Source organism: Carcharhinus amblyrhynchos, chromosome 10 (genome assembly GCF_965287045.1).
Source record: "Carcharhinus amblyrhynchos chromosome 10, sCarAmb.v2.hapA, whole genome shotgun sequence".
NCBI lineage: Eukaryota > Metazoa > Chordata > Chondrichthyes > Carcharhiniformes > Carcharhinidae > Carcharhinus > Carcharhinus amblyrhynchos.
In genome coordinates, this window is record NC_137333.1 from 5,514,156 (window position 1) to 6,667,588 (window position 1,153,433).

The 1,153,433-nt window shown below is 43.8% G+C and overlaps 1 protein-coding gene across 4 annotated transcripts; it reads right to left on the reverse strand.

Annotated features, from left to right (window-relative positions):
• Nucleotides 1-145,783: 145,783 nt before the first annotated feature.
• Nucleotides 145,784-874,152, reverse strand: pcdh9 (protocadherin 9). 4 transcript variants are annotated; one of them, XM_080198088.1, is made up of 3 exons: nt 870,002-874,152; nt 412,240-412,441; nt 145,784-146,617 (listed from the first exon to the last, which is right to left on the reverse strand). In XM_080198088.1, the coding sequence occupies exons 1-3, from the start codon at nt 873,029-873,031 to the stop codon at nt 146,241-146,243; spliced, it is 3,609 nt and encodes a 1,202-aa protein (XP_080054214.1). In that variant the 5' UTR covers nt 873,032-874,152; the 3' UTR covers nt 145,784-146,240. The 4 variants fall into 4 exon arrangements, with proteins under 4 accessions (XP_080054214.1, XP_080054213.1, XP_080054216.1 ...); XM_080198087.1 differs by having other exon boundaries at nt 412,240-412,315; nt 870,002-873,781; XM_080198090.1 differs by lacking the exons at nt 145,784-146,617; nt 412,240-412,441 and adding an exon at nt 865,241-866,206 and having other exon boundaries at nt 870,002-873,781.
• Nucleotides 874,153-1,153,433: the final 279,281 nt, after the last annotated feature.

Below are 1,153,433 nucleotides of genomic sequence, written 5' to 3' on the forward strand. Positions count from 1 at the left end.
AAATGGAAACATGCCCAAATGCATGAAATACAAACCCCCTTAGCAAGAGTGACCATCACGGCTGTACTTGAGCATTAAACGAAAGCTGAATGTGAAACATCAGTTATGATGATGCCAACTGAGTAAAGATGAGATTACTGCCTCTCTTACAGCTATGTATTAGTAAACCTGTCTAGTGTAAGCAAAACAGTTAACTGTGTCCTGTTCAATGTTTGCAGATCAAATATATGATTTATTTCTCATCTGTTAATGTTTTTGAATGAAACAGTCTGTTGAAATAATAGGACTATATCGTTAAGCTGAAGAACTATGTTCTGTTTGGCATCTTCCTGGCTGGAATTTTATCACATTCAAATTGGGAGGTTTGCCAACTTGCTATGTTAGATGAATTGTTCGTTTTAGAAGATGCCTAATGTAACTGGAAATGGTCAATAGCTTCAAGTTTCTAGGTGTTCAGATCAACAACCTGCCCCGGCCCCTCTCTGTTGACGTTATAATTAAGAAAGCCCACCAACATCTCTACTTCCTCAGAAAGCTAAGGAAATTCGGCAAGTCCACTGCGACTTTCACTAATTTTTTCAGATACACCATAGAAAGCATATTTTCTCGTTGTATCACAGCTTGGTATGGCACCAACATCGAGGGCCGAAGGGCCTGTACTGTGCTGTACTGTTCTATGTTCTAACTCTGTCCAAGACCGCAAGAAACTATAAAGGGTCATGAACGAAGCCAAATCCATTGCACAAACCAGCCTCCCATCCATTGACTCTGTCTATACTTCCTCAGAAAAGCAGCCAGCATAATCAAGGACCTCACACACCCCAGGGATATTCTATTCCATCTCCTTCCATCAGGTAAAAGATACAAAAGCTTGAGGTCATACCTACTCAAGAATAGTTCCTTCTCTTCTGCCATCAGACTTTTGAATGGGCCTACTTTATATTGAGCTGATCTTTTTCTGCCCTCAATCTGTAACTGCATCACTATATTCTGCATCCTCTCCTTTCCTTCTCTCCATGTATTCTATGGATGATATGTTTTGTCTGAATAGCGCACAAGAAACAATACTTTTCACTCTATACACGTGACAATAATAAATCAAATCAAATAAAACAAAGTGCAGTATAATACTGAGAGACTGTTGCAGTGTTAGAAGTGCCACCTTTCGAGGGAGGTGAGGTCATATCTACCTGTTTGCATTTATAGCATCATAGAAATCCTGAGGTGCAGAAGCAGGCCATTCAACCCATTGAATCTTTGATAGAACATCTGACTCAGGCCCTAGCTTTCCCCAGTAACCTCACATATTTAGCCCACTAATCTCCCTAACTTACAGATCTTAAGGCAAAAGGGGAAAATTTACAATGGCAAAATCAACTTAACCTGTACATCTTTGAAGGGTGGCAGGAAACCGGAGCACCCAGAGGAAACCCACGCAGACACAGAGAGAATGTGCAAGCTCCACACAGACAGGCACCTGAGGCCGGAATTGAACCCGGGTCCCTGGCACTGTGAGGCAGCAGTGCTAATCACTGTGCCACAGTATGTAAAAGGTCTCTCCTTCAAAGAAAAGAGAGGAGCTCTCTCTGGTATGCTGGCTAATATGTATCTGTCAATTTAGGTCAAACAACAGAGGGCCAGATTTTTTTGGGAGTTGTGAAGTTTCCACTGACTTTGAAAAACAAAAGGGGTGGAGAATAATTCACACTGTAATTCACAATTCACAGGGCAATTTGAACTCAGCATCATGAATTGATGAAGTAGACATTAATGCTCTTGAAGGACAGACAAGTCTCTAAGTGTCATGACCTGAATTTTCTTTAAAAGCCCTGCTCTTTGACCTGGAAAAAAAGGCTGCTGCTGTTATTGACAGCTGAAAAAAAAAACCTCTGCTGGACTACTCTCATTGATAGGCCACCTGCTGTAAATTAGGAAAAATAGTATGTAGTTGTGTCGTTTCAACAGGACACTTTGTTTACATTTCTTATAAATAACTATTATTTTGTTATTTGAATGCTTAGCTGAGACTAAAAGATGACAATTATTTCACCAGGTGACTTGAGTTCACAGTTTTATTGACAGTTCGCAGAGTCTATTCAAGGATTAGCAGTCTTTAATGTGCGGGTTTGAATAGAAGCTTGTTTTTATAAGAGATTAGCCGCTTGAGGAGATTTAAAAGCTTTGAACAGGTTTTACAAGTAGATGTTTTCTTTTTCACTGTAAAACGTGTAAAAATGATCTCTGTTAGATTGTTAGTGGTTGTTTTTTTTATCTCCTCATGGACTCCTGTGGTGTATCCATGGTTGATGCTAGGTGAATGACTATGGAGGTGGCATGAAGAACATGGAGGGCTATGGGGGTGTGGAGGAGCATGAGCTGATATCATGCGTATGAAGGTCCATGGGGGAGTGGGGGCATGTGTTGGCATTAGGGACATGGGTACATAGGAATAGGAGTAGGCCATTTAGCTCATCGAACCTATTCAATTAGATCATGGCTTATCTATCTCAATGCCACTTTCCCGCACTATCTCCTTATCTCTCCATTCACTGGTCTCCAGAAATCAAATGATTTCTGTCTTGAACATGTTCAACGTTTGAGTCTCTGCCACTCTCTGGGGCAGGGAATTCACCACCTCCTGTGTGAAGAAATCCCAGCCCAATGTGACATGCAACAGGGAGGGAGATGTTGAAGGCAAGAACGAGAGTAGACTCAGTTATCAGAAGGCCATCCTATTGAGGAGTTTTTGAAAGGCCTCTTTAATATGGGACAACAGAGAAAAAAAACGTTTTGAGCACTTTAAAAGGAGACACTTTGGTTCTGAGGGAGAAAAGCAAGTTCCAGTTATGAGCGGAAAAGTTGATCATTTCTGCAAAATATTTTGGGAGAAATAGCTGCAAACCTGGGAAGGACACTGGTAATTAAATTTTCATATTGCAAAGAGTCAGCAAGGTTTAGGATCCCATGGAGTTGTTCAGTTTGAATGCTTACTTTTAATATCTTTCATCTGCAGAAACTATGAGTAATTTCATATATGAGATGTCCGAGCACAGCTGTGTCAAAGAAAAAACTGAAATTTCACTGTGGAGGTAGCTCCTCGAGCGGTGGCTGTTTTTAGTCTGCCTCTCCGATGCACGTTACTGAAAACTAGCCGGGAACCGGGCAGACTGGTGATCCACGTGTTAGGAACTACAGGAAAGAGCTTGCGGCTATGCTAACATCTGCCAACTGCCAAGAGCACAAATACAAAATGTGGGTCACCGTTCACAAGCTGAGGTCTAACAGTGACTAGAAGTAAAGGAGGCTGGAATGCTGCCGTGAGGCAACTTTGCAAAAAAAGGAATTTTGCGCAAGTCTTCACCCTGTGACAAAGGGTGAACAATGTGCTTACTGTTAGCTCTAGCAACTGCACTCCTTCCGAAGATTGAATAATATTTACTTTTAATTTTAGTTAGGGCTTCGTCAAACTATTAGTTGTTGCTTACTATAAAGTAATGCCTAAAGAGTGCGGTATCTCAGTGACAATTTTCCTTTGATATAGTACACAAGGTGTTATTTTCCCTTCTGCATGAAAAAGATGACGTTCCATTACACTTTCTATTAAGCTACCAGATGCTAAGTAATTTGTAGCACATTTTTGAAGAGACAAAACACCTTTCTCCCAGCAGCTGGAAGTTTTTAATTAGATATAACCTTCATTTTAATTCTTCAAATGCTTGACAATTAAACTATTTTTCTCAAGAGAAAATGCCCCAAGTCAAAGTCCTTTTACATCTTATTTAATATTATTTCATCAGTTGCTCTACCGTTTCATGGTGGCACAGTGGTTAGCCAGGGATCCGGCCTCAGGCGACTATCTGTGTGGAGTTTGCACATTCTCCCCGTGTCTGCATGGGTTTCCTCTGGGTGCTCCAGTTTCCTCCCACAGCCCAAAGAAGTATAGGTTAGGTTGATTAACCAAGACATCATGGGACCACAAGGGGCAATTTAGCATGGCCAAAGGGATTGGCTATGCTAAATTGCCCCTTAGTGCCCAAAAATGAGCAGGTTAGGGGGATTAGCCAGGTAAACATGTGGGCTTATGGGGAAAAGATCTGAGTAAGATGCTCTTTTGAATGGCTTGCTTCTGAAGTGTTGAGATTCTAACAGACTATCAAGCAAGTTGGCAGTCATCAGCATTGGCTAAGAAAAGGCACTGGGGGATTATGTGACTTTGAGCCAGCTTTGTACATAATAAACGGGGACATTATAAAGAATTTGGTTTAATTATTTGAATGTAGTGTCTTGCTTCCTTGAACACAACTTGTTTTAGTTGTTTGTTTCTGGAGCATTGACTTGTTTGAGACAGTGCGCGCGCTACAGCTCTGAGTGTTTAAAAGAGATTGCAAAACTTGACTTGCGTTGATTCAAGAAAGGTAGGTTCAAAGGAGAATTTATATATATTATATGTATCTGTATTAAATAATGAGATAGTACAAGTGCAAATAAGCTAGTTAATTTGCAATGTGAGCACGTAAGACAGAAAATAATACAAATTAGTATAAATTAACAAGCCTCAACTAAAATTCGAGATTCAACATTTCTCGCTGGATAAAAGCAAATTACTGCGGATGCTGGAATCTGAAACCAAAAGAGAAAACGCTGAAATATCTCAGTAGGTCTGGCAGCATTTGTAAGGAGAGAAAAGAGCTGATGTTTTGAGTCCAGGTCTCAAAGGTAAAAGACATAGAAAGTGAGAGATATTTATGCTGCAGGGTGAGGGAATGAAAGAGGATAGCCACAAAACCAAGGGAAAAGGCTGCTATTGGAGGCCATAGAGGGAATAGAAGGTGTGAATGGGCAAATGGTGGAGGAGTTGAAACCAGGACTAAAGGGCACAGCCTCAAAATAAGGGGTGGAGGGGAAGCAGTTTAGAACAGAGTTGAGGAGGAACTTCCTCTCTCAGAGGGTGGTGAATTCTCTGCCCATTGAAGTGGTGGAGGCTACCTCGTTGAATATATTTAAGCCACGGGTAGATAGATTTCTGATCGATAAGGGAATTAAGGGTTATGGGGACCAGGCGGGTCAGTGGAACTGATCCACTTCAGATTAGCTATGATCTTATTGAATGGTGGGGCAGGCTCGAAGGGCTAGATGGCCCACTCCTGCTCCTATTTCTGATGTTCTTATGAAATCAAAGGGCAAACTGCGACAGATGGAGTTTTGGGGTGGAGAGGGGAGGTGGGTGGGAGAGAGGTAAAATTAAGAAAAAAAAGGGAGAAAGGGGAAACAAAGGGGGAGAAAAGGTAAGAAAGGAGGGATAAAATTAAATGTTTCTCCCTCTGCCTGCAACATTGCAAATGAAAAATAAACTTCCAACAAATTGTCATCTATTGTGAATGAACAGGAATATTCCACATTAGTGATTCACTATTTCGAACCGATTCACATGCTGAAGAGCATGATGCAGATATCATAAAGCTGTACCACCTTCAAGGGCAGTTATTATTTGCTCATTCTAAAATCAAAAGCACTGCAGTTACTGAAGTCCATATTGCACTAAATCTGTTACAAAAAAAAGACTATTCAGCGATGACAATCTTAGAGTCCAAGTAATAAGGCACCTACTGTCCCACCAGATGGCTGTGGGTTTAAGTCCCAGGGCTGTCTGTCATTCAGGTTGTCAGCCAATGTTTCATCTGTGCTCAGCTGGCTTGTTAAGCGGTGAGCCACCGCACTTATTATTGGAAAGTGCAAGGCTTTTAACCAGGGTTATTCAATGCGATTGGACATCTTATTACACTAAGGCTCAAGGGGAAATCTGGAGGTGGGTTTCATGGAGTTACATTGACCGGCTAGTTTATTTTCACTACTGAGTATGTACAACTTGCGACACAGTCCGTAAATCCAGCACACAGACATTTTTGTTCCATGTTAAAATCTCAAATACTTTTTAAAGCAGCATTTACTTACAGGCATGGAATTCCAAAATTATAAAATTCTTCCATAAGTCTGGATTGTTGAACAAATTTTTTACAGATGCACCATGGAAAGCATCCTTTGTAACACAGCTTGGAATGGCTGCTACTCTAACCAAGACTGCAAGAAACGACAAAGGATAGCCCAGTCCATCACACAAACCAGCCTCCCATCCATTGATTCTGTCTTCACTTCCCGCTGCCTCATAAAAACAATCAGCATAATCAAGGACCACGTGTCCCAGACATACTTTCCACCTTCTTCCATTAGGAAAAAGATAGAAAAGTCTGAGATCACATACCAACTGACTCAAGAACATCTTCTTCCCTGTTGCCATAGACTTTTGAATGGTTCTACCTTAAATTGAGCTAATATTTCACTACACCCAGTTCGGAAAAAAGATACAAAGTCTCAAAACTACCCACAAACTCAACAGCAACTTCTTCCCTGCTGTCCTCAGACATTTGATTGGTCTTGTTATATATCAAGCTAATCTTTCACTTCACCCTATCAGTAACTGCAACACCATATTCTATATCCTTTCCTTTTCTTCTTCCCTGTGTACTCTACGAACGGTATGTTTTGTCTGCGTAGGACACAAGAAACAATATTTTTCACTATATCCCACTATATGCGGCAATAAATTAAATCAAATCCAATCACTTCAATAGGGAGCTTTTACATCATGTCATCTCACACTAAACTAATCAAAACACTTTCAAGGCATTTACATTCATTAAACAAATCCTGAAACCCTTCACAGCTTTAAATTAGGCGTATCATTTTCCACCTGCAAAAACATACTTTAAAATTTGCAGACTGAAAGTGATTTAAAAGAATTGTAAAAACTAGGGTGGCATATTTGCAATGTAAAGGTCAGGTTAAGCAATCATCGGAAAGATTCTCACAAATCTTTGACTGAAATGAAGAGTTGCTTTGACCATTCAAGAAGACTTTGGGATGAGGTGTATGCTTGGCTGGAGAGATTGCATCGGGGACGTTTACAGTCAGCTTCCTAGTGGATATAAAGTCATCTCTTGAAAGATTCATCCAAAGCCAGTCTCTTCGATTCAACATGAAGCTTGTGATCCCCCTCCTTTCTGAGGCAGCACAAGCTCTCGTTAATAACATTGACATTATTGCTTATACTTTTTCACTACAAATCACAAATGGGATTCTGCCATGAAACAGCACAACTGAAACATAAATATTTTTTAACTTTGCCTTCAACACTGCTTTACAGTGTTACTGTGACTGGTAATCTAGTCTTTCAAACTGTAAATTGGCTCGACTCAAGGCTGCCTCTTCTGCTAATCTTCATCATAGGAATGTTATTTGTACTCAAAGCCATTTCACATCAATAGCATTTAAAGCATTTTCCAGCCACATAACATTATGTTACAAACATGTCTGGACTGTCTGATCCTTCTAATCCATCGTATTATCATAAAGTACAAGACAAACTACATCGTAAAGATATTTTATCTTTTATCATTGGGATGCTTTGGACTGCATGTAAAACGTTTAAAAATTAAACCCCCCTTCGCCACTAATGGAAGCATGGAATTTATAGATCCCAGTTTTCAGCTGTCGAGAAAGGATCTGTGCTAACCGGAATGTTTTAACAATGTAGGGGTAATGTCCCTGCTTTACCAGTCTGTGAAACTGAACACGTCAATAACAAACGTGCATGGGGGGGGAAGATTTGAGGTGCCCTGCCCAGTGCAAATAGCATGGTGGCACCTTTAAAATCACAGGTAAGACCTCAATTACTGTTGCAACCATCATTCTGACCATCACCATTTGTCCAGGATTCAACATAAAATTTTATTTACATGGTGCCTTTTATGTACTAAAATGTTCCAAGGCACATTGCAGAGTCTATATAAAACAAAATAGCACCAAGCCATGCACAGAAAAAGACATTGGGTAAGATTTTCCAGCCACACTTGCCCTGAAACTGGAACGTTCTGCCCAAGATCAACAGTCTTTTCCACGTCTGCCCCTTGCCCGCTTGGATTCCCGGGAAAATTCACCCCATTAAGTCAGAAGACCAAAAGAGGTAGATTTTACAGAGTTTCTGAAACAAGGAAAGAGAAGTAGAGAAGCAGCGAAATTCAAGGAAAGAATTATAGCGCTTAGAGCCTACACAACAAAATACAGACTCATCAGTGGTAGAGTGATCAAAATCTGGGATGATCAAGCAGTCAGAGTTGGAGGAGCAGAGATATCCAGTATCTTGGGGGGGGGGTCGTTGGAGCTCGAGGTGATTACATGGAAGAGTGAAGCCATGAAGTGTTTTGAAAAGTACAATGGGAATTTTACAATTGAGGCATAGATTAACGGGGAGTCAATAAAGGTTAGCAAGCGCATGGGTGATGGCTGAACAGGACCTGGTGTGGGTTAGAGCACTGATAGCAGAGATTTTCATGACTTCAGGTTTATGGAGGGGAGAATATGGGAGGCCAGCCATGATTGCATTTGAGTAGTCAAGTCAAGAAGTAAGAAAGGCAAGGAAAAGGGTATTCAACTTTTGCAGGAGTGGAAATAAGTGATGATATGGAGGTCATGATGTGGAATTGCTGGCATTGGTCTGAGGTAGGCACAATAAATAGTTTCACAACACTGGGTTAAAGTCCAACAGGTTTATTTGATAGTACAGGCTTTCGGAGCGCTGCTCCTTCATCAGGTGAGTGAAGAGTTAGGTTCACAAATAGGGTATATATAGACACAAATTCAATTACAAGACAATGGTTGCAATGCGAGTCTCAACAGGTAATCAAGTCTTTACAGGTGCAGACAATGTGAGTGAAGAGACGGTTGAGCACAGGTTGATGAAGTGTAAATTGCCTCCAGCCAGGACAGTCAGTGAGATTTTACAAGCCCAGGCAAGTCATGGGGGCTACAGATAGTGTGACATAAACCCAAGATCCCGGTTGAGGCCATCCACATGTGTGCGGAATTTGGCTATCAGTCTGTGCTCAGAGATTCTGCGTTGTGTGTTGTGAAGGACGCCTTAGAGAATGCTCACTTGAAGATTAGAGGCTAACTGCCCTTGACTGCTGAAGGGAAGACTCCTGCCTAGTGATTGTTGAGCAGTATCCATTCATCCATTGCCATAGCGTCTGCATGGTCTCCCCATGTACCATGCCTCAGGATATCCTTTCTGTGGACATCCATGGACGTGTAAACAGGTGGTCTTAGTGATGGCATGGGTATGTGGTCAAACGCTCATCTCAGGATCTGAGAAAACATTATGTTTGTGGTCAATCCGATTCAGCCTCTAACTGTTGCGACGAGAATGATGGAGTCAGTTGCGAGGGAGCAGAGATTCTGATGGGGATTGAAGACAGCAGCAAGTACCCCCCAACATTACAACAGTACCCCAGATATGTCATTTTGGCTTCTCCAGTACTGGATGTTAGACAAAAGAATATTGACAATTTAGAGACAAGTGGAAGGGTTGAGAGAGCTGTTGATGATGTAAATCCGGTAATGCGATCTTCATTCCTGAGACAGGGGTATCACTAGATAAGCCAGCATTTATTGACAATCCCTGGTTGCCAATTGAGAAGGGGCGGATGAGCTACCTTCTCGATCCATTGCAGTCTGTGCGGTGTAGGTACACCCACAGTGCAGTCAGGAAGAGTGTTAGAGTATGGTGACTCAGCAACAAGTGAAGGAAGACAATTGCCAAAATTTTCCTTGCATTTTACCAGATTTCCTGATGGTAAGAGTTGCATTCAATGGGAACCTCCACTGACAATTGGGCAGCACGGTGGCATAGTGGTTAGCACTGCTGCCTCACAGCGCCAGAGACTCAAATTCAATTACCAATTTGGGTCACTGTCTGTGTGGAGTCTGCACATTCTCCCCGTGTGTGCGTGGGTTTCCTCTGTGTGCTCCAGTTTCCTCCCACTGCCCGAGAGATGTGCCAGTTAGGCGGATTGGCCATGCTAAATTGCCCCTTAGTGTCAGGGAGACTAGCTAGGGTAAATGAATGGGGTTATGGGGATAGGGCCTGGGTCAGATTATGGTTGGTGCTAACCCAATTGGCCGAATGGCCTTCTCCTGCACTGTACGATTCTATGACGATGGCTGGACCATAAGACCCCGCCACCAGTGAGCAGCACACTGCTTCCCCGATTAAAATTCGAGCCCAAATAGAATAGGAGATCTCAATTACTCAGACCTTCCTGAGAATGGATGACCCAAGCAGTGGAACTAAATGAAAAAATAACATCAAAGGAAAAGATCATTTGCATCCAGGGAACCCAAGTTAATTGAAGGGTTAGAGGTGCAATAACAATCATGTTACAGTTGGCTTATTCAAAATCAACTATATGCAAAATGCGAAAGACCATAGTGATTTCATTGAATCCATTTCCAACCTTTGATCTTGATTAATTTTGAGCCATTGCGGTTTCCTCATCCATTTCATTCGCATCTATCCTCTCGATTTAACTTTCTGTAAAGCTGTGATTATTGAAGGGTGTTTAGCACACCGACGTCTCTCATTTCAAAAAGAGAGTCACATTGAAAGCAGCAAAGACGAAGGTCACATCTCTCTCGAGATGCTGGATGCAGCACCCATTAAGAGGTGCAGAGGTAATTTTAAAGCTTTTGCTCAGTAGATTAACTGGTTTAGACTGTTGTCTGGCCAGCCATCGGTAAAAATGCAAACGCTTTCCGCACTGGCGAATAATTATTATCTACCATCTGGGGATAGTAACTCAGTGCAATCAGATGTACCTATTACTGGGGTTGACCACCTTTGGATACAGGAGGAATGGGTCTATGTTTTGACCCTCACAGACCATATTTTGCATTAAAAAATTTTGTTATTTCAGTTCTGAAACTCAGAGGTGAAAAATGTCTTGAATTCAAATATGCCGTAGTATCTACAGGGAAGACCTTCAATTTCTCAAGAATTGGAGTTCAGCTTTTTTTTCACCCTCGTACAACACAACGAACTGCACTTGAAATAAAATTCATCAAGATTTTCTGTCCTACCTGTATGGCATCCCAGAAATGGGGTTTCCTGACCGAGGATTCCATTATTCCTGAACAACTGACAACCATGTCATCAGAGGGGGACAGTACAATTTGGCCTGTTGCAAAACAGTTAAAAATGAGAACCAGCATCTCGAAAATCACCTCCATTGCAATATTAAAGTGTATTCCTTAATAGGGATTCATGCCCAGACTACTGCCCGTGACTAATCCCTTTCTGCAGAAAGAATTTCCAGATACCAGGTACATCTTGGATCAATGATGCTTCGTCAGAAAGATAAAATGTTAGGGATTGTTCCGTTTTACATTTCTGCTTTCCAGCAGTGATGCTGTTTTTCCAGTAACTATATGAAAACTTCCTGACCATGTGAACACTGCAGACAACCTTCCCCTATTCTCACTGGGCCCTTACATACGTTTTGGGCAGTAGTTATTCAGTTGGGGCCCTGTTGATTTGTCTCCCCTTGCCCGAGTTGGAATTTCTTAGCTGGCAATGAGACCAGTGAGCCATTGAAATCCCCACTGACATGACCTGACAGAATATAAGACAATGATATTATTCCATCTCCTATCTAGAATCATAGAATCTATGGTGCAGAAGGAGACCATTTGGCCCATTGAGCCTGCACCAATAACAATCCCACCCAGGTCCCATCTCTGTAGCCTCACATATTTACTCTCCTAATTCCCCTTACACTATGGGACAATTTAGCATGGCCTATTTACCTAACCTGCACATCTTTGGAGTATGGGAGGAAACTGGAGCACCTGGAGGAAACCCACTTAGGTACAGGGAGAATGTGCAAACTCCACACAGACAGTCACCTGAGGCCAGAATTGAACCCAGGACCCTGGTGCTATGAAGCAGCGATGCTAATCACTGTGACACCATGCCACCCTGAAAGAGTTAATAGTGGCACAGATCTAAAAATCTCAGTCATGTAGGGAAAGCTATGTGAAAACCAAAGGGCTTGTTTAAATCAGACCCCGATAAGAGTCAAAGACCATTTAATTGAATGATGTGCAGCTGCAGCCCACATTTGCTCATTAGATCAAGAAACAATGGAAAGGGAGGTTGATATACGATTGGTCAGAGAGAGAGCTGTCATTGCTTGGTGAGATAGCATGCTCAAGTTAATTGGACACTATACCCTTACGTATGCATGATGTAACCTTAATCATTAATTGTGAGTGGATAAAGATAACTCCTATACTTATATTGGTATATGCTAATGACTTGTAATTAAATTTGAAACTATAATTGCTCATGTATTTCTGAATTCTGCACTCTGATTGGTCTGAATGGCTTAGTCAGATTCCTATAGCACTACAGTTGTCAATACGTCATCTTGAAACCACTCCACAACTTTGTCTGGCTACTTGAGGGGAATGATAGTTTTAAATACTGCAAAAAAAAACATGTCCCTGCCAAACTAAGGTGGTGCTCTCCATGGTTAAGCTACATACTTGATAAAGTATGTACATACTTTACTACATACCACTGAGGTACAAGGAAACAGATTTAGGGAAGGAGATTATAAATCTATATATGTATATATAGAAACAACTTTGCAATATGTCATTACTACAGATCTATTGTTCGCTGCTCCAAATATTAGTCTTGTGTTGGCAGTTCTGTAACATATTTACAAATGATATGAATTCAGTAGGTGAATGGAACACAAAGATCAATAAAGTCCAAAGCTTAAGCGATTTCAAAATGGGTTAATGTCAGCAATGAAGTATCACAGAGCAAAATTTATACAAATACATAATGCAGAGAGGGAGCCAATCTCTCTTTTGAGAATTATGGCCCCTGATTGAATTTGCTGATTGTTAGGGTACAGTTTTCACATTGGTTGCAGAGTAAGAGCTGATGATTGTGGATTACCCCAGCTCATTTTTCTATCCTTCAACTCCCATTATGAACCATGTCCATAGTGTAAAAAGCTTCCTTAGTATTCATTAAGACAACTGATTAAAAGTTACTAGTGCAAGATATTGGTGGCAATCCAAATCCTTCAATCTACACTCCAACTATATGTGTTTATCCCTCTCTTGGAGGATAAAGGCAGGCAACAAAATGTGGCAAAAGTATTGGATTTTGAGAACATTTTGATTTGATTTATTATTATTCCATATATTGGGATACAGTGAAAAGTATTGTTTCTTGCACACTATACAGGAAAAGCATACTGTTCATAGAGTAAATAAAGGAGAAGGAAAGGAGAAGGAAAGGAGAGGGTGCAGAATATAGTTTTGCAGTTACAGGTAGGGTGAAGAGGTAGATCAGCTTAATATATGACAGGACCATTTAGCAGTCTGATGACAGCAAGGAAGAAGTTGTTCTCAAGTCCGTTGATAATTTTGAGACTTTTGTAATGTTTTCCCATTGGAAAAAGGTGGAAAAGAGTATGTCAGGGTTGCATGGATTCTTTGATTATGCTGGCTGCTTTCTGGAGTCAATGGATGGGAGGCTGGATTGTGTGATGGACTGGGCTATGTTCACCACCCTTTGTAGTTTTTTTGCAGCCTTGATCAGAACAGCAGCCAGAGCAAGCTGAGATACATCTGGACAGAATGTTTTCTATCATGTATCTGTAAAAATTGGTAAGTCATAGTGAACATGTGGGACTTCCTTAGCCTTCTGAGAAAGTAGAGGCATTGGTGAGTTTTCTTAACAATAGCGTCAATGTGGAGATTCCAAGACAGACAGCTGGTGATCGGAACACCTAGAAATTTGTAGCTCATGACCATCTCCACTTCATCACTGTTGATGTAGACAGGGGCATGTCCTCTATTACTTTTCCTGAAATCAATGACATTGAGTAAGAGATTAACTTCACAAATTTGATTGAATTCTTTGAGGTAACTAAGTGCGTAGATGAAGGTAGAGCAGTTGATGTTGTATACGTGGATTTTAGTAAGGCGTTTGATAAGGTTCCCCATGGTCGGCTCATGAAGAAAGTAAGGAGGTGTGAGATAGAGGGAAATTTGGCCAATTGGATAAGTAACTGGCTATCTCACAGAAGACAGAGAGTGGCGGTGGATGAAAAATTTTCAGACTGGAGACCAGTTACCAGGGATCGGTGCTGGATCCTCTACTATTTGTAATTTTTATCAATGACTTGGAGGAGGGGACTGAAGGGTGGTTCAGTAAATTTGCTGATGACATCAAGATTGGTGGAGTAGTTGTTGAGGTGGATGGCTGTTGTAGGCTGCAAAGAGACATTGATAGGAATGCAGAGCTGGGCCAAAAAATGGCAGATAGAGTTTAACACTGATAAGTGCAAGGTCATTTATTTTGGTAGGACAAATTTGAATGCAGATTACAAGGTCAACGGCAGGGTTCTGAGGAATGTGGAGGAACAGAGAGATCTTGGGGTTCATATCCAAAAATCTCTGAAGGTTGCTACTCAAATGGATTGAGCCGTGAAGAAGGCCTATGACTGTGTTAGCGTTTATCAACGGGGGGTTAGAGTTTAAGAGCCATGGGGTTATGCTGCGACTATGCAGGACATTGGTGAGACCACATTTGGAATGTTGTGCGGAGCTTTGGTCACCTCATTATAAGAAGGATGTGGAAGCATTGGAGAGAGTGCAGAGGAGATTTACCAGGATGCTGCCTGGTTTGGTGGCCTTATGAGGAAAGGTTGAGGAAGCTAGGTCTTTTCTCTTTGGAGTGGAGGAAGACGAGAGGCAACTTAATAGAGGTTTATAAGATGATGAGGGGGATAGATAAGAGTGGATGTTCAGAGACTATTTCCTCTGGTAGATGTAACTGTTATTAGGGGGCATAACTATAAAGTTCATAGTGGGAGATATAAGAGGGATGTCCGAGGTAGGTTCTTTACTCAGAGGGTGGTTTGAGTGTGGAATGGACTGCCTGCTATGATAGTGGATTCGGACACTTTAGGAACTTTCAAGTGGTTATTGGAAAGGCACATGGAGCACACCAGAATGACAGAGAGTGGGATAGCTTGATCTTGGGATTGGACAAAGCTCAGCACAACATTGAGGGCCAAAAGACCTGTACTATGCTGTACTGTTCTATTGTTGCCATTACACCAATTCACCAGATTCTCTAACTCTTTTCTTGTCTCAGGTTCTGATAGATTGGATTGGAAGACTGCTTCTGCTGACAAGAGGTTGATAACCAGAGGATACAGATTTGAAATAGTTGGCTCCCACACCCGGGGAGAGTTGAGTCAATCCCCACTTAGCAAATTGTTCATATCCAGATGTCATTTCCTGCTAGAAAGTGATTTAATTGTGGTGCTCAGAAGGGAGCTGGATACATAATTGAGAAAGGATACTTAGCTCAGGCAACAGGGAGCGCACAGAGTATGGGATTAATTGGCTAGTTCTTTCCAAAAGCTGTCACAGGTCCAATAGGTAGCATTATTCTATGGTTCTAATGACACATTCATGAGCAAATATATCTAGAAGGCATTCCTCTATCTGTTTCATTGAGATATCAACCAGAAACAGGTCAGATGAATGAGTTAGACATTTGACTTAATAGCGGCCACATCATTTCCATGCTTTTAAACAAATGCCCAAGTGATAAAACATTCATAAGGTTTGGAAATGACTTCTACTCTCGAGTTTTTAAGAGTGCCTGTTCACAAGGCCACCATGTTTCAAGAGCACTCAGTCTGTCCCTTTAGTTTTCCATTATGCTGCTTTTACTCATTCTATTGTCCCCAAACCGTATGAAACGTCTGCTCGGCTCATTATGCATGCCTACCTTTTGTCTTCAGATTGGGTTTTTTGGAGTTAAGTGGGTGACCTGATGTTGCACTGTCATCCCTAAACCTATTACAAGATGTAGGATGACATCTCTGTTTCACTGTATGATTTGGTCGCCTTAATTTTAAGCTTTTTTTCTGAAAATTAAGCAATATCCAAGACGTGAGAGAATTGCATGTATATTTGAAATGATTTTATTATTGAATGATGCATAGATAGAAGTGGTAAATTGCCAGGATTTACTCTTGGTACAGTACCTCAAATCCAACAGCTAGAAAACTGGGGATGACTGAAAACACAACATTTTTCTCTTTGGTGACCCTGGTACTGCACTAATAACGGGATGGGAATGAGGGGGCCGCCCTCGGACAGACCCGAGAGGGCAGAATCAATGCAAGTGAAGCACAAACAAGACTTAAGACCTTTGCAGCATTTTAAGATCTGCCTTCCCGCCTCAGTTTTCCCTATTCTCTGGGCGCAAAGCTGCCCTAGGCCTAGATCCTCCAAACTCGCCCTTGCAGCTGAGATTCTCCAGTCCACACGCAGTGAACGGAGATTCAGCTGAGCGCCATACGTTCCGTTCTCGGAGACAGTGACAGCGGGACATGAACGGCTGGAGGATTCTGGCCCTGTTCTACTGACGGGATGGAGTCAGCCATTCTGTTCTTTAAGGGTTTGCAGCTCTGGGGAACTGGTGGTTAGAGTCAGAAAGACAGAACTGCTTTACGTGTCCTGCATACAGCTGCAGGCCTATTAATTAATTCCTTCCAACCAGAAGTGGGGAGCGACATACTTTTCCTAAATATCATTAATGGATCAGGGTGAGATGTTACCTCACAGCCACACGCCTCTGGTAATGAGGCTTCATAAATTCCAAATCAAAGTTCAGTCCTGCACATTGTGACAGCAGAATGCATATGTTTACCCCTCCAATCCAATTGTGGTTAATCCAAAAATTCATTAAGTTCAAAATCCACCACAAAATCACCTCGACGGTGCTGGATTATGAGTATCTGACCTATATTCACTCTTTCTGATTTGATTTATTATTGTCACATGTATTAGTATCCAATGAAAAATATTGATTCTTGCTCACTATACAGACAAAGCATACTGTTCACAGAGAAGGAAAGGAGAGAGTGCAGAATGTAGTGTTACAGTCATTGCTAGGGTGTACAGGAAGGCCAACTTAATGCGAGGTAAGTCCATTCAAAAGTCAGATGCAGCAGGGAAAACGTTGTTTTTGAGTTGGTTTGTTCACGCCTTCAGATTTTTGTATCTTTTTCCTGATGGAAGAAGGCACAAGAGAGTATGTCCGGGATGCATGGGGTCTTTAATTATGCTGGTTGCTTTTCCAAGACAGCGGAAAGTGTGGATAGTATCAATGGGTGGAAGTTTGGTTTGCATGGTGGACAGGGCTTTGTTCATGACTCTTTGTAGTTCCTTGCGATCTTGGGCAGAGCAGGAATCATACCAAGCTGTGATACAACCAGAAAGAATGCTTTCTATGATGCATCTGTAAAAGGTGGTGAGAGTTATAGTGGATGTATGAAATTTCCTTCGTCTTCTGAGAAAGTGGAAGCGTTGATGGACTTTCTTAACTATAGTGGCGGCATGGGGAGACCAGGAAGGTTGGTAGTGAACTAGACACCTAAGAACTTGAAAAACTCATATTACTAATTAAGAAACACTAATAGTTATGAACAGAATATTAGCACAAAACCATAGGAGTGAAATCAATCTCTAATGTTACATTTTGCTGACTAACTTCAGAGAATCTTTCAACAGATTTTCTTCTGTATCTTCACGGTGACTCTTAATACCTCCAGTGGTCTAAATTATTAATACAGCAGAATAGTGGATATCATGAACACTTGGTTTTATTACATTGATGTTTGTGGATCAAGTTGTTTGCAAACTGACTGCTGCATTTACCACATAACAAAGCTTCCAAACCCCTGGTCTCCCCAGAGCTCTGAAGAGTCCACACAGGTGCAAAACATAAATGCTCTTTTCTCTCTTCACAGATGCTGCTGAGTTTTTCCACACAGTGATTAGCACTGCTGCCTTACAGAGCCAGGGACCCGGATTCAATTCCAGCCTAGGGTAACTATCTGTGTGGAGTTTGCACGTTCTCCCCGTGTCTGCGTGAATTTCCTCCGGGTGCTCCGGTTTCTTCCCACAGTTCAAAGATGTACGGGTTAAGTTAATTGGCCAAGCTAAATGGCCAAGCTAAATTGCCTCTTAGTGTCAGTGGGATTCATAGGGTGCATAGGTGAGGTTACAGTGATAAGGGCCTGGCTGGAATGGTTGTCAGTGCAGGCTCAATGGGCCAAATGGTTCCCTTCTGCACTGTAGGGATTCTATGATTTTCTGCTTTGATTCAGATTCCAGCACCTGCAGTATTTTGTTTTTATTCCAAAGTAGTTCATTGGATGTAAAACGCTTTGAGACACCCTGAGGTAACAAATAACAATCTTTCAGCTAGTGCTGTGCTCATACATTCACTGTGCCTGGATTGAGTTGTAGGAAGGATTGATGCATTGGTGAAGACTTTTTTTTTGCCTCTTGGGAATTTGCCAAGTGGGATCGTTTTCATAGTGAAGTGGATGCTATAATAGATTTTCAGGCACACTGGAAGCCTTTGTAACCACTTTCTCAGTTTGTAAGTTGTTATTTAAGCTTAATCACATGGTATCCAAAGGCACTTTCTGAAGAAAGCAAGGGTGAACTATTTCAGACACCCACTCAATTTCTGTCAGACAATAGTGTAATAATTCTATTGCAGCTCATTGGAAGCGTCCTTTTGTGATACAAAATCACAAAGTTTATTATTTAGTCTCAAGTAAGGCTTACATTAACACTACAGTGAAGTTACTGTGATGGTTGCACAGTGATTAGCCTCACAGCGCCAGGGACTGAGGTTTGATTCCTGGCTTGGGTCCCTGTCCGTGTTGAGTTTACACATTTTCCCCGTATCTACATGGCTTTCCTCTGGTTTCCTCCTACAGTCTGAAAGATGTGCGGGTTAAGTGCATTGACCCAAACAGGTACTGGAGTGTGGCGACTAGGGGAATTTCACAGTAACTTCACTGCAATGTTCACCCAAGTCTTACTTGTGACTAATAAATGTACTTTACTTTACATGGTAAATCTTAATAGATGCAATTGTGGCATTACTTTACCAATACAAAATGCAAATTCTAGTTAAATTAGGAAAGTTCTCTAACAAAAATATATGCATCTTAATAAATATTAATTGGTTATCATATCTTGTCCTGATGACTTATGCCCCTTCAGTATTGTTCGTGGCATTTATCAGTTTTCCTCACCTATTAATTGTTTCAACACACTCCTAATAATCTATTAGGAGAGATATAAAATGCAGTGTTTCAATTAAAATTCTATCATATCTTCCTAATAAATCTTTCTGGTTACACATTATTGTGTTGAAAATACTCATTCACAAAAGCTGGTGACCAGAATAGCGTTTTGTGTGTGTAAAGTTAGGTGATTGCCTGCTATGCGTTTGTTAAAAAACACACTTAAACACAAGGAGAACAGGCTATGAGTTGATAACTCTAAGATACTGAAAAAATGGAAGATTCAGTAGTCAAAAGTTTATTTATCAGTCACGAGTAAGGCTTACATTAGCACTGCAATGAAGTCACTGTGAAATTGCCCTAGTCACCATACTCCGGCAGCTGTTCAGGTACACTGGGAGAATTTGGTATGGCCGATATACATAACCAGCACATCTTTCAGACTGTGGGAGGAAATTGGAGCACCTGGAAGACTCCCATGTAGACATGGGAGAATGTGCAAACTCCACATCGAATGTAGGTCCCTGGTGCAGTGTGGTAGCAGTGTTAATCACAGTTCCACTCTGGGACAGAAAAAATATCAGTACAGGGTTGATAACTGGCTAAACTTTACCATTAAGGGTTATGTTGTTATCCAAACTCATTGAAAGCATTAGTACAGATTGAATCACATCACAAAGCAGTAACACACTGAAGGAGAGAAAATCCCATTCGTTAATATGGGAATGAACCTAGAATGTTTTAAGCAATTCATTTTGACCCAAAGACATGTTATATGTTAGAAGGGACCCCATCTGTGGGCAGCATGGTCGCAGAGTTGTCGGCACTACTGCCTCACTGCACCAGGGACCCAGGTTTGATCCCTGGCTTGGGTCATTGTGCAGGCTCCGCACAGACAGACATTCTCCCCGTGTCTGACTGCGTTTCCTCTGGATGCTCTAGTTTCCTCCCATGGTCCGAAAAATGTGCCAGTTAGATGCATTGGCCATGCTAAATTCTCCCTCAGTGTATCCAAACAAGCGCCGGAGTGTGGTGACGAGGGGATTTTCACAGTAACTTCATTGCAGCGTTAATGTAAAGCTACTTGTGATACTAATGAAAAAGAATTGCTGAAATAGTACATACAACTGGCTAATTTGATTTGAACTGAGATGATGTTTTTTAATCTCATTGCATTTGACAACGGCATACCACTTCCTTTTTATATAAACCTTTAACCCTGAGTCTTTAAGTATCATCAAGGTAATGTGTGTCAGCTCTACAGGAAATGGCAAATGGAATTTAATGTTGGCAAGTGCGAGGTGGTCCACTTTGGTAGGAATAATGGTAGGAAGGATTATCACTTACGTGGCGAAAAACTACAGCAGGCGACGGTGCAGAGGGACCTCGGGGTCCTCGTGCATGAGTCGCAAAAACCCAGCTTGCAGGTGCAGCAGGTGGTCAGGAAGGCGAATGGGATGCTGGCCTTCATAGCGAGGGGGATTGAATATAAAAGTAGGGAGGTCTTGCTGCGGCTGTATAGGGCACTGGTGAGGCCACAGCTGGAGTACTGTGTGCAGTTTTGGGCGCCGTACTTACGCAAGGATATTTTGGCCTTGGAGGGAGTGCAGAGGAGGTTTACTAGGCTGATACCGGAGTTGAGGGGGTTGAGCTATGAGGAGAGGCTGAAGAAACTAGGCTTGAACTCGTTAGAGTTTAGAAGAATGAGGGGAGATCTCATTGAGACGTATATGATGATGAATGGGATGGATAGGATAGAGGTGGAGAGACTCTTCCTGCTCAGAAAGGATAATAGGACTAGGGGGCACAGCCTCAAGATAAAGGGGGGGCGGTTTAGAACGGAGTTGAGGAGGAACTTCTTCACTCAAAGGGTGGTGAATCTTTGGAATTCTCTGCCCGTTGAAGTGGTGGAGGCTGCCTCGTTAAATATTTTTAAGACGCGGGTTGATGGGTTTTTGATAAGAAAGGGGATTAAGGGTTATGGGGAGAGGGCGGGAATGTGGAACTGAGCCACGACAGATCAGCCATGATCTTATTGAATGGCGGGGCAGGCTCGAAGGGCTAGATGGCCTACTCCTGCTCCTATTTCTTATGTTCTTATGTTCTTATATTCTTTTTATTTTAAATGGAGAAATTCATTTACAGCATTTTGCATTCATGCCTTCCTAATACCAGTGACTTTAAAGTAACTTAATCCTTGCCCGTGCATAATTTTACATGATGAAGAATTTTGCAGCACCGTAGCAAACTATTTGGCCCATTAGGACTTTTGTGGGGAGCTGGGATGGCAGGGGAAAGTGATGCTGGTGTAGATACTCCACACACAATTAATCTCACTATCAAAACTTTCCTCTCTCCCTAGTGTTTATCTATCTCCTTAAATCTATGCCATCATCATTGGATTTATTAATGACACTGTTATAACCACTGAATTCTGGAGTACCCTCCCTACTTCCAAAACACACACATGTACACACACACACACACACAAAAACAAACAACTTTTCAAAGACATTATCAGGAATATATTTGATTGTTACTTTGTAATCTCAGTTCAGATTAATACTGTAAGTAATATTGGAAGACAGAGTGACCTGCACATATATATACACACATTTTAAAATCCCTTTAACTTCTAGAATCTGATCCTAAATCATAGCAAAGTGAGGCAACGCTCCCCTCAATTTGCTTGTTCTGAGTGACAAGACATTGGACAGTCTAAATCCTGATTTAAAGTGAGAGACAGCAAGCAGGGTATAACATTCAGCATCAGGCACGACATTTAGCAAAGACAGAAAATGGGCAAGGTATGAAGTATTGTACTAACACACCAAAGCAATTCCTCACTGTAAAACGGGCAGGGTGCATTATTGTACTCATGCAGAAGGACCCTGATGTTTCACTCCTGCTAATTTTAACTGTATATGTTAGCTCGTAACGAAGAAAACCTTCCATTGCTGGCATTCTGTACTTGAAAATATTAAAATATACTTTTAATAAACTATTTAATATCATGTAAAAAGGGAGTGTACCTCACAAGCACATTGTTCAAATATTAATATATGTAACATCAGAAATATCCTGCAATTTATAAGCATATTATTTTCTATATGCTGGGTTTAGATCCTAATCATTGCAAGTTGTCAGGATCATTGTTATCAGCACTTACTAGTTTGTAGTAGAGAACGCTATTCCTTGAATAGTGCTAGTCACTGCAGCTTTAAATATATCATCATTTGCATATCTCTGGCTTTGAGCATTGGGATAAGACAGTCATTAAAAAATACTAAACCATCCACTCTAATCATTTATGGCTTATTGCTCATTCCGACACTTTGTATTTTTTCTCCCCCATCCCCAACACCCCAATTCAATTTCAGCCTGATTGCGGGGTTGAGACTTGAGGCTGTAATGGAGATGAAAGCTTTGATGGACTTCCTTATTGTTCGGCTGTTTCGCAGGTCCATGAGAAAGGAATGAGCTACAACGTTGATCATTCAGTGCACGCTCATGCAATTTTTCCAAAGGTTTTTAATTAAGTTTGTAACTTCTTGAAGAGGGCTAGCTGATTCATGTTGGCCTGAAAACAGAATTTATGTGCAGGGTTGAGGGGGGGCTCCTCAGATCTCATGAGAATGTGGCAGTAGTTGGAAGTAGGGAGTATGGACGGATTGAAGATGAAACAAGACAATTTTGTTAGAGAGAAGGGAACAGAGACTAATTCATTGTCATAGAAGGCTGTGGAGGCCAGGTCATTGAATATATTTAAGACAGAGATAGATAGGTTCTTAATTAAACAAAGAACAAAGAAGTACAGCACAGGAACAGTCCCTTCGGCCTTCCAAGCCTGCGTCAATCATGACGCCCTAACTAAACTAAAAAAAATACTTTCTATACTTACTCGGTTTGTATCCCTCTATTCATGTACCCATCCAGATGCCCCTTAAATGTTGCCAATAAACATTATTGAGGGAATCAAAGATTAAAATGTAGGAGAATGGGGTTGAGAAACATCTTTTGATTTATTATTGTCATATTTATTATTATATAGTGAAAAATGTTGTTCCTTGTGCACTATACAGCCAAAACATACCGTACATAGAGAATGAAAGAAGAGGGTGCAGAATGTAGTGTTACAGTCACAGCTAGGGTGTAGAGAAAGATCAACTTAATATGAAGTAGGTCCATTCAAAAGTTTGACAGCAGCAGAAAAAGAAACTGTTTTTGAGTCAGTTGATATGCATCCTCAGACTTTTTTTTTTGAGGGAAGAAGGTGGAAGAGAGTATCTCTGAAATATGTGGGGTCCTTAATAATGCTGGCTGCTTTTCCATGGCAGTGGGTAGTGTAGACAGCATCAAATTTCCTTAGCCTTCTGAGAAAATAGAGACTTGGTGGACTTTCTTAACTATAGTGTTAGCATGAAGTGACCAGGATGTTTGTAATCTGGACAGAATGAAGATTTGACTGAGCACCAAATTCTCCATTCCCACTGGCAGTGGGGTGTGACTGGCCAGAGAATTCTTTGAACCTAAAACACCGTGCTGATTTTTAAGGAATCTTACTCAAGAGGTTTGGTAGGAATAAAATCTCTGTTGCTTGATGGGTTTCAACAGCCAGGTTTCCTCTATTTCTGGCCAATGTTTCTGATGCTAAATTGTGTTTTTGAAAGTCATTCCGAATTATAGAAACCCTATAATGGAGAAGGAGGCCATTTGGCCCATCAAGTCTATACTAACCACAATCCCACCCAGAGCATATTCCCATAAACTCACATTTACCCAGCTGATCCCCTGGCAATAAGGGTCAATTTAGCATTGCCAATTAACCAAACCCACAAACCTGGAGAAAACCCACACAGATATGGGGAAAATATGTAAACTCCACATAGACAGTGACCCAAGGCTAGAATTGAACCTGGGTCCCTGGCACTATGAGGCAGCAGTGCTAACCACTGTCACCACCATATTGTCCTAACACAATCAGCGTTCTAGTTGATTTGCAATTGTGTTCAGAGATGGTAAAATGAAAAAAAAAAGTTTTCACTTGATTACTTGTTTAAGCTATGCCAGTGCACTGGCAAAGTCAACATTTGCTGTCTACCCCAGTAGCACAATAGGGATTGTTACTCACCTGCTTTGTGGTTTGCTAGACCATGCTTTCCTAAACCATCTTACAAAGCAGTAGAATCAACTATTGGATAGGGATCTGTAGTCACACAGAGACCAGAATAAGATTTTCCTCCTTCCAATTTTGTTTTTCACATTTTGCACTCTTTAGATCCAGATTTATTTAATTAAGAAAGCTAATTCATCAACTTGGTGATGTTTGAACACCCACACAGATGATGATCGTTGTTAGCATTCATTAACAATGACAAAGGCCAAACATCTTCTCATTAAACTATACAAGACAGTTGGAAAGAGAAGGAAGTCACAACCAGTTACACTCTCACACCTCCTAGTGTTCAATTAAAGAACAGAGTTGATGGGGCAGATTGAAAGTTAAAAAAAATTGTAACTGAACTGTTATTTGCCTTCATGCATGACATTTGGTACAAATTTAGCACAATTTTATGAACTTCTCTCATAAGTGACAAATCACAATCAAACCATGACATGACAACAAATGCATAGGTTTTCTCCGGTGCTCTGGTTTTTTCCCATAGTCCAAAGATGTGCAGGTGTGGTGGATTGTCCCTGACAAATTGCCCTTTAGTGTTCCAAGATGGGCAACGTTCATCTGTGTTGAACCTTACCCCCCTAACCTTGAACTTGTGACCCTTTGTGCTCATCACCTCCAACCTGGGAAAAAGCTTCCCACTGTTCATCCCTATTTATACCCTTCATAATTTTAAGCATGCCTATTAGGTCACCCCTCATCCTCTTTCTTTCCAGGGAGGACAACCCCACTTTACCCAATCTCTCCTCATAGCTGAGGCATCCTGGTAAACTTTTTCTATACTGTCTCCAAAGCCTCCACATCATTCTGGTAGTGTGGTGACCAGAACTGGATACAGTATTCCAAATGTGGCCTAACCAACATTCTATATAGCTGCAACATCATATGCTAACTTTTATACTCTATGCCCCATCCAATAAAGCTAAGCATACCATATGCTTTCTTCTCCACCTGTGCCACCACCTTTAAGAATCTGTGGACTTGTACACCCAAGTCCTTCTGTGTGTCTATACTCCTGCTGGTTCTGCTATTTATTGTATAGCTCCCCCCACAGTATTAACTACTGTGTCAGGATTGGATACATGCAGGGACTGTGGAGGGCCAGAGGAGGTTACAAAGATTGTGATTGGACAGGCAATGGAGACTAATGGAGTTCATGTACAACCAGATTCTTCACACTCCTGAGAGATTTTATTTGTCAAAACCAGAAGAATTTTATGCTCCTGTTGACAGTTTCTTGCAGCTAACTGTTGATCAATCAGAATTGATAATGATTGCTGAGTATGTCCCCTGTTACTGTTCTGCCTCTCTTGTCTTCAATGGTTAGTTTGATAGGTATCAAAACTGTTGAAAAAGTGACCAGAATTAACTCTGGATATAAAACTGAATACAGTGATCTGCCTTCAACTCCATATGGAGCTGTAATATAATACCTTTCATCGTGCACCACATCATAGACCTCATCCTGTGCAGTTGTTGACAGCTAGTTGGAAAGACTTCCCCATCTTTTACTGTGTGGCTGCCTATGTGTGATCTTTCTCTTGCTTTATTGTCACATTCCAGTGACACTTGCTTATCTGTTTGCCAAGTTTACAGTTCCCAACAGTAACTATTCCCTGCCTCGCCTTCTTCCCTTCACTTAATATAATCAGGAATGCTCTTGTCCTGTGTGTCATTTGTCCTTCAAAACTGTACCAGCCACAATGCATTGCTCTTCTCAAACACATGCCTGACAAAACAAAACAACTTTCATTTAGAGGGAACTCTTAATGACCTTGGGATGTCCCAAGTGGTTTTCATAAGACCATAAGACATAGAAGCAAAATTAGGCTGCTCGGCCCCTCGAGTCTGCTCCGTCATTCAATCGTGGCTGATATTTTTCTCATTCCCATTCTCCTGCCTTTTCCCTATTACCCCTAATCCCCTTATTAATCAAGAACCTATCTATCTCTGTCTTAAAGACACTCAATGACCTGGCCTCCACAGCCTTCTGCAGCAAAGAGTTCCACAGATTCACCACTCTCTGGTTGAAGAAATTTCTCCTCATCTCTGCATTGAAGGATCGTCCCTTTAGCCTGAGGCTGTGCCCTCTGGTTCTAGTTTTTCCTACGAGTGGAAACACCCTCTCCACCTCATCCAGGCCTCGCAGTGTCCTGGAAGTTTCAATAAGATCCCCTCTCATCCTTCTAAACTCCAACGAGTACAGACCCAGAGTACTCAGAAGTTCCTCATATGACAAGCTCTTCATTCCAGAGATCATTCTTGTAAACTTTCTCTGGACCTTTTCTAAGGCCAGCACATCCCTCCTTCGATCTGGGGCCCAAAACTGCTCACAATACTCCAAGTTCTACCTCTCTTGTCTTCAATGGTTAGTTTGATAGGTATCAAAACTGTTGAAATCAGAAGGAAGTGGATGCTTTGGACAGGGTACAAAAGAAGTTTATCAGGCGTTGCCTGGCATTAGCAATGAGGAGAGGTTAGATAAACCCAGTTTGCTCTCACTAGAACAACAGAGGTTGAGGGGTGACCTGCTAGGGATTTACAAGATTATGAGTGGCGTGGGCAGAGTGGATAGCCAGATGCTCTTTTCTCAGATAAAGAAATCAAGTACTCGGGGATATAAGTTTAAGGTGCGTGGGGAGAAGTTTAGCGGAGATGTACGAGCCCCTTTTTTTACACAGAGGGTGGAGAATATCTGGAACGCGTTGCCCAGGGAAGTGGTGGGAGCAGGTACAATAGCGACATTTAAGGGGCAACTAGACAAATACATGAACAGGATGGAAATGAAAGGATAGAGACTCAGTAAGTGGATACGGACCCCTTAACTGGATACAGTTTTAGTTTAGGCAGGCATCATGATTGGTGTAGGCTTGGAGGGCCGAAGGGCCTCTTCCTGTGCTATACTGTTCTTTGTTCTTTGTATCCTGGACCTACATGGGGTCAAAATTCCAAATGTTAGAAATGGTTACTTTCACCCTTGTTAGATTTGAACAGTGGATAAAAATTAGATGCTTTTGTCCATAAAATCCTTGACTCTAGGTTAACTGCAATCTCTGATCTCCTCTTTCCAAATGCTCGTAGCCTCACTGCCACCAGATAAGATGAATGAAGATTTAGATGGATGATGGAAACCGAAGCTTACGTTGATAACAATGAAAAGTCAGCAATCACACTGAAAAAGATGGTTCCATCCGGAATTAAGAAATGACCTAAATGTTGCTGCTATTATGGTCAGCTGTATTAGACCAGTCCCCTGAGGATGTGTCAATGAGATCACAGTATGTCTCCAGAGAATCCAATATAGTCCTTACATCTAACGAGGTTAAGTATAATTTATAACTAACTCCATAAAACAATGGGGATTAAAATAAGAAAGGTAAATTTAGACATGCCTTGCACTGATAAATGGCTGTCTGTGTTGCTTCCACTGAATTGGAAATCTATTCAATTGTTACAAATGACACGGGCCCTCACCTGGGATTTCCTTGGAGTTAAACTCTGCAAGATACAAGAGTAGAAGAATTTGATGAAGAATAATTCTGTTCCAGTGCTCAAAGCCCAATGTGTTTAGCCGGAGTCCAAACTCAAAGACACATTAGTAGCAAAGGTAATCATCAATATAGACTCAGCTGCATGAATATAGTCAGTAACACTTACATGACCTCAGGTTCTTTTCTTATTCTTTCATGGGATATCAGTATCATTGACAAGACCATCACTTTATTGTCCATTCTTGATTGCCCATGAGCAGCACAGTGGCACAGTGATTAACACTACAATCTCACAGTGCCAGGGGGCTTGGATTTAATTCCAGCCTTGGGTCACTGTCTGTGTGGAGCCTGCCCATTCTCCCTGTGTCTGCATGGTTTCCCCCAGGTGCTCTGGTTTTCTCCCACAGTCCAAAGGTGTGCAGGTTAGGTTGATTGGTCATGCTAAATTGCCCCATACTGTCAGGGGGAGGAGCAGACAAATACCTGGGGTTACAGACATAAGGCCTGGGTGGGAAAAAAGTAAAGATTTTTTTTAAAGTTTATTTATTAGTTACAAGTAAGGCTTACATTAACTCTGCAATGAAGTTATGTGAAATTCCCCGAGTTGCCACAGTCTGGCGCCTGTTCGGTTCAATGCAGCTAACCAGCGTGTCTTTTAGAACGTGGGAGGGAACCAGAGCAAACCCACGCAGACACGGGGAGAATGTGCAAACTCCACACAAACAGTGACCCAAGCCAGGAATCGAACCCAGGTGCCTGGCGCTGTGAAGCAGCAGTACTAACCACTGTGCTACCATGCCACCCTTGTTGTCGGTGCAGGCCTGATGGGTCGAATGGCCTCCTTTTGCACTGTAGGATCCTATGGTTCCATGAGAAGGCAGTGGTCAGGCGCAACCGCCATTGCTGCCCATGTGGTGAAGATACACCCCAGTTATGAGGTGGGAAGGTTCAGGCTGTTGATCTGGTGACGATGAAGGAAAGACTATATAGTTGCGAGTCAGGGTGGCGAGTGACTTGAAGAGGAACATACAGGTGATGGTGTCCTCATGCGACAGCTGCCCTTGTTCCTCTAAGTGGTAGAAAGCATGGGTTTGGAAGGTGCTGTCGAAGAAAGCTTGCCGAGTTGCTGCAGTGTATCTTATAGATGGTATGCACAACTGCCACTGTGTGTTGGTGTTGGAGGGATGAGACAGTGAATAGGGCGCCAATCAGGCTGGTTTTTAAAAAATCTTGAATGGTGTTGATCCTCTCATGTGTTTTTGGAGCTGCAATCATCCAGGCAAATGATGAGTATTTCACTGAACTCCAGGCTTGCGAATTGCAGGCTTCAATGGGTCAGGCGGTGACTTGCTCACAGTAAAATACCCAGACTCTGACCTGTGCTTGTAGCATGGTATTTATATGACTGGTTTCATTCAGCTTCTGGGTAACCTTCAAAATGTTGCTAACATGAGGATTCAGTAGTGGGAATGTCTTTGAATGCCAAAGGAAGGTGGTTAGTTGTCCGTTGGTAATAGTTGTTAGTTACATTTCTCAACCCAAGCCCGAATCTTATCCACATCTTGCTGCATGCCAACACGGAGATCTGATAAAAGGTCATTGACCTGAAATGTTTACAGTGCTTTTCTCTCTCTCTCTATCCACAGGTGCTGTCTGGCCTGCTTATATTTCCAGCATTTATGGCACAGAGCTTACTGTATTTAGATCTATATTAGTGAAAATGATACTACTGTGTGCCTCGTACTTTAGTTCTGACGTAGTACGAATTCTAAGTGGGCTTTTGTCTTGGGCATACATGCGGTGGGTCTTGCGAGGGCTGCTCTTGGATGTTGCTTCGAGAGTTGCCAAGTGCTTCACGTCGTTAGTGTACGCTTAAACTGGACCAACTGACGGGCAACATGACAGCTCAGTGCCTATCACTGTTTGCTGTGCAGATACATGGATTTGGGCCAGTGTCTGTGGGAGTTTGCACATTCTCCCCATGATTGTGTGGGTTTTCTCCGGGTGCTCCAGTTTCCTCCCACATCCCAAAAATGTGCTGTTAGGCTGATTGTCCCTAAATTAGTCTTCCCTCAATCTTCCCCAATAGGTGTAGACAAAGGTCATGGGTAGAGGAGGGCATTCATAATGTTAGAATGGTGGCACGGGCTCGTTGGGCCGAAGGGCCTGTTTCCCGTGCTGTGTTGTTCTTTGTTTTTTATTTCCACTGTCAGGTGTAGTCTTGGAAAGTAAATGCCCAGAAGATTTGCTGAACTCTTTTTTAGGATTGAGGGAGGGTGCAATGCTTGATTTCCCTTCACAGTTCTATTGGGCCGTAGTCAGTTGTTGGAGGCACCATAGAGGTCAGCAGGCAATGAAGCCGATTAATGATCCATAGAGGTTCCAATTTCCCTCAGGGCTGCAGCTTCCCTGGTTAGCATGGCCCTCCCGCTATATTGCTGTGAAATTCCTTCACTCAGGAATTTGTAAATCCTCAGGCTACTCTATCCCCAGAGGGTTGTGGGTGCCCTGTCATTGAGTATATTCAACACAGAGTTCAATCTAATTGAAAGGTGGAGGAGGTTAATACAATGGTTTACGCACAGGAAGAGGTTATTTGGCCCAACAAGCCCAATGCATGCTTTGCACGAGAGCAGTTTAACTAGCCCCACTCCCCTGCTCTTTCCAGTAATAACTGCACTTATTTTCTCTTTCAACTGTTTATGTCATTCTCAGCTGAGACTGACTGTGTGAGCAAATATCAACGATAACCTATTACCATCGGACTGGCCAAACTATGATTGAATCTGCCTTCAATTCTTTCCCTGTTCTCCTCTTCAACATTGGCACTCTCTCACTTTGAAGGCTTTCTGTCACAGGTCTCCATGTGACCAAACAAGACAATTAGCAATGGTTAGCGCTGCTGCCTTGGCGCCAGGGATCCGGGTTCAACTCTGGCCACGGGTGTGTGTGTGGAGTTTGCAAGTTCCCCCTGTGTGGGTTCCCTCCAGATGCTCCGGTTTCCTCCCACAGTCCAAAGATGTGTGGGTTAGGTTGATTGGCCATGATAAATTGTCCCTTAGTGTCAAGGGTTACAGGAATAGGGCTATGGTGGGATTGTTTTTGGAGCAGGCTCGAGGGGCTGAATGGCCTCCTTCTGCACTATAGAGATTCTATGATTCTCAACCTACAAATATTGAGGAGGGGACATTCAGTGGGATCCAGAGTGCAGGATATACCTCCTTTCCTTTTCTTCTTTGCTACCTCTCTAGCTCATCATTAAGACTTGAGGACACAATGCATAATGGACAGCTCAATGAATAGGGTATCACCATTCTAAACGATTGCTAGCAAACTCCTCCTAGTCATTAATAGCAATGCTACTGTGCTTCAAGGAAAGCTTCACAGTGCCTTTGAAGTGCTTTCTGCTCTTATAGAGGGCCTTCAATGTTCTAAGGCACTCCAATATTTCAGCAATTCAATATTAGCTTTCTGTACATATGACATGTGTGCCTCATTCTCCAAATTATATTCAGCAAGAATAATGAGGGACAGATGCAGAAAGAATTCTAGTGATAAAATAAATCTGGGACACCACCATGCTTAACTGAAACCATTCCACATAATGCTGATTAAATCTGAACCATTAAAATCGTAGAATCACTGGAAAAAGGGAATGGAAATGCAACTTATGTTTTCAACCTTGCAGGGTTAACTTCATCGCAACTGTTTCTCTCACGGAGTGATATCAGGAAACAACTGAATACTGTTTGCTTGATTCTGTTTGCTTAGTTTATTTCACTGAAGCTCTATCTGGGTGTGATAGATCAGTTCATATTTTCTTGCGCAATGTTCTCTTTTTTACTTCTTGCTGATGTGAAATTTCCCCACTGGGGATTATTAAAATACTAATGACTCTGGAATAAATCAGTTACTGGCACACATTCTTAAATGTATAAGATAGGTTTTAATTGCTTTACAAGAGCAGAGAATTTTAAAATAGGATGTAGATACCTTTCAACGTTACACACTAATTGACCCAGCACAGCGCTGTAAATGAACATATACAAACAAGGAGCAAGAGATTCAGCCCAATAAGCTTGGTCTACCATTTGGGGTGGCACATTGGCACAGTGGTTAGCACTGCTGCCTCTCAGTGCCAGGGACCCGGGTTTGATTCCAGCCTTGGGTGACTGTGCGGAGTTTGCATAGCTGCGTGGGTTTCTTCACAGTTTCCTTCCACAGTCCAAAGATGTGTGTGTTAGGCTGATTGGCCATGCTAAATTGCCCCTTAGAGTTAGAGGGATTAGCAGGATGGGATTGCTGTCGGTGTAGGCCTGACAGACCAAATGACCTCCTTCTGCACTGTAGGGATTCTATGACCCCCAGATATCCAGCCTTGGGTCGCTGTCTGTGTGGAGTTTGCACGTTCTCCCCCCCATATCTGCGTGGGTTTCTCCAGGTGCTCCGGTTTCCTCCAAAGATGTGCAGGTTAGGTGGGTTGGTAATGCTAAACTGCCCCTTTGTGTGTTAGGTTAGTTGGGTTAGCTATGATGAACATGCTGGATTGTGGGAATGGGCAGGGGGGTTGAGCCTGGGCAGGCTGCTCTTCAGAGGGTCTATGCAGCCTCGGTGGGCCAAATGACCCCCTTCTGCACTGTAGGGATTCTATGATTCTTCTATGATTCAATAAGATCACAACCAAAAGTAACTTCTACAATCTCAGGGTGTTCCAAGCTGCTTTGCGAACAGATAAGTACTTTTGAGATGCTGTTGCAATTTGGGAAGCACAGTAACCAATTTATGCATAGCAAGGTCACATATCAGTAGGTAGGCAATGAACTATTGTCCCTGAGGAACTGTAGGTATCTCTCTATTGGAGAGAGAGAATTGGTTTTATTCTATAGGGGCATCACTCCACAGTAAGTGTGAAGGAAGAAAAGGAGGCAAATCCCAATTGTACTTGAGCTGAAAGAGGAATTGGACCCACCCGGCTGGCATTGTAAAAGGAAATATGAACTGATCTGTCACACCTAGATACAGTTCACTGAAATAAGCCAAGCAAATATAGTCAGTGTTCAGTTGTTTCCTGGGCAGAATGGTGGCACAGTGGTTAGCATTGCTGCCTCACAGAGCCAGGGACCCGGGTTCAATTCTGGCTCCAGGTCACTGTGCAGAGTTTGCACATTCTCCCCGCGTCTGTGTGGGTTTCCTCCAGGTGCCCCGGTTTCCTCCCGCAGTCCAAAGATATATGAATTAATTGGATTGACCGTGCTAAATTGACCTTAGTGTCAGGGATTAGCTAGGGTAAATGCATGGGGTTATGGGGGTATAGCCTGGGTGGGATTGTGGTTGGTGCAGACTCGATGGTCCAAATGGCCTCCTTCTGCACTGTAGGATTCTATGATCCTTACAGAATTAGATCAGCTTTAAAACAACAAAAATCAGACCTTAGTTATCTGCAAATGAATCAAATGGATCGTGGCAATCTGGTTTATTAAGCTTAGTTCTGCTGTTAACTCCTTGCCAGTTGGGTTATTCTTTCTTGTGCTGTGACAGTCTACAGCTATGAGTGATTCACAGAACCATAGAAACCCTACACTGTAGAAGTGGGCCATTCAATCCATCGAGTCTGCACCAACTGTCCGACCCTATCCCTGTAACCCGACAGAGTTACCCCGCTAATCCCAACCTAACCTACACATCTTGTGTCACTACGGGTCAATTTAGCATGGCCAATCAACCTAACATACGCATCCTTGGACAGTGATAGGACATCACAGCGCCCGGACGAAATCTACGCAGATACGGGGAGAACTCCGTAATTATCCAAGGCCAAAATTGGACCTGCGTCACTGCGCTGTGAGGCAGCCATGATAACTGCTGTGCCACTGTGACACCCTTTGAACTAACTTCTTCCATGAGGAAGATTCACCAAGTGCTAGCAAAGCACAAATTACACTTATGTTCATTGACCAAGCAGCCTCAGTCTCATTTGAATTGTGTGTTTTCTCCTTCAGATCGAGGTTCAGTAACACTTCCAGGTCAAACCTCCACTGGGGTCATCACCCTTTAGCTGTTTAAGCATACGCTAAAATCAAAATGGAAAATTAATTTACTTTAATCCTTAGTCTTTGCTATTTGGCCTTTTCCAAAAGGGGTGATGAGGTTTGCACAGGCTGTTCAGAATACAGAATCACAAATGCGAGATGGGCTATTATTTTCTTGCCACTGTATAACAGTAATAACTAATTCAGAGAAAATAGTATCTATAACAGTCGAGGCTTTAAGACAGACAATTAACTATTGCTATGTTATCACCTTAGCAACAAGAGAGAGCTATTGTGAAATAATTAGTTGAACGTAAAAGGAACAATCGATTATGACAAAACTTATATTAGAAACCATTTTATCTCCATGTTACATTATGGGAAAAGCAAAACAGAAGACTGTGAATGTTGGGTCACTAGCAAGTACAATCTATCTCCCTTATCTCAGCAAATGTCCCCTACAGTCTCTATGATGTCTGCAAGTTTCAGATTAATAGAATTTATCTGAGTGCTTTATATGGGAAGAAAAGGGAACAGACAGCAAAACATTGTTATTTTTTCAGGAACAAGATTAGGCCAACAAACCTATCCTTTCCAGTGAGCCCTCATCTATCCTCTCTCATAAAAAAAAGTCGCTTGAATTTACTTATACTTTTTAACTTCAAAAGGTAAGTTCCATTGTAACCTACTTGCTTCTTCTAATTAGTTCCTTCTCCTCTCACAACACAACCAAGAAATTGTTTGCCTTCAAAAACAATGCAGTTAGGTATAGTGCTGAGGGTTAATGAATTTATTACTACAGCATTAGGTGGCATGGTGGTTAGCACTGCTGCCTCACAAGCCAGGGACTAGGCTTCAATTCTGGCTGCGTGGAGTTTGCACATTCTTCCCATGTCTGTGTGGGTTTCCCCCACGTGCTCTGGTTTCCTCCCACAGTCCAAAGACATGCAGATTAGATGGATTGGCCATGCTAACTTGTCCCTTAGTGTCCCAAGGTGTGTGGGTTAGTTGGATTAACCATGGTAAATAAGTGGGGTAAACACAGTAAGAAGTCTCACAACACCAGGTTAAAGTCCAACAAGTTTATTTGATAGTAAACCCACTAGCTTTCAGGGTCTGCCCCAGTCCAACGCCAGCATCTCCACATCACAAGTATGTGGAGTGACAGGGACCGGGCAGGGGTGAGGACCTGGGTAAGATACTCTGTCAGAGAGCGGGCGCATACATGATGGGTCCTTCTGCACTATAGGGTTTCTATGATTCTATGAACATTAGGATCAGTAGTTTGTGTCAATGTTGGATTTAACACATGAGGATTAAGTTTCTACTGATGTCCTTCCAAACTTTGGGAAACTGCAACCACAAGGTCCAGTCCCAAATATGGAAAGTTAACGAAATAGCTGAAGATTACAGTCTAGACTTTAGTGATGTTCAAGGACTATTGGAATTCTTCAAACCATTTGAATAAATGCCGTAATTCTCCCATCCCGATCCACAACTTTTCTGTCAGGTTGGACTGGGAGAAGCGCATTGTTGGGCTTGTTCCGGGATTTGCACATGTGCCGGGAATGCACGCGCATCTCCCAGAGCCGGAGAACAGTTGGAGTCCTGACCATGCTGGAAACCAGTGGGAAAACAGGAAGTCCTCTGAATCTTTTTTAATGTGTTTTAAAAATGTTTTCAATGTCATTGTCAGGAACTTGCTGGTGCCGGTCAAATCTCCCATCCCACCAGGAGTACGTCATTCCAATGTCATTTACTGTTGCACCCCATGTCTGGGAAATGAGTGGGAGACCTTGCCGAAATAAAGGGGGAGGAGGCATTCGGGGCCCACCAGGGGGCCAGGTGGCGGTGGGTGGGCCAAGGGGACAGGGCCTATTGTAGGTGTGGACTAGGGGCAATCAGTGGTGATGGGGGGGAGTTCACACTGCCACTCTGCATGGGGATCGGACTGGGCTAGAGGGAGGCCATCAATAGGGATTGGGCGGAGAGGTGGCGGTTTGCCTCCCGGGGGTGGGGGGTGGGGGGAGGTGGGGGGGTGCTGCCTACCAGAGGGGGGCTGACCCCAGGGGGAGTCAGCAGGAGGGAGTGTGCCAAGGTGAGGTGAGGGGGGTGTGTGAGGGGATTGCCACTGCTGGGTGCAGGGGGCTGGACATTGGGGAACCCTGGGATGGAATGGGGGGGGCGGGATTTGTCAGTGCTGGCCTGGGAATTGTTGTGGGGGCCTCGATTGGGCTGTGGGGGTAGGGCTGGAGGGGCAGCACAGCGGGGGTCCCAGGCTGGCCAGAGATCGAGCTGGTCAGCAAACAGGCAGACTGACAGATTGGGGACACTGCGCATGCACAGATTTCCAGAACTGTCAGACTCCAGTGCAACCGCTCCCCTGGGTTTTTAATGAGATTCACAACTGGGACCTCTGCATTGCACAGAGTGCGGAGATTTGAGTTGTGAAGTTGCACTGAGACAGTCTCGATCCAGAATGGTTTTCCCACCAATTCAGCACTTTTGGGACAATTCCTCCAAAATGTCCACCTCCAAAACTCAATAATAATGAACGTCTAACTGCAGGATAGCAAATAGGAACACTTTCAGATGATTCAGGTTTTAATCCTTGATATTAAGTGAGTTTGATATCTTTGCAACATTAAAGATTTGCAACATGTTGATGTCATGGGAACAGTGTGGATATTGTGTCTCGGGTGAATGCAGGAACGTGTGGAGATGCAGACCAGGTTAGGACTGACAGGCATTCCTCTTGAGAAACAAGGTTGAGGAATGATCTAATAGATATCTTTAAAATTCTGGAAGGTTTTAATAGAGTGGGTACAGAGAGAATGGCCAATATTTTATGACCTCATTCGGGGAGGCTCTTAAAATCCCACCTGAGACCAACGGAGAATTCTGTTCTTCTCCCTTCCCACCCCTCGCCTATTCTGGAGCAGGCGTGCCGGTAAAATTCCATTGAATGTTTCCTCTTGTGGGGATACCATTTAAAATAGTCACCAAGAAATCCAATAGGGAATTCAAAACAGACATTTTACCCAAAAAGAGAACAATTGAAGTACTGATATAAGTAAGGGGAAAATTAGACAAGGGATAAGAGAATAGGTTGTTATCCTTTGCAATCCTACAAATAATCTAGGAAAAACCTTGAAGAAATGGCACCATTTCTCCAGAACCGTCTACAGATCTTGGACAAAATTACAAAGACTGGAAGAACTCCTACCGGAAGTCAAGCTTGTCTTTGTTCTCTTACTCATTATTTTACATTAACCTGCATCTAATGCTAATTGACTCAGATAGCAGCAAGTCTCTCTGAATTTGATATCGTCAGCAGTTATGGAAAACATGCTTCAGATATCTTGTTTTGAGTAATTAATCTGCATTAAATAGAGAAAGAGCACTCTATCAGCCACTTCCAATTCAGGAATCGCAACCAAATTTCAAACATCGACAAAATGCTTCACTGACTTCAGACCCCATCATATTCCACATGCATGATTCCATGCACATTCTTATGACAAGCTCAGTCTTTTTTATAACCAGATATATCCATCCATGCTCGCATGTTATTTATTCCTCTGCCCTTCTTTAAAATCGGATTTGGGTAAATTTCTCAGGGGCGGGAATGTGACTCGATCTTATTTTTTTATTAGTCACAAGTAAGGCATACATTAACACTGCAATGAAGTTACTGTGAAAACCCCCTAGTCGCCATTCTTCGGCACTTGTTTGGGTCAATGCACCTAACCACCACCTCTTTTGGGAGAAAACAGGAACACCCGGAGGAAACCTACGCAGGCATGGGGAGAACGTGCAAACTCCACGCAGACAGTGACCCAAGCCCAGAATCAAACCCAGATTCCTGAATCTGTGAGGCAGCAGTGCTAACCCTGTACCACCATGTTACCCCTTATAATTATTAAAGTTCTTTTCACCTGAACGCTAGTTTCCCACTGTCTCTTTAAGGCTGTTACACTCTTTAAATAAAATCTTTACAAATGCCTTGATCAATACTCAACAATCTTACATTCACTGCTCATTGGATTCCCTCACTTCCCGCTTTGATTTGGTTGCATCATTCATCTAATCCTGTTGTGTATAATACATCCTTAATTTCTGCATGAAAGCCTTCTGCTTTTCCCCAGTACTGTCGTCGAGGTGTCGACACAAGTACATTAATTTCAATTGCCTCTCTCCTCTTCAAAACCAATCTCCATTTGCCTTGATAGCTCCTTTATATGGCTTAGTTTTTTTTCAAAATACTTCTTTGAAACTTCTTTGTGGATATTAAGGTGGAGGATGTGTTAGAACTTTTGAATTCTATCAAGATAGATAAGTCGCCGGGACCAGATGGGATGTACTCCAGGATACTGTGGGAGGCGAGGGAAGCGATTGCAGAGCCCCTGGCGATGATCTTTGCGTCGTCAATGGAGACGGGAGAGGTTCCGGAAGATTGGAGGATTGCGGATGTAGTCCCTATTTTCAAGAAAGGGAACAGAGATAGCCCGGGAAATTACCGACCGGTGAGTCTGACCTCAGTGGTTGGTAAGCTGATGGAGAGGCTTCTGAGGGACAAGATTTACGAGCATCTGGAGAGGTTTGACATGATCAGGAATAGTCAGCATGGATTTGTCAAGGGCAGGTCGTGCCTTACGAGCCTAGTTGAGTTCTTCGATAATGTGACTGAACACATTGACGAAGGAAGTGCCGTGGACGTGGTGTACATGGACTTCAGCAAGGCGTTTGATAAGGTCCCCCATGCAAGACTTCTTGAGAAGGTGAGAGGGCATGGGATCCAAGGGCCTTTGGCCTTGTGGATCCAGAACTGGCTTGCCTGCAGAAGGCAGAGAGTGGTTGTGGATGGGTCTTTTTCTGAATGGAGGTCAGTCACCAGTGGAGTGCCCCAGGGATCTGTTCTAGGACCCTTGCTGTTTGTCATTTTCATAAATGACCTGGATGAGGAAGTGGAGGGATGGATAAGTAAGTTCGCTGATGACACGAAGGTCGGTGGTGTTGTGGATGGTCTGGAAAGATGTCAAAAGTTGCAGCAGGACATAAATAGGATGCAGGACTGGGCGGAGAAGTGGCAGATGGACTTCAACGCGGATAAATGTGTAGTCGTCCATTTTGGCAGAACGAATGGGATGAACGAGTACACTATCAAGGGCAGGAGTCTTAGTAGTGTTGAAGAGCAGAAGGATCTTGGGGTCCGGGTCCACAGGACTCTTAAATCAGCCTCGCAGGTGGAGGAGGTGGTCAAGAAGGCGTGTGGTGTACTGGCCTTCATTAATCAAGGGATTGAGTTTAGGAGTCGGGAGGTAATGCTGCAACTTTATAAGACCCTCGTCAGGCCTCATTTGGAGTACTGTGCGCAGTTCTGGTCGCCTCACTATAGGAAGGACGTAGAAGCTATTGAAAGGGTACAGAGGAGATTTACAAGGATGTTGCCTGGACTGGGAGGCATGCCTTATGAAGTTAGGTTGAGGGAGCTGGGTCTCTTTTCCCTGGAGAGACGAAGGTTGAGAGGCAACCTGATAGAAGTTTATAAAATGTTGAAAGGAATAGATAGGGTGGATTCTCAGAGGCTATTTCCCCGGGTTGAAATGGTCGCTACGAGAGGACATAGATTTAAGGTGTGGGGAGGAAAGTACAGAAGTGATGTTAGAGGTAAGTTTTTCACTCAGAGGGTGGTGAGTGAATGGAATCGGCTGCCGTCAGTGGTGGTGGAGGCGAACTCGCTGGGGTCTTTTAAAAGACTTCTGGATGAGTATATGGGGTTTTATGGGATTGGGGGTTATAGATAGGTCTATAGATTGGTAGGTATTGATGTGATCGGCGAACCCGTGAGCCGAAGGACCTGTTTGTGCTGTAGTGTTCTATGTTCTATGTTCTATGAAACAACGCAGGACAAGTTATTACATTAACAACACGACACAAATACAAATTCTTATTTTATTTGTATTTAGCCACAGTGAATTCTATTGGAGCATAAACAGAGATTCCATGATACTTTGCATTTTTCTTTATAATCCTCTGTTGACATTTCCTGCTGCCTCGGAAAAGCAGCCAGCATAAGGACCCCACACGCCCTGGACATTCTCTCTTCCACCTTCTTCCATCAGGGAAAAGATACAAAAGTCTGAGGTCACGTACCAACCGACTCACGAACAGCTTCTTCCCTGCAGCCATCAGACTTTTGAATGGACCTACCTTTCGTTGCACCCTAGTTATGACTGTAACATTACATTCTGCACTCTCTCGTTTCCTTTTCTATGAATGCTATGCCTTGAAACCAAAAGAGAAAATGCTGCCAGACCTGCTGAGATTTTCCAGCATTTTCTCTTTTGGTTTCAGATTCCAGCATCTGCAGTAATCTGCTTTAACTGTATGCTTTGTCTGTCTACTGTACAAGAAACAATGCTTTTCAATGTATATTAATACATGTGACAATAATAAATCAAATCAAATTAAAATCAAATCCAAAATCTTATTTTATTAAATCCTAGAAAATTTTCCAGCCCCTTGAAGTTTACATTTTCAAATCTATTATTTTTATGGCACTATCATTCTTCCGAGTCTTCTTGAACACTCCAGTTTTAGTATTATGCAATGTTCCCTTTATTTTTTTAGTATGAGAAGGTGATTTATTTAAGTGCAAGGCTTTGTTAAGTTATTTTGCCTGGTCACACGCACACAGTAACTTAGAAAGGTTGACTTATGCATGGTCTACTTGGGGACATTAAGGCTTCTGCACAATGTACAGGGACTGTCATGGTTTCATGTCCAAAGGTAGTGTAACAGTTAATAAGTTGGCGTCAACTTAGAACGCAGAAAAAGTCAAAGCGATCATTAACCATGTTTAAAATAAATGGGATAGAGATTGCATCAGAATGGTACAAAGTAGAAACCTATGCAAATTTAGCAAACACAGCACTATTGCATCAAATTAAACCTCATTATGATCACAGAAAACTAAATGATCTCCTACTGCTACCTTACATACCATAACGGTCATTATGAAAGATTAGGTTCAGTGGGCTGCTTAACAAGCAACACTGCAGCAAAACTGTGAACCTGTTTTGCTTTACAGTCCACAGTTGATGAATTGAAATCCACACTAATTAACAAACAGGCCTCGTTACAGGCATTCAAGATCAACAGAAGATATTCTCCTGTCTGTCCTCCCTTCAGTCCCCAAGAACTGTAACAAAGATCCATAACTCTCGTCTTTCCTCTTGTTGTCCTTGACCTCAATCAGATATTGTTCTGTATCAGCCAAGACAATTGAATCACTCACTCATATTGTTCCTGATCTGTTGTGTTCTGCATGAACCCATTATGGACTCCAGATCCCAGTATTTTAACCTACTGATCGCTGTCCAGTTTTGACTAGGTCCTTGATGTTGTTATCACACAAACATTTCAAATTCTGCAAGCCTTTTGTAAGCTGCAAGCATTAATATTAAAATAATTGCCTGCCATTCCTTCTTGTCAGCATGTTTGATGTCTTCAGCCAACACTTATTTGTAAATATGCGTTTTTCCCTCATAGTCCTTTAGGATTATTGTACTCAACATCTTGTAAGTACAACATAACAAACTGGTTAGGTAATTTTCTATCTTGTGAGCTAAGCAACTCACTGCTTTGAGCCAAAATAATTTCACATCTTGCTTGAGTAGAAAGTAGCCTGTACTTCATATAAAACAAAAGAGGGATAAAAACGAAGCGATCTCTGTTTTAACCTTGCCTCAAGTTTGGGTTCAATCTTGAAATGTTCCTTGCTGCCAGATGTTCTGCAGCAAATGTAATGAACAATCTCATGCATTTTAGGAACAACCTCATGCATACAGCTGGCCTTATTTTCACTAAAATGAGGGGCGATCTTGAGCCTGCACTCTCCGCCCACAGGCGTGCCGGCAGTGACTCAAGATCCAGTGAAACTGAAAGTTGCGAATCTCATTTCAGTAAATTTACATGTTAAAGATGAACTTATTATGAATGCTTGAATCATAGGATCATAGAATCCTACAGTCTGATCTTCAGGTAAGCGTTCTCCTTGGCCAAACTCCAATATTCACTAATGCATTAGCTCCGTGGGAAAGGTGTTTTACAGGTAGAACTGGAGTGTTTGCTTGGATTGACTTTTTTCTACCAACCCCCAGCTTGTGAGTGCAAATCCCAACTATAGAAATTTGCAAACCCTTGCTCAATGGAGCTAGTTGCTTTGTGGGCTGGCACCAGAAATAACTGAATAAAAAGTTAGATCTCTATCTCTGCCCAATCCAGCCAGAATTGATTCCAACAATAAAAGCATGGAAAAGGTGAACATATGAATTAGGAGCAGGAATAGGCTCAACCAACCAGACAACCCTGCTCCACCGCTCAGTAAGATTATTACTGAATCGGTTATAACCTCAACTCTACAATCCCACAGCAGGTGCTAATTGCTGAGCGTATCAAATCCCAGAAGGTAACTTGTTCCACATTTTCTTTATTATTTCTGAAAATGATAAGGAAGGTATTAATATCAGCAACAAGAGATCAAAATTTAGCAGGGATTTAGCAGGGTAAATATGTGGAGTTATGGGGATAAGGCCTGGGTGAGATTGTTGTCAGTGCAGACATGGTGGGCTGAATGACCTCCTTCTGCACTGTAGGATTTCGATAATTTCTCCAGTCCAAAGATGTTACTAGGAGATCTTCCTCACACAGCTAACCCCAAGCTCAGGGATTTAAAAATTAGCAGGTGGATTTTAAAATGGAGATGTAATACAGGTCAGCTGATGGATAATTGGGATTTGCTGTGAATTAGTTCATGGGGGACTGATTTTTGGAACACCTCAAGTTCACACAGAGTAGAATACAAGGAGATGACCCTGAGAGAGGTAGAATATTCAAGCTTTTTTAAAATGTATTCATTCATAGAACATGAGCATGGATGGCAGGCCAACATTTATTGCCCATTCCTAGTTGTGCTTGGGGGCTAGTTGAGAGTCAATCATATTGATGTGACTCTGGAGTCACATGCAGGCCAAACCGGGTAAAGATGATAGATTTCCTTCCCTAAAGGATATCAGTGAACCAGATGGGTTTCTCCAATAATCGACATGGTCATTACTAGATTCTCAGTCATGGGCATTCGGCCTCTGATCTTCGGGTAAGCATTCTCCAAGGCGGTCTTCACGACACACAACGCAGAGTTGCTGAGCAGAGGCTGAAAGCCAAGTTCTGCACACATGAAGAGAGCCTCAACCAGGATCTTGGATTCGTGTCACACTATCTGTAACCCCCACGACTTGCCTGGGTTTGCAAAATCTCACAAACTGTTCTGTCTGGAGACAACACACATCTCTTTAACCTGGGCTTAACACTCTCTCCATTCACATTGTCTGCACCTTCAAGACTTGATTACCTATAAAGATTCGTATTCTAAGCATTATTTTGTAAATTGAGTTTGTGTCTTTATATGTCCTGATTGTGAACAGAACTCCCACTTCCCTGACGAAGGAGCAGTACTCCGAAAGCTCGTGGATTTTGCTACCAAATAAACCTGTTTGACTTTAACCTGGTGTTGTGAGACTTCTTGCTGTGTTTACCCCAGTCCAACGCCGGCATCTCCACATTATGGTGTCTCAGGGCAGCCAGGGATGGGCAATAAATCTTGCATTTCTCCACAACACACACATTCCCAAGAGAAATAAAATGTAATAAACAATCATTTGTGTTTGGATATAATATATTCAGATTCTTATTTCATTGTAACCAAATGCCAATTATAATTAGAGAAGCCTTGTGATTGAATTCAAATTGCAAACAACTGGAGGTAAAAACTATACATCAGCTCCATTTTGCACAATGGTCATTAAAAATGAGTTCCACCAAAAGTAAATTAAAACCCCCACAAACTGTGTAATATTCAGGGAGAAAACCAGTCAAGAGGGAATTTGAGACTGTAATCACATTTTAATAGTCAGGCAACATTTCCAGGCTATGCAGGGTATTATCTAAACTCTTTGATCAGAATACTGCATACTGTTCAATTCACAGTGGCACAGTGGTTAGCAATGCTGCCTCACAGTGCCAGGGACCCGTGTTCGATTCCTGGTTTGAGTCATTGTCAGTGCAGAGTCTGCGTTTTCTCGCCAGGTCAGCATGGGGTTCCTCTGGGTGTTCGAGATTCCTCCCACAGTCCGAAAGACTTGCTGGTTAAATGCACTGGGCCATGCTAAACTCTCCCTCAGTGTACCCCAACAGGTGCCAGACTGTGGCGACTCGGGGAATTTCACAGTAGCTTCATTGCAGTGTTAATGTAAGGCCCTCTTGTGATACTAATAAATAAACTTTAAACTTTTCACAACAATTACCCAAAGTGTAAGGCTGGAATTTTACCACCGTTCACGCCAGCAGGATTTTCCAATCCCGCTGCAGCGGCTGGGCGCCAAATTCTCCAACATTGTTGCAACAAAAGGGTAGTGTTAATGGCCGGTAAGATCTTGCCGCAGATCATTGAATGCTTATTTGCTGCAAAGGTATAAGCAAAATTGCAAGCAGCGTGTGACCCCATCTCAAAGTGGGCCAGGCCCACAACACGGCAGGCACACGAAAAGCTGCTTAGGTTTAATTATTTAATTTCTATTTCTGCTCAGGTTCCATCTGTTCGAAAGTTCTGGTTAGGGGGACAAGGCATCCTTGGAAAAACATTAGCCCCATTTACCAACTGGCTGAAAACTGAAACAAACAAAGCTCAATGTTTATATGTGTAAAAGTGCAAAGGAAACCTAAATAACACACTTTGAATACCTGCAGGAAGTACTGCTTGCAATGGCGTACAAATGATGCAAAAAGATTAAATTGACTATGGATTTTCTTCATAATGATGACATTACTCGCAATTGCATCAGTTGGTCTGGAGTGAAAAGGTTGTACATTCAACTATAATTCTGAAGATTTGTTCGCACAATCCAGGCTTAGCGCTTCAGTGCAGTGCTGAGGGAGTGCTGCATTGCCAGCGAGGGTGAGGTGTTCAACTGAGGGTCCTGTCTGCGTGCTCAGGTGTAGAATTAAAAAAAAATCCTTGGCACTGTTTTGAAGAAGGACAAGGGAATTCGGTCTGGTGCCTGGATAAATAACTATCCCTCAAGCAACATCACTAGGACAGATTATCTGATCAATTATCTAATTGCCATTTGCAGCCTTCATGATGTTATGCCCATGTGTCAACAATACTTGGAGTGCGAAGAGATTCCAAAAATCACGCCTAAATTTTCCTTTGATTAGATTGAATCCGTGGTTCTCTTGTCACTCCTCAGTTTCATTCTAAATTTAAGAGTTGACACAGGTGTGTCAGGCCGAATAGAATCATAGAATCTCTACTGTGCGGAAGAAGGCCACCCAGCCCATCGAGTCTGCACCGACAACAACCCCACCCAGGCCCACATATTTACCCCACTAATCCCTCTAACCTATGCATCCCAGGACAAATTAGCATGGCCAATGCACCCAACCCCCACAGTTTTGGAGTGTGGGAGAAAACTGGAGCGCGCGATGAGAAGCTACGCAGACATGGTGAAAACTTGCAAACTGCATACAGACCGTGACCCAAGCCAGGAATCGAACCCAGGTCACTGGAGGTGTGAGGCAGCAATGCTAAACACTGTGCCACCATGCCGCGTCCTGCGGTGACTCTGTGGGCAGAATTTTCTCATCCTGCCCGCCAGGGGAATCGTAGCGAGGAGGGGCGGACCATGCATAGGTCTGTTATGTTGAGCGGTATTTTCCGGTTTTGGGGTGAGTGTGGCCAGAAAATGATGCCCTATGACTTACCTTTTCGATACGGGTTAATATTTTATATATACGCCCTACTCACTCATCTCATTTCATGGTTGAAGTCTTAATATATGAATGTTCAGCTCTGGCCATTTTCGGGCATAGAATCATAGAATAGAATCCTAGAATCCCTACATTGCAGAAGGAGGCCATTCACCTCATCAGCTTTGCACCGACCACTATTCTATTCAAGCCTGATCCTCATAACCCCATTCATTTACCCAAGTTAGACCCCCTGACAATAAGGGGCAATTGAGCATGGTCAATCCACCTAACCCACACTGATGTGAGGACACATGGAGGGCCCGATTTTACCATTGTGTCGTGCCTGTTTTCCAGCTCAAAAACTTGGTAAAGTCGGGCGTGAGGCCATTAATGCAATCCACGCCCGCGTCCACGCAGATGCCCACTTTGCCAAGGTCCGGAAATGGCCGCGATCCAACCCACGCCCAAAAGGGGCGCAACAGCGATCTAAATGCATTTGCATTGAAGTGATAAGTTCAGAGCTTCCAACGGCTCTCTGGCTCAGATCAGTGGTGGAGGGGGATGGAGGGAGCTGGGTCAGGTCATTCTTTAGTGTGGCTGTGAATGAGAACGGAGAATTTGGCACTCCAGCTAAAACTCCACTCACTTCCAGCGGCGCTGGAGAACCCCAGCGCAGAGGAGGTTTTCAAAACTGACTTCATGTTGCTTTTTGTATGCGATCCTGAGGCATGCTTTCCCCAAGTACAGCCAGTTGGCTGCCTCAAGTCAAGCCAGGCAAATGGCTCCAAACAGGAGTAAGGCTCTGAATTGTATTTATTAAACCCATGAGGTGAAGATGCCGGCGTTGGACTGGGATGAGCACAGTAAGAAGTTTCACAACACCTGGTTAAAGTCATAGAAGCATAGAACCCTACAGTGCAGAAAGAGGCCCTTCGGCCCATCAAGTCTGCACCGACCACAATCCCACCCAAGCCCTACCCCCACATGCCTACATATTTTACCAACTAATCCCTCTAACCTAAGCATCTCAGGGCACTGAGGGGCAATTTTTAGCATAGCCAATCAACCTAACCTGCGCATCTTTGGATATCTTTGGACAGCGCAGCTTTTAGAGCACTGCTCCTTCATTAGGTGAGTCATCGGATGAAGGGTTCTGAAAGCTCATGATCCCAAATTGCTGGACATTCACTGTGAGACTTATGACTGCATTTATTAAAGGATCAGTGCCATCTTTTAAAGTTTAGTAAAGTTTATTTATTTGTGTCACAACTAAGGCTTAGATTAACACTGCAATGAAGTTGCTGTGAAATTTCCCTAGCTGCCACATTCCAGCACCTGTTTGAGTCAATGCACCTAACCAGGTGTGAGTAATGGATTTCTCTTGTTTGTCCATTCCCAATAATGCGGTCAACACACTATCTTTGGGCCCATTGCAAACTAAAATCTTTATGGTCCCACCTAATCAATTAGTTCTCTATGTCTAGGGATTAGCATTGAAGCTCCTGCTCTACATTACTACCAAGTTTGAATGCTAGTATTGTACTTCAGCGACTGGGGCCAGGTACAGTTCTTAAAATGCAGTGTCAATTCTGATTTAAGCATTAAGTTTGTTGACTAGAATCTGCTACAAGGGGCGTGATCTTACTTGTGGTTCACCCCATGCTCCCACCACAGTCAGGTCGGGGTATTTGGCAGCCAAACAAATCTCAGTTCACTGCAGCAGGATGTGAAAATTCCGTAGGTTTGAACAGTGATAAGATTCCGGCCCGTTTCTTTACAGCTCAGTATTTTATTTGCTGCTCTACAGTACAAAGGGTATGTTGCGTGCCAAGTCTAGATCATGTACGGTTGGGGAAATCATGCCAAAAGTATGTAAGAATGAATCTTACCCCATGACTGATGAACTAATCACAGGCAATTCTGAGCCAAAAGTGTACAAGTGAAAGAGAACCAACAGCTCTTTTCAACAGCTCTGAAACGTCAGCTCTTTTCTCTCCTTACAGATGCTGCCAGACCTGCTGAGATTTTCCAGCATTCTGTCTTTTGGAAAGAGAATCAACAGTTGGTTTTCGAACTCTTACGATTGTGAAAATAAACATTTTCAAGAGATGTAAAACAGATTCTTGAGTGACTGTCTCCCATTCACGGCACCTCTACAGAGCCAGAATTAGACTCACTCTTTTTCTCATGCTTGCTTTCAAATAAGACACTTGCTCACAAATCATGTTCTCTTTGTTAACTGGAGAAGGAAAAAGCAAATGCTTTTGCACAGCTGTCACCTACATTCTTGCCAGCTAGGTTATAGTAGAAGCATGATAACCGATGTAAATGTTGTTAGTCGTGTTGACACCTAAGCTTTTTAATTGTTTCTCCATACTCAATTTAATTTGCTTTCAAACCAAGAAGAAACTTCCCTGTTAAATCATAGCATCGGCCCCAACCCTTTCTGTGCTTCAATGGTCAGCTCAGTTTTATTTCTGACCCAAATTCACATTCATTTGCTGTACTCAATCACTCAGGTTGACAGACTGCACAGCGTCAGAGATAAATGTTACCTGGCTCACTTTTAAATACTATTCAAACATAACCAAAGAAAGGGATTATCAGAACATTTGAATATTTAAGAGAGCGAAAATTCCAAGCTTATGTCTTACTATTGCAGTACCAGTCCAAGAGGTAAGTGTCATACATGTAAGCACTGGGGGAACTGGAATCACATTTTAATTTACATTTCTGATGTGACTCTTGGAATTTTCTTAACATATGCCAAGAAAGCTCTACATATTTAAGCTAAACTGTTACATTATTAAAATTACTGCAAAGTAAATGTTCTTTTCATTTTTGTTTCATACATTCAGGGCTATCTTTTTAAATTACAACTCAGATCACAAGGATGATGCCCAGTTGTACCAAAATGCATTCCTACATCCCCGAGAAGTGAATGCCTTGCAAACACTATTTTAATAAAATGTTGGTCATTATTTTTTTTTATCAGTCCCTGCTAATTCAGTAGACACCTCTGATTGAAGTGAATGTGCCAGCCTCTCAGTCCCTTTGCAAAACTCCTTTCTAGGATTGCAGTCTTTTCTGTTTGCTTGTTCTATGATTAAATTGGGCATCATTTTACCACTTGTGACTTTGTGTCGCTTTTTGTTGACAGCCTTTGATAATGGGGACAGACTCGTGTCCTTGTGGCAGGGTCGAATCCATTGATTGGCTGGCTGGGTATTATAATTCAGTCTCTTGGATTGACGAACAGAAGGCAGCAAACATCTTACTGAACACAAGTTACAAACTTCAAATTCTCTGACAAAGTCACTTCATCTCACTGAAAGAATAGTAAAGAAGAAAATATGTTTAGGCTGTCATCTATTCTACTCTGGTGATGTTACTGAAGTAACTTATAAAGAGGTGTTGACTTTAATCTCAACTGAGAATCTTAGCATGGATTTTGAAGACATCTGATATGTCCACCAACCAATTAGCAAGTCAGTAAGCTATGGGTTGGCAGCAATTGTTAAGAACTGGAACAAGTCCAAGGTATCTTCACTGTTATTGAAAGGCCTGGATGTTACTCTAGTGCCTTTAAGTTTCTTCAAGCCAGTTGACTTTGTAAAAAGGGGCTCTAGAATAACAGAGCAACTTACCATAAGCAACTGTCACATGAGTCATTGACAGCAAATGGGATGTAAAGCAACTTATCCATCCTTTGGCCTTCTCAGCTTGTGCTGACCATGATGCTCTAACTAAATAAAGAAAAAGTCTTCTGCCCTTACTTGAACCATATCCTTCTATTCCCTCCCTATTCATGTACACATCCAGATGCCTCTTAAATGTTACTAATTTGCTTGCTTCCACCACCTCCTTTTACAGAATGTTCCAGGCACTCACCACGCTCTGCATGAAAAACTTCCCCCACACGTCTCAAACTTTCCCACTTTCACCTTGAACCCATGCCCCTTTGTAAATGAGACTTCCACCCTGGGAAAAAGCCTCTGACGATCGAAGCTATCTGTGCCTTTCATAATTTTGTAGCCCTCTATTATGTCTTTCCTCAGCCTCCGTCTTTCTAGTGAAAACAATCCTAGTTTATTCAACCTATCCTCATAGCCAACACCCTTAAAACCAGGCAACGTTCTGGGGAACCTTCTTTGGACTCTCCGAAATGCTTCCACATCCTTCTGATAATATGGTGATCAGAACTGCAGGCAATACTCCAAATGCAGCCGAAGTTGCAACATGATTCACCAACTTTTATACTTAATGCCCTGGCCAATGAAGGCAAGCATGTCGTATGTCTTCTCAATCATATTGGTCACTTGTCTTGTCACTCTTAGGGAAATGTGGACATTTGCACCCAGATCCCCCTTTATGTTAATGTTCCAAAATGTTCTGTCACTTACAGTACAGTTCAGACTTAAATTTGACCTTCCAAAATGCAAAACCGCTCACTTGTCTGGATTAAACTCCATCTGCCATTTCTGTGCCCAAGACTCCAATCTACGTATATCCTGTTGCATTCTCTGACAATCCCCAGCAGTATCAGCAACTCCACCGATCTTCATGTCATCTGCAAACTTACGAATCAAACCACCCACGTAATTTTCCTCCAGATCATTCATATATACTGCAAACAACAGAGATCCCAGCACTGATCCCTACGGGACACAATTAGCTACAGATCTCCATTCTGAAAACGCCCCTTCCATTGCTACTCTCTGTCTTCTATAACCCAGCCAGTTCTGGGCCACCCCTGAATCTACTCTTTCCACGAGAAAAGGGCCCTTTTCAGCAGTTATAACCTCAGTTCTGGGATCATCTGAGAAGGCAGTGGTGTAGTGGTATTGTCACTCGATTAATAATCCAGAGACCTGGATGCGCTGTGGACCTAGGTTTGAATCCCACTACGGCAGATGGTGAATCCTGAATTCAATAAAAACCCAGAATTAAAAGTCATACGATGACCATGAAACCATTGTCCATTGTTATTAAAAAAAATCTGGTTCATTAATGTCCTTTAGGGAAGGAAATCTGCTGTCCTTACCTGGTCTGGCTGACTTGTGACCCCAGACCCACAGCAATGTGGTTAACTGACCTTGGGGTGGGCATAAATACTGGTTCAGCCAGCAACGCCCACATCCCATGAATGAATAAAGACTCTCTGAACATTATTTTTGCACCTTTTCCAATGCCTTTATAGATTATATGCAATACAAAGTATACAAAGGTACTTTAAATTCAGTCTAATCAATCTTTTAATACTTTTAACATAATTGTGTGAATGTTGGCAGTGCAATAGCACTATTCGCAGTGTATTTACATATTTCAAGATCTCACATATGTTTGCAATTACTAAATAATCATCATAACTGCTTCTTTTCAAGAAATGGCTCACAATAATTTTGACAAACCAAAGGAAAAAAAAAACACCTTTTCCGTGCTGTCTTCAGGAATGACTGCGTCCTACAGAAGGTTCATTTATCAAAAATTTAAAGTTGCAAAGTTGTAAATCACGAGTGATCCATCATCGCTGCTCTCTGCAGGTGCACTGCGGCAAGTTGTCAAAGCCTCACTCAGCAGCACCTTCTCAACCTTATGCCTTTACCATCCAGAAGGGCGAGGACTGCAGCTGTGAGGGAACATGCTCACCTGTACGTTGCCCTCCAAATCATGCACCATTCTGATCTGAAGCCATATTGCTGTCCCTTTACTCCAGATGGGTCAAAAACTCAGAACCCCTTCACAACAGTACTGTGGATGCAGCTACACTATACTATAGACAGAGTCAGCAGTCACACAATACCAGGTTGAAGTCCAACAGGTTTATTTCGGAGAGGTGCTCCGAAAGCTCTTGCTACCAAATAAACCTGTTGGACTTTAACCTGGTGTTGTGAAACTACTATCCATCCCAGCCCAACGCCAGCAACTCCACATCATCACTCTATCATAGAATTATAGATTCTACGGGTAGTCCATGGAATCAATAGACTCTAATTGATAGAAATATGGATGCAGCAGGTCAAGAAGAGTCACCGTCACTTTCTCAAGAGTGTAACTGGAAGAGCAACAAGCACTGGCCTTGCCAGTTCACATACCATGAAAGAATTTAAAAACAAACATGAAAACTAACATCTCCGTCGGGAAAATGATACAAAAGCCTGTCGTCACGTACCAACCAACTCAAGAGCAACTTTATCCCTGCTGCCATCAGACTTTTGAATGGACCGACCTCATGTTAATCTTTTCTCTACATCCTAGCTATGACTGTGACACTATATTCTGCACTCTCTCTTTCCCTCCTCCATGAGGTTAGCACTGCTGCCTCACAGTGCCAGGGACCTGGTTTGATTCCCGGCTTGGGTCACTGTCTATGCAGAGTCTGCACGTTCTCCCTGTGTCTGCGTGGGTTTCCACTGGGTCCAATGATGTGCGGGTTAGGTGGATTGGTCATGCTAAATTACCCCTTAGTATCAGGGGAATTAACTAGGGTAAATGCATTGGGCTATGGGGATAGGGCCTTGGTGGGATTGTGGTCAGTGCAGAGTTGATGGGCTGAATGGCCTCCTTCTGTACAGTAGGAATCTATGATTCTATGTATGGTATGCTTTGTCATATCGGTCACAAGAAATAATACTTTTCATTGTATCCCAACACATGTGACAGTAATAAATCAAATCAAATATTTTTCACGTTTTTATTTTTTCAGGATATTCTTAACTCTTCGAATGCCTCATTTCACATCCACGCAAGAATAGAAAATACAGGGATTGTCCATGGGTATAAAAACTATTCTGAGGATTTGATTGGGGAGCTGTGCAAGGAACAGAATCACAGGACAGAATGTTCCCACATTTTTTTTTCAGAGAGCCAAGCTCTGACTGAAAACTGGCATACATCTCTCCAGCTCTCCAGCCTTGTTTTCCAGCCAGATTTTCCAGCGCTCTGAAAAAAAAATGAGCGGGCGTGGTTTACAGCATCATTCTGGCTGGGCGGGGCCTGATAGAGGTGGGAAGGCTCGCTTCGCGGAGATCGGAATGCCATCTATAAAGACCGTCTGGATCAACACTGAAAGTAAATACCTCCAGCACTCCCCCTGCCCCACCTCCATGCCTGACAGACAAAGAGGGCCCGTTTCCCTCCCACGCACACACCTCCCCCAAGAAGCATTGGGCCAATCTCCATCACCACAGCACAAGCTACATTGGCTCATATCCTCCCCATCACAATGCCAACATGGCCTCCCCAGCCAATGCCAACCAGCAACCCCAACACCACCTCCTCCACCCAACCCACACAGGTATTGAGGCTTTCTCCTCTGCCCCTGCCTATTCACAGACATCAGGGTTCTCCTGCACCCTCCCTCCCCACCCCATCAAAGACACTGGGGCTCTCCCTTCTCCCTGTCCCCTTCACAGGCATTGGGGCTCTTGCCTCTCCCCGCCTTCTTCATGGGCACTGGGCCTCTCCCTTCTGCCCCATTCTTTCTGGGCAGGAACCTCGTTCTGTCAGTGGCGAATGGTGGAGAGTGGTGGGTGGGAGGACAAGGAAAATTGGAAAACGTGATCTCACTGGTGAGAACCAGGTTTCCCGATTCTCGTAATACTTTACGCTTACTCGCCACTGTCACTGACGGCACAGAATCCGCACCCCACCCACCATCAGTAGTTACAGTATCCATTTTTTCTGTATTCAATGATTATCTATCAAATACCTTATTAATGTGGAGATCAATAAAGTTTAAAGTTTAAAAGACTTATTTATTCGTCACAAGTAGTCTTGCATTAACACTGCAATCAAGTTACTGTGAAATTCCCAGAGTTGCCACGTGCCTGTTTGGGTACACTGAGGGTCAATTTAGCTTGGCCGATCCACCTAAACTGCACATCTTTAGACTGTGGGAGGAAACCAGAGAACCTGGAGGAAGCCCATGCAGACACAGGGAGAGTGTGCACAGACAGAGAGCCCAGCCGGGAATCGAACCCGATCCCCTGGCACCGTGAGGCGGCAGTGCTGACAACTGTGCCACCGTGCTGCCCCAAGATCAGAGCGGAGAATGTGGGCATTCTCCACTTTAATTCTGGAGTGGCATGGACTTGTATAATTTCTTTTAGACAATCAGCATTCTATAAAGGGAAGTAGATATGAAACTGAAGAGTTCCAATCTATCTTCAGGCATCGCGTCGCACTACACCTTATCATATTTCGTGAACATCATTTCAGAGATCCCTTTTTACGCAGTGGGCATGTACAATTTAAAATCAAAATTGTTGCTACATTATGTCATAAAATCACAACAATAGCTGAGACATACCTCTTAGAATTCAGTGATGTACTGCTTTTCCAGTCATATCATTCACCAATAAGATCATGTTTCACTTCAGAAGCAAATTGATTCTGTCAAGGTTCTGACACTCAACTCCTTGAGTGCAACCCTCAGGAGGAAATAACACTTCACTGTGGAAGGAATCTTACTCATTCCAGAAGGTGCATGAACTGGTGACATTTAAGTGCTTGCATAACAATGGTAAATATATGTTTATTGTTGTAAATGCATCTTTTTTGCACTTATACAATCCAATGTTGTGACAGAAGCGATTCATGGCAATGCACTCAGCTCTTCCTCGCTATGATGGAGCTTTCTGGATTTCCGACAATATGTACCAATGTGAACATTTATGGTTCTGTGTGACTGTTAAAGAACAGCATCGTGTAACATCCCCAATGATATATCGGCCAAGACCTCTCTCTGAATAATAAATCACACTCATTTTCGTGTATTCATTTGAAATAATGTCAGTGTGTATGAATTTACAACAGAAGGATAACATTACATTTCAAACTGTTGTCATCCATGCAGCCCATATCAGATCAACTTTGAGGAATACCTGAGCCAAACGATCATTATAATTGTACAAATGACGACAATTTATATTTATTTATATGATGAAGAGTCATCCAGACTTGAAATGTTGGCTCTATTCTTTCTCCACAGATGCTATCAGACTTGTTGCAATTTTCCAGCATTTTCTGATTTTGTATCATTATAGTTAAATGTAATGATCAAAAATTATTGATAGGGCCCTCCATCCATTTAAGAACATTTTGCTCTAAAGTTTATTTATTCTTGTCACAAATTTGGAATGTCCGCTACAACTCTGACCAACTTCTACAGTTGCACCATAGGCAGCACCCTTTCTGGTTGTACCACAGCTTGGTATGGCTCCTGTTCTGTCCAAGATGCAAGAAACTATAAAGGGTTGTGAATGTAGCCCATTCTAAAACACAAACTAGCCTCACATCCATTGATTCTGTCTATATTACCCACTGCCTTGAAAAAGCATAGAGCATAATCAAGGACCCTTCGCACCCTAGACATTTTCTCTTCCACCTTCTCCTGTTGAAAAAAGAACAACAAAAGTCTGTGATCACGTACCAACTGACTCAGGAACAGCTTCTTCCCTGCTGCAGTCAGACTTTTGAATGGACCTCGTATTGAGTTGACCTTTCTCTACACCCTAGGTATGACTGTAACACTATATTCTGCACTTTCTTGTTCCCTTCTCTATGAATATTATGCTTTGTCTGTGTAGCATGCAAGAAACAATACTTTTCACAGTACCCAATACACATGACAATAATAAATGAAATCAAAGACTGAAATCACTAGTGTTCTAAAATGTGCAATGTATCAGAGTCATTAAGCTGAAGCTTTTCCTTCCCATTCATTTCAATCCCTTTGTGCCTATAACTCAGCAACGCAGCTTCAAGAAATCAGCCCTATAATGTACAGAAATTGATTGTTGATGGAAGATTAACATATTAACTCTCCTCCTTTCTCCGCAGATGCTGAAATCCCGCTGAGCATTTCCAGCATTTGCAGTTTTTCATTCTGGTCTTCCAGCCTGAAGTAATACTTTCTTTCTATGTTTAGTTCTGTTCTTTTATTTGATCTGCAGATTTGCCTGATGGTGATGTTGTGGTACACTACAGCTGAGGCCAAGAGTTAGAACATAGAACATAGAAAAACTACAGCACAAACAGGCCCTTCGGCCCACAAGTTTCACCAATCATATCGCTACCTACTAGGCTTACCTATAACCCTCAATCCTATTAAGTCCCTTGTACTCATCCAGAAGTCTCTTAAAAGACCCAATCGAATTTGCCTCCACCACCACCGACGGCAGCTGATTCCACTCACCCACCACCTTCTGAGTGAAAAAAGTACCCCTGACATCTCCTCTGTACCTACTCCCCAGCACCTTAAACCTGTGTCCTCTCGTAGCAACTATTTCAGCCCTGGGAAAAAGCCTCTGAGAATCCACCTGATCAATACTTCTCAACATCTTATATACCTCTATCAGGTCACCTCTCATCCTTCGTCTCTCCAAGGAGAAAAGACCGAGTTCCCTCAATCTATCCTCATAAGGCATGCCACCCAATCCTTGCAACATCCTTGTAAATCTCCTCTGCATCCTTTCAATAACTTCCACATCCTTCCTGTAATGAGATGACCAGAACTGAGCACAGTACTCGAAGTGGGGTCTGACCAGGTAAGGATGGCAGATTTCCTTCCCTAAAGGACATTAGTGAACCAGATGGGTTTTTCTGACAGTCGGCAATGGCTTCATGGTCATCAATAGATTCTTTATTTTTATTGAATTCAAAATCCACTACCTGCCTTGGTGGGATTTGAACACGGGTCCCCAGAACATTTGCTGAGTTTCTAGATGAATAGTCCAGCGATAATACGATTAGGTCATCACCACCCCTGCTCATGGAATGCCTCAATGTCTTACGCCTGCACGTCCCACCCACGAGCAAGATCTTCTGGCAACCCCTTTGTGGGATTCTCCATGGCAGGATGGGTGAGCCATGCAAAACGCAGGAGACATTGGTGGGACTGAACTATCCCATCAACAGTCATTGGCGAGTTGCTGGAAAGCACGCAGGTCTTATCCAGCTTTCATGCCAGGCTCCTGCTGCAGCGAGGCTGAAGAATTTGGCACTCAGCCAAATCTCCACTCACTGCAGCGGGATTGGAAAATTCCAAAGGGGTGAAAGGAGGCAAGATTCCGGGCTGGATTGACAGGAAATCCCACCTTCTGTCTTCTCCCCTCCTTTCACTTTTCTCTAAAATCAAAGGAAAGTCCATCCAAAGAAGGGGAAGGTCATTTTCAAGGGAGTTGGAAGGAGCATGCGAGTGCTGGCATTGAGGAAGGTGGGATAATGATTGAGGTGAGCAATTCAGAGTCATTCGCCCCAATTGTAAAGATCAGACCAGACTCAGGAATGTGAAAGCACCCAGTAATATCCTCATGAGTGTAATAATAAGGAGTGATGTATTCCTGCAACAACAACTTCACAACTGGCACCAAAAACTCAGCCTATGTTCCAGGGACCCACATTCGAACCCCGCCACAGGATATGGCGTAATTTGAATCCGATGAAAAGTAATGGCCAGGGTTCTCCCAAAATTCTCTGCCCGTTGAAGTTGTGGAGGCTGCCTCGCTAAATATTTTTAAGACGCGGGTTGATGGGTTTTTGATAGGAGAGGGGATTAAGGGTTATGGGGAGAGGGCGGGAAAGTGGAACTGAGCAGCGACAGATCAGCCATGATCTTATTGAATGGCGGGGCAGGCTCGAAGGGCTGGATGGCCTACTCCTGCTCCTATTTCTTATGTTCTTATGTTCTTAAAAGCACTGAATTGGCAGGAGAACTGTTCTAGCTCCCGACTCTGTACTTCAGAGGTCCCAATCATGAATCTCATTAAAAACCCACAGGGGGATGGTTGGGGGGGAGATGTGGGGGGCAGAGGGGAGGAGGGGGGCGGGGGGGCGGGCGGAGAATCGCGGCCAACATTTGGAATTAAGAATCTACTGATGGCTATGAAACCAAGTGTCCTTTAGGGAAGGAAAACTGCTGTCCTTACCCAGTCTGACCTACATGTGGCTCCAGAGCCACAGCAATGTGGTTGACTCTCAGCTACCCTGTGAACAAGGCTAACTAGGAATGGGCAGTAAATACTGGCCAGCCATTGATGCCCATGTCCCACGAGTGAATTAAAAATAATCAACTGAGCTTCTCTGCTAGCCCAGTTCATATCAGTTTTGTGGCTTGTCCCTTTACAGTCACTCAAGGCCTATTGCAATAAAAACAGAAGCAGTGAGCAAGAGTAGGGCAAAGAGGAAGAAAACATTTTTTAGAAATAAATAAATAATAAATAAATAACTTTTACACATCTCCTGCTCTTCACCTCTACAAAAATGTGGGATGATGGGATTTCTATAATTTGTTTTCTGCGTGGGAAGGGTTCAAGTAACAAGACCTCCGGAGCGTGTTGAAATTACTCAGAAATATGACTGGTATAGTTTGATTTTGAATGTAATTAAAGAATAGGAAGAAAAATGCAGCTCGTAAGTACCTGAGATGTTTAATCTTCTGGCAATTTAACAAAGGAAAAAGTGTGACCTCCTGGAAGAAAGCAATAATATGTTAAATTTCCAGATCTTGATGGAAAGACACACCAGAAGGCATCAGGCTCATTACTTGCGTCACTTTGCTCTCACGGGGTTGTGTGTGGATAAAAATATTTGATTTTTCAGCGAAGAGGTTTAACTTTTGATGAGAAAAAAGTACAGGTGCCGTTACTGATAGTTTAATCAAGACTCGTAGGCTGACAGATGGCACATGACATTGGCGTATCTAGGCTTCAGTGTCTGGTACAGTGAAATCACGTCATATCCCAGGGCCACTAAGATCCTCCCAAGGAGAGTAGGATAACCTTACACAAAAGGTTAGAGGTATAACTAAATCACGCAAGTATAAAATCTTTTGCTGTGTCTTCCCCAACATTGTTCGTTGACATCTTTAATAATGAGCTTTCAGGAATAAAATTACAGAAACTGACATGATTTTGTGTTGACCTTATTTCTAAATCAGCTGATTTCTCAAAGAATGAAGATCATAAATTTTGCCACAGTTTTGCCTAATCAACCAGAAATGCTTTCTTTTAAGTTGAAAGGGAAAGCAAAACTTTTCAACTATCGCATATAATTTCATGAAGACGAGACCAAAAAATGCGACGATACAAAGGAGAAGGTGGGTTGGATTTTCCGGTCTCACCAAAGATGACAGCCCCACCTCTCCCTAGTGGTGGTTTCCGGGGTGTCTTGGCTGATGCACAACGCAAATGGTCCTGGACTTCAGCAGGGCCAGAAGATCCCACCAGTGGCCAATTTGTGCAAAACAAGCTCCCAGGAAGAACAGTGAACTAGGACAGGGTATTCTGTTTCAATGGCACGGCATGGTGGCACAAAGGTTAGCACGACTGCCTCACAGCACCAGGGACCCGGGTTCGATCCCTAGCTTGGGTCACTGTCTGTGTGGAGTCTGCATGTTCTCCCCGTGTCTGTGTTGGTTTCGTCAGGGTGCTCCGGTCTCCTCCCACAGTCTGAAAGACGTGCTGGTTAGGTGCATTGGCTGTGCTAAATTCTCCCTCAGTGTATCCAAACAGATGCCGGAGTACGGCGACTGGGGAATTTTCACAGTACCTTCATTGCAGTGTTAATGTAAGCCTTATAAATAAACTTAAAACTTTTAAAATAATTAACACACGCTGAAAAATCTTAGCAGGTCGGACAGCACATGCGGAGAGAGAACAGAATCCATCCAGGCTCGAAAAGTTGGCTCTATTCTCTCTCCACAGATGCTGCCAGACCTGCTGAGATTTTCCAAAGTTATCTGTTTTCGTTTCAGCTTCCAGCATCCAACTGACAGGATAGACCCAGCACACGTGGTGGCACAGTTGTACACAGCTAGGAGGGAGCTGCCCTGAGAGTCCTTAACATCGACGGCAGACCCCATGAAGTCCCATGGCTTTAGGCTAAACAAGGAAACCTCTTACTGGTTACCACGTACCGTCCTCCGTCAGCTGATGAATCAGTATTCCTCCCTGTTGAACAACACTTGGAGGAAGCACTGAGGGTGGCAAGGGCACAAAATGTACTCTGGGTGGGGGATTTCAATGTCCACTACCAAGATTGGCTTGGCAGCAGCACTACTGAACGAGCTGGTCAGGTCCTAAAGGGCATAACTGCTAAACTGGGGCTGTAGCAGGTAGTGAAGGAATCAACAAGAGGAAATAACATACTTGACCTCATCCTTACCAAACTGTTGGCTGCAGATGCATCTGTCCATGATTTTATCGGTTAGAGTGACAACTGCACAGCCCTTGTGGAGACAAAGTTCCACCTTCACATTGAGAATAACCTCCATCGTGTTGCGTGACGCTATCACTGTGCTAAATGGACAGACTTCGAAGTGATCTAGCAGCTCAAGAATGGGCATCCACGAGGCGCTGTGGGCCATCAACAGCAGTGGAATTGTACTCCAGGACCATCTGCAATTTTGTGGCCCAACATATCCCCCACTCAACCATTACCATCAAGCCAAGGGGTCAACCCTGGTTCAATGGAAAGTGCAGGAGACCATGCCAGGAACAGCACCAGGCATACCAAAAAATGAGGTATCAATCTGGTGAAGCTACCAAACAGGACTACTTACATGCCAAATGACAAAACCAGCAAGTGATGGGCAGAGCTAGGTGAGCCCACAACCTACGAATCAGATCCAAGCTCTGCAGTCCTGCCACATCCAGTCGTGAATGGTGGTGGACAATTAAACAACTCACTGGAAGAGGAGGCTCCACAAATATCCCCATCCTCCATGATGGAGAAGCCCAGCGCATCACTGCAAAAGATAAGGCTGAAGTATTCGCAGCAATCTTCAGCCGGAGGTGCCAAGTGGATGATAGATCTCAGCCTCCTCTGGTGGTCCTCAGCATCTCAGATTCCAGTTTCCAGCCAATTCGATTCATTCCACGTGATATCAAGAAACAATTGGAGGCACTGGGTGTTGCAAAGGCAATAGGGCCTGGTAACTTTCTGGCAATAGTACTGGAGACTTGTGCTCCAGAACTTGCTGCTTCCCTAGCCAAGGTCTTCCAGTACAGTTACAAAACTGGCATCTAACCAACAATGTAGAAAATTGTCCAGGTATGTCCTGTACACAAAAAGCAGGACAAATCCAACCCAGCCAATTACTGCCCAATCAGTCTACTCTCGATCATCAGTAAAGTGATGGAAGGGGTCATCAACAGTGCTATCAAGCAGCGCCTGCTCAGCAATAACCTGCTCAGTGACATCCAGTTTGTGTTTTGTCAGAGTCACTCAGCTCCTGACCTCTTTACAGACTTGGTTCAAACATGGACAAAAGAGCTGAATTCGAGGGGTGCTGTGAGAGTGACTGCCCTTGACATCAAGGCTGCATTCGACCGAGTGTGGCATCAAGGAGCCCCAGCAAAACTGAATTCAACGAGTATTGGGGGCAAACTCGCCACTGGTTGGAGTCATACCTGGTCCATAGAAAGATGGTTGTGGTTGTGGTGGGCCAGTTATCTCAGCTCCAGAACATCTCTGCAGCAGTCCCTCAGGGGAGTGTCTTGGCCCAACAATCTTCAGCTGCTTCATCAATGACATTCCCTCCATCATAAGGTCAGATGTGAGAATGTTCGCTGATGATTGCGTTCAGCACCATTCGCAACTCCTCAGATACTGAAGCTGTCCATGTTCAAATACAACAACATCTGGACAATATCCAGGCTTGGGCTGACAAGTGGCAAATAATGTTCACGCAACGCAAATGCCAGGCAATGACCATCACCAATAAGAAACACTCTGACCACCACCCCTTAACATTCAATGATGTAACCATCAGTGAATCCCCAACTGTCAACATCCTTGGAGTTACCATTGACCAGAAACTCAACTGGACACATTACATAAACACAGTGGCTACAAGAGCAGATCAGAAGCAAGGAAATCTGTGGGAGTAACTCACCTCTTCACACCCCACTGTCCACTATCTACAAGGTACAAGTGAGGAAAGTGATGGAATACCCTCCACTTGCCTGGATGGGTGCAACCCCAACAACACTCAAGAAGCTTGACACCATTCTGGACAAAGCAGCATGCTTGATTGGCACCGCATCTACAAACATTCAATCCCTCCAGCACCGACACTCAGTAGCAGCAGGACTACCTACAAGATGCACTGCAGCAATTCAACAAAGATCCATTGACAGCACCTTCCAAACCCACGACCACTTCCATCCAGAAGGACAAGGGCAAAGATAAATGGGAACACCAACATATGCAAGCTCCCCTCCAAGCCACTCACAACATATCACCATTCCTTCACAGTCACTGGATCAAAATCCTGGAATTTTCTCCCTAACGGCATTGTGGGTCAACCCCACAGGAAATGGACTACATCGATTCAAGAAGACCACCATCACCTTCTCAAGGGCAATTAAGGATGGGCAATAAATGCTGGCCAAGCCGGCAATACCCTTGTCCCACGAATGAATAAAAAGAAATCCGTGGTATTTTGCCTTTATGAAATAAACCAATTAGTTTGGAGAAGTTAGGGGAAAAGGCACCTAAACTTTCCTTCATTCCTGGGACAGCATTCCTGCTCCTTTTAGTCCCAAGATGACTATTAAATAAAAGGAGAATGTGAGCAAAGATCTGGGCAGCTTCAGAGAATAGCAAAGTGGCAATGTCTTAATTAGTGCTGAGGATCGCAAACTGGACATCAATTTCAGGATTAACGATCACGCTAACTCTCTTTTGGAGGCTATCTCTAAAAGAAGCAGAGAGGGAATTGGTGACTTTCAGAGATTTTCTCTTTAATTCATTCGTGGGACTTGGGCAACATCTATTGTCCATCCTTCATTACCCTTGGAGGGCAGTTGAGAGTCAACCACATTGCTGTGGACCTGGAATCACATAGTGGCCAGACAGGTAAGGACAGCAGATTTCCTTCCCTAAAGGATATTAGTGAATCAGATGAGTTTTTCCAACAATCAGCAATGGTTTCATGGTCATCAGTGGAATTTTAATTCCAGATTTTTTTATTGCAATCAAATTCCACCATCTTCCTTGTTGGGACTTGAACCTGGGTCCCTAGAGCATTAGCCACTGTGTCACCCTTTCACCCTTTTCATTTGTGGGGGTCATTCATGGCATTTTACCAGTTAATTCTGCTTCAGCATTGGTTTTAGCCAAGAATCCATCAGTCAACAGATAGATGAGAAGCACAGAAACATGAAAATAGGAGTAGGCCATTCAGCCCCCTGAGCCTATTCCACGATTCCGTCAAATCACAACTTGGAGCTTTCAGGGTGCACATTGGTTGCTGCTTATTCGACTTACAACACTTCAAAAAATACTTCAGTGGCTGAGAAATACTTTCAGATGTCCTGAGCTTGTGGAAAAGGCCATACAAGTGCAAGTCTTCTGATGTTTCCTCATCTTTTAAACTTCATATGGATGTTAAAATGGAGCTGTTTACCCAAGAGAGGGGTGAGAGCTGGAAGGGACAGCATCAGAGATGGTGATAGTGCTATACAGGCAGCCCAGCTGAAAAGATGCTCTCACAGGTAAAAGGTGAGCCTGGGCCTCCAATGTTTGTTGAGCCGCAGCTGGAGTACGGTGTGCAGTTCTGATCACCTCACTAAAGGAAGGATGTGTATGCACGAGGTTGGTATAGAGGAGATACACTAGAATATTGCCTGGGATGGATCATTTAAGCTACAAGGAGAGACTGGGTAGACTTGGATCATTTTCTCCAGAGCAGAGAAGGCTGAGGGGGGACATGATTGAGGTATATAAAATTATGATGGGGATGGACAGGGTAAATAGGAAGGAGCTGTTCCATTGGTTGAGGGGGTCAAATCGCAAGGTGGCATTGATCTAGGGGGAGAGCAATAAGGAGAATAAGTGATTTGAGAAAACATTTTTATTCTGAGAGCCTTGGGAACCTGGAATGCACCGCCTGGGTAGGCAGTGAAGGTTGGAAACCTTACAACCTTTAGAAGGTGTTTGGATGAGCATTTAGGGATATGGCATAACTGCAGGAAAATGGGATCAGCAGCAGGGTGGCACAGTGGTTAGCACTGCTGCCTCACAGTGCCCAGAGACCCAGTTCGATTCCCAGCTTGGGTCACTGTCTGTGCGGAGTGTGCAGGTTATCCCTATGTCCGCATGGATTCGCTCCGGCTTGCTCTCACAGTCCGAAAGACCTGCTGGTTATGTGCATTGGCCATGCTAAATTGATCCTCAGTGTACCTGAACAGGCACTGGAGTGTGGTGACTAGGGGATTTTCACAGCAACTTCATTGCAGTGTTAATGTAAGCCTACTTGTGACAATGACAAATAAGCTTTAACTTTAAACTTCAGTTGCCTTTAATGGTGCATATTGTCGGTGCAGACTCGATGGGCTGAAGGGCCTTTTCTGCGCTGTATGACTCTGTGGCACCAATTTGCGGCCTCATTCGGGCAAGACTGGAAATTCCTGTCCGAGGTCAACAGAGATTTCTCCTGTCAGACCCTAGCCTGCACCGATTCGGTGACGGGGCGAGATGGTGGAATTCCGGTCCATGTCTGTTCACGAAGGTGGTAGTTAAGAGGCTGGGAGCTGGAAAGAAAAGCAATCGGAGATCTGGGAGCTTGACAATTTCTTCAGGGTACAGGATCTCTGAGTCGCTGGAAAACATGCAAAGGCGTGCAAAAATAACAGCTCATTGATTTTTGGGAAATGCACACACAAAGAAATAACATCTCTCCCATGATGGAAAGAAGCGAAATGGGACGAATACAGAGAGGCATTCATAAAATAGATGTGAAGACTGTATTCAGAATATGAAGACAATTGAAGATGACAAGGATGGTAGACAGAATCAAGGCTTGAGAATTCATTTTAAGCTTTCATTCCCATCAAAATTACTTGACATAAACTTCAAGTGTTGATTGTTGCTCAACTCTCACTGTGCATAAATGTGCTCCTGGGGAATAGCGTTTTAACAATGTATTCTGCTGGCCTTAAAGGGATGGGTTCACGCTTTTAAAATACTGAAATGAGTGGCAACGCCAAGAAGATTGCAGCTGTTAAATTGTTGTGAGTAAGCTTCTAAATTTGTGTGCGCTGGACGGCTCGGAGTGAGCTGGGTGACTCCTGGCATGTGTAGTGCGTGACCTGTTTCTCTTCACCTTTAACTTCAAAAGATTGGGCTGCAAAAGATTTGAGAAGCTGGCTGATTATCTGGGATCTTGGCAAAAGACTGAATGTTAAAAGCTAAAGAAAGAAACAGAAAGATCACAATGGAAATAAAACCAAACCTGGTGCAGAGAACAAACCGTGATTGAAAAGCTTAAATGACTTTTATTTTCAGAGAAACACAGCGTGTTGTGATCAGGAATACATTGGTGGAAACAGATCCAGCATTCCAAAGGAATTTTGATAACTAGAACGACGGAAACCCTTCAGCGCAGAAGCAAATCATTTGGCTCATCAAGTCTGCACCGAACACAAACCCACCCAGGTGCTATCTCCACAACCCCATGCATTTACCCTAGTTAGTCCCCCTGACACTAAGGGGCAATTTAGCATGGCCTATTCCCCGAAACCCCATATCTTTGAACTCTGGGAGGAAACCAGATCAACTGGAGGAAACCCACTCAGACACGGAGAGAATTTTCAAACTCCACACAGACAGTGACCCAAGCTGGGAATTGAACCCGGGTCACTGGTGCTGCGAGGCAGCAGTGCTAACCATTGTGCCACTCGAAGGAACGTGAGGGAGAAATAAATACAAAGACCAGGATTGGGACTAGGTGGATAGATAGAAACATAGATAGTTCTAAAAAAGTGCTGTCGCAGGCTGATGGGCCAAATGGCCTCTTCCTCTACTATATCATTCTTTAGATTTGATTAAGAGAGCAAATAGGGAAAAGAAAATGAAAAATAATAAAACATTATAGTTTGCAAATTTCTGGGAACAACTTAGCACCTGCAGGATTGAGACTCTACACTCATTTGTCCCATTTTTTTGGCCAGAGCAGGAACACAAATCTCATCACCATTTGAATCCTTGGGGGTGACTTTGAGCCTGTAGAGTGAGTAGGCACAATTCGCACCGGCGATTTCCGAGTTCCAACTTTCCTGGCAGCTCGCTCGTGGAGTGCTCTGAAACGTGCCACGGGAGTGCAGGAAGCTCATTTTAATACATTAGCTTGTCAATAGCGAGCACTCTTTTTGGGTATGAAGCCCACACAGAATTTTCAGCAGGCGCCAGAGTAACGTCACACCATTGACCATTTCACAACAGGTCCACAGAAACGTGAACCCGGTGCCTTCACCTCCGAGGAGAGGGTAGTTTCAGAGGTGAGCGCTCAGGCAGCCAGCATCCTCCGCAGCGTGCACGGCTCAGGGGTCACCAGAGAGGACTCGGGGGAATTATGAATAGGCTCAATTCAAGACAGGGGGTGTAGGACCCAGAGGGCGGAATTTTACCAGCACGCCCGCCCGAAGGTCGTACAATACAGCCCGAGGCCCACAGAGGATGCTGTTCTGCGAGCCTCACCTGCCCCCGGAATTGGGGCGGGCGTGCCAGCAAAACTCCAGCCAGAATCGCCATTTCAGAGTTGGGTCGGGAGGGGGCATTTGCCAAGTTTCTCTACCCTTCGTGTCGGAGTGCCTCCGGCTTTAAAGGGGTTGAGAGGGCTGGTATACAGGCAATGTATCCTGTATCCTCCTTCCTGGGTCCCTATCCATATCGCAGCTGGCAGAGTGCCTTTCCTTAGTGGGGGCTAGCAGGAGGGTGGGAGGGATCGAGCACTGCCATTCTCACACTCCACAGGGATGAGGCACTGGGTGAGCACAGTGGTTCCCCCATGCTTGGTTCATGAACAGATAGGGTGGAAGCTCCGTTGGTGAAGAAAGCGAAGATTGTTGACAAATTCAGAAACAAGTAGTGACCTTACTGCAATAGAGTTTATATTCAGCCACTGAGTGCATACAGTTTCTTAATCTTCCTCAAACTCCCACTACATCTTGGTGTCTCCCCAGGATCCTCAGCTGGAGCTGACTTCCACGCCCTGTTGGCTGAGATGACTTTGGCTGCCATCCCCTGCAGTCATTGTGGAACAAGTGCTGAGTGTGCTGGGGAGCTGTTTATATGGGGATCCCCGGTGCCTGTAGCAGCTAAGCCATTATGCGGCAGGCGAATCAGGAGGAATGTGCTGCTAGAGTGATGTGAGTCTGTGGAGATAGAAACAAACAAGCTGTAAGATTCAGCTCGAATACATGCAAGCAAAGTCGACAGGAACACTCAGAGCAGGACAGCACTCGCCCAAGGCCGGAAAATCCCACCCGAGGTCAGGGACCTTTGCATGACCTGTGTTCTGCCTGCTACATTTCCCGTGTCAGGGAGAAGCAGAAAATTCCGCCTTCCATGTTCTGTGCTGGAACCATCACTCTACCATTATTTGGTAAGATTTCACCCAGTAAGTACCAGCCCTAACTAACCGTGGTGCAGTTTATTGGGTAATTAGTTTGCAAATGCAGCAATTTCTCATTCTTGTGATGCCAATGGTGAAGAGGCACAAACAATGTCGCAACTTTGCAGTAATGTGCAACTCAATGTCACCTGTATCACCAGGTTTATCCAACTCTGTTAGCAGACGGCACCATTGAACTTGCCATTATTTTCCCAGCAGGATTTGTGTTGATGTATTGTCCCTTGGGTTGGGGACCTGACAATGGGCTCAAAGTGGGGTCATGACCGTATACTGCGTGGAACAGTCACGCTGCAGTGACGTTCCCTAAATTGGTCCATTAGGGATGGTCAAGCTGGGTGGACTTGGCTTCCAGTTAAGGATGGGAGGCAGGCTCTTGATTTGGAATGCAAATAGAAGAAAGAAGACACATTCTACAATTTAGATAAAAGACAAAGCAAATGCTTCCATTTTGAAGTGCCCTCTCTCCAACTCCTTAAAATCTTAAATTTAAAAATAAGATCAGCAGCCAGGCTTTTGACAAGAGGCCTGAAGTAGCCAGTTAATGCTCAGAATTGGCTACCTTGTTGGTGGGTAACCCTGTCAATCACCATCTCACAACTGGGAAAAGGGGATGGTGCGGACAGATTGGCATGCCAGCTGGCTACGCGAATGTGCATGCTTACCCGCCTCTTTGCTTGCCCCCATAGAGGGTTCAAAACCTAGCCCTGCCTTGGAAAGAAGAAAGCAACAACTTTTCCCCTTTGTTCTCAGGACTGGATCAATGCTGAATTTTGCCCATCTTTAGTCAATCTCAGGAAGTGCCAGTGGATCCCCTTCGGAGCAGAGGACATTGGGACTCAGCTATATAGCGCGGCACTAGAATTGCATGCAAGTCAGAGCAAGCACGAACCAAAGGTTCCCTTCACATGAGTGAAGTAGTTCAACAATACAATCAGGTTCCAGATGCACAAATTGATTTTAAGTTTATTTATTAGTGTCACAAGTAGGCTTACATTAACACCGCAATGAAGTTACAGTGAAAATCCCCTAGTTGCCACACTCTGGTGCCTGTTCGGGTACACTGAGACAGAATTTAGCACGGCCAATACACCTAACCAACACGTCTTTCAGACTGTGGGAGAAAAGCAAACCACGTGGAGGAAATCCATGCAGACATGGGCAGAACGTGCAGGCTCCGCAAAGACAGTGACCCCAGCCGGGAATCAAACTCGGGTCCCGGGAGCTGTCAGGCAGCAGAGCTAACCACTGTGTCACCATGTTGCCCACAAATTAACAGAAGTACTGAATTTAATTTCACAATGATCCTCGCTAGGATTCCAATTCATGACTTCAGTGCACCATCATTTGATAAACATTATTTCATTTATTTAAATTTAATAAGCATAAGAGAAAGATTTGTGAAATGTTGCTCTGTTTCTTATCTTCAACTTGGGTAGCAATTAATCAGGATACTGTGTGATAAACAAATGTCATTTCTACATATATGTAACCCAGTGAATATCACAGCTCTTAAGGGTTGAACTGCAGAAGATGACTTCTAAGTACAACACATTACAATATTAATCAAAAACTGCACAGTTTAATCTCAGGACAAGATTATACATTTATCACAGAAACAAGGTATAATAACGTTACACATCTAAATACTTATTTATAGTCCTCATGCCCTCAGGTTTTGCCTTACTCTGACGCCATTTCAGATTTTGTTTAATTAAGCAAGTGAATTATTTTCAGCTGGGCGGCACGGTGGCACAGTGGTTAGCACTGCAACCTCACAGCGCCAAGGTTCAATTCCTGACTTGGATCACTATCTATGCAGAGTTTGCAAGTTTTCCCCGAGTCTGCATGACTTTCTTCTAGGTGGTCTGGTTTCCTCCCACAGTCCAAAGATGTGTGGGTCAGGTGCATTGGCCATATTCCCCCTCACAAAGCAGGATCATAAAAGATCTTAGAGTAAAAAAATTAACAAAACCCCATTTAAGCCATTAAAGTAGCAATAAAAGGACTTCCACCGGATGGCCCAACAATGAGAAAAAAAAATTGAAAAACCCTGCTTTTAACTGCAGAGAACATGATTTCAAAAAAATCTTAAAAATTTACTAACATCACAAACATTGTAATATGGAATAGGTATCCTGTGTATTTACTATCAGGAGAATCACAGTTTAAGGCCAGTCCTTGCTGAAGTTTGAATTTCAGAAACTAGGTTTTGATTGTTGCATACTTTCCACAACAAGAATGTAATGAATGAAACATTTATTAGTATCTACAATCAGTGAGCCAACATCAAGGACATACCAGTTTTCTGATCTTCATAAGGCAGCTATTATTTACAAAGTGCTCTATCCTTTAAATCAAATCTGATGAGTTGCAGACAAAAGTAAATTTTCAAGTAGAGTTCCATGTCAGCGTTCTTACATGGAAACATAAACATAGAAACTAAGAGCTGGAGTAGGCTATTTGGCTCTTTGAATCTGCTCCATCATTCATTTTGATCATGGCTGATCACCAAATTCAAGATCCTGACTTGCCCTCCTTCCCCCTCCTCCCCACCCCCACCCCCCATATCCCTTCCTCCCTTTAGCCCCTAGAGCTATATCTAATTTCTTCTTGAAATCACACAACATTTTGGCTTCAACTGCTTTCTGTGGCAGTGAATTCCAAACATTCACCATTCTCTGGATGAAGAAATTTCTCTTCATCTTAGCTCTAAAAGGTTTACTCCTTATCCTCAAACTATGACCCTTTGTTCTGGACTCTCCTAGCATTGGGAACATTCTTTCTGAATTGACCCTGTCTAATTGTGTTAGAGTTCTATAAGTTTCTATGAGATGTTCTCTCACTCTAAACTCCAGTGAATATAACCCTAACTGACGTGGTCGCTCTTTGTATGACAGACCTGCCATCGCAGGAAACAGCCTGGTTAACCTTTGCTGCACTGCCTTTTTAGATTGGTAATGCAGGAAGTTTGAATTGCTCTTTCAGTGTGTGACTTTGGTGAGGGCACAATGCATTCATCTTTGGAACCTGAGGTTGAATCCTTGCCTCTCCCTCTGTGTGTACAAGATCTCATGATCTGTCCCTCTCTCTTTCTCACTAGATTGCACCTAATTGGTGATACCTTGTCAGTCTGTCTCAGTAAAGCCTGGAGGAAGCCTAATATATGAAATGAAAATCATAGAATTCCTACAGTGCAGAAGGAGGCCATTTGGCTCATCCAGTCTGCACTGACCACAAACCAATGCCCTATCCCCATAACCTTATTTATTTACCCTACTAACTCCCTGACACTAAGGAGCAATTTAATATGGCCAATCAACCAAACCCACACATCTTTGGAGCGTGGGAGGAAACCCATACAGGCACGGGGGCAGGAGCTGCAAACTCTGCACAGTCACCCAAGCCGGGAATCAAACTTGGGTCCCTGGCGCTGCGAGGCAGCAGTGCTAACCACTGTGCCACGGTGCTGCCCATAAAATGTCAGAGTGATGTGGTGTACGATGCTTTCATATGGTTGGATGCTGTGAGAGCAGAGTACAATTACCTTTACTCTGCACCTGATCTGTACAAAACCCAGCGCAGGAATGTTTGGTGCCTATAATGGTTACTAAAAGTGGGGAAATGTTCAGTTCTTCATTCCTTGGTGCTAACAATAGCCCGCCTTGATTTGCTCAAAAATCACATTTGCTCTCGTTGAAAAATTGTTCCTTTTACCTGAGATCAAAAGCAGCCCAGCATGAAGAATTAGAACATAGAACACTACAGCACAAACAGGCCCTTCGGCCCACGAGTTGCGCCGATCACATCAACACCTACCAATCTATAGACCTATCTATAACCCCCAATCCCATTAAATCCCATATACTCATCCAGAAGTCTTTTAAAAGACCCCAGCGAGTTCGCCTCCACCACCACTGACGGCAGCCGATTCCATTCACTCACCACCCTCTGAGTGAAAAACTTACCCCTAACATCACTTCTGTACTTGCCTCCCTGCACCTTAAATCTGTGTCCTCTTGTAGCGACCATTTCAACCCGGGGAAATAGCCTCTGAGAATCCACCCTATCTATTCCTCTCAACATTTTATAAACTTCTATCAGGTCGCCTCTCAACCTACGTCTCTCCAGGGAAAAGAGTCCCAGCTCCCTCAACCTAACTTCATAAGGCATGCCTCCCAGTCCAGGCAACATCCTTGTAAATCTCCTCTGTACCCTTTCAATAGCTTCTACGTCCTTCCTATAGTGAGGCGACCAGAACTGCGCACAGTACTCCAAATGACGCCTGACAAGGGTCTTATAAAGTTGCAGCATTACCTCCCGATTCCTAAACTCAATCCCTTGATTAATGAAGGCCAGTACACCGTACGCCTTCTTGACCACATCCTCCACCTGCGAGGCTGATTTAAGAGTCCTGTGGACCCGGACCCCGAGATCCTTCTGCTCTTCAACACTACTAAGACTCCTGCCCTTGATAGTGTACTCGTTCATCCCGTTGGTTCTGCCAAAATGGACGACTACACATTTATCCGCGTTGAAGTCCATCTGCCACTTCTCCGCCCAGTCCTGCATCCTATTTATGTCCTGCTGCAACTTTTGACATCCTTCCAGACCATCCACAACACCACCGACCTTCGTGTCATCAGCGAACTTACTAACCCAGGAGCCTGGGTTTGGAGCCTCCTTATCAAGAGCTACGGACATCTGGCCTGAATGGAGTATGGACGCCCTTTTGTTAATGATTGAAAACTGTTTGTAATTCAACAGTAACTGAGACTAAATTGATGGTGTCGTTGTGAGAAATGATGGGATAATTGGCATAGTCAGTGAACAGATTCATATTGGCGTGAAACAAGTTTTCTGTTTTAGTTCTTTAGTATGGTGCTTTATTCTGCTTTCAATCCATGATTTGCCTTGACATGAAACAATTCTGCCTTCAGCGTGTGGGACATCTTGACCTGAAATATTTAATGCTACACACGCTCAATGACTGGGAGGCATGGACGAGAAAGCATCACACTAGATACTTGCCATGTAAGTGTGACTGTCCTTGGCCTGCTGCGATGATCCAATGTATCCTGGTGCAAGCTAGAGGGGCAGTATCTCATCTTCCAATTGGACACACTGCAACCCTTGGGATTCAACCCTAACTTCAGGCAACTTCAGATTGTGACCTTTCTCCTCCATCTTAAACCCCTTTTTAAAAATATCCCATTCATGTATTTTTTTTTAACACAAACCATCTCCCCTCCCCCTCTCCCATGTCATGCGATCTGTTTTTTGTTCTTAAAGTTGCTACTTATTGTCGCAATCCCTCACAACTCAGGCACATTCTCCCTCCCATCAGTACCAAAGACGCAAAACATCTTGCTGTGCTTTCTCTCTCTATAGATGCTGTCGGACCTACTGAGGTTTCCAGCGTCCTCTATTCTTGTTTCAGAGACCAGCATCCGCAGTATTGCAGATATTTTACATATGTTCCATACTCACCGCTTATGATTTATCTGCAACATTAAATGGTGGGACAAACTCTCTCACACGTAAGTTCTTGGAAGACCTCACATGCCTGGCATTGAGTACTTATTCAATAGAGCTCAGCTTCATTGGGTCAGTCAGATGGTGAATGGTCAGATTGTCCATTCTTCTTATGGGGGGCATGGTGGCACAGTGGTTAGCACTGCTGCCTTATAGCGCCAGGGACCCAGCCTTAGGTAACTGTCTGTGTGGAGTTTACATATTGTCCCCGTGTCTGCATGGGTTTCTTCCGGGTGCCCTGGTTTCCTCCCACAGTCCAAAGATGTGTGGGTTAAGTTGCTTTGAAAGCAAAGTGTCAGGGGGATGAGCTAGGTTGGCGTTACAGGGATAAGGACTGGGTGGGATAGTTGTCTGTGCAGGCTCAATGGGCCAAATAACCTCCTTCTGCACTATACGGATTCTATGATTCTATGAAGTTGCTATCGTCAAACAATGTAACTTGAGTAGAAGAAAGTTACAAGTAGACAGACTGCAAAGCCAATGCCTCAACCCACCCCTCTAGCAGTTACTTCATATGTGGTATTTGTGATCAGATTTTCAAGTCAAGATGACATTGAACATCACAAATGAGATGGCAGCAATGCAGACGATGAACACTCATCTGCCAGAATGACTAGAGAATCTATTGCATCACGATTGCACGTAAACAATACACTTGTCGCTGACAATCTTCACTCTCAATGGGTATTGAAATTATCTTCAAAAAGTCTGTCCTTGCCATTTTCTATTGAATGTATGATACATAAAGAGTTTCCAAGGCTTCTCTGTTGTCCATTCTTTGATTTGATATATTATTGTCACATGTATTGGAATGCAATGAAAAGTATTCTTTCTTGTGCTATACATAAAAATCATACTATTCATAGAGTACATAGGGGAGAAGAAAAGGAGAGGCTGCAGAATGTAATGTTGCAGTGAGAGCTAGGGTGTAGAGCAAGATTAACTTAATATAAGGTAGGTCCCTTCAAAAGCCTGATGGTAGCAGGGAGGAAATGGGCAGCAAGGCAGCACAGTGGTGAGCACTATTGCTTCACAGTGCCAGGGACCCGGGTTCAGTTCCCAACTTTTGTCACTGTCTTTGTGGAGTTTGCACATTCTCCCCATGTCTGCATGGGTTCCCTCCAGGCGCTCCGGTTTTCTCTCACATTCTGAGAGATGTACTCATTCGATACATTGACCCAAACAGGCACCAGACTGTGACATCTGGGGAATTTCACAGTAACTTCATTGCATTGCTAATGTAAGCCTTACTTTTGACTAATAAATTAACTTTAACTTTACAAACTGTTCTTGAGTTGGTTGGTACGTGATCATAGACTTTTGTATCTTTTTCCCAATGGAAGAAAGTGGAAAAGAGTATGTCCAGCACGCACGGGCTCCTTGGTTATGCTGGCTGCTTTTCCGAGGCAGCGGGATGTGAGATGGAGTCAATGGATGGGGGGCTGGTTTATTTGATGGGCCGGGCTACATTCACAATCCTTTGTATCTTCCATCTCACCAACAACGTCAAGCAGCATGAGGTCAGACTTGATTACACACCCAAACTGTAGTATTGAGTAACACAGTCCTGAAAAGGGGTTTCTAAGCTTTTAGCTGAAACCCTATCTGAAGAGCCCCTTGTATCAGTTTTAGTGGGAAAAATTACAAAGATGGCTACCTTGCACATTAGAAAAGTTACCTGGGAGTGAGACATTAAGTAGGCACCGGCTTTTAGCGCAGATAGCTACTTGAAACTAAAAACATGCAGGACAGACAGTTATTTAAAGTTAAACTTGCAGGAATCAGATACTGCAGAAAGCCAGTAGAAAGGTTGAGGCACTTTTAAGATACAGACGGACCTAGGGCAGTAAGAAGATTAGCCATAAATGGGAACAGGAATACATAAATGCAGGAAAACCAATTACTGTATGTATAGACCAAAGCTAACTGATTGATAGTCACTGATAGAGGAAATGTATCCATTCTATGAAACAATGCAATGTTCAATGCCAATGTCTGTACATGCCTGGCTGTAATGATGTGTTAAACTATTGATCCTACTCAGCTATAACGATGTGTTAAATTGCTAATGTCCAGACTATCCATTGTAGGAAAGGTATAAAAATAAACCACTCCTATTAGATTATTGAGAGAAGGTAGTTGCCCAGTACTGTGGAGTGTGAGTGCCTTTTCTCCACAAGGCTTTGTTAAATAAAACTTATGGTTGCACCCCTAGTCTGACTCTGAAGTGGTAATTTCCCACAACACAGTGGACAACAAACAGAAAAATATTGGATCAGATCAGGCCTGCAATGTGTCAATATGGATAACCTCTAGGTAACACACATTTCAGCTTGTAAATTAATAATGCCTTTCAGCACATAAAACTGCTTTGTATAGGCAATTTACATTAAACAATTTCTCACCGTATTGGTGTAGGGTTCAATTATTGTCTTCAAACGGACATAGTGCAACTATAAATAGCTCCCCACACAATCAATAAATTGTTTTTTTTTCAGATTCCTTTATAAGCAAGAACATGATAAATTGCCCCTAATTCAAAATTTGCATGTTAATGTAATTTTATTGGAATACCACATGCTCACACCACTGCGCTCCAGTTTTGGGTTGCAGGGAAGTCAAATCTCCAATGTGCCTGAAAATGGAAAGATTAGTGAGTTCTGACAAATACAGTTCTTTAATTCAGATGTAGGGAATCTCTAAAGAGTCAGGGGCTGGCAGTGGTTTTGCAGTAACACTTGCAACTTTCTGTTTCTTTATTTGCGCAGTGGCACAGTGGTTAGCACTGCTGCCTCACAGTGTTCGATTTCCGACCTCGAGTCACTGTCAGTGTGGAGGTTACACATTCTCCCCATGTCTGCATAGGTTTCCTCCAGGTTCTCCGGTTTCCTCCCACAGTCCAAAGATGTGCTGATTAGGTTGATAGATTGTGGTAAACTGCCCCTTGGTGTCAGGGGGATTAGCAGGGTAAATATGTGAGGTTACAGGTATGGGGATTGGGTGGAATTGTTGTCGGTGCAGGCCTGACAGACTAAATGGCCTCTTTCTGCCCTGTAGGATTCTAATTCCAGATTTTTACTAAATTCAGATTTCACCATCTGGTATGGTATTATTCTATCCCAGGTCCCCAGAGCATTACCTTGACTCTAGTCTAGTGACAATACCATGACCCCACTGCATCCCCGTGTGATACTATCAGCTGATCACTTTCATGTAGAACTATGCCAACTTCGGTGGGAACCAGTGGAAGCTAGATAGCTGGACTGGAAAGAAATTTGGCAGCTTTACACTTTGATCTTGTTTTAGCACATCTGTCTTGTGATACACGTAAGTTTGCCAGCAAACTGGCACAATATAGAAGACATGTTTGATTTGATTTTGAGTTGATTGATTATTCTCACATGTATTAACATGCAGTGAAAAGTATTGTTTGTTGTGCGCTATACAGACAAAACATACCGTTCATAGAGGATAGGAGAAAGTGCGGAATGTAGTGTTACAGTCATAGCTAAGGTGTAGAGAGAGATCAGCTTAATGCCAGGTAGGTCCATTCCCTGATGGCGCAGGGAAGAAGCTGTTCTTGAGTCGGTTGGTACATGACCTCACACCCTTTCCCGAAGAAAGAAGATGGAAGAGACAATGTCGGGGTGGGTGGGGTCCTTAATTATGCTGGCTGCTTTGCCAAGGCAGCAGGAAGTGTAATCAGAGTCAATGGATGGGTTTGCGTGATGGATTGGGCTACATTCACAATCTTTTGTAGTTCCTTGCGGTGTTGGGCAGACCAGGAGCCATACCAAGTTGCGATACAACCAGAAAGAAAGCTTTCTATGGTGCATCTGTAAAAGTTATTGAGAGTCATAGCTGGAATGCCAAATTTCATCAGCGTGTCAAATAGCGCAACAGTCAATCTTTCCTCGTGTCACTGTGATGTGCAAATGGTTTAAATTCCTTGAATTTGGCTAATGTGTAATTATTAGGAAAAACAGATTTCATAATTAACTCTGTTCAAAATCATAAAAATGACAGCTTGTATTATGTTTCACATAATTAACTCTAATAGTATCAAGAAACATCAATTTAAAATTCTTGAAATCAAGCTAATATTTTTAAATACAAGTTATTTTCTAATGGAAAAATATTGCTCCAAAGCAAAGGTAATTAACATAACTAACTGAGAAATTATCTTTAATTGGAGAATAATTAAATTCCTCATGTTCAAACAGATAGTACTTGCAATTTTTTGAGTTCTGGAGAAATCTCTTCTGACTAATCCAATTTATATACTCAAATCAAGTCTAATTGGGTGTTAATAGTATCTCCAACTATAAAAAGTTTACATTCCTTATATCTGCTAAAGGAAAAATTTTGCTTTCTTTAATCCCTTAGGAGGAATTTTAAAAATCTCTCACAATTTGGGGTGGTACGGTAGCATAGCACTGCTGTCTTATAGCGCCAGGGACCCGGATTCAATTCTGGTCTCCAGTCACTGTTGGTGTGGAGTTTGCACGTTCTCCCCATGTCTGCGTGGGTTTCCTCCAGGTGCTCGGTTTCCTCCCACAGTCCAAAGATGTGTAGGTTAGGTTGATTGGTCATGCTAAATTGACCATAGTATCAGGGGATTAACAGGGTAAATATATGAGGTTATGGGAATAGGGTCAGTGGGGGAGGGGGGGTGAGATGTGATTAGTGCAGACTCGATGGGCCGAATGGCCTCCATCTGCACTGTAGAGATTCTAGGAATGGCTCCTAGCAAATCACAAAGTCAACTATTCCAATATGCATATGTAAATTAAAATAAGCATAGAGTCATAGAGGTTTACAGCATGGAAACAGGCCCTTTGGCCCAATTTGTCCATGCTACCCTTTTTTCAAAACTCCTAAACTAATGCCAACTGCCCACATTTGGCCCATATCCCTCTTTTCCCATTGTACCCAGGCAACTATCTAAACGCTTTTTAAAAGATAAAATTGTACCCGCCTCTACTATTACCTCTGGCAGCTTGTTCCAGACACTCACCACCCTCTGTGTGAAGAAATTGCCCCTCTGGATACTTTTGTATCTCCTCCCCTCTCACCTTAAACCTACGTCTTCTAGTTTTAGACTCCCCTACCTTTGGGAAAAGATATTGACTATCTATCTTTTCTATGTCCCTCATTATTTTATGAACCTCTATAAGGTCACCCCTCAGCTCTTACGCTCCAGAGAAAAAAGTTCCAGTCTGTTCAGCCTCTCCTTATAACACAATCCATCAAATCCTGGTAACATCCTAATAAATCTTTTCCGCACTCTTTCTGGTTTAATAATATCCCTTCTATAATAGGTGACCAGAATTGCACACAGTATTCCAAGTGTGGTCTTACCAACGTCTTGTATAAAATGTCTTGTATTCAACAAGACATCCCAAATCCTGTATTCAATGTTCTGACCGATGAAACCAAGCATGCCGAATGCCTTCTTCACCACACTGTCCACCTGTGACTTCACTTTCAAGGACCTATGAACATGTACCCCTAGATCTCTTTGTAACTCTTCCCAACACCCTACCATTAACTGAGTAAGCCCTGCCGTGGTTCAATCTACCAAAATGTATCATCGCGCATTTATCTAAATTAAACTCCTTCTGCTATTCATCAGCTCATTAGCCCAATTGATCAATATCCCGTTGCAATTGAAGATAACTTTCTTCACTGTCCACGATGCCACCAATCTTGGTGTCATCTGCAAACTTACTAACCATGCCCCCTACATTCGCATCCAAAGCATTAATATAAATGACAAATAACAGTGGGCCCAGCACAGATCACTGAGGCACACCGCTGGTCGCAGGCTTCCAGTTTGAAAAACAATTCTCCACAAGCACTCTCTGGCTTCTATCAAGAAGTACTAATGGTTTAGTTCCTGGTTATGTTAACAGTACTTATACAGAACGTAACTTTTTTTGGTTATTACGAACATAGGAGCAGGAGAAGGCTTTTTAGCCCTTCAATTAATAGTATTGATTAGATCATGGCTGATTTATATCATATAGCAGCCTGGTTTTCAGAACCCACAATTGCTGAAAAAAATTGTTTTGATTTTAGCTTTGGAATTTTCAATTATCCCAGCTCATCATTGTGTTTTTTTAGGTAGAGTGGGTGTTGAGGAGTGGGGGGGAGTTTAAGATTTCTGCTACCCTTTATGTGAATGAGATGAAGATTGAAACTGTTGACAACAAGGCTGCCTAACTTTTTATGCATTCCCCGACACCCAATTATTACTGTAGCAGACGCACCTGGAAAATAAACAGCAAGTTATCAAAGTTCCGTGTTTGCAACACCAATATATCATTTTCTTTTGGGAAACCGATTCCTGAAGGACGCAAACAACACCAGCACTTTATAGCGAAGGCAGATCTTAGAGGGAACTGTACAAGACTGCCCTATTATAGACAGAACCACACTTCATTCAATGAGACAAGATCCTCAACATAAGATTTGACAATGTATATTATGTGAGCAGGCAGTTGCTGACAGCAGGACCAGCCTCATGCAACAATTATTTTTCCATTAAATGAACTCTAGCTGATTGTGATGGATTAATCAATTATAATTTTTTTTTGAATGATTGCGCTTGTAACATTTGAGACTAGAATTGCTGTAGATATCCCAGACCATATAGTGGATTTAGATCCCAATCAATTAAGTAATTTTGTAAATGTGGTTGAGTCTTCTCACTGCTGGCGTTGGAGGGTCATTTAGAGCTTTCACAGTAGCAATCAACGCGCGCTTAATCAATTCAAGTGTTATGTCAGTGACTCACCTGTGACTTTCTATTGGATTTACCTGACTTAGAGTGAAAGGAATAAAAGTGGTGCACAACTTTCTACTCAGCCACCTAATCAATTCAGAAAGCTGTCACATACCATCTTATTGTTTGATACTTTAGTAAGTGCAGTCGTGGCAAAACAAAATGTGTGGCGGTAAATCTTTTCTGTTGCCCATTCAAATAGAGGTTATTTTTTGCATGAAACATTGTATTTGCGAACCAGCTTTGCCGTGTCAAAGTCGATTCGGCTGATATGAGTTCAATCAATAGTGCCACTGTCTAGCTGATCAGTGACCCTGTCCCCCTGGTGCATCAGGTTCTCAGTATCCAGCCATCAAATGACCTTGGACTACACAAAAAAAATATGAAAAGCAGACAAGATAGTTGATTGCATGAAGTTGTCTCATCTTCTACTTTGAGAGAATTGAACAAAAAAAGGCAATAAAGTTTTTTTTTTCCAGATGTATTTATGAAAGGCATTCAGATATAAACTTATGATTGGGTGATAAATTTAGACAATGCAGTTGTTTAGATTGACTGGAAATTGCAAGCTGTTGCTTTACTCACACATGCACCTGCAAGGTCTTGAAGTTTTCTATTAACTGGTTTTCATTTTTCTGCATTTTCTGATTACTTTTCTTTCTGCAGCATCATAGTCTTAAATAATCATGGTGAAACTACAGTTGAATTATCTAGAGTGCATCCACTCTTTGACTGTTGACAGTGTTGTACAACACTGCAAAGTCAAACTCATTATAGCAAAGATATCTATATCACCAAAGTGTATATTCCGGTTAAAATTTTAGTTGGTTTTGAGGGGGGGAGGGGGGACGTAATTATGCCAGATCCTTACCTATCACGCCTATGTTAACATTTGAACATCTTAATTTCATTGCAATTGAGCATAATGGACCATCTGAGCCCAACACAGGGAAAGGAATGGGGCTGGAAGGATTGTGTACTGGAGCCGATGTTATCTAAATGAATAGGTGGCAAAAATCATGTGCACTTCATTACATGCGTGCTATCCTTCACACATGAGATACCAATGTGTGTTCTGCCCTGCCTGTGATTGAAGCATGGAGGGATATCTTAATTTGTCCACGCTGGGGTTCACGTTATCACTGATCATGTTCCAAGCTGATCATATAAATCTTTGGCACGCTCAAGTAAAATGAGCTTTGTTGTATATCACCCTGCTAAAGTCCAACAGTGCATTGATTTAATTAACAGTTTTACTGAGATATGTCAAAGGGAGTGCTGATAATGAAAATAAAATTATTGACTGAAAATTAGAATCCATGGTAACTTCCAAAAGATAGTTGGACATGTACTTGTAGAGGACTCATTTCTAGAGATCTGGGGAGAAAACTTGGTTGTGAGACTAAAGTGGGCAGCTCTAACAAAGATGTTTTGGGTCAAATGCCCTCTTCAGCATCATACAGTGTGAGGCAATGTCCTACTTCTGTACTTATTACCGTAGTACATTGCAAAAAATTGTGCTCGATCACTAAAATGACTGACTGTCATCATTGTTTTTGTCTTCTTGAAGTCGTCGTCAAATCTTTGTGCTCCAAGTTGAGAAACCTTCAGTTTCTTCCTCACTTTTAGTGCCTCACAGCACCACAAATCTTGATTCGATTCTAACTTTGGGTGACTATCTGTGTGGAGTCCAAAGATGCGTAGGGTGGTACAGTGATTGGCACTGCTGCGTCATGGTGTCAGGGACCTGGGTTCAATTCCTGACTTGGGCCACTGTCTGTGTGGAGTTTGCACGTTCTCTCCATGTCTGCATGGGTTTCCTCTGGGTGCTCCTGTTTCCTCCCACAGTTCAAAGATGTGCAGGTTAAGTGCATTGGCCATGCTAAATTACCCCTTAGTGCCCCAGGATGCGTGGGTTAGAGGAATTAGCAGGGTAAATATGTAAGGTTACAGCGATAGGGCCTAGGTGGGATTGAGTTGGACACTTTAGGAACTTTCAAGCGGTTATTGGGTAGGCACATGGTAATAGGGAGTGGGATAGCTTGATCTTGGGTTCGGACATAGCTTGACACAATATCAAGGGCCTGTAGTGTGCTGTACTGTTCTATGTTCTATGATCTATGTTGGTGTAGACTTAATGGGCTGAATGAGCTTCTTCTGCACCATAGAGGTTCTATGATTGACCATGCTAAATTGCCCCTTAATATCCAAAGATATTAAGTTAGCTGGATAATTATGGGAGATTACTAGGATAGGGCAGGGAGGTTGGGCCTGGTAAAAATGCTCTGTTGGAGTTTTGCTGCAGGTGGAATGGGCCAAATGACCTCCTTCTGCAGAGTAGGGATTCTATGACTCTAGAATTCTATGATTCCTCAGTAATGATCTCCGTGTATGTTCTCTCCAGGCACTTTGGTGCAAAAACCTTTGAAATCCAGAGTTTGACTTGGAAATGGATTCCTATTTACATTCCATAAACTGACCAAGTGTGTCATTTTTCAGTTTGCACTTTTCTATCTGTGTTCCACCACGCATAGTAATCCGCAGAGTGTCATGATTGCAGCTAAATTCAATAACATATTTCAGACAGATCAAACTGTTCTTATTTTTGCAAAGAAGTTGTGCACTCCCAGTAAATCTGTTTGATACGACAGTTTACTTACTCTATTAAGATGGGAAAACATAATGCTTGTGCAGTGATTTTGTTTTTAGACTTGTCAAAGTGATGGATGATAATGCAGGGGCAAAGAAAGAAATTGCTTCAATGTTAGACTCTAAAGGAGCAAATTTAACCCAATTCAGTAGGTAGGAAACCCAGGGGATTGAGTGGAACGCTGACTTTTCACCTGCCCAATATTACTCCTTGTCTTCGATAGATGATAAAATTGAATGAAGTCCAAATGCAAAATTTCACCCAGTGATTCATTGAATAAGTTAAAATTGACCCAGTTGGGCGGGGTGTAGATTATTAGCATTCCATCTGATCCTGTGGGTTTTCTGGGTTAAAATCATCTCCTAAGTATCCATCTCAAGCATTGCCAGGCCATGAACTGACAGCAAAGTCAAATTCTTTCTTAAATATTGCACAAAAGAGAGAGACATATTGCTCAATCTTTTCAGCTCGTGCTCGTCAAGAAAAAACATAAGGGCCTGTGACCTTTGATCGCCGGCTTAAGTGTATGGGAGCAGCCAGAAATAGAAGAAACTTTCTCATGCTTACCACTCGTGAGAAATTCTGCTGGAACTCTCGATGGGCGCAGCAGACTTTGACTTTCTGCACAAACATCTCCCCAGGCCTCAGTGCGACATAAGTAAATCCTAACGATGCCTCAAAGTGTCAGGGACCTGGGTTCAATTCCTGGCTTGGGTCACTGTGCCACCCGAGAATATTCTCAACCTGAGTCTCTTATTATAAAAGTTATATAAGTTTTGTGTGTTTTAATTTAGATGATGGAAACTGAAAATTTGACAGGAAAATGTGAGGTCAGAATTTCTTGAATGATGATTTGGATACTTGCATGAGATTGAGCAAAGGGGAGTTTACTTTTTGAGCCTTGGAAAATCTAGATCTGTTTATCATTAATATTCTTCTGTCTTATTTACTTCATTTATAAATCTCATATTTAACTGCTCTGTATGTTTCAAAAAAGCATTTGTATAACTTCATATTTACGTGTTAGTTTTGCTTCAATAAAGCGTTAGATTTTTGTAGTTTAATGGAGCATAAATATTTCACAAAAATAATGCTATTAATAACAAAACTTTGAAAACATGTTCACAGCTAACTAAATATTTTACTTTAGCAGCTGCAGTAACATGTTTAATTGCCTCTTCTTTTCAAGTTTCTCACAAATTATGTACTTGTCTAACAACAATCAATAAAATATCTGTACATTAACGCAACAAATCTGTTGTCTTTCAACTCGGAGGTGAGGGAGGGTTATGAGAAACGGTAAGGAGGCGAAGGGTGAAAAGAGTGGGAGAGGAAGGGAGAGGGAGAGTAGGGGAGGGGAAAGGATGGGGGGAGGAGGGAGAGGGGAGGAGGAAAAGAACAAAGAACAAAGAACAGCACAGGAAACAGGCCCTTTGGTCCTACAAGCCCGCACCGCCCATTTTAACACACTCAGTGAGTGCCCCACTCAAGTCCCTCATCGCTCGTCGACACTCCCATCCACCTCCAGTGGAACTCCAGGATAAAAAGGGTGGAAATTTAGGGAATTGTATGTACACCAGATTAAGGGAGATCCAATTAAGGGACAACTTATTGATGCCGATCAGCCTAAAAAGCACGTTTTTGGGATGTGGGAGGAAACCGGAGCACCCGGAGAAAACCCATGCAAGCACGGGGAGAATGTGCAAACTCCCACAGACATTGTTCCAAGCTGGAGATCCGATCCGGGTCCCTGTAACTGTACAGCAGACAGCGATAGTTACTGAGCTGACGTGTTGCCCGTCAATTGGTCCAGTTTAAATGGCATGTACAAAAGGGGGAAGGGAAGGGAGAAAAAAGGGAGAGGGGGAAAGGGGAGAGGGAAGGGTTTGGATTTTACATGTAGCCTGACTCTTCCAAAGCATTTGAACTAACCAAGTTACACAAGGATCAAAGTTGCATCAGGGAGACTCTTAAAATAGAGTTAAAAGCTGCTTAAAATATGTTGCAAAATGCCAATTCTGAAATTTGATTGGACAGCACTTGCAGAACAATCCTGAGTGTGCTAATAGCTCATTAACAGCAGGTTTAAGGTAATTAGTTGAGCTGATAATGTGGCTCATTTGCAGTTGTTAGAAGTGACGTACACAATTTTATTTCAGACAATAAATTGCTTTGTTATATATGAATTAACTGTTTTACTGGAATTAGTTGTCATGACAAAGTTATAAAGAAATCATTCTTTCACTTTCTGTTCTTTGCATAAAATCCTACATTGCAGAAGGAGGCCATTCAGCCAATCAAGTCTGTATTGACCATAATCCCACCCATGCTCTATTCCCATAACTCCACATATTTACCCTAGCTAGTCCCCCTTGACACTAAGGGGCAATTTAGCATGGCCAATCCACCTAAACTCTACATCTCTGGATTGTGGGAGGAAACCAGAGCACCCGAAGGAAACCCAAGCAGACATGGGGAGAATGTGCAAACTCCACACAGACAGTGACCCCCACTGGGTATCAAGTCTGGGTCCCTGGCACTGTGAGGCAGCAGTGCGAACCACTGTGCCAAGCATATGTAAAATATATATTATAATAATGTATGTTAAACAACTTTTTAAGACATGTACAAAAACAAACCCTGCCAAAGAATGTCTACTGCAGCTAGAACAAACAAAAAGCGCAAATAAATAAGGGCAAAACTCACCTAACAACAGCACGGTTTCGGTAACATTGCAGTTTAACGTTACAGTAGCGACCTCTTTCAGAACCTTGATCGGAGGTTCAAAATTGGGGCTCTTTCAGCACACATGTGCATGCGCCAGGACTTTCAGGATGTCCCACGCACATGTGCGACACATAATCAACTTAACCCGGGATTTTGGCCGGAAGTTAGTCCCTTTTTGCTTTCTCCAAGGCAATGCCTGGGCCAATCAGAGTTGATTTCCCAATTGGCTCCCTTTTCTCCTGCAATGTAAATTTAACATTACATAAGAACATAAATAGGAGCAGGAGTAGGCCATCCAGCCCTTCGAGCCTGCCCCGCCATTCAATAAGATCATGGCTGATCTGTCGTGGCTTAGTTCCACATTCCCGCCCTCTCCCCATAACCCTTAATCCCCTCTCTTATGAAAAACCCATCAACCTGCGTCTTAAATTTGTGTGATCATTTGAAATTTGGCATTCTTGCCTTTGTCCTGATGAATGCAAGATAAGAAACTTTGGCAACCCCATCAGTAAGAATACGCCACTAGTCCAGTGCAAAATGCAAAAAATAATTTGACAGGATTGCCCTTGAAAATTGAAAATTTCAACGAATAGCGCGTCACATTTTGGAGTGAAATTTATTCAAAATTTCCAAATTATCCAGTTATACTCATCTGTACTGTGGCAGAAGGTTTTACAAAAAGAATGGGATTGTATGGAGCAAAATAATCCAAGCAACAGCTAAAAAACACAAATTCTGCATTTAAGAATTGAAATTCACAGTGACTATGGCTTAAGACTCAACTTATCTGAAGTTGAGATGTTATGAGTGCAATCCTTCTCTTATAAAGTGTTGGATTTGACTACTCTCTTACCTGGAATGACACTGCCTGCTGAAGCATTATTGGCATGTCATAAATAACCAAGAGGTGTTTGCAACTCTTAATTTTGCCTGTCCGTATAGTCCAGCAGTTACATATTGTAGCAAAGGTTTAATCAAATCGCTAGTGAACAAAATTACGGTAAAGAGGACCACGGAAGAAATTTAATTTTAGAAAAAGGAATCAAGGTCCTGAAATTGCCTTGGGGAGTCGACAAGGTTTTCAAAAACAGGCCCTTGAGAGTTCAAGGTTTCTGCTAAAAAAAAATCAATAAGCGTTGCCTGAAAGAGAGGGAGGTAAAGTTTAATGAAAATGGCTTTGTGGACTTGGAGAGTGGCAAACATTTAATGAAAAGTTGCCCATTTCACCAGAAGCATTGAGAAGATTAATAACCTCTAACATTGAGCATAATCATTTATTATTACATTTGGCCTGAAGTACAACGATGGATCTGTGGCAGATACTACGCTACAATCACTTTATTTTCTTTGGGGGGAGTTATGAATTATTCCCCATTTATATACGTCACATGCAGTAGAATAATAGAGCTCCCAGTAAGTAATAGGACATAACTGCTTGTGTAGAATCTCTACAGTGCAGGGGAGAGCTTTCAGCCCATTGAGTCTGTACCGACTCTCCCACAGCGCATCCCATCCAGGTCCATACCCGTCACCCCATGTATTTAATTTCATTTCTTATTATTGTCATATGTATTAGGATACAGTGAAAAGTATTGTTTCTTGCGTGCTATACAGACAAAATATATCGTTCACAGCACACATAGGGAAGGAGGGAAGGAGACGTTGCAGAATATGGTGCTGTAATCATATTTAGGGTCCTGAGAAAGATCATCTTTATATATGGTAGTTCCATTCAAAACTCTGACGGCAGCAGGGAAGAAACTGTTCTTGAGTCGGTTGGTACATCCTCTCAGCGATTTGTATCTTTTCCTTGAAGGAAGAGGGTGGAAGAGAGAATGTCTCGGGTGCGTTGGATCCTTGATTATGCTGGCTGCTTTTCTGAGGCAGCAGGAAGTGTAGACAAAGTAGATGGGTGGGAGGCTGGTTTGCATGATGGACTAGGCTACATTCACAATCATTTATAGTTTCTTTATCCCACTAATCCCCCAAACCCACATATCCTGTGACACTGAGTGGCGATTTAGAATGGCCAATCCACATTAGTTGGCGGACTTAAAATTATGAACATCTAAAGATAGCGTAAATTAATACTGAAAAACTTTGACACTTAAAGAAGCATATAACTTTCCTCCAACTAAATGCTGGAAAGTTGAAAGCCATTGAACAGGATTCTCTGGGTTCCTGGTGGTGTGTTTCTCGTGGCAGGAGGCAGCATGTTCTTAGCCAGTGACAGGATCTTCTGGTCCCACGATTATTAATGGGATTTCCCATTGACTCCATCCCTCGCTGCCAGGAAACCTGTGGCGGGGCGTGCCTTCGGCGGGATGAGAAGATCCCGCCAGCCTGAACATCCGGAAATTCTGGCCATTGCCGGTGGTTGCTGCAGCAGGCTGTGTTTCCAAGCCATTAACTTCATTCTTCTTTATTCATTGCCTGAGGTTGAATGAGATTATTCACACCGTCAGCATTCTACCTGAATCTAAGATGAGCTTCAGACTACAAAACCTCTCCATTGCCAAAACAATCTGTTTCCTTTCCCTTTTCCAAATATGATTTTTCACACAACGAGTAATGGGGATCTGGAGTGCACTGTCTGGAAGTGTGTTGGAGACAGGTTCAATTGAAGTATTCAGGAGGGCATGAGACAATTATTTGAATAGAAGAAATGCGCAGGGGCATATTTTAATGTTTAGAGCTTATTTATTAGTGTCACAAGTAGGCTTGCATAAACGCTGCAATGAAGTTACAGTGAAAATCCCCCAGTCGCCACGTTCGATGCCTCTTTGGGTACACTGAGGGAGAATTTAGCAGGGACAATGTGTGGGAGAGGAAACTAAGCTTAGCACAGGGTTGGCCAGGGGACCAGGAAAATTAATATATCAGCAATGGCACCCTGACTATAGACTGCCTGTCTATGCATATACATGAAATAGACACCACAGACAAAGGTGGATGTTTTACCATATCTATCAACAGGACACAACTGAATGTCCTTGCTAACAACACTGAAACTGTAATAATGATATGATGAAGCGACCATTGTCTGAATAAGAACATAAGAACATAAGAAATAGGAGCAGGAGTAGGCCATCTAGCCCTTCGAGCCTGCCCCGCCATTCAATAAGATCATGGCTGATCTGTCGTGGCTCAGTTCCACATTCCCGCCCTCTCCCCATAACCCTTAATCCCCTCTCTTATCAAAAACCCATCAACTCGCGTCTTAAAAATATTTAGCGAGGTAGCCTCCACCACTTCAACGGGCAGAGAATTCCAGAGATTCACCACCCTCTGAGTGAAGAAGTTCCTCCTCAACTCCGTTCTAAACCGCCCCCCCTTTATCCTGAGGCTGTGCCCCCTAGTTGTAGATGGATGGAATGGACATTCCATCCATCTACAACTAAAGATGATGACATAACCAATGAGACACGATTAAACAGTTATTGTCTCAGGCCTTTCTCTTTAGAACATGTGTAAATAATTTACCATTGTGCATGACTAGAGACAATTATCTTTACTAGACGTTTTAAGAAATGCCCTATAAAAAAGCTGACTATACACAACTGAACAGAGCAGATTGAAGAAGCTTCAGGAATTCTCCAGTTCTCTCCTCGATAAGAAGGCGATAAAGGATTGATCAGTCGTGAACATTGTGTCCAAATATCTTTTCAGCATCAACAAATACACCTGACCAGCATGTCTTTCAGACTGCGGAAAAGGGAGCAGAATGGCACCAAGTAATGATGCTCATTAGGTGAGTTGATGCAGAAGACAGGATGGGCCAAATGGCTTCTTTCCACACTGTTGGGACTCTACGGTATATGCAGGGACTAAGTTTGATGGCATAGCAGCTTTGAATACGAATATGGAAGCAGTGCAGTGGCCACATTTTCTCTGTCACATAAAATATTGAATAGAGGATATATACATAGAGAGAGAATGATGCTGAGAGGTAGTGAAAGAGAGGAAGGGTGAGAGAGAGGAAATTCCAGAGATTTGGCCATAAGCAACTGATGGCATGGCTGCCAATGATAGACCAATTAATATCAAGGAAATTCAAGAGCTCAGAATTAAATTTAGAGTCCATGTGCGTCTTTGGCAATTAAAAGTCTGAGCACAAAAGAACCTCTTTTATCACTTAATTGAAATGGGGGGATGGGACACGGTGAAAAATTTAGCTGCCAAGTGGAATCATTTCTTGCAAAGCTGCGGGGCTGGCATAACAAATCAAGACAATGTCACCACTCACCATATTCCTGTTGATTTTATTGTTCCCACTGTCACACTGGGGATGACAGCAGTCCCTGGGTGGCATTTCTTTAATTCCAATAGTGGACATCTCATGCTGGTTAAGGTTATTTATATAAAATTCTGCTGCAGTGCAAAAAAAAAATTGATAGAAGCAGTCAAGCCAGCACCTAGTGAGAAATTAATTGGCAGAGCGGAGGTGTTGAGAGAAGATTGATCAAGCTGTGCTTCAGACTGAATATTATTACAGGGGTCAGTTTGACCTCTGGGCAAATTTGATGACACACGCAACACTGATCCACTTTTGCCTAGCTATGAAGTGCTAAACAATCATATTTTTATGAAAAATGAAATTCACTTATGGATTTTATCATTAACCGCGTACGTTTCCGAGCGCCTTTTCAGAATTGAATTCATTTAATCAGGACAAAGGCACCATTCTTTTCCCCCCCGATCGCTGCATCGCCGGCAATGACAGTTTCCACTTCATCCTTGCTCTTGTGTCGAGGATAAAAAAGTGATTAACCATTAAGTCTGACCTTCGTGGGAGGGTTTTTCTTGACAGCAAGTTCAGAATTGTTCAAGATGCATTTCATAACCCTTCTGAGACTGGGCAATATTTAGATATGATAGTGACTTTTGAGGACCGTCTTGACAAATACATGAATAGGATTGGAATAGAGGGATATGGTCCCTGGAAGGTTAGGGAGGCTTTAGTTCAGTCGGGCAAAGAGCCTGTTCCTGTGCTGTGATTTTCTTTGTTCTTTGGACCATTTTTGGGACCTTAGTCGTGTTCCCTGCAGTTTTATTTTTCGAAGAAAATTTCATCTAATTTTCTTCATTTTTGAATAAATCCTGGTTGGGAAAATTTACCTGAGAATAGAGAGTTGTGCTGACAGACCATCAAATACAGTATAAGTGATATTTTGCCCAGTTAGTTGGCTTTAGAATCAACAATCCAATGAGGTTTGACAATGAATTCTGAATTTGGTACATTTTGGAATATCGAATGGATGCAGGTAAGAGAAAGTAGGAAAAGAGAGATGGCATGGATTGGCAATCTAGTCTCTGGAATTTAGAAGAATCGCTTTGAAACATATAAGATTCCCCAGTCTGGGAGTTGAAAACTGGGGATTGAAGACCAGAATCCTTTGGCTGTTCACGCTCTGCCTCTGCTGCCAATGAGGATAGAGAATTTGGCACACAGCCAAATTTCCATTCACTGCAGCAGGACTGGAGAATTCCAGCTGCTGAACAGGTTGGAAAATCCAACCCAAAGTTTTGACCATTTTTTCCTCTAAGGGTTGGGAATCTTCGGAATTCTCTGCCTCAGAAGACAGGGCATCCTCAGTCAGTGAACATTTCCAAGATAGAGGATGACAGATGGTTGGACACTAAGGAAATTAAAGGATTTAGGAATGTTGCGGAGAGATGGGATTGAGATGGATAATTGGCTAAGATCTTGTTGAATGGCAGAACAAACTCAATATACCAAGTGCTATTTTCCTTCTCATATTTCTTATCATCTTGGAAAGAACAAACCTTCATTCCGTCCACCAATGACACTCAGTAGCAGCAATGTGTACTATCTACAAGATGCACTGCAGCAATTCATCAAATATCCTTAGACTGCACCTTCCAAACCCACAACCACTTCCAAGCAGGACAAGGGCAGCAGATACATGGAAACAACACCACTTGCAAGTTCCCTTTCAAGCTGCTCACCATCCTGACTTGGAAATATATCGCCGATCCATCGCAGTCGCTGGGTCAAAATCCTGGAATTCTCTCCCTAATGGCATTGTGGGTAAACCCACAGCACTTGGACTACAGCGATTCAAGAAGGCAGCTCATCACCACCTTCACAAGGGCAACTAGGGATGGGCAATAAATGCTGACCAGCCAGCAGCACCCATGTCTCATGAATGAATAAAAGAAAAGAATCTTCCTAACTTAATTGTACTCACAAATATTAGTTATTTGGGGTGGCACAGTGGCACAGTGGTGAGCATTGCTGCCTCACAACACCAGGGACCTGCATTCGATATCTGGTTTGGGTTTGGGAATTTGCCTGGGTTTCCTCTGGGTGCTCTGATTTCCTCCTGCAGTCCAAAGAAGTGCTGGTTAGGTGAATTGGCCATGCTGCCACAAGAGGACACAGGTTTAAGGTGCTGGGGAATAGGTACAGAGGAGATGTCAGGGGTAAGTTTTTCACTCAGAGGGTGGTGAGTGAGTGGAATCGGCTGCCGTCGGTGGTGGTGGAGGTGAATTCGACAGGGTCTTTTAAGAGACTTTTGGATGAGCACATGGGATTTAGTAGAATTGAGGGTTATAGGTAAGCCTAGTAGGTAGAGATATGTTTGGCGCAAATTGTGGGCCGAAGGGCCTGTTTGTGCTATAGTTTTTCCATGTTCTATGTTCTAAATTCTCCCCCAGTGTGCCCAAACAGGCACCGGATTGTGGCGAACAGGGGATTTTCACTGTAAATTCATTTCAGTGTTAATGTAGGCCTACTTGCGACTAATACATAAATAAACTAATTATTCAACAGACGGTACTAAGATTAACTCCTACTTGTTGTTAGAAGTATTCAAGTACTGGGGAAAATGTGAAATAATTGTCTTTGTCTCCTGGTAACACATCTATCCTGTGGCAAAGGTAGATTAGCAAATTGCAGCTCACTGTGGGCCAGGTACCTTGCTTTTGATGAGGAATGGACATTTGCCATGAATATCATTAAAAATGTTTAGCATTGGCTCCACACAGATGTACACATCACATAAATGGGGCAAAGTAATATTCAGTGCACAAAATCACATTAACTCTTACCGTCTCTGGTACCCTGCAAAATACTTGTTCTACAGGAATGACAAATAGAACATAGAACATAGAACATTACAGCGCAGAACAGGCCCTTCAGCCCACGATGTTGCGCCAACCAGTTAAAAAACAATGACCCTCTAACCTAAACCAATCCCTTTTCATCCATAAACCTATCCACGGATCTCTTAAACGCCCCCAAACTAGGCGCATTTACAACTGCAGCAGGCAGGGCATTCCAATCCCTCACCACCCTCTGGGTAAAGAACCTACCCCTGACATCCGTCCTATAACTACCACCCCTTAACTTAAAGCCATGCACCCTCGTGCTAGCTTTCTCCGTCTGAGGAAAAAGGCTATCACTATCCACCCTATCTAAACCTCTAATCATCTTATATGTTTCAATAAGATCCCCTCTTAGCCGCCTTCTTTCTAGCGAAAACAACCCCAAATCCCTCAGTCTCTCCTCATAGAACCTCTCCTCCATACCAGGCAACATCCTGGTAAACCTCCTCTGCACCCTCTCCAAAGCCTCCACATCCTTCCTATAATGTTTCCTAAATAGGAAACATGCCCTCAGCATGTGAGAAGTTGAAGAGTTGAGACCAAGGTCAGAATTTTAGGTTTCTCAGGGGGGTGCACTGCCCAAGTTGGGTTCAGGTAAAATGTAAAATTCAGGCCTATGATTAAGATTGTTTTTAGACTATAGGACATACCATGTTGTATCTATTCAAAACTCTCTTTTAAGTATGAATCTTTGCTAATCAATATAAACTGGAGGGTATAATTCCAAAGGGAGTGTAGGAACAGGATGACCTTGGGGTGTAAGTGCACACACCTTTGAGGAAATGATTAAAGAGGACAGAGAATCCTGGGCGTTATAAATAGAGGCCTTGGGTGGGATATTCTGGCCGTGCTCGCCCCAAAACCGAAAAATCCCACCCAAGGTCAATGGATCTATCCATGGTTCACCCTTTGCTGGCTTTGATTCCCATGGCAGGTGGAATGGGAAAATTCACCCCCAAGGAGTACAAAACAGGGAAGTTATGATGTATCGGTATAAAATACTAGTTCAGCATCAACTGGATCCGTGTGCCCTGTTCTGGGCACTGAACTTTAGGGAGGATGTGGAGGCTTTAATGAGGTGAAGGAAACGTTTACAAAAATGGTTCCAGGGCCTTCTGATATATGGGTAGATTGGAGAACTTAGGATTGTCCTCATTACGGAAGAGAAGATTGAAAGTAGAGACTTAATAGAGGTTTTCAAAATCATGGAGGAGTCTAGAGAAAGAGTAAAGCTCTTTCCAGTGGTAGCAATGTTGAGAATGAGAGGAACCAAATCTTAATTATTGGCAAAAGAACCAAAGGCGACATAAGGAGAACTTCTTTATGCAGTGAGTTGATATCGGCAGCATGGTGGCACAGTGGTTAGCACTGCTGCCTTGTAGTGCCAGAGACCTGGGTTTGATTCCTGGCTTGGGTCACTGTCTGTGTGGAGTTTGCACATTCTCCCTGTATCTGCGTGAGTTTCCTCTGGGTGCTCCTGTTTCCTCCCGCAGTCCAAAGATGTTGTGGTTAGGCGCATTGACCCGAACAGGTGCCAGAATGCGATGACAAGGGGAATTTCACAGTAACGTCATTACAATGTTAATGCAAGCCTTGCTTGTGATGAATAAATCAACTTTTACTTTAACTGCAACAGCCTCTGCGGCCCAGAAGCAGTAAGGGTAAGAAAAATGTGTAGTTACATGAGAATGTTTGCGGGTGTCTGTGATTGGTTATGAAAGGACTGTTTGGACCTGGAAGTTGTACTAACAGGAAGTTAAAATACAGAGGCTGTGTGGCAGAGGGAAATGAGGAAAGGGAGGAGTTGGAGGTCATCAGCAATTCAAGTCAAAAAGCTGGGTACCGGAACACATCTTTCAGGCTGTTGCTGTTTCATTGACTCCTGAGTGATGGAATGCTTTGAATTGGCTTGCTGGTGGTGTGGGACAACACAGTAAGAAGTCTCACAACACCAGGTTAAAGTCCAACAGGTTTGTTTGGTATAAAACCCACAAGCTTTCAGAACGTTGCCCCTTCATCAGGTGAGTGGAGAGTGCTGCTCACAAACAGGGCATATGAAGGCACACACAGTTTACAGAAACTGTGGGACAACTTCAGTGGGAAATCCCACTGACAGCAGTGTGACCAGAGAATACCATCGCCAGAGAATGACACGCAGCCTCCCACTGCCAAAAGGCATGCAGCTGGGAAGCCGATGGATCCCGCCCAAGGTGTCTCCGATTTAAGCCGGAGTTGAGAGGGAATTCTTCCATTAAAGGATCATTAGTATTCAGAATTTTCCATCCCAAACAGCTATGGAGGTGAAGTCACTAAATATATTCATGGCTGATATAGACTGACTTTGTACTATCTGGGGGGTCAGGGTTCCTGGGGGACAAGCATGAAAGTGGAGTTAAAGGCCAAAATCAGATCAACATTATCTTAATGAATGGGAAAGCATGAGTGAGGGGCCAAATGGCCTGCTCCAGCTCCAGTATCGAATGCTTTTATGTTCGAGAGAATGACACGAATGCTGCAGTGGGTTCAAATGAGATGCTATTCTTTTATCTCTGAGACCTGGGTAGAATCCAATCCGCACTGACGCGAGTTGTGGCCACTCAGCAGAGTGCTCTCCAATTCATAAGTAATTGGCAATTTCAATACAGGTTGGCGAGTACGCAAAATTGACATTTGACAATGACGTTTTCTAAAGTATTATTGCCTTACTCAGGCCAGGTACTTTGTTTCTGGTGGAGATCTCCTCTTCACAAACATACACAGTGCTGATTTTTTTTTCCTGACATTATGTTGTTGTTAAGCTTTTTAATCACTCATTCCTTCCCATGAAAAATAACTTTAAAAGTAGACACAGACAAGGACTAATTCTTCAGTTTTGTCAACAGCATGATATAATTTTTGGCAAAAGTCAAAACCTTATCAAGCCAATTGGTATCAAATTTAATTGTCCTTTATTTCTCTTGCAATCAACTACAGGTTCAATTTAGTAACCAAATTGCATTATGCATTTATGAAGTTTATTTATTATTGATCACAAGTAAATGCAATGAATTTACTGTGAAAATCTCCCATTTGCCACACTCTGGCGCCTGTTCAGTTGCACTGAGGGAGAATTTAGCAAGGCCAATGCACCTAACCTACACATCGTTGGACTATGGGAGGAAACTGGAGCACTCCGGAGGAAACCCACGCAGACACGGGGAGAATGTGCAAACTCCACACAGACAGCAACCCAAGCCGGGAATCAAATCAGCATCCCTGCTGCTTGTGAGGCAGCAGTGCTAACCACTGTTGTTATGTTTGCCCTAAATGATCAATCTGTGAGCTGAGCTTTAATTGTAGCATTTGAATCGGATTGAATTGATTTGTAATTGCCACATGTATTGGAATACAGTGAAAAGTATATGGAAAAAGCTACACGGATAAAACATACCATTCACAGAGTACATAGGGGAGAAGGAAAGGAGAGAGTGTGGAATGTAGTGTTATGGTCATAGCTAGAGAAAGGTCAACTGAATGTAAGGTAGGTCCATTCAAAGAGAAGAAGCTGTTTTTGAGTCAGTTACATGACCTCAGATTTAATATCATTTTCCCAATGGAAAAAGGTGGGAGAAAGAATGTCTGGGGTACGTCGAGTCCTTGATTATGTCTGGTATAGCAAGTCTGACACTATGACACAATATGAAAAGAAAGTAAAAAGTTAAAGTTTATTTATTAGTCACAAATATGATTACATTCATACTGCAATGAGGTTATTGTGAAAATCCCCTGATCACCACATTCCAGCACTTATTGGGGTGCACAGAAGGGGAATTTAGCATGGCGAATTCACCCAACCAGCACACTTTTGGATTATGAGAGGAAACCAGAGCGCTAGAGGAAACCCACACAGACATGGGGAGTGCTTGCACACAGTCACTAACACAAGCCGTGAATCGAACCCAGCTCCCTGTGAGGCAGCAGTGCTAATTACTGTGCTGCCCCTTGAGTTACCTTGTTTCCTGCAACAGAGCCCCTGGAAAACTTGCAATAGCTGCATTCCATGAAATATTTTTAAGTGAGGTGGCAAGGTTGCACAATGGTTCGCACTGCTGCCTCACAGTATCAGGGACCTGGGTTCAATTCTGGCCACAGGTGACTGTCTATGTGGAGTTTGCACATTCTTCCTGTATCTGTGCGGGTTTCCTCCAGGTGCTCCGGCTTCTTCCTACAGTTGAAAGTTGTGCGAGTTAGGTTAATTGGCCATGCTAAATTGATTCTAGTTTCAGGGGATTGGCAGGGTAAATATGTGAGGTTACAGGAGTAGGGCCTGGGTGGAATTTTGGCCAGTGCAGACTCAATGGACTGAATGGCCTCCTTCTGCACTGTAGGGATTTTATGATTCTATAAAGTGTAATTTAAGAAATACCAAAAGAGCCTCAAAAAGCACCATTTCGATCTGTGAAGCTTTAAAAGTTGCCAAAATGCTTCCACTTCCATAAAGATGACAGACAGCTTTTCACCCATGAACAGCTCTTTTGATGTTATTTATTGTATTGTAGCATTTTGAAATTGCAATGTACATGTTGTTCATTTGAAACATGCATGCAGAATGGTACCAGCAGAAAGAGTCTGCAAATAGAAGTAGAAAGTACGGAGAAGCTATCTTAATAAAGGAGTTATGTTTGAATTCTGAACTCTCTCGGCTGCTTCAAAGACCAAGAACCTCGTTGTATTAGTATTAAAGTGGTGGAACTAGGTACTGATGTAAATATTTTAATGTATAAAATAGATGTGGTGCCAGTAATGATTGAAGACAGTTCAACCCATTGTTACGTTCAACCAGTCGAAGTTATAAAAGGGGTGGAATTTTCTAGCCGCTCCCACGCCAAGATTGGAAATTCCTACTCGAGGTCAATGGACTTTTAAACGGTCCATCAAATTGTCTGTCTCGTCCCGATGATTCCCACAGTGGGTGGGACTGGAAATTGTTCTTCGAGGATTGCACCCAAAATAAACATTTCTTGCACGAGGCAGAAATAAAAGTTTGGACCTCGTAGTACAAACATAAGGCAAGTTTCCATCTGATGGTAGAGTTGTGAATGAGGTTGGGAGGGAAAAGAAGTTTGAAGTTTTAGCAACAATGTCAAATCTACAATCCCTACCGAACGTCACAATACTTTTGCGCAACCTTTTTGAGGATCTGTAAGGACTTTGTGACCCCTTTCTGAGGTCAGCTTCACCATTGTTAACTCTGTGACAGATTTGAAATTCCTCCCATCCCCACTATTTTTTGTGTGTTTATTCCGGAAGCCTGGGAAAGTCTGCTTGATTGGATAGTTCATGACTAGAAGAGGAAGTCCGCTGAAGAATTGGGAATATTTGATGGGCAGCTGCTCAATACTTTGGCAACAACTAACGTCATTGTTAGTTGCTGTGTCGTAAAGTAGATGGGATGGATTCTCCCAGCCTGCAGCAATGTCCTAGCAGTACAGTGCACTGGGAGACATAAGCAGAGGCTGTTTGGCAGGCTTCCCACTGGACACCACGGCCTCCGCAAGTCTCTGGCTGCTGGTTTTCCAGCGTCATCAGCTCTGCACCAGAAATCAGTATGGAGCTGCTTAAAATACTGAAGTCTTCAGGCCCGCTAGCCTCCTCCCCCATCGGGACTGTTTCACTCCAGCAGGGTTTACAACAGCTCCCCACTAATGAGGAGCTGGTGGCCAGATCCCGCTGAAGTGAAGGGGGCAATGGAAGCCCCCCAGGTGGTCAGGGTAAGGGCTGGTGCCCATTGTCAGCTTGGCTGCGCCAGCCTGGCTCTCTGGCACTGCCCAGGGGCCAAATTGGAAATGCCTCAGCATTGGGCAGTGCCAAGGGGGTGGGGCCAGATGGGGCGTGGGGCCTTTAGGGCAGATCAGTGGAGGTGATCTATGTTATAGTCGCTTGTTATATGTTACAATATGTAATATTTTGTTTTACATAAATATTGTTTATATATTGTATATGTTATATATATTATATATACAATAAATATTTGAATTTTATTTTAATTTGTTTGAATAAACCTGCCATTTGTTTGTTCATGTCAGTAATAAAGTTCAGGCTAAAATAACTTTTTTGTTTTAACATGCTGCTTTTGGCCAGTTGACTGGTGGCAAAAGAGGAGTTCTTTTCTGCTATAGCATAAAGTGTTGTGATATTTTGAAATTTGGTATTCTTGCGCTAAACGTGCATTAAAGCACTTTTTCCCATTGAATACATGCCAGAATGCATTCACAACTGTAGAGAAAATATTGCGTAAACTCATGTCATGGTTTGGATTTTAATCAGACACCAGAAGTTAATAAGCTTAGAAAAAATGTTCTGCTGTTAAAAGTTTTAAAAAACATCTAATCTTCCACTCCACTCCATTAGTAGATAGGAAAATTGCTTTGAAATTGAACCAGAATACCGTCTCTGATCTGTATTTATAGTTTTGATAGCTGTGGCTATTATGAGCATTTGAATGCTTTACAAAAGCTATAGAACACTTATCTCAGCAGGGCACTGTGTCACATTTTAATTAAAAATTGTAAGATGCATTTATTAAATGTGCTTTGTTGTTTTTATAACAGGTTTATTTCTTGAAGGGATTCACATTATTAAATGTCTTTTATGAACAGTAAGAAATTCTTAAGATGTTCGAATGGCAGTTATTATGACCATCACAGATATTAATTGTTGAATGAAACAAATCTCAGTGGGAGATAATGGATAATAACTTTTATTTGTATTCTGAAGATGATAATAAAATGCGCCAATCTCAGCAGCAAGAAGTCAAATAATACTTTTGGGATTTTAAAAATTAAAATGACTAAATTAACATACAAGTGCAGAATCCAACATGCAGTATCACAGTGAAAGTTTGCGCTTTGAACCTGATGACTTTTACTGAACTTGACTGGCCACTGTTCAGAACCTAAAGGCTAGGAAGGTGAAAATTAATCTTACTTCTTGCTCTTGATCACTGTCTAAACACCATTGCTTGCTTGGCTATCAGGTGATGATTAAATATCTCAGGGATAAGAACATAAGTAAGAGTATAAGAAATAGGAGCAGGAGTAGGCCATCTAGTCCTTTGAGCCTGCCCCGCCATTCAATAAGATCATGGCTGATCTGAAGTGGATCAGTTCCACTTTCCCGTTTTCTCCCCATAACCCTTAATTCCCCTGTCTATCAAAAACCTATCTACCAGATTCTCACAATCCAAGCTTTGTGTAAAGTATTGACCTATGGGTAATGTTATCAGAACATCAACGATTCGGAAAGAAAAGTAGAGGGAGGTGGACAGGGAATTCAGGGAGTACACCAACAAGCTATATTGTATAACAGCTTTAACAGAACAAAATATCCTAAAGTGGGTGACAGAAGCATAATAAAACAATATATGATGCCAAGTCACAGAAGGAGTTATTAAATCAGATGACCAAAATCTTGGTCAAAGAGGTATGGACGTAATATAGACTCATGAAATTTAAACTCAATGTAGACACTTTACTTCGAATCAAAATGCGCAGGAGGGGATGCAATGGATATTTACCAGGATGCTGCCTGGATTTGAACAGTTTAGTTATGAAGAGAGATTGGATAGGCTTGTTATCTCTGGAGCAGAGAAGACTGAGGGATAACCTGATTGAAGCGTTCAAGATTATGAGGGGCATAGACAGGGTGGATCGGGAGCAGGTGTTCCCCTTAGTTGAAGGGTCAGTTACAAGGGGACACAAGTTAAAAGTGAAGGGTGGGAGGTTTAGGGGGGATTTGAAGAAAAACGTTTTTACTCTGGGGATGGTAATGGTCTGGAATGCACTATCTGGGAGGGTGGTGGAGGCAGAATGCCTCACATCCTTTAAAAAGTGCCTGGATGAGCACTTGGCAAGCCATAATAAGGCTCTGGGCCAAGTGCTGGCAAGTGGAATTAGGTGGGCAAGTCAGGGCATTTCATACAATGGTGCAGACGTGATGGCCCGAAGTGTCTCTTTTGCACTATACTATTTTGTGATTGTGTGATTCTAAATGAGAGGTCAGGTGACCATATCTTTCTTGCCAGTACAAACGGAATTGTGGGAACTCCTGAGCTGATCTTTATGTCTGGACAAGTCATCACAAAGTAATTAAAATGCAGAGAACCTTTCTGTGAGAAGTGATTAAAGGCCCTTTCTGTGATCAATGTCTGTGACTCTCCGAATAATTCAAGAAACTGGTTTCGAAATATTGTTTGCAGACTTTTTGAGTTGAAATCCAGAGAATAGGTGTGAAAATTTTTATTTTCTCACAATGACACTCAAGCTCCATATTTTTCTTAAACGTATGATTTGATGGGGATCTTAGGATTCTAACATGTTAGTTCTGAATTAGCACTGTAAGAATGACAAATTGATATTGGCAGCTTGACAAAAAAATGGCTGCGAACGTGAAATGTTGCCAAAATGTATAAACAAGACGTCCTTTAGACTTTGTAATTTGGGGAACAGCCAGATAAGCCACCTGCTTTACAGAGGCTGAAACAGATTAATTAATTTAATTCTCAGACAGCAGTAATGATTTTCAGGAATACAATTCACAATCAAAGTTGGTTCAAAATTCTGCTGAGATGTTTTCTTTTAAAAAACCCTATTAGCCAAAATAGGCCAGTCAACTACCTGTGGACACAAGGGGTTGAGTTCCTTCACTGAATTCCTCTTCCCCGGGTTCAACTCACCTGACGAAGGGGCGGCGCTCCGAAAGCTTGTGCTACCAAATAAACCTGTTGGAATTTAACCTGGTATTGTGAGACTTCTTACTCTGTCTTCCATGGGTTTAGGAAAGAGATACCTGGGATGGGGGATATGCAAGCATAGTTTTCATTCATCAATATTTGTTTGAAAATCCAAGATTTGCTGTTAAGGTAGTTTTAAAAATTGTATGTATTTTCACCATATTATTGGCATGTTTCTGGTTAGCTTTAGTTACTGACCATAATTTTGTACATAATTTGTAGCCTATAATTGACTTCAATATTAGACATGATTATAGAAGTATGCAAGAGGTAGCCTGTCTCAAATGTACGTTCTCTCAAGAATTCACATAAACACATTATTCTTGGTGGTCTGACTTAGACTCCTAAGAGCTCCTAAGAGTTGGCATTGGTAAACATTTGGTAAAGAGTTAATAGACGTGTTCATAGGCCAGGGCTATTCATTTGTTAATTGAATACATAGCAACTTGCAACTGGGGAAAGTGTGAATTGTTTTTAGAATATTCTCATGTTACATTTTGTCATATCTGACACATGGTTACTAATCTTCTCTGGCCTCCACTCAAGGTGTGGCATAACGTAAGTAAGGAATCTCACAACCCCAGGTTAAAGTCCAACAGGTTCATTTAGAATCACGAGCTTTCGGAGAGCTGCTTCTTTGTCAAGCTCCTTCATCACTCACCTGATGAAGGAGCAGTGTTCGAAAGCTCATGATCCCATATAAACCTGTTAGACTTTAACCTAGTGTCGTGAGACTTCTTACTATTCCCGGCTCAGTCCACCGCCAGCATCTCCCCATCGCAAAATAAGACATATCATCTCATTTGTGATACCAGAGGCAGCTCAGTTGTTGCCTCACTTTGTTACTATAAACATCCTGAACTCTTCGCACGAGCTTCAGCACTGCAGGAGTGCAACCACAAAAGGAATCACTCCATTATCAACACTATACTGAGAATGTGCGGTCAATTTTGAGAAAGAGCCAGTTGTGCACAGTGCATGCTTTTTACAGTTAAAGTTTATTTACTAGTCACAAATGAGGCTTACATTAGCACTGCAATGAAGTTACTGTGAATTTCCCCAAGTTGCCACAGTCTGGCACCTGTTCAGGTCAATGCACCTAACCAGCACGTCTTTCAGACTGTGGGAGAAAACCGGAGCACCCAGAGGAAACCCACACAGACACGGAGAGAACATGCTGACTCTGCACAGGCAATGACCTAAACCAGGAATCGAACCCTGGTCCCTGGCACTGTGAAGCAGCACTGCACCACCGAGCCACGTCACACTTTTGATAAGTGCTTTGGAGAAAGCAACAATTCTACCAAATCCCAATGTCATGAAGTGGACTGGAGCAACAATCCCTGGAAAATCTAAAAACATCACTGTCCTGTATGAAAGTGTAAAGAACATAAGAAATAGGAGCAGGAGTAGGCCACCTAGCCCTTCAAGCCTGCCCCGCCATTCACTGAGATCATGGCTGATCTGAAGTGGATCAGTTCCACTTTCCCGCTTTCTCCCCATAACCCTAAATTCCCTTGTCTGTCAAAAACCTATCTACCCGTGACTTAAATATATTTAGCGAGGTAGCCTCCACCACTTCAACGGGCAGAGAATTCTAGAGATTCACCACCCTTTGAGTGAAGAAGTTCCTCCTCAACTCCATTCTAAACTGCCCTCCCCCCTTATCTTGAGGCAGTGCCCCCTAGTCCTGCTATCCTTTTTAAGCGGGAAGAATCTCTCTACCTCTACCCTATCCATCCCTTTGGATGTAAAACAGCTTTGAGTTGTATTACAATGAGGGAGGACATTCACTGAGATTGTTTAAAGAATAATTATCACATTCTTGCTTGTGGGAGCTTATTGTGCATACGTTGGCTGCCATAATTTTTATCTTTATGCAGCAAAGAGATGTGGGTGTCTCTGGCTTGGCTGGCATTTATTGCCCATCCCTAATTGCCCTTGAGAAAGTAGTGCTGAGCTTCTCAACCTCCCTGTGGCGTAGGTGCACCCCCAGTGAGTGAGCTACAGGATTTTAACGCAGTGACATTGAAGGTATATTTCCAAGTCAGTGCTGTCGACATTGCATCAGTGACCATGTTTCAGAAGGAATCTATTAGCTGCAACACACTTTGGGAGGCCAAGATGTTTTGGAAGGTGTTCTACAAGTAGATTTCTTATTCTTATCGTTCTACATGTGAATAAAACCCCACACTCACAGGGCTAATCTTTAATTTTATCTGAAATGGCCTAACCAAAGCTATCATAAGAATAGGGCCCACTGGAGCAGATACACTTGAACAAAAAATGCAGCCTTGTCAAAAATTGCTACCTTGGGATGAAATTAAAGGATCAGCTGAACTTAGGGCAGAATTCATGCTTTTATCTGTATCTACCCGCTTCATCCAACTGTGCTAAATGCTAATAAAACTCCAGCAATTCTTTGTACCTTTGTTACAGTGAGACTTAATTCCATTCAGATCACATCAGTTCCCACACATTTCTAAATGCTTCTGTTGGTCAGTTCCAAATGACACTCTCTGGTGCTCTGGTCCTAAAGAAGAGTTGCGATTCTATTCAGTTAGTAAACTATTCCCAGTTAGAAGTCAAGCCAGTGAGGAAGGTGCCGTTAGTCTAACTTGAACCTAAGTGTCATGCCTCACCCACAAAAATGAGTTTCAAACGGGAACAGAATAAGGTAGTATCAAACCATGAGAAAAAACGCTGGAAAATCTCAGCAGGTCTGGCAACATCTGTAAGGAGAGGAAAGAGCTGCCTTTCGAGTCCAGATGACCCTTTGTCAAAGCTGAAGGCATAAGAAGAAACTGTAAGCTTTGTCAAAGCTTAAGATAATATAAAACTCACTTACAACGAATACATTTATTAATTTTGTTCTACATTGCCCCAGAGAGGCAATGGGCTCGGTTTTTCCATTGCATCGCACCAGTTTTCGGGCGCGAAGATGTGGTAAAGTCGGGTGTGAAGCCATTAATGTGATCCATGCCCACGTCATTGCAGATGGCCACTTTACTGAGGCCCGGGAATGGCTGCAATCCGATTCCTGCCCAAAATGCATTTGCGTGCATTTAAATTGATTGAATGAACTGCCCGCCCAACTTTATCAGCATTTCCCCCTTTGCCATCGCGTTCGTCTGTCCAGATTCAACGCAAAACAGACACGCTCGGCAAAAAGTTTGCTTTGGGTGCTCCAGCTGCTGAAGAGGTAAGTTCAGCGCTTCCAGCGGCTCTCTGGCTCAGATTGGTGGTGGAGGGGGAGGGAGGCAGGTCAGATCATCGTCTGGTGGGGCAGGGAGGAGGAGGTGGGGGTTCGGATGTATCTCTGGTGGACGGGGGTGGAGGGAGGAGGGCAGATCGTTGTCCGGTTGTGTTGGGGGGAGGCGGGCCAGATCATTCTCTGGGGAGGGAGGCAGTACGATGTATTTCTGGTGGGGTGGGGTTGGGGGGGGTGAGGCCACATGGATCTTTGGGAGGGGAGAGGAAGAGGGGCGGGGGAATCCGTTGACATTCTGTGGACGATTGGTGGGAAAGAAAGGGGGCAGAGGGTCACAATCAGTCTGGGTAGTGGGGGTGGGTGGATAAGGGGGGAAGTTATGTTGTCAGGGTGGGGGGTGATGTCTGTGGGGATCATCAATCCCGGGCCGCTTTATCTGCGACTGTGACGGCAGTGCGATTTTCAATTTTTTTTTCTATCTGTGCATGCGCAGTTCAGAGTTCCAATCATTTTGGGTGTGATAAGCCCCGCCCACAGCATGATTCAGATTCCCGATTTTTTTTTCAGGCTGAGTGTGTATGGGGGTGTCTGAAAGCAGATTTCCAAGTCAGATCTGAATTGTGCCCAGATTCAACACTTAGAATGAAAATGGTAAAATCAGGCCCAATGTCTTCATTCAGAGGATGGTGAGCGTCTAGAAAGAGCTGTCAGAGGCAGGAGCAGAGGTGGGTACAATTTTGCCTTTTAAAGCTCACTTATTTATTTATTAGTCACAAGTAAGCTTACATTAATACTGCAATGAAGTCACTGTGAAAATCCCCTGTTTGTCACACTCCGGCACCTATTCGGGGAGGGGGGATTACACTGAGGGAAAATTTATCATAGCCAATCCACCTATCTGCATGTGGGAGGAAACCGGAGCATGCGGACATGGGGAGAACACAGGGAGAACATGCAGACTCCGCACAGTGATCCAAGCCGGGAATCGAACCTGGGTCACCAGTCCTGTGAGGCAGCAATGCTAACCACAGGGCCACTGTGCTTTAAAAAGCAGATAGACGGTTACACTGATAAGATGGGTATAGAGGGTCGTGGGCCAAATGTGAGCAATTGGGGCGAGCTTAGGGGTAAAAACTGGGCAGCATGAACAAGTTGGGCCGAAGGGTCTGTTTCCATGCTGTAAATCTTAGTGATTCTATTCCATTGTTAGTAAAGTAGAAATCTTATTTTCCCATACCCTGGTCCCCTCACATTATAATTGGTTTTCCGGGTTGGCTCGATGTATGATGTATGAAGTACAGAGATGGATTAGATATTTAGACACGTCAAATAACAAACGTCAGGGGAAACATCTGAAATAGTTTATTACTGAGTCCCTTCTTACCAGGATCTGTAACATGTTGCATAGAGCTATCTAGTGATTACAGGCGGGATTGATGTATAAACATCATGTGCTGAGCTGGAGCTAAACATTACTAATAAAAATACAGACATGTTGGCCAGAATTTACCCACTCTTCACACCAGTGGATTTTTCCCATCCCGTTTCAGTGAACGGAGATTTGCCTTGTTGCCAGACTTGTCTTGAGTTTGCATGTTCTCCCCGTACCTGGATGGGTTTCCTCTGAGTGTCCTGGTTTCCTCCCACAGTCCAAAAGTTGTATAGGTTGGGTGGATTGGCCGTGCTAAATTGCCCCTTACTGTCCTACAGTGTTTGGAGGATTAGTAAAGTTTGAAGTTTATTTATTAGTATTGCAAGTCGGCTTACATTAACAGTGCAATGAAGTTACTGTGAAAATCCTCTGGTTGACACAGTCCAGAGCCTGTTGGGATTTTATGAGTGGGATTTTACAACCTCACTCATCCCGAAACTGGAAAATCGCACCCAAGGTCAACAGACCTGCCCATTGTCCTCCCGTAGCCTCTTCCGATTCCCGTGACAGGCGGGGTGGTAAAATTCTGGTGTATGTCTTTGTTGCAGTGGGAGCGCAGTGTGAAGAGGCGGTAAGATTGTGACCATTTTCTTCTCTTTCAAACATTCTGCTATTAAAATAGGTTACGAGTTTTTACCTGGTGTGAGACATGTCAGGCTTACGGCTCCCAAATCAAATGAAATTGAGGATGGAAGAACTGGAAACAACACCTTGATGTGTGTGTGACAGCAATGGTCCTCAAAGCCAGAACAATTCAGGTCAGTACTTAACTGCCTTTGATAGAGGTGAACAATATGCTTATACATTTTTATACTGTTCTCTACCTTTTATTTCTTTATTGTCTTTATTTTTCTCCCCTCCCCCTTCCCCCCACCACTCTTTCCAAGGGAGAAAAGATAAGGAAGGGGGAAAAGCGGGGATGAGAGGTAGTGTTGGGCAAGAGGTAGTGTTGGGCAACTTAATGGGACTAAAGGTAGACAAACCTCCTGGTCCTGATCCCAGGGTACTAAAAGACATGGCGGGAGAAATAGCAAATGCACTAATGGTAATTTATCAAAATTCGCTGGACTCTGGGGTGGTTCCCGTAGATTGGAAAACAACAAACGTGACGCCACTGTTTAAAAAAGGAGGTAGACAAAAGGTGTCTTTGAGGACGCTCACATGTAGGGCAGAAGAAACATTACAAAGACACACTCAAGACCTCCTTGAAGTTGTTTGACATTGACACGACCACCTGGGAAACGCTGGCACAAAACGACCATACCTGGCGCTGCCTCATCCACAAGGACAGTCAAGCTTATGAAGCAAGGTGCAATGCTGAAGCAAAACTTAAGCGCGAGCTGCGCAAATCCAGAGCCACAGTGCAGTAACTACTGTGCCTACACAAGTCTGCCCAATATGTGCCGGGACATTCCATGCCCGAATTGGCCTGATAAGTCATCTTCGGACACATCGCACCCAGTCTCAAAATGACGAGTGATGTCGAGGTCTTCATCGATGACAATGGACAAACAACAATCGTTTCTCCCTCTTTGCTTCCCCTTTCTTCCTTTTTATCAATTTTACCTCTCTCCCACCCATCTTCCCCCTCTCCCCCATCTTCATTTTACCCTCTGAAGTCAGTTTCTGTGCCAATTGGCCTTTCACACATTCTATTCTTTCTATGGACTACCATTAGCAGCCTTTCCCCTTCTTTTTGTGGCTTTGACTCATCTTTCATTCCATCCCCCTACAGTATAAATACCTCCCACTTTCTATGCCTTTTAGCTTTGACAAAGGGTCAGCTGGACTCGAAACGTCAGCTCTTTTCTCCCCTCACAGATGCTGCCAGTCCTGCTGAGATTTTCCAGCATTTTCTCTTTTGTTTATACACATCTCTGATTTTCCCCACTCCAATATTTTGCCCTGACCATTAGGTCTGTCATTTGATCAAATTCTTTGAGGACCTGGTCATGTGTTTCGATGAGGATTGTGCAGTTGATGTAGTTCATATGGATTTCAACAAAACCTTTGATAAGGTCCCACATGGGAGACTGATAAAGAAGGTAAAGTCACATGGGATCCGGGGTGATTTGGAAATGGATCCAAAATTGGCTTAGTGGTAGGAGGCAAGAGGGTAGTAGGAGAAGGTTGAATGTGTGATTGAAGGCCTGTGTCCAGTAGCATACCACAGGGCTTAGTGCTGGGTCCCTTATTGTTCAAGATGTATAGAAACAATATAGATGAGAATATGGACATGGTTGGGGGGGGGAATGTTAATTAAGTTTGCAGGTGACACAAGATTGGTAATGTGGTTAACAGTGAGAATGAAAGTCTTTAAGATGCAGGAAGATACAGATGGGTGAATCAGATAGATAGATCAATGGCAATTGGAATTTAACCCTAAAAAGTGTGAGGTGATGCACTTTAGAAGCAATAACAATGGCAGGACACTAGGAACTTCAGAAGAACCGAATGATCCTGTGGTGATTGTCAAGAGATCCCAGGAAAGGTTAATAGAGGGCTTTTTAAAATTAATTTATGGGATATATGGGAGTCGCTGGCTGGGCCAGCATTTATTGCCCGTCCCTAACTGTTCTCCATTTCAGAGGGTGTTTGAAGAGTCAATCACATTTCTGTGGGTCTGGAGTCACGTACAATAGAATCATAAAATCCCGACAGTGCAGAAAGAGGCCATTCAGCCCATCAAGTCTGCACCAGCCAAAGTCAAACATAGGCCCTATTCTGGTAAACCCACATTTTTACCCTGCTAGTCCCCTGACACTAGGGTCAATTTAGCCAATCAATCTAATATGCACATCTTTGGAGTGTGGAAGCCAGAGCACGTGGAAGAAACCCATGCAGACACAGGGAGAATGTGCAAACTCCACACAGACAGTGATTTGAGGCCAGAATTAAACCCGGGTCCCTGTTGCTGTAAGGCAGCAGCACCAACCACTGTGCCACAGTACCGCCCATGTAGACCAGACCTGATACAAACAGCAGATTTCCTTCCCTAAAGGGCGTTGGTGAATCAGATGGGTATTTATGACAATTGACAATGATTTCATAGTCATTGTTAAACCTTTAATTCCAGATTTTTATATTGAATTCAGATTTCACCATCTGTCATGGTGGGATGTGAACCCGGGTCCCCAGATCTTGTCCTGGGTTTCTGGATTACTAGTCCAATGACAATACAACTACGCCACTGCCTAATGATAAGCAGGCGAGGGTGCAAAACTCTAGTCCAGGAGAAAGCATGATAAATCTGTGATGGTTTGTCAGAAGGTCTTGCTGAAAACCTCATTCAGGACAGAATTGTAGATTCTGTATAATAGATGATCAGGATAAAGCTTGGAGTCCAGGCATCATTCTGATAAACCTACCCTGAGCACTTGCCAAGTCCAATATATCCATCCGAATATGTATGGCCCAGAACTGTGCAGCATTCCAGCTGTGGTTTGACCAGGGTTGTATCCAGTTGATATATGACTCCTACCCCTTAGAATTCTAGCCCTCTGGACAAAAAAGGACACAAGTCAAAATAAAAGCTAAGGAAAGCAGCGTGGGAGAGAGGTCATAAAAATGGAGAGATCAAAAGCAAATCGAGATAAAATGCTATTCGGTATCAAATCCTGAACCTCCACTGCTCTTGTAATCATCTTGCAGGAGCAAACAATTGGCTTCTGGAGTTTTTTTACAGTTCTGTTCAGTAGAAACACACATACGGAAGGGGAAATGCGTATTTACTGTCATCAATCAATTCACAATCAAGTAACAATTAATCTACCAGATGCACATATATTTCCTACATGTTCCTGTGAAGATTGCAAATACATATTCCCAGCCTAATGAGACTTGATGCTGCTTATATTATTATTTTGGTTTTTGTTCCAAGTTTTAATGGAGGATAACTTTTATGAAGCACGTCTCAGTTTCCTGAGATGGCACTGAGATTTTAACAGGTGTTGCAAAGGTAATGGAATATGGATTTATTATAATAGAGTATGGATTTATTGGAAAGGGCAATTTTTTAATAAATATAAAGGATGAAAGGTAAGGCTGTGAATTGAGAGGCAAAAATAGAAAATACCGCAAGAACATAAAGGGCGGTCAGTATTGAAAAGAGAAAGATGGATTGGTGTTTTATTTGCAGTTCTTTGCATGTTTTGATGGAGGCGAACATACAAAACATTAAGCTAACTTTCTCTCTTAGATGCTAAATGCATTTACAGCATTACTGTTTTAAATAGGAGTGTGTCTTGACTGCAATATTAAGGCAGGAAAAGGTTTACTTGACGGTGTATCAAATAGGCAATGATGGGATTTGATGTTATTAACAATGGAACTTTCCTCTATGATGTGGGGTGGGTGGGGGAGACTGTTTGACAACTGACTGGGATCTCACACACACACCCTGTAGCTTGGCCCAGGATTATACAGCCCATTTTGAACTTGCTAAGCACTTTCTGAAATTGGTTCTACAGGTCCTATTCGATAGGGACCACACTCTCTTTTGCTCAATCAAATTGACGTTTACCAATGACTCACTTCCTCAAAAAAAGGTGTCTCTAGGTTTCTTCTGAGCTTAGTTAAACTGCTCCCTTTTAGGATTGTGCACTTGTTAAAAAGACGGGAATCGATTTCTAAAGCTTCTCGTCAGCACATCTGAACTGCCTTTTCAACTGGTTTTAACCCTTGTTTAATGAGAATATTTTCACTGCTGTGCTTACTCCACTCTGAGAATTGGAATAAATCACTTTTGAATGCTTGCGGAAATTATCATCGAGCAAACTTAGCTATGAAATGTGTTGATCCACATTTGTATGCTTGACTCACAACTGTATACTTTACCAGGCGCACAGATGCATCTGTTGGCAAAACAAATTGATGCAAGGTTTTTCTGATAGATTAGTGCAAACGGTAACCCATTTGGATTTGGTTTTGGAGACTGAATGGAGGCCACAGCAGAAGTAATCAGTTAATTGATCTTGCAATTTACATTTATTACAGGCGATGCTGATCTAATCATGGGTTGTCCCCACTTCCAAACAACTTCAGACTCTGTGCGGTGTTGCAGGAGTACAATATCATGCAGGAGTACAATATCAAGGGTAGGAGACTTAGCTGTGTTGAAGAGCAGAAGGATCTTGGGGCCCCGGTCCATAGGACTCTTAAATCGGCCTTGCAGGTGGAGGATGTTGTCAAGAAGGCATATGGTGTACTGGCCCTCATTAATCGAGGGATTGAGTTTAGGAGTCAGGAGGTAACGCCGCAACTTTATAAGACCCTTGTCAGACCCCACTTGGAGTACTGTGTGCAGTTCTGGTTAGAGGTTTATAAAATGTTGAGGGGAATAGATAGGGTGGATTCTCGGAGGCTATTTCCCAGGGCTAAAATGGTCACTACGAGAGGACGCAGGTTTAAGGTGCTGGGAAGCAAGTACAGAGGAGATGTTAGGGGTAAGTTTTTCACTCAGAGGGTGGTGAGTGAGTGGAATCGGCTGCCGTCGGTGGTGGTAGAGGTGAACTCGCTGGGGTCTTTTAAAAGACTTCTGGATGAGTATATGGGATCTAATGGGATTGGGAGTGACAGATTGTTCTATGGCTTAGTAGGTATAGATGTGATCAGCGCAACTTGTGGGCTGAAGGGCCTGTTTGTGCTGTAGTTTTCTGTGTACTATGTTAATGTTAATACCTTTAGACAAATTCCAGTCTGCGAGCACATTCAGTGAGATAGCAATCATCTGATATCTTAAATGATGGCTGCTCTTCTAAATGGAAGAACTATGCACACTCCCAAGGCATCACCTCAAAGGTTGAAGCTTCATTAACTAGTCTGCAGTTCTGCCACAGTGAGTGTGATTTTCCCAATCGGGCTGTAAGTCCACCCACCAGTGGGAAAACAGAAGTGTCCCTCGTTTGCATCAGCAGTGTCTCCAAGATGGGATTCTCCTAGCTGATGCTCCTCAGCAAATTTATGCATCGCAAGAGACACACAGGCCAGACCAGCTGTTCAAAGATCAAGGTGCCCTTTTTCATAGAATCATAGAATCCCTACAGTGCAGAAGGAGGCCATTTGGCCCATCGAGCCTGCACTGACCACAATCCCACCCAGGCCCTATTCCCATAAACCTGTGCATTTACCCTGCCAACTCCCCTGACACTAGGGTCAATTTAGCATGGCCAATCCACCTGACCCACAGGTCTTCGGACTGTGGGAGGGAACTGGAGCACCCAGAAGAAGCCTGCCCTAGTACGGAGGGGACGTGCAAACTCCACACAGACAGTGACCCAAGGCCGGAATTGAACCTGGGTCCTTGGCGCTGTGAGACAGCAGTGCTAACCACTGTGCCACCCCTAAAGGGCTTGTTCAAGATTTGAACCCTGGACCTCTCATATATCCACCAGCTTAAAAACACTAAACGAGAATCAGACAAATGAGCCTGCTCATTTTAAAGGGTTCCCCAATCTCTGTGGTCACAGAGAGGCCCCCTTCTCCCACAACAGAAATGATGACCCCCACTTGTGGTCAGAGTTAAAGTTTATTTATTTATTAATCACAAGTAAGGCTTACATTAACACAGCAATGAAGTTACTGTGAAATTCCCCTAGTCGCCACACTCCGGTGCCTGTTCGACTCAATGCAGACTGTGGGAGGAAACCAGAGCACCAGGAGGAGCTATGAGGAGAGGTTGGATAAACTCAGTTTGTTCTCACTGGAATAACGGAGGTTGAGGAGTGACCTGATGAAGGTCTGTAAGATTATGAGTGGCATGGACAGAGTGGATAGTCAGATGCTCTTTCCTAGGGTAGAAAAATCAAGTGCTTGGGGGGCATAGGTTTAAGGCGCATGGGGAAACTTCTAGAGGAGACCTGCAAGGCAAGTTTTTTTTACACAAAGGGTGTTAATGCCTGGGACGTGCTGCCCGGGAGGCAGTGGGAGAGGTAGGTTAGTGGCATTTAAGTGGCAACTAGACAAATACATGAATAGGATGTGAATGGAAAGATACGGGTTCCGTAAATACATACGGTTTTAATTTAGGCAGGCATCAGAATCAGCGCAGGTTTGGAGGGCCGAATGGCCTGTCCCTGTGTTGTACTATTCTTTGTTCTTTTCTCCGCACTGACAGTGACCGGAATTGAACCTGAGTCCCTGGTGCTGTGAGGCAACAGTACTAACCATTGTGCCACCGTGCTGCCCTACCTTCCATTCACAGCTTGTGCGATGAGAATGGCTCTACTCTGCACATTCCAGCACAATGCTTTTTATTTTTCTTACACTGCAGACATAGTTGGCCCCACAGTGGGCATTTGTTCGCCTTGAAACGATTTACCGCAGTCATTTCAATCCATAATGAGCTGTTGGCAGCTCTGTGATTGTATTTCCCCATAGAAAGAAATGATTTCTCTTTTCCGTTCACAGTATCTCGAGCACCGCTGGCGTTCCGGTGGCGTTTTGTCAGTTTCTGTTTCTCCAAATATTTCCATCATTTTCCGCAGCTTAAAGCTCCTTTCTCTTCATAATGTGGCATAGGGCTGTCAACTGTGGGTACATATGTTCCTGGAGGGTTCAATATAGGACCTTTAACCTCCAACTACCCTGTTCATTCTCGTAGAACTCCCCCTCCCAGGCCCAGTCATTATGAAAGCTCATCAATTAACTCGGCCAAAGAAAAATTAATGGAACAAAATATTTCAACAGCCTTACGATGTTTCGTCCAGGCTTTTCGCAGGAATAACCTACAGATTAATGCTCAACTATGATAAATGCCAGAGCAATGCTGGACGGTTGGTAACTCATGATTTGATTTGATTTATTATTGTCACATATATTAGTATACTGTGAAAAAGTATTGTTTCATGCACGCTACACAGACAAAGTATACCGTTCATAGAGAGGGAAAGGAGAGAGTGTAGAATGCAGTGTTACAGTCATAGCTAGGGTGCAGAGAAAGATCAACCTAATGCGACGTAAGTCCATTCAAAAGTCTGATGGCAGCAGGGAAGAAGCTGTTCTTGAGTTGGTTGGTACGTGATCTCAGACTTTTGTTTCTTTTTCCGGTGGGAAGAAGGTGGAAGAGAGAATGTCCGGGATGCTTGGGACTGCTTTTCCAAGGCAGTGGGAAGTATAGGCAGAGTCAGTGAATGGGAGGCTGGTTTGCGTGATGGACTGGGTTAGATTCACAACCCTTTGTAGTCTCTTGTGGTCTTGGGCAGAGCAGAAGCCATACAACCAGAGAGAATACATCCATAAAAGTTGGTGAGAGCCATAGGTGACATGCAAATTTCCTTCACCTTCTGGAAATCTGGCATGTCAGTGATAAACTGTCACCAACTTTTACATGAGTCCTGTCTAAAACATGGAATCCTAGAAACCCTACAGTGCAGTAGGAGGCTATTCGGCCCATCGAGCCTGCACCGACAACAATCCCACCTGGGCCCTTTATATCCTCGTAACCTCGTACGTTTACTCTGTTAATCCTCCTGATACTAAGGGGCAATTTAGCAAGGCCAATCAACCAAACTCGCACATCTTTGGACTGTAGGAGCAAACCAGAGCACTTGGAGGAAACCCATGCAGACATGAGGTGAACGTGCAAATGTCACAAGGATTGTAACTCAAGGCCAGAATTGAACCCGGGTCCTTCTTGTTGTGAGGCAGCAGTGCTAACCACTGTGCCACTTTGCCACCTACTATGCTTCCAAAATTCTCTCCTAATGAGGCCATCACAAAGCTAATTGTTTTTGATGAAGAATCATACATTGTTCATTGTTTTCTCCTAGTGTGGATTCAAACACATTCTCATTGGATGTTGGATAAAATATTCCTCAAAGCTGCCCATTAATATCTTCCTGGCTCCCTTCACTTCTCCTCACCCCACTGCAACAACAACTTCTACCTACATAGTTCCTTTAACATCCACTTCTCAGGCACGTTACTCAGCTGAACCAGAGAGTGAAACAGATGAGGAGATATTAGAGCAGGTGGCTAAAAGCTTGCTCAAGGAATTAGGATTTGAGTGGCATCTTAGAGAAGGAGAAAGAGAGATGGAGAGGCTTAGGGAGCAGTTTCACAACACCAGCTTAAAGTCCAACAGGTTTATATGGAATCACAAACATTCAAAGCACTGCTCCTTCCTCAGGCGACTGACTCACCTGAAATACTCCAAAACTTGTAGTTAGCCTTTAACCTGGTGTTGTGAGACTTCATACTGTGCCCACCCCAGTCCAGTGCCAGCATCTCCACATCAAGACTTAGGGAGGTCTGAGTCACACGGTACAGAACAGACCCTTCGCCAATTCAGTTTACCCCGACAAAAACTACACTGCTGCCTCACAGCGCCAGGGACCCGGGTTCGATGCTCTGCTTGGGTAACTGTCTGAGCGGAGTCTGCTTTTCTCCTCGTGTCGACATGGATTCCCTCCGGGTGCTCTGGTTTCCTCCCACGGTCCAGAAGCCGTCTGGTTAAGCGCTAAGTTCTCCCTCAGTGTGCCCGAACAGGTGCCGGAGTGTGGCGACTAGGGGAATTTCACAGTAACTTCATTGCAGTGTTAATGTAAGCTCATTTGTGGCACTAATCAAAAAACTTTAACTTTAACCTTACTTTCCAGCACTAGGGCCACAGCCTTGAATGTTATGGCATTTCAAGTGCTCGACCACATCATTTTAAAAGGTTTAATTTAGTTTAATTTTTAAACATTCGATCACCTCCTTGAAAAGTCCGATCAAATGACAGAGCCAAGGCACAATACTGGAGTGGGGGAAATCATGGGAGTGTATAGCATATTTTTCACCACTATCAAAGGCATTTAAATACTGACCTGCACCACCCCCCTTCTACAGCCTGACCCCTGCGGGGCCCCAATTGCCCCACCTCTTCACTCTGGCAGGGTCTCCCACTAGCTCCCAGAACGTGAGGAGCTACTTTAAACCCTGTCGGAATGAAATGCTCCTGGCGAGATGGGAGATGCTATTGGGCTTGGCAAGTTCCATTCCGGGCCTGACAATCACATTTAAAATAGATTTAAAATACATTTAAAAAAGATTTATATTAATTTACCTCTCTCCACACCGGTTTCCTGCACGGTCCTGACCGATTGTTCTCTGGCTCTGAAACACGTGCATGTGTCAGGAATGCATGCACGAATCCTGCGAAATGGCCCACACACACATCTCCCGTCCCGACCCGCCAAAAACCTTGCAGGTCGCGATGGGAGAATCGCCCTCGATATCTCCGATTTAAGGTGCAAAGTCTTTGTTTTCACATGTCAAGGGCATTCTTCAGCTGCTAACTGATTGGGGTCCATGTCAACTTTTGCTGCTTTTCCAGGCTGGCCTCAATGTATCACTCAGAGGGTGGTGAGTGAGTGGAATCGGCTCCCGTCAGTGGTGGTGGAGGTGAACTCGCTGGGGTCTTTTAAGAGGCTTCTGGGTGAGTACATGGGATTTAATGGGATTGAGGGTTATAGATAGGCCTGGCAGGTAGGGATATGACCGGTGCAACTTGTGGGCCGAATGGCCTGTTTGTGCTGTAGTGTTCTATGTATAATGTGCAAAACACAGAACTGAATTAGATGTGTCGACTCGTCAACCGACACACGCCTCTGAGGAAACATGTATGAACGGTACACTTTGTTTGTGTAGTTGCACAGAGAAAACAGTCATGATCTAGAACAGTTTTCTCAACAATTCAGCACTTTTGGGAGAACCGCCCCCATATTTAGCACTGCTTCACTTGTACTGGAGGGAAAAAAAACATGAATACACAAAAACTTTACGAGGAAATCTAAAGTTGAGGGGACAACATGAATATTTATTTCAAAATGAAGCATTCTGTTTCATTTGTATGATTATTACTCTTGGCAGTGAACCAATTTGAGAGTAGAGGGGAATGTGGACTTCCAAACACAGATTAGCCACGATCTTATTGAATGGTGGAGCAGGCTCAGTGGGCCAAATGGCCTATTTCTGCTCCTGTGTAATTAGTGATACCCAAACCCCAAGGATTACTTTAGGACTGGAGATTAAATTAATTGGATTGGAATGCAATTTGCTATATTAAGATATGATTGAAGTATTGGTTTCAAGATATTGATAGGCGCTGTTTGTGTAGATAGGGAGACACTTCTTTCTGCTGGTTTTGGAATGTGGGATGCAGGGCGAGTTAAATAAAAAATGGAGCTTGACTTTCAGAAATGAAACTTGGAAACACAGAAACACTTTGAATACAAAGGGTGTGCAGAAATAGGAAATCTCTCCTCTGATGCGAGAGGAGTTGCAATTTTTAAAACTGAGATTGATAAATTTTTGTTAACCAAAGGTGAATACAGGTGACTAGAGTTAGCTCACAATTCAGCCATGAACAAAGGAACTGGTTTGTGGGGCTGAATGGTCAACTCCTACTCCAAGTTATCCTTTTTTTTAAAAATAGAGACAGGGTGATGTTTCATTGGATCCACCGGGCCATCACCTTTCCAAAGATCATCTCAATAGCCATCTACTCAAATGTAATCACTGCCACTTCAGTTTACACCCTTCAGTTTACACGTGCTGTGTTCTTGGACCTGCTAACCATCTCGGTGTGACCCTTACTTTTTTAAAAAAGTGACTCCTAATTTTAAATTCTCTCACAGGAAGAAGTATCCTCTCCACCTTCACCCTGTCAAGACACCTCAGGATCATAAATGTTTTGGTCGAGTTGCCTCTTACTCTTCTAAATTCTAGTGGATACAAACCTAAACTCTCAAATCTTTCCTCATAAGATAACAGACACATTTCTGGTATTAGTCTGGTAAACCTCCTCAGAACTGGTTCTAATGCATTTATACATTTCCTCAAATAAAGAGACCAATGTTATACACAATACTCCAAATCTGATTTCACCAAGCCCTGTAAAACTAAAGCTTCATTATTGTCATCAATATTGTCATCAATTCCCTCTCACAATAAACTATAATATTCCATTAACTTTCCCAAATTATTCACTGAACCTGCATACCAACCTTTTGTGATTCATGCACCAGGACACCCAGATCCCTCTGCATCTCAGAACTCCCATCATTTAGATAGTGTGCCTCTTTGTTTACTCTTCCTAACAAAATTGAAAATTTCACCTTTGCCCACATTATAATCAATTTACCAGATTGATGCCTACTCACTTAACAGATCTGTACCCTTTCATAGCCCCCTTATATCCTCTTTACAATTTACTTTCCTACCTCCCTTTATGTCATTATAACATTTAGCAACTATACCATCAATCCCTTCATTCAAGTCATTCATTAAAAAGTTGAGGCCTCAGCACTGATCCCTGTGGCACACCATTCACCACATCCTTCCAACTAGAAAAAGACCCATTTATGCCAACTTTCTGTTTCCTGTTCGGTAGCTGATCTTCAATCCATGCCAATATATTGCCACCTGCACAGTGAGCTTTAATTTCATACAATAACCTTTGATTTGGCATCTTATCAAAAATCTTCTGGAAATCTAAATACAGTGCATCCATCGATTCCCCTCTATCCACAGCACATGTGACTCTTTCAAGTAATGGATAAAGGAGACAGGATAGTTTGAGGAGTCATCATGTGACAAGGCCTCTGTGAATGCATCCAATCAGAGTTGACAATCCTCTTGCAAATGTTGTTAAGGAGCCAATCCCATTACTTGATTGAGAGAAACGAGAGTGAACGTGCTTTGAAGCTTTTTTCTATACTTGCAATGAAACTATCTGGCAACAATGTAAGTAGAAGCCTAGAAAGAGATTGCCAATCCCTCGGAACTGGAGGGATAAAAAGAAACTGATACGTCATTAAACAACTAAAAACATCCGCCATACGTACAAAGGTAATCCTGTTTATTTGTATTTGCCTTCTGTGTATGCTTTCTTGAATTACAAAACATAACATGTTCATCTTCACACACCAAAGTCAAACAAGTGATGCATTCCATGTAAAAAGTAAAGTCACCATTGTGCCAGGTAACCATCGGCACTGACTGCTGGTGATTTAACCTGAGGATCAACACAACTTAGGCAATGTTGAGAAGCAGGGCCTTCATGAATAACTTCAGCCTGTATGGGAATTGAACCCGTGCTGTTGGTGTAACTCTTTGATTTGATTTATTATTGCCAAATATATTGGTATACAGTGAAAAGCATTGTTTCTTCCACAACATACATCCAAAACATAAAGTTCATAGAGTACATAGGGAGAAGGAAAAGAAAGGATGCACAATATATTGGTACAGTCATAGCGCATACAGAAAGATGAACTTCAGATAAGCTAAGTCCATTCAAATGTCTGGTGACAGCAGGAAAGAAATTGTTCTTGTGTCAGTGACCTCAGATTTTTGTATCTTTTTCCTCTGCATCACTAACCAGCTGTCCAGCCAACAGCATTAATATAAATTGAATTGAAGGGTTCAGAAAGGATTTCAACAGGAAATTCTCCTTGCCTCCATATAGGACATTACGCTCACTCTGAAATGTGCAACACTATTACCGTGTTCTGACTGTATGAATGGCAATATATTGTGGGAAATATCTCATGAGTGACCAAAAGTTTCAAGTTTATTTATTTGTGCCACAATTAGGCTTACATTAACATTGTAATGAAGTTACTGCGAAAATCCCCTAGTTGCCACACTCTGGCGCCTGTTTGGGTACACTGAGGGAGAATTTAACATGGCCAGCGCACCTAACCAGCACATCTTTCGGACCAAAGCTGAGCACGGCTGCATGTGACAGCAGCTGATGTTTGTATCATTTCTTTCAGAAATTGTGTTGATTAACTTTCTATGGGATTAGTTTTAGTAATGTGGTCTCAGTGTAAAGAAGGAAGGAGACAATACAGGAATTAAAAAGTAATTTGTTGTGCCGACAACATTATTTCTTCAGTTGTATGCTGCACAGCCATTGAAATTGATGACAAAATGAATTCAGATGACAATTTCTATAACTGCTCATTGTCTACAGCAACTGGAACTAAAATTGGGGTTTCTGCCAAGTAGCTATTAAATGCCTGACAACATTCCTCCCTTCTTGTGCTGTGTTATGGTAAATTAATTTTTTGTGTCGTGCCAGATAAAGAAGAGAAACCAAAGTAATTAAATTTGTTCAAACGATTCTAATATTTCATTAACTTTAATGAAATAGATTTATAGTCTGAGACATTTACTTTTGGTAAGGCTGTTTTTTCATTAAATTATAGTTATAAGGAAACCACATTTGTATTTGAACAGGTGTTAAAGCTCATGGGTGCAATCTTCTCAAACAAAGATCATGCAATGGGAAGGGAAAACATCTCATTTAGCTATGATTGCATTTAAAGGCAAACTATATGCTACTTAAGAAGCACAGATCTCAGGAAGGCAAATGGAGAAGTTGGACTGGATCTGACATGGGGCAGGCGATGGCCTTGTGGCATAATCGCTAGACTATCAATCCAGAAATTCAGCTAATGTTCTGCGGACCTGGATTCGAATCCCACCATGGCAGATGGTAGATTTTGAATTCAAAAAATGATATCTGGAATTAAGAATCTACTGATGACTACTGTCGATTGTTGGAAAAACCCATCTGGTTCATTGGAAGGAAATGGGCCGTCCTTACTCAGTCTGGCCTATAAGTATCTCCAGAGCCAAAGTAATGTGGTTGACTCTCAACTGCCCTCCAAGGGCAACTAGGGATGGGCAATAAATGCTAGCCAGTCAGCGATTCCCATGTCCCATGAATGAATAAAACAAAGTGTATTGCTGAGATTTATAAGCTGAAAACCCAAATTGATCAGACACATGAATGTAATACGAAAATGTTGAAGACAAAACAAGCTGTAAACCATTTTCTACATCCAGCCTGTCCAGTCCAGTCAGGATTTTTCCCAAACCCCAGTTGACACAGGCCAGATCAACCCAATCTCTCTTCATGAAATAATGCTGCCATCCCAAGAATCAGTCGGGTAAACTTTCATTGCACACTCTCTCTGGTAAATATGGTGGGAAACAGAGTGTCAACAAGATTGGTTGACTCACATTGTTTACTAAGATTTGGGTGAGTTGCTGAGGAATCCATGGGATCTGTCTTGGTCACATTTGTTAGTTACAGTACAGAGTGATATGTTTGACCACCATTTCCCTGTTAATTCGCATGTACTTCATATTAACTCTGAATATAAGGTGTATACTATAAATTGTTTTATTTTTCTGACCATGTGTAATCAAGTTTATTTTGTTTGTAAAAAACCCAGGGAACCTTGTGGCTTTATTCTCTTAGCATGTGTTTTGAATGTCAAATTTTATTTAGTTTAAACAGAATGTTATTTGTTCATGACTGGATCTTACCAAAAACTTGGGATCTGGTCTAGGCTTGTTTTGGGAAATTCACCACTTCAGACTCAGGTTTGGAGGTTCAACAAAACAGTTTTATTCAGACAAAGCTTTGGGAGGAGTGCTGGCACTCCACAGTACTGGCAGCCACCTTCTCAACTATACAGTGGTAATTGAGCAGCTACTTTTTAGATAATAGACAGTACGAACATCAACAGTTAACACACATCGTTACAAGTTGAGTAGACAGATATGGACATTTAGATACTAAGCTTTTGAAGTTAACTTGACCACATTATAACTCAGCAGGCATGCTGGGATTAGATAGAAAAATTGATTTCTTTCTTTGATATTTGTTATTTGCCCATCGTCGTCGATGAGGACCTCAACACCATCAGCCATTTTGAGGCTGGATGCGATGTGTCCGAAGATGACTGATCAGGCCAATTCGGGTATAGAATGTCCTGGCACATATTGGGCAGACTTGTGTAGGCATTGTAGTTGTTGCGCTGGTGGCTCTGGACTTGTGCAGCTTGCACTTAAGTTGTTCTTCAGCAATGCACCTACAAAGGCAGAAACAAGCCTTTTCTTAAGCCAAAACAAAGCTTTTCATGAACAACATCTGCCGAGACCACGAGATAAGGTTGGATATACTTTGGAACTGTTAGTTCAGTCCGCAGTCTGTTTTTGAGACCTGTTCAATATGTTTTAAGTTTGTTGACAAATACTGGATTGATTTTTGCCAATATCTCTATCTCTCTCTGTCTCTTCCAGTTTTTTTTCACTTTCTGCAATGTTAATTTTAAATTCTGCTCAATAAAAGACATTCAATGTGTCAGTGCTGTCTTCTGAGGGACGAATGGACCTTACATCACCTCATCAAAAGAAGGAGCCATGCCGCTTACCTTGTTCTTCCCTCGGAACATTTATTCCTTTAAAATAATATGAAGGACTGGTTGTGATAAAGTTTTCAATGTTGCCATCAATGTGATATTTTCCCACCTCTTTCCATTGATGTACTTCTGAACTCAAGACAAAAGATTTGCGTCAAGGGCGGCATTCTCTGACTCCCAACTGTGGCTGGGACCCTTCAGTCCCACTGCTGTGAATAGAGATTTGGCTGCGTACTAAATTTTCTATTCTCACTGGCAGCAATTGTGGGGAGAACAAGCTTGGAGAATTCCATGCCAAGTCTTTCTTTCTGACATTCATTTTCCATGTAAATATGAAATGGCTCAAAAGCTTTTGGCACAGTGGTCAGCACTGTTGCCACACAGCGCCAGGGACCCGGGTTCGATTCCCAGCTCGGGTCAGTGTCTGTACGTTCTCCCCGTGTCTGCGAGGGTTTCCTCCGGGTGCTTCGGTTTCCTCCCGCAGTCCAAAGATGTACAGGTTAGGTGGATTAGGCATGCTAAATTGCCCCTTGGTGCCAGGGGAACTAGCTAGGGTAAATGCATGGGGTTCTGGGGATAGGGCCTGGGTGGGATTGTGAACAGCGCAGACTCGCTGAGCTAAATGGCCTTTTTCAGCCCTGTTGGGATTCTATTCTATTCTATTCTTCAGTCACTCTATGAAATTAAACATTTTCACTAAATAAGAAATAGAAAAAGCAAATTGTGGATTCCATCTGTGAATAACAATTTGCATTGAGTACCTTCAGTGTTGAAAAATGTCTTAAGGCAGAGCGATGCATTGGACTCCTAACCCAAGCCAAACTCAGTATGTTTTCACAGTGCTCAGCAAATATTGTAACATATTAAAATTGTGGAATAAAAGGGCACCTGTTGGGAGGAAAACAATTCACATTGGCCTAGTACTTCGTGTCGGTGTGTGTGCTTGATCCTGGACCGGTAGACAGGCGCCGCAACAGCTCGGTGACTAGCACTGCTAGCTGTGCAGATACATGGATTTGGGCCTGTGTCTGTTGGAGTTTGCGCATTCTCCCTGTGGTTGCGTGGGTTTCCTCCGGGCGCTCCGGTTTCCTCCCACACCCCAAAGATGTGCTCTTAGGCTGATTGGTTTTACCGAATTGACACTATTCTCCCCTGAATCTGGCTAAGTCAGGGGTTCTATTTGTAGATACGCAGGGTAGAATAGGTGTAGGGTGATGCGGTGGTGCGGGCTTGTTGGGCCGAAGGGCCTGTTTCCCGTGCTGGGTTGTTCTTTGTTCTTTGTTCTTTGTTTATTAATACTTGTTTAGAGCTGTGTTATTTGCATTATTGAGAACATGAAGAAAAAGAGCAGGAAATTACATGCCTTTTTTGCCAAAGGCTAAAGGGATATTTATTGCTTAAGTTCTCTGCTCAACCAGATTCTGAGGCAGATGAGGAGCACAAAATTGCATGGCTTGAGGTTCTTCTAATCTAGGGTGGCATGGTGACACAGCAGTTAGCGCTGCTGCCTCACGGCGCCAGGGACCCGGGTGCGATCCCTGGCTTGGGTCACTGCCTGTATGGAGTTTGCACATTCTCCCCATGTAGGCATGGGTTTCCTCCGGGTGCTCCGGTTTCCTCCCACAAGTCCAAAGACGTGCGGGTTATGTGGATTGGCCATGCTAAATTGCCCCTTTGTTTCAGGAGGACTGGCTAGGGCAAACCTATGGGGATAGGTCAGCCTGGATGGAGTGTTCCTCTGGCCTTGCTACCCCGGTAAACTGCAGCTCACACAAAACTGTGTGAATCAGTCCCTCGGCAAGCTGCTGACAGTAAATACAGTAATGTGCCTAAATACCTGACAAGAGAAAATAATGTAAACCCATCGTAACAAATGGGTTCCAATCCAGGTTTCATTTTAATCCTTGCGCGTACATCACATTGCTGCTGATAAGATGCGCCTGGACCCACTGAATCTATTAAATTGACACAATTTTGCACAGGCACCACACTCTGACTAGAATGTATAAGTGGCGTGAAACATGGCATTCAAGAAGAAGCTTAAGAAAACTGTTTGCAAGCAATTTTAAAATGGGAAAAAATAGCCATTCAAAAGTAATAACCAACTCACTTCAGTTTTCCCCATCAAATAAGGAAGATTCATGCTCTTGGAAAGCATGCTACAGGACCTGAACCATTTTATTTTGCCTGTGAATGCTATTTTTTTTTCCCCCTGAAGTAACTGTATTATTTGTCTTGACGTTAAACCAATAGAAACCTAGACAGATGCCTCTTTCAATCTCAGATCTTGCTGAATTGGCTGATCTTAGCCGGGCAGAGATAAGGCACTAAATTTCAGGTTCGGACAAGGGAAAGAAAAGATCGCAGCACTCCTGATTGCTATCCAATATTTTCTGAAAGAAAGTTCACGAATACTAATTTTGGGTTGAGATGGGTTTGAGAGCGTGCAGGACTGATGCTCCATGCTCACCTGAATTTCTGTTAAATGACCCCACCCCACCCCACCCACCCACATGTCCTCCTGGCACACCCTGCCAGCAGTCACAACACATTGGCTGGAATTTTACAGGTATGCCAGCCCTGATTCAGGGAGCGGGCGAGGCTCTGAGAATGGCATTCTCTGTTGCCCTCGGGGAGGTTGTACGAAACTTGGGCGGAAGTGCCAGTAAAACTCCGCCCATTGTTTGCTACCTCCTCAAATGCTTTCCGCTCAACGGCCTCCTTTCCCACAATGGGCAGCACATGATAGCCCAATAGCACAGCGGTTAGCACTGCTGCCCAACAGCGCCAGGGACCCGGGTTCAAATCCCGGCTTGGGTTACTGTCTGTGTGGGATCTGCACGTTCTCCCCGGGTTTGCGTGGGTTCCCTCCGGGTACTCCAGTTTCCTCCCCCCACAGTCCGAAAGCTGGCTAGGTGCAATGACCATGCTGAGTTCTCCCTCAGGGTATCCAAACCGGGGCCGGAGTGTGGCGATTTTCACAGTAACTTCGCTTCAGTGATAACGTAAGCCTACTTGTGACACTTTAAACTTAAACAGCCCGAGAGATCTCAAATTTCATCGGACATTCTTCCTATTAGAGACTGCTGTGTCCTGGATGAGCCCGGTAAGATGCTCTTTCGGAAAGTCAATGCAGACTCGTTGGGCCAAATAGCCTCCTTCTGCACTGTCAGGTTTCTATGATTGACCTCAGGATGTGAAGTATTTTTTGAAGTGCAGACAATGTTGAAATGCAGAAAACCAGGCAGCCCAATTCTGTGGCCGCAGTAATGTCCAGTTTTACGACAAGGTTATAGTGCCAAACCTTCTATCCCACAGCAATAAACCTTTCTAGGCCAAGTGTCGTATCCTAACTATGTTAAGGGTTGTGGCTTTTAAAGAAAAAGAAAAATATGTGGTTTGCCCAAGTAATAGAAGGTTCATCCAGAATTGAAATATTGACTCTATTCTGTAATGACTCCAATGAGGCTATTGAGATTGGCCTATTGGAGTATGAACTCCCTGATTAAAGATCAATGAGCTTCAATATTTATTTTTTTTAGTGTGATAGTTAATTGCTATACTGTGATAAAATGATTTGTTGGTTATAATTTAAGGGTTGTGTTTAGAAGGCTATGCCCTGGAAAAGATAACATATTATGAACCCTTTCTTAATGAAGTGTAATACTTGTCTGCTCTTGGTTAATGGATGGCGTTAGCCATCAGTAATGTTTGTACAGGTGTTTGCTGGCTTATATGCTGTTCAGTTGTCTGCAGCTTTGAAGATGGGCTGTGGAGAACTCATAAATACATGCCAGCTGTCTGTCATGGTGTTTTGTTTGTACCACTGTAGTTAAATGTAATCAACATAATTTTTTTTTGATTGTTAAATGTAATCTTTATAACTTGTAATGTTATAACTTGTTATCTTGATAACTTGCATCTGTATTTTGTACTGTTCTGTAACAAAAAAGAGTTCCCTGTTTAAGGATCCAATTGATGGACCAATCATAGAATCTTTGCCTTGTACTTAACCCAGAGTATCACTTCCTCTGATATTCCCCGGAGGTAGAAGGCTAACTGATAACACTATGTTAGAGGTTGTAAATAAAGGGATTTTGGTGAAGAGTTATTCTATCTGCTCTCTCCAGAGATGTTGTCAGACCTGTTGAGATTTTCCAGCACTTTCTGTTTTTGTTTCAGATTCCAGTATCTTCAGTATTTTCCCTTTTATCCTAAGTTTTAGAATTCACTCCATAAACTTTTTTGCCTCCCTAAGCTTCTTCCCTTCAATAAGATGCTAATGAAATACTGCTGACTAAACATTTGGCCAGCTGTCCTGATATCTCCCTTTGTCCCCCGCTTGGTGTGAGTTTGTTTGCAGGTAGCGCTCTTATTAAGCAAGTCATTGGCGTGGTTTCAATATTGTGATTTTCACAACAACATGTACCATTTGTTACTTCTCTCTGTCTCTCTCCCTTCTCTAGAGGTTTTTGTAACGGTTTTGTGCAGGCACATGGGGTTTTACCTGTTTGGCTCCAAGTCCCATTAGTCATGAGCATGTGCCTGAACAATGTAAAAAATCAAAACTGTGCCTGTGATGCCCTTACCCTGTCAACACACAGACTGCAGGTCCAAGATTTATCGCATCTTGGAGATGTTGACCATAGAATTGAAGACCAGGGTTAGATTTTGTTTAATTCCATGAATTTTGAATCGTTTTAAGTCTGGGCGGCATGATAGCAAATTGTTCACACTGCTGCCTCAAATGGGCCCAGGTTCAATTCCAGTCTCGGATCACTGTCTGTGTGGAGTCTGCACATCCTCAACCTGTCTGAGTGGGTTCCCTCCAGGTTCTCCGGTTTCCTCCCACACTCCAAAGATGTGCAAGTTAAGTGGATTGGCAATGTTAAATTGACCCTAGTGTCAACAGGATTAGCAGGGTAAGTGTATGGAGTTACAGGAATAGGGCCTGGGTGGGATTGTGGTCAGTACAAACTCGATGGGCCAAATGGCTTCCTTCTGTATTGTAGGGATTTTATGATTGTCTCGTGGTACACTTGGTGAGATTCTTCGCGGCCTACTGGTTGGGAAGCACTGGAGTGGAGCATTGGGCTGAATGCGCCTGTGTCCATTATTGTTCATATGGTCACTGTTCATACTTGTCCACTGTTGTTGGTAATATTTTAAGGGTGAGTTGAAGTGCAGCCTGATGCTTAGCATTGACAAACAAGCTGGGAGTCAGCTTTCACAATTGATATGGTCAGAGAAAGGGCAGAGGGTTGATTTTGAGATGCAATGTTGCCAACGGTTGCGAGATGAACAGTTACTGACAAGACAACATCCAATGCAATGACCACAGCAACTATCTTACTGCCTTTTGGTTATGATGAAGGTCAATCAAGCTCAGGAGGGCGTGCAATCTCATCTTGTCTGCTTGGATCTTGTTTGATCGAACCCAAGGTGGAGTGCAATGTCTTGTCTTGTCAGCTTGGATCTGCTTTGACCCCCATGTGGGTACCATGAATTGGATTCAACTTGAATTGTGAGGGAGCCTGTGTATGCATAGCCCTGCTTGCTTCAGTCTATGCAAAGACATAACTTTAAGATATTTAAATGCTAGACTGTAGGGGTTAACTGACTCTATTAAGCTGACCAATTGTTGCTAACTTGACTATATGCAGAATCAGAAGACAAAAATTGACTGCATTCCTGACAGGTACACAATGCAGGCAAACAACAGTTTCCCGTAACAGCATCTGCGAGGATTGTTTTTTCTGGACAGAGACAGCATGCAAAAAATATTTCCAATAATGAGATAAGGGCTGAAATATATTTTTGATTTTAGGTTTTGCTGTGTTCAGTTCAAGTTCAGGTCAGTTCTAAGATTAGAGGGCCTGGCTGAGACACCAGTCTCCAAGTTCACTACTTTGCTTCTATCCTGTTAATTCTTTAAGTTCTTTTCAATAAAAGAAAACCAAAACCAAAAACAGTGGTTAACTCTGTTACCTCACAGTGCACAGTGCCAGGTTCGATTCCTGGCTTGGGTCACTAGTCATTGTGGAGTTTGTACATTCTCCTTGTGTCTGTGTGGGTTTCCTCCCAGAGTCCAAAGATGTGCAGGTTAGGTGAATTGGTCATGCTAAATTGCCCTTTAGTGTCAGGGGGATTAGCTTGGGTAAATGCATGCAGTGAAGCGGATAGGACCTGGGTAGAATTGTGGTCGGTACAGACTTGATGGGCCAAATGGCCTCTTTCTGCACTGTGAGGTTCTATGATTTTAATACTTGTACCAATGCTGTCCTCTCTTCAAACGAATGAATGGACCCGACAAATTGGCTTCTTTTGACTTGAAATAAAGCACCACCTATCCAGCCAGAAAGAGGGTGTCAGGAAGCCATACAATTCACAGACTGGACAACAACAGGGATTCGAATGAGTCCTGGGGAAATTAATTCTTCTTGAACCAGACCATAAGGACAACCAACCACTTTGCACGATGTGAACAAATTGCAGCCGATAAAATTGTATCACCTCCCCGAGATCAGATTAAAGCATTTGTCAAGTATTTATTTTTTTTAGAAATGGAAGTGGGGCAGCTGTAAATAAAAAAGGAGGGTGTTTGGCAGAGTTCAGCTGGAGCTCAGACTCTCTGAATAATTTAACAGTACTCAATCAAATAAAAATTGATTGTAGCTGACAATTGACTGAACACAATTATCCATAATTATTGCACTCTTAATTAAGGTGCACCTGCATTGCGATGATCTCATAATGCATTTCTTTTTTTCTGTATTTTTTAAACAGTCAGATCTCATCCTTATTAATGGGGGGTTATCTGTACAGTATTTCTGGATCCCAGCTGTATGGAAAAAAACTGAAAACAAAAATCTGTAAAACTCTGTCAACTGTCTCCCTCATATTACCAGGCAACTAGGGGTGACAACGTGGCACGATAGTTAGCACTACTGCCTCACAGCACCAGGGACCTGGGTTCAATTCCCGGCTCGGGTGGCTGTCTGTGTGGGGTTTGCATGTTCTCCCCGTGCCTGCGTGGGTTTCTTCCCAGGACCTGATTTTACCATTGCATTGGGCCATTTTTGGGTGCAAAAACGTGGTGAAGTCGGGCGTGAGGCCATTAATGCGGTCCGCGCAGATGGCCACTTTACCTCGATCCGATTCGCGCCCCCAAAACTGGTGCAATGGCGATTTAAATGCATTTAATTTAATTAATGAACTGCCTGCCCAACTTCATCAGTATTTCCCCCTTTACCACCACGTTCGCCAATCCAGAATCGCGCCGAAATTGACGTGCTGAATAAAAGTCTGTTCCGGGCGCTTCAGCTGCTGGAGAGGTGAGTTCAGAGCTTCCAACGGCTCTCTGACTCAGATCGGTGGTGAGGGAGGGAGGGTGGTGGGCTAGATCATTCTCTGCTGAGGAGGGTGAGGAGGGGGGAGTAGGAGAAGGTGGGTCAGATATACCTCTGGGGGAGGGGAGGAGGGTGGGGGAGGGGAGGGGAGAAGTTATGGGGGGAGGGGGGAGAGGGGAGGGAGGCCAGATCGTTCTCTAGGTGTGGAGGGGGCGGGCAGGAGGCCAGATCATTCTCTGGAGGGTGGGGGTGAGGGGCAGGAGGCCAGATCGTTCTCTGGAGGGGAGGGGAGGGGAGGGGAGGGAAGCCTGATCGTTCTCTGGTGGGGTTAGGGTGAAGCCAGACGTTCTCTGGTGAGGTGGGGTGGGGGTGTGAGGCCAGATTATTCTCCGATTTGGAGGGGGGGGTAGGAGGGAGGCAGATAAAATGTATCTCAGGTGGAGGGACAGGGAGTACCACTGCCACTCTGCGGGCGATCGGTTGGGGGGGGTGGGGGGGGGGGCGGTGCAGGGGGTTGCGATCGGTCTGGGTAGCGAGGGGTTGGGTGGATAAGGGGGACGGTGGTGTCTGTGGGGTCCATCGCTCCCGCTTTTCGCTCCTGGGCCACTTTCTCCGCTTTCTGCGACCTGGGAGCGGTGTGACACAGGCGCGCTTTTTCAAATTTGTTTGTCAGGCCCATGATTTATTTTTCAGGCTGAGTGCACGTGGGGGCACCTGAAAGCAGATTTCCAAGTCGGATCTGAATTGCACCCAGATTCAGCACTTAGAATGAAAATGGTAAAATCAGGCCCCCACATTCTGAAAGAACGCTGGTTAGGCGCATTGGTCCAAACAGGTGCCAGGCTGTGACGACTGAGGGAATTTCACAGTAACTTCATTGCAGTGTTCATGTAAGACTTACTAAATGTAAGACTGATAAATAAACTTTAAAATTTTCTGCCTCATCCACTTTCTGCCTCATCCATGTAGTGCAGGACACTACAGAGAGGGAAAAAAATGCATTTACGTTTAAAATTCAATAATCATCTATTGGAAGAGATGGATTTGAAATAAATGAGGCACAATTTGCAGGACTGTCTTCCAACTAATGACCAATTTCAGAGCTAAATATATTATTGAGAGGTCCACTGAGATTTCTCTAACTCTGGGAGATCCTTAAGATAGCAAGTGGGAAGAAAAAGATAAATATATTTCAATTGCTGTTCTCTTTTGGAAGAGGATGGTTCCTGTGTTATTGTGTGGTCACAGCCAGCATGATAGCACAGTGGTTAGCATTGCTGCCTTACAGTACCAGGGTCCCAGGTTCAATTCTGGCCGTGGGGAGCACTATCTGTGTGGAGTTTGCCCTATGCTGGCATGGGCATCTTCCAGGTGCTCTGGTTTCTTCCGCCAGTCCAAAGATGTGTGGGTTAGGTTGATTGGCCATGCTAAATTGACTCTAGTGTCAGGGGGATTAGTGGGGTAAATGTGGGTTAGTGGAATAGGATCTGGGTGGGATTGTGGTCAGTATAGACTCCATGGCCACTTCTGTACTATAGGGATTCTATGATCTCCCCCTTATTCCTGTGCGTAACTTCATAAATCACCATTCTGTTGTATCTGTAAGGAGGTGGGTGTGGTTGTCTTCATGAATGGACTGAAAACAACAGCATTTGCATTTACATAGCACCTTTAACATATCAAATCTTCACAACGTATTTTTGAATAAAATCTGACCTTGAGCCCCATACGCAGAGATATTGGGTTCTGTGAACGCATGGTCTCAGAAGTAAGTTTTTAAAGAGAGAAGCCTTCATTTATGGAGCACTCCCATGACCTCAGGTACACTGAAAACACTTTTGAGGCAATTAAGTATTTTTGAAGTCAACGTGGAACAGAATTTTCCCGTCCCGGGAATCATAACCGGCAGGGGCGGACCAGGCATGGCATGATGGCACAGTGGTTAGCACAGCTGCCTCACTGCGCCAGAGACCCAGGTTCAATTCCAACCTCCAGTGACTGTGTGGAGTTTGCACGTTCTCCCCCCGTGTCTGCATGGGTTTCCTCCGGGTGCTCCAGTTTCCTCCTACAGTCCAAAGATGTGTGGGTTAGGTGGATGGACCACGATAAATTGTCCCGTAGTGTCCAATGTTGTGTTGGGTGGATGGTGATGGGGTTGTGGGAATGGCTAAGTTGCACTTTCAGAGAATTGGTGCAGACTCAATGGGCCGAATGGCCTCCTTCTGCACTGTGGAGATTCCATGGAATGTTTAATCTTATATTTCACCAAAATTGAAACTTAATAAAATGATATTGACAATCATATCTTAGGACATTAATGCATTATGAACAAGGATAGAGGCTAAAATAAGTTCAACTAATTCATATTACAATCAATTTCCTTTGTTGGGAACAGCAACAAAACATTATTGATTTTGCTTGATGTCCAAATTTGTGTAAATGTCACAATGTCTCATCAAATTGCTGAGATTTAATTGTCTCTTTTCCTAACCATACTAGAATAATAATGTCATAATATGAAAAGTGAGAAGCCTCAATGTTTCCTTAGAATAAATATTCATCACTGTAATTAATATTTATACATATTCCAGATATTCAATTTTAGCAAAAAAATTGAAAGTATATTTCTCATTGTCGAGGGTAATTATATTGGAAATGGTTTCGAATGCCTAACTTGTTACTTAAAATCAAACGATCCCAGTGAACTCTTCCACAACCTCCTGATGTATACTTCCAGTTATTCTTTGAACAATCTTATTAGTAAACTTTTTTAAGAAATAGAATTCTCCTTTGTGCAGTGTGAAAAGTTGACATTTATGTGAGGTGCTGTCATCAATGAGGCATTGCAATTAACTAGTATTTGTTCTTTAAGCAGTTGAGGAAAGTGGGAAAGACTGCAGGGTGAGAAAGAGAAAAAGGGGATCTATTTGGTGGGGGTTGCAAGACCACGACCAGGATGAGTGTGGGGTGAAGTTGTTAATCAGCGGGTGAGCTCCAGAAGGGGTCAATTGGATAGCCACTGAGGGAGCAAGAAGGGTGTCAATCAATGGACTTAGGAGAGGAGATGGCCTCTTGGTTAAAATGGTCTAATCACTAGACCATTAATCTAGAAACTCAGCTAATATTCTGGGGTCCTGGGTTCGAATCTCACCATGGCAGATGGTGGAATTTCAATTCAATAAAAAATATCTGGAATTAAAAATCTACTGATGACCATGAAACCATTGTCGATTGTCAGAAAAACCCACCTGGTTCACTAATGTCCTTTAGGGGAGGGAATCTGCCGTCCTTACCTGGTCTGGACTACATGTGATTCCAGAGTCACAGCAATGCGGTTGACTCTCAATTCCCCTCGGGCAATTAGGAATGGACAATAAAGGCTGGCTAGACGGTGACTACAGTAAAAAGTCTGACAACACCAGGTTTTAGTCCAACCGATTTATTTGATAGTAAACGCACAAGCTTTCGGGTTAGCCCCTTCGTCAGGTGAATGGAGAGTTCTGGCCTCAGACAGAGCATATAAAGCACAGACAGTTTACAGATTACTGATTAGAATGCGAATCTTTACACCTAACCTGCTGTTCAAGTCTTGAAGTGGCCGACAATGTGAGTGGAAGGAGCACTGATCACAGGTTAAGGAGATGTGTATTGTCTCCAGACAGCACAGTGAGTGAGGTTTTGCAAACCCAGGCAAGTGTTGGGGGTTACAGATAGTGCGACATGAACCCAAGATCCTTGTTGAGACCTTGTTGAGACGGTGACTGCCATGAATGAGTTAAAAAAAAGCTTTTAAAATTCCAATGTGGAGGAGATAAAATGAACACGGGGTGGAGGGGTTGGGGAGGGGGGGCGTGGTTTGCAATTGTGTCATGGGATCAATTGGCAAAGGCCAAGAAAGTGTATCTCTAGAGGGGGGGAAGGGTTTTGCTCAAGTGGGCAGTTGTTCTTTGGCAGTGAGGTCAGTGGCCTGGTAGTGAGTGAAGATCGTTGAGTCCGGTGGGTGAGGAAACATCGGGGGCTTCAACACGGAGATCTGGGACCTTTGGGAGATTGTTGGGGAGAGAATCAGAGGCTTCATGGTGGGATTGGAGATGTGGGGGGAGGTGGACTGGGCTGGAGGTTTTCTTGTTGGGGGTTTAATCACTTGGTTCTTCCAGCAGGCACTTACTTTCAAGAGGTAGCTGCAAAGTCCCCAGAATTTTCCAAGTCCTCACCTCAGTTGGGTTTCCTAATTCTCAGGGAATCTCCTTCAGACATGAAACAAAGTGCAAAAGCTGAATGAGGCCTGCAGCTTCATTATCACATGTAAATTTGAATTCCCACATCCTTGGAGCAGACTGGCTGCCCACCAGTCTAAGTCAAAGCCAGAAGTGTGCAGTTTGTGTTGGCAAACTAATTATTCATACTTCAACTCATCAGATCCAAGCCCCATCCATTTTTGTCGCCCTTTAGAGTTCCAGTTCATAGAATCATAGAATCCCTCCAGTGTAGAAGGAGGCCATTCGGCCCATCAAGTCTGCACCAACCACAATCCCAGCCAGGCTCTACCCCTTTAACTGCACGTATATACCCGGCTAGCCCCCCTGAAACTATTGGACAATCAACCTAACTTGCAAACGTTTGGACTGCGGGAGGAAACTGGAGCACTCAGAGAAAACCTACCCAGACACGAGGAGAACATGCAAACTCCACACAGACAGACTCGAGGCTGGACTTGAAGCCTGGCCCCTGACGCTGTGAAGAAGCAGTGCTAACCACTGTGCCACTGTGCTGAAGTATAATTTATAATGAAATTCAGTTAATAAATATAGAAATAGAAACTAGTCTCAGTAATGGTGACCATGAAGACATTGTCATAAAAACCCATCTGGTTCACTGATATCCTTTAAGGAAGGAAATCTGCCATCCAGGCCTGGTCTGGATTCCAGGAGGCTCCTGATCCAAGCAATGTGTTTGCCTCCTTGAAATAGCCTAGAAAGGCACTCAGTTCAAATGCACTTAGAAATGGCGAACAGATGTGTGGCAATATATTATTAATCACAAGTGTGCGGCTGTTAACTTGTTAAGGGAATTACTAGTTAAACATGTGACATTGGATGTAATATAAATAAAGACAGCTGGAACACTGTGGAGAGAGTTCCTTGGAGAGTCGTCGGACTGTGGAAGTGTCTGATATTAAACTGGCTTTACCATTTGTTGTGAGTAACTATCACCTACCCACACATCTTTGAACTGTGGGAGGAAACCGGAGCACTCGGAGAAAACCCACATTGACACAGGGAGAATGTGCAAACACAGACAATGACCCAAGCTGGGAATTGAAGCCAAGTCATTGACACTGAGAGGCAGCAGTGCTAACCATTGTGTCACCGTGCAGGCTTTAGCCCCTCCACGACTACTATCAAATGTCAGTTTATCAGAGTTATATATAATTATATGAGCTATATATGTGTACGTGGGTGCATTGAGAAGCTTACATCAGTATCCAACTTTCTTTTCATTTAATCATGGGAATTATTGCCCTAATTGCTCTTCAGAAGTCGGGGCTATATTTTTGTGATGTAGCTTTCACCCTGGATTTCATTCAGGAAGAAATCTGTGGTTCGTAATCTTCAGCAGAATGTTTGTTTCCTTGCTGTTGTTCAATGGTGTGATAGTGTATACTCATCAATAGGGTATGGGATAAGTGCTGCAAAATGGGATTAGCGCTATTTTAGTGGTAGTGATTTTTGGTGTAGACTCGATGGGCCGAATGGCCTCATTCTTCAGTGTAGGGTTTCTGTGGCCAGAGAGCACAGAGAAGGCCATTCGGCCCTGTGCTGGCTTGTTGAAAGACCTATCCAATTAGTCGCACTCTCCTTGCTCTTTCCTGCAATTATAGAGTCACAGAGTCGTATCGTGCAGAAAAAGGCCCCTTAGCCCATCAAGTCTGCACCAAAGATAACTCCCACTAAAGTTGCACTAATCCTATTTTCCTGCACTTGCCCCATATCCTTGAATGCTATATTTCAAGTGCTCATCCAAATATTCTTTAAAGGTTGTTAGGTTTCCAGACTCCACTACTTTACCAGGCAATGCTTTCCAGATTCCCACTACCCTCTGAACGAAAAAGTATTATCTCAAATCCCGTCTGAATCCCTTACCCTAAAACAATGCCCCCTCTAGATTGATCCCTCAACCAAGGGGAACAGCTTTTTTCTATTCACCCTATCCACCCCCCTCATAATCTTAAAACATCTCAAACATGTCCTTCTCTGCTCTAAAGTAAACAACCCAAATCTTTCCAGTCTCCCCTGAGAATTCAAATGCTCCATCCCGGGCAACACCCTGGTGAATTTCCTCTGTACCCCATCTCGTGCAATCACATCCTTCCTACGCTGGGATGACCAGAACTGCACACAGTACTCCAGCTGTGGCCTAACCAATGTTCTGTACAGATCCAACAGAGAAACATAGAAGATAGGAGCTGGAGGAGGCCATTTGGCCCTTTGAGATTGCTCGGCCATTCATCACGATCATGGCTGATCGTCCAACTCAAGAGCCCAATCCTACTTTTTCCCCATAACCTCTGAACCCATTCGCGCCAAGTACAATATCCAGCCGCCTTTTCAATACATTCAATATTTTGGCATCAACTGTTTTCTGTGGTAATGAATTCCACAAGCTCAGAACTCCTTGGGTGAAGAAATGCCTCCTCATCTTCTTTCTAAATGGTCTACCCTGCATCCTCAGACTGTGACCCCTGGCTCTGGACACCCCAGACATATAACCTCCTCGTTCTTACACTCTATGCTATAGCTAATAAAAACAGGGGTCCATATGCCTTTTTAACTATTCCATTCATCTGCTCTGCCACCTTCTGGGATTTGTGAATAAGCACCCAAAATCCATCTTCCCAGTGTCCTGCCATTCATTAAATATTTACTTGTCTTGTTACTTCTTCCAAAGTGCATCATCTCGCACTTGGGGTTAAATACCATCCTCCACTGCTCGGCTCATCTGACCAACCCAGCTATATCTTCCTGTAATCTATGGCCTTTTTCTTCGCTGTAAACTTTCTCTCCATCAAGTATATATCGAATTGGAAGTCACAAGTGAGTCTACTTTCACTAAGCTGTGCGTTCCAGGTCACAGCAGCTCACTGATTCCAAAAAAGAATTCTCCTCCTTTTTCCTCTGGCTCTTTTGCCAATTACAGACATGTCAGAAATTCTTTTCCACAGTGTTTGCTGAAAGCACAGAATGTGGAGGAAAGATTCCCTTGATGATACTTACGGGGCTGAAGTGTTGCATTGGGCTAATGCGTACTGCAATAAGTCACATCTATCAGACGATGGTTAAGCAAGATTTTAACCTGCTAATTACATGCGATTCATTTTTTTAGAGGCAATATTCCTGGGAAGAAGTCCCACGGCCTGAGGAAATGGCAAATGGAGTTCTCTTTTTTTACAGTTAACCCATAAAGGGTGCTTTGGAATTGTAGAAAATTTTGAAGTTCAGACAGCACGGTGGCACAATGGTTAACACTGCTGACTCACAGCGCCAGGGACCCGGGTTCAATTCAGGCCTTGGGTCATTGTCTGTGTGCGGAGTCTCCACGTTCTACGTGGGTTTTCACTGGCTGCTCCGGTTCCCTCCCACAATCTGAAAGACGTGCTGGTTCAGTGCATTCCCCCTCAGTGTACCCGGACAGGTGCCAGATCGTGGCAGCCAGGAGATGTTCACAGTCACTTAAGCAACATTGGAGAAAGTGGCTAGAATCATAGAATCTACAGAACAGTGGGAGGCCATTTGGGCCAATCGAGCCTGCAACAACAAAAACAATCCCGCTCGTATCTCATCCTCGTAACCCCTTATATTTACAGTCCTAATCCTCCTGACATTAATGTGGCAATCCATCAAGCTAACCTGCCCATTTTTGGATCATGGGAGGAAACCAGAGCATCCAGAGGAAACCTGCACTGACATGGGGAGAATGTGCAGACTCCACACAGTCACCTGAGGCTGGAATTGAACCCGGGTCCCTGGCGCTGTGGGGCAGCAGTGCTAACCACTATGCCACTTCATTGCATGTTAATGTATGCCTGAAAGCTTTAACTATAAAAACAACTGCTTTCAGAATGACTCGCAACTTTCTGACTCAGTGTCTAAATCCAGAAGGTCTGGAACAAAATATTTTCTCCCAAACCCCTCTGTCCCGCCAAACCTCCTGGGATTTTTGTTGCAGTCTTAAGTGAACACTCAGTGTAAGAAAATCATTCCTCTGTCTCTATGAAATATAAAGCAGGCATCTTAGTTCAGTTCCTTCCATTGCCCAACTAATTGGTGAAGTAAATTGTGAATTACACGGTACATATGAGAATTTATTCTGAAGGATAATGGTAGATTAACTGACGCACCTGTACTCTATGCGTTCAGCCTCTGTTAAAAGATGTTATCCCTCCACTGGGACCTTTCAGAAATCAATTATGAAGAATTGCCGTTAATATGAACATCTGTCTTGTTTTTGTTAAACCTACATCTATCGTTTTGTTTCAAATACTTTTGATTAAATAATGACTGCTAATATCATCATGATTGGAGGTATTAGATTAAGTTCAGACAGGCACGGGATGTCTTGGCATCATTATTTTTAATGGGTACATGTGATGCTAAAATAAATGGTACTCTTGAAGAGACATAGATACTAATAGCCAGAAATATATTTATTGTAGTAATATTAACTCTAAATGACTAGAACACTACAACAAAATTCTTGTTTACCTTGTTATTGTTTGACAATGTTTTCTTCATCATTATCCCAATATAATTTTTTTCTCTTTTTAACCCATTCCACCATTTGCTTTAAGTCTCCTGGACCTCATTATCCACCAGAAATATTAGCCTCTGACTGGCTAAAACTCACCCATCACCCCTGTGCTCATTGATCCATATTGTTTCCCAGCTAAACATCTTAAAATTATCTTCTCTATTTTCATATTCACCAGTGGCCTCAACTATTCCTGTCTCTGTAATGTCCTTCCAGCCCCTGAACCTCCTATGATATCTACACTCTTCCAACTCTGGTGTTCTGAGTTTCCCCGAGTTCATTTGCTCTACTATTGGCGGTAATGCATTCAGTTGCCCAGCCCCTAACCTCTGAAGTTCACTCCCTCGAACTCTCCACCAGTATTTTCCCCTATAAGATGTTCCATGAATCCTCAATGATTAAGCTTTTGGTTACGTACGTTCATTTCTCCTTATTGCACCTCAGTGCCCAATTTTCTTTGATATTGTTCATGTGAAGCATCACAGAATCCTACAGTGCAGAAAGAGGCCCTTCAGCCCATCGAGTCTGCACCAAACACAATCCCACCCAGGCCCTACCCCCATATCCCTACATATTTTCCCCACTAATCCCTCTAACCTACGCATTCCTGGACACTAAGGGACAATTTCTTAGCGTGGCCAATCAACCTAACCCGCACATCTTTGGACTGTGGAAGGAAACCGGAGTACCCAGAGGAAACCCACGCAGACACGAGGAGAATATGTAAACTCCATACAGGCAGTGACCCAAGCCGGGAATCGAACCCAGGACCCTGGAGCTGTGAAGCAGCAGTGTTAACCACTGTGCTACCGTGCCGCCCATGGTAATTGAAAGATTACCATGCCAATGAATAGGAATTTTTATCATGGAATCTACAGCATGGAGATAGCTGGTCTATGTCAACCAAAAAGCTCATCTAAGCTAACCCCATTTACCTGAATTTGGCCCCTATCCCTCTAAGCCTTTCTTATCTACATATCTGTCCAATTGCCTTTTAAATGTTATCAATATCCCTGCCTCAACCACCTCCTCCAGCAGCTCACGTACCACCCCGTATGTGAAGAAAGTTGTTCCTCGGGTTCCCATTAATTCTTTCCCCTCTTAACTTAAACCTATGCCCTCTAGTTCTCGACCCTGGGAAAATCTTTTGGACTTCTGAATGGCAGTTGCTGCAAGCATCAAGATTATTTCATAGACGTTATCCAGTCATCTGCTGTGATTTAAAAGTTTAGCCACGTAATACCGTTGCAGCAAGGTTTACTTTATCTATGGTGCCAGAAACCTCGTCATACCCATGTAATGTTGCTATAATCCGTCGCTTCAATCGTCACAGGGCCATGGTGCTGGCAGCCGTCCTCCGCAAACAAGAAACACAAAATGAACAGAACAGTGAGAACAACAACGCTGATGATAATTCCCGTTGACCTAGATGCTGCAAAGATAAAAGATTCATTCGACTCAAATCAGTGAGGGTGAGTTGCCATCGGGATAATGTGATTGGCCTGTTGAGCAAACAACATCGGCTCAATTAGACAGATCTTATGATAGAGAGAGACAACTTTTACTCTTACACGGCCACCAGCTGGAAATTCCCCTCCAAGTCACTCACCACACTGACTTGGAAACGTGTCGCTGTTCCCTCACTGTCGCTGGGTCAAAATCCTGGAACTGTCTCCTCTAGCAGCACTGTAGGTGTACTCACCCCTCAGCAACTACAGTGATTCAAGGTGGCAGCCACCTTCTCAAGGACAACCAAGGCTGGACAATGAATGCTGGCCTAGCCCATGAATGAATAAAAAACTCTTCTGAAAATATCTTAAAGGAATTCCTTGGAATCGTTAGTGGGCCATTACATTTTCGACAGTATCCTCAGCCTATGGTGTAGCCCCTTAGTGACCAATAATTTTGCAATGAGATTTGAACTTCTATCTATCAACAGCAAAAATGACAACGACACAACAATATTTCACATTTTAAGAAGTTTATTGTAACAAAGAGGAAAAGTACTATTGACTAAACATTATTTTTGTAGGCAACTTACACTTTAAACTACAGAACAGAACTTCTATCACAACCAAAAACCCCTTATCATGTATATGTTACAGTATCCATTACATAGACATTCAAATCTGCCAGAATCAATCCAAAATAATTCTTAGCTCTTAAGGGTTCACTGCTCATATTTTTCCTTCCCCTACCTGGAAACTTTTAACTCCAGAAATGTATTTCATGGTACAAGTTCTCAAGGAGCCTTCTCTCTCTGGTCTAAGTGAGGCGAATCTTCCAGCCTTGTTTTAAGTTCTCCAAATCTGATCTTTCTAATCTGAACACGAGCTTCCATCCACACTTCGATGTGTTCAACTATGTGGTCTCTTGCTCCTGTGTCCCTGATCCTGGCAGATGAAACTGTCTGTGATATTCAATGATATTGTAAGAAAGCCTGTAACCTGATATTACTATTGTACCCGCTAGTACCCTTCCCATCTCAAAGCCGTGGTAATTTGAATCACATGGGCTTTCTATCCTGATGGAGTTTCTGATTAACTATCCTTGAGAGCCCAGTCTTTCACCTTGGATGCAGGTGGACAGTTTAAACGTAGCACCTTCAGGAGGTGGAAACCGGCTGTCTGGTGCCAGCAGCAAAGGTAGATGGCAGCCATATTGGAGCCTGAAGCTGAGGCTTGCCGAATAGAGTGATAGCTGCCCACAGGGCTAGCAGCATTAACATAGGGAAAAGTGGCCATGCAGGTGAAATAAAGGTACAGTGACTTAACCTGGAGCAAACCGACTAATGAAACAAGTTTTCGACTGTCCTCACAACTAGATATTACCATCCATCAGACTGTTTAGGTTCGCCAATTTGTACTTTGAAAAACTTGTTCTCACATTTAACAGCCCATTTACAAGCTCCTAAAGGAGCTTGATGGGCCACAGTAACACGACCATATACAAGTTGCCCTTCAAGGCGTATGTCATCCTGACTTGGAACTCTATCGCGGTTCCTTCAGTGTTGCTGGGTCTCCCTCCCTCCCCAACAGATCTGTGGACTGCATCATGCAGCAGGTTCAAGAAGGCAGCTCACCACCACCTTCTCAAGGGCGAGAAGTGATGGACAATCAATGCTGGTTTTACCAGCTACGCCCACATCCTGTGCATGAATAAAAAGCAAAACCCAAAATAAATAAAATTTGAGGCAGATGCGTTCCCCGTTTCCTCCCCAAGGCCAGCATTCCAACAGTCGGAGACATCTCCCAGTAGGAGTCTTTTTTTTAAATGACTTGTGCACCAGATCCCAATCCTGCAGTCATTTGAAAATCCAGCCCAGGGTGTTGGAACAATGCAATGGGGATGGGGAGGTGTCAAATTTAGCTGAGCAGAAAATAACCCATGAGGCGGGAGGCCATAGATGGAGATGAGTAATAGCTGGAGGAATTGAAACTTGAAGAAGAGCAAGATTTAGAGTGAACCACTATATTTGATTCAAGTGGCGAATTCGTAGAATAATACAACACATTCAAAATGCCAAGCATTATTGCAGAACAGAATTACTGTAAGTTACGTTGAACCAACAACGCGGTCACAAGGCTAACTGTTTGCCACCTTCATCAAAGCACGTCTTGCAAACTGACAGAATTTACTGTGACTAAGCAGATCATCTGTACCCCACAACTTAACAAAAAGCAAAGAGACATGAGCTTACGGAAGATATAGCATCTTGTTCACCAAAACTTGAAGCATGGACTTCAATTTCTCTGTGCTATGCAAAAAGCACAAATGAGTGAATCTTGTATTTTTCCCAGTGCCCTGCATGTAAGTAAATGTGTATTTAAATTATATTTCTATATTTTATATATTTTTATATATATATATATATATATATATGTGTGTGTTTATATATATATATTTCTGGGATTCACTATCCCTGTCCTTTTAGATTTTTTTTGATTGCATACAGAGGACAAAAGGGACGCAATACCCAAATATAAGGGACGGAATCCTTTGACCTTGCCCACGACTGGGATTATCCAGTCCTGCAGCAGTGAATAGAGACCTGGTTGAGTGCCAAATTCTCCATTCTCCTGGCAGCTGTGGTGGGGCTTGAACAGCCAGAGAATTGCGGCCCGGGTAGATCTTTATTTTTCTCCCCCTCACAGGAGAGCTTTTTGGTTACTTCTTTTAAATTATTCACTTATTTTCTGTGACATATTCCCCATCTGTTGGACCGTCAAGGTTAGCCGACGCAGGCATGAGCTTCTGACATCTTGCTGAGTTGTGTAAGGTATCAAACTGCTCTCCACCTGCTTTCACACAACATGGGGTGGAATTCTCCCAAAAAAAAACGACTAAGGGCGAGATCTTATGAAAAACTCGAAGTGCCAAACCAGAAAGGAAATGGGAGAGAATGGCGCCTGTTTGTTTGGCTGGCCGCAAGTCGCAAACTTAAGCTACTCAGTGCTCACTCGTGAAGCCGGTTGCAGAGCACTTGGAGCGCTATTGCACATGCGCCCCATTCGCTCATTGATCGTACTTTGTGCCGGACCCTCTATCTCCCCCACTGATTTTCCTCCTCACTCCTTGCTGTTTGCTCTCTGCGCCAATCCCTCTCTCTCACACTCCCACCACTGCCCCACCCCGCCGATCACTCCCTGTGCTGGTGCCTCCCCGCTCCTGCTGATCACCCCCCAACTGCAGAGTTCATCCCCCTCCCACCCGCACCATTCTTCCCCACTCCTCCCCAAGCCGTTCACTCCACCATCCGCAGCGCTCCCACCTGCCGATCACTCCCCATCTGCATACTACAGTCCTCCGCCAATCACCCTCCCATCTGGAGTTTTCCCTCCCTTCTGATCACCTTCCTTGCAGAGATTCCACCTCTGCTCAGCGATCACTATCCCTGCAGAGTGCCCCCCTTTGCTTCCCCTTCTTGCAGAGCTCCTTCCCCCCTGCAGAGCTCATAATCTTGCCTCTCTCCCTGTCTTCGCCCCACTCCAGTTCCACCCCCATGGAGGTCCAACCCCCTTGGCGTTGCACAGTTATGGTGCTCAGTGGGAAGTGCCAGGGTGCCTGGTGGGCACTGCCAGGTTGGTAGTGCCCCATGGGCACTGTCTGGCTATGCCACCTGGGGGAGCTTCAATGTCCTCCAAGCACACAAGTGCGACCATCTCGCCAGGTCTCTGCCAGTGGAGACCAGTAGTGATTTTTGTTGTTCTTGCGCTGTGCCTGAATGCTGGAGAATGGGCTATGTGACAGTGAGCCCCTCTTCAGAGCACTCGCACGCTGTGCCACACGGGCACCCTGGTCTCACAATGCACTGGGAGACACCCTCCCTTCCCTCATGGATATCGGGACACTACCCTTCCCCACTGGTGGCATGTTGCCCCACCATCTCCTCAGCATGCGTCGCTAGCATCGGGGCCCACCTGACATGTCCCCCCCACCATGAGCCCCCCCATAATGCACCCACCCCCCCCACACAGTCTCCTCATCATAGCCAACCTGCGTTGCACCCTCACCACCTCCACTCAGATCTCACTCCCTTGGCACTGTCCCTGGCACACTGGCAACTCCCAACTGGTATTGCAGTCACATCCAACTGACACTGCTGGGGTGCTGGTGGGCACCACCCAGCCATGCCCCCGAATACCCAGCGGCTTCAATGGCCTCCCTCCCTGCCCACCCCCCACCTCCCAACCCCAGCATGACCATTGGGCCTGGTCTCCGCTAGTGGAAACCAATAGTGATTCTTGTCATCCTTGCGATGCACTGAGAGCTGGAAGATTCCGTATATTGGGAGTCGAACAGGCTATGGGCATTTAAATGCGACTCTGAATAGGTTAATTGGCGTTGCGCCCTCTCTGGGTGCAATCCGGTTTCTGCCATTAGAAAGGGGCTGGGAGGATTGCAAACTGCTTGACGCCTGGTGTGAAACTGATTTTTAAGCCCGCAAGCTATTTTCCTGGATCGGTGCGATCCACACCCAGTGTGGCAAGGTGGGCACGTCACCCTGCCTGCTTCTCTCCTGGCCCATGCCACACCCACTCCTCTGGCTGGGGCCAGAGGGCAAGGGATGTCTGATGTAAAACCTTCTTCTGCTTCAGCCAACAAGGGCCACAGGCCTCAGACAGAGAGACTCCAGCTTTCTGGAGATGAGGGATGTCAAAAGGCTGGGCTCAACACTGTGCACTGCCAGAGACTTCAAACCATAACCCAGGTTGACACGCCCAGCTCTGCACTGTCAGGGGCACTGTCTCTGAGTTGAGAGGCTAAAGCCGAGGGCCCGTTTGCCTCTCAGTTGGTCATGGAGGATCCTGCAGCCACTACTCTGCAAAGGAATTTTCCTCATGGCCTAGTCACCATTTCTCCCTCAAACTACCATCACTTGTGCATCAGCTGGTGTCCATGGGATGGTTCTGTGCACAGTTTGACTGCTGGGATTCCTGCATCAAAACAGTGACTGCACAATTTAAAAAGTGCTTCATTGGCTGTTAAAGCACTTTGGGGATGTCCTGAGCTCATGAAAGGCGCTAGCTAAATGCAAGTCTTTTATACATTAGCACCGGGGTTCAAATCCTTTTCAACATATAACAGTTAAATCTGCTGCTAACCCTTTCACTGACTGCATTTCACTTGAATCTATTGTCGACTTTATACTGATACGCTACCTTTTTTTTCTCAATACCTTCATTTAAGTTACAAGTTACATATAATCTGTGGATATTTTATCAGCACACAGTCTAAGGAAAAAAAAATGTAATTTACCTGACATGTATTCTAAGTTAAAAATATTTTAATGACTCCTCCACTGAATACAGTTATATTAAAGATGTGCATTGAACATCAGTACACGGCATAACTCACTGGAAAATCAGCAATCATAAGATTAAACTAGCAACAAACTGTTTAGTACATTAGGGGGAATGTTATTCAATTGTAATATATACAGCGTACTAAATACTCATGTATTTGCAAGCTTCCCTTTCATATTTTGTGGCTTCCCATACCTGAAATATAAGTCACGCCATAATAATCTTTGCAATAATATATGATCACTGCGTTAAGTTCACGCCACAGACCTTTTTGTTTATGCTTTACGTTCCACGACAGTCCTGGCTTCCTCATATAAAAAGTACACTATATGTATCAAAACAAATAACAGAGGATATAAATAACAGATAGAAATGGATCGTCTTACTGAGCAAGTATTTCACCTCTGCTGGATGGACTCTTCAGTTCAAATCCAACCCCCACTCCTTAGTTATGCATGCTGAGCTCTCGAATATTTCGCCTGCAGACTCGAAAGATTTGGAGATGAAATCCCCTTCGAAAAGGGAGGGGAGAGTGGGGAGGGGGGGGAGGTTAGTTAACTCCAGCTTTGCTTGTTTTCCTTTATTTCGTTGCCTGTTTTATTTAATTTTTCACTTTTTTTCGTGTGTGTGTGTGTGCGCGCGCGCGCGTGTTTTTATTCGTTTCATTTTTCTCTTCCCTTCAGTGTCATTATTATTGGAATGTGTTTGAAAAAAAGAAAGATACTCAGCCAATTCTGCAAAAACATGCTATCTACCAGATTGTTAAATTGGCTTCTCATGCCTGAACTGTTGTTTTTTTTTACCTTTTTTTTTCCAAAAAAGAGAGAATCGTCGATTCCCCTTTGCTTAAACATGCTGTTAAAAGCTGTGTTGGACACGTCCTCACGCTCTTTGAACAAATAAACATGATGCTGGTACCGGCCAGGCATAGAACAAATATACAGATAACAAGTAGAGTTTTGCCCAGCTCCCACTATGACCAGTATTATGTTTCTCAGTACATCATGAAGGCACAACACATTAAATATTCCGTGAATATGAATAGCAGTGGTGCTGGACAAATCACAAACACTCATAATCACTTTCACTGGGAGGTCAGCTCGACAAGAAGGAGAAGCAACAAAGGAACCCAAAAAAGTATACCAACAGTAGGTAAGGGTGGGGGTAGAGGGGGAAGGGGAGGTGGGGGGGGGGATGGGGGAGAAGCGACTGTGCAACACTGCCTTTTTTTCTACCATTGGTGAAGGATATAGTTACATAAAAGTAGGTCTCAGTGACTTATTGTATTTACAAACACTTTTGAATGATGGTTGAAGTGTCCACTTGGAGCATTTCTCTCTGCACAAGAGTGTCAGTTGTACTGTCCATTTCGTGGTCATGTTCAATACCACACCCATTTAGATTTTGCTCTTTTTCCGTTTTAAAACGTAAATCAGCAGCACTCGACATCAAGTCAAAGAAGCATTTCTTTCCCCCTCACGCACCTTCTGCTTCCGTTTGGCTTCTTTTGTCTCTTGAAGGCTTAGAGGAAATAAACATGAGACGACACTACCATTTGTTGCTCTGGACATCATGCAGTTCAGGTGGAGTGACATACACATGGTAGTCCGTTAATCAATCACAGTATTTAGCTTTTCTTTTTTTTTGATTTGCACATGAACCGACAGTGAGTTGGACTACAGAATGATCAAACCTCGTGGCTCTAAAACACAGATAACTTCAAGTACTTGCTGTGACATTGGTCTAAAGGCCTACCCGTAACACAGAATTCTGACACACAGGATTAGCACATTCTACCACTATAGCCTATAGTTAGACTTGCATGAGTTAATGGCGGGTAAGGGAGAAACACGCTTCATAGCTGGACATCTTCAAGCGCTTCCATGGATGCTGGTGTATGTCTGTATGCCTTAAGACTAGCCAAGGGAATGTCCGTCATTTGACTCCCACTGGTATAATGTCTCTCATTGCCACTGATCAGTTTCCTGTCATTAAAATGGTTTCTGTTACCATCTTCCTTCCAGGTTCTTGACAGTGGGTGCCCGTTCACTAGCTTATCTCTCTTAACCCACTCTTTCTGAGCTCCAAAGTTGGCGAGAGGCGACTTGAGCTGCTGATAGGTGCCAAGACCTGGAGGCATCCAACAGTTGTCTGAGTGACCCAGTACCAAGCACTCTTGGGTGCACATCTCTGTCGCTTCAGCTAGTCCTCTTGAGCCAAGTGGAACGTCACCTAGAAAAAAGTACAGAAAAAGAAGACTTCATCAGTACCACAATGTACAGCATAACTGTTAGGCTTGAAATCAGCTCTGACAGGCAGTGTGAAAGGCTAGTTAGACAGATTTTAAACAAAATTAATGTGAACAATCTTGATCTAAGCATTCAGAGTGTCTTCACGTACAACTGGCGAAAATACCATAACCCGGTTATCAGTACCGCGATGAGTAAACTTTTGCCTCAACTGTGTCTGACGCAAGATAAAGGATTCAAAATGCCAGGCAAAAAGAAAGTTCAATTGTTTGAATCTGACACTCTTGAACGGAAATGTATTCATGGAACTGTTATGGCGCAGAAGGGCAGCAAGGTGGCACAGTGGTTAGCAACGGTGCTTCACAGCGCCAGGGACCCAGGTTCAATTCCTGTCTTGGGTGACTGTCTGGGTGGTGTTTGCACATTTTCCCCATGCCTGCATGGGTTTCCTCCAGTTTCCTCTCTCACTCTAAAGATGAGTGGGCTAGGCTGATTGGCCATGATAAATTGCCTCTTCGTGTTGGGGAATTAGCAGGGTAAATACCGGATGGGGAGGGCGGGTTACAGGGATATGGGCTGGGTGGGATTGTTGTTAGTGCAGGCTCAATGGGCCAAATGGTCTCCTTCTGCACTGTAGGGATTCTATGATTGGAGTCTATGACCGAAAAAAAAGGAGGCCTTTTGGCCCATCATGTCTGCACCAGCTCTCTGAATGCACATTGCAACTTAGAGTGGGATTTTCCAGCTGCGCTCATCCAAGACTGGAAAATCCCAGCCAATGGTCTTTGCATTGTCCATCTCCTGTCCGCTATAATTCCCCTGGCCCTGGGCCAGGAAAATTCTGTCTTTGGTGCCATTCCCCTGCCTTTTCTCCATACCTTTGCACAGTGTTTCTGTTCAAATAATCATCTAATGCCCTCCTGAATGTCTCAATTGAACTGGCCTCCACCACACAGTGCATTCCAGACCCCAACCACTCGCTGTGTGAACAAGTTTACTTCTCACATTGCATCTGCTTCTCTTGCAAATCACTTTAAATCTGTGCCCTCTCGTTCTCACTCCTTTTCCCAGGGGGAACAGTTCATCCCTATCTACTGAAAAGGTTTGGAGGCATAATGTCACATAGTTGACTTTTATACCTTTATTAAATATATTCAATGAAAATGCTGGAAAGGATAATTTCGGCATGACAATGAAGATTGATTGTGTACAAACAAACAAAGATCAGTTCATTAGCTGAGCAGTTATTTCTTGACTCCCCACTTTCTAAACTGTCAGGCACTTAACACAAGGTGGCTAACATTGACAGGTAATATTGCAGGTCATGTTTTTAATGACACACGTAGAAATGTCTCCACTATGTTTACTGTCAGTCACTCTCCACCCTTGCTGATATTATCAGAAGAGCAGCCAAAGTGTAGCACTGTGGTTAGCACTGCTGCCTCACAGCACCAGGGACCCGGGTTTGATTCCTGGCTTGGGTGACTGTGTGGAGTCTGCATGTTCTCCCCATGTCTGCATGGGTTTCCTCCCAGTACTCTGGTTTCTTCCCACAGTCTGAAATACTTGCTGGTTAGGTGCATTGGCCATGCTAAATTTTCCCTCAGTGTACCCAAACAGTGTGGTGACTAGGGGATTTTCACAGTAATTTCATTGCAGTGTTAATGTAAGTCTACTTGTGACACTAATAAAGAAATAAACTTTTATTGGAATGCAAATTTCAACCCATTCTTTGCTCCAGTCATGAGTTCATGATCCCAACTGTGCTATCAAGGGATAGCTAAAGAGAAATATTCTGCTGCTCTGCATGAAGGGTAAATTCTCAATACACTTCCAGCAGTTGGGGGAGGCTACAGGAATCACAGAGCCGTAGAAATGAAGTACAGCCTGAAAGACGTGCTGGTTAGGTGCATTGGTTGTGCTAAATTCTCTTTCAGCGTAACCAAACAAATGCCGGAGTGTGGCAACTAGGGGATTTTCACACTAACTTCATTGCAGTGTTAAAGTAAACTAATAAATCAACTAAACTAAACTGAACATTGTTTGTTCTCTCCCACTTTGTTTCATGTGATGAAAGAGGAAGGAAAACGGTTCAGCAAGGCAGAGTATGTCAAACTTCATGGTAATGACCAAGATACTGAACGAGCTTTACCACACTGCAGTGTGATTACGTTGGGAGAAAATGGCCGGACACAAATTAATCACATCACGCTCGAATCAATACTATTGAGAGAAACAGATAAGATGCTTCAACATTTCTTATTGGTGAATATTTTCATCACAAAAGCCCGGAGAAGAATTCTCCTGAGCATTCCTTTTAAAGAAACTGCATTGGGAGGTACTATGTAGAGAATGTTTTACATGGTGTTTTAATACAAAAGCAGACAAATGCAGAAGCAAAGAAAGATCCTCCTTGTAGTTTTGGAAAGTAAGAGTGTATTTGCCCCTGCTCCGAGTGCAAAACTTAAATTGGGATCAATCTGGAAAATTTAACCTCACTGTGCAGCAACAGTGGTCTGAATCAACCTCTCGGAGGCCCTTGGGAAAGAGGGAAAGATGTCCCTTCCTGTGGGGGGGGGGGATGGGGAACCCATTGACAAGAATTACGAAGATTGCAGGGACAAGCTTGGGTCAAAAGTGATCTCAATTCCTGATGATTCTCATGATTCTGTTTCCATTTACCATGAGGAAATCAGCCCAGAGTGGAGGTGAAATGAATCATCAGGAAATGGGGACCCATTCCCAAAAACTCACTCTTTTCTGCCCAACAACCCACTGAGCCAAACGATGGTAGATTCAGGACCCTCTCCAGAAACTCCTGCACAAAACCAAGGTTGACTCCCCCATCCCTCCCCACCCCTGCTCCAGTGCAACGCTGAGGGGGTGCTGCACTCTCAGAGGCGCTGGGCAGGATTTTCTGGCCCCCCACTTGCCCTGAAACTGGAAAATCCATCCTGAGATCAACAGGTACTTCCTCGGTTCGCACCTCGCCCACTACGATTCCCGTGGCGGGTAAACCAGGAAAATTCAGCCACTATCTTTCAGGTCAAATGTTGAACCCCAACGCCTTTTACCTTCTCAATGACTTGCATTTGATCCTTTGCACTCATTTAAGAGGTATAAAAGAGCACCCTGGCACAAGTCAGACATTTGTTTGATCATTAAAATATTAAATGGATAAGAATAATAAAAAAAAACAACTTCCATAGTTCCCCGAATCCCTTACTTAACCCCAGCTGAGTATGACAGGGAAGTTTAAGAAACATTCCAGATGTCCCACCATGTTTACCAACATTCTGAGATGTGCTGCCAGAGAAACAGGAGATAGAATCACAGGCCCTGATTTTACTGGCACGCCTGCCCTGATTTTGATGCACCGGTAAAATTCCAGTTATTGGGTTCCTACAGTGTGGAAGAGGCCATTTGGCTCGTTGAGTTGCCCCGACTCTCTGACAAAGTGTGTTACCCAGGTCCCTCTGCCACACCTTATCTCCGTAACCCCACAAATTTACCCAAGGTCAACCCTAACCCGAACATCTTTGGGCTGTGGGAGGAAATCGGAGTACCCGGGGGAAACCCACACAGACACGGGCAGACTCTGCACAGGCAGTGACCCAAGGCCAGAATTGAACATGGGTGCCTGGCGCTGTGAGGCAGCAGTACTAGCTGCCTCGTATAACATCTCTGCCTAACGATGGGGACAGAGGGGGGAAGAGAAACATGGGCAATTGTGTTGGCATCCAAGTCACAGGAATCCATCATCATGTAAACATATATACTTGTGTCCTATCAAGACACTGCTGCGTTGGCCTCAGTGTGCTGAGATTAATGCCAATACGTGAATGCCTTGTGTGTGTTTGGCAGGTGTGTGAACTGTGATGAGTTGTCCCTGGATGACTGATCGAGCCAGTCGAACAATAATACAAGTTATCTGGCAGCCCTGATGCATATGTGATGCTTAATTGTCGTGAAGGCTGATCAATTCAGGTTATCGTCAGACAAATCATCTGAATGTTCCCTTAGTTGTACCTTGAGCTCAAACCGCATGGTATCCTTCGGGAGGAAGTAAAAGTCGAGAGGGTTAGGCTTTTTAATTGCAGGTCCAGGAAATCCTGCCAGTGATAATAGAGGATGAATGATCACTGCATTTAAGCACTGCTCTTCTGCTATTTGAACGGAACAATTTTTCAACAACTGGAGGAAGCCATTCTGCCCATTGTGCTGGTACAAGCCCTTTGAAAGAGCCATCCATTTCACTTCACGACACCGCTCTTCCCCCACGGCCCTGCACTTCCTTTCCTTTTCAGTGATGCCCACTCCAAGTAAACACATTTACCACGCCTCCCCACTTAGAGTCATAGACTAAAGTTTTACTGCCCCACCCGCCATGGGAATTGGAGCGGGCTAGGGGCAGAGAGTGGAAAGGGCGGTTGACATTGGATGGGATTTTACGGTTTTGGGGATGAGTGAGGCTGTAAAATCCTGCCCTTAAAGTCACAGAGCTTTACAGCATGGAAACAAACCCAACTTGTCCATGCCGCCCTTTCTTTTAAACCACTAAGCTACTCCGCATTTGGCCCATATCTCTCTGTGCTCAACCTAACCATGTAACTGTCTAAATGCTTTTTAAAATCAAAGTTGTACTTCTGAATGGACCTACCTTATATTAAGCTGATCTTTCTCTACACCCTAGTTATGACTGTAACACCATATTCTACACTCCTTCTCCACCGTGTACTCCATGAACAGTATGCATTGTCTGTATAGCACGCAAGAAACAATACTTTCCACTGTATACCACATGTGACACTAACAAATCAAATCTAATCTGAGTAAATATAGCAGAGGAATGCCACAGGAGCACAATCACTCACGGATATAGATGGCAATAGTTTCACAGCTTTGAGTTCCACTGACACCGCACCGATGTGTTCGTTGGTGATGTTCTACAGTTTCAAAGGCACTGTTTTGACAGCTCTTTGGCAAGAAGCGGTTAAGTCGTGCACCAGGGCTCCAGCTGCTGCACAGACCCACGCCTCGTGAAATCCAGCTCCGAAAGTAGCCTCCTGATTTCACGCTTGACAGGGAATGAAAGCTGCCCCGGGGTGTGGCGGAACTGTCAGCGCGTACACATTGCTCCTTCAGGTTTAACTCGAGAGGAAGGAATCAAGGGGATCGAGGGTTGCTGGATGAAGGAACCAGCTGAGCTCCGGGGAAGTTTCTTAAAGCCACCTGAGCACATCGTGGGTCACAGAACCGTTCACTCACACAAAACCTCAACCTCCCAGGGAGGCAGCGGAGAGACACGAGGTTGAGCGGACAGAGCCATGCTCACTGATCGCATTGTTTTCAATAAATGCATTAAAGAAGTACAATTTTCACCATTGAACTCTGGAGTATCTGGAAACATTGGAAGTATAAGCATTTGACTCTCCCCCACTAGAAACTTTTTTATCGAGACAGAAAGACCCTGTATTTTTGATAGAGTGATGGGTCATTTTCTCTCTTGTTAAATGTTGCCCCACATTACCCACCCTATACTTCATTCCGATGGCTCTGCTAACCCTGCAGCCACCCCCAATTACTGGAAGTGTATTGAGAATGTACCCTTCATGCACAGCAGCAGAAGATTTCTCTTCAGCTGTCTCTTGACAGTACAGCTGGGAACATGAACTCATGACAGGAGCAAGCAATGGGTTGAAATCTGCATTCCAATAAAAGTTTATTTATTTATTAGCGTCACAAGTAGACGCTGCAATGAAGTTACTTGAAAATCCTCCAGTCTCCACACTCTGGCGCCTGTTTGGATACACTGAGGGAGAATTCAGCATGGCCAATTCACCTAACCAACACTTCTTTCAGACTGTGGGAGGAAATCCATGCAGACAAGGGGAGAACAAAGAAAATTACAGCACAGGAACAGGTCCTTCGGCCCTCCAAGTCAGCACCGACTATGCTGCCCGACTGAAGTAAAACCCCGTATTCTTCCGGGGACCTCTATTCCCATCCTATTCATGTATTTGTCAAGATACCCCTTAAAAGTCATTATCGTAAAAGGACAAAAAACAACAGGCACAATGAGAATGTGCAAACTTGGCACAGATGGTGCCCCAAGCCAGGAATCAAACCCAGGTCCCTGCCACTGAGAGGCAGCATTGCTAACCACTGTGCCACCGTGTCACCCACTTTGCACACGTGCTTCAAGACAGAGCTCGCCTCTGAGATTCTATCCTTTTCAATGCCATGCTATTTGCACTATTCCCATCCTTATTGGAATTCTCCTTGGAATGGGAGAGAGTCCAATTTGGACTCAGACACACAGGTTGTGTGATGCAGACAAAGCACATGCTTATGTCTGTTTTCCGTTGTTGGAAAGATTTAGATTTAATTGGGATTCTTTCACCCGAGGGCTGTCAACATTTGACAATTCCTGGCATTTGTCTTGAATCTGAGATGTAGATTTCTGTCATGAATATCGTGGAAGATTAAATTAGCTGCCTCGATCACTTGGACCACATGGAATGAGCCAGTGGTATTATTGTATCATTAATTTTAATTTCATATTTTTTCCGTTATTTGCTTCTCATTCTTTTACCCATAGACTGGGTGTGGAATTGATGAATATTTTCTGCTGTTTCTTCATTAGGTGAAATGGGAAACTTGAGGATGATCTATCCATCATGCTAATAGAAACCCACTACTATAATTCAGGGTCCTATTATTTGACATCTTCATATAGTAAGGAAGGAGGCCATTCGGCCAATCAAATCAATACCAACTCTTCAACAGAGCATCCCACCCAGGCCCTATCTCCATGCATTTACCCCCCAAATCCCCCTGACCTACATATCTTTGGACATTAAGGGGCCATTGCCATTGAACCATGGCCCCATTCTGCTTGGACCATGTGGTAGTTGATAAGCAAGAATGAGCCCATCACAGTCAGACACCAGCTTCTTTCATATCAAGATGAAGAGTGGGACATGGGACATTAGAGTTGTCATGGACAATCCCATCTTTGACAGACCTGAGCACCATACCGCTACCACAGGAATTCAGGCATCCTGACATCAACATTGCTGCCCCAACACGAAGCAGAAGGCAAAAACCTCATCTTACTGCATGATGATATACAAACAAATATTGCATTGTATGTCATCATGCGGCACGGTAGCACAGTGGTTCGCACTGCTGCTTCACAGCTCTAGGGTCCTGGGTTCGATTCCTGGCTCGGCTCACTGTCTGTGTGGAGTTTGCACGTTCTCCTCGTGTCTGCGGGGGTTTCCTCCGGGTGCTCTGATTTCCTCCCACAGTCCAAAGATGTGCGGGTTAGGTTGATTGGCCATGCCAAGAAATTGCCCCTAGTGACCAGGGAAGCGTAGGTTAGAGGGATTAGTGGGTATAATATATGGGGATAGGGATTGTGTTCAGTGCAGACTTGATGGGCTGAAGGGCCTCTTTCTGCACTGTAGGGTTCTATGATCAAATTATCTGTAGCTGCAGGCCATTTGGCCCTCAAGTCTGCTCTACTATTCAATAAAATCATGGCTGATGTGACTGTGACCTCAACCCCACATTCTGCCCATTCCTGGTAACATTTGACTCCCTTGTTAGTCAAGAATTTTTCTATCATAGAATCCTACAGTACAGAAGGAGGCCATTCAGCCCCTCGATTCTGCACTGACCACAATCCCACCCAGACCCTATCACCATAACCCCATTCATTTACTCGAGGTAGTCCCTCTGACACAAAGGGGTAATTTAGCATGGCTAACCCACCTCACCCACACATCCTTGGACTTGTAAGAGGAAACCAGAGCATCTGAAGTGAACCCACGCAGACATGGGGAGAACATGCAAACTCCCAAGCCGGAAATCAAACCCTGTCCTCGGCACTGTGAGGCAGCAATACTTATCACTACGCCATCCATTATCTTTTGCTTAAAAATATTAATTGAATCTACTTCTACCCTTCTCTAGGGGAGAGAGTTTAAAAAGCTGAAGACTCAGAGGAAAAAATATTCTTCTGCAGCTTAAATGGCAGATCCCTCATTTTCAAAACTTTGTCCCTGAGTTCTGTTCTCTCCCACATCCTTTCATCATGCACCCTATTAAGACACCTTAGGATCTTACAGCAAGATCACTACTCATCCCATCAATCGCCAGTGGATACAAGCCAAGCCTGTCCAAGCATTCCTCATAAAGTAGGCCTTTCATCCTAGAGAGCAACATGGTGGCACAGTGATTAGCACTGCCAGGGACCAGGTTCGATTCCCGGCTTGGATCACTGTCTGTGTGGAGTTTGCACATTCACCCCACATCTACGTGGGTTTCCTCCAGGTGCTCTGGTATCCTCCCACAGTCTGAGAGACTTGCTGGTGGATTGGCCATGTTAATTACCAGGAAGAACATGCAAACTCCACACAGGCAGTGAGGCTGGAATTGAACCCAGGTCCCTGGCAGAAGTACTGACCACTGTGCCGCCTTTTGAGGTGTTAATCACTCAAACCAGATCCAGTGTGGGTGGGACAATTTGTTTGCAAGCCTGACACCAGCCTGTCAAACCAACTGCCCTACACAGAACTCATTCATGACAGGATGTTCCGATGGAAACAAAGGAAATGTCTTCAGGATGTCCTCGAAAACTTCCCTGAAGTGGTCCAATATTCCCACCGACTTATGGAAGTTCCTGATTTGTGACTCATCAAAATGTTGAAGGTTCGTCTGGGGGGCACATCGAGGGGCTTGGTCGAGAATGTCCAGAGGTGAAGTGGAGACAATGGCAAGAGAGTTCAAAGCTCTAAATAACTCACCCCTGTCCCACCTTTCAAACACCACCTGCCCCACATGTGGCAGAATCTGCCAATGGCACACATTGGACCTATCAAAGCCCATCGGTCCAGAGCGCAAATCAATAATCCTCAATCCCAATGGATGGCCTAAAAAGAAGACTGAGGCTCTGATTTTACTGGCACGCCTCCCCCGAAATCAGGAAAGGCGATGCTCGCAGAACGGCATTCTCCATTGGCCTTGGGTGCAATCTTACGAGCCTCAGGCAGGGCATGCTGGTAAAATTCCGGCCTAAGGATGGGAATTTTCAGCTGCGCTCACCCAAATCTGGGAAATCCCCTCAGAGGCCAATGGACATGGTCCTGTGCTGCCCGTTAATATTCCCGTGGCAGGTGGGATGGGAAAATTCTGCCCCAAGTTATTTTCAAACTTTCTTGGTTGCCAGATGTAACTTGTCGTTTCATCCATAACCTTCTCAATTGTTGAGTTGTATAAAGATTGTCATCCTTGAATTGCTACTTTGGTGAAGATTCACACTACAATATCAATGACACGTACTGAACATGTATTGTAATTTTTGACATTTGGAAAAGATCACATTTTCTATTACAGAAAAATGCAAATGTCTGTTTCAAACCAAAGGCATTGATGTATGTCCAAAATGTCTCAATTTATCGATGAACGAGTTAATAATTAATGCAATTGTTTTGTGGGAGCTCCGTTTTTATCTAAAACAGGGCAGAGTTTGTGGCTTTATCACTCTTCAAGCACCCTCCCGTTTTGACCAACAACATCAGTCAATTCGGATACATTTCCCAAACTCTTGGCTTCTCTTTAACACACACGGCTTAAACTAAAAGAGTACTTCTAGACACTCCAAGAGATAGCTTTTTGCAAGTTGTGATTTCCCACCTTGTGGTCTCTGCGGATTGAAAACCCCTTCACCTCGTAAGAAAGAAAACAAAAGGAAACATTACTCGCTCTGCACGAATGCAGACTACGCTCTTTGTATCAAAAGAGCTGAGTATTTTTTCTCACTTATTTTTACAGCCCCTAGCTAAATGGCCACTTCATTGATCTACTCCAAGCAGCAATTAGAAAGTGGCTGCTAGCAAGATGAGTGCCTGCTTTTCAAACTGGGTACATCAATGTCTTATGTACTTAGAAACCTTTAGTCATTGCTGACCTATACAGCTCTTCTTTTCAAATAAAATAGAAATAATAGTTGAAATGTATTTGATACATTTTGACTCTTGTAGGCTCATCTCAAAGCACTACAAAGAACAGCACAGCAACTGTCAATTTGACCTAACAGACATATACCTGTGTTTAAGCTACACCCAATCCTCCTCACAGTCTATTTCATCTCACCCTATCTGATCAATAGCCGTCCATTCATTCCTCCTTCGTGTACTTAGCTGGTGTGACTTGAAGTGCATTGATGTCTCTGTCTCAGATACTGGTAAGAAGTCTCACAACACTAGGTTAAATTCCAACAGGTTTATGTGGTAGTAAACACCACTAGCTTTTGGAACGCTGTTCCTTCATCAGGTGAGTGGTATTTACTACCAAATAAACCTGTTGGACTTTAACCTGGTGTTGTGAAACTTCTTACTGTGTTTACCCCATTCCAACGCCAGTATCTCCACATCATCAGATACTGGCAGCATTCAATGGTTCATGTAGTATAGGGCAAACAAGTAATTCCTTGATTAATGTTGCAGTTACATTTCTGGAAAGTCCTACATTAATTAATGCAACTTTAAGCAAAACAGGTATCCCCTTTACAGCCATGCAGTTAGGTGCAGTTGGAATGTTTGCCACAGGAAACAGGATTGAAGCATTACAGCATGTAAGTTAAAATACTGTACAGTCCTAAATTCCTATGTTAATAAATGAAATAACAATATTTATTTTAAGTTATGTATTTGGGGCAAGCCCCTTCAAGGGAATGGTTCATGTGACTTCGGGTGTGGGGTCAGATGATGGGAACTGCCCTGTGTGGGCAGTCAATATTTGAAGTGTGCAGTGAGTAGACTGAGTAAAGGGCTGTGTTCCCGGCGCCTGACTGCAGAGTAGTTATTGAGGGGAAGCTTCATTACGACAAAATTAACAAATATAAAATTAAAAAATAAATGTGTTAACGTTTTCTACCTATCTCACTCTGACTAGCATCTAACCCTCCTCGACATCCTCTATCTCCCCGAATTTATCTCCTCAATTCTCTCCCTCTCTCTAACTCTCTCCCACTCTGAGACTCACTTCCCCCTCCCTCTCCCTCTCGTCACTTTCCTCCTGACCTCTCCCAGTCACCCTCTCACTCGTTCATTCATTCTCTTCATCCTGCCTCCTCTCTTCCAAGTCCAGACCCCCCCACCACAGTCGGGGAAGGGGCAAGTCAGGAGAAGCAATAATTGGGAGAGATTCAAGGATGGAAGCAGAGAGGGAGAGAGGGTCGGTGAGAGGAGCAGAGAGCGAGGGAGAGTTGGGGAGGGAACAGAGAGGGTCTGGGAGAGAAGCAGCGACTGGGAGAGAGTCACGGAGAGAAGCGGCAAGCGAGAGAGAGAGTCGGTGAGGGAAGTAGAGAATGAGAGAGAGTTGGCAAGGGAAGCAGCAAATAGGAGAAAGTCAGGGAGATAAGCAGAGAGTGAGAGGGGGCCAGGAGAAAAGCAGCAAGTGGGAGAGAGTCAAGAGAAGAGGTGAGTATGAGGGAGTCAGGGAGGAAAGCAGCGAGTGAGAGGAAGTTGAGACAGGAATGCTGTTGGGAAAGAGTCGGGGAGGAAGCAGCCAGTGGGAGAATGTGTCCCGAAGCAAGAAAAGCTGCTCCAATATGTCACTGATCGAGTCGCCCCCGAACAACGCTGAAGCAGATGTCCTGCGATCTGCACACTGACCCGATTGTATCCATGCTGCTAGAGTGGAACAATGCTGAATAAGATGACTTCAAATAGGGACAGACTGTGAATCACATGTTCTGGATCTCTGACACGAGCACTCATTTTCTGTGAAGTCTCAATCAGGAATGTCACACCAACTGAATGTCTATATGACATAGAGACTCTTCATTCATCACCAGGCAGGAGTGCTGGAACAAAATCCAACATAGCTAAAATAACACACCCAACACTTCATGTCCGTGGTCAATATCTTTAATATTCACTGAGTGTAAATGGGAAGAAGGCCTATTTTTTGGGATCACAAGTCCAATCTACAGCTTAGGCAATAAATGAAAGAATGAATAAAACAAACATCAACTATAATTTTCAGAATGAACCAGCTGAAATGTCAAGGGACCTCAGCATTTGGCCATCAAGGTCCGACAGCACTCTGGACCAGCTCTGCTATCGTTGCAGTTATGGTGACATGTACTAAAATAGAAATACATGTATTCATATTGCACTTTTCCTGACCTCAGGATGTCCCAAGAATCTCTACAGCCATAGAACAGAATGAATCCCTATGGTACAGAAGCAGGCCGTTCAGCCCATCGAGTCTGTACCAACCACAATCCCAGCCAGGCCCAATTCCCATAACCCCACACATTTACCCTGTTAATCCCCCGGCACTAGGGTCAATTTAGCATGGCCAATCCACCTAGCTTGCACACCGGGGGACACTAAGGGGTAATTTAGCATGGCCAATCAACTTAACCCACACATCTTTGGACTGTGGGGGGAAACTGGAGCACCCGGAGGGAACCCATGCAGACATGGGGAGAATGTGCAAACTCCACACAGGTAGTCATCCGAGGCTCGAATTGAACCTGGGCACTCTGGCCCTGTGAGGCTACAGCACTAACCACTGTGCCACCCTATGAAGCCAAATGAAGCGTTTTTGATGTGTATTCACTATTAGTAAGGTAGGAAATGCGGCATTTGGCTTATCGTGGCAAGCTTCCATAAATGTCAATGTGATAAAACGACAGATTATCTGCTTTCAGGTGTTGACTGAAAGATTCTGCATGGGGAGGTGATGGCCTAATGGTATTAGTGCTACACTATTAATCCACAAACTCAGCTAATGTTCTGGGTATCCAGTTTCGAACTCTGCCATAGCAGCTGATGGAACTTGAATTCAATAAAAAATATCCGGAATTAAGAATCTAGTGATGACCATGAAACCATTGTCAATAGTCAGGGAAAAACCATCTGGTTCACTAATGTCCTTTAGGGAAGAGAATCTGCCATCCTTATCCAGTCTGGCCCACACGTGACTCCAGAGCCACAGCAATGTGGTTGACCCTCAGTTACCCTCCAAGGGCAATAGGGATGGACAATAAATGCCGGCCAGCCAGCGATGCCCATGACCCATGAATGAATAAACAAAATAAATACATAGAGATTGACCATGGCCCTGGGGAGACAAACCTCCTTGTTTTCTATCAAAATAGTAGAGCCATAGAAAATTTACAGCTCAGAAACAGACCTTTTGGCCCTTGTCTGTGCCGAACCATTTTTTGCCTAGCCCCACTGACCTGCACTTGGACCATATCCCTCCACACCCCTCTCATCCATGTACCTGTCCAAGCTTTTCTTAAATGTTAAAAGTGACCCCGCATTTACCACTTTATCCGGCAGCTCATTCCACACTCCCACCACTCTCTGTGTGAAGAAGCTCCCCCCTAATATTCCCTTTAAACTTTTCTCCTTTCACCCTTAACCCATGCCCTCTGGTTTTTTTCTCCCCTAGGGGAGGACTTGGGGACTTTTTATTCCTGTCGAAGAGGGTGCTCGGGGCCTCAATTTAAACAGCTTATCCAAAAGATGGCATCTCCAAAAGTGCAGTGCGCCACCAGCATTGGCGCTGGAGCACCAAACTAGAATTTGAGCTCAGGTCACCAGAGATGGCATGAAGCCACTATCTGCTGACACAGAAGCGAGGGTGCTGCCAATGGAGCCAGGGCCAACGCAGAATGATTTGCTGGATGACTTCATTCTACTGTTAGTGAAATGCTAACTGTTTTTTGTTAGCAGCAGCTGGAGTGCGACAGTGTGGTAGCAGGAAGGACATAACCACGCAGTGACAGATAAACTGTGGAATGTGTGCCACTTCAAGTTGGCTGCAAACAACTCTTATTTGATTGTGTGCTACCAGTACTTTTTATTCCAGGCTGAGCCATGAATTGGATTTCCCTAGATCATACAATTAAAGGCATTTGCATTCTCATTAGCTGTTGGAGAAAAGTATATTCACTGGCACTAGCCATGTATGGCAATATATCCTTCGCCAGTTTGCTAATGATCAAGCCAATAGTTAACTGTTAGTTTATTTATTGAGTTTAGTTTATTTATTTATTGGTGTCACAGGTAGACTTACATTGGTGGCACGTTGGCACAGTGGTTAGCACTGCTACCTCACAGCGCCAGGGTCCCAGTTTTGATTCCCAGCTTGAGTCATTGTCTGTGTGGAGTCTGCACGTCCTCCCCGTGTCTGCATGGGTTTCCTCTGGTTTCTTCCCACAGTCCGTAAGACGTGCTGATTAGGCGCATTGACCCGAACAGGTGCTAGAGTGTGGAGGCTAGGGGAATTTCACAATGACTTCATTGCAGTGTTAATCCAAGCCTACTTCTGACTACTAAATAAACTTTAACATTTTTTTAACACTGCAATGAAGCTACTGTGAAAATCCCCTAGTTGCCACTGTCCGGCGCCTGTTTGGGTACAGTAAGGGAGAACTTAACATGGCCAATCCACCTAACCAGCACGTCTTTGGGACTGCGAGGGGAAACCAGGGCACCCAAAGGAAACCCACACAGGCACGGGGAGAACATGCAGACTCCGCACAGACAGTGACCCAAGCTGGGAATCAAACCGGGATCCCTGGTGTTGTGAGACAGCAGTGCTAACCACTGTGCCACTGTGGGGAGACAATCACCTTGGAAAATAATTGTTCCTTCGCTCTCAGTTCCAGAGTAGAATCGTGGTTCATTTGGTACCAGTACAACTGTCAGAAGTGCTCGATAGCGTAAGTGTTCAACCAATCACATTATATTTCCTTACTCGAGAGCAGGGCTTAAACACACACAACTCTGATTGTTAGAGTAAAACACCAGGGACACAACCTTACGTTGCCCTGCATGACCCCACCCCCTCACTGGCCGGTTTGTAGGTAGAGGATTGTTGGTAAAATTCCTTGTCTGGCCTTCTCACAGGGCTCCTGCCCACCCTTAACTCTCCACAATTTAACGGTGAGATGGATGAGCCATGGGCTGATCCGCCCCCACCCATCCATGCTCCTGAGGTGGCCTGGTTCCTGCCCAGTTCAATTTTCAGGGAAGCGGGAGGTGTTTTGGAGCATGGGGAAGCCAAGATCAACAGCTGCAGACAGGTGATCTGGTCATAGAATCCCTACAGTGCAGAAGGAGACCATTCAACCCATCGAATCTGCACCGACTGCAATCCCACCCAGCCCCCATACCCATAATCCCACATATTTACCCTGCTAATCCCCTAACACTAGGGTCAATTTGGCATGGCCAATCAACCTAACCCACACGTTTTTGGACAGTGGGGGGAAATTGGAGCACCCGGAGGAAACCCTCGCGGACATGGGGAGAACATGCAGACTCCGCACAGATAATTCACACGAGGCCGGAATCGAACCCGGGTCCCTGGCGCTGTGAGGCAGCAGTGCCAACCACTGTGCCACTTGGTCATTATCACATTGCTGTTTGTGGGAGCTTGCCATGCGCTAGCTGACAGCCCCATTTTCTACATTAAAATAGTGAACACATAGTGAAAATGATACCTCTTTGGCTGCAAAGTATCCTAGGATATCCTGAGGTCACGAAAGCTGCCATATAAATGCAAGTATTTCTGGCTTCGGAAACTTCACCACAGCTGCCTCAGTTAGAGGGTCAGGTGGGAATAGAAGGGGTGTCTCTATCCACAGATTCCTTTCAACGTCATGTCCCTCCAAAACCTGAAAAAGATCAGACCACGCCCTGGTCTCTCCACTAACACCCCCGACACAGTAACAGAAGTTTTTTTTCAGAAAAATAATTCATATTCTGTTCATAGAGCCTCTATAGTGCAGAAGGCCATTCAGCCCATTGAGTCTATACCGTCAACAATTCCACCTAGGCCCTATTCCTGTCACCCCTCACATTCACCCCGCTAATTCCTCTAAACCAACAATCCTGGGACACTCAGGGGCAATTTAGCATGGCCAATCAACTTAACCTGCACATCTTTGGGACTGTGAGAGGAAACCGGAGCACCCGGAGGAAACCCATGCAGACACAGGAAGAATGTGCAAACTCCACACACACAGTGACCCAAGCCAGGAATAGAACCCAGTTCCCTGGAGCTGTGAGACTGCAGTGCTAACCTCTGTGCCACCGTGACGGCCTCTGATTTCTTCAAAGTTGAGAAACCATCACTTGAGTGGCCACCGTGTTCTAAGATCAGATCTCCAGGACTAAGTCACAGCAGAGCTGGTCACAAGGGCCTCGCTCAATGGCCGTGTTTGATTCACATGTCGAGCACCCAAAACTCGGCAAACACAGCCTTTCTGTTACTGGCCAGGACCAATGCACCCAGGACAAGGCCAACAGTGCTCAATGGCTACTTAACAAGCAATGGCAGTTCATGGATGCAACTAACATATTGTAGATAGTTACGTATTAAATGTGAATATAGGCAATGTCAAAGAAATGCAGAAAATAGGAGCAGGAGCAGACCATTTGGCCCTTTGAGCCTGCTCCACCATTGATTACGATCACGGCTGATCATCTAACTCAGTATAACTCAATTCCCTGATCCCACCAACCCCCTCTTCCCACTCCCTTCTCCCATATTCTTTGATCCCCTTCACCAAGTGCTATATCTAACCGCTTCTTGAAAACATACAATGTTTTGGCCTGAACTGCCTTTGTAGCAGTGAATTCCACAGGCTCATCATTGTCTGGTTGAAGAGATTTCTTCTCATTTCTGTCCTACGAGGTCTATCCCGTATCCTCAGACTGTGACTCTTTGCTGTGGAAACTCCCACAATCAGGAACTTGCACCTACCCCATTTAGTCTTGTTAGAATTTTATAGGTTGTGAGATTTCCCCCTCACTTCTCCGAACATGGCTCAAACTCTCTTCAGATGACAGACCTGTGATCCCAGGAGTCAGTCTGGTAAACCTTCTCTGCACTCCCTCCATAGCAAGAATACGCTTCCTCAGATAAAGCTCACTATGGCCCTGTATAACTGCAGCATGACATTCTTGCTCCTGCACCTCAATCCTCTCACTAATGCTCATAAATTGTTTGCTAGTGTTGAAATTATTTCCAAGTGTGCAAAACAAAATCTTGTGTCTTCAAAATCTTGTTCATCAGTATTTACTTCTATTTAATTATTCAAATATCTGGAGCTGGATGAACTAAAGGAATGTGTGAGAAGGCGCTGCATTATCCCCGAGATTCTTGACTAATGATTTCTTAGCCATGAGGCATTTGTCCGCAATGGTGCTGCTCCAAGTATATTATCTCTGGAGGGAGGCAAAAACTGCACCGAGGAACTCATTACAGTTACACTGTGAGGACTAATTTATTGAATGAACGGCACAGTAAATGTCACTCCTTTAACAGAAGCACCGTGATTCAAATTGGCTGGAAGAAAGCAAATTTGTTAGAAAGCCCAATTTAAAAAATTAACTCAGGGTCTAGGAATTGTCCAATTCAATGGTACAAAATAAACAGTCCTCTGTGCATCTAGTAAAAATGACAACACGAGCATTATTTGGCTGGGGAAGGGATACAATTCTATTTCTCCCGTCTTGAAGATGCAATTTTGATTTTGTCTACTCACCATTTATTTGTTGTACAGCATCTTAATCATAGAATCATTACAGTTCAGAAGGAGGCCATTCGGCCCATCGAGCCTGCACCAATCACAATCCTACCCAAGTCCTATTCCCAGAACTCTATACATTTACCCTGCTATTCCCCAGACACTAGGGCAATTTAGCCTGGCCAATCAACCTAACTCGCACATCTTTAGGGTGTGGGAGGAAACCGGAGCACCCAGAGGAAACCCATGCAGACAAAGGGGGAATCTTCACATAGACAGTGACCTGAGGCCAGAATTGAACCTGGGACCTGGCGCTGTGAGGCAGCATTGCTAACCATGTCACCCTAAAGTGGCTGGGAAGGGAAAGTCATGAGGGCTTATTGTCGCAAGGAAAGTGAAAGATCACCCCAGATCCCAGTTTCCTGCTAACTGGTGACATGATTAACTGAACGAACCAAAGACCTCTCCATTATCCACTTACATCCAAAGATATGTGGGTTAGGCTGATTGGCCATGCTAAATTCACCTGATTAGCAGGGTAAATATGTGGGGTTACAGGAATCAGGCCTGGATGGGATTGTGGTTGGTGCAGATTCGATGGGCCAAATGGCCTCCTTCTGCACTGTAGGGATTCTATGAAATCTTCAAAGCTGCGAGATGTTGGCACCAATATTTTTTGTTTGTACATGGCCACGCCGTTTAGAATGGAAGCCAGACTTCTCCCGCTTTTCAATCTCACTGCAGCAGACTCCATCAGCAACGAGTTTTACAAGTACTCTTATTTTAACAGAGACTTCTCTTCAGTCTCTGCTGTGCTAACAGATGATGCTTTCCAGCACATCACCTTTGGTCGTTTCTCAAAAGAAGCATTTTCTTTTAACATTACCACCGGAACAAGCTGTGCTGATTTCATCTTAAAGGGCATCAGTACCCTGTAGAACATTAATGAGGCAATTCTTCAAGACTTACACACTTACTGCCTTTAAGAGCCTGATCAATGTAGGGCCAAAACAACCATTCATGTAAAACTGCTTTAATTCCTTTTAGCTTTCCAATGTTCATCCGGTTGTAAAGATACTTCAGTTGCCAGCAATAAAAGAACTAATTTCACAAAGTAAATCAAAGAGGTTTAATAAAGAAACTTCATTACGCCAATACTAAAGCCACACAAGCGCCCCACAATACCCATCTGCTTTCTATTTATTCTGGGTCAGCTGACCAGCACATCATTTTGGTTACATTGTCTGTAATGTCGGCTGATTCTTACAGCATGTTACATTGGTTACATTATAACACTCACTTCTGGGTGTTTCGAAATAGTTCTGTCCTAACAAGTGATCCTATTAATGCAACGTAATATTCTGTTTGCTTTGGTATGGAGATGCCGGCGTTGGACTGGGGTGGGGACAGTAAGAAATCTCACACCAGGTTAAAGTCCAACAGGGTTATTTAGAATCTTTCTTCAGGTGCTCTGGTTTCCTCCCCAGTCTGAAAGACGTGCTGGTTAGGTGCATTGGCCTGAACAGGCGCTGGATTGTGTGGTGACTAGAGGAATTTCACAGTAACTTCATTGCAGTGTTAACGTAAACCTTATTTGTGACTAATATATTTACGTTACGTTGCAAGCCTTGATTTTGTTCCAAATGGGTGTTAGTTCTGTCTGGTGTTTTGTGTTTTGAAGCCTTGTTCTTACATTCTGTTGTTTTGTCAATTAATTTTCTCTGAAAAGTTTCCTTATCCACTAAGGTGCAAATATTGTGTGCTCGCTCCCCAAGGATAAATACTTTTTCTGCATCAAGTGAGTCACCTGATGAAGGAGCAGCGCTCCAAAAGCTCGTGATTCCAGATAAACCTGTTGGGCTTTAAGCAGGCGTTGTGAGACTTCTTATCGTTGGCTTTAACTCCAATTTCACAACTGTGGTAATGAGTTGTCAGTGATCTGTGACAATTAGGGCCAGGACCTCGGCCAGGATTCTCCAACCCCGCCCGCAGCTGGGATTCTCCAGTCCCGCTTCAGTAAGTGGAGATTTGGCTAAGTGCCAGATTCTCCGTTCTCGCTGGCTGCAGTGGTGAGGCAAACAACATTGGAGAGTTCTAGTCCTATTCTCTCCCAATCTCTTCCAGTTTGTAAAAATAGCTACAGAGAGAAAAAAATACTTACCCACAATAATACAGGAGGGAATCAATGAGCTACTTATAGAAAAGCTCTTTGTGTTAAACTGCAAGAGGATGAAGCAACAGGGTTATAAACAAGAAAGCAGGGAACTAAATATAATTTTAAAAGAAATTACCTTGTATCTATTGGTTATGTTATGAAAGAGGCTGCCATCTAGTGCAGCGAAAGTAGATGTAACGGTTGAGGAAGGCAAAGGTTCGGCAGTGAACAAATTTATACGTATTTGCTGTGAGGGAGAGGTAGAATAAATAAAGCACCTGGCATTAGACCCGTTGCAAAGTACATTCTGAACATCCGGTTTCTTTGAGAAATTGGACAGTGAATGGGATGAAGCATGAAACTTAAACTCAGCTTTGTCACGCACTGAGCAGCCAGCAGAGCGCTGCCCAGCTCAACATGAAATTCAGTGACTGCTGCTCATTACTGCTCACCCTCTCTCTCCCCCTAACTTTCGCTTCCCGAGAGTCTATTCTTGATTTAACGCACTCACCCATCCTCCTGTCCATTCAGTTGATTTGTGCATCCTTCCACTATTACCCACATTTCAAAAGCTGTCATCCTGTCATTCCTCCTCCCACTCCACCCTCACCCCATCACCTCCCCCCCCCCCCCCCCCCACCCCCACCATCCTTTTGGTTCTGATTCCAGCTCATAACATTGGAGGGGGCAGCATGGTGGCACAGCTGTCTCACAGTGCCAGGAACCTGGGTTCAATTCGGGCCTCGGGTCTGCGTGGAGTTTGCACATTCTCCCCGTGTCTGCGTGGGTTTCCTCCGGCTGCTCCAGTTTCCTTTCACAGTCCAAAGATGTGTGGGTTAGGTTGATTGGCCACACAAAATTGACTCTTGGTGTCAGGGAAGTGAGTAGGGTAAATATGTGGGGTTACGGGAGTGGGGCATGGGTGGGATTGTGGTCAGTGTAGACTTAAATGGCCAAGTGGCCTCCTTCTGCACTGTCGGGATTCTATGAAATAGTTAGATGTGCACTTGCAATGCCAAGGCATACAATTTTATGGGCCAAATGCTGGGAAATGGGATTAGAATAACTAGATGGTATGTCTGACTGAAGCAGGCACAATGGGTCGTAGGGCCTTTTTTCTGTGCTGTTTACCTCTATGACTCTGTCACTCCTTCGTTAAGGGATGCCACATTCGTGACAAAGTGATACTGCTATCTGAAATAGATAAGTGTATCACCAAAAGAACTTACTTCAAGTATGAAGCATAGGAACATTGGAACAGGAAGATATCATTTCGTCCTTCCAGCCCGTTCCACCACATCAGTAAGATCATGGCTGATCTGTGATCGAGCTCCATCTATCTCCCTTCATCCAATATCCCCCAGTGCCTTTGCTGAACAAATCTTTCAATCTCAGTTTTAAAATTAACAATTAATCTTGTATCAGTTGTCAATTATAGAAGATCATTCCAAACTCTAACACTCGTTATATGAAGTGTTTCTGGATTTCACTCTTTTAGGTTGTGCCCCACACCAACCCCCCCCCACCACCCGCCCTAGACTTCCAAACACGGGAAAATAGTGGCCGGAATTCACCGACCTCGTTCGTGGCTGGGATTCTCTGTTCCTGCTGCAGTGATCGGAGCACCAAATTCTCCGTTCTGAACAGTAGCGGTGGTGGTGTATCTGAGACCAGAGAATTCCAGCTAGTTTTTCTCTCTCTCTAATCTACCTACTCCCCTTAATAATTTGACCAAATCAATTTTCTACATTCCAGGGAAAACAATCTTGGTTTGTGTATTCGTTCCTTATAATTGGAGGTATAATGCTGGTAAATCTACACTGCACTTAATCAAAGGCCAATAATCCTTTCTTAAGCTGAGGTGACTCAAACCATTCACGTTACTCGGGGAGTGGTCAATTCAGCGATTTGTAAAAGTGAAGACATATAGATGTGGTACATCTGAGGGCAGAGTTGAGTCCCTTTCATTCTCTCCGCATGCTCCACGCAAACCTTAAGAGAACACCAGTGTGATTTTTTTTGGTTTTCTGCGTGAATCAACTGGTTGACATTATTGAGGGTGATTATCAATGCAGTGCGAATTACATAAAACGTTACAGCACAGGAACAGCCCAATGCGACTGTGCCATGTTCGTGCTGTACAGGTGCCACTTCCTACCCTACTTTATCTCATCCCATCAGCACATCCTTCTATTAATTTTCCTCTCCTGTAATGCAGAGTGGTTAGAACTGCTGTCTCATTGCACTAAGGGCCCGGGTTTGATTCCCAGCTTGGGTCACTGTCTGTGCGGGGTCTGCACATTCTCCTCGTGTCTGCGTGGGTTTCCTCCAGATGCTCCGGTTTCCTCCCGCTGTCCAAAGCATGGGCTGGTAAGGTGCGCTGAAGTTAGCAGATAGTCTCTAGAAGCAGCCCCGTATATGGGCTTATTGTCACACTGCTTTGTTTGCAAGCTACACTGCATGTGCCAGAGTTGTCTGCGCTGGAAGGAAAGAGCTGCACTTTGCAAATTGGTGTGTGCTTGTGTGTGTGTGTGTGTCTGCAGATGAAGTCACCTTAAAGCAGGTGGTGTTACTGGAATAGATTGTTAGGTAACTAGTCTGACACTGGTTTGAAAGCAGAGGGAATAGAGGGGGTAATGAGGACACAGTTAATTCCTTATTGGATAAATGTGGTTAGCACTGCTGCCTCACAGTGCCAGGAACCTAGGTTCGATTCCTGGCTTTGCACATTCTTCCCGTGTCTGCCTGGGTTTCTTCTGTGTGCTCCGGTTTCCTCCCACAGTCTGAAAGACGTGCTGGTTAGGCACATTGGCCATGCTAAATTTTCCTTCAGTGTACCCGAACAGGCGCTAGAGTGACTGGAGGATTTTCACAGTAACTTCATTGCAGTGTTGATCTGAAGCTGCTTGTGACACCAATAAATAAACTTTAAACAAGAAGAAAATAGTTTTCCCCTTAAGTACGCCTACACTCTTTGCCCCAACTTTCTCATATGCACATTCTAATCAGTTTAATTAATAAAAATTTCTTCCAAGCTCTGTATTAGATTTGTTGGTGACTTCCCTACAAATCTAGACCTCTAGATTTAGACTACTTTGCATGTGGAAATATAGAAGTACTTTCTGGGTTATAAAATGCTGCAAGATGTTCTGAGGTTGTAAAAGGTGCTATAGAAATGCAAATCAATCTTCTCTTGCTATATGTATCCTGTCAAAACCCACTGGAATTTTAATGGTCTCTATCAGATCACATTTAAGTTTTCTTTTTTCTGGAGAGAAGAGCCGCAGTCCATGCCGTTTTTTTTCTCTCTGAAAGCCGTAACCCCTCAGCTTTGTTATAAATCTTGTTTTCACTTTCTCCAATATTTTCATATTCTGTCTTTGGTGTGACATGGATATCAGAACTGTGATTAGTGTCAGTGCGATCAAAGTGGTTACTGAGGCATCTGAGCCTGCAAGCTATATCGACTAGAATTAAAATTATGTTGCCTTCACTTAATATGTGCAGGACCAGCAATATCCTGCTTACTTGCATTAGATTCAAACTTGCTGAAATTAGGACAGTGTGCTAACAATCTAATTCACCCCTCATTCCTCTCCTATTTCAATTGGTTTGAAATTATTCACGCACGCAGAGGCTGCAGGCTGGCACGGTGGCACAGTGGTTAGCACTGCTGCCTCACAGCTCCAGGGATCCGGGTTTGATTCCCAGCTTGGGTCACTGGCTGAGTGGAGTTTGCACATTCTCCCCGTGTCTGCATGGGTTTTCTTCAGGTGCTCCAGTTTCCTCCCCAGTCTGAAAGGTGCATTGTGCTGAACAGGCACTGGATTGTGTGGTGACTAGAGGAATTTCACAGTAACTTCATTGCAGTGTTAATGCAAACGTTACTTGTGACTAATAAACATACGTTACATTGCAAGCCTTGATTTTGTTCCAAATGAGTGTTAGTTCTGTCTGGTGCTTTGTGTTTTGAAGCCTTGTTCTTATGTTCTGTTGTTTTGTCAATTAGTTTTCTTTGAAAAGTTTCCTTATCCACTAAGGTGCAAATATGGTGTGCTCGCTCCCCAAGGACAAATACTTTTTCCGTATTCAAGTAACATCTTAAGCCTAAACAAGTTATAAATGTGTCACTGAATTACCATTGAGAGAGGATCTCATCGAAACTTATAAAATTCTGAAAGGGTTGGGTGGGATAGATTCAGAAAGAATGTTCCCAATGGTGGGGGAGTCCAGAACTAGGGGCCACAGTTTGAGGATAAGGGATAAACCTTTTTTGGGACCGAGATGAGGAGAAATGTCTTCACCCAGAGAATGGTGAATGTATGGAATTCATGACGGCAGAATGTAGTTGAGGCCAAAACGCTGTCTGATTTCAAGGAGAAATTAGATATATCTCTTGGGGCTAAAGGGATCAAGGGATCGGGGGAGAATGGGGGAATCAGGATATTGAATTTGATGATCAGCCATGATCAAAATGAATAGCAGAGCAGGTTCAAAGGGCCGAATGGCCTATTGATGCTTCTATTTTCTGTGTATCTTTGTATTATGTCGATCTTTCTCTACACCCTAGCTATGACTGTAACACTACATTCTGCACTTTCTCACTTCCTTCTCTAATGACGGTATGCTTTGTCTGTATAGTGAGCAAGAAACAACATTTTTCACTGTATACTAATAGACGTGACAATAATAAATCAAATCAAAATGTTTGCCACACCAAGAGGTATTTCTGAAAACCTTAGCAATTTCTGATATCCACATGCTTGGTTCCCAAATTTGAATCAATCCTTGTTAAAGCTCTGATTGCTGTTACTTAATAATCTAATGTACATCGCCAAATGACTGATCCCTCTCCCAAGGAAAGCACAATTTAGTGCAAATTCCATTACATTTGCCTTCCAATTTTACAACTTAAAAAAAAAATTCAACTCTCTAATCAAATCTAAATGTCACGGATTCAACGTGATTAAGTCTGACCACATTGTGATTTCTGTCGCTGTTTAAGAGTAATGAGTACAGTTTACTGAAGTTAGCAGACAGTCTCTAGAAGTAGCCCCATATGTGGGCTTATCACCACACTGCTCTGATTGCAAGCTGCACTGCACGCGCCAGAGTCTTTCTTGCTGGAAGGGAAGAACAGCATTTTATGAATCTGTGTGTGTGCGTGTGCATGTGCGTGTGTGTGTGTGTGTCTACAGGTGAACTCAGCTCGAAGTAGGGAGCGTTACTGGAATAGATTGTTAGATAATCAGCCTGACACTGGTTTGAAAAGAGAGAGAATAGAGGGAATGATGGGGACACAGTTAATATCTTATTGGATAAATGTGCTGGCCAGGGACAAAACAATGGGGGAGAGGGTGCGATGCGGTAGCACAGTGGTAAGCACTGCTGCTTCACAGTGCCAGGGACCCCGGTTCAATTCCTGGCTTAGGTCGCTGGGCGGAGTTTGCATGTTCTGCCCAAACAGGTACCAGAGTGTGACAGCTAGGGATTTTCACACTAACTTCATTGCACTGTCAATGTAAGCCTACTTGTTACACTAATAAACAAGCTTTAATAAAACCCTTTACTTCAGATAGGGATTAGAGACAGTAATCCCTCGAGACAGGGATCTTGAATGAATTATCAATGTCCTTCTTTTCTTTCTTGGTCTGGGAACAGCATAGGACTCAATCCCAATGTTTTCAGCTGATCAATGATTTCCCCTTCATCCTAATTGGAGCCATTTTCCTATCAATTCGGCAATGTTCCAGCAATGCCCCAACAATGAAACACACCATGCCAACCTGAGCATGAAAGTCCTTTTTGGTTGATACAATCACAGAATCCCTACAGTGCAGAACGAGGCCATTCGGCCCATCGAGTCTGCACCGACAACAATCCCACCCAAGCCCTATCCATATATTTACCCTGTTAATCCCCTTGACATTAAGGGTCAATTTAGCATGGCCAATGCACCTAACCAGCACATTTTTTGGACTGTGGGAGAAAACCGGAGCACCCAGAGGAAACCCATGCAGACATGGGGAGAATGTGCCGACTCTGCACAGACGGTGACCCGAGTTGGGAATTGAGCCTGGGTCCCTGGCACTATGAGGCAGCAGTGATAATCACTGTGCCATGCTGGTTGACGCACACACGTAGCACATGCGAGGCCGTTGTCTTCTTCCCATGGGCATACATCCTACCAACATTCTCTCAGCCCAGACTTCCCACTTTATGAGAAATACCAGAGAGCAGGCAGTTACTGTGAAAACGGTGCTGCACATGAGTTAGAATTGGAGAGAGAGATAAAAAGGAGCAAGGGGAAGGAAGTATGACAATTTTATCGTTTAATGGAAATGAACTACTTTAACAGAGTGAGAGGTAGTCATTTGCACTCGCCCCATTAGGGAAAAGCAGGTATAGCATGTGTGACTTGACAGATGGTGTCAGGGAGAGTGTTTGAGATTTCTACATCATTAGGACAAGTTTCAGGACATGGCTAAAGTCTAGCGATGGAACAGTGTTTCATATGATGCATATGAATATTGGTTATGTTTTCAGTGAAGGAAAATAGAACAATAGTTGGGGGGGTGCACAAGGTGATCTCAAACTACTATGAAAACCAATGGGACAAACGGCGGGTGGGGGGGTGGAATTTACAATAAGCCCTATGTTCTTGTATAAGGTATTGAGGGGAAATAGAAAAAAATCAAGAGTGTAAAGATAACTAACAAACATACATGTAAGCGAGGGTCATAATGTTGATTGATTTGGATCATTAATTTATAAAGTAATAAACTTTGAACAGAAATAGTGTTAATGTGCAAAGACTGAGATTGCCTTGCAGATTTCAAATTTAAGATCCATAAAGCTTAAGCTCTGTGGACAATCAATATGTGCCTTATAAGAAGTATTACCAATTTGGCAATCTGCAAATAAGCTGAATCACAACTCTGAAAAACTATTGGGTTGAGGTGGGGATCCGAGTTTAAAATTCAAAAACTCTGAAACAGGGATACTTCGGATTTTAGCAGAGATGGGATGTGGGCAGCTAACCAATGCACTCGAGAGAAGTGGGTTGCTCGTTTAAAAATGAAAAATGCTGCCTTCATTTCAACATTGATTCGATTTTGAACCGCTGAATCCAGGGCTGGCCCATTAGATGTGCGGAATTACAGCACATCTTGTGGGCCAGTAATCTCAACATGGTACACAGTTCAACACCTCCCCACCTATGATCTGTCTGCTTTACCTCCATACATCCTGAGATATATCTGCTCCTCCTACCGTAGCGAAGACTGGAACCCCATCCACCACCAGAATTTCCCCTGTGGTCGGTCCTTCTACCAGGTGTTGGACACCTCACCTCGCAATTGGGTCATCCCACCCACTTTATTCCACATTATGTCTTCCACCCCATACCTCACCCTTGCCACACCTATGCAATTTCCATGCCTGCAACTTGGGCAGCAAATGTCCCTGCCTAGCAAGGTCTTCAGCCTGATAAATAGATTTTTTTTAGCTTATTTGTGTCATAAGTAGGCTTACATTAACACTACAGTTAACTTACTGTGAAAATCTCCCAGCTGCCACACTCCGGCGCCTGTTCGGGTACACTGAGGGAGAATTTAGCACGGACAACGCACCTAACCAACACGTCTTTCGGACTGTGGAAGGAAAACGGAGCACCCAGAGGAAACCCGTGCAGACATGGGGAGAACATGCAGACTCTGCACAGGAATCGAACCCGGGTCCCTGGCATTGTGAGGTAGCAGTGCCACCATGACAGCAAAATAGTCTGCCTGTGGTGGGAACCCAAAAGCAAAACAAAAATAAGTGAGAACCTAATTTTTTGGGCTTCCTGACAAATAAATAATTTGAATCTTACAATAACTGGTCTCGAATGAATGTCCGAATTAAAATCCAGGCCAACATTTCCTCTAAATTCTCAAAAATTTTGCGTTTTCCTCCAGAGCAGCTTTAAAGCAAACAAAAAGTTATCTATTTCTATTTGATGGCTGATTTGTATTCCTTGGAAGAGATCCCAGGAAATGTGAGATGTGGCTGCCTAATTGTCACATATCAGTTAAAAGAACTGTACACATCACTGGAAATGAATTATGGATCATAATTTTAATATTGGCTGCATGCTGAAGTATGGAGTTACGGTCTTTGATTACCTTACAACCGTGGCTTCAGAAGTTTAATAGAGTGTTTAATCTGCTATGGAATCAGGCCGTGATTATTCTTGTCACAATAAAGCTTAAGTAGGGCAGAAAGGCAAGTGGAAAATATGTTCTGTTCCCTACTTTCCCCCACTTTATTGGCTTAAGCAGATGGTGCTTTCGGCATTTTTGAGAAAATACAAATCCTCTTAGCTTCTCAGGTACATTTGAATTGAGTCTCCTTATCTGCGAGATTGCTTTATCTGTGTCACCGTTAGCAAACAACACAGCATGCAACATCGAGAGACAGACGAGAGAACAAGACACCGGCAAGCACAAAGTGAGGGATGAAGGCTTCCCAACTGAAAGTGTGGTACCCCCCAGTCTCCGGGCCCAGTCTAATAATGTGGGCTGGGCTGCCTTCTCTTCAACGCCTTTCCCAACAGAGGATATGAACATTTTACATGAATTATAGAATCCCTGCAAGTAGAACGAGGCCATTCAGCCTATCGAGTCTGCAACTCCCCAACAGAGCATCTCACCCAGGCGCACCCCCTCCCCATCCCCGTAACCCCACACATTTACCTTGTTAATCCCCCTAGTCTGCACTTCTTTGGACACTAAGGGTCGATTTTGCCACAGCCAATCCACCTAACTTACACATCTTTGGATTGTGGGGTGAAAACAGAGCACACAGAGGAAACCCACGGAGAAAACATGTGAAATCCACACACACAGTGACCCAAGATCGGTACTGAATCCGGGTTCCTGCCACTGTGAGGCAACAGTGCCAACCTCTGCGCCATGATGCCACCAACTTTGGTTCAGCTGTCATTCTGAATCTTAGTAAGAAGTCTCACAACACCAGGTTAAAGTCCAATTAGTTTACAAACTGGTTGGACTTTAACCTGGTGTTGTGAGACTTCTTACTGTGTTTACTCCAGTCCAACGCCAGCATCTCGACATCATTCTGAATCTTAGGCATGCCCTTTGCGCTTCATCACAAGTTATCACAAAAGAGGAAGAAAAGAAGGCTCCTTTGGGCGAGTCTTGTCTAGCTCCTGTGGGCAGACCAAGAACAGACTTGGGTTTACGTGGTGCACCACCCATACTGGCATGTGTCTGGGAATGTAGCATAGCTGAAGGTTGAAATCCACAAATAATGAGGTGCCAAGAATTGACCGTGGGACTGCCTTGCATTGTTAACTGTTACCAGGATGCAACACAGAAAAAGAAATCTGTAATAGGGAAAAATCTCACACAAACTCTTCAGGACTGTATGTGGCTGCATCATTTCCATCAATTTATGTAGCGTGTCTGCATGATGAATGATGTTCTCATTGCATTTTGGTAGGTTAGATACATGCATTTTCTTTCATCCCAGTTTCTGATTCGCAATGTGTCAGTGTTCTTTGTCTTATCCCATTGATAATTTATGTTCCTGTTCTGTCTTCACTTGTCTCACTTTGTAATTCACTGCTTTACCCTATCCCGCTCTTTACATCTCATTTCTGTCCTTCCCTAACTCATTGTGTGATGGATGTTCTGGCTTTCCTTGCACTTTAGCGCAACAAGAGTATATTTGATATTGTTTTATTCATTCATGAGACATGAGTATGGCTGGCTGGCCAGCACCTAATGTCCATTTCCCAGATGCCCTTGAAACTGAGGGCAATTGAGAGTTAACCACATCGGTGTGGCTCTGGAGTCACATGTCAGCCAGACCAAGGAAGGCAGATTTGCTTTTCGAAAGGGCATTAGTGAACCAGATGGACTTTTCTGACAATCGATATTAGTTTTGTGGTCATCAGTAGATACTTAATTCAAGATATATATTGTATTTAATATTGCAATATTTCCTGGCATGGAGAAGCTTTTAATTTTAGAAACCACACCACAACCTTGTAAAGTAACAGGCACATTGCAAAGCTTCTAAATGTAAACACTCAGACGATCCTCCCATTTGGCTGCTCATATTCATTCTTTGAGTCATTAGTGAAATTATTTCTCCTCTTTAACTTGCTACTTTGCACCCTCTCAAATTCATTTAAAATTCACTGGGCAGCCAGTTAGTGATGCAGAGCGACTCCAACGGTTCAATTCCTGTACCACTGAGGATATTCATGAAGGCCCTGCCTTCTCAATCTTGCCCCTCGCTTGAGGCGTAGTGATCTTCAGGTTAAATCACCACCAGTTAATTCTCTCTCACAAAAAGGGAGACAGCAGCCTATGGTCCATCTGGAACTATGGTGACTTCATCTTTAACCCACAGGAACTCTGTGCTCCTGCAACCCAAAGAAAAAAATGCTGGAAAATCTCAGCAGGTCTGGCAGCATCTGTGTAGAGAGAAAAGAGCTGATGTTGTGAATCCCGGTACTTTGACAAAGGGTCATCTGGACTCATAACATAAGAACATAAGAAATAGGAGCAGGAGTAGGCCATCTAGCCCTTCGAGCCTGCCCCGCCATTCAATAAGATCATGGCTGATCTGTCATGGCTCAGTTCCACATTCCCGCCCTCTCCCCATAACCCTTAATCCCCTCGCTTATCAAAAACCCATCAACCCGCGTCTTAAAAATATTTAGCGAGGCAGCCTCCACCACCTCAACAGGCAGAGAATTCCAGAGATTCACCACCCTTTGAGTGAAGAAGTTCCTCCTCAACTCCATTCTAAACCGCCCCCCTTTACCTTGAGGCTGTGCCCCCTAGTCCTACTGTCCTTTCTGAGCGGGAAGAGTCTCTCCACCTCTATCCTATCCATCCCATTCATTATCTTATACGTCTCAATGAGATCTCCCCTCATTCTTCTAAACTCTAACGAGTACAAGCCTAGTTTATTCAGCCTCTCCTCATAGCTCAACCCCCTCAACTCCGGTATCAGCCTAGTAAACCTCCTCTGCACTCCCTCCAAGGCCAAAATATCCTTGCGTAAGTACGGCGCCCAAAACTGCACACAGTACTCCAGCTGCGGCCTCACCAATGACTCGAAACATCAGCTCTTTTCTCTCCTTACAGATGCTGCCAGACCTGCTGAGATTTTCTCACATTTTCTCTTTTGGTTTCAGATTCCAGCATCCGCAGTAATTTGCTTTTACCCTGTGCTCCTGCAATTCTGGCCATTTACTCTTTTTTATTGTTCCACTATTGGTCTTGCACCCTGGAATTTAAAACCTACAATTTCATAGAATGTTTCATTCCTTTCTCAGAATTGCAAAGCCATAACACAGAGTGGACAGATCAGGCCTTCAATCCATCTCATAGAATCCCTACAGTTCAGAAGGAGACCATTCAGCCCATCAAGTCTGCACCGACTACATTCCCACCCAGGCCCTATCCCCAAACCCATTGTATTTACTCTATCTAGTCCCCCCGACACTAAGGGGCAATTAACCACGGCCAATCCACCTAACCCACATATCTTTGAAGTGTGGAAAGAAACCGGAGAACCCGGAGGAAACCCATGCAGACACGAGGAGAACGTGCAAACTCCACACAGACAGCGACCCAAGCCGGCATCAAGCCTGGGTCCCTGGCACTGTGAGACAGCAGTGTTAACCACGGTATGCCACCACACTGTCATTAAGACAGCTTTTTACACAAAAGGTGCTCCATAAAAGCAATTTGTTGTTATATATCAATGTGAAATGCATATAAACCAGGACGTTGGGTTAAAGACCAGCAAAAAAAGAGGCAGAGAGTAATTATTTATGCCGAAATAGTTCTCAACATAACCCAGTACATTCTGAGCAGCAAACAATAAACTTCATTCAGTCAGAAAGGAACTGAATAGAGTCCATTGTGCCTCAATGTCATAAAGCAGATGCTTTGCTTGCCCCAGTAACCAGTAGAATGACAGCGAACTCGTCACAGTCTCTTTTCTTTGTCCTTGTCTTTTCAAGATTGTCGCTAACAAAAGTCGTGTTTTGACGCGCTCTGCTGCCAGATATCTCACTCCCAGCCGCACCTCACTAAACTTTCAAAACAGCAGCAATCTCAATGCGTAAAATTTCGGATGGCAGGCTTTTATTTTTTTTTATATTTTATTGTCCTCTCTTTCCAGTTCTAATTCCTGTCACCTAGCAACCAAAACTGGCAGTCGTTGCATTTTCCGCTGAAGCCTTGCTGTCGGTTCCCAGTTGATGGCTTTGATCAAGGATTCTCGAAGTGTGGATTAGACGTAGGTTACAGTTTAATGAGTACAAGCCATATGGAAGTGAATCAGTCAGTTGTACGCTGCACATCAATGTCCTGGAACTCTTGCTATGCATTCCCCATTCAATGCTGTATTCACTTCTGCTTCTAAAGCAATTATTTTAATTTCACTGATGTAATTAGCTGCCGACCTCATCAAACGAAGACAAAACTCTATCAGCCACACTTCAAAGTTTCGCTCTTTGTCACTGAGGTAAAATAATCCTTGACAAGAAGAGAAATTTTACAAAAAGCTAGTGATTCCCTGCCAATCATTCCAGCCTTGAGGTGGCACAGTGGTTAGCACTGTTGCCTCATAGCATCAGGAACCCGGGTTCGATTCCTGGCTTGGGTTGCCGTCTGTGTGGAGTTTGCACCTTCTCCCCGTGTCTGCGTGGGTTTCCTCCCAAAGTCTGATAAGAAGTGCTGGTTAGGATGCATAGACTCAAACAGGTGCCGGAGCTTGGCAATTAGGGGAATTTCGCCATAATTTCATTGCAATGTTAATGTAAGCCTTACTGTAACTAATAAATAAACTTTAAGTTCATCAGCTTTTCCAATGTGCCAGCCCAGTTTTCAGTCTTCATCCTGTCTCTGGGTCTATGCGATGTACCCCTCTACACAGGATTATCTCCCATTTCAACTGACCTCTTGACCCCAGCTCCCCTGCCACACACACCCCAACCCCTCTCTGAAACCCTAAATGTAGCTGGGCTCCTTGGCATGGTGGGAAAGCCTGCAATCCCAGCAATGACCACCATGACATGGGGGCGATGCGGGGACTATAACTCTGCCAGTTGTCCAATTGACTATCTCTCTTCACAGAGACTGTATATTATCGCTGAAGTGTAGTTGTGCCTCCAGGAAAAGGCTTTAGGCCTTAGATCACAGGAAACCCGAGGGCATCTGATTTTAGAACTTTTCTGCATGTACTTGTGTGGTAAAAAATCTCTCAGTTGCTGCATATTTAGGAAACATTGGCTTGAATCTTACTTCGAGGTTCCAGAACTCCAGCCCAGGGCCAGATGCAGGGCCCTGAACCTGCCGACAGCGGACCTGCCTCAGCAATTTTCCTCCAGGCTACCCTCCCTGGGCCATCAATGGGTCCACCATCCAATTCAGCTCAGGGGATGGATGGGTCTCCTGACACTGCCCGTCCACATGGAAGATTGGTAGCTGTGAGGCCTTAGTAACACAAAAAGGGAGAGGTGGTCACTGCTATGGGAGACAGGAGATGTCAAACCTCTGACAAATCATGAAAGAAATTCAGAATGGGATGGGTCATGGATCTCACCAGAGGAATTGTGATGGTCATAAGAGGCTGCCTTGCTGACCAATTGCCATCTCTTTGGGTCACAAAACCTCCAGTTCTGATACCCCCCGTCCCCTACCCAAACCTTCGCAGGGACTGCCTCTGTTAAGCCGATGGCTTCCCCACACTGTGGCTGGCTGGGGGAGGGGAAGGTGACTTAGCTGTTGGCAAGACTCCGTAAAATAGCTCCATGAAATATTCCATACATGTCCTTTTAGCACGCATTCTTGGAGCGATTATCCGGTCCCCTGGTTGGGAATTGTTCCATCTGCGGAACTACACCATGGAGCCATCTGAGCACGATTGCCTGCTAGTTTAGAAGCCTCCCACAGTTCCAAGCTCACCATCTTGGTAAAATCCTGCCCATCATTTCAGGAGCCGCTTCCCTTGGGAAGTTGGTGACATTCTTGGAAGAATACTCAAACGTCGATGAGAAAGCTCTCCATTTGATAAGAGTTTGTGAACCCAGGCCCTAGAGATTTTGATAAATGATAATAAGAACGTAAGAACATAAGAAATAGGAGCAGGAGTAGGCCATCTAGCCCCTCGAGCCTGCCCCGCCATTCAATAAGATCATGGCTGATCTGAAGTGGCTCAGTTCCACTTTCCCGCTTTCTCCCCATAACCCTTAATCCCTTTGCCTACCAAAAACCTATCTACCCGCGATATTGAGCCGATTTGTAAAACAAAATTGGCTTTTAGCCAGTCCGTTCTGATATATTAACATCATTGGTGCAAACAATATATAGTACATTGTACAATTGTTCAGGAACAATAAAAGAACTAGCAATTTTCCCCAACAATTACTGTGACGAATAGGTGAAATATTATTTCCAAATCACAGTCAGAAATGATGCCCTGAAGCTTAGTCTGACGGTTTCATGAAATAAATACTGATTGCAGTTTTGTCCTTTAAGTTGCTAATTATTCCCACCAGATTTTGGAAGTGAACTTGAATGTGTAACAATGGCAGCAGCCTTTAGCTATGGTCCTGTGTCACACTCTCAACCATCGCTGCGATGTCAGGGTCAATCGTTCATTGTTGCAGACTTCAAAGGCCGCCAGGATAATGTCTTATCCACCCTCGTCAACAGCATATCCTTGAGCAGGCAAGAAAAGTTAACAGTGGAATTCCATAATTTCAAACAAACTGTTTGTGCAGCGAACGGGTAAGTCAATAACTGACACAAAACTGTTGGAAAGAGATGTGTTACTTTCTCTCTCCTCCCCTCTCCAACACATAAAAAAGCTGTTGCGATCCTTCAGTGCCGGTCTATTCAGTGCTGTTTCCAACCACAGCTGGGTCACAATCTACTGAATTGGGTTAATGAATTCTTCCAATTGATCCATCCATTAAATGACAATCATCGCCAAGAACAGGGTCACAATCAATACAAATTTATACAGATGCTGTAAAACAACTCTCCCTAACCAGAGAGGGCAATCCACCTTTTTAAAGATTTGAAGAGCAAATCAATCACGGACAGGAAAAGGTCAAACAGTATTGATTGGCGAATCAGCACAGACCCATCATCCTCCTCCCTGCTGTTTTAATTTCCTTGTAATCAGAGTACGATTTCTTTGCAATACATGTTTTCCAGAGGGTGTATTTTATGCAATGGTGGATGCAGCAACAATGGAGTGATTTATCGACAGTGCAATCAATATTAGTGCCATTTAATATATCCAAACAGCAAATGCTGTAGGGAAGGAGGAGAGATCTGCAAAAAAATAAAAGAACAAATAAAACGTTTTTAAATTCAGCCTGCTGTGCTTGCTGCTGGAAGTTTGGAGAATTAGCATCTCCTTTCTCTCGAGTTCTCAGCTTCTGCACAATAAGAGTGAAAACAATAATTGAGGGAGAGCTGCCCCCCACTCAATTTGGTTAGTGGCAATTCTGACAAGTTGCTCAAGATAATGATGGCTTCTATAATAAGAACTTATATGCAAAGAAAACCTCCCAGCTTCTCAGAAATCAGCAGGGAGATTTTCCTTCTTGCGACAGACCTCCTTATTAAAGTTTATTTATTAGTGTGACAAGTCAGCTGACATTAACACAGCAATACTGTGAAAATCCCCGAGTCGCCACGCTCCGGTGCCTGTTCGGGTACACAGTGAGAATTTAGCACAGCCAATGCACCTAGCCAGCACGTCTTTCGGACTGAGGGAGGAAACTGGAGCACCCGGAGAAAACCCATACGGGAGAACGTGCAGACTCCGCACAGACAGTAACCCAAGCCGAGAATCGAACCCGGGTCCCTGGTGATGAGGCGGCAATGCTAACCACTGTGCCACCGTGAAAAAGAGATGACATGCAACATGAGATTTAGTGGGGAGCAAATGATGATTGGACCAAAGCGTCTTCGCTCTTAAATGGTGCTGCTGCAATTTGGGAACCGATACTGATTGCTCTTTCCTCTATTAACTTTGCCATTTCTGTAATTTATCCAGCCTGAATATTTTGCGCAAAGATCGTGGCATCTCTTATTATCCAGATAAGGCACATTATTTTATTCAGCACTGCCCAAGTGGATTGGATCCAGGTTTATACCTGCTGAGAGTGTAATTCCATTAGCTGAATAAAATCTCAAACTAATATCCTTCGCCAAGCCATCCAATCAGTGCTGCTTCCTGTAATGGATAGAAGAACAGAACAGCATGCACCTATTATGAAGGTGTAATCAGTTGAGGTTGCTGCTCGGCATGAGTGGATGAAGCTGTCAGCTGTGGCCTATTAGGTAACACTTTCTTGAGTTCGAAGGTTATGGGCTCAAGTCCTTCTCCAGAGACTGGAGCACAAGCTAGACACACACTTGAATTCAGTGCTAGCACTGCACCATCATGGGTGCCTTTCGTTTCAGAGGTCTGGTCTGCCTCTGAGAACAGAAATGACATATTTTTAAAAAAAGTAGCAAATTTCTCCCTAATGTCCTGCTCAAAGTTCCCCCCCTATCATTGCTTCCAGACAGGGTATCTCCTCCTTTTTGGTTTATAGAAATTAGCTGCCTAAAATTATCCATTGCATTTCCAACACTTTACTCCATAGATCATAGTTTCATAGATTCCCTACAGTGCAGAGGGAGACCATTCAGCCCATCGAGTCTGCACCAACTCTTACCTCAGGCTTACCCCATAACTCCACATATTTACCCCGCTAATCTCTCTAACCTATGTATATCTTGAGGCACAAAGAGGCAATTTAACGTGGCCAATCCACCTAATCTGCACATCTTTGGACACTAAGGGCATGGCCAGTCCATCTACATGCACATATTTGGAGTGTAGGAGGAAAGTGGAGCACTTGGAGGAAACCCACGTGGACACGGCGAGAATGTGCAAACTCCACACAGTCACCCGAGGCCAGAATTAACCCCAAGTCCCTGGCTCTGTGAGGCAGCAGTGCTAACCACTGTGCCACCTGTGAATCACTGAGGTTTTGAAAGATACTATACAAATGCAAAACTCTCTTTCTTGGCACATGAGATCAACTCCAAGCACTGCCACTATAATATTGATAACAATTGTGTATAGAAATAGAATTTGAATGAATAAATCTTTCTGACACATTCCTGGTTGTGATCTCCTGCTACCAAACTCCCATTCCATCAGTTGGCCAGGTATGGGAGTAGTCTCTGGGGAGACTTTATAATAAAGGAGTCGCTGACATTACTCCATCATGTCTCTGAACAGATTTCTGTCCCCTATCTGCCCTCTCTCTAGAAAACCTAAGGTCAGTAGGGCAAGCGATTTGGCAATTAGAGAATTTTGATTGTTCTAATTTTAATAAATATGCAGTATTTTCACAATCTCTGATAGCGCAGCACTCCCTCTGCACTGGAATATCACCCGTGATTCTGGTGCTCCACTCTCGAGCAGGACATAAAGCATCAACCTCCCGAATCAGAGTGTTACCCACCTGAGCCACAGCTGAAACTTGGGGTGGGGGGTGGGAATTTTGTCGTCCCACCCGCCACGGGAATCGCAACAGGCAGGTGAGATCAAGGTCCATTGACCTCGGGAGGGATTTTCCAGTTTTAAGGTAAGCTCGGCCTGAAAATCTCCTCCTTACTGTGAGTAAAGGGAAACCTTCAGCCCTCTACACCATCCCCTTTGCTTTAATCACTTCAGCACACACACTCGGGAACACAATTAATGCATGTGTTTGATATGCCCTTGCCATGCACAATGAACTGCACCTGAAGTGCTGTGGATAAATGTGTAGTGGTCCATTTTGGCAGGACCAATGGGATGAAGGAGTACAATATCAAGGGTAGGAGTCTTAGCTGTGTTGAGGAGCAGAAGGATCTTGGGATCCGTGTCCATAGGACTCTTAAATCGGCCTCGCAGGTGGAGGATGTGGTCAAGAAGGCGTATGGTGTACTGGCCTTCATTAATCGAGGGATTGAGTTTAGGAGTTGGGAGGTAATGCTGCAACTTTATAAGACCCTTGTCAGACCCCACTTGGAGTACTGTGCGCAGTTCTGGTCGCCTCACTACAGGAAGGATGGGGAAGCTATTGAGAGGGTGCAGAGGAGATTTACAAGGATGTTGCCCGGATTGGGAGGCATGCCTTATGAGGATAGGTTGAGCGAACTAGGTCTCTTCTCCCTGAAGAGATGAAGGTTGAGAGGCGACCTGATAGAGGTTTATAAAATGTTGAGAGGAATAGATAAGGTGGATTCTCGGAGGCTATTTTCCAGGGCTGAAATGGTCACTACGAGAGGACACAGGTTTAAGGTGCGGGGAAGCAAGTACAGAGGAGATGTTAGGGGTAAGTTTTTCACTCAGAGGGTGGTGAGTGAGTGGAATCGGCTGCCGTCGGTGGTGGTAGAGGTGAACTCGCTGGGGTCTTTTAAAAGACTTCTGGATGAGTATATGGGGTCTAATGGGATTGGGAGTTACAAATAATTCTATGGCCTGGTAAGTATGGATATGATGGGTGCAACTTGTGGGCCGAAGGGCCTGTTTGTGCTGTAGTGTTCTATTTTCTGTGTTCTAATATTTAAGCTTCAAATGTTACTGTAATTTCTGCATGCAAACTTTACTTGAGATATTTGTAAAGGAAATCTCAAAAATCTTTAAAGAGACACCAACTTCATACAATAAAAAACTAGCAATCTCGCCTTTATCATCTTTCTAGCCTTTACCATCCGAAACAGCAACTGCTTGCATTTGTATAGCACATTTAATGTTGTGAAATGTCCCAAGGGACTTCATCAGAGCACTATCAGACAAAACTTGACGTAAGGAGGTATAAGGCCAGGAGAAGTAAAATGTGTTCAAAGATGTTGGTGTTGTAAGGAACAACTTAAAGGATAAGAGATGTAGAGAGGCAGAGAGATTTTAACGTACACAAGACCAGTTCAAATCAATATTCCTATTTCCCCATTTTATTGTTTTTTCCTTCTGTCAACAACCTGTTCAGGGGACCATCCAACAGGACCCACAATCTCCTTCTCCATCGGGGCCTTGAGGACGTTATGGGTGGACCACGGCCTGATGCAGTTATGCTTTTCTGCTTAAACTTCTCCACAAGGGAGAAGTCGTACATTAGCTGAATGGTGAGCACCAAGGCAACATGGCCAGACCCATCTTTCACAACACTAAGGCGCCTAAAGTGGGAAAAAGACAATCAAACTTTCCACCATCTCAGGCAGGAAGGGGGCAAGTGCCTCTCTTTGAAGGCCCCCTCAGAGTTATGGTGACCTCCCCAGTGAGATGCTGAAACTCTAGAACCCCTGGCTGATCACTAGCCATCCTTATAATCCTACCTCAAGTATCAGTAATGATGACCAGGTAACTATGGGATTGTTATTTGGTGGGGGGGCAGAATTGAACCCGTGTCCCTGTGAGGCAGCAGTGCTAACCATTGTCCCACCATGCTGCCAAATCTCTGGGTCATTAAACCACTGGTATAACCCACTGTGCTACCAGTTTTCCATTGCTTAAAGCCTGAAAGTCAGCCCTCTGCATTCCTTTTCCTTCCCAACTCAATGCAGCTTACATGGAACCTGTTTAAGTCATTACTGGAGCCCAATTGAATTGTCTTGGTATGGCCCAGATGAGAAACTCCAAAGTGTTCTATGGACTCTGACTGGATCATAAGTATTGTACCTTGAATTTGACTAAGATAAGCATGAGATGTTTCACTTCAGGTATGATTCAAGTGAGGAGCTTTTATCAAACAAAGTTTATTTAAGAATACAGCTAATATGTATAGTGTAGGAAAAGCAAGAGCTTTAATCAATTACAATCATGCCAATGTATAACTATGGGATCCTCTGTATAGTTTGTCCAGTTAAAAGGCTTAATTTTAGGGTATTTCTGCCTAACGTAACTAACTGTGCTACACTTTAAGTTAACGTAAGCTAATTTGACAACATTAACTTGGAATTCTGGGTTTAGCCTAGAAACTTGGCTACATTCTCTGAAAATACAATATAAGGTAATCAGGCTTTCTCATAAAGTAAACAACAGTGTTTCATGGCTGCAGATGCCAATTGTTTCTGCAGCTAGAGGCTGCTTGTGTACAGCTCTTTAAAAGCACAGATAACCAAAAAGCTATATTGTTAATGCCAGCTATTGTATTCAGTTCAGTTGCTGTTTATTTGCTGTTTGAATGCTGTATGAGCTTCAGAGGCAAGATCTCTCTCTTTCTCTTTCTATCTCTCACCAGCAAAATTAATCTCTTGTCCTTGCTGAAAAATGCTAAATATAAAGGATGTTTAATGAAGAAGTTTCCACTTTGAAACAGTTGTGCCCACACCTATTCTAGAGGAATGAACATATCCTGCAATAACCCTGAATCAAGATATCTGCAATGTTCCAATCAAACCAATCCCAAAGACAAAAGACCCTCTCAACAGGTTTAACCCAGCACAGACTAATGCTCGTGCGATACTGAAAATTGAGTCTTCTGGTTGGAGAATTGAAAACTCTCAGTCTTGATTCCCTCAGCACAGGTTGAAATCCGAACAGCTTCCCACAACATCAGAGGTTTTAGGCCAACTCCCAACAACAGCAAACTTTCACCCTTCAGGAAAACAGGATCTTGTTTTCAGCTAACCTACAACATTTTCAAAACAACAGGGAGGGAGGGAAAACATTTTTTTTCAGCTTGCTGCCCCTTCTAAAACTCAAACCTGCAGCTCCAAGCCGAAAGTGAAAATGAAATCTCCGTCTGCTGACCTACCCCACAGCACCTCCTCCCAACAACGACATCACCTAAGGCTGTGAGAATGAATTAAAAAGAACCCTTCAAGGTACACTAACATCACACCTTCTAAAGATTGAGTTGAAAAGGTTAACAAGAAATAAGATGTGAACAGAACGAGAACAACTTTTTCAAATGAAGCGCAGTCCTGTTCTCCTGATTTGATTGGGCTTGTAAAAAAAACTCATTCATTCAGTGAAGCTCATTGCTAAGTAGTTCTCATTCTGAACACTCTCCTGGTTACAACATAAGCACATAAATTCCACTCATGTTTTCTGTCAAATCAAATGCTGCTACAGCATTCATTAATTACCTTTCACCTGTGCAGCCGTTACCCAAGAATTCATTTGTTATGTTCTTCTGGGTGCCCGATAATGATGCCTTCTTCTCTGGGATGTCGCGCAGAAGCCAGAGAATGGAACACAAGTCCGATGCTGCTTTTTTTCCCCCCCCTGCCTATGTCGGCTCCGACACAGAGCATCCTTCTAAAACCATTCCAGTTAATCCGCTCAAAGGTTGACTTTGATGAGATTATCTGTATTATATCACACGCCCATTTTGTGTCCTTCTTGTAAATCGATGTTTTTGTGAATACAGTCACACAGCAGGAACAATGTCATGTATTAGCTAGACTAAAACCATATCAGACTATTGCTGGGTGGTCATATTTCTTTTGCTTGTGTGCATGGAATCATTGAAGGCTACAGCACAATGACAGACCATTTGATCTATCAGTGTGTGTGTGTGTGTGTGTGTATGAGTTACCTGCTTAACTCTAACCTTCTACTTCCTCCCCATATCCTTCATTAATCTTCTTATCTGAACAATTATTTGAAGTATTTATAAACTAAAATGGTTTGGGGGCAGGGACATTCTAACCACCCACAGTGCAAAAAAACTCTCTCTTTTAACTTTTTTTTTCATTATATTGTATTTGTATTCTCTTCTTAACTGTCTCACTGACTTGCCGGGTATCAATGGTTAAAGTGAAGGGGGTCAGTGGAGTAACGGTATTGTCACTGGACTAGTAATGAAGGGACACAGGGTAATGCTCTGAGGCAAAAAGGGAAAACACTGGAAAACCTCAGCAGGTCTGATGGAGTGGCACGGTGGCACAGTGGTTAGCTCTACTGCCTCACAGCGCCAGGGACCCAGGTTCAATTCCAGGCTTGTGTCACTGTCAATGCAAAGTCTGCATATTCTCCCCATGTCTGCGTGGGTTTCCTCCGGGTGCTCCAATATTTTCCCACAGTCCAAAAGGCTGGTTAAGTAAATTGGCCGTGCTAAATTCTCCCTTAGTCTTCTCAAATAGATGCTGGTGAGTAGCGACTCGGGGATTTTATAGCGACTTCACTGCAGTGTTAACGTAAGCCTATTGTGACAATAATAAATAAACTTTAAAAACAGCGTCTGTGGAGAGAGAATAGAGCCAATGTTTCGAGTCAGGGTGACTCTTTGTCAATGTTCTGGGGACCTGGGTTCACATCCCACCATGGCAGATGGTAACGTTTGAATTCAACAGAAATATCTGGAATTAAAAGTTGAATAACGACCATTAAATTAAAAAAGGAATGTCGATTGTTGTAAAAACTCATCTGGTTCACTAATGTTGGGAAGGAAATCTGCCGAATCTTACCCGGTCTGCCTACATGTGACTCCAGAGCCACAGCAATGCGGCTGTTTAAAAACTTATGTCTCTTTAAAAAATTGTTAGTTCAAGGGCAATTAGGTTTGGGCAATAAATGTTGGCCCCTTGCATCTTTGTCGATTGGGTCAGATTACCTGTCGGTGTCGGGAGATGGTTGGAAGGGGCCAGGTGAACACCAGAAACTGGAGCGCCGTGATAAAACAAAAACTGGGGCAACATTGGTAAGAATCTGGTCATCAGGTGTGAGGGCTTCTTTATGTAGCAGCACATAGCACAGCAGCACGGTGGCAGAGTGGTTAGCACTGCCGCCTCGCAGCGCCTGGCACCTGGGTTCGATTCTGGTCTTGGATATGGAGTTTGCACATTCTCCCTGTGTCTGCATGGGTTTCCTCCCCCACTCCAGGGATGTGCAGGTTAGGTGGATTGGCCATGCTAAATTGCCCCTTATGTGTCCCAAAATGTGTAGGTTAGATGGGATTAGCCGTGATGAATGTGCAAGTTTTCAGGGATGGGGCAGGGTAGAGGGCCTGGGTGAGAGACTCTGTCAGAGAGTCAGCATAGTCTTGGTGGGCCGAATGGCTGCTTCTGCACTGTGGGGATTCTGTGATTACTGTGCCTTTTAAGAGCAGGTGGAAGAGGATTTTTCACCTCTGGCGAGCGAAAGCAATCACACCCAAACAGACTTGACTCCTCCATGGAAAGACACCACCTCTCATCTACGTGACATCACTGCCCCAGGACTATCTTCCCCCAATCCACCAGACCAACCTCGCATCAACGCTACTCCATGGATTTTGGCCACACGTCTCCATAACGGCAATCTCAAAAAAGATTGAAGTGCCAAAAGTTTGAATGTGAATAGTATCTTTCCTGGCTCCCAAGCCTCTAACAACCAGAAAACGCACTGACTTATTGACCACTTACCCCGGGAAGCAGGCCATTATCATAGAATCCTACAGTGCAGAAAGAGGCCATTTGGCCCATCAAATCTGCACTGACCACAATCCCACCCAGGCCCTAACCCTATAACCCCATACATTTTACCCTAGCTAGTCCCCCTGACACAAAGGGGCAATTTACATGGAAAATCCAACTAATCCACGCATCTCTGGGATGTGGGAGGAAACCGGGGCACCTGGAGGAAACCCACGCAGACACGGGCAGAATTTGCAGACTCCACAGAGACAGTCACCCAAGCTGGGAATTGAACCCAGGTCCCTGTCACTGTGAGGCAGCAGTGCTAACCACTGTGCCACCATGCCGCCCATTCAACTTGTGCTGGTTCTTTGAAAGGGGTTTCCACTCTTTTTTAAAGTTGAAGTTTATTTATTAGTGTCACAATTAGGCTTACGTTAACACTGTAATTCAGTTAGTGTGAAAATCCCCTAGTCGTTACATTCTGATGCCTGTTTGGGGTACACGGAGGGAGAATTTAGCACGGCCAATCCTCCTAAACAGCTCGTTTTTTGGACTGTGGGAGGGGACCGGAGAACCTGGAGGAAACCCACGCAGACACGGGGAGAAAGTGCAGACTCCACACAGGCAGTCACCCAAGCTGAGAGTCGAACCAGGTTACCGGCACTGTGAGGCAGCAGTACTAAGCACTGTGCCATTGTGTTGTTCATTAGACTCCAGTGCTCCTCCATGGCCCTGCAAGTCTTTTCCCCTTCAAAAATCCACCTAATTCCTTATTGAAAATTATGATTGAATCTACTTCTAACAGCCTTCAGGCAGTGACCTCCAGATCGTAACTACTTACTGCCTAATAAAAATTCCCCTCATTGTTCCTCTGCCACTGTGGCCAATTACCTTACATCTGTGTTTGCCTATGGGACCTGCCACTGCTAATAATTTTCAGATGACCTACAGGTGAAGGGTCGCCATGCACTAATGACGCTAAACAACAACTTCATTGGTGGACACATCCACCAGCTGATTACCGGAACAGGTCAAACTTTCAGTCCAACCATCAACAGAGACGGTCAACGTTTTAAGCTTGTCAGGAAGGAAAAAATGTTTTGTTTCACAGAAAGACACATGGAACCATGTGGATTTTTTTGAAATAACAATCTAATTGTTTCATGATGATTACGAATAAAACCGGCATCATCTTTTGTGGATTTGTTAATTGAAGCTTTGATGAAGGTTTCACCCTAACTCGAAACGCTGGCTCCATTCTCTCTCCACAGATGGGGTGCGATCTTACTGGCTGTTCACGCCACACTCCTGCCACAGCTAAGACAGAGACTTTGGTGACAAGCCAAATTTCTGTTCACTGCAGCGGGATGGGAAAATCCCATTGGCATGAACAGTTGGAAAAGTCCAGTCGTGCTGTCAGGCATGCCAAGATTTTCCAGCACTTTCTGTTTTAGCTTTAAGCTACTCCACACCATTTTCTTGGTGGGATTTCTGGGGCATTAGTCCTTGCATCTGTTGCACAGATGTCCAGTAAGTGACACTGCTACCATCTTTCATGATCAATGCTTCTGGGTTTGATTATGTGAGTCAGGTAGCTGATCTATGCTCACTGTGCTTGATTGGTTAGCCCGAGATTTGACTTAGGAAAATGTCAGCAGACAACTGGAAGCTGGGAACTGAAGCATGTTAAAGCATTTTATAAAACTCTGTAAATAAAGGTCCTGTACACTTAGGAACTAGCTCTGAGAGATATAAAATATACATAAACATCCCCATTAATAATTTGTCTGCAAATAATTCCATCGTAGTAGCTGAAAAATATAGCATTTAAAAACTTATTTGATGTTGCCTAATATGAAGATTTATTTTCTTCAAAATTAATTACAGCTGTTTGTTTGAGATAAGGAAGGTTATGCTGTAAATACAGATGGGTTTCCCTGTGTATTCCTATTTCCACAGCTTATTCTGTAACACTCTCAACTCCCATTCCAGGACTTTGGCACAAAATGTCAACTGACTATCAGGTTTAGATTTATTTGTTATTGCCACCAGTAGGCTTACATTAACACTGCAATGAAGTTACTGTGGAAATCCCCCAGTCACCACATTCGGGTGCACTGATAGAGAATTTAGCATGGCCTAACCAGAACGCCTTTTGAACTGTGGGAAGGAAACTGGAAGATCCAGAGGAAATCCATGCCGAGTAGGGTAGAATGTGCACGGACAGTGACCCAAGCTGGGAATCGAGCCCAGTTCCCTGGGGCTGGGAGTTGGAGATGATCCCAATGGACACTGGGGGTTAGGCCGGGTACACACTGCTAGTCCATCCTAACAGGGTTAAATTAATCACATTAGAACAGGTTCGTATTCATTTGAACAGAGTGATCCGCTTGAGGGCCAGAATTTTCTGGCTGCTTCAGGGATTTTCCCCATTCTGCTGCAGTGAACAGAGCTTTGGCTGGCCACCAAATTCTTTCTCTTCACTGCAGTGCGAGCCTGATGTGAATGGTTGGTAAGATCGTCCCCGGGGTGCTAAGATGACTTCATGGAGTGGATAAACATAATTTTTTCTGGTTGGGGTTGGAGCGCCGTGGTGGTATTTGGGGGGGAGGAGGAGGGGGTAGCTTTCAGAGGTGATGCCAGGAAGCTCTCCCCGCTACTCCTTTCACATCAAGAGGAGTTGAAATCTAGAACTGCTCCAAATGCTGTTGGTGCAGTGGGGTGATGGGGGGGGAGGGAGTTCGATTTTGTTCGCCAAGGGTACGAAGGGTGAGGGAACCAAGGTAGGTAAGGAGACAGGCCAGCTACAATTTATGTTGAAAAGGGCTCAGGGGACTGCAGGGCTGACTAATATGTCTCTAAGTAGTGAACCCCTTCCCGAGAGGTATATAAGTTACTGAAGGGAATAGACAGAGTCAATAGTGAGAGACTGCTCCCTAGATTGGTAACGAATACAAGAGGACATGATTTAAGGGTGAGGGGGGAGAGGTATAATTTGGATATGAGAGGAAGGTTCTTTACGCAGAGAGTAGTGGGGGTATGGAACGCGCTACCGAGTAGGGTGGTGGAGGCGGGAACGTTGGACTCGTTTAAGGTTCAGTTAGATAGGCACATGAGTGAAACGAGGATGGAGGGTTATGGTAGGGGTATTAAATAAGGGTTAGAACCTCGGGAGAGACCGGAAAGGCAGGCTTGTGATTAACGTTTTTGTCTTTTATTCCGCAGGTGGAGGTCCACCTCGTTGTCAAACGAGGGGCATGCACACGGTGGGTCGTGCGTGGGCTGCTCTTGGAGGTTCCGGGAGTGGCCTAGTACTTCGTGTCGGTGTGTGTGCTTGATCCTGGACCGGTAGAAGGGCGCCGCAACAGCTCGGTGACTAGCACTGCTGGCTGTGCAGACACATGGATTTGGGCCTGTGTCTGTGGGAGTTTGTGCATTCTCCCTGTGGTTGCGTGGGTTTCCTCCGGGCACTCCGGTTTCCTCCCACACCCCAAAGATGTGCTCTTAGGCTGATTGGTTTTACCAAATTGACACTATTCTCCCCTGAATCTGGCTAAGTCAGGAGTTCTATTCGTAGACACGCAGGGTAGAATAGGTGTAGGGTGATGCGGCGGTGTGGGCTTGTTGGGCCGAAGGGCCTGTTTCCCGTGCTGGGTTGTTCTTTGTTCTTTGTTTTGTTCTTTTGAGAGGAGGTGAGTGGAGAGTAATAGTTTGCTGAAAAGAAACTTGTTACGTGTCAGAAATAGCAGCTTTGGGGTCGGTAACAAGCTAAGCACGGTTTCACCCACCCATCAATTGTACAACATTTGGTTGCATGAACCTACTTAGTGGGAAAGGACATCTATTTATTGTTCAAGTCTGGTCAATAAATGTGAAATACACAGCAAATTGATTTATCTTTGATTGACAGTTGCATCACGGCTCTGAGCGAGTAAATGTACACATAATGGAACTCTGTGTTTTGACATGTCTGTCAATTCTTAATAAAACATTTCCAATTTAGACCTGTAATGGCCAGAATCTTCATTGCAAATGCGATGGCTGACTAATATAGGACAGCACGTTTCATGAATTTCCAAGACTCATGAGGCGATGAATGAGAAAAAGAAGTCGTAATTTGTGACAGTTTGAATAGATGCAGGAGGCAAAGTAATAATGTCCTTTTGTTGGGTTCCAGTAATTGTTCAGCTGCATACGTCTGTTCAGAAACAGTGATTTTTTTCCTGTTGATTTTTTTTTCCTGTTGATTATAGGCTCCTGCTTCTTATAATTCCCTGTTCTCTGTTTGCAGTTCAGGAGGACGTGTTCAGGTGAACTGCTAAGAGGGTTTGTGGGTGAAACGGACAAAAAAAAGCAGACGTCTAAGTACCTTCCCCGGTCTAATTGAGTTCCTTACCTTGTAAGTGCCTGTAAAACTGAATTGTGCAAGTATCAGGGAACTCTCGATCTCGGAGAGCAAAAGATTAGGTGAGCTTGGTCAGTCTGAGGCTACATTCTAATTCTCTCCAATTCCCTTCCTAAACCTCCCCTTCTCCCTTCGCATAGAATTGCTGAAAGGTTACAGCATAGGAAGAGGCCATTCGGCCTGTCTGAAGTAGCAATTCACCTAATGCCATCCCCCAACTTCTCCCTGTAACCCAAAGCATTATTCCTTTTCTGGTAATGTTCCAATTCCCTCTAAAATGTCTCGAATGATCCAGCCCCCACCACACTCTTGGGCAGTGCATTGCAAACTGTCAAAATTTGGCGAATGCATTCCTATATCGGACCTGTGTAGGGCTTGCATGTTCTTCCCGTTTCTGTGTGGATTTTCTCCCACAGTCCAAAGTGGATTGGCCATAGTAAGTTGTCCCTCAGTGTGTGTGTATGCGAGTCCTGCGACGGACTGGCAGGATGTACCCCCCCCAGTGTCTGTTGGGATCGTCTCCAACTCTCTGTGACCCAGCACCAGGGAGCCAGGCTTGGGTCACCGTCTGTGTGGCGTCTGCATTTTCTCCCCATCGTTCTCCCCGTGTGGGTTTCCTCTGGGCGGCCCTGGCATCCCCCCCCACCACTGACCAAAGATGAGCAACTTAGGTGAATTAGCCATACTAAATTCTCCCTCAAATAAACTTTAAAACTTTATGTTCGCACCAGTCACTGGTCCTTCTACACGGTGATGTTGCTTGTAGATCAGCAAAAGCCCTTACAACTGGTCCTCGATAAAAAGGCGGAGGCTTTGTGGCCTCTACGAGATGGAGCTATCAAGGCAAGTGAACCGTGCAATTTTTAACTTTATGCCGAGGAACCCACCACAACATAAACTTGGTTCTGACTCATGCAAGACTTGTCTCCGCCCCACTTCAGTTCCAACCTCAGAGCTCATTCTCTTGCCTCCTCGCTGAATTTACCAGCATGACATTTCCAAACCTCATAATTTCAGTCCTCAAGCTGTTTGTGGGTCGCCCAGTTAATTACGAAATTCAAAGTCACTCTGGTGAGCTGGATGGGTGCCAACTGGGAAATGTATGAGATTATCTAGATTCTTTCCACTTGTCTCCTTAGTAACATTTATAGCTAGGGAATTTCCTGAGAAAATGCCAGGCTGATCCACTGATAGACAGGATGAATGAAGGCAGAATGTCAGTGGGGTTCACTTTGAAAGTATTTGCATTGTCTGAAAACAAAATGATTGTTTTTTATTGTTGGTGATCCAAGACTTTTGTTTGTCCGTTAAAAATATGGGAAGCAAGAGGTCACTCCCCATAGCTGTGTTGGGTTTCCTTTCTTCTTGCAAAGGTTTCAGTTATATAATTCAGAACTGAGTGTATAGCTTTTGGGAAGTCTGCGTGTTCTCCCTGTGTCTGCGTGGGTTTCCTCCGACTGCTCCAGTTTCCTCCCACAGTCCCAAAGATGTGTTAGTTAGGCGTATTGGCCAGGCTAAATTCTCCCTCAGTGTACCCGAACAGATGCCGGAGTGTGGCGACTAGGGGATTTTCACAGTAACTTCACTGCAGTGTTAATGTAAGCCTACTTGTGATTATGTAATAAATAAACATAAAACAGTACTATGTCCTGCGATACTGAGCTGTAACGATTAGAACAACATCTTAGCTGGACTTGGTCTCATGCAGTGAGGGAATTAAAGAAAGGTCTACTTTGGGATGCTTGGAGTTGCCTGGTTTATTGACCAGCACCAAGACCTGTTGGTCTCTGTGTTCATTGATTTATATTGATTCCCTTTCTGGTAATGCATTGATTTTAACATTCTTTCTTGTTCAAATATTTCTGTGGCCTTGCTGCTCCCTATGACTGTAATCTCCTTTGCCCCTGCAGAGTGGGTGGCAATGCTCTTGCAGTATCCTCGCTAGACTATTAATCCAGAAACCTAGCTAATGATCTGCAGACCTGGCAGGTGGTGGAATTTGAATTCAATAAAATTTATTTAGAATTAAGAAGCTATTGATGACCATGAAACTATTGTCAATTGTTGTAAAAAACCCATCTGGTTCACTAATGTCCTTTAGATAGAGAAATCTGTCTTTACCTGGTCTGGCCAAAATATGACTCCAGATCCACAGCAATGTGGTTGACTCTCAACTGCCTCAGGCAATTAGAGATGGGCAATAAATGCTGGCCAGCCAGTGATGCCCATCTCCCATGAATGAATAAATATCTGTCTTCTTAGTTTCCAGGAAGTCCCCCAGTTCTGACTTTTGGAGCATCCCCAGTTATAATCACTCCACCACGAGCAGGTATGCCATCAACTGCCAAAACCATAAAGCTCTGGAATCTCCTCGCTAAACCACAGCACCTCATGATGTCTCTCTCATCCTTTCAGTTACTCCCTTAAACCTACCCCTTGTATCATGCCCAAAGCCTCTACAAGGTACCAGTCAGGAATGTGATGGAATACTCTTCCCTTTTCTGGAAGAGTATTAAAACTCAAGAAGCTGGACATCATCCCGGTAAAAGCAACCTACTTAGTTGGCACCCCACCCACAAATATTCATCCCTCCACCACAATACACAGTGGCAGCAGTGTGTACTATGTGCAAGATGCACTGCAAGAACTCACCAAAGTTCCACAGAAAACACCTTCAAAACCCATGGGCAATGCCATCTGGAAGAAAAATGGCACCTGATACATGGGGTAGGATTTCAAGCGAGGCTGGAAATACCCGTCTTTAAAAGGTAGTTGGACGAACACTTGGACATCATAACATTCAAGGCTATGAGCCATGTGCTGAGAAATAGCATTGGGTGGGAGCTCAGGTGTTTCTCGCAGACTTGATGGGCTGAAGGGCCTCTTTTGCACAGTATGATTCTACAATAACTGCCAGTTGTTGTGTTCATTATTAGGAATTACACAGTAATCTTGGAATCTTGTTTTATTATGGTGATCTTCATAAACAAACAGGCAAAACACACCACTGACAAAATGGAGAGGATCTCCAAGAAGATCGCGCATATCGACACAGACACCAAGTTTCGACAAAGATTCAAGAAAGCAGACAAGATTCCGAAAGGAGTCCAATCTGTAATTATCTTGCAATTTTGTCTTTGCCTATATATGCCATGTTTGTGAACTAACCTCCATTCACCTGATGAAGGAGCAGTGCTCTAAACGGTCGTGATTCCAAATGAACCGGTTGGTCTTTAACCTGGTGTTGTGAGGCTTCTTATTCATTAAGTTGGATGAAACACCAGCTCTGATTGTCAGAGCCTGTATAACCATGCACTATTGCGGGTTTCACGACAGGAACTTGAGAGAAACTTTTTCCTGTTTATTTATTCATTGCGGGTTCAGCTAATGAGCGCTGGTTTCCCTAATAATTTAGTGATAGAGAAGTGTCTACATTGACTGATTTAGTAATAGCAGTGGTGGGCACTGTATCTCACGCTGGCGTGGGTAAGTTAGTGCAGTTAATTCTTCTCCGAAAGGAGAATGTTTTCTGCAGCAGCTTCACAGAAGAGCACAGAGAGGAAGTTAAGGTTCAGTCATGTTTCTCTGCCTTCTCGGCTGCCAATGTGGCTGATGCTAACTAGCCATGGGACTTTCTGCTCCAAAGGACTACAATTTAGTCAGGGTCGTGAGGGAAGTGTTGCTTTTTAACACTGAACAATGCAAGCCTCTTCTGTAAGGCTTTTGCTGTAAAATTGTACAATCATTTTGCTTTCTTTCGAATGCTGCTGCCACAATATTACAACTACATAGCCAATGGCCCTGAATTTCCCCAATCCCATTTTCTCCCTTAAATTGATGCCAATCACAGTGAGAGGATGATGATGATGCGCGTTGCGCTATCTTGAGGAAATGCAGGGAGTTCTCCCTTATGTCTTAGCCGTTATTTAGCCCTCAACAAATGTCAGAAAAAAGCAGACTTCCTGGTCAATATCCCATCGCCCCCTTGTGGGATCCTGCTGTGCACAGACTGATCGTCACATTGCCTATTTTACAATGGGGATGGGGGGCTACATTTCAAAACTACTTTGATGCCTGTGAAATTCTTTGCGATGCCTTTGAGGTCATGAATGCCCTGCATAAATCCCAATATTTTCATTTCAACTACATGATTTTCTTAAGCAGTCGTTTAAAAAGAAGGATTGGAGCGGATTTTCGGTCTCCCCACGGTGTGTTTTCCGGTAGCACAGGCAGCTTGCTATTGGCTGCTGGTGGGATCTTGCTGCCCATGTTGGCAGCATTTTGCGTGGCATGCCTATATCAGCACCGAGGACCTCACTGAGGGGGTGTGGGAGGAGGTGTGGGGAGGTGGAGGGGCGGGGTGAAGGGAATCATTCTTTAGAAGAATGAGGAGAGATCTTATTGAGACGTATAAGATGATGAATGGGATGGATAGGATAGAGGTGGAGAGACTCTTCCCACTCAGAAAGGACAGTAGGACTAGGGGGCACAGCCTCAAGATAAAGGGGGGGCGGTTTAGAACGGAGTTGAGGAGGAACTTCTTCACTCAAAGGGTGGTGAATCTCTGGAATTCTCTGCCCGTTGAAGTGGTGGAGGCTGCCTCGCTAAATGTTTTTAAGACACGGGTTGATGGGTTTTTGATAAGAGAGGGGATTAAGGGTTATGGGGAGAGGGCGGGAATGTGGAACTGAGCCACGACAGATCAGCCATGATCTTACTGAATGGCGGGGCAGGCTCGAGGGGCTAGATGGCCTACTCCTGCTCCTATTTCTTAGGTTCTTATGTTCTTATGAATCAGGACTGGTAGTTTCTGCCAGTGGGAAGGGCTGGAAAATCCCACCCAACATTTCTAAATCTATCGATGATACCAACAACATCCCTGTGACAGGCTCATAATTGGAGCTAATTGGGCCCAGAGGCAAGTAGAACAGGATTAATTCTCACTGAGGGAGTTGGGGGGAGAGCAAAATTCTCTGGCCTCCCTGCAGCGTGTTTGTCGTGGCAGGAGTTGGCATGCCATTCATTGGCAGTGAAATCTTCTGATCCCACCACTATCAATGAGATCTCCCATTGACTACAACCCATGGCCCTGGCAGATCCATGGTGAGGACGCACCGTTGGGGGCAGAACCGGAAGATGCCGCTGGGAGATGAGCCAGAGAATTCTGGCTTAAATCTCCAAGAGCAATGGAAATACATTAGGATGTAGGACAGAACTTTCCTGTCTCGCCTGCCACGGGAATGGTAGTGGGTGGGACACGGACCTCTGTTGACCTCAGGCAGGATTTTCCAGTCTTGGGGCGAGTGTGGCTGGACAATCCTGCCCTGAATCTTTTTTTCAATAAGTGATACACGCAATACTTCAATTCAAAATTGTCTTTGAACTGTTGTCCAGCTGAGATACTGAACTGAGAATTATTCCCCTTCCTGGGAGTTTATGTCCCTGGTGGGGCCTATTAAAAAGGACCTTGCCATCTTAAATTTAGCAACGTACCATAGGAGCTGCTGCAGTCCTGCCTTTCAATCCAACCCGACTCTGATGGCCTTGATAAACACTTTGCTTCACTGCGCCAACCACGCAATTAGCAAACTAATTCTTGAGGTTATCAGAACAGAGTACGGTGCTGATCAGCCAGCTGTGCAGTTTAAACCGGATAACAACTCCATCAGCAATTCCTCATTAAACACGCTAAACCTTCTAATGAATACAGTATTATCTTTGCAAAACTTCTGCACTAGTTTTGCTCTGTTTCCGACCCGCACTGCAACTGTGAAACAAAAAACAGAAAAAAAGATACAAACAAAATAATTTCTAAGCGACCCCACCACCACCCTTTGATGTGTTTACTGTATGTGCAAAATAAAGGATAACTAATACTTGTGTGTCATAATGCGTTAGTTGGGCAAGTGTTCCAGCAATCATGGGATGTGGGTATCACTGGCAAGGCCAACGCGTCTTTGCCATTTCTGTTTACCCTACCTTGAGTGTGCCATCTTCTTGAATATAACTGAACGTCTTGCTAAACCATTTCAGAAAGTCATTAAGAGTCAAGTATACACAGTCTAAGACTAGGACAGGCTTTGAGACCCCAACATCAGCACCAGGGGATCCTGACCTTGCACTTGTCAGCAGCAAGACAAGCTCAGCAATTTCCCAAGATGTGGCCCTCTGATTGGTTGCCTCCAGGCCTGACTTAGAGCCGGGTCCCAACACCATTAGCCCAATTAAAGATCCACAATCAGCCCCACTCTTCCTGCTGTTACCCTTTACTATTCACAATCCTATAAATACCTCGTGGACTGCCTTTCATGTTAGCTGCCAGTCTCTACTCATACTTTCTCTTTGTCTCCCATTACCTGCTTCACAGCCCATAGGGGTGGTGATGGCCCAGTAGTATGATCGCTGGATCATCAATCCAGAGATTCAGCTAATGTTCTGGGTACCTATGTTCAAATCCCACCACGGCAAATGGTAGAATTTGAATTCAATAAAAACAATCTAAAATTAAGAGTCTACTGACGTCCATGAAACCATTGTCGATTGTTGGAAAAACCCATCTGGTTTACTAATATTCTTTGCTTGGTCTGGCCTACATGCGACTCCAGAGCCATAGCAATATGGTTGACTCTCAACTTCCCTTAGCCAACTAGAGATGGGCAATATATGCTGGTCAGCCAGTGACATCCTAGTCCCATGAATGAATTTTTTTTAAAAACTCTGCGCTTCTTATTATCAGCTTGATTCTCATTTGCATTATCAATGGGTGGCATGGTGGCACAGTAGTTAGCACTATTGCCTCACAGCGCCAGGTACCCAAGTTTGATTTCCAGCTTGGGTCAATTTCTGGGCAAAGTTTGCACATTCTCCCCGTGTCTGGGTGGGTTTCCTTTGGGTGCTCCAGCTTCCTCCTACAGTCCAAAGATGTGCGGGTTAGGTGGATTAGCCATGCTAAAGTTGCCCCTTAGTGTCAGGGGGACTAGCTAGGGTAAATACATGGGCTTATGGGGATAGGGGGTGGGCAGGTTTGTGGCTGGTGCAGACTCGATGGACTGAATGGCCTCCTTCTGCACTGTAGGATTCTATGACCTGCAAAGCTAACTATTGCCACAGCAATGAAGCACTCACTTCATCACTAAGTTTATCACCAGCAAATTATTTTTTTCTTAAATAAATAAATTTGATTTGTTCACTGCAGGTGTCAGTGGAGTCATTTTTTTTTAATAACGTATCACTCTCATTCAGTTTTATATTTGCTTTCCCAATTTAGATGTTTAGTGTCGGGAAATCTCAGCACCATGCCAGGCTCCAGGTCCCTGCTGTGATTTTATTAACAAAATATTAATTTAAAGTGTCTGACAGCTCCAGAAGACAACAACTTTTGCAGCCCCAGGCTTTCATTATGGGTCGCCCTTTACTGCTTGCTCACAATGCAGTCCCAAGAAATTCTCCCAGGTTTTGGTTTTCCCTAATATGGCTGACAAATGGGTCTCTATCAAATCTCCACTGATGTCGCGCTGCTCGGTCACTGTTCAAAGCTGGGTTCATGCAAGAAAGAAGTAGGCAGCAACATGGGGAAGTGGGGGCGGGGGGATTGGGGGGGGGACGGTGGGATGCGCACAGTGGTTAGCATTGCTCCCTCACCAGTGCCAGGGACTCACGTTTGATTCCTGCCTCGGGTCACTGTCTGCGTGGAGTTTGCATGTTCTCCTCATGTCTGCGTGGGTTTCCTCCAGTTTCCTCCCAACGATATGCAGGTGAGGTGGATAGGCCGTGCTAAATTGCCCCTTTGGTCAAGGGGGATTAGGAGGGTAAATATGTGGGTTTACAGAGATGGGACCTGGGCGGGATTATTGTCGGCGCAGGCTCGATGGGCCAAATGGCCTCCTTCTGCACTGTAGGGGTTCCACGATTTTATAACACACACAGAGAGCCCAGTCAAAAATGCAAAAATGACTCATGTACAAAACTGCGACACATCAAAATGCCAAGGCCTTAATGAGAGTGCACAGAAGGTTTATTTTCTCATTTAGGTTTAAAGTAGGCTAATATTAACACTGCAATGAACTTCCTGTGAAAATCCCCTACTCGCTACAGTCTGGGTATACTGAGGGAGAATTTAGTATGGCCACCGGACTTAACCTGCACATCTTTTGGACCGTGGGAGGAAAGCGGAGCACCCGGAGGAAACCCACGCAGACACGGGGAGAATGTACAGACTCCACACAGACAATGACTCAAGCCAGGAACTGAACCCAGGTTCCTGGCACTGCGAGGCAGCAGTGCTAACCACTGTGCCATCATGCCACCCTTGACTGGGTTCATGGGGGATGAGGGAGTTCAACTGGGTGCGCAGACTGGAGAAGTTGGGGTTGTTCTTCTCACAGTAGAAAAGGCTAGGGGGAGAATTTGAGTGAGGTGTGTAAAATTGGGAGCATTTTCTGATAGACCAAAGAAGGACAATCTGTTTCCACTGGTGGACAGGTTCACACTGAAAGGAAGCAAATTTAAGATAACTGGCAAAAGAGGCAGAGGGGAAAGATAAGGGGTGTGAACTTACCTGCCATTCACGCCAGGTTCCCGCTGCAGTGAGGTTGGAGAAGTTGGCAGCCAGCCAAATCTCCATTCGCTGAGGCAGGATGGGAAAATATTGCTGGCGTGATTCGTGGTAAGATTCTGGCCGAGAATTTTCTACATGTTATAATCTGGAGTGCACTGCCTGAAAAGGTAGTGGAAGTAGATTCAATAGGAAATCTCAAAATGAAATTGGATACTTACAAAGGGGATTCATTGTGACAAAGAGTTGGAGAGTGAGCATAATTGCTTAATGCTTTCAAAGAACCAGCACAGCTACGATGGACCAAATGGCCTCCTTCTGTACTGCACACTTATATGATATTTTTCACCATAGCTTTTGATTGAACAATTATTCAGCAATTCTATCACGCAAACCAGCCTCCCATCCATTGACTCTGTCTACACTTCCCGCTGCCTCGGCAAAACAGCCAGCATAATCAAGGGCCCCATACACTCCGGACATCCTCTTTCACCTCCTTCCATTGGGAAAAAGATACCAAAGTCTGAGGATGCGTACAAACCCAGTAAGAAACAGCTTCTTCCCTGCTGCCATCAGACTTTTGAATGGATCTACCATATATTAAGTTGATCTTTCTTTGCACGCGAGCTATGACTGCAACACTACATTTTGTACTGTCCCCTTTCCTTCCCGATCAACAGTATAGATGGAGGATTAATAAGGGGATCAGAGATAGTTAGGCTCTTGATTAATAAGGGGATCAGGAGTTACGGGGAAAAGGCAGGAGAATGGGGATGAGAAAAATATCAGCCATGATTGAATGGCAGGGCAGACACAATGGGTCAGTCTAATTCTACTCCTACGTCTTATGGTATACTCTGTCTGTATAACACACAAGAACAATACCTTTCACTTATCCCGAATATATGTAACAATAATAAATAAAATCATATCAAAGAAGACAGAAAGAAAACATTGTCTGCTTTTATCCTCTGTTAATAGAAACTCTGATTCAACTCTTAATGTTTCTTGGTGAAGTCACTCCATGTTGGTAGGCAGTCGACCAGACATGGAACTAATTGAGATTTGATCCACTGTTGCTGAAGAAAATTCATAGGTTTGCTTCAAGGAAAGGCTAAGACCATAGGTAATTGTGGCCGATGATATATACTTACCTCACGGCCAAATGCATTTTCTTTTAACTTCTGTACTTCTGAAAGAAATAATTATGCTTTCAGTGGTTCAACCCCTCCAGTTATCATCTACTTGGCTGACAGAGCACTATGGTGACGAGGCTAAAGCAGCAACATAGGTCTAGGCTTTCTCATTGACATTTGTGTTATTAAAAATTGATCTTTGCTCACTCAGCTCTGGGTATTTTGGACCATAAAATGTGACGCTGTCTGTTCCTGGCTACGATGCAGATGATTGGGTATAACTGGCAACAAATTACCCAGAGATAACAGCTAAACACCATGGATACCTGAGTAGAGTTTACACGTTGGATGCAATGAGCATCTGGGAACCAAATTGCACTGGTCTAACAGATTAATTCCACGGTTCCACTTTCCACTCAAGTTGATTTGCATCCGTGAACCAATACAATCGGACATCGCTTTAGAATGGAAATTCTGCTTGCATTAAAAATATATTCCTTGACATATTTAAAAGTGGTAGTTTGGAGCAATCTTATGAATGCAGCTGAAAATGGGTTTGCCCACTAACCAACACTTTAGGTTGGATTAGATGGCCTCCCTGCTATGTGTTTCTTGGCAGCAGAAGGTGGCGCATCATTCACTGGTGGTGGAATCTTCTGGTCCCTTCGCTGTCAAAGGAATTTCTACCCCTGATCTCCAGACAAGACTACAGACCTCCCTATCCTCCTACTTGCCAAAAAAAAGACACCCTTCCCTCACTCACTGGCATCACCCTCCCCCCTATAATCACCGCAACCAGCTGCTGCCCCCTCCCCAAGTGTGTGAAACCCCTGCTATGGGGCCCCCCAATTCTTTCCCCCGCTCCCTCCCCCCTTCCTTCTCAGGCATCCTTCTTTCAGACGCCCCCCAATTTCAGGCAGCCCCTTATGCGCCCCCCCCCCGCCCCCCACATTCAGTCCCCACCCCTCCAGGCAGCGTCCCCCAGACATCCTGCCAGTACGAACCGGGCAGGGCCAGGATATCGAGGGAAGAGCCCGGACACAGTCCAGCCAAGTCCCTGAAGACCCGGGGACTCCAATCGCCTCCGAGCCCCGCCGATGTGGCCATTAGTGGAGACCAGTAGTGAGTGATTCCCGCCGGCTTCACGATGCGTTGGTGGGTGGGTGAATACCGGGAGCCGGGGGAATCCAGCTAAAATCCGGGAATGCATACTTAAATATTCTATTGTGGTTCACACCCTCGCTGGGACCCAGAAGCGGTCCTCCCCTGCACAAATCGTACTGGGTCCCTCTTCCGTGATTCTCTGGCCACAGCTGGACGGCAGGTGGTACAGTGGCTAGCACTGCTACCTCGCAGCGCCAGGGACCCGGGTTCGATTCCCAGCTTGGGTCACTGTCTGTGTGAACTTTGCACGTTCTCCCCATGTCTGCGTGTGGGTTTACTCTGGGTGCTCTAGATTCTTCCCACAGTCCAGAGATGTGCGAGTTAGGTGCATTGGCCATGCTAAATTGCCCCTTAGTGTCGGGGGGGGGGGGGCCAGCTAGGGTAAATGCATGGGGTTTTGAGGAGAGGGCCTGGGTAGTCAGTGCAGATTTGATGGGCCGAATGGCTTCCTTTTGCACTGTAGGATTCTGTGAATGCGATTTCAGCCTGGGCGCACGGGGCAGGAGACTTTATGTTCTGATGCAACAACTTACTAAGTGATAAAAAAAGTTTTTTTTCCTCCACTCTGTTGCAGGCACAAATAAAAATCCATCCAGTCAATTGAACAATTATTTAAATGATATTTAGGAGTACTTTTAACATAAAGGAACACCAAGACTGTCATTAAGTGATCTAGGCTGGGCAGAAGCAGCCCACAAACTGTCATATAAAATTAATTGCACATTTACCGCAGTAATTCCGTAATCACTTACATTTTTTAAACACTTAAGTAATCAACAGGATCAACGAAAAAGTTAGAAAATTGAGGGAGCTTTATCACCTCTCAATTAACAAGTTTAATTGAAAAGATTTTTTTTTTGTAACACATTTTACAAACACAGTTTGCCCAATGGATGATACGGAGGGAAATGGCGATGTGTGTGGGAGGGGATTTTAAACCCCACCCTCAATGGCCCTCCCCCGTCCCCTCTAATCGTAGAGATGTGGGAGCAGTCTGCAGTAGCGATAAGGGAGTGAGAACCGATTTAACAAAACCATTGGCCCAACTTTGCAATTTTAATCTTTGCATTCAGGGGGTCTTGCCTGGGCTTCATCCCCCAATAACTCGTGCGTGGTAAGGATGGGGAGTGTCCAACTGTAAATATACCATGCTTGGGAAAATAAAACAAATAGCCTCCGATATGGAATCCCTTTTGACCCGGAAGGGCAAACGGGCACTTCTCTATCCTGCAACTCAGTCAGTTCCGGTCTATTCACCCATCCCTCCATCCGCCAACCCAAATCATCACTGCCCTCAAGACACCCATCAACCCTCCCACGTTCCTTCCTCAATCATCTCACTCAGGACCAGATCCCCGACTCTCCTGTCCTATCCCCACTCCTGATTTTCCATTCTCACCCACCAGCACTGATGTCACTCCCAATCCTCAAACTCTCGGGCCTGATCGCTGGCCAGCCCCACGACCCTGCATGGCTGCCCCTCCAACCGCCCCCCCCACATCCCCCCCAACTCCCCAAATCCGATTGCTGGCCAGCCCCACATCCCTGCAGTGCTGCCCCTCTGAAAACCCCCCCCAAACCCAATCGCTGGCACGCTGCAAGTGTCCAGGCCAGCATTGATTCACCCTTGCCCACCTCCAGCAGGCCTTGATCTCCCCCCCTACCATCAGTCCTGATGTCCCATTCCCCCCTCACCCCCAGTCCCAACCCTTCCCCATGCACAGTCCTGACACCCCCCAGTCCCGACACCCCTTCCCCCGTCTTCAGCCCTGGCACCCCTAGCAGGCCAACCAACCCCCAGTCTCAACAGGCTCACCCCCCCACCACACCCCCAAATCCCACAGCAGGCCAACTCCCCACCCCCCCCCCCCAGCTTCCGCTCCACGAAGGCCAGCCCCAATCGCTGGTCTTCCTCCCTCTGGTCACCATCAAGTGCAGAATGGCAGCGTGACCCCCAGCCCCATCGATTGATCCCACAGAGACTCTACCCTCTCAGGCCTTGACCCACCATAGCACCGCCTAATGCCTGGTGGGCAGTGCCAAGGTGCCTCCTGGTCTTGGGCATTCTCCATGGGCAGTGCCAGGGAGCCAGGCTGGCACTGCCAAGGTGGCAATGCCCAGGGTGCTCCCCAAATCACCTTCAGTCCTCCTGGGGAACCTCAATTGAACCCCTTTACGTCAGTGGGCTCGGGCTGCCAGCTCCTCGTAAGTGGGGAGTTATTGTGAACCACTCCTTGTGGGGGGAGATGCTAGTGGGCCTGGAGACTTCAGTTCCGGGTCCACTAAGGCTATTTAAATTGTATTAAAATTATAATTATAGTAACTTATTGAGCTCCGTCCGCATCAATATTTGACACAGAGCTGACACCGCTGGAAATACGGTGCCCGGAGATTCGCGGAGGTTGTGGTGCCCAGTGGGGTGCCTGCTCAGTGGCTTCCACTTGAGACCTTTTAACAGGCACCAAGACAGCGCAGCGCAGAGGGCTGGGAGAACTGTCCCCAAATAGTGACCCAAGGCCAGAACTGAACACAGATCCCTGGCACTGTGAGGCAGCAGTGCGAACCACTGTGCCACCATGCTGCCCACCACAAAAACAGGTTCAGCAGAGGTTTGTGGATTGGATCACATAGCTCATTGCAGCACTGTTCTTTTATGCCTGGCACCTTGCTGCGAATGTATCTCAACTCTCTGTTGGCCATTACCAAGTAAAACTAGTCTTGCCGGCATACCCACATCATAATTCAAGTTTCCCAGCACAGTGCAAAACTACTGTGAATTTATAATTATAATAATTGACCACAAGAAGCCAAGGGACACACAAAAGTAAGGAGCAGAAATATCATGTCGATGTTATGTAGAAAAGAGGATGCATTGAGATTCAGATGAAGGCACATCTTGAGGTGAAATAGAAGAGCCTCATACAATGCCGCAGGGAAGTTCTAAACTCTCAGTCAAGCACCATGAAAGATGAGTTCTCAATTGGGAATGAAGACAAATCCTATGATTTAAGAAACTTTAATTGTAAAATTCCTTTTCAGCTGATCCAATCAACTACTATATGGCCAGAATTCTCTGACCTTGTCCACGGCTGGGATTCTCCAGTCCCGCTACTGTGAATGGAGATCTGGCTTGAGCGCCAAATTCTCCATTCTCGCTGGCAACAGTAGCAGGGTGCGTGAGACCGGAAAATTCTGATCTTTATCAGAATTTTGGTATTTTGTCAGAACCATATGGAATTTACTCCATTGATAGCCTGTCTTCAGCTGCCTTGGCCCAAAGCCCTGGAATTCCCTCACTAAACCCCTCCATCCTAGTCATACTCCTTTCACACCACCTTGACCAAGCTTTTGATCACCTGCCCTAACATCTCTTCATGTGATTCACTGTCCAAAATGTTTTGGGATATTTTACTACACAAAGAAGACAATAAACGTGCAAGTTTAAAGGGGAGGCGCTGGCCTAGTGATATTATCGCTGGACTATTAATCCAGAAACTCAGCTAATGTTCTGGGGTACCTGGGTTCGAATCCCACCATGGCAGATGGTGGAATGTGAACTCCATAAAAAAAAACTGGAGTTAAGAATCTAATGATGGCCATGAAACCATTGCCGGTTGTTGGAAAAACCCATCTGGTTGACTAATGTCCTTTAGGGAAGGAAATCTGCCATCTTTACCCAGTCTATCCTCCATGTGGTTGACTCTCAATTGCCCTCGGGCAATTAGGGATGGGCAATAAATGCTGGCCAACTAGCGATGACAATGTACCATGATTGAATAAAAAAAGCTTACAATATTTAAATGGTGAAAAGCTGCAGCAAGCTGCAACACTTGAGGGTACTTGTGCACGAAACACAGAAAGCTACCACATGGGTGCAGCAGGTCATCAGGGAGGCTAACAGACTGTTGGCCCTTGTTTCAAGGGAGTTGGAGTACAAGAGCAGGGAAGTTTTGCTGCAACTGTACAAGGTGCTGCTGAGACTACATTGGGGGAATTGTGAGCAGTTTTAGCCCTCTTGTTTAGGGAAAGGTATTATTTCATTGGAGGCAGTCTGGAGAAGGTTGATTGGCATGATGCCCAGTATGATTGGGATTGTCTTTTCAGGAAAGGTTAATCAGATTCCCACTCTACTCATTGGAATTTAGAAGAATGAGCAGTGATCTCATTGAAATGTAGAAGATTCTTAAGGGGCTTGACAGGGTAAATGCTGAAAGAATGTTTCTCCTCATGGGAAAGTCTAACAGCAGAGAGCATAGTCTCAGAATAAAGGGTGCCAATTTAGGAAAGAGATGAGGAAGAACTTCTTTCAGAGGGTTGAGAGTCTTTGGAATTCCTTGCCTTAGAGAGCTGAGGGGGCGGACTCTTTGGGTATATTAAAGGCTGAGATAGATTTTTGATCAGTAAGGGCATCAAGGGTTAGATGTAAAGGGCAGGAAAGTAGACATGAGGAATGTTGGATCAGACATAATCCTCCTGAATGGCAGTACAAGGTTGAAGGGCCAAATAGCCTATTTGCGTTCCTGCTTCTGTCAGTGTTATGCCTTCATAGCGAGGGGGATTGAATATAAAAGTAGGGAGGTCTTGCTGCAGCTGTATAGGGCATTGGTGAGGCCGCAGCTGGAGTACTGTGTGCAGTTTTGGGCGCCGCACCTGCGCAAGGATATTTTGGCCTTGGAGGGAGTGCAGAGGAGGTTTACTAGGCTGATACCGGAGTTGAGGGGGTTGAGCTATGAGGAGAGGCTGAATAAACTAGGCTTGTACTCGTTAGAGTTTAGAAGAATGAGGGGAGATCTCATTGAGACGTATAAGATGATGAATGGGATGGATAGGATAGAGGTGGAAAGACTCTTCCCGCTCAAAAAAGACAGTAGGACTAGGGGGCACAGCCTCAAGATAAAGGGGGGGCAGTTCAGAACGGAGTTGAGGAGGAACTTCTTCACTCAAAGGGTGGTGAATCTCTGGAATTCTCTGCCCGTTGAAGTGGTGGAGGCTGCCCCGCTAAATATTTTTAAGAAGCGGGTTGATGGGTTTTTGATAAGAGAGGGGATTAAGGGTTATGGGGAGAGGGCGGGAAAGTGGAACTGAGCCACGACAGATCAGCCATGATCTTATTGAATGGCGGGGCAGGCTCGAAGGGCCAGATGGCCTACTCCTGCTCCTATTTCTTATGTTCTTATGTTCTTATGGTGTGGGCAGTACTGTATTCAGTCCCACATTATCCATGTTAGACCCTTATATTACAGTCAGGGACTGACAAAGCATCCTCAATTTCTCTTCGGAAGCTAGGAATTGTTCAAACATTTGCAAAAGGGCTGAAAACAAATCAGCCTTTGACTGATTGACATGTTAACCCTGAGCATGTGGTGAAGACCCAAGTCAAAGCAGACCACTGTATGTTTACACAGTGTTTACCTCTCCAGTAGCAGGTTTGCCAGTGATCACGCGGCCTGAAGACATAAATAAAATCCTAACCCACCAAATCATTAGTCAGCAGGAGTCTCTGTGTTGACAAAGTGTCTCATTGTAAGACCACAAGATGTCCATTAGGACCAGCTACAGCTGATGACTGGCTGGCTGCCAACTCCCTGTCACTTGCCTCTTTATAACCCTTTCTTTGTGACCTAAAAGTATTGCAGGCCGTTTACGGATACAAAATAAAAGCCATTTATGTATTAAGGACCAAAATGGAGACATAATCATATTGACCAACCGAACAGTTATCAAGCCATAATACTTCAAAAGAAAATTACATTTGGGTCATTGCTATAAAGAGGAGAGTACTTTGTACTTGTTGGAGATTATCCCATAATGTTTAAGCTTACCTGAATGTACAAAAATAATTGAGATAGGAGTAAAGAAAGCGTAAAGGAGAAAAAAATTGATGTTGAATATAGATATGACACTATGAATTAAATTGTTTTAATAAATGTACCAACAACGACAGCAGCTCAGGGGATATTTCACAGCAAGTTTTCAGTCATATGCCACCATAGATTGAAAAAAAAAAGAAACTTACAGACCGGGAAATAAGGAACCAGCAAAGGCATGTAGGTGAGGCCTTTGACAAAGAAGCAGAACAAAACAAACTACTCTGCAGCAAATGAGAGGCGACCAGCTCTGAAGCAAGTGCACATTTTATCCTGCCACACAGATGCAGTGTTCCAGAACAATCTAAATGAATACTGTAGCATTGTGAAGGGGAAACAGCATGAGCTCGTCACTGACAAAAGGGAGAAAAGCCGAAAGTCACGCTGTAGCAATCTACGGATTTCAATGCACCACCACGCTGGGGAGAGTGGTGGGAGGTTCAACTGCCAACGAGGCAGCAGGGTGACTGTCATAATTGAGGGAGGCAAAGCTTCCCCAGTGACCCACCCAAGTCAGTCAGCTGTGGTGCAGTGGGCAGCACACACACTGTTGCCTCTTGTGTCAGAAGCTTGCAGGTTCAAATCCCACTCCAGATCCGGAATTCTCCGGCCGTTACATGCTGCTGCCGGAGAGAGCGGGGACTGAGAATTTGGTGCTCAACCAAATCTCCGTTGGGATGGGAGAATCCTGGCTGCGAGCGATGTCGGAGAATCCGGCCCCAGGATTTGAGCACAGGATTCAAAGTTCTGGCGCTGCACTGTAGTGCTGTGCACTGCTTGAGGTGCTGTCTTTATGGACGAGATGTTAAGCTGTGCCATCAACTGATGGACGGATGTAAGAGACCCCGTTATATTAATTTGAAGAAAAGTAGGGAACATCCTAGCCAACTGGGGCAACACGGTGGCACAACGGTTAGCACTGCTACCTCAGAGTACCTGGGTTCGATTCCCAGCTTTGGTTCACTGAGCGTGTGGAGTTTGTCTGTTCTCCCTGTGTCGGAGCTTGGAGGGAACCCACGCAGACATGGGTAGAATGTGTAGACTCCGTACAGACAGTGACCGAAGCCGGGAATTGAATCTGGTGCTGTGAAACAGCAGTGCTAACCGTTGTGCCAGCATGCCGTCCAATGCCTCATCCTGTCAGCTTAGACCTTGTTTGATGGGCTGCAACTTCTAGTCTTGCCAGCTTGGATCTGGTTCGTTCCCCCCATGCGGAGGCCATGATTGGACTTAATTTGAATTGATTAGAAATAAAGAGCTGAGAGGTACCAATAAAAAAAAATGTTCTGAGCGAACTGAGAGTACTTGCTTGCTGCAGGCAGTGCAGAAGGCGGCCGCTCCATTTACAAGGCTGAGGTTTGGCAAGCCCACCAGGTGAAAGAAAATGAGACACGTTCGGTTGTTTCACCCACTGACTGCCTCCCCCAGGTTTACAATTCTTGCGCTCAGCGAGAGACCCAGCCCCGATAGTCATCCTCACTCACTCAAACGTGGAAGAAAGTCACTGCTGACTCCCTGATTTTGTAATCACTGGAAAATCACAGGTTATCACCACAAAAGACCATCTGCCGGGATGGGAATCAAGTCTTGTGGTGATGCTTAACATCTCAGCTGCTTTATGCCTCTGTTGATTATCTACGTTTCCTGTGAATACACAGCATCACAGAAATAAGATGTGATTCTGGGTAACCTTGTCGTTAGCAACCTAGTTAAAGGGCTTTGGCGAACTGTATTTTGGATTTGTCGTTCAGTAAAAATAAAGGAAATACATTTTCTGGCAGTGTAATTTGAAGATATTTTCACTCGCAGTTGCGTAAATTGCATGGTCACTCAGCTGTTTCCGTTCAAAGCTGATTATATTCCAGAAATTGACTGTAATGGATCTCTGGGGGAGAATTGGACAGCTGCCAACTGCCACAATTGTCCCAGAAATTTCTCTCATTGTGCAGAACTAGCACCGAGGGGATAGACCATGTGCCAGTCTGAAGATCAGGATTTTGTTGAAATTCTAAAGCATTGCAACAGCCTGAAATTTAAAAGAGTCTGAATAAATATACAGCATGTATTCAGCATTTCCTAGTTTTGCAGCACAGTGGTTCGCACTGCGGCCTCGCAATGCCAAGGGCCTGGGTTCGATTCCGGACTTGGGTGACTGTGTGGAGTTTGCACGTTCTGTGTGGGTTTCCTCCGAGTGGTCCGGTTTCTTCCCACAGTCCAAAAATGTGTAAGTGAGGTTAATTGGCCATGCTAAAGTGCCCCTCAGTATCCCAAAATGTGTAGGTTAGAGGGATTCCTCCCACAGTCCAAAGATTTGTGGGTTAGATGGATTGGCCATGCTAAGTTGCCCCTTAATGTTGGGGGGCTAGCTAGAGTAAGTGCATGGGATAGGGCCTGGGTGGGATTGTATTTGGTGCAGACTCGATGGGCCAAATAACCTCCTTCTGCACTGTAGGGATTCTATGATTATTGGGTTAAACACACAGAGCTATGGGGACAGTCCTGCGTAGGATGCTCTGTTGGAGGATCACTGCATTGTCTGAATTCTGTGATTCTGTTTTCACAGGACAAAAGGGGTATGCTTTTGGGGTAAAATGTAGGAAAGTTCAAAGGGGGCTTGAGGGGAAATCTCCTCATCCAGAGGATGAAGAGGCAAAGGGCGATCAAGTGAATCGTGGTACCTTCGCCAACATTGGGCTGGATTCTGCCTCTTCCTCTGTCTCTATGACTTGATACCGCACCTAGTTACTCTTCTAATGTAATTCACTCATCACTCTCAGATATTAAGAGACTGTTTCTCATGCCTGGAAAATCTAGAACTAGAGATCACAGTCTGAGGAAAGGAGCCTGGCAATTTAGGACTGAAATGGGGAGAAATTTCTTCACTTAAAGAGCTGTAAATCTTTGAAATTCTCTGACCTGAATGGAGGATGGTGGACAGTCAGTTATTTTGAAAATTGAGGCCAATAGGTCTGTGGGATCTGAGAGAAAGGTTCTTAGCGAGATAAGGGTGGAAAACTGGAACGGATTTAGATGTTTAGCCATTGAATATTGGAGCAGGCTCAAGGAACTTTCCTGCTCCTATTTCTTCCGTACCTATGTCTTATGACACACACACAGCAACTATGCTACCATGTTGTAACCATAACTCAAGCTTGTGGTTTTCCTTGGTGGAATAGAATATGTGGAGCATTTCATAATTGCCTTTCTAAGATAATGCAGAATGAATGGTGAACAAATAGGGGTCAGTTGCAAATGGAGCTAATGTCAAGAACATCTGAATGAGGCCTAGATCCTCCATTTCTATCACTATTTAGTGTACATAACCCCATTCCAGGAACTTTAAACACAAAATGAAAGCCAACACTCCACTGTGAAGAGCTAAATTGAGGTGCAAGTTTACAGATGAAACATCAAGCCTTTCTGCTCTTGAAGTGGAGAGAAAAGAAACCATGCTTTCATCTTTAAGATGAACAGGGGAGTTATCCCCGTTGCCCGAGCCATGGTTTACCCCTAATCAACATGACAAAAAGTAGATTGTCTGCCCATTGCTGTTTATGGGAGCTTGCTGTGTACAAACTCAATGCCACATTACAACAGCGACTACACTTCGAAAGTACTTCAAGTCATTTGTGGGACATCCTGAGATTGGGAAAAGTGCTATAGAAATGCAAGTTCTTGGTTTTCAAAGAATATTTCTAACCTTCTTGTTTATCATTTTGGAACCTTGCAAACCTAGGAGCTTGTAAAGGACTGTTTGCCTCGCTGCTCTGTCCAGACCCCAAATTAGAACAGCAAAGTCTTTCAGTGGATGCAACTTAATGGGAACATTGAAATAAATTATGTAGATGATCCATTTGGTTCCACAGGATTTGACTAAGTGCCCCACAAAGACAAATGGCTTGGGGGCATCCTACTATAAAAAGCCCACAATTTCCATGCTTGAAAGAAAGTTCTAGCACAATCATTTGCCGCAGGCTTCCATAGACATAGACAATGCATGAAGCATTTCTTGAAGATTGGATGTAATTCTTTTGAACAAAGATGTCATGCAAGCAAATGAACCATGGTTTGAGAGTAAATAGGATGGATGAAAATCACATAATTTTGCAACCTGGCACGATGGCACAACGGTTAGCACTGTTGCCACACAGCGCCAGGAGTCCTGGGTTTGATTCCCAACTTGGGTCACTGTGTGTGCAGAGTCTGCACGTTCTCCCCATGTCTGCGTGGGTTTCCCCCTGGTATTCTGGTTTCCTCCCACAGACCAAAAGATGTGCTGGTTAGGCACATTGGCCATGTTAAATTCTCCCTCAGTGTACCCGAACAGGTGCCAGAGTGTGGCGACCAGGGGATTTTCACATTAACTTAATTGCAGTGTTAAGAAAAGATGGCTCATGACTAATAATGTTCTTTGTTAATAAATAAACTTTGCACGAGAAAACAGTCGGAGGCCTTGCTGTCCATCATATTTATCCTCTCCTACTCCTTTCCAATAACCCAGGACATCTTTCCTCTTCGAGTACTTATCCAATTGCCTTTTGCAAAAATATTTTTGAATCTGCTTCCGCCACTCCTTGGCGTGATCACAACAATCACAACAATTCCAGATCACAACAATTCACTGCGTAAAAGTTAAATTCCCCTCATCTCTCTTCCGATTCTTTTTTTTTGGCAAGTATCTTCAAAACTGAATCCTCTGGTGACTGACCCTCCTGCCAGTGGAAACAGCAGCCAAAGTTTTCTGGCCCTTCCTGTTATCTGGTCCCGCTATAGTTGAACACTTGCCCCCCCCCCCCCCACTTCCCCCCAACTCCTCCACTACCCACCCCCCTTCCCGTGCCCTCCCCGCCCCCCCCCCCCCCCCTCCAACACATGGGCCACTCAATGGCGGAGGGTGTGAGCCACAGCAAAGCCCGTTGACACTAGTGGGACCGGAAGATCCCACCATCGGCCAGTGATAGGTCTCCTCCGTCACCAGAAAACATATCGTGGGAGGTGGAGGGGTAGGGTGATGGGAAGGGAGGCGGAAAATCTGTCCAATATCTCCTGATTCAACTTCATTGAAAACTTTCAAAATGATTGAGTCAAATTTGATAAGTCGACAGAAGTGAAGAAGGTACTGCAAATACAAAACAAAATGTTTTTTTTTAAGTCATTCATGGAACATGAGCATTGCTGGATGGCCAGCATTTATTACCCATTCCTCATTGCCTAAGGGCAGTTGAGAGTCAACCACATTGCTGTGGCTCTGGAGTCACACGTTGGCCAGCGTAGGTAAGGACCTAAAGATATCTGTGAACCAGATGGGTTTTTCTGACAACCCACAATAGTTTTCATGCTCCTCAGTAGGTTCTTGATTCCAGATATTGTTATTGAATTCAAATCCCACCATCTGCCATGGTGGGATTTGAACCTGGTTCCCCAAAACATTAGCTGAGTTTCTGGATTAATAGTCAAGTGATAATATCACTCGGCTAACTTCTCCCCAAGTACAAATAACCTTGTTTTTTAATGAAACAACAGCCATTAGCATCGCACCATCACCACCACAAAAGAGAAAGATACACAGTTGCCTTCCACTCTTCATTTCAGGTTACAGTAGTAACCAATTATAACACAACACTTGACTTTATTGTTAACCTTTTTTATAGAATAGTGAAATGAGAAAAAAACCTTGACATAGAATGATTTCAGGACAGAAGGATTCTTGGAGTTTATGTCAAGTTGTAAAACAGCTTACTCAGAGAGGAAGGCTGGGACCTTGGAGGCTGTTTGTGGAAAACTACTTGGGTGTGAATGGAATGTGGAGGCCTTTCATTACCCGATAAAGAACTGGAGCATAGAAAAACACTGAGATCGGTGCTCTCTAATGCCACAAGAAAGACACATCCTTTCTCAACAGATCCTTTGGCAATGAAAGGTTTTTGAGCAAAATTGGGATTTGATTTGATTTGATTTATTATTGTCACATGTATTAACATACAGTGAAAAGTGTTGTTTATTGTGCTATATACGCAAAGCATACTGTTCATAGAGAAGGAGCGAGTGTGGAATGTAGTGTTATAGTCAGAGCTAGGGTATAGAGAAAGATCAACTTAGTGCACAAGACTTAGGTAATTTCAAAAATTGTTCTCAGCTTGAGGAGTTAGCATGGCTTTAATACCCTTGATTTTACTTAGATCAGGATATAGGCCAGTACTGGAATAAAGAGAACAGAAGAAATTGATCTACTGCACATTGATGTCACATTTCAGACTGCTGAACACTAATCTTTCATTCTGTGCCACTTGCATCAATAGATGCGGAGTGTGATCATGTTCTTGCTTTGTTCTTTCAACAGCTTTATATACAAATGTAGATAATGTGGACCCATGTGAGCTTGACAAAGATCATGGCAAAAAGATAGCCCAAAAGTCATTGAAAGCAATGTCATCTGAATTGGGTACAAAATGTTAGAAGTTTGTAGGACTCCTCTGTGATATGCGTAGGCCAGCATCCATCCTTGGCATCAAGCTTCAAGAACAATATTACACCTGCAAATATCAGATTTAACTCTTTTCATGTGATGGCGTGGAGATGCTGGCGTTGGACTGGCGTGGGCAGTTCTTCACATTCCAATCCGTAATTATCTTGCAATTGTGTTTTTGCCTATATATGTTGTGTTTATGAACCCACTCACCTGATGAAGGAGCAGTGTTCTGAAAGCTCATGATTCCAAATAAACCTGTTGGAATTTAACCTGTGAGACTTCTTATTCTTTTAATGTGGGCATTTTGTAAGGATAGAATTTCAAATCTGCATTTAAATGTTGTGGATTGAGGCACGCTCTCAATGATCCACCCTTCTTTATGACACATGTGTTTGATCTGTGCCAATCCGTATGCTCTGCACTCTTCCAATGATACTGTTTTCCTCCACTTGGTCCAATTTGACCTTCAGTTTGCCATGTATGCGGATGCTGCACTCATGTGGTGAGTCAATCGATGGACTTGCGATCCTCTCCAGTTGTTGCAGTTCCCCCGAAACTAGCACTCTCGTCAAAACATGGTGGATATTTCAAGGTTGGGTCATGGACTGAGGTTAAAGCAGTAGTTTATGAGATCGATCTGCCTTGTGATGTCTGATTCGTTGCACAGTTTGTTATTACTATCAGGCTATGGCGTACTGGTAGACTTGTGATCACTGGGCCTTTTGTCTCCACAATGTAGAACATCTGAGACACCCAGGAGGATTGATTGTACTTGCACTCCAGGAATATGGAACCTGCAGACTGAATTAGTGAACCGGTCATGCTGAAAGTTTCACCGCAGAAAGAATTCATTCTGACTTTCCACAACTGTGGATACATGTCTTTTAGAATTTGCAAAGATAGTACGCTGGCACATACCCCTCTGCCAATCTTGGCGAATAATAAATAGTTACTAATTTTCTTCGAGTAGCTAATTTAAATTTTGGCAAACATTTTGGGCATCTATGTTTTCCACAAGAGTGACAGTGTGAAAAATATCAGTGCAGGTGCACAGTTCTCTAAAGGTGGAGGTAGGGTAGTGAAGAAGGCTTTTGGCATGCTGGTCGTTGTCAGTCAGGGCACTGAGTATAGCAGTTGGGAAGTTATGTTGCAGTTTTACAGGACGTTGGCAAGGCTACGTCTGGAGTATTGTATTCAGTTCCGGTCGCCTTATAATGTTATTAAAGATGTTATTAAAATGATAAGCGAGCAGAAGAAATTTACAAGGATATTGCCAGGACTCAAAGGACTGAGTTATCAGGAGAGATTGAATAGACTAGGGCTTTTTTCTTTGGAGTAGGAGACTTGAGGGGGTGATCTTATAGAGGTGCATAAGATCATGAAAAGCATGGAAAGACTGAATGCACTCTGTCTTTTTCCCAGAGTTGGGGAATCAAAAACTAGAGAGCATAAATTTAGGTTAAGAGGGGAAAGAATTAATGGGAACCTGAGGAGAAACCTTTTTACTTGGAAAGTGGTACAATATGTGGAATGAGCTGCTAGAGGAGGTGGTTGAGGCAGGGAAATTGACAACATTTAAAAGGCATTTGGTCAGATACACAGATAGGAAAGGTTTAGAGGGATATGGGCCAAATGCAGGCAAATGGGATTTTAGTCAGCATGGACCAGATTGGATGGAAGAGCCTGTCTCCGTGCCATAGATTCTACAATTCTATGTGTTCATTGCTCTTCGTTTCATTGTACACATCATCTTCCTTTTCTGGTTTGCCTGTCTGCTCACAAATCAGATAGTCACTCTTCTTGTTTGACGATACCCAATGTGTACGGTCTGTTTGGGTCAATGCATGAGACTTTACAGCCGCATCAGCTTTCACTCTAGTATATCGCTGCTGCCAAAGGCCCTTTCAGTTGGATGCCCTGTAGAACTGATGAAAAGCTGGGTACTTCCTTGGTAAATGCAGGGGACCACACCTTCTACGTGGCTAAGCTTGGGTGTTTTAGTGCATGCATCAATAATTGTGATTGTACTTAGGGTCTCTAGGCTTTGTTCGAACATCGAGGATTGCTTCTCGACATCCTTAAGTAGCTCTTTGATGCTGTATGCTTTGGGCTTGTCTCGCAGATCCTTCCAGATCGCTCCCATGGGAGTGGATGCACTCACCGACTCAACGATTCTGTCTGCTTACTCTGCATATGAAAAATTACAGTATGTACCTTTATTTCTGAATCTGCTGATGAAGCAGTTTCTGGATTGTGTCGGCTGTTGTTGAAATAACATGAACTCTAGTCAATGAATACATAAGTTTAACCTGATTCTGAACTAGTCTTCCAATGTGATCCATGTCTTTTGAGGATCCCTTAATTCTCCTGGTATTAACCCTGACATGTTCACTCTGCAGAGACCTTCATTCCCAATGGTTAGGTGAAATTCTATGGTTTGTTTGTCTGGTTCAGACAGAGCTGAACCAACAAACCATCGCTCTTTACACTATTTGAGCATTTTGAAATCAGATAGGTGGAAATTGCATCCCAATTCAAATGGGGGGATTTTGTGGACATTCTGACAATATTCTTTTCACCTTCCTTCTTCTACTGTCCCTGAGATGAGAGTCACTGTAGCCACTTCCTGCATTTGTCTGAAGCTCCTGCCCATGGAGACTAATTGTGATGGAGACTATTTGTCTCCATCACTTGTCTTTCTGAACTGTTTGAGCTAACATGGTGCTGGGTCTCTCAACTGCTGTCCTACTCACATACTTTAAAGGCTATCTCTATATGAGATTAAACCTGCTTACCAGCTCCTTTTCTGAGCACTATTTCAGTGCTGCATCCGCAAAGCTTTTATTTGCGGTCAGCACGTGGCATTTCAACACTCTCTGGTGCTACAATCTTGCCGCGTTCGGACTAAAGCGCCGAGGGTCATCCCATGCCATGTTGCATGGTTTAAGGCTGTTCACCATGTTGTGTTCTTATGATATCACACATTGGGCTTATTTACTATATAAGGAACCAATGGCTTACAAAAGATTTGGCAAACATGTTGTGGTGTTCACTTATTAAGATTCGATATATAGGAACAATTATACATCAACATAAAGCTTGAAGGCACCACTGCTGAGTATATGTGTGCCCTACTCAAACTAAAAGTTAAACTAAGACCGGATCACATAACACATTTTCTTTCTAGGGATAACCCTTGGGGTGTATTACAACAATGGTACATGCAACAATTGAATATCAAAAGCAAAACTCGGGTGTTTAATGTGCCTTCCCATGCCTTACTTTTTTAAAAATCTTATATTCAGGCAATTCTTGTCTTACAACCTGCCTTTGCTCTCCAAAAAGCCAGAAGAAGCAAAGCCAGGTTAGTGCCAGGCACACAACTCACAGTGCTTGATTTTTGATTTGATTTGGTTTATTATTGTCACATGTATTAGTATACAGTGAAAAGCATTGTTTCTCCCGTGCTATACTGACATAGAGAAGGAAAGAAGGTGCAGAATGTAGTGTTACAGTCATAACTAGGGCGAAGAGGGAGATCAACTTCATATAAAAAATGTCTGGTGGCAGCAGGGAAGAAGCTGTCCTTGAGATCACAGAAGTCATAGAAATCCTTATAGTGCAAAAGATTCAGACCATCAAACCTGTATCAACAATCCCACCCAGGCCCTATCCCGGTAACCTCACGTATTTATCCTGCTAGTCCCCCTGACGCTAAGGGGGTAATTTAGCATAGTCGGTCCATCTAACCCACATATCCTTGGACTGTGGGAGGAAACCGGAACACCTGAAGGAAACACAAGTGTACACGGGGAGAACATGCAAACTCCACACAGATGGTGACCCGAGGCTGGAATCAAACCTGTGTTCCTGGCGCTGTGAGGCATCAGTGCTAACGTCAGTGCCACCATGCCACTCCTTGGGCATGATAAAATAATTGACCCTGTCCCTGTCCACGCATATACAAATCTATAAGTATCAGAGATTTAACAGAAATGGCCATTAAATGAGCACAATAAAAGTAATGAACAATGAAGCAGTTGAGCTTCAATGTGATTGGATATTTCAGACAATCTGAGAAACAGTTACCATAATTATGCTTCCAAATTTGAATTGTTTATGCTGCAGGTTGAAAATGAACTAACCCAGTTAATTGGTTCATGCCCTGCTTCACATGCCAGCTCTGAATTGTAAGTTTGAAATCTTGAACCGAAGAAATGAGCATAAATATCAGATTTCCCAAAGTTAATTCAAATGTGGGTGTTGATTTACGGTGACTACGTAGCTCGGGGATGGTTTACATTGGGCATTTGCGGGTTTGCATCCAACTCATGCTGATTTAATTGGAACATTTCTTCATCCTTACAGTGGAGAGGAACAGATCTTGACCTTATCTCCGCCGCAGTGCATTCCCCTGCCGGAAAAATTCTGCCCACAGAATCACAGAATCCCTACAGTGCAGAAGAGGCCATTCGGCCCATCGAGTCTGCACCAGTTCTCTGGCAGAGTAACTCACCCTGTCCCCCACCCTATCCCTGTAACCCCAAATATTTACCATCTAACCTACACATCTTGGGACAATAAGGGGTAATTTAGCATGGCCAATCCACCTAACCTGCACATCTTTGGACTATGGGAGGAAACCGGAGCACCCAAAGGAAACTCACACAGACACAGGGAGAACTCTGTCCCTGTGCACATTCTTCCCATGTCTGTGTGGGTTTCCTCCAGGTGCGCCGGTTTCCTCCCACAGTTGGCCGTGCTAAATGGAACCCAGTGTCGGGGGATTAGCAGGGCAAATATGTGGTGTCACAGGAATAAGGCCTGGGTGGGATTATTGTCGGTGCAGACTTGATGGGCCGAATGGTCCCCTTCTGCACTGCGAGGATTCTGTGAACGCGCCAACTCCACACAGACAGTGAACCGAGGGCTGGAATTTACACAGGTCCTTGGAGCTGTGAGGCAGCAGTGCTAACCATTGTGCTACCCCTTCTATCTGGAGGTAATATGAATTCAGGCCCTTTAAGACTTAATGTAAAACAGTGCACGAGTCACAAACTAGTGGATCATAAATATGAGATAGCCACAGATAAATCCAATAAGTAGAAAGAGGAAATGCCTTTGCCTCAAGAATGGTTAGAACGTCAGGCAATGTGAAGTAGCTGAGTTCAGATTTCTTTCAGGGGAAGTGCAGTTAATGTACAAAGCAGGAAGGAATACAAGTTCATGCAGCTTGGAATGATATGAAGTGGCTTCTGTGGAACATAAATATTGAAACAGACCAATTGGGCCAATGGATCTATTTCTGGGCTGCAATGTCAATGTAATCCTGTCTATTGATCTGCAGTGACAAAGACATAGTGGACATTCTGAAGGCACTGTCTAATTAATGTGCATTTGACTGTGGGGATGAAGCAGGAATCTGATAAGTAGAAAATAAAAGCATAGGAAAATGTAGTAAGGATTTCCATAGGGTTGCTGCTGATCCAGTGACAAGAAAAGTGGAAGTTATCTCCTGGGATTTTGTCGCAGTGTGATGAATTAGCCTCAAAGTGGAGGGCATCCCTTGCAGTCTTGGATCAGGAAGATTTTGACGCGCAGTGTATCACTGCAGTTCACTGTCGCAACTGCAGACACACAACACAAGACAGACTTCTAACTAGATATCACTGAAGGGAACAGTTAGGAAAACCTATTCAGTCACTGGATATGAACTCCACTGCCTGAACCATATCCACTAGTAAACAAACTAATACCATCCAAAGTCATTCACCCTGCAAAGGAACATCAGAGTTATCTCTGAACGAGCAAAATGTTCACGTACGGTCTTCATAGAAACTGTACAGTGCAGAAGGTCATTTGGGCCATTAAGTCTGCAGCAACTAGGCGATATCCCCGTAACCCTCTCATAATTACCCCGTTAATCCCACTAACCCACGCGTCCTGCCTTACTAATGGGCAATTTCGTTTGGCCAATGCACTGCATCCACACGTCTGTGGGCGGAAACTGGAACACCCAGAGGAAACCCACAGAGACGCGGAGAGAACGTGCACAGACAGTGGCCCAAGCTGGGAATCGAACCCGGGTCGCCGGAGCTGTGAGGCAGCAGTGCTAACCATTGTGCCACCGTGCCACCCTCAGCTTGACGATATGTGCTCTTGGTGAGTGGCCAAATTAACACAGTGGCATTTTCAATACCCGTGATTGAAAAAAATTCAAAATCTTCACCCAGGTACTAAAAAAAAATTAACATGGAATCCTTTAACAGGGACAACAGAGTGGTACAGTGGTTAGCACTGCTGCCTCACAGAGGCAGGGACATGGGTTTGATTCTGCCCTTGGGTCACTGTCTGTGTGGAATTTGCACATTCTCCCCATGTTTATGTAGGTTTCCTCCCGCTCTCCGAAGATGTGAAGGTTAGGTGGATTGGCCATGCTAAATTGCCGCTTAGTGTCAGAGGGTAAATACATGGGGTTATGGAATTAGAACAAAAAACAAAGAAAATTACAGTACAGTAACAGGCCCTTCGGCCCTGAAAGCCTGCACCAACCATGCTGTCCGCCTGAACTAAAGACTCCTATTCTTTTAGAGACAACATCCCTCTATTCCCATCCTGTTCATGTATTTGCCAAGACACCTTTTAAAAGTCACCACGGTATCTACTTCCATTACCTCCCCCCGGCAGCGAGTTCCAGGCACTCACCACCCCCTGTGTAAAAATCGGTTGGACTTAAACCTGGTGTTGTCAGGCTTCTTACTGTGTTTACCCCAGTCCAACGCCAGCATCTCCACATCATAAAAAAACTTTCCTTCTACATCTCTGTTAAATCTTGTCCTCGCATCTTAAACCTATGCCCCCTCGTAATTGACTTTTCCACCCTGGGGAAAAACTTCTGACGATCCAAAAAAGCTTCTGTCTATTCTAATTCTGGATTGGGGTGGGATTGTTATCAGTGCAGGCTCAGTAGGCCAAATGGCCTCCTTCTGCACTGATTCTCATTGTAAATCTTTGTATAAAAAGCAAAAAATGGCTATTTGTATTCTCATAATGCATTGTGCACATTGAGTTATGTTGCTGGATTATGGAATTATTATGTTGACTACAAAGGGCATGAGGAAGATAAATCTCCCCATGAGCTATGAACTCCCTTATTGAGTATGTGGAGGTTCGTTCAATGGGAAGTGAACAGTAGGGGGTTAAAATCCATTGCTTCAACCCAGACAGGCGTTCAGTACAGCCCCAAGTATTGACTTGCATGCTGCTAGCCAGAGTGTGGCTCTTTCTTCTGTTATCATTAAAGAGTTTTTGGTGATGAAAAACTGGCCTTGGAGGAATTATTACAGTAATCTTATTGGAAAATAATGTAGTGTGGGCTGAGACAAGACTCGGGGTGGGATTTTCCATATCCCAGCCTTCACTCCTCCCCAGTTCGCGGCATGTTTTGTGGTAACGGAGGCGACCTGCCATTTTCCGGTTGTAGGATCTTCCAGTCCCGTCACTGTCAATGGATTTTCCCATTGTCTGCACTCTTTGTCACTGGGGAACCTGAGGCAGGGAGTTGCCATCTGTGGGACTAGAAGATCTGGCCAGCGGGAACCACCGGAAAACTTTGGTCTTAAATTCACATTCAAGACCAAAAGCTGCAGAAAGTTAGCAATGCTCTTTGCCAAGTGCCTGAAGGGAATATGTCAGCAATAAACATCGATCTGGAAAGTTGATTCTCCGCACATGCCTGCCTGGGAAAACTGCAACTCCTAAAATGCTGACAACTCAAAAAAAGCATTCATAACAGGCCTATTCTGCATGAAACTAGGCATGGGTTTTGTACATTCAATTCTATGACTAACACCCCTTCACTTGAAATAAAAACACAAAATGGTGCAAACACTCAATAACTCAGGCAGCATTTGTGGAGAAACAGAGTTAACAGGTTCGTGACCTTTCTCCAGTCCTCATCTGCTTAATTTGCAAGCAAAGAGGGAATCAAAATTGAACTGCTGAAAACAATTATTTCTTAGTTCCTTTTTTTTCAGGAGCATGCCATTCAGGAAAAGTTTGAATTTTTACATGAACACGTAGTTTCTTGAAATCCTTGCAACTGGCCTCACCCTTTGGGAAATCCAGAGCTGTCCATGTGTGAGCTTTCCAACACACAACTGCAGGGCATGATGGCATCTTGCCAGCTAGGGCCAAGAACGTGGCACATCTTCCCTTCAAAGTGGCAAGTCCACGAAAATTTGACCCTTTCACTGCCACTGTCAGTTTGCACGCTCTCCCTGTGTCTGCAATGGGTTTCCTCCGGGTGCTCTGGTTTCCTCCCACAGTCCAAAGATGTGCAGGTTAAGTGGACTGGCCATGATAAATTGTCCATTAGTATTAAGAGGATGCGCAATGTAAATATATGGGATTACAAGGATAGGGTCTGGGTGGGATTGCTGTCGGTGCAGGCTTGATGGGCCGAATGGCCTCCTTCTGCACTGTTGGGGATTCTACGATTTGGCCTCATTAGGATAATATTGAGGAACTGCGGTGGCGTTGGTGGCATCAGGGCCGCTTGCTGTTCCCAGGGATGGGAGACAGAGAAACCTACAACAGCTCGCATCATGGATGAGGAGGCGGGGGTGGGTGGAACAGGAAAAACGAGATCGGCAAACACTTGGAATGTTTAAGCTCAGCACAAATCCAGTGAGGCACAAGTATAAAACAGTAATCAATTTGAAGGCTGCAAAGTTTCTTGAACATGGCACCTTTGTGGGCACACTATATTGACACCAAAAGTGGTGCCTCATTAACAGTGAATGATTAATTAATAATCATTTCCAATACGGAGCTCTCCAGATCACTTCTATACAGTTGGCACGCATTGAAGGGAATGGAGGGGGTTAAGAAAACCGTATACCAGCCAATTATTTTTATTGGCTCCTTTATTTGCATTTGGAAATCTCTGGCAACATAGCGTGAACATTTGCCCTCAATTAATAAGCAGGAAGTTTATTATGAAGTTGGGTTGTGACTGTTGCAGTTATAATTTATACTGCTTTACATCAATCTGTCCTTCCGCTAAACCAAGTAATGCAATCATCACCTAAAGGAAAACAACGTTACGCAATTCACTACTGCCGTATGTTTATAAATCTTTGGTAGATCGTTCTCTCAAACGTTCAGTGTAAGATGAAAATAAATGAGCAAGTCCCAGGAGAAGGTGAACACGTTGAGTATCTTTTCTCTTACAGTCATAGAGAGAAACAACATGGAAACAGGCCCTTTGGCCCAACTAGTCCATGCCAACCAGGTTTCCTAAACTGAACTAGTCCCATTTTCTTGTGTTTGGCCCGTCCCAACAGAGCTTTAATCCCTTTCATGTGATCTATGCAACGACACAAGGGTGAAACAGCCTCTTCTAATGAGTGGCATTGCGGCACAGTGGTTAGCACCGCTGCCCTACAGTGCCAGGGAACTGGGTTTGATTCCTGGCTTGGGTCACTGTCTATGTGGAGTTTGCATGTTCTCTCCGTGTCTGCATGGGTCTCCTCCCACAGTTGAAAGATATGCAGGTTAGGTGCATTGGCCATGATAAATTCTCCCTCAGTGCACACGAACAGGAGTTTGGCGACTAGTGATTTCATTTCAGTGTGAATGTAGGCCTACCTGTGACTAATAAGTAAACTTTTATATCCCTCTAAAGCTTTCCCATCCATGTACCTGTCCAAATATCTCTTGGAAGTAGAAAGTTGAGGGGTGACCAGATAGAGGTTCTTCAAAAAAATGAAAAGTCTTGATAGGATTTACACACAACCCCATCTTCTCCATCTGTGGGGAAGAATTAAACTGTCCACCATCGATATAAGGCAGTCACCAAAAACAAAATCAAATCTTCCAGCCCTTTCCACAGCAGAAACTTTAGGTCCTGCTGAAGACTTCCCCTGCAGTGAGTTCCCTGGTGTAGTGGGACAGCAATGTCATGCAAAACACCATAGACTTTGATAGGATTGGAAGATCCCACCACGTGGCAGGTTACCCAATGAGTAGCGAGAATATGGAGCTCGATACGTGATGCACAAACGAAAAATGAAAATCTCTCCAGTGGGAAACGGGTTATCCAGAACAGAGCATGGATGATATAACTCAATGCCCAATTCACAAATATGAGTGAGACACGTACTCTGTGACTCCTGAGCAAAGTATCTGGTTTAAGCACCTGAATGTACAACTAGCTATTGCTGTACCTTTAAAATAATAATGAGAAAGAGAGTGATTCAAGGGTCCAATAGCAACCCAAATTCTTACAATTAGATCACTGAATTAGTGTTTATTTTCCCAATCAAGATGATGGGCCGGATTCTCCGATCTTGCTCACAGCCAGGATTCTCCTGTCCCGCTGCAGTGATCGGAAATTTGGCTGAGTACCAATTTCTTCGTCCTGACTATCTGAGCGGCGGGGTGTGAACGGCTGGAGAATTCTGGCTCATCATGAGTAGGAGGCGGCTAAAATAAATATTTTGCACAGCAAATTTACAGTGGAATGTAACTTCAAGGAGCACTGGATATTTCTACAATCTCACCCTTTCTTTGAAGACCAGTTTTTGCATCAAGGGTACGCTTGCCAATTCGGTGAGTGTTTACACAGAATTATCGAAACGTAACAGTCCAGAAGGAGGCCATTCAGCCCAATGTGTCTGCACCGACAATAATTCCACCCTATCCATGTAACCCCCCACATATTTACCCTGCTAATCCCCCTGCCAGTAACCAACAATTTAGCATGACCAATCAACCTAACTGCACATCATTGGAGTATGGAAGGAAACCAGAGCACCTGGAGGAAACCCACGCAGACACCATGAGAATATGCAAACTCCACAGAGACAGTGACCCGAGGCCGAATTAAACCTCGGTCTCTGGCTCTGTGAAGCAGCAGTGCTAACCATTGTGCCACCGTGCCACTCTTAACTTAAACCCCAACTGGACGTTGGATCTAAACGCTTAATTTGTGTCTGACTAATTCTGTTACTTTGAATTTGAGTGTATTTTTCAGAATCAGTAGATGTTCTCCATACATTTTGCCATCAAACCACACTTCCACATCTGAACTCTGTGCCCAGGGCAGAGCTCAGATTTTTGTTCACTTTCCTCCTATTGTGCATTGTATAATTTCCAGCAATGTATAAAAGTCTGATCCATCTGTTAAATGTCATTAATCAGTTCCGAGGTGTTGACACCAATTACTGATGAACAGGAAATGAACAGATGCTTCTTTCCTCCTTTAGAGAAATATATTCTACATAAGAAAGCAATGCTACAGGTGATTGGATTTATTGCCAAGATCTAAGCTACAGTTCACATTTTGTGACTGCCTCTGAAACAAAATGATCTCAAAATATTTGCATCGCATGGACAAGCAAATGAATGTGTGGGTTGAAGCTTTTTTCTGATTAATTGCCCCCCCTGCTCTCATCATCTTTCTCCCAATATCTTTGAGAAAATGTGTAAGAACAAAGAAATGGGTCAGCTTCTTAAATCACTTCTACCGTAGAGCAGATTTGCATTGTTTCTTTCGGGTGGCACCGTGGTTAGCACAGCTGCCTCACAGCCCCAGGGAGCCGGGTTTGATTCCCGGCTCAGGTCACTGCCTGTGTGGAGTCTGTACATTCTTCCCATGTCTGCGTGGGTTTCCTTTGGGTGTTCTGGTTTCCTCCCATGCTCCAAAAAAATATGCGAGTTAGGTAGATTGGCCATGCTAAATTGCCCTTTAGTGTCAGGGGATTAGCGGGGTAAAAATGAGGAGTTACGGGGATAAGGCCTGAGTGGGATTGTTGTCAGTACAGGCTTGATGGTCCAAATGGTCTCCTTCTGCACGGCAGGGATTCTATGAAGATGTTTGCTTTTGTTCTCTCCACAGATACACGTTTCCAGCAGGGATATCTAAATAGGAGCCAGGAATGGGATTTCTGCCATTGTTTTCCTCCCCATCTCGCAGGAAAATAGTAAAAGACCTTTGGCTCAGTCCAGGTTAGATTAACTCAGAGCAAAGATCAGGGATTGAAAATGGTTTTGGTGCGTATACTTCAGGTGAATGGATGAAGATTCCATTTGTTAAAATTAAACAAACACACAGCACTACTATTGGATAGGACAGGTTTCTATTTCTGGAACTCATGCGGGCTGTGAAGGGTACGTAGTCAGGTCTGACCCAGGATGGAAGAATACGCAATAAAGGATTGACCATTTCAGACTGAGTTGAGCTTAGAATAGAATAAAATAGAATCCCAACAGTGTAGAAGGAGGCCATTTGGCCCATCAAGTCTACACCAACAACAATCCCATCCAGGCCCTATCCCCATAACCCTATGTATGTGCACTGCTACTCCCCCATTACTAAGAAGCAACTTAACATGGCCAGTCAACCTAACCCGCACATCTTTGGAGTGTGGGAGGAAACCCACCCAGACAATGAGAGAATATGCAAACTCCACACAGACAGTGACCCGAGGCTGGAATTGAACCCAGGTCCCTGTCACTGAAGGTCCGCAATGCTAACCACTGTGCCAAGGAAATTTCTTTACTCAGAAGGTTGTGAATCTTTGGGACTCTCTATTGTAGAGAGCTGTGGATGCTGGGTCAAGTCAGAGGCTGACAGAATTTTGGGTGCTAAGAGAGAAGGGGATAGTATGGATAGTGGAGGGTAGCTAGGTGTAAAGGGCCTAATGGCCTATTCGCGTTATTTCTTCCATACTTATTTTCAAATCACAATGACTCTTGCCGATCTCCTCAATAGTCTCGGGAAAAAGGGCTACAGAAAATGAACAATGATAAAAATAGCCAGTAAGGAGTTACTGAACGCTTGAATAAAAAAAAGTGAATGATGGCATGAAACTTTGAGCTTTCTAAATATCAATTTCTAGCTAAAAACGGCACTAAATAGAGTCGATGCAAAAAATGGGTTAACATTCTTCCTGCATCTATTAAAGATATTACACACATTGAGGTGATTTGCTTGTAAGTAATAATCACCTATGTCTGCATGACAGATGGCTTTATGCATTATTAATTACAATTACTATTAGCTTAAGCTTTATCGGTTCCAACAGGCACATCACACCTTTTGGAATCTGGGGCAGAAGATAGGTGAAAGTTACATTCTCACAGTAAATGCTTTCTGCTGCTGGGGGCTGGGGGACTGTAGAGTTAATGAAAAATGATTATTTTAACGTGAGGGGAGCAAAGGGCAGTGAAGCGAGTGTTACTTGTCTTAAAAACGCCCATGTTAAACTGCGAGGGAGGGAGGGCACTGAGGGGAAGGGCCCACTCAGCAAGAGGGTTTCCTCCATGTAACTTGCAACCCAGAAAGCATGCCCATCACCTGCTCCCTCATACTACAAGGAAGGCAGATAACTGTGAACGTAAGTGAAGAAACATTTATTTACAGCTTCCATAGTTGAGTTTAAAATTCCGTCAGATCTCCAGGGAAATAGTAGGTGAGCCAAATGAAGCTCTTTATTTAAGGCTTGGGTCTCTTTTGGCTTCTGATCAGTTGAATAATTTTCATTGGAATGACGATGTCAGGTAGAGAAATCAAATATAAACCCCACTGATCTGTCATCTTTCCCATTCCCTCTAGTTCTGCAACAGGTAATCTGCCACTTGTCTACTATTATTGGATCGCGGGTTGAAAAACAAGCATTCTCCATCCACAATTTTTGTTTTATAAGCATGCCACCCCTAGTGCTGTTTACCTGCAAGAAACAGCATGAAGACTGCATGGTTGTGATGGTGCTGAGTAGCCCAAAGCTGTCAACTTCACAACTTTACCTGCATAACGCAGTCGTGAGCACAAAATGTCTGGGCAGCTTCTTTGCGCAACAGATTTTCAGCTCACGTTTTCGCCAAGAATGAACTAAGTGTCTGCTCTCTGGCAAGTAGCAATTAGTCATCTCTTAAATAATCATGTTTGGAGTCTGTGAAAAAAAGTGGAGGGGGGGGAGCGGGGGAAACCATTTTAGGGAATTAAACTTATCTTCAGAAAGTGGTGGTGGTCGTTTGAATCCTTGAACCTGCTCCATCACTCATTTATCATAACAGCATAAGACATAGGAGCAGAAATAGGCCACTCGATCCATCGAGTCTGCTCCACCATTCAATCATGGCTGATATTTTTCTCATTCCTGTTCTCCTGCTTTTTCCCCCACAACCCCTGATCACTTTATTAATCAAGAACCTATCTATCTCTGTCTTAAAGACACTCAATGACCTGGCCTCTACAGCCTTCTGCAGCAAAGAGTTCCATAGATTCACCACTCCCTGGCTGAAGAAATTCCTCCTCATCTCTGTATTAAAGGATTATCCCTTTAGCCTGAGGTTGTGCCCTCTGGTTCTAGTTTTTCCCACTAGTGGAAACATCCTTTCCATGTCCACTCTATCCAGGCCTCGCAGTGTCCAGTAAGTTTCAGTAAGATTTCCCCTCATCCTTCTAAACTCCAATGAGTACAGAACCAGAGTCCTCAACCGTTTCTCATACAACAAGCCCTTCATTCCAGGGATCACTCTTGTGGATCTCCTCTGGACCCTTTCCAAGGCCAGCACATCCTTCCTTAGATATGGGACCCAAAATTGCTCACAATACTCCAAATGGGGTCTGACTAGAGCCTTATACAGCCTCAAAAGTACATCCCTGCTCTTGTATTCCAGCCCTTTCAACATGAATGCTAACATTGCACTTGCCTGGCTAACTGCCAACTGAACCTGCACATTAATCTTAAGAGAATTTTGAACAATGACTCCAAGTCCCTTTGTGTTTCTGATTTCCTAAGCATTTTCCCGTTTAGAAAACAGTCTGTGCCTCCACTCCTCCTTCATGGCTGATCTGTACCTTAACGCCAGTTAGCCACCCTGATTCTGTAACCTTTTTAACATCATTGCCTCGCCAATGTCCATCAGTCTACATTTTGATGTATTCAGTCTATCCCCTGGACTTAGTGGAAGAGTGTTCCAGATTTCCACGACTCTGGGTGAAAAAGGGTTTTCTGACATCTATTCTTTGGATGACCATATTTTAAAAAAAATATTCTCAGGCTAATCTCCCACTTAAATAAATCTGCTTTGCTTCTGGGTCACCCTGGCTGGCAAAGGATGGCTCTGCAGCATTCAAATCAGAGTTTAATTCACCCCATCTAATATTTTGATGAATATAACTCCTTGCAACAGCAAAATAAACCATTCCTTTCATCGACACGTAAGTATCATGGATAATTATAGAATCCGTGGAATCCCTACAGTACAGATGAAGCCCTTTGGCCCATCGAACCTGCACTGATAACAATCCCACACTATCCCTGTAGCCCCTCATAGTTACCCTGCTAATGCCCCCCAAACTAGGGTCAATTTGGCATGGCCAATCAACCCTAACTCACACATCTTTCGACTGTGGGAGGAAAATGGAGCACCTGGAGGAAACCCACGCAGACATGGGGAGAATGTGCCAACTCCGCATAGACAGCCAGGGATTGAATCCAAGTCCCTGGTGCTGTGAGGCAGCAGTGCTAACCACTGTGCTACCATAATGCCCACTCGTATATCTTCTTTGGATTTCCTGTACAACCCAAGTTTAAGCTGAGGTTTAGTTATTAGTGTCACAAGTAGGCTTACATTAACACTGCAATGAAGTTACTGTGTGAATCCCCTAATTGCCACATTCTGGCACCTGTTCGGACACACCGAGGGAGAATTTAGCACGGCCAATCCAACAAACCAGCATGTCTTTCGGACTGTGGGAGAAAACTGGAGCACCCAGAGGAAATCCATGCAGTCACTGAGGAGAGAAGGTGCAAACTCTGCACATACAGGGATCCAAGCTGGGAATCGAACCCGGGTCCCTAGTGCTGTGAGGCAGCAGTGCTAACCACCGTGCCACCATGCCATCTATTTGCAGGTTGTGTTTCAGTGTGACCGGATGCTCCTGCACACGTCCAGCGCATGGGTTAATTGCCGTTCTGTTTGATTGGGATGGTGCAGAGCTATGGTCAATGCCACAGTGAATTAGATGCTGTGGAAGTGGCTGCAAAATCCTTTGATCCTTGCTTTCAACCATCAATACAACAAAATGAGCGGGAACTTGAGCCACAGGCTGTGCTTCATCCAAACTGAGGGGGGAACAAGTTGATTGAGTTGACCCCCGACTGAATATTTAGATTCTTTAAAAATATATATAATGTTCTCATTTATTCTTGGCACTGCACACGGTATAATGACAAGATTATTTTTCTCTCTTTCTTTTGTAGTTCTGCCCTAGATAAAAATATATTCAAATTATTCTGTGCGCCACTGATAGTCAAAGAAACATCTAAAAGCTCCCGAAGCTATCATCTTTATTTTCTTAATTTTAGTTGTGAATTTAATAGCAGATTTAAATTGTAATGTCAAATACCAGAAGGCTGTTGGTAATCACATTGTGAAGGAAATATCTACATTTGTTTCATTTTCTCACAAAGTAGGCTTCAGAGTTCTTCCTATTTATTGTCAAAAAAAGAGTTTTTAGCTCTGATTGCTGTATTGTTTCAGTCTCAATCAGCTTCTGACTTTACTTATCGTGCTGTGGAGTGCTATAATGCAAAGGTTTTTATAACCCTCTTAATTTTCTAAAATAGCAAACCCCTATAAGTTGACAATACTTTCAGACAGAATGTGCCAGTGATGGATGAGGTGGCAGGCTCATCAGTCAAGTGGGCAAATCTGTCCTGGATGCTGCCAAGCTTCTTGAATATCTTTGAGATTGCACCCATTTGGGGGACTGGCAAATATTCCTTTGCGTTCCCAATTGTATAAGATGGAGACAGCTATGGGTGATGGAGGTGTTGGGAGAACAAGAGGTGAGCCACTCTTGTGTAGAGTACTCCATTCATACCTTGTTAGTTCAATATGGACGGCACAATGGCACAGTGTTTAGCACTGCTGTCTCACAGCACCAGGGACCCAGGTTCAAATTCCGGCGTGGGTCACTGTCTGTGCAGAGCTTGCACGCTGTCCCTGTGTCTGCATGGGTTTCCTCCGGGTGCTCCGGTTTCCTTCCATAATCCGAAAGGCGTGCTGGTTAGGTGCGTTGGCTGTGCGAAATTCTCTTCTGTGTACCCGAACAGGTGCCGGAGTGTGGTGACCAGGGGATTTTCACAGTAACTTCATTACAGTGTTAAGTAAGCCTATTTTGACACTAATAAATAAACCATTAAATAACAACTATGCGCTCAATGGCAACTACCAAGGATGGATGCAATTCATACAGAGGGGGTGGTGTGTTGGGTGGGGGTGGTGGGGAGGGGTGCGAGTTGTGTAATTGACTGAGATATCATAGTCAAAAAGGCAAAGTGGATGTAAATGGTGCTGATAAAGGCTGAGCATGGTGCGATGCATACATTTTCCATTTTAATTTCTTCCATCATTTTCATCTGTCCACTTCTAAATCTCGCTTTCCATCTTCTTTTCTCCCCCCACCTCACCACCACCCCCAGCTTAGCCCCCCAGCCGCCCCAGCACCCCTACACCACTTAGGCCATCTGCCACACTCCTCAAGTTGTCTTCTGATATGCTGCACCTTTGTTCTGCCACTTTTTTTTTACACATTCCGATCTCTTCATGGCTGCTATTAGCACCATTCTCAGCCTTTATCAGCATCATTTATATTCCCTTTGTTTCTCTGTCTATAAAATCTTGGTCAATTACATGATTACCTCCCCCCATCCATCCAATCACAGAGTCTAAACCTCATCCTATTTTCTTTGTCTTCAGATCTGACAGTGAGTCAGCTGGGATCCAAATGTTGGCTCTATTTTCCCTCCACAGAGGCTGTCAGGCCTGCTGAGATTTTCCAGCACTTTCTGTTTGTGTTTCAGATTCCAGCATCCACTGGTATTCGCTTTTGCAAAGAACTGATGGCAGGGGACTTGGTTCTGTTGGTGCCTTCAAAGATCAGGACCAAGGTGCTTGCATCTAGGAATATAGCGGAGTAAAAGTACAGACAACAATGGATGCAACATTTCAATTCCTCTACAGAAAGCAGGAAAATGGTTTTTCTAATCACTCAATAACATCCAAAGCTTGAAACCTTTTTCTTTGGTAGAAAGTGTGATGACTGTCATTGGGAAATGTTTTGTTTCCCTAATAACATGCTGTTATAGATGCTTTGGTGAATTTCATTGCGAGTGTTGCTGGTCAGAATGTGATTTACTTATTTGGAGGGGCAAATAAAATTAATATCGCAACTAAAATCTGAGTGTCAATTCAAAGCTCAAAATAATTGACCATTCCTCTTGAATACTGGATGGCATGGTGGCACAGCGGCTAGCACTGTTGCCGCAAAGCACTGGGGACCCGGTTCAATCCTGGCCTCGGGTCACTGTCTGTGTGGAGTTTGCATGTTCTCCCCATGTCTGTGTGGGTTTTCTCTGGGTGCTCTGGTTTCCTCCCACAATCCAAAAATGTGCAAGTTAGATTGATTGGCCGCGGTAACTTGCCCCTTAGTGCCAGGGGGATTAGAAGGGTAAATATGTGGGGCTGCAGGGAAAGGACCTGGATGGGATTGTTGTCAGTTCATGCTCGATGGGCCAAATGGCCTCCTTCTGCACTGTAGATTCTATGATTAACAAACATGTTTTATATGTTGGAGCCTGGGAACAGGTAAGTGGCCATTCAGCCCTTCAAGCCTTCCCTGCTCTTCAGTCAAATCCTGGTTAATCTACACATTAATTCAATTTACCCACGCTTGTTCCTCACCTACTGATCGCTTGCCAAGTAATAAAATCCACCAATCTCATTTTTCCCGAAATGCCTGATTGCTCAGAAAATTGCCGCCAGAGTCTTCTCCTATTTGGAATAACTTTGTTCCACCTCTCTCAAAGTCTCACAGAATTGTTCAGTGACCTTGATTGTGTTGTAAGTACTGTGCTGACGCATTTTGTCACACAGCCTGTTTCTGCACAATCCTCCCTTTGGCATGTCAAACAAGGGGTGCTGCTAGATTTGCCCCTTTTCATAAGCATTTATGAATCAGTTCCTCTGGCTACGAGTTTCAATTCAACGGTTGGGCAGCTTCTATGAACTGGAATAACTGCATCATCGTGTTACTGCGTCAGTAGTCCTTTTTATCCCAGTTGGTGGATGACTCTAAGCTGTGCATACCATGAACGTGTCAGAACTTTGCATGGCCCAATGTGGTACCAAAAACACTACACCTCTGTGCAAAACTGTTCTTCCTTTGTGGCTATTTTTACCTCTGCACAGAGAATTTTTCTTTTATTCATTTGTGGGACATGGGCTGGCCAGCATTTATTGCCCATCCTTGGCTGCCATTGAGAAGGTGGTGGTGAACTGCTTTCTTGAATCGCTGCAGTCCGTGTGCTGTGGGTTGACCCACAATGTTGTTAGGGAGGGAATTCCAGAATTTGCAGGAACATTTTATCATCCCTACAGCCGGCGTAAGTGGAGGTGGAGTAGTAGGGGGAGAGAACCTAAAATAGGGCAAGTAATGAGCCCACTACCTTCCTGTCTAATACCCCCCACCCCTCCTCACCACCTACCGAGCTGTGTTCCCATAACAGAATGGGTAGGGAAAGAAGGCATCAGCCAGCCCGACCTTCTGTATTGAGGCCATTAACTAGCTAATTAATGACCACTTAAAGGCTTGTTGCCACCCACTGCCTCCGTTCTAACACATGTGACTGGGGAAGGCAGAATTATTGGTTGGCAGCTCTTGAGGATGGGATTTGACATTGCTGAGGGCTCCCACAATTCCTCTGCAAGTGCTCAGCACATTATCACCGCAGTCAGCCATTTTTAAAGTTAATTGCCTTGCAACTTACATTTCTACTAGATAGGATGGATCCATCCACTGCCCCCACCCTCCACCCCATTGTTGCCCCTCTGGAAGAGCCCAGTATAAAAAGCATTAAATTCATTGTTGGACCACCATTGACAAGTGGAAAACTATTTGCCGTTCCTTGTTACTTTTCACTTGTGGAGTCTAGGTTGCTGTGGCAACATTCACTTTCGCATGCCTGCTGTCGCCTGGAGCTATGGGCGGTGATGGTGGAAGCTCCAATTTTCTTCCCATCACGTGGTTGACCAGGAATCACTTAACCAGTGGCGTACAATGGAAAGATTTGCAGACTGTTTGTCAACCTGTTTGGCCACATTATAAACAGATCTTTCAATGGAAATCTAAATAAATCACATCCGCTGGTTCTCCTTTATCTAACTTCATTGTTACCTCCTCAGAAGAACTCTAACAGATTTGTCAGACATGACCTCCCCTTGACAGAGCTGTGCTGACTCAGTCCTACTTTATCAGGCACTTCCAAGTTAATCATAGAATCCCTACAGCACAGAAGAGGTCATTTGGCCCATCAGGTCTGCACCAATTCTGACACAGTGGGCGGGATTTTCCAGCTGTGCTTGCTTTGAACAAGAAAACCCCACCCGAGATCAATGGGTGGAACAGGAAAATTTGCTCCAGCATCTTACCCAGGTCTTCTTCTCCACCCAATCCCCCTAAACCCCCCACGCATTCACTATGGCTAACCTATCTAGCCAACACATCTTGGGGTACGATGGGGCAACTTAGCATGGCCGATCCATCTAACCTGCATGGGTGGAATTCTCCAGCTGCGGTGGTCTAAAAGCCAGAAATTCCAGCCCGACTGTCAACGGTCTTTCACATTGTCCGCAGCCCGCCCGCTAAAATTCCAGTGGCGGGCGGGATGGGAGAATTTCGACCCATATCTTTGCGGAGGGAAACCAAAGCACCCGGAGGAAGCCCACACTGACATGGGGAGAACGTGTAAACTCCACACAGACAGTCATCCAAGCCAGGAGTCGAATCCAGGTCCCTGGCACTGTGAGGCAGCAATGCTAACCACTGTGCTAACATGCCGCCATTAATCATTGAGTAATTGGTTTCCTAGGCATATTGGATTTAGAAATCGAAAGTAATGTATTTTATCATTTAACACTTTGGTGAGGCTGAATTAAGGGATGGGCTGTCATTTGCAGATCATATTAAAACACCACTTCAAATTACTGATGTTTCCTGTATTTTTCTTCACATCAATTAAGCGCAAAGCCTGTAATACCTTTGAGTTTGTTTTCCTTGGGAAAGCTAGTCTCAAATAATCTAAGCCTAATTACATTCACTTACGTGGCATGGATTTTCTTTCTAGCCACACACATCAGATCACAGATCAGACTCAATTCGAGTCCTGTTGATTTGAGTTAAGTGATGTGGTCGGAGTTCAAACAAAACTATTGGTATAAGTGGATAAGTCACAGCTGTTTACAAACAATGCCAGCACTGCATACGAAGTATCCTCTTTGCTATTCTCTGACCAGCATGGTCCAATCACGTACCACTTTACTAGATTTTAAAATTTTCATCCTCAGACCGCTGCCAGCGAGATTGGAGAATTTGGCAGCACAGTGGTTAGCACTGCTGCCTCACAATACCAGGGACCCGGGTTCAAATCCACCCTTTGGTGACTATGTGGAGTTTGCACATGCTTTTCGCATCTGCGTGGGTCTCCTCCGGGTGCTCTAGTTTTCGCCCACAGTCCGAAAGGCGTGCTGGTTAGGTGCATTGGGCCACGCGAAATTCTCCCTCAGCGTCCCCGAACAGGTGCCGGAGTGTGGCAACTAGGGGATTTTCTGCCCATCCAATCTTTCCTCATGGTTATGAATCTCCATTCCAGTCGATATCCTTCTGAATCTCCCTGCTCCCTATCTAATGCAATGACCTGACTGATACTCTATGAAGTGGTCTCGCTGCAACCTAGTATTTCATACAAGTTTTAGCATAATCTTCTTGCTCTTTTTTTTTATTCCTTCATTGGATATGGGCATCTCTGGCTAGCCAGCACTTATTGCCTGTTCTTTATTGTCCGAGGGCAGTTGAGAGTCAACTACATTGCTCTGGCTTTGGAGCCAGACCAGTTAAAGATAAGAACATAAGAAATAGGAGCAGGAGTAGGCCATCTAGCCCTTCGAGCCTGCCCCGCCATTCAATAAGATCATGGCCGATCTGTCGTGGCTCAGTTCCACATTCCCGCCCTCTCCCCATAACCCTTAATCCCCTCTCTTATCAAAAACCCATCAACCCGCTTCTTAAAAATATTTAGCGAGGCAGCCTCCACCACTTCAATGGGCAGAGAATTCCAGAGATTCACCACCCTTTGAGTGAAGAAATTCTTCCTCAACTCCGTTCTAAACGGCCCCCCCTTTATCTTGAGGCTGTGCCCCCTAGTCCTACTGTCCTTTCTGAGCGGGAAGAGTCTCTCCACCTCTATCCTATCCATCCCATTCATCATCTTATACGTCTCAATGAGATCTCCCCTCATTCTTCTAAACTCTAACGAGTACAAGCCTAGTTTATTCAGCCTCTCCTCGTAGCTCAACCCCCTCAACTCCGGCATCAGCCTAGTAAACCTCCTCTGCACTCCCTCCAAGTCCAAAATATCCTTGCGTAAGTACGGCGACCAAAACTGCACACAGTACTCCAGCTGCGGCCTCACCAATGCCCTATACAGCCGCAGCAAGGCCTCCCTACTTTTATATTCAATCCCCCTCGCTATGAAGGCCAGCATCCCATTCGCCTTCCTGACCACCTGCTGCACCCGCAAGCTGGGTTTTTGCGACTCGTGCACAAGGACCCCGAGGTCCCTCTGCACCGTCGCCTGCTGCAGTTTTTCGCCACATAAGTAATAATCCTTCCTACCAAAGTGGACCACCTCGCACTTGCCAACATTAAATTCCATTTGGCAGATTTCAGATGGCAGATTTCCTTCCCTAAAGGACATGAATGAACCAGATAGGTTTTACTGACAATTAGCAATGGTTTCATGGTCATCAGTAGATTCTTAATTCCAGATATTTTTTATTAAATTCAAATTCCACCATCTGCTGTGGCGGGATTTGAACCTGGGTCACCAGAGCATTGGCTGAGTTTGTGGATTAATAATCTAGAGATAATACCACTAGGCCATCACCACCTCTTGCAGTTGAGTCAATCACATTGCTGTGGCCCTGGAGTCACATGTAGACCAAACCAAGTAAAGACAGCAGATTTCTTTCCCTAAAGGGCATTAATGAGTTTTTCCGACAATGGTTTCATGGTCATCAGTAGATTCCTAACTTCAGATTTTTTTATTGAATTCAAATTCTACCATCTGCTGTAATGGGATTCGAACCCCAGGTTCCTAGAACATTAGTTGAGTTTCTGGATGATTAGTCTAGCAATAATATCACTTCACCATTGCCTTCCCTGGCTTCATACCTCAGCCAATAACAGCCTAAATTCTGCTTTCTCAAGAAAATCCTCCGCTATCTGTAACTTCCCATTGTAAACGTAACACAAGCTAATCAATTAAATATCTTCGAAATATCGCTCAACGAAATGGGTGAATGCAAGTGACATTGATATCTGCCAGTAATTCACAATTCTTCATATTGTAGTAACACTTTTGTGATCTTGATAACGCAATGTTTTCACAACGTATTCACAGTGTTGCTGGGTGCATTACACCATGGCAACAAAAGTCATCATAGTCTTACCATGTGCTGCCAAGAACCTGTTTGAAGAAAAATGGAGAGCGATTTTTTTTTACAAAAATATTCTTTTCACAGGGTGTGGATATTGCTGGCTCAGCCAACATTTATTACCCATCCATAATTTCCCCTCAGGAAGGTGGAGGTGAGCTGACATCTTGAACCACCCACTCATGCACCCACAGTGTTGATAGGATGGGAATTGCAGAGTTTCCATGCAGCGATTGTGAAGAAACAGTGATTTTTTTTTTCCATTTTGGATGCTGAGTGGCTTGGAGGGGAACTTCCAGGTGGTGGTATTCCCATTAATCTGTTGCCCTTCTCCTGGGCATTGGAGGGCACAGGTTTAGAAGGCTCTGTCGAAGATCCTTGGTGAGTCACTGCAGTGTACCTTGTGCGTGGTACACACCCCTGCCACTGTCAAGTTTCTGAGCTGTTATCTCTGCTGAACTCCTCCAGACAAGTGGAGATCTCATTCCTGATTTGTGCCTTGTAGTTATTGAATAAGTCGGGGGGGGCGGGGGGTGGGGGGTGGTGTCAGGAGGTGAGTTACTCATCGCAGAGTTCTGGCCTCTGAGCTGCTCTTGTAGCCACAGTATGGCTTCAAGATATGGCTGATCCAGTTCAGTTTCTGGCCACTGGTAACCCCAGATAAAAGGGGAATCCAACAATGGTGATATATTTGAATAACTAATTTGAGGCACATTTAGCAATCAAATTCCAATTGTCTTTGTAATGAAATAATGGGGTACAATTTCAGCACTGAGAATGAGAACCCTTTCTCTGTTCTTTATTGAACTGTGTTAAGGATAAGGTGTTCCATGCAATCATGGACAATACTCACACACTAAGCAACGAGAACTTGCACTTGTAAAGTTCCTTTAACATAATGATGGGGGAGGGGTGCCGTAGCAGTATTGTCGGTGGACTGGGGACCTGGATTCAAATCTCACCGTGGTAGATGGTGAAATCGGAGTTCAATTTTTTTAAAATCTGGAGTTAAAATTTAGGGAAGGAAATCTAACATCCACACCCAGTCTGGCCTACATGGGACTCCAGATCCACAGTAATGTGGTTGACTTTTAAATGCTCTCTAAAATGGCCTAGTAAGCCCCCAAGGACAATAAAAGGATGGGCAATAAATTCAAGACCAGCCAGCGATGCTCACATCTAGTGAATAAAGAAAAAGCTCCAAGAAACATCACGGATGTGCTGTCAGTTAATCAGCCACACAGAGAGATAGGTCAAAGAAATAAGTTTTCAGGAGTGACTTAAATGCAGGAGAAAGAGGTGGAGAAATAGAAATGTCAGAGTCGGTACAGACTTGATGCACCAAATGGTCTCCTAGTTCTTGTATGGATTCTGTCATACATCACAGTGGCACTGTGGTTAGCACTGCCGCCTCACAGTGTCAGGGACCCGGGTTCGATTCCAGCTTTGGGTCACTGTCTGTATGGAGTTTGCACATTCTTCCCATGTCTGTGCAGGTTTCCTCCGGGTGCTCCTGTTTCCTCTCACAGTCTAAAGATGTGCAGTTTGGGTGAATTGACCATGCTATTGTAGCCCCTTAGTGTCCCAAGATTTGTAGGTTAGATGTATTAATCCTTGGGAAATGTAGAGATGGTGAGTTCTGGGAGGTGGGGTGGAGGACCTGGGTAAGAGAGAGTCAGTGTGGACTTGATGGGTCAAATGGCCTCTTCTGCAATGTAGGGATTCCATGATTGAGCAAGAGATCAGAATTAGAGCAGTGCAGCGATCTTGGAGAGTTGTAAAGCTGGAGAGGGTCACATTTAACAGCTAATATTAAAAGAAGTAAACATTAGGTTGAGTTGCATTAAATCTCATCATTCTGCTAAAGGAAAATAAAGAATTTTCATAGCCATTGGAGCTTAATTTCTCCCCTATGGATCAAATTTCAGGTATATATGGTCTGCTGTCATCTACATGAATATACTGCTGGGTCTATGCTTCTCAATGTATATTGTATTTAGATTAATAAATCTTCAAATTAATTGAAAAGTCAGGTGCTGTGTAGATCAGCTTTACCAGATCCAGTGACTGTAAAACTTGTATCATGAAACTGGTCATTAAATGCTGCTCCTTCAACCACACTTTATTGCTTATTTTGTGACCAAATTGATGTGAGTTTCAGAGAAAAAGAGTCTGCACCTTGAAAATAGCCCACTGAATAGTCCATAAGGCATGGTGGCACAGTTGTTGCACTGCCGACTCATAGCACCAGGGACCCTGGTTCAATTCCGGCCTTGGGTGACTGTCTGTGTGGAGTTTGCATGTTCTCCCCATGTTTGCGTGGGTTTTCTTTGGGTGCTCCGGTTTCCTCCCCCCTAACTCAAAATATGCAGGTTATGTTGACTGCCCATGTTAAAACTGCCCCTTAGTGTCAAAGGTATTGGCAGGGTAAGTCTGATGGGTTGCAGGAATAGAGACTGGGTGGGAGTGCTGCTGCTACAGGCTTGATGAGCCAAATGGCCTCCTTCAGCACTGTAATAATTCTACGATTCTAATACACTGCAATCTAGAATGTGTGGGGAGTTCATATTTTACAAGTGACCTCTTACTCTCTACTTATTGCCTGCCAGAAGAAAAAGTTTGTGAAAAATATTACAACAACCGCATAAGCATTTCTAACTGTCCTCTCAGATTTCATGATGTGGGAATGCCGGCGTTGGACTGGCGTAAACACAGTAAAAAGTCTAACAACACCAGGTTTTAGTCCAACCGATTTATTTGATAATAGACTCACAAGCTTTCGAGGTTTCCCTCTTCACCTGACGAAGAGGGAAACCTCGAAAGCTTGTGAGTCTATTATTCACCTGACGAAGAGGGAAACCTCGAAAGCTTGTGAGTCTATTATCAAATAAATCGGTCGGACTAAAACCTGGTGTTGTCAGACTTTTTACTCTCAGATTTCAACAGCACTGAGCAGTGATATTGAGAAGTGGCCCTCACTCTATCATGTGGAGGCTCCAGATTAATGGGGAAAGGGAGAGGGATAGTGGAAGTAGGGGTTGTGGGTGGGGGAAGGCTTCCCAAAGTTGGAAGGGAGTTTCTGATGGAGACATCCTCCCTCCTTTTGCACCCGAGATCCAGGCTTATTCTTTATCAAGCTTCTCCCCAAGCCACACAAATCTTCCAAATCCCCCTGCGAACCGAAAAATTGAGGCTGGGTGGGAACCGGCTCTTAAGTGGCCAATAATTAACAATTTGAGGGCCTCAACTGGGGCAAGGGTGGGCATCCCAATCAAGGCCTTGCCCATCCCAATGCAAACTTACTGTGTGGTCACAGGGTAGGTGTGACTCCAGGGACAACCCTGTTCCTTCAAATTCAGAAACATGCCAGGGGCAGGAGGACGGATGTAGGGTGAAATTCTGCTCAAGAGCTTCCTACCACACATGCGCACTGTCACCAAGGCCACCCATTTCCACCTCCAGAACTTCAGCTGATCCAAATTTACTCAGGAAATAAAGGAAGAAAAGAGTTTTAAGAAAGCGATTTCTCACACACCTCTCCTTGTTGTGGTGTTTTCGTTCAAACTGACATTTGAACGTCCTTGGAACAGACATTTAATTTTGTAACATCAGCTTTTCTTCTTGTAGCCTTTTCATCTGTGAAGTGCCTGTGTTTATCTCTATTCCCTGGGTGACGCAAGGATCATCCTATAATCTGCTAATATCTGATTTTTCTGAGAGACAGGCTGCTCCACTGGGACTCAGCCATTCTTGCTCCCCAGCACATTAAGAATTAATACTTACCCTCTCTGCACTTTCCAGCCTCCACATAAACTCTAACAAAGCTGCCCAAATCCCCTCAGTCGTGCACTGGGAAGATTAACAATAATCCTTTTGATCAGAATTACTCTCTGTCTGTGAGCAGTTCCCATTGAGTGCTACGAGCTGTTTGGATTGCTACGGTCAACAGAAGGACATTATTAGATTAATCTTCATCCCTAATCAAAACATTGTTGATTGTATCTGTAAAATGGTACATATGCCAAAGGGTTAAGGCCTGTACGCATTCTGATCTGTGCAAAACGAAGCCCAATGAACGGGCGCGATTGAAATGAATACCATGTGAAAGCGGAAGCCTTTCCTTGCCCAAGTTGCCACTTGAGAGCTGGAATCTGCCCAATTCACTAATTCGCATTCAGTAGCAACTAATGGCCTCATGGAGGCAATCCTTTGACATTGTAGGTAATTATCATTGACACATAAAATAACAATGCTTTGACGAGCCAATAATGTTTCAGTGACTCCATTGTAGATTTATGCCATTAGCACTGTGGCAATGAAGGGTACCCCCTGCAAAGTACCATGTGACCACACAAGTATTCTTCCCTATCACACTTTTGCTTTACTGTTCAGTGTTAGCTATGTCCCAGCTGGTCCTCTCCCCATTGATCTGATTTTTTGATTTGATTTGATTCATCGTTGTCACATGTATTGGTATACTGTGAGAAGTACTGTTTCTTGCACACTATACAGGCAAAGCACAGTGTACGTAGAGAAGGAAAGGAGAGGGTGTAGAATGTAGTGCTACAGTCATAGCTAGGGGGTAGAGAAAGATGAACTTAATAGCTGGAATCTTACCGTCCCGCCCGTTATGGGAATCGGAGCGGGCGAGGGACGCACCATAGAAAGGTCCATTAATCTCAGGCAGGATGTCATGGTTCCAGAACGAGCGAGGTTGTAAAATCCGGCCAAAGTAATATCCGGTCCATTCAAAAATCTGATGGCAGCAGGGAAGTAGCTGTTCTTGAGTCAGTTGCTTTGAGACCTCAGAATTTTGTATCTTTTTCCTGATGGAAGAAGGTGGAAGAGAGAATGTCCAGGGAATGTGGAGTCCTTGATTATGCTGGCTGCATTTTCGAGGCAGCAGGAAGTGTAGACAGAGTCGATGGATGGGAGGCTGGTTTGCTTGGTGGTCTGGGCTTTGTTCCCACGACTTTGTAGTTTGTTGCCTGCTGCTTACATACCAAGCTGTGATATAACCAGAAAGGATGCTTTCTACAACGCATCTGTAAAAGTTGGTGGAAGCTGTAGAGGCCATGCCACATTTCCTTAGCCTCCTGAAAAAGTTGGTGGGCTTTCTTAACTATGGCATCGGCGTGGAGGTACCAGGACTGGTTGTTGATGACCTGGACAATTAGAAACTTCAAAAATGGGCCTAGGCCTCAGGCAGAAGGGAAAGGGCAGGGGTGCGGGGTTGGGGTTGGAAGGGTTGGGATATATGTCTTCATATGTACATTTAATTGTGACTTTGAAAGAAGAATTTACTAAATACTTCAGCTAAGTTGTTTGTCAAATCATCATTAGGAGCCATGACTGACTTGGGGGAATCAAAAACATTGTGCGGTGTTGGCTATCGCTGAGGCAAAATTGAACACAAAAAAAAAATGGGTCAAGCAGGAGCCGATGTATGCCGCTCTTTAGGTTTTACATGCCTTCCTGATCCCTCAATAAAAGCGCAATTGTCATCATAATTTGACACTGTCACGCTACATTGATCAAAACAATTTTAGGCAAACAGTGTGAAGCTATGATTTTGTCTCTTTAGTCAGTAAGCATCACTGCATTTTTTTTTACAAACGTGTACTTATAACTCAGTGACTGAGGAGCCCGTGATAATATCACCATTTAGCCCTAACGATTGGATTGCGAAATACTTGATGCAGAAAAAAACAAAATACAGAAATAACCAAGTGACAATCTGGTCTATCAAATAAGCATTTTCTCTGTTCAGTTGCCCTTGAAATGTACTTGTTATTTGTTGGGAAGAGGAGCTTTCTTTGTTCTCCAATACAAATGGCTATTAGTTTGCTGTGGCTGCTTTAACAGAGGTGGATTTTAAGAGTTTAATTGGTGCATTCATTAAATAGATTTAAATTGTGTCGTTGAGATAGATTATAAAATTGCACAAAATTGTGCTGGTTAGATTCCTGCGCGCAATTTACATTTACATTGGTGCATTTGCCACATTTCAGTGTCAAACCTAGCAACTGTGGAAAAGGGAAAAAATGCATTTCATTCTGAAAGATTGTAACAAGACTATTCAATAGCACCATGCAGAAGAAAACCAAAAATCAGAGAAATGTGCCTCATGTTAAGTGTTACTAAGGAGGGGGACTTCAAGAATAAAGTACACAATTTTACTCCATTGACCTGTTCATCGTCACTCATTTGTCGCTATTTAATTCAGGTTCAAGTTACATTTTAGTGCAAAGATCAAGGACGATCACGCCAGTACATCGCTGAGAGAGTACTGCAGCACCAGAAGTGCTGTCTTTCAGATGAGACGTTATACCCAGGCCCCATCTGCCTGCAAGGGTGTGGTTTCAAAGAGATCTCATGGCGCTATTGTGAAGGAGAGATGAGGAGTTACTTCCAGTGTCCTGGCTGAGAACTGTCCTTCACAATAAAACAAGCATTGCTGTCGATAGGAGCTTGCTGTGAGCAAATTGTCTGCCTCGTTTCCCACGTTACAACAGCAATTAAATATCAAAAAGTAGTCAATTTTTAGACCACAGAAAGCATCCTTTTTGAGTGTATTACAGCTTGGTACGGCTCCTGCTCTGACCAAAGCCGCGAGGAACGACGAAGGATTGTTAACGTAGCCTCGTCCATTATGTAAACCAGCGTCTCATCCATTGACTCAGTCTACACTTCCTGTCCGCTGTAGGAATCCTACTCTATGAATGGAAAACTCTGCTCCTACTTCCCTCGCTTACCAAAGGCTGAGCATTTATATTCCCCAGCTCTGCTCTCCCGCTCTGTGATCTGATCTGTTGAATGGACTCTACGACATCATAAGGTCACTCATTCAAGTTGACACGAGACACAGCGTTATATGGGTTTCACAGTTTCCTGCAGAGTAATTTCCAGGGTGACATTCAAACCGAAACAACTTTAAACAGTTCACCGCTGCGTGCCGACTCGGAATGTTAAATCTCTGACCTGAATGGTAGCTGTCGATGAGCATGCTGACTGCAGGATGGATTCTTATTACAGAATAGGTTGGAGTCTTCACATTGACTCATGTCCCTTCATGCCCACGAAATACTAATGACAATTTACAGTCACCAGCACTGGACTATACCAAACATCATTGAGACTTATCTGAACTGATAGAGGTTTACAGCAGAGCCTGGAAACCCATCATCCCTATGCTAGCTTTTTCCTCCTGCAATAGTAAAGTAATCCCGCACTCTCCCAACAGGTCTTTAATTCTTCTATGTCACTGGGACATGACTTTCGACAATTACCAGAACTCAGAATTTAATCAGAGCTCAGGACTGTTCCAGATGCACCATTTCAAAACCAATTTCATTTGACCAACAGTAACGTTAACGTGGTATAAGGCAGCCAGAACGTTTCTTTACCCACCCCACTACATACACCCTGAGACTAAAATTTACAGCACAGCAAATAACAAGGGAAAAAATTGGTTCCTCCAACTCCATCCCTTTCTAATAGTCCTTACAACATCTTGTCAATCTTCTGAATATGCCAGAGTACAAAAGCATGTTCTCCCCAAAAGTTCCTATAGAGCCCCGACCTCTCATTTTATTCATTTGTGGGTCATAGGTGTCGCTGGCAGGCTAACAGTCATTGCCCATCCCTAGTTGCTTGGCAGATCAGAGTCAACAGCATTGCTGTGGCTCTGGAGTCACATGTAGGCCAGACCAGGTAAGGACATTGGAGGTAGGGTGGGGGTTTGGGGTTGGGGGTGGGGCGGCACAGTGGTTAGCACTGCTGCCTCACAGCTCCAGGGACCTGGGTTCAATTCCCGGCTTGGGTCACTACCTGTGTGGAGCCTGCATGTTCTCCTCGTATCTGCATAGGATGTGTATGTTAGAGGGATTAACAGGGTAAACATGTGGGGTTTCGGGGATAAAGTCTGGTGGAACTGTTGTCAGAACAGACTCCTGACCAGATGGGATATTCTGACAATGGTTTCATGGTCGTGAAAAGATTCTTTATTCCAGATTTTTTTTAATATTGAATTCTAATTCCACCTTCTCCCCATAATCCTTCAACTCATTACCAATTAAAAATCTGCCTAACTCCTTCTTAAATTTACTCATTATCCCAGCATTTACTGTACTTTGGGGTAGCAAATTCCACAGACCCTTTGTGTGAATTAGTTTGTCCTCAACTCTGTTTTAAATTGTTACCCCTTATCCTAAGACTGTGATCACTCATCTAGAATGCCCCACAAGAGGAAGCATCCACTCCACATCTACTTTATCCACACCTTTTATCCTCTTGTATACCTCAAATTGATCTCCTCGCATTCTTCTAAATTCAAGAGAGTCGAGGCCTAAACCCACACAGACATGGGGAGAACATGCAAACTCCCCACAAACAGTGACAAGAGGCCAGAATTGAACCCGGTTCCCTGTGCTGTGAGGCAGCAGTGCTATCCACTATGCCAATGCGCCACTCTTGACAAAAACTGCAGTATGAACAGATCTCTTGGGCTATCTACTGCTTTATTGCCACTCATTAGAATGCACTGTCACAATAAGGAAGAAAATGGGTGCAGGAAGACTCTTCTCTAATTCCCATAGTTTAGGCTCCCCAATACCTGCTTTGGTGTTCATGGCTTGCAGACAATTTTCATCAGTAGACAATGCCTTATGAATTGAAACATGCGTTCACATTCACCGCTCTTTAATGAGTAGCATGCTTCGAATCACAATAAATTGGTTTTGCAAAATTATGTGGGATTATCACCACACATTTTCCTTCGACTCAAGAAGTGAAAAATTACATGTCACCTTTTTGATTGATGAATTCAGGCTAAAACTGCTGAGTCAGATTTCTTAGCTGGTAGGTTAATATAAAGAATCGGACAGAAACAATAAGAAAGTACACATTAATATGAACTGATCTGTACAAGGACTCTACAAATTACGGGCAAGTGATGACACGGTAAATTTGGCAATCATTCTTTTGTGTGGAGCTTCACATGCCGGGAATTGTATATCAGGAATTCAGACAGTAGGTCAGGAGGCTCTGTGGGAATTTCTGTCTATTTAAGTCTGAAATCCTCACAGTCTTTTCAGTAAGTTATTAGTAAGAGTCTCTGATGGTAAATCAGGCTAAGGCAATTCCTCACAGAAACCCCATTAGTGTCAGTATTAGTGTAGGAATGCAATGGGGAAGTGAAAAACCACAAGAAAGTCAATAGGTTAAAAGGAATCCTTACCTAACTTTGATCGTGGAAAGAAAATCTCTTCTCAGCTGCCAGCCAGACAATAAAAATGCTAACAGTTGGGTGGACAAGGTGTGAACTGAGGCTTGTCGATTGTCATCAGCCAGGTTTGCAACAATTTTCATTAATATATTGGGGCGGGGGGGGGAGCGGGGAGATTAATCACGCAACCTGTCATGGGAGGCCACCTGCCTTTGGCTGGAGACGGGATCTTCTGGTCCTGCCATTGTCAATGGTGTTTCATACCAGACCCTACTAGAACAATCATAAAGAGGGGTACAAAACAGTAAGGTTTGGGAGGCTTGGGGGCTTGTTGCTATAGGTTTGGGCCTGGTTGCTTGAGGGCCTTTATTCTTCACTAGACATCCGAATGGAAAAGTGTCTCAGCAGTTGCCAGGATTTTGTGATAGGAACTGGTGGGAGAAAATACAACAGTTTACAGGAAAATGAATTATTACCAGGTCTAGAAAAAAGGTCAACAGGTTGCCTGGGAAGAAAGGCAGGGGAAAGCATAAAATAACAAAGGTGTTTCTCACCAAACAGGTCCTTACTGATACATACGCTTTGACTGCCACGTCTGGGGCGGTCATTTGCAAATGTTAGTGGGCGAGCCTTCCTTTGAGATTTGGCAAGGAGAAACACAGAAAGACAAAATTAAAATGTATCACAGTATCATTCATCACTTGCTTTGATGATTCTGCCTGTTCAAGACTCGACATCCTGCCTCCTCCCTCCGTCTTTGCCTCCCACGAAAACTCCAGAAGTACGAAGCAAAAGACAACAGCTTGTATCAACAGATGCAAAATGGTTGCCTTAACTGGGAATCAAAGTTACGAGAGCTCCCACCTGCCCCCCGCACCCCCGATCCCACAGACAGCACTTCTGGGTGATGTTCAAACAATCCTTGTGACCTTCAGTTTGAGGGCAACACAGGGCAAAATAGAACGTCTTTTAATTTTCCCTTGTTACAATTGGGGAGGGGAAGCGATGGCCGAGTGGTACTATTAGACTATTAATCCAGAAACTCAGTTAATGTTCTAGGGATCTGGGTTTGAATCCCACCACGGCAGATGGTGGAATTTAAATTCAATATTAAAAAAAATTGGAATTAAGAATCTACTGATGACCACAAAACCATTGTCGATTGTTGGAAAAACCCCATCTGGTTCACTCGTGGCCTTTAGGGAAGGAAATCTGCTGTCCTTACCTGGTCTGGCCTACATGTGACTCCAGAGCTATAGCAATGTGGTTGACTCTCTGCTGCCCTCCAAGGGCAATTAGGGATGGGCAATAAATGCTGGCCAGCCAGCGATGCCCACATCCCACGAATGAATAAAAAAATTACTAATTTATGAGCTAGCTCATAAAAATCAATTCGAATAATCACCCTGTACAATACGAAACAATACTATTGTACATAACAGCACAATGCAAAGGAGGACTCCAGTAGTGTGCAAGTTATAGGCAATCTCACATCTCAACTTTGGCCATGTGATCAGTTCCAGTTATGCCATATGCTCTGAAACGATGGCTGACATTCTCCCATTGCGACCCACAATTTTTTTGTCTGGGTTGCGGTGGGAGATGTGCATCTCTGGCCTTGAACAGGGAATCGCGCACGCGCTGGAAATGCATGCACATCTCCCAGAGCCGGTGAACAGTCGCCAGTCAGACCACGCTGGAAACTGGCAAGAAGGCAGGTAAGTAATTTAAATCTTTTTTGCATGTATTTTGGATATGTTTATTAGTTAATTATCGGGAATTTCGCAGTAACTTCATTGCAGTCTTGATGTAAATGACTAATAAATAAACTTTAAAAAACCTTTCAGGAACTGATTGAATCTCCCACCCCGACAGGAGTATATTATTCTGGTGGGGTTCAGACTAGCTCCTCAGTTCAGACTAGTGGGAGACCCTAACAGAATGAAGGGGGAGGGGGGGTTAACCAGGGCCCCTCAGGGGGTCAGGCAGCGATGCCCCCTAGGCATGGCCATCCTGGCAGTGCCAGCCTGTGCCCCAGCACTGTCCAAGGGGCAAAGTGCCCATGCGTGGGGGCACCTTGGCACTGCCCATCAGGCACTGAGCAGTGCAAAAGGGGTGGGGGTCTACTGTGGGCAGGGCATGGGGCAGATCGGTGGGGGTGGGAGGTCCTGCTGCCATTGTGAATTGGGATCGGTCCGCGATGGAGAGAGGGCAGCGATTGGGGCGGGCTAAGGAGTGTTGGTGGGGGGGCGGGTGGTGGGGGGGTCTGCCAGGGAGAGGGGTGGGGGGGTGGGGGTCGCCACTGCTGGGGGGTGGCACCTGGACTCAGGATGCCCTGGGATGGAGCGGGGGGGTGGGGTGTCAGGGCTAGCCTGGGAATTGTTGTGGGGGTTGCAATCAGGCCATGGGGAGGGGGAGGGCTGGAAGAACAACACTGTGGGGCCCCTGGGCTGGCCAGCGATCCAGATCTGACAGATCAGGGCCGCTGAGCAGAGTTCCAGAACTGTCAGACTCCAGCGCGAATAGCCCTCGCTCCCGGGGTTTTTTAATGAGATTCACTACTGGGACCTCTGCAGAGTGCAGAGATTCAGGTGAGAAGCTGAACTGCCAAAACAGTCGGGATTTAGAATAGTTTTCCTGCCAGTTCAGCACTTTAGGGAGAATTGCGACCAACATTTCTCTAACCTCGCAAATACTGAGTTCTCAGAGACATTTGTAAAGTTTGCAGATAATACATCTGTCAGAAAATGAGATAATAACAATTTAAAAGCATCTATTCTGCCCAGCCAGCCGTCTGTATGACTGCTACACATGGCAAATTTATTTACTTGAGGCGCTGTTTGAAATCACCTGATTTCTAAGAAGCTTAAGGAAATTGCTGCTGTGAAATGGTTTTTTTCCCCATTTAATTTGTCGCCAGGGTTAGTCAAAGGCACAATGACAATACTCCATGCATCTCTTTTGCATTACCAGGACCAGGAAAATAACTTGCGTTATGAATGTACAAATTGTCTAGCAAGCTCAGGGGATGAAGCGATGTACCCTGCATCATGAATCTCCAGAGTTTCTCGCTCGATTTATGCTGTTTGCTTCACATAGATGGGACTTTGCCCCTCGCCTCCCTGTTACTTTTAGGAACTTGCTGGATTTGCACATTAAATGCGTGTAAATGATGCTGCAGAAGGTTACGGCTGGAACTTAACAGTGTAAGGACTCTTAACGACGTGATAATTATTAATATAACATCAAGCCCATCAATTTGGCTCAGAAAGGAACCAATTTGAACTATTAACGTTTAACGTTTATTTATTACTGTCACAAGTAGGTTCACAGTAACACTGCATTGAAGTAACTGTGAAGGACTCCTAGTCGCCATACTCCGGTATACCGAGGGGGAATTTAGCGTGGTCAATGCACATCCTAACCAGCACATCTTTCGGACTGTGGGAGGAAACCCACGCAGACACGGGGAGAATGTGCAGACTCCACACAGACAGTGACCTAAGCCGGGAATCGAACCCGGGTCCCTGCTGTGATGTAACAGTGCTAACCACTCTGCTACTGTGCTGCCCTCAGTCATATTCCTACGGGCAATAAATGCTTGTTAGAGAGATTTTAAAAATGTCAATTTAAAAAAAGTGCTGTTCCTTCTTTATCTTTCTGTTGTTTATCCCTTGCTCAGTATTTCTTTCCTTCTCTTTATTTCTCTTTCTGTATCTGATTTGACTCTAACTCACCCAGCTCCCTTCACTGTCATTCCTGTCTCCTATCCAGTTCTCAAATTAAATTGGTAAAGGAGATGGACTCCAGGGCCCACCGTTCTCCAAGGTCCCTGTTGCCCCTTTCTTTCACCGTTATCATGTTTACAGAAAATTACAGTGCAAAAAAATTCTTACTGAAAGATGAGAAGAAAAGTATAATTAAGATGTCACAAGATGCACTCTCCCATTCAGTTTTTGGCTATTATCTTGGTTGTCTTTTAATGATTCTCATTTTAATTTACCTTTCTGACACACTATTGGGCCTAGGAAGGCAAAAAGCAAGATGCAAGATGGCTTAGAAAGAGAGGGGCTGATGCAAGCAAGCAAAACATAAATCTTTCAATTTGGACATGCTGTCTACAGCTGCAGTGGTCGGATGAACAAGACGCATTTGAGTCCACATGAGTAAACTGCCCTCTTACTCCACAATTAACATAAAAACATAGAAGATAGGAGCAGAAGGAGCCCATCTGGCCCTTTGAGCCTGCTCCACCATTTATCACGATCATGGCTGATTGTCCAACTCAGTAGCCTAATCTTGCTTTCTCCCCATAACCTTTGATCCCTTTCGCCCCCAAGTGCTATACCTAGCCGTCTCTTGAATGCATTCAATGTTTTGGCATCAACTATTTCCTGTGGTAATGAATTTCACAGGCTCACCACTCTTTGGATGAAGAAGTGTCTCCTCATCTCCATCCTAAATGGTCTACCCTGAATCCTCAGACTGTGACCCCTGGTTCTGGATTCCCCCACCATCAGGAACATCATCTACCCTGTATAGCCCTGTGAGAATTTTATAATTCTCCACAAAATTTCCCCCTCAGTGATAGTTAACAGTGATAATTTGTCATTGCTGCTCAGGAGTTTGGATGGTTGTTTTGAAGAAGAGAAAACATGCAAGGAAGTTTAAGTCTTCTTCAGATGAATCTATGGTCGTTGCTGGACATGACTCAAGACAACCTTTTTGTGTCCAGAGTGACTTATTAGTGACCTATCTTGCAACTGCTCTGAAGAATCACCTAAGCACAACCATTTATTACATTTCTTTATAGAAGCATTCTCCCTTCATTTCTAAAGAGTAGAACGTGTTCTAAAGAAGGACAAGTAAACAGAATATTTATTTACTGATGCACAGATTGCCATCTGTAGAATGCACATTGGAAGTGGCGGGGGCATACTTTTAAACATGTTACGTGATTGAAGATGCCACATGAATGCAAGTGTACTTTTCATGTCCCCTTCTGGGATAAAAAAAATGACATTTTAAAAAGCTTAACTGCATTTTCTATACAGAATAGCACTTTGAAAGCTTAACTTGGGTCTATCATTAGTGAACGTTAATTCCGCCTTTTTAAAAAGTCACTTTGAAGTTCTGGCAATAATTTTGGATATTCCCCATTACTGGTTTCTCCGTGATATACTGAGCCTTTCTAAATGTTTGGAACATTTAATGTCACTGGTCTGCAATAAACTGCTACACATTCACAGATAACATGTTATACATTGATCAGAAACCATTACTCTTCCTCAGGGTTTACAGGCAAAAAACAATTTAAATTGATCTAAGATTGCTTTAAGATGCCTATTGTGAGAAAAACTAATCCTCGAAAGAGTGCAGTTCAAATATTATAGTTGTGTGAGGAACTAAAAACAAGTTAAATAATAGACAATTTTCACTTCTAATAACTACTAGGGCATCATGGTGGCACAGTGGTTAGCACTGCTGCCTCACAGCACCAGGGACCGGGTTTGATTCCCAGCTTGGGTCACAAACAGTGCGGAGTCTACATGTTCTCCCCATGTCTGCGTGGGTTTCTTCCGAGTGCTCCAGCTTCCTTCCACATTCCGAAAGACTTGTTGGTTAGGTGCATTAGCCATGCTAAATTCTCCCTCAGTGTTCCCAAACAGGTGCCAGAGTGTGCCGACTAGGGGATTTTCACAGTAACTTCATTGCGGTATTAGTTTAAGCCTACTTGTGACACTAATGAAGAAACTTTAAACTTAAACTTTTAAAAGATCAGATTGGAAGGTTCAACTGCAATAGAAAGTTTAGCCACTTGAATACATTGTATGGTGTGTCTTTTTCATGTTCATTAAGATGTAGTGCAGCAGTACTTGAGAATATAAAGGTTTTTTTGATCTCAATCTAATGACAGCAGCAAGGATTTTTTTTTAATTAATTCATGGAACATGGGTGTCACAGGCTGGCCAACATTTATTGTCCATCCTTAGTTGCCCTTGAGAAGGTGCCTTCTTGAATTGCCGCAGTCCATGTTTTGTGGGTTGACCCACAATGCCATTAGGGAGAGAATTCCAGGATTTTGACGCAGCGACTGCGAAGGAACAGCGATACATTTCTACGTCAGGATAGTGAGTGGCTTGGAGGGGAACTTGCAGGTGGTAGCGTTCCCATGTATCTGCTGCCCTTCTCTTTCTAGATGGAACTGGTCGTGGACTCAGAAGGTTCTGTCTAAGGATCTTTGGTGAATTGCTGCAGTGCATCTTGTAGATAGTACACATTACACTGCTGCTATTGAACATCAGTGGTGGAAGGATTGAATGTGTGTGGATGTGGTGGTAATCAAGCAGGGCTGCTTTATCCTGACATCAAGCTTCTTGAGTGTTGATGGAGCTGCATCCATCCAGGCATATGGGGAGTATTCCATCACACTCCTGACTTGTGCCTTGTAGACGGTGAATAGGATCTGGGGAGTCAGGAGGTGAGTTAGTCGCCACAGATTTCCTAGCTTCTGACCTGCTCTTATAGCCACTATGGTTACATGGTGAGTCCAGTTCAGTTTCTGGTCATTGGTAACCCCAAGGATGTTGACACATTGGGATTTGGTGATAGTTACATCACTGAGTGTTAAGGGGCGGTGGTTAGAATGTCTCTTATGGTGGTGGTCATCGCCTGGTATTTGTGTGGCATGAACACTACTTGCCACTGGTCAGCCCAAGACTGGATATTGTCCAATTTTGTTGCATTTGAACATGGATTGCTTCAGTATCTGAGGAGTCACAAATGGCGCTGAACATTGTGCAATCATCAGCGAACATCCCCACTCCTGACCTTATGATGGAGGGAAGACCATTGATGAAGCAGCTGAAGAAAGTTGGGCTAGGACAACCCCCCGAGGGACTCCTGCAGTGATGTCCTGGAGCTGAGGTGACTGACCCACCACAACCACAACCATCTTCCTCTGTATCAGGTATGTCTTCAACCAGTGGAGAGTTTGCCCCTGGCACTCATTGATTCCAGCTTTGCTAGAGTTCCTTGATATCACACTCGGTCGAATGCAGCCTTGATATCAAGGGCAGTCACTCTCACCCCAGCCCTCGAACTCAGCTCTTTTGTCCATGTTTGAACCAAGGCTGTAATGAGGTCAGGAGCTGAGTGACCCTGATGAAACCCAAACTGGGTGTTGCTAAGCAGGTTATTGCTGAGCAGGCACTGCTTGATAGCACTGTTGATGACCCCTTCCATCACTTTACTGATGATCGAGAGTAGACTGATTGGGCGGTAATTGGCTGAGTTACATTTGTCCTGCTTTTTGGGTAAGGACATACCTGGACAATTTTCCACATTGCTGGGTAGACACCAGTTTTGTAACTGTACTGGAAGAGCTTGGCTAGGGAAGCGGCAAGTTCTGGAGCACAAGTCTTCAGTACTATTGATGGAATGTTATCAGGGCCGTGAGGCAGCAGTGCTAACCACTACGCCACTGTGCCACCCACTGCTACTGTCACCACCCAGCTTTATTCTTTATTCTCCCAGCTTTTCACTATTCCTTCATCTGGCTCTAACCCTTCCCTGATCAGCTCAGAGGCAAATTGAAATGCTCCATCTCAGCAAATATCATTGTCATCACCCCCCATCCCCAGCCTCCTCACATCTGTTCCGAACCCTTTTAAACACAGCACCTCAAACCAACAGAAGTTCATTTTGTGGAAGCGAAGGCAGGTTCACATTCTCATCACGGCCAATCTCGGCAGATGTATTTTTGCATGGATAAGACTTGAAGAGTCTTGAAGCTGAAAGTCATGTTTAAAACAAGGAATCGGTCCGGACGACACTGATGTGAAGACACAATTTGACAATATTTCCGCCGCAGTTAAATTAACAGGTTGATTTGGAAGCGAGTTGTTTTGATTGATACATGAATGAGTTCAGCCATTCACAAAGCCATTGCATTCAAATAATTTTGGAACTCGATCACTGTCACTTTAATTGAATGAAATCACTCCACATCATTTCAACTGCATCCCTTCAAACTGTGTACCATTTAACACACTTAACAACAAGAGCTAATTTCTTGTAAGGGGATGTTCTGTTGGGCTGACTGTGATTTGTTTCAAAAGCTGTGCTTTGGCTTTGATGAATTTACTGAGAGTGAAGCCACTGATATTATCTACGCCTTCCATTCATCTATTAGTAAATCTGTCAACAGAACCATGGACAGTGGCAAATTGAATGGACGTTGAGGTTGTTGATGGGGAGACTTTTCAAATCCTAATTTGAACTCCTTTGAAACATGTTTAACTCCATCAAATATGTTAATGTAAATGCAATTTATTATTAACAGAAACTAGAAGCAAGAGTAGGCCACTCGGTCCTACGAGCCTGCTCTGTCATTATTCTTGATCATGAATAAACATCAAATTCAATATCCTGATCCCCCTTTCCTCCCATATCCCTTGATCCCTTTAGCCCCGAGAGCTATATCTAATTTCTTCTTGAAATCAGAAAGTGTCTTGGCCTCAACTACATTCAGTGGTAGTGAATTCCACACATTCACCACTCTGGCTGAAGAAATTTCTCCTCATCTCAGTCCTAAAAGGTTTACCCCTTATCCTCAAACGATGTTCTGGACTCCCCCACCATTGGGCACATTCTTAGAGTCTACGCTGCCTAACCCTGTTAGAATTTTATAAGTTCCAATGAGATCCCCTCTCAGTCTCCTAAACTCCAGTGAATGTAATCTTAGCCAACTTAGTTCCTCCTCATATGACAGACCTGCCATCCCAGGAATCAGCTGTACTCCCTCAATAGCAAAAAACCGATTCCTCAGATAAGGACACCAAAACTGCACACAATATTCCAAGTATGGTGTCACCAATGCCCTATACAATTGCAGCAAAACCTCCCTATCCCTATACACAAATTCTCTCGCTACGAAGGCCAACATACCAATTGCCTTCTTTACTGCTGGCTGTACTTGCGCGCTTACTTTCAGCAACTAATGGAGTTTCATAGCATCCCAGGATCAGTATAATCAAAACCACCACTGGGGGATTGCAGAGGGAGCATGAAAGGTGGGTGAGATCAGCTTGCACTAAAGAAGGTGGCCCCGCAGAAACAACAGCAACATCATTTATATAGCGCTTTTAGTACAGATTAGGGATGTCACAGCTTACCTCACAACAAGATTCATTATCTGACAATGTTTGACCCCAAGCCTCGTAAAGAGAGATGATGACAGGAGACCCTAACCTGCTTCAAAGAGCTATGATTGAAAGGTTGAGAGACAGAGACATGGGGAGGTTTAGTGAAGGAATTCCCAAGGTTAAGGACGAGGCAATTACAAGCATGACAGCCAGTGGTGGGAAGGTCGCAACGGTGAACTTGCAAGTGGCCAGAATTGAATGAACATAGAGATCCTGGAGGGTCGATGCGGGTTATAGTGGCATTAGAGACCGGAAAGTAGGTTTGTTGAGGAGATGAAGACAGTCACCCTGGCTGTACTGGTAATAAACTAGCCCGGGAGTAAAAAATGGAATGAAAAAAATGCAGTTTAATAATCCAGGGGGTGGGCAAGATCAATAAAAAAGGCAACTAGATATCATGGTAGAAATAGAAAGTGCAGCAGCGACCAGTCATTTTACTGGCTTAGACAGCCTCAATTCATCTTAACCTCTGTGACTGTGTGAAAATCTTCAAGTTGTGTTCCATTCAGACACAGCTTTCTTGACGAGAAAATGAGGTGACTCGCCAGGCTGATCAGTGCTGTTGCTAATGGTTACTGCTCGGGCTGCGCTGATCATTAGCTGATCATCTGCTGCCACTCCACAATGAACCCACAACGCATATTTAAAGTAAAGTTAGCACAGAACCTACCTGAGAGGCAGTGGCTAATGATGAACTTACATGAGAGAACACTCCGTATGATGCCTGGCTTAAGAGTTAGATGACGGGAGTAATTTATAAGCGATTATCACTTGAATTGGAGATTCTATACACATACACATTGCGAAAGGAAAGTGTTCCTGATAGGCCAGATCACCCCAGAAACATTGCGGTTTCTGATTCCACATCCATCATCATAAAGTTGGCTGAAGTACAGATATAGGATTCAAAATGAATTCTCCTTCTATGAGTTACCCTTCATCCTACAATCTGACAGGGAGGTGACCTTCACTGACATGTTCTTTCTCATTGCGTACTGTCAAGAACATAATCTCCTAACCTTTCTTTATGTCAGATAATGGGATCCGAAAGAGAGCCAGTTCGTTTTACAGTGCTTAACTACAGAGGTTTAAAGTGAGTCATGCAAGAATACCATTGACATTGGGTGACAGTGACGATGGAATTTAAAATGCGACAACGGCAAATCAAACCTTTGGAATCTTTGGATTTGTTTCATTTACAACATGAAAAGAGCCAAATGCGGCATTGCAAAGACAGAGTACATCATTCACTAATTATGAGCTGCACGGTGGCACAGTGGTTAGCACTGCTGCCTCACAGCACCGGGACCCAGGTTCAATTCCCGGCTTGGGTCATTGTCCGTGCTGAGTCTGCATGTTCTCCCCTGGGTTTCCTCCCAGAGTCTAAAAGATGTGCTGATAATGTGGACTGGCTATGCTAAATTCTCCCTCAGTGTACCTGAACAGGTACCGGAGTGTAGTGACTAGGGGATCATAGAATTATAGAATCTTACAGTGCAGAAAGAGGCCATTCAGCCCATCAAGTCTGCACCAACCACAATCCCACTCAGGCCCTACTCCCATAACCCCATACATTTACCCTAGCTAGTCCCCCTGACACTAAGGGGCAATTTAACATGACCAATCAACCTAACCCACACATCTTTGGATTGTCACAGTAACTTCATTGCGATGTTAATGCAAGCCTACTTATGACTCGACTAATAAATATTCACTCCTATTCTTTATTGTCACATTTTACCCTCACCAATCATGGGCCATGCATCAGTCTCTAACCTGAAGGAAAATCAGATAGGCAACATATTTTCAGGCCTCTTGTCAATGTTGTTATTCCATTTGATGTTTTAGATGATGTTAATGAGTATTTGAGTTCTGAGCTTTCTCCTCCTACATTGGGGTCAGATCTTCCAGCACTCCCACTCGTTTTCCCAAAGATGCCCAACCGAGAGCAGAGGACAACCTTTAGGAAATCGAGAGACTCTTGTCTCAGCCATACGCTGACAGCGCACAGCACAAGAGGTGTCATCATCCCATCTGACATTTAATCACTCCTGTCTTCCCAACCTATCACTGGACCTTTGTTCTTAACCCCCACAAGCCACTTCCCCAAACGCCACTTTTCCTTGGCTCTGTATTTGTTTAAATATTGCTAACTCTGTAACACTTTCCAGTGCCAGTAGCAGTTTTTTAAACTGCAATTTGAACTCAGTTCCCCCCCTTCCACAGAGGTTGTTTGAGCTGGTGAGTGTTTCCATATTTACTGTGTTCAGTTTAGCACTGTAGGTATTGTGGAGGTCATACGACACAGTGGATAGTGTCCTTACCAGTAAGCCAGTCACTCTGGGTTTGAGTCCCACTTGCTGGCTAAGGACCACAGCCAACAATTTGAGCGTTGGTCTGCGAATCTATCCATTACACCAGGGTGTAACAGCAGGAGAGGTTCCTGGTCAGCCATGCGGTGGAAAGAAATTGGAGCCTCTACTGTCATTATAGCTCTATAGCTTCAGGCTACTACATGCCTAATTCCACAGCAACTTAGATCTGAGTAATATCTGGAGCAGTGTTGATCTTTTAACATTTGACATGATGCATTTAATAGTTATGTTGCCACAACTTGTAGACATGCATTGATCTTTCAAATGGGGAACTTGATAATTTGCTCTGGTAATGGCCCAATGCCAGCAAAAAAAATCACCATGATGTTCAAATATCAATTATCACAGGAAAGGGGCAATTGTTATACAAAATTTGATGTAGATAATTTACAGCATAGAAACAGAACAGTGAATCAGATTTATGCTCATGTTTATACTCCACACAAACTTTACTTGATCAAATCATATCAACAAACCTTCTATTCCTCTCGCCCTCAATTAAATGCATCTATGCTATTCACTCCACACTGTAGCAAGTTTCACGTTCTCACCGCTGGTTGGATTTATGACTAATAGTGACTATCTTGTATTCACAGCCCTACCAAGACCTCGGTCAAGACGTTGCCCCTCAGCCTTCCCCGGAGAAAAGTGTCCCAGTGTTATTAGCCTTTCAAGAATTAATTGGCCCCTTTCCAGATGAAGGAGATTGGATGAATCAATATTCAGGAACAGCAGGTTGGGACGCTCACTGGATTTGCTTGTGCTTGGGATGGCATGGTAGCACAGTGGTTAGCACTGCTGCTCCACAGCTCCAGGACCTGGGTTCAATTCCCGGCTTGGGTCACTGTCTGTGTGGAATTTGCACATTCTCCTTGTGTCTGCGTGGGTTTCCTCTGGGTATTCCAGTTTCCTCCCACAGTCCAAAGGTGTGCAGGTTAGGTTGATTGGCTGTGCTAATATTGCCCTTTAGTGTCCTGAGACACATAGGTTAGAGGGATTAGCAGGTAAATGTGGAGGGGCATGGAGGGTAGGGCCTGGATGGGATTGTGGTCAGTGCAGACTTGATGGGCCAGATGGCCTCTTTCTGCGCTGTAGGGTTTCTGTTCAATGAAGTGTTCCTGAATCCTGGAACTTCAGAAATTGGTGATAGCAACAGCACATGAATATGACAGAAGCACATGGAAATTTACAAGTATAAATTTAATTAGTGCAGCTAATAAATGCACTGCCACAACATTTAAAATAACAAATTGGTGCATGATTGCAAGAAAATGCTGTTAATACCTTATTAGTGCTCATGTTAATGGCAAATAGCAGATCAAACCCTGTGCTTTACAGCAACAAGAGTAGTCCCAGCTTAATAATAGAATGTGTTAAACTACTTCAAAGTCTTGTTCCATGGCAAAGGCAAAAACTGAAGCCCCATTCCAATGCCAGTGTTTACCAAATGCATACCAGTGGAATAGTGCACCAACAACCTGCACTTCATAGCATTTCTAACACAGAAATAAATATTGTGGTTTGGCAATACAGAATGAGAGTATGGCTGAAAAAAAAAGACACATGCGGCAGAAGTTTTTGTCTTCTACTCATCAGGACAGAATCACAAGAAACGTGAGACCTCAAAGAGAGCGGCACAGTGGTTAGCACTGCTGCTTTGCAATACTATTTCTAGCCTCAGGTGACTATGTGGCGTTTGCACGTTCTCCCTGTGTCTGCGTGGGTTTCCTTCGGGTGCTCCAGTTTCCTCCCACTCTCCAAAGGGTGTGCAGATGAGGTTGACTGGCAATGCTAAATTGCACCTTAGAGCCTCAAGATGTGTAGGATAGTGGGATTAGCAGTGTAAATATACATGGTGTTATGGAGACAGGGCCTATGTAGGGTGCTCTATAGAGAGTCAGTGCTCACTAACTTCTGTACTGTAGGGATTCTATGATTTGAAAAGAAGGGTGAGAATTTTTACAATACTGTAATTACATGATGCATTGTGATTGTGGCTTTATATCCAATCTTTCGTGAATCTTGCAATTTTAAATTGGTGAATCCAGGACACAGTTAAACGCATGATGTTGCAGACAACTTCTTTACTTGCTTCAATGACAACAATAATTATATTACACCTTGAATCCAGCTCAACATCCCAAGGCTCTGCATAAAAATGTTATCACTCAGAATTTGACACTGATATGGAATTATTAGGGTAGGTTACCAAATACTTGCTCAAAGAAGCACATATCAAGGTATGTCCTAACAGAAGGATAAAGAGGCAGCGAGGCACAAATGTTTTGTGAGTAATTCCTGGAGCTTGGAGCTTAGGCAGCTGAAGGGGCACTGACCAATAGTTGAGTAATTAAAATCAGACAGAGAAGTAAGTTGTGGACTACGGAATTTGTGGAAAAAAGACAACAGCTGGAATTCTCCAGCCATTCACACCCAGCTACCAATGAGAATGGAGAATTTTGCATTCAGCCAAATTTCTGATCACTGCAGCGGGACTGGAAAATCCCAGCTGTGGACGAGGCCGGAGAATCCAGCCCAATGACTCTAATCCTCCCAACGTTTAGTTGGAGGACATTTGCTCTCGTCCGATAGTGGATATTGGGTAATCAACGTAACAATTCAAAACAGTGGAGGGTCAATTTAATTGGACTCCAATCAAAGCAATTATACCTTGTGATGTTTAGAATGCTGGAACCAGTTTTGTGCTCATGAGACAACTTTAACTGATCTTGGATTCCTCAAACTTAAGATAAAGTCACCTTACTGATCTATTAAAAGGTAATTTGCCGTAAGTATTGGCTTAGGCCTCAAACCGGCTGACAAGTCTTAGCCGTAACATCCAGCATTGTCACTTTTCATTAAAATAACACACTCCCCATTATGATAAAATGGAATTCGTCAACACATTTTGACTGACGTATCATCATATTAGCTATTTAAATTAACTGCGCAAGCACTCAGTAATCAGAGGTGGATTATTCCTTCCTGCTGACACCTCCTGTGATCCCGCCCCATCAAAATAAAGTGTTTCTTCTTGCGTCTGATGTAACAGCACTGACTGAATACTTTCCCCCACTGGCACTGATAGGACAAACAGCGGAGTCTCCTGATCTGTAGTAAGTTGCACATCTGCATTGGCAGTGACTAAGGTTAAAAATTGGACATTATCCAATGTGGGTGGGAAAAGAGTCCTCACTGTCAATAACTGCACTTGCAAGGAACGTTAGAAACTGCCTTCGAGTGCCAGGTTGAGAGACTGCTGGAGCATAGACCCACGACTGAATTCAGCTGTGACCCTAACAATGCACTCTGAAGAATGAAACTTGACAGGCCTCTACTTTCTCAGGAGATGAAGGAAATTCAGCAAGTCCACTACGACTCTCATCAACTTTTACAGGTGTCCCACAGGAAGCATGCTTTTGGGTTGTGTCACAGCTTGGTATGGCTCCTGCTCTGCCCAAGACTGCAAGAAACTACAAAAGGTTGTGAATGTAGCCCAATCCGTCATGCAAACCAGCCTCCCATCCATTGACTCTGTCTATACTGCCCGCTGCATCGACAAAGAAGTCAGAATAATCAAGGACCCCTCCCCAACACCCCGGAAATTCTCTCTTCCATCTTCTTCCGCTGGGAAAATGATACAGAAGTCTGGGGACACGAACTGACTGACTCAAGAACAGCTTTTTCCCTGCTGCCATCAGACTTTTGAATGGACCTACCCTTCATTAAGTTGATCTTTTTCTACATCCTAGCTATGATTGTAACACTTCATTCTGCACTCTCTCCTTTCCTTCTCTATGAACAGTATGCTTTGTCTGTTTAGTGTGCAAGAAACAGTACTTTTCATTGTATACTAATACGTGGCGATAATAAATCAAATCAAAACAAATCATTGCACCTCTTTATGAATAATGCAGCCATGCATTACTTGTCTCACAACCAGCTTTGTACCAGACAGGCAGTGAAAGGAACCTTTCCGATTGAACTGAACTGAACAGGCTGAATCTTTCAGCAGTATAGTGTCAGTATCCTACATTCGCTAAGCCTGTGAGGCAGAAATTCACAGCCAAGTCTTTCCTGCAAGGCCAGCTGTGGCCCAATTGGCATCATTCGTACCTCTCAATCCAGATCCCCAAACCCAGGGTGGCATTGCCTGTGGAGTGCGGAGACAACGCCTCGCTATCTGGAGGTGCCGCTGTTTGAATCAGATGATAAACCCCTCTGCTCCCCTCGGGTGGATAGAATCATAGAATCCCAGCTGTACAGAAGGAGGCCATTTGGCCCATTGAGCCTGCACTGACAGCAGTTCCACCCAGGTTCTATCTCTGTAACCCCAGGCATTTACCCTGCTAATCCCCCCGATACTCAGGGACAGTTTAGCATGGCCAATCAAACTAACCTGAGCATCTTTGGACAGTGGGAGGAAACCCACGCAGGCACAGGGAGAATGTGTGAACACTACACAGGCAGTCACCCAAGGCTGGAATCGAACCTGGGTCCCTGGTGCTGTGAGGCAGCAGTGCTAACCACTGTGTCACTGTGCCTCCTACATGTTGAAGGCTCCATGGAGTCTTATTTGGGGTTGGCGGGGCAAGCTGGGGGAGGAAGCAGATACAGGGAGGGGGCGGCGATCTCCCCAGTGTTTTAGCCAATATTTATTCTTTAGCTAGAATCCGTTAAAAACAGATTCCTCGTTCATTACCACATTGCTGCTTGTGGGATCTTGCAACAGCCAAACTGGATGCCATGTTTCCCATGTTATAATGCCAACAACACTTTAAATGTTCTTCAGTGGCCCTAGGGCACTTTGGTTGTTTCTGAAGTCTGGAAAGCTGCTATATAAATGCAAGCTCTTTCTTTTATTGTGCGATCAATTGGAACGTTAATGCTAGCACTTAAGAGGTCTTTTTAAGTTTGCTACAAGAAATTCACATCAGGAACTTAAGCTTGGAGATCAATATATCCTGACTGATTTTTTTTGACCATTAATTTTAATGGCACAAATCTCTGTAAGGTGCACTGATTTTCCAATACACGTGCCTGGCGCACAAGGCTGATACTGACAGCCTAAATTCACAAAATCTGTCCTCCAGCATTTGCTAGTTAGAATAGGAAACAATCGTCCATGGTCATCTCGATTTTCTTTTCATTATTCGCTCCAACACCACTTTTCTTTTTACGAGCAAGTTGAGTCTTAACATCCTGGAGTTTGGAGAAGGATAAGGAAGTTGCAACGCTCTGTGGTTTGGAGAGACAGGACCCGAGTGTAAAACCTAAACAAATATGCAGATATTGCTGAAACTTTTTGTTCTCCCACCGATCAGGACAAATCCAAGATCACCAAATTTCAAACCACATCTGGAGTCGTGTGTCTGGTTTTAGTCTCCTTATTCAAGAAAGGACCTGGTGGCAATGGAGGCAATTCAGAGGAGGTTCACCAGATTGATTCCAGGGATCAAAGGATTGATAATGAGAAGCGGTCAAACAGTTTGGACTTATACTTGCTAGAGTCAAGAGGGATGAGAGAGGATCTGATCGAGGTATATAAAGTACTAAAAGGGATTGATAAAGTAAATGTAGACCAAATGTTTCCCCTTTGGGGCACTCGAGAACAAGAGGTCACAGCTACACGTTGAGAGGCAGTAGATTTAAAACTGAGAGGAGGAAGAACTACTTCTCGCAGAGGGGGGGTGAATTTGTGGAACTCGCTGCCCTATAGCTCGGTGGAGTCTGAATCTTAAATGGTTTAAAGAAGGAGATAGTTATATTTCTGATTTTAAAAAATGAGATAAAGAGACATGGGGAACAGATGGGGAGATGAATTTGAGACCAGGGAGAGATCTGCCATGATCTGATTGAATGGTGGAGCTGGCTGGAAGGGCTGTATTGCCTACTTCTGCTCCTAATTCCAAAGTTCCTATACACAATCACAACAATAGGGGATTTCCACATAACTTCACTGCAGTGTTAATGCAAGCCTACTTGTGACACCAGTAAAAAATAAACAACAAATAAACAATTTATATTACAGCGGAAAATAATTGGTTGGCGAGTCAACACCGATTAGTCAATGAATTGCCATGCAGAAAGCAGCAGGAGATTATAAACTCCACAAATTCGCGAGTAATTAACAAAAAGGCATAGGACTTGAACAAGTTCCTTTTCTTTAGAGAAAACAGCTCACTGCATACAAATGTATATCACTTCCAGTAAGTGTATACAAGCCACTTGAACGTGCTTGAATCTTAAATCGGTTGTTAGTGTAGATATTAGCACACTTAAAGTTATTCAAAAAGTGCTGCCCAATCTCACAAGTACAGGTTATCTCTTGGTATAGAAAGTAAAGGGTAGAAATTATGACCTGTTCAATATTATACAAGCCTTCAAAACACTCATATTCGAACATTCAATGTTTGAACAGAAACATCAATAGAGGACATTCAAATCCAATGGTGATAATGTTGGGATTAGGGAGAATACTGGTTTTAAACCCTACAGTCACCTTACGCTCCATTTTGCTAATTCATTCATTGGATGTGGGAAACACTGGCAAGGCAGCACTCATTTTCAATCTTTAAGCAATTGGGTGGTTTGCTTTGTCACATCAAAGAGCACCGTTTTTGCCGGTTTAGAATTGCATATAGACCACACAAGGTAAGGATGGCAGATTTCCTTTATGAAAGACCTTAGTAAACTAAATGTGACAATTTGGTATTTTCACAATCACTAGTTACTGCTACTAGGTTTTCCTGAATTCCAGACTGATTTAATTAGTTGCATTTAAATTCCAAAATGATGGTATTTGAATGTACATCTTTTAATCATTAGTCCAGAGACATTGTATGATTGCTGATATGCAGTACAGCACTTTTCCAATTGTCAAATGTGCCATAATGTATTCAATGTATAAAATGAAATATCCTGTCAACCTCTGCTATCATGATTTGTACTATCATCTACATTCATTGACAGCTCTGGCTGTTAAAAAAAAAAGCTTTTTAAGGTTGAAAAGAGCTCTTCATCTGCACCCCTCCCCCCATTGATTGACAGGCACTCTGCTTTGAAAGGGAAATGGACTGGAACACTATTCTATTCCATTATTTTCAAGCAGTGTGGCTGGAAACCTTTGTTATGACAGCTGAAGCTGTTATGAATGTTTGGCTGGGTTTCAAAAAATTTTTGTTTTTATTATTTGTTGATGGGATGTGGACATTGTTGGCTGAGCCAGCATTAGCACCCATTCTTGAGAGAAGTTAAGAATTGACCCCATTGCAAGGCTAATGGCTTCATTTTTAGCAGGTTGCCCATTAATAAAAGTTTACAAATTTAAGTGGCACTTAAAGGATTTTTTTTGCACTTGGGGAGATTTTCTTTTCAGTCTCAATGACAATGGCTGAAATTTTACCGGCACACCCACCCCGGAATCGGGGCAGGTGTGGCTTGCAGAATGGAATTCTCCACTGGTCTCGGGCGGGATATTACGAGCCTCGCCTGAGCAAGGTTCAAAAATATTGGCCAATGTATCTGAATGAAGGCTTTTATTTGATTTTGAGGTTTTTTGTTCTTTACAATGATTTTAAAATAACTCTCATTGCCATTGCATGACTAGAGAGAACAGTACACAGTGTAAAATGAGTGAGTGACTATGGAGATGGCAAGGGGGGCATGGAGATAGCCTGCTGGATCTGAGAAGGCATGGCTTGGCATGGAGCTGGGTGGGGGTGAGGGCTAAAGTTTTGAGGACCTTTAGACAATGTAGAGAGCTTGGTTGATGCATTGAAGAACGGAGATTAACCTTCTCATTGAAGGTGAACCATCTCCGCACACACATTCCTTACGCACCCTATCGCAAAATGCTCTCAAAATGTTCGCAAACCAGAACCAGAGTGAAAATCCTGGACAAAGTCAAATTTGGGTTGAGTGTGATTTCAGGAAGGATTTTCGGGAATCCTTGGGGAATCTGGTCCCAGAACCAGTCCAGGAGCTTATCAATCACTTCACTGGAGTAAGCCTGGTGAAGTATCTGGTAGGATGTTAAAACAATTATCTCGCCCAGCCCAGTGGGTCAACTACCTAGTAGGCTAACTACCCATTGGGTTAGGTTAAATTATTCTTGTTAACTGATTTAAATGGGGTAATGCCTGCCATAAAATAGCAGAGAAAGGAACTTGATACAAGTACAATAACATCAGTAACACTGACAATAGCATTTATCTTACGTGCTACATATTGTCTGTGACTTAGCAGGAAATTTAAATGGAGGCACAGAGTCACTGAGCCAGCACTTCAGTCACATCTCAGACTTAAGACTCTGTGGCGATACACATTTGATTCCAAAAGGCTTATCTTCCTGTTTTATTTTCTTGTCTTATTCTTTTTTTTCGACGGGGTAGTGTGCGGGAGAGGAGAGGGTTAAAATTTCACTGGAATAATTGTTCAGCAGTGTACGACTGCCAAGAAATGATTAACAAAAGCTAGCAGCAAAACTGAGGGGGTCGCAGCAATCGGGAAAAATTGAACAGACCGGGGTTTTTTTGCTCCACAGATTGAACTGCTAGAGGTTTCTGGATTTATTGAGGGGTTTGATAGCTTTGATGTAGAGAACATGTTTCCAATTGTGGGTGAGACTAAACGCAGGTGCCATAAATCCAAGATCGTCACTAATAAATGCAATCATGAACTCAGAATAATTTTCATTTTATTCAGAGCACAGGGGTAATGTGAAACTCATTATTGCACTGAGTGACTGAAAGGAATGGCATTAATGTGCTTACAGAGTCCTAGAGTCATTATAGCAGAGAATGAGGCCATTAGGCCTGCCAACTCTGTGCTGCCACTCTGTACTCCCCCTCCACTACTTTGTCCATGTAGCCCTACAAGTGTATTTTCTCCACGTGCTCATCTTTCTCCCTTTGAAATAATTGGTCATCGCTCACTCTGTAAAAAAAAGTTCTTCCTCACATCACCCCATCTCTTGCTCAAAATCTTAAACCACTGCCCCCTTGTCCTTGAACAAAAAATGTTTCTTTGTTTTCTTTATCTAAGCCTTGTCATTATCTTGAGCATTTGGTGAGGCCGCACCTGGAGTATCGTGTGCTGTTTTGGTGTCCTTATCTGAGGAAGGGTGTCCTTGCTATAGAGGGAGTACAGCGAAGATTTACCAGGCTGATTCTTGGGATGGCAGGTCTGTCATTTGGAGGAGAGACTAAGTCAGTTGGGGTTGTACACATTGCAGTTTAGAAGAGTGAGAAGGGGATCTCATAGAAACTTACAAAATTCTAACAGGATTAGACAAGGTAGATTCAGAAAGAATGTTCCAGATGGGGAGGAAGTCCAGATTCTACATCTCCCACTGTCTCGGCAAAGCAGTTAGCATAATTAAGGACCCCATGCATCCTGGACATTCTCTCTTCCACCTTCTTCCGTTGGGAAAAAGTTACAAAAGTCTGAGGTCACATACCAACCGACTCAAGAACTGCTTCTTTCCTTCTGCTGTCATATATTTGAATGGACTTCCCTCGCATTAAGTTGATCTTTCTCTACATCCTAGCCATGATTGTAACACTATATTCTGCACTCTCCCATTTCCTTCTCTATGAGCGGTATGCTTTGTCTGTACAACGTGCAAGTAACAATAGTTTCATGTATGTGAATACATTTGACAATGATAAATCAAACCAAATCAAAACTAGGGGTCATAATGTTATGGTTCAGGTCAGAAACTCCAAAGTGTTCTGTGGACCCCACCTGGATCATAAGTTTTGCATCTTGGGTTTGACTAGATTAAGCATGAGCTGTTTCACTTCAGGTATGATTAAGTGACCACTAGGGAGCTTTTATCTAACAAAGTTTATTTAAGAATATAATCAACTTGTATAGTAAGAAAATTAGCAAGAACTTTTATCAATTACAAACAAGAAACAAAACAATCATGATAATAAAAATATCTAATGTTTTCCAATCAAACCAAAACCCTTGCCATCGACAAAACCCTTTAAACAGGTTTAACACAGCAGAGGCTAAATCTCACATGATAATGAAAATTTAGTACTTTAATTGAAGTCTATAGTTTGTTGAATTTGCTCTGAATAGTTTAAAGACAAGACAGCTTCCCAAAACACCAGAGAGGCTCTTGTCCAACTCCCAACAACAGCTGATCTTTATCCTTCAGGAAAACAAGATCTTGTTTTTAGCTAACCAACAGAATTTTCAAAACAACAGGGAGAGAGGGAAAACACATCTTTTTAGTTTGCCGTCCCTTCTAAAACTAAACACTCAAAACTGCAGCTCCAAATTGAAAATGAAAATAAAACTGTCCAAAAGCACATGACCGTTCTCGTTACAATGCAGGATCATAAAACTAAATCCCAGAGTAAACACAAACTACCCCATTTAAGCCACTTAAGTAGCAATAAAAGGACCTTTCCAGTCAAGCTGGCAACAATGATATCACTTCAGGCTGCGAGCTGAGAAACACCAACTATGAAAGCTCTAGAGATCATGATTTAAAAGAAACCTTTCTTAGAGATACACTAATGTCACAATAGTTTGGACGATGAGGGGTAAACCTTTCAGAACTGAAGCGAGAAGAGATTTCTTCACCCGAAGGGTGCTGAATCTGTGGAATTCACTACCACAGGACGTAGTTGATGTTGAAACATTGTGTAATTTTGGGAAGAAATTAGATATAGCTCTTGGGGCTGAAGGGATCAAGAGATATGGGGAGAAGGCGGGATCAGGATATTGAATTTGATGATCAGCCATGATCAAAATGAATGGCGGAGCAGGTCTGAAAGGCCAAATGGTTGACTCCTGCTTCTAGTATCTACGTTTCTGTGTGAATCTCCGCTCACTTTCCCTGCCTCAAGGAGAATGACCTCAGCTTACCCAATCTAACTATAGCAATGGACACATAAATACACATGGAAGGAGTGATTGAAAGGATACACTTATAGGGTGAGGTGATAACAAAGTGGGATAGAAGGCTTATGTGGAGCACAAACTAGTTGGATTCAATGATTTATTTCTGTGCTGTACTTTCTATACCCCAGCTTCTATTAATACATTTCAGGAAAAAATCTCCAGTACTCGACTTTTGGAAATAACAAAAAAAACGCACGGTGCTGTCATTATTCGACATAAACTAAAACAACAGGAACAATGAAGAATTAAGGATTTGCAAAACTTTCATCCAATTTTTCTCCCGGTCCTTCTCAATGAGAAGAGAAACAGCTTTCTTTAAGCTTTTTGTGCTTTCCAGAATCCCTACAGTGCAGAAGGAGGCCATTTGGCCCATCCTGTCTGCACCTACCACAATCTCAACCAGGCCCTATCCCGTAACCCTATGCACTTACCCTAGCTAGTCACCCTGACACTAAGAGCTAATACAGCACGGCGAATCTACCTAACCCGCACATCTTTGGATATCTTTCTCTGATAATTTCCTCCTGCCAGGTCTATGCTGTATGTAACAGGAAGATATTTATATTAAACCACTGACCCTCGACAGACGGAACATTAACAGACCTGGTGCTGCCTAATAAGACAAATTGTTTTATCAGTGGCCAAGCCACACAGAATTACACTCCGTGAGTGGCCGGCACCAGTTCAAGGCATACGAGTAAAATTCTTCACCCGTTGCTAGGGAGATGCAACAATTTGGTCCAATTAAGATCGTCTGTGCTTCGAGTTAAATCGGGAAAAATAAAAGGCCTATGACTTTTATTTTGTTAATTTTCACATTGTACCGCGAAGGGGAGAAAAATAAAGCTTGCAGAAGACAGATGTCTCTAACCATCGGGGAAAAGCAGAAAAAAAACAAATACTTGTCTCCATTTATACGCACATCTCTCCAGATGCCAGAGGAATGAATACCAGGTAAACAACAGGACGAGCTGCTTCTTACTCAAATCAAAATTGAGGCAATCTTTACTGCAACAGTCTTGATTATGTACCGTGTTGTACAATCACCGGTGAATGATAAGGGACTGAATTACTCACCCAGCACACAATAACAATGCATTTGTAGTTTTTTTTTAAACCCAGATTATGATTTGCTCCTTCTAAACAGACAAGCGCGCGGATAGTTCAGATCATGATTGCTGCATCACTTCTCTGAGCTCGGTAAATTCGAAAGGCTATCACATTTCATCGAAGGCTGCATCTAATGCAAAGAGGTAGTGAGTCAAAACTCCCTTCTACGTCACTTTGTGAAATCTTGCTGGTCTCCATTATTTGTGCCATATTGGGTTTTATTTCCGAGACCTGAAGTAAAGCGACCAAAGTTGGAAGTGTTTGGAAACAAATTACACATCGGTCCCGTCATGAGGCTTAGGGTCAAATTTTGCTTTATAAAGACCCCGTACACTGCGCTGTAACATGTTACGGTGTCAAAGATGCTATATATGGGCGGCATGGTAGCACAGTGGTCAGCACTGCTGCTTCACAGCTCCAGCATCTTGGGTTCGATTCCCGGCTCGGGTCACTGTCTGTGTGGAGGTTGCACATTCTCCTCATGTCTGCGTGGGTTTCCTCCAGGTACTCCGGTTTCCTCCCACAGTCCAAAGATGCGTGGGTTAGCCTGATTGTTAAGAAATTGCCCCTTAGTGTCCAGGGATGCGTAGGTTAGAGGGATTAATGGGTATAATATGTAGAGATATTGGGGTGGGGCCTCGGTGGGATTGTGTTTGGTGCAGACTCAATGGGCCAAAGGGCTTCTTTCTGCACTGTAGGGTTCTATAAGCTATTCTATCTATATAAATTCAAACCAGCGCTGTCATCTAGATCATTGGGCCTGGACAGCAAAGGTTTCCAGATGGACTGATTCAAAATGCAATACATGTGTTCCCACAGCACCAGAGCGGAGGCATTAAGGGATAGCAGACCATGGGAGGTTTTTCCAATCCCTTTTCTTTGAACTTGAAAGAAAATGGTTAAGTTGTCAGTAAGAGCATAACAAATATCTACTGGACTGCTTTGATTGACAGGCCATCTGATATAGGTTAAAAAAATTATCTGTTTATGCAATTTCAATACAACTGTTTGTTGACATAAGAATGCTTAGTTGAATTTCAAAAAGCAACAATTATCTCAGCAGGGGTTCTGTGTTGACAGTTTAATTATCAGTTTAAAGAACTTGGTTGCAATTTTCTGATCTCATCCATTCCTGCCCTGCTAAAGTGAGAATGGAGAACTCACTTCAGCAGCACCGGAGAATCCCAGCTGCAAGAGTTTTGAATGTTTATTATATAATTATTCAATTTTCTCTGAGGTTTAAATAAAGATATGGTCACCTCCATCAAAAATCACTGAGGCATTTATGAATGAGATCTGCATCAGACTGTTAACAGTTAATCTTTTTTTCCCCCTCATCATGACATGGTGTCTCAAGTTCAGCCTATACTGAACACAGAGTGAGTAGCTATAAGGTTGCATGGAGGTATCAGGGCTCTGGGAGTGGGCATTGAACTTGGGTTGGCAATGAAGGGCTGTGAGGAGGCAGGAAAGGTTGATGAGGATGACAGGAAGGATGTGTGTGGGCTAGGGAGTCTAATGGCTTGTAAAGGAATGTAAGCAAAGTCCCAGAAAATTGTAGCCTTTCAACTAGCCTCCTTTCATACTTGCCGATTCTTCCAGCTATCTAAGATCTGCTTGCAGGGTTAGCAGGGCTGGTTTGATCACACTGTAGAGATATTGGGGTGGGGCCTCAGTGGGATTGTGTTTGGTGCAGACTCAATGAAAATTTTGTGTGTGTCTCCCAAGTTGAGAAATTCCTTGACTTGAGGAACATACCTTGGCAGTGAAAATCCAGCAGCCAATCTCAGCTGCTTTTTGGGAGAGATAGTTCCAAACATCTATGACACTTACTGTGAAAAGATACTTTGATCCTGACACCATTCCATATTGAACTATGCCCTCTTGTTCTTGATTCCATCACCAGAAGATAGAGGTTTTCTCTATCAAATCCTTCAACCAGTTTAAATCCTTCCCTTGTGTAATAAGTCTTTGGAGGCAACTCCAACAGCAGTATCATAGACCATAGAATTCTACAGTACCGAAGGAGGCCATTTGGCCCATCAAGTCTACACTGAACACAATACCACCCAGGGCCTATCCCTGTAAACCCACCTCTTTACCCTACTAATCCCCCCTCACTCTAAAGGGGCAATTTAGCACACTCAATCCATCTAACCCACACATCTTTGGACTGTGAGAGGAAACCAGAGCACCCTGAGAAAACCCACACAGATATGGGGAGAACATGAAGACTCCACACATACAGTGACCCAAGCCAGGAATTGAACACAGGTGCCTGGCACTGTGAGGCAGCAGTGCTAACTACCATGCTGCCCTGGAAGTCCAGTCACAATTTTCTGGGACTTCACCCACATTATTTTACAAGCCACTAGGCTCACTCGTCCTCACTCATTATTTCCCCTCACCCTAATTCACCTATCATGCCTCCTCACAGTGCACAGAGTACTATCAGTCAGCACTCTATCTGTTGGAGTGCCACAGGAACTGACACTCCTGGTAAAAAAAAATACAAGGAAAAGACTCCCTGATTGGTCCAACAATTGACTTCTTAATCAGGGAGTTCACATTCCAATAGGCCAACTTCAATGGCCTGATTGAAGTCTTGAACCACCCCTTAATCTGTATATTTAATGTAATTGCAGGGAGCAGTGGAACTGAGAAGGTGGGTCTTCAGCCACCAAAGCATCCTCGTCGCCCTCTGGCTGATATTGGCCAGTGCATTAAGAAAAATCATATTTTTTAAAACATGCTGAAAAATTAAGAGGGCTTCACGGGAGTTCAAAGCCAGGAAAGGAGCTTGTCGGCAAAATCCCTTGAAGGGTGAAGCTGCACTTTAATTATGCCTTGCTGCAGGGAGCAAGTACAGATTCATTTAGCCTCTTCAGTTTTGAGTTTCACTCTTAAAATCAATGGGACAGCGAATCTCCATTAGATGCCTGAAAAGAGAGAAGGTAAAGAAACGGTGACCTCCTGTCTTTGGCTGCGAAGACACGGGCTTTTGTGAGCCTTCAAATTCAGAGCATCAGTTTTCGGGTGTAGTGTTACAATACATGCCAGTTTATTTCAAGATGTATGCGAGTTATGGAATGGATATGATAATTCATTCTTGTCCAGTTCAATCCAGTGCTCCAGCTCTATTATGCAGTGAAGATATTTATTTTGCTGTCATGATATTGCTGCACAGATATCTGTATCTTGCAGAGTAAATAAAAAGCTATGCATTCACTGACCATTTCTAACTACCATTTCTTGCACAGATCTCCATATATTGTTTCATACTCAATGTCTGAGGGATGGGGCAAATTGTAATTCTCAATCAATTATTTTGATTCTGCTTCTTTATTTTGTACATTGAAATTGCATTTTTCATGGGGCAAACTCAACTATCTTCAGGTTCCTTGTAGAATCAGAGAATCCTACAGTGCAGAAGGAGACCATTCAGTCCATCGAGTCTGCACCGATTACAAACCCATCCAGGCCCTATCCCCATAACCCCATGCATTTACACGAGCTAGTCCCCCCGACACTAAGGGGCAATTTAGCACGGTCAATCCACCAAACCCGCACTTCTTTGGACTGTGGGAGGAAACCTGATCACCCGGAGGAAACCCACGCAGACATGGGGAGAATGTGCAGATTCCACACAGACAGTATCCCAAGCTGGGAATCGAACCTGAGTCCCTGCCACTGTGCTAACCATTGTGTCATTGTGCCATCGCGTTAAAATATATTACTGATACGAATGAGAGTATTTCTTTTGACATGGGGTCCAGGATTTTTCAAACCCACCAAATTTTGGAATGGAGGTGTGCGGGCCCAAAAATAACGGCCAGCGTGGTGGTTTCATGATCCCATTCCTGGTGCTGGACATCTTAGGGGTGGGTTTGGGACCCACCCAGTTCTCTTAGGCCCCATTAAGGAAGTCAAAGGAGGTCAACTGGGATTTTCCATAAGGTCTCCAGTTCCCCAACTGGGGATAACGTAACTGCCTGGAGGTGGGCACCCAATGGCAGATCACAAGGGTGCCAAGTGCTCAATGTTGACATAGGTCCTTTCTGCATTCGGGGGGTGGGGGGGGGCGGGTGGTGGTAGTGGGGAGAGCATGGAGGGAGGAGGTGGCAGGGAAGTGGTGCAGGAAAGTGGGGATGGTTAGTCAAAGACCACCCTGTAAAGAGATTCACATCCTCTGTACACCCACCACCCTGCACCACCCCCCCACTCTTTCCTTATCCCCTCCACAGACCCATTCTCGAGTCCCATCTGCTCCCCATCTACATCTCCCATCCCTCCCTGAGATCTGTTGACCCCCAGGGCAGCGTGGTGGCACGGTGGTCAGCGCTGCTATCTCACAGCGCGCAAGAAACAATACTTTTCACTGTACAGCAATACCTGCAACAATAATAAAACAATTCAAATCAAAAGATCAGTTACTTAGCACACATTTCAGACTCCTGCTGGAAGGATTGATCTGCAGTTCCCAAGGTCCCCTGTCTTTGCACAGGAAATCTGTCACCCTGCCAATTAAAGGGACAGCCTAGTTAAAATGCCAGAGCAGTGATTTATTTCCTCTTAGCTTCATGTTAAAGATTCAGAAACAGTCCAATTGATGTTTTCCCAACTTCAAAGTGAAAATTAAACTTTCAACCGATCAGCAGAATTGTCATTAAAGAGTAAGCAAAGGCCCCTCTGTAAGAGCAGAAAGTATACTGCATTTGCACAATGGCTTTCCCCAACTTCAGGATCCCTGAAAATTGTTTACAACTCGGGTAATACTTTTTTAAGAGCAGTCGCATTGCATTGGCAGAGGAGGGAGCTAAACATCATCTGGAGAACAATCTTCACTGGTTTGGAAAATCTCACAGGGGCCTTTCACTGCAGTTCAGCATGCAGACAAACCTGAGCTTAACATCACGGTGATCGCAACAATGCAGTTCTTACTCAGTGCTTACTCAGACACAGGGAGAACGTGCAGACTCCGATCAGGCAGTGACCCGAGACCGCAATCGAACCTGTATCCCTGGTGCAGTGGGATAGCAGCGTTAACCACCGCGCCGCCCAGGGAGTCAACAGGTCTCAGGGAGGGATGGGAGATGTGGATGGGGAGCAGATGGGACTCGAGAATGGGTCTGTGGAGGGGATAAGGAAAGAGTGGGTGTTTCGCGACAACAAGAATCAGCCTATCTTTATTCAATGTGGGAGTCAAGAGGACTCCTGCTGCTCTTCGATTCATATTCAAGTAAGAATGGGATGATGGAAGTGCTAGTTAAGTCTGCTTGCAAAATCAGTGCATTGAAAATGAAGTACTGGGGGTGGAAATCGACAGTCTACAATGAGAGCTAGAAATAAGCATGGGATCCTAATTAGAGTCATAGAATCCCTACTGTGGAGGCCAAGCCACTGAACGTATTCATAGATCATAGAATCTTACTGTACAGAAGGAAGCCATTCCGCCCATCGTGTCTGCACTGACAGCAATCCCATCCAGGTTTTATCCCCATAACCCCACACATTTACCCTGCTCATTTCCCTGACACTAATGATCAATTTAGTACGACCAATCAACCCAACTGGCACATTTCTGGACTGTGAGAGGAAACCAGAGCACCCAGAGGAAACCCACACTGACACGGGGAGAAGATGCAAACTCCAGACAGACAGAGACCCAAGGCTGGAATTAAATCCGGGTTCCTGGCACTGTGAGGCAGTAGTGATAATCACCGTGCCTGAATACAATGTTCTTGTTGACAATATGCAATCCGATCTCCAGTGTGTCTGCCTCTCCCAGTATGGCGGGTAGCTTGCTTGCAGGTGGAAACTTCTGAGCTCGTACCGTCACCATATTGGAGGATGGGTGTGATTGCTAGGCCTTTAAACCTGTTGTGGGCCAAACATCACATGACCTAAAGGCTGTGTTATACTGTTAGAGGAATATTCCCAACCGTGAAACCATGAAAAGATCAGCCATGATCTTACTGAATGGCGGAGCAGGCTTGAGGGGCCAAATGGCCTACTCCTGCTCCTAATTCTTAGGTTCTTATGAGCTGACTCATGGTAGAGTAAGGGATGCATCACATTAAAATAATAATTCATTCAATTTTTAATCGAATAACGGTACTCTGGTGATTTTCTTTGTCGTGTTGCATTGCCATGAATTTAAAAATCTTAACACTGAGAAGCCTCAAACTTTTTGCATATGATAAGATTGATATTTTGATGCATTAGAAAGGCTTCCTTGGTTCTTTTATAACAAGTATGGAAGATAGTTAGTCAGCAATATTTTATGGCATAATTTCTAATTAATGAAGTCGGCATTAAGTATCCAGGGCCTGGAATGTCTGATGTCTTCATTCAGGCTTCCCCCAGTGGTTTCATTTTCTCCAAGGACACATGTTGTACACACTTACCTTTGCGGCTTGTTTCCATGGAGACTGAGGGATGGTTCTTTTTTTTTAATTTAGTGCCAGACAAACACAGTTTTGACAAAGGAAAATTATCTTCATACCTTTGTACTGATTCATCACGGCATGCAAGAGTGCGCCCAATTAATATTTAAACTCAAGTATAATTTTTGCACCAATTTGCCTTTACCCTGATATCACTGGGGATTTGCAAGCTTTGCACAGGATACAGATGGTACAAATACACTAATGGGGAGGTGGATGACACTATTTAATCCAACGCTCCAAGTATATGGTTGAATTACTTATTTATTCAGTCTCATTTTCCGCAGCAAGATTTATAATCCAAGTAGATTTGGAAAGTGGCTTCAATTTTTGAGAGGGCCTGTGTCGCAGAGGCAAAAATCGAAGGCTCCTCAAATTAGGAGGACAGAAGGAAAATATAGTGCCCATCAAGCTAGAATAAATGAGGTATGCCTTGTAGAGCAATGTTTTCACACATATGGTAACAGAGGGTGGCACAATGGCACAGTGATCAGCACCGCTGAACTGGCTATTATTTTTGGTACTTCTAAAATACTGATTAGAAGTAATCCAGTGGAGGACATGGGGGTGGCTTGGTAGTACAGTGTTTAGCACTGCTGCCTCACAGCGCCAGGGACCCAGGTTCAATTCCTGGCTTGGGTAACTGTTTGTGTGGAGTCTGCACATTTTCCCCATGTCTGCATGGGTTTCCTCCAGGTACTCTGGCTTCCTCCCACACTACGAAAGATGTGCTGGTTAGGTGCATTGGCCATGCTAAATTCTCCCTCAGTGTATCCGAACAGGCGCCGGAGTGTGGCGACTAGGAAATTTTCATAGTGACTTTGTTGCAGTGTTAATGTAAACCTACGCGAGGGGGATTGAATATAAAAGTAGGGAGGTCTTGCTGCGGCTGTATAGGGCATTGGTGAGGCCGCAGCTGGAGTACTGTGTGCAGTTTTGGGCGCCGTACTTACGCAAGGATATTTTGGCCTTGGAGGGAGTGCAGAGGAGGTTTACTAGGCTGATGCCGGAGTTGAGGGGGTTGAGCTATGAGGAGAGGCTGAATAAATTAGGCTTGTACTCGTGAGAGTTTAGAAGAATGAGGGGAGATCTCATTGAGACGTATAAGATGATGAATGGGATGGATAGGATAGAGGCGGAGAGCCTCTTCCCGCTCAGAAAGGATAGCAGGACTAGGGGACACAGCCTCAAGATAAAGGGGGGGCGGTTTAGAACAGAGTTGAGGAGGAACTTCTTCACTCAAAGGGTGGTGAATCTCTGGAATTCTCTGCCCGTTGAAGTGGTGGAGGCTACCTCGCTAAATATTTTTAAGACGCGGGTTGATGGGTTTTTGATAAGAGAGGGGATTAAGGGTTAAGGGGAGAGGGCGGGAATGTGGAACTGAGCCACGACAGATCAGCCATGATCTTATTGAATGGCGGGGCAGGCTCGAAGGGCTAGTTGGCCTACTCCTGCTCCTATTTCTTACGTTCTTATGTACGATATGATACTAATAAATAAACCTAACAAAAAACATAAGCGGTAATGTTGTGCAAGTAATCCAAAATTCTGGACTAATGCTCTGGTGATAAACATTATAGAATCATAGAACCCTACAGTGCAGAAAGAGGCCCTTCAGCCCATCGAGTCTGCACCAAACACAATCCCACCCAGGCCCTACCCCCATATCCCTACATATTATACCCACTAATCCCTCTAACCTACACATCCCTGGACACTAAGGGGCAATTTCTTAGCACGGCCAATCAACCTAACCCGCACATCTTTGGACTGTGGGAGGAAACCAGAGCACCCGGAGGAAACCCACGCAGACACGAGGAGAGTGTGCAAACTCCACACAGACAGTGACCCGAGCCGGGAATCAAACCCAGGACCCTGGAGCTGTGAAGCAGCAGTGCTAACCCACTGTGCTACTGTGCCGCCCAATGATACTTAAGGAATTTGAAATCAGTTAATTAAAAAAATCTGGAATCAGAAATTGATATCAGTCATGGTGACCTTGGACTTTTTTCATAAAGAAACACATTTGCTTCCCTAATGTTACTTGGGAAGGTAATATTCTGTCCTTGCCTTTTTTTATTCATTCATGGGACATGGGCATCGTTGGCTGGCCAACAATGCCCATCTCTAGTTGCCCGAGGCATTTGAGAGTCAACCACATTGCTGTGGGTCTGGAGTCACAAGTAGGCCAGACCAGGTAAGGATGGCAGATTTCCTTCCCTAAAGGACATTAGTGAACCAGATGGGTTTTTCTGACAATCGACAATGGTTTCACAGTCATCAGTAGACTCTTAGTTCCAGATCTTTTTATTTATTGAATTCAAATTCCACCCCATCTGTCCTGGCAGAATTCGGAAGTGGGTCCTAGAATCCCTACACTGCAGAAGGAAGCTTTTTGGCCCATCGAGTCTGTACCAACCATAACCTTACCCTGGCCCTACTCCCGTAACCCCACGCATTTACCCTACCTGACACTTGGGTCATTTACCCCCGACACTCAGGTCAATTTAGCATGGCCAGTCAACCCAACCCACGCACCTTTGGGTCCCCAAAACATTGGCTGAGGTTCTGGATTTGTAGAACAGTGACAATACCAGAAGGCCATCACCTTCCCTGGTCTGGCCTACATGTGATTTCAGATCCACAGCTGTGTGGTTGACCATCAACTGCCCTCTGAAATAGCCCAGCAGCACAATTAGAGCAGGGTAATAGATACCAGTCTTGCCAACAATCCTGTGAAAGTTTAATGGAACAACTTCTGAGTCATTCTCCTTATACTGAACTGGCCCTGACACACATAAACAGTACACATTGTGCGACTGTTCCTTGCTCTGTGGGTGTTATAATGACTCCGTTTAGATCAGGTCACCCTCCCAATCAAATCCCAATCTTCCTTCATGCCAGAAAAGTATGTTGGCACATGTTCTTTAATAGCTTCAGCCCGTTAACGCTTCTGAAAAAAGCTGCCACCCACAGATGGGACCACACTGCAACATATACCACACAATAAATAAACATTCAGTCACTGTTCATACTGCACTTCTTTTCTTTAATCTCATTAGTGTAGCGGTTACTTCCATCGCAAAGCCATTTATGACAAGAGACTCATTGCTAACACAATCTTTCCTAGGCTTTTAAGTTAATCAGAAATAATATGGAGTCAAAACTCAATATTTGGATTTGGTTTGGTGTTTGGTAATGAGCCAGGACTCTTTTGGGTCTGTCTCACTGCACTGGCAATTTCAATGAAAAAAGGAAAGATTTGTGAACCCTTCGCAGTCTCAGAACATCACAAAATGCTTTGAAGTCAATGAAGTGCACTGAAGTGTAGACACTATTCTAACATAGGGGAGCACAGCAGCCAATTTCCTCACAGCAAGCTCCCATCATCAGTAATGCGGTAATGGCCGAATCATTTGCTCTTCAGTGATGTCGCTTGAGGGAAAAATATCAACCCTAATTGTTTTTTGCATTTATGCAAGTGGCTGTCTAACATTCAAGCAAATGGTGAAGTAACGGCTTGAGTATCTCAGGACATCTGACACTCAATATTGCTGTTCATAATATTAACAAGCAAATGTTTAACATATTCCGAAGGTACTCCCTTGATGACTAATTTAAGATTAAAATAAATCTTTGCCAGCTGATGCCGCTGTTGAAATAATGACAGAGGAACGACGTTTGAGTATTGGTTTGATGTCACAATCAGTAATCACTAGGCAGCGGGGTAAATGGAGCTGCTCACTACTGAGGAAGACTGCACGGTGTGCTTGATTAAAATGAGCAGAGGGTGCAAGATGAGACCGAGGTCTGTTGGTGGGAACAGCAAAGGGAAAACAATTGAGAGAAAGATGTGGAAGCAGGTCAGCTAAAGTTACAATGATAGATCACAGAATCATGGAATCCCTTCAGTGCAGAGGGAGGCCACTCAGCCCATCGAACCTGCACCAACAACAATTCTACCCAGGCCCTATCCCCGTGACCCCATGTATTTACTGTGCTAATCCTCCTGACAGTAAGGGGCAATTTAACACAGCCAACCTACCCAGCACATCTTTCCATTGTGGGAGGAGACTGGAGCACCCGGAGAAAACCCACACAGACACGGGGAGAATGTGCAGACTCTGCACAGACAGTGACCCCAGGCTGGAATTGAACCTGAAACTGTGAGGCAGCAATGCCAATCACTGTACTACAGTCAGTTTTATTGAAGTGCGTTCCTAGCTGTGGGTAACAATGGTCAACTCAATTTATATCCCTCCCTTGTTGGTCACCAGGCATTCGGAGTCAGCTGCACCACATGCAACCGGAATCACAAGCAAGTCAAATCATGTAGGCATTGAAGTTTCTCTTTCCACAAGAACATTCATGAACGGTCACTACGCCCAAGTCTCTGCAAGAGCAATTTAGCAAGTGGGCATTTAGCAAGTCCCACTTCCTCACTATGTGGAGATGCCAGTGTTGGACTGGGTTAAGCACAGTAAGAAGTCTCACAACACCAGTTTAAAGTCCAACAGGTTTATTTGGTAGCAGAAGCCACAAGCTTTCAGAGCGCTGCTCCTTCATCAGGTGAGTGGGAGTTCTGTTCACAAACAGGGCATATAAAGACACAAACTCAATTTACAAAATAATGGTTGGAACGTGAGTCTTTACAGGTAATCAAGTCTTAAAGGTACAGACAATGTGGGTGGGGAGAGGGTTAAGCACAAGAGAGATGTGTATTGTCTCCAGCCAGGACAGTTAGTGTGATTTTGCAAGCCCAGACAAGTCATGGGGGTTACAGATAGTGTGACATGAACCCAAGATCCCGGTTGAGGCCGTCCTCACGTGTGCAGAACTTGGCTGTCAGTTTCTGCTCAGTGATTCTGCACTGTCATGTGTGGTGAAGGCCGCCTTGGAGAACGCTCACCCGAAGATCAGAGGCTGAATGCCTGTGACTGCTGAAGTGTTCCCCAACAGTGATCACCAGGCAGCGGTGTTCTCTTCTTGTTGGGGATTATCAGGGTAAATATGTGGGGTTATGGGGATAGGATGGGATCGTTATTGATGAAGGCTTAACGGGCCTGCTCTTTGGGATTCTATTCTATTTTATGAATGATGGATTTAAAGAAAAGCTAGGTAACTATAGGAGGGAAAAAGGATGATGGGGTGCATAAGTGCTGGCAAAGACCTGTTGACGTGTTATTGCGTTGTAAAATTCAATCTCATTTCAATGCTGCTTTCAGTGCTGTATTCAAAATAGGCCTCGCAGCAGAAGTGCCTGTCCATAAGAAATGCCTTGAATTCAAAGCAACTACTGAAAGACGCAATAAGGAACTATAAAAATGCAAGTCCATTCTTTGTTACGAATGAACGTACACAATCGATTAGTCTGACAGCTGAGATCAAGGAAGGCTCGATTTCACACAATAACAGCCCTTTTCATAATGAGCAAGTTATCTAAAGACAATCTTTGACTTCAAAATTTGAGGCAAGATTCTGGCTTTAATTAATCTATTATACGCACTGTGGGAGATCGGCTACGCTGCCAGATATGTACAAAATGTACTAACACCTTTCTAGACCAATGGAGACTATTGTTATATGACAATGAGCAGCACGGTGGCACAATGGTTAGCACTGCTACCTCACAGTGCTAGGGACCCGATTTAATTCCCAGCTTGGTCACTGTCTGTACAGAATCTGCATGTTCTCCCCATGTCCGCATTGGTTTCCTTCAGATGCTCCAGTTTCCTCCCACTGTCCGAAAGACGTGCTGGTTAGGTGGATTAGCCATGCTAAATTCTCCCTCAGTGTATCCAAACAGGCTCCGTAGTGCGGTGACGAGGGGATTTTCCCAGTAACTTCATTGCAGTGTGAATGCAAGCCTACTTGTGACTAATAAATAAACATTACATTCTCAACATATCCTTCTATTCCTTTACCCCCTCATGTATTCCCCTTAAACTGACTGTAAGATACCTTGCAACATCCTGAGGTTGTGAATATAGAACATAGAACATTACAGCACAGAACAGGCCCTTCAGCCCACGATGTTGCGCCAACCGATTAAAAGCAATGACCCTCTAACCTAAACCAATCCCTTTCCATCCATAAACCTATCCACGGATCTCTTAAACGCCCCCAAACTAGGCGCATTCACAACTGCAGCAGGCAGGGCATTCCAATCCCTCACCACCCTCTGGGTAAAGAACCTACCTCTGACATCTGTCCTATAACTACCACCCCTTAATTTGAAGCTATGCCCCCTCGTGCTAGCGTTCTCCATCCGAGGAAAAAGGCTATCACTGTCCACCCTATCTAAACCTCTAATCATCTTGTACGTTTCAATAAGGTCCCCTCTTATCCGCCTTCTTTCTAACGAAAACAACCTTAAATCCCTCAGTCTCTCCTCATAGGACCTCCCCTCCATACCAGGCAACATCCTGGTAAACCTCCTCTGCACCCTCTCCAATGCCTCCACATCCTTCCTATAATGTGGGGACCAGAACTGCACACAATACTCCAAGTGCGGACGCGCCAGAGTTTTGTACAGTTGCAACATGACGTTGCGGCTCCTAAATTCAATCCCCCTACCAATAAACGCCAAGACACCGTGTGCCTTCCTAACAACCTTATCTACTTGATGCCCAACTTTCAGGGATCTATGTACACATACACCTAGATCCCTCTGTTCATCAACACTACTCAGAGTCCTACCGTTAGCCCTACACTCTACACATCTGTTATTCCTGCCAAAGTGAATTACCTCACACTTTTCCGCATTAAACTCCATCCTCCACCTCTCGGCCCAGCTCTGCAACTTGTCCAAGTCTCTCTGTAAACTATGACACCCCTCCTCACTATCTACCACACCTCCGACTTTGGTGTCATCAGCAAATTTACTAATCCACCCAACTATACCCTCATCCAGATCATTTATAAAAATTACAAACAGCAGTGGCCCCAAAACAGATCCCTGAGGCACACCACTTGTAACCAAACTCCATGACAAATACTTACCATCAACCACCACCCTCTGTCTCCTATCTGCCAGCCAATTCCTGATCCAATTACCTAAATCACCCTCAATCCCATACATCTGCATTTTCTGCAGAAGCCTTCCATGGTGAACCTTATCAAACGCCTTACTAAAGTCCATATATACCACGTCAACTGCCTTACCCCCATCCACCTCTTTGGTCACATTTTCAAAAAACTCAATAAGGTTAGTAAGGCACGACCTACCCTTCACAAAACCATGCTGACTATCTCCAATCAATTCATTACTCTCTAAATAACTATAAATCCTATCCCTAATAATTTTTTCTAAAACCTTGCCCACAACAGAAGTAAGACTCACCGGTCTATAATTCCCGGGGAAGTCTCTATTCCCCTTCTTAAACAATGGGACAACATTCGCTATACTCCAATCTTCTGGCACTATACCTGTGACCAACGACGACCTGAAGATCAGAGCCAGAGGCTCTGCAATCACCTCTCTTGCCTCCCAGAGAATCCTAGGGTAAATCCCGTCCGGCCCAGGGGACTTATCTATTTTCAAACCCTCAAGAATGTCTCGCACATCCTCCGTATCAACTGCAATACCATCCAGTTTACAACCCTGAAACCCAGTGTTCTCTACAGCTACATTTATGTCTCCCTGCGTGAATACCGAAGAGAAATATTGGTTCAATGCCTCTTCAATCTCTTCCGGTTCCACACTCTTCCGGATGCCATGTAGGGTGACACGGTGGCACAGTGGTTAGCACTACTGCCTCACAGCGCCAGTGACCCAGGTTCGATTCTTAGTTTGGGTCACTGTCTGTGTGGAGTTTGCACATCCCCATGTCTGCGTGGGTTTCCTCAGGGTGCGCCGGTTTCTTCCCACAGTCTGAAAGATGTGTAGGCTAGGTGAATTGGCCATATTAAATTCTCCCTCAGTGTACCCAAACAGGTGCCAGAATGTGGTGACTAGGGGATTTTCACAGTAAATCACAGTGTTAATGTAAGCCTGCTTGTGACAGTAATAAATAAACTTAAACTAGACTCCTAAAAACCATCATTTTTATTATAAGTTACCCATCACCATCCTGAAAAACACGGAGAAATTTTGTTTCGAAACCTTTTCTTTCTTTCCCACCATAAATTCTCCTGCTGATTAACTTTAATTCCTTTAAGATCCTTGGAAAATGTTATACCAACTGGTTTCCTTTCAAGGTACAAAATCATGGATTTGCATCCCAATTGACTGCACAAATATGCAGACTGCTAACTTAATTCCATTAATGATTCATTATTATCTTTGGTGTCTGGAAATTGGGTGGCCTGGAAACTGCAACTTGCTAAATGGCGAACTTTCGATCTGTGCCTCCAGGCTGATGCTTTAGAAAAGAACCAAGGAACATGAGGTGGGAATTCGAACAGGATATATGTGTACTTGCCCATGATTAATGCATCTGTATTTCTACATGAATTTCAGGGAAAGGACAACTTTGAAGGCTTCCGCTGCTCTAAGTATGCTTGTGATGGAAGTGTCAATAAATGCCTCTGATCACATTGTCACGTTTGACAGTTCCACTAAACTGCTTCTTGCTGGCACGGGTGCCTTTGTGCAGCGCACAAAAAAAAATGTGGATGCTTCAGCGCGCTGCTGTCAAACTTGATTCAACCACAAGGAGTTAAGCAAGCCAGTCTACGAGGGTGGCAGCCGCAGCTATTTAATAAGTGTGTCGCTCGCTTTTACTCCATGTCACCTGTTTCCCACAATCCTTCAGCTGGGTGCCCAGAATAGTAATGAAGACACGTGCCTTCACAACCGAGGTTGAACATCCTCCGTCCTTCCTTATGGGGAAACGCGGAGCTAAAAGGATTTACTTATGTATTCATCTCTAATCACATTTTCAAGAAAGGGAAATCAGACGATGGAGGATCTCAGTAGGCTGCAAGCCTACAGGCAATTATTATTCATAAGTATTTCTAACAAAGCAAACAAGTTGAGTTCAATTGTAAGTGGAAGCTCTTCGATTATGTGCTTGGCTCTCTGCTGACTATTTCACAACAGGACGTCTGGCTTCCAATTATAGAATCAAATGAAACTCTCTCTCCTGTAGCTCTTTAGGAACCTGGGTGATAGCTTCAAGCCTTTTGGGTAACAGGGCACACGGTTCAACTTTTGGCAGGAGCAGATAATGGGCAGCCAACTTTGTGTTGCGCTCGGTGTGTAGCCAATGAAAAGGAAAGAGTTGCTTTTCTTTATTTATTCGTGTCACAAGTAAGCTTCATTGAATTTACTGTGAAAGTCCCCTCGTCGCCACACACTCCGGCGCCTGTTCGGGTACACTGAGGGAGAACTTAGCATGGCCAATGCCCCTAACCGGCGCATCTTTGGACTGTGGGAGGAAACTGGAGCACCCGGAGGAAACCCAGGCAGACACGGGGAGAACGTGCAGACTCTTCACATGAGCCTTGGCACTGTGAGGTAGCAGTGCTAACCACTGCACCACCATGCTGCCCATTCATATTTATATAGAATCTTACAGCGCAGAAGGAGGCCAATCAGCCCATCGAGTCTGCACCTAACACAATCCTATCCAGGCCCTATCCCCATAAACCCATGCATTTACCCTGGCTAATCCCCCTGACACCAAGGGGCAATTTAGCATGGCCAATCCACTTAACTCGCACATCTTTGGACTGTGGAAGGAAACCGAAGCACCCGGAGAAAACTCAAGCAGACATGGGGAGAACATACAAACTCCACACAGGCAGTGACCCCAGCCAGGAATCGAACGTGGGTCCCTGGCGCTATGAGGCAGCAGTGCTAACCACTGTGTTTTTCATGACCACAGGACATCCCAGTGCACGTTTCAGCCAATTCTTTTTAAATTGTGAACACAGCAACCAATTTACATGGGGAGGCAGTGGCATGATAGTATTGACACTGGATTAGTAATCCAAAGACCTAGGGTCATGCACTGGGGACATGTGTCCAAATCCTCCCATGGCAGATGGTGAAATTTGAAGTCAATAAATAAATGGAATTAATAGTCTAACGATGACATTGAAACCATGGTCGATTGTTGTGAAAAACACATCTATTTCATTAATGTTCTTTAGGGAAGGAAATCTGCCTTCCTTACCTGGTCTGGCCTCCATGTGACTCCAGAGCCACAGCAATGTGGTTGACCCTTTAATGACCAATGAAATGGTCTATCAATCACATTGGCCTACATTTCTCTAGCGCCTGCAGCAACAACGAGGAAAGAAGAAAAGCAAGATGGACATTCAGAGCTAAGGTTCTGACACTAATTGCCCAGGAAAGGGATCCCAGAGAGGGGAGGGTAAGGAAGTGGGTCATGAAGAGGGTGATCCAGGTCTTGGGGAGTGGGAAGGGCCAGGACATTGAGTGCCTTTAAGACAGAGATAGATAATTCTTGCTTACTAAGGGGATCAAGGGTTATGAGGAAAGGCAGGGGAATGGGAATGAGAGAAATATCATCCACGATTGAATGACGGAGCAGACTCGATGGGCCAAATGGCCTAATTCTGCTCCTATGTCTTATGGTCTTACGGGAGAGATGGAAGTCCAGAGGCCACAGGAACTTAATAAGGGAGCACTCGGCCAGAAGGAGGCCACTGAATGAGGCCTAATCCACAGTCTGTACCTTTTTGGGCCTCCCTTATGTATTTGCAATCCTCCAGCCAGCCTAAAAATTGAAACTGGGTGGAGAATATCGGCCATTCAAGAGCCAATACTTGGCAACTAAAGGGCTCCAGCTGGGGCAGGGGTGGATTTTGCTCCTGAGGCCTTGCCCATACCAGCTTAAATCGTGAAATGGAAACCAGGGGGGAAGGATTCTTTCAGTTCCATGTTTCCCACCCCTCCATACCCCTGCCCTTAACCCCCTTTTACATTTATATTGTGCCTTTAATATTGTTAGAGGCATTTCATCTGAGCATTAACAAAAATAACGATACAGAGACACAAAGGAGATATTAGAGTCAGGAACCAAAGAAGCAGGTTTTAAGGAGTGTCTTATTGGAGATGGTAGATGTGAACAGTCGAGGGATTTGGGGACAGAACGCTACAGCTTGGAACTTAAAGTGCTGAAGGCACAGGTACTAGTGGTGAAGCAAAGGAAATCAGTGATGCACAAGAGGCCAGAATCGGAAGAACAACAATACATATAGGAGGATAAAAGGCCATTGAGGGAATTGAACATAAAGCATTGATGAAGCAATAGCCATTGTACGTCAATGAACACAGGAATATTGGAGCTCAAACTACTGAAGGTCTTGGGGAAGTGTTTTTAAAATGCCTACCTGCTGCCTCTGGGCTGCACTGCTGCCTCAGAAAGCCAGGGACCCAGGTTCGATTCTTGGTGCAGGTCACTGTGCAGAGTCTGCACATTCTCCCCTGTGTTTACATGGGTTTCCTCTGGGTGCTCCGGTCTTCTCCCACAGCCCAAAAGACGTGCTGGTTAGGGTGCATTGGCCATGCTAAATTCTCCCTCAGTATACCCGAACAGGTGCCGAAATGTGGTGATTATGGGATTTTCACAGTAACTTCATTGGAGTGTTAATGTCAGCCAACTTGTGACACTAATGAATAAACTGAACTCACAAAATGTAATTCAGAGGCATGCTTATGGCCTCTTCAAAAATGCCAAGATCCATCATGACTTCATCTCTTGTGACAAGCCAGGAAAACGTCACAGCACAATTACATTACACTGAGGGGACGGTTTGGGTGAGGTTGGGGAGAAGAAATACCAAACAAATGTATTAATTAGGAGGAGCAGTAGGACATTCAGCCCCTTTGAGCCTGCTCCACCAACTCCACATTTCCTCCTGATCCTGATAACCATTGACTCCCACGTTCGTCAAGAATTTACCTACATCGGCTTTCAAAAATTTTCACTGACATTGCTTGCACCATTCCCTGGGGAAAGAGAGTTCGAAAGACTCCCGACCCTCTGAAAGAAAAGAATTCTCTTCATATCTGTCTCAAATGGGTGACTCCTTATTTTTAAACCCTGTCCACTAGTTCTAATCCCTCCCACAAGGAATCTCTGCAGTGAAGAAGAAGGCCATTTGGTCCATCGGATCCGCACTGACTGCCCTGACAGTACATCTCACCGAGACCCGATTCCCGTAACGCCACGTAATTAACCCACCAATCCCACCTACTGACACATCCTGGGACACTAAGGCTGGAATTTTACCGGCACACCCACCCCGATTCCGGGCAGTGGACCAGGCTTGGATAATAGCGTTCTCCGTTGGCCTTGGGTGGGATCCTCGGGTGAACGTGGCGGGAAAATTCCGACCTAGGGGACAATTTTGCATCGCCAATCAACCTAACCCGCACATCTTGGAGGAAACCGGAGTGCCCGTGGGAAACCCACGCAGACATGGGGAGAATGTGCAAACTCAACACAGATAGTCACCCAAGGCCAGGATTGAACCTGGGTCCCTGGCACTGTGAGTGAGCAGTGCTGACCTGCTGTGCCACCGTGCTGCCTGCTGGCTTGTATATTTACCAAAGTGAAAATCAAAATTGATAAAAACAAATGATTTACAAAACATTTCTCACAATTCACGCTGTTACTCTATATAGCAGCCGATTTCACAGGAACTATATATGTATAATATAATTATCACAAATTAGTTGTAAATTATTATACACTGTCAACATTTCCTGTGCCTCTGTTTCCTCTTTCATTTAGACAATTAAGAAATTTATTAAGAAAAAACAGAAGCTGGTGAAATTTTGACAGTGTATAATAATTTGGTACTAATTCATGGTAATTATATTAGACATAGTCCCTGCAAATGTCAACATTATACTACTTCAGAAATGTCAGCAGGCAGTTTGTTTACTGCCTCCTTACCATTTTTTCACATTGTGAACAATGTACAAGTTAATTTACGGAAAAGTTAATATTCCAACCTCTGCTGAATTGTAGATGCTCCATATGCTGCTTGGTAAATTCAGATACAATGGAGATTATACTCTCACAGCTGAAGCTATTTGTAAAAGATAGGGCTCTTTAGTTTAAAGAAATCAGTGCTCGCTCTTACTCAAACACTTCCCACTCTGAAATAGGATCATGTTTCAGGCTTCCTGACTAATGCATTATCTAATTCTTTGCATTTAATCCCCATTGTGTGGTTAATCACAACTCAGGCAAAGAGCTCGCAAAGATTCCTTTCCTTTCAATTTGGTGCAATTTGAGGTAAAATTTTACATTCAGTTTATTTATTGTCACAAGTAGGCTTACATTAACACTACAGTGAAGTTACTGTGAAAATCCCCTAGTCGCCACGCTCCAGCGCCTGTTCGGGTACACTGAGGGGGAATTTAGCATGACCAATGCACCTAACCAGCCTGTCTTTCAGACTGTAGGAGGAACATCCAAAGATGTGCGGGTTAGGTGGATTGGCCATGATAAAATTTCCCCTTAGTGTCAGGGGGACTAGCTACGGTAAGTGCATGGGCTTATGGGTGGGACTGTGATTGGTGCAGACCCGATGGGCCAAATGGCCTCCTTCAGCACTGTAGGAACCGATGATAAACTGCAGCACCTAGAGGAAACCCCTCTGGGCACATGGAGAGCATGCAGACTTCACACAGATAATGACCCAGGTCAGGAATCGGACCCAGGTCCTGGCACTGTGAGGCAGAAGTGCTAACCACTGTGCCCCCCCTTTACATCATATTTACAGCACTGAAACAGGCCATTTTGCTCAGCTGCATAATGCCTGCGTTTATGCTTCACACGAGTCACATCCCAGTTTACTTCAGCTAATCTTATCTGCAAATCCTTCTATTCCACTCTCCTTGAAACACAGGAGTTTGCATTCAATCAGATGTAGACTATTTACCTCAACCACTCCACGTGGCTGCAAATTTCACCTTCCTCCCCCTCTCCGGATAAAAGTAAATTATATAATTGTAAATAACATTATATAATACAAAAGTCTCCTGAACTGTTCATTGGATTTAAGTTCCTCTTCCCCAATCCAAACAGCATTTTAAACATATTTAAAGTGTTTCCTCTGTGAAAACGACAGCAGATATTTATGAATCTAAATGGCAGGTGTTGATTTTTTTTAACATTTTGTTTAACTTAGCACTGTGCCTGCAACATTTAAAATGGCAATTCCAATAATATTCAGCTTACAACCAGTGAGAAAGAGGTATAGTTATATAATCAATGAATTGGGGTGCTGTGATTCTTATACCAGCGTGATGTTTGATTTGAAAGATTTATGTGCGCAGATAAATAAAATGATTGCGTCAGAAAAACTACCTTGGCCAACTCTGATGTTATAAAAAAACTAGCGAGCTTATTTTCACAAGAGAAAATACACAAAGCACAGTTCTGAGGAGGTAGAGTGAGCTGAATTATAAATAAAACAATTACAATGAAACAGCAGTGGTACTGTAGTAAGGGGTGGGAGATTTAGGGGGATTTGAAGAAAACCTTTTTTAACTCAGAGGGTGGTGACGGTCTGGAATGCTCTGCCTGGGAAGGTGTTGGAGGCAGGATGCCTCACATCCTTTAAGAAGTACCTGGATGAGTACTTGGCACACCATAACATTTAAGGCTATGGGCCAAGTGCTGGCAAGTGGGATTAGGTGGGCAGGTCAGGGCATTTCATGCGTTGGTGCAGATTCGATGGGCTGAAGGGCCTCTTCTGCACTGTAGTATTCTGTGATTCTTGACTTGGAACATTGAGACAAATTTATTAATGCAGCCAAAATTTCTGCAGCATAGCCCTTCCATGCTTAAGATTTGCAATTTTTCACAAGCTAACTGAAGGATTATTTGATATCACTTGATTTATTATTGTCACGTGCAGTGAAAAGTATTGTTTCTTGCACTCTATGCAGACAACCTTGAAGATGTCTTAAAAAACACCCAGATTCCGAATAAGTCTGGAGCCTATTTACAGATTGCACATACAGGTGCAATTTATATTACTGCCTGTCACGATTAATTCAAATGCTTGAAAGTGTTGACAATGCAGCATTTTCCCCTGCAGTTTTATGCTCGTTTACATGTTAATACCATTGTTTATTTTTGGGTAGATGGCATTCATACGTTGACGGAGTTGGTGCAGTTGCAGGAACGGGTGTGGTGATGGGATACACCCCACGTGTGTTGTTACCCGTGGCTTGCACAGAGTGGGGGGTGCTGCTGCAGGCAGGGAGGATCATCAACAGGCTTGTCTGTCTCACCAGGAATCTTAGAATTATAGAATCCCTACAGCTCAGGAAGAGGCCATTCGGCCCATCGGGTCTGCACCGGCAACAATCCCACCCAGAATCCATCCCCGCAACCTCACATATTTACCCCACTAATCCCTCTAACCTACACATCCTGGGACACCAAGGGACAATTTAGCAAGGCTGACCCGCACACAGCTTTGGAGTGTGGGAGGAAACCGGAGCGCCTGGAGTAAACCCACGCAGACACGAGGAGAACATGCAAACTCCACACAGACAATGACCCAAGCCAGGAATCGAACCCAGGTCCCTGGCACTGTGAGGCAGCAGTCCTATCCACTGTGCCACCATTCCGTCCCCCCACAATTGTTATTGGAATGTCACATTCTTTGTAATGCCTGGATCTTCCGCCTTTCCTTCCAGGTGCCAGGATCAAATTGCACATTTCAACGTCACTGCACAACTTTGTTTGTTTCAAGTTCTGGATCACATTGTTCAAACAATGAACCAACAGAATGCTCGGTATGTTACATGGATTACTGACGGAATAGCAGTCACCCACGGTTATAGCTTACATTTATAAAGCAAAAAATGTCCTCAGATGATCTATCGGGCAAAACTTGACATTGAGACAAGTTATGGAGGACAAGTAACCAAAATCTTGTCCCAAGAGTTGCCTTCTTAAAGCGCCTTCAAGGAGAAGGTGCTTTAGAGGAAACAGGGCAAAATCTTATTGGCAATCTTGAGACCCAGGCTAATACTGTGGGGATGGTTCAAGCCCACCAACCCCCCTGCCCCGCACACCAACCCAGTAGCTGGTAGAATTTAAATTCAATTTATAAGTTTGAAATATAAAGTTAGTCTCAGCAAAGGTGCCCTGATATTCACATTATCACAAAAACCCATTTGATTCACCAAAATCCTTCAGGGATGGAAATCTGCCATTCTTACCTGGTCTGGCCTACATGTGACTCCAGACCCACGGCAATGTGGTTGACTCTTAGCTGCTCCCTGCAATGGCCCAACAAGCCACTCAGTTCAAGGGCTATTAGGGATGGGCACCAAACACCGGGGGATTTTCACAGGAACTTCATTACACAGTTTTAGAAGAAGTCACCCGCTCAATATGGGCTCAACTCTGAGCAATCTTGCCAGAGGCAGGATGAAACTGGCACCAACAGGGCACCCAGCAATGGATGCGAGCCAATTGCTGGCAACTCAATGGCCTGTTGGACTGAATTGGTGATGCCAATGGAATCTTCCTGATTGGTGGGGGGGGTGGGCACTGGCAGTTCGTCCCTGCCACCCCCTCCCAACCGACTCCACTCACCAATGGATGCCAATTGTCTACATCAACAGGGACGAAGTAGAAAGCGTTGACAGCTTCAAGTTTTTCGGTGTCCAAATCACCAAGAACGTGTCCTGGTCCCCCCATGCTGACATTATAATTAAGAAAACCCACCAATGCCTCTACTTTCTCAGAAGACTAAGGAAATTTAGCACCTCAGCTACGACTCTCACCAACTTTTACAGATGCGCCATAGAAAACATTCTTTCTGGTTGTATCATAGCTTGGTATGGCTCCTGCCCTGCCCAAGTCTGGAAGGGACTACAAAAGGTCATGAATGTAGCCCAATCCATCACACAAACCAGCTTCTCAACCATTCTACACTTCCCGTTGCCTCGGCAAAGCAGCCAGCATAATTAAGGACCCAACGCACCCCGGACATTCTCTCTTCCACCTTCTTCCTTCGGGAAAAAGGTACAAAAGTCTGAGATCACGTACCAGCTAACTCAAGAACAGCTTCTTCCCTGCTGCTGTCAGACTTTTGAATGGACCTACCTCGCACTAAGTTGATCTTTCTCTACACCCTATAACACCCTGTAACACTACATTCTGCACCCTCTCCTTTCCTTCTCTATGAACGACATGCTTTGTCGTAATGGTGCGCAAGAAACAACACTTTTCACTGTGTGTTAATACATGTGACAATAATAAATTAAATCAAATCAAATCAAATCGGATGAGCTCTTGGAGGTGGCCTCCTAATTGACCGCCTCTGGTAAGGGTGTTCACGCGCTGAGAATTAAAAAACCGTCAGGGTTGGGACCCAAAAATAGTCCCGTTATTTGTTCAGAAGCCAAGGCAGAAAAACTTCCACCCACCTAGTGCTTTTTGAGTGACAACAGAAGCCAATTGGATTGTGCGGTTTCGCCCACACTGTGCTGGGCTTGCAGCGAAGGCACTGAAAATGTGTATTTGTTGCTATTGCAGTGGCCACAGTGCATAATGCTACATTAGAACAGCGGATCCGGAGTGGGGTAAAGTGAAAGGGCTCGTTAAAGAACTGTGCATTACCAGATTGAAGAAAAAATTGGAACACAAAAGAGAAAAAAATCTGTCTCCTCGTGGCCAAAGTGCACAATCAGCAACTTATCACCGGCTCCTTCAATCAGCTTACCTTTCTTCTCCAGTGATTTGACACAGAAACTGTTAGCTCATGTGCTACAGCTGAGTTCCCGTTTCCAAGCAATTTTAGACCAGCATAAATAACCTCAAGCTTCATTTTTAGTTCGGCATTCCCATTATTTGATTGGTAAAACGCAGCAGAGTAAGAGTGGGGGGGGGCGGGGTAACTCATTTGCTGTTTATTCTCACAACTGGGCCAGCAGGTAATTTGAGAATTTGATCATTCCGGTCTTTTGGGTGTCAATTAATGGGTACATTTGATTTGAAATGGCGTAAAAACAGTCACAATTGGACAATCATGGAATAAGTGAGACCAGCTTGACTGCTGCTGTGCAATCCTCTGCCTCCGAGGGTTTAGCAGCTCTCTCGTTCTCTCGTCACGTGGCATTCTCCTGACAGCCACACCATCTTCACAATTCTCTGCCTCATCTAACAAGAGGGGATTAAACCTTCCCTCCAGTCACGAGTTGTGGTGTCGTGCCACAGTGAGCGGAAAGTAGCCTGCGTTTCCCTTTGGTGGACGAGTGGCGTTCCTCTGCGAGATCCCACAAGAACCCGGCGCCGAGGGATCGCTGTTAATCCGTTTTAACTGCTGCTGACCCACTGCTGTCTGCGCGCTCGGTAATGCGATGAACGAGATGGGGGTTTTTACATGATAAACGTACTAATTAGCTGGCATGTAACACGGCCAATTACACAGAAAGGCTGAGCGTGCATCTGTGCCCGACTGAAAGAGAGCCTTCGAGCATTGACAAGAGTGAGAACACGAGTATGTCGCTGTGGTAAAACAGATTGCTAGCCCTTGTGCTCGGATGCAGTGTTACTGGGAGAGCATTATTACAATATTAGTTCACTGAGAAATCACCATGTCCTTCTTAACCATGAAAAAGGCTATCAGTGCTGGACACAAATCACAAACTGGTCGACTCATATCAAAAATAACAAGGTGGAGACTTAACATTGTTGGATTTTATCTGAAAGGCGTGTAGGTTCGGTGTATTGGCTGTGCTAATTTCTCTCCCAGTGTAACCAAACAGGCGCTAGAGTGTGGTGACTAAGGGATTTTCACATTAACTTCATTGTAGTGTTAATGTCAGCCTACAATAAATAAACTTAAACCTTCTCAGGCAGCATAAATTTTTTTGTTCCCTTTCCTTTTGGTTTATTGGTTTAAAAATAATACCTATTTCAGATGAACAGCCATTAATAAGACAAAGGTACCTACCTCTATAATAGTTTCAGCTACATAGCAATCCACCTGTTACAAAACAATGCGTAAGTGGAATATTCCCTATATTTAGTCCATTCCATATAGAACATTGCAAAACCAGGATTGTATATTGGGATAGTGAGGGTTTGCCAGAAGTTAAGGTTCAGACATGTGATGTTCTGTGCTGACACCACAAGACAGTGACCCAAGACGGGAATTGAACCCAGATCGCAGCGCTAACCAGTATGCCACCCTGCTGCCCAAAGAGTAGGGCAAGAGAAAACAACCATTCAGCCAGAAGACAGCATCTGTTTGAAGGTTCGAACAAAAAGAAATGGGTCTCAGAAGGTTGCAAGCAATGAGGGAGATGCAACAATGAGGTACCCAGACAGTGGGCGGAGATCTGGGAAGCTTGATGGGGAAAAGAGAAGATGGAATTCACAAGATTTCAGAATCGAAAGACAGATGGGAATAGGAGGGAAACAAAGCCTGTGAGTGGCAGAAGTAGAAGGAAGTGAATCATAGAAAAGATGGGAGCTGGCAGTGGATGTTTTATTGAAGACAAGAATGATGATTTTTAATTTAACCCATTGGAAAAACAAAGAATTGGGGCCACAGTGATGACCAAGAGAGATGTGGTTCAGAACAAAAGTGGGCAACCAATTTTGGCTTAGCTGGAGTTTGTGAAGTTCACTGTGGTTTTTCCACAGGTAAATAAGTATACCCATGACTCATTAAAGAGTATTTTTAGAGTTTATTGGAACACACTCATTGGTGAAACCTCAATACTTTCATTGAGGAAACAATCTTCTCCCCTGACCTACAGGTGGCATGGTAGCACAACGGTTAGCACTGCTGCCTCACAGCTCCAGGGACCTGAGTTTAATTCCCGGCTTGGGTGACCATCTGTGTGGAGTCTGCACGTTCTCCCCATGTCCGAGTGGGTTTCCTCCGGGTGCTCCAGTTTCCTTCCTCACTCCAAAGATGTGTGGGTTAGGTGCACTGGCCATGCTAAATTGCCCCTTAGTGTGATGGGATGTGTAAATTTGAGGGATTAACGGGGTAAATATGTGGGGGTAGGGCCTAGGCGGGATTGTTGCCATTGCAGGCTTGTTGGGTCGAATGGCCTCTTTCTGCACTGTAGGGATTCTATGATTCTACATCTATTGAAGCACCAGAACGCTACCACCTCGCCCGCTATGGAATCGGAGTTGGCGAGGGTCCGACAATGGAAATCTTCATTAAACTCGGGCCGGAATTTCCAGTCTCGCCTGAGTGAGGCTGTAAAATCCCACTCACAATCTCGCAAATCTCATATTTCTAATGGCTTGCAATGTTATGAGCGGATGAAGGATTTTTCAAGTTACGCTCAAAGAATGCACAGTGCGCTTTTGACAAATATTGTGAAATTATGTGACGCTTCTTTGCAAACTGATCTATTGTTGAGTATTTTTGTTTGTGAAGCTGTACGCTACTGGTGGATCTCAAGCTGTTATCACTTACTACACAAATTCGATGAAATACAACCTGATAACACAAAGGGTTGAGAATGGATCTTTTGTCATCATGCACTGAATCACGTTGTCATTACAGTCTAGTGGCTTTGCAAAGTAATTTGTGCCATACCTAGCTTGAAGAAAGGTGACATCTGAGTATTGCTGAAAAATGAGACATGCATTCAAAGCTTTTCATCTTGTACTTACCAAGACAGTTTTCCAGATAATCCAGCAGTGGAGGGAACAAAAGTTTATGCTGCATGAGAAGTTTTAAGTTTATTTATTAGTGTCACTAGTAGGCTTACATTAACACCGCAATGAAGTTACTGTGAAAATCCCCTAGTCGCCAGACTCCGGTGCTTGTTGGTTACACTGAGGGAGAATGTAGCACGGCCAATGCACCTAACCAGCATGTCTTTTGGACTGTGGGAGGAAACAAGAGCATCCGGAGGAAACTCACAGGGAAGAATGTGCAAACTCCACACCCACAGGGACCCAAACTGGGAATCGAACCCGTGTCTCTGGTGCTGTGAGGCAGAAGTGCTAACCACTGCGCCATTGTATCGCCAGAAGGGAGATCTGAGTGATGAACAAGTGGACTCTGATTGGTACAAGCGTTGCGATGGAGAATGCAGCAGAGAACAGTGAGCTGCCAAACTTTTCTTTGGATTCAAATCAGGCAGCTGATTCTTATTGGTTCAGGCATTGCCATGGGGAATGAACCAGGGAATGGCTGTCCCCCTCAAGCTTTTGTAAAAACCTCAATGTGTGGACATACTCCTCCAGTCTGCAAATAAGGACAGGGTCCTGGGTAAATTTATGTGGCTACTAGCATGCATAAGTGAGCCACATTGTGAGTCCAGCTGAAAGCTTAAATTGGTTTTCAGTGTAATTCTCAACACAATCAGGATTGTCTTCTAAGTGATGCTCAGTCAGAATTATCTTTAACGCAGAACATGATGCTTTGAGTTTTGCAAGCAAAGGTCGGTTGAGTTTGGTCAATACTTTGCCCGTTGCATTTGCCTGAGTGTTAATCATAGCACCAAATGTCGTAGTGTGACATTTATTTATTAATGGAGAAAATGAAGGAAAGTGTGATCTGTGCAGCAGAATTATCCTTCTGTAAAGCAAAAACTAGCACATCTCATCTCTTAGGGGATACTTCTGGCTCTTAATATCTACTTTGGGTTGACAGAGACTCGCTGGTTCAGGTCTTCAGTTGCCTTGTAAACTGCTCTGGTTTGGGAGAGATGGCTGTGTCTCTGGGTAGTTTCATTGCCTTGAGCAGGAGTTATAACAGTTTGAACTGGCTTGAAACCTGTTCAAGCTTATTAAAATCACCAGCATTGTTTAGAATGCTACTCAGTTAGCAGATACTGTGTTACCATTGTGATGTGTTGACCATTTGCATCATATGATGTATTTATTGGTCATGTAGACCATAAAAAAACAAAGCTTCAAGCCCTAATGATTTTTATGAGATGTACTGGGTCACTGGAGATAGTCTGAAGTTAGCAGACCTGTGAAGAAGGCAAGTCAACCGGTATTATGCTGCTAATTGTATTCATTGCTGAAAAACCCTAGCTATGTGAAAATAAAGTTTATTAGTCACAGTAGGCTTACATTCACACTGTAATGAAGTTACTGTGAAAATCCTCTAGTTGCCACACACTCCGGCGCCTGTTCAGGTTACACTGAGGGAGAATTTAGCATGGCCAATGCACCTAGCCCTATCATCTTTGGATTGTGGGAGGAAACCAGACCACCTGGAGAAAACCCACGCAGACATGGGGAGAACGTGCAAACTCCACACAGGCAGTACCCCAAGCTGGGAATTGAAACCAGTTCCCTAGCGCTGTGAGGCAGCAGTGCTAAGCACTGTGTCACCGTGCTGCCCCTTCAAACAACTTCCAACAAGGTAAAGGATTGACTTTGCTGCAATGAAATACACAATCAAATACCCTTCAGGTATTTACTGTCTACCTCTAATGAGGAAGAGGCTGTTGGCATAAATGAACATGAGCCAACAACACACTCAGGAAAGGGGTGAAAAAAAAGGAGAATTAAATCTACCTGAGTTGCAGCCATTGTTGGAACAATCACAGTTAGATTCCAGAATTTAACCAGAGATGTTGGGAGAACAAGATACGCAAGTTGGAGCTGTAGAGTTCAGTGTTGAAAAGTGAAGGTTGGAAACATTACCTCTGAGCATAATATTGTCAAGCTTAGGTTTGAAATGGAAGGAATGAAAGTCAGCTTTAGTCCCAGCCAAAAAAAACCTCATTACATTCAATAAAATGAAGAGCGATTTTATCATTTACAGCCAGAGAGTGCTTTCCTTGAACTGCGGGGTTGCAGGATAATGAACCGTTTAAGTTCATCAGAGGTAGAAGGTTGCCATTTAAAAAAAAAACTTGAAAAGCTCACTTCAACTTCAATTGAATGTTCTGTAACCGTTTGCTCCCTAGACAATCCCTGAAGTGCAGGATGGTTTTTGTATTGGACAAAATCCATCTGCAAACTTCCCTTCAGCTAAGTTTATATATCGATGCCTCACTTACGATATTCCCCAAACCCGCTGAGATGTCAGAATCGAGTGAGGATCAGACAATTGAGTGTGACATAGGAGCAGAGTTGGAAATTTTGTTGAGAGTGGGCAGACAATGAAGGTTTGACCCTTTTGATAATATCTGCTGACAATACTGATGTCTTACTATTATCTGCAACATTGCTTTGCCTGATCAATACTCAGTCAGATTTCTCTTGTACATACCCTCTGGCTCCATCTGCTTGCTATATCTTTTTCACTGGCGTTCCGCTGTCTGACAGTATTTACTGCCTTCTCATATCCTGTGGAATGCAGATCCTTCAATCATTGGGACCTTATAGATCTATATATTAATTGTACACCAATCACTGTGGTAATTCAGAAGGGCACTGGGTTCAAGTCTCACAGAACACAGGTTGATTTTCCAACGCAGTACTCAGAGCTGCAGCACAGTCAGAAGTGCCATCTTTTGAATAAGGAATCAAAAGAATCTGCCTGCTGCTCTCTAAATGAGAAAAGGTCCTTTTTTGAAGGAGAGCTTGGGAGGTCTCCCCACTCACTTGGACTAATATTGATACCTCCAACCAAAACCACTCTAAACTGTTTCTGGAAATAATCCATACTCCGACCAATCTGCAATTCAGTGTGTTAGTATATAAGCAGAACTCTCATTTCTGAGTCAGGAGGTTATAGACCCCCACATGGGAGACTTTGCCCCATGATCTACACCCATGCTTCAATGTAATTTTACAGAATCCTACAGTACACAAGGAGGAGATTTGGCCCATCGAGTCTGCACCGATCACAGTCCCACCCAGGCCCTTTACCCACAACCCCATGCACTTATCCTAGTTAGACCCCTGACACTAAGAGGCAACTTAGCACAGTCAATCCACCTAACCCGCACATCTTTGGACTTTGGGAGGAAACCAGAGCAAATCCACACAGACACGGGGAGAATGTGCAAACTCCACACTGACAGTGACCCAAGACGGGAATCAAACCCAGGTCCCTGGCACTGTGAGGCAGCAGCACCAACCACGGTGCCACCATGCCGCCCACAATGGAATACTAAAAGGTGTGCTACTGTGTCAGAGGCGCTGACTTTCGGATCTGGTCATGATCACAGAGCTGTCTATGGGAGCTTCTTGTGAGCAAATTGGTTCTACATTACAGTAGTAACTTCACTTCAAAAGCACATAATTGGCTTTAATGCCCGGAGGTCATGAAAGGTGCTATAGAAATGCAAGTCTTCATTCCCATTATGTCTTGGTCAACTAATCTTAAGCTGAAGTTGATTCATTGAGAACGGACATTTTGCCACCTTGCCCACCCCAGAATCAGGATGGGTGAGGCCCGCAGAGTGGCATTCTCCGCCAGTCTCGGGTGGGAACTTATGAGCCTCAGGCGGGCGAGGTGGTAAAATTCCGACATCAATCTCATTCACAGACCCATGTTTGATGACAACTAGACTGGAATCAGCAATGATTTTCATGCGGATGTGACTGGGGTGTATTATTCACACTGAGGTTCATTTTAAACCCAAAGTAAACCCAAGACAATGGCAGTGCAGTGGCAGCGGAGAGCAATTCTTCATTGTCATTCTGTAAAGGTTGGTGAGAGTCATAGTGGACACACCAAATTTCCTTAGCCTGCTGAGAAAGTAGAGAAGTTGGTGGGCTTCCTTAATATAGCATCAGCATGAAGGGACCAGGAAAGGTTGTTGGTGATCTGAACACCTAAAAACTTGAAGCTCTTGACCATTTCTACTTCATCCCCATAGAAGTAGACAGGGACATGTTCTACACAATGCTTCCTGAAGTCAATAACTATCTTCTTTGTTTTGTTTCTTTTGAGGGGGAGATTATTGTCGTAACACCAGTTCAGCAGATTCTCTCCCGTACTCTGCGGTGTTTGACATCCAACCCACTACAGTGGTGCCAGCAGCAAACTTGAAAATCGAGTTGGTGGGGAATTTGGCCACACAATCACAGGAGTATAAGGAGTATAGTAGGGTGCTGAGGACACGGCCTTGTGGGAGACTGGTGTCGAGGATGATCGTGGAGGAGGTGTTGTTGCCTATTCTTTTACGTCTTAGTGTTCACAAGAACCCACAAATATAAAAAGATGTTTGGATTACTAGGGCGACTTGGGACACTTATCCATATCATTGCGGCAGAGGTGATACAATCCAGCTATCAAAATGACAAAGCCAAACCATGGAAGAGCAACAGCAGGAGTACAGGCAAATCTATCAAATATTATTCACCATCTTGCAAACTAATTCATTGTGCAGCACCTGACGTTTGAATGCGATTTGGCGATACAGATACTTTTATTATATAAAACTACATTGTGTGAACTTCATTCCATTCTCTCTGGAGTAATGCATCCTAATGGTTATCAGCAGCCTGTCACAAGTCAGAGCTCACAGGCATCAGCCAGAGGCACAATTTCTATATTTATACCAGAATCACAAGACAAATGCAACCAATTGTTAACACAAACACATTCAGATGCATGCTAGCATGCACACACACCCATATACACACATATGCACGCGCACACACAGGTGCATGCACACATGTATACCCACATGCATTTGGAAATACACACATGCACGCACACACATGCATGCATATACATCCACATTCACACGGACATACTCACGTGTGTGTGCACATTCACACGTGTGCAAATGCGTGTGCACACACATGCACGCACACACACAGATACACGTGCACTCACATGCACACACACACAAAGATCAGCTTTTAGGAAAGTGTTAAGATCTCTTAATCAATCCCTTTTGGTACCCTTTGCAATCCAATGCCATATGTAGTCTGAAAATTGTGTTCTGACAATTATAAAACCGACTTTGTTCAGCTTTTATCTTATTATTAAAGGTAATCAAGTGGAAAATTGCCCACAGTTAAGTTGATGGCACTGTGTTTACTACATAAATAACAATGGTACGGGTTGATGCTCAGTTTTTCAGGGAATAAGATACTCGTATTTGAACCTTCTATCAATTAATGGGAAGTGAAAGTGTCATGACACATTGGATAGGCATCTTGGAAGAAGAAAGAATTTGGTGAGTGTAATGGACAACAAATATCATTTCTGAGATTTGACCATGTGTTTATCTTTGTAGAGCAGCATGAGGGGGTGGATGCAACAACAGAGTAAAAAATTATGAAGCTTCTCATCGTTTCGCTCAACAGTCCAGAATTAAGTGTGTTATTAACATACTGTCTTTGATGCACCCGAATAAGATTCCATCCCTGCCTATTTTAGTTCCAGTTTTAATCCAGAATGCATTACAGTGTGCTGGAACAGAGGTTATGCTGCTGCATTAATAATCCAGAGACTTCTGGCTGAGAATTTAAATTCAGTTAATCAGATAAGTCTTCGGTAAGATGCTAGAACCAGTAATGGTGACCACAAAACTACTGCTTTTTCCTGAAAATCTGAACTCTTTGCCACAGAGGACTGTGGAGGCCAGGTTGCTAAGTGTCTTTAAGACAGAGATAGATAGGTGGTCGATTAATAAGGGGATCAAGGGTTACAGGGAGAAGGCAGGAGAATGGGCATGAGAATCACATCAGCCATGATTGAATGGTCTAATTCTGCTCCTATATCTCATGGTCTTATGGTCTTAAAATCTTTCAGGGCCTTGCTTTTATGTGACTCCAGATCCATGACAATGTAATTGATTCTTAACTGCCCTCTGAAATGGCCAAACACCTCAGTTGTATCATGATCAACTCCAGGGCTTCGGGAAGTTGATCCACCAAGACTTTCTCAAAGAAAATTAAGAATGGGCAAGAAATGCTGGTCTTGTCATTGATGACAACATCCTGTGAACGAATCAAGAGAAAAGAGCTATTGTCTCCCTTGAAGTAAAGAGCAAACAAAGCAATATTGCATTTAGTGCATCCATTAATGTCTCCACGAAGCACCTTTGGGACCTTTTATTATGCTACAGATGCTACATCGATGTAGGTTGTTGTTTATGTTAATTGAAGAGCAATGCCTAACTTCATCACATCTATTCCCACTGGTGGGATCCTCAGATCCTGCTGACGGTGACCCCCTGCTGTGGGCTCCTGAGCAGTGGAGGGCACGAAGAACAGGGAAACCCATTGACAGCAGCGGGACTGGAAGATTGTGTCACCAGTAAATTGGGGGCCCACTTCCGCCACCGCATTAGATGCCGCGGAGGGGGTGGAAAATCCCACCCATATTTCTATCTCCAGCAACAAAACACCAAGCAGTCTATTCACTGAACTTTCCTGTGGGGAACAAATAGGATAGAGCCATGAATGGACATGTACAGAACTTTGAATTTATTTGGAAAATTCAAAAGGTGCTATACTGGCGGAGGAACGGAGCCTGATTAAGATGGGCTGATGTCTAAGATCCTTTGAGAGCAGATGGTAGAATATCCCATTTATGTTCAAGATGAAAATGAAATCTGTAATCTACTCATCTGGAATTTTACCGCCACACCCAGCCCAGCTCGTAGAACGGAATTCTCCCTTGGCCTCGGGTGGGATTTTACGAGCCTCGCCCAAGCGAGGTTGTAAACTATCGGCCATCGCATTGCTGAAGTCTTTAGCAAGTTGTTGTCTATTCGATTCAGTTTGACACTCTGTCGCCTGAAGGATTGTGTAATTTGAATATTCATGGAGAAAATGCTTTGATACTTTTTTTCCAGCAAACAAAGTGAACTGAATCAGTGAACGCTTCCATCACCAAGCTGGGTGACATATCGCTATTCTTAAATAGTCAAAGATCTCAGCTGTCGTGTGCAACATTTCCTTTCCCTGTGCCCAGTGAGGTTTTTTTTCCCTCACTCAGGTCCACCTACAAAATCATCAAGTTCTGCCATTCTTCTTCAATTCTTTTATCTGTCTCCCCAATTTTCAGCCGCTATTTTGGCCCCTACCCCCCAGACATTTCCCACGAATAAAAGTAATCTCACTCGTTAATTGAAGTGCTGATATCGTGATGTAAACAGCACGGTTGAGAGAAACAGCCAAAAACACATGTCCATCACCTTCCACCCACCCCGCCACCAACACACAAAGAACAAAGAAAATTACAGCACAGGAACGTTCCCTTAACTGTTCCTGTGCTGTAATTTTCTTTGTTCTTTGTTCTTGGCACTCTAAGCCTGCACTGACCATGCTGCCCGATTGGACTAAACCCCCTACCCTTCAGGGGGTCATATCCCGCTATTCCCATCCTATTCATGTAATTGTCAAGACGTCCCTTAAAAGTCACTATCACATCTGCTTCCATTACATCTCCCAGCAATGAGTTCCAGGCACCCACCATCCTCTGTGTAAAAAAACTTGCCTTATACATCTCCTCTAAACATTGCCCCTTGTACCTTAAACCTTTGCCCCTCAGCAATTGACTCTTCCACCCTGGGAAAAAGCTTCTGACTAACACTCTGTCCATGCCCCTCATAATCTTGTAGACTTCTATCAGGTCACCCCCTCCACCTTCATCGTTCCAGTGAGAACAAAACAACACCTTGACCAAATAAATGACAAGACATTTCACAATTTTGTTGGACGCTCTTGGTGCCTATTCCCATTTGCTTACAGATTAGTCACACCATCGACCATGGTCACATCACAGAGAAACTATTACAAAACCTGTGAATTTGTTATTCTTCACACTTAGTTACTCAACACACTTTTCAGTTTAACAGTAATTATTTATTTCTCTCATTCCATTCAATTTGGGTTGAAATTTTTTAAATCTGACTCTCAATTTTAGCTGTTCAATTTTATGTACTCATTCTGAGAGTCTCAACTGAATGCAGGATTGAGATCCAAATTCAAAACAATTTTTAAAAAATTTAGATGAAATGTCGTTGAATATTATTGTTCCTATCTTTTTTCTTACCCAGAGTATTTCAGTCTGTTTTGAACCACTAAGGGATAGGTAGTCTTTTGTGAAGTTTCTCTTTCGAAAAGTTTTTTGGGAAAAATAACCATTTCAATGGGAATAGTTCAATTGAATACAAGAATAAAAAGACACTTAAACATTCACTGGGGCTTTAGTGAGTTACACACCACAGGGTAGAAATGACTGTGGACAATGTTTTCATTCATAAGATAGTCATTGCAAATTTATCTCTCTCTCGCTCTCTTCCTACTTGGGTTTGCCTTGTTTATCATCATGAAAGACGTCAAGGCAAGTTATGAATTTCTCGAGCTAGCCAGCCACTTTCATGGAGAATACCTCACCTACATCTCTGACCAAGACTGCAAGGAACTACAAAGGGTTGTGAATGTAGCCCAGTCCATCACACAAGCCAGCCTCCCCATCCAGTGACTCCATCCACACTTCCCGCTGCCTCAGAAAAGCAGCCAGCATAATCAAGGATCCCGCTCATCTTGGCCATTCTCTCTTCCACCTTCTCCCATAGGGAAAAGGACACAAAAGTCTGAGAACAAGATTGAGTGAAAGGTGCTTTAGGTAGTTATTATAGTTTAGGACATCAGCCGTAGCTGTTTTATAACATCAGTAGAAATGTGTCTCAGTAACTCTCTGTCAATATGTATCAGAACTTCTCAAGCCACTTGCTTCTGAGGTGTTCCTTAGGTTTCCACAAAGCCTTCATAGCACAATACTATTCTCTACCAACAGACTCAAGAACAGCTTCTTCCCTGCTGCCATCAGACTTTTATAGAATCCATAAAATTCTTAACAGTGCTGAAGGAGACCATTCAGCCCACTGAGTCTGCACCGACTACAATCCCACCCAGGTCCTATTCCCATAACCCTACATGCGTACTCTGGTAATCCCACTGACACTAGGTTCGACTTATCATGGCCAATCAATCTAACTCACACATGTTTGGACTGTGGGAGGAAACCAGAGCATCAGGAGGAAACCCACACAGACAGTGACCTGAGGTCGGAATTGAACCCGGGTCCCTGGAGCTGTGAGGCAGCAGTGTTAAACACCATGTCACTGTGCCACCCCTTTGAATGGACCTTTGAAGCTGATTTTTCTCTACACCGTAGCTGTGACTGTGACATTATATTCTGCACATTCTCCTTTCCTTCCCCTGCATATACTCTGTGAACGGTATGCTTTGTCTGTATAGCACACAAGAAACAATACTTTCTACCATATGCCAATACATGTGACAATAATAAATCAAATCAATATATATATCATAATTTTATCATAAAGTTTCAAAATAAATTCTGTGCTAAATTGGTTGAGAAAGGAATTTGTTACAATATTTTAAGTGTTTACATTTGAGTACCAGTGACAATAACTTGTCTCCTCATATTGATTAAGTTGAAAGGTGTTTTAGGTAGTTATTTTAGTTTAAGACATAGCCTTGGCTATTTTGCAACATCATCAGAAATGTATATCAGCAATTCTCCATCAATGTGCATCAGGGCCTCTCAAACCACTTGCTTTTGAAGTGCTCCTTTGAATTCCACAAAGCCCTCACAGCGCAACACAAAAAATAATTGTATTATTGAACGTAGGTTTTTGTTCTTATACTTAATGTTGCTTGGCAGCAGATTATATTTTCAAATCGCTATTGGCTGAATTATCCTCAAGAAGGTGTGGTGAGCGTTCTTGATTCACGGCAGTCCATGAGGTGTCGGCTATTCTGTAGTGGTTTGGTATAGCTGTGCGGATTGCTAAACCAGGCCATTTCAGAAGGAGTTAAATGTCAGACACATCGTTGTTGATCACATGTCAGCTAGACCAGGAGTGAAAAGCAAATTTCATTCCGTGAAGGACAACAGTGAACAGATTTTTTACAAGCATCCTGTGTTTCAGCCCAAACCTCTGGATTATTAGCCGACTAAAATTACCGCTATGCTACCATTCCCATGACTGAGGCTGGGGTGAGGGAAATTGACTTTAGATCCAGGCTGGGGATAATCAGTTCCGTGACATGTTGCTGCTATGAATTTTCTTGCACTTGGATGAGCTATCTTATCGAGGTCTATAATGACGGGCGCAGGTCAGCTAGATAGTTAACGTCTTTTCCCAAAGGTAGGGGAGTCTAAAACTAGATGGCATAGGTTTAAGGCGAGAGAGGAGAGAAACAAAAGGGTCCAGAGGGGCAATTTTTTCACACAGAGGGTAGTGAGTGTCTGGAACAAGCTGCCAGTGGTAGTAGTAGAGTTGGGGACAATTTTATCTTTTAAAAAGCATTGAGACAGTTACATGGGTAAGATGAGTGTAGAGGGATATGGGCCAAGTGAGGGCAATTGGGACTAGCTTAGTGGTTATAAAAAGAGATGGCATGGAGAAGTTGGGCCGAAGGGCCTGTTTCCATGCTGTAAACCTCTGTGACTCCGAGTTATTGGACTTTGGTTGAATTGAATGAAAATGCACGTTGTGAAATACATCAGAAAGACAAAGGGCGTGATCTGACCTGTCATTCACACCACACTCCTGCTGCAGCGAGGTCAGAGAATTTGGGGCCCAGCCAAATCTCCATTCACTGCAGCGGGATGGGAAAATCCGGTTGGTGTGAACGGTGATAAGATTCTGGCGAAAGCTGTAGATAGATTGTGCAAGATCTGCGGACTACAAACTCCCTGGTTATTTTTGAGTGTGAGCTACTCATGGATCCTTGGGGTGGCAGCAACCTCTGATTGGGAACCCCTGATGTCATGTGACAGCAGCAAATATTGCTAAAATAAAAATACACATTTGTGTGGTGGAAAACAGCTCTCAGTAATGGTGACCATGAAACTGTCATTGATTGTTGTAAAAACCCTTCTCCTTCACTAATGCCCTTTGGGGAAGGAAATCTGCCATCCTTGATTGGTCTTGCCTACATGTGACCTACAGTAATGGAGTTGACTCTTAACTGCCCTCTGAAGTTAGCAAGGGTAATCTGGATGAGCAACAGATGCTGAACTTGCCAGCGAGGACCACATCCCATGAAATAATTTAAAAAGAGTTTTTTTTTTAACTTGCAAATGACACATCTACTGAATCTAGCACCGTTCAGGAGGAAGGGAGATATTAGCTCCAGTTGCTATTGACAAGCGTTTTTTACAAACCTTATCTGATGCCTTCACATCGCAAGACATGGATGAGATTGGGATAAAACAGTAGATGACTCCTTCCATGACGACATGACGGATAAGGTCAGATATGACAGGCCAACGCAGGAAATTGTGACATTCGCAGTGGGATCAAACAGGGTTGTATTCTGCCACCAACACTCATATTCTTCATTTTGCTACTGGCATACGCCTTGGGGTCATCTGCAGAGGATATCTATTTACATACCAGAACTGACAGAAATATGTTCAGGCTCGCTCGCCTGAGATCTAAGACGATTCCTCGTTGCAGCATTGCTCTGTGCTGACAATGCTGCTGTCACATTCCACACTGAGGAACTTCTACAGCAACAAACGGGCTGACTTTCTCATGCTTGTGAAGAGTTTGGTTTGACTATCAAGACCACAAGAGTCATGGGAACATGGTAAAGTAGAAATAGATCATTCAGCCCCTCGAGCCTGCTCTGACATTCGGATAGATCATGGCTAATCTTCTACCTTAATGCCATTTTTCCACGCCATATCCATATCGCTTGACACCCTTAACATCTAGAAATCACTTGATCTTTGTCTTGAATATACTCAAATGATTGAGCTGCCTCAACCCTCTGGGATAGGGAATTCCAAAGATGTATTACCCTCTTCCTCCTCATCTCAGTTGTAAATGGTCTACTTCTTACTCTGAGACTCTCATCCTGGACACCCTCGAGCCAGGGGAAAGCATTCTTCCTGTATCAACCCTAGCCAAGCCCTGTATGAGTTTTGCCTGTTCCAGTGAGATCACTTATTATCCTTCTAAACACTGGAGAATGTCGGTCCGATCTCCTCAACGTCTCTTCATAGGAGAGGGTTCAGGGATCAGACTGGTGAACCTTTGTTGCACTTCCTTTATGGGAAATACATCCATTCTAGGTACAGAGACCAAAACTATACACAATAGTCCAAGTGCGGCTTTACCAAAGATCTATGCAGCTGCAGCAAAACTTAACTCTTGCACTCACTCAAATTCTCGTGCACTAAAGGCCAAATTACCTTCCTAACTGCTTGCTGCACCTGTACGTATGTTAGTTTCCAGTGACTTCGCCAGAGCGTTTTTGGACATTAGTACTTCCCTATCTCTCTATTTTAACAAATATTCTGCATTTTCTTTTTCCCATCAAAGTGGATAACTTCATGGCCGGAATTCTACTGACTCGCCCATCACGGGAATTGGAGCGGGCAAGGGGCAGACAATGGGAAGGTCCATTGCTCTTGGGCAAAATTTTCGGGTCTCGTGTCAAGCAAGGCCGTGACATCCAGCCCCATATGTTTCCTCATTATATTCCACATTAGGTTCTTGCCTACTTCCTTCAGTCCCATTGAAACCTCGGTAGAGTCATAGAGACATTGAGGTTTACAGCATGGAAATAGGTCCCCTCACCATAACCCTTCATTCCTTTACTGTTCAAAAATGTATCTATCCTTGCCTTAAAAACATCCAAAGAGGTAGCTTCAACTGCTTCACTGGGTAGGGAATTCCACAGATTGGGTGAAGAAGTTCCTCCTCAACTCAGTCCTAAATCTGCCTCCCTCTTATTTTGAGGCCATGTCCCCTATTTCTAGTTTTACCTGCCAGGGCAAACAACTTCCCTGCTTCTGTCCTTCTATTCCCTTCATAATCTTATATGTTTCTATATATTCTGAATTCCAATGAGTATAACCCCAGTCTATTCAGTCCCTCCTCATAAGCCAACCCTCTCAACTCTGGAATCAACCTTGTGAATCTCCTTTGCACTCCCTCCGGTGCCAGTATACCCTTTCTCAAGTAAGGAGACCAAAACTGTACACTAGGTTGGAGAAAAAGCTTACTATTATCCACCTTCGCTCTCTCAACTGCATCCTCTGCATTTTTTGGTAGTACAACTGCCTGAATTTTATTGCTTTGCCCGCCCGAGGCTTGTAAGATCCCACCCCAAGACAACGGGGGCTGCCATTCTATGAGCCTCATCGCCCCAATTCTGGGGCCGTTGTGCCCGTAAAATTCTGGCCAAGGTCTCCAACTCAGAGCCCTGGAGCATGCTAATTCCATCTACATATGTATGCCCATTGCAAAGCCAACAATGTCAATGCTAGCTTGATCCCTTTCACCTGATGAACAATAGTTATATACCCAGGCACCTTCTATATGGTGAACTGACTACTGGATCATGACCTTCTGGATGCAGGTCTTATGAAACAGAAGACTGCCATAACCGCATCACGAGGCAGGCATGACATTGGAATAAACGGTCAACTGTTAATGTTTTTCAAAAGAAATCCTTCTGACATTTGCTCATACTCTGGGGAATTTCTGAACAGTTCACTGAAAGACCGGTCTGTTGGTGGAAATTAGACAAGGTGGTGCGATTCACTTTTGTTTGTGTCTGATCATTCCACTTAGTTGGACAAGTGAGGAGTCACATTGGGCAGCAATCATCCAGTCTGGTAAAGACTCGTCTTGTGTCTTCTGTGTCCTGTGCTTTGTTGAGGAAGCTGTCTTTGCATTGTGAATCGAGTCCAGTGCTGCTGGAACAGGATAAAGCGAGGGGAGGGAAATAAAAGCCCAAATCATTCCTTCCTTACCTTGGTCAGGATCACAATGGACAGAACTTCCTTTGAAAGTGGCTCTGTGTTATGAGTGAAGGGTGAGGTGATCAGGCTGAGGGGACTGTAAATCTGGGATCCTGGATTGCAGGAACCTTGGAATTCTCAACACTTCACTACTAAGAATTATGAATGATCTGAATAAAATTGGAATTGGAACACTTTTTCCCCCCCATCATTCCCTGGAAATTTGAAAGAAGTGTTCAAATTCAATGATAGAATCCCTACAATACAGAAGGAGGCCATTCGGTCCACTGAGTCCGTACTGACCACAATCCCACCCAGGCCCTATTCCTGTAACCCCACACATTTACCCTGCTAATCCCCCTGACACTAGGGTCAATCTAGCATGGCCAATCAACGTAACACACACATCTCTGGACTGTGGGTGGAAACTGGAGTACCTGGAGGAAACCCTCACAGACATGGGGAGAACGTGCAAACTCCATGCAGACAGTGACCTGAAGCCAGAATTGAACCTGGGATCCTGGCGCTGTGAGGCAGCAGTGCTAACCACTGTGCTGCCTATGAATGGTCTGGACAGAGCAGAAAGGGAGAAACTGTTCTGACATGTGAAAGGATTAAGAATGAGAGGGGATAGATTCAAGGCAAACGGCAAAAGAAGCCACAGAGACGTGAGGAGGAACTTTGTCACACAGAGAGGGTTCAAATCTGGAATGTGCTGACTCAGAGTTTGATACAATTGAGGCACTCGAGAGGATTATTATCTGAAAAGGGAGCATGTGCAGGGTTGTTGGGGAGCAGGTATGAGAATGGCACCAGGCGCATTGCTCATTCAGAGAGCCAGTGCAAACACGATGGACTGAATGGCCTCTTTCTGTGCTGTATTAATACTCTGATTCTGTCATACCTTCATTGCTTTAGTGCTGTCCTCATGTGCGTGTGTAATGCGTTCAGCAAACCCACCTCATTAGTCAGGCTAAGGAACAACTGCTTGTATTTAAATACAGTACTTGCAATGTATAAAAGCCAACAGGAGAAACTTTGCAGGGAGTTATGAAACAAAATTTGGGCACAGTAGTTAGCACGGCTGCTCACAGCACCAGAGACTCAGGTTCAATTCTGGCCTCAGGTGACTGTCTGTGTGGAGTTTGCACTTTCTCCCCATGTTTGCGTGGGTTTCCTTTGGAAAGCTCTGATTTCCTCCCACACTCAAAAGATGTGTGGGTTAGGTTGATTGGCCATGGTTAAGTTGCCCAATAGTGTCGGGGGGATTAACAGAGTAAAAGGGTGGAGTTGTGGGGCTAGGGCCTGGATAGGATGGTGGTCAGTGCAGGCTGGGTGGGCCGAATGGCCTCTTTCTGCACTGCAGGGATTCGATGATTTTATTCTATGAAAATTTGTCAATGTGCCAATGAAGCAACGTTAGAGGAATGATCTCCAGCCTTTTCAAAGAGGTGGGTTTTAAGGGTGCCTCAAATCAAGAGAGGTTGAGAATTGAAGATTTAGGTCAAAGCTTAGGATCCAGGCAATTGAAGGCACATTGTGTAACAATTAAAACTGGGATGTTGAAGAAGCATTGGGAGCTGAATGTTCATACAATTTCACGGTGAGAATCACTTCTTCCTTGAATTGTCAGGATTATTATTCAAACACAAGCGTTTGATCATTTCTTCGTGAAAACCAATGATGGCGCAAGTCCAAAGATATGCGGGTTCGGTTGATTGGTTGTGCTAAAATTGCCCCTTAGTGGTCTGAGATGTGTAGGTTAGAGGGACTACTGGGTAAATATGTAGGGATATAGGGGTAGGCCCTGGGTGGGATTGTGGTCGGTGCAGACTCCATGGGCCAGGTGGCCTCTTTCTGCACTGTAGGGTTTCTATGGTTCTAAGTAGATTCTTTTGGGTGGGACTTTCTGGCTGTGCTCGCCCCAAAACTGGAAAATCCTGCCTGAGGTCAATGGACCTTTGCGTGGTCTATGTCCCACCCGCTACAACTCCCACGGCAGGCAGAGTGGGAAAATTCAGCCCTTTATGTCTCCAACTAAGCAACCAAGGAGCCGCAGAGCATAGCCCCATAATGACTTCATGCCATTGTCTTCCAAGGTTGCTGAGCTCTCAGATTTGCCACAGTTCCATCCAGCATCAGCCATGCTATGATTAGATTCGCAACATGCTATATAGACCCCTATATTGAGGGGGAGCGGGGAGCAGGGAGGAAGTGGTGGATATGACCAACCTTGAAAGCAGGCTCGAATTGACAGATTGACATATTGCAGTGCTACTTTCTGCCCAGTAACTGGTCAACATACAGCCTGCTGGGAAGAAGATGGTTCCTGGCACTGGGAATGGAGTTCCAGACACTAACCAAACGAAGAGAGGTTGAGCTCGGTTAGACAGCAGGAGGGTTCATGTCAGGGAGGTGATGCTTGAAATTGGTGTTGGTGCAGGCCAAAGGTTTCCTGAGGGCCTTGGGGATGGGTAGGGGAGGGAGTGAAGGGGGCGGGGGAGACAGGGAGAGGGAGGGAACATCCCTATCACACAATGAGCTTGCAGGCCCATTGCTTAGCTGATGGGAATCCTGCAGCTCAGGTTCACCCCCATCCCCGAGAACTGTTCAATGTCAATCACGGCATTGACGGTGTTATTAGGGCGTGACTTCAGAATGTTGATTAGCACCCACCCCCCCTCGCCTTTTGCAGGAGGCTCATTCATAAACTGATACCCTCCCACACTGAAAGGGGTGGCAACAGATTTGTTTTGGAGTCACGGTAACACAGCGGTCAACACTGCTGCCTCACAGCACCGGGGACCGGGTTCCATTCCCAGCTTGGGTCACTGTCTGTATGGAGTTTGCACATTCTCCCCGTGCCTGCATGGGTTTCCTCCAGATGCTCCGGTTTCCTCCCACAGTCCAAACGATGTGTGGGCTAGGTTGATTGGCCATGCTCAATTGCCCCTTAGTGTCAGCGGGGTAAATGCGTGAGGTTACGGGAATAAGGCCTGGGTGGGATTGTTTTCAGTGCTGGCTTGATGGGCTGAATGGCCTCTTTCTGCACTGTGGGGATTCTCCTGTGGGAATTTTACCGACTTGCCCACCCGAGGCTTGTAAGATCCAGCCTGAGGTCAACGAAGAACGCTGTTCTGCGAGTCTCGCCCACCCCGATCTCAGGCGATAAAATTCCGATCGATATCGGGCCCTAGTATTTTTCTTCCTCAATGGGTGGATGAGGATTGCGAGTTACAACTAAGGCTGTCAATGCTTTCCTTGTCAATTATAGAGGTGTACTAACTAAGGTACGAGTGTGTTTCCGCTGACACTTGAAGAAAAGTCTTGGCTAAAGGAAAAAGAAGCAACAAAATGCTCGGCCTCCCATTAGTCGCGCGTGAGTACATCCCAACCTTTGCTGCAGCAGTCTCTGGAGGATCTACCAGTACTAACACTGCCCGGCAGTAATCTGCCTCCTTACTCTATAATAATGACAAAAAATTGCCCACTTCGTTGCAAAAAACTTCCAGACTTCCTGCGCGATTGGAAGCTATGTATAGATACAAGCTTATTCGTTCTTGGATGTTTAGAAAACGAATTCAAGTAAAGGAAAAGAAAAGCTTAAATCGACGCAAAGGTGGACGTGTGTCCCATTCATCTCAACTGAACTGAAGTGCACCTCGTTTCAGCAAGATTGACTCGAAATCCCTTAAATGGGTCTTCATTCTTTGTTTTCTCAGAGATGTTGGCAATGATATAACGCTGGCAGCTGCCACCAGTGCAGTAGTAGCAGTGATGTTTGTGATGAAACGAACAGCTGGAACTTGAAGTTCTCGTGCCGTCAAAGCAACATATCTCTACATATCTGAAACAGGCTCAGATCTGATATCAGAATCACCGTTCAGAGCTCTTAAAATGTATAAAAGGCAATTTGACATGTTTACTTCCCAAATCATTTCATTACACCTTCTTTGACACTTTGTGAGCGGATAGTTCATTTTTAACTGGGCATTTATGAAATGCACATTCTCACACACGATATATATGTAACCGGGAAACAATGAGTCTGATGCTGATGACTGCAAATCCAGATATTCAAATTATATTTTAATTATAATGGAACAAAATCCCACCTCTGCCCTGTTCAAATAAAGAATATTTACACTTTAAAATCATTAATTAGAAGGCATGTCATGCTTTGAAATTTGCAGAAATTGAAGCAGAGAATGACCTCGCCAACTAAATTGAAAAACAAAGTGCCTTAAAAATGTCAGAACTGAAACAAACGTATATCTTCAGCAATGCAGATACCTTTCAAAAAGATGGTATGTTAATTCATCCCCTTGTAATATGCATGAGTGCTGGAATGTGCATCACGTTCTACAGAACAGGATTACAAGAAAAATCAGCCACTGTATCAATCAAAATGCTCCACGGAAGGCCACAGTTTCTGTGCAGACTGAGCAACAGAGCGGGCGGGGAAGGGGAGCAGACCAAGTTAGGAAAGCAACAAGGAATGGATGTTTGACAGTCAGCTTAACTATGTCTGTGGGCAATTCTTCTCGTACAAAACAGCCATCAGATTTTTGAATGGATCTACCAAATAGGATCACAGAATCCCTACAGTGCATTACTGATTTGATTAGTAAGTTTGCAGATGACACAAAGGTTGATGGATTTGCCTACAGCAATGAGGACCATCCAAGAATACAGCAGGATATAGATCAGCTGGAGACTTGGGCGGAGAGATGGCAGATGGAGTTTAATCCGAGGTAATGTGAGTTAATGCATTTTGGAAGGTCTAATACAGAGAGGATATACACAGTAAATGGCAGAACCCTTAAGAATATTGATAGGCAAAGAGATCTGGGTACACAGGTATACAGGTCACTGAAAGTGGCAATGCAGGTACAGACGGTAGTCAAGAAAGCATATAGCATGCTTGCCTTCATCGGCCGGAGTATTGAATTTAAAAATTGGCAAGGCATGTTGCAGCTTTATAGAATCTTAGCTAGGCCGCACTTGGAATATAGTGTTCAATTCTGGTTGCCACACTACTAAAAGGATGTGTTGGCTTTGGAGAGGGTACAGAAAAGACTTACCAGGATGTTGCCTGGCATGGAGGGCATTAGTTATGACGAGAGCTTGGAGAAACTTGGCTTGTTTTCACTGGAACAATGGAGATTGATGGGCGACCTGATAAAGTCTACAAGCCTTCTTGCAGATTATGAGAGGCACGGACAGAGTGGATAGTCGGAAGCTTTTTCCCAGGATGGATGAGTCAATTACTAGGGGGCATAGGTTTAAGGTGTGAGGAGATTTACGAGGTAGATTTTTTACACAGAGCAGTGGGTGCCTGGAACTCGTTGCCGGGGGAGGTAGTGGAATGTGGTATTGACTTTTAAGGAGCGCCTTGACAATGCATAAATAGGATGGGAATAGAGCGATATGGTCCCCAGAAGGGTAGGGGATTTTAGTTCAGTCAGGCAGCATGGTCAATGCAGGCTTGGAGGGCTGAGGGGCCTGTTCCTGTGCTGTAATTTTTTTTTGTTCTTTGTTCTTTTGCAGAAAGAGGTCATTTGGTTTACCAAATCTGTATTAACATCAATCCCACCCAGGCCCTAACCCCATAGCCCCACATATTTATCTTGCTCCTCACCCTGACACTAAGGGGCAATTTAGCATGGCTTATCAACTTAATCCACACATGTTTGGACTGTGGGAGGAAACTGGAGCACCCTGAGGGAACAAGCGCAAGCACGGGGAGAACGTGCAAACTCCACACGGACAATGACCCGAGACCAGAATCGAACTCCGGTCCCTGGCACTGTGAGACAGCAGTGCGAACAACTGTGCCATCATGCCACCCCATAATTCAGCTGATCTTTCTCTACACCCTAGCTAAGACTGTAACACAACATTCTGCATGCTCTCTTTTCTTTCTCCCCTTTGTACCCTATGAATGGTATGCTTTACCTGTATAGTATGCAAGAAACAATACTTTTCATTGTATACTAATAATGTGACAGTAATAAATCAAATCAAATTGAATAGATAGCAGGGAAGGGTAGCCCTCCAAAGAATAGACTACACATGTTACTTGGAAGGAGAGATAATCTGGGTCATATAGCGTTCTCAATCTCCATGGTTCTCTCCTGTACTTGATGCATTTGCAAACCAGCATTCATTGCAGGTGTCACTTGATCATTAATCAAATTGACGCTCTTCAGGAACTTACTCAGCAACAATTAGCTTAGCACCGATAACACAACAAAACATCCCAAAGCACTTCGGCAACAAATAAAATTTGACTCTGGTTTCTCCAAAGAGATACGAATACAAGTGAGAAAAGGTTGATCAAGGAGTAGGCTCTAAGAAGCACCTTTAAGATGGAAAGAAGTGGAAGGGTTTCAGGAGGAATTTCAGAGTTTATGGACTCACTGCTCAAGGCGGCGCAGTGGTTAACACTACTGCTTCACAGCACTAAGGACCCGGGTTCGATTCCCGGCTTGGGTCACTGTCTGTGCGGAGTCTCCGTGTTCTCTCCGTGTCTGTGTGGGTTTCCTCCGGATGCTCCAGTTTCCTCCCATACTCCAAAGATGTACGGGTTAGGTTGATTGCCCATTCTAAATTCTCCCTTAGTGTCAGGGGAATTAGCAGAGTAAATAGGTAGGGTTACGGGGATAGGGCCTGGGTAGGATTGTGGCCGGTACAGACTCGATGGGCCGAATGGCCTCCTTCTGCACTGTAGGGATCCTAATGGTTCTATGTGCAGGACATCACAGAGTATGGATAATTGGAGCAGTGCAGAGATCTCAGAGCATTGTAGGAGTGGAGGAAGCTTCAAAGCTACTGGTAGAGGAATGAGAATATTATCTTTGAATTGGTGCCAGACACTGTGGTTCAGTGAGAAGAGAAGGCCCCGTGTGTGAGTTAGAATGTGAGCAGCACTGCACTGGATGAGCTTGTGATGGGGAGGGACATCCTGCGGTATAAATACAAAGTTAGATACAAGGTCAACACTTGCATCGCACAGCCCCAACTCCACCAAGGCAGGACAGGAACTTCTTCCAAAGTTGTGTTAAGCTAGGAGAGAGAGAGTCAGTCCATAATCTTGACTCTGAAGCCACAACCCGAAGAGGTTAGCTAACCCCAAACCATCAAAGACCAAACAACCACCACAGCCTTTTCAAACTTGCTGCCATGCACGAACATCACACAATCACAGAATCCCTACAGCGCAGAAGGAGGCCTTTTGCTGTACCGACCACAATCCCACCCAGGCCCTATTCCCCGCAACCCCATGCATTTACCCTAGCTAGTACCCACTGACACTAAGGGACGATTTAGCTTGGCTAAATCAACCTAACCCGCACATCTTTGGACTGTGGGAGGAAACCGGAGCACCCGGAAGAAACGCATGCAGGGGGGGAGGGGGGAGGGGAGGGGGGAGGGGTGGGGGGGGGGGGGGAGGCGTGGTGGGTGGGGAGAGCGTGCAAACTCCACAGAGACAGTGACCCAAACCGGGAATTGAACCCAGGTGCCTGGTGCTGTGAGGCAGCAGTGCTAACTACTGCGTTGCCCCAACTGCCTCAGCTTGCATCTCACAAAGCGACTTTTTAAATTCTCCTCATTACGCATTGCTGCTGACTCCCACCGCATATCTGTCATTCGACCTGACTCTAGTCTGACGAGCCTCTTTCCCATCACAGCCCTGTCAAAAAGTTTAGTCTGTGCAACTCTGATTTCTTCTCCTTTACATTTTCCCTTGACAGTTTGAAAATCCGGGCAGGGGAAGCCAACAAAAATAGATACGCTGATATGCCACACATTCCTGGTATCTGTCTTTAACGAGATACTGGTGATATTAGTTGATGATAGCAGTGAATACTATCAGCTGTCAGTGACTGATTTTTAGATTACTGTCTTTTTTGACACGTTGGAACGCTAATCTCGCTTTTCTTCTCTGTCGTCTTTATTTTGTCGCCTGGGTACGAATGTTCCAATACATGCTGGATAAGGTCATTCAAACAACTGTAATGTTAACTTTGGGCTCCATTAGAGAACTGGCACTTGAATTTCAATATTAAATCACATTTATAACACATGGAGGTTTTCTTCTTCTAACTAGCAAGTGTTACTTTCTTCAAATTACAAATTACTTTTACTCTGATATTTCATCTTGTGTTCCCGGTCTGGTAAAGCCTTGATTTTTTTCTTAAATGCTCATCTTTGCATTCAAATCCCTCTGTGGCTTCACCCTTTCTTGCCTCTGTAGGCTCTGCCAGCTGACATCGTTCTGAGGGCGGCACGGTGGTTGGCACTGCTGCCTCACAGCACCAGCAACCCAGGTTCAGTTCCAGCCAGGGGTGACTGTCTGTGTGGGGTTTGCACGCTCTCCCCGTGTCTGTGTGGGTTTCCTCCGGGTGCTCCGGTTTCCTCCCACAGTGCAAAGATGCGCAGGTTAGGTTGATTGGCCATGCTAAATTGACCTTTGGTGCCAGGAGGGCTAGTTAGGGTAGATGCGTGTGGTTATGGGGGTAGGGCCTGGGTGGTACCTATGCTGCTGACATTCTGGATCACACCACAACAATGGTATCAGAAAAAAAAAAGTACCTCACTGGTTATTGTTAAGTATGTTTTGTCTGGAATTATTAAGAGAGGCTTTAGACATTACTTGGAACAAGGAAGATATCTATTGAATAGAAGAAACTTAGGTGCAGGAGGTTTATGCAACATCAAGGCTGCCCTGGGAAACAGGCCCAATTCTACATGTTTATTGTTTTTATTCATTCATGGGACATGGATGTTGCTGACTGGCCAGCATTTGTTGATCATCCCTAGTTGCCCTTGAACTGAGTGACTTGCTAGGCCATTTCAGAGGGCAGTTGAGAGTCAACCATGTTGCTGTGGCTCTAGAGTCACATGTGGCCCAGACCAGGTAAGGGCGGCAGTGGGCTGCATGGTGGCATAGTGGTTAGCACTGTTGCCTCACAACGCCAGGGACCCAGGTTCAATTCTGGCCTTCGGTCACCGTCTGTGTGGAGTTTGCACATTCTCCCCATGTCTGAGTGGGTTTCCTCCGGGTGCTCCGGTTTCCTCCCACATTCCAAAGATGTGCGGCTTAGGTTGATTGGCCGTGCTAAATTGACCATTAGTGTCAGGGGGATTAGCAGGGTAAGTACATGGGGTTACGGGAATAGGGCTTGGGTGGGACTGTGGTTGGTGCAGACTCAGTGGGCCAAATGGTCTCCTTCTGCACTGTAAGGATTCTGTGAATGCCATCTACGGGGGCCTACTTACTGCATGATATCAAACTCTGAACCACCTTCATCCAAATATCTTTTCTGAGCCACACCACGAGCTGCTTTTCCCGACAAGGCTGTCAGCTCGAGTTCTGACGGTAAAACCTGATGGACAGAGTTTTAAAAAAATGCGCAACCTTGCTCAACAAAAATTAAAACATTTGACTGCTCAGGATCACTTGTTTCCATTTTAAGCTTTATGAACAGTGAAATGATTCTTTAGAGTTGCCGTGAACAATGCAGTCAAAGAGATCTGATAATTAGGGCACAAAAGACCACAGTTGAATGGATATTCAGATGATATGAAGTTAATAATTTGCCATTCAAGCCGAAGAAAAGGTTTCAGTGGAAATGATTGATGGGACGGACAAGTGGATTGTTGTATAGTGAAGCACATGCAGCAGTTTGTGCTGGTGGAATTCAATGAGCACATGTAGACACACAGTCAGTCACTGGGGCAGCACTTCACACAAAAGCGTTCATGTTGCTTCTGGTGTCTTGCCCTTGGCAGTTGAGGGTTTTGGAGAGGTTATCCAACGAGTGACCCTCCATCCTGCAGCTTCCTAGACTTTAGCACTATGGCTAACAAGTCGGTCGAACAGGTTGTGCCAATGATGTGAGAACACAATGGATTTTAAGCTCCAATATGTACTGTCCAGGAAAAGCCCAGCAGGTTTCAATTATCGGACAGATGGGCTGAACCATGCTGGAATGGAATCTTGTACAGGGGTTTCAGTTTAAAGGGCTGGCTTTCTGCTGAATGCACCTAGTCACTTACGCGACTAATCATGGAGAATGGTGCCAGTGGGCTGACTGGAGAACGAGATGGTGAGGAACTGGCTGCTGGTGGCAGGCTTTGTCCAGGAGGGGGAAGTGTTGTGCCAGGGATTGGAGAAGAGTATACCCCAGGGACAACACTGCCAGACTTCCCGGAGGAAGACTCGAGCTCCTCCTGCAATGATTGTGGTGGGCACAGTGGTTAGCACTGCTGCCGCACAGCGAAAGGGTCCCTGATTCGATTCCAACCTTCGGCCACTGTCTGTGTGGAGTTTGCATGTTCTCCCTGTGTCTGTGTGGATTTCCTCCGGGTGCTCTAGTTTCCCCCTCCCCACTGTCAAAAGATGTAAGGGTCAGGGGGACTGACCCTGCTAAATTGCCCCTTAGTGTCTCAAGATGTGTAGATTAGAGAGATTAATGGAATAAATACGTGGGGTTACAGGGTAAGATACTCCGTGAGAGAGTCAGTGCAGACTTGATTGACAAATGGCCTCCTGCTGCAATGTAGAGATTCTATGATTCTAAGCCTCCTCCAATCCTGTTATGTGTATCAGCAATACCTTGAAGAATAGAATCCCTTCAATACAGAAGGAGGTGATTCGGCCCATCGAGTCTGCACTGGCCTCAATCCCACCCAGGCTATATTCCCGTCACCCCACACATTTTACCCTGTTAATCCCCCTGACACTCGAGCTGAGTGTCTGACACTTTACCATGGCCAATCCACATAATCCACACATCTTTGGATATCCTTCTATTCCTTTCTCCCCCAAGCACTGCCCTTTCAATAATATCTATGCTATTCACTTAAATCACTCCACAGGGTATTACTCCCTGGATAAAGGGGTTTCCCCTGACTTTTAAAATCAAATTAGTTTATTATCTTGTACTTATGGCCTTCTGTTTTTTGAATCCACGCCACAGTTGGAGATATTTTCTCTACATCTACCTTATCGAATCTCTTCGTAATTAAAAACAATCCCGATTAGGCCTGTAAGCGTTTTGAGTCGGACCATTCTCAGACTTAAAAATGTGCCCAATGTGGTTAATTTTGAGAATCAGTAGCAGAGTGTAATTGGGGCTTAGCAGAACAGGGGCCAACGCTCTACTGCTGATACGATTAAACTGCACACAACTCATTTAAATTTTAGACAGGGATTTTTTTTTTAACAGATATATGTTCCATACTCTTGAGATTATTATAGCTGCCAGTCCACTTTAAAAGTACAAGCCTTCTTAAAACTAAGCACTCAGAAAATATCAGAAAAGACAATATTGCAGAAGAGTTCATGCACTTGCTCTGATCAGGGGTGTTTGATGAGCTCTGTGCCATCTATACACAATGGAACATTATTCCATTCTCGAGAGTCAGAAATTATTTTTCCTGGTAACTCATTCATAACCAGCGGAGACAGACGCTTTTTTTCCTCCTGATTCCAAAGCCAGTGATTCAGCTAGCAAAGAAGAGTAATGGTTTCCCACCCATTCAGCACCTCCGCGATGGCCACCGCCCCCCCTTCCCACGTCCCCATTCCCCGTGCGTCCCCACCCGCTTTGCCAAGGTTTCATTTCCCTGTGCGGCACGGTGGCACAGCGGGTTGGCACCACTGCCTCTCAGCGCCAGGGACCGGGTTCAATTCCAGCTTCGGGTCGCTGTCTCTGTGGAATCTGCACATTCTCCCTGTGTCTGTGTGGGTTTCCTCTGGGCGCTCCGGTTTCCTCCCACAGTCCAAAGATGTGCGGGTTAGGTTGATTGGCCGTGCTAAATTAACCTTTAATGTCAGTGAATTGGCTGTGCTAAATTCTCCCTCAGTGTACTCAAACAGGGTGCTGGATTGTGACGACTGGGGGATTTCTATAGTAACTTCATTACAGTGTGAATGTAAGTCAACTTGTGATTAATAAACAAATAAACTTTTTACCAGGAGATTGGCTCTCTGGTGAGCTTTAAGTTACAGCACATTAAGAGGAAGAGTCCTTCTCTCATTTTCACAGTTTAGCTATACATTACTTTGACCGTGTAACTGTCTTGTTGCTGGTTCCATGGCTTAGATTATGGTCCTGATAGTATCTGCTTTAGAGCAATTTCTGTTATAATTTTAAAAGCAGATATAGCACATGGCTGCCTTATCCATGTTTCCAGTGACATATCCAAAGTGTTTTTTTCTCAATAAGGTGATGTGTTAGACCAGTAAACATCCAGTGCAGTGGTTTTTCACCCCCTGAGAGTTCAGATGACCAAGAGTTTAGGATAAGGAGCCATCAATGGAAGGGAGATCCATCTCAAATTCACCTCGCAGCCACTAAGTTTCAATGTCTCTGTTGTCATTGGTCCTTTGTGTTGATGGTGCGTTTTTAACAAAGAAATATGTGAATCCCACAAGTGGCTATGATTATTCATCTGTAATGCGATTGCATTTCAGGACTGTCTGGAGCTGAGAACTGTCAAGTAACAAAATATGCCTCAATCATCCTAAATAGCTTTTGGTGACCATTTATAAAAAATATAGCTTTGAAGTTTGTACTGTCTTCATGTCTTTACTGGGCATAACACAAGGCAAAGGTTACATAGAAGGAATACTTTAAGTTTACTTGTCAGACAAGTAGGCTTACATTAAGTCTACAATAAAGCTACTGTGAAAACCCCAATAGTTGCCACACTCCAGTGCCTGTTCGGTACACTGAGGGAGAATTTAGAATGGCCTAACCAGCATGCCTTTTCCACTGTGGGAGGAAACCAGAGGACCTGGAGGAAACCCATGCAGGCATGGGGAGAATGTGCAAACTCCACAATGACAGTGAGCCAAGCCAGGAATCCATCCCAGGTCCCTGGCGCTGTGAGGCAGCAGTGTTAATAATTGTGCCACCGTGCCACCATTAAATTGGATTTGTTGCCATATTGAAGACTTCAGCTCTTGCCAAATAATCTCGCTGCAAGTTTTAATCTCACTCAAAAGTGATAATATTTGCTGGAGTTTTACCGCCTTGCTTCTAAGATCCCACCCCAGAGTCAGAGTGGGTGAAGCTCACAGAACGGCATTCTCCATTGGCCTCAGGTGGGATCTTACGAGCAGGTGAGACAGTAACATTCTGGCAATTGTCTCTGAAGATTAAAAGATTTGCTCGTCACCCCATTTTCAATGGAATATAGTCACTCACCATTGAGTCATTATTTTCTCCAGCACCTTTAACACAACCGCGAATTCTGACATATCCCATCACTGAAGACCCCAGTCAGATCTCCTCCGAGGATTCGCACCATGATGTCAACCCAGCTAACGAGGGACATTTTACATGTGCAGTGGGATTCACCAGGCAGGTGGCAAAGTCTCAGAGGGAAACATTGGAACCAAAGGTGACAACACCTTTCAAACTGTGTTAATAATGACTCAGTGCCCTTCCTCCTCCTGCCCCACTACCTCACCATTAATTCTTGGATTATATCCTCTCAGTTCACACATTCTGTCTGCTCCAAGTTAGCAGGAAAGGATCTTTTTGATGTTTTTGGAATAAGAACTGAACTGGTTGACGGTTTCTCTGTTTTATTTTTCACACGATTAAAAACCACCACAGAAGATCTTCAGAAGCAGTTTGTCAGGCAGGTTTTGAGTTTTCTGGCTGATGTTATCTCTTTTTAAAAAACATCTATGGAATGTATGCTTGGAAGTTCTCCCAATTTCTTTGCAGCAAGGTAGCTCACAAGGTTGGTTCCTGGGGTTTGGTCCTCGTTGTACTCAGTTGAGACCCAGCTAATTTTGACCACATGCCAGAGGCCCAAGGCCTGGTTGAGACATTGCTATTTGAGGCCCAAAAATGGACATAGTGGAACATTCCACCTGAAAGTTTCAACTTGGAAATCATGTTTCACCATTGTGTAGTCACGTACTAGATTTCTGACATCTCCATGGTTCATAATTGCCTTAGAAAGAAATGAGAAATTCATTGAGTTGCTGTACTTTGTGTTGCTTCCTGTTGAGGTATTAAGAAAGGGGATCTGGGATAACATCTGTGTTTGTGATTGTGTGAGTGTAAAGTTGTGTATATGTTTGAAAGAGCGAGTGTGTGTGTGTGTGTGTGTGTGTGTGTGAAAGAGAGGGTGCATGTGTGAAAGATGTGTTTGGGAGAAAGTATGAGAGACAGTCACCCTGATTTTACCAGCACCACCGTGAGGCTTGTAGGATGGCATTCTCTGTTGATCTCGGGTGCGATCTTATGAGCCATGGGCAGGCATGCCAATAAAATTCCATGATGTGGAGATGCCAGCATTGGATTGGGGTAAACACAGTAAGAAGTCTCACAACACCAGGTTAAAGTCCAACAGGTTTATTTGGTAGCAAACACCCCTAGCTTGACAAAGGAACAGTGCTCCGAAAGCTAGTGGCGTTTGCTACCAAATAAACCTGTTGGACTTTACCTGGTACTGTGAGACTTCTTACTGAATAAAATTCCAGCCAGTGGGTGAGATTCTCCAGCCTCCCAGCCATCGCGTATTTCCCACTGTTTATTTATTTATTAGTATCACAAGTAGGCTTACATTAAGCAGTCACTGTGACAATCCCCTAGATGCCACATTCCGACACCTGTTCGGAGGGAGAATTTTGCACCTAACCAGCATGTTCTTCAGACTTTGGGAGGAAACCGGAGCACCCGGAGGAAACCCATGCAGATACAGGGAGAACGTGCAGACTCCACACAGACAGTGACCCAAGCCAGGAATCGAACCCAGGTCTCTGGTACTACGTAGCAGCAGTGCTAACTGTTGAGCCACTATACTGCCCCCACTGGCAGGAGGTGGCATGTTGTTTGTTAGTGGTGGGATTCTCCGGTCCTGCCGCTGTCAGTGGGAATTCCCATTGCTGTCATCCAACGGTGACAGGAAACCCGCGAGCGGGGGTGCGCTGTCAGCCTCACTGGAGAATTGTCATAATTGGGCTTGTGTATTCTGGACAATGGGTGATAGAGTGGGGATGTGAAGAGATAGAGAGAGGGGAATGTGGAGTGGCCAAAAGGTTCAACTGTATATAGGTGAGCCAAAGATGGCCTCACAAACTCACTGGGCCAAGGTGTTTTTTTAGGACTGAGGTAAGCTTTCTAACAAATTGACTTTGGACACAGTCCTTCACTCCCATCTTACAACAGACCAACTGGAAGATCCCACCTGTCAACATTCTCCAGATAGGGGTGAGATCGCAGCAGGAACATTAGTCCCATCTCCCAGTTCCCGCTTCTTGTATGAAAATTCATCCTTGCATGCCTGAGAGATTGTGTCTGTGTGTCAGAGAGGGAGAGAGGGAGAGAGAGTATGAGAGAGGTAAAGTGTATGTGTGATAATGTGTGAGAGAGTTTGTGTGTGAGTGACTGCACAAAATTCAATATTGGTGCAGAGGGTCTCGGGCCATTCGCTGGATACATGGAATGAGTCCAGCATCACCTCTGCCAATGAAGATCCACTGATATGAAATGCCCATCAGGCAGTTAAGTGGCCACCACTGGGCCCCCTCTTAAACTAAGAACACCAGAGGTGTCAAGATGAAACATTTACACTTGATTATCATACTAGGCTACCTTTCCAATAGTGTGAAATATAACCTGCCTTTATATCAATTGGATGAACTTTATCAACTCATTTGAAAAATTTTACACATTCTTAGCTCTGCTGGATTAAGTCCAGGGTGGGAAGGTTTATGGATGGCCTCCTTGCCCACATACTAATAATAGAGGCCCTTAAATGGACAATTAATGCCTGCCCCATCTCTATCTAAAGAATGTTGGCAGGTGGGATCTTCCAGTTGGCCTATTGTAAAATGGGAGTGAAGGGATCCCATCCCACACTCAGTTGCTCAATTGAATGCCACCTGTCTCCAAGCTCACCACTGAGAGGGCATAAGATGCTATCCAATGTGAGTGATCTTTTGTGTGTGCGTGTGCGCATGTGTTTATTTATGTGTGTGCACGCATGAGTGTGTCCATATTCATACTGTTTTGTGTGCGCATGTGCATGCATGTGTGTGCATTTTTTATTTGTGCGTGTGTGTGTGTGTTTGTGTGTATGTGCATTCATGCATGCACACATTGTATGCAAGTGTGTGCATTTTGTGTGAGCCTGTATGTGAGCCTCCGTGTGTCCGTGTGTACGCACATTGTGTTATTTTGTGTGTATGTGTGTGTTTTGTGTGTATGTGTGTGTTTTGTGTGTAGGCATGTGTGTGTGTGTTTGTATATGAGTGTCCTGGCATATGCACATTGTGTTTTTGTGTGTGTGTGTTTTGTATGTGTATGTGTGTTTGTGTTTTGTGTATGTGTGTAACTTGTGTGTGTGCCTCTGTGTGTGAACTTGTGTATGCACATTGTGTTCTTTTGTTTGTATGTTTGTGTTTTGTGTATGTGCCTGTGTGTGTGTTTGTGTATGAGTGCCCTTGTATAAGTACATTGTGCTTGTGTGTGTGTGTATGTATTTTGAGTGTGTGCATGTGTGTGTTTTGTGTGTGTGTATGCCTTAATTCTGCATCATGTTATCCCCATAAAAATGCACCAGATGATTTGGGGTCATGAAAATAAGTTGTTATTCTGCAAACAAGTAGATACACAAAGGAAATTAAGCATTCCAATAACAACTAATTGATGTTGGGTCATGCTAAACAGTAAGCTCAACATAGGTTTAATAATCAAATCTACTTAAGTGCATAGAGGTTGTTTCTTTTTTAAATGAGCTTAAACGAAAGAACATTGTTGCATCACTGAATTAGATTTTTTTAAAGATCTCAATTCTATTAGAGTATTTACTCATATTGCCTAATTCCACTTTGGAAAATGACTGCATTATGATACTCCATGTTGTATCATTTCCATCATTACCCACAGTGATCATTTTACAATATTCTTTTCCAGTCTGTAGTTATGGTTTAGTTCGAATTCTCATTTATACAAGTTTTCAGTTTGAGCAAGGCCACATTTCCTTTTGGAAAGTCAGATGGTTGGGAATAAGTGTGTAGGCCACAGTAATGAAAGGGGGCAAAGGCATTCACAAACCTCTTGGGCTGCAGTGTTGCAGCTTTTGTCATCATTTCAAATGGCATGAATCTTTCTCTACCGATCTCTCTACAGCCAGATGAAAAAATGATTATTCCTGCTATGCTGGTACCCATGAATGCATGACCTCCATATTCTACAATGGACCACAGTGAAAGCACCAAAATCTGACTTCATATTGTGTGTGTGTGTGTGTGTGTGTGTGTGTGTGTGTGTGTGTGTGTGTGTGTGTGTGTGTGTGTGTGTGTGTGTGTCTATGTGTGCATGTGTGTTTGTCCATGCATATGCACATTGTGTGTGTGTGTGTGTGTGTGTGTGTGTGTGTGTGTGTCTATGTGTGCATGTGTGTTTGTCCATGCATATGCACATTGTGTGTGTGTGTGTGTGTGTGTGTGTGTATATCCATGTATTTGGACTGGGGGAGTCAGCAACTCCAAGTCCAATTCTCAGAAGCCGAGGCTGTGTAAAGGCAACACATTTACTTCATTTACCCTTAAACTGACGATCAGATGTCAGATTGTGAGTGGGCTTCTCTGCAAGGGGACAAGGGGCGCGTCTTGTCTCAGGTCGCCAGTGAAAATCGAAGCCGCAATTTGAACCCTCACCCGATGGAAAGGAGAGGATGATGGGATGGAGGGGGGTTAACATCTTGTAAAAAGACAACCCTCCCAGTAACCAATCACGCTCCCAGTTACCTTCATATACTTCTTTCAACTCTCTGCCCAAAGGCAGGTCCAACCCACAGCGCCACAAGAAGTGGGTCAAGGCGGAGGCTGGGAGGGTTCTTCCTGAACTGTGTGCCATTCTGGGAGGCTAGTTTGCACCTGATGTCCGAGTGGCGACACCCAGAGATCATGCTGCGAGCGTTCCCCAACGAGGGCCTCCTCACAGCCACCCTGACTGACTGCATGAGCGACACGGACTTCAGCACCATCCGCCACATGCTGCTGCCAATAGCCAGGCGCACCAGGGTTCCCAGATCTCAGAAACAGCTCAAGGGGCTGGATCTATCTCACTGAGAGAGAGAAATCAGGGCAAAACATCCTGAGGGTGGGAGAGGGGGGATAACACCTGACTCCCCAGTCAGAAGGAGAATTGAACCCTGTGCTGTTGGCACCAATCTGATTCACACCAGCCGTCCCAGCAGCTCCACCAACGTCGCTCCCCCTACGTCCCCCCCACCCCCTGCAACCGCCGTGCCAAAGGAAACGATTGCTGTGGCAACATAAACTTTTACATGCACGCTGTGGCCTGGATTGGAATGGACAGAGATGGAGAGGGACGGAGAGAGATGGAAAGGGATGGAGAGAGATGGAGAGGGACAGAGAGAGATGGAGAGGGACGGAGAGAGATGGAGAGGGATGGGGAGAGATGGAGAGGGACGGAGAGAGATGGAGAGGGATGGAGAGAGATGGAGAGGGACGGAGAGAAATGGAGAGGGACAGAGAGGAATGGAGAGGGACGGAGAGAGATGGAGAGGGACAGAGAGAGATGGAGAGGGACAGAGAGAGATGGAGAGGGACGGAGAGAGATGGAGAGGGACGGAGAGAGATGGAGAGGGACAGAGAGAGATGGAGAGGGACAGAGAGAGATGGAGAGGGACGGAGAGAGATGGGGAGGGACGGAGAGAGATGGAGAGGGACGGAGAGAGATGGAGAGGGACGGAGAGAGATGGAGAGGGACAGAGAGAGATGGAGAGGGACAGAGAGAGATGGAGAGGGATGGAGAGGGACAGAGAGAGATGGAGAGGGACGGAGAGAGATGGAGAGAGATGGACAGGGATGGACAGGGATGGAGAGAGATGGAAAGGGATGGAGAGAGATGGACAGGGATAGACAGGGATGGTCAAGATGGCAGCAGCTTCAACTTTATTTCCATCAGCTGATCGACCAGGGACCTCTCTCAATCTGATCACCAGTATATGTTGGAGGGATTTGCAAGTTGCTAATGGACTTATTCAGCCACATTATGAATGCACCTTCCTTGGCTTTCAAGTCCTGGAGTGGGACTTGAACCCAGAACGTTTGGCTCAGGGACAGGGAGGCTACCCACTCCACCAGAATATCTCGCCATGTTATTAACGGTGATGATTCAGCCCTTGACCCGGCCCCTGTTAAAGCAGGGCTAGGGTCCTGTATAACTATGTGACACTGATGGTAGGATGATATCAGTAGTGCCTCTACGCAATATTAACTCCTAACAGAAGCAGCTTCTGCACTGTCTATCGCCTGGCAACAGAAAATGTGCCAGAAGAGGCTCAAGTGATTTTGAGCATCCTGCTTTTGTTTGAACTTCTTGTGGGTGAGGAGGAACAGATCCTTTGAGGAATCTTTGGCAATTGCAAGACCTGGCTTCATCACGATTGGGCCGGAACCAACATTTCCTCGGATGGCCAATGAATTCTAAATGTGTGTGTGTGTGTGCGTGTGTGTGTGTATGTGTGTGTGTATGCGTGTGTGTGTGCGTGTGTGTTATCTATGGCCACCTGTCACCGCATTCACTGTCCCTCCCACCAACCACGGTAGCCAAACATAGCGGAGAGAAGTTTAGTCGAAATGAAACCAGGCGGTTAAGAATGACATGCCCCAAACCCCCACTCTAGATGCGACCCCACCAACATCAGAAAAATTGAAGCCAGAGAAAAGTACCTCTTAAAAAAATGGCTTGCCTTTATCGAGTGCATCACAGTGTCTTAGCTCCTTCCTAAGTATTTTCAAACTATTTTATGAAGCATCATCACCATTTTAACTTAGGAAATGAGCGTTTCTGTCATTAAAATTAAATTTATTAGTCACATGCAGGCTGACATTAACACTGCAATGAAGTTACTGGGAAGATCACCCAGTCACCACATTCCGGCGCCAGTTCAGTACACTGATGGAGAATTTAACACGGCCAATGCACCTCGCAGCATGTCTTTGGACTTGGGAGAAAACCGGAGTACATGGAGGAAACCCACACAGACATGGGGAGAGTGTGTAGACTCCACGCAGACAGTCACCAAGCCAGGAATCGAACCTGGGTCCCTGGCAGCAATGCTAATCACTGTGCCACCGAGGTGCCCCCCACTAGTGTAGTGGTTATGACCTTTGCCTTACGCGTGGAAGGGCCTTGGTTCAAAATTGGGACTTAGTTTCTCAGGATGAATAGTTAGGGGGATTAGCGGGATAAATGCATGGGGTTACAGGGAGTTTGGGGTTGGTGCAGACCCAATGGGCCAAATGGCCTCCTTCTGCACTGTAGGGATTCTATAATAATTTATGGGCCCAAAATGAATGATTCCCAAATCCAGGCATGATCAAAGCTGAGTTTAAACATTACGGACTAGTACATAAAGGCTCAAGGACTATCTCAAAAGTGTCTGTGGGTCTCACCATCATAATTTTTGTAGTCAGGTTTCTCACTCAGGTTTTATATTTGACCAGCTTAGACAGATGAGCCAAGATAGGGGGTGGGGGATAGTCAGGATGGGAGGGAAGGGGTGATGCATAGTGGTCAGTGTTAATGTGGAGGCAGGACAAATACTGCCCTCCTTAGCTGCATATTAAAAGGTTAATTATTAATGTCACAAGTAGGCTTACATTAACACTGCAATGAAGCTACTGTGAAAATCCCTGAGTTGCCACACACTATGGCACCTGTTTGGATACACTGAGGGAGAATGTAGCACGGTCAATGCATCTAACCAGCACGTCTTTTGGACTGTGGAAGGAAACCGGAGCACCCGGAGGAGGCTCATGCAGACACGGGGGAGAAAGTGAAAACTCCACATAGACAATGACCCCAGCCAAGAATCAAACCCAAGTCCCTGGCACTATGAGGCAACAGTGCTAACCACTGTGCCATCAAATTGTTTGGAAAAATCTACCTGACTGTTTTACACCACCTCCAGCAGGTTGCCAAAGGCCCTCTGATTAGACCATCATCAGGCCTCAAAGAAGTTTATTGACCCAGAAGTACCAAACATTTTACACCAATTTAGCGGACAGGTCCAGAATCACGTGCAAATGGGCAGTCTAAAAGACAGAAAAATCTTGACAAATTTAACTGAAACCTGGGAACCCAGGTATGCCTGGATATTTCCACTACTACACTGTCATTCTTGTACCCATTCTTGTAAAACAAGGCAACAAGGTTGAATTTGGACTTTGGTGCTTTTTTTTTAAATAAGCTGATCATATTAACTTGGCACATTTGACAGTGGAGATTTTTACAACCACAATCTGCTCTTTGTGAAACATACTGAACCAGTCACTTTTGCCTTTGCCCTGGTTTTCATTGTCCAGATGCAATAAAGTAAGTTGTCTTAAATTATACTTTCTTGTCAAACTGATCCTCATGAGTGCATGTTAAATGTACATGAAAAACGATGCTCATTGGGTGGCATGGTGGCACAGTGTTTAGCACTGCTCACAGCGCCAAGGACCCAGGTTCGATTCCGGCCTCGGGTCACTGTCTGTGTGGAGGTTGCACATTCTCCCCATGTCTTTGTGGGTTTACTCCAGTTCCTCCCACACTCCAAAGATGTACAGTTTGGTGGATTGGCCATGCTAAATTGCCCCTTAATGTCAGGGGGAACTAGCTAGGGTAAATGCATGGGGTTATGGGGATAGGGCCCGACTGGGATTGTGGTCAGTGCAGACTTGATGGACCGAATGGTCTCCTTCTGCACTGTAGGGATTCTATGATGATTAGGTGTATAAGGGAAGGCTATATTTTTGACTTAACAGGCATTATTTGGACAATTAAGCATCAGAGGTTAAAAAAAAGTCTGCCAAAATTGGAATTGGAAACCAAACAGAGAATTCGGAAAACATGGAGCCTGTCAGTCAGCCTTTAGAAAATTAGTTGGACACTTCAATAAACTGGAATATGACCAAAACTATCCTTTATGTATCTTCTGCTTTATTTAAAACATTGTCAGGTTTTTATTTTTTGTATGGCAGATATGTCAGCTTGATTTAGAAAGCTAATAGATTAGACAGTTGTGATTTTTGGTGGCTTGCTCACGTCATTACAGTAATGATGGATACAGTAATAAGTTAAATTAGAAAACTGCCTTTCTCCAGAGACAGATCCATTCTTTAACTTTTCTTCAACTGTCTATCCTATAATGATCCCAAACAACAAAGAGGACTTATGAATAGCACTGTGCACGACTCACAACGACCATGGCAACAAGACTGTGCAGAGGGAACAAAGATCATGTAAATACTGCCTCGCGATTCACAATGTTGTTAATGATCCAACATTTGATTTACCAGCCATTGTTCAGTTGCTGTGCTGGGGCATACTGCTCACGGGGTTATATGGCACAATGGGAGAGGAGAATCAGTTGAGTGCATACCTCCGCCATGCTGTGTTAACTCAATATACAGTTCTTCCTTGAAGCTTCTCCCTGCCTGGTTGATGTTGTGCAACTGCAAAAAAAATCTTTTTGTTCAGAGCTTCCATCTCATTGTGAGGGTTTTAAGACAACAACCTGTTACAAAAACTCTGCTCACATGTTGACAACTCTGACAATTTCCACCACAATAGTTAATAATGTAAGCCTACTTGTGACACTAATAAATAAACTATTTAAACAAGACCCAAACCCACAAAGTTCTAAAAAAAATGTTAATTTGACCTATATCCCACTGTTAATGGATGTTAAGAAGCAAAGTTTATTTATGTAGTTGATAAGAGTTTGCTGAGCACATTAATTTACATGCATATTTTGAGCAGCCATTTCATTGTAATGGGCACTCTGATTGTGCACATAAATATTTCTAACTCTGAACATCAGTAACTGTGGGCCTCGCTATCATGTGTTCGAATGTGCTCATTCAAAAAAAAAGTCTCTCTTTAGTCAGGATCCAATTAATCGTTTGACAAAAGAGATGAAACAATTTTGGAAACGAAAGCTGAAATCTTTGGAAATTGTAAATAGTTACTCAGTAGTGCTTAATAAGAGTTTGTATGTGCAATTTTTTTTTACAAAATCAATGAAATCCATTTTTAATCCAATAATTCAGATGTTTGTCTTCTTTCAATACAATTGCTGAACTTTTCTTGATCTGATGCGTGGCTCAGTGGGAAGGTCACCCCTATGTCAGTAGGATGGAGATTTCAGGTTTTACTCAAGTATCTTGAGTATATCATTGAGGTTGGCACTATTTCAATAAAGAGTGGTAAAGAGTGGGGAGGGGGGGGTGGAATCCTATTCAGCATCTTGGCCAGTGTCTATTCTTCAATGAACAGCAATGAAACAAATTACCCTCTCATTATCACATTGCTCTCTGTGGCATTTTGCTGTGTACAAACTAGCTACATTAAAACAGTGATCGGATTTCAAAAGTAATTCTATGTTTCTAAAGTGCGTTGGAATGTCCGGAGACAGCAAAAGGTGTTATATAAATGCACGTTCTTCCTTTCTTTAACATGTCCTTTGCAGAAAAAATATTCAAATACATTGCAGATTAAACATGTTACTTTTCAATATCAGTGGTTTATCAATGCCTACCAAACCCACTATCATTGCCATCTAAAAGGACAAGAGCAGTAGATATATAGGAACGCTTCCACCAGGAGGTACCCCTCCACGCCAACTTGACTTTGAAATAAATCACTGTTCTTTCACTGACACTGAGTCAAAATGGTATATCACCGCCTGGCTTCACTACTCCTTGTCCCCCGCAGCCCCCCAAAAGTACTGTGGGAATACCTACACCACATGGACTGCAGAAGTTCAAAAAGGCAGAATATCACCACTTAAGGGCAATTAGGGATGGGCAATAAATGCTGGTCTGACCGGCAATGCTCACATCTCATGAATGAATAAGAGAAAGAAGGTATTTATTGCTGATCACACTTCAAGCCAATAGACAATATCTCATTTCCTCACCCTCTCTCCCACACTAACAGCCTAAATGCAATTCTCACTCCCTGGGTCAGGAAACACTTCTACAACACAGATGATATTGGAATTAAGTTCCTGATGTTTAAAGTTGCTGAATCATAGAGTGAAGAATTTGCATCTCAGATGTCCAAAAGTATTGCAGTTGCAAGGCTCAAACTCCAGTTATTCAGGAATCAGAACACCTTTAACTTTAAATTTTACCTCTAATGTGTGCCCATATCAGACTCACTCCCCTCAAATTCAATAAATTTCATGCTTTCAGTTAAAAAAAGCTTAATGCTCTCTGACAGCTATATTATTCATCAAATTCACAAAGGAAGGTGGCTGCGGTTGTCACTTGCCAATCATGTCCGTCCTGAGATATCGCTGCAGGAGATCCCCAGGTTAGTGTCCTCGACCCAACCATCTTCAACAATAACCTTCCACCGACTGTAAGGTCAGATGTGGAGATGTTCGCTGATGACTGATTAATGTTCAGTAAGCTGTTTGCAACTCCTCAGATGCTGAAGCAATCAGTGCCATCATGCAGCAAGGCATGGACAACATTAAGGCTCAGGCTGATAAGTGGCAACTAACATTCACAACACACAAGGGCCAGGCAACAACCGTGTCCAAGAAGTGAAAAGTATCTGACCCCCTTCCTTTGACAGTCAATGGCATTAACATCGCTGAATCCCTGACTTCCAATATCTTTTGGGCCACCATTGATCAAAAACTGAACTGAACTAACCAAAAATATACTGTGGACGTAAGAACAGATCAAAGGCTAAGAACTCTGTGGCAATTTACTCAGACCCTGCCCAAAGCCTGTCAACAATTTACAGAGTAGAAACAGGGAGTATGATGGAACATTCTCCACTTGCCAGGATGAGTGTAGCTCTAACAACACTCAAGAAGCTTGATGCTACCCAGGACATTGCAGCCCAATTGATGGGCACCAGATCCACTGTATTAAACATTCATTCCTTCCATTACCAACATACAGTGACAGCAGATTGTTGCCATCATTTAGGTGCACTGCAGCCTACGCTCCTTCAATATTATCTTTCTACACATGACCTCGAGCATCTTGAAGGTCAAGGGCAGCAGACACAAGGGAACATGACAACTGGCAAGTTCCCCTCCAAGCCACACACCAACCTGACTTGGAACGACATTGGCCATTACTTTACTGTCACTGGATCAAATTCCCGGAACTCCCTTCTCTGCAGCACTGGAGATGTCCCTAAACCACAGGGACTGCAACTAGAAGACAACACCACACCAACTTTGCATGGATAATTAGGCATGAGTAACTCATATTGACTTCGCCAGCGATTTTCACATCTCATGAAAGAATAAAAAAAAGTACCGCACTGTTTGCTTTAGTACATAGCCTTTTGGGGGTGAAGAATTTTCCCAAATTCAATAAAAGTGCAGTCTTTAGCTCACTTTCTTAAGTAAAACAGTGATTTTGATTATTGTACATTACCATGTGTAAAACCATTGTTCTACAACTGAGAGAATGATAATGTACACTCTGCACATGTAAGCAGACAGGAAACAATAGTACATAAGAAGTAGAATATCGTGCCCTAAGACAATTCAGATTGAAGAAATGAGAGAATTTCCTTCAGCCTCCGAGACATGATCAATTAGATTATTACTGAGCTGTACCTCAAAGCTACTCAACTTTGATCCCTTCCTTTTTCATCTTCATTCGTGAGACATGGGCATCACTGGCTGGCCAGCATTTTTGCCCATCCCTCCTTATTCTTGAACTGAGTGGCTTGCTAGGCCATTCTAGAGGGCAAATAAGAGTCAACCACGTTGCTGTGGCTCTGGAGTCTCATATCTGTAACGGGGTATGTAAACAGTTCCTCACCTGGCAAAGTTCTCCATGCCAAACAATCATGGGCTAATTAAATGCAAGGCCAGCAAATTGGTAAGTGTTAGAAGAAAACATTTTAGCACGCCATATAAAATATTAACAAAACCTCTGAAGATTATGTAGGCCAAACCAGGTAAGGGTGGCAGGTTTCCTTCCATAAATGACCTTGGAGAATTAGATGTTTTTTTTCCAACAATCAACATGGTTTGCTGGTCATCAGTAGATTCTTAATTCCAGATATTTTTTACTGAATTCAAATTTCACCATCTGCACTCACCACATTAGCTGAGTTTCTGGATGAATAATCTAGTGATAATACCACTAGACCATTGCCTCCTCTAAATACCTCCCTGTCACATTTACTGAGAAAATGTCAATTAAATCAGTCCCGAATCATAGAAACCCCACAGCACTGAAAGAGGCCATTCGGCCCTTCGAGTCTGTACTGACCACAGTCCCACCCAGGCCCCATCCCCACATATTTACCCATTAATCCCTCTAACCAATGCATTTCAGGACACCAAGGGCAATTTTAACATGGTCAATCAACCTAACCCACACATCTTTGGACTGTGGGAGGAAACCGGAGCGACCGAAGGAAACCCACGCAGACACGAGGAGAATGTGCAAACTCCACACAGACAGTGACCTAAGCCAGGAATCGAACCCCGGGTCTCTGGAGTTGTGAAGCAGCAGTGCTAACCACTGTGCTACTGTGCCGCCCGAATACTCCAATTACTCCATCATCTACCAAAATATTAAAGAATATGTTCGATTTCACTTTTATTGATGTTACTGGCCACATTCTTAATAACTTTCAATAAGTCCCTAATGAGATTTTAGAATGACATTGAGCTGGATGAATCCCGACCTTGCTTCCAGCCGGGATTCTCCTGTCCCGCTGCAGCGAATGGGGATTTGGTTGAGCCCCAAATTCTGCGTCTTCGTTGGTGGTGATGGTGAACCGTGAACGCCAGAGAATTCTTACTAATGTTACTACAGTCGTTAACTGGCATTCCTGCCTCCTCGGAAAGAGGAAGCCTTTCCGTGGTATTCCACAACTATCGGGTGAGTTGGATCGCAGCAGAACAATAAGTTAACGGGTTTCAAATCTGAAAACGTGCAATTGTTTAAACGCTGCCGATATCCGTTTCCTCGTGGGCACTTCCTCTGATGACTGCGTTGGACACTTGCATTTCGCTGGAGTTCAGACGAATGGGGGGGTTCTCATAGAGACTCAAAATTCTAACAGGAATAGACAAGGGTAGATGCAGGGAAGATATTCCCGATAGTTGGCGAGTCCAGAACCAGGGGTCACAGTCTGAGGATTCAGGGTAGACCACTTAAGATGGAGAAGACATTTCTTAACCCAAAGAGTGGTGAGCCTGTGGAAGGCATTACCACAGGATGCCAAAACACTGAATGTATTCGAGAGGTGGCTCGATATAGCATGTGGGGTGAATGGGATTAAAGGTTATGGGGGGAAAGCAGGATTAGGCTATAGAGTTGGACAATCAGCTATGATCGTAATGAATGGCGGAGCAGGCTCAAAGGGCCAAATAGCCTCCTCCTGCTCCTATCTTCTACGTTTCTATATTCCAGTGAGATCGAAAAAATAGTGATGAGACAGTGAGAGACTATACTGGTTTCCCCTGCATAATATCAACGCTTCCTCCACAGAGGCCAGGAGGGAAAAAAAACCTCTCTTTAGGTGCATCTTTGAGCATCTGGACGTTTGTTTATTCACGTCCTTCTCTCTGGACATATCAAGCCTCCTGCCAGTGGCAAACTGCAAGGTACAGACCTCACTTCTGTCAGCTCTTATTTTTTTTCCCGACAACCGTTCATACCAACGGACACTTTCATTCTTATTTCCTTATCAGCAGAAGCGCAGGCAGCTCTTTGGAAATGGCCACTGTAATCGGGAACTCTACCAATCTGCAAACTGGCAGTCAATGCAAAACAGGGGCTTGATTTACAGTGACTTGATTAAAAACTACATGGAGTGATTCGAGCTCTCGCCCATTTATTTGGCTGGTAAAAAAAAAATGAGAACCACAAGAGGCCACTTAAGCTGAAAATCCATCACGGAAAACTTGTTACATGTTAAAAATGTGACTCTTTCTGGTTTGCAATAATGAAACAAGTTTCTGGCTTCACCTTGCCACTGGAGAAATATCGTCCACTGGAAGTTCCTTCCAGATGTTGTGGCACAATACATGTCTGCTGTGACCATCTGTCTTTAATATTCTTGCACTTGCTTCCCTCTTTAAGATCCCTCCCTGGATCTTTCAATGCATCCCGCCTACAGCGCTAAGTTTACTGCTTTGCAATGTTCCGGATTCACGACGGGAATCCCACTGGGAGCTTCCCATATGCACTTTATCGGCAGCAAAACAGGAATAATGATTAAGACTGGGGAGATACAGGAAGATGCACAGAGTTCTTTTTGACTGGGGCATGGTCACGTACAGGGGATTATCCCTCCTCTATCTCCTTTCTGGTTCATGCACAAGTTTGGCTCTACTGAGTGAAAACAGCATCACTGGTACCATAGTATGGCTTTGGTTCATTTCTGTGGTCCACTGGTTCTCTTGCTCTTTTAAAATAATTTGCAGGTTCCACTTGCCAAGGAGACTAAAATTATCGGCCAGAAAAACAAAACAGTCCTTGGTAAATCCAGGTTTATAAGTCCAATTGAAAGCTCAGGAGAAATTTCTTCACTGGTGGAGCAGGGAGAGTATGGAACTTGCTACCACAATGAGTAGTCAAGGGGAATTGAATAGAGTTGTTTAAGGGGAAGTTAGGTCAGTGCATAATGAAGAAAGGAACAGCTCGATGAAGATTGATAGGAGGAAGTCCAGAAATGGTCCTATATTTGGGCCGAATGCCTGCTTTTTGTGTGGCAGATGTGATAGAACTGGATGTAACAGATTTTTTAAAGCCCTTAAATTTTCTGTTGTGTAAGTCCTGTCTTCGTGTCCAGCATATATCAAAAACTATACCCCTTCCAATCTATGAACGTCCATCTGTTGAATACTTTATATCTCTCAGAGGAACGCAGAGACAACATTAGTTTTTACGTGATGTATTTTTTTTGCACAGATTTTAAAATATCCCTGTAATCACAAAATGTCTGCATCCGTGCTTACAGCTTAGCTTCTGTGGTGTTTCCTTGCTCGGCTCAGAATCTACACCCAGGCTTAATCAATCAAGCACAGTGAACATAGATCAGTTATCAGACTCACCAAATCAAACACAGAACATTTGCACAAATAAATACTTAATCATCCATTAATTTTAGCACACACAACTCATCACAGGGAAAGAGACATTTTGAATCATGCAAACCCAGTATATAATGGAATTGGAATTTTTTTTTGATGGAAGTCAAATTTTGGAACATACACGACTCATTTCAATTTAACCAAACAGAATAGTTATTCACAAAGCTCTGTTCCAGTTCGAAATTCCATCCCCAGTCTGACATTATTATGTTACACAGCATTTTTAATATGATACCAAATAAAAATTCACTCCATCAAGGCAAAGAGTCAATTTAAGAGCCAAGTTAACCAATAAAGAGGCATATAAACAGTCCTACATCTGGCAGAGTTCTCAATACCAAACAATTATGGGCTAACTAAATGCAAGGCCAGCAAATTGGTAAGTGATAAAAGAAAACATTTTAGTGTGACATATAAAAATTAATAAAACTTCTGAAGGCAATGACCAGTATGTATAAGTCCCTGCCCGCAATATTTATCACCAAATATCATGTTTCCTCATATAAAATGGGCAGCACAGTGGGTTAGCACTGCTGCTTCACAGAGCCAAGACCTGGGTTCAATTCTGGCCTCAGCTCATGCTTGTGTGGAGTTTGCACATTCTCCTCATGTCTGTGTGGGTTTTTTTCCAGGTGCTCCAGTTTCCTCCCACAGTCCAAAGGTGTGCAGGTTATGTGGATTGGCCATTCGAATTGCTCCTTAATGTCAGGGAGATTAACGGGATAAATACCTGGCGTGACAAGGATAGGATTTGGGTGGGATTATTGTTAGTGAAGGCTTAATGGGCCATCTGGCCTTCTTCTGCACTGTAGGGATTCTATGAAAATGTTATTTAAAAAAGACTATCATAAACAGCACATACACATTTCATTGCAATAGCACAAAGTGAATTGATCCAACTGCTGATTTTTCCTGGGATAAAGGAAACTTGCTTTAAAAAAAAAGTTAATTTGTTAATATCTCTTTAACCAGCCAGATTGAGACGTTGCAAGAACATAACAGTGTCTGGTACTTCCATCAGGCTTGTGCAGAGAAATCACACAAAGTGTGTTTAACACATGAATGTGGTAGCTAAATATTTATGCAGTGAGTGGTAAACGGCCATTTGACTGCAGGAACCATCATCAGTCGAATTCTAATCTCTCATCATGCTGCATACATGTAATATTAGATGAAGGCAACCCAGGACCATTGCTGCCAATGAATATTATCATTACTTTCCGACTTGGAATTAACTAAAGAGTGGAGTGGGAACTTGCAAGTTAAAAACGGCTCAGTAGCAACTCACAGAGCTTAGCTATTTATTGCTGCATCAAAAGAGCACTCAACCCGATACGAGAGTTAGCACTGCTGTCTCACAGCGCCAGGCACCAGGGTTCGATTCCAGCCTTGGGTGACAGTCTACATGGGGTTTGCACGTTCTCCCTGTATCTGTGTGGGTTTTCTCCGGGTGCTCTGGTTTCCTTTCGCAGTCCAAGGATGTTTGGGTTAGGTTGATTGGCCAAGCTAAACCGCCTCTCAAGTGCATTGTGACCATAATCTTACTGGGGCCACTGGCATTGCTTTGCTTCTTCTTTGCCTTTCTTCCATCTGTACATACCTCAATGCTGTCCATCCATCCAATGTTTCTACTCCCTCATCTGTGTTCACCCTCAATTCCTCCTTCCATCCTTGCCAGGTTAAGACTGTCAGCTCCTCATTTCCAATGTCCATAATTGGCTATGTTTCTCTCTCTGTACTCAATAATCCTTTTGACACCAAACACATCATAAGATATCAGGACAGATAATTAAAACTACGGTTAAACAGATAGATTTTTAAGAAGTATCTTGAAGGAGGCTAGTGGGGAACAAAGACAGAGAGAGCTAATGAGGCAACCCCAGAGCTCTGGGCTTAGGCAGCCAAGAAACTGAGCAGGGAAAGCTCAGAGACTAGAACTGGAGGGTTCAGAGAATCACAGAACCCCTACAGTGCAGAAGGAGGCCATTTGGCCCATCACATCCGCACTGACTCTCCGAAGAGCATCTTACCCAGACCCTTCCCCCTCCTGCCCTAGCTCCATGATTCCACGCAATTACCTGGCCAATCCACCTACCCAACACATGTTTGGATGTGGGAGGAAAACGGAGCACCCAGAACAAACTCATGCAGACACGGGAAGAATGTGCAGACTCCGCACAGACAGTGACCCAAGGCTGGAATTGAACCCGGGTACCTGGCACTGTGAAGCAGCAGTGCTAACCGCTGTGCCACTGTGTCGCCCATTGGAAGGGGTTTAGATTCAAAATGCTGGAGCTTTATTGAGTGTGCTTTTCCGCTCTGGTGGCTGGCAGACTGATACAGTGGGTGAGATTTCCTGGCCTTCCCCGATTGGAAAATTCCATTCCTCCCCCCATCGCCCAATAGCAGATGCCTCAGTGGTGGGATGGGCGAGCCACGCATAACAGTGTAGACATTGGCGGGACCGGAAGATCTCGCTGACAGCCAGTGGTGAGCTGCCTCTGCCGCTGGTAAATATACCACAGTGGGGGGATCTGGAAAATCCTGCCCACTATTACTCAGCACATGATTGCAGGGCAACAGTGAACATGGTGCCCGATGGGATATATAATCGCATAACCACCAAGGGGCAGCATGTAAATGTGAAATAAACGTACTTACTAGTGTCACAAGTAGGCTTACATTAATACTGCAATGAAGTTACTGTGGAAATCCCCTAGTCGCCACACTCCGGCGCCTGGTTGGGTACACTGAGGAAGAATTTAGCATGGCCAATGCAGCTAACCAGAACGTCTTTCAGAGGAGATCAAGGCTGAACGCTTGAGAGGGAAGCCAGAGACAATACTGAGGATTGTCTAGCCTCCCTGTGGCATGTTTCTCACAACAGAAGGCAACGCATGTTTGCCAGTGGCTGGATCTCCTGGTCCGTCACTGTCAACGGAATTTCCAATTGACTGCGCCCACACTGTTGAGAGACCTGCTGTGGAAGGCACCGTCAACTGGACCAGAAGATCCCACTGGCGTGTGAAATGCTGGAAAATTCTGGCCAATGGTACGCAAGTATAAAGAAAAGTTATTGCAGGTAATTCTCCGACTGTGACTGTCCAGATAGGAATGGAGGCGAGTACAGTCCCACCCAACTGGATGGTGCTGGAGGGGCAGTCGAGGAGGGTGGTGTGGTTAACTATGTCAAAGGCTACATACAAAGCAAGATGGATGAGGAGTAAAGGTTCATCATCGTCAGTCACAGTAGATGTAGCTGCTAAATATACAAAGCTACCTTGCTAGAAGTACAGAGGCTTCAAAATTCATGTCCAGATTATTAATATCAACCTTGTGTATATTGAAATTCAGTTGCCTTGTCCAGTGGGATTTAGAAAAAAATGGAAATGTGATCCTTGAAATTGGCGTATAAAACTGAAAGTACAGTAACCTGGCTGGGATTAACTGGTTTAAATGATTCTTCACGCTGTCAAAAGAATATCACCTCACTGTATCATATGAATAATTACGAAGCTATGTTTAATGTCTTAGGTGGATACACATGAGGAATTTCTCAAACCCCACCCCCGGCAGCATTTGAGAAGCACTGAGCGCCCAGACATTTCACACACGCACACACACACACAGGGAAAATTGATAAAATGCTTCTAAGCATCGGTGTCAAAAAGTGTGCAATTTAACCCTTCGTACAGAAGATTGCCAGTCTGATCTTAAACATCAGGGGTGAGAGTTTTAGCCTAGGACCCCACAGGCAGCGTGGGACAGTTTGGCTGCAGCGGCAGATCTGGAAGTTACCTGGCGCCAGGCTGGTTCAGAGGCCTTCCTGCCTGGTTTGAGTAGATCTATTGGTTGCCTGCTGGAGGACTGCCCAACCCCCGCTGCCCACCTCCACCCCCTCACCTCACAGTGTTATTTAGCTACAGGCCCATTTTTATGACTTTCATGTTGAAAACATTTGCATCGAGGGCAAGTCCATTTTGGGGTTTTCACTTGAGTTCGTCAACAGACCACGCTGTGAGTCCATCACCGGGTTACTAATCTGATTAATTCTGAGGGAAAATCATAGGTGAGTGACTGTTCCCTACACATTGTGGAACCTCAGGACCTCATTTGAGCATCACGCCGGGGTTCTGAAGCCAAGCAGGAACATCCTGCCAATGTTCCCCAACCTAACCCAATCGCAACTCTCCTGAGGAATGGTTTGATGAATAGAAGTACAGATCATGTCAGATAGGCAGCATGTACAGCACGGTGGCACAGTGGTTAGCACTGCTGCCTCACAATGCCAGGGACCCAGATTCGATTCTAGCTCTGGGTGACTGTCTGTATGGAACCTGCACGTTCTCCCCCTGTCTGCGTGGGTTTCCTCTGGGTGCACCAGTTTCCTCCCACAGTCCAAAGATGTGCAAATTAGGTTGATTGGCCAGGCTAAATTGATCCTTAGTGTCAGGTGGATTAGCAGGGTAAATGTGTATGGTTACGGGGATAGTGCCTGGGCAGGAGTGTTGTTGGTGCAGGTTTGATGAGCCAAATGACCTCCTTTTGCACTGTTGGTATCTATGAGTTTCTATGAGATAGTCAGTTGTACTAAACAAAAGTGACCCATCAACACTTGTAAAGAAGGCTGTTATTGCTCTTGAGTGTCCTATAAAACAGCTCTCTTTTCACCAGGCAGTGATCCCAAACCCTATAGGATTTCATAATCGATATTGCCAATTTTACACCCAGGCACAATTTGAAGATTGAGTCATTTCTCAAGAGAAAAATAATTTCCAACAATTGAGAATTGAGTTGTTGGCCCAATATGAGCAACCAACTTATAAAAGGCTTTTAACCCACACCGGTGGATATTTCAATCCAAAGTCTCAGTAAGATTTAGGTTTTCTTTGATTGCCTCTTTTATTGGATTTAGTTAAATTGAAGCTGACTTGTGCCTCACACTACGCATTGCTCGCAGCACTGGGCAGCAACATATCAATCCCAGGCATGGGGTTGGTACAGGAATAGAGGGATGCAGAATGAGAAGCTACAAGTAGGATCCAGCGCTGTTTTCTACTTATTGTACATCACTCAGATCTGAAGGAAAAAAAATAAAAAAAACAGAAATGATCAGAGAATTGAGAGCAAACTTCGGGAGAGGATAATCTTCATTACATTGAGAGATCTTAATGATCTTTCTCTGCACCCTACATAGTGCTACAAATGTAGTGCTACATTCTGCACCCTCTCTTTCTCTCTGAATGGTCTGCTTTGTCTGTATAGCGCGCAGGAAACAATACTTTTCTATGTATGCTAATACATGTGACAATAATAAATCAAATCAAACAAAAAAAGATATTTGATTTGATTTATTAACATCACCCGTATTGGGATGCAGTGAAAAGTATTGTTTTTTTGGGCGCTATACAGACAGAACATGCCGTTCATAGAGTACATAGGGAAGGAGGAAAGGAGAGAGTGTAGAATATAGTGTTACAGTCATAGCTAGGGTGTAGAGAAAGATCAACTTAATGTAAAGGTGGGCCCATTTAAATGTTTGAAGGCAGCAGGAAAAAAGCTGTTCTTGAGTCGCAGTTTTTCGCGGGATGGCACATTTTCTTCACAGCAACCAGTTAAGATACCATTAATATCTTGAACACTGTCCCAAAAATGCGCTCCACTTTAACCCTCCTCTCCATGTTCCACACAACTGTGTATTCTACCCACACACAGGAGTTCTCACACTGTCATTTTGGTATCTCACAGTTGGGAATGCAGCTGCCTGCCAGATTCTCTGTTTGTTATGGAGGGCGAGCGTCCACTCAGGATCTCTCTGGGGTCGGCTAAACTCATTTCACACAACATCCATCCAAGGGCATCCTGAGTGAAAGCTCTCATTGCATCTATTCAGTTTAGACTGGCACTCAGATGACAGCAATGGGTGATATTCCAACCAATTGAACTGCATAGTTACTGGCTATGTAAAGAAATTAGATCGCAAGAACTGAATCGGACACAAAGCACAGTTATTTTAAAAGCACTCTCATAAGAAAATTAGTCCAGTATTTTGCAGTTCAGCCATATAAGAAGCTGTCAGCATTTTGCATTGTTGACAGGAAACTGGTTTGATGGTGAGAATCATTGAATCATAGAATCCCTACGGTGCTAAAGGAGGCTATTCAGCCCATCGAGCCCGCACTGACAACAATCCCATCCAGGCCCCATCCCTGTAACACCACATATTTATCCTGCTATTCCTCTTGATATCAAGGGGCAATTTAGGATGGCCGCCTTTTCACCCAGAGGGCAGTGGGAATCTGGAACTCACTGTCCGAAAAGGTGGTGAAGACAGAAACCCTCATATAATCTAAGAAGTATTCAGATGTGCACTTGCGATGCCAAGACGTACAAGGCTGTGGGCCAACTACTGGATTAGAATGGTTAGATGGTTTGTCTTTGACCAGCATAGATTCAATGGCCTTTTTCTGTGCTGTATACCTCAATGGCTCTCCCACCAAATCCCATTCCCCTATCACTCTTGTGCTTACTGATCTACATTGGCGCCTGGCCAAGCAACACCTTGATTTTTTAGAAGTTCTCAACCTTGTTTCCAAATTTCTTCATTCTCTGTAATCTTCCCCAGCTCCACAACACTTTGAGATATCTGCACTCCTCAAATTTAGGTCTCTTGTGCATTCCCAATCATACTTTCTTCACCATTGGTAGGTGTGCCTTCAGTTGCCTCAGCCAAGCTCAGGAATTCCCTCCCTACAACCCTCCACCTCTCAGTCTAATGTTCCTCCTTTAAGACACTGTTAAAACTTCTTGACCCAGGTTTTGGTCATCTGATCTAATAGCTCCTTATGGCATTCATGTGGCATATTTTGTTTTACAAGGCCTGTCAAGCACCTTGGAATGTTAAAGATGCAATAGAAATATAAATTCATAGCGCATAGAATCCCTGCAGTGCAGTGGAAGCCATTCTGCCCAATGAGCCTGTATCACCAACAATCCCACTCAGGCTCTTTCCCCGTAACCCCATGCATTCACCCTGCACATCCATCGAAGAGTTAACTTAGCATGGCCAATCAACCTAACCCATATATCTTTGGATTATGATAAATTGTTGTCAAAACAAAGTATGCATCTTTGTAAATCCAGTCTGTACATAATTTTAAAAGGCCTAAAATCCAAAAATGAGCTATATTTAGGTTTAATATTTGCATACATTTTGAATATTTCCGGATATTATTTGGGTTTCATGTTCATCTTGTGAAAGGGGAGACGGCAGGATACCTGAGGGGAGAATCTGTTGTTTCGATGAGCAAGACACTAATGCTGATCTTTCTGAATTCCCAGACTAATGTCAGAACAAATATAAGCTACTCATACGCAGGCATTGATTTTCCTCATAACATTTTCCACGGCGAATTGGAATGTGTAAACCTGCTGTAACTTACAGCAGGATCACAGCTCATTTCCCATCGGTTGTGTAAGCGGAGCGTGACTCACTAGCTTTGGTGTAAACACACTTTAATGCGCAGGTAGTTAGATTGACTTCTGTTTGATGAACTCCCCATTCTGACTTGCTCCAGAAGGCCAAGATTGCTTTGACTATTAACTGATCTTGGGTGAAAAGTCAGCAAACACGATTCACATTAAGAATGTTACCTCTACAATGCTACACACATTGAGGCCTGTAAATTAAAGGCATCTGAGGCACTGCCATTGGGGCTGTTCATTTTTTTTTTGTTGGGGGTGTTACTCACAAATTATTTTCCCGACTTTCAAGGAGAACATTCCAGAAGAGAGATGTGTTGCCAAAGCTTCTTTCTCATCAGGACAAACACAAGAACGTCAAATTTCAAACAATTGTGACAATTTATACTATTAATGAAAAGGAAGCTGATTGGTTGGTAAGTCAAGTCTGATTGGCCAAAGAGATTTGATTTGATTTGATTTATTATTGTCACATGTATTAACATACAGTGAAAAGTATTGTTTCTTACGCCCTGTACAGACAAAGCATACCATTCATAGAATACAGAGGTGAGAAGGAAAAGGATTTGATTTATTATTGTCACAGGTATTGGGAGTCAGTGAAAAGCATTGTTTCTTGCGTGCTGTGCAATGCGTACCATTCATAGAGAAGGAAACAAGAGAGTGCAGAATGCAGTGTTATCGTCATATCTAGGGCGCAGAGAAAGATCAATTTAATGCAAAGTAGGTCCATTCAAAAGTTTGATTGACCATGCTAAATAGCATTTTGGTGTCCCAAGATGTGCAGCTTAGATGAATTAGCTATGGTAGGTATGTTAGATATGGTACCATATGTATGGTAGATCCAGGGGATAGGGCAGGGGAGAGGGTCTGTGTAAGGCTGGTGCAGACTCAATGGCCAAATTCTTCATTGAAGGTATTCTATGATTAGCATATCACGTATTCTCATTGAAAGGCCGCCTCATCGGTGTTGGCTTTTCCCTCCCAATTAAAGCTCCCCACCTGTGAGAAAGTAGAAAGTTCATTTTTATGACTGCATATCAGTGGTGTGCAGCTGGAGGAGTGATTAACGATGAGTTATCACCATTTTCTTTGGGGAGCGTCTGCAAATGCCAACCCGTGCTTGAGACTGAATTGTGGCAGCACAGGCTGTGTGGAGGATGACCAAGAAAGGGAGGAAAGACTGCAGAGGGAAGAATGGAGCAGTGGCAAGGGAAAGGTGGAAGGGATAGACTTTCCAGGTACACTTTAAATATGGTGCCCCGACCTTCGACTCTTTGAGCGAAAGATGTGGACAACGATTTGCGAGCTGTACCTCCCCGCACTGCGAAAATCAGTGAGCTCCACGCGGATGCATGTGTAATGAGCTGAACAGCGTGGTCAGCCCTCCCGCTGACCCCCATCGTCCCTGCACTCCCCACAGTATTCCAACTCCAAAAAAGATTCCAACCATATTTTAATTATTTAATTCATTCATGGGACATGGCGTCACAAGCTGGCCAGCATTCAATGCCCATCCCTCATTGCTTGAGGCTAGTTGAGAGTCAACCACATTGCTGTGGTTCTGGAGTCACATGTAGGCCAGATCAAGCAAGGATCAAGCAGGTTTCCTTCCCTAAAGGACATCAGTGAACCAGATGGGTTTTTCCGACAATGGTTTCATGGTCATCAGTAGATTCTAAATTTCAGATTCTTTTTTTACAGAATTCAAATCCCACCATCTGCTGTGGCGGGATTCGAACCCCGGTCCCCAGAACATTTTGCCCTCGTGTGACAGATACAATCCATGGGAATTAAAAGCCCAGCTGTGAATTCTGTCGACATGTAAAGCAAAGTGAGGGGAGAAAAGAAATCAAAATAAAAATAATATTTTCAGTAAGAAATTGGAGAACAGCAGTCTCAACATCAGTCACCTCATGGTTAGTAATTAGGATTCATTCAGCCAGCTTGATTAGATCAGGTAATAGGAGCTCTGCTGAATGAACTCTGCAAATTATACACAGATTCCGTACATACTTTTTAAGAGAAGCAACCTTGGAAAAACAACTTAATAATCAGCAGTCGTTTAATTTAATTTGCTGTGTACAACACAATCAACAAGCAACTCCGATTAGTTTTTGCATTGGAATCAGTGGCAAATTCCACTTGCAGGTTCCTCACTAAGCAGCACGAGTTCCTCGGGCAACCTGGGAGACTAATAGACTCTGACCTTTCTGAGCTATTCTTTTTATTGACATTTCAAGCAATTTTGTATCTATTGAGAGTCAGAACAAGGTAATCTTAGCATGTGCCATTATTGGGTTATTGTAACGATGCATCTTGGCTTTGCATCTCTTTTCACTAAGTATTGCTTTCCTTTAACTATTCAAGTGCTGACAATGAATGTTTGGCTTCATCAAGGTGAATGGGCATTGTGCCCCTGACAAATGGTGGCACAGTGGTTAGCACCGCAGCCTCACAGTACCATGGACTCATTTCGATTCCTGGCTTGGGTCACTGTCTGTGTGGAGTTTGCACATTCTCCCCATGACTGTGTGAGTTTCTAGTGGGTGCTCCGGTTTTCTCCCACAGTCCAAAGATGTGCAGATTAGGTGGATTAGCCACACTAGATTGACCCTGGTTTCAGGGCAATTAGCAGAGTAACTATGTTGGGTTACGGGGATAGGGCCTGGGCGGGATTATGGTTGGTACAGACTTGATGGGCCAAATGGCCTAATTCTGCACTGTAAGGATTCTGAATGGTTTGCAGCCTTGTGATATTCCGAATATTGGTAAAGGATTCACAAAAATGGTTCCTGGGATAAAGAACTTTGGTTCTGAGGATAGAATCCCTACAAGCAGGGGGAGTCCATCAAGTTTGCACTGACTTTCCAGCAGATCATCTTTCCCAGACCTCCCCTATCCCCGTAACCCCACGTACTTTCCCTGCTAATCTCCACTGATCTACACATCTTATAGGCACTGTGGGTTGTGACAGGTGCAGTATAAATGCAAATCTTTCTTTCTTTTAACTGGTATTCTTATTCTGAAGAAACAACTCCAAATATTTCATCAAACACACAACAGGCGATCAGGGAAACCTCTGTAGAAATGACTGGCACCCATGGTGACACCGTGGCACAGTCGTTAGCACAGATGCCGCACAAAGACAGGGACCGGAGTTCCTGTATGGAGTCACTGCATGTATGGAGTTTGCATTTTCTCCCAATGTCTGTGTGGGTTTCCTCCGGGTGCTCTGGTTTCCTCCCACAGCCCAAAGATGTGCGGGTTAGGTTGACTGGCCATGTGAAATTGACCCTTAGTGTCAGGGGCATTAGAAATCATAGAAACCCTACAGTGCAGAAGGAGGCCCTTCAGTCCATCAGGTCTGCACTAACAATAATCTAAGCCCTATCCCTTAACCCCACATATTTACCCTGCTAATCCCACTAACCTACGCATCCCTGGACGCGAAGGGGCAATTTAGCATGGCCAATACCAGGGTAGCTACAGGGCCTGTGGAATTGATGTCGGTGCAGGCTCGATGGGCCGAATGGCCTCCTTCTGCACCGTAAGGGCTTTTTGATTCATAGCTCATTCAACATGACTTATTAATTGGGTTGGGTGTGCCAGGGCGTGATTGAAAGCGACTGTTCCACAATCAAATGGACTAATAGCGCTAAAGACACCCAACGTAACCCAGGTGAAAGGTAAACTTTCCCAACGCTTCAATTCAGAACTCAGAAATTTGTTAAATGGGAAAGTTACCCGCTGTTTGAAAAGTCTGTGCATGGAAACTGTCCTTAAGTGTTTTCAAGGTGAGATTTGCTCGTGGAAGGACCTAACGGCAATTAAGCTGTAAAGGTTGGCTGCCTTGGGGGAATTGTCTTTTCAGAGGACACAGCTGTTGAATTTGACAGCTTCAGTTTCTGTAGCCAGGGTCCCTGAAGGAGTTGAGAAGCAGGGAGGCAGCAAAGGGAATCCAGGACCACTTCTCTGCAGCCCCAGGCTATGTGCCAGAAGCACGAGGATTGCAGGGTCTGGTTGCTGAAAATTAGCCTCCAACAATGCAGCCTTGGTCGACAAGGCTCCACGGGAGGTAAGAGGTAGTTTCAAGTCCTCATCGAGCACTTTGCAGGTTTTGGCCAATGTTACAACTATGAGGTTTATAAGATTAGCGCTGCAGCAGTAATGCCTGAGGACTAGCAATGTCACAAAGGTTAATGTTCTAGGGACGAGGGTTCGAATCCCACCATGGCAGCTTGTGAAATTTGAATTCAGTAAAAATATAAATAAGAATTAAAAGTCTTGGAGCTGGAGTACTTTGTGCAGTTCTGGTCACCATGCTATAGAAAGGATGAGCTTGCCCTGGAAAGGGAGCAGAGGAGATTTACCAAGATGGTAAGTCTATGGAACTTAGTAGGATTGAGAGTTATAGGTAAGCCTAGTAGGTAAGGATATCATCGGCACAACTTGTGGGCCGGAGGGCCTGTTTGTGCTGTAGTTTTTCTATGTTCTATGATGTTGCCTGGGCTGGAGCATTTCAGCTATGGAGACAGGCTGGTTAGGCTGGGGTTGTTTTCCTTAGAGCAGAGAAGGCTGAGGTGGGGGTGCACAAAATTATGAAGGAAGTAGATCGGATAGATAAGAAGCAACTTTTTCCCCCTTGGTAGAGGGGTAGATGATTTAGAGGGAATTTGGTCGCCACAGTCTGGCACCTGTTTGGGTCTTTCAGACTGTGGGAGGAAACCCACACAGGCAAAGGAGAACGTGCAAACTCCACACAGTGAACGGAGCACCAGGAGGAAACCCACGAAGACATGGGGAGAATGTGCAAACTCTACACCGACAGCCATCCAAGCCAGGAATCAAATCCAGGGCCCAGCGCCGTGAGGTAGCTAACCATTCTGTCGCCCTGCCGCCCCAATATTAGGACAGGGCGTTTCATGCCTGAGAGATATGCAGAAATGATACACCAGTTTCTGTGTGTGTAACAAGTGTTGTATTCAATGCTTTAACAAGTCTGTTATCATGCTGAGAGTTGCGTGTCTACAGTTTAATTTTGTGCTCTAAGTGAACAAACGTGGAGTTAATTCATCATACTGAGTCAGCAATCAACTGTCAACAGACAATTAAAGTAAACTGCTCAACTAAGCACCACACAGGGAGCCAAAAGCTTGGTCAAAGTGGTCATTTTAAGGAGCGTCTAAAAGGGGAGAGAGGTAGAGAAGCAAAGGCTTAGGAAAGGAAATATTTTGCTTCGAGCTCAGGTGCTTGAAGGCAGGTTGCCCATGGTGAAGACAAAGAACTTGGTTTCAGAGAGCAGAATTTGAGGAGCGCACATATATTAGAAGGTGGCGGGGCTGGAGGAAGAGATGGGAGAGGCTATCAGGGGATTTGGGAAAAAGGACAAACATTCGGCTGGGAGAAAGTGTGCGACAGTGAGCACAGGGGTAAAGGCTGAACCGGCTGACGAGTCGGGTAGGAAAACTGAAGAGAAACAAAACTGAAAAAAAACTAGGAAAGGAATTTTTGAGACCAAGGGCGAGATTTTCTGGCTGCGCTCGACCCGAAACTGGAAAACCCCACCCGAGGTCAACGGACCTTTCCACAATCCGCCCCCTCGCCCACTCCGATTCCCATGGCGGGTAGAACAGGAAAATTCACTCCCAAATTTCAGACAGCAGGTTCCAAGCTCCAATTTTAACTTCCAATTGATCTCATGCTGTATGTCTTGTGATGGCCATCAACATTATAAGGTCAAGTGGTTTTAACTGAAAAATAATTGCATAAATCCAAATCCCAGTCAACTTAAGTCACTGTTAATTTTGAATTTCCTGAAGTTAAGCCAATTGTCTTGCCTCTGAGACTGGGGTGTGGGAGTGGGTAGCTAAAATTGAACAAATGAGTTCAGAATAATTGATTGGAGTAAAAGGAAATGTCTCCCAATGACAACAAAATACTGAAGATGCTGAAAAAGAAGCAGGAAGTGCTGGAAATGCTCAGCAGTCTAACAGCATCTTTGAGGAGAGAAAGAGTTGATGCTGTTAGACCAAGATGACTCTTCTTCAGAACCTACTCTGGAAAGATTCCGAGGAAGATTCGTATTTTGACTCGAGACATCAAATCTGTTCCTCTCTCCACAGGCGCTGTGAGATCTGCTGAGCTTTTCAAGCACTTGTTATTTTTATTACATATCAGTGGTTACTTGATAAATGTCACTGCTCGCTAAAAATCATCAAAATGTTTCCTTGTCATTTCCTTGTCCTGCGTACGCAGGAGGTTTAGTATTTATTTAAGATGATTTCCAAGAATGCCTGAACACTGACTGAGCCAGACATCTGCCCTTGAGACATAACCTTGATAAATTCAGCCTTTTTGCCTTCTGCTTCACACACTAAACAGGGTTGGGTTTGGATATTTGGGACAACAACGACCAACATCACCTGTTAGATAAAGGATCAAAAAATGGATCTACCAGTGAAAACACGCCTGATCCTTGAACCTAGCAGCTGAGTGTGTCCATAATTCAAATGATTTTCCGCGAGTGAGCAAGTTTAATATAGTGAAGGGGATTGGAGGTGTAGATCCTGATGACTTAGGCCATGCCAATATTGATCTGCTTAATCAGTGTCGGTGGTTAAGCTTCTGGATTCACAGCTTCCGAGTAACTCTAATATTGGTCTTTGTGATCCCGCACCACAGTGAGTTAATGGTAGGACATTCTGGGATTAAAAAACCAGCAAAGAGATCTTACAGTCCTGCTGATGTCTACCGGGTTTTGCTCGCCTCAGCACTGGGGGAACACACTATGGGAGTGTGTGTGTGTGTGTGTGTGTGTGTGTGGGGCGGTGGGATCAATGGTGTCACCAATAGTGGGACCAGAAGATCCGACCAACAGGAAGGGCTCGAAAATTCTGGCCACTTTCACAGCGAATTCTAAGTGTCTATCACAATTTCCTTTCAAACACAAAACTGCAAGAGGGTGATATCGCTTTATATGGATTTCCTTTACAGTTTGGAGGGCTTCAGATGTGCCAGGGAAACTCGGTGCTTTCCAGCTGAAAGCACACGTTTGAAGGAACTTTCTGAGCGTCCCTTCTATTTCCAAGATCTGTGCTCGCAACTTGACAGAAGCTTCTTGAAAACGCAGTGCAAGGCGACATTATCATCTTTTGAGGATATTCAGCAACAAAACCTGCTGTTAAAAGCAGAGAGAGAACAGAAGAAGGGAACTTGGACGCAGTTTAGTCTCTCCTCACATTCCCTGTCACCACTAATTTTTCACATTCAATAAACTCATTCATGCCTTCTGTGTGCCTGTGTTTAAAGGTCTGTAAGGAAATGCTGCAATTGTCTACCCTGGCCACCACTACACTGCGCCAAAGCAATGTCTCTCTAAATGTGTTCTGACTGGCAATTGATACTATCTCATCAGTCTGTGCAACTTTTTCTAACAGCAGAGCGGTCAATAGTGTGGCATCACAATATTCTCCACAACGGTAAATGGAATTTCGACACACCCTTAAGCTGTTGCATACTAAGTATTGTGTCCCAAGCAATAAAAATAAAACTTATTTATATAGGACCTTTCATGGGGGTGGCACAGTAGTTAGCACCGCTGCCTAACAGCGCCAGACATCGGGGTTCAATTTTGGCCTGACAGCGCGGAGTTCTCCCCCTGTTGGTGTGGGTTTCCTCCGGGAGCTCCAGTTTCCTCCCACACTCCAAAGATATGCAGGTTAGGTTGGTGACCAGGCTCAGGTGCTCCTTAGTATCAGGGAGACAGGGGGGATATTCACTGCGCTTCACTGGAATAGCGCAACGCGATCCACTTAAGTGGGCAAATCGAGCCACAATTTAATAAGATACCCAGCTATACAGCACCTCCGACACTGCAGCACCGCCCCCCCTGCCCCCACCTCCCTTCCAATGCACTATTACAGGGGAAATTCTTAGCCTAGGTTTCGTGTTCAAGTCAAAAGGATGGCACAGTGGATAGCACAGGTGCTTCATAGCACCACGGACCTGGGTTCAATTCCAACCTTGGAGTGGAGTGGTCTGTGTGGAGTTTGCATGTTATCCCCGTGTCCACATGGGTTTTCTCCAGGTGCTCTGGTTTCCTCCCACAGCCCAAAGATGTGCAGGTTAGGTTGATTGGCCATGCTAAATTGTCCCTTAGTGTCAGTGGGACGAGCTAGGGTAATTACGTGGAGTTACGGAGATTGTTGTCAGTGCAGGCTCGATGCACTGTCGGGATCCTATGATTCTAAGTCTTGGGCTGGGGCAGGACCTGAGACCCTTCCTTCTCAGGGATGAGAGCGCTGGCAATTGAACCGTGGCTGATTCCAATGCCGCAATGTGTTTGAAACAATTATCAATATAGGGATGAAACAAAAGGAAAATCTAATTTTATGGATTCAGATGAAAATAAATCACTGTAGCTTCATTCTGCTGTTTACGACATGATCTGAACCCACTAATGGGATTATTTTCTTGCAATCACACCCACTCACCCATTTTCCCTGTGTAATCGCTCCCACCCGCCTACCAAACTCCATTTAACTGCCAATAATGCTAAAGCAAATAAATAAACTTATTACAAGAATGCTTTATAAAAAAGGGATAAATATCCTTTCTTAATCTGGTGTCGTCCGAGGGACAAATTTTGTAGAAGTATCAAGTGATCGCAAGAACGAGTATGAATTGGCGTTAATAAAATCCTTTTCTTAGAGCAGAGAAATGGGAGATCATTAATTCATGGTCAGTAAGTGGCAGCAATCTGATAACACACAAATATTACTCTGAAGCTCTGTTTAAATGCTTTACCAGACAGCAATGAAGTCTAAAGCTACAAAAATAACTTCTAAAAGAGCTAAGGTTCGAGCAGTATCATTTTTTAAAGTTTTATTATTGTCACAAGTAGGCATGCATTAACACTGCAATAAAGTTACTGTGAAAATTCCCAATTTGCCACAGTCCCGTGCCTGTTTGGGCACACTGAGGGAGAATTTAGCACGGCCAGTGCACCTAACCAGCACCGTCTTTCCGACCGTGGGAGGAAACCAGAGCACACTGAGGAAACCCACACAGACACTGGGAGGCTAGGAACGTAGAGACTCCATGCAGACAATCATTCCTGCCGGGAATTGAACCCGGGTCAGTGCTGGCCACTGTGACACCCTGCCATGCCAGAGGTGTCAGTTATGAGGATAGATCGGAGAAGCAGGGGTTGTTCTCCTTAAAGAAGAGATGGCTGAAAGGAGGTTTGATGGAAGTGCTCAAAGTAACAAGGGGGCTGGACAGAGAAAACAGAGAGAAACTGTTCCATTGGTAGAAGGATTTTAAACCCAAAGGACACTGACCCAAAGCAATAGCAAAAACACCAGTTGCGACCTGAGGAAATTTTATACTTCGCAGCAAATAGTTAGAATCTGGAATCTACTGACTGAAAGCGTGACGGATACAGATACAATTGGGGATTTTTACAGGGAACTGAATAAACGCTTGAGAAGAAAAAAATTGCAGGGTTACAGGGAAAATGCCTAGCGTTTGAGTTGCTCTTGCAGAGAGGGTGCATGCACATAATGGGCCAAATGGCCTCCATCTGCACTATGGAATCATACAGTTCTATGATTCTACGACGGTCTAAACCATCCTGTGGTGAATTGTCACCAGTCTTCCTGCTGGCCTGTGAGTGAGCCTGAGGCCTAGTCCAAGTTCTTGCCGCTAAGTTATCACATGCGCTCAATGACGCAGAATTGCGCTGAGATACCACACGTTGAAAGGAAAAGGGAGTGTACAGCCAATTAAAATTTAGGGGAACATTGGAAATTACTTCTAATCTTCAAATGACCTAAAACAGCCTAAGTGACATCAAGACAATGATATACCACTCAGACAGAAAAACACAAAAATGCTGGAAATATAGAAACATAAAAGATAAGGGCAGGAGGAAGGCATTTGGCTCTTCGAGCCTGCTCTGCCATTCATTACAATCATGACTGATCATCCAACTCAATAGCCTAATCCTTCTTTCTCCCCCTAGCCTTTGATCCTGTTCGCCCCAGTATCTAGCCACCTCTTGAATGCATTCAGTGTTTTGGCATGATCTACTTCCTGTGGTAAAGAATTCCAGAAACTCACCACTCTTTGGATGAAGAAATGTCTCCTCATCTCCGTCCTAAATGGTCTACCCCGAATCCTCAGGCTAATTCTGAACTCCCTCCATCAGGAACATCCTCCCTGCATCTACCCTGCATTGCCCTGTAAGAATTTTATAAATCTCTGTGAGATCCCCTCCAGAGTTGGGCTCTAATGAAGGGTCATCTGGACTCGAAATGTTGGCTCCACTCTCTCTCCGTAGATGCTGTCTGACCCGCTGAGATTTTCCAGCATCTTTCTGTTTATGTTTCAGATTCCAGCATCCACAGTATTTTGTGTTTATCTCGACGCTTGACTCAGGTTATGTGGGAAGTCTGCAAGCAATTTACACAGCCCTTCCCTTCATCCCTCTTGTAAGGGAGGGAATGATGGGGCTTATCAATCCGTCACATCACACAAACCTGATTTAACAAACAGAAATGCATCTGCCACTCCTCAAAACAGAATCGGAGCCAGAGTCAGAAGTGCAGTTTGTTCACAATGGCTGGCAATGTATTTTTACATTGCAACATCCTTCGACAACAGGAAAGCATTTCTTCAACCAATTTATTTGTGTTACTCGTGATTACAAGGGAACATGGCTATCGATTCACTGATAGATTAGTGGATAATGACACACATCCAGTTTGGTGGGAGTGACTCACACAGGTTAGCACATCTCCCAGTGGAATTGCTGTTCTGAGGAAGGTGGTCTCAATTGGGATGACCGCAGGGCCTAGACAGGAGGTAGTGAACCATCCTCTTGGTGTAGATTGTCACTGCAAAGCATTTGTATGGCTGGCAGGTGAGTTAGTAGGCAATTGGAGGCGTTTCCACCCTGTGAGGAAGCAACCTGCTCTCTCTCTCACCATCTGGCTTCGCGTGGGCACAGCTAGCAAATGTGAACACCTCCCCTTTAGTCAGCACCCTCAGGAGAGTGAGGGAGTAAAGGATCAATGAAATTGGATTAATGAGCAGAAGCTATGGCTCGAGGCAATGTAGCAGTAACACTTGCTCACTCCTGAATATGGAAACAAGAGAGCAAACCCGGCAATGTTTAACCAGATTCTCATTCTGTAAGAATTGCAACCCAGCTTCCTATTACTCTGATGTTCGTTACCTCCAAGAATGCTTATGTCCCTCCAATTCTAGCCTATATCTTCATTCACTTGTGGCACATGGACATCGCTGGCTGGCCAGCATTTATTGCCCATTCCTAAATGCCCGAGATGACATGTTTTATTACATTAAAAGCACTGTGAAAGTACAAATTACTGAACTGCTATTGAACATTACAGGTACGCCGATTCCCTATCCTTCAAACTGAATGACAAAGAGTTTGTTATGAACTGCCAAAAGTCTGTCAGGGATGCACATTAATACGTCAACTGTGTTACCAACAAGCATGTTGTGCATATTGCAAACCTGAAAGACTGATAGTCATTTGGTCTCACAAGAAGGTGAGTATCGCTGAGAAAAGAGACACAACGGAGGGAATTTTCCCATCCCACTCATCACGGGAATCGTTGTGGCTGTTGGGGCAGACCATGCAATGGTCCATTGATCTCGGGTGGAATTTTCCGGTTCTGGGGTGACCGCGGCTGGAAAATCCCACCCATTTTGTTGAAGTTTTTCATCTTGCACTCATCAGAACAGAATCACATGGCCTCAAAGAGAACAATAGTTGATGCTACAGGAGGAGAGGGTGTTGTTTGGCACGCGAATCAACTCTGATTGGCGGAGGTGTTGCCATGGAAAAGCCTTTTGAGTTAGTCTCAAAATCACCAAACTAACCAGCTGTTTGGGAATAACCTATTCCAATCAGGAATTGAAGCCTTTTTCCAGATGCAGAGTCTATATGGCACCAAGCAGCGTAAATTGGGTCTTTTTAGTGGTGAAGGTAGAAGTGGCAGCCAGTCTAGTTGCTATCAGTTGTTAAACTGTTGGGGAAGACGGTGATGTGCATTTGTATTGAAGTATACAGAATTTACTCCATTGAAATAGACTAGTTGGTACATCTAGTCTATATCCTATTTATGCACCAATTACCCTACTTAGACATAGACATAGACATAGAAGATAGGAGCAAGATAAGACCATTTGGCCCTTCGAGCCTGCTCTGTCATTCATTATGATCATGCTAATTGTGCAACTCAATAGCCTAATCCTGTTTTCTCCCCATAACCTTTGATCCCATTCGCCCCAATTGCTACATCCAGCCACCTCTTGAATGCATTCAATGTTTAGGCATCAACTACTTCCTGTGATAATGAATTCCACAGGCTCACCACTCTTTGGGTGAAGAAATTTCTCCTTACCTCAATCTAAAATGGTCCACCCCAAAAGCTCAGACTGTGATTGTTGGTTCTGGACTCCCCACCATGGGGAATATCCTTCCTGCATCTACCCTGTCTAATCCTGTTAGGATTTTGTTTCATCCAATCTGTACATCCTTCCTTATGCACTTTTCCAGCTCCTTTTCCAGAGATCTAGGATACTTACCTCACCCACTTCACTTGGTCAAAAGTGCCGCATTCTCCCCACTCCCAGAAAATTTTTCCTGTGTTCCTTATTTAAGTTTTAAATTTATTTATTAGTGTCGCAAGTAGGCTAACATTAAAACAGCAATGAAGCAGCTATGAAAATCCCCTAGTTGCCACACTCCGGTGCCTGTTCAGGTACACTGAGAGCCAATGCATCTAACCAGCACGTCTTTCAGAGTGTGGGAGGAAACCGGAGCACCCAGAGGAAAATCATGCAGACACAGGGAGAACGTGCAGACACTGCACAGACACCATCCCAAGCCAGGAATCGAACGTAGCTCGCTGGCGTTGTGAGGCAGTGCAGTGCTGATCGCAATGTCACTGTGCCGCCCCCACTGTGCCACCATGCAGTCCTATTATTATGTCACCTCTCAGCCTTCTCATTTTTGGAGGAAAAAGCCTCAATGTATTTGAGCATTTCCTGATTTTCTACGCCACTTTTAGTAACACAATACGCATTTTGTAACACGGAGGCCAAAACTTGCAAAACAAAATGAACTTCGGCAACTCTGTCAACACCTATGAAAACTGCTTGTAAAATTTTTCCTGGAATGGAGAGATAATGTAGATTGCAGAATGAGTTGTTTTCTTTAAGTTTATATATGTAGAATATAAAGCCTACAGTACATTGGAAAGGCAAGGTGGAACAGTGGTAATCATTGCTGCCTCACAGCGCCAGGAACCTGGATTTGATTCCCATCCTGGGTCATTGTGTGGAACTTGAATGTTCTCCCCGTGACTGCGTGGGCTTCCTCCGGATGCTCTGGTTTCCTCTAATAATCCAAAAGATATGCTGGTTGGGTGCATTGGCCGTGCCAAATTCTCCATCAGTGTACCCAAACAGGCGCCGGAGTGTGGCAATTAGGGGATTTTTACAGCGGCAGGGACCTGGGTACGATTCCCGTCTTGGATCACCATCTGTGTGGCGTTTGAATGTTCTCCCTGGTTTCTGTGTGGGCTTCCCCTGGATGCTCTGGTTTCCTCCCGCAGTCCAAAAGACGTGCTGGTTGGGTACATTGGCCACGCTAATTTTTCTCTCAGTGCACCCAAACAGGCACCGGAGTGTGGCTACTAGGAGATTTTCACAGTAACTTCATTGCACTGTTAATGTACTTGTGACACTAATAAATAAACATAAAACTTATTTTCTGGGGATAAACAGTACCAGACACTTGGAACTCCTCACTCCCATGACAAGTCTTGCTTTGGGGGGTACTGAAAAACTGTTCACTCCAATAAAATAACTGGGGCATTAAATCTACAAAGAAGAGATGCAAAATGTATTGCCTACAACCCAGAAGAAAGAAATGGTTTTGCTTATAAATTTTATATGTATTTATCCAGCAAAGCAGTCACTGCATTCCAAAATGTCTTACTTTAAATCATGGTGATTTTCTTTGTTATGCACTGCGCAGAATCATCTCAAAACATGCTTCTGCAAACTAATGGTCATGAAAAATAATGTATCTGTGAAATGGTGAAATCCAAACATCATGCTTCGCTAATAACATGAGGCACGCGACAGCGGGTGAAAGACAACCACAGATAATTCTCTGCCTCTGACTGCTCTGCCAAGTTGAGGATCACGGATAAAACTTGGAGGAAATGGAAAAGCAAGGGAGAGGCACCATGGGTGTGAAAAGCAGACACAGGACAAACAATGACTGATAGAAAATGTTTATTCCACACAACACAGGTAACTATGAAAGATGAAAAGAGAAGTACAAAACATCCAGTCCAAACAACGACAACGCAACACAGATCATGATAGCGGGTGGATAATGTTTTTTTTATTACAAACAACATTCGTAATTATGGAAATGGAAAACATTTACAAAGAACTCCAAACAAGACAGACAGCTGAAAACAAGTGTTTGCATCTGAGATTATACGCATTTTAACTGACATTGCAATAATTACAAAACTGCTAACCCTACATTAATACCCATGGTAAATACTTGCATGCAGGAACTATTTCAAGCTAATCTGCCACTGTATAAATTAGTAGAGCTACCAAAGTCAAATATATAACTTCAAATCTAATTGTAAGAAAGTCAAGTCGTTAAATTCAAAATAGTCAATTCCAGCTACGTTTGCTCTATGTTTTTACTGACTTTACCAATCACTGTCTGAGGAAAGTTGAGATGATTCTTCAATAGACATACTCTCTGCAGAATCACCATCTGCATCAAGTGATACTTCAATCACAGTGTCACTGGGTGCAACCCCTGTGTCACTGGATGCAACTCTGGTGCCACTGGATGTCATTACAGTGTCACTGGAGGTAGGCTGGGTACCATTGAGTATGGTGACATTGTCACTCGGTCTAGTTGTGGTGTTACTGGATGCTGCCCCGACATTCTCCCCCAGTGGCCTTCCAGTCAGCACAATGGAGGTCTGGATAGCCACATCTCTGCGTGGCAAGGTGGAAAAATGATGGAGTCTCACAAGGGTGTGCATTGCACCAACCAGAGACATGACATTCTGGGACAACCGGGCACCACGATACTGTGAAGCGTTCTGCAATGTATTGATGTCCCTATGCATGTGGTTGAACCCACGCTGCACAGTGCTCACAAGCGTATCTAACCTGCGACATATGGGGCAAAGCTCCCCGCCATTAGCGTTATGGGAGTGTGATGGCATAGAGGAATTGACAGCACCAATCGCCTCTGTCTGGTGTGCCCCACTTTGCTCGGATTGCTCTGAGGAGGGCACTTTCATATAAGGTGTTGCTTTCCATTGCCCACCTGTGCAGTCTTCTTTATGTTCCCCACATGAACCTGGTTGTACCTTGTCGCTGTCTGCACCTTCCACAGCCACTGCAGGCCCTTGACATTGAGTTGACACCTTCTCCTCCTCCAAGGTGACAGTGGTGTGCTGTTGTTCGGGTCTCAAGAGTTTTGAAGTGCAACATTCATCTGGGGAGATAAAAAGATAGAGATCTGGCTTAACTGATGATGGATCATGCATAAACCTCAGGTTAGATCGCAATAAGGCTTTGCACAAATTTTGCATACAAGAAAGCTGGCAATTGATGATAGAGCAAGGGCAGTTACATATGCTTTGAAGGAATGGCACACGTAATCATTGCAAATGCATGCTTAATGGTAATAGTTGAGACTGCAATATCTGAGGTAAGCAATGATGGTTTGACAAAACAATGCAACACTCACCAGAATCACTGGAGTCAGAGGACGCATCAGGTCCATGTTCCACAAGGTGGACTATCGGGGCCACTTTTTCTTCCTCCCATGTTAGGACTTTCTCTTTTGCCACAGCTGTGTGTTGGACTGTACCTCTCGTTTTGTTAAAAACGACTTTCTGTCGAGCGCCAAGTCTCAAGCCACTGATGCGCTTTCGACAGTCCTCGGCTGTTCGAGCTACTTTGGACATTTTGTCGACTTTTGCAGCAATGAGGTTCCAGCCACGTCGGTGACCCTCACTAGGGGGCATTTTGGGTTTCATGGCCAGGTATATTCTTTGTAACCTTGTGAACTGTTTCACAAGCGTGTGCATAGCCAAGGTGGAGAATTTAACCTTCCGCAGTTTAACTACTGTGGACACCATTTTCATCTGCTTTCCGCCTGCGCGGAATGGAAAGAAAAATCATTTGCAAAGATCAAGTGGCTTCCTTGCGGAAGTTAAGATGGTAGCTATCAATTATTGTAGCTGAATTTCAAACGCATGATTTATTTTGTTGCTAGCAAAACACTGCTGGCATTTTCTGCACCAGTCACCCTTGTGGCTTATGATTTGCATTGTCAATTTAATGTTGCTTAGCACCAAATTGTGGGAAGTTTTGTTTTATGAACTTCTGGCAACCAGGAACTGTGTCAACATCTCCAAAGCAGCTATGCTTGACGCCCTTGCCAGTGGCACAGCAAAGAAGATGTTCATCCTATCAAACCTCTACTGAGAGACCGCAAGGATCTGATGGGCCAAATGGTCTCCTACTATGTAACTATGACTCTTTGGCATCAATTCAGGCTGAATCCAAACCTAAGGCTCCAGAAGAAACATGATACCCCAATGTCAAACGCAACCCACAATGATGGAACAGTGTTCAATAATAATTGATTTCCCTAATAATTACCTTACCAGGTAAGAACGGCAGATTTCCTTCATTAATACCCTTTAGGGAAGGAAATCTGCCATCCTTACCTGGTCTGGCCTACATGTGACTCCTGTGCCACAGCAATATGGTTGACTCTCAGCTGCCCTCCAAGGGCAACTGGAGGTGAGCAATAAATTCCAGCCTGCCAGTGACGCCCATGTCCCCTGAATGAATACAAAACATTGCACTCCTGCTCAGAAAATATCAGATAAAAAATGAATCATTCACAGAAACAGCAACTTGGATCAATCCATACTATGCCTTTAATTTGGTAAAACATCCCAAGGGGCTTTCCATTCAAAAAAGCTGGCTTCTCATCTTACTCATTTGCGCAGATGTCAGTTGTGACGCTACTAAGAGAATCAGAAGGCAATAATAGACAGATGATGTATTTTTAATCCTTTATTGAGTTTTCAATCACTGCCTTGTTTTCTAACCTTACATCTTGCTTGGGGAAAAGAGCACATGGTATGGATTCCTGAGACGCAAGTTTAATGGACTGCATTGTTACCTTGTTTGTCATTACATCACGGCACTCCATGACGTACATTCAGAACCATTAAGTGCTTGCATTCATGTTGAATGGCTGCATTGACCCATTACCAGCCGCAGTGACATCTGACACAATGACTGTCGTTTTAACCTTTTGACCCAAAGTTTGTGATCAGCGTCACTTGGTGCTGCCCTTCAGGAAAGCTGCCAATCTCTAGGGGCATGGATTTCCCCTTTTCCCAGTCAAAGCAAGGGGCTCTCCAAGCATCTAACAGCAATGAGGTTATCAAGCAGCCTATCACATCAAAGTGTTCAAACACAGCAAATCACAGAGTTAAAGATACAAAATACCAATCACTTTAACTTTTCAGGCAGCAAACTAAACGATTGTGACTGGGTGAACATAGAGGCTAAAATGAAGATCGACAAACCTTTTTTTTGAATAAATAAATAACTTCTTAATGCAGATTTTCTTAACATAATTCTGGAGAATTTTAACATTCCACTTGTTTCTTATTCATTCGTGGGACATGGGTGTCGCTGGCTGGGCCAACATTTCTTGCCTATCCCTGGTTTGCTCTTGGGAAGGTGGCGGTGAGCTGCCTTCTTGAATCTCAGCAGTCCACATGCTTGTGGGTTGCCCTACAGTGCTGTTAGAGAGGGAATTTCAGGATTTTAATCCAGTGACTGCAAAGGAACAGCTGATATATTTCCAAGTCAGGATGGCTAGTGGCTTGGAGGGGAACTTGCAGGAGGTGGTGTTCCCATATATCTTCTACTCTTGTCCTTCTAGATGATAGAGGTCGTGCGTTTTGATATGAAATTTGCTTCTCAGGGCATGTGACAGTGACCAAATGTAATTACAAAATTGGTATGCTTGTTGAAAATCCTCAACCAAGTATTTTTACACTGAGAATAACTGTGTAAGAACGGAGGTTCTCTTCAATCCAGTTGTGGTCCATTGACTTGTGTCTGATTGTTGCTCAACAGTGTAGAAGTGTAGAATTCTTGTCAGAAACTCTGGATTTCCATGTTATTTTGTGCCTGTACAGAGCCCAGAGTTGGCTGTCAAACTTAGTGGTGGAATAGATAAGTCCCCTGGTCTGGATGGGATTTACCCTAGGATTCTCTGGGAGGCAAGAGAAGTGATTGCAGAGCCTCTGGCTCTGATCTTCAGGTCGTCGTTGGCCTCTGGTATAGTACCGGAATATTGGAGGTTAGCGAATGTTGTCCCATTGTTTAAGAAGGGGAACAGAGACTTCCCCGGGAATTATAGACCGGTGAGTCTCACTTCTGTTGTGGGCAAGGTTTTAGAAAAAATTATTAGGGATAGGATTTATAGTTATTTGGAGAGTAATGAATTGATTGGAGATAGTCAGCATGGTTTTGTAGCGGGTAGGTCGTGCCTTACTAACCTTATTGAGTTTTTTGAGAAGGTGACCAAAGAGGTGGATGGGGGTAAGGCAGTTGACGTGGTATATATGGATTTTAGTAAGGCGTTTGATAAGGTTCACCATGGTAGGCTTCTGCAGAAAATGCAGATGTATGGGATTGAGGGTAATCTAGGAAATTGGATCAGGAATTGGCTAGCAGATAGGAGACAGAGGGTGGTGGTTGATGGTAAATATTCGTCATGGAGTTCGGTTACGAGTGCTGTGCCTCAGGGATCTGTTTTGGGGCCACTGCTGTTTGTAATTTTTATTAATGATCTGGATGAAGGTATAGTTGGGTGGATTAGTAAATTTGCTGATGACACCAAAGTCGGGGGTGTGGTAGATTGTGAGGAAGGGTGTCATAGTTTGCAGGAAGACTTGGACAGGTTGCAGCGCTGGGCCGAGAGGTGGCAGATGGAGTTTAATGCGGAAAAGTGTGAGGTAATTCACTTTGGTAGGAATAACAGATGTGTTGAGTATAGGGCTAACGGGAGGACTTTGAATAGAGGGATCTAGGTGTACGTGTACATAGATCCCTGAAAGTTGGGAATCAAGTAGATAGGGTTGTTAAGAAGGCATACGGTGTCTTGGCGTTCATTGGTAGGGGGATTGAATTTAGGAGTCGCAGCGTCATGTTGCAACTGTACACAACTCTGGTGCAGCCGCACTTGGAGTACGGTTCTGGTACTCCACATTACAGGAAGGATGTGGGAGGGTGCAGAGGAGGTTTACCAGGATGTTGCCTGGTATGGAGGGGAGGTCCTATGAGGAGAGACTGAGGGATTTGGGGTTGTTTTCGCTGGAACGAAGGCAGCTAAGAGGGGATCTTATTGAAACATATAAGATGATTAGAGGTTTAGATAGGGTGGACAGTGATAGCCTTTTTCCTCGGATGGAGAAAGCTAGCACGAGGGGGCATGGCTTTAAATTAAGGGGGGGTAGTTATAGGACGGATGTCAGGGGTACGTTCTTTACCCAGAGGGTGGTGAGGGATTGGAATGCCCTGCCTGCTGAGGTTGTAAATGCGCCTAGTTTGGGGGCGTTTAAGAGATCTGTGGATAGGTTTATGGACGAAAAGGGATTGGTTTAGGTTAGTGGGTCATTGTTTTTTAACTGGTTGGCGCAATATCGTGGGCCGAAGGGCGTGTTCTGCGCTGTAATGTTCTATGTTCTATGAATGATGGGAAACATTGACAACTTTCCATCATTACCACAGCAAAATCTGAGCCAACAGGAACCAAAGAAAGTCAATTTAAATTTGGTTCCCCATTCAAATAACTAATTCTATTGCATCAATACAAGTTTACAATATGAGGTGGTGGTATAACGGTACTATCACTTGACTAGTAATCCAGAGAGCCAGAGTAACAGTCCGGGGACCTGGGTTCGAATCCCACCAATGGTGAAATTTGAATTCAATAAAAATCTGCAATTAATAGTCCAGTCTAATCACCCTAGCTATTACTGCAACACTACATTCTGCACTCTCTCATTTCCTTCTCTACGAACAGTATGCTTTGTCTGTACAGTGTGCAAGAAACAATGCTTTTCACTGTATGTTAATACATGTGGCAATAATAAATCAAATCAAGGAAATCCATCTGCTTTAGGGAAGGAAACCTGCTGTCCTTGCCAGGTCTGGCCTTGCGCTTGAATCCAGATCCACAGCAATGTGGTTGACTCTCAAATGCCCTCTGAAATGGTGTGACAAGCCACTCAGTTCAAGATGAGCAATCAACAATAAAATGCTGGCCTAAGTTCCATGAATAATCTTTTTTAAAATTGTACAGCAAATCTACTACAGCAATTCACAGACAGTCATCAAACAATATTTGACACAAAGCCACATAACGAGAAATTAGGGCAAGAGTGGGGTAGGTTTTAAGGTGCATCTTCAAGTTGGATGATAATGCTTAGGGTGGAATTGGAATTCTTGGAGGTTAGGACATTGGCAGCCAAAGACTGATGAAATGTTAAAAAATTAGTGATATACTAGAGGCCAGGATTGGAGTAGCAAAGAGAAACTGCAGCTCTGTAGGAGATTACAGTGATAGCGAGTGGTGAGACCCTGGAAGGATTTGAAAGTAAGAGATTGAGGGAATCATTCATTACATGTCAGTGAACACAGCACTTGGGAATCATACAGTGGCAGATGAAATACAGTGTGGAAAATATGAGGTTATGCACTTTGGAAGGAGGAATGGAGGCATGGACTATTTCCTAAATGGGGAAATTCTTAGAAAACGCAAAGGGACTTGGGAATCATTGTTCAAGATTCTCTTAAGGTTAACGTGCGGGTTCAGTCGGCAGTTAGGAAGGCAAATGCAATCTTAGCATTCATGTCGAGAGGGCTAGAATACAAGAGGAGGGATGTACTTCTGAAGCTGTATAAGGCTCCGGTAGACCACATTTGCAGTATTGTGAGTAGTTTTGGGCCCCATGTCTAAGGAAAGATATGCTGGCCATGGAAGTGGTTCAGAGGAGGTTCACAAGAATGATCTCTGGAATAAGAGCTTGTCATATGAAGAAAGGTTGACGACTCTGGGTCTGTACTTGTTAGAGTTTAAAAGGATGAGGTGAGATCTTATTAAAACTTGCAGGATACTGCGAGGCCTGGATAGAGTGGACATGGAGAGGATGTTTCCACTAATAGGAAAAACTAGAACCAGAGGGCGCAACATCAGGCTAAAGGGATGAACCTTTAAAACAGAGATGAGGAGGAATTTCTTCAGCCAGAGAGTGGTGAATCTGTGGAACTCTTTGCTGCAGAAGGCTGCGGAGGCCAGGTCATTGAGTATCTTTAAGACGGAGATAGATAGGTTCTTGACTAATAAGGGGATCAGGGGTTATGGGGAAAAAACAGAGAATGGGCTTGAGAAAAATATCAGCCATGATTGAATGGTGGAGCAGACTCAATGGGCCAAGAGGCCTAATTCTGCTCCTATGTCTTATGGTCTTACATGATGAAGTGTAAGCACTTCAGGATGACAACCCTATCAGTGATGGTCAACTCACTGAACCAAGGGGGAGGCAGTGCTGTAGTGGTATTATCACTGGACTAACCTAGGGTAATGCTCTGGGATCTCAGGTTTGAATCCCACCATGGCAGATGGTGAAATTTGAACTCAATACAATATCTAGAATTAAAAGTCTAATGATGACCTTGAAATTATTGTCAATTATTGAGAAAAAAAACCCCAACTGGTTCATCAATGTCCTTTGGGGAAGGAAATCCTCTGTACTTGCTTGGCCTGGCCTACCTGTGACTCCAGATCCAAAGCAATGTGGTTGACTCTCAGCTGGCCTTTGAAATGGAGGGCATTTAGAAATGGGCAATAAATGTTGGCCCAAACAGCGATGCCCATATCACATAAGAATGAATTTTTAAAAATTGTTTCTTTCCACTGTCCACAATCCAAACTTTCTAAAGTGACTTCAATTTTAAGAAGACAACCATCATCACTAGGGTCTGAAAAATACCAAATCCTACGGTTTCCAAGGTTAGCTGATTAATGAGGTGAAACAGCAGATCAAGTCAAAAGAAATTAAGGACCGCATTAATCACAGGCTTTCATCATTTGAAGTTACGGATGCCGGTTTGGGCTGTATTATTGGCACAACAGTATCATCATTAATTTCCCTGTTTTGAGAGTATGTCAACATTGCTGTGATGCTGGCAAATCTTTACTGTCCAGCTAAATAATCCACAAGAGACTCCATCACGTCCCTGCAACTCTGGCTCACAGATGGGGATTTTGCACATGTACATACTGACTATATGGCATCCGCTGAAGTGCTCCAACAAACAGCGGACACTGCTGTATTTTTGTTCCCTTTTATATTATTATCTGGCGACAGTGGAACTGCTATGAAAAATTTCAATAAATTGCTTTCAAGCTGCGTTGACGTGGTTGCCAAGTTCGCACATTCTTTTCCTGCACATTACAGAGGCATTATCTGATCTGTGCAGTTATTAAATCATTTGCTCGTGCCAACAAATTGCAAAGAAACTAGTTGGGAATTGTTAAAGGAGCAGGCATCTACTGTGGGGAAATTAATTCTGCGATGACTGTTTCTAAGCACACGACTAAAAACATTTTACATTGTCAACCAATGTCACTGATTCCCCCCCCGCAACCAGTCATGACCCACATCTATCATTAACTACATCACATTACTCCGATAACTTGTCTGAGTTTTCAACTGTAAACACGGTGATCGATTAAGCAGCTTTCGCTGCAGCTTAATTGTACTTTTCTATTGAAGTGTTTTCTTAAAAAGCAACATGTCATAATAAAGCACACAGAGTTTTTTTTATTTTGTCACGCAGCGGACAATTAACACTGTTGTAAGAAAAACATCTAAGATTGAATGAAGGAATGGTTCGAAAGGCAGCAAACAATACAACACCTTGCATTTACATATCACCTTTAATGTAGATGCTCCAGAGTGCTTAGGAAAAGGAAGTGTCACAAAGCTTACACAAGGGGTTGAGTATTATTAAAAAAAATAATAATATTAAAAAATAAATGCCTGGATTTTCACAGTGTCATCGAATCATAGAATCCCTACTGTGCGGAAGGAGGCCATTTGACCCATCGAACCTGAACTAACAATAATCCCATCCAGACCCTATCCCTGTAACCACATGCATTTACCCTGCTCGTCTGTCTGACACTAAGGGGTAATTTACCATGACCGATCAACTTAACTTTGGAATGTGGGAGGAAATCGGAGACACTGATGAAAGAGATCACAGAAAAGTGCCTTCCTACAATCGCAAGAAGTTGTCAATCAAGCAACATCAACAATTCTCTCCAGCCATGAAAACCAGGCTCCCACAGAATTCATCCCTTTTATGAATCTTAGAGGGGCTGTGCGGAGTGGGTAGGGTAAGGAGGTGTCAGAGGTGAAGGCTGGAGAGCCCAGATGCTTTTACAACTGGGACAAAGTCCTTGAGAACAGAGTTGGGTCCTTCTAACCAGCCTACCTCAGCAATTAGCTGCCCTCTGGCCACTTCTGGCCAGCCCAACTCCATATCACACCTGCAAAAAAAAAAATTGCGTACGACCAGGCGTTTTAAACTGAGGCTAGTTTGCCGAGATGGAAATTTCCCAACTCATGTGAACGTTCAAAATTTATTCATTAGTGTCACAGGTAGGAATTATTAAAACTATGAGGGGTATGGATAGGGTGAAGAGTTGGAAGCTTTTTCCCAGGGCAGAAATGATAATTACAAGGGGGCACAGGTTCAAGCTAAGGAGGGAAATGTTCCGTGGAGATGTGCGGGGGAGTTTTTTTTTACACAGAAGGACGTGGGGGCCTGGAACGCATTGCTAAGTAGTTGAGGCAGATACGTTAGCCACATTTAAGACTTATCTGGATAGATACATAAACAGACGGAGAATAGAGAGATATAGTGGTAGGGCTAGATAGGACAATGTGATTGGTGTCAGCTTGGAGGGCCAAAGGGCCTGTTCTTGTGTTGTACTGTTTTTTCTGTTTTGTTTTAAGCTTACATTAACAGTGCAATGAGAGTACTGTGAAAATTCACTATCGAAAATCTGGCCTTGAGTCTTTTATGGTCCCAGTTTTGCTCTCTCTCCTCCTTCCGTATGATTCATAAAACTTAACTCTTTAAACAGGCTATTGATCATGTTTCATAAAATCTTTCTGTGGCTCGGTGTCCAATTTTGTCTGAAAACGTCCCTTTGAAACGTACTGGGGTATTTTACATTAATGGTGCTACCCTGGCTGGTCTTTGTCTCTCCATCAACGTCAAAGAACGTTCGTTACCACGTTGCTGGTTATGGGAGTTCGCTGTGTACAAATTGGTTGTTCCATTTCCTCAAGCAACACTGGCCACATTTCAAAGACATTTCATTGGCTGTAAAAAGAGCTTTGAGATGTCTAGTGGCGATGACAAGTGCTACAGAAATGCAAGCCTTTCTTTCTCTAATTGCAAATCGTTGTTCTTGCGGTTGGGGTGGTGAGCCTGCTCTGACCTGCTTTGTACTTGTACAGCTTCAGGTTCGTTTTGTATCTTTATTTGTAACAGTTTGACTGGTGGTTGAAGGCAGACTCTGTAATTTGCTGTATTTTGTTCTCTGTCCTCAGCTAAATTGCTCTTGTCAGTTTCTATTTGTGGTGGTTTGTTCCCTTTGTAAAGTTGGGTTTCATGTTATTGAGATGCGACAAGCATCTCCTTGAGATTCTACGCTGTCTTCCTTCCTTATGCCACTCTTGGTGCATTTACACGTGTGCAATATTCCATTACTCCGCTTTCTATTTGTCATTTTGCTTGGTTGTTTACCTGCTGTCATAGTGTTGCTCTCAGTAAACATTCGGGAGGTTTGTGTTTTAAAAGAATTTCAAGCTGTTCTGATCACTAAGCACTGTGTTAACAGCGTATTCATGTCTAAAATATTTTGGCCTTACGTAACTATTTTAATACTTAAGCCGTAACAAAATTTTGAAAAGGATTGACTGCCCAATGGTGAGTCCAAACATCCTGCATTCCTTACTACCATCAGACTTTATTTTGGACCTACCTCGCATTAAGTTGATCTTTCCCTAAACCCTAGCTATGATTGTAACATTACATTCTCCACTCTCTCCCTTCCTTCTCTATGAAGAGTTTGCTTTGTCTGTACAGTGCACAAGAAACTATACTTTTCACTGCAGACAATACATGTGACAACAATAAATCAAGTCAAAACAAATCAGAAGCTTAGGTTGGAAATGGGGCTATCAGTAATTAATTGCACTGTCCATTATGATGCCTTGTCAAAGATCAGGAGACTTGGGTGCATGGGATGCTGTATTTTCACGTTAACACCCACTGGCATGTGGCAAAGATTGCAACTTCAATCACTGCTTCAGAGTCCAAAACTGGAGGTCAGAAAGATAAGACATTAATAAATCCAATAGGGAATTTGAAAGAAACTTTCTTAACCAAAGAATGGTGAGAACGTGGAACTCATTGTTATGTGGAGTAGTGCATAGGTCCATTTAAGGCAACTGAGGTAAGTATGACGTAGAGAGGAATTGATGGATATGTTGATAGGATGAACAAAGAACAATACAGCACAGAAACAAGCCATTCAGCCCACCAAGCCTGTGCCGATATATAGTTTCTATCCCTTTGTTCGCCTCCTTTTCATGCGTCTATCAAGATACACCTTTAACATTGCTAACGTTCCTGCTTCCACTACCCTGTTTGTGAAAAACTTTCCCCACGCGTCTCCCCTAAACTTATCATCTGTCATCTTAAATCTGCATCCCTTGTAGTCAATCCTTCCACTCTGGGAAATAGCCTTTAACTATCTGCCCTCTCTATGCCTCTCGTAATTGTGTAGATTTCTATCAGTTTCTGTCTTTCCAGTGAAAGCAATCTGAGTTCATCCAACCTCTCCTCATATCTAAAACCCTCCATGAGATGAAGAACGATGGGAGGAGGCTCATGTAGAACATAAACGGCAACACAGTCCAGTCTGGCCTCTTTATGTGCTGAAATGTCGTACAGGAACGTCAAGTTATTGACTTTATGTTTTGAATTGTTTTCTTTCCAAGATGACTAAATGCTTCAAAAACTAATGTGACTGTGAGAGAGGTGACTCAACACCTGAAACATTGGACTTTTCTTCCTCTCTTTGTATGGCAGTTCTGCCCTATGGATCTCCAGCAGTTGATCTTGTGATTTACATTCGCAGGAAAAAAAAATCAAATTTTCTCTATTCCCTATTTAAAAAATGATATTCATACAGATCTATCATTAGAGTCATGGACGGTGTCAGGGAACAGGCCTGATGAAATGCCACAGTAATAAAACAACCACAGTCGGTTATTTATTGTACACTTCTGTTTAGGTTACTAAGTATACTTTTCAATGAATCCACATGTAGGTGAAACCTTGAGTAGTTAAATCCTAGCATCCTCATCCTTCACGTTAATGAGATTCCAGGATTCTTTCAGTGCTGCTTTTCATTCAGAATTCAATCAGTCATTTGCAATAGGTTGGTCAATAGGCAATTTCTAAAAAGCTTCATTATTTATTTAATGAGGCATCTAAATGCCTTTAATTTTCCATAGGGAAGCAATCAATAAATTTGGCAGTATTGTTTCAACAATTTAAATAAGCAATCCATTTAATGTACCTTTGTGTGGAGATGGTTTACAAAAACAATCAGCAGCAACTCCAGCTACTGCTATAATGGTCTACCCCTCCTACGATGCAATTTACTTCCCTGACGCTTTTGCATTCTGCTTTCAAACACTACAGTACTCCATCACTTTAACATGCTCCAATAGACTGTGACCTCTGATAGAACTCTCATTCTTTACAGCTTTTTCCTTAATAGCGAGGTGGTTCTGAAATGCTTTGCTTTTGTCCTCAATGCAGACGTGCTCTGTGCCATTCACAAACACAATGTTGGAATCGGCTCTGTTCTAAGTGCATTGATTCACCCTGTTACCGCCCAGGTACAGCCCCAAACCTTCCGGCTTTGCGAAAGCTTATTTTTCTCAAGAAGGTGCCGGAGTGGGAGACTTCAAGCAAGCTGTGCGCAGCACATCTTCTAATTCTAAATTTTACTCTCGTGCTATGCTTCTAAGACTTCATTCTAGCTCTTTTAAACTCTCTAATTCAATTTCTTACACCCTAAATATGACTCCATTACTACATTCTGCACTCTCTCTTTTCCTTCTCTATGTGCGGTATGTTTTGTCTGTATAGCTTACAAGAAACAGTACTTTTCACTGTATCCCAATACATGTGACAATAATAAATCAAATCAAATTAAATCAAGCTAGAAGCTTTCAGAAATTCTGAAATTTGTTCGCATGTGACCATGGCATTTTCTTTAATGTAAGAACTCACTGTAAGAATGTGAAAGAGGGCAGCATGGTGACACTGTGTATAGCACCGCTGCCTCACAGCGCCAGGGACTGGAGTTCAATTCCAGCCTCAGGTGACTGTCTTGTGTGGAGTTTGCACCTTCTCCCTATGAGTGCACAGATTTTCTCTGGATGGTCTGGTTCACTCCCACATTCCAACAACGTGCGGGTTAGTTTGATTGACCATGCTAAGTTCGAAACATAGAAACTAGAAGCAGGAGTAAGCCATTTGGCCCTTCAGTCCTACTCCGCCATTCATTATGATCGTGGCTGGTCATCAAATTCAATATCCTGATCCTCTCTTCCCCCATTGATAGAAACAATTGCTCTGTAGTGTCAGGGGGACTAGCAGAGTAGATATGTGGGGTTACAAGGATAGGACCTGGGTGGGATTGTTGTCAATGCCGGTTTGATGGGATGAATGGCCTCCTTCTGAATTCTATTCCTACAGTCAGATGAGAAAAGGCAATTTAGATTAGTTAAATCAGATCAGCCATGATATTACTTACCGGTGGAGCAGGCTTAAGGGACCGAATGGTGTACTTCTGCTCCTATTTCTTACGTTCTTACATTTGGTCACCCTCCCACGATCCCCATCAGAACAAATTCATTTGACTAACATAGACTTTTCTTTCAGGGTGCTCAAATCTCTACATACAAGTGAGCAATCACCAATTAACCTTAAAAGCTTGCATTCTTGTGCTTGAGGTCAGCCACAAGAGTCCAAATTAAATACCCTGGAGACATCTGCTTTATTCATGACTGCCATGATTTCAAAAACTTTAAATCATGCGCCGTTTTAGCATTCTCCTCTTACAAAAACAAGTTTTGTTCTTTGAGATGCTCACGGGTCTTGGAATCTTTCAAGTTAGATCTCACTCTTTGCATCTGTGCCATTATATTGCAGAAGGAGAGAACCAGAGGTTAGCTTTGTACACATTCCTAAGCATTTATTTACAGAATTACACATTATGAATTATTAACTGCTCATCCAGCAACCACAGTTTCAATCTCATGTACATTCACAGGGGTCTATAAAATAATGAGGGGCGTATATCAGCTAGATAGTCAATATCTTTTCCCAAAGGTAGGGGAAGAGGGCAGAAGACTAAGGTGAGAGGTGAGAGATACAAAAGGGTCCACAGGGGCAATTTTTTTCACATAGAGGGTGGTGAGTGTCTGGAACAAGCTGCCAGAGATAGTAGCAGAGGCGGGTACAATTTTGTCTTTTAAAAAGCATTTAGACAGTTACATGGATAAGATGGATATAGGGGGATATGGGCCAAATGCAGGCAGTTGGGACTAGCTTAGGGGTTGAAAGGGCAGCATGAACAAGTTGGGCCAAAGGGCCTGTTTCCATGCTGTAAATCTCTAAGACTCTATGACTCTATGACAAGGTGTGAACCACCGGTTAACTTTCATACAATTAAAAATAACCATTAGACACAAGTGTCTCTTGAAAGTTAGCTGAAAACAAAATGTTTTTCCTCACTCAATGTCTGAGCTAGATTTCAGTTATTCTAGTTACCAACGTATTAAAAAAAAAGAAAAAAGCTTAGGGGGCAAGAAGACAACAAGCCACAAGATAAGGGCAAGACATCATTGGAGGTGAGGCAAACGATAAGAGGCAAAGCAAGTAGAAAAGGGGACATGTCTTCTCTCTGTCCGACTCCAATTACCAATGTATTATCGATTAGATATTTTCAAAGGACGGCATGCTCACTTTCTATCTTTGCTCGTAATTTCCAAGTCCAGTGGGCATTAACATACATTGAGCAGAAAAGAAATCAATTTTCTGTGCCTTGGTCCATACACTTAATTTGCCCAAATCCCTTTTACATGCTATCAATCTCTCTTAAACCAGTCAACTGACAAATCAGCTTAGTGCCGGCAACAAGTATTATACTGCCACTTGAAGCATCCTTCTCCATGCTTCTTCAACATAATATAAACAGCAGGGGGCCCAGAACGGATCCCCTCAGAACTCCATTAGTCACTGCTCCTCAGACGGTACATTTTGTTTTGCATTCATGAACATCTTTTGCTTTTTTAATGGACTTTCCCAGCTGGTTAATTTGTCATTCGGAGCATGAGCCGCAAACTTCTTTCAAGATCTCACGTGTGCAAACTGATCAGATGTTGCCTGAACATTTCAGTAAAATTTTATTTCCCTGATGTGCTAAGTCACTGATTTATTTACCTCTTCAAATAATTCCTGTAGATTTGTGAACTATGACCTATACTTCCAAAATGACTCTGATTACTACAAAGATTACTCCCATAGCCTGTGCACTTTTAAATTAATACTCACAACATGTCATCTTCCACTCGACATGCTTGGCTATAATATTGATGACAGGTTAACAACGCCACTAGGTTTTGCTTAAATATCTCATTGCATTTAACATTTTCCTCTCTTCAGTTACATCTCACATACTTTACTTGCTACATAGGAACGAGTATAAATTGACAAATTTAGCCCTTCGAGCCTGCTCTGTCATTCAATCAGATCATGGCTGGTGTCAAATCTACTTCCCCACCTGTTCCCCATATCCCTCTTTCCCTTTTCTTTTATTAGAAATATATCTATCTCCTACTTGAAACTATTCAACAATTCAGACTCCACGGTGCTATGGTGCAGTGAGCTCCACAAATTTCCCAAAAAAAGAAAAAAACTTAGGGGACAAGAAGACAACAATCCATAAGATAAGGGCCAGAGGCAAGAAGGGTTGGATGTGAGCCAAACAAAAAGAGGCAAAGCAAGTAGAAAAGAGGACATGTCTTCTCTCTGCAAGAAGTAGTTTCTCCTCATCTCAGTTTTAAATCTACCGCCTCTCAACCTATACCTGTGACTTCTTGTTCTAGATTGCCCCATAAGAAGAAACATTTGGTTTATATTTATCTTTCCAATCCCCTTTTAAATTTTATATACCTCGATCAAATTCCCCTGCATCCTTCTAAACTCCAGGAAGGATAAGCCCAAACTGTTTAATCTCTACTCATAAATCAACCCTTTCATCCCTGGAATCAATCTGGTGGACCTACTGTTTTTAAAAAGATTACTAGCAAGTCCTTCCTCTGCTTGAGTTTCTCCATGTTGACTTGGGAATATATTTCAGAGTATTCAGTTTGGTTAAAGAGTAGACATTAGTAAACAGATAAGTAGTGGGTAAGCCACTTATACAAAAATGACCCAGAGTGACACTCCACCACATCTTCCTCATGTCACACAAAGGGATTTTGAAGGGGTTTGAAAGGATTGACTATTGAGACAATCTAGAACTTGACGCCATATTCTCAGGATAAGGGATAATCAGGGCAGCACAGTGGTTAGCATTGCTGCCTCACAGTGCCAGGGACCCAGGTTCAATTCTAGCCTCGGGTGACTGTGGAGTTTGCACGTTCTCCCTGTGTCTGCATGGGTTTCCTCCAGGTTCTCCAGTTTCCTCCCACAGTCGAAAAATGTGCAGGTTAGGAGGATTAGTGAAGTGAATACGTGGGGATACAGGGATAGGGCGTGGATGGGACGCTCTGTCTGAGGGTCGGCACAGACTTGATGGGCCGAATGACCTCCTTCTGCACCACAGGGATTCAATGATTTAGAACTAAGATGAGGAGAAATAGCTTCACGTCAGAGCGCTGTGAACCCTTGGAATTCTCCATTATTGAATAGACTGAGATAGATAGATTTTTGCTTTCCCAGGGAATCAAGGGATATGGGGATCAGGTCAAACAGTTAAGTTGAGACAGGAGGTCAATTGTGACTATATCGAATGATGCAGCAAGCCCGAGGGGCTGTAATTCACCCCCATTTCTTATTTTCTTAAATTTATGTCTAAATATGCGATTCCCTTTCTTGGAGAATGAGGAGCAACGATAATGCTCGATGTTTGTGCGCGCATGAGGGAACTGAAAAGGAAAAGTATGGCTAAGAGACATCAACATTGTTACCCATGACTGGAAATAAGAGCCTCAAAGCCTGATGGATAGATTTGATTAACCGACATGAGAGGTTACAAAGAAAGGAGCTTCTATCAAAGTGCAGATAGATTTTACTGTACTCTGAATTCCAGAAAGCATGATGTAAGCATAGCTTAGATGCCTTTATTGTTTGACACTATTCCACATCCACTGTTTCTCTGTATTCAGCTTGTGAACACCCTAGATCTGTTCCATTAAGGATTGTTTCACACATATTTTAACGATGGATCGAAACACATAACAGAGAGCTTCGATTCGGCAATTTAAATCCTTCTGGATTCAACGCTGATTCCAGAAATGATGGGGATCGTAAACATTGCTCTCAGTTTTTTTTTCAGACGACAATTGTTGGTAATGGTTTTGCTGTCACCATTTACTGCTCCGCTAGGTCCATGTTTTGTTTATTTACTTGTCCTAGCACCCCTTCCTTTTACCTTGCAGCATTACCCTCATCCTCCAGATACCTGGCCCAAGAGTGCTTTGACCACCATGGGCTTCCATTGGAGTGCACCATGACTACACTTGGAATCCTCTCACCAACTTTTACAGATGCTCCATAGAAAGTGTTCCTTCTGGTTGTATCACAGCTTGGTATGGCTCCTGCTCTGCCCAAGAATGCAAGGAACTGCTAAATGCTGTGAACGTAGCCCAATCTATCACGCAAACTAGCCTCCCATCCGTTGACTCTGCCTACACTTCCTGCTGCCTCGGCAAAGCAGCCAGCATAATTAAGGGCCCCACATACCTGGACATTCTCTCTTCCACCTTCAAAAGCCTGAGGTCACGTACCAACTCAATCAAGAACAGCTTCTTCCCTGCTACCATCAGACTTACCTCACATTAAGTTGACCTTTCTCTGCACCCTAGCAATGACTGTAACACTACATTCTGCACTGTCTCCTTTCCTTCTCTATGAATGGTATGCTTTGTCTATATAATGTGCAAGAAACAGCACTTTTCACTGTACACCACTTCCTGGTTTCAGCTCTTCTCATCCCCTTTAAACTGCCAAACTTCCAAAGGTCTATGGTTAAGAATGGCAAGACTGTTGATATGAAGGAACACAGCCTCATCATAATATCTGAATGGCCAACCCATTTTCCTCAAGTGAATTCCTCAGCCATCTCCATTGACACATGATGGGTTTAATTCCTGGTCCAGGTCCATTGCATGTTAAGCTCCCACCTGATCCCCAGCCCACCTCTTGGTTTTGTGGAGTTAAGAGTTAGCCTACTATTGTGCAAACCTGGGTCTATTTTGTCATCAAATCATAATAATGTACAGTACAGAAGGAGGTAATTTGGCCTACTGCATGAGGAGCATTTGAGGACACTGGGCTTGTACTCCTGTACTTGACGGAGTTTAGACGGATGAGGGGGGGATCTCGTTGAAACTTACAGTATACTGAAAGGCCTGGATAGAGTGGACATGGGGGAGATCTTTCCATTCGTAGAAGATCTGAGGGCACAGCTTCAGAATAAAGGAATTACCCTTTAGAATGAAATGAACTTCATTAGCCAGAGGATGATGAATCTGTGGAATTCATTTCCACAGAAGGCTCTGGAGGCCAGGTCATTGAGTGTATTTGAGATACAGATAGATAGGTTCTTGATTGGTAAAGATTACGGGAAAAGAGGGAGAACGGGGTTCTGAAACTTTTCAGCCATGATAGAATGGTGCAGCAGGCCTGATGGGCCAAATGGCCTAATTTTGCTCCTTTATCTTATGGTCTTATGGGCCAGAACCCGCCATGGAATCGGTGCGGGACAATGGAAATCCCCGTTGACTTTGGGCAGGAATATCCGGTCCCACCCAAGCGAGGCTGTAAAATCCCGCCCATGGTCTGTACTCGCTCTCTGAAAGAGTGGTCACGTTCGAGCATTATCAAATGCTCAAAACTTGTCATTTTTGGACAATCTGGCTTGTATCATTTCTCCCGGATACTCTATTACCTCCACACGTGTGTCTCGGACGCTCTCCTCCGTACACTGCAGCCATTAATCCACAAGCTACTCCTGCTTGGCTCTGTAATGAAAGTGAAGCATCAACAGCCACAATAGCTCTTTTCTACTTGCCTGACCTTGAAGTTCCTTCTAATTTTTCTTTCAAGACACAAATCCTTTAAACTCACTGTAACCTGGGGCAAAAATTTTACTCAGTGTCAGCTTTTCAATAACGAAGTAATGACATGTGTTTCTGGCCCCATTTATGAATCAGATTTGCCCATTGGGTTTTACTGTTATTAGTTTCTTCGTGTTCGATATATTGTTAGTTTTTAATATGTTCAAATGGAAAGTGCTGGTATCGCAATTCCTATCGCTTTCTCTTTGAAAGGCTACAATCCTTTAGCTCCGCCATGGTGAGAATAATTAATAAACCACAAGTGTAGGATCTTTAATTTCCTTTCTCCTTGTCTTACAAACCCATGGGCGAATTCAGGCTTTTATTTTTTCCAATCTATGTTGTTACGGCGCAAATAATCACCTGCCTTGCTCAGGACAAAGCTACAGAGTTCAGGAGAAGCCTTTGTCTGAGAATCTATATCATCCGAGCTAACTCCACCTTGCTGAACGGATCCATGTTGTTTTTTTTGTGTTCCAGCAATTCAACCGGCAACTTGCTGGACCAGGGTGTATTGTTAACAAGGCAGCGGCTTCAATGGGCTGGTCGTGTCAGGGCTCCACAGTGTCTAAAGTTGATTGCAATAAATGGATTGAAGTGTGCAGGAGGGATAGATGGTTACAATGGGACAATGTCTGCTAACTACAGCTGTACAGATCTCTGCTTTAATATAGGAGCTTAAAGAGGGCTGGAAGGCATTGTGAGCAGCCCTGTGCCACACAGCTTGTGGCTGTTACATTGACTGCTACCACGGCTAAAGAATGGGAGAGATAGGCCTCCTCTTTTCACTGAATGGTGGAAACATTGTAAGCTCAGCAGGACGGAGGCCCTTTTATCACATTTCCACGACATTCGCAAACCCTTCCTTTCATAAACGCTTTCTCGAAATTTCAATGGAAATAGCAAGATAGCAAATCTTCTGCTGTTATGTTTAGTCAGTCATCAGCACATTGTACCCAAGGGTAAATCTTACTGCAAAGATCTATTAACCCAGGACTATGAATGCCCCAGTCACTTTGTTAAGATCTTGCTGTCACACTGTGTGGTGGGTGGTAGTGGGTGGTGTTGGGGGGGTGGCAGGGAAGAGAGAGAGAGAGACAGACAGACAGACAGATAGGGAGAGAGAGAGAGAGAGAGAGAGAGAAGGGGCTTGGGTAATAATTTTGCTGTCTGTTTCTGGCTGCTTATCTTTTCTCTTTTCCCCGTCTCTGAAAGATAGGCACGCAGATGGAGAACAGCAGAATCACAGAGCTATGTATTTTAACTCTACTTTCTTGTATTCATACTTCACAGATTTCATTTTGAAATTCTCTTCCTCAACAGCAATGTTCGAATAACAGCCTGCGTGAAAGGAACTTACCCTAACTCTCCTTGCAGACAACTACCAAATAAGCATGACTGCGCAATCCATAACTCTCTGCCCATTAAAAATTCAAAGCCCGCACACAAGCAAGGTAAGACTAAGAACCTCTAGTCCTGTAACATTTTCTTTTTTAAGCAGAGTTTTAATATTGGTCACCCTGTACTTTTTCAGTCCAATTCCCACTTTGTGAAGGAAATTATGCTTTGTGCCACCGCTGCCTCTATCCCCGGCTTTCTGGGGTTTCTGAATGCTGCCCACGTGGATCTGCTGACATGTTTACCTTGACTGAATACTGTTTTCAGTGATGGTGATTCCATATCTTCATCAGGCCAGCCTGAGGTCCCACTTTTACCTTCCTCCAAAAACAGATGGTTTTAGCATCGCCACCATTCTTGGATGCTCAAACACAAGCCCTTTTACTTTTGTCACCTAGTGGTCTTAGCCCTTAGAACATAGAACATAGAACATAGAACATTACAGCGCGGAACAGGCCCTTCGGCCCACAATGTTGCGCCGACCAGTCTTATTTTAAAAAAAAAACATTGACCCTCTAATCTAAACCAATCCCTTTTCGTCCATAAACCTATCCACCAATCTCTTAAACACCCCCAAACTAGGCGCATTTACAACGGCAGCAGGCAGGGCATTCCAGTCCCTCACCACCCTCTGGGTAAAGAATCATAGAATCCCAACAGTGCAGAAGGAGGCCGTTCGGCCCATCAAGTCTGCACTGACAACGATCCACCCAGGTATTTATGCTTTGTAAGGGTACTTGAGTTGCAAGCAATAAGAGAACTAACTTTAGAAAATAAATCAAGAAAAAGGTTTAATAAAGAAACTTCAATACTTGGGGCCACAGTCTAGCCATACAACCTCCCCACAATTCCCATATGCTTTCTACTTATACCAGGTCAATAAGTCAGCTGATCACATCATTTTGCCATTGGTTACATTATAATAGATCCAATGTTATCATTAGTTACACTATAACACCAGGCCCGATCCCCGGATTTACCCTGTTCATCTCCCTGGCTCTAAGGGGCAATTTAGCATGACCAATCTTTGGCTTGTGGGAGGAAACCAAAGCATCTGAAGGAAACCCATGCAGACATGGGGAGAATGTGCAAACTCCACACGGACAGTTTCCCGAGGCCGGAATTGAACCGGGGTCTCTGGCGCTGTGAGGCAACAGCGCTAAACCCTGACTGGTGTTCCTTCATGGTGACCAGCATCTCCTTTCAGACTCCCAAATTTGCTTTTCCAACCTCTCTGTTAGCCTCCCTGCTCTCATGTTCATTTACTCAATTTTATGCCTCCATACTGAACATGTACATCGTTTTAAAGCTCATTATTAATAGATGTGTAAATGTTCTTTCGAAATGTGTTTATGATTTTTGTATAAATAGCACAGAGAATATCCTTCCTTCCACAGTATGTTTTTTTTCTCATGAACAAGCTATTTCTGCGCACGAGAACACTTCTTTTGTGAAAGTCGCACATTAAATGTCACCAACAATAATGTGAAGGCTCAGCGCGAACTTGTGCCACCTTCACAGGTGGCACAGTACTTAGCAATGCTGCCTCACAGCACCAGGGTCCCAGATCCAATTTTCGGTCTTGTGTCACTGTCTGTGTGGAGTTTGCACATTCTCCCCATGTCTGCATGGGTTTCCTCCGCTGCTCCAGTTTCCCCCTACAGATCAATGATGTACAGGCTAGGTAGATTGGCCATGCTAAATTGACCCTTAGTGTCAGGGATATCAGCAGGAGAATACATGGGGTTACAAGAATAGGGCCTGGGTGGGATTGTGGTTGGTACAAACTTGATGGACCGAATGGCCTCCTTCTACACAGTAGGGACTCTATGAATGTGGAAGTTGAATGTGATCATGAAAATGTTGACTGGCTCACTCAGTACCTGTCCCAAGCAAAGTGAAAATAAGATAGCTTTAAGAAAAGAAATCTGACATAGTGAGATGGAAGCTCTAATATTTGAAGTGCCACATCACTAGGGGTAGACCTCTCAGGTTCAATCCCTCCAAACAAATCATTTCTCAATCTTTGCAGCTCTCGCTGTGTGTGGAAACCAATGGAACTCCTCTGCATCCTCAAAACAGCAAGGGAAAAGTCTGAGAGTTAACCCTGTGCAACTATTGTAAGCTTCTGGGGGGGATTTTCCCATCCCACCTGCCACAGGAATCGTCGCGGGCCAGGGGAATGGGCCATGCAAAGATCCGCTGACCTCAGGCGTAATTTTCCAGTTTTGGGGTTAAGCGCAGCCAGGAAATCCCACCCTCTGAGTTCAAATCAGTCCCAAAAAAAGCGAAGAGCTTGCTTAGTGAGCTATTTTTTTTTAATCAAATGGTATTCATGGCCTGAGGTGACCAAAAGAGAATAAACAGACACAAACATAAGGCAATCATGAGACTTGTGGAACATAGAAACATAGAAGAAGATGAGTGCAGGAGGAGGCCATTTGGCCCTTCGAGTCTGCTCCACCATTCATCACAATCATGGTTGATCATCCAACTCAATACCCTGATCCTACTTTCTGCCCATAATCTACAGAAAATTGTAGAACTAACCTATAGAACGGCAGCTAGATAATCTGAAGTAAAAGAAAAAAGATGTACATTTTCATAGCACATTTCACAATTTGAGGACATCCCAGAGATTTACAGAGTCATCAAATCATATAGTGCAGAAGAGGCCCTTTGGCATGCACAAAAATACTTTTATTCTATAAAATATCTTTTATTCTAGTCATTTTGGTGTATGCTATTACGATACAAAGGCACCATTCATTCACCAGGGATTATGCAAAATGTTGTGTGGTTCATTTATTAATACTTGGCACTGGTGAACCAATACATATGGACAGGGAGCTTTCAGAGCAGCAGGGTTGTGTGTGTGTGCTCTGCTCCAGGCCAACATACAACTGAGGTTGGATGACATGACATACTTCCCTTAAAACGACAGCATGCTGCTGTCAGTAAAAGGCGTACGACAACAGTCACTGTTGGAATATACTGGGCACAGCAGCCAATTTGTACACAGCAAACTCCCACAAATGGCAATGTGGTAATGACCAGATAATCTGCTTTGGTGACTAAGGAATAAACATTGACCAATACACTGGGCAAATTCACCCATTACTCATTGAATAGTGCCATGGGATATGTTACATCCACCTGAGAAGGAATGTCAGGCTGTCTCTTACAGATGGATTCAAGTTGGCCTTGGAGTGACCAACAACTTACGTTGATTCCATAACAATGTGTCAAAGTTTTCATTTGTCAATAAATTGTTTGTTCTAATGCATCAGTGCAACTCATAGATAAATAATGTTTCATGAGGGCGAGTCTGACAACACCAGGTTTTAGTCCAACCGATTTATTTGATAATAGACTCACAAGCTTTCGGGGTTAGTCCCTTCGTCAGGTGAATGGAGAGTTCTGGCCTCAGACAGAGCATATTAAGCACAGAACGCCGGCATACCCACATCATAAGGGCGACACAGTGGTTAGCACTGCAGCTTCACAGGGCCAGGGGCCCAGTTCAATTCCAGCCTTGGCGGACTGTCTGTGTGAAGTTTGCATGTTCTCCCCATGTCTGCATGGGTTTCCTCCAGGTGCTCTGGTTTCCAAATGTGCAGGTTAGAGTGATTGGCCATGCTAAATCGTCCTTTATTGTTCCAAGATGTTAGGGGAATTAGTGGTAAATGTCTGGAGTTATGGGGATGGGGCGGATTTGGGAGGATCTTCTGTTAAAGAGTCGGTGCAGGCTGAATGGGCTAAATGGCCTCTTTCTGCACTGTTGGGATTCAATGATAAGGCCCCTTGTCAATGATATGATCTGCAATTTCTTTTTAGAAAATTCCAAGCCATTATCTGCACTACTGTTTCATGAGAAATAATACAAATGAACCCACTTCAATGTTTCAAGAAATATCTAAAGAAACTGAAAATAGTTAGCCTGAGGCATCCATTCTCCAAAGGTTTCAAACATGGGGAATGCTTTTTGAAGGGCCACTAGGGGGACAGATAATCCAAGAACAGAAGGCATCAATGAGGCCAGCTTTAGCCAAAGATGGTGCACTGTTGGCTCAGCTCATCTTAGCTGACATGCAGAAGTGAATACCATATCGGAACTGGTCACAACGACTCCTGGTGCTTAATGTCCGATTAGCTGTTACACCGGGAGCACCACTGATTGGTCTATGTCTGCTTCAACTGCGAGGGTTGAACAAATTAGAAGTGAAAGACATTGATCCTGCATTTTCTCATTGTTCTATGCCAGCAAGGGTCCTTGAAAGAGTTTGTTATTTGAGGCACAGAATCCTGACATTATGGAAGGCATTCTGTACAGTAGCACTGAGTTCTGTCATTTTCTTGGGCACAACAAACACTGGGATATGAATTTATGTTGAGCCGTAATGTAAACTGCGTATTGGTTCAGTCTCTACTTTTACAGAATTCACTTAACTAGGGACACTTAGTATCAGCTAGGTGGGGCAATCAATGGCCTAATAATGTGAGACATTACTGAAAGTAAATTTCTATCCAATACCTCCTGATAAAATATCTATATGTGTGTATTCATGTGGTGTATGTGCATGTGTGTTAGGTGCGTGTGTGTGTTTGTGTGAGATGTGCCTGTGTGTGAGTGAGATGTGTGTGTCTGTGAGGTGTGAGTGTGTGAGATGTGTGTGTGTATATGTGTGTGATGTGTATCTGTGTGGGTGAGATGTAAGAGAGATAGATCCGTGTGTGTGTGTGTGTGTGTGTGTGTGCGTGTGTGAGATGTGCATTTGTGTGTGTGAGATGTGTGTCTGTGTGTGTGTGTGAGTGAGAGAGAGAGGGGTCTGTGTGTGTGTGAGATGTGCGGGTGTATGTTTAATTTGTGTACATGTGTGTGTATGTGTGCATCTGTTAGAGAGAGAGAGAGGGGTCTGTGTGTGAGAGAGATGTGCATTTGTATGGGTGAGTTGTGTGTTTGTGTGTGAGAGAGAGGGGTCTGTGCGTGTGTGTGTGTGTGTGTGTGTGTGAGAGATGTGCACTTGTGTGGGTGAGACATTTGTGCGTGTATGTGAGAGGGGGTCTCTGTGTGAGTGAAGGAGAGTTTGAGAGAGGGTTTTGTATATGGCACATCAGTCTTCAAAGGAAACTTCTAATTTAGTGAGATATTCATCTGGCACGTGTGTCATTCTAATTGCTGATGCAAGAGATCTTTTGAAACATTAATTATTAAAGAATAACACCAATTGATGTATTTTTAATTAACCTCTTAAAAGTAAGTAAACATTTCAGCAGGCTACTTTAACAATTGCAGTCCAGCTGGTCATCACTAGTGGGCCTGTACCCCTCTTCCGGAGACCGTTCAGATTCCACTGCCTTTGTTTCTGTCAATCTCATAATTATCCTGTGAATATATCTATTTATTCCCAAATGTATTTATCCTGCTCCATTCAGGCCAAGCACATCTCATGATTTAGTAATCAGAATCATCTTTTCAGCCGGAGCCCTGGTAATGATTCTGATATTATCGTTCACACCTTCTCAATACATCTTCCCTTTGTCCCATTGCCACCCTTTTTGCCTTCCACCTGGTCACAGATTTCCCTACACCCCTCTCCCCGCAACCACCCTTGCTTAAAATTGGTTACATTTGTAATTGAGGGCGCCACAGTGGTTAGCACTGCTACCTCACAGCATCAGGAGCCCGGGTGCAATTCCAGCCTCGGGTCACTGTGCGGAGTCTGCACGTTCTCCCCATATCTGTGTGGGTTTTCTCCAGGTACTCCAGTTTCCTTCCACAGTCCAAAGACGTGCTTGTTAGGTGAACTGACCATGCAAAATTCTCTCCCAGTGTACGCGAACAGGCGCTGGAGTGTGGTGACTAGGGGATTTTCACAGTAACTTCATTTCAGTGTTAATGGAAGCCCACTTGTGACATTATAATTAAATTTAACAATTTTTTCCAGTTCTGATGAAAGGCTGCAGATCAAAGATGTTAACCTTGTTTACCCCTCTCTGAGTGCTGATGCTAAATGCTAACAGCATTTTCTGTTTTTATTTGCTGATAGTTAATGAGACAGTCTCATTGTCATTGTCGCTGTCTCAAAAATAACCTACCTGCCTGTCTGAGATCCCATCACCCCAACTCAAACACACACCCTACAGACTGACGGCATCCCCACCTCTCGATGGCTCACACCTCCTGGCTGACCGCAGTAGCACTGGCCGCAATCCCATAACTGAGTGGTGACATCTGAGAAGGCAACCTTCCACAGAAAACCTGGGCCACCCTCCCAACTGCTCAAGGGGAAGATTGTGGCTCCTTGCCCTCCCACCCACCAGTGTAAAATGAGAGCCTGTGTTCTTACTCACAGCAACTGCAATCCATCTATCATCCCTGTGCTCTCTGAGCGATACATCTGTTCTCAAATACCTCCATGGATTAAATGCAATCTTTTCTGATTCCATGATCCCTTTCCCCCAACGTCATCCCCTGAGATTGCGGCACTTCTCTAACTCAAACCTCTTGAACATCCCCAATAATTAGCACTGCTTCCTCATAGCACCAGAGTCCTAGGTTCGATTCCCAGCTTGTGTCTGTGCGGAATCTGCACATTCTCCTGGTGTCTGCATGCATTTCCTCCACGTACTCCGGTTTCCTCCCACAATTTGAAAGATGTGCCGGTGAGGTGTATTGGCCATGTTACATTCTCCCTCACTGCACCTGAGTGTGACGGCTAGGGAATTTTCACAGTAACTTCATTGTATTGTTAATGTAAGCCTATTTGTGACTAATAAATAAACTTCTAATCTCAATCACTCAACTATAATTGGTCGTGCTTTCAGATACCAAGGATCTAAGCACTAGAATTCTCTCCCTAAACCTCTATCCTCCTTCAATCCCACCTCTCTGACCAAGCGGGTGATGGAAGCAGAGGAAATTAACTGATTTCAAAAAGGGAATTTGACTGATGTTTGGAGGCCATATATTTGCAGTCTACGGGTATAGGACAGGGGAGTGGGATTAACTGGAATGCTCAACAGAAATCTGAGATGAACTCAATGGACCAAATGGCCCTTCAGTCAAGCAAACCAGCCTCCCATCTATTGTCTCTGTGTACACTTCCCTCTGCCTCAGAAAAGCAACCAGCATAATAAAGAACACCACGCACCCTGGACATTCTCACTTCCATCTTCTTCTGTTGGGAAAGAGGTACAAAAGTCTGAGGTCACGCACCAAACGACTCAAGAACAGCTTCTTCCCTGCTGCCATCAGACTTTTGAATGGACCTATCATATATAAGTTGATCTTTCTCTACACCCTAGCTATGGCTGTAACACTACATTGTTCACCCTCTCCTTTCCTTCTCTATGAATTGTATGCTTAAACTGTGTAGCGTGCAAGAAACAATTCTTTTCGCTGTATGTTAATACATGTGAAAATAATAAATTGAATCAAATCAAAATAATAATTTGATGAAAGGTGCTATTTAAATACAGGTTGTTGCAATCCTGTAATGGTCATCATTGGTCAATGCATGATGCCAAAATTTCACTGGAATTTCATATTGTGAGCTGGTATCCATTCAGGAATCTGGCTCAAAAAGCTGGATATGAATATCATGTTTACAGATGCTGTGAGGAGATTGCAGGGGAAAGGAATTCCTGGGGGATATCTGATAGCCTTTTGTGCCTTTAATCTGAGCTCACTGGCTGAATTCCCCACATTGCTGGAGTGAAGCAGACAGCTGTGCATTGGAGCTTCTCAAACAGGGAACCTTTCTGACAGTCACTGTAATCTCTGAGTCGAAACAGGGCATACGTCATGAATTTAAGCACTGCAGTCCATGCGGTTAAGCTGGTAACAGCCCATTTACAATGCCTGCGACTGCTCCTGGCTTATTTCATCATCCCTGTGCTCGCTGACCTAAACTGGCTCCCCGTCAAACAGCGCAGCAAATTTAAAATTCACACCCTTGTGTTCAAATCCATCCATGGCATTTTCCTATCTGTGTAACCTCCTCCACATTGGATAGAATCTCGAGTGTAGGAGGAGGCCACTTGGTCCATCAAGCCTTCACCGACAACAATCCCACCAGGGCTCTATCTCTGTAACCCCACGTATTTACCCTTATAATCCCCCAACACTAAGGAGTAATTTAGCATGGCCAATCCACCTAACCTGCACACCTTTGGACACTAAGGGGTAATTTAGCATGGCCAATCCACCTAATCTGCACATCTTTGGGTACCAAGGGGTAATTTAGCATGGCCAATCCACCTAACCCACACATCTTTGGACACTAAGGGGTAACTTAGCATGGCCAGTGCACCTAACCAGTATGTCTTTCGGACTGTGGGAGGAAACCAGAGCACCTGAAGGAAACCCATGTAGACACGAGGAGAATGTGCAAACAGTGACCCAAGCCAGGAATTAAACCTGGTTGCCCTGGCACTGTGAAGCAAGTGTTAGCCACTGTGCCGTCACAGTCAGTATTTCACTGTATTTACAGACTGGCTCGGTGCATAGAATTGACCACAGTCACTGGTTGCTTGCAGGAGCATTTAGAAGCTTGTAACATCCTTCCTCTCCTCATCAATAGCTTTTTGTTTCTTACTTGACTTTTATGAGTGTTGTCTTTTTTTTGTCTGTTATGGTAAAATAGAGAAACAGAGCATATGATGCTCTGGGGTAACACATGATTCACAGCTTTATACATCAGTGGGTGGTCAAATTAATAATAATCATAGGTAGATGATGTTGATCACTGGGGAAAGAGTAAAAGATAAAGGCAGTTGTGGGGCAAAAATGAGAGATCTCAATGGCCACTGGATTTAAGTATTATTTATTTATGAATCACAAGAAGGCTTACATTAACTATGAAATGAAGTTACTGTGAAAATCCTCTAGTTGCCACACTCTGGCACCTGTTCGGGTACACTGAGGGAGAATTTAGCATGGCTAATGCACTTAAACTGCATGTCTTTCAGACTATGGGAGGAAACTGGAGTACCTGGAGGAAGCCCGCGCAGATGCAGGGAGAACGCGCAGAATCCACACAGTCAATGACACAAGCCGGGAATCGAACCCGTGTCCCTGGCGTTGTGACGCATCAGTGCTAAGCACCATGCCGCCCCTCTTGGGATCTTTTATAAGTCATTACCGCTGAAAAAAGAAACAGGATTTGTGGCCATCTCTCCGTGTAAGGCCATTTTTCATTAACCGTAAGTCCTCACAGATCTGTCAGGTAACTCTTAAGTGGATCGCTAAAAGGTTCTTAGTCCATGAAAATTATTTTCTCTTGAAAGTGGGGAAGAACAGTTCAAGGACCATTGGCAAGATAGCCAACATATCAACATCACTTGACATGGAACTTACAGTGCAAAAACAGGCCATTTGACCCAAGAGGTCTACGCCAGTGTTTATGCTCCAAGTAAACATCCTCTTATTCAGAGGTGGCATTTATGCCATTGCTAGTTTTCAGCAGGATTGAAAAAAATCAGTGCCAGAAATTGCCTGATTTGTACTGACAGGATTTACTTTTCACTTGCATTTTCAGAATTTTGTGCAGAAAATTAGGCCCAGCACCGGCCAATTGGATGGACCTCTCAGCTGCGCAATGAATTCTGGGTTGTCCCCATTTGACATGGGTTCAAGGCATCAAACAAACAGTAAGATGGTTTGGAGACACATGGCTGTGGCACAGCAAACAGACACTAGATGGAAGAAATGGAAAAACAGCTACATTTTGCAGTGCTAATTATAGAGCCACTGTTATTTTAACAATGACATTCATGATGCTGTATGCAAGAGATCAATGTCAGATGACCAACAGCCTTTGACAGAGCAAGACACAGAGCAGTGTACAAAACAGTGTACATACTATGAGATCTTAAGACCATAAGATATAGGAGCGGAATTTGGCCATTCAGCCCATTGAGTCTGCTCCATCATTCACAGATTCATTGAATCCGTGCAGTGCAAAAGGAACATAGAACATAGAACACTACAGCACAAACAGGCCCTTCGGCCTACAAGTTGCGCCGATCATATTCATACCTACCAGGCCTATCTATAACTCTCAATCCCATTAAATCCCAGGAGGGATCAATCCAGGGTAAAATCAATCAATCAATCAATCCCAGGATAAATAAAGGAGTCCATTCAGCCCAAAGAGTTTGAACTGATCACAATCCCACCCACATATGTGACCTGCTGACTTCCGGCACTAGGGTCAATTTAGCATGGCCAATCAACCTAACCTGTACATCTTTGGACTGTGGGAGGAAACTGGAGCACCTGGAGGAAACGCACACAGACACGGGGATAATGTGCAAACTCCACACAGACAGTGATCCGAGGCCGGAATTGAACCCGGGTCCCTGGCACCATGAGACAGCAGTGCAACTGTGCCATGCGGCATAATTCAGTGATGGCGGATATGTTTCTCAACTGCCTTCTCCCCACAGGCTTTGATTGGAAAGGAGATCAAAACCTCTCTATCTCTGTCTTAAATACACTCCTGGATGTAAAGAAAAGTCATATCTCCAATTCACTCATAAATTAAGTGAAACCTCATTAACACACTAATTTCTCTCATCTTGAGGAACAAAACTTTTCATCTAATTTTAGAAATTTGAAGGCTTATGATGAAATTAATAAATTAAGCTAATATTGGGATCACAACGTGATCTGTGCAATACAAAAAGTGTTTGCGATAAATCAACGTGGCTTGAATTAGACTGCTGCCTGCAATTTCATGATCGTCATTTTGTGTTTATGAGTTCATACTTTAAACATCAGCAATTCCCATGAGCATCCCTTGGCGGGCCAACAGGGTGGACAATTTGGGTTCAGCTCAGCTTTTCTGATGCCATTCTCAACAAGATGCCTGGTGAAAGAGCAGCCCCGGGCCACGTCTCCATATGGTCGACTCTGCTCACTGCAAGGAGGTCACTTGGTGTCGCTTGGCACATGAATACAGAGCAGTGTTGATGAAAGCATGACAAAGCATCAGGTTCACCAATTGAACAGGTCATGGCAAAACTATCAGTGGGTATTACTCCCAACGTTGTCCTGATAGCAATGCAATGTGACACAGAACACCGTGTTCTTTTAGATGGTATATTGCACAGAAATTGAGTGATTATTTATAAATATATAGAAAATTGATAGACAAACCCCTGTAAGACTGACCACAATAAATGCAGGGGGTTACAGGGATAAGGTCGGGGGGCGGTGAGCTAGCATAAGATGCTCAATTTGAAGAGTCATTATAAAGCTGATGGGCTGAATGGCCTCCTTCTATGGTTCTACGGTTTCACAGTTTTATGTGCAGTGGGAGCTGGTAGCAAGGACAGAGCCAATGGATAGAGCCTCACTTTGTACATTCCCTTGCAATTAATTTAGGTAGGACATTAGCACTGACTGTCAGAGGGTCACACCGAGGATGCACAAACAGCACAGGTGGGGAACAGCCCTGGACTGGTGTGCAAACAAAGGTTGTTCCCATGTTGTGTAGAGCATCCTGAGATGTATTGGGAACATACAAATCACATTCATTTTTGCGCGGGGGGGGGTGGTGGGGGGGGTGGGGGGAGAAGGAGGATGGGAAGAAGAGACGAAAAGGACTATTTTGATCAGCAGAAATTAGCAAATCCATTCAAGCGACTCATTGAATTTTAAAAGCTGTTCTGGTTCAATAACATATGGGAATAAAGCTGGAGCGGGGTGTAGGGGGGAGATGGGGGGGGGGTTGCCAGAGGATTGGAGGACTAACTGAATAATACATTATTGGGATCGGCATAGTCCAGCAATAACACACTATTCAGAATGTCATTTAATCTTGCAGTTTAAATAAAAGGCACGCGTTCCAAGTAAAACATTTCTTTAACTGGAACAAATTCACCAGTTCACACATTCAAAGCGGCTGAACAAAATAAAAAAAACACACAGAATTTCAAATACTTCCAAGCAGCAGGTCAAAAGAATTCCATTAAGATTATTAATGCAGCTAGCCCTCTGCTCAGCCCACATGAAAGACATTGCCAAGCCAGAATCGCAAATAAATGGAGTTACTCACTCACAGCAATTTTCATAAAGAAATATGAAAGTGATTATCAGACACTAGGGAATAGACTGTAGATGGGATGCCAATACCTGCTGAGCTCCTTACAGGAAGGAACGATAGTGGAAGGGAAATAGCTGTGTCTATTCACATCTTTTCTGCGAGTATTGTGCTTTAACCCCTTGCAGATTAATGCCACATTCTGGCACGTTTTTCAGATCAATGTCACCACATATCTGTTTCTGTTCCCTACCATTGAAAGAGAAAAACAAGATATTCTTTAGAATCCTCACAGTGCAGAAGGATGACATTCAGCCCATCGAGCCTGCACCGTCAACAATCCCAACAGGCTCTATCCCCGTAACCATAAGTATTTACCCTGCTAGTCCCCCTTGTTTGAGCCTCATGGTTGCTGGAGAGTAAAGCAGACATGATTCTGATTCTTCACAAAATAGCTTTATTTCTTTGATCCAACTTTACAAAATAGTACCCCCTGTGACCTCTTCATCAGTGACTTTTATTGAATAATTGACATCAAATTAGGAGTTAATTGGGCAGGTCTATTAACCCATTCCTCACAGCCTTGACAGTAAGGGGCAAATTTCGCATGGCCAATTCACAACCTGCGCATCTTTGGACTGTGGGAGGAAACCGGAGCACCCGGAGGAAACCTACGCAGACACAGGGAGAACGTGCAAACCCCACACAGACAATGACCCGAGGCCAGAACTGAACACGGGTCCCTGGCGCTGTGAGGCAGCCATGCTCATTTCTGTGTCACCGTGCCGCCCTCTTTGGGATGCTTGTTTTTCACTTTTACAGTTTTGACTTCCAAACCGCAAGTTGGGGTTTTACAGATGACTATTGTAACCCACGAGGTATGGGTTGCACGCAGACTGCATATTAAAGGGATAATCCCTTTTTCAAAAATGTACATATAATCAAAGAAAGCTTCAGTGTAGATGCTCTTGATCCATCAAACTGTACAATATATCTCTTCACATCAATTAACTGCTCTAATTCCATTCTGCTGATCAAGGACTCACTCCTTCAGTGGTTCTTTCAGAGCGTTGCGAGGGGAGGGCAACTGAAGGTGTAAAAACTAAGACTTTTTGTCACAACAGGGGGAAGAGTTATGGGTTATAAAACCAAGCTGGCGCACATGGACTTACCATATAGATACGCTATTTTTTATTCATTTGTGGGACATGGGGGCATCGTTGGCAGGCCAGCATTTATTGCCCATCCCTAGTTGCCTGAGAGCAGTTGAGTCAACCACATTGCTGTGGCCCTGTAGGCTAGACCAGGCAAGGACGGCAGATTTCCTTCTCTAAAGGACATTAGTGAACCAGATGGGTTTTTCTGACAATGGTTTCATGGTCACCAGTACATTCTTAATTCCAGATTCAAATTCCACCATCTGCCGTGACGGGACATGAACCCGGGTTTCCAGAACGTTTGCAGAGTTTCTGGATTAATAATCTAGCAATCATACCACTGGGACATCATCTTCCCCATTATTTTAACAAGCACAAGCCACAGATTGCCTCAATTTTAAAATCCTCATTCTTTATTTTCAAATCCTCAGATGGTTGCACTCCTCTCTATTTCTGTAAGAAAATGCAGAATGCCCTCTGAGATATCCAAGCTTAAAGCTTATATCATTTTGGCCAGCATCTCCAAATGTAGTTACTCCAACACTGGTGCCTGCGTCTTCAGTTGCCTGGGCCCAAAGCGAAGGAATCCTGCTTCATTTTCAGCCTTTGAACTAACCTTTTTGATTAATGTTTTGATAACCCTGTCCTTATATCTTCTTAAATGGTTTAGCAGCACATTTTGCACCTTGGGACATTTTATTAAGTCAAATGTGCTGTTTAAACACAAGAGGTGCAATCTCACCGCCCTGTTCACGCCACGCTCCTGCTGCATGAGGTTGGAGAATTTGGCTACCCATCTCTGTACATTCCCTGGGCATAATGTGAGTGAACAAAAGCCTCATGTTTACTGGCATTGCTGATTTTGCATGATGGACATCACAAGGTTAGCTGGAGGAGGCAAGGGCCTGTACCACCATATGTACAGGAAAATCCCATTGGCATGAATGGCAGTGAGATTCTCGAAAAGGTGTTGTTCGATGGCGTATTCCTATCCCTACTGTAGGGTAAGCGCAGTTGGCAAAGTAGGGGTTAATGTGGGAATGAAGAAGAGTCCCAGACACACTATGATGTGGACAGTCACAAGAAAGTTGACTGCCTGTGGAGTAAATTCCGGAAGGAGTCAGCATGAAGACAGCACCCTTGCAGGGCTGCACTGTGGATATGTATTTAGTCATGGACTAGCGATAAACAATTTACGTACAACAATACAAGCCTCCTGACCTTTCTGTGAAAACCAAACAACCCTTACAACATCTTTGTTCCTGTCTGAATTACTAACTGATTACCTTAAAAACCAAGATGTGGAGATGTCGGCGTTGGACTGGGGTGGACACAATAAGAAGTATCACAACACCAGGTTAAAGTCCAACGGGTTTATTTGGTATCACAAGCTGATGAAGGAACAGCGCTCTGAACTTTAACCTGGTGCTCTGAGGCTTCTTACTTAAAAAAAAACATGGACTCAACTTTAAAGACGGCCTGTCCTCTGTTTTGAAACACTTGCCCATTTTCATTTCTTTGTTGATAAACACACAGAATCATGTAAATCGTGCCAAAGCCATTAAGTTACTCGTGAGAGATGTAACTATGCTAAAGCTGAGTGTTGCCTTCCTCCAGAAGATTGCAAAAGTTTGGCAAACGTAGCTGGCACCCCAGTGAGAAAAATAACATTGCAAAAACTTGTCTGTCCTTTGAAGGCACTTCTGCACGACTAACCCTTAACACGGCAACTAGTAACAGGTTCTGAAAACACTGCACGCAAAAGCAAGAAGTGTTCCATGGCTACGCATCTCTGTACGTTCCCTGGGCATAATGTGAGTGAACAAAAGCCTTATGTTTACTGGCACTGCTGATCTTGGATGGTGGTCATCACAAGGATAGCTGGAAGAGGCAAGGGGCTGTCCTACCACATGTACCGGAAATATTTTTCTCTCAAAGGATCAGTGAAATGAAAGCCTGTAGTATTGTACTCTGAGGCAGACAGTTCGATGACATTCCATTTTAAGGCACTAGTGTGCCGCCAGAGATCTACAGTTCTCCACACTTAACCACAGATGTTTTCTTTCTCTAAAAGCAACACACACGCAGCATCACTGTGAAAGTTTAAAATAATTCCTCAGCCAGACAACCAGCAGCTCAATAGTAAGCTAGTGCGCTTTTTAAAATAAATAATTCTTTTAAAGGACTGAGGTTGTACGGTTGTTGCCCATCTCTAATCGCCCTTGAAATGGAATGGCTTTCTCAGTCATTTCAGAGGGCAGTTAAGAGTCAACCGCATTACTGTGGATCTGGAGTCACATGGAGGCCATATCATTGATGATGGCAGATTTCCTTTTCTGAAGATTACATTAGTGAACCAGATGGAGTTTCATGAAGGTTAAAGTGGGTTTCCTCCGGGTGCTCCGGTTTCCTCCCACATTCTGAAAGACATGCTGGTTAGGTGCTGTGATCCGAACAGGTGCTGGACTGTGGCGACTAGGGGAATTTCACAGTAATCTCATTGCATTGTTAATGTAAACCTTACTTGTGACTAATAAATAAACTTTAAGACTTATTTCGTGGTCACCATTATAGAGACTAGCCTTGTTTTTGTTTTATTCGTTCATGAGACACGAGCATCGCTGGCTGGCCAGCATTTATTGCCCATCCCTCGTTGCCCGCGGGCAGTTGAGAGTCAACCACATTGCTGTGGCTCTGGAGTCACATGTAGGATAGACTAGGTTAGGACAACAGATTTCTTTCCCCAAAGGATATCAAAATGAACCAGATGGATTTTTCTGACAGTCGACAGTGATTTCATGGTCATCAGTAGATTCTTAGTTCCAGATGTTTTTATTGAATTCAAATTTCACCAGCTGCCGTGGCAGGATTCGAACCCAGGTCCCCAGAACTGAGTTTCTGGATTAATAGTTCAGTGATAATACCACTCGGCCTCCCCAAAGGATTAAGGATATGAGGGGGAGGGGGATCAGGATATTGGATTTGATGAGCAGCCATGATCATAATGAATGGTGGGACAGGTTTGAAGGGCTGAATGATCTACTGCTGCTTCGAGTTTCTACGTTTCTTATGTTTCAACTCACAATTTTATTAACTGAGTTTAGATTCAACCAGCTGATGTGGTGGAATTTGAACCAGTATCTCTGGAGCCTTGGCCTGGCCCTCTGGATGACTAATCCAGTGACATTACCAAGACAACATGATCAACCTTCCTGGTTCTTTGCTCTGCCAGAGGGAGGTCAGACCCCAAGCATTCTGTCACAGTGTAGGAGCTATGGATTGGTGAAGCCTGATGCGCCAACAAAATGAGGGAACGGGAGTTTCGTATCACTTTGGCGTCAATTTGGACTTTCAAGTCCGAGATACTTTCAAATGTCAGCATTATATCTTTTCTCTAGCATTGGGGAATATTATTGCACAGAGATAGCGCTTGGTTTAGGATTAATTCATTAAAAAAGCAACAGCACTAGGAATAACACATTTTTTCGATCCTTCAAGCTAGGATTGCCAACTTTGGCTGGACGTATCCCTGGAAGTTTCACCATATGGTCTCTTGTCCCCAAACCCTTCCAATCAAACAGTCTTTTATCCATCTCCAATATTACTAAACTAAAGTGTTCAAAGAAGGCTGAAGAAAAAAGGAATCTTTTAATGTCTTGTTGAGTTTGTTGCTCAAAGCAGTGCCCTGGAGATAAATCTTTCATTCCTGGAGACTCCAGGGCTATCCTGGAAGGTTGCCAACCTTTCTCCAGTCCTTTGTGACTTAAACAGAACAAAGCGTGTATAATCTCAAATTGAACCAAGTTGCCTGGGTTTTACAAGCCAGGATTCAAGAGATGCATATGACTGTAGGCATCTGAATCATGACATGGTGGCACAGTGGTTAGCACCACCGATCCAGGTTCATTTCTGGCCTCTGTGTGGAGTTTGCACATTCTCCCTGTGTCTGCGTGGGTTTTCTCTGGGTGCTCCGGTTTCCTCCGACACTCCAAAGATGTGTGCAATCAGTTGATTCGCCAGGCTAAACTGACTCTAGTTTCAGGGTGATAAGCAGGGTAAATATGTGTGGTTACGGGAGTAGGCTCTGGGTGGGATTGTGGTTGGCATAGACTCGATGGGCCAAATGCCCTCCTGCTGCACTGTAGGAATTCTATGATTCTATGTCACAAGGCCCAATATGAATATTATCCTCAATACAATAAACTCTTTGCAACGACCACTCCAACCAATGACTCAAAGGGGGAGTTTTTCCATCGCTCCCGGCCACAGGGATCATAATGAGGGGTGGGCAGGGGGGTTGCGGGTTTGTAACAACAAGTGGCACTTTTTGGCCTTCTCACAGAATTATAGAATCCTTACAGTGCAGAAGGAGGCCATTCGACCCATTACGTCTACACCAACTATCTGACAGTGGGGCAAATTTTCCTGTCCCGTCCGCCATGGGAATTGTAGCGGGCAGGGCACGGACTACGTGAAGATCTGTTGACCTCAGGCGGGATTTTCCGGTTTTGGGGCGAGCGGAGCAGGAAAATCCCACCCAGAGTCTCTTTCCCCTTTGACTCAGATAATGTCATTGTCCTTCCCATTTGATTCCCAACCTGGATCACTGCCCACGTGGTGTTTGCAAAGTCTCCCCGTGTCTGCGTGGGTTTTCTTCAGGTGCTCCGGTTTCCTTCCAGAGTCTGAAAGGCATGCTGTATAGGCGCATTGGTCATGCTAAATTCTCCCTCAGTGTACCCAAACAGGTGCCAGAGTGTGGCGACTAGGGGATTTTCACAGTAATTTCATTGCAGCATTAATGTAAGCGACTTATGATGCTAATAAATAAACTTAAACTTAAAATTTCCCTGAAAAAAAACAAGCAGCCTGCGTAGACATTTGGGTGTGTGAATGAACATTGCCCATCAAATAAAACAATTTGCACAGCCTACACATTAATGCTAGGATTCAACCTGTACGATCTTGATTGAAGCTAAAAGGATAGTCTTGAGTTGAACTTAGTCCAATCCCCATGGAGCTATAAACGAGGCTAGAAAGAGAAGCCCGTACATGTGAATGAAAGTATGGCCACAGCAATCATATGCTGATGTCCTCGGATAATTTAACAACTCTCCCTCGAGGAGCAGTAAATCAATTTTCAATCTGAAAGTAATGTGTTCTGAGGAAGTCAGTCGAAAATTAGTCAATTTGACTGTGGGGAAGGAGCAACCAAAAAAAAATCTAAAACCTTCACCCTGGTTAGCAAACTTCTGCCAGAAAATATATCAGGCATCAGTAAAAATGAGTGTGTTAGACGAGTACCTTTTCACTTGATAGACCTGAGGTGCAACTGAGCCAATACTGATGGCGCAAACAGTTCCTTTCCTTCCCCGCTGCCAGGTTTCTAAGCAAAATAAGCTTTGGCAGTTGTGAAGCTGGTTTATGGACACAGAGCCAACATTTAAATAGTCAATTATAGTTTGTCACTTTTTGACATTAATCAGGTAGGCTCACTCACAGGCCACAAGGACACTTGGTGCAAAAACCCAGAATCATTCAAAGAAGGAAAGGCTAATATTTATATCGTGCCTTTTACGTCTTCAGCACACCCCAAAACACTTCACAAACCAGTGAAATACTTCTTCAAATTCAGGAAACAAGGCAGGAAAATCAGCGGTCAGCATTTTTCCACAAACAGCAAAGTAATAAGAACAAACATTGGCCAAAACGAGAGGGTTCCTCTCTTCTTCAAAACTGGGCCATAAGATCTGTCACGCCCCCAATTAGAGGGCATATGGAGGCCTCAGCTTAATATCTCATTTGAAAGGTGGCCGCTTTAATAGTGGGGCACTCCCTCGTTTACGGGTCAGCCCGGATTCTGGGCTTTAGCGACATGGAGCGGGGTTTAAAAACCACACACTTCTGATACAGCCGTGGCTGCCACCAATCAGAACATATTACTCCTCAGGGTTTACTGCTGAGAATCTTTTACCCGAATAACGTTATGAAACTCTACTCAGCATCTGGTGAAGCCTGGACCTAACCTGTTGACATTCAGTGCCATGTCAGAAAGTCATCCCACAATCTGTCAGTGTTGTCCCTTAAAATTAATTGATCCAAAAATTGGATGAATCTAAATATCGTTATTGCAACTTAATGCATGTTAGCATGCTCGAATGCCTGCTTTTCAACCTCACCTCCACCTTGGCACACAAGAATCTCCATGTCCAGTGAAATTTAACCCCCTCCCCCCCAATAGCCAAAACTTCAGACAATCATACACAGGGGCATGCGGAATGGGCAATAAAGTGCATATCCCATGGACCACTGAGAATAAGGTCAGACAAATCACACTAAACAATCAAAGAAGACATGGGAGAACAGAGTGAGCATTTGTAATGCATGGAGCAGGGTAAGAGGAAGATGGGTTATTACTTAAAAACCAGCATTCAAAAACATTTTCAAACTGGGAAAGTGCTACCTATCCCCAACCCGCACTTAGAGAGGATCTTTCAAAACCTTAGAGGCTTCTTCTGGTGCTCATGAAGTAACACAAATCCTCTGAGATGGGCTCAGTTCATATTTCTCATATCAAAACAAATCATGTTACAAATGTATTACAGGTACCTGTAGAGACTCTGGACAACTTATTAGATGATGAAGACATGTACACTGCAAGACAGAAAACAGTTTCAATACCTTAGGGTTTCACCTCATGCAAGGGTCAAATAAAAAACACCGTTTGAGTCTTCAGTCTAAAAATTACTGACAATGATGTTATCGCATTCTTAACACTGGCAGGAAAGTTGCCTCTTCATTACTTTAATGGACACCTTAAACAATTAATTTTAAATGAGCTAACACCTCCATTAAAATAATAGCAAGGTATGCAAAAGAAGTAATTGAAGTGTTGCTTTTGGTAATGTCAGCGTGTATATAACATCTAACCTGAAATGTTTAATCAATCAGCAACAGTAAAATACCAAACTTTCTTTAAAGAGAATATGATGTGCATTTGATTAACTTCATCCCATTTCCATTCCCCACTTTTCCACCATCATCTAACGGCAACTACAGTTCTCAGGCCTGTTTCTGCTTCCAGCCTGCAACTGATTTCCAGAAATTTGTCCAAGAATTCCAGCATGTCCTCGCATTGTCAGATCATGTGCCAATCGCAAAATGATTGTTTCAGTGGTACATGGGGTGGGGTGTAGTAGGGTCATAGGACTTAGGCTCAGGAGTAGGCCATTCAGCCCTTCCAGCTTGCTCCGCGATTCAATAAGATCAAGGCTGATCTAGCTATGTCTGAACTCCAGTTTCTTTCTGCTCCAGATAACCTTTGATTCTCTTGTCTCTTAGAAATCTATCTAATTCAGCCTCGAATAAAGCGAATGGCCCCGTCTTTACTGCTTTCTGGGGAACAGAACTCCACAGACTAACCACCCGCTGAGAAAAAAAAGAATCTCCTTATCTCTATCTTAGAAGGGAAATCTCTTGTTCTTAAACTTTATCTCCTAGTTCTGGTCTCTCCCCCACAAGTGGAAATGTTCTTTCAGTATATTAGGATCAAGTCCCCTCAGGACCTCATATGTTTCTGTAAGATCACTTCTTATTCTTCTTAACTCCAGTGAGTATAGGCCCAACCTGTTTGACCATTCTTTGTAAGAAAAGCCCCTTCCATCGCAGAAATGAGTCACGTGACCCTTCTCGGAGCTGTTTCTAATGCATTTATCCTCTTTCTCAAATAAGGCGACTGAAATTGTACACGGTATTTCAGGAATGGTCTCACTGAGGTTTGAACAGCTGCAGTAAAGCTTTGCAACATTTTCAGCATCCTATTTACCTTCCCAATCACTTGCTGCATCTGTGGGCTAACCTTTTGTGATTCATGTAAAGGCTAGGACACCCAGATCCCTCTGTGTCACCAGATTTCTCAATTTCTCTCCATTTAAATAATATACTGCTTTTGTAATCTTCCAAAGTGGTCAAGTTTACATTTTCCCACATTATACTCCATCTGCCAATTTTAAAAATGGGAAGTGTTTCTAATACAGCAAGGTGTTGGTATCAAATTCTTCCAGGCTGGATCCATTAGACTTTACTGGATGCAGAGTGGAGTTTTATGACATGGTTTTATTATTATTACAAGTAAACTTTGTCACTTAAAATGGTGCTAAATTGTCTAACACAGGGATAGCATCACAGTGTTATTACCAGCCGTCCATTCTGGCTTTGAATGGGGATAAGGTTTATTGATGCCCCATAGGGCCCTGAGCTCTCACTTTATGCTTCCAAACAGTTGGTATGGCACACCAACGGGCAAACTGACGAAGGTACCATCTGCTTTGTTTAGTGTTGAGAGGGAATAAATTCGTGACATCTGAAACAGTGGAAGAAGCAGGTGACCCAAGCAAGAGGTAAATGTTTTTGATGGTGGCCACCAGCCAGATGTGTGACACATCCATGGCACTCTCCCAAACGATGCAGACTTGTGGCCAGTCACCTCCGAAAATATCCAGATCACACAGTGGCACAGTGGTTAGCACTGTTGCCTCACAACGCCAGAGACCTAGCTTCAATTCCCGGCTTGGGTCACTGTCTGTGTGGAGCCTGCACATCCTCCCCACGTCTGTGTAGGTTTCCTCTGGGTGCTCCAGTTTCCTCCCACAGTCCGAAAGAACTGCTGGTTAGGTGCACTGGCTGTGCTAAATTCTCCCTCAGTGTACCCGAACAGGCATCAGAGTGTGACATCTAGGGGGTGAAACTTCATTGCAGTGTTAATGTAAGCCTACTTGTGACACTAATAAATAAACTGTAAAACCTTCAAACAGATCTTACCAAGTATGACCCCATACTTCGCAATGAAACCTAATCACAGTAAGGCAATTGCTTACAGTACTGTTACTCTATCTGAGGGAAGTTTCCGTAGTTTGGGCCTATTCTCATTGGAGTTCAGAAGAATGAGTAGTGAACTTTTTGAAATATATCAGATTCTGAGGGGCTTGACAGGGTGAGTGCTGAGAGGACGTTTCCCCTTATGCGGGACTCGAGAATTAGAGGGAGACACAGTTTCAAAATAAGAGCTTTCCCATTTCATAGAATCATAGATACCTTACACTGCAGAAGGAGGCCATTCAGCCCATTGGGTCTGCACTGACAACAATCCCACAAGGGACTTATCCCCATAACCCCATATATTTACCCCACTAAATCCCTCTAACCTATGCATCCCGGAACAATAAGGGGCAATGCACCAAACCCGCACATCTTTGGACTGTAGGAGGAAACCAGAGCACCTGGAGGAAACCCATGCAGACATGGGGAGAATATGCAAACTCCACGGAGACAGTGACCGAAGCTGGGAATCGAACTCAGGTCCCAGGAGCTGTGAGGCAGCAGTGCTAACCACTGTGCCACGTGTTTAAGATGATGAGGAGGAATTTCTTCCCTCAAGGGATTGTTAGTGTTTGGAATTCTTCCCATCAACAAGCCTGGGTCACTGAATGTTTGAGGGCGAATTTGATAGATTTTTGATCTATAAGGGAGTCAAGAGTTATGGGCGACAGGCAGAAAAGTGGAGCTATTGACATGGGACGACAAGGTGGCACAGTGCTTAGCACTGCTGCTTTACAGGGTCAGGGACCTGGGTTCAGTTGCGGCCTTGGGTGACTGTCTGTGTGGAGTTTGCATATTCTCCCCATACCTGCGTGGGTTTCCTCTGGGTGCTCTGGTTTCCTCCCACAGTCCAAAGATGTGCAGGCTAGGTCAAATGGCCATGGTAAATTGCCCCTTATTTTCAGGGGGACCAGCAGGGTAAACATGTGGGATAGGGCCTGAGTGGATTGTTATCAGTGCAGACTCGATGGGCCGAACGGCCTTCTTCTGCACTGTAGAAATTCTATAATGCTCTGAGTTTAGCTATGATCTTATTGATCATGCGACTTCCTCTTCCTATACCCTACGTACATATGTGGATGTGACCGGAGCATCACTGCATCCATACTTTGGTTAGAGGAAAGAATCTGAAGAAGACCCTTCCTCATCATTTGATTTACAACCCACACTCTGCTTGGTTGAGTAGTCGGTGCCAGCACTGAAACATACAATCATTACTGCCCTCCAACCTCAAACGTTCCTGATGGGTCCCAACCTCATTTTGTATTGGCGTGGCCTCTGAATATTTAAACACATCTCCACGAAAACCCTCATTTTCTTTAGGAAATTTAAGTAGTGAATTCTCTCCTGGTTTCAAGAATGTCGCCCAGTGTTTCTCAACATCACTGTTCCAATTCTCACAATCCTGTTACTGCTGAAAAAAATGATGAAAGGCTCACTTAAACTGTCAAAAAAAATTGAAACATATTTTATGGACACGACACAAATTGGGGAACAGTGGTTTAAACAAAAATAAATGGCACGTCAAGGTCAATCTTACTCACTCACTCATGCAGCAGAGTCTCTGGCTCTTGGTGGATTGTTATGAACAAACTATTTCTCTCTAAAGTGTACCCTTTATTTCCTTTTGCAGTTACTACAATGTCGCATACGCCACAGTTAACTTTAAGGAAAGATGGCAGATCCCTGGAATTTCCAATCTCACTGAGCCAGTATATTTTAAAATGCTCAGCAGGCGCATTCAAATTCCCTTTTCTAAACAAAGGAAAGAAAAAGAAAACATTTAAAAGCAAAACAAAACCTGTATGGGTATCTTGTTGCCCCTGAAACCTCGTTATGATTTTTACATTTAATATGGGAATGCTGCATCCCTCTGCCCATCTCACCCCTCAGTCCTCATCAAGTGAGGATGCCACATTCCATGCCCATCCCTCTCACACTGACAAACATAAGGACCTGATGACACCTCCCAGACTAATGATATCACTGAAATTAAGATGTCACTGGAACCAGTAACATCACTAGGACACTGACTATATGGAATCATGACATCACTGGGGAACCACTGACATCACTGGGACAAATTGTATCACTTCACCACTGACATCACTGGGGACCACTGACATCACTGGGGAACCCATGATATCATTGATCCCTGTGATATTATTGGTCCAATGACATCACTGGGACAAATTACATCACTGGGGGCCAATGATATCATGGAAACCAATGACATCATTGAGACCTAGTGACTTCATCAAAACTAATGACATGTGGAGTTCCAACAGAAACTGATGGCAGTGGCAAAGAACAGGAAGCTTCAGGCAAATATTTTTATGAAGAAAAGCAAGCTCCTGCTCCCCTAACTGCAATCTGCTAACTTGCCACAGATCAGGAATCAAACCTGACACCTTCAGTGTCATTATGACATGGAGACAGAAACTATACTTTCAGCTCACTGAGAGGGGTGAAACAATGATGCTACCAAGAGGTACAAGGCAGGGGACCATTGGTCAATCCTTTACATTTGCGTAGAACCTGCAAACTATCACACTTTGAAATTTAATCAGCACCAGACAGTTCAGAAGAGCTGAAATCAAGTCTCGATAGGCAACAAGTGGTTCATTTACTGCTAATGACTTAACCACGAATCATGAATACATTAAAAGCAACACCAGAACAAGATTCATAACAGCTTATTCATGTTTAGCCCAGAATGAGTATCCAAAAAGTTAACAGCAAATATCGGGTTGCAAAAGCCAGTTCACCATATATTAAAAAAAATTGCAATGCAAGGAGACCATCCCCAGAGTCAGTGGTGTCAGCATAAAAGAGAAATCACCAATCAGTGGTATCCAAAAGTCAATGTATCTTCCTAAAATATACAAATAGTCAAAATGTTTATGGTACTTTCTTGTTGATCTAATGTAGCACAGTTCCAAAAGGAAAAAAAAACACACCACAACGAGCAAATCTGGAGCACAGTACCCTGTTTAATGATGCGAATATTGGGAGAGACGCAGAAGTGGAGTTAGTTCCTCCTGCAGCAGAGAGTGGAGGTTTGCCTGCGTTACTCCCTGCTTAATGAGCCGCTAATCAAATTCCAGGCACACACAGCTCCAAACCGTACGATTTCTGAGAACGAGATGGTGCGGGGTCATTAACTCGGGAGAAAAGCAGACAGTCTGCAGTTAAAACATTTCTGCTGGAAGAGGCGTCTCACTCCCTTTAAACTTTGGCAATAAAACATCAATTACCATCCACCACCCCCCCCCCCCCCAAGCACCCACCTCACCGTCTTTATGCTTCCGCAGAAACAAAAGTTTAATAATATTGCGTTGCAGCCAATAAAACCTGCAGCAGCAGCTCCACACACATTAGTTTTCTGGGCGCATTCAAAAATCAAAAAAAGAAAAGCGATCGGACTCAAAACTTTGAACTCAGGACCCTTGGGATGGTGGAGGGCGCTGTGGGGGTTAGCTCTGAAAGCCAACGTGGGCAAGGTTAGGCACATTTCCAGTTCACACCCAGAAAGGAGAGAGAGATAGAGAGAGCAAAAAGACGGTGGTCACTTACTAGAATTTGGGTCAGAGTTGCCGTCGGCCTCGGTCCTCTTGTCTGGGGAAGCCTGCTCGTAGAACTCGTCCTGCGGCTGAACCAGAGGGAGAGGGTGTGAGATCAGCGTGCCACCACTTACTGGTTCATGGTCTCCTAAACCACTATCACTGCAGCTTTCCTGGGAGCCGGCGGGCAGGTGAAATGTAACGCGGCGCTGAGACTAGAAAGAAGGGCAAAGAACATGGAAGTTAATGCTCTTCTTTGCTTTATCCCTCACCCATCCACCCCCCCAACTTTGGACAAAATTATCGTGGGGTTTTTCAGACTCCCTCACCCCTTAATCAGGATTACAGAGTCAATTGGTACCCATTCTGTCTACACCGAGCTACCGTCGCAGACAGAAAGGATTGCCCAAAAGCACAATTCTTGATTCAAATGTTTTGCAATGTAAAATGCTCTTATTAGTATTGTTTCATCCATGTGTTTTCTAATAATGCCAGAACAGCAACATGCATTACTATGACACCTCAAATGTAGTAAAGTCTCCCAAGGTACTGAAACACACCAAGTAAAATGGACCCCAGTTTTTGTTAATTCCAGAGGAAACATGTCCCTTCCTCAACAGAGCAGAACTACAGATGTTATAGGATGATACAGATGTAGACCTGATAGTTGTTGCAGGATGCCCAAAGATCACATTTACAGCTTACATTTACATAGTGCCTTTAACACAGCAACAACTCCCAAGGTGCTTCACACGAATATTATCAGGTAAAGTGTTGGAGCAGACATTAGTCAGGACCGCACGGTAGCACAGTGGTTAGCACTGCTGCTTTACAGTCCCGGGTTTGATTCCCGGCTCGGGTCACTGTCTGTGTGGAGTTTGCACATTCTCCCCGTGTCTGCGTGGGTTTCCTCTGGGTGCTCCAGTTTCCTCCCACAGTCCAAAGATGTGCAGGTTAGGTTGATTGGCCATGCTAAATTGCCGCTTAGTGTCCAGGGATGCGTAAATTAGAGGGATTAATGGGTATAATATGTAGGGATATGGGGTTAGGGCATGGGTGGGATTGTGTTTGGTGCAGACTCGATGGGCCGCAGAGCCTCTTTCTGCACGGTAGGGTTCTATGATTCTATGAGACTTTAAAAGCTTAGTCAAAGGGATACATTTCAAAGAGCATCTTAAAGCAGTGGAGAGAGAATGGCAGAGAGGAAATTCAAGATGGGATGTGGCAGGGTTGCATAGCAAATCCATCTCTGAATGATTTTCAGCTTAGGTTAAACCATAAGATGTTGCAGCTGGAGTAGGCCATTTGACCCATTGAGTCTGCTCTGCCACTCAATGAGATCCTGACTGATCTGATATGGTAATCCCCAACTCCACTTCCCTGCCGTATCCCCATAACCTTTGGTTCCCTTACTGATTAAAAATCCGTCTCTCTCATACATTTAATGACTCAGCCTCTGCAATTCTTTGCAGCAACAAATTCCACAGATTTCCTACCCTCTGAGTGAAGAAATTCCTCCTCGTCTGTTTTAAATGGGCAACTCCTTACTCTGAAATGCTGCCCTCTGGTCCTAGGCTCTCCCAGAAGAGGAAATATCCTCTCAGTATCCCCCCCCACCCCTCGTCAAGCCCCTGAGAACCTGATATGTTTCAATAAGATTGCTTCTCATTCTTTTATGTGTTGTTTTCAGGGACATATACCGAGACAAATATCAACTACTGCTGGAGGGTCATCAACTCGGTGAAGGACACTCTTTGGTCCGCTCGAAAGTTGCTGATCTTCCAGTGCAAAGATTTGTCCTTGACCGAGTGTTGCAGACCGGAACATTTTGAGATCCAGGACTATGTGCTGAGGGACGCTCTCAAGCTTGTAGCAGCCACCGCAAAGGCACAATGGGGAAAGGCCACTGTTTAAAGCCTTTCAACCAAAGCAGACGGTTGGGCCAGTAACTGCAAAAGAACCTTCAGACTGTGTAACTGTGAAAATGGCACACAGTGAAATGTGATGTATGCATATAGCTTGTTGAAAAACTGAAATGTAATGTCTGTAACTTCTTGGAACTGAACACTGTCAAATATTGAAGTTAAAGAAATTGTAAATATGACATTTTTGCACTGTTTGTAACGATTGGAAATGTTGTTTCTCTAATGGTTTATTTCAGAGTATTTATAAATAAAGTATATTTTAAAAATAAAAAAAACTCCAATGGTCCAGCCTACTCAACGTCTCCACAAATAAAATTTCTCCGTAGCCAGGATCAACCTAGTAATCTTCTCTGGATTTCTTTCAATGCCAGTCCTTCTTTCCTTACAGAAGGGGACCAAAATTGTTCAGTTTACTCATAGGCAGTTCAATAAACAGAAGCCTATTAAGACAGCAAGGGATTGAAGGCCAGGTTTGAAGCTCTACCATGCAAGTCAATCAACCAAAATGAATGCTTCAATCTAAGAATCATTTGTTGCTTCTGAAATCATGTTGTGTGTGTGTGTGTGTGTGTGTGTGTGTGTGGCGGGGAGGGAGGGAATGAATGATATCAAACACAGTGCTGGAGAATTGTTTATATCACTGATGAAAGGGTAAACTACAACAAATGCCAGGGGACTAATAGTGGGTCATTTCGAGCAACAGTCAGCATTGGCAATGATCAGCAAGTAATTCAGTTTTCCACCGTTGTTTTAATGCATGCAATTTCTCAGGATAGAAGGGAGAGAAGAAAGCAGTAACATCCATTTGAACAGAAGCGCATGAACTGTTAAAAGTATCAACAGAATAATTGTGGGTGTGGACAGTACAGGAATTGTGACAGGGAAGAGGATTCTTTCCTACAATTAACAGATTGGATATCAATAGGTTTTCAAAAGTTTCAGCATCCAAGCCAACACACAGTGAGCAACTTGGTGAAGTGTGATTAGAAAGGTTGAAAGCAAAATTATGATTAAGAACATAAGAAATAGGAGCAGGAGTAGGCCAACTAGCCCTTCAAGCCTGCCCCGCCATTCAATAAGATCATGGCTGATCTGTCGTGGCTCAGTTCCACATTCCCGCCCTCTCCCCATAACGTTTAATCCCCTCTCTTATCAAAAACTCATCAACCCTTAAAAAAAAGCCATTTTAATCAGTGATGGCTGGCAATGTTCCTTATGGAACTATTGATTAATAGAATCATAGACAGATTACTGTACAGATGGAGGCCACTATGCCCATCATCTGTGTATTGGCTCCCTGCAAGAGCAAAGACCAACTTAGCTATTAGAACCATGATTCCCGACAATGCAGAAGGAGGCCATTTGGCCCATTGAGTCTGCACCAACAACAATCCCACCCTGGCCCCATTCCCATAACCCCACACATTTACCCAGTTAATCCCCCTTGACACTAAGGAGCAATTCACCACAGCCAGTCAACCTAACCCACACATCTATGGACAGTGGGAGAAACCAGAGCACCCAAAGGAAACCCACACAGACAAGGAGAGAACGTGCAAACTCCACACTGACAGTGACCCAAAGCCAGAATTGAACCTGGGTCCCTGGTGCTGTGAGGCGGCAGTGCTAACCATCATGCCACCGTGCTGTCTTGCTTTTTACCTGCAGTCATGCATTACCATTTTCTTTAGGTGCTTAATTATCCAATTTCCTCTTGAAAGGCAGAGTTGAATCTGTCCCCATCACAGTGTATTCCAGATCCTAACCTCTTGCTGTTTAAAAATAGCTTCTCCTTGTGTTGCCACTAACTCTTTTGCCCAGTTACCTTAAGTCTGCACCTCTTGTTTTCAATCCTAATTTGTACCTAAATTGCATGGGAACCATAAGGATAGTTGGAGTCACTTATTTCAATTCTGATCAAACTCTACATCCCCCTCTGCTCCCCACACTATCAAAGTATAATTCCTCCCAGTGTGCTGTAGAGCAGGCAATGGTCTACCCTATTATAGATTGAAGTGATGCAAGCAACCTTCATTCAAAATGCAGGTACCACTGCCATGATAATAAGTCAGCGTACGAGAGAAAATTCTCAGAGTGACTCCTAATGTGACCTTGGCTCTCCCCCAAGGCTGAATCTTTTTGTGTGTCTTCTGGCTCTACAAGCACCTGTGTCAATTTCATATTCAGCAGCGCAGCAACAAGCAATTTAGCTGTGGTCTTTGTATCACCTCTTCCACGCTCAATTCAAGAGTCAAATCACATATTGAACCTCCACCTGAATGAAAGGAAATACAGTTTTGTCCTAGTTTGTCCTGGTGCCTTACAAGCTTAAAGCTGCATTGTCAGGGCAATGATGGGTCACTGCTGGCCAACTTAGTTGTTGTATTTCCATCAGTCAGGGAGGAGTTATGTGCCAGAAACTAAAAAGTTAGCTGGCCCCAAAAGCGCTGAGTGCGGAAATGGGTTACAAAATGTCTTTGCAAGTAAAACATGAGGGTTGAACTCTGCATTTTCCTCACGGTTCCATGTTGTAAACTAATCTCACCTTCACCACTATCTGTGTACAGTTCAGGGAAAGTGCTGGTCCTTTGAATAGACTAGCAGAGGTGAATATATTGTTTAGACTGGGAGTTTCTCAGGGATTCCAAGGTCAGAATGGGTAAAGTCAGCCTGGTACAATGCCAAATCCAATTTATTCCACGGAATCGCTGCACCGTTTCAATGTAATTTTCAGCTTTGTGAAGTGAAGGTGCTAGCTTCAATAATGGGACTGATTCATTGGATTCCAGGCACTAACACAGTAATGAATGCTACAATGCATCTCATTGTTTCACACACTGGAAAATGGCTCCAACCTTTAGTTTTAAGGCATGAAAACACAAACCACTGCTTCTCTAAGCATCTTCAATTTTATCCTTTTCAAAGGGAGAGATTCAGAAAACAAAACTCCATTCTTTGAGCCTCCAGACTCTAACCGTTCTGAGCAGCCCAGAAAGGAATGTGCAGTGGATTCGGATAAAAGCAGCCATCCTTTGCTCAATAGCAGTTCGCTTCGCTTTTTTTTCTCCTCTCTGAAGCAGCCAATGTAACCCGAATGGAATTCTTTCAGGCAGCGCACCACTGATAAGCAATTGATTTACTCTGACAGGCTGGAAATGTCTAATTCTCAAAACCCGACGCTGCGCTCTCACACTCTTGAGGGGGAGCGGGATATAAAATATAAGCTTTATGTCCTTTATCGCAAGTGAACACAGAACTGTTTAACCTCTTGAGTACTGCGGCTCTGTGAAGATGCGTGTGTTTTCTGCCTGATAGCAGGCGCTAAGGAGCGCAGCTTTCCAGCAGAGGTTCTCCTATCCACAGGCCGTAGCTCTGGTGGAAGAGCTGTGGAATTCCCAGGAAAAAAAAGATACAACCGACTACTGGGGGAAAGAAAAACCTCCTCGGAAATTTGCCCAGTAGCTGACTGTAAATTTTCTTCCTTTTGTATATTGCTGTTGGGTCTGTGCTGGTATAACTGGGATTTTGCTGTGACCCTTCCATGGTGAAATAGTTTATTTGCCAGTTTTGACCATTGGATAAACTCACACACGCACTTGTCTTTGTTACTAGGGATTAGTGAAACTGGACTTCGACACAATTCACTTGGTTTGGCAGGCAGGTTGGGGGGGTGTGGGGAGGAAGCAGAGAGAGCAATAGCTTTCATTTCTATGGCGCCTTTCCTGACTACAGGACCTCCCAGAATGTGTGACAGTCAATTAACCACATTTAAAATGTAACCACTGGTACAAGGCTGGCCAGGCAGCAAGCCAGCTAATTTGCATTCAGCATTTCTTGCCTTTTGAGATTTTACTGGCCCTGGGATTTCTGGGTGAAAAGCTGACTTTAACATTTAAATTCAAATTTAAATATAATTAGTGAGCTTGGGATGCTATTGGGCAGGGGGAGGACGAGGGGGAAGGGGGGCATTATCCAGAGGGGGAAGATGACTGACAAATCTCCCTGTTCTGTGCAACAGAACAAGGACATCTGCACATGCACAATTGTGCCCTCTAGTGTGAGTAGCCGACTTTCTGGTGAGCTTAGGCCCTACCCCCTCCCCTTACTGGCAGGAATCAGATTGTGCATTATGTTTTGAACTAAGTGGCATAAGATTGCATTTGTGATCTCACCGAAAAAATGAATCTGAAACTCTCCTGCTTTCACGCTCATTCGACACTTAGAGTTCTTTTAGTGTGATCATCCCTGTTAACTCTTTTTCCCTCTCCTCAGATGCTGACTGACCTGCAGTGTGTCTGCCATCATTTCCACTTTCCCTTTTCCCCAATTTTTAGGTTTTGCTTCTGCAAGGACAAAGGTAGCTAAAAGCTATTGTGGGACCAGTCCCACCAAAGTCTCAGGGGATTTGAATGGATCGTCACATCCGTTGCGGGAAAAACTGTTGTGGCAGGGCTAGAATTCCTCAGTGGATCTGTCAATCATTCAGGTTCTCTTTTATTTTAGGTTCAGGCTTTGAATAGTCTTCAATTAACCTTTAAGTAACTCCTTTCAAGGGCAATTTGGGATGGATAACATATGCTGGGCTGGCCAGCGATGTCCACATCCCATAAAAATAGAATAGAATAGAATCCCCCCAGTACAGAAGGAGGCCATTTGGCCCATTGAGTCTGTACCGACCACAATCCCACCCAAGCCCGATTCCTGTAACCCTCGTTCACCTTGTTAATCCTCAAGACACTAAGGTCAATTTAGCATAGCCAATCGACCTAACCTGCACGTCTTTGGACTGTGGGAGGAAACCGGAGCACCTGGAGAAACCTGGGGAGAACTTGCAAATTCCACACGGAGAATGACCCAAGGCCATGATTGAACCAGGGCCACTGGCGCTGTGAGGCAGCTGTGCTGCCCACCACTGTGCCACCATGCCACCCTGTCATTTCCCTGCAGTCATGCATTACTATTTTCTTTATGTGCTTAATCATCCAATTCCCTCTTGAAAGCCAGATTTGAATCTGCCCTCTCCGCACTGCATTCCAGGCCTTAACCACTTACTGTGTAAAAATAGCTTCTCCTTGTATTGCCACCAGCTCTTTTGCCCAATCACCTTCAATCTGCCTCTTCTGTTCTTGATCCTAATTTGTACCTAAATTGCATTGGCCAATCAACCAAACCCGCACATTTTTGACTGTGGGAGGAAACAGGAGCCTCCGGACGAAACCCACGCAGATGCGGGGAGAACGTGCAGACTCCACACAGACAGTGACCCGAGCCGGGATTCGAACCGGAAAAGAACTAACCAAGAATGGAGAAAGGTAACAACGTCCCATTTTCAATATTTTCCAGCTGAATGCCACCTGAGCTGGTGCTGCTAAACATTTCAATCAGTTGGTTCTGAACGATATTGATTGGCGATGTGGCTGAAACTGTAAGCTGCCTCGTAGTACCAGCTAGTTAACTTTCCTCCCCACTCTGCGTAGTAATGGAGCTGTGCATGCTGAGTTTGAGTTTGGCAATGGACACCTTCAGTAAACAAATATGCCAGCATTTTTATTTTTCCTGACAGCAGGGGGATAAAATAAGATTCTATCCTGTGGCTTAATTCAGGACGAGTTACAAATACCTATCGATACAGCAGTGGTATATCACAGTGTTATCTCCGTTACATCAAGCCCCAATCTCATTCTCTTGTTCATGTCACCTTTAATGTGCAGTGCCTTAACACACTTACTTTAAAAAGGGTTAATGCTTCCACTGAAGGAGTGGGCGAAAAGCCTGCTTTGTGTGTTCATTTGTTAATCTTCACAATGATTGATTTCTAAGCTGGTGAACTAAATTGTATTATCCCCTAATGCTCCACCCCTGCTGGATGTGCAATAACTACAAAATTAACCCTTAATGAGTAACATTGCTCATCTCGGTTCATCACCCTCGCCTCCCCGCCCCAGTGGTGTTCAGAGCTGAAAATGCTTAAAGGAAAAACTGAAATGAAAAGGAAACTGTCTGCAGCTGCTTTAGAGTAGTCAGATTATATATAGAAAAATGGATTTTCAGCCAGAAATCTCATGGCTGGTTTCCTGAGCTCTGTAAACTGTTGTGGCTTCGTGTATGATCATTATGAGTCTATCAATAATATTACAGGGTTAAGTTTCTGTGGTAGCTGTCCCAATCAACTCGTCACTTCATTGAACCATCAGTGGATATCCAATTGAAAATCTAAACCCGCTGCTTCATTTTGGCAAATATGTGGTGTACTCTATTTATAACTGTCCTCCTGTCACAGTATCCTGTTAGTCATTGCTGATAACACCCCTGCTGTTGTCGAACCCCTTACAGTCTGATTCATTATAAGCGTTGCCATGGGAGAGCTGCTCACATCGGATACAGAGCAAAAGCAAAAAGGGCATGTGCCCAACATGTCCATGCCAGTACTAACGCGCTGCCTCAAGGTTCCTCCTTCTTCTCTCATCTAAATTGACCATCCTCTATCCCCTTCTCCCTCATATGCTTCACCTGCAATGCAACATTACTCTTCACTTCAACAACTCCATACTGTAACAAGTTCTTTATTTGCTAATTAACTGCCTAGTTTGGAAGTTTACTGACGTTCTCCTGTAATTTGCTGCGGTACTCCTTTGTACAGACAGCCCGCCACCCACCCACCCCACCCTCCACTACCACACCCTCCCCTACCAGTTTGGAGTTGTTTGATAGTCTGTATAATTTTAAACTTTATTGGTGTCATAAGTAGGCTTACGTTAACACTGCAATGAAGTTACTGTGAAATTGTCCCAGTGGTTAGCATGGATAAAGAAGTCTTTTCTTTCTTGATGACTGTCTTACAGTGATGGACCCTAGTTATGTTTTGCTCACAAGAAGGAACGTTGGGCAGAATCTTCCGGCACTTCATGCCGGCAGGATTTTTCAGGTCCCGCTGCAGTGGACGGAGCTTTGGCTGAATGTCAAATTCTCTGTCCTCACTTGCAGTGGGGACAGTAAGATCGCGCCCATTCTCTCGACATCCATTCTACCAAAACCTTTCAGAGTTTGAAAGACGTCTGCTAGATCTCCCTACAGACTTTTTAAAGAGACCAGACCTGTCAATCCTTCCTTGATGTCTACCCACACATTTCTGGTATCATCTGTGAATCTCCTCTGTAACCTTATGACTGCCTCCATTTCTTTTTTTACAAAATGATGATCATAACTGCATGCAGGACTCATTCTAACCAAGGTGTTATACTGGTTTGGCATAACTTTCCAATTCTATCCTTCTGGAAATAAAGCTGAGTGTTTGGTTTTCTTTTATTTTTAAATGACTTTGTTAACCTGTGGGGCAAATTTAGTTGTGTTTGTATTCTGAGCTCCCTGTATTCTTTTACCCCACCCAAACTTGTACTCTACAAACACTTACACCTCGCATCCCAGCTCGGGTTACTGTCTGTGTGGAATTTGCATGTTCTCCCCATGTCTGTGTGGGTTTCCTCCAGGTGCTCTGGTTTCCTCCCACATTTTAAAGATGTGCGGGTTCGGTGGGTCGGCCATGCTAAATTGCCCCTTAGTGTCAGGGGGACTAGCTAGGGTAAATGCTTGGCGTTATCGGGAGAGGGCCTGGGTTGTGATTGGTACAGACTTGGTGGGTCGGCTTCTGCACTGTAGATTTTGTGAATCTGTGTTGATCTTTTTTTGCTAATTATTTGCCGAGTTTGGAAGTTTACTGAGGCTCTCCTGTAATTTGTTACAGTACTCCTTTGTACAGACTGCCCACCATCCCCCACCCCCCCCACCCCCAAACCCCTCCCCCCAACCCCCCACCATGCCCCCACCCCCCCCCGACACCAGTTTGGAGTTGTTTGATAGTATAAAAAATGTTGAAGTTTATTTATTAGTGTCACAAGTAGGCTTACATTAGCATTGCAATGAAGTTACTATGAAAATCCCTTATTTGCCGTACTCCATCACCTGTTCAGGTACAGTGAGGGAGAATTTGACACCACCAATGCACCTAACCAGCAGGCCTTTTGGGCTGTGGGAGGAAACCAGAGCACCTGGAGGAAACTCACGCAGACACGGGGACAATGTGCAAACGCCGCACAGACAGTGACCCGAGCTGGGAATCGAACCTGGGTCCCTGGCACTGTGAGGTTGCAGTGTTAGCGTAACATTTGTTGCTTGCGCGGGAATGATTCCACTGCAGAACACAGACTGTATGTACAGTGTGAACCCACTATCCTGTTCGTGCCCATCAATCACATTTTAATATGGCATGGTTCCTGAAGATGCTTTGATTTATCTGCAACTGGGCAATAGCGTGGAGAATCTGTGATGGAAATGACCAGGCGGACATTATATCACACTCGTCACGGTGACAGCCCTATTCACTCGGCACTGACGGACTTCAAACCGATCAATAATTTTTATACAAGCCAAACGTTGTTTGATAAAGTCCCTGCTTCCAATCCACAGGTACTAAATGCTAACTGGTCATGATTCACATTCAGGTCACATCCACTGGCAGTGCTGAACCCTTGTAATCAACATTGTCATTGAACAGCCAGTCTGTCAGATCCTGGGAATCAGGCCGACTGCTCTGTACAGTAACAGCAAAATCAGAATCATCATCGATACAGCAACTTGTAAAACATACAAAGTAGCCTCAACCTGATTACCAAATTGAATAGATCTCCTTCCCTCTGTTCCTTAATGACGGCCTAAGTATAGCACACAGCTCACAATATTCATAGAAACCCTACAGTGCAGAAGGAGGCCTTTTGGCCCAACAAATCTGCACCAACAACAATCCCACCTATCCCTGAAATCCCACATAATTACCCTGCTATCCCTCCAACATAACATCCTGGAACATTAAGGGGCAATTTAGCATGGCCAATCAACCTAACGCACACATCTTTGGGCAGTGGGAGGGAACCGGAGCACTCAGAGGAAACCCACGCAGACATGTGAAGAACATACAAAAGACAGTGACCCAAGGCCGGAATTGAACTCAGGTCCCTGGAGCTGTGAGACAGCAGTGCTAACCACTGTGCTACCTGTTGAGCCTCCCCCATTAGTAAACGCAGAAAAAACATACTCCCGTATTATATCAATCCAGCTAACATTCTTCAGCTGGAGGATTGATTTTCTTTCCACAATTTTTATTGTGAGTAACATGGCATCAATTGTCTGCTGCAGTACATATGCAACTTTGCTGAAAACAGTGCAGATCAAATCCCTCCTCAAAATGGCGATAAATCATTTAATTAATCAGTGAACTTACAACTCTCCCCCACAAACTGAATGCCTCCAACTACTAGCGTCTACTTTTCATAAAAAAGCATTAACCTCCTCATGTTCTTGTTGGGAATGCTATGGTATGACACACTCTAATCTAGTGCTCAACCATCCCTAATGCCGAAATAATCTTCCACACTCCTCCAGATTGCCCTGAACATCTGATAATTCTTTGCGAAATCAATTTTTTTTCCCCCACATTCGCATTAGCCTCGAGTGCATTCCTTTCACGGGCTCTTGACTGCAGGACATTTCCTTTCGACGGGGGCACCACTAAAACGTTTCGCTGTTTTAATCTCTCATGACTGGGCAGCAATCCAAGGCAAACAGTCACAAGAAAGGTTTGGATGAAGAAGGCCTTTTGACTATTCAATTTTCAAACACATGGACCCATGTATCCAACTTCAGGGCTACGTTTCCATGGCTAGATCAAGGATTTCTTTTCCGCAACGTCCCAACTGATAAAATGCTAAATCAAAGGGAATCCTACCACATTGTTGACTTGAATTTGGCAATGTTAGAAAGAGAGGGAGGTATCAAAAATCAATAATTTGGAGTTTGTTGGAGTGGGGTATTTTTTCCCCATCCACCTCCTCATCTCAAAAGGCTGTTTTCTCTCCAAGTTACTAGAAATAAAGGCAGCAGGATGTCCAGGATCAACCTGAATGATGACACCAACATTCCATCCATTTAACCAATTAATGATTGAAACTGTATGCAAAAAACGTGAATTTCCTCTGTTTATGAACAGTTACAAATGCACCGTAGAAAGCATTCTTTCTGGTTGTATCACAGCTTGGTATGGCTCTTGCTCTGTGCGAGACCCCAACAAATTACAAAAGGTCGTGAATGTAGCTCAATCCATCACGCAAACCAGCCTCCCATCTGTTGACTCTGCACTTCCTGCTGTCTCAGAAAAGCAGCCAGCATAATTAAGGACTCCACGCACCCTGGAAATTCTCACTTCCACCTTCTTCTGCCAGCAGAAAGATACAAAAGTCTGAGGTCACACACCAACCAACTCAAAAATAGTTTCTTCCCTGCTGCCATCAGATTTTTGAATGGACTTAGCTCACACTAAGTTAATCTTTCTCTACACCCTAGCTATGACTGTAATATTTCATTCTGCACTCTCTCATTTCTTCTCTATGAACGGTACGCTTTATCTGTATTGTGCTGAAGAAACAATGCTTTTCACTATATATCAATGCATGCGAGAATAATCAATCAAACCAAATCAAATCAAAACTAAATTAAACTCACCACAGAAAGTGTTACCAATTTCAGACCAAGTAGCCTGTCAGAGTGAAAATTGTTAATTACTGCCAGATAACCACTCTGGCTTTGAAAATTAATGATTAGCATTTTGTCTCAGTGGTAGCACCCACAAGTGATAGTGGGTTCACATCCCAATACAGTAATTTAATAGGGAAATTAACTGTTACGAATGCAGTCTTATTTCTTTAGGTTTTAATTGTTGAAGATTTTATGAGTGTAATTTTGTTAAATTAAAAACATTTCTTTTGATGTCTCCTTTTTAATTGTATCAATTGACATTTAAGTACATACAGGTGGAGGGAATGATTGGATGATTACTTGAGTGCATTTCAAGAGACCCTTACTGACACAGGGATAGAGTGGAGTTGAGAAATACATACCTACAGTGTCTTACTCTGCAGTTAAATCCATTCTAGTAAAGACTGGCGCTAGTGTCTACCTTCACCAACTAGCTATCCAGTGTATAACACTCCATCCTGCCTCTCTCTCTCACAGAATGCAATCCTTTCCTCTATTTCTTTTTCTGTACTCGATTTGACATTGGATTTGTCCACTCAGAATTCTTTCTCAGTTCTGACACTATTAGTTGCACAATCTGTCAATCTGACTGGCTAACGAGACAGTAAGAAGTCTCACAACATCAGGTTAAAGTCCAACAGGTTTATTAGGAATCGTGAGCTTTCAGAGTGTCACTGCTTCGTCAGGTGATTCATCTGGTGAAGGAGCAGCACTCCAAAAGTTGGTGAGTCCTAATAGACCTGCTGGAATTTAACCTGGTTGTGAGACATCTTAATGTACCCACCATGGTCCAACACCAGCATCTCCACATCATGGCTTAGGAGACACAATTGTTTGCTCTGTTTGATCAGATCCCAGCTGCCCATTTTCCACTCTTGGCAACGATGTTAGTTCAAACTTTCAGTAGCAATTTTAAAAGCCTAAATATGTAAGGGCAGAGCTATCTGTTGGGCGGCACAATGGTTTGCATTGCTGCCTCACAGCGCCGGGGATCCAGGTTCAATTCTGACCTTGGTCTGTTTGGAATTTACACATTCTCCCCATTTCTGCGTGGGTTTCCTTTGGGTGCTCCAGTTTCCTCTCACACTCCCAAAAATATCCAGGTTAGGTTGATTGGCCAAGAAAAAATGCCCCTTAGTATCAGGGCAGTGCCAAGTGATTAGCAGGGTAAACACATGGGGTTACGGGGGTAGGGCCGAGGTGGGATTGTACAGGCTTGATGGGCCATATGGCCTCCTTCTGTGATGTAGGATTGTTTTGGAAGATAACACAGTAAATCCAGTTTCTACTCCCATTCTCTTGTTTTAACCGTGCTCTAGTTTTCAAGCTAATTGGCCATTCTTCATATGCGAACCATAATAGTCTTAGCAGACCATTTGACTGTGGAAGAATTTAAATCCAGGGATCATCCTCTCCTCACTCAAAATCCACAGACGTGTACTTCTGAGCAAGGGCTGCTGAATAGGGATCAGAAGCAGGAGCGGGGGAGGGATTATCTTTTCCACGTCCTAATCTAACCCGGGGCCATTAAGAACAATAGCAGCCACTCCCAGGTGAGATCAGCTAACTGAAGACTCTACAGGAATTGTACCTAAAGCCAGCCACCTTAACACTTTAGCACTAAACCATCACATGCATTCTTCTGCAAAACCATCTGGGTATACCCTGCTTACCAAACGTGCTGAAAGTGCATTCGGTTTGCAAATAGTCTTGACTTTCTGCAGCAGGTATTCAATTATAAATATAAACACTGCACTGGTATTTTCCTCTTGTGAATAATGGAGCTATTAGTTATAATTGCATAGAATTTTGCAACTCCAAAGTAGGTCATTTTGATCAACTGGTTTGTGCCAGGATAGACAATATGGGTGGGATTTTACAGCCTCGCTCACCACGAAACCATCAAATCCCGCCCGAGGCCAATGGACCTTTCCATTGTCCACCCCTTGCCCGCTCCATGGTGGGTGGAATGGGAAAATTCCGCCCTATGGGCAAGGTTCTCAGGCCTCCCAGCCGCATGTTTCCCACCGTCGGGAGATGGTGCATTGTTTGCTAGAGCTGAGATTCTCCAGTCCCATCGCTGTGAAAGGGAATTCCCGCTGATATCATCCCAGCGGAAAACTCACAGGCAGGAGTGCACTGCCGGCGGGACCGTCCAGAGAATTCTGGCGTATGTGTCATCATGTGTGTGTGGCACATAAGAACATAAGAACTAGGAGGAGGAGTAGGCCATCTGGCCCCTCGAGCCTGCTCTGCCATTCAATAAGATAATGGCTGATCTTTTTGTGGACTCAGCTCCACTTACCCGCCCGCTCACTGTAACCCTTAACTCCTTTACTGTTCAAAAATTTATCTATCCTTAGTCTCTATCCCATAGGATTGAATTCACAAATTTATATTCCCAGCACATTTTTTTGCAGGAACCACCTGAGGAATTTGGGTGCTGTTGTTGGTGAAGCAAGAATCAATTAATTTTGATGAGCTGGGAGTGTTCACGCATAAAATCTGTGGAACATAAACCTTGTGAATTACAACTGCAACCAGCAAAGTGGAGATTCATATGTAGCCAACTCAGAAACCTTGGCCCAAAGTCAACAGGATTTGAATGCCACTTAATGGTAGCTTGATTGGCTGAGGTGAAATAGGGTAGTAGGGACGCTATGACAACGGATGAATGAACATCGCTCGACAATCACCAGGCAAGACTGTTCCCTTCCTGTTGGCGAACACTTCAGTGGTCACGGGCATTCAGCCTCTGACCTTCGGGTAAGCATTCTCCAAGGCGGCCTTCACGACACACGACAGCGCAGAGTCGCTGAGCAGAGACTGATAGCCAAGTTCCACACACATGAGGACGCTCTCAACAAGGATCTTGGGTTCATGTCGCACTATCTGTAACCCCCGTGACTTGCCTGGGTTTGCAAAACCTCACTCACTGTACTGCCTGGAGACAATACACATCTCTTTAACCTGTGATCAGTGCTCCTTCCACTCACATTGTCGGCCACTTCAAGACTTGAACAGCAGGTTAGGTGTAAAGATTCGCATTCTAATCAGTAATCTGTAAACCGTCTGTGCTTTATATGCTCTGTCTGAGGCCAGAACTCTCCATTCACCTGACGAAGGGACTAACCCGAAAGCTTGTGCGTTTACTATCAAATAAATCGGTTGGACTAAAACCTGGTGTTGTCAGACTTTTTACTGTGAAATAGGGTAGGCAGAGGTTCATTTTGGAGTGAGCAAGTCAGTTGCACAGAGCAGTTAAGGCAAAAGGCCTGTTTCTGTGCTGTAAAACTGTTGGTATTTCCAGCAAGTCATACTCAATACTACCAAAAATTTCAGCGTGTTTCCATAACATATGGATAGACATGCAGTTCTTTTAATGGCCTATTCTTTTAAACAAAATAACCTGCTGGTTACATCCGGAGCACACTTTCAAAGTGAAGCCCAATCCATCATGCAAACCAGCCTCCCATCCATTGACTCCATCTAGACTCCCCGCTGTCTCGGCAAAGCAGCCAGCATAATGAAGGACCCCACACACTGTGGGCAAACTCTCTTCCACCTTCTTCTGTCAGGGAAAAAAAATACAGAAGTCTGAGGTCACGTACCAACCGACTCCAGAGCAGCTTCTTCCTTGCTGCCATCAGATTTTTGAATGGACCCACCTCGCGTTAAGTTGATCTTTCTCTGCACCCTAGCTATGACTATAACACTACATTTGGCACTGTCTCCTTTCCTTCTCTATGAACGGTATGCTTTGTCTGTATGGTGCGTAAGAAACAATATTTTTCGCTGAATACTAATACTTGTGACAATAATAAATCAAATCAAGTGAAGCAGAGAAAACCCCTTTGCATCTGACTTTCATTTCAACACTCCACATTTCTCAAAGCAAACCTCATGTGCAGAGGGACCTCAGGGTCCTTGTGCATGAGTCGCAAAAACCCAGCCTGCAGGTGCAGCAGGTGGTCAGGAAGGCGAATGGGATGCTGGCCTTCATAGTGAGGGGGATTGAATATAAAAGTAGGGAGGTCTTGCTGCAGCTGTATAGGGCATTGGTGAGGCCGCAGCTGGAGTACTGTGTGCAGTTTTGGGCGCCGCACTTACGCAAGGATATTTTGGCCTTGGAGGGAGTGCAGAGGAGGTTGACTAGGCTGATACCGGAGTTGAGGGGGTTGAGCTATGAGGAGAGGCTGAATAAACTAGGCTTGTACTCGTTAGAGTTTAGAAGAATGAGGGGAGATCTCATTGAGACATATAAGATGATGAATGGGATGGATAGGATAGAGGTGGAGAGACTCTTCCCGCTCAAAAAAGACAGTAGGACTAGGGGGCACAGCCTCAAGATAAAGGGGGGGCGATTTAGAACGGAGTTGAGGAGGAACTTCTTCACTCAAAGGGTGGTGAATCTCTGGAATTCTCTGCCCGTTGAAGTGGTGGAGGCTGCCTCGCTCAATATTTTTAAGACGTGGGTTGATGGGTTTTTGATAAGCGAGGGGATTAAGAGTTATGGAGAGAGGGCGGGAATGTGGAGCTGAGCCACGACAGATCAGCCATGATCTTATTGAATGGCGGGGCAGGCTCGAGGGGCTAGATGGCCTACTCCTGCTCCTATTTCTTATGTTCTTATGTGCTATGATGATAAGTCCCAGATTCCTTGAGGTGCACATTTACCTTGTGTCACAACATGTTTGTTCTAAGCTTTTATACTGCTAATCTCAGTGCAACCAGGAAATGGCTATTGTCAGTATTGTTATACAGATGTTTGACAAGATCGTATCAAGTTCCTCTTTGCTCTGGAGACATTAACCCCTTGAAACTAAACAGATTACAAACTTCATTAAAATGGTGCAAATTGGAATCTTTTGCAAGTGCATGACGTGCTTGCACCTTAAAACCGCTCCCAGTAGTTCCCAGCCTTTGGAAACTTTGGAATTGCATTACATCTGGTTAGTGTTAAGTCGACTCTAAATAAACTCTGTGTAAATTACAGACAGTTACGTTAGAATTCTGATAAAACTGCTGCTGTGAGCATCTGCTTTAAGCGCATTTCACTCACAGGAGGTGATACAGGTGCGAAATGTCATTGCCAGAAGCGTCTCGCGTGCCTGATTTTCATATTTGCCAAAAGTGGGTGGTTTACATTAACTTATCGTTTCGGCTCAGTGCTTCCAGCTCCTGTCAGTCTCACTGTCGCACTCGGGATGTTGGATATTGTTGGGGTGAATTGAATGGTCTTGCTCTCCAGTTCTGAGGCTGGCTGAGCTGGTACAACAGTAGGGGTGGGGAGTGGCGCGTCCTATCCATGCCTGCATTTTGGTCCCACTCAAAACTAAAGGAGAAAATCGAGGAGGCGGCGCAGTGGTACAGTGGTTAGCACTGCTGCCTCACAGTGCTAGAGACCTGGGTTCAATTCCCGGCCTTGGGTCACTGTCTGTGAAGTTTGCACAGCCTTCTCGTGTCTGCGTGGGTTTCCACCGGGTGCTCCGGTTTGCTCTCACAGTCTAAAGATGTGCGGGTTAGGTTGACTGGCCATGCTAAATTGAATCTCGTGTCAGGGGGATTAGCAAGGTAAATATGTGGGGTTACGGGAGTAGGGCCCGGATGGGATTGTAGTTGGTGCAGACTCGATGGGCCAAATGGCCTTCTCCTGCATTATAGGGATTCTATGATTCTTTTCGTAAACAAAACAAACTGACGATGATAAAATGTTGTGCCTGTCGTGCATACACAGTGCATTTTGGCCCCGAGCCATTTTTTCTTGTTATCCCTCCCCCACTTATTTTAAAGACATTTATAAAGTGCATTAAAGAGATGCCAGGCAGTGGGAGGAAGGCATCAGCCATGTCACTTGGCAGCTGTGAATTCAGCTGTGGCGCCCGCCAGCATCCACACTAGCAGGAGCTAAATCATCACAAAATAAAACTCAGCGAGCAATGTGAGGTTTATTTAATCTGGTCTTAATGTGCTGTGTTTATAGTAGCTAACAGGAGCTGAATTACTGTGTTTTCCTTTCTAGTGATTTAGATTCTTTGCCACAATAAACATTGTATTAGCAATGAAAAAAAAGAAGCTCGCCAACTTGAGTGTAGGACTTGGCAATACCTAACCAGCTTGCGCACAAAAAAAAACATTTCTATTGATGCCATGCCCTTGGCAGGTGTGTCCATTCCAATCCACAAAACCTAACATTGCACAAAAGATCTGAGTCCTGAAGTTAACTCGCTTGGTTTATGGATTCCCAGACTCCCGGCAACAAGAAAGCAGCGCTATTCCATTTGTTGGATCTCTCGTTGGCAAAATACAAATGCAGTACGCATACGAATAGACACCGGCGTTACCCCTGAACAATCTGCGGTCAGACACAAAGGTGGGATTCTCTGGCCGTGCGCAACCCAAGTCCAGAAATTCTCACCCGAGCTCAACAGACCTTTCAATAATCCGCAAAATTTTCTGTCCTGCCTTCTACAATTCCAGCAACGGGTGAGAGAGGAGAACTTCAGCCAAGGTGTTTAATTTTATCTGCATTTGTGAAGTGTTTCTTTAAGGCTGAGTTTTGTTTTAAAGTTTGTTCATTACTGTCACAGGTAAGGCTTACATTAACACTGCAATGAAGAAGTCACAGTGAAAATCCCCTAGTTGCCACACTCTAGTGCCTGTTTGGGTACACTGAGGGAGAATTTTTTTAGCATGCCCAATGCACCTAACCAGCGTGTCTTTCAGACTGAGGTGCTTGCCCTGGGGAAGTCAGCTGTTGACACTTTGTCTGAATCTGAAGACTGTGCACTCAGTTTTAGAGAGTTCCCAGGGCAGGGTAGATTGCCCAGTGGATGTTTGAACTTGTATGGGATTTCTCAGAGACTTCCCCAGCATATTTTCTGGGGGGCCTCCCAGGTCTGAAGGCCCAGAGATCAGAAGTTCTTGGCCAATCTATCAGTTAGCTGCGCTGATGGTAGCAGGTTGTGGAAAGTTACAGCAAAACCTCTGGAGCAAGGAAGAATCAATCGGTCAGGTTTATTTGGTAGCAAACACCACTAACTTTCAGTGCTTTGCCCCTTTGTCACTCACCTGATTAAAAGGCAAAGCCCCCCTCCCCCTGAAAACTATTGGCATTTGCTACCAAATAAACCTGTTGGACTTTAACCTGGTGTTGTGAGATTGCTTATTGTGTTTACCCCAGTCCAACGCTGGCATCTCCATAGCAAGGAAGAATGACATGCACACGGGTAATATTGTAATTTTTAAAGATCTGACAGTGCCATTGTTGGGAAGAAGTAAGATGACCAGATGTTATCAAGGCAAAGGAAGAAAGATAGATTTGCATTTTCCTTTGTACCTTTCACCATCTCAGATCATCCTGACAGTTAAATGAAGTTCTTTTGAGGCGCAGTCACATCTGTAATGTTGGGAAATTGGCAACCAAGCTGTGAGCCGCAATCTATCACAGGCACTGATGTGTTAATGACCAGATAATCTGTTGATAGGTGTTGATGGATAAACATTGGCCAGGACATCAGGGTGTTGGGGCTGAGGGGGAGGAGGGGAGAGAATGTTCCAGTTTTTTCATCAAAATAATGCTGTAAGATAATGTTTGTGTTAAATTAAGCCCACTTGTGTCTTTGTGTGTGCACTGGGGACTTGCTGGGTGGTTTTGCTGGTCCCAAATGTGGGAGCTATTTATTTTATTCCAAAATGTCACCCTCATCAGATGAAAATGTACTTACTATAATAAGTATTTTTCTTATTTGGAAAAAAACCCTTCAAATTAGAAAGATAATTATTAAGTAGCAGCGAGTTAATTGTGTGGTGTAGGCAGAAGGCCTGTTTGACTCTACCTCTTTAATTCATCTCTTTATTTTCTTATTTATCTCTCACGTTCTTCACTTCGTCACTCTGGGAAAGGGGAGATGGTTATAGAGTCATAGATATTTATAGCATGGAAACAGGCCCTTCGGCCTAACTTGTCCATGCCACCCTTTTACTTTAATACCTAAGGCAGCCCCATTATCCCTCTAGAGCCAATCTACCTATGTAACTGTCTAAATGTTTTTTCAAAAGACAAAATTGTACTTGCCTCTACCTCTCACCACCCCTCTGTGTGAAAAAATTGCCTCTCTGGACCCTTTTGTATCTCTCCCCTATAGTTATGTATTGATAATGTCACTGGAGGAGTAATCTAAAGGCTCAGACTATGACTGAGTCTGAAGACATGGGTTCAAATCCCAACTCAGCAACTGGTGGGGAGTGAATTCAATTAATAAGTCTGGAATTGAAAGCTAATCTCAATAATGGTGACCATGAAACTGTCACCCATTTTAAGAACACATCTGGTTCTCGGTTTTCCCTTCAGGAAGGAAATCTTCGGTCCTCACCTGGTCTGGTTGACGTGATTCCAAACCCACAGTGATGTCATTAACTATATCTATCTCTATATGGGCCAAACGTGGACAACTGGGACTTACTGAGAGGGCACTGTGGTTGGCATGGACTGGTTGGGCTGAAGGGCCTGTTTCCATGCTACATTGCTCTATGATTCTATGCTCCATGATTCTCAATGCCCTCTGTAATGGACCAGTAAACCATTCAGTTCAAGGAAGATTAGGAGGTGGGCAACAAATACTGGCCTTGCGAGCCAGGTCTACATCATATGAAAGGATAAAGCAAATCCAGTCTTTCCATGCCCAACTATTCTTTTCATAGGATCACCCAGTGCAGTGGGAGGCCATTTGGCCCATCCAATCTGCACTGACCACAATCCAACCCAGGCCCTATTCCCATAACCCCACCTATTACCCTGCTAATCCCCCTGACACTAGGCTCAATTCATCAAGGTCAATCAACCTAACCAACACATCTTTGGACTGAGGGAGGAAACCAGAGCACCCAGAGACAGGGGGAGAACATGCAAACTTCACACAGACAGTGACCTGAGGCCGGGAATCGAACCTGGGTCCCCCGAGAGTGTTAGGCGGCAGCGCTAACCACTGTGCCACGGTGGGAGCATCCCAATCTCAAATGGCAGAGAAGCATTATGATACATCTAACATCACTGGCCACTTCATTATACCATGAAGCTTGAGAAGGATTATGTATATTCCTCAGAATTATATTTGAAAATCAGTCGATATATTAAAGAACGCCAGCTTCAGGTTGCATTCCCCGAGGCGTTTGTTGCAAACATTCTGCCTACACCACACAATCCACTCACTGCTACTTAATAATTATCTTTCTAATATGAAGGGGATTTTTTTCCAAATAGGAAAAATACTTATTATAGTGACTACATTTTCATCTGATGTGGGTGACATTTTGGTTGTTTTTTTTACATAGCAATCAATTCTCCCAATGGGCGTGAGTATAATTCGGTACATTAGCAAGCTATAAAAGGTATTGCACTCAAAACACTTCCTCAATTCACCATTTCGAAGCAGCTGTAATATATCAAGCCCTGAGGCCCATTGTCTATACAATATAACGATGACACTCTACCAGCACACTGGGTACGTGGGTCCAGAGAGAATTACAGATCTTCCTTTCAACTAGTTACACGGCATAGAAAATGAGGATGATGGGAAATATTTGGTACGATATTGACATAAGAACGTGAGTAGGCCATTCAAGCCCCTCGAGCCTGCTCCACCACTCAATTAGATCAGGACTGATTTGTATCATAACTCCATCTATCTTTTGTCCTTGTGGCCTTTAGAAACCTTACCTAATAATAACCTATCAGTCTCAGTTTTGAAATGCGGGCTGATTTCATCCAGTAGCTTGTAAATTAATGGAGTAAAATAAAAGCCAACGTGGCCGATGTTGCAACCATCGGAAAAAGTTACAGCGCTGAAGAAGACCATTCAACCCATCTTGTCCATGCCAGCCCGAGGACACGCAGGTGCCCTTTCTAATCCCACCTTCCTGCATCTGGCCTATAACCCTGTAACAGGAGTTAAGGTGAGATCCAGGTATTTTTTTAAAAGGGTTTTGGGTCTCTGCCTCCACCACCAACTCAGGTAATAAATTCCAGACACCCAACACCCTCTGTAGCACTACATTCTGCACTCTCTTGTTTTCTTCTCTATGAACGGTATGCACAAGAAACAACACTTTTATGCTAATACATGTGACAATAATAAATCAAATCAAAAATCAAACCCTCTGCATGAAAAGTTTATTAATCACGTCCCCTCTGCACCTCATAAAATCATAGTGCAGAAGGAGGTCATTCAGCCCCTCGAGTCTGCGCCAACAACAATCCCGCCCTGTCCCCATTCCTATAGCCTCACATATTTACCCTGCTACTCTCCCTGACATGATGTGGAGATGCCGGCGTTGGACTGGGGTAAACACAGTAAAAGGTCTGACAACACCAGGTTTTAGTCCAACCGATTCATCACCTGACGAAGAAGGTAACCTCGAAAGCTAGTGAATTTACTATCAAATAAATCGGTTGGACTTAAACCTGGTGTTGTCAGACTTTTTACTATGATGTGGAGACGCCAGGGTTGGACTGGGGTAAACACAGTAAGAAGTCTGACAACACCAGGTTTAAGTCCAACCAAGACTCCCCCTGACACTCAGGGACAATTTGCCATGGCCAATGTACATCTTTGGACTGTGGGAAGAAACTGGAGCACCAAGAGGAAACCCACGCAGAGATGGGGAGAATGTGCAAACTCCACAGACAGTGATCTGAGGCTGGAATTGAATCTGGGTCTCTGGCACTGTGAGGCAGTAGTGCTAGCCACTGAGCCGCTATGCCGCCCCAATTTATTTTATCTTATGTATCTTGAGCCTACTTATTTTACCTATTTACCTATTTATCTGGAATCTATGTCCCCTGGTTCTAGAATTCTCTACCAATTTTATCCTGTCCTCTCTATCTGTGTCCCCTCATAATTTTATACACCTCTATCAAGTCAACCCTCAGCCTTCTTTGTTCCAGGGAAAATAACCCCAATTTCTCCTCATAACTGCACTTTTCTAGGCCTGGCCACATTCTTGTGAATCTCCTCTGTCGTCTCTCTAGAGCAATTACGTCCTTCCTGTGATGTGGTGACCAGAACTGCACACGGCTGGATATACTTGGGGTGAATGGGATCAAATGTTATGGGGAGAAAGCAGGATTAGGCTGTTGAATTGGACATCCAGCCATGATTGTAATGAATATGAACATAAGAAATAGGAGCAGGAGTAGGCCATCTGGCCCTTCGAGCCCGCCCCGCCATTCAATAAGATCATGGCTGACCTGAAGTGGATCAGTTCCACTTTCCCGCTTTCTCCCCATAACCCTTAATTCCCCTGTCTGTCAAAAACCTATCTACCCCTGACTTAAAAATATTTAGCGAGGTAGCCTCCACCACTTCAACGGGCAGAGAATTCCAGACATTCACTACCCTTTGAGTGAAGAAGTTCCTCCGTTCTAAACTGCCCCCCAATTGTCTTGAGGCTGTGTCCTCTAGTCCTGCTATCCTTTCTGTGCGGGAAAAATCTCTCTACCTCTACCCTATCCATCCCTTTCATTATCTTATACGTCTCTATAAGATCCCCCCTCATCCTTCTAAACTCCAACTAGTACAGGCTATTTAGTCTCTCTTCATAGTCCAACCCCCTCATCTCCGGTATCAGCCTCGTGAACCTCCACTGCACTCCCTCCAAGGCCAAAATATCCTTGCGCAAGTGCGGCAACCAAAACTGCACACAATACTCCAGCTGCGGCCTCACCAGTGCCCTGTACAGTTGCAGCAAGACCTCCCTACTTTTATATTCTATCCCCCTCACTATGAAGGCCAGCATCCCATTCGCCTTCTTGATCACTTGCTGCACCTGCAGACTGGGTTTTTGTGACTCATGCACAAGGACCCCCAGGTCCCTCTGCACCGTAGCATGCTGCAGCTTTTCGCCCTTTAAATAGTAATCCCTCCTACTACTATTTCTGCCAAAGTGGATAACCTCACACTTGCAGAGTGGCAGAGCAGGTTCGACGGGCCAAATGGCCTCCTCCTGTTCCTATCTTCAATGTTTCTATGTTATGTAAGAGACTAAGCCAAACCCTTTTGCTTATCCAGCTTCAGCTGGGGAGACCGTGCTTACAAACTGAAAACACAACAAGATATTAAATGCCAGTCACCTCAGGTGACAAATCCCCCCATAGCTCGTATATTTTCACAAGATTTGCCATCCCTTTCACTCTTCTCCATCATAAAACTCACCATTAATATTAAATCTCATGTTGGCAGCTCTGTCCCACTGCTAGCCTGATGGAGATTAGCAGCGGGGTGTGGACCGGAGATTTTCCTGGTGTTACACCAGGCAAATACATTAACTGCTGAGGTGTGGTTGCAGTCCTAAAGCACTTACTTCTCTAATGGATTGAAATTGTGCCGGGAGACCTGAGTGACAAACGCCTTGTGCTTCTGTAAAATTCCTCTCGCTCAATCAAGGCTTTCAAACGTTTTTTAACAGCACACGGTTTCTATCTCTGAAAAGATTTCCGACATATATATATACTTCCAAAAAAAAATTAAGCTTCAGAGGACAGGACTTCATGCGATGACAATAGTATTCAAAGTCTCAAGCTGTGCAGATCAGGTCAACTAACAAAGAACTAACAAAGAACAGTACAGCACAGGAACAGGCCCTTCGGCCCACCAAGCCTGCACCGATTACATTGTCCTATGCAGACCAACTGCTTACATCCCTCTATTCCCAGTCTATTCATGTGTCTATCCAGATCAGTCTTAAATGTCACTAACGTATCTGCCTCAACCACTTCACTTGGCAGTGCATTCCAGGCCCTCACCACCCCCTGTGTAAAAACCTTCCCTGGGCATCTCCAGTGAACCTTCCCCCCCTTATCTTGAACTTGTGCCCCCTTGTAATGGTCATGTCTGCCCTGGGAAAAAGCATCCAACTGTTCACCCTATCAATACCCCTCATAATTTTATAAATTTCTATCAGGCCACCCTTCTGCCTCTATCTTTCCAGGAAGAACAATCCTAGTTGATTCAATCTCTCTCTCTCTTCAAACTAATTTTTAACTTGTGGACAACCCAAAAAAACTAACAGCTAAATCAAAACTGTGTCCAGAATTCCAAACTCCCAGCGTGAGCCAGATTGCAAGGAAATTTCAATTCCAGTTTTCACCAATAGAACAAATCTCATTTCAGGAGAAGGGAGATCGAAGCCTGAATCAATTTCTTGGTTGTAGCAACAGAACACATTTGGATTCTGAGCCGTAGCTGACACAGCAGAACTGCCAAATGGTAACTGCGGGCAACACTGTAATTTTGAGCCAACCTGTTCCTTTCTCTGATACCATGTGGTAGCTCACTGCTGCCAGAGCCCAGAGACGCGAGGACATCGGAGAGCTAATATAGTGGAAAATTACATTGCTGCCCGCAGTTACCACTTGGCAGCTCTGCTGCGTTTTTCTGCAGCACGTAATCCAAATTTGTTCCATCACCAAGTGTTTTATAACCAAGGAATTGATTCAGCCTTTGATATCAGGCTTCCAAAGTTCTGCAAATGTGACTTTCCCTGTTGGTGGAAAAGTAAGCACGTTGCTCGCACTTGAATTATCCTTGAGAATCATCTCATTACCAGTAATGTGTCCTGGTTGGCAACACGCCATTGCTCCCTAACTTGTAACATCGCTTGTCACATTTTTAATCACGTCTGATGCCTCCACCAGGAAAGGGGAAATAAAAGGTCGATGGGGCATTGGCGACATTCCTAATTTGGCAAAAGTAATGAAATGCCTCCCTCTCCACCTTTCCTCTTGCTTCCCCTGCACTGCAGTCAATCAATGGTCCACAGTTCCTGCAGAAGTTACCACTTGGTTTAAAGATTTTTTATTAGTGTCACAAGAAGGCTTATATTAACATTGCAATGAAGTTAATGTGAAAATCCCTTCGTTGCCACACTCCGGCACACTGAAGATGAACTTAACACGGTCAATGCACCTAACCAGCATATTTTTCAGACTGCGTGACGAAACCGGAGCACGTGGACAAAACCCATGCAGACACGGGGAGAATGTGCTGACTCCACACAGACAGTGACCCAAGATGGGAATCGAAGCTGGATTCCTGGCATTGTGAGGCAGCACCGAATCATAGCATCCCGCCAAAGCAGAAGGAGACCATTTGGCCCATCAAGTCTGCACTGACTACAATCCCACTCAGGCCCGATTCCCGTAACCCCTCACATTTACCCTGCTAATCCCCCTCACGCTAGGGTCAATTTAGCATGGCCAATCCACCTAACTCTCATACCTTTGGACTGTGGGAAGAATGATGTGGAGATGCCGGCGTTGGACTGGAGTAAAACAGAAAGAAATCCCACAACACCAGTTTGGACTTTAAACTGGGATTGTGGGATTTCTTTCTATGGGAAGAAACCAGAGTATCTGGAGAAAACCCATGCAGACAGGAGGATAATGTATAAACTCCACACAGTGACCCGAGACCGGAATTAAACCACCATGCTGCCCTGTCCCTGGTCTTAACCTTCATATTTAGTGGAGCTTCTTCAATTTTTAAAAATCTGAACAAACTCAGGCAGGGTGACAAGCAGCCATAACATTTCTTTCTGTTGCCTGTTTTCCAATGTATGTGAGATTGATGAGGGAAAATAATTGTGCGGGTCAATCGTTGTGCCTTCTCTTTAATTTTCATTTTGCTAAACAGAAAGGTAAAAAAACACCACCACCACCCGCCCAACCCCAAATCTTTGTTCTTACAACAAGGAAAGGAAAGAACCACGATGGTTTTGTCCCCCAGGATCTGCTCAGAGCAACACCCAGTAGATTAACCTTTAATGTAAGGGGACTCCAGGGTAATCCTGAGGTAGGTGGTAACTCTGGTGATATATAGGGGAGGGTTAATCATGTAACACTATCTCTGGGGTCAGGGGAGAAAGCAGATTATAAAATTCTTGCACACTGCTGTCATAAGGATATAGAATCAATAACCATATTTTCTATTGCTTTGCTATTTGCAGTCCAATAATCGGAGAGTGACATTCTTGTAATTTGATTCTCTGGGAAGTGTCATTTTGCAGAGCAGAGATATTTAGTTTTTTTTATGTATTCTAGATGGGAAAATCCTATTAAGTGGCAAATACAGTGAGGCGTTATTTGTAGATGATGTCCGCAGGGCACCCCCCCCTCAACCCGTCCAATCCTCTACATTAAAACTTTCAGGCAAGTACTATCGAAAATCTAAACACTTGGGTAATAATTACACCAGCAACAATTCGGATTGGGTCAGCACCTTTAGGGAAATATCCCTTGGCACTTCACGGGAGAGCTACCGGACAAACTTTGACATCGAAGCATGTTTGGAAATATCCGGCGCGATCTTACCGGCCGTTCACACCACGCTCCCGCTGCAGTGAAGACGGAGATTTCCACGCCCAGCCAAATCTCCGTTCGCCGCAACGGGACGTGAAAATCCCACTGGCATGATGGGTCGGACAATTTTGGCCATCAGGATTGACGATCAAAAACACAGTCAAAAATATAGGGAATAGTGTAGTTCAGGGAGGGAATTCCAGGGATTATAACCGTAGGATCATGGAATAGAATCTCTTTAATTACAATGCTTCAAAGGTTCCTGAATAATCAGAAGCACTTTGCTGTGAAGGTAAATGAAGAGGATTATTCAGAGTGTACACACATGCAGTGTTTAATAGAAATCCTACAGCACAGAAAGAGGCCATTTGGCCCATTGAGTCTGCACCGACCACAATCGCACCCAGGCTCTAGCCCAATATCCATACATATTTTACCCAGTAATCCTCTAACTTGCACATCTACGGTCAATTTAGCACGGCCAATCAACCTAACCCACACATCTTTGGACTGTGGGAGGAAACCGGAGCACCCGCAGGAAACCCACGCAGACATGAGGAGAATGTACAAACTCCACACAGACAGTGGCCCAAGCCGGGAATCGAACCCAGGTCCCTGGAGCTGTGAAGTAGCAGCGCTAACCACTGTGCTGCTGCCGTGCCGCCCTAATCTTGCTTTTCAAAAACACACTGATTATGGACAGTAAGAGAAGGGGAAAAGGGTTTCCATTTCTTTTTCTACCTGTCCAGTATAAAGGTCATATCATTGAGCAGAAACATTCAGACTGACCAGTTGTCAGTGACATCAGATGGCACTCCAATTCAACTCCAGTACCTGAGCAAGAGGTCTTTGAAAGCAAATTGGTGAGATTCAGAAAAATGAGGGGGGAAATCTGATCGAGCATATACAACGCGAAAGGGGATTGATAAGGCAGACGTTGAACAGATGTTCCCTCTTTTGTGGGACAGTCAAGAACAAGAGGTCATAGGTTTAGAGGGGAATTTTCCCATCCCTCCTGCCACGGAAATAGTAGCAGGCATGGGGCAGACCATGCAAAGATCCATTGACCTCAGGCAGGATTTTCTGGTTTTTGGGGTGAGATTGACCAGAACGTCCCAGCCATAGAGAGAGAGGAGACATGTTCAGAACTGAAATGAGGAGAAACTACTTCTCTCAGGGAGTTGTGAATCTGTGGAACTCTCTGCCCCAGAGGAAGAATCAATCAACAGATCCGAGAAAGAAATGTTTCTGATAAAAAGCAGGATAAAGGACGACAGGGAGCAGGCAAGAAAGTGGGTCAGTGATTAGCACTGTTACCTCACAGTGCCAGGGACCCAGGTTCGATTGTCAGCTTGGATGACTGTGCGGAGTTTGCAAATTCTCCCCATGTCTGTGTGGGTTTCCACAATCTGAAAGATGTGCTGGTTAGATGCATTGGCCATGCTAAATTCTCTCACAGTGTATCCGAACAGGCACCAGACTGTGGCGACGAGGAGACTTTCACAATAACTTCTTTGCTATGCTAATGTAAGCCTACTTAGAATCCCTATAGTGCAGAAGGAGGCCATTTCGCCCATCAAGTCTGCATCGACCGCAATCCCACTCAGGCCCTATTCCTGTAACTCCACATATTTACCCTGCTAATCCCCCTAAAACTAAGGTCAATTTAGCATGGCCAATCAATCTAACCTGCAAATCTTTGGACTGCGGGAGGAGACCAGAGCACCTGGAGGAAACCCATGCAGACACGGGGAGAATGGACTTGTGACACTAATAAATAAACTTAAACTTACATTGCAGAAAGAGAGCATTCAGCCCATTGCGTCAGCTCAGATTCTCTAGGCACACACACCAATAGTGGCCTCAGAAGCAAACTGGTGACATGCAGAAAGTGGGAATTAGGGGTTGTAGGGCTGGAGAAGATTACAGAGAGAGGGAGGATTGAGGCTACCAAACACAAGGATGAGAATTTGAAAGCTGAGGAGATGGCTGGATGAGGAGTCGATTCTCAGTCAGTGAGCACAGTTGTGAGGGATAGATGGGACTTGATGCGTGCAGGGTATAGGTGGCAGGGTAAGTTATTCAATCAAATAAATATATCTGGATTCTGTTTATAATAACCCTTCAACCACAGTCCTGCACATTGCTATTCTGCATTGCTAGAGCAGCACAGTGGCACAGTGGTTAGCACCGCTGCCTCACAGCACCAGGGGCTGGGTTTGATTCCTGGCTTGGGTCACTATCTGTGCGGAGTTTGCACATTCTCCCTGTGTCTGTGTGGGTTTCCTCCCGATGCTCCGGTTTCTCCCCACAATCCAAAGATGTGCGGCTTAGGTGAGTTGGCCATGCTAAATTGCCCCTTAGTGCCAGGGGGACTAGCTAGGGTAAATACCTGGTGTTATGCAGATAGGTCCTGGGCAGGATTGTGGTCAGTGCAGACTTAATGGGCCAAATGGCCTCCTTCTGCACTGTAGGGATTCAGGCGCGAGCACCCAGTGTCATCTTTTGACTCAGCTCATAGCTCCTGCACTTTACATGAATGCTATTAAACTGGAGAAATATATTGCACAAACATGGTAGAAATGGAACAGCCATACAGGGCTCTGAATCGACAGACACGGGCTCAATCTTCCACATAAATCTTGCCCCGTATCTGCTGCGGAACGACGGCACGCAGGAATGAGGCTGCATATTTTTGAAAAAAAACTTGATATATCAATCTCCGCAATATAAAAAACATTCCCACGAAGTGAAAATGCAATTTGCTGTGTGCTTGTTTAAACAGCTGACTGAAGTGTTTATCATGCTTGATTGCTGCCCTTCAGTAACACTTAATACCTTTTTTCAATGAGCTGTCATCTCCAAAGCTTGCGGATGAGTAAATTCAGATCATATAAAATCTGACAACGCCAAAATCTTAATTGCAAAACAATTTCATGTAGTGTCAGAACTCACATTTAATTTGGAAAGACAACTGTGTAACACATACAGCAAGCGCGTATGCACTGGCTCCTGCAACCCTCACAGTCTCTCCCTAGACTGCAGATGGAGCTGTTGGTGCAAGTTTAACAGCAGCTCCGAGCAGAGAGAAAAATTCTAAACTTCACGGCAGCCACCAAGCTGCGACCCCTCCACTCTTGTTCTGGTTCCCCACAAGAGAGTCGGGTGGGACGGTGACACAGTGGTCAGCACTGCCGCCTCCCAACTCCAGGGAGCTGCGTTCGATTCCTGGCCTTGGGTCACTGTCTTGTGGGAGTTTGCACGTTCTCCCCGTGTCTGTGTGGGTTTCCTTTGGGTGCTTCGGTCCCTTCCTACAATCCAAAGATGTGCGGGTTAGGTACGATTGACCAGGCTAAATTGCCCCTTAATGTCCTGGGATGTATAGGTCAGAGGGCAAATATGTGGGGATAAAGTCTATTTATTCGTCACAAGTAAGGCTTACATTAACACTGCAATGAAGTTACTGGGACCTGGGTGGGATTGATGTTGGTGCAGACTCAATGGGCCCAATGGCCTCCTTTTGCACTGTAGATTTTCTATGACTACCTATGATTCTATGGACCAGGGTGGGGGGTGAAAGCAGATCTTTGCACGCATCCAAAGCAATAAAACAAAAATTGCTGTTTAACATACTACAATTGAACAGTGCCCAAACTGGTCGGATAAATATAAACGACAGGCGGGGGAATAAGAGGATATCAGTTACTGTTTGTTCGTCGACAAGCAAGGTCGTTAAAAAGTCGTTACATCAAGCATAATTTAATTGTTAGGGTAAAGCTAGGCGATAATTAGGATCCCCTTTGAAAAACAAGTGAATATTGCATGTTGTGTTAATATATTTTATTAGCCACAAAGGGCCCACAAAAATTATTAACTTCTTCGTATAAGGCTCCGAAGAGGAGCAGAGGAGATATCAAACATCTGGCAGTAAGCAGAAAGTTCTGCTTTGTTCCAAGCACGGCAGTCAAAACATTGATTCTCAGCTCACCGCATCCTGCTGTTAAGAACCACCCTGAGGTCTGGTCAAGTTCTGATTTTCACAGGAATTAGGAGCAGGAGTAGGCAACTCAGCACTTTGAGCTTGCTTCGCCATTTAACATTAATCTGGCCCATCTTACCCTTGTCTCAACTCGACTTTCCTGCCTGCTCCCCATAGCTCTTTATCTTACTTTTCATCAGGAACATGGCTGGAATTTTACCTCCCCAGCGTAAAACATTGGCCATCTATTTCTTTCTCCGACTTGTTGATTGATTCTTCCTCCACTGCACTCGGGGGCAGCGAGTTTCACAGATTCACAACTCCCTGAGAAAAATAGTTTCACCTCATTTTAGTTCTGAACCTGCCACCTCTCTCTCTATGGCTGGGATTTCCCGGCTGCGCTAGTCCCAAAACCAGAAAATCCTGCCTGAGATCAATGGATTTTTGCATGGTCCGCCCGGAGCCCGCTACAATTTCAGTGACGGACGGGATGGGGAAATTCCCCTCTATATCTATAACCGCTTGTTCTCGACTGCCCCACAAGGGGGAACATCTGTTCAACGTCCACCTTATCAATCCCCTTTAGCGTTGTATATACTCGATCAGATTTCACCCCTCATTTTTTCTGAATCTCACCAATTTGCTTTCAAGGGTTTCTTGCGGAGGTACTGGAGTTGAAGTGTCATTCGATGTCACTCACACCTGGTCAGTTCAAATATTTCTGTTGAATGATATGACGTTTATTCTGGACAGGCAGAGGAAGAAATGAAAATCCTACGCCTTTTTTCTTACTGAGACACTATTCTGTGCAGAGTCTGCACGTTCTCCCTGTGTCTGCATGAGTTTCCTCTGGGTACTCCAGTTTCCTCCCACAGTCCGATAAGATGTATTGGCCATGCTAAATTCTCCCTCTCTGTACCTGAACAGGCGCTGGAGTGTGGTGACTCGGGGATTTTCACAGTAACTTTATTGTGGTGTTAATGTAAGCCTACTTGTGACACTAATAAATGAAAACTTTAAACTTTAAAACTCATGGAACTTCAACCCATGGATATCTGATTAATTTGCAAGAGTATTATGAGCTGAGCCACATATTGACACCTGAAGTCTCACTGATCTTACCATTTAAATAAATATTATTTTTCTATTCATTTGTGGGACATGGGTATCACTGGCTGGCCAGCATTTTATTGCCCATCCCTAGTTGCCCTTGGAGGGCAGTTGGGAGTCAACCACATTGCTGTGGTTCTGGAGTCACATGTAGGCCAGACCGGGCAAGCACAGCAGACTTCCTTCCCTAAAGCACATCAGTGAACCAGATGGGTTTTTCTAACAATCGACAATGGTTTCATGGTCATCAAGTAGATTCTTAATTCCAGATTTTTTTTATTGAATTCAAATTCCACCATCTGCTGTGGCGGGATTTGCACCCGGGTCACCGGAACATTAGCCAAGTTTCTGGATTAATAATCTTGTAATAATACCACTAGGTCATTGCCTCCCCGTAACTAGTGGGGAAGTTTTCAAGTAGCTTTGCATGATGGAACAGCCCACAACGCTGTATTTGCTGAACTCCACTACATAACCGTCAGTTTAGCCACCATGAGCGATTGCAAATACCCTTGACACTTGCGCTAATTGAATGATCCCAAGCTCCCAGTTAAAGGGCAGTGATCACTGTGCCCCAAAGCAGTAAAGTAGACCATTAACCTCCTTGAGCATTTTCTGCCGTTTAATTAGATGACGGTTGACCTGTGCCTGAACTTCACTTGACCAATTAGATTTCATAATCTGAGCAAAAATCTTCACAAAGGTCAGGTTTGAAATTTTCAGTTGACCTCCAACCTCAGTAGGCTTTTGGAGATTTATGAGTAGGTGTTGATGGACGTCACGCTGAATAGCCTAACTCTAATGTTAGTACAAACGAAAGAGAATTGGGGCTTTTCTGTTGCATCCCTATCTCAGATAGAGCACTCCTTGAGTACAATTCTTGATTTGATTTGATTTGTTATTGTCACATTTATACAGTGAAAAGTATTATTTCTGGCGTGCTATACAGACAAAGCATACCGTTCATAGAGAAGAAAATGAGAGAATGAAGAATGTAGCATTACACTTATCGCTAGGGTGTCAAGAAAGGTCAACTTAATTCAGGGTAGGTCCATTCAACAGTCTGATGGCAGCAGAGAAGAAGCTGTTCTTGAGTCGGTTGGTACATGAACTCAGACTTTTGTATCTTTTTCCTGACTGAAGAAGGTGGAAGAGAGAATGTCTGGGTTGTGTGAGGCCCTTAATTATGTTGGCTACTTTGTTGTTGCCGAGGCAACATGTATTGGAGACAGAGTCAATGGATGGGAGGGATGGGCAATAAAATGCTGGCCAGCCAGTGATACCCATGTCCCACAAATGAATAGAAAAATAACATTTATTTAAATGGTAAGATCAGTGAGCCCTTCAGGTGTCAATATGTGGCTCAGCTCACAATACTCTTGCAAATTAATCAGATGTCCGTGGGTTGAAGTTCCATGAGTTTTAAAGTTTAAAGTTTTCATTTATTAGTGTCACAAGTAGGCTTACATTAACACCACAATAAAGTTACTGTGAAAATCCCCGAGCCACCACACTCCAGCGCCCGTTCAGGTACAGTGAGGGAGAATTTAGCATGGCCAATGCATCTAACCAATACATCTTATGGGACTGTGGGAGGAAACCGGAGTACCCAGAGAAAACTCATGCAGACACGGGGAGAACATGCAGACTCTGTATGATGTTTGTATGATGAATTGGGCAACATTCACAACTTTTTGTCGCTTCTTGCGGTATTAGGCAGAGCAGGAGCCATATACCAAGCTGTACAAGCAGAAAGAATGCTTTCTACAGTGCAGCTGTAAAAGTTGGTGAGAGTCGTAGCTGACATGCCAAATTTCCTTTGTCTCCTGAGAAATTAGAGGTATTGGTGGGTTTTCTTAACTATAGCGTTGACATGGGGCATAATTCCCTGACTGGGACCATAAAATTCCCACTGCAACATCTTCAACCTGCAATGTTAACTCCCTTCTTTCACTCCACAGGTGGCACCTGAGTATTTCTGGAATTTTCTATTGATCTTTCAGATTTTCAGCATTTTGTACTTGACTTTGACCACCCTGCCATTCCGTGCCTTCAGCTTGTAGACCCTTAGCTTTGGAATTCTCTCCCTAAATCTCTGCATCTCTCTACTTCTCTCTTTTCCCTTGAGATGAGCCTCGTAACTTCCCTGTTCGACAAAGTTATTGGTCACCTGGCTTAACATCTTCTTAGATGGTTTAAATGTCAAATTTAATTTGACAATGCCCATGGGAAGCCACAAGGGATGTGTTAAAGTTGCTACACAAATACAAGTTTTTGTAGTTTTCCTCTTACAAAAGACAGACGTGATTTTACCATCTTTTCAATACTCATTAAATAGAATCATAGAATCCCAACAGTGCAGAAGCCATTTGGCCCATTGAGTCTGCACCGACCACAATCCCACCCAGGCCCTATCCCCATAATCCCATGCATTTACCCTACTAACCCTCTGACAGTAAGGGGCAATGTAGTATGGCCAATCAATCTAACCAGCACTGTGGGGGGAAACCGGAGCACCCGGAGGAAACCCATGCAGACCTGGGGGGAACGTACAAACTCCACACAGATAGTGACCCAAGTTAGGAATTGAACCTGGGTCTTTTGTGCTGTGTGGCACTGTGAAGACTTGTGTCTCCTTTATCCACAAGACACTTTTTTCCACAGCACCCTTTCTATCAGATGGCTGAATCCTTTGCTGGCAAAATGGGCTTTATTACAGTGCGCAGTCAAAATTTGGAATTCATGGGTTTGAAATTTTTCCTAGAACTAGATGCATTCTAGTGAGCGCTGGTGAGTGCAGAGGTGTCAAAGATTTTTCAAACACCACTTCCCTTCCACTGGAAGCAATTTGCTTTTGCACTTTTGACATTTCAACCCAATTTTAGTAAATTTGATACTTGGCACTTTAAAGTTGCTGAGAGAACGGGCTACTTACTGCAAAAATCCAACTCATGTGACCAGCATATTCACAGAGAAGGCTGACACCGGAGTGTTAACGTGATTTTTTTTTTGAAAGAGTCAGTTTGGACCCTTAGCTTGATAAATGTCAAAACTTTCTAGTTTAACAGCACAGTGGTTAACACTGCTGCCTCTCAGCACCAGGGTCCCGGGTTTGATTCCTGGCTTTGCCTATGTGGAGTTTGCACATTCTCCCTGTGTCTGTGTGTGTTTCCTTTGAGTGCTCCAGTTTCCTCTCAAAGTCCAAAGATATGCAGGTTAGGTTGATTGGCTTTGCTAAATTAACCCGACTCCCAGAGGGTTTGGCAGGGTAAATATGAGAGGCTGCAGGAATAGGGCCTGGGTGGGATTGTGATCAGTGCAGACACCACAGCCTTAAAGACCTCCTTCTGGACTGTAGGGGTTCTATGATCAGTATAAAACCCGATAAACAAGTGAACTATCCTTCTGATATTTTCACTTCTGAGGAAAGTGAAATCGATGAGAACAAATGCTGGCCGGTGTCTGCTTTAAGGGACTGCAGCATGACATCACCATTAGGGAGGTGTGTCATGCAATTCAGTTTGGTTTCAAATAGAGCACAGTATCTATCGCTCTGATGCCGGTGTCTTCAAGTTTTGCATCTATGTATCTGTTCTTGTGTACCTGATAGCAAGAAATCCATCATGTGTTTGCCCAAACTCTTATAAATGATTGGTGTTTTTAAATCACTATATTAAAAAAAACACAATATGGTGTCAGTGGTGGAATGTTTCAGACAGAATGGACCGGGAGCCATTTTGCCAATCACTTGTAAAAATGTTGCTATAAATCTTTTCTATCATACTCCCATCTGCATCACTTCTTTCTCACTGGAATGGGATTGAGGGTGAAATTGTGGTCAACATTGCATTGGATAGGTAATTCATGTTTCTGCCATAATTCATTTGCACAAGCATTTATATGAAATGTTCCATGAACCTTTGCAATTAAGCAGCACAACGAAACACCATTGCTAATTTATATCTCGTCATTAAGAAGAATTCTTGGAAAAAAAAACTTAAGAGCAGTAACCTGGCATATGTACAGAAGAAATAGGAGGAGCAGGCCATATGGCCTCTTGAACCCTCTCCCTCATTCAATATGATCACGGTTGATCTGGTACATTTTTATTAATAAATCCCAAAATGGGTTTTTCGCCAAAAATAAGCATTTTTAATCAGTGTGTCTTGCCCTCCATCTGTTACCAACCTGATTGAAAAATCACTGAAAATGGTTCTGAAAAAACTATCCTGAACCCATTTAATAGATTCATTGGTGTACGCTGGCCAGTTTCTCCGTAAATCAAATACTTTGATATGTAAAAGCGTTCACGAGGTGCCAACTGCTGCCTGTGCATCTAAGAAAATAAATGCAATCCTCAAGCAGTGTAATCAGCAGAATTTTGTAATGTCCTGAGGGGGGATGGTAGTTAATTTAGGGACATGGACCACTTGTTTGGGTGGGGCCTGATCGTGAGGAACTGGATCTTGAACCAATGTAAAATAAATCATGGAAAACATGAAGGCAAGTGGTTTGGGGCGTAACTAACATTTAAAGTCCTTTGATGCGTTTTTTGTTAATTCCAGTTGGTTTGCTCTGGTCCAACAAGGGGAAACAAGCATCCACTTTGATTTAACCTCTGATGTGGATTATTTCACCTGGAAAATCATCACATATCTACAGAGTAGCAGAGGCCATTTGGCTCATCAAGTCTGCACTGACTTTTTGACAGAGTAACTCACCCAGGCCCTCTACCCATCCTATCCCTACACAGTTCCCATGGCTAATCCGTCTAACCTAGACTTCTTGGGATACTAAGGGGTAACTCAGCTTAGCCAATCCACCTAACCGGCACATCTTGGGGCACTAAAGGGCAGTTTAGCATGACCATAGAATCATATAATCCTACAGTGCAGAAGGAGGCCATTCAGCCCACTAAATCTGCACCAACCACAATCCCATAACCCTATGTATTTACTCTAGCTAGTCCCCCTGACAGTCAGGGATAATTTAGCAAGGCTAATCTAGCTAATGTACACATTTTTGGAATGTGGGAGGAAATCGGTGCACCCGGAGGAAACCCACACAGACATGGGGAGAATGTGCAAGCTCTGCACAGACAGTGACCCAAGGCTGGAATCGAACCCGTGTCCCTGATGCTTTGAGGCAGCAGTGCTAACCACTGTGCGTTGTTGTACTTTAGCAAAATGTAATTTTGCTGCTGGAAAAAAGTAGCCCAAATAATGCAAGAGTGAAAAGGGAGAAACGACACACTCAGCCAACACGAGGCCTGTTGACCTTTGCTGCACTAAAGAGGACGCAATTAGTTTGCACTGGGCTGATTTATAGCTGGATCTGATACCAAACCTTAGCTTGTTTTTAAATGGGGAGTAGACAAATGATTTGCCCTGTGGATTGCTGAATAAAGCGTCATTGTGGACAGCTGAGGAGGAGTTGTGTGTTTGATCTTTGCCAGCACTGGCAGTGCCAGTCAGTCCTATCACAAACTCGTGCATCAGTGATGCTAAATATCATCATTCAGACACGTTGCCTATTCAGAGTCGCAATTTCATTCCTGAGAAGCTCATTGACAGTCCTTGTGCAAAATCCCAACGCCTCCGATCAAAATAACAGTGAAACGGGGCACTAAGTGTCAGTTTTAGCATAAATCACCGGATGAAATCGGACGGCAGGGGTTATCACTGCTACTTCACGGCACCAGGGGCCCAGGTTCAATTCCTGGCTAAGGTCACTGTCTGTGCGGCATAGACACGTTCTTGCCGTGTCCGCGTGAGTTTCCTCCGGGCGCTCCAGTTTCCTCCCACAGTCCGAAAGATGTGATGGTTAGATGCATTGGCCACGCTAAATTCTACCTTAGTGTTGATTTGAATTATTATTGTCACGTGTATTAGTACACAATGAAAAGTACTGTTTCTTGCACTATACAGACAAAGCATACTGTTCATAGAGAAGGAAATGAGAGAGTGCAGAATGTATTGTTACAGTCATAGCTGGGGTGTAGAGAAAGATCAACTTAATGCGAGGTAGTTTCTGAGTGTACCTGAACAGGTGATGGAGTGTGGCAACTAGGGGATTTTCATTGCAGTTTTAATGTAAGCCTACTTGTGACACTAATAAATAAACTTTAGAAAGCAAAATAATGGAGAACTGATCAATAGACCATATTATAGATTCCCTACTATACAGAAGGAGGCCATTCGACCCGTCGAGCCTACACCGACCACAATCCCACCCAGACCCTACCCCCATATCCCTACATATTTACCCACTAATCCTTGTAACCTACGCATCTCAGGACACTGAGGGGCAATTTTTAGCATGGCCAATCAACCTAACCTGCACATCTTTAGACTGTGGGAGGAAACCAGTGCACCCGGCGGAAACCCACGCAGACACAAGGAGAATGTGCCAACTCCACACAGACAGTGACTCGAGCCAGGAGAGAACCCAGGTCCCTGGAGCTGTGAAGCAGCAGTGCTAACCTCTGTACTACCGTGCTACATCATTATGGACATCATAGCCGCTATTCTAGGCCAACGCAAACACCATGATGTAGTGGCACCTTTCTTCAACTCAATAGATAGCCCGATAAGGACAATGCCAACTCTCTCCTCCATCTTTTCATATCACTCGGATGGCGGAGGAGGGGGAAATGATGGTAAAATATCTCTTGCTCTTCGACATGGATGCAAAATGACAGGCTTCAGTTTGAGGCTTCCTGAAGCTGTCTTCAGCAGCCATTGCTGCTCCAGAACAAAGGACACTTTGCCACCCTCACAAACGATGCTAATCATTCAGGACATGTCTTTTGACAAAAGGAAAGATGAAATCACCATCGCAGTCCAGCATTGTTCACCCTCCACGGAGGAAATGACCTCATAATGTGAATCTTATCATGACAAATAGATCCTTTGTGCATTCAGTGTTACATTTAAAGCACAATTAAGGCAATTTGAGGTCTTGCTCGATAGTGCAGAGCTCAGTGCTGTTGTTCCCATGCTGTGTGAGTGGTTGAAAAATACTGAAAGGTGGATAGACTAATAGCACGGAGAGTGCAAATGGGTTCTTGCAACTGTTCCATCGTTCTCAGTCGCTGAACCAATCTACCTGTCAGAACAGTGCTCTGCACACAAGGATCCTAACACTTAGTGAAAGCATGCCTCTCCTTTGGTCCCGTCGAGGCAAGAGTCAGTGTGTTATCAAGCCTCTCCGTGTGTTAACCACCACCACTGACATTAGTTGCACAGGCTGCCCACCCTTCATTCCCTACCCCATATCGATATGATATGAGGTTCATTATCCCCAGCACAATTCACGGCTCAAAACACAAAACTATTAATCTCCGTTTTATGTAATTCTGATCTGCTGAGTATTAAATGCAAAATGCCTTCACAGTAAGTGCAGCTAATCATGCAACATTCTGAGGAGCACAGGCAAACATGATTAAGGAGTACATAAGGGAATTGTTTGAGTATAAGATAAGCTTTCTAACACTATGGGAGCCAAACCCAAAATGATACTCTTCTGGCTATGACCTATTTGGCAGATCTTCTGAATCCCATCCCAGCTTTATATCACGTGTACCCAACTGACGATTTAGCGGAATAGTGCGAGATACTGCATGGAGAGGGAGAGTCCAGATCAAAGTCTTCATGGGCCTTACAGAATACTGAGAGGCCTAGATAGCAGACATAGAGAGGATGTACCCAATGGTGGGACACACCAGAACTGAAGGGCACCACCTCAGAGTGAAGGGCCGCTCCTTTAAAACCGCGATGAGGACGAATTTCTTCAGCCAGAGGGTGCTGAATCTGTGGATCTCATTGCCACAGAGGGCAGGTCACTGAGTGTCTTTAAAACAGAGGTAGATAGGTTCTTGATTAACAAAAGGATCAAGGGTCACAGGGAGAAGACAGAAGAAAAGGGTTGAGAATCATATCAGCCATGATTGAAAGGTTGAGCAGGTTAAATGGCCTAATTCTGAAGCTAAATCTTTTGGTCTTATGTCCATAAGCTTAATACGTACATTGAATTATTCTGCTGCAATGTCTAAACGGTCAAACAAGTCATTTATTGGGGATGGTCTATTTCATTGGAGACCTTTACCACCATAAAGTGGCATATTATCTGCTCAATGTATGATGGAATACTCCCCATTTCTCTGGTACTGTGCAGATCAATATAAATGATCAAGCACAAAGCAGCTTGCTGGATTGTCACCCCATTCACCACTTTAAACACTGACTTCCTCCACCCCCAGCGCAAGTGGCTGCAGTGTGTACCATCTACTTGGCAAGGTTCCTTTGTAGCACCCTCCAAGCCCACGAAATCTACCCCTTCGAAGAACAAAGTGGGGTGGTCACCCCATTACCCCCCCAAGGCATGCACCATTCCGATTTGGAAATGTGTGACCATTCCTTCATTGCTGATCAATCTCTGCGTAACAGCATTGTGGGTGTAGTTTCACCACACGGCTCTGATTTTGCTACTTTGTAAGTGCACAGCTTCATTATGTAGCTATAGGAGACACGAGCCTAAGTGTTCATTTTGTTAATTGTACACCAACAACAACACGCATTTGTATAGCGTCTTTAACAGGATGTGTTGTCAGACAAACCTTGACACCAAGCCACGGAATGAGATATTCAGGCAGGTAGCCAAAAGCAAGCTTAAATAGTCAGATTGTAAAAGGTGTCATAACGGAGGAGAGAGAGGTAGAGAATTTATTATTATCTTCACGGCAGAAAGTTATCAAGTCCGCACGCTGCAGATGATTATGAATCATTGTGTAACAAAATACTACATGTCTTTGGTCTCTGCTAAATAAGTAACCGCATGAGTAACAGCCAGAAGGTCGATTATTTATGGTAACCTCTCAAGCATTGCCCTTTGGTAGACATTTTCTGAATATCTGCACATCCACATCAGTTCAGGATCCTGTCCCTTAACACGTGAATACCAAGAACCAGAAACATTTGATAATTAAGGGGGGTGGAGGGGGGGTGGTGTTCAGAAATCCCTTGGAGGAAGAATGTGTGAGGATCACAGGACGACAGAGAAAAAGCATACTCTGCTGGTACATTCCTTTTAAAGAAGTCTCAAGACTCCTTTTTGCCCAAGATTGATGACGGGTTTTTTTTTGCATGCATGAAAGAAGATCTGTAATTCACCAACAATGTTCCATTTATGAGAGAAACCCATTCTGCTTCAAAGCACACTTAGGGAATGTATCACATGAAACAGCTTTTTAAGTGATAACTGATATCATTTTCCGTCTTTGGTACAGTAATTTATTTACCCAATCGACAGCAAAAATAACTAGCATCGCTTTTACACATGCCATTTTATTATATAATGCATGGTATTCATTCCAATGTACAGACTTGATAACTTTCTGCTGTGAAAATATAAATAATGTCCATGTATAGTTAGCTATCATTTAATAGCTTGCAACAAATAATGATTTGCAAATTCTAAATATACAGCTTTGTGTCTACATTTCATTCTCTCTAGTTTACGCTTTCATGAAATATTTATTGCAATACTTTTTTTTTACTAGACTAAGCAGAATGAAATCATTCCACGGATTTTCAGAATATCTCCAAGTGTCTTGGCTGGATTCAGTTGCTGGCATTCTTAGAGAGAGCGCAGAAGAATGGTTCCAGAAATGGGAAATTTCATTTACGAGGATAGATTGGAGATATTGGGGCTGTTCTTCTTGGAGAGAAGAAGGATTTGATGGAGCTGTTCAAAATCACACGGGGGCTGGACTGGGTAGACAGAGAGAAACTGGCCCCCGCAGGTAGAAGCATGAAAGCGCGCAGATTTAAAATGATTTGCAAAAGAAGCAGATGCGATGTGAAAAATAACAGCAAGCGGTTAGAGTCTGGAACACACTGTCTGAAAGTGTGGTGGAGGCAAGTTTAAGGGAGGCATTCAAGAAGGCGTTAGATGATTACTTGAATAGAAACAATGTGCAGGGGTGCGGGAAAAAGAAGGGGGAATGCCACAATGTGTCAGAATGCTCGTTCGGGGAGCAGACGTGATAGGTCGAATAGCCTCCTTCTGCACCGTAACAACTCTGTGATCCAGTCAGAAATACAAGGGTTTACACCTGATGCTGGTGAATTAGCTACATTAACTATATTAGCTTGGCTGACACGAGTGCAGGACTAAGTGAGTGCTGCGCTATTGAAGGTTCTGCCTCTCAAATCAGAGATGAAGCTCAGGTGGATGTATATCTTAGTGCTGGTGATACCATCCCATCTACAAATGAGGTGATGTCAGCTGACAATGCTAAGGGCAACACAGCCTTCATCAGAGCTCTGAAAAGCTCCTCCAGTGTGCAGCCACTCATTTGGGTCAGATTGTTACCTCAAAGATAAAGCACAGAATCAAGTCAATCAACCCAAGCAGTTGATGTCTGAGCAGCGTGTCCATTCTCCCCGTGTCTATATGAGTTTCTTGCTCCAGTTTCCTCCCACACTCCAAAGATGTGCCAGTTAGGTGGACTGGCCACACTAAAATTGCCCCTGAGAATCCCAAGATGTGTAGGTTAGGAGGATTAGTGTGGTAGATATGCAGTGTTAAAGGGATAGTACCTGTGTGGGATGCCCTGTTGGAGAGTCAGCGCAGACTCGATGGGCTGAATGGCCTTCTTTTGCACTGTATGGATTCTGTAATTCCATAATAAACTTGTACTTCAGAATTTCATTGGACTTGTCTTGAGACATATTTCAGACTAATTAATATATTACAGCAGGTGTCAACCTTGGAGGCTTGTTGAGCCAAAAGATTGTGAGCTCAAATTCTACTCCAGAAACTTAAATCAGTATCCTAGGTTGACATTCAAGGAAGTGCTTGCTGCATGGTTAAAAGTGCTGCATTTTGGATGAGACTGGTGAATGTGACAGCGCTATTTCAAGGAAGGGCAGAGAAGTTCTCTCCATGTGTTCTGGTCAATATTTATCCCACAACCATCATCACAGAGAGATGCCAGACATTTATATAATTGCTGCTTTTTGTACAAATTGCTGCTGTGTTTCCTCCATTACATCCGTTCCACCTTTACGCTTTAAAAGTACTTCATTGACACTGAAGCACTTTGAGCTATCCATTTAGTCATGAAAGGAGCAACATAAAATGCACACCTTTCTTTCTATCCTTCCCGCCCAGATTACCCACTTTCTGACTGCATTAATACTTCCCGCCTGGTTACCAACAGCATTTAGGATTGCCCAAGAATCACAGGTTCCATCAAATCCTACAGTGCAAAAGGAGGCCATTTGGCCCATCGAGTCTGCACCAACCACAATCCCACCCTATCCCCATAACTCCATGCATTTACCCTATCTAGTCCCCCTGACACTAAGTGGAAATTTAGTATGGCCAGTCCAGCTAACCCTTTGGATTGGCTTCCTCCCAGGTCTTTGGATTGTGGGCGGAAACCGGAACGCCCAGAGGAAACCCACACAGGCGCGGGGAGAATGTGCAAACTCCACACAGACTGTGACCTAAACCAGGACTCAAATTCAAATCCCTGGTGCTGTGAGGCAGCAGAGTTAACCACCGTGCTATCATGCCGCCCCAAAGAAGCACTAGACATGTGGGAAATTGACCAATGTCAGTTCAGTTATTCCATTCCTCTTTGTGGGAACTTGTGGCACACAAATTATGATATTGACAACATTCCAAAAGTATTTCATTGGCTCTGAGGTGTTCTGAGAAAATCTGAGGTCATGAAATGTGCAATATTAATGTCAATCCTTTTTTTCTTCTTCCTATGTTATGTTCTTATCTTTACCCGTTATTCATACTGTTTAGTCCTGCTTACCTCAGGTCATAGATCATGTAATCCCTAGAGTGCAGAGGGAGGCCATTAGGCCCAATGAGTCTGCACCCGCTCAACATCAGGTCCTATATCCATAACCCTGCATATTTACCCCACTAAAGGGGCAATATTACCAATGGCCAATCCACCTAACCTGCACATCTTTGGAGTATGGGAAGAAACTGAAACACCCGGAGGAACCCACGCAGACATGGGGAAAATGCGCAAACGCCACACAGACAGCGACCCAAGGCCGGAATCAAACCTGGATCCATGGCACTGTGAGGGAGCAGTGCTAACCACTGCGCCACCATGCCACTCATATGTATTCCCCCCCTATTTTTTTTTAAATCTCTCTTGTTGATCCACCTCTAATGTTCACCCTGGTGAACAGGGTGAGCAGATGACTTCATTATATGTGGTTAGGAGGTGCAAACAAGGAGCCCAAATGGGGCAGCACAGTGGCACAGTGGTTAGCACTGCTGCCTCACAACGCCAGGGACCCAGGTTCAATTTCGGCCTCGGGTCACAGTCTGTATGGAGCTTGCATGTTCTCCTCTTGTCTGTGTGGGTTCTCTCCTGGTGCTTCAGTTTCATCCCACAGTCCAAAGCTGAACAGGTTAGGTTGATTGCCCATGCTAAATTGAGCCTAGCGTCAGGGAGATTAGCAGGGTAAATGTGTCGGGAAAACTGTGATCAGTACCGACTCGATGGGCTGAATAGCCTCTTCCTGTACTGTAGGGATTCTGCGGTGAGAATTAATTCCACTCACAGGTAATAAAGAAAAACAAATTTTGAAATTAGTCACTCGCCACATGAAGAGGACTAGAATAAGCCTGGGGTTCACAACTCCCTGGCACCACTGATTAATGCTCCCACACCTTTTGTCCTGCCATTTCTAGGGGTGAAAGTGGCTAAGTGATGGGTGAGGGCTCCAAACAAAATAAAAACGGCACTAAACAACAGATTGACTTCCTGACTGTAAAAAAAACCCAGCGTGACTGATGCTGAGAGAATGGTAACAGATACCTAGACAAAGACATTAAAAAAAAATCTACGTATCAATCTCACTGCTACACACTATAGGCACAGCATGAAACTGCAAGAACTCATTCCTCTCACTCTCCAAACGTAAATTATAACACAAGCTGCTATTAATTACATGACTCCAGTTCTACACACTAGTGGTATGGAGGTTGTTATATCACTGCAGGAGATCAACTTAGATGAGCTCAGATGTTCAACATTAACGAAGATTCCCCACACATCTCGCCATTTACTGAGAAACTAGCCTTATTTTTTTGCTATGTGACCTGCTGTTTTCAGTCCAGTGAAAACTGCTGACTTCTGCTTCTCAGCACATGGCAGAAGTGAAATCTATTATTTTGCATTGCAAAAGGTAAAAAAAAATGCAAAATGTCAAAACTGGTTTTGTGTGATTGGCTTTGCTCTCATGCATTTTTTTCTTCCCCTCCGCTCCATCAGACATTTGTTTGATATGTACAAAAGCCACGGGGGGGGGGGTTCTTTCTTGAAGCAATGGCCACGATTCTCCCAAAAGCGCTGAATCGGTGAGAAAACCGTCCTAAATCCCAACCGTTTTGTCAGTTCTCACCTGAATGTCTGCACTCTGTGCAATGCAGAGGTCCCAGTTGTGAATCTCATTAAAGACTGTGCCAGTGAAGCTTTCTTTACTTCAGATCCTGGTGGAACATAAGATCAGGGGCAGCATGGTGGCACGGTGGTTAGCATTGCTGCCTCACAGTGCCAGGGACCAGCGTTCGATTCTTGCCTTGGGTGACTGTGTGGAGTTTGCATGTTCTCCCTGTGTCTGTGTGGGTTTCCTCCGAATGCTCCAGTTTCCTCCACAGTCCGAAGATGTGTGGGTTAGGTGGATTGGTTATGCTAACTTGCCCCTTAGTGTCCCAAGATATGTAGGTTAGGTGGATTAGCCATGAGGAATGTGTGGGGATACAGGGGTTGGGCAGGGGAGAGGGCCTGTGTAAGATATTCTGTCAGAGAGTTGGTGTAGACTCGATGGACTGAATGGCTCCTTCTATACTGTTGGGATTCTATAAGGTAAAGCAAAGTGTGTACTTCTCACCTTTACCCCCAGAAAGCCCTTCTCCCAGTCTCTTCTCTGGGCTGGGCCCTTCCCAACCCTGTTGCTTGCATCCACATCCCCCAACCATGTGTATCCACCACCCCTCCGACCTCCCCAATCCCCAACACCATTCACTGAATCATGGATGGTTCAGAGCAACAGCACAAGGACGGCAGATACATGGAAACACCACCACCACATCCAAACCACTCATTATCCTGATTTGGAAATATACCGCCATTCCTTCACTATCACTGGGTTACAGTCCTGGGACTCCCTCCCTAACAGCATTGCATGGTGTACCTACATCACATGGACTGTAGCAGTTCAAGAAGGCAGCTCACCACCATTACTTACGTGGCGAAAAACTGCAGCAGGCGACGGTGCAGAGGGACCTCGGGGTCCTTGTGCATGAGTCGCAAAAACCCAGCCTGCAGGTGCAGCAGGTGGTCAGGAAGGCGAATGGGATGCTGGCCTTCATAGCGAGGGGGATTGAATATAAAAGTAGGGAGGTCTTGCTGCAGCTGTATAGGGCATTGGTGAGGCTGCAGCTGGAGTACTGTGTGCAGTTTTGGGCGCCGCACCTGCGCAAGGATATTTTGGCCTTGGAGGGAGTGCAGAGGAGGTTTACTAGGCTGATACCGGAGTTGAGGGGGTTGAGCTATGAGGAGAGGCTGAATAAACTAGGCTTGTACTCGTTAGAGTTTAGAAGAATGAGGGGAGATCTCATTGAGACGTATAAGATGATGAATGGGATGGATAGGATAGAGGTGGAGAGACTCTTCCCGCTCAAAAAAGACAGTAGGACTAGGGGGCACAGCCTCAAGATAAAGGGGGGGCGGTTTAGAACGGAGTTGAGGAGGAACTTCTTCACTCAAAGGGTGGTGAATCTCTGGAATTCTCTGCCCGTTGAAGTGGTGGAGGCTGCCTCGCTAAATATTTTTAAGAAGCGGGTTGATGGGTTTTTGATAAGAGAGGGGATTAAGGGTTATGGGGAGAGGGCGGGAAAGTGGAACTGAGCCACGACAGATCAGCCATGATCTTATTGAATGGTGGGGCAGGCTCGAAGGGCCAGATGGCCTACTCCTGCTCCTATTTCTTATGTTCTTATGTTCTAACCCGGGAGACTATTCGCACCAGAGTCTGACAGCTCTGGAACTGTGTGCGTGCGCAGTGGTTTCGATCTCTTGGACTCCCCGATCGTCGGCCAGCTCCATTGCTTGCCAGCCCAGGACCCCCGCAGTGTTGCCCCTCCAGCCCCCTCACCTCAATCGCGGTCCTCATAGTAATTCCAGGGTGGCACTTCAAGGGTGCCCATGCCCAGGGGGGCACCATCACCTGACCACCTGGGGTCCACGATTACCCCCTTTCATTTTGACGGGGTCTCCCACTAGTTCACCAAACGTGGGTAACTAGTCTGAACCATGCCAGAATGAAGTGATCCTGGCAGGGTGGGAGATTTAATCGGCACTGGAAAGTTCCCAATAATTAGATTTAAAATATACTTAAAACGTATTATAGAAAGATTCAAAAACCTTACCTGCCTTCCCGCTGATTTCCAGTGGCCTAACCAATAACTGTTCATCAGCTCAGGGAGATGAGCATGCATTCCCGGCGCATACTCAAATCCCAAAACAAGACTGGTGACCCGTATCTCACACCACAACCTGCCAGAAAAGTTCTGGTTGTGATGGGAGAATCGCGGCCAATAAGTGTGATTGAAACATTTGAAAGAGGAGTTTTTTTTTATTGGTGGGACATGGGTGTTGCTGGGACATGGGTTGGTCCAGCATTTATTGCCCACCCCTCGTTGCCCTTGGAGGGCAACTGAGAGTCAACCACATCGCTGTGGCTCTGGAGTCACATATAGTAAGAAGTCTCACAACAGCAGGTTAAAGTCCAACAGGTTTATTTGGTAGCACAAGCCACGAGCTTTCGGAGCGCTGCTCCTTCATCAGCTGAGTGGGATTTCAGTTCACAAACAGGGCATATAGAGACACAAGTTCAATTTACAAAATAATGGTTGGAATGCGTAATCAAGTCTTAAAGGTACAGATAATGTGACTGGTGAGAGGGTTAACCTGTGCTAAACTCTCTCCACTTACATTGTCTATACCTTTAAGACTTGATTACCTCTAATGACTCACGTTCCACCCATTATTTTGTAAATTGAGTTGTGTCTCTATATGCCCTGTTTGTGACCTGAAATCCCACTCCCCTGATGAAGGAGCAGCATTCCGAAAGCTTGTGGCTTGTGCTACCAAATAAACCTGTTGGACTTTAACCTGGTGTTGTGAGACTTCTGACTGTGTTTACCCCTGTCCAATGCTGGCATTTTCACATCATGGTCACATGCAGGCCAGACCAAGTAAGGGCACAGATTTCCTTCCCTTAGGGCAGAATGGTGGCTAAATGGCTAGCACTGCTGCCTCAGAGCGCCAGGGACCCGGGTTCAATTCCAGCCTTGGATGACTGTCGGTGTACAGTCTGCGCATTCTCCCCGTATCTGCTTGGGTTTCCTCCGGGTACTCCAGTTTCATCCCACAGTCCAAAAATGTGTAGGTTAAGTTGCTTGGCCATGCTCAATTAGTGCCCCTTAGTGTCAGGGAGATTAGCAGGGTAAATACAAAATGGGGTTATGGGGATAGGGCCTGGTTGGGATTGTTGACGGTGCAGGCCCACTGCGTCAAATGGCTATACTACCTTTGATTTGATGATTCTAAAGGACATTAGTGAGCCAACAACGGTTCTTAATTACAGATGTTTTTACTAAATTCCAATTCCATCATCTGCTGTGGCAGGATTCGAACCTGAGTCCTCAGGACATTAGCTGAGTTTTTGGATTAATAGTCTAGCGATAATACCATCAAGCAATCGCCTTGTCTGAGAGGGACAATTTCCTCTGGTGCTCAGAACAAGGGGGCATAACCTTAAAATGAGACACAGGCTGTTCAAATCTACATGTTTTTCACACAAAGAATGGTGAACATCTGGAATCTTCACTCCAAAACGTTGATGAGGCTGCGAGTCAATTAAACACTTCAAAACATGCAAACACGGTATTAAGACTATGGGGCAGCACGGTGGCACAGCGGTTAGCACTACTGCCTCACGGCGCCAGGGACCCGGGTTCGATTCCGGCCTTGGGTCACTCTCCATGTGGAGTTTAATGTTGTCACTGTGTCCACATGGGTTTCTTCTTGATGCTCCGGTTTCCTCCAAGGATGTGCAAGTTAGATAGATTGGCCATGACAAATTGTCCCTTAGTGTCCGAAGTTGCATCATTTAGACAGATTAGCTGTGGGAAATGTGTGGGGCTATGGGGATAGGGTGGGGGAACAGGACGTGGGTAAAATACTCTGTCAGAGAGGGAAATTGTCCCTCTCGGATGAGACGATTGCCTGATGGTATTATCGCTAGACAATTAATCCAAAAACTCAGCTAATGTCCTGAGGACTAGGGTTCGAATCCTGCCACGGCAGATGATGGAATTGGAATTTAATTTTAAAAATCTGAAATTAAGAACCATTGTGACCGTCGTTTCTCTAATGTCCTTTAAAATCATCGAATCAAAGATAGTAAAGCCACTTGGCGCAGCCTCGATGGGCCAAATGGTCTCTTCTGTATTGTAGGGATTCTATGCTCCTACGTAATAAGGTGGGTGGAGGCAGTAAAGCCATTTCAGCCAGGATCTTATCAAATGATGGAAGAGGCTTGAGGGGCTGAATGGCCTCTTCCTGTTCCTGTATTTCTAAATGCAATGGGAAACATAGCAATCAGAGCGTTGAACAGAAAAAAAAACTGTTACCTTAACCTCCTGTCGCTTGGTTTTTACACATTTCGATAATGGTCTGACTGATGCTCACATTGCCAAAGATGAAGCCCTCCATGCTTTGTCAACACAGTCAGTGTTGCATGACTGCAATGTCTAACACAAGTGTGTTTGATAGACTTAGCCTTTGGTGAGATGAAATTATCTATCGTCAGTATTCAAGTCACTACATTAGCTTTGCCATGTTCTGTCCAAGCTGCCGGAAATCCAGCCAACGCTGATCACTGTGAGTTGCTCATGGAACATAGATTTCTTTTAATTCCTATTCAAGTCAATTACCAGTCAAGGAGGCCTCAGCTTTTCATCTCAACATAAAGCTGCAAGCCATTAAAAAAAAATCTTGGCATTGAGAGACAGAAAGGGATCTGACAGTTCAAATTTTAGTTAGCAGTTGCCAATCCTCTTTTTCTTTTCTTTTAAAAATAGACTGTCTTTAACAAACAACTTGGCTTTTGTGCATGCAATGAAAGCAGGTCTGTAATAAATAGAACCTAGCTAGGAATCTTCATAACTAACTATCAATGCTCATATGTCCCATGGGTTATATGGAGCAACTCGTCTACCTTGAAGCGAATCTGTTGGGGGGGGGGGGGGGCAAAAATAGTGACTGGATGATCCATTAGGTTTGATACTTACACTCAAAATGGGATTCACATCAGTCAGCTGCAAGACTTTCTTGTGAGATTGGTTTCATCAGATCTCTCTGTGAGCAGAGGACTTCTTCGAATTCAAACAACTTTTTTTTAATTAGATAGCGCCAGAGCATGGCGACTTCTTGTGAACTGCCCCCAACATACCCCCATACCCTCCAATACTATCTTATACTGTCATCCCCAGTCCATCGCTCCCATCCATTGATTCTGTCTACACCTCCCACTGCCCCAGCCAGCATAATCAAGGACCTCATGAATCCCGGACATTCCCTCTTCTGCCTTCTTCCATTGGGAATAAGATACAAAATTCTGAAAATACGTACCAACAGACTGGAGAACAGATTCTTCCCTGCAGCAATCCGATTTTTGGGTGGTCCTATCACACATTTTGATCTTCCTCCACACCCTACCTGTAACTGTAACATTACATTCTGCACCATCTCCTTTCCTTCTCCCATCTGTACTCTATGAACAGTATGCTTTGTCTGAATAGCAGGCAAAAAAGACAATGCTTTTCACTGTATTCCAATACATGTGACAATAATAAATTAAATCAATTCAATTCAATTCAATCATTCAACTGCATTCAGGAAGGGGACTTGAAATGAACCTCTGTATCTCTGGCTCAGTCACATTTCTCTTCTGAATTAAAGGATCAAGGGTTCAAGTCCTATTCCGGAGGTTTCAGCACAACAATCCATAGGTCGACACTGCCAGCATGGTACTGAGGGAGTGCTGCACTATCAGTGATGCTGTCTTTTGGATGAAGTATTAAACATCCCAGGGAGCTATCTCAAAGAAAAAACAGTGAGAGTCCTCGGCAATATTTGGGGCGACACTGTGACACTGCTGCCTCACAGCACCAGGGTCCCAGGTTCGAATCCCGGCTTGGGTTACTGTCTGTGTGGAGTTTGCACATTCTCCCCGTGTCTGCGTGGGTTTCCTCCGGGTGCTCCGGTTTCCTCCCACAGACCAAAGATGTGCGAATTAGGTGGATTGGCCATGCTAAATTGCCCCTTAGCGTCAGGGGGACTAGCTAGGGTAAATGCATGGGGGTTATGGAGATAGGGCTTGGCTGGGATTGTGGTTGGTGCAGACTCGATGGGCCAAATGGCCTCCTTCTACACTGTAGGAATTCTATGATTGGATGATTTATCCCTCAATCAACATGACTAAAACACTCGGGCCAAAATTCTCCCGTGTCGTCCGCCACGGGAATCGTAGTGAGCCAGAGAGGAAATTCAGCAAACCATTTGAAGTTCCGTTGAGCTACGGCAATAATTTCCGGTCTCGGGGCATATGCAGCCACTATCTTTCCTTCATCACTTTGCTACCTGTGGAACCCTGCTGCGTACAATCTCTCTGCACTGCTTCCTGCATCACCAACAATCGGCGTACTTGAAAAGCTGGTTGTGAATTGTTTTGGAAAATCCTGTGATCATCAAAGGCGCTATATGAATGCAAGTCTTTCTTCTTTCAGCAGACCTGCCTGCCTCAGCCTTTAGGATGCTGCCAATGTCAGTAACGGCTGTGTTTCGATATTTAAAGCTCGTGAAGTGTATTTAAACAATACTAGTTTTACTGGCAGGTTTGCGGGCATCATAACATCAACACTACTGCAGAATTAAAATCCATGACACAACCTTAAGTGTAGAGGAACGTCAGCAGTAACATTTCACTTCCGACTGAACACTGATGTGTTTGCAATATTGTTTAATAAGGTTTAATGCAAGCAGCTGAGCCACTGAGACTGCTGCTATAATTAACAAATACAGTGGCCAACATTATAACCCCAGCTCCCACATCTACACGTCTGCTCTCCCTCCCACCATCACAAATAAATGAGGCCCTCCCCCTCCCCCATGAGGTTCTCACTGGACACCACCCCTGGTAGAGGTTGGCATTGCCACGTTGGCATATGCATGATGCCAACCTGGCACCAGCAACCTGTTCAAAGGGGCAGCAGTTACAGTGGGCATTTTCAAGCCATTGTCTGGCCTTGCTCCTCTCCGTTGGGGCTATATTCACCTTTACGCCTCGGGTGAATTCCCTACTGCAGTTGTAAACCATGCTGATGTGCGTACAGTGGGCATTGCCAGTACACGGAGCGGTTGATTAACGACATGCAAATACATTGAAATATGGAAATTATTTTCACGCCATTGTGGGCATGAACCTGACTACAACACGAGCGAGGGGTGACAAAAATCGGAAGTCACATTCATGCCGACAAATCCACATCTTCTGAGGTTTGCCAAATCTTGAGCCCCCACTATCGTTCCCATGGACAACGTGAGTTGGCTCAAAACCGCCCTCTATGTACCTATTGAACTTGTCTTTCCAGATGGTAGAGCTCACGGGCTTGAAAAGTAGAATAGAAATAATAGAACGAAATAACTTACATTTATATTTCACTGGGGGGTGGCACGGTGGCACAGTGGTTAGCACTGCTGCCTCACAGCGCCAGGGACACGGGTTCAATTCCCGCCTTTGGGTCACTGTCTGCGGGGAGTCTGCACATTCTCCCCGTAGCTGCATGGGTTTCCTCCGGGTGCTCCGGTTTCCTCCCACAATCTGAAAGCCATGCTGGTTAGATGCATTGGCCATGCTAAATTGTGCCTCAGTGTACCTAAACAGGTGCCAGAGTGTGGCGACTAGGGCATTTTCATGGCAACTTCATCGCAGTGTTAATTAAGCCTACTTGTGACACTAATAAATAAACTTTAAACTTTTCATGACTTCAGAACATTCCAAAAGGCTCCACTACCAATGGAGCATTTCTTGAGGTATGGCTACTGTTTTAACGTGTAGGAACACAGCAGTACAGTGCATGCAGGGCAAAACATTGTTTTTCTGCAAAATGTTTCACGGGATCCTTCACATCCGCCTGACATGGCAAATGGGATCTCGGTTTCTCATCTTGAAGGACAGGAGTTCTTTAGCACTGTCCTGAAATGTGCAGACTCCCCGCAGACAGTGACCCAAAGGCGGGAATTGAACCCGTGTCCCTGGCGCTGTGAGGCAGCAGTGCTAATCACTGTGCCACCGTGCCGCCCCCCAGTGAAATATAAATGTAAGTTATTTCGTTCTATTATTTCTATTCTAGTTTTCAAGCCCATGAGCTCTACCATCTGGAAATACAAGGTCAATAGGTACATAGGGGGCAGTCTTGAGCAAACTCACGTTGTCCATGGGAATGAAGGTGGGGGCTCAAGATTTGGCAAAACCTCAGAAGACGTGGATTTGTCGGCGTGAATGTGACTTCCGATTTTCGTCACCCCTCGCTCGTGTTGTAGTCAGGTTCATGCCCATTGTGTGCTCAACTCTCTTGAGTGGAGTTTGAACCCGAAGCCTTCATGTTCTGAGGAAGATGGTTGCCATTGAGCCTGAGGGAGTATGGGAGTATGAGCAACTGTAAGGTCAAACTATGATAAGATAACCCCTTGTTGTTCTCTGTACCAACATTGTCAATGTGTTTGCAAAGATTTGTCTTATTTAGCATCCCTGCTGAAATTGCAAGTGTGCCAAGTTATATTTTTACAACAAGGGAAACCTCCATGAATACATTTATGATGTTATTCTGAAAAATGGCCAGAGTAATCCTATACCTGGAAGGGATGATCCCAGCACTATCATGACAAGAATTTGATTCCATGCAAAGTCTGGGCTGACAGCAACTTTATTTGGGCATCACACCCTGCAGTGCACACTACTGATTCAAAGTTTGAACTGCTTTGTCCTGGGGTTGAGAGAATTATATGTCAACACTGAAGCCACATACGTTGCACTTGTGTTCCTTGGTCAGTTGCCACTGGATAGAGCATCTTAATGCATGTAATATCAAAGATGCAGAGCACTCACAGCAAGGTTGGGTTATCCTAAAAATCAACCTCCTGTTCCATTCATTCCAAAGTTAATTCTGCAACAAACTCATTTACCAGGATTGTAAACAGCTCCCCCGTGTTGTCTGTCCACCTGCTAAAGGAATCATAGAATCCCTATTAGTGCAGAAGGAGGTCATTCGGCCCATCAAGTCTGCACTGACCACAACCCCACCCAGGCTCTATTGCTGTAACCCCATGTATTTACTCTGCAAATCCCCCTGACAATAGGATCAATTTAGCATGGCCAATCAACCTAACCCACACATCTTTGAGCCGTGGGAAGAAACCAGAAAACCTGGAGAAACCTACGCTGACATGGTGAGAATGTGCAAATTCCACAGAAACAGTGACCCAAGGCTGGAATTGAACTCAGGTCTCTGGCGCTGTGAGGCAGCAGTGCTAACCACTGTGCCACCGTGCTGCCCCAAGCAGGTTTTGGATTTGTGCAGTCTGACTTCAAAGCTTTTGTTTGTGACTGACTTCATTGTACCACATTCAGTTCTGGGCACTACACCCGAGAAAGTTGGGGGCGGCACGGTGGCACAGTGGTTAGCACTGCTGCCTCGCAGTGCCAGGGACCCAAGTTCAATTCCTGCCTTGGATGACTGTCTGTGTGGAGTTTGCACGTTCTCCCCATGTCTGCGTGGGTTTCCTTTGGGTGCTCTGGTTGCCTCCCACAATCCAAAGATGTGCGGGTTAGGCCATGCTAAATTGCCTCTTAATATCTCAAGATATATAGGTTAGGGGGATTAGTGGGGCAAATACATGGGATTACAGGGATAGGACCTGGGTAAGAGTCAATGCAGACTCAATGGGCTGAAAGGCCTCCTTCTGCACTGTAGCGATTCGATGAATAGGTGCGGCGTAGATTCACTAGAATGATATTATGGCTAAAAGGGTTAAATTATAAGGACAATTTGTACAGGCAAGGCTTGTATTACATTGTGTATCAAAGATTAAGGGGTGATCTAATTGAGGGGCTTAAGATGATCAAAAGAGTTGATAGAGAGAAACAATTCCCTTTGATGGGGAATCCTGGAACAAGGGATTAGAGCTCGGATATTCAGTAATGTTAGTGAACATTCCTTCACACAATGATTAGTGGTAATTGAGAACTCCCTCTCCATAAAACTGTTCAAGCCAAGGGGTCAACTGAAAAATTCAAAATCAGGGTTGATAGATCAAGGAAATTTAGGGTTTTGGAACCAAGGCAGATAGATGAAGTCAAGATACCATTATCAAATTGAATGCTGGAACTGACTCAAGGGATAGAATGAGCCATTCCTCCTTTTAAAGTTAAAAATGTATTTATCAGTCACAGGTAGGCTTACATTCACACTTTTATGAAGCTACTGTGACAATCTCCTGGTTGCCACATTCTGGTGCCTGTTTGGGTACACTGAGGGAGAATTTAGCACAGCCAACGCACCTAACCAGCACATCTTTGGGGTGTGGGAGAAAACCGGAGTACCCGAAGGAAACCCACACAGACATGGGGAGAAGGTGCAAACTCCACACAGACAGTGACCCAAGCCAGGGTTTGAACCCGGGTCCCTGGCGCTGTGAAGCAGCAGTGCTAACCTCTGTGCCACGTGTCACCCCTTTGTGTGTCAGCGCAAGTTACCAATATCATTGGAGTGGATACACACTCTTGCTTCAGGAACCAATTTATTAGGGCTCATTGCAATCCAATGGCTCGATACTTGTGAGACTGCAGTCCAGTCCGTAGCAATAAACCTCAGATGGGGAGATTTCCTTGAGCTCGATGTTCATTCTCTTTCAGTGGGATACACCAGTATAAGGTGGCTCAATATTGATTAGAACTGAAGCCTGATCTACAGAAAGCCGCAAACAAAACCACTTCTCATCGCCAGATCCAAGAGGTGGTGCCTGCCTGCTGCACAACATCATCGTCACCCTCCTGCAAGTAAGGTTATTAGAAGATCGCTTGTGTAGAATTACACAAAAACAGACCACTGGGCCCAAATGATTTGCGTCAGCGCTTTAGCTCCACACAAGCTTTCTCTTATTCTGCTACAGGGGGACGATGGCCTTGTGGTATCATAAAAAAAGAAAAAGAACAAAGAAAAGCACAGTGCAGGAACAGGCCCTTTGGCCCTCCAAGATTGTCTCTACCATGATGCCCTAACTTAAAAAAAGTAAATTACACCACACATTAATCCAGAAACTCAACTAATGTTCTGGCAACCCAGGTTCGAATCCTGCCACAGCAGATGATGGAATTTGAATTCAATAAAACAACATCTGGAATTAAGAATCTACTTATCAAACCATTGTCGATTGTCAGAAAAACCCATCTGGTTCACTAATATCCTTCAGAGAAGGAAATCTGCCACCCTTATCTGGTCTGGCCTACATGTGACTCCAGAGTCACAGCAATGTGGTTGAGTTTCAACTGCCTTCCAAGAGCAAATACGGATGGACAATAAATGCTGGCCAGTCAGCAACACCCATGTACCACGAATGAATATCAGCATATCCTTCCCCTCTTTCCTCTCTTGTGCTTATCTTATGCTATTTGCTTCTAATTTGGTAGCATGTTCCACATTCTAAGCACTCTCTGGGTAAAGAAGGTTCTTCTGAATTCACTATTAGATTTATTCATTCCTCCATGATATTGCCCTCTGTGACATCCTCTAGCCCCACAACTCTCTGAGATATCTACGCTCCTTTAATTCTGGTCTGTATCCAACTGTAGCTGTGAGTTCAGCTGCTGAAGTCTTAAGCTCGGAATTTTCTTCGTACACCTTTCCACCTTTTTTTATTCCTTTACACTCATTATACTTACCTCTCTGACCAAGCATTTGGCTATCTGCCCTAATATCTGCTTTGACGTGTTATTGTAGTGATACAATAGCTTGGGCTGATTGGGTACACTGAGGGAGAATTTAGCATGGCCAATGCACCTAACCAGCACATCTTTGGAGTGTGGGAGGAAACTGGAGCACCTGGAGGAAACCCACAAAGACATGGGGAGAAGGTGCAGACTCCACACAGACAGTGACCCGAGGTAGGGTTTGAACCCAGAGCTGCAGGGTTTCGTGTGCGTTAAGCCCCACCCACAGGCTTCTTCAGCATGATCCGGAATCGCTGATATTTTTTCAGACAGAGTACATATGGGGGCACCTCAGAACGGGTCTAAAAATCGGATCTGAAACACGCCCAGTTTCAAGCCCGCCCAACACTTAGAATCAAAATGGTAAAATAGAGCCCAATGTACTCAAGCTGGGAGTCAGAGTCAGGTCTCTGGAGCTGTGAGGCAGCAGTGCTAACCACCATGCCGCCATGCCGGTACATGGTGAACCATAAGAAAAGATGGGCTGTCACCTAATCTTTGAGATATATAATCTTAAAACTACTGTCTACCTGCTCATTGACACATCCAGTAAAACGTGCTAAAGTTTTTAATCTGTACTAAATCCAGTTTCCCCATTAACCAATAACTGGACAGAATCACTTGCTAAGAGAGTGATTAATGACAGGGTTTGTTTTTTGTTTGATTGTTTTCCAGTAATTATTAAATAACAGAGTCATGCAGCATTATTAGGGAAAAGCAATATAGAGCAAATTGACTGTTAAAATCTAAAAGCAGTGAAATGGGCAGCACAGTGGCACAGTGGTTAGCACCGCTGCCTCACAGCGCCAGGGACCTGGGTTCAATTCTGGCCTTGGATCACTGTCTGTGTGGAATCTGCACGTTATCGCCATGTCTGTGTGGGTTTCCTCCGGGTGCTCTGGTTTCCTCCCACAGTCCAAAGATGTGGGCGTTAGGTTGATTAGCCATGGCAAATTAACCCGAGTGGCAGGGGAAATTAGCAGGGTAAATATCTGTGGTTACAGGAATAGGGCCTGGTTGGGACTGTGACCAGTGCAGACTTGATGGGCCAAATGGCCTCCTTCTGCATTGTAGGGATTCTATGAAAATAAACTGTAGGTTAACCGGCATCTAGAAAAGATAGGGTTGACGGGCTGGCTGTGAACCTTCAGTCAGACCTGGAAGATAAGCGAATCCCCAAGTGGAAAGGAAATCAAAGGATAACTAGTGTGAGAGGAAAGGAAGAGCAACAGAAATTCAGAGTCAAGTACGAGGCAGCCTTATCGCAAAGAGTCCAACTGATTCATTGAAAATTGGAAAGAAGTATAAACCGCCAGACACCATGGAAAAAAAAAAGCTGAGTGACTCAGACAGTGGAAGAGCCTGAAAATATAAATCAACTCAGAAGTGAAGCTGAACAAAGGGAAAAGTGGACCAGTAGGCAAGAAACAGGGAGGCAAAAAAGACCCGATCTTTTAAAATTCATTCACAAGCCATGGCTGTCACTGGAAAGGTCAACATTTACTGCCCACTCCAAACAGCCCATCAGAAACAAACATCTGAGTGGTCTGCTAATCTATTTCGGAGGGCAGTTAAGGGTCAACCACATCGCTGTGAGTCTGGAGTCAAATATATGCCAGTTAAGGATGGAAGGTTTCCTTCCCCAAAGGGTATTTGTGAACCAAATGGCTTTTTACAAGAATTGAACGGTTTCATAGTCATGACTACTAATTTTACCTTTTTATCCCAAATTTATCTAATTAATTTAATTTAAATGTCCCCGGTGCTACGGTGGGATTTGAACACTTGTCTTCAGATCATCACTCTAGGCCTTTCAATTATTAGTCCAGTAATACAATCACTAGGCTACCCACCCTTTAAGCTTGAAGTTACTCTTGAGACCAGATACTGGCAGGTGGCATAGAGGGAGAATTAGATGTGAGGGACAGACAGTTTTGCCATCCTATGTTGTCACTGTGTACATTGAAATTCTAATACGCACTTGGTATTTTCCTCGTGGTAGGATAGCTATTAAATTGCACATAACTGCATTTAGGATTGTAGATCCTCATGGGTGGAATTTTGCTATTTATATTAGCAAAGTGTCAACTCGGGTGAGAAAAGTGGAGTGTAGTTTGCTGGCTGCACTATTGGCTTTTCCCGCCATCACTTGGGGCAAATCCCACACATGTTATGCTGGTTGGATGTGAAAATATATATAGAAAAAAAATCCCCCCCCCCCCCGTGTTAAGACCACAGCAATATGGTCAGGATTTTATCTTGGTGGGGAGGGGAGGGGGGTGGTCAGGCACATAAATTCCTGACCACAGTTTTGGACCCACTCCCCTTTTCCTCAAACTGAATGCACAATGCACCATATTATGATCACTGTTACCCGTAAGTGCTTCGCTCAGAGGCTACCAATTAATCCTATCTCATTGCACAACGTGATGGCACAGTGGTTAGCGCAGCTGCGTCACCACTCCAGGGACCCAGGTTCAACTCCAACCTTAGGTGACTCTCAGTGTGGAGTCTGCACATTCTCCCCATGTCTGTGTGGGTTTCCTCCGGGTGCTCCGATTTCCTCCCACAGTCCAAAGATTTAAAGTTTAAAATTTATTTGTTGGTCACAAGTAGGCTTATATTAACACTACAATGAAGTTACTATGAAAATCTCTGAGGTATGCAGATTAGATGGATTAGCCAGGCTAAATTGCTCCTTATTGTAGATGTGTAGGTTAGATGAATTTAGCCATAGTAAATGTATGGAGTTATGGAGATCAGGCTGGGTAAGATATAGTGTGGAATTGCTGGGCCAAATGACCTCTTCTGAACTGATTCTATGAATATCAGATCTCATTTTGCCTGCTCTCTGGTGGCTTTAGAATATGCTGCTCCGGGAAACTATCTCAAAAGCATTTGCTAAATTCCTCATCTAGGCGATCTTTGCCCATCTGATTTTTCCAGTTCATCTGCAGATTTAAATCCCTCATGATTATAGCCATACCTTTCTCACAAGCTCTCATTGTCTCATCCGTTATACTCTGCCCTACACCTGTGGTTACAATGGGGGCCTAATTACCGCTCCCACAAGTGACTTCTTGCCTTTGCCATTTCTCATCTCAATCCAAACTATTTCTTCATCCTGGTTTCCCAAACTTAGGGCATCCCTAATGTGCGAACAATGTCATTAATTAACAGAGCCACCTTCCCTAACTTCCTGTCCTTCCCGAACGCCTTGAATATTCAGGTCCCACTCTCTGTCGTCCTGCAGCCATGTCCCTGTAAAGAGTATCACATTGTATTGACGTATTTCTATTTGTGTTATCAGTTCATCTACGCTGTTTTGAATGTGAAGCGTGTTCTGATACAGAGCCAATGTCACACACTTCCCGAGAACAAGTTAAAAAAAAATAGAACAGCTTCATGTTTCAGGGTGATAAAAGGAAGCAGCCCTTCTCTGGCATTCAATGAGATATCTGTTAATAAAGTAACATTCTCAATGAAGCATGGAGTAGCACAGGAACTGGAAGCTGATAGAGAAGAAGTGCCATTGGAAGTCATATTGGGGCTTTCTCAAACATTCTGTAAAGTGTGGAGATTGATTCTGCACACCATTTCAGGAAAAAGCAATCAGCAGCTGATAAGTAAGTGAGGGGGACTGCATCAGCCCTTCCCAGTTCCATTATTTTCAACACACTCTGTTATTGATCAGGCCACAATGAATGCCAAGAGAAAAGTCCTGCTTAAGAATTACTGTGACATCTCACATTGTACAAATAAAGTGATGGAGATAAGCTGATTCTTTAAACGAAACCACAGTTCTCAGCTTCTATTTACAAGATAAGGCAGTGCAGGGAGTGCTGAACTGGTTTCCACAGGGCTGTAAGAAAAGAGTTCTTTATCATATGTATCTCTGCTTAATCCCCCTTAATTAAGAAAAACAAGAATAAAGAGCAATACAGCACAGGAAAAGGCCCTTCGGTCCACCAAGCCTGTGCCAGTACGCAGTTTTTATCCCTCTGTTCGCCTTCCGTTCATGTTCTATCAAGATACACCTTGAACGTTACTAATGTGCCTCTTCTACCACCTCCACTTGTAGTGCTTTCTAGGCACCCAACACCCTCTGTGTGAAAAACTTTACCTGCACCTCTCCCCTAAATTTATCACCTCTCACCTTAAACCTATGCCCTCTCGTAATCGACCCTTCCACCCTGGGAAAAAGCCTCTGACTATCCACCCTCTCTATGCCTCTCAAACTTTTGTAGACTTCTATGAGGTCACTCCTCAGCCTCCATCTTTCCAGCGAAAACAATCTTGAGTTGATCCAACCTCTCCTCATACCTCTCCTCCAGAGCAGACAACATCCTGATAAACCTGCATTGCACCCTCTCCAAAGCATCCACATTCTTCTGGTAATGTGGCAACCAGAACTGCATGCAATACTCCAAATGTGGCTTAACTGGAGTTTTACACAACTGGAACATAACTTGCCCTGGCCAATAAAGGCACGCGTGCTATATGCCTTCTTGACCACCTTATCCAGCTATGTTGCCACTTTCAGGGATCCATGGGCCTGTACATCCAGATCCCTCTGTATGCCAATGCCCCTCAGGGTTCTGCCATTTACCGTATAAATTAGCTTTTGGTTTCTAACAAACTCAGCAGAGAAAATATATTTTTCTGAGCATATGTTTTGTTAACTTATTAGTCATAACTTAATTAATTACTGCTGAGAACATAATTCCCAGGCTACTTTGTTACAGTAATTGGATCTGCTGATTTTTACGTACACCTTCCCTCTTGCTTTGAAAGCACCTTATATTTAGACAGAACCTTTGGTCTCAGAGTGGGCAACTAAGGAATGGAATTAGTCACAGGGCAGTAGAAGTTGTGGAGACTAAATGCATTGGCACAAACTGACACAACACAAAACTAACAAACATTTGTCAATGTTTCCTCTGACTAACACTTTTGAAATATTCGCACTCATTTGCAGGAAATGATATCCCAATCCACATACCCATTATAGAACATTCAAAGTTTTTTTTATTAGTATCACAAGTCAGCTTACATTCACACTGCAATGAAGTTACTGTGAAAATCACCCACTTGCCACACTCTGGCGCCTGTTTGGGTACATTGAGGGAGAATTCAGCATGGCCAACGCACCTATCCAACACATCTTTCAGACTGTGGGAGGAAACCGGCGCACCCGGAGCAAACCCACGCAGATACAGGGAGAATGTGTAAACTCTACACAGACAGTGACCCAAGCTGGGAATCGAACCAGGGTCCCTGGCGCCGTGAGGCAGCCATGCTAACCACTGTGCCGCCATGTTTCACCATAATCAATGGTTATCTTTTTTTTCCAGAACAGTCACTTTGCAATTCATTCATAAGCATACCCATTGCAAAATGGGATTTATCACCTGACTGGCTACATCTGCCATTAACTGGGGTGTTTCTCAATATTTGGACACCCAAAGGAAAATATCTCAATCTGGACATCTGAGTGAATTCAGGCAAGGCTGAATATCAAATACAAAACCTCTTGGACTGGGCTTGAACTATCATGGGCACATCAGTGGTCAATGCAAGATAATAAATAGTCAAATGTCACTTATAAAGTTATAATCTAGCCAATGACTTCATGTGTGTTTTCTGGTGGCAGGGCAGTTTCTTAATAATACAACTAAATGGAGTTCCAGGGATGGACAGTCTTGCCTGTGTTTACCACATTTTATGTGAAAAAGGTCCATGTATTAGTGTAGTTTAAGATCAGCAGCTATTGTACACACAGTGAGATATCTGATGAAGTGTTTTGATAAGCACTTTGAAATGTCTCCCTATATTAATGAAGTGGCGTTGGACTTGGGTGGGCACAGTAAGATCACTCACCTGATGAAGGATCGGTGCTCCAAAAGCTTGTGATTCCAAATAAATCTGTTGGACGTTAAGCTAGTGTTGTGAGAATTCCTACAACATTAATGGTATTATATAAATGTACTTCCTTGCTCAAGAGGTATGCTAGGTTTACCAGACTGATTCCTGGGATGGCTGGACCGACATATGGGGAGCAATTATGTTGGTTACGATTGTACTCACAGGATTTCAGAAGACTGAGGGTGGGGGAGGAATCTCATAGAAACTATAATATTCCAACAGGATAGATGAAGGAAGGATGTTCTTAATGGAGGGGGTATCTAGAACCAGGGGTCACAGAGTAGACTGTTTTAAGAACATAAGAACATAAGAAGTAGGAGCAGGAGTAGGCCATCTAGCCCTTCGAGTCTGCCCCGCCATTCAATAAGATCATGGCTGATCTGAAGTGAATCAGTTCCACTTTCCCGCTTTCTCCCCATAACCCTTAATTCTCTTGTCTGTCAAAAACCTATCTACCCGTGACTTAAATATATTTAGCGAGGTAGCCTCCACCACTTCAACGGGCAGAGAATTCCAGAGATTCACCACCCTTTGAGTGAAGAAGTTCCTCCTCAACTCCGTTCTAAACCGCCCCCCTTTTATCTTGAGGCTGTGCCCCCTAGTCCTGCTGTCCTTGCTATCCTAGCGTGGATAGAGGTTTTGGACAGAGATGAGGGGAAATATCTTCACCCAGAGAGTGGTCAGCCTGTGAAATTCGTTACCACAGAAAGTAGTTGAAACCAAAACATCGTGGGTGGGATTTTATGGCTTTGTTTGCCCTGAAACCAGAAAATCCTGCCCGAGGTAAACGGATCTTTCCATGGTCCACCCCTCACCCGCTCCAATTCAGCAGTAGCAGACTCGCCAGCTTTAAGGGCATTCAAATGGTCATTGGATAGACAATATGGATAATATTGGAATAGGTTAGGTTAGAGGGTCATTAGATTGGTTCCACTGGTCGGCGCAACATTGAGGGCCGAAGGGCCTGTACTGCGCTGTAATGTTCTATGTTCAATGCTTCCTGTGGAGGGTGGGATGGTAAAATTTTCTACCGCGTGTTTTCAAGGAGCACATTGATATAGCACTTGTGGGGGGGGAGCGAAGTGGATCAAAGGACATGGAGGGAAGGCGGGATCAGGCTATTGAAATGGATATTCAGCCATGATCATAATGAATGGCGAAGCAGACGCTAAGGGCTGAATGGCCTCCTCCTGCTCCTATTATCTACGTTACCATGTTGCTGTACAATAAGAGGAGCTTTTCAGTTGAATCTATTTCTTCCAATGCCGTTCAGATTTAATTGTTGTGGCTCCTTCTGTGGGATTGAAAATTTGAGGTCATAGAATAGCAGGTTCCTCTGTGCAACAACACAAAGATTTACCATTCCAGCAATAATAATGTCTGGCTAGTCATAACATTGTTAAAACTGTGCACAGATAATACTGCAGCTGCTTGGGGATATCACTGCAAACTGTAAATGGCATTTAACACTCCCCCATTCTCTGTATGTATTCTGTGCGCAAATAGTACTGTGTGGATTTGTAAACAGTATCGGCATTTTCAATCCACAGCGAAAGGGTTGAGACCACCACCACCAATTGTGCCATAATTCTCTGCATATGCAACTTCCTGGGAGTGGGAGATGTTCATCCTGAAGCCAGCTACGGCTCAGTTGATGGCACTCTGGAGTCGGATGGTTGAGGGTTCAAATCCCAATTCAGGTGTCGAGGAAATAAAATTTAGATTGATGTTATGGTATTGAGGGAGTACTGCACTGTCAAGGGTGTTGACATTTGGATGAGATGTTAAAATGAGGACCTGTCTGTCCGCTGAGGTAAAAAGTTTTAAAGTTTATTTATTAATGTCATATGTGGGCTTACATTAACACGGCAAAGAAGCTACTGTGAAAATCCCCTAGTCGCCACACTCTAGCACCTATTTGGGTACACTGAGGGAGAATTTGGCATGATCAGTGCACCAAACCAGCACGTCTTTTGGACTGTGGGAGGAAACCAGAGCACCCAGATGAAACCCACGCAGACACGGGGATAATGTACAGAGTCCACACAGACAGCGAGCCAAGCCGGGAATCAAACCCGGGTCCCTGGCACTGTGAGGCAGCAATGCTAACCACTGTGCCACAATGCCACCAAAAGTCCCTGATGCAAAAGAACCTGCAGCATTGCTTCAAAGATAGGCTTGGATGTCCTAGCCAATATTTATCCCTTCCATCAACCTCACAATGTAGATCTATCATACTGTCGTGTGGAGGCGAGTGGGGTGAAGCTTGCTGTGTGCCAAATGACTGCTGTGTTTCCTGCATTTCAACGGTCACTACCCTTCAAAAGACTAAAAACTGCTTTGTGACATCCTGGGAGGAATTTTCCCATTCCACCTGCCATGGGAATCGTAGTGGGTAAGAAAAGTCAGTTGACCTCGGCAGGATTTTTCCATCTTGGGGTAAGCATGGCCAGAACATTCTGCCCTCTCTGTCCCTGAAAGGTGTTGCTGAAATTCAAGTTTTTCTGATTCTTGGACTTGTTTCTCCGCCTTTCATTATGTGGACGATATTTTGTGGCCTGAATAATTTCCAACATCAAGTTGGTTTCTCTCACTTAGTTTGTGTTTGGATGGGTCTCCTGAACTTTCCCTCCATTATTAAGTCCAACTATACATTTAATCATGACTTGGGGCTGTGACCACTATGGAGATGCATCCCCACATAGTCTGGCTAAGTTCAGGCAGACACAGAGTATGTGTTACTATACATTAGCGAACAGCGAGGGAGATGATCTTGGGGCAGCACCAGCTCTCAGAATGGATCAGAAAATGTTTTTCTGATCATCATCCCATTAATAATCAATGGCAGTGAGCAAAATAATGAACCTAAAGTTTACTTATCAGTCACATGTACTGTGAAATTCCTTGAGTCGCTACACACTGGTCGGGTCAATGTATCCAACCAGCACGTCTTTCAGACTGTGGGAGGAAATCAGAGCACCCGGAGAAAACCCACGCAGACACGGGGAGAACGAGCAAACTCCATGCAGACAGTGACCCAAGCTGGGAATCGAACCCGGGTCCCTGGCGCTGTGAGGCAGCAGTGCTAACTACTGCGCCACTCATCCAGAGTGGAATTGGAGCCTTGCCAGGTTGTTGGGCTGTCACTTTTGATAGATACGCTGACAAAATGCAATGACAACCATTCGGGGCTGAGATATATTTTTAGACTTCAGTTGATGATATGGAACTTTCCACAAGCATTGTTTGAAATTGGTACCTGAACATGTCGAGGCTTGTTTGCCGCGATCTCATCTCATTTTAATGGAAAACGGGGCAACAGCCCAGAATTAAAGTAACACTTTTAAGGTGAAATCTCTTCATTTTCCTGATCAATACAATTTTGGCGCTGATGTGAAGATAAGCAGTTGTCAGAGGCACATTCTTTTAAAAGTCTTTCAGACATAAGGTGATTCTGCTCGTACTTTTCATTTAAAGTAAGGATTCCTTTAGCTCCTTTGCACTAATGTAATTACTCAACACAATGCAGCTTCAAGCTCCACGGAAGATTATCGCTGCTCAGTAAGACTAATTATAGAGGCTGAACAGCTGTGCTGAACTTAAGAGAAAGGTGCCACCCATCTACAACTGGAGTGGATGATGTGATGTTCTGCTAACGTTCAAGAGGTACAACGTGGCATTAAGTACTTGATCTGCTTCAGAAAGTTTTCAATGGCAAGGTTCAATTCAGCTCTCCCCAAAGTGCACTCCTGTTGGCAGAATTAGCAGTGCTTTGACACGCAGGAACGAGGTAGTAAACCATTCTTGAAGTTTGCAAAACATATTTGTGTAGGGTTATTTCCTTCCTCTCCCCCCCCCTTCCCTCCCCTATTCCTTCCTCCAGCTGTGCGCCATTCTGCAAAGTTTATTGCTTCACTGCAGTTAATTGTATCTCCCTAATTACTTATCTAACATTAGCCTAAATTAGTCAGTCACAGATTAGCCATGACTGCAATAAGTAAGTCGGTTTGTGTGTAAACAGTCAGTTGGTAGTACAGGACTTGAATATTATTGAATCGGGAGACGCGTTGCCAAAGCTTTTCGCCTTGCATTTGTTGTGACAAACACCAGAATGTCAAGTTTCACTCAAACACAATTTGGACAGCACGGGAGAAAGAGTACTGACTAGTTGGCAAGTGGACAGTGGTCATACAATCATAGAATCCCTCCAGTGCAAAAGGAGGCCATTCAACCTGTCCATCCTGCCTTCTCCATGGCCAATGAGGAACTGGACATGACATAGCCGATCAAAGTCACATGGCTATACTGAGCTCTTGATCAATGAGGGATTAAAGGGTTTCAGGGAGAAGGCAGGATAATGGGAATGAGAATCACATCAGCCACGATTGAATGGCGCAGCAGATCCAATGGCCTGATTTTGCTCCTATATCTTATGGTCTAAGATAAAGGCAAAATGCTGCGGATGCTGGAATCTAAAACAAAAACGGAAAGTGCTGGAGAAACTCAGCAGGTCTGACAGCTTCTGCAAAGAGAGAACAGAGCCAGTGTTTTGAGCCTGGATGACCAGAGCTGCTCTGACAAAGGGTCATCCAAACTCAAAACAAATACCGATATCGTAACTGTTTGAAAACTTCTCCTATATCGAATTGTTGAGGTTCATATTGCAAGAGGTGTAATTATTGGGAATGAGTTATCAGCAAGTCTGCCAAACCTATCTCACACTCAAGAATTACAAAGCATTCCTGGCCAAACAATTCTTTACTCTCCCCTCTCCCACTCCTGACATACGGACCCTTCTTACTGCAGCAATAGAAAAGAGGAGAAGCAAAAACAGTTGGACAATAAGGGAGAAAAACAATATTTTCACTATTTATCTGAAAGTCACTTGGTTGCATCTATACTACGCCATCGACGGTTGTCGACTTCAGAAAGTCGAGAGGAGAACATGCCACTGTCTAAATCAACAGTAATGAAGTGGAAATGGTTAAGAGTTTCAAGTTTCTAGGTGTCCAGATCACCAACAACTTACCCTGATCCTTCCACACTGCTGCTATAGTTAAGAGAGCTCACCAATGCCTCTACTTTCTCAGGTGGCTAAGGAAATTGGGCATGTCCACCACGACGCCCCAATTTTTACAAATGCACCACAGAAAGCATCCTTTCCAGATGTATCACAGTTTGGTATGGCTCCTGCTCTGACCAAGACCACAAGAAACGACAAAGAGTTGCGAACGTAGCCCAGTCCATCATGCAAATAAGCCTCCCATCCACTGACACATCCCATACACTTCCTGTTGCATTTGAAAAGCAACCAACATAATTAAGGACCCCACGCATCCTGGATATACTTTCTTCCACATCCTTCCGTCAGGAAAAAGATACACAAGTCTGAAATCACATATCAAATGATTCAACAACAACATCTTCCCTGCTGTCATCAGACTTCTGAATGGACCTACCATATATTAAGCTGATCTTTCTCTATTTCCGAGCTGTGACTGTAACACTACATTCTGCACCCTCTGCTTTCCTTCCCCCCATGTACTCTATGAAAAGTATACTTTGTGTAGTGTACAAAAAACAATACTTTTCATTGTATCCCAATATATGTAACAATAATAAATCAAATCAAATCAAATCACCTGCATAGTATTAACTACTAGTTGAAATGGAATTTGTGGGTTAGACTATGTTGGGTTGCAATAACATCATGACCATCTGGGTACGCGCAAAGTCATTTGTAACGTACCTCAAAAAGGGCCAATTAGAGAAACAAATAACAATGTCTTGATCGCAGGGAGAAAGTTTTCTGACAAGAACCAATACTAATTGGCAAAGAAAAGGGATAATAGTAAAGCTTCAAAGATCACAGAAAACCATAAACACACAAGTGAGAGCAGAGAGTCAGGTTGTTGGGTGAGATGTGGGGAGATCATTTCTCCAGCCCTGTGTAAATGCGTTTAGTGAATTCAGATTCCTGAACTCATCCATCATATTTTATGGTTGACTGTTGCCAACTTTCAGATTGACCCAAAGTTTTATCTTTTCAAACTCAATAAAATGATCTTTTCTACTGCCCGAAGCTTGACATTTCCAAGTGAGATTTCACTCATGCTTGGAAAGTAAGCAAGTTAGTGGCTATCCTAGGGCAATCGCACAAGGTACAACTGTAGACTGGATAATTTAGCTTCTAACGGGAGAAAAGATTCACAGGATCATAGGGTTGTTAACGGGAGGCCATTTGACCCATTGTGTCTGTACTGTCTCTCCAAAAGAGGATTATTGATTCATTTCTTTTATTCATTTGTGGATGCGGGCATCGCTGGGCGGCCAGCATTTATTGCCTATCCCTACTTGCCCTTGAACTGAGTAGATTGCTCAGCCATTTCAGACAGCAGTTGAGAGTCAACCGCATTGCTGTGGCTCTGGAGTCACATGTGGACCAGACCAGCTAAGGATGGAAGATTTCCTTCCCTAAAGCGAACCAGGTGGGTTTTTCCGACAATCGACGGTGGTTTCACGGTCATCAGTAGATTCTTCTTTCCAGATATTTTTCAATGAATTCAAATGTCACCACCTGCTGCGGTGGGATTTGAACCCAGGTCCCCAGGACATTAGCTGAGTTTCTGGAGTAATAATCTAGCGATAATACCACTAGACCATTGCTTCCCCTTAGTGCCATTTTCCTGCCTTTTTCCCGTACTTCTGCGCATTGTTTCTGTTCAAGTGATAAACTTTAATTTTAACTTTAATCATCTAATACCCTCTTGAATGCCTCAATTGAACCTGCCTCCATCACCCTTCCAGCCAGTGCATTCCAGACTCGAACCACTCATTGTGAGAAAAAGATTTTTCTCACTTTTCTCTTACTTCTCTTGCAAATCACATTAAATCTCTGCGTCCTCTTGATCCTTTTTATGAGCGGGTACAGTTTCTCATTATTTGCTCCATCCAGCCCCTCACGATTTTGACCATCACTATCAAATCTCCCTTCGTTTCTCGAAGGAGCAATATAGAGTGAGGACTGCACTGTCGAATGCATCATCTTTTAGATGAGATGTTAAACTGAGGCAGCAAACTGTCTCCTCAGAAAATATTGCATGGAATTATTTTAATGATGCGCAAAGGATCTATTCCCGTTGTCCTAGCCAATATTTATCCATCAATTCACATCACGAACATCAGATTATCTATGTGTTATAATATTGTTGGCTGCGGGAGCTTACTGTGCACTAATTGGAAACTGCATTTCCAACATTAACACTTCATTGGGTTTTCGACTGATTGAAACATCTGATGATCCTGTAATACATTATAAAAAGCAAAAACTATATGAGAAGAGAGAACAGTTTCATACAGTGAATGGTTAGGGCAGTGAGTCCCAGCCAGCATGTTGGAGTACACTGGTGGGCCATAGAAACTCCTCAATTGCAGAACGAAGAAAGATTCAAAATGATTCAAAGCTCACGTAATGAAACTAAAACTAACCTTCGTCTTCAGCACTGCGGTTGACATCACAGGAACCGTGGGACATTGGTGAGTGGGGTTGGATCGGAGGGCTGGGGAAGGGGAGATCGGAACTGTTGGGGCGGAGGAGGGGGAGATCGAGGTGGGACACATCCAGGAGGCCAGCTATCGGGGAGGGGGAGTGGGTGACACAGCGCAGTGATGTGGAGTCGATCAAACTGGCCGGCATTCGGGAGGCTGGCAGTGTGGGCCTACTGTGCATGCGTTGATCTTGGTGCTGACCGATCAGCGCATGCGTAGCATCCCGCTCAGTGCTAAGCTGCTGGCCTCGCCAATGGGAATAGGGCTTTTCCATTCCTTTTTAATGAAATTCACGCTAGAGCACTCTGCAATGCACAGAATGTGAGAGATTAGTTTTGAAAATCTCACTGAAAACACCAGTGGGATTTACTCCAGTTTTTATGCAAATTCGACATTAGAATTCTTTCGGGAGAATCCCACTCTTGATGTTGGTCAGGCCCAGAAGCAGAATCAATAGCTCTTGGAGCTGAAGACAAAGTTCCCACTCACACCCGCACGAAAAGCAGAAATTCAGAAAGGGGTGCAAAAACCATGGGAGAAAGAGAGACAGAGAGAAGTTTTAAAAAAGGGGCGAGAGGACAGAAAAAATTTAAAAATGATGTTCCCAGTGAAGGAAAAAGACACAGAAAATAAGAGGTTGGCTCAATTATTTTATAATATAGAGGAGTGGCACAGTAGTTAGCACTGCTGCCTCACAGCATCAGGGACCCAGGTTCAGTTCCTCGGGTCACTGCCTGGGTGGAGTTTACACATTCTCCCTGTGTCTACGTGGGTTTCCTCCGCGTGCTCTGGTTTCCTCCCACAGTCGAAAGATGTGCAGATTAGGTTGATTGGCCACACTAAATTGACCCTAGTGTCAGGGGGATTAGCAGGATAAATACACGAATTACAGGAATAAGGCCTGGGTGAGATTGTGGTCGGTGCAGACCCGATGGGCCAAATGGCCTCCTTCTGTACTGTCGAGATTCTATGCAATGACATGTAATAGGTTGAGAATCCACTGGATTAGGATCTGGATTGCACTGCCTCGGAGTGTATTGAAGGCAGTTTCACTCGAAACATCCAAGAGTGAATTTGATGATTATTTGAAAAGAAACTATCTGCAGGGAGAAGGCAGGAGAATGCCACTCATTGAACTGTTCACTTGGACAGCCAGTATATAGACACGATGGACCAAATGACTGTGACTGCATTCCGATTCTATGATACAAGTGCGAATGTTCTTCTAATTTCCTTTCTTTATAAGAACATAAGAAATAGGAGCAGGAGTAGGCCATCTAGCCCTTCGAGCCTGCCCTGCCATTCAATAAGATCATGGCTGATCTGAAGTGGATCAGTTCCACTTTCCCGCTTTCTCCCCATAACCCTTAATTCCCCTGTCTATCAGAAACCTATCTACCCGTGACTTAAATATATTTAACGAGGTAGCCTCCACCACTTCAACGGGCAGAGAATTTTAGAGATTCACCACCCTTTGAGTGAAGAAGTTCCTCCTCAACTCTGATCTAAACTGCACCCCCCCCACCCCCCCTTATCTTGAGGCTGTGTCCTCTAGTCCTGCTATCCTTTCTAAGCGGGAAGAATCTCTCTACCTCTACCCTATCCATCCCCTTCATATCTGATACGTCTCTTTAAGATCCCCCCTCAGCCTTCTAAACTCCAATGAGTATTATTCTTTGTGAAGCACTCCCTCACTTAAAGGCAATGGGTTGCCTCACAGAGCCAGGGACCTGGGTTCACTTCTGGCATCGGATGACTGCCTGTGTGGAGGTAACATCTGTTTCCTCCGGGAACTCCAGTTCCCTCCCATGGTCTGGAAGGCGTGCAGGTCAGGTTGATTGGCTATGCTAAATTGAGCCTTAGTATCATGGCGCTTAGTAAGGCAAGTACTTGTGGGTCACAGGGATAAGGCCTGGGTGGGATTGTTGTTGGTACAGACTCAAAGGGCCGAACTGCCTCCTTCTGCACTGTAGGGATTCTATAATTCTATGAAATCGGTAATCCCCTCTGAAACTGCAATTGGTGGTCTGGTACGGAAATTATAGTCGAGGTTACAGACTCAAGGCAGCTAGATGCAGTTAAGATACAGATCAATTAATTGAATGGAGGAAGAGGCTGGAGGAGTTAAATTGGCTCCTCCTGTTCCTATGGTCATACCAAGCCCTGCTCGTGTGAGGGAACTGGGCCAATATCTATACACCCAGTCATTAATTTACGCTGTTTTAGCAATCTGATAATCTCAATTGTGCACATTAATTCACTTGCGCCCCACTGTTAGACTCATAAAACATCTCCTGATGAAACGCAAATCATAGATTAAAGGACGAGCAATTCAAAAGCCTCTGAAGTCAACCATAATTGTTTTCTGCAAGTTTGGATCTTATTAAATATATCCTGATGATGTGCATTCTGCACATTCTAAAACTAATTCAATTTGATCCCAAAGGAAAACCCCCTACCACAGGCCCATTGGAAAGTCTAATCATAACAATTTGCTCTCTGGAAAATAAGCAATCAGAGACGTTGAAAAAGAAATAAATAATTAAACAACACAGTCAGCAAAGGACTGACAAGATATATGGAAATATTTTCCAAAAATATTCTCCTGGGTTTGCAATGTGAAAGGTGATAAGGGAACCTGGAACTTTCAAAATAACATTGGCTCATCTAGATGTATTCACTGCCTAGTGAAACCTGTCCCTTTGTGAGATTTTCTCATCAATTCGATAAATACAACTTTTAATGACAAAAACATAGCCACTTCAGTAAAAATGTACCTTGCTATGATCCACCATTCAGCATCTACCAGAAACACATTAGATAATCCAACAAAATGGACTATTATTTAAATGGTAACAAAATGCAGCATGCTGCTGTGCAGAGGGACCTGGGTGTCCTTGTGCATGAATCACAAGGAGTTGGTTTGCAGGTGCAGCAGGTAATTAAGAAGGCAAATGGAATTTTGTCCTTCATTGCTAGAGGGATGGCGTTTAAAAACTGCGAGGTTAAGTTCCAGCTGTACAAGGTACTGGTGAGGCCACACCTGGAGTACTGTGTACAGATTTGGTCTTTTTATTTGACAAACAATTTACTGGCACTGGAGGGAGTGCACAGGTGATTCACTAGGTCGATTCCAGAGTTGAGAGGGTTGGCTTATGAGGAGGGACTGGGGCTATACTCACTGGAATTCAGAAGAATGAGGGGAGATCTGATGGAAAAATGTAAGGTTATGAAGGAAATAGATAAGATAGAAGCAGGGAAGTTGCTTCCACTGGCAGGTGAAACTAGAACTAGGGGGAATGGCCTCAAAATAAGGGGGAGCAGATTTAGGACTGAGTTGAGGAGGAACTTCTTCACACAAAGGATTGTGAATCTGTGGAATTCTTTGCCCAGTGAAGCAGTCAAGGCTGCCTCATTGAATGTTTTTAAGGCAGGGATAGATAAATTTTTGAACAGTAACGGAATTATGGGTTATGGTGAGTGGACGGTTAAGTGGAGCTGAGTCCACAAAATGATCTTATTGAATGGTGGAGCAGGCTTGAGGGGCCAGATGGCCTACTCCTGCTCCTAGTTTTTATGTTTTTATTACGAGATGTCCTCTCTAATACTGTAGCATAGCCACTCACACAGTGCCAACCTCTTGAATCTTGGCCCGAAAACTTTGTAAATCTCAAATGTTTTGTTCATCTTCCCAAGCGCCTCCCTTTGTTGTCTACTTCACAGATACCTTTGGTCACTGGAGCTCACCTATCAGGCATTATAGGGCAACAGATACTTCAGACCTCAGCAATGTAGCAAGAAACAATCAGCTAATTTAACTTCCCCAGTTATCCAAAGCTAATTTTACTTTGTTATGGCCTGGACTTCACTGGCTTGGACTTGGAGGGTCGAAGAGCCTGTTCCTGTGCAGTGCTTTTCTTTGTTCTTCTTTTCTTTGTTCTACAATGCAATGAACTTGCCCAATTCTGCAGCCCATCCTGTATTAACTGTTGGCCGGAAGTCATGGGATGGATTTTCATCCTGAAGGCATTGAGCGGGAATTGGGAAAATTCCTGGTCTAGTCCTACTCACCGTGGGAGAAAGTGTCAGGGCTTTTGAAATCTTAATGGCTGGTTGGGCTTTCAGCCAACAATATATAATCCAGTTTTGCAAGAGGCCATAAATCCATTAGCCTCTTGAAACACCTGATCCCCAGGGAAAACACTGCTTGATTGATAGCTCTGGCTCTGTGATCTATGCTGACAATTGCACAATGTTTTTTTTGCACATTATAAAGAAGTTTCAAGTGCTTCCAGATGCTGCAAAAGTCTATTTTTTTTTCAATGAAGTGGAAAGTTATCTATGAATAACTGTTTCAAAATGTTTTTTTACATGTCCTAATTTTAAATTGGTTCTGTAGTGTTGATTGGGTGGATATGGAAGTGCCATTGGAAAAAAGCAAATTACTGCGGATGCTGAAACCTGAAACCAAAAGAGAAAATGCTAGAAACTCTCAGCAGGTCTGGCAGCATCTGTAAGGAGAGAAAAGAGCTGATGTTTCAAGTCCAGATGACCCTTTGTCAAAACTCAGCTCAGCTTTGATAAAAGGTCACCTGGACTCGAAACATCAGATCTTTTCTCTTCTTACAGATGCTGCCTGACCTACTGCGTTTTTCCAACGTTTTCTCTTTTGGATGGCAGCACCATTTTGTGACATGGAGGGTGGGGGAATGTGGCATGAGGGGCCGTGGGTTTGGTAGGAGAGGGAGTTTAGTGTGAAGGCCAGGAAGAGGATCTTTTTGACTTTCTCAACAAAAGGTTCCCTCGTGCATAATGTACTTTGTGACACCTCTTGAGGTACTGTGAACCATGATCCATAGAAAAGTTGACTTGACTCCATAAAAGAATTGAGAGGTCTAGGACATGCCTATCCACCCAGTGGAGCCAGCTAGGTCGGGAACGCAGCCTGCGTCCTCAACAGAACCTTCTGAAAATCAGAAATCCTAGGATGGCGGTCGGGAATCAAGTTGTGACCAACATTTTTATAGGTCTGTGGAACCTTCCCAGCTCTGCATAAATCCAGCTCAATCAACTTTCATCTCGATTTGCTTTATCACTCATACTTTCATTCCAAAGAGTGAAGACAGGTTGCAACTCAGACAAAATCATACCACTGCACCGCATATACTTAGCTCCCTGGTAAAAGAGGGAATATTTTCCGATGGAAATAACTGTGGAGTCCTTTTAAGTATATTGTGTGCATTGCTACTTTTACAATCTAGAAGTTTTACAAATTAACAAATGAAACAAAATACAAACACATGGGATAGGATTCTTCCACCCAGCAGGAGGCAGTGTGTCAGTCACTGGTGGCAGGATTCTCTGGTCACCTGCAGTCAATGGGATTTCCCATTGGAGCCACCCACGCCACCAGGGAACCCATGGGCGGGGATGCCCTGCTGGTGGGACCTGAGAGTTCCGCTAACACCAACAGCTGATGAATTTCGCTCATTGAATTTGACCTGTTAGAGAGAAGGTCAATGATCCAAATCAGTTTCTCTCACGCGGAAGACTCCTGATCGGCCAAGTTTTTATTTTGTTTTGTTTGGTGGGACGTGGGCATCACTGGCGAGGCTGGCATTTATTTCTCATCCCTAAAGAGAAGGTTGTGGTGAGCCACCGTTTTGTAGCTCTTGTGTTGCAGGCACATCCCTTGTGTTGTTAAGTTGGGATTTGAGGGTTTTGACCCAACAACAGTGAATCATTCCAAGTCAGGATGGTTTGTGATTTTGGAATGGCGACAGGGCTGGGTGTGCCTTTGTCACGTTTTTTGCCAAGGTCAAAGCCATGTGATCTATTCCATTTATACTTTTTTGGAATCTTTGAGTACTTTATTCAATTCAAATTAAGTCCAATTGTGGTCACCATATAAGGGACAAACGAAATCCAAGCTGACAAGAAAAGACATCGCACCCCATCTTGGACTTGGCCAAACAAGATCCAAGCTGACAGGATGAGGCATTGCACCCCCTCCTGGGCTTTATCTAACACTTCATTTCAGTCAAAATGCCAAGGTGGCTTTGAAAAATTGTAACAGATAAAGCCTCGGTTTAACCTCATCGGCTACCCTGATGCTTTACTCTACCCTAGCTTAGGCAAACCATGATTGCAGGACTCAGCACACCCCCAGTGCAGTGGGCTAGCCTTGTTCCCTGTCTGATTGTGGTTTTACCCCTCCCAGGTATTCCTTCTCATCCTTCTTAAACTTTTCCATAACAGTTAGCTACAACTGAGTGGTTTGCAAGATGATTGCACGGGACATTTAACAGCCAACCACGTTTCTGTGGGTCTGCAGTCACGTCACCAGTAATCACAAGTCAGGTCAGCAGATTTCTTGCATAGTATCATAGAATCCCTACAGTGCAGGAAGAGGCCATTCAGCCCATGCAGTCTGCACTGACCACAATCCCACCCAGGCCCTATACCCACAACCCCACGTATTTACCCCGTTAATCCCCTGACAATTTATCATGGCCAATCAACCTACCCCACACATCCTTGTACTGTGGGAGGACACAGGAGCACCCGGAGGAAACCCATGCAGACACGGGGAGAATGTGCAAACTCTACACAGATAGGAAAACACCAGTGAACCTGGGCTTTTACAACAATCCATCTTACATCCCCATCATTACTGACACTAGATTTTTTATTCTAGATTTATTTAATTAACTGAATTTAAATCTCACAGCTACTGTGGTGAGATTTGAATTCGTTTCTCCTGCTCATTAGACTCGGTTTCTGGATTTTGAGTCCAATACTATAGCCATTACACGCTTGCTTCCTCTTTTCCTTATGTCCTGTTTACATTTCAGATTTTAGTTTGAATTAGCCTGTTGGCTGACTCGTGCTTCAAGACGCGTTAAACTGTTTGCTTACCTTACCTCTATCCTCCGCTAAATTTGAAATTTGATCTAATTCCCCTTTACTTGTTTCATCTGAACCGCCGTTCATTACACTAGGTGGCAGCCTGTTCCACAATTCACCTACTCTCGTGCACAGAGAGGATGGTGGATCTTTTCAGCTTCTCCTTTGGTTCTTCATTTCATTTTGATTTGCTTATTAGGTGCTGCACAAGGTACTTCTCAATGGCAACCTTCCTGACCTCTTTCGCAAAAACATTAAATGTGTACTCAGTGGATATTTATTTCCTTTCCCACTCCAATCAGAATAGATATAATCCCTGCTTCAGTGTTCAGTGATCCAGTCTAAAATTATCCTTTTCTTAAAATGATTCTTACATCTCCTTGTGTGGCCATTCAGATTTGGACAGAGTATCTGAGGGGGTGGGGGTGAATTTTGACTTGAGTGGGTCTGCAAACTGGACACCAGTAACAGTCACCTCCAACTATAAACTCTGCCTGATATTCAATTCCATTGAACGCTGTGAAACTAAATGCTAGATGGAGTGGCACGGTGGCACAATGATTAGCACAGTTGCTTCAAAGTGCCTAAGATTCATGTTCCATTCCTGGCTTGGGTCACTCACTGTCGGTACGGAGTCTGCATGTTCTCCCCGTGTCTGTGTGGGTTTCCTCCACAATCCCAGAGAAAGTTGGTCCCCAGATTGATAAGGTTGTTAAGAAGGCGTATGGTATGTTAGCTTTTATTGGTAGAGGGATTGAATTTCGGAGCTGTGAGATCACGTTGCAACTGTACAAAACTCTGGTGCAGCCGCACTTGGAGTATTGCGTACAGTTCTGGTCGTCGCATTATAAGAAAGATGTGGAAGCACTGGAAAGGATGCAGAGGAGGTTTACCAGGATGTTGCCTGGTATGTTGGGAAGGTCTTATGAGAAAAGGCTGAGGGACTTGAGGTTATTTTCGTTAAAGAGCAGAAGGTTAAGAGGTGACCTAATCGAGGCATACAAGATGTTCAGAGGGTTAGGTAGGGTGGACAGTGAGAGTCTTTTTCCTCGGATGGTGATGGCTAACATGAGGGGACATAGCTTTAATTTGAGGGGTGATAATTACAGGACGGATGTCAGAGGTAGGTTCTTTACTCAGAGGGTAGTAAGGGCGTGGAAAGCCCTGCATGCAGCAGTTGTGGACTCGCCAACTTTAAGGGCGTTCAAATGGTCAGTGGATAAGCATATGGATAACATTAGAATAGTTTAGGTTAGAGGGTCATTAGATTGGTTCCACTGGTCGGCGCAACATCGAGGGCCGAAGGGCCTGTACTGCGTTGTAATGTTCTATGTTCTATGTGCTGGTTGAGTGCATTGGCCATGCCAAATTCTCCCTCAGTGTACCCGAACAGGTACTTGATCTAGGGGATTTTTGCAGTGTTAATGTAAGTCTACTTGTGACACTAATAAATAAACTTAGAGTGTGTAACAGGTAGAAGATTGGATGCAACTTGTTTTGTACTCTTGCCCAAGACTAATTCCAACCCCATTACATCCCCTCGCCAAATCTTTCTGAATCATCAGTGTTACTTGATTGGATTTACATTTTGTGGACTTTTCTTTATGTCGCAATTTTTGTTTGCCTTCTTAACAGCCACTATGAATTGTGATGTTGTTTTCAATATCTCGTTCATGGGTATATTTTTACATGAGGTTTATTTAGTGATGTCGTTCCATTTTGTAATTGTGTCTGTAGGTGTAGAAAAATCATAAACATACCAATAAAAAATGAGTTATAAATTTAATTACATCCAGTGTACAGAAGCAAGTCCCTTTCCTATCTTGTTAGTTTCCATGTGTCCATTATCCCACAGCCTGCAATGTTAAATTCCATTATGGACTAAGATGCCCAGCATCCACATCTCCTTAAAATTTTAACCTTCACTTAACAGAGTAAGCTACTTCCCCACACAAAAAATTGCATTATTTACAAACTTTGCGGCATTCCATTTTCAACATCTTCATCCCAGATTATTTATTAATATTGTGAACAGCAGAGGTCTGAGGACAGGGAATTCAGCTTTCCGCTGCTCTTCCTGCATCATTATTGAGTTACATCGCAACTAGAAGCAGGAGCAGGCCATTCGGCCCTTCAAATCTGCTCCGCTTGATCACGGCTGATCATCAAATTCAATATCCTCCCCTTTCTCCCCACCCCAGCCCACCCCCCCCCCCCCATCCCTCCTTTGGAATCCCTGGATTCCTTTAGCCCCAAGAGCTATATCCAATTTCTTCTTGAAATCAGACATCTTTTCCTGAACTACACTCTGTGTGATACTGAATTCCATACATTCATCACCCTCTGGGTGAAGAGATTTCTCCTCACCTCAGTGAGTTCATTTATTATCCAACTTGCTACTTCCTGCTTCCTGCCTTGAGAGTTTTCTAACTTCAGCTCTTGATTGATACCTTATGAACCATTTGCTTGAAGTCAACCTACATAATATCCACCTTGACACCTGTCACTAATTATTTTATATCTTCAAAGATTTCATATCCAGACACTCTTTCCCCATAATCTTCCTATTCCTCTCCCCAAGTAAATGGCAGTAACATATTTCCCTGAATATTAGCAGTAGCGCTTTTCCCCAAGTATTCCAGTACCTGTTGAAGTGGCCATTAATCACTCAAGGGTTATGGAGAGGAGGGTTGGAAAGCAGAGTTGCGGTTGTAGATTATCCACAATCTTTAATAGCAAGCCAGTTCAGTCCATATGTTCCATTCCCCTTCATATTTCTTACATTCCCATATAGCTAAGACTGATGGAGAATGGCAGCAGATATTACTGGGTAGCACAACCTGATCTAAACCCTCTCCCCAGTCAGGATTGAAACATGCGAGCTCTCCATCAATCTTCACCAGATAGTGGACAGGGCAGGAAATGATATATCCTTTCCTTCCTTCAGCTATTTTACAGCCAGCACCCAAACTCTGCTGCTATCTCACATGAGATCTGTCACAAAGCACAGACATGACTTGGAACCTTACTATCCCTCACCAATGAAAAGTATACATTTTTAAATTTTCATTAGAATCATGGAATCCTAGAGTGCAGAAGGAGGCCATTCGGTCCATCGAGTCTGCACTAATCACAATCCGACCCAGGCCCTGACCCCAAGCATTTACCCTAGCTGGTCCCCTATGGGGCAATTTAGCATGGCCAATCCACCTAAGCTGCACATCTTTGGAGTGTGGGAGGAAACCAGAACACCCAGAGGAAACCCACGCAGACACGGGGAGAATGTCCAAACTTCACACAGACAGTGACCCAAGCTGGGAATTGAACCCGCGTCCCTGGTGCTGTGGGGCAGCAGTGTTAACCATTGTGCCACCATGCCACCCTAAACATTGTGTTAAGGTTGATAGCGCACCATTCTAAAGTATCTGAATGAATCATAGCATTTCATCGAATTGTAGAATCCCTACAGTACACAAGGAGGCCATTCAACCCATTGAGTCTGCACTGACTCACTGAACACTTAGACTTACTCCTCACAGCCAAACATTCTGTGATATTTCAATGTCCATAAACAATAGATATGAAGAAATCAATTGCAACAACTGGATTGGCAATCCATTGTGCCATAGATCTCACCATTTTGCACATGTCCAATGGAAAGTGAGGAATCAGGAGCGTTGAACCAGTGTGCGTGTACCTACACCACATGGACTGCAACAGTTCCAGGTGGCAGCTTCTCACCAAATACTCAAGGATAACTGGGAATGGGGAATAAATGCTGGCCCAGCCAGCAGTGTCTACATCCCATAAAAGAGTACAAAAAACAAGAAGTGAGACAACCTGGGGCCAGAATTCTCCGACCGTTCACGCCGTTCTCTGATCCTGCCAGCTCCGTACCCCCGCCTGCAGGTTTCCTGCCGGCATGGGGTGATGCCAATGGGAATTTTCATTGACAGTGGCGGGACTAGAGAATTCCGCCAGTGGCGAACAACTCGTCGGGAAGAAACACCTGTCTGAGAGGCCGGAGAATCTCACCCTCAGTCTCCCGTTCTGGGACCAGGCATTCTTTCCCCATAATCTTCCCATTCCTCTTCCCAAGGAGATGGCAGTAGCATATTTCCCTGAATATTGGCAGTAGCGCTTTTCCCCAAGAATTCCAGTGCTTGTTCAAGTGGCCATTCATCACTCAAGGATTATGAAGAGCAGGACTCTCACTTTGATTCCTGGTGCATAACACAACTTTGTGTATTTGTGTCTATGTGTTAACCACAGAGATTTGATTTTGGAAGCTTCTGTTGCCTTCACTGGTCTCCAATAGTGTTGGCCTTTAAACTACAAAGTACATAATAACCATGGTAAATCAGGATGGGGTGTTAATTTATAGCAAACCTCCCAAGGAGTTTCTTTGACAGTGGGAATTTTAACTTCTAATAATTAAGAATTTGAACAGTTCCAAGGGCTCGGATCAAAACTCACAATGAAAGTTTCAATCTCTGTAAAATAAAGAACATGACTTAAATTTCTCAAATATCTTGCTTGCTTCACTCTTTCTGTATTTATTGCCACCCTCTTCATATTTACCTGAATCCAACTTGTCACAATAAAGCCTTTGAAACAGCATGAGATGAGTAAGACATTCAATTAACATAGAATTTACAGCACAGTAACAGGCCATTCAGTCCATCTGACCTGGGCTGGCATTTTGCTCATCCGTTGGGTAGGATTTGTCATGCAATCCGCCATGTGTTTCACAATGGCAGCAGGCAGTCCTGTACTGACCAGGGACAGGATCCTCTGGACCTGCCATTGTCAATGGGATTCTGCATTGAATGCCCCCTCTCGCTGCTGTGAAATTCGCAGCAGGGTGGGGGTAGGGGGCCTGGTGTATCACTGGCGGGACTGGAATATCCCACTGGCAGGAAAGGCTGGAAAGTTCCGGCCTACGACTCTCTCCCTCATCTGTTTATCCAGCTTATCCTTCGCTGCTTTGAGGCAGCGTGATGTGAACGGCAAAATAAAGTCATAATTGTTGATGGTTATTGCACTAAACGTCTCCTGACCATTGTGCCCGAAGGAAGCTCGCACAAGTCAAGGAAGTTCACCCTCAGCAACCGTTGTGAATGCGGGAGATGGTTGAAGAAAGGTCAATTAACTATCAGTTACGTTGATGGGGGTTTCAATGAAGAAATCAAAACTTCCTGGCATATGATGACACAACACAACAATAATGGAGTAATTTGTTCAAATCTTTGTGCTTTAAACAAGCCCTCAGGTACAATGGTGCAGAAATCCTAGGCCAATTGCAAAGCTTTAAAACATGTTTCTGTGACATTTGTTTTAGCTAATGTTACCAAAGATAAACATCTGATTAAGCTAAAAGTTAGAGAATTTGTCACATGGAATTTCAATCCAGACCACTGAATGTTTTGCCTGGGTTAGCTAAAAGCTGTTCCTTTGCCTTAATAATAATAATAGGCAAAGACAGTGCAAAAAGAAAAATCTGAAGCAGCAGATTAAAGCACAACCTTACTGGAATGAGCATATGCTTCGGATCCTGACTAGGCAAACCTACCACCACTTCTGCAATCATCCAATATACGACTTGACACATCACCCACAAACATCTGAGGCCCATTCGCACAACTACTCCCACAGGCCCTCGGGATCTATGAGACCACAGCTAACAAGCTTTGCCACTACATGATGTAAGGCAGCGAGAGGTGTATTCAGAGCTGGCATTGTAAGGACCAATCTGAAGACACACCCGACACTGGAAAGATATACGATCTCCACGAGAAACAGTACACTAAAAGAAAATATAAGCTGTAACATTCCAATCGGAGAACGAAATGAAACAAGTACTAAATAATTAAATGCATTAATTGGGAACCAACAGTGATAATTAGGTCTATAGGGTAAGATTACACCCATCATAAACCACTTACTGCAATTAGTGGATTAGCACTTAATTGGACACAGCCACTGTGGCATTAGTTAGGGCAATAATTATAGAAAGAGCCTTTCATTAAACTGGGAATGGTTTCTTTATTCTGCTTACTGTATACAATTAGAAGGCTTATCATGATCTATATGCTGATGTTGACAAGTCACAAAAGAATCTCGGCCGTTTTGGGATGAACAATCAATATTTGTTGCTGTTATGAGTGTAATTCCTTCCAAAATGATTTAGTGATAACTGATGGTTGCTTTGTCATGAGCGATTTTAATGAATAGTAACTAAAGGTAAATCATTTTCATTGGCAGCAATAAGCAGCATTTCAGTGATATTTGCTGTGTGCCCGTCAATAGCACTCACTATTAATCAATCAATGGTCAGGTACAGTAATGTCTTTGACAGACTGGAGGATATTCAAAGCACTTCAAATGGTAGACCCAATAATTACTGGAAGCAAAGGAACGGTGGCACAGTGGTTAACACTGGTGCCTCCAGGTGCCAGGGACCCAGGTTTGATTCCCAGCTTAGAATCATAGAATCCTACAGTGCAGAAGGAGGCCATTTGGCCTATTGAGTCTGCACCGACCACAACCCCATGCAGGCCCTATCCCCATAACCCCATGCATTTACCCTAGCTAGTCCCCTTGACATTAAGGGGCAGTTTAGCATGGCCAAACCTACAAACCCGCACATCTTTGGACTGTGGGAGGAAACTGGAGCACCCAGAGGAAACCCATGCAGATACACGGGGAGAATGTGCAGGCTCTACTCAGACAGTCACCCAGGCTGGGAATCAAACGTAAGTCCTCGACGCTGTGAGAACCATTGTGCCACCATGCCGCCCATGGCTCGGGTCACTGTCTGTGTGGAATTTGTACATCCTCCCTGTGTCTGTGCGGTGCTCCGGCATTGGAAAAGACTCAAAAGATTAACAAGTCGGTGATTAATCACCTATCACCAACTTTTCTCGGGATAACGAAAGACTTTGTGAGGGGGAGTTCTCATTGAAATTTACAGAATACTGATAGGCCTGGATAGACTTGATGTGGGGAAGATATTTTCATTAGTGGGAGAAACTAGGATCCAAAGGCACAGCCTCAAAGCAAAGGAACGACCTTTTAGAACCGGGATGAGCAGGAATTCCTTAGCCGGGGGTGGTGAATCTGTGGAATCCAATGTGTGGAATTCATTGCCACAGACGGCTGTGGAGGCCAGGTCATTGACTGTATTTAAGACAGAGATAGATAGGTTCTTGATTGGTAAGGGGATCAAAGATTACAAGGAAAAGTTGGGAGAAACGTTGAGAAACTTATCAGCCATGATTGAATGGTGGAGCAGACTCGATGGGCCAAATGGCCTAAATCTGCTCCTATATCTTATGGTCTTATGACTTGAATTTCTGTTGGACTTTTCACAATGACCAAACATGTCAAAAGTGGTTTTGAGATAATTATATACTCCTGAAGTGTAGTCACTGCACTACTGTTGGAAACGCGGCAGCTAATTTTGCACTCATCAAGACCTCACAAAAAGCAGTTTGATAATGACCAGATAATCTGTTTCTGTGATTGTGAGAAATAAAGATTGGCCATGATACTGAGGAAAATTCCACTGAGTTCCTTCAAAATATTATCATGGAACCTTTCATGCTGGGTGGAGTTTGCGTGTTCTCCTGTGTCTGCATGGGTTTCCTCTAGATGCTCTGGTTTCCACCCACAGTCCAAAGATCTAGCATTAGGTGACGCGGCCATGCTAAATTACCCCTAAGTTTCAGGGGAACTAACAGGGTAAATATGTGGGGTTACGGGGAATAGGACCTAGTTGGGGCTACGTTTGTTGATGACTCAATGGGCCGAATGGCTTCCTTCTACACAGTAGGGATTCTATGTATCTGAATAGGCAGGAGGGCCTCAGTTAAAGTCTCATCCAAAAGTCTCCCCCTCGGTACTGGACTCGAGTTCTTGAAAATTGATACAAGTTGTACCGAGGGAGTGCTGCACTATCACAGTTGCACTCTTCCACAGTAAAGTAGAGCCCCTTTCATCTCTCCCAGGTTGGCATAAAGATTCCCAGCGCATTATTGAATCAACATCACACAGTAAAATATAGGTTAATTTGTCCACATTGCCGTCCATTGGGCCTTGCTGTGCACAATTTGGTTGCCACATCTCTGATATTACAATAGTATCTACATTTCAATTAGACTTGATTTGATTTGATTTTTTATTGTCACATGTATTGGTATACAGTGAAAAGTATTGTTTCTTGTGTGCTATACTGACAAACTGTACCATTCATAGAGTACATCGGGGAAAAGGAAAGGAGAGGGTACAGAATGGAGTGCTACAGTCATAGCTAGAGTGTGGAGAAAGATCAGCTTAATATGTGATAGGTCTGTTCAAAAGTTTGATGGTAGCAGGGAAGGAGCTCTTCTTGAGTCCGTTGGTACGTAATCTCAGATGTTTGTGGAAAGATTTGATTTGTTATTGTTACATGTACCAGTATACTTTGACAAATATTGTTTCTTGCATGTTATAGAAATAAAGCATACCATTCATAGAAAAGGAAATGAGAGAGTGCAGAATGGAGTGTTACAGTCATAGCTAGATTGTACAGAAAGATCAACTTAATGCGAAGTAGGGCCATTCAAAATTCTGATGGCAGCAGAGAAGAAGCAGTTCTTGAGTCAGTTGACATATGACTACAGACTTTTGTATCTTTTTCTCCGGCATATAGTTGTTACCCAAATTTCCCAAAATATAATTCATTGGCCGTAAAGGACATTGGGGTGTCCTGAGGTCAGGAAAGTTGCTATATGAATCCAAATTACTTCCTCCTAGTGTGTTCAATAGGCTTCACCAGTATCGAAAGAAATTCTTGTGTTTGCACCTTCACAACCACTGGATGTACAGATAATGAAGTATTTTTGAAGTTTAGTCGCTGCTATATTGTAGGAAACGCCACAAGCTGCAACAAACAGTGGTGTGATAATCATGCTTTTTATGTTAATTGAAGGGTATATATTGACAATACCGCTTCCCTCAACAAGAGTATCACTCGGTCTTTTCCAACCAAGCAGCCATCAGAGGGCTCAGCTTAATGCTGCATCCAACAACTCCATCAGTGCAACACTCCCTCAGTACTACACTGGTGTACCTGCCTTGATTTTCGTGCTTACATCCCGTTCTGAGGCTTGAACCCACAATCTTGCAATTCAGAGTGTATTGAACCACAGTTGGCTCTTTCCTTGGCCTCCTTCTGCGCCTCTTCAATCTATGGTTTGTCTCAGCAAGACTGTTTTCAGATGCAACTTGCTCTTGACCAGTCCTATTTGAATCATAGAATCCCCACAATGCAGAAGGAGGTCATTAGGCCCATTGAGCCTGCACCCAACAACAATCCCACCCAGACCCTACACCCATAACCCCATGTATTTACTTGCTAATTTCCCTGACACGAAGGGTCAATTTAGCACGGCCAGTCCACCTAACCCGCATATCTTTGGACTGTGAGAGTAAACCGGAGCACTCGGCGGAAACCCATGCAGACACGGGGAGAACGTGCAGATTCCACACAGACAGTCACCCGAGGCTAGAATTGAGTCCGGGACCTGGCACTATGAGGCAGCAATGGTATCCACTGTGTCACCGTGCTGCTCTATTTGTTGGCCCAATTTAAGCAAAGGCTCCAGAGAATGATTAATCTGCCGGTTTATTAATTGTATTACCGGCTTTCCTGAGAGCCCAGCTTGTACAAGTTGTACTGAAATTGTACAGCACGGTTGGAGGTGCTGTCATCTGGATGAGACATTAGAATGCGAGCCTGTCTACCACTTGGCAGATGCAACAAAAAAATCCCACAGTCTTGGTTGAAGAAAGCAGGATAGATGTCCCCATTAGCTTGTATTTTATTCCCTCAACCAACATGATGGAGAACAAATGATCTGATCTTATCACTGAGGGGAATACGGTGGCACAGTGGTTAGCACTGCTGCGTCACAGTGCCAGGAACATGGGTACAATTCCAGTTTGGGTCACTGACTGTGCTGTCTGCACGTTCTCCTTGTGTCTGCGTGCGTTTCCTCCGGTTTCCTCCTGAAAGCCGTACTGGATAGATACACTGGCCATGTTAAGTTCCCCCTCAGTGTACCCGAACAGGCGCCAGAGTGTGGCGACGAGGGATTTTCACGTTAAGTTCATTGCTCTGTTACTGTAAACCTTGTGACACTAATAAATAAATGTAAACTTAGAAAGATCAGTGTAGTTCTCACCATTATCCTTAGGATATATTCTATCCCTCAACCAACATCATGAAGGACAAATGATCTGGTCTCATCACCGTTTGTGGGATCTTGCTGTGCATAATTTAGCTGCCACTTTTCCCACAAAATAACTACGCTTCCAACATTCTATATTGACCTCAAACGCTTTGAGATGTCCTGTGGTCAGGAAATTACGGCCATTTTCTACACTGATGAGTGAGAGGGTAATCACCAAGGATTAGGCTGAGTTTTATTCTGCCGTATTCAAAAAAAGGGCAGGTGCTAAACTTGGCAACAGAGCTAATCTATCACAAAATAGATATTCCTGCGCACTTAGTATCACCCAATGACCTCATGGTGACGGAACAGCTTCATTTAAATGCTGGCTGCAGCCCTGCAGGTGTTTCACACCATCCCCTCCCTGCCCTCGTGAGATGTCATGTCCTTCTTCATAGTTCTCATATTGCTTTTTGAAGATATTCTCTTCAGCTAAGTCTGTGGCAAGGTACTGTACCATGTACATTACATGGAATTTGACAGGGGTCGGAGACAATGAAGTAGAAGGCAGCAGCTCACAGCTTTCCTCAAATCCCACACTTCATCCTCTCGCCAGCAAGTCTGAAACCTCCAGAGTGCAGCAATTAAAGAGATCCCGCCACTCAATATGCCTTTAGATTTGCAACATTGCACATTATCAGTCCGGCTGCTGGGTCCATCACTCAACACACCCGAGGTATTGCACTCGAAATGTAATTGGTTCTACCAAAAGCCCCGCAATGGGCTACACTTCTCTGACACCTCATTTATGATCAGCCTTAGTACCGCAGTCTGTGCTCGGCATTTGAATGCGTGCGAGAGCAGACTGAGTAAAGCTGCCCTATTTACATTGTCGGGAAGCTCACCAGATTGCCTGTGAACGCACGCTCCCAGTCTGGTTTGATCCAGAGCGTTGCGGGGAGGAAATATTTCCGAGAAATCGAGGTCGTATGTCCAAATATTCCCCCCACTTTCTCACACGTGTCACCTTTTTGAAACTGACAATAAGCTGGGTAATCCCTGATTTATCAATCGATCCCGGAACGAAAGGTTGAAGATTTCTCGCACAATGTGGAACAGCAAACTGGCAGCTGCGGGCTTTCACTTTGATTTCCCCTCCTTCCATCACTCCCCCGCTCCCGTCCCCATTTCTTCCTGTTTCACGGAAGTGAGACTCCGTTGTTAACAGCTCGAAATGTGCGATAAACCCCACCGTGTTCTTCCTCTGTCAGAAAGCAATTAATATTTTTCCAAGCAGGGTGTGATGCCAGTGCTGAGAGGTTATCCGCTTCAGGGAAGGCTGAGGCCATATCTTCCCCACCGAAAGTCAATGGTCTACATTGGCCAGAAAGCACTCTCAGGTCGCAGAAAGCTTTTCTCTTTCTTTCCAACAGGTTTGTTCATTGACCATATGGCTTTTGCTGAGAAGTAGGCTAAGTTATAGTACGCACTGTTAGAAAGAGTTAGATGCTAAATCTTAGAATTCCTACAGTGCAGCCCATTCAGCCCATTGAGTCTGCACCTACAACAATCCCATCCAGGCCCTATTCTCGGACAACTGGACTCATCGACACTAAGTTGATGTTCCTGCGCGCTTGGTACCACCTAATGATGGGACACTTTTATGGGCCTTTGCCTGGCTCTCCCAATTTTTCATTCCCGCTGCCGGCGGGACTGGAAAATCCCAGCATGGTGACTTTTATCCATACGGAAAGAGAAGGCTGAGCGATGACCTGCTGCATTACTTGCTGGCACGGTGGTTAGCACTGCGACCTCAGCGCCAGGGACCCACGTTCAGTTCTGGCCTCGGGCAACTGCATGGAGTTTGCAAGTTCTCCTCGTGTCTGCGTGGGTTTTCTCCGGATCCTGCAGTATCCTCCCACAGTCCAAAGGTGTGCAGGTCAGGTGGATTGACTGCGCTAATTTGCCCCTTAGTGTCCCATTTGTGTAGGTTAGGGGGATTAGTGGAATAAATGCACGGGTTGGGGGTTGAGCATGGGTAGGATGTTCTTTTGGAGAGTCGGTGCAAACTCAATGAGCGAATGGCCTCCTTCTGCACTGAGAGGGTTCTATGAAGAATTACACTAATGAAGCTTTTAACAGGATAGGTTTTCACTTGTGGGCAGTCTAAAACTTTGGTTATCAATACAAGACAGTCACCTCGAAATGTAAGGAATCCTGGAGAAGCTTCTGCACCCAGAGAATGGCAAGAGTGGTAAACAGCACAGATGTATTTCAGGAGAAACAAGATAAAGACATGAAGGAGAAAGGAACCGAAGGACAAATAAGACGAAAGCTAGGGTGGGAGGAGCTCAGATTGGGCTAAATGGAGTGTGTCTGTTCTGTACGTTTAATTATAGATGACACGTTGCTGCAGTACTTTCACAGAAATAATTACAGAGACTCGTTTTAATAAACAATGAGTGGGATTTTCCGGTCGCACTTGCCCCAAGACTGGAAAACCCCACCCGAGGTCAACGAGCCTTTGCATGATCCACCACCAACACCCCCATGCATCCACCCCCCCCCCCCCCCCCCCCCCCCCAATCCCCGCTATGGTGGGCGGGATGGGAAAACTCCCCCTCCCCATGTGGTAGAATTCCATTCTAAATAAAAACTGGAAAATGCTGCTTATGTTATGAATAATCTCATAACAAAATTCTCAGAAATTAAAACATTCAGAAGCACATTCTTGGGAACGTGATTAGTATCATTAATTTGCAAAAAGGTTTGAGGAAAAGAAACACTTTCCAGTTTTCACTAAAAGGGAATAAATAGTGGGTGGTCTGTGGTGTGATACAAGACAAGTCGGTCACTGGCTGTGTGTTCCTTTCTCCTTCCTGGCTGCACTGAGGAACACTATTTATAACCAGAGTATTTGATACTGTGCTAAGGCAAGTCTTTCAGGGAAATCAGAAGTGGCCTGCCTGCCAAGCTACATAGCGAGTCATTCTCTGACAAGACCAGAATGGAGGGCACTTGGAAACTGATATTTTGGATCCAATGCGGAAACTATAGATCTCGTTTTATAATGTCACCTTTCAAAACGATTAAAGTCTGACTTGTGGTCTATGAGAAGACACATTTCTGAGATCAATACTTGGTACATTAATGCAATCCTAGTAAAGGGTTAAGTTAAAGAAGGAAAGCAGAGCACAGCTAGTTAAACAAAAGCTGAGGGCTTGACTGTAAGTTGTGAAGAAGGATCTCAAACTGCACAGTCAAAAAGGATCACTGCTTTATGTTACGATAAGGCATCAGATAATATTTTAATATTATCTTATAGTGTGGATGTGAGCACCTGTATGACATGTGTGCGTGTCTCTGAATGTATTTATTTAATAATTTAGGGAATGTGCACATTGCTGTCTGGGCTGGCGTTCATCGCCGATTTTTAATTGCTAGGCCATTTTAGAGGGCATCTAAGAGTCAACCACATCGCTGTCGGTAACAGAAAAATACCGGGCAGGCTAGAATCCAAAACAGAAACAGAAAGTCCTGGAAAATCTCAACAGGTCTGGAGAGATAACCGAGCTAGTGGCCGGAATTCTCTGGTCTTGCATGTCCCACTGTGGCTGCCACTGGGAAGGGAGAATTTGATGATCCTCCATCTCATCCAGACTCAAAATGTTGGCCGCGATTATCTGACTGCGTCCCAGCCGGCATGGAACGTGTTGGACTGGAGTGAACCGGAAAATGGGTGGTTGAGTGTATTCAGAACCGGCGTGAAGCCTTGTCGGTATCTGCTTCCAGACAAAGAACAAGGAAAATTACAGCAGAGGGACAGACCCGTCAGTCCTCCAAGCCTGCATTGACCATCCTGCCCTAAACATAATCTGATTCCCACTCAATGAGGATGGGAAATAGATCAGCATATTCAAATGAGCACTGAAATATGCTAAGTTCATTCAAGGTCCGATCTCCCCTGTTCCCAGGATTTCTCAATCCTCGGGTGCACAAGTGGCTGATCTGATTGTGGCCTTGCTCTCTTTTCCTGACTGACCCTGTAACCCTTAACACACTTATCAATCTGGAATGTGTCCAACACAGCTTGGAATATATTCAACAACCCAGCTTCTACTGCTCACTGGGGAAGACAACTGGGGGAAGACTCACGGCCCTCTGAGAGAAGAAATTTCACCTTATCTTGGTCTTCAATAGCAGAACCTTCCTTTGGACATTTTCCCCTTAGTTCTAGGTTCCTCCACAAAGGGAAACATCCTCACTGTATTTACCTGGTCAATCTCCCCCAGAATCATAGAATCTCTACAGGGCGGAAAGAGGCCATTCGGCCCATTGAGCCTGCATCGAAAATAAACCCACCCAGGCCCTATCCCCGTAACCCCATGTATCTACCCTGACACTAAGGGGCAATCCACCTAGCCAACACATCTTTCGACTGTGGGAGGAAACTGGAGCATCCAGAGGAAACCTGCACAGATATGGCGAGAACATGCAAACTCCATACAGACAGTTACCAGAGAGCAGAATCGAACCCAGGTCCCTGGCGCTGTGAGGCAGCAGTGCTAACCACTGTGCCACTGTGTCATTGCTGTTGTAATAAGGTCATTATCTTTCACTCTTCTAAACACAATGGGTATAGACCTTCAACCATTGAAGGGTCTCATAGCTTTGTTTTTGAGGGAATCATCATTATGAAAATATATTCTGGAAACCTCTGTGTACATTTGATTAAGGGAGAGCCATATTTAAAGGGGATTTACATTGTCACGCTCTGTGTGAGGACATAAGGGGAAAATGGGTTAGCAAAGATAGGCCACAATGCCATTTCTCAAAGGGCTATCCCAGACCAGATATTCTAATTTAACAACTGATAGGATGGCCGCTTTATTTTTGTAACTGAATTCACCTCCTCAAAAACATCATTTGCAGCTCATTCCAACCTGACCTGACATTTCAGAACGGCTATGATATGATGTGCTCCAAACAGTTCCTTGTTAACAGCCAGACAAGTGTCTGGAAGGCATTGACACACTTTAGGATTGTCATTTTGAGTGTGATATTTTGGCATAATGGAATGATCTACATCTGCCTTACCTTGGAACGTAATAGGAAAACAAAGGAAAATCATTGTTCGGGGGAGTTGGCAGACTTCTTCCCGCTGAGTTTGCCTAATTAAATGTGAACCTGTCATCTAGTAGTTCCCTTGAAGCAAGAGAAAGAGCTCGTAATGGGATTTTTTGCTCATGCCTTCTTTCCTTGTAGTTCTCAATTAAGGCTTGTACTTGGGCAAGGGACCCTACAGTTGTTGAGTGGTATTTTATTGAAGCGTTTTTTTCTCTCTCTCTCTCTCTGTTTTGGTTTCTAACAAGCTGGAGATCAATGGCTAAAAAAAGCAACCCCCACAGGTATAATCCTCAGGACACCCTCCAATGTACTGTTTATCACACCTGCATCTTCAGTCTCTCAAGAGATCAGCTCGTACACAGCGAATGACATTGTAAACAGCACATGCATCCAATGAGGCGGATTAGCTTTTGTTTTTGGAAAAGCTGTAGTTCTTTTGACTCTTGGGAAGAATTTCCTGGATGCACTGATTACCGAACACATCACATTTTCATTTCTTTTAAACGTGCATTTTCTGCACCGCCCAATGGTACATTTCACACCGTTAAAAAGTGGTAGTTGAGAATTCCTTGGGTCCAAATGAAACCCGATCATTTCATAATATTCCCAGCATATTTCACTGTTTTCCTCAATAATTATTACTTCACCCGAAAGCTGAGAACTTTGCTAGCCAGCACAGGGAGGAGTTGAGGTGAATAACATCTATACTCTCAAGGGTTAAACTGGATAAATACATGAAGTAGAAAGGAATGGAAGGATCTGATGACAGGTATTTTATGAAGTAAGGTCATAGCACCATTATGGCTCAGAAGGAGGCCATATGGCCCACTGATCCCATGTTGAATCTCTAAGGAGAAATCCGTTCTGCCCCACCCCCGTGTTCTATACTACAAATCCTGCAAGGTTATTTCCTTCAGGAGCCTATTTCCTTTTGAAGTCATGAACTGTCTCTGCTTCTAGCACCATTGTAGGCTGCAAGTTCCACGTCATCGCCGATTGAATAATCGGTTATAGAGTCATAGAATCCAACAGTACAGAGGGAGGCCATTTGGCCCATTGTGTTTGTACTGTACACATCTTACTGAGGCCCTATTCCAATAACCCCACATATTTACCCTGCTAATCCTCCTGACACAATGGCCATGCTAAATTGACTAATCAACTGAACACATATACCTTTGGACTGTGGAAATCTGCTATCTTGGCCTGATTCCTCTATAGAACCTATTGAATTCCAACAGTGTAGAAGGAATGGCCATTCAGGCCATTGAGTCTGCACCTACTCTCTGAAAGAGCATCTTACCCAGGCTTTCCCCTCTGCACTTACTTACCATGGCCAGTCCACTTAACCTGCACATCTTTGGAGTGTGGGAGGAAACCAGAGCATCCGGAGGAAACCCACGCAGACACGAGGAGAAAGTGAAAAATCCACACAGACAGTGACCTGAGGCAGGAGTTGAACCCAGGTCCCTGGCGCTGTGAGGCAGCAGTGCTAACCACTGTGCCACCGTGCTGCCCCAAAGTAGAGGACGTGGATAACGATCCCACTATCTCTCACATGCTAAGCAAGCACGCTACCATTTGAGCTAACTCCCCCAAGCTGTCAGAAGTTGTGTAAAACAAAAGCTCTTCCTCACCTCCCAATGATATCCCACCCCCTCTTCATGTCCCTGGGTGCGAGGTTTTTGAAAATCAGCGGCTTATGAATTAACCTCAGATTGGTTGTCCAAAATGAAAACTGTCACGGCAGCAGAAAGCAGGGGCAGGATTTTCCCAGCTCATCTCGCCCCGAAATCGGAAAATCCCTTTCAACGGCCCTTCCCATGGCCTGCCCCTTGCCCACTACAATTCCCATGGAGCGCATGACAGAAAAATTTGTCCCCAGGAGGTTAGAAGGAGAGTCATGTGGATAATTACAGATAATTACATTCGGGAAAAATTATATTAAAAAAGTCCAGAGATGCGCGGGTTAGTTTGTTTGGCCAAGCTGAATTGCCACTTGATGTCGGTGGGACTATAGGGTTAGGGGCTGGGGGGGATTGTAGTCGGTGCAGAGTCAATGGGCCAAATGGCCTCTTTCTGCACTGTAAGGATTCAGTGATTCAATGATAAATACCAGTGTAGACCAGATGGGTTAAATAACCGGTTTCTGTGTTGTACAGTCTCTGTAAGCTTATGGAAACACCCCTTTTCAAGACAAAATCCCAGGCTCTCCTTGGTTAAATAAAGAAAACAACTGAACAAGTGTCAAGAAGGTGCTTTCTAGATTACTGCAGACTAAATTTGTATTGTTACGAGTAATGCTAGGGTAATGCTCCAAATAACCCAGCATAATGATATGCTGTGAAGGCACCACTTGCCATATCATTACGTGGCTATTTTGGGCATGAACATTCAGAAAAAGGTTATCTAATAATACCTCAAAGTCACCCAGATTACCCATTGTGTGGCAGCTTTATTGTTTCAGTTGTTCACACCCCTGTCATTGTAATGTCGCTAGTCTTCAAAGGCTTATACAACTGTATAGTAGTTTCATCGGTGTCCTAGTAAAGTCAGATATCATCAGTATGATTGAATGGTGCATTCAAAGACATGGATGGAATATGGAGTGAGATTTCTTTAAATCTCAGAAAAACAGACACCTTGAAGAATCCGAATTTGGGGGGAGATGGTGGGGATGTGGTAACATGATGTTCCTTCACACCTTCACTTGTGTCCAAAGATGTGCAAATTAGGTGGCTTCGCCATGCTAAATTGCCCCGTAGTGTCAGGGGGACTAGCTAGGATGAATGCATGGGGTTATGGGGATAGGGCCTAGGTGGGATTTTGGTTGCTGCGTACTCGCTGGGCTGAATGGCCTCCTTCAGCACTGCAGGATTCTATGATACCTTCTTACCTGCAAAACCATTTTTTAACTTCACAGCTCTAACACGTATCTTTAAATAAAACTTTATATTGCTAAGAGGAACAGCCAATTGAAGCATTTTGGCATTTAAAGAAAGAAAAATCATCCTCTTAGTGATGCCAAGCTTTAGCATTAGGACACTAAACAGCAATTCTGTACAAATAAAGCCAATTTTGTGCGAAATAAATCAATTATTTCCCTAGCCTCCACGTAGCTACATTTGATATGACTCTTTGGAGCCTGCGTTCCAGAAAGAGGATAATGATGAAGTTTGTGGGATCAGCTGACAAGCGCAATGAATGATTTGAAAATCAGGGCATAAGCTTGAGCGCCAGGACAGAGAAACTTTGAAAGCATGTTGCTAATTTGAAGGGAACAAATAAAGGACGAAGGCTAAGGCTAAACACAATGCAATTGTTTTAACAGCACAGAAAGGCATAGTACAAAGATTAGCAGTCTGGAGTAAATCATCACCCGGCTCCACAAGGTCACATTTTGTTCCCCAGGTAATAGACTTTGAGCAGTTAGAAATGCTTTCTGCAGCTCAGCGCCTTGCATTTCATACAGAAGGTAGGAATCACCAGAACCTAAATACATCATTAAGGTTGGTCCATCAGTACAGTGTTGGGAGAGAGTGCCGCATTGCTGAAAGGGTTGTCAACAGGATAAAATGTTAGACTAAATTCTGCGTTTTGTCTAAGTAGTAAAGAGTCTGCCACACTTGAGAGAGTAAAAAGTCTGACAACACCAGGTTTTAGTCCAACCAATTTATTTGATAGTAAATTTGATTTATTTGAATGATTTATTTGATATCAAATAAATCGGTTGGACTAAAACCTAGTGTTGTCAGATATTTTACTGTGTTTATCCCAGTCCAACGCCAGCATATCCACATCGTGGGTACACTTGAGAGAGAGAGAGAGTATAAAGTTGCCCTGTCCAATGATGTTTCCTCAACTAAAGTAAGAATTTTCACAACACCAGGTTAATATCAAATATATAGGCAGGGACACAATTGCAAGAAAACTACAGGTTGGAATGTGAAGAATGGTTGGAATGTGAGTTTTGGGTTCATGTCACAGTACTTGCAACCCCCACTATATGGCCTGGGTTTGCAAAATCCTACTAACTGTCCTGGCTTGTGACAATTCACACCTTTTTAACTTGTGATTATCCCTTTCTCCACGCACACTGTTTGTACCTGTAAAGACTTGATTAACTGTAAAGATTCACATTCCAACCATTCTTCACTGTCCAAGCTGTAATTATTTTGCAACTGTGCCTGTATACGGTGTGTTTGTGAACCTATCTCCGCTCACCTGATGAAGGGGCAGTGCTCCGAAAGCTCACAGCTCCAAATAAATCTGCTAGACTTTCACCTGATGTTGTAAGACTTTTTACTGCTGATCCTAATCCAACATCAGCATCTCCCCATCCTCAACCAAAAGCTACTAACAAGACCTTCATTTCATTACACATTACAGAGCCTGTTATGAAGAAATTGATAGTTGAATTTAACCAGTAAACTACATTTCAAAGTATTTTCCCTGTATAAAGTGATTCAGAATGCTTCGATGAGATGGGATAAGGAGTTAAATATATGCAAGTTTTTTCTCTTGAAGTAAAATATCTGCATTTAACCCTTGGCCTCTATAACCATGTCCAAGAATGTTTCCTCATGGGTATTAATGATTTAATTGTTTACATTTCAGTGAGATTGTTCAAGCTTGAAATCGCCACACACATTAAATTCCACAATGTGGTGAGGGAGATACATTAATGCAAGATATAATCAAATCATTTTGTAAATTATACAAAATCCCTACAACAACCTGTCCTGGCCCCTCCATGCAAATGCTAAAGTTAAGAAAGCCCACCAACACTTCTACTTTCTCAGGAGTCCAAGGAAATTCAGCATGTCCGCTATGACTCTCACCAATTTTTACAGCTGCACCTTTGAAAGCATCCTTTCTGTATGCATCACAGCTTGGTATGGCTCCAGCTCTGACCAAGACTGTAAGGAACAACAAAGGGTGGTGAATGAAGCCCAGTCCATCACACAAACCAGCCTCCATTGACTGTGTCTACACTTTCCGCTGCTTCGGAGAAGCAGCCAGCATAATCAAAGGCCCCGTGCATCCTGACATATTCTCTCCCACCTTCTTCCATTGAGAAAAAAAATACAGAAGTCTGAAAACACATACCAACCAACTCAAGAACAGCTTCCCTCTGCTATCGGACTTTTGAATGGACCTACCTTATTTTAAGTTGATCTTTCTCTACACTGACTGTAACACTACATGCTGCACCCTCCTTTTTCTTCTCCCCTATGTACTCTATGTATGGTATGCGTTGTCTGTATAGAGCAAGAAACAACACTTTTCATTGTATATCAATACATGTGACAGTAATAAATCAAATCAAAGCAGGAGTATGAAGTACAAATACTGTTGGAAAGTGTGAGGAAAAGTTTCACTTTTATGGTAGATCATTGGGAGTGTCAGTAACTTTAACAAAAATAATCCCATCCTCTCGAGGAACAATGTTGATAAAGTTGAGTAAATTATTCAGTGATGTAGTAGATCAGTGCAGGCACAGCTTCACAAAGCAAGCCTTTCGTGTAACGCGTTGAAGTTAATATCAATAAAATTCAATGGCGAACAAGAAATATTACACAACAGAAAATGTTTCAGTAAATTACACTTGTTCCAAATTGTTAAACAGTGCAAATGAGAAGAAGACGCTCACAAAGGCTGGATGATTTTACGATTCAGTTACTGCCGTAACACATGGCTTCTTACTCATTCTTTGCAGATATTTCTGAGCGTGCAAATTTCAAAACGAACCCAGTTGCTCCCAGAAGGGAAACCTACTCGTGAAATCTGATGACTCGTTCAGGCAGTATTTAACTTGCTGAAGTGATGCATCACTGTATACAAAATGTTCAGTTCGAATCATCGTGGGAGTTAACGGGATGCTTAAGATGCCTGGTTAACATGTAGGGAAGCAGTCTGAAACATCAGGTGAGTGGTGAGTATTCGTAGCAGAGAGCATAATTTCTATCCTTCTTGTTTCCATTAGAGCAAGAAGAACAAGCTCTCTTAAATATTATGAAAACTGATCCAAAATTTTTGTTACCTGTATCATAACTTACAGGATATTGGGCAGCACAGTGGCATAGTAATTAACACTGCTGCCTCAGAGCGCCAGGGGAACTGGCTTTTATTCCTGGTTTGGATTACCGTCTGTGCAGAGTCTGCACGTTCTCCCAGTGTCTGCGTGGGTTTTCTCTGGGTGCTCCGGTTTCCTCCCCCAGACCAAAAGACGTGCTAGTTAGGTGATATTAGCCATGCTAAATTCTCACTCAGTGTGCCCGAACAGGTACCAGAGTGTGGCGATTTTCACGGTAACTTCATTGCAGTGTTAATGTAAGCCTACTTGTAACATTAATAAATAAATTTAAAACCTTACGGACGGTGAGCAATCAGTGCTCACCATTCCGAGAGTTGACACCTCACGTACAACTGGCAACTTTCAAAACTCCCACTGCCATTTGAAGATTCACTTAAGGGTTTATTGGCTGGGTACTCCAGTTTATTTGCAAATATTTGACTTCTACCACTGCTTACTGTTTCAGTATGAACCAGTGTCCCCGCGGGGACTCGTATGGGATTTGTTCAGCACTGTTCTGAGCAGGTGGAGGGAGGAACAAAGATAAGCCAGGCTGGTTAAGGCTCTTGGTCTCCACTTCACCCAGGAACTATGCATACGGTGGCTGCACTTTGTAAAGAAAACTATCAGTACAACACAGCCAGCGGCGATGAAGGTCACCATCGCCCTGATCCTTCACACTGTGGGGTCATCCCATACAGCCTTCGGGCGCATCCGTCACATCACTTCAACAGCTGTGCACAGATCCGTGAAGCAATTCGTTTTTACGTTGCTTGCTCACTCAGCAAACCAGTTCATCACCTTTTCCAGAAGCCGCCTTGACTGTGCAATTTTACTGAGTGGCAGAATCCTCTGCAAATGCAAGCAAGTAATACATTATATTCACCCCACCTTTAGACAGTCACTCCTCTTGAAGCCAGGCCACAGGCTGGGTCCTGGAAGATCAAAGCTAAACTCTTAGTCATGGCACTTGATACCTAACAGGGCGCCACCTAAGGGAGATCACTCTGGGGTGGCAAGCGCCAGGGACCTGGGTTCGATTCCCAGCTTGGATTGCCATCTGAGTGGAGTGTGCACATTCTTTCCGTTTCTGTGTGGGTTTCCACCGGGTGCTCCGGTTTCCTCCAACAGTCCGAAAGACGGTGTTGGTTAGGTGAATTGACCATGCTAAATTCCCCCTCAGTGTACACAAACAGGCGCCAAAGTGTGGCGACTAGGAAATTTTCACAATTAAGTTCATTGCAGCGCAAATGTGAGCCTACTTGTGACACTAATAAATAAACTTTAAACCATTGGAATTTTGGAGGTACATTTATAGAATCCCTACAGTGCAGAAGGAGGCTATTCGGCCTATCGGATCTGTACCAACCACAATCCCACCCAAGCCCTATTCCCGTAACTCTACATATTTACCCTGCTAATCCCCCGACGCTAGGGTTAATTTAGCATGGCCAGTCAACCTAACCTGCACATCTTTGGATTGTGGAAGGAAATTCACACAGACACAGGGAGAATGTGCAAACTCCACACAGAGAGTGACCCAAGACTGGAATTGAACCCGGGTCCCTGGCGCTCGCTGCGAGACAGCAGCACTAACAACCATGCCACCCCATTTGAGATGCCTGTATTTGTCGAGGGAAGGTTTGCACATTCTGATATCTGATGCACTGTACCATTTTGCCTCATAGAGAAAAGTTCACTATATGAGTCTGAGGAAGGTTAAGCAACCAAAAGTATTATAGGATCTGGCATGAAGAGGGAACAGAGGACAGTGTACTGCTTCTGCCAAAGATATTAGTACCGAGCTTATAATGGAGACATTCCCTTGATGCTGATCTGCTCACTGAATAAGTGGAGAGTCTGCAGAAGGATCTAGATAGGCTGGGCGAATGGGCCAGGAAATGGCAAATGGAATTTAATGTTGGCAAGTGTGAGGTGGTCCACTTTGGTAGGAAGAATGGTAGGAAGGACTATTACTTACGTGGCGAAAAACTGCAGCAGGCGACGGTGCAGAGGGACCTCGGGGTCCTTGTGCATGAGTCGCAAAAACCCAGCTTGCAGGTGCAGCAGGTGGTCAGGAAGGCGAATGGGATGCTGGCCTTCATAGCGAGGGGGATTGAATATAAAAGTAGGGAGGTCTTGCTGCAGCTGTATAGGGCATTGGTGAGGCCGCAGCTGGAGTACTGTGTGCAGTTTTGGGCGCCGCACCTGCGCAAGGATATTTTGGCCCTGGAGGGAGTGCAGAGGAGGTTTACTAGGCTGATACCGGAGTTGAGGGGGTTGAGCTATGAGGAGAGGCTGAATAAACTAGGCTTGTACTCGTTAGAGTTTAGAAGAATGAGGGGAGATCTCATTGAGACGTATAAGATGATGAATGGGATGGATAGGATAGAGGTGGAGAGACTCTTCCCGCTCAAAAAAGACAGTAGGACTAGGGGGCACAGCCTCAAGATAAAGGGGAGGCGGTTTAGAACGGAGTTGAGGAGGAACTTCTTCACTCAAAGGGTGGTGAATCTCTGGAATTCTCTGCCCGTTGAAGTGGTGGAGGCTGCCTCGCTAAATATTTTTAAGAAGCGGGTTGATGGGTTCTTGATAAGAGAGGGGATTAAGGGTTATGGGGAGAGGGCGGGAAAGTGGAACTGAGCCACGACAGATCAGCCATGATCTTATTGAATGGCGGGGCAGGCTCGAAGGGCTAGATGGCCTACTCCTGCTCCTATTTCTTATGTTCTTATGTTCTTAAACAGCCCTCTTCACAATTGTCCCAATTTCCCCACCCCAAAACAGCAAAGATCATCAAAGCCTTCAGATTGGCAAGATAAGTGTGTGGGATTCCGGGAATCAGGCAGGGGATGGGGAGTGGGCCTGAGCAAGGTGCTCCTCTGAAGAGTCGGTGCGGACTTGATGGGCTGAATGGCCTTCTTCTGCACTTTGGGTATTGTATGTTGGTCTGCAAACCTATATGTGAAGGCAGGAACACAGGGCAAGGCATGGCAAAGCAGATGAGGCTCATGAGAAAAATTCAACTTGCGTTGTGAGGAAGGGCTTGAATTCATGTAACATAGGAACATCTCAGTGGACTTTACGACCGCTAGATTACTCTTGAGGTACAGCCACTGTCATCCATCAGCAAACAGGCAATCAATTTGCACAGAGTAAAGTCTCATACAATGCAAGTGAATTACTCAATTATAAACTCCTGAAGCCCTTCAATACAGCGAGTGGAGATGATGACCTGGATTAAAGTGGTGTTTCTCTACATAGATTGTTCTTGGCCTGGTCAGGTTATTCCAGAATTAAGTAGCTACTCCAAGGCTGTCAGGCAATGGCAGGGCTGCTTCTCTGCCTGAACCTGGACAGTTCCTTCAACTGACCTTCTCTGTACAGGTATTTCATCCTTGGCCTCATTCCTTGCAATTGGTCTCTCAAAATGTTGTTACTGCCAACTCTTTTACTGGAATCCAGCTACAAGTCTATTAGATACAGGAGCAGAATTAGGCCATTCGACCCATCGAGTCTGCTCCACCATTCGGTCATGGCTGATAAGCTTCTCAGCCCCATTCACCCACCTTTTCTCTGTAACCTTTGATCCCCTTAAATTAAGAACCTATCTCTATGCACTCAAATGCATTCAATAACCTGGCCTCCATAGTCCTCTCCGGCAACGAATTCCACAAATTCACCACCCTCTGGCAGGAGAAATTCCTCCTTGCCTCGATTCTAAAGAGTCATCCCTTTACTCTGAGGCTGTGCCCTCAGATTTTAGTCTCTCCTACTAATGGGAACACCTTGTCCACGTCCACTCTATCCAGACCTTATAGTATTCTGTAAATTTCAATGAGATCTCCCCTCATCCTTCTGAACTCCATCAAGTACAGACCCAGAATCCTCAAAAGCTCCTCATATGTCAAGCTGTCCTTGGACCTCTGTGTAAATGGGGCTCATTTGTTAACCTATTTAAATCCATTAGTAGTTTAAAAACTTTCCTTTCCCCTCTAAGCTCCTAACACTAACATGCACTACAAGATGACTGCCCAGAAAACCTGAACTTAGCTGAAACCTGAAATGTGGGTGGCACAGTGGCAATGACTGGTACAGTGGCACTGTGATTAGCACTGCTGCTTCACAGCGCCACGGACCTGGGTTTGATTCCCGGCTTGGGTCACTGTCTGTGTGGAGTTTGCACATTCTCTCTGTATCTACATGGGTTTCCTCCGGGTGCTCCAGTTTTCTCCCACAGTCCAAAAGACTGGTTAGGTGCATTGGCCACGCTAAATTCTCCCTCAGTGTACCCAAACATGCACCAGAGTGTGGCAACTAGAGGATTTTCACCGTGACTTCATTGCAGTGTTAATGTAAGCCTACTTGTGACACTAATAAATAAATTTAAACTTAAAAACTGAAAGCCAACACCTAGTGCATCAGACAAGTCACACTTTGAGCAGTGTGTGTATTACCAATAAACTTTTTTGAGTTTGTGTATGAAACATTAAATCTTGTGTGCACATCAAAGCGCCTTTGGCTCTTTATTATCCAGGAAGCATAGTGCTAACATTTTTTTTTGTTGAAATTATGTAAAGAAACCAAGGCGAGAGAGAGAATCCATAACTAATTGGTTCAGATATACAAAATTCAAGAATGATCCCTTCTGGCAAAGAGATAGCACTGGTTGCAAAGAATTTTTAAATCTGCTGATGAAGTGGACACTGGAAGGTGATTTCTCACCGGAAAGACTGTTCAGTTGAACTGGGGGGTCTGTGTTAATTAAAAGTGAAGCAGCCCTCGGCGTGCAGGGCCGTGTGACAAAGGAATGGTATAATCAGATATTCAAAACAAAACCAACAGCTCGCGTTTGCAAGGAGTCGCTGATGCAGCAAAATGTATGAGTGCATTTTACAGAAATCTTACCCTAAAATCCAAAGAGCCGTAGAATCCCGACAGTGCAAAAGTGGGCCATTCAGCCCATCGAGACTGCACCGACCACCCTGGCCCGTAGCTTCATGCATTTACCCAGCTAATCCCCCCTATCATACATATCTTGGGACACTAAGGGGCAATTTAGTATGGCCAATCCACCTACCTTGCACATCTTTGGAGTGGGGGAGGAAACCCGGAGCACCCGAAGAAAATCCACGCAGACACGGGGAGAATGTGCAAACTCCACACACACGGCGACCCGAGGCCGGGATTGAACGCAGATCCCTGGCGCTGTGAGGCAGCAGCGCTAGCCGTTGTGCCACCGTGCTGCCCCAAGTTTTATCGAACAACATTTGACAGTGAGCCGCCAAAGGCGATATGAAGACTAATGGTCAAAAAGATTAGTCATTGAGGTAGGTTTCAAAGAGCATCTTAAAGATGGATTGCCAAGTAGAGGAGAAGTGGAAGACTCACTAAATATGGGACAATTAAAACTGGGAATGCATAATGAACAAAATAAGAGGAGCACAGAGATCTCGGTAATAAAAAACTTGGCAGAAAACTCCAAATATTACTTACCCCACAGATTTATGCTGCTAATCCCCCTGACGCAAGGGCAATTAAACATGGCCAATCAACCTAACCTACACGTTTTTGGACTGTGGGAGGAAACCCACACAGACAAAGGGAGAATGTGCAGACTCCAGTGACCCAAGGCCAGAATTGAACCCAGGTTCCTGGCACGGTGAGGCAGCAGTGCTAACCGCCGTGCCGAGGGGAAGGTCATATCCTGAAATGTTAATTTTGTCTGTCTCTCTCTCTCTCTCCTCAGAAGCTGCCTGACCTGCGGAGCGCTTCCGCCCTCTCTGTCCTTATTTCGGATCCACTCCTCTCTGCGCAACATGCAGGACTAAAAAGAACAATTTAAACCATTCCTCAGTAATGTCAACCCAACGCTGGCACGTAGGAAGGGAAAGGAGAAGTACATATCGATATATTATTACAGCAGCCTCCGCGGAAATTGGATACAAGCCAAATGAAGCAATTTTACACATTGACACAGAGATGCTCCAAGCAAACTGAAGTGGAATTTGGAGCAAGTTCAAGCACTGGCAACAAATAATGCTGATAGTTTTCTGTCCAGTATAGTATAGTTTACAGATGGAATAGGTCCCTTTGCCATTAATAAAAAGGAATCGAAGCGGGTGCTGCTTGGGACACAGGATTCAGGAGCAGGAATAGGCCATTCAGCCCTTTGAGTCTGTCCCAACATTCACTACAATTATGGCTGATCTGGTCTCAACTCCACGTTCGTGTCTGCTCCCCAGAAGCCTTAACCCCCAAAACCCCATCTAGCTCAATCTTGAATAAATTGAATGGCCCACTGATTCCTGGGGAAGGAAATTCCAAAAACAGACAGCTCTGTCATAAGTCCTCAGAGGCGGAAGCCCCTTTATTTACGTAGAAACATAGAAGACAGGAGCAGGAAGAGGCCTTTTGTCAATAAAATGAAAGAGATTGTCATCAACTTCAGGAAGCGTAAAGGAGAACATGCCCCTGTCTACATCAATGGGGATGAAATAGAAATGGTCAAGAGCTTCAATTTTTTAGGTGTCCAGATCGCCAACAATGTGTCCTGGTCCCCACATGCCGACACTATGGTTAAGAAACCTCACCAATGCCTCTACTGTCTCAGAAGACCAAGGAAATTTGGCAATGACTCTCAGCAACTTTTACAGCTGCACCATAGAAAGCATTCTGCCTGGTTGTATCACAGCTTGGTATGGCTCCTGCTCTGCCCAAGACCACAAGGAATTACAAAGGGTCATGAATGTAGCCCAAACCATCACGCAAACCAGTCTCCCATCCATTGACTCTTCTGCACTTCCCGCTGCCTTAGAAAAGCAGCTAGCATAATTAAAGACCCCATACATCCTGGACATATTCTCTTCCACCTTCTTACATCGGGAAAAAGATACAAAAGTCTGACCGGACCAACCAACTCAAGAACAGCTTCTTCCCCACTGCCATCAGACTTTTGAATGGACCTACCTTGCATTAAGTTGATCTTTCTCTATACCTAGCTATGACTGTAACACTACATTCTGCACTCTCTCCTTTCCCTCTGTATGAACGATATGGCTTGTCTGTATAGCATAATACTTTGCATTGTATACTCATTGGATACATGTGACAACAATAAATCAGATCAAATCAAACTAATCATATTGTGAAGACAGGCCACTTGGAAGCCTATAAGAGATGGTTACAGTCCCGGGAGCTGGGACTTTTCCACTCTATCTCTGCGTAAAAAACCTCCAGCCTCCACGTGACACCTCCCTCAATGGCAAAGCCAAGATCAGGAACTGAACTCTGCAAAAACTGCACAGGCAGAAATCCAAAACCTTTTCGTTCAACCACACAACCTGCTGAGCCACAGTATGCTGTTGCAGGAATTAAGAACTTTTCTTTAACTAAGGAGATTATTTCTGGCAATGTGTGGGACTGCACTTGTAAAGCTCACAGTCAGAAATGTTGCTGGGATCTGCCAATTTTAGAGGCACTGCGTATTTGAAGTTGCAACTCAAGGCCTCCTGTGACTTGTTCGTGGTGGTCTTCGCAGTAGATTCATCAGATTCAGGGGATTCAGGTTCAGAAGATGTGAGGGGCATGCTTTTTAACACAGAGTGGCAGGTGTCTGGAATTCGCTGCCAAGGATGGTGGTGCAGGCAAATACAAGTGGGGCATTTTAAGAAGCTTTTAGATAAGCACATGATTATACAAGGACTAGAGGGATATAGACCTAGGCAGGCAAAGGGATGTCATGTTTGGCACAACATTGTGGGCCAAGGGGTCTGTGCTGTACTGTTCTATATTCTAAATTATTGCTTCATCAATAGCATTGATGCAAACTGGGCACAAGAGTGGGACAGATCAGATGGACAAGATGCTCTGTGGATCCAGTTCCTGGAACTTTTCAGGTTAGAGTTTAATCGCAGCTTGTTTGACAGGATATAGACTAGAATACCTTTTGAAAATGTTCATGATTTACTTTAATTCATAACGTTAAAATAATTTTTTCTCAATCATTTTAGGTACAACATCTTGAATATTACTTCAGATAAAAGAGCAACACAACTACTATTGGTTCTAGGTGACATGATGGTGCAACAGATGCCAAACAAGTCCTTGAGAATGAAATTGGACTCTGTAGTGCCCATTCTTTGGATGCTATGGGTTGCCCTTTCCAAACCAAAATAGCATTTGATGCATGGCGTGAGCTTCTATCTTGAAACCCATGAGTGATATAAGCACTGCTAAAATCCAGAAGTAATGAGCTGGTAGGATAGGGTGGTGGCCTAATGCAAATGCCACTTGGTTTGCAAATCTCAGTCATGGTGACCATGAAAGCACTGTCGTAAAGACCCATCTGGTTCACGATTGTCCTTTCGGGAAGGAAATCCGTCATCCTCACACGGTCTGCCCCACATGTGACTCCAGACACATGCAAAGTGGTTGACCCTTAACTACCCTCTGAAGTGGGCTAGCAGGTCATTCTGTTCCGGGGCTATTAGGGATGGGCAACAAATGCTGGCCAAGCAAATGGCGCCTGCATCCCATGGAATAATAAGTTCAAAATAAAGTACGCAGAACAGGCGGATCATGGTGTCATTCAGCATGAAAGGCTGATTTGATGCCAGTGGTGCCATTTTGGTACCCTTGCCACCCACCCTCCAATCTTGCACAGCTGAACTCAGGTTAAACAGCAGAAAGGACACTTCTGCCCCTCCAATCTGAGCCACTTTATCCCATCCCAGTGTGTTATCAGTGTTGCATAAGCTTTTTGTAAGTTGATCCAACTGGAACTAAATTTCATTCTAGGGGGTGGGTGCGGGCAATTGGAGTAGGGGTGAGAAGGTTGGTGATAGGGTGAACCTTGACCACTTGTGTACAGCCATTGAGATTCTTGTACCACATGACCCAGGGTCCTCAGAGCTTAAGCCCTGGCACTGACCTCCACAGCTATCCTCTCCGATTGCCTTTTGACTGTGTGTTGTTATAACGCGGAGGTGATTTTTTTTCCCTCTGCTCGATTTTGGAACCACCCAAAGGGATATACCTTGCCTCTTAATCTTGTACGAGTGTGTGTGAGGTAGTAGGAAGTTACTATTTTTGGTAAATTAAAGCAGGATCTGACACTGTCTGTCATGAACAATGAACAGAACCTTATTTTTTTTAAGCTGGTGACAACCTTATTAAAACAATTAACAAACTGAATAAACTCCCCAACAGAACGCTGTTTGAATATTACAAGACTCATTCAGGAATAATGAAACAAATCATTATAGAATTTAGTCACTCTCAAGTAAAATACAAACAGATGTCTTTGGAAGTATGACCGTTTTTCAATGATGCTCATGTATGGAACACTTTCTGAGTTGGTATCACTCTCTATTCTGATGGTAATTTATGAAGACATATACGAAACTGTAGGATTTACATGAGAGCCTCGCCTTTCCCTCCTTCAAACTTAAGCGGTGGTAAGCATACTCTGCCAGTTACTCCCCCTTGTCTGAGTTTATATACCTGGAATTATCTCACTGTGTTCTTATGATCTGAGTGGCTTGAGGCTGTCAACAATTCTCACATTTCAATTCCGTTGGTTCTGTGTCTCTGCGTGCTTGCTTTAAATTCATTGGTCCAATTCAAAAGCCTGTTTTGGTTAGGTTGGAACCCTGACTGCTGGGCTTTGATACAATTGCTGCTCAGACCTGCTCCTGCAGCCTGCACTCTGCAATTTAAAAATCCATTCATAAAGTTACCCTTTTTTTTAAAGAGACATTGCTATATGATTTCTTATTTTTGTTTCAGCATTTTTCACTATTTGCATTTGTCAAATACCACATTTTAATGTGACATATGCAACTTTACAACAGTGTTTCCATGCTGACAGAAGATAGCCCTCCAATTTTTCACCTCCTCCCCCATTAAAGCCAGTGAAAGTCACTCTGCACTATGTTTCAGTCTTCTCAGTTTAGATTGACTTCCTATACGATTACCAACACTTGCCCCAGCAACAATGCATCTCCCCTGTAAAAGATACAATCTAATATGAAGTGGTACTCAGAATATATCAGTCCCTTGCTGATAGACACAAAATGATGACCACTGACTGCATATGATAATTATTCCAGTGAGCTGAAGACATAAGGTTGGCTAGATGCCTGCACTTCATTCAATAGCAATAGCTTAATCACGCGTTACTATCCAATTTAGATTCCCGTACTCCCCCCACCCCTTTCACTTGTGTTTTCTAACAGCTTTAGTGCAATCTGCTGACAGCATATTGTCATTGATACTGCACATTTCTTTTGTCACATGCCTGTCACTGCTAGTCTGCGGGAGCTTGCTGTGCACAAATTGGGGTACTGTATTCCCTGCGCCACAATAGCGACCAGACTTCAAAAGTACTTCACTGGCCAGAAAGAGCCATGGAACACCTTAGAGTCATTGAAAGGTGTTGTTGAATTGCAAACCTGGGATGGAGCATTTGAGCTGTAAGGATAGGCTTGGATTTAGAACAGAGAAGGCTGAGGTGGGGGAGCATGATGATGGTGTTTAGAATTATGAGGGGCATGGACAGGGTGAGTAGGAAGCAGCTGTTCCCCTTCCTTGAGGGGTCAGTCACAAGGAGACATTGCTTCAGAACAAAGGACAAAGAAAAGTACAGCACAGAAACAGGCCCTTCGGCCCTCCAAGTCTACACTGACCAAGCTGCCCACCTGAACTAAAACTCCCTACCCTTCCAGGGACCATATCCTTCTATTCCCATCCCATTCATGTATTTGTCAAGAACCCCTCAAAAGTCACTATCATAACTTTGGGGTAAGGGACAGAAGATTCAGAGGGGATTTAAGAAAAAAACTTTTTCAGTCAGAGGGCTGTGGGATCTGGAATGCACTGCCTGAGAATGTAGGTGAGGCCAGAAAACTTACAACCTTTAAAAAATATATCTGGATGAGCACTTGCAATATCATAACATTCAAGGGTGTGGAACAAGTGCATGTACTCGTTAGAGTTTAGAAGAGTGAGGGGAGATCTCATTGAGACGTATAAGATGATGAATGGGATGGATAGGATAGAGGTGGAGAGACTCTTCCCGCTCGGAAAGGACAGTAGGACTAGGGGGCACAGCCTCAAGATAAAGGGGGGGCGGTTTAGAACGGAGTTGAGGAGGAACTTCTTCACTCAAAGGGTGGTGAATCTCTGGAATTCTCTGCCCGTTGAAGTGGTGGAGGCTGCCTCGCCAAATATTTTTAAGACGCAGGTTGATGGGTTTTTGATAAGAGAGGGGATTAAGGGTTATGGGGAGAGGGCGGGAATGTGGAACTGAGACACGACAGATCAGCCATGATCTTATTGAATGGCGGGGCAGGCTTGAGGGGCTAGATGGCCTACTCCTGCACCGATTTCTTATGTTCTTATGTTCTTATGAAATGGGATTAGTGCACCTTTTGTGGTAGATATTGTCGGTGCAGACTCAACAGGCCGAAGGGCTTCTTCTGCACTGTGTGACTCCACGAGCGGAATTTTTCAATCCCACTTGCCACAGGAATCACTGAGGGTGGGACACAGACCATGCGTAGGTCCATTGACCTCAGGCGGGATTTTCCACGCTTGGGTTGACTGTGGCCTGAAAATCCTGCCCTATGAGTCTTTGTGTCTCTGTTTATCCTTCTTTTGGTCTGACTGTCTTTCTGTCTGTCCTCCTTTCACTGGCTGCCCCAAAATTTCTTTTCACTGTTTCTCAAATAAATCACCTTTTAACAAGTAATGTGTACACTGCACCACCGATTCACAGAATCATCAAAAGGAGGCCATTCGGCCCATCAAATTTGCACCAACCACAATCCTCATAACCCCATGTATTTACCCTAGCTAGTCCCCCTGACACTGAGGGGCAATTTAGCAAGACTAATCCACCTAAGAAGTCTCTCAACACCAGGTTAAAGTCCAACAGGTTTATTTGGTAGCACAAGTCACAAGCTTTCAGAGGGCTGCTCCTTCATCAGGTGAGTGGGAGTTCTGTTCACAAGCAGGGCATATAGAATTGCCACTCACCTGATGAAGGAGCTGCCCTCTGAAAGCTTCTGGCTTGTGCTACCAAATAAACCTGCTGGACTTTAACCTGGTGTTGTGAGACTTCTTACTGTGCCCACCCCAGTCCAATGCTGGCATCTCCCCATCATAATCCACCTAACCCACACACCTTTGGCTTGAAATGATTACGAGTTAGTAAGACGCGTGTTGCCCTTCAATGATGTTGGGTGTCCATTGGCCTTCTTATGCTTGGAACAATATATAATTTTAATGATGCACTAACATTCCTCATTTTGCAGTCACTCCTTGTGGCAGATGGCAAAATGTTCACATTATCTGGAAGTTATTAATTAAAGTTGATCGACTGACAACCAAGATTAATTTACAGATGTGCGACTTAGCAGACTTATTTGGAGGCTAATCGTAAGTCCTCTTTCATTTCAAATAATATGGTATTTGCCATCTGAGTCCCATCATTACACTCTAATATTTAATATTCAGTGAGTATTCATTCATTTCACTCCAATATTTGATATTCATCAAGTCCCCTATTATTTTCCAATAATCATTTATTTTCAAATTTCCTCTCATTTTGCTGTAATGATTCTTATTCAATGCATCCTCAATCATTTCACTGCAATATTTTATATTTGAGTCCCCTATCACTTACAAGAATATTTGATATTTCAGTACCTGTACCTTACTAACACTTTGGTATTCAACAAGCCTCCTGTAATTTCGCACTAATATTTAATATTCACTGTCCTTTATCCTTTTACACTGTTTTGACATGTTCCGATTTCCCTATCATTTCACATCCTAACCAGACATTCAGTGAGTTTCTCAACATCTTGCATGATGTTCCTGTCACATTTGCCGTAGAAAATAAACAGGAGTTGGAAAATATTTTTACATCCACATACGTTGTGTGAGCAATGCTGGGAAAATGGCATTAATTCCGTCTCTGGGCCAGACCTCACCCACTGCAGTGAATGAGAAATGGCTGATGGAATCATAGAATTTCCTCCAGTGCAGGAGGAGACTCTATGGCCCATCCAGTCTGCATTGGAAACAATCCCACCACAGCCACATACAAAAGGTTGTGAATGTAGCCCAATCCATCACGCAAACCAACCTCCCGTCCATTGACTGTGTCGACACTTCCCGCTACCTCTGCAAAGCAGCCAGCACAATCAAGGACTCCACGCACCTCAGGTATACTGTCTTCTTCCTTCCATCGGAAAAAAGATACAAAAGTCTGAGGTTACGTACCAACTGACTCAAGAACAGTTTCTTCCCTGCTTCTGTCAGACTTTTGAATAGACCTACTTTGCATTAAGTTGATCTTTCTCTACACCCTAGCTATGACTGTAACACTACACTCTGCACTCTCTTATTTCCTTCTCTATGGACAGTATTCTTTTTATAGCGCACAAAAAAATACTTTTCACTGTATGCTAATACATGTGACAATAATAAATCAAATCAAAATCATATCCCCATAATCCCACATATTACCCCACTAATCCCTCTAACCTACACATCCAGGGACACTAAGGGGCAATTTAACATGGCCAATCAATCTAACTCACATGTCTTTGGACTGTGGGAGGAAATCGGAGCACTGAGAGGAAACCCACGCAGACACGGGGTGAATGTGCAAATTCCACACAGACAAGCTGGAAATCAAACCCATGTCCCCGGAGCTATGAAGCAGCAGTGCTACTAAACACTGTGCAGCCTTTCGTATCTGAGTGGTTCAATGTCAAATTCTCCATTTTCACTAGTAGAGAGACTGCAAGACTGGAGAATTCTGGCCTCCTCCTTTGACTAATGAAATATCATCTGAACTCTCTCAGTGGGATTGCTGGCCCCATATCCATTCAGTCCTGAATGCATGTTGAGTTGGATTTCAGACTTTTTGAAGATAAACCTGGACAAGCTACTTCCCATGGTACTCACTATTGGGCCATCAACATAATCCAACTAGCTGGTTCTGGTGCAACATGCCTACAAACACCAACAATGGATGCTTTGTAAAACTTATCTGCCTTCTCCTTGGTTACAGAAAATTAGGTATGATTTTCCACCATTGAGGAGATTATTTTGCTCTTGATTACTCTATAGCATAGAATCATAGAATCCCTACAGTGCAAAAGAAGGCCATTCAGCCCATCAAATCTACACCGACTCTCAGTCAGAGCATGTCTACCCAGGCTCACCCCATGTCCTATCGCAGTCACCCCACATATTTATTCCGCTCATCCCCTTAACATACACATCGTTGGACACGAAGGGGCAATTTCCCATGGCTAATCCCCCTAACCTATACACATCTGTGGACACTAAGGGGCAATTTACTATGGCCAATCCACCAAATCTACACATCTATGGACACTAGCCTGTACATTCTTGAACTGTGGGAGGAAACTGGAGCACTTGGAGGAAATCTGTGCAGACACAGGGAGAATGTGCAAACTCCACACAGTCAGCCAGGAATTGAACTCAGGCCTTGGTGCTGTGAGACAGCAGTGCTAACCACTGTGCCACCCATATGAATACACACTTATAGAATCACAGAGTCATAGAACATGACAGCACACTCTTGTAAGTAAATCAACACAATCAGATGTAATGCTGATTTTACACACTGGTTGATTTTACTCTTTGTTGAAATCAGTGGACAGGGTGGTAATAACTGGGGCATTCTTAGGCTACAGGGATAGTGCTTGGGTCACAGCTATTCACAATCTGTATCAATGATTTGGGGACCAAATGTAATATTTCCAACAGAAAGAAAAAATGCTGGAAAATCTCAGCAGGTCTGATAGCATGTGGACAGAGAATAGAGCCAACATTTCGAGAATCATCAGAGCAGTTCTCTCTCCGCAGAGACTGTCAGACCTGCTGACATTTTCCAGCATTTTCTGTTTCAGATTCCAGCATCGACAATAGTGTGCTTTTATCTTAGCCTAATATTTCCAGATTTGCTGACGATACAGATTTGTGAAGAGGATGTAAAGAGGCTGCAGGAGATTGGAAACAGTCTACACAGCGGGCAAGAACGCAGCAGATGGAATATCATCCGGAAAAGCATGAAGAGATCCACCTTGCTAGGAAACACAAAAGCAGAGTATTTTTTAAATGATTGGGGATTCTTAATGTCCAAAGGAAACTGGGTATCCTTTACTCATACTTCATCGAAAGCTCATGGGCAGATGTAGCGAGAAATTAAGAAGGCAAAGAATACGCTGGCCTTCAATGCAGGAGAATTGAAACACAGGAGTAAAGTTGTCTTACTGCAGTCATAGAGGTTCACAGCATGGAAATAGGCCTTTCAGCCCAACTTGTCCATGCTACCCAGTTTTTACCATTAAGCGAGTCCCAATTGCCCACGTTTGGCTCATTACCCTCGATATCCATCGTACCCATGTAACTGCCTAAATGCTTTTTAAAAGATAAAATTGTACCCGCCTCTAATCCCACCTCTGGCAGCTTGTTCCAGACATTCAACACCCTCTGACTGAAACAAATTGCCCCTCTGGACTCTTTTGTATCTCACCCCTCTCACCTTGAATCTATGCCCTCTAGTTTGGGCTCCTTTACCTTTAAGAAAGGTAAAATGATATCTTATCTCTGTCCCCCATTATTTTATAGACCTCTATAAGATCACACCAAAGCCTCGAGGGAAAAAAGTCCCAGTCCATCAGCCTCTCCTTATAACTCAAAGTCCCAGTAGCATCCTAGTAAATCTTTTCTGCACCTTTTCTATTTTAGTAATATCCTTTCCATAATAGGGTGAGCAGAACTGTACACAGTATTCCAGTCATATGAAACCTTAGCGAGATGGGACTATCGTGTGCAGTTTTGGTCTCCTTACTTAAGAAGGGAATGCAGTGAAGATTCATCAGACTGGTCTCTGGATAGCTGGATTGTCCGAAGGTGAGGGATTGAGGCTATGTACTCTAGAGTTTAGAGGTGATCTCATTGGTAAAAACAGTTTCAACAGAGCAGATGAAGAAAAGACATTTTCCCTGCCTTGGGAATGACAATCTTACAATGGGGACACAGTCTCAAAATAAGAGAAAGTCATTAAGGAAAGCAATGAGGAGAAATTTCTTCACTCAAACTGTGGCAAATCTGTCACATTCCCTGCCTCATTGGGCTATGAGGCATAGTCATTGAGTGTGCTCAAGACAGGGTGGGATACGGTGGCAGGGTCGATAGCACTGCTGCTTCACAGTGACAGGGGCCTGGGTTCAATTCTGGCTGTGGGTGACTGTCTGTGTGGAGTTTGCATGTTCTCCCCGTCACTGCGTGTGTTTCTGCGGGTGCTCCGGTTTCTTCCCACATGCCAAGGTTGGGTTGATTGGCCATGCTAAATTGCCTCTTAGTGTCTGGGGATTAGCACAGTAAATACATGTGGTTACGGGATACAGCCTGGGTGGGATTGTTGTCTGTGCAGGCTTGATGGGCCAAATGGCCCCTTTCTGCACTGCAGGGATTCTATGAGATTGACAGGTTTCTAGATATTAGAGAGACCAAGGGATAATATAAGAAATTGGCAATGAATTGGAAGATCAGCCGTGATCTCATTGAGCAACAGAATAGCTTCAAAGGGCTGAGTGGTCCACTACTCCTATTATTTCTTATTTCCTGCATATCATTATTATTTATTTATTATTGTCACAAGTAGGCTTACATTAACGCTGCAATGAAGTTATTGTGAGAATCCCCTAGCCACATTCTGGCGCCTGTTTGGGTACACTGAGGGAGAATTCAGGGGGTGCAGAGAACATTCACCAGCTTGATTCCTGAATTGAGAGGGTTGGCTCATAGAAACATAGGAAATCTTTTGGAATGTGGGAGGAAACCAGAGCACCCGGAGGAAACCCACGCAGACACGAGGGGAACATGAGATTCCACACAGACAGTGACCCAAGCCAGGAATCAAACCCAGGTCCCTAAGGCAGCAGTGCTAACTACTGTGCCACCTTATATAATCTCACCAAAAATATCCACAATGCCATTTTTAAAATCCATTGCAATTCTTCGCAATGCTCGGGCCTTTTCTGCACTAAATTAAAATGATAGAATTCAGAGACTTGTCGTCATCGTTCCAATGTCACGAAACCTCATCTCTGGGACTTCAATGCCTGTTTTTTCAAGCCAAATCATTCAGTGAAAAGTCCAAACATATGAACTAGACTGCATATAATTTCAAAGGGATAGAGATGTTTAAACAGCTGAGAAATCATTAACATGTGTAACGCGTATCTGCAGATCAGTCGGAATGTGTTTGTAATGTCTCTCCTGGTTAGACATCATTATCAAATCCAGGTGCCTCCCTGCGAGCAATGTTTTACTCATTAATACACCGAAAAGTAAATGCTAACAAAACACCATTGCCCCTGCACTAAATGAGGATGGCAGCTAATTTCCACAGTGCTGTTGTCACAGTTTTCCTCTGACTGAAGTTATCAAAGTTTTTAACATTTTTGACAAGGCGCAGGCAGTTAAAATGTTCAGACCGTGAGTGCATGACAGCTTAGCAGTGTATCCTGCTGTGCATCTGCCCTGGGAAGACTTTGAAACGTTCACACTGCATCATCTTCCCTGCCTTTGCTGTAAACTAATGTTTACGAGCAGTGTCAGAACATTAGTGTCTCATCTTCAGACCGTGCTCTGTAAGGTCTACTGCACTCGACAATTCAACAGTGCTGCACAGTTCCCAGTGAGACACTCGACAGCATATTCCAGGACCCAATGCACCCCAGAAATAGTCACTTCCACCTTCCTCTATCGGGATAAAGTTGCAAAAGTCTGAGATCATGTACCAACTAACTCAATAACAGCTTCTTCCCTGCTGCCATCAGACTTTTGAATGGACCCACCTTATATTGAGTTGGTTTTTCTCTACATCCTAGCTATGACACTACATTCTGCACTGACTTCTTCCCTTCTCCTGTGTACACTATAAACAGCATGTTCTGCCTGTAAAGCGCACAAGTAACAATCACTGTATCCCAATACCTGTGACGATAATAAATCAAATCACATCAAAGGCACAACCAGCAGGGTTTTATGACCTCGCTCGGGCGTGGCTCGTAAAATCCCACTCAAGGTCAACAGAGAATTCTGTTCTGCGTGTCTCGCCCACCCCAATTCCAGGGCAGGCGAGGTGGTAAAATTCCGGCCAATGGTTCCACTGTGATGGCACGGTGAATTAGAACAGCCATGACCAATCCCTTACCCGCTGATGCCTATTTGGAAAACGGTTGGCAGGATTTTCCCTGCCAGCTTCAGGACGTTGCTATCAGATTCAAATGGGGTGGTGGGGGTTTGGGGGGGGGGGTTGCGGGGAGTGGGGAAGCCCATGCAGTGTGGAAAACAGTCACTCAATGTGAGTTTAACTGCAGTGGCCAATTAATGATGAGAGGGCAGACTCACTGTCCAATTAAAAATGGGCAAATAGTTTGGTGGAGGGGAAGAACTGGCTCCATCCCCTGTCTTGGTTGGGCTAAAACTCCAGTCCTGTGAGCGTACATGCAAATATACAAACTCTACCCCGTTAGAAGAGTGGGAGCACCAACATCTGTAAACTCCCCTCCAAGCCACACACCACACTGGGAGAGGCGACATTGTCACCGGGTCAAATTCATGAACTACCTGCCGAACAACACAACAGATCCACCTACAGCAAACAACTGAAGGTTATACCTACAGTAGCCTGTTATCAGACTTTGTGAATGGTCTTAGCACACATTACGCGGATCTTTCTCTTCACCCTATCAGCAACTGCAACACTGCGTTCTGCACCCTCTCCTTTTCTTCTCCCCGTGTATTCTATGAACGGTATATTTTGTATGTAACAACTCGCAAGAAACAATACTTTTTATCGTATCCCAATACATGTGATAATAATAAATCAAATCAGATCAATAAACTTGCTGCCGTTCGAGGAGTCAGTTCAAGCCTAACTTCTGAAGGGAGATCAGGGATAGACAATGTGTCATTCACATCTCATGAATGAATAAACAGGGAAAATTATCATCAAAATAAAGTTGCATTGAGCATCACGTCCATGGCTAAATCCTCATTGTGACTACAAGTAGGCTAAGTACCCACAGGAGAGTGCGGCTTTGGAGATAAAGTTTACATTCAGCTCCATAAACCTGTTGTTGTTTGAAACTGTGCTGATCATCCTTTTTGTCAGATAGAGGTACACTGTTCGCATGAAAACATATTATTTTTTGTTTGTTTAAAGAGGGAGCAGAGCCACAACAGCTGCAGCACTGTTAACAAGGATATTATGTGCAAATATGACAATCCTTTAGCTGTAAAGCTGTATTTACGGCACTCTAATGTTCACAAACAGTGTCAACACATTTCTGTTTTATCTTCAATCCATGCTCTGTAAAGTCTGCTGCATGAAATATGTCAATACAACATAAGGGAGGCAATGGTCTAGTGGTATTGCCAACAGACTATTAATCCAGAAACTCAGCTAATGTTTTGGGGATCCGGGTTCGAATCCCACCATGGCTGATGGCGGAATTAGAATTACAGTAAAATATCTAGAGTTAAGAATCCACTGATGGCCATGAAACCATTGTCAATTGTCAGAAAAACCCATCTGATTCACGAATGTCCTTTAGGGAAGGAAATCTGCTTTCCTTACCTGGTCTGGCCTACATGTGACTCCAGACACACAGCAATGTGGTTGACACTCATCTGCCCTCTGAAATGGCCTAGCCAACAATTCAGATCAAGGGCAACTAGGGATGGGCAATAAATGGTGGCCCAGCCAGTGATATCCATGTCCCATGAATGAATAAAAAGTCTGCAGCATTGTGCTTGGTGCTGAATTTTGTGGGTTGCCATCTTCCCATTGCCCCCTTGCCCCCACTGAAACCAAAAGCCACGCATTAGCATGCCCATCTGAAATCAGACTCTCCCGGAGCAATATTACACACAGGAACAGCCTTCCTTTTATCAGAGTGGGACCTCTGGCCCCAGCTCAGAAGGAGGTTGAAGGGGAGGTATGATCTTGGGGCGGTCAGGGGTGAGTGGTGGGGGGGATTCTGATTTGCACAGTGGACCTCCCTCTCCCCAAATGAGGCACCTGCTCCTTGCCGACAGTAACTCAGACTGTGAAAGCTGAACTGCCCATCTTGTTCCCCCCCCCCCCCCACCCCGATCCCCCACTATAGGGAGGCAAAATGAGGCCCTCACATTCCTCAGGGTGTGTTGGCTGCTGGAAGTCATCCTCCCTCACTTTAATATGGGAGATAAGTCAGGGGTGAATGGGAAGTTGGTCAGAATACCTCCTGTTTTATTTTATGAGCCTCCTGCCTTCTCTGGAATTCTCTGCCCATTGAGGTGGTGGAGGCTGCCTCGCTAAATATTTTTAAGACGCGGGTTGATGGGTTTTTGAGAAGAGAGGGGGTTAAGGGTTATGGGGAGAGGGCGGGAATGTAGAACTGAGCCACGACAGATCAGCCATGATCTTACTGAATGGCGGGGCAGGCTCGAAGGGCTAGGTGGCCTACTCCTGCTCCTATTTCTTATGTTCTTACGTAAATTGGCTGGTGGGGGCGAGGGAGCAATAAAAGCCAGCCCATTATTTACCCCTGCATCATTTTCCATGTTTGGTGCTTGTCCTAATTGTCTTTGCATTAAGCCCCGACTCACATTTTGAGGTGTCTTCCCCCCCACACAATGGACGTGTTCACCCGTCTGCTACCCGTCTTTCAATTGCAACTGTTTATTTATGTCCCCTTGAAGCCTTGTGCAGTCCTTCTCGTATTTTACCAATCAATTTTTTTATGCCCTCAATATTCTGCTGTGTTTTTCTGAAGCTGAATCATCCTGACATGCAGATACTGAGTATGAAGAGGGTGACACAGTGTGATAAAGACAGAGGCACAAATCAGGACTGGGCTGCCACGGGACAGAAGAAGCAGGAAGTGGTTGTCCGTAAATCTGCTCACGTCTCATCCCATCTGATATGGGTTGGGATCAGGGCCTCTCGAGCCACGCTCTTCAAAGGAAGGTTCTTTCAAAGCACGTTAGATTGCTGCAGTCATTAGGGAATGTGTCTATCAGTGCTCAGTGCCGAGCGCTCTACAATTCTCCTGTGTGATGCACTGGATAGCATCTCTGCTGTTGATCGTGAAGCACCTCGCACCTCTCTCCAGTTTAAATACAGAACTACCTTTCCCTTAAAAGATGCAATGATCCAAGACCAACCCATGCTGTAAAGTATACAACACTAGCCTTCTGCAGGAAAGTCAGTCCTCCTTGCCTCTCTTCTCCAATGATAATGGGAGCTGTGGAGGAGCGGTGAAGGGAAAAGCTGTCCATAAAGACCTTGCAATCTCTAGAGCATGGACTTCCCCCTTTCCTGTTGGGGATTTGAATCTGGTGCCACGTCACTGGGATGACTTGGCATGCAGCAAGCTCGTAAGTGGCCAATGGCATTGATGTATTCTCACAGACAGCAAACCAGGATGTTAAAAGTCACTTAATTTTTGACCAATAAGGGAATTAAGGATTATGGGGAGCAGGTGGGTAAGTAGAACTGAATCACTACCAGAGCAGCCATGATCTTATTGAATGTTGGGGCAGGCTCGAGGCGCTAGATGGCCTACTCATGCTCCTATTTCTTATGTTAATGACCCATCACTTTTCATTAACATTTTTGGGGATCAAAACAAATGACTATCTGTGTGGAGATTGCACCAGGGCAGCATGGTGGCACAGTGGTGAGCACTGCTGCCTCACAGCACCATGTGTTGTGAGACTTCTTACTGCGCTTACCCCAGTCCAACACCAGCATCTCCACATCATAGCCTCACAGCACCAGGGACCCAGGTTCAATTCCCAGGTTGGGTCAGTGTGCAAAGTTTGCATGTTCTCCCCGTGTCTCTGTGGGTTTCTTCCGGGTGCTCTGGTTTCCTCCCACAGTCTGAAAGACATGCTGGTTGGATGGATTGGCCATGCTAAATTCTCCCTCAGTGTAACCAAATAGGCGCTGGAGTGTGGTGGCTGGGGGATTTTCACAGTAACTTCATTGCAGTGTTAATGAAGCCTACTTGTGACAATAATAAATAAACTTTAAACATTAAGCTTTCTCCCTGTGTCCATGTGGGTTTCCTCCGAGTGCTCGGATTTCCTCCCACAGTCCAAAGGTGTGCGAGTTAGGTTGATTGGCCAGGCTACATTGACCGTAATATCAGGGAGACGAGGAGGGTAATTATGTGTGGTCATGGCAATAGGACCTAGGTTGGACTGTGGGCAATGGAGACTTGATAGATCAAATGACCTCCTTCTGCACAGTAGGGATCCTATGATGCTATCATTCTATAATTGAAATAGTTGGATTAAGATAGCAGCTCAAATCAAGAATAAAAACCTGTTACAAATTTGAAAAATAAGTGAAAAGTGTGAATTTTTTAACAGAGAGAATTTTGGCATTCCACAAATACGCTTTTCAAGCCAGTTAGAGTGTTTGGTGATGATTATGAAGTTAGTACCGTATTCAAAACATAGTTACACCTCATTCAACAAGGTCTGTCTTTTTCAAGGGTTTTTAACATCATAAAAGTGCAATTTTGGCAGATCAATGATTTGCAATCCTGCGGGAGGGGGCGGAATTATCCTGGCAGCAACCTCTGGATTCCACGTTATTCCGTTGCCTGTGCGCACTCACAAAGTGGCTTTCAGTTTCACTGGAGTAATAACAATTCTACCATTATTACCACTGCAGAATCTGAACCACATCAGATTGATGACCACCAACACCGCACCCCCCCCCAACCCCCCATACTTTGTCACTGATTTCCGAAGCACAGGAAATTGTCTCTCTCTACAAACTCCATCAAAACCATTCATGATATTAAAACTGTCTACCAAATTTCCCCTTAGCAATCTCTGCTCCAGTGGAAATAGTATCTGTAGCCTCGCCTGAAAAGGATAGCTTCTCATCCCCAACATCACGCAGGGTGAATCTATGCTGTGTGATCCCTGTGCCTTTAAAGTACTTTGTTTAAGGGGCACTTAGATATTAGACGCAATACTCTAATTGATACCTGACTAATTTTTTGTTTTTGTTTATAATTTTGTCAATATTTCTTTTACTCACGTATCCTATGTTCCTACTTGTAGATCATCGTATTGAAGGCCTTTTCTTCAAGATCCTACATAGTTTAAATTGCTGTATTCTGGCCAATAGTTATCCGTCAAGATTGTCAATAGAAATCCCATGTTAATCAAGGATTAACAACCATGTCACCTGAATTGGTGCCATTACACTGCCTGAACTCTGCCTGAAATAATGTCCTCAACACATTTACTCTCTTACAACAGTGAAGGTACGGCTTCTGCTCAAGGGTAGATGTGAGGAAATTGAAAATGTTGAATCAGGGAAACTTTACAGCACAGAAGAAGGCCAGTCTAATGATTGTTCTAATTCTGGATCTTTGAAATGTAGTCATGCTTGGTGTAGTGTCCAATGGTTTGATTGGTCTGTGTTTGATCATGTTAGCCGGTTCTTTGATCTATGTAACTATGGGTGGAGCCAGAGGGCTAATTGACATAAGCTTCCAGAGAGAAGATCAGGGTTCTGGCTCAGGTTATGTGGATGTGTAGAGATCCTGTAAGTTCTGAGATGGTTTAATGTAATGTGTATAAGACTGTTATTGATGTAGAATTGGAGTCATCTCTCATTTATTTGAAGTAAATTCAATGGCAATGAGGATGGGAATTCTCCCATCCCACCTGCCACTGGAATTCTAGCAGGCGGGACACGAACCACACAAAGGTCTGTTGAAGTTGGTGGGAATCTCTGGTTTTCAGGTGAGCACGGCCTGAGAACCCCACCTGAGATATCAAAGATTTCTGTCATGCTTCTGTCCATTTAATTATGCCAACTTGATCAACTGAAAACCCACATGCTTTGAGAGCTCAGAGAAAGTGACACTTAAAGGATACTGAACAAATTTAAGAATGTTACAAATCTGGAATGTACAATATTCTACATCAAAGTAATTTGACTCCGTTTTCCACTGCTGGCAGTGGGTGTCATGTCAATCCAAAAAATCTAGCTCCGGGGATCGAGGACTTAATTGGAATTAAAGTGTTATAACATATGATCTGAATATCTGTTTTTATTTCACGATATGTCAGTGAGAATAGAAGCTCTCTGAGCAGATTGTATTTAATTAATTGACTCTGATAAGAAGCAGTGCAGAGGCAGCCCAATGGCATGGCCTGCTGGGCTACCAACGAGCTGCATTGCCAAGGGACAGGATGCCAATCCCCACCGTCAGAGGCTGCATCTGAACGAGGCCTAATCATCAGCTAAAGAGCTTCTTTACTGAAATGAAAATCGAGAGCACTGGACAAAGAACGAGGTAAATTCCTTCTGATCATTTCTAACGCCCAGTTCGGTCAACATTTCTAAAATACAACACTAAGCAACTACAAAGAATTGTCAAATATTCTAGTTGCTTTGTGCAGTTTATGGTGGTGCAGTGGCACAATGGTTAGCACTGCTGTCTCACAGCACCAGGGACCCAGGTTTGCTTCCTGGCTTTAATAATTTGTGCTGAATCTGCACTCTTTCCCCATATCCGCGTGGGTTTCCTCAGGGTGTTCCAGTTTCCTTCCACAGTCCAAAAGGCGTGCCTCACAGCGCCAGGGACCCGGATTCAATTGGTTAGGGGCATTGGTCATGCTAAATCCTCCGGCAGGCGCCAGAGTGTGGCGACCAGGGGATTCTTCACTGTAACTTCATTGCAGTGTTAATGTAGACCTACTTGTGACGCGAATAGACAAACTTAAAGTACAGTTTAACTCATGCACTGTTTCAGTTTGCTACCTTTGGTCTCTCTTACGAAATAGTGCAATCACATTTCAGTAAGGCAGCACGGTGGCACAGGAATAAGGACAGCAGATGTGTGAGGAGACTCAAAGTTCCTTTCTAACTCTCTCACCCTGGCTTGGAAATACACCACTCTTCCTTCAACACTGTGGGTGTCACACCTTAGTTTACAAAGGTGGCAAGGGCAATCGGAATGGGCAATAAACACTGGTCTTGCCACCTATGGTCATATATCATCGAATCTACAATGCAGAAGGACGCCACATGGCCCATCAAGTCTGCACTGGCAACAATCCCACCAAGGGTTGTTGTCAGTGCAGATCCCCATAACTACACATATTTACCCTGCTAATTTGCCTGATGCTAAGGGGCAATTTAGCATAGCTAAACCTGCATATCCTTGGACTGTGGGAGAAAACAGGAGCATCCGGAGGAAACCCATGCAGACATGGGGTGAGTGTGCAAACTCCACACAGAAAGTCATCCGAGGCTGGAATTGAACCCGGGTCCTTGGTGCTGTGAAGCAGCAGTGCTAACCACAGTGCCATCGTGCCGCCCACCCCATGATAAATAAAAAGCAATGACAGGTAAGGCACAGAGAACAAGACTTGATGCTATTTCCTGCTTACCTACTAAGAAACCATTTAAGAACATACCTTCGAGGAGAAATTATAAAGTCCACCGTTTTGTGCCTTTAGTTGTTTTTGTTTTGCTCCCTTGCCTTTGTAATTTTCCTTGGAAATAAATGAACTAAATATTTTACTGGAGATTTAGCCAGGATGATCACTTACAAATTAGCAATTTGAGGTATTAATAAGTAATAACTCACAGTTTTGCTTCATGTTATCCATGAGGCCCAAAGCTTTAGGAAATGAAGAAGCGCTTTGAACAGCAATTTTTTGTTTTGATTAATGTGCAGAGGGGACAGGGTCATCAAGCAACCGGGAAGTGGTAAACCCTGTGTTGCACATCCAAGTACCTTCAGTGCTTTGTTATCCAGGAAATGTATAGTGCAGGTATTTTTGTTGCAATTGTGAAAGAGTCAGGGAGAGGGAGGGAGTTTGCGACTAATTTGTTCTGATATGCAAAATTCATGAGCTGCACCTTCTGGCATAGAAATAGCATTGTTTGCTCATGTACAAATAATTTTAAATCTGCCAGTAAAATAGGCACCAAAAATGTGGCTCCTCATGTGAAGAGTCCCTTCAACTGAACTGAATGACTTCTGTCAATTAGAATTGCAACAACTTCCCCATTGTTTGGAACTACCCCTGTCTTGGTCAAAAAGCAAAGTACCATAAAAGCAAAATACTGCGGATGCTGGAATCTGAAACACAAACAGAAAATGCTGGAAAATCTCAGCAGCTCTGGCAGTATCTGTGGAGAGAGAACAGAGTTGACATTTCGAGTCTGGATGACCCTTCGTCAGAGCTTATCCAGACTCGAAACTTTGGCTCTCTTCTCTCTCCACAGATGCTGTCAGAACGGCTGAGATTTTCCAGCACTTTCTGTTTCTGAAACAGAAAATCATGCTTATTATTGCGAATATATTTTCAACAACACCAACTTGCGTTGAAATAGCACCTTTAGCAGAATACAAAATCTCAAAGAACTTCACAGGAGCGACAGCAAACTGAACTTGATACCGAGCCACTTAAGGAGACATTCGGGTGGCAGGTGATGTAGGGCAGAATTTTGGAGTCTCACCTGCCACGGAAGTCGTCGCGGGCAAGGCATGGACCATGAAGAGGTCGTTGGCCTCAGGTGGGATTTTCTGGACTTGGGGCAAGCATGGCCGGAAAATCCCACCCGCGAAGTTTGGTCAAAGATGGAAGTTGAACGGAGCATCTTAAAAGGGGAGAAAGAGATTTAAGGAGGGAATTCCAAACCTATAGCCTACAAGCAGGTGAATACCGCTGCCAGAAGTGGAGCAATGATAATCAGGAAAGGACCAGAATAGGAAGTGAGTAATACTCTTGGAGGGCTGGAGGAGATTGGGAGTGATGATTGAGAGGGATTGGAAAACAAGAGTGGGGATTTTAAAATTGAGGGAATGTCAAACCTACTAGATTCCAAAACAAAAGTATTGTATGAAGTTCTGAGAGGCAGCATATGTGGTGACATACATTCAACTGCCTTTGCTTCATTCTGAATTGGAGGTGTTACCATGTTCAAGCACGCTCAACTCTAATTAAAACTTACTATTTTGTCTCTTGAAATAATTTCAGGATAGTTCACCAAGAATATTATAGGGTGAATGTTGACATGCAGATAAATGTAACAGTCACCGAATGTGCAGCGAACCAAATTGGCTGCCGATTTATTGCTTTGGTGGTCCACTACGACTCTCACCGACCTTTACGGATACACCGAAGGAAGCATTCTTTCTGGTTGTATCACAGCTTGGTGTGGCTCCTGCTCTGCCCAAGACCGCAAGAAACTACAAATCATCGTGAATGATGCCCAATCCATCACACAAACCAGCCTCGCAGACTCTGTCTACACTTCCCGCTGCCTCGGAAAAACAGCCAGCATAATTAAAGATCACACGCACCCGTCAGGAAAAAGATACAGAAGTCTGAGGTCACGTACCAACCGACTCAAGAATACTTCCCTGCTGCTGTCAGACTTTTGAATGGACCTACTTCGCATTAAGTTGATCTTTCTCTAAACCTTAGCTATGACTGTAACACTACATTTGCACTCTCTCATTTCCTTCTCTATGAATGGTATGCTTTGTCTGTAATGCGTGCAAGAAACAATAATTTTCACTGTATACTAACACACGTGACAATAATAAATCAAATCAAATCAAATTGAATGGTTGTTGTTTTTTGATTAGACCAACAGTGGAACTCAAAGGTCTTCTTTGAACTGCGCTGTTGGATCATTAATAGTCACCTAAACAGTCAGGGCTTTCATTTAATATCTCGTACATGGGACGACTTCCTTCAGGGCCTCAAGAACAACTTGCCACACCTACCCAGTCACTGGGGAGTGGGGAGGTGGCTCCCATTATCCATCCTCTTGTGGGATGACCCCCATCAAACTGTGCTCCAACTTGTATTCTGCACTTACACTGCATAATCGAGGAGTGATTTGGACAACGTGAGTGTTAAATCAGAGACTATTGGTGGGGTGGGGTGGGGGGTGGGGGGGGGGAGCTGGTGAGGTGGGGCGGGGGTTGTGGGAGGGGGCTGGGGGCTGGGGGTAGCTCCAAAGAAGTCACACAGAAGCAAGCCACAGGGCTTATTAATAAACCATTCTCCTTACACTCCAGCCCTCAACTGCTTATGGAGGCGGATCCCCAGGCAAGTCACCCCTCGCCCCGGCTCATCTGGCCCGCCCTCTTAAGGGGGCTATGACCCGCAGAGAGATCCATGGGAAATCTAACTGCCCATTCAACTATCATTTCCACATCTTTCTCTGAATCAGCCACTTCATGTGGTTAGTTTTATTCTTTCTTTGAGACAACAGTATGAATCACAGTCCTGCACAAAGTAACTGCCCACACTCCACTATTCTGTCAAAGTGCTGGTGATTTTTCTGCCTCATGGCTATCAGATGGATAACAGACCCAATAGCACTTCAAATGCTTTCTAATGCAATCATACAAACTGAGTCACTGGTAAAGTATACCCAGTGACTGGTGCACTTTGAAGCATAACACCTTGTCTACAATACTGCATTCATATCAACACTGTTTTTCCCTCTCTGCGCAAAAATGCAGCCATTGTGTGGAGTCAGTATTAGTGTGGGAACTGTTATCTTTTACTATCAAGGCTAGTGAGAAAACAGTCCTCACTGTGCTTCCAACAACAAAAACAGAAAGCGCTGAAAAAGGTCTGATAGCCTCAGTGGGTAGAGAATAGAGCCAACGTTTCGAGTCTAGATGCCCCTTCACCAGAGCTCTAGTTGGCTTTATTCTCTCCCCCCCACCACGACGCTACAGGACCTGCCGAGATTTTCTGGCATTTTCTGTTTTTGTTTCAGATTCCAGCATCCGCAGTATTTTGCTTTGATCTCACGCCTTTAGTTAGTAGCACTCTGAGCCCCGATCATCAGGTCAAATTACCATTCCAGAGACTTCAGCACAAAACCTAGGCATAGTCAGTGCAGTACTGATAGAGTGCTGGACTGTTGAAGGTGCCAACCTTCAGATGAGCTGTTAAACTTGACACCCTGTTGGTAGACATAAATGATCCAGAGGCAGTAGTTTGCAGAGAAGAGGGGCTCTCCCTGGTGTTCAGATCAATAATTATTCCTCAACAAACATCACTAAAATAATACATCACACCCTGAAGAGTTGGTCACTATTGTATTGCTGTTTGTCAGAGCTAGTTGTGATCTGGCAACTATACACCCTGCGTTAAATAGGTGATGGCATTTCAAATGTACCTGTAAAGTACGTACATAAATACAAGTCTGCCTCTTCCTTAACTATTTAAAACCATTGGACGTATAACAGCTGTCTGCCATACAGTATTAGCTATAGTTTCAAGGACATCATTAATGGTATCAACATTACAATGACATTGTCATCCTCCCTTCTCCATCAATAAGCATCAGTGTGAATTTATCAGTGAAAAGGGAGCATGGTGACACAACGGTTAGCACTGCTGCCTCACAGCACCAGAGACTTGGGTTCAATTCCAACCTTGGGTCACTGTCTATGGGGATTGCACATCCTCCCCGTCTCTGCATGGATTTCCTCTGGGTGCTCTGGTTTCCTCCCACAGTCAAAGATGTGCAGGTTAGGTGGATCGGCCATGCTAAATTGCACCTTAGTGTTGCAAGATTTGTAGGTTAGGGGGAAATTAGCCAAGATAAATTTCCCCTTGATTTCCCAAAATGGGTGAAGTAGGGGGAACGGGTGGGGTTAAGGGAATGGGGTGGGGGGCAGGCCTGGATAAGATGTTGCTGCAGACCTGATGAGCTGAATGGCACCTTCTGTGCTGTAGGGATTGTATGAGAAAGGAGATTTTTTTACGAAGGAGAAGTTTCTTCTGCAACACTAATTCTACAAGTATAGAAAAATCAAAATGTGCTGATTTGTGGGCTAGTCCGCACTACATGTCTGGTTCAACATAGAGAAAGTATGTGCAGTGAGGTAGGCCCCAGGAGTTGCACAACTGGATAGACAACTGTTTTCTGTGGAAGGGTGGCACTACATTTTAGCCTCACACTGAAGGCAAGTGTGAACAATATGCACACAAAGGACTGCACCCCAGGCTCCCTCATTTAATAATAACTCCTGAGGCGTGTTCCAGGAGGTGCCAAAGTCAATCCATCTGTTAACTCCGAGGAACAAGCTGCATGAGCAGAGTTACGCAGCCAAACCAGCGTCTGCAGTCTTGCGAGTTTGTCAGATCTTGTGGCAAAATGCGAAGAAGAGAACAGTGGGATCGGGAGAAGTGCCAAGGTAGGTGCGTGTAGCCGTGCTGATTCCTTGCCCAAAGAAGGCACGAGGCCAATGTAAATATTCACCTGCTGCATCCTCAGCCAGGCAAGCTTGCAAAGCTTCCAGACACAGGAAAGAAACATCACACTTGCGGGTCTATGGGAAAGAGCAGGAGAACCGGGCTTAACTGGATGGTCCTCTTAAGGAGCTGACACAGGTAAGATGGGTCAAATGGCCTCCTTCTGCTCTGCCCCATTTCATAACGCGATAAGAAACGAAGCAAGGGAGAAAAAAATATCAGACAAACATCGGCTATCACACTTCACCGCAGGAAACTTATCTTCGGATTACTTTCTTTCTTTAAGCTGAGAAGTTCACCAAACTGAATTCAACACTGAAATGATTGCTTTTTTTCACCCCTCATACTTCTGTGCTTCTCTGAGTCCAGCGTGTGGGTGACCTCATTGCAATAGCATGCCAAGAATTAGAGCCTGCAGCCATTTTCATTTTATTTATTTATTGCGGGTCCAGGTCACACAGAGTCGATTACTTGTCTGATCTTCTCGGGCACATCCAGGTGGAACTCTGGGAACTTCTATCTCACAGAAAGTAAACAAACGCTGGTGCAAACACTCTCAAGCCCCGCGCGGCATACCTAAGTGATCATGTTCTGAGTGGCTTTTTAGCTCACGTAATTCACCAGTGCTTCAGCAAATAAATAAAACATTGAACGCTTATCCATGGGTTCACAAAACCTATCAACCATTCCCTTGCATTCTCAACACATCATTAGAAATAGGAACAAGGGTAGACCATACCTTTAGGGTGACACAGTGGTGGAGTGGTTAGCACTTGTGCTTCACTATGCTAAGGGCCTTAGTCCAATTCCACCCGGTGACAGTGTGGAGTTTGCACATTCTCTCTGTGTCTGCATGGGTTTCCTCCAGGTGCTCCGGTTTCCTCCCATAAAGCGAAAGATGTGTAGTTTAGGTGGATTGGCCGTGCTAAATTGTCCCTGAGTATCCAAAGATGTGTAGGTTTTGTGGATTGGCCATGTTAAATCGCCTCTTATTGTCCAAAGATGCGCCGATTAGGTGGATTGGTCATGATAAATTGCCCCTTAGTGTAGAAAAATGTATGCTAAATTGCCCCTTAAGTGTCCAAAGATGTGCAAGAGAGGTGGATTAGCCATGTTGAATTGCCTCTTAGTGTCCAAAGATGTGTAGGTTAGGTGCATTGGCCACACTAAGTTGTCCCTTAGCATCCAAAGATGTGTAGGTTAGGTGGATTGGCCATCTAAATTGTCCCTGAGTATCCAAAGATGTGTAGGTTTCGTGGATTGGCCATGTTAAATTGCCTCTTATTGTCCAAAGATGTGCAGGTTAGGTGAACTGGTCATGCTCAATTGCCCCTTGAGGTCAGGGAGATTAGCAAGATAAATATGTGGGGTTATAGGGAGTAGAACCAGGTGTTAAATTGCCCCTTAGTGTCCAAAGATATGTAGGTTAGAGGGAATAGTGGGATAAATGTGTGGTGCTATATAGGGGTTGGACAGGGGGTGGGCCTGGGTAAGATGCTCTGTCGGAAAGTTGGTGCAAACTCGATGGGCTGAATTTCCTCTTCTGCACTGTAAGAATTCTGGAGGATACCTGCTTGATCATCCTAAAAAGTCGCGGCTGATCTGACGTCAATCACAGCTCTACTTTCTTCCCATCATCCTTTACTCCCCTGTAGTTCAAAAATCTGTCCAACTCGGCCTTGGAAGTATTTAATGGATTCAGTTTCTCAGCCCTCTGAGTTAGAAAATTCCACTTTTTTGCATCCGGTATTATTTTGTTCAATAGTTAGTGCAGTAAAAGCAGGTTGAAAACTTAACAAGTTGATCTTTCAGATTGCACAGGAATGCTCATTACGTTAGAGGCAAGGAAGTATTGTTGCAACTGTATGAGACATTGGTGAGGCCGTACCTGGAATATTAGCACGGTTTTGCTCCCCTGATTTGAGAAAAGATGTAGTGGTATTGGAGGCAGTTCAGAGGAGGCTCACTAGATCGATTCCAGAGATGAGGGGTTTGTCATTTGAAAAGAGATTGAACTGTTTAGGCCTATACTCTCTGGAATTTAGAAGAATGGGGTCAAATTAAGGTTTACAAGAAGATAAAAGGTATGGATAAAGTAGAAATGGAGCCAATGCTTCCTCTTGTGAGTCATTCTTGGATGAGAGGTCAAAGTTTTAAGATAAGGAATAGCAAATTTAAAATAGAGTTGAGGAGAAACTACTTCTCCCAAAAGGTTGTGAATCCGTGGAATTTGCTACCCCAAAGTGCAATGGATGCTGCAACAGTGAGTAAATTTGAGGAGTTAGACAGATTTTGAATTGGTAATGGGTTGAAAGGTTAAAGTTAATTTATTAGTTGCAAGTAAAGCTTACATTAACACTGCAATGAAGTTACTGTGAAATTTCCCTCGTCACCACACTCCGGCACCTGTTCGGGTCAATGCACCTAACCAGCACAGCTTTCAGACTGTGGGACGAAGCCAGAGCACCCGGAGGAAACCCACGCAGACATGGGGAGAAAGTGCAGACTCCACACAGACAGTAACCTGAGGCCGGAATTGAACTCGGGTCCCTGGAGCCGTGAGGCAGCAGCGCTAACCACTGTGCCAGTGTGCCGCCAGATTATGCAGAGAAGGCAGGAAAATGGGGATCAGGAGCATACCAGCCATGATCGAAAGGCTGAGCAGACTCGGTAGGCCTATTGGCCTAATTCTGCTCTGATATTTTATGAATTTATGATCTGCTGTGCTTTGGTTCAGTGGATGAGATGCCGAAAGGATTAATTGCATCACTCAACCCATGAGTAGAGACCAGCAAAATGTGTTGAATGGCCTCCTTCTTTCCCGTACTATTTTATGATTCCATAGGATCAAGTAAGCTTGTAACTTGACACGGGGATTCAGGTACGTGCATAGCGAACAAAAAATTGGTACTATGCAATTGTATACCTGAACAAATCTCCTGTAAACGTCAGTTTAAGCACGTCCTCTTTGAACACTGTTGACTTGTCATCTGAAGCATGAGTAGTCACTCACAAGCTGATTTCATAGGCTTTTGTTCCTCTCAAACCTCATAGGGCAACGGCAAGCATATTGTATGGCCGACACCCCACATAAAACAGAGAACGACTGTACTCCCTCCAATAAGGAGTCAGGAACTTCAGATGAAGACAGGGATGATTGGCAGGGAACTAAGGAGGGGGAAAAAAAAGGGAGATCAGACAGCTGACAGCTCCAGCAGTGCGACAATTGTGTGGCGTGCTCCTTGCAATAAGGAAAGCTTCTCATCTGTCAGACCGACTCAATTTTTGCTGCAGTAATCTGACACCCTCCGCTCACATCATTTCTTACCAAAGGTGCATGTTTAATTCTGATTGCCGGTGACAACAGAATGCCTTCTTCAGTGTGGCCCCGATGATGCAGTGTACAAACAAGAACACAAACACAAGTCCCGCTATCTTTAATCGTTGCCATTTCCACAGGGAGAACGATACAGACCCTGTGCAAGTTGCTCAGTGCAGTCACAAGAGAGACAAAGACAGAGAGAAAGCGAGAAAGGAGGTGCAGTTCGAAGGCAGATGAGTAAACTAGGGAAGTGATTCGCAATTTTTAATTGAACATTTTCAAATGGATTCTTAATCATGGATCATCGTTTCCCTGCCCTCATGCCATCTAACTTATAATGCAATGTCATGTTCACAATATTAAAAAGTTGCACTGAAGGTTGCTTTAAGAAGACAGTTAATTACTGCCAGATTTCAGTGAAATGGGGCAGCACAGTGGCACAATGGTACGCACTGCTGCCTCATAGTACCCGCATGCGCTACTGCCTGTGTGGAGTTTGCACATTCTCCCCGTGTCTGCGTGGGTTTCCTCTGGGGGCTCCGGTTTCCTCCCACAGTCCAAGGATGTGCGCGTTAGGTGGATTGGCCGTGCTAAATTGTCCCCTTGTGTCATGGGGACTGGCTAGGGTAACTACATGGGTGAGTGGGGATATGGCCTGGGAGGGATTGTGGTTGGTGCAGGCTCAATGGGCCAAATGGCCTCCTTCTGCACTGTAAGGATTCTAAGAGCAGGAGCATGGGGAGAGCAGGAGCACGGGGAGAGTATGCTTATGATCACCGCTGACTCACTTATTTATGACCCACTTACACAGCCAGTCCTGTTGGAAAATCTTTGCAGAACTTCGGGATCCCTGGACACCTATTCAGGAACAGCTCCACTAGAAATCCTTCACTGCTACTACAGCACCTCCCTATGGTGAGAATGTGAACATTAAAGCATAACTGAGCTGAGTACTGGCCATTTAATGATTTATTGCCAATTGGCAATTGATATTGATATCAATTGGATATTGTGATATTGACCTATCACAATATCCAACTCTATTTTCTACACATCAAAGTATATCGACTGCTTGCCTGGTTAGGTTTTTACCCCAAATATTTAACACTTCTCTATTAAAAAAAAGATCATCCCAGCAACTATAAAATTAAAACTGTCCCCGCAAATACAGATCAGATGCACCATGACTTTGGGGCCGTTTGCCTGAAAGATGGGAAGGGAAGAATTGCAACAAATACACCGTATAACTGCCCCATTCCAGGAACATAACATTCAGCTGTCTATGTGGAGTTCGCGTGTACTCCTGTATCCATGTGCCTTTCCTCCAGGGGCTCTGGTTTCCTCCCACAGTGCAAAGATATGCAGGATAGGTTGATTGGCTATGCTAAATTGATTCTTAGTGTCAGGGGGTATTAGCAGTGGGATTACGGGGGTAGGGCTGAGGTGGGATGGTTGCCGGTCCAGTTCGATGGGCCTAATGGCCTCCTTCTGCCCTGTAGGGATTGTCTAATCCTATGAATGTTTGAGACAGATCCAGATATCTCCACGGGGTGAAGGAGTCTCATTCTGAATGTAGCTTCCTTCTCCCTGCAGCTGTATCTGGATGTCGTCCTCTTGTTGATGGCAACCACCTCAGCAGGGTCCGGGGACGGAGTCTGGGGTTGCATTTCCCCCCATCAAAGTCCCCAAAACGGGAGGAAGGGGTGGCAAGAGGGGGTGTCAAAAGGTCAAAGGATTTCAGAAGCAATTGGATGCCTGACTGTACATGATTATGCATGAAGCCTGAATTGGAGCTGGGAGCCCATCAGAAACTTAATGCACCGGCTTCTGTTAAAACCATCCTTCACCCAAAGCAATTGTTTCTCACTGACAGTACTCAATAGGATAACGGTGGGGGCTTTTAGTTTATCCATGCTCTTTTTCCGTACACATGATTACTTCAGAATTGATCTACACGCTCCTTCATTATTTTACACATTATGAACACATCAGGAGGCCTGTGCGATATTAAGAATGGAGATCGTCTTTAAAAAGCTCCTCTTTGCTTCTTGATTTGCACCCACTACCCTGAATCTGCCAGCATCCTGAATTTATTTTCAGATTTCAAACGGGAATCAAGAAAAGCGTGGCGTATGATTCTTGTTAGTGCTATTTGCAACATTCTCTGTGCTCCGCAGGATGTGATTTTATTTCTTTTTAAACTTCACGCAGTTAAGGGAAGATTTTGTTTCATGGCTGTATTGTTGGATATTAACCCTACACAAAGCACCTTCAAGGTCTGAATTGTTGATGGGGCTGAATACATGTCGGGGCTCCCAGTCAAACCATTTCGAATATTAAGAACAGAGAATGCTGAAACGTGTCGGATTGGGGTGATTCTGGCAGCATCTATGGAGCAAGGAATAGACTTAATAGTCTTTTCAGGAAACTGTGGAGTCTCCATGAAGACTCCAAAACGGCATAAATACCATCATCAATTCCAACAGATCATATTTTCACTGGGAGGAGAAGGGGTGGGATGTAAATAACACAGGTGGGGAACAGACTTGCAACCTGACACCAAATTTCTCTCTCCACAGTTGTTACCAGGACCACTGAACATTTTCAAATGTTTCTCTTTTTATTTTAGACTTCCAGCACACCCAGTAATGCGCTTTCCTCTTCAATCGATGTTAAAATAAATGCACGTCCTGGAAAAGATCATGAGCGAAGCTGGTTTTGTTTGCTGTCCGAATGCCTTGAGTTTTCTGGAATGTCACATCTACATGTCTCACTTGAACACCAGAACTCTCCATTCACCTGATGAAGAGGGTAACCTCGAAAGCTTGTGAGTTTGCTATCAAATAAATCGGTTGGACTTAAACCTGGTGTTGTCAGACTTCTTAGTGCACTTGAACACCCCCAGTGCAATACTTAGGGAGCTGTTTCCAGATTTGATGAACTTGTCCAAGCTACATAGCACGACGCTAGTCCAATATTTGACTGCAATCCCCTCACTTTTACTGGGCAGCAGCCAGACTAAAGTCACTGATAAACATACAGTGGAAAAGGTATTAAAAATTCCACAATTAGAACTTCTCTGCCATATTACAAACACACAATGCACTTGCAAACACCACCAATATCAGTTGTCTAATGTCCGATGCGGTGCCAGACATTTGTCCCTCTTTGCTTAGAATTATAGAATCTCTACAGTGCAGAAAGAGGCCATTCAGCCCACCGAATCCCACCAGATCCGAGCCCTGTAACCCCAAGTATTTACCCTACTATCCCCTTGACACTAAGTGGCAATTTAGCATGGCCAATCAACCTAACCTTGGACTGTAGGAGAAAACCGGAGCACCTGGAGGAAACCCACGCAAGCACAGGGAGAATGTGCAAATTCCACACAAATAGTGACCCCAGCCAGGAGTGGAACATGGGCCCTTGGCATCGTGAGGCAGCAGTGCTAAACACTGCCATGCTTGGACCAATCTATGACCTAACTCCCATATACCCCACCTTTGTCTCATATCCCTTGATATCTTTGGTAAACAAAAATGTATTAATATCAGATTTAAAGTGAACAAATGATTGAGAATCAACTACCATTGAGGAAGCAAGTTGTAAACCTCTACTCACCTCCACATGTCGAAGAATTTCCTAAGTTCACTCCTGATAGTTCTGTTTCTAATGTTTAAGCTACATTCCGTCTTGCTGGACTCCCCATTTAGTGGAAATCGTTCCGCTCTCTCCATCTGCTCTATCAATTCCACAAAATATCTTGAAATCTTCACTCCGATCACCCCTTAATGTGCAAAACTTGAAGGAATATGCATCTAGTTAATGTCCCTCCAATTGACTCAGCAAACGTCCCTGTTGTTGACAGAACAGCCAATGCTGTGAAAGACAAGGAGGCAATGCTGTCAACAAACGAAAACTTCCCACGGTAACAGGCCTTTTTTTCTTAGTACAATCAGGGACTCAAAGCATCACTGTCTTTGAAGTTTCAAGAGTGCTTTTTAGTACAATAGGCTTGCCACTATTAGTTGACAATCCCAACACCCCCCCCACCTCCCCCCGCCCCGGCACTCCCCTTTTTCAGAGTCTCTTTTACACCAAGCACTGTGGAAGCAAGTGAGCAACCTGCTGCGTCATAACAGGATGCTTCTTCCCACTAGCCTTTCACCAGCCAGTTCTGCTCAGGAGCGGACAGTTGGTGGTCTTGCGTCTGAAAGGACAGATAAAAGCCTGTTCTTCAAAATCACTGGAGTGAAATGAAAGATCTGCAAGGGAAAAAAAGTTGAAGCCACCGCGAATTCACCTGTACTAAATGTGTTCCAGTTTTTCTCATGCTATTGTGGACTGGAGCCTCCAGTGAATAGCTTCACATTAGCTCTTCATTTGTTTGCGTTCATTCTTAGGTTCTGGCTGTCACTGGTACACCCAGCCACTATAGTACACCCAAGATTGAGAAGGTGATGGAGGGCTTTCTTTCTGAAATGCCCACTGTTTATTCTTTGCACCAGGATTCTTTTCATGTATCTGTGTCTTTTCTGAGGGTTAACTGCAGTTGTGTACGTGAGAATGAAATCATCTGCAGGACAGACCGGGCAACACCAGGTGACAGGATTCTCTGCCTGAAGATTGTTGGTGAACTAGCTGAGCCTGTGTAAGAACTTCCATGAATACTTGACTGGGTTAGCCTTAAACGGAATAAAAATTCTCAAACTCACATGATGTGGCTATGGGCCAAGGGCTGACAGGTGGGAAAAGGTGGACATATCAGGGCATTTCATGTGTCAGTGCTGACACAATGGGCCGAAGGGCCTCTTCTGCACTGTAGTAAGCTGTGATTCTGTGATCCAAGCTCTTTTTTAAAATTCTTTCATGGGATGTGAGCTTCACTGGCAAAGCCAATTATTTTAGTTGCCCACCCCTAATTGCCATGGAACTGAATGGCTTGTTCAGCCATTTTGGGGGGACAGTTAAGAGTCAACCGCATCGCAATGGGTCTGGAGTCACATTTAGGCCAGACCAGGTGAGGATGGCAGATTTCCTTCCCTAAAGGACATTGGTGAACCAGATAGATTTTCACAGCAGCCAAAGGATAGTTTCATAATTACCATTCACTGAGACTAATTTTGAACTCCATGTTCCATCAGCTGCCATGGTGGGATTTGAATCCATTTCCCCAAAGCATTGGAACACAGAGCGGTGTGACACATACCAGCCTGTATGGGATGATCCTGAGCACCCCTACTAAATCTTTCAACAAAGTAAAAGCCAAGGTGGAACCAACCGGCTTGTTTGGTCAATCTGGAGTAACACATAGATCAGCCTAAGTAAGTTCGGCAGATGTTCTTCTCGAAAGGATCTATGCAACAATCCAAGATCATTATTTTCCAGATTTAATAATTAATTGAATTTAAATCCCACCAGCTCCTACGGTGGTATTTGAACCCATGTCTGAAGACCATTAGCATAAGCTTCTGAATTATGTATCGACTAACTTTACCACCAAGCCACCATATCCCCCTCTGGTGAGTGTCCGTGTGGAGTCTACATTTTCTCCTCGTGTCTGCATGGGTTTCCTCTGGGTGCTCCAGTTTCATCCCACACTCCAAAGATATGCAAGTTGGGTAGAGCGGTGATGCTAAATTGCCCCTTAGTGTCCCAAAATGTGTAGGTTACAGGGATTAGCCATGGGGTTAGGAGGATAGGGCAAGGGAGAGAGATTGGCTAAGGTATTTGCTGGAATTTTACCTTCTTGCCTGCCATGGGAATCGGAGCGGGTGAGGGGTGGACCGTGGGAAGATCTGTTGACCTCGGATTTTGCGGTTCCGGGACAGGCAAGGTTGTAAAATCTCATCCCCTGTGTCAGAGTTGGTACAGACTCAATAGGCCAAATAGCTTCTTCTGCTCTGTATGGATTTTTTTAGTTTATTTATTAATTGCAAGTAAGGCTTACATTAAAACTGCAGTGAAGTTTCTGGGAAATTCTCCTAGTTGTCATACTCCGATGCCTGTTCGGGTCAATGTACCTAACCAGCATGCCTTTCAAAATGTGGGAGGAAATCGGAGCATCCGGAGGAAACTCATGCAGACATGGGGAGAATGTGCAAAATCCATACAGACAGTGATCCACGCTGGGAATCAAACCCATGTCCCTGGCGCTGTGAGGTAGCAGTGCTAACCACTGTGCCACCATGCCGCCCACTCCTAAAATTCTACGATTCTATGGATTACTAGTCCGTGAACAGAATCACAACACCACCTTAACCCAGTGATCTAAAAGTAGAGGGCCAAAATGGAGAGTCATGAGTTAATAGGGCAGGTAGGCCAATAGGTAATGTAGACAATGATATATTTTGAGATCAGCAGTCAGAGAGGGAGAGGGTGAAACACATTGTGCTCAGGAGAGATATTTCTAGTCTGTTACCGATCTAATATATAGTGTTAATAAACTAGAATTAAGTACCAAAGTAAAACTGCGGTCTGTCTGGGGAAGATAGGTCACACATATCAGAAGCCAGGAACCATGCCAAGTGTACACAGAAGATGGTGGCACTACAAAGCAGAAAATTGGCTGCCATCCACATAACAGCATACAACTGTCACCTGTTATTCTTTTTAAATGAGCAAAAACACAGCTCGCCACCACATTACAAACAGGAGCCTGACATTTTGCTGGCAAGTTATCGAAATGATTGAGACCTTGATGAGGGCATCTTTTGTGAACTTCAGCTCAAGGAAAACTTTGTTGCTTGACCAGAACAAAATCCCGTTCACAGAATCCCTTCAGTGAAGGAGGAGGCCATTCAGCCCATTGTGTTTGCACGACTACAGTCTCACACAGCCCCGATTCCCGTAGCCCCACACACTTTCCCTGCTGATCCCCTGACAGTAGGGTCAATTTAACATGGCCAATCAATGTAACCTGCACATCTTTGGACTGTGGGAGGAAACCACAGCACCGAAAGAAACACACGCAAACACAAGGACAATGTGCAAACTCCACACAGACAGTGATCCGAGGCCGGAATTGAACCTAGGTCCTTGGTGTTATGAGGCAGCAGTGCTAACCACTGTGCCACCATGCTCACCCCTGTGACAGCCAAATTGTGTTAGCTCGCATTTTAGTCATACCTCAAGAATAACATTCTCCTTTTGGCTTCCAATTCTTCCTCAAGTCCCCATCCTCCCTATCTCTCTGTAATCTCCTCCAGCCCTACAACGCTCTGTACTCCTCCCAGTTCTGGCCTCTTAGACATATTCTATCTTTTATCAGTCTACCATTGCCTTCTCCAGCCATGTAATCGAGTTGAGGTCTGGCATCTGACAACATTGTGAACTGTGAAGAGGATAGCATAGAACTTCAAAGGGACATAAAAGAGTTGGCAGATAGGTGGCAGGTGAAGTCCAATGCACGGAAAAGAGAGGTGATTCATTTCAGTTAGAAGAACTTGGAAAGAAAATAGAAAATAAAGGGATGCAAGAGAGAAGGGACATCAGTGCATGTGTACACAAGCCATTGAAGGTGCCAGAGCAGGTTAAGAGTTGTTAATAAAGCATAAGCTTAAATATCTTAAGCTCCCTTAATAGGGACATAGAGTACAAGGGCAGGGAGGTTATGCTGAACTTGTATGAGACACTAGTTTGCCTTCAACTGAAGAACTATGTCCAGTTCTTGATCTTTCACTTCAGGAAGGATGTGAAGGCACTGGAGAAGTTGCAGAGAAGATTCACAAGAATGGTTCCAGAGATGAAGAACTTGAGTTATGAAGATAGATTGAAGGTTAGGAGTGTTTCCCTTGGAGAAAAGAAGGCCTGAGATTGAGGTATTCAAAACCACGGTTTGATTTGATTTGATTTGATTTATTATTGTCACATGTATCAGTACATGTGATAATGTACTAATTGTCATTGTGGAAAATATTGTTTCTTGCGTGCTGTATAAACAAAACATACTGTTCATAGAGAAGGAAAGGAGAGAGTGCAGAATGTAGCATTACAGTGATAGCTAGGGGGTGTAGAGAAAGATCAAATTAGTGTGAGATAGGTCCATTCAAAAGTCTGACAGCAGCAGGTAAGAAGCTACTCTTGAGTCGGTTAGTACGTGACCTTAGACTTTTGTATCTTTTTCTGACGAAAGAAGCTGAAAGAGAGAATGTCCAGGGTGCTGGCTGCTTTTCCGAGGCAGTGGGAAGTGTAGACAGAGTCAAAGGATGTAAGATTGGTTTGGGATACAGGAGAGATCTGGGCAGAGTAAAGAGGGAGAAACTGTTCCCACTTATAAAAAGGATCGATAATGACAGGGCACAAGTTTGAACTAATTGGCAAAAGAAGCAAAAGCATCATGTGGGTGTTGATGCAGGAACTGGTTTCTGGAATGCATGACCTGAGTGTGTGGTGGAGTCAAATTCAACTGATGCATTCAGAAGACTCCCATCTAACAAGGAAGAATGTGCAAGTTAGGGAGGAGGTGGGAGACTATCACAATATGAAACACCCATTTCTAGAGATGATGCAGATATGATGGGCTGAACAGTCTCCCTTATGTTGTAAGAATTTTCTGATTTTGTGCAGTGGCTATAGAATTAGCCTTGGTGTGCCAGAGGCAAATGTTCCCGTTTCTCTTGGCTCACAAGCAGTGCTGTAAATGTACTTACCTTGTGGATCTGGCCTTTCTCACCTCCGTCTACTTGCCGAGATTCCCAAGTTCTGCAAAACTCAGCCAAAATTGGCTAAAAATAAAAGAAGACTGTTAAAAATGGAGGCATATTCAGCCCCCTCTAAAGATCTCAGTGACTAAATCCCTCCTGAAAGTTTGATTGACCTCTTAAAAGTGGAAGTGGATAGTTATGAGGCAGCTTGGAAATTTTTTGCACCTACCCTCAATTCTCCCCACTGTCCCCCTACCCCTGTTTGTTGGAGTTAAAATTACCCACATCACCCACTTCCTTCCCTGTCGATCTGGAATGGCAAATTAATTGGGGTGAGTTAAAATATGACTAATCTTCCTGTGGATTTAATGGTCGTCGTCCTCTTGTAATTGTTTTTATTTAAGTTTCAGACACTGGTTTCAGACCCAAATTTCTCACCCTCAAACTGAATGTGAACTATCACGTTATTATCACTCCGCAAGGTCATTATTAAACATGTCTCATTACATGTTACCAGTTAAAAATAGCCTGTTCCCTGGTTGGTTCTAGAATGTATTGTTCTAAGAAACTGTCCCGAATACACTCTATGAATGGATCTTCCAGGCTACCTTCACTAACTTGATTCATCCACGTTATGGGCAGTACAGTAGAAAGTGGTTAGCACTGCTGCTTCACAACTCCAGGGACCTGGGTTTGATTCCCAGCCTGGGTCACTGTCTGTGTGGGGTTTGCACATTCTCCTCGGGTCTGCGTGGGTTTCCTTCGGATGCTCCGGATTCCTCCCACAGTCTGAAAGATGTGCAGGTAAGGTTTGATTGGCCGTGCTAAATGAATCCTTAGTGTCATGAGGTGTGTAGGTTAGAGGGATTAGTGGATAAAATATGTAAGGATATGGGGTAGGGCCTGGGTGGGCTTGTGGTCGGTGCAGACTCAATGGATTGAATGGCCTCTTTCTGTACTGTAGGGATTCTATACAAAGATTAAAATCTCCCACAGTTATTGAAGTACCCTTGTTATCTCTTAATTTAAAATATGAATTAGATTGAGGAGTCTATCTGTGATCTTTCCCCAACCAAAATTTCATCTTCCAGTCATTAACAATCATTTGGGTTGTTAAATTATTCTAAAAGCATTGCCATTACTTTGTTTCTAACATGCCAGTGTACTCCTTATGTAACTGTTGGCTGGTCTGCCCACTGATAATGAATAATAATGAGGGAACAAAATATTCATAATTATTCCTAATGGATCAGATTTGGATAGTTAATTCTCTGAGGACCGTCACAGGTTTTCTGAAAAAAAGATAAGAATTCTGAGAGGAAAAAAAATCCAGTTCCTTTATCTGATTCGTCGCCTGAAATTCTAAGAATTAAGAAGTGTTTTTTTTTTCTCTTTGATTCTATGCTTTAATCTCAGGAGATGTGAAAATCAATTTTGCAGCTCTCACATGAACTAAAAGGAAAGAAAATTTAAAGCTCTAAATTGTTCACAGAATTTAAGGCAAGGCAAATGTTTGAATTACCCATAGACCACCTCAGTGGCCACGCCTATGAGGCCTTCATAGGTTTAGCCTTTCTCGAAGAGTTGGGCGAGTAGTGATTTCTGGAACCACGTTGAGTTATCGGCAGGAATTCTCCAGCCGTTTCTGCCCCACGGTTGCCAGCGAGGACACAGAAATTGGCGCTCAGCCAAATCTCCGTTCGTTGCAGTGGAACGGGGAAGAATCCCGGTTGCGAGCGAGGTCAGAGAATCCAATTTATCCAGTCATTATGGGGCAAAGGGAAGTCATTCAGCCCATTGTGTTCATGCCAGCTCTCTGCAGAGCAACACAGTCAATCCCACAGGTATATTTTCCTTCCATTTTTCTCTTGAAATCACTCATCATTTGCTTCCAGCCCCCTCGCGGGCAATGAGTTCCAAATCATGCTGCTTAATAAAACTTCTTCACATACCCTCTGCTGTAGCTCTTTCCCAAAACCTTCACTCACCTGAGTCATTGTGCCAGCAACTTTTCTTTGTCTACCTTAATTAACCTGCCATAATTTTGCACACCTTTATCCAGTCTCTCTGCAAGCTACTTCACTCTAAGGAGTACACCCCATTTTCTCTAACCTATTAGCTAAAATTCCTCGCCTCTGAAACTACTCCAAGGGTTCAGTGGATTGGCCATGGTAAGTTGCCCCTGAGCGTCAGGGGGATTACAGGGTAAATACGTAGGGTTAGAAGGTTAGGGCCTTGGTGGGATTGTTGTCGGTACAGGCTCGATGGTCCAAATGGCCTCCTTCTACACTGTAAGGATACTGTGATTCAATGATACTCCTCCAGTCAATCTTCATTGCACAATCACAAGCACTTTCAAATCCATCTTAAAGTGTGGCGACTAAAACAGAACAAAATGTTCAAGTTGTTGCCTAATCAAAATTTTATATAGGTTCACCATAACTTCCCTGCAAGTAGTACTGTATTATGAGGGTTGGTTGACTGGACAGTTGACTTATGATGCAAAGCAATGCCCTAGAATTCCATTTGGCCCATCAAGTCTGATCCCACCCAGGCCCTACTATTTACCCTGCTAATCCCCCTGACAGTAGCATGGCCAATCAACCTAATCCACACATCTTTGGACTGTGGGAGGAAACTGGAGCACCCGGAAGAAACCCATGCAGACACGGGGGGGGGGGAGCGTACAAATTCCACACAGACAGTGACCTAAGGGTGGAATTAAACCCGGGTCGCTGGTGCTGTGAGGCAATATGCTAATCGTTGTGCCACCGTGCCTCCAACAGCGTGGATTCAATTCCCAAACTGGCTGAGGTTATTCATGAAGGTTCTGCCTTCTTAACATTGCCTCTCATCTGAGATGTGGTGATCCTTAGGTTAAATCACCACATGTCAGCTCTTCGCCTCAAAGGGGAAAGCAGCCTATAGTCACATGGAACTATGGTAACTTTACATTTTATACAATATTATGATGTAATATTCTAGCTGTGGCTTAACCCAGCCTTTATAAGATTCTTAAAATGTATTTAGCCTCAAGATAGACAGCTTGTAAAGATGTGCTGGTCAGGTGCATTGGCTCAGTGTACCCAAACAGATGCTGGAGTGTGGCGGCTAGGGGATAATTTCATTGCAGTGTTAATAATAAATAAACTTAAAACTTAAAACTACATGCCGGTCTTAATTAAGTTGGCAAGTGTTTACGGGAAAAAGTCTGAAGGAAGTCAAGTTCTCCCTCAATCTCGGCAAGGTGAGAACAAGCATAGATTTCAGGTTCAATGCAGTTCTCCTCTGCAGCTAAGTATAACGCGGAACAAATTTCATAAAGCAGTTTTGGCAAGGACTGTACAAATGTTGCGAGTTATAAACCACAGAACGGAACAGGGAGAGAGAGAGAAAGAGGAATTGATAAATAAAAGAACAAGCTTGTCATTGAGCACTCCACATACTGCCTTATTATTTGACCGGATGACAACAGCAGGCTAAAGCGCAGTCAACTATGGAACAGACAAGCTTTTGATCCCCCAAATTAATTGGTATGAGGGCCTGGATCACAAGGCTTCAAAGTAAATCAATATAGATCTTAAAACCTTGCAGTGTTTTGAGATAAGATGTGGAGGTGCACTGGGCACTGCACACAATTTTTTTTCAGATCAGAATAGAACTGTGCTAATGGATCAATGAGCCGTTAATTAAATGTTGGCTATTCATGATACTGGAATACAAGCTTGTTGTCGGCTTTAGGGCTGATGGACATTAACGTTATTAAGCCTCAGCACTTGCAAAAGCATTGCATTCTGACTGGGAAATATTAGAGGTAATCCACAGCCTCTGGTTACACTTTGAGGGTTATCCAGAAGTGGTGGCACGCTGGGATGGCACGGTGGCACAGCTGGTTCGCACTGCTGCCTCACAGTGCCAGGGATTTAACTGCGGCCTCGGATCGCTGTCTGTGTGGAGTTTGCACGGCGTGGGTTTCCCCCGGGTGCTCCGGTTTCCTCCCGCCGTCCAAAGTTGTGCAAATTAGGTTGAATTGGTCATGTTAAATTAACCCTTAGTGTCAGGGGGATTAGCAGGGTTAATATGTGGGGTTATGGGAATAGGCCAGGGTGGGATTGTGTTCGGTGCAGACTCGATGGGCTGAATGGCCTCCTTCTGCACTGTAGGGATTCCAAGATTCTATGACTATATTGAGTTTGTGCTTGGGGAAGAACAATGCAATTTATACAGTGATTTGAACTCACCATTCACAACAGAGACTCATATATATATATATATATGTTCTTTCAATGCCAATCAGTTGTGCAGTTGTTAAACAAATAGGTTTAAGGAATCAAGAGAATCTGAGTCTGAATCCCACCACAGTAATTTGAGAATTTAATTTTGGTTTGTTTTCCCAAAAAAGCTGAGATGAGAATCTAAAATTAAATCGAAACACTGGATACAAGAAGTCCAAAATAAAAGGAAACCGGGAAGTTTTCAATATACTCAGCAGGTCTGGCAGTATCTGTAGAGAGAGAAATGGAGTTAATGTTTTGAGTCCGTATGACTCTTCATCAGAGTTGAAGTTCTGAAGAAGAGTTCGACTCAAAACACTAACTGTTTTCCTCTTCACAGATGCTGCCAGACCTGCCCAGCATTTCTAGAATTTTCTGTGACACAAGATTCCAGCTGATGGTTATTGGAAACCTTTCTGATCTGGCTCCTGGTTCTTGCCCGACACTAAGATGGCTGACTCTTAAATCTGAAATGACCAATGACTAATAGATCCCCCTTATGGTCAAACACTCAAGGGCAATTAAAGGGGGCAATTAATCCCCACATTCCAAGAATGAACTTTTAAAACTCGCAAGTTGATAAGTAAAGATTGAGCTGCTAAATATTGACTGCTACAAAATTACAATAAGTATAATTATTATAACCACAAGCTGCATTATTGATAAAAAGAGCAAATGTATGACAAATATTTTGTCATACGTTAAAAGAATAAGTAGAAGTAGAAATGAAAATCAGGATAATTCAGTGAAAGGACGTCTTGTTGACGTTGTATAACGCATTGGTAAGGCCACACTTGGAATACTGTGTACAGTTCTGGTCACCCTATTATAGAAAGGACATTATTAAATTAGGAGTGCAGAAAAGATTTACTGGGATGTTACTAGGACTTGGTGGTTTGAGCTCTAAAGGAGAGGCTGGATAGATTGGGTTTTTTTTTCTCTAGAGCATAGAAGGCTGAGGGGTGATCTTATAGAGGTCTATAAAATAATAAGGGCATAAATCAGCTGGACACTCAATATCTTTTCCCAAAGATAGGGGAGTCTAAAACTAGAGGGTATATGTTTAAGGTGAGAGGGAAGAGATACAAAAGTGTCCAGAAAGGTAACTTTTTCACTCAGAGTCTGAAACAAGCTGCCAGAGGTAGCAGTCGAGGCAGGTACAATTCTGTCTTTTAAAAAGAATTCAGAGAGTGACATGGGTAAGATGGGTATAGAGGGATATGGGCCAAATGCAGGCAACTGGGATTAGCTTAGTGGTTTAAAAAAGGGATGATGTGGATAAGTTGGGCCGAAGGGCCTGGTTTCCATGCTGTAAATGTCTATAACTCTATGATTCTAAGGAAAACACACTGCAGTGCAAAATACACTAATTGCTTGCATGAATGCTTCTGAAATTTTTCTACATAACTACAGCCTCTTAGACTCAGGTAATTCCATACAAATAGAAGAAAATGAAGGACTAGAAAAGTCCTTCTGACTCATTTGGCATATTGCAAACACTTATGATGCATCATAGACTCTCCATCCACCCAGACCACTGCAACCTCTTGGAGCTAGAGAGATAATGAAAATGCAGATTAAAAACTCCAGTACGTTGAAAAAAATCTCAAAATTTAATCGCCAAACTCTTCAGAAGTTAAGAGCTGGGAAAATCCAAGTATTTTTAAAGTCAGTGTGAGCAACTGGAATGTACGAGTCCCTTGCGACCCAGTGAGGAAAATGTTCTTCATCACTGTTTCATGTGATAATCTGAACAAATGGCTCACCTGTCTAAAGTAGAACCCACCCAATGTAGTCAATGTTATGAGAATCGATACCTCAGTGCATTCAATTGTCAGAGCTTTATCAAACAGCGCTGCATCATTAGGAGCCCAAGAAGCAATGCAATAGCAATGCAAGAAATCACCGGTGATAAGTAAGAGGAAGTTGGCTTGCTTTGCTGCCAGTGAAAGTTCCAGAAGCACCAGACATCATGAAGTAAATGATCATTTCCTGGAGGGCATGAATAGATTGCTGGGCAGGCTATCAGAAATCATGATTGAAGATCATCTGGGGACGGTGACAGGCTGGCCAAGGGACACAACCGCTTGAAGTGTTGAAATAATAATACACAGGAGATGTTACGTATCAGGTAAAGAAAAACTCCAAAGCATTCTATGGAGCTCGCCTGGACCGTATGTTTTACATCTTGGATTTGGCTAGGGTAAGCATGTTTGTTTCACTTCAGGTATGATTCAAGTGACCCACTAGAGAGCTTTTATCAAACAAAGTTAATTTAAGAATATGGTTAACATGTATAGTAAAAAAATTAGCAAGAACATTTATCAACATGAAACAAACAATCATAGCCCTGAACAAAGATTTCTAATGTGTTCCAATCAAAACCAAAACCCTTGTCATAAACAAAACCCTTAAAACAGGTTCAATACGGTGAAGTTGACTGCTCATGTAACAATGGAAATTGATTTCTTTGTTCAAAGTCTGCCATTCTCTGGATTCACTCTGAAAAGTTTGAAGACAGGACAGCTTCTCAAAATGCCAGAGAGATTCTGGTCCAGCCCCCAAAAACAACAGATTTTCACCTTCAGGAAAACAAGATCTCGTTTTTAGCTAACCAACAGAATTTTCAAAACAACAGGGAGAGAGGGAAAACATTTATTTTGAGCTTGCTGTCTCTTCTAAAACTAAACTGCAGCTCAGAACTGAGAATGAAAGAAAATCTGTCCAAAGACACATGAACGTCCTCATAACAATGCAGGATCATAAAACTAATCCCAGAGTAAACACAAACAATCCCATTTAATCCACTTAAGTAGCAATAAAAGGACTCATCATAGTCAGCCTGACAACATAATGACATCAGCTAAAGCTGGGAGCTGAGAAAAACTGACTGTCAGATCCTGATTTAAAAAAATCTCTTAAAGGTACACTAGCGTCACAGGAGGGCACTTTTCTCACTGCAGCGCCATGGTCATCTCAGACGGGGAATGGCACCTGGAGCAGGGTGAGGCAAAAACAACATGAAGAAAGTCAAGAAAGAAAATGGGGAGCTTGGTTTTGCTGCGCAGAAATGGATAGAGTTACATCTGCATTGTGTCTTCCATGACCAGTGAACGCCTCAAAGTGCTTGGCAGCCACTGAAGTACTTCTAATGTGGGGTCACTTTTATATTATTGGAAACATTGCAGCCAATTTGTGTGCATCAAGCTCCCAGTGTGATAATGAGCAAGTAATCTGTTTTTGTGACATTGACTGAGGGCTGAATATTGGCCAGGGCATAGGGGGGGAGACATCCCCTTCAAAATAGTGCCATGGGATCTTTTACATTCACCTGAGGGGACAGACAGGGTCTCGGCTTAATGTCTCATCTGAAAGGTGGGAATGAAGTTTAAAAGGAAATGTCAGCTTGGATGAAAGTAATTGAAAAGCAAATAATTCCCTTGAAAAAAGGTGAGGAGGAGAAATTTCAACTTAGACTGATCAAGGATTAGCCAGCGAAGCCTTTCTCCTGACCGCAGATGCATATTCCACTAAATCTGTCTCTTTTGATTACCTCGGTGGCATTCTGCCAGTCAGACTACTTTTCACTCTTGGTAGACAGTCTTGATGCTTACACCAAAATAAAAGCCGGTTTTCAAATGGAATCCCAGGTGAGGTATCCTTTCTCAAAGGGGATACATGAAAAGAAACATCTGTCTGCCACTCTCCCCTCGCCTCACCTCTGCCCCACTCCATAATGGAATGAATTATTTACATTGCAAATATCGTGCCCACAGCAATGTTCTATTATAAAGTTGTAGCTTGTCAGGGAACCATATTTTCATGTTAGATTTGTGGGAACCAGTTGCCTCTTTTTACAAATGAAAGCAAAGAAAATTGTCAGGGCTCTCTAAGGGGCCTCAATGTAATTTCCCATTTGCATTGGGCAAAAGGGTTTTTTTCTGCACTGTTTGGCTTTACAGGTGGAAGTTTCCTGTCCCACACAGGACAGGAAATCATAGCGGGCGGGACAGGACCACGCAAAAGGTCCATTGACCTCCGGTGGAATTTTCTGATCTTGGGTGGCACGGCAGCACAATGGTTAGCACTGCTGCCTTACAGTGCCAGGGACCCGGGTTCAATTCCCCGCTTGGGTTACGATCTGTGTGGAGTTTGCACATTCTCCTCTCGTCTGCATAGTTTTCCTCTGGGTGCTCTGGTTTCCTCCCACTGTCCAAAGGTGTGTGGGCTAGATGGATTGGCCATGCTAAATTGCCCATTTGTGTCAAGGGGACGAGCTAGGGTAAATGCATGTGGTTATAGAGATAAGGCCTGGGTTGTATTGCGCTTGATACGGTCTCAGTGGGCCGAATGGCCTCCTTCTGCACTGTGGGATCCTATAATTCTAGGTGCTGACTTTTGAATGAGATGTAAAACAAAGGGCCAACCATCCCTCTGAGGTGAATGTAAAACATCCCACAATGTTGGAGAGGAGCAGAGGAACTCTTCTCAACGTCCTGGTCAATATTAATTCTTCAACCAACAGATTACCTGGCTACTATCGCACTGTGGGATCTTGCTGTGCATCAATTGGCTGCTCTGTGGCATTCCAAATTGTAACTAAGTTATTTTGGTTATTTTGGCACATGACTTGCCCCCACCCACCCTAGCCATTAGTCAGCTAATGCATCCATCTTTCTATCGCACTGCCTTTTTGCACCAATTGGAAAGCCAGAAGATTTAATACACAACTGGGTGATGGTTAGCTGTCAGACAAACAGCCTCCGCCCAACCCCACTTTCAATATTTCCTATCTGGTGACAAGACAAAGACAAACAGAAAACAATATTTTTTTAATGATCTGGTATTTTTTTCTGGGTTGCACACAGCAGGCCAATCCTGGTGGGTTCACATCCCACTACTGTGCTTGCCACAGTATAATAGTGAAACTATAATATTTTAAAAGCAATTAGATGCCTATAAAGCACATTGAGATTCTGGTGATGATGAAAGATGCTATATAAATGCAATCACTACTCCTATAATCCCCATTAAGACCATAAGACATAGGAGCAGAATTAGGCCACTTGGCCCATTGAGTCTGTTCTGCTATTCAATCATGGCTGATATTTTTCTCATCCCCACTCTCCTGCCTTTCCCCCATAACCTCTGATCCCCTTATTAATCAAGAACCTATCTATCTCTGTCTTAAAGACACTCAATGACTTGGCTGCCACAACCTTCTGTGGCAAGGATTTTCACAGATTCACCGCTCTCTGGCTGAAGAAATTCCTCCTCATCTCTATTTTAAAGGATCATCCCTTTAACCTGAGATTGTGCCCTCCTCAACTCCCTCTCCCATCACTGCAGGAATACCCTCTTCCAATGTCAGCATTGTGTTTAATATCAAGTAGCTACATTGGTCTCAAACCCATGCCTATCGCTGGACCTGTCTCTGCGGAGACCATGTAGAATAATATATTACAGCACTTTTTAAAAAATTCATTCCCAAGTTATAGACATCATTGGCAAGAGCCGTATTTGTTGCCCCTCCCTGATTGCCCATGGACTGAATGATTTGCTAGGCAATTTCCAAGGGCATTTTAAACTTTAAGTATTGTGAATCTGGAGTCACACGTAAGCCAGAACAGGTAAGGATGGCAGATTTCCTTTCCTGAAGGGCATGAGTGAACCATATAAGAATACAGAACCGTAAGATATAGGAGCAGAATTAGGCCACTTGACCCATCAAATCTGCTCTGCCATTCAATCATGGCTGATACATTTTTCAACCCCATTCTCTCGCCTTTTCTCTATAACCTTTGATCCCTTGACTAATCAAGAACCTATCTATCTCTGTCTTAAATCCACTCAATGACCTGGCCTGCACAGCCTTCGGTGGCAATGCATTCCACAGATTCACCACCCTCTGGCTGAAGAAATTCCTCCTCATCTCAGTTCTGAAGTGTCGTTCCTTTACTCTGAGGTTGTACCCTCGGAACGTAGCCTTGCCTACTAAAGGAAGTATCTTTCCCATGTCAACTCTATCCCGGCCTCACAGTATTCTGAACTTTTCAATGAAATCCATCTCCCCTTATCCTTCTAAATTCCAGTGAGTACAGATCCAGAGTCCTCAAACACTCCTCAAGCTTCCCAGGATCACCCTCATGAACCTATAGGTTTTTATACCAATCAATGATAGTTTCACAATCACCCAGCATTCAATTTCTGATTTATTAACTGGATCCAAATTCCACCAGTTGCAGGGTTAGAACTATTGCTCCCTGAGCTTAACAAGGGTCTCTGTATTACTGGTCCAGTGACATTACCATTAGATTAAAATGAAAAAGAAAGAGAACACAAGGTGGAAACAATTTGAACCTCAGGAGAAATTAAGGTAATAATTTAATCCTTAAACAATATTTGGTTGGTTGGTTATTGGTCCTTAGAGGCAAAGGTGGCCAAAATGCTGTTAAACATGAAATCCGTGGTCACAACTGCTTCAGGGTTAGCAAGAACCTTGGGGCCCGTTCATTTATTAATTTTTCAAAATGTTATCAATGCCCTCGAGCTGTTTGAATTATGTTATTTAAAAAAAACCCACAAGTAAATAGACCTTTCAAGGCAATTAGCCCAATGCTAGGACAATGAGGGAGAATGGAGAAGTGCAGTTCCCCACTAATAGGCAGGAAACTAGTTTTGTGATTAACCTAATGTCAAAGCAATTCATTTACTGAAAAAAAAAGTGATGTAAGTGATTAATTAGCTCATGGATTGCTGACAGCTGCAATTGTTCAATAAATATTGAAAGATATTCTGTTGAGCGCATGTGTGTTATGAAGAAAAAAATTAAAATTACTCAGTTAATTAGACCCCATTTTTCTAGTATTACTAAGTGCGACTCGTTTGCCAATGCCTCAGGCTTGCGTTTGTTTTATTCTGCCTGGTCCATATTGCTTCTGACATAACAGCATTTGTCACTGCTCAGCTGAGAATTGATTAAGGCTTTGTCTCAGCAAGTCTGTCATAAAGCATCAGGGAATCAAGCGAGAGGAGCCACAGCATATGAAAAGCAATCACTTGCATTCAGACTGTCAGTGCTGGCTTTTCAGAGTCGTGCTGACATGCATTCCATGTCCCTTTCAACCGACAGGCAGAAAAGCAAGCACCTCAAAGAAAGTGTCCACGCAACCAAGCAAGGCTCCAGGTGTAACTGAGAGGGCAGGAGGGTATTGCCTGTAAAAGGAGCAGTTGGCAAATTCTAAATGATGGTGAACTTGTGCCGGTAGTTTTCTGCTAAACCAATCGTCAGTTTCCTTTCCCAACACGTGCTGTACAATATCTGACAAAGATCCGTATTACCCCTGTTTCCTAAAGTCAAACAATGCTAAAGGTTCCTGCTGTGTGAGGGAAGGTGATTGAGATGATGAGGGTGGCACGGTGGCACAGTGGTTAGCATCGCTGCCTCACAGCACCAGGGATCCGGGTTCGATTCCGGCCACGGGTGACTGTGTGGAGTTTGTACGTTCTCCTTGTGTCTGCATGGGTTTCTTCTGGTTTCCTCCCGTAGTCCAAAGATGTGCGGGTTAGGTTGACTGGCCATGCTAAATTGTCCTTCAGTGTCAGGGTAAATTAGCACGGTAAGTATATGGACTTACGGGAATAGGGCCTGGTTGGGATTGCTATCAGTGCAGGCTCGATGGGCCGAATGGGATTGTAGGGAGTCCATGGTCATTGTTTGATACTGGCTCTCAAGACATGAACAAGGCTTTTTTTTGCATAATTAATAATTGCACCGTAGCTAACACAGAGATATCTGAAGCAGGTGTCTCAATTGTGCACACCACCACACATAAACACATTAACCTGAGGAATCTCCAGGCGGGCATTTGTTGAACTGTGCAGGTGTGACTTGATTTGTGTTGCTCCAGCTAATTTTGAAGTCAGGTTGTGGCCCTGAATGAAATGAGACTGAAAACTGTTTTGGTGAAATTCGTGCTCCTTTTCATGAAAACCGTGCTTAATAATCCAATTCCACGAGTCCTGTAGTTAAAAAAGAGTCATTAGCGACTTTGCTGACGAAATCAAAAATTGTTCTGTTTCATCACTGCTGCTTTTTATTTTCAGTTTTAAAAAAAAACCATAGAAAGTTAGCTCATTTTCTATCTGATGCGTTTTGAAGGGCGTAAAATTCACCTATTAATGAGTAATTGGCGCATGTCACTTTTTGTTCGCAATTAAAGATCCGGCTAACAAAGTCATATCCTTAGAAATTGCACATTTCAAAGTTACATGGCAGTTCATTACTTGCAAGGAAAAGCTGGCTTTTTTTTCATTAAAAGTTAAATTTAACTTCTCTGTGGTGATTTCCAATTATAGCGAGACTTGTTGCCTTAATACAGGCTGGATAAATGCCTTGAGAGTGTGACCAAGTTCAGTTGTCTCCTTTGTACACTTGACTCTCACTAGATAATTCTGTGATTAGTTTGCATAGAGTGACACAGGCCAACCATAGAATCATAGAATCCCTGCAGTACAAAAGGAGGCAACTCAGCCCATCAAGCTTGCACCGACGACAATCCCACCCAGGCCCTATCGACGCAGCCTCACGTATTTACCTTGCTGATTCCCCTGACACTAAGGGGCAAATTGGCATGGCCAAACAACCAAGCTAGCACATGTAGCAGATTCTGTTTTTTTTTCACGTTTGTTTATTAGTGTCACAAGTAGGCTTACATTAACACTACAATGAAGTTATTGTGAAAATCTCCCAGTTGCCACACTCTGACGCCTGTTCGGGTACACTGAGGGAGAATTTAGCATGGCCAATGAACCTAACCAGCACGTCATTCGGACTGTGGGAGGAAACCGGAGCATTCTGAGGCAACCCACACAGACACGGGGAGAATGTGCACACTCCCCACAACAGTGACCATCTGGGTATTGAACCCAGGTCCCTGGCAGCAGTGCTAACCACCATGCTGCCCATTTGATCAGAATTGTTTTCATTACTTATTATTTGGTTCTAGCTGCAACGACGTGAAGGGAATTTGGTTGTGTGCACAATGAGACCCTAACTCTGAGGGGCTGTGGAACAGTGACACTATCTTAGCAGGTGTAATAATTCTGATTGTTGGAGGTACCATTGGTCCAAATATAGATGGTTAACAGTAGCACAATTGGAATTGAAATATAACAGATGAAATGAGGCCCTACAAACAAAAGGGACTGCAGCTATTAAACGTGCTAGAGAGAAATGTACATTCATGGTACATCATCACATTTCAGAGAAGTCGGCATGCAATGAATTGTTTTGAAGTGCATTAGGTTGTTACACGGGAAAGTGTGTTACACGCAGGACCACACAGGGAACATAGGAATTAGGAGCAGAAGTAGGCAAATTCAGTCCTTCGAGCCTGCTCTGCCATTCAATCAGCTCATGGCTGATCTGTCCCTGGTCTCAAATCCACCTGTTCCCCATATCTCTTTATCCCTTTTTTATTAGAAATATATCTATCTCCTTCCTGAATTCAATGATTCAGGCTCCACCACACTGTGGGGAAATAAGTTCCATAAATTCACCACCTCCTGCAAGAAGGAGTTCCTCCTCACCTCAGTTTTAAATCTACCGTCTCTCAAACTATAACTGTGAGCCCTTGTTCTAAATTGCCCCATAAGAGAACACATTTGTTCTGCATTTATTTTACCAGTTCCCTTTTAGTATTTCATACACCTTGATCAGATGTCCCCTCATCCTTCTAAACTCCAGCAAGCATACGCCCAAAATGTTTAATCTCTCTTCGTACATCGACCCCTTCATTCCCGGAATCAATCTAGTGAACCTCCTCTGTAGTGCTTCCAATCCCACCACATCTTTCCTCAAATAAAAAGACCAAAACTGAACACAATACTACAGTAGTGGTCTCACCAACACCCGATACATGTATATATTGTGTAAGGAATGAATTGTGGCCAGGACAATTGAATGGCTTCCTCATTCTTTAAATACTGTCAGGGGATACTCGTCAGAGTTTAGAAGAATGAGGGGAGATCTCATTGAGACATACAAGATGATGAATGGGATGGATAGGATAGAGGTGGAGAGACTCTTCCCACTCAGAAAGGACAGTAGGACTAGGGGGCACAGCCTCAAGATAAAGGGGGGGGGGTGGTTTAGAATGGAGTTGAGGAGGAACTTCTTCACTCAAAGGGTGGTGAATCTCTGGAATTCTCTGCCCATTGAAGTGGTGGAGGCTGCCTCGCTAAATATTTTTAAGACGCGGGTTGATGGGTTTTTGATAAGCGAGGGGATTAAGGGTTATGGGGAGAGGGCGGGAATGTGGAACTGAGCCACGACAGATCAGCCATGATCCTACTGAATGGCGGGGCAGGCTCGAAGGGCCAGATGGCCTACTCCTGCTCCTATTTCTTATGTTCTTATGGATCTTTAGTATCCTGCTGAATTACTGGGACAGACAGCTTTATTTGACATTTCATCGAACAGATCACGTGCCTGAGACTGGAACCCACATTTTGACTTTGGGACAAGAGTGTTAGTAGCCGACACAGGCTGATGTATGTAGCACAGTAAATTACTCAAATATTGATATATTCCTTCCATACTGGTTGGAGAGGGAACAGCATATATCAGGTTGCAAAGGGAGAGCTAAAATAGGTGGGTTGAATATTCTAGCATCATTTGAACTTACTTGAGTCCCAATTCATGGGAATAAGAACATAGAACATAGAACACTACAGCACAAACAGGCCCTTCGGCCCACAAGTTGCGCCGATCACATCATCACCTACCAACCTACAGACCTATCTATAACCCTCAATCTCATTAAACCCCATATACTCATCCAGAAGTCTTTTAAAAGACCCCAGCGAGGATAGTACTAGACTATAAGGATAGTACAAAGTAAATGTGATCTACTTGCTCCCAGTGTCATGTCTCCCAGGCTTCTAACAGTGCCTGGCCCTTCCAAATCATGCAAAGTGACATTTAAAGGATTTGCCAGATTCATATGCAGTGACAGCAGGATTGCAGCAGGAGATTCATGCTAGGCATTTCATGCAGGCTTGATAAGAGTGCCCCAAACACATAGATTATCATCAACACAGAGGGAAAAGCTGTGGGAGATTTTATTGTGGAACCTGGGCACAAGGGCTGGTCACTGGTAACCTCTGGGTTGTGCGGAGACCTGAAAACAGTAAAGCTCCTCTTTCGTCCTCTCTCCTCCCCTTTCTCTGTACAAACTATTGGTTATTAACCCAAACTTGGCATCATCTATTACTTACTGATGTACATTTCTCCTTTTCCATCCTTTTTGATCTTTGTAGCACCTTACACTGGGGGCCTAATTAGTCTTCGATTGAAGAGCAAAAAATATAGAATTATGAAGTGCAGGAGGAGGTTATTTTCATCATCAAGTGTATGGCAGCTCTTTTGAAGTACAATTCAGCCAGTCCCACTCTCCACCTTTCTATTTTTTTGTCTCCTTTAAGTATTTATCCAATTGCCTTTTTAAGCCTGTCTCATGTTTAAATTATTCAGAATGGCGTCAGGTCGAGAAAGTACATGTCACCTGGAAGTGTTGCTGGGTCAGAGTAGATGAGGATTTCATTGGATCCCTACAGTGTAGAAGGAAGCCATTTTGCCCATCAAGACTACTTCAACAACAGTCCTACTTAACCCTGTCCTACATAAGTCCTATTTATTCCCATAACCCTGTTAACATCCTGTTAACATCCCTGACATGAAGAGGCAATTGAGCATGACTAATCAACCTAACACACACTTCTTTAGAGTGTGGCAAGAAACCGGAGCACCCAGAGAAACCCACCCAGACCTGTGGGGAGGAGAACGTACAAACTCCACACACAGGCCAGAATTGAACCCGGGTCCCTGACGCTGTGAGGCAGCAGGACTAACCATTGAGCCACCGTGCCAGCCCACCAGATTTTATTACCCTCACCCTACCCCACGCAATGAGTAAGCTGCTGCGCTGAAAACAAGCAAAGACTCTGATCTGACAGGACGTGCGTCCAGTCTAAATATAAACTGAAAGTGGCAAAGGTGACATCAAAATTTAAAAGGTGATCTGGGCAGGATGTCTCAGTGAGAAGTTTGCCTGAATTATGGGGTAAGTCAGTCACTGAGAGAACTCAAGTCAAATGGCTTGCAGGAAAGACAAAAATGGCATTAATTTGCACACACGTAGCCAGATTTGAATTTACATCTGGAGCTGATCGACTACTCAAACTCCGAACAACACATCATGAAGACTTTGAAGGGAACACAGCCCCTCAAGATGACCTATTGTGTTTGTATATCTGTTTCAAGATCAGTATAAATGGGTTTGACACAATTTCAGGTATCTGCATTCAAATTTAATTGAAATTCAAGGTAGAATTAAAATCAAATACAATCACTGTCAGCTGCGGCTCTGTGGGAGCATTCTTTCCTCTGAGCATTATGGGTTTGAGCTGTACTCCAGTGAATGCGTTGATGGTAATCTATATGTTTGGGGCACTCTTATCAAGTCTTTGTGAAATGCCGAGCACGTGACTCGAACTTTTCCCACAAAATCACAGGCTCCACTGTAGTACTGAGGGCAAAAGGAGGGAAAGAGGAAGCAAGCATCTACAGGCCAGATCACCTAATATCTGTCACAGGGAAAATACTAGAATTTATTATCAAGGAGGTTGTGGCAGGGCATCTCAGAAAATCTTCATACAAATAGGCAGAATCAACATGATTTTGTGAAAGGGAAGCAATGTTTGATTATTTAACAGAACTCTTTGGGGAATTAACAAGTAACTGGGATGAAGGGGAACCTGGAGGCTTGACATACTTGGATTTCCAAAGGGCATTTGATAAAGTGCCACATCAAAAGCTACCATATAAAATAAGAGCTCCTGGTATAGGGGGTAGCATTATATCAAGGATAGAGGATTGGTTGGCTATCAGGAAACTGAGAGTAGGGATAAATCGGTCATTTTTGGTTTGGCAAGCTGTAAGTAATGTGCTGACACTCATATCAGTCCTGGGTCCCCAGTTATTTAAAATCTATATAAGTGACTTGGATGAAAGGGTCAAAGATTTTTTTTGTCAAATTTGCTGATAAAAAGATAGATAAGAACGTAAATTCTGAGAAGGACATAAAAAGTTTACAATGGATAGAATCATAGAATCCCTACAGTGCAGAAGGAAGGAATTCAGCGCATCGAGTCTGCACCAACCACAAACCTACCCAGGCCCTATTCCCGTAACCCCTCATATTTACCCTGCTGATCCCCCTGACACTAGGGTTAATTTATCATGGCCATTCAACCTGAACTACACATCTTTGGATTGTGGGAGGAAACCAAAGCACCCAGGGAAAACATACGCAGTCACAGGGAAAGGGTTCAAATTCCATACAGACAGTGATCCTAGGCCGGAATTGAACCCAGGTCTTTGGCGCCGTGAGGTAGCAGCGCTAACCACTGTGCCACTATGCCACAGGCTAAGCAAGTGGACAAAAATAAAATGGCAGATGGGGAGTATAGTGTGAGAAAATGTGAAGTACTACACTTTGGCAGAAAGGGAGCAGAAAAGGATAGCATTATTTAAATGGAGAAAGATTGCAAAACTTTTAAGTGGGGAAGAGTCTGGCACATGAATTATAAAAACGTAGCTTGCAGGTACAGCAAGTGATTAGGAAGCCACATGGGATGCTGTCTTTTATTGTGAGGGGGTTGAGTATATAAATAGGGATGTTTCACCACAGGTGTACAGAGCCTTGGTGAGATGACATCTGGAGCAGTTGAGTACAGCTTTGGTCTCCTTACTTGAAAAATAATATCAATGCATTGGAAGCAGTTCAGAGGAAGTTCACTCGACCGATTCCTGGGGTGAAGGGAAGGGATTCTCTTCCAAGGAAATGACGGCCAGGTTGGGCCTAGATTCACTGGAATTTATAGCATTGTGTGAGGTGATCTTATTGAAACATGTAAGATCCAGAGGGGACTTGAGAGGGTGGAAATCCCACGGATGTCTCTTCTTTGGGGGAGACCAGAACGAGGGGACACAGTTTAAGATCGAGATTAATACGTTTTTCTCTCAGTCGCCCATTGGTCTGTGGAATTCTCTTTCTCAGGGAGCAGTGGATGCTGGATTAATGGATATTTTGAAGACTGAGTTATGTAGATTCTTAATTGTTAAGAAAATCAAAGGGTATGGGGCAAGTTGGGGGGGGGGGGGGGGGGAGGGGTGTGGTGGGACGGTGGAAAACAGAAAACTGCAGTTCAGGCCACAGTGAAATCAGCTTTGATTTCACCCAATGGAAAACCAGGCTTGAGAACTGAATGGCCTATACCTGCTGTAGTTAGAGCGTTTGTATGTGCGCTACTGCCTTCAGAATTGCTGACAAGCTGTTAAAGTGAGGCCTTGCCTCCTCTCTCTGCTGGACCTAAAAGCATGGCACTATCATGGCGAAAAACAGAGGGTTTTGTGTGGGACAGGATCATTTGAATGGCAGGCGTTCCCTGCCCGCCACTGAAGGATCGATGGAGAAAGCATCCCTGCGATGCTTGATACTTTGCAGCCATTTTACACTTAGTAGGTGTAATGACTTCATTCGGGCCATTGAGGTTGGCCTATTGAGATATGAATTCCCGGATTAAGGAGTCAATTGATTGGTCACTTGGGAAGTCTTTTCCTTCTATTTAACTGGGAGTGTCAGTTCCTCTGGCACTCCGGAAGGTAGACTGCTGTCTGATTGCACTCAGTGCATTGCTGTTGGAATTGTAAATAAAGGGATTTTGGTGAAGGGACTTCTGCCTCTGAAGTCTTATTACAATGGGGAATTAATTGGTTAAAGATGAGGTTTCCTGCCCCCATCTGATTAGGAAGTCCTTCCTCAGAGAGCTGCTGGCCAATCACTGTAGACTCAGCAGTGCCAGGTTTGAGCGGTGGCCACAGCTGGAACTGCAAGCATTCCCCAGAGGAGAGCAGCTAATGGAGGTGGGACTGCAGGTAAGTCAGGGGTATTGGTTGACAGTCCTGTATGAGAGGGTGATGGTAGTGGGAGAGGTGAGGAGAGGGGGCTGGATTGGATATGGTTAAAGGGGGAGGTTATGGCCTTGTGGAAGGGTATCTCCGACGGGCATAGGGGATACCCCACGAAAATGTTCCCTTCCCTTGACTGTCACCAGCTCATAGTAAAAGCTGCATAACTAACCAGCAGGTTGGTACTTTCCCCAACGCCCCCCTCAGTGGGGGTGAGTGGTAAAATGCTAGTGGTAAAATAGCAGTGGGAAGTGGGATCAGGCACTTGAATGGCCATTAGTTAAAAATAGAAACTAGAAGCCGGGGAAGGCCATTCGGCCCTTCGAGCCTGCTCCACCATTCATTTTGATCATGGCTGATCATCAAATTCAATATCCTGGTCACCCCCCCACCGTAACCCCCATATCCCTTGATCCCTTTATAGCCCCAAGAGCTTTATCCAATGACTTATTGAAACGTTTTGGCCTCAACTACTTTCTGTGGTAGTGAATTCCACTCAAGGGCCTCAATATGCCCACGGACGGGCCTGTGGCCTCCAACACCACCTGCAAAATGGGAGATGATTCAGGGAGGCCAGGTAGGCCGCACAGTGCATTTTATGAGCCACCCCCTCTCCCCCACCCGACTCCCATGCCACTACCTTCAAACCCACTGGTGTAAATCTGAATAATTCCACTCCCAGTGTCCTGGCCAATATTTACCCCTCTATCAACCGCACAAAAGCAGATTATCCCATTATTATCTCATTCTGTTTTTGTAGGACCCCCCAGTGAGTGCACATTGGCAGCTGCACTTCGAGAGTGTTAACACATTGCAAATGCCTCACTGGCTGCAAAGTGCTTTGGGATGCTCCTAAGTCGCGGAAAGTCCGACATTAATTCAAGTCGCTCTACTGAAATTAGAAGAAAAGGCAAAAAATTAGGAGTACAATGATATTAATTGGATGTGGCAATGCATTTAAATGTGTGAGCTAATTGAGTTAAAAATTAAGTAGATGTGATAGTATTTGCAGAAGACAAAGAAATTATGGGTTCCAGCACTTTCCCCAGTGGGGCACACATCAATTTTCATTAAACTAAATTCCAGAGAAGACTGGGTTACATATGATTGGCTCCACAAGAGGAAGATATTCAGGTAAATAGGAAAATAACGGATCAGTTAAGCGCTGTTTCTTAGTGTCCTATGTTCAAATTGTTTGCTAAACTGCCTCTGCCATTTGTGTGCACCTGCCAGCTACAAGCTACTTTCCTTCCACATTGAATGAGAAACAAGCAGCTTGCTGAAATCTAAAGAAAGGGGAATCACTGATTCCCGGCAAAATTAAGCCTCAACGAAAAGCCAGAGACAGTGGAGTGATTACTCTGTGTGTCTTTGTTCCCTCAGGCTTGGGGCATATCACTGGTTGCAGTAAAGAGGTAGAGATGTGACAAGCCTAATCAATAGGAATGTAACAGTTTCTGGTTTCATTTTCTGTGTAGCCCGACCCAGGGAGCATCCATCTGGGTGACACACTTTCCTCTTGCGTCAGTATTCTACATCGCATCCGAACTTCCACCAAATGAACATGAGAGTAAATAATTTGACTCAGCTGTAGTATCTGAAAGCATTTCATTTGTACTGCTACTGGATAGAAACTCAAGAAGATTTTTTGTTGCACAAATAATCGTCTTTTACTGGCAGCTATTGCCAACTGAAGGATGCCTCGTGCGCAGGATTGCAATCACCAATGTATTCAACAATGAAGACATGAATAATCAGTTGACATTTTAAGCTCAGATAAAGATTATGGGGCAGAGTTTCCACTTTGAGCACAGTCGGAAAACTGCAGCCAAACTGCGGTTGACGTTTCACTGCTCAGATTAAGCTCCTGGTTTCTGTTCAAATTTATTTGTATAATCGCTAACACAAAAGGGGCAAATGTTTCATTTCTGCCTGCCACAGGAATCTTAGTGGGCAAGGGGTCAATGGGAAGGTCCGTTGACCTCAGGCGGGATTTTCCGATTTTGGAGTGAACGCAGACGGAAAATCCCGCCCAATATCTTCATGAGCCAATACGGCTGGACAATACATTAGGATATAATCATAGAATCCTGACAGTGCATTAGACCCATCGAACCTGCACCGACAACAAACACCAGGTCCTACCCTATAACCCCATTTATTTGATCCTTTAATCCATTTAATATACACATCTTTGGACACTAAGATACAATTTAGCATGGTCAGTCCACCTAATCTGCACATCTTTGGACACTAAGGGACAAGTTAGCATGGCCAATCTATCTAACCTGCACATCTTTGGACACTAAGGGACAAGTTAGCATGGCCAATCTACCTAATCTGCACATCTTTGGACACTAAGGGACAAGTTAGCATGGCCAATCTACCTAATCTGCACATCTTTGGACACTAAGGGACAAGTTAGCATGGCCAATCTACCTAATCTGCACATCTTTGGACACTAAGGGACAAGTTAGCATGGCTTATCCACCTAATCTGCACATCTTTGGACACTAAGGGACAATTTAGCATGGCCAATCCACCTAATCTATACATCGTTGGACATTAAGGGACAATTTAGCATAGCCAATCCACCTGATCTGCGCATCTTTGGAACTGTGGGAGGAAACCAGAGCACCTGGAGGAAATTGACACAGACATGGGGAGAATGTGCAAACAGACATCACCTGAGGCCAGAATAGAACCCAGGTCCCTGGCGCTGTGAGGCAGCAGTGCTAACCACTGCGCCACCGTGCCCCTTTGTTTAAATTCTATTATGAAATATTTATTCATGAACTTAATTGGATGTCAGTTAGATCAGTTGACTAGATGGCTAGGGTGTGATATAGAATGATGCGACCAGCGTAGATTCAATTCCTATACCAGCTGTGTTTGTTCATGGGAACCTAATCTGCTTACCCTGCCCCGTGCTTATTGTGGAGTAGTGCCCCTCAAGCTACAGAACCAATTGTCTCTGAGATGCCTGTGATCCCTTGTGGTTTAGTGGCTAATTACCTGGTAATCTGGTGCAGTTTTATTAATACGGTTGAAATGAGGTTATCAGCAGAATTACATATTCTTATTAAATCTGTCCGGTCCTCCACCTGTGAGTAAAATTGTTAAAATTCATTGATAGCAATTTGGAAGATAAAACGGGGGATTTTCCCGTCCCGTTTGCCATGGGAATCATCCCGGGCAGGGTGGGTCGGTGGGATCATGCGAAGGTCTGTTGATCTTGGGTGGGATTTTCCAGTATTGGGGTGAGTGTGGCCCGAAAATCCCATCCAAAGTGCATCAGTGCGTCTGAGAAAATGAGTACAATTTCGAGAACCTTCCTGTATCAGTGTATTCAGCAGAATTATAGTATCATAGAATCTACAGCGCAGAACGAAGCCATTTGGCCCATCAAGCCTGCACCAACAACAATCCCACCCAAGTCCTGTCCTAGCCCCGCAACTCCACATATTTATTCTCCTCATCCCCATGGCACTAAGGGGTAATTTAGTATGGCCAATCAACCCAACCTGCACATATTTGGAGTGTGCGACGAATCCAGAGCATCCAGAGGAAACCCACACAGAACGTGCAGACATAACACAGACAGTCGCCCAAGGCTGGAATTGAACCCGGGTCCCCGGCGCTGTGAGGCAGCAGTGCTAACCAATGTGCCACTGTGCCGCCTGTTCTCACAAGCAATTTCAACCTGGGGGTGCGGCGGGTTCCGCGGACACGGATTGATCTGGACAAGTTGAAGCTTGAACCAGGAGAATCGTGGAAAACACAAGCATAAATGGTTCGGGGCCTAACTCACTTACATTTTAAGTTCCTGGTCTTTTGCCTTGGTTCAGCCCATTCAGCCCCAAGTGAGCTGAAATCATGAACATTTTTCAGTAAATGCAAATACTGTGGATGCTAGAAATCTGCAATAAAATCAGAAAATGCTGGGAAATCTCAGCAAGTCTTGCAGCATCTGTGGACGGAGAAAGAGAGTCTTTGCACCATTCACGCTGATGGGATTTTTCTATCCCAACTCAGTGAACGGAGATTTGACTGGCTGCTAAATTCTCTGACTTTGCTGCAGTGGGAGCGTGGTGTGAATGACAGGTAAGATGGTACCTTTAGTTTCGAGTCCGTATAACTCTTGCACAGGCTCAAAACATTAACTCTGTTTTTCTCTCTCCACAGATGCTGCCAAACCTGTGGAGTTTTCTCAGTATGTTCTGTTTTTATTTAACATTTTTAAGTGTCTTGCCTGAATTTGAAAATTCTGCAAAGTAAGGATGCAAGTCAGATAGCTTAGCATTGTAGTTTAGACAATGACCTCTTGTGTATAAACCATTGCCCAGAATCTACATAGGAACAATAATCTGCATAAACAAACAGAGTTTGTTAGTATGTGATGTGGGATCATGAATACTAAATTCAAGATTCTCCCAAAAATATTGGGACACATTTCTGGGTGGCACAGTGACATGGTGTCAGCACTGTTGCCTCACAGTGCCAGGGACCTGGGTTCGATTCTCGGCTTGGGTCACTGTCTGTGTGGAGTTTGCACATTCTTCCCATGTCTGCGTGACTTTCCTGCGGTTTGCTCCCACAGTCTGAAAGATGTGCTGGTTAGGTGGATTGGCCATGCTAAATTCTCCCTCAATGTACCCGAACAGGTGCCAGAATGTGGCGACGAGGGGATTTTCACAGTAACTTCATTGCAGTGTTAATGTAAGCCTACTTGTGATTAATAAATAAACATTAATGAATCGTGATTTTTCTTTATCATTCCCAGCCTATTTATATCAGTTTTGTGCTGATTGGTAAAGCTGCAATGGTGAAGAGTTAATATCAAATTTTCAGAAGTTGTGTCTTCAGATAACACCTGACACAAGCGACTTCAAAGACATCGCAGGGGGATCCATGAAACTTCCAACCCAAGTAACTGATTCAAATACAGTGCCAATAATTCTATTTCACATTTTCCCATTTGATTAGCAACAGGGTTTTTCCAGCATGATGTAACAATTGATCAGTGTCTGAAAACACAACCGTACACCCTGACTCTATAGGGTTGGCATTCATAGAACCATAGAATCCCTACAGTGCAGAAGGAGGCCATTCAGCCCAAGGGGTTTGCATCAAACACCATCCCACCCAGACCCTTTTCCCATAACCCCTTATATTTATCTTGCTAATCCCTCTGACACTAAGGGTCAATTTAGCATGGCCAATCAACTTAACCTGCACATCTTTGGACTGTGTTAGGAAACCCAAATACCCAGAGGAAACCCACATAGAGACGGGGGGAATGTGCAAACTCTATGCAGACCCAAGCCAGGAATTGAACCCGGGTTCCTGGCACTGCGAAGCAGTAGTGCTAACCATTGTGCCACCGTGCCATTCCTTCATACATGAACCAATCACCACCTCCAGTATGTCAATAGCAACAAGCAGCACAACTTGTGCTTTAGATGGAAGAGCGTTTGGTAAAAAATGCAAGGTAGGGGCCAGAATTCTCTGGCCGTACACACCACACCACCACTGCCAGAGAGGTCAGCAAATTTGACACTCAGCCAAATCTCCATTCAAGGAAGGGAGAACCCCACTGGCATGAACAGCCAGAGAATCTCACCCACTGCCTCAATCAATGAACAAACTTCTGGATGTTATGTTTTTCACTGCAGTAAGGGAGGAAGAAAAGAAACAAAATGATCCGTTCACATCCGCCCTCGTCACCTCAGCTCGATCACTCAAGTGTTGGATGGCTAATTAGTTGCCGTGCAATGGGAAGGAGGCCAACTAGAGATTGAAAGAAGATTCTGCACTCAGATTGGTGCAGGATTGCAGCCTGTTCGACTTGCAGATGTAAATTCCAGTCTTAGGCTGTGCTGCTTGAAGCAATGTAGGATTGGAGATTTGTGGCTGTAATAAGTCCTCGGAGGCCAAAGTCCCTTAACCAGAATTCCTTTATTTACAAGATCCTCCAATGCTGTCCAGGGTGCAGCCTACAACAGCCGTCAAAGGAACAGACACTCCTGTTTAAATACAAAGCCTGGAAATGCCTGATCGGACCATCAATTAAACGGGGACTTCATATTTAAGCAGGCCTGCCTCACTTGCCTGGTAAAAGTCATTCCAGTGGCTGAAGGGTTTCTGATGTCATGCTATCAGTAAACAATATGTCCTTAATTCCCCAGTACGGTACAGTACAAGTAAACACCTTTTATAACATCAATATTTCATCCGGAATGCTTCACCTCTCAGTGATATTGCAGTTTTGATTTCATGGATTTGTGGTCATTTTAACTCAATCTTACTTCCATTGTTTGCATTTAATGGGACCTGCTAATTATGAGTTTGGTTTTGCTGACTGACGTAAGGTGACAGGTAGATTAACTCCATGACAGCACAGCGTCAAAACACAGCAAAACGCATGACCTATCACATTTATCAATCAAACTGAAGTGAAAACCATTTCACCCGTCTGAGCACTCGGAAACAATTAGCAGCATTCCATGAGCAAGTTGCTCAATCCACTACAAGCTGAAGCCATATTTCTTCTGAAATACCTATCACATCTCTCTTTCAAGCATTAACATCTTCTAACCCAGGGTGGCATGGTGGGACAGTGGTTAGCACGGCTGCCTCACAGAACCAGGGACCCATGTTCGATTCCCGGCTTGGGTCACTGTCTGTGTGGAGTCTGCGTGTTCTCCCCGTTTCTGTGCGGGTTTACTGTCCAGGTGCTCCGGTTTCCTCCCACAGTCCGAAAGACATGCTGGTAAGGTGCATTGGCCATGCTAAATTTTCCCTCAGTGTACCCGAACAGGCACTGGAGGAGTGTGGCATCAAGGGGATTTTCACAGTAACTTCATTGCAGTATTATTGTATCACACTTTGTTATGACTCCTGCTCTGCCCAAGACTGCAAGAAACTACAAAGGATTGTGAATGAATCCAAGTCCATCACGGAAACCAGCCTCCCATCTATTGACTCTGTCCACACTTCCAGCTGCCTCAGAAAACCAGGCAACATAATTAAGGACCCCACACATCCCAGACATTCTCTCTTCCACCTTCTTCCGTTGGGAAAAAGATACAAAAGTCTGAGGTCACGTACCAACCAACTCAAGAACAGCTTCTTCCCTGCTGCTGCCAGAATTTTGAGTGGACCTACCTCACGCTAAGCTGATCTTTCTTTACACCCTGGCTAAGACTGTAACACTACATTCTGCAGTCTCTCCTTTCCTTCTCTATGAATGGTATGCTTTATCTGTATAGCATGCAAGTAACAATACTTCTCACTGTATTCTAATACATGTGACAATAATAAATCAAATCAAATCGAATGATGTCAAATCAAATCACATCCAAACCTACTTGTGACAGTAATAAATAAACTTTATTACTCATCCCCACTCAATCACCTTCCTCTACCTGTTCCAAGTCTGATAAAAAAAATTAGAATTTTCCATAGCCTCTTTTCAAGAAAGTGACTGATGCACTATTTAAGTGAATCCACAAGCATCAGCAAAATCTGAGGCATGTGGCAAAAGCTGAAAAAAAGTAAAGCGCTCGGTAACAGCTGCATAGATTAGAGCTGGAATTACATTTTGTTGAATTCTTCAATGGGATGGGGTGTCTGGCGAGAACAGCATTTGTTGTCTCCCTCTAATTGCAGTAAGAAGTCTGACAACACCAGGTTTAAGTCCAACCCATTTATTTGACAGTAAACCCACAAGCTTTCGAGGTTTCCCTCTTCGTCAGGTGAATGAAAAGTCCCTCTAATTGCCCCAGAGAAAGTTGGGGGGTCCATCTCGAACTGCTGCAGTCCATGTGACATGGATCCATCCATAATGCTGTGGGGACGGGAGTTCCAGGGTTTTGACCTGGTGACAGTGAAGGAATGGTGATATATTTCCAAGTCAGAATGGTGTGTGATTTGGAGGGGAGTTTACAGGTGGCTGGGTTCCTCTGCTTCGATCTTCTACGTAGCAGATGTCCTGAGTTTGAAATGTATTGTCAAAGGAGCCTTGGTGTGTTGCTGCAGTGCGTCTTGTATAAAGTGCATTAGGGGTGGAGGGAGCGAATGTTTATTGTGATGGATAGGATCAAGGTCATGTGGGCTGCTTTGCTCTGCAAGATGTCAAGCTTCTTGAGTGTTGCCATACTCAGCCAGGCTTATGTAGTGTTAAAGCATCTGTTGGTTATATCTGACATGATAAGGTAAGGGCCCTCATTTTTAGGGTACCGGGGCACAAAGAGTGGGCAGGGAACACATGTGTGCCAACTCCAAGAGTTCCCTTGCCATTTTAAGCTGCAATGTGCACCAACTGGCGTAAGGTGGGCCCTCCATCCCTAACTCAGGTCACACCTTGGACAGCTGCCGGCCAATCTGATGGGCTGGCTACTCTCCAATCCCCTGAGGAGCAAAGCTGCAGCGACCGAAGGGGCACTGCACAAAGTTTCCTGAACCCCAGTCCCGGTAACTGGAAAGAAAGGTGAGCGCTGGGATCCAGGTAGGGAAGGGAGGAAAGTCCTATGGCATCATGAGGAGAATGGGTGGTGTTAGGGATAGGCCAGAAAGGGAGAGGGGGAGGGGGGGGGGGTGGTCTGGAGATCACCAGGCCTTAAGTGGAGGGTGTCCCCAGTCAGAAGGGGAAGCATAAATTCTTGTCCATACAGGAAATTGCCCAATCTTTCACATATTGACTGATATTAAAATACTCCGTGGCAATGACAGAAGCAATAGTTGTTGCCATTCAGTTGCATGCATCTAAGCTAACATGTAAGTCTACACCAGAAGTGGCATAAACAATCAATAAGAATACCTACAAGAACAACCTCGTACTGGCTGCCATCGTTGTTTAGTAAATCAAATCTAGTAGAACAGGATTTCTTGAGAATTATGAGGTTTACAGACCATTAGAAAATGATGTAGAAAGTGATTATGTCTCTTTATGGGTCCCTTTACATGATAGAACTTTTATTAAAAATCTGTGGTAATAAAAACATTGCCTTTTTTTGCAAGGTATCAAACATTTTTATTAGCCTACAGAGGGTTTGGGAAGCAATTTTGCACACACTGAAAGAAAAATTGAGATTTTTTTCCCAAGTTGCAAAAGTATATATATATATAAAATAAACTGATATGTGTACCGTTTGCACTCAATGTAATAATTGCATTTTTGTTGATCTTATGAGAGTGCCCAAATTGGCTGTTGTATTTTTGGCAATAGTGATTACACTTCAGAAGTACTTGATTGCAGTTGTGATCTTTTCCTAGATTAAATAGGACTATGCAGTGTTAGAGGAGCTGCAATTTGTCCTTGGTTTCAGTTCACTGTTGCGCCAATGTGTGCAATTACTTCATCAGACCACAGTTCCAAACAAAGAAGAGGTGATGGCTTAGTGGTACTACCGCTAGACTATTAATCCAGAGACTCAGCTAACGTTCTGAAGACCTGAATTCGAATCCCACCAATGCAGATGGTGAAATTTAAATTCAATCAAAGAAAAGTCTGGAATTAAGAATCTACTGGTGGCCATGAAACCATTGTCAATTGTCAGAAAAACGAACCTGGTTCACTAATGTCCATGAGGGAAGGAAACCTCACGTCCTGATCTGATGTAGCCTACATGTGACTCCAGAGCCACAGCAATGTGGTTGACTCTCAAACCGCCCTCCAAGGGCAACTAGGGGTGGGCAATAAATGCTGGCCCAGCCAACGATGCCTACGTCCCACAAATGAATAAGTAAAAGCTCTTTGTTACCTCAAATGGTGTATGGTATTTGACTTTGTCACAATCTAACAAAAGTGTCGAGGGTCTTCTCATGCCATGTAGCACAATAAGGGCGGCACGCTGACACAGTGGTTAGCACTGTTGCCTCACAGCGCCAGGACCCAGGTTCAATCCCAGCCTTGGGTGGCTTTGTGGAGTTTGTACTTTCTTCTCGTGGGTTTCCTCTTGATGTGCCGATTTCCACCCATACTCCAAAGATGTGCAGGTTAGGTGATGTGCCCATGCTAAATTGCTCTTTAATGTCAGGGGGATTAGCAGAGTAAATACTTGTGTCTTCTGTGGGGTCCTGATTATGAACTTGTCCAAATTCTGAACTTGGGAATTCTGTCTGTGTTTGTGTTTTTACCTTGCTCATTGGTCATCCTTTTTTGAGTTTTAAAAGTTACTCTCTGGTTTCTCAGAGAGTAGATCAGGTAAGTACAGGTGAATTGGTATGCACTGGTCTGCCAAACCAGATATAACCAAATCCAGATGTAACACTGCAATGTGCAGCTTTTGCTTTGTGCTGTCTACATTTGAGAATTAGAGAAGTCACCACGCAAATTATTCGCTCAGATAGATCCTTAGATCTGGGGTAGTGAAGAGAGAAAGTAGTATGATCAATGTTCCATCTAGACATCTTTGAAGATTATCCTTATCTTGAGCTGTTGGCATGGCCTTAATATCCTCTATTTTACTTGGATCAGGATATATGCCAGCACTGTAATAAATAGAACTGAGGAAATTGATCCGCTGTGCACTGATGTCACATTTCAGACTGTTGATCACCAATTCTTCATTATGTGCCATTTGCATCAATGAATGCAGATTATGATCATATTTTTAACTTCATTTGTTTTATGTGATACAGACACTTCCAGGTATAGCGCATGTAACACAGTTCATTTGAGCTTATGAGACATCCCGTCAGACAGATAGCCTGAAAAGTAAACAGTATCATCCGAGTGAGGTTTGAAACATGACTTTGTCACAGTCTAATAAAAGTGTCGAGGGTCTTCTCATGCCATGTGGCACAATAAGGGCAGCAGGCTGGTACAGTGGTTGGCACTGTTGCCTCACAGTGCCAGGGAACTGGGTTCAATTCCAGCCTCAGGTCTGTGTGGAGTGTGCATGTTTATGCCGTGTCTGCATGGGTTTCCTCTGGGTGCTCTGGTTTCCTCCCACACTCCAAAGATGTGCATGTTGGATAGATTTGCCATGGTAAATTGCCCTTTAATGCCAGGGGGTGAGCAGGGTAAATACTTGAGGTATGATTGCTGTCGGTGTAGATTCGATGGTCCATATGGGCTCCTTCTGCACCGTAGGGATTCTATGAGTCTATGAATCTAAGAGCGTTCGCCATGCTGGACATGTACTTAATCTTGCTGGCATCTGTTTGACCACTGCTGGTCACCATATTGTGCTATTACAATTATATAATAAATACTTTGGTCTTATTTACCATCTAAGACACAAGGCACCAATCATTCGTAAGGAATTTACTAGAGATGTTGTGAGTTCATTGATTAAGACAAGGCACATGAGAACAGTCATACGTAGATACAAATCTCAGAGCTGCGTGTGTGTGCTGTGTCCATGTGCTCTGCTCAAAGCAAAAGTGAAACTAGGACTGGATATGCCACATTTCACTTCAAGTGATGTCATGCTGATATCCCTTAAAGGCACATTACAGCACTATTAGACAATGGTGTCAATGGTTCCATGATGGCTGGATGAAGTCAAGATACAAATCAATGCAGATCTAATTGAATAGCAGAACAGAATAAAGGGACTGAATGTCCTTTTCCTGTCCCTATGTTTCTGTGTGTACAGCCCATATAGACAGAGTTGCCATTCAATGGGTGTTTTTTTTAAACCAGGATGCTCCTGTGTGGTCCTCTCCTCGGGTATCCTTTCATGTACCAGTGTGAAATTGCTGCAACGTGATATTACTCATGGGCTTTCCAAAGGAACTTTTAACACCGGATATGTATCGAATCATCTACTTAGTTTGAAAACCTACTGCTGTGGATGGTCGATTAAGAGAATTGTGTAGCAGACTACACAAATGGTGTTGAGTTACTTAGCTGATCAGTGGCCCCATTCCTCACTTTCACAAATGGAAAATTGTGACTGATCAATGGAGATAAGTAATAAACATTTGATTAGTAAACTTCCACTGCAGGTATCAGAAACCAACAGTTCACCTAATAAAAGTTGGCAGCAACTTAATCTCGACATTTGAATATAGTGAACACACCTCTCGGGATAGACTAGACAGGCTGGGCCTCCTTTCTCTAGAAAAGTGAGGGCCAGAGGGCATCTGACAGGGGTCTTTAAGATTGTGACTAGGTTTGACAGGGGAGGTGTTACTACTTTTGAAGGAGACCAAAAGTGGGGGTGATTAATATAAGATAGGCAGTAATAAGCCCAAGAGGGATTTCAGGATAAATTTCTTTACCCAGAGAGTGGTTAGAATCCAGAACTGGGAACAACAAGTAATGGTTCAGGTAAATATTATGGATGCATTTAAAGAGAAGCTAGGTAAACAAAGTAGGGAGAAAGGAATGGAAGGAAATATGGAGTTAAAGAGGAGACAGCTCACTGTGGAGCATAGATGCTGGTCTGCATCAGTATGTTTTTGTGCCACATATTGTATGGAATCCAAGCTAGGTCTTCAACGTCAGCCTTTCTGCAATGGTAGCATCCTTACTGCTGATAGAATAGAATCCTACAGTGCAGAAGGAGGCCACTTGGCCCATCGAGTTTGCACCGACCACAATCCAGTTCATCCAGTCCCCGCTCCCACAACCTCATGCATTTAGAGTTTAGAAGAATGAGGGGAGATCTCATTGAGACATATAAGATGATGAATGGGATGGATAGGATAGAGGTGGAGAGACTCTTCCCGCTCAAAAAAGACAGTAGGACTAGGGGGCACAGCCTCAAGATAAAGGGGGGGCGGTTTAGAACGGAGTTGAGGAGGAACTTCTTCACTCAAAGGGTGGTGAATCTCTGGAATTCTCTGCCCGTTGAAGTGGTGGAGGCTGCCTCGCTAAATATTTTTAAGACGCGGGTTGATGGGTTTTTGATAAGAGAGGGGATTAAGGGTTATGGGGAGAGGGCGGGAAAGTGGAACTGAGCAGCGACAGATCAGCCATGATCTTATTGAATGGCGGGGCAGGCTCGAAGGGCTAGATGGCCTACTCCTGCTCCTATTTCTTATGTTCTTAAGTTCTTATTTTACCATAGCTAGTCCCTCTGACACCAAGGAGAAATTTATTATGACCAATCAGCCTAGCCCGGCACATCTTTGGATCGTGGGAAGAAACTAGAGCACCCAGAGGAAACCCACACAGACATGGGGAGAATGTGCAAACTCCACACAGACAGTGAGCCAAGCTGGGTCCCTGGCACTGTGAGGCAGTAATGCTAACCATTGTGCCGCCCCATTTCATTGATATCTGGCAGTAATTACTTGTCTTCTTAAAACAACCTTCAGTGCAACTTTTTAATGTTATGAACATGACATTGCATTATGAGTTAGAAGGCATGGGGATGATGTGAGGGACTGATACAGACGTCTGTTCCCTCAAGCCCCACACCAGCCAAGGTGTGACCTGGTTGACATTTCAGTGCAACAAAGGAGATCTGCACCTCTGGTTAGAGGTGATATCTTTCTGATCACACATTAAACCAAGTCCACCCTCACGGGTGCTCACAAAACATTCCCTGGTACTATTTAAAGAAGAGCAGGTTAGTTCGCCTGGTGTGCTGAGGCCAATGCATATCCCTCAACCAACAGCAGACCTTCTGGTCAATTTGACACATTTCTGTTTGTGAGACATTGCTGTGCAAACCACAGATCACATCTGCCCATAACAACACCCCAGAATTATTTCGTAGGCTTTGGGAATTTCAGAGAATACTGAAAGTTATTTTTAAATGAAAAATCTGTCGCATTTCTGGACATACGGTAATACAATCTGCGGCAGTGAGTTAGAGACCTATACACAAACGAAATCCAGAGATGCTGGGAATCCAAACTATCGATAGGTCAGCAACCTGTAACATAACAGGCACGATTCTCCAGTCTCCCAGCCAAGGGCTTCCCGATGGCGGGAGGTGGCTCATTGTTTGCTTGCGGCGGGATTCTCCAGTCCCACTACTGTCAGTGGAAATTCCCATTGATATCACCCCATGCCAGCTGAAAACTCACAGGCGGGGGTACATTGCCAGTGTCCCGGAGAATCCCGCTGGTGTGAACGGCTGGAAGATTCCGGCCAACCCAAACTTTCCTCTCTCCACAAAAGCTGCCAGATCTGTTGAGTATCTCCAAGATTCTCTGTTTTTATTTTGATGCAGTGTTAGGAATCAGATGGTGGCAATAACCTGAATGAGTGTGCTGCTAGGTGAATTTATAGATCAGTAGTCACTGCCAAGAATCCACTTTTCAGTTTCAAAGCTAATTTCATCATTTCAAATCATTTCCTGTACAATTTCGCCCTGTTTAGGTTTTAATGTTCTCATTACCATTATTTTTGCATTGCGTATTAATTCATTGTCACTGGATAAACCCCATTCAGCCATCCAGAATAGATTAACCGTCTATGACTGAGGAAATAACACAATGTAATTCACTCCCCGCTGCAGTGAGACTTCAGGACGACTGATTTACTGCCTTCCTGATGTCACAAGTGGAGTTATTTTGCAACCTTCCACCTCTTTGTTAATCAATGATGCTGTTTATAACATACATTAGTGTTGTAAATTAATTCACATTTCCCATTTGTTTTAAAGGGTCAGTAATGCTCATGACCAAAGGTCACCTGACATCATCACATCGTCAACCGCTTTTCCTTTCTCAACCGTACTTTTTATTTGCTCTCAGGTAGATTTTCTTCATTCAGCTTCAATCACAACTCCAAGCCAAGTTGTACATAGTAGTTACAAAGGGGGGAACTTTCCCATCCCGCCCACCCCTGAGAATCATAGCGGGAGAGGGTGTGGTTCATGCAAAGATCCTTTGATCTCAGATGGGAATTTCTGGTTTTGGAGGGATTGCAGCCGGAAAATCCCACCCTCAGGTCGGAATTTTACCACTTTGCCACCCCACCAGAATCAGAGCAGGTGAGAGGCGGACCATGGAAAGGTCCATTGACATCAGACTATTTTATGGTTTTGGAACGAGCGAGGTCGTAAGATCCCACCCTTAGCCTCAGTCATGTATGGAAAGATGAATCAGGTTTGTACAAAGGCGTTGAGAAAAGTTGTTGCATTGTCTTGACAATGGCTTCGATGATAGCACCCCTCAAGGTTCAGGGTCCAAGTCCCACCCAGATACTGCCCACACATATCTACACTAACCATGCAGGGTTGCATTGTTTTAGGTGCCATCTTTCAGATGAGGCCACAAACTAAGGCCACGTCTCTCTACTAGGTGGATGTAAAAGCCTTCTTTCATACAGGAGCAGCAGAATTATCCCGGAGTCCTGGCCAACATTTATCCCTCAGTTGACATCACAAGAAAACAGCCTATCAGGTGGTTACCACTTTATTGCCAGTCAGATGTTGCTGTGGGAATATTGGCTGCTGCGTTTCCCATGTTATGATGTGGAGATACCAGTGTTGGACTGGGGTAAAACAGAAAGAAATCCCACAACATCTGTTTGGACTTTAAACTGGTGTTGTGGGATTTCTTTCTGTTTTTCCCATGTTATAACAGTGACAAATATTTCATTGGCTGGAAAGTGCATTGAGACTTCTGGTGCATTGTGAAAAATGCAACTCAAATATAAGCCTTTCTTTATTGATGAATGTTTCTCTAGTGGCTGCCCATTTTTCAGGCACAAATCAGGAAGATAGGATTTGAAAAATCACCTCCCACTCGTCTTAACATCATGAGCAAGAAAGGTTATTCGAGCTTTTTCTGCCATTCAATTAGACGATTGTTGATCCGTATCTTAACTCCTTCTATCCATCTTGTTTCCATAAGTCTTAATACCCTGGTTCCACAAGAAACTGCCGTCCTAGTGTTGAAATTTTCCATCGATCCACATCCTCAGTGGGGGACAACTTTCCAGACTTTTTAAAAAATTCATTTGTGGGACGTGGGTGTCGATGGCTGACCAGCATTTATTCCCCATCCCTAGTTGCCCTTGGAGGGCAGTTGAGAGACAACCGCACTGTGGCTCTGGAGTCCATGCAGGCCAGACCGGGTAAGGATGGCAGATTTCCTTCCCTAAAGGGCATTAGTGAACCAGATGGGTCTTCCGACAATCAACAATGGTTTCATGGTCATCGAGAGATTCTTAATTACAGATACTTTTTAATCTCCCCTGCCATGATGGGATCCAAACCCGGGTCCCCAGAACATCAGTTGAGTTCCTGGACTAATAGTCTTGCAATAATACCACTGGGCCATTGCCTCCCCTCTTTCCACTCATCTTTGTGTGAAGAAGTGTTTCTTGACAATACCTCTCCATGTGTAATTCTAATGTTCAATGTCCCTTTTGTTCTTTTTGCTCCCACTAAAAAAAAGTTCATCTCAATCTATCCGATCAAAATCTTCAATCAGACCACCCCTTCCTTAATCTGCTGCACTCAAAGAAATACTTGTCCAGGCAAACTCATTTATCTGTTTAAATCAAAACCATACTGATGAAATAAAAGCAGGAAATGCAGGAAGTGCTCAATAAATCATGGAGCGTCATGGGGAGGAACAGATTTAAACATTTCTGGTCAATAACATTATGGTATATTCATGCTACGTCCTTGTCAAAGCTAATGTAAAAATCATAGAATCCCTACAGTACAGAAGGAGGCCATTCGGCCCAACTAGCCTGCACTGACAACAATCCCACCCAGGCCCTGTCCCCATAACCCCATCTATTCACCCTGCCAGTCCTCCTGACACTAAGGGGCAATTTAGCATGGCCAATCAACCTAACCTGCACATTTTTGGAGTGTGAAAGGGAACTGGAGGAAAGCTGTGCAGACACAGGGAGAACGTGCATCTTTACGCAGTAACCCAAGGCAGGAATCGAACCCAGGCACTATGAGGAAGCAATGTAACCACTGTGCCACCACACCATCCCTAATTAATTCACAGGCCTCACTGACAAGGCCAGTGACAGTAGCCCATCCCAATTGTCCTTGAACTGTGAGGATGGCCAATTTTGAACCAAATGAGTTTTTGTTTTGCGACAATCAGTGATAGTTTCATGACTGAGACACATTTTCAGTTCCAGATTTATTAACTGAATTCATATTCTGCTAATTGCTGTGGTGAGATTTGAACCCATGTTCTCAGAGTATTAGCCTGGCTGCCCAGGTTACTAATCCAGTGACATCACCACTACACCACCATCTCCCCTACAACACAATAGGGCTGGCACACAGTGGCAAGGGAAGTTAGCACTGCTGAATTATAGCACAGGGACCAGGGTTCAATTCCAGCCACAGGTCACTGTCCGTGTGGGGTTTGCACATTCTCCCTGTGTCTCATGGGTTTCCTCCGGGTGGTCCGGTTTCCTTCCACAGTCCAAAGATGTGCAGGTTAGGTTGATTGGCCATGCTAAATAGTGTTAGGGAGTCTCACAAGGTAAGTATGTGGGTTACGGGAATAGGGCCTGGGCACGATTGTTGACTGTGCAGCCTTGATGGGCCTAAAGGCCTCCTTCTGCACTGTAGGGATTCTCCGTTCCTATTTTATGTATGCCCTTCTTGAGGTGGCGTGCTCAGAGCTGAACACAGTACTCTAAATGGGATCTCATTATAGCCTTATGGAACTGCAGTTTTGCTGTACTTATCATAGGAAGGATGTCCTTGGTGTAGAGGGAGTACAGTGAATGTTTACCAGGTTGATTCTTGGGATGGCAGAACTTGAGGAGAGACTAAGTCGGTTAGGATTTGTATGCATTGGAGAGTGAGAAGGGATCTCATAGAAGTTTATAAAATTCAAACGGAATCAGACAGTATAGATTCAGAAAGAATGTTCCCAATGGTGGGGGAGTCCAGAACTAGGAGTTATAGTTTGAGGTGAAGGGGTAAGGAGTAAGGTGAGGAGGAATTTCTTCACTCAGAGGGTGGTGAACGTGTGGCAGTCGTTACCACAGAAAGTAGTGGAGGCCAAAACCTTGTGTAATTTCAAGAAAAAAATAGGTATGGGTCTTGGGGTTAAAGGGATCAAGGGATATGGGGAGAAGGAGAGAACAGGATGTTAAACTTGATGATCAGCCACGATCAAAGTAAATGGTGGAGCAGGCTCGAAGGGTTGAATGGCCTACTCCTGCTTTTAGTTTCTATGTAACATAACGTCTGTCACATTGTATCCCAGTCCAGGGTGAGAGAACTGATTTCAACAGGAAGAGTTGTGTACTCTGCTTGGATGCAAGGGTTGTGTTGGGCTTGGGATAAACCAAGTCTTCCAGTGATGCAAACAAAAGCAGTATTTACGCCGTAGACAACACACACGCCAGTCAGAAGCACTGGTAAAGTAAACAAATCATCCTCTGTGGTTCTGGCATTTATTGAGGTGGCTTGCATTTATCATTGCATCAGCTGGTACGAGCAAAGACAGACACCTGTCCTACTGTGCCTTTGGTGGATGTGTTCTGTGTAACTCGACAAGTAAACAACAACTTACGCTTTTGAACGGGGATAAAAACCTGATTTATAACATTTACATTTACATTGCCCATGAGAATATTGCCTCCCATGGGCTCCTTTCAGCCTTGACATTTGAAAAATCATATCTTCATAGAGCGGGTTTTGGTGTAGCGTACTAAGGAAGATGAATGAGGTAGGAGAGGCGAGTCAGCGATTGCACTGTTGCTTTCCTCTACCGTTGCAGATACTTGGCCTATCATCTACCGCTAATAGGAGACCATGGGGGCGTCTCTGGCAGTGCAGAAGGCCACTATGATTATTAAACATCATTCCCCAAGAGAGGTGCTCTTCAAAGTGCTGGGTCACTGAGTGATAACGTGCAAGAATTAATCCGCTATTCACACCATCTCCCTCACCACCCCCCTGACATCCCCTACCCCTTCCAAACCCTGCCCCCTCCACCTCAGCCCTGCCAAACGGAGCAACAGTCACATTTCATGCAACCTTAAAAATCTTGCGTGGAATAATAATTTTCAAGGCCTACAATTAGCAGCCTAATTTTAATACGAACGTTTTAACTGACACCTTTTCATTGGCAGTTTAACAAGATGACAACACCATGAATAGGCACCGCCAGACAATCTTGAGATGCTCAATAAAGCCTCCAAAGTAATATCCTTCCAGAGGGCAGCGAGTGGGCATGACTGATAACCGAGTGAACAAAGGCTGTTGTAAAACTCATTGAATAATCCAAGCCAACAATGCTCAAGCAACACAAGCACTTACAGTGAAACAATTTCTTCCACACTACAAAGACATTTCTGACAAAATTCAGGCTGCCAACAGACTGCTCATCATCAGGCCAAACAAACAACGGCATTTGGAGCACATGAACGATATTGGGACAAAATATCTGCGCGTGGGAAATCGCAAAGGCAATTATTTTAAGTCTTGACGACTTCACAGCCACGAATGCCAGACAGGTCAACTTGGGAATTCTGCTTTTCTCACCAAGTTGCTTCCAGAGTGAACCAGAATTTGGTCAGTAAATCACCTTGTGTGAATGGTGCAAGCCACTGTTCATGCACAAATGGGTCACCAAATGGTTTGAGGCAGAATTATCATGTGAACTGTGAATCAATACAGATTGCAGGATGATTTACAATGCTTGGCTCTCAGCTTTGGAAGGAAGTGGCACCTTGCTCTCCCCCTCTCCATGAGTTTAATGAACTTCCTATTTTTTTTCAATTGCCCATTAATCTCAGCACAGACACTGTCGATCCCATCATTCTCCAAGACCCTCAATGCCTATTGCCCTCCACATAGAATCACACAGTGCAGCAGAGGCCCTTCGACCCACTGACCCTGCACCGACTGCATTACCAGTTCGAACAGCTACCGTGGCAAAGTATTGTTGAGCTGAAGGGTGGAGGATAGAATGGAACTAACACACTACATCACAAGATGCCCTTCCTCTAGCATCTTCTTGCCCACATGCGACATTAATGTTGCCAATGTTTTTTTGCTCTGTTCATCACACACTTGCACTTGGGACTCTTATCTACCTGAGGCAGGTTAGACAAACTGCTGGAAAATTAGATGGATGTACTAATTCAATTCTATCTGGCTGCCTCACCATTCATGCTCTTTTCTCCTGCCAACATTCTCTCTACGTGAGGAAACTCTCCTCTTAGTTACTGCATTAAATAGAACAGGCTCATCTCAAAGCTGTGCCAATATAGCTTGTTGTCAGATGCAGTCAGAGATCTCCTAATTTCAGTGAATGTATTGGCAAGGTGCAACAAGTGCCAACTCTCTTGGCCACAAACAGAACAAGGCTTGGATCTCAAGATGTTGAAACGACTCTATGCACTCCCAGGGATCACCCGCGGTTGAAGTGTTGAATTTCGCGCAACTGCAAATATTTTTATAGCCCAAGATTACGCGTTTTGGGAATGAAACAATGTAAAATATGGCCATTTGAAGGTGGGGGGGGGGGGAAATAAAAAGGCCACAAAGCTTCCAAATCTGAAATTTTCGAATGAGTTTGTGCGTACTGTGCCAAAGTAATTAAACTTGCCAAAACTCAGCGAGAGCTGGCACACAGTGCCTTGGCAGTGGAGGGGACAAATGCTACAATGATTAGGTTTTTTGTTCAGAAGTGGAGTTAAACTGTGACTGGCAGAATTATTACAGATAAATCTCATTAGTCTGCATCAGTAGAGCCACCATTCCACTTTCTAAGCAGGCTTATCACTAAGGCACGCAGGCTGTTGGCTAATGCTCATGTGACAAACAGAGAGAAAAAAAAAGTAGGAAGCGTCTCTGCTCTGAAATGCAAAATAAAAGTAATGTCTTGGCTTGTGTGTGTTGCTCATTTTCACAGTGCACTGATGCAGCGAGGACTGCTCAAGCAATTGTCAAAACCTCTGTTGTTAAAAAAACATGCTTGAGGCCAAGGATGCAATTTGTTGCTTTCTGCTTGTCTCACTGTGGGAAGCGGTTTTGTTTGGTCCTGTTTAGATGATGAAATATGTTGTCGAGCATTTCTCCGTTGAAGTGTGCAATTATTTTGATCAATTATCTTCACCTGTATATGATATACCCAGAATATTAACGTGACTGGCTTTCATAGAGTGGCATTCATTAAAGTATTTATAATATAAAGACATATAATTGTTTTCATGCTTTTTCAATAAAATAAGTGATTAGATTACTTTCTTTTAAAAAGTCTGAGTCACTTCTGGACTGCCAGCCACATCGGGGTGTATGTAATGTCCTAACTTTGTCAGGGGTTTAAACGAAAAGAAAAATGGTATGTTTTCACATGTAGATTCCAATTAACAACAGCAGGTTTATTCTAAGAGTTCTGACCTGTACAGAGGACAAACTAAAAGTAAATCACCAAATTGTGCAGCGCCCTCATGACATCACCATCAAAACATGTGATCAGCTCTTAAAGCAATCTGCAATCACTTAAATATATAAATAACACAGTACACTACAAAAGAATCCAGAATTTAGTTTTACTTTTGCTACTTATTTTTTGGAGATGCTGGAAACTTTATTCATTCATTCATTGTGAGAATGTGGGCATCACTGAGTAGGTCAGTATTTTGTTGTCCATCCCTAATTGCCCCTGAGAAGGTGGTGGTGAGCCACCTTAATGAATTGCTGGAGTCCGTGTGGTGTAGATGGACCCACAGCCATTTCTAGTTAGACAATTACAAGACTTTAACCCAATAATAATGAAGGACCTGCAGTATTTTTCAGAGCAAAGATGGTATGTGGCTTAGTTGGAATCTTGGAGGTGGGTCATATTCTCACATATTGTTTTCTTCTCAGTGATAGAGGTTGGAAGGTGCTGGTGAAGAAGCCTTGGCAAGGTGCTCAGTAATTTGGGGCAATTGTAATCCTTAAGACGGAGAGGTTAGTGGCGGCCAAATAGCGATATTTAACATTATGAGGGTTTTTGATAGTGAAGTGGGGGGGGATGCATTATTTCTTTTGGAAAGTGGGATGGAAAACAGAGCTCAAGGTTTTAAAGTAATTACCATAAAAATTAGTGAGAAATTAAGATTTTTTTCTTGTACACAGGGTTGTTAAGGAGAGCACAATGTGGAAGAACAGCAGAATCAGACTCTATTGGAATTGTTCAAAGGTAATTAGATATGAATGTGTAAAGAGCTAGTTTGTAGGTGTGTGAGCAAAAAATGGATGTGGGGAGCTAAATTGGACAGATCGTTCAAGGAGGTAGCACGGATGTGACATCTGAATGGCCTCTTTCAGTGCAGTAAGATTCTTTCACCGAGACTTTCCCGCCCCACAGCAAATGTGGCAACCCATTTAAACTCCTGTTGACTTCAGTGGGACTGGAAGGTCCAGCCACTGGGAGGGACTGGAGAATCCCACCCAATGACTGCAAACTTAATCTCAGTTCAAGATAGCCAGGCCAGATGTTGTATGAGATAGTTATCTCCCAGGGCGCTCACCATCGCAACACACAAACGAGTGTCAACCAATAGAAATGGCATCAAAAGGTTCTCATGATCCACATGCTGTCACTTGAGAGATACAAAAAGTCTGAAAAAAGTCAGGTCAGTTGCCCCATCTGGATCCAAAATATTGATCAAACACCAAGTCCAGTTCTTCCTGATTTGTACCAGCAAATGCAGTACAGTGACACAATGGTTAGCACTGCTGCCTCATAGCGTCAAAGACCCAGGTTCAATTCTAGCCTCAAATGACTATCCGTGTGGAGTTTGCGTGTTCTCTCCTTGTCTGTGTGAGTTTCCTCTGGGTGCTCCAGTTTCCTCCCACAGTCAAAAGATGTGCGGGTTAATTGCGTGGCCATGATAAATTGCCTCTTAGTGTCCCTGGATGTGTAGGTTCGGGGGATTAGCAGGGTTAATACATGTAGTTAGGGTGTATGGGCTGGGTGGGATTGACAGGCTGAATGGCCTTCTCTTTTTTTAATCATTTGTGGGACATGGGCACTGCTGGCTGGCCAGCATTTATTGCCCAACCCTAGTTGCCCAAGGGCAGTTGAGAGTCAACCACATTGCTGTGGATCTGGAGTCACATGTTGGTCAGACTGGGTAAAGACAGCAAATTCCTTTCCCTAAAGGGCATCAGTGAAACAGATGAATTTTTCTAACAATTGACGATAATTTCATGGTCATCAATAGATTCTTAATTCTAGATTTTTTTTATTGCATTCAAATTCCACCACCTGCTGTGACGGGGTTCAAACCCAGGTCCCCAGAACATGAGCTGAGTTTGGAATCACTACAGTGCAGAAGGAGACTATTCAGCCCATCAAGTCTGCACCGACCACAATCCCACCTGGCCCCTATCCCCATAACCACGTGCTAGTCCCCCTGACACCAAGGAGCAATTTAGCAAGGCCAATTCACCTAACCCGCACGTCTTTGGACTGTGGGAAGAAACCGGAGCACCCGGAGGAAACTCACGCAGGCACGGAGAGAAGGTGCAAACTCCACACAGACAGTGACCCAAATTTCTGAGTTTCTGGATTAATACTCTCGCAATAATACCATTAGGTCATCGCCTTCCCTGTATTGTAGGGATTCTATGATTCCATGAAATGCAGAACAAGAGGCCAACTAAAATCCATGATCCCCAATGTTCTTTGAGGACCCTTCTTCCCACACCTTCGCAATATCATACAATGATGCACTAAGTGATTCAGTTGGAAGCGGAGGCTATTTAACTCTGTCTTATCTGCTGTGCCACTGAGTTAAAGGATGGTAATGATGTTGTTGCTATGTCACCGCACCAGCTTTGATACCTGTCCAGCAATTCTGTTGTCTGTGCTTGTTCTGCTCCTGCAGCTCAAGAGCAACTTAGATTACCTGGCCAAAGCAATTGGTATTTTGCTCCATCAGCATTGTGACGATTTTTGTTTCCTATTAAATATGAAAAGGATCTTTCCTCAGCAGTTACCCCCAGCGCACTGACTGAACGTTTTGATAAAAGACGTTGAAATCTTCTAATTTTTTAGTTTTATGGTTGCTCTCAAATTTTATCTTTCCCCATTCCTTTTTTTTGTCTCTGTTTTTCTATTCTCCATCACCACCCACCTCCCCCCCATCCCCAAGGTAAAAACAAAAGCAGATAAAAATGCATAAAAGCGGCAAGTCTCCAATTGATAAGAATCAAGGATGGGCTTGGTTATTCTGAGATAGTTGTTAGCATGTGGATCGGCCACGCTAAATTGCCCCTCAGTGTCAGGGGGAATAGTAGGGTAAATGGGGTTATGGGGATGGGGCCTGGGTGGGATTGTGGTCGGTGCAGACTCGATGGGCCAAATGGCCTCCTTCTGCACTGTAGAGTTCTATGATTCTATGTCTTCACACCCATACTGTTTTACATACAGTAGAGGGAATAGTGGAGGAAATGCTGGAGGGTTTTCTGAGCTGATTATCAACCTGTTGGGCCACTTTGAATGCTCCTTCTGTGGCCAGCATCTCCTGGTGTTGGACTCGAACCTGGGGCTTCTGGTCCAGTGGTAGAGGCACCACCCACTGTGTCACAAGGCCTTCCATTCTGAGGCAGACCAGAGCCCTAACTCGTTGGAAAAGCACTGCTTTAAATTATGATTCCAAGGTTATTATTAAGGATTAGATTATTTTCAGATAGTGGTAGCCCCCTGTAACCTGCAGTGTAATGAAACCTGCAGCATCGAAGAACCATACAGTGCAGAAGGAGGCCATCTGGCCCAGCATGCTTGCACCAGCGACAATCCCGCCCAGGTCCCATCCCCGTAAACCCACGTATTTATAAATTCATAGAATCCCTACAGTGCAGATGGAAGGCATTGGGCCCATCGAGTCTGCACTGACCACAATCCACTGACCTACAGGCCCTATTCCCGTAATCCCACTCTGCTAATCGCCTTGACACTAGGGTTAATTTAGCATGGCCAATCAATCTAACCCGCATATCTTCGGAATGCAGGAGGAAACCGGAGCATCTAGAGATACAGGAAGAGTGTGCAAACAGACAGTCACCCAAGGCTGGAATCGATCCCACGTCCGTGCCACCGTGAGGCAGCAGTGCTATCCACTGTACCACAGTGCCAGCCTCAGTTTTAATCACATGGAACTGCAGAATATAGAGTAGTCAAATGATTGAATCATAAAGGGCGGTAGCCATTATCCAGCATGATAGTAAAATGTACATTTGGAAAATAGCACCATGCATATATATTATGTGGAATGTACACACTACATACTTTATGTGGAATAATCCTGTAAAAGTGTCAACCCATATATTAAGATAGAAAGAAGCCATCTAATTGAATGGTGGAACAGGCTCAAGGACCCTTTAATACTCGATGGAAAAGAAGTCTATTGGTTGGAAGGGGAATGAGATACTCTTTACAAATGTAGCACACAGAACAATGATGTATAGAACGGCTTGTACCACAAATTGCTTGTCTGCATGACAACAGTCTGTCAACTTCAAAGCAATAAATAAAGTCAATTGTTTTGATGTCACAATGTAAATGGTAATTATCACTAACAACAGTTAAGTTATGTTTCAAGAATTTAATTTGAGCTCATCACTCCCTCTCAAATCTGACAACCTCAATGCCTGTGATGAGACATCACATACTCCGGCCTCGTGGATATGAAATAAGTACAGCAATATTTATCGAACTTTTCAGTTTAGGTCTTAGCCTTGACTCAGCAACAGACCTAACTCTGTGGATTGGAAGATCAGTCGAGATGCTTGAGCAAATCCAGATCAACATTCCCGTGCTGCACTTCAGAAGCGCTGGACAATTTCATAGAATCCCCCCAATGCAGCAGGAGGCCATTTGGCCATCAAGTCTGCATCGACTCTGTGCCAAAGTGTCTTACACTGGGCCCTTTCATACGCCCTCACCCATAACTACACACATTTTAGGAACAAATTGGCACGGCCAATCCGCCTAACCTGCACACCTTAGGACTGTGGGAGGAAACCGGAGCACTTGGAGGAATCTCACCCACAGGAGAATGTGCAAACTCCACACAGACAGTGTCCCAAGCCAGGAATCAAACCTGGGTCCCCGGTGCTGTGAGGCAGCAGTGCTAATTATTGTGTCACTATGAGGTGCGATATTAAACTGGGATTCTATTCTTCCTTCTCAATTGGACTTAAGACTACCTTACTATTTTTAAAAATATGAACAGGGACATTTTCCCAGTTTGTTGGCGACCATTTATTCTGCAACCTAACCAAGTGAGTTATCTGGTCATTACCATGTTGCTAAATTTGCTATCATTCCCCTGCATTACGGTATTGATGATGCTTGAAAGCGTTTAACTAGCTGTGAACTACAATTGGTTGGTCATGAAAGATACCACATTAATGGAAGTTTATTCATTCTGCCGATTCCAATGATGGGAATATGGGAAAGATACTTTACTACCACTGTATTGACTCTGTCTAGACTTCCTGCTGCCTTGGAAAAGCAGCCAGCATAATTCAGGACCCCACGCATCCCGGACGTTCTCTTTTTCATCTTCTTCCATCAGGAAAAAGATACAAAAGCCTAAGATCACATACCAACTGACTCAAGAACTGCTTCTTCCCTGCTGCATTAGACTTTTGAATGGACCTACCTTGCAATAAGTTGATCTCTTGCTACACCCTAGCTATGACTATAACAGTACATTCTGCACTCTCTCCTTTCTTTCTCTATGTACAGTATGCTTTGTCTATGCAGTGCGCAAGAAACTTTTTTCACTGTATACTAATACATGTGACAATAATAAATCAAATCATTTCAAATCAAATCAAAAACAAAGTTTATCTTGCAAATCTCTGACCACTCTTTCCTTTTCCCAACATTGAAAGCACATTTCGTCAACCCAGTCACCTAAGGCAGCGGAAACAAACTTCCACAGAATAGAACAGAATCCCTACAGTGCAAAAGGAAAGCATTCGGCCCATCGAGTTTGCACTGACCACACAATCTTCTGCATTCTCTCATTTCCTTCTCTATGAACAGCATGTTTGGTTTGTATAGCACACAATAAACAATACTTTTCACTGTATGTTAATACATATGACAATAATAAATCAAGTCAAATCAGCCAGGCCCTATTCCCATAATCCCTCATATTTACCCTACTAATCCCACTGATAATAAGTGGCAATTTAGCATGGCCAATCAACCTAACCCGCACATCTTTGGGAGGAAACAGGAGCATGTGCAGGAAACCCATGCAGACATGGGAAGAACATACAAACTCTACACAGATAGTGACCCAAGGCTAGAATTGAACAAGGTCCTTGGTGTTGTGAGTGCTAACCACTGAGCCACCCATAAATTTTCATTGATATTAATAACCTCCCAATAGCGACCAACTTGCAGGAAGTGAGGTTCAGATTACAGACCACATTTGAGAGTTTTGCAGGCCACAAATGCAACATTAGGACAACATCTATTGTAGAACATGACTGAAAACGGTTTGTATCACACTGCTAGTTATCTGCTCACCCATGATTTAACTGAACAGTAAAACAGGTTAAAACAGACGCAACAGGTTGGATTGCTTACTCCTGCTGTGACATGGCTATGTTCTTTCCTTTCAAACATGGAAGCGTACATATTAATAGATCTCTAGCGATAAGTTAATCTGACAAGGCCCTCTGTTTTCAAATGGATACATGTTGCATTGTTTCTGTTAAGGTGATATTTCCTTGACATTGTGCCACCAGTATTCTCTGCTGCTTATCTTATCAAAACAATCGTATTACTTTGCAGAACAGAGGCATCTGCAGAAAACACATTTTCTTACAAAAAGCACTGCCGGTTAAACCTGGCCACAAATTCTCGCCCTGGTGTCGTTTGAGTGAGGAGAATCTCATGCCATCCAATGTCACAATAAAATAAGTAACATCCTTGAAGATAAAGTCTGACTGGGTGCAGAGGGCCAAAACAAAAGGCGTGCTTGGATCAGTAAACAGATAACATTTGGTGGTGCTTACTAATCACGTATATGATACAATAATAGGGACCAGAGATCTCACAATGAGATTACTGGGCCTGTCCAGCAATATTGACTATCAGTGCCAAGAAAACATACTGCAAATTAACCGAAAGAGAAAATGCTGGAAGATCTCAGCAGGTCTAGCATAGACAACATTGAATTCAACAACTTCAGATGATTTGCTCTACCCCACCACGGCCCCCTTTGTTTTCATTCTACTTTATTTAATTTTTTTACTGTCCTCTGCCTTTTATTTCTTGATGGTCTTTCTTCATTTTTCTCCCCCGCTCCACTCTTTCCTTCCCCCGTATCTCCCCCTTCCCTTACCTTTTCTGCCCCCCGCTTACCCCTTTCTATATTCTACCGCTGACTCATTCCCTCCGCCCCCCCACCTCCCCGCAACATCTTCATCTGTCATAACTTATGGGTTCTCTGTCATTTGGCCATTAACATCCTTTATTTTCTCTTTGGGCTGCCATTAGCAGTCTTTTTCTCTGTTTTCTGTGGCTATGACTCATCATTCATTGCTTCCCCCTGCAGTATAAATATCTCTCACTTTCTATGCCTTTTACCTTTGTTAAAGGGTCATCTGGACTCAAAATATCAGCTCTTTTCTCTCCTTACAGATGCTGCCAGATCTGCTGAGATTTCCCAGCATTTTCTCTTTTGTTTTCAGATTCCAGCATCCACAATAATTTGCTTTTATTTTTTACTATGAATTAAACCACTGCAGGGATATTTTCCATATCGCCTTCCTGGAGGACTCCCTGAATATAATACACCCCAAAGATGTGCAGGTTAGGTTGACTGGTCATGCAAATTTGCCCCTTAATGTCAGGGGGATGAGCAACATAAATAAGTGGGTTACAGGAAGAGGGCCTGGGTGGGATTATTGTCAGGGTGGGTTCGATAGGCTGAATGGCCTCCTCTGCACTGTTATGATTCAATGATTCTGTGAATTAATAAACTGCACCCTAATTTAGAAAAACTTCATCGCAAGGTAACACTCAACCAATCTGGGACCCCTCTGCTATTTTGCGAATTGGCCATTTATCAGTTCTACTGGCATTTCATTCTTATTTAATAACACTGCTTATCGCAAAAATAATAGTAGGAGGGATTACTATTTAAAAGGCAAAAAGCTGCAGCATGCTACGGTGCAGAGGGACCTGGGGGTCCTTGTGCATGAGTCGCTAAAACCCAGTCTGCAGGTGCAGCAGGTGATCAAGAAGGCGAATGGGATGCTGGCCTTTGGAGCGAGGGGGATAGAATATAAAAGCAGGGAGGTCTTGCTGCAACTGTACAGGGCACTGGTGAGGCCGCAGCTGGAGTACTGCGTGCAGTTTTGGTCGCCGTACTTGCGCAAGGATATTTTGGCCTTGGAGGGAGTGCAGAGGAGGTTCACTAGGCTGATACTGGAGATGAGGGGGTTAGACTATGAAGAGAGATCAAATAGACTGTGTCTGTACTCGTTGGAGTTTAGAAGGATGAGGGGGGATCTTATAGAGACATATAAGATAATGAAAGGGATATATAGGGTAGAGGTAGAGAGATTCTTCCCGCTCAGAAAGGACAGCAGGACTAGAGGGCACAGCCTCAAGGTAAGGGGGGGGGGCAGTTTAGAATGGAGTTGAGGAGGAACTTCTTCACTAAAGGGTGGTGAATCTCTGGAATTCTCTGCCCGTTGAAGTGGTGGAGGCTGCCTCGCTAAATATATTTAAGTCACGGGTAGATAGGTTTTTGACAGACAAGGGAATTAAGGGTTATGGGGAGAAAGCAGGAAAGTGGAACTGATTCACTTCAGATCAGCCATGATCTTATTGAATGGCGGGGCAGGCTCGAAGGGCTAGATGGCCTACTCCTGCTCCTATTTCTTATGTTCTTATGTTCAAACCTCTGTCCTATTCAAGAGATGCCTTTTACAGGTGCACAATTGAAAACATTTTTTCCGGTTGTATCACAGCTTGGTATGGTTGCTGCTCTGCCTAAGACTGCAAGAAACCACAGAAGGTCATAAATGTAGCCCAATCCATCTTGCAAAGCAGCCTCCCATCCATTGACTCCATCTACATTTCCTGCTGCCTCAGCAAAGCAGCCAGCATAATTGAGGACCCTACGCACCCCGGACATTCTCTCTTCCACCTTCTTCCATTGGGAAAAATATACAAAGGTCTGAGGTCACATACCAACCGACTCAAGAACAACCACTTCCCTGCTGCTATCAGACTTTTGGAAAGACGTACTTTGCATTAAGCTGATCTTTCTCTACACCCTAGCCTAAGACTCTAACACAACATCCTGCACTCTCGCTTTTCCTTCTCTGTGAATGGTATGCTTTGTCTGTATCGCACGCAAAAAACAATACTCGTCACTGTATACTAACACATGTGACAATAATAAATCAAATCAAATCATAGCTGTCCACAAAACCGTTTACAGTGCTTGTCAAGATTGACTGTAATCATTGCAAGAGAGCATTTGGGCTGACTGATTGGGTGTGTGGTGCGTATGTCTGACAGTGAATTCGTAAACTAGAGATTATCTGGCACAGCAGTAAATGACTCAGGCCGAACTCTGAGACTGTGTTAACACAATTGACTGGACATTGGAGGAATTCCCCCATATCAGTTCCTGTTAATATTTCAGGGGTTTTATTGTGGTGCTTTTATTTTTATTTGTGGGCTCTCATATGAGAAAAGATGTCTCACAGCATTTTACAAAGATTTCTTTATTGCACCAATTGGTATCACAGCTGCAGAAATTATATGGTGTGAAAAGGAGGAAGTATTTGGATTGAATGTCTTAAAATGCAAACAGATCAATTTGACCAACCTCACTCTTCCCTATCTTGCCTGATCACCTTCTGCAGTTTAATTCCTTTTTAATTGCGTTGCTTTGTACATAAATCAATGTCTCTAATTATACCCTTTTCTTGCTCCACTGTCCCAGAGGCCGTGGAGACTTGACACCAGACCCCTTTGTCAGGAGGCTAAGGAAATTCGGCATGTCCGCTAAGACTCTTGCCAGTTTTCACAGATGCACCATAGCAAGCATCCCTTCCGGATGTACCACAGCTTGGTATGGCTCCTGCTCTGACCAAGACCGCAAGAACCTACAAAGGTTTGAGAATGTAGCCCAGCTCAACATGCAAACCAGCCTTTCATCCATTGACTCCGTCTACACTTCCCGCTGTCTCAGGAAAGCAATCAGTATAATCAAGGATCCCACACCCCAGATATTCTCTCTTTCCCCCTCTTCCATTGGGAAAAAGATACAAAGGTCTGAGGTCACATACCAATGGACTCAAGAACAGCTTCTTCCCTGCTGCCATCAGACTTGAATGGACCTACTTTGCACTGAGTGGTTTGCATGATAGATGGACCTACCTCGCTTGTCTTTCTCTACACCCTAGCTACGAATGTAACATTACATTCCTTTCCTTTCCTTCTCCCCTATGTACTCTATGAACGGTGTGCTTTGTCTGTATAGCACACAAGAAAAAATACTTTTCACTGTTTACTAATACAGTGACAATAATAAATCAAATATTAAATTGATCTTTCTCTACACCCTAGCTATCACTGTAACACAATATCCTGCACCCTCTTATTTCCTTCTCCCCTATTTACTCCATGAAAGGTATGCTTTGTCTGTATAGCACGCAAGAAAAAATACTTTTCACCATATCTTCATGCGACAATAATAAATCAAATATTAAGCTGATCTTTCTCCATACCCTAGTTGTGACTGTAACACTATATTCTGCACCCTCTCCTTTCCTTCTGCCCTGTGAATGGTAAGTCTTGTCTGTATAGTTTAAAGCTTAAGTTTATTCATTATTGTCACAAGTAGGCTTCATTAACATTAACACTGCAATGAGGATACTGTGAAAATCCCCGAGTTGCCACACTCCGGCGCCAATTCGGGCACACTGAGGGAGAATGTAGCCTGGCCAATGCATCTAACCAGCACGTTTTTCGGACTGTGGGAGGAAACTGTGTCACCATGCCATCCTAGCATGCAAGGAACAATACTCCTCACTGTATCCTAACACGTGACAAAATAATAAATCAAATCAAAAATCAGAGTGAGAGCGCATACTGTGCAGATTACTTATTCCTGTCCAGTAGCTTGATATATTCAAAAGGGACAGAACGATGACACAGTGGTTAGCACCACAGCCTCACAGTGCCAGGGACCCAGGTTTGATTCCTGGACTCAGGCCACTGTGTGGAGTCTGCACATTCTCCGTGTCTGCATGGGCTTCCTCTGGGTGCTCTCATCTCCTCCCCCAGTTCAAAAATATGCGGGTTAGGCGGATTAGCCATGCTAAATTGTCAGGGGGATTCGCTAGGGTAAATGCATTGGTTTATGAGGATTGGGCCTGGGTGGGATTGTGGTTTGTGCAGACTTGATGGGTTGAGAGGCCTCGTTTTGCACTGTAGGGATTCTATGACTCCCATTGTCTTAATTTTCCCAGCTAGACGATGTGCAGATTCCGAAATACATCACAGACACTTGAAATGACAATCCAAACAGCAAATCTTTGCACTGTCAGTTAAGCCTCCAATCCTGCCCAGTAATGAAACAGCGCCGAGATTCTCCTCATTCATTCGGCTGAACGATTCGGCTGTGGCTGGCCCTGATTTGTTCCAGTTGCTTATCACACCAGAAAACTGCTCCCTCTCTCCGCGATAGCAGAAGCTGTCATCGCTCTTTTCCTTCAGGGCACACAGCACACAAACGCGCCTTCTCTCTCCCCTGCTGCCACCGTGAAAAGCAAAGGTGCATCATTTTGATAAGGCTACACCTAAATCATGTTTGGATTTTCTTAGCAGCTAATTAGACGCTCCTGGGCCACTGTGAGGCAAGTTACTGTCCATCACGTTCACTGGCCTAGTTGGCATTATCCATCTGGGCTGTGTTTGTATTTTTTCTCCCTCTGGCTTTTTGCCAGAAATTATATGACTTTATCAGTAGTTTATCTTTTACTCACCTTTTTCTTGCCTGAGTGTGTTGTTAAATGTGTGTGACTGCATACTAACCAATCAACCTAATAGAAAATGAGGAAATAGTTTGATCTGAAGATGTCAGCGCAAATAATCTATTTGCAACGGTTTTTTAGCATGTCTTATTAGTGGAGAGTCATGCTTCCCTTGACCACTCCCAGTGTGATTTCTTGTGGTATTACCCTGATTAAGATTAATGTACTTGAATCCTGACAATGTGACACAGTCATTCATCGGTTGTAAAGTGCCCCAAAGCTTCTTACCATATAATGGGGACACTACAGAAGCAAATTAACTTGCGTCAACTGTTTCCCCCAATGAGGCATCTGCAACAGAAGCTGAGCTGCCTCCAGCTGTTTACGAGATAGCGGACGCGGGAACAAGAGGTTCCAGCTATCTCCAGCTGTTTACGATGGAAGAGAGGTGCAAACAGGAGTTCGCAAAGCGCCTGCAGTTGTTTACCATAGACAGCTGTTTTCCATATAAACAACACACAACAGAAGCATCAGGACAAACCACATCTGTTCACAACAGAGAAATACCGCAAGTGCGTGCAGAATGCTGTGAGCCGTTGAGTCGTTACAGCTCAGAAAGAGGCCCTTTGGCCCATAATGTCTGTGTGGCCATCAAGCACTTAGCTACCCTAATCTCATTTTCCAGCACTTGGTTGGTAGCCTTGTTTGCTACGGTGCTTCAAGTGCTCATCTAAATGCCTCTTAAATGTTGTGAAGGTTCTGATATGGAGGACATTAACCACGAGGAGAGGTTGAAGAAACTTGGTTTGTTCTCACTGGAACGACAGAGATTGAGGGGCGACCTGATAGAAGTCTACAAGGTTATAAGGGGCATGGACAGAGTGGATCATTGGAAGCTTTTTCCCAGAGTGGAAGAGTCAATTACTAGAAGGCATAGAATTAAGGTGCGAGGCACAAGGTTTAAAAGAGATGTACAAGGCAAGTTTTTTTTACACAGATGGTGGGGGATGCCTGGAACCTGGTGCCAAGAGAGCTAGTGGAAGTAGATACAATAATGACTTTTAAGAGGCGTCTAGACAATTGCACGAATGGGATGGGAATAGATACACACTGATCCCGGGAGGGTAGGGGATTTTCATTCTGACGGGCAGCATGGTCAGTGCAGGATTGGAGGGCCGTAAGGCCTGTTCTGTGCCGTAATTTTCTTTGTTCTTTGTTCCCGGATTTACCATCCACTAATAAACCTGTTGGACTTGGTTGTGAGACTACTTACTGTGCCTACCCCAGTCCAACATCGACAACGCCACATCATGGCTACCATCCATTTGGGCAATGAATTAACAAAAAGGACCTGAATATCTCACCACCTGCCAATGGTTGGCTACCTCCTGCCTCTGTGAAACATGCAAATCAATCCCCCCTCAGAATTCATATAGATTGAAATAAAGAGTGGAAAAGGGGCTAGTACACATCACAGTATGAATGGTGCACTGCAGAGTAACCAATTGGGAACAATATGTAGTCAAACCATAGACCCATAGAAACCCTATAGTGCAGAAAGAGGCCATTCAGTGCATTGAGTCTGCACCGACCACAACCCCACCCAGGCTCTACATCGATATCCGTCCACATTTACCCACTAACCTACACATCTCAGGACACTAAGGGGCAATTTTCGCATGGCCAATCAACCTAACCTGCACATCTTTGGACTGCGGGAGGAAACCCCGCTGGACTGTGGGAGGAAAATAATGAAAAAAGTAATAAAACACAGAAATAATAGTCACACACAATTCAAAATGTTCATAACCAGGTTGGAAAGGAGGGCAAGTGAAAGATGAGGGTGGGGATGCAGGGACGGAGTTTTTGCATTGTGTAATGTGCAATGTGCAATGCCCAGAAAGGGAGAGAACATTACGAGACCAGGAAAGGCAACAAAGTGGACCAGATATGAGAACTGGCAAACAATAAGGGAACAGAGCTCACAATGAAATAAGCTTTAACAATACAATTCAAAGTAATCTAGGTGGTACGTAATCCATAGCAATCAATGGGAGAAAGAAACAAGCCTTAGCAAAGGAAGTTGAAGGTAAACTGAAGAAAAATATTGATAAACCTGTTGAACAATAGTTTATTGAAGGTTTATTGAAAAGAGAACTCCAATCAGTTCACAAGAAATTAAGGACACATTAGCAAAAAGAAGATGTTATAGATAAGTGAAGCTTGCAAGATAAGGAAATGAGATGCTGGAATAAACTAATCAAACTTTAGGTAGATAAGATACCTGATCCAGATGGATTACACTGTAGATATTCGGTCATTATCACATTGCTGTTTCTGGGAGATTGTTGAGTGTAAAAGTGGTTTTCACATTTCCTACATTACAACAATAATCATACTTATAAAAGTATGTCATTGGCCAGGAATCACATTGGGGCATCTGTGGTGTAGAAGGTATGATACAAATGTAAATCTTCCTTTCACTTTTTCAGGAAACCGGGAAAGAGGTAGCAGTATGCTTATCGTAAGCGAACAAAAAAATGGTATAGCGCTATAGGGCTGGAAAACAGCAAATATAATTGCTATCTTCAAGCTGAGAGCTAGAACGAATCTAGAGAACTATTGTCCAGTTTGCATAATGTCATTGGTAATACAAACATGAGAATCATTGCTGAAAAATCAGAGAACAAAGCATTAACATCTAGAGATGGAGGATATAAAAGGTTGTGCCTGGATATCTGAAAGGAAGATCATTTCCATCAACTTTATTGAATTTTTGAATGAATGCAGTGCACAGACAAAGATAATGCAGCGAATGTGATTTCAAGCATTCTCAGGAGGCCTTAGAAATGCTGCATAGAGAGGTTCACACAAAGGCGAAGGCCGAGTTTCTGAATAGATCAAAATATAGTTGCGAAGCAGAAAACAAAAATTAAGGATAAACAAAAGGCAGCACGGTGGCACAGTGGTTAGCACTGACACCTCAGTGCCAAGGGCCTGGGTTCAGTTCCAGCCTTGGGTCACTGTCTGTGTCGAGTTTGCGTCTTCTCCCCATGGCTATGTGGGTTTCATCCGGATGCTCTGGTTTCCTCCCAGAGTCCAATAATGCGTGGGTTAGGTTGATTAGCCATGCTAAATTAACCTTAGTGTCAGGGGAATTAGCAGAGTAAATATGAGAGGTTACAACAAATGGGTCTGGGTGGGATTGTGGTCGGTGCAGACTCGATGGTTCGAATGGCCTGTTTCTGCACTGAAGTGGTTCTATGATTCTATGATGAAGAGTTAAAAAAAAACAAAGAACAAAGAAGAGTACAACACAGGAACAGGGCCTTCAGCCCTTCAAACCCATGCTGATCATGATGCCCTAACTAAACTAAAAATAACCTCTGTCCATCCTTGGTCTGTATCTCTCTCTTCCCCCCCTATTCCTGGATCCATCCAGGTATCTCTTAATGCTAATGTGCCTGCTTCCGCCACATCCTCTGGCAGCATGCCCTAGGCACCCACTACCCTCTGCTTGAAAAACTTTTCCCGCACATCTCCCTTAAACTTTCCCCCTCTCATCTTGAATCTGTGCCCCCTTGTAATTGACTCTTCCACCCTGGGAAAAAGCCTCTGGCTGCCCACCCGATCGATGCCTCGCATAGTTTTGTAGATCTCTATCAGGTCCCCCCTCAGCCTCCATCTTTCCAATGAAAACAATCCTAGTTTATTTAACCTCTCCTCATTGGCCATCCTCGAGACCAGGTAACATCTTGGTGAACCTTCTTTGCATTCTGTCCAAAGCTTCCATGTCCTTCTGGTAGTGTGGTGACCAGAACTGTATGCAATACTCCAAATGCAGCCTCGCCGAGGTTTTATATAGCTGCTAATGTTTCTTAGTGCAATAGAAATTACAAATAATGCCCCATAGGAACCCATGTATGGACGACTGTTGCCCAGGATACACACCAGGTGATTTGGACTCAGAAATTGGAGCGATAGTGTTAACTTTTGCAGATAAACAGCAAATTCAGGAGCAATGTGGAGGCCTGCACCAAAATATAGGAAGATAAAGTAGGCTTGCAGAGTGGGTGGATCATTTGCAAATGAAATTCAATATAACAAACTGTTAACTGGTAGGAGGAATAAGGAGGCAGTTATTCCTTGAAATTCAAGAAAAATAAATTGGATAAGAATACATAAATTGTTAAAAGTAGCAACACAAGTTGATAAGGCCAGAAAAAATTACAAGCAAAATACCAAGGGTGAACTTCGAATGGAACCGAACACAGTGAACGAATGCCATTTTTAAGCGGAACTTCAATTAGCTCACAACTGGAATACTGTGAAATTCTGGTCCAAACTGTGAAAATATATTGAAGTATTGGAGGAGATGGAATAAGAGATTTATCAGGATGTTACCAGGATGAAAGGATGCAACTTTCATGAAAGTTAGAGGCTGCTAGGGTTCATTTAATCCACTGGGAAAGACAAGAGAATAAACAGATCTCGATTTTTTATGTCATAAATTGGGAATCAGTTTGATCAGTTGAATCTATACTGGCTATGTGAGCCCAGAATAAGGCAGCATCAATGTAAGGTAGCTACTAACAGGACAAATGATGATTTACTTATGCGCAGAGGGGGAGAGAGCGTGGAACTTGTTACCATGTGGAAGTATTGAAACAGGAATTGGGTGCATTCAAGGTGAGGTGTAGTACATTCGTAGGGATAAATTTATTCATTCGTGGGATCTGAGTGGCGCTGGCTGGCCAGCATTTATTACCCATCCTTAGTTCCCCGAGGGCAGTCGAGAGTCAACCACATTGCTGTGGTTCTGGAGTCACACTTAGACCAGAACAGGTAAGGACGGTAGATTTTCTTCCTTAAAGGACGTCAGTGAACCAGATAGGCTTTTCTGACAATTGACAATGGTTTCATGGTCATCAGTAGATTCTTAATTCCAGATAATTCTTTTATTGAATTCAAATTCCACCATCTGTCGTGGTGGGATTCAAACCCAGGTCCTCAGAACATTAGCTGAGTTTCTCAATCAATAGTCTAGCAATAATACCACTAGGCCATTACCTCGAGGAATTGAGGTACAGAGAGACTGATAAACAACAACATGGACCTGTAGGGTTGAATGGCCCATTTCTATGTGATCAAACTGCTCACTTACAGCATGGAAGCTACAATTGAAGAGTGTGTCAAATACTATGTGATGAGAATAAGTTATTTTTTTTTTCAAGTTCACAGATTTCATAGAATCCCCACAGTGCAGGAGGAGGCAGACCATTCAGCCCATCGAGTCTGCACTGACGCTACCCCGACGCTACCCCATGACCCTACATATTCTTCCTGCTAATCTACACATCTTGGGACATTAAGGGCAATTTAGCTTTGCCAATCCATCCAAGCTGCACTTCTTTGGACTGTGGGAGAAAGCTGGAGCGCCCACAGTAAACCCGTGCAGACACGGGGGGGACATGCAGACTCCTCAGAGTCACCCAATGCTGGAATGGAACCCGGGTCCTGGCGCTGTGAGGCAGCAGTGCTAGTCATCGTGCCACCCCAGTTGATATTATGTTGTAAGAAAAATAACAACTATTATACTGTTTTGGAACATTACAAAACATTACAAAAGACAATCTATATATATATATACATATATATATATACACACACATATATATATGTATATACATGTATATATATTATATATATAAATATATGTATATATATGTATATTTTCAAAAAGTTTTTTCCCAAATATCTTTTTAAATTACTGAAAATAATTGGCGTCTTCCTTTCTGAAGGAAACAACTGATGTTTTGCTTTCAAAATAAAGAAGGAATTTGCAATTATGTAGTGCCTTTCCCATCCTAGGTTCACCCCAAATGTGCTTCACAACCAATGAATTATTTTCAAAGCGCATTCAAGGCAGCCAAACACAGCACTTTTTTTTGATACAGCAAACTCCCACATTCATCAAACAAGACAAATAAGCCATTCATCCATCTTAGCGGTGCTGGTTTCCAGAGGGTACAAGGATCAGATATTTTCCACTGCAGAGAAGAGCGCGAAATAATCATTTAGGTAAGAAGGGTGCAGAAGAAAAAAAATGCTATTTAATTACAAACATCTTTCTTCAAGAGCAGCGTAGAATAGACTTCACTTAATTGACTCACATTCTATTTTGACAAACCAAGAACAAACTTTCACAACTGAGAGATCAGTTTTATGAATCAGACATCTCCACACGCTTCACTTATTATGGCATAACAGCAGGTACTGAGGGTGTTCAATTCTGTGGATGATGCCAACTTCTTTCACCACAATGCAGTGGTAATTATTATACAGTGCATGAGTGATGAGCATCCAGATGTCATGTGGAGACAGGATGAGACTGCTGAAATATTTCTCTGATACTTTTTCATTACTGTATTAAATAGCCTTCTAAGCTTGCATTATGGGTAAAATGGAAATTAAACAAAGAAAAAATACTCTTCAGCAAGCAGACAAAAAAGGTGCAAGCGTAGGCCATTTGGCCCTTCGAGCCTGCTCCAGCATTTAATAGCACTATGGCTAACCTGATAGAGATCTGCATCCCATTTACCTCTGATAACCTATCACTCCCCCTCATCCACCAAGAATCTAGAGCGGAATGGTGGCACAATGGTTAGCTCTGCTGCCCCATACTGCCAGGGATCCAGGTTCAATTCCTGGCTTGGGTTTATTTATTAGTGTCACAAATAAGGCTTGCATTAACACCACAATGAAGTTACCGTGAAAATCCCCGAGTTGCCACACTCCGGTGCCTGTTCAGGTCAATGCGTCTAACCAGCACGTCTTTCAGACAATGCACCGAACCAGCACATCTTTCAGACTGTGGGAGGAAGCCAGATCATGCGGAGGAATTCCGCACAGACACGGGGAGAATGTGCAGACTACACAGACAGTGACGCAAGCTGGGAATCGAACCTGGATCCCTGGCACTGTGAGGCAGTAGTGCTAACCACTGTGCCACCCAGGTTATTCTCCGTGTTAGATTCTCCCTGTGTCTGTTTGGGTTTCCTCGGGATGCTCTGGTTTCCTCCCGCAGTCTGAATGATGCATTGGTTCGGTGCATTGACCCAAACAGGCGGTGGAGTCCGGTGACTCGGGGAATTTCACAGTAACGTCATTGCAGTGTTAATGTAAGCCTTACTTGTGACTAATAAATAAACTTTACCTTTTATTTAACCTCTATCTTAAAAATATTCAGAGTTGCTGAGTGGAATTTTCCTGTCCTGCCGGTCACGGGAACCTTAGCAGGTGGGATATGGACCATACAAAAGTCCGTTGATCTTCCAGCTATTAGGCGAGCATAGCTGAAAGTCCTGCCCTCTGTATTCATCACCTCTTCAGAAAGAGAGCTCCAAAACCTCAAAATACTCTGTCACTTCATTGCCATATTAGTGGGCAACCCCTTCTTTTTAAAGTGACCCCTAGTTCTAGACTGTTCCACAGGAGGAAACATTCTCTCCACATCCAGCTTGTCAGGACCCCTCAAAATCTCATGTGTTTCAATCAATTTGCCACTTACTCCAGTGGATACAAGGCTAGCCTCTCCAACTTTTCTGCCTCCCTCTCTTCAAATGCGACTTTCCCCAAATCAAGGGAGTTTTCAAAAATTAAAACCCAAGCATCAACTCTGTCATTTGTCTCTTCTTTCAAGATCCGAGGTGATCAACACGAATTTTTGTAATGTTTGTACTTGACACTTGAAGGCCAGCCGTGGTTCAGTTGGTAGTGCGCTTGCCTCTAAATTAGAAGGTGGTGCGTTCAAAGACTTGAGCACAAAAACCAAGGCTAAAGCTCTAGTGCAGTACAGACGGAGTACCTCACTGTCAGAGGTGCTGTCTTTCAGATGTAATGTTAAACTGGGGCCCTTCTCAAGTGGACAATGAAGATTCCATGGTAATATTTTGAAGAGGAGTGGGGATGACTTCCCTGTGTTTTGGCTAATACTTATCCCTTAATCAAAAGACGGATTGTCTCATCATTATCAGATTGCTGCTTGAGGGAGTTGCTTGCACAAATTGGTTGCTGCATTAACAACAGTGACTACAGTTCAAAAATGTTAAATTGGTTGTAAAATGCTCGGGGATTATGTGTGGTTGCGAAACATGCTAAATAAAAGCAAGTCTTTCTCTTTTTTTTGGTGTGACCTAAGAAAGAACTTGGGTGACATTCTCTAGCTTCCCAGCTGTGTGTTCCCTGCTGGCGGGAGGTGTCGTGCTGTTTACCAGTGGTGGCATTCTCTGTTCCCACCACTGTCAATTAGGAATTCCCACTGACATCATCCCATGTCAGTGGGACTGGAAAATTCCCCTGGCGTGAACGGTTAGAGAATTTCGACCATAGTCCTTTGACAAGAATTGATGCTCATCATTAAAATAGCAAGTGTCAGATAGAAAATGGTAACACTATACAATTAACTCAGAGCTAATCCATACAGTGCAGAAGGAGACTATTCAGCCCATTGAGTCTGTACCAACCACAATCCCACCCAGATTCTATTCCTGTAACCCCACATATTTCTCCTGTTAATCCCCCCACTAACACTAGCGTCAATTTAGCATAGCCAATTCATCAAACCTTTGGACTGTGGGAGGAAACCCACACAGACATGGGGAGAAAGTGCAAACTCAACACAGACAGTAACCCAAGGCCAGAATTGAACCTGGGACCCTGGTACTGCGAGGCAGCAGTGCTAACCACCGTGCCACGTGCCACCCACTAAAGTGCCTGTCACGAACAATTTTCGTCTTTACAAAATTCAGTCACTTCAAGAATGTTTTCAGGTTATTGCTGGCAAACTGAGCCAATATTCAAATGTGCCTTTTGGAAACAAGTTAACATAAGGTTTGGTTTCATAATTTGTTGAAAGCTGAAGTTAGTTTTTACACCACAGATTTTTATTTTGTCAGACGTTATTCGATTTATTTTTGCCACTCTTTATTGGGAATGTTGTTAAGTGGGAAATCATTTTTTTCCTGGCAAGTAATAGGACTCAGATGCCAAAAACAAGCCTGCGCTGTGCAAAGGGATGACCTGTGTAAGGAGCCAGGAGCTACAGACAATAATTATTTGATCCCATGCTCCACAGAAACTGCTGAGAGGTCTGGGAGACTAGATCTCCCCCACTCCCCTAAAAATGCTGAGGTTCCGTTCTGACTCACGCATCAGGGAAATAGATGAACACGCATCACAATGCAAATGTACACCCCAAAGTGTAAGCCCAATGCAAACACAGTACTATGTGGTTCATCAGTCTTGAAAGAATTGAATTTTCTCATCAGAAAGTTGTACATGACAGTCATTTCCATCACCTCTGAATCAGTTGAATAAAGTTACAGTCAAAATATTGAAATATCATGAATGATAATAATGGCATTAATGGCACAGTGGTTAGCACTGCTGCCTCACAGTGGCAGGGACCCGTGTCTGATTTCGGCCTTGGGTCACGGTGTGGAATTTGCACGTTCTCCCCGTGTCTGTGTGGGTTTCCTGTGGGTGCTCTAGTTTCTTCCCACGATTCAAAGATGTGCAGGTTAGGTGGATTGGCCATGCTCCTTATGGTACGGATGCAAAGTGGAAAATTCCCACACAACGTCAACAGATCTTTGCACGGTCCACCCCCACCCACTTTATTATTACTTTTATCCGAGGGACGCAATGGCCTAGTGGTATTATTGTTAGACTATTAATCCAGAAACTATGCTAATGTTCTGGGGCCCTGGGTTTGAATCCCCACCGCAGCAGATGGTGGAATTTGAGTTCAATTTTTTAAAAATGGAATTACGAACAACCATGAAACCATTGCCGATTGCCAGAAAAACTCATCCGATTTGCTAATGTCTTTTAGGGAAAGAAATCTGCCTCCTTTACCTGATCGGCCCTTATCTGGGCAGCATAGTAGTACAGTGGTGAGCATTGCTGTCTCACAGAACCAGGGACCCAGGCTTGATTCCCAGGTTGGGTCACTATCTGTGCAGAATTTGTACGTTCTCCCCATGTCTGCATGGCCTTCATGACACACGACAGCTCAGAGTCGCTGAGCAGAGACTGATAGCCAAGTTCCACACACATGAGGACGGTCTCAACAGGGATCTTGGGTTCATGTCACACTATCTGTAATCCCCATGACTTGCCTGGGTTTGCAAAACCTCACTCACTGTGCTGTCTGGAGACAATACACATCTCTTTAACCTGTGATCAGTGCTCCTTCCACTCACATTGTCGGCCACTTTAGGACTTGAACAGCAGGTTAGGTGTAAAGATTCGCATTCTAATCAGTAATCTCTAAACTGTCTGTGCTTTATATGCTCTGTCTGAGGCCAGAACTCTCCATTCACCTGACGAAGAGGGAAACCTCGAAAGCTTGTGCGTTTACTATCAAATAAATCGGTTGGACTAAAACCTGGTGTTGTCAGACTTTTTACTGCATGGTATTCTGCCAGATGTTCTGGTTTCCTCCCACAGTTCGAAAGATGCATTGGCCACGCTAAATTTTGTTCTGACAAAGGGTCATGTGGACTCGAAACATCAGCTCTTTCTTCTCCTTACAGGTGCTGCCAGACCTGCCAAAATTTTCCAGAATTTTTTTCTCCTTTGGCTTCAGATTCCAGTATCCGCAATAATTTGCCTTTATGCTAAATTCTCCCTCAGTGTATCCAAACAGAGTGTGGCGACAGGGGATTTTCACAGTAACTTGATTGCAGTGTGAATGTGAGCCTACTATGACACTCATAAGTAAATAAATGTAACTCCAGAGCCACAGCCATGTGGTTGACTCTCAAATGTCCTCTGAGGTGGCCTAGCAAGCCATTTAGTTAGCTGGCTCAGCCAGAAACTCCCGTTTTCCAAAAATGAATTTTTAAAATAAATTAAAAACCAGATGCCCAAACAAGCCTGTAAACTGCAAATGTCTTAAACTATTTCTTCTGTAAGTGAACAGAACCACTGAGCATCAAGCAGCTCTGTTAAAAAGGTGAAACTTCTACATTGCAAAAATATTCACCACCGTATGTCGTAGCATATCTGTTAGAGTGAATTAATCCCTCATTCCTTCAGATTATGGTTTGTTCTTTTTAAAATCTAATACATATGCTAATTGCCTAGATGATAAATTGGAGACTAAAAATATCATGTGGCAGCACATTATGTTAACAGCCTTCCATCAAACAGGGGTGAACAAGCAGATTAAATGTGTTCAGTGTAAAAGGATCATGCCTCTGTCAGCTGCCTTAATGACAAATTGATTCTATAAAATTTCTGTTAATTAAATCTTTGAATCAAATTGTCACATTGTATATCACCACACTTGTATTACATTACCAGTTCTATCGCATTTGACATTCGACCTGAAACACAACAACTTGCATTTATATCGTGTCTTCAATGTACCAAAGTGTTCACAAGAGCAACAGCAAAACAAAGTTTGACACCAAGCCAAATGAGGCAATGCTGGGTGGCAAGTATCAAGAGATATGGGCCGAGGGCAGGTTCCATGGAGTTTGGCCACAGATCAGCCACGATCTCATTGAATAGCACAGCGGGCTCCAGGGGCTGTTCCAACGTTCCTAAGTTTGGTCAAAAAGATAAATTTCAAAGAGAATCTTACAGGTGGTGATAGAGGTGGACAGCTTAGGGAGGGAATTCCAGAGACCTACTTGAGAGTAAGCTAGAAGTCACACGCAAATTGATGGGGTTTATGTTTCCCTTCCCTGCTGATACACATGCCTATAGACACCAACAATGCTCCATTACCTTACTCCATGGTCATGCTTTGTATATGGACTTAATCTCAGCTAATGTTCTGGGGACCCAGTTTAAATCCCGCCACAACAGATGGTGGAATGAGAATTCAATTAAAAAGTATCTGGAATTAAGAATCTACTGATGACCATGAAACCATTGTTGATTGTCGGAAAAACTCATCTAGTTCACTAATGTCCTTTCAGGAAGGAAATCTGCCATCCTTACCTGGTCTAGCCTACATGTGACGCCAGTGCCACAGCAATGTGGTTGACTCTCAACTGCACTCCAAGGGCAATGAGGGATGGACAATAGATGTTGGCCAGTAATGCCCATGTCCCACGAATGAATTAAAAAAGAACTAACATGTGACGCTGATAATCTTCAACTTTTTATGATTAGCACCCAATGAATTACACAATGCACAATGGGCAGCATGGTGGCACAGTGATTAGCACTGCTGCCTCACTGCGCCAGGGACCAGGGTTCGATTCCTGGCTTGGGTCACAGTCTGTGTGAAGTTTGCACATTCTCCCCATGTATCCTGGTTTCCTCCTGGTGTTCTGGTATCCTCCCATACTCCAAAGATGTGCGGGTTAGGTGGATTGGCCATGCTAAATTTCCCCTTAATGTCAGGGGGGCTAGCTAGGGTAAGCACATGGGGTTATGGGGATAGGGGCTGGGGTGGGATTGTGGTCGGTACAGACTAGATGGGTGAAATGGCCTCCTTCTGTAGGATTCTATGAAGGGAGGAGGAGATTACAGAGATGGGAAAGGCGTTTTGACACAGCTCATCAAATGTGCTAAAGGGAAAAGAAAACAGCGAAAATGTGGATCATTCGAGGCAAGGAATCCTTCTGTAACTTCCAACAATCAAGATAAGGAAAAAAAACAACAACTTTTCCATTCTGTACACAGCAAGGTTGACTATCCCACTTCTATCACCATGTGAGCTGAAATAAACTGACAGCACACAGTTAAAGCTCGGTACCGCAGAGGATAGTACATTTATCCACTGAAGCATGGGAAAATTGAGAAAATGAATGCTGTTTTCAGAGGTAGACAAGTAGAGTGCCACATTTTAAACTAGAAATCGACATTAGCTGTGGCTCAGTAGTTAGCACTTTGGATGCTGAGTCAGCGTGTCGTGATTCATGTCCTACTCTAGGACTTAGGCACAAAAGTTGGGCTAACACTGCAGCGCTGCCACCATCACATGAACCAAAGCTTCACCTGCACTCTCGCATGAGCATAAAGGATTCCTTGACACTCAAAAGTAAATTAGAGGAATTGTCCTCTGTCTCCGAGGCAATATTTATCTATCGATCAAAATGATGTGAGCAGACACGTCATTATCACATTGCTGTGTGTGGGAGCTTGCTATGTACAAATTGATTGCTGCCTATCCTATAGCATGGAGTCACAGAGTTGATTGCAGCACAGAAAGAAGCCATTCGGGCCCTCAAGTTCATGCCAGCTCTCTGCTGAGGCGTTCAGTCAATCCCATTCCTCTGCTCCACTCCCATCGTCCTGCAAGTTCACTTCTCCACAAATATCCATTCAATTTCCTTTGGAAATCACTGGCCAGTTTCACCACCTTGCTCCCCACCACCCCACCCTCCCCCACATAGGCAGCAGAAATAGAATTTGGAAATAGAATTTCAGGAGGGACCCGGGGAGGTTCACATTTGGCAATCTTGGGTGGGTTGCAGGACAAGATGGTGGGCCATTAGTAAAGCTTACGGGATCCTGTACAGAAAACAAGGAAGTTATTCAAAACCTGTATAGATCACTGGTTAGGCTCCTGCTGACATGTTGTACTAATTCTGGACACCTTGCTTCAGGAAGGATGCCAAAATCAATAACATGCACAGTCCAAACTAATTCATCAGCTGTAAAGCAGCATGGTGGCACAATGATTAGCACTGCTGTCTCACAGCACCAGGGACATGGGTTCAATTCCCGGCTTGGGTCATTGTCTGTATGGAGTTTGTATGTCCTCCCCGTGTCTGCGTGAATTTCACCCGGGTGCTCCGGTTTTCTCCCACAGTCCAAAGATGTGTGGGTTAGGTGGATAGGCCATGCTAAATTGCCCCTTAGTGTCAGTGAACTAACCAGGTTAAGTGCATGGGGTTGTGGGGATACGCCCTGGGTGGGATTGTGATTGGTGCAGACTCAATGGGGTGAATGGCCTCCTTCAGAACTGTAGAATTCAATGATCTAAGATGGAGGACATAGTGTAAGTCACTATATAAATGCCAGTCTTTGCAGGTATAGGCCATTCTGCCCAATTTCTCTATGCTAGTTTTTATGTTCCACGCAAGCTTCAACATATCCTTCTTTTCCTTTCTCCCTCATGAACGAATTTGGACACAGGATATCAACGTGAACTTGAGTCTCTTCCAATGGTCACTTGTACATATGATGTGGAACTTGTACATAAGCAGGACATCCATTAGGTGACCTAAAATCTCGATTCTAGGAATGGAGTCTTGCTTAGCAAGAACACAGATGAAACACATCGGGTGCTAATGCCAATACAAACTCCCCATTCCTGACCATTGAGTTCAACCTGATTCTCTGATGTGTTTTTCCATCTGATGTGAGATTCCAAGCCAGAAGCGAACTCTTTTAATTTTGGGTTCACACGGCGTGTTTTAATTTTGCTCTGTCTTACATGCTTGAAAGAATATGCTGAAGGGTCCCATAGGTTCCTTATTGAAATGGGGACAGACAGCTAATTAAAGCAGGTGCCAAGGGCAGAGTGGTTTCATTATCTTGAGTTATCCCATTCAACATTAAAAGCTCTTCGGCCATTCAATAAATCAGTCAGGAGATAGCTCAGGGTGAGTTTATTTTGTTTTAATTATGTTCCCTTCTGGCATGATTTATCCTTTGAATGTTTGCTTTTGCATCTGTAGAAATTCAGAATTCATCTTTCTTTGGAATAAATTGTTACTGACCAGCTAATTGGAATCTTAAGAGATATCGCTCGACTGTGTTCTAATCATCTAATAATTAGATAGACATACACTGGGGCAGTGGGTTGCCATAGCATGCGGGAACTTTTTGATATGGAGCAAAACAGAATGTTAAACACACACAGTGGTGTGTTGTCTTTTCATTCATGATTGCCACTGGATACAATTATTTCAACAGTATAATATTAAAACACTAATGGAATAAAACAGTGAACTGTGTGACTGGATCTTCAATGACTTATACTTGCACTGGCGCAGGGCAGATGTTTATACAGAAAGTTGTGGAGAATGGAGTTAAACGTGTTGCACTCAGGGCCGATTAGCTGGGGTTGGTTTATCATCCGGCCTTATTTGGTGCAATATTGGAAGTTAGTCTTAAAATGTAACGTACTTCAATGTTGAGCCAACACATGCCTGGTGGTGACATTCTTAAGCGCTCAATTCAAATTATCCCATTCCACTGCCATCGTCAGCACCTCACACTACCCGATATATTAGTGCAAATGCTCCCTCCCCAGGCACAAGTCAAGGTTGAAAGGAAATTTACATTGTCTTGAAAACAAATTTACATGTCCACCTTTTATGCTTTATTCAAACCAGAATGAGAACTTTAGTGGGCAGAGGGGGTGGGGGGGCTGGCGGGGAAGAGTGCAAAAAGTATGGAGTCTATTTGGCAAAGCATCAAGTATCCAAAAGTTAGCCAATAATCTGGATTGGGAAGAGGTGGCACAATGGTTAGCATTGCTGCCTCACAGCGCCAAGGACTTTAGGTTCGATTCCTGGCTTGGGTCACTGTCTGTGCGGAGTCGTTATAGGTTTCCTCTAGGTGTTCCAGTTTCCTCCCACAGTCCAAAAGATATGCTTGTTAGGTGCATTGGCCTGCTATATTCTCTCCGAACAGATGGCAGAGTGTGGTGACTTGGGCATTTTCACAGTAACTTCATTGCAGTGTTAGTGTAAGCCTTACTTGTGACTAATAAATTAACTTAAAAGGTCTTTTGCTGTGCCGTACCAATATATGATTCCACGATTGTCAATAAAACCTGAAATGAACTTTTTAAGGCACACTTTAAAAAAAACAGAAACTAAAGTGATTTGAACTTGGAGTCTAAGATGGCTAACCCTAATTTGCATCACTATACATTCTGCATCCTAATTCTAATGAATGGAGTCAGCCTGCTTGTTCACATTTTGAGTGAAAGCCATTATCGTTGGAAGGGATGATACCACATGCTGCTGCTTTGAGTGTGTGCACTGACCTACATTGCACCACAGTCCAGCCAAGCATCGATTTGAAAATGATCATGCGTACTTTTAGAAGACTCCATAATCTTTTCCCTTCATATCTCTGTAAATCCTGTCCAGTTCCTCATCCATCTGAAATCTCTGCTTCACTCCAATTTTGCCCTCTTGCTTGTCCTGGATATTGATTGTCCCACCAATGGCAACTGTACTTTCAGCTCCTAGCCTAGATATTTAGCTCCGCAAATCCCTCCCTAAGCCTCTTTGCCCCTTTCCCACCTTTATGGTGCTCCTTAAAACCTACCCCCTAACATTGCCTTATGTAGCTTGGCATCAGGTATTGTTTGAAAATGCTCCTATGAAGCGATCTGGGATTTTTCAGGCTGCCAAAGGTGCACTTGTTGTCGTTGGAAACTGCGCCTATCTGTGTCATATTTTAACACAAACAACACTAAATAATTAGATGTTTTGAGTTGATTCTGAGAATCCCTGCAGTGCAGAAGGAGGCCATTTAGCCCATTGAATGTGAACTAAAAGCAATCCCACATAGGCCCTATCCCTGTAACTCCACGTTAGGTTTAAGATGCAAAGGGGGCATAGTTTAAGGTGCAAGGGGCAAGGTTTAAAAGAGATGTATGAGGCAATTTTTTTTTTTACACAGAGGGTGTTGGGTGCCTGGAACTTGCTGGAGGTAGTGGAAGCAGATACGATTGCGACTTTTAAGGGGCATCTGAACAAATACATGAATACGATGGGAATAGAGAGATATGGTCCCCAGAAAGGTAGAGGATTTTAGTTCAGTCGGGCATCATGGTCGGTGCAAGCTTGAAGGGCCAAAGGGCCTGTTCCTGTGCTGTGATTTTCTTTGTTCTTTGTGCTTACCCTGCTAATCCCCCCTGACACAGAGGGAGAATTTAGCAGGACCAATCAACCTAACCTGCACATCTTTATACTGTGGGATGAAACCCGGAGCACCCGGAGGAAACCCACTGCAGACACGGGGAGAAACTCCACACAAATGTTCCGTCTGTAGAGCAAGAAAGAAACAATACTTCTTGCTGTATACTAATATGTGTGACGATAATAAGTCAAATCAAATCAACTATACAGACAAAGCATACCATTCATAGAGAAGGAAAGAAGAGGGTGCAGAATGTAATGTTACAGTCATAACTAGGCTGTAGAGAAAGATCGACTTAATATGAGGTAGGTCCATTCAAATGTCTGTTGGCAACAGGGAAGAAGCTGTTCTTGAATCGGTTGGTACGTGACCTCAGGCTTTTGTATCTTTTTCCTAAGAGAGGAAGGTGGAAGAGAGTGTGTCGGGGTGTGCGGGGATCCTTAATTATGCTGGCTGCTTAGCCGAGGCAGCGGGAAGTGTAGACAGAGTCAATGTGACTGCTTCGCCTTGCACTGATAGGCAAATGAAAACTGTACAATGTCCCCTAACTGTTCTTTGGGAATCATCTCAGCTGCACTGTAAATGGGAATCTTGCACGTATGACATTCTGAACATGACCATGAGCAACTTTTTCTTGCATTTGCATCAATTGAAAGAGAATATGTTTTACTGGTCCAGTGGCTTTTTGGAGGGAGCATGGTATTCATAAAGGGCAGTTGAATTGTTAAGGGGTTTTCTCCATAAATATCCTCCCTTCAAAATGTAAAGACTGCTGGTTGCAAAATGGGACAGAAATTGAAAAGCAAAACATTTTTCTCCCAGTATATTGAGTTGAGAATTTTCAGCAACTTCAAATCCTGTCAAAAAAAAGGTAACATCCAGCTCAGAGACAGCTATAAAAGTGCATTTGGTTAAAGCAGGCACTGTATCAGTCGCACTGTAAACCTTCGCAATGTGACTCATCCCTCGTTTCCAGGGAGAACCATTTTCATCTTCGTACTCAGTTCTTTAAATCAATACTGTGTAGGTGCATCAGTCAATCGAGTAAAATAATATTTTTATCACCATAAATATTTGATATGTGTTCGTTCTGTAGGTTCAGGGTATCAACATGGTCTTTCTTTATGCGTGTTTTGTCTCGCTGCTTGCAACAGTGACCTTCTGCGGGAGAGCACACCACATCAAATTCCCTCGACTATTACCACACAGATAGTTTAATAGACAATATTGGAAAGGTGCAGCAGGTCAGTCAGCTTACAAAGAGCAACATAGGCTAATGTTTTGATTGCAACGCTTTCAGGAATGATGAATGCCGTTTTGAAACGGGGTCACACCAGAAACATTAACCTATTGATCTCTTTCAAATTTCACTGATTTGGCTTCAGATTCCCAGCTCCCTTACTTCATCACTTTTTTTTGCTTGCATGGGTTTTCTTCAGGTGCTTGCATTTAAGTGGCTCCTTTGGTGATGCCAGAACCTCCCACATGGTGGCACAGTGGTTAGCACTGCTGCCTCAAGATGCGATTCGCAGCTTGGGTCACTGTCTATGTGGAGTCTGCACGTTCTCCCCGTGTCTGCATGGGTTTCCTCCGGGTGCTCCGTTTCCTCCCACAGTCCGAAAGACGTGCTGGTTAGGTGCATTGGCCATGCTAAATTCTCCCTCAGTGTACCCGAACAGGCACTGGAGTGTGGTGACTTGAGGATTTTCACAGTAACTTCATTGTAGTGTTAATGCAAGCCTACTTGTGACATTAATAGGTAAACTTTAAACTTAAAGCAAAATTGTCTCTCAATGCATCCAAACAGGTGCCGAGATGTGATGACTAGGATATTTTCACAGTAGCTTCATTGCAGTGTTAATGTAAGCTCACTTTTTTTTATTCATTTGTGGAACATGGGTGTCACTAACTGGCCAGCATTTATTGCCCATCCCTACTTGCCCAATGACAGTTGAGAGTCAACCACATTGCTGTGGCTCTGGAGTCACATGTAGGCCAGGACAGCAGATAAGGATGGCTAATTTCCTTCTCTAAAGGACATTGGTGAAGCAGATGGCTTTTTCTGATAATCAACAATGGTTTCATGATCATCAGTAGATCCTTAATTCAAGATATTTTATTTGAATTAAAATTCCACCATCTGCCATGGCGGGATTTGAACCCAAGTCCCCAGAACATAAGCTGAGTTTCTGGATTAACAGTCCAGCAATAATACCACCAGGCTATTGCCTCCCTGCGTGTGGCTATAGTCAATAAACTTTAAAAAAGCAGCCAACCCTGTAATGTTTCAAAACAGAGCAGCAAATCCATATACTGAGAGATCCCACAAACAGCAATAAAATAATCCGGTTCAGGGGTGTTGTGGATTGAAGTGCTGTCAGTGTTGTAGTGTGGGAAATGTAGAAACCAAATGTAAGTATCCATATCTGCAGAATGAACCATCTTTCTTTTAACAGGAAAGCACTGACAAGATCTCGGGTAGCTTCCTCAAATCAGAGTCTAAACTGTAACCCCAGGGATTTCGCTCTTTACTTTAACTGCAGAAGTATAATTGGCACAGAAAGGAGATCTCATCGGAAGGTCGCAATTTGTTAGTTTTTTAAAATATCTCAAGGGGGGTAATAAAAAACTTCTGTGATCTGCAAAACTCCAGTGAATGTAAGCATCTTCAACAGCAAATTGCACAAAAAAAACTTCTCCCTTACAAAAAAGATATGCATATGTGCCTCGTCACTTGAGATTCTATTTGCTCTACCCTCGAGTGAAAATTCTTGGTTTTTCAGGACATCAGCTCATTATTAGTCATTCTTCGTATTTTTATCATTTACAAGGACCAATATGAGATTTGAAAGAATATAATTGACTGATTGAAGCCTGTGGCACTTTCCTTTGAGCGGTGATCTAAAGAGGGTCTTTAAAATTATGAAGGCTTTCGAGAGGATAGATGTGGAGAAGGTCTTTCCATTTGTCATGAAGTCCAGAACCAGGATCATCAATGGAAGATGGTCATACAGAGCTTGAGTACCAGTGAAAACAGAAGCTTGCTGCTGAAGCTTTTCATTTTGCACTCATCAGGACAGATTCTCTTGCCAACCAAGCAGCACTCACTCCTCAAGCGGTACAGATTGTCATTCCCTTTAAACTTGGTATTCTGGCAAACCTGTCCTGATGAGTGCAATGCAAAAAGCTTCAACAGCATGTCTCCTTTTTCAGCAATATTCAAAGGGAAAGATGGGCAATAATAGTCATGGTAAGGAACACAGGAGAAACTTATTTTCCGATCGGGTGAGCAAAATGTGTAACTTGCTACCACATGATGTACTTGAGGTGAATGATATGAATACATTTAAGGGAATGTGAGCTAGCTAAGTTTGAACTTTATTAGTGTCACAAGTAGGTTTATATTAATTCTGCAATGAAATTGCAGGGAAAATCCCCTAGTTGTCACACTCTGGCACCTGTTCGGGTACACTGAGGGAGAATTTAGCGTGGCCAATGGACCCTGGGAGGAAACCCACGCAAACACAGGAAGAATGTCCCTTGTGCTGTGAGGCAGCAGTGCTAACCACTGTGCCACCGTGTTGTCCTAGACCCGCTACACTGTGCATCAATGAGAAAGGATTAGAAGGAAAACAAAGTAATTGATGAAGGGGGTCGCGTCGAAACTTATAAAATTCTAACAGGGTTAGACAGGGCAGATTCTGGAAGAATATTCCCAATGGTGGGGCAGTCCAGAACTAGGGGTCATAGTTTGAGGATAAGGGGTAAAACTTTTAGAATTGAGCTGAGGAGAAATGTCTTCACCTAGAGAGTACAGAAAGTAGCTGAGGCCAAAACGTTGTCTGATTTCAAGAAGAAATGAGATATCGTTCTTGGGGCTAAAGGGATCAAGGGATATGGGGGGGAAATCAGGATTTTCAATTCGATGATCAGCCATGATCAAGATGAATGGCGGAGCAGGCTCGAAGGGCCAAATAGCCTACTCCTGCTTCTAGTTTCCATGTTTCAATGTAAGTATGGTTTGGAAAGAGGCATGATTGGAGCATAAATATTTGACTACTTTGGTTGAATGGCCCATTCCTGTGCCATAATTTTATGTAGATTTTTTCTTAGATGCTTTTCGTTCCAATCCAATAAACATGATCCACAGAGCAACAATTACCATTCTGCTCTGAGCCCAAACCACTTTCAGCATCACACACAACATCTCTGTTCTGGTGTTGAATGAAATGAAGTGGAAATTCAGAGCGTCAGCCCTTCCAGGCGCACTGAGGGAGTGAAAGCCAGCGTCAGAAAAGCCAATCTCCGTTCTTAAGTCAAAACAGGGACAGCGTTCGCATTCAATTACTTTCCAGCTCTCCATCTTCATATTCTGGGCCTGGATGCAATTTCCAGTCATTACAAACAAGCCAACTACATTGCGGAGTGCCTTCTGATTCAAAACTGCTCCATTTAGGATTTGATATCTTAAAACATCCAGGCTCACAAGCTTCATGCTCCTGGGAATTTGAGTTTGATTTTCCAGCTATATCTAACAATCTAAGATTTATATTAAGGCACACACATGCTGTACATAAGGGTGACACATTGCTTTATAACGTCATTTACTCTTTTCTGGTATCTCATCATGTTAACAATCAACCTTCAGGATCCAACAACCAGCAAATAAACTGCAACCCATTCAAATACGGAAAACCAGAAACAAAAAATACTCTCCGTTCTTTTCAATAAATTACACTGTCACTTCTTGCCAATCCTGCTTTGCTAAAGTCTTTCAGAAATGTAAACAGCTTGCTTCCTTCAGATGCCACAAAAACGCCAATCCTCAAAGTTTGTTTGAAGCTCGCAAAACCGATAAAGCATGAGGAGCCAAGTTAAAAACTCCAACTGGAGTGTTAAAGGCTCCAACACACAGGAGGGAATTTTCCCATTCCACCCTCCATGGGATCTGTAGCGGGCAAGGGGCGGATCATGGAAAGGTTCGTTGATCTTGGGAGGGATTTTTTAGGTTTTGGGGTGAACATGGTTTGAATATCCCACCCTATGTCAGAGAATCATAGTACACTTACAGCACAGGAGGGAGTTATTTGACCCATTGGGTTCATGCAAGAACAACTCAACTAGTTCTATGATCCTTCACTTTCCCAATAACCCTGCAACTTCTCTTCCCATCAGATGCTCATCTAATTCCCATTTGGAAGTCATGAATGAAAATTCTTCCACCACCCTTTCAGATTGTAGCTACTCACTGCACAAAAATCTTTCCCCTCATGTCATCATGCAAATCAGCCTTCCATTCATTGGCTACACTTGCCCTACCTCAGAAAAGCAGCCAGCATAATCAAGGAGAACCCAGACATTCTCTCTTCTATCATTGGGAAAAAGATACAGAAGTCTGAGATCACGTACCAACCGATTCAAGAACAGATTCTTCCCTGCTGCCATCAGATTTTAAATGGACCTACTTTTAATTAAGCTGATCTTTCTCTACACCCTAGCTAAAGCTGTAACATTATATTCTGCACCCTCCCCTTTCCTACACTCCTACATAATCTATGAATGGTATGTTTTGTCTGTATAACATAATAAGAACATAAGAACGTAAGAAATAGGAGCAGGAGTAGGCCATCTAGCCCTTCGAGCCTGCCCCGCCATTCAATAAGATCATGGCTGATCTGTCGTGGCTCAGTTCCACATTCCCGCCCTCTCCCCATAACCCTTAATCCCCTCTCTTATCAAAAACCCATCAACCCGTGTCTTAAAAAGATTTAGCGAGGTAGCCTCCACCACTTCAACGGGCAGAGAATTCCAGAGATTCACCACCCTTTGAGTGAAGAAGTTCACTCCTCCTCAACTCCGTTCTAAACCGCCACCCCCTTTATCTTGAGGCTGTGCCCCCTAGTCCTACTATCCTTTCTGAGCGGGAAGAGTCTCTCCACCTCTATCCTATCCATCCCATTCATCATCTTATACGTCTCAATGAGATCTCCCCTCATTCTTCTAAACTCTAACGAGTACAAGCCTAATTTATTCAGCCTCTCCTCATAGCTCAACCCCCTCAACTCCGGCATCAGCCTAGTAAACCTCCTCTGCACTCCCTCCAAGGCCAAAATATCCTTGCGTAAGTACGGCGCCCAAAACTGCACACAGTACTCCAGCTGCTGCCTCACCAATGCCCTATACAGCCGCAGCAAGACCTCCCTACTTTTATATTCAATCCCCCTCGCTATAAAGGCCAGCATCCCATTCGCCTTCCTGACCACCTGCTGCACCTGCAAGCTGGGTTTTTGCGACTCATGCACAAGGACCCCGAGGTCCCTCTGCACCGTCGCCTGCTGCAGTTTTTTGCCACGTAAGTAATAATCCTTCCTACCATTCTTCCCACCAAAGTGGACCACCTCACACTTGCCAACATTAAATTCCATTTGCCATTTCCTGGCCCATTCGCCCAGCCTATCTAGATCCTTCTATGGACTCTCCACACCCTCTGCACAATTTGCCGTTCCACCAATCTTGGTGTCATCAGCAAATTTCGACACCCTACACTCGGTTCCCTCCTCCAGATCATCTATATAACACGCAAAGAACAATACTTTTCCCTGCATCCCAATACGTGTGACAATAATAAATCAAATCAGGTCTTTGGTTCTCTTACCATTCAATTTAAATCCATGTCCTCTGATTCTTAACCCTTCTGTCAACGGGGACAGTTTCACCCAATCTATTCTCTCTAGATCCTACCATGAACACTTACATCATGTCTCCTCTCCTATTCCCTTAGGCAAACAAACCTTGGTTTCTCCCAGTTATTCTCATAACTGAAACCCTGGAATCATTCTGGTAAACCTTACCCTCTCCAACCCCTTCATATCCTTCCTAAAGTGTGTGCTAGAATTGCTCCACATGTAGACACAAAGCGGGATTCTCTGAGCTTGTCTGTACCCAACCTACTAGCAGCTTGAATGGAGAGTTTGGCACCCAGCCAAAATGCCATTCAGTGCAACGGCACCAGAGAATTGCAGCCACGAGCAAGAGTTGAAACTTTTTGATGAAAGTGACAATAATAAAAATTTATTTGTAAATAGAAGTACCAAAAAAGAACAACTAAGGGCTATTAACTTTTCCAAACATCACATTCATGGTGGGATGATGTAAAAAAGAATTATGCATCCATTATTCCGATCTCTTGCAATGAATTTTGAAAACTGAATTGAAGCGGTTCAGCTTTTAGCATTCCCTTGATCTTAGACCTTTCTAATGATGAGAGGAAAATAACTGTTTTATATGAGCACTTAGTCCAAAACATGATATGGCTGCATAATTGTCTATTTGGTAGAGCCAGTTGAGGCTACATAAACCCTATTATCTGTCCGCACAGAATTCTAATCATAACAGGAACTTTTAGTTCTTGGTGAATTAAATTGCATTTAATCAAATTGCCCATTTTCTGTTCATTGCATGCTCTCACATAATACTTCCCTTTCACTGCTGCTGCATTAACAGCCATTGTGCTCCACATGCTGCGCATTCGAGGAGGTCAGTGTGGGCTTTTACAGTAAGATTTTAATTGTAATCAGTAAATTTGGGGGGTGCACTGCATCCCTGTATGATGTAGGTGCCAAAGTTCCTCATGCAGAATAGAGAGTGGGTGGCATATCATCTCAACATGTTGCCATTCCACCTATGGCATCAATGTTAGCCTTGGTATACAGTTAAACGTTACCCTTTTCTTTCTCTGACACCTGCAAAACAGCCCAGTTCCAAACCAGCTTGATTTGATGCAAAATTGACTTGTCAGCCCAAAAGGATTGGAATATTTCACATTGACTGTTTTCTGACAGTGGACTTGTCAAGACAATGGAGCTCTAAAATTTGGGATGTAAATATTAATTTACATTCAACGAGAACAATTGTTCAACGAGAACAACTTAAATAGTCTTTAATATGGAAATGCATCCCAAGACACTTTACAGAAATGTTATCTGTTAAGAGTTGGCGTTGGCCCACAGAGTAGGCAGTTAACTAGGTGATTGGTCAAAGAAATAGGTTTTCAGAAGCAGCTTCAAGCAGGACATCACCTATTTCATTTAACCTAAGTTATGTAGACCAATGGTCCCATAGGCAGTGCAGTGTCACAGTGGGTAGCACTGGTTCAATTCCAGCCTTCGGTCACTGTCCGTGTGGAGCCTGCATGTTGTTCCTGTGTCTGTGTGAGTTTCCTCTGGGTGCTCCGGTTTTCTCCCAATTCCAACAATGTGCAGGTTAGATTGATGAGCCATGTTAAATTGTGCCTTACTGCAGGGTAAATATGTGGGATTATCGGGATATGGCCTGAGTAGGATTATTGTCAGTGCAGGTTTAACGAGCCAAATGGGATTCTATGAGGAGAGAGAGGAGGTGCTGTACAGGCAGATAAGGGGAAATTCCAAAGCTCGGACCTAGAAAACTGAAGAAGCAGCTGTTAAAAGGATCAAAGCCAGTAGGTGAAGCAGAAACCAAAATATAGAGCTCTTTATTGAAGGAGTGAGTTAACCTGTTCAGCCTCATGGCTAACTCTACTCCACCCAGTGTCCCAGCTATCTCCTAATTATAAAGCTAATTAGTATCCATCACCCACTTCGCCTAACCTTAACAATGTAATTGACATTAACAAACCTTAACAACACAATTGATAAGACATCGACAATGAAAGTGGAGAAAATCGGAAAAGTGCAAGGGATTAGAAGTGAAGGAACACCAAATTCTCAGAGGTTTATACGAGATTTCATCAACTGCAAACATTAACTCTGCCTCTCTCGGCAATAAAACCTTCTAAATGCTTTCTGTTCAAATGTCAGCTTTCCAGCATTGGCAGGAGTTTGCTTTATCTTTTAAGGCACAATGTAGCTGTAGCAGAAGATAAGGGACAATGTACAGAGTGTATGGGCTGTGTTACTTTATGTTATTAAAATTTTAATTTTGCACTAGGACACTGGTATCAAAGTTGTACTGTACCATTCAAATGCTCAGAGTCAAAAAGTCTTGAAGAGACAACAGTGCTGGAATTAATAATTGAATTTCAATGTCTCTGTGTCTTTTAGTTTCCATCTATAATAATTCATGCTGTGATCAATCACCAAAGGCAAAAAATAGTTTCTCTGCAACATCTGAAAATGACCACCTAGGATGAAGCAGTCCTAGTGTGTGTTTATCATATTGAAATCTGCATAAAGTATGAATACTGCAGCTCAGAACAAATCGCAAGAAAAAGGGCTGGAATGGATGTTACGAGAGGACACAGGTTTAAGGTGCTGCGAGTAGGTACAGAGGAGATATCAGGGGTAAGTTTTTCACTCAGAGGGTGGTGGGTGAGTGGATTCGGCTGCCATCGGTGGTGGTGGAGGCAAGTTCGGTCGGGTCTTTTAAGAGACTTCCGGATGAGTACGTGGGACTTGATAGAATTGGGGGTTGTAGGTAAGCCTAGTAGGTAGGGATATCATCGGCGCAACTTGTGGGCCGAAGGGCCTGTTTTTGCTGTAGTTTTTCTATGTTTGTATGTTTTCTATATCAGACTGAAGTTCTTCAAATCTCCAATTGCATGTAACTGAACCTGTATTATTGACACCTTATTTTGCACCTGCATTTCCATTTCCCTTCATCGTTTTCATACGCCTTGCAAAGGCTGCATGAGTGAATGGCATTAGGTACAGCATTTCAGCTCGTTCAATACTTGTATGCCAGTAAAGAACATTGGGCCAGAACATCACTGTTAAAATAACGCTGAGGGTAATAATGTTCTCCATTGGGATGGATAGGATAGAGGTGGAGAGACTCTTCCCGCTCAGAAAGGATAGTAGGACTAGGGGGCACAGCCTCAAGATAAAGGGGGGGTGGTTTAGAACGGAGTTGAGGAGGAACTTCTTCACTCAAAGGGTGGTGAATCTCTGGAATTCTCTGCCCGTTGAAGTGGTGGAGGCTACCTCGCTAAATCTTTTTAAGACGCGGGTTGATGGGTTTTTGATAAGAGAGGGGATTAAGGGTTATGGGGAGAGGGCGGGAATGTGGAACTGAGCCAAGACAGATCAGCCATGATCTTATTGAATGGCGGGGCAGGCTCGAAGGGCTAGTTGGCCTACTCCTGCTCCTATTTCTTATGTTCTTATTACTGTAAGTGGTACAGCAAGGCAAGGGTAGCACCGTCACTTAAACATAAAATTCAAAATGTCTGTACAAAATATACCACCTCTGTCAGTCACTTCATAAAGACAGCATGTTCCAGCCCGTCTCACCATTAATCTACCTTGAATTGGAGTGAACTTACTATGTATGAGTGCTAGGTATGAATTGAATTAATTACAGATCTTCACCATTGAATCCCTACGAGACAGAAAGAGGGCAGCCAGCCCTTCGAGTATGCACCGACTCTCTGAAGGTGCACCTCATCCAAGCCCTCCCCCTAGGCCTTATTCTCGTAACCCCATGCATTTACCTAACCTACACATCTGCGAACATAAAGGGACAATTTAGCATGGCCAAGCCACTTAACCTGTACGCCTTTGGACTGTGGGAGGAAACCAGAGCACCCAGAGGAATCCCACGCAGACAACGTGTAACCTCCGCACAGACAGTGACCCAAGCCGGGAATCAAACCCAGGTCCTTGGTACCATGAGGCAGCAGTGTTAACCATTGTGTCACCGTGCTGTGGGGTTAGGGTTTATGGCTAGTACTTAGTACAATAAATACCCTCTTATTGACATGATCAATGTTATTGATTGCCCATCATTCTCTCCTGCACCAAAAATTATTCTACTCTCACTCCAACAAGTTTAGAATATTTTGGTGAGGTTTTGACAATTTCAATCCATTCATTTTTCCGTTCCTTCTCTTTTTTAATTTTTCAAACTTGTTTTGACATTGGATTCATCCACTTTTGTTTATTCCTTCTCAACCTTGGTTGGTTCCTAATCCTTCAATCTGATTGGTCACAGAAATACCCGATTGGTTGCCCTGTTGCTGGGCATCCCAACCCACTAACGTCTCCCAGCGCCAAATTTCCAGCGGCGTCACATCCACGCTGGAAATCAGAGGGAAAGCACACAAATTGTGATAATACACATTAGCATATATTTTAAATGTGATTAGCAGGCCCAGGATTGAAATCTCCGGGCCGGCTACCATCTCTCCAACCACCACCCCCTGGCCAGGCTGGTCCACTCCACTGGGGAGTACGATAGTTCTCCACTCTCAGGGAGCTAGCGGACTGACCCCAACCCTGCTGGAGTGAATGGAGGCAATCGGGACGCGCCAGAGTACCAAAGTCCAGGGGATAGGGCCCGGGGGGGGGGGCAGCGCCTGAGGGCCGGGGCAATCACTGGGGGTGATTCTCAGCAGGTCAGGCAGCATTCTGCAGACAGGATTGGGGGGACAGTGGGGGCAGGGTTGCGGGCGCAGGGAGGCCAGCGATCAGGGCTGGCCATCAGGGTTGGTGGGTGGGGGGGTGCTCTTTGTTTGACCCATCACTAACTCCAAGCTGACCTTACTGACAGACTTACATTCCAGTATTTGACTTGCTTCCCTGAAATGGTACAAAATATAGCATACTATATTACGATGTATCATATTTTAAAAATATATGCTGTATGAAGCTGGGACTCTATGGTACCCTCGCACTCCTTCCTCCTCAACATTACGATCTCCACCTCCATCGCTGGCCAAAGTCAAGGCTTCTGGAAGACTAAGCCTGTTGAGCACTGCATTACTGTGTGAAGAAACAAATGTGACATATAAATAATATTAGCCTGTTATCAGATTTCTAAGGATTTCAACGTGTTTGCCAGCCCTTGCATCGCTCAGAAGGATCAGAGAAGGCGTCCTGATTTCCACTGCTACGTTTCCGCAGGCAAGTGCCACAGTTGTCCATTTGGACCTGACTGACACCACAGTTAGAAGATTCTGACAAATCGACTTCCATATTAAGATTCAAGACGTCTTATTTTTTGCGAATGTAGTTTTCCGATTCACTAAGCATCGAGCTCCCCTCTGCCAACTGGATCAATTTGAAGTTATTTCTTCCGAGCTCCATTAGCTGCTGCTGTCCAATATATCACAACAAGCTATTCAGCAAATCAGCTAGCCTCATGATCACCCACAAGCACGAAAATTGCTTTCAGTGGAATCCGGTTGTGCACCTGCACTTTCAAAGATCAACACATGAAAGGAAACGTCAGCATTCAGTAACGCTCAAGGATTTCTGTCAGGCTGCAGCATCCTGAGTTTCAGCACGGGTGAATGCAAGTCATTTATACAAGGTCTTCAAGCTCATTGCATGATCTCAGTTACACCTGTGTAAAACCCATATCCCCACACTCAACATTAGGGAGGCAGCGGCGTCGTGGTATTGTCATTGGACTAACAATCCAAAGATCCAGGGCATTGATCCAATGACGCGGGTTCAAGTCCTGACCACGGCAGCTGGCGAAATGTGAATTCAACAAAAACCTGGAATTATGAGCCTACTGATGACCATGAAACCATTGTCCTAAGAAGACAGAACTCCCCTGGTCTTCTTCACAACAGAGCTTTGACAAAGGATCATAGAAGTTTACAGCTTGGAAACAGGCCCTTCAGCCCAACTTGTCCATGCTGCCTTTTTTCTTTGAAACCACTAAGCTAATCCCAATTGCCCACATTTGGCCCATATCCTTCTATACCCACCGTACACATTTAATTATCTAAATGCTTTTTAAAAGATAAAATTGTACCTGCCTCTACTGCTACCTCTGGCGGTTCAGACCAACACCAACAGCATGGGTTCATATTCCTGGACTAGCTGAGATTATCCATGAAGACCCCGTCAATTCAGCCTTGCCCCTCACAGAGGTGTGGTGATCATCTGGTTAAAATCGCCACCCCGATGGCCAGTCCCGATCGCTGGTCTCCCCCACCAATCCTGTCTGCAGAATGCTGCCTGACCTGCTGAGAGTCACCCCCACTGATCGCCCTGGCCCTCAGGCCCTGTTTGCACTACCTTTTGGCAGCTGATTCGAAACGTCAGCTCTTTTCTCACCTTACAGGTGCTGCCAGACCTGCTGAGATTTCCCAGCGTTTTCTCTTTTGCTTCCGTCTGGTTCACTGATGTCCTTCAGGGGAGCAAATCTGCCGTCCTTACCTGGCCTGACCTACGTATGACTGCAGATCTGCAGCAATGTGGTTGACTCTTAACTGCCCCCTCAAGGGCAATGAGGATTGAACAATAAATGATGGCCCAGCCAATGATGCTCACATCCCATATATGAAAAGAAATCAAGATATTTGCCCAGCGAATGTTAATACTTGCATTTGTAAAAGAAGTGAAAGAATTTCATTTACATAGTGCCTTGCATACCTCTGGACATCTTAAAGCACTTATACAGTCGGGGAGTCACTATTTCAATGCAGGAAACATAGTGCACGCAGACAGGATTCCGAAAACAATAATCTGATAATGACTAGATAATCTGTTTTTCATGATGTTGATTGAGGGATAAATATTGACCAAACTGAACTCCCCGAATCTTCTTCACCTTGAGACCTTTTGCATCCTACCAGAGCAAGCAGATTTTTTGACATCTTACCCAGAAGACAACAACTCTAACGGCGTCCCCCGTGTTTGGAATGTCAGCCTTGATTTTTGTGCTCAGGGCCGAGAGTGGGACTTGAACCCAGAACCTGTGAAGCCCAACCCATGCTGAGGCCTCGCACACAACAGGAAAATCTCCAGACTTGCTTAAACTACTGTAACGGACAGAGAAAACTACAGCACAAAACAGGCCCTTCGGCCCACAAGTTGCCCTGATCATAATAGAGGCCCTGGATTCAATTCTGCTCTGCCTGGCTTTAACCTGACGGGAAGCAGATTGGCAGAACCATTTTCAGGCCTTTGCTGTCCTCTCTGTTGGTTGAACATCTGTGTGTACACGGATTACCAAGCATATTGAGGTAAGGCTCAGCAGTCGAAGCATGACTGAAGCAGCAACAATGGTTAACTTGAATTTATATAGTATCATATAGATAGGATATTGTCCCAATATAAATTGGGCACAGTAAGAAGTGTTGCAACACCAGGTTAAAGTCCAACAGGTTTATTTGGAATCACTAGCTTTGAAACCTTGCTCCTTCATCAAGTGAGTGGAGATATAACCTTTAACCTGTGATTATTCCTCTCTCCACTCGCACTGTCTATACCTTTAAAGACTTGATTGCCTGAAAAGACTCGCATTCCAACCAGTATCTTGCAATTATGTGTCTGTCTGTACGTACCCTGTTTGTGAAACTTATTCTCCACTCACCTGAGGAAGGAGCAGCCCTCTGAAAGCTCATGATTCCAAATAACCCTGTTGGGCTTTAACCTGGTGTTATGAGACTTCCTACCCTGCCCACCCCAGTCCAATGCCAGCATCTCCACACCAATATAAGTTGCCCTCAAATAGAATCCCGACAGTGCAGAAGGATGGCATTTGGTCCATCGAGTTTGCATCGATGAGCATCTCACCTATCCCCCGAACCCCACCAAACCATTCGGAAGCAGGTAACAATGAGGTTGTGGTGTATCTGGCCCATTCAGCAACTCTCAGCCCCATTCAGAAAACAGTGCTGGAAAGCAGTCAAGGATATCATGAACCGCTACTAGGCCTCTGCATTATAAATATCATTTTAGAATTTAAACTGGGAGTTTAAGTCCTTGCACACATACAAAACGATGCCATTACCATGTCAGATCGCATTACATATTAGAAAATGTGTACTATAAATAAATAATTTGCAAAGAAACATATTCTGTTGCAGAGCTGAACACCTAGCCAACCTCCCTCAGAGGAATGGTGCGGCTGAACGCGTAATCCTGAAGCAGAGTCAATAGAACAATGCGTGAGGTAAAATATCAGGAAATAAAAGATCAGACCCCTGCTTGAGGAATCGATAAATTGGTTGGCGGTCAAAGGTTGGTTGAAGCTCCATGATGGTTCCCTCTTTACAACAACAACTTTTATTTTTCGAAAAGCCATTTTAAAACACCCCAGTGCACTTCCAACAAACCAATGGATGCATCGATCCATCCAATAGGGGTATTTGGACAAGTGATTACTTGGTCAAACAGGTCAGTTTTAAAGAGTGCCTTAACGATAAAGTGGGACACAGAGAAGTGGACAAATAGGGCCTAGGAGACTCAAGATGGAGCAAAAAAAACACGGGATGGGCAAATGACCAGAATTGCAGGAGTACCAAGATCTCGGAGGATTGCGGCACTGCAGGGGACTGTAGAGATAGCAAAGGGTTTGAATGTGAGCATGAATATTTAAGCCTCAGAATGCCAGGTTAAAGTCCAACAGGATTATTTGGAATCACGAGCTTTTGGAGCGCTGATCCTTCCTCAGGTGAGTGATGGGAATAGCGCTCCAAAAGCTCGTGAACCCAAATAAACCTGTTGGACTTTACCCTGGTGTTGTGAGACTTCATAGCGTGCCCACCACAATCCAATGCCTGCATCTCCACAGCATGGAGATTTAGAGCAAGTTTATTGCTAGACCAGCAGCCTACATTGGCCAACAAGTGCAAGGATAATGGATGAATTGGGGTAATTGGAGGTTGGCTTAACTCAACTGGCTGGACAGCTGGTTTGTGACGCGGACCGACACCAACAGCGTGGGTTCGTATTCCTGGACCAGCTGAGATTGTTCATGAAGACCCCATCAACTCAGCCCTGCCCCTCATGGAGGTGTGGTGATCCTCTGGTTAAAATCCACATTAGTCATCTCTCCCCCTCAAAGGGGAGAGCAGCCTATGATCATCTGGGGCTATGGAGAATTTACTTCAATGAGTGAAGAGCAAACGGTGTGAATCCAGAGAAGGGCAGCAGATCTTTCATAAAATCCCTACTGTGCAGAAGGAGGCCATTTGGCCCATCAAGTTGGCACTGACCACAATCCCACCCATGCCCTATTGCATAACCCCGTGTATTTACCCTACTAGCCCTCTTGACACTAAGTGACAAAATAGCATGGCCAATCAATCCAATCCGCACATCTTTGTGACATCCCCACACAGACATGGGGAGAATATGTAAACTTCACACAGACCCAAGCGACCCAAGCCAGGAATCGAACCCAGGTCCTTGGTGCTGTGTGGCAGCAGTGCTAACCACCCTGCCCCTGTGCCACCCCATCTTTAGACATGTACAACCTACAGTTTAAGTTATTTCTCCGTTGACTAGGAATCTTCAATTCATCTGGAAAGTGTACTGGAAACTCTTAACATCAGAATTAATAACTTTTGTGTCTTAGGTACGACCTTCAGAGTTCATAGTAGAGTCCATGGGAATGAAAAAAAAAGTACCTTTGGTCTTCAGGTACATGTTGCTGGACTTAATTTGAGCATACCTAGGAAGTAACCAGTATATAACAGGGCAAACCTCATCTGTGGAATAAGCAATGGCTTCTATAGATTTTTCTTAATACAACTGTGTTGCATTCACACCTATTCATTGCAAAAAATCCTGCTCAACTTCAGTTCAATCCATCGAGCACTCCTCCGATATATCTCCGTGGTTACTGATTCACTCTTATTATTTCAATGAAAGGAAGCAAGTTTCAAAGCAGATGCTTTTCCTTTGCTGAGGAGCAGTCATTGATTGCTGAAGAGAGATTGCTGACCTTTGTCGTGACTGGTTCAAATACACAAGCAAGTTGTAACCATCAACACTGAAACATTTTTAATTAGATTTTGCTGTGCTTTATGGGTCCCATAAATCAGAAATAATGCACGAGATCTTCCGGTCAGTCATAATGCTGAGTGCATTGTCACTACCAGAAAAGTTTTAACTGGACCATCAATATTGACCACTTCTTTAAGACCTTTTGATCCTAGGTGAAGTAGAAATGGGAAGCACAGTGCCTGGAGGGGACGTCCAGCAACATGTTAGAGTCTGGGACAGGAGTGGGCATATCCCCTTTTTAACCACAGTACCTACCATATTTAGGTAAATTTTTAAAAGCCCATAACTTTTAATGAATGAGTGTGGGTCAGCGAATTGATGTGTAAACGGATGTGTGAGTGAGTGTGTTAAGGGATGTGTGAGTGAGTGGTTTGTGAATGGACATGTACGTGGGTTGTGTGTGAATGGATCTGTGAATGGGTGTGTGAATGGATGTGTGAGTGGGTCGTGTGTGAACGGATGTGTCAGTGGGTGGTGTGTGAATGGACATGTGAGCGAATAGCTAGGCAAGAAGGGTGAGCTGAGTAGGTGAGTAGTTGAGCAAGGAGGCTTATTGAGTTTGACTGGGAGGCACTTCAAGTGGTTGGAAATGTGGTTGGGTTGGATATGCAGGCAGTTGGTTTGGGTCGTGGGGTGGGGGGGGGTTAATGGTCAGGCCTGAGGGAGAGCTGGTCAGGTGGTTTGGGATGGGTAGTTGGATCTGGTCAGGGGGTAGTTGGATCGAGTCAGGGGGTAGTTGCGGTTTGAAGGGGTATTCAGGTTTGTCTGGGGGAGGGGTAATCTGGTTGGATTGTGGGCAGTCAGGTGTGGTTGAGGGTGGAAGGGATGTAGCAGAGGGTAGGGTAATCCTGGGTAACGGGGGAGGGTGGGGTGGAGGGTTGGTCGTGATTGCTGTGGACCAGGTGCGATGCTTAGTTGTGTCACCCAGCTGTTAGACCAAGTATTAAACTATCTGACATTTACTGGGTAAATATCAAATTAAGTCCTGTAAATCTAGCTAAGCCTGCACCCTGAGCTCAGTATCATTGACATTCACAGAGGGTGCTGGACGTCAAGCAATCAACCCAAAAAACAGTACAGCACAGGAACAGACCCTTTGGCCTTCCAAGCCTGCGCCAATCATAATGCCTGCCTGAACTAAATCCGTATGCACTTCCGGTGTCCGTATCCTTCCATTCCCATCCTATTCATCTAGATGCCCTTGAAATGATGTGATCGTACCTACTCCCACCACCTTCCCAGGCAGCGTGTTCCAGACATCCACCACCCTCTGTGTAAAAAGCTGCCTCGCACATCTCGTCTAAACTTCTCCTCAGATATTTTAAACCTATATCCCCGCATACTTGACTTTTCTACCCTAGGAGAGAGCATTGGAAGCTTAAGCTTCCCAGGTAACTCCCACCGGCAATTCCCATCTATTCGTGTGTCTGTGTGTCAGGGTTCTGATGCACATTCCCTGCCGAACATCCCACCTCCAACAATCCAGGGACAGGAGGATTTGGACCAATCACACTCGAGACGCAGAATGCTGGGGCTTCTAGTAATAATAGCCTGATGCATTATTACTCAGCACATAACTTACAGGTAGAATTTTCTTTTGAAATGGGTTGACTGCAAGGGCAGTCAAGTTTGTTCAGGAGCAATCTGTTTTTGTCTTCACTGAAGTGAGGAGGTTAGAAGCGTTAGAGGATAATCTTGTTTAACTCTTGCACGATGATGCATTCACTGGAGGGAACGGCCTGTCCTTATTTCATGTCATGTTGTGACGCCAAGTTCCATCATTTGAATTAAGTCAAACATATCATAACTACCTCTCTGCATTTCCATGGGATTATTGAGCACAATAGCTTCAGGATTCACACCTAGAATTATCTCAATAAGCAATAACTCAGCCCACTTCATAGGCATAGTTCATAAAGTTCATAAGCTCTTGGGAGCAGAACGAGACCATTCGGCCCTTACTCCGCCATTCGGTCATAGCTGATCTGCTCCTCATTCCCATTTTCCTGCCTTCTCCTTCTAACCCTTCAATCCATTACCAATTAAAAATCTAACTCCTCCTTAAATTTGCTCACTGTCCCACCATCCACCACACTTTGCGGTAGCAAATTCCACAGATTCACAACCCTTTGGGAGAAATAGTTTCTCCTCAATTCTGCTTTAAATTTTCTTTTGGGGGTGGGGCGGGTGGTTGGAGGGAATGAAGACAGCCAGGGGATGAAAATACCAACTCCTGCTGGTGTGACAGTTTCCCAAACTCACAAGTGGAATATCGTGTGCCATTATGGACTGAGGAAAGATGTTCTTGCTATAAAGGGGATGTAGTGAAGTATCACCAGACTAATTCCTGAGATCACGGGTCTGTCATGTCATATGAGCAGGGACTGAATCAGTTAGGATTTAGATTCACTGGAGTTTAGAAGAATGAGGGGGTATCCTATCAAAACCGATAAAATTCTAACAGCACTAGACAGAGTCGGTGCAGGAATGTTATTCCTGGTGGCGGGAGATCCAGAAATGGGTCACAGTCTGAGGAAAACCATTTAGAGATGGAGAAGAAATGTTTCTTTACCCAGAGAGTGGTTAGTAGAATTTGTTACCACAGAAATAAACATTGTATGTTTTCAAGAAGGAGTTAAATATAGTTCTTGGGGCGTAGGGGATCAAAGGATTTGGAGGAAAAAGGGGAACAGGTTACTGAGTTGCAAGATCATGATGAATGGTGGAGCAGGCTTGAAGTGCTGAATGGCCTGCTCTCACTTCTATTTTCTATGTTTTTGTATTCCCGATGCTGATAACTTTCACCTGCTGTGCGGGTCCCTAGATCCTGCCTCAACCTATCTTAGTTTTGAAATTTTTAATTGACCCTAAGCCTGAATAGCTTTTTTGGGAGATGGGAGAGGAGGTTCCAGATTTCCACTAACGCTTGTTATCGCAAAATGTATCAGTGTATATTTTGCAATGAAATTATCCCTATCTTTATGGCTGGATCTCGTGATATCTCCGAAGAATAACCATTTGTATTTTATGAAGAAAATCTCCAATATGAAAGGATATTATGCACAGTAACATCACACAGATTAGCAATTGAGAAATGAATAGCTCGCTGTTTTATATTAACACTGCAGCGATATCCAGTTAATCTATTTGGCAAACAACCTTACAACTTCATTATCGTAGAAATCAGTTTCCATGCACCTGGTTCCATATGCGACTGGCTAATCACAGAGAACTGACACTTTCAAAAATGTATTCAGAGAGAAAGAAAATCCTAATGATAGACATTGGCTTCCAATTAATGTTAGCTTTCATTTCAAAACATGTCATGGTGCTTTGTTGAGTAAATTACTTCTAAAATTTTCTGGAATGCAGGCAAATAGGACTATTCTCCCTAAAACAATTGTACAATGGAGGACTAATTCATGAGTTTCAGATGGTATTGGTTGAGGGATGAATGTTGGACAGAGCATTAAGAGCGCTCAGTGCTCCTCTGAAGAGTGTCAGGGGATCTTTAACATCTGCCCGAGTCACTAGATCATGAAGACTATACCTCTGTTTAATGTCTCATCTGTTGGACAGCAGCGCAGAGTCAAAGCTTATTTGTCCTCTTGCGAGCCAGCTAACATCATTTCTTTCCTCCACTTGTGAAAATAGGGAAGTGCTCTCCACACAATCGTATATCATCATTTTAGGTGGTGCAAATAACCCTATATTTGAATATGCATGATTATCGCCTTGAGGTACAGCAGTTGAGTACGGTGCAGTTTTCATCGAAAACATCACATTTCTTTTTGAGCCTGTCATCAGAACACTTTTATCCATTGAGGGGAATCGTAGAGAGGTGGTGAAAAGATTCTAATTAGCAGCCCATTGAGCTTAGTCATAGAAACATAGAAACTAGAAGCAATAGTAGGCCATTTGGCCCTTCTTGCCTGCTCCGCTATTCATTTTGTTCATGGCTGATCATCGAAGTCAATATCCTGATCCCCCCTTCTTCCCATTTCCTTTGATCCTTTTAGCCCCAAGAGCTAGATCTAATTCCTTCTTAAAACCAGACAGCATTTTGACCTCAATTACATTGTGTGGTTGTGAATTCCACACATTCACCACTCTCTGGCTGAAGAAATTTCTCAGCTTTAACCCTTATCCTCAAACTATGAACCCTAGAACTGGACTCCCCCACCATTGGGAAGATTCTTTCTGAATCTACCCTGTCTGACGCTGTTAAAATTTTACAAGTTTCAATGAGATCCCCTCTCACTCTTCTAAGCTCCAGTGAATAGAATCCTAACCAACTTAGCCATACCTTACATGGCAGACCTGCCATCCTAGGAATCAGCCCGGTAAACCTTCGCTGTACCCCCTCTATAGCAAGGACATCCTTCCTCAGATAAGGATACCAAAATTGCACAAAATACTCAATGTGGCTTCATCAACAATTGCAGCAAAACATCCCTATCCCTATACTTAAATCCTCTCGCTACGGAGGCCAATATACCATTTATCTTCTTTACTGCCTGCCAGTCAATAAGTCTTGGCATGGGACGTGAACCCAGAACTTTGGCCCAGAAACAGGGATTCTACCACTGAACCACAAAACCTCAGTACAATAGTGACTACGCTTAAAAATCACTTCATTAGCTGTAAAGCACTTTGAGGTGTCAAATGGCGAAAGGTTCAATATAAATGCAAACCTTCCCTTTCAGAGTATAAGTGGGCTGTTTCACAATAGCCCACTTTTTAATGCTGCCCAAAATGCATTTGCTTTCAATATTTATGAGATTATCCTTTTTGCCTCACTTATGGGTATCAGAAGTAAGAACCTTTGGATCCTTTGCAAATTCTTTAATATAAGATGTTTAAATCAAGATAGCAAAATACAGAGTGATATGAAAAATGTTGGCTAGGTTCTGTGACAATTTGATAGGCTTTCAGGCATGTTATTAGACTTTTATATTTAGATTCCTTTCTATCAAAGTACTGTGGAAGCGTGATAATGCCTTGGTAAATAAGCCCCCTCCTCCCAGCTCTGGAATTATTTTTATTAGTGTTTCTTCAACATACATAATTAATACTGCAATATCTACTTTGCAGCAGCAAGTTTTCATTTGGGATTGCATGCTTTCAATGTCCTGTCTAATTATTCGATAGTAGCCATATTTCAGTTTTATGTGGAATAATGTCCTTTGAATAAATCGTGCAGCTGCCAGTAAAGCCACGAGCAGCAGGAGATAGGATTTGACTGGTGTGAGTCAGGCAGCACTGTGCAGTCCTTCCATCTGGAGTGAGTATCATAATCATGGCTCAAAATCTCACCCACCTGTCAGAGAGAAAAAAAACTACAGAAAAAGTTGCTAAACTTCCTGAGAATTTGAGCAAAAGATCACAAGGTATGATGGCACAGTAATTAGCACTGCTGCCTCACAGTGCCAAGGAGCCAGGTTTGATTCCTGGCTTGGATCACTGTCTGTGTGGAGTCTGCACATTCGCCCCATGTCTGCATGGGTTTCCATTGGGTGCTCCAGTATCCTCCAACAGTCATGCTGATTAGATGCATTGGCCATGGTAAATTCTCCCTCAGTGTATCCGAACAGGTGCCGGAGTGTGGCGACTAGGGGATTTTCACAGTAACTTCATTGCAGTGTTAACGTAAGCCTTACTTGTGACAATAATAAATAAACTTAAAGATAAGTATGTTTGAAATTGAGCATTTGGCGCATCTTGGTCAATCCATCTAGACCCTTTTCAAAGCCAGCACATCCTTCCTTAGATAGGGGGCCAGAGCTGCTCACAATACTGCAAATGGGATTTCTGTCCTAATAGTTGATATCTGTTCTAATTATATCTTTCTCCAGTATGAACCTGTATTAATTAGTTCTAATCTCACATTTATACTCCTTTGTTTAGCCTAAACAAAAGGAGACAACAATGGGTTGAAGGAGGAGTTATCTAAGGTGGGTGGGGAGCAAAGACTTTATGGTGGGACAACTGAGGAACAGTGGAGTTCTTTCAATGTGATTTTTCACAGTGCTCAGCAACAGTGCTAAGGAAGGACTGTAGGAAAAGAGATAATCAGCCATGGATATCTAAGGAAATAAAGGAGGGTATCAATTCAAAAGAAAAAGCATACTCAGTGGACAAGATTAATGAGAAACTAGAGGACTGAGAAATCTTTAAAGGTCAACAGAAAGCCATGAAAAATGTTATAAAGAAAAGTAAGACAGATTATGAGAGTAAACTAACTCAGAATGTAAAAATACATAGCAAAAGTTTCTACAAATATGTAAAAAAAAAGTGGCCAAGGTAAACATTAGAGGATAAGAAGGGGATTTAATAAATGGAAATGAGAAAACAGCTGAGGCACTGAAGAGGTATTTTGTGTCAGTCTTCACAGTGGAAGACACAAATAACATGCCAAAAATCGATGACAAGAAGGCTATGGCAGGTGAGGACCTACAAATGATCATTTCCACTAAAGAGGTAGTGTTGGACAAGCTAATGGGGCTAAAGGTGAACAAGTGTCCTGCCCCTGATGGAATGCATCCCAGGGTACTTAAAGAGATGGTGGGGGGAAATAGCAAATGCACTCGTGGTAATTTATCAGAATTTGTTGGACTCTGGGGTGGTTCCTGCAAATTGGAAAACAGCAAATGTGACGCCACTATTTCATAAAGGAGGTAGACAAAAGGCGGGTAACTATAGGCCAGTTAGCTTAACTTCTGTAGTGGGGAAAATGCTTGAATCTATCATCAAGTAAGGAATAGTGTGACATCTGGATAGAAATTGTCCCTTTGGGAAGACACAGCATGGGTTCATGAAAGGCAGGTCATGTTTAACTTTTTTGGTGGAATTCTTTGAGGACATTATGAGCTTGATGGGCAACGGGGAACCTGTGGATGTGGTGCATTTGGATTTCCAGACGGCATTGGGCAAGGTGAGGCACAAAAGGCTACTGCATAAGATAAAAGGTGCATGGCATTATGGAGAATGTATTAGCATGGATAGAGGATTGGTTAACTAACAGAAAGCAAAGATTAGGGATAAATAGGTGTTTTTCTGGTGGGTGATCAGTGACTAGTAGTGTGTCTGAGGGATCAGTGTTGAGACTGCAATTGTTTACAATTTACATAGATGATTTGGAATTGGGGACGAAGTGTAGTGTGTCAAAGTTTGCAGATGACACTAAGATGAGTTGCAGGGCAAAGTATGCAAAGGACACTAAAAGTCTGCACAGGGATATAGATAGTTTAAGTGAGTAGGCAAGGGTATCGCAGATGGAGTACAATGTTGGTAAATGTGAGGTCATCCATTTTGGCTGGCAGGAAACCCACAGGCAGGGTTGAGCTGCCAGCTGGACCAGATAATCCCACTAGTGTGACTGACCAGAATATTCTGGCCTATACATCTCGCAGTCACCTCTTCCACACCCAACAATAGCTTTCCTTCAGTCTTTCTTCAGGACTCACAACCCTGGTATTCGGAATAAGCCTAGTTTTCATTCATTCATGGATGTGGGTGTTTCTGCTTAGTCCAGTCTTTATTGACCATACCTAATTGCCCTTGAGAAGGTAGTGGTCAGCAGCCTTTTTGAACCACTGCAGTCCACCCACAGTGCTGTTAGGGTGGGAATTCCAGGATTTTGACCCACAGACAGTGAAGAAGAAGTGAAATGTTTCCAAGTCAAGATGGTCCGTGACTCAGAGGGGAACCTCCAGTGCGTAGTGTTCTCCTGCAACTTGTGGGTGGACTGCAGTGGTTCAAAAAGGCTGCTGACCACTACCTTCTCAAGGGCGATTAGGAATGGGCAATAAAGGCTGGACTAAGCAGAAACTCCCACATCCCGTGAATGAATGAAAACTAGGCTTATCCCTAATATCAGGGTTGTGAGTCCTGAAGAAAGACTGAAGGAAAGTTATTGTCAGGCGTGGAAGAGGTGACTGAGAGACGTATAGGCCAGAATATTCTGGTCAGTCACAGCAATGGAATTATCTGGTCCAGCTGGCAGCTCACCTCTGCCCACGGGTTTCCTGTCAGTGTGGGGTGACATCAACTCCTTCATTCTTCTGAATTCCAAAGAGTTTACTCCCAGTCTACTCAGTCTCTCCTCATAAACCAATGCTCTCAACTCCAGAATCAACCTGGTGAATCTTTTCTGCACCTCCTCCAGTATCAGTATATCCTTTTTCAAGTAAAGCAATCAAAGCCGTACACTCTACTCCGAGTGTGGCGTCACCAGCACCTTATACATTTGTAACATAATCTCACTGTTTTTAAACTCGGGTTTCCTGTCAGCGTGGTAAAGATTGTGGGTTTGGAAGCTACTGTTGAAGGAACCTTGATGAGTTGTTGCAGTGTAACTTATTGACTGTATACCCTGCTGACACTTTGTGATGGTGGGAGCCAATGTGGTGGTTGGAAACGCAGGCTGCATTGTCCTGGATGGGTGTTGAGCTCCTTGAGTTGATGGAGTTGCACCCATCCAGGCAAGTGGAGAGGCTTATGGCTGCACTGCCTCCCTTGCTTGAACTTGTTCTAGTTCCCTAACAACAAGAAGCAAATACACTCTTCAAAATGGCTGGAAGATTACACCAGGTAACTATTATACCCTCTGATGTATTAATTGAATGTTGAAGTATTGAAAGTATCATCATATCTGAGCTATCTATTGGTGGTTGGAGGACAGGCAATGAAGTTATAGGGACTATTGATGCAAAGGAAGCACCATATTTTCCTGCAGTGGCAAGATACATGCAGTCTACCCCAATAAACTGCAATAATCTATACTATCTGCGTATGCAGAGGTTATATTAGCAGTCAAAGGAGGCGGCAGTGCTATTTCAGTTGCTGTTTTCCTTCTAACAGACCCATTTAGAAGAACATCACAGAATTTCATTCTGCAGTCAGCTTTGCAGTGCTGCTGGAACTGAGTGTGCTGGATTGTTGGGATGGTTCAGGTATGAACCACTTGTCTATGCTTGATATTGCTCTGGCATGCTCCTCAAAGTAAAACGGTGAGGAGATAATGCACTGTTACTGTGTGTGTGGTTGGAAGGGATAGAAGGTGTAGGTTAAGTGCAGCTTTAGCACACTTAACTTGTTGCTAAAAAATGATGTGCTAAACAAAAATGAGCTAACTGGAAATCGCTTTCCCACAAGGAATCATGCAATAAGGATGGATTACATTCCTAAACTGTAATATTTACAATAAAACCTATTGGCTGCCTTGAACCTAACTGGCCAAATTTGTCCAACTAAGTTTACCACATTAACTCTTCATAACTAATTATTTAGTAATTAATTATTCATTACTAAGCTTATTAACTACTTAGTCATCGTCTCTCTGCCCTCTGGCATTCCTGATTTTCCACCTTCTTTCTCCTTCCTGTTTGTTGCTACCCACTCCAGTCCTTCCCCTCGCTACTTCACTCTGGACACTCCAACTCACCACTTCCCTCCACATCGCTCCTCATAATCGCCACTTCCCCACCCAGAACCTTCTGCTCACTGCTTCCCTGGCCGACCTTTCCATTCCCTCTTTGTAACTCATGGCTGTCTCACTCCCTCGCTCACTCCCTCCTTCTCCAGAGCTCTCGACTGGGAAGCGAGGGGGAATGCACAAGCAAAGCAGAAGAAGGAAAACAGCAAGGCTTTGGGAGAGTGAATTAGATTAATAGATTTATTATTGTCACGTGCATTTGAATACGGTGAAAAGTATTGTTTCTTGCGCGCTATACAGACAAAACATACCGTTCATTACCACTGACAGCATGAAAAAGTTATTCCTCACATCTTCCCTGCATCTCCCGTCCAATATCTTAAATTTATACATCAGCTAATAGGAACAGCTTTTGAGGCAGTGGTGGCAGAGTTAGCACTGCTGCCTCACAGCACCAAGGACCCGAGTTTGATTCCCAGCTTGGGTCACTGTCTGTGCGGAGTCTGCACGTTCTCCCTTTATCTGCGTGGGTTTCGTCCGGGTGCTCCAGTTTCCTCCAAAGATGTGCAGGTTAGGTGGATTACGCATAATAAATTCTTCCTCAGTGTACCCAAACAGGCATTGGAGTGTGGTGACTAGGGGATTTTCACAGTAGGTTCATTGCAGTGTTAATGTAAGCCTACTTGTGACTAATAAATAAACTTGTTTACTTTACTTTTTAAACTTGTCATCATTTTGCACACCGCTCTCAATTTTCCCTTCAATCACATCTTCTCCAAAAGGAACAAACCCAACTTAACCTTGTAACTAAAATCCCTCATCACTGAAACCATTCTGGTCAATCTCCACTGCACTCCCTCTACGGTCCTCACATCCTCCCTCAATTGTGATGACCAGAACAGGATGCAATACTCTAGTTGTGCCCTAATCAGAGCTTCCTACAGGTTCTGCTTTTGTACTCAATAGCAACAAGATCCCTTATGTTTTACTAAGTAGCCTCGCAAATATGTCCTGCCATCGTCAAAGAGCTAGGCACATTCACCCAAAATCCCTCTGAGCCCACAATCCCTCTTTACAACTGTGCCATTTAGTTTATATCGCCTCTACCTCTCCCTTGTGACAAAATGAATCATCTCACACTTGTCTGTATTAAATTCCATCTGCTGCTTGTCTGTCCATTCTGATTGCCTGCCTATGTCCTGTTGCAGTTGATTAGTATCATGCTCTCTGTTTATCACAGGATCTCCTGCCTAACCTGATAGTGACAGGCAAGCCACAAGTTAAGCACTGACTGCTAGGAGAGCTTTGTAACCCATGATAGAATCGTAGAATCCCATCGGTGCAGCAAGAGGCAATTCAGCCGTAGAGTCATAGAGAGATACAGCATGGAAACAGACCCGACAGCCCAACTCATCCATACCGAATTGAACTAGTCCCATTTGCCTGTCTTTGGCTCACATCCCTCTAAACCTTTGCTATTCATGTTCCTGTCCAAATGTCTTTTAAGTGCTGTAAACGTTGCTCATCGTGTCTGCACTGAAAGAGCATCTTCCCCCATCCCCAAAACACTGTACATTTCCCGCGGCCAATCCACCTAACCTGCACATCATTGGACTGGGGGAGGAAACCGGAGCACCCGGAAAAATCCCACGCAGATACAGGGAGAAAACTCCATACAGACAGTCACCCAAGGCCAGAATTGAACTGAATTGAAGTAGGGGATAGCACAGTGGTTAGCACTGCTGCCCTAAAGCGCCGAGAACTGGGCTCAGTTCCTGGCTTGGGTCTCTGTGCAGAGTCTCCATGTGTCTGCATGGGCTTCCTTCGGGTTCTCGGGTTTCCTCCCACAGTCCAAAGATGTACGGTTTAGGTTGATTGGCCTTGCTAAATTGCCCTTTAGTGTCGGGGGACCAGCTAGGATAAATGCACGGGATTTATGGGGATGGAGCATTGGTGAGGCTGTGGTCGGTGAGGCCTCCTTCTGCACTGTAGGATTCTAAGATTCTATGAACCCAGGTCCCTGGCTTTATGAGGCAGCAGTACTAACTGCTGTACCACCTCTAGTTATATCTAACTAGAGATTGTGGTAAGGGGGTGGATGGTGAGAATGTGAACCTCCTACCACACTGAGTGGTTGAGATGAATAACAAAGACGTATTTAAGGGGAAGCTGAGGGAGAAAGGAATTTTGGAATGGAGTTTTGCTTATATGGGGTGGGGGTGGAGGCTCCTGTATAGTATAAACAACATCATGCACAGGCTGCACCAACTGGCCTGTTTCTGTGCTGTGCATTCGATATAGTCCTACAACGATGTAAACTTATTGTATCCTGCAGCACTCCTTCTCAGCAATATAACCGTGAAGATTGTGGCAGAAAGGAGGATTCCACCAGGCAGAGAGGAGAAACGGGAACACCGCATAAGGGGTTAAAAATACATGTCGTGCCTGACTGACTTTAGAGATAATTCTCCGAAATGCACATAAGGAGGGACATAAGCTGGGAGCAGACGAGGTAGAAAAGAATGTAAGCAGACAGCTACAAGGCTAGTTCCAGTTAGAAAATCACCTGCATTCTATTGCAGACCTTTAGCTGAAATCAATTAAATTCGGCAGTTGAAGTGAAATTAAGAAAGCAGTCAGCCAGAGTTTGTTCGGCAAGACTGAACAGACAAGAGCGCCTTTCTCTCAAATGGTTAGCATTAGCTGGAGGTAAAAAGGCTGAGACAGCGACTTTGGTCGAACATTCTGGAGCTGCTTGTAAAAAGTCCATCGTAATGTCTAATTAAAGTACATCTAACTTCACAAGATTGGGACATTTTAAACTTCGATTTAGAAGGCTAAATCGAAGTGCAAATTTTGTTTCAACCACTCACAATACCTGTGGGGGATCTCATATGATAAAATTGTGACAGGGCTGGACAGTGTAGGTGCAGGAAGATGTTTCCAATGGTGGGGGAGTCAAGAACCAGGGGTCACAGTCTGAGAATTCAGGGTAGACTATTTAGGACGGAGGTGAGGAGACATTTCTTCATGCAAAGAGTGTGGAATTCATTACCACAGGGTGTAGTTGATGCCAAAACATTGAATGTATTCAAGAGGCAGCTGGATATAGCACTTGGGGTGAAGGGGATCAAAGGTTATAGGGAGAAGGCAGGATGAGGCGATTGGGTTGGATGGTCAGCCATGATCATGATGAATGGTGGAGCAGGCTCGAAGGGCCAAATGGCCTCCTCTTGCTTCTACCTTCTATGTTTCTATGCTTTAGTTTCCAGGTCAAGAGGTGGGGCAATTGACCTTTGTACATATAATGTGTGTCCTTGTGTAGGTCAGCAGGTCGATAAGGGTTGTCCCTCACAGCCAACAAAGATTATTTTTTTCCCTCTTTCCACTTTCTATTTGCCTGCCAGATTCCCTTCACAACCCAACAAGGCTTGGAAATTTTTTTGCCTTGGCAACACGCAGGGAAAGGTCAGCAAAATAATATGTCAGGCAGTTTTCTGATGCCCTGCCACGCCTTTCCAAATTTAGCTCATGTTAAGGAGTCCATAGTAACAAGGTAATATAATGAAAGAAGTGGAGGTTGGCAGGGTGATGGGGTGGTGGAGAATGGGGGTACCTGGAATGGATTGAATGTGCAGGGGGCAATTTTCAACCTGCACTCACTGCGAGTGTAAGCGGTAAGGTGGGTGCAAAATCCCACGAGAACCGGGAAGGGAGATTCTCGCCGGCTAAATCTCATAACCCGAGTTTCCCCATGCATCGCCAGTGACAAAGTGAGGTTCCACGCGCAAAGGGCGCGAGCCTCATTTAAATACATTTTAATGAATAACCATGTTATTAAAGAGCCCACACACTGTGCAATTCCCTCCTCACTCAATACTCAAAATGATGAGGCTTACTACACGTGCGTGAAAGAGTCAGTGGGGTCGTGCTGAGGACGTCATAAGCCCATAAGATATGGGGAGCATAGTTAGGCCATTTGGCCCATCAAGAGATTCAATCATGGCTGTTCATCTGCTCAACTCCACTTTCTTATCCAATTTCATGTCCCTTGATTTCCTGAGAGACCAACAACCTATTTATCTCATTCTTGGAATGTTCGCAAGGATGGAGTTTCCGCCACACTCTGGAGCAAGGAATTCCAAGGATACACAATTCTTTCAGTGAGAAAGCAGAATGAAGGAGTTGTATGCTACGGTGCAGAGGGACCTGGGGGTCCTTGTGCATGAGTCGCAAAAACCCAGGTGCAGCAGGTGGTCAGGAAGGCAAATGGGATGCTGGCCTTCATAGCGAGGGGGATTGAATATAAAAGTAGGGAGGTCTTGCTGCAACTGTACAGGGCACTGGTGAGGCCGCAGCTGGAGTACTGTGCGCAGTTTTCGTTGCCGCACTTGCGCAAGGATATTTTGGCCTTGGAGGGAGTGCAGGAGAGGTTCACTAGGCTGATACCGGAGTTGAGGGGGTTGAGCTATGAAGAGAGGCTGAATAGACTGGGCTTGTACTCGTTAGAGTTTAGAAGGATGAGGGGGGATCTTATTGAGACGTATAAGATGATGAAAGGGATCGATAGGGTAGAGGTGGAGAGGTTCTTCCCGCTCAGAAAGGACAGCAGGACTAGAGGGCACAGCCTCAAGATAAGGGGGGGGGCAGTTTAGAACAGAGTTGAGGAGGAACTTCTTCACTCAAACGGTGGTGAATCTCTGGAATTCCCTGCCCGTTGAAGTGGTGGAGGCTACCTCGCTAAATATATTTAAGACATGGGTAGATAGGCTTTTGGTGGGCAAGGGGATTAAGGGTTATGGGGAGAAAGCGGGAAAGTGGAACTGAGCCACTTCAGATCAGCCATGATCTTATTGAATGGCGGGGCAGGCTCGAAGGGCTAGATGGCCTACTCCTGCTCCTATTTCTTATGATCTTATGTTCTTATGTATTCTGAAGTGAGTCAGTTGGACTTGACATCAATGGGTGACTGAGAGGAGGAAATGAAGTAGGGTGTTAAACCTCTACAAGCAAAATAAGAGAAATCCAAAGAAGGAGATAAAGACGGAAAAGAATATTAGGAAAGAGAAGTTAGAGTGATATAGCACAGAAGCAGATCACAGTGCCTGCACAAGATTTCTGAAAGAGCTGTTTAATTATCGCCAGTCTCCTCTTCTCTCCACATAACCTAGCAAATTGTTTGTTTTTGGAGGTTCATGAAGAAAAGCTTGAAAAATTGGAGCTCCCATTTACTACAACAGGGAGTTATGGTCGCGCAGTGGTTAGCCAGAGAACAGGGTTCAAGTCCGGCCTCCGATCACTGTCTGTGTGGAGTTTGTACATTCTCCCCACTTCTGCATGGGTTTCCTCCGGAAGCTACAGTTTCCTTCCACACTCCAAAGATGTGAGGGTTAGGTTGATTGGCCGTGCTAAATTACCCCTTAGTGTCAGGGGGATTAGTAGGGTAAATATGTAGAGTTACAGGAATAGGGTCTGGATGGGATTGTAGTCAGTTCAGAAACGATGGGCCAAATGGCCTCCTTCTGCACTGTAGGGATTCTACAATTCTATGAAAAAGTGAAAAGGATTGAGAGGTTGAGAGTTAAGAAGTTTTCAGGATTAAGAAAGGTTTTTGAAAGCAGAAGCAATGAAAGATTGTATTCATTGCTTGATTAAGTTTGCAACAGAAAGACAGAGACTGATAAATTATGATTAAAAGAATGAAAATGAAAGTTAAGAGAGATATTTATATGCTTAAGAGTGTTGGAACAAGAAGTATTTTGTCCCAACCAGCTACTGAAGCAGACATTAGAACATTTTAAAAATGACTTAAGAAGTAGTTGAAAATGAAAAATGTAGAAGGAAAAAGGTGGGAAATGCAACAATGTGGAGCCAAATGGCCTGTATTTCTGCTGTGGTGCTCATTCCAGAAACATTCATGTGCCGATAATTTTTGCTATCAGTTTCTGTCTGATCTCCAAAAACACAAAACTCTTTAATGAATGCTTCCTTTCAGATGCCACACATCAATCAGCTATACTTCCTGCTGCGCTCAAAGCAATAGCCTGAATTATTCTCAGGTGAACTGTGCCCCTGTAATACTAAAGAGAAGCTAATATACATTAAGGAAAGAATCAAATCTCATTATATTTCAAGTCAGTCACAAACGGCAAAAGAAAGGACGTCAGTACTTTGCAAAAATTTGAAAAGCAAAGTGCTTTAAAAAACGATTCGATTTTTCCCCTTTTGTACCCACTTTGAACAAATGCAACAAGAAAATATAGACCAATTTTCAACAAGGCAACCCATTTAGCAAGACTGTTTTAATTCAAAACTTCCTTCATCATGTTGCAAGTTATTTTTCTAACGTGGCTTTACTATGTTCATTCATTGCCATCTCTACCGTAAAGTTGACCTCTATTCAAATATATACAAACACGTTTTTGACATATTCATTTCGCGGCATACTTAAAATCTATGCTTTATTTTTAAAGTAAAAGATATAAAAAGAGTGAAAGAAAGCAATCATTCCAAATTCATGAAGGAATTTAATTGACATTTCAACATTTCTACATTCTATGACAAAACAAAAAGTATTTTTGAGCTAACAAAAAGCCTCGATGTAGCTTGAAAAGCAGTTTATCTTCAAATGAACTCAGTATTGTACCAATTAGACATAATGGGCTTAATTTTATTGCCCCAGCTGCCACAGGGATCATAGCGGGCAGGACACAGAGTGGATTTTCCAGCCTTGGGGTGAGCATGGCCGGAAGATCCTGCCCAATGAGCCATATAACACACGGGCAGACAGCATATCACCCAGGAAACAACGCTGGTGCGGAACTGACATACTCCATGTCGAAGCCCCCCTCCACCTCCCCACCACAACCAACCGTTAAGCTCTGTGGGTCAGATTACTGAGGGCTGAGTGGGACTTCTGCCCCTCACTGGGAAGGAGTTTCCGCTGTTCGGAGCTGCCGCTCAATTGGATTGGCCAGCAGATCCATCATTACAGTGGCACCAGGAAGGCATCAGTGCTGCTGCTGGGATTGCAGGTAAAGAAGATGATCAAGGCCCATGAGACCCTGGGGCAGCTCAGTCCGGGGTCTTGAGCCGGGAGAGTCTCGGGAGAGGGTGGCTTTGTAGGGAAGGGAGTGAGTGACTGGCAAAGGGCCGACCCCAAAGAGTGACCCTCCCCTTCAGCCCGCTCTTTCAACATTTCAATGAAAAGATTGGGCTGCCAGCTCCCACCCAGCTGCCCGTGCCAAACATTTCATAGCATTGGCAGCATACTAAACGAGGTTAATTGGCATGATTATAGGTTTCGTTGACCATAGATTTTTTCATTTAATACGGCGGGCAGGCGACTGATTTTGGTGCCAGCCATCCCCTCCCCGCATTATGGGGGGGTGAGCTCGGAGGTGGACAGGTGGTGGGATGGGTGGGCGTCCTGGTACCAGCCCTATTTTGTGTGCCCCTCCATGGGAAGTATGCTTGCTGGGAGGGAGGGGGCTTGAGGGAGGGGCAGGTAAAATTCAGCCTAACGGCGTTTAAAGGAAAGCTCAGGTAACAGATTGCTGAATATGAGTGACAGGATTCTGTATTAGGTGTTTTCATATTCTGAGATCATTTAAACCAACGCAGCCATTGGTTTACATTGAGCTGATAAACAGTACAGGACAGTACATTTGGCCCAACTGGTCCATCTCAGCATTTATGCTCCTTTAGACATTTTTGCTCTCCTTTCCCATTTCACCCAATCCACAGACCGCACTATTCATCTCTTTCCTTTTTATCTTACCCTTAAAAGCCACTATACTATTTGCCAAAGCTAATCAATATGGTTACAATTTTCACATTGTGACCTTTCTTTGAGTAAATAACTTTCTCCTGAATTCCCTGTTGGGCTTGTTAGTGATCAGCCTACTTTTGTGTTCTCTTGTTTTAGGCTCCATCACAAATAGAAACATTTTCTCCACTTTTGTCCATTTTGATCAGAGTCGTACGAGATCAGTTAATCATTGACCAACCCAAAGGGGATCAGAAACGGTGAAAAGGAGCGAGGACCCAAATCCACAGTGGATTATTGGCCCGAAACAGGGGCATTTCACACATAGGGCAGGGTTTTACCACCTTGCTTCTGCCCTCACTGCAAAATCCTACCCAAGGTCAGCAGACCTTTGCACAGTCCTCCCTTGCTCACTCCAGTTCCTGTGGCAAGTGGAATGGTAAAGTTCCACCAAAACTTGCTGATTTTACAGTTATAATGGTAGTTAAACTTGTCAGCGTCCTTGCCATTATCCTCTGAAACTAGCGCATCCTTTGGCATGCTAATTGTGAAAATCCAGGAACTGCTGTCAATGATAATATAGTCCTCCACAGTGTCGGAGTCCCTGCAAGCGACCATCTTTAGAAATCACTGAAAAGATGAGAAGCGCCACTTTGAGACTGTCGGTCTGCTGTTAAAAACACCCTGCAAACATAACGCCTTATTAATAAGATGTAATTGGATTTTTAATGGTGAACTTGCGGCTTAACAACTGCTGAATGGCCTCTCTCACCCGGAAAAGCTACTCGTTTTCCATTTTGAGAAATATCCCACAGTCTTTTACTCTTTCGAAGTCTGATTATGATAATTCAGCTTCCACAGAATATGAAACAATCATTATATTGCTCTGTGTAAGGTGAAGAGAAAAGTTGAAAGATAATCAGTGAGATTTCTGGATTTGCCATCTGTGAAATGGTGTAATGTGATTGGCTTGCCTAATCACTGTTGCTTTATTTGGGACTAGGTTTAAATTAATATTGGGAGGAGGGCCGCACAGATTGTTACTCGAGGCAACTATGGTCGCTGGTCTCAAAATCCAACCCATTATGAGAATGTTGAAAGATACGATAATGTTCAGGCTGAATCTATTTTGCAAGTGTGGCTGGTGTGCAAATAAAAAGACCCATATTGTGTCTCTCATCAGAAATAGGTTGGAGTGTCATGCCAGAGAGCTCAGCAACTATACGTAACAGATTCAGTGCACGATGAAAAAAAATCAAAGGTTTGGGTTCATATTCTGCCTCAGTTTTTTTATTCAAAATTAAAGCGTTCCAGAGCAAAGGTTGCACACTTACCTTCCAAGGTAAGGAAGGATATATTGGCCTTGGAGGGAGTGCAGAGAAGGTTCACTAGGCTGATACCGGAGATGAGGGGGTTAGCCAATGAAGAGAGACTGAATAGACTAGGTCTGTACTCGTCGGAGTTTAGAAGGATGAGGGGGGATCTTATAGAGACATATAAGATAATGAAGGGGATAGATAGGGTGGAGGTAGAGAGATTCTTCCCGCTTAGAAAGGATAGCAGGACTAGAGGGCACAGCCTCAAGATAAGGAGGGGGGGCAGTTTTGATCGGAGTTGAGGAGGAGCTTCTTCACTCAAAGGGTGGTGAATCTCTGGAATTCTCTGCCCGTTGAAGTGGTGGAGGCTGCCTCGCTGAATATATTTAAGTCACGGGCAGATAGATTTCTGATAGACAAGGGAATTAAGGGTTATGGGGAGAAAGCGGGAAAGTGGAACTGGTCCACTTCAGATCAGCCATGATCTTATTGAATGGCGGGGCAGGCTCGAAGGGCTAGACGGCCTACTCCTGCTCCTATTTCTCATGTTCTTATGTTCCACCAATGAGCAATCTGTTCAGACCCCTCTCAACTCATGTTGGCACAAATCTGCTGAGGCACTTCATTATTCATCTGCACTGTCAATTGTGGCAAGCAAGAGGGAACGCAGTTTCAGTGGCATCTCCATCATTGCGCAGTAGATTCAACTGAATGCTTTGCCTTTTGTTCATCTGCAAATGAATAGGCTCGCCTGCACACAAATACAAAATCAGCTGGAGAATGCTGCAATGTGAGGCTAAGCAATACCTGCGGCAAAGTCAATCTTAAAGGAATGAGAGGCACATCAAAAAAAAAAGTAATGTACCCTAATTCCAGTGGTCCAAATCGTAATGTATTTACCCCAATCATCAGTGCAACAGTGTCTCTCTTACTGGGTTACTGTATTCAAGCAGCCAATTTGAAAACTGACTGCTGATCCATGATGCCTTCTGAATGCTTTCTTTGGAATGAAAACCAAGAGTGGGGGGGAAAAAAACAAGTGAATCAATTTATAAAGAAAGTTTGAACAGAAATAGATCTTCAACATTCACTTTGGTTGCGCTCTGGCAGTCAAATGATTCAAGCATTCAGATGGAGGGTCCTTTTGTTTTCCACGCAAGCATCCAAGTGCAGAATAGAAGATTAAACTAATACCAAATCGCCCCAAGAGCCACTAACAGCTGTCAGCTTTCGAAGCATCGACCACGACTGAAGAGCCACGAAGCCTGCAGACGCGAGACCAGTGTTATTTTTTACGTTGCGCCAGTTTCTAATAACTAAAGGACCATCCTTTCCCTCCATTCCTTAACATAGAGGGGCCTTACTCCAGAGTCACCGCCCCTCATTAGCCTGGTTGCTAAAACGAAAGCCAGCCTGCTTCTAACTTCAAACTTTCTTTGTTTGCGTAAAAAGGTTGTTGACAAGGACTTTCTCCATTTGGTACTGGATACTGGTGATTTTAATGGCACACACCAGTATTACTGTGTAAGTAACCTAGATGTCCAATGATGTGTGGGTTAGGTTGATTGGCATGCAAAGTTGCCCACCAGTGTCAGGGGCATTAGCAGGGTAAATATGTGGGGTTATGGGGATAGGGCCTGGGTGGGATTGGTGTCAGTGCCAGCAGAGCCAGCATAACGAAGGGCCCCACGCACCCCGGACATAGTCTCTTCCACCTTCTTCCATTGGGAAAAACAATACAAAAGCCTGAGGTCACGTACGCAACCAAGTCAAGAACAGCTTCTTCCCTGCTGCCATCAGATTTTTGGCTGGGTCTACCTCATACTAAGTAGATCTTTCTCTAGCCTTGGCTGCAACACTACATTCTGCTGCAGTCTCTGCCTTCCTTCTCTAGTAACGGTATGTGTTGTCTGTAATGCACGCAAGAAACAATATTTTTCACTGTATGCTAATGCAGACTCAATGGGCCAAAAGGCCTCCTTCTGCACTGTCAGGATTCTATGATGAGAAATTGGTACGATATGAGTCACAAATCATCACATAATCACAGGATAAAATTAGATGCCTAATGCATTGGTCCCATCCTCCATTCTAAGGATGGTTATTGAATTATTTTCTCAAGTCTACAATGTTTCTTTGCCATTTGAGTTGTCACTCTAACATGTAAATCAGATTTGGATTGCAGGATGAAGTTGAATTTTAACCTTTCATTGTCAGTCAGATCCGTACGTTGCACATGCTCATTTTAAACATGGCAGGAAATGCATTGTACTTCATTATGTCACAACAGCTAAATAGCTAAATCTCAAATCAAGGCTGAATACAAAAAAGAAATCAGAGCTGATATTCCAGTGGAGTACTTGAGGGAGTGCTACACTGTTGAAAATGCCTTTGCTCTGTTGAGATGTTAAACTGATAGATATCTAAGATCCCATGGCACTATTTTGAGTAAGGAGCTGCTCCCCAATGTGCGGACACTACTTATCTCTCAAACAAAATCACAAAAGCCGGTTATTTGGTTATGACCATAACACTGTTTATATGATAAAAGGCAAAATGCTGCGGATGTTAGAATCTGAAACAGAAAATGTTGGAAAATCTCAACATTGAATACAGGAGTTGGGACGTCTTGTTGAAGTTGTACAAGAACAAAGAAAATTACTGCACAAGACAGGCCCTTTGGCCCTCCAAACCTTGCTACCTGACTGAACTAAAACCCTCTAACCTTCCAGGGACCAGATCCCTCTATTCCCATCCTATTCATGTATTTGTCAAGTCATTATTGTATCTGCTTCCAGTACCTCTTCTGGCAGCAAGTTCTAGGTGCCCACCACTCTCCGTGTAAAAAACTTGCCTCGTACATCTCCTTTAAACCTTGTCCCTCGCACTTTAAACCTATGCCCCCTAGTAACTGACTTTTCCACTCTGGGAAAAAACTTCTGCCTATCTATACAAGACATGGGTAAGGTCACACTTGGAATACTGCGTACAATTCTGGTCACCCTATTATAGAAAGGATATTTTTAAACTAGAAACAGTGCAGAAAAGATTTACTAAGATGCTACCGGGACTTGATGGTTTGAGTTATAAGGAGAGGCTGGATAGACCGGGACTCTTTTCCCTGGAGTGTAGGAGGCTGAGGGGTGATCTTATAGAGGTCTATAAAATAATGCGGGACGTAGATCAGTTAGATAGTCAACATTTTTTCCCAAAGGTAGGGGAACCTAAAACTAGAGTGCATAGGTTTAACGTGAGACGGGAGAGATACAAAAGGGTCCAGAGGGGCAATTTTTTCACTCAGAGGGTGGTGAGTCTTTAGGTCTGACAACATCTGCAGAGAGAGAACAGATCCAACATTTGGAGCCAGGAGCTTGCAGTGGGAAAATTGGTTGTTGTGTTTCCTGTATTTCAACAGTGACTACCCTTCTAAAATACTTGACTGGAAAACACTATGAGACGCTGTGAAAAGCATTTATATGAAAGTCTTCCTTTTCATTCAGTCTGACAGCTCTAAAACAAGAATAAAGTAATTATCACCATTGCAACTCTACAAGTGAACATCGTCTGAAGCTGTTTTGTTTTCAAGTTAAGGTTAATTTGGAATGTCACGCAACTTCCTTATTCTACGAGGTAAGTGTATCAGGAAACTGAAGTAGCTGTGGAAAACCTTACTTGCATGTGGCATGAAAATTGCAGATTTGCGCATGCGATCATGTCAACATGTGTACACGAGCTAAGTAGAAGTATCAACACTGAGTTTGTCGATCCTGTGAAATTAATTTAAGTAACACATTGTTGACTTTTACCTTCGGAAGGTTTCTCGCGGTTCACGCAACTCGACTGTAACCAAGTGTTGTTTCAAGACACTTGAGAAATGTCTTTGACATTTTGACGCTGACACGATCTGCACACAGCAATCTGTGCTAACATATACAGTCTTACACAAAAAGACAGTGTGCGGCTAAATTTTATGCACCCAAACCTGGCATGCTATCCCACCTGCACTGATGAAAAATTCAGTGCGATGCAATTGTGCCAGCATTACTACATCATAGAATCATTGAATCCCTACAGTGCAGAAAGAGATCATTTGGCCCATTGAGCCTGCACCAACCACAATCCCACCCAGGCCCTATCCCTGCATTTATCCTACTAAGCTCTGTGACACTTAGAGGCAATTGAGCATGGCCAATCTACCTAACCCCCCACATCTTTGGACTGCGGGAGGAAACCGGAGCACCCTGAAGAAACCCAAGCAGACATGAGGAGAATGTGCAAACTTCACATAGACAGTTACCCAAGGCTGGAATTGAACCAGGGTCCCCTGGCGGTGCTAACCACTGTGCTATTGTGCCACCCAATGGTTGAATGTACCAGCAGAACCTGTTGGGGTGGCATGTTTGTTTCAATGGTTGAGATCTTCTAGCCCCATCATGGTGAGACCCACTGTGGGGTTTCCAATGGCCCAGTCAATGTCTGTTGATTTTCAACAGGACCAGATGATCCCAACAGTGGGCAGGGCTGGTAAATCCCACCTGATGACGTTTTATCTACAGGTAAACCCTCAGTAAACAATAAAGGCTGATTCTGGGAGCAGGGAGCCTTTATAATTCTCATCATGGCTCAGTTGATGGCATTTTACCCCTCTGCCACATGATGTCCTGGCCTAGAATGTTGAGTGGGAATGGAGTTCCCCTTTTCACCTACAATTTATCATCCAGTGCTTGACAGAATGAAATGATACCTTAAGAACAGGAGGGACCATGCCCTCAGTTTTCATTCCCATTCTCTCACTCTGCTTAAAAACATAAAATCCAGCCCACGACATGAAAACTGATTGCCATTTGTAGATATGGAGGTCCACATGCAATAGCATGAATTGCTAATTCACTACCAATTGAAACCTTGTCTATAAATTTTCACTCAGCTACTTTGGCAGAGGCAAAGTGAAAGAGCAGGAGAGAAAATTGAACAGAATTTCAATGTGTCTTTGTATCAGCACCCTGCAACATCCTAAGCTAGCAGTTGCCGTCTGAAAAAAGATTTCTCAATGTTAGGGCAATGTTCACAGCTCCAGGGACCTGGGTTCAATTCCCGGCTTGGGTCATTATCTGTGTGGAGTTTGTACATTCTCTTCATGTCTGTGTGAGTTTCCTCCAGGTACTCCGGTTTTCTCCCACGGTCTAAAGATGTGCGGGTTAGGTTGATTGGCTGTGCTTAAAAATTGCCACTTAGTGTCCTGAGATGCTTAGTTTGGAGGGATTAATGGGTAAATATGTCAGGATATGGGAGTTGGGCCTGGGTGGGATTGTGATCAGCGCCAACTTGATGAGCCAAATGGCCTCTTTCTGTACTGTAGGGTTTCTATGGTTAACTTTACAACTTGCCTGATTTGGATAGGTAAACGTGATGGGAGCAGGCTTGGTGGGCCGAAGGGCCTGTTCCTGTGCTGTACTATTCTTTGTTTGGGATTGACTTGGTGAGGGTTTGATTGGATCAGAGGCAGGAGCAGCGGTTTACAAAAACAAAAACCACTTTACAAAAGAGAGGGTTCAAATATTTATGAGCGTGGCAAGCACAAGTTGAGAGTTGCTTTTACCGTTGTGGGTTCTGTGACATGCTCAATGTTCAGAAGCACAGAGCACAGTGTTTTTTTTTAAAACTGAGACAGATTAAATTTATTCCAACTGAAAATTGGAAACCACAGAATAAAAGTACATCATCAGGGGATTAGAGACAAGTTGTAAAATGATTTGGTGCTGGAGTGCTGGTCTCCGTTAATAAGCAAGTCTCAGCTACCACAAGAAATGGAGTGTGCATCCCGCAAATGACAAGTTATTGACAGGTAGCAGCGACATTTTCCATGACAGTCACCCAAGGCTGGAATTGAACCCAGGTCTCTGCGAGGCTACTGTGCCACCCCATGGCTAAATTTCCATTGAAATTCCCTTGGGGACTGTGTATCAGTCTTTATCTTCCACCACACACTGGGACCACCAAAATCTGCTTTGTCTGTCCACATTTCCCATTTTCCCAAAGGTCTCCTGATTCTTTACACTGAACTCATCCAAAACTTTAGCCCAACAGCAAAATACTGCGGATGCTAGAAACCTGAAGTTAAAATAGACAATGCCAGATATGCTTGACAAGTCTGGCAGCCTATGTGCAGACAGAAGGAGATTTAACATTTCAGGTCAATGGCCTCCCACCAGAACCATTGGTCACTATATCTGTAGCTGCCTCACCCTAAAAGCTTCTGATTTTGTAATAAGCCTTCAGAGGCAGGAAGTCCCCTCACCAAAATCCATCTATTTACAATTCCAACAGCAGTAGACAGAATGCTATCAGTCAACATTCTGCCTTTAGGGGTGCCTAAGGAACTGACACTCCCGGTTAAATACAAGGAAAAAACTCCCTGATTGGCCCATCAATTGAATCCTTAATCAGGGAGTTCATATTCCAATAGGCCAACCTCAATGGCCTGACTGAAGTCATTATAGATTTCCTTCCCGAAATAAAGGGAAATATCCCAACCCCTCTCCCTCTCTGTCCTTTTTTAAGGTACTGCTTATAATGTTGCTCCTTGACCAAGCTTTCAGTCACCTGTCCTCATACCATCTTGGCGTTCAGGGTTAAGGTGATGGCCTAGTCGTTTTTTGCTAGACTATTAATCCAGAAACTCAGCTAATGTCCTGGACACCCGGGTTTGAATCCCACTGCAAACGGTGGAATTTGAATTCAATAAAAAATATCTGGAATGAAGAATCTACTGATGACTCTGAAACCATTGTCAATTGTTGGAAAAATCCATCTGGTTCACTACTGTCCTTTAGGGAAGAAAATCTGCCATCCTTATCTGCTCTGACCTACAATGTGACTCCAAAGCCACAACAATGTGGCTGACTCTCAGCTGCCCTCTGAAATGGCCAAGCAAGTCATTCATTTCGAGGGCAACTAGAAATGGGCAATGAATGTTGGCCCAGCCAGCGGCACCCATGTCACACGAATGAAGATAATTAAAAAAAAGTATTAAATTTTATTTCCAATGAAGTATCTTGGGACATTTTACAGCTGCTTTGTGAATGCACACTGTCGTTCTTGTTGCTTCTCTTCTCCTCTGCCATTCAGTATGAACCATTCGCACACCTTTTGAGTCTTATGCATTGCTTTCATTTCTCTAACTTTCCTCATCATGCCTCCTTTTCTCTCTGGCAGTTGCCTGTCTTGTCATTTAATTACTTTGAAGACCATTCCTTTCTCCATAAGCTATTTGCCTGTGATATGTAACAAAAGAAAATCACGGACCTGAAATAATAACTTCACCTCCTTCCCCGTGTTCCACGGATGCTGCCTGAACAGCGAGAAGGATTATATCCAACATTTTCTGTTTTTTATTGATGTGGGAATAGACCATCTTTCTCCCAGGTTTGGAGCCGAATCAATCTGTAAATCTGTTTCTGCTTGAGCTGTGTCACAACATCACAGACTAGTCTGCATACTCCAGCATTTGTATGGGAAGTGTTGCCCAAACCAGGCACGACCTGTTGAAATGGTAGCCCTGGTAATGAAAATTTTTAAATGACAGTTATCTAAGGATGAGTCTTGAAGATTTCCAGTAATGAAGCAATGACTATTGCCGTTGGCAGCTTGTTCCACTGCGGGATTGTCCTGGGGCAGAAAGATTTTTGATACACTGCCTTGGAAACAAATGGTTTTTGTAGTTGGTGTAGATGGCTACCTCGTGTTTTTTCATTGCCAGAGGGCACTAGCTACTTGTTTCTGTCAATTTTGAGTCTATTCCATATTTTATTGAACACGGTCAGTTTTCCACCTTTATGGAGTGATTCCTACTCCAAATCTTTGACGTGACACTGATACATTTCCCAGACTGATTTGTGCAGAATCATACTGCATGTCATTGGATCACTTTGATCTTAATTGTGTCTCAGTATTTTCTGTTGTTATTATATCTTCATTGAGAAACAGTTCCCAGGTCATTGTGAACTACAATGCAGTTTCATTCTCTAGTTTTGAGAAGTGACAGAGCTTCGAGATTCCTCTAATGGGCTCAGTGGCTAGGAATACTCATCATATAGGAAATGATTGGAGATCGTCTTTGGAAGTAATCCCAATCCCTTCTTATCCATGATAACATCCTTGTTCATGCTTGGGCTCTTGTCTCTTTTTTCCATGTCCATATCAGATTTGCACTTGATCCATCAGATTGTCCACCATTCTTTCTCTCCCTCTCAGTCTGCTATTTTGCTTCCAATGTGCTCCCATTGCCACTGTCCCCCAATCCAATAACAAGCTTGCACTGGTCTCCTACTTCAAACCCTAGACCTTTGGTTACAGATTTTGGTTTTGCTTCTTTGACCTCTTATATCTGATGCTCCAAATCTCCAGAGCAAGAGCATTTTTGACCTTGGAAAGCAAGGCAAAACATATTGAATGGAGGAGATTAAATTGTCACAGGTGAGATATAGCCACAATTTTTCCATAACCCTGATTACATTCATGTAAGCCCAACTTAGACAGGAAATGTACAGGGACACACAGCAATACAATAAATGTCAGAGGATTCAATATTTGGAATTGCTACTAATGATTACTAAGTTGCTAAATGTGGCGATGCCGGCATTGGACTGGAGTGGGCACAGTGAGAAGTCTCACAACACCAGGTTAACATCCAACAGGTTTATTTGGAATCAAGAGCTTTCAGAGTGCTGCTCCTTCACTCACCTGAAGGAGCAGTGCTCCGAAAGCTCATGATTCCAAATAAATCTGCTGGTCTTTAACCTGGTGTTGTGAGACTTCTTCCTAAGTTACTGGATAGTGTTATGGTATTGGAGGGTATGTTAGTTTCATTGTATTTTTATGAGGGGTGAGAGTGGATTCATTATTATCATAGTGAAATAACATAAATTGATAGTCCATCAACGAATTAATGATTTTTTTTTCGTATTTATCTGTGCATATCTGTGGTGAAAGAACCGCAGTCAATATTCGGTTGAATAATAAATTTCCTTGTTTTATTGCGTACTGTCAATTATCTACTAGAGTCTAGTAGAACTATGTGGAATACATATTCATTTACTATTATGTTTCGTTTTTACTTTCGAGTGATGGATTTTTTGATATTTTACATTTTATATAATCCAATGAACATCTCAGGCAGAAGCGTACGCTTTTAATCTCTGTAAGGTGGCAGAGATAAGTTATGAATCATAAAATCAATAGGGATAGAAGAAAGCGTTTGCAGCACCCTGTCCCAGTGAGATGAACAAGAAGCATTCTTCAGCCCCTTTACAGCCACAAGTGCAATGACACAATGCAGTTTCGCTGCTGACCTTGCGAGACAAGGCGAGGAAGATACCTTAACATAATTGGAATTCGCTTGGCTTGACAGATCGAAAGACTGCAAGCTTTTCCATCTGGCTAAATCCATCAAAACAGCAAGAACAAAGATAAACCTTCGGTTATTTAAATTATGGAGCTGAATTTTACAAGCATGTTTTTGTCTGATTCGTGTAAGGGCATTGACCAGCTATTGCCATCACAACACCCGCCTCCCTCACCTCCCCTCCGTACAATTTTTTCATATATATCATTCATGGGACATGGGCGTCGCTGGCTGGCTGTCATTTATCGCCAATCTCTAAGTGCCCATGGAGACCATTTGAGAATCAACCACATTGCTGTGGATCCGAAGTCACATGTAGGCCAGACCAGGTAAGGATGGCAGATTTCCTTCCCTAAAGGACATTAGTGAACCAGATGGATTTTTCCAACAATGGTTTCACGGCCATCACTAAATTCTTAATTCCAGATTTTTTTTATTGAATTCAATTTCTACCAGCTGCCGTGGCGGGATTCGATCCTAGGTCCCCAAAACATTAGCTGAGTTTCTGGATTAATAGTCTTGTAATAATACCGTTAAGCCATCGCCTTTCCACAAGTTAATCTCAGACTGAAAAATTCTGCTTTTTGTCATTCATGGCTGCAATTTATCGACCCCTCTTTATTACAAACGGGAACGGTCACCTCAATATCCTAAGGTAGGGGCTGTGGTATCTAAAGTAAGATATAAGCGAGGATTTTTACGTTTGCCGATCAGGACAGCTGCCATCCCCACGCATGCGTAAAACCTGGTGTGTTGATGTCAAGTTGTGACCCTGACGTCAACATGCCAGCTTCCCATAAAAGGTCAGGTGAGGGCACGCCCAACGGACAGCTTGCCTGCTATTTTGAAAAAGAAAATCATTAATAGACAAGTGAGCTTGTTAATCAGCCCATTGACCCCAATATTACGCTGCTCAGACCACAATGTGGTTGATGTGGACAGGCAGACAAGACTGGGCACTGTGTTTTCTCAAAATCTGAGCTGAAAAAGCAGGAAGAAAGAGGGTGAGCGTCCTTTTGGGGGGGGGGGGGGGGGGGAGGGGAGGGGAAGTGCCATGTCAACATTAGGGGCACCTTCGCCTAAGATAACACCTCCCCCCATTATGCCACCCTGACTGGCCTAAAACAAAACCTGTCCCCCACCTTCCTCGCTTACCCCCGCCCCACCACTATCTCCCCCATCTCCTGCTTCCCCCTCCCACAAAGTGGATTGCTTCTTAAGGTGTAAATTGGGTTGAAACTGAGGATTTTTGACTGGAGCAACACCTTGCATTTATATAGCACCATTAATGTTGTGAAATCATAGAATCCCTACAGTACAGGAGGAGGCCACTCAGCCCATTGAGTCAGTACTGACCACAACCCCACCCAGGCCCCATTCCCATAACCCCATGCATTTATTCTGCCAATGCCCCTGACACTTGTGTGGCCAGTCAACCTAACCTGCTCATCTTTGGACTATAGGAGGAAACCGGAGCATCCGGAGAAAACACACGCAGACACGGATAGAGTATGCAGACTCCACACAGACAGTGACCCGAGGCCAGAATTGAAGCCAGGTCCCTGATGCTGTGAGACTGCAGTGCCAGCCACCCACGTCTCCCACGGCACTTCAGAAGGGACAAAATCAAACAAATATTAGCGCAAATCATCACAAGATTTGATCAAAGAGTTGGGGTTCAAGCAGAACCTGAAAGAGGAAAGGGAAAGAGAGAAAGTGGAGCTGTATAGTGAGGGAATGCCAGAGCTTAGCACTCTGGCAGCTCAGTACACAAACATGGCTAATTGGATAAAAATGAGACAGGTGATAAGATTGCATAGCTTTCTGACAAATTCAGTTTCTAAACTATAGATGAGTCATTGTTTTAAAAATATAATGACTGTGGGGAATGAGGGCTAGAATTAGAATTGGGAATAAATTTAGAAACAGATTCGAGCGACAGTGCTGAAAGAGAATGTGGGAAAGAAGGAGGATCTATAAATGTTAGGATTTGGTTCATTTTCCTTTTTAATTCTATTACGCTCCCTTTCTTTTTTGTCACCCTCTTTCAAGATCACACGGTGTCACAAGCAATGTTAGATATCCTTAACCTTAAAGCAAAATGAAGTGTCAAATGAAAATCGAACCTATCACTGTAGGAAGATAAAAAAAAGACATTTTTTTTTTAAACGGCGCCTTAAGGAATTGAAGTCTTCAGAGATTTTTCTTTTGAACCTAAAAGAGATTAGTGGGATGTGGTCAAAGAAATAACAAAGACTTATTTTAAATTGATAGATGGCACAAAAGCTTAGGAGGTGTGAGGCAGAGAAAAAAAAATGTTTGGATCTGAAATGCCTATTTGAGCATCACAGAAGTGATTTCTGAATTTATGTATTCAGTTACTCAATCTATTATTTCTAATCAACGAAGGAAGTGATTTTTCAAATAAAAGCATAACGTACTGGATATAGTCAGCAATCTATAGAGAGAGGAACAGAGTTAACGTTTCAAGTCCAGTATGAGTCTTCAAATCAAGATGTGGAGATGCCGGCACTGGACTGGAGTAAACACAATCAGAAGTCTCACAACACCAGGTTAAAGTCCGACAGATTTATTTGGTAGCAAACACTACTAGCTTTCAGGGCTTTGCCCCTTTGTCAGGCGAGTGTGGAGTTCTGATCACAAACAGGCCTTTATATGCCCTGTTTGTAATCAGAACTCCCCACTCACCTGACGAAGGGGCAAAGCCCCAAAAGTTAGTGGCATTTGCTACCAAATAAATCTGTTGGACTTGAACCTGGTGTTGTGAGACTTCTTACTGTCTTCAAATCAAACCAGAGCTGACTCAGAAACATGTCGTCAGAACACTGACACAGGAGTAGACCATTCAGCACCTCAATCCTATCTGCTACTCAATGAGATTACAGCTATCTCCATCAAACCCTTCATGTTTTCATATCCTTGGTTCACAAAAATCTATCAATCTCATGTTTAAAATTATTAATTAAGCTGAACAATACTGAGTAGCAACACTAACAACCAATTTAGGACAATCAATTGAACTTGTAATGTGATTCATTTACACTTGCTAGAATTTTGATTTGATTTATTATTGTCACATGTATTAACATACAGTGAAATGTATTGTTTCCTGCATACTATACAGACAAAACATATTCATACAGAAGGAAACTAGACAGTGCAGAATGTAGTGTTCCAGTCATAGCTAGCGTGTACAGGAAGATCAACTTAATGCGAGGTAATCCATTCAAAAGTCTGACAGCAGCAGGGAAAAAGCTGCTTTTGAGTAAGTTGGTACATGACCTCAGACTTTTGTACCTTTTTCCCAATGGAAGAAGGTGAAAGGGAGAATGCCCAGGGTGTGTGGGGTCCTTAATTATGCTGGCTGCTTTGCCAAGGCAGCGGGAAGTGTAGATAGAGTCAATGGATGGGAGGCTGGTTTGCACGATGGATTGGGCTACATTCACGACCTTTTGTAGTTCTTTGCAGTCTTGGGTAGAGCAGGAGCCATACCAAGCTGTGATACAACCAGAAAGAATGCTTTCTATGGTACATCTATAAAAGGTACATTCGGGACCCATTCTCAGCAAACAAAAGAAATATGTTCAAACTTTGTGTATTTATTGGATTACCTGTGAGTTTGGGGAACCTATAGTTCCCCATTGCTTTGCCCATAATTGCACCTTGGCCAATCAGAGTCAATTTGCCAACCAATTAGTGCTCTTTTCTCCTGTGCTATAAGTCATATTGGTCATTTGAAATTTGACTTGTTTTTTTATTCATTCATGAGATGTGGGCATTGCTGGCTGGACCAGCATTTATTGCCCACCCTGAGGGGATTCAAGAGTCAACCACATTGCCATGGGTCTGGAGTCACACGTAGGCCAGACCAGGTAAGAATGGCAGATTTTCCTCCCTCAAGAACATGAATGAGCCCGATGGGTTTTTACAACAATAGACAATGGCTCTATGGTCATCATTAGACTTTGACTTCCAGATTTTTATTGAATTCAAGTTGCACTATCTGCCATGGTGGGATTTGAATCCGATCCCCAGAGCATTACCCTGGGTCTGGATTACTCGTCCAGCAAGCATAACACTACACCACCACCTCCCCATGCCTGCATCTGTCCTGATGAGTGTAATGTGCAAAGCTTCGGCAACGTGTCTTTTGAGCAATGTATTCCTTCATAAGGATATTTCATGATAAGACTGCTGGAAACATGTTCAGATTTCTTGAAGGCATAAGCGTCAGGGAAAAATGAGGAAAGAATAATATTGGCTCTACTCTCTCTCCACGGATGCTGTCAGACCTGCTGAGATTTTCGAGCATTTTCTGTTTTTGTTTCAGATTCCAGCATCCGCAGAACATTGCGTTATTCAAAAAAAAAGCCCATGCATCTCGGAAGAAGATTTAGCTAAATCTTCAGTTTGCTTTAAAGGGAAAAGAAATTAGTGAATTGACAGATTGCTTTTTTATGCAAGATAGTGAAACATCTTAAGGTAAGATCTTTTGAAGTGATATCAAAGTTCTTGTAGATCTCTCTTTGATTGGAATACTAATATAGAGTTTGGAGGGAAAGATGGATGTAAAATATTACATTTATTTTTAGTAGACTTACATTTATATTAATAGAGTTGATATGTTGAATTGATGAAAGTGGAATTTACATCAGGAGAAGGCATGTTAGAAATCAAAATGTATTTGTAGGCTGTTAGAGTTTCAATTTGGTGCTTATCATTATGTTAAATATTCAAGATTTAAAATCCATGGGTAATGATTAATGGGATCTTTTTATGTTGCTTTTTAATAGATCAGATACATGGCAGGTTGTTAATGCTTCTCTCCTTTGCATATCTTTCTTGGAACCCCCTTGGAAAACCCTTTCATCCACTGCTTAAGTTCATGTTGTTCATGAATATAAATAGAAATTGAGAAGAGGAAGTTTTAAATTGTGAACCTTCTCACTGATGTTAGCCCTGCCTTTCTGATCCTGGCCAAGTGAGGAATCAACTAACTTGACTGATGGAAATAATGGTACGCAGTTGATAACTCTGCAGTGATTTTTCAATTTCTTCTGGGGCAATTTTATTGTTTGTTTGATATTTGGTGGGTTTGCTTCCCTGGAAATTCTAAATGTTATGATTGACATTCTTTTATGCATCAAATGTTTCTGTTACTGCTTTAAAAGTCAAGCACATAATGGATGAAATGTTATCTTTTTATTATTTTCTTTATCCTTTGGCTTTGGAGTTTTTGATTGCTTTATATTTCATTTTGTTTGTTTTTTTTGCAAGTGATTCACAAAAACTTCCAAATAACCCATTCTTTGAAACACCTCTTGAATAACAAGCAGCAGAAGGATAGTGGCTTCAGCATCAGCGTGAAATAGATTATAAAATAAAACAAAAAGAAGGACATGATGAATGTAAGCATGGTTTGTTTAAGACTTGAACCGAAATTGGTGAATGTCAGTTCGATGAAGCAATTATTAAACTGTGGCACGGTGGTGCAGAGGTTAGTTCTGCTGCTCCACAACGCTAAGGACCTGGGTTCATTTCCTAGTTTGGGTCACTGTCTGGGCTGAGTCTGCATGTTCTCCCCGTGTCTGCGTGGGTTTCGTCCAGGTTCTCCAGTTTCCTCTCACAGTCTGAAAAACGTGCTGGTCGGGTGGATTGGCCATGCTAAATTCTCTCTCAGTGTACTTGAACAGGCGCTGGAATGTGGCGACTAGGGGGTTTTCGCAGTAACTTCATTGCAGTGTGAATGTAAGCTTATTTGTGACACTAATAAATAAGCTTTAAATTGTGACTACCACCTGGTAATGTTCTGTAAGAGGTTCAGGCAATTGGCCCAAGATCTGCTGCCAAACTAGTGATGGGGTGAAGCATGTCCCTTCCCTCACAAAACTGGCAGTTCATTCCTCTTACCTCCGTTATAAAGTCTGCAACCAGAATTGCATCACCGTTCACAGCAGTTGGATTTTCCCCATCCTGCTGCAGTGAACGGGGGATTTGGCTGGCCACCAAATTCTCCGACCTCACAGCAACGGTAGCATGGCATGAACGGCAAGTAAAGTCGCGCCCACCGGATAGGATTTTCCAGCCCTTCCCACCAAAGGGATCTTCAGGTCCCGATGATGGTGACGCACCCCATGGTAAGTTCTCTGTGACAGGACAGGCAAGCCAAGCAAAATTCCACAGGAAACAGCAAGAAGATCCCACCGGTGTCCAATGGGGAACCTGCCACAGGTGGGGGCTGGGGTATGGGGGACAGTGAGAGTGTGGGGGAGGGGGGGTGGGAAGGTGGGGGTGCTGGGGCAATGAGAGGGTAGGGGTGTGGGGGAGTTAGGGGTGGGGGGTGTTAGGGGTGTGGGGGTGGAGGGGAATGGGGGGTGGTGGGGGTGGGGGGGTGGTAAGTTGGGGGGGGTGGGGTGGGGTGGGAATCCCACACACTGTGTTTACACATTAATGGGGGACTCAGATGGGACTAGAAAGGAAGCTTTTTTGAAAGGATCAGGAGGTTAATTTTCTACTTGGTCCATTTTCTAAATGCATTGGTCCATTTAAGGACTACTGTTTTGGCCATTCTCTGCACAGGGCTAATAGGTGGGTTGTATATTTCACCCACTGGAAGCCTAACACTGTACTGGGATCTGATGGATCACATAATACCCCAGTGTGAATATGGTAATGAAGTTGCTGCATGCACAACCTTTGGAAATTGGATTGCACAACTTGTTGGGTGGGATTATTCTGTTGCGCTCACCCCAACATCAGAAAATCCCACCCGAGGTCAATGAACCTTCGTATGGTCCGATCCCACCCTCCATGTTGGGCAGGATGGAAAAATTCTCCTCATTATATTTGAATTATTTCTACCATTGGTCAATTACAGGAATTATATAATTTGTTCCATCATGGGGAAAACATTCTTCATAGAATCAGGTACAGAGACCAATCAGCCCATCGAGCTTGCACCAACAACCATCCCACACAGGCTCTACCCCTGTATATTCACCCTGCTAATCCCCCGGACACTAAGGGGCAATTTAGCATGGTCAAGCAACCTAATCTGCATGTCTTCCGAGAGTGGGAGGAAACCAGAGCACCTGGAGGAAATCCACGCAGTCACGGGGAGAACGTACGAACTTCAAGCAGACAATCATCCGAGGCTGGAATTGAACCCGGGTCCTTGGCGCTGTGAGGCAGCAGTGCTAATCACTGTGCCACCTTCAAAATTCTACCAGCTCCCATGGTGGGATTTGAACTCACACCCACAAAGAATTAACCTGGGGCCTCTGGATTGCTAGCACAGTGATATTACCACTGAGCCACCATCTCCCTCTCGTTGCAACATGTTACAAAGTGTGAAGAGACAATGGAAGGAATATTCCCTGAGCAGACATATTACCAGGCTTTAACACCAGCAGATGAAAGTTGACATTCAAATAATGGATGTGTTTCAAACGTCATGGAGTATCACCTCTCAATATCAAACATTCTTGACCTGATGCGTTCTCTGGTTGTAAATACCAAGACCTGCATTCTAACTTCTAATTATACACTGGCACTTCTCATCAGTGTTGTGCATTTAGCACTTGCCATGCAGAGGAAAACTCTTTCTAATCACATATCATAGCATGATCCAAAGCAGCCAAAACATAATTAATGTGCAGCGAGTCACAGCACATTAAACTCCTGCGAACCCCTGAATAATTTCCCTTGACACTTCCAGTTCAGTGGACTTTCTCAACCTTGCAGTATGACAGAAGTATCAAGGCTTGATTTAGGCCAGGGAAAATTGGTTAAAAAGGTTTTCCCTCGCCTACACACAGCAAAGATATGGTAGCTTTTAAAAGAGCAATGACTTCAGTGCATTTACTGTGAGGAATAGAATGAAATGAACCAGGGGGACAGAACTAGGCCAATCTAAGTTCATTTGATTAAACCTAATGAATGAGATCTAAGCATCGCACGGATCACACTAAGTAATGTCATCATACATTGTTAGAATCCACTCCAACAGAAAGGAACAAGGAAAGCATAAACAAATATAATTTAGAGAAATAGAACTTATATGATACCTGCTATTAAAGTAAGTAGGCAGTCACACTGTTACTCAAGTCTGCCAATTCTATGAGATGGTCTGGACTGGGCTGAAGATGCCCCCGCATCAATAGGCCGGGATTTTATGACCTCGCTCAAGTGAGGCTTGCAAAATCAAAGAAAAGAACAAAGAACAAAAACAGCCTGGGAAACAGGCCCTTCGGCCCAACGAGCCCGCGCTGCCATCTCAACACCACCAGTCCCCCTCTCCACCCACGACCCTTGTCTAATGTTTTATGGCCATCCCGCTCAAGGCCGATGGAGATTTCTGTTCTGCAAACTATGCCTGCCCCAATTCCGGGGTGGGCGTGATGGTAAAATTCCAGCCGTAGAGTCTTTGAGGTTTACAGCATGGAAACAGGCCCTTCATCCCAACTTGTCTAGTTTTTACCATTAAGCTACTCCCAATTGCCTGCATTTGACCCATATCCCTCTATACCCATCTTGCCCATGTAACTGTCTAAATAGTTTTTAAAAGACAATATTGTACCCACATCTACTACTACCTCTGGCAGCTTGTTCCAAACATTCGCCACCTTCTGTGTGAAACAATTGCCCCTCTGGGCATGTTTGTATCTCTCCCCTGTTTTTCTTATTTTTACCTAGTATCTTTGAAAAGTTTGTAAAAAAAAAATTGTGCACAAAAACACCAAATTGGATTTGTGAGCAAAGAACTAGCCATTTACAGCTCACTGTTAAATTGTAGTACAAGCATTAAGATCCCAATCCCATAGCTCTGGTCAGACTGCACTTCCAATGCATTCTACAGCTTTACATTCAAAGGCAGAGAGGGCATCATTGAAGCCTTGGAGGGGGTGCAGGAAAGGTCCATGAAGCTTTATGCTAATGTACACAGACTGATTTACGAGAAAAGACTGGAGAAAATTGGATTCTTCAGCCTCTGAAGGAAGGAATTGAGATGAGCTCACAAAGTGATACAAAACACAAAATCTTATCGGTAAAGTAATTCCTAAGCACTACCTCAAATTAAATCATGACAGGACTGCACTGAGACAATGTCTTAACTGGCCAAAGTGATAACAGGATGTAATTCATTAGGCAAACAGTAATAAAAGCATAGGCAGGGCATAAATTACCATATATTAGGCTGATGTTTCTCTTCACCCTACCTGTAACTGCAACACTCTATTCTGCACCCTCATCTTTCCTTCTCCCCCATGTACTCTATGAACAGTATGCTTTGTCTGTATAGCGCGCAGGAACCAATACTTTCCACTGTGTTCCAATATATGTCAAATAATAATAAATCAAAACAAATCAAATGTGGTTAGATTAACACTGGAAAAAATCTTTGTATTATTTGAGAGATGGATGCCGTGTTGAGGGATGTTTCCAGATGATGAGCTAAGTTACGTGTTACATCCATTCTCATCTGCTCTTCTGTGATGTGCAACGATGCTGAACTATTGCTTCATGCTTTGCTTCAACTGAATGACAAATTAATTTGAATTCCACCGAGCTATTTGAGAGATTCAGTTGCATTTCAAGTTCCAAGGTGCTTTGGCGCCAAAGCACCTGATTAAAACACAATGGCCACAGCAACAATGTGCATTGACATAGCACCTTTAGCATGAGGAACATTCTGGGGCATTTCACTGGAGCACAGGGTAGGTGATAGCCTAGTGGTATTATCGCTTAGACTATTAATTCAGAAACTCAGCTAGTGTTCTTGGGGACCTGTGTTCGAATCCACCATGGCAAATGGTGGAATTTGAATTCATTAAAAGAAAATTGGAATTCAGAGTCTATTGATGACCATAAAACCATTACCAATTTTCAGGAAAACCCATCTAGGTCACTAATATTCTTTCCGGAAGGAAATCTGCCATCCTTACCTGGTCTGGCTTCCATGTGACTCCAGAGCTACAGCAATGTGGTTGACTCTCAATTGCTCTCGGGCAACTAGGAATGGGCAATAAATGCTGACCAGCCAGCGACACCCGTGTACCATGAACGAATGAATAAAAAATATATGAAGCATGATGTGGCACTGAGCCACGGAAGGTGATATTAGAGCAGTTACTCCAAACCTTCAGACAAAAAGTAAGGTTTTTATTCATAAAGGAGGAATGAGAGATGGAAACATGGAGAGGTTTATGGAAAGAATTCCAGAGCTTCAGGCTTTGGTTGCTCCCTCAGTACTGGAATGATTAATATGAGGATTGCTCAAAAAGCCAGAATTAGAGGAGGACAGAGATCTTGGAGGGTTATAGGACTAGGGAAGATCGCAGAGATCAAGAGAGGGATGGTCATGAGGAGATCTGAAAACAAGGATGAGGCGAGAAAAATCAAGGTTAACCTGCAATACTTGTTGGTCAGTGAGCCCAGGGTGATGGGTGGATAGGATTTGGTGTGAGCTAGGACATGGACTTAAGAGTATTAGATGACCTCAGGTTTATGGAAGGTGGCAAATTGTTAAGGAGAGCATTGGAATTGTCAACTCTGGAGGTAACAAAGACAAGGAGGTCCACCCTCGATAGCCATTTACAACTGAGTTTTTAACCACAGGTATTGAATTGTTGAATTTGGCTCAACAGTTATATCAATCATATGAATGAATGCAAAGTTGTGCCCAGAAAAGAAGAGGAAACCCCACAATCAAATCATATTTTTAATGAGTGGTTCTCATTGGTAGGAGTCATGTTTTGAAGCACTACTCAATGCAGACAATGGCTGGATATGAGTGACTTGATTTGAGGGAATAAGAGGAACAATATAGATGTACAGATAGAAACATAAGTGTATATAGTGTAACACCTGCTTTGCAGGCACTGTGGGCATTTTCCAATATGGTGAGGAAGAAGCATGCTCTCATTATATTCATATCGTATTATCCATCATACTTGTACAGGTAATACATGAGGCAACCTGGGCAGTGTCGTCAACCAGAATTAGGCTCATTATATGAGTCATAGAGTCATCGAGCTTTACAGCATGAAACAGGCCCTTCGGCCCAACTTGTCCATGCCGCCTTTTTGTTTAAACCCCTAAGCTAGTCCCAATTGCCTGCATTTAGCCCATATCCCTCTGTACCCATCTTACCCATTTAAGTGTCTAAATGCTTTTTGAAAGACAAAATTGTACCTGCCCCTACTACTACTTCTGGCAGCTTCTTCCAGACATGCAGCACCCTCTGTGTGAAAAAAAATGCCCCTTTGGACACTTTCGTATTTCTCCCCTTTCACCTTAAACCCTCTATTCCTTCTACTTTTAGACTCCCCTATCTTTGGGAAAAGATATTGACTATCTAGCTGATCTATGCCCCTCATTATTTTGTAGATCTCTATAAGATCACCCTTCTGCCTCATCTGCTCCAGAGAAAAAGTCCCAGTCTATCCCACTCTATCTTTTAACTCAAACCATCAAGTCCCAGTGGCATCCTAGTAAACTTTTCTGCACTCTTTCTAGTTTAATAATATCCTTTCTATAATACAGTGACCAGAGCTTTACACAGATTCTAGATTGTGGTCAGTGCATACTCGATGTGCCAAATTACCTCCTTCTGTATTGTAGGGATTCTATGAGGTCGACTTGCTCTTGCTTGACTTTGCCTTTCTCACCAGCCTGATGCTTCCTATGGAGTCATAAGATCATGTGGCACAGAAGCAGGCCATTTGGCCATCACAATTGTTGGAAAAAACCATCTGGTTCACTTTAGGGAAGGAAATCTGCAGTCTTTACCTGGTCTGGCCTACATGTGATTCCAGAGCCATAGCAATGTGTTTGACTCTCAACTGCCTTCAGACAATGACAGATAGACAATAAATGCTGGCTCAGCCAGTGATACCCATGTCCCACAATTGAATAAAAAAAAATCCAGGCTGAATCTCTTGGAACAATACACTCAGTCCCATTCCCCTGCTCCTTTTCCTGTAATCCCTGCAATTTCATTTCCCTCAAGTTCTCATTCAATTCCCTTTTGAAATCATTTGTTGCCTCTGCTTCAAACCTCATTTGTAAATGCTATGGGCCATTTCTTTCCCCCATTGTCTTCCACAACTTCTCTTTCTATCGATGTCAATCTTTCTTTCATTTATCCTCAACTTGCTTCTGCCTCTGCAAAGGAAACATTAGCTCCTTAAAAAAAAACCTCCTTCTTCTCTCCTTTAAACAGATATTTTCATTGTATTCCTGTCATGCATTTCATCAACTCAAAGTTTCCTCGCCTGAAATCCAATTTCTTCGTAGGATTTTTTATTATCTTGCTCTGTTTTCAATACAACCTGAAAAGTAACAAATTTATGAGCGCCACACCCCAAAAATGTTTCATTTCCTTAACAGCGTTCATGACTTGCTGCTCATTAATTAGGAGCGAATCCAATCTTGTCTTCAGACTGCTGCTGGCCCCCTCACTTTGCTGTTCAAGGAAAGATTCATGAAATACTTCAATAAACTCTCTCATGAATACAGATTGGCACCACTGTAAATCCCAGTCCGTGACAGAAAGATTAAAATGCTTCCTGTTACAATTGAGACTCCAGCAATAATCTACTTCGTGACCTCCCACAGCAATGCACCACCCACCGCAGATGCCGCCCCCTCCCCCCCACCCCCATCCCCCCACCCCTCCCAACCTCTCCTTTGGTTTTTTTGGGGCAGCAGCACACAGATCATGACTGCGGGGAGCAAGTAAAATATGACGTTTTGAGCTAATCGGAGGAGGAAGGCTGTCTCTTCTGCTCGGAAGGCCAGAAAGGTCAGGCAAGGGTCAATGATGGTGGACAAGGTGGCCGGAAATCCTGTATCTCACTCAAGCACCAGCCCCAAATGAAAAATAGCAGGGATGGACGGCCCAGTTGAATAAACCAACCTTCCGGAATGGACAAGAGGAAAATATAACTTCCTTCAGCAGAGAAAGAAGGCCTTTGGAGGGAAAAAATAGTGAACCTTTGATGGAAGACTTTTGTTGATAACTTCTTCGCTTTTTTTCTACAATTGAGCAACATTTTGTCCATCCGTACTCAACGGAGTTTAGAAGGATGAGGGGGGATCTCATTGAAACTTAACTGAAAGTGGATGTGAGGAAGGTGTTACCATTACCATTAGTAGATAAGACTAGGCTCCAAGGGTACAGCCTCAGAATAAAGGGACAACCCTTTAGAACTGAGATGAGGAGGAATTTCTTTGGCCAGAGGGTGGTGAATGTATGGAATTCATTGCTGCAGTAGGCCGTGGAGGCCAGGTCATTGAGTGTATTTAAGACCGAGGTAGGATAGGTTCTTGATTGGTAAGGGGAGCAATGGTTACAGGGAAAAGGTGGGAGAATGGTGTGGAGAAACCATCAGCCATGATTGAATGGCGGAGTAGACTTAATGGGCCAAGCGGCCTAATTCTGCTTCTATATCTGATGGTCTTATGGTTTCATCAAACATCAAGAATCCCACTTCATTGTAGATGAGTAAAAGAACATTATACTCTCCCTGTCATATAATCACAGCACATAACCCAATCAATATAGCATGAAAAACACCATGGGAAACCTGCTCAGTCAGCTATATATTTAAATTCAAAGAAAGAAAGAATGAGAGACTAGCATTTGTATAGTGCCCTTTACAACTGCAGCTTGTCCCAAACTGTTGAAGCGTAATCACGTAGGAATCACTGCAGCCAATTAGCGAACAGTACAATCTCCCATGAACTGCCTGCAGCAGAAGTGGATTCACCAACTTTAAGGGCATTCAAATGGTCAGTGGATAGACATATGGATAATATTGGAATAGTTTAGGTCAGAGGGTCATTAGATTGGTTCCACTGGTCGGCGCAACATTGAGACCCAAAGGGCCTGTGCTGCGCTGTAATGTTCTATGTTCTAAATGTATGATTCTATGGGGATATTAGAGGAAGACGGGTATATAGAGCTGACGACAAGGCAGAAATCTCATTATGGAGTCAGATAATGTCAAATATTTAAAACTTGGCTATTTTATAATTGGCATGAAAAATCTAAAATGAACCAAGCCTTGCTTTTGTGTCCACATTGTTCTGTAATAAACATTGGATTTGCAAAGGAATAGATGGTTGATTGAGATTTGTGCTTACTCTGCTGAATGATCTCCAGTTTGTTGTTATCAGCAAGTGTGCTTTGTGTAGCTGCTCTTTCATTCTGTTTGCGTTAAAGAATTAAAAACTCTGATGACCACTGTTAAGCCTTTTTATTGATACTAGCTCAATAAATGCATGCTATAAATATCTTGGTCTATTTACAGAATGAGCTATTTGGCTCTACGCACTGTTGAAATTCTATTCCGCTCAGAATATTGGACAATTCTCCGTGCAAGAAAATATTTCAATCTTGGTTTTGATCTTATCTGAAGCTATCCACTGCATTAATTTAAAATCACTGGGAGGTATCTGGTATCACATAATAACTATGTTGGGCAGTGGGTATCATGTTTTTTTTGTGTGTGCGAGTATTTGTACAGATTGACAGCAAATGAAGTATTTGATGTTTTTATGCACCTGGGTATCTGAGATTTGCACATATACATTCTGCGCAGAATTGGTGTATAATTTAGTACAGAAAATTATTGTAAGTCTAATATAAACCACTGTTGGAAAATCATTAACATTGTTCTTGAGAATTGATATCAAGCATGGTAATGAGACAACAACAGGTTGAAGTAAAGGTGAAAGTAGCTTTACTATTGAAGTGTCATGGACTAGCGTAAATATCTTGCAGAAGCATTTTGAAACTCACTGATGTTTTTAAGCCAAAACTCACTGTCTCCTGGAATCTTTTAAAGGACCATCAAAATCAGGAGGAAATAACATTTTATTTAATCAATTGTGGGACTCGGGTGCCGCTGGCTGGACCAGCATTTATTGCCCATCCCTGGTTACCCTTGTTCAGAGGGCAGTTGAGAATCAACCACATTGTTGTGGCACTGGAGTCACATGTAGAATGGCATGGTGGCAAGTGGGCAGCACTGCTGCCTCACAGTGACAAGGACCAGGGTTCGACTCGTGGCTTGGGTCACTGTCTGTGTGGAGTTGGCACATTCTCCCTGTGTCTGTGTTTGTTTCCTCCAAGTGCTCTGATTTCCTCCCACAGTCCAAATATATGAAGATTAGGTGCATTGACCATGCTAAATTCTCCCTCAGCGTACCCAAACAGGCACTGGAGTGTGGCAACTAGGGGATTTTCACAGTAACTTCATTGCAGTGTGAATGTAAGCATACTTGTCTCTCATAAATAAACTTCAACCTTAGTTCAGACCAGGTAAGGGTAACAGATTTCCTTCCTTAAAGGACATGAGTGAATCAGATGGGTTTTCATACAATTTGATAATTGACATGGTCATCAATGGATTCTTAACTCACTATTTTTTATTGAACTCAAATTCCACCAACGTCCATGGTGAGATTCAAACCAGGGTCCCCAGAACATTAGCTGAGTTTCTAGATTAGTAGTCTAGCGATAATATCACTTGGCCATCACCTCCCCATACTGTGATATATATCAAGAGAATACACAGACTTCAGAACATGGTGAAAAAAAAGAGACTACTTGTCTCAGGCTTGCAATACGTCTTGGAAGAGCATTGTTGCTCAATAATAATACATTGATGTAGGAGCTGGATTCAAAGGTATAGTTGTAAACACACAAACACCAATAACACTCATGAATCTAGCTTACTCTCAAGCTATAATGAGTATAATTGTCTGTTGGAGACCATAGGTTGGATTTTCAAATGATCATAGGATTAGAACCCAGAGTGGGGGTAATTTCAAAATCACAGTCCCCAAGACCATCTCGGGATCCCAATGCCACTGGGCCAGTTTGAAATTTTCAAAGTGCTGACGGAGGGGAAGAAAGGAACGGGAATTTTTTTCATTGCCAATTAACACCTCATTGAGCTTCTTTAGAATTCTGTTAAGTGACTACAATGGAAATTTTCAATGTTCCCTCCCATGCATCCAACAGTCTAGTGCACAGTCATACACAGGTTTGGGTTCAATGCGTGTCCAAAGCAAATTTTTCTGCATTTGTTTTCAAAATGCAATTTAATTGGTCAGTTAGCACTAGGTTGAGTGCTGCACCTTAACTGGGTGCTCATGGCTGCCTTCCATTGTCTTTTATCTCTTGGTCCTCTGATAAGTGCCTGCTCTATTGGCAAGATGTGGAGATGCCAGCGTTGGACTGGGGTAAACACAGTAAGAAGTTTCATAACACCAGATTAAAATCCAACAGGTTTATTTGTTAGTAAACGCCACTAGCTTCCAGGGTTTGCCCCTTCGTCATCTGACAAAGGGGCAAACCCCGAAAGCTAGTAGTGTTCACTACCAAATAAACCTGTTGGACTTTAACCTGGCATTGTGAGACTTCTTACTCTATTTGGCAAGGCACAGGTAGCCTCCAAAATGGCTGGTTTGCTGCTGACATTAACACTGCAATGAAGTTACTGTGAAATTCCTCTAGTTGCCACCCTCCGGCACCTGTTTGGGTCAATGCATCTAGCCAGCACATCTTTTGGACTGTGGGAGGAAACCAGAGCAGCCAGAGGAAACCCACATAGACACTGGGAGAATGTAAAAACTCCACATAGACAGTGACCCAAGCTGGGAATCGAACCCAGCTCCCTGGTGCTGTAAGGCATCAGTGCTAACCACTGTACTACTGTGACACCCAACGATTCTATGAAATCAAATCAAGTCAAAAGGCTGCCATTCAAAAATTAACTTTTTGAGTAAAACCTTATCAAATAAAGCAAACATTTTTGTTAATTAACTCACGTTGTATCCTAATATTGTGCTCCTTCAGTCTTGCTATCTGTTTAATTGCTTTACATGAACTCCCTTTTTAATGTCTAATGCATAGCTGTTAAATTGTTGGATCATATCTGACATTCACTCATGAGTTATTTTTGTGTTAAAAATGCACTATTTGAATATTGCCATTTGTATCATGGTTATTGTGTCACATACTCCATCACCATTCCCCACCCTGCCCCAACCACCCCTCCCCTTTTAATCAAGGAATCTTCAGGAACATAAAACAATGAATTTAATAAGAATCAATCCAATGTCAAAGCACTGTTCTCATGCCCAACATCGTAAACGACAACACCACAATACCGAGCACTTCAATTCAGTATGGCACACTGACTGTGAAATTTGTGAATCACTCTCCACTTCACTGGTGATTGCTTATTCAAGAGGCAGGAGCTTCAGATTCTATGAGATGCACATATACACTAACATCAGAATAAAATGAAAACTGACCCAAAAATGTATCCACGACAGACATAAGCAAAGGCAAGGCCATGTTATCTTCAGCTGTCAAGCTATATTCAAACCACTGCAAGGAGCACCACCCAGCACTTCCAGTCATTTTCCAGTCCCCAACATGAATGAAGGGATCAGACCTTTGCTTCAGGAGAGTGAGACAGAGATTGATAAGGAGACTTGGGGTCTGGTGTATATATCACAAGGCTGATGAAAGACGAAGACAATATTGAAATGTAATGCCGAAAACACTTCTTTTCGCAAAAGCAAGGAGTTAAAAAGCCAATAACTAATTTGAAAAGTGTAAGATAAATACACAACCAGAAATGAATGAAAAATTCAATGTTATAATAAAGCTTATTTAGATGATAACTTAGTTCTGTGCTAACTAATATTTTAGATGCTTCTCTTTGCAGTGTAACTGAATTTTGCTTGTGTTATCTGTACCAATTATTATCTGGTACCTATTTTGTCTGTGACTGACATTTTAAGCATCAGCATTTTAAATAACCCCCTAGTTACTACAAGATTGAATTGAAATGAAAGTCAGAAGTATTTTTGATCTACCTGCAGGATATCCATTCTAAATGTTAAAGGGGGGTCTTAGGCCAGAAACTCCTTTCCTTAAAATATCAATCTTGGATTGTAATCTTAATGTCCTTCAGTTCAAGTTCTTTTCATAGAATAGAAGAATCATGTAATTGCTATGATGCAGAAGGAGGCCATTTGGTCCATCGAGTCTGCGCCAATAACAATCCCACCCAGGCCCTATCCCCGTAACCCCACATATTTATCCTGCTAATCCCCTTGACATGAAGGGTTAATTTAGCGTGGCCAATCAATCCGCACATCTTTAGACTGTGAGAGGAAACCAGAGCACCCAAAGGGAACCCCCGCAGAGACAGGGAGAACAACTGTCACCAACTTCTCCAGTTGCATCATAAAAAGCAATTTCCTGGTTGTATCACAGTTTGGTATGGCTCCTGCTCTGCCCAAGACTGCAATAAACTACAAAGGGTGGTGAACGAAGCCCAGTCCATCACTCAAACCTGCCTCCCATCTATTGACGCTGTCTGCACTCCTCGCTGCCTCGGCAAAGTAGCCAGCATAATCAAGGAACGCACGTACTCTGGACATTCACTCTTCCACCTTCTTCCATTGGGAAAAAAGGATACAAAAAGTCTCAGGACATATACCAACTGATTCAAAAACAGCTTCTTCCCTGCTGCCATCAGACGTTTGAATGGACCTACCTTGCATTAAGTTGATCTTTCTCTACACCCTCGCTATGACTGTACTCTTTGTCTGTATAGAGCGCAAGAAACAATACTTTTCATTGTATACATGTATACAATGATATGTAACAATAATAAATCAAATATCAAATTTAATTCCACAGTCACCTGAGGCCAGAATTGAACCCAAGTCCCTGGTAACGGTGCTAACCACTGTGCCACCATGCTGCAACCACCTCCACCCCTCACCCGCCTTCTTTTATTGCTAAAGTTCTCCTTGTTGTCAACAGTCCAACAGCAGGGATCTCCACTGATAGCCCTCTCTAGTACCAGTGGCAGATGATCAGAGCATCCCAACCTCATCCACTATAGATGTGGCTGATCTCTGTTGCTGCTCCTTGAAGTGGAGATTAATAAAAGCTTCCAAACACATCCAAAGATGCCTCACAATCTGTGACGGCCGAGAGGTAGTCACTGCATTCGTGGTATGTTCTGATCCCCCACTGCGTATTTGCTTTTTTGCTGATCCCCCACTGCTGCTGTTTAATGTGGTCAGGGTGTTAAGCAGGAGTTACTTTGTATAGTTTGTAATGTTGGAAAATTATATTAGAAGTAAAGAGGACAAGCATAAAACAGGCTGTTTATAAATGTAATTGGGTCTCAAATGATGTCACTGTAAACAGACTATAAATTACCCAGTGGTTCTTATTTACCTCAGAAACAGTTCATTGCAGAATTCGTTTATTTGCACATCAAGCAGCAATGTATTTCTTCACAGGGGCACCCTGCCTAGCCTCAAACAACAGGGTTGCTCTAATTTATAGAATTAATATTCAGTTCAGTTACTTAGCCAGTCACAAGAAGACAAAGATGAAGGCTTAGCAGTGCTGCATCCCAGCTTGCCATGCCATTCGTGGACATGCAAAATCTTTCCACTGGATAGCAACACCGACATGGCTTCGAGTGGGCCACACTGGCATGTGGGCGATGTTGTGATGTTATGGTCTGCACCGACTCCAGGAGAGGGTCCTGCGAGACGTAAATTCCTCTCTCTCTCTCTGTCTTTCCCCATCCCCCCGCCACCCCCTCACCAGGAAACCAACTCCTTGCTGGAATCCACGTTTGTTAAACCTCTCAAGAGGAAACAGACTGCTTACAGTTTCGCTCCAGGATTTGCATATAAATGAAACCAGGTCGCCCCACTGATTGTAATATTCCGTAAGTGGCTTACAATTGGAATGGTCCGCGTGTCCAGTTCTGGTAATTCTCTTAGAAACTGGCTCCTAAGTAATTGCTAAATAGAATTAGCCATCTATTTGCAGCATTATTAGTACTGATCAAAAACATTAGCCACAATCTCTGTGGATGCCTGTCCAGTTATGAATTCGAGTCACGTCAAGTAATACAACATGGTATGTTCAGCAGAGATAGTCCCAAATAGAACAGATATGCGCCATGCCATTAAAGATATCACATAGACAGAGCCACTTTACTTTAATTTTAATTTAAAACTATAATAATCATTCAATAAAGCATGACAATATGTGCAGAATAATGGATAGTATGTAAGCATTTTATGGCAGCAATCTAATCAAGAGTTAGGAGACTGTAATAAGCTTCACAGACATTCTCTCAACTCAAAGATTAGATTCCAGGCTTTCACTCACTTTTTTCTCACTACTTTCTCAAATATAGTCTGAGCAACAAGCTGTCCACTACGACTCTCACCAACTTTTACAGATGCACCAGAGAAAGCGTTCTTTCGGGTGGTAGCACAGCTTGGTATGGCTCCAGTTCTGCCCAAGATGGCAAGAAACTACAACGGAGCCCAATCCATCACACAAACCAACCTCCCAACCACTGACATTGTTTACACTTCCTGCTGCCTCAGCAAAGCAGCCTGCATAACTAAGAACCCCATGCACCCCGGACATTCTCTCTTCTACCATCTTCCATCGGGAAACAGATACAAAAGGCTGAGGTTATGTACCAATCAACTCAAGGACAGCTTCTTCCCTGCTGCCATCAGAATGGATCTACCTTGCATCAAGTTGATCTTTCTCTCCACCCTAGCTACGACAGGAACACCACATTCTGAACTCTCTCGTTTTCCTTCTCTATGAACGGTATGCCTTTGTTTGTATTGTGTGCAAGAAGCTTTACATTTCACTGTTTACTAATACATGTGACAAAAATGACCAAATCAAATCAAAAAGCTAGCACTCATCGTAGCGAGGCAAGTGAAATTCCTTCTGCTGGGAATTTTACCACAAAAGTCAGTCAAGAGAGAGGGAACATGTTTAGAGAAAGGAAATATTGCTCTCTTGGTTAAAAAAAAAACACAAGTTAAACAAGATTGTGTGTGAAGGTTTCTATTTACTTTAGCTGCTGCTCATCCGGTCTATTTGAAAATAGAATATTATCCTCAAATGTGATAGCATTGTACATCACAATTAGAATGATTACAAGGAAATATTTATGATTTTTTAGTGCTCGGAGAGCTTGTTAAAGAAGATGTCTTTATACCAGTGACAAGGTACAACAGTCTGCAAATTTATCAAGAAATAATCACTGATCCATTATTAACATAGGGTGCGATCAGCTCCCTGATGATATCACACTGTTGTCTCTGGTGCTTTCTCCTTAATGGACCCTGGCAAAATAACTGAGATTATCTGGGATTTAGACCATATAGTGAAGTTGAAGAGTGCAGTGACAATGGTCCATTACTTTACAGTTGATTTATGAGGTTTTCTTTCCTCTGTTCCTGCAAGCAGTGAGCTCAGGTGTTTATAAACAGTTTACAATTAAGCAGGGCACTCTGAATCAGAACAGTAGATAATGCCAGAAGAACAGATATAATGGTTTCTTCCCTGCTGCTTTCCAGAAAAGCAAACGCTCAGAACAGGATTTTACGGTCTCAGTTGGACAAGCCCGAGGTCAACAGAGATTTCCCTTGTCGGACTCTCGCCCTTGCTGATTCCATGGCAGGCAAAGTGATAGAGTCTTGGCCTAAGTGATCTGTTTCTTGGTGTTCAGATCACCAACAATCTGCCCTGGACCCTCCACGCTGATGAGAGAAAGCTCATCAAAGCCTCTATTTTCTCAGAATGCTAAGGAAGTATGGCATGTCCGCTACAACTCACACCAATTTTTACTGATGTACCATAGAAATCATCCTTTCCGGATCTATTACAGCTTGGTATGACTCCTTCTCTGTCCCAGACTGCAAGAGACGTCAAAGAGTTGTGAACGTAGCCCAGTCCATCACACAAACCAGTCTGCCAATATTTTTGAAATTCAGTTTTTTGTTGTCTCTGAGGAGACATTTACTTCCATAAGAGCAGTGTAGATCAGTCCCGTATACGTAGCCAGCAGGGTAAATCAGTCCCACGCTCACACAGCAAACAAGGTAAATTAGTCCCAAACACACACCAAGCAGGATAAAGCAGTCCCAAACTCACAGCAAACAGGGTAAAACAGTCCCAAACTCACAGCAAACAGGGTGAAATAGTCCCAAACACACAGCAAACAGGGTAAATCAATCCCATACACACAGCCAGTGGGTTAAATCAGTCCTACACACACAGCCAGCAGGGTAAATCAGTCCCACACACACACAACCAGCTATGTAAGTCAGTCCCACCCACATAGCCAACAGGGCAAATCAGACCCCACACACAGCCAGCAGAGTAAATCATTCCCACACACACAGCCAGCAGAGTAAATCACTCTCACACACACAGCCAGCAGGGTAAATCAGTCCCACAATCACAGCCGTACTATCTCTTGGTCAGCTGATGGCAACTGCAAATGAAATAATTGTACAATACCAAGGTGACATCGAGTTAGCATGGACATCGAGCTAGAATGGCATCCTTCTATAATGTAACCCTTCTATGCTTCTAGACTTGTTCTCCTCACAGGTATTAGCCATGGTTCCATGGTTGTACACCTAACTCCAATTACAAATTGAAACTACACGCAAGAGGAGCTTGCAATCTGGTTTGGCGTACCACTGCAGTACTGACGGAGTGCTGCATTGTCAGAGGTACTGTTGTCCGAGTGAGATATTAAAGTGAAGTTACACCTGCCCTGCTGGTTGAATGTAAATGATTCCTGGCATCATTTGAAGCAGGGCAGGGGAGTTCTCAACGGTGATCTGGCCAACATTCATCACCTGGCCAGCAACACAATAAGCAGATTATCTGGTCAACTATCTCGTTGGTGTGGACAAATTGGCTGCCACTAAAACCCTTTGAATACAAACAGTCACTGATCTCAGCCTGATGAGGCCCAGTGAATAGAATCCTTGCTTTTGAGCCAAACACTCTGGGTTTGAGTCCCAAGGCAGCCTTCACGACTTATGACAGCGCAGAATCGCTGAGCAGAAACTGATAGCCGTTCCGTACACGTGAGGACGGCCTCAACCGGGATCTTGGGTTCATGTCACACTATTTGTAACCCCCATGACTTGCTTGGGCTTGCAACATCTCACTTACTGTCCTGTCTGGAGACAGTACACATCTCTTTAACCTATGCTTAATGCTATCTCCACTCACACTGTTTGCACATTTAAGAATTGAATAGCAGATTAGCTGTAAAGACTCGTATTCTAATCAGTATTCTGTAAATTGTGTGTGCCTTTATAGGTCCTGTTTGTGATCAGAACTCTCCACTCACCTGACGAAGGAACAGCAACGGAAAGCTAACGGCGGTTACTACTAAATAAACCTGTTGGACTTTAACCTGGTGTTGTGAGACTTCTTACTTTGAGTCCCACCCCGGGAATTGATGGCAAAGGAAAGTGCATTCGTAAACCCAAAAAAACAGGTTGAGTTTCAACCTGAAAATTCTTCCAAAAATGCCATTGGCTGGTGGTAAGAGTAGGAGAGACTCCTGGTCAATCACGCTTAATGTACACTATTGCCTCTGAAGTTATAAGCCCCCTGATGAGAGACTAGCGACCTGTTCCAGGAATTAATAGCTACGGAAACGGACCAAAGTCTGCAGGAAGAGATAACAGCCTCAATGAAGTGGCAGGTGTGAATGAATATTATTCACACTATTCTCTACAGTTCTACTTCAGCTGGAGAAAGGTGCTGTGGGGGAGACATGGGCAGTTGGAAACCTACTTTTTTTTTAAATTCTCTTCTGTCTCTGGTTTCATTTAAGACCGAACAAAACATCTGCCTGCCTTCTTGAAAAGAAGGCAACAAAAAAACAAATTCGGACGATATGCTGAAATAGTGGGCTGGTCTCATTATATTTAAAGGAGAATCAACACTAGCGTACATCCTGCTGAAGCCAGATGCGTGTGGTTTATGACACAGCACTGCTGTGGTTCTGCCACCATCATGGTAAAACCAGAACCATTCATAACGTGGGCCATTATGTCATCAACAAGGCCAAGAGAGTCACAGTCATTATTAGTCCAACTGTGTCGAGCTTCACTACTTATCTCTGTATGAGTGGCACAGTGGCCTTGCCAGCACTTAATGTTCCAGCGGCAAGTGACGATTTTTTTCTTTTGGAGTCAGTGCTCTTGAAGAAATGAGCTGTTTCAAAAGCTTTAATTTATTCAAAAGTTGTCAGCTGAATGAATCCGTTTATTAAACCGCAGCAGCCACCCAAGGTTCACACACTCCCAACCCCACACTTCCCTCTTTCATATCATTGCACCTTACTTCTTGGTCATTTTGTTCTCCTTCAAGACATGCGGGGCTGACCTTTCTGTCACCTCTGTCTCTACTTTTCCTCTCCATTATTCTTCACTGAAGAATAATGAGGACAATTCAAAAGTGCTGCATTCGTCCAAGAGCGAAAAAACAATACAGCATAGGAACAGGGCCATTTGTCGCACCAAGTCTGCCTCCCATTCATGTGCCTACCTGCATATACCTTGAACACTGGATAAAAGCAAATTACTGCGGATGCTGGAATCTGAAATCAAAAGAGAAAGTGCTGGAAAATCTCAGCAGGTCAGACAGCACCTATAAGGAGAGAAAAGAGCTGATGATTCGAGTACAGATGACCTCTTGTTAAAGCTTTGTCGCACCTTGAACATTGCTAACATGCCTGCTTCCACCACTTCCACTGGCAGTGCACTCCAGGCACTCACCACCCTCTGGGTGAAAAACTTCCCCCGCATGTCTCCCCTTACCTTACTCCCTCTCACCTCAAACCTGAGCCCTCTTGTACATGGAACACAGAGCAGTACAGCACAGGAACAGGCCATTCGGTCCATGATGTTGCACTGTATATGATGCCAAATGAAACTAACCCCTTCTGCCTGCCCTTGCTCCATATCCCTCCGGTGGTCTAGCATTTTGGTCATCCCTAGGTTGTGAAAGGTGCTAATATAAATGCAAGACAGGGCTAGATTTTAGGTGAAACTGTGTGCCCCCGCCCCACCCCCACATCCTGCCCTACCTCCATACAGGAGTGTTTTTAGTCTGGCTGGCACGTAGACTAAGGTGTGTTCCAATCCCACCACCATCCCGCTCAACCACCCCCACGCCCCCCAGCTCACTCGCATAACACAGTTCTTCCAATGAATAATCAAGGGACAACTGAGCTTTTTAGCAAGCCAATTATTGTCATCGGGAGGTGCTCTTAGCAGATGAACCAATTAAATCTCATCGCTGCTGGCCAATTGGAAGATCTGGCAGATCCTAGAACATAAGAACATAAGAAATAGGAGCAGGAGTAGGCCAACTAGCCCTTCGAGCCTGCCCCGCCATTCAATAAGATCATGGCTGATCTGTCACTGCTCAGTTCCACTTTCCCGCTTTCTCCCCATAACCCTTAATCCCCTCTCTCATCAAAAACCCATCAACCCGCATCTTAAAAATATTTAGCGAGGCAGCCTCCACCACTTCAACGGGCAGAGAATTCCAGAGATTCACCACCCTTTGAGTGAAGAAGTTCCTCCTCAACTCCGTTCTAAACCGCCCCCCTTTTATCTTGAGGCTGTGCCCCCTAGTCCTACTGTCTTTTCTGAGCGGGAAGAGTCTCTCCACCTCTATCCTATCCATCCCATTCATCATCTTATACGTCTCAATGAGATCTCCCCTCATTCTTCTAAACTCTAACGAGTACAAGCCCAGTTTACTCAGCCTCTCCTCATAGCTCAACCCCCTCAACTCCGGTATCAGCCTAGTAAACCTCCTCTGCACTCCCTCCAAGGCCAAAATATCTTTGCACAGGTGTGGCGCCCAAAACTGCACACAGTACTGAGGGTGGGATTTCCTCCACCACTGAAGGAGAGGGGAAGTTCCACTGGTGGTCAGTTTAGCCCAGCCGCATCACTGTGGGGCAGGCTGGTACAGAGCAAGTCAACTTCCCGCACCTTTGTTTCCAGCAAGGAAACACAAAACATGTGACCCCCTTTCTTTTCTGACTCATTGATTATCTGTGAGAGCCCGTTTCCCTTCGAGTGGCGAACTTTGTTAGATCAGCACAAAAACAAAAACTCACATCGAGGATCCTACACTGATGCTTTGTTTGGTGGAATATCGGAAAGTTTAAGTTAAAGATGGGTCAGATTCAACATGATAAAGGCGAAATGTGAAACAAAAACAGAAAAAGCTATTTTCTTTGTCTTCAGATCTGAAAAATAGTCATCCTGACTCAGAGCATTGGCTCTATTCTCTCTCCACAGAGCACAGAATCCCTACAGTACAGAAGAAGGCCTTTCAGCCCATCAGGCTTGCACTGACAACATTCCCACCTATCCCCATAACCCCACATATTTACCCTGCTAATCTCTCCAAAACTCAGGTCAATTTAGCATGGTCAATGTACCTAACCAGCACATCTTTGGACCGTGGGAGGAAATTGGACCACCTGGAGGAAACCCACATAGACACGGGGAGAACATGCAGACTCCCCATAGTTACATGAGGTTGGAATTGAAATCGGGCCCCTGGAGTTGTCAGGTAGCAGTGCTAACCACTGTGCCACCATGCTGCTCTTTTAACTTGATAGTTAAAGTTACAACAGTTACTGTTTCACTTTGGTTTAACATTGTGAAACAAGGATGTGGAGTTCACCTGATTTAAACATGGAACAAATTGGTTAGCACTTTCAAAGCCATGTTAGGTTCAATGGCCTCTTTAGTTGTTGCATGGGTCCAGGATCCTATGATTCAAAGTGACTTAACATTCTAAAGTTCAAAGTTTATTTATTAGCCACAAGGAAGTTACATTAACACTGCAATTAAGTTACTGTGAAAATCCCCAAGTCGCCACACTCCAGTGCCTATTTGGGTACACTGAGGGTGAATTTAGCATGGTCAATGTACCTAACCAGCACATCTTTGGCCTGTGGGAGGAAACCAGAACATCGGGAGGAAACCCACAGAGACAGGGGGAGAATGTGCAAACTTCACACGGACAGTGACCCAAGCCGGGCATCGAACCTGGGTCCCTGGCGCTGGGAGGCAGCAGTGCTAACCACTGTGCCACCGGGGAGCTTTTCCAGCATTTACTGTTTTTGTTTCAGATTCAACAATGACATGCATAAAGGAGTATATATGATAGTTCTAGCTTGAAACGCGGAGATGCGGATGCATCAGAAACTAACAAGAGTTTTCAGTTGAAGAGATGTAAATAATTACAGAAGAAGATTTGCTGATCTGTTTTGACACTGGCAAAATGTGTTGTGCTAATAACAAAATTCTAAATAATCACAGATACAACTTCCTGTGCATAATCTAGAGACAGATTTATAATGGAAACATCTCTTTGGATTTGCAGTTATTATTACCACCGCCAGTTTTAATCAGTTTGGAGTTAAGGACAACTGACATGAAAGCCTCGGCTGTGCTTTTGCAGATGAGCTGGTTCTGTTTTAACAGATGGTGGGAAAATTAGTTTCTGTGAAAACTTGTCTTCATTTCACAAACGTAGGTATATAAATTCAGTACAAAGTTTTTTTAGTGACTATTGAGGATCTGTCCCTTCTCTTTTTTTTGCCAGATAGTATTTTACTTGCTCAAACTACACAAGAGTACAGCATTTGATTTGATTGATTTAATTTGTTTTTTTTGTATTAGCATGCAATGAAAAGTGTTGGTTCTTGGGTGCTATACAGATAGAGCATACATCCATAGAGAAGGAAAGGAGAGAGTGCAGAATGTAGTGTTCCAGTCATAGCTAGGGTGTAGAGAAAGATCAACTTGATGCAAGGTAGGTCCATTCAAAAGTCTGATGGCAGCAGGGAAGAAGCTGTTCTTGAGTCGGTTGATACATGACCTCAGGCTTTTGTATCTTTTTCCCGACGGAAGCGGGGGAAGAGAAAATGTCTGGAGTGTGTGGGGTCCTTAATAATGCTGGCTGCTTTGCTGAGGCAGCAGGAAGTACAGACAGAGTCAACGGATGGGAGGCTGGCTTGCATGATTTTTTAGGGCTACATTCATGACCTTCTATAGTTTCTTAGGGTCTTGGGCAGGGCAGGAACCATACCAAGCTGTGCTGCAACCAGAAAGAATGCTTTCTATGGTGCATCTGTAAAAGTTGCTGAGGGTCACAGCTGCCATGCAGAATTTCCTTCGAATTTTCTGAGAAAGTGCAGGTGCATAGCTAGGATGTAGAAAAAGATCAGCTTAATGCAAGATTAGTCCATTCAAAAGTCTGATGGCTGCAGGAAAGAAGTTGTTCTTGTGTCGGCTGATTCGTGACCTCCGGCAATTGTATCTTTTTCCCGACGGAAGCAGGTGGAAGAGAGACACTGGTGAGCTATTTGCTATTGGTTAGGTCATGAAGTTCATTTTTCAGGAACCTGGTGTGTAGGATTTAGGGGCAGGAGTAGACTGCATGGCCTTTGGCAGCACGTTGGCACAGTGATTAGCACTACTGCCTCACAGCGTCAGGGTTCGATTCTTAGCTTGGGTCGATCTGCGCAGACTCTGCACGTTCTTCCTGTGTCTGCGTGGGTTTCCTCCTGTTTCCTCCCACAGTCCAAAGATGTGCAGGTTAGGTTGATTGGCCATGCCAAAAAATTGCCCCTTACTGTCCTGGGATGTGTAGGTTAGAAGGATTAGTGGGTAAAATATGTAGGATATGGGGGTAGGGCCTGGGTGGGATTGTGTTTGGTGCAGACTTGATGGGCCAAAGAGCCTCTTTCTGCACTGCAGATTCTATAATTCTATTGCATAAAGCTAAGAGTATGAACAAACAGATATGCATTACTTCCCTTTGAACAGAAGACCTATACAGACTCAGTTTTACACCCACAATGTACAGATATCAGATATTAAAGCATTTGGTTCATTAAAATCTGGGTAGCCAGGAGGTGAATGTGTTTTTAGCTAAAATTACCTGAATCACAGTCATTTTGTTCATTTTGAATTCACTGCCAATGAAAACACATATGTGGGCTGTTTTGGGATTGCTTTTCATTTGACAAGTACCAAGACTTAAAAAAAATCAAACATATTTTATCACATTGTTCAAAACAAACACACAAAGGTCAGAATTCTTTGCACCTCTGCAGCTTTACAGAACCTTAGTTACGCCGCACTTGGAATATAGTGTTCAATTCTGGTCGCCGCACTACCAGGAGGATGTGGAGAAGGTACAGAAAAGATTCACCAGGATGTTGCCCCATCCGCAATCCTAGGCATTCTCTACCCTCCTTGTACTGGGGACCCCTTCCACATACCTGTCCTCTGGATCCTTGGACTTAGTTCCAGGCAGCCCCCTGCTATGTCTCTTCCAGCCACTGCAGCGCTGTACCTGGAAGGACTGGTGAACTGCTAGCCAATTAGATTGACGAGCAGTTCTTCAAGATGGGACCTCCTCCAGAGTGATGGGTGAAAGTCCCACCATATGCCAATCAATGTTTGTTTGAGTTTATAATGGCATTGGAAATGGCATTTCAAGAGTTGGTTCCCCATTGAATCTTTGGATGAAGGGGGCTAAGACCCTGTCATTCTAAAACTTCACAATGTGGAGATGCCGGCTTTGGACTGGGGTGGACACAGTAAGAAGTCTCACAACACTAGGTTAAACTCCAACAGGTTTATTTGGTAGCATGAGTTTTTGGAGCATTGCTCCTTCCTCAGGAGAGTCTCATCAAGTGAAGGAGCAGCGTTTTGAAAGCTGGTGCTGTGGGACTTCTTGCTCTAAAACATCAGGCCACAGTGTTTGCAAGATCATCACTACAGCAAGTCAGGTTATTACTCTAAGCCTTAATATGCAGAAAAATAAATTTACAATCCTGACAGTCAGCAAGGTTGGGAAAAAGATACCCATGTACCAACTGACTCAAGAACAGCTTTTTCCTAGTTGCCATCAGATTTTGAATGGACTACCTTATATTAAGTTGATTTTTCTCTGTACCCTTGCTATGGTTGTAACACTACATTCTGCACCCGCTCTTTTCCTTCTCTATGAACAGAATGTTTTGTCTGTATAGCGCGCAAGAAACAATACTTTTCAATGTATACTAATACGTGTGACAATAATAAATCAAATCAAAATCAAATATGTGCAAATAAAGATATTTGCTTTTGCTGCAATTCAGATGACATAAAGCACATAAACGAGCCATTTGTGTTCCTTTAGTTCATGTTAGTGCTTACATTCCACACAAACTTCCTATCACCTCTATTCATCTCAACCACTTAGCGCTCCTTCCATTCTCCCTCCCCATATATCTATGCAGATTTCCCTTAAATTAGTCTGTGTTAACCAACTTAACCACTTCACATGGTAATAAGTCCCACAGTCCAACGGTCTCAGGGTGAAGAGGTTTCTCTTGATTTTCTTATGGGAGTTATTTGTGACTGTCATATGACACCAAGTTATACCCCAGCTCATTCTCTTTCTAAAGACTTTTCTGGGTGTGTGTGGTGGTTTCAACAATGTGATGAGACATACTCGATTTTTAAAAAAGTCCCACAAAATCCATTGAATGAAAACCGATCCCAAAAATATCTCACACAGAGGCTAGACATTTTCAATACAGCCTTGATAGCAGGTTACATATTGTTATATAAAATGTACAACAATGTAAGTGGCCGTTTGGCCCATTCAATCAATGTTGGCATTTCCATTCCAAACAAGCTTCCTCATCTTTCCTCATCCAATCCTATCATCATAACCCTCTCCCTTCTTCCTGATGCTTCTTCTTAAGTATATTAAATTCACTACAATCACTCCCTGTGTCTGAGAGTTCCATTTTCACTGCTCTCTGGATAAAGAAGTTTCTTCTAGACTAAGGCAAAGATTACTTATTGTCACAAGTAGGCTGATATTAACACTGCAATGAAGCTACCGTGACAATCCCTTAGCTGCCACACTCCAGTGCCTGTTCGGGTTACACTAAGGAAGAATTTAGCATGGCCAATGCACTTAACCAGCAGATCTTTTGGACTGTGCGTGGAAACCAGAGCACACAGTACAGACTCCACTCAAACAGTGACCCAAGCCGGGAATTGAACCCGGGTCCCTAGCGCTGTGAGGCAGCAATGCTAACCACTGTGCTGCCACGTCGCCCCCAATTTGTCAATTTCTGGTTATATTTCAGGTACTATTTTACATTAATGACTTCTGATGTTGCACATCCCCACTGTGTACAGTGGAAAAGAAAATACATTACTGAAAACAGTAAGTGAGACCGTCCCCTTCAACAGATACAAAAATGATCTAGAACCCCATAATTAAGCAGGATACCTGATGTTTAACAAGACCATTACGATGGAAATTTCCTGCAGGACGGGGTGCAGAAAGGACACTGTGCATCCTGAGAGATAATTGTAACCGGATAACTATGGCTTGCATATGTAAGAACTGATCTGATGTATAAAAATTCATTTGAAATCCCAATCAACCTGGACTCTACGGGTGGAAAATGAACATTGTCAAGGTGCAGCTGAGCAGGAATTAACAGCCTCCACTCCACATGTGCATCTGGTGTAACTGCTGTACTCGCCGTTCGGATCTGTTCGTCCATGTCATGTTTACAGGTAGCAGAAGATTTCGCTTTTAATGGGGAAAGCAATTGTGAAGTTGACTCTCCAATGATTACATGCAACATTAATAAAGTGACATTGGGGCCACCGTCTCGGAGCAGAGCGACAGAACACTGTTTGCTAAGAGGCAAAGCTTCTCAACCGTATTATAATCTGCAATACAGTTTAAAAAAAATCGAACAAGCTGACTCTGCATCCCCTGTGGTTCCATATTCAAATTCCGAGAATATCTAACAGCCCAATTTACCAGGTAGTAATGAGTTGAGTTTCATGAACGCCTCCAGACTGGGCTGCTACATTCCACACCTCACGGAGCAGAACATACTATCTCAGAGATGCCAGCATTTCGGCATGACAAATCACTCACTTAATAAATCAACCTCTCAAGAATGAACAGAGATCTCAAATTTTTTGGCATCGCAAATAATTGAGTCAAAAAACTCAGTCTCCTGCGGATAAGGGAGGGGCAGGCACAGGGGAACGCGCCAATCTTGGAACTGGAACGCAACAGGTTAGCTGCTGAGCCTGCAGGGGGCAAGCAGGAAAAAATAGGAAGCAAAGCTTTTGTTGAGTTCACAGTCCATTCGCCTGCCAAAACGATTCAGGCATCATTAATCATTGCGGAGTTAGCAACCCACTCTCGCAGGTGAAGGAACTGCGGAAGCATCTCGCTATTGCAGACCGCAGTGAGTCTGATGCCTTCCCACGAAAGGAGCTTTTGCACTCAGAATCATTTAGAGAATCTGTACTTGTCATCATCAGCAGGATACACAATACCGCATTGCTGATGGTGGCAAAGACCATTTATTCACAAAGTGTCCCATGCACTTTCTGAATACAGGAACAAAGTCCCTTACTAGACTCCTTATACACCCATGACAGACTACTGGCCAAGTTCCCCTCTAGATTTATTTCCAAGTTTGTTGATGACATCACTGTAGTGGGTCAGATCTCAAGCAATGATGAGACAGAGTACAGGAAAGATATTGTCAATCTAGTGAATTGGTGCAATGACAATAATCTTCCCCTCAATGTCAACAAAATGAAGACAGCCATCGAATTCAGGTAACGTAGTGGAAGACATGTCCCTGACTACATCAACAGGGACAAAGTAGAAATGGTCTAGTGTTTCAAGTCTTTCAGTGTCCAGATTACCAGCAACCTGTCCTGGTCCCTCCATTTAGTCACTATGGTTAAGTAAGCCCACCAATGCCTCTACTTTCCAAGGAGTTTCAGGAAATTATACAGCTCTTGCCAACTTTTACCATTGAAAGCATCCTTTGTGGTGGTATCACAGCTTGCTGTGGCTCCTGCTCTCCCCATGACCACACAAAATTACAAAGGGTCGTGAACAAAGCCCAGACCATCACACAAACCAACCTCCCATCCACTGACTCTGTCTACACTTCCAGCTGCCTTAGAAAAGCAGCCAGCACAATCAAAGACCACACATACCCCAGGGATACTCTCTTCCACCTTCTTCCATCGGGATAAAGATACAAAAGCCTGAGGTCATGTACCAACTGACTCAAGAATAGTTTCTTCCCTGCTGCCATCAGACTTTTGACTGGAGCTACCTTATATTAAGTTATCTACACCCTACGCCCTAGCAATGACTGTCACACCACATTCTGCACCCTCGCTTTCCTTCTCTATGAACGGTATGCTTTGTCTATATAGCACAAGAAACAATACTTTTCACTGTATACTAATACATGTGACAATAATAAATCATTGCATTGTTAATCAAAGATAGTTTAACGGTTGTTGAAATGCATTTCAAGGGGGATCTACCTACTGAGGTAATATGGATTGAAGTTAGAAATAGGAAAGGATCGGTCGTGTTATTAGGAGTTTTCTTTAGGCCCCCAAATAGTAATAGAGATGTGGAGGAGGAAATGGCAAAGCAGATTATGGATAGGTGTAGGGTGTCACAGGGTAGTTATCATGGGTGACTTTAAGTTTCCAAATATTGATCGGAACCTTTATAGGTCGAATAGTTTGGATGGTACACTTTTCGTACAGTGTGTGTAGGAGGGTTTCCTGACACAATATGTGGATAAGCCGACAAGAGGTGGGGCCACATTGGACTTGGTACTGGGTAATGAACCGGGCCAAGTGTTAGATTTGTTTGTGGGACAGCACTTTGGAATAGTGACCACAATTTGGTGTCCTTCATTATTGCAACGGAGAGAGATAAGGTCACATGACAGGGCAAGGTTTACAATTGGGGCAGGAGTAATTATGATGCAATTAGGCAAGAATTAGGGAGCATAAGATGGGAACAGAAACTGTTAGGTATGGGCACAAATGAAAAGTAGAGCTCGTTCAAGGAACAAATACTGTGTGTCCTTGATGGGTATGTCCCTGTCAGGCAGGGAGGAAATAGCTGAGTGAGGGAACCATGGTTCACAAAGGAAGTTGAATGTCTTGTCAAGAGGAAAAAGGAAGCGTATGTAAGGATGAAAAAACAAGGTTCAGATGGGTCGCTTGAGGGTTAGAAGGTAGCTAGGAATGAGTTTAAAAAAGGTCTTAGGAGAGCTGGGGGAGGGTGGCATGAGAAGTCCTTGACAGTTTGGATAAAGGAAAACCCTTTTACTCTTATGTGAGAAATAAAAGAATGGCTAGGGTGAGATTAGGGCCAGTCAAGGATAGTAGTGGGAACTTGTGCATGGAGTCAGAAGAGATAGGTGAGGCGTTGAATGAATACTTTTCTTCAGTGTTCACTGAGGAGAGAGCCATGTTTTCGAGGATGAGAGTATGACACAGGCTGATAAGATGGAGGAGGTAGATGTTCTGAGGGAAGATGTATTAACAATTTTGAAAAACCTGAGGGTCGATAAGTCCCCTGGGCCAGATGGGATACACACTAGGATACTTTGGGAGGCAAGGGATGAGATTGTGGAGCCTTTAGCTTTGACTTTGGGTCCTCACTGTCCATGGGGATAGTGCCAGAGGACTGGAGAGTGGCGAATGTTGTTCTTCTCTTCAAGAAAGGAAATAGAAATAACCCTGGTAATTATAGGCCAGTTAGTCTTACTTCGGTGGTAAGTTAATGGAAAGGGTCATGAGGGATAGAATTTATGACCATTTTGAAAGATGCGCCTTTATCTGTGATAATCAGCACGGTTTCGTGAGAGGTAAGTTCTGTCTCACAAATTTGGTTGAATTCTTTGAGAAGGTAGCTAAATGTGTAGACAAAGGTACAGCTGTTGATGTCGTATACATGGATTTTAGTAAGGCGTTTGATAAGGTTGGCTCATGGTAGGCTCAATGAGAAAGTAAGAAGGTGTGGGATAGAAGGAAATTTGGCCGATTGGATAAGTAACTGGCTGTCTCATAGAAGACAGAGGGTAGTGGTGGAGGGAAAATTTTCAGACTGGAGGCCAGTTACCAGCAGTGTATCACAGGGATCTGTGCTGGGTCCACTGCTATTTGTGATTTTAATCAATGACTTGGAAGAGGGGGTTGAAGGGTGGGTTATTAAATTTGCTGATGACACCAAGATTGGTGGAGTAGTGAATGAGGTGGAGAGCTCTTGTAGGCTGCAAAGAGATACTGTTAGGATGCAGAGCTGGGCAGAAAAGTGGCAGATGGAGTTTAACCCTGATAAGTGCGAGGTGATTCATTTTGGTAGGACAAACTTGAATGCAGATTACAGGGTCAACAGCAGGGTTCTGAGGAACGTGGAGGAACAGAAAGATCTTGGGGTTCATATCCACAGATCTCCGAATGTTGCCATTCAAGTGGTTAGAACCGTGAAGAAGGTTTATAGTGTGTTAACGTTTATTAACAGGGGATTTGAGTTTAAGAGCTGTGGGGTTATGCTGCAACTTTACAGGACCTTGGTGAGACCACATTTGGAATATTATGTGCAGTCCTGGCCACCTCACTATAAGAAGGATGTGGAAGCGTTGGAGAGAATGCAGAGGAGATTTACCAGAATTCTCCTGGTTTGGAGGGTAGGTCTTATAAGGAAAAGTTGAGGGAGCTGGGGCTTTTCTCTTTAGAATGGAGGAGGATGAGAAGTGACTCAATAGAAGTTTGTAAGATGATGAGGGGGATAGACAGAGTGGATATTCAGAGACAATTTCCTCGGATGGATGTAGCTGTTACTAGGAGGCATAACTATAAGGTTCATGGTGGGAGATACAGGAAGGATGTCCAAGGTCGATTCTTTACTCAGAGAGTGTTTGGGGTGTGGAATGCACTGCCTGCTGTGATAGTGGAGTTGGACACTTTAGGAACTTCCAAGCGGTTATTGGATAGGCACATGGAGCACACCAGAATGATAGGGAGTGGGATAGCTTGATCTTGGGTTTGGACACAGCTCGGCACGACATCAAGGGCTGAAGGACCTGCCCTGTACTGTTCTATGTTCTAAAATCAAAGCAAAATCAAATCAACTTCAGTTAATATCTTAGCACGCTTGCTGGACCTGAGCTAAAACCACATGGATACCAGTGCTGGAAGTTCCTAAACTCTATCATCACTCAGAAGTAGTTTGGCACTTGAAACTGCTATGACATTCAAAATAATTATTTTCCATTCACTATGACAATAGAGAGGTGGATGAAACAATTAAGAAACAATTAAGTATCTTAATGTTGATTAATCAATACTCATTCGTAAACAAGAGTTCCATTTCAGTGATTCTGTGTAGCCTCCTAATGTCTTATTTTGTCCTTCAGATTTTTGCACTTCTTTTTTGCCCATTGATTAGTTAAACAACCAATGGCACCTTAGAAGCATAAGATATATACTTCTAACATATCTCATTATATTCGAAGACCATTCAGCTTCTTGAGACTGTTTCACCATCCATTTGGGCCCTGGCTGATAAGTGTCTTAACTTGAAATAACTGACTTGGTTCCACACCAAGTCCACATAGTCCACACCACCCCTGCCTAACAAAAGATCTGTGAGGTGGAAATGCCAGCGTTGGACTGGGGTGAACACAGTAAGAAGTCTCACAACACCAGGTTAAAGTCCAACAGGTTTATTTGGAATGAAGAGCCTTCGGAATGCTATTCCTTCATCAGGTGAGAGGACGTAGGTCCACAAATACCATAGATATAGGCAAAGACACTGTTGCAAGGTAATTACAGGTTGGAATGTGAAGAATGATTGGAATGTGAGTCTTTCCAGGTAATCAACTCTTTACAGATCTTGCAGTTGTGCCTTTGCCTATATCTAACGTATTTGTGAACCTACGTCCACTCATCTGATGAAGGAGTAGTGCTCCGAAAGCTCATCATTCCAAATAAAACTTTTGGACTTTAATCTAATGTTGTGAGACTTCTTACCATAACAATTTCAGTTTTGAATTTTTCAGTTGACCTCAGTTTTTTGGAAGAGAGTGTTCCAGATTTTCATGATTGTATGTGTGAAAAATTAATCCCAGCATCATCGCAGAAGGGTCCACCTCTCAATTTAAAATTATTCCCTCTTATTCTTGGTAAAATAATGCTAAACTAATGAACAATATCTTACAGAACAATTGCTTTGCCCATTCTGGGAAGATTCTGAAATTGGTAAATATTGTTCAGTGACAAGCCATTCGTAATCTGCAACAATCACTACGATAAAATAAATTTAAATTATGTTTTTTTTCCCTAGAGAGAAAGCTCTGACATTTTCATTTCTTCCCCTCTACAGAATACAACAAGCTAGATTCTTTTTTGACTGATGTTTTTCCTGCCTTCAATGTGAGATTCACTTTCTTTGAAAACACTTAAAGCTATTCTCACTTATGACTGTACTTCGGCTTTTCACTCCTCTCTTTTAATTGGTTTCATAATAACTCATGTGCAAAACAATTGCCCCATGTTATTTCTGGTCCAGAGGATCCATAGAATAGAAAAATTCGAAACTGAAATTGATAGGCTCTTCGTTACAGTAAGAAGTCCCACAGTGCCAGGTTAAAATTCAACAGGTTTACTTGGAATCATGAGCTTTCAGAACACTGCACCTTCATCCGGTGAGTAGATGTAGATTGATAAACACGGCAGTGCAGAGAAGGCTATTTGGCCCATTGAGTCTGCACCAACTCTCCGAAAGAGCAAGTTACCCAGGCCCATATATCCCCGGCCTATCCCCATAACCCTGCACATTTAGCATGTCCAATCCACCTAATCGACACATCCCTGGACACAAAAGGACAATATACTATGGCCAATCCACCTAACCTAAACATCTTAGGGCACTAAGGAGTAATTTGGCATGCCTAATCCCCCTAACCTGCACATCTTTGGACTGTGTGAGGAAACTGGAGCAAGTGAAGGAAACACACGCAGACATGAGAAGAACGTGCAAACTCCACACAGACAGTCATCCAAAGTCGGAATCAAATCTGGGTCCCTGGCGCTGTGTGGCAGAAGTTCTAACCACTGTGCCACTGTACCATGCTCATGGGTTACCCTTTGTCTGATACATTGAGCTGTATTTTCATCAGGTTGCAGAGGCACCTTTTGGTACATGAATGGCCACACTTTGGAAGTCTTTACTGAGCCTTGATAAAAGGAGTTAGTGGGGCAAAAAGTGCAATTCTGAGGTTAATGAAAACCACGGCTGGAATTGTCCGGCAGCTCACACTCCATCACTGCTGCTAGCAACAACAGCGAACGTGAACCTCGGACAAATCTCCCTTCACTGCACCGGGACCGGAAAATCCCAGCTGTGGGTGGAGACAGACAATTCCGACTTCATAATTTAGTATTTGAAATGCAAGAGGGAAGAAAAAAGCTAATGGCTGTGAGGAGGAGAGACCGAGAGGGAAGACAGAGAGAAGGGCGCCGGTCAGGGAAGGGAAAGTAGAAGAGAGAGGCAAAGGAAGAGAGAGAGAGAGCAAGATAGTAACGGAGATCGAGGGGGAGTGAGGGAGAGAAGAGAAGTAGGTCCGTGAGTGAGAGAAAATGAAGCCAAACACGCACCAGACTATATCGTGAGTGGCAAGAATCCTTATCTTTGTCTTTGCAGGTTGTCACACAACAATCAGTTAGTTCACCCTACTCATCATCTGGAAGGAACCATATATTTGCAGGGAAAAATTAGCCTCCATATTCCCGAATACAATGCATTGCCAAGGTGCCAAATTAACCCAAGTATCTATGGCAACCGTTAATTGTTATAGTTAGAATTATTGGTTAGGAGAAAGGGGGAGTAAAGGGACCAGATTAAAATTAATATTTCTGTGTACTTTTTTCTGCTTGGAAATAATATTAATAAACCATAAATGGAATTTTCTCTGGATAAATATGGAAGGGGTAGTACTTTAATCCATCAAGGTGAAATCAAGTGGAAAGTTTTATTCTTAATAACTGTTATGTTATATAGGTACAGACCAGGAAACATTGCTCAATGCTAATTACTTGGTTATAGTTATGAATATTGCTGTTGGATTGAAGAGATCATTTGAAAGGAAATTTGATTATTTTAAAATACTTTGCTGTTGTAATAACTTGTTTGAATCTTTTTTTTATTGGTCGGTTAACTTACTGATGTGCCTTTATCACCAAGGTAATAAGACCATAAGACCATATTATTTAAGAGCAGAATTAGGCCGTTCAGCCCATTGAGTCTGCTCCCCCATTCAACCATGGCTGAAGTGTTACTCAACCCCATTCTCCTGCCTTTTACCTGTAACCTTTGATCCCCACACCAATCAAGAACCTATCTATCTCTGTCTTAAAGACACTCAATAACCTGGTCTCCACAGCATTCTGTGGCAATGAATTCACCGCTCTGTGGCTGAAGAAATTCCTCTTCATCTCTGTTCTAAAGGGACATGTCTTTACTCTGAGGCTATGTCCTTGGATCCCAGTCTTTCCTACTAATGGAAACATCTTCTCCACATCCATTCTATCCAGGCCTTTCAGTGTAGTTTTGATGAGATAATTGGTTTAATGAAATACTGGGGGACAATCCTCAAGATCCGAAAGTCATAGTTCCCACCAGCGAGAACATCATTTTGAATCTTCCCCACTCTTCCACAATGACATCATGAGGTCCACACCCATAATGGGCTTTATAGTCATTTGAATATAAATAAGTGTTGTTAACCACACCCATCACCAGATATCGAACCCCAGCGACATATTGAGATCATGCTGACACAACATCACGTCAGTGTAGTTTACAACAGGTTCACATGGCCGTGAACCTGTCATGGGGTTTCCCCAGGGGCGTAAAGTTAAGTGTAGTCCCCGGGGGTGAAATACAAGGCTAGGTGGTGTCCTGGCTTTGCCATTGGCATTGCTCGTTGGCATAGGCTGGCACTGACACGTTGGCAGCATGCTCATGCAGTGGTATCCAGGAGCAGATGGAAGAGCTGGGAGTTATGGCTGCTGGTGATGGTCGTTGAGGATGGGTGAGTTGGTTGGGGAGGGGGGTGATGGAGAGGGAAGGTTGGGTGCTGGCTCAGAACGTGGTAGCAGAGCGAAGAGAGGCGGCAAGAGATTTGGAGTTACACGTAGACCAGACCAGGTGAAGATGGCAGATTTCCTTCCCTAAAGGACATCAGATTTTATGACAACTGACAAGGGATAACAGTTTCATGGTCACCATTAGACTTTTAATTCCAGATGTTTATTAAATTCAAATTTAACCATCTGCCGAGGTGGGATTCAAACCCAGATCCTCAGACCGTTACCCTGGGTCTCTAGATGAAGAACCCAGTGAAAACACCAGCATACCACTACCACCGCTTCTGCCCACCTCCCCCCACCTCCCCACAATGCATAACTCCACCACACCCCCCACCATGCAATACTGCCTAAAGCCATAACAACTTGTTTTCAGATAACACCATTAATGTAGCAAAACATCTCAAGGTGCTTCACATCATGAAATAGGACTGGACATCAAACCACGTGAAGAAACATCTTGGCAAGAGTCTGAAAGCTTTGTCAAAAAGATAAGTTTTAAGCTGCATCTTAAAAGAGAAGAGAGAAATGAAGAGGTGGAGAGGTTGAGGGCAGGAATTCCTGATTCTAAGCCATAGGCAGCTGGAAGCACAACCACCAATTCTACGGCAGTCAAAATTGGAGATGAGCAAATATTGGAGAAGTGCAGAGATCTCAAAGCTTTTCAGGGCAGGAGGAGATTACAGAGATAGAGACAAGGTCATGATGGGATTTGAAAGCAAGGATGAGATTGTTGAAATCAAGACATTGGTAGGAATTCTCTGACCTTGCCTGCGGCTGGGACTCTCCAGTTCCACTGCTACAATTGGAGATTTGGCTGAGTGCCAAATTTTCTGTTCTTGTTGGCAGCAGTGGTGGGACAAACAAGATAGAAACAAGATCAGCCTGTTGTAGGTGGCATGGTGGCACAGTGGTTCGCACTGCTGCTTCACAGCGCCAGGGATCTGGGTTCAATTCCGGCCTTGGGTGACTGTTTGCGTGGAGCTTGCATGTTCTCCCCGTGTCTGCGAGATTTCCTCCCACAGTCCTAAGGTGTGCAGGTTAGATGGAATGACCATGCTAAATTGCCCCTTAATGTCCCAAGATGCACAGGTTAGGTGAATTGGCCATGCTAATTTGCCCCTTAGTGTCTCAAGATGTCTAGGTTAAATAGGCAGGGATAAGGGGGTGAGCCTGGGTAAAATGCTCTTTCGAAGAGCCTGTGCAGACTTAATGAGCCAAATGGCCTCTTTCTGCACTGTAGGGATTCTATGGTTCTATGGTCAGAGTAGGGGCCAGTGGCAAATAACAAACATGGGTGTTTTAGGCAAATGGGACATGCTGCATCACACAGCTATGAATGCACTCTGGTCCACCAACAGTGCAGGGTGGGTGACCAGCCATATGTGTATTGGATTGGCCGAGTTTAGCTGGATGCCTCTTTTGTTCCTCATCTGGGCTAAAACATAAATGATAGCCATTGGGTGAACGTTCGCCGCGTTGGAACTGTGTCCCAGGATCAGTCAGTGCCTTGAGGAAGGAAGGCTTTGAGAGTCTGTGTTTTAAATGTCACAGGTCACATCAGGTGAATTGTCAGAAATTAAAAATTCTGGGAACCATCTGCACAGCTGTGACCTGTGAAAAAAAAAGAACATAGGCCAAGAGGAAAATGCTAATGTCTTTTTTGGCAATCAACGTGGACCCGAGATGTCAGCGGTGCATTTAGTTCGGACAGGAAGATATTTGCAAAGACCTAGAGTTCTGAAGTGGCGTTTGTTTTGCAGTCCCTGCACATTTAACAACTCATTCAGCGTGTGGGTGGGGACGCTGTTTATTGATGCAATTCTCCGTTTAGCAAATGTACGTGAGTGTACTATGAAATGTCTGTAACGGCGCTAAACTTGCTCATTAACATAAAAAACAACACTGCTCAGAAATATTTAACATCAGCAAATGCAAGTTATCAATCACTTGACTGTTGGAAGAGTAACAAAGGATTCCTTTGCTTCAGATCATTTCCAAGGTTAAACTGTCATTCCTGATATGTGATGCATACCTTCCTCTTTTATAGACAGACATTATGCTACTGTAGCAGAATTCTATTTATGTCAGATATTTTCGTATGGAGATGGGTGGAACTGGTGACAGTTGAAGACCTCTTTGACAGTTCTTTTCTCCAGTTAAACAATGGGCTAATTGTTATGTCTTGTAAGAAGACTAACACAGGCAGCATGGTAGCACAGTGGTTAGCACTGCTGCCTCACAGCACCAGGGACCCAGGTTCAATTCCAGCGTCAGGTCACTGCCTGTGTGGAGTTTGCACGTTTTAACTGTGTCTGCATGGGTTTCCTCCGAGTGCTCCAGCTTCTGCCCACAGTCCAAAGGTGCGCAGGTTAAGTTGATTGACCAACCTAAATTGCCCGTTATTGTCAGGGGGACTAGCACAGTAAATACATGGGGTTAGGGGTGGCACGGCAGCACAGTGATTAGCACTGCTGCCTCACAGCTCCAGGGACCTGGGTTCGATTCCCGGCTTGGGTCACCGTCTGTGTGGAGTTTGCACATTCTCCTCGTGTCTGCGTGGGTTTCCTCCATGTGCTCCAGTTTCCTCCCACAGTCCAAAGATGTGCGGGTTTGGTTGGTTGGCCACGCTAAAATTGCCCCTTAGCGTCCTGGGATGTGTAGGTTAGAGGGATTAGCGGGTAAACGTATGGGGATAGGGCCTGGGTGGGATTGTTGTTGGTGCAGGCTCAATGGGCCAAATGTCCCCTTTGGCACTGTAGAGAGTCTATGATTCTAACACATGCTTAGTTCCAGACTGCAATTGATGAAATAACTTTAAGTACAGGAAGGGCAGCAGAGAGGGCAAAGTGTTTTGATCGTGCAATATACTATACTCTCTTCCCACTTAAAAATACTAAATGGCACTTGAATTTAATTTCTCAGAATACAATGCTATTTTAACACTTCCTGAATACCTCTGGCAAGTAGTAGGACATATTGTCATACTCCTCCTTAACATTAACGTAACACTGAAATACTGTTATTGAATTAACCAGTTTCACACTTGTTTTACATAAGGGAATGCGACTTATTTTCCTGTACTCTCCTTCCGTGATAACAGATGGCTGCAATTGTACCAATGATGAAAGAACATTGTGAATCTCCAACATTCATTTGTAACATGGGCGCCGGAATGTTTTTTTCTCGCCCGAGCTCTTTGCATATCATAAAATCCTCCCTGAACCAGTGCAATTGGGTGACCTCTTGGGGCATACTTTATTAATATTTTGCTCCCCGTTTCTTGAAGCAGAGGTAGTCCATTATTTTATTCTCACTTTGCCTATCAGCTGGAATACCATTCCGAAGCGTTCTGACCCACTGTACGCGTTTCCCATTCTCACAAGCAAGGGAGACAATTTTGTTACTGAATGAGCCCCCATGTCTTTTCCGTTTGCTCAGATTTAAATGACATGTCATTCTCCACTTGCTCAGCCTTCAGTCTGTAAATCTCCCCACACCGTAGCTGCTTCTTGTCATTTCCTAAAGGCGCTGCTAGCTCCTGCCATGAGATGGTAATCCTGCAGTGTTGGATGCAGCACTTCACTGATTACACACAAATAACAACTGAACCATTAAAATGAGTGATTTGTTACAGTGAGCGAAAAATAATCTAAACAATATTTTCTAGCTTCAGTTACTTCTGCTATCAAGCACCACAAATTTAAATAGGTAGATAACTGCATTAGGCAGTACGTACATTCCTTAAAAATTCATTGACTGTATCAATGCCACTGCTGCTTTGTTGATTGCCAAACAAAATAATTTTTAAAAGGATTTAGATCTGAAACAAGGAGGAAAACCTTCAAACCCCTCTGAAAATATTTCTGAACTCATTTGCTACCATTTTCAAAATGTGTGCCAAGGTGGTAAATGGATGAGTGCGATGTTACCAAAATAATGAGCAGCATGGTGGCACAGCGGTTAGCACTGCCTCCTCGCAGCACCAGGGGCCTGTGTTCAATTCCGGCCTGTATGGAGTTTGCACTTTTCCCCCATGTCTGCGTGGGTTTCCTCCGGATGCTCCAGTTTCCTCCCACACCCCAAAGATGTGCAGGTTAGGTTGATTGGCCATACTAAATTGCCCCTTAGTGTCAGGGGGACTAGCAGTATAAATACATGTGATTTGAGAGAATATGGCCTGGGTGGGATTGTTATTAGTGCAGACTCAATGGGCCGAGTGGCCTCCTTCTTCACTGTCGGGGTTCTATGAATCCTCTTGCATTCTTGAATGGGCCTACCTTATATTCAGCTGACCTTTCTCTACACCCTAGCTATGACTGTAACACTATATTCTGTACTGTCTCGGGCTCGTTGGGCCGAAGGGCCTGTTTCCCGTGCTGTGTTGTTGTTCTTTGTTCTTTCCTTCTCCCCTATGTACTCTGTGAATGGCATGTTTTGTCTGTATAGCGCGCAAGAAGCAATACTTCTTTGGGGTCGGTGCTGGGGCCTCAGCTATTTACCATTTATATAGATGATCTGGAGGAGGGAACCGAGTGCAGGGTGTCGAAATTTGCTGATGACACCAAGATTGGGGGAACGGCAAATTGTGCGGAGGGTGTGGAGAGTCTGCAGAAGGATCTAGATAGGCTGGGCGAATGGGCCAGGAACTGGCAAATGGAATTTAATGTTGGCAAGTGTGAGGTGGTCCACTTTGGTAGGAAGAATGGTAGGAAGGACTATTACTTACGTGGCGAAAAACTGCAGCAGGCGACGGTGCAGAGGGACCTCGGGGTCCTTGTGCATGAATCGCAAAAACCCAGCTTGCAGGTGCAGCAGGTGGTCAGGAAGGCGAATGGGATGCTGGCCTTCATAGCGAGGGGGATTGAATATAAAAGTAGGGAGGTCTTGCTGCAGCTGTATAGGGCATTGGTGAGGCCGCAGCTGGAGTACTGTGTGCAGTTTTGGGCGCCGCACCTGCGCAAGGATATTTTGGCCCTGGAGGGAGTGCAGAGGAGGTTTACTAGGCTGATACCGGAGTTGAGGGGATTGAGCTATGAGGAGAGGCTGAATAAACTAGGCTTGTACTCGTTAGAGTTTAGAAGAATGAGGGGAGATCTCATTGAGACGTATAAGATGATGAATGGGATGGATAGGATAGAGGTGGAGAGACTCTTCCCGCTCAAAAAAGACAGTAGGACTAGGGGGCACAGCCTCAAGATAAAGGGGAGGCGGTTTAGAACGGAGTTGAGGAGGAACTTCTTCACTCAAAGGGTGGTGAATCTCTGGAATTCTCTGCCCGTTGAAGTGGTGGAGGCTGCCTCGCTAAATATTTTTAAGAAGCGGGTTGATGGGTTTTTGATGAGAGAAGGGATTAAGGGTTATGGGGAGAGGGCGGGAAAGTGGAACTGAGCCACGACAGATCAGCCATGATCTTATTGAATGGCGGGGCAGGCTCGAAGGGCTAGATGGCCTACTCCTGCTCCTATTTCTTATGTTCTTATGTACCTGCAAAGTATTAACAACGAGCTGAAATGCAATTTGTGGGCTAGACGCTGTTGGTTGCAATAACATCAGGACCAACTGGGTACATGCAAGGCCATTCTTAATGTCCCTCGAAAAGAGTCCATTACAGAAACAAATAACAATATCTTGACCATAGGGAGAAAGTTTTCTGACAAGAACCAATACTAATGGGCAAAGAGCCCAGAGCTCTGACAAAGGGTCATCCAGACTCTAAAGAAAGATTGTGGGTTAGTTGGGTTGATTGGCCGTGCTAAATTGCCCCTTACTGTCAGGGGAACTAAGGTAAATACATGGGGATAGGACCTGAGTGAGATTGTGTTCGGTGCAGACTTGATGGGCCAAATGGCCTCCTTCAGCACTGCAGGATTCTATGATTGGCTCTATTCTCTCTCAACAGCTGCTGTCAGATCCGCTGAGGCTTTCCAGCATTTTCTGATTTTGTTGAGGGGCTGTCGACGTCTGCTCCTATTTTTTTTTAAATGTTTTTATTTTGTAGCAATTTCGTACGACAGCCAGGTGAAGATGGTGGTGTTGCGACAACGCCTCCAGGCTTGTAATTCAGAGAATCACTCTGAAGTACGTCCCTTGTTGAAATCTAATCAGTGCTATAATGTAGGAAACAAAAAAATCCTGCTGCCATTTACTTCAGTCTCTGGGACTCGGGCATCCCTGCGGTAGCTGTTGATGTTTTAGGCCTGTCTCCCTTAACCCCAGCAGCTGGCTCGGGGTCTCACGGGAAAATTGGGTGCACGATCCCGACCGCTGGAGAAATTGAACTAAATGCCGCCGTTTAAAAACTGACTCCCAGATCCCTCTATTTGTGTCAACTAACCGAGTACTGGTGTAAAAACAGTTCCACAGTCATTGGTACTAAACGACTGGGGCTAGGAGTGCCTGTGTCAACCACATTAGTAAAAAGTCTGACAACACCAGGTTTTTAGTCCAACCGATTTATTTGATAATAGACTCACAAGCTTTCGGGGTTAGTCCCTTCCCCCGAAAGCTTGTGAGTCTATTATCAAATAAATCGGTTGGACTAAAACCTGGTGTTGTCAGACTTTTTACTGTGTTTACGCCAGTCCAACGCCGGCATACCCACATCTCAACCACATTAAACAGAGTTAACTGCGCTTTCGAGTGGGCTTTTCAAAGTAATGGGGTTGAATTTCTGTTTATTTAATATCGGCACAATCCAACGCAGTGTTGGGAATTTTATACATCGAAAAAAAACGGTGGCACTGTGGTTAGCACTGCTGCCTCACAGTGCCAGGGACGCAGGTTCAATACCGGCCTCGGGTGACTGTCTGTGTGGAGCTTGCACCTTCTCCTTCTGTCTGCGTGGGTTTCCTCCCACAGTCCAAAGATGTACAAGTGAGGTGGTTTGGCCATACTAAATTGACCATTAGTATCAGGGGGATTAGTAGGGTAAATAGGTGGCGTTACGGGAATAGAGCGTGTGGTGGGATTGTGGTCATCGCAGGCACGATAGCTGAATGGTCTCCTTTTGCATTGCAGGGATATACAGACTGCGCCCAAAACTACATGTTGTCATGTTTTCTCTTGTCCAAAGATGGGCAGGTTAGGTGGATTGGCCATGCTAAATTGTCCCTTGGTGTCAGGGGGACTAGCTAGGGTGAATGCATGAGGTTATGGGGATAGGGCCTGGGTGGGACTGTGATCGGCGCAGACTCGATGGGCTGAATGGCCTCCTTCTGTATTGCACGATTCTAAGATCTTTTCGCTGCTTCAGGATTTGATTTGCCTCCCCTGGGGCGTTGAGAATTTCTATCAATTGCGGGGGAGCATTCTTCAAATTGCACTAATTTCCTTGAGCACGCGGGTGCATTTTAAAAGCTTTCCCATGTCAAAATCTACTTAATTTGCTAAGTAATGTCCTAGTGTACACCAAAGCAAATGGCAAATGTTTCAGGATTTTTTAAAAAATCATTTTCAGTGATTTAAAATTAAATCGCTCAAAACTGGAGGACTGGGGCACTCTTATTATAAAAGCTCATTTTGAGTGATCACCAACATATTTTCAACAGCATTAATAAAACTGCAACACTGTTATCACTTTTAAACGCAGCAAGGGATACTGTCTAATTTAAAGGAAGCTGCACGATCGTTACATTCTTTAAGCTGCCCGGTTACAATGATTTACGGAGGATTTTAAGTTTATTTACGTGAATGTTCAGAAGAACTTCAAGTCTAATCTAAACCACATTTAATTTAAACCACATTTTCAACACAACTTTCTAATTGAACTCGAAGGGGAAAATCTAGCCCTTTATAAAAGTTGAAAGCTTATTTATTAGTCACAAGTAAGGCTTACATTAACACTGCAATGAAGTTACTGTGAAATTCCCCTTGTTGTCACAGTCCAGCGGCTGTTCAGGTACACTGATGGAGAATTTAACATGATGTGGGTATGCCGGCGTTGGACTGGTGTAAACACAGTAAAAAGTCTGACAACACCAGGTTTTAGTCCAACCTATTTATTTGATAATATACTCGCAAGCTTTCGGGTTAGCCCCTTCGTCAGGTGACGAAGGGGCTAACCCGAAAGCTTGCGAGTATATTATCAAATAAATAGGTTGGACTAAAACCTGGTGTTGTCAGACTTTTTACTGAATTTAACATGGCCAGTGCACCTCACCAGTATGCCTTTCAGACTGTGGGAGGAAACTGGAGCACCCAGAGGAAACCCATGCAGACATGGGGAGAATGTGCAAACTTCACACAGACAGTGACCCAAGCCGGGAATCAAACCAGAGTCCCTGGTGCTGTGAGGCAGCAATAATAACCACCTGACTTAAATAACGACTCTTACTAAGAAGCTGCAGCAGAAAGGACTTAAAGGGGATGATCAATCTCTCAAAGGTGAAGTAAAGTTTATTTATTAGTGTCACAAGTAGGCTGACATTCACACTGGAATGAAGTTACTGTGAAAATCCCCGAGTCGCCACACTCCAGCGCCTGTTCGGATACATTGAGAGAGAATTTAGCATGGCCAATGCATCTAACCTGCACATCTTTCGGTCTGTGGGAGGAAGCTGGAGCACCTGGAGGAAACCCATGCATACACGGGGAGAATGTGTAAACTCCACACAGACACTGCATGGGATACATAAAACAGGCTGAGAGAGTTTGGGCAGGATTTTCCAGCCCTTCTTGCCACCGGGTTCTCCTGTCCCGCCTGTTCTGTCCCCATGGGATGTAAGATCCTGCCAATGGTGTGCTGTCTTTGCTACTGGAAAACGTTTATCGGCTGGAATTTTCCGGCCATTCATGCTGATGGGTTCCTACAGTGCCACTGATGGTGCACCACCTCTGCAGGCTTCCGGGCAGCGGCAGGGGAGGGGAATTAATTGGGAATCCACATTGACAATGGCCAGACCAGATGATCCCGCCACTTGCCAATGGCAGGCTGCCCCTGCTGCCTCGGAAAATCCCACCCCTTATTTCAGACTGGATTCACGCTCAGCTCACAGAATCATAAATCATACGATCCTGACAGTGCAGAAGGAGACCATTCAGCCCATCAAGTCTGCACCAGCCACAAACCCACCCCGATCCTATTCCCGTCACCCCAAATATTTACCCTGCTAATCCCCTGACACTAAGGGGCAATTTAGCATGGTCAATCCACCTAACCCACACATCTTTGGTCCATGGGAGAAAACCAGAGCAACTGGAAGAAACCCACGCAGACACGGGGAGAATGTGCAAACTCCACACAGAGAGTGACCTGAGGCCAGAACTGAACCCAGGTCCTTGGGTCTGTGAGGCAACAGTGCTAACCACTGTGCCACCCTGACAGTTTGCTAACATGCCATGTCATTCTGTGCCAACTGTTCTCCATCCCATGATTCTTGCACAGTATTGAGGGAGTGCTGTATTGTCAGAGGTGCCATCTTTCTTCTTTTGATTGAGTCATTAAACTAAGGCCCCCAGTGCAGTCTTAGGCTGATGTGAAACAACAAATGGTTCGAGTACAAAGAAGCTCAAGGGAGTCATCCCAGGTGCCCTTCCAACATTCATCCCTCAAATCAACATCACAAAAACAGACTATCTGCTCATTGTCACATCTTGATTTGTGGGAGCTTGCTGTGCACAGACTGCTCCCTGTATTTCCAACATTACAAACATGACTACATTTCAAATGTACCTCACTGGTTATAAAGTGCTTGGGGGTGTCCTGAAGTCATGAAAGGTGCTACACAAATGCACGTCTTTTTCTCAGCGAAGACTATACACAAACAAACACCAGGACATCGTGCTAACTTTGAAAACTCAACCCTCCATCTCAAGCACAACCCTCCTCCCATTAGCCAAACTATCTGTCACAATTTTTTCTGGTCCCAACACTTCTCAACATCACAGCATTTTGTAACAACCGGATAATTGTTCAGAATTTAATCTGTGTCAGTAAGAGCAGTGGTGGCCAAAAATAAGATGATTATGTGCCATTGGATATCCACTAGCTAAGTATCAACAGACCAGTGTTATCTCTGTAATATCCAATTCCAGTGAGAGACACTTTGTAAATATTTGAGGCTCAAATTGATGTTGTCCGTTCACATTTTGAACAAACCAACAAGCATAAAAGAGTCATAATGTGGATGTGCTATGAGCAGGCACGATTCATTGAAATACATTGAAATTTGCAACACAGAAACAGGACATTCAGCATAACTGATCCATGCCAGTGTTAATGCCCCACATGCCTCTTCCCACCCCTCTTTGTGTCACCCAACCGGCATATCCTTCTACTCCTTCCTCTCCCATCTGTTTCTCTGGCTTTTCCTTACTGTGTTCATGGTGCATTCATACAGAGGCAATAGTGACCTTAAACATTGGCAATTTAGTGGCAAACAATTTAATTGGCAAACTAATGCCAATTTGCAGCTGCATTGTGAGTGAGATGTTAGTGATACAGCTCTGCAACGCAATGTAAATCTCCAACCTTTCCAAAAATCCCCATATCATCTGGACAGTTTTTACATTTTCCAGTTCCTTCGCAGCAAGAATAAGGCAAAAAGATTTTTTTAAGAAAACGCCAACATGTTCATTTTTATTGCAGATAAAAGCACGAAGGAATGGATATATTGAGCCCTGCTTGCTGTTGCTTTAACCCGATCGGTATGGTGGTGGAGAACTCATTGGGATTCTGCCCAAGATTGAATAATCTGGGCTCACATTTCCAGGGCATGTCAGCATGATTAAAGAGCTGCACAGGCCCAGTGGTCAAAGGGTCATTCTGTGGCATGCTGCAGTTAAAGCGGTGATGTGTCAAACCTAACGCTCCAGAATTACTGTACAGACCTCTTCTGGGGAATATTGTACCCAGTAGAGTTTGATAAACAACAGAAAGCATTTACTAAAGGTCCATTAAGTAATTCAATGTGGCGATGCATGTGGAGTACTGCACCTTCTGTGTATGGCTGGAAGACCAGGGGTCAAAACGTGTCGACTTAGAGTTTATCACTGATCCCCAAGCAGTCATCCAACTTGAAATCAGTTTTACCATTCATAGCACAATTACTTCAAATAAAGGATTGCATGTGACCAGGCCAGAGAACAATGCCACTTAAAGTGAGACCGTCTGTAACAGAAGCCATGGGGAGAATGTGCAAACTTCACACAGACAGTGACCCAAGCCGGGAATCAAACCAGAGTCCCTGGTGCTGTGAGGCAGCAGTAATAACCACCTGACTTAAATAACAACTCTTACTAAGAAGCTGCAGCAGAAAGGACTTAAAGGGGATGATCAATCTCTCAAAGGTGAAGTAAAGTTTATTTATTAGTGTCACAAGTAGGCTGACATTCACACTGGAATGAAGTTACTGTGAAAATCCCCGAGTCGCCACACTCCAGCGCCTGTTCGGATACATTGAGAGAGAATTTAGCATGGCCAATGCATCTAACCCGCACATCTTTCGGTCTGTGGGAGGAAACTGGAGCACCTGGAGGAAACCCATGCATACACGGGGAGAATGTGTAAACTCCACACAGACACTGCATGGGATACATAAAACAGGCTGAGAGAGTTTGGGCAGGATTTTCCAGCCCTTCTTGCCACCGGGTTCTCCTGTCCCGCCTGTTCTGTCCCCATGGGATGTAAGATTAGCAATTGCTGATTAATTTACAGCTGGTGAATGGATAACCAGGAAATATTTTAAATCAGAAGCGTTTTAAACACCATAATCTTTTTTGCTCCGCGCAAGGGGAAACACAAAGTGTTCAACTATTTAGAAGCTGGCTTGCTGATCCTCCAGGAACGGCAATGGGATCTCCAGGGATGAAATGTTCATCTCCAGGGCACTGCTGCAAGAAGGTAAGTCAGAGCGGGTGTCAATCTTTTGTTGTTGATGTCTTTTGTTTGTTAGCCATGGAAGTATTGGTGTTGGGGAAAGAAGGGCTATTTGGCTGATGGAGAAGAGTAATCCAACGGGACATGAAAAATCTTTTAAAATCAAAGCTTTATCCAAAACATGACTCAAAAAAGAGCATAAGAAATAAGATTCGGTGGAGACCATTTAGCCCCTTGAGCCTGTCCCACTGTTCAATAAGATCATGGTTGATCTGACCTTGTTCCAGAACTTCACTCTTGCCTGGTCTCCATAAAGAACATAAGAACATAAGAAATAGGAGCAGGAGTAGGCCAACTAGCCCTTCGAGCCTGCCCCGCCATTCAATAAGATCATGGCTGATCTGTCGTGGCTCAGTTCCACATTCCTGCCCTCTCCCCATAACCCTTAATCCCCTCTCTCATCAAAAACCCATCAACCCGCGTCTTAAAAATATTTAGCGAGGCAGCCTCCACCACTTCTACGGGCAGAGAATTCCAGAGATTCACCACCCTTTGAGTGAAGAAGTTCCTCCTCAACTCTGTTCTAAACCGCCCCCCCTTTATCTTGAGGCTATGCCCCCTAGTCCTACTATCCTTTCTGAGCGGGAAGAGTCTCTCCACCTCTATCCTATCCATCCCATTCATCATCTTATACATCTCAATGAGATCTCCCCTCATTCTTCTAAACTCTAACGAGTACGAGCCTAATCTATTCAGCCTCTCCTCATAGCTCAACCCCCTCAACTCCAGCATCAGCCGAGTAAACCTCCTCTGCACTCCCTCCAAGGCTAAAATATCCTTGCGTAAGTACGGCGCCCAAAACTGCACACAGTACTCCAGCTGCGGCCTCACCAATGCCCTATACAGCCGCAGCAAGACCTCCCTACTTTTATATTCAATCCCCCACGCGATGAAACCTTCAAGAAAATGTCTATCTCAACCTTGATGAAGTTCAGTGACTCAGCCTTCACGATTATCTCAGGTAGACAAAGATTCCTCACTCCACGAGAAAGGAAATTCCTCCCCATCTCTGTCTTAAATGGACAGCCCTTTATTTCGAATTTTGCTCCGACAAGGGGAAGCATCCCCTCAGTGTTTGCTATTCGGAGAACTGGCAGAGACAGTTGTGATGACTTCAACGAGGTCCATGCAATGGAGCTGCTGGAATATAATGGAGACCTCTTAAGCCTACCCAATCATGGAGCTCATATTCCAGCAGGTACAACTCATGGACCTCACTGAAGTCATTACAATGGTGACAAGGTGGTAATGTCGCAGGATCCAGTGACCCAGGCTAATGGTAAAAGGGGCAAGGGCTCAAATGGCAGCTGATGGAATTTAAACACAAATAATAAATCTGGAGTTCAAAGCTAGTCTCAGTAATGGTGACCATGAAACTAACAGTGGTTCTTGTAAAAAAAATCCATCAGATTCACTAACGTCCACTAAGGGGGAAAGCTGCCATCCTTACCCAGTCTGGTCTGTACTTGACTCCATTCGATTTGATTTAATTTGATTTATTATTGTCACATGTATTAGTATACCGGGAAAAGTATTGCTTCTTGCGCACAAAGCATACCGTTCACAGAGAAGAAAGGGACAGAATGCAAAATGTAGTATTATATTTGTAGTTAGGGTGCAGAAAAAGATCAACTTGATGCAGGTGAGGTCCATTCAAAGGCCTGGTGGCAGCAGGGAAGTTGGTACGTGTACTCAGACTTTTGTACTTTTTTTCTGACAGAAGAAGGTGAAAAAGAGAATGTCCGGACTGCGTAGCGTCCTCAATTATGCTGGCTGCTTTTCTGAGGCAGCAGGAAGTGTGGGCAGAGTCAGTGGATGGGAGGCTGGTACGAGTAATGATCAGGGCTTTGATCATGACCCTTTGGAGTTTCTTGTGGTCTTGGGCAGAGCAGGAGCCATACCAAGCTGTGATACAACCTGAAATAATGCTTTCTATGGTGCAGCTGTATAAGTTGGAGAGACTCATAGCGGATATGCCAAATTTCCTTAGTCTTCTGAGACAGTTGGTGGGCTTTCTTAACTATAATATCGGCATGAAGGGACCAGGACAGGTTGTTGGTGATCTGGACACCTAAATACTTGAAGCTCTCACTATTTTTACTTTGTCCCCATTGATGTAGACAGGGGCATGTCTTCCACTACGCTTCCTGAGGTTGCTTCAGATCCACAGCATGGTGATTGACTCTTAACTACCGAGCAAGCCACTAATGTGAGAGCAATTAGGGATGAGGAGCAAATGCTGGCCCTCCTGGTGATACCCACATCCCACTTACGAATAAAGAAATAAACTGTGAACAGAAAATGCTCAAAATACTCAGCATGTCAGCCAGCCAGAGTTAACATTTCAGGTCACTGACCTTTCATTCAAATATCTGGCCTAGAATGTTAACACTGTTTCTCTCTTGCTCTCTCTGTCTCTCCACAGATGCTGCCAGACTGTTGATGGACCAGCTTTTTTTCTCTGTTTACATATCAGAGTTCATGCATCAGAAGAAAGACATGCACGTTTGCAGCATCTTTCGCAACAACAGGACACAGAAAACACTTCATGGCCATGAAATGCCTCTGAACGTGCAGGGTTTCCTCTGGGTATTCCGGTTTCCACCCACTGTCCAAAGGCATGCGGGTTAGGTTGATTGGCCAGGCTAAATTGTCCCTTAGTGTCAAGGAGACCAATAGGGTAAATACAGGTGGGTTACAGTGATAGGGCCTGGGTGGGATTGTTGTCAGTGCAGGCTCAATGGGCCAAATGGCCTCCTCGTGCACTGTAGGGATTCTATGATTCTATGATATATAGTCTCTGTCACAACGTCACAATATGCCTTAGAGGGCAGACAGGGCCTCAGTTTAACGTAACATCTGAAAAACACCATCACGGCAGGCAGCACAGTAGTTAGCGCTGTTGCCTCTCAGTGCCAGGGGACCAAGGTTCAATTCCCACCCTGGGTCACTGTCTGTGCTGAGTCTGCATGTTCTTCCCCTGCCTGCGTGGGTTTCCTCCGGGGCTCCAGTTTCCTCCCACAGTTCAAAAGATGTGCTGGTTAGGCGCATTGGCCATGCTAAATTATCCCTCAGTGTAAGCGAATAGGAGCCGGATGTGGTGAATGAGGGATTTTCACAGTAGCTTCATTGCAGTGTTAGTGTAAGCCTACTTATGACACTCAGAAATAAAAACTCCTTCAGTACTTCACTGAAGTGTTGGTCTTTATTTTTATCCTTAAATCCTGGATTGATTTGATTTGGTTTGATTTATTATTGTCACATGTATTAACATACAATGAAAAGTATTGTTTCTTGCGCACTATACAGACAAAGCATACCGGTCATAGAGAAGGAAACGAGAGAGCGCAGAATGTAACTAGGGTGTAAAGAAAGATCAACTTAATGCAAGGTAGGTCCATTCAAAAGTCTGACAGCAGCAGGGAAGAAGCTGTCCTTGAGTCGGTTGGTATACGACCTCAGACTTTTGTGTCTTTTTCCCAACGGAAGAAGGTGGAAGAGAGAATGTCTGGGATGCATGGGGCCCTTAATTATGCTGGTTGCAGCGGGACATGTAGACAGTCAATGGATGGGAGGCTGTGGGATTTGAACCCAGGCCATTCTGAGTCAGAAGGGAGCATGCTACCCATTGAATGTAGTAAGAAATCTCACAACATCAGGTTAAAGTCCAATAGGTTTATTTGGTAGCAAAAGCCACTAGCTTTCAGAGCACTGCCCCTTCATCAGGTGAGTGGGAGCTCTACTCACAAACTTAGGTAAAAGTCCGGCAGGTTTATTTGGTAGCAAAAGCCTGGTGTTGTGAGACTTCTTACTGTGTTTACCCCAGTCCAATGCCGGCATCTCCACATCATGAACGAATGAATGAACCACGGTTGACATAAATTGGGGATACATCAATAATTTGATTTTCTCCCAATGTTTAGGGAATGTGTTAGCCTTGAGTAAGCATTGAGACCTTACTCTTTTATTGTGTGGTGCCCACATATTCACAGTTGAAATTGGTAGAGAGACATGGCTAATGAACCTTTTGTAGTGCCAAATCACAAGGCACAGGCCTCTATTGATGAGGTGCAAGAAGTAATTTGAGTCTTGAGTGGAAAGTAGAGATTATTTCAAGGAACGGAGGGTTAGAAACATGCTAATTACAGTTTAAAAATAATTTCTAATGAGGTGCAAAATCTCACTCCAGCTGTTGGAAAAAATAAACTACTATAACGTCTCTCACACAAAGCGTCTACGATGTAACACTTGTAGTGACAGAGAGGAGAAAGAAATTACAGAAATTCACGGGTTTTGCAACGAGGAAGAAATAAGTCAGTGATGGCCTCTTTGTTTTGCAACACAGGAAAAAATTGCTTTGTCTCAGCGCAATGCTAAGTATCCAATAAAATTAACAAGTCATCACATATATGCTTCACTTGTTATAACTAGTTTGCAAAGGCAAGTTGCACATGCGTGTGTGTGTGTGTGTGTGTGTGTGTGTGTATATACGCGGTGCTCTGTGGAACTTAGGATAATTGGATTTCAATTAAGAGGAGCACATACAGTTGCAGGCAATGATCCCTCCCTGGAGCTCTCACTGCACTATCCTGGGAGAGAAAATCCACAGAAACTCTTAGAGAGTGAGTCTGCGTGGCACTGCACGTCTAACCTCTTTAGACTTGGCAGACACAATGCGAGCGGGGAAATCCAGAATCAAAACAATGTCTGCACCACCGAGTCACAAGATCTGAAGCTGCAAGTGGATGATTAAAGATACTTGGCCTGCTCTTGCATATATAATAAAATTAGGCTTTAACTTCTACAGAAATTAACACAACGTACCTTCTTATGTGAGGGAAGGATGCTACTGAAACCATCAGTTCATTTTGAACGTGTTTCAAGTTTGTCATGGGTCAATTAAATGCAACCTAAGCTTTGAATAAGATTACCTTTTCTGATGGGATCCTACAGACAGAAAGGCTGGAATTCTCTAATGTGGTAGGCCCTGCCATTGCTGCCAGCGAGAACGGAGAATTTGGCGCTCAGACAAATCCCCATTCATTGCAGTGCAACTGGAAAACCTCAGCCATGGGCGAGGTCGGAGAATTCCGGATCCCTGGATACGAATACACTTGCAATGATTTAGACTTTGTACAGCCTGGTCCACAATTTGCTTTTCATTTAGTGCGGTGTAGTGGGGTCACTGGACAAGTAACCCAGAGATCCAGGTGAGGGCAACTGATGGAATTTAAATTCAATTAATGAATCTGAAATTGAAAGTGTGTCTCTGGAACTGTGACCGTGAACCTATTGTTGATGGCTGCAGAGATCCATCGAGAAGGAAATTGTGCCCCCTTACATATTACCCCGATGTGGTTATTATAGAATCCCTACAGTACAGAAGGAGGCCATTAAGCCCATCTAGTCTGCACTGACCACAATCTCATCTAGGCCCTATTCCCGTAACACCATGCATTTACCCTGCTAATACCCCTGACACTAAGGGTCAATTTAGTATGGCCAATCAACCTAGCCCACACATCTTTGGGCTGTGGGAGGAAACCGGAGCACCCGGAGGAAACCAACGCAGACACAAGGAGAATGTACAAATTCCACACAGGCAGTAACCTCAGGCCAGAACTGAACCTGGGATCCTGGCGCTGTGAGGCAGCAGTGCTAACCACTGTGCTGCCCTTAATTTTCTCTTAATTGCCCTCTGATTTGGCCTAACATGCCTCAATTACAGAGAGGCAGCAAATTCTTGCCTTGCCAGAGAAGCCTGCATCCCATGAAAGAATACATTTTTAAAACCCTTCTATTTCTCCCATGGTTGTCAATCTTCCTCTTTTGCTCCTCTTAATGCAGGAGACAATTCCATTTACCAGCCTTTCTTTGGGTATGAAAACTTCTCCTCAATTCCTCAATAGATTTATGAGAGACAAGCTAATTATTGATGGCCTGAAGGAGAAATAGGCTGGTGTGGGTTTGCTTTACAAGTCCTGATTTAAAAAAAAATCCATTTTAGAACAAAGAACAAAGAAAATTACAGCACAGGAACTGACCCTTCAGCCCTCCAAGCCTGCACCGACCACGCTCCCTGATTGAACTAAAAACCCTTACCCTTCCAGGGACTATATCCTTTTATTCCCATTGCATTGATGTATTTGTCCAGACACCCTTGAAAAGTCACTCTCATATCTGCTTCCACTATCTCACCTGGCAGCGAGTTTCAGGCACCCACCACCCTCTGTGTTAAAAACTTGCCTCGTGCATCTCCTTCAAACCTTGCCTCTCGCAGCTTAAACCTATGTCCCCTTATAATTGATTCTTCCATCCTGGGAAAAAGTTTCTTATCTATTCTGTCCATGCCCTTCATAATCTTGTAGGCTTCTATCAGGTCGTGTCTCAACCTCCATCATTCCAGTGTAAGCAAACCAAGCTTCTCCACCCTCTCCTCACAGATAATGTCCTCCATTCCTGGTAACAAACAGGTAAATCTTTTCTGTACCCTCTCCAAAGCCTCTGCATCCTTCTGGTAGTGTAACGACCAGAATTGAACGCTGTATTCAAATGCAGCTTAACTAAGGTTTTATAAAGCTGCAACATGACTTGCCAATTTTTAAACTCAATGCCCGGGCATTTTAGTTCAATCATGTTCCAAAAAAATTAGAAAGGCATTTGGACAAAATCTGGCACTGGAAAATTTGGCACAACTTCAGTTGTAACTTCTGACTGCCCATGGAGGAAATTCCAGTTCCCATAAATCTTCTCCATAACTTCTATGTCCCTCGATTATCTTGGAAAAACTCATTTAAACTGCATGATTTTTCTTAATTATTCCTTGAATAATTACCCTCTTGTTTGATTAGGCACGCCTCCTGGGAGATGTGCATGTTTGCTTAGAAATATAGCTCTATTTTCATCCAATGTGATCATGAAGCCAAAGAAGAAGCAATGATATTTTATATGATTCTAAATAAAACAGTGGCACAGTGATTCACCCTGCTGCCCATAGCAGCAGAGACCTGGGCTCAATTCCAGCCTCAGGTGACTGTGCGGAGTTTGCACATTTGCCCCATGTCTTCATTTTTCAAATAATTAAACCAAACTGAAACACAACCTGCAAATGGATGGCACGGTGGCACAATGGTTATCACTGTTGCCTCACAGTGCCGGGGACCCGGGTTCGATTCCCAGTTTGGGGGTCACTCTCTGTGTGGAGTCTGCACATTCTTCCTGCTTCTGCGTGAGTTTCCTCTGGTTTCCCCCAACAGTCCAAGGATGTGCAGGTTAGGTAGATTGGCCATACTAAATTGCTCCTCAGTGTCCCAAGATGTGTCGGTTAGAGGAACTAGTGGGAAAAATATGTGGGGATACAGGGAAAGGGCCTGGCTAAGATGCTCTGTTGGAGAGTTGGTGCAGACACGATGGGCTGAATGGCTTCATTCTGCATAATAGGGATCCTACGGTCCTCTGAAAAGAAATGTTATCTGAATATGCCAGATTGAGACTAAGTTACAGCATATGCTAAACCATATTTCACAAGCATATGCATCGAAAGAAGAAAAATCATTGCCTTAGTAATGCCCAATTATATTCCTGTGGAGGATTTTGACTATGTCCCCTCACACAAACCATGTAATCATATTATCAATCACAAAGACTTGTTTAGGGGTTTTAATAAAACATTTTTTTTTCCTCTCATTTCATTTCTGGTTAACTGTTTTCTTCCAACCTTTTTGCTCCAACTTCTATTCTTTAAGGAAATGAAGCACAAGCTTAAATAGAAATAAAATCAGCAAATCCCACGCAACAGCTGGGGTTCAGTTGGTAGAATGCTTTGCCTTTACATTCCAAAGTTCGGGGTTCAAGTCCCATTGCAGAATTTGAGTCAAACAAAAGTAAGGCTGACCTGCTTCTGGAGTACAGAGGGAGTGCTGCGCTGTTGATGGTGTTGTTTGTTTGAACAACAATTTAACCAAAACCCTCTTGAATGGAAGCAAATGATCCCATGTCACAATTCCAAAGAAGACTTTTGGGTTCATCTTGTTGTCTTGGCTCATATTTATCTCTGTCTAATGTTTATATCTAATATCTATAGCCGACACTATCATTAAAATAGCTCACTAACAGCTCTATTTTCTCAGGAGGCTAAGGAAATTCAGCATGCCCAGTACGAATCTCACCAATTTTTACAGGTACACCATCCTTTTCAGATCTGTCACAGATAGGTATGGCTCCTGCTCTGACCAAGACCGCAATAAACTACAAAGGGTTGTGAATGTAGCCCAGTTCATCACACAAACCAGTCTCCCATCCATTGACTCCATCTACACTTCCCGCTGCCTCAGAAAAGCAGCCAGCATAATCAAGGCCCCTACACATCCTGGACATACTCTCTTCCACCTTCTACCATCGGGAAAAAGATACAGAAGTTTGAGAACGTGTACCAACCGACTCAAGAGCAGCTTCTTTCCTGCTGCCATCAGAATTTTGAATCATTTTTAAGATGATCCTTGTCTACACTCTATCTGTAACTGCAACACTATCTTCAGCACCTCTCCTTTCCTTCTCCCCTCAGTACATTAAGAACAGTAGGTCTTGTTTATATAGTGCACAGGAAATAATACTTTTCACTGTATCCCAGTACATGTGACATTAATAAATGAAATCAAATCAAATATTCCTCAATTGACATCACAAAAAAACAGATGCACCCAGTCTTTATCATGTTGTTGTGTGCAGGAGCTTGCTGAGGGCAAATTGCCTGCTGTGTTTCCCCCATTACAACAATGATTACACTTAAAAAGAAATCTCATTGGCTATAAAGCATTGAAGGATGTCCAGTTATTGTGAAAAGTGCCATATAATTGCAAGCCTTTTTATAGAATCACAGAATGCCTACAGTACAGAATGATGCCATTCTGCCCATCAAGTCTGCACTGAATACTCAAACAGAATATCTTACCCCAGCGCTCTCCCCTGCCCTATCCCCATAACTCCATATATATTTTGTGGCTAATCTATCTAACCCATACATCTTGAGACACAAACGGGCATTTCTTTTTTAACCATAGCCAATCCTTCTAACCTGCACATCTTTTAATCTGCATATATTTTAAAATCTCGAGTTTCAACAATGGGGATGTGATTATTTATCGGACAAAGTTAATGGCACTATTAAAAATTCTATTAAAGTGGTACTTGCAAAATATTCAACTTTTTCAGCCGAGAAGATGAGTCCTCCTCTTCAATATGGCACATCCACAACAGGATAAATAACATCTATTAATATCTGTGACAGGGCAAATGACTTTATAGAATATTGACTTCTCCAACAAATTAACCTTTTGTTTAAAATTCAGTCCGTTTGAACAGGAATAGGAATTTCATTAAACTGTATTCTGAGCTTCCAGCCAGCGTGCATTCCTCCACAGTGAAGATATTCTGTCTGATAAATCACTGACTTTTAAATTAGTTTCCTTCAGCCGTCTTTCCTGACATGTGTGGTCACGCCACGCTTTCAACCATCAATCCCCACGTGGTGGTTGGCAAAGAGATGTGATGCCCCCCGACTCACCCATTCTAATGAAAAAATTGCCCCTCTGGACCCTTTTGTATCTCTCCCCTCTCACCGTAAATCTGTGCCCTCTAGTTTTAGGCTCCACAATCTTTGGGAAAAGATATTGACCATCTAGCTGATCTGTGCCCCTCATTATTTTATAGATCACCCCCTCAGCCTTCTACACTCCAGAGAAAAAAGTCCCAGTCTATCCAGCTTCTCCTTATAACTCAAACCATCAAGTCTGGGTAGCATCCTGGTAAACTTTCTCTGCACTCTTCATGGAGCCAAGCCAGGACTCAAACCTGGCACTATGAGGCAGCAGTGCTAATCACCGTGCCACCGTGTCGCCCCTTGTTCCAAAGATAACACCTCTGACGATGCAGCCCTCCTTTAGTACCGCACCAAAAGTCACCCTGGAGTTTGGTTCTCTGTCTCTGGAGTGGGACACTTTCTGTTTTGGAAGGTGAGAGTGCTAACAATTGAGGCAAGACAGACAACATGGTTGTCTGCCCCTGGATTGTAAATTGACTCTACTGCAATTGCTTAATGGGTTAGCAGATGTTACACTGAGAGCAGGATGAGATAATCCTTTTGTACAGCCCTCAACAGCAAACACTTTCAGGGAAAAGGTTGGACTGACAGACAGTTCTGAGCCTGAAGTTTGGAACTAGCTGGTTTAGCTGCAGTTGGAACATAACCTGTGCTGAGGGTGAGGGGGTGTGCGGGGGGAGGCTCCCTCCGTTTATTATCTCCCACTTTCTCCACATGCTTTCCGTTATTGTCCCACAAAGGTCTCCGCTTATTCTCTCGCAGCGAGGATGTCCACTGTCAACAATCTGTTTGCACAGAAGCCTCACTGTGAGACAAGGCAGACTATGCTAGAGATCCTACGCTTGAGCAGACACACTCCAATTGCGTGCGGTGTCCCATCTGGACGTGGCTAAAAAAATAAAAGCAGCACAAACATATCTCAGGGCGCTCAGTGAACAGATATCAGGCAGTCCAGAACTTCCATTCACTAAGCCTAGAAACATATAATTACAGCGTTTCTCTGCTGATTTACTTTGGAAAATGAGCAAAATCATCCACCGTTGGTTTTGACAGAAGCAAAACAATAAACGATGCATTTTCCTGGATTTACATTTAGACTTTAACGGACATGAAGGAATGCATATTTTGCTTTCTACAACTGCTGAGTGCCTTATGGTGCATCACACAAACAGCCATAATGGCATGAATGAGAAGGAAGTGTCTGAATGCCTCCAAATTTTATTTGACCACGTGGACCCGCTATTGTGAGCCTCAGTATCTGCGTGTGTACACTCTCCGCAGAGAGACCAAATTTAGATTGAACTAAGCTTCTTTCTTTAAAAAAAAGTGCAATCTCATTCTTGTAGTGTCTGGGACAAGCAGATGGAGAGTCTGTACTGACTATTATTACCCGGATAGGCAAAATCTCAGCTGTTAATAGCTCTGATTCAGTCGCAAGGTGTTACTGGCGTATTGGATAAAGGGTAGCAATGATGCCCAGCTCCAGATGCCCTAGAAAGGAGATGGTGAGCTATATTCTTGACAACTGAGTGGCTTGCTAGAGCACCTCAGAGGGCAGTTAAGAATCAAGCACATTGCCATGGATTCAGAGGTACATATAAGCCAGACTGGGTAAGAAAGGCAGGTTTCCTTCCCTGTGGAACATTTGTAAACATCATTGCTGAAACCTTGCTGCCATTCACGCTGACGGGATCTTACAGTCCTGCCGGTGGTGCACCCGTGCCGCAGGTTCCCTGGCAGCAAGGGGTACATTCAATGGGAAACCTCACTTCCAATGCCAGGACGATAAGATCCCACTGACAGCGAGTGGTGCACCACCTCCCATCACTGCCAAGCACACTATGGAGAGGGAGATAAATCTGGCTCTGAGAGTGCGGTTTTCCATGTTCTTGTGACATCTTCTGCCGTGGAGGGGGCTCATCATTAGCTGGAAGGTCCCGCCACTGTCAAACGGATTTCCTGATGTAAACATCCCTTGCCATCAGGAAACCGACGGTGGAGTTTCGCTGTAGGCAAGACCAGAAGATTCCATCAGCGGGAATGGCTGGAAGATTCCAGCCGATGAGTTTTTACAACAATTAAGCAGCCACACAATCTCCACCACCACTAGCTATCTAATCCGGATTTGTAGAATTTAAATTCCCCTGCCTCACAGATTGGATTTTTAAGATTCGTGGAGTGCAGAGCTTCCAAAATGGTGGAGTGACCCAGACATAGAAATCATGCCCATTTCCAACAGGTCCAATCTTAGCCAGTAGGGAAAGCGAGCTGGATGTTGTTCACTCACGAGGAAAACTCCAATGTGACAGGGTCATCGAAAACCAGTACAGAGCTCAAAGAGAGCCCATTTTGGCTGTTGCCAGGGACTTAACCTGCAGTGTGGACGTCACAAATTTATGGAATAGACAGAAATGCTCTTGAAACACAGATGACTCTGCATTACTGTTATGATGTGCAGTTATTTAAATCACCAGCTCTTTAAAAATTGAAAGAAAAATGATTGCAGGTATCTGTGAGAGTCATAAAAGCTATTTTCTATCAGTTTCAGCAGTTGCATGTTAACATTTCCCTAAGGGCGCTTTATGAATGCTTGGCTTATTTCCACAACTTACAATTATTTTATTGGGTGCTGCTGAGTACACAATTTGATTGACGACTAAAGAGGTTTAGCTGTCTTTGGTGTGAGGTATGAATAGAAGCTTGTTTTTTTGCAAGATATTAACCACTTGAGATGTAAAAGGTGTTAATGGGCTTCCATGAATGGGAGGTTTTTAAGCTAATGAAGGCTATATTACATTTCTTAAAACTTTAATTTATTTCATCACAACATGGTCCCTGAGGACTGCCCAAGGTGGATACTGGTGAATTAGATTGAAGGGTAGAAAGGTCAAGCATGCGGTTGGGTTGATATGAATTGGCATGGCCCTACCTACCTCTGAAGCAAAAACATTCACCCCAATGCTTCTATCTCTTGATCATTAGTGTAAGCCTCTGGATTACTCAATGATGAACATAACCAATATGCAACAAATCCAAGTACTGAGGATATAGCTTTACAAAATGATAAAGGAAAAGGAACCATAGCGTATCTTTCTCTTCTTAGCCTTAGAACATGAAGACCAATTACTGCATCCATCCCTAATGCCACCTCGATCCAGACAAAGAATCAAGCATGGCATTTTCTTTGTCCATATGGCCTACTTACTGGGCAAGACGGAGATTTACTAGTGGGGGTGTCCACTGAGTAGAACAGCAATTTAATTCAGAGAAAGTCTCAAATTCCTGCTTTATATTGAACCCCTGACAATGGCTGATGCAACAGACCAGATATTCAAATTATCTAATGAGAGTGAAATTCTACAAAATGCATTATGCATTAATCCAGCATTCCAGTGCTGTCGGGCAGAAATAGAAAGCATTTAAATAAACCCTTTCTCTCTGCAAATGTGTCTGCTAGTGTGCTCTTAAGAGTTTCTCAAGAAAACAAAATGTCCCTTATTAAGTTGCAATTGCATTTCTCATGAAACCACTGGAAGATATTTGTATTAGATAACTGCAGATTAATTACTTCAGTCTCCTCGTTGTAATTCAAATGAAAATGGATCAATTAGTCAAGGGGTGTGTTTCTCAAAAGATGTCGTACATATTTATCTTCACACCAAATCCCTGGATCCTCCCTGAAGCCATGGTTAGTTACTCAGAGCCTGGCACATTAATATGTTAAGGACATATTGAACTGTTCTCCCCAAGGGCAAGCAACAACCTCTTTTATTTTGTTTTGGCACTCCAAATTAACGACTTCAACGCACTCCATTAGATTGTACCCACAACCCAGCCTGAAATAGACAGGGCTGGGAGAGCTTCATTAGTTAGGTTTCACCGAGATGGCAGGAGGTGTGTAGCTCACCTCCAGGCGAGTGGAGCCAAGATTGAAGGAGGTGTGTAGCTCACCTCCAGGCGAGTGGAGCCGAGATTGAAGGAGGTGTGTAGTGACCCTGTGCTGTTTTAAATTCAAACAATGCCAAGCAACAGTTTAGAATGGCTTCAAAGATTTAGGGACAGCACATAACTCTGTCATCAAGAAGAATATCCCACTGCAACACAAACAGAAAGTGCTGGAAATACTCAGCAGGATATGTGGAGAGAGAGTTAACATTTTGTGTTGAGTATAACTCCTCTTTGCAACTGGAATCATATTAAACTGCTGTTTAGAGCTTTTGGAAGATGGTTACATAGCATGAATGACTGTTGCCACCATAATTAAGTTGTAAGTTTATTCATTATTATCACAAGTAGGCTCACATTAACACTGCAATGAAGTTAAAGTCCCCCAGTCGCCACACTCCGGCTCCTGTTCAGGTACACTGAGGGAGAATTTAGCACGGCCAATGCACCTAAGCAGCACATCTTTTAGACTCTGGGAGGAAAGCAGAGCATCCAGAGGAGGACGTGCAGATTCCACACGGACAGTGACCCAAGCATGGAATCAAACCCAGGTCCCTGGCCCTCCCTGTGAGGCCGCGGTGCCACCATGTTAAAAATTGTGGAACAAAAGTGGCCAACTTTGGGAGTAGCTCCCTTCTTAAGTAGTCATTTAAAAAACTTTCAGTGATCACAGTGAATGACTGACGTGGAGTCAGGTGTCCAGCGGATTAGAACACTGTCCTCTTACTGCGCAGATACTGGCTTTGAGGTTGCTCGGACTAAATTCTCCTCTCTGTGACTGATTCTGTGAGTGAAGTTAGCTGGTCCAAACCATACACAAACTGGCACAAAGTGATACTTTGACAAATGGAATTTCCCCACTTCAAGGTTGTAAAACTAAGTGAATAATTCACCACGGTGTAATAGTTGATGGGTTTCTGAAGCCAGAGTTAAGAAAATTCAGATAGCCAAAGGAAGTTGATGGGTCTTCATCCTGAATGACACATTAAAACACTTCGGAATGTTTGCTTTTCTATTCAGACTCCTGAAGCTAACGTTGATTTGACGGCTGGAATTCTGCAGCCGTTCGCGCCCCATTGCCGTGGAAAGGGCGAATCAGCCAAATCTCCATTCATTGCAGCGGGACTGGAAAATCCCAGCTGCAGGTGAGGTGGGAGAACTTGGCCCGGTATCTGAAGAACATAAGAACATAAGAACATAAGAACATAAGAAATAGGAGCAGGAGTAGGCCATCTGGCCCTTCGAGCCTGCCCCGCCATTCAATAAGATCATGGCTGATCTGTCGTGGCTCAGTTCCACTTTCCCGCCCTCTCCCCATAACCCTTAATCCCCTCTCTTATCAAAAACCCATCAACCCGCTTCTTAAAAATATTTAGCGAGGCAGCCTCCACCACTTCAACGGGCAGAGAATTCCAGAGATTCACCACCCTCTGAGTGAAGAAGTTCCTCCTCAACTCCGTTCTGAACCGCCCCCCCTTTATCTTGAGGCTGTGCCCCCTAGTCCTACTGTCTTTTTTGAGCGGGAAGAGTCTTTCCACCTCTATCCTATCCATCCCATTCATCATCTTATACGTCTCAATGAGATCTCCCCTCATTCTTCTAAACTCTAACGAGTACAAGCCTAGTTTATTCAGCCTCTCCTCATAGCTCAACCCCCTCAACTCCGGTATCAGCCTAGTAAACCTCCTCTGCACTCCCTCCAAGGCCAAAATATCCTTGCGCAGGTGCGGCGCCCAAAACTGCACACAGTACTCCAGCTGCGGCCTCACCAATGCCCTATACAGCTGCAGCAAGACCTCCCTACTTTTATATTCAATCCCCCTCGCTATGAAGGCCAGCATCCCATTCGCCTTCCTGACCACCTGCTGCACCTGCAGGCTGGGTTTTTGCGACTCATGCACAAGGACCCCGAGGTCCCTCTGCACCGTCGCCTGCTGCAGTTTTTCGCCCCGTAAGTAATAGTCCTTCCTACCATTCTTCCTACCAAAGTGGACCACCTCACACTTGCCAACATTAAATTCCATTTGCCATTTCCTGGCCCATTCGCCCAGCCTATCTAGATCCTTCTGCAGACTCTCCACACCCTCCGCACAATTTGCCTTTCCCCCAATCTTGGTGTCATCAGCAAATTTCGACACCCTACACTCGGTTCCCTCCTCCAGATCATCTATATAAATGGTAAATAGCTGAGGCCCCAGCACCGACCCCTGGGGCACCCCACTAGTCACCAACCGCCAATCCGAATAGCACCCATTGACCCCCACTCTCTGCCTCCTATTTGACAACCAATCCTCTATCCACGCTAACACCCTACCCCCAACTCCATGTCCTCTGACCTTCTGCAGTAACCTCTTGTGAGGTACCTTATCAAACCAAATCAAACCTTATCAAGCCAAAATATTATGGACGCGTGGAATTCAAAAAGAATTTTCAGAGGTAGTTCGAGCAGCTCAGCATAATAGCAAACAAATACATCCTCAGGGGAAGTTATGCTTTTATTATGCTAGGTGTTGTTGTAACCAGGCGACAGTCCAATTGCCTGCAGTCTTTCTACTTGTCAGCAATTGAGCATTTTTTGTGTAAGTGAATTGACCATCAGCACAGATTTTTAGCATGACTCCCAGTTTGTAAAAGTCAGATGCCTTGACAGTTATGAAGACTGAGTTGTGCAGAACACACTTGCATCAAGTGTAATGCCTTTGCAAAGTAGCTGTAACATTACTCAGCAAACCTAGAACAATATAATCCCTGAAAAATCCACATCAAACTCAATTCATCAGTGCAGACAGCATTATGACTCACAGGTAAGACAAATAGTGACAATATTGCCACAAATTAAAAATATAAATTTACAGGTCTTTAAAACATAATCTGCGTTTCAAGGCGAAAAAAAAATCATTGTTAGAAAATAAGGATTTTATTAAACTACGTTTTGATTTATGGCCCAACCTTTGCATGGGAATGAGATTTCTTTTTCACCCCGTGTTGAAGATGTAATATCTTGCCCTTGAATAAAATGTTTCAATCTACTTTATTGAGTACTTCAGCAACGAAAAAATTAATTATTAAACAACCGCCTCAAGTAGGACTGTAAGAAATCAGTGGCCTTGTCACACAACTAGGAGATTGATGACACATCACGTTCTTGAAAGGGCCCGTAGTTTCAGAATTCAAACTCTAGAAGGGCAAAACTAAGCATGTCATAGCATAAGTCAATTTTTAATTCAACTTTTTATTAAATGCTAGATAGAATAAATTTATCCATGCCTTACAGAGCCTGTGTGAATAAATGACTTGGCACCAGTTCAATCGCAAGGAGAAAAAAACTGGCTAGGATTTATCAAGGGCGGGAGGGAAAAGAATTGAGTGCAGGAGACTAAGGAAATTCTGAAGACACGGGGAAAGAGTTTGTACCCTTTTGACTGCAGATTTGAAAGGGAGAAGGAAGAGTAAGGGACAAAATATGAATGTCTCTCCTTTTACAAGCACATTAGGGAGGTAATTATGCAAATTTCCGTGAACATTTCACCTAATGTAAATGATGACCTATCAATGCTTTTTCAACCCAATTCTTTTCCAAATCTGCTGTCCTATTGTTTCCTGATTTCCTTTTTCCCTCGACAGGTGCTTAAAGAATTTATTGTACTCTCGGAGGTAGAGAGCCATAATTATACATTAGATTAGAGTATTTGGTGGGGAGGGTTCATTAACAAGGGTTAAATCACAAAAGCTATTCTTCTGAGTATTTTTTCTCCACTGTAATTACTTATCCTCATCATTAATAATTGTATTTTGTTTGTCATGGCCCAATGGAGCAACATGATATTCAAAGTTCTTTATTTTTTTTTTAAAATGCAAGTGTTCCTCTTAGGCTGAAGTGATTGCATTATTATTAATGAAATGTAATGGAGGTTTTCAAAGTTAAGAGGGGTTTGATAGAGCTGCTCAGGAGAAGCTGTTTTCTCCAGCAACCAGAGATCTGTTATGGACGAGACGTGAAAGATAAATATATACTCTTTAATAAAGCCACTTTCCGTGCTTTCATGCAAAATGAACAGCGGACAAAATGGTTCAGCCAGTCAGCTGGATGCCTTGCGCTGTTCAGAAGTAACACTGGCCGCAGAGATGGTGAGTCTATTGCAGCTAACTTCGAAGAGAAAAAACCTTTCCAGCTCTTAATCTCTCATAATGGTGCTAATGACCAAATCATTAGCTGTCCTAACACAACGGTTTTCTCAAAGAGAGCATCACTTAATCTGACATCTGTGTCTTCAATAATCAAGAGGAATCCTGGGGCTGAAATTAAAGATTCCATTCATTCTGTGTCCAACATTGAGGAGGTGTTCACATGATCTCCCCTAAACTGACCTGTAATACCATCTGCTGGAACCAAACTCCGGCACTTCCCATTTGACCTTCAACTTGAACAGAACTCCAGAACAACAGCCTATACTATCTGCCATCAAGCCGGTGGCACAGAAAGAACTGCTGCCATTATCAAACCTGCCAATTGTTGGAACCTTGGAGCATGTGGTTGTACGCCAAACTCTTTTCCATTTTTCTTATCCCACATTTATTGTGCGCATGTAAAAAGGAGTGGATGTTGCAAAATCCTTCGCTCACGTGTGTATGTGTGCACGCGCACGAGTGTATGTGTATGTGTGTGTGTGTGTGTGTGTGTGTGTGTGCGCACAAAAATAAACCAATCCTTTTGTTTTTCTTATCTCAAGTCTGTTGCACAAGTTATTAACAGAGGATTTGAACATTTCCAAATTTAAGGGTTAGGGAAAAGACACCACCATTTATAAAGGGGACAATCAGAATAAAAAAACACCTTTCTGTTTATGGAGAGGTAGAGAGCGGAGAAATCAAGCCAGTTTAAATTGACCCCCCCCCACCCCATATGTAACAGATTGCAGATTTCTAATGCTGAGGAAAAACTAGAGGGGAAATTAGAAGAAATTATTTGTCCGTGGGTGTTCTGATCTGAAATGTTCTGAAATATACTGCGTGAAAGTCCAATGAACGCAAATTGCATAGGAATGTTCAAAAGGTAATTGGTCAGTACTTGAACTAAAGTACTAAAGCATAGAGTTATGGGAAGACAGCTGTGAAGAGGGATTAAGTAAGAGAACTCTTTCAAAGAGGCAACAAGGCTTGATGGACTAAGTGGTCCGCTGTGGTGTGAGATTCTATAGTTCTATTATTTGTATTCATCCACAGGATGCGACTTTCACTGGTAAGGCCAGCATTTGGTGCCCATGTGGAGATGCTGGTGCAGTAAGCCTTTGAAGGTCAAAGGGTTGTTGGGTGGATTCTCTCTTATTGGAGGTGGTTGTTGTCTGGGACTTGTGAGGCGTGAATGTCACTTGCAAAGTAAGTGCAGAGAGATTTTAAAAAGATATCACAAAAGAGATTTGTGAAATGATTAAATGGCTATCTGAGGATACATCAAAAATACCCTTGGAAAGTCTGTGTTGCTCAAAGAATAGATGCACTGCTAGATGTAGGGTTGCAGCCTGAAGGCTAAACCTGATAGAATAAAAAGCTTGAAAGTGAATACAATCTGTTCGACTTTCATCGTGAATGGCAACACTTTATATAAATGCATGGTTTATCTGGTCTCTCATCAGGGGACTTTGTGAAAATAAAAATACAAACATTGAAAGAGAGATTGTTTTTCACATAATCTAATCCAGATCTATAAATAAAGCAACACCTTTCTCCGTAATGCTGTTTGAGGAAAAGTAAGACATAATAAAGTTGAATATTTCTTGCAACCCCTCCAAAACAGTTCAAGTTGATTGGAACTGTTCGCCCGGTTGGCTTGAGCATCAACAGACAACTATAGAATGGTGTCTCTTTGCATTATTACTATTTTTTCCAGGCACAGAAAACCCAAAAGATGAAAAATTAGCTTGCAGAAACTAAATAATGGAAGTAGAAATAAAATGAACAAAACTGGACTCTTATTTCATGGACTTACGTTCCAACAAAGCCAAGGAAATGATTTCCCCGAGCTGATCGACTAGCTATCATCAAAACCCAAATAGCATATGACTTTTAGTCTTGCAGTGAAGCTTAAAAGCAAATTTGGCAAGTCAGCTATGACTGTCACCAACTTTTACAGATGCTCCATAGAAAGCATTCTTTCTGGTTGTATCACAGTTTGGTATGGCTCCTGATTTGCCCAAGACAGCAAGTAACAACAAAAGGTCATGACTGTAGTCCAATCCATCATGCAAACCGGCCTCCCATCCATTGACTCTGTCTACACTTCGCGCTACCTTGGAAAATCAGCCAGCATAATTAAGAACCCCACGCACCCCGGGCATTCTCTCTTTCACCTTTTTCCATCGGGAAAAAGATACAAAAGTCTGAGGTCACGTACCAACCGATTCATGAACAGCTTCTTCCCTGCTGCCGTCAGACTTTTGAATGGACCTCCCTTGCATTAATTTGATCTCTCTCTACACTCAAGCTATGACTATAATACTACATCTGCACTCTCTCGTATCCTTCTCTATGAACGGCATGTATAGTGCGCAAGAAACAATACTATTTCACTGTTTACTGATACACATGACAATAATAAATCAAATCAACTCAAATCAAAATCAAAATTGCAATTTGTGGAAAACAGAAAGAATTAATGACAAATGGACCTAGATGTTTTATATCAATTCTGTTGACCTCTTTGATGCAATTCAGTCCAAATCAGGTAAACCAGCACCAAACATCCCAGAATTTGAGGCACAGGATGAGATTTTAGGGTCTCACTCATCTTTAAACTGTAAAATCCCACCTGAGGTGAACTGGCTTTTCCATGGTCTTTTCCCCCACCATCACCACCACACCCCCTCCTCCCCACAATTTCCCATTCCCAGGCGGAATGGGAAAAATTCCAGCCAAGTTTGAGATCACCGCTCCTCAAGCTTTGGCAACCTTTCACGTTGATTTTTAGAAACTGCGCCAGGAATGGACCCCGTTCACAAAACTGGCCAAGCCTTCAGGGTGAATAAATCGCCAATGGGAGTTTCGATTAACTACACTCATTTGCAGGCCTTTGTGAAACTTCCAAGTATTAGGCTGAACCTTTGATACAAAATGAGATTTTTAAAGATTTCAAATGTGATTTTTGCACTGATTTACTGAGAAATTGACAAACGTGGCCTCATCTATCCAGCAAATGGCTTTTTTTTTAAAGTAATTTGTAGCCATTTGAAATTGAGTTACTCAAGCTCCTGGATAGAAGCTGTGATTATGAATGCATTTTTGGTGAGTAACCTATTTTCAGCTGTATTAATCAAACGTTGCCAAATTACTACCTTTAAGCACAAAGGAAAATGTTAAAGGTAAAATTATAAAGGGAACTTAGATTTTAAATCGCTGTGTGATTGCGCTGGCTCACAGAAATTTCTGCATTCAACATCATGCAAATGAATTTCAGTTGAATCTCACAGGAAAGATAATCTCTTCTCGAAATGGGTGCAATTTTGGTCGCAATTTCTTTCTCTCAATCCCTCCATTCCTAGTTTGCATTGTTCCCTCCTTTCCTTCCCACTTTGTTTCCCTCTCTCCCTCCCTTTCTTGGTGTTGCTTCATCTATCTATCGCCAGTGTACTTCTTTCTCCCTCCTTTCCTCTCAGTTTGTGTAAACAGAAGGAAGGGAGTTAATTGTCCAGAGAGCTCAGGTTCATATTATCTCTATGGGTACCTTTTTGACACACTGCTGATTGACATCTTTATGTGGTTATAATAAGTTTGTTTTCTGTAATCTCTTTGTCAACAACTCAATGGTTATTTGCAGAAGGTAAAGAGGAGTGAAGTGGTCAAAAATTCTGATATTGACAACTTACCGCCTGACATTTTGATAGAATTGTAGCAACACCTCTTTTTCCCTAAGAGTTATGAAGAAGTGATTTTTTTTCTAAGCAGTTTTGCACATGCCATTGTTACCATGGGGTTCAGTGGTTCTGTACATACTGTATATTGGGCGAACGAGCATGGAAGGTATGAGTGGCTATTCAATGTGGGTAGGGGGAATGAGCTGGCATGGAGCATGGATTGAAGATTGTGCCAGCCAAGGTGCTTTCTTAACCGGGTGGGTGCAGCAATGAGCAAAATCTCCTGACTCGAGCTGTCCACTTTGTTAGCTAAAATTTGGGCCTTGCCCCACTCCCTTCCTTGGTTTCTCTCACCCATTATTTATTCCACTCCATCCTCCAGTTCACGCTGCTAACTCTCACTTTCCCTACCTTTTTGTGGTCATTCTCTGTCTCAACAAATCCATCCACCCCTGAAACATCCCCACCCCCAAGCATTCCCACCGCCGCAGCATCCCCACCTCCAGGAGACAGTATTACCTCTCACTACTTCCCTGCAATTTTCACTCAATTGTTAGCATTACGTTCCATGGACTGTTACTGACTATAAAGAGCTAGATGACCAAGTATCAACCACCCTTACTACAACTGAGCATCCAGATTACAAGCTGTAAAGGTTATTAGGTCTACAAAACACAGTTCAGTGGACATATGGGCAGCACGGTAGCACAGTGGTTAGCACTGCTGCTTCACAGCTTCAGGGTCCCGGGTTCGATTCCCGGCTTGGGTCACTGTTTGTGTTGAGCTTGCACATTCTCCTCGTGTCTGTGTGGGTTTCCTCCAGGTACTCCGGTTTCCTCCCACAGTCCAAAGATGTGCAGGTTAGGTTGATTGGCCATGCTAAGAAATTGTCCCGTACTGTCCAGGGATGCATGGATTAGTGAGTATAATGTGTAGGGATATGGGTGGGATTGTGTTCGGTGCAGGCTCGATGGGCCGAAGGGCCTCTTTCTGCACTGTAGGGTTCTATGATTCTATACTGTTAAACTGATGTTCTTCCAGGGTCAGATTTGGGAGAGAGAGTCAGATTCTTTATTTGTGAATCACTGTGTTATACACACATAACAAGCTTGCAACCAAGTGCGGGAGCGAACTCCAATTGCTGCAGCTCTGAGGCCAGCTACATATTTCATTCATTAAAAAGAACGAGAGTATAGAGTAGAAAGTAATGCTTCAGACAATTAATTTCTATCTGAAGAATGTTCGCAGTACATCTTCTTGAAATACATATCATGGGTTTTGATCTACTGCCAGGGATAATGTGTGGCTAGAAAAAACATTATTATTCCCTGCAGTAATATGAGGCACAGGTCTAATAAAATACAATGAATCTTTTTTACATTAAGGGCTTTTTAGTTAAGCTATGCCAACACAAAATTAACACGTCATCCTTATGAAAAATGCACATAATCTTGTCTTAACCAGGGTGGTTTTGTGATGCAGAAACCTGTAAGGGAATGGATTTAATTCTAAATTTCTTCTGTCTCAGTTGCATAAGAAACTTTATCTGTGGGCGGGATTTTATGGCCTAGCTCAACCTGAAACTGTAAAATCCCACCCTTGGCCAACTGCCCTTTCCACTGTCCATTCCTTGCCCACTCTGATTCCCATGGTGGGTTGGACAGTAAAACTACAGCATACAAGATAGATAAGCTTCTTTTCAAATGGCACTATACTACTTACCCTTTGATGGAATTTCTGTCACAAGTTGCATTTATATAGCATCACTGAAAAAAAAGGCATGTCATCTCTCACTTACTTGCTGAGGGGATCAAAGGTTCCAGGGAAAAGGTGAGCAAATGAGGTTGAGAAACTTATCAGCCATGACTGAATGGCAGAGCAGACTTGATGGGCTGAATGGCCTAATTCTGCTCCTATATCTTACAGCCTTATGGTCTTACTAGGAATCTTTGCAATAACATCAGTTTGAGGGGAAAACAACAATTTGCACTTTATGAGAGGAGAATGCTGATTTGTTGGCAAGTGGACTCTTGTTGTTAGAGGATTTGCCATGGAGAATACACTAGTTGATGGTGACTGTCAGATAACTGTCAAGTATTGTTTGAAATTTAAACTGGAGCAACTGATCAACCCTGGTTGGTCAAGGTATTGCCCTGGGAAATGAGCCAGCAAACGGCTATCACTTATTTTGTTCAGCTGAAACAGGTGCAATGTGTATACCTGTCCTTTCTGTCTGCAGGCCCTGTGTGTTAATATTAGTGTATTAATATCCAGTGCATACAAATGTGACACATGGCGACCCAATAGACAATTTTAAATTATTTGTCAGCTTAAGTCTTTGCACAGTAAGGATTATTTAGTGAATATTGTCCAATTGCGGAATCACATCTACTGTTGAAAAATGTATTTTGATTTTCGTAAGCATTGGTATATTCTTAATGGCAACACCTCAACTAATCAGAGACCACATGCCAACCAATCAGCAATTTCTTCTCGCACATAATAAATTGTTGTTTTCCACAATTTTGATATTCTGATGAGTGCAAAACAAAAAGCTTTGACATGCCTCTATTTTCATCAATACTCAAGTTCTATACTGCCAAATGAACAATTATACAGTATTTTTAACACCATCAAATATCCCTAAGTGCTTCACAGGATCATTATCAAAGAAAATTTGCAATTTCATAACACCTTGCCAGCATAGTTTGACAGTGGGATGCATGTGGATTCATAAAATGCAGTGTGTGGCCAGCCCACCGCATGCTTGCCCACACCTGGTCTGTCTCTCATGATGGAAGGGGTGGTGGAGGTGTTGGATGCTTGCCTACCCTTGGGCCTTTTGAAGCCATTTAATGGCCATTAAGGTGCTTCATCTTGCCGAAGCTGCTATTTTATCTACAGCAGGGTCCGGACCCATGCCAAGTGAGTAGCCACGATATGGAGATGCCGGCGTTGGACTGGGGTAAACGCAGTGAGAAGTCTCACGACACCAGGTTAAAGTCCCAACAGGTTTATTTGTAGCATTTGCTTCTTACTGTGAGTAGCCCAGCAGCTTTAGCCACTTATGTTGTGGATGAGCAGGGACATCCTCTTTGTGGGGAGCGGAGGGGGGGGAGGAGGCGGCAGTGGGGCAAGAGTCTGCTGTATGCTTTGGAGACCTCCCCAGGATTAAACCTCATTTCCAGCCTCTCAAACCAAGCCCCCTACCCTCTCACTCCCCACACTAGGACCTGCCAGCTAGGCCTCACTGATAACCCAGACTCACCTTCAAGTCTGGTTCCAATAACTTCTTTTTTGTCAAAGACCGGCTGCAGTCTCAGCAGTGGCCATTGCTCAGATTTGGCCCTGCTGGGTCTGCAAAGCAGATGGCCACCTGATTGGCTGGCAGCTCTCCAAGGTATCTCTAACATCAGCCCCCCACCCTCCCTCCCTCCCTCCCTTCAGTTGGGGGCAGAGGTTTCACTCAGCCAATTAGTGCCCCGCTAAATGTTAAGTGGCTGCAGGGCAGCCATTATCAGTCAGGATGCATTGCCAACCAATTCCTTGGGAGGCCTGCCATCCAAAAATTCGGTGCAGACTCGATGGGCCGAATGGCCCCCTTCTGCACTGAAGGGGATCTATGATTCTCTGATTCAATGTGCTTTATTCAGGGATGAGGGGTCAAAGTACTGGTCCTCTTATGTTTGTGAAAGTTGACAGTTTTGTTGTAAGAATAATTCTGACAGTAAATGAAGTGGTTAAACGTGAAATTTTAATTTCACAAAAGGCCACATGTGTCCCAGATCAAAATATAAAAAGGGCATTGCTAATTCATTGAGCTGATAATAGATTACGTAATGACACGGAAGATTCTGAACACATTTACAGCAACACAAAGTAATTAACAGCAGACCACAACAGCACCATAATCTTTGTTTTATTTTCTGCTGTGCCATGTTGATAGCTCACCTCTGAATCTGGCAGTTATGGTTTGAGTCCCAGGTTTCAGCACACAATTCAGGCTGATACTCTCATGGAGTACTGAGGGAGTGCTGCACTGTCCGAGGTGCCGCCTTTTGAATAAGATGTCAAAAGCAAGGCTCCTGTCTACAGTCACAAGTGGGTGCAAAGGGTGCCGTGACATTATTTTTCACAAGAGCGGGGCAATTATCTTCAGCATTCTGACAAATGTGTATCCCGCGACCAACGCCTCAATAACAGATTACCTGCTCGTTATCGTGTTACTGTTTCCGGGAACTTGTTACGTGTAGGCTGTCTGTCATCTTTCCCATACTACAACAGTGTGTGCATTATAAAAGCACTTAATTAACCTCAAAGCACTTTGGTATATCCTGTGATCATGAAAGTCACTACATAAATGTGAGTTATTTTTTCCTAATTTCCTGAAGTTGCTTAATCATGCTATATAACAGTTCCAGCAGGAACCATGGTTATTCTTCATATGTGAGCATAGTCAATTAGCATCTTGCCACTCTGCCTATGAAGAAAACATCACAGTTGATTCTTTTGCATTCTCACCCAATATCCAAACATATGTGCAGTTCCCTCCCTAAGGTTAGAGCCTATAATGAAATGAAGCTGGCAAATCACGTTGCAGCTATATAAAACCTCGGTGAGGCTGCATTTGGAGTATTGCATGCAGTCCTGGTCGCCACACTACCAGAAGGAAGTAGAAGCGTTGGAGAGATTGCAAAGAAGGTTCACCAAGTTGTCACCTGGTCTCGAGGGTTTTGGCTAAGTTGAATAAACTAGGATTGTTTTCACTGGAAAGACGGATGCAGAGGGGAGACCCGATAGAGGTCTACAAAATCCTGAGAGATATAAACAGAGTGGATAGTCAGAGGCTTTTCACCAGAGTGCAAGTATCAATTACAAGGGGTGGGGCGGGGGGCACAGATTCAAGGTGAGAGGGGGAAAGTTTAAGGGAGATGTGCGGGGAAAGCTTTTACACAGAGAGTGGTGGGTGCCTGGAATGCGGTGCCAGAGGAGATGGAACATTAGCAACATTTAACAGGCATCTGGGTGGATACGTGAATAGGGAGGGAATAGAGGGATATGGATCAAGTAAGGTTCGTTTGGTTTGGGCATCATGATTGGCACGGCTTGGAGGGCTGAAAGACCTGGTCTTGTGCTGTGCTTTTCTTTCTTCTTTGTTCGAACCAGCACTGCTACTGCCACACTCGGAGTCAAAACAGAGTGAAACTGAAAGTTCAACTTTGCTGGTCTTTTGCGGTGAGCTCCATTCTGGGCAACGTGTTCACTCTTTCGAACCTTTGTGAAGCACCTCGGAAACAGCGTTGAAAAGCTTTGCAAACAAGAGCTAAGGAAATGCTGCTTGATAGGGAACGCAAAGATATTTCACACCGACTGACCTGTAATTAGTTATCTGAATTCAAGCCAACCAATGATCTGTTGTCTGATGAATCCCAAACAGTGAGATTAGCGAGAAAGACTGGGTTGTGAAATCAATTAAGAAATAATGCAACCCTGCTGAGAAGCTGCTATTACTTCCTACATCAAAGAGAAGAGGACCTCAAAGCCTTAATTAATCGGCAATGACACTGACTGTGAATCAGCTGCTCAAATATAATTAGCCTGAGCAATTTGTCTGGCAACTTGAGTACCAGCGAGTCATTCCACAATGAGCCAGTCATCCTGAACATGATGGAAGTCATTTGTAGGCCTGAACTACAAGCTGCAGGATGCCTCGCCAACGATCTCAATCTCACAAAAGAAATGATGCGCTTTCGGGAAAGTGAGCAGCGATGCCGCTGCACTGAGCCATCACTATTCTTCCAAGAACCACGACCTTGGTGAAGGTCATCCAGTCAACCAGTACAATTTTCCATGGAGTGGTTACAAGTTCCCTGCCTTGATATAGAGAAAGGCACCCAACAAAGGCAACTCAATTCCAATCCCTCCCCCAGGCTAGCAGCTAAAACTGGAGGACCAGCCATCCCATGCCACACGGGGAGACATATTAGTGAGTGGTCATTATAGAACAGAAAGAGGTTTGTTAGTCAATATTATTCAAGTCAGATTGCACATCAACTGATGGAACTGTTTTTAAAATTGATGCTCTAAATAACTATTGTCCCATGACAACTATTATGCTGCAAATAACTATTCTTTCCACCCAACACCATTGCAGACACTATGCTGGATGCAAACAACTCCACAGTGGTAATATCATTCAACTAAGCTGAGTCCAGACTAATGATCTTGTTGACACAAGTTCAAATCCCACCAGAGCATTAAAACAAGCAAATAAGTCTTAAAACCTACCATCAGTAATAGTGACCGTGTAAGGTGACTGGGTAAGGTGTGTTGTTAAAAAAAAAACCTATGTGGTTTACATAGGTAATGGGCTAGTGGTTTTATCACTAGATTATTAATACAGAAACTCAGCTAATGTTCTGAGGACCTGATTTCAAATCCCACCTCAGCAGCTGGTGGAATTTGTTTTAAATAAAAACTTGCTGGAATTAAGAATCTACTGATGACCATGAAACCATTGTCAATTGTTGTAGAAACCCATCTGGTTCACTAATGTCATTTAGGGAAGGAAATTTGCCATCCTTACCTGGTCTGGCCTATATGTGACTCCAGAGCCACAGCAATGTGGTTGACTCTCAACTGCTCTTGGGCAACTAGGGATGATCAATAAATGCTGGCGAGCCAGCAATACCCATGTCTCACAAATTTCTCTGTAGAATCCATAGAATCTCCACACTGCAGAAGGAATGGCCATTCAGGCCATTGAGTCTGCACTTAATCTCCGAATGAGCAAGCTTTCCCCTCTGCCTTATCCTCATAACCTCACACATTTACCACGGCCAAGTCACCGAACCTGTGTATCTTGGGATATTAAGGGACAATTTGGCATGGCCAATCCACTTAATCTGCACAACTTTGGAGTGTGGGAGGAAACTGCTGCCCCCAGAGGAAATCCATGCAGACAGAGGGAGAACTTATAAATTCCATGCAGTCACCCAAGGTTGGAATTGAACCCTGGTCCCTGGTGCTGAGAGGCGGCAGTGCTAACCACTGTGCCACCGTGCTGCCCATAGCTGAGACATTCAGTCTATAATTTAGCCCAATTTATCACGCAAACCAGCCTCCCATCCACTGACACTGTCTACACATCCTGCTGCCTTGGTAAAGCAGCCAGCATAATTAAGGACCTCACCAACACTGGACATTCTCTCTTCCACCTTCTTCCTTCAGGAAGAAGAAACAAAAGTCTGAGGTCACGTACCTAGAGCAGCTTCTTCCCTGCTACCATCAGGCTTTTCAATGGGCCTACCGTACATTCAGTTAATCTTCCTCTACACCCTAGCTGTGACTGTAACACTACATTCTCCACTGTCTTGTTTCCTTCTCTATGAACGGTATGCTTTGTCTGTATCGTGTGCAAGAAACAATACTTTTCACTGTATGTTAATACATGTGACAATAATAAATCAAATCAAACCAAAATCAAATCAATGCATTACAGGGTTGGATAGGACATTATAGCTGGTATCACCTTCCCTGGATTAAGTCAGGAGTCTTACGAATGTTGCTTATCCGTGCTCACCATGTGGAAAATGCATGAATCTGGTATGGGGGCGAGGAGGCGGGGGGGCTGGTGGAGGGGGGATGCTTGCCAATAAAATAACTATCCCACAAGTAGCCAGTGATTCAGGGCAAAAATTGGGATTTAAAACTCTGCAGAATGTCTTGAGAGATTTTTGGCTTTTGCACCAAATAAATAGGTCATCACTATATTAGAAATATACACTACCGTATACAGGTGAGAGTAAAAATATGGACTAAACAGAAATGCAGCAGAGGACTGGAATATCCTCTTTATAGTTGCCAGGTTACCTTTCATATGCTTGGGGTTTTGTTTGGATGGGAAGAGAATGAATTTTCTTTCTCTCTGAAACTGAACAAACCACAACAAAAACCACTTACAATCTTGAACCATTGAAATTCCACAATGCAGAAGCAGGCCATTCGGCCCATCAAGTCTGCACTGACAACAATCCCATCTAGGCCCTGTCCGCGTAACCTCACATATTTACCCCACTAATCCCTCAAACATGCGCATTCCGGGGAACTAAGGGGCAATTTAGCATGGCCAATGCACCGAACCTGCACATCTTTGGATGGTAGGACAAAACTGGAGCACCCAGAGGAAACCCACACAGACAAGGGGAGAACGTGCATACTCCACACAGACAGTGACCCAAGCTGGGAATCGAACCCAGGTCTCTGGAGCTGTGAGGCAGCAGTGCTAACCCACTGTGCCACCTTCATTGCAGGTGAATGTCCCAACAATTCTTGAAGGTAGCATTATCAACAGATGTTGGCACCAGTAGGCTGCTGTGTAACACACTCTGGACATTCATGAAACAATAGGTCCTTTGCCTTGATTAAGTATATTAGCAGGACAATTTTACCAGAACATAATGTTCTTTTAGGTCTTGGACCTTCACAATGCAGTCCTCTTCCCGAATTGTAGAAGAAGCTGTTGCTTTATAGCAACAGTTATGAAAGTTAAATGAAGATTCTGCGACACCCGCAACAATTCATCTGACAGATAAGTTCAGCTGAGATAGGAAGAATCATCCATTATTTGAGGAAAAGGAATTGCATTGTGCTTGCTGTGGTTGACCATGACCTCAAGGTGTTGAGACTGGCTGTTCAAGTCACACTGCAGAGGCTCACATACAAAAGTCAGGCTTGACATCCCAGTACAGTCCTGAGGCACTATTGTATTATCGGTGATGAGATCTTTCAGATGAAGTGATAAGCTCTCAGACCTCGCAGGTGTATGTAAAAGATCCCAATGGTGTTTTAAGTGAGAGCAGATGATTTTATCACTCAAGTCTTGGCCAGTATTCATGTCAAAAAGATTCTGCTGTTAGTGGGAGCTTGCTGCACACAATATTGAAAAAAAAGCCTCATGTTAGAATCTGTTATTAGTACCTGCACGCTGAATGGACAGTCCGAGATAAGCACCACAGAGTCAAGGAAGGAAGCAAAGGTTTTCTTCGGCATATCCTGCCTGAACGGCAGCAGCCATCACCCACTGAAATATATTGCATGCGTCACATTTAATAATTTAGTTTAAATTATTGGCAATTTTAATTCCCGATAATGTAGCAATTGGAATCACTTTGCCTTCAAGACCGCAAAAACCTACAAAGGGCTGTGAACATAGCCCCAGTCCATCATGCAAACCAGCCTCCCATTCATCTGTTTACACTCCCCGCTGCTGCGGAAGAATGGCCAGCATAATTAAGGACCCCGGATTTTTTCTCTCCCACCTTCATAGAATCATAGAACCCTACAGTGCAGAAAGAGGCCCTTCGGCCCATCGAGTCTGCACCAACCACAATCCCACCCAGGCCCTACCCTCATATCCCTACATATTATTACCTGCTAATCCCTCTAACCTCAGCATCTTAGGACACTAAGGGGCAATTTTAGTATGGCCAATCAACCTAACTTCTTGTTTTGGGAAAAGCATACAAAACTCTAACCAACCAACTCAAAAACAGCTTCTTCTCTGCTGTCATCAGACTTTTGAATGGTCTACCTTGCACCTTTCTCTACATCCTAGCTCTGACTATAACAGACTCCTTTCCTTCTCTATGAACAGTATGCTTTGTCTGTGTAGTGCGCAAGAAACAGTACTTTCCACTGTATACTAATGCATGGGACAATAATAAATCAACCCAAGTCAATTCAAATCACTTTGCCAAGTCTTGCAGGTCAAAGGCACAGCAACTTGCCACTACCACACATCACACTGAAGCCAGCCACACCTTCAAGGTTTGGAATATGAACAAAGTGAAGGAACTGGGGGTAAATCAAAGCAACCAGAGCATTGAAACCCTTAAAACATTCCACGGCTATGGATCAAATGCTGGAAAACGGGATTAGGATGGATAGGTGCTTGATGTCTGGCAGGGACACGATGGACCATGCTGTAAAATTCTATGACTCTATGGGTAGGATTTTCCGACTGTGTTTGTCTCAAAACTGGAAAAATACCGTCCCACGCCTGCTGTGATTCCCGTGGCAAGAAGGATGGGATAATTCCCGTCTATGACTGCCATATTACCCAGACAACAACAGTGACTGCTCTTCAGAAAGTACTTGAGTGGCCTTCAAGCACTTTTGAAAGTCTTGAGGCTGTGAAAGTTGTAACAAAAATGCTATGTTTCACTTCCTTTTTTAGGCATACTTAGATGCTTATGCCAATAGCAAGGTGAAACAATACACCATAAAACACAGCAGGTCAAAATACGACAATAGCGTTTCAAGTGAGAGCGATTCTGCAGCCCTTCAAACAATTGGTGTTGTTTAAAAGCTTTAAGCATTGAATCTGACAGTTGCTGCAGGTGTGCAATAGCTTGACAAGAATTCAGATTGTTGCTGGAACTGGCAATTTATTGAACGGCTAGTTCCTGTGGGCCAGACCAGTAGTCAATCAAGACCTTGTCACTTATTTCACTGTGTATTACAGGGATAAGTCTCCTAGTGACTGAAAATACTCCAACAAAACTAACAGGCAACAAATTAAACAGGTGGAGAATCCCGATGGTGCTATTTTTTTCCACCTGCACTTTTTTCCCCTCTGCTGGCGTGATAAGCTCACCATATTGTGGCTAAGGTGTGGCCTCTGTACAGCTTCGCTCTTTCCCTTGTCTGTTTTTCTATCCATCATGTTTTCCTGTCCATTATTTCTCTTTGATTTCTCATTTTGACTATCCGCTGCTGTTTAAGCTCTTTTTCCCATTTTGTGGTTCTGTTCTTTCCTCTCCCGCTGCCTTGGCCTTCTCTATAAACAGTCTGTTTTGTCTGCACAGCATGCAAGAAACAATACTTTTCACTGTGTACTAATACATGTGACAATAATAAATCAAATCAAATCAAATCAAAATCACCTTTTAAGTGCCTTTAAGTCTTTTCTCCCACCTTCTGTCTTTCTTTAGTGCTTGGCCCTATTTCTTGCATTTCTGTTCTTGTCCTTGATGTATCTCTGTCTTTTGTTCAGTGGTTTCCCTCTACCTATGTTTCAGTTTTTAGTTGTGTTACATGATACTCCAGTCACTCAGTGTCTGCTGGTACTTTTATCATATTCTTTTTGAACACTGCTCTTACAGCTTCCTGTATTCCAATTATCTGTCTGTTCTGTCTGCTCTACAGGAGTTGAGACAGAGAGCCAGTCCCACAGTCTTGATGGAGCAGAGACCATCTATATATATATATATTTTGTTTTCTCGAGTTTTATTTAAGCCTAGACAGATATCAGTGGTTTAGTGACATATCCTGCTTCATAATCCGTCACTTTGCTGAATAACAGGTCTCAGTCACATGTCTCTCCCAGCGCCTACTCCCCCCACCACAAGTTATTGGAGAAAAGCATCAAGTGAAAATCTGAGGTAAATTCATTCTTAATAACAGATTGCTTCAGTGTCTGAGGAGTTATCAATGGTACTGAACATTGTGCAATCAGCAGCAAACATCCTCTTACGTTGGAGGGAAGGTAAGGGAGGGAATTTATGTGTGGAGCCAGAGGAAATGGGTGAGGTATTAAATGAATACTTTGCATCAGTATTCACCAAAGGGAAAGACTTGAATCTGTGAAAGGATGTGTAGATAGTTTGAGTCATGTTGAAATCAGAAAGGAGGTGGTATTGGGGTTCTTGAGAAACACTAAGGTAGACAGGTCCCCAGGGCCTGATGGGACATACCCCAGAATACTGAGAGAGGCAAGGGAGGAAATTGCTGGGGCCTTGAGAGAAATCTTTGTATCCTCACTGGCTAAAGGGGAGGCCCCAGAGGATTGGAGAATACCCATTGTTGTTCCTTTGTTTAAGAAGGGTAGCAAAAATAATCTAGGTAATTACAGGCCAGTGAGCCTTACACCAATGGTAGGGAAATTATTGGAGAGGATTCTTCGAGACAGGATTTATTCCCACTTGGAAATAAGTGGATGTATTAGTGAGAGGCAACATGGTTTTGTGAAAGGCCGTGTCTCACGAACTTGATCAAGTTTTTCGAGGAAGTGATGAAGATGATTGATGAGGGTGGGACAGTGGATGTTGCCTACATGGACTTCAGTAAGGCCTTTGACAAGGTCCCTCATGGCAGACTAGTGCAGAAGGTGAAGTCACATGTGATCAGAGGTGAGCTGGCAAGGTGGTTACAAAACTGGCTGGGTCAAAGAAGATAGAGGGTAGCAGTGGAAGGGTGTGTTTCTGAATGGAGGGCTGTGACAATTGGCGTTCCTCAGGGATCAGTGCAGGGACCTTCGCTGTTTGTAATATATATATAAATGATTTGGAAGAAAATGTAACTTGATTGATTAGTAAGTTTGCGGATGACACAAAGGTTGGTGGATTTGCGGATAGCGATAAGGGCCATGAGAGGATACAGCAGAATATAGGTCAGTTGGAGACTTGGGTGGGGAGAGGGCAGATGGAGTTTAATCCAGACAAATTTGAGGTAATGCATTTTGGAAGGTCTAATACAGATAGGAAATATACAGTAAATGGTAGAACCCTTAAGAGTATTGATAGGCAAAGGGATCTGGGTGTACAGGTACATAGGTCACTGAAAGTGGCAATGCAGGTGGAGAAGGTAGTCAAGAAGGCATATGGCATGCTTGCCTTCATCGGTCAGAATACTGAGTTTAAAAATTGGCAACTTTTTAGAACCTTAGTTAGGCCTCACTTGGAATATAGTGTTCAATTCCAGTCATCACACTACAGAAGGATGTGGAGGCTTTGGAGAGGGTATAGAAAAGATTTACCAGGATGTTGCCTGGTATGGAGGGCATCAGCTATGAGGAGAAGTTGGAGAAACTTGGTTTGTTCTCACTGGAGTGACAGAGGTTGAGGGGAGACCTGATTGACATCTACAAGATTATGAGACGCATGGACAGAATGGATAGTCAGAAGCTTTTTCCCAGGGTGGAAGAGTCAATTACTAAGGGGCATACGTTTAAGGTGCAACAGGCAAGGTTTAAAGGAGATGTACAAGGCAGATTTTTTACACAGAGAGTACTGGGTGCCTGGAACTCATTGCTGGGGGAGGTAGTGGAAGTGGATACAGTAGTGACTTTTAAGGAACGTCTTGACAAGTACATGAATAGGATGGGAATAGAGGGACATGGTCCCTGAAAGAGTCGGACAACATGGTCGGTGCAGGCTTGGAGGGCCGAAGGGCCTGTTCCTGTGCTGTAATTTTCTTTGTTCTTTGTAACTGATCAAGCGGCTGAAGGGATTGAGCTCAGGACACAACCCTGAGGAAATCCTCCAGTGATGCTTTGGACCGAGCTGGTTGATCTCCAACAAGCACAGCCATCTTCCTGCCTTTCTCTCCATAACCCTTCAACCCATTACCAATTAAAGATCTATCTCACTCATCCTTAAATTTACTCACTAACTCAGCATCCACCGCACTTTGGGGTAAGGAATTCCACGGATACACAACCCTTTGGGAGAAGTAGTTTCTCCTCAACTCTGTTTTAAATTTGCTACCCCTTACCCTAAGACTATGGCCTCTTGTCCTAGGATGCCCCACAAAAGGAAGCATCCCCTCCACCTCTGCTTTATCCATTCCTTTTATCATCTTGAATACCTTCCCCTCATTCCTCTGCTGCTGCGACTCACACTCCCTGGGCTTTGCTCTACCACAAGGAAGAATTCAATGATGCCTGGCACGTACAATATATAGATATAACGGCTGAACTACATAACAATGAAGGGAGAAATCAGAGTGTACTGACATTCCAGGATTTTCCATGACTGCCGGTTGGGCAGAGTGATCGTCTTGTAAAACAGATGGAAGTGGAAGTCTCCAATCAATTCGGGACACAGACACTGCGCTTGCTATAGAACGACAAGCAAATTGTCAAAAAGTGTCACGGAATTGTTTTGAACGGATAAATGAATGACACTGCACAGAATTCACATTTTCAAGCCGTTAATCCCTAAATCCAATTTATGTTACTACTTTGTATAAGTGTCTTTTTGACATGAATAGGTTGCAAATGACTTCCTTATGTAAACAGACTGCAGCCTGGGTGTCAAAATGATTTCTGCAAGAACTAATGCTCCAAAACACTATTTCAAAAGGCATTTAATTCACATTATCTGAACAGAGACCTTTCTACCTGAGACTGTGGCTTTTCCTCTTAACATAGATCGAGAAAGTTCCACAAACTAAATGCAAATCCATGTTGAATACATAACGCCGGCATACCCACATCATACAGTATGGAAACACAGGCTTGTTTACAGGAATTGAACAGAATAAGAGGAAAGACTTGCATTTACATCACACCCTTCACAATGTGAAATAGTGCATGGTGGCACAGCAGTTAGCACCGCTGCCTCTGAGCGCCAGGGACCCGGGTTCATTTCCAGCCTCGGGTCACTGTCAGTTTGAAGTTTGCACATTCCTCCCGTGTCTGAATGGGTTTCCTCCAGGTGGTCTGGTTTCCTCCCACAGTCCAAAAAGATGTGCGGATTAGATGGATTGGCCATGCTAAATTGACCCTGAGTGTCAGGGGATTCACAGGGTAAATATGTGGGTTTATGGCAACAGGGCCAGGGTGGGATTGTGGTCAGCACAGATACAACGGGCCAAATGGCCTCCTTCTGCACTCTAGGGATTCTATAAAATCTCAGGACTTTCCTCAGCATTTTATGGCAAGTGAAATAATTTTGAAGTGTAGTCACTGCTGTAATCCAAGAAACTTTGTAGCCAAGTGGCACACAGCAAGCTCCCACATGTCTTAATAACCTGATAATCTATTTCAATTTTGTGCTGTAATTTATAGACTTCAGTCTAACATCTCAACTGGAAGCCAGCACCTCTGACAGTGCAACACTCCCTTTGCACTGCACAGGAGTGTCAGCCCAGATTTTGTGCTGAAGTCTTCTGGAGCAGGACTTGAACCTCCAACCTTGTGACTCAGAGCTGAATACATGCACCACTGAGGCTAGGCTGACATTCTTCACCATTCCCTAAATTAACGAAAGTTTCAGTGACGTTCACCAAAAGCAAAGATCCGATCCAGCTCAAATTCTCGCTAGCCCTTTTATTTCTTGGAACCTTGTCCATTCACAAACACTGCAACCATGACTTGAACATAGGGTGGCGTGGTGGTCAGCACAGCTGCCTCACAGCGTCAGGGACCCAGGTTTAATTCTGGCCTTGGGTGACTGTCTGTGTGAAGTTTGCACGTTCTCCCTGTGTCTGTGTGGTTTTCTCCAGGTACTTCGGTTTCCTCCCACATTCGAAAGGTGTGCAGGTTAAATGGATTGGTCATGCTAAATCGACCCTTCATAACAGGGGGATTAGCAGGGTAAATATGTGGGGTTTCAGGGATTGGGCCTGGATGGAATTGTTGTCGATACACGCTCAATGGGCTGGATGGCACTGTCGGGATTCTATGAAATGGGAAACGGAATTGCAAAAGTCAGTTCAATCCGTAGATTGATACATGTGAGTTACGAGCCTACAAGTTTAATGGGTGGGCAAATACTAGCTGGTTCATCAAGCCTTTCACACCACGATGGCTGGAACATCCTGCCTGAATACTCTCCCCATCATTTCCCCCAAAATATTCTCTCCTAGTCAACCTCCCCACACTGGCAGCTTTATTACATCCCAGGCAGGCAAAAATTGAGAAAATAATACCAAGGTGGAAAAAAAAAGTCCTGAGTATGTGATTGAAGTGATTAACAATTGTACATTATTCAATCTCTGGCTGTCTGACAGTGCTGTAGTCATTAATCGAGCAAAGTAAACTAAACCAGTTTAAAGTTTATTTATTAGTGTAACAGGTACGCTTCCATTAACAATGCAATGAGGTTACTGTGAAAATCCCCAAGTTGCCATATTCCAGTGCCTGTTCAAGTACACTGAGGGAGAATTTAGTATGGCCAATGTACTTAACCAGCACATCTTTCAGCCTGTGGGAGGAAACTGGAGCACCCGGAGGAAACCCACACAGACACGGGGAGAATGTACAAACTCCACACAGATCCAAACCAGGAATCAATCCCGAATCCCTGGCACTGTGAGGCAGCAGTGCTAACCACTGTGCCACCATACTGCTCATAGTCCCACACAGTGAAAATGCCTGTGCCGCAATTTGGTTTTGCACTTTACAGCTGAGTTTCAAGCACAAAATAACTTAATTTGCACTTTGGGGAACAAATGATTTAAAGCTAATGGTTTCATTATATGAAAGGAAAGAGTAAATTACATACTATAATGGGCTTAGACAGAAGGCCATAGTTCTGCTATTGCCTCTCGAGATTTGAGATTCTATTCAGCCCAGGCATGGATGATGGGAGATATTTCTGACTGAGGGTTGTGCTTTGAGTAGCAGCAAAGTATGGCAAGTGTGATTTTGAACTAAAATCAAACCTTGGGGCGATCAAATATCAGATTGATCCGCAGAGAAATGACTAAATCACAGACAAAGACTAGAGTAACAGATTCCTGTGAATATTCACAGGGTTGTTATCAGAGGGGGTGAAAAGTGTCTTCCATGCAACAGAACATGTCACGGTAGAACTAAAGTAAAAGGCAGTCCAGGCCAGCCTGGCTCAGAACAAAGATCATAGAGCTGTACAACACAGGGATAGGCCCTTCAGCCCTTCAAACCTGCACCGATCATGTGGTCCTATCTAGAACAACTGCTTATATCCCTCTATTCCTATTTGTTCATGTGTATATCAAAATAAGTCTTAAATGTCGCTAATGTATCTGCCTCAACCATCTCATTTGGCAAGGGATTCCAGGTTCCCATCACCCTCTGTGTAAAAAACTTCCCTCATCCACCTCCATTTTACAACCATGCCTGCTGCAGAATCAGGGCCAGCGCCGCTCCCGCAACGGCATTCTCCATTGGCCTCAGGCAGGACCTTACAAGCCTTGGGCGGGTGAGGCGGTAACATTCTGGCAAGTAAGTGGTTTTTGTGTGGCCCTATTGATGATACTGGCTATTTTATGACTTGTGGTTTCAATGTATTCTCCCAATTCGGGTCTATATCTCCTAGCAGTAGTCTAGACAGTGAATACAAACAAGACTAACTGACCATTCAAGGGTATTATAGCCAAGATTAAACTTGCCCTCAGTCCCTGGACACACATGGTCACTTTTGGACCTGCGGGTTTCTTTGGGGAACCCTGACTGCTTCTTTTCAACTCAAGGAGTGTCTGACCACTGAGGCGAATTATAATGCCACAGCACATGTTCCTACTGAGATCAGGTAATTCAGTGAGCACAAGAATGGGAGAATTCTGGATCTCAGCTTCAGCTCAGTTGGCTGGACATCTGGTTAGTGAAGCAGAGCGACGCCAACAGCACAGGTTCAATTCCCGCATGGTCTGAGGTCATTCATGAAGGTTCTGCCTTCTCAACCTTGCCCCTCATCTGAGGCGTGGTGATCCTCAGGTCAGTTCTCCCAAAGGAGAAAGCAACCGATGGCCATCTGGGACAATACAGTAAAAAGTCTGACAACACCAGGTATTAGTCCAACCGATTTATTTGATAGTAAACGCACAAGCTTTCGAGGTTTCCCTCTTAAAACCTGGTGTTGTCAGACTTTTTACTGTGTTTACCCCAGTCCAACGCCGGCACATCCACATCTGGGACAATGGCATAGCTGCCTTAACGTTACATACACGACCAGCCCATTCTGCATACAGTGAAATCCAGAAGCAGTAACAAGGTAAATGATCAGATAAACTACTTTTTTTGTGTGATGTTGGTCAAGGAATTCATTTTGTCAAAGGGCATTAAAGAAATAGGAGGCAATTCAATCCTGCTAGTTAGCTCACGGCCAACCTGGATCTTAATACCATCCATCTATCTTAGGTTCTGTAACCCATGCTTTTCAAATATCTAGCAAGATCTTAACATTTTCAATTGGTCTCCAGGCCAGCTTGGAAGAGGAGAGCATTCCACATTCCAGTCCCTCTTTGTATGTGCAAGTACCTCCTGGCATCACCTCTGGATGACACCGAGGAAAATTTCCTTCTCGTTGCCACTCAGAATACACTGTTTGCAAAGTGCCAACACCAGTAAACGGGGTGACTGCCCTGGGTTTTTTTAATACATTTATTTATTAGTGTTACAAATAGGCTTACATTAACACTACAATGAAGTTGCTGTGAAAATCCCCACTCCAGGGGCTGTTCAGGTGCGCTGAGGGAGAACTTAGCATGGCCAATCCACCTAACCAGCATATATTTCAGGCTGTGGGAGGAAACCGGAGCACCTGCAGGGAACCCATGCAGACACGGGGAGAAATGCAGACTCTGTGCAGACAGTGAACCAAGCCGGGAATCGAACACGGTTCCCGGGCGACGTGAGGTAGCATTGCTAACCACTGCGCCCCCTCGGGAAAATTGCATATGAATCCCATCAAGAGTGGGCTATGCAGGATACAGAATCGAGCGAAAGATATTTTTCGTTCCTAGTGAGTGGACATTATGCTTTAGTTAGGCAACATTCCCTCAGCATCTGCAGCACCAGTTCATTACCACTGTGGCATAATGACACAGCATGCAATAGACAGACATTCATTTCAATCCCAGTTCTGTAATTTCAGCACAGATTCAAAGCCACAACGATAAAGTGCAGCACGTCTGCTCATCGTCTAAAGGGGTGTTCCAGTGGGTTGCTAAAGTGCTTACCAGCAGCAGCAGGGGAAGTCAGAGAACGAGTGGGAGCAACGCTATTACATGCTATATAAATATGATGTTGGCATCTGAAAAGTAAATGGTCTTAATAGGCCAGTTCCGCTTGTCTGTATTTCAATATCTCAGCAGGTGTAGGAATCAGTCCAAGTCGACCCATGCTGCAACCCAGAGGGAATCAGGAACTGAAGCAATAGATTTCTTTTTGTTTCAGAATCCATTAGTGGGGAAAATCTTGCTCAGCACAATGTTACAAATAGGAATGCCAATCAATTACTTTATTTTCCAATTCCAACAATTGTTTTGAAAATTATACAGACACAGATGCAATGAGTGGTCTGAATTGCTGGAGCAGTGTGAATTAATATGTAGCGAAAACCCATATTCCAGAAACAGCCGTCAGTAATATACGTTCCAAACAGATTGACATCTAAAAGGGGCCACTAAACTCATAAATGTACTGTTACAAAATAGACTCTTGATACTTTAATTGGCTTTCTCGGCCCAGCATTAAACACATTGGGATGTTCGTTATTAACCTATTAAAGCATGATTGGGCGAAATAGCATTTTCAGATTGCATAACCGAAAGTTCATTAATTCCTGATGAAGGCAATCGGGTTCAAAAATTAATGATCAAATTCCCGAGTTGTTTGCAGAACGGCCCAATAAAACGCAAACAAAATGATTTGTGCTGAGCTAAGTCATGTTGAGTGTGTACGAGAGATTCACAACAATGTCGCTTGGATTGTACAGGAGTGAAGCAATTTGGAAAAATTTCTCACTTGACTTCAGTCTGATGAAGAGTTATGATAAGTAGCTCAGATTTCCAGATCATAACAAGTGTTCTAATTTCCTCACGTTAAGAATTGGTTAACACATGAACACAAGACTTTGGAGCAGACGTAGGCCATTCTGCCCTTCGAGACTGCTTTGCCATTGATAACATCATGACTGATCTGATTGTGGCCTCAACTCAAATTTCCTTTCTGCCACTCACTATGCCTTTAATACATCCAGGCCCAATCACGTCAACTGACTGGCCTCCCAATTTCCACCCTCTATTTGTGTAAGCTCATCCATAGGATCATACAATCCTTACAATGCAGAAGGAGGCCATTTGGCCCATCAAGTCTGCACTGACTCTCCAAAAGGGCATTTTCTCCAGGCCCTCCCCTCCACCTTATCCTTGTAACCCTGCACATTCACCATGGCTAATCCATCTACCTTTTACATCTTTGGATATTAAAGGGCAATTTACAATGGCCAATCGAACAAACCAAAGATGTGTGAGTTCGGTTGATTGGTCATGCCAAATTGCCTTGGAGTGTCAGGGGGATTAACAGGATGGGGTTACAGGGAAAGGGCCTGGGTGGGATTGTTGCCAGTGTAGGCTTGTTGGGCCAAATGGCCTCCTTCTGCACTGTAGGTGTTCTGTGATTCTAACCTGCACATCATTGGACTGTGTGAAGGAGCACCCAGAGGAAACCCACAGAGACTATGGAGAATGTGCAAACTCCACACAGACAGTGACCAAAGACCAGAATCAAACCCAGATTCCTGACATTGTGAGGCAGCCTTGCTAACCATTATGCCACTGTGCCTCTTCTGCCCTCGTACTCAGCTGAATCAAGTTGTGCTCAGCCATCACCCATGTCTTCAGTGACCTACACTGACTCCCAGTCCACTAGCACCTCAACTTGAAAGCTTCTGTCTCGATGTTTAAATCCCACAGGAGAATGGACAGCACAGTGGTTAGCACTGTTGCATCACAGCACCGAGGACCCAGGTTCGATTCCCAGCTTGGGTCACTGTCTGTGTGGAGTTTGCACATTCTCCCCGTGTCTGTGTGGGTTTCCTCCCACAGTTTGAATGACGTGCTGGTTAGGTGCTAAATTCTCCATCAGTATACCGGAATGGGTGCCGGACTGTGGTGACTAGGGGATTTTCACAGTAACCTCACTGCAATGTTAACATAAGCCTACTTGTGACATTAATTAACAAATACATTTTGAGAAGGAGGGAAGACACACACAGCAAATGACAGGAAGGTAAAAGGAAACAGATTTGAAATAAGATCACAAAATACCGCATGGATTCTTTGAAGCTTTAAAACTTAATATATTCTTCTGCTGTTCCTCCCATGGCGAGCAGCACTGGATGTATACAGGTGTGATTACCTCCTGGCTTACATGCCGTTAATGTTGCACATCGCTGCATAATTATAGCTTCATTTCAATATGCCCCCTATATGTTTGAACAGAACCCTCCACCATCTGCCAAAGTGATAAAAAAAATTTGCATGGGTTCTAACAGCACGACAGATTCCTGCCTCATCCCCCAACACTGAATATTTGGTGGTAAATCCAGATTTGGATGTCTGGCGAGGTATGGCTTGAATGGGAAAAAACACAAATGATGCAGCACAAGGGGCACAAGTGCTGAAGAGGAATTCTGTAGAGCATTTGTGGATCATCCATGTGCCTGGCACTTCGAATGGTATGACCTCTTTGACACGATATATACTTTTCAAAATAAAGTGAAGTCTATCTTGGTAAGATCATGAAACACAACATCAGGGAAAAATAAATGCTGCGTAAGAAAGCCTCATAATGCAAAGAATGCTATTAATACACTCATGTTACCTTAGCAACTAGGAAATGCAACATGTTCTCTGTCATTCTGGCGCAGGGAGGGGTGGGGAATGACTTTACAGACCAACAGGTTTCACAGGATGAGATTAACTCACAAGAGAAAGCACCCTTTTGGCTTTTGGGAGGATTGCTCCTCATCCCTCAATCTCTAATATGTATTTCTTTATTATTTGAGCATAGAATCATAGAACAGTTAAAGCACAGACTGAAACAATACGGTCCTTTGTGTCCACATGTGTTCCCTCCAAGAACGATTCAACCAGTCCCAATCCCGTGCCCATTCCCTGCAACCCTCCAGATTTGATCTCCTTGGATGATGATCCAATTCTCTTTAACAAACTACTATTTAATCTGCCTCCACGCCCTGTCAGACAACGGGCCCTGATTTGTAACCACGGGGGAGTTTAAAAACATGTTTTCCTCATATCACCTTGGCATTTTTTTTTTGCCATTCATCTTAAATCCACATTCTCTCGTTCGCAATCCTCCCAGCAAAGGGAACAGTTTCTCTTTTATCTAATCTGCCCAGATCTCATAATTTTGAAAATCCCTATCAAGCCTCCTCTTAATCTCCTCTTCTCGAAGGAAAACAGCCCCGGCTTCTCCAGTCAAGCTAGCTAACTAAACACCTGGCACCTTCAATTGCTTTTGTACATCTGCGACAGAAAGATGACTGCATCAATTTGACCTCTTGATTTTACCAAATCGTGCTGCCAGCAGGGACTTGGCCATTCACTGTGAACGGGAAATGTGGACTGCATACGATCCTCTAACGGAAATCGTGGACTGTGTGTCGATTCTCACGCTTCCCCAGCCGAAATGTGAAGTGGGGAAAATTACAACCCTGAATGCCCTCAGTAATATCTCATCATGGACTTCTCTCAACCTATGGGGTTATCAGGCAGGCACGACTCACTCTGAAGCTGCATAGTGCGAGTGGCGCTTTCTAGACCATCTATGCTTTACTTGGCTCTGCAACACCAACAGGTGGAATGGAGCTTTGTGAAGCAAACGCAGACACAGAAGTGTGATCCGCAACTGTTATTTCTAGGAGTGTAGTAAATTGTACTCTAAAATGTCTCCTCTCTTGTCACCAGGCAAGTGGCTTGTAAAAAGCTTTCAGGAGTGATTTCCTACCAGGCAGCAATATCCAGTTGCAGAGATGAAAAGAAATATAAAGGCTGCCAATTGCTGGCAATCTGAAAATATGCAGGAAATATATGGAGTGGGCTTTGAACTGCAGTGCGGGGAATAATAAGGTTGGTGCTTTGGACAAAGAGGGTAGGAGTCTTCAAAGCAGGCTCAAGGATGAATAATGAAAGATTAATAAGCCGACGCCCAGACAAAATTGGGCTCCTGACCCCGCACATTACAGAATCCCTACAGTGCAGGAGTAGGCCATTCAGCCCATCGAGCCTTCACCAACAACAATCCCACCCAATCCCTTTCCCACAACCCCAAGTATTTTACCCACTAATCCCCCTGACACACTCAGGGGAAATTTAGCATGGACAATCAACTGAACCCGCACATCTTTGGACTGTGGGAGGAAACCAGAGCACCCGGAGGAAGCCCAAGCAGACACGGGGAGAACGTGCAAACTCCACACAGACAGCGACCAGAGCCGGGAATCAAACCCGGATCCCTGGCATTGAGAGACAGGAGATACTGCGCCACCGTAGGGCCACATCAAAGGTGTTGCCCTCGCTATTTTAAAACTCAAGTGGCCTAACTGGCCAGGAAGTGAGCTCAGTGCCAACTAATGTCACTGGGCACCCACCAGGAGATGGAAGCTGCCTGCCTAGGACCAGCGGCGAGGCAGACAGCAGCCATACTGGGGATCGTCACTGCCTTGCCAAAATAGCAGGCAGTTTGTGGCTCAGCCAGCAAGGCAGATGGGAGTGGGAGGCACCATGAAGGAAAATTGGAAGCTCAGTACTCGCAGTGGCACAAGTCGGTCTCGGAAAAAGAAACAGATACATAAAAAATACTGGTAAACTTTAGTAGGCAGGATGCCAAACCTGACAGACTTGTAATAATGCGTACCACACTCTTCAGGTTCGATGACATAAAATTTGAAAATTCAATTCCACAAGAGACAGTGCCCACTGACAAGCTTCTTAAGGAGCTTTAGGGGCAAGAGGGTTTCCTGTCCCACATCTCCTAAAAATTGATGTGGAGATGCCGGCATTGGACTGGGGTAAACACAGCAAGAAGTCTCACAGCACCATGTTAAAGTCCAACTGGTTTATTTGTAGCAAATGCCACTAGCTTTCGGGACTGTGGGAAAGCTAATACAAGCTTTCGGAACATTGTTCCTTAAGGAACAGCCAGTTCCAAAAGCTAGTAGTGTTTGCTACAAATAAATCTGTTGGACTTTAACCTGATGTTGTAAGACTTCTTTCTCTGAAAATTCCCAAACCAAATGTTACAATCCCACCCACACCAAGCTCCAACTCTGTGGCTCTCTAAAAACCTGCCTCAAAATTTTGACAAAGTTTCAGGTGCAACTACCGGCCTCTAAAAACCCTCCAGGGGTATGGGGCTTCCTCTCAATTTGCCAACACTGAATGAGGAGCCCACGTGATTTTTACATCGAAAATTGATTGAACAGAAGAGGAAGGGAGAAAATCCATGGGTGGGTAGTGTTGAGATGTGGACTGGAGGGAGGTCTGAAGAAAGCTGGAGAAGCGGCGGGACAATGCTGACAGCCCCGCTAAAGCTACATTGACAATGAGTGAACAAATCTGGAACCTGGTAAAAATCTGAAAAGTCTTGCTTAAAAGTAAAATCTGCCATCTGAATTTTATGTTCCCCTCCAACCGCCCTGAGAGAAGCCTGGTCTGTGGTGGTGGTGGTGGTCAGGGGAGTGGTAAAATCAAATGATATGGTGATGGATTGCTATTGAATACCAGCATCTGTTGCTTTTTCTCCAACTTTTCCTTTAGGCCAATTGAGGCTCTTCAGCAGGCAATAAAGGCAAAATAACGGCCTCCTCCCACCAAAATAAGCTGGTATTTTGCCAGTGGCACATTTTGCCACACCACATGGAGAACCTGTCAGTCCAACCTTGGCGGCTGAGCTGTGCTTTGTCAGGTCCAGCTGCAGTTCCGGCAGGGGCCACGGCACCCAGTGGCGCTGTTGGGACTGGAGAAATGCTGGCCAGCTGCTTTGGGTCAACTCTGGCTGACGGGACAATTTCCCTCACTGGGGCGGAAACCAGAACTTCAGGCAATGAACTGCCTGATGGCTGTGAGCTCCGAACATAGTTTCCTGGGCCCTCAGAAGTGGTCCCGCCCCTGACTTCTCAGCAAATGGGCATGGCTACCGCCTCCACAAAAAGCTTCAGGCCCGTGGCTTTGTCTTGGCATAATTTAAATGCACATTTTTAAAATGATATTTCACCAAAATTGTGTCGCACATTTAAAAAAGATGTTTACATGTAAATTCTGTAGAATTAATTATGTCCAGTAAAAGCGTTATTTTCCGATGTCTCTTTGAAATGTTCTGTTCAATGCTCTTCTTTTAATTGTGACTTTCCAATGCCTTTTTCCTGTAGCAACTTTTTTTGTTTTGCATTTAGATGGTCCAGGAACTGTAAGCAATGCCCATAGCTGCCTGTGATTTTCACTTGAATTAGTCTGCACTGCTGGATTCCACTGGAACCAGTACCAGGAGCTTTGAATTCTGATATCATATTAATAAGTGTTCTCCACAGGGCCGCAATGGACGAGGTTTCAAAGGGGGACATTAAAAAAATAGGTGGTGTTGACATGGTTGGTAGAAGTCAGAAGGTCAGCACTAATGGAAAATCCTACCTAGAACCATTGAATTATTACTGTGCTGAAGGAGGCCATTCGGCGCATCAAACCTGCACCAACAATCCCAGCCATGCCCTCCCCCGTCCACCCCGCATATTTATCCTGCTAATCCCCCAATTAGGGGCAATTTAACATGGTCAATCCACCTAACTTGCACATCTTCGGAGTGTGGGAGGAAACCAGAGCACCCAGAGGAAACCCATGCAGACACAGGGAGAATGTGCAAACTCCACACAGTCACCCAAGGCTGGAATTGAATGTGGATCCCTGGCGCTGTGAGGCAGCAGTGCTAACCATTGTCCCTTAGCTGTACTTCTCACTTTGCTATCTGCCTCAAAATGTAATAGGAAGCTGGTCTTGTGTAAGAATATGGAATACTAATTAAAAATCATAGCCAATGCAGCATATATACAGAAATAAGATTTATACCATTTGCTGCTCAAGTATTTGTGCAAATTCTTTTTTTTTGTTGAGAAACCCATGTGAAAGACACAATCTGGAGAGCAAGATATGAGTACGTAAAGAGTAGAATTGCCGTATTACATTCTATAAACAGTTCCAGGATGCTCATTTTCTTCAAAGGGCTTTCCTCGAATCTGGTCCAATTTTGACTGGAAATGTTCACTTGCTTTCTGTCAGCACTGAAATGAAAAGCTGCAAGTGTACAAATTCGACGCAAGTGGAAGAAATGGAAAGAAAAAGAGCCACAGAAAATATCATATTTGCAAGGTCAAAACTGGTGCTCTGAGGCTTAAGATGAAAGCAGAGTAAGAAGGGCAGCGGGGGTGGTGCAATGGTTAGCACTGCTGCCTCGCAGCGCCAGGGACCCGGGGTCAAAACTGTGTGGAAGTTGCGTGTTCTCCCCATGTCTGCTTGGGTTTCCACCAGGTGCCCTGGTTTCCTCTCGCAGTTCAGAGATGTGCAGCTTGGGTGGATTGGCAATACTAAATAATCCCTTAATGTCAGGGGGGCTGGCAGTGTAAATACATGGGGGTGAGCCAGGTGGCACTGTTTTCAATGCAGGCTCGATGGGCTTAGTGGCCTCTTTCTACACTGTAGGGATTCTACTTAATGAATAAAAATGTTACTCTCTATCTGACCCAGAATTCCCATAGCTTGCTTGATGTTGACACTGGATTGAAAAGGGGCTCACCTTCCAAAGGCTAATATAACTCCCTCGAGAATTTTTATCATGTCAAAGTTGTTACATAAATGCAAATTGTTGTTGTCACAAATATTCTGCATTCCCCCAAAAATAAACAGAATTAAATATGAATTGGACAATTCGCTCATCTGATTTTAGCAATTGCACTTCAGCATCATTCATTTCGTGCTCGGCACATTGTGGTCTGTTTCTCACATGTGATGAGATGCCACAGAAATGCACAGCTTTCTGTATTCACCGGAGAAGGATGCTGAATTATCACAAGGAATGTACGAGGTTTCCCACAGGCCCCAGACAACCACAACAACTTATGTTCACGCTGAGATTCGAAATGTCACAAAATGTCACCAGAGCATTGTCAAACAAAATTTGTTCCAGCCATATACAGCGCTAGCAGGGCAGATGGTCAAAGGCTTGGTGAAAGTCATTGCATCCCACAGCCCGCACTCCGGACATACTCTTTTCCACCTTCTTCCATCGGGAATAGGACACAGGAGTCTGAGCTCATGCACCAACTGACTCAAGAACAGCTTTTTCTCTGTAGCCATCAGGCTTCTGAATGGACCTTCCTAATATTAAGTCGATCTTTCTCTGCACTCTAGCTATGACCGTAACACTTCATTATGCACCCTCTCCTTTCCTTCTACCCTATGTGCTCAATGAACGGTGTGCTTTGTCTGTTTTGCGTGCCAAAAAAACAATGCTTTTCACTGTATCCCAATACACGTGACAATAATTAACCGAATCAAAAGGCCATGGAAGGACATCCAGCATTTTGCTTGCTGAATCCTCAGATGGCTTGAAAAATTTGAATAAACAAGAGGGGAAGTAGGGGAAAGGTGCCTTGAACAAGTTATGTAAAGAGGCAAAAATTTAAAAACAGAAAATCACGCACCACAGCTTTCATTTTTGCTGCCATCTGATTTGATTGTGACAACCCCGGGAGAAGGCCGGATTCCAATTACTTCCTACTCAGTGGTACTTTAATTTTCAGTGCATTAAACATGTCTGAGCCACTCATAAAAAGTAAAATAATTATCCACGATCACCAAACCCACAGAAAGTTTAGGAAATCAACACTTCATTTATTATGTTAAATAGGAATCTTCGGGCCCAGACATTTGAAGTAAGCTTATTATTCAAACGGATAGAAATTGTGACATTTAATTAGTGTGGAGAACAATATTAGAAGTAAAAATTTTAAGCAACATTATGCAACTTATTAAAATCTAAGCAGGAACTGTGGCGATAAAATAGGTCAGTAACACTGTATTTTTAAACAGTTAGTAAAGTGCAGTATTACATTAAATACCAAGCAATTACTGCAACAAAAATCTCTTAATCACACACTGCCATTTCAATCTCAGACATATTAAAACAACTAAACTGAATCCTCCCTAATCCTAATGTTCCAACATTAAATATCTGTTTCTTTTGGATTTAATTCTACAGGACAAGTAAATCAATTCACAGTCAAATTAAATTTCAACGTTCAGCACTGTACAATAATCCTGACCAACGTAAGACCCTTGCAGTAATAAATGCTGTTTCATCTCATATTTTTCCCCTCAAAGGCCAGATTGTATTAAATATGACTGGGCTGGGTTTTTTTCTTAAATCATCTCCTTGTGGAATTGCTAGAGACCAGTATGCGCTGCCTTTAGTGGTTTTCTAACCACAATCACATGAATATAAATTTCAAATAATGGTTAGCTTGTAAAAGCCTCACTCTCAAAAGGTTACATAACTCAAGGGTAAGTTCAGAAAACATGATCAGTGGGCTTGACTCCTGCTTGGATTCTATTTGGAACCCAGAAATGTTGGGACGACACCTGATCTGGACCTAATGGCATTTCTTATCCATAAAACAAGAATTGGAATGCAAGTCAAAATCAAATCAACTCAGATGTTTAAATCAGATGAATTCCACGTCCCTGTTGCACAATGTGAAACTAATTGTTATTTTAATTATCAAGGTGGCACTGTGGTTAGTGCCACTGCCTCACAAGTCCCAGGATCTGGGTTCAATTCCGAACTTGTCTGCCTGGAGTTTGCACCATCTGCCCATGTCTGCGTGGGTTTCCTCCAGCTGTTCTGGCTTCCTCCCACGCTCCAAAGGTATGTGGATTGAGTGGATTGACCATGTTAAATTGCTGCTTAGTGTTCAAAGATGGGTAGGTTAGATGGGTGAGCCATTGGAAATGTGAGGGGTTATAAGGATAGGGTGGGGAAGAGAGTCAGTGCAGACTCAATGGGCCGAATGGTCTTTTCTACACTGTAGGGACTCTCCTATTCGAAGTCTTGAAAATCAGTTCATTAGCAGGAAACATTGTATGTAGTGTATCCACTCTTGGAAGGATTGTTAATGACTTCTGTCTGGTACAAGATCAATCCTGGTGGTTGTTTGTTAGGATGAACACTGGATGAAATTTAAGATTACTACCCATAGGCCAGAACCTTATTTTATAAAGTTTGGGTCCACCCTTGACCTGGAAATGCATAAACCATGGGAGTAAACATCAGGTGCATATTGTGCCATTCGCACAATATTTCGATCAGCGTCAGAACTCAGAAGTGTGCCCACCGACAATCAAGAAGCCAATTTAAGTTGATTAAACAGCAATTGACTAGGGTTTTACATTGCCGGTCTGCCTTTATGGTCTGCAGGCTGAGGTAGGTGTATGATTGTGCTGCCTAACACTCATGGCATAGTTTCTCTGCTGATAGTTACATTTTAACAAGTTAGCAGCTCCTTCAGAAAGCTGACAGTAACTGTCCCACCGAGTGGGTGCCCACTGAAGATGCTAACACATGCGTTCCCTTTTCCCAGTGCTTGTGGTGAAGCCGTGGAACACTTTGCCGCAGAAGGCTGGGGAGGCCAGGTCATTGAGTGTCTTCAAGACAGAGATAGATAGGTTCTTGATTAATAAGGGGATCAGGAATTATGGAGAAAAGGCAGGAGAATGGGGATGGGGAAAAAAAAAATCAGCCAAGACTGAATAGTGGCCACTTCCAGATCCGCCAACTGCAAGAACCCATCAGGTGAAAACTTCAGGCATTAGATTATTATAAAATTTGTTATTTGAAGTGATATAAAGTCACATGCAGAGATCTATTATTTGCAAGTAAAAGGAACATATTTAAGCTTTGCATTTCTTAAAATAATTATCTCTTCATGGCCTTTGCCAATCAGAGTCAATTTGCAAGCCAATCAGGCACTTTTTTTTGATATTATTTGATTTGATTTATTATTGACACATGTATTGATACATTGAAAAGTTTATTGTTACTTGTGCGCTATACAGACAAAGCATGCCATTCAAAGAGGAAAGGAAAGAGTGTTACTGTTAGAGCTATGGTATAGAGAAAGATCAACTTAATGCATGGTAGATCCATTCAAAAGTCTGATGGCAGCAGGGAAGAAGCTGTTCTTGAGTCGGTTGGTACCTGACCTCAAACCTTGTTCCCGACAGAAGAAAGTGGAAGAGAGAATGTCCGGGGTGTGTGGGGTCCTTGATTATGCTGGCTGCATTTTCAAGGCAGCGGGAAGTGTAGGCAAAGTCAATGGATGGGAGGCTGGTTTGCGTGGTAGATTGGGCTACACACACACAATCTTTTGTCCTGTAGGATAAATTGTTGTGATCGTTTGAAATTTAGTATTCCTGTGTTTGTCCTGATCAATGCAAAATGAAAAGCTTCGGATTTTTTAAGCAAGATTCAAATCTGACAAAGTTACGACCCAGAGATATCTGACAGACTTCACAAAATGGGTAAGATAATTAAAGGTAAACAAAGGAAATGAGATTCTTTCCCCCCTCTCTCAGAGAGTCATATGTTTGTGAAACTCTCTTCCACAAAAGGCAGTGGAAGCAAAGTCTTTGAATATTTATCAGGCAGAGCTAGATAGATTCCTGATTAACAAGGGGGTGTAAGGTTATCAGGGATAGGCAGCAATGTGGGATGGAAGCTATATCAGCCTTGATCTTATTGAATGGCAGAGCAGGCCCGAGGAGCCTACTCCTGCTCTTAATTCACGTGTCCATATGCTTGTATCATAAAGGAACCTCTAACAAAAGTGTTCACATTCCCACATTAATGTGAGCATCATACAACTTCAAGGCATTGTTGTTGTTTGTATTTTGATAGTGACTGATTATTTTTGATGGGGTTAGACTTAAAGCTCCCTGGATACTGGAAAGGATTGTAGTATGTATCAGAATTTTGAGAAGTGACATGGAACCCCATCGGCAACAATTATTTTTCATCAAATTGCTTTGATGTGATTACTGGCTTAGCCAGAAATGCCTTGTGTGAAGAACTCTTGCTTCCAGCTTCATTCTCCCTGTCCTGAGTTCTCACATTGTCCCTCTTTCTTGTGACTTCTGTGCCTCTTCAGTTCTTCAGATCCTCAATCTTGCTCTAATCCTTTGTCACACCCCATCTCTCATGAGTTCTCTCTCATTTGCTGTATGCCAATAATATCAATTAATATTATTGCAGTAATACAAGATCGCAAAACACCAAATTGGATGTTTTCCTGGAGATATTACCACCTGAACTTGTACCGTTGACTGCCTTCCACAGCCTTTGCTTTCCCTGATCTAATTTTTAGGAGTAAAAAACAAAAGTCTCACAAAAATAAGGGAAATAAGTAATTTTCTTTTGTTCAATGTCCCGACTGGTGTTGTTTATTTCCTGGGTTTCGCACAGCCATATTCAGAGAATCAATTATCAATTCCTGGAGACCTGGGGGCAATCCCAGGCAGGTTGGCAACTCTTGCCTCTCATGTTTGACTTCAATGGGGAGGCATGGTGGCACTGTGGGGCAACACAGTGGCACAGCGGTTAGCACTGCTGCCTCACACGCCAGGATCCCGGGTTCGATTCCCGGTTTGGTTCACTGTCTGTGTGGCATCTGCATATTCCCTCCATGTCTGCAGTGGGTTTCCTCCGCGTGCACCCCTTTCCTCCCACAGTCTGGAAGACGTGCTGGTTAGGTGTGTTGGCCATGCTAAATCCTCCCTCAGTGTACCCACACAGGCGCTGGAGTGTGGCGATTAGGGGATTTTCACAGTAACTTCATTGCAGTGTTAATGTAAGCCTACTTGTGACGATAAATAAATGAAACAACACCAGACGGCATGAAAAAGAATAACAGCTGACCTGCTTTGTACGGTTACGATGGACCTTTCGCAAACCGGAAAAATCCGTTCTCCACAGCTCAGTTTGTCATGAGGGGATTACGTGGGTTAGAGAATAATTGCATTTGTTCGTAAACTGGGCCTTTGCTTCTCCTTTTATTGTCGTGAGGATCCTAATTTTCAATAAGCAGACAATTCCACTGCTTAAGCGGCCTACAAGAGGATTACACTGCTGAAGAATCAGGGAAAATTGCTTATGACAAGAGAGTATGGTTTCTTGGCGTACTGACGAGACAAGACTGCAGTTTTGTTACTCTGCCATGCCTGGGTAATTTTGCACACATTTTCTGTCTGCAAAGCAATGCTACGCTTTTGAATCATGCTCCGGGAACCCACCAAGACTTTGTTTCCTTGGTTTCCCAGGGGATCAATGTGCGCACAGCTTGCAGTGTGTGCACACGGTGATGCAGGAGTCAGCATGATTGTGTGTGATGGGCTGGAGGTCTTCTCCTGTCTCACATTGTTCATGGGTGAGATTTTCCAGCCGCGTTTGCCCCAAAACCAGAAAATCCTGCCTGAGGTTGGCGGACACTTTAATGGTCTGCCCCTCGCCCGCTACAATTCCCGTGGCAGGCGGAATGGGAAAACTCGTCCTCATGTGTTTCCAAAACCCCAACTTACCTGCCCTGGTTTTTGCCATGCCAAGGGGTACGCTCAAAGCAAACGCAGGCTGAACGCAATGAGGTTGCCTGAAGCGGAGGGCACAAAAGGGTGTGATACGCGTCATGTCACACAACCATAGAGCAACACAGCATGGAAACAGGCTAGTCAGCCCAACGGGTCCGTGCTGACCATGGAACCCTTCCAGCTAGTCCCAGTTGCCCGTGTTTCGCCCATATCTCATAGAATCAGAGAGCAAATGCTCAGGACACACTGTTGCAAATTTGGGGTTGTGAAGTTGGAATGTGATGTCAGTAAAGATGTAAAAAATTGTTAAAAGTTGGTAGAGGAAAAAGAACTTTGCATGGTCCTGTTAAAAGCTGCTACATTTGTGTCAGTGCTTGGTGGTTTAAAATGCAAAGAACATCCAAAGTCCCAGCTGAAACATTTTGCTCCAAAAAGACAAGCACTAGTCTTGACAAGGCAACCTGTTGTTGTTTGCATTTTGCCCAATCAATTTAAAGCAGGCACTCAGCTACCAAGAACCTATAATATTTGAATTTGATGATGTTGAAAAAGAAATCAGACTGATAGGTCATCACAGACAGGTATAAAAGGAAGTGGAAGAGGGAAAACGGGAATTAGCAACTGCCACCGCTCAGAACTCGAGAGGGACAGAGCAGCTTTCCACCCTGCCTGCTTCATGTATCTCTTAAGAGAATGCACCATCTAACCAAAGAATGATAGCAAATCTAAAAGAACTCATAGATTGAAAAATCAACCAAAACTCCAAAAGATTCCGAAAGATACAAAACCTGGTTGTATATTATTTGAGAGTGTCTAAATTCTATTACTTTTTTTGCTAAAGAATGGCATTGTATTTCTTTGAACAGCATTCCACTGGAATCTTATTTTATTTGGTATGCTACTTGTTTAGTTAAAGTTCCCTGATAGTTAAATAACTAAATTGCTAAGTGTTCATTTCAAGTAAGTTTCAGGTATCTCTGTTCATCACCCACTAAACGTTACTGAAGGATAGTTCACCTTCCCACACACATTTAAGAGATTACAAAGTGAGATATACCTCTTTGGGGGATTCTTCTTTAGGGGGTTAATCTCTGCATCATAACAACACTAAGAGGGAACTTTCACAAAGCAAGCTCACAACGTGGATCCATTGCTTAATAGGTGTGAAGGGATCATTTGGTTTTCCCCTCTTCTCGATTTCTATCCAACAAAGCTGTCCACCAGGAATTCAGTCTTCTCAGATTGACTCTGTATTGCCTTGTGTTGCGCATGAGCTACAAAGGGTCCAGTCCATCACACAAACCAGCCTCCCATCCATTGACTCTGTCAACACTTCCTGCTGCTTTGAAAAAGCAGCCAGCATAATTAAGGATGCCATGTACCCCAGACATATGCTCTTTTACCTTCTTCCATAGGAAGAAAGGTACAAAAGTCTGAAATCATGTACCAAACGACTCAAGAACAGTTTCTTCCTGCTGCCATCAAACTTTTGAATGGATCTACCTTGCATTAATTTGATTTTTCTCTACACCCTGGCTATGACTGTAACACTGCATTCTCTTTTCCTTTCTCTATGTACGGATATGCTTTGTCTGTATAGCATGCAAGAACACTTTTCACTGTAGACTATTACATATGACAATAATAAATCAAATCTAATCAAACATGCATGGAATGATATAAAAGGGCCTATTGCACAATTCATGCACTTCTGACTTAACTCGTACACAGCAATGCATCTGGCGTTCTATCTGGATGCACCAGGGTTTAAAAACAGACTCTCACCTCCAGTGAGTTGCTGAGGTCAAGCATGAAAAGCAAGAGTTGCCAACTGCCCCAGGATTGCCCTTGGGTCTCGAGGAATTAATAATCGATCCTCTGAACAGTGCACTTGGGGTAAGAAACCTTGACTCGAACATTGCGCTGGCAGGGTGTTCTGTATCCTTTCTTTCGCTGTGTTTTTCAAGACCGTAAAAAGTCTGACAACACCAGGTTTTCAAGACCCCCACCTTCTTCCCCTTGCACCCCCGCTCCCCCCCACTCACATCTCAGCTTGCTCCCCTTTGTTGCATTATCCTTTTCTGTTTCTATCTGCCTCAGTCCCACTGCCCTCTCTGTGCCTTCTTCATTCCTTTTACTGCGTGGATAGTTATAAACAAACCCCGGTGGGAAATGCACGGCATCAGTCAGGTGGTGGGAAACACTGGTTTGACATCCCGCCGAATCTCCGCTGATTTATATTGGAGTCTCCAATCGTGGGGGGGGCGGAGGTGCTGTAAAGCCAGCCCTTGCAACATGCAGGAAACATCACAGTTACCTGATAAGCTTGCTATTTATGCCCTTCTGCCTTAACTCATAGACATCCAAAGATGTATAGGTTAGGTTAACTGGCCATGGTAAATTGCCTCTTAGTGTCCTTGGATGCATAGGTTAGAGTGATTAGCAGGGTAAACATGTGGTGTTATGGGAATAGGGCCTGGATGGGCTTGTGGTCGGTGCAGACTCGATGGGCCGAAAGGCCTCCTTCAGCACTGTAGGAATTCTACGCTTTCTATTCTCTTCTTCTTATAATGTCAGACATTTCACCAGCTCCTGTTTTCTATTGACCCACTTATTTTGTGTATTTATTTTTTGTCCTTCTCCTTTCCCGTTCTTCTCCGCTTTAAACGCCATTAATTATTAATTTCTTCCAGCGCTGGTAGAAGTTCCACACCTTAAAGATTAACTTATCGGTTCTTTCCTCAGGTTCTGACTGACAGCTGACTGAAAACTGGCTTCAATCGCCCTGCCCGAAAGAGATAAGGGGGATCCAATTAATCTGCTCCCAAACAGCTTAGCAAAGAGATTATATGAACAGAAATCTGAGAGCAGCTACCCGGTTTTGACAATGTTGATGCAAGTCCAGGTGGGGTGGCAAAGATTTGGAAACAGAATTATAATTCTTTCCCTCCCTTTTTCCAAATCGTAACGTAAGTATCTGCGAACAAAACTACAGCAATAAAAGGCCACAAACGTTACATATGTTCGTGGCTGTGGCGAACTGGCTAAAGGGTCAATGCCGAGATAAGAAAGTGAAATCGGGTTTGGAGTTTGATGCAGACTGATCATCTTCATCGCAGTGACTTTATAGCCTTTCCTTAAATGTGACGCAGTCTTCACACAAACCTTTACAAGTGTTCTAATGAATAGCAAACATGTTTATATATTAGTCACAAGTAAGGCTTACATTAACACTGCAATGAAGTTTCTGTGAAATTCCCCTAGTTGCCACACTCTGGCGCCTGTTCGGGCCAATGCACCTAATCAGCATGTCTTTCAGACTGTGGGAAGAAATCAGAGCACCTGGAGGATACCCATGCAGATACGGGGAGAATGTGCACACAGTGACCCAAGCTGGGAATCGAACCCAAGTCCCTGGTGCTGCGAGGCAGCAGTGCTAACCATTAGGCCACTGTGCTGCCCCTATTTCAACAACGGCGCCTTGCACGTGTTTAGACCATAAGACATGGGAGCAGAATTAGGCCACTCAGCCCATCGAGTCTGCCCCACCATTCAATCATCGCTGATATTTTTCTCATCCCCATTCTTCTGCCTTTTCCCTATAACCCCTGATCCTCTTAACAAAGAAAAATGTCTCATGGTGTTTAAAAGGGCGGCATGGTGCCACTGCACCAAGGGATTGGGTTTGATTCCTGGCTTGGGTCTGTGCAGAGTCTGCATGTTCTCCCCGTGTCTGTGTGGGTTTTCTCCGGGTGCTTTGGTTTCCACCACAGTCTGAAAGACATGCTGGTTAGGTACATTGGCTGTGCTAAATTCTCCCTCAGTGTAGCTGAACAGATGCCGGAGTGTGACAACTGGGAGATTTTCACTGTAACTTCAATGTAGTGTTAATGTAAGCCTACTTGTGACAATAATAAATAAACTTGAAGCTTTAGAGCCATGAGAGAAAACAGCACAGCCAAAGAAAGACTTGGAGAACTGGTCAAAATGGTGGACTCTATGGAGGGTCTTACACTGTGCGGGGGGGAGAAGAAAGAGAGAGGGAGAGAATGAGAGAGAGAGGAGACACATAAGAGTCTAGGATCAGAGAGAAGAGAAGCCTGTGAAGAACATGTAAAGCTAGAAATAAGGACAGCCAACATAGCAGAGAGATCTAAGCAGAAAGGTGACAATTTTCAATCTAAAGTATTCAGGAATCAGAAGCTCTGAAGGCCATATCATCATAGAATCCCTACAATGCAGAAGGAGGCCATTTGGCCCATCAATCTGCACCAACCACAATTCCACCCAGGCCCTATTCCCACAACCTCACACAATTTACCCTGCTAATCCCCATGATCAATTTAGCATGGCCAATCAACCTAACCCACACATCTTTGGAGTGTGGGAGAAAACCAGAGCACCCAAAGAAACCCACACAGACACAGGGAGAATGTGCACTGAAACTGCACAGACAGTAACCTGAGGCCAGAATTGAACCTGGTTCTCAGAGCTGTGAGGCAGCAGCGCTAACACCGTGCCAACCTTTGTATGGACCACAGATAAGTCGCTACTTCAAGAAGTAGGGGATAAGGAGTTGGGGGGAAATCAGCATTGGGATAGTCTAATCTGAGAGGGGAAAAGATGGAAAGAGTTTGCAATTACATCATGCCAAAAAGCTTTACGGCCATGACATTTTCAGAACACAGTCACTTTCTTTTGTGAACCTTGTGAACGTATTTATCAAGAATATAAAGCATTTTTATAATAATTGGCTCTAGAAATAATAAAATTACTTTCCCCCTGGGCTGTGCATGTGCTCCATTAAAAAAATGAATGCAATTGTTTCTACTGAAAATTAAGAAGTGTCTTCCAATTTGTAAGTCACTAAGTACTGATTGAATAATACTACAGACAGTTTTAAACATTGAGGTAAGTCAGGTCTTTCAAACTTCCCTGTGTGATGTCTCCATTAATATTTTATGTATATATATATATATTATGTATATAGTAAATTCTCTCAACCAGTTTCAAAAGGAGCTTGTTAGCCTGGCAATGCTCGGCACAGCACATCATGCTGTTCAATGGTTTTGATACTCTAGTCTCTGTGTTGTTCAGGCACCACAGTGCAAACACCCTTCCACATGAACAGGCCAACAGCCTTCTGCGAGCATTTGACAATGGTTTGATAATTGGGCAATTAAATACGCATGCCCCAGTGAGTAAGATACAGTGGGCCCTTCCCAGTCAATGAACTGACAGGGCTGAATGCATCAACTCTCCGAGAGAATTATTAACTCCAACCTGACAGCTCACATTGGGGATTCACATTCATGTGAAACTCCCCTCTTTGAAACCCTTTTTGTCTCCTGAATTTAAACACTCCCTTACTCACTTTCAGTGTTGATTCTCGTCAAGAATCAGAAAATTATTTATTGGATCTGTCACTTTTCAAGCAGTCAAGACAGATTACCCATGGCTCAAGTAATCATGCAATCTTTCAGACAGAATTCTGAGTTGCTGACCTGCCTGCAGTTTTATCTGAGGCAGCACCACAGAGACTAAAGGTACATTGGCTGCAAGGTTGGTGCTGTTACTGGACTAGTAAGAGCCAAGATCTGGACTAACGATTTGGGTGACATGGGCTGGAATCCCACCATCGCATCTGGGGAATTTAAATTCGTTTCATTGAGTAAAATCTGGAATAAAAAGTTAGCATCAGTAAACGCGACCATGGAACTATCCAAATGTGGAAACACCTTTGCGATTCTTCAACGTCATTGAGGGAAGGAAATCTGCTGCCCTTACTTGGTCTGACCTATACGTGACTCCCAGCAATTGTCACTGACTCCTAACAATATTCTGAAATGGCCTAGTAAGCTATTCAGTTGCATTGAAGAAGGCAGCTCACTATTCATTTTGGTTAATCCAAGTGTTAAGTCAAGCTCAAGGTGGCATGCAAAACCTTATCTTGTCAGCTTGGATCTTGCTTGTCTCCCTTGTAGGGACCATGAATTGGATTCAATTAGAATTTGGACCAAACAAGACATAGTTAAGTATCACAAAGATTGTGCTCCTGTGAGAGTCATAGAGGCCACTGGACTCAATAGACATTCCTGAACTGTTAGCAGAGAGTCTTTTGGCATTTGTCTATCCTTTTATCTATACGAATGCTTGGTAAGGGTGAACAAATGGCCCTCAGTATCAGATAAACTAAAACATGACTTCAAATGAAAGTGATGGATAAGGGGAAGGTACCTTGGCTTCCCATCATTGGTTGGCGGGGTTTGAACAAATGATTGACATAGGATAGCCAACTAGTCCCTAAAGTTCATAGAAATATTGAAGATAGGAGCAGGAGGAGGCCATTTGGCCCTTCGAGCCTGCTCCGCCATTCATTAGAATCATGGCTGATCATGCAACTCAATAGCCTAATCCTGCTTTCTCCCCATAACCTTTGATTCCATTCACCCCAAGTGCTATATACAGCCACCTCTTGAATACATTCAATGTTTTGTCATCAACTACTTCCTGCGGTAATGCATTCCACAGGCTCACCACTCTTTGGGTGGAGAAATGACTTCTCACCTCCGTCCTAAATGGTCTACCCTGAATCCTCAGGCTGTGATCCCTGACTCTGGACTCCCCCACCATCGGGAACATCCTCCCTGCATCTAGCCTGTCTAGCCCAGTTAGAATTTTATAAGTCTCTATGAGATCCCCCCTCATTCATCTGAACTCCAGCGAAAACAACCCTAACCTCGTCAATCTGTCCTCCTATATCAGTCCCGCCAGCCCCAGAATCAGCCTGGTAAAACTTCACTGCACTCCTTTGAGAGCAAGAAGATCCTTTCTCAGAAAAACAGACTAAAACTGCACAAGGTGTGGCCTCACCACTGCCCTGTATAATTGCAACAGCAGATTCCTGCTTCCGTATTTGAAATGTCTCGCAATGAAGGCCAACATGCCATTTGCCTTCTTTACCATAGACTCATAGAATTCCTACAGTGCAGAAGGAGGCCATTTGGCCCATTGAGTCTGCACCAACCACAATCCAATCCAGGCCCTATTCTTGCAACCCCATATATTTACCCCGCCAATCTCCTTGACACTCGGGTCAATTTAGCACGGCCAATCAACCTAACTGGCACATCTTTGAACTGCGAGAGGAAACCTGTGCACCTGGAGGAAACTCACGCAGACACAGGGAGAACGTGCAAGCTCCACACAGACAGTGACCTGAGGCCGGAATTGAACCCGGGACCCTGGTGCTGTGAGGTGGCAGTACCAACCCCTGTGCCATTGTGCTGCCCCATTCTAGTGTAACAATGTCTGCATGTAGGCAGTGGGCAGTCCTCATCAAACAGTTAAATGGGGGAAGACCAGGGTGGATGGAGGAAGACTGGGTGGGAAGCTTCCAAACGCTTCAGCCACAGGCTACAGTGATCATTACACCCTGCGCTATGAATTGTTCATACTCTAAGATCAGTAATCCGTTCTCTTCTTTCACGGGCTTTTCCTGTGTATTTAGTTCATGCATTATATTTGAACTGTTGCTTCTTAATTAACTTACTAAATTACTTTAAAATCACATGAATTCTCAACTGCCTATTTTTTCAGTAATTACCTTAAAACTCATAACAGATCATGGAGAATTTGTACTTGAAGGACATTCTAGTGGGATGCCTGATACAGCAATACTCTTCAAACAGAAACATACCCTTTGGCTCCTGCTATCTCCAACACAGGAGGAAGAAATTACTGTCCATTAATTTGAGCTAACTACGCATCAGGATAGCTCGGTTTAAAAATCCTTCATTGAAATAGAAGCAACAACAAAGATATTACCTGTGGCATAGACTGGCCCTTGGGATGGAATGATGGTTAAAATGGCGATATCACTGATGGACTTCAATTTGATCAGGTGGGGAGAAATTATTTTGGGCACTAATGGATGAGTTCAGAACGTTGGTGCGCACCTCAAAACGAGGGTGATATCAGGAAGCAACTTCCTCACACAAAAAGGAAGATGGAAATCTGGAACTCAGATATGTTGGGGCTCAATGGTATCAGAGCCCCATGAGATTGGATTGGGGGTTCGTCCATGGAAAATTTCAAAATGGAGATTGCAAGGTTTTTATGAGGCAGGGGCATTAAGGGGATATGGAAGGAAATCAGGCGAATGAAATTAAGCCTCAGAGTGGCCACGATCTAATTAAAGAGTGGAACAGGCCTGAGGAGTCGAATGGCCTACTCCTGTTGATATCTTCCTGTAGTTTTACACTGCCAACTTTAACTCAATGCCCACAGTCCTCACAGGTCCATTGGATCTGCATAGAAACCCTACACTGCAGAAGGAGGCCATTCAGCCTATTGAGTGTGCATCAACCACAATCCCACTCAGCTCCTATTCCCGAAGCCCCACGTATATACACTGCTAGTCCCCCTGATACTCACGGGCAATTTAACACGGCCAATCAACCGAACTTGCACATCTTTGGAATGTGGGGAGGAAACCAGAGCACCTGGAGAAAACCCATGCAGACACGAGAAGAACATGCAAACTCCACACAGTGACTCAAGCCGGGAATTGAACCCAAGTCCCTGGTGCTGTGAGGCAGCAATGCTAACCACTGTGCTACCACACCGCCCCCAGTGCTACTGTGCCACCAAAGCCATTATAAAATAATTTACCAATAAGGCTTGTTCCCACTGAACAAACAGGTACTGGTTAAGATTACGAAGGGTGGCATGGTCACACAGTTACCACTGCTGTCTCACAGTGCCAGGGACCCAGGTTCAATTCTGGCCTTGGGTGATTGCGTGGAGTCTGCACGTTCTTCCCATACATGCATGGGTTTCCTCCCACCATACAAAGATGTGCAGGTTAGGTGGATTGGTCAAAGTAAACTGCCCCTTGGTGTTCTAAGGTGTATTGGTTAGGGGAATTAGTGGGGTAAATATGTGAGGTTATGGGGATAGGGCTTGTGTGAGATGCTCTGTCGGTGAGTCGGTACAGACTTGATGGGTCAAATGACTTTCCTCCACACTGTGGGGATTCAATGATTATATCCCCCTCCAGGTTGAAGAATATCTTACGGTAGGCCCCGATTGGGTGATATCATGCTTACTCCTAACCATCCAAGGAGACGTTGCCAAGAAACATCTTGGATGGTTGGGAGTAAGCATGATATGAGAAACAAATAGAAAGACACACATTTGATGCCCTCTTGGGCTAGGTCACATTAGTCCAGATAAATTGAAGACAAAGCAACTCACTCAAAAGCTTCAGCGAAAATGCATATTTTTAAAAATTCAACGTTGATATTGTAACACATAACCTGAAAGATTATAACAAGAATAATTTCAAAAAGAAAGAAGGCCAACTTTGGCAATGAGGGTCTGAAAACCCCAAAGTAAGGTTTCCTACCCAGCATGTAATCCAGAACTGTACTCATCTACATTTTTACTCTGCTTTTAATCTACATTGTTTGCACTTCCCTTACTTAGTAAAAATATTCATAAAAGAAAAGGCGAATCAATTGACTCAATGTCAGACGCTCACACATCTAATGAAAATCACAACAGCGTGAAAAAACTTGTCCTTGGCAGAGTATGATACTGAGCCACTTCAAAAATATGCCCAAAGCAGATTGCTCTCCTCCTTTGTTTAATTTGGAAACAAAAGTTATATGAATTAAAACTGACTTTGGCTCAATGAGCTCCAAATACCATTGATAACCCAACTTCTTTTAGGGCTAAGTTACAAAAGCATTCACATGCTTTCACGTGTGTGGCATGGTTATTAGCACTGCTGCCTCATAGTGCCAGGGACCTGGGTTCGATTCCCAGCTTGGCTTGGGTCACTGTCTGTGCAATGTTTGCACATTCTCCCTGTGTCTGCGTGGGTTTCCTCTGGGTGCTCTGGTTTCCTCCCACAACATGAAAGATGCGCTGGTTAGATGCATTGGCCATGCTAAATTCTCCCTCAGTGTCTCCGAACAGGCACTGGAGTGTGGTGAATAGGGGATTTTCACAGTAACTTCATTGCAGTGTTAATGTCAGCCAACTATGACACTAATAACAAACTTTAAACCTAGCATTGGCGGCACTACCCTCATCACAGCATCTCACGTTGGTCTGACCTCTAACTCACCTTTTGCCCCTTTCATTACCTCACCTTGTTACACACCTTCTTGCCTAACCTTCAAGATCTTTGATCTGCACCACCTACCCAAACTCCCTGACAATTTTCCCACCGAGATATCCTTTCTTTTCTATACACTCTGCAAAGGTGTGAGTTATTGTTACCGAATAAAAGGCACTTTATCAGCCTCTGTTGACAGAAAAGAAAGGCATACTTGCAATTGGCACATTCTTATAAAAAGCAAAACGTGTTTATATATAAATAAGAGAAGATAGATTACACAACGTACACCCTTCAGTTGAGTCTCCTGATATTTTCATATACTATCAAAACATGGACTGAAATCTGTGTAAAGACCTTGACAATGAATTATTGTCTTAAACTGACGTCTGGTTATCTATTATTCTTTAGAATATTTATTCAATTGTTTACTCAAAAAGATCCTTTGTGAAATTCCTTACATTCTTCAGCTGAGAACAGTGCAAGCCAACATAGCAAAGGTCAAAGGGAATTCTACTGACAGTTACAGAAGCCTGAAAGGTACACAGCATCATCTGACTATTAGTGTATTCTTTTTTGTCTCCCCACTAGATTTGGATTGCTGGGTCGTATCACCAATGCCAGGTTTACAGTTTGTTATTAGTGTCATAGTCGGCTGACATTAACACTGCAATGAAGTTACTGTGAAAATCCCCTATTCACCACACTCCAGCGCCTGTTCAGATACATCGAGGGAGAATTTAGCATGGCCAATGCATCTAACCAGCACATCTTTCATGCTATGGGAGAAAACCAGAGCATCTGGAGGAAACCCACGCAGACACGGGGAGAACGTGCAAACTTTGCACAGACAGTGACTCAAGCCAAGCTGGGAATCGAACCCAGGTCCCAGATTAAATTATCCAGCATATTGGGAAAAGGATGAATATAGTCACAGCAAAAGCGATGGGATGTGTACCAAATCACTCACTTGTACAGTGATAAGTACATTTGCAGCCAACCCAAACCAACTTAAGACTTGATGGTAATCGGTACAGGCCACTGTTGTATAATATGTTGTGCATTTGAGTTCAGGTCAAACGTTAATAAAAGTGAGTCACAAACAAGATCTTTGATATTATAAACCCAAAACCTGTTTGGGGGGTGGCATTGGTGGCGCAGTGCTACCTCACAGCGTCAGAGACCCAGGTTCGATTCCTGGCTTGGACCACGGTCTGTGTGGAGTTTGCATGTTCTCCCCGTGACTGCAAGGGTTTCCTTCCCCAGTCCAAAGGTAGGTGGATTGGTCATGCTAAATTGCCCTTTAGTATCAGGGGGACAAACTAGGGCAAATCAAAAGAGGAAATGCTGAAAAATCTCAGCAGGTCTGACAGCATCTGTAAGGAGAAAAAAGAGCTGATGTTTTGAGTCCAGACAAACTTTGGCAAAGGATCATCTGGACTTGAAACATCAGCTCTTTTCTTTCCTTACAGATGCTGCCAGACTTGCTGAGACTTTCCAGCATTTTCTCTTTTGGTTTCAGATTCCAGCATCTGCAGGAATTTGTTTTCATTTAAGCTAGGGTAAATGCATGGGTTGTGGGACAGGTCCTGGATGGGACTGTGGCTGGTGCAGATTCGATGGGCCAAATGGCCTCCTTCTGCACTGTAGGATTCTATGATTCTGTTGGGAAAGCAGAGCTTTTGTGAGTTCCAAGTCTCAGGCAAAAGACTCCGGGAATTAAACATCACTGCCTACGCTGACACTTAGAAATGAAATCTTGCCTGGGATGGAAGATTTTATAATGAGAAACACTGTAAGCAAGTCCTTGCCTGGCTGTAGGTTTCTCTGCAGTACTACTTATTACATTAGTAGTAACTGCATTACTCAAATCAGGCACTTATGAGTTCCTGGCATGATTGCTTCAAAGTTTTACAGAATTTACTCTTGTGTATATTTGCTGTAATGAGCACAATTTAGTACAATATTCTTTATTTGCAAATGTGGCTTTTCAAATCTCATCAAACCCCTTCACAAGATCATTAATCAGCTCTTCTGCCTAACCAGCTAATTCCCTCTGTCAGCCTGTGGCAACATTTCCATAATCTAAGAAACTGAGCAAAGTCAAAATGTCAAACTGAAATTATGAAAATCTGAGTAAGAGAAAATTGCCCCGTCTCTGCATGCAGGGTTAAAATTGGGCCATGCAATAAAATAATTCAGAAAAGAACTCGCAGTTATGTTGCACTTTTCATAACCTCAGGATGCCCCACAGGGCGTTCACAGTCTGTCAAATACTTATATTTGTGGACAAAAGTACAGGCTGGAGTTCTTCAGCCTCCCCATGGCCCCTTCCTTCCTCATCACGTGGTAGGACTGGTGAGCTATTGCAATCTCTATTCATGCGAGCAGGACTGGAAGATCCAACCAGCTTGAAGGTCTGGAAAATTCCAGTTGTAGGCACAGTGGTTCAGCATGAAATGTTGCACACAACAAACAGCCTTGTGATAATATCTAGATAATCTGTCTCAGCAAAGTTAGTTCCTGGGTTAGTCAAGGTGCCAGGAGGAACCTATCCTGCTGTTGTCTGAAATCGTGCTCCGGAAGCTGTCACGTCCCCCCTGAGATGATGGTCAGTGCCTCAGGTTAACATTTCATCTCACAAACCGCATTGCTTCAGCACTGCACTCGGTGCGCCAGTCGGGATTTTGTGCTCAAGTTTCTGGAGTAGAAAGTGAAACTAGAACAGTCTGGTTCAAAGATGAGAATGCCAACAACTGAGCCATAGAGGATACCAACTAATGCAGTGACAGCAAAATGTGACATTATGATGTTCACACAATTTAACACCCACGTTAAAGATGCTGAGCGAGGATTTTCAGAGGAATGCCATCACAATTGTGAGTAAAGCCTATTTTCCAACTACATTCGAACCCTCAATGACATAATCCAAAAGCATCGAGTTGGTTTGCAGGTTCACACTGATAACATCCACCAATCCTCCTCTACTGTTGCTAAGTTATCATCAGGCTGCTTAGAGTTATAGAGTCATAGAGGTCTACAGCATGGAAACAGGCCCTTTGGCCCAACTTGTCCATGCGCCCTTTTATTCACCCACTAAGCTAGTTCCAATTGCGCATGTTTGGCCCATATCCCTCTAAACCCATCTCACCCATGTAACTGTCTAAATTATTTTTAAAAGACAAAATTGTACCCGCCTCGACTACTACCTCTGGCAGCTTGTTCCAGACACACCACCCTTGGTGTGAAAAAATTGTGCCTCTAGACCCATTTATCTCTCTCCTTCTCACCTTAAACCTATGTCCTCTAGTTTTCAGACTCTCCTACCTTTGGGAAAAGATGTTGACTACTTAGCTGATCCATGCCCCTCATTATTTTACAGATCTCTATAAGCTTCCTATGCTCCAGAGAAAAAAGTCCCAGTCTACCCAGCCGCTCATTATACCTCAAACCATCAAATCCTGGTAGTATCCTAGTAAATCTTTTCGACATTCTTTCTAGTTTAATAGTATCCTTTCTATATAATAAGGTGACCAGAACTGTAAACAGTTTTCCAAGTACGGCCTTACCAATGTCTTGTACAACTTTAACAAGATGTCCTAACTCCTGTATTCAATGTCCTGACCAATGAAACCAAGAAGAATGCCTTCTTCGCCACTCTGACCACCTGTGACTTCACTTTCAAGGAGCTATGAACATGTGCCCCTAGATCTCTTTGTTCTATAACTCTCCCCAACTCCTTTCCGGTAACTTAGTAAATCCTGCCGTGGTTCGATCTACCAAAATGCACCATCTCGCATTTATCTAAATTAAGATCCATCTGCCATTCATCAGCCCACTGGCCCAATTGATCAAGATCCCATTGCAATCCTAGGTAACCTTCTTCACTGCCACCAATCTTAGTGTCATCTGCAAATGTACTAACCATACCTCGCCACGCTTATCCAGCATTCAGCCCTGAATGTGTAAAAATGTCTTCCAATTAAATATTAGTAATACTGAAATATGTTTTTTTGATCCTCAGTGTTAGGAATGGGTTAAGTGCAACATTCCACTTTACATCTAATTTGCATGTTAATTGTTTAAGAGTACTCACTGGGATATATAAAGGGGTTACAGATGGCATTGGTATTGGGTGTGTGTATGCGGAGTTGTAAAAGAGAATAAAGTGAGTTTGTGATGAAGCCGGACTTGCATCACCTCTTGTAACTAGACTGCAACACTCAGTCCCTAGTTACTGATTCCATCCCTTTCCCTAGCAACAGCCTGAGACTGAACTAGAATGTTTACTACCTTGGCATGCTATTTGACCCCAAGATGAATTTCCAACATCACATCCACACCATCGTAAGACTTTCATTTCTTTAATTCCATCCCCATCTTAGCTCATCTGCCACCGAAACCTCACCCATGCTGTTGTCACCTTGAGTTTTGACCAGTCAAATGCATTCCTGGCTGGTCTCTCCATTCTACCCTCCGTAAACCTGACATCATTCAAAAATCTGCTGCCCTTGTTCTTACACCAAATCCTGTCCACCATCATTCATATTCTCACTAACTTCCTTTCGGCTTCTGGGTCCTGCGGATAGTGTTTGTAATCCAAATGGTTTCATTAAAAAGCAAGGCAATTATTTTGAGACCTAGCTTTTTATCCATAATTCATTTTTCTGCTTTAAATATTTTCACTTACCACTTTCATTGCAATTGGGAATACTGAGCATGTGGTTGTTATTTTTACAGGATAATACAAATCTTTTTTAATGTTAGTATTGAGGGGGAAAAATTATTTGGGTCCTTGTAGGAATTTGTGTAGAAGTAGGAACAAAGCACTTTAATTTATTACCTTGTCTGTGTTTTTTTGATATTCAGTGGAATATCGCTCACTCTCAAGTCCTGAAAATACTCCTGTGTGTTTCAATGTAGCTTTAAAAGTCCTCTCATTTGCTATCATAAAAATGAACACAATTGAAAAAGCATGGAAGCAAAATAAACAAAATATCCTAACACTCCACTTCTACCACGTGGAAGGACAAGGAAAGCTAGCACATGGGAATGCCACAACTGCCCACACCAAATTGACTTTGGGCATGCATCATCTTTTCATTATTGATGTGTGCAGAATTATAGAACTCCTGACCCACCAGCATCCTGGGAACACCTTCACCACCACCACGTAGACTGTTACAGTTCAACAAGACAGTTATTCAGGTAGAGATAGAATCGACAATGGTTGAATGAACCATTCCCAATGATTGAAAATAACCCTCCCATCCTCGATATTACTGAATTCCGTTCCCCAAATGTTGCAGTATCGGATCTCTGTGGTGAGTAACACAAGTATGCTCTGTGCAATATAAATGGCCTAGGCAGCAGGCTAATAAGCTGCCATACTTAATAAATGGTACTTAATAAATGAATTCCAGTGTCACAGTGCCAACAGTATAGTTAAGAAAGCCCACCAGCATCTTTACTTTCTCAGGAGGCTAAGGAAATTCGGCAAGCCCGGCTCTCACCAATTTTCACGAATGCATCATTGAAAGCATCCTTTCCGGATGGATCACAGCTTGGGGTGGCTGCTGCCCTGCTCAAGACTGCAAAAAACCACAATGGATGTAGCTCAATCCATCACGCAAACCTCCCATCCATCGACTCTGTCTACACTTCCTGCTGCCTCAGCAAAGCAGCCAGTATAATTAAGCACCCCATACATGCCAGACATTCTTTCACCTCCTTCCATCTGGAAAAAGATACAAAAGTCTGAGGTCATGTACCAACTGACTCAAGAACAGCTTCTTCTCTGCTGTTATCAGACTTTTGAATGGACCTATCTTATATTAAGCTGATCCTTCTCTACACCCTAGCTATGACTGTAACACTACATTCTGTACCCTCTCCTTTCCTTCTCTTCTATATACTCTATGAATGGTATGCTTTGCCTGTATAGCAGGCAAGAAACAATATTTTTCACTGTATCCCAATACGTGACAATAATAAATCAAATCAATAAATCAGTGACTTTGATCAGTTCTTTGTTATTGATTGGATTTGTATATCTACACAAAAAGTCATGAAAAGCAGCTGAACAGCTCCAACCTGCACTTCTTCAGACAATAATCTGGCATCTTCTGATAAGACAGTGTGCTAAATATGGAACTACATCAGCACACATGGTGCCTCAGCATGTTTACCACCTTGAATCAGCATCCACTTTTAGTCTGGGTCATATGATCTGAATGGATGATGGCTGCAGCCCCCAAAGTTGCTCTCTCATGAGCTTGCTATTGTCACAAGACCAATAGGTTGCCCACATCTACAATACAAGGACGTCTGCAAGGGAGATGTCAAGTTGACCGCAATTGGAGTTGATGGATGAGAAGTCTGATGGGTATACTTGGAGATAGGCAATCCGGAATGGTGTAGAAAAGGCAGAGGATGACAGTGGGCAGCACAGGGGCACAGTGGTTAACACAGGGACTGGGGTTCGATTTCAGCTTTGGGTGACTTGGGGGCAAAACCTAAAACACTGTGATCCAGGTACTCACCCTTGCTAAAGGAGTCCGGGTATGTCCGACAATGACAAGTTTATATGGTGTGCCTACTGTAACCAAACATCTCATAGCACCCCACAGGGAATGGTTTTGATGCAATTTGACGCAATTTGACAGGTGTGAGGTGAGAAGAAGGTGACCAAAAGCTATGTTTTAAGGACTGGTTTAAAGGAGAGAGAGAGGTGGGGGTGGAGAGATTATAATATAATGTCACCTGCTTTACTATCTCCCGATTCAAATGCCCGATAGCACATCACCTTTTGCTGCAACCGTACTAAATAGATGTGTGACAGATAAAAATACTCACCTATTTATATCTATATCACAAATAAGATATAAACATACAGCATATGAGACATCCCTGTCCCTTGCTTCATAAAACTCATAAATAGTATTGGATAATACTGAGAATTTAATGAACTCAACCTGACAACATGTGATCTATGGACTTTAATGCAAATGTAGAGAGTAGTTGACCTTTCATTTTTATTCTATAAATTAAGACTTGCATTTTTGCAATGTACTGCAACTATTGGTACACTGCAATGTTCATATTTGTGAAAGCCCTTTTTATATTGCATTGTTTTTATTTTAATAATTGTTTATAATTATGTTATGAATTTTGATTACATGTCTTATACGAATGGTCATCACAATTTGGCACCTGCCACCATGATAATTCTTCAATAAACAAACCATCTCTCTAATTGTGGCAATACCATTACGGTAAATGTGACAGGTTGGTGGCATCCTTCCATCTCAGGGTGAACTGTGCACAGCACTATTCCATTGTCTGGAGGCTAATTCAGGGATGGTGGCCACAGATGAATGGCATTGGTCCCAGTCAACTGATTTCTTTTTCATTTCAGTCGGCTCTCTTTTTTTTCCCTTTGGTCACTTCTTTCATAAAATGAAATCCCTACAATACAGAGGGAGGCCACACTCGACCCATCATATTTGTACCAACTCTTCAACAGAGACCAACCCACCCCCCTCCTCCCATTATCCCAGTAACCGCACATATTTACTCCGCTGACCCCACTAACCTACATACTGGGAGAACTTAGCATGGCCAATCCACCTAACCTCATATCTTTGGATTGGGGGATGAAACAGGAGCACCCAGAGGAAATCCATGCCGACACGGGGAAAGGATGCAAATTTTACATAAACAGTCACTCAAGGTCAGAATCGAACCTGAGCCCCTGGCACTATGAGGCAATGTGCCACCCACTTCTGTCCTTTGCTTTCTCCACACCGCTCCAGATACCTGTCTCCAGGTATTCCGATCAGCAGCAAAGACTTCTCATGCATTGACATTGGATCGGGGTCAACTTGACATCTCCCTTGCAGACATCCTCGTATGGTAGATGTGGGTGACCTATTGGCCTTGTACCAATAGCAGGCTCCTCATAGATCAATTTTCTGGGGATGCAGCCATCATAAATTCGAGTCATATTACCCAGCCATAGATACCCATAAATGTGCTGGGGCACCCTGAGCGCTGGTGTAGTTCCATGCTCTGCACCCTATCTTAGGAGATGTCAGATAGTTGTCTGAAGGAATGCAGGTGGAAGTTGATCCATTCATGGATTGTGTAAGTTGTTCCCTTCTCCCGCCACTATAAATGCCACATATGTCAAAAAGAACCACTGCAATGCTGTCCCTTTACATACACTGTGAGTCTCAAGGGGAGGTGATGGCCTAGTGGCATTATCACTTAACTCTTAATCTAGAAACTCAGCTAATGTTCTGGGGACCTGGGTTTGAATCCTGCAAATGGTGGAATTTGAATTCAATCAGAAATATCTGGAATGAAGAATCAACTGACGACAACAAAAGCATTGTCAGAAAAGCCCATCTAATCTTTTAGGGGGGGAAATCTGCCTCCTTACCTAGTCTGGTCTAAATGTGACTCCCGAGCCACAGCAACGTGATTGACTCTCAACTGCCCTCGGGCAACTAGGGAATGGCAATAAATGCTGATGTGGAGATGCTAGTGTTGGACTGGGGTAAACACAGTAAGAAGTCTCACAACACCAGGTTAAAGTCCAATAGATTTATTTAGTAGTTAACACCACCAGCTTTTGGAACGCTGTTCCTTCCGAAAGCTAGTGGCGTTTACTACCAAGTAAACCTGTTGGACTTTAATCTGGTGTTGTGAGACTTCTTACAATAAGTGTTGGCCAGCCATATCCCACAAATGAATTGAAACAAAGACCAACATAATTTCTCTGATTTGCTGCAACTGCCTTTTACATTATCAATCTGACAGTAATCCTGGATTTCTGCTAAGCACAGCATGTACCAGAATGGCCCACACCAGCAAGTACTAGAACCATAATTGCCAAATACATTATCTCGCTGACTGAGCACTGCGACTGTCGACTCACTTGTGACAATAACAACACCATCTGCCATCCTCCTAGGACCAGGGAATGGAGAAACTGTAAAGGGTAAAAGTCTTTAGCGACCAACAAGGCTATCTTCCTTCCTCCCAACTAAAAAGGTTAACTGCAGTTGGATAAGTAGAGAGTCCAGGGGCTAAATAGAAGCAGCCCTCTTAGCTTATCTTCGCAAACTGTGCTCCATCATGAATGATGTAATTAGTAATCAAGTGGACTGACCCCAGAGAAGTTCATTTTATCGCCAAGATATTGTACTGAAGCAGAAAGGTGTTGGAGGCTCCCCATATGGCTCAATGGATAAACAAATTCCCTGTTGTGGTGCTGAGATGTCCAAAAATGAAGACAACTGGAACAGTCTACGATCTTTGATGCAGATTATTTCAAGTAGAATAATAGCAAGGACAGGACAACAAGTTTGAAGTAGGGAACAGACAATAAGTTAGTCAGGGCGCTTACCCCTGACTGTGATCCCAGTCACTTGCACTTCAAGATTGGCATGTACAGTGTAGCTGAGGAAACATCTACACCAGGCTGTGATGCCTCACCACATCCTTTCAGCAATCACTGTTTTTTTTCCTTTTCATTCACAGGTTTTAAGTCGGTCCGTCTTGTGTCCAACGAGGGGCATACACGCGATGGATCATACTTGGGCTGCTCTTGGTTGTTTGAGATTGGCCTAGTGTTTCATGTCGTTAGTGTGTGCCTAAACGGGACCAGATACTGGGCAAGACGACAGCTCAGTGACGATCACTGATTGCTGTGCAGACACATGGATTTGGGCCAGTGTCTGTGGGAGTTTGCGCATTCTCCCCGTGCTTGCATGGGTTTTCTCCGGGTCCTCTGGTTTCCTCCCACACCCCAAAGTTGTACTGTTAGGCTGATTGGCAGTAATAAATTGTCCCTAAATTAGTTTCCCTCAATGTGGATGGCCATAAAACATTAGACAAGGGTCATGGGTGGAGAGGGGGACTGGTGGTGTTGAGATGGCGGTGCGGGCTCGTTGGGCCGAACGGCCTGTTTCCCGGGCTGTTTTTGTTCTTTATCACCCGTGGGAAATGCTCCTAGAACCAGCCGGTCAACAAACTCCCATTTCCCCAGTGTAGAGTCACCATCTCATTGTATTTGAGCTGAGCTGGCAAATCCAGACGTTTTCTCTAGCCAACGCATATTACAAAGGCAAGGTTATTCTACTTCGCATTACCCAGTCCATCACGCAAACCAGCCTCCCATCCGTTGACTCTGTTTACACTTACCGCTGCCTCGGAAAAGCAGCCAGCATAATCAAGGACCCCACACACCCCGGGCATACTCTCTTCTACCTTCTTCTGATGGGAAAAAATGCCAAAGTCTGAAAGAACATACCAACAGACTTAAGAACAGCTTCTTCCCTGCGTTATCAGGCTTTTGAATGATATAGTAAATTGATCTTCTTCTTCATCTACCTGTAAGTTCAATATTATATTTTGCACCCTCTTCTTTCCTTCCCTTGTATTTTATATGAGGTATGCTTTGTCTGTCTAGCGTGCAAGAAACAATACTTTTCATTGCACCGCAGTACACGCAGCAATAATAAATCAAATTAAATCAAATCAAAAAGATCAAAATGCATCGTACAAAGAAATGACCCATGTTGCTACTTGAAAGATAAACAAAAAATGCTGGAAAATCTCGGTGGTTCTAATGAATGGTCACCCAGACTCAATGTTGTTTCTATTCTCTGCCCACAGATGCTGTCAGACCTGCTGAGATTTTCCAGTATTTTCTGTTCTTGTTACGTATTCCAGCAACCGCAGTATTTTGCTTTTTATCTTGCCGTTTGGAAGCTTGCATTACAGGCTGATGTACATGGGAGCAATCCTATCTGTCCCGCAGGAAAAAAAAACAGTTGGAAATAGAGATACTGAAACACACAGAGTTAAGAGAAAGGAGAAAGGGAGAAAGAAAGAAGACACTGTCAGAAAAAGGAGAATACAATTTTGCCACCTGATTGTCCAGTCTGCTCTACATAATGGATACAGTTTTCCACACATTTACTGTTTTGGTATTAGATAGGCAACTTCCAATGAAATATTTTAAGGTTAACATTAACTGCTCTGTTCTATTTTCTCTCCACAGATGCTGTCAGACTGCCTGAGATTTTCCAGCATTTTCTATTTTTGTTTCAGATTCCAGCATCTGCAATATTTTGCCGTTGGCTACTCTGTATTCAGAGCGAGGAAAACAGGTATTAAAAAAAATCAAATATTAGGACTTTAGAGAGTGGAAGTTAAGGTAATTTATTTCTATCTTTTGTTTTAAGAAGCTTTCTGCTGAAAAATAAAGACATCAAGTGTCATTATGAAAAAAAAGACTGCAGCATAAGTTACTGCTCTATTGACATTTCCAAGTTGCCTCCCAAATTGCTCTTTGATTTGACTCAATTTGATTTATTATTGTCACATAAGACCATAAGACATAAGAGCAGAATTAGGCCACTCGGCCCATCGAGTTTGCTCCACCATTCAATCATGGCAGATATTTTTCTCATCCCCATTCTCCTGCTTTTTCCCATAATCCCTAACCCCCTTATTAATCAAGAACTTATCTATCTTTAACTTAAAGACACTCAATGACCTGCCTCCAAAGCCTTCTGTGGCAAAGAGTTCCACAGATTCACTACTCTCTGGCTGAAGAAATTCCTCCTAATCTCTGTTTTAAAGGAGAGTCTAAGCCTAAGGTTGTGTATTAACATACGGTGAAAAATATTGTTTCTTGCGTGCTATACAGACAAAGCATACCGTTTATAGAGCAGGAAACGAGAGAGTGCAGAATGTGGTGTTACAGTCATGGCCAAGGTGTAGAGAAAGATCAGCTTAATGCAACTCTTGGTCTGACTGCTCAAGCCACTTGGTTCAGGTAGAACAGCTGTTGCTGTTAACAGGGACTGAGAAATGCTTATATCGGATGCAGAGCGTAGCTCACCAGTGAAAGAGAGAGCGAGCGAGAGAGAGAGTCAGGGCGAACAAATATCAGAGCAATGCCACGAGGATAAAACTAATCGTTCGTATAATGGCTACATTTCTCCCGCGTGTAAAACCGGAAGAATTGAATTCCATGATTATTACCCTGAGGGTGCCATGGGACTTGTGGCCGTGTCCATCAGTGTGGAAAACCACTGAATGTCAGCAAGAGGAAGTCGGATCAGCATCGTACAGAAAATCCCATTCAGTTCCCCCAGGCCTGTGCTGTTGCAGCTCCCAAAGCGACAGTCAGCCCTCAAGTACCTCCATTTTTCTTTGCGTCTTAAAAACAGCGTTAATCTCCTCCCAGAAAGAATTGACTCATTTTTTTTTCTCTTTAAATCTCAGAGGTACTGTATTATTTAATTCTACTGAATTTTTTATCAGGTCAATAGAAATGGAACATGAGCTACACCACTGATCGATGTGCCAGATATTATGCTGCTTATCCAGAAGGTTAAAACTCCCATCTTAATGACTGAGGCTGTGACATTTTTGGGACTCTTTACTCAAATGAGCGTCAAGTGAAGAAGATCATTAGGAAAGGGGTTTGAAAGCGTTGTTATGACTTGCTTATCTGACATTTATTTAATAAGCGCCGTTGATGGCGTGCCATGTCTTTAAGCGTGTTGCTCTTGTCAGCTTATGTAAATTTCCTTTTTAATTCAGTGACCTTATTTCATTGTAAAAGTCATTCCCAAATTGGCATTTCAAAATCTTGGTGTTTTTCCTCTCAAGGCAAACGCAGAGGGTTTTGTTTTGGTTTGTGTCGCACTGTTTAGATGTGGAAGAACTTTATCCGCTCTATCTCTCGAAGTATGAGTAAGGAATGACTTGCAATCTGTAGCGATTGACTACCATGCTGCTCACAACAAGGACTGCTGTCCCACACACCGCCATGAGGCATTGCCTGCCCAACACATCTCAGCTCCATTCCATCCCCTTTCCCCAACTTTGGTCTGTTCTCTAACAGGAAAATAACATCCGCAGGTTTTTCCAATCCATGATGAGTAGGCCATTAGCAATAAAACCGCAGAATTGTTACGGTGCAGAAGGAGGCCATTTGGCCCATCATGTTTTCACTGGCCCTCCAAGTGAGCAACATAGAATCCCTACAGTGCAGAAGGAGGCCATTTGGCCCATTGGATCTATGCCAACCACAATCCCACCCAGGCCATATTCCTGTAACCCCACATATTTACCCTACAAATCCCCCTGACACTGGAGTCAATTTTAGCATGGCCAAACTTGCACATTGTGGGAGGAAACTGGAGCACCCAGAGGAAACCCACACAGACACTGGGAGAATGTGAAAGCTCCACACCGATAGTTACCGAGGCCAGAATTGAACCTGGGTCCCTGGCGCTGTTAGGCAGCAGTGCCACTGTGCTACCCGTGTGCCCCTGTGGAACCCATTAGCATCAGGACTTAGTGGCGTGAAATGGTCTAGGTGACAGAACTTAATTGAAATAAAAATATCTGAATGTTAGTTGAGGGTGACATGGTGTTAAAGAGGAATGCAGTAGCACTGCTGCCACACAGCACCAGGGACTTGAGCTTGATTTCTGCCTCGGGTAATTGTTTGGAGTTTGCATGTTCTCGCCATGTCGGTATGGGTTTCAGCTGGCCAATTAGAGGCAGACAGAAAAATTTGGAGAGCCAGTGCCTTTTCCGCTCTTTAAATTTTCCTGCTTCGCCCGTGATGATGTCTGCCAGTATCAGGGCTGGAAAATTCTACCCAACGCATTGCAGGAAATCAGACCACTGCATGACTGGCTCTGGTTTCCTCCCATATTTTGAAGATGTGCAGCTCAGGTTGATTAGCCATGCTAAATTCTCCCCTAGTGTCACAAGATGGAAAGGTGGGGGGAATTAGTGGGATAAATATGCAGGAATAGAGCCTACATGAGAAGCTCTGGCGCAGACTCAATGAGCTAAATGGCACTCTTCTGCATTGTTGCGATACTAAGTGTTGTGGCAGCCATTTTATGGCATTCAGTACATAGAAGTCTCGCTGCCAAGTCAGAAGATTTTGGGTTTAAGAGATGAGAGTCTCTGTAAGTAGTCAATGAATGCTCACCAGTTTGCAATGCCATGATTCCCAGTTCTCTTCACTCAAAGGCACCCAGATCTCCATTATGATAATGACAGTCTTATGGGGATTTGGATAGCGTCCCAGCTTCTGAGCCTGAAACTCTGGGTTCAAGTCCCACCCCAGGACCCGGTGTCCAAGGAATATGCGTTGAGTAACAGGTTGAGTAACGACTTGAAAATCTTGACAATGCACACCAATAACAGGTGGTAAGTGTGGGAGAGGTTGATGGAAAGAATGTTGGAGGCTCCCCAACCACTATTCATAGCTCCAGACTGCAACATGTATGTAACAAGTGCATGTTTTCACAGCAGTTCTGACTGCCCTAGTGAACACTATAATGCACCATCACTAGGCTCATGGCTCAGAGTCAATAATGCATATCCAATTTAATGGTTTGTGACTTAGTCTTAAACATTCATGTGCTGGCTCCAATTATTGTTCCATTTTAATGTGATAATGCTTTTCTGCGTCTTGATTTTGTGGCCCCTCCCACCGGGTGGGATATTACGATCCCACAGAAAACGTAGAACATTATAGCACAGTACAGGCCCTTCGGCCCTCGATGTTGCACCAACCTGTGAAACCAATCTAAAGCCCATCTAACCTACACTATTCCAATATTATCCATATGTTTATCCAATGACCATTTAAATGCCCTTAATGTTGGCGAGTCCACTATTGTTGCAGGCAGGGCATTCCACGCTCTTACTACTCTCTGATATAGGACAGTTGTCAGAGGTAGGTTCTTTACTCAATCACCCCTCAACTTAAAGCTATGTCCCCTCATGCTAGCCATCACCATCCGAGGAAAAAGGCTCTTACTGGCCACCCTATCTAATCCTCTGATCATCTTGTGTGCCTCTATTAAGTCACCTCTTAACCTTCTTCTCTCTAACGAAAAACAGCCTCAAGTCACAAATGGGAATATCTATGGCTTGCCACATCCACTGGCAGGAGACTACATCTGAGCAGGGCCAAAAAATCCTGGCCCTGGTAATATTTGCTTTGGAATCAAACTGTTATACAGATGAGGATTTGTATTGCTAAGACTATTACCTAATCTATTCCCCCCAGATAAATAATGCAGAGCTCGGATTACTTCTGAGAAAGTGCTCTTTCATAATGGTCCACCCATCCCTCAATATGTTGCAATCTCCTGTCAATACAGATACATTACCAAAGGGATTTGTGAGGTGGGGCTCCTAAATTGGAAAATAAATTGTTGAAGCTATTGTCATCTCTCTCTCTCACTTTCTCTCTCAAGGTGACAAATCAAACACTGAAATTATTACATGAGAAAAACAACTTTTATTAAGTTGCAAATGTATCCCAAGTCTGTGTCCCTCTGAGAGGGTAGTCTATACTTTGCTAAAATGATCCGTGCTGCAATAATAAGACCATAAGATGTAGGAGCAGAATTATACCATTTGGCCCAAAATGTCTGCTCCACCATTCAATCATGGCTAATATAATTCTCGACCCCATTCTTCTGCTTTTTCCGCGTAACCCTTGCTCCTCTTATTGATCATGGAGCTATCACTGTCTTAAAGACACTCAATGACCTGGCCTCCACAGCCCTCTGTGGCAATGAGTTCCACGGATTCACCACCCTCTGGCTGAAGCAATCCTTCCTCAGGTCAGTTTTTAAAGGAGCTTCCTTTCAATCTGAGGTTGTGCCCTCGAGTTCTAGCCTCCCCCTCAAACTTGAATGTGATACTTTGCAGAAATGTACACACATTGGAACCTCTGGACAAATATTAAGAAAAAAAATTGGCATTTTTCATGTGTGATGTGTAGCAGGTCTTAAAAGTGAAGGGTAAGATAAATTGAGAACAATGAATCGCCAAATTGAGGTAGACAACGACATTTCAACCTCTTTCTCCTCTCTCTGCGTTTCGTTTAGATATATTATAACCGCTACTCGCGGTGTATTTAAATTCCTACATTTTCTGGCTTGGCAATAACCACAGGTTCCTTGAGGCAATCTTTGATCATTATTATTGCTTGTTTGGGTGAGCTCAGTTGAAAGTACTTCTATCTCTTACTTGAAAGGTCATGGATTCGAAAGTCACCCAGGGATCAGACAACACTATGTTCCAGTCAAACCACTGAGGGGATCGTACAAATGTAGAGTCCCTACAGTGGTGGAGGCCATTCAGCCCATCAAGTCTGCACTAACTCTCTGGCAGAGTATCTTACCTAAGCCCTCTTCCTTGCCCTACCCTTGTAAGCCCACACATTTAGCAATGAGTAATCCAACTAACCTGCACATCTTTGGACTGTGGGAGCAAACCGGAGCAAATCCACATAGACACGGGAAGAATGTGCAAACTCCATATAGTCATCCAAGGCTGGAATCGAACCCGGGTCCCTGGGGCTGTGACGCAGCAGTGCTAACCACTGTACTGCTCATTTGCTGCACTGTCAGAGGCACCCCCTTCTGTAGCCAGGTGTTTAGACCAAAGCTCTGTCTGTCCTTTCAATTGGACGTAAACAATCCCATGCTATGATGCAACGTTTTTCCATTTGCCCTGGTCAATAATCATCTCTCAATCAATATTACTATAACAAGCTATCTGGTCATAATCACTTGGTATTTTTGTGAGTTGCAATTGGCTGCTACAATTCTTATATGACCAGAGTGACTGTGGCCGCAATGTTACCAGCATGCCTGCCCCCGAGGCTCGGAGGACGGAATTCTCCGTTGGCCTCAGGCAGGATCGTATGGACCTCGGGCAGACTTGCTGGTGAAATTCCACCCTGTATCTCATTGGCCAAGTATTCAGGGATGTCCTGAAGTTGCAAATAATACTATGCAAATGCAAGATCTTTTCTTTTGTCTGTCTCTGTGAGAATGAAGGCAGAATTGTTTCCTCCTATCGCCACCTAGAAACTCTACTGAGAAAATATGATGAATTGAGTTGTGTAGTTATTTTTTAAAAAATCATGTTAATCCTTAAATCCGCTCTGACAAAAAGGGTCATCCAAGCTCGAAACATTGGCTCTATTCTCTCCCTCCATAGATGATATCAAATTTGCTGAGATTTTCCAGCAATTTCCTGTTTTTGTAATCCATAAGTGTGTTGTACATTCACATTTACATTCACCGCTGAAGGTTTTGATTGTATCTTATCAAACTGCAAATGACTGCTTCCTCCAAAAATGGATCATTGACGAGTGTATGGTCCATGTACAAAACTGTTAAGCTCTGAAGGAACATTGCTGTCCCTGGAAATATGTCTGCTTTGCCCTGTTATCCTGCTTGTTCCCAAGCAATGAGCTGGCAGTTTACATTCTATGATCGACTTGCCAGTGGGTGACAGTTCTCTGATAATAATTCCTCAGACCTTTCCTAATACAAATGAATGTCAAAAGCCCTTGAACTTCCTCCTTTCGAATGCACTGATAAGCGTACCAAACTTACAGCAATTTGCCTCGCCACTAATAATGCAGTCGAACTTTTGCATGCAAACTACTCGCAATACAGAACAGTGATTTATTTTCATTGTCTGTTTAATGAAACCACATTCATTTCCTCATGAATATCTTTTAATTATCCCACTTCCAACTCATTTGTTTTTAACAAAGCTGTATCCTGTGACAACAAGCTGACCTAATGCATATTGATTGTCTGATTTTATTGTACACAAGTCTCTATTGTCTTTTGGCTTCTGTTTACTAGCCTGTGGTGTGCAGGAATTTGAAAATGATGATAGTTGGATCTGCGTTTTGTTGCATTGACTCATTCTTTCGCAGGCTGGTGGACGTCAATACAGAAGGATCTCTTACAGTGTAGACAATAGAAATATAACAAAACTTACTCCAACTTATAAATCAAAGAAAAAGGTTAAGCAAATAAACTTCATTACTCCAAACTTGAGGCCTCACTCTGGACCATTCCGAGCCATCTAACAATTCCCAACAGGTTCTTATTTAGATTGAGTCAGCTGATCATCACATCATTCTGTCATTGGTTAGCTGGGTCAGCTGACCTTTACTGCTTGTTACCATTGGTCACATTACAACAGATCCAACATCATCACCGGGTACGTTCCAACAGTGGATTCACATCTTTTCTCGTCAAAGGAAGCTCATGAGATGAGTTACCGGAGAAGCGGCTGGGGGAGAAAGAAAATCAAGCACTTGCACTGAAGCAGATGGAATATCGGGACACAGCACGGAACTGGGTTGTGAATCTCTGATCAGCAGTGTTGTAACTCCCCAGGATCACCGTGAATTCTTCAGGAATTGAATCTCCATGATGAGCAACCCGAGAGGGGGAAAGAAAATTCCATCAGGATGTTCTCTCCTTTTCTTTCAATCTTTTTATTCAAGGTATAGGACACAGGGGAAATGGCCAAGAGTCAAGCATCATCCAGTCAGCTCAAGAGAATCTGTTCGCTCTCCAATTGGCCGTGGGGAGATAGTGCATCATGGGAATAGGAATGTAAGGTGATCAATGATGAGAGTGTGTTGGTGGAAGATCGTGCATCAATATTTCCAAGAACAAATCCATTGGAGATGGAAACCACAGTTCACAGGGCTGTAGTGCGCCACAGAACTCTTGGGAACAGCTCAACTGATTTGATTTGGTTTGATTTATTATTGTCAAATTGGGATCCAGTGAAAAGTACTCTTTCTTGCATGCTCTACATAGAGTAAGTAGGGACGAAGGAAAGGAGAGGGTGCAGAATGTAATATTACCATCATAGCTAGAGTGTAGAGAAAGATCAACTTAATATAAGGTCGGTCCATTCAAAAGTCTGAATGGGAAAACAGGGAAGAAGCCGTTCTTGAGTAGGTTGGTAAGTAATCTCAGACTTTTCTATCTTTCTCCCAACATAAGAAGATGGAATAGAGAATGTCCGAGGTGCACGGGATCCTTAAATTATGCTGGTTGCTTTTCCGAGGCAGCGGGAAGTATAGACAGTGTAAATGAATGGGAGGCTGGTTTGTGTGACGGACTGGGTTATGTTCACAGCCCCTTGTTGTTTGTTGCAGTCTTGGACAGAGCAAGAACCATGCCAAGCTGTGATACATCCGACAGGATGCTTTCTGTGGTGCACCTGCAGAAACTGGTGAGAGTCGTGGCGGACGTGCCAAGTTTCCTTATTCACTGTGAACCCTCAGTTACGTTTTTGGCCACCGAAAACAGTAAAAATCAGAGAGGGTTAATTTAAACCACAATCACTTGCAAACATTTCATTGAGGCCGGTTACCAGTTGGCAATTCAGGCAGATGCCCCATCCGCATTCAGTGAAGCAATGACACATGCTGTGAGATAGCTCATAGCCGAGTTAAACATACGTGCTTGGACCCTGCGCTTTCTCCATAATCTGTTGACACTGCCTCCCTGTTTTATCCAGCGCTCAATTTTTAATGTTCCTTTTTGTGACTACACAAAAGGAAGGTGCGGTGAAAACAGGAAACACTAGAAGTAATCAGCAGGTGAGGCAGCATCTGTGACAAGAGAAACAGTTAATGTTTCAGCTCAACAACCTCTTAGCAGAACTACTGCTTTCACGGTATTTTTGATTTAGTAGGGGAGAGTTTATTACATATTAGCAGACTAAGAATCCTGTTTTCGCTGCACTACACCAGCAGGGATTAGATCTAGCTTAACACCTGAAAACACCAAAATGCTAAGAAGGGATCACCTTTCGAGAAAATTCTCTTTCCCTCAGAGCTGCACATCATTTGGATCTGATTAAACACTGACACAGCGACTCAGCTCCTGTACAGCACAGATACGAATCAAGACATGTTGCCGCATTCTCAATGCTGTTGTTGAAATGTTTCATGTGCTGAGTTATGGCTCTTCTCAGCTGGGCTTGCACTCTCCAGTCCCAAGCTCTGAATCAGTCAAAGCATCAACATGCAAACCCTTCACCAGTCTTGCAGGCGGTTGAGGAAGGACAGTGATGTGCGGATTGGTGCTTGAAATGAGGAGAGATACAAGAAAATTCTGCAATCAGGTGTTACTACACGCCAGGCACAGTCCAGAAAGCAGTTTGCCAGCGCATTTTTTATGTTGGGGAATAATGCTGGTTTTATGGGATGAGAGAGAAGGGGAAGGAACTATGCAGAAGAGCTGCCCGAATATTCTGTATGGTTCTATAATTCCACAGAACAATAGAATCGCCACCGTGCATAAATAGGCCATTTGGCCCATCAAGTCTGCACCAACTCTCTGCAACAGCATCCCACTCAGGCCCTCCTCTCTGCTCTATCCCTGTAACTCTGTACATTTACAATGGCTAATCCACGAAACCTACAAATCTTTGGACACTCAGGGGCAATTTACCATGGCCAATCCACCTAACCTGCACATCAAGGGACACTAAGGTACAAGTTAGCATCGCCAATCCAACCAACCTTCACATCATAGGACACAAAGGGACAATTTAACACAGCCAATCCACCTAACTAGCACATCTTTAGATTGTGGGAGGAAACTAGAGCACCCCCAGAGGAAACCCACGTAGACACAGGGAGAACATGCGAACTCCACACAGACAGCCACCCAAGGCTGGAATCAAACCTAGGTCCCTGGGTGTCACCCGTACAGTTTTCCTGCTAAATTGTTGCAAAGTCATTGATTAAATATTCAAGTCTGTCTCTCTTTCCCATGTATGAATCCTCTTTTTTACTTTATGTTCATCTCATTTACATTCTGCAAGACTGATTCCTCCCAGTGATTTATAGCCCAAATATTAATAAACAACTCTGATAAAAATCCTTCCCAGTTTTCCTGCCAGAATGGCCTGCCCAAGGTCCTGCAAGTATTGATTGTCTGTTGAAAAATATGGAAATTGGCCTTTTGCATATTCTCCCCATGTCTGCATGGGTTTCCTCTGGGTGCTCCAGTTTTCTCTCATAGTCCGAAAGATGTGCTGCTGTTTAAGTTCATTGGCCATGCTAAATTCTCCCTCAGTGTACCCGAACAGGCGCTGGAGTGAGGTAACTAGGGGATTTTCACAGTAACCTCATTGCAGTGTTAAAGTGAACCTACTTGTGACACTAATAAACAAATATGGTGATTTGATTTAAAATACCATGATTTGCCATTCTCGCCAGGAGGTCCATTTAACAAGTCTGGTGTCCTTTGCAATAACAATTCTTGTGATTTAAGATCAGATAACAGAGAACAGGCCATCATAGTACACCAGGAAATCTATACAGCCTGCAAGACATCTAAAATCTTACTTAGGCCTGGGTATCTGACTTAGACATGAAGACATTTTGATTTGATTATTTTGCTACGACGATACGAAGGAGGAGGATTGGAACAGGCTTTTAAATTTTGCAGCAACTGGGAAGCAAAGGATGACATTCTGTTTCAAGTGGAGAGTAGGTTACAGCAAATCCCCAGGTAAAACCACCTGAGTTAACCAACGTCTTCAATTGAATGGGAAATCCAATAGATATGGAATTCTATTTCCACTTTCACACTTTTGCGTTCAATGTTGGTAATTTTAAGCATCTATTATGCACGGAGCTGGCAAACGTCAATGCACTTTCAACTTAAAACAGAATCGAAGTCTCTGCCCCGCAACTTCAAATGAGCTTGGATATTATTTGCTTAAAACGTGTGAAAAACAGAAGTGTCAATAGTTTGAACTTTGCAGGCTTTGTATTTCTCCAATGTCAAAGTTTACAATGCACAGATGCACCTTTGGGACTACAGCTTCTATTTGAAATTCACGTGGAGGCTTTGGAGGAAGTACAGAAAAGCTTTATCAGGATGTTGCCTGGTAAGGAGGGTAATAACTGTGAGGAGAGATTGATTAAACTGGGATTGTTGTCCCTGGAAAGACAGAGGCTGAGGGGTGACCAGATGGAAGTTTATAAAATTATGAGGGGTACGGATAGGGTGAACAGTTGGAAGATTTTTCCCCCAGGGCAGAAATGACAATTACAAGGGGGCACAAGTTGAAGGTAAGGGGCGGGGGAGAGGTTCAGTGGAGATATGCAGGACAAGTTTATTACACAGAGGGTGGTGGTGGCCTGGAATGCACTGCCAAGTGAGGTGTTTGAGGCAGATACGTTAGTGACATTTAAGACTAATCTGGACAGACAAGCGGGGAACAGGGGATACAGATGGTTGATCTAGATAGGACAACGTGATTGGTACGGGCTTGGAAGGCTGAAGGACCTGTTCCTGTGCTGAACTGTTCTTTGTTCTGTGTGTTCAACCACATTTTCTAAGATTGCAGCAAAAAGTTATTTCCATAGTTCTACTGAATAAAGTATTGCAGCATTGGCAGAACCCTTTTGATATATGCCAAAAAAAAGAAACAAAATATAATTTCTATTCAGTGAAGTTCTGGAGAGTTCAATGTTGATTTTGTAAAGCGATTCATTTGTGAAATGACTGACAAAGTAATTCAGCCACAGCACAGCAGTTTCGCCCGCTTAGGATCTTGCATGCTTGGCACCTAAACAAGGAGCTTTGGGGAACAGGGAAACTTGGAGAAAATCTGATATTAGCCGTAGGGTAGCACAGAGAGTTGAAGCATTGATGTGAGATAGCTGGTATGTTGTATAACCCCAGACTGGATCTCTGCATTGACTGTTCAAAGGTAGCAATCAAAGGCCAAGCTTTTAGCCACAGGGATGAAGGGAAGAATTCAAAGATTCATCTCCAGATACTCTTCCCAAACCTAAGTAACACTTTTCATGTTGGAGGTCAACTAGGGGGCAAAGTGGCAACTCATCATTTTGCTACAGAGGCATTGTTTAGGGACAGTTTCCATGAAGGAAGGAGGAGAAGAGAAGGAGGTGAAAAAGGAAGTACGCAGAGATAGGTCGATAGTGGTTGGGTGGCGTGGTGGCACAGCTGTTAGCACTGCTGCCGCATAGCACCAAGGAACTCAGTTTGATGCCCGGCTTGGGTCACTGTCTGTGCAAAGTCTGCATGTTCTCCCAGTGTCTGCGTGGGTTCCCTCCGGGTGCTCTGGTTTCCTCCCACAAGTCCTAAAGATGTGCTAGTTGAGTGCATTGGCCATGTTAAATGTTCCCTCAGTGTACCTCAACAGGTATTGGAGTGTAGCAACTAGAGGATTTTCATAGTAACTTCATTGCAGTGTTAATATTAGCCTACTTGTGACTAATAAATGAACTTTAACCTTAAAAATATGTAATCTCAGAACTCTGCACAGATAACGTTAGCTTCGATGTGTAGAACGGATTTTATTCAAAACATTTTAAAATGTCTATTCCATGCTTCAACTTAGCTTCCAGCTCTTTCCACTGCTTTGTTGACTTTTCTCTGAATCTGTGCCCAGACTTAAAAAATCAATCACAGTGAGCATCAATAGTGAATAGACTTACATAATCAACCACAGGAAAATTGAACACTAGAATGCTGACTCGCCAATTTAATGTTACATTTTGCATTTTTTTTCCATTATAGTGCGTTTTAAGAATTCTTAAAAAAAAAGAGACTCCAGTCCTTCCTTGGAATGGTAAGAGAACATGTGCTTTTCTCATGGTGAAGATCAACAAGGTTTGACGTTCTGCTCTTATCCTATGATAAATTAGCTGATATCAATTTTTTTTTATTCATTGGTGGAACATGGGCATTGCTGGTTGACCAATATTGATTACCCATCCCTAGTTGCCCTTGAACTGAGTGGCATGCTAGACCATTTCAGAGGACAGTTGGGAGTCAACCATATTGCTTTGACTCCGAAGTCATATGTAGACCAGACTAGGTAAGGACAGTAGATTTCCTCTCCTAAAAGATATTAGTGAACCAGGTGGCTTTTTCTGACAACCAACATAGTTTCATGGTCATTATTAGTTTCTTACTTCCAGGTTTTTTAAATTGAGTTCAAATTCCACCATCTGCCTTGGTGGGATCTGAACACGGGTCCCCAGAACATTAGCTGAATTTCTGGATTAATAGTCTAACGATAATACCACTAAGCCAACAATAAACTAAACTCAGTGCTCCAGAGTTACAGCGGAAATAATCTGTCTGGGTTCCTGCTCTGGATCCTTTTCTCTGAGGCTTAACCAAACAAGTGAGCTCTAAATGTACATTGACTCGTTCAATCAAACACAGAACAATTTAACACCACACCAGAGATCAATTGAATATTTCAGGAGCAAAATGATTGACAAATTTTCATTGTCAAGGGTATGACTGGTTAGGCAACCAATGTAGAGAGATAGAATTGAGATACAGATCGGCCATGTTTTAATTAAATGGAGGGCTGAATGGCCTAATCTTGTTCCTGTGTATTACATAAAAGCTGCTTCAAGCCCCGCAGCTTCCCTTGAGACACACATTTTCAATTTTGTTTCTTGCAACACACCCTGTACTTGTCAAAAGACAGACAACAAAGCAGAAGCTGCAATCATCCAAACCTCCGAGATTCACAATAGACAGAAAATAAAGAGCTGTAGCTCAAAATCATTGTTCAATGAAAATGAAACTTTAATGTGCAGCAGTCACTTGCCACTTCTGAATATGTTTGAATGCATACAGACTTAAGGAGGTGTTAGATAATAGTTGGTGTTTCCAACAGCCTTGTGTCATTATTTGGGCTTTGAGTTTAACGGCAGATGACACAAGAATGGTTTACCAGCTATTTCTACCTTAGCGGATTATTACCAGCTGCTGGTTATATGGTGCTGCGGTGCCTGGAATCTCCTGGTGACCTCAGTATTATGGTCTTGGTAAGGATGGACTCCAAACTTGATTGTTCCAAAATGTTCTCTAATTTTATATAATGGAAACAGGCCATTTCGATCAACTTGCCCATGCCTCCCAGTTATTACCACTAAGCTAGTCCCAGTTGCCTGCCTTTGGCCCATATCCCTCTACACCCATCTTACCTGTGTAACTGTCAAAATGCTTTTTAAAAGACAAAACTGTACCTGCCTATACTACTACTCCTGATAGCCCATTGCAGACATTCACCAGCCTCTGCATGAAAAAAATGCTCCTCTGGACCTTTCTATATCTCTCCCCACTCACCTTAAACTTATACCCTCTAGTTTTAGACTCCTCTACCTTTGGGAAAAGATGTTGACTTTATTTATGCCTCTTATTATTTTGTAGATTTCCTTAAGATCGCCCCCAAACTATCCAACGCTCCAGGGGAAAAAAATCCCAGTCTATCCAGCCTCTCCTTATAACTCAATCATGAAGTTCCGATAGCATCCTAGTAAATCTTTTCTGCACTCTTTCTAGTTTAATAACATCCTTTCTATAATAAGATGACAAGAGCTTTGTGATCTTTGTATGAGTGAGAAGAGCAAACTGTTAGGTGTATACAACAATGAAGACTTGCTACCAATGTTAGGAAAGTTGGAAGAAACATTTGAATGTTTAGGAACATTGGGAAGAGTAAAGCCCTCTGAATAAAGGCAAAATAATGCAGATACTGGAATCTGAAACATAAATAACCAATGCTGGAAAACCTCAGTAGGTCTGACAGTATCTGGGCAGAGAATAGTCAACGTTCTGTGTCTGGATGACCCTTCGTCAGAGCAGATCCGATCAAGGATCATCCTGAGTCATAGATCATAGAATCCTACAGTGCAGAAGGAGGCCGTTCGGCCCATCAAGTCTGCAATGACCATATTCCCACCCAGACCCTATCCCCATAACCCCTTGCATTTACCCTAGCTAGTCCTCCTCAAAGTAAGGGGCAATTTAGCATGGCCAATCCACCTAAGCTAACGAAACATGGGGTGGGATTTTCTTGCCACGCTCATCCCAGAAATGGAAATACCTGCCCAAGATCAACGGACATTTGCATGATCCACGATGATTGGCTGTGATTCCTGTGCTGGGTGGGATGGAAAAATTGCACCCATAGGTTCTATTCTCTCTCCACAGATGCTGTCAGACCTGGTGAGATTTTTCAGCATTTTTCTGTCAGAGGCCTCTCAAACCTTTTTTCGCTAGTCAACTGGATAAGGGACAAACTGTGACCTAACTGCATCTAGCTATCCTTAGCTCCTTATGTCTAAAGTAACCTTGCCTGACAATAATCTATCAGGTTCGGTTCTGAAAAATACAATTGATCCTCAACCTCAGTGGTTGTTTGGGAGAGAGAGTTCTCGATTCCCATACCTCCTTATGCCACAAAGTGCTTCCTGACATCACCCCTGAAAAGCCTAGCTCCAATTTTAAGGTTAAATTCCCTTGTCCTGAATTCCCACACCAGAGGAAACAGTTTCTCACTGCCTAAACGATCAAATCCTTTTATCACCTTAAACACTTCAATTAGATTACCTCTTTACCCTACATTCAAGGAATACAAGGTTCGTCCATGAAACATACAGATATAAAATTCCTTTTGGAGTGACGTTAAGATAGTAATGGATACTTTTTTTTCACTTAATGGCAAGAAGCAACCAATCATGATATACCTGCAATTTTTTTGATTTTATTTGATTTATTATTGCCACAAGTCCAAAGGTGTGCCACGTTAAATTGCCCTTTAGTGTCAGGGGAATGTGCAGGTTAGAGGAATAAGGCCTGGGTGGGATTATTATTGATGCAGACTCGATGGGCTGAATGGCCTCCTTCTGCACTGTAGAGATTCTATGATTCTATGCATTGGTATACAGTGAAAGGTATTGTCCCTTGCATGCTGTACAGATAAAACATACCATTCATAGAGTACATAGGGGAGAAGGAAAGGAAAGGGTGCAGAATATATTGCTACAGGCATAGCTAGGATGTGGAGAAAGATCAACTTAATGTAAGGTAGGCCCATTCAAAAGTTGATGGCAAAGGAAGAAACTACTCGAGCCAGTTGGCACATGATTTTAGATTTTTCCGGATGGAACGAAGTGGAAGAGAGAATGTCCAGGGTGCATGGGGTCCTTAATTATGCTGGTTGTTTTTCTGAGGCAGCGGGAAGTGTCGACAGAGTCAATGGATGGGAGACTGATTTGCGTGACGGACTGGGTTTCATTTGTGGTTTCTTGTGGTCATAGTCAGAGCAGGAGCCATACCAAGCTGTGATACAACCAGAAAGGATGCTTTCCAAGGTGCATCTGCAAAAATGATACTGGTTTCTGAACCTTTAGCAGTTATTGAGCTGCTTAACTAGGCTCAGTGTTCGCAATGTTGTTGATCCAGATGTGGAGAGCAAGAATGTGGAAAATTCAAGTGTAAATGAATATTAAGTATAACAAAGTGTTGAGATATCTAGTTTATTGCCCTGTAATGGATAGCACCACAGAACCTGTACACAAACTGATAAATCTCTGAATGTTTTTCCATAAATGGTAAACAACCCCCTTTTCTGCATATGACCATGATGATCGTAGTTAGAGATACATTTAAATGTCTGTTGTTTGGGAGATTTTTTAAAATAAATCTAAAGGTAGTTTTGCTTTATGTTTTTAACCAAGAGTTTTATTATTCATTGCCCAAAACAATATTTGAAAAACGTTAATATATCAGGGGTGAAACAAAGGCTGGAATTTTACCGGCTTGCCTGCTCGAGGCTTGTAAGATCGCGCCCAAGGACAATGGAGAATGCAGTTTTGCAAGCCTTGCCTGCCTCAAGACCATAGTGTTATATCATTAATCTGCTGTATTTACATGTAGCACGGTTGTTAATTCATCAATGCTTGTGAGAATTGGTCATATTTTTAAATTACATACGTAGCTAAAATTCAGAATTAACCATGAGACCTTAAGTCGTATCGTCAGAAGTAGGCCATTTGGCCCATCGAGTCTGCTCCATCATTCAATGAGATCATGATGGCACACCAGTGAAGTGGTTAGCACTGCTGCTTCACAGCACCATGGACCCGGGTTCAATTCCAGCCTCGGAGTGACTGTCTCGGGGCACATTCTGCCCTGTCTATGTGGGATTCATCCAGGTGCTCTGTTTCCACCCACAGTCCAAAAACATGTGGGTTAGGTGGATTGGCCATGCCCCTTAAGGTCAGAGAGTTATCAGGGTAAATTTGTGGGATTACGGGGATAGGGCCTGGCGATTGGTGCAGGCTCGATGGGCCAAATGGCCTCCTTCTGCACTGCAGGGGTTCTATGATGACCAGTCTGATAGGATAATCCTCAACTCCACTCTCCCATCACTTTTGATCCCCTTACTGATTTAAGATCTGTCTATCTCAGTCTCGACTCAACCTCTACAGTCCTTCGCAGCAAAGAATTTCACAGATTCATAACCCCATGAGAGAAGAAATTCCTCCTCATCAAACTGAAGGGAAGGGGATAAAGAATCAGAGACTTGGGGGGAATTAAAAAAAAGAGGAATATAGAAGGAATGGATAAAAATGAAGGAGAGAGAAAGAGAAAGGAAGGTTTGACTTCATGTTGTTTGTAATCATTGGTCAGAAAAATCACTCCACTGCAAAATTCTTTCCATCAAGAAAGAAATATCAGAAATGCTAAAATGTAACTGCCTCACGTTTGAGAAAAATGTGAAACCATGGATAATATTGGAAGAACAGTCTTTTACTGCTTCTGGTCCCTCATTTTAGCCACATCATCCATTAGCTTTACAGCCGAAGAAAGGAAGAAAGGTTTCTATTCTTGTCACTCAACAATGTTACTCCATGATAAGGGCAGCATGACGGCACAGTAGTTAACATTGCTGTCTCACAGCGTGGGGGAGCTGAGTTCGAATGGGTTTGCACATTCTCCCTGTGTCTGTGTGGGTTTCCTCTGCATGCTCCGGTTTCCTCACACACTCCAAAGATGTGCAGCTTAGGTTGATTGGCCATGCTAAATTGACCCTTGTTGTCAAGGAGATTCGCAGGGTAAGTATGTGGGGTTACGGGGATAGGGCCTGGGTGGAATTGTCATCAGTACAGGCTCGATGGACCAAATGGCCTCCACCTGCACTGTAGGGATTCTATGATATGAATTTACCCAGGAAAAGCAGCTCCAGGACACTGATGTTACTTGAAGAAGAGTTCCCTTCTAAAAGGGGTGTTCTGGATTCTGTTTTTCCCGAAACCAAAGTCACAAAATAGATCGTTAGCTCATTATCACACTGCTGATTTTGGGATCTTACTGTACGCGTGCTGGGATCTTCCTGTGTGCATTTCCCACATTAGAAGAGTGACTGGACTTTAGAAGTTCTTGATGAGCTGTGAAGTGCTTTGGGATATCCTCAGATTATGATAAATGTTATATAAACGCAAGTTCCTGCTCTCATTTTTAACAATAAACGTGGAAGGATTTGCACTTGGTCACGAATATCACCGACTATGACAAGGGCAGCCGCTACACTAATGGGTAATCCTCCAATTACCATCAGTCTGTTGCTTCCGCTCAGCTACTAAATGTGCCAGGAGTCAACGATTAATTGCACTGCAAAAGTAATTTATTTCGAGAAGCACTTTGAGACATTCCAACATGACAAGACGTACACATGGAGGGTGATTCTACCATTCCGCTGTGCTGTGTTTTTAGTGCAGTGGACCTGGAGATTCGAGCAGAGGCCATTTCGGGGGCTCCCTGCTCTGAGCCACAGTCTCCACGCATCTCCCAGTGCCGGATTCTGGTGCCGTCAGCCAGAAATCAGTGTGGAGCTGCCTAATGCGTTCACGTGAATAAGATTTAAATGCTATTAGTCATCCCGGGATTGAAATCTCTGGGTCCGCTAGCCTCTCCCCGTGCCAGGAGTGATTCACTCCAGCAGGGTTAAGTATAGTTCCCAACTTGCGGGGAGCTGGCAGCCCAATCCCGCTGGAGCAGAAGGTGGGCTATTGAGGCTCTCCCAGAGACCCCCCCCCCCGGGCATTATTACCACATTGGCAGTGACAGCCTGGGCCCCCTGGCACTGCCCAAGGGGCAAAGTGGTAATCCCCTTGGGGCCTAATGGAGGCTGGGCCTCTGGGGGAACCATTGGTAGGGGTGGGGGGCTGGGGGGGTGTCCTGCGGCCACTCCGCGTTTGGGCTGAGAGACAGAGGGAGGGAGGCCAGCAATTGGGGCTGGCCATTGGAGTGAGCGAGGCAGTCTTTTGGAGGAGTTAGGGCTGCATTGGGGGTGGGGATCAGGGCTGCCGGCGGGGGGGAGACATTGGAGGTGAGCCGGGGCCAGCGATTGAGCTGTGGGGGGATTGCGATGCGGGGGTCACGAGGCTGGCCAGCGATCAAGGGGTACAGGGATCATGCGCCGATGTGTACCATCTGTACTCGGTGCTGACAGATTGGCACACGCGCAATGGCCCACTCAGTGCTATGCTGCCGGCCTCTCCAGCGGGAATAGGCCCCACCCACTGAATTTCAGCCTAATTCACGCTGGTGCATTCTGCAGTGCACAGAGTGTGGGAGATTCATTTTGAAACTCCCAGTGAAAAAGAAGTGTTTTACTCCTGTTTTTATGCAAATTCAACACTTTTTTTGAGAGAATCGCCCCCATGATATTTTACATACAATTAAATATTCAAGGAGTACATCTAAAGTGAATTTGCAAACCAGATACCTATGACTGAAGAATCACATCTGCTTTGATCTTACAAAGTAATGTTTGCACAAAAGAGCTAAAGATTACAAAAGCAAGGAATCTAAAATATGGCAATAAAACTCCACCCCCACTTTATTCTCATAACCCCGTACTTTTACTATGGCTAATCCCCCCCTAAATTATACATCTTGGGTCACTAAGGGGCAATTAAGCACAGTCAAACTACCTAACCTGTACACCTTTGGACTGTGGGAGGAAAACAATGAAAAAAAAGTAGGGAAACATTGACATGGTAGTATTATCACTAGACAATTAATCCAGAAACACAGCTATGTTGTGGGTTCGAATCCCGCATGGCAGATGGTGGAATTTTAATTCAATAAAAGATATCTGAAATTAAGAATCTGCTGACGGCTGTGAAGCTATTGTTGATTGTCAGGAAACCCATCTGGTTCACTAATGTCCTTTAGGGAAGGAAATCTGCCGTCCTTACCTGGTCTGGCCTACGTGTAACTCCAGAGTCACAGCAATGTGGTTGACCCTCAACTACCCTCTGAACAAGGACAACTAGGGATGGACAATAAGAAAATGCTGGGCAGCCAGTGATGCCCATGTCCCATGAATGAATGAAAAAAATCTGGAGGAAACCCATGCAGAAATGGGGCAAACGTGCAAATTCCACACAGTCATCCGAGGCTGGACTTGAAACCAAGTCCCCGGCACTGTGAGGCAACAGTGCTAACCACTGAGCCATCTCTACAGCATGTTAGAAGACAAAGCTAAACTGAACATGGCACTTGAATCTGATGTGGTAACCAAGGACTTACAAAGTGAATGAATAGAGTCTGGACGGACGTAAATGCAGATGAAATTTAATACGGAGAGGTGCAAGGCAGTGAATAAAAAAGAAGGAAGCAAAATAGACAATGGACATCTCGAATGGCATTGAACTAACTAATGGTGAAATGAAAGTGTTCCAACAGACTCAGCACTTAACATGTCAAGTCACTCCGGAACAGTAATCAACAAAGCAGATAGGATGCTGAATTATATTACTAAACCAGTAAATTACAAGCTAGCGTTCTGTTGAGACTACAGCACTCTCGTCAGACCTCACATTGAGTGTTGGTTAGGCACAAGGGAAGTATCAAACGTTTCAGAGCATTGCAGAAAAGAGACATTTCTCTGATCCCTGCTGTGAGAAAATTGATTCATGAGCAATGACTGGAGCAATTTGGTCTTTTCAGCCTTGAATAGAAGCAAGACTGAGATCAAACTTGCTGGTCATTTATAAAATAGTAAAGGATGCACAAAAGATAAATCCAGACTGACAACAATAACTTGTGTTTATAGAGTACCTTTGCCGCAGAAAATTGTCCCAAGGTACATCACAGAAGCGCTATCAAGCGCAATTTGGAACCATTTAAGGTGATATTAGGGGAGACAATCAAAAGAATGGTCAAAGAAGTGCGTTTTAAGGACAGTCTTAAGGGAAGAGAGCTGTGGAGGCAAAGGAGTTGAGGACAAAATTTGAGAGTTTGGGCCTTGCGCAGCTGAAAACACGGCCACCTATTGTGAAGCAGGTAAGAAAAATCCGAAATAGTTGAGAGACCAGCATTGGAGGATTGTAAATATCCTGGAAGGCTCTCAGGCCGCGTGGAGGAGGTAAAGAGATAGGGAGGGATCAAGCATGAAGGAATTTGAAAGCAAGGATAAGAATTTTAAGATAAAGGCAAAACACTGCAGTTGCTGGAATCTGTAAGAGAAACAGAAAATGCTGGAGAAACTGAGCAGGTTTGGCAGTGTCTGTGGAGAGAGAATAGAGCCAACATTTCAAGTCAGAGCTGACGAAGGGTCAGCTCAAAACATTGACTCTATTCTTTCTTCCCAGAAGCTGTCAGACCTGCTGAGTTTCTCCAGCATTTTCTGTTTTTGTTTCAGATTCCAGCATCCGGAGTGCTTTGCCTTTATCTTAAAAAAAACAATAATTACAATCAGAGACACACATGCCCAACATTCCAGCTACAATTATTGCTGTCCAGTTATATTTTAATCGCTACAAAAGATGCAAGGTTAAAGTTAATTCTTGGGCCACTGAAAAGCTCTCAGGCAAATATTGGTCCACAGGGGGACTTTTTTGAAAGTCCCTTTGTACCAGGTGGTAATTTGATTTTGATTTGGTTTGATTTGACTTATTATTGTCACATGTATTAACATACAGTGAAAAGTATCGTTTCTTGTGTGCTATACAGAACATACCTGAAACATTAATCAAATTTTTTCTTTCAAATATTGACAGATGCATGTTCATTTGGATGGCCTTTGGTATTTACTTTGGATTTACTTTATATTTTGGGTCTTGGGATTCCCATAATATGGATCATTTGTAAAATACACGAATGAATGAAAAATTTCTGAGTTTCTGAACACTTAAGAGTTTCTATTTATTGACATAAGCATAGGTCCATGACTAAAGTTCATATGTAAAATGCCTGGGCCCCAAACTTCCAGCAGTCACTGTCACAGATAATTATACTCAAAATATGCTCAACAAATGCATTACTGGACTGACTCCATCATAGTTCGCAAGCATCGCCATGCGTGCATCCCTGGCAAATACCTGTCCTCTGTCCATGGAACCTCTTCAATTCAGAGGGGGTGGGAGGGAAGGTGCCCCTAACCTTGTGATCTCCTCAGCCCATTGAGCAAAAGAAGATGAGCCCAGACTTCATTTCAATGTCTGGTTGGAGCTGAGACAAGCGAGTCTCACATATGGCTTGGTGAGGTTCACTGTACACATCCACTCGTGCTGCGCAAGGACCACCACAGAAACAGCAAGTTCCCCCTTCAGGGTCCGGTCAACGTGCGGAGTGCTCCTTACAAGTCAACCATGAAACATCCTGGAAAGACAGGAGAAATCATGTCTCTGTCATTTTCCTGGAGGTTTGGCCATTCTCACACCAGAGCCACTGTAAGAGATTCCTAGGAATTTCTATTCACTCCGGAACAGTCTCAATCTAAATATAAGTCAGTGAAGGAATGAATATTATCAGGCACATCATGCTTACTTGTCATGTGCATGTTAATCTAGGAATAATGATACAGGGTTGACATTTCCTTTTCAAAGTCTCCTTTTAAGGTGACGGTTACTAAAATGTTGGATTAAAAGTGAACGATAACAACAGAGAACATGAAAGGAGTTATCTTGTTGACTGGATTGTAGCTTTTCAATTTTCTGCACATTATGTTTCAATTGTATATCAACTTTTCAGTTTTTGAATCGACACAGGGGAAAATTACCAAAAACAGAATTACCTGACTCGCAGGGTGTAAATTGAACAGTATCTGGTCATCTCATTTTACTATGGTACCACTGTAGGGCAGAGGGCACATGGGGGGGGCACAGTGGCACAGTAGTTAGCAATGCTGCCTCACTGTGCCAGGGACCTGGGTTCAATTCCGGTCTCGGGTCAATGTCAGTGTGGAGTTTGCACATTCTCCCCATGTCTGCGGGGTTTCCTAGGAGTGCTCCGGTTTCCTTCCAGACTACAAAAATGCACAGGTTAGATGCATTGGCCATGTTGAATTCTACCTCAATGTACCTGAACAGGCATCTGAGAGTATGGTGACTAGGGGATTTTCAGAGTAATTTCATTACGGTGTGAATGTAAGCCGACTTGTGACTAATAAATGAGCTTATGTGGGAACATCAGCAACGGAAAGGTTCCTTCCAAGCCCACCCATCATCCTGCCTTGCAAAAACAGCAGCTGTTGTTTCGTTGTCTCTGTATCAAAATCCTGGCACTCCCCCTCACTAACAGCACTGTTTGTGTACCTACTCCATACGGACTGCAGCGATTCAAGAAGGAGGTTCACTATCACCATCTCAAGGGCAAGTCGGAGTGGGCGATAAATGCTGGCCTAGCCAGCGATGCCCGCGTCACAAGAATGAATTTTATGGAGTCTACAAATAAAATGAAAGTGGACTTGATGGAGCTGCAACCATCTTGTTAATACCTGTCTCCCCGACACTGCAAAGCATCTTGCAAAACACTTTCCTGTTTTTATGTTCAGGAGCCAAACTGATGCGTACACCATGTTTGGTAAACATAATATTATTTTTACCCGCTACATAGTAATTAAAAACTCTATCGCTCTGCACCAGATCTAGCCTCGGGCAACGTAGGCTTGACTTAACCCCCAACATGATATTTTCTGATTCCTCCATGAGCTGAAACAATAGTATAAAAATTCTGCGGCCAAGGAAGTAATTCCTGTTTAACTGATCCAGGCAAAAACAGGAAAATCTGTTTTAGCATTATCTTGGCTGCGAACTATGGCCGCGACTGCCCTATAATTAATCTGCCCTGGCACCCACGGGGCAGATGAAGAAGCCTACCTATTAAAACACTTTCCCTTCTGGGGGAAGACTCTGCAGCAAGTTTTCACAGCAGACCATTAATTTCAAGAAACGCCTGGAAAGAAAAATGTACCCTGGCTGTTGATCTCCATGCCTTGTCCCTGGGTCATTTGGCAATCTGACCAAAGGGCTTCCTGCGCGAGTACTCTTGACAATCATCTTGCTTTTAGAAGTTGAAGATCAGAGCGAATGCTTTTCAGGTGAAACTCTTTAATTGCAATTACTCAACAAAATAAAATGTGATGCAGTGCAGTTTGAAAGAGGTACAGTATTCCAACCGTTTAATCTAAAACCATTGCCCCTCTTGTTCAACGTGAGCAATGCCTTTAGTGATGCATGTCTGGTTGAGAGGCGGTGATATATTTACAACTGGTCATTTATCCCCTCAGAGTAGTGCTGACAATCTTACAGCCATTTGAAAAATTAAATTTTCCTAGGTTAATGTAGTGACATGGAAACATAGAAAAATAGGAGCAGGAGGAGGTCATTCAGCCCATTATTCATTACGATCACGGCTAATCATCCAACTCAGTAGACTGATCATGCCTCCCCCACACCCCCGGCCTTATCCTTTGATCTTCCCAAGTGCTATATTTAATTGTTTAAAAATGAGGCTTTGGCCTCAACTACTTTCTGTGGTTTCGAATTCTACAGGCTGACCACTCTCTTGATGAAGAAATCTCTCCTCATCTATGTCCAAACTGTGTACACTTTATCCTCAGACTATGGTCCCTGGCCTAGACAGCCTCACCATTGGGAACATCTCCTTGTATCTACCCTATTTTGTTCTGATAGAATTTTTCAGGTTTCCAAGAGATCCCCTTTAGTTTTCTGAACTCCAGTGAATACAATCCTAACCAGCTTAATCTCTTCTCAATTGTCAGTCCTTCCATCCCAGGAATCAGTCTTGGAACCTTCTTTACATTCCCTTGAGAGCAAGAACATCCTTCCTCAGATAAGGATTTAAGGATTTTTGTTTACAATTTGGAGTTGGGGACCAAGTGTAGTGTGTCAAAATTCTCAGATGACACTAAGATGGGTGGAAGGGCAAAGTGTGCAGAGGACGCTGAAAGTCTGCAAAGGGATACAGATAGTCTAAGTGAGTGAGTGGGCGAGGATCTGGCAGATGGAGTACAATGTTGGTAAATGTGAGGTCATCCACTTTGGTAGGAATAACAGCAACATGGACTATTATTTAAATAGTAAAGAAAATGTTTCATGCTGTTGTGCAGAGGGACCTGGGTGTCCTTGTGCAGGAATCTCAAGGAGTTGGTTTGTAGGTGCAGCAGATAATTAAGAAGGCAAATGGAACTTTGTCCTTCATTGCCAGAGGGATGGAGTTTAAAAACAGTGAGATTATGTTGCAGTTGTATAAGGGACTGGTGAGACCACACTGGAGTATGTGTACAGTTTTGGTCTCCTTACTTGAGAAAGGATATACTGGCACTGGAGGGGGTTTCAGAGGAGATTCACCAGGTTGATTCTGGAGTTGAGAGGGTTGGCTTACGAGAGACTGGGTAGACTGGGGTTGTACTCATTGGAATTCAGAAGAATGAGGGGAGATATTATAGAAATATAAGATTATGAAGGGAATAGAAAGGATAAAAGTAGGGAAATTGTTTCCACTGGTGAGTGAAACTAGAATTAGGGGGCATAGCCTCAAAATAAGGGGAAGCCAATTTCGGACTGGGTTGAGGAGGAACTTCTTCACACAAAGGCTTGTGAATCTGTGGAATTCCAGTTAAGGAGTTGAGGCTACCTCACTGAATGTTTTTAAGGCAAGGATAAATAAATTTTTGAACAGTAAAGGAATTAAGGGTTATGGTGAGCCGGCGGGTAAGTGGAGCCAAGTCCACAGAAAGATCGGCCATGATCTTATTGAATGGCGGAGCAGACTTGAGGCACCAGATTGCCTACTCTTGCTCCTAGTTCTTATAAGTAGCCAAAATTGCATACAATATTCCAGGTGTGGACTCACCAAGGCCCTGTATAATTGTAGCAAGACATTTCTGCACCTGTACTCAAATCTTCTTGCTATGGAGGCCAACATTCCAAATAGCCACCATATTCCCAGGTGAGCATAGGCTCCCACTCAAAGGGGAGAGCTGACTGGTGGTGATTTAACTTGAGAGTCAGGCGAAGGGCAAGTTTGAGGAGGTGGGGCCTTCATGAATAACCTCAACTACTACAGGAATTGAACCCACATTGCTGACATCACTCTGCATCACAAACCAGCTGTCCAGCCAACTGAGCTAAACTGACCTCATGTTCTACTTAATCATCCTGTATCCTTAACTCATGAGGCCAGCTAGATACTCAGGAAAATAGGCCAAAAGTCCTATCTCCACAACCAGTGAGGTGAATTGGAATCCATTTTGTTTTGTGAAAAGTCAGTGGGTTAGATAGTCACCAAATCAGGATGACTCAGGATCTCTATAGACACCACAGGCTGCTCTCAATTTCATGATCCACAACTCTATTCCAGGGCTGTCTGACTTTCAGGAGGACTTATAAAAGGTGCGTCTGGTTGGAGTCACAAGCACATCGGCTGCACTCCCAACCAGACCAACTCCATTGTGGTGATGGGCATGTCTTAGTATTCCACAATCTTAATGAGGGTTGGCCAGGGATTTCAGGACTTGTGGTTCACAACCCCTCAGAGGAGTTGCAAACCATGGTCTGCATGAGGGACCATTTAAAAGATGTTTTGAAAAGGTCCTTCTCATGGCACACTTACCAAGACATGCCATCCGCCTACCCCTATGGCCCCTCATGCCCCCAATACCAAGCCATGGCAATCCCATGATGATTAATCCACAATAAGCTATGTAGAACTAATGAACCCTACATGACGATAGAATATATTTTAAAACAGCTTTAAAAAAGTCATTCATTCACTCATTTCCACAATGTTTTAAAAAATGTGATTTCACTCAGCCCAATAAAAATGTCAATCACCCCATCTCTTTAAAGTATCAATATCAGTAAGGGGAAGTCCTTAAATTCACTTAAACTTGTGTTACTAGGCATTGTGAAATTAACTGCGAAGATCAGAAGGCCAAATCTTTCAATCAAGAAATGTTGTTATCTCTGGGGCTCAGATGTTCCATCAGAGTAATGGATGTCTGGGCTCTCAGCCAAACATACATAACAAGGCTTGGCCAAGAGCCTAGAAATCTATTACTCTGTTTCTGTTTTTATTTCAATTGGGCCAAGGTCCCACTGCACCAAGGCAGCCCTTTTAAATTGCCCACCTCCGCACCCGACAGCCTCAGCGGCTGCCTCCAACTATTTTCCAGGTCATCTGGCCTGACTCCAGCCTGCACCCACTTCCCGCCTTTGCAGGCATTTTCTCCTAAGGAGCGTATGAGCCATGTTGGGAATTTTCTTGGCTCCCACTATCTGCCGGAAAATCCAGCTGAACGCGTTACTCCCAATAATTGGCAGAGACTGCTCTAAGTTCTCTGTGTGCATACCTATACATGCAGAGAGAAGAAATGCATCGCTTTACCTCCAAGTTGATTGTGCACTCACTGGTGCCTCACAGTCTCAGGATAAGGAGCTGGCCATTTGTGATTGAGAGGAAAGGAAAGTTTTTCGCACATACAGTTGTGAATCTGAAATTTTATTTTCCAGAAAATGCTGAATCATTGAAGAACAAAGACCGAGACAGTTTTTGATACTAAGGGCATTGACAAATATGGGGATGACATGGGAAATTGGCATAAACATTCGAGATTCACTGCAATCTTATTGAATGGCAGTACAGGCTCAAGGGGCCAAATGGCCTGCCCCTGCTCCTAAAACTTGCATTACCGCCCCCCCCCCGCCTTTAAATTGTCACTTGAATTGCGAAGATTGATTTGTTTTCATTGTTGTCAGATCTTTAACAGAGAGCTACAGAAAATCCTGGCAAGCGGGTGCAACAATTTGGGGGAATGTGTTTCCCTTCAGCAGGTGCCCTTGCCACCTACATTAAAAGGAGCAACATTTCAAAAGGTACTTAATTGACCGGGAAGTGCTTTTCCATCTCTCAAGGCCACGAGAGGCGACGTACGGAAATGCAAAACCTTTCGTTCTCCCTTTCGCTTCACATTGGAGGAGTCTGGCGTGGGCAGAGCCAAACATTAAAATAGAACGGTAACGGTGTGACAGACCAAACGTACGAGAGAGAGAGGGGAAAATAAACCAAACAAACATACTACTTCCTGTCTCAGTAAGTTATTCAGCAGGTACTCGGTGCGAAATTCAGGAAGACTCAACATTGCAGGGCTCAAAATGAAATTTCTTGTTGGCAACATCTTTACTTAACAGTCAGATGCTGGAACTTCCTCCCCCAACCCCCCGACCCCTTAGCAAACAAGGAACAGGGGGAGTGGGGAGGAATCTGTGATCTTTATCGGCAGTAATGATTTAGGCTCAGTGTGAAGCCTATTTCATTCAGGCTGCTTTATACTGACACTAATTAATGGCCAATATGACAGTGCATGGATTAAAGGGTGCCTTCTCCACACAGCAAAACTCTGACAATCTCAATCTTTTGCATCTTTTTCCATGTCAATCATCATTGCCTCAGCACACATATCATAGAGCAAGCAGATATCTTGGAGCATCTGTGTTGATTTTTGACTGTACTCTCCGTCCCGGCTTCCCCATCCTGTCCGTCTAAAACATTGCCTCGCAAGGAAGCATTACATCTCCCTATTGTACCTACTCTCGAACGAGTCTGTTCATGCCTGAACGATTTCGATTGAAGTCTGATTTTTGTGCTTCAGTTTCTATCCATTTTGCCTGTAACCACTAACGCTGCTCAGGAGGGCTTCTAACAAGATTCTTTCATAGATGTGGATATTGCCAACAAGGCCAACATTTGTTGACTATCTTTAATCGTAAGAACTAAGAGCAGAAGTAGGCCATCTGGCCCCTTGAGCTTGCTCCGCCATTCAATAAGATCATGGCTAATCTTTTCGTGGACTCAGCTCCACTTACCCATCGGCTCACCATAACCCTTAATTCCTTTACTGTTCGAAAATTTATTTATCCTTTCCTTAAAAACATTCAATGAGATAGCCTCAACTGCTTCACTGGGCCAGGAATTCCACAGATTCACAACCCTTTGTGTGAAGTTCCTCCTCAACTCAGTCCTAAATCTGCTCCCCCTTATTTTGAGGGTATGCTCCCTAGTTCTGGTTTTACCCGCCAGTGGAAACAACTTCCCTGCTTCTATCTTACCTATTCCCTTCATAATCTTATATGTTTCTATCAGACCTTCTCTCATTCTTCTGAATTCCAATGAGTATAGATCCAGTCTACTCAGTCTCTCCTTGTAAGTCAACCCTCTCAACTCTGGAATCAACCGAGTGAATCTCCTCTGCACCCCGTCCAGTGCCAGTATATTCTTTCTCAAGTAAGGAGACCAAAACTGTACACAGTACTCCAGGTGTGGCCTCACCAGCACCTTATACAGCTGGAACACAACCTCGCTGTTTTTAAACTCCATCCCTCTGGCAATGAAGGATAAAATTCCATTTGTCTTCCTAATTGCCTGTTGCACCTGCAAACCAACTCCTTGTGATTCCTGCACAAGGACACTGACGTTCCTCTGCACAGCAGCATGCTACAATTTTTTACTATTTAAATAATAGTCCACGTTGCTGTTAATCCTACCAAAATGGATGACCTCACATTTACCAACATTATACTCCATCTGCCAGACCCTCGCCCGCTCACTTAGACTATCTATATCCCTTTGCAGACTTTCAGTGTCCTCTGCACACTTTGATCTGCCACTCAACTTCGTGTCATCTGCAAATTTTGACACATTACACTTGGTCACCAACTCTAAGTCATCTATGCAAATCGTAAACAATTGTGGTCCAAAGATATGCGGGTTAGGTTGATTGGCCATGCTAAAATTGCCCCTTCGTGTCCTGAGATGCATAGGTTAGAGGGATTAGAGGGTAAAATATGTAGGGATATGGGGGTAGGGCCTGGGTGGGATTGTGGTTGGTGCAGACGCAATGGGCTAATGGCCTTTTTCTGCACTGTAGGGTTCTATGATTCTGTGAACACTGATCCCTGAGACACACCAATAATCACTGATCGCCAACCAGAAAAACACCCATTTACCCTCACTCTTCGCATTCTGTTAGTTACCCAATCCTGTATCCATGCAAATACATTACCCGTAACATGCTGCACCTTTATCTTATGCAGCAGTCTTTGGTGCGGCACCTTGTCAAATGCCTTCTGGAAATCCAGATACACCACATCCACAGGTTCCCCATTGTTCACTGCACATGTGTAGCTAAAGTACTGGAATCATGCTAGTGGTTGGATGCTGGAGTGCAGCCTTGCAACTCAAATGGGATCTCGTCACAGGAGAAGAGATTGAGCAATTGAGTGATGAGTAATCATTAGGGTACTCAAATTGGAGCAGATTCTGAGAAATCTTAGAGGGTGGATCTTCAAAACAGAAGGACTGAAATCATTAGAAATGAGTTAACAGACCTTCCAACTGAGTCCTAATTTGATGCCAATTACTCAATAGAAGTCACAGATATATAAAGGGGCTACAGGTGGCATTGGGTGTTGGTGGAGAATGTATGTGGAGTTGGATCAAAAAAAATAAAGATAGTTTATGAAGAAGCAGAACTTGTGTCTCCTTTACTGAACTGTAACTGAGAGGCTCAAACAAAAATCCCTTGTGTGGGAGACAGAATCTAGGAAGCTTTGTGACTCAGCGATGACTTTCATCTGCATGAGTTACTGAGAAATTCACAGAGTCTGTCTTGGTTGTGTCTGTCATTTAACATGCAGTTTGTAGAATCTTCAACCACAGTTTGCATGTTAATTGATGTTTACCTTGTGTTAATCCTGGATGTTAGGGCATAAGGTAGATAGTATTTACCATTTGCTTTGTTTACTTGTATAGAACAAAGTGCCATTTCTTTGCTTAAGAACATTGGAATTTTGTAGCTTTATTCTCTGACTAAGTATCTGGGATTTCAAACTTTGAGAACTTTAGACAAAAGGTGCCTGGCTGGACTGCAACCAAAATTGTGCCTGGTCCATGATCATAACAAATTTAATTTGGATAAAATTTGTCAGTTTTGGATTTAGAATTCTGAAACAAATTCTGAAAATCTGATATTGTTCAGTCACTTTCTCTATAGAAACCTCAGACCCAATCTATATGGAAACTATGGTGATAGGCTCCCTCAAGCAAAGCCCATAACACTTCAAAGAAAAGTGGGCAATTTGAGATTGAACATCTATGGAGCTGCTATTGTTGGCAAAGGTGCCTATGATTTAGTTTTTTGTGATGTAATAGTGTTTTATGTTTGGCCTTAAGGAATTAGACAACACTTGGGGCAAAATTTTAGAGTTCCATGGTCCCCGTGTACCGCTGGCTGGCTAAAAGGTCATGGAGAGTGCCTGCCCATGATCTTGTAGCCACCCGGTAGCAATTTAACACTGCAGGCAAGTATTAGTTGCTTTGAGGCAAGGTTTCACCCCTTTCTCAAGAGGAGGTACTACCTTAGAGAGCTGCCAGTGAATCGGCTGGGTGGCAGCTCTGTAATGCCAGAAGGGTGGCCACTGCTGGAACTACTGGCATTTTCACATCCCCAAGGGGCCCAGGGTTTGGGAGCGTTAATGAAGGGGCAGTAGGCAGTTGCAAAGTCAGGGGGAGATGGTGTGGTGGGGGGGGAGGAGAGGTACAAGAGGCTGGGGAAGGGGTCAAAGGTGGAGGAATGACCATGGGGAGGGATTGGTATTCATCAGCATCCCCCTCTCCCTTGCCCGATGGCTAAGGTTGTCAGGCCTTTTCCATGGCATAAGCTTCTCCTTGCAGTAGCTGAAATCATGGCAGAAGTGGGATAAAGCCCTTATGTGGCCATTGATTGGTCTGGGCCGAGTGGGTAGGCAGTAGACTAGGACAATCTGCTGAAATTTACAAGCCTCTCTGACTTTAAACCCACTCGCGAGGGAAAGAAACATCCAGCCCTTGAGAGGTTGCCATGGTAGCCTGCAGTCACTGTAAAACATAGAGAGGACACAGGCACAACTTGACACTGTACACAGAAGGGATAATTTTGATAGCACTGCCACAGGAGTTAATGAAAACATGAGCCTTATGTGAAACTAGAGCAGCTCACAATGCATCACATCTAAAAAAGGTACCACGCTGTTTGTTTAGCTTATCCTGGGTTTTCATGTAGACTGCCATTAGAATTAATGTTCCGAAGCAAGGAGTCCATTCAGTCTGCCATGCTTGAATTCCAGGAGAAAATTCTTACAGACAGAGAGTCAAAATAAGGAGATGTGATCAAGATATTCCCATTTACCCAAATACATTTGTCTCAACAAGGGGGAGAATTTCCATTGGATATCAAACAGATAAGATTTCCATTTTGCTCATCTAATGGAAGGTCACCAACTCCGGTGAGACGTAGTTCTGGAGATATCATCACATGGCCTTGCACGTCCAACAAGCCCAGCCCTTGGTTGCCCAACAGGCCCATACATGAGACACCACCATCGTGTGCCAATTAAAACCAATCAGGTTTTTCCTTTCCTCATTCGTGCAGCCTGTATTTGCATGCTTAATGTTTATTAATAGCCAAAAGAAAACTAACCAGGAATCATAGAAACCCTACAGTGTAGAAGGAGGCCACTTGACCCTTCGAACACACGCACTGACAACAATCCCACCCAGGCCTCATCCCCGCAACCCTACATATTTATCCTGCTAATCCCTCTGACACTGAGGGACAATTTACCATGTCCAATCCACCTCACCTGCACATCTTTGGATTGTGGGAGGAAACTGGAGCATCCGGAGGAAGCCCGTACAGATACAGGGAGAACGTGCAAACTCCACTCAGTCACCCAAGGCCAAAATTGAACACGGGCCCCTGGTATTGTGCGGCAGCAGTGCTAACCACCGTGCCACCTTGCATTTGTCTCTGTGATATTTTGATCAGGTTGCTATGGGTAGTTTCAGCAAGTTTAATCTTTAATTCCTGGAGATGCCTGGACAATAGTTAAGAGTTGGCAACTCTTGTCCAATGTGTAGGGCAAATGAGGACTAAGATCCAATTCTCATTACTGACATTGCAATTAATTTAACACCCTATTCAAAGGATGAGTAACCTGGTGGAGCTCCGTATTTTAAGAAAATTCCTGATACATTGTAAACAATTGGGTGTTACCAACCAGAAACAATACTATTGTTCTACAGGACACTACCTGGCAAGCTTGAAGGATTTAATGAAATGTCTTTACCACAATTTAGAAGGCTGATTAAAAACTGACTAAACACCCACTGCTTACTGCCACTCCACTAGGCTAGAATTTAAACAGCCCAGTGATATGCAATATTATCTAACCTTTCTAAATGTCACTTCATTGAATGAGATGTCGTGCCTTGATATGACAGATTACTTTGCGCATTTTAATTTTTTTAATGTCATAAATATTAAACATCAATCAAATGATAATGAAAATATCAAGACATAGAGAACTATGGAAGGTTACACTCCACTGCCAGAAGTTCTGCTTGTTGCCAAACTGGCGATGTCAAGAGGGTCTTTCGCCATTCAGACTGAAGTACACAGAGGGTAAATTAAAGAGTTTTACCCAGTTAGTGTAGATCAACCTGCCTCCATCATGATGGCAAAGTAACTATTCATTATATATCCAAAGTACGTGTGTCCATATTGTATGACTTGTATAAATCTGCATCCCTATCTCTCTCTCTCTCTCCTCTTTTAAGTTGTTCCTTAAAGCACGCTTGATCGATCAAACTTTCAGTCATCTGAACTTGGAAAAAGCAATTAACTAGGCATTGTTCAAATACACCACATTTTCGATTCAATACTTTAGAACTCAACATTGAGTTCAACAACTTCAGATTGCAAATTCTTTCCCCCGCTCTGATTCTGTTTTTTGTTTTGCACATGTGCCAGTCTTAACCTTACTTTTCTTGTCTTTGTTTTCAGCTGTGACTATTCATTAGTCTGCCCTTTATTAAAATTAATAAACTTAAAATCCTTCACACCTGTTTTGAAAATATATTTATTTCTTTAATACAACCATTCCCACTGTCTTTTATACAATTAACTCCGTTGTCAGTTAATCTCTTCCACTCTTCACCTTACTGCAAACCATCTCTTTTATTTCTTTCTTCCCCTTTCCCTTTCACTTGCTCACATTTCTATCTTCCTTCAATTTTGAAGAATGCCTTGACCTGAAAGGTTAATTCCATTTCTTTCCCCACAGATGTTGCCAGACCTGCTGTGTATTTCCAGCATTTGATGTTTTCATTATCATTCAGATGCACATTCTTGTTGTCTCAGAATATGAAAAAGAATTCAGTGATGCTCTAAGTGCGCAGTGTGTCAAGCCATTGCAATTTGGCTGGCAAACGTTTTATTTACTTGCCAGTGCATTGAGTGAGGAATCTGTCATACTTGGGTCACCAGTGCAAAAAATATTTGATATTTGTCACCAGTAACTCCTCTCCTCTTGTCGAGATAAGATCTTAGAAACCATGGAGGCAATGGGCCCGTGGCATTATCACTAGACTATTAATCCAGAAAATCACTTTGTGTTCTAGTGACCTATGTTCGAATCCTGCCACGGCAGATTGTGGAATTTGGATTCAATAAAAAATATCTGGAATTAAAAATCTACTGATGACCATGAAACCATAATCGATTGTCGGAAGAGACCCATCTGGTTCACTAAAGTCCTTAAGGGAAGGAAATCTGCCGTCCTTACCCAATCTGGCCTACATGTGACTCCAGAGCCACAGTAATGTGGTTGACTCTCAACTGCTCTCCAAAGACACTAGGTTTGGACACTAAATGTTGGCCAGCCAGTGATGCCCAAGTCCCTTGAATAATTAAGAAAAAAACGATGTTTTGACTCCGAATGGCACTCAAACATTTGTTTTCATGTTGCATTTACATCATTTTAATGTCAGTATTTGTGCCAGTTTTAAAATGCTGGACAATTTAGATGTTGCTGTCCAATAAATTGAGGTCCCCAAATCTTATTATTGAGCCCATTGAGAGGGTGCATGATTCTGACAGAGAACAGTTGGTTAATTGGCCACAAAAAAAAAGTACACAGCTCAGATGTTCTCCACATTCACTTACAGTGAAACCCTTTCCACGTTTCTGGTGAAATTTAATTTTGTTAAAAGGGGCCGACAAAACAGGCATTCGAGTGGCAATGTCAGAAGTGACTATATGAATTATTGGAACATGAAATGTCTGTGTTGACTCGCAAAAGTGCAGCGTTCGTCAAAGCGACCAATCAATTTAAAATGGAAAATACCTCTGCAGATTTCTAAAGCCTATTTTAGAAAATTCAATTGCATGTCCATCAAAAATGAACTCCAGTTGAGCCTGTTCAACTGAAATACTGTTACATGTTTCTCATTTGGACCTGACAGTGGTCTGTAAAAGCCGACATTATCCCTTCCTCCTACAAATCTTCCGTTTCCTATCATTCTCAAAGTTTTTTTTACATTAAATGTATAATAATAAAGTTCCACATATCTGCTGGTTATAATTAAAATCTGAGATTAAGTATAATGTTTTATATTTACACGCCAACGCATTTGTTGTTTCTTATACCCTTCATTCATATCTTCTACACTGGCTCGAGCTGGCATTGGATAGCAGTTCCTGGCTAATCCTTCAACAGCTAGATTCTATCCAGTTGAAGCAGCAAAAGACAAAACACTCCTTACTAATATAAATATAAATTAGTGTCCTCAGGTTTCACTTCGGCACATAGTTTGGAAAGAGTATCCAATTTGTTTGTGGCCTTTTCCACCTGAACAACCTATTCCTGTTCCTCTCTGTCCTCCTGCTTTTAACATTGAGAAAGTTATACAGTTTCTTCTGAAGAAGCATTTTTCTTGTATTCATTCCTGGGACATGAGCATCGCTGGCTAGCCAGCATTTATTGCCCATTCCTCATTGCCCTTGAACTGAGTGGCTTGCAAGACCATTCCAGAAGGCAGCTGAGGGTCAACCACATTGCTGTGGCTCTGGAGTCACAAGTAGGCCAGACCAGGTAAGGACAGTCAATTTCCTTCCCTAAAGGATAATAGTGAACCAGATGGGTTTTTCTGACAATAGACAATGGTTTCATGGTCATCACTGGATTCTTAATTCCAGATATCTATTTTGAATTCAAATTCCACCATCTGTCATAGTCGGCATTCGAATCAGGTTTCTAGAATATTTACTGAATTTCTGGAATAATAGCCTGGTGATACCATTACTCTAATCCCTCCCCTTGCACTCCCACGTGCACTCGCTTGCGACCAAGACAAGACATTTTGTGCTAGCTCTAGCACAGAGGGCAGCACTCTCACTTATAGAATCATAGAATCCTACAGTGCAGAAATAGGCCATTCAGCCCATTGAGTCTGCACCGACCACAATCCCAACTTGGCCCTATCCTATAATCCAACTTATCCTAGCTAGTTCCCCTTTCACTAAGGGGCAATTTAGCATGGCCAATCCACCTAATCCATACAACTTTGGATTGTGGGAGGAAGCACCCGGAGAAAACCCACAGAGACACGGAGAGAACGTGCAAACTCCACACACACAGTGACCCAAGTCAGGAATTGAAACCAGGTCCCTGGCCCTGTGAGGCAGCAGTGCTAACCACTGTTCTACCGTGCTGCCAGGTTCCTGGGTTTGATTCCCTTACTTCTGAGTAAGATGGCTTCGGGTTCAAGTCTTACTCAGAGACACATGCACAAATCTCAACCTTGACTCTCCATGGATGCTCTGCGGATGTGCTGCACTATCAGAGGTGCCTTCTTTTGGACGTAGTGTTAAACCTTGGCTCTGTCGGCTCCCAGGGGGATATAAAAAATCCTGTGGCACTATTTGGAAGAGGACAATGGTGTGGTGATCCCTGGCATGCTGGCACGTACTTATCCCTCAACCCACCCAATAATTTTCCATCGCACTGCAGTCTCATGGGAGCTTGCTATGTGTAAATTGGCCACCGTATTTCTTTCACTGCAGCAGTGACCATACTTCGAATGTAAACGATTGGCTGTAAAACACACTGGGATGCCCGGCCACAACAAAAGGTGCTATACAAATGCAAGTCTTCTTTGTTTTAAACTCACACTTACCCGCCCATGCACTTCTGTAATTTTTCTCTGATCTGAGTGAGCAACACATAAGTTGCTGTAGGCATCAGTAATGCGACGCACACACTGCCTGGCAAATGAAATGTAACAGCAAGTGCTATAATCAATAACAATATAATATTCTTCCCTAAATAATGATACAACAGCACCAGTCTGTTGAGGAGGGATGAATAATTCAGCAGATGGCTCTCTCGTACTCCAGTTTATGCCTAAAGCTCTTCTGCTTAACCAAACATCCAGCACTGCAGGCTTTGCACATTCTGTTCTGTCTCACTGTGCGATAGTGGGTGGAAAAGCTATCTGTCACACACTTTAAATCAATATTGTAAAAGCCCTAACATCAAACATGGAAAAAAATGAAAACACTTACTGGAAGTTTATTAAATAAAAATTAATAAATAAAAGAAATTCACAATTTCTACCCTTGGCATGGCACAGCGCGCATTAGAATTCCATACACTGGGTCAGAAAAGGACTGGAAGTGATTCTAGCCAGACTTGCAGCAACGGAGAAGTTTGTACTCTCGTCGAACAAATCGGCCATTTGGCCAGCCGCTGCTTGGGTCAACTTCGGATGTAAAAGCAAGAGAACAAAAGACAGATGGTTGCACTTTACATTGAGCAAGAAAAAAAACCTAGAAGCCAGCACCTTATGTAGAGAGATTTAAAATGGGTCACAATGCAGTGGATAGCTGTTACAGGATTAAGATGTTCTGATAGCATTAATTGGTGAAGACCATGAGATTGTCCCCAACACACCCTCTCATTTATTTTTTATACAATATACATTTTGCTCTCTTGTTTATATCTGTTATTTATGGATCCCACTGTCATTCAAAAGAGGTTCTGCTTTTAGCATCAACCGTTATTTTGAATAGCAAAGATTTACGTCGTGTGTTGAGACGTTGTGGGTGAGATTCATTGGCCTCCCAGCCGCATGTTTCCTGACGGTGGGAGGTGCCGTGCTGTTCCTGGCTTCGGGATTCTCTGCTCCCGTTGTTATCCATGCGATTTCCCATTGATGTCAACCCCTGCAAAACCTACGGGAGAGCACCCTGCCAACGGGATATGAGAATCCTGTCGGCACAAATGGCCAGAAAATTCCAGCCCATATATTGAGAAGTAATGCGCCGTGTAACTCCAGGAGAGTCTGTGGTCAAAAATCTCCCGTCTCACCCGCCACGAGAATGGGGTGCGACACAGTGGCTGCTGCCTTTGCAGCGTCAGGGATCTGAGTTTAAATTCCCAGTTTGGGTCACTGTCTGTGTTGAGTCTCCTTGCGTATGTTCCGGTTTCCTCCCACAGTCTGAGAGATGTGCTGGTTAGGTGGATTGGCTGTGTAAAACTTCCCTACTAAATTTGCCACACTTTGAAAAGGCACCAGAATGTGGTGACTAGGGGAACATCACAGTAACTTCATTGTGGTGTTAATGTAAGCCTCATTGAGACACTAATAGATAAATGAAAAACTAATTTTAGCAAGCGAGACAGACATTTCAAAAAAATCACTTAAATATCCGTTGAGCTCAGGTGGGAATTTCCAGTCTTGGCAGGAGAATCCCACCCTGTATCTCCAACACATTGGGTGAAATTTGCCCACTTGGGACCATGGTGGGTGTTGGAAACACTGCAGAGGCCAGTAGGGAAAACCACGCCATATCTTCCAGCACTGACCCCATTACTTATGCACCTAGGGACTTTGCAGTGTTTTCCACGGCAGGGCAGGTATAATAGCGCAGGTCCCACCGTGATATCTGGGTTCATATCGAAACATCAGCGACACGGCATTGAAACATGCACCTCCTGAAAATGAAGATGGGTCCCCAGGAGCACCCTGAGGAAAGAAGGTGGTCTTCCTCATGACACTGAACGTGGAAGATTGACCTGTACGTGTTCGACTCCCACCCCCATCCATTGCTGTGGTATTCCGGAATCCGGGATTGCTGGCAGCCTCCATCCTAAACTCCAGAGGCAACCCCTGACATTCTTCAGAACCAGACATCATTCCAGACATGTTTTTCCCTACTGGCATCACAGAGAATTGAATATGGCGGGGTGGGGCGGGAAGGAAGATTCTGGTCAATGCAAATAGGCCACACCAGCCTCCAGCAATGGTGGCACAATGGTTAGCAGTGCTGCCTCACAGCGCCAGGCATCCGGATTCAATTCCCGGCTGGGGTCACTGTGCGGAGTCTCCACGTTTTCCCTGCATCCATCTGTGTCTCCTCCGGGTTTTCCAGTTTCCTCTCACAGTCTGAAAGTTAGGTCAATTGGCCACGCTAAATTCTCCCTCAGTGTACCCGACCAGGCGCCAGACTGTGGCAACAAGAGGATTTTCACAGAAACTTCATTGCGTTGTTAATGTAAGCTACTTGTGACTAATAAATAATTAAAATAAACAGTGAGTTTCGTAACCCACCATGGCAGGTGCAAGATCCTGGGGAAAATATAAGTTGGTGTAAGATCGATTTTTGGACTCCTGCCAAATCACCCACCACCCCCCCCCAGCCCACCTGCAAGTCAGTGTCATCTGGACCCTGGATGAATTCCAGCCTTTGTAGATTGATCAAGAATGAAGACTAATGAGAGCCCCTATGGTTGTTTCACTCATCTTCTCACCTTGCATTCAATAAATATCAAACATCTCCAATTCCAGTCTCCATATAACTAAACTATCAAAACAGTAGAGCAGAAGCAAGAAAAGGTTTACCAGCATGAGACCATAATTGAGTGGTTAGGAAAGACTGAACAGGCACACGTAGATGTCTTCAAAATTCACCAATGAGTTTCGTAGGCTAAATCTAGATGTTTCCATTGCGCAGGAGACATGAATTAAGGGCCCAATATGTGGATAGTTGCTAATAATGATTTCAAGAGAAATTTACACATGTAAGGGCGCTAAGAACATGGAACTCACTGCCACAGTGAGTGTGAGGTGAATGCCATAGATTTATTTAAAGGATAAAGAGGTGGCACGGTGGCACAGTCATTAGCACTGCTGCCTCACCGCGCCAGGGACCCAGCTTCAATTCCAGCGTTGGGTGACTGTGTGGAATATGCATGTTCTCCCCATGTCTGCCTGGGTTTCCTCCGGGTACTGCACTTTCCTCCCGTACTCCAAAAATGTGCAGGTTAGGTGCATTGGCCGTGCTAAATTGCCCCTTAGTGTCCCGAGATGTGTACATTAGGAAGATTAGTGGAATAAATGTGAGAGATTAGGGCAGGGGTGGGCCTGGGTAAGATGCTCTCTCGGTGTATTTGATCTTCTATTAACACCTCTTTTCAATGCATATTTTAGATGATGTAGGTGAAAAATTGTCACACTCTGTGTTACTGATCTCACGATGAATAACTTTGAACAGCTCTTTAAGAGCAGAAGCGCATTCTTCGGTTGTACAGGGCTTTGATCGGAACCCACTGGGAGCACAATCTTCAGTCTAAAGGACAGCACCTCAGGAAAGATATCTCTCTTTGTGCTTAAAAGGTTTTAGCTTAATCTAACCAATGCAAACGTAGTATGAGTTTCAATAGGATAGATACAGAGAAACGAATACATCTGGTGGAGAAAATCCAGAACAAGAGTTTTAATCTTAAATTTGGAACTTAAGAAGTATTAAGAAATTAGTATTTAGAACACAGAGTATGGATTTGCATGAATCATAGAATCTCTACAGTGCAGAAGGAGGCCATTTAACCCATTGAGCCTGCACAGACAATGATCCCATTCAGGCCCTATCCCTGCAACCCCATGTATTCACCCTGCTAATTCCCTTGACACTGATGGACAATAAACTAGGCTTGTACTCGTTAGAGTTTAGAAGAATGAGGGGAGATCTCATTGAGACGTATAAGATGATGAATGGGATGGATAGGATAGAGGTGGAGAGACTCTTCCTGCTCAAAAAAGACAGTAGGACTAGGGGGCACAGCCTCAAGATAAAGGGGGGGGGCGGTTTAGAACGGAGTTGAGGAGGAACTTCTTCACTCAAAGGGTGGTGAATCTCTGGAATTCTCTGCCCGTTGAAGTGGTGGAGGCTGCCTCGCTAAATATTTTTAAGACGCGGGTTGATGGGTTTTTGATAAGAGAGGGGATTAAGGGTTATGGGGAGAGGGCGGGAAAGTGGAACTGAGCCATGACAGATCAGCCATGATCTTACTGAATGGCGGGGCAGGCTCGAAGGGCTAGATGGCCTACTCCTGCTCCTGTTTCTTATGTTCTTATGTTCTTAACTCGTCATGGCCAATCCACCTAACTCCCACATCTTTGGCCTGTGGGAGGAACCCAGAGGAAACTCATGCAGACATGGGGAGAATGTGAAAACTCCACACAGACAGTGACCCCAGCCAGGAATCGAACCTGGGTCCCTGGCCCTGTAAGTTAACAGTGCTAACCACTGTGCCACCCGTTTATAGAATGATAGAATATAGAGTACAGAATTTAGAGTGTTTAGAAATTAAGAAGTATTCTTTAATACAAAGGGTAATCTAAATCTGGAACTCCCCCAAAATATAATGGACGCTGGTTCAAAATTGAAATCAATAGATTTTGTTTTAGCTGAAATTATTCAAGGCATGTGGAAGGTAGGTAAATGGAATTGAGCTAAGATGAACGAGCAGAATGACGGAACAGGCTTGAAGGGCTGAATGGTCTCAACCTCTTCCTGCCGGTTAAGGTTTAGAAATGGCTAAAAATTTCAGTTTTTACAAGGTGAAGATTAATTCTGACACTTGTCGCGAAAACATAAACACCGACAGAGAGAAAAAAGGTTACAATCCTGACACAAGCAGGAGAAAGGGAAATCTCCCATGAACTTTAAGTCCTCGGCTATGCACCAGCCTAAAACACATTTGCAAAATGTACCTGGCAAATGTATAAACGGAAACTAGAGTGTCAAGCCAATTGTAAAATATGTATAAGAAGGCTAAGAATAAACGATCCATCCTCCACAACTTGCAACTTCCTTTGATTTCCTCATTAGCATGTTTATTTATTACTGTTTCTTAACATAAATAGCAGAGATGTAAATGGCATTCGACAAAATTATTCCAACATTAATGTGCATGACAGTCTAAACAGAAATGTCACACAGCTCCTTTGTCTTAAATCTTCTTTTTTTAAATAGTTTGCCTTGTTAAATAATGTTTTATTGTAATTTATAATAGATTTCTTTGCATCATCCATTTTTCGGAATCTGGACACTTAACTTTCTAATCCTTTACTTTTTCTAACAATTATACGTCACTTACATAAAGTCATTGCCAAATTTGCCAAAATGGTGCAGCATGGTGGCACAGTGGTTAGCGCTGCTATCTCACAGAGCCAGGGACCCGGGTTCAATTCCCAACTTGGCTCACTGTCTGTGTGGAATTTGTACATTCTCCCCGTGTCTGCATGGGTTTCCTCTGGGTGCTGTAGTTTCCTCCCACAGCCCAAAGATGTGCGGGTTCGTGGATTGGTCATGCCCCTTAGTGTCAGGGGACTGGCTAGGGTAAATGCATGGGGTTAAGGTGATAAGGCCAGGTGAGACTGTGGTCGATGCAGAGTCAATGGGCTGAATGGCCTCCTTCTGCACAAAAGAATTCTATGAGAAATGAACCTTGCTTTGAGTTAAGGCTAAAAGTAAGCATTGAAACAACTTCTTTAGCACTGGGGAGGTGCAGGAAGTCTGATAAATTGAAAAATGTGCCAGTGAAATCAATGGATTAACACAGACGTTTGAATTAGGCAGCTCACATCTGTTGGAGTTTTTAAAAATCCTGCTGGTAGAAATTGTTTCAAAGTTGCAAGTGGACAGCTTTGTTTTCCCTCAGAAATGTTTACCCAACACTGCAACAATATTCCATTCACATTAAAAGTGCTTTAGACTACTGCAGAGGCAGAGCAAAGGATACAACAAACACAGACCTCGTACCCTCGCTGAAATGTGTGTTGGCAGGAGGTAGGATGTAACATTGCGCGGAATGGGCAGAACTCATGGTTTCAGAAAATGCTTGGATAAAAATGTATGTTTCATTGAGTCTGTCACCGCAACCAGGGATAACTGTCAGGATAGCGGAATGCAATTGCACACATTAACTGCATCTCGGTCTCCTCCTGCTAAACCGATTCCCTCACTTGCAAAATCACTGATCCTAAGCTAGATGAGATCCAAGTTGATACTCTCAACTGTCAACTGCAATACCTCAGTATAAAAATGGCCTTTAACATACCCGCTTGTGTACTTAAATGTTTTCTGAGAATCATATACCACAGAAGGTCCATTTACCCTATTACTGCGCTGTCTGTCCTTCCAAAGAGTTATCCAATTAAATCATTTTCCACAGCCCTGCATTTTCTTCTCTCAACAGATGTTTATCCAATTCCCTTTTGAAAATGACTGGAATCTGTTTCCACCACCCTCTCAGGCAGTGTATCATAAGAATTTCCTGTCCTGGCTCCACCATGCCAATGCTATCGTCAAGAAAGCCCACCAATGCCTCAATTTGCTTAAGAGGCTAAGGAAATTCAGCATCTCTGCTTTGACCCTCACCAATTTTTTCACAGATGCATCATAGAAAACATTCTTTCTGGATGTATCACAGCTTGTTATGGCTCCTGCTCCGACCAAGACGTAGCCCAGTCTATCATGCAAACCAGCCCCCCATTTACTGACTCTGTCTACATTTTCCACTGCCTCACAAAAGCAGCTAGCATAACCAAGGAAGCCATGCACCTAACACATGCTCTCTTCCATCTCCCAGATACAAAAGTCTGAGATCGCATACCAATCGACTTGAGAACAGCTTCTTTCCTGCTGCCATCAGACTTTTGAATGACCCTCCCTAACATGAGGCTGATCCTTCGCCACGTGCTACCTACGACAATGACACTATATTCTGAAACCTCTCCCTTCTTTCTTCCCTACGCACTTTATGAACGGTATGCTTTGTCCACTGAGCCAGAGCCAATACTTTCCACTGTATCCCAACACATGTGACAATAATCAAGTCAAATCAAAATTAAAACAAGACAATTTCTCTCGCTCTCTTTCCAATCACGTCTCAATCAAAATCTAATTTTCGTTTTAACTTTGGTCTGAGGATAACAATCTGATATCTTCAAACCTTTCCACAGAATTGAAAGCCCTAAATCCTGCTACCATATATCTCCTCTTTTTACCCCTCTGGCAGCATGCTTGTTGGACAGATAGACTACAGAATGAGATTTGACACAATTAGGTGCCCTGAAATATAGCCTTATCCTTGTAATGCTTAAATTCATAAATGTACACAATCTGACATGAAAGTGTATTTTATGTCAAATAACGGATCTTAATCTACAAGCTGGAAACCTGAATTGATTTTTGAAAACTGACATAAAAAAAAAACAGAAACTAATGCGATTTGAATGCATAGTCCAAGATGGCTAACTCCAATTTTCATTACTATATGTTCCACATCTGAATTCATTAGAGTGGAGTCAGTCTGTCTGCAAAACACATCAAAGACTTCAGGAGAATGTTAAGGGCTCACAGCTCCTGTCTTATTAGCAAGGCATCAATGGCAATCCCCTGAGGTGTTCAACTGTTGGAGATGGGCCATTAAGACTAATCGTTTAGACAATAGTACCCTGGCTGACTTAGCTTCTAGACATGAGATTATTAAGTCACTTTTGAAATACACAGACAATGAGTGTAACTTTCCGGCTGTCCATTCTGGCGGGAACTTCTGGTCCCACTGGCAACGCACCTCCGCCGTGAGTTTCCCAGCAGAGTGGGATGGAGTCCGTGGGAAGTCTCATTGACAGCTGCAGGATCAGACAATCCCGTCACCAACCATCGGCACGCTGCATCCTGCCGTGAGAATCACACTACGGGAGGCCAGCGAATTCCATCCAAAGTCTTTTTTTTTTGATATCCCTCAGCTGTTGGAGAAGGAAGGTCACGTGACAAGCCAACTCTTTAAATGTTTTAAGCAGACGCTTTCCCAGCAGAACCAGGGGCTGGCAGCTCAGGGAGAGGACCAAAATGGGGTCCCTCGTGCCTGCTATACATCTCCAACCCATCTGGTTACCTTCCAGTCCTGTTTGTTGAATGTGCTTACCCAGGGTCAGCCTGGCGCAGACATAGATTTTGTCATGAAATCCAACCCAGCCCCACTGCTCCCTGAAGAACAACCAACTCTGTCATCTACGTTTTGAACCCGTAAGCACTGAGGTCATCAAATTTAGCCTGGAGCCAGTTTATAGTGTCACAAGTAGGCTTGCATTAATACTACAATGAAGTTACTGTGAAAACCCCTTAGTTGCCACAATCCAGCCCCTGCTCGGGTACACTGAGGGGGAATTTAGCATGGCCAATGCACCCAATGTCCTTATTTGGACAGTGGGAGGAATCCGGAGCACCCAGAGGAAACCCACGCAGACACAGGGAGGGCGTGCAAACTCCACACAGACAGTGAGTGACCCAAGCCAGGAATCGAACCCAGGTCCTAGGCGCCAAACACGGACAGTACACTCTTTCACATTTTGTACTCTAACTTGACCAATTTTTCCTTCCCCACTCAGTAACCTATTTCTGTCTGTGTGATCTTCAAGCAGTGCATGTGCGTATATGATAAACTGAGTGCTTATTTTGTTACTTTATTTAGATCAGTTTAAACACAATAAAGCTAATATCTTTATTTGTTAAACACAAGAACATCTGCCCTATTGATTATTTTATGATTATATTATGTAAATAGCTTAGTACTCATTGAATCGGGGTGTGCATCCTTTCCAAACAGAGGAAAAAACAGTAGTGGTCAAATGACGAGAGGCCAAAGAGGGAAGCCATTTGACCTCTCCTCACTTGGTCATGATTGTGATGTCCTAACTATGGTAGGGGTTTTGGGTTTTAAATAAAAAATAAAAAGTTGTATTTTGGACACGGAGATTCAAAATAACAACAGATTTATTGCAGGAGCTGTTTCCTGTGCACGGTATAAAATGTAACTAAAGCAGGAGCCTTTGAAACACCCCCATGACATCACCATCAAATCATGCGACTGGTTCTTAAAGCAATCATGCAACCACTTAAATATATAAAGATAATACATCCAATTCACTATTACCTTCGAAAGGGTTTTTCTACCAGTGGCCTAAATTGTTAATATAATGAAAGAAGCTAAAATGTGACTTTTCTTTTACTTAATTCTTTCATGGGATTTGGGAATTGCTAGCTGGGCCAGAGCTTGTTGCCCCTCCCTAATTACGTTTGAAATGAGTGGCTTGCTAGGCCATTTCAGAGGACAGTCAAGAGTCAACCACATTGTTGTGGGTCTGGAGTCACATGTAGACCAGACCCAAAAAGAATGGTACATTTTTTTCCCTTAGTAACATTAGTGAACCAGGATTTTTTTAAAATAAGAGTTGCTGATAGTTGCCATGGTCACCACTGTTTCATATTCCATACTTATCAACTGGACATCAGTTCCACCGGCTGCCATGGTGGGATTTGAACCCATGTGCACTTAGCATTAGCCTGGGCCCTTGCATTATTAGTCCAGTGACTGCTACATCACAATCTCTTGCTAAAGAACGATGTCCCAAATTGCCATTCCACTGGTGATTTTCTATAATTTCTTTGCTTGCAAGAAAATGGGAGCAGGATTCATCCCCATGTGCTTGTTTCACCTTCTATTAGATCCTAGTTGATCTGTACTTTCACTCCATTAACCAGCTGTGACTTTGTAACCATGAATATATTTGCTGAACAGAAGAAAAATAAGAAAGGAAACAGAGATCATTATAAATCCTTTGGGCGGATTTGACTCAAAGCTAAATAGTCATCTTGGCTCTATGAGGATCAGCCTTAGCTGATGTGGAGTAAATTCAAGAATCTTTTGTCTTTGTTTCTTAAAGCCTGAGAGGATTTCAGCTAGAAGCCTATCAAGACACCATTGCCTGCTCACATCGGGACTTTACCAAGAGAGTCACTAACATCCAGCCTAAGAGAACTCATAACTCGGAGCCAGAAACGTATAGACAATAGTTAAATGATGAGAAAATTGTGGCATGAATTATTCTTAAGATAAAGGCAAAGCAAGGCCACTCTTTCAAAGAGCCAGGGCAGACACAATAAGCTAAATAACCTTCTTCTGCAAATCCCATGGATTGATTTTGTGATTTTCCCTTCTTTATGGGAGCCACTGCAATATTCTGAATGGTCTGTGTGATCACAATCACATTGTGAAAAATGTATGCGGACATCAGATGCCTTGGAAAAGCAGCCAGAATTATCAAAGACCCCACGCACCCCAGACATACCCTCTTCCACCGTCTTCTATCGGGAAGAAGATACAAAAGTCTGAGGTCACGTGCCAGCCGAGTCAAGACCAGCTTCTTCCCTGCTGCCATCAGACTTTTGAATGGACCTGCCTCACATTAGGTTGGCCTATCTCTACACTCTAGCTATGACTGTAATACTACCTTCTGCAACCTCTCCTTTCTGTCTCTATGTACAGTGCGTTTTGTCTGTACAGAGAGCAAGAAACAATGTTTTTCACTGTATACTAATACATGTGACAATAATGAATCAAATCAGTCTCATGTTAACCCCTTAGGTACCAGATCCTGCTGTGACAGAATTTGAATTCAATTAATAAATCTGGAATTGAAAGTTAGTGTCTGTAATGGTGACCATAAAGGCATTATTAGTGGAACCAGATGGAACAATCAATGTCCTTTACGGAAGGAAATCTGCCATCCTTACCTGGTCTGGCCTACAGACTCTAGACTAGCAGCAATGTGGTTGACTCTCTACTGCCCTCTGACATGGCCTAGCAAGTCATTCAGTTTCAGGGCAATTGAAGATTGGCAAAAGCAGTGACGCTCCCATCCCATGAAATAATTTTTTAAAAATTCCTTATCTTAAGTGTGAGTTATTGAACGAACTGGAAAGACTTCCACTGTCCTCTCTCCACTCATCCCCAATCCTGACATCACAGAATCCCTACAGGGCAGAAGGAGGCCATTCAGCCCATTAAGTCTGCACCTGCTCTCCGACAGAGTGTCTTGCACAGGCCCACTACACCCCTGCCTTATCCCCGACATCCTGCACATTTACCATTATTAATCCACCTAACCTGCACATCTTTGGAAACTAAGGGGCAATTTAGCATGGCCGATCCACTGGACCTGCACATCTTTGAGGTGTGGGAGGAAACCGGAGCACCCGAAGGAAACCCACGCAGACACGGGGAGAAGGTGCAAATATCCACACAGACAGTCACCCGAGGCCGGAATTGAACCCGGGTCTCTGGCGCTGCGACGCAGCGGTGCTAACCACTGTGCCACCGTGCTGCCCGACAGAACGGGACAAACCTGGTTAAGGACACAGATTGCTCGCGTTCACAATATCACCTTGTCCCGGCAATTTGATCTGCTCGCTTCTCCACTGCGCTGCACACAGAATTCTGCATTTTCAGTCTTCCTTTGAATGTTCAAACAAACAGAAAGGGAAGCACTCATTCTTGAAGAGAAAATGCTCTGGAGAATAAATCAGTCGAAATTGCTGATAATGTGTTAGTGTGTGCAAACTGTAAGGCTGCGTGAGTCAGTTTATCTGTGACAGGCGATGGAATACGAGCTTGTCTGCAGATATTGTAAGGGGGCGGGCACTGCAGTATTCAGTCCGCAGCAACAGAAAGGACTATTTGTCCTGTGTGTGTGTGTGTGTGTGTGTGTGTGTGTGTGTGTGTGTGTGTGTGTGTGTGTGTGTGTGTGTGTGTGTGCAGTACACACACCATTTTGTGTGACAAGTGACGAGATATCAACGAGAGGACAATTGCATGAAATGACAGTGAAACAGCTCCTAAAATCCAGCAGTCTACACTGGCACTGCAAATAAAAAAATGAACAATTTAGTCAGGAACAGATTCTAAAACCAAATTATACTGCTGAAGCCCAAACACTGCTTTCTGTTTTATTAAATCACTATATCTGCAGTAACCTAATGTAGAAATGACATTTTACAGGGTATTAACAACCTGTGCAGAATACTCATCCATCCACTTAGCTCCTTCAGTGCCAGTCCACTATTGTATTAACTGAGTTAAGAATCGTTGAATGCTACCCATATAAAGGTATTTAATTTGAATGCCCCTTTCAAAGCTGTTAATCCAATCAACAACTTATTTTGAGAGACTGACAGACTGTAACTCTTTCTGTTTAGTCATTTCCAAATAAGCCTCCGAGTCATCTCCGCGCACCCATCAGCTGCGAGTTTCTTTCCAAGGGGGAGAGAAAAAAAATGAATGAGCTGAGTTGTCCATTTTTCTTGCTCAGGCGATGAGTAAAAGTGTACCGTGGCCATCTGTCAACCGCGACTCAGTTGGGTAGCACTCTCGCCTCTGAGTCTGAAGGTCACGGATCCAGAGACTTGAGCACAGAATCTAGGCCGACGCTTCTGGTGCAGTACTGAGGGATTGCTGCACTAAGGATGTGATGTTAAAAGTGGCAGATGAGGTGATTTTGTGGCAGCAATTTGAAGAGGAGCAGGGAGACATTCTCCTGACTGATAGATGAATGGGTGCTGTGGTTCTTACCAAATTGCTGTTTGTGGGGGAATATTATAGGCACGTTGTCATAACATATGAAACATAGCAACCAATGACCACACTTCAAAATGGACTTTGGAATAACGGTATTGTGGGAGGTCCTGAGGTTGTAATAATCTGATTCTTTTTCTATCTTTAACCCATTCTGTTTATCCTTATTAAATGTGATTACAAGCAACTAATAATTAATGTCAGTTTTTTTTTTGTGATTCCTCATTTATTCAGGCACTGCTGCCAGGGACCCTGGTTCGATTCCCCGGTTTGGGTCACTGTCTGTGTGGAGTTTGCTCGTTCTCCCCATGTCTCCGGATGTTCCAGTTTCCTGCCTCTGCCTGAAGAATGTGCTGGTTAGGTGCACTGACCATTCTCCCTCAGAGTACCTGAATAGGTGCCCGAGTGTGGCGACTAGGGGATTTTCACAGTAATTTCATTGCAATGTTAATGTAAACCTACTTGTGACAACAATAAATAAACTTTAAACATAAATAGCCTTGCTTTTAAGCATAATCATTTATCACATTGTGACTTCTTCCACTGAAACACAAATAAAAACTGCTGAGGACTAAAATACATCTTAATAGTTCCAAAGGTTTTAGCACGTACATAGGAACTATAATCTCTCCATAAAATCATAAAATCCCTACAATGCAGAAAGAGGCCATTTGGCCCATCAAGCCTACACTGACAACAATCCCACTCAGACCCTATCCTTGGAACCCTGCTTATCCCCCTGACACTAAAGGGCAATTTAGCATGATCTATCCACCTAACCTGCACATCTGTGGACTGTAGGAGGCAACCGGAGCACCCGGAGGAAACCTATGCAGACATGGAGTGTGCAAACTCCACACAGACAGTGACCCGAGGTTGGAATTGAATCCTGGTCTCTTGCATTGTGAGGCAGCAGTGCTACCCACAGTGCCACCCAAATAACTTACCCCAACGCAGAACAGAATAGAGTAGAAACCCTACCGTGCAGAAGCAAGCCGTTCAACCCATCGGGCAGCCTTTATCGGCCTCGCTCAAGCGAGACTGGAAAATCCTGCCCAAGGACAATGGCCATTTCTATTATCCGCCCCTTGCCCACTCTGATTCTGTGGTGTGAGGGGCGGTAAAATTCCGGTCATTGTGTCTGCACTCATCTTAGCCAGACCCTATACCCATAACCCCACGCATTTAACCCGCTAATCCCCCTCCACCTATGCATCTAGGGGCATTAAGGAACAATTTAGCATGGCCAATCAACTTACCCTGCACATTTTGGGCTGCAGGAGGGAACCCATCAAGACCCTGGGAGAACATACAAACTCTACACAGACTGTCACCCAAGGCTGGGATTGCACCCGAGTCCTTAGTGTTGTGAGGCAGCAATGCTAACTACTGTGTCTTCATGCACCCCTTAACATTCCCACAGTTGCTATGGTGGGATTTGAATCTCTGTCCCTCAGTGTCTGGATTACTAGTCCAATGACTATCACTATACCACCATATCTTTCATAGGGACTGCAGTCAGTGCGTAGCTGGAAGTCAGTTACTGAACATAAGAACATAAGAACATAAGAAATAGGAGCAGGAGTAGGCCATCTAGCCCTTCGAGCCTGCCCCGCCATTCAATAAGATCATGGCTGATCTGTCGCTGCTCAGTTCCACTTTCCCGCTTTCTCCCCATAACCCTTAATCCCCTCTCTTATCAAAAACCCATCAACCCGCGTCTTAAAAATATTTAGCGAGGCAGCCTCCACCACTTCAACGGGCAGAGAATTCCAGAGATTCACCACCCTTTGAGTGAAGAAGTTCCTCCTCAACTCCGTTCTAAACCGCCCCCCTTTTATCTTGAGGCTGTGCCCCCTAGTCCTAGTGTCTTTTTTGAGCGGGAAGAGTCTCTCCACCTCTATCCTATCCATCCCATTCATCATCTTATACGTCTCAATGAGATCTCCCCTCATTCTTCTAAACTCTAACGAGTACAAGCCCAGTTTATTCAGCCTCTCCTCATAGCTCAACCCCCTCAACTCCGATATCAGCCTAGTAAACCTCCTCTGCACTCCCTCCAAGGCCAAAATATCTTTGCACAGGTGCGGTGCCCAAAACTGCACACAGTACTCCAGCTGCGGCCTCACCAATGCCCTATACAGCTGCAGCAAGACCTCCCTACTTTTATATTCAATCCCCCTCGCTATGAAGGCCAGCATCCCATTCGCCTTCCTGACCACCTGCTGCACCTGCAAGCTGGGTTTTTGTGACTCATGCACAAGGACCCCGAGGTCCTTCTGCACCGTCGCCTGCTGCAGTTTTTCGCCACGTAAGTAATAGTCCTTCCTACCATTATTCCTACCAAAGTGGACCACCTCACACTTGCCAACATTAAATTCCATTTGCCATTTCCTGGCCCATTCGCCCAGCCTATCTAGATCCTTCTGCAGACTCTCCACACCCTCCGCACAATTTGCCGTTCCCCTTATCTTGGTGTCATCAGCAAATTTCGACACCCTACACTCGGTTCCCGCCTCCAGATCATCTATATAAATGATAAAAAGCTGAGGCCCCAGCACCGACCCCTGGGGCACTCCACTAGTCACCATCCGCCAATCCGAATAGCACCCGTTGACCCCCACTCTCTGCCTCCTATTTGACAACCAATCCTCTATCCACGCTAACACCCTACCCCCAACTCCATGTCCCTTGACCTTCTGCAATAACCTCTTGTGAGGTACTTTGTCAAACGCCTTCTGAAAATCTAGAAAGACCACATCCACCGGCTCTCCTCTATCCACCGCCCTAGACACATCCTCATAGAACTCCAGTAAATTTGTCAGACACGACTTCCCTTTAATGAAACCGTGCTGCGTCTGCTCTATCAAGCAATTCCCTTCAAGATGCCTCGCAATTTCCTCCTTAATGACAGGTTCTAACATTTTACCCACCACAGACGTTAAACTAACCGGCCTATAATTCCCCGCCTTTTGCCTGGCACCCTTCTTAAACAACGGCGTAACATTAGCCGTTTTCCAATCTTCCGGCACTACCCCGGAATCCAGCGACGTCTGGAAAATAACCACCAAGGCATCCACTATCACCTCCGCCATTTCTTTCAGGACCCTCGGATGCATTCCATCCGGTCCTGGGGACTTGTCCACAATCAGCCCCTCCAGTCTGTCGAGCACCGCCTCTCTAGTAACAGTAATGTCATTAAGACCCTCCAGTCCTACCACCTTTCCATCGCTAACACCCGGCAAATTATTCACGTCCTCCTCCGTGAAGACAGAAACAAAAAAGTTATTCAATACCTTAGCCATATCCTCATCCCCTACCACTAGGTCCCCTTTCTCATCCTCTAAAGGACCAACATTCACCCTAGCCAGCCTCTTCCTTTTTATATATTTATAAAAACTCTTGCTATCCTTTTTTATATTAAGCGCTAGCCCAGCTTCATAGTTTCTCCTACCCTTCTTTATCAACTTCTTTGTCAATCTTTGTTGACATTTAAACCTCTCCCAATCCTCATCTCGCCCACTACTCTTAGCTACTCTAAATTCCTCCGCTTTTAATTTAACACTTTCCTTCACCTCCTTCGTTATCCATGGCTTATTACCTCTCTTCCTACTATCCTTTTTGACCATCGGAATAAATTTCCGCTGAGCACCAAGAAAGATCTCCTTAAAGATCCTCCACTGCTCCTCAGCAGACCCTCCCTCCAACGCGCTCCCCCAGTCCACACTCGCCAATTCTTCTCTCATCCTACCGTACTCCCCTCTATTCAAACAGAGGACGCGTGTCCGGGAACCCACTTTCTCCTCCTCCATCTGCACCAGAAACTCCACCATACAATGATCACTCTCCCCAAGAGGATCCTTCACCACAAGGTCCCTAATTCTACCCGCCTCATTACATAGCACCAGATCCAAGATAGCTCGCTCCCTCGTCGGCTCCAACACACACTGTTCGAGGAAACTATCCCGGCAGCATTCCAAGAACTCTTCCTCGAGCCCCCTGCGTCCAACATGGGTCGACCAATCAATATGCAGATTGAAATCCCCCATAACTACGGCCGTCCCATTCCTTAGAATGCACTTATTTGCGCGTTAACAGCCCGCCCCACCTCCAGATCATTATTCGGGGGCCTATAGACGACACCCACCAGCGTCTTCCTCCCTTTGCTGTTCCTAATCTCCACCCACAACGATTCCACCCTCTGCTCCTTGGCTCCAATATCATCCCTTGCTACCACCGTGATGCTATCCTTAATCAGCAGAGCTACGCCCCCCCCTTTTCCCTCCTGCCTATCCTTCCTAAACACTTGATAGCCCTGTACATTCAGCTCCCAGTCCCTGTCACCCTGCAGCCACGTCTCTGTAATGGCCACCAGATCGTATCCATTTGTGTCGATCTGCGCCACCAGCTCATCCACTTTATTCCGAATGCTTCGTGCATTCAGATAAAGCGCTTTCATCCCAGCCTTCACCTGGACCCTATTTGCCGTAACGCCACCAACCATACTCACACCCCCTACTCCCTCTATTATTGGGACATCCTCGGCCTCTTCCCTTACCTGTACCCTCTCCTTAACTTTAGACCTCGTAACATCACCTACCCTCGCGCCCTCCCCCCCCCCAATTAGTTTAAAGCCCTGTCTACAGTCCTCTTTACTCGATTCACCAGCACTCTGGTCCCAGCACGGTTCAGACCAACCCCATCCCGCCCGAACAGGTCCCACCTACCCCAATACTGGTGCCAATGCCCCATAAATTCAAACCCATTCCTCCCACACCAATCCCTGAGCCACCCATTCACTTCCTTAATCCTGTCAACCCTACACCCGTCTGCACTCGGTTCAGGTAGTAGCCCAGAGATTACCACCTTGTCGGTTCTACTTTTTAATTCCATTCCCAGCTTTTCACACTCCCTCCCCAGATCCTCAGTCTGCATTTTGCTTACGTCGCCGGCACCCACATGTACCACAACGACCGGATTCTCACCCTCCCACTCCAGGTTCCTCTGCAGCCCAGCTGCAACATCCTGTACCCGAGCACCAGGCAGACAACACACCCTTCTGTGCACTTTGTCATTGTGACAAAGGACAGTGTCAATACCCTTCACCCCACTATCCCCAATCAATACTACGTTCCTTTTCCCCCTCTCTTTGCCTATGTCCTGCTGCAGCACTGTACCGTGTGCAGTTTGCTTACCAACCTCACCTGCCTCATTCTTGTCCAGCCTGGAAGCAAGAACCTCAAACCTGTTATGCAGATTAAGAGGCTGAGGCCTCCGCTCCTCACCCCCCTTCCTCCTCCCAGCAGCCCCCTCTTGTCCCTGACCCTTAGAGTTAGCCAGTCTAGGGGGGGTGGATGTCACTTGCACCCCATTGACAATGGCACCCTCTCTCCCCCTGATGAGCCTCAGCGTCTGCAGCTCAGAGGACAGCTCATTTACCCTGAGCTGGAGCTCCTCCAGCAACCTGCACTTACTGCAGACATGGTCTCTGGGATCGACCCTGGGGTCCACCAGTTCCCACATCATACAGAAACCACACATCACATGCCCCTCCATTATTCACTGTAGTAGTTTTGAAAAAAAATTTTTTTTTTGTTGTTTTTTTTTCCTTGTTTTTCAAACGAACCCACCTGTCCTTTTTTCCTTCAAGCCCTTTTTGATATTAAGCCCTAATAGCTCACTCTGCTTCCCACTCACTCCGCTGCCCGTTCAGACGCTGCCCGCTGTCTACACCAGGCCTCCTTTTAAACCTGGCGCTGATTTAAAGCTGATGTCCCACAACTGCCTTCTAACCACTCCCTCAGAACCAAAAAATAAAGGGAGTCTGGAGCTTGCAAATAACATGGACATTATTTCTCCCTCCTGGTCAATATTTCAGATAATCATCCCTCCTCTGTTTTATGTTGCATTTGATCATTCTTCCGAATCTTCCTTCCAGACTCCTCACCAATTACAATCACCTACTCTACTGCAAATGCAATTCAATGTTTGGGATAAGGTGAGATAAGGCATCTATAAATACGAGTTCATTTTTATAATTACCACTTTAATATTGCCGCATTCTAGTTTTGTTTATTCTCATTAAAAGAAACTTCTAATAAATCATTACTAATTAGCTTGACCCGACTGTTCATTTCCAAATGCACACTTGACATTCAACCTCAGGAAATGTAAGTCCAGCTTACCTAAGTCCTTATCAAAAATAGAAGTTTTAAATGTTGTATTTCTCTTTGCGTGGTCTGACACTACCAATTTATTTCCAGTGTAAGAAGCAGAAAAGCTTTCAGGTCATCAATACGAAAGGTCGCTTTGAAACAGGGGTCTGATTTTCAATGTAAGAGTCAATGGGTGGAATTTTCTCCCAAAATTTCCATGGGCAAACTTTTTCCATCCTGCCCACCACAGGAATCTTGGTAGACGGAACACAGACCATGCAAAGTTCTGTTGACCTCGGGTGGGATTTTCCAGTCTTGGGTTGAGAACGGACGAAAAATCATAGAATCACAGAATCCCTCTAGTGCAGAATGAAGCATCGAGTCTGCATCGACCACAATCCCACCCAGGCCCTGTCCCTATAACCCCACCCTAGCTAGACCACCCTGACACTAATTTAGCATGACCAAACTATATTACCCATGCATCTTTAGACTGAGGAAACCGGAGCACCTGGAGGAAACCCATGCAGACACGGGGAGAATATGCAAGCTCCCAAGCTGAGAATCGAATCCAGAAAACTAACTTCAGAAAATTAACCTGGGCAATTTCCCCACACTCTGTCAATTTCTTTGGCAACTGGGAGCTTCATGCTGGTAGTTGGTGAGGGGTGGGGGGGGGTGCGGGGTGCGGTGTTGGCAAGCCAAAACTCGCTAGGGAAGCCGGCTGCAGGGTGCTAGGTATGCGCCTTGATCTCCCATTTCCAAGAGGTTCACAACAAATAAGTCTTGGGCTTGGAATTTGGATGGCATCCAGAGCTCAGGCGTGATCTCAGTGTCATGCACGCCACACGCAGCTCTTCAGCTGTGGATCAGTCGGTAACAACAACACCTCTCAAGCTGGAAGGTTGTAAGTTCACAGCCTAGGCCAGACTTGAAAACACAGTTGAGTCTGATGCTTATAGTGCAGCACTGAGAGAGTGTCACCTTTCATCACTGAAACATAACAGATCCTGAAGTGATTTGACAGGGTGGATGCTGAAGGGATGTTCCTCCCTGTGGGAGAGACAGGACGAGGGGGCATGGAGTAAAAATAAAGGGTCTCCCATTTAAGATGGAGACGAGGAGAATTATTTTCTCTCGGAGACTCATGAGCCTTTGGAGCTCTCATCTCCAAGGAGGCTGGTTCACTGACTATATTTTAAGAGGTAGATAGACCATATCTACCTCTTAAAAAATGACCCTAGTGTCACAGGAAAAGCAGGGTAAATATGTGGGGTTAAGGGAATAGGATCTGGGTGGGATTGTGATCAATGGAGGCTCAATGGGCCAAATCGCCTCCTTCTGCACTGTAGGATTCTATGATTGTGGATGGCCTCTTTCTGTGCCGCATGGTTTTCTATGGATTCACAAATGTGGCTACAAGCAGGGAAACTAACAGAAACCTTTGCTTCAGAGTACCAAAGTGAGATATCCAGCACTCTACTAGAGGATTATTCCATCATTAGAGGAAGAAAAAAACAGATATTTCAGAGAGAATTCCAGACCAAGGACCTTGGCAGCTAATGGCATAATCACTAATAGGGCAGCATTGAAAATAATAAATGTGCAGGAGGTTGGAATAGGGTAAGCACAGAAACCTCAAAAGGATGTAGGGCTGTTGGAGGTTACAAAGACAAGATGGGGATCGGCCATGCAGGGATATGACCACAAGGCCGATGTGAATTCAAAGAGACAACATTAACATTCCTTATGTGGAGAAGTATAAAATTCATAATTTGTTTCTGAGCTCCAGATTGAATTGCAATGTAATTCCATAATAATTAAAATATTTCATTTATGTACACACATATAATAGTTTCTTTTCATTTTTGCAATTTCTGCAGGACAACTAAGTCTCTAAATGGAAATCTACTGCTAGGTACATCACTTCAGATGTTGAGAGCTGCTGTGTTATTAATCATTGCCATTCTCAGGGAGAAACAAAGGGATAAAAGTAATAGGTAAGACACACACACATATCAACACACACAACACATATGTACATATCCACACACATATGCACATGTGCATATAGATGCACACATACACATATGCACATGTGCACACAGACATGCACACTGAGAATGACAGAATTCTCACAGGTTTGTAGGGATGAAGGAGATTACCCAGATAGGAGTCATGAACCTAATACATAATGTTTCACCACTTGCTATAGAAGCTTGTAAGCTGTTTTCTACACAAGCCAAAACAAAAGTTCTATTTATACTTTCTATTTGCAAGGTTCTGTTGTTTGGTCAGTGCATTCATTAAATGCCTACTCAGCACTGGAACCAAACCCAGAACTGACTCAAAATGTTGGAACAGGACAGGACTTGAAATGGCCAGGCTGAGTTAAGTATAAGAGTGGCACTAAACTGTTTTTGCAAGTTTTGCAAGTCAGACAATAACTTCTTTTTTTGTTTTTCACGCAGCACCACCCCCATCTCCATAAACAAATGCTTATGTGAAGGTTGTACACGTGGGAGAGTTTATGCTTGAGTTGTAGATAGTTTAATTCAGGGGTAAAAAAACACTGATTAAATTTGTCTGATTTATAACGATTTCTCTCGCTCTTTAAGTGCTTGTCCATAAACCAGTTTTACCGTGGAATGCAAATGTGTAATTATCTACCAACTCAGTGGAAATTGAGCATTGACTATTGAGCTTCACACTCTACTGTTGAGTAAGTTGTCTCATTTAGTTTGCTTTGCATTCTGCAACTCAAATTAAACATTTCATAGAATCCTTACAGTGCAGAAGGAGGCATTCAGCCCATTGAGTTTGCACTGTCTTTCTGGCAGAGCAACTTACCTAGGTCCACCGCACCCCTGTAACTCCACGTATTTACCCTACTAATCACTGTAACCTACACATCTTGGGACACTAAGGGGCAATTTAGCATAGCCAATTCACCTAACCAGAACTACATGTATTTACCTCACTAATCCACTCATCTTGGGACACAAAGGGGCAATTTAACATGACCAATCCACCGAATCTGCACAACTTTGGACAGTGGGAGAAAGCCAGAGCACCCAGAGGAAACCCAGGGAGAAAGTGCAAACCCCACACAGACAGTGACCCAAAACCAGAATTGAACCCGGGGCCCTGGTGTTGTGAGGCAGCAGTGCTAACCACTATGCTACTATGCTACCATGCCACCCCTTGTTTCCTGGTGTATTCCTTTAACTGGGAACTGTCTGAATGTACTTGCATGAGGGTTGTACCCCTATTAATGAATGATGATATTTTACAAGCAAGAGTGATATTGGCTTGATTCTACCAGATAACCGACTTACTGAGATGGATTAAAAAGGACCAGATTGCAACTGCGTGGTCGTCTTTAGTATTACTGATTAACAGTTAAAATTGGGGAATAAATGGAACACAAACATCTTCTAGCCTGCTTAAACAGAAAATTGACTTCAAACCTACTGGTTCATTTGGTAACTTTGCCCTGAAGCAAAGTACTTGCTACAAAATTAGAGACTGCTCGGAGCATGCGGAGGGAACATAAATCATCAGGGCTTTAGTCCATCTGTTTATGGGATTACGCACAAGGGAGATAGTTCAACCCACCTTATTATATCCATCCAGATTTGTATTCTTAATCATCGTCCTTCCCTATCCATTATTCCGTGTATTGAGTAAATGAAGGCTTAGCTTAAAATAATCTGATTGTGCTATCCAGGAGACGAGTCCAAATATTGACCATTTTTGTGTGAAGAGATTTTTTTCCTGATATCCACGTCAGTTATACGAATTAGGAGCAGGAGCAGGCCACTTGGCTCCACGAGTCTGCTCCGCCTTCAATAAGATCATGGCTGATCAGATTATAACTGCAACCCCACATTCCTGTCTTTCACCCCCTTGCTTGTCAAGAATCTATCCACGTGTTCTGAGAATCATAGAATCCCTACAGTACAGAAGGCAGCCATTCGGCCCATCAAGTCTGTACCAACTGCAATCCCACCAGGCCCTACTCCCCCCACCCCATACATTTACCTCACTAATCCCCCGACACTAAGGGTCAATTTAGCATGGCCAATCAATCTACCCCGCACATCTTTGGGCTGTAGGAGGAAACCGGAGGAAATCCACACAGACATGGGGGTAACGTGCAAACTCCACACAGACAGTAACCCAAGCCAGGGATTGAATCTGGACCCCTATCGCTGTGAGGCAGCAATGCTAACCACTGGGCCACCCTGCCTCAAAAACATCCATTTTAAATTCCCCTTTAACCAATTTTAGCCTTTGGGCGGGATTTTATGGCCCAGTTCGTCCCAAAATCATAAAATCCCACCCGAGGTCAATAGAACTTCCTATTATCCGCCCCTTGCCCGCTCCAATTCCCGTGGCAGGCAGGGCTGTAAAATTCTGGCCATAGTTTCAGCTCAGTTGCACTGGAGTTCTGGTATCCTACCAGTATTATTTAACCTTTGTCTTTAATATTTTACCTTCTTCCACCACAGTCCCCTTTCAACTGTTCCTGTTCAAAGCCAGATAGCTCCAGCCTATCCAGTCTCTGCCTATTAGTGCTGTGTACCTTTAACTCAATCTTTTGACACTTGGGATCAGTGTTGCAGTATGAGTGCTTCTTAAAAGTCCTGGTCATCAAAACTCAACACAATACTTGGCGTGTAGTCAGACTAGTGACCTGGACAGAATGAGTCTGATATTTTACTGTTTGTAAATTCACATTTTGTTCATTTTGTTTATTGCTGCTACACAGTGATTTGAGACAGATTGGAAATGTGTTTTGCCCACACTGTCCCGGTGCCTAATTGCTTCAGATCAGCCTGCTTTTCATTTTTTTCCATTAATTGCAAAATGTTTTTTCTTAGCTATCCATTTGTGTTCAGGCTACTCCCCTTTTGGACAGTACACTTCTCCGCACTTCCATGATTGGAAATCCCAGTTTTTCTCTTGTACTTGAGATGGAGCATTCTTGCTATATACCAATGTAAATAATGTTAATGGAGAACATTTAATAACATTGGGCAAATATAAAATTACCTCTTCAGAGTGAAATCAGTCTTTAGTTACAGAATCATAGAATCCCTACAGTGCAGAAAGAGGTCATTCAGCCCATCAAGCTTGCACTGCCAACAATCCTACCCAGGTCCTATCCCCATAACCCCACAATTTATCCTGCTAATCTCCCTCAATTTAGCACGGCTAATCAACCTAACCCACACACCTTTGGCGTGTGGGAGGAAACCTGAGCATCTGGAGGAAACCTAGGCAGACATGGGGAGAGGGTGCAAAATCCACACAGATAGTGATGTGAGACCAGACTCGAACCCAGGTCCCTGGCACCATGAGGCAGCAGTGCTAAACACGGTGCTTGCATGCTGCCATTCAACAGTGCGCATGAAAGCTAAAGTTAGAGCTTATTTATTAGTCCCAAGTAGGCTTACATTCACACTGCAATGAAGTTACTGTGAAAATCCCCTAGCCGCCACACACTTTGGGTACACTGAGGGAGAATTTAGCATGGCCAATTCACCTAACCAGTACCTCTTTGGACTGTGGAAAGAAACCAGAGCATCTGGAGGAAAGCCCATGCAGACATGGGGAGAATGTGCAAACTCCAAACAGACAGCGACCCAAACCGGGAATTGAATTGTACCCTGGCCCCTGGCGTTGTGAGGCAGCAGTGCTAACCACTGTGCCACCTCATCAGCACTTGCAGGTTGAGGGTAGCTCCTGTGAAATGAACATTGGCATTGTTATTTAACCTGCAGTTAAATGAGAGCCGAGAACAGCACTGGTATCATCTCCTATTTATCAGAGGCAGCAGAATGCAATAGCAGCTACAATGTGTTAGAATGCAATCCATTCTCTCCTCTCTTAGACTTAGCTCCAACATAATCACAAGTGACAGGATAAAAGTTTGATTTCTGTGATGGCAGTGAGGTTTACTTATGAAATGCACCACAACCATCGTGTGCCACTATTGACAATCTTGGTTCTCACTTAGGGATGTGAGTTCCCTTTCACTTTCAATCTACAAACTTCCTACACATTACACTTTTTTTGGTAGGCATTCAATCCGCACAGCCCTGACATTTTTTCCTGCTTGTTTCAAACCCTTCTCTTGTCCTCCTCCTCCTTTCGCCTGCATCCTTCCTGCACTGAAATGAAGGCTAATCCAGTAAGTCCTATCTATTCCAATTCCCCTCCCAAGACATCAGAGCTGTGAAATTTCTCCAAGCTACCACTTTTGCTTTCAATCAATTGGTTTTTAAACCTATTACTTAATTCCTCCTTTCGCAGGGTCATGCATCTTAGGCGCTGGTCCTCCATCTTAATTTCTCAATTGTAGACAAAAGAGCAACACAATACCATTTAACTCTTTGTGGATTAATTCTATAGACAATTGCTTTGCAAGTGTGTTGCCCATTTGACCAATGTAGTGCTGGTACCATTAGCTTGGCACAAGCAAATATTGATCTGATTGCATCTGTAGTTTGGGAGCACTAATGAGCAGAAAGACAGCTCCACTAACTAGTGTTTCCATTAATATTGATGAGGAGCACCTGGCAGAAAGTCTTGCATTTATATAGCGCTTTGCGGAGTGTCCCATAAGGTACGTTTGAAGTGGAACCACCTTGGTAATCAGTGCCATTTCTACCCCAATGGTGGAACTCAGCAAGTTCAGAAAAGAGGAAAAGAAAGAACTTGCATTGATCTAGCAGCTTTTAAGACATCAGGATGTGCCAAAGCAATTCACAGTGGATGAAGCCATTGTTGCAACAGAGGAACACAGCCAAGCTAGAATGAGCGGCATGGTGGCACAATGGTTAGCACTGCTGCCTCACAGCGTCAGTAGACCCAGGTTCGATTCTAGCCTCAGGTGACTGTCTGTGTAGAGTTTGCACATTCTCCCTGCGTCTGTGTGGGTTTCCTCTGGGTACTCTGGTTTTTTCTCACAGTCCCAAAGATGTGCAGGTTAGGTTAACTGGCCGTGCTAAATTGCCCCTTATAGTCAGGGGGATTAGCAGGGTAAATACATAAGGTTTCTGGGATAGGGCCTGGGTGGAATTGTTGTCAGTGCAGGCTCAATGGGCTGAATGGCCTCCTTCTGCATTATGATTCTATGGGTCTTTAAATTTGAATAGCAAATGGGGCAGTTCACAACTCAAAGATAGAATTTGGTTACTAAATTCCATTCCAGAGTCTTGATTGTTAAATATAGGTTGATCCCCTAGTGCAGTACCCAGGGAGTGCTGCACTGTCAGAGGCGCTCTCCTTTGAATGAGGCATTAATCTGAGGCCCCTTCCACTTCTGCATTGGGTGGCACAGTGGTTAGCACTGCTGCCTCACAGCGCCAGGGACCCAGGTTCGATTCCTGGCTTGGGTCACTGTCTGTGCGGAGACTGCTCGTTCTCACCATGTCTGTGTGGGTTTCCTCCGGGTGCTCCGGTTTCCTCCCACAGTCTGAAAGACATGCTGGTTAGGGCGCATTGGCCATGCTAAATTCTCCCTCAGTGTATCCGAACAGACGCCGGAACGTGGCGACTAGGAGATTTTCACTGTAACTTTATCACAATGCTATTGTAAGCCTATTTGTGATACTAATAAATAAACTAAATGATTCCATTGTGCCATTCGAAGAGGAGTGGACAAATTCTCTGTGTATCCTGGCCCACGTTCATCTCTCAACCCACATCGCTAACACAGTTTATCTGACCATTGTCACATGGCTATTTGTAGCAATGTACTATGTGTCAATTGACTACAATGCATTCAACATTACGACGCTGACTGCATTCAAAAAAAGGTACTTAACTGGTTGTAAACTACTTTGGAATGTCCTCATGTCAGGAAGGGCATTGGATGAATGCCAGTCTTCCTTTAGAATAACTGTCAAACAGGCAAGCGATTGAACAACTCATGGTTAAAATAGTAACGGAAAACAATGATGAGGGGAAAATAGTGAAATGCATTTCAAAGGGCGGCACGGTGCCACAGTAGTTAGCACTGTTGCCTCACAGTGCCAGGGATCCGGCTTCGACTCCTAACTTGGGTCACTGTCTGTGTGGAGTTTGCTCATTCTCCCCATGTCTGCTTGGGTTTCCTTCGGGTGCTCCGGTTTCCTCCCACAGTCCAAAGATGTGCAGGTTAGGTTGATTGGCTTTGCTAAAATTGCCCCTTAGTGTCAGAGGGATTAACAAGATAAATATGTGGGATTACAGGGAAGCCGCTTGGGTGGGATTGTGGGTCAACGCAGACTCAATGAGCCAAATGGCTTCCTTCTGCATGTAGGGATTCGCTGATTCAATTTTTAATGTTATTTCCAAGGAAGTGAATCCCATAAGGGGTGCCCCTACTCTTCCGCCACAACTTGGATGAAAGGGAGTGCCGAAACAGTTAAAAGGACAGAGGAATTGATGGTGGAGAGATGCTCTGGAGAAATTTACTCTCATGTCTCATTTTGCAGTGCAATATAAGGATTACTGTAATAAACCCGTGCATAACTTTATTGTTCTGTTAATGCTCATTTCAGAGCGTCAGGTGAAAGCCTCTTTGACACAGTGAATTCCCACACATCCATCCAATGTTATTTAATGGAAATACTTTAATTTACTGTAGACAGTGTAATTAATATTGGGGGTGATTCTCCGGGGCCGCATGCCTGGCCAGGATTCCCGATAGCCCCCTTGAATTGGGCGAGGGGAGCAAATTGGAATTGTCAGCAGGCTTCCAATCCACCACAAGCACCAACTTCCCCCCGCCCCTGTCCCCACCCCCACCCCCACCCCTCCACTCCTATCCCCCTGGCCTGCTGTGCCTGGTTCTCGTCCAGAGCAGACGGGAACACAATCACCATTGATTTGAATGTGTCTGAATGGCATTACCGGGTTTGAGGCTAGATGTTTCTTCCAGTCCTGCCGCTCGTGACTTCCTGCAGCATGTTGGACGAACAACACAAAAGGATGCAGGCACCGACGGGACTGGAAGAGCCTGACGTTGGCCAATGGTGAGCCAATTCCACTGCCAGGAAACATTCCACGGGGGAGGCGGGGAAGGGAGGATCCGGCCCTGAGTGTCGGACAGACAATGCTCCTGTAGAGTGTCTTTGGACGTTTTACCACACTAAGGGAACGAGTATGGGGGGCACGGTGGCGCACAGTGGTTAGCACTCTTGCCTCACAATGCCAGGAACCGGGTTCAATTCTGAACTCGGGCCACTGTCTGTGTGGAGCTTGCACGCTTTCCCTGTGTCTGTACAGGTTTCCTCCGGGTGCTCCGGCTTGCTCCCACACTCCAAAGATATGCGGGGTAGGTGGATTGGCCCTGCTAAATTGTCTCTTGATGTCAGGGGGATTAGCAGCATAAATATGTGACACTACAGGGTAAGGGCCTGGATAGGATAGCTGTTGGTGCAGACTGGATGGTTTGAATGGTTTCCTTCTGCATTGTAGGTATTCTATGAATTGCAGTCGTTTATTTGATTGGTCTCACAAGTAGGCTAACATTAACACTGCAATGAACATATTGTAAAAAGCCCCCACACTCCTGAGCCTGTTCAGATACACTGAGGGAAAGTTGAGCATTGGCCAATGCTAACCATCACATCATTTTGTACTGTGGGAGGAAACTGGGGGAAACCCACTTAGACACAAGAAGAACGTGCAGTCTCCGTACAGGCAGTGATGCCGAGGCTGGGAATCGAACCCGGGTCCTTGGTGCCATGAGGCAGCCGTGCTAACCACTGTGCCACCGCGCCACTCGGGAATTACACAAATGCAAGCTGTAGTTGGTGGTGCTGTTATTTAACTAAATTCACTACACATGATTTATGTTATGTCTTTTAATTCAATACATATGATTTACATTGCACTTAATTCACCGCATGCAGTTTACATGATGCATTTAATTCACTGCGCATGGTTTCCACCATGTATTTTCATTCACGACATGTAGCTACACCATGCATGTTAATTAAGGGCACACCATTTACAGCAGGCATTTTAATTCACTACACGCGGTTTTTCCACCGTGCAATTTACGACACATGGCTGATACTGTCTTTCAATGCAGCACAGTTGAAAATTTGGCAGTAAACTGTACAAGCAGCTGTCACGCAAACGGGATATCAGAGACGTCCAAATGGTAATCCTGTCAGGGTTACATGTACGTCTGGAACCAGTCAAGTGAACTGAAGCAGCGTTACAAATTCCTGGACTTAAAAAGGGGGCAGAGTGTGACATATTGCCTGTCCTGGTTAGTGAATAAAAGGATACTCAAACTGGCTAGTGACAGACACTCAGCTGAATGTCAAACTAATGACTGAGGAAGAGGTGTTTGCTTAAGAGGTGTGATAAGCTGTTGCTGCCGGCATGATACAAAACTCCTATCAACTGCCCACTGGGTCATGCGTCTGCTCTGTACCTGTGCTCCGCTATTCCTCACAGGAGAAGCAGGTGAGCTGCTGGGCTGCAAGATAGTGAAGCTCTAATGAGCTCATCCCTGCTGACCACAGACGGACTACAGGACAGGCAAAAGTTAGCAGTCGCCGTGGAACTAAAGTGCAAAGCTCCACCTTCTGCGCTATCATTTTCTTTCTCATCCCCATTACAGCCGGTGCCCATCATTTCCAGATGGACTCCGACCAGACGGACCTCGACAAACAGGGCCAACTCAGCCTTGCTCTCGGGCGTGCCTCAGGAGGGGGCTTATGTAGGTCTCGTTGCTCACGGTGCTTTAAATGTAACAGTGGGAAAAAAGAAAGCCCACAAGGTGAGACACGTTGGCCCTAAATCGGGGTGGGCACGGCTCGCAGGGTCTTGCAATCGACCGTCCTCTCATTACGGCACGGTGGCCCAGTGGTTAGCAATACTGCCTCACGGCGCCAGGGAACCGATTTCAATTCCAGCCTCGGGTGCCCATCATGTGGAGTTTTACACATTCTCCCCATGTCTGCGCGAGTTTCCTCTGGGTGTTCTGGTTTCCCCCCCCAGACTCCAAAGATCTACAGATTAGGTGGACTGGACATGGTAAATTGCCCCTTAGTGTCGGGGGATTAACAGGATGAATACACGTAGTTATGGGGATAGGGCCTGGGTGGGACTATAGTTGGTGTTGTCTCAATGGGCTGAATGGCCTCCTTCTGTACTGTAGGGATTCTATGATTATCCCACCCCAATACAAACCCGCTGTTGTAAAATAAAAATCAGAATGAAGCAGCTTCCTATCAATGTGATCCTGTTAATGAAAATATATTGTATTTTCTATTATCCAGCAAATAGAAATATTTGAAATGATTCAGACAGCAGACTAGACAATGGAAGCTCACATTGTAATTAGATCCCTGATCTATTTTTAACTATGACAACATTGCACGCTGCCCATGGAGTTCTGATGGGACTACTTAGTCTCAGAAGTATCTCTTTCAGCTTTTGGTTTGCCCCAAGAAATGGATACCTTTGTTGTTCCTATGACGGACCAAAGAAGCAGATAAGCATGATTGTTTCTTTAAATCATTGGGAAATGATAGCTCCTTGAAATTGGGATCGCCAAGGGTCAGAAATATCTTACCTGTAACTAGAGCAGATGGAGAGATTCAGCTACCGAGGACTCAAGCTCTGGCATTCCCTTCCCTATGCCTCACGAACTCCTATAACTTTACTCCTTTAAGATGCTCCTGAATAAACCTGCCACTTTGACCAAGCTAACAGTCATTCTAAGATCCCATTTGGAGAGTCATCATCAATTTTTGATGGATTATGTGAAGCGCTTGGTCCGTGTTAACTATGTTAAAGTGGAGATACAAATGCAAGTTGTCAGTGCTGTATAGAATTCTGATTAATTTGTACGTGCTAATGAAGGGTCTAACTACAGTTTTAGCACCCTTCGAGGCATTGTGCTTGCAATGTGTAGGCCTGAAAATTCATCTGGAGCTAGAAGGAAAAGTATTTCCAGAGCTCTGCCATGTCTAGATTAACTCCAGTGACTACAATCACACTCTTATTTATTCATGGGACATGGGCCAGCATTTATTGCCCACCCTTAGTTACCCTTGTTCAGAGGGCTGGAAATCATAGAAACCCTACAGTACAGAAAGAGGCCATTCGGCCCATAGAGTCTGCACTGACCACAAACCCACCCAGGCCCGACCCCCATATCTCTACATATTTACCCATTAATCCTTCTAACCTACACATCTCAGGACACTAAGGGCAAATTTAGCGTGGCCATTCAACCCAACCCACACATCTTTGGACTGTGGGAGGAAACCGTAGCACCCGGAGGAAACCCACACAGACACGAGGAGAATGTGCAAACTCCACACAGACCGTGAACCAAGCTGGGAATCGAACCCAGGTCCCTGGAGTTGTGAAGCAGAAGTGCTAACTACTCTGCTGTTGAGAGTCAACTACATCACTGTGGCTCTGAAGTCACATGTAGGCCAGACCAGGTAAGGATGGCAGATTTCCTTCCCTAAAAGACATTAGTGAACCAGATGGATTTTTCCAACAATCAACTGTGGCTTCATGGAATCATAGAATCTACAGTACAGAAGGAGGCCATTTGGCCCATCGAATCAACAATCCCACCCAGGTCCCATTCCCGTAACCCCACATATTTACAATTCTAATCCCCCTAACACTAAGAGGCAAATTAGCATGGCCAACTGAGCCTGCACATCTTTGGACTGTGGAAGGAAACCAGAGAACTGGAAGGAAACCCATGCAGACATGGGGAAAATGTGCACACTCCAAACAGACAGGCACCCGAGGCTGAAATTGAACCCGGGTCCCTGGCGCTGTGAGACAGCAGTGCTAACTACTGTGCCATCCAATCATGGTCATCAGTAAATTCTTAATTCCAGATTTTTTTTTATTGAATTCAAATTCTACCATCAACCATGGCAAGGATTCAAATCCGGGTCCCCAGAACATTGGCTGGGTTTCTGGATTAATAGTCTAGCAATAATACCATTAAGCCATTGCTTCCCCTTACTCTTTTACATCCCCCCCTCTCCCAGCCCATTCCATTATCCTTTCTGTCTCCAAAGAGGCACAACATACAATAGCTCTAACTTTCCTTTGGTGCACAGCTGTCATATACTCAGGTTAAATCATCACCAGCCATCAGCTCTCTCCCTTAAAGATAAGAGCAGCTGATAGTCATCTGGGAATATGGCAACTTTATTTATTATACTAGGTAAGCCTATTGACAAGACTGATGCATACTTTCAGAGCAATTATGGCAGACAACTCTCACAATGCTTTGGCAAATGTTTCGGTATTTCATTTTAGGTATGTTATGATTTTATTTCATTCGGCTGCAATAGGGATCTTATAAAGTTTCAATAAGGCATATTCTTTGAAATGAATAATTACTTTGTAATATTATGTCCAAATCAGGATTAACCTTGAAAACGACAATCAAAATTGGGAGCTTTGCATATTCGTTTTTGTAAATCCCAGTTCATTTTAACAACTCAATCTAACCGAGGATAACAAAATCACAGTGAGTTTGCACTAATATCAGATATGTAAATGATCAGCCCAGGAGTCTCCAGCTGTCTTCAAGTAAATTTGAATTGAACAACCTCTGGGTTACTCATCCAATGTTATAAGCACTAAGCATACTCCAATTAGCACATGATTAGATCTTTGGGAGCAATGTTAGTTTTGTGCAGAAGGGGTCTCAGATTAACTGAATACACTATCAAAGTGCCATTAGAGACATAATGGGCCAAATGGCCTGCTGTGCTGCGTCATTCTGCCAGATTAAGTGTCATGCTTGGATTGAACACTCTGAATAAGGACAGAAAAGTGGGTGAGAGGTTTTGAATTCTGTGCTTAGGTGGGGGCAGTAGCACTTGAGACGCGGTTAAATTCATTTCCAATTTGCTAATTTTATGACCAGCAATGAAAATGGAGAGGAGAAAGAAAACTCATACGTGGCCCTCAACAGACCAATGTACTCCATCTTTCTTTACTGTTCTGTGAATATCCGCTACAGTCCCTACCCATTAAGTTTTATTACTGGTGTTCTTCAATTCCCACATGTCATTGGCATGACAGATGCAATTCTATAAAATTAGATCCCAAATGAATTAAATTTCCACTGTGTTTATACAACTCCTTCAACTGCAGTTGGCTCTGATGCTCGATCATCTGACATAGTACAAAAACGCTCACACCACAATCGGGTCAAAGTTTTCCTCATTTTCTTTTCAACGAAATAAATGGTAAGTGTCAGTGATTTACTGAACTGACCAGATCTCACGGTGAAGCAGTGACATGATGCTGAATGGACCAAAGAATCTAATGTTCTCGCGCTTCCTAAATCGGTGGAACAAATGAAGGACTAGCAAGGGCCAAAAATGGAACACTTGCTTACCAGCGTCTGAGCAACTACCTTAAGATTGATCAGGATGTGTTCTGCGTGAAAAGCAGGAAACAAAAGTCTCTGATAACCAAAAACTTGAAACAGAACACAAAAAATATAGATAAGCTCAGAAAGCAAACATAAATGAAATGAATAGAAACAAAAACACGACTTACACCAAAATGATAAATTAAACAATGGTATAAAATAAATTTAATAATCAGGCTATACTTTATTTAGTACAGAGATCTGCAACCACAATATGTGCATACAATTTTAAATATCATGGTGAAAACAGCAATAAAATAAATACAAGTGTATAATAACTGGATATATTTAAATATACATTGTGATTCAAGCCAAATGCCTGTGAATACTGTATAATCATATTTATAGATTTGTCCTTACCAACACTGACATGACTATCTGACCCTTCTCTGCAAGTCCCAAAAGGCCAGTGCTTTCAGATGCTGCAAAATGTGTGGTGCCTGGTTACTGATAAGCACCTCTGCAAAATCTTTTTCCAGCCACCTCAGTGTGACACAGCTTAAGAGAGAAAGGCTGGCTCAAAATACTCAAGTGCCAGGGTCGGTGGCCAGTTTCAGTTCTCCCAGCTCGAGCAGGGCTGAGGAAGGGTTGCTAAGATCTCCTCCTAAGGTATGCCAATGCTGAGCTCCAGCAATCCTTTCAACTCTTCCCCCCTCCTACCCCCAATCCTATGGGTCAGCCACGGACAGAATCCCTGATTAATGCGAGTTAGGGAACTCCCTTGCACGGTAAGGAGCAGATTTTAACTAAGGGCATCTGCTTAGCCTTATTGTTTTTTTTTACAGTAACAACAATTGAACAGTACAACCAGAGTCTTTTTTTTAGCAACAGCTGCGTTTAGAAATAAAAAATATTTTGCGAAACCCATTGGGTAATTTTACAGCAACACATGTAAGAACACATCCAGCTGCATAAGGTAAATGCACATTTTGTCTATTCAAGAGAGCATTTTACTGTATTCTCTAAGGCCATGGCAATATTGATGCGGTTCTGCATTGACGCTGGAGGTGCTGCAGTTTCAAGAGAAACATCTTGGCAGAAGAGTGAAATAATTCCAGTTCCCACATCACTTTTTTTTTCCTGACAAAAGACCACTGGCAGCTTTAAACACAGCAGGAATCAATTCAACGTCTCAAGGACGTCCCCTATAAAGAGATATCCCAATTAACCGTGTCCCATAATCTTAAATGTGAGCAGCTGCTCCCTTTATCACATTCGCTGGATAAATCCCTGTTTAAACAGGCAGCATTCCAATTTCAGAAGAAGCCAAGGAATGAGCACTATGTTTACAGATATCTTTTCAACACATTGGTCATGAATTTCTCCGACAATTTAAATGTGCACTTGGTGAATTTCAAGATGGGCAAGCTTCGGATGAGAGCCATCTTAACCCCTTTGAGAACTGACTTTTGCTCAGTTTTAACCATAATAAGTTTCCATCTCATACTTTTGGGAATACTGTGCGGAACTCTGCAAAAGAATAGAGCCCAATATTACTCTAATGATAGATCACTTGGACATAACTTGTCATTTCACAAGAAAGAAAAAAAAAACAACCCTCACCTGAATTTGGCTTTAACCTTCATTTACAATCAAAAGACGCGGGGATTTAAACCCAGCCCTGCCCAAAACGTTCACTCCCCTGTTACATGCGCTCGATTGTAACTAAAGGTAGGGCTGCCAGCTTTTCTTGGGTGAGAACATTTCGGAAATACAAAAAGATTGAAAGGAAGGAAGATGCCAGTCGCAAAAGCTACACCTTAATACAGCTGCCTCGCCAAGAAAGACTGGCTGAAGGTAATTTGGGTGGGATTACTTCCAGCAGCCTTGGACCAGTTGGCAACTGGTTATCACAGCATTGCAAAAAGCTTCACCCAGCCCACCCTTTTACTTCTGCCTAAGAGTCTCACCACCTCCTGTCTGATTACAACCGTCTCTCGCTCTCCCTCACTCCGTTTTGTTCATTTGGCATCCGAAGGATATTTGAAAAATTTTCTGATGGAATGACAGTCCGATTAACTGTTCATTTTATGCAGATAAAAGGATTTGTAAGCGGAACGCCGGCCTCCATTCCCTCATGCAGTGGAAGCAGATGTAATTTCCCATTTAAGCTAACTTAAAAATTGATGAGCTTTTGTGTTTAAAAGAATATCCCTTACACGCGCCTCTTAAAATGCTGAAGAACACTGGCTTACAATAATCTAGCACAATTTACAATGCTGCCGGCCAACCCAAAAAGCTGTTCATACGGGTAATCCTGGCAAAATAAAATCAGTCTCCAGCTGTGGAAAGCACTTCTTGTGTTGGTCCCTGCTTCGTTTTCTCGTTTATGGCTAATCTATACTGCTTTTCCTTTTACCCATTCTTCAGCCGATCTGTAAGCTTCACCAGCCACATTCACAAAGTCAACCCTTTAAGATGCAAACCTGTCAAATATAACACTCACCTGGAAGTATCCAGTAACTAAGAAAATGAGCTGAATGGGGTTTTTTTTTGCTAGAGACAGGCATTCCAATCTATCATTGCAAAGTTACTAGGATCAAGTAGCTTAATAATTTTTTTTAAAAAAATCAATGCATTTTATCTGCATTGATAAAATGTTTAATTCACACTATTGGATAACTTGATCTTTTGAAGTGTGACAAAGGCTTTGAATCATCTGAAGCAGACTGCATAATCCTCCCACAAAATGGAATTCACCTTGAGCTGAGTTATAACCATAACTTTCAAAGAATTACAGGGATAAAAATAATTGTGTATTATTTTGGATGACAACGCCACGAGCCTCAAAAAAAAAAGTTAAAACACTCCTCCTTGTTACTATAATTTCATACACGCATTGGACCAAAAGGTCCAAGGCAGATGATGATACTTGTGTTAACATTCATGGCAAGTTTAAGGCAGTCACATAGTTGATCATTGTTTTCTCCATTGTAGCTAAACTTTACTTTCTCCCTTTAAGCACTGCAATAAAACTCTTGGGAATGTGATGCCACTGTATACATTAGCAGTCATTACAAATAGTCATATTGGTCAAGGATACGAAAAATGGTACACAGTTTGAGTCCCTGAGCTTCTAATTTTCTTTGCTAATGTACTGTCTAGTTAATAATTTTACTTGTGCTGTTTTTGCAAAGTTTTGTCCTGTCCTACTCCAGCGCCAATTGTGCATGACTTCTTCAAAGAGAAACCTACACATTATAAAGCACATCCTGTTTGAATGTATCATTTGCCTTTATAATTGGGAGATTACATGCTTCATTCTTATTTCAAAGTAATGGTCACCACTCTGAATATTCGTCAGAGAGTAGGCAACACCAACTGAGTGACCATGGGCAGTTGTACAGGGGATAAGTAGCAATTTTGTGCAGACAGTAAACGGTTTTCCAAGCCCAAGCGCGTTGCAAATCGATTGCTCTTGTTGACAAAATTAGCTGCTTCTGTTGCTTATCTCAAAACTACCTGCACCTTCTTTCTGCAAAAGCCCTGTGCTCATGATTCGGAAATATTTTGTCTGAAGTCAAATAACTGGAATGCTTGACCTCACTGATTGGCATAACTGAGAAGAAATCTCTGCACTGACTTTCAATTTGCTGTCAGAACACTTGTCTTTTACGAAAAGCAAAGTCTAGATCTCCACCAAGGGTAAAGTAAATGCTAATAATATCAAGGCAAAATTCTATGGCTGCATGGCCATGTCGTCAGAGAAAGTACTGTGATATGGCTTTACCATGATGTGCATTACCATTATTGTACAGGTACACAAGCACTCACTCTCTTAGCTTCATCACAATCTTGCTGTTTTCTCTCAACTTATGTCTATACACCTCACACTTCACAACAGAAATTGAACATTCAAAATTAATGAATTGGTTGTATATAAAGCTATTCGGTGTGACTGGGCCAAATTGTATCAATATTTACTCCTTAAAAAGATGATCATTGATAGAAGGTAATAGCATTATATTGGGACTAAAACCAGACCTTGAATATATTGCACACCATTGCATTTTCAATCAATTTCAAAAATCAATTTTTAATTCTTTTCTCCTATTTTGGATATTTTCACGTGGATGTAGATGAAACAATTTATAGCGAGGCACAAAGAAACAACAGTTTTCTTTATGTAGTTGAAACTATAAATGAATTAAAATACAAGTAAACTGTATACTATTGTGTTAGTGATCTAGTAGAACCATAGGGTCCGAAAATGTGATTAAATATCGATGAAAATAATTGATGAAATTTCAAATGTTTTCCAAAAAGTCTAGCTGTACAGAAAATGCTGGTACTCTACTGGGAAAGAATAACTGGGAAAATAATTAGATGCAGTTGTCCAGCTGAGAAGTATTTATCTGCAATGGCCCACACTGTGCACTGTATTGTTTGGTTGGGTGAATATGTATGGTAATAATAAGCCGCACCATTCCAAAGTTCAACACTAAACAAAAACTACAGGTGTACTAAATGTTAATCTGCAAATAACCATCAAACTACAACTATCTGGTGCTTTCCGGTATAAGCATCAGTAGTCAACAGCCTTTCTTCCTTGCACCTTCCCCCACTATCGAGACTGCAATTGGCATCTTGCCATTCGTAAGCAGAAAGTGCTCCACTGCCATCTACAGGCCTTGCTTCTCTAATTGTTACGGTGCAATCCAAACAAATTTGAAACCAGCCTCACTTAAATCTTGATGAGTGGGGAATTAAGAGGCCAAGGCAAAACAATTAGTCGGCACGGAAAAAAAAAATAATAACTTTCTTGGTTTTCCAACCATTGCGCTGCTTGGATGCCTGCGGTAATTTATTTCAGAATGAAAAAGGTTTAATTTGCAACAGAATCATTTCTATAGATGTCTGCAGGCGATTGCCACCGCTGTGCTTTTGCATTTGTTTGTGCATATTGTGAATTTGAATGACCAGTAAAAGCTTTTGGTTACCTGTCTGGTGTGCAATGGGCCCTTTGTCTTGAAGCCTCCTTGGGAGCTACACTCTGAGGCACTGAAGTGGTCTGAACTAGTGGAAGAACGTTTCGACAGGGTGTCACAACCCCCAACGAAGGTGTTGTCCAAAGGGAGTTCCTGAATCACGTGATGCTTTTTCGCAGAAATGGGGGTGTCTGGCTTTAGATGAAAGGAGGGCTGTGGCGAGCCAGATTTGTAATGCCTTGCCAGGTCTGGGCTGCTGGGCTTAAAGGTAGTTGGTGGCGTGCTGCCCCAGTCGAACCGTCCTATAGTCTGCTCCTCCAACTCAGCTGGAAGAGCAATGGTCCCATTGATGGGCTCGTGGGCAGGGTCATCAGGTTTGGATTCCTCAATGGTGACAAAGTTTAGAAGAGAGCTCTTTGGAGATTTTCTTTTCTTCCTTTTTTTCTTTTTATTCTGCTTGCACTCCTGATTGGGAGACATCCACTCGGCGCCCTGCTTGTTCCGCTGCGTAGCTTTGAACCGCGAGGACTGGCGACACCGCACCAACACGGTGACAAAGATGACCACTATCACCACCATTGCCCCTGCCACTATGGCAATCATTATCGTAAGGTAGTCCTCATTTTGCCAGGGCTGGGTGCTATCTCCAATGTTTTTATCCAAGGGAGTCTCCATTGTTTTCCGTATTAACTCATAAATGTAACTAGCATTGCTTACAGTGTCATTTACATACAGGTAGACAAGGACAAGGGTGTGCAAGGGTTTTGGGTAACCTAAATCGCTGATGTTTACCACTAAACGATGCAAACCCTGATCTGCAACAGTAGGTTTTTCCTCCAAGGTGATATTACCAGTCACAGGGTCAATTCGAAACAAACCCTTGTTATTTCCGCTGACAATGGTGTACTTGAGCTCTGCGTTCATCCCAGTGTCAACGTCCACTGCAAACACTTCTGCCACCACTGACCCAGGGATGGCAGAGAGGGGTACTAGTTTGAATGAAGAGTTTGAGGGTGGGTAGATTACAACGGGACTGTTATCATTAACGTCGATGACATTGATGGTGACTTTGGCGATGGAGGTGCGGGCAGGTCTCCCCCTGTCCACAGCTTTGACCTCAAAGGTGTAGGAGTTTTGCTGCTCTCTGTCGAAGGAGACATTGGACCTTATTACACCGCTCAGTGGGTCCAGAATGAAATTAGCATTGTCACCGACCACAGAAGCCATCACCATCGCATTGCCCCCAGCGTCCATGTCGGTGACAGTAATCACTCCCACGGTGCTGTATTTTGGCAAGTTCTCCGAGACAAAAAACTGGAAGTGGTTGTGGGTGAATTTGGGATTATTGTCGTTCTCGTCCAGCACCGTGACGATGACTGCCGCTTGGCTCTGCAGCGGAGGATTGCCGCTGTCCCTGGCGGTCACCGTGAAAATGTAACGCTCTTGCTCTTCCCGGTCAAACACTCTGGAAGCAGTCAGGACCCCCGTCTTGCGGTCCAAGTCAAAGAAGGACGCGTTGGGCCCCAGCTGGTAAACGATCTCGGCGTTCTTGCCACTGTCGTCGTCGGTGGCGCTGATGGTGGTCAGGTAGAGGCCGCGGTGGTTGTTTTCCGGGACCGAGAGCTCGATGACAGGCTGACTAAACACAGGCGGGTTGTCATTCTCATCTTCCAGCTTCACCCTCACCAGGGCGCTCTGGTTCAAACTGGGCTTGCCCGAATCCGAGGCAACAATCCTGAAGCTGTACTCTTTCGTGCTCTCGTAGTCCAGGAAGGCAGAGGTCTCCAGTAGGTACTGGTTGTCGTACACTGCCTTCAGGTGAAAAGGCACTTCTTTCTCAATGTAGCAGACCACTTTCCCATTGACATCCGTGTCCTTATCGGAGACGGTGATCAGGGCAATCTTGGTGTTGATGGGGTCTTTCTCGGACAGGTACACGGTGCCATTGATGGGGCTGATGATGTAGCGGATGTCGATGCCCGGCGGGTTATCGTTGACATCCGTGACATTGATGATGACGGTGGCTCGGGCCGGGCTGGAGAGGCCGTCGGTGGCCAGCACGGTCATTTTGTGGATGCCCGTCTCCTCGCGGTCCAGGGGCCTCTGGACGGTGATGATCCCCAGAGTGCTGTTGAGGGCAAAGTGCCGGCGGACGGCCAGCGGGGTCTGGGGGCTGAACAGGTAGCGGATCTCGGCGTTGACGCCCACGTCGGCATCGGTGGCATGCAGCTGGATGACCGAGGTGCCCAGGGGGGCGTCCTCGGGGACGTGCACCTCCAGCTGGCTCTCCCTGAAGACGGGCTTGTTGTCATTGACGTCCGTGACGGTGATCTGGAGGATGGCAGTGCTGGACCTCTGGGGGCTGCCACCATCCTGGACCTTGATCTTCATCACGTAGGTGTCTCTCTGCTCCCTGTCTAGGTTCTGCTGGACAATCAGCTGGGGCCACTTCTCCCCCTCGGGGGTCTCCACGATGTCCAAGCCCAGGATGCTCTGGCCGTTGAGCAGCTCGTAGTGCTGGACCCCATTGGAGCCGGTGTCCGGGTCGGTGGCGGAGGGGATGGGGAAGCGGCTGTTGATGGGGGTGTTCTCCGGGATGGAGATGTTGATGACCGGGGAGGGGAACATGGGCGCGTTGTCGTTGACATCCCGCACGAAGATCTTAATCTTGATGAGCCTAAAGTAGTCATTGGGCAGGATGACCACCTCGATTTCGAAGAAGCACTCGCTCTCGGCGTAGGTGCCGGCGCACAGGCTCTCCCGGTCCACCCGGTTGGAGGTGGTGTAGATGTCCCCGGCGCTGCTACTCACCCGCAGCAAGGGCACCTCGCCAGCCTTGGACACCAGCCGGTAGATCAGGTTGGCACCGCTCCCGCCGCCCGCGTTCAGGTGCGAGATGTTGAGGTCCCGGGGGATGCTGCCCACCAGAATATTCTCGGGCAGTTCCTCCTGGATGGTGTACACCAGCTCCTGTGCCAGGGCTGAGTCCAGGGTCAGGCAGGCGAGCAGGGCGAAGAACAGGTAAAAATCCCGCAACTCCATCGCCCCAGCCACCCAAATCCAAGCGACACTTCCCCAAATAGCACTGGCAAAGCAATCCAGGTCTCTGCCTCTTAACTGGGGAAGCAGCAGCAGTCCAGATCTCTCCTCCTCTCTCCTTCGACTGGGGGTCCAGTAATCCAGATTTGTCCCTCTCAACTGGGGAAGCAGCAATCCGGATCTCTCTTCCTCTTCTCTCTCGACTGGGGAACCAGTAATCCAGATTTTTCTCCCTCTCTTAACTGGGGAAGCAGCAGCAGCAGTCCAGATCTCTCCCCTCTTCTCTCTCGACTGGGGGACCAGCAATCCAGATTTGTCCCCTTCTCCCTCTCTTAACTGGGGAAGCAGCAATCCAGATTCTCCCTTCTTCTCTCTCGACCGGGGAACCAATAATTCAGATTTCTCCCCCTTCTCTGAATTGGGAAGCCAACAATCCAGATTTTTCTCTCTCTCTCTTTTTACTGGGGAAACAAATATTCGATGTCCATCTGTAACAAATCCATCTCTGTGGCAAGTAACTTTGCCTTTTTTTTTCCTGCTTCTTTTAACCCCGAAGATTTCTGCAGAGGGAGAGGGAGACAAGCAGATAAGCCAGTGCTGTGATTCTCTCTCTGTCTCTGGGTCTCTCTCTCTCTCTCTCGATGGCTCGGTGCAATATTTACAATGGAACTGCCGGAGGATGCATTCACATCCCGGCCACAGGAGAAGCAGGCTGGAGATTTTTCTTGGTACCACACGACCGACTGAAAATAATCATTTTTTTAAAAAACATATATAAATACACACACATACAAAAAAAAGCGTGGTTCTCGACAAACGAAGGGGTAGTAGTTTGCAATTATCCCACTGTTGCGACAGTTTGCATATTGCAACAGAAGTTGCGAGGGTATCGCAGACACTACACCCAATTGCAGAATCTTCCTGCTTTATCCCCTCTCTTTAAATCCTGCTCCCTTCAAATGCTGGCTCTCCCTCTGCACCGTTTGTCCACTCCACATCCAAACAGGAATGAGGAACTTGATGATGGAGCACATGCAGCAAGGCACAGTTTTGAGTTCGAGTCGCCTCCGTTCTCTAATTCCCCTTCTTTGCACACACATCCATGTCTCTCCACTGAAATCTTCTCCCCAACTCTCAAATCAGAAGTGAGTATTAGCCTCCTGAGCCCGCCCCCTCCCCTCTCCCCAGCTCCCCGCCTGCATTGGCTGCCTGCTGCCTGGCGCTGAGTGCTGAGCAGGCAGGCCATTGGAGCCGGGGACTGTCAATCCCTCCTCTTCTGGCCTTGAAAGTTGTGCAGAATTTCTAATCAGCTGCAAGGCTGACGTCAGCCATCGACAGCGAGTGACTGGAGAGAGAGAGAGAGAGAGAGGAGAGAAGGTTTACACAGAGGGAGAGGAGATGGACAGACAGAGAGGCAGGGTTTATAGAGACTGAGAAAAAAAGAGAGAAAGAGGTAGGGTTTACAGAGAGAGAAAGGGAGATGCAAACACACTCAAAGAGGTAGGGTTTAGAGACAGAGAAAGAGATAGGGTTTAGTGAGACAGGAAGAAAGAGACAGGCACACACACACAGAAAGAGAAGTAGGGTTTACATAAAGACATACAGAGAAAGAGATTCAGAGAGAGAAAGAGACGCAGGAATTACAGAGACAGGCACATAGAAAGAGGGAGACAGAGAGAAAAAGCACACAGAAGGAGAGACAGGGGTTTAGAAACAGGGAGATACATAAAGAGAAAAAAAAACAGAAAAAGAGAGAGGCAGTATTTGGGGGCGGAACAGGGATTACACAAAACAAGAGGCAGAGTTTACACGCAGAGAGAGAAAGAAGCAGAGGCAGTGTTTATACTGAGAGAAAAATACAGAGGTAGGGTTTACACACAGAGAAAGAGAAGCAGGATTTGCAGAGGGACAGAGTTTGCAGAGAGAAACAGACACAGATTCATTCACTAACCTCCAGCTCAGACACCATCAACTCTCCCGTTCAGCTGCATATTGACAAAACACACACACACACAGGAATAACTCACTGGATGGTGCCAAAAACTGGTATCCAACATCAAACAGTCACCAAACAGCTCCAATCCCTTTAGCAACAAAACAGGAAATGCTGGAAAATCTCAGCAGGTCTGACAGTATCTGTGGAGTGAGAAACACAGCTAATGCTTCGGGTCTGGAAGACCAAGGTACCCGTTTCAAAAGGCTGACAGCAGGATAGGTTTGTGACAAGCGCTGGGATCACAGTAAACTCGCCTCCAATTTCAAAGCTTCAACGCTGGGATCCGCAGTCAGTTGCTTTTTCCTCCAACTTCTTCACCCAGGCAAGGGGGGGACTGGCTGTAGTCATATTGTGGAGCACCAGTTTAAATTCCTGTTCAAAATTCGGATTTCCAGCAGCCGCGGTGTGTTTGCTTCGGCCGCACGGAGTGATCGAGGTGAATCGTATAAGGTGCCTTTGAGGAAACTTTGACCAAGAAATAAGCGATTGAAGGACAGCTTGAGATGGTGCAAGGTGTTAGGAGAATATACTCCGGCACGATTACGTTAAGAGTGTTGAAGATTTCATACAATATTGGACTTTTTTTTTAAAAGAAAAGAAATATATATACATACATTTCGCCAATAAAGTTACCAGTGAAATCCGAGTTAGTACATGGATTGTAGCTAATGCTCATTAAAGTATGTTACCACCCCGCCCCCCCCCCCAAACCACCACCAAATCAGAAATAGATCCACTTTAATCAAACGTGCAAAAATTAAAATTCCCGCAGGATCCAGTTTAAAATGCACTTGCTTCATTTGCAAACAACAACAACAAGGACTGGTGTGTGGTTACCTGAGGAACTGCGGTTCAGTCACCTACCCGCCCCCCCCGTCCCCGCAATGGAAGGCAAGGCACATCCATTCATTAACTGAATAATTCCCATCAACTCTGTACGGGTGCCCAAGAGTTAGTGATTTATCGCTTGAGAACCCATGAATAATCCTGTCCCTGGTCACCTGGACTTGCAACAGGGCTCTGTCTTTCTCTCAATCTTTTTTTTTTCCCCCTCGCATCCTCGCACAGTGTCTGTAACACATCTGCTACTGCTAATCCATTCCCCTCCCCACCCCGTGTTGTGATGGAGGGGCGAAGTATGTCTGCAAGGGGGTTGCGGGGTGCAATGTCAACGCAGATCAAGCAGGCATGGCTTTGCAGTGGAGAATGCCGAACCCCACAGACAATACGCCAGATCTGAATGAGCAGGAGTTAGTTACTCCTTGTCATCGGAATTACAACATGGTTTAACTCTTCCGAGTAAAGGGTGGCATTTAACATCAGCCCTTGTGCATCTCTCACCCCGAGCGTTGAACAGAAGCGATTCTGTCACACCGCAGTCCATTCTGAAGAGGGGGGGGAGAAATCCATTTCTCACTCAGAGAGCCACAGTGGCGAATTGCTCCTAATTTTATTCACTTCGGAGGGTAAATTGTAAAACACAGACCCCTGTCCCCACAAAACTACTTTTAAAAATTTTATTCAAAGGCAAATCATCATCAGACTTGCCCCCGCAAAACTAATGTTATTCAATTTGGAGAGCAAGATATTATAAACAGACCCTTGTCCCCACAAAAAAACTATTTATTTTGGAGGGCAAATTATAGCCCACACTAAAACTTTTTTATATATATTCAGTTGGGAGGTAATTTTGATTTAACTTTCTTGCACAAATCAAGCCCAACATTTACTGTAAAATGGAAACAGTTTTGAGAGATTATACGGGAGAACTTTCCTTTTCGCACTCTCTCACCCCCCGCAAAAAAAAACAAAAACTCCCAAAAGATTTATGAGATTTTTGAAGTCAAACTAGGCTAATCTGTCAGGGAGGCTTGCCAACCGGTGCGAGCAATTCCATGCTGCAATTGTAACAATGGATCATTTTAAAATCCGTAATCCAACCCTGTCTGGTTTTAAACCCCCCTAAATCTCCCCTTAGCAAGGCGGGGGGAGGGTGGAGACCCCGATCTGAAGTATCTGGTGGCACGGAATGTCTGGAGAGAGGCAGATACTGCCCAGAACAGTTATTTTGGAGTAAAGGGGGTGAGGGTAGTACATCAAAACATTAGATGAACGGGGACTCAAAGCAAAAAATAAATGGTTAAATGCACATTATTCCACGCACTTCGCGTGGCTTTTCTCATTGCAGTCAATATTTGACTTATACATAGCACTTGTAAATCATTCGCGCCCTGAAATTGCCTTATTTCAGAGGGGGAAAAGTGACCCAAGTGGATTATTATTTTGCTGCTGAATTCATTACCCTGTTGTTGGTTAGCAATCATCCTTCAGAAATCTACAGGCGCTGACAATTGAGCGCGATGGACAAGGTAAGGTCAAATTAACCAGCACAGTGAAGTGTGGCTTTTTTCTTTAAGGGTCGGAACGAGTGAATCAGGGCCCCCACAGTGTTAATCAGTCTCCTCCCGTTTGCAGCCTAAGCGTTGGTGTCTCTCACAACGTACACCCTTTCAAGAGCAGTTCGGATTGCGTAATCCGACATATTATCCCTTTAAGGGAGCCCGGAGGAATTTGCACATTACTTCGTGCTGGGAAAGAGTGAATGCCTCCGGAGATCCTATGGAGAAAGGCAACTTTGAGTCACTGCTTTAGTCAACGCTGCCATCTAGAGGTGTTTTTATTCAACAGCAGCGCGTCCGAAATACAAACCTGTCCAAAAAAAAATGCAAGCCTTCTCTTTTCCCCTGGCCAGCCCACTCAACCACCCTGGATGGTGTTCGATTTGATCTATTATTGTCACATGTCTGCACGCTATCACTGTCATGAGTCTGCATGTCCCCCCCGTGTCTGCCTGGGTTTCCTTCGGGTGCTCCGCTTTCCTCCCACAGTCCAAAGGTGTGCGGGTTAGGTGTATTGGCCATGTTAAATTGCCCCTTTTATGTCAGGCAGATTAGCAGGGTAAATATGTAGTGGATTACCGGGATAGGGCCTGGGTGGGGCTGTGGTCGGTTTAAACTCGATGGGCTGAATGGCCTCTTTCAGCACTTTAGGGATTCTACGTATTAGTATATTGTGAAAGTATTATTTCTTGCACGCTATACAGACAAAGCATACCGTACGTGGAGAAGGAAAGGAGAGGGTACAGAACGTAGTGTTACAGTCATCGCTGGAGTGTCAACTTAATATCAGGTAGGTCCATTTGTTTGCATTTCATATCCCTTTCTTGGAATATGAAACTTGAGTTCAAATCCCATTGCTGCAGAGAGAATAGAATAGAATCCCTATAGGGCAGAAGGAGACCATTTGACCCATCGAGTCTGCACCAACCACAATCCCACCCAGACCCTATTCCCATAACCCCACATATTTACTCTGCTAATCCCCGATACTTAGGTCCACGTAACATGACCAAATGCCTAACCTGCAATGGCGGAATTTGAATTCAATTATAAAAATCTGGAATTAAGAATCTACTGACGACCACTGTCGATTGTTGGAAACCCTCATCTGGTTCACTAATGTCCTTTAGGGAAGGAAATCTGCCGTCCTTACCTGATCTGGCCTACATGTGACTCAATGTGGGTGACTCACAACTGTGCCCGGGCAACTAGGGATGGGCAATAAATGCTGGCCAGCTGGCGACATCCATGTCCCATGAATGAACAAAAAACAATATTCCATTACAAATGCCCTTAAAATCTATCATTGACAGGGTTGTCTGCATATTTCTAATTGTACAAGGAAAAAGCAGTTAAAAATTGCCAACTCCAGTTAAAAATCAGCAGTACAGTTATCAGTAATACATGTGCACTTCTGACAAGTTTCACTGGCACCTTTGATTTCCAATTTCATTGCTTTTCTCCCCCACTTTCGGGGATAGTGAGTTTTTTTTTTAGAAGCTGTGTTTATCCAGACTAGTTTTTTTTTTGAGTCTGCTACACAGCCCTGCCTGCTTGACCATCCAAAAGATTATAGCTGATATTGGGGATCTCACCTCCACCCGGCCCCATATCCCTTCGAGAAAACTCCACTGATCTCAGTTCTGAATGTACTCAGTGATGCGGTGAGATTTTCCAGCCAGCTTCGCCCCAAGGCCAGAAATTTGTGCCCAAGGTCAATGGACCTTTGCGTGCTCCGCCCTCGCCCGCTACCATTCCTGTGGCAGGCGGGATGGGAAAATTCTGCCCCGAGTCTCCATAACTTTCTGGGGTAGAGAATTCCCAAGATTCACAGCCTGTGGGTGTGAGATATAGGCCAGGAATCCATAGGTCGGTCAGTCTGACTTTGGCGGTGGGCAAATTATTGGAAACAATTCTGAGAGTCAGGGTAAACTGTCACTTAGGAAGGCACGGATTGACCGGGGAGAGTCAGCATGGTTTTGTAAGAGGGGATCGTGTATTGCTAACTTAATATCATTTACTGATGAAGTGACTGGGAGGGTTGATGAGGGTAGCGCAGTGAATGTTGTCTATATGGACATCAGTAAAGCATTTGACAAGTAGCATATGACAGACTGATAAGAAAAGTGAGATCTCATGGCATATGGGAGAAGGTGGCAGGTTTTACCCAAAATTGTCTTAGTAACATGAAATAGAGGGTAATGGTCACTGGATGTGTTTGCAAATGGAAAACAGCTTCTAGTGGTGTTACATAGGGCTCAATGTTTGGAACCCAGTGTTGTATATATTAACAGTTTAAACTTAAATGTGGGAGACATGATCAGAAAATTTGCAGGTGACGCAAATATTGGCCGTGTAGTGAAGAGGGTAGCCGTTGATTCTAGAATGATATCAATGGTTTTGTTAAGTGGGCAGAGAAGAAGTGACGAATGAAATTCAATCTGGAAATATGCACAGAAATGTGCATTTGAGGAGAACAGAGATAGGGAATACTCAATAAATGGGGGAAAAAAAATTAACGGGGGATGAGGAAGTGAGAGACCTTGGAATGCACGTCCAAATGCCCTAGTGGTATTATCACTGGACTTTTAGTCTAGAAACTCAACTAATGTTCTGGGGACCCGGGTTCAAATCCCGCCATGGCAGATGGTGGTATTTGAAGTCAATAAATTAAGAAGCTACTGATGACGATGAAACTATTGTCAGAAAAACCCATCTGGTTCACTTTAGGGAAGGAAATCTGCTGTCCTTACCCAGCCTGACATACCTGTGACTCCAGAGCCACAGCAATGTGGTCGACTCTCAACTGCCCTCAGACAACTAGGGGTGGGCAATAAATGCTGGCCCAGCCAACGATGTCCATGTCTCATGGATGAATAGAAGGAAAACCTTGAAGGTGGCAGGACAGATGGACAAGATGTTCAAGAAAACAAATGGAATGCTCTCCATAATTGGGAGGTATTGAGTACAAAAACCGGGGTCTAATGATGGAACTACATAAAACACTGGTTCGGCCACAGCTGGAGACTTCTGTACAGTTCTGTTCACCACATTACAGGAAGGACATCGTTGCTCTGGAGAGAGTTCAGGAGAGATTTACAAGAATGTTGCCAGGATTTAGTAAGTGCCTGAGTTCTTGGATTAAAAAGCATATCATGGGCCGAAATTTTCCCACTCCTCCTGCCATGGGAATCGGAGCAGGTGAGGGACAGACCATTGAAAGGTCCATTGATCTCAGGCAGGATTTTTACAGTTTTGGGATGAGCGGGGCTGTAAAATGCTGCCCATGGTCTCCACTGAGATCATAACACTTTGACAAATTATTTTAAGTACGTACAATAGGGCAGTGTCTATTGTGGTCTGAAGGACATTGTTAAATGACAAGGGTTGCTGGCATATAGATCTTTCATCTCTAACAACTAGGTTAAAAGATTCTGAAAAATTCTTTCATAGGATGTGGGTATCACTGGTTAGGCCAGCATTTATTGCCCATCTCTAATTGCCCATGAAAAGATGGTGGTGAGCTACCAGAGAATGAAGAGCTGCTCAAGCTCTGACAGCCCAACATCTTTTGATTTTCAAGCTTAGATCTTGTTTGTCTCTTTTGTGGGGATCATGAATTGGATTCAATTGGAATTCAACTTTGATTTTTGGAGCAAGGAATGGATTCAGGCCTGGCCGGTCCACTCTGAACATTGACTTTGTAACTTTAAGAAGAATGGAGTAAAAAAAATGAAAAAAATCCAAGTCAAGATAGTGAATGACTTGGGGTGGGGGGGATCTTGCAGGCAATGGTTTTATTCCCATGCCTTTGCCCTTCTAGACTCTACTGGTCATGGATTTGGAAGGTACTGCGGGTGAGTTCCTGCAATACATCTCACAGATGGTTTACATTGCCTACACTGTGCTTCAGGGATGGAAGGAGTGCATGAGTAGATAGGGTACCAGTCCCGGCTGATTTCAAGCTTCTTGAGCATTGTTGGAGCTGCACACATCCAGGAAAGTGAAGTGCATTCCATCACATTCCTGACTTGTGTCTTATAGATTGTGGACAGGATCTGGGGAGTCTAGAGATGAGTTACTTGCTGCAGGATTCCTAACCTCTGACCTGCTCTTGTAGCATTTAATATTTACATGGCTAATCCAGTTCAGTTTCTGGTCAGTTGAGGGTTGCCATTTTGGCTTTTGGCAGCAGGATATTTCCACCAATACAAAGCAAGCATGGCTACTGAGGGTTCCACAGAGATACCAACATGGCAGCATTGGTCAGAACTGATATTACCTCTTCATAACTCTGTTGCAAAGAGTTGCCAGGATAACGATTCCAGAATGATACAGGGAGCCCAGTGACTTTCCTGTGACTTCTAAACATTGACAGAATATATTGTATGAAGGATGGTGAATTTTTGTACAGTTCACTCATACGCTGCTATCTTCCACAGCATACACATCAATGTCAAAGCTATCCCCCTGACAATACACAACACTACATGTTGTGGTACTGAATTGTTCAGATGGCGAAAGAACCAAATTTGCTTCTCAAAAAACTGTGACCAAATTCACCAATTACTTCCATTGTGACTGTCAAAAAGCACTGTTGCCCTTTGATCTCCCTGTCACTCCTGATACAGTTGACCACAAAATCCTCTTCCAATTCCTTTTCTCACTTGTCCAGTTGAGTGGGGTTGTCCTTGCTTGTTTCCACTCTTATCGTTCTGATCATACAACATCACCAACAATGGCTTCTCTTGCTGTCCCTGAACTGTTACCTCTGGAGTTCCCTCTAATTTTCGACTTTTGCCCCCTTCTATACTTCATGAACTAGATGGATTTTTTGCAACAATCATTGATAGTTGTTTCATGGTCACCATTACTGAAACTAGCTTTCAGTTCCACATTTCATTAAATTGATCTCACCTGATGCTGTGGTGAGATTTGAACCAGTGTCACCACAGAATTAGCCTGGATGTCGGAGTTACTAGTGACATTACCACTATGCCATCATCTGCCAATTCTTGAAAAATGTCTCCTTAGACATCGCCACTTCCCCATCTTCACCCACTCTTTAAGACTCAGTATAAAGCCCAACTCTTTGACCTTTGGGCACTTTTACTCATGTTTCCTGTGGCTCTATTGCCTGATGACCTCTCTGTGAAGCATCTTGGGATGTTTTTCCAAGCCTGAAGCACTATATAAATTCAAGTGGTTGATATTGTTGACATATTAGCCCAGGTCTGGAATTTGCCTGGAATTAGCTGAGAACCTGTAGTCATCCTTGAGCAAAAGTCACCATGGTCCCAGAAGACCATACACTGCTCTCCCCTTTGAGTGGGAGAGATGACTGCTGCTGATTTAACCTGAGGGTCACCACACCTCAGACGAGGGGCAAGGTTGAGAAAGCAGGACCTTCACGAATAACCTCAGTTGGTATGGCAATTGACCCCATGCCATTGGTGTCATTCTGCATCACTGACCAGCTGTCTGGCCAACTAAGCTAAGCCAATGGGGGTATAATCCTGAGGGTTTCTACTAATGACCTGCATTCAATGACCTCTGGTGTAAAGTTGCATGATTCCTGGGTCATCACAGGACAGCACTTGAGATTGGCATCCACAAACATCATTTTTCCTCAGTTTATATCTTTGTTTCCAGATTCTCCACCTCACCTCAATCAGTTTATGCTGGCACTTTTATGCTTCCTGTCAGTTGATGGTAGCATCTTTCATATCCATGTCTAAATTTAAACTAGCATCTTGCCACCCTCTCCCTTATAATTCATGTTGGCACTATTCACCTTCATTTTTGCTGGTATTCATTGTCCTGTTCCCCATCAATCCGGAGAAAAGTGAGGTATTGCATTTAGAATCATCAAATCTCAGCCCATCTAGTCTGCACCGAACACAATCCCACCCAGGCTCTATTCCCGTAACCCCACACATTTACCCTGCTAAAACTAGGATCAATTTTAGCATGGCCAATCAACCTAACCTGCACATCTTTGGACTGCTGGAGGAAACCCACACAGACACGGGGAGAATGTGAAAACTCCACACAGACAGTGACCCGAGGTTGGAATTGAAGCCAGGTCTCTGGCGCTGTAAGGTAGCAATGCTAACCACGGTGCCAATGTGCCCCCCACATGGTGGAAAAACAAGGAAAGGGGGATGCACAATAGATGGTGGGATACTAAGGAGTGTGGAGGAGAAACAGAGGGAATCTGAGTTCCAGAACCATACCGCATTCTGGGTGAAAAATATTATTCAACTCCCCTTCATTCCTTTTACCAATGACATTAACTCTGAGCCCTGTTTACTGACCTTTAGCTATCCACATTATCTAGATGCCTGCAATATTTTATGCATCTTAACCCTAAACCTCCTCCATTCTGAATAGAACAAGCTGAGCCTGTGCAACCTTTCCTCATAATTAAAATTCTCCATAACATGTCTTTCATTCTTTCTTTAAGATCCTTCATATAATGCAATGACTAGAATTGTACACAATGCTTCAGCTGCAATCTTAACAGTAAATCATAGAATCCTACAGTACAGAAGAGGCCATTCGGCCCATCAAGTCTGTACTAACCACTATCCCATCCAAACGCTATTCCCGTAACCCCACACATTTATCCTTCTAATCCCCTGACACTAGGATCAATTTAGCATGGCCCATCAACCTAACCTACACATCTTTGGAGTGTGGGAGGAAACCCGAGCACCCGAAGGAAACCCACGCAGTCATGGGGAGAGAAAGTGCGAACTCCACACAGACAGTGACCCGAAGCCAGATTTGAACCTGGATTCCTGGCACTGTGAGGCAGCAGCACTAACCATTGTGCCACCATGCCACCCCCAAAGTATTTAATACACGAGTAATATACTAGTTTAGACATAACTGCCCTGTCCTGATACTCGGTATCGACCAATAGAGGGATGAATTGACCAGCTTAACTACCTGCCCTTTTGCCTTCAGCTATGGCTGGAGAATCCCACCCCTGATATTTGGTCACTAGCACATCGTTGCTTGTGGGAGCTTGCTGTGCGCAAATTGGTTGCCACATTTCCCACATTACAGCAGTAACTGCACTTCCAAAGGTCACGAAGGACGCGATATAAATCCAAGTCTTTCTGTTTTTTGATGCCGACACTTCTTTCCTTGCCCCTGACTTCACAAGCATTTGTATAGCACCTTACACATGAAGCATGAGTGGCCACTCGATTCCAATCGAATTCACAGGCCTGGATTTTGCCATTCTTCGGCACGGGTCACCAGAAATATGATGCCAGCTGGGAGTGGTGTCAGCTAGTTGGCATTGATCTTAAATAAAATAAACTGTGGCACACTTCTGTGTCAAAACTTTCAAATGGATTGATGTATCTCAGTAACTGATGGGTAATTCTGCCCATTCCTTGGCGCAAGTACAATTCAGCTTTCCATATCAGAACAACTATTAACATGTTCCAATGTTGTAGCTGGAGATGCTTCAACCGAGATTATCAATGGTGAGCCTGTCAACTGCTTCTTGTCCATGAATCGGACAGATGGTCGATAAGACTTTACTAGCCACGCTTGTCTGAAAAGTACCGACCGACCTATTTATGCTGAAGTTACACTATCCTGGAGTGATACCTAGTGATAATCAGGAAATGTGAATACAGCTGCAGCTGCATTCTTATCCTCGTCTGTCACTTTGTGTGAATTTGCAGATATGTGATGCGAAACACCGAAGAGATATAAAAAAAAAATTGCTGACTGATACTGTGCACATCACAAACAACTTGAAAGATACGAGCTTCTTCAATCAGTAAACTGAGGCAACAAGCATGAGAGCATCAGGAGCAGAAAATGATATTGACAATGAATGGAGTAAATTAGACTTCAGTGAGGTAACAACTATACCAAGGTTTGCACAAGCAGGAATTTTTTTCTGAAGGAAAAATAAATTACTACTTGGCTGACAAGACAAAAAAAAAAGACAATTTCAACTTTACAATATCTCAATTGACAACAAGTACTGATGCTTTCAAAAGCTCTTTGTATGGTAGGTATCTTCCTCTCTTAACTAGACAAAGCTTTTCTGGCAGGAAAAGTTATTAAAAGCTATGGAATCAAGGCAGGGAGAGAGGGTTAAAGCGCATCAGCTGTGATCTGATTGAAGAACAGGCTCAAAGGGCAGAATGGTCTACTCTTATTCCTATATTCCTCAAGCATTACCCCAGGCAAGCAAATAAAGAAGGTATAGTACCTGTCACATGCTCAGGATGTACTAAAGTGTTATCTATATCAATGAATTGCTTTTGAAATGTCGTCGCTCCTGCTTTGGAGTGAAAATAAGGTTTAAAGTTTATTTAACAGCGTCACAAATAGCCTAACACTAACAATGCAATGAAATTACTGTGAAAATCCTTTGGTCGCCACATTCCGGCGCCTGTTTGGGTACACCGAGGGAGAATTTAGCATGGCCAATGCACCGAGCCAGCGCATCTTTCAGACTATGAGGAAGAAACCGGAGCACCTGGAATAAACCCCCGCAGTTAGCGGGGTGCAGACACCGCACAGACAGTGACCCAAGCCAGGAATCGAAGCTAGGTCCCTGGCGCTGTGTGGTAGCAGTGCTAACCACTGTTTCACCGAAAAACGTGGCAGGTAATTTGAGCTCAGCAAGATTCCACGCAAAGCAGAGATGAATGTTTAAATAATCTGTTTTATTAATTTTGGTCGAGTGATTGATGCTTATCAAAACACTAAGAGAACTCCCTGTTCTTTAAGTCAGTACCATGTGGGATCTATTAGTTGAGCTAAATGAGGAGATGGAGCTTGGCTTAATTGTACATCCAAATGTCAACATCTCTGACCATGTTACACACCCTCAATATTGCATTGAAATGTCAGCTGAGATAATGTGCTTAGATATTAAGTGAAGCTTGATTCCACAGTATTCCAAGTTAAAGATGAGAGTAGCTTCCATGATGCGGAAGGGAAGTTAAAAGTAATCCAGTAAACAAAAGCAAATACAGTTGATTATGACAACATTTATACAGCATATTTAGATATGAGTGCAGTGCAGGAGGCCGCCATTTGGCCCATCAAATCTGCATTGACAATAACCCCCCCCAGTCCCTATCCCCACACATTTACCCCACTAATCCCAGGACACTAAGGGGCAATTTTGCAGGGCCAAATCAACCTAACCCACACATCTTTGGAAAAATGCAGAACAATTTTCTATTTGAAGCCAATGTAGATGAGTGAGCCCAGGGGAAATGCATTCTGGTATATGTTTGGAATAGGCAGCAGAGTCTTGGATTATCTCAAGATAATAGCATGAGGGCCAACCCAGGAATGAGTTGGAACAACTAAGTCAAGGGTTAACAAAATGGATGAGGTTTACAGCAGTTGATGAGCTGAGGCATGGGTCAAATAAGATAATGTTACGGAGGAGGAAACAGGCAGTCTTGGTGATGGCATTGTTATATGGTTGGAAGTATATTTCAGGGTGAACTTGACACCAAGGGTGCAAACAGTCTGGTTCAGTCTCAGACAGTTGCCACATAAAGGGTTGAAGTTAGTGGCAGGGGCCAAGGACATTGGTTTTGATATTCCCAATACTGAGCTGGAGGAAATGACTGCTTATTCTATATCTAACGTTTGATAACCAGTCTGACAATTTATAGATGATCGAAGAATTGAAAGAGGCGATGGTGAAGCAAAGCGGGGTGGCATTAACATACATGTGGAAGCTAATGTTGGATGTTTGGATGATATCATTGAGAGGCAGCATGTTGATGAGAATTAAAAAGGGTCAATGATTGATCTTTGGGGGACAGCAGAGACAGTAAGAAGAGAAGCCATTGCAGATGACTCTATGGTTATGATTAAATAGGTAAGAATGACACCAGGTGAGTGTAGCATCCAACTGAATGGTAGTGGAGAGGCCTTGGAGCATGTCAAATATGCCCAAAGGTTATAGAAAGGTCATCATGGTGGCACAATGGTTAGCACTGCTCTCTCACAGCACCCGGCTTCAATTCCGGCCTTGGGTGACTATTTGTGCGGAGTTTGCACGTCCTCCCTGGAGGGAAAATTCACCTGCGTTACTGACAAAATGGTTCTGACCGAAGTCTGTGTGGCCAGGAAGAAATCTCATGAGGGGGATTCAGATGGGGAGTTCTATGGGCATGGATTTTGAAGGTGTCAACACATTCAATGAATTTAGAGAGGAGAGAGAGGTTGGAAATGGGATGGCAAGAAACTGCAAAGGGTCGTGAATGTAGCCCAGTCCATCATGCAAACCAGCCTTGCATCCATTGACTCTGTCTAAACTTACTGCTGCCTCGGAAAGGCAACCAACATAATTAAGGACCCCATGCACCCCGGACATTGCCTCTTCCACCTTCTTGTGTTGGGAAAAAGATACAAAATTCTGAGGTCACGTACCCACCGACTTAAGAACAGCTTCTTCCCTGCTGCCATCAAACTTTTGAATGGACCTACCCTTCATTAAGTTGATCTTTCTCTACACCCTAGCTGTGACTGTAACACTACATGTTGCACTCTCTCTTTTCCTTCTCTATGAATGGTATGCTTTGTCTGTATAGCATGCAAGAAACAATAGTTTTCACAGTATATTAGTGCATGTGACAATAATAAATCAAATCAAATTAAAAGGTAGTTTGCAAGAACAGAGCAATCAAATGTTAGTTTTCTGGAGAGAAAGGATGATGCCAACAGATTTGAAGGAGAGAGGGACTGTACTTACAAAGAATGAACCATTAACAATATCAGCTAACATGGAAGCCAACCAGATAAGTTGGGTGGTCAGCAGTTTAATGGGAAAGGGGCCAATGTAGTTACTGTTCATTTTTTTTTGCAAAATAAGCACACTTAAAGATTCATTTGGTAAATGGACAAGTCTAGTGTTTGCCAGTGTGCAGTGGAATTGTATTCCAGCAAGATGTCAGTCCGTTCAAGGGAAGCAATCAGAAATATAGGAGGGAAGTGTGCTTGCTCATCATTCAATACATTAATCAGGAACTTGAGCCAACATATAAGCAAGAGATTAACTATAACAGAAAATTGTTATGCATTTTTCCAAAGATGTGAGCGTTAGGTTGATAGGCCATGCTAAATTGCTCCTTGGTGTCCTGGGATTTGTAGGTTAGAGAGATTAGTGGAGTAAATGTGTGGAGTTGTGGGGATAGGGCCTGGGGTGGGATATTGTCAGTGCAAACTTAATGAGCTGAATGGCCTCCTTCTTCCTGTTGCATTTCTATAGTTCTATGATTCTTTCAACAAAAGATTGAGTATCTTACAAAGGTGGGACTTATAAAATTGTTATGTTTCAATATATGTCTTTACTCTAGGATAAGTGAAGAGGGTCATTTGACCTGTCTGAAGCCAAGTTGTGTGGTTGTAAAAGATTAAAAGGAGAACCAATTTGTTCTGTTGAAAATGAGGTGCAAGGGTTTTCACACTTGGAAACAATAGGAGCAGCATTTCTGTCCACAATGGCTAGGATCCTAACCTCTAAAATCCCAGGAAGATCTTGAGAAAGTTTGATTGTAAACAGTTGTACTTTACACTGTCCACTTAATTGTGAGATTAAAGAGATTGGAGCTTTCAAGGATAGCTAATCAGCATATCTTTCTGGATACAAGGCCCATGTGATTCATGTTGCCATGAAAATAGACCTTGAACAGGGAAAGGTTACAAAGACATCCCTGAAACTCAAAGATTAGTTGCCCAGGATCTAGAAATAGAGCATGATATAGATGAAGAGAGAGAGAGAGAGAGAGAGAGAGAGAGAAAAATAAAGAGAGAGAAAGAGAGAAGCTAGAGGTTAACAGTGTATGGGTCATTGCATACAGAGTAAGTGGGAACCCACACTAAGATTAAAAAAACAAATTTATGAGGATTTGAAATGAGAATGGAAGATTTGCCTAGCTTGTGTGAAAGACAATTTCCATGAAAAAGCCTCACTGTGAAACTCAGTTCTGGAGTTAAAAGTCACTTGCCTGGAAAAGGAAAAAAATGGAAGTAAACAGTTGGAAGCTAAGAGTCACTTTGGATGGTTGTGGGAGAATTGAATATCTACTGAAGGAATTGTGTGACGTATACCCGTGAGGTTTGGATCAGTGATTACTAGCCAGTGACATGAGCTGTGGGTTTGAGACGAGGAAGTGAGGGCTCAGGGCAGAGAAGCAGGAAATTCACAGTGGATTTGAGCTCCGCAGCAGCTCTAAGAGCAGAGGCTGTCTGTTTTGCACAGGTATGCAAGACTGTAGGATTCTGCAATCTAAGCTTTCTTCATTCAGATCACTACTCGTCTTGTGACTCCTTTGACAACGCTACGTGGGCAATATGTTCCCCCACTTCCACGTTAACGGTTTCAGTTCTGAACACCCCAATACCACATTGACTTCTAGCAAAAGCAAAAAAAAGGAAGTAAAGGGTTAAGTTCTGGTCTGCGGTTTAAAGTACAAGTGGCCTACAATAACTGTTTAATCAATTGTGTTTTTAGTCTGTTTATTACAGTAAAATTATTTTGTGATATCCTTTCCGTGATCAACTAGAAGTTCAAATTTTGTTTTTGAAATTATTGGTATCTATGAGAATTGCAATAAATGCAATATACACTGTAAGATATAAGCAATCGTGAAACACAATTGTTTTATTTTCTTGTAACTTGCTGGACTGCATAAATATTAATCATAAATCTTGCAACACATCAACAAGGGAAATGATGGCATGTCATTTTGAGCTGGTTATGCAAAAAAAATGATGTAATGGCAGTGTGGTGTTAATTCGTACAATGCTTAAAAATTAATATTCTAAAAACTTATTGCCTCACTAACTGAAAACTATATTTAAATTTGGGATCTCTGCAACTTTTTATCCACCATGATCATAAAATTGTGGGAAGGCATGCAAAATTCCCTGCTGGGAGCATGTTATCGTAAAATAGTTCTCTCCCTAAATTTATCTCCATAGTTAGTGTGGATAGACGGTGATTTGGGATTTTCATTTCGATGCAATTATTGGGGATTCACTTATGTTGGACTGACCCTATCCCTTATTACCATTATGAACGGTTTATAAATTATGTAACCATTATTAATAAATTATAAACTTAAAAAATAGCATTATAAATGCAATTAAGGATTGCTTCAAAAAGCTTCCCTTTATTCATCCGTTACACCGCCCCTAACGCTCCCGCCCCCTCCCCAACCCAGGCTGATATTTTTGCAGCAGATTCTGCCGTACTGAATTTCTTTGAATTATATTGTGTTTAAATCAGGGTTCAAATTCTAGAAACATTCTGGGTGTAATTTTTCCATCCCAGGAATCTTAGCAGGCTGGGGGCGGATGACGCAAAGCTGTGTTGGCCTTGGGTGGGAATTTCCAGCCTTGGGGTGAGTGCAGTTGGAAAATCCCGCCTCTGTGTACTCCTTGTGCTTTCAAATGTACTTCCTCGTCATCAGGGAATCAACATCCAAACATTCAGGACAGAAACTTATAGTGTCAATCACCAAAAGAAGAGACCATTTCTCCCATTACACTTGTGCTGTCTCTCTGAAAATGTTACCAGTTCGTCCGACTCCCCCTTATTCTTACCTATAGTCTTGCATTTCTCAAGATATCCCCACCCTTCCCCTTCACCATACCCACCCCACAATAAGACATAGGAGCAGAATTAGACCACTTGACTCATTGAGTCTGCTTTGCCATTCAATCATGGCTGATATTTTTCTCATCCTCATTCTCCTGCCTTTTCCCCATAACCCCTGACTCCTTATCAATCAAGAGCCTACCTATCTCTATCCTAAAGACACTCAATGACCTGGCCTCCACAGCCTTCTGTGGCAAAGAGTTCCACAGATTCACCCCTCTCTGGCTGAAGAAATTCTCCCTCATCTCTGTTTTAAAGGATTGGCCTGTTAGCCTGAGGTTGTGCCCTCTGCTTCTAGTTTTTCCTACTAATGGAAACATCCTCTCCAAGTCCACCCTACCCAGTCCTCGCACTATCCTGTAAGATTCCCCCCTCATCTTTCTAAACTTCAACGAGTACAGACTCAGAGTTCTCAACCATTCCTCAAAAGGACAAGTTCTTCATTCCAGGGATCATTCTTGTGAACCTCCTCTGGACCCTTTCCAAGGCCAGCACATCCTTCCTTAGATATGAGGTCCAAAACTGCTCTGAATACTCCAAATGGGGTCTAACCAGAGCCTTATACAGCCTCAGAAGCCCATCCCTGCTCTTGTATTTTAGCCTTCTCGTCACGAATGCTAGCATTGCATTTGTAATTGTCGACTGAACCTGCATGTTATCCTTAAGAGAATTTTGAAAATGATTCCCTAGTCCCTTTATGCTTCTGATTTCCTAAGCATTTCCCATTTAGAATATAGTCTATGCCTCCATTCCTCCTTCCAAAGTGCATAACCTCACACTTTTCCCACATTTCCCCACCCTACTCCAGACCCCTTTTAAGTATTTGTCCAATTTCCTTTTGAAAGTTACTAGTGAATCCACTTCCACCACTCTTTCAGGCACTGCATGACAACTACCCTGCTGAACATTCAAAGTTTGTGGGGTATTCTGGAATAACTATATTAACCTGAATAGTGAGAGAGAGGTCACGGAAGCTAGTCATCCTAATAGCAAGTGGAGAAAACCCACTCCCTACTACCACACACACACACAGAGCTCCCAACTCCTAGAAGAATAATTCAAAGAGACCCTCAACAGTGGCAGTGAAATTGCAACAAACTATGAAATATGAAGCAATAGACACCTATCACCCCAGCATCCGATTAGACTCACTGAATCATTACACACACTTGCAAATGCAATTTTAGCAAAATAGGCAGGCGTTACATCAGCATGCAAGTTCCGATTAGCAAAATTCGAAAGCAGGTTTACATCTTACCGGATCAGTGTGGAAGACCCCGAGATACTGGGGCAGGAATTTGTATTAGAGCCTTTGCAAGGACTGCGTGTTCCACCCGGAGCCTGCTATTCAGTTCCATTGCACACACCGGCGACAAGCGAAAAAATTCTGAGAATAAAAACACACAGTACAGTGGTTTCTTTTAGCTAACACCGGAGCTTATTAAGTTGTGAAAGCGCAAACATTTGGCAGACACCTTATGAAATAATATCACACTTGCACAGAAAGCATTCCATTGCTTAACTGTATATGCAGAACATTATTGCTTGTCAGTATAATCTTAACTGGATTAAAGTTGTATTTTTCAGAATAACTCTTTGGGAACTCATCTGTCTTTCATTATTAATATGAAGGTTGAGGATTTTATTACCTTTGGAGGAAAGAGGCAAGAATTAAACAGATAACAACGTATGTTATCTATGTTAAATGTCACAAAGGATTGGAATTGACAAGAACACCTCAAACCGCTTTGTGAATTTACACGCACTACAACATTTCGGAATGTGGGTGTACTTGGAAAAGCTGACATCCACTGCCAGTTCCTAATCACCCTGAACATATTGAATCATAGAATCCCTACAGTACAGAAGGAGACCATTCAGCCCATCGAGCCTGCACCCAAAGTTAACATTTATTAATCACAAGTAAGGCTTACATTAACACTGCAATGAAGTTATTGTGAAGTTCCCCTAATCGCCACTGTCCGGCACCTGTTTGGGTCAGTGCACCTAACCAGCACGTCTTTCAGAACGTGGGAGGAAACCAGAGCACCCAGAGGAAACCCACACAGGCACAGGGAGAATATGCAAACTCCATACAGACAGCGACCCAAGTCAGGAATTGAACCGGGTCCCTAGCACTGCAAAGCAGCAGTGCTAACCACTGTGCCACTCTACTCTCCAATAGAGCATTAAACACAAGACCAATCCCTATAACCCCACCTATTTACCCTGCTAATCCCACCAACCTACATATCGCAAGACGCTAAGGGACATTTTCACATCGCCAATCCACCTAACCAGCACATTTTTGGAATGTGGGAGGAAACTAGGTCACCCGGAGGAAACCTGTGCAGACATGGGGAGAATATACAGACTATCACCAAAGCTGGAACCCAGCTCCTTAGCACTGTAACCCTCTTAACTTAATATGGTGATACAATTAAGTGACCTGCCAGGGTAGTTAAACGTCACATAAATATGTTAGTGAGGTACCTGGCTAAGGTGTAGATTTTACATGGAATTCACAGTATGAAAAAAATCATGCAGCCCAATTGGTTGAAGTCAGCATTTATACTCCACACTAGTCCGTTTTCACCTGACTTCATCCACTAATCCATTTTCCTCTTATTTACCTAACTAGTTTTCCTTTAATTTAGTGCAGGCTATTTGCCTTAACCATTCATAGAATCCCTAATACAGCAATCAAGCCTGTACCGACCACAATCCCACCCGGGCCCTATTCCCGCAACCCCATGCATTTACCCTTCTAATTCCCTGACACGAGGGTCAATTTAGCATGGCCAATCAATTTAACCGGCAGGATTGTGGAAGGAAATTGGAGCAGCCGGGGAGGAAACCCACGCAGACACGGGCAGAACGTGCAAAGCCCGCACAGGCAGTGACCCAAGCCGGGAATCGAATCCCGAGTCTCTAGCACTGTGGGGTAGCAGTGCTAACCACTTTGCCTCCATCACAAAAAGTGTTATTTAAATTTGGATATAATGTCTAGAATGGGGAAATTCAGCTAGTTTGAAGTAGTGCTGATTCCATTGAGAGTAAGTCAGTCATCCGGATTGGGCTGGCATCAAATTAAAGTTTAAGTTGATTGCGGTTGACTCAATCTAATCACCCAAAGACGCAGTTATGTTAGAGAACTAATTGTTAACCGGCTCGTAGATAGATCAGTGGGTAGATGCGTAGTGTACTATGTTACCGAGCCACATTATCAATAAAATGCCCATATTCTGCCTCTGCTGATTTATCTGATCTCGGCTAAGTGACAGAGGTTGCGCCTTAATTGGTGTCATGGAGAATGAGCTGGGGGTGAAAAAAAATACATTCTTTGCTGCTGATTGATAAACAGCCTCAGAAAACACGCATGAGTGGATGCCAGATGAGGAGAGCGACATGCTTAGCTGCCGCTCCATTTCCAGGGTAACGGATGAAGAATGGAGCTTAGATGTACCAAAGGTACATCAAAGATGCAGCCGCGGGAGCAGGAGGCAGCGCCTCTCGGAGAGAAGGGGAGAAAGTGCAAAACATAAAAAACCATGGCTTCTTGTCTGATAAATCCTTATCAAAGTAAGAATGCCAGTCTTGTGTGAGGTCTAATCTCCTGCGAATTCCACGTTTCTTTATCTTCTTTAAAGCCAATGTGTTTTGACAGAGCACCAGCAATAAAATGGAAAATGCTTACTACTTCTTCCCTCCTTGCTTCCAGCCCTCTTGTCAGTTTCGGTCTGTATGTTCACTAAGAACATCCTGACTCTCTCTCCCTTACTGCAGGGAAATGCTTTGTCTTCACTTGGCACTTTTCACCCAACAGTAGAAGATCAGATTGCAAACTTCCTAAACTGCCAACCCAAGACATCATCATGTATCAAACTGCTGCAACAAAAATAATGCCTTGTTACTCCCATGTGCTCCACCACTGGGCTGCTTTGAGCTTAACTACATTTTACACTCTATATCCTTTTCAACACTGCTCTTGCACTCTATGAGATACATAATATTTGCATAATATTTGAAGCTATTCAAATATTCTCATATTGTTCCAAAGCCTATAGTTTTTAAAGTTTTTTAAAAGTTTCATTCATTAGTGTCACAAATAGTTACATTAACACCAGAATTAGGTTATTTTGTCACGGTGGCACAGTGGTTAGCACTGCTGCCTCACTGTACCAGGGACCTGGGTTCAATTGCCAGTTTGGGTCACTGTCTGTGTGGAGTCTGCACGTTGTCCCCATGTCTGCGTGGGTTTCTTCCAGGTGCTCCAGTGTCCTCCCACAGTTCGAAAGATGTGCTGTTTAGGTGCACCAGCCATGCTAAATTCTCCCTCAGTGTACCAGAACAGTGTGGCGACTCGGGGGATTTTCACAGTAACATCATTGCAGTGTTCGTAAAAGCCTAACAGCAAAATACTGCTGGATGCTGGAATCCGAAATAAAAACAGAAAATGCTGGAAAATCTCATCAGGTCTGACAGCATCTGAGGAGAGAGAGAAGAGCTAACGTTTCAAGCCTAGATGATCCTTCATCACAGCTTGACTGTCTGATGCTGTCAGACCTGCTGAGATTTCCAGCATTTTCTGTTTTTGTTTAATGTAAGCCTACTTGTGACACTAATAATAAATAAACTAATCTAATGAAACCAAAAGTTAATTTTACTTAACAATGACCCAACAATGAGAATGTTATATCTCGAGCCATTTATTGGATACAGTGTAGACACTTCCTAAGTAGCGACTTAAACTGAGGCAATTTAACAATCCTTAGATTTTAATATTTGCAAAACAAATTTAATAAATTCACAATTTATTTGGGATTTTGACGTTCTGGTATGCTCTGTTGAATCTTACATTAATAAAATTGCTATTTGTGGAAAAAGTCAGTTTTATTAATATTGACTGTAATCCTTCTAAATCCTGAGAGACTTTTTCTTTAATTTAATTAAGCAAAGAAGAATGTCATGCATTTTCCTGTGAAATTCAATCTAAACAATGGGACTTCTGATTTAGTGAAGAAACAAGTAGAAATCAATTCAAATTAAAGTTAAATCAAGCGAATTAGAATGTAAAATACATTATTTAAATGTGTTAACTTCCCTGGAACTTAATTCCAAAAGCTGTTCAGGGCAAGACAGCAGGAATGATTCCAGTAGATTTATTTTTGGTTTCCGTCGGGGTTATGCTGAATTGGGATCAGCCTTGAATTGGCTACAATGTTTAGTGTAGCTCTAATGGTGGGGTCTCTTGTGAGCCAAATCCATTTCCCATGCTTGTCTATAACACCAATACAAAAATACATCTTCATCACACTTCCCTAAATTGGGTGGCACGGTGGCACAATGGTTAGCACTGCTGCCTTACAGTGCCAGGGATTCGGGCTCAATTCCCGGCTTGGGTGACTGTCTGTGTGAAGTTTGCACGTTCTCCCTGCGTCTGCATGAGTTTGCTCTGGTTTCCCCCCACAGTCCAAAGATGTGTGAGTTAGGTTGATTGACCATGCGAATTGTCCCTTTAGTATCAGGGAGCACTAGAGGATAGGTTGATTGGCTGTGCTAAATTGCAATTTATTGTCAGGTGGTTTAGTAGGGTAAATATATGGAGATGGGGCCTGGATGGGATTGTTGTTGTTGGTGCAGGCTTGATGGGCCATATGACCTCCTCCTGCACTGTAGGGACTGATTCCCAATATACCAAAAAAAGGAGCAGGAAGATAGATAGATAGATAGATAGATAGATAAAATTACTGCAGATGCTGGAAAATCTCAGCAGGTCTGGCAGCAACTGTAAGGAGAGAAAATAGCTGCTGTTTCGAGTCCAGGTGACCCTGTGTCAAAGCTAAAAGACACAGAAAGTGGGAGATATTTATACTTTAGGGTGAGAGAATGAAAGCGCCAAAAAAACAAGGGGAAAGACTGCTAATGGCTGTCCATAAAGAGAATAGAAGTTGTGAAAGGCCAAATGGCAGAGAAGCTGAAATCAGGGAGTAAGCAGTGACAGATGAAGACGTTGGGGGAAGGGGGGAGATGGGTGGGAGAGAGGTAAAATTGAGAAAAAGGGAAGCAAAGGGGGAGAAAATGTAAGGAAAGAAGAGATAAAATGGGGGAAAGAGTCGGGGGGGGAGAAAAATAGAGAAAGATGATAAAGAAATAAAAGTCAGAGGATAGTTAAAAATAAAACGAAAACAAAGGGGTCAGGGTGGGGTAGAGCTAATCATCTGAAGTTGTTGAATTTGATATTAAAATCGGAAGGCTGTAAAGTGCCGAGCCAGAAGATGAGGTGCTGTTCCTTCAGTTTGCATTGAGCTTCACTGGAACACTGCAGCAGGCCAAGGACAGACATGAGGGTGTGGGAGCAGGATTGTGTGTTTAAAAATTGGCAGCAACCGAAAAAGTGTGCAATCTGATTGCACACAGACTGAAAGTGCTCAGCAAAGCAAAGGTAGAAGGAATTATTTCAACTTTGGGCAAATAGTGTAAAATGAAATATTGTATGTAATCATCTCACCTGTTGTACCATTGACCTGTGAGCGGTGTACAGCAAGCAGCCTTTCCAGTATTTCTCACTTCACAATAATGGCAAAATTGCCCCTTAGTGAGTTTTTAAGACACTCCTATGAACAACAAACGGCGTGATTTTCTAGCCACGCTTGCCCCAAAACCGGAAAATCTTCCTCGAGGTCAACGGACTTTTCCATGGTCCACCCCTCGTCTGCTCCAATTCCCTTGATGGGCAGAATGGGAAAATTTGCCCTAGTCTCAGAAACTGTAACTCTATTTCAGTCTACCTGTGGCTACAAAAGCGGGTCAGAGGCTAGAAATCCTCAGAGGATGCTCGTAACTATTTCCTGACTTCCCAAAGTCTGTCCACTCTCTACAAGGCACAAGTCAAGAGTGTGATGGGATACTCTTCACTTGTCTGGATGACTGCAGCTACAACAACACTTCCAGGATAAAGCAGTCTGCCTGATTGCACCCCTCCCAAACATTTGCTCTCACTGTCACTGACAAATAGTGACAGCAATGTGTACCTTCTACATGATGCACTGTAGGGTGACACAGTGGCACAGTGGTTAGTACTGCTGCCTCACAGCGCCATGGACCTAAGTTCGATTCCTAGCTTGGGTCACTGTCTGTGTGGAGTCTGCATGTTCTCCCCATGTCTGTGTGGGTTTCCTCCGGGAGATCTAGTTTCCTCACACATGCTGGTTCGGTGCATTGGCCAAGCTAAAATCCTCCCGCAGTGTACCTGAGCAGGCAGCAGAATGTCGTGACTAAGGGATTTTCACAGTAACTTCATTGCAATGTTTATGTTAGCCCACTTGCGACACAACTAAACGAACTTTAACTTAAACTCACCAAGAATCCTTAAGCAGCACCTTCCAACCCCACAACTGCTACTGTCTGGAATCACAAGGGCAGCAGATAAATGAGACATCATCAGCTGGAGGTTCCCCTCCAGGTCACTCACCATCCTGACTTTGAAATATATCAGCTGTTCCTTCACTGTGGCAGTGTCAAAATCCCAATCTCCCTCCCTAACAGCACAGAGGGTATACCTACATCACATGGACTGCAGCGGTTCAAGTAGACAGGTTACCACCACCTTCTCAAGGGCACTTAGGGATGGGCAATTAAGACTGGCCTAGCATTTTACATTCACAAAATAAAAAAAAGAGGCTTTATGAACAGTTTAGAATCATAGAATCCGTACAGTGCAGAAGGAGGCCATTCGGCCCATCGAGTTTGCACCGACAACAATCCCAAGACTCCTTAGGCCCTATTCCCGTAACCACAGGTATTTTCCCTGTTAATCTCCAAACACTAGGGTCAATTCAGCCCGGCCAATCAACCTAACCTGCACATCTGACTGTGGGAGGAAACCGCAGCACCCAGAGGAAACCCATGCAGACTCAGGGAGAATGTGCTGACTCTGCACAGACAGTGACTTGAGGCTGGAATTGAACCCGGGCCCCTGGTGCTGTGAAGCAGCAGTGCTAACCATTGTGTCCCATTTACAATCTAAAGAGTGAGTGAATATCCACATCATGATGCATCTTTCGGTAAAACTGGAGCTTTAATCTGCCAGGTTTCCCTTGCAGGCTGGGTTTCGGCAAAATTCTCATGAAGGGATGCAATAGCACATTTGCTGAAGTACCGTATGCTAATTGCTTGTCTTGTTGCCTTTCCACCAACGCTGAAAAGCAAATACTTTAGTTGACACTGTTATCCAAGCGAAATATTTAAGCAGTTGGCTTGTTAATTATAATTTATTAATATGTTTCACTGAATGTGAGAAAGTTAGATCCAATTCATATGAACCGCAAACATGTTCAAATGCTGTACCAAATATGACATTAATGCAATTATGTACTGCATTTGTGTTTCATATCAGCACATGGGCATTACATTAGAAGACAGTTAGGATTTGTGTTAATTTGTAGCAACATTGATGATACACATTGGTACTATAACACTTCCTGTTCTTATATTTTGGTCACAATTTTAGTGCCAACTATTTCCTTTATAAATTCCTGGATCCCCACTTGTCAGGGAAAATCAGTCTGTTTGTACAATTTTGTACAAGATTCCCACAATTCTCTCAAAATATTTTATGTATGTTTATAAACTGGCATTTTTTCTTCCTGGATAGCTGAAACTTCAAAGACAAAATTGAACCCAAGTATTCAATAAGTATCTGTTTGCCACAAAATCATAGAGTCATTGAGGTTTACAGTATGGAAACAGCCCTTTGGCTCAACTTGTTCATGCTGCCCGTTTGTTTTTAACCACCAAGCTAATCCCAATTGTCCGCACTTGGCCCATATCTCTCGAGACTCTCATCTTATCTATGTAACTGTCTAAATGTTTTTTAAAAGACAAAATTGTACCCGTTTCTACTGCTACCTCTGGCAGCCTATTCCAGACACTCACAACCCTCTGTGTGAAAAAGTTACCCCTCTGGACCCTTTTGTATCTCTCCCCTCTCACCTTAAACCTATATCCTCTAGTTTTAGATTCCCCTACCTTTGAGAAAAGATGTTGACTATCTACTTTATCTATGCCCCTCATTATTTTATAGATGTCTATAAGATCACCTGTAAGTCTCCTGCACTCCAGGGAGAAAAGTCCCAGTTTATCCAGTCTTTCCTTATAACTCAAACCGTCAGGTCCCAGTAGCATCCCAGTAAATCTCTTCTGCACCGTTTCTAGTTTAATAATATTGTTTCTAAAATAGGGTGACCAGAACTGTATACAGTATTCCAAGTGTGAAATGATTAAATGTGCCAATTGATCAGCATATTCTTTTATCTTTCAACACCTTTGTTAAAGATTTTAATTAAAGTCCAACAGGTTTATTAAATTAATCTCCAAAGATGTGCAGGTTAGGTGGATTGGCCATGCTAAATTGCCCCTTAGTGTCAGGGAGACTAGGTAGGGTAAATGCATGGGAATAGGGCCTTGGTGGGATTGTGGTCAGTGCAGACTTGATGGGCCAAATGGCCTCCTTCTCCACTGTTTGATTCTATGATTCTAAATAAATTGGACTTTACCTGGTGTTGTGAGACTCCTAACTGTGCTTACCCCAGTCCAACGCCGGCATCTCCACATCAAAGATTTTAATTGACAATGTCCCCATCTGCAGTCGGAGATTCTTTGTTCACAACTGTGATATTGTCACCTGAATTTGGGATGTGTTTATGTACAGGGGCACATCATTATCCAGGAAACTATAAAAATAAAAGCAAATTACTGTGGATGCTGGAATCTGAAACCAAAAGAGAAAATGCTGGAAAATCTCAGCAGGTCTGGCAGCATCTGTAAGGAGAGAAAAGAGCTGATGTTTCAAGTCCAGACAATGTTTCGCCAAAGCTGGGGTAGAACAAACCATCTGAAGCTGTTGAATGTGATGTTGAGACCAGAAGGCTGGAAAGTGCCTGGCTGGAAGATGAGACGCTGTTCCTCCAGCTTTGACAAAGGGTCATCTGAACTCGAAATGTCAGTTCCTTTCTCTCTTTACAGATGCTGCCAGACCTGCTGAGATTTTCCAGCATTTTCTTTTATTATCCAGGAAGCATTGCACTGGCTTGATGTTCTGAGGAATATTACCCTTGTGTGGCGAGAAATTTATTCCCCAATGTATTTCAATCATCTAAAGCAAACGAGAGAGCAAAGTTCAAGGACAAATGGAGGTTAAAAATTTATATTGTGTGTGTGTGTTTGTTTTGAAAGGATTGCAGCATGGTGGCACAATTGTGAGCACTGCTGCCTCACAGTGCCAGGGACCTGGGGTCGATTCCCAGCTTGGGTCACTGCCTATCTGGATTCTGCACATTCTCCCTGTGTCTGCATGGGTTCCCTCTGGGTGCTCCAGTTTCCTTCAAAGATGTGTCAGTTAGGTGGATTGGCCTTGCTATTAAGGGCGTGGAAAGGCCTGCCTGCAGCAGTTGTGGACTTGCCAACTTTAAGGGCGTTCTAATGGTCAGTGGCTAGGCATATGGATAACATTGGAATAGTTTAGGTTAGAAGGTCATTAGATTGGTTCCACTGGTCGGCGCAACATCGAGGGTCGAAGGCTGTAATGTTCTATGTTCTAAATTGCCCCTTAGTGTCAGGGGCATTGGCTAGGGTAAATGCATGGGAATAGGGCCTGGGTGGGATTGTGGTCAGTGCAGACTTGATGAGCCGAATGGTCTCCTTCTGCATTGTATGATTCTATGAAAAGCTGGGGATGTCCGAAAGGGAACAGAATATTGGGAAAAATGGGGCAGGAGACATTTAGAAGTAAAAGGAAGCAAATCTTCTTGGAGATGACAATCAAGAAGTCACTGAGAGCCATACTTTGCTGCAATCCCAGGAAATGCTGGACGATTTACACTTTCCATGATCTGCATCACAAAAATGATAGCACACTTTTTGTCTTGCTGTTATGTTTTACAAAGATGCAGTATTTGCACATGTAACGTCATAACTAACTTAGTGGTTGTGGATTTTACACAAAAAGAAAAGACGTTGTTTGCACACATAGATTTAAACTAACAGAAACAGATTTATTCAAGGAGTTCTTGCCTGCAGTGGGTACACATTGAAAGTAAGACAGCAGCCTGTGCAACACCCTAATGACACTCTCAATAAATCATGTGACCAGCTCTTCAAACAAACATAAAACCCTTTTAAATATATGGCAGCACATTAATTGCCCATTAAATTGACCATAGAAAGTTGAGCCTTGTGAGCATAAGTACCCTGTTAACAGCATAATGATGGTTAATATAATGCTAATCAATCTCCCCAACCCAGAAACGTGAGCCTGTTCAAACTAATCTCTGCATGCAGTAAATTGTTATTAGAGATTTAGAACAAATCTCTTTTAATCCAGTTTTTCTTTCCATCCCTTAATTTATCTTTCCAGTTGTGTGCCGCAGGGCTCGGTACTGGGACCTCTCCTCTTTGTAGTCTACATAAATGACTTGGAAGAGAGCGTAGGTGGTGTGATCAGCAAGTTTGCTGATGACACCAAGATGGCAGGGTTGGCGGGTACTGAAGTGGATTGTCAGGTGATACAACAGGATATAGATAGGTTGGTGCATTGGGCAGATAGGTGGCAGATGGAATTTAATCCTGACAAATGCGAGGTGATGCATTTTGGAAGGAATAATGCAGAGAGGAGCTATGTGATTAAAGGTAGGCAAATTAGGAGTATAGAAACACAGAGGGACCTGGGAGTGCATGTTCACAAATCCATGAAGGTTGTGACACAAGTGGAGAATGTTGTCAGGAAGGCTTATGGAGTGCTAGCCTTTATAGGAAGAGGTATAGAGTTTAAAAGCTGCCGTCTAATGCTTCAGTTGTATAGAACGTTGGTTAGACCGCATTTGGAGTACTGCGTCCAGTTCTGGTCACCTTACTACCGGAAGGACGTGGAGGCTCTGGAAAGGGTGCAGAGGAGGTTTACCAGGATGTTGCCTGGCATGGAGGGGTTGGGTTACGAGGAAAGGTTGGAGAAACTGGGACTGTTCTCTTTGGAGAGACGGAGATTGACGGGTGACATGATAGAGGTATATAAGATACTGAAGGGAATAGACAGGGTCAATAGTGAGAGACTGCTCCCTAGATTGGTTACGAATACAAGAGGACATGATTTAAGGGTGAGGGGGGAGAGGTATAATTTGGATATGAGAGGAAGGTTCTTTACGCAGAGAGTAGTGGGGGTATGGAACGCGCTACCGAGTGGGGTGGTGGAGGCGGGAACGTTGGACTCATTTAAGGTTCAGTTAGATAGGCACATGAGTGAAACGAGGATGGAGGGTTATGGTAGGGGTTATTGAATAAGGGTTAGAACCTCGGGAGACACCGGAAAGGCAGGCTTGTGATTAACGTTTTTGTCTTTTCACTCCGCAGGTGGAGGTCCACCTCGTTGTCAAACGAGGGGCATGCACACGGTGGGTCGTGCGTGGGCTGCTCCTGGAGGTTCCGGGAGTGGCCTAGTACTTCGTGTCGGTGTGTGTGCTTGATCCTGGACCGGTAGACGGGCGCCGCAACAGCTCGGTGACTAGCACTGCTAGCTGTGCAGATACATGGATTTGGGCCTGTGTCTGTGGGAGTTTGCGCATTCTCCCTGTGGTTGTGTGGGTTTCCTCCGGGCGCTCTGGTTTCCTCCCACACCCCAAAGATGTGCTCTTAGGCTGATTGGTTTTACCAAATTGACACTATTCTCCCCTGAATCTGGCTAAGTCAGGGGTTCTAATTGTAGATACGCAGGGTAGAATAGGTGTAGGGTGATGCGGCGGTGCGGGCTTGTTGGGCCGAAGGGCCTGTTTCCCGTGCTGGGTTGTTCTTTGTTCTTTGTTCTTTGTATCTTTCTGTGCCGAGTTTTGCGAAATCAATGTGTGTAGGGGGACTTTTCCTGGAATTCTGGCTGTAACCCCTAATGTCCAATGCACAGCAATTTCCAGGGAATTTCAATTTTCAGTTGGTCAATTGCCAGCAATGGGATCGACCTGAAACTCCATTTTAAATTACAAACTTCGGATGGCTTTGTCTACCTTACGACAAAGGTTATCCAGAAAATGCTAGAAGAAGTAAAAACGATTTTAACGCCTGAGTAACTATTGTCCTGAACTATCCTGACCCTCTCCCAATGGGACTTCCAGCATGCCTCCAACCCTCTAAGGGATTTCCCCTCCTCCCCCCAGCCCTTGCAGGGCTCTCCCACTACCCCCCTTACCACTCAGGGGATTACCCAACCAGCACCCACCTCCCCCGCGCCCCCCCCCACCTACTTCCCAAAGTATAACTACACTCCCAACTACCTCTGCAATCCCCAACACACTCCTGACCCTCCCACTACACACTCACTGACCAAGTCCCCACTCATTGACCACTCAACCCCTCCTTACACCCTCAACCCATTCGAGCCCCCTGATCAGCCCAGCCCCCACTAACACTGCTGATGGTTCTCCACACCTGCTCCATCTCCCCAATCCTACTCACCGACCTCTTAATTTACCTTCTCCCTTAGTTGCTCACTCTAGAGAAGGTGGAGGGGAAACTTAATAGAGGTTTCTTCCAATAGTGAGGTGATTATTTGAGTAACTAGGGAGGAACAATTTCCATTCACTTGAGAGTGAGGAACCATGCAAGTATACAAACATCTAAAATAGGAGGAGTCCATTTGGCCTGTTGAGTCTGTACCACAACTTGATAAGATAATGCTGGCCTGATTGTGGCCTCCACTTTCTTGCCTACTCTTTATAATCTTTGTCTCCCTAGTCAGTCAAGAAGCCATCCAACACAGCCTTAAAAATATTCAATAACCCAGCCTCTGGGGAAGAGAACTCCACAGACTAATGACTCCTGAGAAGGAAAAGAAAATCTCCTTATCTCTGTCTTAAATAGGAGACTTCTTATTTTTAAACTTTGGCTCCTATTTTCCCATGAAGGGAAACATCCTTTCAGCATCTACCCTGTCAAGTCCCATCAGGATTTGATGGGTGAGATGCTCCGGCTTCCCAGTTGCGTGTTTCCTGCCAGTGGGAGGTGGCATGTTGTTTGCTGGGGGTGGGATTCTCTGATCCTGCCACTGTCAGTGGGAATTCCCATTGATGTCACCTCACGCTGGAGGGAGGCCCATGAGCAGGGGTGCGCAGCCAGCGGGACTGGTGAATCCCGCCAGCGTGAACAGCCGGAGAGTGCCGGCTGATGTGTTTCAAAAGATCACCCCTCGTTCTGCTAAACACTAATAGGTGCAGGCCCAAACTCTCAAGACAACCCCTTAATCCCAGGAATCATTGAATTCACATTCTCTGCATTGCTTCCAACTCAATTATATACTTTCTGAAGTATGAAGATCAAAACTGTACACAGTGCTCCAGATATGGTCTTACCAGAGGAGCAGAGGTCACTGACTCTAGATAACTGGCAAGAAAAGCCATGGGGGAGGAAGAGATTTTATTAATGCTGCGTGAGTTATGAATTCACTGAGTTATGGATGCACCGTTCCAAAAGGGAGTGGAAGTGGATTTAACATTAAACTTTCAAAAAGAATTGAATCTCTACTTAAAAAAGAAAGGTTAAGAGGAAAGAGAAAGGCAGTGGAACTAATGAGATAACTCTTTCGGAGAACTGACACAGGAATGATGGGCTGAATGATCTTATTCTGCATCGTATGATTCCATAACCCAAACATTGCGTTCATTTAATTGTTGCTTCTGGTGAATAAATGTTTCTTGTGTCCACATGATATTTCTACTTTAGCAAGGTAACCTACTTAAAAATCTGTATTAACATAATAATAGTTAAAGTTAACTCACATATAGGCTTACATTAACACTACCATTAAGTTACTGTGAAAATCCCCTAGTTGCCGCATTCCGGTGCCTGTTCGGGTACACTGAGGGTGAATTTAGCATGGCCAATATCCAGCTCGTCTTTCGGACTGTGGGATGAAATCGGACACGCGGATGAAACCTAAGGAGACATGGGGAGAACGTGCAGACTTCGCACAGACCCAAGCTGGGAATTGAACCCAGGTCCCTGGAGCTGTGAGGCAGCAGTGTTAACCACTGTGTCAGCATGCTGCCCCTGTTATGAATGTTATACTGAAACTTTATCACCTAAAGTAATGTTTAGGTTGTAATGTTTGACGGCCTGGATTTTAATGGCTGCAGTGAAACACGGCAGACCTTGACAAAGGTCTAGGGATCACAGTGCTGCGGATTTCCTCTTTTATGATGTGAGTTTGAATCTGGCACAGAGTCCAGGTAATCCATAGATCATCCAGTAACAGCGATGTCTTAAAAAGTAAAATCAGGCATTGTCAGACATTAGTCACATTGAAGTGGACTCAAAAATAGCAAACTAGGTTAGAAAGACTAATGTTTTCATTTTTAAATCAAATTATACAGAAAACGCGATAAATAATTGCACTTTATAGGGGAGGTGGTAGGGGAGTGGTGTTTATCACTAGTCTATTAATTCAGAAACTCAACTAATGCTCTGGGGACCCAGGTTCGAATCCCATCACAGCAATGGTGGAATTTGAATTCAATAAAAAATATCTGGGTATAAGAATCTACTGATGACCATGAAACCATTGTCAATTGTCAGAAAAACCCATCTGGCTCACTTTAGGGAAGGAAATCTGCCATCCTTGCCTGGCCTGGCCCACATGTGACTGCAAAGCCACGGCAATGCGATTGACTCTCAACTGCTTTCCAAGGGCAACTAGGGATGGGCAATGAATGCTGGCCAGCCAGTGGCGCCCATGTCCCACAAATGAATTTTTAAAATCTTCATACACGATTACAGCTTTCGTCAGTTCAATGATTCCTGCAGTCTGGGTGATACTCAACAGCAACCTATATGGAAGAATGTAGAACCATTAACAGCGACTTCTGAATTTCTGCATTTAACTGCGTGTATGTGGACTCCAGCAGGTGGTGTTAGTTTAGAGCAGCGATGATTGCAAGTGCGAAGAGTTTGGCCCCATCACTATTGTAAAACCTTGGCCAACATGCAAAACCAAGTAAGATTAGTTTTTGCTCAATTGTTTGGAGATATTTACCTTCTAACTCATCATCGCGAATACTCGGTGATGTTTATTTACCTAAATTAGTACAATTGGCAATACAACAGATCCAAAAATATTGACGGTGACATATGATACCCCACTTGTGCAACCTGGGAGTTGTACCGCTCACCGTCTAACCAAGCTCGACCCTTCGGGGCATAGTAGACTTCAGTCTGAAAGGCAAAGTCTTTGGGTTCCCCAGAACCTGCTCCTTGTCCTCTTCATCTGATATTGCGATCAGTACAAATGCGAAGGGACACTAACGTCCATTTATTTCTTCACAACGGGCACGGTAATCATCGATTTTCCTCGCAGACCGATCGTGTGGGCCGGAGGTCTCGGTTTTGCTTCCGCAGCCTTGATAGACGCGATGCACATCCTTTCGGTGGCTGGATGCACATCACCGGAACAAGTCGGATACCCCACTTATCACATACATTAATCTTCTTTAATTAACAGGATTGAGGGCCCAGAAGTGTGTTTGGCAATTCTCAGCCAGTTGTCTTTCCATTACATACCACATCTGGCAGTGTTGTGGCTGTAAAACACCCTGTGGTACCACCGGTCAGGCATGAGTCACTGTGGGCAGTAACAGTGCGGAGTTTACTCTCCGCTATTATCCTCGCCCTTTCCAGCAGTATTATGAGATGGAAAGAGTTAACATAGATTGCATTAAGATCCAATTCACAGCACTGAGACAAAGCATGCATGTAAGTACTTTCCTCAACCAAAATTACTTTTGTCAATGAAGTTTTCATGTGTCGGTGCGGTGCGCCCTGTGTGCCACCAGGGAATGAATCTTAAAAGATTTCAATAGAGAAAGATTGGTTTTGACGTAAACCAAGGCATAATTTTATTATTAGCTAACATTAGTGCAATACAAAGTGCTTTGCACAGGCAGAAACTCAATCATACAAAATTTAGCCAAACAGAAATACATTATATAAAATTGATCAAGACGGAGGTATTGTTTAAGAATGCTGTCACAAGATATTTCAACATGGTTGTCACGTCAAGCCACTGTAGTCAGACCTTGTCGTAAAACATTACCGACCAGCACCAATTTGTTACATTAAACATTACCATGTTACAATTACAGGTTCCGTCCATTATCATCATTACATCAACAGCACTCACAGTAAGTTTACTATTATGTGACTTCGCATCTTGTAACTTAAATGAGAGTAATGGAGTTTTGGTTGCATTAGTCTGGTAAAGAAATGCATCTAATGGACCAGACAATGTCAACAATTAAAAAAAAACTACCCAATGACATGATTGATGCCACTGAACAAATTGCCTTTAATAAGCAACGTTATTCATATAATGCGAAATGTCCATGTCACATTACACTGCTCAATTAGGATCAAACAAATACACCAGTCACAAATGAACAAGCATTTTACTTTGTTTATTCATCATTATTTAACTGCAAGTAAACAGCATGTTTTTCTTTTAACAATGTGGGGATAGCATGATCTTGTCTGCATGTCAACTATGGTGAAATTATAAACTTATCAATAAATCATAAAGGAAACCTTTTCAACCCAAGCAGCTAATCAGCATATTTAAACAAAACACACTGTCCTGAAATTTCACCTGTCTCTATGACTTATAAACTAGAGTGTAACCATTTCCTGGAAAACATTTTGAGTTGTTTCATCTGATGCTTTTCTTCTCTCATCCTGCATGAGGCTAGCATTTAAATCCACTTACTGTAACATTCTCAACCGGGAATATAACGTAGGAAATCACCAGAGAAAACTTAACATACTTTTTTTTAAAGTTTGTTTATTAGTGTCATAAGTAGGCTTGCATTAACACTGCACTGAAGTTACTTTGAAAATCCCCCTGTCGCCACACTCCAGCACCTGTTTGGGTACACTGAGGGAGAATTTAGCACGGCCAATGCACCTAACCATCATGTGTTTTGGACTGTAGGAGGAAACTGGAGCAGCCGGAGGAAACTCACGCAGACAGAGAAGAACATTCAGACTCTGCACAGTCAGTGACCCAAGTGGGAATTGAACCCGGGTCCCTGGTGCTGTGAGGTGGCAGTGCTAACCATTATGCCACCATGACCTTTTCTTACATGTTTTAGATTACAATTTTTGGATGGGTTTTTAAAACTGTGATCTGATAATCTCACAGTGAAGGGAAAGTAGGTAGCCAAAAACTGAGCAATCAGCAAAACCAATAGGGTATCTCTTTAACCAATCAAATGTAAGGATTGTGGAATTAAGAACTGAAGGACTAAGAAGGTGTAAATCAGAATGGGTGAAATAAAGAGAGGGGAAGCCTGGATTAAGAGAGATTTTGGCTATGATCAAGTGTAGTATCTGTTCTTATCGATCACCTCTCAGCCTTTTGGCTAAGATCAAACATCAGGTCAAACCCAAGATGGAGTGCAATGCCTTATCTTGCCAGCTTGGATCTTGCTTGTCTCTGTTACAGGGACCATGAATTGGATTCAAACAAAATTTGAATTTGTTTTTGGAGCAAGCAAGGAATGGATTCGGGCCTGGCCAGTCCACTCTGAGCATTGACTTTATAACTTTGAGAACGGAGTCAAAAAAGAATTAAAGAAAAAAGAAAGAAAAGGATTTTATTTTAAATTATACTTTAAAATCTTTAAAAACAATGAAAACCGGAATGAATGAGATGACGCGCTTGCAACAGTCGTTTTCAGTGTAACGTTAATAACATTTACCATGTTATTGAAATGGCCTGTAGACTGAAACGAAAAAGACTATTTTGTTTGATTTCATTTATTATTGTCCTATGTATTGGTATGCAGTGAAAAGTATTGTTTCTTGAGCGATATACAGCCAAAGCATACTGTACATAGAGTATATAAGGGAGAAGGAAAGAAGAGAGTGCAGAATGTAATGTTACAGTCATAGCTAGGGTGCAGAGAGAGATCAATTTCGTATAAGGTAGGTCCATTCAAAGTTCCGAATGCAGCAGGGAAGAAGCTGTTCTTGAGTCGGTTGGTACGTGATCCCAGACTTTTGTACCTTTTTCCTGAGAAGGTGGAAGAGAGAATGTCCAGGGTGGGTGGGATCTTTCATTATGTGGCCCTTTCCAAGGCAGCGGGAAGTGTAGACGGAGTCAATGAATGGGAAGTTGGTCTGCCTGAAGGACTGGGCTACGTTCACAAGATGCCGGCATAATCTCCTGTAGAGTCTTTGTTACACTTTGTAATCTCTTGCTTTCTTAACTTTCTAGAATGAGTTTAGTTCATACCTACAGCATGCACATACTGCAATTTCATACCATTCAATACATTTTAATAAGAAGCCAGACAGTGAGATGTTGCTCCTGTGAAGCAGACAGTGGAGCAGGGGAACTCGGGCAGAAACATTTGGATTCTGTGTTTACTCGTGTATCTGCCCTTTTGTGAAGCTTCTGTATCATGTATGCATAAATAACTGCAAGCACCATAAACCTCACTGTTATTTTGACAGCAAATTATGGTCCAATGTGTGTATGGTCTGCTTCTCATACCTCTTAATAACAAAAAAAAATCTTCTGTAAGCGTCTTGTTCAAGGTGGTGTTTTCATAATTCATACTGCATTGACCCAACTTTAATTTTGGACGCACAGCACTGTGGCAGAATGCTACAACTATTAATCCAAGAGTGTTCTAATGGAAAAGAAGAATGTGGTGCACAAAATAACATTTTATTCCATGGAACCCTTCAAATGCGGTGTGTATGTAATTGGACTTTACAAAACACAAATTCAGCAATGTTCCTGTTTTTTGGAGGTTGTGTTTGATGATGGATGTCAGGCAGTGCACAGTAATACAATTCCCAGAAAGGTGAGCCAAGCAGTTTAAAAAAAACATAGGTTTGAATGCAACAAGGCTACAGGTTATCTTCTCTGGTTATAACGTGCGGGTACAGCACAACTTAGAGTCAATTTGCAAAGCAGATAAAAGCACGTCTCTCATAAAAAATTAACTGGAGAATGATTCCTCATTGGGTCGATTTTGGACTGACCAATTTCATGGATAAGGCGGAACTAAAGCCTCTAAAGCCAGATCAAGAATCCGCAAAATGATTTGCCCAGCAGTGTTTACATGAGAGCAGATACAGCATCCAATTTTTTTTTACAATGCATTGCCTTTCCTCCTGTCCCAATAAACCGAGTTCTTTGAATATTAACTCCCAAGCATTTATGAAAGTATTTAATCCGTTCCTGGAATGAAGCCACTAAGGGGGTTATTTGTATTTTAAAGGCAAAAGTCATTAGGCTAGCTGTGGTAGGCATGATCAGTGCTTACCACTGTGTTTACAGCTCTGGTGAAATATGTTACAAGATATTTTACAGGGAGAATATTCCCCTGAAGTCGAGATTTGGAACGTGTCCATGATAGGTAAGCAGAACATGACTGAAATTTTGAACGCCTCCTTGTTTGATTCATTTTTCTTTGTTGAAGAAAATATCTTTACATTTCAAGAAATTGAAATATCCTTTGTTTTCCATGTTCTATCTTGTGGGCTCGGAATTCCAATCATTGCAAGTCTTCACTTTTATATTTGGTTCAGTCCAACTTTCAATGAATATAATTCAAATGTATAGTGCTTTAAGGATTTTGTTCACATACAGATAGACGTCTTGTGGATTCATGTTTTTTTTTGTCCATATTTGACAATTTATATGGATAAGTTCTGCACCAAGCAGGCTGCTTGGCTGATACATCACACATTGATCTTCAAGAGGGCATAAGGTGGGCCAATGGAGTTTTTTTTAATTCATTTGTGGGACATGGGCGTCGCTGGCTGGCCAACATTTACTGCCCAGCCCTATTTTCCTGAGAGCCGCTGAGAGTCAACCACACTCTGTCACATGTAGTTAAGGACAGCAGATTTCCTTCACTGAAGGACATTATTGAACCAGATAGGTTTTTCCAACAATCGACAATGGTTTCATGGTCATCAGTAAATTCTTACTACCAGATTTTTTTTATTGAATTCAAATTTCACCATCTGCCATGGCGGGATTCGAACCCGGGTCGCCAGAATATTAACTGAGTTTCTGGATTAAAAATCTAGTGATAATGTCACTCCGTCATTGCCTCCCATAAGTGTGAAGTTACAGCTCAGACCAGCCATAATCTAATTGAATGGATCAACACGTTTGAGGTACTGATTGCCCTGCTCCTGCCCAAGACTTGAAGCCTATAATATCAGACAATCAGTCATAAATCCAATAAAGAATTGAAGAGAAGCCTCTTTCCCAGTGAGTGTTGGCAATGTGGAACTCACTACTACACAACCCTTGTGAGGTCAATGTAGTTTAAATGATGTGGAGTTGCTGGCGTTGGACTGGGGTGGGCACAGTATGTGGTCTCATAACACCAGGTTAAAGTCCAACAGGTTTATTTGGTAGCACAAGCTTTTGGAGCACTGCCCCTTCACCACCTGATGACGAGCACTCACCTGATGAAGGAGCAGCATTCCGAAAGCTTGTGTTACCAAATAAACGTGTTGGACTTTAACCTGGCGTTGTGAGACTACTTACTGAGTGTAGTTTAAGCCACAGAAAGAGTTAACATGGGACTGAGTACAGCGCTGTCCACACAGTGATGCAAGAGAGTGCATGACCTGCACCTAGGGGTCAGTGTAGTATTGGACACAGCTGTGTGTGGAGGTAAGCATGGAGACAGCTCTCAGCTTGGACCTTTACTCTACCTATGAATATAGTTGTTGGTGGTTGCCAAATACTTACTGTTGAGCCACAGGAGGAATGAGACCGACCTAAGTACACCCAACACCTTTCAACAGTGAAAAGTGCAGATGCATGAGGGGCAACTGGGTAAGTACCTGAGGGAGAAACATAGAAGCATAGAAATGCAGTGCAGGAATAGGCCATTTGGCCCTTTGAGCCTGCTCCACCATTCAATATGACCACAGCTGATCCTCAATTTCAATATGGTGTTCCCATATTCTCCCCATACTCTTTGATGTTGTTAAAATCTAAAAGATTATCTACCATTTTCTTGAGTACATTCCTTGACTTGGCCCCCACAGCCTTCTGTGGTGGAGAATTCCACAGGTTCATTACCTTTTGAGTAAAGAGAATGTTTTCCTCATTTCAGTCCTAAATGATCTATGCCATACCCTGTGGCTGTGTTCCTTGGTTCTAGACTCCCCAACCAGGGGAAACAGCCTTCCTGCATCTAGTCTGTCCAGCTAGAACAAACGGTCTCATCACATTCCATTTCATTCTGAATAGCTGAATTTTTTTTTAACCATCTCAGGGACCCTGATGGGGGATACACACCCTTTGTCAAAGACACTGCTATGAGGTGGGAGCCTTGTGACATGGACCTTTAACCTGTGTGATCAGTAATGCTGCCTTGCTGTGCAGCAAACATCAGAGTCCTATTTTACCATCTAGCGATCAGGAACCCAGAAGAGGAATTTTGCCCAGATTGAAAACCTGGCTACATCTACAGATGTAGATGCTGGTATAGATTTTCCAGAAGAAACAATCTGCAAATGTGGCACAACCTAGAGTCAATTTGCAAGGCAGATAAAAGCACATCTCTCATTGAAAAAAAAACTGGAGATCCATTCTGCATTGGGTCGATTTGGACTGACCAATTTCACGGACAAGGTGAAACTAAAGCCGCTAAAGCCAGATCAAGAATCCACAAAATGATTTGCCCAGCAATGTTTACATGAGAGCAGATACAGCATCCAATTTTTACAATGGATCGCCTTTCCTCCTGTCCCAATAAACAGGGCTCTGTCTCTAAGTTGTGCTATACCCACAAGTTATAATCAGACCATAGTTTTTGAATGAACATCTATACCAGCCCCTGAAAGATTGAATATCAATTGTATGAATGTCACTTTGCACAAAGCCTGTTCCACTGAAAAAGTGCATTATTCAGCATTTGTTTTCAGCTCGGTGATCTAATCAAAGGAATACCCCATTGGAAATTGATTCTGTCTCTGGAATGCATGTGAAATATTATTTATCCCCCCTGTGGTCTTTTCTCTATCCCTCTTTTATTCTATGAATGCAAAGGTGGCAACACTATGACCTGTCCTCCCACATTTGAGTGTGTGCAAAATAAACTAACCCTTTAACTTCATCCTATCTCAAGTTTGCCATAAGAATTGGATCACTCTAAAACTCGGAGGGTTTGGTAAATATGCCACTGCTTATAAAGAGGGAAGCAAATCTAAAACATCTTTCTGTTTATAGGTGGGTTTGAGTAGAAAAATCAGGGCTGTTTAAATTTAACCCCCTCCTGACCATAATACAATGTTGACTGCTTCTTCTCTCTATTATTCTATCTATAAAGATTTATGGAAATGTTCCTTAGCTGCCAATCACTGAAGTTACTCTCCTTAAAGCCCATTTCATTACACACTTTCTTCCTTTGTGCAAAGATATATAAGACTTCTTTTCTTTTCACACTTTAAGAAAAATGCTATATTTTAAATGTTGCAGTACCTTTATTTGCACTTGTTTTTTGTTCTATTTAATCATAGCCAAGTTGTTTTGCCTTACTTTTTCCCCTTTCCTTTTTGAGGTTTATTTGAAAACGCAACACCACCATTTATCTTGCTGCAGCACCCTAGTTCACTGGAGGACTGATGCTGCACCTCAGAATTTTAAGTTTATTTGTTAGTGTTACAAGTAGGCTTAACTTAACACTGCAATAAGGTTAATGTGAAAATCCCCTGGTCGCCACACTCTGACGCCTGTTTGGAGGAAGAATTTAACATGGCCAATACACCTAACCAGCACGTCTTTCAGACTGTGGGAGGAAGCCGGAGTGCCTGGAAGAAACCCACGTAAACACGGGGAGAAGGTGCTGACTTCACAGAAACTGTGACCCAAGCCGGGATTCAAACCCAGATCCCTGGCACCGTGAGGCAGCAGAGCTAGCCACTGTGCCATTAGCCTGCTGTGGTGCATTACTTAAACGCTAAACCCAATACATGTGCAGTTTTGCTGAATTTATCTGAGGAAGGTTATCCTTGCTATGACAGGAGTGCAGCGAAGATTTACCAGGTTGATTCCTGAGACGGCAGGTCTGTCATTGAGGAGAGACTAAGTCAATTCGGATTACAATAATTGGAGTTTGGGGATCTCATAGAAGCTTATAAAATTCTATCAGGGTTAGACAGGGTAGATTCTGAAAAAAATGTCCCTGATGGTGGGGGAAGTCCAGAACTCGGGGTCATAGTTTGAGGATAAGGGGTAAACCTTTTAGGACTGAGGTGAGGAGAAATTTCTTCACCCAGTGAATGGTGCATGTGTGGAATTCACTACCACTGAATGTAGTTGAGGCCAAAACATTGTGTGATTTCAAGAAGAAATTAGAAATTGGGGCTAAAGGGAAATGGGGGGAAGGTGACATCAGGATATTGATTTTAATGATCAGCCATGCTCGAAATGAATGGCAGCAGAGCAGTCTAGAAGGGTGGAATGGCCTAGTCCTGCTTCTATTCTTTTGTTTCTGTGTTTCTACGATCCGCTCTATGTGTTTCGAAGCATTGAGTTAAGAAGGAATCGTTGACTGCAGCAAGAAATGCCCGAGGGTGCTGCTCATTCCTGGTTTCTGCCTTTGTTTGTCCACAGTGTAAGTGGATGATTGAAATATCCCATCACTATTACCTTCCCTTCATTAACTACCTAATTGATACAATCACACTGTTGCATCTTTTCATTCCTCTCTGTTGGTACGGCTCCTATACAATTGTAAGTCTGTAATACTCATTATCACCCTGATGCTTGTCTTGAACTTTACTTGCAGCCAGACGATATCCCAGCATGTATTTGGCCCTACAAGTTGGAAGACTTGTTTTACATGACTGACAATAATATTGGTTATTTATAAAGTGAGCCAGGTCCTGCTGTGGATATTTATAGATATCTCATCCACTTTTCTGCCCCAGATAATTGCTGGGAAAATATTGCCGAAATAGAGTCCATTTGAACTATAATACAGAGGACCAAAATAAGGTAGAGCATGAAATGGAATTTCTTCTCTAATACCCTTGAACCTCATCTTGGAATAGTGGGTTACAAAAACAGGTCGGAAAACATGAATCATAGAATCCCTACGCTGCAGAAGAGGCCATTCAGCCCATCGAGACTGCACTGACTCCCTGACAGAGCACCTTACCCATGACTCCTCCTCTGCCCACACTTCCTATGGCTAATCCATCTAACCGACATATCTTGGGACACAGGGGTAATTTAACATGGCCAATCCGCCTAACCTGCACATCTTTGGACTGCGGGAGGAAACCGGAAGACTCGGAGGAAACCCAGGCAGACACGGGGAGAACATGCAAACTCCACACAGACAATCACCCAAGGCTGGAAGTGAACCCACGTCCCTGGCACTGTGAGGCAGCAGTGCTAACCACTGTGCCACAGTACCACCTCCAGTAGTTATATTCACTGTATACATTTAACATGAGTCATACTGCTCGAGAGGGGGTTCTACACAATTCCAAAAGAACTCTGAAACTATGTATTTGGCAGCAATAAAACTTCAAATAGCTTTCAGATGGTGAAGCGCTACTCCTTGTACCTTCCTTTTCTAATTGAAGATACCAGAAGATCAATATATTGTGGTTTATGCAGTGATGATGTGCAGAGATGACACACTCCAGAATGTATGGTGAACTGAGGTTTTATTCAACACTTGAAAATGTCTGCTAGCTGCTTGCCGACAAGTTGGTTCCGCTTTTCAGTTACCACACCCAGGCTTAACTAATCACACATTGAACTGAGAACAGATACCAGACAGAAAGAATCAAACACTGAACAATAGAACATAACACAATGTAATTAAACTCAAGTGACCTGCAGCATTGATGTACAACCTCTGATTTGGAATAAATCTTACCATTGAGTGTGAATTATTCAAAAATTTAAGATGCTCACTTACGTCATTTACAAATTTACACTTATTCTTGATAAACAGTGAATAAAATCAGCATATTTTTGAGGAGCGTTTATGGAATTCAGGAAGGACAAACATAACTCATTTCAGTCAACCTTACAATAAAATTCAGTCTTTTATTGATCACTGAGATTTTTGACATATAATAATTGATAGCAGGAGCATTAAAAGAAGTGATGGGAGGCTCAGCAGAAAGAAGGTAAGACAGGAAAGAAGCAAGTTTGGAAAGCAACAGTAGAGAGGGAAAGAAAGATAAATGACTGGGAGAAGAGAGAGTTGAAATAAGTAAAAATAGTTGGCCCAAATCTTCCGATCACTGGGTGGGATTTTATGGCCTCGCTCGGGTGAGACCAGAAATTCCTGCCCGAAATTAGCGGAGATTTCCATTGTCAGAGCCTCGCCCATGCCAATTCCATGGTGGGTGAGGCAGTAGAGTTCTGGCCAGACTGAGAAATGCCTGCCGGAATTCTCCCATCCCACTGGAATTTTAGCAAGTGCGGGATGGACCATGTGAAGGTCCATTGAAGTCAAACGGGAATCTCTGGTTTTCAGGCAAGCACGGCCGGATATCCCGCCCGCTATGCCTGACATCGGTCAGTCTAAGAGCTAGCCACTTGACCGTACCAAAGCCATTTACCAAACATTTACCAAGGCCAGGGATTCAATCCACAATGTATGAGGCACTGCCTCAGCATGGAAATCCACGGAGACAACAGCAAAAAGAATCAACACAAAAGCCATGCCATCTTCTTACAGCACCAGTTACCATTAAGTGTGTGCAAATGCTGAGTGTGAATGTAGTGAATGTGCAAGTGGATGAATGAATGAACGTGAAGTGAGGTTAGTTGATAAATGCTTATGGTGGCAGGTGAATAGGTGGGTGAGGTGGTAGATGGGGAAGTGTTAGATGGATGTGATGGTGAGGGAGCATGAGGGGGCTGAAAGATTCATAGTGTTGTAGATGGGTATATTGGCAGATGGGTGGTGGATGGGTGAGCAAGTGGGTAGGTGGGTGAGTGTGTAGATGGGTCGGGAAGTAGTCAGGTTGGGTTGGGATGGGTTGTCTAGTTGAAGGCTGGTCATGTGGGTCAGGGAGTTAATCAGACAATGAGGCTAGTCTGGTCAAAATAAATGAAAAAAGTTGAGTTGACAGAATTGGAACTATACTATTTTATGCTCAAATGATCATTTAATTTTTCCTCCTGAATGCCATAAGTTCCGCTCAGAGTGTCATATAATTTGATATCAGACCAAAAAATCTTTGTTTAACTCTTGGGTAATTATGCAACTGATCCTCACAATCAATCACACTGACCACCCCTCCAATTCTCCCCTCAACTGCCCAACCTGACTCAGCTTTGACCCCCCCACCCCCACCCAACCACCAACCCAAATTAGCATACAATGAAAAGTATTGTTTCTTGCGCACTTTACAGAGGAAGCTTACTGTTCATAGAGAAGGAAATGAGAGAGTGCAGAATGTGGTGTTACAGTCATAGCTAGGGTGTACAGAAAAAATCAACTTAATGCGATGTAGGTCCATTCAAAATTCTGATGGCAGCAGGGAAGAAGCTGCTTTGTATGTCATCTCAGATCTTTGTATCTACATCATAGATCTACTCAGACTAAGCACATTTTTGCACAGTCTCTGATTTTGAATAAATCTTACCTCTGAATAAGAAGCTCTCGCCCATTAGGAACAAAAGACAGAAGAGGAACTGAAGAAACTGAAGGAAACAGATGGTGATGAAAAGAGCAATGGGGAGGAAGAAAGAAACATTTTAATTGTGATCCTTCTGTCATGAACATGAGTGAGAACATGCAGCAAGATTTGTTTTGCTTCTAAACAAATTTGTACTCACTTATAGGGAAAGCCATTTGTAGCAAAAATAGCTGTCATTGAAGCTTGACTTCATACATATCAATTCCTCATACATCTTTCTCCATGGGAATATCTACCCATTATGAGTTATTTTTGCTGTTTTCCAAACACATTTAGAACTTCAAAGAACAAGTAACAGAGAAAAGCAGTTTTATCTGAAGCGTCGGTGTGACTGATTATAGGAGACTGTACTGCCTCATGAACTCTGTGTTTCGAAAGATTTTCTTTCTTTCAACACACATTTCTCTCTTCTCTCTCACAGGCACAGTGTGCACCATCTGCCACTTCCACACACAAGATCATTTCATCTTGTGTGAGCCTGGACAGCGAATATTGCCTTGCTATCTAGTCATGTGGAATATGTTATTCCTCCCTTCAACCAAACTACTGTGAGGCGGCATGGTAGCACAATGGTTAGCACTGCTGCTTCACAGCTCCAGAGACCTGCGTTCGATTCCCGGCTCGGGTCACTGTCTGTGTGGAGTTTGCGCATTCTCCTCGTGTCTGTGTGGGTTTCCTCTGGGTGCTCTGGTTTCCTCCCACAGTCCAAAGACGTGCAGGTTAGGTTGTTTGGCCATGCTAAAAATTGCCCCTTAGTGTACTAGGCTGCTGAGGTTAGAGGGACTAGCGGGTAAAATATGTAGGGTTATGGGGGTAGAGCGTGGGTGGGTTTGTGGTTGGTGCACGCTCGATGGGCCGAAGGGCCTCTTTCTGCACTGTAGGATTCTATGATTCTAACTCCACATGTACGCGCATGCTCAGCAGCAGTGGCTGGTATTTTACAACCTTGTTCGGGTTTAGAAAAAGATGACGGTGATCCTGTACACGTCAACGGAAGTGAAATGAGGAAAGCATTGGATGTTCCAGTTTTTGTTTTACTTATAGTTTAAGCAGCAGATCAGGCAACATAGCTCCTAGTGGCTGGAATTCTCCAGCCTCACCCATGTCTGATATTCTCCGATCCCGCTGCTGTGAATGGAGATCTGGCTGAGCACCAAGTTCTCCATTCTCACTGGCAGGGTGACGGAGTGTGGGAGACTGGAAAATTCCAGTCAGTGATTCCAAGCTTCACAACAATGTAAGATTGTCTAAGATGTATGCTTAGTCTTAATAAATGAACCCCTAATTGTGTTTACCCAATCTCTCATGAGTGATTGGCACATTGTGCCTTATAAAGCAAATGCATTCAAGGAAATGTTTATTTGTTAGCATCACAAGTAGGCTTATATTAACACTGCAAAGAGGTTACTGTGGAAGTCCCTTTGTCACCACACTCCAGTGCCTATTCATTTTGATTTGATTTGATTTATTATTATCATATGTATTATTATACAGTGAAAAGTATCTTGCGTGCTTCATGAACAAAGTATTCTCTACATAGAGAAGGAAAAGAGGGAATGCAGAATGTAGAGTTAGTCATAGCTAGGGTGTAGATCAAATTAATGCGAGGTAGGTCCATTCAAAACTCTGATGGCAGGCGGGATGAAGCTGTTCTTCAGTCGGCTGGTACGTGTCAGGTGCACTGAGGAGGAATTCAGCATGACCAATGCACAACCTTTCGGACTGCAGCAGGAAACTGGAGCACCCGGAGGAATCCCATGCAGATACAACGAGAATGTTCAAAATTCACACAGACTGTCACCCAAACTGGGATTTGAACCTGACTTCCTGGCACTGTGAGGCAGCAGTGTAAACCATTGTGTCACCGTGCCACTACAGTAAATAATTTTAAGAACACAACACTGCCTGGAAAGACATTGGAAGCTAATCTTGTAAATTATTCTAAGAGATGGGTGCCAGAGTATAAGGAACTTGCAGGACAAGCAATGGGGATGTGGGTTAAGTATAACTGTTCTTTCAAAGAGCTAGCAGAGGCACAAGGGGCCAAATAGTGTCTTGTGTTATATGTTTCTATGGTTCCATAATTATGCCAGGCTGATGAGGTACTTTAAAGTGTGCATATCATTCCTGGCCTTCGTGCATCCCTTACTCCCAGTACTTAATCTTACCCTTGTCCATCTCCTGCTGTTGGCATGCTGTTTCTCGAATCTAGAACCTCCACAGGGCAGGAGAAGGCCATTTGGCCCATCAAACCCACACCAACAATCCCACCAGGCCCTTTCCCTTTAACCTCAGGCATTTACCCTGCTAATCCCCCGACACTCAGGGGCAATTTAGTATGGTCAATCCACCTAATCTGCACACCTTTGGAGTGTGGGAGGAAAAGTTAGTTTATTAGTCACAAGTAGGCTTACATTAACACTGCAATGAAGTTAAGTTACTGTGAAAATCCCAGAGTTGCCACACACTCCGGTGCCTGTTTGGTTACACTGAGGGAGAATTTAGCATGGCCAATCCACCTAATCTGCATGTCTTTCAGACTCTGGGAGGAAACCCACGCAGACACGGGGAGAATGTGCAGACTCCACACAGACAGTGACTCAAGCCGGTAATCGAACCCAGGTCTCTGGAACTGTGAAGCAGCAGCGGTAACCACTGTGCCAACCCTCCGAGCGTCCGGAGAAAATTTAACACGTAACATTTAATTTAACATTTTTTGCCAACTCATCAATTTGAGCAAGGTGGGCGGGGAGAAACCTTCAGTTTCAGGTCAGAGTCAAGGCACAGAACTTTCAAAAGGAGCGGCAGGACTTTGGAAATGTTCATCAAAGCAGCAACTCCACACATCTTCCAATATCCCTGCCAGACTTAATGTTAGTTGCTGTAGTAAGTTTCCACCTCCATTTGACATTGGTTCAGTTTTTACTCATCCTCACTGAACAGTCGAGTGCACGCTTCACAGTGCATTTGACACCTAATAAACATCAGTTACAAAAGCAGTCGGTCTGCTTTCCTTTGGAAATTTGTAAATAAGAAGCTTGTTCCACTGTGCCGCATGTCCAGCCAGGTATATGTTTGCTACTGCTGCCCACCTGCCAAGTTCATTAGCACAAAATTAAATGCCAGCCGTGCATCTTATTTGTATATTTGTTGCTGGGGTGTTTATTATGTTAACAATCTTGATCAGTCACACAGCGACCTAACGCTTAGCTTGAGAATCTCCGCTGTTGTGTGGAGGAGCTGAGTTTATTTATGTAGTAAGTGACTGGAGTATATAAATCTTAAAATTTATGGATATTACTTCTCTCAAGCCGACATTACTGTGCGAATTTTATCTCTTCTATAATCAACATCTATCAGGAGACTGAAACATTAATGCTCTTCAAAATTCAAGTTGCTCATCTATCCGTTTCCTTTAACCTGATATAGAGAGAAATGTGTGTCACGACATACCTGTAATTGACATACATCGAATACATTAGTTTTACAGGAATGTATTTAGAATGTCCAAGAGGAATTAGTGAATAACTGTACAGTTATAAGTTGTGGCTGGTGCACCCTGAATGTTTTTTTTTTGTTGTGCCATATATTCTGGATAATCTAATGTTGCTTTCCTTTCCACAGGACAGATATACATTAATCTGGACCTTTGGTGATTATTGTTGCGTACATCTATGCACTTGTCCATTATTTGTCCCTAGTCTCTGTATGAAGATCCAGATATAGGGCAATAAATGTCCTGCGTTGACAGCTTGTAACTTCACACATCAGGAAATGAAAGAGTGTTTTCCTTTGTGTTAGACCTTGTGAAAAAAGACACATTTAAAAAGTTAAAATTTATTATTCATCACAAGTAGGCTGATATTCAGACTGTAATGAAGTTACTGTGAAAATCCCCTAGTCGCCACACTCCGGCGCCTGTGCGGCTACACTGAGGGAGAATTTAACATGCGCCTAACCAGTACGTCTTTAGACTGTGGGATGAAAGCGAAGCACCCGGTGGAAACACACTCAGACATGGTGAGAATGCACAAGTTCCCCATAGATAGTGACCCAAGCCAGGAATCGAGCCCAGGTCTTGGCACTGTGAGGCAGTAGTACTACCCACCATGCCACCCACCATTTAATGGCTAATGATGAGAGTCGATAACAAATTTGTGCCTCCTCTCCAGCTACAGATGCTTTGCAGATGTTTAACACGTGTTGAATTCACTTTGGGATTTCTTGTTACAAAGACACAACAAAGATTTGGGGAGAAAAAATTGGCAGCATACACTTAGGACTCTTCCCTGCAGGTTTATCTTATACATTGTGCACTGCCCTCTGCCACTTCTATCTGTATTTGTAGATAGATCTTATATTGTGGATTTTTCAAGTGGATAGATCTATGGGTTTGAAAACGAGTATGCTACAATCCCAGGCATTATCAGACAATTAGGTATTGCAAGTTCAACGGGATGGAACCTTACCTCAATAGAGGTGACTTGTGCCATCTTTACAAGTCCATTCCTAATTCCTGCTGTACACGTCTAGAAGATCTGACACTGGCTAACTACAGCAAAGTCAAGTTACCATAGTCCCAGGTGACCATAGACTGCTCTCCCCTTTGAGGGGCAGAGCTGACTGGTGATGATTTAACCCGAGCACCACCACACCTCAGGCAAGGAGAAAAGTTAAGAAGGAGGGGCCTTCATGACTAACCTCAGCCGGTTCAGGAATTGAACCTGCGCTGTTGGCATTGGTCTGCATCACAAACCAGCCATTCAGCCAACTGAGCTGATGGGGTCTGGCTGACTGCAGGGGACTGTGGTTATCCAGAACGCCCGGCTCAAAGTTCTATCCAACTATCCATCGTCCCCCTGTGTATAAGCAACGCTGATGCCTTTAGGGACACATTTCCAATGGCTGTCAGATCCTACCAACAAATTTGGGGTGGGCAAACTATGAGGAAGATGGGGATTAAAAGATACTGTGATAGGTTGAGAAGAAATAAGGTGGAAGGAAGTACAAGTGGAGCATAAACACCAGCCTTGACCTGTTGGGCTAAATGGCCTGTTTCAGTAATGTAGCCTGCATTACTACGTAAATCCTATGTAAACCCCTTAACCATGTTAAACCTCTCACAATTGGCAGGGCTGTATGACTGGGGTGGTTGTGTGAAGGAAGTTTGCCTCCATTATTGGATCTTACCCTTATATTTCCCAATTCCCCTGGTAATAGTGGACTTATTATCACTGGATGAACAAGCTGCTAGTTCCAGCATGAATATAAAACCGTCAAACCATAAGATATAGGAGCAGAATTAGGCCACTCAGCCCATTGAGTCTGCTCCATCTTTCAATCATGGCTAAAAAGCTTCTCATCCCCATTTTCCTGCTTTTTCTCTGTAACGCCTGATCCCCTTACCAGTCAAGAACCTATCTATCTGTGTCTTAAATAGACACAAGGACCTGGCTTCCACAGCAATAAGTTCCACAGATTCACCACCCTCTGGCTGAAGACATTCCTCCTCATCTCGATTGGTAAATGTTATCCCTTTACTCTGAGGCTGTGCCCTCAGATCCTAGTCTCTACTATTAATGGAAACGTCTTGTCCATGTCTCTTCTATCAATATTCTGTAAATTTCAATTAGATCTCCCCTCATCCTTCTAAACTCTATCGAGTACAAATCCAGTGTCCTCAAATGCTCCTCAGACATCAAGCTTTTCATTCCCAGGATCACTTTTGTGAACCTACATGCAATGGCCTGGTGGTATTATTGCTCGACTATTAATCCAGAAACTCAGCTAATGTTCTGGGGACCCGGGTTCGAATCCTGTCACAGCAGACAGTGGAATTTGAATTCAATTTAAAAAATCTGGAATTACGAATCTATTGATGACCATGAAATCGTTGACGATTGTCAGAAAAACCCATCTGGTTCACTTTTAGGGAAGGAAATCTGCCGTCCTTACCTGGTCTGGCCTACATGTGACTCCAGGGCCACAGCAATGTGGTTGACTCTCAACTGCCCTCTGAAATGGCCGAGCAAACCATTCAATTCAAAGGCAACCAGGAATGGTAATAAATGCTGGCCCAGCCAATGACACCCATGCCCCAGGACTGAATTTAAATAATCCATGCGATTGATCTAACTGCATCAGAATTTACACATTTGCTCTATGTATGATGTGGAGATGCCAGCATTGGACTGGGGTAAACACAGTAAGAAATCTCACAACACCAGTTAAAGTCCAACAAGTTTATTTGGTAGCAAAAGCCACTAGCTTTCAGAGCACTGCTCCTTTGTCAGGTAAGTGCGAGTTGTGTTCACAAATAGGGCATATAAAGACACAAACTCAATTTACTAAATAATGGTTGGAATGTGAGTCTTTGCAGCTAATCAAGTCTTAAAGATACAGACGATGTGAGTGGAGAGAGGGTTAACATTCTATGCAGGCAGCTATTCATGAAAAGACCCTTGCATCTTTTAAGGGGAGAATTCATAATTGTGACCTTGGGCATAATGAACCAAAAGCCCACCTCCTTGTGTGTTAAATTCCTGTACTTCCATGGTTCTTCATCAAGGTGCAAGGGAGTGCCCGTTTCACTATCATATTTAATCGTATATCTGTGAGATCTCATAGCCTCATATCCTGGAAACCTTTACATTACCGTGCATTATTCTCAGAGGTCATGTGTCATTTGGCATTATTCCACAATTTCAATAAAAATGACTGCTGTCAAAACACAACACATTTAAAAAAAAGTGCCACACATCCATCAGTGAATTACAGGCAGCAATCCAATTTCAGGATTCAGGTGTTTGAGCCGTTCTCTTGCTTTCCGTGACATAACTTGAAGCCCTCAGTTAGATTAGTTGCTTGTTATCCATTGCGAGCTGGCAGCATTCACTGTGCTCAGCATTAATGTAGTCAAGACCCCCATCAGTACACTCCAACCTAACCATTCTTCTGTCAAATCAGCAAAATGTGAGGGATACTGTGCAAAAAATGGCAGCATGGAATATCACATAAAAAGCTAATCGAGTCATAAATTAACATGCCCCTTTGCACTCAAAGCTGCAACAGGGCGCAATCACATTTAACCTTTGATGGGACAGAAATGGAGGAGATTAGCACCAGAAAGAGGAAAACACATCATCAACGTGATTAGTTCTGGAGTTATTTAGCAGCACAGATCGAAAACATGAAAAGCAGGTCTTTTAATCTTTCCTGCACCGATCCTTTCACCTGTTACCCCTATTCGTAACCAGTGACGGCATTTGAGATGAAACTAGAATAGGATTTGATTTGATTTGATTTGTTATTGTCACATGCATCAACATTCAATGAAAAGTGTTATTTCTTGCGTGCTAGACAAAGCTTACTGTTCATTGCGAAGGAAAGGAGATGGTGCAGAATATAATGTTGCAGTCATAGCTAGGGTGTAGAGAAAGATCAACTTAACACAAGGTAGGTCCATTCAAAAGTCTGACAGCAGCAGGAAAGTCGGTTGGTATGTGACCTCAGACTTTTCCCCACCATATCTGGAAATTCTTTCAAAACTAATCATGTTTGAAAAGATCAGCAGTCCCATCTCCAGTGCAATGCATATGTAACTTACCCAACAGTAACCAAAGCTAAAGGCAATTTGCCAGAGTCCCAGATGACCAAAGGGCAGATCTCCTCTTTGAGGGATCACCATACCCCAGGCGAAGGTTGAGAAGTCTGGGTCCCATGAATAGTCTATCCTGGTAGGGGAATTGAACCCACAGTGGTGACATTGCTTTGTGTCATGAAGCAACTGTCCAGCCAGCTGAGCTAAACTGTGACCCCCCTTCAGACAATTTACCAGTAACATACATTTCAATTGGAATCTAACCATCAGACATGAAAAATTTTTGCTTCTGTGTGATACATTTGTGCCTACCATTCACATTTTGATAATTTATTTGTCATTGTTTGGTTTTTTTTTCAGTAGAAAGGGTATCAAGGGATATAGGGCAGAAACCAAAAGAGAAAATGCTGGAAAATCTTAGTAAATCTGGCACCATTTGTAAGGAGAGAAAAGAGCTGATGTTTCGAGTCCAGACGACCCTTTGTCAAAGCTAAAAGGTGTAGAAAGTGGGAGATATTTATGCTGTTGGGTGAGGGAATGAAAGATGAGTCATAGCCACAAAAACAAGGGGAAAGGCTGCTAATGGCAGTCCATAGAGAGAATAGGTGTGAATGATCAAATGGCCGAGAAGCTGAAATCAGAGGGTAAATTGTGACAGATGAAGATGTGGGGGAAGGGGGAGGCGGAGATGGGTGGGAGAGGTAAAATTGAGAAAATGGGGGTAAATGGGAAGCAAAGGGGAGAAAAAGTAAGAAAACAGGGGATACAATAAGGGGAAGGGTTGGGGGGAAGAAAATGCTTAAATGGAATTTGGCCATGTTCTAATAGAATGACGGAAATGACTCATGGAAAAGAATGGCCAATTCCATTCCTATGCTTTCTCAGGGTAGCCTTTCATCACTGTGGGTAACAATTTTCAGGTTTAAGCTATGGCTCAGTCAGAAATGTAATAGTTTTTCCCTGAATTAGAAGAAAGAAACAGAGTTAACATTACTAGTCTGTATGCATCTACTTCAGAGCTTTGAACTCTGTTTCTCTCATCACCAATGATGCCGGACCTGCTGAGGTTCTCCACCATTTTTTGTTTTTATTTCAGATTTCCAGTATTTTGCTTTTACTCACCCGGAGTTAGAAGGTTCTGGGTTCAAATCCCACTCTAGAGACGTGAGCACGAAATTTAAGGTGACCTTCCGAATGCCAGCCTAAGAGGGTGCAGAGTAGCTATCCTTTCGAATGAAATGTCAAACTGAGATCTTCATCTTCTCAGGTGAGTGTCAAAAATCCCATGGCAAGAAAGGCAGGAGAGTTTCCGAGTCAATCCTTATCCTTGAACTTTATAGATACAGATTGTGGGATTGTGCTGTGCGCAAATTGGCTGTTATGTTTCCTGCATTACAAGAGTGACCATACTTTACTCAGATGGTACAAGAGTGACCATTCTTTACTCAGAGGGTAGTAAGGGCGTGGAATGTCCTGCCTGCAGCAGTTGTGGACTCGCCAACTTTAAGGGCATTCAAATGGTCAGTGGACAGGCATATGGATAATATTGGAATAGTTTAGGTTAGAGGGTCATTAGATTGGTTCCACTGGTCGGCACAACATCGAGGGCTGAAGGGCCTGTACTGCGCTGTAATGTTCTATGTTCTATACTTCATTGCCTATAAAGCACTTTGGGACATCCTGAGATTATGAAAGGTGCTATATAAATGCAAAACTCTACAATTTATTCCTGATTTATACTGGATGACAATTATGCTGCATAAAAACTGGCATCCAGAGATGTTCAGTGCTACCAAAGGTGGGTGACATGATGACACAGTGGTTAGCACCACTGCCTCACAGTGCCAACAACTTGGGTTTGATTCCAGTCTTGGGTGACTGTTGTATGGAGTTTGTACGTTTTCCCCGTGTCTGCATGGGTATCCTCTGGTGCTCCAGTTTCCTCTCACAGTCCAAAGATGTATGGGTTAGGTTGATTGGCCATGCAAAATTACCCCTTTGTGTCAAAGATTGCTGTCTGTGCAGGCTTGATGGGCTGAATGGCCTCCACCTAGAGATTCTATGGTTCTATGAAAAGGACATGGCAAAAATGTGTAACAATTTCATCGCCAACTAGTACCAACCTCTGTCTATTTTTCAGCCTTTTCGTTCCATGCCCACAAATGACATTGTCAAAGGAAGCACACAGAAGAGAAATTAGGGAAAGCCAAGCATAAGTTCTTCAGACACCCCAGAGATAACACTGAAGAAAAATCATTACTGCAGATATCTCGCTATGATTAGACAGGAGAAAACAGAACCAAGTCTTGCAATTTAGAAAGAAAATCCTTCTCGTCCTATTATTCTGGCCTGAACTCACTTTGCTTTGAAATTTAGAGCACAGATGATGGCCTAATGATATTATTGCTGGATTATTAATCCAGAAAGTCAGCTAATGTTCTTGGGTCCTGGGTTCGAACGCTGCCACCACAGATGGCGGAATTTTAATTCATCAAAAGAAATGAAATTAAGAATCTACTGATGGCCATGAAACCATTGTTGATTGTTGGATAAATCCATCTGGTTCACTAATGTCCTTTAAGGAAGGAAATCTGCTGTCCTTATCTGGTCTGGCCTACATAAGACCATGAGATACAGGAGATGAATAAGGCCATTCAGCCCAAAGAGTAAGCGCTGCCATTCAGTCATGGATGATATGATTTTCATTCCCATTCTCCTGCCTTCTCCCTGCAACTCTCCTCCTTAAAGACACTCGCTGACCTGGCTTCCACAGCCCTCTGTGGCAAAGAGTTCTATAGATTTACCCCCCCTCTGGCTGAAGAAATTCCTCCTCATCTCAGTACATGTGACTTCAGAGCCACAGCAATGTGGTTGACTCTCAACTGCCCTCAGGCAATTACGGATGGGCAATAAATGTTGGCCCAGCCAATGGCTCCCATGAATGAATTTTACAAAATGAATGTCCTACAAATTAATAAAAAATCAATTTCAGTCCTTCACTCCTTGAGGATCCTGATTAAGAATTGCACTGATATGCTACCAGAATATTTTATTCTGCAAGTGAACACACCATGCCTCAATTATATTTTTCAGCGAATAGGTTAAGCCCTGAAAAGAAATCATCTGCAATATTAATTTTGTCCTGACTGTCTCCAGAAGATTGGGCTTCCAGTGATATGCCTTCTCCAAGGAATTAAATTCTCCTGACGTAAAAAGAGGCATATCATTCCCTTTATGCTACTGGAAGGATGATGTCCACAACACCATATTCTGTGACTAGTTGTGTGACAGAAACAAACACAGCTGGGTTCCAAAGAGAAAATTTGCTTTCTAATGAGTTCTCCCCGAAAGGTTGGACATTCACATTTTGCCTGTCAAGCTTTATTCCCGTTTGATTGTCCAGGCAGGAAGAATGGATCCTGTTAAGAACCAGACTCCTAAAAGCCAAACATTATACCTCAGAGTGAAAATGAAGCTGAAATTTTCGGGGTTATGAGATGACTTAAATGAAGTGCTGTCTAGACGTGAGCGGAAAACACTGAATAGAAATATTAGACTCTGTAAGTGACCCATATGCTCATAAATTCCCAGCACAATGCATCAGATCCTACACTGGTAATTTCATCAGGATCAACAAGATGTAATCTTGAAAACCATTTGCACGGCACGAGGACAAGTAGACGTCCTTGTCCTCCCAGACTGGTGGATTTGAAGCTTAGAAGCCTGGCTACACTGCTGTCTGTGAGGCAGCGAGAGAGGGCAATTGTAAATAATTAAATAGAAATTTGTTACCCTTTGTCAAATGTATTTCTGATGTCGCCCTTCCGCCGCTTCCATTAAGCGATCCCTTGATTAAATTTTAAAGTCTGAAAACAATTTGAGGGGGTTGGAAATGCAAGGAGTGAACTAGGATTTGACAGCCCGCAGAAGAAAAGTCATATTCTCTCAGGGAGCAGCCTGGAAAGTGGCAGGTGTTTTGTACGGGTTTCTCATGTTTTTCTGTCAGTGAGTGAGCGAGTTGAGTGCTGGTCACGCAGATATTCCCTGTGGGTCATCGGTTTTTAAAGCCTTGGTCCCCTCTCAGCACCCCCTTTTCCTGCACCATGGTTAGTTGCTGTGCAAGGACCTGGATTTACAACCAGATGGAGATTACAGCTCATAGCCTGTAGCAACCTCAGAGTTCACCAAGTGAGTTCAGTGGCTGATGGCTCCTTATTGCTTATTAAATGTTTAATAAGGTCTGTGATTCACTCCAGGCTCTTATCTATGCCCCAGGTGAATGAGGTGCTGTTGAGCAGGGGCTGGGACACGTGAATTCCTTCAAGGACTCGTAAAAAACAGAATGAGAAAAGGGCAGTCTGATTGAAGTCTGCGGAGTCAGCTCAGCCCAGCACCAGTTTAACTCTCAAAGCTGATGTTCTGGATCTTTTATTGTTAATGAAGTTTAAATATTTTAAAAATCGAATGTCCCAATGTCATTTCTTTTTAAAAAAAAGACAAGTTCAGTCATTCACTTGTTCTGAGTGTAATCAGTAAAAATGCAGTATTTATTTTATTTTTCATTACGTCTCCAAAGATATAAGCGCCGCAGGGCTCATTTTAAAATCGTTGTGTGATCTGAAAACAGTCGAAACCAACCATTCTTTTTTTTCTCTTGGATGATGTGCGACCTCAATTCACTTGTGTGCATGACAGGAAAAATGTATTGTCAAAAAATTAAATGCACCCTCACGTGGCATAATGATTTGTGTGAAAAGCCCGTAAAGAGGCTGGGAACATTCACTGAATATCATGCAAAATGCATTGGCTGAAGTCTGGTTCTGTTAAAAAGTGGAGACTGCAACTTCCGCTGATGTGCAAAAGAATGTGCGGAGTGTACGCGTTCTCCCCGCGCCTGAGTGAGTTTCCTCTGGGTGCTCTGGTTTCCTCCCGTAAGTTAAGTGGATTGGCCATGTTGACTTGCCCTTTAGTGTCAAAAGGTATGCGGGTTAGTTGGGATTGGCCATGCTAAATTGCTCCTTAGTGTCCAAAGTTGTGCAAGTTAGTCGGATTAGCCATTTTAAATTGCCCCTCAGTGTCCAAGGTTGTACAGGTTAGGTGGATTGGCCATGCCAAATTGCCCCTTAGTGTCCAAAGCTATGCAGGTTAGGTGGATTGGCTATGCCAAATTGCCCCTTAGTGCCCAAAGCTGTGCAGGTTAGGTGGATTGGCCATACTAAATTGCCTCTTAGTGTTCAAAGTTGTGCAAACTAGGTGGATTAGCCATATTAAATTGCCCCATAGTGTTCATACTCCAACACGTTTCTCCTGCCATCCCCAGTTGACCAACACGTCCTTCTGTCCCTATCTTCCTCATGTATCTAACTAGTTGCTCATCTTCACTAGTCACAAATTCAACACTCTAACTACTCCCGAGATAATGCCCACATCCCGTGAAAGAATAAAAAAGAGGAAAATAATCACAAAAGCAATAAAGAGTGGCAAAAATCAGGAAGTTTTTTTTAAATCTCCTATTACTAATGGCATTTAACCTGTCTGGCACAAAAGGATTGTCTTCTAAGTATATAAAACATACACTTCTAGAATGTAAAAATGAAAAACGTTGGATCAATAGTGTTTTCATCTCTTTCCCATTTGTAGGAGACCTCTTGCAACCCAGAATGAAGAACAGTAAAATGGTTCAATAAGAATATTGGTCCAAACTGTTTTTTTTTCCTTTTTGGGAAAAACCACAATGCACTTTTGGACCTGAGATATAAAAAAACTATTGTCAGATCTTCCATCCTCATGCCTCCCTCGTTCCTAACCTCCCCATTCTTAAATTAGAGTGCCAGCTAGTGAAACGAGAAAGAAAAATGTGTATTCATAGAGCATGTTTCATTCCAAGGTTTTTCAGCGAAAGATTTATGAGAATTGGCACCATGAAACATATAATGTCAGGACAAGAGATCAGAAGCTTGCGTAAAGCATTGAGTTACTGCAGAGCACTTTAAAGTGGTGCTGGGGAAAGGGAGGGATTTAGGGATGGAATTTCAGAGTTTAGGGCTGAGGCAGCTGAAGCCTGGTCTGCCATGGAAAAGGTGTGGGAATGGGGGATGAGTAAGGATTGGAGGGGATGCAGTGTTCTCGGAAGGCTGTAAGGCTGGAAGAAGTTTTCATTACAGAAATAACAGAAAAATGTTTTCATAGAATACCTACGGTGCAGAAGCAGACCAGTTGGCTTATCGAGTCTGAACCGTTCTCCATCGGAGCATCCCATCCAGATCTTGTCCCTGTTACCCCATGTGTTTACCCCATTAATCCACCTGACCTACACATCTTGGGACACTAAGGGACAATTTAGCATGGCCAATCCACCTAACCTACATATCTTTGGGCACCAAGGGGCAATTTATCATGGCCAATCCACCTAACCTATACGTCTTTGGATGCCAAGGGGCAATTTAGCATGGTCAATCTACCTAACCTACACATCTTTGAACCCGAAGGGGCAATTTAGCATGGCCAATCTACCTAACCTACACATCTTTGAACCCGAAGGGGCAATTTAGCATGGCCAATCCATCTAACTTACACATCTTTGGACTGTGGAAGGAAACCGGTGCACCTGGAGGAAATCTGTATTCGGGGGAGAATGTGAAAACTCCACACAGACAGTGACCCAAGGCCAGAATTGAATCTGTATCCCTGGCGCTGTGAGGCAACAGTGCTAACCACAATGCAGTCAAAACATTAAGTACGTTTTATTACATTTCCTGGCAATTGTTGTGTTCGAACTGTTTTTGTCTTCTCATTTTTTGAAAACACAAGAGGCCCTGGATAATGTTCTAAATAAATGCTCAATGCAATGAACTGGGAATCGAACCCAGATCAAATGCTTGGAAGGCAGCTGTGCTCACCATGACACCACATTACACTATGCTTGCTCACTCTTTTTAATCTATCTTCCAGCAGATGGCAAATCCTATTTGATCAACAAATCCAAAACAACATCTAAATGTGATGTAAGAATTGAAACCTCATGGCCAAATGGATGTTTCTGGATCTCTTAAATAACTGCTGGGATTTCCAACACACAGGTAAACCTGGGCTTGAAGTGCTGTTGATGCTGCAGTAGGTCATAAATAAATGAAATGAGAATTGAAATCAAGGTTTCTTGTGATTGTGACAATTCTGTGGAGCTGATCCTTCTCTCAGTTCTGTTGCCTGAGAACCATTTGCGGAGAGGAGTGTTTTCAAGTTACGCACATCCCCCTTCTAAATTTCACGCAGATTAGAGGAGTAACCGAGACAAAAGTCAATAGCTTACTTGTCCTGTGTCACCCACTTTTATTATTTTTAGTTCATAAGTTCATAAGATAAAGGGGCAGAATTAGGCCATTTGACCCATCGAGTCTGCTCCACCATTCTGTCATGGTTGCTAAGCTCCTCACCCCCATTTTCCTGCATTCTCCCCATAATCCTTCAACCCATTACCAATTAAAAATTTGTCTAACTCCTCCTTAAATTTACTCACTGTCACAGCATCCACCATACTTTGGAATGGTGAATCTATCATAGATTCACAGAATACCTTCAGTGCAGAGGAGGCCGTTTGGCCCATCAGGTCTGCACCGATAACAACTCCACCCAGGCCCTATCCCCGTAACACTACATATTTGCCCTGCTAATCCTCCTGACAGTTGAGTCAATTCAGCATGGCCAATCATCCTCACCCACACATCTTTGGACTGTGGGAGGAAACCGGAGCACCCGGGGGAAACCCACGCAGGTACAGGGAAAACATGCAAACTCCACACAGACAGTGACCCAAGGCCAGAATTGAACCTGGGTCCCTGGCGCTGTGAGGCAGCAGTGCTAATCACAAAGCCACTGTGCCACCCTAATGTGTCACAGTGCCGCCCTCTGCTAATTGAACCCTTGGCTAAGGGAAATAAATCTTTTTTGTCTACTCGGCCTAGATTCCTCCTAATTTTGTACGCCTTGATTAGGTCCTAGCTTCCACTGTTCTGAGGAAAACAACCTCAGCCTCACCAATCACTTCCCATAGCTACAATGAATTGTATAGATGAATTGTAAATCAAGTGCTGTGTTGTATTGTTTGATTGTTTGCATCCGTTGACTATGCTTTTTTTTTATTCATACATGGAACAAGGCTGCCCATCCCTATTTTCCTGAGGGCAGCTGAGAGTCAGCCACATTGCTGTGGCTCTGGAGTCTGGAGTCACATGTAGGTCAGACCAGGTAAGGACGGCAGATTTCCTTCCCTGAAGAACATTAATGAACCAGATGAGTTTTCCTGACAATTGATAATGGTTTCATGGTCATCAGCAGATTCCTCACTCCAGTTTTTTTTCTTATTGAATTCAAATTCCACCATCTATCATGGTGCGATTCGAAAGCTGGTCCCCAGGGCATTCACTGGGTTTCTGGGTTAGTGTCCTAGTGATAAAACCACTAGGTCACCACCTTCTCAGTGAATCAAGTCTGTGAATGCAGTTTGAGAGAAACTGAAGTCAAGCGAGAAGCTTGGGACCACAATTGTCTTAAAACTATTGTAATGAACTTTTTTCTTATTCGTTCATGGGCCGGCTGGGCCAGCTTTTATTGCCCATCCCTGAGGGCATTTAAGAATCAACCACATTATTGTGCGTCTGGAGTCGCATGTAGACTGGACTGGGTAAGGATGGTAGATTTCCTTCCCTAAAAGACATTCGTGAACCGGATTTGTTTTTCCGACAATTGACAATGGTTTCATGGTCATCAATAGTTTTGTAATTCCAGATGTCTAAAATTAAATTCAAATGTCACTATCTGCTGTGGTAGGATTCGAACAGAGGATCCCAGATCACTACCCTGGGCCAATAGATTACTTGTCCAGTGACAATACTACTGCACCACCGCCTCCCCAACTGAAGTGCCTGTTCGCACAGAGAACCTAACTTGTGTCACTCTGTGTGTCTGAGGCGCAAAACATGATAAAGTGGAGAATAATTTAAATTTACCAATTACAGCATCTTTCCTTTCTTCAGTGGGAGATCCACCCATGCCATGGGGTGGATGGATTTTAAGGTTCAAGACCTATTTGGTCACAATGGATATGGACAGTTCTCAAGTAGCAATGGCCCACAAGAAGGTGATACTCATCTATTGTCTCGGAGCATTGAGTATTCGAATAGCTGACAAAAGACTCCCCTATGTTTGGTATGGCAGTAACTCCTCCCAGGAAATACTTCAGGCCAAAGGAAAAAATGCTGGTATATATTCTGGCAGAGACGCCAGGGAAATGGTGAGCTCATTAAACAACAGGTGGGATTTTCCGGGATATTATGTATCTATCGTGACCGCACCACCATCGTCACAAATGAGTGACTGTGATGTGGGTCATCAAGATGATCACACGGAATTACAGCCTCATATTTGAATGTCTCAGTCTCATTATCAATGACCTTCATTTCTCAAAGACTATTTCTGTACTAAGAGAAATTGAACACTTTGCAGATGAAAAACGTCTCACTGTGTCAATATGTTTGCTATTCAGGATGGCTTAATTTTTAAAAATTCTTTTAGTTTTACAGGGGATGGAGGGAGGGGGAGGCAGGGGTGGGAATAGATGTTGAACGGGATTTTACCGTCTTTCTCAGCCCAAAACTGCAAAATCCTGTCTGAGGTCAACAGACCTTTCCATGGTCTGCACCCCCAACCTTCCCCTCCCTGCCCAGCCCGCTCCGATTCCTGTGGTGGGCGGGATGGTAAAATTCTGGCCATTGGGCGGGATTTTACGACCTCACTCGGGCGAGATCGTAACACCCCACTCGAGGCCAACAGAGCTTTCCATTCTGCGAGCCTCACCCACCCCGGGGAGGCAAAATTTCAGCCATTACGGTCGTTGTTCGGTGTTTGATTGTGTGCGCCTGTTGAGTGCTCACAGTGCTGTGAGTCAAGTCTATGGATGTGTTTACACTGAAACAGAAACCAAGCAGGGTAGGACCTGATGTGTATCACCTCTGTATACCTCCAAGACACTGAACACAATGCAAAGGAAAATAATCTTTTCCAACTGTCCTTCTGTGCACTCCACCCTATCCACCCCTCTCAATGATTTATACCCATCAAAATATAAACACCAAATAAAAGTTACAGCATACACTCTGTACCTGTATCATAGCTTAGAACAGTCTTACAAAGAACAAAGAACAACCCAGCACGGGAAACAGGCCCTTCGGCCCAACGAGCCCGCGCCGCCGCATCACCCTACACCTATTCTACCCTGCGTGTCTACGAATGGAACCCCTAACTTAGCCAGATTCAGGGGAGAATAGTGTCAATTTAGTAAACCAATCAGCCTAAGAGCACATCTTTGGGGTGTGGGAGGAAACCGGAGCGCCCGGAGGAAACCCACGCAACCACAGGGAGAATGCACAAACTCCCACAGACACAGGCCCAAATCCATGTATCTGCACAGCTAGCAGTGCTAGTCACCGAGCTGTTGCAGCGCCCGTCTACCGGTCCACGATCAAGCACACACACCGACACGAAGTACTAGGCCACTCCCGGAACCTCCAAGAGCAGCCCACGCATGACCCACCGTGTGCATGCCCCTTGTTTGACAACGAGGTGGACCTCCACCTGCGGAATAAAAAGACAAAAACGTTAACTTACAAGTCTGCATTTCCGGTGCCTCCCGAGGTTCTGACCTTATTTAATACCCCCTACTATAACCCTCCATCCCCGTTTCACTCATGTGAGTGTCTAACTGAACCTTAAACGAGTCCAACGTTCCTGCCTCCACCACCCTCCTCGGTAGCGCGTTCCATACCCCCACAACTCTCTGCGTAAAGAACCTTCCTCTCACATCCAAATTATACCTCTCCCCCCTCACCCTTAAATCATGACCTCTCGTATTTGTACCCAGTCTAGGGAGCAGTCTCTCACTATTGACTCTATCTATTCCCTTCAGTATCTTACATACCTCTATCATGTCCCCCCTCAACCTCCGTCTTTCCAAGGAGAAAAGTCCCAGTTTCTCCAATCTTTCCTCGTACCCCAGCCCCTCCATGCCAGGCGACATCCTGGTAAACCTCCTCTGAACCCTCTCCAGAGCCTCCACGTCCTTCCTTGTGTCCTTATTTGATACAAAACAATTAGTAGAAGCAAATAATGAATAAAATATAAGAGTAAATCTTGGGAGAGGATTGGAAATCACAGGAGGGATGTATTCAAATTCTCCATCCTTGATGGAGGGTGGTGGTGAAGTCAATGATTCTCAATTGAAGTGCAATTTACGAAACATACCTCTTTAATGCACACTCTGTCCACTCATTATTTTCCATGAACTACCTCTAATTGTCAATGACTGAAGTTGCAGTCATGGAATCATACAATCTCTACAGTGGAGAAGGAAGCTATTCGGCCCATTGAGCCTGCACCGACACCAACTCACCCAGGCCCTAACTCCAGTTAACATAGAATATAGAAAACCACAGCACAAACAAGCCCTCCGGCCCACAAGTTGTGCTGATCATATCCCCACCTACTAGGCCTACTTATAACCCTCAATCCCATTAAATCCAACATACTCATCCAGAAGTCTCTTAAAAGACCCCAACAAGTTCATCTCCATCGCCACCGATGGCAGCCGATTCCACTCACCCACTACCCTCTGAGTGAAAAACTTATGCCTGACATCTCCACTGTATCTACTCCCCATCACCTTAAACCTGTGTCCTCTCACAGCGACCATGTCAGCCCTGGGAAATAGCCTCTGAGAATCCACCCAATGTATACTTCTCAACATCTTATAAACCTCTCTCAGGTCACCTCTCATCCTTCATCTCTCCAGGGAGAAAAGACCCAGCTCCCTCAACCTATCCTCATAAAGCATGCCACCCAATCCAGGCAACATCCTTGTGAATCTCCTCTGCACCCTTTCAATAGCTTCCACATCTTTCTTGTAATGAGGCAACCAGAACTGCGCACAGTACTCCAAGTGGGGTCTGACTAGGGTCTTATAAAGCTGCAGCATTATCTCCTGACTCCTAAACTCAATCACAAGAAATAGGAGCAGGAGTAGGCCATCTAGCCCCTCGAGCCTGCCCTGCCATTCAATAAGATCATGGCTGATCTGAAGTGGCTCAGTTCCACTTTCCCGCTTTCTCCCTATAACCCTCAATTCCCTTGCCTACCAAAAACCTATCTACCCATGTCTTAAATATATTTAGCGAGGTAGCCTCCACCACTTCAACGGGCAGAGAATTCCAGAGATTCACCACCCTTTGAGTGAAGAAGTTCCTCCTCAACTCCATTCTAAACTGCCCCCCCTTTATCTTGAGGCTGTGCCCTCCAGTCCTGCTGTCCTTTCTGAGCGGGAAGAACCTCTCAACCTCTACCCTATCCATCCCCTTCATCATCTTATACTAGCTTTCCCTTGATTGATGAAGGCTAGTACACCATACGCCTTCTTGACCACATCCTCCATTTGTGAGGCCGATTTAAGAGTCCTAAAAGGCTGTCAGTAAGTTAATTGGGACCATTGGATAGGATAGCTCCACATATTTACCATGCTAGTCCCCCTGACACTGAGGGGCAATTTAGCACAGCCAATCAATCTTCCGGACTGCGGGGGGCAGCAGAAAGACCAGGAGGAAACCCACGCAGACATGTGGTGAATGTGTGAGCTCTGCACTTTCAATGACCCAAGGCTGGAATTGAACCCGAGTCCCTGGCGCTATGAGGCAGCAATGTTAGCCATTGTACCACTGCTACATCATGATCAAGGATCCTACGCTACTATGATGTGGGTGCATTTTGCTCTTGATATCTATCAGGCCAACTACTTTAGTTTGGTGTGGAGTTGCAGTGGGTGAAGAAACAAAGGCTAAATTGAACATATGTACTCCTTGGGGTATGTCAGGTGTATTATAAAAATGATAGACACCCTGGAGTGAGTTCAAGGCTGTAATGTCATTGAGTTCTTCTTTGAACTGATTTTAACACCAGATAAGTACAATATTATCACATCAAAGTTTTATCTGGTTACTTATCAGGAGTTTGAATGAAACCTTATTCCCTTCAGCTACAATAACCTCTGACAGCTGCCCTGATGGTGCTCCTTACATACTAATATAGAGTGTTTATCCTTCATGGCCCTTTATGTGAAAATTGCTGAATTAATGTAAGTTTGTGTGACATTTAAAACAGGATTTGTGTGGCAGAGTTGTCTTCAGGGAACTGGCTGAAACTGCCTGAACTCATTTCACTTAGCATGTTTAAGAGCCATGAAAGGCATTTTAGTTAGATTTCAACTGAGTTCCCTAAAGTAAAAGGATAGTCTTCTAACTGCACCACTCAAACTAAATGTCTTGCATATACAAAAGGCTGTGTCAGTAAGTTAATTGGGGCCATTGGATAGGATACAATACAAATATATAGTTAGACAATACAACTGCCTTCCCTGTTTATTTATCACAGAAGCAGCAAGCAGAATGCTCCGAAAAAGATATTTGCTTCAAGGGAGTGGAAGTTCTAAAATACTTGCCAGTTACCATGTGTTTTATTGCAGATTTTTGATTTGATTTGATTTATTATTGTCACAAGTATTGGTACACAGTGAAAAATATTGTTTCCTCCACACTATACAGACAAAACATACTGTTCATAGAGAAGGCAAGGAGAGAGTACAGATTGTAGTGTTACAGTCATAGCTGGGGTGTGGAGAAAGATCAACTTAATGTGAGGTAGGTCCATTCAAAAGCCTGATGGCAGCAGAGAAGAAGCTGTTTTGAGTCGGTTGGTAAGCGTCCTCAGACCTTTATCTCTTTTTTCACCAGAAAGTGCTGTAGAACTGTTAGTAATGTAGGTCTGCTACGCAATGATTTTTTTTTTATTCATTCGTGGGCGTGGCTGGCCAGCATTTGCTGCCCATCCCTAGTTGCCCTTGGAGGAAAGTAAAGAGTCAACCACATTGTTGTGGCTGTAGAGTCACATGTAGGCCAGACCAGATAAAGATGGCAGATTTCCTTCCCTAAAGGACATTAGTGAACCAGATTTTTTTTCCAATAATGGTTTCATGGTCATCTGTAGATTCTCACAATCAGATATTTTTTATTGAGTTCAAATTTCACCAACTGCCGGGGTGGGATTCGAACCCAGGTCCCCAGAGAATTAGTTGAGTTTCTGAATCAATAATCTAGCGATAATACCACTAGGCCATCAAATCCCATTATGTATTCATCAACGTGATTGTAAATTGTGTATGTTTTTGTACATTTGACAATTCTACTTGTGCCAGGATGTTTTGGCCCTTTTACTCTGATCTGTATTCCTTTTGATGATGCATCCCACTGGGATTGTGGGATCAGTGATGTAGCCTGTGGGGTTTCTTTAGGAGTATTGGCAATGTTTACGTATTTACAGGTTGTTGGAAATTTTTGCGCAGACATTATACCTTGTATCCCTTATCACCCATATCGCCTTCACTCGTCCCAATCCGACACCATTCTGCATCTACCATGGAAAAAGCAAATGAGATCAGCTTCCCTTTAAACTCTGAAAACACCACGGTTTTCCTACACCACGGGCAAGATTGTCCAGCCTCCTAGCCGTGTGTTTCCTGCCGGTGGGAGGTGGCGCATTGTTTGTTAGCAGCGGGATTCTCTGGACCCGTCACCATCAATGAGAATTCCCACTGACATCACCCCACAGCTGGGTACAGGTTTGCTGTCGACAGGCCTGGAGAATCCCATTGCTGTGAAAGGTCAGAGAATTCCGGCCTATGTCTTTTAATTACTACATAATCTCTGTGTTGTCAGATTGCTTGTATGTTATCAAATCTTGAATGAATTTCAGATTTTCCCAACTGAACATTAGGGAAGACCTTTGCCATAACCTTAAAGCCCACTGGTAAAACAGTACCAACTGTTATATGCATGTAATACATTTTAGTCACAATATTTCAAAATGTCGACTCTGGGTTTCAGCTCTTTCTACATTTTGTTTACTTTTCTCTGAGTCCACACCCAGGCTAAACCAATCAAGCACAGTGAGCACCAGTAGTAAACAGACTTACATAATCAAGCATGTCAATTGGAGACTGTGGCCGGAATGCTCTCACATCGTACTCTACCACTGTTGCCAACGAGAAAGGAGAATTTGATGCTCAGCCAAATCTCCATTCACAGCAGCGGGACTTTAGAATCCCAGTCTTTGGAGAATCCCGGCCCACACATTAATACAGATTCTGTTCTCCACAGGCTTGTCACAGGCTGAAGCAGATAGTTTGCAGTCTTAAACTAAACATCTGAATACATGTTCTCAGAATGGAGGGAACAATGGCCTAGTGGTATTATCGCTTGAGTATTAATCCAGAAATGCAGCTAATGTTCTGGGGATATGAGTTCAAATCCCACCATGGCAGATGGTGCAATTTAAATTCAGTGTAAAAAAATCTGGAAGTAAGAATCTACTGATGCCCATGAAACCAATGTCGATTCCGGAAAAACCCATCTGGTTCATTAATGTCCTTTAGGGAAGGAAATCTGCCACCGTTACGTGATCTGGCCTACATGTGACTCCAGAGCCACAGTAATGTGGTTGAGTCTCAACTGCCCTCGGGCAATTAGGGATGGATAATAAATGCTGACCAGCAATGGCCAAGTCTCACGAATGAATAAATAAAGAAAACTTACAAAGACTGCCTATTCATAACATCACATATCTCCATCCCACTTCCATCCATCTGCTGTTGAAAGGTTCGTCTGTGTCTTTGTCACTTGCAGACTTGACAATTTAAATGCCTTTCTGGCTTGTCTCCCTTCAGACACTCTGTAGAAACTCACTTATCCTTCACCACATTCCACTTGGCACTCTTTCCAGTGTTTGCTGATTTATGTTGCCTCCAGTTTCCAAATGCATTAAATTAGTAAAAAAAAAACCTACTTGAACCACTTAATGGCCTCATTCCTTCCTATCCCTTACCTTCTGCAGCCTTACAATCCCCCAACAATTTAACTCTTTTCCTCCATGTTCTAGCCTGTTGCATATCTGCTCATTCCTTTCACATTGCCATTCAGTCTCATGCTCTGAATTTCCTTCCATGAGTCTTCACCTCCATTCCCTGACTTAAGACACTCCTTGGTATTTACCTCCTCGATCAAACGTTTAGTTCACTCTTCCTTTGATTTGCTATCAATGTTCAATTGATCAAGGTTCTGTGAATGACTGGGGATATTACCGAATGTTAATGATGCTGTATAAATGCAAGTTGTTGTTGGGTTAGCATTTATATTCTGTGCTGTGGTTTAAAATGAATTTGGAAGTATTACCACACAGAGGGATCTAGGAGTACAGATCCCTAGTTCCCTGAAGGTGGTAACTCAGGTGGACAAGCTGGTCAAGAGGCATATGGCATGCTGGCCTGAGTATTGAGTATAGGAATTGAAAAATGCAGCTGTATAAGACATTGGTTTGGCTGCATTTGGAGTATTGAGTACAATTCTGGTCACCACACTACCGGAAGGATGTTGATGCATTGGAAAGGGTACAAAGGGATTTACCAGGATGTTGCCTGGTTCGGAGGATATGGACTTTGAAGAATGGTTGAACAAACTTGGATTGTTTCATTGGAACTTCAGGGGATGAGGAGGGACTTAACAGAGACTTACAAGATTATGACAGGCTTGGATAGAGTGAATAGCCAGAGTCTTTTTCCCAGGGCCAAAGGGTCAATTACTCGGGGCATCAGTTGAGAGTGAGACAAGGAAAGTTTAAAAGAGATATAAGGGGCAGTTTTTCACACAGAGGGTGATGAATGCCTGGAATGTGCTGCCAAAGGAGGTGGTGGAAGCAAATTCTATAACAATATTCAAGAGGCAGCTAGATAGATACATGAAAAGCCAGGGAATAGAGGGAAATGGACCACATAGAGACAAGAAAATATTAGATTAGAGAGGCATATGTGTAGGCACAGACTTGGTGGACCGATGCTGTACTGTTCTTTGTTCTTTGAATTCAATACTACTCATAGAACCGTAGAATTCCTACAGTACAGAAATTCCTACATGTAGCCTATCAAGTCTGTACCAACCCTCCAAAAGAGTATTCCACCCAGAGCCTCCGCTCCGCCCTATCCCCATAGCCCTATGCATTTATCATGCATCCACCTAACCTATACATTTTTGGACACTAAGGGAAAATTTACAATAGCCAATCTACCTAATCTGCACATCAAAAGCTGCACATAACCTGCGCAAAAAGAGAGCAGGAAAGATTTACTGGATGCTACCAGGACTTGATAGTTTGAGTTATAAGGAGAGGCTGGATAGACTGGGACTTTTTCTCTGGAACATAGGAGGCTGAGGGGTGATCTTATAGAGGTCTATAAAATAATGAGGGGCACAGATCAGCAAGATAGTCAATATCTTTTCCCAAAGGTAGGGGAGTCTAAAACTAGAGGCTTAGGTTTAAGGTAAGGGAGGGGGAGGGTGGGGAGATGCAAAAGTGTCCAGAGGGGCAATTATTTCACACAGAGGGTGGTGAGTGTCTGGAACAAGTAGAGGTGTGTACAATTTTGTCTTTTAAAAAGCATTTAGATAGTTACATGGGTAAGATGGGTCTAGAAGGATATAGGCCAAATGCAGGCAATTGGGATTAGCTTTGGGGTTTAAAAAAAAGGACAGCATGGACAAGTTGGGCTGAAGGGCCTGTTTCCATGCTGTAAACTTCAATGGCTCTATGTCTCTATCTTTGAACTGTGGGAGGAAACCAGAGCCCCTGGAGGAAACCCAAACAGTCACGGGAGAACGTGCAAACTCCACACAGACATTTTACAGTTTATTTATTAGTAACAAGCAGCTTACATTAACACTGCAATGAAATTACTGTGAAAATCCCCCAGTTGCCATAGTCCAGCGCCTGTTTGGATACACTGAGGGAGAAATTAGCATAGCCAAAGCATCTAACGAGCACATTTTTCTGACTATGGGAGGAAACCGGAGCAAGGTTTAGCAAACCCAGGCAAGTCATGGGGGTTACAGATAGTGCGACATGAACCCAAGATCCCTGTTGAGACCGTCCTCATGTGTGCAGAACTTGGCTATCAGTCTCTACTCAGTGACTCTGTGCTGTCGTGTGTCGTGAAGGCTGCCTTGGAGATGCTTACCTGAAGGTCAGAGGCCGAATGCCCGTGACAACTGAAGTGTTCGCCAACAGGAAGGGGACAGTCTTGCCTGGTGATTGTCGAGCGATGTTCATTCATCCGACAATGGATTTCCTTAACCTGGGCTTAATGCTCCTTCCACTCACACTGTTGGCCACTTTAAGACTTGAATAGCAGGTTAGGTGTAAAGATTCACATTCTAATCAGTAATCTGTGAACTGTCTGTGCTGTTATATGCTCTGTCTGAGACCAGAATTCTCCATTCGCCTGACAAAGGGGCAAACCCCGAAAGCTTGCGCATTTACTATCAAATAAATTGGTTGGACTTAAACCTGGTGTTGTCAGACTTCTTACTGTGTTTACCCCAGTCCAATGCCAGCATCTCGACATCAGGCCAAAATGCTGGTTGGCGATGGTCATAACATGGCCATGTCTTCAGTCCATTGGGATGCCATCTCCCTGCAGCAGTTGGCTAACACAAGAAAACTTGGTTTGGGACAGCAAAAGTAAGCTGCACTGTTATTCCTCAATGTGGGTGGTTAACATTCCAAATCAAAGGACCACTTTCATGCAGGGCACATAACCATGCTTTCAATCTATTTTAATTTTCAGGCAGCAAACTCATGAACCCCCATCAATTTGCAGCACTTGGATGGATGCCTTTGTGTGTCAATGCGTGGCTTGAATTTCCGATAGTTTGGTCATGACAATTATATACTTCATATTCATGGATGGGTGGCACAATGGCACAATGCCAGGGACTTGAGTTCAATTCCCACTTGGGTCGCTGTCTGTGCGGAGTTTGCACGTTCTCCACGTGTCTGCGTGGGTTTCCTCTGCGTGCTCCGGTTCCCTCCCATACTCCAAAGATGCGCAGGTTAGGTCGATTGGCTATGTTAAATTGTCCCTTAGTGTTCTGGGATGTGTCGGTTACAGAGATTAACAGGGTAAATATATGGGGTTGTGGAGACTTGGGGTGGGATTGTTGTCAGTGCAGACTCGATGGGCCAAATGGCTTCCTTCCGTACTGTTGGCATTCTATGATTTGATGAACATTTGAAAGTCAGGATTCTTGAAGGAATTAACGTATATTAACTTTACCATCCACGTCCATAAATTCCCACGATGAGTGAGGATTGTTGTTGTTTTTATTTGTTCCTTGTCTATTCCCAAAACTAGTTTCTCCCAGAATAGGTCACCAGTCTGTCACCAGAAGCTTATAACTTGAGGAGATGCCACCCTGCATCAAGCATGGCTGATTAGGACTCTCGCCTGCTCTTATCACCTTCTTTGACACATTGGAAGGATTTTGCAGGTTTATACTCAACCTATTTTTTGATTTGATTTGATTTATTGTTTGTTGTGTGTATTGGGATACAATGAAAAGCATTGTTTCTTGTGCACTATACAGACAAACCATTCATTGAGTACATAGGGGAGAAGGAAAGGAGAGAGTGCAGAATGTAATGTTACAGTCAGAGCTAAGGTGTAGAGAAAGATCAACTTCATATAAGGTATGTCCATTCAAAAGTCTAATGGCAGCAGGAAAGAAGATGTCCTTGAGTTGGTTGATATGTCATCTCAGACTTTTGTGTGTTTTTTCCAATGGAAGATGGTGGATGAGAGTATGTCCACAATGTGTGATGTCCTTGATTACGCTGGCTGCTTTTCCGAGGCAAAGAGAAGTGCAGACAGAGTTATTGGTTGGGAGGTTGGTTTGAGTGATGGACTGGGCTTCATTCACAGCTCTTTGTAGTTTCTTGCAGTCTTGGTCAGAGCAGGAATCGTACCAAGCTGTGATACATCTGGAAAGGTTGCTTTCCATGGTGCTTCTGTAAAAATTGGTGAGGGTCATGGCGGACATGACAAATTTCCTTAATCTCCCTAGAAAGTAGAGGCTGTTTGCCATGTTATGAAAGTACCTTTCTTGGCCATCAAGTCCTGGGGTGGGACTCAACTTGGCACTTCTGGTTCAGAGGTAGGGATGCTGCCCACTGAAACCCTATGAGTGAGCTCTGCAGAAATATAAAGACAAACTTTTACATATGCTGGACATTTGAAATAAAATATATTTATGTTGGCATTATTTATGTATTACTGGAAATCATTTCCCTTCCCTGACATGCAGGAAAAAAAATCCTCTCTCAGAGGAAGTTGAACATCTCATTTGAAATTCACAAAAAAGTCCGTATATTCACAATTTCATGCGGAAAAACCAGAATTAAAATATTAATGTTTGATATAAGACCACTGATGTCACTGAGCTAGAACCAAAATGTCAAACAATAAAAAGTGCTCTTCTGAGGTTGAGTTTAAAGAACATTATTCCGGTAGAGTAAAGGAAGCTTCAGTCTGCATCTCGCTCGACTGTACCTGTTTGGGGTTTAATGGTTGTGGTGTCAAAAAGGTAAAAGCAATTTCACAGCATGACTGAGAGGCCTGGATAGAGTGGACGTGGAGAGGATGTTTCCAATTGTAAGAAAAAACTAGAGCCAGAGGGTACAACCTCAGGCTAAAGGGGTGATCCTTCAAAACAGAGATCAGGAGGAATTTCTTCAGCCAGAGAGTGGTAAATCTGTGGAACTCTTTGCCGCAGGAGGCTGTGGAGGCCAACTCATTGAGTGTCTTTAAGACAGAGATAGGTCGGTTCTTGATTGATAAGGGGATCAGGGGTAATGGGGAAAAGGCAGGAGAATGGGGATGAGAAAAATATCAGCCACGATCAAATGGGGGAGCTGACTCAATGGGCCGAGTGGCCTAATTTTGCTCCTCTGTCTTATGGCATAATATCGCTCCCTTTTTGAGAAGAACATTTATTTTGTCTTTCCTAACATTGATGCTTTTCGAGATCGCCACTTGCTTACGTTCCTTTATTTGTCAGTAGAATGCTAGACGTCATCATCAAATCAAAGCAATTTATATTTCTGTCACCTTTAAAATGTCCCAAAATGTTTCACAAGTGTTACCTAAATATGTTATTGAGTTAAGGTGATATTAGAATCATAGAATCCCTGCAATGTTGAAGGAGGCCAATTGGCCCATCGGGTCTACATTAACAACATTCCCACCCAGGCCCTATCCCTGAAACCCCACACATTTACCCTGCTAATCCCCCTGACACTAAGGGGCAATTTAGCATAGCCAATCAACCTAACACACACATCTTTGGACTGTGGGAGGAAACCGGAGTACCCGGAGGAAACCCACACAGACACGGGGGGAATTAGGGTCCACACAGTCACCCAAGGTCAGAATTGAACCCAGGTCCAGGCAGCAATGCTAACCACGGTGCCACCATGCCGCTATTAAGGCACATAGCCAAAGGCTGGTTCAGGAGATAGGTTTTAAGGAGTATCTTAAAGGAGAAAAGAGAGATGGGGAGGTTCATTGAATCCCTGCAGTGAAGAAAGAGGCCATTTGGCCCATCGAGCCTGGGTGGGCCTGACAACAATCCTACCCAGGCTCTGTTTCTGTAACACTACGTATTTATCCTGTTAGTCCCCCTGATACTAAGGAACAATTTAACATGGCCACAGAGACTTTAGCAGTAGAGGGGGAGGGAGGCTGGGTTTAGGACCCAGGCAAGAATGGCCACCAACTGTGGACCAATTGAATTTGAAGACGCAGACGAGATCTGAATTAGAGGATGGCAGATATCTCGGTGGATTGCGGGACTGGAGGAGTTAACTGAGATGGGGGGAGGGGTGAGGCCATAGAGGCATTTGCAAATGCGAATAAGAATTTCAAAATCGAGGTGTTACTCAATTGGGGGGCCAGTGCAGGTCAGCGAGCGCAGGGTGAGAGGTGAACAGGACTTGGTGCGAATTCCGATACGGGCAACAGAATTTTGGGTGGCCTCGGGGTTTATGGAATGCAGAATATAGGAGACTGCAAAAGTACATTTCACACAGTCAAGTTATCAGATCATTTGACGATATGTTGGAGATGGAAATCAGCAGTCTCGGTGATGCTGTGGGTGTATTACTGGAAGCTTCAGGGGCAAATTTACAACCAAGATTGTGAACATTTGGTTCAACTGTTGGAAGGAAGATGAATGGAGCTTTCTCCTGGGGTATGGATTTTGTGTTGAGAACCAAAGTTGTCACTTTGGTATTCCCAGTAATTGGTTGGAGGAAATTTGGAATCATCTGATAAAGGTGTCAAACAATCAGGAAAAATAAAACAAAAGCTAAAAACTCAGGAGAAGAAAATCTACGTAATCCCTCTCCAACCACATTCGATGATTAAAACTAATTTAGCAAACTATTCTGGCCCTGTAAGTCCCATGCAATATCCACATTTATATCTGCTGCAAATAATTTTTCATTAATTCTGACTTTATGGGTACTTCACAACTGGTTGGGTCCTTCCTGGTGTCAGGAGGTGGCCCATCATTGACCGGTGGTGGAAATCTTCTGCTCCTGCCATTGCCAATGGGGTTTCCCGTAAGATGCACCCCTCGCTGACAGGAAACCTGCAAAGGAACAGGATCGGAAGACTGACGTTAACAGCTGGAAAGTTCTGGGGTATACCTTCAAACCACTTGTTCCCCTTGTGGTTGTAAACTCCAGTGTTGAACTCCAGTGAGACTGCTTTTCTTTTTCCCATCCATCAATAAGGTCCCTCAAGCCCGCTTTTGAACATCTAGTCTCTTTATGGAACACCTGTGGCTCTGAAAAAATGCCTTCAACAATCCTCCCTGGTATACTTGATCTGGGAGCTAGCATTTACTTGGAGAGAACTTTGTTCTTTTGCCTCCTTTTCTTTCCTCACTGTGCGATTGAAACGAGGTTTTATTTCCCCTTCTGACTTCGACTGGATTAACAGGCCGAAACATCTGTTACAAAACAGACAATTTCGCAGCATCTCAGCTGTTACTTCTGCTTCCTTGAAGATCTGTGGTCGCTTCCAACAAAACTATATTGTGGTGTACATTGAAGGAATCATGTGGAGTGAAATTTCCACTTTAGACGCAATTGGGAATTGAGTGCAAATTGTGCTTGAAATTGCGCTGGTGAGATTACAGTTCAAATGTATGCTAAAATGTTTTTGATAATGACAAGCATAATTTTTCATTAACCCACCCAATTGGGCAGCGTAATAGGATATAACTGTTCATTTTTCTTTCTTCTTCGCATTGAAAAATGTTCCTTGATGCGTTCAGCAATGTTAATTTGGCACTTTTTTTTGTTAATACAACTGAAAATGGGTCTATCGTAAATAAGAAACACTTTTATTAGGCTGTGCAACCCTCCGCCTGAGTAAACCCCATTTTAAGTAAGTGAATGATTTTAAAAAAAGCATGCTTAATGGGTGGATTTTACAGCCGTTCTCACTGGCGAGATCTTCTGGTTCCGCTGACGCAGACCGTCCCCACCAGGGATGCCTGCGAAGATTCCGGAAAGTTCCGCCAGTGGCCAATGCTGGGCTACCTCCACTGCTGTACGACACGCCCTGGGCCCCACGGGAAATCTTACCCAAGATTTATCAATTTTATTGGCGTCCACTTGTCAGTTTCTTGTTAAATTAGATATTTTTGTTCATAAGTAAAATTTTTAAAAGTGCCAGTGTGCCTCAAAAACGGAATTTAATTTGAGAAGTTTTCTCAAATGGACATAGTTGGCTAAAGCCCATCACCCTTGTTGTTTGAGCTTGAGGATTGATCTGGGAGGGTCAATTTTCAGCAAAATGAGTTTTAAGGCCACATAAAATATCTGAGAAACTTGGCTTCCAATTGAGAAGAAAGATTTGCATCTGTGTAGTCCCTTTCACGAGCACAGGATGGTCCAAAATGTTTCCCAGACGTTGAAGGACTTTTGAAGGATTGTAACGGAAGTGCAGCAGGCAACTTGTGTGCACCAACCCACTGATCTCGGGCATAGTGGCAGCGGACCCCACCTTCCTCCCCCCACCCTGGCCCCCACCACTGATAATAAACAGAGAGCCATCAGATGCTCGACACTTACCTCCTGACTAACTGGAGCACCTGAATCAGACTTCTATGAAGCCTATTTGTTTTGCACCATTTCTGGAACGGTGAATGCATGGATAAAGGGGGAAGTGCCGGTAAAGTTGGGTGTGCAGCCCATTAAGACAATTTAAATGCATGCACCTGATTTGGGTACAGTCCTGATCATGGCCATTTTTGGACCTTGGTAAAGGGGGAACTGGCGCGATGGAGGATGCGCATCTTGCCTCAGGCCCGACTTTACCAAGTTTTCGCACCTGAAAACAGGCGCAACGCGATGGTAAAATCGGGCCCAAAGTCCTGGTTTAATGCCTCTGCCATCTCTGAGTTTCCCATTGTTACCCACCATTTCCAATCTAAAGGGCCAACATCTACTTTCACTATTCCTCCTTATATACTTATTGAAACTTTCTGTGTCAGTCTTTATGTTTTCAGCTAGCTTTCTTTTGTAGTCCATTTTAACAAATTTAATATTGTATTTAGTCACCTTTTATTTTTGTTTGAAGTTTTGACAATCCTCTACACTGTCATTAACTTTTGCAGTATTATGTGCCCTCATTTTTGCCCCTACATTATCCTTGATTTCCTGATGAAGCTATGGATGATTTTTCACCCTTTTGCAATTCCTCTTTCTCTCAGGAATGTACTTTAATTGAGATGTCTTTAATATCTCTCTAAACAACTGCCACTGCTCTTCTACCACTCTCCCCTTTAATGTTCTGGGACTGGAGAATAGCATTGTGCGTGGTATAACGTATAGAGCCACATGGCAATAAGCTCAGAGAGAACACTTTGTAAGCAACCTGCTTACGTGGCAGCAGCACCATCAAAGTCAGTAACTTGGGATTCATAAAGAGTTAAAAAATGCCAATAATGTTTAAATACACAAGTCTCAGGGTCTCATCATTGGGACATCTAAAGAACACATGTTATGACATGGTGGTAGTGGTGGGAGCTCCTGAACAATATCACATCAGAGATAGTACCAAAAAGGAACATGGAGGTCTGCAGGGATATGAAGGGTGCTAGCTAAATATGTGAATCTAGAACATTTTCCCAAGGTATGAAAAAAAAACTGAAGCCAATCTAGAGAAATCTGCACCTCAGAAGAAAAATGGCAAGACCCCTGCATCACGCAGCGCAAGAAAACTGCTAAGATCACAAAACGGGTTGAGCAACTCTACGAGAAATTGCAAAATTGTCAGTGAGGAGATGGGAAGCGTACTGGGCAGTTCATGAGGTGGTAAGCAATAATCTGACAATAAAGAAGTTGTACTTACATAATAGATCAGTGACAGAATTACCAAGAAAATAAATGCACTTACCTTAAAAAGGTTTTTAAAAAAGGCCCACGCTTGTCAGAGAGGCCGCCCAAAGCAGGAAAAGCACGGCAAACTCACAACAAAAGAACAAACAACACACAGCTTAAAAAAGCAACTCCAACTCATTGAAAATCACAAAGCACAAAGAGAAAAAAATAAACTACAGAGCAACAAAAAGAAGAATTACCTTGAGGTCAAACATATTTTCAATGTGTCCTGTTATCTCATGCATCATAATAGATCTAGCATTTTTCCTGCTACTGATGTTAGACTGGTCTGTAATTCCCCATTTTCTCTCTCTCCTATTTTCAAATAGTTGGGTTACATTTGTCACTCTCCAATTTGTAGTGTTCCAGAATCTATAGAATTTTAGAACATGATAACCAGTGCATCCATTATTTCCATCACCACCTCCATTAGTACTCTGGAATGTAGATTATCAGGCCCTGGAGATTTATCAATTTTCAGTTCTATAAAGTTCTCCAGCATTTTTTAAAATAATACTCATTTCCTTGGTTCCCTGACATTACTTGGAACTTACTTGTGTGTGTCTCTCTCTCTCTGAGAAGTCAGTGGCTTAGTGGCATTATTGCCAGGCTATCAATCCACAAACTCAGCTAGTGTTCTGGGGACCCGGGTTCGAATCCCACTGTGCCAAATGGTGGAAATTAAATTCAATAAAAAATATTTGGAATTAGGAATCGACTGATGACCATGAGACCATTGTCAGAAAAAAAACATCTGGGTCACTGATGTCCTTTAGGGAAGGAAATTTGCTGTCTTTACCTGGTGTGACTCCAGAGCAACAGCAATGTGGTTGACTCTCAACTACCCTCTGGCAACTAGGGATGGGCAGCCGGAGACACTCATGTTCCACGAATGAATTAAAAAAGAATAATTGACTCACCTGATGAAGGAGAAGCACTCCGAAATCTCATGATACCAAATAAACCTGTTGAACTTTAACCTGGTGTTGTGAGATTTCTTACCCAGTGCAATGCCGGCATTTCCACATCAAACAAAAATAGATGGGTCTAGAGTAGTGGGAAGGCAAGCATAGCAGAAGAAACTCAAAGAGTCTTACTGAATCACAGGAAAACCACTCAAGATGAAGCAAGCGAGCTTTGCAGAGAAAAGGAAAACTTACTGAAAGACCTTCACGTGCCATAAGAATTCCTTTGGTCAAGGTTACAAAGAAAAGCAAATTGAGTTTTGCAATCACTCTGAACAAACTGAAGGACAAATCGACAGAAGAGACTCATTGATTTTTCACGTTCCGGGAGGAAGCCAGAAGCTGCAAGGAGCAGACTGTGGAGATGAAGAAGCCATTGAGTGGCAAAGAGGAGGCATTAAAAGAAAAAGTTGGAGAACTTTCAAAGCCTTGAGTGACAGGATTACCGAAGTGAAACAATTTAAGGCTTCGCCAGAGACAGACCCGGCCAATATTGAAATTGAGACGAAGAACAAGGACAAAACTCTGCTGCAGATGGAGAAAGAAAAGGCAGAAATTAGATCAGAGACTGTAAGTCCCACAATGAAGCACAATACTGGTAGAAGATAAAACATTGGAGGTCTCAGATATGCTGAGAACATTGAGCCAAATGAAAAGATTCACAAGTTTTGCAAAACAACTTAAAAATCAAACTGCAAACAAATTTGTGGCTGAACCTGTAGAACAAGTGGAACTGAAGAATCCATTTGCGAAACATGTACATCCAACAATCTCATGAAGATCGCCATTGGGAAAGGAAATTTCGGGTCCACTTCAGGAATGAAAGCAGCACACTTTTCTCTCGGAAGGAAGAGGACAAACCCACAGGGAGGGATTTTGTGGCCGCGCACACCCTGAGGTCAACTATGATCTGCCGAATTTTCTGTCCTGCCCGTGACAATTCCCATGACGGAGGGACAGGAGAATTCCCCCCACAGCATCCGCAAAAGCAGACAATTTGTACGCAAAGAGAAATGCAACCTGGAGGAATGAAATAAGTGAATCAAATGGAGGTAGCCAAGCAGCAGAAACACAGCAAAAGACAACATGTGGAAGAACTGCCATGACTCAAGACTGTCCGAATTTGTAATCAGAGACCTGAAAGGTGGGGGAGAAGGGATGGCGAGTAAAGATTGTATTGTAATGCACCATTTGAAGAGAGGAAAGGGATGTTGTGACATAGTGCCTGCATGTCATTGTAAGGTGATGGTATTTGACAGAGCAATGGTTAATGTGGAACTGGAGATTAGCATTGCCCATGGTAAGGTGCATAGTGTCACATGGTAATAGACTCAGAGAACACTCCGGAAGCAGCTTACCTGCATGGTAGCAGCACCAGGCAAGACTGTAACCTGGGATCTGTGATTAGTAAAAGATTACCAATAAACTGTTCATGTTTAAATATACAAATCTCAAGAACTCATCACTAAAGCATCTAAAGAACCCATACTCCTGCACCAACCTTTGACTGTCTTGTCAATCAAAAATAGGTCTAATTCCATCTTTAATATATTGAATGAACCTTGTGGCTTCTAATTCTCTCTGAAGATATGTATTCTAAAGATTAATGACCTTCAGAGAGAAGGAATTCCTCCTCACCTCCATTTTAAATGAGCAACCTTCCTTTTGCAATTCTGCCCCTTAGTTCTGGATTCCCTTACGAGGGGAAGCTCCTCCCTGTATCTCCCTGATAAAACTCCTCAGAGCATTAAACGTTTCAGTAAAATTATTCAATAAAATGTGCGTTTTTCTGGCAGCGCTTAGCCCAAGACTGGAAAATCCTGCCGTGGTCAACAGACCTTTGCATATTCCTGTCCTACCCACTACAATTCCCATACTGTGTGGGATGGAAAAATTCCTCTTTATACCTCATTCTTCTAACCACGGTGATTATTGGTCCAACCTGTTCGATCTTACCACATGAGATTTCCCTTTCTTCCAGTAATCAACCCAGCGAGCCTTCTTTAAATTGTTAATGTTTCCTCTGAAAGATTGCATTGTCAACACTGCAGCACTCCCTTAGTAAAGCAGTGTAGAATGCAAGTGTTGATTTGGTACTCATGTCCTGGAGCAGGACATGAATCTACAAGGTTCTTTTAAAAGACTTCTGGATGAGTATATGGGATTTAATGGGATTGGGAGTTATCGATAGTTCTATGGCCTGGTAGGTATGGATATGGTCAGAGCAACTTGTGGGCCGAAGGGCCTGTTTGTGCTGTAGTGTTCTATGTCCTGACTGGGAGACAAGAATGCTACCAATTAAACCATAGCTGACACACTTGCATTTAAAATAACTTTGCACAGAAAGTAGGCAAAACATGTGGCCATAAACATAATATAAATTTAAAAAAGGAAAGTTTGTTATTCAGTCACAAGTAAGGCTTACATTAACATTGCAATGAAGTTACTGTGAATTTCCCCTAGTTGCCACACTCTGGCACCTGTTCAGGTCAAGCACCTAACCAGCGCATCTTTCAGACTGTAGGAGGAAACTGGAGCACCCAGAAGAAACCCACATAAACACAGGGAGAACATGCAAACTCCACACAGTGACCAAAGCCAGGAATTAAACCCAGGTCCTTGGCGCTGTGAGGCAGCAGCACTAACCACTGTGTCACCAATCCACCCACTAAATACATCACCACTAAATACAGTGGAGAAATCAGGAGATTTTCACCCAGAGAAGGGTGAGAATGTGGAACTCACAACCACAATAAATTGTTTAGATGATTACCATAGATACACTCATGGGGAAACTAGGTGAGCATATGAAGGAGTTAGGAATAGAAGTATATATTGAGAGGAATGAGTGGTTAGAGTGGGTCAAGAAAGCTTGTGGTTGGAATAAACTACGTGGACTGAATGGCCCATTTCCCAGCTGTAAATACTAGGTTAGTCTGTATAAATTAGAAGGTCCGCATCTAGAGCATAACCAAGGACCTCATGCACCTCGCATCTTCTTCCATCGGGAAAAAGTTACAAAAGCCTGAGGTTGGATACCAATCGACTCAAGAACAGCTTCTTCCCTGCTGCCATCAGACCTTTAATTGGACCTACCCTACGTTAAGTTGATCTTTCTCTACACCCTATCTGTGGCTGCCACACTATATTCTGCACTCTCTCCTTTCCTTCTCTCCTATGTACACTATGAATGGTATGCTTTGTCTGGAAATTCTCAGTGGGTCTGGCAGCACCTGTAAGGAGGGAAAAGAGCTGACGTTTTGAGTCCAAGTGACCTTCAGATTACAGCTTCCACAGTAATTTCCTTCTATTTTGTACAGGTATGCATTGCCTGTCTAATGTGCAAGAAGCAATACACTGTATCCCAATACATGTGACAATAATGAGTCAATTCAAAATCAAAATTAGAAACTAATATTTTATTTTTGCTACCCTGGTTTGAACCCAGCAAACATGAGTCGATGAAAGTCACTCTAATAATTCTAGTCTTCCCCTTAACTGGTGAATTATTACACTTTCTCATATGGACTCAAATGTGAAATGAAAAACAATTCATGGTAGACATGGACCCTGTTATCCCTAACTGCCTTTGAGTTAGATTGTCAACCTAAATGCCAAATTTCAAACTGGCTGTAGATCGAATTTGTGTGAGAACCACACTGTTTGATTTGATTTATTATTACCACATGTATTACCATACAGTGAAAAAAAATTGATTCTTGCACGCTATACAGACAAGGCATACCATTTATAGAAAGGAAAGGAGAGAGTACAAAATATAATGTGACAGCCATAGCTAGGATGAAGAGAAAGATCACCGTAGTGAGAGGTAGGTCCATCAAAAGTCTGATGACAGCAGGGAAGAAGCTGTTCTTGAGTCAATTGGGATATGACTTCAGATTTTTGTATCTTTTTCCCAAAGGAAGAAGGTGGCTAAGAGAATATCAGGGGTGCATGGGGTCCTTAATTATGCTGGCTGCTTTGCCAAGGCGGTGGGAAGTGTACACAGAGTTAATGGATGGGATGCTGGTTTGCGAGGTGGATTGGGTTTCATTCACAGCACTTTGTGGTTTCTTGCGGTCTTGGGCACAGCAGGAGCCATACCAAGCTGTGATACAACCAGAAGGAATGCTTTTTATGGTACATCTACAAAGGTTGGTGAAACTCGCAGTGGACATACTAAATTTTCTTAGTCTTCTGAGAAAGTAAAGGCTTGGTGTACTTTCTTGTGGGGAGATTACTTTTGAGATAGGATATCAATACCTATTGTTCTGGTCACGCAATTGGGAAAAAGGTACCCAGTTTCTTTTGTGGGTAACATTCCAACACTTGCATCCCTTAAATGAGGAGCTGAGAATCAACTGGTAAAAGAAAAATCAGGTGTTAGTTTTATTTCAACGGATGCAGTGACCTGATTTATCCCTTTTTGAAGAAAGAAACTTGATTTTCTTCCCAGTACTAAAATATCACACACTGGGAAGATATCAAAATAATGAATTTGTACAACTTGTGAAATACATGGTCATCGCATTGCAAGATTATCAATAAACTCTGTGTAGTCATACTGTGTAATCATAATATCGGATGGAGATCAGAATATTGAATACATTTCTGCTGCCCCTATTTATGGTTAGCACTGCTGCCTCACAGCGACAGGACCCGGGTTCGATTCCCGTCTGAGGTCACTGTCTGCGCAGAGTCTGCATGTTTCCACCGGGTGCTCCGGTTTCCTCCCAATCTGAAAGACAGCTGGTTAGGTGCATTTGGCCGTGCTAAATTCTCCCTCAGTCTACCCGAACAGGAGTGTGATGACTAGGGGATTTTCACAGTAACTTCATCGCAGTGTTAGTGTAAGCCTACTTGAGACACTAATAAATAAATCAATCAAGCCATAAAAATAAACTTCTATGTTTCATGTCTGTAGTCTCTATTATCTTGAGGACAGTATTCATTATATCAAAAGAATAAGTGCTGGAAAATCTCATCAGGTCTGGCAGCATCTGTAAGGAGAGAAGGAAGAGTTGACATTTCAAGCCCAGATGACCCTTTGTCAAAGCTCATAGCACTTTGACAAAGTGTCACCTGGACTCAAAAAGTCAGCTCTTTTCTCTCCTTACAGATGCTGCCAGACCTGCTGAAATTTTCCAGCATTTTCTCTCTCGCTTTCAGATTCCAGCATCTGCACTAATTTGCTTTTATCCATTATACCTCACACTTTTCCATTTCAGTCTTAGGAACAGGCATATCATTGAGAAAAACCTGCTGTTAAAATTAAATGCCAGCATGGAAAGGGTACGTTTGCACTGTGCAGTTAGTACTTGAACTGTGAAGATGAGTTCAATCGCATTGAATAGGGAGCGCACATGATAAGAGAACAGAGCTCCAAAGTGTGCACAGATGGAGAGACTGCAGACTCATAGCCTTGCCCTGCACTGATTATAGTGTCAGAATGTTTGTCTTTTCCCAGCCGCACTTTGCTCTGGGCTTTCTAACCTACTCAAAGTCCTGTCCCTTACGGGAGCCTCAGCTCCTAAGACACCTTCCCTGACAGGGTTCAGTCTCCTCCTTACCAAATGAGCTGAGACGCAGAGCCGCAATTAATATTAAGCATAAGCAGAGTGGTAATTACCAGGTACACTACTTCATTAGGTACAGCTGTTGTGGCATTAATATGTCCTCATAATGAGAAAATTCTGCATAATTGCTGACTCCGCAACTTACCAGACAGAAAGAAGCCATTAAGGAAAATCACCACAGGAACTACACAGCCTGATCTGAAGCTTACTTTTAATATTTTGACTGATGCAGAGGCGACAAACGAACAAAGGAACGTTTACGGCAATGACAGTAATTGGCACAGGTACGTCAAGAAAAAACAAATTGTCAAACTACCAGCCAAATATAAGAACTACTGTCAGACTTACTTAGATAGAATTTGTGAGAATGTGATCTCTCCTCCTTCTGGAGATAAGAGAGGATGGCAAACATTAATTTAATTTGGAACATTTGTTTTTAGAAGCAAGTTTCAAATAACTGCATCCTAAAGTCTCAGACGCAACTGTTGTGCTGTTGTCAAAAATAAGTGCATTTGGCAAATACTGCAAGTTATCCAAGGTTTGGATTAATTATTCAGGCTAAATAAAAATCAATTGATGGGCTAGTTAGCTCATCTTCTCCCAGTGACTGTCATTATTGTATTTCAGGAGGTTTTGACTTTTCAATGTTAACAGGCTCAAAGGGGCCTATTTCCACCCCTCCCACTGCCCCGAAAGAAAAACACCTTTCAATCAACATAATCTCTGAAGTGAACACGGGAGCTCAAAGAGTGAAGACATCACCCGGCTGTGGACAAGAAAGTGGATTCAGATTCTGAATCTGCTGCTTTTTCCCAGCCAGGAAGGTGACACTGTTCTCACCTTTTGAGCTCTTTTGCTCTCTGGATTTAATAGAAACTATTTTTTTTTGTTTGAGAAGGAAGAGCTCAGAAAGGTGACGGGTTCAATCTCCTCTTTGGGTTGAAACACAGCTGGTCACAGCTGTGGCCTAGCAACCGATCACAGTGGTTGCCAGGGTTGAGAAGTGCACGCTGGGTGTCGGGGGGCAGGGGGAGGGGCGAGGGTGTGGTGGGGGGGCGGGGGGAGGAGGTGGGGGGGTGTTGGGAGTATGGAGAAGCCACCAGGCCTGATTATTCTCAAGCCTGCAACATCATTGCCCAGTTGAACACGTGCGAGATGCTCACTTTATCTGAACTATTAGTTATCACTCCATGTCCCTGGGGTGACAATGAATGCTGCATCAGCACCTTCTGGGGAAGTGGGAGAAAGACAATTGGATGTATAAAGTGGTCTAAAAGTTGTCAGGGCTACAAACGCCAGCCCCATTAGTTCAGCTTCTCCCAGCTTGGAGCTATATGGACGAGGACAACTCAGGTTAGCAAGGGGGCTTTAACATGATTGGAACTATTTCACAGCATTTATTTCGGTTTCAAACCAGCAGCAAAGCTTTGCAAAGTAATCCCTCTCGCATTTGCTGCAATATATTTACGGCTGCCATTATAAGCTGTTTGTCACGGCAATGACATTCTCAAAGGGGGCATTTCTGAGAACTCACAGAAGTAGTAACATCCCTCTAAGAACAATGAACAATGATGTCCATCTTCGCAGATACTTTATTAAGGTAAACCACATGTAGTTGTTTTTCAGTATTTCTTTGTATTCATGTTTCTAAATTAGTGACACACAAATGTTCATGGCAGATGATGGATGTCACTGCAAACAGCGAGAGCAATGCAGAAATTTTGATTCCTGGATCTATTTCAAACCTTCATTGTAGACCCATTGCAGCCACTTCCAAGCAATTTTAGGAGATTAGAATTGGGGGATATTTGAGTGAGGCTACCAGAAGACAGATTTGGAGAGGCTGGCAGGAGTTCTTAAAGCCACCCTGCACCTCTGAAAGAGGAACTGCACTCTGTCCGGGGGGATTCCGGGGAAGTGCCGGAAGATTGGAAAACGGCTAATGTTACGCCGTTGTTTAAGAAGGGTGCCAGGCAAAAGGCGGGGAATTATAGGCCGGTTAGTTTAACGTCTGTGGCAGGTAAAATGTTAGAATCCGTCATTAAGGAGGAAATTGCGAGGCATCTTGAAGGGAATTGCTTGATAGGGCAGACGCAACACGGTTTCATTAAAGGGAAGTCGTGTCTGACAAATTTACTGGAGTTCTATGAGGATGTGTCTAGGGCAGTGGATAGAGGAGAGCCGGTGGATGTGGTCTTTCTGGATTTTCAGAAGGCGTTTGACAAGGTACCTCACAAGAGGTTATTGCAGAAGGTCAGGGGACATGGAGTTGGGGGTAGGGTGTTAGCGTGGATAGAGGATTGGTTGTCAAATAGGAGGCAGAGAGTGGGGGTCAATGGGTGCTATTCGGATTGGCGGTTGGTGACTAGTGGAGTGCCCCAGGGGTCGGTGCTGGGGCCTCAGCTATTTACCATTTATATAGATGATCTGGAGGAGGGAACCGAGTGTAGGGTGTCGAAATTTGCTGATGACACCAAGATTGGGGGAAAGGCAAATTGTGCGGAGGGTGTGGAGAGTCTGCAGAAGGATCTAGATAGGCTGGGCGAATGGGCCAGGAAATGGCAAATGGAATTTAATGTTGGCAAGTGTGAGGTGGTCCACTTTGGTAGGAAGAATGGTAGGAAGGACTATTACTTACGTGGCGAAAAACTGCAGCAGGCGACGGTGCAGAGGGACCTCGGGGTCCTTGTGCATGAGTCGCAAAAACCCAGCTTGCAGGTGCAGCAGGTGGTCAGGAAGGCGAATGGGATGCTGGCCTTCATAGCGAGGGGGATTGAATATAAAAGTAGGGAGGTCTTGCTGCAGCTGTATAGGGCATTGGTGAGGCCGCAGCTGGAGTACTGTGTGCAGTTTTGGGCGCCGCACTTACGCAAGGATATTTTGGCCTTGGAGGGAGTGCAGAGGAGGTTTACTAGGCTGATACCGGAGTTGAGGGGGTTGAGCTATGAGGAGAGGCTGAATAAACTAGGCTTGTACTCGTTAGAGTTTAGAAGAATGAGGGGAGATCTCATTGAGACGTATAAGATGATGAATGGGATGGATAGGATAGAGGTGGAGAGACTCTTCCCGCTCAAAAAAGACAGTAGGACTAGGGGGCACAGCCTCAAGATAAAGGGGAGGCGGTTTAGAACGGAGTTGAGGAGGAACTTCTTCACTCAAAGGGTGGTGAATCTCTGGAATTTTCTGCCCGTTGAAGTGGTGGAGGCTGCCTCGCTAAATATTTTTAAGAAGCGGGTTGATGGGTTTTTGATAAGAGAGGGGATTAAGTGTTATGGGGAGAGGGCGGGAAAGTGGAACTGAGCCACGACAGATCAGCCATGATCTTATTGAATGGCGGGGCAGGGTCGAAGGGCCAGATGGCCTACTCCTGCCCCTATTTCTTATGTTCTTATGTTCTTATGAATCCCGTAAAAAGTCTGACAACACCAGGTTTTAGTCCAACCTATTTATTTGATAATATTCTCACAAGCTTTCGAGGGGTTACCCTCTTCGTCAGGTGAATGGAGAGTTCTGGCCTCAGACAGAGCATATAAAGCACAGACAGTTTAGAGATTACTGATTAAAATGCGAATCCTTACACCTAACCTGCTGTTCAAGACCTGAAGTGGCTGATAATGTGAGTGGTAGGAGCACTGATCACAGTTTAAAGAGATGTGTATTGTCTCCAGACAGTACAGTAAGTGAGGTTTTGCAAACCCAGGCAAGTCACGGGGGTTACAGATAGTGCGACATGAACCCAAGATCCCTGTTGAGACCGTCCTCATGTGTGCGGAACTTGGCTATCAGTCTCTGTTTTATCAGTCTTATGAATCCCGCCATGGCAGATGGAATCATAACATCCTGACAATGCAGGAGGAGGCCGTCTGGGTCATCAAGTCTGCATCAAATTTCCGACAGAGTATCTTACCCAAGCCCTCACCCCGCCATTCACCCACCCCCATAATGCCATACATCTACAATGGCAAATCCGAGTAATCTAGACATCTTAGGACGTTAAGGGGCAATTTATCATGGCCAATTCGCCTAACCTGCACTTTTTTGGCCCCTGGGAGGAAACCAGAGCATCGGGAGGAAACCCAGGCAGACACGGGGATAATGTATAAACTCCTCTCAGACACTTACTCAAGGCTGGAATTGAATTGGGGTCCCTGACACTGTGAAGCAGCAGTGCTAACCACTGTAATGTCCATGGCACATGGAATTTGCATTCAATAAAAAAATCGGGAACTGGAATCCTGATGATAACCATGAAACCATTGTCAATTGTTGTGAAAAGAAATCTCAGACCTCTTTAGAGAAGGAAATTTGCTGGCCTACATGTGGCTCCAGACTCACAGCAACGTGGTTGACTCTTAAAGTGCCCTCTGAAATGGCCTATCAAGCCTTTCAATCCAAGAGCAATTTGGGATAGGTAACAAATGCTGGTCTACCCAGTGACAGGGACATTCCATGAACGAATAAAGAAGAATGTACTTGGCCATAGTGCAGTGCAAATTAACTCAGAACAATACCAGGCTAGGCAAAATTAGATTACAAGGGTAGTTGGTGTAAACTTAACTTGAATTCCCTTGATTATAGAAGGTAGAGTGATGATAGTAAGTAGATTGGATAGGGGAAGTAGAGAGAAACTGTTTCTTCCGATGGGGAATCCAGAATGAGTTGATCTGATATTAAAATTTGAGCTAATCCCTTTAGAGGGGACATCACAAAGCACAATTTCACACAAAGGGTGGTATTTTCTAGCGGTGCTTGCCCACGCTCAATGGACCTTTGCATGGTCTGTGTCCCTCCCGTTACGATTCCTGTGACAGGTGGGATGGGAAAATTCTGCCCAAAGTGAGCAGAAATTGGGAACGTTTCCTCAGAAGGTTGTGAATGCAAAAATAGTGGAAATACTTTGCAAATCAGGAGAGGAAGAAAAGACTGTGAACTTTCATCAGAACGGAAAAACCTCACTTTTGATGAAAGGTTAATGACCGGGATTCTTTGGTCTTTGTCAGTGGGTGGCACGGTGGCACAGTGTTTAGCACTGCTGCCTCAAAGCGCCAGGGACCAAGGTTCAATTCTGGACTCGGATCCCTGTCAGTGTGAAATTTGCACTTTCGCCCCGTGTCTCTGTGGGTTTCCTCCAGGTGCTCTGGTTTCCTCCATACTCCAAAATGTGCAGGTTAGGTTGACTGGCCATATTCAATTGCCCCTAGTGTCAGGGGGATTAGCAGGGTAAACGTACGGGGTAACAGGAATAGGGCCTGGGTGGGATTGTGGTCAGTACAGACTTGATGGACCAAAAGGCCCCCTTCTGTACTGTGTAGATTCTAATATTCTATGAGTACTGCAGGAATAATTTGCAGTTGTCCAGTGAGTCCATGCCAATGTCTGCTGCCAGCAAGAATGGAGAACTTGATGCCCAGCCAAAACTCCATTCACTGCAGCAGGACCGGAGAATCCCAGCTGTGGGCGAGGTTGGAGAACTCTGGCCCTTAACTCTGTTGTTTCTCTCCACAGATGCTGTCTAATCTGCCGAGTATTCCTAAGATTTTCTGTTTTTAGTTACTTTAAGAATGGAGATCAATAGTTCTTTTTTGTTCGGCAAGGATAACAGGGGATTTAAAATTTAAAAAAATTAAGTCATATTCGCGTCGCAAATAAGCTTGCATTAGATAGGTAAATACTGCTGTGATACAGTTCTGTGGGATCTAACTCAATAGTGGAAAAAGCAAGCGAGGAAGAATATTCTCCCGTTCTTGTGCCACAATTAATCAATGTTTTAATCCTGGAATTCCTATACATATTTCATGTAATGAAAACACATAAATTTGGCAAAGTAAGATAATTAAATAAGCCATGCTGCAGCCATTTACTATATATCTAACTAAAATATTCAATTAAATCTACCATTAAAATCACTCTGAATGGGCAATGTAGGAAAATAAAGTAGTGTTTAATGGAGACCTCCTATAATAAAAATTAATTTGCTAATATAATATTTTTAGTTATTAAGTATCGTGTGATGATCATCTTCAGCTACCACAAAAAGAAACCTTAATATTGGCTTTGGAACTTCTGAGGCAAAAGTGGAACAATCAAGCCACAAATCCCCAATTAGGCTAATTGTAGCTTCAAAGCCAAGCGAGTCCTTTGTTTCATACAAGGTACATGAAACCACACACAAGGCCATTGCAGACTGAAGACTTTTGATGGCCATTGTCTCCTGAAGGATTCTTCCACTTGGGTTTTCACTTTGCTGCAATGTTTTTCTTTTCTCGTTGCCAACATGTGATTTTTGGAACTTTCACGTTTTTTTTTCTTTTAAAAGTCATCAAATTTCCTCTTGCGAAGAGATAAAGTGTAGAAAGGAAAAGTGTGGAGATATCCTCTCTTTTCACAACTGCACTTAATGATCTATTTAACCCATTTTTTTTAAGGTGATTAATTAGAGACCTATTTTACCATTTTGATCCTAAGTGCTGGGTGGGCATGAAACTGGGAGTGTTTCAGTTCTGACTTTTAGACCTGTTCTCAGATGTCCCCATATGCTGCCTGCAAAAACATCAGTGATTCCAAATTGTGCTGCACAAGCCTGCGGGCTGGGCTTAACAGGGCCAAAATCCTGCAGCTCTGATTGGTGCCTCCAACTGCGCAGGCATAGAAAGAAAAAATGATGAATGTGGCTGCTCTGTCACATCACTCCCAGGCCAGATAATGCCTCCTCCTGGCCCCCAGAGACATTGTCTCAAACCCCCTCATCCCCCCAGCCCCTCCACCACCCAACTCCATCATGGGCCCCTTCCCCTTTCACTGATCACAGGTAGAGTGCCAATAGACCCCCTTCCCCTCCACTGATCTCCTGCAAAGTGGCAGCGGACCCCCCCTTCCCTTCCACTGACCATAGGCAGAGTGGCAGTGCCCCACCCCCACCCCCCCTTCACCCTTCCTCCCACCGCCACCCCCAGTCTCAAGCAGTGAGTTGTCAGATGTTCAGCACTTACCTCTTCAGTAACTGGAGTGCCCAAATCAGACTTTTGTATCGTATGTCTGTTTCACACCGGTTCTGGATGGACGAATGCAGTGGTAAAGAGAGAAGGAGTGGTAAGGTTGAGTGTGCAGCCCATTAAATCAATTTAAGTGGATGCAAATGCATTTAATTGACCATAGTGCCTGTTTTGGGCATGGTCCTGGCTGGGCTTTGGTAAAAGGGGAACTGGCGCAGAGGTGGACATGGATTGCGCTACTTGCCTCATGCCTGGTTTTACCAAGTTTTCACACCTGAAAATTGATGGTAAAATTGGGCCCTTAGTGTCACAAGTAGACTTACACTGCAATGAAGTTACTGTGAAAATTCTCGAGTCACCACGCTCTGGGGCCTCTTTGGGTGCACAGAGGGAGAATTTAGAATGGCCAATGCAACTAACAGTCATATCTTTCGGACTGTGGGAGGAAACTGGAGGAAAACCCATGCAGACACAGGGAGAATGTGCAGAAGCCACACAGGCACTGACCCAAGTCAGGAATCAAACCTGATCCCTAGCACAGACTCACTGTGCCACTGTGCTGCCAGGAGAACATCTACTTCAATGGCCTTCCCCAGTGATTTAAGAACATAAGAACATAAGAAATAGGAGCAGGAGTAGGCCATCTGGCCCTTCGAGCCTGCCCCGCCATTCAATAAGATCATGGCTGATCTGTCGTGGCTCAGTTCCACTTTCCCGCCCTCTCCCCATAACCCTTAATCCCCTCTCTTATCAAAAACCCATCAACCCGCTTCTTAAAAATATTTAGCGAGGCAGCCTCCACCACTTCAACGGGCAGAGAATTCCAGAGATTCACCACCCTTTGAGTGAAGAAGTTCCTCCTCAACTCCGTTCTAAACCGCCTCCCCTTTATCTTGAGGCTGTGCCCCCTAGTCCTACTGTCTTTTTTGAGCGGGAAGAGTCTCTCCACCTCTATCCTATCCATCCCCTTCATCATCTTATACGTCTCAATGAGATCTCCCCTCATTCTTCTAAACTCTAACGAGTACAAGCCTAGTTTATTCAGCCTCTCCTCGTAGCTCAACCCCCTCAACTCCGGTATCAGCCTAGTAAACCTCCTCTGCACTCCCTCCAAGGCCAAAATATCCTTGCGCAGGTGCGGCGCCCAAAACTGCACACAGTACTCCAGCTGCGGCCTCACCAATGCCCTATACAGCTGCAGCAAGACCTCCCTACTTTTATATTCAATCCCCCTCGCTATGAAGGCCAGCATCCCATTCGCCTTCCTGACCACCTGCTGCACCTGCAGGCTGGGTTTTTGCGACTCATGCACAAGGACCCCGAGGTCCCTCTGCACCGTCGCCTGCTGCAGTTTTTCGCCACGTAAGTAATAGTCCTTCCTACCATTCTTCCTACCAAAGTGGACCACCTCACACTTGCCAACATTAAATTCCATTTGCCATTTCCTGGCCCATTCGCCCAGCCTATCCAGATCCTTCTGCAGACTCTCCACACCCTCCGCACAATTTGCCTTTCCCCCAATCTTGGTGTCATCAGCAAATTTCGACACCCTACACTCGGTTCCCTCCTCCAGATCATCTATATAAATGGTAAATAGCTGAGGCCCCAGCACCGACCCCTGGGGCACCCCACTAGTCACCAACCGCCAATCCGAATAGCACCCATTGACCCCCACTCTCTGCCTCCTATTTGACAACCAATCCTCTATCCACGCTAACACCCTACCCCCAACTCCATGTCCTCTGACCTTCTGCAGTAACCTCTTGTGAGGTACCTTATCAAACGCCTTCTGAAAATCCAGAAAGACCACATCCACTGGCTCTCCTCTATCCACCGCCCTAGACACATCCTCATAGAACTCCAGTAAATTTGTCAGACACGACTTCCCTTTAATGAAACCGTGTTGCGTCTGCCCTATCAAGCAATTCCCTTCAAGATGCCTCGCAATTTCCTCCTTAATGACGGATTCTAACATTTTACCTACCACAGACGTTAAACTAACCGGCCTATAATTCCCCGCCTTTTGCCTGGCACCCTTCTTAAACAACGGCGTAACATTAGCCGTTTTCCAATCTTCCGGCACTTCCCCGGAATCCAGCGACGTCTGGAAAATAACCACCAAGGCATCCATTATAACCTCCGCCATTTCTTTCAGAACCCTCGGATGCATTCCATCCGGTCCTGGGGACTTGTCCACAATCAGCCCCTCCAGTCTGTCGCGCACCACCTCTCTAGTAACAGTAATGTCATTAAGACCCTCCAGTCCTACCACCTTTCCATCGCTAACACCCGGCAAATTATTCACGTCCTCCTCCGTGAAGACAGAAACAAAAAAGTTATTCAAGACCTTAGCCATATCCCCATCCCCTACCACTAGGTCCCCTTTCTCATCCTCTAAGGGACCAACGTTCACCCTAGCCAGCCTCTTCCTTTTTATATATTTATAAAAACTCTTGCTATCCTTTTTTATATTAAGCGCTAGCCCAGCTTCATAGCTTCTTCTACCCTCCTTTATCAACTTTTTTGTCAATCTTTGTTGACATTTAAACCTTTCCCAATCCTCTTCTCGTCCACTGCTCTTAGCTACTCTAAATTCCTCCGCTTTTAGTTTAATACTTTCCTTCACCTCCTTCGTTATCCACGGCTTATTACCTCTCTTCCTACTGTCCTTTTTAACCATCGGAATAAATTTCTGCTGAGCACCAAGAAAGATCTCCTTAAAGATCCTCCACTGCTCCTCAGCAGACCTACCTTCCAACGCACTCCCCCAGTCCACATTTGCCAATTCTTCTCTCATCCTACCATACTCCCCTCTATTCAAACAAAGGACGCGTGTCCGGGAACCCACTTTCTCCTCCTCCATCTGCAACAGAAACTCCACCATACAATGATCACTCTCTCCAAGAGGATCCTTCACCGCAAGGTCACTAATTCTACCCGCCTCATTACATAGCACCAGATCCAAGATAGCTCGCTCCCTTGTCGGCTCCAACACACACTGTTCCAGGAAACTATCCCGGCAGCATTCCAAGAACTCCTCCTCGAGCCCACCTCGTCCAACATGGGTCGACCAATCAATATGCAGATTGAAATCCCCCATAACTACTGCCGTCCCATTCCTGCACGCCGCACTTATTTGCGCGTTAACAGCCCGCCCCACCTCCAGATCATTATTCGGGGGCCTATAGACGACACCCACCAGCGTCTTCCTCCCTTTGCTGTTCCTAATCTCCACCCACAACGATTCCACTTTCTGCTCTTTGGCTCCGATATCATCCCTTGCTACCACCTTGATGCTGTCCTTAATCAGCAGAGCTACGCCACCCCCTCTTTCCTCCTGCCTATCCTTCCTAAACACTTGATAGCCCTGTACATTCATCTCCCAGTCCCTGTCACCTTGCAGCCACGTCTCTGTAATGGCCACCAGATCGTATCCATTTGTGTCGATCTGCGCCACCAGCTCATCCACTTTATTCCGAATGCTTCGTGCATTCAGATAAAGCGCTTTCATCCCAGCCTTCTTCTGGACCCTATTTGCCGTAACGCCACCACTTGGGACATCCTCAGCCTCTTCCCTTACCTGTACCCTATCCTTAACTGTAGACCTCCTAACATCACCTACCCTCGCACCCTCCCCCCCCCTAATTAGTTTAAAGCCCTGTCTACAGTCCTCTTTACTCGATTCGCCAGCACTCTGGTCCCAGCACGGTTCAGACCAACCCCATCCCGCCCGAACAAGTCCCACCTACCCCAATACTGGTGCCAATGCCCCATAAATTCGATCCCATTCCTCCCACACCAATCTCTGAGCCAACCATTCACTTCCTTTATCCTGTCAACCCTACGCCCGTCTGCACTCGGTTCAGGCAGTAGCCCAGAGAAGACCACCTTGTCGGTTCTACTTTTTAATTCCATTCCCAGCTTCTCATACTCCCTCCCCAGATCCTCAGTCCGCACTTTGCCTACGTCGCCGGCACCCACATGTACCACCACAACCGGGTTCTCACCCTCCCACTCCAGATTCCTCTGCAGCCCAGCTGCGACATCCTGTACCCGAGCACCAGGCAGACAACACACCCTTCTGTGCACTTTGTCATTGTGACAAAGGACAGTGTCAATACCCTTCACCCCACTATCCCCAATCACTACTACGTTCCTTTTCCCCTTCTCTTTGCCTATGTCCTGCTGCATCACTGTACCGTGTGCAGTTTGCTCACCAACCTCACCTGCCTCGTCCTCTTCCAGAGTGGAAGCAAGAACCTCAAACCTGTTATGCAGATTAAGAGGCTGAGGCCTCCGCTCCTCACCCGCCTTCCTCCTCCCAGCAGCCCCCTTTTGTTCCTGACCCTTAGATTTAGACAGTCTAGAGGGGGTGGATGTCACTTGCACCCCATTGACAATGGCACCCTCTCTCCCCCTGATGAGCCTCAGTGTCTGTAGCTCAGAGGCCAGCTCATCCACCTTGAGCTGGAGCTCCTCCAGCAACCTGCACTTACTGCAGACATGGTCTCTGGGAAGGACCCTGGGGTCCACCAGTTCCCACATCATACAGGAACCGCACATCACATGCCACTCCATTATTCAATATAGTTTGTTGTGGGAAAAATTTTTTTCCTTGTTTCTTGCTGTAGTAGTTTTGAAAAAAAAATTTTTTTTTTCCTTGTTCTTTCAACCTGGCCTTTTTACCTTCAAGCCCTTTTTGATATTAAGCCCTAATAGCTCACTCTGCTTCCCTCTCACTCCGCTGCCCGCTCCGACGCTGCCTGCTATCTACACCAGGCCTCCTTTTAAACTTGGCGCTGATTTAAAGCTGATGGGCCACAACTGCCTGATAATCACTCCCTCACAATTCTTAAAGCAGTAAATACAATAAGTAAATGCTTTAAACAGTTCTACAAAGAACAAAGTGCTTTAAACTTATTTTAAACAGGTTTTTAACAGGTAAAGTCTTAGCTTTCTCTCTGATGCTCCTTCCTCGTCTGCTCCAGCAAACAATTATTCATTGCTTACTGAAAAGTTCCACTTTCATCCTCTTCTTAGTCTCTGCTTCATAATCCTGAGTAAAAAAGCAAATTACTGTGGATGCTGGAATCTGAAACCAAAAGAGAAAATGCTGGAAAATCTCAGCAGGTCTGGCAGTATCTGTAAGGAGAGAAAAGAGCTGACGTTTCAAGTCCAGATGACCCTTTGTCAAAGCATAATTCTTATCTTGCATTTCAAAGTGCTTTAATTCTTTGCCTGCTTGAAAAACTTGATGAGGTCACTCCTTGCCAATCCTTTCACAAAATGAGTTTTAAACGAGTTAACCCTTCCTTGAAACTAGCTGGCCAAAGGAAGGGGTTCACGCCTTAATATTCACTTCATGCAATTCCGAGAACCTGATGCTCAAAAAGCAGCATTGCAGGAATAATTTGCGGTTGTCCAGTGAGTCCTCCCCTGCAACCGTTCCGATTTGATTAAACACATCAATGTTTAATCTTTACGGGGAATGTTTATTGTCTCACAGATTCCTGATGAATTAAAGCTAACACCTAATGTATAATGAAAGAAGTTGGATCTTCACAAAAGGAGCTGTGGAAATCTCTGTGTCGCATTAGCATCATAATGTACAAACAGATTATCCAGATAGGACTTCTGAAAGTACTCCATTCAACTGCCAGAATAATGGGGTCTACATATAAGGTTCATCTGATGTTAGTAGGGTTACCAAAGAGTTGGTGCAGACTCGATGGGCTGAAAGGCCTCTCCTGCGCTGTAGGGATTCTATGAACCTTCCAGAATAGAACATAGAACATTACAGCGCAGAACAGGCCCTTCGGCCCACGATGTTGCGCCGACCAATTAAAAAGCCAATGACCCTCTAACCTAAACCAATCCCTTTCCATCCATAAACCTATCCACGGATCTCTTAAACGCCCCCAAACTAGGCGCATCTACAACTGCATCAGGCAGGGCATTCCAATCCCTCACCACCCTCTGCGTAAAGAACCTACCCCTGACATCCGTCCTATAACTACCACCCCTTAATTTAAAGCTATGCCCCCTCGTGCTAGCTTTCTCCATCCGAGGAAAAAGGCTATCACTGTCCACCCTTTCTAAACCTCTAATCATCTTATATGTTTCAATAAGGTCCCCTCTTCTTTCTAACGAGAACAACCTCAAATCCCTCAGTCTCTCCTCATAGGACCTCCCCTCCATACCAGGCAACATCCTGGTAAACCTCCTCTGCACCCTCTCCAATGCCTCCACATCCTTCCTATAATGTGGGGACCAGAACTGCACACAATACTCCAAGTGCGGCCGCACCAGAGTTTTATACAGTTGCAACATGACGCTGCGGCTCCTAAATTCAATCCCCCTACCAATAAACGCCAAGACACCGTATGCCTTCCTAACAACCTTATCTACTTGATTCCCAACTTTCAGGGATCTATGTACACATACACCTAGATCCCTCTGTTCATCAACACTATTCAGAGTCCTACCGTTAGCCCTACACTCTACATAAGAACTAGGATATTTTGGCCTTGGAGGGAGTGCAGAGGAGGTTTACTAGGCTGATGCCGGAGTTGAGGGGGTTGAGCTATGAGGAGAGGCTGAATAAACTAGGCTTGTACTCGTTAGAGTTTAGAAGAATGAGGGGAGATCTCATTGAGACGTATAAGATGATGAATGGGATGGATAGGATAGAGGTGGAGAGACTCTTCCCGCTCAGAAAGGATAGTAGGACTAGGGGGCACAGCCTCAAGATAAAGGGGGGGCGGTTTAGAACAGAGTTGAGGAGGAACTTCTTCACTCAAAGGGTGGTGAATCTCTGGAATTCTCTGCCCGTTGAAGTGGTGGAGGCTGCCTCGCTAAATATTTTTAAGACGTGGGTTGATGGGTTTTTGATAAGAGAGGGGACGCCTTCTGAAAATCAAGAAAGACCACATCCATCGGCTCTCCTCTATCCACCGCCCTAGACACATCCTCATAGAACTCCAGTAAATTTGTCAGACACGACTTCCCTTTAACGAAACCGTGCTGCGTCTGCTCTATCAAGCAATTCCTCTCAAGGTGCCTCGCTATTTCCTCCTTGATGACGGATTCTAACATTTTACCTACAACAGGCGTTAAACTAACTGGCCTATAATTCCCTGCCTTTTGCCTGGCACCCTTCTTAAACAACGGCGTAACATTAGCCACATCTGTTATCCCTGCCAAAGTGAATTACCTCACACTTTTCCGCGTTAAACTCCATCCGCCACCTCTCGGCCCAGCTCTGCAACTTGTCCAAGTCTCTCTGTAAACTATGACACCCCTCCTCACTATCTACCACACCTCCGACTTTGGTGTCATCAGCAAATTTACTAATCCACCCAACTATACCCTCATCCAGATCATTTATAAAAATTACAAACAGCAGTGGCCCCAAAACAGATCCCTGAGGCACACCACTTGTAACCGAACTCCATGACGAATACTTACCATCAACCACCACCCTCTGTCTCCTATCTGCTAGCCAATTCCTGATCCAATTACCTAAATCACCCTCAATCCCATACATCTGCATTTTCTGCAGAAGCCTTCCATGGTGAACCTTATCAAACGCCTTACTAAAGTCCATATATACCACGTCAACTGCCTTACCCCCATCCACCTCTTTGGTCACTTTCTCAAAAAACTCAATAAGGTTAGTAAGGCATGACCTACCCTCCACAAAACCATGCTGACTATCTCCAATCAATTCATTACTCTCTAAATAACTATAAATCCTATCCCTAATAATTTTTTCTAAAACCTTGCCCACACCAGAAGTAAGAAACACTGGTCTATAATTCCCGGGGAAGTCTCTGTTCCCCTTCTTAAACAATGGGACAACATTCGCTATCCTCCAATCTTCTGGCACTATACCTGTCACCAACGACGACCTGAAGATCAGAGCCAGAGGCTCTGCAATCGCCTCTCTTGCCTCCCAGAGAATCCTAGGGTAAATCCCGTCCAGCCCAGGGGACTTACCTATTTTCAAACCCTCAAGAATATCTAGCACATCCTCCTTATCAACTGCAATACCATCCAGTTTACAACCCTGAAACCCAGTGTTCTCCACAGCTACATTTATGTCTCCCTGCGTGAATACCGAAGAAAAATATTGGTTCAATGCCTCTCCAATCTCTTCCGGTTCCACACATAACTTCCCACTGCTGTCTCTAACTGGCCCTAATCTTGCCCTAACCAATCTTCTGTTCTTAACATATCTATAGAACGCCTTAGGATTCTCCTTAATCCTATCAGCCAAAGTCTTCTCATGTCCTCTTTTAGCCCTTCTTAACTCACTCTTTAACTCCCTCCTAGTCACTCTAAAGCTTTACAGTGCACTACCTGAGCCCTCAAGTCTCATCCTGACATAAGCCTCCTTTTTCCTTTTAACCAGTGAATCAACTTCAAAATGTCCAGGAATATGCCCAGAGTTAGCAACCCCAATTACTGACCTTCACAGAGTCTATCTCACAAACATTAGAAGCAATTCTCAAGCAAGTGATAATAACCAACCATCTCAGAAGGCAGTGCTGCACTGTATGTACAACACCTTCTTCATTTTTAAAACCTTTTTCTCAACTTGCAACTGAGGATGACTCATTTGGTTAAATTTTACAATATATGAACACATGCATTAGGAACTGAGTACATCATTCAGCCCTTCCAGTCTGTTCTGCGTTCAGTAAGATCATGGCTGATCTGATTGTAATCTTGACTCCACATTGAGGAGGACAGTTCTAGAGATCCACAGCCCTCTGAGAGAAATTATTTCACCTCACCTCTGTCTTAAATGAGCAACCCCTTATTTCTAAATTGTGACAAATAATGGGTACTGAAGGAGCTCTGTCTTACTCCAGTTCAAATGTATTTCTTTACACTCAAGATTGCCTTCTACATTAATGCTCAAAATATACGACACAGTGGCACAGTGGTTAGCGTGCTGCCTCAGAGCGCTGGAGACCTGGTTCTATTCCCGGCTTGGGTCACTGTCTGTGTGGAGTCTGCACATTCTCCCCATGTCTGTGTGAGTTCCCTTCAGATGCTCTGGCTTCCTCTCATTGTCCGAAAGACGTGCTGGTGTATTGGCCATGCTAAATTCCCCCTCAGTGTACCCAAACAGGTGCCGGACTGTGGTGACTAGGGTATTTTCATAGTAACTTCATTATAGTGTTAATGTAAGCCTGACTTGCGACTAATAAATAAACTTTAATATGGTGGAAATGTTCAAATTCATGATGGCCCAGATACCCTGGTCACAAGTTAATCAGAGACTGAATGCATCCCACCAAGATACATTGAAGGATCCCTCAGAATTATTAAAGTAATGACTCCAGGGAATTATCCAGGAAGTCTGAACTTTGGACAGACAATTCCTGTGCACCCTGGGATTCTCCAAAGAAGTCTCCAAATTTGAGTTAGAGTTGTCTTCAAAAATTCCAACTTACATTAAAACCCAGGGAATGTTAGTTAGAAAAATCCTGGCCTAACTGAATCCCCTGTCATTCTCCCTGAGCGCTCCCCCGGTCTTCCGCCATCCCAAGTTGATTACTTCACCACCCCCTTGACCTTCCAAATCCCCTCTCTACTCTGACTACCCCAGACCTGACCCGACCGGACCATGCCACTTCACCCCTCCCCATGGCACCCTGACTCCCCCTCCTGATGCTGTGACTCCCCACACCCAAGCTAGCCTGACCACACCACCCACCCAACTCCTACTGAAGCCTCAACTACCCTATTAGTGCCCTAATTCTTTCACTGACCTGATCTGACTAGCCCTCATAGCTCGAGTCCCCGAGACACTCCAACCGCCACCTCCAACCTGAATTGACCTAACTATCCTGTCCAGCAGCCACCCTGTCCCATCACTCACCCGACTCCCTTACCCATTTCCTGCACCCACCCAACCTTATTATCCTTTTATATACTCATCACACTCACCTCAACTCACTAGCCCCTTACTCTACCCCCCCGCACCCTCCCTCCCCGCACTCTTTCTATCCATTTACCCTTTCTCCCTCTCTCCCTATTTTCAAAGCTGCTTTGGGACATTCTGGATGGAATTTTACTGCCTTGTTTGTCCCAAAACTGTAAATTCCCCTCCGAGGTGAAAGGACTTTCAAATAGTCCGCCCCTCGCCCGCATCAATTCCCCTGGTGGGGGAGGCGGTAAAATTCCAGCCTTTATCTCTTTGATTACCATAATATCAGAGCTAGTGTTGTATAAAGGGAGCGTAGATTGTCTTCCCACCATGATCCAGTTTCATGAAGGAGAAGTTCCATTTCAGGGACACTTCTCGCCGGAATTCTCCCATCCCGCTTGTCACTGGAATTCTAGCAGATGGAGGGGCAGACCATGTAAAGGTCGGTTGAAGTCAAGCGGGAATCTCTGGTTTTCAGGTGAGTGCGGCTGGGGAATCCTGCTCCTCATGTCTGGAGAAGCCGGGATCTGAAGTCTAAGCCAAAAGTGCAGAATGTTGTTTGGAAAAAAACAGGCGCACGGTGACAATCCAAATTTGATCCCCACTCCTTGCCAGGCTCAGGCTGATGTGTCTAGATAGAGTTTATTGAGAGAAACCATTCCCTTTGGCAGAAGGGTCGTGAGCCATGAAGTAAAGATTACTCAATAGCCACAAGTAGGCTTACATTTACACTGCAATGAAGTTACTCTGAATATCCTGGAGTCGCCACACTCCGGCGCCTGTTTGGGTACACTGAGGGAGAACTTAGCATGGCCGATGCACCCTAACCTGCACATCTTCGGACTGTGGGAGGAAACTGGAGCAACTGTGTGGAAAACCACACAGGCACAGAGAGAACATGCAGACTCCGCACAGACAGTGACCCAAGCCGCGATTCGAACCTAAACTCCTGGTGCCAGGAGGCAGCAGTGCTAATCATTTTGTCACCATGCCGTCCCTGCCACACAGGATTAAAGTGGTTGGCAAAAGAACCTTAAGCCAGAACAGGAAAATCTTATTGGCACAGTAAGTTGTGGCGATCTGGAATAGATTACCTGAGAGTGCGCTGGAGGCAGATTCAGCTGTGGCTTTCAAAAGGGAATTGAACAAAGAGAGAATCCCAGACTATGGGGAAAGAGCAGAAAGTAGGACTTGCTAAATTGCTCTTTAGGGAGAGTCGGCAGGACCTCAATGAGCTGAATGGCTTCCTTCTATGTTGTAACCATTCAGCGATTCAATGATTTCCAATCAACAAAGGAAGTCTGAACAAATGTTTTGAAAGGTAGATTACAATGGGCAGCTTTTGCATTAGCAGATCAATTGAATTTTGCGGTTGGTTGTAAAACATTGGAATATGCATTCCTAAGATCTATCTATGGATTATACACCTTAGAATTGCTTCTGGTTTGTGTTAAATCGATGGGCTCATTGAATGCTATCCACTTGACCAAGGTACTGAAACCAAAATGTAATCACAAGAAGAAAAAAATTGTAGAAATATTTAGGTTAGAATTGGTGAGAAAGTGGAAATATAATTAACCCATGCCCACTACAGTTAAATCAACTGCAGCACAAGTCTCATGGTGAGATTTGCGGAAACTCAGCACCACCCACCCCCCTCTCCCCCCAGAATGGGATTTGATGGGATTTTGGCTGGATTCGTATAGTGGGGTTGGAAAATCCTGCTGTATAAGTTTTATTGGAATAAAATGGGTAATCAAGTCAAAAGAATCAAGCTGACAAGGACTGCCGAATACAAGCATCACTTTACCCTCAATATTATTACAATCTTAAGAACTTCACGCCTATGACCATGGAATCAAAGAATCCCTACGTGCAGAGGAGTCCATTTCGCCCTTTGTGTCTGCACCACCCTCTGATAGAATATTCCGCCCAGGGCCTCTCCTGTAAGTCCACATTTACCACGGCTAATCCATCTAACCTACACATCGCGCGATGCTAAGGGCAAATTTAGGATGACCATTCCACCTAACTTGCACATCTTTGGACTGTGGGAAGAAACTGGAGCACCTGCAGGAAACCCACACAGGCACGATGAGAATGTGCAAACTCCACATAGACATCATCCAAGGCAGGAATAGAACCTGGGTCCTTACAGCTGTGAGGCAGCAGTGCTAACCACTGTGCCACCACGCCCACCCAGATGTTGAAAGGCAGATGAGGAAAGCATAAAGGCAAAAAGACTCCTTGTAAAGAGCTTTTCAATCAGATGGAGAACAAACCACATAGCATTTCTAAGATAATACATTCTCAGAGGTAAATACCAACATTTAACAGCAACAGGTCAAGTTTTCCAGCATGCATCTTGGAGAAAAACTGCAATGTGCATCCATTTGCCGCTGTAAAGAATGTGCGGCGTTGATTCTGGGCTGTCAGATTGCAAAGAAGCATTGAAGCCATAGGAAAGTTGCAACTGGCAGCATGAAACCCGAGCGTGAAGCATTTCCAGGTCAGGTACAGCTACCTCGACCTCACTCAAGAGCCGTGTTTGTCCAGCCTTTATCGCTGTCATCTTTGCCAGCCTTCTTTTCGCATTCAAGGCGCCGCAGAAATAAAAGCTGCTGCTGTTGTCCTGGTTGACGGGGCTCGCGGCGACAAAGAATGCAGTTACTGAGCTTAACCATCGTGCCCCGTTCAATCTGCCCTGTCAGTGGAAGGAATGTCACCATCACACTAGCTCCTCTGCGCTGCCGTTGCATTATTGATGCAAACATCACACACCACCTCTTTTTAGAATGTCCACCTTACTTAGAACATCTTTCACTTACATCATTTGAGTGTAGCACTATCATTTTCCATCATTTTTCTTTACAGTGCCTCGGGCTGTCATGCTCAAATATGTTTTTGCAGGTTCCCAGTAAAGCAGATCATATTTTCACTTGAGCATCTGCATTATCTTTTCTTAATTTGACATTTGGTCCTGATATCCTTCATCTGTTTCTGAGCTGGAACTGAGAGCTTCCCTAATATCAAAGTAGCCTTACATTGTCAAAATATGGGCCAACCTTTGCCTTCCAAAAAAAAAAATAGAGTGATCATGTTTGTTAAACAGTTGAATGGGTATTCAAGATTAGTGTCTGATTCTCACTGCTGGAACCTTCTGATCCCACCTTCTACCCTTTAGCAGCACTGCCATTTCTCAACAGATATTTGTTAAGCAGCTCATTAACTGCTTGAGACGTCTAATATTGACAGTTATTGCAGAGACATGCTGATTGCCCACTTTCATAAGACAGGTTTACAATGTGGAGAACAGGAAAGCTGGAAGCACCTGCCAGCTTGATTGACAGGTGTTAACATGACCCAGAAAAGCAGTGAAAAATGTCACTGGTACAGTCCATGTCAGCATAGATATAACTCTAATACTTGGTTACTTCAGTGCTTTTGTTCATCGGTGGCTATCATCAAATCCCTGCAGTGCAGAAGAGGCCATTTGGCCCATTGGATCTGCACTGAATTCCACCTTCTTCTGTCAGGAAATAGATACAAAAGTCTGAGGATACACACCAACTGACTCAAAAACAGCTTCTTCCCTGCTGCCATCAGACTTTTGAATGGACATTTGAATGGGGATCTTTCTCTACACCCTAGCTATGACTGTAACACTATATTCTGCACTCTCTCGTTTCCTTCTCTATGATTGGTAAGCTTTGTCTGTATAGCGCGCAAGCAACAATATTTTTCATTACATATCAATACATGTGACAATGATAAATCAAATACTCTCTGACAGAGTATTTTACCCAGACCCTCTACCCCTGCCCAATCCCTGTAACCCCATACATTTCCCATGGCTAATCCATCTAAACCTACACATCTTGGAACACGAAGGGGTAATTTAGCACGGTCAATCAACCTAACCTGCACATCTTTGTCTGTGGGAGCAAACTGCGGCACCTATAGGAAACTCCCGCTGACATGGGGTGAATGTGCAAATGTCACACAAGAACGGAATTGAACCCGGGTCCCTAGAATTGTGAAGCAGCAGTTCTAACCACTGTGCAACTGTGCAAAGTTGATACGCTTGGTATCAGATGGGTGACGGCAACCGTTTATATTGGCGACAAAACCTCATAAACCTACATGTGCATAACAAATAAATGTGTTACTGATGGGGCAAACAGTTCGACATCTGTGGACATCGGAGAGGGACGTAAACAGAACAAATCAGCCTGTGTGATGCTTTTTTTTTCATTTTTCCTGATTTGCAAAACATTTACTAGAAAGCACCATTGTTCTTCCATCACCTAGGTTTGCTTTATAGGAGTATGGCGGCTGATAGTACTCTCCGCTAGATGTACTAAAGAGACACTGATGGTTGGGGAATTGAAATTATTAAGTCGGGACTGCCACCACCACGGTGAAGCAATTAACTGTCCATCCTGTGATACCGTCTTGGTGTGATGACATCACTGTGGCTATTCAGTATATTGCAGCAATGTGAAAGAGCACCTCATAAATTATAGAATAGGCAGGCGACAGGAAGACGTCTGAAATTACATGTCTATATGTTCCTGTCTGCTATATATTTTATGAGCTAAAATTTTGTGGAAATGTGTTTAGCGCAGTTACAAAGCACAAGTTACCCGCAGTGATGTCAATTTGCCCCAATTCAGAGCAATAAAACAAACAATAGCGTCCCTCTTGTGATTAATTATCATTTGTGTGGCAAAATAAGCATCCTGTTTTTGATGGGATAATTTCCTGTTGCAAAGTGATCTACCATGAAGGGGAAAAGGGATTGAAAAACCGTTGGGGTATTTGCATTCATAGCAAAATGGGTTCGGAAGAGTGGAGGAACTGTGATATTCCTTGGAGGGAAAGACGCAATCTCTTCACTATAATGGAAGTAAAATATATCTTGCTGGGGAGTTAAGGTAATGTTTGTACATCATGCAGGGAAAGGGCATGTAAACTTCTATCTTCGATTTTCTTTTTATCCGTACATCTTCGTCATTTAATAATCAAATCCAATCAACATACGAGATGGTAATAATGAAGGAAGATCTTTGGAAAGTAAATTAAGCACCCAATTTTTTTTATGTAACTATAAAGTGTCGACTTTAATGTGTGAAGTTGAGAAGGAGGAGGAAATGTGGCCCGCTCTTCAGAAAGCAGAGCTCTCAATTCTCAGAGAGAGGCAAAAGCAAAGTTTCGGAAAAAGCCGCACAGATCAAAAGCACAAAGTGGGGAGCGAGTGACAGGAAAAGCCCTGGGACGGGCTGGTTTTGCGTAGAGTTCGACTCGAAGAGAAGGACTCTTGCCAAGGTTATTAAAAAGCATATTTGAAGAGTTACAAGGGAAGAGACATCTGCTAACTATCCCGAGGCAAACAACAGTATCCTGCTTTTCACTCTGCTTAAGTCGACGAAGGAGCATTTGGAATGTGATAGCTGCCAGCCTACGATGCCTCCTTTCAAAATGTCAGTTAAAGATTCATTGCTTTGAGCCCAAAGTGCCACTGAGACTTGTGGGTGGAAACTATATGACCAGGTACGTCGTCTGATTTAAGACCATCTTTTAAGAAGTAGGGTTTTTTGCACACAGGATCCTGATTATTTGGTACATCGCAAATCTTGACTCTAGAGGCAAGTAGATTTTGCAACTTACAGATTATATGTGAGTTTTATATCACCTTTTAGTTTCTCACTAAGCTCTCCTGGAAGTGAGGGGGTGTGGGTGAAAGATCAAGTTCAGCAATGGGTTTAGTTCAGGGTAATATGAGAAGTCCTAAGTTTCTGCCACTTACACCTGAGGGTTCATGAAACGATGTCAAGATAAAAGAAGGTGACTTGGATCATCGGCTGAGAAAAAACTGATATTGAGATTGTAGAGGTTTCATTTTGGGGGAAGCAAATGTTAAATTAAGCTCTTCTCGACCAATTGCGTTTTAGTTTGGAGGCATCAGACTATTTCCCACTCAAAGACTTTGGATGTTAATTGTAATCAACTGTGTTTAATTATCTGCTAGTGGATGTAAGGACGTATGGATATAATTGGGATTTCACAAGGGCGCATATGAAGAGACACTTAGAATCATAGAAACCCTACAGTGCAGGAGAAAGCCATTCAGCTCAATGAGCCGGCACTGACAACAAACCCATCCAGACCCTATCCCTGTAACCCCACATATTTACCCTGCTAATCCCTCTTATTAAAACTGTGGAATGGTTGAGATATGGTGGGGAGGAGAGGGGGTGGGGGAGGGGTGGTGGGGGGGGGGAGAGGTGGCGGGGTACTTCTCTGACCATTCACGCTGGTGAAATTTTCTGGTCCCACTGACAGTGCACCCCCTCCTATGGGTTTTCCGCTGAACAATATACATAGAAATATATATTTTCCAGTGGAAAACCCATAGGAGGAATTCCCATTCCAATTCCCATTGACAGCGGCAGGACCAGAAAATCCCATCGCCAGCGAATAGCACGCCACCTCCCGCGGTCAAGGAACATGCGGCTGGGAGGCCGGAGAACTCCCTCAGAATGTCCCTTTTCAGGTAAATATGATCTACTATCCAAAATGTACAAAGTGGATATCAATGGCAGTTTACAGCCATTGTACTTATCTTTGTTGGCCTTGTGAGATCATTAAAGCTCATTGTCAATGGTGAAAAGTCCTGGGTTTGGGGAGTTGACATTCTCTATCGGTGATATCTATTTCCACATGAGCTTGTCAGACTTATTGTTCCACACCCCCACCATTCCATCTCCCTCCCTTAAGCCTAATTTGGATTTGAATAATATTTATGTCACACTCCCAGGAAACTTTGGGCCTGTGTCCTCCTGGTTTCTTGTTGACCCATGCTTTGAAATCACTGTATACTAAAGAACATGTACGTGTATCAAAAGCACCAAAAGTAGCATTTTGGTTTTGTGATTCGTTTCTCTGTCCTAACAACCCTCCTCCCAAAATAAAAACGAAGACAGGTTGCTCTTCCTGAACAATACATATAGAAATATAGAAACCCTAAATGTAGAAAGAGGCCATTCAGCCCATCGAATCTGCACTGACAATAATCCCACCCAAGCCCTATCCCAACATATTTACCCGCTAATCCCTCTAACCTACACATCCCAGGACACTAAGAGGCAATTTTAGTTTGGCCAATCAACCTAACCTGCATACCTTTGGACTGTGGGGGAGAATGGGCAAACTCCGCACAGACAGTGACCTGAGCCAGAAATTGAACCCAGGTCCCTGGAGTTGTGAAGCAGCAGTGCTGACCACTCTGTTACCTTGCTGCCCATATTTAATATTTGTTGACCCAGGACAGGGTCAGCATGAGATTGGACAAGTGGACAAACATTCTGTTACACACTTATAATACTGGCTGAAGGCGCTTAGAATTTCAGATGAATGCTATCTATTGCCTACTGTATGTTTACATTCATTCGTTGGACATGAGCAATGGCTGGCCAGCATTTATTGCCCATCCCTAGCTACCCTTGGAAAGCAGTTGAGAGTCAACCACATTGCTGTAGTTCGGGGATCACATGTAGGCCAGACTGGGTAAGGACGGCAGATTTCCTTCCCTAAAGGACATTAGTGAACCAGATGGTTTTTTTCTGACAATCAACAGTGGTTTCATGGTCATCAGTAGATTCTTAATTCCAGGTATATTTTTATTGAATTCAAATTCCACCATCTGCCACAGTGGGATTCAAACCTGGGTGCCCAGAGCGTCATTTGAGTTTCTGGAATAATAGTGTAGCGATAATACTACTGGGCTATCACCTCCCCTTGGCATCCTGGAAATGTGGGGTCCGATTCTCCCATTGTGACCTGCAATTTTCCTGGTGGGTTGGGTCGGGAGATGTGCGTGTCGGCCATTTTGTGGGTTTATGACCTAAGCGCATCTCCCAACCTGGTGGGAAGTGTGGTAAGTCATTTGAATATGTTTTACATATATTTTAAATATGATAATCGGACCTGGCATGGAACTTGCCAGGCCCGATAGCATCTCCCATTTCGCCAGGGGTGCTTCACTCCGGTGGGGTTTAGAGTTGCTCCCCATTATCGGGGAACAAACGGGAGACCCCACTGGAGTGCAGGGGGCAATTGGGGGCCCCCCAGGGGGTCGGCAGTAGGGAGATGGGCATGGGCACCCTGGCAGTGCCAGCCTGTGCCCCAAGCACTGACCAAAGGGCAAAGTGCCCATGCCCAGAGGACACCTTGACATTGCCAACCAGGCATTGGGCAGTGCCAAGGGGCAGGGTCTAAGGGTAATTGGTGGAATTGGGGGGTCCTGATGCCACGCTGCACTGGGATCAGTCTGGGCTGGAGGGAGACCAACGATCGGGTGGGGCTTTGGGGGGGGAGACCAACAATCGGGGCAGGCTTGGGGGGGGTGGAATGGTGGTCTGCTGGGGGGCGGGGGGGGGGGGTGGCCTGCCTCCTGGGGGGGGCTTCTGACCCAGAGGGAAGGGTTGGCGGGGGAGGGGTCTGCTGGGATGAGGGGAGTGAGGGTATCGCCACTGCTGGGGGTGGGTAGGTGTACATCGGGGCACTCCGGGGTGGGGAGGTGGTGGGGGGGGGGGGGGGGGGGGTGCGGGGGCGGTCAGGGCTGGCCCAGGAATTTATGCGGGGGGCTGCAATCGGGCCATGGTGGTGGTGCTGGAGGGGCAGCACTGCGGGGGTCCCGGGCTGGCCAGCAAATGTGGAGACTGACAGAGTGGACGGCTTTCCAGAGCTGTTAGATTTTGGTGCGAATAACCCCTCCCTGGGGTTTTTAATGAGATTCCCGATTGTGATTTCTGCAGTGCACAGAGTAATTTGGGTCAGAACCCACGCTGAAAAAAACAGCCATGATCTAGGACAGTTCTCCCACCGATTCAGCAGTTTTGGGAGAATCGCACCCGCGGTTTCTGAAACTGCACCATTAATCCTTTCGTATAAAATCTCTTTCTTTAGTATTTGAAGTGAGATTTATTTATCACCACAAAAAAATATTTTAAACAGCATGACGCCGCTTTTAAACAGACAGAGTGTCATCTGAACATCTTTGCCCACTAATATCACAACAGAGCTACAGCAAAATATAATTCACTGGTTTGAAAAAGTAAATAAAATGTTTTGAATGCAGCCTCCGTGTTGTCCACACACAAATGCCCCAATGTTAAAGTATCATTAACACATTCAGATTGAAGACTGTTTGACTAAATCCAAAACAGATTTTGGAGCGACTCATTTTGAGTTTATTAGCCATTCTTTGAATGCAGTACAGGAAGGACCAGAACATTGTTAGGGACAATTTTTATGCGAAGAAACACATAAAGGAAAATTTATGTTGCACCTTCCATCAGTCCTGGAAGGATTTTACAACCAATGAAGTAGTTTTGAAATGGGGTCACTTTGGAAACAGAACAGTCGAATCATTGAATCCTACAGTACAGGAAGATGGCTTTCGGCGCATCGAGTCTGCACCGACCACAATCCCATCCAGGCCCTATTCCCGTAACCCTACATATTTACTCTGTTAATCCCCCTGACATTATGGAGAAATTGAGGGTGGCCAATCCCCCTAACCTGCACATCTTTGGACTGCGGGAGGACACAGTAAAAAGTCTGACAACACCAGGTTTTAGTCCAACCTATTCATTATCAAATAAATAGGTTGGACTAAAACCTGGTGTTGTCAGACTTTTTACTGTGTTTACGCCAGTCCAACGCCGGCATACCCACATCATGACTGCGGGAGGAAACCAGAGCAGCTGGAGGAACCCCATGCAGACACGGGGAGCACAGTCACCAGAGGCAAGGATTGAGCCTGGGTACTTGGAGTTCTGAGGTGCCACTGTGCATAGTGAAGATCCTACGATTGCAGAAAAGAAATGCGTTACTGGATTGCCTATTCTCTGTGCGCCAGTGAAGAATAAACGTGAGCCACGATAACATGAAAGCTCCCCTGCTCTTCATTGCAAAGTGCCATTGGGGGCTGTAAGATGAGAGGACAGCCAGGGTTGAGCCTTAGCCTCTCCACTAAAAGAGAAACAAATTTGACAGAGGCCGCAGTTCTGCCAGCACAGATCACAACTTCCAGAAATTGAATGCACAATCTCCTGACTTAGAAATGACCCACTGAGCCACTGCTGACTCCTGGAAAGAATTGGAAAATTGGAGCAGGCTTAGGCTTGTATTGCTGAACTGACACATGAGGAAATACCCGCTAACCGGGGTGGCTCAAACTAGTGAGGATCACGCCACACGCAGGAAACTGGAAATGTGCAACAGAGAGAGGAAATAATGCCCATATGTTGTCTGATACCCAGTCCCTCTGGTCCGTCAGCAAAGTTTTTGGTCAAAATGGAAGAAATAATTCAAATTATATTCAAACCTGCATTCCTTCTGGCGATTCTGGAGCCGTCCCAGTGAACACTGGCACAGAATGGAAAAAGCAGATTGATTTCACTTCTGTTCCTGCTCACTGCAACACAGAGAAACTTCATAAATGGTGCAATGCAGCACCAGAAGCAGCTGGTACAGAGAAGATAACATACTGTACTGTCATGTTTTGGAATCTTCCGATCATTTTTGTCACAGAAAGGATCAATGAAAAGGAAACACGTGAAATGTCAAGTCGCGTAGCACGGGGCCAGCTAAGATGCTAATGCCCCAGCTATGATTGTGCTTTCGCACTGACTGCAAGCAACAAACAATTTGTTAGCTTGACTTTGTTATCAATTAGCACTTCATACCTATTGTGTTGTAGTGTCATTCCTCACAGCGTGAAGGGGAAGTCGAGCAGGTGTAGAGAGTGAGAAAGCTCATATGCACAGCCAGCCAGAAGCCGTCTCGTAAAAGTTATCCAGGAAAATGCATGGGAAGATCGAAAGACAAAGAATAGGCAGAGACAATGGTGTCCAATGTATCCCACTGATATGGGGAAACATGGTGATCCCTGATCTCGCCTTGGGTAAAGATGAGCTGGACTGATATATAAAATCATTGTTACTTAGTATGCTTCCCTAACTTAAACATTTGTGTTAAATGGAGAGGTGATGTCCTGGTGGTATGATCACTAGACTATTAATCCAGAAACTCAGCAAATGTTCTGGTGACCCGGTTCGAATCCAGGTGGTGGAGTTTGAATTCAATAAAAAATATCTGGCATTACTAATCTACTGATGACCATGAAACCATTGTCGATTATCAGAGAAACCCATCTGGTTCACTAATGTACTTTAGGGAAGGAAATCTTCCGACCTTATCTGGCCTGGCCTACATGTGACTCCAGAGTCACAGCAATGTGGTTGATTCTCAACTGTCGTCAGGGAGCTAGGGATGGGCAATAAATGTTGGCCAGCCAGCAACACACACGTCCCACGAATGAATAAAAACTCATCCTGAAAGATTAAACAGGCTGGGACTTTTTAATAAACACAGTAAGAAGTCTCACAACACCAGGTTAAAGTCTCCACATCGCTCTTTAGTAAAGTAAAGGGAGATGACAAGATAAAGGTTTCAAAATATGTGAAGGTGTTTGTTAGGATAAGACATCTGTAGCATGCTGGCACAGTATTTAGCACTGCTACCTCACAGCGCCAGGGACGCAGGTTCAATTCCTGACTTGGACCACTGTCTGTGTGGAGTTTGCACATTCTTCCCATGTCTGCGTGGATTTCCTCTGGGTGCTCTGGTTGCCTCCCACAGTCTGAATGATTTGCTGGTTGCTTGCATTAGCCATGCCAAATTCTTCCTTAGTGTGCCCGAACAGACGCCAGAATGTGGCAACTGGGGGATTTTCGCAATAACTTAATTGCAGTGTTAATGTAAGCTAACTTGTGACACTAATAAACAATAATAGTAATAATAATTGTCGGCAGTCCAGGACAAGTGGTTATGAATATAAGAAAGTGACTAAGTTATCCAATAATGAAATCAGAAGAAACCTTCTTCTCTTACGAAAGGATATTTTGGCCTTGGAGGGAGTGCAGAGGAGGTTTGCTAGGCTGATACCAGAGTTGAGGGGGTTGAGCTATGAGGAGAGGCTGAATAAACTAGGCTTGTACTCGTTAGAGTTTAGAAGAATGAGGGGAGATCTCATTGAGACGTATAAGATGATGAAGGGGATGGATAGGATAGAGGTGGAGAGACTCTTCCCGCTCAGAAAGGACAGTAGGGCTAGGGGGGCACAGCCTCAAGGTAAAGGGGGGGCGGTTTAGAACGGAGTTGAGGAGGAACTTCTTCACTCAAAGGGTGGTGAATCTCTGGAATTCTCTGCCCGTTAAAGTGGTGGAGGCTGCCTCGCTAAATATTTTTAAGACGCGGGTTGATGGGTTTTTGATAAGTGAGGGGATTAAGGGTTATGGGGAGAGGGCGGAAATGTGGAACTGAGCCACGACAGATCAGCCATGATCTTATTGAATGGCGGGGCAGGCTCGAAGGGCTAGATGGCCTACTCCTGCTCCTATTTCTTATGTTCTTATGTTCTCAAGAATGGTTAGAATGTGGAGCTTGCTACCACACAGAGCAGCTGAGGAGAACAGCAGAGATTCACTGAAGGGATGGCTAGCTAAGTACATGAGTGATATGTTGTCTGGATGAGATGATGCTTGTACAGAACATAAACCAGCATGGACCAAGGTGGCATAGTGGTTAGCATTGCTGTCTCACAGTATCAGGGACCCGGGTTCAATTCTGGCCTCGGGTCACTGTCTGTGTGTAATATTTGAATGAACCTACCTTGCATTGAGTTGATCTTCTCTGCACCCTGTCTATGATGGTAACACAACATTCTGCACTCTCTCATTTCCTTCTCTATGAACAGGATGCTTTGTCTGTGTAGCGCACAAAAAAAAACTTCTCACTATATGCTAATACATGTGACAATAATAAATCAAATCAAATCAAATCAAAGCTTGCACTTTCTCACCCTGTCTGTGTGGGTTTCCTCAGGGTGATCCAGTTTCCTCCCACAGTCCAAAGATGTGAGGGTTAGGTTGATTGGCCGTGACAAATTGACCCTTAGTGTCATTGGGATTAGCAGCATAAATATGTGGGTTATGGGAGTAGGGCCTGGGTGGGATTGTGGTTAGTACAGATTTGATGGACTGAATGGTATCCTTCTATACTGTAGGTATTCAATGATTCTACGACCAGTTGACCTGAAAGGAGCTCTAAAGATCATGTCATTCCATGTAAGCGTTTGCCTGACCTGCCTTTGATTAGATTGAAAAAATACTATCTAGAAAGGGACAAATATCTAGCTTATCCACAAGGAATTATGACTATAATATAATGTCATGTTATTTTATAATGTTGGTGTTATAATATTGTACATGGGCTGCCAGACAATTCTAATACCTGTATAACACCTGGTACACACCAGGAAATGACTGACTGTAGGAAGACACCTATTCAGCAGACTCAGGTTTCTAGCGAGTGAATAGGCATCTGAGAACGCAGGGCATCTTCTGTCGATAGCTGTGAGAAGGGGAAACAAATGAACGGAATATGAAAGTATCAGTGGGTTATCTCTGAGTCAGAAGGTTCAGAAGGTCAGATGTTCCGCTGAAGGTTCCAAGCAGAAAAAAAACAAAGATTAACATGTGGGAATACTGCACAAATGGATGCCCTGTTCTTTGGATGAAATGTCAAATTGAAGGCTCTCTCTGTGCCCACAGGTTCTTATTTATTTATGGGTGTGGATGTTGCTGATTAGGCCAGCATTTATTACCCATTCTGTATTACCCTTGAGAAGGTGGTAGTGAGCTGTTTTCTTGAAAGGCAGTAAGAAGTCTCACAGCACCAAGTTAAAGTCCAACAGGTTTATGAAAGCTTGTGGTTCTGGATAACTTTATCCTGGTGCTGTGAGGCTTCTTACTGTGCCCACTCCAGTCCAATTCTGGCATCTCCACATCATGGCTGCCACTCCTTGAACCTCTGCAATCTATGTGGTGTGGGTACACCCACAATGCTGTGAGGGAGGGTGTTCCAGGATTTGACCCATGGTGAAGGAATGGTGATATATTTCTAAGTTTAGATGGCACGTGACTTAGATGGGAACTTGCCAGTGGTGGTGTTCCATGCGTCTGCTACTTCTCAGTTGTAGAGGTTGTAGAATGTTGTTGGTGAGTTGCTGCAGGTCTTCTTCTACATGATACACACTGCTACCACTAACAGGGTGGGAATGCTTGAGTTGAATTTGTCCTGCTTTTGGTGGACATACCTGGACAATTTTTTTTTACATTGCTGGGTAGTTGCCAGTGTTTTTGCAGTATTAGAAAAACTTGACTAAGAGCACGGCTAGTTCTGGAGCACATGTCTTTTAGTACTATTGCAAAAACGTTGTTAGGAGTTTTGCAGTATCTCTTACCTTCAACCACTTCTTGATATCACGTGGGGTGAATCAAATCGGCTGAAAACTCTTTTTGTGTTGTAAGGAACCTCAGGAGGAGGCTGTGTTGAATTATCCACCCGGCATCTCAGCCCAAAGAGAATTGCAAATGCTTCAGTTATTGCACTGAAACGCTGGGTTCCCTCATCATTTGGAATGGGAATATTTATGGAGCCGCTCACCCCCAACTAGTTTGTTAGCTGCCTATCCCCAATCACAACCAGATGTGGCAGGACTGCAGAGTTTAAATATGCACCGTTGGTTGTGGGGGGTCTCTTAGCTCTGTCAATCCTCATAACGCTTTCGCACTCAAACAATCCTGTGTTGTGTCTTCTCCAGATTGACACCTCAGTTTTAGGTAAGCCAGGTGTTGCTCCTGGCATGTCCTCTTCTTCACTGAACCAGGGTTCATCACGCAACAGGATGGCGCTGGTAGAGTGGGTTATATCCCGGGACATGAGGTTACAGATTGTGGTTGAGTACTGTATAGCTAATGAGAGTTTCACATGTGGTTTATACATAAGTATATATTAATTTATCTGAACTTTAATATTACATGATGTTTGGTATAATTATTTTCTAGCTATGATAACGGGGAAATAAAGGTCTTACCTAAAATAAATGATCATAGATTTTTCTACTGCGTTGTACGAGTCCATAAACCAATAGGGGCAGTACGGTGGCACAGTGGTTAGCACTGCTGCCTTACAGAGTCAGGAACCCAGGTTAGATTCCCAGCTCGGGTCACTGTCTGTGCGGAGTCTTCATGTTCTCTCTGTGTCTGTGTGGGTTTCCTCCAGGTACTGCAGTTTCCTCCCACAGCCGGAAAGACATGCTGGTTGGGTGCATTGACCATGTTAAAAATTCTCCCTCAGTGTACCCGAACAGGCACTGGAGTGTGGTGACTAGAGGATTTTCACAGAGACTTCATTGCATTGTTAATTTAAGCCTACTTGTGACACCAAAACAAAAACTTTAACATTTAACAATGTCCTTTATTTTAACAATAAACTTGTCCATGGGTTTAATTTCTTGGCACCATCTCATTAGAAAATAGTTTTATTTCAAAAAAAGGTCGGCTCCACTATCAGTCTAAATGAACAGTTGCTTACAGTACATCGACCCTTGAAATAAATTTACACAATGGAAATACCTCCAAAACATGTTGAACTGCAGATACTTATGGTCCTGACTCATAATGATCTTCCTTTGGAATTAAAATATGTGAACTTATCACATAGCATTCTGCAATAAGTCTATTGTTCCTGAGAGAGGCTAGTCATCTTAATCAGATAAGTGTTGTCAAGTTAAGTCATGCATTTTCATTTGGGAACCATGGCTTAAAGATTCATTTGAGTGAAAGCATTAAACCAACACAACAGAATTAACTGCAGCATCACTTATGAAATAGAGGCACTAGTGTGTTAGTCAAATAATCTGTTTCTGTGATCTAAGTACTATCTTGTTTAGTTTTTTTTTAATTCATTTGTGGGACATGGGTGCCGCAGGCTGGGCGAGCATTTATTGCCCATCCCTAGTTGCCCTTGAACTTCCTGGCATGCTAGGCCATTTCAGAGAGCAGTTGAGAGTCAGCCACATTGGTGTGGCTCTGGAGTCACGTGTAGGTCAGACCAGGTAAGGATGGCAGATTTCCTTCCCCAAAGGGCAGTAGTAAACCAGATAGGTTTTTCCAAAAATTGATACTGTTCATCAGTAGATTCTTACTTCCCGATATTTTTGAAATCAAGTTCCAGCATCTGCCATTCCAGGATTCAAATCCGGGTCCCAAAACATTAGCTGAGTTTCTGGATTAATAGTCTAGCAATAATACCACTGAGTCATCATGTCCCCTATAATCGTTATAGCATGCTCTCAGGAAGCTAATATTATAAGCTCTTTTTTCCAATTTGCTGCTGTCATCTAATTTCTTTGTGTGTCTTTTCCAGATGGAGGAAATGTTGAACTGACCACATAGATCAGTCATCATTGTTATCATCTCACACTGCTGTTTTGTGCATCCATTGGATTTGGCTAAGTTGAAATGTCGATATAAAGTTTTAAAGTTTTTTTATTTATTAGTCACAAGTAATGGAGTGACTATGAAATTTCCCCTAGTCACCACAGTACGACTCCCGTTTGGGTCAATGCACCTAACCAGCATGTCTTTGAGAGGAAACTGGAGTACCCGGGGAGAACCAGCGCAGATACAGGGAGAGCGTGCAAACTCCAAGCCGGGAGTCGAACCCAGGTCCCTGGCACTGTGAGCTAGCAGTGCTAACCACAGTGTCACTGTACTATTTCATATAGGCCTCATCAACGAGAGCTTGTAAAATGGCTCTTGCTGCCCATGGTGATAATTTACCCAAAATTATTTCTAGCTTCTCGACTGTCGATTTACTTTTGGCTCTGTCTTGATGACTGGCTCCTAATTTTGGATCTGTTGAGTTGCACAGGTATTGTCCATGGAAAGAAGCACAGCAAACAGAGAGTATTGTAAGATGCCCTCTTGACCTGCTCAGGCATTTGAAGTGCTGATTCAAGATACCTATAGAGTGTTTTCAGAGTAATCCCTGTCGCCTTGATTTATTTATGAAGCCTGTTGGGGATTGGTATGTCTCCTTGGATCAATCCATGGATTCCTCATTCTCTGTCAAATAATCCAGGCATGGTGGCTTCCCTCAGTATGACAATATCATTACTGCTGACTGTGACGTGGGCATTTCCGTGTATGGTTGAGTTTTGATTGACACAGCCGACTGATTCATTGAGGGGGTGGAAAGCTTCTTTGGTTCACAAAGATCATATGGGCTGATGTTGATGGCCTGTAAGACTGGACAATACAGTCAGGCCTGGACTTCTGAGGAATCCTGCCACATGTTTAACACAATCAGTGGTCCAACTCTGCTACTGGCTGCCTCTAGAGGAAGCGGGGGACTTTTTAGCTTAGCAAGTATTGTATCAGTCACCTGGTTGATAGCTCTATGAACTGCAGATTGATGATGCTTGGAACATATTTGTTATATCATAGTTTAAGTCGATAATTATTTTGAGGGGCACTGACACTGTCATCCGATCCAGGACAGGGCACAACTTTGTTGTTACCCAACTCTTATATGGGTGACACAGTGATTAGCACTGCATCAGGGACCCGGGTTCAATTCCTGACTGTGTGGAGTCTGCACGTTCTCCTTTTATCTGCGTGGGTGCTCTGGTTTCCTCCTACAGTCCGAAAGATGTGCTGGCTAGGTGGATTGGCCATGCTAAATTTTCCCTCAGTGTACTCGAACAGGCACTGGAGTGTGGCCACTAGGGGTCTTTGCAGTAACTTCATTGCAGTGTTAATGTAAGCCTACTTGTGACACTAACAAATAAATTTGAACTTTATCTTTACTACCTGAATAAAATGATTTCCTGTGTCATTTCAAGCTTGGCCACTGACCAAGGTTCTTAAGTCATTACCATAGACCTCTAATACAAACCTTCCTACTCTGTATTTCTCTTTTTATCCATTTTCTCCATCTTCCAAATAGCACAGAAGGAGTGGAATATGAATTGGAATATCCTTGATCAACGTTAAAATCCAGTGACTAAGTCAAAACACATTGACTGGAAGCCTGGTGAATTAAGCAGACAGAAATTAGCATTGTACATCTCAAAGCAACACAAAAAATGTTGAATACACTGGCAGCATCTGTGGACAGGGAACAGAGTTAGTAATTCAGGTGGCTGACCTTTCTCCACAACTGCAAAAAGCGGTGCAACAGGTTTTAAGCAAATGTGGAAATGAAGGAATCTGCGGGCTGAGATGGGTGACAGAGGAGGGAGGGTGGCAAGGGGTGGTCTAGGATAGTGGGGGAAGAACAAAATGGAAGATCTACGATGGGATGGAAAGCAGAAGGGATTACATGACAAAGAAAGGCGAGATTGTACATGGCAGTAGTGGATAGTAATGGAGCAAGTCATGTTGGAATGTAACCGGTGACAACTTTGTATCGTATGTAATGTGACCAATGGTAAGAAGCTGTAAGAGTCAGCTGACCCAATAATCCATGGAACCAATGACAGGATCTGATGATCAGCTGATTAGCCGATTCACTATAAATAAGAACTAGTTGGGAATTGTGGGGAGCTTTGATTGGCCCAGTGCTCAAGTTTGGAGTAATGAAGATTTTTCATTGAACCCTTTCTTTGATTTATGTGTTGGTGGAAGCTTTGTTATATTTTTATTGGCTGCATTTGAAGAGTTCCTTATGAAAAAACAAGTCAAGGAACAAACAATAGGAATAAGCGGAAGGGAAAAATCAAAACTAAAACTAAAATAGCACAATGTCCAGCTTGACATTCTGAGATTCTCCTTTAAATGCTGACTTTTCATCATCTCAAAATTGCCTGACCTGGAAGTATAATGTCGGGTAGATGCTTTATTGATTTCTCCTCTCTGCTCTCAGGCTGACATCTTGAAGCTACATTGAACTGGGCTGTGCTCCCAGCAAGCATTTTCATTCAGCAAAGCACGGACAAGAGAATTGACCATGTTGGTCAGCATGCCTGCTCCGCTGATCCATGCTCCTACTGTGAGGATCCCTGCCGCTTTCATGCATTTTGCCTTGGCTTGCTGTTGATCCTCTGCTGATGACACTGCTGAGCTTGGCAACTCGTTCGCTTTGAAAAGCTCAAATGGAAATGTCAGCTGCCAAAGTTGATTTGAACCTATCGGTTTGTAGTGCATACACTAAGAGTGTATTACTTGGGTAGTTGGTTGTTTCTGCAAAGTTTTAGCTTCCTGGAAACTTTGGCACCTTGCTAAATGCCATTGTAAAAGGGGAACATCCCTGTGTTTTAAAAGCCTTCAGGGCAAAGCCCTCTTAGACCTTCCCTGCCGAGAGTGGTGAAGATTTCTTGGACTCAGATGGAAGTTTCCTTTTATGACCAGCATGCATATGGAACACCAACAATTCAGATGTTGGTCAAGCCTCCTCTAGCTCCCAAGAAGAAGCACTAGTGTGGTGGCATTATAGACTTGCAGGGTTTATAGTGTGGAAACAGGTTCTTGGGCCCAACTTGTCCATGCTTCCCTTTTTTTATACCACTAAACTAGTCCCAATTGCCCACGTTTGGCCCATATCCCTCTATACCCATCTTACCCATGTAACTGTCGAAATGCTTTTTAAAAGACAAAATTGTACCCGCCTTTACTACTACCTCTGGCAGCTTGTTCCAGATGCTCACCACCCTCTGAGTGAAAAAAGTGCCTCTTGACATTTTTGTATTTCTCCCTTCTCACCTTAAACCCCTCTTGTTTTAGACTCCCCTACCTTTGGGAAAATATGTTGACTATCTATCTGATCTACGCCCCTCATTACTTTATAGACCTCACTAAGATCACCCCTTGGCTCCAGGGAAAAAAGTCTCGTTCTATCCAGCCTGTCTTTAAAACGTCACATGTAGGCCAGACCAGGTAAGGATGGCAGATTTCCTTCCCTAATGGATATTAGTGAACCAGATGGGTTTTTCTACAATTGACAATGGTTTCATGGTAATTAGTAGATTCTTAATTCTAATTTTTTTTATTGAATTCAAATACCACCAGCTGCCATGGTAGGATTCAAAGCCGGGTCTCCAGAACATTAGCTGAGTTTCTGGATTAATAATCTTGAAACTCCCCAATTTGCATATCAAAAGATGCCACAAATAATGCGAGAATGGCCAGATAATCTATATTAGCAAATGTTTAATTAAGGGATAAATATTTGACAGTAGAGCAGGAAGGGCACGTCTCTTTTATTAAACAGTGTCATGGAAACATATCCATGTCTACCTGTGAGGGCAGACGACTTAATATCTCATCTGGAACATGGCACTGCTGACAGTGCAGCACTCCCCTAGTTCTGCTTTGCAGTATCAGTGTGAATTTTTTACATAGCTCTTTAGAGCGTGACTCAAACACATAGGCTGGAATTCTCCAGGCATGGCGTTCTCCACTCACGCTGGCAGCACACCCCGCCCATGAGCTTCCTACGGGCATGGGATGATATCAATGAGATTCCTCATTGACAGTGGCAGGATCAAAGAATCCCGCCACCAGCAAATGAGGTGTCACCTCCCGCCGATGGGTAACACACGGCTGGGAGACCGGAGCGTCTCGCCCAGAACCTTTGACTCAGTGTCAAGGGGAGCAACAACTGAACCAAGATGCATGCTTAGAAGCACCATAGCACCAGCGTAAGGTGCCTCCATTCCCAACATCAAAAAGCACAGAGAATGGAGCTGGTACAAAATCATAGAATCCCTACAGTGCAGAAAGAGGCCATTCAGCCCATCGAGTCTGCACCGACCACAATCCCACCCAGGCCCTATTCCCATAAGCCCACACATTTACCCCGCCAATTCCTCCAACACTAAAGGTCAATTTAGCATGGCCAATCAACCTAACCCACACATCTTTGGGTGGAAACCTGAGCAGCTGGAGGAAACCCACACAGAAATGGGGAGAATGTGCAAACTCCACACAGATAGTGACCCGAGGCCGGAATTGAATCTGGGACCCTGGTGCCACCTGTCGAGATATTTCTTTGAATGTTAGAGTCCCGACAGTTCAGGAGGAGGCCATTGGGCACATCGAGTCTGCGACGACAACAATCCCATCCAGACCCTATCCCCATAATCCCACATATTTACCCTGCTGGTCTCCCTGACACTAAGGGGCAATTTAGCATGGCCAATCCATCTAACCGGCACATCTTTTAAGTTACACAAAATGAAAATATGCCATGAATGGAAAAGACATGGATGTCATATTACTTGAGGCTGGATTGGAATGGCGAGCAACTTATTTTCTCTGCACAATTCTTTGGATGTGAGTTTCTTACAGTCATTACTCCATCAACATATAACTGCTTAATGTGTGTGATATGTTTGTGCAGACACAGTATGATGGACAGATGGAGACATAGATCACATTTACAGGATCACATTCTGTTCAGAGCAGAATGACCTGGCTACCCGAGCTTTATAGCAAGATTTTCCTAATTCACTTCGCGCACAGGCTGGCGTTAAATTACTTATCTAATGCAGCAGCTCCACTATCGCTCATCAGCAGAAAATGGCAAAAGATTTACATCTGCCCTGATGGGAATCAGCAGCTTTGTAGCTGAGCGGATCATGGGAGTCCAGGGTCATTTTTTCAAATTTGGAAACCCTGCTGGAGAGTGTAAGATTCCGCTGTTTATACTAGACTGCAGAGAACAATCCAATTACAGATTCACAATAAATGTCAACTTGTTGTTCAGCTTGGTGATACTGACTTATAGGACAAGTTTATATGGCCTCGCTTGTCTCGAAACCATAAAGTCTCGCCCGAGGACAATAGGCCTTCCCATGCTCTGTCCCTCTACTTCTCTGATACCCTCGGCAGGATGGTAAAATTCCAGCCATTCATTCAGAAAAGTACATGACAGGATTAAGACTGAGCCTCTGAGTCACGAGGAGGCTGGATCTCGACCGTCTGGGAGTTCAGAAACATCGATCGGCACAGGCACTCAAGATGCAAGTACAAAGAACAAAGAAAATTACAGCACAGGAACAGACCCTTCGGCCCTCCAAGCCTGCACCGACCATGCTGCTCGAATGAATTAATATCCCCTATCCTTCCAAGGACCATTGCTCTCTATTCCCATCCTATTCATATATTTGTCTAGATGGCCCTTAAAAGTCACTACTGTACCTGCTTCCCCTGACAGCGAGTTCCAGGAACCAAGCACCCTCTGTGTAAAACACTTGCCTTGTACATCTTCTTTAACCTTGCCCCTCGCACCTTAAACCTATGCCCCCTAGTAATTGATCCTTCCGTCCTGGGAAAAAGCTTCTGACTATCCACTCTGTCCATGCCCCTCATAATCTTATAGGCTTCTATCAGATCGCTCCTCAATCTCTGTCATTCCAGTGAGAACAAACCAATCTCTACTCATAGGTAATGCCCTCCGTACCAGGCAATATCCTGGTAAATCTTTCCTCTCCAAAACCTTTCCATCTGTCTGGTGGTGCGGTGACAAGACTTGAACACTATATCCCAAGTGCAGCCTAACTAAGGTTCGACAAAGCTGCAACATGACTTGCCAATTTTTAAACTCAAAGCCCCGGAAGTGCACAAGACTCAGGCTCAGAGACACATACATGCAAACACTTGCGCACAGATATGCGATGCATGACACCCAGACATGATGTGGATATGCCGGCATTGGACTGGGGTAAACACAGTAAAAAGTCTGACAACACCAAACTTAAGTCCAACCGATTTATTTGATAGTAAACTCGCTAACTTTCGGGCATAATCGCCAGAATCCTACCACCCCACCAGCCATGGAATCGGAGCGGGCAAGGGGCAGACAATGGAAATGCCCGTTGAACTCACGTGGGATTTTTTGATCGCACTCAAGAGAGGCCATAACACCCCCAATGAGTAGAATCTAATTCGGGCTGTGGGGGTATTACCCATCAGTTGGACAGCAAGTGAGAGCCATCAATCACCTTGTTCTGCAGTTAGTCTTTACTATGGGGCCTTTGCCAAAGATTAAAAAACCTGGAAGTGGAAATTGTAGAATAAGGTTCTGGAGCATTGAGGGTTAATGTGGAATTGAGCACAATATTTCTCACACTGTAATGTAAGAGAACGCATCACCTTCACCAGTGGATCAGTCCAGCATTAGACTGAGCTGTGTGCACAAGCAAGCACGGAAGCAACCCCTAGCTTTATCCCTTTACTGTATAAATGTACATAGTTCTTGGCATTAATAAATGCATACAATTAACCTCCTTTAGCGAACCAGGCATTCATTAAGACTGACCAAATGCTATCCAACATCCTACAACATGGTGGCAGCAAATGGTAAAACCCCAAAACCTCGCAAAGGAGGCAGAGAGAAACTAAGATCCTGCAAGACTGAAGGAAAATTCAAAGAAGCATTCTGACCTGGAGAAAGGCTTGAGAAACTGACGTGAAGAGGTAAATTGCCAGGGAAAAGTGCCAAAAGCTTAGAAGCTGAGGGCAGAAATTTAAAATTCCTCACTGCAGTAGAAGATCCCCATTGGATCTCTTGGAATTCCAGATTCAATTCCCAAGAATGCAAAGGGGTGGACTAAGACTTTTAAATTCCAGGAAAAAGCAAGCCGTGAGAAACTTTTAAATAGTACGGTTCAGTGGCCAGAAATTGCCATTTAAACACCCAAGTCGGAATTTTACCGGCACGCCTGCCCTGCTTCCGGAGGGTGGGAAAGGCTCGGAGGACAGCATTCTCTGTTGACCCTCGGGCGGGATCGCACGAACCTCGGGCAGACATGCCGGTAAAATCCCACCCTCAGTCGGAGAAACCAGATCCCAGACTCTGAGCTCACTGTGAATGGGGTGGGGGCATGGTTGCGGTGGGGGGGGGGGGGGGGGGGTGGAATTTTAACTATCCTGGAAGAATCACAACTAAAGAATCAGCTTTTAAAGGCCAGTGAAGGTGAGGATGTGATGATCTTGTGGCTCTAAAGCATTGCGCTGAAAAGGAGGTCTGCAGCTTGTCGGAAATGAGAACGGCAAATTGAAACGCTTAAATGATGGTCTTGTTGAAACAAGCTTGTAAAAAAATGGATCTTCAATTAAAAGTTGATGAACTTTTAAGTGTCAGAAAGCTCTGGGAAGAATCATGCAAAATTCCGCATACTGGAAAAGAATTGCAGATGAACCAAAACAATTGCTTGAGAGGGGAATTTAAAAGCAAAACTTTGTGAACTTTGGCCCAGTGTGAAAAAAAAATTAAGGATGCAGTATTCAGTATTGAAGAACATGTCTAGACTTGAAAAGCAGAGCAGATTAAAGCTTTAATGAATGAATCAAAAGAGTCTGGGGAGTAGTCAGTGACCATGGATCTCAAATCAGCCTGATTGCCAAGGCCAAGCTATTAAACTTACATAAGACTTCCACCATTAGCTCTGAAACAAACGCAAGTCAACTCACCAGTTTTGTTGGCAAACCGAATGAAAGAATTGCCAATCCAAATAAATGTCAACTTGTTGTGCAGCATGGCAATAGTGACTAAGAGGGCAGGATTTTACGGCCTTGCTCATCTTGAAGCCGTAAAAGCCCCCCCAATGTCAACGGACCTTCCCATGCTCTGTCCCCTGCCTGCTCTGACACTTGAGGTGGGACGCTAAAATTCTGGCCATGAAGTCAGAAAAGTAGACAACAGGATTAAGACTGAGCCTCTGAGTCATGAGGAGGCTGGATCTCAACAATCTCGCAGTTCAGAAACATTAGTTGGCATGTGCATAGCCACTCAAAATGCAAGGATACAAGGCCCACGTTCAGAGATACACACAGGCAAACACTTGCACACAAGAAGAGCAACTGGAAAAGAAGAAAGTTATAAAAAGATGTGGTTAAAATTGTGAAATGAGTGGGTACGTTGTTGAATCTGTGTCATGGCGAGCCACATGACAAAATAAAAGGAAAATAATGCTGTGGAGGCGAGTACAGCCCAACTAATCAAAAGATGGAAGAAATCAACAGCTACCTCTCACTACAACTGCTGAATTCTCAAAGAGTGACTCAATGCTAAGGAATGGAAAATAGGCGATGTGGGAAGCAATGGCCTAATGGTATTATCGCTAGACTATTAATCCAGAAATTCAGCTAATTTTCTGGTGACCCAGGTTCGAATCTCATCACGGCAGGTGGTGGAATTTGAATTCAATAAAAAATATCCGGAATTAAGAATCTACTGATGACCATTGCCAATTGTCGGAAAAACCCGCCTGGTTCCTTTAGGGAAGGAAATCTGCCATCCTTACCTAGCCTGGCCGACATGTGACTCCAGAGCCACGACAATGTGGTTGGTTCTCAACTGCCCTCAGGCAACGAGGGATAGGTAATAAATTCTGGCCAGCCAGCGACACCCATGTCCTACGAATGAATAAATAAAAAGGTATCCAGATGCCAGAACAACCTCAAATCAGCAGAGTTTCCCTGCAATGAAAGAGCCACCCACTCTTCTGATAGAAAGGCGAACGAAATATGGAAGGGTTATAAGATTGCATCAAGTTCTAACGAATGATATCCAACACGGTGCAACAGAAATCCCCCTCGCCCCTACCCCCCCCGAGAGCTGCCAGCCAGCAGCACTCCCTTGCCCAACAGTGCCACTAGGAGCAGTGGCAGCTGCTGGTAATGTACCCACAGTAAAAAGTCTGACAACACCAGGTTTTAGTCCAACCTATTTATTTGATAATATACTCACAAGCTTTCGAGGGGACTGCCTCTTCATCAGGTGAATGGAGAACTCTCCATTCACCTGACGAAGAGGCAGTCCCCTCGAAAGCTTGTGAGTATATTATCAAATAAATAGGTTGGACTAAAACCTGGTGTTGTCAGACTTTTTACTGTGTTTACGCCAGTCCAACGCCGGCATACCCACATCATGACCGGTAATGTACCCAACAGAGGCAACAGAGGATCCCAGAGGGATCCTAGCCCAAAGGTAGGTGAGGATCACAGGGTAGGGTGGAGGTCCTGAAAGAGGGGTAAGGAGGGAAGGTTGGAGGTAAGGTAAGAGCAAGGATGGTGGGGACTGGTGAGGGGGGGGTGGGGTGGGTGTCATTCTTCCAGCAGGAGTGTCCCCTTGCCCATGCTGGGCTCTTCATCAAGCTCTGAGTGCCTTTGAATGAGGAAGCCCCCCACTCCCACCCCGGGAGCTGACAAGCAAACACAAGAAGAGTTTGGCTTTTCGGACATTGGTGGTATTGGAACAAAACTCTTTAGCTGGCAATAATCACCAATTTTAGACCTCAATTAGCATTCAGGCAGGAAGGCCTTCCTGCCCTGAGCTTAACTGGGCTGAGGCTGGAAAGTGGCAGTGACTGCCCTACCTCATAACCTCCGACCACTTAAACTGGAGCAGTGACCCCAACCCCAGGCTCACTACTGAACAGAAACGGTGACACAGGAAAGTCCACGGGTCCAGCAGCACAGTGCTGTCCATGAAGACCATCTCAGCATGGAGATGGGGTCTTCTGCTAACAGACTGATTTACTACAGGAAAAGGTTAGAGGCGTAACATAAAAACAGAGCTAGAGAAAGGAGAACGCAGAGGAAAGAAACAACAAAAGAAAAATCCTGTGATTGAGCAGAAGACGATAGACATTAAATAACAAAAGAGAAGATAGTTCCAGTGTGAGAAAAATAAGATGTCTGGAGGATGTGTAGTTAGGAAAATGCAGAATTGTAACCAACAGCTGCTATCCAAAATCAAACAGAAAAGTAGCATTAAAAAGAATGGGAACAGTTCATTGAATCCGTACAGTGCAGAAGTAAGCCATTCGGCCCATCAAGTCAGCACTGACCACAATCCCACCCAGGCCCTATTCCCATAATGCCACATATTTACCCTGTTAATCCCCCGGCACTAGGGTCAATCTTGCCGTACCCCTTAATCTCCCGTTTGATTAAACACCACCCTGCCTTCAAGCCAAACACCGGGGTGAGGAGGAATCATTATATTCCACTCCACCTGATATCTTTTATAAAGCTGTATTTGCTGAACTGGGTTCAGCCCAGTTTCTCTGTGGTGGACACATTTCTTCAAGAAGAATTTTCTTCAACACTCCAAATCACATGATTCATGAAGCCCATGCAAGTCAGGAAAAGTGAATTTATCTGGCGGGTTGTCAACGCATGTTTTGTAGAAATAGTAAGGAAAAGTAAAGGGCAGCACGGTAGTTAGCACTACAGCTTCACAGCTCCATAGACCTGGATTCAATTCCCGGCTTGGGTCACTGCCTACGTGGAGTTTGCACATTCTCCTCGTGTCTACATAGCTTTCCTCCGGGTGCTCTGGTTTCCTCCCACAGTCTAAAGGTGTGCGGGTTAGGTTGATTGGCCATGCTAAAATTGCCAATTAGTGCCCTGAGATGTGTAGGTTAGAGGGATCAGCAGGTAAAATATGTAGGGATATGGGGGTGGGAGGCTGGGTGGGATTGTGGTCGGTGCAGACTCGATGGGCCAAATGGCCTCTTCCTGCACTGTAGGGTTTCTATGATTCTAAGTATCGCAACAGCAGATTATAGTCCAACAGGTTTATTTGGTAGCACGAGCTTTTGGAGCATTGCCCTTTCATCCGGTGAGTGCAGGATTTGGTTCACAAGCAGGACATAGAAAGACACAAACCCAATTCACAAAATAATGGTTGGAATGTGAGTCTTAACGGGTAATCAAGTCTTTACAAGTGTGAACAATGCGAGTGGAGAGAGGGTTAAGCACAGGTTAAAGAGATGTGAATTGTTTCCAGCCAGGGCAGTCAGTGAGATGTTGCAAGCCCGGGCAAGCGTGGGGGTTACAGATAGTGCGACATGAACCCAAGATCCTGGTTGAGACTGTCCTCATGTGTGCGGAACTTGGCTATCAATTTCTGTTTAGCGATTCTGCGCTGTTGTGTGTCGTGAAGGCCGCCTCGGAGAACGCTTACCCAAAAATCAGAAGCTGAATGCCCGTGACTGCTGAAGTGTTCCCCAACAGGAAGGGAACACTCCTGCCTGGTGATTGTCGAGCAGTGCTCATTCATCCGTCGTCGTAGACTGCCGGCAGAAACAGTAAAGAGAAAATGTGAGTGCAGATCCAGGATAATCACAGCGCGTGGAAATAATATCTGGCAGGAGATATTTTGACTTTCATTGCTAAGGAGAGATTTTTTGCTATCAGTTAGAACCAGATTTCATTCAAAATAAAACTCACTCATCATTAGCTTTAACACGTTCCCGTTATCTAATATCATGTGTCCTGGCTATTTTCATTTTGTCATTGGTGATGCCCTGATTGCAGTGACTCACCCTCCGCTCCCTTCACCCCCCCCCACCCCACTCTCAGACACAGGTGTTACAGGATTTGGGTCATTAAACTGGGACAAACATTCACCTGGAGATAAATGAATGAGAAAGTGCAAAGCCAAACAGTGTGGGTGCTGGAAACCTGTACCAGGACGACGCTGGAAATAGTCTGCAGGCCTGGCAGCATCTGTAAAGAGAGAAGCAGAGTTAAGGGTATAATTCTACATTTCTGGCTCCACCGGCGCCTGTCCTGTTGGTGCAGGGTCCCGTGCCAGATCCTGCGATTAGAACCTCATTATCTACGCGCTGTCGTGTTCCCCCTGACTCGCCTGGCAAGCCGGCAGCTGATTCATCCACCTACCCTCAGCTGACGGGTTCAAAGGTGCCATATTTCAACCCCAGCCCAGTGCACTCATCTCACTATCTCTCCAGCCCAGCTGTCTTCACTAGGCAGTGAGGATGTCAACAACCCAGAGGGGAAAGGTTAGCCGCCTCAAGGAGAAATCTGTTCCTTGATTCGTCCACCCTCCCCAAGCTCATTACTTGTGAAGGTGCAGGCATCGATTGGCCACACCAGGCCTTAGTCCAGCTAGCTTTGGTTAAACTGTGGCTGTGGCTCACCCACTAATTTTGCAGCTTTCCCTCAGAAGATATTGGACAATTGGCTCTCACCCCATCCAGGGATGGAAAAGTGGCACAGTGGTTAGCACTGCTGCCTCGCAGTGCTAGGGTCTTGGGTTCGATTCCTGGCTTGGTTCATTGTCTGCGTGGAATCGGCACATTCTCCCTGTGTCCGCATGGGTTTCCTCCAGGTGTTTTGGCTCCCACAGTCTAAAGATGTGTGGGTCAGGTTGATTGGCAAGGCTAAAATGCCTCTCAGTGTCAGGGGGATTAGTAGGGCAAATACATGGTGTTATGGGGAGAAGGTCTGGATGGGATTGTAGTCGGTGCAGACTCAATAGGCCTAATGGCCTCCTTCTGCACTATAGGAATTCTATGATGTGAACCTCTACCCACCACCTCTGGAGTCTCTGTGCCTCCTTTTCCAGTAAGCGATGTGGTATCCCTTTGACCACCCCCCCCACCCCCCTTGCTTGTGAACTTTTCATGCAGCCTTGTCAGGATCCAGTTTCCCTCTCCTCGATCGTCCCTCTGTCTTCCATTGTTCATCATCTTCATCCAGTTCCTTGCCCCTCTCTGTGCGACCATGGACTCTCTCCCTCTCCCCCATATTGCAAAGTGCCCCTTCCAAACCGTGCACTCTATCCCCAGGTGAGCATTGGACCTTTGTTGCGGTGGTTGCATGAGTCCCAACCCCAGACTCAGTACTGAATGGAAATGGTGACACAGGAGGGTCCATGGGTCCACCAACACAGTACTGTCCAGCTCAGCATGGAGATGAAGCCTTCTCCCAGCAGAGTGGTTTACAATGGTAAAAAGTTTGAGATGTAACAAAAACAGAGTTAGAGAAAGAAGAGTGTGGAGGAAAGAAACAACGAAAGAAAAAAACCTATGGTTGGGCAGAAGACAGTAGACATTAAATAACAGAAGAGAAAATGGAGCAAGTGAAAAGTGAATGAGAAAAATAAGATGATTCAAGAGGATGTGTAGATAGGAAAATGCAGAATTGTAACCAACAATCACTATCCAAAATCAAAGAAGGACTATTAAAAAGAATGCGAGTAGTTCATTGAATCTTTGAATCCCAACACTGCAGAAGGAGGCCATTCAGCCCATTGTGTCTGCACCGACCACAATCCCACTAGGCCCTATTATTACCGTAACCCCTCATATTTACATAAGAACATAAGAAATAGGAGCAGGAGTGGGCCATCTAGCCCTTTGAGCCTGCCCCGCCATTCAATAAAATCATGGCTGATCTGTCGTGGCTCAGTTCCACCTTCCCGCCCCCTCCCCATAACCCTTAATCCCCTCTCTTATCAAAAACCCATCAACCCGCGTCTTAAGAATATTTAGCGAGGCAGCCTCCACCACTTCAACGGGCAGAGAATTCCAGAGATTCACCACCCTTTGAGTGAAGAAGTTCCTCCTCAACTCCGTTCTGAACCGCCCCCCCTTTATCTTGAGGCTGTGCCCCCTAGTCCTACTGTCTTTTTTGAGCGGGAAGAGTCTCTCCACCTCTATCCTATCCATCCCATTCATCATCTTATAAGTCTCAATGAGATCTCCCCTCATTCTTCTAAACTCCAACGAATACAAGCCTAGTTTATTCAGCCTCTCCTCATAGCTCAACCCCCTCAACTCCGGTATCAGCCTAGTAAACCTCCTCTGCACTCCCTCCAAGGCCAAAATATCTTTGCGCAGGTGCGGCGCCCAAAACTGCACACAGTACTCCAGCTGCGGCCTCACCAATGCCCTATACAGCTGCAGCAAGACCTCCCTACTTTTATATTCAATCCCCCTCGCTATGAAGGCCAGCATCCCATTCGCCTTCCTGACCACCTGCTGCACCTGCAAGCTGGGTTTTTACCCTGCTAATCTCCTGACAATACGGGCAATTTACCGTGGCCAATCAACTCACACATCTTTAGATGTAGGAGGAAACCAGAGCACCCGGAGGAAACCCACGCAGACACGGGAAGAATGTGCAAACTCCACCCAGGCAGAGACCCGAGGCTGGAATTGAACCAGGGTTGCTGATGCTGTGAGGCAGCAATGCTAACCATTGAGTCATCATGCTGATCTGAAACTGTTGACCTCAGTGTTGAGTCTGGAAGGTCATAAATTTGAAAAATGAGGTGCCGCTTCTCGAACTTTACTGGAGGTTCAGTGGAACAATACAGCTGGCCAAGGACAGGATGGGCCGAAGGGTCTCTTCTGCACTGTGGTGTTCTGTGAATCTGAGGACAGAGAGGTCAAAGAGGGAGTGGGGTGAAGAATGATGATGACAAATGATTGGAAGCTCAGGGCAATACTTGTGGACTGAAAGATGGTGTTCCATAAGCGGTCACCCATTTCGCATTAATGTAGCGGCAGATGCCATCTTTATTAATTGAGTGTTTAAACATCAGGAGCTGTCACAGTGGGATTGGAAGAATCTGAGCTTGGGCCCCTGTATTACTAGTCCAGTGACATTACCAGTATGCCCTTGTCTTCCCTATCCAAAAAAAAAGCAACTCTGACAGTGCAGCACTCAATCTCAGCCAGCACTGCAGTGCATTGCCGAGTACGTGCTTAAGCCTGTGGGGCAGGACTTCAATCAAAACCCTGCCTGCATCCACCATTCTCAGACCGGTGGCTATATTTTATGTTACGAGAGCCCAGTGCACTTTGGATTGTCTCCTGAGGCAGCCCCTAGCTCAGAACTCTGTGTGCACGGCTGAATACTGAAATGCATGAAGCTGTCTGCCAATAGTTTGAAATGTAAATATTTAGAGCAGAGAGTAGCTAAGAGGCTTCCCTACATGACCAAAGTGCTTTGTTCTACACCACGTTAGATTTCTACTTCTAAACACGTATAACCTCACTCCCAAATCAGTAGATGGATCTGATTCAGGATTCACACTCAGAAATTTACATTTGCTCAAAGCAGAATTTTTATCATCAGCATGGTTAAAACATGCACACTTCAAAAATGCTTCTCTTTTTATCAAAATTAAATTTGATCATAGTTCTCTTAAATATCTTCAGATAAGAATTCTAAGGGTGGCACGGTGGCACAGTGGTTAGCACTGCTGCCTCACATTTCAAGGCACCCTAGTTTGATTCCCAGCTTGGGTCACATTCCGTGTGGAGTTTGCACATTATCCCCATGTCTGCATGGGTTTCCTTCCACAGTCTAAAGATGTGCGGGTTAGGTGGATTAGCTAAATTGTCCCTTAGTGTCGGGTGGATTAGCTAGGGTAAATGCATGGGGTTGCGGGGGTAGGGCCTGGGTGAATTGTGGTCAGTGCAGACTGGATGGGCCAAATGGCCTCCTTCTGCCCTGTAGGGATTCTACGGTTCTATTTCACCAAGCTATTCCAGTACAGCAACTGCACCGGCATTAGTTGGCAATGTAGAAATCTGAACAGGTATACCGTGCGCATGAAACTCGCTCAATTACAGCCCCATTCCTGGTTATCACCAAAGTGATGGAAGGTGCTGTGTCAAGCACACTTTCCCAGAAATTGTTTGGGTTCTGCCTGACCCACTCAACTCCTGACCTCATTACAATCATAGTGAGGTGACAGCGACTGCCCTTGATATCAAAGCCATATTTGACCGAGTGTGACATCCCGGAGCAGAGCTGGAGTCAATGGGAATCGGGGGGGAGAAAGGCTCCGCTGGTTAGAGTCATACCTAATAAGGAGATGCCGGCGTTGGACTGGGGTGGGCACAGTAAGAAGTCTCACAACACCAGGCTAAAGTCCAACAGGTTTATTTGGTAGCAAGAGCCATTAGCTTTCGGAGCACTTGCTGCTCCTTCGTCAGGTGAGTGGGAGCTCTATTCACAAACAGGGCATATAAAGACACAAACTCAATTTACAAAATAATGGTTGGAATGCGGGTCTTTACAGGTAAGCAAGTCTCAAAGGTACAGGCAATGTGAGTGGAGAGAGTGTTAAGCACAGGTTAAAGAGATGTGTATTGCCTCCAGACAGACTTTCTATCTCCAGACACTCCAACCATTATTTTGTAAATTGAGTTTGTATCTTTATATACCCTGTTTGTGAATAGAACTCCCACTCACCTGATGAAGTAGCTGCAAGTGCTCCGAAAGCTAATGGCTTTTGCTACCAAATAAATCTGTTGGACTTTAACCTGGTGTTGTGAGACTTCTCACACAGAGTCATTCCCGGCAGAAAGGAACACGGTGTGGCTGGTGTAGACCAATCACCTCAGTCCCAGTGCATTCCTGCAGGAGTTCCTCAGGGTGGTGTCTTAGGCCCAACTATCTTCAGCTGCTCCAATGACATTCCCTCTATTATAGGATCAGAAGTGGGCTGTTTGCTGATGATTTCACAATGTTCAGTGTCAGTTACATCTCCTCAGACACCGAAACAGTCCGTGCACATACATAGCGAGACCCGGACAATATCAAGGCTTGAGCTGATGATTGACAAGTCACATTCAGACCAAACAATTGCCAGGCAACGACCCTCTCCAATAAGAGAGAATCCAACCATTGCCCTTTGACATTCAATGGTGTTGTTGTTACCAAATCTGCTGGAGGTTACCATTGACCAGAAACTTAACTGGACTAGCCATATAAATATTATGGTCACCAGACCAGGTCAGAGGCTGGATAACCTGCGGCGGGTAACTCATTTCCTGACTCACCAAAGCTTGTCCAACCATCTACAAGGTACAAGTCAGCAGTGGGATGGAATACTCTCCACTTGCCTGGATGAGTACAGCTCAAAAATACTCAACAAACTTGCCACCTATCAAAGACAAAGTGACTCCCATTCACCCCATGTTTTCTGGACATTGTCTCTTTCACCTTCTTCCATACGGAGAATGATACAAAAGTCTGAGGTCACGCACCAACCAACTCAAGAACAGCTTCTTTCCTGCTACTATCAGACTTTTGAATGGACCTACCTCGCGCTAAGCTGATCTTTCTTTATATCCTTGCTATGACTGTAACGCTACATTCTTAAAAGTTAAAGTTTATCTATTAATCACAAGTAAGGCTTAAATTAACACTGCAATGAAGTTACTGTGAAATTCCCCTAGTCGCCACACTTTGGCACCTGTTCGGGTCAATGCACCTAACCAGCATGTTTTTCAGACTGTGGGAAGAATCCGGATGACATTGATGCAGACATGGGAAGAATGTAAAAATTCCACACAGACAGTGACCCAAGCCGGGAATCGAACCCAGGTCTCTGGCGTTGCGAAGCAGCAGTGTTAACCACTGTTCACTCTCTCCTATCCTTCCCCTATGCAAGGTATGCTTTGCCTGTATGGTCCGCTAATACACATGACAATAATAAATCAAATCAAATCAAAAATCAAATTAAATCACAGATCAGCTGCTCCTGATGTTATCTCCTTACGATGTAGAGATATTGGCATTAGACTGGGGTAAACACAATTAGAAGTCTTACAACACCAGATTAAAAGTCCAACAGGTTTATTTGGTAGGAAACACCACTAGCTTTTGGAGCGCTGCTCCTTCGCTGCTCCCCACTCACCTGACGAAGGATCTGCGCTCTGAAAGCTAGTGGCATTTCCTACCAAATAAACCTGTTGGACTTTAACTAAGCGTTAGAAGATTTCTTACTGTTGTTACTTCCTTACTCCATAGGAGCTAAGGGGCTGCAGTGAGCTGAACTCCCCGGAGGACAGGTGGATGAGGACAGTCTCTCTGAATGAACGGGCTGGGCAGAAGTAATGAGCAGCAAAAATGCATTTTCTCTCATTTGGAGACATTGGACCTAGAAGACCCATGACCTCAGGAAGACAAGGCATCATTGTGCCTTCAGGTGCCAGGCCTCAACACTAAATCAGGATAATATTATCCTGTATTGCACATCACAGCTTTGTCTATATAGTGCACAAGAAACAATACTTTCACTGTATATTAGTATATGTGACAATAATACATAAAATCAAACCAAAACATTGTTCCTTGAAAGGGTGTCACAGGTCGACAGGGTGGTGAAGAAAACATTTGGCAAACTTGCCTTCATTGCTCAGAACATTGAGTACAGGAGTTGAGACGTAATGTTTACAGGACTGTACAGGACATTGGTAAGGCCACATTCGGAGTGCTGCATACAGTTCTGGTCACCCTGCGATAGTAAGGATATTATTAAACTGGAAAGGGTGCAAAAAATATTTACAATGATGTTTCCAGGTCTGGAAGGTTTGAATTATAAGGAGAGGCTGGATAGACTGGGATCTTTTTCCCTGGAGTATAGGAGGCTGAGGGTGATCTTAATGTGGTTTATAAAATCATGAGGGTCAGAGATGAGGTGAATAATCAAGGTTTTTTTTTTGCCAGGACAGGGGAATCCAAAACTAAATGGTATAGGTGAGAGGGGAAAGATTTGAAAGAGACCTGAGGGGTAAATTTATCACAGAGATAGTGGTGTGAGCATGGAATGAGCTGCCAGAGGAGGTGGCAGAGGCAGGTACAATTACAACATTTGAAAGACTTTTGGACAGGTACATGGATGGGAAGTGTTGAGAGGGATATGGGCCAAATGCAGGCAAATGGGGCAAGTTCAGTTTAGGAAACCTGATCGGCCTGGACGAGTTGGGCCGAAGGACCTGTGTCCATGCTGTATGACTCTAAGTGGAATCTTAGTTAAGCCATCTCCTCCATCAGTCACAGCAGCAGAGCAGCACAATGGTGTACACAGAGCTCAATTCAACATCACCACCCAGTGTTAGCAAAATGAGTTCATTCCGTCAAGGGAAGGTTAAGCTGGGAAAAGTATTCCACTCCTCTGTGTGTAATGGCTAAATATTTAATACAAGTATAGTTTTACTGCTTGTGGCTCATTCTGATGTGTCTTTGGGGAATTCTTTCTCCCCTGTGGCAAGTATTATCTTTAAACGCAAGCAGTAGACCCCACACAGTATAAGGCTTCACAGAAATCAGGTACTAAAGAACGATCGTGCTACAAGCTATTAAGAATGACTTAAATATATTATTATATTTATTCAATTATTTCCATTTGGCTTTTCTTGCCTAGTCTTTATAGGCCTATAAAACTGTGAGAGGCATAGACAGGGTGGAGAATCAGAGGCTTTTTTCCAGGATGGAAGCGCCAATTACAAGGGGACACAGGTTCAAGGTCAGAGGGGGAAAGTTTAACAGAGAAGTGAGGGGTAATTTTCTCATGCAGAGAAAGGCGGTTGCCTAGAACATATTGCCAGACAACATGGTGGAAGCAGACACATTAGCAACATTTAAGAGGCATCTGGATGGATACATGAATAGGGAGGGAAGAGAGGGAGACAGTCCAGGTAAGGGAAGAAGTGTTTTTTTTTAGTTTAGTTAGGGTATCATGATTGATGCAGGCTTCGAGAGCCAAAGGGGCTGTTCTTGTGCTGTACTTTTCTTTGTTCTTTGTTTTATACTCTTCTTAAATATTTTTTACTACCACAGACAGCCCATGATTAACATGTTTGTATGTAAAAGGTAAGTGTTATCTTACCCTCAGAGTAATGGCTCCAATTTAGTTAATCTAAGCAGCAAGCTCTGCTTTTCTTTTTTTAAGAAAAGGTTACTTATTAGTACACGTCTGTTCCACATGCTTGAAATGGGACATCTTCTCAAACAACTCACAGGCACACACAAATATTCAACACACAAGCTAAACAATTACAATTCATGACAGTCACAGGATGGAATTTTCCCTTCCCATTCGCCACAGAAATTGTTCAAATCATGCAAAGGTTGTTGACCTCAGATGGAATTTTCAGGTCTTAGAGTGAGAGCAGCCAGAAAATCCCGCTCGCAGTGTCTTTTGGGATAGACCTCTGGTTGCTTTAGTTGAAGCAAAGGTCTTGTAAAGCAGAGTTTCTCAGCAGTCTGTGAGGCTTCATAGAATCCCTGTAGTTCAGAAGGAGGTCATTTGGCTCATCAGGTCTACAACAACTCTACAACGGAGCATCTTAGCCAGGTCCATTCCCCCCATCCTGCCTTGTAACACTGCACATTTACCATGGCCATTCCACCTAACCTGCACACTTTTGGACTGTGGAGGAAACTGGAGCACCTGGAGGAAACCCATGCAGAAATGGGGAGAATGTGCTAACTCCACAGGAATTCCCAGTCACCCAAGGCTCTAACTGAACCCAGGTCCCTGGTGCTGTGAGGCATTGTGCTTTGTATTCGAAGGTCCAGAAGGATAGTTCTCAAGTGAACTAGGGGGGAGTTGGGAGCTGGGAGGAATCTTTCCTGATGTTTATTACATTGACTGCTTAGGTAGCTCTCAAATGTTTCAATGGCTTCCCGATGGAACTCTGTTTCTCTCAAACAACCCCCTTGCTGTTATTTTACAATTAGATAACAAAATGACTTCCTCATCATGTGCTATGTACAAGTTCAAATTCTTTTTTTCAAAAAAGGGTTAATGCATTCACCATACGTCCTGTAAATAAAATTAGACACCTTTCAATTCACAGTCATCTAACACGCATTGATTTTAAATACTTCTTTTGTCCATGGTGAAACAGAAAGATGGGTTTGCTGGAATGTTATAGTTCTTTTGTTTATAGTCCATCCTTAAACAAAGGGATGTGCAAATTACCCAGATGTGAGTGAATGTCCATATCTAGTTAGGTATTTGCTTAGGACTCAGCACTGTCTGGAGATTGAAATGCCAAAGGACTCATGATTTGCAATGGTATTTTAATGGTCTGTTTGTGTTCAAATTGTTTTAAGTATAAACTGAAAATTCATAGTATATTGTAACAATATCCAGGGACTTGGGTTTGATTCCCAGCTTGGGTTACTGTCTGTAAATGTTCTCCCCGTGTCTGCATGGGTTCCTTCGGGTGCTCCGGCTTCCTCTCAAAGTCTGAAAGACGTGCTGGCTGGGTGGATTGACCATGATAAATTCTCCCTCAGTATACCCGAACAGGAGTTGGATTGTGGCAACTCAGAGATTTTCGCAGTAACTTCATTGCAGTTTTAACATAAGTCTACTTGTGACACTAATAAATAAACTGTACAAACTAAAACTCCAGGAAAATGTGCAACTAGATTTGGAAACTGGAAACATGATGTTAGGTCTGGTAACCTTCCCTCTATTCATCCTCCCCATTTCCTTTCAGTCCCCATTCTAATTCTTTCATCTGCATTGCTGTTGGGTGAGGACAGCACTTTGGCATTGTAGCACAGTGATTAGCACTGCTGCCGCACAGCCCCAAGAACCCAGGTTCAATTCCGGCCTCGGGTGACTGTGTGGAGTTTGTACATTCTCCCTGTGTCTTCATGGATCTTCTCCGCGTTCTCCAGTTTTCTCCCACAGTCTAAAGATGTGCAGGCTAAGATGATTGGCCATGCCTCTGTATCAGAGGTTACGGAGATAGGGCCTGGGTGGGGATTGTTGTCAGTGCAGAACTGATGGGCCAAATGGCCTCCTTGTGCACTGTAGCAATCCTATGAATGATCCAGAAGGAAAATTCACCCATTTATGTGCCATGACCGGTGAGTCTGACCTCAGTGGTTGGTAAGTTGATGGAGAGGATTCTGAGGAACAAGATTTATGAGCATTTAGAGAAGTTTAGAATGATCAGAAATAGTCAGCACGGCTTTGTCAAGGGCAGGTTGTGCCTTAAGAGCCTAGTTGAGTTCTTTGAAAATGTGACTGAACACATTGACGAAGGAAGAGCGGTGGATGTGGTTTACATGGACTTCAGCAAGGCGTTTGATAAGGCCCCCCATGCAAGACTTCTTGAGAAGGTGAGAGGGCATGGTATCCAAGGGGCTTTGGCCTTGTGGATCCAGAACTGGCTTGCCTGCAGAAGGCAGAGAGTGGTTGTGGATGGGTGTTTTTCTGCATGGAGGTCGGTCACCAGTGGAGTGCCCCAGGGATCTGTTCTAGGACCCTTGCTGTTTGTCATTTTCATAAATGACCTGGATGAGGAAGTGGAGGGATGGGTTAGTAAGTTCGCCGACGATACGAAGGTTGGTGGTGTTGTGGTAGTCTGGAGGGATGTCAGGAGTTGCAGTGTGACATAGATAGGATGCAAGACTGGGCGGAGAAGTGGCAGATGGACTTCAACACGGATAAATGTGTAGTGGTCCATTTTGGCAGGACCAATGGGATGAAGGAATACAATATCAAGGGTAGGAGTCTTAGCTGTGTTGAAGAGCAGAAGGATCTTGGGGTCCGGGTCCATAGGATTCTTAAATTGGCCTCGCAGGTGGAGGATGTGGTCAAGAAGGCGTATGGTGTACTGGCCTTCGTTAATCGAGGGATTGAGTTTAGGAGTCGGGAGATAATGCTGCAACTTTATAAGACCCTTGTCAGACCCCACTTGGAGTACTGTGTGCAGTTCGGATTGCCTCACTACAAGAAGGATGTGAAAGCTATTGAGAGGGTGCAGAGGAGATTTACAAGGATGTTGCCTGGATTGGGAGGCATGCCTTATGAAGATAGGTTGAGGGAGCTAGATCTCTTCTCCCTGGAGAGACGAAGGTTGAGAGGCGACCTGATAGAGGTTTATAAAATGTTAAGAGGAATAGATAGGGTGGATTCTCGGAGGCTATTTCCCAGGGCTGAAATGGTCGCTACAAGAGGACACAGGTTTAAGGTGCTGGGAAGCAAGTACAGAGGAGATGTTAGGGGTAAGGTTTTCACTCAGAGGGTGGTAAGTGAGTGGAATCGGATGCCGTCAGTGGTGGTGGAGGCGAACTCGCTGGTGTCGTTTAAAAGACTTCTGGATGAGTATATGGGATCTAATGGGATTGGGAGTTACAGATAGTTCTATGGTTGGTAGGTATGGATATGATCGGCGCAGCTTGTGGGCCGAAGGGCCTGTTTGTGCTGTAGTGTTCTATGCTCTATGTTCTATGTTTACATGGTCCTGCTGATTCTGAGAAGCATGAAAGGTAGGGTTAGATAATTCATGTCCTGTCTAGATACTGCTTGGGTTGGGGTTTTAACATAACTTTTAATAAGATATCTTGATTAAATGAGGAAGGTAGAGGGAGACTCGTGTGGACCAGCATGTACTAGATGGGCCAAATAGCCCATTTCTGTGCCATAATTTTGATGCATTTCTATGCAATTAAGCTTTTGTAAATGTTTGGATATTCCTTTATTTGATTACAACACACCTTTGAGACAGAAATAGCCACAGACTCTGCAGCACAGCACAAGGCTATTTCTACTAGATGTCACTTTGGAATGCCTATGCTCTAATACAGCAAATCCATTTAAATGAGGTAATAAATATTTATTCACTATGTGATGCTCAGTCGAATAGTTAAAGCAATGCCCTCCAGGATTTGTCTTGACATACACCAACCTACCCTTAGAGAGTACAATTTGACCCCGTGTTTGCTAACATAGTTTCAGCGATGGGTTCAGTAACTCCTTCAAACCGCTTAACCTTCGGTTGTTGTGAATTCGTATCATAAGACAAAGTATTTAAATGGTGAGATTTCCATCTCAACCATCCTTTCGCAAACCCTGAAATTGCGATGCTCTTGCTGCTTACTAATCGGCACAGACACCCAAATTGACAGTTTATTGTGAGTCACATTGCACAAGTCAATTACTGTGTCGCTGTTTTGAGTTGATCTCAGGTAGCAGTGGGCAGAGAGAGAGGTAGGATGGAGGTTTTTAAAAGGAAGATGGTTTACAAAGTCACCAGAAGCCCCACAATTCAGAATTCTCTTATCCGAGGTAAATTTCACTGATTAGTTTCCCGTCTGGAGGTCAGCCTGTTTGGTCAATTTGGTCAAAGCAGCCAGGGATGGGACGGTGGTACAATGGAGGGTGGCACATTGGCACTGTGGTTAGCACTGTCGCCTCACAGTGTCAGAGACCCAGGTTCAATTCCAGCTGCTGCCTTTCTCAAATTCTTGTCTCTTATCTTCCAGCTCTGTCTTAACAGATAGGTCTGAAGTGAGACAATAGATCATCGTTGAATTGATTATTTTATTCATTTATGAGATGTGGGTATTTCTGGCATGCCCAATGTTTATTGCACAAGTGGAATTGTCCTTGAGAAGGTGATTGACAGCATAATTGAGTGACATGCTGGGTCATTATGGGCAGCACAGTGGCACGGTGGTTAGCAATACTGCCTCACAGCTCCAGGGACCCGGGTTTGATTCCTGGCTTGGGTCACTGTCTGTGTGGAGTTTGCACATTCTCCCCATGTCTGCGTGGGTTTCCCCTGATTTCCTCCCACAACCCAAAGTTGTCAGGATGGCTGAATGGTCTAATGCGCCAGTATTAAGCTCTGCGGTTGTTTCCCTTGTGAAGTCCTGATGAGATCTGGTCCCTTTCTAGGGTCGTAGGTTCAAATCCCACTCAAGACATTTTGTATTCAAGAGGCGGCTGGATATAGCACTTGGGGCAAATGGGAACAAAGGTTATGGAGAAAAAGCAGAATTAGGATATTGAGTTGATGATCAGCCCTGATTGCAATAAATGGCAGAGCAGGATTGAAGGGCCAAATGGACTCCTCCGGCTCTTACCTTCCATATTTCTATATGCAGATTATATGCAAATTTCCCTTTAGTGTCCTGGGACATGTATGTTGGCGAGATTAGCGTGATAAATATGCAGGGTTTCAAGGATAGGGCCTGGGTGGGATTGTTGCCAGTGCAGACTCAATGGGCTGAATGGTCTCCTTCTACACTGTAGGTTTTCTATTGTTTCCGTTTTAGAGGGAAAGTTTGAGCCAAGTGGATCATACACAAGCCAGAATTGGTAAGAACAAAAGGTTTCCTTCCCTAAAGGAATTTAGTGAACTAAATGGAGTTTTAGGACAATGTGATTGTTCAATGGTCATTATTGATACTGGCTATTGTGACATTATACAAACTGGCTTGTTCGATTTTAACACAGATTTTCAAGATCTGCAGTTCATTTGCCTTTCTTCTAAAGAATGAATTGTGCACTGACATCCTTCGTGCGGTGTTCAATTATTTGATTATGCGAATCCATTTACTGCTGACGCTCACAGTGTTTGATTGGTTAAGCCTGGGTGTGAACTCTGAGAAAAGTAAACAAAGCTGGAAGCTAGCTGCTGGCAACACGAGGGAGCAGACATTTTGAAGCACTGTGGATAAACTTCTATTATATACATATGAACTGGTGTGTCATCTCTGCATTGCACCGAGATGTATAATGCAGCACTGGTTCCCAACCAGTGTGCTGTGAAGATCCCCCAACTCCCCTCCTCAAGTGTGCAATGAAAAAAATGATTCAAAACTGATGTAATTAACCCTTATCTTCAGTTCTGTGGAGAGTATCTCCAAGACCTGATGAATCTTCGGCCTCTCGCATATGCGCCGGGAGGGAAAGAGTGGTTTAGATTTTTCACATTTGTCAGGCCGATGCACAATGGGACTTGGAGATCAAGACACAGGTTCCACATGCCCACACAAAAAGCGAAAACTCAAAAAGGGTGAAAAACTGTGGGAGAAGTGAGAAAGACAGGGAGAGGTTGAATAAAAAAAACTGACAAGAGGACAAGGAGAAGTTAAAAACTGAGTTCCCATTCAGGGAAGAAAGCAGAGAAAATGAGATGTGTGCCTCAAAATTTTTTGTAGCATAGAAGTGTGCCATGACATGTAAAAAGCTGAGAACCATGAAATACACAACATTTCTGTCAATCAACGACTTGAGTGTGGGTGGCTTGCTAGTTCACTGCCTCTGGGGACATCGCAGTTAACATGCTGTCATTGTCACTTCCAGGTTCCTGACCAGATTTGAGGTTGACATTGGAATCATGACCCACTTGCAATATTCTTGAGGGTGCAACTTATCTTCCAATGTTTCCATCACCTACAACTAGTTAAGAATGCACTTTGACTATGATTTCAGGTTGTGAGAGTGTGTGTGCGTGTGTGTGTGTGTATATGTGTGTGTGTGTATGTGTGTCTATATATGCAAGTGTGTGTTTATATGTGTGTATGTGTCCATATGGGTGAGTGTGTGAGTGTCTCAATGTGTGTGTGTGTGTTTGTGTGTCTGTGTGTGTCCGTATGGGTAAATATGTCTGTGTCTCTGTTTGTGTGTGTGTGTGTGTCTCCATGTATGTGTGTTTGTGTGTCTGTATGTGCATGTGTGTGTGTGGGAGCATGTATGTGTCTGTAGGTGTGTGTGCCTGTATGGGTGAGTGTGTGTGTGTGTGTGTGTATGTAGGTGAGTGGGTGTGTGTGTCTCTCTATGTGTGTGTGTGTATGTCTGTATGTGTGTGCGTGTGTGTGTGTGTGTGTGTGAGCATGTACGTGTCTGTATGTGTGTGTGTCTGTGTGGGTGAGTGTGTATGTGTCTGTATCTGTGTGTGTGTCAGTATAGGTAAGCATTGTCTGTCTCTATGTGTGTGTGTGTGTATCTGTATGTGTGAGTGTGTGTGTGTGTCTCCATGTGTGTATGTGTGTGTGGGTGGGTGTGGGTGTATCTGTACGGGTGAGTGTGTGTGTGTCTCTATGTATGTGTGTGTGTGTTTAAATGTGTGTGTCTCTATGTGTCTGTGTGTGTGGGTGGGTGTGTCTGTATGGGTGTGTGTGTGTCTCTATGTGTGTGTGTGTGTCTGTGTGTCTGTATGTGTTGGTGGGGGGGGAGGGGAAGAAGAACAGGCCTCAAAGTCCTTTGGTCAGGACTTTAAGTGACAGGAATAAGAGATGTAGTGTGTGCTGCTTGATATTTACATCAACAGTGAGAAGTGGCAAACCATCTCTCGGTTGATTTGGACCCATTTGTGGTTCACTTGCAGCAGCTGCCTATTCTCCAGAAGCATATTCCGAATCAACGTGAGCAGTTGTTGGCTCCACAGAGCAGCTGTTGGATTTGCTGAGTGAACACTTGGGAGGTTGTGTGCCAGATCTTAACCTGCCCGTACCAGCTGACGCACGAGTGAAATACATCCCAGTGGGTGCCTGGATAGATCAATTTGCTGCAATTAAGAAGTGAGCAGATTATGAGCAGTCTTTGAGATCAGTTACTTCTGGGAGGGTTTGCTGGATGGGGGAAGAGAGTGGGAAGAAGATGGAAGGGGAATGATCACTTTAGCTCTCAGAGGAGGTAGTGCAGGATGTAAATGTCTTTAGCATAAAGGGGTATATAACATAGGTGGCTTTGAATGCCCTGTGGGCTATAAGGCTGCATGGTGTGTTATTAATCTATGGGGAACCAAGAAGAAACCAAATCCTACGTTTTAAGCTGAGCTGGGATACGGTTACAATGATTCACTGCTTGTCGTAAAGGAGGGATCGGCAGAGCAAATTAGAGGGAAACTGAAAGCACAGTTGTCACACAAAATGTAACTTCCTTGGTTCTCAAGTGTAGCATTTGTCATTCCGGAGTTGGAAGGGCTTTGGTCTCTGTTGAAAGTGGGAGTGAAGAGTTTCTGTTCAGGATCAAAGCAATGAGAGTGTTTGAGAATGATTCATGAGGCTGGTTTAAAAAATATGGAAGTCCTTATGGCACAGGGACATCACGAACAATGCTGATGAATGGAAGACCCTGGTTTGTCTGATCACGCTACATCCCAACCTTGCATTGTAGGTCACTAACTTTTACAGATACACCATAGAAAGCATCCTTCCGGATGTACCACAGCTTGGTATGGCTCCTGCTCTGACCAAGACCGCAAGGAACTATAAAGGGTTGTGAATGCAGCCTCGTCCGTCATGCAAACCAGCCTTCCATCCGTTAACTCCAGCTACAGTTCCTCACAAAAGTAGCCAGCATAATCAAGGACCCTCACGGACCCCGGACATTCTCCCTTCCATCTTCTTTCAGCGGGAAAAAGATACAAAAGTCTGAAAACATGTACAAACGGACTCAAGGACAGCTTCTTCTCTGCCGCCATCATATATTAAGCTGATCTTTCTTTTCATTCTACGTGTGACTGTAGCACTACCTTTCCTTCTCCCCATGTACTCTATGAACAGTATGTTTTGACTGTGTAATGTGCAAGAAACTTTTCATTGTATCACAATATATGTGACAATAATAAATCAAGTCAAATCAAAAAACATACATCTGATTAATAAACACCCCTCTGACATACATGCTGAAAGCACAATGCTGTCCCTAACTTGTCAGTTTTAGACGCTGAGTAAAATTTTGGAAGCGCCATTAGTGTGGATAGTTAAAATTAGTAAAAGCACTGGGAGTCAAACTGAGAATCCAATTCTGTGAATAAAGCTTGACTGAGGCTGTGAGGAAAGCACAAAGATTGTAGATTGAATCGGTGATTAATAACTTACACATACTGTAGGGAATAATAACTCAGGTCAACTTTGCCATGGCTCAGTGGTAGCATATCTACTTCCGCATTCCGTAGAATCCCTACAGTGCAGAAAGAGGCCTTTCGGCCCATCGAGTCTGCACCGAACACAATCCCACCCAGGCCCTACCCCCATATCTCTACATATTATACCCACTAATCCCTCTAACCTACACATCCCTAGACACTAAGGGGCAATTTCTTAGCATGGCCAATCAACCTAACCCGCACATCTTTGGACTGTGGGAGGAAACCGGAGTACCTGGAGGAAACCCACGCAGACACGAGGAGAATGTGCAAACTCCACACAGACAGTGACCCGAGCCGGGAATCGAACCCAGGACCCTGGAGCTGTGAAGCAGTAGTGCTAACCACTGTGCTACCGTGCCGCCCTAATTTGAATGACCTGCGATCCAATCCCACCCCAGAAGGTGCACTGGTACTTCAGTGAGGTGCTGAAGGAGTGTGGAAGTGTCAGAACAATAATTATCTCTCAACCACATCAACAAAGCACATTATCTGGTCATTAATGAACTGCTGTTTGTGGATGTGTGCCATGAGTAAATTGGCTGCCAAATTTTCGACATTACGACAGTAACTACAATTCACAAATTACTTAAAGGACTATCAAGTGATTCACAAGATCATTTGGTTCTGAAAGGCGCTATATAAATGCAACTCTATTTTCTTGTGGAAATTAATCAATTAACAAAATTCAAAGAGAGTGATAGGTGAATATAAATGAAAATATGTTAATGAGCTGGAATATGTAGTCATGAGGAGCCTAGCCCTTGCCAGTGTCAATAACATTTCTTCATACAGCAGGCTGTTCATGAGCACTATCATGTTGCTACCTTTTGGTTATACAGATCAATGATCCTTTGTCCGAAACCCTTGAGGCTTATTGTGCTTTGGTTTTCAGATATCTTTGTTCCTGGATGTACGTTTGGAGTATTGTGAGCAATTCTGGGCCCCGTACCTAAGGAAGGATGTGCTCACCCTAGAAATGATCCAGAGGAGGTTCACAAGAATGATACCGGGAATGAAAAGCTTGATGTATGAGGAGGCTTTGAGGAGTCTGGGTCTGTACTCGATGGAGCTCAGAAGGATGAGGGGGGATCTCATTGAAACTTACAGAAAACAGAAAGGCCTGGATAGAGTGGATTTGGGCAAGATGTTCCCATTAGTAGCAGATACTAGGAACGGAGGGCACAGCCTCAGAGTAAAGGGACAACCCTTTAGAACTGAGATGAGGAGGAATTTCTTCAGCCAGAGAGTGGTGAATCTATGGAATACATTGCCACAGGAGACTGTGGAAGCCATTGAGCATATTTAAGGCAGAGATAATTAGGTGCTTGATGGTAAGGGGGTCAAAGATTATGGGGAAATGTGGGAGAATGAGGTTGAGAAATATATCAGCCATGATTGAACGGCAGAGCAGACTCAATGGGCTGAATGGCCTAATTATGCTCCTATATCTTATGGAATTATACCAAATATACAGTAAACCAAATCCTACTTCCAAAACAACAGTCTAAGCCTAGGGCTAGCCATATTCTAAGAATGCTACATTGTTTTTTCCTATTTCCAACCTCTTGTACGCTGTACCTCTTACCTTTTAACGCTTATAACACGTGCAATATATTTATTAACATGGTTAAAAAGTAATGAGAACTCACACTGTATACAGTGCAGGCAAACAAGTAAACACCCTGTGCTAAACGTCAGATCTGCTTAGTGAGATTTGTGTCAGCTTGGATCACAGACATCCCTCATGATGGATCATGTCCAGTTCACCAAGGTTCATACCAGCTGGGGGTCACAGACTTGATGCCCTGAAAGTCAGACTTGGTTAGCTGGGGTCACAAAGGGTCATGTTAGTCTCCATCCAAAAAATGTTCATTTTTGGATGTCTTTGCTTTTGGGATGTATGGATAAAAGATATGCAATTGCCTTTTTTATTCTTTATTCATTCATGGGACATGGGCGTCGCTGGCTGGCCAGCATTTCTTGCCCATCCCTAGATGCCTGAGGGCAGTTGAGAGTCAACCACGTTGCTGTGGCTCTGGTGTCGTATGTAGACCAGGCCAGGTAAAGACAGCAGATTTCCTTCCCTGAAGAGCATTAGTGAACCAGATGGGTTTTTCCAACAATTGGCAATGCTTTTATGGTCATCAGTAGATTCTTAATTGCAGATATTTTTTATTGAATTTGAATTGCACTATCTGCCTTGGTGGGATTCGAACCCGGGTTCCTAAAACATTAGCTGAGTTTCTGGATTAATAATCTAGCGATGGTATCACTTGGTCATCGCTTCCCTTAAAACAAAAAAAAAGTAATGAATGCCCTTTTAACAAAAATAGTTTAGGGTAAACAAAGTTCATTTGTTCTTATGGAAACCACAGTGATTATTGTTTAAATGTTTTACATGAATTTTTAGCACATTTCTGCTGTGGACTCTTGAACTATATGAGCAGTGAACCGTATAATGCAGCTAAGTACGCAGATGTGCAAAAAAATCCAGCTGCAGTTTGTTTAGACAGCCATGTTAAAATTCTAAGAAGACGATAATCCTGGCTTGGCAGAGGAATCTCAGCAGGATTTTTATTTTTAAATTTAAAACACAAATATAGCATAAACAGTATCAGTTTCCAGCATCTGCAGACATTTCTGGGTGTTGGAGTACCTGTGGTTGTTTGGCTATGTTCCAATAATGGCAACACTGAACATATGCTAAGGTGCAACATAAACGTGAGTCCCCTGAGATCTCTTCAGCCTTCCAATTTTGATCCTTTTCATCCCCCCATCATTGGTGGCCAAATCTCGAATTGTCTGGTTCCTAAGTTCTGAATTCCCGCTCTGAAACAATGTGCGTCTCGGAGGCAGCGGAAAATGGAGGCGGAGTCAGTGGATGGAAGGATGGTTTGTATGATGGACTGGACTATGTTCACAACCCTTTGTAGTGTCTTGCGGTCTTGGTCACAGCAGGAACCGTACCAAGCTGTGATACATCCAGAAAGGACGCTTACTCTGGTGTGCCTGTAAAAATTGGTGACAGCCGTGGTGAACATGCCGGAGGAGGCTTGTGAGGAGCAAAAAGACCATCATGGACCAGTTGGGCTGAATGGCCTGTTTCTCTGCCATTAGTTCTTTGTAGTGGCACTGGACAGGTCAGCAGATCGGGACAAAGTGGCTGATGAATTGGGAGGCAACAATCTTCAGATTGGGAGATGCTAACCAGCAGACCGAGACAAGGAGGACCACAGACTATCAGTGCTTCCTGCCTCCTTTCAGGCCAGTGACATTCCTGTTAGAGACAGGAATCTCCCCTGAGTAATGTGTCCATGAGCAAGCAAAATATTAATGTCAGTAGTCACCTATTTACATGTGCAAAATCCAAGAAGGGAAGAAATAAGCAGATCTTTCAAGCTGATTGTTGGAGTATTTGGATGTACGGAGTGGTCAGGTGAAAGTGCAGAGAGGAAGTTTGGGCAGATGATTGTGCCGGATCTGTTGCAGGTTGGAAATCCTCACTGCCTGATCTTTCCCTTTGGACCCTACCCAGGTAATCCTTTCACATCCATGTCCAAAAGGAAAACTTCATGGCCTGAACTTTAAGTTGGGAGTGAATTAAGATTTATTTATTCGTGTACAAGTAGGCTTAAATTAATACTGTAATGAATCCAATTAATGTTGTCTGTGACACAATTGAGGGATAAATATTAAGCAAGACCTGCACTTATATTGTGTCGTTCTTAATTTTAGGATTTCTCAGAATTCTTTCCAACAAATAAACACCATTGAAATACCATTACTATTATAATGTTTATAGGTTTAGTTATCAGTGTCAAGTAGGCTTACATTAATATTGTAATGTAATTACAGTGAAAAAACCCTAGTTGTCATACTCCGGTGCCTGTTCAGGTACACTGAGGGAAAATTTAGCCCGTCCAACGCACCTAACCAGCACATCTTTTGGACTTTGGGAGGAAACTCATGCAAACATGGGGAGAAAGTGCAGAATCTGCACTTGGATGAAAGAATCTGCACTTTCATCCAAGCCAGGAATCGAACCCAGGTCCTTGACACTGTGAGATAGCAGTGCTAACCACTGTGCTACCATGCCACCCGTCAGGAAAGATGGCTGCAAAATTTTGGAGCAGAACTAATACTTGTTTGGGGTTTCACTGCATGGCCAGTGATGTTATTATGAATAGAAGCAGGATGGTCTTCAATGCATGGCATCCACAGTCATCCTTTGAACCCTGGCTTGATTTCATACTATCAAATAAATTGGTTGGACTTAAACCTGGTGTTGTCAGACTTCTTAATGTGTTTACCTCACTCCAACGCCGGCATCTCCACATCTTGATTTCATAGAATCATACAGTGCAGAAGGAGGCCATTTGGCCCATCAAGTCTGCACCGACAATAATCCCACCCCAGGTCCTATCCCCATAACCCCACGTATTAACCCTTCTAGTCCCCCTGACACTAAGGGGCAATTTATCATGGTCAATCAACCTTTGGAGTGGAATTATTTTAATCATTTTCTGTCTATTGCTATTACTTTAAAAATGCACATAAATTGAATCCCAAAGGAAAAGAAAGCTCCTCCAGTGAGAAAGCTCCCTAAAGTCCCAACTCTCGCCCACCAGCAGCAGCTAAGACGTCCTGTTGCTGGCTGCATGCAGATCTTTCCGTCAACTCTGAGATGCGAGAGCGTGACGGAAGCAGGCTTTTGTTAACCTCTTCTTTGTCAACCGCTGCTGTTCTGCCTTGCTTATCTCTGCATCAGAAGCGCAGCTATATCCCTTTAAATCAAATCAGATCCGGCAGTCGATGAAATTCAAATCACCGTTATCGCCTGCTTATTTGATCACGAGGAGATTTGCAAACATCAATTTGGAAGGAAAAGAAATTGTGATGGCAAATTGGCTCAAAAAAAAAACCCCACTTGGAGCTAGTGAATTCTGTGACGTGACAAGTTAGTGTTCTCGCTCTGAGAAAGTAAAGTTGAGAAATTTGCAATGGCAAAGAAGAACATCGCTCGAGGAGATCTGGCCAGGCTATGGCAGTTCAGCTGACTTAATACTGCCTCCACATTAAACATAAATTCAAAAAGACATCTGTTCTAATCATCCTGACTTCACATCGTGTGTAAAACCTCGAACAAAGCCTTTCTTTGATCCTCTATCTGATGACACTGACTCTGAACTGACTGACCTTCAAATATGTGAAGCGATTGCCACAAACGCGAACTGCCTACTTATCATATTAAACTTCTGAAGAATTTTTTAAAGCATGCTTCGGTAGCAAATGTTTATGTAAAAGGTGGGGGGGGGGGGTGAAAAACAAAAAAAAACTGACAGAAATAAATAAGCAGCCACAAACTTCAAAGGATTGAGGAGTTGACTACAGAAGGATTGGGAAAAAGGTTTGAAGGTCAGAAAGAAGTCACGCAACAGACCTGACGCCACATTCTCTCCAGCGTATGATTGTTTCGATGAACATTAAGGCCTCATATAGATGCTGCACCATGTGGAGCCCACCAAACACTGAGAGGTATAAAGCTTGAGTTAAATATTCATAAGGACTGCGTTATGTGAAGCTGAAATGGGTTCTCAGTAATGCTTCTAAGGAAACTCCAAGATACAGACATCAGCAACTTACAGTGGGGAATGTATGGGAGAGGGCAGCTGTGTTCAGACATTATTAGAGCAAGACAAAAATTTGCCTGAGAGGCAAACCATGGCTGCCTCTGGATTGTGGTGCAGCATGTTTACTCAAGTGGTTCTAACTGATGATACCTCTGTAAGAAAGAAAAACAGGCCGATGGGAGCTTGTGCAGTGCAAGTACCAATGGGTTTCTACAGATCGTGGCAATGGTTCTGAAACAAGACCCATCCTGAGCACTGGCCTCCAATGCTGCATATTGTGGGCAGTATCTTGTATCCAGAATTACTGTAGCCATGATGTGGAGATGCCAACATTAAGAACATAAGAACATAAGAAATAGGAGCAGGAGTAGGCCATCTAGCCCTTCGAGCCTGCCCCGCCATTTAATAAGATCATGGCTGATCTGTCGTGGCTCAGTTCCACATTCCCGCCCTCTCCCCATAACCCTTAATCCCCTCGCTTATCAAAAACCCATCAACCCGCATCTTAAAAATATTGAGCGAGGTAGCCTCCACCACTTCAACGGGCAGAGAATTCCAGAGATTCACCACCCTTTGAGTGAAGAAGTTCCTCCTCAACTCCGTTCTAAACCGCCTTCCCCTTTATCTTGAGGCTATGCCCCCTAGTCCTTTATATTGGACTGGGGTGGACACAGTATGAAGTCTCCCAGCACCAGGTTGAAGTCCAGAAGGTTTTTTTGATGTCATGAGCTTTCGGAGGACTGCTCCTTCACTGGGTGAGTGTTATGAGACTTCTGATAGAAAAGTGCAGTAATTGCTGGCAAACCACCACTCTCCACCCCGCCCCCCCTTCACCCCTCCCACCTTCCCATGATCATCAGACTCTTTTCCCCCAACCCTACCCAAAATGTCATTGCAGAGGCTCTTCATCCACCCCAGGCTCGGGCCCCTTCCCCCCTACCCCCCACCCAAACAGCCATTGCTGCCATCCCCAGCTCCCATGTCTACATACTCCCTACCACAAATAAATGAGCCCCTCTCCCCCACTCCTCCTCCATGAGGTTCCCACTGGGGTCCACCCTGGCACAGGTTGGCACTGCCAAGTTGGAATGGTGCGAATCTGGCAGTACAAACTCGTGCCAAGGGGCAGTGCCAGCAATAACTACCATTTCCTGGGTACAAGATCCTGCCAGGTCACGTGTCAACCAACTCAAGAACAGTTTCTTCCCTGCTGCTATTAGTCTTTTGAATGGACTTACCTTGCATTAAGTTGATCTTTCTCTACACCCTAGTTATGAGTATAACAGTACATTCTGCACTCTCTCCTTTTCTATGTATGGTATCTTTTGTCTATGTGGTGTGCAAGAAATAACACTTTTCACTGTATGTTAATACATGTGACAATAATAAATCAAATATACAGCATTGGAGGCCAGTGCTCAGGATTGGTCCTGTTTCAAAAGCATTACCAAGTTTTGTAGAAACCCAGTGATATTTGCACAGCTCAAACCCTATTTCATGCTCAAAACACCCACCAACTTCTCCGTTTTCCAATCTTTACACATACACCTCACAATTCACTCACTTTGCAAACGGACATTCTCATTTCTTTTGCACTCCTCTGTTTTGTTCGCATGCAGAGGGGATGGTCTTGAGCCCACACTCGCTGACCGCCTGAGCGCTGGCGAGCGCTCAAGATCCGGAATCGCGGTTCTCGCCTGCAGGATCATGATTCCCGATTTTCACCAGTGATGGAATACAGTTCACACCCACAATGGAGGTGAACCTGATTTTAATACATTTGAATACATTAACATATAATTAATCACATCCTCTGTTGAGCCTGAGGCATATTATCAAACCTCATCGATGTAACATTGTGCTGGTGAGGTTTACAACAGGTTTACAGACGTGAACCTGTCATAACGATCCCCCACCTCCCTTGAGGCGCTAAAGGCGATTATAACTCCCGGGGAAGAAGCATGTGGCCAGACAGTGCCCTTGCAATGCCCCCTTGGCACAAGTTTGTACTGCTAGCTATTCATCTGTGGGATATAGGCATTGCTGGCTGGCCAGCATTTATTGTCCCAGTTGCCTTTGGAGGGAAGTTGAGAGTCAACAACATTGCAGTGGTTCTGGAGTCACAAATAGGCCGGGCCGGGTAAGGACGGCAGATTCCCTTATGATCGAAACCTAGATAATGTGATAATTGGGGGATGGGGGGGGGGGACGGGTCAATGATCGGGGGTAGGGGAGGGTTGTGACCAATTTAACCACCCTCCTTCCCCTCTTCACCACTACCTGTCATCCTGTTCCTGAGGAGGGAGGCGGGGTGAGGGGTTGGGGATAGGGATGTAAAATTCCAGCAATTGTTTTACTTTGGAGACTTCAAGAAAAAGTCACATCAACTCACAATTCTACAAATTGCTGCACGGTAGCACAGTGATTAGCGCTACTACAAGGGCGACACGATAGCACAGCAGTTAGCACTGCTGCTTCACATCGCCAGGGACCTGGGTTCGATTCCCGGCTTGGATCATTATCTGTGTGGAGTTTGCACATTCTCCTCGTGCCTGCATGGGTTTCCCCTGGGTGCTCCGGTTTCCTCCCACAGTCCAAACCTGTGTGGGTTAGGTTGATTGGCCATGCTAAAATTGCCCCTTAATGTCCTGAGATGCATAGGTTAGAGGGATTAATGGGGTAGGGGCTGGGTGAGGTTGTGGGCAGTGCAGACTCGATGGGCCAAATGGCCTCTTTCTGCACTGTAGGGTTTCTATGATTCTATGAAATCCAAAACTACAGGTCGCCTGACTACATCGCAGTAAGTGTTATTGCGTGCAGAGGTGGATGGCCTTAATTGGTCAGGTTTATCAGACTTGCAGTGTTACAGCTGCACAAACATGTGTTCCTTGCAATACAGTCTTACAGGACATTCAGGGGAGCTGCAGGAAGTCATTGAACACAATGCTTGACCCGTCAATGAGGAAGACAGCATGATGTTTCAGCAATGCCACCGTGTGACTGGAATAAACAACACTTTCATTATCTTCACCTTGGGCTACCATGTAAGGAACATCTCCTGCAGAATGAGAAATGAGACAAATGTGTGAACGATGGAATGAAACATCACAGAGGGGAGTCCCATTGTGACACGGTATCCCTTTGAAAGAGCGGTCCAATTATCCCACTCACTGCTTTTTCCCTTTTGCATTTTTTTTTTGTCCTTCAAGTTATTGTTGAATTGCCTTTTGGGAAATCGAATTGAATCTGCTTCAACCAACCTTTCACACAGCGCAAATCTGATCATAATAAGTCCTCACCATGTTAAATAAAATCTCCTCACTCCCCCCCTGGATCTTCTGCCAATTAAATTAAATCTCCATCCTCTGCTGATAGATCTTTCCACCAGTGGAAACAGTTTCTCAATATTTACCCTCATCATTGTGAACACAAATGATGTAGTTTGTCAGCTGCAGTTTTGCCTTAACTTGCTAAAAACACAAACCCAATTTCACTTCAGTACTTGGCTACAAAGTTTGATAAGAGGCTGGGAATTTCCACTCCTATTGTGATGGGCACTGCTGTAGGAGATTCAGCAACCAGGACAAAAATCTGTTGACTTTTGGCAGGAATAGCTGATCCCGGTAGTGGGTGAGGTTGACAAATCCCACACAGAGGTTCTGCCAAATTCTTGTCCAAGAGGTGTGCAAACCATGTTACGCTAGGTGTTTGCACTCTCAGCCATGTTTCTATTGTTATTTGTAAGGGCTCAGGTCTTCTGTTCACCGTTTGCAAGGTAAATGATGGACTAGAAATGGGCCTGAAGGGAGTTCCAATTCATACAAGTGGTTTGGATTCCAGCATGCAAGTTGCAGTCAAAGTACGGAGGAAGATGAGGTGTTCTCTGAGACGCCTACCGGTCTCTCCAGTTCATGGTTGGGCATCACACAAATTGGAACAAGGTCTCCATAAGGTGTGTCTGGGCCTTCTTAGTGCTGTAGAGAACCAGTGGGCAACTTGTGGCGAGGGTGGTGTAGTGGTTCTGACACTGCATGAGTAATCCAGAGGCCCAGGTTTACGGTCTGTGGACAAACGTTCAAATCCCACAGCAGCTGCTGAAATTTAAGTTTAATTAATTGCAAGGTGGCACAGTGGTCAGCACTGCCGCCTCACTTTGCCAGGGACCTGGATTCAATTCCTGGCTTGGGTCACTGTCTGTGTGGTGTTTACAAGTTCTACCTGTGTCTGCGCGGGTTTCCCCCGGGTGTTCTGGTTTCATCCCACAGTCTGAAAGGCATGCTGGTTAGGTGCATTGACTCAAATGGATGCTGTAGTGTGGCAATCAAGGGGATTTCACAGTAACTTCATTGCAGTGTTAATGTAAGTTTGTGACTAATAAATAAACTTTAAACTTTTGATTAAAAGCCTTAATGGCTGGTTAGTGACATGGATTGTTGCAAAAATTCAGCTGGTACACCTTTCAGATAATAACTCTGCTTCCCTTACCTGATCTGGCTTACATGTGACTCCAGATGCACAGTAATGTGGTTGACTCTTAGCTATCCTCTGAACTGGCCAAGCGAGCCACTCAGTTGGAGCAATTAGAAATGGGCGACAAATATCGGCCTTGCCAGTGACACCCACAACCCACAATAGAGACTTCAAAGATTAATGTTTAGTTTAAAGTTTATTTATTAGTCACAAGTAGGCTTACGTTAACACTGCGATGCAGTTGCACTGAAAATCCCCACTGGAGCTGAGAATTTTCAATGGCAGAGGGTCCCACCAACAGGTGGGACAGGAATCCCGCCCTGGGATTGGATTCCCTACTGTATCTGGATTTTGATTGCCATCACGGTCTAACCAGTGCATGGTTGGAACACGAAGCTAACTCTAGCATGCGAGTGGATTTCAATTTAGGGGGAGCCATAAAGACACAAAAGTGAGAAAGAAATGGAAGGATGCACTGCTCGGATAAAATAATATAAGAGAAGTCTAATGGGGAGCTGAAACACCACCATGAGCTGACTGTCCTGTTAGGATGCTGTAAATTCTATGTAATTAGTACAGGAGTGCTGAGCATGAATAAATTCTCTTGAAGCGCCGTGGAGGTTTAGATGATTCAAGTCTCTTTTCTTTGGTGTTGGCGTTGGTTGCAGCTGATCTGTTTCATTTGCTCCCTCCCTGTTGCTCGAGGTTTGCAGTAAAGCAGTTCCAATAGGCTGAAATCTTACCTGCAATGGAATAAGTTGCGAATCTGACATGCTCGAGAAAACAGCCATTTACCTAATGTCATTCTTACCACAGATGTTGCATAAATAGTTTATTCCAAGAGCAAATCGTGCAGCTAACTCCCAAGTGGCAAAGTCGATCAGAGACTTATAAAGCTCTTCCTCATAAATTGAATGATTTCTGTTTCCAAGGTTTCCTGATTAGACTCCGAGTTTACACAAGATTGTGTTTTGTGTAATAAAACATTAAAAATGAAACAATGAATAAATTATGCAGATTATATAATGCCTGGTAATATCTCTTACCTCATCGTACATTGAGCGTATAAATTACAGCCCATAGACCTGCCAATATAATCTTGAAGGGTTTATCAGACCAAGAATATTTTGCCCATTTGAAAATATTACATATACTTATTATTTATGTAACAATGTTTTTCAAATTACTAAATTATGCTGGGATGCAACCAAAAAATGATTGATTTTTTCGAATTAAAGACATGTTTCAAGTGGGGCCACGTGACGAAGAAATGTAACCTTGTCATAATTTGGCCAATGGTGCAATGCAATGGATTTAATGAGATGTTGACCTTGTAGTAAAGCTCAGTTGCATTGCTTTTTCCTGGGAAATTAGGTGTACACACAACAGGTTGTCCCGAACAGCCTCCCTTGTGTACTGAAATTATTTTATTGCAATGCTATTGAAAGTGCTTTGTCCTCATTTGCCAGGAATATTCAGATTTGGGCTGAAACTGTAGGAGTGCAGAGTAATAAAAAAAATCTCTTAACACCGCATTAAAAAGTCAAACTAGCTAACAGTTGATTGTAGCCTCTGTTCTGCTGAGTGGAACAGGGCTTGAATTTTGTAGGCGTGAAGGCTAAAATTAAATAGCCACAAGCCGAACAAAGGGAAGATGAGAGTTGACTTTCAAACCATGCCCACAGAATACTGAGCAGGAAACCTTTTCTTGATACTAAAGATTATTTTTGTTAATTCTTTAGTGACTTGCGTTGTTCCCACATTATCTGAGTGGAAAGGTCAAAGATTGCAATTTTTGTTATGGTGGCTTCTCAAGTGTAAAAGAATTCTGTCTTCAATATCAGCAGACACTTCAACCTCTAACCCTGCCAATTATAGTGATTGCACATTACGAAAAGCCGAAGTCATTTAACTTCTGGCAGCGGTCTTGAACTGAGCGTAGAAGGCATTATTTTATACTGTTTTGCATTAATAAATGTACTCTTTATTACTTATTAACCATCATTCCCCACCAGGTCAAGACATCACATATTTAACAATATACAGTTCATGCTCTGGGTTTTTTTAAAACAGGTTCAGGATTTTTCACACACAAAGGGATGAGATTTTCCGGCTGCGCTCACCCCAAGGCCAGAAAATCCCACCTGGGATCAACGGACCTTGGCATGGTCTGCCCCCTCCCCCTCACCACCCGCTACGATTCCCGTGGTGGGAGGGATGGGAAAATTCCACCCAGAGGATAGAAAATGCAGGAAAATCTCAGCAGGTCTGATATCATCGGTGGAAAGAGAATAGAGACAGCTCTGATGGGAGGTCATCCAGACTTGAAACATTGGCTCTGTTCTCTCTCCACGAATGCTGTCAGACCTGCAGAGATTTTCCAGCATTTTCTGTTTTTTTGTTTCAGATCCCACAGCATTTTGCCTTTATCCAGGGTTTTTCACTTTGGACACAATTAGGGATTCGATTCCACCCAAAATTTCACTAATTTTCTCAAGCTTCCGCTCCAGCTCATCTGCATATTGCTGAATGAGAGATGTGCCTTGAAGCAATTACATATTTGGGTAGACTACAATACTATGGTGCAACGTTGCACCCAACATGACCAGCACAGGACAATCACTGGTTTCTCTAACATGTTGCTTACTTAAGCACAATAAATGTGGAGTATTAACAGCCTTGATCTGGTTTGGATGCCAGAGCAGACTGGATGAGCTGAATGGTCAACTCCTGTTCATATTTCCTACGTTCCGATATTCTTCCAGATGGCAGTGTTGTATGTTGACTGTTAAATACATAGTGTTGTAATTTTAAATCTCTGATTCTTTTGACCAGTTTGCTTACTCCAATGTTTTACCCCGGTGTCCTTATTTGCAAGATAGACAAAGGACAAACACAAGTAAAGGTTCAACAAGTTTATTAACAATAACACTTAAATTACCCACGTAAAACAAGAGGATACCCCAAAATCAAATATACTACCCGCAAAGATGGTTTGGTTAAAACTGCAGGCTCGATTCTCTGAGTTCCTCTGGTCCGTCATCACAAAGGTGAGTCTCGATGGCGGCTTCTTCCTTCTTTCTTCTCTACTCAGCCTTCCGAATGGTCAAGAGTCGCCTCCTTCATCGAGTCTCCTCCAGTCTTCACTCCTGGTGCCTGCAAGTGTGTTCCTTTATCCCCTGCCTGCTTGCCTTTCCAGAAACTTCTCTGGCTTCCGGCCAATGAGGTCCCAGGAGGGGGTTTCCAATACCCAGTGGGTTTCTTGATGTCTGCCTGACAGGACACCAGGGCCCACCCTCAGGTGTCCATCTCCATGCTGCTGCTTACATGTAACCTGTTATCAGATTGAGCCAACTGCAGGAACTCCTGGTGACAGAAAGTCTGGCCTGACCTGGGCTTCTAACAATAGGCTGGTGCATTTCAATGGGGTGCAATGATGTCCTGCTAAGTATCAGTAGGGTGCAGGGGAGATTGATGAATCAGGCCCAGACAGGGCTTGTGTATTGTACAACTGGCCTGCCTGAGGTTTGACTGTGTTTGATTTTTAATATGCCCAATTCTTTAATTTAGGATATCCAATTTTATCAGCCTTAAAACTAGGGTCTGTTTATGTTACATTAGTGTCATTAATTTATACTTGTCAGGGAATGGATTTAAAAGCACTTATGCTTATGAAGCAGGGGTGGTTTAGACCATTCAAGCTGCAAGATTTATATATCCTTCTTTTAAATCCTATATGTGTAGGAGCATAAAACTGTACAATAAATAATTTCATTTAACCCTGTTGTGAAACATGCATTCAAGATTTTAGTGTTTGAAACAGAGAAAGAAATTATAAGAATTTCTGAAGGTTAGAGGTAAACATATTAAAGGTGTTACAAATATTTAATAAAGCTTAAATTGTTAATTTGCATATATTGGCTGCTTATCCCAATGATACAATACAGAATCATAGAATCGCTATAGTGCTGAGAGAGGCCATTTGGTCCATTAAGTCTGCACTGATTGTCCTAAAAAACACTCATTCAGGCCCACACTCCCACCCTATCCCTATAATCCCGTGCATTTACCATGGCGAGTCCACTTAACCTGCACATCTTTGGATGCTATCGGGGCAATTTAGCATCCAATCCACTTAACCTGCATATCTTTGGTCTGTCAGAGGAAACCACAGCACCAGAGGAAGATCACGCAGACACAGAGAGAACTTACATATTCCACACGAACACTAACCTAAGACCAGAATCGAACCTGGGCCCTTGGCGCTGTGAGGCAGCAGTGCGAACCATTGTACCACTGTGCTTTCTGATGTCTCAAAAGCTTTTAAAGCAGGTTAAAAAAAGTGATTGTAGCTTAATTAGATTTTCATAACGAATTCAATAACTAGAAAGCATAGAGTCATAATGGTTTACAGCATGGAAACAGGCCCTTCAGCCCAACTTGTCCATTCTGCTCTTTTTTTTAACAACGAAGCTCATTCCAATTGCCCATATTTGGCCCATGTCCCTCTATACCTATCTTATCAGCGTAACTGTTTAAATGCTTCTTAAAATATAGATGTTATAATGTAAAGATTAAGGTCATGAGATTGGGAATGATGCTAACATGGACCAAGGATTGGTTACTGGACAGATGACAGAGATGGGGGATAACTGTGCCATTTGTCTGTGGATGGTCTGTAACTATTGGTGACCCTCATTTCTCTAAGGTGTATGGCCTTGCACCCTAAAATTCATCTATAATCTCCGAATAAGGGATCAGCCAAGAGGAGAAATTAAACCACTTCGAAGGTTGTGAACCCTTGGAATTCTTTATCCTGAAGGGCTGTGGGTTCTCAGTAATTGATGGGATTCAAAATAGAGATGACAATAGTGCTAACCTCTATGCACGGTGGCACAGTGCCAGGGACCCGGGTTCAATTCGCGGCTTGGGTCACTGTCTGTGTGGAGTTTCCACATTGTTCCCGTATCTGTGTGGGTTTCCTCTGGGTGCTCCGGTTTCCTCCCACAGTCAAAGATGTGCGGGTTAGGTGCACTGGCCATGCTAAATTCACCCTTACAGTCATGAGATGCGTAGATTAGAGAGAATAAATATATGGGGATAGGGCCTGGGTACGATGGTTGTTGTTGCAGACTCAATGGGCTGAATGGCCTCTTCCTACACTGTAGGGATTCCATGATATTTTATGATAATAGATTTTGGGAATCAATGGAGATGGAGACGGTGCAAGGAAGTGGGCGCAAGGTCAAAGTTCATTCATGACCTTACTGAATGATAAAGCAAGCTCGAAGGGTCAAATCAACCCCTGCTCCAAATCTTATGTTGCTCTGTTTTCCTTATTGGGCCATTTACCCAGTGATGAAACCAGGTTCACTGGAAATATTTCAATGCAACGAGTGACTACATTTTTCCAGACAACATTCTGCAATCCTGGACATCAAATTATTGAGCAATTCAGTAATCTATTGCTGAAACAGTGCAAGACTTGTAACTAAATTTGTCTGATGTTTATGGTGATTGAGGTTCTGCTGATGCATGCTAAGCATCAGTTTCCACTTTTGTAATTGCCCATACTGAACCTCCCAATGATATTAATCAGAGGCTGAATGATGGAGCTCTTCACTAAAGTACTGTTAGTGACATTTTGCTGTGTTCTCTCAGACATTGATGCCCTTGGCAGCTAAAGGTGTTGATGCTTTAACATTTCAGGATGGCAGCCAATGGAAGGAGTATATTAAGCAACTGACGGAGTGCATAACACAGCAAAACCCAAGGCAACACAGTGAAAAGTATACCAAGCAACAGTGCGCATACAAAGGTCACAGTTGGAACTATTAACTCCTTTTAGGTTGCACTTAATTAAAGTGCTTCACTGTGATCATATTCTTGAGAGATTTGGCCAATCAATATTCAGATTGGCCCAGTCCAAAGCAAGCTTATTATAGCATTGTATGTGAAATTCGAGACACACATGTTTGATTCTGTTTCATGGTAGGAGGAAAAGACCCTTTGGCGAATGTAGTTTACATATTGGGACTACGAACGATATGCAGATGGGGTTCAATGAAATAAGGCTTGTGTGGAACAGAGAAACAGCCTTGACTAATTGGGCCGAATGGTCTGTTTCAGTGCACCAGACAAATTTAGTTGTAAGTATTAGAGTGATAGATTCATGGAGAATAAAGAAATGGCGGAGGAATTAAATTTGTACTTTGCTTCAATCTTCACAAAGGAAGGCATGAATAATGTACCAGAAGTGCTGAGAGAAACATGTTTTAGTGAGGAACTGGAGGAAATCAGCCTTAGTAAGGAAATGGTTTTGGGGAAATTGATGGGATTGAAGGTGGATAACTCTTCAAATTCTAATAATCTTCAACCCAGAATACTTAAAGAAGTGGCCCTAGAAATAGTAGATCCATTGGTGGTTACTTTCCAAAATTCTTTGGACAGTGGAATAGTTCCTGAAGTTGGGAGGATAGCTCATGTAAGTCCATTATTCAAAAAGGGAGATGGAGAGAAAACAGGGAATATAGACCAGTGAGCCTAACATTGCTACTGGGGAAGTTGCTACAGTCTATTATCAAGAATTTCATAACTTGGCATTTGGAAGGCAGTGGTATAATCAGACAAAGTCGGCATGGATTTACAAAAGAGAATCATGCGTGATGAATCTACTGAAATTTTTTAAGGTTGTAACTAGAATTGACCAAGGAGGACCAATGGATGTGATTTATTTAGACTTTCAGTCGGCTTCCGACAAGGTCTCACATAGCAGACTACTATGTAAAGTTAAAGCACCTGGGATTGCAGGTAATGTCTTGAGATGGATAGAAAGCTAGTTAGCAGGTAGGAAACAAAGAGTTGGCATAAATGGATCTTTTCCTGATTGGCAGTCAGTGACTAGTGGGGTTCCGCAGGGATCTGTTCACATTATTCACATTAGAGATAAATGATTTGGAAGAGGAAACTGAATATATTATCTCCAGATTTGCAGATGATACAAAGTTGAGTGAGAGGGTGAGCTGTGAAGAAGATGCAGAGATGCTTCAGCGTGATTTGGACAGGCTGAGTGTGTGGGCATCTGCATGGCAGATGCAGTATAATGTGGATAAATGTAAGGTTATCCGCTTTGGATAGATTATTACTTGAATGGGTGTACATTGAGGGAGGTGGATACTCAACGAGACCTCAGAGTCCTTGTATATCAGTCACTGAAAGTAAGCGCGCAGGTACAGCAGACAGTAAAGAAGGCAAATAGCATGTTGGCCTTCAGAGTGAGAGAATTTGTATACAGCAATAGGGATGTTTTGCTGCAATTATATAGGGCATTGGTGAGGCCATACCTGGAATACTGTGCACAGATTTGGTGTCCTTATCTGTAGAAGGATGTCCTTGTGATAGAGGGAGTACAGCGAAAGGCTGATTCCTGGGATGGCAGGTCTATCATATGAGGAGACTAAGTCGGTTAGGACTATATTCACTGGAGTTTAGAAGAGCGAGAGGGGATCTCATAGAAACTCATAAAATTCTAGCAGGGTTAGACAGGGTAGATTCAGAAAGAATGTTCCCAAAAGTGAGGGAGTCCAGGACTAGTAAGAGGAAAAGGGGTAAATCTTTAGAACTCAGGTGAGGAGAGATTTCTTTACCTAGAGGATGGTGAACATATGGAATTCACTACCACAGAATGTAGTTGAGGCCAAAACATTGTCTGATTTCAAGAAGGACTTAAACATAGCTCTTGGGGCTAAAGGGATCAAGTGTTATGGGGGAAAGGGACATCAGGATATTAAATTTGATGATCAGCCATGATCAAAATTTTGATTTGATTTGATTTGATTTATGATTGTCACATGTATTAACATATAGTGAAAAGTATTGTTTCTTGAATGTTATACAGAAAAAGCATACCATTCATAGAGAAGGAAATGAGAGAGTGCAGAATGTAGTATTACAGTCCTAGCTAGGCTGTAGAGAAAGATCAACTTAATGAATGGTGGAACAGGTTTGAAGGGCCGAATGGCCTACTCCTGCTTTTAGTTGCTATGTTTCTATGGAGGTCTACACCACAGAATAAGGCCTTTCAGCCCATTGAGTCTCCATTAGTCAAAGACAAACCACTCAACTATTCTAATCCTTTTTTCCAGCACTTGGTCAATAGTCTTGTTTGCCTTGGTATTGCAAGTGCATATCAAAATATTTTTTAAATGTTATGAGGGTCTCTGTCTCCACTATCCTTTCAGGGAGTGAGTTACAGACTCCCACCACTCTCTGGGTGAAAACACTTTTCCTTACATCCCCTCTAAACCTACTCCTTACCTTAAATCTGTGTCCCCGAGCCAGTGATCCCTCCACCAAGGGGAAATATTTCTTCCTATTTACTCTATTTATGCTCCTCGTAATTTTATACATCGCTATCATGTTCCCCCCTCAGTCGCCTCTACTCCAAGGAAAACAACCCCAGTCTATCCAATCTCTTTTCATCACCAAAACTCTCCAGCCCAGGATGCATACTGGTAAATCTTGGCTAATAAATGCAAGTATACCATAATGCCTCCTTAACCACTTTATCCACTTACCCTTTACCTCAAGGGACCAATGTACATGCACTCCAAGATTCCTCTGATCCTTGCTGCTTCCCAGGGTTGTGCCAGGGGTGGCACAGTGGTTAGCACTGCTGCCTCACAGCACCAAGGACCCGGGTTCAATTCCGGCCTTGGGTCACTGTCTGTCTGGAGTTTGAACGCTCTCCCTGTATCTGCACGGATCTTCCCAGGTGGTCTGGGTTCCTCCAAAGATGTGTGGATTAAGTTGATTGGTCATGCTAAATTGACCCGAGTGTCAGGGGGATTAGCAGGGTCAATATGGGAATAAGGCCAGATACAGACTTGATGGACCAAATGGCTTCCTTCAGCACTGTAGGGATTCTATAACAATTAAAAGCGTATTTATTAGTTACAGGTAAGGCTTACATTAACATTGCAGTGAAGTTACTGTGAAATTCCCCTTGTTGCCGTACTCTGACGCCTGTTTGGGTCAATACGCCTAATCAGCATGTCTTTCAGAATGTGGATGGAAAACTGGAGCAAATGGAGGAAACCCACGCAGACACAGGAAGAACGTGCAAACCCCACACGGGCAGTGACCCAAGCCGGGAATCGAACCTGGGTCCCTTGCGTAGTGATGCAGCAGTGCTAACCACGGTGCCACCATGTCACCCGATATCCTGTCTCCTTTGTCCTGCCCAAGTGCATCACGTCACACTTATCCAGGTTGAATTCCATTTGTTACTTAACAGCCTGTCTACATCACCCTGTAATAAAAGGCTATTCTCTTCACTATTTACCGCCTACCAATTTTCACATCATCTGCAAACTTACTGATCAATCCTCTTACATTCAAGTCTAAATCATTTGTATAATGACGTGGAGATGCCAGTGTTGGACTGGGGTGGACACAGTGAGAAGTCTCACAACACCAGGTTAAAGTCCAACAGATTTATTTGGTAGCACGAGCTTTCAGAGCACTGCTCCTTCAACAGGTGAACCTAATATTTTACTTTGGGGTGACACAGTGGCACAGTTGTTAGCACTGCTGTCTCACAGTGAAGGAGCAGTGTTCCAAAAGCTTGTGCTACCAAATAAACCTATTGATCATTTATATAAACCACAATAGCAAGAGCCCCAATACTGAACCCCATGGGATCCCACTGGAAACAGTCTTCTAGTCTGAAAAATACCCTTGACCATCACCCTCTGCTTCCTGCCATTCAGCTAATTCTGGATCCAATTTGCCAAATTACCTAGGGTCCCATGGCCTCTTACGTTCTCTGCCAGTCTCCCATATGGGACCTTGTCAAAAGCCTTGCTGAAGTTCAAGAAGACTACATCAGATGCATTGCCTTCATCGACACACCTGGTCACCTGTTTGAAAAATTCAATTAGGGAGATCAGACATGGCCTCCCCTTAACAAAACACGCTGACTGTTCTTGATTAATCCCTGCCTCTCCAAATGCGGATTAATTCTGTTTCTCAGAATAGTTTTCCCACTACTGCGCTTCGATTGACTGCCCTGCAGTTTCCTGATTTATCCCTTCCTCCCTACTTGAATAATGATACCACGTTGGCTGTTCTCCAGTCCTCTGGCACCTCTCCTGTGGCCAGACAGGAATTGAAAATTTTTGCCAGTGCCCCTGCTATTTCCTCCCTTACCTCACTCAACCTGAGATACATTTTATCTGGTCTTGGAAACTTATATATTTTTAAGCCTGTCAGTTCTCTCTGTCGATGCTAATTTATTCTCTCTGTTTTCTATACCCGCATTGTCTCTCTCACTAGCGATCAAAAGGTATCCATTTAGAATCTTACTTCCATCCTCCAGCTCCACACACAAATTCTACGTATGTTAGATGGATCGGCCATGCTAAATTGCCCCTAAGTGTCAGGAGGCTTAGCAGGGTAAATACGTAGGGTTATGGGGATGGGGCCTGGGTGGGGTTGTTGTCATTACAGGCCTGATAGGCTAAATAGCTTCCTTCTGCTCTGTGGGACTCTATGATTCTGTTAATAAGGTTATAAGTCCAAGAATGTTTGCAAGAAAATAGTAAACTGGCCATTCGCGTTACATATTCTGTTGGTGAAAGAACTTTCACCAGAAAAGGCTGCACAAGAGCATAATTAACAAGAACCCATTTAACCCTTCGTGTATGTCTGCCACCATTCAGTAAGATCATAATTTCAACTCCACCTTTCTGCACTATCCTTATATCTGGTAATTCCCTTGGTGTGGAAAAATATCTATTGACCCCTGTGTCAAATGTACTCAATTATTGAGCATCCACAACTCTCCAGGGTAGACAACATCTTTGCAATTAATTTCGGAGTCACTCTCCACTCGGTGCAGCACAGAGGTTTCAGGTTTTACATTGTGGACTCCCAATTTTACATCAGATGAACCCTTCTGTTAAAAGATCAAAGATTCTTCTTTGGGAGAAATATTGCCATCTGAGGTTGACCTGACAGCTGATAAACATTAATAAAAACATAGGGGAAGTGCAGGTTAGCCAGTTTTTCTTGGAAACAATAAATGGAGAAGATTGTACAAAAGTGGGGAGAAAAATTAGTGGAAAAGACCTTTTGTATAAAGTATTGCCTGCAATTCATAAGAGGGTGCAGGAGCAAAGGGACCTGGGTGTATATGTATGTAAATCATTGAACGTGGCAGGATAGGTTGAGAACATGATTATTAAAGCAGACGATTTGCTAGGTTTTGTTAACAGGGATATAGAGTGAAGAAGGAAGTTACTCTAAATAGTACAAAACACTTGTCTGGTGGCATGGTGGCACAGTGGTTAGCACTGCTGCATCATAGCACCAGGGACCTGGCTTCAATTTTGGCTTTGGATCACTGTCTGTGTGGAGCTTGCATGTTCTCCCCATGTCTGCATCGGTTTCCTCTAGGTGCACCTCTCACAGTCCAAAGATGTGCAGGTTAGGTGGATTGGCCATGCTAAATTGCCCCTTGGCATCCAAAGGTGCGTAGATTAGGTAATTTGGTATGATCAATGTGCAGGGCTACAGTGACAGGGCAGGAAAATGAGCCCAAGTAGTGTGTTCTTTCAGAGGCCCAATGGGCAGAATGGCCTCCTTCTGCACTCTAGGCATTCAATGGCATCAACTGGAACATTGGCATCTAGTTCTGGGCACCAGACTTAGGACAGATGTGAAGGCACTGGAGAAATTTCAGAATACTTCACAAGCATGATTTCAGGATGAGAAATTTCAGTTATTATGGAGAGATTGGAAAAATTGGCTAAGGTGAAGTATAATATTTACCTGCTGTGCTTGGTTGAAGTCATTAGGTTACATTTTAGCTTCATTTGTATCAATTTTTAAAAGCGGCATCTCGGCCATTTGGCTAAGATGCAAATGAGATCAAGCCTTGGAGGAGGTGCAATGCCGACTCCAATCAGCTTGGATCATGTGAATCAATCCCGAGACAGGAGGTGAGGGCCCTGTCTTGTCAACTTGGATCAGGAATGTTTCAACTTGTTGAGCTTCTGAATTGGACTTGATTTGATTGAATTGGAATAAAAACAAAAAAAAAAGAGGTGAGAGGAGATTTGAGGAAGGTGTTCAAAATTACAAGAGGGGGCAATTTTCTCGTCCTGCCTGCCACAGGAATTGTAGAGGGTGGGGGACAGATCATGCAAAAGGTTGACCTCAGGCAGGATTTTCCGGTTTTGGGGCAAGTGTGGCCAGCAAATCCTGCCTGAGATGTCTGTATAGAGTAGATTAAGAGAAACTGTTCCCATTGGTGGAAACATTGAGAATGAAGGAGCATTGATTTAAGGTAATTGGCAACCGAAGAAATGGGTACATGAGGAGAAACCTGTTCATAACGTGCGTTGCGAGCATCTAATATGCACTGCTTAAGAATGTGTAGGCATTCAAAGATGATGGTCTTTTCACTAACCTATTAATCCAGAAACTCAACTATTATTCTAGGGACCCAGGTTCGAATCCCATCACAGCAGATGGAGGAATTGAATTCAATAAACATTATCTGGAATTAAGAATCTACTGATGACCATGAAACCATTGTTGATTGTCGGAAAAACCCATCTGGTTCATTAATGCCCTTTAGGGAAGTTAATCTGCCCTCCTTACCTGGTCTGGCCCACATGTGACTCCAGAGCCACAGCAATGTGGTTAACTCTCAACTGTCCAAGGGCAATTAAGGATGGACAATAAATGCTGGCCAGCCAACGACACCCATGTCCCACGAATGAATATGAAAAAAAAACGAGGCAGTCAACAGGGAATTGGATTCCAAAAAGGAAGAATGTGCAGGGTTGAAGCAAGAGGTGGGGGAGTGGGACTAGGTACATTCCTCATGTGGAGGGATAGCACAGGAATGATCGGCCAAATGATTGGCTGCCGTTTCGTAACAATTCTGTAAATCCATGTAACTGAGGAACAATGCAAAAAAAATGTATTTTAGTGAAAGAAAGTTAAATGGCATTTTAAATAATTAAGTTCAAACTGCGAGAGCATCTGTGGAATGCCGAAATTAAACATTCAATTAACTGAAATTAATTTTAATGTGTTTCATAATAGTACCTAATCGATCTCCCCTGGCATTGCTCGGAGTGGGTTGCAATTGTTGACTTAAGTCTTCTGTACGTTCCGAGTGCACCTCCACTGCTGCAGAGTTAGGACTCTATGACTCTATTTCTTGGCAATGTCATGCAATTGGGCATCAAAATGTTTGTTTATCTGTCAAAGTCAGCAATAAATTGTAAAGACTTACAATAGACTGTGAAGCTGAGGTGGTATTAACTATACCCGTCACCCTTGTAACTACTAGAAGTAAACACGACACTGCAATGAAATTACTGTGAAAATCCCCTAGTCGCCACACATGCCGGCACCTGTTTGGTGACACTAAGGGGCAATTTAGTGTGGCCAGTTCACCCAACCAGCACGTTTTTCAGACTGTGGGAGTAAACCGGAGCACCCGGAGGAAACCCATGCAGACATGGAGAGAATGCGCAGATTCCGCACAGACAGTGGCCAGAATTATACCACTCCGCCTGCCACTGGAATCGAAGTGGGTGAGGGGCAGGCTGTGGAAAGGTCCTTTGACTTTGAGTGGTTTTATATGGTTTTGGGATGGGTGAGGCCATAAATTCCTGTCCAGTGACCCAAGCCGGGATTTGAACCTAGATCCCTAGCAGTGTGAGGCAGTGGTGCTAACTTTCATCTCGGTTGCAGTTCATGTATTTTTTTGGCTGTTACCAGTAATTCTGGTTATACCAATGACTTGGTTAGGAATAGGGTGGCCAGCTGTGATTCAAGATATCGCTGGAGACCTCATCAAATGACTTAGCCCCATGCTTCAGCCATTAGTCAGTCAATGTATTCATCCACATGATGGACTGCCTTCCTCCGCCAATTGGAAAGCATTAAGACTGACTATCCAACTCAATGATGCTTGACTATCAGCCCTGATGTGGAGATGCTAGTGTTGGACTGGGGTAAACACAGTAAGAAATCTCACAACACCAGGTTAAAGTCCAACAGGTTTATTTGGTAATAAATGCCACTACCTTTTGGGGTTTCCTCTCATCTGATGAAGGGGCAAACTCCAAAAGCTTGTGGTGTTTACTACCAAATAAACCTGTTGGGCTTTAACCTGGTGTTGTGAGACTTCTAACTGTGACTATCAGCCCAACAACCCTTTTACTTTTATCCATTTTCAATATTTTTCAAACCTGTGAAACAAAAATGTCCAAAGACAGTCACAAAAAAAAACAGTTTTTTTCAATGCTTCAATGATTTTTCTCTCGGTTGGGATAGAGCAGTGTCAAGGAGGTTGATCTCCAATATCTGGAGACTCCAGACCAATCTTGGAGGGATGAAGACCCTACTCAGGAAAGAGCTGTTGTCTACTCCTCAGCAATCTCTGTAATCTTCCTGTTTGCTTTCGAACTGTGCTTGGGGGTGTTTCTTTGTTGCTGTTTCTCATTTTCCCTATTTTACTCCCTTTCTGACTCAGTCACTCTTTCCATTATTATTTCCTCTCAGTTAAGTTTTGCCCAAGTGTCCTTAAACATTTGAATATAGAAAAATATATGTAAAAAATAGAATCACAACCGTGCCATTCGGCCCATAGGTTCTGTACTGACTCTCTGACAGAGCATCTTACCCAGGTCCATAACCCTACACATTTACAATGGCTAACCCATCTAGCCTGCACATCTTGGGATACTAAGGGTCAATTTAGCATGACCAATCAACCTATCTGCGCATTGTTGGACTGTGGGAGGTAACTGGAGCACTCTGAGGAAACCCACGCAGACATGGGGAGAAGGTGCAAACTCTACACAGATGGTGCCCCAATCTGGAATTGAGCCCAGGTTCCTGAAACTGTGGTGCAGCAGAGCTAACCACCATGCCACCTGATGTGTGGTAAAGGGTTAGGAGGGTAAATATGTGGGGTAAGGGGGATAGGGCTTGGGTGGGATTGTTGTTGTTGCAGGATTGGTGGATTGAATGGCCTCCTTCTGCACTGTAGGGATTATATCATTCTGTAAATGACCTGACCTCACCCAGAAGGGACAGAACAGTAAAACAATGAAATAAGAGTACTGGTCCAAATTGTTTCTTTCTATTCTGGCAAAGACTTGAGATGGGATTGTTATTCTGATGCTTAGGCAGCCAAAGGCTTAGCAGGAATCTGGGGGCTTAAGATTTTTCACAGAACTATCAGGCTTCTGGTTCAGCATCTTAGATAAAGTATTAGTGTCACAAGTAGTCTTACATTAACACAGCAATGAAGTTACTGTGAAAATCGCCTAGTCGCCACACTCCGTCATCTGTTCGGGTGCACTGAGGGAGAATTTAGCGTGGCCAATGCACCCTAACCAGCATGTCTTTCAGACTGTGGGAGGAAACAGGAGTACCCGGAGGAAACCCACCCAGACACGGGGAGAACGTGCAGACTCTTCACTGATAGCGACCCAAGTCAGGAATCGAACCTGGGTCCCTGGCGCTATGAGCCAGCAGTATTAACTACAGTATCACCGTGCTGCCACATAAGTTTCCCATCAGTTGATTCATAAGAACATAAGAAATAGGAGCAGGAGTAGGCCATCTGGCCCTTCGAGCCTGCCCCGCCATTCAATAAGATCATGGCTGATCTGTCGCTGCTCAGTTCCACTTTCCTGCCCTCTCCCCATAACCCTTAATCCCCTCTCTTATCAAAAACCCATCAACCCACATCTTAAAAATATTTAGCGAGGCAGCCTCCACCACTTCAACGGGCAGAGAATTCCAGAGATTCACCACCCTTTGAGTGAAGAAGTTCCTCCTCAACTCCGTTCTAAACCGCCCCCCTTTTATCTTGAGGCTGTGCCCCCTAGTCCTACTGTCTTTTTTGAGCGGGAAGAGTCTTTCCACCTCTATCCTATCCATCCCATTCATTATCTTATACGTCTCAATGAGATCTCCCCTCATTCTTCTAAACTCTAACGAGTACAAGCCTAGTTTATTCAGCCTCCCCTCATAGCTCAACCCCCTCAACTCCGGCATCAGCCTAGTAAACCTCCTCTGCACTCCCTCCAAGGCCAAAATATCTTTGCGTAAGTGCGGCGACCAAAACTGCACACAGTACTCCAGCTGCGGCCTCACCAATGCCCTATACAGCTGCAGCAAGACCTCCCTACTTTTATATTCAATCCCCCTCGCTATGAAGGCCAGCATCCCATTCGCCTTCCTGACCACCTGCTGCACCTGCAAGCTGGGTTTTTGCGACTCATGCACAAGGACCCCGAGGTCCCTCTGCACCGTCGCCTGCTGCAGTTTTTCGCCACGTAAGTAATAGTCCTTCCTACCATTCTTCCTACCAAAGTGCACTACCTCGCACTTGCCAACATTAAATTCCATTTGCCATTTCCTGGCCCATTCGCCCAGCCTATCTAGATCCTTCTGCAGACTCTCCACACCCTCCGCACAATTTGCCGTTCCCCCAATCTTGGTGATTCAATTATTATTTTATTCTTTCATGGGACATGGGTGTCACTGGCTAGGCCAGCATTTATTGCCAATCCCTAGTTGCCCTTGAGAAGCAGGTGATGAGCTGTCTTCTTGAATTGCCGCAGTCCATGCGCTGTGGGTTGACCCACAATGCTGTAAGGGAGGGAATTCCAGGATTTTGACAGCGAAGGAACAGCCGATATATTTCCAAGTCAGGATGGTGAACGGCTTGGAGGGGAACTTGTGGGTGGCGATGTTCCCATGTATCTGCTGCCCTTGTCCTTTTAGATGGAAGGATTATCGTCCTGTCCACCCTTGCCAATTCACTGGGGATCTGGAAAAGAGATTCCTTTGAGTTAAGGAGTTATGGCCATTTGGCCTATTGTCTAAAGACGTGTTCCTAATTAACTAACCGCTGTGTGCAGGATCCTTTTGAATCATGTTCTGCCCTCATTTATGATCTGCTCCTCTAGCCGACAGTAAGTTCTTGTTTATAGTCCCTTTCAGAGTGCATCGTGAGAAATTTCTCATGTTTTCTGAGCCAGGGAGCATTTAATTCGACTCCATTAATCATATTTTATGTTTCCGTTAAACTGACAAGATGTTTTCTTGGACTGAGGCTCAATCTAAGACTTTGCTGACAACATTCAAGTCGGAAAGAACTCTCTTGCTCTCTCAGTGAAAAGATTCAGACTGACAGGAAGAAAATGCTGTGCCCAATGATTTGGACACTTTCTTGAAAGCAAATGTGCATGTTCACATCAAAGATCAGCAATTTCGATATGCTCTCTGCCAAAAATAATTATTGGGACCTTTTTTTTCCCCCGAAGACGCTAATTTTCAAAACTGTCAAACGAGATCAGATAACTAAATTGCAATGACTCACACTTCCAGAGACTGAACATGCTTATTGAGGCAGCCGGCTGATCAAAGAAAGGAGAACTTGCATTTAGCTAGCACCTTTTGCAATCTCAGGACATCCCAAAGTGCTTTTCAGCCAATGATGGGTGGAATTTTCCGGCTGCGCTCTCCCCAAAACTGGAAAATCCCTCCTCCCCCAAGGTCAACACCCCTCCCCACCCCCACCCTGATAGCTGTGATTCCCATCATGTGTGAAAAGGGAAGAATCACCCCCATGTGCTCTTACAGTCACCGTTGAAACACGGGCAGGCAATATATACACAGCAAGCTCCCACAATGTGAGAATGGCTGCACCATCTGTTTTTGTGGTTGAGGGACAAATATTGGCTGGGACGTTTGCATGGTGGCAGCGGAGGGGTGAGGGAGGGGTTGGGGGTGGTGGGCTGCGGGAGGATCCTCCCTGTTCGGCAGGGGGCCTGTAACTCCAGGTCAAAAATTCCAACGATGGCATCAGTTGTATTGACATGAACCAGGCAAAATATCATTCAGAATAACTGAAAATTAGTACAATCTTAACCCGGGCAACATGGTGACACAGTAGTTAGGTTGATTGGTCACACTAAATTGACCCTAGTATGGGTTAGCAGGGTAAATATGTGGAGTTACGGGAGAAGGGCCTGGGTGGGATTATGGCCGGTATGGGCTCAGTGGACCGAATGGCCTCCTTCTGCACTGGTGGAATACTATGATTCTAATAGCAAAAGGGATGGTGGTGGCGCAGTAGTGATCGTCACTGGGCTAGTAATTGAGAAAACCCCTGGCTAACGCTCTGGGGATATGGGTTCAAAACCCACCACAGTCACTCGTGGGATTGATGATCAGTTTTAAGAAGTTCAATGAATGAATTAAAATCGAGAATCAAAAGCTTGATTGTCGTGAAATTATACCTGCTTTACTTGTGGTCTGCTGGAACTTCATGCGACTCCTCTAGGTTGGATTGTTAGTGCAGGCTTGATGGTCAAATGGCCTCTTTCTGCATGGTAGGGATTCTATTCTATAATTGTCATGAGAGCTTGCATGCGAATTGTAAATTATGGGTATGTCATTGAACATTTGTTGTTGGCTTTGTGTATAAGCTCATTGATCTTTTAAAACTGACCTTGATATATCCAACTTCTCAAGTTCTTAGAACTTACTTAAGAACTGCGGAATAGTTTGCTCAGTTTGTACTGAGGAACACGTCATTTTATTCTGCACTTTAATTATATTTGATCAAACTTTATCCTAAATATGGCTAAGACCAGGTAAATCTCAGTTTAATCTCAGGCTTCAGAAGATGTCCTTAAGCGTCTGACGTAACCATACAATAACTAAAAGGGTTCCGATGACTTCAAAGAATGATAGAATCCTACAGTGCAGAAGGAGGCTTTTCGGTCCATTGAGTCTGCCCTGACCACATTCCCACCCAAGCCCTGTTCCCGTAACCCTAGGTTTATTCCCTGCTAAAACCCCTGATAATAAGGGACAATTTACCATGGCCAATCAACCTAACCCACACATCTTTGGAGTGTGGGAGGAAAACCGGAGCACTCAGAGGAAACCCATGCAGCCTCAGGGAGTTTGTATAAACTCCACACAGCCACCCTTAGCCAGAATTGAACCTGGGTCCTTGGTGCTTTGAGACAGCAGTGCTAACCACTGACTTCATAAATCAGTCATGTGGAGAGATTGGAAAAGCTGGTGCTATTTTTTTCCATCGGAAAGAAGTTTATAGGAGATCTGGTAGAGATGTTCAAAACCTTGAATAGCTTTGACTGAATAAAGACCCTCGGCGGGATTTTCCAGTTCCATCAATGGACTTTGGTTCTCAGCTGCACTTTGCGGTCTTTCCTTTGGTGTGACAGTACAGTAGAATGCCAGCCTTGTGTTTCTAATGGTGGATGGGCTTGTAACCAGAGGACACAATTATAAAATGGCTGACAAGACATTGATAAACTGGAAAGAGTGCAAAGAAAATTTACAGAGGATGTTGCCAGGACGAGTGGGCCTGAGTTCTAGGGAGAGGTTGGCCAAGCTGGTGTTTTATTTGTTGGAAAGTAGGAGAACGTAGGAAGGTAGAATATATTGTGGTGTATGAAATCATGAGGGGCATAGATGGGCCTGTTGGGCTGAAGGGCCTGTTTCGGTGCTACATTGCTTTATGAGCTCACCCCAAGACCGGAACTTCTCACTTGAGGTCAATGGACCTTTGAATGGCCCACCCCTCCCCACTAAGACCTCCATGGTGGGCAGGATGGGAAAAGTCCACCGTTTGGGTGAGATTTTCCAGCCTCGCTTGCCCCAAAACTGGAAGATCCCCCTGTCTGAGGTCAACAGAACTTTCCATTGTCGGCCACCACCATTCCTTCCCTCCACCCCTCACTCTCGCCCACCACCCCCTTACCCCCTCACCTCGCCCACTATGATCCCCTTGGTGGACGGGATGGGAAAATTCTGCCCTGTGACTTTAAGGAGACATGAGGAAACATTTTTATTTACACAGCAAAGTGTCGCGATCCGAATGGCACTGTCTAATACGCTGGCGTCATTCTGGAGCTCATCATTAGTTTTCCCACTGTGTTGACACTGTTGGATGAAATTCTGCACTTACGACTGAGTGCCCAGAGGAGGTTCACTAGGCTGATACCGGAGATGAGGGGGTTAGACTATGAAGAGAGACTGAATAGACTGGGTCTGTACTCATTGGAGTTTAGAAGGATGAGGGGGGATCTTATAGAGATGTATAAGATAATGAAAGGGATGGAAAGAGTAGAGGTAGAGAGATTCTTCCCGCTCAGAAAGGACAGCAGGACAAGATGGCACAGCCTCAAGATAGGGGGGGCGCCGTTTAGAACGGAGTTGAGGAGGAACTTCTTCACTCAAAGGGTGGTGAATCTCTGGAATTCTCTGCCCGTTGAAGTGCTGGAGGCTGCCTCGCTAAATATATTTAAGTCACAGGTAGATAGGTTTTTGACAGACAAGGGAATTAAAGGTTATGGGGAGAAAGTGGGAAAGTGGAACTGATCCACTTCAGATCAGCCATGATCTTATTGAATGGCGGGGCAGGCTCGAAGGGTTAGATGGCCTATTCCTGCTCCTATTTATGTTCTTATGTTATGACTGAAGACACCAATGATCGTAGCCACTTTTTTTTTGTTTTTTCCTTATGTTGATGAGGCGTTGAGTTGAGTTCACTGGCGTGGGGGTGAGGAAAAGTACTGAAACACCAGCGAAAATCTCATTTCACAACTCTCGCTGACAGCAAATGCGGATACAAAATCACCCCTGTTACCTCTGCTTTATTAATTCAGCATCTTATTTTCTAATCTGTCAGCCACCAATATTTGAGCCAAGAATTAATGAAATGATAAGTCCCTCTGCTGGTTATGGGTATATTTATATGATGTTTCTGAAGTATAATACAATGCTTTCCTTCCAAAATCAATCAAAGGAGACATTAAACATTCAAAGATGACTTAACTGCGAAACATGCTGACTTATTGGCATTTGATAAGTAACAATTGACTTTGAGGTAAAGTCAGCATGTTTGTATACAGATTAACACTAAACCTTTTGCAAATACTGCAATAGAAACAATAATATTACAGTAATACTATACCGAAATCAGCTGAATGATTGCACCCAGTAACAAAGTTAATGGAGTCAACTCATTATTGTTTTATTCTGCAAGAATAAAGCTCTGTGGATGCTGGAAATCCAAACTAAAACTGAAAACCTGCAATATAAGCAACAGATTTGGCAACATCTGTGGTGAGATAAAGGTTGGAATTCCCCAATGTTGCCACTGCTGCCAGCAAGAATGGGGAATTTGGCACCCAACCAAATCTCCATTCACTGCAGCGGAACTGGAGAATCCCAGCTGTGGGTGAGTTACTGCAGCAGGACTGGATAATCCCAGCCATGGGCGAGTTTGGAGAATTGGTAATGCTGTGAATCAATGATCTTTTGTCAAAACTGGCATGAGACGTTAATGCTGTTTTCAGGGCGGCACGGTGGTACAGTGGTTGGCATTGCTGCCTCACAGCACCAGGGACCCAGGTTCAATTCCAGCTTTGGGTGACTGTCTAACCGGAGTTTGCACATTCTTGTGTCTGTTCGGGGTTTTGTCTGGGTGCTCCGGTTTTCTCCCTCACTCCAAAGATGTGCAAGTTAGGTTGATTGGCCATGCTAAATTGCTCTGTAGTGTCAGGGGGACTAGCAGGGTAAATATGTGGGCTTATGGGAATAGTGCTTGGGTGGGATTGTTATTGGTGCAGGTTCAATGGAAAGAGTGGCTTCCTTCTGCACTGTAATGATTCTTATGATTCTCTCTCCACAAATGATGCCAGACTTCTGAAGTGTTTCCAACATTTTCTATTTGTACTATTGTTTTATTCTAACTCGGTGAAAGAGACTAAACAAATGAATAAAATATTTCACTTCATAATTAGCTCCCTTAGCTTATTATCTAGTCCGTATAATACTCTTGACACTGCAGTGGAGAAAGTGCAAACAAATTAATGCAGTGGGAGAGTGATGCCCCCTGGTTGTTTCGAACTTTTCAGAATTCATGTCTTGGCATCTGATCTATCCACAATCTCTAACTTTATGTGATGAAAACATATAGATAGGGCAGGATTTTCCAGCCCTTCTTGCTGGTGAGATCTTCCAGTGCTGACATAGGTGACCGCTCCCCTCCCCCCCCACCACCCCCGCCTTCCCCTCCGCCCCAACCACCACACAGCACCAGGAAGGAGCGAGCTGCAGAAAATACCGTGGACATTAGTGGGATGGAGTATCCCGCTGGCAGACAATGGCAAACAGCCTCTGCCACTGGAAAACATGGTGTGGGAAGGTCAGAAAAATCCCACCCGCAGTTTCTATACTGACAAGGCTAGAAGATGTATGGGAGCCTCACCATTTCTCAATTCCCTTTTAAGACACAAACCATCCTGACTCAGTCATGTATATAGGAGGCGACAGCCTAGTGGTATTATCACTAGACTATTAATCCAGAGGCTCAGCTAATGTTCTGGGGATCCTGGTTCGAATCCCGCCACGGCAGACGGTGGAATTTGAATTCAATAAAAAAAAATCTGGAATTACAAATCTACTGATGACCATGAAATGGTTGTCAGTTGTTGGAAAAACAAATAAAATATTTCACTTCACAATTAGCTCCCTTAGGTTATCGAGCCCATATAACACTCTTGATACTGGCAGAAAGTGCAGACAAATACAAATTAATGCAATGGGAGAGTGATGTCCCTTGGTTGTTTTGATTGTTGGAAAAACCCATCTGGTTCACTAATGTCCTTTAGGGAAGGAAATCTGCCATCCTTACCTGGTCTGGCCGACATGTGACTCCAGAGACACAGAAATGTGGTTGACTCTCAATTGTCCTCCAAGGGTGACTAGGGCAATAAATGCAGGCCAGCCAGCAACACCCATGTCCCACAAATGAATCATAAAAAGGAATATCATCAACCTTTCATAGACACTGGGTAAAAATCAGAGGAGTTCCATCCAAATAACACTGTGGGAACACCTTCACTCCAGGGATTGCAGAGTCTCACCATCACCTCCCCAATGCAGAACCAGTGATAAAATGCTGGTCTTTGACCAGCAGGCATTATGTGTATCACCAACATCTCCTTGACAGCCAATTTCAAGCCAGTCTTCTGAGCAACACAACATTGTCAGAATTATGATGGCATATTTATATTCAACTTTGTGAATGCAATAAGCTTGAATCACCACAATCAAATCTGGTGATTTGATTTGATTTATTTCTGTTGCGTATTAGCAAACAGTGAAAATCATTATTCCTTGTGCACGATACAGACAAAGCATACCATTCATAGAGAAAGAAAGGAGACAATGTAGAATGTAATGTTACAGTTATAGCTGAGATGTAGAGAACGATCAACTTAGTGTGAAGTAGGTCCATTCAAAAGACTGATGCCAGCAGGGAAGAAGCTGTTCTGGAGTCGCTTAGTATGTGACCTCAGACTTTTGTATCTTTTCCCCAGCGGAAGAAGATGGAAGAGAGAATGGCCAGCATGAACTACTTAATTATGCTGGCTGCTGTTCCAAGGCAGCGGGAAGTGTAGACAGAGAAACTGTGGGTGGGATTTTTTTGACCCTCCCGCACCATGTTTTCCAGCGGCAGACACTGGTATGCGTGATGGTCTGGGCTTCATTCACAACCCTTTGTAATTTCTTGTGGTCTTGGGCAAGTCTCACAGGGTTGAACACTCAGTGTAAGGTGGACAGGAAGAATTTACCTGACCATGGAGGTGGGAAACTGCACAGCAATAGGGTGGCTAAACTTTGTAGCATTGTGAAGTAACTGCCTGCGGGCGATCGAACCGCAGGAATGTCATATTCTTGTTATTGACCCCAGACCAAGGAGAAAACAACAGTATGTTGCTGGTGTGTTTGATTTTGTTTAATGGCTCCACGTAGGTACCAACTGTGCAGGTTGGCAGACTTAATAAAGCACCCCAGGGAGATGGGCTTCTGTTCAAACACAGCTTCTTTTATTAACCAAATAATTCCATGTCCAAAGCCGGTGTGAATGATCTAGCAGATAAATCTATTTGGTATCTCAGATGGAAGGCTAACGCTGTGGCAAATCAACCCTACAGATGGTCCCGCTGACTAAAGTGGTCTGCTCCATCCAAGCAGAATTCATGTGAGAGTGTATTACTTTTCCTGGAATTTTATCTTGCAACGAGCCACAGTTGATGAGAATGTGAAGGAACTTTTACATATTTTAAAATAAAATTATTTGTTGTTTCCTCCAAATACATATTGGGAAAAGTAATGGAAAATTCGAACCATACAATTGTCTGGACAAACTCAAACAACCCAAACAAAAGTTTGTCAACCTTGGATGTCTATGTGGATCATTTGGAGACGGGAGATGATGTAAACAGGTGGCATTGATTCGTCTGTAGATCGTACTGCTCAGAAACAACAAATCAGCCACAGTGCCGATTGGTCACAGAAATTGTTCATTGTTCGCAGTGCCACAGAAGCTTGCTCTTCCCTCTGTTCTATGGCTGTAGTAATAAAGTGATTGTGTCATGTAACTAATAACCTGGAGACCTGGAAGAATGATCCAGAGATGTAAATCAGGACTTCCTGATCTTGCCACTCATGGGTGGAACTGGAAAATTCAAAGATGCCAATCATGGTTAGACAAAGCTAACCATAAATCCTCATGCCACCGTGGCAGTGGGGGGAGCTTTGAATTCAATGAATTAAATAAATCTGGAATGTAAATGCTAATGCTCAGAATTCTCCAGCTGTTCACGTCAGAGGGGTTCTCTGGTCCCGCTGCAGTGAGCAGAGATTTGGCTGAGCGCCAAATTCTCCATCCCCGCTGGCAGAGGTGGCAGGGTGTAATGGGCCAGAGAATTCCGGCCAGTATTAGTAATGGAGAATATGAAACAGCCGATTTTCCTCAAAATGCAATTGTTTCTTTAGTGCTTTTTCGGGAAGGAAATCTGCTGACCTTACCCAGCCTGGCTTACATGTGACCTCAGGTTTGTAGCAATGTGGTTTCATCTTAACTGCCCTGGAGCTCAGTTACACAAAACTCTTGTGTTTGTGACTGTTCAGGAAGGTGGCTCACCACCAGCTTGTCAAGGGCAATTAATGATGAATAGTAAATGCCAGAAGTGCACACATTAATAAAAAAATGAATAAAATTCAAAACAATTTCATTCTCCCCGATGACCCTGTATCCTTCTCTCATTCATGTATTTATCTAACTTTGATGATATTTGCTGCTGAATAACTGTGGGTGGTATGGTGGCACAGTTAGCACTGCTGCCTCACAGCGCCAGGGACCTGGATTCGATTCTCAACCTTGGGTGACTGCCTGTGTGAAGTTTGAACATTCTCCCTGTGTCTCTGTGGGTTACGTCCAGGGGCCTGGTTGCCTCCCATGCTCCAAAGATGTGTAGGTTAGGTGGATTAGCCATGGTGAATGCATGGGGTTGCAGGATATTCTGCCTCTGTGTTCCCGAACAGGCACCAGAGTGTGGCAACTTGGGGATTTTTACAGTAACTTCATTGCAGTGTTAATGTAAGCCTACTTGTGGCAGTAATGAATAAACTTAATAGGGTGGAGGGAGAGGCCTGGGTATGATACACTTTCAGAGAGTCAGTACAGATTCGATGGGCTGAATGCCCTCTTTCTGCAGTGTTGGGACTCCCTGTAATGGTTGTTTTCCACATTCTAAACACTCCCTGGGGTGGAGACTTTTCTCTTGAATTCCCTGTTGTGCTAATTTGTGTTTATGTTATTATCATGACTCCTACTTTTAGCCTCACTATAAACAAAAATATAATCTTCTTTACAGCTCCCATATCAAATAATTTCTTTAATTTAAAGATCTCTCTCACATGACCCCCTGGGCCTTCTCATTCTGTAAAAAAATGTAGCTCCATCCTGTTCAATGCTGGAGCAGGAAGAGAAGCCATTGTAAGTGGGTTCTGTCTATCACTGGATAGATAAGAATGGAAAGAGATGAGGGCTGTTCCATTCAACCTGATGGCATTCCAGAGACATTCAAGGAAGATGGTCTGGCCAATCATGTCAAAGACAGGTTGATTGGGATGTTATTTATGACTTTGATAAGAACCATGTTGACACGAGGACAGGGGCTTAAATCTGATTGGGACCATTGGAATTCTGAGAAAGATAGGCAAGGACCTAGGAACGAACAACACAGCCAAAAATTTTGAGATGAAGGGAGTTGGAGATGGGTTGTACTTTACAAGGATGGAGACGTTAAGGGTTGTGAAATAACTCCTTAGAGGTCAGTGTCCCTTCAATAGATTCCCTTTATTTACAAACTCTATTCCACTCCTAGAATGCTTCAAGTACACAATCAGAATCTGGAGTGCCAGAAGACTGGTTGGTTATCTAACAGAAAGCAAAGTGGTTAACTAAAAGAAAACAAAGTGTGGGGTAAATGGGTGTTTCTTTGGTTGGTGATCATTGACCAGTGGTGTGCCTCAGGGATCAGTATTGGGCCCACAATAGTTAACAATTTATATAGATGATTTGGTGTTGGGGACGAGGTGTCGTGTATCAAAATTCACAGATGACACTAAGATGAGTGGCAGAGCGAAGTATTCAGGGGACACTGGAAGTCTGCAAAGCAATATAGATAGCCTAAGTGAGTGGGTGAGGGGTCTGACAGACGGAGTATCAAGTTGATAAACGTGAGGTCATCCATTTTGGTAGGAATAACAGCAAAATGGACTATTATTTAAATGGTAATAAAATGCAGCATGCTGCTGTGCAGAGGGACCTGGATGTCCTTGTGTAAGAACGTGGTTTGCACGTGCAGCAGGTAATTAAGAAGGCAAATGCAATTTTGTCCTTCGTTGCTCGAGGGATGGAGTTTAAAAACAGTGAGGTTATGTTGCAGTTGTATAAGGTGCTGGTGAGGCCAGTGAGTACTGTGTACAGTTTCTCAAGTAAATATATTCTTATTTGAGAAAGGATATACTGGCATTGGAGGGGGGTGCAGAGAAGATTCACTAGATTGATTCCACAGTTGAGAGGGTTGGTTTATGAGGAGACACTGAATAGACTGGGGTCAAACTCATTGGAATTCTGAAGGATGAGGAGACACCTTATGGAAATATAAGATTATGAAGGGAAAGGATAAGATAGAAGCAGGGAAGTTGTTTCCACTGGTGGGTGAAACTGGAACTAGGAGGCACAGCCTCACAATGAGAGGGAGCAGATTTAGGACTGAGTTGAGGAGGAACTTCTTTACACAAAGGGTTGTGAATCTGTGGAAATCCCTGCCCAGTGAAGCAGTTGAGGCTACCTCATTGAATGTTTTTAAGGCAAGAATAGATACATTTTTGAACAGCGAAGGAATTAAGGGTTAGGGTGGGAAAGTGGAGCTGAGTCCACAAAAAGATCAGCCATGATCTTATTGAATGGTGGAGCAGGCTTGAGGAGACAGATGGCCTACTCCTGCTCCTAGTTCTCATGTTCTTATGTAAGACCTGACACTCCCATTTTTATATATAGACGAGGCTCCCTGATTAGACAGGCAATTATGACCCCAATCAGGGAGCTCTCACTCCAAGAGGTCATCCTCATGTGCCCTGTTGAGGTCATTACGGTTGACGTTGTTGAAGAGACATTGTTAATGATGACAGATTTGAAAGAAAGGGAGACGATACCTGAAGTTAGAGGACCGGTTATAACATCAGCCAATGTGGGAGCCTAAAAGGGGAGTTGGACAGACAGCAATTTGGTGGGAACAGGGTCCAGGAAGAAGAAAGTGTGTCTCATGGACAAGATGAGATCAGAGAGCATGTCAGTGGAGTTGAAAGAAGCAAGAGCAAAAATCCAAGTTCAGGGCAAGGGTATGGGGGAAGCATTGGAGGAAGTTTGGCGTGGTGGGATATTGGAAGCAATGAAAACAGCAGAGGCAGCTGTGTGGGCAGTTTCAGTCTTATTGACAAAGAAGTTGATGATTTTCTCTCGCTAGTTGTTCAAGATGAGGACCTAGGGGAAAGGAGAAAGGTGTTTCAGGAGATAAAAGAAGCCAGGAATTTCCTTGTTATTCCAGGATATTCCTGGAATAGTAATCAGTTTGAATAAGCTAGTGCAGAACCCACCAATGCTTTCTGTGGACCTGCCAGGTCTGGCAGGGAGTGGCTGAGCCAGTTCAAATCGGCATCTCTTGGACTCAGGGGATTAGATCTAATAATCATGCTGGGAGAATTGCCAGGGTGCAAGCTGGTAAGGCCTTCACTGGAAACTGATGCATCAAAAGTGGAAGGGAGTGTTATATTGCAACCAATTATAACCTTGGAATCTATTATAATATAAACAATGGTTACATGCTGTGAGAGTCAGCTGACTAGTTGACCTGGTAGACAATGAAACCAATGGCAAAAAGTATGTGGTGGTCAGCTGACCAGCTGCCCTGGTATTACATAGTAAGAAGTCTCACAACCCCAGGTTAAAGTCCAATAGGTTTATTTGGAATCACGAGCTTTCGGAGTGCTGCGCCCTCATCAGGTGAATGGCCCACTCACCGAATGAAGGAGCAAGCTCGTGCTTCCAAATAAACCTGTTGGACTTTAACCTGGCGTAGCGAGACTTCTGACTGTGCCCACCCTCGTCCAATGGTGATACCTTCACATCCCGGTATACGTAGAAAGCAGATGGGGATTGTGGGGAGCATTTGTGGTCCAGGGCATAGGCCAAGTACTGGTGTAAAGAAACTTCTTCATTAAACCTTCTCTGTGATTCACTTTGCAAAGTTAATTCTCTTATTGCCTGCATCTGAAGTGAGCAGTAAGCGTGAGGTTTTAGCAGACTGATAGCGCGGAAATGTCTCAATGGAAAGAAGTCCAAAGGCTGAAATGTTGAAGATTTGAATGTGCAATTGTAAGGGAATTGCAACAGTTTGTTTACCCGAGTGATATAACAGGAGGCAAGGTTGGGAGAGAGAAGGGGGGGTGAGTGGATTCCATTGTAAGGAAGTAATCGGAAATGGCTTTAAATATCTAAAATAGAGCTAAGTTAATCATTGTTTGGTAGAAATTTTGAAAAGAAAAGTGCAGAATGGGGAATCACAGGACACAGATTTAATTATGAGCAAAAAGTAAGGGGCAGGAGAGTTGAATGTTTTAAAGTTAAAGTTTATTTATTAGTCACAAGTAAGGCTTACATTAACAGTGCAATGAAGTTACTGTGAAATTACCCTTGTTGCCACAGTCCAGCGCCTGATCGGGTCAATATACATAACCAGCACGTGTTTCAAAATGTGGGAGGAAACCAGAGCACCCGCAGGAAACCCACGCAGACATGGGGAGAACGTGCAAATTCCACACAGACGGTGATCCAAGCTGGGAATCGAACCCAGGTTCCTGGCACTGTGAGACAGCAGTACTACCCACTGTGCCACCATGCAACCCATTAAAATGTTTTTAATGCAGCCTTCTTTAAGGTCTGCAATGCACTGGCCACAATAGTGGTGGAAGCAAATTCAATCATACCTTCCCAATGAGAATTGGATTTGACTGGATTTGATATTTTAATTTGATTTGATTTATTATTGTATTAGCATACAGTGAAAACTATTGTTCCTTGTGTGCTACGCAGACAAAGCATAGCGCTCATAGAGAAGGGAAAGACAGAATGCCGAATGTAATGTTACAGTCATAGCAAGGGTGTAGAGAAAGATCAACTTATTGCGAGGTAGTCCATTCAAAAATCTGACGGCAGTAGGGAAGAAGCTTCTTGAGTCGATTGGTCGATATAAGAAGTAGTGAATTTGAGTTGTTCCGCCATTCAATTAGATCAGGGCTGATTGCTTCCTGGTCTCAAATCCACCTCTTTATCTGTTCTCCAACTCCCTCTTTCCATTTTTTTTATTAGAAACATATATCTATCCCCTTCTTGAAACCATTCAGACTCCACCGCGCTATAGGGCAGCGAGTTCCACAAATCCATCACCCTCTGAAGTAGTTCCTCCTCATCCCACTTTCAAACCTACCACCTCTCAACCTACACCTCTGACCTCTTATTCGAGATTGCCCCATAAGAGGAAACATTTGGCCGACATTTACTTTATCGATACCTACGATCAGATTCCCCCTCATCCTTAGCTGAGCTATGGAACAAGAGCTGGGAAGGGGTGGGGTGGGACGCAGCAACCCTAATGGGACGGTTCTTTCAAAAGGTCGGCACACAACCTCAGGGCTGAATGGCCTCCTTCTGTCCTCTATGATTTAGTAAAACTGAAAACGTCTCCAGAAACATCGTCACATCGCTGGAGCAATGCAATTAGACTGAGAATAATGATCACATCCAGGAGCCGGATTCCTGAAGGTGATTAATGGAGTAAGTGCCGAACAGATTTATTATTCACCTGCTATGCCGTAAGGCGAGATAATAGATAAAGAGAAAAAAAGCACAGTCAAGAAATATCGAGCAGAGTTCATGTCCACAGGAATTGACCTTTTCACCTGCAGCTGTTTCTCAAGTGCATCCCCGTTAGTTGGGGTTGGAAAGGTTAGATAAATCTAGCTTTCCTTAATATGCTTAACCAGCACTTTCATTTCTCAATGTTCAGAGTGTCACTTAAACAAATGGTACAGTCGAATGGTGTCATGACCACTTCAGAAAATAAACCAGCGATTATCAATGCTTTGCTAAATAATCAATGACAATTCACCAGTGTTCAGGCAAAGTTTGCCAGATTTTAAATATTTAAAACATATCTTAAAATGCCTTAATCCAAAGTGGGGATCGATGATTGTAACAGAGAGAAATAGTCAGGACTTCAAATGTGACACTGATGGTTGCATTCTGATCCAACATTTGAAAGGTCCTCCACATGCTACTAACATGCCCTAAGGTAGAATCCATGTCGTGATTTTTCATCCACGTTTGCAGTGAAAACAAAATGGTAACGTCAAAGAATCCCTACAGTGCAGAAGAAAGCCATTCGGCCCATCGAGTCTGCACCAACTGCAACCCCAGCGGGCCCTATTCCCATAACCCCACACATTTACCCTGCTCATTCCCCGACACCAAGATCAATTTTAGCATGGCCAATCAAGCTAACCCGCACATCTTTGGACTGTGGGAGGAAACCGGAGCACCCAGAGGGAACCCACGCAGACATGGGGAGAATGTGCAAACTCCACACAGACAGTGACCCGAGGCTAGAATTGAACCCAGGTCCTTGGTGCTGTGAGGCTGCAGTGCTAATCACTGTGCCACCGTGCCCCCCCCTTGGACTTGGCGCGCAAAATAGCAAAACATCACGAAGCTCAGAAAAGGAGAATCTCACCAGCGAGACCATGTGTTCCGAATCACCCCACCCATTGCTGGTAAATTCAATAAATTTCAATACAGTTCGCTAGCATCCCTGTCGAATGATGTCCCCACGTTTGGAATTCCCTCAGTACATCGATGAGGTCTCCAACTGCTTTCTAAGAAAAATTGAAACACGCAAAGGGAAGCCCAGGGTGGTGAGGTGAGGTATCAGTTAAGTATAGCCCCCCAGCCTGGGGAGAGAGAGACATGCATAGGCAGTACTCTGCACTGCACCTCATTCATACCCCAACACCCACTTGGGGGTGGCATTCTGGCATGCTTCATTGGGTGAGGGTTAGAATGGGGAATCCCCGTGTCCAAGGGAAGCTGGGGTGGGGGTGAGGTGCAGGATCTCCTGCATCTCCAAAGGCATCTCTCCAGGTGTTTTCTGCCCCGAGAGCTGGATTATCTGGAGAGAAAAGCCTGTCGGGAAGTCTGTGATCTGCATGGCTGTTTTTGTTAGCCTCAACCAGCACTCCGCAGGGAATGAAAATGTCCACCCTAGGGTGGCACAATGATTAGCACTGCTGTCTCGCAGCACCAGGGACCCAGGTTCGATTCCCAGGTGGGTCACTCTCTGTGCGGAGTTTGCATGTTCTCCCCCCTATCTGCATGGGTTTTCTCTGGATGCTCCAGTTTCCTCCCACAGTCCAGAAGACGTGCTGGTTGGGTGCACTAACCATGCTAAATTCTCCCTCAGTGTACCTGAACAGGTGCCAGAGTGTGGCGACTCGGGGACTTTCACAGTAAGGGGGTGATAATTGTAGGACGGATGTCAGAGGTAGGTTCTTTACTCAGAGGGTAGTAAGGGCATGGAATGCCCTGCCTGCAGCAGTTGTGGACTCGCCAACTTTAAGGACGTTCAAATGGTCAGTGGATAGGCATATGGATAATATTGGAATAGTTTAGGCTAGAGGGTCATTAGATTGGTTCCGCTGGTCAGTGAAACATCGAGGACCGAAGGGCCTGTACCGCGTTGTAATGTTCTATGTTCTAAGTTCATTGCAGTGTTAATGTAAGCTGACTTGAGACATGAATGAATAAACTTAAACTATTCTTTGCTATCAGCATTCAAATTAAGATACGATATCCACCCCCCCCCCCACTCCGTGATCATGCTCACCACTCTCCCTTTCATCCAGATGTTTCCCTGTGCGCCCCAGATGTGCGTGCACACTGCTGACCACTGACCCACGGGTACCAGCAGCCCAGCGCACATCGACAGCTGAGCTATCAGTACAGAAGAAGTGGTGTGGTGCAGAAATTGCTGAGGGAGAAGGAAAGGAATGGGGAAGAGAAACACTGATAGGGGAAATGATAGTCACATGAAGCAGGGCTGGAGAATCTGAAGGGGCAAAATCAGACAGGATTTTATCCAAATTAGAGGCGTGACAAATTCTGAAAGGAAAGGGTAAACAAAACAGAAGCTTTAAGTTCCCAGCAAGTGACTGCCGTGGATTCCAGAAATTCAATATCAATTAATGTTCTCTCAATTAACCATCACCTTGAGCGACTCGTTGGTGCATATGTTACGACTTATTGTACTCTGGATTATAATTAACCCGAGTTTTTTATTGGAGTTTTATTCAGGGATTCTTGTACTTCCAAAAACAGAAATGCTGTTAAGTATTGTCAGGATAAAGACTCGCCATCGGAGAGAAAAATATTGACTCAGAAGGTTGTGAACCCTGGAGTTTTCTGCCTGAGGTGCCTGTGGATGCACAGTGGTTCAATGTGTTCAAGTCAGAGATGGGTAGATTTCTGGATACTAAACAAATCAAGGGATATGGCGATAATGCAGGTGTTGTGGCTGATCATCGAATCCCTGCTGTGCAGAAGAGACCATTTGGCCCATCGAATCTCCACCGACTCTCTGACAGAGCATCTTATCCAGGCTCTCTGTCCCGTCATATCCCTGTAACCCCACACATTTTGCACAGCTAATCCCATCTAACGTGCACATTTCGGGACACTAAGGGGCAATTTAGCAAGGCTAATCTATCTAACCTGCACATTTTGGGATACTAAAGGGCAATTTAGCAAGCCTAATCCACCTAACTTGCACATTTTGGGACACAAAGGAGAATTTTAGCATGACCAATCTACCAAACCTGCACATTTTGGGACACTAAGATGCAATTTAGCATGGCCAATCCACCTAACCTGCACATCTTCTTACTGTGGGAGGAAACCGGTGCACCCGGAGGAAACTCACACAGATACGGGGAGAACTTACAAACTCCACATAGACAGTGACCCAAGGCCAATGTTAAGTTCTTTTTTAGTATCACAAATAGGCTTATATTAATACTGCAATGAAGTTACTGCGAAAATTCCCTAGTCGCCACACTCTGGCGCCTGTTCGGGTACACTGAGGGAGAATTTAGCAGGGCCAAAGTACCTAACCAGTATGTCTTTCGGACCGTGGGAGGAAATCGGAGCACTGGAGGAAACCCATGCAGGTATGAGGAGAATGTGCTGACTCCGCACAGACAGTGACCTAAGCCTGAGGCAGCAGTGCTAACCATTGAGCCACCGTGCCATGATGTAGAAATTCAACCATGATCTTGTTGAACTCAGCAGGTTGAATAGTCTATTCTTATTCATTTTTCTCACATTCTTACGCTCAGCAAGTCAGACAGCAACTGTGGGGAGAAAAGGAAAAGTTAATGTTTCACGTCCATGACCATTTGGCAGAAGTAGAATTAACGAGAGATGCAGCAGCTTTGTTAAGTAAATACAGAGACAAGAAAAAGGGGAGAGGGGAGGAAAGAAAGGAAAAATGAAAATTTGTGGCAAAATTTAGTGCAGGAGAGATTGAATGATCAGATTCATGATTATGTAAGGCAAAATAGGATGGTAGTGAGCAAGTAAAGACTGGCCATGGATGACTGTCTGTGTGGAGTTTGCACGTTCTCCCTATGTCTGCGTGGGTTTCCCCCAGGTGTTCTGGTTTCCTCCCACAGTCCAAAGATGTGCACGTTAGGTAGATTGGCCATGCTAAATTGCCCTTTTAGTGTGCCAAAACGTGTAGATTAGATGCATGAACCATGGGTAAGGTTTGGGGTTACAGGGATAGGGAGGGGGAGAGGGCCTGGGAAAGATACTCTATCAGAGAGTTGTTGCAGACTTGATGGGCCAAATGGCCTCCTTCTGCACTGTTGGGGGTTCTACGATTCTATTGAAAAAGGGTGGAGGCAGAGGAGATGTGAATGGGAAAAGACAGAATTCTACCTGTCAACTGCAGGCCGAAAAATAATGGGAGCAGTGGTTAAGGATCTGAAATTGTCGAGTCAAGAAGATTTTGAAGTGTGCAGTTGAAAGTCGAAATGCTGTTCCTCCAGCTTTCACTGATCTTCATTGGAACTGTGTAGGAGGCAGAGGACAGGGAGAGTGGGAGTGAGATGGAGCACCAAAGTCTTTTCAATGAATTTCTTTTAGTTGATGTTTGGCCTTTGCATTCTTCTGATGTTTGGACATGGATCCCTCACTAAACATGAATGGATGAATTTATCTGACTGGCAAATAGCTTGAAAAGCTGTCAGTGAAAGTTGGGTTAATAAGAACATATGTGACCTATGGTTACAACCAGGGAGGTTGGAAATATATCAACGTTGTATATAAATAAATACATGTATATATAAATTAATTTTAGATTTATTGAATAGAGAGCCTTTCTACTCTGGTTGACAAGTCCCCGCAAGGCAAGTGTTTGGACGTGCTTGCTGGTGAACTACAACAGAACAAAATTCTCTTTGTTTCTGTTGCTACTGTGAGAACACTAGGAGCTGAAGGGCAGGACGGCGAAACATCCCTGAGCAGCATACAAGAAGCAAATCACATTACAGCCATAACTAACACAGGGCTTGAGAAATAACTCTGAATAATGTTGAGTGACTCATCCGATAGCAATCATTCCATTTGGGGACTTCAATGCTACTGTTTGGTAGAAAATAATTAGTGGATGAATGCGTCTCCAAATCCTCCTTTAATTCCTCATAGCATCTGTTTGTTGAATCTCCTAAGATGGTACAAAGATTAGACTAATCAAAATGCACATTGCTTCTGTGTCCTGAGGGGTATTAGTCATTCCATGGCACAGTCACAATGGTATCACTGCAGTCTGTGCGAAGGAATTGGGTTTTTATGCCGTGCACAGATAATGTGCTACTCACTGCAGCATAACCAACTACACAAAATAGATTAATGCCCCTGAATTGCCTAATAGAATAACTCAAGTGCATAATATATCAGCGTGACTTATTTGCAATCGTGGAATGTGCGACAGTGGACTACTGAATGGAGGCCTCATTTCAAGGTGGTCAATTATGACTTGCACCGTATTACAGCACAATTCTAATAATAAAAAAAAGTGCACTGTTTCGGTCAATAGCTATGAAATCACGTCAACAAGGCAATGCTTGGAATTGATGATCAAGAAAGCCAGCTGGTCAATCAAGCCTTCCCACCCCCACACTGGCATAGCCAACACGTCATGGCCAGATACATCATACTGCTAAAGGTGGTTGTTATTTATTCAGTTGATATCTTATTATTCTTATGATCAGGGTGGCACAGTGGCACAATGTTTAGCACTGCTGCCTCACAGTGCCAAGGACCCAGGTTCGAATCCCGGCTTGGGTCCCTGTCTGTGTGGAGTTTGAGCATTTTTCCAGTGTCTGCATGGGTTTCCTCCAGGTGCTCCAGTTTCCTCCCACAGTCCGAAAAATGTGCTAGCTATTCATTTAGCGTTCACCGTGCTAAATTCCCCTAAGTGTATCCGAACAGGCCCCTAGTGCACCGGAGTGTGGCAACAAGGGGATTTTCAGAGCAACTTTGTTGTAGTGTTAATGTAACCCTATTTGTGACACTAATATATAAGCTTTATATTACTCTTTTTTTAAAGCTCTTGTCCGTATTTAGTTTCAGCTTAGAGGTTGCTACTCTTTTTAAAAGAATTGTGCTCTGGGTGTGGAGAATTTTGACGAGGTCCAATTTATTAACCATCCTTGGTTGCACACAGAAGCTTGTGACAAATCTTCTACATAAACCTAAATGGATCTTTGTACTGATGGTGCTCTCAAAGTGGTGTGAGGCAGGGATTCTGACAATATTAACTAGTGGTGAGAAAGAAACAGCAATGGATGTCTTAGTCATGTAGGTTTGTAACTTGGAGGGGGACTGGATATGGTCATTCTAGTTAAACCTCTGATCTGTGGTGACCTCAATGTCTTGCTGGTGGCATGGTTGTTCTTCTGTAGATAAGGGATAGGTGGTCAGGTCTTTCCTTGCTGTGGATGGGCATTGCCTATTATGCAGTGGCATGGTGGTGAGCATACCTCACAATGCCAGGGACCTGGGTTCAGTTCCAGCTTGGGTGACGGTGTGTGTGGAGTTGGCACATTTTTCCTGTGTCTACTTGGATTGATCATGCTAAATTGACCCTTAAATGTCCAAAGATGTGTAAGTTAGGGGGAATTAAATGTTTGCAGTTACGAGGATACGGCTGGGGTATTCTTGGGTAAGATACTCTGTCAGACAGTCAATGCGGACTTGATGGGCCAAATGGCCTCCTCCTGTACTGTTGGGAGTCTGATTATGTGATACAATTTGTTTAGGAACACAAGCAGGAAAGAATATATTAAATTTTGATTCTGATTTTTCAAAATTATTAGTGAACTATGAAGGCTAAGGATGATAACTCAGTTCTCTTGTGGCAAAAAAAAGATCAAGAAGAGTATAATGAATGACATTTATCAATAAGATGGATGTAGGCAGGCATATTGTACAGAAACAGGGGAAATCAATAGGAGGCTAACTAAACCATTAGCTTTAACCTAATGAGATATACATCAGGACAACTCAATGTCCGTTTTAACAGTGTCATCTCACCTCTGGGTGTTAGGCTTCAATCTTAATCATACTGAGGGGATGAATATTCTTAATTTATTACCTACGCAAGGTTTATATTTGGGCCCTTTTCACCCAGTTGTGCCTTGTATCCAACTTGCATGATAAACTCTCAATATTGTCACTGAGTTCTTAAGGAAGGAAAGGCTTTTATTCCCTAACAGTGACATCTCTCACCATGAAAAGCCATAAGCCTATTTTTCTCTCATGGGTAGCAGATCACATTGGCAGCCAACCTTCGAGCAGAGAGTCCCTCAGATGACATTAATTATGGAAACAAGTAAGACTAAAAGTCACTTTCCTTTGAAGTACATTTATAGCTCAGAGCAAGGGTCACGTTTAATTGTTTGTTGCGCAAATGTTCGCTTTTGCCGGAGTGAGTGCTGTTTCTTGTCGTCGAAGTGTAGAATGATCCTCCACTGTCTTTCCAAGTTATTTAGTTAGTAACGAAGAAGTTACACAGAAAAGCATTTTCATGTTTGTTTTAAAACAATTTTGTTGTCAACAATTTGACATCCTTGGATATCAGTCAGAAAGCGCAGCTGACCACAAAACTCGAGATGGAGGGTTGAAAATATTTGCTGTGTTGAATGGCCTCTTTCTACACTGTAGAGATATTATGATTCTATAGACTCTTCCTTCATCTGCTTGATTCCTTTGCTCGGAAGTTGTGACATTCAACTGATGACTAAATCCTTCAGGCAATATTTGCAGATTAAAGTATTAGGCATTTATATGACACTCCTCAATGTGCTATTTTAAGGACACATTGACTCATTTGCAATGAATGGACTGATGCCTGCGTTGAAGCGCAGACCTGGATATCATTGAATATTTGGCTGTTGACATCTTCAGTATTACTTTCCAGATTGTGTTCCTCATGCCTGAGTTAATTAGCTGTTCTGAAACCTACTTATTTGCCACCTATCTTCAGTGAAAGGTGAGATAATTTGTACATTACATCTGTAGCTTATTCTCTGATTGAAACTAGGGACAATAAATAGACTGTCAGATCTGTTGGTTTAACTGGCAATTTGTTTGCTAATTGGGATGAACATTACATCAACAGCATGGTTCCAAATTGATCTGAATTAATGATTTGGGTTACTCCTCAGATTTGGAAGGTTTGTGACAAAGAACTGTGGAGAGTGAGTCATAACGTCCCAATTTTCCTATCCAGCATTTGACATTCAGTACATAAAGCATGATAAATGCCCTTTGCTACCCCAAGAATGTCTTTGTCAACAAAGTTGCAGTTGGCCCAATGGCTCGTCAATTTGTTTCACCATTTGGTGGTGCTACTGAGTGACAGAACACAAGATTAAGGGGGCAGCACAATGGTTAGCACTGCTGCCTCATAGCACTAGCGACCCAGGTTCGATTGCAGGCTGGGGTCACTGTCTGTGTGGAGTTTGCCCATTCTCCCTGTATCTGTGTGGGTCTCCTCCGGGTGCTCCAGTTTCCTCCTACAGTTCAAAGTTGTGCAGGTTAGGTGGATTGGTTATGCTAAATTGTCCATTAGTGTCCAGGGGATTAGCTAGGCTAAATAGGCTAGGGCCTGGGTGGGCTTTTGGTCAGTGCAGACTTGATGGTCCGAATGGCTTCCTTCTGCATTGCAGGATTCTATGATTCTATGACTATACCCACGACTGCTCATTGTGCGTTCTCCAATAGCTTGTAATGAGAACTGAAAATATCTAAAGGAAGAGAAGTATCAGAAATGGATAAGTAACGGCATATCTCAGCTGAGAAAAGCTTCTAGAATGAAACAGATGATGGGAGGAATGGCCTAGATTTTACAATACAGTCATGCTGAGGCTACGAGTGCTCACCACCAGTAAAGTGGAAGTGAAACCCCAACTGCCCGTGACTTCATGAGTGGAATGTTATGTCCTCGCTCGGGCAAGACCAGAAATTCCCGCCCGAGGTCGACAGAGATTTCCCTTGACGGACCATCGCCCATGCCGATTCCGTGGCAGGCGAGGTGATAGAATTCCAGCCCATATGTGCAGTTAAATGTGGAAATCAAGACATTCCTTTGAGTTGCTCGGTTCTCCATTAGCTTCGCTATCCCAATATTTTACTGAGGGTCCAGGCTGTGAAAAAGCAGTCTTTGTACATCCAAAGCTGGGACAAAGGACCAAGATGTGTGCAGTCATGACAGGAAGCAAAGGGTGATGGATGTTTATGCGAATGGAAAACAGTTTCCAGTGGTGTAGCACAGGGCTCAGTGTTGGGACCGTTGCTGTGTGTTGTATATATTAATGATTTAGACACAAATGTGGGAAGTTTGGGGAGGGTAAACAAAGAAAGGGAATACTCATTGAACAGGGAGATATTGATAGAGGTTGAGGAAGTGAGAGACGTTGGAGTCCATGTCCATGGTCCTTGAAGGTGGCAGGAAAGGTGGACAAGATGGTCAAGAAAGCACAGACAATGCTTTCCATTATTGGGCGAGCAACTGAACACAAAAGCAGGGATCTAATGAAGAAACTGTATAAAATGCTAGTTAGGCCACAGCTGGAATTTTGTGTGCAGTTCTGTTCGCCACATGACAGGAAGGACATAGTTAGTTTAGAGAGGGTGCAGAAGGGCTATTAACAAGAATGTTGCCAGGGCTTGAAAATTGCAGCCAATAAGCTAGAGTTGGTTTCTTTGGAATTCCCTATCCCATGGAGCTGTCATTGAGCATATTCAAGACAGAGACTGAGAAATTGTTCCGATGCTGACAGACATGGAGAAAATGCAGGAAAATGGAGTTGAGGTGAAAGGTTATCTATCCTTTCCAGATGATAGAGTTGGATTAAAGGGCCAAATAGCCTACTTTAGCTCATATCTTCTTATGTTATTATGTCAATTAAACATAAATGACAGAGAGAGTAGAAGCAGAAATAAGCCATTTGGCCCTTTGAGCCTGCTCCGCCATTCATTTTGATCATGCCTGATCATCAAAATCCTGATTCTGTCTTCCTCTCATATTCCTTGATCCCTTTAACCCCAAGGGCTATATCTAATTCCTTTTTGAAATCACACAATGTTTTAGCCTCAACTACTTTCTGTGGTATGAATTACATAGATTCACCACTCTCTGGGTGAAAAATTTTCTGTTCACCTCAATTCCAAAAGGTTTATCCCTTATCCTCAAACAATGGCACCTCGTTCTGGATTCCCCCATCATCAGGAACATTCTTTCTGAATCTACCCTGTCTAATCCTGTTAGAATTTGGGAGTTTCTATGAGGTTTCCTTTCATTCTTCTAAACTCCAATAAATACAATCCTAACATATATGAGGGAAGTAACTAAGGCTGTTAAATTCATAATAGTTGCTGCTTATTTACTTATTACTTTTGAAAGATGTGGAGATGGTGAACAAAAATTAGCCATTGATAATCTTGTATCATTTTGAATTGATAGAAAGGCTGGTTGAATAACAAGTTTGTGAAGATACTATTGAAATGAATGGGTATGGTATCAGTTCTTTCTTGCCCATAGTAGAAATACAGCCAATTTTTGGGATAACTCATCGGGATAAATAGAATTGAGAAATCTTAGATTTTCCATTGGCTTTGGTTGACTATACACTACAAGTCTGAAAAAGTTCTTCCATTTTTAAATTTGATTTGACTTACTATTGTCACATTTATTGGGATGCAGTGAAAAGTATTGCTTCTTGTGCATCACAGAGACAAAACATACAGTTCATAGAGTACGTAGGGGAGAAGGAAAGGAGAGGGTGCAGAATGTAATGTTGCAGTCATAGCTAGGGTATAGAGAAATATCAACTTACTATATAATAGGCCCATTTGGATGTCTGATGGCAACAGGGGAGAAGCCTTTCTTGCACCAGTTGGTATTTGACCTCAGGCTTTAGTATCTTTGTCCCAACAGAAGAAGGTAGAAGAGAGTATGTCTGGAGTGCATGGGGTCTTTAATTATACTGGCTGCTTTCCCAAGGCAGTGGGAGTTGTAGATGGTAAGAATGGATGAGAGGCTGGTTTGCGTGTTGGACTGGGCTACATTGACAACTTTTTAGAGTTATTGCGGCCTTGGTCAGAGCAGGAGTCATACCAAGCTGTGATACAACCAGAAAGGATGCTTTCTATGGCGCATCTATAAAAATTGGTGAGAGTTGTAGCGGGCATCCTGAATTCCCTTAACTTCCTGAGAAAGTTGAAGCATTGAGGTTAATATTCATTATTCCTCAAATGATGACCTGGGATCAGGATTATTTGTGAAATGTTGGGAATATAAGGCTTTTTGCTGAATATTGAATTTGTCTCTGAGCTTTATGTAGTAAAATAAAACATTATGCCAGGGAAAAAGCAGCACATGTTTGGAATGTAAAAGGCCCATTCCTGTAAGTACTTTGCATTATTCATATAAACTGTAGCTTGTCAGCACTTAGAGTGTAGTCAAACATAAATGATGCAGAAACATTTTTGTTCAAATGTAATGTTACTAAATTATACAACACATTGTGTAGTCTAGTACTTTAAGTACAGTGCATTTTTAAATGTAATATGAAAAATTAAAGTCCCATCTTAAAGGTTTAGTCTCCATATAATCAGACTTAATTGTATTAATAGTTATTTCCTCTATACCGACATACATGCTTGATAAATAAAATGATTCAGACATTGCAAAATCCTACAGTGAATAGAATGCTTGTTTTAAAATAAAATGTAGTGAGATTTCAATATTACTATATTCTATTGTTTTACTGCAGTTTGACAAATAATTAAAATGCATGCAGAATGCATATTTCTATTTTACACTTGAAGGAACAGTAGTTAATTTGTATTTCAAATTGGATACACAGAATTAAGAATGCTGTGTTGGATTTTGCTTCATTCTTTTGGACACAGGGAACAAAAACAATGTAGGAAACCATAAAAGATGATTAATAATTGCTGTTAGCTATTTATTTAGTCCAATTTGAAGTTAGCTGTTTCAAGCTACCCTATGAGCTAGCTGATCTAAAGGATAGAGTGTGGCAAATGCACCAAAAGCCTACTTTTGTGTAACTTGCTACTTTCTTAGCATCACGTTGATTTCATGCACAGTGCTATCGGAGGGCAGGAAATTAAACTTGCATTTGGAAAATATGTCTCCTTTGAAACTCATGGATGTTGCTTCTGCTCCATTGGAATGTGTTCCAGGCAGGTCCATCGAACCCTACCGTGAAGGTAGAGGCCACTTGGCCCATCAAGCCTGCACTAACTTTCCAACAAGAGTATACATGTTGCCTTGAACCTCATCAATTTTATGTGATCTAAGAAAACGACACTCGGCAGCTCCATTGTACCTTTTACGGTACAGAAGGAGGCCATTTGGCCCATTGAGTCTGCTCCAACTTTCCAACACAGCATCCTCCCTCCACTCCCCCTCGCCCCCTCCCCCCCACCACCCCAACCCATAACCCCACTCATTTACCATGGCCAAACCACCTAACCTACACACCTTTGGACACCAAGGAGCAATTTAGCATGGCCAATCCACCTAACACACACATCATTGTACTGTGGGAGGAAACTGGAGCACCCATGCAGAAAAAAGGGCAATGTGCAAACTTCACGCAACAGTCACCCAGAGATTTAAGGGATTAGGGATTTTAAGGTGAAGGAACCCTTACTGAACAATGAGCACAATATGATAGAATTTACCCTGCAGTTTGAGAGGGAGAAGGTGGAATCAGATGTAATGGTATTACAATTTAATAAAGGTGACTACAACGACATGAGAGAGGAACTGACCATAGTTGATTGGAAAGGGAGCCTAGCAGGCAAGACTGTTGAACAGAAATAGCAGGAATGTTTGGGGTTACTTGGGATGCACAACTGAAGTTCATCCCAAGGAGGAGGAAAGATGTTAAGGGGAGAATGAGGCATCCATGGTTGATGAGGGAAGTCAAAGACACCACCAACTTATTGAAACTTACAAGATACTGTGAGGCTTGGATAGAGTGGACATGGAGAGGATGTTTCCACTTGTAGGAAAAACTAGATCCAGAGGGCACAACTCAGGCAAAAGGGACGATCCTTTAAAACAGAGATGAGAAGGAATATCTTCAGCCAGAGAATGGTGAATCTTTGGAAATCTTTAATGCAGAAGGCTGTGGAGGCCAGGTCATTGAGTAACTTTAAGACAGAGATAGATAGGTTCTTGACTAAGAAGGGGATCAAGGGTTATAGAAAAAAAGGCAGGAGAATGGGGATGAGAAAAATATCAGCCATGATTGAATGATGGAGCAGACTCGATGGGTCAAGCGACTTAATTCTTCTCCTATGTCTTATGGTCTTATGAACCCAGATTCGATTCCCAGCTTGGGCGCTGTCTGTGTGGAGTTTGCATGTTTTCCCCGTGTCTGCATGAGTTTCCTCCAGGTGCTGCGGTTTCCTCCCACAGTCTGAAAGATGTGCCGGTCAGATACATTGACCCGAAAAGGCGCCAAAGTGCGGCAACTGGAGGAATTTCACAGTAACTTCATTGCAGTGTTAACTTAAGCCTTACTTGTGACTGATAAAAAAAATCTTTTACTTTTACTTTAGCCCAAAGCTGGAATTGAAGCTGGGTCCCTGGTGCTGTGAGGCAGCAGTGCTAAAATCACTGTGCCACACAGTCATCTTTTTTTTAATCGAACCAGAGACCCATAGAATCCCTACAGCACGGAAGGAGGGCATTCCACTCATTATGTCTGCACTGAGTGTCCCGATCTGCACCTTACTCAGGCCCATCTCTCCCCAAACCTACTCAGTAATCCTTCTCACCTCTCACAACTTCACTACCAGGAGGTCCTTATTCAAAACCTTGTGAGGTTCAGCCTAGCTGTAACAGAAAGATTGGAAGAACTAAAATGCGGGTCTACACATTGTAAAATTCGATTGATGTAATCCTCATTTTGTTCAGTCAAGCGATGGGGGCTGTTACTGGCAAGGCCAGCATTTATTGTCCATCACCTTCAGCAGGTAGTAGTGTGCCATCTTCTCAAACCATTGCAAGCCCTTTGCTGTAACAATTTGGTCCAGCTGACTGGTTTGCCAGGACCATTTCGTAGGACAGTTGAGAGTCAAGCATATTGCTGCGGGTCTGGAGTCACATATAGGCCAGACCAGGTAAGGACGGCAGATCTCCTTCCCTAAAGGAGATCAGCGAACAAGTTGAGTTTTATAAGAACCTTGTAGTTTTATGATCACAGTTACTGATAGAGAATCATAGAATCTCTACAGGGCAGAGGGAGGCCATTCTGCCAACCAGGCCTGCACCGGCAACAATCCCACTCAGATCCTATCCCCGTAGCCCCACATATTTACCCTATTAATTCCCTTGACAATAAAGGGCAAGTTAATATGGCCAGTTGACCTAATCTGCACATACTTAGCTTGTGAGATGAAACTGGAGGAAACCCACACAGACACAGGGAGAAGGTGCAAACTCCACACAGACAGTCACCTGAAGTTGGAATTGAATAAGAAAAAATTGCCCCTCTGGACACTTTTGTAAATCTCCCCTCCACGTTAAACCTCTGCCCTCTAGTTTTAGACTCCCCTACCTTTGGGAAAAGTTATTGGCTATCTCACTGATCTATGCCCTTCATTCTTTTAAAGACGTGCATAAGATCACACCTAAGCCTCCTATGCTCTAGGAAAAAAGTCCCAGTCTATCCAGCGTCTCTTGTGCTAATCACTGAGCCACTGTGCTGCCTCTATCTTTGTATATCTCTATCCGCTGATGGAGACACACAAACATGCAAATCAGGAGCAGTTCATCTTCTCAAGCCCATTCCGCCATTCAGTATGAACATGGTCGATTTGTTTGTGGTCTCACCTCTACATTTCTGCCTATCCCCAATATCTTTTAACAGTCTTGTTAGTCAAGAATCTATCTACCTCTTCATTAAAAATATGAATCAACCCTGCCTTTACCACTCACTGGGGAAGACGGTTCAAAAAACGGTTCAAACAACCCTCTGAAAGGTAAAAATTCTCCTCATGTGTCTTACAAGAGAGACCCCTTATTTTTATACTGTAGCCCCTAGTTTTCTCTCTCCGCCACAAGGAGAAGGAGTCTTGTGGGCAACGTCTTTGAGGACATCAATATCATTCCTATATTCACGAATATCATTCATGGGACATGGTTGTCACTGGCTGGCCAGCATCTATTGCCCATCCCTAGTTGCCTGCGGGCAGTTGAGAGTCAACCACATTGCTGCGGCTCTGGAGTTAGGCCAGACGAGGTAAGGAAGGCAGATTTCCTTCCGTGTAGGACATTAGTGAAGCAGATGGTTTTTTCCAACAAGTATCAAGTTTCATGATCATCAGTGGATACTTAATTCCAGATTTTTTTTTATTGAATTCAAATTGCATCATCTGCCATGGTGGGATCTGAACCCGGGTCACCGGAACACTAGCTGAGTTTCTGGATTGAGAGTGCAGTGATAATACCACTGGGCCATTGCCTCCCCATGATCCCCACACTCCATCGACAACCTTGGACAGCCTGTTGGCTGGTTCTTTTATTCTCATGAATTATATTCCCATGTTGATGTCTGGAGGGAACCTGATGCATACTGGAAGATCGTTGTTCTTTATGTGGTTACTGAGGTTGCATAGAAACATAGAATATAGGGGCAGGAGGGGGCCATTCATCACGATCATAGCTGATCATCCAACTCAATAGCCTAATCCTATTTTTTCCTCATAATCTTTGATTGCATTCACTCCAAGTGCTATATCCAGCTGCCTCTTGAATACATTCAATGTTTTGGCATCAACTACTTTTTGTGGTAATGAATTCCACTGGCTTACCACTCTGCATGAAGAAATATCTCCTTGTCTCCATCCAAAATGGTCCACTCTGAATCCTCAGACTGTGACCCCTGGTTCTGGACTCCCTCACCATCGGGAACATCCTGCCTGCATCTACCCTGAGTGGTCCTGTTAGAATTTTATAAGTCATGATGTGGAGATGCTGGCGTTGAACTGGGGTAAATTCAGTAAGAAATAGAACTTTAACCTGGTATTGTGAGAATTTTATAAGCACATGTGGCTTGGTGCACAGTATAAGACAAAGGATGTTTAGAAGTGTTGAAAATCATATGATGGACATAAGACAGAGCAGATAAAGAGAATTTGTCTCCAATGGATGAAGGGCTACTACCCTGAGGGCACAAACTTCAGCAGAGTAGTCAGAGATAGCATGAAGAAATTTTCTTCCACAACAATATTAGATTTGGAATGCAGTGACTTATGAGGTGGTGAATAGAATGAAGAATAAAGAAAACATTACAGGATGCAAGGAAAGACAGAAGGATGGGGACTAACTAATTATTCAGCCAATGCAGAGTCAATGGATTCACTCACAACCCCACCAGTGCTATTTCGAGGAATTAACTATCCTTCATATTGACTGTTAATTTTTTTTCCCCGCTGACTGCTCATGTGATTGTAGAAGTTTCTGGTAATTTCTAGATTTGTTCAAAGTTGTTAAACTCTACAAGGAATCCTACAGTAAGTGCTGAGGGACTTTGCCTTGTCTTTGTTTGAATATGGCTGATAGTAAACATATTATTCCAAACCCTGGAAGGAAAACTTAAAACAAATGTATTTTGCAATTTGATGTAATGCAAGGAAAGATTTGAAATCCAGAGAATGATGTGCCAGACATTTTGTGATGATTTAAAATGAAATAAATGTTTATTAAGCCATAAAACAAACAACAACACAATAAAATAAATGTGCCTTTATTTAATGACTATACACAGAATCTCTAAGTTTACCCAGTCCCAAACACATTTATTTTATTATCTTCAGAGTTAATTCTTCTTGAATATTCTAAAGTGTCTTATAGACTTTTAAACAACTATTTAAAAATCCAGTAACTGTTACCATACCAGGCAGTTATATCTCTTTGGGGTTTGCTTCTGAGGTAAAACAAACAATGGCCTCTTAGAACAGGCTTTCTTCACAGACATGGCTAGCTGGGAGTTAAACAGCTATTCGTACTGTGGTTGAGATCTGAAGCAGACATACTTGCATAGGTTTAATCACCCCGATACACATTTTTTCCCTTTTGATCTTCCCTTATCCGAACTAACCTGTTCAGAAGTCAAACTTAATTACTTTCATTTTGTGAGTTTATATTTCTGAATGTAAATTCCAAGTTCACACTTTGTCTCCTCCTTTGAACTTCAACCTCTTACTCAAAATCCTTTGTGTTCTAATCCCCATTGTTACCAGCTTGCCTTAGGTAAACATCTGTTTGCAGTGTTGCTAGGTTTATCAACCTATCAAAAGCATTAGTTCCATTAGTATAACCTAGAAATCCCTGCCTCAAGCAGCTTCCATTTTTTCAATAGTTTTAAAAATATATATAACAAGCAGAAAATATTCCAATTTATTGGGGATTTTCCTGATATTTTCAGATCGTAATCATTTTCCTGACATCACCAAGGGTTCGGTACAAAGCACTCATTCTTTGATATTGTGCAATAGTAGTGAATTCCTGTTTGATGACAACATGACAGTGAGAATGTGCCGAGGTAACACATGGGGGTTGGGGTGGGGTGAAGACACCGCTGGAAGAAAGAACAAGAGGACTGGGAGAAGGGCTTGCCACATGATGCAGTATCCACCTAGGGTCTTCATGGAGTGTTTCTCCATGGGCGGCCGGGGCTGGAGGGGGGTGGTGCAGCGGGTGGTAAGCAATTAGCACTGCTATCTCACAGTGTCAGGGACCTGGGTTCGATTCCCGGTTTGGGTTACTGTCTTGTGAAGTTTGTACATTCTCCCCATGTCTGTGTGAGTTTCCTCCATGTGCTCCGGTTTCCTCCCACAGTCCAAAGATGTGCAGATTAGGTGAATTGGCCATGATAAATTCTCAATGTATCCGAACAGGTGCCGGAGTGTGGTGACTAGGGGACTTTCACAGTAGCTTCATGCAGTGTTAACGTAAATCTACTTGTGACTAATAAATAAACTACATTTTAGAAAGAAATAAACTAACCTTCTTCTAAGCCAATCTCAGTCTGGTAATGGTTATTGGATTTTATTTATAACTGGGAAGGTCTGTTGACCTCGGGCAGGATTTTAGGGTTTCAGGAAAAGCGACAGCATGAAATCCTGCACAAGGTGTCAGCTGGTTTAACGTTTGGGTGGGCAGGACCTGTGGAGACAACTGAGAGAACCGTAACGACACCCTGAGACATCTACAGGGCCTTGAGGATGGGGTTGTAACAATGCTAATACTCAGGAACAAGCTCCACACTCCTGCAAGAAACCACAGGGATTCTGAACTCTTGCATCTATGCATTTAGATTGACTTAAAAAGAGAAAGTATTTTTAAATCTCTTCTGCAACTGAGTCAGGCGACTGTTGGCAATGGTGATCCCAGTGGCTGAAGATACTATTTGCAAATATGAATTAACAAGCAATGAAAAAATAAATAACAAAAAAGTCAACACACCTGAAGAAAGGAGAGTGATCAGAGAAAGATTAATGAAACTTCTAGTGACAAGCTTAAAATTTTGCATCACTTTTTATCTTGTCTTGTGTCCCTCACATTCTGTTTACCTCTTCATGTTTCTGCACCTCAAATGCCAGCTGTTCTTACACGTCAGTACGTTGACAGCTAAACACATTGTCGGGAGCAATCATACTTGCCCATGCTGCTTTCTAGTTCTCGTGTTGGTTGCAAGTGAGCTTGTGGTTAACTGGATAGCTCTGGAGATCAGTCGGCGCTTTAGAACTGAAAAGACAAGCTCACAGGTCAGATCTTCAGCGTACGCAGCCTTTCAAATGTTTCCCTCGTTATTCTGAGCCCTCTGGTCTCGGCTGCGCAGCTGGGTATTGGAGGCGAGTGATCAGTGATGAGGTGGGGGGGTGGGGGGGTGTGTGCGCGCGGTGGGTGGCGGTGCTGCTTCCTCTGGAGATCAAGTCATGCCAAAGCACTTGTGATACCCCCGCCTCTCCCCGCCACCAGCTCAGGAGAAGCAATAAAAGAGACCAGCGCACTTGGCACATCTTTTGCCCAGAGTGCGGCATGTTGCCCGGGAGGCTGCAAAGGGAAAAAGAAAATACATGAAAGTAAAACAGCTTCTTTTAATAATTGCTGACAGCCAGGAAACTGGTAGCCTGCCTTGCAAGTCCAACAGGGAGGGTGGAAGCAGTTCTTAATTGGCTTTTTACGATGCCTAATTACTCACAGTTGGAAAGGATCCCCGTCGCCCTCAATCCCACCCTGGAAGAAGCTGGGCTGATGTCAGGATCTCAACCCAAATATCAGTTCTAAGGGCTTTAATACGCCAGTTTTCAACAATGAAGGAAAATGCTTGAGTATTTTTCCCCTATGATCTTCTTTTCCATCACCACCTAATATTCCGATGTGGCATCATGGTAAAAATATTGAAGGATGAAGAATCAAATGACATACAAAATGGATTTCTAACCCAGGAAACAAGTCGCCTGATCTGTCAACAGCTTTCCAAAATCACCAGGGCAAATTTGCAGCAATAAGATGGTGAGAGATAGAGAGCTTAGGCGATGGGAGATGGAGAGGTGGGGGGCAGTAGGGGGAGGGGGATGTTGCTGTGATGGGAGAACTGGCCTCCAGACACCAGTGTAAGCCAACCTATTGGGAAGGAGGTCTTATTGAAAGTGAAAGGTTGGGAGGTTTTTTATCAGTGAAATTGAAGAGCTCCATCCATGGCCATTGAGAGGTTGTTGCCCAAAGTGCTATCATTGTGTGATAGATGATTGGTAACATCTTGGAAGGCAATTCATCTGCTGAGTACTTCACTCATCATCAGCCACATATCCTACTGCCAGGCTTCACCCAAACATGGCAGCAGCAAATAGTTTCACCCACTCATCTCCGTTCACTGCAGTGGGATGGGAAAATCCTGCCGGCATAAATGGCTGTAACACTCTGGCCGTCATCTCACTTGGATTTTTTTATATATCTGTTCATGGTTGGGCCAGCATTCATTGCCCATTCCTGAGGCCATCTGAAAGTCAGCCATGTTGCTGTGGACCTGGAGTCTCATGTAAACCAGATTAGATAAGGGTGGCAGATTTTAAGATCTCAAAAGGATATTCATGAACTAAGTGGGTTTTTACAAAAATCAACAATGATTTCACGGTCATCGTTCGACTTCTAATTCCAGATTTTTATTGGATTCAAATTTCACCATCTGCCATGGTGGGATTTGAACCCAGATCCCCAGAACATTACCCTAGGTCTTTGGATTATTTGTCCAATTACAAATCATCAGGAAACCTGGAGGTGTGAACACAGTTCTGCAGATAAACCTATCCCTGTAGCAGGGACTAAGTCCTGAAAATTCCCACATGCAACCTCAGGAGGCCATTCGACTCATCATATCTGCACTGACTCTATGAATGAGCTCGCTAATTAACCTGATTTCCCTGCTCTTTCACCACAGTCCTACAATTCCTCTCCAGTTCCAGGATTTTTCCAGTTCACTGTTGAGAGCTATGACCATTGGGCGGCACGGTGGCATAGTCGTTAGCACTGCTGCCTCACAGCGCCAGGGACATGGGCTCGATTCCCAGCTTGGGTCACTGTCTGTGTGTTTGTTTTGTCTGCATGGGTTTCGTCCGGGTGCTCCAGTTTCCTCCCACATTCTGAAAGACATGCTGCTTAGGTGCATTGACCCGAACAGGTGCCAGACTGTGGCGACTAAGGGATTTTCACAATAACTTTATTGCAGTGTAAATGTAAACCGTACTTTGATACTAATAAATAAACTATACATTGGATTTTTATCCTCAGTCCCTGTAGGCAGTACATTCCAGATCACAATAACTTGCTTTTTTCCTTTTCTCTTTGGAGTTTAGAAGGCTGAGGAGTGATCTTATAGAGGCCTATAAAATAATGAGGGGCATAGATCAGCGAGATAGTCAATGTATTTTCCCAAAGGTAGGGGAGTCTAAAAATAGAGGGCATAGGTTTAAGGTGAGAGGGAGAAATATAAAAGTGTCCCGAGGGGCAATTTTTTCACACAGAGGATGGTTAGTGTTTGGAACAAGCCGCCAGAGGTAATTGTGGGGGCGGGTACAATTTTGTCTTTTAAAAAGCATTTAGAAAGTTACATGGGTAGGATGGGTATAGAGGGATGTGGGCCAAGTGTGGGCAATTGGGACTAGCTTCGGGGTTTAAAGGAAAAGGGGCGGCATGGACAAGTTGGGCCGAAGAGCCTGTTTCTCTGACGTAAACCTCTATGACTCTTTGCTGCACAAACATATAAAATGCGGTGATGTATTAAATTCAGCTAGACTTTGTCTGATCAATATTCTCATCTGATAGGTTGGTGGCAGAGACAAGCTGGAGCTCAGCAGGTTACAATGTGCAGAAATTCAACTTCTGTCAGTGATAATGCAGGACTTTGCAAGCACAAAAATGAGGCTGGCTTGCTGACAAGTCAGAACAACAAGTGTTATAATTACAGTGTTAAACAGAGCTAGGTAATTAAGTGTTTCTGTATCAATGGAAATGATTAAGTACAAATAAGAGAACTAATCCTATCTAGACAGAGGAAAAGAAGATGCTTTCCATATGCTGTTAGCTTAGAATGGCACAAGAGCAGTAACTCTGAAAAATGCCCGCTTCATTACACAACCGTTAAGCATGCATTGTAGAATTTAAGTGCACAGATCCTATTTTGAAGGCCACTATTACCTTAAATTATGTTGGTATGTTACATTAACTGTGCTGAAGTCATATATTTAGGAACTGATGGCAAATTGCTATTTAAGACTTGGGTCATTTATTCTGCTCATGCTAGGCAGTGTGACTACATAATAGCGTCACAGGAATGCACAAACTGCACAAATCAATGAATCGTAAAATCTTACCTTGATTATTATGGATACCAAACAGAATGTACTGCCAAAAAAAATCATGAGGGGGAATTATGCATCATTACAGAATAGATAATAGAAAAGTGATATAAGCAGAAAAGGCACCTAGGACTCCAGAAATTGGCAAAAATGGAAATAAAGGCAGAAAATGCCAGATAAGCTCAGCAGGTCTGGCAGCATGTGCAGAGAGGGAAAAGTAGAGTTAACGGCCAGAATTCTCCGATGTCATATGCCCCACTACCCTGCCAATGAGAACAGAAAATTGGGTGTTCAATCAGATCTCCAATCACAGCAGCGGGACTGGAAAATCCCAGCTATGGATGAGGTTGGAGAATCCGGGCCCAAGGTTTCAAGTCCGTACAACTCTCCCACAGAACCAAAGAGGGATAGAAACGGAATGAATTCCTTGGAGAAGGGATGGCAAAAATTAATAGGCTGTATCCTTTAATGCACATTTTCAGGAGTCGGCTAAAATATTTGATTTGATATGATTTGATTTATTATTGTCACATGTATTGATATACAGTGAAAATTATTGTTTCTTGCACATTATACAGACAAACCATGCCATACATAGAGAAGGGAAGGAGAGAGTGCAGAATGTAGTGTTGCAGTAATAGCTAAGATGTACAGAAAGATTGATTTAATACAACGTAGGTCCATTCAGAAGTCTGACGGCAGCAGGGAAGAAGCTACTCTTTGAGTCGGTTGATACGTGATTTCAGACTTCTGTCGTTTTCCCAAAGGACGAATGTGGAAGAGTATGTCTGGGGTATGTGGGATCGTTGAGTATGCTGGCTGCTTTTCTGAGGCAACGGGAAGTATAGACGGAGTCAATAGATAGGAGACTAGTTTGCGTGATGGACTGGGCTTCGTTCATGACCGTTTGTAGTTTCTTGTGGTCTTGGACAGAGCAGGAGCCATACCATGCTGTGATACAACCAGAAAGAATGCTTTCCATAGTGCATCTGTAAAAGTTTGTGAGAATTGTAATGGACGATATTTTATCCAAGTAAGGGCTTGCAGAATTTGTAGACACCTTGAAATCTGGAAAATGGGGCCTTAAAATCTGAATTCATGGAATACCCATTCAACTAGTCCTGACCATAAGAAGATAACTTTGAGTGAGATTAAACCCATAACATACACCTATCAATCCAGTGCCAGTAATCTTGGAATACTTTGCCCCATGTTTTCTTTTTTGAACTGATTTCCAAAAATGTTGAAGTACTTATGCAATGTTAAATTCAGCATTTTGTTAGTTGGCTAAACAGAGCTGGAGCTGTAACTATTCAATCAGAGAAACAACAGTCCTAGTATTTCTTACTTTACAAAATTTACAGATTTTAGGAAGTGGAAGACACTTGGAGGCTAGTTAGCCGAAAAGTTTAGTCATTGATAATTGATCAAAAAAGTTTCTTCTAGGCACAGTGGTTAGCACTGCTGCCACACAGCACCAGGGACCCAGCCTATAATAGACTATTGATTCAGGCCTTGGGTGACTGTCTGTGTGGAGTTTGCATGTTCTCCCCATGTCTGCATGGGTTCTGTCTGAGTGCTCCGGTTTCCTCTCACACTCCAAGGATGCGCAGTTTATGTGGATCAGCCATGCTAAATTGCCGCTTAGTATCCCAAGGTGCACAGATTAGATGGATTGGCCATGGCAAATTATCCTTTAGGGCCCAAATGTGTGCAAGTTGGATGGATTAGCCCTGCTAAATTACCCTTTAGTATCCAAATGTGTGCAGATTGGGTGGATTAGCCATCCTAAATACAATGGGGATGGGACAGGGGAGTGGACCTGGGTGAAGAGCTCTTTTGGAGGATCAGTGCAGACTCAATGGGCTGGGCGGCCTCCTTCTATGGCCATTCCACGATTCTATGGTCTTTGAGTATTCTGTTCATGATCACCCTGTTACAAGCAATTCACACCTCTGGGAAAATGACCCAGAAATCGGGAGATGCAGGGGAACCAATGTGCTAGCCAGTGATACACCCACAGGAATGCAAGCATCTTCCCTACGCATTGAACCTCTTCATAATTTTATGGGCCTTTTTCGGTTCACCCCTCACTCTTCACTATTCCAAAGAAGAGCCTTATTGAACAAAGAGAGCAAAGAAAAATACAACACAGGAACTTGCCCTTCGGCTCTCCAAGCCCACGCCGATCATGATGCTCCACTTAACTAAAAAGAAAATTTCTGCCCTTACTTGGTCCATATCCCTCCCTATTCATGTACTTATCCAGATGTCTGTTACACGTTGCTAATGTGCCTGCTTCCACCACCTCCTCTGGCAGCACGTTCCAGGCACCAACCACTCTCTGCTTGAAAAACTCCCCCGACACATCTCCCTTAAACTTTCCCCTTCTCACCTTGAACCTCTGCTCCCTTGTAATTGAGACTTCCACCCTTGGAAAAAAGCCTCTGACTATCCACCCTGTCTATGTCTCTCATAATTTTGTAGACCTCTATCAGGTCTCCTCTCAGCCTCCGTCTTTCCAGTGAAAACAATCTTAGTTTATTCAACCTCTCCTCATAGTCAATGCCCTTGAGACTAGGCAACATCCTGGTGGGCCTTCTTGGCACTCTCTCCAAAGCTTCCATGTCCTGCTGATAGTTTGGTGACCTGCAGTAATACTCCGAATGTGGCCTAACCAAGGTTTTATATAACTGCAAGATGATTTTGCAGTGTTTGTATTCAATGCCCCCAGCTGATGAAAGCAAGCATGCCATATGCCTTCTTAATCGCCTTAGCCACCTGTGTTTCCACTTTTAGGGAACTGTGGATCTGCACTGTTCAGTCTTTCTGAGCAGTAATAAACCGCTTAATTCCGGTGTCATCCTTATGAATCGTTTGTTCTTTTTTGCATTTTCTCCAGCGTGTCAATAACCTTGCAGTGAGGAGAGCAAAATGCGTGGAAAATTTGGTGGCGAGGTCACGTACAAGGTGAGGGACAGAGACCAGAAACTAAGAAGGAGAGAGATAAAATGTCAGTTGAAGTCTAATTTAGTTCTGAAGGAAACACAATCAGATTTGGTTTCTACATGTCCTGTCTGATGAGTAATGAGCAACAGCTGTTCGAATGCTCATTTCATATCGCAGCCAATTTTCTTTCCTGCTGAAGTTAACCTCATCTGTTACTGCCTGATACCCACTGGAGGGTAAGGTTAAAATTGACCCTAAAATAAAACATTTATGCTTCTTGAGGGTACATGATATGCATAGAAACCTATGCAGAGACCATACTTTCCAGGAGGAATTCTTAAGCTGCTCCTGACCTCCAATAACAACACTTCCTCAGGCTTCCTTTAGGCAATAGTTTTCACCAGGAGGAATGAATGTTGGAGGCTAAATCTTCCTCAGGATGGGTCCATATTTTCTTATTGTTAAAGAAATATCCATGGCCAACTTGATAAAATCTTCAGAAACCCTATGATATTTACAAAGACGTAGGCAGGAATGGAAAAGTCATTGATGAGAAATGAGGTTTGTTACAACTCTATCCATTTATTTACTGGCATATTGTTATGCCTTTTCAAAAGTACATGTGTGAACTTGTAATTACAATGGTGACTTTTATGTACAGTAGTACCAGTGTCTCATAGGACTTAGAGTTCAGAGAATCTTGGGTGGCACAGTGGCACAGTTGGGCAGCACGGTGGCACAGTGATTAGCACTGCAGCCTCACAACTCCACAGACCATGGTTCAATTCCTGGCCTCGGGTCACTGTCTGTACGGAGTTTGCTCATTCTCCCTAGGTCTGCGTGGATTTCCTCCGGGTGCTCTGGTTTCCTTCCACAGCCCAAAGATGTGGTTGATTGGTCATGCTAAATTACCCCTAAGTGCCCTGGGATGCGTAGGTTAGAGGGGTAAACGTGTGGGGTTGTGAGGATAGGGCCGGGGTGGGATTGTTGTTGCCGCAGATTTGATGGGCCGAATGGCCTCCTACCGAACTGTAGGGTTTCTATGATTTCCCCGTTCAAGTTATTCCACGAATATCTCCATGGGGGACTGTGGTGTAGTGATAATCTCACTGGGCGCGTCATCGGGGGGATAAGAGTTCAAATCCCAACATGGCAGTTGGAGGAATTTATATTCAGTTACTAAATCTTTGGTTTGGCACAGTGGTTAGCACTGTTGCCTCATTGTTCCAGGGAGATGGGTTCGATTCTGGCCTTTGGGGTGACAGTCTGTGTGGAGTTTGCACATTCTCCTTGTGTCTACATGTGTTTCCTTCCGGTGCTCCGGTTTCCTCCCACAGTCCAAAGATGTGCCGATTCAGTGGATTGGTCATGCTAAATTGCCCGTGAGGGTCCAAAGGTGTGTCGGTTCACGGGATTAGCGGGGTAAATATGCAGGGTTACAGGGTTAGAATCTGAGTGGGATGTTCTGTTAGAGAGTCGGTGCTTACCTGACGGGCTGAATGGCCTGCTTCTGCACTGCAGGGATTCTGTGATTCTATGGACTAAATATAATCATTTGAATTATACAACACCCAATGTTCAAAGTGTGCATAGGTGTTAATGTGAGTAGTCATTGTGTCTTATTGAATAGAATCACACAAACCCTTCAGTGCAGGAGGAGGCCGTGCAGCCCATGAGCGTACACTGACAACAATCTCACCCAGGCCCTATCCCTAACCCCCCATATATTTACCATGATAATCCATGTGTTTAACTTGATAACCCCCCTAACACTTAAGGGGCAATTTATCATGGCCAATCCACCTAACCCGCACATCGTTGGACTATGGGAGGTAACTGGACCACACAGACGAAACCCATGCAGACATGAGGAGAATGTGCAATCTCCACACAAATAGTCACCCAAGGCTGGAATCGAACCCAGGTCCCTGGCGCTGTGATTTTGATTTCGGTGTTACACTCTGCTGGTATGGGTGCCCCTACACTCTGAAGTGAGCCAATGCATTCTAAAAAGGCAGAAATCATTCAATAGGTGGGCCCTGAGGATTAAACAGCAATCTACGAATTCTCAGTCAGTCATGGTTCTGCATTTCTCTCTCCCTCCCTTCCTCTTCAAGGATCTATCTTGAAATCTTTGCTGAATTGAATTACCAAGAGAAAGGGACTAACTCACAAATGCAGGGGATTGAAGAGGTGTAAGCTTACTGGAGAAACTATTCATGGGTGTCAGTATCCTTCAGGTTTTAAATGTGATGCCTTTTTAATTGACTCGGTGACATTTGCAAATGGTTAGTGCTATTTACTTGACATAGGCAATTGCCTTTGATAAGCTTGGACTGTTTAAATGGGCGGCACCATACTCTGAATCTCATAAAAGTTGAACGTGTGCTCAAACCATGATCCATTTGATTCATTATTGTGCGACTCAGAGAAACAATTCACTGATGATGTTGGTTAAGGGATGAATATTGCCCAATACTCTGGGGAGAGATCCTCTGCTTTCTTCTGAAAACTGCTGTGGGATCTTTTACATTTCAGTGAGAGAGGGAGAAGGAGGCTCATTGTCTCATCTGGAAGATGATACTTCTAGTGATTCAGCAGCACCTCAGTACTTCACTGGAAGTGTCAACTGAAATTCAATGGAGTGATTCATTGGAGTTTTACTGGCCTGGCTGCCATGGGAATTGATGCGAGTGGGGCAGACCATTTTTAGAATTTATTTATTCGTAAGAAGTAGGCTTACATTAACGCTGTGATGAAGCTACTGTGAAAATCCTCTAATAGCCACACTCCAGTGGGAACATTTAGGATGGCCAATGCACCTAGCCAGTGGGAGGAAACTGGAGAACCCAGAGGAAACCCATACAGACACGGGGAGAACGTGCAGCCTCCACACGGACAGTGACCCAAGCTGGGAATAGAGCCCGGGTCCCTGGCACTGTGAGGCAGCAGTGCCACCGTGGAAAGGTCCGTTGACCTCGGGCAGGATTTTACGGTTTTCGGATGAGCGAGACCATAAAATCATACAACTCATATAAAAATTTTAAAAAACAGTACTGGAAGCACTGGGGAAATTGCTGGTGCAATAAAGTAGTTCAATGCTAAACTCTCAGTAATGTGGATCGTAAATAGACCCTGAACTTGCCATACTGAAAGTATAAAGATGTCAGATTTACAAAGTTTGACTACACATGTGCACGATTGGTCCAGCATATGTAAAATCACAGTGTTAACATCTGAACATACTTATTAGTTATAACTCATTGCTTAGAACTTTAGCTTTACAAATAAACCTTCTCCTAAGGGCAGGTAGTTTCCAGTAACTTTTAATGCCGTAGGCACTAAAATGTTGTTATTGTTTTCTGATTTTTACTCCACTTTTCTTTTGTTCTTCTGATTCTCAAACCATCCGCCCGTGCTCTCTTGCATCCTAATTCTGGAAGTCAGATAAGAGAGCTGAAACATCCTGTGTCTAACGCAAGGTGCAACAATAACACTGCTGTCTGGAGGGAAAAGGGCTGTCATTACTTATTCTGCCCTCTTCAGGGCATCTCATCTGCAGCTTTGGCTGAAAGATGCAATATCAACACCTGCAGCCTCCGACAGCAGCGAATTAAAGTTATTCTTACCTGGTTAATCTTTTTTACACCATTCTGTAAAATAATCAGTGGCCCCCTTAACACTGCAATAAATGCTTCAGTCATGCTTTGGCTGCAACGTGGTGTTCCTGGAGATGAGACAAGTCTGCTGATGGACCATTCTGGGGTCAGGAAGGCCGGCAGGACCCATTGAATGGGGTTGGGTGCACCTTGTAGAAGCATTGTGGAAGGCAGGGAGGTGACCATTCCCAACGGCAGGGGAGGGGGAAGATCATCTGTGGGACTCTGATGGGCACGATAGGAATCTGCTGGGTAGCCGCCAGGGTTGACCTGTCCACCTCCCCACGCAGTGGCGGACTCTCCCGATGTTGGCAAAATGGCAGCAGGATTGGGAAGTGGCTCATTATGGTTAACAGTGTGAGTGGCTTGCATAGAATCTACACTGATGAAAGGGAAGATTCCATTGTGTTTGGGTTAGTCACTGCACCCGCTCTAATCATTCCTTACTCAGCATTGCTATCCACCACTATCAAAAATAATTTCAATAAAAAAAAGTCCTATTTAACACCCTAAAGACAACATAAATTGGAATTCTATTATATCCAACAGCTAGTGCTTATTGGCTTCATGTCAGGAAAAACATCATATTCATTGAGTTATAGTGTAAAAAATTGTTGCTTCATTCTAGGCTCATCACCTTTGCAATAGTTATGCATGGCCAGAATTAACATGCATTTCTAGTCATGATATATCTTTCCAGCAATTTGTCTACATAATCCCTTGTGCTTTTGGACATGGAATGGAAGTTTGCTTCACACAAGTTGGCAAACACGCAAAATCGAATACATTTCTATCAGGAGACAGGAATCACAAAAGGTATTTGTGAGGAAAGATGTTACTGTGTTGTTTCACTTTCCATATGATCGAAACATATTCTGTAGAAAAATACAAAGCTGCTGGGCTTAATTGTTCCCCCCAAATGGATCTATTGAAGAATGAATTTCATTTTTATATCGACACATTCCCTGTAGGGGCAAGGGGAGTTGGCAACTGTTGTTAAACATCAAATTTGCATCTTGGGCCTTTGTATATTCTCAATCTGTCCTTTTTGCATATGCTTGATGGCATGAAGAATGATAAAACAGGGAATGAGGAGAGTTACTGGCTTTGCGCTCTGCTCAGTAAAGCTTTTGAGTCATATATGAGCAATAAGACCCACGCCCATGTAATTCCTGGCCCTAACAAGTACAACTCAACCCCAGATCCATAAGCCATGGAGCCCCTTGCATTGCTCTGATTGTCCCCATTGCTTGGATTGTCTCACTGTGACCAAGCTAATGAATTTAATGCAGAACCTTGTTGGTTTTAAGCTTCATAGCTTTGACAACTGCACAATAGAGGGGATGAGTTGTTCTTACAGAAAGCTGGCATTGAAACAATGGGCCAAATGGCCTATTTCTATGCCACAACTGCTCCCTGATTCTAAGATGTGAAACATAGAGCATGGCGAGCCTTTGCCTCCTGTTCACTGGATTGGACCTTGAATCATGTGCTGAGGCTGACATTGCAGTGAGCCCTTTGTGTGAGCCATTGGTTTCAAATTCTAAGCCAGAATTTCAAACAACAGAAGCATCTTTGTGCAAGCATTTGGTGCTTTCAAACAGTTGTTGAGCTACCTCCTGTGGTTATAAGGGTGTCTGGAATTGCAAGGGTTAATGTAGGACTAGGAAACAGTTCCACCACTTGTGTGATGTAAAGAGATAAATGAGCTGCGCTGTGTCATTTGCGCACTGGACAGAGGGCTGTGTAGAAGCGAGCATGGAGTTAATTCATAGTTTGGGCTATACCTGTAGATATGCACATAGTTCCCACCATGGGAGATTGTGAAATTTGAATTTAATTAAAATCTAGAATTAAAGGTCTCATGGTGACCATTGTCAATCATCATAAACACCCATCTCGTTCACTACTGTCCTTTAGGGAAGGAAATCTGCCATGCTTACCTAGTCTGGCCTATATGTGACACCACATCCACAGTAAGTGAACATCAAGTGGGGACAAAATGAAACTCAAGCCCAGTCAGACCAGACATCTATATTTCCACATGTTATTAGGATCATAGCCAATTTTTTTTTCCTGAACAGCCAATGGTGTGTGTGTGTGTGGGTGCGGGTGTGTGTGTGTTTGTGTGTGGGTGTGTGTATGTGTGTATGTGCATGTGTATCTGAGTGCATGTATGTGTGTGCCTGTGTTTGTGTGTGTGTGTGTGACTGCATGTGTGTGCGTGCTTGTGTTTTTGTGTATACAAATATGGTATATATAATATATATCACATGGAGAGAGACAGAGAAAGAGACCCTTTGAAGCAGTAAAACCCCCAGGTTTCTTCACAGTCCCTCTAAACCCAATTCATTTACTTGCTCCGTTATCAGTCTCTTTTTGCCTCGCATCATCATCCATTTTGCTATTTATTTTCTCCTGCCTTGCACTCTATCACAGACCCTCCCTTTTGTTCTTTCCTCCCTTCTCCACTGCTCCAGTCTCTGCATTTGGAAACATTTCAATCTCCAACTTCTTCCAATTGTAATGAAAGGTCATTGAATTGAAATGTTCAGTGGGATTTTCTGGTCCCACCGCTCTGACAGACATGCAAGGTTTCTCTTGACTTTGGGTGTGAATGTGTGGGGCTGAAAAATCCTGCTCCTTAACTCTTCTTCTCTCTCCACAGCTTCTGGCAGGTCAGCTGAGTATTTCTGTTTACAATTCAAATTTCCAGCAAGCACAGTATTTTGCTTTTGTTTACTGTGTGCAAGCACTTTGAACACAAGGGACTTGATTCAGAAGATAGTTTCAGTTGTCTTCCCTAAGTCTGGTGCAATGCTCCAGTGACACCCAACGTAAACTGGAAGAACAACATCTTATCTTTGGATTAGGCAATTCTGCCTATTGCCTGACCAAATTGACTCTTGGTCTCCATCAATTGGCAGTTCTGATTATAAGCTTCTGGGCTCAACACTGAATACAACATCTTTGGACTGTAAACTTTCCCCTCCATTCTGACACCCCCTCTTTTAGTTTTGTTGCTTTTCGTTTCCCCTGGCCTATCTCAACACTACCAAGTCCGCCTCCCCACATGGCCATCTGTCCCTTGTTCCATTTTCCACCCATTGAGCAAGGACCATTGCTCTTCTATTAACACATTCTTATTCTTTTGCCACCATTCACACTCTTTACTGGGCGGCACGGTGGCACAGTGGTTAGCACTGCTGCTTCATAGCTCCAGGGTCCTGGGTTTGATTCCTGGCCTGGGTCACTGTCTGTGTGAGTTTGCACATTCTCCTCATGTCTGCATGGGTTTCCTCCAGGTACCCCGGTTTCCTCCCACAGTCCAAAGATGTGCGGGTTAGGTTGATTGGCCGTGCTAAGAAATTGCCCCTTAGTGTCCAGGGATGCATAGGTTAGAGGGATTTGTGCGTATAATATGTAGGGATGTGGGAGTAGGGCCTGGGTGGGATTGTGTTTGGTGCAGACTCGATGGGCCGAAGGGCCTCTTCCTGCACTGTAGGGTTCTATGATTCTTGATTCTACTCCTTAATGGCGTTATTAACACCCCCCTTTGTCTTTGTCCGTGGCACCTTGGTCAATATCACCTTTGCTCTGAACTATCCCTGTCCTTCTATTCTGCTGTGGGTATGCCGGCGTTGGACTGGCGTAAACACAGTGAAAACTCTGACAACACCAGGTTTTAGTCCAACCTATTTATTTGATAATATACTCACAAGCTTTCGGGTTCGTCCCTTCGTCAGGTGAATGGAGAGTTCTGGCCTCAGACAGAGCATATAAAGCACAGACAGTTTAGAGATTACTGATTAGAATGCGAATCCTTACACCTAACCTGCTGTTCAAGACCTGAAGTGGCTGATAATGTGAGTGGAAGGTGCACTGATCACAGTTTAAAGAGATGTGTATTGTCTCCAGACAGTACAGCTGCGCCACCTCCTCCACCTACCTTTCCAACTAAAGTTAATGTTCATTTATTAGTCACAAGTCGGCTTACATTCACGCTGCAATGAAGATACAGTGAAAATCCCTTAGTTGCCACACTCCGGCACCTGTTCGAGTAACACTGAGGGAGAATTTAGCATGGCCAATGCACCTAACCAGCACACCTTTTGGACTGTGGGAAGAAACCAGAGCATCTGGAAGAAACCCACGCCGACATGGGGAGAACATGCAGACTCTGCACAGGCAGTGACCCCAAGCCGAGAATCGAACCCAGGTCCCTGGTGCTGTGAGGCAGCAGTGCTAACCACTGTGTACTGTGCTGCCCGCTGTATGATTTATTACATTTATACCTCTGCTCGGGTCTGTCGAAGGATCATACGGAGCTGAAACATTAAGTCTGTTTCTCTCTGCAGATGCTGCCAGAACTGCTGAGTTTATCCAATGTTTTCTGTTCTTTTAATCATATCAGTTGGGACTGAAATTGGCTCTTGGTCTCCATCAATCTCATCAGCCCAATGACTGTGGGTTAGCATGCCATTAAATATAGATCACATTAGCGCGATAAGCTTCTGTTAGACGAAGGAACATAATAACCTTTTACTATTATGTAGCAGATGTAATTCTTTTTTCATTTATATGTTTGAAGGTGAGCTCTTTTACTTCAGCTGACAGTTCAGTGCTGGAAGGCAAACTGTTGTACTCAAAATGCATTAATTATAACACAGTACTTTTCACACTGATGAGGAAAAAGACACTGCTGAAGCTTTTTGCCTTTATGTTGACAAACATAAGAATGTTCAAATTTCAAACAATCATAACAATTTATAAAACCGGACAAAACAGCACTGATCAGTTATCAGCCGGCCTTGATTGGCTGAGACAATGTCATGGAGAAAGTGATGGGTAACTACAGGGCCCTTAAGCTTCCAGTGGTGCACTGGGTAATTCAGAAAGTAAATCAATTTTTACAGGCGCACCACAGAAAGTACCCTTTCCGGATGGATAAGGTGGGGGGGTCTCATTGAAACTTAGAGAATTCCGCAAGGACGTGGAGAGGATGTTTCCGCTAGTGGGAGAGACTAGAACTCAAAGTTGCAGCCTCAGAGTGAAAGGACGATCCTTTAAAACAGAGATGAGGAGGAATTTCTTCAGCCAGAGGGAGGTGAATCTGTGGAACTCATTGCCACAGAGGACTGTGGAGGCCAGGTCATTGAGTGTCCTTAAGACAGTGATAGATAGGTTCTTGATCAACAAGGGTATCAAGGGTTACAGGGAGAAAGCAGGAGAATGGGGATGAGAACTATATCAGCCATGATCGAATGGCAGAGCAGACTTGATGGGCCAAATGGCCTAGTTCCACTTCTATATCTTATATATATCATAGCTTGATATGATTTCTGCTCTGCCCAAGACCACAAGAAACTACAAAGTGTTGTGAACTTGGCCCAGTGCCATCATGCAACCAGCCTCCCCTCCATTGACTCTGTTTATAATTCCGCTGCCTCAGAAAAGCAAGTGGCATAATCAGGGACCCTGTGCACCCCTCATTCCACTTTCTTCTGTCATGAAAAAAATACAAATGTCTGAGGTTATGTACCAACCTGGCTTCCCTGCTGCAATCAGACTTTCGAATGGGCCTACCTTACATTAAGTTGATCTTTCTCTACACCCTATCTGTGACTGTAACACTATATTCTGCCCCCTCTCCTTTCCTTCTCCCCTATGTACACTATCAATGGTATATTTTGTCAGTATAGCGTGCAAGAACCAATACTTTTCACTGTATCCCAATACATGTGACAATAAATCAAATCAAACCAAGTCTTGAACATATTCCTTTTGTTTGCAGAGGCCAGTTCTCAGTGTATGAATGCATGTTGTTTCTCGAGCGACAGCCACATTATGATCTTAACTGATTATTTTAGATTGGAGATTAGGAAGTCTAGAGGACCCCCAGTGCTTTCTCCATGTCCAATCACAGTTGACCTTCCAAGCAATCAGCACCCTTCAAACTTGTAGTAGAAATTGATGCGATTATTTGAAATTTGGGATTCTTGCATTTGTCCTGATGAGTGCAAGACACAAAGCTTCAGCAACCTGTCTCCCTTTTCAGCAGCATTCAGTTCTGTTGGACCATACAACTGATCCTTTCATTGGTTTGTGTTCCTTACTCATTGTAAATCCTTAAACAGTCCTGGAGTATTTATTCCCAGGGTTAATAAGATGCATATTCACTAATAATAATAACAGGAGAAACTGCTTTAACTGGCAGAAGGGTTGGTGACCACAGGACACAGGTTTAAGATAAAAGATTTCGAGAGGAGATGAGAAGAAGTTGTTTTACCCAATGGGTTATTGTGATTGGCAACAGACTTCTTGACAGGGGGAAGTGGATTAAAGAATAACTTTCAAAATTAAAGTGATATGGAGATGGACTGGGGTAGGCACAGTAAGGAGTCTCAGACTCCAGGTTAAAGTCCAACAGGTTTATTTGGAATCACGAGCTTTCGGAGCGCTGCTCCTTCATCAGGTGAGTCCCGATGAAGGAAATTAAAATGAACATTTAGGAATAAGAAAAATACAGCACAAAAACAGGCCCTTTGGCGCTCTAAGCCCGTGACGAAAATTTACTTGAAAAGGAGAAATTTTCAAGGCTTTGAAGAATAAGCAGGGTGTGAGACTAATGTGATAACTCCATCAAATAACTTAAACTGACACAATGGACTGAATAGCCTTTGTAACACGCTGTCCGCTTCTACAAAATAGTGAAAATTGTTTTGCGATGGGTACAGATGAAATCTATGTTACAGATTGTGCCGAGTGTTGTCAAGATCTCAAACTAATTTCCCAGCGACAATTTAAAAAAAAATTATACAAATAATTCAACAACACAAAATAGTTGGCTTCGATCTCAAGCTGGTAGCAGCTGGTAATATATATATTTATCAACATGTTTCTTCAGATTGTCATTCTGTTTTGAGTCAGTTATTACGACAGATTGTGTGCGTGCCTTGGAAACAATGGAAAGAGCATTTGGAATCCAACTACTCAGTTTGAATGTTAATGATTAACCCTTAAACAGAACAGTCTTTGCCAATGTTTGTGGAATAATTGCATGTCCACACAATGTGCCGAATTGACAACACAATATATCTCCATGATCTAAACTATGGAAGGAATTTTCCCAATGGGGGTGATCAGAAAAGTTATAAGAAATAAGTTGGGCAATTTTGCAGGCACGGTTTCCAGCTTTTTATCCGGAGGCTGGGTTGCTGAACAAGTTGGAAACCTCCATGGCTGAGAGAGGAACGCTACTGAAGTCATTAAGGGGGCAAATAAGTGGAACATGAGGGATTTTCCCTGTTGCTTTACCCTTCCCATCAGGGAAGCAGCTTCCCATTGTGGCCAGGATTCTCTGGTCTTGCATGGTCCACCACCGATGCCAGTGAGAACGGAGAATTTGGCGGTCAGCCAAATCTCCACTCGCTGCAGCGGGCCTGGAAAATCCCAGCTGCAGGCGAGGTTGGAGAATTCTGACCACTGTGTCTTCAATCTGTCAGATTGGTGGGAGCACATCTGGATGGACTTCCTCTATGTGAGTGCTGAGGGGAACATTGAACATTGGAAACACTTCAGGATTGCATAAGAAGGAACAGAAGGGTCAGGCCACTACTTCATTCAGTCGGCACCATAGCAGAAGATATCATTTGTGATGAAACTGAAATAATTATCTGATTCTGAAATGAGCGATCAGAAGGAGGTCCCAGAAATCAAGTTGAAAGAAAGGGACAGGACAATAATCTCTGAGTTAAGAGAAAGCTGCAAGGAGCACGCTTGGGCAAAGTGGGCTTGAGGACTTCCTGAAGATCCAAGAAGGCAGTCATAGGATTGCATTGAGATCTTTCCAACCCTTTTATCTGGAATACTATAGTTCATTTTTTCTTGTTTGATGTATATTTTATTTGTTGTGTTCATAGTTCTTCAGCAGAGTCCTGTGAATTTGTTCAGTGACATTTCTCCAAGGTTTCTAAACACAAAAACTAAGTTAGGATCTATCAAGCCTGGTTTCACTCTGGGATTTGACTTGTCCAGTATTAGCTTCAGCTGGGATTGTAACGTATTGAGAGATTGAGCTTCGATGAGGCTTTGAGCTCATATGCAGAAGTCCTTCAGGCGTTTGATTTATACGTCAGTACTTGAAAAAATGTGATCATTGAGTGAGCAAAATTTAATGAGGAGGCAAAAACTGAGCAAATCCATAGACTCAGTTATAAGTGACCTGTACAGACTCATGAAGAATGCAACTATGGGATCCTCAGAGATGAGTTAACACATGATTGTATAGTGGTTGGAGTCTTAGTTGAAACTGTATCAGATCACTTGCAAATGCGGGAAGATTAATTCTCACAAATGCAATAGAAATGGCACAGCAGGTCGCACTTAGGAAATGAAGCAGAACAGTTGTTTGTGGGGAAAGCGATGTCCCTTGAGGAAGAAAAAGAAAAGCTATTCAATATGATAGACAGCATAGTGGCACAATTGTTAGCACTACTGCCTCACAGCGTCAGGGGCCCGGGGTTCGATTCCTGACTTGGGTCACTGTCTGTGTGGAGTCTTCACATTCTCCCTCTGTGTGTAAGGGTTTCCTCTGGGTGCTCTGGTTTCCTAGCACAGTCCAAAAGACGTGTTGGTTCGATGAATTGGTCATGCTAAATTCTTCCTCAGTGTACCTGAACAGGCTCCGGAATGTGACGACTCAGATATTTTTCACAGTAACTTCGTTGCAGTGCTAGTGCAAGTATACTTATGGCACTAATAAATAAACTTAAACTTGAACAATGAACAAAGAAAACACAGTGAAGCAAAAGCCTGCGAGGTCGAGGTAAAGAGTACCAACCGCCATCTTGGCTCTCACTCAGTGTGGCGGGGAAACATCACACAAGTGGGAAGAATGTCCAGCAGGGAGAGCTGAGCACCACAACTGTGGAAGATGGGACATTTTAAAATAGCGTTCCGATTAGCTCATTGGAAGAAAGAAAAAAATTACGACAAAATCAAGTAAAGTGCAAGAAATGGAAGAGCCACTGAAAAGGAAAAGACCTTCTTAGAAGAGACTAATGAAACAGAAAATGATAATTGATATATCAAATTCTTAGCTGATGATCACCCCATGGAATTGAAGTAGACATTGGGGTTGATGTTTCAGTGTTATCTGATGAAGTTAAATGACTTAAAATATGTTATAGCCTCCACCCAGTTGAAAAGCCCAGGAAGAGCAACTAAAGTAATTGTTCAACACTTGGCAAGATTAAGATACAAGGATGAAGATATTATGGAACCCCTGTATGGAATAAAGAACCAGGAATCAACATTACTCGAGAAAAGCATGCTCGTACCCAAGGCTCATTTACAAGGTTGATGACATTGCTGTCCGGTAATGCATTCAGGAATGAACTTCCATTACTATTTTCAGACTTAGGAGAACTTAAAATAGAACCCTCAAAAGGCAGATACTAATCTTATAAATCTCTTCACAGTGAGGGATGTCCTTCACTCTGAGACAATATAAAGAACAAGATTGGGAAGATATCGCAACAAGGAGTCACCTCTTCAGTAACCTTACTGATGTAGTGGATTTCTGGAATGGTCACAGTACTAAAGTCTAATGATTCAATTCAAATCTGTGTGGGCCTGATGCAATTAAACAAGTCAATGGAGTGTGAGATCCACCCGATGGCATCAGGGGATCAAAGTCTCGCCAAGTTAGCAATAAAGCGCCCTCTTCACAAAATTGGATGCTTCACTGTGGCTTTTGGCAATTTCCTCTGGAATCCAGATTGCTAACTACATTTATCACCCTGTCTGGGTGTTATTGTTTTAACAGGTTACCATTTGGAATGGTTACAAAGTCTCTGGCCCTGGAAAGTATGGAAGAAGCAATATGCTACATGAACAATATTCTCGTACATGGCTCATCAAGAGGGGTGGCACAGTGGCACCGTGGTTCGCACTGCTGTCCCACAGCACCAGGGACCCGGGTTCGATTCTGGCTTCAGGTCACTGTCTGTGAGGAGTTTGCACGTTCTCCCCGTGTCCAGTTTCCTCACACACTCCAGAGATGAGCTGGTTAAGTTGATTGGCCATGGTAAAATTGACCCTAATGTCAGGGGGCGTGAGCAGAGTAAATAAATTGTGTTTCCGGAATAGGGCCTGGGAGGGATTGTGATTGGTGCAGACTCGATGGGCTGAATGGCCTCCTTCTGCACTGTAGGGATTCTATGAGAAGAACATGATTATCAAGTGAGAGCAGTCCTCAAAGTCCTGCAAGAAGCAAGTTTGACATTAAACTCAAAATGTGAAGCTGCAAAGCCTATGATAAAGTTCTGAAGCCACATTGTTCAGGTTTGGGAATTTGAACTGGCCTGCAGAAAACCAAAATCATTAGAGACTTGTCGCAGCCTGAAAACATCACAGATTTACAAAGATTCCTTAGGATGGTCAACCAAGTAGATAATGTCCTGTCAAACTTAGTGGAAATCAGTGAGACATTCCAACAGCCGCTGAGACAAGATCAAGTGGTGGTGGAAAATGGACTAACAAAATGTTTTTGACACTATTCAAAATCTCCTAATTTCTCCAGATCACCAGGCTTTATAGCAGTGGAGACATCATCTACAGTCTTGGGCACAGTTCTGTTTCAAGTTTAAAAAATGGAGAACGGAACCCACAATATTACACCTCAAGATCTCCCATGAACACCGAGAAAACGTATACAAACATTGAAAAAGAAGCATTAGCAGCTACATGGTCTTGTGAGAAGTTTTCTGATTGCGATTAAGGTTTAAAATTGAAACTGACCACAAGTATTCAGTTCCTCATCTTAACCGCAACATACTTTCCTACCTATCTTGGTGCCATCTACAGACTTAATTACTGTGCCTTCGCTTCACACATCTAAGCCATTGATATAAATTTTAGAAATTGAATCCCAGCATAGACCCCTCTGGGACTTCACTCGTGACATACTGACAATTAAGCATATACACATTTATGAGTACTCTGTTTTCTGCTAGCCAGCCAATTGTCAATCCAAGCTAATGTGTTAACCCCTTCCTCATGAGCTTTTTTTTGCAATAGACTTTCATGTGGCACCTTATCAAGTTTTCTCTGGAAATCCAAATGCAACACATCTACAGGTTCTCCTCTTTTCCACAGCACATGTCACTTCTTCAAAGAACTCCAATAGAAACCATAGAAAATTACAGCTCAGAAATAGGCCTTTTGGCCCTCCTTGTCTGTGCCGAAACATTTTTTGCCTCGTCCCAGTGACCTGCACTTGAACCATATCCCTCCACACCCCTCTCATCCATGAACCCGTCCAAGCTTTCCTTAATTGGTATCTCAATACATTAATTAACCTCAATACATTGGCGAAACATAATTTCCTTTTCATGAAACCATGCTGATATTTCCCAGCTACTTTGAGCTTGTTTAAGTGTCCACCTATTTAACAATCCATTCTATGGCAAATGTCAAGCCAACGGGCCTATTAATTCCTTGTTTTTTGCCTCCCTCCCTCCTTGGACAGAAGGGCTAAATTTGCTCATTTCTAGTCCGTTGGAAAATTTGCAGAGTCTAGTGAATTTTGGAAAAGGGAAACCAACCTCAATTACCTCAGTGGCTACTTCTTTTCAGACCCTCACATGAAGTCCATCAAGACCCAGAGACTTGTTAGCCTCCAACTCCATTAGTTTGCATGCTGGTTCCCTGAGATTGTAATGACGCCTAGTCCCTCCCTCCCCTCAACCTCCTAATTTATAGCTATTGCAGAAATGTTTCTTGTATCATCGATAGTGAAGACATCTGCTCATTTTGTCTGCCACTTCCTTGTAATCCACTATTCACTCCCCATTCTCACTCTGCAGAGACCCAACACTTACTTTACCTGTTCTTTTCCTGTTTTAGTTCCTATAAAGATCCCTTGCTATTTGTTTTTACATTCCTGACTAACTTCCTCTCATTCTCCAATTTATTCCTCCTGATTAACCTCTTTGTCAGCTTCTGTTGTTCCTTACATTCTGACCAATCACTTGACCTGCCATTCATCTGTGTGCCTTAATTCTGATGCTTTCCTTACCTTCTTTAGTTAACCATGGGTGGGAGCTTCTCCCTTTCAACTTTTTGTTTGCAGCAAGAGTATACTCATGCCACCTGGAAAATTAGATTAAAATTTCCCCTGGCACAGGGTTAACTGAAGAGAATTTGACTCTGGAGAGAGAGGACAAAGAATTGGTGCCTCATGATGTGGTGAAGCATGGAAAAGTAATCAAAAAGTAATAAAAGTGAATTTGAAATAGCATTCGGGAAGTTAGATTAAAATTCCCCCAAATGTAGTTTATGGGTGCGCTTGGAATCCAACTGTTCACTTTCTGAATGTCAATTAATGATCCTTGAACAGTCAAAAAATATGGATATGGCATGGGGATAGCTGAGGGTTAAGACGTAATGCAACCCACACCCAGGGGGCTCGCTACTATTAACAAAGTATACATATGGACAATGAAAGACATTGCCTTTTCAATTCAGCTCCTTCAAGAGAAAATTAGAGAGTAGAGTGAAGAGGAATGTGAAGAAATGTTCATATTTTTGTTGTATAAAAACAATTTTCCCTGAACAAATATGTTTGTGAATACATAATTGAAGTTGGCATCCCGAGTGTTGATCTGAACCCAGCTTCTGCTGGAACACACATTGTTAAGGCTCTTGAGGCAATGCAACAAGTAACATTGGATCACAGCAATTGTGAGGTCATTATAATTTCAGATGCTGTCTGTTTAATAGATTCGGAAAATCAAGTCGGAGGCATTGCAAAATAGAAGATGCTGTGGTGAAAATCCGAAACCAGCCTTTCAAATTATACTCCAATCACGGCTGCTTAGAACAAGCTCCCTCCAAATTGCAATATTTTTTGGATTCAAAAATTCAGACCAGGGAATTATAATACAGGAACTAGCTGGAAATGAATCAATCAAGGCAAGGCTGTGTGGGATGATATGGAAGTGAGGAGAATGCAGATACCAAAGAATATTCAGCAGCGCAGGCAATGCGGATGGGGTATTGGTAAGACTTGCCAACACTACATTGAAGCAATTTGCTTTTATATTCGTTCATAGTTTGTGGGCATCGCTGGCTGTGCCAGCATTTATTGCCCATCCCTGAGGGCATTTAAGAGTCAACCATATTGCTGTGGGTCTGGAGTCACGTATAGACCAGGTAAGGATGGCAGATTTCCTTCGTGAAAGGATATTGGTGAACCAGATGGGTTTTCACAACAATTGACAATGGCTTCCATGGTCATCATTAGACTTTTAATTACAGATTTTTATTCAATTCAAATTTCACCATCTGCTGTGGTGGGATTTGAACCCGGGTCCCCAGAGAATTGCCCTTTGGTCTCTGCATTACTAGTCCAGTGACAATAGCACTGCGCCACTGTCTCCCCCAAATGCCTTCCCCATTGAAACAAATGTTTGCAACAGCCCAGAATATTTGACAGATTTAACATTTCTGCTCAGGCCGTCACTGTTTGGACGCCATATGCTACTAAACTTGCCTCTCATCATCAAAGACAAGGGTGTCACAAGAACTCTGGGTGGCTCTGTGGGGACATGGACATGGGTCCAAGAGTCCTTTGGATGGAATTGGGCATTTTTTTAACTAAGTATCAATTCAGGAAGAAAAAGTGGTATGCAGGCGGTCGGCTCCACTCCCGGCTTTTCCCTCCATATTTTCTAACACTTGGTAAAAAAATCCCTGGAGGCAGGTCCCATGATGTCACGCCAATTCTAGGCAAGGCAGGACCCCTACATGGCGAAGATACAGCGGAGAGGACCACCAGGTATACATTAATGTATGGTAGTGGGGTTCCCAATCTTTCATGGTGGGAACCCCATTACTTGAATGACAGGGTCTTATGAGGAAAGGCTGAGGGACTTGAGGTTATTTTTGTTAGAGAGTAAAAGGTTAAGAGGTGACCTAATTGAGGCATGCAAGATGATCAGAGGGTTAGATAGGGTGGACAGTGAGAGCCTTTTTTCTCGGATGGCGATGGCTAGCACGAGAGGACATAGCTTTAAATTGAGGGGTGGGAATTATAGAACGGATGTCAGAGGCAGGTTCTTTATTCAGAGCGTAGTAATGGCGTGGAATGACCTGCCTGCAGTAGTTGTGGATTCGCCAACTTTAAGGGCGTTCAAATGGTCAATGGATAGACATGTGGATAACATTGGAATAGTTTAGGTTAGAGGGTCATGAGATTCGTTCCACTGGTCGGCGCAACATCGAGGGCCGAAGGGCCTGTACTATATGTTCTATATAGTAGATGTCTAATGTTCTATATTCTATGTTCTAGGGGACAGGGACAATTGAACGGTGAAATCCCGCTGATGTGAAAGATGTTTTGGGACTCCCCTTTGATTCTCTGCCCACCGCTCCGCACCACCCCCCTCCCCCCTCACCACCACCATTCCCACCTACCAAAAGTGGGGGCAGAAAATCCTAGCCAAAGCATCTGTTTCGTGCTCACTTCGCCAATCTTAACTACTTAGCAGCTGTGTTTTATATTACGACTGAACGAAGCATACCTTGCCTCAACACTGTTGAACGACCCTTGCCACAAAGGTATTTTTCTCTGCAACGTATTAAAATTGAATGATAATATGGAAGTGTTGGCACGCAGAAAAAGCAATTTACTTGCTGGAAAACAAGTTAAAAAAGGTATACCAAACATTCGAGAAGTACGCTACTTTAAACGTAGAAACTCTTTTCATTCTGTTAATGTCAGTTCAAGTGGGGTGTCTTTGTAATTTTGAAATTTTGGTGGCTGATGTTAAATTATTTTTTAGCTTGAAAACACTTGAAAAATTTGCTTTCTACCAGGTAAGCTCAAAGCAGACATTCTGTGTAGTTGGGATTCCCTCAACGACAATGGTATGAAATCACCCAATTGGCCTTTTGGAGATCAGTAACCACATGTTGGACCTTGGGTAACATTGCTTCTCTTTGTTGCGTGTTTTGTTCTTTGATATTTTTAATCCCATGGGCGACAATTCATGAGTAATCACTCTGTTCTTTGTGAGAGCTACAAGGAGCCAGAAAGAACAGAAGAACTAAGTAAAGCTTGGAATATAGAAATGACCTACACGAAACTTATCCGTGACCTTACTGATTAACTGAGATTGTCACGCTGTTCATAGATTAGTTAGGGGTGTTTGGGTTTATGCTTTTGATCATGTTACTCTGAACCTTTTTACATTGCTGTTCTGAAAGACATGTCACAAAAAAAACCTTGGTATAAACTCTGTGATTCCATCAAGTTTGACTGAAGACTGGGATGTAGTCTGAACACTAGTCTGATACTAGCAATGGGGTTTTCCTGTCCTGCCCGCCACAGGAATCAGAGCAGGCGGGGGTGGTACACACCATGCAAAGGCCCGTTGTCCTCAGGCAGGATTTTCCGGTTTTGGGGAGAGCGTGGCTGGCTAGGAGTTGTAAAACTGCTCCGCTGAAAGCCTTCATGTTACATAACTATGCTGTCTGTCAACTTGTCTCTGTATCTGAGCTTGTCCAATAGATTAGTGTAACAGAGTATTATATTGAATTTACAGCATTGAACTAGGACATTCAGCTCATCTGGTCAGTGCTTGTATTTATGCTCCAAACAACGCAGCTTCCCAGCTTAGCTCATGGAATTCTATCAGCTTATCACAAGAACACAAAGAAAAGAAGCAGGAACTGGCCACCAGGCCCTTCAAGCCTGCCCCACAATTCCATACAATCATGGCTGATCTATGTTGGCCTCAACTCCTTTTCTAGGTCTTTTCCCCTTTGCCCTCTATTCCTCAATCTATCAAATATTTAACCACCTCCACTTTGACTACTTATCATGATCCTGCCTCCACCACCTGATGAAAGAGCAGCACTCCAAAAGCTTGTGATTCCAAATAAACCTGTTGGACTTTAACTTGGTGTTTTGAGACTTCTAACTGGGATCACCCTTTGGGACAGGGAATTCCAGAGATTCACCACCCTCTGGGAGAAGGAATTTCTATACAACTCAGTTTTAAATGACTGGCCCTTTATCTTGTAGCTATGTCCCCTTATTTGAGACTCTACCACTAGTGAAATCATCTCACCTTCTAATGTGTCAAGGCCTCTCAGGATCTTATATGTTTGAATAAGATCACCCCTCATTCTTCTAAACTCCTAGGAATACAGACACACACACCACTGAGTCTCTCTTGATAGTACAACCCTCTCATCCCAGGAATGAGCCTGGTGACTTTCCTTTGGACTGCCTCCAATGTTACCAATTCCTTTCTTAGGTTAGGGGAATAAAACTGTACACAGTACTCCAGATAAGGCCTCACCACCACCCTGTACAATTGCAATAAAATCTCCCTATTTTTAAACTCCAACCCCGTTGCAATAAAGACCAATGTGCCATTTGCCTCCTTACCTCCTTCGATCTGCCTGCCATCTTTTGGCGATTCTTGCTCAAGAACACCTAGATCCCTCTGTACTTCACTCACCTGCAGTCTCTCTCCATTTGGAGAATAATCTGCCTTTTGATTCCCCTGACCACAATGTTTGACCTCACGCTTGCCCACATTAAACTCCTTTTGCTAGATTTTCGCCCAGTCAAGTTACAAATACAAGCGTAACTCATAGCTTTCTTTGGAGTTCGCACAGCTCATTGTCTAAGAATAGGTTAATACGTAAAAATCATGGGGCGCAATTTCATCTGCCCTTAACACCTCAATCCTGTTGCATATCAGCTACAACTCTCACCAATTTTTACAGATGCACGATAGAAAATATTCTTTCTGAGTGTATCACAGCTTGATATGGCTCCTGCTCTGCCCAAGACTGCAGGAAACTATAAAAGATCGTGAATGTAGCCCAATCCATCATGCAAACCAACCTTCCATCCATTGACTCTGTCTACACTTCCCGCTGCCTCAGCAAAGCAACCAGCGTAATTAAGGACCCCATGCACTCCAGACAATCTCTCTTCCACCTTCTTCTGTTGAGAAAAAGAGACAAAAGTCTGAGGTCACGTACCAACTGACTCAAGAGCAGCTTCTTCCCTGCTGCCATCAGACTTTTGAATGGGCCTACCTCACATTAAGTTGATCTTTCTCTATACCCTAACTACGATTGTAACACTACATTCTCATTTCCTTCTCTATGAACGGTATGCTTTTTCTGTATAACATGCAAGAAACAATACTTTTCACTGTATACTAATACATGTGACAATAATAAATCAATTCAAATCAAAATTTGGCAGCCAGCCAAATCAATAAATAAATGCAAAGCAATAAATTTACATCCTGCAAGTGAATTTAAAAAAAAAGTACTTACTGTAAGTTCATATTATGACACAGCTGTACTATACATAACAGAACGGAAGGGAAGAGCTTGTAAAAGTTACAGCTGTAAGAGGTTACAAGATAGACTAAGAATGATAAACGTGACGTATTAGAATATTGGGTGGATGGGGAAGGGGACAATGTTGAGCGGTGAAGAAAAGGGTGACAGATAAAAATGAAAAGTCAGGAAGTATGTGACTTGTATGGTGAAAAGAGCTCCAAAGGTTAGATTATGAGGAAAAATAAACTAGATTTATAAGACCATAAGACATTGGAGCAGAATTAGGCCACTCAAACCATCAATTCTCATCCCCATTCTCCTGCCTTTTCCCCATAACCCCTGACCCTCTTATTAATCAAGAACCTATCTAACTTTGTCTTATAGATAACCTGGCCTCCACAGCCTTCTGAGGGCAAAAAGTTCCACAGATTCACCACTCTCTTGCTGAAGAAATTCCTCCTCATCTCTGTTTTAAAGGATCATCCCTTTAGCCTGAGGTTTTCCGCAATACTGGGGTTAAAGCATAATTTGATTGCAGTATGTAGGATTTGATAGGAATTTATTACAGGTAGGTTTTATTTTCCCCCGGTGGTAGGGGAATGCAGGGTCAGGGAATGTAATTTTAAAATCAGATTCAGACCATTCAGGAATGGATTTAGAAAGCAATTTTTCAAGTAATAAGTGATAGAAGTGAGAAACTCACTCTCACAAGAAGCTGTAATTGTTAATTCAATAAATACTATTAACTGAGATGGACTACAGTATAAAAGGTGTGGCACCAAGCTGAGTTAAGATAAAGCTCAATTTGGATATCAGTTGGTGGATCTGCCTTGAAGAATTGAATGGTCTGTTCCCACGTAACATCTGCACAGTCTAATAGAATGCTATAGCATTCCTTTGCTTCCTAAGTGAGAAGGCTCTAAACCTAGTTCTGAAATCTTGTCTTGGTACTTATTTTCTTTAAAGTACATGCAAATTATCTTCCACACAGTTTCCAAACATTGGCAGCCATTACATTAGAATCCATGTCATAAGTTGCAATTAATTATTATCAGTTTTTACCATAAAGTTGTTATTTGTGATATGCAACCAACATGGTTTAATTATCTGAAAGATGCAGACACGGGGAGAATGTACAAACTCCACGCAGTCACCCAAGGCTGGGAATGAATCTGGGTCCCTGGCACTGTGAGGCAGCAGTGCCAACCACTGTGCCACCCCATATGGTTAGAAGCTACTAGTCTCCATGCTACAGCAGCTGAAACAATGATATATCCTTTCAATGCATGGGTTTATGGACACAATTGTCTTCTGATTACCAGCCTCCCATCCATTGACTCTGTCTATGCTTCCCGCTGTCTCAACAAAGCAATCAGCGTAATTAAAGACCACACACACACCCCAGACATTCTCTCTTCCAACTTCTTCCGTTAGGAAAAAGATGCAAAAGTCTAAGGTCACATACCAACCTACTTCTTCCCTGTTGCTGTCAGATTTTTGAATGGACTTATCTTGCATTAAGTCGACCTTTCTCTATACCCTAGCAATGACTGTAACACTACATTCTGCAGTCTCTCATTTCCTTCTCTATGGATTATGTACTTTGTCTGTATAGCGCGCAAGAAACAATACTTTTCACTGTAAATACATGTGACAATAATAAATCAACTCAATCAAAAACATTAAATTTAGATTCCATGTCATAAGTTGCAAATGACTATTAACACTTTTTACCATAAAGTTGTTATTTGTGGTATGCAACCAACATGGTTTAATTATCTGAAAGATGCAGACATGGGGAAAATGTGCAAACTCCACAGAGTTACGCAAGGCCAGAATTGAATCTGGCTCCCTGGTGCCGTGAGGCAGCAGTGCCAATCATTGTGCCACCCCATATGGTTAAAAGCTACCAGTTTCCATTCTATAGCAACTGAAACAATGATATGTCCTTTCAGTGCATGGGTTTCTGGTCACAACTGCCTTGGACAATACCCTGCAGTTCCTGAATGAATACTTCAAGAAATCATATTGCAAGTCCTACCCTGCACCCATAGAACCAGGGCCAGTCTGAGCGAGTGGTGAAAACCATTAAAATTCTCACGACTAAGAACAGAGATTGGGATTTTACCTTGCTGAATTATAGAACAACACGCTGAAGTAATGGATTTTTATCAGCTTTGTTGCTTATGGACAGAAAGTTGAAAATACAAAATTCTGTTGTCGAAGCAGAACTTAAAACAGAATGCTATATGAGATGACCACACAAGAGTAAGAAACACAGGGAATGATCAAAGAGAAAAACAGAAGAATTGGTAAAACTCCAGGCTTAGACTGAAGATTTTAGCAACGTTAGCACCAGGTCCGATAGTACGTATATGATTTTGAAAGTCCAAAGGCACAGTCCTTGAACAAGCAGAATAACGATGTCCCTATCTCATTCACATTCCATTTGACACGTACAGGAGAAACAGAAAAGCTTTAATTTTATTCGAGATTGCAAGAACAAATGTGCTTGAATATCACATGATCTGGAACAGTGAAACAAAAAGTATGAGTGGGTTTTTGTGCCCCCACTTCCACCCCCACCAAGCCGTGTTTTCTGATATTAGCTGCCAGCAGGACGATGCTGACGGTGTTTTGCGTGGATCATTCGCCCTGCCACCAGGGAACCTGCCGCAGAGGTGGTCTTCAGCAGGTGATGAAGATTCCACTGGCAGAAAAGGGCTGGAAAATTATGCCCTACTCGCAGAACGGTGATCCAGTCAATGAACTGATTAGATGTGTCCCCCTCAATCATCCATGACAAGAACAAGCTGGGGGAGATAAGAACATAAGAACATAAGAAATAGGAGCAGGAGTAGGCCATCTGGCCCTTCGAGCCTGCCCCGCCATTCAATAAGATCATGGCTGATCTGTCGTGGCTCAGTTCCACTTTCCCGCCCTCTCCCCATAACCCTTAATCCCCTCTCTTATCAAAAACCCATCAACCCGCTTCTTAAAAATATTTAGCGAGGCAGCCTCCACCACTTCAACGGGCAGAGAATTCCAGAGATTCACCACCCTTTGAGTGAAGAAGTTCCTCCTCAACTCCGTTCTGAACCGCCCCCCCTTTATCTTGAGGCTGTGCCCCCTAGTCCTACTGTCTTTTTTGAGCGGGAAGAGTCTTTCCACCTCTATCCTATCCATCCCATTCATCATCTTATACGTCTCAATGAGATCTCCCCTCATTCTTCTAAACTCTAACGAGTACAAGCCTAGTTTATTCAGCCTCTCCTCATAGCTCAACCCCCTCAACTCCGGTATCAGCCTAGTAAACCTCCTCTGCACTCCCTCCAAGGCCAAAATATCCTTGCGCAGGTGCGGCGCCCAAAACTGCACACAGTACTCCAGCTGCGGCCTCACCAATGCCCTATACAGCTGCAGCAAGACCTCCCTACTTTTATATTCAATCCCCCTCGCTATGAAGGCCAGCATCCCATTCGCCTTCCTGACCACCTGCTGCACCTGCAGGCTGGGTTTTTGCGACTCATGCACAAGGACCCCGAGGTCCCTCTGCACCGTCGCCTGCTGCAGTTTTTCGCCCCGTAAGTAATAGTCCTTCCTACCATTCTTCCTACCAAAGTGGACCACCTCACACTTGCCAACATTAAATTCCATTTGCCATTTCCTGGCCCATTCGCCCAGCCTATCTAGATCCTTCTGCAGACTCTCCACACCCTCCGCACAATTTGCCTTTCCCCCAATCTTGGTGTCATCAGCAAGTTTCGACACCCTGCACTCGGTTCCCTCCTCCAGATCATCTATATAAATGGTAAATAGCTGAGGCCCCAGCACCGACCCCTGGGGCACCCCACTAGTCACCAACCGCCAATCCGAATAGCACCCATTGACCCCCACTCTCTGCCTCCTATTTGACAACCAATCCTCTATCCACGCTAACACCCTACCCCCAACTCCATGTCCTCTGACCTTCTGCAGTAACCTCTTGTGAGGTACCTTATCAAACGCCTTCTGAAAATCCAGAAAGACCACATCCACCGGCTCTCCTCTATCCACCGCCCTAGACACATCCTCATAGAACTCCAGTAAATTTGTCAGACACGACTTCCCTTTAATGAAACCGTGTTGCGTCTGCCCTATCAAGCAATTCCCTTCAAGATGCCTCGCAATTTCCTCCTTAATGACGGATTCTAACATTTTACCTACCATGTTTGCATCTGCGTCCCGTGCCTGCATGGGTTTCCTCCGGGTGCTTTGATTTCCTTCCACTGTCCAAAGATATGCGGGTTAGGTGAATTGGCCATGCTAAATTGCCCATTAGTGTCAGTGGGACTAGTAGGGTAAACATGTGAGGTTGAGGGGATAGAGTCTGGATATTAATTATTTGAAAGATGCAGACATGGGGAGAATGTCCAAACTCCACAGAGTTATGCAAGGCTAGAATTGAATCTGGGTCCCTGGTGCCATGAGGCTCGATGGCCGAATGTAAGGATTCTATGATTCTAGGGAGAGCAGGGAAGGCAAAGGCTTTCCCAGCAAAAATCAGACTTTTGAGGTGAGATGGATAAATAGTTAAAGAAAATTGTTTAAGAAAATAGATTGTTATTTAAAAATGGTGAGATTAAACCTAGGGTGAGATGTAGTTACTGAGTTAATAGTATTGAGATAATTATGTGTACCATGGTGTAACAGTGACATCAGCAGTCATGTGCAAAAGATTGAGAAGATCAATGGAGTAGTGTGTGCAGGAAAGAGGCTTACCTAAAAGTGTAGAACGTACGATAGTGTAAATAAAGGAGTTTTTGAAGAAATATATTGGAGTTAGACCAAAGTCACTCACAAGTGATAAGAAAACTTTCCAATCCAGAACAAGTCAAACTTTACCTGGACAGAGATCCAAATTGTATTTACATATTTACAGTGGAAACCAGACTGCAAATTGAAATAACTCCTCAGAAGCTGTAGTCCCTTCACCAAGATTCCCTTTATTTACAAACTCTATACCATTCCTCGAGTTCTTCATTTACAAAGTCAGAATCAGGAGTGCCAGTGGACTTGACACTTCCATATTCATATGCAGATTATTGGGCAGGCAATTCTGACCTCAATCAGGGAGCTCATACTCCAAGAGGCCAAACTCATAGGCCTTATTTGAGTCATGACACAAACCATCTCCCATCTTCCACCCTCTGTAAACTTGAGCTCTTCAAAAACTCTGCTGCTCATCATCTAACTGGCACAAAATCATGTTTGCTCATCCCCTCAGCATTTGCTGATCTACTTTAATTATGCTGTACAGTAAGGCCTTGAATATTAATTCTTCAGCCTTGTGTCCAACTTACACCATCATCTCGCCAGATCAAAGTCCCAACAAGCGATGGGTAAGTCTGACCAAATTGCCACAAATTGATGCTCACTGCAGTTCTTCAGGAGAGGGAGGGATTGGAGCCTTTCCCAGTTCCATTCACGGCTCCAGCAATTTAGCAAAATAGCACAGTAAACTATAACTTCCTTAAGAATCAAAGAAAAGGGTCACTGTCTGTGTAGAGTTTGCACATTCTCCCCATGTCTGCGTGGGTTTCCTCTGGGTGCTCTGGTTTCCTCCCACTGTCTAAAGATGTGCTAATTAGGTTGAGTGGCCATGCTGAAAAAAAAATGCCCTTAGTGTCGTGAGATGCGTAGATTAGAGGAATTAATGGGTAAATGTGTAGGGATATGGGGGTGGAGTTGGGTGGGATTATGGTCGGTGCAGACTTGATGGGCTGAATGGCCTCTTTTTGTACTGTAGAGTTTCTATGATTGCTACGATTTCTATGAAAACCTTAAGTAGGCCATACTTCTGCTTCTAATTTGCATGTTTCTATTTGAGATATTGGCCATGATCTGATTAAATGGCTGGGCAGACTCAAAGGGTTGAATTGCTTACTTCTGCTCCTAATTCCTATGTTCCTGTGCCTCTATGAGCCCGTTCTGCCATTCAATATGATCCCCTCAACTCCACTTACCCACAGATTCTTTCATTTCCCAAGTGTCCAAAAGTCTATACATAGATCTCACCCCTGATTGTACTCAATGATCGAAATCCAAAACCCTCTGGGGGGGAAGGAACTCCAAAGATTCACATGTACTGTGACAGTAGTGTCAATATTGGCATCATTATTTCCTGGCTCTTTCGTGGTTTAAGTGATGGATTTTGCTGCTATTCCTCCATTATTATAGTGCCATGGCCTGTCAAATTGCAGGCCCATAGTTTCTGAGCACCTTCTGGGTGAGATTTTATGGTCTCACTCAGACCCTTGCCAGCGGGTGAGGTGATAGAGCTCCGGCATATATATCTTATTTCATCAACGTTTTATTCTGGTGCTGTGTACGACAAACAGTGCAAAATTGCTCACTTGTGATTATTTTGGGGCATGAAAGATAGCCAAAGATTGAAGTTCAAAAAAGAGCGTGTGCTGGTTTTAATTACTGTGATCGACCATTGGATCAATTTATGAAGAAAAGCTAAATAAAGTGCAAGTTTACCACATTACTGTGCCACAGGGAACATAGTGGATTAAAAATGTATAAGGATTGGAAATGTGTGAGTTACAGGAACAAAGCACTGTCCAAACTCTGGCAAGGGGCCATAAATCCATCATGTTTACATTCCATTAATCAAGTTCAGGAATTGGACTCCAAGGAAACTGGGCATTATTCCCAACCCAATCATTTCTTCAGAAATGCTAGGGGTGTTCCTACTCTCGTAGAGTTATTGAGCACCGGAGGAGGCCTTTCGACCAATTATACGGTGGCAGTTCTTTGAAAGAGCTGTCTAATTAGTTCCAGTTTCCCTCTATGCCCCCACAGTCCTGCAGAGTTTCCTTTTCAAATCAATATCCCTTCAGAAAGTTGCTCTTGAACACATTTTGCACCGTCCTTTAAGGCAGTGCTCTCCAGATCAAAACAACTCACCCTGTCAAAGAATTTTCCACCCTCCCACCCCCCCCCGAGTCCCCCTTTGTTCCTTTGACAGCTAGCTTAAATCTGTGTCCTCTGCTCCAGCGGCTCCCACCATTTGGCATGGTTTCTGCTGCTTTACTCTATCGAAGGCCTTCATGACTAAATCTCCCATTAACCTCTGTTCCAAGGAGAACAATCCCAGCTTTTCTGGCCTCTGCACATATCTTGACATTTCTTGAACCTGCTAACAATTCTGATAAACCTTCTTCACAACATCTCCAAGGTCATGATTTTCCTTCAAAAGTTTCCTGCCCAAAATTGGTTGCAATCTGAAACTTATCCTGAGAGTTCTAAATGATTTAGCCCCTGGGGGTTCTGCCAAAAACCCATCACTTTTAGATCTGATTTATTGTTGTTACGTGTATTGGTATGCAGTCAAAAATATTGTTTCTTGTGTGCTCTGCAGATAAAGCATATTGTTCATAGAATGCGAGGGGGAGAAGGAAAGGAGAGAATGCAGAATGTATTGTTGTAGTTGAAGATAGGACATAGAGAAAGATCAACTTAATATAAGGGAGATGCATTCAAAGTCTGATGCAACAGGGAAAAAGTTATTCTTGGGTCGGTTGGTACGTAACTTCAGACTTTTGTATCTTTTTCCCCATGGAAGAAGGTGAAAAAGAGTATATCCGGAGTGTGTGGAGTTCTTGATGATGCTGACTGCTTTTCTGAGACAGTGGGGAAGTGTAGACAGAGTCAATGGATGGGAGGCTGGTTTGCTTGATGGATCAGGCTATGTTCACAACCCTCTTGCTGTCTTGGGCAGAGTAGGAGCCATATCAAGCTGTAATACGCACAGAAAGGATGTTTTCTATAATCTGGCTCCGTCCATGTCTGCTGAGACAAATGTGAAATCTCTTTGAGAAAGCTGCAGTAAAGAAAAGGCAGATATCAACTTGCCCAAACCGACCATTAAAGTTGTCAAGTCACTTCCTCTGCCCTCTGAGGGGAATCCAAAAGAAAATGAGAGTGATTATTTTCTTCAGCCCGCTCTGGGCGACAGGATTACCTTCCTCAGAAGTGCAGTCCCACCTCCTGTGTACTTTAGATATGGGTCCATCTTCAATAGTGACCCAATCTCTGACATGGAGAGGATAAACTTTAGTTGAAAGTGGGAGAGGGGAAATCCTAAGATGGTGCTCAAATGAAATTCATAGATTACGATATCAAAAAGCTTTAGGTGTTTTTTACACAAAGCAACAGCTTAGAGATTGCTAGATACAGCGGGAGCTCCAAAGTGTATTTTTGATTCTTTGAGATTTAGTCGCGCTATGTGCGGTTTGAAAATGCTCTATTACCCATGTTTGAATAGCGATGGAGCAGGAATAGACTTCCCTGTAAACCAGGAAGGCATTGGGCTTTGTTATTATAATGTCCCCAGTAAAACAAAGGAAGATGGTGTTGCAGTATTGTCACAGCACTCATAACCCAGAGACTAACCAAAATTTTGGGGAACCCAAGTTCAAATCCTTCTATGGCAGATGGTGAAATTTGAATTGAAAAAATTAATCTGGAGTTGAAAGTCCAACAGTGAAACCATCGTTGATTGTTGTAAAAATTCATCTGATCCACTAATGTCCTTTTAGGGAAAGGAACATTTGATTTGATTTATTATTGTCACATGTATTGGGAGGCAGTGAAATGTGTTGTTTCTTGCATGCTATACAGACAAAGCATACCATTCATAGAGTACACAGGGAGAAGGAAAGGAGGGGTGGCAGAATATAATGTTACAGTTACAGACAGGTTGAGAAAGATCAGCTTAATATTAGGTAGGTCCATTCAAGTGATGGATGACAGCAGGGAAGAAGCTGTTCTTGAGTTGGTTGGTACATGTTCTTTTGTATTTTTTTACCATTGGAAGAAGGTGGAAGGGAGAATGTCCAGGGTGTGTGGGGCCCTTCATTATGTTGGCGGTTTTTTCAAGGCAGTGGGAAGTTTAGACAGAGACAATGGACAGGAGGTTGATTTGCGTGATGTATTGGGTTACGTTCACAATCCTTTGAAGTTTCTTGCAGTTTTTGACAGATCAAAAGCCGTACCAAGCTATGGTATATCCAGAAAGGGTGCATTCCACGGTGCATTTGTAAAAGTTGGTGAGAGCCGTAGTGGACGTGTTGAATTTCCTTAATCTCCTGAGATTGGTGGGCTTTCTTAACTATAGTGCTGGCATGGAGGCACCATTACAGGTTGTTGGTGATGTAAACACCTCAAACTTTGAAGCTCTCAACAATTATCACTTCACCCCCACTAACATAGACAGGAACATGTCCTCCAGTATGTTTCCTGAAGTCGACGACAATCTCCCTCATTTTACTGATGTTGAGGGAGAGATTATTGTTATTGCATCATTCCGCCAGATTCTCTATCTCTTCGGTGGATAGAGGAGAGCCGGTGGATGTGGTCTTTCTAGATTTTCAGAAGGCGTTTGACAAAGTACCTCACAAGAGGTTATTGCAGAAGGTCAAGGGACATGGAGTTGGGGGTAGGGTGTTAGTGTGGATAGAGGATTGGTTGTCAAATAGGGGGCAGAGAGTGGGGGTCAACAGGTGCTATTCGGATTGGCGGATGGTGACTAGTGGAGTGCCCCAGGGGTCGGTGCTGGGGCCTCAGCTTTTTACCATTTATATAGATGATCTGGAGGAGGGAACCGAGTGTAGGGTGTCGAAATTTGCTGATGACACCAAGATTGGGGGAACGGCAAATTGTGCGGAGGGTGTGGAGAGTCTACAGAAGGATCTAGATAGGCTGGGCGAATGGGCCAGGAAATGGCAAATGGAATTTAATGTTGGCAAGTGTGAGGTGGTCCACTTTGGTAGGAAGAATGGTAGGAAGGACTATTACTTACGTGGCGAAAAACTGCAGCAGGCGACGGTGCAGAGGGACCTCGGGGTCCTTGTGCATGAGTCGCAAAAACCCAGCTTGCAGGTGCAGCAGGTGGTCAGGAAGGCGAATGGGATGCTGGCCTTCATAGCGAAGGGGATTGAATATAAAAGTAAGGAGGTCTTGCTGCAGCTGTATAGGGCATTGGTGAGGCCGCAGCTGGAGTACTGTGCGCAGTTTTGGGCGCCGCACCTGCGCAAAGATATTTTGGCCTTGGAGGGAGTGCAGAGGAGGTTTACTAGGCTGATACCGGAGTTGAGGGGGTTGAGCTATGAGGAGAGGCTGAATAAACTGGGCTTGTACTCGTTAGAGTTTAGAAGAATGAGGGGAGATCTCATTGAGACGTATAAGATGATGAATGGGGTGGATAGGATAGAGGTGGAAAGACTCTTCCCGCTCAAAAAAGACAGTAGGACTAGGGGGCACAGCCTCAAGATAAAAGGGGGGCGGTTTAGAACGGAGTTGAGGAGGAACTTCTTCACTCAAAGGGTGGTGAATCTCCGGAATTCTATGCCCGTTGAAGTGGTGGAGGCTGCCTCGCTAAATATATTTAAGACGCGGGTTGATGGGTTTTTGATAAGAGAGGGGATTAAGGGTTATGGGGAGAGGGCGGGAAAGTGGAACTGAGCAGCGACAGATCAGCCATGATCTTATTGAATGGCGGGGCAGGCTCGAAGGGCTAGATGGCCTACTCCTGCTCCTATTTCTTATGTTCTTATGTTCCCGGACTCCTTTTGCCCTTACCTCCTCAGCCCTACATGTGACTCCAGACCCATGGCAATAAATGCCCTCTGAAATGACCTAGCAAGTCACCCAGTCAAAGGGCAATTAGGGATGGGCAACAAATGCTAGCCCACATCCCATATTAAAATAATTCCCAAACATGGGTGTAGGAGAAGGGCATTGGTGAGCCCACATTTACCTTGCTAGAAATTGCTACTCAATCAATTTGAGCAATAACATCTACATAGTCCTTTTAACCCAGTTAACTGTTCCAAGGTGTGGTGCACTGTTATGCGACAGAATATGTAGTCTATTTGAGTTCACTTTTTAGAAAGAAAGTCTGTCCTTCCCAATTGTAACTTGTGAAATCTACGTTCATGTTTATCAAAGTGTTTTGTTGACTCGAGGCAATGGATACCCTTCTTGACAGCAATCATTTCAAACCGCAAATACACCCGTCAAACAACTTCCACAATTGCAAAGATTAAGGTCCAGACAAATTTTGTACTCAATCACAGTTATTTACTCAAGTTCTGGTGCCTCAGCTTATATCTCTCTTCCATCAAATCCCATAGGGGGATTATTCGCTGCAAAGAAAACTTTAATAGCGAATGAAAGATAACAAATGACATTGGTATAGCGACGAGGGGCAGGCAATCAATTGCCCAAACCTTGCCAGGTAGCTGTGCATGAGGTTACAAGCTTTAGGCCTGTCCTGTATCGATCTGCTAATACTTTATTGTTTGCCTGCTGCGATCTGCCAACTAAGCTCATTTTATTTAATGCTGCAGTCTGAAATTTTCATTCTCACATGGCCAATTTTCTCTGGGACTTATTAGATCTCACTTTGTTGTGCAAACGGACAGTGGAAATTAAGCTCATTGAAGCTCTTTCGACTACAAAAACAAATCTCTTTATGTCCCTGACAGCTTGCATGTCAAAGCGGTTTTGCATGCAGATAAGGACGTTGCCGAAACAGCCAGCGCCATCAATCATTGTGACTTTTGATGTGCACGGTTTCACCTCCACCTGCTCCAGTTGAAAGCAGCGCAAAATAAAGGCCCTCCAGTGACATGGGTCCTTCCCATCCTGCCCACCTCGGCTAAACGAGGTGGAGGAAGGGAACCAGGGTGGCACCACAACATCAGGAGCGATTTCTTTCCCCAACTAGCCCCCTCTGTTTTCCATTCTTCCAAGCACAGCGAGGGGCAAAGCGAGGCTGCCTTATTAAAAGCTTTTCACTTGAACGAACACTGTGGGGGCTCTTTAGAGAAAGAGTTTGCTGAGAGATGCTGTAGATCAGTGTGGTTTGTCGAGAGTAATCTGCTGATGTTACAGGTTCAGGTTGAATGTACCAGGTGGCTCTTGCTATGTAGTTCACACTCATGACAGGGTAACACCGGGAGCAGGTACAACCTTAAACTTTCAATAAGGATAAATGAACTAAGTCACAGCAGTAGATGCCAAATCTTGATAAAAGCAGCGTGACAAAGAGAATGATACAAATAGCAGGCATTGCAACAATTAGCTGACTATTTCACTAATAAAAGAAGCTTTTAATTAATCCACTGAATTGCATATTCATACTAATTGAATTATGCTATTAATGGGGACCCTTCACAGTCAGAACTCTCATATTCAGGAAGGCAGATTCATATTTTTCACCGAATGCTTTTGAAGGCACGAGGAGAAACTGACTAGAAAAAATAATTTGTTTTCTCTGTCCTCCACACTTTGTTATTGTGGGTATATCATAGGATTTGTTGGCTTTGTACTCTTGTAGTTATCTTGCTGAAGGTACTGCTTTTTTGTTCAAAAATATTTATGTACGTGCTAACTATTTACAAAGGCTCAATGAAACCAAGGCAGAGCTGGAGCTCTTCTCTTAGATCTTCTCCCACACTGCCCCAGGAGGCGGTGCGAGAGCCATACATCATGGCGTTATGGATGATATGTTTAGCATTCATAATTAGAGTTAACCCTTTACTCTAAATCTTCCTGTCACTGAGGCTTTGGTCAGAATTTTCCAGCACGTCCACCCGAGGCTCGTAAGTTCGCACCCAAGGCCAACAGAGAATGTCGTTCTGCAAGCCTCGCCTGCCCCAAAATCAGTGCGGGTCTGCCGGTAAAATCAGGGTTTTTATCTTTATGCTATTACACACACTTTCCCCTACACCTCTCCCTCGCAGTCTCTTGGAGCAGTGGTGCCAATCTCTAAATGTGTTCCCAGCTCTCCTTGAGAATTTAAAGTTTATTTGTTATTGTCACAAGTAGACTTACATTAACACCACAGTGAAGTTACTGTGATAGTCCCCTAGTTGCCACACTTCGGCGCCTGTTCAGGTATACTGAGGTTGAATTTAGCACGGCCAATGCACTTAACTAGAACGTCTTACGGACTGTGGGAGGAAACCGGTGGTGTGTTGTTTGCTCAAGCTTTTGGAGTTTCTCCATCAATATTCACCCATCAATATTCAGGTCAAGCTTCCATGACATCATTGGCTGCCGATCTGCCATTTTGATCTGAGGCTGTTTGGTGGGAGAGTGACAACTTCTATTCAGGCCAGAACTTCTGGGAACAGATGTCCAGTCCAGAAGCTCTGGTAAGGTAGGTCGGTAGGTAGATAGCTTTGGTAATGTCAGATTTTAATCATATTGTCTTAGATTTCTCCGAGAACAGTAAGAACAAGAGTGCCCCGTTATATTGTATGAGAGAATTTTGCCCCACTCCCTCTATTATGGCTTCCTCAGCAATCTGTCTCATACCTGGCACTCATCTCCCAGAGCATTTAGCTGATGTTGAACACTGTACCCTATCTCCCAAAGTGATACCTTCCGGCACGTGATATTTACAGTTTAAAGTCTATCAAGAAGTGGGATGTAAAACAGGTTGATAATTTTGGTTTGATTTATTATTGTCACTTGTATTGGTAATCAGTGAAAAGTATTGTTTCCTGTGCGCTATACAGATAAAACATACCGTTCGTAGGGTACCAGGATGTTGTTTGGAGGGCAATTAACTATGAGGAGGGGTTGGAAAAACTCGGTTTGTTCTCACTGGAATGACGGAGGTTGAGGGGTGACATGATAGAGGGTCGCAAGATTATGAATGGCGTGGACAGAACGGATAGTCGGACGCTCTTTCCTAGGGTAGGAAAGTCAAATGCTAGGGGACATAGGTTTAAGTGCATGGGAAAAGTTTAGAAATGTGCAAGATAAGTTTTTTACACAGAGGATGGTGAATGTATGGAATATATTGCCTGGGGAGGTGGTGGGAGCAGGTACAATAGCAGCATTTAAGGGGCAACTGGATGAATCCCTGAATAGGATGGGAATGGAAGGAATTGGATTCTGTAAGCGCATATGGTTTTAATTTAGGCAGGCATCATGATTGGCGCAGGCTTGGATTGCCGTAGGGCCTGTTCCTGTGTTGTACATTTCTTTGTTCTTTGTTCCTTGTACAGGGGGAGAAGAAAAGGAGAGAGAGCAGAATGTAATGTTACAGTCATAGCTATAGTATAGAGAAGGATCATCTTAATAAAAGGTGGGTCCATTCAAAAGACACTTTGTGATTGCCCATTTTGTGCTGTTGCTGCTACAAAGATATTTCACGTATCCCACCCCCACCTTAAAAAAATTCTAATTAACTTTTCGCTTTTCACATGAGTACACAATAAGAGATGAGACATTTTGAACTGAGATGAGGAGAACTTTCCTCACTCAAGACATTACGAATCTTTGAAATTGTCTTCCCCAAGAGCAGTCGCTAAATACAATAAAGAGAAATTTGGCTTGGTTCAATTTATTATTGTCACATGTATTAGCATACAATGAAAATTATTGTTTCTTGTGCGCTATACAGACAGAACATACCATTCATAGAGAAGGAAATGAGGAAGTGCAGAATGTAGTGTTATAGTCATAATTAGGGTGCAGAGAAAGAACAACTTAATGCAAGGTAAGTCCATTCAAAAGTCTGACAGCAGCAGGGAGGAAGCTGTTCTTGAGTCGGTTGGTACATGACCTCAGACTTTTATACCCTTTTCTCGACAGAAGAAGATGGAAGAAAGACTGTCTGGTTTGCGTGGGGCCTTTAATTGTGCTGGCTGCTTTGATGAGGCAGCGGGAAGTGTAGACAGAGTCAGTGGATGGGAGGTCAGTTTGCGTGATGGATTGGGCTACATTCATGAGCTTTTGTCATTCCTTGCAGTGTTGGGCAGAGCAGGAGCCATACCAAGCTGTGATACAACCAGAAAGAATGCTTTCTACGGTACATCTGTAAAAATTGGTGAGAGCCGTAGCTGACATGCCAAATTTCCTTAGTCTTCTGAGAAAATAGAAGCATTGGTGGGCCTTCTGAACTATAGTGTTGGCATGGGGGGACCAGGACAGGTTGTAGGTGATCTGGACACCTAAAACCTTGAAGGTGTCAACCCTTTCTAGTTTGCTCCTGTTGATGTATTCAGGGGCATGTTCTTTACGCTTCCTGAAATTGATGACAATCTCCTTCATTTTGTTGACATTGTGGGAGAGATTATTGTCACCGCACCAGTTCACCAGATTCTCTATCACATTCCTGTACTCTGTCTCATCATTGATTGAGATCCGACCCACTACGGTGGTGTCATCAGCAAACTTGAAAATCAAATTGGAGGGGAATTTGGCCACACAGTCATAGGTGTATAAGGAGTACTGTAGGGGGCTGAAAACACAGCCTTGTGGGACACTGATGGTGAGGGTGATCGTGGAGGAGGTGTTGTTGCTTATCCTTACTGATTGTATTTGTGAATTAGGAAGTTGAGGATCCAGTCGCAGAGGGAGGTGCTGAGGCCCAGGCCACGGAGTTTTGAGATGAGTTTCGTGGGAATAACGGTGTTGAAGGCTGAGCTGTACTCAATAAGTAGGAGTCTGACATACGTGTCATTGCTATCTAGGTGTTCCAAAGTTGAGTGCAGGGCCGGGGAAATGGCATCTGCTGTGGACCTGTTACGGTGGTAGGCAAACTGTAGTGACTCTAGATAGTCTGGAAGGCTAGAATTGATTCATGCCATGATTAGCCTTTGAAGCACTTCATAATGATGGATGTCAGAGCCACTGGCCGACAGTTATTAAGGCATGCTGCTTGGATTTTCTTAGGTATTGGAATCATGGTCGTCTTCTTCAAGCAGATAGGGACCTCAGATTGTTGTAAAGAGAGGTTGAAGATATCTGTGAATACCCCCGCCAGCTGATCCACACAGGGTCTGGGTGCTCATCTGGGTCGATCAGTAGACTTCTGAGCACCAAGGTGATCAAAGGATAGTGACGGATGGTGAAGTTGAGGTCGACGATTACCCAAGACTTTGTTGAATGGCAGAACAGACTCAATGGACTGAATGGCCTGTTCAGCTCTTGATTTTTACCTTTTTATGGACTTTCTTTACCCAATGCACGATTTTTAAAAAATTATTTCTGAGACATGGGCGTCGCATTTATTGCCCATCCTTAGTTTCCCTTGTTTACTGGGTAGTTGAGAGTCAAGCAGATTGCTGTGGATCTGGAGTCACAGGTAGGCCAGATCAAGGTAAGGACAGCAGATTTCCTTCCCTAGAGGATATTAACGAACCAGATGGGTTTTTCCGACAATTGACAACGGTTTCTTCAATAGGTTCTTAATACTAGATTTTTTTAAAATTGAATTCAAATTCCACCATTTACCGCAGCAGGATTCGAACCCGGGTCCCTAGAACATTAGCTGAGTTTCTGGATCAAAAGTCTCCCGATAATACCATTGGGCCATCACCTCTCCTTATCATTGTCACTGAAAGAACGTAGTACATTACTGAGATACAAAGATGTCCGTGCTTTCTGTGAGGTTAGTAAATGTTACCTTGATGTGGATTTAGAACAATTGTCAAGATGGTTATCTTCACTCAGCCAGCAATAAATGTTTGGAGCAATCTACACGAGTGTGTAATAGAGGCAAAAACCCATGAGTTATTTAAAATGTAATCGGACAGCATAATGAGGGAGTTAATGTACCAGACAGATGAGCTTTGCTTGTCAGAGTAGCCTTTTCTCATTCTTCACTCACTTATACATTTACGTCAGGCTGAAAATGAACATAAAGAGCCTCTAATGATGTGGTAACTGAATTCAAAATCAGACTGACCCAGCAGCCAGCAGAAGATTTATCTTTTGAATTTTCTGAATGCACTGACTCACGCCACAGAAAATCTCTACCAATTCTGGCTCTTCTCAAGTTTGCCAATTTACTTCTGATGGCCCAAACTTCCCACCTTATTGGCGATCTGGCTGACTGTCTGATAGGATGTTATTTAATTGGGGCCAAGGCTGGTAACATCAGAGAATCAGCAGAAGGAGGCCACTCGGCCTTCACTGACAACACTTCCACTCAGCCCCTATCCCCATAACCCTATGTATTTGCCCTGCTAACTCCCCCCAACACTAAGAATGGGATTTTCCGGCCACACTCGCTCCAAGACTGGAAAATCCAGCCCAAGGTCAATGGATCTTCGCATGTTCCGCCCCCGGCTGCTAAGATTCCTGTGGCGGGGAGAAAAGGAAAGTTTCTCCCTTAGTGTCAAGGGTCAACTTTGCACGGCCAGTCCACCTAACCTGCACATCTTTGGAGTGTGGGAGGAAACCTTGATGAAACTTTGAAGAATACATAGACCTGGTAGGTATGGATATGATCGGCACAACTTGTGGACCGAAGGGCCTGTTTGTGCTGTAGTGTTCTATGTTCTATGTAAACTGGAGCACCCAGAAGAAACCCATGCAGACACAGGGAGAACATGCAAACTCCACACAGGCAGTCCCCATAGGCGGGAAGTCCACACAGACAGTTTTCACGTCCTCCTGCCGGGGTCCGCTAGAACCCTGGTCTTGTCTAGTTCCCCCTCGTTCTGCCCCTGCTTCCCGCACCCTCCCCAACTACCACTCACCACCCCCCCCTCAACCCTCGTTAATATCTGGACACAAGTGTTTAAATCTTTATTGCTTCTGTCTGAAAGGACTGCAATTAAAATGCCACAAGAGAAAGCACTCACCTAAACATTTTGTCAGTGTCTGTCATGTCGGAGTGAGAGGTTTAATGGGAGCTTAATGAAGCAGAAAAAGTTATAAGTCACCAGTAAATTCCCGGCAAAACGACATCTTGCTTCTGTAGAAGATGATTGGGTTTTGCCTTCCACATTACATGAAATCCAACTTCCTCTGACCCCAGTTATGTACCACAGCTTAGTTTTAAAGTACTTCACAGAGATAAGAATTATGCATAAGAAAAAGTGATGGGATCACAGGACCACATTAAGTTAATGACATCACATTAAGATCTAATCGGCTTAAGTAGTAAATGCTGTTCGACAAGAAGGAAATATGTTTATATATTAAATCAAAGCAACAGTCTGTGCTGGCGTGTGTGTCCTTGAATTATATTCAGCTGGATATGTGAAGTCTTGTGCTCAATTTATATTTCAGTAGGCACTTTTGAAGATTTTAGTCTCAGACTTCGAATAAGAGATTGTCCCCACAGTTTACATAAGTCCAGTAGCTTTTCATATTGCTGAGAATGAAACTGTGCGGCATTCCTTTGAGGGTTGTACACTACACCTCTGGAATATGTGAAACAACCATGTTTTAATTATGGCGGGCTCACTGATTTCAAAGTCAAGGAGCCACCTGCAGCCGCGTTCCTGCTTCACAACAGATGATACGTGCCTTACAAATTAGATTTGAAGGAATGGAGCATGAGGGAGCTAGAGAGGTAAGAGGAGGGATATGAATGTTTTTCTGATATGGAGTTGGTGTTGGTACTGCAACGTGAGTTCAAGTTATCAGAGAATGTCAAACCACTGGCGAACACCCAGTCAAAGCAATAATGAATGGGAAAATGTTTTTTTTCATTCGTGGGACATCGCTAGTTGGTCAGTATTTATCACCCATCCTTAGTTGCCCAAGGGCAGTTGAGAGTCAACCACATTGCTGTGGCTTTGGAGTCACATGTAGGCCGGACCGGGTAAGGACAGCAGATTTTCTTCCCCAAAAGGAATTTAGTGAACCAGATGGGTTTTTTCTGACAATCTACGATTCATTTAAAAAAAAGTGCATTTGAGAGAAGTCTAACATGCAACTCTCTACACTTTTAATCATCAAGTTTTGAATTTGCCAACGTTATATATTTAAGTGGTTGCATGATTGCTTTCAGGGTCTGTCACATGATTTGATAGTGATGATATTGGGGTGCATCATAGGCTTCTGCTTAGTTTTATTTTATGTTCTGCGCCGAGAACATCTCTTTCAATAAACATGTGTGTTAGCTTGAATCTACATGTGCAAACCATATTTTTTTCTTTTTGCTTAAAGCCCACAACCCCGAGCATAGTTAGGCCATTGCAACAAACGTTGGAATTTCGATTGGAGAATAAGTCAGAGTTTTCTAATTTGAAAGGAAAGGGAGTGATCACATCTATTTTCTTTGAATTTCAGTCATGCTGCCCAATCATACATGAGGAAACAGAGCAGCTTGCATTTATATAGCACCTTTAAACACAGTAAGATGTTCTGAAGCATTCACAAGAGACAAAATTTGTCATCAGGCCTTGTAATTTAGATCTTAGAACCGATCTTCTAATGTGTACCCAAAAAGATAGGTTTCAAGGAATGTTTTAAAGAATGGGAGTGAGGCAGAGGGACAAAGCGGGTTAAAATAAAATAAGGATTTGCATTTATATGCTGCTTTTCATGACCATCGGATGTCCCAAAGCACTTTACAGCTAATTAAATATATTTTGAAGTGTGCTGTTCCAATATAGGGAATGTGGCAGCCTATTAATGCACAGCAAGATCCAACAAGTAGTAATGTATTAATCATGAGATTTTTCTGCCTTTGGGTGCTGGTTAAGGAATAATAACTGGTCAGGATACCACAATCAGCCACCCTGCTCTTCTTCAAACAATGTCTCACGATCTATCATGTCCACTTGTGAAAGAAGATGGGGGGGGGGGGGTGGTTCTCGGTTTAAACATCACGTCCAAATGAGTTTGTGACTCCTGTGCGGAGTGTGGCTCACTTGCTCACGTCTGGAATGCACAGCCGTTTATAATCCACGGTGCTCAAGAGGTTGTGCCTGTGTAGTTTGTTAGCTCATTGCATAGGTAGATTGCAGTTGCAGTCTAGACCAGACAGATGAGTTTGAAAGCATTCACTCAGCTTTGAGAGTTCCATGTGAAATACCTGAATGATTTCCACCCAGTTCCTAATGAAAGTGAGAGTGCAGCAAATAATTTGGCACTCACTGACACCACATCCCAACCTCAGTTAAGATTGATCACTCTTGTACATGTGAAATGTCACTTTGCTTATTACAAAGGGAGCCATTCTTCTGAAACTGCAAGAGACTATTGGATTTGAATTGAATTGATTTGATTTATTATTGTCACATATATTAACATACAGTGAAAAGCATTGTTTCTTGCGCACTATACAGACAAAACATACCATTCATAGAAAAGGAAAGGAGAGAGTGCAGAATGTGGTGTTATAGTCATATCTAGGATATAGTGAAAGATCAACTTAATGAGAGGTAGATTCATTCAATAGTCTGATGGCAGCAGGGAAGAAGCTGTTCTTGAGTCGCTTGGCACGTGACTTCAGAATTTTGTACCTTTTTCCCGACGGAAGAAGCTGGAAGAGAGAATGTCCAGGGTGTGTGGGGTCCTTAAATATGCTGGCTGCTTTGCTGAGACAGCAGGAAGTGTAGACAGAGCCAATGAATGGGAGGCTGGTTATGGGTCATGAACGTAGCCCAGTCCACCACGCTGACTAGCCTCCCATCCAATGATTTTGTTTACACTTCCCGCTGCCTCGGAAAAGCAGTCAGCGTAATTAAGGACCCCACACACCCCAGACATTCTCTCTACCCCCTTATTCTGTTGGGAAAAAGATATAGAAGTTTGAGATCATGTGCCCACCAACTCAAGAACAGCTTCTTCCCTGCGGCCATTAGAATCTGAATGGTCCTATCACATGGGTGGCATGGTGGCACAATGGCTAGCACTGCTGCCCCACAGCACCAGGGACCCATGTTAGATTCCTGGCTTGGGCCACTGTCTGCAGAGTCTGCATTGGTTTCCTCCGGGTGGCCCAGCTCCCTCCCACACTCCAAAAGATGTGCTGGTTAGGTGCAATGGATATGCTAAATTCTCCCAGGTGTACCTGAACAGGTGCTGGAGTGTGGCGACTAGGGGATTTTCACAGTAGTTTTGTTGCAGTGTTAATGTAAGCCTACTGTGACACCAACAAATAAACCTTATCTGTAACTGCAACAATATATTCTACACCCTATACTTTCCTTCTCCCCTATATAATCTATGGACGGTATGTTTTGTCTGTCTGGCACACAAGAAACAATACTTTTCACTGTACCTCAATACATGTGACACTAATAAATTGATTTAAATCAAAAGATTCAGTTAAGATCTGTTGGGATGAAGTAAAAATCTAAGCAATGTTACACCTGATCGTTACTATTTTTTGTTGGATTGATAGGTGGAATTTTAAATTCCTCGATGCCCCCAACCAATTCAATTTCTACATGGTTCATTTATCAGTCTGCCCTGTTTCAGCTGCCAAAATGCCTCTTGTTAAGTCTTGTGGGAATTGTTTGTCATATTCCATTGTAGCAGGAGGATAATGATATACAGTGTGCCTGCAACAGCTGGGTAAGATGCTCTTTTGGAGTGTTGGTGCAGACTCGATGGGCTGAATGGCCTGCTGCTTCACAGAAGGCATTCTATGATTCTGTGATCCAATGCTGCAGACTCATTGTAATTCCACGAAATGTGAATATTTGCGCCGAGCTACAACGTAAATGTGCTTAAATTAACATTGAATCATAACGTGAGTCAGCGAGACTTAACCACAGGATACAGCATGCAATCATTATTTATTGTTGAATCACTGAAGGACTCTGCTTTCTGAATGTGTGGTTCGACTGTGCCTGTGATGATTACACATAACAGTACTTAATTCCCCTGACTGGTTTTGTGCTATATAAGTTTGCTGTGTCTGGAACAAGCGAGAAAGAAAACACATTTGAAGTTGTTTTATGTTAGCTTGTTGTATTGTTACTTTCCCTCTGTGCCCCACTTTGGCATCCTCTGAAGAATCCATTGAAGTTTTTGCTGATGCTTTCTTATGGGCAGCAATCCCAACTATCCAATCCTCCTCTGTCACCGATTGTTCTTCCCCCGTGCCCACTGGGAGACAATCTTGCCAATCACATCCCCATCCAGTTTACCCATGCCAGTGCTGACCCTGTGAATTCTGCCAGTAGTTCCGTTCTGCATCTCCTTCCAGAATCCCCATTCACACGTGAACGAGGTCCTTACCATCCCAGAACTGACTGCGGGCGATTACATCAAGATCATGGTCTTAACCTGGCGACGGAATGATAACACCTTGACCCCAAATTGAACTTCCCCATCTGTCCATACCGTCCAACACTGACCCCACATAGACTGCCATGGTGGCTTTGTGGCTCTGAATCCCATATCACACTTTGATTTAGGCTCTAATTCTTTCATTCTTTACTCTCCTTTATGCATCTCACCTTGCTCCACTGCTCTCATCTCTCATTTTCCACTGTCCACTCAAACATCAAAAATGTTACCACCAAGATACCGTCAGTACTTTGCTCTCTCAGCCATTGCCCTGGGCAATTTCTCATTGTCGGTGATATCAACACGCCCCTGCTCCTACTTCACTGTGGATCACTCTTCGAGGACTCCTCTCTCTATTGCCTACTGCTGCTGTCCTCTCTCTCTTCTTGTGCCTTCTTCTCTGCCCCCATTTAAGCTGGGATTCAGGGCTTCTGACTCCACACACCCACTTACCGAGAACTTCATCACCATCTCCAGAACTCCTAGGCAGCCGTGGGAAACGCCCCACTGAGAACGCCCTGTGGAGTAAAGGTTCCGGCGTCCAACCCTGCTCCAAATACTGGAGTTGGGAGTCAGGGCTCGGTGTGGCTCCCCAACTACATCACCTTAAAGATGCTCCCTCAAACGGGGGCCACGGTGGCACAGTGGTCTGCACTGCTACCTCACAGTGCCAGGGACCCCGGGTTCACTTCCCGGTTGGGTCACTATCTATGTGGAGCTTGCACGTTCTCCCTGTGTCTTCATGGGCTTCCTCCTCACAGTTCAAAGCTGTACGGGTTAGGAGGATTGGCCATGCTAAGTTGCCCCTTAGTGTCAGGGAGATTAGCTAGGGTAAATGGGGTAATGGGGATAGGGGCTGGGTGGGATTGTGGTTGGTGCAGACTCAGTGGGCCAAACGCCCTCCTGCACTATAAGATTCTATGATTCTTTAAACCTACTCCCTGCCCAAGGTTTTGGTCACCTGCCTTAATATCTCCTTATGTGGTTTGGTGTCAAACTTTGTTTGATAATGCTCTTAGTAAGCATATTTTGGATAGTTATATGAACACACATTGCTCTACCAAAACTCAGCTTTTGTTTTTCCCTTTACGATATTCCTGTGTGCGGAAGATCGCTGCGATTGTGAATTGGTACATGTGTCTGCTTCTGTCAGAGAATTCAGGCTGAAGTAAATAAAGAATTTGCCAGCTCTCCGGGTCCATATGAAAGATCATAGCCAACCATCAAGCGAACTGTGAAGCACTACAGCTTCCTGAGAAACCTTGGCATGTGATGTAGCCGAGGGATCTTATGCTTTTAATGAGAGACAAGGGAGAGACTGAAAGATATAATGAGCATTTCAATCACCCTTTTGGGGTCGGTGATGTTTTGCTGAAGAAGCCATCCTTTTGTTCTGGTTAAATTAGGATGGTCCCTAACTCTACTGCACTTTATTTTTTTAAAAGAAAACATCTCCAGATTAAAAACATACAGGAAGGTTTCCGAGAGGTTTTAATGGCAACCCTGTAATAAGCTTACCAGATGGTGCATAATTACAGTCCTTGTGTACTGTGGAAAAGAAAAGACAATTGGAAAAAATACTTTATGACAAACCATAAAACCTCACAGAGGTTTACTGAGGAATGCCTGTTGCGAACTCGACAGCTTCATAGGAGGAACTCTGTTCTACAGCATAACCATCTCTGTCTCACCAGTTATTAGCTCCTTGTATACTTAAAGTGAGGGACACATTCTGAAATGGCAACAGCCAGGCTGAAAATGGGTTTTTTTCTCAAAAAGAAATGTTCACATCTTCATTTTAGATTTTTTTTTGGCATTTGCAACTTATTCTTTCATGGGATATGGGCATCATTAACAAGACCCACATTTGTTACCCGTCCCTAACTGCCCCTGAGCTGAGTGGCTTGCTCAGCCATTTCGGAGGGCAGTTGAGAGTCCACCACATTGCCGTGGCTCACACATAGGCCAGACCTGTGGCAGATTTCCTCCCCTGCTGCTTGGTAGGGAAGCAGGTGGGCTTTTGCAATAATTGATGATAGTTTCATGGGGGCAGGGTTTTTCGATCTTGCCAGTGATAGTCATCTTCCTTGTATGGCTCCTGCTCCGCCCAAGACCACAAAAAAAAACACAATTGAATGTAGCCCAATCCATCAGGCAAACCAGCCTCCCATCCATTGACCCTGTCGACACTTCCTACTGCCTCGGCAAAGCAGCCAGCATAATCAAGGACCCCACGTACACCAGACGTACTCTCTTCCACCTTCTTCCATTGGGAAAAAGATACAAAACTCTGAGGTCACGTACCGACCGACTCAAGGACAGCTTCTTCCCTGCTGCCATCAGACTTTTGAATGACCTATCTTACATTAAGTTGATCTTTCTCTACACCCTAGCCATGACTGTAACACTACATTCTGCACTCTCTCCTTTCTTTCTCCATGAACAGTATGCTTTGACTGTATTGTGCACAAGAAACAATACTTTTCGCTGCATACTAATACATGTGACCGTAATAAATCAAATCAAATCAAAAATCATCACAGTGAAACAGGAAAATTTGGAAACAAACCATGATGGTGCCTGTCACTGGCAGGACAAGAGAATGCCAAACATGGCCAGGATTACTGAGACTAGTTTTCAATTCAATATTTTATTAATTGACTTTAGGTTATAGCGACTGCCATGGTGATAACCAAACCCGTGTACCCAGAACTTCAGCCTGAGCCTCTGGATTAATAGCTCAGTGACATTACCAGTACATCACCATCTTCTCTTAAACTGAGTAGCATGAGTAACTGCAACACTAATAGCAGGTGACATTTTTCCACCATGAAATTGAGGAGAAAATAGGAAACAAACATTAGCCTCCAAACAGATTTCCAAATGTGTGACTCCTATTCTATAATAAATCTTTGGAGACAGAAGCCCCTTCACCAAACTCTAACAGCAAGGCACAGAGTGCTAGCAGTTAGCAGTCGACCTCTGGAAGTTTCGTAGGAAAGAAGCTGTTCTTTGTGGCAGTTGGCACATGTTTTCAGACTTTTGGATCTTTTTCCAGACGGAAGAAGGTGGAAGAGAGTATGTCCGGGGATGCATGGGGTCCATAATTATGCTGGCTGCTTTGCCAAAGCAGCGGAAAGTGTAAACAGTGTCAATGGATGGGAGGCTGGTTTGTGTGATATATTGGCTACATTCACTTGTAGTTTCTTGCAGTCTTGGGCAGGAGCCAGACAAAGCTTGTTGTAAAAGGAATAATTAAGGACTCTGGGTCTGTACTCATTGGAGTTTAGAATAATGAAGGGGGGGGGTGGGATCTTATTGAAACTTATAGGATACTGCAAGGCCTGGATAGAGTGGATGTGGAGAGGGTGTTTCCACTCGAAGGGAAACTAGAACCAGAGGGCACAACCTCAGGCTAAAAGGACAAGCCTTTAAAACAGAGATGAGGAGGAATTTCTTCAGCCAGGGAGTGATGAATCTATGGAACTCTTTGCCACAGAAGGCTGTGGAGGCCAGGTCATTGAGTGCCTTGAAGACATCGATAGATTGATAAGGGGATCAGGGGTTATGGGGAAAAGGCAGGAAAAGGGGGATGAAAAAAAAATTAGCCATGATTGAATGGCGGAGCAGACTCAATAGGCCGAGTGACCTAATTCTGCTCCTATGTCTTATGGTCTTATGGTGTCAGAGGGACTGACACTCCAGGTTACGTACAACACAAAGACTCCCTGACTGGCCTATCAATTGGATCCTTAACCAGGGAGTCCATATTCCAATAGCCAACCTCATTGGCCTGATTGAAGTCATTACATATTCCAAAGCTGATAGAAAGAGAGTGCGTTCTGGGGTGGAAGGAAAGAAGATAGTTGAAAAGGAGGGCAGAACAAATAACATTGTGGATGGCGGGTTTATTCTGGAGGAAAAACTGGGAGGAGTTTGAGGGATTTGAGGATAAATCATTTGGAAAGAGTTTGACTTTTCTAATGGGGGTGATCTATTGGGTAAAATGAACCCTCCCTTAAAAACTTTAGGCCAGGAATGACTGTGATGAGAGTGTTAGTGGAAAAGCTTAATGTGACTTTCTGTCTCTGTGTTTTAGACCATAGTATTAACTCATGAAAAATAAATTAATCGGGACATCAGTTATTGTGCAGGGCTTAGCAAAATGGTACAGACACATTAAGTAACCTGCCATTATAATGAGCAGTCATTTAAAAGCTGTGATCTTTTTCAATCTATGTAATTTCAGAAACTTTAAGTTCAGAACAATTTTGTTGTGCGCTACAAATGTAAGCTCCATAAAACTGCGATGATTTCGGCATCAGTAAGAGGACCAGAATTGCTGACCTAGTTTAAACAAAGGCAATTATTTCTGATATATATTGAATTGATTTGATTTATTACTGTCACGCACAATGGGATACAGTGGAAAGTGTTGTTTCTTGGGTGCTATACAGGCGAAGCATACTGTTCATAGAGTACATAGGAGAGAAGGAAAGAAGAATATAGTGTTACAGTCATAAGTAGGGTGTAGAGAAAGATCATCTTAATATACGGTAGGCTTATTCAAAAGCCTGATGGCAGCAGGGAAGAAGTATGGCATTTCTCAATGTTTTGGTTATAGCTCAGGCTGCATTGCATTGTAATACATTGAAAGAAGCTTCAGCAGGGGTCACTTTTAATATAATCTCGTGCAAGATTCCCAGCCCAAAGTTCACAAAGGTGCCATGTTCAGCATCTCCCCAACATAAGGGCCACAGCCACTAACCCCCAGTCAGGGAGACACTTTACCCATCGCAGTAAAGCAGTGCTCACAGCAAGTGGCCTTGTAAGAACAGAGCTGCTGAGCAATGTGCTGCCTCATTTCATCTTCTCAATGGCCCCATCTGTCACTGGCTGCAAAGCTAAAACGCACCTTCGTTTCTGCCTATCGCCACAATGGTTATGGATCGTAATGAAGGTTTCAATTTGTGTTCTCAATTTTGCAAGTGCAGGTTTCTTCGTGGTGAAAATCCTTTGAAGTTCTTTGAAGGTGCAGAGGCTGATTTTGAAGAAAGGTTTGGAGCAGGTTTGGCCAACACCCATTAGAAGAATGAGAGGTGACCTTATTGAAACATATATGGTGGCACAGTGGTTAGCACTGCTGCTCACCGTGCCAGGGACCCGGGTCCAATTCCACCCTCAGGTGACTTTCTGTATGGAGTTTGCACACTACAGAATCTATAGGGCAGAAGAAATCCTTTGGCTAATCTGACATGTGAGAACAAGCTACCTAGTCTCATTTATCAACTTTTGGCTCATTACATTGAATACCATGTCATGCCGAATGCTTAACCAGGTATTTTTTAAAGTCTCCACCACCATCCAAGACTGCACATTCTAGATTGTCACCATTCTCTGGGTAAAAAAGTTTATCCTCATATCCCTCCTAAATCCCCCCTAAACCTCCTGCCCTTAACCTTGAACTTGTGTCCCTTTGCAACTGACCCTTCAGCTAAGGGGAACAGCTGCTCCCTGTCAACTCTGCACCGTGGTTAGCACTGCTGCCTCACAGTACCAGGGACCCAGGTTCGATTCCCTGTTTGGGTCACTGTCTATGCAGAGCCTGCACGTTCTTCCCATTTCCGTTTGGGCTTCCATCGGGTGCTCTGGTTTCCTCCCACTGTCTGAAAGATGTGCTGTTAGGTGCATTGGGTGTGCTAAATTCTCCCTCAGTGTACTCAAACAGGTGCCGGAGTGTGGTGACTAAGGGATTTTCACAGTGACCTCATCGCAGTGTTAATGTAAGCGTACTAGTAACTAATAAATAAACTTTAAACATTTAAACCCTGTCCATGCGCCTCATAATCTTGTACCTCTCAATCAGGTCGCCCCTCAGTCTTCTCTGCTCCAACAGAAACAACCCAAGCCTATCCAACCTTTCTTCGTAACTTAAGTGTTCCACCCCAGGCAGCATCCTGGTGAATCCCATCTATAACCCCTCCAGTGCAATCACATCCTTCCTATGATGTGGCGTTCAGAACTGCACACAGTACTGCAGCTGTTGGCTCACCAAAGCCCAGAACTAGGAATCATAGTTTGAGGATAAGGGCTGAGATGAGGGGAAATGTCTTCACCCAGAGAGTGGTGAATGTGTGGAGTTCACTACCACAGAAAGTAGTTGAGGCCAAAATGATGTGCGATTTCAAGGGGGAATTAGATATAGCTCTTGGGGCTAAAGGGATCAAGGGGTATGAGGACAAGGTGGGATCGGGCTTTTGAATTTGATGATCAGCCATGACCATAATGAATGGCAGCACAGGCTCGAAGGGCCGAATGGCCTACTCTTGCTTCTATTTTCTATGTTTGTATGTATGTTTTCCCTGGGTATACTCATCTAAATTCCCTGAATAGGATATATGGAATTGCGCGGCATGGTGGCACAGTGGTTAGCACTGCTGCCTCATAGCACCAGGGATCTGGGCTTGATTCCCAGCTTAAGTCACTGTCTGTGTGTATGTTCTGCGTGGGTTTCCTCCGGGTGCTCTGGTTTCCTCCCACACTCCAAGGATGTGCGGGTTAGGTGGATCGGCCATGATAAATTGTCCCTTAGTGTCAGGGGGACTAGCTCGGGTGAATGCACGGGGTTAAGGGGATGGGGCTTGGGTGGGATTATGTTGGGTGCATATTCGATTGGCCGAATGGTCTCCTTCTGCACTGTTGGATTCTAAGCATCTAATTCACCCCCACTGATTCACGTGGCAATGAGTTCCACATTGTTGCAACTCCCTGATGCAAACATTTCCCCTGAATCCTTTACTGGACTTACTAGTGACTACCTTCAACTTATGACCCTTGTATTTTGGATATACCGTGAGGGGGAAGAATCTTTTCTATTTCTACGTAATCTAAGCTTCATAATTTGAAAAACCTCCATCAGGACAGAATGAAATGAGACTGGTGAGTTGAGTTCTTCACAGCCCAGTGGGTCTTAACATCGTGAAAAAGACTTTGCATTTGCTTGTACCTGAAAATTATTTGCCTCATGATATTGTTATTATTTTTGCACTGAGTAGGTTCAGGTGTAGCCCTAAAATCTGCTGCTAAGGCTTGGGCTTCTTTTTCTAATAATAATTTTCTAATTGTTCGTGACGGTACTTTTCAAGCTGGATATTTTTCAAGTGAAAATGGTCGAGAGCTTCAAGTTGCTAGGTGTCCAGATCATGCTAACTTCTCCCTCAGCGTACCCAAGCAAGGGCTGGAGTGTGGCGACTAGGGGATTTTCACACTAACTTCATTGCAGTGTTAATGTAAACCTACTTGTGATTTTAATAAATAAATCTTATAAAAAAAACTTTATAACAAAACTTTATAAAAACCTTTAACATTGCTGGCCTTGCACAGTACTTCAAACGCACCACCTTATCGCTGGGCGTGAGTGATTGGAGGCATAGGTTGGCTCATTGTGTCCTAATTTCAACGCAAGTGTCTAATAAAGCTCTTGGACATCCTTTTGATTTGATTTGATTTATTATTGGCACACGTATTGATATCCAGTGAAAAGTTTTATTTTTTGAGCACTATACAGACAAAGCATACCGTACATACAGAAGGAAAGGAGAAGGTGCAGAACGTAGCGTTACAGTCATCCTGTGCAAGAGAGGGTACGGACAGCAGAAGGGTCGGTGAGAAGCTTCAGAGGGTGACGGAACTGGTCAATCTTGTCTTTTCTTGACGTTATTGCTTCTGCTTGCTAATTCCCTGCTAAATAAAGCTGGCATCTCCACATCATCAAATAAAGCATTATCAGTGGTAGGAATTCAGTAGGTGTGGTTTTCTAGTGTAACCCTGATTAGTGGAGAGGATTATGTACTATTCAACGTTTACTGATTTCTTGCTTGCAGAGTGTTTTTGTGGGTCTAATCCTAACAGCCTAATGTACAGATGTAAGGGTACAATCCATGATCATCTGATTCTCATTCATCCTATTCTATAAGCACTTGGTTTCAGGCCTGTCTGTCTCATTACTCAGTCCTTAGCTGAGGTGAAGCAGCTTAATTATACTCATTAGCATAAAGACCAGAGAATTAGTAAACAAACTCTAACCAGCTATTAAAAAGTGATTCATGCATACTTAATAGCATATCATACATAAGTCAGAATTACAGTAATTCTTGCACACAATTCTCAGAATATGGCCTTGTCATGTCAATTTTCTTTATTCTAAGAAGCATATGTAAGCACATCTGCTATTTGAACTTCCTTACCCCAGTCTTCTTAGCTTAGATGAAACCAATCTGTCATGAAGCAGCTTCAGCTAATGGTTATTTTACTGGAAGCATGAGTACCAAACTTAAGGACACAAATAAAATTAACACAGTTCCTGGAGCGGGGATTGAAATTATAAAGTAAAGAATATTCTCTTTTTGAAAGTAAGTCAAGGGCTATGTATGGCAGAGTGCTCTGGGCTTCATGTGTTGTGATGCTGTTAAGTTTATCCCTTGCAAAAAAAAGATGTGAACACAAAATAGTTTTGAACAGAATTCAGCCTCTTAGATATTGAGTAATTGGTCCTGTGTCTAATATGTTGGATGGCTGCTGAGTTGCTGGGTCGTACGAAAGAAAATGACTGATTTAAAAGGGACGGTTTTCCAAATGCTTCCTCTTGCTGCAGTGTTTTGTATTCTTGGAATGAGTGTTAAAAAAAAAATCCCGAGAGGACCTCCCCGCTGTTTTTCAACACATTCTTTTCACTGATGAAATGACGTGGGGAGCAAACTCATCATTGCTCAATAGGTGCTTCCATCAGGCAAGTCTGTACACCAGAAGCACACATCTTGTTTATTCATTCGTGGGATATGGGCATCACTGGCTGGCCAGTATTTATTTATTGCCCAACCACAGTTGTCCTTGAAGGGCAGTTGAGAGTCAACCACATTGCTGTGGATCTGGATTTGGAGTTGGCCAGACCAGGTAAGGACGGCAGTTTTCCTTCCCTGAAAGGACATTAGTGAACCAGATGGGTTTTTCCGACAATTGACAATGGTCATTAGTGGGTTCTTATTGAATTCAAATTCCACCATCTGCTGTTGCAGGATTCAAACCCAAGTGCCCAGAACATTAGCTGGATTAACAGTCAGGTGATAATAGCACATCCCCTCCATTTGGACAATCAATGCTAAGCATGTTCGAGGTGAGGTTAGGTCAGTAATTTGAGAGCACTTTTTGAGAAAGAGCTTGTGTCATCTTTCCTTCCTATAGGTGTGGTTTTCTACATTTTTATTTCCAAGTGTAGCCCTGGCTCATGGTGAAGATTATGGACTATTCAACGTTGACTGTTTTTAAAGTTATTTATTATTGTCACAAGTCGGTTTACATTAACACTGCAATGAAGTTACCGTGCAAATCCTTAGTTGCCACACTCTGATGCCTTATGGAGTGTTTTTGTGGATCTAATCCTAACAGCATAATGCATGGATATGAGGGTTCAGTCCATGTTTATATGATTCCTCATTCATTTTGTTCCACCTTCATAAGCACTCAGTATCAATCCTATCATACCTTTTACAACTTAGAATCATAGAATTTCTACAGTACAGAAGGAGGCCATTTGGCCCATTGAGCCTACACTGACAACAATCCCACCTTATCCCCATAACCCCACTAATCCCTCCGAAACTAGGGACAATTTAACACGGCCAGTCAACCTAACCTGCACATCTTTGGACCATGGGAGAAAACCACAGCACATGTAGGAAATCCACGCAGACATGGGGACAATGTGTAGACTGCACACAGACAGTGACCCAAACCAGGAATTGAACCCAGTTCCCTGGTTCTGTGAGGCAGCAGTGCTAACCATTGTGCCACTGTGCCACCCCCTTCAGGATATCTTGAATCACTTTGCAGCCAATGAAGCATAAGTAACTCATGGAATGCATGGGCTTTACAGAAAGATTATTCTTGGCACAATTGTACAGGGCATTGGCGAGATTACAACTAGAGGACTATGTACAGTTTTGGTCTGCATATTTATGGAGGGACATACATGCATTGGAAGCAGTTACGAAAAGATTCACCCTGGCAGATTTCGAGGACGAAGGCTTTGTCTTATGAGGAAAGGTTAAGCAGTTTGAGCCTATATTCATTGAACTTTCTAAAAGATTAAGAAGTGAGCTTATTGGAACATATAGGATTCCGATAGGGCTTGCCAGCTTATATACTAAGAGGATGTTTCTTCTTATGTGGGAATTTAGATCCAGAGGGTACTGTTACAAAATAAGGGTCTCCTACTTAAGACAGAGGTGAGAAGGAATTTCTTCTCCTAGAGGGTCATTAATGTGTGACATTCTCCCCCCAGATATTCATCTGGCAGCAGGGATAGTCCAGTAGCAAGCAACAGAAAAATTATTTTCACAAAGTAAATCAAAACAAAAGTTTAATAAAGATACTTCATTAGACTATTCACTTGGGTTGTGCCCTGAACAACAAATGCTCCCCACAATCCCCATCTCCTTTCTATTTATACCGGGTCAACTGGTCAGCTGAAAACAATATTGTCATTGATTACATTCTCCACTGTGTCAGCTGGTCAGCTAATCCTCAAATCATGTTACCATTGGTTACAATGTTACACCAGAGAGCAGTGAAGGCAGAGTAATTGAATACATTCAAGATTAAGTTGTACAGATTTTTGATTGACAAGTAGTCCAAAGCTATGGGGGGGTTGGTTGAGGCAGGAAAGTGAAGTGTATGCTACGACCAGGTCTGCCCAGATTTTACTGAATGTTACAGCAGGCTTGAGGGGCTGAACAGCCTACTCCTGCTTCTGTTTCTTATGACATACGTTCCTGTCAAACAATTGGTTCACATTTTTATCCACTCTCTATTGACCATGGCCCGAATTCTCACATGCCCTGGTCCTGCTGCCAGCGAGAACGGGCAATCAACCAAATCGCCATTCACTGCAGCGGGACTGGAAAATCCCAGTCATGGGCGAGGTCCAGGAATTCCAGCCGATGTCAAAGACCAAATCTGTCTGAGACTCCAGAGGATTAGAACAGCTCTTGCATTTGTTTGTTGGTGCAATTATATTACAAAGGGTTCAGATTTGAAGGCTGTAAAGTTGTTCATTTAAATAAAACACTCAAATGCTCACCCAAATAGATGGCATTCCATGCGAAAGGTTAAGAACCAATGCGTCTGAAATGAACCCAGGTTCTATTGATGGGACAAAGTCATTACTGCGTTAGCAGGCATGAAACACAACCATACGATGGAGAAATGGCTAAGACGGATGTCTGATGAGAAAAAGATACAATATGATTGATGAGATGGGAAAATGGATGAGGATCTACCTCAATACTGCTAATGGATGGAGATCTTGATAAATTATAGCAATTGGAATTTAACCTTTAATCTTCCAGTGGGTTGGAGAAAGTTTTATTTCCCTAAACTAACCGATGTTATTGTTTCAGCTAACCCACAGATATGCTGCAAAGTAACCCATCAATTATCCCAGTAATTAAGCTGTTCAAACATAATATAAAATAAGTCCAAAATTGCAAGTATTTGAAATATAATTTTACATCAACTTTCATAAAAGAAAGGTTAATGGCCAGAATTTTCCAGCTGTTGATGCCGATGGGATTCTCCAGTCCTGCCGGCAACGCACCCCCATTCCATGGGTTTCCCGCCAGCGTGGGGTGATATCAATGGGAATTTCCATTGACAGTGGCGGGACTGGTGAATCCTGCCACTAGCAAACAATGTGCCACCCTCTGCCGGCTGGGAGGCCCTAGAATCTCACCCCAAATTTTGCTTTATCACCCCTTTTCTTTCATATTTTATCGATCCTCTTCCCTTTTTTTCTTAATTTGGATTTTATTTTGTTCTACCTTCTACTAATGTTTCCTTGTGACTTTTACCTGTCTACTTCAAGAGTTTGTTTTAAACAGTAAGTGCAAGATTGTTTAGTAGACAGTGAAAGCAGTTGAACAGATGGTTGTAGACTTTGCAGGCAAGACGTTCATGAGCCCCTGGCACTTATTGTTGGAGTTGAAGGAGAAGGAAGTCAGGTAGGGTGGGTTAGGAAGGCAGTTTCTCGGAATGATCGTTCAATACCCAAAGTACTCCAAAAAACAACAAAGTTATTTGTTTATTGCAAAACCAGACTTGTCAAGTGGAAATTCAAAGCTTAGTAAAGTTTATTTATTAGTCACAAGTAAGGCTTACATTAACACTGCAATGAAATTACTGTGAAATTCGCTAATCATCACACTATGGGCACCTGTTTGGGTCAATGTACCTAACCAGCACTTCTTTCAGACTGTGGGAGGAAACTGGAGCACCCCGGAGGAAACCCACACAGAATCGGGGAGAATGTGCAAACTCCACACAGACAGTGACCCAAATCGTGAATCGAAGCCAGGATCCTGGTGCTGTGAGGCAGCAATGCTAACCACTGTACCACCCCCAGTATTAACAGTATGAAATATGAAAATATTATAATTACTCTTTCTAAATACCCTAACTCATACATATGGGGCAGGATTTTCTGGCTGCCTGTTCCCCAAGACCGGAAATTCCCATCCAAGGGCAATGGATCTTTAAATGGTCTGCTGGATTTTCTGTTCTGACCCCTACGATGCTCATGATCGGAGAATTGCCAGCCCAACTTTGATTTGATTTACTGTTGTCACACGTGTTAGCATACAGTGTTTAGAAGTTTAGAAGGATAAGGGGGGATCTTCTAGAGACATATAGGGGGTAGATAGGGTAGAGGTAGAGAGATTCTTCCCGCTTAGAAAGGATAGCAGGACTAGAGGACACAGCCTCAAAATAAGTGGGGGGGGGGGGTGCAGTTTAGATCGGAGTTGAGGAGGAACTTCTTCACTCAAAGGGTGGTGAATCTCTGGAATTCTCTGCCCATTGAAGTGGTGGAGGCTACCTCACTGAATATATTTAAGTCACGAGTAGATAGGTTTCTGATAGACAAGAGAATTAAGGGTTATGGGGAGAAAGCGGGAAAGTGGAACTGATCCCCTTCAGATCAGCCATGATCTTGTTGAATGGCGGGGCAGGCTCAAAGGGCTAGATGGCCTACTCCTGCTCCTATTTCTTATGTTCTTATGTTCTTACAGTGAGAAGTATTGTTTCTTGAGCACTATACAGACAATGCATACCGTTCATAGCGAAGGAAACAAGAAAGTGCAGAATGTAATTAGAACTTTGTAAGAGTTTTTAAAAGAGTTAGAATGAAGTTTCAGAAGCATAGAATGATAGTTAAAGGCAGAATTAGAAAGTTTAAAAGCAAATCACTGCGGATGCCGGAATGTGAAACCCAAAGAGAAAATGCTGGAAAATCTCAGCAGGTCCGTAAGGAGAGAAAAGAGCTGATTTTTCGAGTCCAGATGACCCTTTGTCAAAGCTGGATTAAGAAGTATGCCGGGCACAGCTTGCAAGAAGTTGCGCCTCTCCAGCGCCATCTTGAAATCGTCAAGCGCACAAAAATGAAACAAAATAGAGAAATTACGCCAAAAGATTAAAAATCAACAGTTCAAAGGAAAAGAATAGATACTGGAGTCCTTGAACTGGGTTGCACATTTGGTCTCTCAGCACTGATCTGCACAACAATCAAAGACTCTTGCACCACCTTTCAGTCAAATGTCACAGAAAACTTGCAATCCGTTCATTTCAGAATGTAGAGTGACTTGAAAGCAACCTCCATTCACGTTTTTGTTTTGAAATGGGACTGGAGCGTCAAGACCTGTTGTCGTCTCTCTCCAAGCAGTTGATCCTTCTTGTGTTTTCTTCCCCAAAACGAAACCAACCTGCAAGCTTTTAATCACCATTTTCCAGCATGTATTTTTTCCTCAAAAGTTCATAAACCTCCAAGTGACCATTTTGTAAACCCTCTACCAGAGTCAAGAGATTTTCAGCTTCTTTAAAACTGCTTAGTTATCTTTTCTTGTCAAATCCTGTCTTTTCCCAGAACAGAGGCAACTAGAGTCCTTGCATTAACCCTTTAAGGTACAGTGTCCATGAAGAAAACACGAAAACTGGAATGTTACCACATCCACACCAGAGGAATTTTCCCTACCCACCGCAGGTTTGGCTGCGTGCCAAATTTTCCGACTGCTGCAGTGGGAGCAAGGCGTGAATGGCCGTTAAGCTTGTGGCCAAACTTTTCCAGAATGTTCTTCGTCTTCGGAGGTGAACCATTTCCTGCGATTAAAGCACTTAGCACACTTAGAATTCCCTCCCTAAACCAGTCCACTTCACATTCCTTCTTAAAAACCCACCCCTTTTGCTAAACCTGCACTATTATTTCCTTGCGTGACTTGGGGCGGAATTTTACTGGCACGCTCGCCCAAGGTTCATACAACCACGCCTGACATCAATGAAGAATGCCATTCTCCGAGCCTCGCCCGCCCCGGATTTGGGGTGGTTGTGTCGGTAAAGTTCCGGCCTCGGTGTCCAGTTCTGTTTCACAATATTCCTACGTTAAAGATGCTACAACACGACAATGTATTACTGCTCTTGTTGAGGCACCAGCAGTAAAATATTAACCTCGCCATTAAGAAGTCAGGATTCTTTCCAGATTTTAGCACCGATGTTGCGTTGATGTAAGATCAAGTTGGAGAATTGGGGAACCTGATTTTCCAAACTGCACTGCCATCAAGTGAGACTTCAGGTTGGGAGCAGAATCCTGCAAAATGTATTGCACATCTTTAACTAATCCAATGTTTCACATCCGGTTATTTCCATTTGATTTATATCAGGACATATTAGCATTCTCAGGGGAGAATATCCTGCTTTGCTCTTTAAAATAAAGCAGCACATTTCTTTAGATGAGATCAGGTGGTTTTACATAAACATATGGCCTTGTTAATATTGCCAAATGTATTGTCAAGATTTATTCTTGACTTCCTTTCTGGCTTCACAAAACTATTTAGTGAGGAGCTAATTGATACCATGGACAGTTTTGGTTTCAAACAGGACAAATAGGCCCTCAGACTCAATCTCTTCTATTCCATATTGGCTCTTATCATAGAATCCCTACAGTGCAGAAGGAAGCCATTTGGCCCATCACAGCTGTACTGTCAACAATCCCACCTAATCCCAATCCTCGTCATCCCAGATATTTACCCTGCTAATCCTCCTGACACTGAAGGACAATTTATCATGGCCAATCCACCAAACCGCACATCTTTGGAGTGCAGGAGGAAACTTGAGCTCCCAGAGCAAACCCACGCAGATATAGGGAGAATCTGCAAACTCCACACAGATAGTGACCTGAGGCCGGAATTGAACCCCAGTCCCTGGCGCTGTGAGGTAGCAGCGCTATCCATTCTGCCACTGTGCTGTCCTAAGTCCTAGTATTGGTCAGCATAGCTGTGAGGTAGTGAAGGAAAACTGGTCAGGATGCGTGGCATACATAACAACACTTGGTAGAGATATATTGATATGTGAGTGTCAGACAAGGCACTGATCTGGTGGTATTATTCATTGACCATTAATCCAGAAGCTCAGCTAATGTTCAGGGCACCTAGGTTCGAATCCCACCATGGTAGATGGTGGAATTTGAATTCAATTAAAAAAAAGCCGGAATTAAGAATCTACTGTTGACCATGAAACCATTGTCAATTGTCAGAAAAACCCATCTGGTTCACTAATGGCTTTAGGGAAGGAAATCTGCCTTCCTTACATGGTCTAGCCTACATGTGACTCCAGAGCCACAGCAATGTGTGGTTGAGTCTCAAATGCCCCCTGAACAAGGGCATGTGGGGATGGGCAATAAATGCTGGCCAGTCAGCGATGCCCATGTCCCATGATGAATAAAAAAAACAGATTAGCCATGGTCTAACTGAAAGACAGGGCAGGTTTGAAGGGCTGAATGGTCTGCTGCTATTCCTAAGGGCCAAGATCAGGCTTGATTGTGATGCCCTGCGTGTTGGTTACCTGACTAACACTGACCGTCAAAGTTTATACGCGTGTACAGAAACCTGAGCTGTGGAAGTTCTGCAATGAGCAAATGCCTTTTGGGAGAGGGCTCCATGATAATTGGCAATCGCTGAACCCCCACTTTTGTTTTAACCTTCAGTTCAGCTCCAGGTAAAGAATTTATACATCCTTGTAAGCTCTTTAACCTCGACATTCGAATCACAGCAGTGCCCACTCTCAAAAGCTGCTGTCCTCCGAGTATGACCGTACTGCAACGAGAGCGCAGAAGAACTTGTCAAGCATAATGCCAGAAAGGAATTTGTTTATAACAGAAAGTGCCACACAGACATTCGAAAAATAATCCATCTTTGTTTCTAATTGCCGCCTATGCATTGAAATGAAACTGTATAATCACATGAGGCAGGTTTGAACAGAAGGATGTGTTGATAAGGTGAGATAAAGATGGTTGGGAGGAGGTATCTGTAAACCGTGAGTGCTGCCATAGACCAGTTGGGCTGAGTGGCCTGTCTTGAATTTTATATAATTGCATTGCAGCGAACAGACTTTTGGAATTAGTTTGTTGAATGTTGTTTAAGTCCTGGAACACAGACCAGCATGATTTGCAGAAAAAAACCCAAAATGAAACTGATTTTACACTGCCTATCAGGGGCAGCAGAGTGGCACAGTGGTTGGCACTGCTGCCTCCCAGCGCCAGGGATCCAGGTTCAATCCTGGCTTGGGTCACTGTCTGTGTGGAGTTTGCACTTTCTCTCTGTGTCTGCGTGGGTTTCCTCCCACAGTCCAAAGATACATGGATTAGGTTGATTGGCCATGCTAAATTATCCCTTTGTAACAGGGTAAATAAATTGGGTTGAGGGGATAGGGTCTGGATGGGATTGTGATCGGTGCAGACTGGATGGATCGAATGGCCTCCTCCTGCACTGTAAGGGTGCTATGAAGTTTTCTAATCATATTTTTCCTGATCTCACAGGATTGTTTTTCTACTAACTATCTTGAATTCACATATCTGCACAGAATTCAATCTGCAGCATTAATTCGCCACCAATGACAAAGCAAGATTGGCTCAACTGCTGGTAACACCTGAAGCACCTTTCCCTTGGGCAGTTTTTTTACCTTGTTTTCAGTAATTGCCCCCTATGTTTGTGTTGTTACCTTTCTCAGCACTGGCTGTGGTTCTGAGCTTGACATACACATACCTCAACGAACCTTGTCCAGGTCACCTCCAGGTGTCACAGCGCGAGGTTGGTAACTGATGCCCAACATGGATCTGGTTGGATGCCAATCCATAAATACACTTGGTCGTAATGCATGTAATAGCTGTAGATCAAATATGACAATGGGGTAGACCATTTAGGACTGAGAAGTTTCTTCACTCTAAGGTGGTGAACGTGGAATTCTCTACCACAGTAGGCTGTGGACACCAAGCCACTGAATGTATTCATAGATCATAGAAGATAATAGAACCCTACAGTGCAGAAAGAGACCATTTGGCCCATTGAGCCTACACCGACAACAATCCCACCCTATCCCCATAACACCACATATTTATGCTGCTAATCCCCCAACACTAAGGGGCAATTTAGCATCACCAATCCACCTAACCTGCACATCTTTGGAAAGTGGGAGGAAACCGGAGCACCCGGAGGAAACTCATGCAGACATGGGGAGAGCTTGCAAACTCCACACAGACAGTGACCAAGAAGGGAATTGAATCAGGGCTCCTGGCACTGTGAGGCAGCAATGCTAATCACTGTGCCTCCGTGTCACACCAAGAAAGGGATAGTTTTTTTTTAGATTTTAATGGCATCAGGGGGTATTGGGAGAAAGAGGAAATATGGCATTGAGCTAAAGGATGAGCCATGATCATGTTGAATGGCTCGAAGGGCCAAATGGCCTCCTCCTGCTCCTGGTTCCTATGTTTTCATGTGTTGGCACCAATCACCTTAGTTAAAGAAAAACACGTACTTGCCATGGTAGGCATCACATTATTTGCAATGGGAATTTTTATTGTTCCCTTGTTATTGTGGCATTAAGGTCTTTGGTTGTTGGACAGTGAAGGTTTTTTTTCCCCCAAAACATTGCCTTTCCAAAGCCAAGCAGGGCGGCTCAAAGACACAAAGCAGCAAGTCCATGCGGCTGGCTGGATCTCCTGCATTTCTCCTTCATTGCCTTTCTCTTCTTTTGCCACAACTCGTGCTTTTTGCATAATTCGAAAACCCACTAATGGATAAAATGAATAATTTAAGATTCTGTGGGAGCACATGTTAAACGTGCTTTGGAAATTCTAAGTCTCAAACAGTTATTTAGAATCAAACTGTTGCTAAGTCAAGTGGTTACAGGTTTGCAAATGTCGACAAAAATACAACCATGTGGTTTTGGGCGAAGTATATATATATATATATATATATACTCCTCTATATTCACATTCATTCACCGAGGGTAAGTGTATTTTTTAATATACTTTGAGGGCATTAAAACTGTTGGCTTATAGCACTTATCCAGGCTTTGAAAGGGAATCCTTTATTCGGCTGACAGCGGGTTATAGATGTGCTCTGATCTCAGCCTTGTACCTTATCATCTGCTTGATTGCAAGTGGTAAGGAACAATGGTGCTTCATAAAGATGGCTCCCAGCAATGAATTAATGAATTCTGTAAAAGCAGCAATCCCTCTTTACACTCATTTTCGCTTCCACAATAGAGCTGCAACTGTACTGCCTTGTTCTGTGTTTTGCCTTTAAGCATATTCTCCCTGATGGAGCCTTTTTTTTGCTTTAAAATTCATTGCTCAACTGAATGCATTTAAGGAACATGATAAGGGCTGCCTGGAGGTGTCCAACGTTTGCAAATTGATTTATCTTGACCAGTATTCAAACAAGCTAACTTAATTGGGATATAATCAGTGGCCATTACTTGTGCAGTGCTTGTACCTCAATAATATATCATCTTTGTCTGCGCAATAAGAGCGACCTCATTCTAAAGGGTTTAATAAGTACAAAAAGGATTTCTTTTTTTTAACTTGCCATTCCTTCTCCTACACAGAAAAAATGTCTGAGCCACAAGTCCGCCTTTTGTAAAAAGGCACCATTTATGTGGCCGTCCAAACAGAACTTGGAAAGCAATTCCTTTCCTTGATCAGTTCTGTGAAGCTGCACCATCTGAAACACCCCCAGTATACAAAAAAGCACTTCAGAAACAGAACGAGAAATCGTATTTACAAAGCACCTTGACAGATATGACAGTGCAGCAATATTAAGAACAGTGGGATGTATCTCCAAAAATAATTCCCAAACTCAGATGTGCATTAAAAACATGCCTAACAGAGGGAAAAATAGCAAAGGCGAACTGACTCAGATCGATTGGTGCATTTATACTTTCATATAGAATATCTCTCTGCACCTTGTAAAATAAAACAACAAAAGTGAACACTCCAGTCTAGTGCCCTGCTACTTAAAGATGCATTCATAGAATCCCTACTGTAGAAAAGAGGCAATTTGGCCCATCAAGTCTCATTGACAGAGTGTCTTATCTACGCCCTCTCCCCCCCCCGAACCCTATAACCCCATATATTTATCCCACTAATCCCTCTAACACGCACATCTTTGCACATAATGGGGCAATTTTAACATGGCCAATGCACCTAACTTGCACATAAAAGCGGCACCATGGCACATTGGTTAGCACTGCTGCCTCACAACTCCAGGGACCTGGGTTCAATTCTGGCCTCGGGTCACCGTCTGTGTGTAGTTTGCACATTCTCCCCATGTCTGCATGGGTTTCTTCTGGGTGCTCTGGTTTCCTCCCACACTCCAAAGGTGTGCGGGTTAGATTGATTGACCATGCTAAATTGACTCTAGTGTCAGGGGATTAACAGTAAATATGTGGAGTTGCAGGAATGGGGCCTAGTTGGGATTGTGGTCGGTGCAGACTCGATGGGCTGAATGGCTTCCTTCTGCACTGTAAGGATTCTAAAGCTCTATGATTTTTGGACAATGGGAGGAAACTGGAGCACTCGGAGAAGACTGCACAGGCACAGTGAGACTCTGCCCAGACAGTGACCCAAGCTACCAATCGAACCCGGGTCCCTGATGGTGTGAGGCCACAGTGCCAACCACTGTGCCCGTCACAAAAATGAATCTTTCAAATCAAGAGTTTTTGTTACTGCATTAGAGGGGTGAACCATGGTGAATTTTCTGTTTTGCTTCTTTTAATCATGGACCACCCCCCCCCCCCCACCCCTTTTTATTTGGTTGTTGGTCGAATTTCTCCTTTGTCTTTTCTTACTCCGAATGGTTTGCACAGGTACATTATTCCATGTCCTCTCACTGAATACACCTAGGACACTGTGGCATGGCTTTTCCAGTTAAGAATTGACGGTAGCTTAATGGCCCTGAAAACTGACAGTCACTGCGCGTAGCATTCTCTGCATGAAATATTTAAGCTAATGGGAGAGGGATTAAGATGTGCTTTACACAGGAATAATCATCTATCCATAACTCTTTAATGGATAATTACGCCATCTCAGCCCAGTTGGGCTACGTTCGTCAGGAGCGAGTATTTTAATCGGTGGAACAAGAAAGATATAAGAAACTGTGACAGTAATGAAATAGCGAGGAATGTAATGCAATTGTTATTGCCATGAACTTCCTAATAAGTTGCTTTCACTAGCCACGATCCAAGGGTGAAACAGCATTTAAATGAAAACATTTCAAATGTGAATCCCCCCTGCACCTGGTATAGCTGACTGGTGGAAACTGCATGACAGAAAATAACTAATTAAATTTGCTCTGGCTGGCTAGTGTTTTAGGAAGGGCGGTGTTATTGAACAATGACACTTTGGCCGCAACAAGGCAAATTTAAAAGAAGAGATTTCTGAAAAATGTCTGAATAAGTCCAATGACTGGTAGGAGGAGATAAAGGTACGTAATTCAGCATAGAAACTGACTAGAACCTGTTCCATCAGCTGCACCCGACCCAATTTTAACTCGTCCAATACTTTCCATCAGTGTTTATCTCTGCTGTCCAGTAAGTTGTAAACCATTTTTTTCCATGGATGTGTGACTTCATTCTTATGGATAGACTGGTGAAGCGGGAGCTCTTTTCTTAAGTTAAGAGAAGATTGAGAAGACAGTTTGATAGAAGTCCACAATAGCATAAGGGGGTCGGACCACAGAAACTATTTCATGAGATTGTGCAGTTGCAAATTACAATACCAAACGCTTGGTCATAGAGAACTTGAATCTTGCTGAAAAGAGAGACATGTTGCTGAAGCTTTTTGCCTTGTATTCATCAGGACAAACACAAGAATGTCAAATTTCAAACAATCACAACAATTTATATTACAGGAGAAATAGAATGCGGATTGGTTGGTGTGTAACCTCTGATTGGCTATGGCATTGCAAATGATATTATCTGAACTTGGCTGTGTCGTGTAGCTATTAGTCATACATAAACCCACACATCCCAAAGGTTGGTTGATCAAATCAAACAATGTATTCCTTTGGTTCCAAAAGATAAAATGCTGGAAAATCTCAACAGATCTGGCAGCATCTATACGCAGAGAAAAGAGCTGATGTTTCAACTCCAGATGACCCTTTGCCAAAGTATTTTCTCTTTTGGCTTCAGATTCCAGCAGTAATTTGCTTATATTCCTTTGGTTTTTGGTAATAGAAAAAGTGCAAGCCATTCTCAACTAGCCCATGCTTGCCAAATCCAATACAAAATTCTTAGATATGATTCCGCTATTGCGCAACACTTGCTGAACAATTTTGACTGCACTAATAGCTAACTAACAACCAATTTAAGATAAACAGTTATTTCCAGTATTTTTTGTTTTTACATCAGCTGCAGCATTTTGCTTTTTGTAAAATCACTGGTGTACATGAATAAAATCCTTCCATGAATATTCTTTGGCTGAACTTCACTCTCATTCTCTTTCCACTCACTGATCAGTCTAAAGCCATAAATAAAATAATTGCACAATTTTGTTTACAGAAGACATTCCTTCATCCAGCTGTGCTGCATCAACCCTTGAAGGAATAATTATCGAAGATGAGATACAACAGAGCAGCAAAACATTCCCTGAGGGCAAGTGTCATCAGCCGCTTACTATCCAGGTAAAAAGTCCATGAGTTATTGTCCAACAACAATGGGACTCAACCCTCCACTGAGATTGTCCTGAAGGGCACCAACCATCCTGGAGGCACTGCAACAGCAAAAAGCATGGATAGCCATCTGCTAAGCTTTGGGGAACACATTAATAAAGGAACAGTTGAGAAACACTGTGTGAAAAGTCTGAAATAACAAGCTTCTTAACATGATTTTGTAAAGCCATGAGCCAGCATGTGAATAAATATAGATTTGATCATGTTCCAAATAAAATGTAGAAACCGCCCCTTAAAGTTGCTACAGAAAATCTTTGGATGACCGAAGAGAGGAGTAATTATATTATCCTTAAACAAATGTTGAGACTGGTGATAATTTTGTACCAATATGGTGAGAAAATGCAGGAAACAGTGGCATCATGGCTTAGCAGTAACTTGTAGAGGCCCGGGCTCTGGGGACATGACTTCAAATCCTACCACGGCAACTGGTGGAATTTTAATTCAATTAATAAAATCTGGAATGGAAAGCAAATCTCAGCAATAGCAATGATGAAACTACCATCAATCATCCTAAAAACCCATCTGGTTCGCAACTGTAATTTAGGGAAGGAAATCTGCCATCCTTACCCAGCTCGGCCTACATATAGCCCCAGAGCCACAACAAGACGGCTGATTCTTAATCGTTCTCTGAAATGGTTGAGCAAACTACTCAATTCAAGGGCACCATGGTAGCACAGTGGCACTGCTGTCTCACAGTGCCAGGGACATGGGTTCAATTCCCGGTTTGGCTCACTGTCAGTACGGAGTCTGCACGTTCGTTCCGTGAGAGCGTGGGTGTCCTTCACGTGCTCTGGTTTCCCCCCACAATTCGAAAGAAGTGCTGGTGAGGTGTATCGGCCAGGTTAAATTCTCCCTCAGTATCCCCAAACTGTTTGGGCATACTGGTTCCCTGGTTGCTGGAATGTGCCAACTAAGGGACTTTCACAGTAACTTCATTGCCATATTAATGTAAGCCTACTTGTGACACTAACAAAATTAACGTGAGGGTTGGGCGACAAATACTGGCCTTATCAACGATACCAAGATCCCATGAAAAAGCAAAATAAAAACTGATCAGAACCTGTCCCATCAGCTGCACCCAATCCAATTTTAACACGTTCAATACTTTCCATCAGTGCTTATCGCTGCTCGCCAGCAAGTTCTCAACAATTTGTTTCCACGGATGTGTGAGTTCACTCTTGTTGGTAGACTGGTGAGGCCGGAACTTTGCTCTTAAGTCAAGAGAAGATTGAGGAGAGGGTTTGATAGAGGTTCTCAATAGCATAAGGGGCCGGGCAACGTAAACTGTCCCTGTTTGTGGAGGATGTCAAGAGGCAGAGTACATCGTTGCGAAATAACCCGAGGTGACATGCAGCAACACACTTCTGACGCAGCAATCACTGCCCGAGAGTGAGGTAGAAACAGATTTAATCATTACTCTCAAAATGCAACTGGTAACAATGTGAAAAGAAAAAAGAAACATTGCAAAGCCGCTGGGGAAAAGCTCGGGAGTCGGGCTAGCACAGACACAGCAAACGGAATAGCCTCCTTCCTCGCTTATAACCATTCAACCATTCCCTGATACTCTAACTGAATATTAATGATCATGCTTACATCAGAATTACAAGCTGAGAGGATTGGACCAAACAAATGTTTACATCTGTTTTCTCAGTATAAGAACATAAGAACATAAGAAATAGGAGCAGGAGTAGGCCACCTAGCCCTTCGAGCCTGCCCCGCCATTCAATAAGATCATGGCTGATCTGTTGTGGCTCAGTTCCACTTTCCCGCCCTCTCCCCATAACCCTTAATCCCCTCTCTTATCAAGAACCCATCAACCCGCTTCTTAAAAATATTTAGCGAGGCAGCCTCCACCACTTCAACGGGCAGAGAATTCCAGAGATTCACCACCCTTTGAGTGAAGAAGTTCCTCCTCAACTCCGTTCTAAACCGCCTCCCCTTTATCTTGAGGCTGTGCCCCCTAGTCCTACTGTCTTTTTTGAGCGGGAAGAGTCTCTCCACCTCTATCCTATCCATCCCATTCATCATCTTATACGTCTCAATGAGATCTCCCCTCATTCTTCTAAACTCTAACGAGTACAAGCCTAGTATGGAGACTTCACTCCCACAGAAAGTAATGGAGGCCTAAACATTGTGCGATTTCAAGGAGAAATTAGATTTAGCACTTGGGGCTAAGGAACCAAGGGTTACGAGGGGAAGGCAGGATCAGGATATTTAATTTGATAATTAGCCACGATCAAAATGAATGGCAGTGCAGACTCGAAGGGCCGAATGGATTATTCCTACCTCTACTTTCTATGTTTCAATCTATCTAAATTATGCTCTCAACATCTATCTCCTGAGCAATACGTGAAAATGATCGCTATCGTGACTGAGTATGGCTTACTTCTTAGAAAGTGGATGGGATTGCTGGTAGGTTGAAGGATCATGGGACAGAAAACAACGGGAATGCAAAGTAACAGCACAAAACTTCTGGAGTTTGGACTAATAAAAATTCCATTACATTACATCTTTACTGCAATTTGCCCACAACAGACCAACCAACGTGGAAATTCAAGTTGAGACTTTGTAATGGTCGATACAACTGAATA

Excerpts from the sequence above, each read along its gene's own strand:
- pcdh9 (XM_080198088.1), bottom strand. The coding sequence starts at position 873,031 with ATGGAGTTGCGGGATTTTTACCTGTTCTTCGCCCTGCTCGCCTGCCTG. Across the intron at positions 412,442-870,001 it reads GCCCATTGCACACCAGACAG|TCTCAGCGCCGCGTTACATT; the intron begins GTAACCAAAAGC and ends CCTTCTTTCTAG. Across the intron at positions 146,618-412,239 it reads CAACTCTGACCCAAATTCTA|GTGACGTTCCACTTGGCTCA; the intron begins GTAAGTGACCAC and ends ACTTTTTTCTAG.